The 1,153,433-nt window shown below is 42.5% G+C and overlaps 5 protein-coding genes and 2 pseudogenes across 7 annotated transcripts; 3 read left to right on the top strand and 4 right to left on the bottom strand.

The window, feature by feature from the left end:
• Positions 1-651: 651 nt before the first annotated feature.
• On the bottom strand, positions 652-51,416 carry MKX (mohawk homeobox). The gene is made up of 6 exons (XM_077809472.1): positions 51,235-51,416; positions 48,328-48,487; positions 39,591-39,744; positions 37,993-38,328; positions 955-988; positions 652-838 (listed from the first exon to the last, which is right to left on the bottom strand). Exons 1-6 carry the CDS (start codon positions 51,414-51,416, stop codon positions 652-654), a joined length of 1,053 nt encoding a protein of 350 aa, XP_077665598.1.
• Positions 51,417-75,994: 24,578 nt separating this feature from the next.
• Positions 75,995-276,522, bottom strand: ODAD2 (outer dynein arm docking complex subunit 2). The gene is made up of 19 exons (XM_077809473.1): positions 276,299-276,522; positions 273,016-273,173; positions 271,464-271,659; positions 264,529-264,635; positions 263,904-264,040; positions 255,382-255,498; positions 236,890-237,107; positions 230,979-231,101; positions 230,615-230,759; positions 192,006-192,152; positions 191,561-191,770; positions 191,154-191,390; positions 187,342-187,452; positions 184,872-185,026; positions 171,546-171,788; positions 153,416-153,530; positions 120,757-120,945; positions 119,875-120,096; positions 75,995-76,108 (listed from the first exon to the last, which is right to left on the bottom strand). The coding sequence occupies exons 1-19, from the start codon at positions 276,520-276,522 to the stop codon at positions 75,995-75,997; spliced, it is 3,168 nt and encodes a 1,055-aa protein (XP_077665599.1).
• Positions 276,523-319,380: 42,858 nt separating this feature from the next.
• MPP7 (MAGUK p55 scaffold protein 7) lies at positions 319,381-743,391 on the bottom strand. Its single transcript, XM_077808266.1, has 18 exons — positions 737,889-743,391; positions 663,753-663,820; positions 574,210-574,376; positions 539,291-539,409; positions 462,481-462,558; positions 455,769-455,849; positions 424,667-424,798; positions 414,583-414,664; positions 411,195-411,280; positions 409,298-409,372; positions 408,476-408,672; positions 407,886-407,950; positions 351,308-351,478; positions 341,955-342,035; positions 333,757-333,850; positions 332,533-332,641; positions 324,550-324,693; positions 319,381-319,560 (listed from the first exon to the last, which is right to left on the bottom strand). Exons 3-18 carry the CDS (start codon positions 574,244-574,246, stop codon positions 319,381-319,383), a joined length of 1,731 nt encoding a protein of 576 aa, XP_077664392.1. The 5' UTR covers positions 574,247-574,376; positions 663,753-663,820; positions 737,889-743,391.
• On the top strand, positions 719,675-720,270 carry LOC144260744 (ubiquitin-like FUBI-ribosomal protein eS30 fusion protein pseudogene; annotated as a pseudogene).
• Positions 743,391-743,735, bottom strand: LOC144260204 (microtubule nucleation factor SSNA1 pseudogene; annotated as a pseudogene).
• A 2,009-nt stretch (positions 743,736-745,744) lies between these two features.
• Positions 745,745-860,069, top strand: WAC (WW domain containing adaptor with coiled-coil). 2 transcript variants are annotated; one of them, XM_077808265.1, is made up of 14 exons: positions 745,745-746,125; positions 746,258-746,294; positions 747,781-747,976; positions 806,215-806,321; positions 807,290-807,405; positions 807,493-807,605; positions 809,913-810,221; positions 830,607-830,846; positions 835,422-835,544; positions 836,859-837,007; positions 841,457-841,579; positions 846,674-846,853; positions 848,852-848,979; positions 859,068-860,069. In XM_077808265.1, the coding sequence occupies exons 1-14, from the start codon at positions 746,085-746,087 to the stop codon at positions 859,135-859,137; spliced, it is 1,932 nt and encodes a 643-aa protein (XP_077664391.1). In that variant the 5' UTR covers positions 745,745-746,084; the 3' UTR covers positions 859,138-860,069. The 2 variants fall into 2 exon arrangements, with proteins under 2 accessions (XP_077664391.1, XP_077664390.1); XM_077808264.1 differs by having other exon boundaries at positions 745,746-746,125; positions 841,457-841,575; positions 846,667-846,853.
• Positions 860,070-934,654: 74,585 nt separating this feature from the next.
• BAMBI (BMP and activin membrane bound inhibitor) lies at positions 934,655-939,978 on the top strand. Of its 2 annotated transcripts, none has more exons than XM_077809474.1 (3): positions 934,655-935,074; positions 938,480-938,767; positions 939,240-939,978. In XM_077809474.1, exons 1-3 carry the CDS (start codon positions 934,999-935,001, stop codon positions 939,656-939,658), a joined length of 783 nt encoding a protein of 260 aa, XP_077665600.1. In that variant the 5' UTR covers positions 934,655-934,998; the 3' UTR covers positions 939,659-939,978. The 2 variants fall into 2 exon arrangements, with proteins under 2 accessions (XP_077665600.1, XP_077665601.1); XM_077809475.1 differs by having other exon boundaries at positions 938,480-938,755.
• Positions 939,979-1,153,433: the final 213,455 nt, after the last annotated feature.

Here is a 1,153,433-nt window from a genome sequence, read left to right on the forward strand (position 1 = left end):
CAGTATTGCACTTTTCAAAGGAGTTATTTTGGTATTTTAACACACTGCAGATACAGGTAAGAAACATGCACAACATCCTCATTGTCACTTTGACAAAACAGACTATACAATTTTTAATAATACTGTGGATTTAAAAAAAAACAAAACATTTTCATTAAGATTCGCCAGTCATCAATTTGTATAAGTCAAATACACAAAAATTCTCTCAAGGGCTTCCAGCAATAATGTGTTCAGCCCTAGACTGCTCAGGCTCACTTGAAATAATATACAAAGATTAAGGTTAATGGCATTGTCATTTTGAGGCATAACTGTGTTGTACTATGCCCACGTTATAGCTTATTTTTTGAAAGCAAGGCACTTATTGTTATAGCAATGCAGACATTTTATGCGCACTTTGATTAACATAAAATAAGTTAATATTTTGATAAAAATGGACTTTATTTTATAATTTACATGCCTTTGATAGAAGCAATTGAACATTTTATTTAAAACAATGAAAAAGTCTGGGTCTGAGAGTGCATTTTAATTTTTTAACTGACCATAATGTTAAAAGGATCTATTTTCAATATTTGCTTCAGAGCTGTGGATCGGATTTTACTGAAAACCAATGCTGTGAGGAATGTCCATTTGACCAAAAAATGTAACAATTTCTCAAAACTGCTGAACTAATGGCACTTTAACAGTCTTTATTTCTGATATATGTGATGACTTTTGAATGATGCAGCTGGTAGTTCCCTGCAGTTTATCCTTTCCTTGGGCAAGGTTTGTTAGGGCCATCGCTGCATTGATCTCCTTCCAGTATGTTTCGTCTTTGCTTGTTCCTTTTCTGTTAGCTGCGCTAGATTCAAGCAACAACAAACATTTACATGTACAGATTACATTTCTACCATGACATGTGACCAGGGTACATATTGCACAGAAAAATTCAAATGGCAAAGACAGCCCCTCACTCACCTTTCACACTTGTTGGGTCCATTTTCCAAAGTTTCTGAAAGCAGAGAGAAAATCCTATTATTGTCCATTTTGCGCACAGTATTTCCCAAAACATACCCCCAAACCCAGCATTAAATTGGCTCCGGTGGAAATAAGACTACTTCTGAAATGGAGATTAGTCTTTGATTAAATTAGTTGTATAGATATCCAATGGGAGAGCCTGAAATACCGTGGACCAGATTCACTCAAGGGTCTTGGCCAGGAGGAACTAGCATAGACCCTGAGCAAGGCACCAGGTGACAAAAAGTCCACTTTGAGAAGCTATGGCCAGGTAAAGACACAGGGGTATCATAACCAGCAAGGCCCCCAAAGTAGGTAGCATGAATGGGGAAGGAGCTGCTCTCTAGGGATGAATTCCTCCTGGAGCACAGCGTACCAGGCTTGCGGGTAGATGTGGTTCTCCCAGCTTCAAAAAGGTGACTCTGGCCCTGGAAGCTTACTAAAGGTTCTGGTGGGATGAAGCTAGATGTTAAAAAGAATAATCCCGAGGACGTCAGGGATGATAAGAAACATGAAAAAGCAGAACCACAGTCCTGTACGAATCTAAAGGTAAATTTTCTACAAAACAAAATTTCCACTGACAAGACAGTATGTGGTTTTAAATGTGACCCTGACCCAGTTTGTAACTAAACCACAAACAGGGATTTAGAAAGGACACATATTTACATAAATAACAAACACACATGATCAGTAGCCTTTAGTGATTTTGTTGTATCACAGGCATTTTCTCCTTTGCCCCATCCAGGCGATCCTTTTCAGAAAAATTCTGTGAGGGGAGGGGAAAGTTGCATCAGCATATAGAACATTATATGTGATTATGCTATATCCTGCAGTTTCCAGGGTGCGCCAAGTGGCACATATAGCCCTGTGAAACATCTGCCAGGCAAACCAAGCGTTGGGGGGCAACTTGCCCCATAGCAAATGACACCCTTGCCCACTCAAGAATGACAATTGTTCATTCAAGGAAGTTCTCCACAGTAACAGACATAAGTGGATTTCCAATTAGGCACAGTAGGCACATGCCTAACGGTGCTGGCATCCCCTGTCTGTGTCTGGATTCCAGAGAAGACATATTTGAGAATCAGGCTGATCACTGGTTGCCAGCTACCACGATAATGCCAAGGATGATCTTTTCTTTAAATAGAGCTTCCATCTGAAGGGATCCCAAAGCACTTTACAATCTTTACGAGGTAATTGTGCAAACTATATATAAAGAATCACTTCATCCGCCACTGGAATGCAGCCACTTCTGTCATGAAATCCAGCATATGTTTATCAGCACAACACAGCACATAGCTATATTCTATACCAGTTCAGGGTAGGAAGTAAAGAATATGATATCTAGCTGACATTGCAGGAGAAAAGTAAGCTGGCAGGAAATAATTAAACGAGTTAGAATTTGGCTAGTGTGCCGAACTTTAACAAATACCCTCTCCTCTTCCGAAGTGCCATGAATTTCATAAATCTTCCCAAGTGGTCAGGGACCTGAATTTTCTATGTCTTTCCAAGATGAAATGTACAAAAGCACAGTGCCCACTAGCAGTATTTTAGGATATTGCTTCAGTACTGGTCTCGGCAGGGAAAATGTGCGATCTGTACTGAGAGAGGGAGTCACAGAGAGAAGAAGAAACATTTGATTTGGTGGGATGTACTGAATCATCCCAGTATAACAAAAGGCCACCTGCTTAACCCTGTACCTCCCTGTATATTCTTTTCTTCTGATTCATTTATTTTCTTTCATTTTAAGAGGATAGGATGGGGGTGAATAAGCCCCACCTTGTAAAAAACCCTGTGTGGGTAGGTGTACAAATAGAAACGGAAAAAATAATGAATGTCACTGCCATAAGAACACACACTCACTCAAGCATCTGTGAGACTTTTACTTTAGGAAAACATTCCTGTGAACAAAAAAATTGCTTGTACAAACATTTGAGGAACATGGCCATGAATGGTGATCAGTATTCCAATTCCACTGTTGATTTCAATGAGTATTTGCAAATCTTTTTTAGGAGTGTTCATCTAGATATAAATGAAAGTGACTTGCCCAAGGTCATATCAAACCAGTACCACAGCCAAAAAATAGACTCTAAGGGCTTGTCTACATGAGAAGTTTAAATTGCACTAATTTTAGCTAGAATACACTCAAATAACTTGCATATATACAACGCAATTCTAGTCCTCACTCACCGACGCTTACCATTACATAATGCTATTGTTTTAAATAAAAAATAACTCTTTAACTCAGTCAGGTTTTGTTTTAAAAAACAAATAGATGTACTTAAAATGTTTGTCTCTAAAATTGCACTGTAACAGAAATATCATTGATTATTTTGCAAAGTTCTTGCTAACAATTGATAAAAGAGAAAGATTGTATAATGAACTCCGAAAACCTTTAATTTCCAGGGTTGTGGCCCTTTTTGCTGCCAAAATTCCTTTGCTTCTACTCCAAGTTTCTACTGCACTTCTTGTCTTGCACTTCTATAGTAGCCAAGAATCTCAAAGCACTTTACAAAAAGTATTAATTAAGCCTCACAACAACCCACTGAGGTTAGTGGGCATTGTCTCCATTTTATAGATAGGGACAATGCAGCACCGAAAGGCTAATGACGCTGTTCAGCCAGGTGATAAGTGCCTTTACCTCCCCCTGATGTCAAGGGGAATTGAGGGTCTCTAGGATTGCTCAGCACCTTGGAAGATCAAGTCTTTAAAATGACTGGACCAAATTCACAAAGCAAAGCTACATTTTGCTTGTTGTTCACCTCTCGTAATTTGTCCTGCTCCGTCTCTCTGAGTATTGGGCATAATGTCTTTTGACATTCTATGTATCTGAATACCAACTAATCAGAATATTTTAACTGCAAAGGCAACACATTGGTGAAAACAACTTCTGAATGTAAAAAAATACCCACAGGACGCTGTATTTCTGAACAACAAAGGAGATGGGGATCTTGAATGCTGAAAGCCAGAATATACAATGTATTCCTGAAAATGGTGTTGTTTCCTAAGACAGATCCTTTTCAGTCGCAATGGTAAAAATGGCATGACACTGGCACTGAATACTGTCCTTGACAATGGTATTTGCAAGGACTGAATTAATAATGCTAAACATATGAAATCCCATTGACCATACCGAGGTGAGCACTTGGTCATCAGCAATGTACAGAATGAGCATTTTAAACTTGACCTATAACTACTATAAAATAGACTTGAACTGCAGATCCCAAATTTGACCAGTACTTTATTCAGGAGAGCAGGGATACCCCAGATTTACCCTATTTAGTAGCCATGAGCCTAGGAGCTATCTTAATTTGCATAAAGTAGACCTGATTGCAGACATCTTTCTCTAGAGGCCCAGCTCTCCTTTTGGTTCCATCAAGATGGAGCAATACATACTGGGAGCTTTAGCCTCAATGAGCCAAGCTTCTTTACTAAAAATTAATAAAGGCTGCATTGTAGAGGTCTCTAGTCCACATTTGGCTTTGGTATTGTATTTTGGTTACCAACCCTGTGTAGCTTGATAAAGGAACAAGCCAATATCATGTCATGCACTATGTACAGTACTACCAAATTATAGGACCTCCATAGCACTTTACATATGAAAAGCACTGTATAAACAACTATGTCTTGAAGAAGAACTCCAAAGTTCGTCTCTCTCACCAGCAGAAGTTGGTCCCATAAAAGACATTACCTCATCTACCAGGTCTCTCTAATATCCTGGGACCAACACGGCTATAACAACACCGCATATAGAAAAGAAGTACTTGTGGCACATTAGAGACTAACCAATTTATTTGAGCATAAACTTTCGTGAGCTACAGCTCACTTCATCAGATGCATACTGTGGAAAATACAGAAGATGTTTTTATACACACAGACCATGAAAAATTGGGTGTTTATCACTACAAAAGGTTTTCTCTCCCCGCACCCCACTCTCCTGCTGGTAATAGCTTATGTAAAGTGATCACTCTCCTTACAATGTGTATGATAATCAAGGTGGGCCATTTCCAGCACAAATCCAGGTTTTCTCGCCTCCCCCCCACCAAAACCCACTCTCCTGTTGGTAAAAGCTTATCTAAAGTGATCACTCTCCTTACAATGTGTATGATAATCAAAGTGGGCCATTTCCAGCACAAATCCAGATTTTTTTGTGATAAACACCCACTTTTTTCATGGTCTGTGTGTATAAAAACATCTTCTGTATTTTCCACAGTATGCATCCGATGAAGTGAGCTGTACCTCACGAAAGCTTATGCTCAAATAAATTGGTTAGTCTCTAAGGTGCCACAAGTACTCCTTTTCTTTTTGCGAATACAGACTAACACGGCTGTTACTCTGAAACACTGCATATGTAAGGATAAATATATAGCAATAAATACTATGTGACAGGCACCTGCAGTCATTATCAACTGCATAACACTGTCTACTGAATTCCAAATATCACATTTTCTAAATGTCCTCTAGTTTCAGCTGCATTCAATATTCTTCTTCTGTGTCCTACTGAAAAGGTACTGGATTAAGTATCAGAGGATGATGCACTTCAGTGAGGGGAGGAGTGATTTCTGTGTACACTTTGGAAAATACTTCAGGGTCCTTGGGGTGAAAGACAATTAAACAGCAACAGTCAGAAATGCCTTTTTACTATGTGTTTGTACTGTGTCTAGTACAGGGGACGCTGGCCTACAACTACCACAACATAAATAATAAATAATTATGACTGTTGTTGTTGTTGTTGTTGTAGTACCTTCCTTTCTGCTCCCAATTACACAAGCATTCAAGAGGGTTAGATTTTATTGGCCAGAAATGCTTCATTCTGTTCCCACCATGCACCCAAAGAGACCAGCTCGGCTGAATATTTGTTCCCTGTTGTTTATAGCAGGAAGTACCAATAAATCTCCTACCAATGGGATCCTATATACCTTTCCATTAATAGAAGTGTTCAGTATAGAGTAAGCATTAAAACTATAGCATTCAATGCCAAGATTATAGTTACTGGACAATAATAGCTCTGTAATGCAGTATGGTATTTTTCAGGAGTCACATAATTATCATTATTAATACATCACACATATAGTATATTCTGTTTTTCATATTCAAAGTTCTGTAAAAGTATTAACTCATTAATAATCCTGACAACACACTCGTGAGGTAACTGTTATTATCTTCATTAGAACAGATGGGGAAAATGAGACGCAATGTACTGAAGGTGACACTATTCACTCGAAACTCGTCAACTGCAAAAGAAAAGTTAAAAGTCATATATTTTCGTTACTATGCCTGCCCTGAGCCCTCCTGCCAGTTTTAGTACTTTCATCGGCACAGTTGCCTATTTTAAAAATATTTTTTCTCTCCCTTGCTACTGCATGAAAGACCCACACAAACTGAATAACAGACTGCACAAGAGAAACAGTGAAACTGGCTAGACAGAACAGGCTGTCACATACACTAAGTCAAACTGAGGAAAGAGCAAGGTTTTTTTTCTCCAGTGTCTTTCCATTACATTTATCTTAGCTGTTACTTGTAGCGATAACAGGCAAAACTTTTACAGACAGATATGTGGTTTTTGTAAGTTGACAGTGTCCCTTTACATGGCTTGTCCGATGCCCCAGAAGGAATTGGTGTAAAGCCAGGAGAGGAATACAGGGGCATTCCATGCAACTAGGACAGACCCCAGCAAACTAAGATCTCCTTATTTTGACATGCTTGCAGCAGTTTCAGTTATTTTAGAAACACTCATAGGCTTGTCTAGTTATTTCAGTCTAGCCTCCAAATATGGAAAGAGGCTGGAATTTAAGAACAAAGCTTTCAATAATATAAATTACAGCTACAGCTTAGTCTTCATTTTGACCTGACAGTATTATTCTTACAGCACACACTTGTGCAATTATGAACAGCTTCACCAAAGTTCCCTCTAGTGAGCAGCTAATGAAAAAACGATCAATTATGCTGCGTCCTGTTAAGGGACGCACATCCCCCTTCCCTCCTATTTTATGAAATTTATAAAAGGATCATGCAGAATTGCAGTATTTGTGTGCCAGACCCTGCTTTTTTGTTATCATTTAGAATATGCAGAGCAAATGGAGCTTACAATTCAAAGGAAAAGGGGTGTGTATGAGAGGGTGGAAGAGAGAAAAAGAGAAGGTTACAGATTACATAGTGAAAACAAACCAACATGGAAATTAAGACACAGGAAGTCACTCTCATGTGACTGAAACATATTTAGAATGTATATATTCCTTATGAATTTTACATTCTCTATTCCAGAAATAAAGACAACTCTGATCAAAAGGGGCTCTTTGTCCCCAAATCGTGAATACTGTAAAATATTTGCGGGGTTGATAAAAGGCCGTGTATAACTATCTTCATTTTAAAATTGGCAACAGCACTCAACTGTTTCTCTTTCCTCCTCTTGTGCACTGTGTTTTGTTGGTTTGGGAGACCCTGGTTTCACATGTGTTGACCAGCATTTTCAAAACAAGCTAAAGAAAGAAACAGAAGGAGGAAGAGGAATGAAGAATAATAGGAGTCAGTTGAATGAAAAATAAAGTTTACATGTGTATGTAAATTAGTGGTGATGTGATATAATTCTCCAGGTTACAGACATATCTTGATTGTATAATGCTTTTCAAACCACAGTTTAAGGGTACATGACTTAAACAGCAGTGTGAGAAAGCAAAGGGGAAAGCTGGGTTAAGTGGAATTAATATTATTATATTAATTTACATCAATATAGCTCCTTTCCTCCCAATAGATCCCAAAGTAGACCCATAAACCAATCAACATCACTAAAAATCCAGTCACCTCTGGAGGACGAAGGTAGCAAGCAATCAGCGTAGAGCATGCTACGACAGAAAGGAGAGACAATTGTAATCATGAACACTGGGCCATTCTCCTACTCTTACAAAGAGTGTCATTTAATATCCACGCAGAGCAGGTAGTACCTTCTGAAAGACCCGAACTCAGTAAACAGCAGTTCATCTAACTTGAGTGGAGGAAATGTGAGTTGACCCGCCTCGGTGCTCAATCTATGGAGACTAGGTGTTACCGTTCTGTTCCTTAAACCAACAAATATACTTCTTTCTGAAGGACAATTCTGTTCAGCTAATGGGCCATTCTATCAAACAGCTTTATAGAGCATTTATGATCATCTTCTGACCCCAGAAACTGGTGCAGAGTTCTTCAAAAAGCCTTTTCCCTTTGTGCTCCCCTGTTCCATGTCTCGCTGATCTACAGAAGCCCCATGACAGATAAATTATAGAGGGAGGAGGGTAGAATGGAAATCTCACTCTGAATCTGACTGCAGTATATAGCTTTTTTTTCTGCAGTGGAGAAAGTCCAACATCCTCTCCCCCCCCACAATTTCCCCATCATAAGCAACAGAACTGCTCAAGGCAGTTTACAGCCTTGAGAATCTGGCCTGTCTCCACCTGGAATCAGAATTAAATGTTTCTCCCATGGGGAATTTTCTATCTGCTTTGTGGACAGGGTTGATCAAATTTTGAACAGACTGGCTGCCGCTGACAGAGTTATTTGCGTCAGGCCAGGGGAGAAGCACTGGTCGACTTACTGCCAGTTTGCACTGCCAGAAGTGTTGGGGAGTATCAGGCTATGACCTGTGAACTGGACCCACATCCATCCTACCGGTATAATCTCCTGAGCACGTACTGGGTTCACACTTGGCAGAAATTTGTCAATACCTTATTTTGTGGAGCTGGAGGAGGAAAGGTGCCAGAAATTCTCAAATGAATGACCTCTAGCCCCATGCTCAGAAGACCAATTCTTTAAATTGATGTTTTCACTGATGATTGCCCTCTCTGTATGCTACAAAAGGTTACTGAGAAGGCTGTGATGAAGTAGCTCCAGCAACACCTTGCCTCGACCCCTTTCAATCTGATTTTAGATCTGGCTACAGTACAGAGCCTGAACTGGTCTTCCTGGCTAATAATCTCTTTCTGTCACTGGACAAAGGATACAGGTACCTGTACTGTCCTTCTTAGATCTGTCAGCTGCTCTCAGATTTATCTTTGGAGCCTGGCAGCGGGAAGAGAGTTGTTTGAATGGCCCCATTACTGCTTTATGCAGAGATTTCAGAAGGTGGAATTGGGACATTTAAATATAGATTTGTATTTATTTATAGGGATTTTTTGCTGAGAGGAGTTGCTTATCTGCTCTGATGGTTCTCTCATATAGGTATCAAAATCTGTCACTTCCCCTCTCTTGATTCAAATGTATATGAGGTCACTGGAAGAGAGCGAGATAGTGTGGGCTGCAGTGCCAACAATATGCTGATGACACTGGGTATGGAGGTTATTGCACATAGGCCTTACCAGTTATTCCTATATTTGCCAACTCCAGACTGAATAACTGCAATGTTCTGTGCATGGGAATACCTCTGTAGACCACTTGAACTTCAGCTAGTGCAGAAGCATTTTATTTAGATGTTTTTTTCATTTGGATCATATTATACCTATTCTCCACAGACTGCATAGGCTACTAGTTTGTTTCAGGGTGCAAACCCAGGTGTTGGTATTGATCGATTCTTTAAAGCCCTATATGGTTCGAGTCTTGCCTGTTTCAGAAATCACCTTCTTTTGTGCACCCAACTGACAGTTGGGAACAGTGCTGCTCTGGATTATCATCCCTAGATTTGAATGGCTGGGACAAGGCATTCTCAGTGAAACCTTCACTTCTGGAATTTGCTTCTGGCTCTGGAACATCAGACCCAAGTGTGTTAACCTTCAGGGATTGGTACAAGGCCTATCTACTCACTCAAGTCACTGGAGACACAAGAGCTTGAAGTTTTCCTCTGTGGAGTTTATAACAGAGAATGGGAAGCGTTGATCTTGGTGGAGAGTTGTCAGCAAATGGAGGATTGTGTTACGTTCTTTTGGGGCCTGATCCAAAATTCACTGAAGTCAATGGGAATCTTTCTTCATTGACATCCCTAGGCTTTGGATCAGGCCCTTCCTTTGTAATTAATAATGTTGCATATGAAGGGACTACAAAATATCTTGTATTGACTGGAGGAATGGACCAGATGATCAAATAGGGCTTTTCCATCTTGAACTGTTATGATTTATAATGTAAACTAAGAAAATTTCATTTGTCAAGCAGTGGGGAGGGGAATAGGAGAGCTACAGGAGGGAAAGAAAAGAGGAGAATGGAGAAGAGAAGGAAAAAAGGTAAAGGAGATTTTAAAAGGGAGAGTGGGGAGAGAGTGAGAGTACATGAGGAGAAAGGGAGTAAGAGGTAAGAAGAGAGGATATTTTCTGGATGAATTTATTTTCTTTATTTTTAATATTAAAATATCCCCTTCCCAGCCAAGATCCTCAAGTACTGCAGACAGGCATGTTCAGATTTTCACTCTATTTGAAAAGTATAACTAGGAGTTCTTAAAGATTAAAACAAGGCTTTTAAAATAAAAAAAGTTAAAGTTAAATGCAGCCAGGGTAAGCTCTCTTATACTGCATGGCAAGCCCCAATTGTTTTTCATTAAAAGTGAGGGATAAAGGAGTGGGTTTCAAAGTCATTTTTCAACACTGTGTTGACACTATGGCAGTAAAATCAGATTTTGTTATGCTAGTTGGCTGTGGGTTTGGGAGCAGACCCTACACGCACGGTATAATATTATGATATAAATGCACACACACAGGATGTTTTCAGACTCCTGCCACAGAATTCACAAAAATGTTGCACAGAACTCCAGGGACTCTGCTCATAACCATTCCCCTGAGCTGTCCAGTTCCCCCACACCCCAGTCAGCCCTCCCCAACAACAACAAAACATATTTATACAAGGTACAAAAGTCATTTAAGCTGCAAGATGCCCTATTGTCAGGCCATACATCCGAATTTCTAACCCAATGCCAGAACTGATTCCAGGGAGTACTTATCCAGCATTACAGCGTGAAACATGCAAGTCAGAAGAGGGAAAGGACTTAATTGTTTCTCTCTCTCTTGCATACACCTGATTGAGGAAAAGGTAAAGAAGTACTTGACAAACTGACATGACCTTTCTAAATATAAATCCACAACAAAATGTTCATTTCAAAGCACAATGGGATGTCAGCAATAGTTTTTACAGCTAAATGTTCAAAACAGTCACCTAAGTTGTGCCTAGACATTTATATTACCTATGCAATCACACAGGAAAGGCTTAAAACAAGGCTTCAATGGTGCATAAGCATTGCAGGGGCGAATTTCACCCATATACAGAGAACCTTCATATGCACACATTGACCCACCTGTCACAGCGCTTTTGAACCAGCCTCAAGAGGGGAAAGAGCTTAATAGGGCCCCCAACAACTTGTTTCAGATCAGAGAAGGGCAAACAACAGATTTCTCAATTCAGTGGGAGCTCCAAAACACAAGGAATAATTGTTTTGAGTTGACCTGAAAGGAAATGTTTTTGAAATTTCTGGTGAACCAAAAAGTTGGAAAAAAATCTGTTTGGGGCTGAACTAAATGGTTCATTTGGCCCAAAACAAAAGGTTTCAGTTTGACAGAAATTCATACACGAAAAGTCATTTTGAATAAAAAAAAAATCAAAATGCTTCATTGCATACATTTCACAACAAAATGTTTCAATTTTTTCAGAATTTTGTTTTCTTTTGATTTTAGCAGAGACAATCTGGCAAATTCAAGGGAGTAGTTTGGTGCCTTAGTCCCCCGGGAATCTAGCCCAGAGTTCCTGTGTGATGCTAGGCAAGTCACTTAAACCAACATCTCACAGGGGGTCACTGATTGTGTGTTCCTCATTTTCTGAGCACCTTACTTGGGACCCTGGGGTCTGATTTACAAAAGTGCTGAGCACTCACAGCTGCAACTAAAGTCAACGGGAGCTGTGATTTGAGCACATAAAATGCTATATAATACTAAGTACCCTGAAAAATCAGGTCCTGGGCATCCCAAACTGGACACCCAATATTAGGGGATCTCTCTATGCCTCAGATCCTCATCTGTAAAATGGAGATAATACCACACCCATTGTCTCACAGGGATGTGGTGAAAATAAATTCATTAATGTTTGTGAAGCACTCAGATACTATAGCGATAGGTGCCATAGAAAACCCCTGAGGAAACCAACAATTCTGTTTGAGTAGCATGCAATAAATAAGGCCTATGGCCACTCATGATGAGGAGAAACAAAATATTGAACAGCTCTTCATTAAGTGAGCACCATCCATCTTATGCACCAAATGAGGCAGGGGTCTTGTGGAAAAAACGGTATGGCCCAGTCTCCTCCCATCCCAACTTCCAGTCCCAGTTTCCACACACACATCCAGGCTCCTTGACCCAATCTACTCCTCTCCCCTCCCCTTGTCTGGGTCTCGGCGAGACAGTCTCTCTGCTCTCAGTTCAGATGCCTGCACCCCAACCCAACACAGCCCACAGCAGCCTAGAGATGCAACTGCAGGGAAAGTCCTGCTCCGTCCCAGTGTGCACAGAATCTTTGGAGTATTTAGCTTCTAAAATCCAAGCAGTCTCTACTTAGAATGTGCAAATCACAATTTTTCAAAGGCTTATAACTTTGCCAAATTTGGATGGATTTTCACGGTGTTGGGAAAAGGCATATCTTTGATACAAAGGCTACCCTCATACCAAATTTCAAGTCCCTTCTCCTCCTCTGCTCACCACAACTCAGTTTACCTTTAACTTCTTGTCTATTATACGTTTCTTCCCAAATCCAAATATTCCCAGACACCTTCCAAACAACAGGCCCTTGGAGATTTCCACAAGCTGGAAAGTTTGTCGATGTAGATACTATGCTTTCAAAACCATTAAATGAGTGAATGAAAAAGAATACAGCAAACAAGATAAAGGAGGGAAGAATACTGCAGCAAAAGGAGTTCACAAATTTTGTCCAGAGTTCAGGAGAAGCAGAAATTCCTCTGCTCCTCAAAGTCTCCAACCACCTGCCTGTATGCAAAGAAAGATTTGGGTCTGTCTTTGTACCAGGAGATTCTCTCCCTTCAGATGTGAGGAAGGTGGAATCCCATGTGGAGTCTAGCATGGTGCAATTTCAGTGTGCTGTCAACAAACTAATCTTTGAAAGAGCTCTCAAACCCAGCTATGGTGGTGGGTGTTGTATCAGGAGACAGATAGCTTAGCTTGTGTTCTTGAGGAGTAGAGGAATCTTTACATTTTAAATGTCAACTCACTGAAAGTTGTAAAACAGATGAGGCCATTTTATTCCAGTATAGTGTCTAATGTGCGGGAGGTCTTAAAACAGTGGTAGATAGATTTGTATATGACACTGTGAAGGCTTTGGATCCGAAGAGCTGTGAGGAGGAGAACTGAATGGTTCTTTCGGCAAAACATTTGAAACTGTCTAATGAGGTGAATGAGAATAAAGAGAACTAAACAAATATTTGTACTGAATGCCTTGTCAGAACTGGGAGATTGCTTCTGATATGATCTATACTTCTAATGTTATTGTTTCTCACAGGCTTACAGACTTTGTAGATGTTTGTTGGCTACTAAATCATTCTTTAAGAATGTTGGCACCATTCCTAAGCTTGACTAGTCTAAATGAGAAGAGATTTGTTACACAGTAGATACTGATGCTTTGAAAGAAAGTGGTCTTGAAGAAACTAGCTTTCAGAGGAGAGTTGAGGGTGTGATCTAGTGGTAAGAACATTGGTCTGGGAGTCGGGATTCCTGGGTTCAGGTCTGAATTATGCTTCTGACTGTGTGACCTGGGCAGCCTCCCAGTGGCATAGCTGATCTATTTGTATAATGGGTATAGTAACTGCGGAAGTTCAAACCCAATGGCATTTGGGGGTTTGCAGGAGACTTACATTACTTTAAAATGTGTTTGAGGAAAAGTTGCAGAGTTTTGTCTGTTAACACTGACATAAGACATGTACGGAAAGATTCTGCCCTCTCCTGAAATCTACACAGCATAGGAAAAAGTTGGGAGAGTGGGAAAGGGCCATCAGACAGCAGCTTCTGACTTACAGCTGGTCAGAAATTTTTCGTGAAAATCTTTTTTCAATGAGAAATGTTGTTTTTATCAAAATTGAAACATTTAAAAATGTGTTGATATCAATGAAAATTCCTACAGAAAAAATATATTTCAAACTGGACAACAAAATTATTTCCGAAAATTCTGCAAAACTTGAATTTTTCAGAAACTCCATTCTATGGGAAATATTAAAAATATTTGATTTTGTTCTGAGCCAAACTGAAAACAAATTATGAAATGTTAAAATTTTCTACCAAACAGAAATTCAGACCAGCTCTATTACAACTTCATTTTCAAGCTCCCCTGGCCTTAGTCTAGGGGCTGCTCTAAGCTATGGTCCCTACAATGAATTAGACACCTCTCATACCCCTCTTCACTATGCTCCTTATTTTCCCCAAGCATGCCCTCAGAAACAAGAAGGGGGCAATTGGTGCAGGAGTCAGCTCCATCATCCCTACATCATCAGAGAGTCCCCACTGCTAAGCATTGCAAAGTGGCTGGCTCTTAGTACAAATATCCACTGTACAAATGTGAAATGTCTCTATGGACAATTCGTTCACAAGAACAGGAATTTTTACAAAGTCAAACACTGAATAGAACAACAGAGGCTCCTAACGTGCAAAACTCAAACAAAAACGTAAAATCATTTTCAAACAGAGAAATGAAAAAACCCAACATCTAAAACAAAAAGGTTATTAATGGGGTGTTGTTCTGATTAGCTCTAGGACTGTCTGTGCTCTAAATAAAAATCACTCTCTTGATTGGGTGAGATGATTCAAAAAAATTATTTCATTTGAAGAAACTGTATTGCCCATTTGAAACCGTAGGTGATAAAACAATAGTACATGCCCTTGTTACTATAGTTTCCCATATACCAGCACAGCCTCATCTACCTGACAGGGAGACTGTATCAATCATATTTATTATTATATATGGTTCTCAGAAAACTGTTCATTGCCCTGCCCAATGCAAACTAGTCTACAACTGAGTCTGAAAAGCGATGTGCATCAGTGATTTCCATTGAAGTCTAGCTCCGTGACTGGGGGTCATCACCCCTTCGAATCAAGTACCGTGTTATCAAAAGCAGCACCTAACAACAATGTCTTGAAACTAGATCTAAAAACTGGATATGATTTAAAGTCTTTGAAAGTCCATTTGAATGTCTTTTGAAAGTCATAACGATCACTCCTACTGTTGTATAAATCAAAACTCTTTGTCTAAGTAACCAGAAATTAGCTATTTAATTTTCAGCTAAGCTTCTACTACTTCATTTTTTTCAGGACTCTTTGAACTGATAAGTAATGTGACCTTTAAAATCAAATTTGTAACAAGGAATTCTATTTAAGCACCTGATAATATAAACATGGTAAATTACCACATGAATATATTTTTAAATTGTGCCACTCTCTCTACGAGAAGATCAAGCTATATTTTCTTTTTGTACCTTGAGGCAAAACAGGTGTTGTGGAAAATGTTTATCAAAAAAGGTAGTCTTAGAAACCCAGCCAAAAATTTGTCTTCATGTTTTCATGTTATTTTAAGAATGCTGAAAAGTGTGTGTGTAACACACGCACATATAATTTCATACAGAATCTTAAATATGTTTAAGTTCTACAGAAACAGTAGAAAGTTTTCTTTCACATACATTGAATTTTAAATTAGTGTGTAACTATGTCTTTAGCTATGTTATTGTTCCTTGTTTCAGCAGATTATTCCAGATGCACTCCACTATGAAACCACTCTGATTCCTAAACAATAGAAATGATGCCCTCCACCAGGTATATGCATATTGTTTATTTCTGTTGCAAAGAAAAATTTAAACAAACCAAATGTCCAGTCAACACTTACTCATTTGAAACAAAAAGAATTCTCTCTCTCATTGAAAGCAGATTGTAGTGAAGAAGCAGCAGTCTTCAAGGTTGTATGATGTTGGCAAAACTAAAAAATGCTTGTAGTCCAACTTGTTTATGTTCAGCTGTGTTTACTTAGTCTTAACTTGACAAAGTCTGCCTCTAATTATACATAGCAGCCATTGGCCCACAGATAAATAGATATTACACAAACGTTTGGAGGGAATGACGTTTAGCCACTATAATTTTTGGAATAATTTACTCTGTATCCTGAACTTAAAGCACCAAAATGATTCATAACATTTTTGGGATCCAAACATAAATATTTCCACTTAACAAAGTGATTGATCTCTATGACCTTTATGAATTTACATGACATGTTACTCACAAACAATAATTCTATAGTTAGGAATCCTGCATGTTTGTAAAAGGTGATTTTAGGTAGAGGTAGGGACTGATTCGAAGTGAGGTCAATGGCAAGACTCCCATTGGCTTCAATGGGCTGTAGCCCAGAATTTGCAATGCAAACTGAAAAGAATGTCGCAAGAGAGATGACTTTAACTCAGTGTTAAAAGACATCTCTGTAACATAACAACATGCATGCAAGTATATATTGCTCAGTTATCTCCAGAGAATAAACCTCAGATTAAAGCTTATGTAAGCTTAGGTAAGAAGCAAAACCTCATTGCAGTGCCCAAGTTACATATGTGTATTGCATATTAAACATGTATTATTTACTTTGCTGGCTGTTATTTATACAATGAAAAATTAACATACATTGCTCACACTCTTGGATGCTATAATCCAAACTCAATTTTCTCTTTAGATCAGGCAGATTTTGGTTTGATGATATTTACATATAATGCTTGTAGTTAAGTAGGCCTAGTTCTTCTTTGAAATCAACAGGAATTTTGCAACATTAAAGATATTATTTGGTCCATGTATTTTGTATTATAAATTAGTAATTTGAATAAATAAATAAATTATAATCCTTAGCTCTCATTCCCCCACTGATACCCTCTCCTATTGCTAAACCTGTACCAATCCCCACAAACATACCTGAAGAAGAGGTTTGACCTCAAAAAGTGAGACATGCCAGAGACTCCTTGAAGTCCACTAGGGACTTCAGTATTGCTATTGATTTTAATGCAAGCTGCTCAGATATTAGGATGGTGGGTAGGAGAGTAAACTGTAGATGGGGTGGGGGGGTGGGAAGAGAGACAGAGAGAGATTATTGGATTTTATAAAATTAACATGCTTTTGAAAAATTATCTTTTTGATCAGAATATTAAATAAAGAGACAGCCACTGATGCAATAAAAAGCATATGGTATTGATATAAGCAGCTTGTCTACCTCTGACATCTAAAATATTCCGTTTAAAGAAAATTAAGACACTTGTTTACACAGTTCTAGCTCTGTGTTTACAAAACTAAAATGAATGTTTCTAGATGGGACGATTATACCCCAGTCATTTCCTCTCATTTTGCCTTGATTCACAAATGAAAATTGTTATAAAAAATGGAATGTGTTTTTGGATGTGGGTAGCTGCAGAGACAGAAAACAGATTTTTATCATGTGGAACAGTACAATGAATTCTTTCTTTTGAGGCTATTTTCTTACAGAGACTTTATATTAAGACCTTATTAGGTTGTGATGCAAATCTGCATGCGTTCAAGAGTGTACCAATTACTCAGAACTGAAGAAGACTCAAAGACCAACTGAATCCAGGAAAATGAAGCAGCACAGAAATCTCATCATCAGCCCAACCACATGACAAAAACAGAGGCATCTCCAAAGTCACTGATAGAAATGCCTGCCAAAAAGAGAGAGACTGCTGCAAGAAAAATAACTTTCACAGCTTGATATCTAGGTCTTGTGACTGCTGTCCAAACAAGGAGTAGAAGTGGTACTATATAATGTGGCAGAGTAAACAGAACCACCCACTCACCACCACAGATAGCATTTTTAATCCAGATAATTTATTTCTTTTAAATGTGATATTTTGGGGCCAGGGAAGCGGGAAGGGAGAACAAAGGTTCTGTTGATGTTCCATTTAAGTTTAAAATTATATGGATAGTCTGATCTGCCATGGCATACATTTATACACTTGGATATACATGTAAAATGAATTATATGGGAATGTAGGATTTGCCATGCCAGATCAGACTATTGGACCATCTAGTGTGATGTCCTTTGTGTGCCAATAGCCAATACTTGATGTTTCAGAGGAAGGCTAAGATCCTGTAATGCTCCTTACCAACTGTCCAAAGCCTGTGGAATGGGGTAGGTGAATTTTCTTCCTGGGCCTTATAGATGGCAGTCTGAAACGTCTTAAAACAAGTTTCAGAGTGGCAGCCGTGTTAGTCTGTATTCGCAAAAGAAAAGGAGTATTTGTGGCACCTTAGAGACTAACAAATTTATTTGAGCATAAGTTTTCAAAAGCTTATGCTCAAATAAATTTGTTAGTCTCTAAGGTGTCTTAAAACAAGAAATTCAATTTGCAAAGGTGACAGAAAAGGAATTATGGGGTAAAGTTCAAAATATTTGGAATATTGGGTCAGAGATGCATCCAAACATGTCCAAACCACCTTACAGTAGGCTGCAAATTAGGCTACAAATTTGAAGACATGCCTCTGTGAGAGATTTCCAATACCTCCAGGTTTGGGTTCGGTTAGGCCAAGAACACTGTGAGTACAGCATTTGTCATCGTATTTCAGCACATCCACTTCCTGCCAAAATCAGGAAGTGCAGACGTACTGGAAAATTAAAAGAAAAAAAAAAAAAGAAGTCAACTGAGCCTTTTCCAAACTCCAAATAAGATCAGATTTGTTTTAAATTTTGAGCAAAGACTTGTATCAATTCTTATTGTATCCTGAGCAGGTCATACCAATCCTTAGAGAAAAAGTGTGCTTACTTTGATCCCATGTTACATGTAAAAACAGTGCAGACATGCAGTGAGTGGACTCACAGGTGCCTGCCAGAGGCTGGGTGGTGAAATACATTTCTTAAAAGCATGTCCTTTTATGGAAAGTGCTGTTTAACAAATGATGCCACCTTTTCATTTACTCCATAGGAAGGTTGACATTTTCTATGCTTGCCTAGATTTTTTGCCTAGATTTGCCCCAGTGAAACCCCAGGCCTTCCCCAACACTTCTACCAGTTCTCTGCCCTCTCCAGCATTTTCTCTTCCTGTCTCCTTCCCCCAACACTTCCCTTTCCTTTTCCTCCTCTTTTTCTCTCCTTCCCAGTGCTTATTTCCCATTCCTTTCTTCCTTTTCCTAATCTCTATCCTTCCCCATCAGCTTCTCACTATTCCTTATTATCCATTCCTTATCTGCCTCCTGGCCACAATGCCTTTTTCTCCACCTCTGTTCTTTCCTCCTTCTCTTGCCTCTTCCCCCACTTCATGATATCACAGAGATGAACTGACACAGCAGGAGGCACAAACAACATGCTACCTGAAGAGTGAGGGTAAATCCTGTAAGTTCACAGTCAGTGCTAAAGTGAAAAGTATCATCTAAAAAAGACATGATCACATATGAATAAAATGAATAGGGAAGTGTTATTTATCCCTTCTGTGATGGGGCGCCTGCCCCGCACTGGCCCTGAGAGAGTTAAAAACAGCCTCGGGAGGCTGAGTGGCAGGCAGCCAAAAGAGTGGCTGCGGGGGAAACAGCCCATTAGGATGGCAGCTGCAGACAATTAGGCGGTGGCTGGACCAGCAATTCAGGGCCCAGCCAGTCCATATAAATGGAAGCTGCAGACCAGAGTGAGTTAATCTGCTGCAGGGAGCCCTAGGGAGAAGACTATCTTCCTAGAGGGCTACAGAGAGACCAGCATCTGGGGAAGGACTGGTGCTAGCAGGGACCGGAAAAGTTAGGGAGAGCTCCTGATGGGCTGCCAGGACTTACAGGCTTGAGGACCTGCGAAGAGGGCAAAGGAGCTGGAACCAGAGGCAGGAGCAGAGGGAAATGAGGCTCCGTGGAAGTGGCCCAGGGAATAGAGACGGTGAGCTGGAAGGAAGAGGCAGCAGGAAGCTGCTGTCTGCAGGGTCCTTGGGGTGGGGCCTGGAGTAGAGGACAGGCTTACCCCCACCACTAGCCGCTGAAGGAGCAGCCTGGCTGTGGACTGCCAAGCCGCTGTGAGGAGTGGCTCGACTTTTGCTGGAGGAGTCCCCAGGAAGGGGAGGAAGCCGGATGGTGGCATGGCCGGAGGGGCTGTGCCACGAAGCAGATGCCGAGTGAAAGGAGCCATAATGGGTCTGCAAGTGGAGGCGAGGATGGGAGAGCTACCACCACCTGAGGGTGCATGCACTGGGACTAGAGTGACCAGGCAGCAAATGTGAAAAATCGGGCCAGGGGGTGGGAGGTAATAGGAGCCTATATAAGAAAAAGACCCAAAAATCAGGACTGTCCCTATAAAATCGGGACATCTGGTCACCCTAGCTGGGACCAAGCTAATTCCCATAATGCCCAGCAGGAGATGCCAATGTGGTGAGTGACCCCGTGACACCTTCCCATAACACAAGAACAAGAGGTCACCTAATGAAATTCATAGATAGTAGGTTTAAAATTAATAAAAGGAAGTACTTTTTCACCACAATGCTCAATCAGTCTGTGGAACTCGTTGTCATGGAATGTTGTAAAGACCAATGTATAATTGGGTTAAAAAAAGAATCAGATAAGTTCATGGAGAACAGCTCCATCAATGGCTAGACCAGAGATGCAACCCAATGCTCTGGATGGCCCTAATCCTCCAACCACCAGAATCTGGGACTGGATCAATCAAAATTGCCCTGTTCTGTTTATTCCCTCTGAAGCATCTGGCACTGTCCACTGTCAGAAGACAGGATATTGAGCTAGATGGACCATTGGTCTGATCCTGTATGGCCATTCTTATGTTCTTAAAACAGAAATAAAGGACTACACCACATAGTGATAGCAATGGGAATTAAGCACACGAATCAAGACATTATACACACTTGCTACCAATTCCTTATGCTGGAAAGGGAGTCTTGATTGTGTACAGGATTGCAACAAAGATGTATCCTAAATCAATACCCTGGATGGCCATGGAATAAGGGATTTTCTTGCACTGGCCACAACAAATTAGCGTTGAAAACAACAGTTCAGATAAAATAAGATACAGCCTCAACCTTCACCCAGGATGGAACCTAACACAACCCAAACCTTTGCTGAGGTTCAAAAGTGTTAGACAAAGCTTTTTTTTTAAAAAAAAGAAAAATTTTTTAACTTCTACACTCTCCCATTTCTGCTGGGTCTTACAGCAGAAACATTAAAATACCACAAGAGAGGTTCCTTGTGTGGTGTTTAGGACCAGGCCAACACCATAAAGTAGTGGAAATCTTGTGAGGCAGCCTTTTTGTCTTAAATTTCAAACAAAGGAGGAATGAGACTCACTCCTGGCTTAACTTCACTTGAATCAGTAGAATTACACCACGAATTAATTTGGCCCAGGAAGGTCAGAAAAATATAATATGCACTGAACTTCTGAACCTTTTGAGGTCTGCCCATCTCTACAATAAATATTTAATCTCCATTAGAAACAGGCTGAACAAAAGACATGCGTAAAGGAATCATGTTTGTACCCAATACACTGGAAACTACTCTGGAACATTTTTTTCATGGTGAAAATATTACCCCTGTAACACTGCCAAGCCTTAAGTTCTGTTCCATCTCCAGCTGGTGATACTTGGGCAAGTTAAATCAGTCTAAGGACTAGTCCAATGTGCACACCCAATTTTTCAAAATTTTATCTGTTTTCTTTGCCTCACCCCTTTTATTTCACTCGCATGCTTTTTTGCTGCTGCTGTCTTTCCATCCTCTCTTCTGTCCCACTGCCTGCAAGGTGAGCATACCAATTCCATGTAAGGAACATAAGGGAGAGAAGCATTGCATGATTTTTTATGTGCACAGTAACTTGCACAACATTTGATAATACACAGGGATTAAGTCATTCATGAATAGGGCCCAAAGGGAGGAATAACTCCAGAAAAACAACCCTCCTTACTGGTAGAACAGCATCCAGAAATTCAGTCATTACTGCCACAGTTACAATTTGTAGTCTGTCTGGCAAAGTAAGGAATCTAACTGCAGGCTCTGTGGTTTAAATAAAATGTATCTACAGCAGTTTGGATCGATGTTTAAAAATGTTCCATGTTATTTTAGTCCAAGGACAAGCTTTTCAAATTAAAAGAAAACTTTGGCTTTAATTATAGATTAAAAGTGAAAGTTGTTTAAAAAGAATGTGTTTTCTGAACAGAATAGTTACAGAAACTGTTTGAAATTTAAAATTCATTCTCCTCTCCCAAGTGTGAGGCAATATTACCCATAAATATTTAAAGCAAATGTGTGAAAGTAATTAATTTATGAACAATATTTAGGATGCTTTTGCCATTACTGTCGTGGATCATTGGCGTAATCTTACTTTTTCCAATGTTTAAGTTTTTATGCTGAAATAAATGTAGGATTATTCCAGACTACAACGACGCCACAGCAGGAAAATTTACCTACTTTTCTTGATTAAAAATATTTACTGTTAGGTATATGCAATGTAGCATGTCACCACTACACACATTAATGTAAGGTCTCATTCCAGATCCAAGTATTGGCAATGTGGTCTCAAAATAGTTAGGTGCTATAATGGAGAAGCTGCTACTCTTGGGATGATTTTCAGCAACAATGGCCCATCTGAAAATCATTAGTGCATAGCAGTGGATTTTCCACATGTTCATATGCTGGACAAGCAGGTTGCCCTTGAAGTATTGTTCCCTAGGGGAAGAAGGAAAACCTAGAGAAAAGTATTCTATTGTCAGATCACTATTTAACTATAGCCAGACAAAAATATGGTCAAGCATTCAGTTAGCTGTGCCAGACTGGCGACAGCTAATGAAGATGACAAAGGACTGAGATTCAGAACAAAGAAGGCTAATGGAAGGAGATTTCTAAAAAAATAGAAATAGGACTAAATATGTAAATCTCTCGTCTTTCATAGCATTGACCTTTATTATTATAAGGCCAAAACTTTGGAAAGGGTATTCTCTTTTTTTGTGGAATAGCTCGGTATTTGAAGTACCAGCTAGAAATGATTGAAGTAACCCTAAATAAAAAGGGTAAGAAAACATCTATGTAGTATTTGACATTTAATGCCCCATTAATCGATAATTTGGCTTGAAGGAGAAAAAAAGTTGGCAAAAAGGAATGGAATTAATTCTTTAGCTCCTTGTTTTTACTTTAAAAATTCCCATCAGGCCCCACTTAAACAAAGAACTCTAGTTTTCCACTGAAAAGACAAAAAGAAAATCTTGCTCTAGTATGTCCTGCCACATGCTTAACTACACAGTAAAATAGTATGTACTTGGATTCCAGTCACATTTCAGAAGTGTAGTATTTATTAGCTACTCTGTTGCCAAGTTCCACTATTATCATTTTATTATAACTAAGGTATATTTTTACTAACTAAATTATATTTAGCTCTTTAGTTTAAGCACTTGTAGTTTTGAAGGTACTGGAGTGTAACAATATGCCACATATAGATGATACACAATATATCACAGGAAGTTGAAGTTTTATTTTTCTTGCTCTCTATAAACAATTACTATGTGTTTGTGGTCCTGGGGCATTCGACTTTCATAAAGCTCTACTGAAGCTCTAAAGACGTGTAAGGTTCTGCAGAGCATGTCCCTCAGACTGAGCCAACCTCAAGCTGAGCTTGGCAGGGAGGAAGGGGGTAGCTCGAGGGGGGGCGGGGGGGGAGCTTCCAGGTGCAAGGGGATGAGGCTTAGTGGGAGGGTGTTGGGGGGGGTCGGGTCCAGATGCACGGGGGTTGGGCAGACAGGGGGAGCAGATCCGTGTACAGTGACTCCTCCCACCACCTACACACCCAGAACCCTCCCTCCACCGAGCCACTCCACATCAGGAGCCCCCCGCACCCAACCTCCCTCCCCCCATATAAGTCCCACAAACTGCCACCCTGCCGAGCCTCACCCCTGCCTCATGAATTCCCCCGCACCCAGACCTCCCACCCCACTGAGCCCCAACCAGCTGCACCTTGACCCCCCTACCCCACCAAGATCCACTCCCCCAGCCCCAGCTGAACTCAAACCACCTTCACCTGGACTCCCCTGCAGAGTCTCATTCCACCTGTACTCAGAACTGCACACCGAGGCCCAGTGGATCCAGCTTCTCCCCCTGTACCCAGACCCTCCACCAAGCTGCCCACACCCAGATTGTGCCACACAGAACCCTGGTACTCTTGAGAGAATTCCGCACCAAAAAAATAAAAATATTAAAATGTTGCAAAGTTCTGCATATTTTAATTGTCAAAATAACACAGAAACACAATAACAATATAATCACACCATTTTCAATTATTTTGGTAATTTATTTCAAAACACTTGTCAGCAAATAATTGAAAATGGTGTGATTATATTGTGTTATTTTGACAAAAATGCAGAATTTTAAAATATTGTGCATAGAAATTTTAATATTTTGATGCAGAATATTTAATTAGAATTCCCTCAGGAGTGTACTACACTCTTTACTTAACTCCAACTTTCATTTACTTGAATGGATGTTTGGGGTAAGGAAGAAAAGCAGGATTGGGCCTATAATAGGAACACTTCATTGTAATGGTGAAGCATAATAACCTGGGGAGAGGAATAAAACATCAGGGCAAGATTTCCTAACCAATAGCATTTCCTTTAGCTTTAGGAATGCTAAAGGAAATGTTCTAATGGGTAACAATTAAAATGATCCTAGCTGAAGTAGTTAAATAAGCAGGAAGACAATGCAATTGACTTTAATATTGCAGAAGGTGTTATCACAATAGAAAGCCAAATAAATAAATATGCAATATAGTGGAGTGCACTAATTACATGTACAAATTCAATCTCCTGAAATGTCCAGGGTTCCATAGCATTCTCATATATTTCCAGTTCGAAAGTGTTACTAAATATTCAATACTGTTGAGAGTCGATAATGATGATGGTATGACAATTACACCAACAAATATTACTGAAGGATGAGGACTCCAAGTTGTATAACAAACCAATGATATACGTTATTCCCATGAAAAGAAACTAAATGAACTAAACTGTGCTTTCATTTACCCCTGTACAACCACATGGAAAACAATGTTTTTATTGCTGTGTTTTTACTGCTCTCAGGAACTCCACTGAAGTCAATGAATGTTTTGTCAGCAAAAAATATTAAAGGACTAAACCTTCCTTTACATGATCTTATCTGACAATCCAAGTAAGTTATTAATATTATGTCCTAATCAATGGAGACACCATCTAAGCAACATAAAAGAGAGAAAAGTAGGAGAGCAGTGAATTTTAGTGCATCGCTGTAATGCATAATATACCACCAACCAACACTGCATTCACCTGAGATGTGGGAGTCTCTACTCCAAATCAAACAGAATAGAGATTTGAAAACAGGTCTGCCAAATCTCAGATGAGTGCCTGGTCATTGGCTATAATAAGGGAGGGAGATTGATCTCTATCGATCTCTCTCTCCCTCCTCTTCTCTCCCCCCTCCGCCCCCCCGTCACAAGAAAAGAATGGCCTGGCTATGACACCTAACTCCAGGAGAGGGTTCACAGCTGAGAATCCCAAGCTAAGATAGGTGCCTATTTCTGGCCGGTCAGGCACCTAAGTACCTTTGTGGACCTGGGTCTTAAGCCTCACCCCTTCCTCTGCATTTAGGTGGCTCCCTGCTTGCTGGCTTTTGAGAAGGTAGCTAGCTCTCTGGGGCACCCAATCCAGGACTATGAATTGCATTGGACGGCAGAGGAGCTACGAGTTAGGCGTTGCAATGCTAAGCACTGCAATGCCTAAGGGCTTTGTGTATCTATAGTGCAGGGTGACTATTTTTGTTCAGGAACCTACGGTGAAACGCTGACCCCCATTGTCAATGGCAAAACTCCCATTGACTTCAGTGGGGCCAGCATTTTACCCTTTGTCTTTATATCTGTCCAGAAAGTGTCTAGCACAGCATTTCTCAAATGCGGCCACCAGGGAGTTTTTCTGCAGCCATGACAGTTTCCTTGTGGGGGGCAGGGCAAAACAATGCCCCGCCCCCACATAGTGCCCAGCTGTGGATTCTGGCTGCCTTGGTGTTTGCTGGCACCACCAGCAGGAGATCAACATCCTCCACCATGCAGCCTCCTGGGGGCTCCAGGCAGAGGCTCTGCAGACACATGGGGTCAGTGTGTGTGATCAGCGGGCTTCAGGTTTCAGCCGCTGGGCTCCAGTTCTGGGCTTCAGCCCAGGATGGCAGGCCTTGAGCTTGGAAAAATTATCAGAGTGTCCACCAACAAGGGTTGGTGGCCGCACTCTGAGGCCACCAAAAGATCGTTCTGAGAACCCCTGGTCTAGCACACTGCTAGCATTAGACAAATAATAATATAACACAGAGAAATGTCTGCGAACAAAAAGAACTTGAAGTGGTTCACTCCGCCAGAGCCTGTTTATAAAAAGCCCTGATTTTTTCAGCAAGCTGGATTTAAGATGACAAATAGTAGCTGAGAGAGAAAGAAGGAAGCAGACAAAGGGAAACAGAGAAAACAACATTTAACTTTAACTTCAATAGTGTAAATCTGTCAAGAGTCACAAATGGCCACAAGACTCTAATATTCCAACTTTAAGCTAGTCTGAGATACCACAGCTCTGGCACTTAGCTAGTACTTCATGCTGGAAAGAGAGTTTTTACATTTAGAAATGTAAAACACTGTAACATTTAAGGAATTTTGGCTATAGTCAGCTGGCCATCTTTCCTCCCAGGTTCAGCTGACAGATGATTTTGAATGTTGCTTTGCCTTCCGTGCATCTGTTGTCTAAATCAACTTGGAGGCGGGAGGGATTGAAAACTGGCTTTTGAAATAATGGTACATTTTAGTGTCATAACTGAGAATCTTGGCAATCAGTGCCATACCAAAAGATTTGGTCATCATAACGTTAGCCACTAGCCATGGGTGAAAGACCTAGACACAGGAAGTCTTTCATATTAAGGTTCAAGGCTTGTGAAGAATTAAGAAGGAGAACACATTTCCTGACTCATTAGAATTTTTCTTTAACTATTTATTTTTGTGTCCCTTTTCAGCTGTTCTAACCCTCAAGCTTTTCATTTCATTCTCTTTTTTATTTAGGTTGTTCTTACTTTTCCAGGTTTTCTGCAATACAACTTCCTTTTCCAATTTAGTCTCTTGCTTTAAACTTTTGTCTCTCTGGGGTTTTTTGTTTGTTTAGTTGGTTGGTTTGCTTTGCTTTTTGTCTCTCATAAAACTCACTCACATATACCTTGTCTGTGAATTGAGTGTATATTTCAGACACCCCCACATTATGTAAAATGTGTAATAATTTCTGCAACTGCTTCTTGAAAAAAACTCAAAAGGCATCAAGTAATATCTAGCGTTTATTATTCATGGAAGTTTAGGAATCTAGTCTTTCTTGAAGGACTATATCATTGTAACTAGAGAGAAGCCAAAACTGGAACCTTAAATCCCACCCCGTTTGAATTTTGGAGAGGGATGGGATGGATACACTTGAATCCAACACTGGCTCCATGTTTCAGTTATGATTTTTGGTCCAAAATGGAAGAAATCTCACGAAAACTGGTTCTCGTGAGTTTCCCCCTCTCAAGATGGCAGAAATATCACAAGATAAGTTGATCCAACAACTTTCCCACCATTATGAGGGTGAAGCTAATGAGATTTTGGAGTGAAAGACTATAAACCTAATTCCCAGTCTAAACCTGGTGCACACACAGATCAAAGCTCTGCTTCCCTCAATCTATTGCTATTTGCTATTGGTGTCAACTGTCTCCTGTAAGAGTGCATTTGCACATGTATGTAAGAGCAGAAGTCTGGTCTCAATAACCTACTTCCATCATTATGTTTCAGGTGTTCACATTATGGACAAGTGACCTCAAAATTTCTGTTAAATGCATAAAGTAGTTTTTTAAGTTATGGTGTGGCTTTCAAAAGCCACAAACCTACAATGGGCAATAGGATTTGCTATATCATATAAGATTATTGGTCCACCTACTTTGGCAGTGTCCAAAACATGACATTTCAGACCAAAATGGGAAAAAATATAGTGAATAAAACTGATTTTGCAGTGCTATACTGAAGAGAATTTTAAGTATAATTAATTTCTGCCCTACTGTTCAACCTTTAATTTAAAAAAAAATCAGTTAAAAAACTGGCTCCCAAGAAAAGCTATCTGAAACTATCAACTATTAATTTCTCATGAATTTGCATATCTAATCAATAAAGAAATTTCACCATTTTCACCAGTGAACACAAGTTTTCACCATGAGAAGTGATTAAATATCTTGGGGCAACAAACTAAGGACATTCACACATTTGTCAACCAAGTTAAAATATTTTCACAGCAAAATGGCAGTCTTTCTTTTTCTCTGAAAGAAGTATGTGTATGTGAGAGAGAGTCAGACAGACAGAACCCAGAAGAAGGAAAGAAAAAACATTTTGTTTTTCTACAAACCATTGTAAAAACAGTTTTTCACCAGTTTCACAAGAGGAGTAAATTTATTCACACATCTCTACTCCTGGTAAGATGCCTTGAGTTTTATTTCCCTATCAACACATCAGGGATTTACAAGCATAACTCAGACTGGTATTATTGGGATGTACCTGCTTAAATCCACTACACCCAGATAGGAGAATAAACTCCCATCTATGCCAAGTTTCAGTCCAGACTGAATTTTAACAGCTGGGTTATAAAGTCTTGGATTAAAAGGGATTTTAATGGAAACACCAATACAACCTTAAATATAGCAGCATCAACAGCACCTCTCTAATATTGTAGAAGGACACAGGCCAATCCAATAGACCATGGTACAAGTAGAATTTACCAGTATGTCAACAGGAGTTGTTTTATTTATATCAAACAGTGAAAACAGAATGGAACACACAGAAACACCATCCCAGGTATGAAGTTTCAATTCAGACATTTTTCCAGAATGAAATGAATTTTTATAGGCTCCCCACTCCTTTAAGTTTACTGGAAGGAATGCTAAAAATACATGCCTCTTTCATTCTCCTCCTGCTAACACCCCCATCCTGGAATGGATGTTCGGATGACAGTTCCACGTATTGTGCATGTTCATTTGGGTGCATTTGCACACTTGCATATACACTTTGGTGCATTAACATGTGTACACACAAGATGAGTGGAATTTTTAGGTGTAAAATTCACCACGCAAAAAGGTGTTTTGTCCTTGACAATGTTATTACCTGTACATGCAGGTGTGAGTGTATGAGTGGAAGCTTCCATGAGTGATGAGCCATTGAAAATCCACTATGCAAAACAGGAACATTTCAGTGTCAGGCACAACAAGTGTGTTGCCAGTTCAAGCTCAGCAAAGCAGCAGTTTAGTCTGTCTCCAGCTACAAATTTGTACTAGGAAGTAGAATCTCTCTTGTCAATGATAGAGTGAAGCATGTGATTTAAAAGCCAGTCCCCACGGAGTGGAATCACATGTTTTTATCTGTGGAAATTTGTTTTGTTTCTTCCCTTCACATTTCGCTTGAATTTTCTTTGTCTCATGTCATATTTTTCACTTTCTTTGCCCCAACTCCTCCCTCCTCCACAAATACCTGGTAAAAGGGCTTTGCATTAGGGCTTCCCAAGAGTCGGAGAAAACAGATTCTCTCCTCCTCCCCCTCCCAGATGGTAAAGCATCAGTAGAATGGTTTTGTGGCCACTGCACATGCCTGCCCCAAACCTCCCCCATAAATACACAAGGGAGTTCCAGTGGATCTGAAAGGTGCCATGTCCCAGCTTTATCCCCCAACCCTTCCATGGACCCAATGGGGAGATTGCTCCAGATCTCTGTTCTCTACGGCCTCTGCACCATTCCTCCCCAAGCAGCAGAACTATGGCAGGTCACTTATGCTCAGAGCCTTCTGTTGACTTTCTGTGGGCCCAAGAATTTTTCCCTTTGTCTGTTGTATTAGGAGTCCCTGCTTTTATTGTTCTGTACATGCAGGAAGACAGACAGGATTCAAGGGATGTAGTTTAATTAGGCTGCAACTTTATTAACTTAACTCATCTGGGGACTACCCAGCAATAACTCATACAGTATAGGTCATCATTCCTTTGTTAATCATTTCCACCTGTTATGGGAGGACTGCTCTCAGTCCTCCCCCCTCCCAACCTGGCCCCAACCCATTGCTGGGACCCCATTGCCCTCATCTTGTATGAGTGCTAAGGGGCTGAGGAAAGCAGGTTGTCTCCCTCCTGTACCAGACATTAGGAGCCTTACCTCCTTTCCCCAGCTTCTTTAGGTGATGCCTTCCCCTGAATCTGCTTCCAATTCCAAGTTTATTGGGGAACCAGATGCCCAACAGAATGAGTATGTGCACTGGATACATGCCAAGTTGTCACAACTTGAACTGAACTCCTGACCCTACCCCATCACATCCATGAGCTGCTTTGACATAGACAGAAAACACCACCCCCACCCCAGCCAATCTGGCAGTGAGGGAAAAATTCCTTCTCAGTCCCAAAAAAGGTGATTAGTCCAACGCCTAACAGCAGACCAAAACACGTGATCTTACTCTGAGCCCAGGGTGCTGCTGCTCCAGCATGAAAGAGGGCTCTGTCTGGAGGGAATGGAATATAAGTATTCTCCCTCCCCCAGGTGTGCATGGCCAGTATCCCACCTGAGCTCCTTCCAGTCGGCTCCTGGCTCAGGTGATGCTCCTCCTTCCCTCCCCTTTTAACCCAAGGCGGGGGCTCTTAAAGATGCCGCAGCTCCTTTTCTTCCCACTGGCCAGACAAAGCCCCCACATTCAAGACTGCAGGGAGCACATTTTGGTGTGCATCCTACCCTACCCTGTAAACGCTGTGAGCAGTCCTTACTTAAGCAAGTAATTTCACTGTCTTCAGTGGGAATCACTGACATGAGTAAGGGTTTGTAGAACTGGATATTAGGCCTTCTCCACATGAGAAAATTGTACTGACTTAACTAAATCTGTTTCAAAATGAATTTATTTAATTGGTACAAACATCTGTGTGGACCTTCTCACTCTGGTTTAAGAGGGTCTTATATCAATTTAGTTTCTGAAGTAGATTTTCAAAGGCACAAAGGGGAGTTAAGTACCCAACTCCATATACTTTCAATGGGAGTTGGACATGTACCTTTCCTTTGTGCCTTTGAAATCTCCCCTTAAATTGATAATTTATTGACTAAACTTAACCAATAGTCTAAATTGCAACAAGAGTGCCCACATACAGGTGTTAAACTCATTTAACTAAATCAGTTTCTAAAGCAGTTTCCTTTTCAGTTTCTACACGCTCATTGAATATTCCTTATTTAAATGTTAATTGTCTTATTCTAATTTCCTTAGTATAGTAATTATTGGTCATGCTATCCATTGCTGAAGCTGAAAAACAATTTATGACCAATCTAACCTTCTGTTTTCACACACTCATAACTTCCTGAAACAGTCATATTTTGGGCTGGCCTCTTTTTAAAGGCAATTCTTATTCTTTTCTTTCTTTCTCTTTCTTTTCTGCAAAATCTCTTCAGTCATTTTGGACAATGGGGAAAATGGGAAAAAGATATTCTTTTCCCTTAGTACACGGGTTAACCACATGTTTTCAATAAGCCTAGATGGATGAAGTCTGAAACATGGTAGGGACATAGTCCTCACTGAGGACTGGAGCATTTGCTAAATTTGAGGGAGGATATGAACATAAAAAGGTGTAAGCAATGGCCAATGATGTTTGAGCATACTCTCTTGGCGTTGTCTACCATTTCAGAGGCACCTGCCAATAGTGCTGTCCCATGATGACAGCACTGTATATTTTTTCCACCTGGCCAGACATAGATCCTGGGCAGGCACAAGATCCTGGGCAGCTTTCAACCTACTGGTAAGAACATTTGTATGAGGGAAGCTGTAATGGTCTCAATTAAACACACATTGTCATAATATCTATGGCAGGAGAAAGCTGTAGCCACACAATCATTGCTTAACCCATCATTTTTAGATCTCTCTGGATTTTTTGTCACATTTTAATTTGAATTTTCAAATTCAAAGTTTTAATTTAAAAATATATATCCTTCTCTGCTGTATTGATAAAGCCAGCAAAAAACATGAAAAACATTGTGCTGCTACCCGGCAACAAAACTGCAACCAAATAACTGGCCTTCAACCAAATAACTGGCTTCATCCTGCTTTTATTAAAGTGCATGGGAATTTTGCCTTGCCATCAGTAGAAGCAAGAAGAGAAACTGACTAGAAACAACTATGGAATTGACTTAAATGATTTTCATTGTCAAAAGGGAAAGAAATTCAAAAGTGTGCAAACAGCTTAAGCAGTGAAAAGCCAACTTGAGTTTTAACATTCTCACAGTTTGTTTACAACATAAGTTATATTTTTAAACTGATATTGCCCATTTTAGCACAGGTAATTTCTTGTTTCTCTGTTTTCTAAAAACAACAATAAAGAAATTAAATGCAATCCCTTCCCAAAGAAAATCTATATCAATGCAATATTGCCCAATCTGATAATGCAAAAGGTAAAGTTCCATTAGCAAAGTTATTTACACTGTGTAACCTTCAAATTTCAGTTCTAGCATTTTGTGCATTAAATACTATATTTGATATTCCACTTCCCAATTTTGGTTCTTGACTACACTGGGGTCTGCAGCTAGGACCTCCTGCAGTTCGTTTTAAGTGACCATTTATTTTAAAGTATCCCCAAGGATTCCTGTACAATTTAGTTCAAACTTGCAGAAATCATTAATACTAGAAATTTTTGCTAGCCCCTCAAGACAGGTTCCATTGTATTTAGGTTATGCTTTAGATTTTATAGCCCATTTTAAAAGTACATGTTCTGAAAATATTAAATTGAGAGGAAAAGTTGGCAAGGACAACACAGAATCAGAATGTTCTGTAGAGTACAAACACACACACACACGGAGCCATAAATGACATTGGTGATCATGGGCCGGATCTTATAATTTGCTGAGTGCCTCCCACAAAGTTGAGGTGCTAAGCACCTTCAGCTCCCAGTGCAACTCAGTGGGAGTTGAGGGCGCTTACAAAGTGCACAGGATCAGGCTGTGTCAATCACAAACTTCCCAGGAATCAGAAGAAGGAAAAGAGGAAGGAGAAAGGGGGAAAAAAGGAGAAAAAAAAAAAAGCAACAGTAATGAAAACACCAGAAACCAAACATGCTCCTGAGTACAAATGTCTAAAAATAAAAATCAAACATCTTCAAAATCAACCAGTCTCTCAAGTTTTTTTTTAAGCTACCTTCCTTTCCAGGTCTGCAAGTCTTAATTTCCTCATTATTTTTATTTGTTTTGGCTCTTCTACAGTGCTAGGTAACACATAAAGTAAAATTAATGAAAATCCATCTGTCTCAAGAAGTTTGCAAACTTTCCATCCTGGCATTTCATTCTTTTTATTTTAAATTTTAAATTTTGCTTTTATTTATCAGCCCTAGCTCACAAAATAGTGACATTCCAGGAAGTTGGGTGGTTTTTTAATTTCCTTAACCTGTAATAGTGCAGAAGATTCTGTATCAATAGGTGACCAACAGATAGAGCATTTGAAGAACATATCAAGATAATTACAATGTTAAAATTTTAATAAACCATTGGGCAAAGATTAACTTAGGTTTTTGACACACATCCAGATCTCACTAATCTTGTTGGATCTTTTTGTTATATTATTGTACAATGCTTAACACAACAGAAACCTGGCCTCTAAGTACCTCCACAATATAAATTATAATAAATAAGAATAGATAAATGAGATTCTCAGTTCTTCATATATTCAATGAGTACATCAGAACAATATACAGTGGAACCTATCCAAAGGGACCAGTAAAAATTGGTTACCTAATATAAATATTTTTTTAACTAAAGGTTAAACACAATCGTATTGGAAAACCTGAGATTCATAAAACTAAAGGCAGGAGGCTGATCAATTCTATACATAGTATATCTGCACTAAGAACTACTCTGGACAGATAACTTTCTGTCTTAACTGAACACATATATAACAGCACATGATATATGTATCCCTTAAGGTAGAAGCTCTTACATAAGTAATATGTATGAATGTATATATTTTTCTCTTTTTCACTGTTCTATCATTTCATGAGCTGGCAATGGTACATATCATTTCAGTCTGTTCTCCTATTTAACAATGTCAATGATATGTGAGAATGGAGTGAAATGGCTGAGGGAAGTACAAACCAAATACAGAATGTGTAAAAGATTTAAGCTATGCAGCTTTCTGTTTTCTTTTGAAGACTATAGTGGGTATTAAAATGCTAACATTTGGTTCTCATGACCTCACAATAATTATGTAGCGGCATAACACAAACACATTCTCTTAACAATAGGTTACACTCTAGCCTAGATCTCAAGGTAGGACTCCCTAATTCCATACATGGATCTAGGGTAGCATATGGTCCAGTCTTTATAAGCATATTAATGATTGGAATGGGAAATGGTACAACCCATTTTCCGTATAAATTTTAAACTGCAATTTCTTGTTTTTATCATTGGACACTGAACTCATATCCTGTTAATTCGGCCAGAACCATTAAGATATACAGGGCCACATTCTGATCTCAGTTACATCAGAGTATATTAATGGAGTTACCCCAGATATACAGATATAACTGAAATCAGAATGTGACTTGTAACATGGACCAGCTGCAGTTAGTAAACTTTAAATTCATGATTAGCTACAAGAAATTGCTCTTAAGAAAATGCACAATAAATGGTTTGCTTCAAAACAACATTTTCTTCTGGCGTGTCTTCTACCATTATAAACATATCAACTTTGCTAATATTTTTTCAAAACTAACGTGCGAATCAATTTTCACTCACAGTTTATTTAAATGCCAAATAAATTGTTGTCATGAACTAAAATGCCAAACAGTTTGAAATTCAATTCTTGTCTGCTAAGAATTATTTATTTGATTAACACAAACTATATGGGTCAATAAATGTATAGTAAGCCTCACTTTTTAAAAAGTCATTCTCTAATTTTCTGCAATCAGAGACTTATGACTGACGTCAGAAAATAATAATCGGCTAATCTGGCATCACAAGAATGGATTGTAGCTATTATTGAGAACATGCATACATGTCTGCTACATGATTATTCTGGGAACAATGGAGAGGTGGAATTCTGAAACACTAAAACTTTCTTATTTTAACTCAAACTGTCTAGCAATCATTTTGGTAATTTCAAATATTTCTAAAATAGCTCTCATAAATGGACTTGAAATAACTTGAAAACACACACATTATTTTTTCTTATAACAGGCTCTGTTCTTGCATCTCATAACACCACCAGAACCCCTTTAATGGAATTATAAACTTACAGTTTAAAACAGCCTACCTGCATCTACTATTTTATGAGTAGCTCTGTACACATGGGAAAGAGATTGCATGACATTGCACACACCTGGCAATTTTCTTTCCACAAACTTCTGCTTGTCTCTTTTATAAGTGTAGGTAGAATAAAGTATATCCTAAAAGTTGTTCTGTTCTCATCAAAGACTGTAGCCCTCAAAAAGTAAATAAAGATATTTAAAAAGTGATTTAAAAAGATCTTACAATGAATTCCATATATGCCGTGGTTATTAACTTTATGGGGAAATATGCTGCTATTCGTACATTACAGCCCAGTCTGTTAACACTGCAACGGTTATAGTACGGCTGTCTCAGCCTTTCCATTAAAGACCCTATTTTTCACTCTTGGCTGAAACCTGACAAGCAAAACTTAGCCCAGTAGCAAATTTATTACATTTAAAAAAATCATTGTGACCATTTTAAAGTTACAATATAAAAGTATAGAAAATCCGAAGTTTACATGTCTAAGCCGCTGTAACTTCTTCAATAACTTCTGATTTAAAAACAAAACTTGGCAGGCGATTAGTCCATAATGTAGACCAAATGCTCTTGGTATGCCAAAAAATAATGTTAAATGATCAAGCAATTTAATTTTTGAATGTATTCACTATGCGTGCACCATTCCTGTTCTACATAAGATTTGATATTACCACACACTCTAAATTCATCATCCCCCTAAGATCTGCATGAAAGGGGTGATTGCTGTCTTCTTAGCACTGTACTTATCCCCTCATATTCAGCAGAGAACTCTTCACAGTGACAGAGATCCTGGGAAATGGGCAAGGGATGAGAGGTAAAGAGCTATCGACAAGTCAAGAGGAACCTGTGTCTTTCCCTCCCAATCAGCCCATCTGGAAATCCACAGCCTAGAGCCGTATGAACTTTCCCACAGAGCCCCTCCAAGCCATAGAAAAATGACCACTGCTGAAAGGATTAAAAGCTAAGTACAGAGTCCCTGGTAGGGCAGCTTCAGGTGGGGAGACCCCAAGCCAGTGGGAAGGCCCTATGCTGGTGCTGGTGAGATCAAAAGTTTGAGGTTCAAAATTCTACTTTTTTCAGGTACGGAGGGGAGCCACTGCCCATGTCTTCCATCCCCCCAAAATTGGAATAAGCTCCAAAGCAGAGCTCTTCTCCCCTCACCTCTCTCCCCCATCTGTGAGGCGGTGGCGGAGCCCAGAGAGGGTGCAAATCTTGCCCTAACATACACCCATTAAAGGTGGTGATTTCCTGACAGACAGCCTATTGGGTGACACAAACACATTTTTTCTTTTATTGTTAAGATTAAAAGAATAAATTAAATGTTAAAAATATTAAACCAAGAAACTGAGAGCAAAGCCTAAAACTACATGAGCGCAGTGTGTGGTGCCTAGGTAGTACAGCAACAACAGGGCCAAGCCACTTGCCAATGTATGCAGCAGTAGGAAGTGATTAACGATTATAAGCCCCAAGAGGTCATATAACCAGCTGCACACTGGGGCTGACTCATCCTGTGGATGACTGAGCCTGATGTAAGCAGGAAGGAAGGGATCCACATGGTCTGCTTGGGGAGCAGGTAACTCACATAAATATGCTCCCCCACTCCAAGGATGCCTAGGTGGATTTAGATCCTGATGAGGCAAGGGTGGTACTTGTACCCTAGCACTGCAGTCATGTGACTCCTAATGGAGAGAGAGAGAGAGGATGGCTGAGCCCCCTAAACACCTCAGGACTTTCCTTCTGGGCTCCCGCAAACTAGGGCACCCACTTCTGAAAATGTTGGCTGCATATATCTTTTTATGCCTACCCTGAGGGGGGAAAGATTAAGGAGTGTCTCAAGAGTTCTTTGTCATCCTCCCCCATCTTCAGCCCCAACAGATGCCCACCTCAGCCCCTGGGGCAACAGCTCTGTACTATCCATTTTAAAACGTGTCCCTGATATCCATTGTAAAATATGGTATTTACACCAGGGTAGCTTAATTTCATGGACAATCATCATAGAAGTGTAGGATTGGAAAGGACTTCAATAGGTCATCTAGTCCAGTCTCCTGCACTGAAGACAGGACTAAGTAATAACTAGACCATTCCTGACAGTGGTTTGTCTAACCTGTTCTTACAAACCACCACTTATTGAGATTCCACAGCCTCCCTAGACAATTTCTTCCAGCGCTTAACCACCCTGACAGAAAGTTTTTCCTAATGTCCAACCTAATCCTCCCTTGCTGCAATTTAAGCCCATTACTTCTTGTCCTACCCTCAAAGGTTAAGGAGAACAATTTTTCACCCTGCTCCTTGTAACAACCTTTTATGTACTTGAAAACTGTTATCATTCCTCCCCCTCTGCCCCAAATTCAGTCTTCTCTTCTCCAGATTTAAACAAATTCATTTTTTTCAATCTTTCCTCATAGGTCATCTTTTCTAGACCTTTGATCATTTTTGTTGCTCTCCTCTGGACTTTCTCCAATTTGTCCACATCTTTCCTGAAATGTGGCACCCAGAACAGGACACTATACTCCAGCTGCGGCCTTATCAGTGCAAAGTACAGTGGAAGAATTACTTCTTGTGTTTTGCTTATGGAATGATGTTCTGGGATGTATCAGGGGAGGGTGTTCTGATGATGACAATAATAGCTTATAACTATGTGATTGCACATGTATCAATAATGGGAGTTATCCATTCATATGAAGGACAGAATGGACACCTATATTCATTTTCAGGTGACATTAACAAACAGAGCCAACTGTTTTAAAATGATACATGAAGAATTCCTTACCTGTCCGGTAGACAAAATTGCCTTCAGTCTCCGATGATGATGGGGACACCAATTCCTCCTCAAATTCATTGGAACTAAATGAACCAGAATGATTCCTTTGTCTCGTTTTTTCCATCATGGCTGCATTAGTAGCCATGACATGTCTCAATGAGTCATTTAGATAACGATTCAATAAGCTACTTTTGTATTTGGGAGGTGAAACATAATCCTCATTGGCACTTGTCTCTGGTCTCACTCCTGTTTTTATCACCGAATTTTCAGTTTTAATCACAGTGTGGTGAACTGGTTTGTTATATCCCCCTTCATTTATATGGTTTCTTGGAGGATTTTCCCCATCTGAAGAAGAAAGATACATTATGGTTTATATAATATTTATAGAGTAGCCTTATCTGTGCATCTTTAAATACATATAACATGATTAAAGCTAGGCAAATAACATAACTAATGATTTCTCAATTAATTTCACTTTTTCCTGTTCACAAATTGTCCATAAGCAGATCATAATCTTCTCAAATGTTTTAGCTATTCTAAATTATTTTCTAACAATTTTAGAAATAATGCTTTGTCTGTAACTTTTATATGAACAGTGCATTCCATGCATTTGATATTTGAAATCTGAACAGTCAACTAAATCACATGGTATCTTTCAATACCCTGATCTGATTAGCTTAATTCTTAACATTGTGTTTGCTAAGAATTGTGAATTTGAAATTCATTTCCCATGAACACTCTGAAATATTTGCTTAAAATTTGCTCTTTAAACAATATTCCTGCAACTAAACTTTTATGGAAAGTGAACACAAAAAAAACCACCCGTGCAGATGAAACAAATTCATTTAAAGGCAAACAAATATTTCCATAAATGTTTTGCAGCATTGGCTCATTTCTAATATGACTACAGTGGATAAATACATATATCATGTAACAAAATTATTGGAAAATTATTTAAATGTATGATTACTATCAACATTCAGAAAACAAAAGTAGAGTGCCATATAAAAATTTTTCACAGCACTGCACTTTCATTTTGCTGAGGAGAGGAAATGTGAAGGAATTTTCCAAGGACTGCTTTTTCTTCTATGATCACACTACAAACCAAATCCTGCTGACCTTACTATGTGAGAAGTTCAACTTTAGTTAATCAGACTACTTTTGTTAATAAAGTGACCAAGTGATTTGGCCCTACCAGCATATAATATCACATAAACACAGGAACATTACGGCCCTTTGATTACAATTAGACTAACCATGTCCTTAAAGCTCATTTTTAAGTGTTTTGCTGTACCTAAAGGAGTAGGTCTGTTATTTAATACCCAAAGAACTACGCATTATTTTGTCTAATAATAACATACAGCAAGGACAAACAAACCTAATGTATGGCCAGATTCTCCCCCCCAGTTAAACTATGTAATCCTATTAACTATAGTGGAGTTACTTGTGTACAGCTCCAAACAGAATTTGGCATACTGCTCATGAAAAATAAAGCCTATGGCACTGAAAGCTTTTTGTGAAAGATCAGAACCCTTTCTGAAGAATCTGATATTTTCTAGTTTCACATAGAAACATGGAACAAAGTTAACATAAAAATATCAACAAACCTTCAGAACACGAATCATCACTGCTTACACTAAGTCTTTCAGCATTTCCTTGAACGTATTTGTTGTACAACTTTATTCGTAAAGCCCAGCTGAGATCTGGTTGCCGGACTGTATTCTTTAGGCGACGTCTTGCATTGGCAAACCAGTTTGATACCTACATAAAAACAAATGCAATGGTTTTCCTCAAAAAAATTACAAATCTGATCTGCTAATTGTTTTACAAGTTTCATGTATGCTTTGTGAAAATGACTGAAATGTATTCATATGTATCAAGGCCCGAGTGTGTGTTAAACTCAATTAATGAGAATGGAGAATTTTGCCTGAGACAGGAGTGAAGGATCAGGCCTTCAGTTGACAAATACTCTTTCTGAAGCATTAGCAAGCACTTGTTATTAATAATAGTCAGTTTTAATTCAACTCTTCCATAAAGTCCCTTTTATATTAACTTCAGCATCTTTGAAAAAAGATAATATACTGAAATTTTTAAAGGAACTCCAATATACTATTAGTTTTTTAAATTAAAGTCATGTTAGATCATCTACCAGTTGACATTGCAACATCTATTCTTAGACTATAAAGTATGTGTATAATAAAAGAGTAAAATATAAACCCTTTTCAATATGTTGACATAAATGACTAAATTCTGCCATTTGCTATGCTGGCACATTATGATGGATGACAAGAAGGTAAAGGGAGCAGCATGTAGGGAACGTGCCATGTTTAGAGTCACTGTAGAAACCTAGACATTGATCTATAGATAATTATCCAAAACAATATTTTTCGAATAGTTAGATATGAAAAAATGGACAAAAATTATTTAACACATGTGTTGTGCCTTCTGATATACACTGGCTCCAAGAAGTGAGACTAAAAAAGAGAGGGTTGCAATATTGTGTAGTACTTTGTGTGTTAATGAAGTGAAGAAGCATGTTACACATGCTATAGACTCTGACAAGTCACCTACATTGTGCAAACATTCCAAACACGATCCCATGTGTTTACAGTGACTTTGAATAGTCATGTTTGCAGTATTTGGGGAAATGCTGACTTTGATTCCACTTTCACTTAAATGAGTGTAAAACTGGAGAAACTTGATTGATATCAGTGAGCTACACTGGTGTAAGTAAAGAGATTCAAGCCGCCTACATTCTATAAATTTGGAAATCTCAATAGAAACTAATCATGTAGAAGGACTTTAGAGTGCAGGTTACTTCTGCCAGGGTTAATTGTATTTTGATTGGCTCTCTTCAGAAAGGATGCAAAGCCGCATGACTTGAAAAGCAGAATGTGAGGGATCTCTGGATTGTCCACAAGGCCCTCCCCTATGTTTGTGCTGTGAGAGTCCTAACACAGAGAGCTGTAGAAGAGGTGATTCACACTGATATCAGCATGATACCATGGCCTATTACCTTGCAAAGCCAGCTAATGCATGTTCAATCACCTGTAGCCATGTAAAAAGAAAAGGAGTACTTGTGGCACCTTAGAGACTAACACATTTATTTGAGCATAAGCTTTCGTGAGCTACATCCGATGAAGTGAGCTGTAGCTCACGAAAGCTTATGCTCAAATAAATGTGTTAGTCTCTAAGGTGCCACAAGTATTCCTTTCTTTTTGCGAATACAGACTAACATGGCTGCTACTCTGAAACCTGTCATTATGTAGCCATGTAGTAATTGTATCAGTAATCATAAGATAAAGGCTTAAGGAATGGATAGCAGAAATGCTAGAGACCTACAGGCCTAGACCTATAACAATAGCTTAAGCAGTTAGCATAAGTATAAGGTCTTACAACCCAATAGGAGTAATTACTCAACAAGTTAGCATAAGAAAGTAAACTAACAATGACCTTAAATCACAAGATGCCATAAGACTTTGTTTATTGTTTTGTAATAGTCACGAGTGTTTCGAACTGCTGGTAAGTGACCACAAGAAAGCAGTTTGTATCAGATTAGAGTACTTTTGGAGGGAACATTATCAGATGCTCAGCTGCAGATAACCACAGTAATCCAATTGATGTATATGTTTATAAGCATTGCTTAATTAATATATTCACCTATAGGATAAGGGCACCCCAATATTATGAGGGGGAATAAGTTAAGATATAGTAAAGGAGGGAAGAGCTATGCATACATATACATGAGGACCATCAAGGGCTATAAAACATCTCGTCTCAGGTATACCTACTGGAGTTCTTCATCGGCATGCCAGACTCAGAATAAAATATGTCTCAACTTCTAGAGCTCTCCCCAAGTATATACCTGAGATGGTGCGAGCCATCTTGACAACATTATACATATTATATGACTTTATTTGTTAGGATTGGTTTACTTATTGGACTAATTATTCTAATAATAAAACTTTTATAGTCATAGAAAGTCTTCCATGACTGGGAATGTTGTTGTCACTGCCATGGCCCATGGGGCTCCCAAAGCAGCAATTCTGATAATACTGAGCCTGATCTTGGGACAAGAACCTACCAAATTTCAGAGCACTAATTGGGGATTCTAAATTAATAACCTAGTCAATAACTAATCAACAGATCAGGCAACACAACAGATAGCAGCCTATTATCAGAAAGCTGCAGTGTGGATCTCAAAGATGGATTTGGCCTAGTTTTATAATCCAGCTATTGCAGTAAAGTATATAAACAGCACATAAGTAGTTAGCTAATTATTTTGATCGCTAATCCATTTAAGGGTGATTATTGGGAAAATAAACACTACCTGCTTAATTACAACTAAAATTTTCGTCCAGCTTTCTACCTAGAACTTAGAAGAGACTCGTTAAGCCTGTCACTTTGATTTTACTTAAATCCTATTTTACATTAAACAGGGCTCCGCAGCAACTAGTGTGAGCTCTGGATCAGCACTCTAATGCCACATTCATTGCTTTACAAACCCTGTTGTTTGCTGTGATGGGTTAGGAGACCAAAACTGTAGTTGGCAGAGAAGACTAAGTAATGTTTGTTCTGCTCCAAGGCTGCTTGTTTACATTCATCATACTGACACAGCAATCATTATAGTAAACCAGAAGGGATGTATTGGAATCCATCCACCTTCTAATGCAGTTAACAAACTCATTCCAAACTGTTCAGATGAAACGTTGGTCACCTGACTTTCACAGGATTTAGTATAATTCTAGATTCATATGTGCAATAATAGAGACTGATTGATTTGGGGTCCAGTTGAATATTTTAACAGTTTGTGCAATGCCTAAGAAAACTGACCATTTTCTCAGCATCCCATGAGAAACATATTGTTATCAAGTCAGGCCTGCACAGATTACCATGGTGCTATTACAGTGCCACGTACAGAAATGGTGTGACTCTTGCATAAAAGCAATTAGATTTAACTAAAGTGATTTACCCTATCAATTTATTGAAAACCTGACAGCAAACACTGTGGATATGTTCTTTCCATGCCAACTTTAAACATTTTTCATATTAATATGAATGAACAGTATATTCATATTTTAAGCCTTCCGGTATGAGAGGGTGAAATAATAATATTCAACTATTAAGAAATAATCTTAATTCAGCATTTACAGAGGAGACTTTTCCAAAATGTATAGTATTACAGATCCTGCCTCAGAAATACACTCTAGCTACTGACTCCCCCTTAGATGACTTTATACACAGATTCTGAACGGAACTACAAGACTGTTCACTAATGCTGAATGAAGATTAGGCCTATCCACCTAACAGTTCCTAAAATACTGTGGATGAAATCCTGGCCCTGTTAAAGTCAAAGAGAGTTTTGCCACTAACTTTAACTAGGGCAGGAATTCATCGTATATCCGTATGTGTTCATTCAAATGTTGCATGTCAAGTGTCCCAACAAGTCTGTTATCCTATGGCCTATGTTATACAGGAGATCAAGCTAGGTAATCACAGTGGTTCCTTCTGAGTTTATAATCTATTAATCTCTCTGCACACGTCATTACCACTATTAGTTAGGATTTATTTATAAAAGAAAGTACCCTAAACTAACAACACCCAAACACCCATTAAGATGGTTATGAATTATATTACTCTGTGTACATGAGGAAACTTAGCAAACAAAAAAAAATAATGACTTGCTTACAAGGCACTGTGAGAAGAAATTTGTGTTAGAATCCAACCAATGATTAAGTATGGTTACTCCATATTTATGCATAATAATAATAATAATCGTCATAGTATTAAAACAAGAGCCTTATGTGTAAACAAGAAAAAACAGGTGGATTTACCATAAATATGTTTGTCAGTCTTCTAGAAATTCCCCAGAATGGTCAAAAGTATTTATGCAGGCACCCAAGAAATACTGACCCTTTGGCTTTACTGCTGAAAAAATTATTCTGATTTATTATGCTTTTCTACTCAAGAAGAGCCAAGGATTTAGAAGAGGGATAATAGCCAAATGATCCCTTTTGCCCAAATAAATTATGTCATAGATATGCTTGTGTAAACGGTAATATTATTAAATCCACAGCAGCACATGACCAGTATATTAATCTTGCTATGGCAAACAATTTCTTATTAAACAATAAAGCCATTCATATTTCCTTTTGGAAAGAATATGCAGTCATTTTTCTTTTTTATTTCACAAGAATATTTAAACTAAAATTTAAACTAAAATAAATCAAATGCTGTGGTAATAGTGCAAATGAAAACATAACATATTCATGGCAAATTAACAGAACAAATTGCTGGATTCCAAACTGGAGTCTAATCTGTGGGGTAAATTGTAAGACAGCTTTTAGAAGTACATTGCTTTCAGGTCTTCTGCCTTCGCAATTTTGGGAGTATAATGTTTTGAACTGCTCGCCAAATGCTGCAGTAACTTACACCCAATGCAATCCTATTGACTTTACTGGGGTTCTTTAGGTATAAATCAGCACAGAATTTTGCCCAATGTGTTTATATTAGTGATTAGAAATAAAGGAGCTTCGTAATACCTTCCAAACCCTAGCTCTTCATACAAGTCTGCCTTTATTTTCTAAATTTCTAGGGGCCAGGAAATAGAACAAACCTCCTTTTAGTTTCACAGCACCAACAGACAAACAATTACTAAAATGATGGAAATTAATTAAAAAAAACCTGGGAGGCAGTGGAGGGAATTAAAATATCAGGACACTCGAAAATGGCCCAAAATCTGGCTAGAAAGATATTACCCTAATAATAACCCTCCCCTGCTTCATATGATCCTGCAGAAGCCCTATTGTGCAAATCCTGCATTTTGGAGGTTTGCATATTTGGAGAGAGTGGGCGAGATGTAGACTGGGCAAAGCCTGGGGACAGTCACTCTACTGTATTCAGCATCATTTGCCAGCCAATTGTAGAGGAAATATATGCAGGAATGAATGCTGATTCTGTAAAGTTAAGTAGTAAGTTCATACAGGTTTATTCTCCATGCTTGCAAACACCATGTGTGGGAGCAGACAGGTGCAGGCAAGGAGACATTGGCAGCACAATTCCACCTGTAACTATTCTGGAGTCCAGAACATAGCATAGAGGAGCTGGACTTCAGTGCAGATGCATCTAAATGTATGAGAATTATTTATCATTCTTGGAATCTCTGCAGGGTTGTTACAAGGTAATCATTCAGGAAAACAATACCACCCAATAAAACCAATTGGATGGTTCCCTGGATACACTGTTGGTGGAAACTCAAGGGTTTTCAAAGTATTGTTTGGCCTCCGATAGGATTGTCAATGCAGGGTGTGAACTAAGCCTGTCTGCAACTGAAGGTGAAACAGCTTCAGTAGATAATAAGCTTGAAAGACTAGTGAGAACATAACTACTGTGAACGCAGGCTGATATTCTAGGTGATAACAAAGGATGCTGTAAAGCTCTGAGAAACTGAATTGATGAACTGGAAAAAAGCTAAGATGAAATGTAAGACTGTTTAGAAAATTTGAAGGAATGCAGTCAGGAGAAAACATTACATAATGGTTCATGGTTCTTCTACATGCCTTGGCATTTGGATTACTAGATTAGAAGGGCGCTTATACAACACCCTGTTTGATATATCTGGAATATGCAACTCTTGGAATGAGAAATAAAATTTTCAAACAGATACAAATATATGGCCCAGAATCTGCCCTTTGTTGTACCTCTCTCAATTCAAAGTAACCCCACTGACTTCAGTGGAGTTATTTCAGATTTACACCAGTGTGTCTGAGATCACAACCTGGTTCTGTGTGTTTAATTCTCAGGGTTCAACTATTTTGATCTGGATTCCAGTCTTGTTCTTTTTTGGCATTTGAAAAGCATATATGGGATACTGTTGTTTTATTCTTCCAGGCGCAGGAATTACTGTGGAAGCCAGACATATATATTTATCTCTCATACAGATGCTATGGTACTTCTGGATTAAAAGAATACTACACCTGAATTATGGGAAAAACAGATGGAGTTTCTCTTTGATCTTGTGCTTCTGTAAATTAAGATAATAACTGATTTACATGATTCTTTAAAATGTGATTTTCACATAAAATGCCTAGGCCAAATTCAATCCCAGTGTAACTCTGGTGAAATCAATGGCCAGGGATTAATTTAGCTCTATATTATTCTTTTACTCTGCATCCTACTTAGAATATAAATTCTGTGGAACAGGGGCCATGTCTCACTCCATGTTTGTACAGCATCTATCACAAGAAGCCAGAGCCTGATTAGGGCTTGTGATTGCTACTATCATGTAAATATTAAATAATAGCAATCCAATACAGTTTGCTTTATACAGTTAATCTGTGGCACTTCTAAAGAAAAACAAACTTCTCTAATATACCAGCTATGTGAAATGATATTTTCTCCACACATGTATTCTGAAAATATTTTAAGTCTCATGTAAAAATACAGAAATGTTCTAAAGGTGCAGACCAATAATGGTCATATCAAGCTGTTGTAAGTTATAGATAGTGCTATGTAATGACATTTAAAAAGTCAGAGTGATCCTTTCATATCTATTTTTAAAAATTCAGATAAGTTGTTTCAACTATATCTTCCAGTTATAAATGGCATTTTCCAGGATGTAAATATTATTTTGGTCAAAGCTATGTTGCATTCACTAGTGCATTCAGTTCACACACATACTAAAGAGGTACTCTCTTCCAAGTACAGTTCATAGTACAGTCTTCTTTGAGGGAACATGCAAACTAATATTGGATTCCTATCTCCTTCCTACTTTTCTAATATTTGATGATATTTTCTACATGGATATAATCTGCTAAGTGGCACACAGTGGAGTACTGAGGTCCTGACCCTACAGAGACATACACACCTGTTTATCTTTATGCACCATGATGAATAGTCTTACTACAGTCAAGAAAATCATTCATAGTGTATAAGTCTTTGCAGGATCAGAGCCTGAGATAGCACCACCCCACAGCTGATACCATGTAATGCCATCATCTAACAGATGGTGCCAGATGAAAAAAGAAAATATAAGGAAGTAAGATTTACAAATCCTTGGAAACCAATCCTATACTCCTTTCTCTTGACACAACCTTCACGAATTTCAGTAGGAGTTTTACCCAGGTAAGTAAAACCAGATAGGCTTCCATATCTATCTAGATCTTATAAAGATAATTTGCATATACAGTCTTGTGAAAATGGGGAAGTCAGAATCATTAGATGCAGGTACCCTTTGTGTGTAACGGGTGTAATACGTAGTAGTAGTGATCTCTGTAGTTAGGACTGGATAGCTCTTTCCATTCTATCCCATTTTCATATGGGAAATGAACAGCTACTCATCACTTTCTGAAACATTTGTCTTTTGTGCTAAAATCTTCCATGCTTAGTCGCTGCCTTAAGATGATTTTTTAAAGACTAAGCAAAATTGCTTTCATTAATGAGATGATTTAAAAAGTATACCCCTTTCTCACAAAAAAGGAATCTCTTGCAACTTGTGTTTTAACAGTTCTACCATCAGACTGGATGAAGTTAGAAAGTGCAAGCGTGGTAGGGAAATAGTCCTGTTTGAGAGGAAGTATTAATGGTTTGGTTCTGAATTAGTTAAACAAGTGCTTGGAGTCCTTGCCTCATTCTTTGTTCCTGAGACCTCTCCTGCCCCCAGCTAGACTTTTCAAGGTGTGCCTGGGCTGAGCCACGGACTTTGCAAGAGACACTTGTCCAGTCACTAAGGTGAGCACTGGTGTTAGAGAGGGGATAGCCAATTAGTTGCATAGTGGGGGGGGGTTCTTATTATATATTCCCGTAGCATTGGAGAGAGCGATTCCATGCTATGGGCATTCTGTTTCAAAAGGTGTTACGCGCACGTGACCGTTTGTTCAGCGCACAACATTCAAGGAACGCAAGCTGCGGTGGCACGTGCAAGCTGAACCCCGCCCCCGTGCGTGTACCGCGCGTGTGCACCTTACAACGGGGTCTTTAATCAGGTGGTCACTTCGCGTTTTCAAATCGGCCAATATAAACCGCACCCGAACTAGAGTATTTAGTCCCGCCTCCTCAACCGTCTCCTGGTGAGGGTTTTGTGGGTGCCTGCTGCCTGTGTGTCAAATATTTCGGATACTGTCCGAATACTCAGGATAGGGTCACACCCAGCCGGAGTCAGGACTTCAGCTCCCTGTCAGCACCGGGGGTGGGGGGATACGTGGCCCTACACTTACACCCCACGGACAGTGTCACACGAGGGAGGCTGGCGCCCGGCGGCTGTGCAAAGCCCGCGGAGGGATGCCGCCGGTCCCTGACGTTGGCTGCTTTCGCCGGCAGTGCGCGGGGCGGGAGGCGCGGGGTTACCTGCACCAGGGTCATCTGGGAGCCGAGGGCCAGCAGGATCTTCTCGGTCTTGGTGGGGTAGGGGTTGTCGCGGTGCTTGTACAGCCACTGCTTGAGCGGCCGGGCCATGTCCTGCAGCGCCTGCCGCTTGTGCCGCACCTTCCCGCCGCTCTGCCGGGCCCTGCACGGGGAGAGAGCGGCCCGGCCGGTTAGTAACTCGCGGGGCGCCCTCTGCAGCCTCCCTCCCTGCGCCCGGCTCCACAGCGATGGCTGCGGCCCAGGGGCCCCGGAGCCGGAGTTCACTGCCTGAGAGCGGAGCACACGCTGGGTGCACACGTGCGTATCACACCGCACCACTACACCACGCGAGCTGTAGCTCTAGACACGTGTGTGTACACACGCCGCACTGTGCAGTACAACTAGCGGCAGGGGCGGGTGCAGCTACAGAATCTATAAACCCACCCCCGCGCGATGTCTTATTTGTGTGTGAACCTTAACATACAGTACAGGTAGAGTACGTATGCTTTGTGGGGGTGTAACACACAGGGACCCATGCACACCACTGCACGTGCGTGCCATATGTTTGCAGCAAAGGTCCTACAGCACATTCTGGCAAAACAAACAAGCAAAAAACCCCATTCCACTTCATCATGGTTTTCTACCATGAGTGAAATTAATCCCAAAGAATGATGACAACACTACGTAACAATACTTATGTTGACACCCAAAGAGTACTGTGTTCAGCAACCTCCGTGTCTGTGGATTAAGACATGGGGCCAATTGCCCACAAGAAAATACAAATTGCATTCTACTACACCCACTACTGTGCTCTCCATATTGCAGTGTGAATGTTTCCTCCACTTTGTCCGAAGAAACAAACTCCTTAGATTTCCACGACGAAGCAGGAAAATTGTGGAAGCGTTTCAGTGAGAAGCACAAGCAGAAGGCTGACCTTGGGACACTGAAGAGGGGAGGGAGGAATGTAAAACAGACAAAACAGAGATTGCAATAGAAAAATATTTAATGCCTGCCATAAAAACCCAGTGTCCTCCTAGAACATAAAAGAAAGGCGGTGGCAAAGGGCTACATATACCCGCGCTGAAGTATTAGATTGCTGAGTAACGTGAATCAACGACGTGTCTGGTACAAAATTAGCGTCCGTTATCAGGAGGTGTATGGTATTCGGCATCTGCAAATATTTTTGGTAGGTTTGTAATCGGCCTTTTCAGCAGGTTTGCGAGATCTAAGGAAGCCTCTGTCTTGAGCACATTTAGCGTTTGAAAATATTGCAGCACCCCTTCCCTGCCTAGTTTACATCTTTTGTATCGCCACGAGAAATATGTTCTTCTGTAGAACACTTTGGGAATGTACACTTAAAAATCTGGCTAATCTAACTGAGTTAATTTGCCAGTGATAGACAATCCATTCGCGCTACAACTTTAAGATGTTAAGCAGGTCCTGGTTCATTGGTGCACAAACCCTTGTTAAATCAAGAGGTCAGACAATCATCGTCTTGAAAACACACGTGTCATTTCCCAAATTTGCAGGCAAAAATCTCGGATTTGAAAACAACTAAAAGAGGAAAACGTGAAACTCTAGTTTAAAAGATTTAAAATGCTTAAGGAAATAAAGAGCAGAAACAATAAACCAAACGCAGAAGAACAAAAATACAATCGGATTAAAAATAGTCCAGGATATGTTCCCAATGAAATGCCTGCTACATCGTTAGCGGCTGCTACAGGGAGCAGGAAGAAATGTGATTTTGGTGTTGTAGTTCCAGACTTTGTCGGTAGGTGTCGCTGTCCGGCCTCGCCAGCTTTCTCCCATATTTTCCGGATTCTTTCGCATGTTTCCCGGTCTTTTAAAATACTTTATTTAAATCTATGTCTGAGTCGGCTGGTAATAACATTTTGATGAAACATAATCTCTGCCCTACCAACCAGCACTGCAGTTAAAAGTATGAGCTGATGCAATCTTTAAGGTGGAAATTCAGCAATAAAGCTCTTCAGCATTTTTCGTTTTCCTTATCTCTTTTAATGCCTTAATCCTTAATTTCTAAATTTAACCAAAGATTTATCACAACAACACTACAAAGTATATTTTATTAGACTTTTAAACTAACAAAACTTATTATTTCCCCTCCTCCCACACCACCTCCCTTTTCACCTGTTCCAGAACAAACATTAAACATCTGATGTTTTATCGCCAGGTGGATTTTTAGCACAGCTCTGTCTAATACCAATATTCCCGGTCTTTGAAGGGCTTTAATGAAAGCGTGATTATTTTAAAATCCTCTTGCAAACATTGTAACAAAACATAAAGTTCATTTTCTTTAGCTCAGCTTGTAAACTTAAAGCAAAAACAAATTTGTAGACAGTTTGATTTACACGGTTAGACTTTCTTAAGGCTCCATTTGCTAAAAAGATCTCAAGATATCACTTCCTAGAGCTCGTGTTTTATAGCTGCCCTATCTGGCTCATTTGATATAATGCCATGGAAAGGATCATTTATAGAGGGCTTTCCTTCTTGCTGGTCTGTTATCGCGTTAATTGTTGTTAACAATTGTTAATTGTTGTTATTGAGTTAATATTTTAAAACAAACAGTATAAAGACTTATTTTACCCCTTTTTGTTTTTGTATTTTTAAAAAGCAGGAGATAAGTAATCCAAAACAGAAGTACACTCTTTCACACATTCCAGTAAAACAAGATTGACACTGCATTATCTGCTACAGGAATTTCCACTATCCATGGCTGTGGAATTGGAATCTCAAGAGATTAAGGATTAAAAAACATATTCACAATCACCAGTCAAACAATCGTTTGACACCGCTAGATTCAACACACACCGCGCTTGCTTCGCTAGGTTCTGTTGTTATGTAGCGCTGCAAGAGTAACACAAATTACAGTGATCAGAATGAGGGCCATACCCTGTCCGCCTGTTCCGAAGACTGAGGTTGTCTTTAATTGAAGGGCTGTCGGGGATGTGGACTTCGGGGTGCTGTGGGCTGTCAATGACCCCCAGGTAAGGCCGGCTGTTACTTTCCCTTTCTTTGGCGTTTTCCTCAAAAAGCACTTGGCTGTTGAATTTGTTAAAGACTACGGTGTTCATGGTGGGGGGGAGGGCTGGTGGTCGGCTGCAATCTGCCTGGTTCTTCAGTTGCAGCAGACTCTGGTAAGTGGGAAACTTGCCGCTTGGATGTCCAGATGACTCGGTTTGTGCTGGAAAGAAGAAGCATCGGGTTACTCGAGGAAATCAGTCATATCACAGTAATTATTTAAACACGAGAAACATCAAGGCGAACTTGGCAGGGAAGGAGCTTTCTGCCGCTGCTTTTGCTGCACACGGTTCACTACAGAGCTCCATGTCCAGTCTGAATTGTTGCCCAGGTTGTGAAGCTGCTCTTTGTGTGTGAGAGCCAGTGTGTGTGGTGGGTGTGTGCACAGCTCCGTTCTATGTCCCTGATTCTCACTGGAATTCCTGCCCCATCATCTCTTCTCCTGCTGTCAAATCTCCCCCGGAGCCAGGGTTATCTAAAAGCCGTCGCCATCCGCGGGGCTCCCCAGGGTGTCGCAACAGCCTGGAGCTTCCCCTCTCCGCTCCCTCTCCCCCCAAAGCAATAAAAAGAATCACCTCTGTAAACTCAGGATGGTAAATACTTTACAGGGGAATTAGATTCAAAACACAGAGAATTAAAACATTGTTTTAATTCCCGTAAAGCCTGAAGGCTCGCTTTTATACAGAGGTTACTCGCGAGGGAGATCTACAGCGCAGGGCTCGTTGCTAACTAAGCTCCGGAGCCACAAAGTCATCTCTTGGGAGCTCGGCGGTGTGCCCCGCTATCTGGAGCTCACAAAGGCTGGATTGTGGGGCACTCCGTCCAGACAGGACCCGAGATCCTCAAAACGCAAGCGCAGCCCGGGGGGCAGAGCGCTCCGATCGCCCGGGAGCCTCACGCCGTGGGGACACGAGTGTTTCCCGAGTCACGGCGTGAGCGCGGGTAGAACACAGCGAGCCGCGTCCAGCGTCCGACCCGGGCGGGGGGCGGGGCGAGGCTTTAGGCTCCGAGGCGATCAGGTGGAGGGGCAGCTGAAACCAGCCTGGCCCGGGGAAGGCAGCAGGGGCGTGGCAGCCATAGGCGCTGGAACTAGTGGTTGCCATTATAGGCCTGGTTTGCAGTTTGGGTCCATGGCTCCGGGCACCCCCCACTATACAAATTGTTCCAGCGCCCAGATGGCCGTGCCCAGAAGAGAAGGGCGGGAAAGGGAAGGGGTTACAAGCTTCGGTGTGTGGCCCAGTCTCTGGCTAATTGCACCCCCCATCTGGCACTAAGGTGAGCCTGGGCTATTTTTAAGACGCGGGAAAGGCTGCGGCAGGTAGCGCCGCTGGACACCCTTTTCTTGCAACTCCCCAGGCTTATCCATGAGGCCGCGGTCCAGCCAGGCGGACGGACTGGCCCGCTTCGCGCCATGAACTCGAACGCCACGTTCTGGGAGAAAGGCGATGTTTTTTCTTCTGGTGTCAAAGCCTGTTTGGCCGACCCCTGGGGCGATGGTAGGGAGAGTCCCGCGCGCTTTGTGTTTGTTTTCAAAGCTGTCCCCTGCGCATTGACTTCCTCCGCGACCCTCTCACTGTACCGCTCTTGTTTTCCAAAAGAACAGCCCCCTTCCCGCTGCTGCCGCCCCCCCCCCTCCGCCACCCGCCCCGGGAACCTGCAGCCGGGCCAGCCCGCCCTCGCCAGTTGCTCCCGAGGTTGCTGCGCAGGGAAATGTTTAAGTTACTGTACACAGAAATTAAAAGACGGCCACTGTCAATATTTGCAAGGATGCCATTCAGACATTATTTGGCTGCTGCGTGTGAAATATGACTAGATGTCTGAATCCACTGGCCTGGGACGTGCACACTGCTCTGAGTGTGTGTTTGCACACAGATACACGTATTACAATTACACCGCTTCGGAGTTGCCACAGCTCCTCCTTGCTTCTTCTTTAGGAGCCTTTGGATCCCCACCATCCAAACTGTCCTTTAAACGCGGTAAAAGGATCCATCATCTGTTCTACCCTCACAGGGTTCATTTACCCAAGTGCTTATTTTGCCTGGTCCCACTATGAATCACATTTGCTTTCCTGTCCTAACCCCCAACAGAAAGCAAAGGCGTTTCCATGATCCAGCCGACGTGTTTTCAGACATCGAGGGAGCAAACAACACAACTGAATCTAACAAGCCAACTCTTCTGACACGGATTTTAAACACAAACTATTTGCCAGGGCCTCTTAACGGCACAAAATTACTTGCTAACATAATCCATTGATGCCCGCGGCACAGGACCCAGGTGTACGTATCCAGCACAGCTAGGTCCATCCCGAGTTACAACCGTATCCCGGGACACAAGGATTTTGCTTCACTTCCCCAATAGGACCCTGCTTGTGCACATTCCAGAGCAAGCTACCGTGCTGTTGTCAGTCCCATCAGACAACACACAAACACACACACACACGGATGCATAACAACGCCGGAGAACCGAAACACGGGGAAACCACCCCCTCTCCCTCTCCAGCAGCCCGGGAGACGTGCTCGCGAGGGGCAGCAGCCAGAAAGCCGGTTCAGCCGGGGATCCTGCTCACACGGCAGCTCAGCAGCGGGTCAGAGCCTGCTCCAAGCCAGGCTGCAGAGCCGCGCCTGGCCGCCAGCCTCCGGGCGGCAAGGAGACAATACCTGATGCCGGCGGGCCCGCGGAGTCCGCTCGGTGGGGAATAATCCAGCTGGGTCCCTACTCCCCTTCCCACTGTGACTCCCGCCGCATGTTTGCTACACACACCGCCCGAGCTCTGACCACACCGACCGCGGCAGTCGCTCCTCTTTATTTACCGAGCGGGGCCCCGGAACATGAATCCCGAAGCCTTCTCATGTTTCCCAGCTGCGGAGCTGAGCCTGCGAACATCCTCCCATTGCGCTATCCACCTTCCGGGGCCGTGCAGAGGGGAGGCTACCGGGCTCCGCGGCGATTCTCCTTGGCCTCAGGCTGCAGAGAGACCTGCCCGGCGGGAGCCTCCTGCTCCTTATTTTCTTCTGGTTTTGCTCCTAAAATCCCCGGAAAACCCGCCCTATCCCCCATTGCTTGCAAAGGAGCGAAGCCCCGCCGCGCTGCACGCCTGGCTCCTGGGCCCGGGGGACCTCTGGGGTCCTAGTTCTGTCAGCCCATCCGGGGACAGGGTGTCTGTTGTGGGTCGGGCTCGGGCAGAGATTAAGCGGGGAAAGCCGGCACATTCATCCCAGCCTGTGCTTGCTACCATCCAAACACCTTCAACACACAAGGTAACCCAGCAAGGTTTACCTGGCTGTTTGCTACGCAGGTGGAATCTGAACTCCTTCGGAGCAGAGGTGGGCAACCCTCCTACAACTGCCCGGGGCAGCGCCGGGCTGGTTAACCCGTTATTTTAGACCGACAGGCCGAGCAATAGCCAAGGAGACATCCGCTTTCTTCCTCTGCTTCTGTCCGCAAAGGAAATGTTTTGCAGCTCCAGCTGGCCAACAGCTGCCCTAATGAGTGACATCACTTTGTGTCACTGTGATGTCACACTGTAATGTACAGGTAGATAAGTCATGCTACCTGCTTAACAAGTAATACAAGCGCGTTAAAATGGCCGCAAAATATGGATCGAAACCCTAATTTTAAAATTCATTAGATCGTTACGTATTCTAGGAGAATTGGTGGGGCAAGTGGGGTGGCCTTTCGCGAAGCAGAAACATTTAAGATATTCGAAGCAAAAAAATAAACAACTTGCCACTTTTTGAACAAAGTTTTTAAGGGCCGGTGTTTAAGGGCAGCTCTCAAAGTGCAAACTGCAGAGTTCAGACTCGGAGCTTTCCATCGTCCTTTTATTTTTGTTATCCTACACTTTTCCATCTTACCTTCCACTCTATGTTCGCATCAAGAGTAATGCATAATTAAAGACGCTGGCTGTTTTATGAATAGGAGGCATACTTTTAAAAAACGGAGCCTGTAAATTATATTCGACGGTACCTTTTAATCAGGGCAAACTGTTGCAGCCTTACTGAAAAGCATGCAACTCAGCGATTATTCACTGCCCTGGGTGAACTGTTTATGACGTGAAAGTATTATTATCATTGTATTCCAGTTAAACAAAACTCCAAAGCGAAACACTAGATCAGGAAGGAAAAATGAAAAAAACTTCCGAAAGCTTTACTTTAGAGCAAGAGCTGGACAGAGCAAAATGAAAAGGCAATTTAGAAAGTGTTCATTTTCAAACATATTTTCCAGTTACCGCCTCATTTCCCCTTTATAACACCGCTTGAACTGTAAAAATAATCCCGCAGAATAACACGTGGAATTATTTACACTTGACGGTACATAATTAGGTTGTAATTCCATGGTGGTGTTCTGTTACTAAACATAAATCACCAGGAGAAAGATTCTGACTGGTTTGCTAATGTCATCTGGGACCCCGAGGTAGAACTGTAGCCCGGAAATGGCATATAGACTCAGAGCAGATCACCGAAATGGATTTATGGATTTCACTGTACTGTGCTGGCGTCTGAAAGTTTTAATTAAACATGGTAAAGAATATTTAAACATTCTGTGTGTTGGGAGGAAAGGCTATAGGCTTGACAATGATTTTTAAAATCGTGACTACATGACTTTTGATAATACAAAGAATTATGATGCCCAATACAGTAATTCGATTTATGAATCTGGTAACATTTTTGTGGTTTCTTTCATACAGATGTCAATGCTAAGACGTTAACAATCCGTGCTCATTTTATTCCCAAGGAGTAGACCCATTTATTTCAGGGGATCTGACATGGTTTACCAAATAATTATGCGATTCATCTATCAGTTGTTTAGTAATCACACTAATGTGATTGTCACAATTAACAAGTGCATGTTCATAAACACGTGTGCCTGCATATTACATAATACTAAGAATAATGAATAATAATGTGGTTTGGATTTTGGGAAATCTCACTATCTTTGATCTGCTTTTGGAGGGGTTGCTTGTTTTCTCAATTTTTAAAAATGTAAATATGTTGTTAATCTTGCTAGTAAATCACTTTCTATTTTCAGGTCTGTACTAGAGGCATGTTGTGCACCTTAACTACTCATGTAAACTCACTGGAATATAGCTTTGTTATTTGATTTATGACTTATAATTATTCACTTGAACATGGTTTGCACATAAAAGGGGTGAAAGCTCACCAAGAAGCAGGATTAGACTTTATAATAATCATATTTTTATTCTTTTTCTACAGACCTTGAATTTCATATAATAGCGAAATGAAAAACCAACAAAACCAATTTTGTCATGTAGCCTTTATCTACAAATGTCACCAAGGAGTAGGGTGACCAGACAGGAAATGTGAAAAATCGGGACAGGGAGTGGGGGGTAATAGGAGCCTATATAAGAAAAAGACCCAAAAATCAGGACTGTCCCTATAAAATCGGGACATCTGGTCACCCTTCCAAGGAGCTTTTGCCACACTTTAATTGTAAATAAAGTCTATGCACATTTGGTCCACTATTAAGAGCTGTAAAATAGAGATTTGCATAATACTGATACCTAGTTCATTCTGCAGGAGCTCCATAATGAAGTTGTGATAGGTTCTCAAGACTTCTTGTCCTGTATTATCATGGAGGTTATTAAATCAAAGTGAAGAGAAGCCCCACAAGTGACACTTTAATTCTACTTGTAACAAAGTTCTAAAACATTTTTAAAGCATGATTGTAAAACTAAGCAAAATATTTACTTCTAAGTTAAAGACTCACTTCCTTGTGTTTTGTAAAGATGCTGTTTTACTAAAGGCAAAATTCTTTCTAGTGGAATCATTTTTTCCATTAGTGCTTTCAAAAGAAATTCCTGTCATTTAGGCCACATCCCCAGTCATCAGCAAGTCTTCCAGAAACACACAGATGACAGAGTCAGGAGACTGAGTTCTGCTCTCCCAATTGGTCATATTAATCGATAGGTGGACAGCAGGTTAACAGAGAACAGCCTGTATGACTGATAGCAATAAAAAATATTTTTAAAAAATCAACATTTGGAAAGCGGTGCTGGAAAAATACCAACAGGCCCTGTAGGGAAAAATCTGCCAAACAGTGTGAAGGAACTGCAGGAGCAGTTGGCACCAAAATACCTTACAAGCCTTTAAAGTAGTGAGATCTACCAAATAATCACATGTAAATTTCACATACACTCTCGCCCTCCATATTTTATTTCTTAGATCAAATTTGAAAAGCTTTAATGAAAACAAGATTTCTATTTTCAGAGCATAACATTTAGAATGTGATACAGAATGTAGGCTTTATGTTTTTAATTAAGGGTTACTTACCCAACACTGCATGGAACAGTAAGTCCATAGCTGTTAACTGGGCAGCAAGCTCACCACTCAGTTCACTCACACTTCAGAATGTCCACAGAGGGATGGCAACAGTGATATTGTGTCTCAGAAATTATAAAAGATTACACAAACAACACCAGCAGTGAAATGTTAACTGTATCTAAGGGCAGAAATTCATAACAGGGTGGAATGACTGGGTGTTTTAGGCTATAGGTCAAACCCTGAACAACAGTTTTGAACTCAAAATGGGCATCTGTTACCTGGAGTCCCACTGAGAAGTTGATTCTATATTTAACGTAATTGGAAATTTCCATTCATGACTCAGGAATGACCCTTTTGGTGACTAGAGCACTTAACTGGAACCCAGAGAAGTGTCAGGAGGGCATTTTCCAGACATGTGTTACTCAGAATGGGCTCCAGAGGGCCTGAAAAAGGCACCATTGGCCTAATGATATTTCCCATTGGAAGCACCAGTAAGTGCAGGCTGGAGTTCAGAAGGTGATTTGCTTTAAAGGCTGAAATAATAGAAACCTCCAAATCACAAGCCCTCATGTGATACCAATGGCACTGAACAGGAAATGGTGAGTACTGGCTAGCCAAGACCATGGGAAATCCCACCTGCTGAGCAAGCTCCTGAGCACATTGAAATCTTGAAGAAAATTACTCAGCCTTCCTCCTTTTCTCTTTAATGCTGCTTTGAGAACCTTCTTTTTCAATGTTGTGGCAAGCTGAGGTCATGCTGAAGTTTCTAAGTGGTGGGTCTCAAATACAGTTTTCCACTAATTCTTTCACTTTCAACCATATAATCCGATCCGAGGTCCACTCTTAGTCTAGCAATTTATATATACTTAAACTAAAAAGCTGATTTCAATGATCCTTCCCCTTCCACAAAATTTCACTCATATTACTCACTTTGAGTTACAAATTGTAAAATGTTATATTTCAAAAATATCACCTTCGACAAGATCCTGAAAGGTATTTAGGCACCTAATTCCCATTGATTTCAGTGGAAGTTTGGATCTGAATACCTTTAAGAATCTGGGCTCCTCTATATGTACAATTTCCTTTCAGCTGCAGATTCCTACACAGTTAACATATAGGTTTAAAATTCAAAGAATTTCCCTGTCTCATTCACACACACAGTGCTACATGATTCTGGGTGGCTAATAACTATCTTCCTGTATTTAAAGAGCCTAAAGCCCTCATGTAGGTGAGGGATTGTTTCGGATAATATAACCAGAAGCCTTATTTACTCTCCTACACAGAACACGTGTTGACAACTGTTGTTAACAATGATTGCCAATGAACCAGCACTGAACATGTTTCAGCTGTAAATGTAGGGAAGAAAAAACCTGGTTAACCAAATTAACTGAAATGGTGAGAAACTGGGTTTGCCCTTGTGTGACCCACGTTTAACGCTTCAGTTACAATCACTCCCACTGCTACTGTTTGGTAATCTAGACAAGGGCTCAAGAGCAAAGGGATGACACTAAGTAAAGGTAAATTTAGGATATGTTTCCTAATAGTGAGGCCTCATTAGATTGTGAAATACTCTCACTGCATCCGATGAAGTGGGCTGTAGCTCACGGAAGCTTATGCTCAAATAAATTTGTTAGTCTCTAAGGTGCCAGAAGTCCTCCTGTTCCTTTTGCAAATACAGACTAACACGGCTGCTACTCTGAAACCTCTCCTCCCAAAGGAACTGGTGGAAGCCTCATCTCTTGAGACACCTGAAATCAGACTGGATCAAGTTCTAGAAAATATACTGTCACAGGCACCATTTTTCCAAGTTGCCGGGGGGGGAGGGGGGAATGCTTGACTCCCCACTCCACCCCAGGCCATGCACCCACTCCTCCCCTTCCCCCAAACCCCCATCTCGCCTCTTCTCGTCCCATTCCACCCCCTCCCCTGAGCGCACCCCCTCCCTCGCTCCTCCCTCTCCCCCCCACAGCACCTCCTGCACACTACTGAACAGCTGATCACCAGCAGGCAGGAAGTACTGGGGGGGGAGGGGTAAGAGCTGATCGGGGGGGATAAGGGGGGGCTGCCAGTGGGTGCTGAGCATCCACTATTTTTTTCCCATGAGTGCTCCAAGGCTGGAGCACCCACAGAGTCGGCGCCTGTGTATACTGTACCAAACAAAGGAAGCAAGCTTGCATTGGTAGGGAAATAGGCCACATAACCAAACTAACCTAGCCTAGTAGGTTATCACAAATGATCTCAACAACAACTTTTTTCCTGATGTGATCATGGTGGACAGAAGTCTAATACATAAGGAGAACAACTGTTTTATAGGTCCATTCGAAAATGCTAAGTCTGACTCTGTGGATATGACCAAATCCTTGGAAAAATATGTTCAGAGCCTCTAGGAGTTAAAGGGATATTAGCAGGGAAATGGGGGATCTCTGCAGTTTCATGAGGGGTGTGAAGGATCCATCTGAAAAATAAGACAAAACCTTGCATTTTTCTTTTTACAGACATTGGACTAAAGGAATTAGTAAAAGGAGGATGATAAGTGGGAAACTATATTTGAAAAGTGAATAAACCAATATAATGCATGACTGTTTTTAAATTAACTTTCCTGCTGACTCTGTGGCCAGATGATATTGTTAAGCTGCTGGATAAGGGAATGTACAGCTCAAAGAAAAATGAAAAGGCAAAAAGACAAGATTGTCAATCTATGACATTGTGAAGACTGGCAGAATTAATTGTAAAACAATATAATGTGTTGTCCAATTTTAGTCAGACTAAATTCATTGAGAAACAAAGATTATATACCTAGCAGAGACTTGCTCTCAGAATAACTCACACAATTATTTCCTACCAGGAAAGACATTAATTTCAAAAAGATGGCCTTGAGTATGAAAACAACTGAAAGTAAGATGCTTCAAAATTAAATCTGGAAGAAATAGACAATGTCAGAAATGAAAGCTGAAAAGAAGAGCTGCCCCAGATTCTTTTAAAATGCAGGAGAGCACTTTGTGTTAAAATGGTATTAACTGGAAACATCGTGTGAGTGGTTTCAGATGTTTGACATATCAGAAAAGGACTCTGGAAGATCCTGCTTCCTTGTGATCCAGAGTTAACATTCACTCTACACCTAAGAAGAGAATGGTAGGCTCCCTGGATTACCTGGGAAAATGACAATCTAAGGCTGTTAATTTAGAATATTGTAATCACAGCAATGTGATGCCTCCAGTTTATTGCCCTTTCTGTCACGGATAGCATGGACCTCTGATGCATTCAAGCACCGTTTTTCCTCTCACTTTATCCAGTAATTTATTCCGAGGTGGCCATCACTTCCCCACAGACAATAATGGACAATAAATAAAGATAACTCTTGCAAAATACGTAGTCCTTTTCATCCATAGATCTCAAAGGTGGATAAGCATTATTATCCCCATTTAGAATAGTAGATTAAAGCAAGAAGACTCAGAGACTTGATCAAGGTCATGTAACAAATCAATGGTAGATATAGGAAGAGGACCTTGGTCTGCTGATGCCCAGTGTGGTACCCTGGACCCAGCTGCCTCATTGTCTCAGGACAATGGCCAATCACTTGGTGATGGGCTTAGTGCTTTCTTTTTGGGCACCTCTTTTGGGCACTTCTTTTGTTCATTGCATTCCTCAAAGTTCCCATTCCCTGGACAAATTATAACAAAGCATATCGTATGTGGATCTGATTCTACTCCACTGAAGCCAGTGTTTTCTTGGTACTGACTTCAATGGACACGGGGCAGACCTTGTGTGAGATGCACTGTGCTATTGCAAGACCCATTCTCTCCTTTTCTGATATGCACATTATGTTGTGAATGTATTTTGTTTTCAGGACAGCCATGCAGGCAAATAAAATCCATGCTTTTACTGAATGTTTGCTAGTGTTTTACTTGGAATTGCGTCAGGCAGGGACAGTGGTATAACAAGTGTGTAATTATGGAGAAAATCAGATTGGCAAGCGATTCTGTGCAATGGTCACCAAGGCATTGTGTATTTCATATTCTTCTACTGGAATTCACTGTACAGTTACATTTGACAAGTTACGGAATAATTCAGTTCCAACTAATCCAGCATCTCAAATGGCAGATTACTTCCAGACATTTCCAAAGTGATTGAGGATTTACTGGGGATTCACCATTAATTGGTATGTGCCACAATGCTAAAATTACCTACTGCTACTTTGAAAACTTAAGGTTAAATGTTTAACAGTCTATAACAATAAAAATTCATTTGCTTCATTTCAGACATCTGTGCAAAAAATAAATATCACACATCATTTTATTAAATTCACTAATATTTATTCTGGTTCCCAATCTAGTTTTACTGAAAGGGATAAAGTCAGATATTTGTAGGGTAACCTATACCACTGGCATGACTTCACCAATATAATAAATACAGTTGCCAAGCTAGCATTTTTAATAATCAAAAGCATTATAATGTTTCAAGTTGTGAGGGACTTTTGTTCAAGCCTGTCTTTTATACACAGGGAGAGACATATATGTTGGGGCTGGCCAGAAAACAACAATTCCAGTTACCAAAAAAAAAAATCAAGGTTTCAGTATTTTTCATTCCAATGTGGACCGGGACCTTTTGGGAATTTTTGTGAAAACAGCAGCACACAAAGCCAATAGGGCCTGAGCCTGGGATGTGGGAGATGCAATTCTAAATTCCTGCTCTGCCTGAGTCACATCTCCCACATCCAACGGAAGTGCCCTAACCACCTGGCTATTCTGAGATGGTCTTTATAGCTATCGATATAAAAATTTTAGTCTACATGCTTGACACTTCATCTGTCCTCCATCTTCGTGGGACTTAGTCTACCGTTCCAAGCTCTTCAGCATCTTTAAATAGCTGCCATATTTATAATAGAACCAAACCAAAACCTGTAATAGGTGGATGGCTTATAAGAGTACTGATAGGCTTGAGGTGAAGATATGGGAGTGGAATTCATGAGGTCTTGGTTCAATTCCCAATTTGTGTTTGATCTTGGACAAATTGCAATCTCTGTGCCTTAGCTCTTCATCTACTACAAGGGGACAATAGTTGTTTCGTACTATGCTTTGACAGTGCCTAACACAGTATGTGCCAGATCATGGGTGGAGAACCTAGGTGCTACTGTAACATTAATAATACTGACAGAAAAATGTTTCCTCCTTCTTACTTTATACTGACAATATTCCTCTCCTGGTATCTGCCCACAATGTCTCAAGTTACTTACCCTCATCAAAAAGTTTGGGCAGTGTGAAGGGGCAGCTGCCCCTCATTGACTGGCAAAGGGTTAATAGCAGCCCTTGGAGTGGCTGCGCAGAACCCAGCCAACCAGATGCAGGCTTAGAAGCAGCCAATCAGGATCAGACTGGGCCCTATAAGAATGGCTGCAGGACAGAGAAGAGCTCAGTCTCTCCCTGGAGCTTGAGAGAGAAGGACTGGCTGCCTGTAGAGAAAAGTGCCTGGGACAGAGCAGTGCTGGGCAGGGCCAGGGGAGTAAGTGGAGCCCCAGCCTGGCTGGCTCCCAGATGGAGGCCTTGATACAGGGGCCAAGTAGGTGCTGGGGCTATGGGGAAGTGGCCCAGGGAAAGCAGGTAGTGGCAGAGGGGAAGGAGAGGCAGAGTGATTGCCAGCTGTAGGGTCCCTGGGTCGGGGCCCGGAGTAGCGGGCAGGCGGACCTGGCCCCCTCCCTTACCCCACTGGCCGCTGAGGTAAGTGGCCAGCCAAATGACTGCAGTTTGCCCCTGAGAGAGGGGCTGCAGTTCGCCTCTACAGTGAAATGCCAAGTGAAGGACTGCCAGTTCCCCTGGAAGGGGGGAGACAATGGAATTGGGGCACAGTTGGAGGGCTGTGCCCTGAAGAGGATGTTGTGGTCCAGGAGCAAAGTGGATCTCCACAGACAGCGGAGGCAGAGGAGAAGCAGTGATGGACAGTGAGACACCACAAGAGGAGGGTACCCTGCTGATTCCCAGAGCAATTAGCAGGACTCTCCATGGTGGTGAGAACAATTCGTTACAGGCAGTTATCTGGTTACAAAGTAAACTGGACTAAGTCAAAAACAGCGAGGAGTCTGGTGGCACCTTAAAGACTAACGAATTTATTTGGGCATAAGCTTTCATGGGTAAAAAACCACATGGGTTTTTTACCCATGAAAGCTTATGCCCAAATAAATTCGTTAGTCTTTAAGGTGCCACCAGACTCCTCGTTGTTTTTGTGGATACAGACTAACACGGCTACCCCTCTGATACTGGACTAAGTCAGAAATTCTCCCAGCTTCTATGTGTATAAATAAATTTCATGTGGACTTTGAGGGCTTAAAATGGATAAAAAGGGTCGTAATATACTTAGGCATGCTTGTCTCCCAGTCACTGAATAATATAATCAGAAGAAACCTCCCTCCCAGCCCCCCCCCCACTTCTTAAATTCCCTGATTATTGTAATCAATAAGCCGCTTTGTCAATGCTTTGGTTTGAAAAATGTAAAAGTTTATTCTGAATAAACCTTTGTCTTAAACTCCATTCAATGGATTTCTGGTCCTGGAAAGCATGTGTCAAGTCAATCTGCATTCTAGACACGATGCTGAATTATCATTTTGTGACCTGAAAAAAGAATCCCCAGTTGTTTCCAGGTGCTGCAAAACTTGTTTTGGGAAGGCTAATCTGGGTTGTCTGAAACCATGGAAAGACACTATTCTCCCTGGGTCAATCTTGAAGTGAGACAGTCAGAGCTTTTTCCGGTATAGGAAGACCAATCCTGATAGTTCTGAGATTGTGTAGGTTTATGGAAAGCTTTTTCAAATGTCTCTAACTGTGAAAACCACAGGGTGCGCATGTGAAAAGCCTCTTCCACATGACTTGCAGTCATGCAAAGCCTGTCCTAGGTAGCTCTACCTTCTGGTTTACATATGATCTTGATTATTTAAAATCTTGAGTTGAAGCAGACGATTTCTTGGCATTTAAGAGCCAAGTTTAATAGAAATAGCTATTCAAATAAATGGAATGACAGGCATAGCTAATTAATCTGTTGTGCTGATGGTTGTACTGTCTCATTTTTAATATAACTGAATTAACGTGCCATTCAAACAGTTGACAAGTCACATGCACCATTCTAAAACAGACGTTAAATCCAGAGATACAAAATGCTGGTTGTTTCTTAAAGCTATTGCCAGTGTTCGAGACATATTCTTCTTGGAATGATACCCAACAAGCTGTAATGATCACATAGTCTAGTGCTTACCCCTTTTGTTTACAGATCATATATGTGTATTGTGTAGGTTGCAAAATGATAGAAATAGCAGTATGACTAATGCAGAAAATGCTATCACCACCTGTTGGTGAAAATGGGAACTGCAGGTGAATGCAAGATCAGCGTGAACAGATGGGGAGTCCTCATGACTCCCTTTTATGATCCCAAAGTAGTTGTCTCATGCAAGAACTCCATAAGATCCTTAACATGTTTATAAAAATGACGTAAGGCAAATTAGAGCCATACATCCACCATCCCCCAGGCCACTTTTCCACTTCCCCCCAGAACTTTAGGCCAAATCCCAACATATATCCACACTGTGAATGAAGTCCAGAACTCTCTTAAAGGTGGGTGGCACAGTGCCAGAACAAGATGTCACCTACTAACAGACTTTAACTGAAATGTTTTCACATTCAAATGCCATCTCTTATAACACAAAATATTTGTGAGCCATATGAGCTAAGAGAATGGCAGCTTAATCACAAGGCATTTTTCCCCTCTGTTACCTAGTAGGTCTTTTGGGAGACATGTGATTATGGTAGCATTATGATTGTGATTATGATAGTATTCTGATGATCAAGCCCGCAGACCGCTACCCCTTCCTACTTCTGAATGTGGGCACCAATGATAATGCCAAGAATGACCTTGAACGGGTCACTGCAGACTACATGGCTCTGGGACGAAGGATAAAGGAGTTTGAGTCACAAGTCATGTTCTCACCCATCCTCTCTGTTGAAGGAAAAGGCTCAGGATAGGGATAATCAAATTGAGGAGGTAAATGCATGGTTGCGCAGGTGGTGTTGGAGAGAGGGCTTTGGATTCTTCGACCATGGGATGTTGTTCCAGGAAGAAGGATTGCTAGGAAGAGATGGAATCCATGTAACAAAGAGAGGGAAAAGCATCTTTGGAGGCAGGTTTGCTAACCTAGTGAGGAGGGCTTTAAACTAGGTTCACTGGGGGATGGTGACCTAAGCCCATATGTAAGTGGGGAAGTGGGATACCAGGAGGAAACACAAGGAGGAGGGTGCAACAGGTGAGGCCTCTTGATTCATACTGAGAAAGTAAGGCAATCGGCTAGTTATCTTAGGTGCCTGTACATGAATGCAAGAAGCCTGGGAAACAAGCAGGAAGAATTGGAAGTCCTGGCACAGTCAAGGAACTATGATGTGACTGGAATAACAGAGACTCGAGTGGGGTAACTCACATGACTGGAGCACTGTCATGGATGGGTATAAACTGTTCAGGAAGGACAGGTGAGGGAGAAAAGGTGGAGGAGTTGCACTGTATGTATGGGAGCAGTATGATTGCTCAGAGCTCCAATATGAAACTGGAGAAAAGCCTGTTGAGAGACTTTGGGTTAAGTTTAGAGGTGAGAGCAACAAGGGTAATGTCGTGGTGGGCATCTGCTATAGACCACCAGACCAGGGGGATGAGGTGGATGAGGCTTTCTTCAAACAACTAAAGAAGTTTCCAGATCACAGGCCCTCGTTCTCATGGGGGACTTCAATCACCCTGCCATCTGCTGGGAGAGCAATACAGCAGTGCACAGACAATCCAGGAAGTTTTTGGAGGGTGTTGGGGACAACTTCCTGGTGCAAGTGCTGGAGGAACCAGCTAGAGGCCGTGCTCCTCTTGACCTGCTGCTCACAAACTGGGAAGAATTGGTAGGGGAAGTAGAAGTGGGTGGCAACCCGGGCAGCAGTGACCATGAGATGGTCGAGTTCAGGCTCTTGCCAAAAGGAAGAAAGGAGAGCAGCAGAATATGGACCCTGAACTTCAGAAAAGCAGACTTTGACTCCCCCAGGGAACTGATGGGCAGGATCCACTGGGAGGCTAATATGAGGGAGAAAGGAGTCCAGGAGAGCTGGCTGTATTTTAAAGAAGCCTTATTGAGGGCGCAGGAACAAACCATCCCGATGTGCAGAAAGAATATCAAATATGGCAGGCGACCAGCTTGGTTTAAACAGAGAAATCTTTGGTGAGCTTAAACACAAAAAGGAAGCTTACAAGAAGTGGAAACTTGGAGAGTTGATTAGGGAGGAGCATAAAAATATTCCTCGAGCATGCAGGGGTGTAATCAGGAAGACCAAAGCACAATTGGAGTTGCAGCTAGCAAGGGCTGTGAAGGGTAACAAGAAGGGTTTCTACAAGTATGTTAGCAACAAGAAGGTGGTCAGGGAAAGTTTGGGACCCTTACTGCATGGGGGAGGCAACCTAGTGACCGATGATGTGGAAAAAGCTGAAGTACTCAGTGCTTTTTTTTTTTGCATTGGTCTTCACAGACAAGGTCAGCTCCCAGACTGCTGCACTGGGCAGCACAGTATGGGGAGAAGGTGAGCAGCCCTCAGTGGTGAAAGAACAGATTAAGGACTATTTAGAAAAGCTGGACATGCAGAAGTCCGTGCTCTGGATCTAATGCATCCAAGGGTGCTGACGGAGTTGGCTGACGTGATTGCAGAGCTATTGGCCATTATCTTTGAAAACTCATGGCAATCAGGGGAGGTCCCGGATGACTGGAAAAGGGCAAATATAGTGCCAATGTTTAAAAAGGGGAAGAAGGAGAATCTGGGGAACTACAGACCGGTCAGCCTCACTTCAGTCCCTGGCAAAATCATGGAGCCGGTCCTCAAGGAATCCATTTTGAAGCACTTGGAGTAGAGGATGGTGATCCGGAACAATCAACATGGATTCACCAAGGTGAAATCATACCTGACCAACGTGATTGCCTTCTATGATGAGAGAACTGTCTCTGGATATGGGGAAAGCGATGGAAGTGATATATCTTGACTTTAACAAAGCTTGTGATACAGTCTCCCATAGTATTCCTGCCAGCAAGTTAAAAAAAATGGACTATAAGGTGGATAGAAAGCTGGCTAGATTGTCGGGCTCAGTCGGTAGTGATCAACAGCTCAATGTCTAGTTGGCAGCCGATATCAAGCAGAGTGCCCCAGGGGTCTGTCCAGGGGCCAGTTTTGTTCAACACCTTTATTAATGATCTGGATGATGCGATTAATTGCACCCTCAGCAAGTTCGTAGCTGACACTAAGCTGGGGGGAAAGGTAGAAACACTGGATGGTAGGCATAGGGTCCAGAGTGATCTAGACAAATTGGAGGACTGGGCTAAAAGAAATCTGAGGTTCAACAAGGACAAATGCAGAGTTCTGAATTTAGGATTTAGAAGAATCCCATGCACCACTACAGGCTGGGGACCGACTGGCTCGGCAGCAGTTCTGCAGAAAAGGATCTGGTAATTACAGTGGACAAGAAGCTGGATATGAGTCAACAGTGTGTCCTTGTTGCCAAGAAGACTAACCGCATATTGGGCTGCATTAGTAGGAGCATTGCCAGCAGATTGAGGGAAGTGATTATTCCCCTCTATTTGGCACTGGTGAGGCCACATCTGGAGTTTTGTGTCCAGGTTTGAGCTCCCCTACTACAGAAAGGATGTGAACAAATTGGAGAGTGTCCAGCGGAGGGCAACGAAAATGATTAGGGGGTTGGGGCACATGACTTATGAGGAGAGGCTGAGGGAACTGGGCTTATTTAGTCTGCACAAAAGAGGAGTGAGGTGGGATTTGACAGCAGCATTCAACTACCTGAAAGGGGGTTCCAAAGCGGATGGAGCTCAGCTGTTTCTCAGTGGTGGCAGATGACAGAACAAGGAGCAATGGTCTCAAGTTGCAGTGGGGGAGGTCTAGGCTGGATATTAGGAAACATTATTTCACTAGGATTGGCAACTAAACCTGCTCTCAGATCTGTCAGTCCATACCTGTTGTTATATATATATATGGGAAATACATAACTGCTTTCAGATATTTGGGATATATAGGTTCCTGCGTATTTAAGGATAGAATTGCCCCCCTCCCTCAAATGTTTGTAATGATGTGACATTTTATTTCCCCCAGAGTACTCAATGAAGCACAATTGTAGCAAGGTGCCAGTCACGTGATAGTTTTTGTTTGATGTGGGTTATATGGTATTGCTTTCCCTTTGGAAGGACCATTTGAACTTCTTAGTGGCAAAGCCAAATGTAAATGAAATAGTCATCATATGATGTGTGAAACATTTTCCACCTTGACACAGAAGAGAGCTTCAAAGTAATTTGAAGTACTTGCAATAATACAATGAGCCATGGCAAGACCACCATCTTTTTGATACAACTGTGCTCATATGTCCGATGCATAGCTGACCTACTCAGATAGAACTCAAGAGGCTGATATATCATTCTTCTCTTGTGCAGACTAAATAAGCCCAGTTCCCTCAGCCTCTCCTCGTAAATCATGTGCCCCAGCCCCCTAATCATTTTCATTGCCCTCCACTGGACTCTCTCCAATTTGTCCACATCCCTTCTGTCTTGCGGAGACCAAAACTGGACGCGATACTCCAGGTATGGTCTCAGCAGTGCCAAATAGAGGGGAATAATCATTTCCCTCGATTTGCTGGCAATGAGCACAGTAATTTGTCACAACTCTGTTCCAAAGGGTCAGCGTTACTATAGCTACTGGACCCAGGCAATCGCTGGCCTAACAATGATGCTAATTTCTTCCAACTGTTCTCTATGAACTGGCTGGAGAAACCCAGGTAATTTCATATAGGTTATCAAACAACCACTCCATAGCGATGACTTTTGGTTGCTATTACCCTCAAATGCATAGCTATCCCTTATCAAACTGCTGATCATCTATTATCAATCTTCATTCTCTTTGTCTGATTTTTTTTTCACAGTTTGTCTCAACATGTGGGTCCTCCCACGCATTCATTGGAAGATTTAATGATGTGTGAAAAACCATGAATATTCTTTGAACAAGTTCTGGGAAATCTCCTTACAGTACATCAGTGGCAGGAATAAAGCAACAGGGCTAGGTGACTATGCAATGCACTGTAACTGAAGCCAATGTAAGATGTCTTTCTGCCATTAGAGAAATGCAAAGAATCCTTAATGATGACAGGATCAGGCCCATGTAGTGTCATTTGATATCCAATGCAGCGCTTCCCACATATGGTTTATGAATTTGTTGAAGGGGAACCAGATTTGTAACCATAATACAATTGACCACTCTTTGTAAGAAAAGATCAAACAGATGAATAACACTATGCACCATATAAATTTGGATAAAACATGTAATATGCCAGTAAAAATAGTAGGAATAGGAGAGGAACTTGCCAGCCAAAAGGTGCCATGCATAGATCAAAGAAACAAGACTAGAAAACTAACACAAATCAAGGCAATCTTGTCCATAAAAATCCTTAATATAAAATAGGAACACCACTGAATTGGTATCTAGAATAGTGGTCTCCAAAATGGGGTGCGCGCACCCCAGGGGGCACACGAGATGATCCCAGGGCGTGCGCGGCAGCAGGAGCGCCGCCGGACGGCACTCCGCCTTTTTTTATCTTTGGCGGCAGCTCTGCATGTCCACGGCCGGTGTTCCCCTCCGTTGGCCTGCCTGCGGCAGGTCTTCTGGCCCTGTTCCATCGGCAGCGCGCCTGCAGTGGTCTTTTTCTGTCCACGGCGCATCTGCGGCAGGTCTTCCGGTCTTCACCCTGGGGGTGTGCGAGCCAAAAAGTTTGGAGATCACTGATCTAGAAGACCATGTTTAAAATCCAGTTACAGAAATACAAAACAGCACATTAGGACTAACCTAATAAAATAGAAAAGATTCATAAAACTGGAGCACCACTTTGCTAGTTTCAGCATCCTGGCTGGGAGAGCGAAGCACTGAAAAGTGTGGCATGTTACAGTTTAAGCAGGGTTGTAAAGCACAATGGGTACGCCTTATCTTTTTTTTGTGAGAAACTCCATGTAGTCTAATAGTCACCATAACATAATGGTTCCCTTAGAATGCAGACTTTTGGGCCACTTCTTCTGCTAACATAGGTCCCCTAACCTCAGTGGTATTACACCACCAGAGATTTTTGGCCCTCTAACAGGTAACTGTGTCACTGAAACTCAGAGGACTAGTTTGTTTCAGTGTGGCTGAGCCACACAAGATTGCCTCTCACAGTTTTTATGCAGCCTGAGGAGTATGTGGCAAAGCTTAAAGGGCTACAAAGATGAAAACCACAGCTTACAGCTGGGGAAGAGTTTGCTTATGAATTCAGAAATATACTCTGTACACATACAATCTATATGGAAAGTTGAATATCATCATTAGAGAGACACGTAACATGTTTTCTTTTATGTTATTCTGCTTCTGTTTATAAGGCAAAGATAACTTCGGTAGAAATAAATATACAAGGAGCAGCCACTTAACTTATTATGAGGTGAAATTCTTAATAGTTCAACCTACTGGAAAGACTCATTTCTTTGCCACTGTGGGGGGCCTGGCACCTCACCGCCCCTTTGGGGCGGGGGGGATGGGGTGTCGGAACCTTGCCACTCCCAAGTTCGTATGCTCACCTCTTTGTGGGTGGCCCGATGTAGCCTAATGGCCTCCCTCCACCCAATCACCCCTTAGTCAAGGTAGTGTGCCATAATGGCCAGAGTCCATATATCCCCTCCTCGCAGGCAGGATAGTGCGGCCTAGCGGCTGGAGTCCGTGTAACTTGCCCCAAACATCAGGGCAGTGTGGCCCAATGGCCAGGGTCCATACAAATCGCTCCCAGCGTTGGAGCAATGCGACCTAATGGCCAGAGTCCATATAATCCCCCGCATTAGCAGGATAGTGCGGCCTAACAGCCAGAGTCTGTATGATTCCCATACTGGGCCACCCCCCTGACCGGCAAGTGGGAGGACAGGTAGGTAGGAGGACCTGGGCCAGCCCTCTCCACTGGATCCCGACCCAGGACCCTGGTAGTGGCAAGTTTCCCTTGCCACCGGATCCCGAAACACACCAAGCCTCTTTGCAGCTCTAACGCTATTTTACTCTAAAGTTCCCCTGTGTCACTTCCTACCATAACCTCCGGGTCCTCCATTTTGTTGGGGTCCTCTGGTCTGTTTCCCTTCGCTGACGTACTCCGTCTGAGGGTCGGGGCGCATCCCAGCTTGGCTGGCTTCCGGATCCTGGAGTGCAGGCTGTCCCACCTCAGGAGCTGGCAGCTGCCTCCTTCCCCTCCAGTGGTCAGCCCAGATTGAGCAACTCTGCGGGCTTTTATACCTGTTCTCCAGTTGGAGCATGCCCAGCAGAGCCTCAGGAGCCTGGCTTCCTCTGATAGGAAGGAAGGGTTAATCCCTGTGGTACCCGTGCAGGGCCGCTCTGCCCCGTCACAGACACCCAGCGTCAGCAGCTCATCTCGGGTATCTTATGACATGTGAAACAAAAGAGCAAATCAACTGCTTTCAGAAGAAGTGATCAGCTGGCCTACAACAAATTGAAATCTCATGACAGAGCCTTGTGATCTTCAACCCCACCAGCTTTCATTACATTCTCATTGGTCAGCTATAGTATTTCTGCATTAGAAACAATGCTTTTTCTAATTTTTTACCGTTTTTGGAATTTCAATTTTTCGGACCATTTTAATGAAAATGAAGAACAAAAGTCTAGACCTTCTGCTGGTGTAAATCAGGCACAGCTTTACTGACTTTGGTGGCACTATGCTGATCTACACTAACTGAGGACCTGGCCCCAAATATTTGAAAAGGTAGTTCCTGCATTGGGACAGTCTCTGCTCTTACAGGAAAACAAATGTAAATAGATAGTAGGCAAGGAAGAGATATTAGAAGCTGCTGCTGAGAAAAGGATTGAAAAATTAAAAAGCAAGCTGGGGAGTTCAAGAGCAAGGTGAGCAGAAGATGCATGCAACAGAGAGGGACATTTTTCTAACAATCCTTCCGTTGTTATAATTAAAATAACCATTTCTTGTCTAATAATTCGAGACAAGAGTCTGCATTTGTCAATCAATATGACATACGTTTCAAAGGACTAGATTCTTACATGGGTGAGGACTGCTAGGGGAGAGATTAAGGTGCCTTCCTGACCTTTGCATGGCCCACAGAATTGCTGTCCCTGTGCTTAGTGATGTACAGAGATTAGAGCTAGAGATAACTAAGGTCTGATCATCAGAGGTGTTCAACATGTGGGGCCAAATCTTTGGCTCAGGCTAAATCCTTGTGGCTGCTCTAATTTGCACTGGGGGCTGTTCTGGCCCCTGGATGCCCCCATGCTTGGGGGAAGTAAAAGTGCTTGAGAACCACCTTTGTGTCGTTCCTTTTCAAAGAGCTGCTCTGTTGTGCTGTCTGCTCAGTTCAATGAAGGATGTGGAAGCCTTTGAAAATGTATGTGCCTACACTGCACAGCATGTCAGAGAAGCCAGAATTCAATTCTAATCTGTTTAAACTAATTATGTAGAATCCAGCAGGTTTACACAAATGAGAGCTGTATTTTTAATACAGTTACTGTAACTATGTAGCTGTTCTGCCTCCATTTCAAAAGGCTTCTTCTCCCTGGATAGAACAGAACAGCTACAGGAATGCTAAAGGAAACATCACAAATAATACAGCTCAAGGCTAGGATCACAAGACTGTGATTTAAACGAATGACTTCAACGCAACTACTCCCATGTGTAAGGGCTACTCATGTGAGTAAGAGCTTCAGGTTCAAGCCCTGTAACAATGAGAATTACATTTATTTTCGAAATAGCTAGTTCATAAAATTAAGTTTACATTTAGATTTTACACCCTTTAAAATTTTATATAAAACATTAAAAACTGAAAAGATAAGTCATATCAAGGCCAACTATTCTTGACAGAAAGGTTTGTTTCCCTTTATACAGTAAAATAGCCACTTGTGTTATACTTTTCATAAGCAAGAAAATTAAATTAGTTTCAAACTATTCTCTCCCAACCTCCCCCTCACACGACTAAAACATATTTGCAAAAAATATTTATTGGCTAGATATATTCTGTGTATAATAAAGACTTCATTGTGATACCAGAAGCAAGATAGAGACACATCTATTTAAAAGTACTTAGCAAGGCCATTGGTTTAGAAGAAGTCACCAACAGAATTTGAAAGTTCATGATGCCACACAAAGGTTTACATGTATGTAAAATTGTTGATTAGCGGACTCACATTCTGATCTCTTTTAATACCAGTGGAGTTACTCCAGATTTAAACCACTGTCATGGAGCTCAGAATCTGTCCCCAGACATTTTATTAAAACTCCTTATACCTTACTAAAGGGCAAATGCTGTCCCCTGCTCTGAGTGATGTGGAAATGCTGACTCCTCTGCATTGGGAAGGCAGAGCATGGACTTATGCAGGGGGAACTCTGTATTCCCCTTCCCTCCCCCTCCCCCCCTAGCCCCGCAATGCACCATAGAGTTCTACATGTGTGGTGGAGGAACAGACTGTAGATCCTCCACTATGCAAATCCACAGATGCAAACCATCTACATAGGGGATGTGTAGGGTCCAAAACTGCTAGTAGATTCATTTTGGCTGTAGAGGGGAAAGTAGTGTAACTGTACAGATGCTTCACATTATATCTCCGGGTTAGGGTATGAGACTTGTCTTCCCTATAGAGGAGTAAGTTTGGATTGTTGGGTTTCAGTGAATTTCTAGTTCACGTATAATTTTGTTGACAAATTCGGTGGTGCCAAATATGAACCAGAATATCATTTTAAAGTTTCTAGATCCCAAATCAGGAAAGTACTTGACTATATGTCTAAAGTTGAGCACTTGTTTAAGCACTATCCGGACGTAAGCACACGCTTAATGCTTGCCTGAACCAGGGTCCACCGATTAAACTCACAGAAGCCTTCAAAAACCTTAAATCAGCTCAAGATGCGAGAAATTTTGTTTGTTTCAGGCAATGGATGTTGATTGTTCCTTTTAATTAATAAAATGAGAAACAATTGTATTACACCAATCTAGCTACAGCTAATGAGTCTGTGGATACATGTGAAAGAAAGTAATAAATATGAAAAAGTTGGGGTTTGTAAGAATGTCTCCATTAGAAGCCAACCGCATTCAGTAGCTGCAATTTTATATCACAAGACACAGGGGAAATTAATTAAATTTAATAGACACTGCAGCTTCTAGACTAGGATGTGCTGTACTTTAAATTATCACCATTGAAAAGTATAGTAATACAATTCATTCAGAAGTAAATGTTTGACCGTAAATGCAATTATTTTAAGATTTTTTTTTCAGGTATAACAGAATTGTCCGCTCTTATAATTCAGGGTCTCAGTCTCATACTACTGCTTACAAAGGTTGCTGGGCACAGTACATGCATAAACCTGGACTACTCACGAATTAACTAATTGCCTGAATGTGTTTCAACAATTGTTCTATAATCTACAATACCAATGATATTTCATTAAAACATTAAAATAAAGACCTTGATTACTGAAAGGAAAGTCAATAATTCTGAAGATAGTTTTATGTAAAATAACAATGTGCTTCAAACATTGTTGTTCTAAATTTAAAAGAATAGGTGAATCCCTGAAAGATTATATTTCTAATATATAAAGAATATTAGTATAAAATGCTCACTCATCTTTATTTTTCTTAATTTACTGCTGTGAATTTTAACTATTGAGTTAATCGCATGTATTATCTATTACTTATATAATTAAATATTATCTTGTCTGATGTTGGTGCTAGTAGGAGGAAATTTGGGATAATCTTGGAATAATGTCTACAGCTCCAGCTGTTTGCAGTACTTATATAATACCAGATGTGAAATTGGTGCATCTGTAGTCAGTCCTCTCTTGTGGATTGCAAGTGATCAAACAGGCAAAACCATAATGACAGGATGATTAGACAGGTTTAGCAGAAAGGGAATTGCTCAAGACATTCATGAATTACTGTAAGCCACACACAGTGAAGAAAAATGTATTTATTACAATTTCATCAAATGCAAAACCGTATCTTAAATTTGAGAGTTAATGATGTTAACATGGAACTCATACAATTATTTTCATGTGTTTTAAGTACTTTGTAGATGATAAAATAACTGAAAAACTTTTTAAAAGCATATGGAATGAATACACTATCAAGTACATTTCCATTTTTAAACACATGTATTTTAATTAGATAGTAGGCTTTAAAAATATCCTTAAATAAATGTTTCTCAAACTTAGGCAGGCCATGTAGTTACATATTCAATTGTCTTGCAGTGTGTAAAACATGGGAGCCAGTAAAAGTTGTTGAGGTATCAACCATATTTTGCCTTCTCTGTAGCTAGAGCCAATCTGCGGATGTTTGCTATGCAACCAGCTGCTGCTTCCTGTAGGGTTTCATCTGTAGAGCCCACCATACCCAGCAGAAGCTAGTAAAATAAAATCAGATGGAAAAAATAAAATGAATACACTGAAATTAAATTATTGAATTTAATTTAAAATCATATATACACACATATATTCATATGTATACACACCCTCATATTAACACATTCATATATGCAAATAAGAAGACTTTTTGAATTTTAAATTTAGAAATAATACAAATCTTGTTAGTTCAATTCATATAAAGAATCCTGACATATTTTCTGTCACATTTGTGACAGTGATACTGCTTTTTCTCATCTTATCTTTGTTTATCTTATACACTTATCCTGTTGGGGTTCTCTCTTGGATTGTTTTTCTTTTTTGCAGAACAATTTTCATTGAAATGACTAAATTTTCTTTGCTAAATTATGACAACAAATCATATTTGAGATTTTTTATGAAAGTAGCCATGTGCTCTGTTTTAGACCTTCCTCCTGTGATTGGATCCATGTGGATGAACCCTTGTGCCCAAGAAGACAGTCCACGCACATTCATCTAGTTGAGGGATCCAACTCTTAAGATGTAATTCTTTAGACACTTACGTTTCACAAAAAAAACAATTTAGGGGCAGATTCTGTCCTTTGCTCAAGTTGAGTAGAACTTTACTCTGTGTAGTCCGATTGTTTTCAATGGAAATTCTCTTTGAATAAGGCACTACTCAAAATAAGGGTGATAAAATTGGATCTTTACAGATGAACATTGTTACACATCAGCAAATGACTGATCATAGTTCTATTTCCTTATTTTTAACGTATTGCAAGTCAGTGATGCAACTGAATACCCATATACACTGGAAAACAGAAGACTCTTGCTTAGCTCAAATTAGCTCCACATAATCTTCAGATTTCTGGAAATCTGCCAATCTTAATGTGAGTTCAGGTATTTTGAAGCACAGACAGCTCTAATTAAAACCCCCACTTTCAGACTGCAATACTTAGGATTCTGTATTCACCCAAACAATGTTGAGTCAAACCACAAAGAAATCTGTTATCACTCAACTCCAGTGCATATTTTTCATACAGCTAAAATATTACATAAAATTATGAACTGCTACATATAAAAGCATAAATTGAATGCAGATATCGAATTCATACGCTACCTTTCTCTAACCTTCCAGCAGTTGTAAGGCATGCGTCACAGCTGCACACATATGGCATTTGCTTATGAAGATCAAAGCATTTTATACTTAAGGAAGTATTTGTGTTAGACTAATGTACAAAATAAGCTTCTTGCCAGTCACTTTTCACCCCTCGACCCCTATAAGTAACTTATGAAAGGCTGCCGTGAATATGCTTGAATTATGTTTAAAAAAAGCTTTATATAAATTAAGTGTCAGTAGGGGTCAATTCTTATGTCAAAGTTTTCACATAAATCCTATCAATTTTAATGGAATTTACATATGTATTAACAGTAGATCAGAATTCTTAAGGTGTGAACACTTCAGAAAGATATATATGTTGTTTATTTGCTCAAAAACAGTTAAAATTGATGGAAAAATTGTAGGAGAAAGCTTTGCATCTATACCATACACTCTTATTTTTACCTATTCCCAAACTATGGGCCTAATCCAGCTGTAGGTAAGGTCAATTGAAGCTTCACCATTTATTTCAATGGGAGCAAGATCAGGCTCTGCGTGTGTGTGTGTGGTGATAAAACTGCATTCTATAGTACAAAACCAGAATGCATTTCTTATAAAACAGCTTAAATGAGGTAGTTTTTTTAAAAAATGGTGTTGATAAAGAAATATTTTCCTAAGTAATTATGTCACCTATTAAATTTGTTTCTTCAGTAAGTCATAATTCTGATCAACTTTAACTGTCAAAATAAAAAGGGTTCCCTTGGTCATGCCACAACTTTCTTGTCAAACTTATAGAGTAAAGGTATATGTATTTCATGTGTCTGATTCCAAACCAAAAATATGCATGTATGTACCGTACATACGGTGATTTTGGTAAAACCATAATTTTGAAATTTTGGAACAAGGAAACCATAAAATTTATGTAATTACAGTCTGTATGTTCACAGACCTAGTGCAAGACCTTTTTTATTTTAATGAAGGTTGAACCCCAACTTTTCATAATAATTCCATTGTTGGAATTGTGATTAGTTCATGTCACCAGATGTTACGATGGAATTACTGTTATTGGACGTACATTATTTAGTAGCAAATAACAAAAATGTACTTCTCCACTGTCTGCCTGTAGCCCCTGAGCTCCGTGCTATTTATTTTTTTCTTCAGCCACTCACTTGTTTCTGAGTACACAAGATTTTTTAAAATGCATGCTATTTTGTTACTTGACTAGAAGATCAGTAATAAATAATATAAACATCAATTTTTATAAACCTATTCAATGATACTGTCCATCATAAAAACATTTGCCTGGTTCTACTGAAGTCAATGGGAGTTTTTCTTCTGACTTTGGCAGGGCAAGGATCAATCACTTCCTAATTTGCTGTTCTTCCAGATCATCAACAAATGGTGACATGTGTGCAGAACTGCCACTGTATAGACAAACCCTATATCCCAGGCTGTGCTCTGCATAACTTCATAGTGTACAGGGAGAAGTAATTCTCTCACCACAGGCCACTATGGTAGCCCTCTGTGGGGGTGGAGGACACATAGCAGCAGAACCTCTTGTTCTTTCTCTCCCTCACCGTCCTCTCACAGAGTCACTGCAGAGGTGAGCAGCACACAACCCAGAATGTTTCAATTTAGGTATATAATAACATAATTTGGCACTTAAGTTTGAGGATTTTAGCTAAGAGTTGTTGTTATTATCTTCACCTCGTGAAAAAAAAGTACCCCTTTGTTGCATGGTAGCAAGATCATAAGTCATTGCTGTGCCACCTGCCATTTTTCAGTGGAAGAGTAAATTGTTTCACAGGTTTAATTCAATTCCCTTGTGATTTGGGGTGTTCTAGTCACAATATTGCAAATATTTTGACAAGTCCAAGAAGACTTTTTGAGCTTCCAAGGCACCAATGCAACATAACTTGTCTTTTTTTTTCAGATGCAATGCCCTTGAACTTCATGCATCCTTTCTCTTTACTGTTCAGGTATTGTTTTCTGACACATGTAAACGTTAACAGATGTCAGAGGCTGCAAAGAGGCAGGTGGTATAAATGCGTCTGTCTGGCTTGTAAGAGGCAATTTCCACAAAAAGAGAAGGCAATTTCAATATTATATAGATTCCATTTTTGTTGGCTGGTATTTATATTCTAAGGCAAAGGTCCAAGCAAATTTGGCACAGGTAGCATATCATACCAGCAAATAAGCACAAACATAAGATGTTTGAAGATCATACAGAGTGTGCACATGGGCTCTAAAAGCAAGAATAATTCACAGCCTCAATTATCCAGATGGTCATGGCAATAGAGAAGATTTTGCTATTGCTAACCCAGCATTAAAATAATACAAGATTCCAACGCTGCATAACTGGAAATTACTTGCCTTGTAATTCTGCTAATCTGAAGATATTCTTACAGGATTCTGACTGCTGAGTCTTGTGCTCTCTAGCACAAGATGGGTATAAAGCTCTAAGGTATTTGGTCCGTAGTGTGACAATAATGGGTCAGGGTGTAAGCCACAGCATCTCTGTTGGTAGTTGTGCATCACCAAAGACTCCAGTTGCCCTCAAGCGAAAAGAAAAGGCTCCTCAAAGAAAATCTAACCCAATCACAAAACAAACTGATTGAGAAATGATTTCCTCAAATAGAACAATACAAACATCAAATTGTAAAGATATACACCACCTCTGAAAATTGCCCTCCAGACTCTGAGGAGAGATGTGCTTGTGAATGAGAACTCTGCAGAGGTGATATCTTCAAAGAAGCAGTTACAAAGCTCAAGAAATTCTCCTTTCTCTGAAGATACCACCTTGGCAGGATTCTCACCCCTGGAGACTAAGTAGCTCAGGGGATGTCAAAACAGAAAAATGCAAACATCAGCACTGATACACTAGTAAGCCATTCATCCAAAAATATCCTGGTGCCTAAGATGAAGGTTCTGGAGCACAGTAGTGTATATTCACCTTCTTTGCTCTGGCCATGGCCATCTCAGCTACCATAGTCTTGTGTGGGCAGTGGGAGACACAGGAGGCAACATTTCCAGGGAGAATATACTTTATCTTGGGGTCACCTTTCAGAAAGGGTAGCTGTGAAGTGTTTGCCATACATTCTTCAACTGATCCAAACAGCATGCAAGGGCACAACAACCGTACTGGACAAGGGTTTCATGGCCGAGGTAAAACAGATACTTTGGAGACCACCAACAGTTCAGCATCCTGAAAACGTGAAAGACAAATAGACCCTCTAACAACAAAATGAAGAAGTCTCTACACACAGAACATTCAACACCATTCCTTTTCTGTTTTTCTCATCCTTTTTGAACAAATGTATTCAACTTCTTCTAATCAGAAGAAAATATGAGCTACCTCTTTCACTTACATCTTTTACTAGACAGAGAAAGACTGGGAAGTCAGGGAGAGATTAGACGGAGCTTAGAGTCCTTGAGACCAAAAATGTTTGTTTTGATAAGATTGCTGCTTCTGTCTATCACTTTAGCGATGACATATTTTAGATTGACAGTGTTCCTAACTGGTGTTGGGACTTGCCATTGTTTTTTTTCAGATTTAGTATTTCAGTTCTTTCATATGCTACGATTCCTAGAAGATGATGAGTTCCTTGCACTATGATCTTTTAATTGTAAAACACTCCCATTCCAAAAAAGACATTTTACATGCTTTTTCTAAATCTAACCTAAAAGAAAAAAATACTTTAAATAAAAGCATATGGGAGAAACTTATCCAAAAAAGTATCAATCTGGATCCAGCCAACATTTTGTAACTTTCAACAATATACTGCACACTGGAAAATTTTAAAGCACCTCGCTTTGAGTGTTATGTTACACATATAATTTATCCTTATGAAAATATTTCTCATACAATTAAATTATAAATAATACAACATACTGTACAATCAAAACATGAGGTTAAGCTCAGTCACTGTTTCAATTTTACTAAAATCCAAGCTGATTTCCATCTCCAACTGAGCAAAAGGATAAGACAATGTTGGCCATACCCATACTGCTGAAAAAGGCATTGGCCCAGATTCTGCAGTACTGTATGCTCATTTTGCTCTGCTCAGGTGGCACAAAGTGGATGGCTTCCAGCTGTAAAAGAATTCCCTTTGTGGAGGGGAACTCCCTGCTGGTGTAAATCTGGCAGCTGGAGAGAAGCCAGTTCTTGTTCCAGCCACCCTCCCATTGCAGCACAGAGGGTGTGACAGGGAAGGCAGGGGGCCTGGCAGGGGATGGGCAGAACGGAGTTCCATTATGATGATTCTCCACTGGCATAAGGTCCCTTCTCTTAGGGATCTTATCTAGTGGTGTAAATTAGGGAAGCCCCTGGGGTGCTCTAACTAATGCCCTGACCAGACCAGGCCTAGGTTGAACTGGGGAGCTATAGTGCTAGGTTCTAAATGGCTAGTCAAAAACAAGAAGGAAAGAAATAAGGAAAGACTAAAACATAAAAGAGAAACCTGGAGACAAAGGAGCCTGCAAATGGGACAGTGGAAGGGAATATGAGAAAGACTGTGAGATAAAGAGAAATAACTGGACACAAGGGAGGAGAGAAAGAAATAGCATTCCTGAGGGATCCAACATTGGAAGCCAAGTAAGCTGTGTCTGATTGTGTCTGGCAATAAGATGTGATCTATTTATTACAATACACATTTTCATGGATAGAAATTGTGAAATTTCATCACTATCATTTTCCGAATCTCCACATTCTCATCCCTGTTTATTTCATCCGTCGCATCCTGTCTGATACCTCAGACGTAAGATCTCTGGGACAAGGACTGTCTTTTTTGGTATTTGTCTGTACTGTGCCTAGTACAATGGGACTGGAGTTCTTCTAGGAAATACCATAAATAAATTAATAATAATGATTAATATTGAAGCAGTATCCAGAATCCCCAATCAGGTTCAAGATTCCATTGTTCTAAGTGCTGCACAAACACACACATGGTCCCTGACCTGATGAGCTTACAATCAAAGAAGCGACATACCCAGGGTGTATGGGGGGGATACTATCAAATATATAAAGTATTTATAGACATATATATACTTTCATGTTTTTAATGTTGTAAATGGACCAAGTAAGAGTAATCTATCCTCCACTCTCCCTACCCATTATCAATTGGCTAATTTCTTATGGCATTATGGGGCAGATCAGGGATGATGGGCAGGATGAAATGAAGTAGCAAGATGCTTGTTTCAGAATCTGACAAACAGGCAAATGAAGCTGAAGAATCATTGACAGTGCAGAGAGGTGGGGAGCAAATGTAAAAGAAAATATAAAATACTAAAAGTTTGTAAACTTCTTGAATACTGTAAACTATAGGAATTTTTAAGATTCTCCCATTTTATGTTGTAATTCGTATGTTTTCAAGGAACATTTTCACAAATGTAAAATGGGGATCCTACTCATACAGCACACAAGTATGAACTGTACCTAAATATAACTAATACTAAAACACATTATTAATCTTTGTTTATCATATATGAATACATGTAACAAGTCTAGACTCTTAGATGTCAGATAATTTGGGTCTATATTTGGCTGTAAGAGGTTTGGGGCAATATTTAGAATTCTATCATCAAGAACATTCCAATGTACTAAGAGTCTTATGGGATTTGAAATTCATCCCACAAAAAGCAATAGGCAGAGCTGATAACCCAGAAATGATGAAGCCAATGATTTTATAGCATATTTTTGTTTGGACCATTATCTCAATTTTATTTTTATTTCACTGTAGTTTTCAAGAGAAGATTAACATATAAAGAAGGCACTTGGAGAAAGAGAGAGAGAATACAGACAAAATCTTTTTACAAATGATTGGAAATTTCTTTTATAAAGATTACAACAGGAGCTGAATTAGTTACTGTATGTAATAGACATTTAGAACAGACAGCCCTTTTCCAGGGATGTTGCATTATTTAATTTATTTATTTATTGTAATTTAGTTTGCTTCTGTGACATCCTGAGAACCCTCTTTTCCGTTTGTTGCAGTTATCCTCACCCATCTTTCTTCTTTCGATTCCTTTTGCTATTTCACATTTTGTTATACTTTTCTTTTTTAAAAAACAATGTCTATTTCTTTCTATTTTTGTGAGCATGAATTTTAACTTGCCCTCCCTCTACATAGATTACTGTGGGAGTAGCATAGGAAATCTGGGGAGAGATTGCCAAGTGGCCTCCATCTTTTCCAAATTTTTGTTAATTTGCTATTAATTTGAAATGTTTTGTCAGTCATTCTATCTATGGTAGTTATCTAAAGATTACAGGAGCACAAAAACAGGACTACTATAAATAAACAACAACTAGTTGCTGTGGACTCACAAAGTTCCTACTCTTATTGGGGTCGCAGAAATAACAGAAGTCCTAAGAGTAATGTAGTGTATACACTGGCCACAAATAACTCATTTACTGTAGAAAACACACTGGTAGTGTCTGTTCTCATTACTGAAGGGTTATGCATGACTTGTCAGTAAGATCCTTGGTTGGGTGTGCTTCTGGATTCCCAGTTGTTCCTGGATTCTTGAAATTTACTCTACATAGTGTTGTCCTTGAATGCTACTTTGAACTACAGCAAGAAAACACGATACAGCTTCCGATTAGGGTCAGATTCTGCCGTCCTTCCATCAAGTAGTACCTTACTCTGTGAGGATTCCCATTGTTTCAAGGTGGCAGAATCTGACTGTTACTTAGTAGAGCTAGCTTCAAGGAGTATATTAAATCAATCTTCAAAGTCTGAACTGAATTCACATTTTCTTTTAAGTTTAATTCAACATGATTTTGATCTCTAAAGCTCTACTAGATTTGGGTCCTGGATATCTGAGGATATGTCCCCTCTATATGTACTCGATCACGAAAGCTTAAACCAGTAGCATGCTTTTGCTAGTACTGCTCAGATCTGAATGCCTGGGGATTAGAAGCAGGATGTTCTTATTGGAGAGCCCCATACCCTAGATTTTACTACACTGGTCCAAGAAATCTTAAATCTGTTGGCCTTCAGGGCAGAATAAAAGGCTCATGTATATTCTCAGGCTTTTGTTTTTATGGATGGCAGTGGTGTATACATCTGATTAATCCCAGACAAGTCTATTTAGGACTGATATTGCTCTGCACATCTTCTGTTTTTACATTAAGTAGATGTTCTAGAGAATGTTTGGTGCATTGTGTAAAATTAATAATAATTACATTATAAAATCAATATATGAACTCTAGAATCTTTTAATGAAGGAAGACTATTTCAAGACAAGAAGAATATATCGACTAAATAATATCAATCTAGAGATGCCTCACATTTGGCTCTCAATATTTGTATACCCAGTAAGACAAAGACAACATTTTAACCAAACAACCATTAAATATAAAATCAGCATGAACCACAGTTTCACCTCTGTGATTACATGTAAGCTCACTATCCCTGTGGATACAATGAACAGCTCCTCCAAACGAGAAAACTACTAATTTGCCTAGGGCCCAAACATGAGAGGGTCATTTAAAGTAATTAGTTGTTCTCTTTCCCGTATTAATATTCTCCTTTGTTTCAGGGACTACCAAAGAGATTTCGCTAACAGCAATTACATCAAACAAGAGAAAAAGAAAAAATATTATATGGCACAATATCTTCTAGAACTTCACAAAAGCAGTGACAAATAATATAAACAAAAAAATTAAATTTATGAAACAACAGGTACACACTCAATTCTGATTCCACAGTATTGAATTTATCATATTAACATTTACACCATTTCAGCTCCACTGACATCAACCAAGTTACTGCTGATTTACACTAGTATAAGTAACAACAAAATCAGGCCCAAAGTATGAAGGGCCCAGATTCTACAAAGCACTTCATGTACTTCCTTAGCTGTAAGTACATGAGTAATTCGGAAAAGCACTTATGTATGTGCTTAGCTCCAAACACGTGTTTAAGTCCCACTGACCTCAGTGGGACTACTCATGTGCGTAACATTACAACATGCTTAAGTGCTCTGCTCAGCTGGGGCCCTAGTTCTGATTCTGTCTGCTTTACTGGTCTGATGATTCATTCATTTTTTATTGTCATAGTGTGGTAAAATATGAGTGTTCCCTGCCTAACTAATCCAAAACTTTGATGAATAAAACAAAGCATAATCAGACTTTACACCGCATCTTTATTCCTCAATTGCTTTTTAATAGAGCAAAAATACTTCAATTTTTTTTAATGGAATATAATCAAGCATAAATAAGGATCTCATGCCTTGACTACCTTTTTCTATGAAAGCTGTAAATAAGGCTCTGGATATATTAGGATGAACACAACTATAGCTGACCCTATAGTTTTCTAATTCACCAATTTCTTTTTTAGAGTGAGAAGTCTTATAATTTTTATCTGAATAATTCTGGGTGTCATCTGAGATTCAAAAGTCTAAATTAACTATTATTTCAAAATTACTTTCAGTTTGTCAGGGGGCCATGGTGAAAGAAACAGTTCCCATATTCAGAGATTTTTAATTTTCCATTTATATTCTACACGGTATAATTTATTAGACGTTATTTGCAGTTTCATTGATATTGACTGCTACTAGCATTTACCTCAGTAAGTAGATTCCCAGGTAAGCATCCTATTAAATAAAACTCAATAAAACTAATGAACAGTACAGCAAATTTTCTCATGCCAAGAAATCACTTCTATAGTATGTCTGCTGCAGCTTTCACCAGACCAGAAAGCAAGACCTCCAAGAAAGCAAGACCTACTGCAAACTGGTATCTTGTATGACACCCAGCTACACTGGTTATGTGTGTAACTCCATTAACTTCAACAGAGTTACAACAAGAAATGTGTTTGACCCATATTGCCTATCCATAAATGAAGCTATTGTGGCAAAAACAGAACAGGATTGGCTAAGAAATCTGTAATTCAAGGTCTTTTAAAAAACTGCAGATAATTTATGTAAATCCATTAAGGACATTTCTGGTTATGTATCATCTTTCCCCCTTTTTAATTAATAGGGACATGCACATGAGACAGGATGCTTGATTTTAAGGTCCATCTGATTTTGTTCTTATTCCTTAATATGTCATAGTCTATTACAACTGGTTGCTGTGGAGGAATAAAGGAGCAAGAGTGAAGAACTCTTAAAACCAAGCATCTTGTTCTCTTCTAAATTTCCCTAGTAATGAAAAAATGGGGGGTAGGCAGGGAGAAAAAATATATTATGCATAACAGGAGTTCCCACATTTTTCATAGCATGGACAACATCTTAATAGAAAAAATCTCTCACTTTCCTGTCTATTTGCAATTGAAGAGACCACCACTCTCACATTTGGGATCAATTAACATCTCCATGGCTTTCCAAAGAAAATCAATTGAGAAAGCACTTAACATATTTTAGGTGTCTTCTAATGTGGATTAGCAGGTGGAACCCAGGACAAGAAGTCACCACCATGCATGTGACTATACAGCTCCCCAAAGACCCCAACTTAATAGCTTTCTTTGACAGGGTAACAAGCCTTGTGGATAGGGGGAAAGTGGTAGGTGTGGTATATCTTGACTTTAGTAAGGCTTTTGATACTGTCTCACATGACTTTCTCATAAACAAACTAGGGAAATACAACCTAGATGGAGCTACTGTAAGGTGGGTACATAACTGTCGGAAAGCCATTCCCAGAGAATAGTTATCAGTGGTTCATAGTCAAACTGGAAGGGCATATTAAGTGGGGTCCAACAGGGATCAGTTCTGGGTCTGGTTCTTTTAAATATCTTCATCAATGATTTAGATAGTGGCATAGATAAAGTTTGCAGATGATAAAGTTTAAACTATAAAGTTTGCAGATGATACCAAGTTGGGAGGGTTTGCAAGTGCTTTGGAGGATAGAATTAAAATTCAAAATGATCTGGACAAACTGGAGAAATGGTCTGAAGTAAATAGGATGAAATTCAATAAGGACAAATGCAAAGCACTCCACTTAGGAAGGAACAACAAGTTGCACACATACAAAATGGGAAGGAGTACTGCAGAAAGAGATCTGGGAGTTATAGTGGATTGCAAGTTAAATATGAGTCAATAGTGTAATGCTGTTGCAAAAAAAGCAAACATCATTCTGGGATTTATTAGCAGGAGTGTTGCAAGCAAGACACAAGAAGAAATTCTTCCGTTCCACTCCACGCTGATTAGGCCTCAACTAGAGTACTGTGTCCAGTTCTGGGCACCACATTTCAAGAAAGATGTGGACAAATTGGAGAAAGTCCAGAGAAGAGTAACAAAAATGATTAAAGGTCTAGAAAACGTGACCCATGAGGGAAGATTGAAAAAATTGGGTTTGTTTAGTCTGGAGAAGAGAAGACTGAGGGGGGACATGATAACAGTTGTCAAGTACATAAAATATTGTTACAAGGAAGAGGAGAAAAATTGTTCTCTTTAACCTCTGAGGATAGGACAAGAAACAATGGGCTTAAATTGCAGCAAGAGAAGTTTTGGTAAGAAATTAGGAAAAACTTCATAACTGTCAGAGTGGTTAAGCACTGTAATAACTTGCCTAGGGAGGTTGTGGAATTTCCGTCATTGGAGACTTCTAATACTTGTCAGAGATGGTCAAGATAGTACTTAGTCCTGCCTTGAGTACAGGGGACTGGACTAGAAGCCCTCTAGAGGACCCTCCAAGTCCTACAATTTTATGATTCAAAGCGATCCAGTGATCAGAGTTAAACTTTTCCATGGGGTACTGAATGGTATCTAATAATGGCCTCCTTTTCACAGATGAATACTAAGGAAAAATGAAGCATTTGTTGAAAATAAATGTAAATGCAAAGTCCACGGAGCCAATTCATTTTTAGTTTAACTCCACTGAGGTCAGCTGAGTTACACCAGAAATAATTCTAGTCCCAGACATTTATTTTTATTCAAGACAACATTCTGTTGCTATCAAATGGTTAAAAAATAAATAGAAATTGAAATTGAAATATTTTTATTTAAGAAACTGACAATTGCTCAGTGAACTTTTATTAAAAATATAGTCAGACTGGAACTTTAGAGAATATATCTTAGTTGCTAAATCAATCAAAAACTGCTCATTCACAGTCTATATTTTGGCTGAAGGATTTTTGCTGGAATTGTTATTTTTGTTTTTTTTTTGTTTTTAACCTTTATGGATAAATAAAAGTCAGAAATCCTGTAATTGGAATTCATTTGGTAAAATACATTGGTTAGAGCACATTACAATCTTATAATACCACAGAGATCAATGTGCCAAGAAAAAAAGAACAAAAGAAAAATTAAATATACAACTCTTTTGACATTTTTGAAGGTCAGATTGACTGAAAGGGCATACAAAATGTTTTTCTTTCAAAGGTGGCCTCCAAAGGAAAAAAATGGGTTTACAGTCTTTTTGCTTCCTTTTGATCCATAAACTAATACTTTAAAGGTGGGATTTGGTTTTATTTTATTTATTTATTCATTGCTTGTTTTGTACATTAGAAATTCAGGTTCTGCCTACTCTTAAAGAGTTCATGGATGGCTGGAAAACTAAGTTTATGACAGTAGACAAACAAACAAACAAACAAACAAACAAGTGAATCAAGAACTGAGAGGGCAAGTGATTTATTTCATACTGTCTGAAACTCTGTTTTTGTTAGTATCTATTAACTAAAGCAGTAGAAGTTCATTTTCTCTTTGTTGGTGATTCGACACTCTCTCCAACTCAATCCAAATGTCAATGTATTGTCATAGTGGCATTGCAGCTGTGCTACTGTAGCACCATAGTGTAGATATTTCTGACATTAATGGAAGGGGGTTTTCCATCACTGTAGTTGATCCACCCATCCAAGAGGTGGTAGCTAGCCCAGTGAAATAATTCCTCCATTGATCTATCTGTATCTGCAGTGGGGGATAGGTTGACCTAACTATGCCACATAGGACATGAAATTTTTCACAGTCCTTGGAGATGTATCTAGGTGAATCTAATTTTTAGGTGTCACCCAACTGTTAAATCGAGAAGCATCAGCATTAGTCTAATGTGCTCATTGTAACCTTCAGAATATTGTGATTTAGTGAACACAGACTGTACGTGAGAAAGTTTAATGTTTTAATGAACATAAACTATACTTGGGAGTGTTAGAAACTTATACGGTTATGTTATAAAAATAATTACCATACAGACTTATTATGAGTGACAAAACCTTTACTTGTGACTAAAACACAAAGGCTATATTGAATAAAAACACCATCCAGCTCACACAATCTACATCTGTGCAAGGCAAAGTACTTGAGATTTGCATGCACTTCTGTAGAGAGGAGCAGGACGGACATTTTGTTAAATCTAGCCCTAAGGGCCCTATCTAGCCCCAGATTGCTTGAGTGGCTGCTGGACTTTGGAAGTTTTGTGAGACCACAAATTTGTAAGGCACTGCATGGCCTGAAAACAAGCAATATCACCTTCCTGACTGCTTTGTGCTAGCTAACCAGTGAAACGCAAAGGGTCCAACCTGCTTCCTGCCTTACCTCTCAAAAGACTTTTACTGGGGGATGAATTAAGAACTCATTGATAAAAGGGAAGGCCTCCCATTCTCATTTGATTAAAGCAAAAACCTCTCACATTCAGTGATTCGATTAGAGAGGTGCCCTCTTCATCCCAAAATCAAGGGTTGTTTTTGTTTGTTTGTTTTAAGAAAAGAAAACCATCCATTAGTGGGAAGTATTGAATTGTGAAACAGTAGAACAGGGAGGGAAAGGAAGTATTAGTGTGTGTTTATACACAGTTTTTGTGCTGCTTTCACTATAATAGTTTGGAAACCTATACAGTGAAAGCAGTACTAATGTGGACACTGTATAAAACTGTTTCAATCCATATATGGCTTAGTTTCATAAAGTTATAGAAATAAACAATACCTATATAAGCACCTTTATAATGGTATAACTGCATCCATATCAGGAAGTTGTAACACTTATGGTAAAGGGTACAAAAACTGTATGCAGACCAGTCCTTAGCAACACAGTGAAAGTATGGAGTCTAACTTCTGAGAAACAAGACATTTAATCATATAATCTTTATATGACACAACAGAGGCTACATCTAAACTACACATTACTTTTGATGGCACGTTGGTATGTGTTACAAGCCACAGTGAAAAGCAAGCTGTGTCCACACTGCAGTGTGTAGCTACATCAATGAAAGGCTCTGGCAGAGGTGAGGCAGTGAGAAAAGGTTTCAGCAGCTTCCTGCTACCGCAGCCTTTCACGATGGTGAGAAAAGGCTCCAGCAGGGGAGGAGTAGTGAGGAAAGGCTCCCCCATCAGAGCCTTTCCCCGATGCTGGAGTCTTTCCCTGCTGTGGGGAAAGGCTCCAGAAACAGGGAGCTGCTGGAGCCTTTCCCCACTGCCTCCCCGCTGCTGGAACCTTTTCCTGCTGCTGGAGTCATTCCCTGCAGTGGAGAAAGCCTCCAGCAGAGGGAAAAAACAGCAGTGTAGAGGGGAAGGCATTTTCAGCAAGTAGAGGGCCATGTAGGGTATGCCTTTGAGTACATACCCACACTCTTCAGGTGTGTCTTTACTCACCTAAGCTGTGTCTCACCACCACTATTTACACCCTTTCTAAGCCCTGGTCTACACTAGGAGTTGAGGTCGAATTTAGCAGCATTAAATTGATTTAAGCCTGCATCCACCCCCACGACGAAGCCCTTTTTTTTGACTTAAAGGGCTCTTAAAATCGATTTCCTTACTCCACCCCCGACAAGGGGATTAGCACTGAAATCGGCCTTGCTGGGTCGAATTTGGGGTACTGTGGACACAATTAGATGGTATTGGCCTCCGTGAGCTATCCCAGAGTGCTCCATCGTGATCGCTCTGGACAGCACTCTCAACTCAGATGCACTGGCCAGGTAGATGGGAAAAGGCCCGCAAACTTTTGAATTTCAATTTCCTGTTTGGCCATCGTGGCAAGCTGCAGGTGACCATGCAGAGCTCATCAGCAGAGGTGACCATGATGGAGTCCCAGAATCGCAACAGAGCTCCAGCATGGACCGAACAGGAGATACGGGATCTGATCGCTGTATGGGTAGAGGGATCTGTGCTATCAGAACTACGTTCCAGTTTTTGAAATGCCAAAACATTTGTCAAAATCTCCCAGGGCATGAAGGACAGAGGCCATAACAGGGACCTGAAGCAGTGCTGCTTGAAACTTAAGGAGCTGAGACAAGTCTACCAGAAAACCAGAGAGGCGAACAGCCGCTCTGGGTCAGAGCCCAAAACATGCCGCTTCTATGATGAGCTGCATGCCATTTTAGGGGGTTCAGCCACCACTGTCCCAGCCGTGTTGTTTGACTCTTTCAATGGAGATGGAGGCAACACGGAAGCAGATTTTGGGGACGAGGAAGATTATGATGATGAGGTTGTAGATAGCTCACAGCAAGCAAGAGGAGAAACCGGTTTTCCCGACAGCCAGGAACTGTTTCTCACCCTGGACCTGGAGCCAGTACCCCCCAAATCCACCCAAGGCTGCCTCCTGGACCCGCCAGGCGGAGAAGGGACCTCTAGTGAGTGTACCTTTTAAAATACTACACATGGTTTAAAAGCAAGCATATTCAATGATTCATTTGCCCTGGCATTCACGGCTCTCCTGGATGTACTCCCAAAGCCTTTGCAAAAGGTTTCTGGGGAGGGCAGCCTTCTTCCATCCACCGTGGTAGGACACTTTACCACTCCAGGCCAGTAGCACGTACTCGGGAATCACTGTAGAACAAAGCATTGCAGTGTATGTTTGTTGCCGTTCAAACAACATCCGTTCTTTATCTCTCTGTGTTATCCTCAGGAGAGTGATATCATTCATGGTCACCTGGTTGAAATAGGGTGCTTTTCTTAAGGGGACATTCAGAGGTGCCCATTCCTGCTGGGCTGTTTGCCTGTGGCTGAACAGAAATGTTCCCCGCTGTTAGCAACGGGGAGAGGGGAAGGTAGAGGGGCTAGCCATGCACTGGGGGGAGGCAAAATGCGACCTTGGAACAAAAGCACATATGCTATGTATGTAATGTTAACAGCAAGATTTACCGTGAAAGAGTGTACCCACTGTTCTATAAAATGTGTCTTTTTAAATACCACTGTCCCTTTTTTTTTCTCCACCAGCTGCATGTGTTTCAAGGATCACAGGATCTTCTCCTTCCCAGAGGCTAGTGAAGATTAGAAGGCGAAAAAAACGCACTTGCGATGAAATGTTCTCTGAGCGCATGCTGTCCTCCCACACTGACGGAGCACAGACGAATGCGTGGAGACAGACAATGTCAGAGTGCAGGAAAGCACAAAATACTGGGAGGAGAGGTGGTGGGCTGAAGATAGGGCTGAAGCTGAAAGGTGGTGGCAGCGTGATGAGAGGAGGCAGGAATCAATGCTGAGGCTGCTGGAGGATCAAACTAATATGCTCCAGCGTATGGTTGAGCTGCAGGAAAGGCAGCAGAAGCACTGACCACCGCTACAGCCCCTGTGTAACCAGCCACCCTCCTCTCCAAGTTCCATAGCCTCCTCACCCAGACGCCCAAGAATGTGGTGTGGGGGCCTCCAGCCACTCCACCCCAGAGGATTGTCCAAGCATCAGAAGGCTGGCATTCAATAAGTTTTAAACTTTTAAAGTGCTGTGTGGCCTTGTCCTTCCCTCCTCCACCACCCCTCCTGGTGCTTCTCTCCTCCACCACTCCTCTTTAGCTACCTTGGTAGTTATCCCCCTATTTGTGTGATGAATGAATAAAGAATGCATGAATGTGAAGCAACAATGACTTTATTGCCTCTGCAAGTGGTGATCGAAGGGAGGAGGGAAGGGTGGTTAGCTAACAGGGAAATAGAGTGAACCAAGGGGCGGGGGGTTTCATCAAGGAGAAACAAACCGAACTTTCACACCGTCGCCTGGCCAGTCATGAATCTGGTTTTCAAAGCTTCTCTGATGCTCACTGCACCCTCCTGTGCTCTTCTAACCGCCCTGGTGTCTGGCTGTGCATAACCAGCAGCCAGGCGATTTGCCTCAACCTCCCACCCCACTATAAATGTCTCCCCCTTACTCTCACAGATATTGTGGAGCGCACAGCAAGCAGTAATAACAGTGGGAATATTGGTTTCACTGAGGTCTAACCGAGTCAGTAAACTGTGCCAGCATGCTTTTAAAAGTCCAAATGCACATTCTACCACCATTCTGCACTTGCTCAGCATGTAGTTGAACAGCTCCTGACTACTGTCCAGGCTGTCTGTGTATGGCTTCATGAGCCATGGCATTAAGGGGTAGGCTGGGTCCCCAAGGATAACTATAGGCATTTCAACATCCCCAACCGTTATTTTCTCATCTGGGAATAAAGTCCCTTCCTACAGCTTTTGAAACAGACCAGAGTTCCTGAAGATGTGAGCGTCATGTACCTTTCCCGGCCATCCCATGTTGACGTTGGTGAAACGTCCCTTGTGATCCACCAGTGCTTGTAGCGCTATTGAAAAGTACCCCTTGCGGTTTATGTACTCGGCGGCTTGGTGCTCCGGTGTCAAGATAGGGATATGGGTTCCGTCTATGGCCCCACCACAGTTAGGGAATCCCATTGTAGCAAAGCCATCCACTATGACCTGCACATTTCCCAGGGTCACTACCCTTGATATCAGTAGATCTTTGATTGTGTTGGCTACTTGCATCACAGCAGCCCCCCACAGTAGATTTGCCCACTCCAAATTGATTCCCGACTGATCGGTAGCTGTCTGGCATTGCAAACTTCCACAGGGCTATTGCCACTCGCTTCTCGACTGTGAGGGCTGCTCTCATCTTGGTATTCTTGCGCCTCAGGGCAGGGGAAAGCAAGTCACAAAGTTCCATGAAAGTGCCCTTACGCATGCAAAAGTTTCGCAGCCACTGGGAATTGTCCCAGACCTGCAACACTCTGCGGTCCCACCAGTCTGTGCTTGTTTCCCAAGCCCAGAATCGGCGTTCCACCGCATGAACCTGCCCCATTAGCACCATGATGCCCACATTGCCAGGGCCCGTGCTTTGAGAAAAGTCTGTGTCCATGTCCTCATCACTCTCGTCACCGCGTTGACATCACCTACTCACCCAGTTTCGCTTTGCCAGGTTCTGGTGCTGCATATACTGCTGGATAATGTGCATGGTGTTTAATGTGCTCCTAATTGCCAAAGTGATTTAAGTGGCCTCCATGCTTGCCGTGCTATGGCGTCTGTACAGAAAAAAGGCTCAGAATGCTTGTCTGCCATTGCTCTGATGGAGGGAGGGGTGACTGACAACATGGCTTACAGGGAATTAAAATCAACAAAGGGGGTGGCTTTGCGAGAAACTGAATGGCCCCCTCAAGGATAGAACTCAAAACCTCAAGGATAGAACTCAAAACTGGGTTTAGCAGGCCGTTGATTTCACGGAGGGAGGGAGGAGAAAATGAATACAAAACAAATCTGGTCTATTTCTTGTTTTGAGCCACTTCATCTATCTTTATACATCTTGCTGGCAGCAGACTGTGCAGTATGAACGCTAGCCATCGTCATCTCCTGGGTGCTCGGCAGAAGACGGAGCAGTATGACTGCTGGCCATCATCTTCTCCTGGCTGCTGATTAAAAGATGACAGTGCACTGCCGGTAGGACTCAATGGCCATGAGACGAAACTTAAAAGGGAAATGACCTGGCTGAGTCACTCCCATGTTGCCCAGGCGCCCCTGACCTCATCGAGGTCAGTTAAAAGAGCACGCAGGACTACGTCGACGACGGCTACCAGTCATACTGCACTGTCTGCTGCCAAAAGGCAATAAACTGCTGCTGTGTAGCAATGCAGTACCGCGTCTGCCAGCGCCCAGGAGACAATTGGCGATGGTTAGCTGAGTGGGCTCCATGCTTGCCATGGTATGGCGTCTGCACAGGTAACTCAAGAAAAAAGGCGCAAAACGATTGTCTGCCCTTGCTTTCACGGAAGGAGGGAGGGAAGGGGGGCCTGATGATATGTACCCAGAACCATCCGTGACAATGTTTTAGCTCCATCAGACACTGGGATTTCTACCCAGAAATCAAATGGGTGGCAGAGACTGTGGGAACTGTGGGATAGCCACCCACAGTGCAATGCTCCGGAAGTCGACGGTTGCCTCGGTACTGTGGACACACTCCGCCGACTACATGCACTTAGACCATTTGTGTAGGGACACACACAATCGACTGTATAAAAACGCTTTCTACAAAACCGACCTCTATAAATTCGACCTAATTTCATAGTGTAGACATAGGGCTACATAGATATGTACACTAAACAGGCTAACAAAAGATGTGTAAGCAGGGTCTGAATGAGCTCTCCCCTGACATCTAGTGATGAACAGGGGGGAAAGACTTCAGGAGTCATGTGGCTATTTGCATCGTCACACCTACTATGTGTAGATGTTCAGCAGACAGAGCTGCTATGCAAAGTGATCAATTTTGGCTGGTTTGGGTTAAGTATTGAGTGCAGAGGTAATGAAACATTATCCTTATTGTATGAGTAAAGGACTGCAGGACTGTGCTTAGCATGCCTTGATTGAGGGGTTCACCCTAATTTAACCTCATTAAAGGGTCTAGGAAGCCACATGACCATTCCCCTTCTCCAGTGTTTGAAGAGAGAACTGACTAGACTTATTTGAGAGTCCTGGTTCTTTCTCAGTGATCAGTAGAGCTGAGCTCACTAATAAACTGATCTAAGGGTGTTAACCCTTAGACCTGGTTCAGGTACAGTGTTGTGGTGAAAAGACAATGCAGAAGGGGCAGTAGCAGAGAGGTTCCCCACTACCCAGTGAAATCACTAAAGAGCTGAAATTACTGAGAACTAGACTAAGTGGTGGACTCTCAGAACACAACATCACAGCAAGAGTTGACAGTTATGGTGGCAGCTGTGAGCAGTGGCAATGATGGTGCCAATGACAGTGGCAGTGACAAGCAGCAGCAGGGACAGTGATAGACAGTGGCAGTGACAGCAGCAGAGACAGCAACAAATGCTGGCAGATGCATCACTCTTCAGGGTGGGAGGCGAACCCACGCAAACACATCCCTGGATTCTGGTGACATTGCTGACCTCAGACAACAAACTGTGAGTGGGCTGCAGTGGAGGGAAAAAGGGAGTGGCATGTTAAAGAAACATTCCTCCCTTGGACTTTCACCCTGCAGGATGGGAAACCAAGAAAAAGGACACTGCCCAAGATACTGCCGGGAGGGTGTTTTACTTATTGTTTGCATACTTTCAAGTCATTGTTGCAGCATTTTCCCAAATTAGTGCTATTAAAGCTCATGCTCAAACAAATTGGTTAGTCTCTAAGGTGCCACAAGTACTCCTTTTCATGTTTCCTTCTGTTAATAAAAGTTTTCTTTTGTTAAACACCGTCTCAGTGCTTGCGAGTGGGGAAGTATTGCCTCTTAGAGGTGCCCAGGGGTGGTGTTTAGTTTTCCCAGATTACTGTTTGGAGGCTAAGGCTGGTTCTGTTCTGCACTGGTAAGAGGATCCCCTAGATATTGAATCTGGTCCTTGTTGCTGCCCTGCACCTGGCAGATGGATTACAGAAGTGTGCACTGTAGACACCCCCCACACCCACATATGCAGAGAAAAACAGAGAGAGACCAATGCATGAGGACCCTCTGGCTGAAGGATGCATCTACAGAAGCTAAAAGATTCAGTGTCAACATTGTGATCTCTGCTCTAACTACTTAGTACCATTCCAGCAGCACAAAACAGCTGGGAATCTGGCTTAAATGGCTACCTGAAAATTCTGTTTGCATACTGAAACTTCCCAGCTGGTGTAGGGGCATTGTTGCCAGCATAGTGGGCATTTTCAGGTGAAATGAGGTGTGCCTGGGCACCTCTGTGGTCTAGCTTTTGCAACATGGAAAGCCAGGTCTAAGGCAGAGCAGCTCTCCCAAGTCTGAATACAGTCTCTTTTTCATCCTGGCTCAAATAAGCAGCTCTTTTAAGGAAAACACTTAAGGACATACTTAGCCTTAGTGAATTCAATGGGACTTAAGCATGTGCTTATGGGCTTTTCTGAATTGAGGCATCTGTCAGGATTGATTGTTGTTGAGTATGCCTCTAACTTACTGGAAAACTGAACACAATATCAGGCTTTTTCCCCTAGGGAAGTCAAGACCCATTTGAGGACAAAGGGTATTAAGACAATTTTTGTTCTTAACTGTTAATTCTTTGAGAGGACAGAAAGTAAAGAGAAGTTCTGTTTTTCAGATGAGGAAATTCAGGACCAGAGAGGTTAAAAGAAACAGATTAACTTGTCAGTGGGCAAAGCCAAAATTAGAAGTGAAGTATGCCTGGTTTCCAGGTCTGTACACGTTCCACTAGATGATGATGCCCGTTGAACCTGGCTGGGACCCATTTATATTTTATCCTGGGGTTCATGCAAAGGAGTTACTTCAACCCTATGGTTGCAGGAATTCCTGCAAGCTGCACAGGTGCAAAACATAGAGAGAAAAGAGAAAACAGAGATAAATCCAGTTTATTGAGCTGCAGTACCTGCAAGGCAGGGTGGGAGCACATTTATGTGAGCCCTCTTCCTCAAGCTGATTTGTAGTTTCATCCCATGCAGACTTTCCCACACCCCTTTTTTGACTTAATCTTCTCCAGGGATAGAATGGTTTCTCCATAAAGTCAGCTTCCACTCAGCCTTCTGGTTTTCCAGTTTTGGACTACGGATATTTTTTGCTGTATTGGGCCCTACATTTAGAAGTTAACTCAGGAGGACACAATACTGGCCAGAGTAGCAGCCGTGTTAGTCTGTATTCGTAAAAAGAAAAGGAGTACTTGTGACACCGTTACTTTTTCCTTTAAATGACCATGCTCCCCACTTCACAAATAGAACTAACACAAACTTTGAATTCTTACAGTGATTAGCAGTTAGTAAGTATAACCAAATGACAACAGCAAAATGAAAGAAAATGGAATTCAACAGACTTTCAATAATCAAAGAAACAAAGTGTTATAAAATATTTGCATACCTTTTAATATGTATTGTTAAAAAAACACTATTGCAACTGTGATTCAGAGTCTAATCCAGTGCCTATTGAAGTCAAATGACAAAAATCTCACTGACTTCAATGAGAACTTGATCAGGCCCTTACACCTCATTTTACCTAAAATACGTGGGCCTGAGAGAGACGTCTTTTAGGAGACAGATTTTTAAAACTAGAACTCATCTATTGATAGTCTACAGGTACAAAAAGTACTTTATTTACCACCTGCACCTTACACTTGAACCAGTCAGACATGCTGTATTACTATAAAAATACTGCTGTGGAGTGTTTGAGGTAGACACATCCAAAGACAATGATGACTAAGTGTTTGAAAGCTATTTTTAACTAAAAACTGATTGATCCTGCAGAGAGAAAAAAGGAGTTTTAGCAGATGATGTTAATAAATGCATATTTTGGTACATTCAGACTCCTGAGTGCTAATTCAAGTACTTTTTACTTATGCACATATGAGTTACTGTATTCAAGGGAAAATAGATCATATTTTCACTGAATGTCAAAAAAGAGTTATTCATGAAGTCTTAAACACCATTATTGTTGTTAATATTATTATTTCTTATGTTCAGCTTCTGTGAATAGCTTCTTATACAAGGAAACTATTTTTGGGCAGCTGAATGCCAAAAATAGTTATCTGGCATTTTGCCCTTGTATTAAGCCCAATAACAGCCAATTAAGAAAATTAATTGTATTCATTTTAAAATTTAATTGTATATACTATTATTCATAAAAATAAACAGCATTATAATAGTATTTTTCCTTTTTATTTCTGCCAAATTAAAAAGAAACATTTCACACAGTCACAAACACCAGACTGTGCAGGGAACTAAACAATTGCAAGAAGCTGCTCTGTGTACTTCTGTGGTTTGGAAAAACTGCCAAGTCGGAAGGAAAAGACATTCCCTGCATTTTCTAAAGCAAGATAAATACAGAAAAGAAATATAGATGAAAGATGGAACTGCTATCTATGGACTCTGCCAGATTCCTTGGCTTTTTGGCACACCTATTGAAGCTGGCAGACTGAGCCAGTAGCAATCTTTTCCATTAAAAGAAGCAGCATTTATTTTGGTCTAACATACTTTGTTTGTGCATTTTTAACCTTCAAAAATGTCTATTTAAATTTTTTTTAATGATTCCTTCTGCACAGTTGGCTGTAGCTCCACTTATTTGAAATGGCTCATTTATCACTAAAAGAGCTGCAGGGCACAGCTACCGTTGAACAGCTCCAACAAACCTACAGCTTAGTGGGACAAGCTTCTTTTTATAAAACTAAAAGTTGTTTAGAATGTGCCAAGAGAAGCTTTATGCCAGCCTCAAGGTTTGTTATCCAAATGTTACTAAATTAGAGGTCTCCTGAAGCACACAGTTCAGGCAAAGATAAGCTGATTTCCCTTGCTGCTGCTGTTTTTTCCCATCTAGGGTAAGACAGACTTTAACAGAGACTTTCTAGATATCGCAAACATCAGTAATGTGATAATTTTGAGAAATTAACTCCAGTCAAGGTCTACTTTCACTGAATCAAAACCTTTATTGACCTCTGGCAATGATGCAGTAGCAAATTGTGGTAAAGGAATGCTTGATCTGAAGGCAGAGGCTGCTGTTTCCTTAATGGAGTTGGATCTTTAAGGAAAATGTTTCAACCTGGCTGCTTTTAAACAGAATGCACATTGCAGTGATTTACAGTTGTCAAGTTTCAGTAGTCCTTCCTAAACAAAACAAAATATGCAAGTACAGGGGTTGGTTTATGGAGCCTCTTTTCTCTGAAATTCTCGAGTGCAATTTGATTGATATGTTTGCTGGCTTGTAAACAGCAAAGGAATTGGACAGACTTTCTGCAGCTGACAGACATGCAGCAATTTTGCCATCTAGTGCCTTATTTTTTGTCCAAGTACTGTAACAACTAATTTATAACAAGTAACAGCATCAGCTTGGTGTATGTGCCAGCCATGCACTGCACCTCCAGCCTAAACCATGGAGCCAACAATGACAATTACAAAAGTAGGTTCTTCCATATGTTAAGTTGAAAATAAAATTCTAAAGATACGCACATTTGTAAAGAAATATGTGCTGTGTAGTTACATATATTTAAATTGAAATACTTTGCATCAATTTTAAAAATATCTTTTCTTAAACTATGGCTGATGGTGTAAAACAATAGATTCTGTGCTCTCATGTTCTCACCAAAACACCCTAAAAACCTGATACATAAATAAAAGCCAACTGCTTTAGTATTTCAGATACTACACTTCAAGCCCATACCAGCAGCTGGCAATAGTCATTTCTGGAATATTTGCAGTAGAAATTACAAATAATTATCTTCTATATTTTGTAATTTACCTCAGTTTACTTCACAAAGCGTGTTTTATGAAAGAAGGTCTTTAATATAAAAAATCTATCCAAAGCTGTCTGTAAGAATTTGTGATCTTAGCAAACAATCCCCAGTTCTTCGAAAGCAGTGTATGATAAAAATGCAGAATATACTTTTTCAAGACAGTCACAATATTAGTGTATCACAACATGTCTAATATTAAATCTGCATGTCAAACTAATCTATATAGATCATGGTGAAATTTGCCACTTTTGTACGTTAGATTATTAAAATAGAATGGTAGGATCCATAGATATAAATCTTTCTCCCTTTAAAAATGGCAATATAACTCCAAAGTACACAACCAGTTATTTATATATTAATTCATAATAGCTTTTAGAAAATTCAGTCAACTGTAACTACATCTTTGACAAAACAATACAGGAAGACTGTAAATAAGATGCATCATGTCATTTTAAATTAAAATCTGATGAGGGAAAATGAAAGGGTCAGATTGGCTAATAAAAATTCCCAATTATGGTCTCTTCTGCCCTTTGATATGCATGCAAGTCCCACTGACTTCAATGTGAATTGCACAAGTGTATTTTTGGAATGAAGAAGTGGGTCTTATGACTAATCATTAAAGTTCAATACTTGACACAGTACTCCATGAATTATACTGATTGCAATCTTGGCTCAGAACTTGAATTTTCTTACTTAAGGGCAAGTCGTGTGGCTAATCTTCATGCCCCAAGGGTGTTACGGGTCCCAGATGTACAGGGACTGATGTGGTTCATCTGAGCATAAGAGTGGGAGGGAACAAGATTTTGGAAGCCTGCACAGGGTTTACATGATCTTTCCACACCATAAAACTTAGCTCTATGGCTATAGCTTAGTTTCATACCCCAGCCATGTGCAACAGTAGTTTGAGGGAGGATTCGTGGGTCCACTATTATGAAGATTCACTGGTAATTGTCTCCCTCTTATCAGTGGAGCAAGGGCAAAAGAGAGGAGGCTTCTCCAGACCCGAGGCTTAAGAAGAAGACATGGAACAGACATCAGTGCTGCTCAGTGGCATGTGTATAAGGATTCCTTTCCCATGAAAAACCTCATTGCCCAGCCAAATTACTTGGGCTGGGTGCCAGGAAAAGATCTACCTTTTAATTAAGAATATTGTTTTATACAAAACAATAAGACATCTTGTGCAATAACTGGAAGCTAAGAAGTGGATGGTACTTTTACACTGCTCATTTTACCAAATAGATCACTACAACTATTGTTACCCCCTTTCCCAGCATCCCCTTTCCCATTTGTTGTTCATCTCCATCGTTGTGTCTTATCATATGTTTAGACTGTAAGTTCTTTGCAGGCAGGAACCATCTTTTTATTATGTGTGCATACAACAGTGCCTGCCAAAATGAGTCCTTGATCCTTGATTGGGGCCTCTAATTGCTATCACAATACAAATGAATAAGTAAATAAATGACAAATTAATTATTAACATATTACCATTTAGTTAAATTGACAATTTTAGCACACAGCTAGCCTAAGATCAAATGATACCCTTTGGGAACATCAAGAGGTGTCTCATACCCTCCACAACATAGTAAACATGACTGTAAAAGTGATCTGATTGGATGGATATCCCTGACCGTTTTAGAATATTTTTATGATCAGCTGCTTGCAAGCCTAAGAGATATTTTTATGTAAGAAGATCATCATCTTGTTTGCGGATTTACAGTTTTGTTATCTAAGCTGCTTGTATTCTTATCACAAAGGGAATCAATCATCACTATGTCTGTATAATTCACAAATCATTACAATAAATTTAACCAATGAGATTCCTGTTTTCTAACATACCATACAGCTGCCAAAACTGTCATCTCCAAGTGCGATAATGGAATATTTCACTTTCAAAGACACTATAAGGAGATTCCGTATTTTGATCTCATAAAAAATATTTTATTTTCTAAAGAAATACCTGGACAAATTCAGTTAAACCTGTTAGGTTGTGAGTGATTCTTACCCAAGGAGAGGTAAATATGATTGGGGATTTAAACATTATTTCAACAACCTTTTTATTGTAGTTTCTGGCAAAAGAAACAGGAAAAAAGCAAAAAGAAAAGAAAAAAGAAAATAGTCCAATGCCATATATAAATCCCAATGCAGCTCAGCCAGGCCCCTCTTTGCTTGGGACACTAACATCCAGGGAGCGGATAGGGGGTTAACACCTTAAATCACCTCTATCTGGAGTGAGGCAGAGTATTTTGATTACAGTGGCAATGAAGGGAGGAGTAAGTATTTAAAGAGTAAGAACAAGAGACAATTTATTTTGGAAAAAGATAAAAGAGAGAAGAGTATTTTTTTTCTGTGGATGCTGATATTTTGCTGTCATTGATAGGAGGGACTTCATATGTTAAAGGAGGGGCTTATGTTTTAGTCCTGAGGAAAGGAGGTGGATATAATATCTTTATGGGACTATTTAATCTGTTGTTGATTCCCCAGGACCAACCTTAGTAGCAGGCAGGTACAGTAATCCCCCTTTTCCCACAGAGATGAGTTCTCTGCTAGTGCTAGATTAGGATTCATTAGGACCAGACTTGACACTTTTATTTATGCTGAGTAGTAATTTACAACATAAATAGTCCCACTGAAGACAATGGGAAGACTTGTAAAGTAAATTACTCAATATGAGTTAGGGCATCACTGTCTGGCCCTAGGTTGGTAATTATGCAAAGGGTTTAATATGCATCCACTCTTATTGGAGTCACAGAGTTAACTTGAACAACAATCAGGGACAGCTAGTTTTACTTATTTATTCATAAATTAAAAAAACACACCTTTAAAATGATTTGGAATCAACTAGTTATGCAGTAGCTAACCTATGTAAACATGTGATCTTATTGTTATTCTTGTACTCCCGCCCATTTTTCCTCCTACTGTTTACTATACCCATTGTTAAAACTTGCTTCAGATTACGCTGCAAGCTTTTGGGGGAAGGGATCATGTCTTCCCATGTATTTGTACAGTGCTAGCACCATGGGACCCAGATCCTCATTGAGGCCTCATGTCATCTGAACTGGAATCCATCTATAACCTGATGCTTTTCCATTTAGAAGGAGGGGCGGGAACCCAGAGAGAGACAAAGGATTCCCGCCTTGTGCCACACCCATGAGTGTGACGGGTTCGGTCACAGAGACCCCCTTGGGACTGTCACCTGATGTGCTGAGACTACATCTAAGCCATTTTCTCTGCTAGTTTGGGCCTCCAGAACCCTGCCTTGTTGAGCCAGACATGCAAGCCTGCTGCAACACAGACCCAGGGCCTGAACCATACCTCCAAAGCTGCAGACTTAACTGAAAACAGCTTAAGAAGTGCTCCTGTTTCCAGCACCCAGACACCCAGCTCCCAATGGGATCCAAACCCCAAATAAATCTGTTTTACTCTGTATAAAGCTTATACAGGGTAAACTCATAAATTGTCTGCCCTCTGTAACAATGATAGAGAGATATGCACAGCTGTTTGCTCCCCCAGGTATTAATCACTTACTCTGGGTTAATTAATAAACAAAAGTGATTTTATTAAGTATAAAAAGTAGGATTTAAGTGGTTTCAAGTAATAACAGACAGAACAATGCAAGTTACCAAGCAAAATAAAACAAAACATGCAAGTCTAAGCCTAATACATTAAAAAAACTGAATACAGGTAAATCTCACACTTAGAGATGTTCCAATAAGCTTCTTTCACAGACTAGACTCCTTCCTAGTCTGGGCCCAAGCCTTTCCCCGGGTACAGACCTTGTTAGTTCCAGCAGGCATCTTAGGTGAAAAGCAGGGGATTCCACATGACTGGGACCCCCTTTGTTCTGTTCCACCCCCTTTAATAGCTGTGGCACAAGGCGGGAATCCTTTGTCTCTCTCTGGGTTCCCGCCCCTCCTTCTAAATGGAAAAGCACCAGGTTATAGATGGATTCCAGTTCAGATGACATGATCACATGTCCTGTGAGACTTCATTACCCACTCACTGGCACACACGTATAAGCAAGTTTTACAAGTAAACAGAGCTATTTACAACCAACTGTCCTGTTTAATGGGAGCCATCAAGATTCCAAAGCACCATTAATGGCCCACGCGTTGCATAATTACAGTAGGACCTCAGAGTTATATTTCATATTCCTAGTTTCAGATACCAGAATGATACATTCATACAAATAGGATGACCACACTCAGTAGATTATAAGCTTAGTAATGATACCTTACAAGAGACCTTTTGCATAAAGCATATTCCTGTTACATCATATCCACACTTATAAACATATTTTTATAAAAATATGGAGTGCAACATCACAGTGAGATTCTGTGCTGAACCTCTAAGAGCACTAACACAGAATTGACAGCCAAGGGAGAGGGAACAGGGAAGCTAAAGTGCCTTTAAGTGAGCTTTGCACCCTCCTGATCCTGGGCTGTTTTGGAGGGTGGAGAAACCCCTAGCATAATTTAGATGGCCCTGGAGCCATCTAAGCTACATATACCATCCAGGTCTACCTTATGCGTCAGAGTTCTACTTGAAATCTATGCAGCACTGCTTGCTGAGGCCCAGCCACTGACACAACCATCACCCTGCAAGCCCCCTAGAGCAGAATTTATAAGGAAGTCCTCAGGAGGCAGTCTGATGGCTGTCCCCACAGTGTCTGTATTCGGGAAATCCTCCCTTAACAGAATAAAGAGTTTTTCATAGATTCAAAGGCCAGAAGGGACCATTGTGGTCATCTAATCCGACCTCCTGCATGACACAAGCCATAGGACTTCCCTGTGTTAATTTCCATTCAAACCAGAGCAGATTTTTTAGAAAACATCCAGTCTTGATTTAAACATTTCCAGCGATAAAGAATTCACCATAACCCTGGGTAAAATGTTTCAATAGTTAATTACTCTCACTGTTTAAAATGTGTGCCTTATTTCTAATCTATATTTGTCTGGCTTCAACTTCCAGCCACCAGATCCTGTTACACCTTTATCTGCTAGATTGAAGAGACATCTGTTATCCAGTGTCTGTTCCCCATGTAGGTACTTCTAAACTGTGATCAAATCACCCTTAACCTTCTCTTAAAATACAAAGATTGAGCTCCTTGAGTCTTTCATTAAAAGGCAGGTTGTCCAATCCTTTAATTATTCTTGTGACTCTTCTCTGAACCTTCTTCAATCTTTCAATATCCTTCCTGGATTGTGAACACCAGAACTGGATACAATATTTCAGCAGCAGTCGTACCAGGCCAAATACAGAGGTAATATAATCTGTCTACACTTACTCAATATTCCTCATTTTATACATCCAAGGATCACAATAGCCTTTTTGGCCACAGTGTTGCACTAGGAGCTCATGTTCAGTTGATTATCTACCACAACCCTCACATATTTTTCAATCACTGCTTCTCAGGGCAGCATCCCCCACCCTGTAAGTATGACCTGCATATGGGACTCAATTAATAAAATATTAAAAGAGGGTGATATAATTAATGCCAATCAACATGGAGATTTGTGGAAAATAGATCTTCTCTAACTCGATGTCTTGTTTTTGATGAGATTACAAATTTGGTTGATAAAGATAATAGCATTGATGTAATATACTTAGACTTCTGTAAGGCATTTGATTCGGTACTGCATGGTATTTTAGTTAAGAAACTAGAACAATACAAAATCAACATGGCACACATTAAATGCAGTAAATCTGGCTCACTGATAGGTCTCAAAATGTAATTGCAAATGGGAAACCATCATAGAACAGGTTTGTTTCTACTGGAGTCTTGCAGAGATTGGTTCTTGGCCCTCTGCTATTTATATTTGTATCAGTAACCTGGAAAAAACATAAAATTATTACTGATAAAGTTTACAGGTGACACAAAGATTGGGGGTGCGGTAAACAATGAAGAAGACAGATCACAGATATAAAATTATTTGTATTGCTACATAAAAGAATAAATAGACACAAATCAGACGTCAAGAATTATAACATTCGAAAACCAGTTGGAGAACACTTCAATCTCTTTGGTCACTCGATTACAGACCTAAAAGTGGCAATTCTTCAACAAAAAAACTTCAAAAACAGACTCCAGTGAGAGACTGCTGAATTGGAATTAATTTGCAAACTGGATACAATTAACTTAGGCTTGAATAAAGACTGGGAGTGGATGTGTCATTACACAAAGTAAAACTATTTCCCCTTGTTTATTTCCCCCCTTACTGTTCCTCAGACATTCTTGTCAAGTGCTGGAAATGGCCCACCTTGATTATCACTACAAAAGGTCTTCCTCCCCCCCGCTCTCCTGCTGGTAATAGCTCACCTTTCCTGATCACTCTTGTTACAGTCTGTATAGTAACACCCATTGTTTCATGTTCTCTGTGTATATAAATCTCCCCACTGTATTTTCTATTGTATGCATCCAAAGAAGTGAGCTGTAGCTCACGAAAGCTTATTCTCAAATAAATTTGTTAGTCTCTAAGGTGCCACAAGTACTCCTTTTCTTTTTGCGGATACAGACTAACACGACTGCTACTCTAAAAGAAAACAATGTATGTTTAAATATGACCAAATGTACAGTTACACATATAGGAACAAAGAACGAAGGCCATACTTTCAGGATGGGGGACTTATAACTTATTATTATACTTATAACTTATTATTGTTTTGCCTGGGATCGATATCAGGCTTACAGTCCTTTAATTACCCAGCTCATCCCATTTACTCTTTTTAAAAATTAGCATAACATTAGCTTTCTTTTCATCCTCTGGAACATCCCACAGTTCCAAGTCTTATTGAAAAATCAACAATAAAGCTCCATAGAGCTCTTTAGCCAGCTCTTTTATAACTACTGGAAGCAAGTTATCTTGATCTGCTGAATTAAAAATGCCTAACTTTAGTAACTGCTCTTTAACATGTTCCTAAGTTAATGTTGGATGGGAAAGTATTTGATTATATGATTTGAATTAGGGCTGTTGATTAATCACAATTAACAGACGTGATTAACTCAAAAAAATTAATTGTGATTAAAAAAATTAATCATGATTAATTGCTGTTTTAATTGCACTGTTAAACAATAGAATACCAATTGAAATTTATTACATATTTTGGATGTTTTTCTACATTTTCAAATATATGGATTTCAATTACAACACCGAATACAAAGTGTACAGTGCTCACTTTATATTATCTTTATTACAGATATTTACACTAAAAATTATTAAAAGAAATAGTATTTTTCAATTCACCTCATACAAGTAGTGCAATCTGTAGTGCAATCTCTTTATTGTGAAAGGGCAACTCGCAAATGTAGATTTTTTTTGTTACATAACTGTACTCAAAAACAAAACAATGTAAAACTTTAGAGCCTGCAAGTCCACTTAGTCCTACTTCTTGTACAGCCAATTGCTAAGAGAAACAAGTTTGTTTACATTTACTGGAGATAATGATAAGATAGAGGTCGAAAAAATCATGACAGGTGTGGAGAAAGTAAATAAAGAAGTGTTATTTACTCCTTCTGATGACACAAGAACTAGGGGTCACCAAATGAAATTAATAGGCAGCAGGTTTAAAACAAAAGGAAGTATTTTTTTAAATAACGCACAGTCAACCCGTGGAACTCTTTGCCAGAGTATGTTGTGAAGGCCAAGACTATAACAAGGTTCAAAAAAGAAAAAAACAAATTCACGGAAGATAGGTCCACCAATGGCTATTAGCCAGGATGGACAGGGATGGTGTCCCTAGCCTCTGTTTGCCAGAAGCTGGGAATGAGCAACAGGGAATGATCACTTGATGATTACCTGTTCATTCCCTCTGGGGCACCTGGCATTGGCCACTGTCAGAAGACAGGATACTGGGTAAGATGGATCTTTGGTCTGACTCACTATGGCCATTCTTATGTTCTTAATGCTGCCTGCTTCTTATTTAGAATGTCATCTGCAAGTGAAAACAGATGTTCGCATGGCACTTTTGTAGCTGGCATTGCAAGATATTTACATGCCAGATATGCTAAACATTCATATGCCCCTTCATGCTTTGGCCACCACTCCAGAGAACATGCTTCTATGCTGATGACACTTGTTAAAAAAATAATGCCTTAATTAAATTTGTGACTGAACACCTTGGGGGAGAATTGTATGTCTCCTGCTCTGTGTTTTACCCACATGCTGCCATATATTTTATGTTATAGCAGTCTTGGATGATGACCCAGCATGTTGTTCATTTTAAGAACACTTTCACTGCAGATTTGACAAAATGCAAAGAAGGTACCAATGTGAGATTTCTAAAGATAGCTATAGCACCTGACCCAAGATTTAAGAAACTGAAGTGTCTTCCAAAATTTGAGAAGGACGGGCTGTGGAGCACGCTATCAGAAGTCTTAAGGGAGCAACACTCCGATGCGGAAACTATAGAACCTGAACCACCAAAAAATAAAATCAACCTTTTGCTGGTGACATCTGATTCAGATAATGAAAATGAACATGCGTTGGTCTGCACCGCTTTGGATCGTTATCGAGCAGAACCCATCATCAGCATGTACGCATGTCCTCTAGAATGGTGGCTGAAGCATGAAGGGACATATGAATCTAGCGCATCTGGCAAGTAAATATCATGCCATGCCAGCTACAACAGTGCCATGTGAACACCTGTTCTCACTTTTAGGTGACACTGTAAACAAGAAGTGGGCAGCATTAACTCCTGCAAATGTAAACAAACTTGTTTGTCTGAGTGATTGGCTCAACAAGAAGTAGGACTGAGTGGACTTGTAGGCTCTAAAGTTTTATATTGTTTTATTTTTGAATGCTGTTATTTTTTGTACATAACTCTACATTTGTAAGTTCAACTTTCATGATAAAGAGATTGCACTACAATACTTGTATTAGGTGAATTAAAATACTATTTCTTTTATTTTTACAGTGCAAATATTTATAATAAAAAATAAATATAAAGCGAGCACTGTACACTTCGTATTCTGTGTTGTAATTGACATCAATATATTTGAAAATGTGGAAAACATCCACAAATATTTATATAAATGGTGTTCTATTATTGTTTAACAGTGTGATTTATCGCACAATTAATCACGATTAATTTTTTTAATCACGTGATTAATCACAATTTTTGTAATCGCTTGACAGCCCTAATTTGAATATATCATCCAGCATTTTCTCAAATAGAGAACAGAAATATTTATTGAATATGTCTGCTTTTCTGCATTGTTATTGAGAATTCTACCATTTCCATCTAGTAGTGGATCAATATTATTATTGGGATTCTTTTTATTCCTAATATAATTTAAAAACTCCTTCTTGTTGTTTTTAAAACTCTGCTGGCCACAGATTTCTCCTTATGACCTCTAGCTTCTCTTATCAATATGCTACAATTCCTGGCTTCTGATTTATATTCACAGTTATCAACTTCCCTTTTTCCCTTTATTTTCCCAAATACAGGGGGTCCCCTGTATACATTGGGGTTGCATTCGTGAAAAGGACGATGGATACCGAAACAACATATACCAGGGAATTTTTCCCCAAAAGAAATAATGGAATGGGGGGCAGGGGGGGATGCATTTACAACTTCACCACACTTGCCTATGACAATGCTCTTTTTGCCTAAACAGTGTACCTTTTTACGACAGGTTATACAGTATACATTTATACATAAAACATTGACTAAAATAATGTAGAACCCTACTAACACCATTCAAACTCAAAGAATATTTTAATACAGTAAATACAGTACAGTAATACAGCATAAAACAGTGTCAATTATGCTAAACTTAGGTAGGGGTGGTGGCTGGGTTTTCTTGGGCTGGCTTTCCTGTGGCTGGCTTTTTGGTTGCAGAAGTCTTAAAAAAGGATTTTATCAACATCTGCTCTCCTGCACTAATCTTTGAACGACAGATCTCCCTGTAGCAAGCCACTGTATCACTGAGAGCCCTAAAGACTTTGGCAGACGGTTCATGAAAAGAATCACTGATCTGTATGATTTCCGTCATCTCATCCAACAATCCAAAGAAACGGGAGAGATTCTTTGTCATCAGACTCCTGGCTTCCTGCCCTATGTCATCGTAGTCCTTGCTTTCTTTGGATATCCGTTGTTAGTCCAGCTCAATCAGTTTCTCATTTGTCAGTTGCTCAGCATGAGACTACAACAACTCCTGTACATCATCCTCCTCCACCTCCTCGAAGCCGACATTCTTTGCCAACTCGACAATTTCTTGCTCGAGAGCAGGAACAGCATCAAATCCCACTAAGCTGTGGACAGCATCTGGCCATGCATGACGTCAAATGCCATTCATACATTGCGAAGTGACCTCTTCCCCCAATGCGTCAATGTTTTCCACGCCGTTCAAGATGTTGTAGGACTTCCAAAACTCCTTTACACTAAGCTGTCCTTCACCTGCCATCTCCTTAATCAGCATGGAGAACATCCTTCATAGGTAATAAGCCTTGAACATGGCTGGTGGAGGCAAGTACAGTACTGTACTGTACAATATGGGAATGTGTTGCAAATCACGTCCGGCCTGATCCATGCAAATGACGGATATGCGGATCAGGACCAATGTAAATCGGAACATGTTCCCCTATTGATGAGTGATGGATATCCGAAACAACGGATATGGGGAAGATGTATACCAGGGCCCCCCCGTATATATATAATTTTTGATAGCTACTTTATTTTCCCCTCTAAGCCAGATTGGTTTTTTAACCAGTGTAGCCTTCTTTCTGAATTTTGGGATTGTGGCTTTTGGGTATCTAGTAAAATGTTCTTAAACAGTTCACAATTATCATTTATATTTTTCTGTTGAATTTTTTCCCCAGCTGATTTGGCCCATAATAGTTTTCATCTTTGTGAAAGTGGCTCTTTTAAAGGGACCAAGTATATATTATTGGTTTGAACTTTATTCTGTTTGGACATAAATGTAATTAAACTATGATCACTTGCACCTAAGCAACCACAAATTTTTACTTCTGGAATCAATTCCTTTTTATCAGTCAAGATGAGGTTTAATACACAATTCCCCCATGTTGTATGCAACACTTTTTGAGTTAGTAAATTATCATCTATTTTTAGAAATTCTGAGGACATTTTAGTACTGGCAGCATGAAACCTTCAGCATATATCACTCAGATTGAAGTCCCACATGATAATGGAGGTTTTTTCCCTCACGTTATAGTTAGATAGGTGCTAAAGGAATCAGTCATCCTGTTCTCATGTGATTTAGCGATCTGTAGCAGACACCAACTAGAATACCATCCTGTGCTTTAACCGTTAGAACACTGATCAATAAACATTCAAGATCATGTTCTTAATTGTCAGTGACTTGGAAACAGGTGACTTGTTGATATAGAATGTTACTCTCCCATTCTTTCTGCCCACTCAATCCTTCCTAAATATGTTATTATTAAGGCTAAGATTTAGTCATGGGTTTTTTTAGTAAAAGTCATGGACAGGTCACGGACAATAAACAAAAATTCACAGCCTGTGACCTGTCCATGACTTTTACTAAAAATACTCCTGACTAAATCTTAGCTGCTCCTGGAGTCCCAGGGTGCTGCTGCTCTGGGTGGCCCTGGGGCACTGCTGCTCTGGGGATCCTGGGGGGCCAACAGCTGGCCCCTGCTCCAGTGGTGGGGGCTAACTGCCCCCAGCCGTCTGCTGCTCCAAGGCTCCCAGGGACCACTGCTCCAACAGCCTCTGGGACAGCCCTCAGGACTGCAGCTGCTCAGGGACTGCTGATCTGGGGCCACCCCCTGGACCACTGTTGTTCTGGCGGCCCCTGGGGCCAGCTGCCCCAGGCCACCTCAACAGTGTCTGGTGTGGCTGGCCCCGGGGCCGCTCCAGCAGTGGCTGACCCAGGGCCACCCCAGCAGCAGCCAGTGAGGCTGGCCCTGGGGCCACTCCATTGCAGCTGCAGAAGTCATGGAGGTCCCAGAAAGTCACAGCATCCATGACTTCTGTGACAGACTCATAGCCTTAGTTATAATCACTGATTTTTGCATTCCAATCATGCAAATATTCCCACCAGGTTTCAATACTATCGGCTCGGTTGAATTTATGCTCATAAATGAACTATTCCAATTCCTCTTGTTTATTATCCATGTTCCAAGCATTGGTGTATAGACAATTATATGAATTTCTTCTCTTCATGTCCTATGGTGTCTTCATTAATTTTGTTCTCAACATCTTGATTGCGTACTAAATCATGCTCATTTGTTCCCTCATTTCACCCTCCCTTTTTGTTGTTAGTTAAATACTCTCTTGACTAGTCTAGCCAGCCTGTGCCCTAGAAGATTGGTTCCCTTTCTACTGAGATGGAGGCCATCCACACTACACAGCCCTTCTACCCATAGAAGGTATACAAATGTTCCACAACACCAAAGCCCTTACATTACTTACTTAGTCAAGTGTTCACTTCCAGAAGCTTCTGCCTTCTGTCTTTCTTCAGTTACGACGCAGGAAGTATCTCAGAGGTGATCACTTGGACATTCTTTTCCTTCAGCACCCTTCTAAGTTCCTTGAAGTCATCTGTAATCTGTAAAATGTCATGTGAAGCCATGTCATTAGTGTTGATATGCACTATCATCAGTGGATTATTATTTGCCAACTTCAGAAACCGATCCAATCTTAGAGTTACATCTCGTTTCTTGGCTCCAGGAAGAGTGTACACCAACCATCCTGTTGTCCACCTGTCCTTTGCAGAGTGTTCTTTCCATTCTTCTTAGTACAGAATCCCCAGCAAGGATCATCTGTTTTCCTCTTTTCTGGGCATGCTGGATTGTCTTGTAGGTTGGACTGAGAATCCATCCACAGTTATGTCCTGTACACCTCTCCATTCCATTTGACCAGCTGGATCTTCAGAGATATTTTCTTCAGTTTCCATGCCAAGAATATCATAATGATAGGATTCTTCTAGCTGTGTGGAATCTTTCTGGTCCTCTTCTCTCTGGTGGTCACAGCCTACCCATCCACATCTGCCTCCAGCCATGTAGAATGCCACCCGGTTCTCCTGCCTCTGGTGATTATAAACTATCAAGCCTCCTCTCTGGTTTGATTTCTGGCTTCAGGAAGGAAAAAAACACATGGCAAAGCCATTGCAGGTCACAACCACTGTTCCATCACTGGACATCATGGTACTGAGTGTAGAAATGTACACAGAATGAAAACCTTACATATTCCCTCTATAAACTCCCTCTGAAATTCCACTGATTGCTCCTGTTCTCCTACTCAGGAGTTAGCCAGGCAAATGACTTATATACCAGGCCTTGCTGTTCAGCTCCACTCCCTCATTAACATGAAGGAATTACCCTCTGGGACTGATCAAACACTGGAGCTGATCAAGGACCCAAGGGTCCCAGCCACATAGCCCTCCCCTCACTAAGACACAAACAGACCTGACTCACCCAGACTGTTCAGGGGCCCACAGTCAAGACACATGACTCTCCCAGAAAATAAATGAACAAACAGACAGACCAAACAAGACAAACACCTACAAGATCTCTATCAAGCATCCTTACAACTACAATACCTACCTGCTGAAGTGAGGAAACAGATTGACAGAGCCAGAAGAGTACCCAGAAGTCACCTACTACAGGACAGGCTCAACAAAGAAAATAACAGAATGCCACTAGCCATCACCTTCAGCCCCCAACTAATATCTCTCCAGCGCATCATCAAGGATCTACAACCTATCCTGAAGGATGACCCATCACTCTCACAGATCTTGGGAGACAGGCCAGTCCTTGCTTACAGACAGCCCCCCAACCTGAAGCAAATACTCACCAGCAACCACACACCACACAACAGAATCACTAACCCAGGAACCTATCCTTGCAACAAAGCCCATTGTCAACTGTGTCCACATATCTATTCAGGGGACACCATCATAAGGCCTAATCACATCAGCCACACTATCAGAGGCTCATTCACCTGCACATCTACCAATGTGATATATGCCATCATGTGCCAGCAATGCCCCTCTGCCATGTACATTGGTCAAACTGGACAGTCTCTACGTAACAGAATAAATGGACACAAATCAGACATCAAGAATTATAACATTCAAAAACCAGTTGGAGAACACTTCAATCTCTTTGGTCACTCGATTACAGACCTAAAAGTTGCAATTCTTCAACAAAAAAACTTCAAAAACAGACTCCAGTGAGAGACTGCTGAATTGGAATTAATTTGCAAACTGGATACAATTAACTTAGGCTTGAATAGAGACTGGGAATGAATGGGTCATTACACAAAGTAAAACTATTTCCCCATGTTTATTTCTGCCCCTCCACCCCCCACTGTTCCTCAGACGTTCTTGTCAAGTGCTGGAAATGGCCCAGCTTGATTATCACTACAAAAGGTTCCCCCCCTCCCCGCTCTCCTGCTGGTAATAGCTCACCTTAAGCAATCACTCTCGTTATAGTGTGTATGGTAACACCCATTGTTTCATGTTCTCTATGTATATAAATCTCCCCACTGTATTTTCCACTGAATGCATCCGATAAAGTGAGCTGTAGCTCACGAAAGCTTATGCTCAAATAAATTTGTTAGTCTCTAAGGTGCCACAAGTCCTCCTTTTCTTTTTGCGAATACAGACTAACACGGCTGCTACTCTGAAACCCTCACCAAGTCCCTTTACCTCCAAGAACAGGATGTGCAGCTACTCTCTCTGAAACTCCATTTGCCACTGCTGTTTGCCCTTTTGCACCACTCTGGCTTTTTTATGCGCCATGAAGGGGAGCAGGTCTCAAGTTTTCACACATAGTTAATAAGAAAAATTACTTTGGATTGGGAATTTTAGAGGATGGGTGATATTTTGGGGGCGGAGGGGAGGAGGGTCTTTTAAAAAGCACTGAGATAAGGCAATGCAATATGCTTCTCAGGAAACAGTGGTAATTTTCAATTTGATGGGAAAGAAATACTATAGTGTATGTTGACATGCCTCACCCTAATTCAGATACAAGTTTATTGCCTACAGGGAGCTGAACAGAAGTTTCACACTATCTAGATGAATAGTTACTGCACAGCAAGCGGGGGTGTAAATGTACCTTGCAGTAGTCTGCCACATAATGTCTGTGTGGATCCTTTTGCTGCATTAGGAAATTTCTAGTGCATGGCAGCAGAGTCCACACAGATAATTAGTATGCAGCAGGCTAGTACAAAGTCAATTTGCAACACAGCTTGCCAAACATTAACAGTTTATTTAGATAAGCCATAGGTTTCTCTCCATTTCTCAACATCCTTCCTTGAGCCATTCATTAAAACAATTGACACCATGGATTCTCTTTTTATCAACTGGACTCACATTAAGGCTTCGTCAGTGCTCAGGACTTCAAGGAAGAGGCCTTTAATAATACCTCAGTTCATAAGTTATAAACTTTCAAAATACTGTTTTAAAAATAATTGGATAATTAAAGCCCAGAAATGATTACTTGTGAAGAAGTTTTTTGGTATGTTTCGACATATGTAATTATTTCATATTCTTCAGAATATATGTCTGTAATTAAACACTGCCATAATTACTCACTTGAATGTAAATGGAAATTAACACATGAAGAATTTAAATGTTGTATTTTATGCAAGTGTTTAATAAAATTAAGGAATTTAGCTTAACTAGTTAATTTGTAGCTTTTAAAACTAACCATGGAGAGCATTGAAGGCAGTCACACACATATTTGATGCTAGACAAAATTATATTAAAACTTGCTTCTTTGAATTTTAAAATATTAATTGGAATTGTTCCCCAGGATTTCACTTACAACAATCACATCACCTCTCCCCCTCAAGAATACTTGTTTTTGTATACTATTTTTTTGAAATTTGGGACAGTGGTTTGGGATGGTTTTAAAACTATTGAAACTGTCATGACCATTGTTAGCTCAAAGGTTCCAGCCATGTATAAGGTAAGAATGCCTAACAATAATGCCAGACTTCAGACCTTAAACTACAATGCTGCTTAAATGTTTAATTTTACATTGTAGTTTAAGGTCTGAAGTCTCCCCCTTCCAGACTCCCTATCCCAGTCCCCCCGCCAACCCCACTACCAGTCTCCTCCTATCATTCCCTGTTTCTCTGAACAGCTATTCCCAGTCCCTCCTCACTGCAACTCCCTAGCACCTTGCCCCAGTCTCCTTGTCCAGCCCATCCCAGTTCCCTCACACACTGCTCAATTTCTCTCTCTCCCCGGTCCCAGACTCCAGCTACCTGACCTCTTGCCCAAATTCCCCATCCCCAGCGGGATGGGGAATGTGGGCATCTGGCATGGCAAATTTCAGCCCAAATGGTTAAAGTTTGGCAAAGTTATAGGCAACTGAAAATAGGATCTTATAATGGGAAATGTTGGGCAAGTTCAGCCAAGCCAGAAGCTCCTATAGCTAGAACTGAAAGTTAAAAATGAACCTAGATCCAGGTGAAATCTTAATAAAATAAAAGTGCTTTATCATCACCCTATACAGCTTGAAGTGTGCTACAAGCTTTACAGATTAAAAGGAATGCAGGGTCCTTCTTCTAACTAAGGAACTTGCAATCAAATTTTAGACATGATACAATGAGTGAGACAAACTGCAGTTGGGCAATAAACAGGAAAAGGATGCTGGGAATCTGGTCAGGGGTCCAGACTAGAAAGGGAGGATAAGCAGCAACAGAAGGCATCAGAAATGAAGAGACAACCCTGAATTCTCTCTGTCCATACAGTACAGTTGCAAGATGAGCTGGGATGGTAGTATAAAGCTTCCTCACACCACGTAACCAATATACCTCATTTATGATCTACAGGGACTACATACTAGGGGCAAGAGAGTAGTTCAAACTTGAGTCACTTCTAGGTTGACCATATTTCCCTATACTGAATACAAGACACCTAGTCAAATTACTCGTGTTCAAGCGAGTTCAACTGCAATCCATCAGAACTATGCAGTACAAACGTTCAAATTAATATCAACTTGACAGAGCCCGTGTTAAAAAGAAATACTGCGTAGTTGGATTCTTTTTATTTACCTTCTTATCTTTACTGCTTTAGGGTTCACACAAGGAGAGGTAACACACACACACTCCCATATACCTCTCTCAAATGGAGGTGTGTGACCAACTGACCGGACCTTCCCTGCCCGGTGCTCTCTGCCCTCCATGGCTGACTGAGTCCCTGCGATGGACCCGCCTCTCCTGGTTCTTGGTGCTGTGTCTTCCTGAGGCAACAAGTCAAGAGGGGGAGCATGCAGGGTCACATGCCCCCTTCCCCAGATTTCTGCCAGGGTTCACACCAGAGGGTGGCCAGCAGCAGCCTTTCGGCACTGTGCGGGAGGGAAGGGATGGGAGCTACTTCCAGCCACAGGAGAAGAAGGGGCCGGGGAAGGGATGACCTGGCCCGTGTCTTTGCAGAGCTCATCTCTTACCCCTCCCCCCCACCCCCCTGTGTCTAGAAGCAACTTGTCCCTTCCTGCCTGCACAGTGTCGAAAGGCAGCTAACACCTCCATGCTACTGTTGGCCCCTGATATAACCCAGCAGCTTCCTGTTCCCTGGCTACAGCGTGGACAGGAAGGGGTTAAAGTCCTAAGGATGCATTGTGCACCAGGACCCAGAGAACCTGACTGCAGGGGCTTCAGGGAACCTGACCAGAGAGGTAGCTCAGCAGGGGAGAGTGCCTAGTGGACGGAGCAGCCCCACACTCCCTGGGGAAAGAACAAAGGGTGGTGGTGGTGAAGAAGGTTCTAAGCCCCTGCCCCGGGGACTGCTGTGGAGCCTGCTGGGTCAGGGTTTGATCAGGCTGGAAATCACTTCCTCCCCCACCACTCCAGAGCTTAGCTGAGGGCTGGAGAGGCTTCCCTGTGCCAGTGCTGTGCGGGGCTTTGGCACATGAAGGGCTTGGCTCCTCCTGGCCAGTGCCCCAGGCCGGAGAGTCTTGGCCTTTCCCAGGGCGCTGGCCCAGCCATAGGCTGTGGGGGAAAGAAGGAGCCTACTGGTCAGGCTGTTGGTGAGCTGAGCACAGTGCTGGGAGTGGGATGCACCCCACCGGGGGGGGATATGGAGAAGCAGCAGGGCTGGGGGGCAGTGAAGGCGCAAAGCAGGGAGAGGACAGTGAAAGGGGGAGCATGTAAAGGGCTGAAGGGTGTGCAGCAGAGGCGACACATAACCAGCTTCCGCCTGGTGTCTGCCCGCACTCACCAGACACCACAGCTCGCAGCACACAGCCAGTGCTGGCGGAAATGGGATGGGGGGCGGAGCCCTGCTGGCCGAGAGTTTGCATGTAGCGGGGGCTGCACTGACAGACCAGCAGGGAGAGTGGCCAGCCCGCATGCTACAGTTTTGACCCACCACCCACCCCCATCATCGGCCACCGGATCCTCCCACTCACCGCTAGTGGGCAGATGGCTGGTCAGCAGGAATCTGGCCAGCACCAGGTCTTGCCAGTACTGCGTGGGGGAGGGGGAGACAGAAAATATGGGACAATTTGCCCCTTTTTAAGAAAAAATCGGGACACCTGCAGGAGGGCTTAAATACAGGACTGTTTCTTTAAAAAAGGACATCTGGTCACCTCAGTTCAAATCTTGGCCTCTTAACCAATTCATGCAATAAATGCATTATCATTAACACAAATACAAGATATGACTTTAAAACTCACAATAATATTGCACCATAAAGCATCCCTTTTACTTCCAGCACATTTATTATGGATGCTAAAGTAAAAAGAGGAATTCTAAATAGTAAAGCCCTTAAGAAAATTTATCATAATTGGCTTAACAGAATTCCCATACCCCCTCCCCACATCTCAAACACCATAATCCTGTTCTGTCCAGTTCCTCTGGCTTTAACCTCTGGAATCAAAACCTTTGCTAGAAAAAGCTTCTAATAAGAAGACATACCCCTAACAGATAAAAACCTTTGGGTAACGTGCTGTCATGTCATAAGGCTTTTATAAGTGAACGCAGAGCGCAAAGAGCTCCTAGGCTTGTACTGCACTACCTTAATTTGGCCCAACAAGATCCATTACATAAGTGGATTCAGCTGCTCTCAGATTCTTTCACTACTAGGTGGCTACTGTGGCACAGTATTCAACCATCCACTGAGATGATCTAACTCATTTTGCAAAGACTAGTTGAAATAGTAAGACAATAATGACTCTGTATCACAACCAGCTCGGACCTGAGTTGAGTGAATAACCTAGAGGTGAATGGCTCATGTCATATTACCATTTCTGTCAGCTATCCAGCTGACTTCTTTTTAGAATATAAATACTCTCTAACTCATTGTTTACCCAAAGTTCTCTGAAATACACCTGAGTTGATCTCAGGTGGGCAAGTATATTCAGAAATTCCCTCATGTGCTGGAACTCTTCTTATCATGCCAATGCTATTTAACAACTTGAACCCAGAGTTACAAAAATCTTGCACCTTACCTTCACTACTCCATTTTCATGCATGGTGATGCAGTTATTGGGATCCTCTGAAAGTTGGTACAAGGCCTGAGCAGTAGCTCGATGAACTGATGTGTCATTTGATTTCAAGTAACGTACTAAAGGGGCCACAGCTTTGGTTTCTCCAAAGGCAATTCTGTTACTTCCCCACATACAACAGCGAGAAATGGCCTCTGCTAAATGACGCCTTAATTTGTCATTGTTCTGGGCAAAGAAAAAAGAAGCCATTAAATATCTTTCTTAAATAAATAGGAGAACCATATTTCCAAGTAGTTTAAGGGCATCCACAATTTCGAAAGAAAGAAAGAAAGAAATGTACTATGATCTCAGTTTATGAAGAATCTTGCATGAGTGCAGTGGAGCTGACAGCTTTATATTGTTCTGTGCTTAATGGATGCTATATATTTTCAAAGATTCAGGTGTGTGTATAGGCTGGTTAGAAATTAGGCAAAATTAGTGTTAAAATCTGTATGAAAAGCCACAGCTTGGAATGTGGCTCCATCACTGAGATTCTGAAAAGGATTTCTCTGTGTCATTCAAATATACTACTCATTCCTTTCCTCCTTGTTCCTCCCAGAGGACAGCTGCTACATAGAGAGGCACCCTTATCCCCTTTGTACTACTTGCAAGGAATACTAAAAAGGGGTTCACGCTCCAAAGCAGCTGTAGTATTAGTCACAGAGTGACTTCATAGCCAGTCAACATTCTGAAGTGGGAAAAGAGTCTATAACCCTTTTCCACAACTGCTGTAGAACTCACCACTCATGCCATGCTCTTTCACTTTGGGTTTGATACAAGGACTGGAATCGAATGGCTAATTAAATTTGTATAGATGGTTGGATATTACAGAAAGATGTCACTTACTGTGTTTGCTAGTTTAGACAACAGAGGGACGACTCCATGATCTGTTATAACAGCTAAATTCTCTTCATCTTTGGCTATGTTGGTAATAGCAGCACATATACTTGCTAAAACTTCTTTATTCTCAGATTTTAGCAAATTGACAATCAGTTCCAAGCCACCAACAAAGGAGCGAACCATTTCTCCAGCATCCTACGTGAAAACCAAAAGAAATGTTATTTTTAAATGACCAATCTGCATTTGATACAAATATTTAAAAATATATTAAAATTTACATTATGACCCAAATATTCAAAACACTGCAACTCTCATTGGGTTGCTTTTCCTAAGGGTATGTCTACACTACGGAATAAAGTCGAATTTATAGAAGTCGGTTTTTTAGAAATTGGTTTTATATATTCGAGTGTGTCCCCACAGAAAATGCTCTAAGTGCATTAAGTGCATTAACTCGGTGGAGTGCTTCACAGTACCGAGGCTAGAGTCGACTTCTGGAGCATTGCACTGTGGATAGCTATCCCACAGTTCCCGCAGTCTCCGTTGCCCATTGGAATTCTGGGTTGAGATCCCAATGTCTGATGGGGCTAAAACATTGTCGCGGGTGGTTCTGGGTACATATCGTCAGGCCCCCGTTCCCTCCCTCCCTCCGTGAAAGCAAGGGCAGACAATTATTTTGCACCTTTTTTCCTGAGTTACCTGTGCAGACGCCATACCACGGCAAGCATGGAGCCCGCTCAGGTAACCGTCACCCTATGTCTCCTGGGTGCTGGCAGACGCGGTACGGCATTGCTACACAGTAGCAGCAACCCCTTGCCTTGTGGCAGCAGACGGTACAGTACGACTGGTAGCCGTCATTGTCATGTCCGAGGTGCTCCTGGCCACGTCGGCTGGGAGCGCCTGGGCAGACATGGGCGCAGGGACTAAATTTGGAGTGACTTGACCAGGTCATTCTCTTTAGTCCTGCAGTCAGTCCTATTGAACCATCTTATGGTGAGCAGGCAGGCGATATGGATTGCTAGCAGTCGTACTGTACCATCTTCTGCCAGGCAGGCAAGAGATGAGGATGGCTAGCAGTCGTACTGTACCATCTTCTGCCAAGCAGCCATGAGATGTGGATGGCATGCAGTCCTTCTGCACCGTCTGCTGCCAGCCAAAGATGTAAAAGATAGATGGAGTGGATCAAAACAAGAAATAGACCAGATTTGTATTGTACTCATTTGCCTCCTCCCCTGTCTAGGGGACTCATTCCTCTGGGTCACACTGCAGTCACTCACAGAGATGGTGCAGCGAGGTAAATCTAGCCATGTATCCATCAGAGGCCAGGCTAACCTCCTCGTTCCAATAAGAACAATAACTTAGGTGCACCATTTCTTATTGGAACCCTCCGTGAAGTCCTGCCTGAAATACTCCTTGATGTAAAGACACCCCCTTTGTTGATTTTAGCTCCCTGAAGCCAACCCTGTAAGCCGTGTCGTCAGTCGCCCCTCCCTCCGTCAGAGCAACGGCAGACAATCGTTCCGTGCCTTTTTTCTGTGCGGACGCCACACCAAGGCAAGCATGGAGGCCGCTCAGCTCACTTTGGCAATTAGGAGCACATTAAACACCACATGCATTATCCAGCAGTATATGCAGCCTGGTCTACACTAGGACTTTAGGTCGAATTTAGCAGCGTTAAATCGATGTAAACCTGCACCAGTCCACACAATGAAGCCCTTTATTTCGACTTAAAGGGCTCTTAAAATCGATTTCCTTACTCCACCCCGACAAGTGGATTAGCGCTTAAATCGACGTTGCCGGCTCGAATTTGGGGTACTGTGGACACAATTCGATGGTATTGGCCTCCGGGAGCTATCCCAGAGTGCTCCATTGTGACCGCTCTGGACAGCACTCTCAACTCAGATGCACTGGCCAGGTAGACAGGAAAAGAACCGCGAACTTTTGAATCTCATTTCCTGTTTGGCCAGCGTGGCAAGCTGCAGGTGACCATGTAGAGCTCATCAGCACAGGTGACCATGATGGAGTCCCAGAATCGCAAAAGAGCTCCAGCATGGACCGAACGGGAGGTACGGGATCTGATCGCTGTTTGGGGAGATGAATCCGTGCTATCAGAACTCCGTTCCAGTTTTCGAAATGCCAAAACCTTTGTCAAAATCTCCCAGGGCATGAAGGACAGAGGCCATAACAGGGACCCGAAGCAGTGCTGCGTGAAACTGAAGGAGCTGAGGCAAGCCTACCAGAAAACCAGAGAGGCAAACGGCCGCTCCGGGTCAGAGCCCCAAACATGCCGCTTCTATGATGAGCTGCATGCCATTTTAGGGGGTTCAGCCACCACTGTCCCAGCCGTGTCGTTTGACTCCTTCAATGGAGATGGAGGCAATACGGAAGCAGGTTTTGGGGACGAAGAAGATGATGATGATGATGAGGTTGTAGATAGCTCACAGCAAGCAAGAGGAGAAACCGGTTTTCCCGACAGCCAGGAACTGTTTCTCACCCTGGACCTGGAGCCAGTACCCCCCGAACCCACCCAAGGCTGCCTCCTGGACCCAGCAGGCGGAGAAGGGACCTCTGGTGAGTGTACCTTTTAAAATACTATACATGGTTTAAAAGCAAGCATGTGAAAGGATTACTTTGCCCTGGCATTCGCGGTTCTCCTAGATGTAGTCCTAAAGCCTTTGCAAAAGGTTTCTGGGGAGGGCAGCCTTATTGCTTCCTTCATGGTAGGACACTTTACCACTCCAGGCCAGTAACACGTACTCGGGAATCATTGTAGAACAAAGCATTGCAGTGTATGTTTGCTGGCATTCAAACAACATCCGTTCTTTATCTCTCTGTGTTATCCTCAGGAGAGTGAGATATAATTCATGGTCACCTGGTTGAAATAGAGTGCTTTTCTTCAGGGGACACTCAGAGGAGCCCATTCCTGCTGGGCTGTTTGCCTGTGGCTAAACAGAAATGCTCCCCGCTGTTAGCAACGGGGAGAGAGGAAGGTAGAGGGGCTTGCCATGCGCTGGGGGGAGGCAAAATGCGACCTTGTAACGAAAGCACATGTGCTATGTATGTAATGTTAACAGCAAGGTTTACCCTGAAAGAGTGTAGCCACTGTTTTATAAAATGTGTCTTTTTAAATACCGCTGTCCCTTTTTTTTTCTCCACCAGCTGCATGTGTTTCAATGATCACAGGATCTTCTCCTTCCCAGAGGCTAGTGAAGCTTAGAAAGAAAAAAAAACGCACTCGTGATGAAATGTTCTCCAAGCTCATGCTGTCCTCCCACACTGACAGAGCACAGACGAATGCGTGGAGGCAAATAATGTCAGAGTGCAGGAAAGCACAAAATGACCGGGAGGAGAGGTGGCGGGCTGAAGAGAGTAAGTGGCGGGCTGAAGACAGGGCTGAAGCTCAAATGTGGCGGCAGCATGATGAGAGGAGGCAGGATTCAATGCTGAGGCTGCTGCAGGACCAAACCAGTATGCTCCAGTGTATGGTTGAGCTGCAGCAAAGGCAGCTGGAGCACAGACTGCCACTGCAGCCGCTCTGTAACCAACCACCCTCCTCCCCAAGTTCCATAGCCTCCACACCCAGACGCCCAAGAACGCGGTGGGGGGGCCTCCGGCCAACCAGCCACTCCACCACAGAGGATTGCCCAAAAAAAAGAAGGCTGTCATTCAATAAATTTTAAAGTTGTAAACTTTTAAAGTGCTGTGCTTAAAGTGCTGTGTGGCATTTTCCTTCCCTCCTCCACCACCCCTCCTGGGCTACCTTGGTAGTCATCCCCCTATTTGTGTGATGAATGAATAAAGAATGCATGAATGTGAAGCAACAATGACTTTATTGCCTCTGCAAGCGGTGATTGAAGGGAGGAGGGGCGGGTGGTTAGCTTACAGGGAAGTAGAGTGAACCAAGGGGCGGGGGGTTTCATCAAGGAGAAACAAACAGAACTTTCACACCGTAGCCTGGCCAGTCATGAAACTGGTTTTCAAAGCTTCTCTGATGCGTACCGCGCCCTCCTGTGCTCTTCTAACTGCCCTGGTGTCTGGCTGCGCATAACCAGCAGCCAGGCGATTTGCCTCAACCTCCCACCCCGCTATAAACGTCTCCCCCTTACTCTCACAGATATTGTGGAGCACACAGCAAGCAGTAATAACAGTGGGAATATTGGTTTCGCTGAGGTCTAAGCGAGTCAGTAAACTGCGCCAGCACGCCTTTAAACGTCCAAATGCACATTCTACCACCATTCTGCACTTGCTCAGCCTGTAGTTGAACAGCTCCTGACTACTGTTCAGGCTGCCTGTGTACGGCTTCATGAGCCATGGCATTAAGGGGTAGGCTGGGTCCCCAAGGATAACTATAGGCATTTCAACATCCCCAACAGTTATTTTCTGGTCTGGGAATAAAGTCCCTTCCTGCAGCTTTTGAAACAGACCAGAGTTCCTGAAGATGCGAGCATCATGCACCTTTCCCGGCCATCCCACGTTGATGTTGGTGAAACGTCCCTTGTGATCCACCAGAGCTTGCAGCACTATCGAAAAGTACCCCTTGCGGTTTATGTACTCGGCGGCTTGGTGCTCCGGTGCCAAGATAGGGATATGGGTTCCGTCTATGGCCCCACCACAGTTAGGGAATCCCATTGCAGCAAAGCCATCCACTATGACCTGCACATTTCCCAGGGTCACTACCCTTGATATCAGCAGATCTTTGATTGTGTGGGCTACTTGCATCACAGCAGCCCCCACAGTAGATTTGCCCACTCCAAATTGATTCCCAACTGACCGGTAGCTGTCTGGCGTTGCAAGCTTCCACAGGACTATCGCCACTCGCTTCTCAACTGTGAGGGTTGCTCTCATCTTGGTATTCATGCGCCTCAGGGCAGGGGAAAGCAAGTCACAAAGTTCCATGAAAGTGCCCTTACGCATGCAAAAGTTTTGCAGCCACTGGGAATTGTCCCAGACCTGCAACACTATGCGGTCCCACCAGTCTGTGCTTGTTTCCCGAGCCCAGAATCGGCGTTCCACAGCATGAACCTGCCCCATTAGCACCATGATGCATGCATTGGCAGGGCCCATGCTTTCAGAGAAATCTGTGTCCATGTCCTGATCACTCACGTGACCGCGCTGACGTCGCCTCCTCGCCCGGTATCGCTTTGCCAGGTTCCGGTGCTGCATATACTGCTGGATAATGCGTGTGGTGTTTAATGTGCTCCTAATTGCCGAAGTGAGCTGAGCGGCCTCCATGCTTGCCTTGGTATGGCGTCCGCACAGAAAAAAGGTGCGGAACGATTGTCTGCCGTTGCTCTGATGGAGGGAGGGGCGACTGACGACACGGCTTACAGGGTTGGCTTCAGGGAGCTAAAATCAACAAAGGGGGTGTCTTTACATCAAGGAGTATTTCAGGCAGGACTTCACGGAGGGTTCCAATAAGAAATGGTGCACCTAAGTTATCATTCTTATTGGAACAAGGAGGTTAGCCTGGCCTCTGATTGATACATGGCTAGATTTACCTCGCTGCACCTTCTCTGTGAGTGACTGCAGTGTGACCTAGAGGAATGAGTCCCCTAGACAGGGGAGGAGGCAAATGAGTACAATACAAATCTGGTCTATTTCTTGTTTTGATCCACTCCATCTATCTTTTACATCTTTGGCTGGCAGCAGCCGGTGCAGAAGGACTGCATGACATCCACATCTCATGGCTGCTCGGCAGAAGATGGTACAGTACGACTGCTAGCCATTCTCATCTCTTGCCTGCCTGGCAGAAGATGGTACAATACGACTACTAGCAATCCTCATCTCTTGCCTGCCTGGCAGAAGATGGTACAGTACGACTACTAGCAATCCTCATCTCTTGCCTGCCTGGCAGAAGATGGTACAGTACGACTGCTAGCAGTCCGTATCGCCTGCCCGCTCACCATAAGACGGTTCAATAGGACTGACTGCAGGACTAAAGAGAATGACCTGGTCAAGTCACTCCAAATTTAGTCCCTGCGCCCATGTCTGCCCAGGCGCTCCCAGCCGACGTGGCCAGGAGCACCTCGGACACGACAAGGACGACTACCAGTCGTATTGCACCGTCTGCTGCCACAAGGCAATGGGTTGCTGCTACTGTGTAGCAAAGCCGTACCGCGTCTGCCAGCACCCAGGAGACATAGGGTGACGGTTACCTGAGCGGGCTCCATGCTTGCCGTGGTATGGCGTCTGCACAGGTAACTCAGGAAAAAAGGCGCGAAACGATTGTCTGCCCTTGCTTTCACGGAGGGAGGGAGGGAACGGGGGCCTGACGATACGTACCCAGAACCACCCGCGACAATGTTTTAGCCCCATCAGACATTGGGATCTCAACCCAGAATTCCAATGGGCAACGGAGACTGCGGGAACTGTGGGATAGCTACCCACAGTGCAACACTCCGGAAGTCGACTCTAGCCTCAGTACTGTGGAAGCGCTCCGCCGAGTTAATACACTTAATGCACTTAGAGCATTTTCTGTGGGGACACATACACTCGAATATATAAAACCGATTTCTAAAAAACCGACTTCTATAAATTCGACCTTATTCCGTAGTGTAGACATACCCTAAGAATTACAGTTAATTCAGAATCCACAGGGTCTCCTTGATGGCATATTAAGCCGAGACTATTTTACAGGCAGTCTAGAATACCTTCATATTTCACATTAGACGTGACAGCTCAAGACGAGGGACATTATTATCCATTCATTCACACAGTGTAAATGAACATTCAGTTCTTCTCCAACAGAGATTATACCAGCCATGATAATGAATGTGAGACATGATCCTGGTGCACTAGGAGCACCTGATGAAGCAGCTGGACATTTTCTGGGATATCCTAACTAGGACTTGGAATGAAAACGCAAAATCAAAATCAAACTAAATGATATACCAGTGTGACTCTGCAGAACTACAACTGAAAAAAATTATTTATTAATCAATTCAGTTTACCAAGCAAATATTTATATATTAATATGTAAAGCAGAAAACTAGCAGTTTTGGTGCAGTGTGATTAAATTAATGCATATGGAATTCTTCTTAGGAAATTTGTCTCCAGCAGAAAGGAACTGGCAGTTATGTGACGTGCAGCATATGGTACTTTATGGACCCTTAAAAGCACATATAATGTAAATCTAACAGTCTTGTTTAAAGACAAATTCTTTACAACTACAAAATCACTGACCAATGCTATATCCCACAGACCATGTTGATGCGTTGTACTTCATTGAGCTGAAATGTCTGAAAGAAAATATACCCATATTTTCTTTGGTACAATGCTCACCATAAAGCATGTGATCACTTCATACAATCTATTTTTTAGTTTTTCTAGCAATCTATGATCAGAAACAATGCCAGGATAAGAGAGTATCTGCTAACTGACTATTCTAAAATTGTGAAATATTTCCTCCCTTAAAGGTCAAGGCATTATCAGTTGGGGTAGTCTTAGGCCTGGACTTATCTTTAGCTGCCTGCACCACTAAGGATTTGGGCACTGGAATCAGTAAATAAAAACTCTGCCCCTTTAGGTGTCACAAAATATTGGTTTTTAGCCCTCTTTGGGGTAGGGACACAAGAGGGAAGCAAAAAGAAAAGGAGTACTTGTGGCACCTTAGAGACTAACCAATTTATTTGAGCATGAGCTTTCGTGAGCTACAGCTCACTTCATCGGATGCATACCGTGGAAACTGCAGAAGACATTATATACACACAGAGACCATGAAACAATACCTCCTCCCACCCCACTGTCCTGCTGGTAATAGCTTATCTAAAGTGATCATCAAGTTGGACCATTTCCAGCACAAATCCAGGTTTTCTCACCCTCCGCCCCCCCGCCCCCCCACACAAACTCACTCTCCTGCTGGTAATAGCCCATCCAAAGTGACCACTCTCTTCACAATGTGTATGATAATCAAGGTGGGTCATTTCCAGCACAAATCCAGGTTCTCTCACTCCCTCACCCCCCTCCAAAAACCACACACACAAACTCACTCTCCTGCTGGTAATAGCTTATCAAAAGTGACCACTCTCCCTACAATGTGCATGATAATCAAGGTGGGCCATTTCCAGCACAAATCCAGGTTTTCTCACCCCCCCCCCACCCCCATACACACACAAACTCACTCTCCTGCTGGTAATAGCTTATCTAAAGTGATCATTAAGTTGGGCCATTTCCAGCACAAATCCAGGTTTTCTCACCCTCCGCCCCCGCCCCCCAAACTCACTCTCCTGCTGGTAATAGCCCATCCAAAGTGACCACTCTCTTCACAATGTGTATGATAATCAAGGTGGGCCATTTCCTGCACAAATCCAGGTTCTCTCACCCCCTCACCCCCCTCCAAAAACCACACACACAAACTCAATCTCCTGCTGGTAATAGCTTATCCAAAGTGACCACTCTCCCTACAACGTGCATGATAATGAAGGTGGGCCATTTCCAGCATAAATCCAGGTTTTCTCACCCCCCCACCCCCATACACACACAAACTCACTCTCCTGCTGGTAATAGCTCATCCAAAGTGACCACTCTCCCTACAATGTGCATGGTAATCAAGGTGGGTCACTTCCAGCACAGATCCAGGCTTTCTCACCCCCCCAGGAACACACACACACACACACATAAACTCACTCTCCTGCTGGCAATAGCTCATCCAAACTGACCACTCTCCAAGTTTAAATCCAAGTTTAACCAGAACGTCGGGGGGGGGGGGGTAGGAAAAAGCAAGGGGAAATAGGCTACCTTGCATAATGACTTAGCCACTCCCAATCTCTATTTAAGCCTAAATTAATAGTATCCAATTTGCAAATGAATTCCAATTCAGCAGTTTCTCGCTGGAGTCTGGATTTGAAGTTTTTTTGTTGTAAGATAGTGACCTTCATGTCGGTGATTGCGTGACCAGAGAGATTGAAGTGTTCTCTGACTGGTTTATGAATGTTATAATTCTTGACATCTGATTTGTGTCCATTTATTCTTTTATGTAGAGACTGTCCAGTTTGACCAATGTAAAGGCAGAGGGGCATTGCTGGCACATGATGGCATATATCACATTGGTGGATGTGCAGGTGAACGAGCCTCTGATAGTGTGGCTGATGTTATTCGGCCCTGTGATGGTGTCCTCTGAATAGTTATGTGGGCACAGTTGGCAACGGGCTTTGTTGCAAGGATAGGTTCCTGGGCTAGTGGTTCTGTTGTGTGGTATGTGGTTGTTGCTGAGTATTTGCTTCAGGTTGTGGGGCTGTCTGTAGGAAAGACTGGCCTGTCTCCCAAGATTTGTGAGAGTGTTGGGTCATCCTTCAGGATAGGTTGTAGATCCTTAATAATGCGTTGGAGGGGTTTTAGTTGGGGGCTGAAGGTGACGGCTAGTGGCGTTCTGTTATTTTCTTTGTTAGGCCTGTCCTATAGTAGGTGACTTCTGGGAACTCTTCTGGCTCTATAAATCTGTTTCTTCACTTCCTCAGGTGGGTATTGTAGTTGTAAGAAAGCTTGATAGAGATCTTGTAGGTGTTTGTCTCTGCCACACAGATCTGTCAGGTTCCAAAATGGCCTAGGGAAGGTCCTCTTCCTTTCAAAGTGGTTTCCTTGGGTGTAGGGATGTCTCTAAAGAGGACCAGGTCCAATAAAAGAAGAGATTGTGTGTAGAGCAGTGTGCAAATATTCTCTGGTGAGGTAAATGTTTCAGTCCTTCCTGGCATTTAGTGAGCCACTGAGGATGGGACTGGTGAATCCAGGGTATCCGATGGTCTGCTATTCAGAGAATCCCACAAGGAGTATGTCAGAACTATTGAATGAGGGTGCAGTGTGGAGCTCCCAAATGGGACCACTGATTACTGATCCTTTAGTCTGTGGGATACAGCCAGAACCAGAACCAGTATCACTGAATCCTGCTTTCTTGAATGGAAGGTTCATTCCTTAGGAGTCCCAACTCCTTAGGACTCACACATGAGGACTCATCCAACTTGGATTGAAATGGTGAGGGATTCTTTTTCTTAGAGGCAGCTCTGAATAAGGATCTGTCCTTATGCCTATGGTCATGTCCCCTACTCTAGTAAGAGGATTTCTTAGGCCTAGTCTATACTACAAAATTAGATTGACATAAATTTCTTTGCGTCAATCTAGTTGTTCATGTCTCCCACTGATGTAAGCTCTCCATTATATCAACATACTAACACCACCTCTCTGAATGGCATTGAGCAATAGTCAATGTATTGAGGTTGACGCAGCATGAATGTATACATTGAGTTACCTATGTCAGCACTAACATTCCTCCAGCAGTTGTCCCATAATGCCTCACACTGACAGTGCTGGTCACTATTGTGAGTTCCATTGCTCAGGGATCATGGAGACAGGAAGATCCCCCCTACCCTCCCCCCCACTTTAAAACCCTGTGAATTTTTGAAATGCCTTGCCCTGAGGTGGAGGAGGAAGAGGAGGGGATGGGGGACATGGGTGGGGGGGAAGTGTCCAGCTATGCCACGAGCCTGGACCTGTTTGAGACTCCAGTCCATCCTGGCATTCAAGCATGTGTGAGGCCAATGCAGGGGAAGGAACCTTGGGTAAGTGGGTATGTTTATTTCCCATTACACTGATGGTTTCCCCAAATTAGCAGGACACAACTACTCACATTTTATTAATATACTCATACTAGAAGAGGTAGCAATAAAACAGAGAGTAGAGTGTTATCTGCTTTTCATTCCCCTGAGAGTTAGGTGGGGGTGGGGGCATGAGGAGCTCTTTGTTTATGTATCAGGGATATCCCCTGAATCTTTCTGAGAGATCTCAATGAAACTTCCATGGAGGTAGTCTGCAATCCTCTTCTGAAGGTTTCTAGGATTGGAAGCCTTATTTCTTTCTCAGAGGTAGGACTTTTTCCCATGACAGTCAGGGATAACTTTGCAGTCACCATTTATCAGGATCCCAATACAGGCACTCAGGACCAATGGTCACAGCAGGGGCAAACCTGAGGCAGGAAGTAGCAGAGGAGTGAGGAATCCTGTTCCAGGCTAGTGTCATGCACATTCATGGCCACCAGAAGGCACAGGAGGCCAAATGGAGAGTCTTGAGGCACCCCTGATGTCCTGCCTATGGTAAGTCATGACAAAACCAAAGTGCCTTTAACTGGTGAGTGAGGGGCAGCAGAACATGCAAGTGGCCCTTGACATACAGTAAGCCCTGGTGTTGCTCCTGGCCCGCTGTCTTGAGTTCCTTGGGAAAGGATTCTTCTCTATATCTGAGTGGATTAGTGACAGGAGGTCTTGGTCAACAATGGCACACAGGAAGTTCCAGGGCTTAAGAATGCATGGGAACTCCATGCGGGGGAGGGGAGAGGCTCATGGCTGGTGAGATAGTCCCCTTTTCAGGACAAGGCATCAGTGGTCTTCTTCTGGGCCTTCGGGTGGTACGTGATGGTGAAATTGAAGCATGTGAAGAATGGGTCCAGTGAAGCTGCCTCTGGTTCAGGGCTTTGGCTTGGCAGAGCTATTCTATATTTTTATGATCTGTGTATACCTGTACTGGATACCAAGCACCCTCCAAACAGTGGCATCACTCTTGAAATGCTGCTTTGATGGCTAGAAGCTCTTTATTTAGAATACTGTAATACTGTTAGACTGGAGTGAACTTCCGTGAATAGTAGGTGCAAGGGCAGAGGAGCTGTTGGGGACCACACCTTTGACAGAGTATGGCCCAAATTGCCACATTAGAGGCATTGCTCTTGATGACAAAAAGTCATGCCTGGTCAGGATGAACCAGGATTGGGGTGCTTGGAAAGGTCAACTTGAGGTGGTTGAATGCTTGTTGGGCCTCCAGAGACCAGATGAAGGAAGAGTTTTTGCAGAGAAGCACTATCAATAGGGCACTTTGGCCTGAAAACCCAGAGATGAAGTATATATAAAAATTGGTGAACCGCAGGAAACATTGCAGCTCCTGATTTTTTGGGGGAGAGGCACCCAGGTCTGTACCACCTCCATCTTCCTGGAGTCCATTTGGAGGCAGCCGGGTGACGGGTTGTAACCAGAAACTCCATGGAGCACTGGTTGAAGCTGCACTTTTCAAGTTTTGCATACAGGCCGTGTTGGCGGAGCCATTCCAGGACCAACCAGACATGCTGGGTGTGCTGTTCAGGATCATTGGAACAGCTGAGGATATCATCTCGTTAGATTACAATGTACTGATCTAGGATGTCATGGAAGACTTCATTTATGAAGTGCTGGAATGTTGCAGGGGCATTTGTGAGGCCAAATGGCATTACCAGGTATTTGTAATGGCTGTACTGGGTTTGAAAAGCCATCTTCCACTCATCCTTGGCTGAAATCCAAACCAGACTGTAGGCTCCCCATAGGTCAAGTTTTGTGAATATCTGGGCCAATTATACATGGTCCAGTAGCTTTGGGATGAATGGAAGGAGGCATCAATTCCTGATAGTAACTTGACTGAGGGCCTTGTAATCCACACATAGGCGCAGGCTTCCATCTTTCTTTTTAACAAACAGAACTGGGGCCCCAGAAAGAGAGATAGATGGCCATATGAAACCCTTGACCTGATTCTCTTGGAGGTAGGAACACAGGGCAGCCAGTTCAGGTTTCGACATCTCAAAGATAGGGCCAAATGGCACCTTGGCCCCTGGTTGCAGCTCGATCAAGCAGTCACAATCACAATGTGGGGGTAGGGTGTCAGCCTGCTTCTTTCCAAAGATGTCACCATAGTTGCTGGAGTCAATTCTGGGGTGATAGAAACTGATCCACAGCCAGAGCCCAGGGGTATATGTCTTGGTTCTGGGGTTCACCAGACAGTGTGCACAGACAGACTTGCTGGCAAAACTTGGAGCAGAAGCTAACCTGATGCTCATGCCAAAGGATGTTTGGATCATGAGCCACCAGCCATAAAATGCCAAAGATTATGGGGAAGAGTGGTGAGCAGATCATTCTGAACTGAAAGACCGTCCGATGGTCCCGAATGGCACCATCTCCTGTGTCACGGGCTCCAGTGACAGGAGTGAGCCATCTATAGTTTCCACTAGGTCACGGACAGTCTCTAATTGAACCAAAATACCTAGGGCTTGGGCTGTATCAGTACTAGTGATTAGTTGTCCACTGCCCAGGAGTCTACCAGTGCCCACTGTGGCGGAATTTGGTTTAGATCCCCTGACACACGAAGGCAGACCTGGACCTTAAGGTGCAGCCAGTGTTCACCACGTCTGGGGCATGCCTTGGTGAGGAGTAAGGGGACAGACATTGTCTTGGGGCTTGCCTAGGGCAACTCCTTCTACCAACTCAAGTGAGAACTGAGTCATGCTAGAGTTTGGGATGGGCAGCTGGAAAGAGTATGGCTAGATCCTCCACAGTAGAAACAAAACCCATGGTGGCAACAATGCTCTTTTTCCTCAGGAGTCACATGACGACTGGCATTATCCAGCTGCATGGGCTCAGGGTCTAGGCTGGAGACAGATACCAAGGGGCACGGCCAAGTGGTAACACAATCCCCTTCCTTTCCTCACTTTGTTCACTGAGCCTATTGTAGATGATTATGACAAGATCTATGAAGGTGTCTAGGTCTGTCAGGGCCTCCACATGAGCTAGCTCATCCTTAATCTCTGTGTAGTCCCCACTGGAATTGGTAGAGCTGGGCTGCTTCATTCCCCTCAGTATCGGAGACTAGTCACTGAAAGTGGGTGGTGAAGAGGATGCTGGCCTCTGCCCCTGCTGGAGTTTGTGTAGGGCTGTCTCTGCCAAGTGGGCATTGTGAGGATTGTCAAATATGGCAGAAAATGCCTGGGGGAAGGCATCCCAGTTCGATAATGTCTAGCTCACTCGTTTGAGTACGGGTGAGGCACAGGCAATGCATCTTCTGTCAGGAGGCTAAGAACGAGTCTTACCTTTGCTTGGTTAGTGGGATAGGACTTGGGGTGGAGCAGAAACAGCAGGTAGTATTAATAACCCTCCTGAACTTTTGACAGTCCCCAATCAAACATTTTGGGAGGGAATCTGGGGGGGCCTGAGTCTGGGTACATTGGTGCGGTTTGTGCCTATAGTGCAGTCTTCTCATCCTGCAGTCAGGCCACCTGTTCTTGTAGCATCTGGTTATCCATGGTGTGCTGTGCCAGCTGGGCCTGCATTGAGCTTGGTTCTCTGTTGTGAGCTGCAATATTTGGGCTTGAAGCATGGCCTGCTGGGAGTGATCAACCCACTTAGGCATCTCCAATACCCCCTAGAGCATGCTGGGCAGGGTGCAAGCTGCTGCTTCCACAGGCTAGGGTGGTCCAGGCAAACTATCAAGGTTCTAACAAAGGCAGTCAGAACCAAGGGTCAGAGCAGGGGAAAACCTCAGACAGGGAGTAGCGGAGGATTGCACAGTCTGGTTCCAGGCCAGGGAGAAGGGTCCGAATCAGGTTTCAGGATCTGAGTCAGAAACCAAAGTCCAAATCAAGCTGAGGTCAAAGCAAGGAGTTCAGGAGCAAGGAATAGTCATGGCAGATACAGGAAATCCATGCTGTTGCCTGAACACTTCCAGGAATGCCCCATAACCACAACACATTACTGTAGCTTGCTGTTAAAGTGCTCTTTCAAAGCCTCCCTCAGCCGTGTAGCTCCATGTTGAGCTCTTCTGATAGCCCTTGTGTCTGACTGTTCAAACTCAGCAAAAAGCCAGTCCACCTCTGCCCACCAATCCAAGAGCAACTTTTCCCCTTTGCTTCAGAGATATTATGCAGGACACAGAAGGCAGCTATAACCGTTGGGATATTTTTCTCACTGAGATCCAATCTTGTGAGTAAACAATGCTAGAGCCCCTTCAGTCTACCAAAAGCATATGCAACTGTAATTCTGCACCTGCTGAGCCAATAGTTGATCTTTCCTTCATGCTGTCAAGGTGGCTGGTGTACAGCATCATGAGCCAGGAAATCAAGGGTTAGCCTGGGGGATCAAGGGGTCCCCCAGGATCACCACTGGCATTTCAACATCACCTATCTTAGTCTGCCTGTTGGGAAAGAAAGTCCCTGCCTGTAGCTTTCTGAACAGTCCTGTGTTCTTAAAGTTGAGAGCATCATGCACCTCCCCTGACCAGCCAACACTGATGTTGGTGAAGTATTCCTGGTTATCAACCAACGCTTGCATAACCTTTCTGTTGATGTACTCTGTAGCAAGGTAGTCTGGTGATAAAATATGGATACGAATGCAGTCTATTGCTTCACCACAGTTCAGAAACCCCATTGCTGAAAATCCATCCGTTATGTCCTGCGCATTGATGAGAGTCCTGTGTAGCAGGAGATGATTAATGGCCCTGCACGCTTACATGATAATGGCCCCCACAGTGGATTTTCTAACTCCAAAAAGATTTCCGAGTGACTGGTAGCAATCTGGTGTTGCAAGTTTCAATGGTGCAATTGCTACACGCTTCTCCTGTCAGTGCAGCTCTCATTTTGGTGTCCCTGAGCTGGAGGGCTGAGGGGAAGCTCAGTGCACAAATTCAGGAATGTGGTCTTGCACATCCAAACATTCTGCAGCCACTGCTCACCATCACAAGCCTGCATTATGATGTGATCCCTCCAGTCAGTGTTTGTTTTCTCAAGCCCAGAAGCAGCGCTCCAATGTTTGCAGCTGCTCTGTAAACACTGCCAACCATCTTGAATTGGTTCTCGCTATGTCCAACAGCAATCTGTCCTCAAGCAAATTGTCATGTTCCTCACAACTCTGCAAATAGTGGATGATTGTGTGTCTTGTGCTTACTACGCTCATGACTCATGACAGTAGTGCAGAGCTGTGCAGGCTCCATTCTTCTGTCAGAGATGACAAACAGTGACAAGTCCTGTGTCGGTTCATAGGATTTTCAAAATAGGCGTGAAAATAATGGAATAGAGTTTGATTATGGGGTGGAGAAAGTTGCATGATGGAAACTTGACCCTGAAGTCACAGACACCCCTGCGTGACTCGTTTCTGCCCCACTGTGCATTGCCAAAACTTCCCAAAAGACAGAGTGCTGAATAGCGGTAAGTTGCACACTGGGATACCTACACATGATGTACCACCCTGTGCATTGAAAAAATACTCCTGCAGCACCAATGCACGGAGCCAAGTATGCATGCGCACAAGCAATATACTAATTGCAGCGGCTTTATGCCAATGTAACTTGCATCAGCAAAAGTTTGTAGACATGCCCTAAGGCTTAAGAGTTTTAGCCTCTGCTCCAGAGTTTGTGCTTGGAGGGGTGCTGCTCACAGTCTGAGGCCACTATACGGGGGGTCTCCCTGGCCTGGATCCAAATGGGCCCTCATAGACTGCTCCATGAGGTGCTTCCGTAGGTGGAGCTCTCACTCCTCGCAAGTTCAGGGAGGGAAGAAGCAGGAGATACTGCACTTTGTGGCAATGTGAGCGTTCCCACGGCAATAAATGTTGCGCTGGTGTTTGTCATTGATGGAGAAGGCATGGGGGCAGGAAACAAAGTTCTCGAATCCCTGGGACTCTTGGCACAGTCCCTCTCTGGGATGCTCCATGGGGTGGGGAGAACTAAGTTAACTATACTAATTATAAAAGTACACTACCACACTGAGTCTAAACTACTAAAAATATTTACTAATTGTATTTAAAGATATTAAAGTAAAGGAAAATCGAGGCAGACACAAATAATTCTGATTCAGACCATGCAGCAGTTAAGAAAGAACTGGAGAGGTGTTGGTCTGCACTGCCCTTTATATCCTTAGTTCGGAGTATGAGGAGAACAACTGCAGATTATTTACGAAAGATCAACAGACTCAGGTGCATGGTGCACATGCATACCCATGGGTGGAACACACATAGGGACTATCACTTGAGAAGCAGCAAGATTTCTTGATAGAAAATCCTTCCTCTCCCTGGAAACTTTAAAATTACTGCCCAAAGACATCAGATGACTGGTCACAATGGAGTATTTCAATCTGGAAATTCATTCTCTAAGATTATTATGTTCCCCACTAGTACTAATGGACAGATCTAGGGTAGGGCATGGAAGGGAGGAGTTACAGCTTTATGAAATGTTTCCTCTTAAAAAGTATACTGTGGGTGTATGTCTGCATTATCCTACCCTGCTTCCTGCTCTGCCTGCTACAGTTCTATCCCCTTGAAGTGAAGGACTGGGCCTCCCTGCAAATGCCCCTGCCTCTATGGATGGTTTAAATTCTATGGGATTTCCCTGCATGCTTCTGAAGGGCAAGGCTCTTTTATGAAGATGGAGTAACCTGCCCCAGCCCCACCCACTGATGTAAAGATGTGTAGAAATCTCTAATAAGTTAAAATTCAGATTTTCCAGGCCCATACATGGAAACTATAGCCCTACATGTCCAATATCTACTATGGTAAGAATATACATTCCGCCTTTTGTAAAAAGGTGAAATTAGACTGGTGATATGCTAGCATATAAACAACCCAGTAGTTAGGAAGAGAGCTTAGTCTTGGGACTCGATTGTGAAACCAGCTAAACACAGGCATAGAACCGTCTATCAGTAATGAAAAGCAGAGAGAAACTGCAGAAACCACATGTCAGGAAAGTTTCCCATATGTGATTGTGGGTGTAGTCTGCTGGTCTGTGAAAGAAAAAAAGAAAAAGCAGAGAAGCAGGAAATCAGGATAATAATGAGAAGAAAGAAGTAGAACTGAGACTTGGTAGGTCTGGTGTGGCATACTGTGCTCTTTAGAAGACCTTTTGAAAAGATTTTCTTGCAAAGATATTTAAATTCAAATTCAATATTTTAGTATCATTTAACATAACCATATACCTTGGTTACTACATTAAGTTTCAACTTGAATTTGTGTTTATTGACACATATACGTACCTACAGTATGCAAATGCCACATTTATTTTAGATGTTTTTATATTTGTATTAATGAGATAGATCTTCATACTATTAGTATTTCTTTTACCAAACAAAGTCTTCAGTTGTTTGTGTTCTTCTCAGACTCTCATTTAATGTTCAAGTAGCCTCAGGCAGTTATGTCTACAAATTGCTTTTATAACAAAACAAAAAAACCCCAGTCATATAGGGCTTCAGAGATCTCCTTTGTACTCAATTTTCTTTCTGAATTAGGAATAAAACATACAACCTTTCTGCTATATAACAAAAGTGCACCTTTTAAACTAATCAACACATGACCTTTTTGTGAGTCAAACCCAAAAGGTTTGTCATTGCCAAATGCTAGTGTGTGAAGCTTTAATATATTCTAGTAATCCTAAAATCTTACTACAGAAATGTAAATGATATTGTTTCTAAATCTTGGCTCAACAGTTAGTTTGCTATTGGGGAATAATAAGATTCTGACATTAAACATGGAGAGGAGAGTGTCACTTTTCAAGCCTAAGGCTAAACTACTAACTTTGTACATATAAGTTATAATAAGCCTTTATATACTATAAAATTCTAATGTATTAAACATATTTAGGTTCACTATTTAGACTTATTTTCTTTTTGATAAGTTACATATGAAGTTATTAAAAAAATATAAACTTTTAGTGTTGTTTTGAAAAGCTTAGGAAGCATCTTACTGTATAGTTCTACTACAAAACAATAACAGCATTTGGATAAAGGGGAAAATGTATTTGAGTGAATTTACCACATTAATTCTGGTACTCATTCAACAACTTTTACTCATCAAGTGGTACTTCACTTCTAGAATAGTCTTCATGAAGTAAGAATTATTCACTGAGGGTAAGGCAGAAAGAATACTGCCTTGTAAGGATAACTCTAAGCAACCCACTTCACAGATTAAAATATTAATATTATTCATTCTCACTGACAATAAATAAAATAAACGTATTTTTCCCTGTAAAGTCCTACAGGTATGTTTTGATAAATTGTGGATGCTTCCTGTTTATAAGGTAAAAATTGTATACTGGGCTGGACAAACCAAGGGGCCAAATGCTGAGGTATCTATAGCAGAAATCAAAAAGTAGAATGGACAAAAAGTTATTACCAAGTTAACAAGAAGTACATTCAAATTATTATTACACTGACATTTGAAATGTAACATTTAAATCTTAAATGAAAAACAGGAGAAAATCTATAAAAATAGGATAGGCTGTTAAACCTTTTTTTTTTAATTGTAAGAAGTAGACCAGAAGGCCAAAATAAACCGTACATTCTCATATATTTTTTCCCCTAGCTACAGGGCAGCAAAACTTGTGTCCTCAGAATACTGAGAGATTTACAATCATAAACAAACAGGTAAAACAAAAATCTGGCAGGTTTTCAGAGGACAAGAGCCCTGTTTATTATGCTAAGAGAAGTTGCAGCCTGTTGCCTTCGAATCACACATTTGATTTGTACATCTTACTGATCCTCTCAAACACCACCTCAGCAAAATGTAGTGAACTTTTCTTTCAGTAATTTTTATTTTCATATACTTCTACACCTCTGGCTCCTGATAGGAACAGAAATACTGTCAGAAAGCCTCATCTTGAAGAATATGTTGCCTAATTGGGAACACCAACTACAGAAGTCTTGCAATATTTCTAGCTTAATTTTCAGAAAATACAGATTTAGAAAACATCTGAATGTTGGGATTCTTATGCCAAGTTCTCTGGCACCTTTTGAGGTTTTCCCATTACCATATTACGCCTAATTTTGGGGTAGCGATTTCCATTGAGAAAACAAAGCTCATCATCTCTAAATTGAGACTCAAAGTACTTGTCCAGGCATTAATACAAAAAATTCTTTTGAAACCAGATTCCTCTCTCATTTCTTCTAAAGAGTCCATTGCTCTTCTTATTTGAAAACTAAATACTGTACTGCAAAAACACATTGTGTTTATCTTTAAAAATACTTCATTTCACAGATAAAAGTTTCTCCGCTAAAATCAGTAGTATTTTACATTTAGAACATCTTACAAAGCTTAGGATGTCAAAGCTAATTTGTCAACTCTGATTGCTTGTGCCCAAAAATGTGATGGTATGGTTGTTCAAATAAACTTTAATTATCAAGTCATCTTTAGACTACCTTTCCTCTAATGGAAACTGTCCATTTTTACTCTCCGTTGCCAATTCCATAATTTAGCATATTAAAGCACAGCACAATTTATAAACTTCAAAATTCTGACCTTAGTTTCAAAAAATACTATACATATTATTTCCCATCTATGAATGTTCTTAGGTAACTAACAAAACAGGCACAGTACTCTACTTCTGTTGTTTAGTGAAGAGGGAGCATGGTATTTACATAAGGAAATGTCTATTCATTGTTCATATTACAAGCAAATCTTGCCCCTCTCCTCCAAAGCTGAGAAAGTTTCCACCAGTGCAGAATTGGTAAGGCAAATCCTGCCCCTGCCTCAGAAGTTGTGAAGGTTCCCATGGTTGCAGAACTGATGAGTTTCCATCTCAGAAGGTGGGAGAGGTTTCCAGTAGGTTGCCCAGCTCTGCCAGTGCACAAGGTATTGAGAGGGGGCAGGGCTGGGTAGTGGCATTGATTCTACACAGATTTTCCTGTCCTTCTAACCCCATTGAGGTTGCAAAGACTACTGCAGCCTCAGAGTTGCAATATGGGCTGTGAAGTGGCTTTACTGCTGCTCTTTGGCCTGAGAGGGCAGATTACTTCTCCAACTCTTCCTGGGGCAATCATCAGGCAACCAAATACTTTGGCTATGTGTTGCTGCCCATATTTAAGCATTAAGACAAAATACTTAGCCAAGTAAGCATGCTATTCAGTAGGGCATTTTTTGGGTTACCAAAGTTCCAATTTTCAAAACCAGACACTACAGGCCCTCCATTGGTCACTCCACCCATGCCCGCCACTCACTTGACGCCTGAAGAGTTGGGCAGGGAAGAGCTAATGTGGAGCCTGCCTGCCTGCCTGCCCAATTGGGGCATAACAGGGCAGAGGAGAGCAGTCCCCAGAGTATGGAGCTGGGGGCAATTGGGGCACAGCGGGGTGGGGGTTGGGGGCCAGTCCCCAGAATGAGGGGTCAGAGAGAGCCAGGGCTCCAGCAGGCTGAGAAGGTGGGACAGGCCATTATGGGCAGCAAGCCCAGCTGTTGGGTTGCTCCTCAAACGCCTCATGCTGTCAGGATCCCTACCCTGGGCAGCACCAGTACCGTCCTCTCCGCCAGAGCTGGGAGCCAGTTCCTCCAGCAGCAACTGCTCTTCTTACTCTCCCAGTGGTGGAGGCCGATTTCAGTTACTGTGGTAACTGGACTTTTGGTGTCTGATCTGCACATAGGGTGACCAGATGTCCCAATTTTATAAGGACAGTCCTGATATTTGGGGCTCCTATTATCCCCCACCCTCTGTCCCGATTTTTCACACTTGCTATCTGGTCACCCTAACTGCACAGGTCCCCTTTCGACCAGACTTTCCAGTTGAAAACCAGACACTTAGCAACCAGAATGCCATTCTGTGAGAGCCAGTGGGAGTGAGGGAAAGAATCTTCCCTTTCTCAGGCCATTTTACAGCTGCTACTGCAACATTAGGGCCACAGCAGCCTTTGTGGCTGTTGCATTCCTCTCCCGCACCCCCAAATATGGGATTAGATCTGCCCCCTCCAACTTTCCAATCTCCCAGGACACTTTCTGTGCTCTGTGTTGTGGCCCTCAGGAGTGCACATTCCTGTGTGAGCTCCCAAATCCGATTTCCCCTGCACAAAAGCAGCAAAACTACTAAGATAAGGATCCTTTGTGGCCATAGAGGAAAGGTCACGATTTGCCTTTTAGGGCATCTTGTAAAGCACCTTTGTATTTGAAGCATGAGACAAAAAGTATAATTGGAGTCATGTACAGTGACCCCGGTAGGCTGCTGGGTTTCCCAACTACTTGCTTGATAGGTTGCCAGGCAGTTAGGAGCCAGGCACTGTGACTCCGAATGGATTCTTTTGAGAAATTACATCCCGATTTTTTAAAAAAAAAATTTGACTTTTGATGATGATTTGAGATTTTTTTCCCCAAAATTTTTAATTCTTTCATGGAATCTAAATTCTGTTTTCTGAACAGCAGCAGTTATGAATCCAGGTGGAACACTGTGTACAGTTGTATATGAAGGCAGAGGGAAGCAGTCATACCACGAGCATAAGAGATGATTAGGGAAGAGAGGATGTAGATGGCAACTGCAGTTATTTCTCCTGTTAGACGTTAGAAACTAAAAGAAAAATATGTAATCAATTTGACAAATTGAGATACAGAAATAATGGAAAAGATCTGACCAGTCATTTCCTTTCAATTCTGGACATCTGAGCTGCTCTTCTCTCTGCAGCTCATGGAGGCATTTTGGTGCTGCACAGTCTGGCCACATCCTCTCTGCTCCCGCTTATAGACAGATGAGTTATTCCCAAACTATAAACTTTGCATAGCATCATTATTAACGAATATTCCAGTGATCATGAAATAGCTATATACATTAGACCAATGGAGACTAATAAATTCATAGATTCCAAGGTCAGAAGGAACCACTGTGATCACCTGACCTGTATAATATGTGCCTGATCTACTGTATAACACAGGCCATAGAACTTCCCCAAAATAATTCCTGGAGTTTATCTTTTAGAAAAACATCCAATTTTGATTTAAAAGATTCCACTTAATATCTGACACTTGGCTTATGAACCATCCAGGGTGGGTGGAATTGTGGAAGACTCTGCTAGCAGACAGTAAATTATCAGTAAGAAATTTTCTGTTCTGCAGCCCAGCATCTCCCACATTTCTGGACTTCTGGGAAGCGGCGAGCTGTGAGCTGTTATGTAGGGAGGGTTATAAAACAAAAGTTATGTGGGAAAGAAGTACCCTTCCTATTTCTGCCTGAAGCATCCTCCTACCAAAGGAGGTCTCTGCAGAAGACAGAAAATCCACCTTGTTGTGCTTAATGAAGCTGTAGATCAAGTGTCCACTTTGCAAATTTCTGAAGAGGAGGCACTTGCTTGTGAGGTCACTAAGGATCTCATGGATTGCACCTTGATCTCTTCTGCGACAGCAACCTCTGATAATTCACAGGCTTTCATAATACAAAGTCTAAATCATGTAGCGATGGAGAAATTGGAAGTGCTGAGTCTCTGGCATTTTGGTTGGCAGGACATATAGCCTATTCTTCTTGTGGATTCTGTACACTTGAGACAGATTTTCAATGCTCTTCTGACATCTAAGCTGTGCCACATCTTTTCAGTTGCATGCTGTGGTTTTGGACAGAACAAAGGAAGCACAACCTTTTGGGAAGTGTGGAAGGAGGAATTTACCTTGAAAGAAAGGATTCTGGTGTTCTGAGCACCACCTTGTCCTCATGGAACACGCAGTAAGGTTCCTGTATAGATAAGGCTGCCATCTCTGACACTTGCTTGGCAGATGTGACAGCTACTAAGAAACAAGTCTTAATGGATAAATAAAAGGCTGACACTAAAGTTTGAGACTTGAAGGGATGGGTTGTCAGGGCCTTCAAAACTAGTTGAAGGTCCTGTTTTGGGAAGAGTGGTTTGACCATTGGCGTGGCTAACTGGACTGCTCAAAAGAATCTGGCTACCTGTGGACTGTCTACCAGGAAGCCTGAGGATCCTTTGAAGAGCATACTACTAAGAGCTGACAACTGACATGCAATAGTACTGGGCTGAAGGCCTCTGTCTATTCCTCTATGGAAAAAGTCCAGAATGGTGGGAATTCCTGGATTTCTGGGATTTGCCTTGTGCTTTTGGAACCTGTTGTTGAATCCAGACCAGACAGAGGTGTACACTTTTAGGGTCAATACTCTCCTAGATGAAAGCAATGTCTTCATGACTCTGGAGGACAGACTGAGACCTTCTAGTGCTTCCATCTCAATAGCCAGGATGTTAGTTGAAGCTGTTTCAGGTGTGGAGGAAGAAAAGGACCTTGCAAAAGGATGTCTGGTCTCCAGGGAAGCTGGAGTGGGGGGTTCCATTTTCAGCTCTGTCAGGTCTGAGAACCAACATCTCCTTTGTCAATGAGGAGTCATCAGTATTACTGCTTCCTGTTCTCATTTATTTTCTGGACCACCTTCCCCAGTAGGGGAAAGGGTGGATATGTGTAACATAGGCCCTCCAACCAACTATGCAATAAAGCATCTGTCCCCACAGACCTGGGAGCTGCCTTGTGACGTATTTTGGCTTCTTTGCATTCATATGATTCACAAACAGGTAGGTTGAAGAGATGCTGAACATTGGAACAACTAAGTTGAAAATCTGCTGACTTAGGCACCACTCAGAGTTGTTGACTCGGTGCTTGCTGAGCCAGTCTGCCTTTTGGTTCAGGTCCCCTTTGATGTGGATTGCTCTGGAACTGTTCAGCCCACCTCATTACTTCCATTGCCTGGAAGGCAAGTGGACATGCCTTTGGAGACATTGTTGTGGGCTGATCACCATTGTAAGGAGTTGAATATCTGCCTCAGAACCAGTACATGATTGTTTATGTGTTCCAGGGAGTGGTCTCACACCTTTAATATGAAGGCTTGAAGACTTCTGATTCATGATTGTCCCCTTGGAGTGATCCCTATGCACAACACCAGGAATCCTAGCAGTTGGAGGCACAGTGCTTCGGCAGGCCTCCCGTGGCCCTGGTGCAAGAAAATAAATTTCCAGATTTTCTGAAACCTTTCTAATGATGGGTAGATCTTCACTACCAAAGTGTCTATTTACACCCCCAGGTGGACGGAACCAGAGAACTTTTCTTGGCACTGATGATGAAGATGTGTGCCTAGAGGAGATTCAATGTCCGAGACATGGCCCTGTGCACTGCTGACTGCAATGGAGCTCTGATCAGGATGTTGCCCAAGAAGGGGCACAGTTGCGTGGCCTGCAACCTGAGTCTGCTGAGCCTGGGAAGGCTGCCTGCTTGGATTTAACCAGATGCTTTCTTGCCTGTTCTGTCATGCCTGTAAGGGTCAGAGGAGCTGGCAGGGAGACATTGCACCGGAGGCTCAGTGATGGTTAAACCCCTAAAGGGATTAACTGATCTAGGAAATTTAGACTAGAAATTAGATGAAGGTTTTTAACCATCAGAGGAGTGAAGTTTTGGAATAGCCTTCCAAGGGAAGCAGTGGGGGCAAAAGATCTATCTGGCTTTAAGATTAAACTCGATAAGTTTATGGAGGAGATGGTATGATGGGATAACATGGTTTTGGTAATTAAATATTCATAAATAGGCCCAATGGCCTGTGATGGGCTATTAGATGGGGTGAGATCCGAGTTACCCAGGAAAGAATTTTCTGTAGTATCTGGCTGATGAATCTTGCCCATATGCTCAGGGTTTAGCTGATTGCCATATTTGGGGTTGGGAGGGAATCTGCCTCCAGGGCAGATTGGAAGAGGCCCTGAAGGTTTTTCGCCTTCCTCTGTAGCATGGGGCACGGGTCACTTGCTGGAGGATTCTCTGCTCCTTGAAGTCTTTAAACTACGATTTGAGGACTTCAATAGCACAGATATAGGTGTGAGGTTTTTTTTGTAGGAGTGGTGGGTGAAATTTTGTGGCCTGCGTTGTGCAGGAGGTCAGACTAGATGATCATAATGGTCCCTTCTGACCTAAATATCTATGAATCTATGAATCTGGCACTCAAACAGAGGGGCATGGCCAGACCATTTGGTGCCAAAATGCTGATCCACTTCCCTGAGCTGCAGAGAGAGGAGAGCAGCCCAGATGTCCAGAATTGTGGGAGATGCTGGGCTGCAGAAAAGTATCACTTCTACATCAGACAACTTTAAACCATTTTATTATCAAGTGAAAGCCATGTTAGGGTAGGTACCATGTCTTCTTTTATGTTGTTACCGAACCTATCACATTGTTGAAAATGAATTAATAATTCTTATTGATAATTAATAATTAATGTCTTATTGATAACGCAGGCCCAGATCTTCCTTCAGTAAACAGGAATACATTTTATATAAGAATTTAGTATTAGGAAATTCTAGCTCTCAGTTGCATGGATTTAAAATTACACAAAATAAGATCAAATTCCTTACAATTAGCAGAGTATAAAGAAGTAGAGACCCAGCTGATGGGTAAAAAAGTATAATGTTTACAGGAAAAAATAGGAAAATGGAAGGGGAGTAATAAGATCATCAACTTCAAACTGCCAAGGTTTCTGTATACAAATATAAGAAGCATATTGAAGAAAACAAGAAAATTATAAAGTATTGTATGTGCTCATATAGGGAATTTTGACATCATGGGTTTAACCAAAACATGGTGCAGAAACAAATATTTATAAAGTCATATAGAACAAAAAGCGTAACTTTGTGTACAGTATTCAGAAAAGTTTGGGAACTACTGAAATTGATATTCTAACATTTTTTATTACTGAAATGTGGAAACCAACTATCACCACTAATTTAAAACAGTAACTGGCAATATTTTTATTTTATAAATATCAGAAAGCTTTACAACTCAACAAACTTTCTTTGTTACAAAGGCTCACTGTAGGTTTACACATATGGTAATGTTAAAATGATTCTGTAACAGGTGAAATGCACTTCGCCTGCATAAAGCCTGAGTAATCATGTGGCATGAAGAAGAAAGTAGCACATGCTCCACCAATGGCCCTACTCTAGATATGGGCTGTGAGTGTGGAGGCCACTGGATCTGCATAAATACCAATCTCATGCCCCACCCACCCATCCATTCCACCCTAGCCTTCTGTGCTGACCTGTGTGGGGCCAATATAGAGATCCCCTTTCATGGCAGGCAGGGGATACACAGTCTGCATGGCTGCTCAGCCTGCAGCTTCCCCATGAAGCTTTAATGTAGGACTTCAAGGGGAGCCATCAACTTGAAAGTCACACTTCCATCTGAAAATGTTGAACTACATTGTTACAAGTAACCCCTAAGGGATTGGGGGGAATCTTTCCCTTTTTTTTCAGTTTTATTGCTTTACTAACTTGACAGCTCTTTAAGGTATAGTGAGTTTTGTTGATGGTGCTTATCCTTCCCCAATCCCTTTAAAGGGATGTGTACCAGTAACATCAGCACCAGAGCTGAAGCTGAAATTAATTATGAACAAACAGCAAGCAGGTGTATGCCCAGAGAGAATAGATAGGGGAGAGGATGGGTGAGCCTGAGCATGTTTAGTGTTCTGCTCTCAGGACTATCCAAAAGATTTCTCTAAACATAAAGAGAGGAGCAGAAAACCCTTATAACAATTTTTTAAATGTCAGGAGTTACTATTCAAAGGTTACTCTACCAGGAAACTGATTTTGTTTTTAATGCATCAGTTAAAAAAATTATATTAACAGTATCACCTTCAGTGGTATCAAGAGCTTTTGGCTCCTACCCAACAGGCGAATTTCACAATAGCTTTAATAAAACTTTTGTAGAGTTTTGCTACATTTTTCTGTTTGGATTGCTGTGCTTTGGAACAAAGGTATGAATAATGTTTTTTGAGGTAGCATGATTCATAATGCATAATTTAACATTCCAATATCAACAGAGTTGAGTATACTTTTCTTTGCACTTTTTCATAATTATTTGCATTTCTTGGACAATACACTGATATTCTGTCATTACCAACATTACTACAGTAGTGGTTTTTACGTTTTGAATTAAGAAACTAATTAATCTAAATCTGTTTCCATTAAGATCATTCTTTTGAATTAATGACCTGCACAGCTCTTCTATTCTTGCTTTGTAAAAGAGGCATGTATTCATATATTTATAGTTTATATATAAACTTTGAAAATTAGTTTAATGCTCATGAAAGTGGCTGACTAGTAGCACTGGCAGTTGTTGTGCAAATTTTCCCACATAGCTCCACTACCTCAATCACATCAATGCCAACTTGCAACTGCTTGCTTGCAAGTCATTCTTAGGCCGCTCTGGAATCCCTCATGTGTAGTGGTTTAATGATGTATAAAAACAGTGACTAACTTCACACCAGCAAACTATCATTTGTAGCTTCCAGAGGTGGAATGGTTTATGCATTGGCCAGTACAACCTACCTCTTCATTTAAAAAATGTCTTAAATCTATCACACACAAAATAACATTAACCAACTCATTTTATTGGTATTCACAAACAGCAGTTTTTACTTTAATTCAGTATCTTTTCTACCGCATAGTGACCCAAATCAGGCACTATGGTGTACATGTGGCCTCTTCTAGCCTATGACTCAGGGCCCCTGGGTTCACTTCCCTGCTGTGCCATACACTTCCTGTGTGACTTGGGGCAAGTTACTTAGTTTCTCTACAGTTCAGCTCTCCATCTGTAAAATGGAGATAATAGCATTTTCCTATCTCACAGGGGAGTTGTGAGGATAACTACATTAAAGATTGTGAGGTGCTTAGATACTATGGTAATAGAGGCCATTTCAGTGGGATAGATAGACAGATAGATTAGATCCAGCAGAGTGACTCTGTTACAACATCTAAACTAGTGTATTTTTAATTAGTTTCTGTAAAAGTTATAGAAATTTATTTTATTTCAGTATAGAAAGAACTACAGTGGTACACTGAACACTCAACTCACATGTGCAACACAAAACATAAATATGAATATTATAGAACATAATCTTTAAGTTCCATGCACATTACGTGTCTTTGCAGGAAAATGGCTGCTCAGCTGTATGGCACAATTATAAAAATCCATATATTCAAAATATAGGTTACAATATAGGCATTCCCTTTCTTCTTCACCCTCCATAATACACACACTGCATACAATAACCACTGCAGCTCATCCAAAATGAAGCAAAAATAAGTTAAACCCAAATCCTAGGCCCACAGCTACATAACACATAGCTTACACATATCTAGATAGGGATGGGGAAGCCACAGTACATAAGCTTCTTTTAAAGTCACAGATTCCATTTTATCTCACAATATATAGAGAAGAATCAAGTGCATGAAACATTTCTTGGTAGATCATATGAATAGGTAAATATTAACTGTAACTAAATAAATAATTCTGATTACATGCAAGCAGCCCCCCTTATGCTGTTATAATTGTCCCTTTATGTGGACCTTCTCCCATTCGGTGCTTGGGGGAAAGGATGGTAACTGCCTCTATGTCACTGTGCCCCCATTTCCCAGGCCACACACAGATCTTTTTGCAGGGTCAGATGTCTTAAGTTAGGTAGGAGGCAGAGAGAGGTGGGAGGAGGGCTGGCATGATGATGTACATAGCTTCCCGTTCTTCACAAAACCAGCGAAAAAGCCAACAGAAAGTTAATTCAGCCTAAGTCTACAATATCAGTTCCATTGCCCTCTATACTCCAGGAAAAACACCTTTGAAAGGAATTTCAGGGATGGGGTGGGGGTTTCTGGCAATACAACTCTCAGAGCCAGGTGAGCTAAGTACCCAGTATAGTCCCTAAGCACAGGTGATGGGGGACCTACTCAGTTGTATAATGAAAAGTCTTAGCTTTCAAATACAGGCAACATGTATTGTTAATAACAGTTGAAGATACAGGCAGGTGCATCTGTTTCTTGACAAAAGGGAAATACATGTGACACATCAATTGTTAATATAAAACCTTAGAGGAGAGTGTATCAATAAAAAAGAAAGGGAAATACAATTCAGAATGACACGGTCTCCCACAGTATTCTTGTCAGCAAGTTAAGGAAGTATGGGCTGGATGAATGCACTATAGGGTGGGTAGAAAGCTGGCTAGATTGTCGGGCTCAACGGGTAGTGATCAATGGCTCCATGTCTAGTTGGCAGCCGGTGTCAAGTGGAGTGCCCCAGGGGTCAGTCCTGGGGCCGGTTTTGTTCAATATCTTCATAAATGATCTGGAGGATGGTGTGGATTGCACTCTCAGCAAATTTGCGGACGATACTAAACTGGGAGGAGTGGTAGATACGCTGGAGGGGAGGGATAGGATACAGAAGGACCTAGACAAATTGGAGGATTGGGCCAAAAGAAATCTGATGAGGTTCAACAAGGATAAGTGCAGGGTCCTGCACTTAGGACGGAAGAATCCAATGCACCGCTACAGACTAGGGACCGAATGGCTAGGCAGCAGTTCTGCGGAAAAGGACCTAGGGGTGACAGTGGACGAGAAGCTGGATATGAGTCAGCAGTGTGCCCTTGTTGCCAAGAAGGCCAATGGCATTTTGGGATGTATAAGTAGGGGCATAGCGAGCAGATCGAGGGACGTGATCGTCCCCCTCTATTCGACATTGGTGAGGCCTCATCTGGAGTACTGTGTCCAGTTTTGGGCCCCACACTACAAGAAGGATGTGGATAAATTGGAGAGAGTCCAGCGAAGGGCAACAAAAATGATTAGGGGTCTAGAACACATGACTTATGAGGAGAGGCTGAGGGAGCTGGGATTGTTTAGCCTGCAGAAGAGAAGAATGAGGGGGGATTTGATAGCTGCTTTCAACTACCTGAAAGGGGGTTCCAAAGAGGATGGCTCTAGACTGTTCTCAATGGTAGCAGATGACAGAACGAGGAGTAATGGCCTCAAGTTGCAGTGGGGGAGGTTTAGATTGGATATTAGGAAAAACTTTTTCACTAAGAGGGTGGTGAAACACTGGAATGCGTTGCCTAGGGAGGTGGTGGAATCTCCTTCCTTGGAAGTTTTTAAGGTCAGGCTTGACAAAGCCCTGGCTGGGATGATTTAACTGGGAATTGGTCCTGCTTCGAGCAGGGGGTTGGACTAGATGACCTTCAGGGGTCCCTTCCAACCCTGATATTCTATGATTCTATGATTCTATGACTTGGTTAGTTTAGAAAAGGGACAGGTAAGTAGTTTATAGAAATCAGTGTGGAAAACTCTAAGATGCTGAACCTATGAATCAAAAACAGGAGGAAATGTCCCTTCAACTGTTTCATGATGTTTATAAAGCATTAAAAAGAAAGGTAGATACACAGAAATTGTTGATCCTCTAAGTTGATTAGTTCTTCACAGGAAATGTTGACTTCAGTGGGAGTTGAGAGCATTTAGAAGAGTGATGCTCAGACATCAGTAGTTCAGGAGCCAAATTAGCAATCATCATTACCCAAAAGAGCCACAGTAGTGTGAATTTATTGTTTCGTTTACTATATACATATAATTCTTACAGCACAATGACTGACCAGGTATTATTTTATCAACTATAATTGGTTAATAACTTAGTAAAATCATCCAGATTGGTTAATAACTTAGACTGGTTAATAATTAAATCACACAGTGTTTTAATATCATGTGCTACAAAGAGCTGCAGGAGACACATTAAAGAGCCACTTGCGGCTTGTGAGCCTCAGTCCTGAATATCACTGATTTAGTACTTCCAAGGGGGTTCCAGCACCTCACAGGATCAGGTCTTTAAATATTGTGCAGAATGATTTACATCAGTGACAGAGTACAAAGGGAAATCAAAACGGTGTTAATGGGGGCATTCATTAGAAATTGGAAGAAATCATTCCGGCCTTGTACAAGAGTTAGTGATGCAAGATTATTAGATATTTTAGGGATATGCTTAAGAAAAACAAAACCTTTCATATTTACTGTACCATAGATCATTGGGTCTAATCCATTCTAGACCAGTAAAGGAAAATAGTCACCTTTTTATCTCTGTTTGGCAGTCTATTTAAAATAAATTAATAGTCCAGTTCTTTGTGCACAGCTGACTACAGCACAAGAACCACCATTCACAACTGGCACTTTTCATTGGCAGTCTGAGCAGAGAATCTAAGGATTTCATTGGCATGGAGACTGAAATACGCTCTCAAGCCAAAAGGTGCTCCCTTGAGAACATGGTTGAGGTATGCAGGGTAGAGGAGAGCCACTACCTGTGCTGTTGACAGCCTGTTAATAGAACACTTTTATTTCCATTATTGTTCGACTAGCACCTTTCAGTATGCTTTACTGGGAACAGTGGGCAGAGTTCTGGTTACATTATTATAAAGATGACATTTTACAAACAGAGAAAGTACAATTAAGGACAACCAGATTGCTATGAGCAGTAGATGGGTTTCTGTAGTTGTGTTTTAAATATTCAAATAAATAAATTAAATTATTTAAAGCAGTTAAAAGAATACAAGTAAAAGGCAACTAATTAGCAAGACTGTAAACATTAATTGTTGAAAATCATGAGAAAAATGTGACTATGTAATTATGATCTATAAATAAGGCAGCAATTCTGTCACGGAAGTCACAGATTCCGTGATTTTCTGCGACCCCTGTGACTTTTGCAGCTGCAATGGCTGGTGCAGCTGATCCCAGGGCTGCCAGAGCAGCTGGCCCTAGGGCCAGCAGCTGGAGCACCCCGTGGCCAGCTGCACAGACCGCTGCTTGGGTGGCCCAAGACAGTTGGCCCCAGGGAGCGTCTTAGCAGTGGTCCTAGGGGCTGCCCTGGGGCCAGCCGCACCGGCCGTTGCTTGGATGGTCCCAGGGGAGTGGGCTGGCCCCGGGAGCACCTGAGCAGTGGTCCTGGGGGCTGCCTCGGGGCCAGCCGCTCCAGCTGCTGCATGGGCGACTGGCCTCAGGGAGCACCCAAGCAGTGGTCCCAGGGCAGCTGGCCCTGGGGAGGGCCCAAGCAGCAGTCCCCGGGGTCTCGGAGCCTCAGGTGGCTGGGGACAGTCAGACCCTGTGGCCAGTGCAGCGGTGTCCTGGGGCCCCCCAGAGCAGCAGCACCTGGGGCCCCAGGAGCTGCTAAGTTTTTGTCAGGGGTATTTATATAGTAAAAGTCATGGACAGGTCATGGCCATGAATTTTTGTTTATTGCCCGTGACCTGTCCATGACTTTTACTAAAAATACCTGTGACTAAATCTTAGCCTTATCTATAAACAATTACATTTTAGTAAATATATTCTCACCTTAGCATTTTCAATGCAGGGACAGATAGCCCATGCCGCACTTGCTTGAACATTCGGATGAGGATTTTTCAACAAGGACCACAACAAACGAACTCCATCTAAGCGATCAATTATCCTATTATAGAAACAGACATTATAAAATCATAATTAACTATGGAGTAAACAATGTAAAATTGAAATGATGTAATTTTGTTTCAAAAGTCATGTCAAGAAATATTGGTGTGATTTTTTAATAAACAATCTTGTATTAAGTGCTAGTGGTTTATTGGCAACTAAATATTATCAAGATTTTCTATAAATGTTACTCACTGTCACTAGATGGTTGTGCACAAATTTTTTAGACCAAAACGTGTTTTCTAATTAAAGTTTATGGATGTTGTTTATTTTTTCTTAGTATTTACACTTAAAATGCATTATTCAAGGAACCAAACAAACTGCATTATATCTAGGACTCATGTAAACCTAGAAACAAGCCATGTGAGATTTTAATGAGCTGCATGCAAGGTGAAACCTTAATTCAAACATACTAGTTTCTTTCATATAGTAACAAATATTTTCCAAAACAAATATTTATGCCAAAAAACTATGTACTTAACTTTTTATTCAGTTTATGTTTAATTTATTTACTTCACAATATGACATATTTTAAAGTCCTATGTTTCTAATCTAGGATTAGGAATTAAAATGGTCACACCACAGTGCATCCTTTGTTGGGCATGAATAACGTGTAACTTGTTTCCCACGTGTTCCCTACTAACAAGACTAACATTGAACACTGTGTTATAATTACTTAAACACACTGTAATCAAAGTATCTTCATGACTAGCGGAAAAATGAATTATCATCAGATTCATCTCTACACCATCTGTCTTATGTGTATATATCAATCAATCTAGGGGATCATAACTTCACATTTGGGTCCACTGAGTACTTTAAATGGAGAGGAAGGCCAAACAAAACTTAATATCCTTTACAAACATGTCTTTGTTCAGAAAGATATGTTAAACTCAAAGCAGATGAGATGAAGATAAAGAAAATCAGGCATACTTTGATTTCTAACTTCAAAAGTAAAAGTTTAATTGTACACTGATAGTGCATATCTTATATTGTGAATCTTATAAAATATCACACAAAAACATATAATTTGTGTTCACTATGTAGAAGTTTGCCAGGATTTTTTAAAAGTAAGTATAAAATCAGTTCTGTACGTAATCATACAATTATTTGATGCAGAAGAAATAACTTACGACATGAACTCTGTTTACAGTAATGTGGGGCATTACTTACAACAAATTGATGCAACCTGGTTATTTTGCTTTCAAAATCTAGATTTTTTTCCCAGAACTAAGGAGAACCTGTTTTAAAAAGTTCTTTTTAATGTAAGACCTGCTAAATTGAAGGCAGTCTCATTTATACACTCTGTGCCAAATATACCAACTGCCAGAAGAAAAGTCAACTGAGAAAGTAAGAAATCAGAGTTCACATTGGCAGTAGCAGAACAAACCATAACAGCATAATAACACAGAACACAACTTTGTATAAATATATGTAAAACACTGGTCCACATAGTAACAAAGACTGAAGGACAACTTTCAAAATCTCATATAGTTCAGCAATGCTTTCCTGTGAAAACACAAACAGGAAACTTTTTGCTGTTGGACTTAATTGATAAAAGGCACAGTATATATCTGGTATTTACTTCAGTGAAGCCAATGTAATTAACACCACTGGTGTGAGAGCACAAGAAAGCCCAAAGTGATTGAAGATGTACAGCAGTCTTCCAAAACAATAATGAAAATATACCAGTCCAGGCGCAAATTATGATCTTTCACCATAACCATAATGAGAATAATGAAAAGAAAAAAAAACCCTCACCTTAATAATAGTTAATTTTCCTGAGAAAAATTAAAATGTGTGCACAATTTGTAGACCATTAGTAGCACTAATCACAATGTGCTAGTGGCCTTGCTATTATCATATGGTAAGGACTTTTGGGGGGAGGGTTGACAGCGTTTCCTATAAGCATAATGACAGAGGTGAATTTTTGAGGAGGAGGATAAGGTGGTGGCTTTACAGATTATGACTTTCCCCTTGCATGTAAGAGGCAGCATGGGAGAAAGTACAAAGGGACAGATATTTAAAGGTATCTAGACACTTAAAGATGAAGATAGGTGCCTAGTGAGATTTTCAAAAGCACACAAGTCCCTAATAGTAGAGTGCTTATGGGAGAACCAGACAAGCATGCGATCACGATTAGCAGCTTGCCTTGGTAGACATGGCAGCCAGGGGGTGGGGGGGTGGAGGGTGAGAAAACCTGGATTTGTGCTGGAAATGGCCTAACCTGAAGATTACTTTAGATAAGCTATTACCAGCAGGACAGTGGGGTGGGAGGAGGTATTGTTTCATATTCTCTGTGTATATATAAAGTCTGCTGCAGTTTCCACGGTATGCATCTGATGAAGTGAGCTGTAGCTCACGAAAGCTCATGCTCAAATAAATTGGTTAGTCTCTAAGGTGCCACAAGTACTCCTTTTCTTTTTCCAAGAAATCACCTGACCCAAAAAGTAGCTCCAGTTTGTTTTCTCCCCTAGCATTATGACAGTAACTTGGTAAACTATAGAAGATATAGTGTCTTCTACTCAGAAGAACATCTTGTTACTATAATCATTCTTTTCTCTCCCTCATCTCTTGAGGTTCCTCTGCATCTCTGCTGGAGCCCCAAAGATTCCCCTCATTTTGCCCTGTTTTACAATTCCATCACATAGATTCCAGTAATAGTCACATTTCTACCAGCAACAAACAAAACTGCTTTTGAATGGGAGGTATTTCCTCCCGAGTGGCTAAATATATTACCTAAGCAAATATGGTAGCACCTAACTGCTACCAGCCTTAGAATCAAGGGACAGAAATTATGCATTGAGCTCAGGTTTTCTGCACTGCACTACAGAGCACAACTTCTAGGCTGGTTCAGCTTTCTCTTGTATTTTCCTTTAATCCTCCTTTCCCTTGCAAACTGACTGTCATTTTGTTTTCAGTATTCCTATTTGCTATTCTAGTCTGTAGTTTCTCATACTGCACTCATAACCACAATGCGTCTTGGCTCAAGTTAGGTTGTCTCCCATATTATTATCATTTATTTGAATGACAGTAGCACCTATTGCCACGACTGAGATTGGGATACCATTGCGCTAGGTACTGCACAAACACTTAATAAGAGATTGTTCCTGTCCCATAGAGTTTGCAAACAAAACAGAAGAGTCATAAAAAAGGCAGAAAAAATAAATTATTATCCCCTTTTACAGACATTACTGAGGCACACAGAGATTATGTGATTTTCCCAGGTCACACAGGGACTGTGTGGCAGAGTTGAGAAACTGACCAGGTTTCCTGAGTCACAGTTCAGTGGGACTGAAACTATCACAAAACTATCCTTCCTCCTTGAAGCATCTGTCACTTCCCAATGCCTGACTTGGCTTTTCTGGAAGCAACATTTCTTGTGTGTGACTAAAGTTGAGGCTATTGATTAACAGTATAACCAACTGACTGACTTCACTAGTGGTTTCTTCTTTAAAATGTTTAAGAGACCAAGAAACCAAATTTAGTCAAATTTATTGTCTAAAGATAAAGCAATACAGTAAGAAAAGAAGACATACATACCCTCCTTCAAGGAAGCAATTCTTATCTCACAGCATGTTCATCTTACACAGAAGGTGTGCTTTAAAGATACGCCCTTAAATGTACTTCTATTTATATTGTGGTTGTTTACAAGCTAAAACCCCCTATACATCACTTGAAGTTTAAGTTTAACCCACCGGTTTGTGCCAGCTTTGTCTGGGGTTCCCAAATCTAATAGCAGAAAACCAAACACCCTTGCCCCACCCACTTCCCCACAGTCCCGCCCATGCCCCACACCTTCCCCGAGGCCCTGCCCCTGCTCAATCCATCCCCCCTCCCTCCATTGCTCGCTCCCCACCACCCTCACTCACTCGCTTATTTTCACCAGGCTGTTCCAAGAGATTAGGGTGTGGGAGAGGGTGAGGGCTCCACCTGGGGGTGCGAGCTCTGGGGTGGGGCTAGGGATGAGGTGTTTGGGGTGCAGGAGGGAGCTCAGGGATCTGGGGTGGGGCCAAGGGGATCAGAGTGTGGGGGGGGCTCTGGGCTGGGGCAGGGGGTTGGGGTGTGAGAGGGGGTGAGGGCTCTGGTTGTGAGTGCGGGCTCTGGGGTGGGGGCATGGATGAGGGATTTGGGGTGCAGGAAGGGGCTCTGGGCTGGGGGGCGGGGCTGAGGGGTTCAGAGTGTGGGAGGGAGCTCCGGCCTGAGACAGGGGGTTGGGATATGGAAGGGGGTAGGGGCTCTTGTGCGGGCTCTAGGGTGGCACCAGAAATGAGGGGTTCAAGGCATGGGAGGGGGCTCCGGGCTGGGATAGGGGGTTGGGTGCAGGAGGGGGTGTGGGGTGTGGGCTCTGGGAGGGAGTTTGGATGTGGAAGGGAATTCCAAGATGGGGCAGGGGGTTGGGGTGTAGGAGGGGGTTCAGGATGTGGACTCTGGGTGGCGCTGACCTCAGGCAGCTCACAGGAAGTGGCAACATGTCCCTTCAGCTCCTAGATGGAGGGGCGGCCAGCGGGCTTTGCATGATGACCCTGCCCACAGGCACCATCCCCGCAGCTCCCATCAGCCACAGTTCCTGGCTGATGGGAGCTGAGGAGCAGGCCCTCGGGGCAGGGGCAGTGTGCAGAGCCCCCATGGACGCCTCTCTGCCTAGGAGCCGGAGGGTCATGCTGGCTGCAGAGCCTGCCAGCCCCACTGCACCACCAACCGGACTTTTAATGGCCTAGTCTGCGGTGCTGACCAGAGCCACCAGGGTCCCTTTTCAACCAGGTGTTCCAGTCAAAAAACGGACACCTGGCAACCCTAGCTTTGTCCTTAGTACATCCCTGTACTTTCCCATATCTTGTTTTGAATACTACATTCCACGTGATGATGAGCCATGATAGTACTTCCTAACTGTACGTGGTATAGACTATTCATGTATTATTGCTTTGACAAGTTTCCTATTTTCTAATGCCAAAGCTGACTTTAGCTTTGCAAAGCATTGTGGGATACTTGACATGGTGGAAAAGAATTGTGGAAGGAGCATAATACATTCAATTAACATACCTTCCCAACATCCATATATATAATGTATATTATATTAATACTATGCACATAATACCATTAATGTGGTGGTTACTACATCTAACAAATACATATTGGCTAACAAAGCTCTGTTTCTGGTGAGATGGCTTTTTCTCCATCTGTTTTTGGTTTTTTTTTTTTTCTTTACCTCTTCTTAGTCTTTCCTGTTTTCCTTTTCTCTTCTCCTGCTCTCTCACACATTCCCCATTGCTTATTTCCTTTAGCCATGATTTTCTTCTTGCTACATAAATGGCTGCATGCACAACTGCAAAGTCTAAGTCAAGTATTGGTAAGCTATGTACTATTTCAGAATAATACATTCAAAAATGTCTAATGAAAAATGGAGGCAAATATTAAATTTATTATATTCCACATCAGGTATATATTGACTATAGCTGAAGTATGCAGATTCATATGAAAATGACTTATTGGCCCTCACACAAAATTCCCAGTGAAGTCAATGCTACAAGAGTGCAGCTACGCTCAAATTCTGGCTCACAAAGTCCATTCAAGATGGAATAACTAGAACAAGAAACACTGGTGACCAAATCCTGTGAAGTGCTGAGCACCTGCAATTTGCATTGGAGTCAATGGACCCAATCCTGCTTCTATTAAAGGAAGTTCTGCCATTCTCTTCAACAATGGAACTGTACTGGGCCAAAAGAGACTTAAAATGCATAATAAGAAAGAATGGACATAAGTGCTATGTCGACAGGTGAAACCCTCCCATTGATGTAGTGCTGTCTACACCGGAAATTTGGTTGGTATAACTGTGTCGCTCAGGGGTGTGGATTTTCCACACTCCTGAGCAACGTAGTTATACTGACATAAATCTGTAGTGTACACCAGGGCTTAGCTGTGACTGAGCAGCTGAGACATGGAGCTGGGGAAAAGGTAGCTGTATGCTACCTTTTCAGGCCCAGAGTTCTGGGGCTGGCTGGAGACTGGTCTGGTTTGTTCAGTGGCACAATTTAGAGCAGCCTGTAGGTTTTCCATGGCCTCAAGCAGCTGTTCTGGAAACTGGGAATAACCAGATTGTACTCCATCTGTGCCCTTTTCCACTGGCCACAACCTCTATACCACGAACCAAGAGTGAGGGTGGCATAGAGCTGCTGTCAGTTCTGCACTATTTGAGGATTCCCCTTACAAAAGGGGAATTCCCAGGAGGCTAAGCAAAACAAATTTCCAGGGGCACTCAAAACAGCTGACCAACTGTATGCATATAGAATGTATGCCTTATGGGCACTGAATTTCAAAGCAATTCAGTCAGTTTCCTAATATGAGATGCTGCTGCTGTTTCTATGACCAATTCTGAGCAGACTTTGGTCATACTGGAGAGGGTGGTTACTTAGTACAGATAATTTAACATCATAAAATGCTTGGGAAGACCTGGGGTTGTTGCTTAGGATCACTAGCTGCTTAATAAAGACGGTCTTTCATACAGGTTTCACTGTATTTATTTTAAAGACCTTCAAGGTCATCATGGCTAAGTTTGTTTGCTGGCCAGGATAACAGTTCCAGGAATACAAATCAATTTTCTATTCCTATGTTTTAATAAAAATGTAATCTATACAAACTGATTTTACATTCAAATAATTTGATATTGAATATTTCCACCATAAATTTTAACATGGATTGCTCAAACAAACATGCATGCCCTCTAGACATCTGTTTGTTATATCTATCATCTTCTTGAAACTCTACTATTTGCCAGCACTTTTGAGAAGTCTGGGAGTATCTCCTGCCAACTCAGACCACATATACAAACATAAACAATGTTATACTGAGTCTATTTTGTGCTCACTGGTAAAATTACAGGGTTTACTTCTGGTAGAGTGTAATCTCATCTTTTCTGACACCACAATTTAATATGCTTTTTAAAACTTTCACAATATTTGTTGCAAACTGCTTTGATAAACTGTATATCAGCGACTCTAAATCCATCTGGCTAAAATATTCTTATATTTTAGTCCATAATACTCTAATGCCTCAGCATTGAAAACTAGATTTAAAATCTATAGATTTTCTAAACAAAAGGGTTCATGAAAATGTAGTAAAATTTAAAAAACGGAATAAGAAATAAAAGCATGTAGAATCATTAATAGAAAAAGAATGACTGGAAAAGAACTTACTCAAAATAAAAAATAAGAACATTGCAGTTGGTGGGGACACATCACTACATAAAGTTGTGCAGGAGAACAGACATGGAAAATAAAGCATTTTGTACCCTGGATTGGTGAAGCTCGCTCACGTAGCTATGTTTTGGGAAAAGATAAATGATCTCTTGCTATACAAGTGCCTACCATACCACCATGTAGAAGCTTGCATACTCACCCAGCCTCCAAGGGCTTCATCCTGTGCTGCCATCCTGAGAATGAGGGAGTGGACTAATTTGGAGAAAAACTTAATTTCAGAATGAAGAGGTAGATCAGAGCTACACCTCATGATCCATCTCTTCCTTCCCCATGCCCATATCTACACTTAGAACAATTTAATTTCCATGGGTTGTCTTAGAATATCATCAAGGTTAGATGCAGCATAGCAGAAAGTGCCAACTCAGACACTCTGTATGCAGAGAAATTTAATTTCACTCCAAAAGAACCATAGAGAAAACAAAGAGAAAAGATCTACAGAAAACCTATCTTCATAAGAGATGGAACTGGATTAATGTATAATCATCTAATCCTACCCCCTTGTCAATGCAGGTTTGCTCTCTGCACTATATTTTCTAGTGCTTTTGGCAGTCTAGAACTTAATCATTCCATGTTATGGGGATTCCAGCATTCCCTTAGGAGATTATTCCACAGTCTAATAGACTTCTCTATTGAAACTTTTCCTGATATTCAACCTAAATTTTCATTTTCTTAATCCCATCCTCCTAATTATACCCTCTTGAACAATTCTAAATGATTCTTCTCCATCCTCATTATTTGCAATATTCAATTTAGGAACTTGAGTATTTATTTTTTTAATTAATTACACAAAGTACTAGGTAAGTTCCCCTGTCAAACAGTGTGTATGGATTCAGATAGCTGGTAGTAATTGCTTATGCTAACATGATGACTTTAGTAATGCATGAGATCTGGTTCCAGGAAAAACAGAGATGCCACATAATAAGAGATTGCTCAACCATAGCTTGCTGAACAAATGCAGCTAGGGAAACAACACAATGCTAGTTTCCATTTGAAAATGTTCAATCTACACTAAGGTCCAGACGTGGCTGTGATGTGGCTACTTTGCCCTGCGCTGCTGGTGAATATTGGGTCAAGAACAGCTGGACATGGGAGGATCACCTCAGTGCAAGGGATTAATGTATAATCCCTGCCCATGGTGCAGAGCTGGAGTTGCAACTCCTAACCTCCTTACCCCTGCCTTCCTGCCAGGTATAGGGGGAAGGGAGGGTATAAGACCTACAAGTCAGATTTGCAAAGGCAAGAACTAACAGTACAAACAGGTGATCTACTAGAACAAATCTGAAGCCACTCACTGGAAAAAACAAATAGGAATTGTGGGAGATAAGAGGGGATCAGTTAGCTGAACCAGAGAGGGCACAAAAACTGGAGCCAGAAGGTCTCACCACCTGAAAGACATACAGTATCCAAGGGAGATTGCTTTTTTTTTTTTTTTTTTTCTGGAGGAAGACATTTGTGGATACCCAACACCTTGAAAAGACTGAAAATGAAAGATGGGTATATGAAGAGGTTGCCAGGAGACCAAAAAAGGAGCATTTCGCCTGCCAGGTTCAGATAGTTATTCTGGGCACAATTGAGTAGACCCCTCAAAAAGAAGTTACTTGCTGACATTATTCCTATATAAAGGTGTAGTAGGGAATGAGGTGGCAAGCACTCCTACACAGCACTCCTATCAAATTAAAAACCATTAACAAAATGAGATGACAAAGGATTCCAGGCAATCATCTTTCATCAGGGTAATTTGCAGCCCCACTAGCGCTCTGGAAAGATTAACGGGGATGGAGTGAATAAGGGCACTGTAGTCCTTTCTGCTGACATGATGAACACTTAGATTTTGTCTATGGTAGCACTTTTGTCAAGAAAACGTTTGTCAGTCAGGGTGTGAAGAAAACACCCCCCTGACGATATAGGTTTAACCAACAAAAGTGCTGTTGTGGACAGCGCTATGTCGACAGGACAGCATTTCCCATCGACATAGCTACCACCGCTTGTTGGGCTGTGATTTAATTATGCCAACAAGAGAGCTGTGGTCCATAGTGTAGACAAAGCCTACTGTTTCAAAGTCTTGTGGCTGGGAGAAATTCACAATGAGAGTAACTTACCAAAACATTTACATTTAGTTGCCTTTTTTAAAAAATGAGAAGATATGGGGCAGGGCAGGATTTGGGAAAGGGCTGTGTGTTATTTTTCTGATTTATTTTATATAATTGCAATATCAATTTATTTTTAGGTACATACTTGTATATGTTTCTAAATCTGATTTATTATAACATGATAATATATTATCCTGTATTTATATTCTGGGATGAGGAGGGGATCTAAAATCAACTAATCTAAATACTTAGTACTTGAGCTGTTTAGTGTACTAATAGATTCCAAACCATGGAACGGTCACTTCTCTACATTAAAAAACTGTACAGCGGGTGGTCCAATGTTCCTCACCTTATTAAAAAAAACTATAAAAACTCAATGGTATGCTTAAAAAATAGCAGCCCAAGAGTACATGTAGAGCAGAATGGAGAGCTGATTACGATTACACCTAGATCAGGAGAGAGAACTGACTGCCTTTAATCTCTGTACAGCATTTAAAATACCCAGGGTGAAATTCTGGCTCCTGCTGGATGCCATCCTGTGATGATAAGTTCTATATACGTTTAGAAAAACATATATATTAGACAGAGTTTTTGATTGGCCACGGTTCTTATATTTAGTTCTTATAATCTTTCCACTCAAACTAATCCCTTCAGCCCTATTTTTTGTATTCTTCTCTCAATCTCTCCAGTGAATCTCATTCTGATTCAGAGGTGTCCAGATCTGAATACAATATTTCCAGTGGGGTCTCTTGCTATTTGTAATAATGTCAGAAATTTCAGTTCTAGCAGTAGTGTCGGTGATTAATAGCTTGAGGGAAATTGCTCATAGGTTTTGGAAAATTCAAGGCTATTACTATTCCCCATAAACCTTGTGATGGGTTTCAACATGATACTGCCAAGCTCTATTTTCAGTATTTCAGTATCATTAAGTTGGTAGTTGATTATCCTTCCTTGATTATTATAGCAGCACCAAACTACTGAAGTGACAGAGGTTGAACAATGTCTATATAAAGCCTTTACTTTGAACTAGCCATAACTTTAGTTAATATATTCCTTTGAAGCTAAGACTTTCCATACTTGTTTCCAAGCTTGCCGTTAGTCAGAAAAAGATGATTTTTGACAAGTTTCACAAAACTGCTATAGACAATTGTGAGGTATCAGAACATAAAAAAAAATACGCTCCAATTTTTCAAATCCAGGCTGGAGAGCTGTGCGAGGCAGAGGAGAGTTCTGCAAAATACGTTCCCCATTCCTGTCCCCATGGAAGCTCTCCTGCAGGTATTCTGTGGGGTTCAGACTCTACTGATCTTGCTGGGAGAGGGTAGGGGCAGTGTTATGGGGCCAACAGACTTCTCTCTGCTGATTGAATCAGATTTATCTGGCCTACAACTCCTCTTCCTTGGAAACGGTGGATTTTCAGGGGCAACAACTGGCAGAGGACTCTGTAGCAGCAGAGCTCCACTAGCAGCAGTTGGCTTCCAAAGAATTTCCTTTGCTTTCTATGGCCTACAGGAGATCCACTGAGTTTTGGTGCCCAATTCCGGGCTGGTTCTATTGGAGTGAGGAAGCCAACCTGCCTCCTTCCTCACCAAGGGAAGAATTTGCCAGCTTTTATGTGAGAAAACCCTGAAAAAGGGGGAATATCAGGTGCTAATCTTTTTAATTGAAGGTTTGTTTTGCATATTATTCATAAACAACTTCATTGGAAACTTTACATTAGGCATGCCATTAGTCCCTAGTAAACATTAATCATTTTGCCTAAATAAAACAAAGAATACACTGAACATGCATAGAACATGATGCAACCACATGGGACTAAGATTCTCACTATGGCTCTCTTCACTGATTCTGCTTGCCTGCCTAGGCTTCTCTGTCCATTCTCACAATATCTTGTCACTATTTGTGCAAACTCTTCTGTACAGCTCCACCTCATGAACTGGCCATCTCTTTTCAGACCACATCTGAAAACATATTTTTCTCCCTTCCTATCTCTATCCTTATCACTATTGGCATGGAGGGGAATAGTTTGTTCAGAAGGAGAAGCAGGAAAAAAAGGGAGTGGATGCTGCATCGTACATCAAGAATATATACAGTTGTTCTAAACAGACTCGGATTAACCACTGTGCACTCGGTGCACTGCCATGAGGCCCCTATCTCTGGGGGGGGGGGCTACCGACCACTGGAAAAAGAAAATCAGTCTGCACACACACACAAAAATCAACCCAAGGCCAGGAAGAGAGCATGGCAAGGCATCACTGGGGCAGGGTAATGCTTCATGCTGAGGTGGGAGCCAATGGGCTAGAGCGGAGAACCAGAACAACCCCATGAGACAGGAGTCTCTGTGGGGTGAGTGAGGAGCAGGCTTGCTCTCTAACCCCACCGGGGGCAGGTCTGACCCTTCCCTCGAGGCCTCCCACCCCTCAGAATAGAATCCCCTCCAGGGCCGGCTACCCCCTGAGGGCAGGACCCAACCTCCCAGGGCCTCCCTACACCATACTGCAAAGGGCCCCAAATTCTTTAATCCAGCCCTGGTTCTGAGGTACACAAGAAGGTGAGAGGCAGACCAATTGAAAGTGTCTAGGTGAATATAGAAGGGGGGAAAAGGGAGCAGTGTCATGGTAGTAGTCTACTATAGACCACCAACTCAAGAGGAGGAGGTGAATGAGGCATTTCTAGAACAAACAACAGAAATATCCAAAACACAAGACCTGGTAGTAATGGGGGACTTTAACTACCCAGACGTCTGTTGGAAATCTTTAATCAAAGTTCTTAGAATGTGTTGGGGACATCTTGTTTCAGAAGCTGGAGGAAGTAACTGGGGTGGCAGCCATTTTAGACTTTTTACACTTGATTCTGACTAACAGGGAGGAATTGGTTGTGAATCTGAAGGTGGAAGTCAACTTGCATGAATGTGACCATAAAATTACAGACTTCATGTCTTCATTGTGTTGCTCTCCCTCCTTAAAAAGAAAAGGAATACTTGTGGCACCTTAGAGACTAACAAATTTATTTGAGCATAAGCTTTCGTGAGCTACAGCTCACTTCAGCATCTGATGAAGTGAGCTGTAGCTCACCAAAGCTTATGCTCAAATAAATTTGTTAGTCTCTAAGGTGCCACAAGTACTCCTTTTCTTCTTGCGAATACAGACTAACACAGCTGCTACTCTGAAACATCTCCCTCCTTACTTTCCTTAGAGTCATGAAAGCTGTAATTTTATGATCACTTTCACCCAAGTTGCCTTCCACCTTCAGATTCACAAACTCAGTAAGATCCAATGGAAGAAAATCTATAGGGAAAAGACCCAATGATAAACTATCCCACTGTGGAGGACATAGAAGAAGAATAGTAAGAGTCCAATATGGCTGGATCAGGAGCGCTTTAATAACCTGTTCATTTAAAAGGAATTCTAGAAAAAGTGGATTCAGGGACAAATTGCTAAGGAATAAAAAAGCAATCATCCATGTTTCCATTTTTCTTTCCTCCATACTGGGATAGTTTACCGCTGGGCCTTTAATACTGTCTCTTTGAGAGAAAACTGCCAGCTGTCCTGAACTACTTTTCCCCACAGATTTTCTTCCCAGGGGACCTTACTTACCAATTCTCTGAGTTTGTTAAAGTCTGCTTTTTTGAAATCTACTGTCATCTTGATTTTAGTAAGGCTTTTGACACAGTCCCATAAGACACTATGATACGTAAACTAGGGAAATGTGGTCTAGATGAAATTACTATAAGATGGGTGCACAACTGGTTGAAAAAATATACTCAAACAGTAGTTACAATGGTTTGCTGTCAAACTGGGAGTTCATATCTAGTGGTGTCCTTAAGGGATCTTTTCTGGTCCCAATACTATTTAACATTTTAATTAATTACTTGGATAATGGAGTGGAGAGTAGGCTTATAAAATCTGCTGATGACACCAAACTGGGTGAGATTGCAAGCACTTTGGAAGACAGGATTAGAATTCAAAACAACCGTGACAAATTGGAGAACAAGTCTGAAATCAACATGATGAAATTCAATAAAGACAAATGCAAACTACTACATTAGGAAGGAAAAATCAAATGCATAAACACAAGATGGGGCATAACTGGCCAGACAGCAGCACTGCTGAAAAGGAACTTGTATTCTTGTCAGCAAGTTAAGGAAGTATGGGCTGGATGAATGCACTATAGGGTGGGTAGAAAGCTGGCTAGATTGTCGGGCTCAACGGGTAGTGATCAATGGCTCCATGTCTAGTTGGCAGCCGGTGTCAAGTGGAGTGCCCCAGGGGTCGGTCCTGGGGCCGGTTTCGTTCAATATCTTCATAAATGATCTGGAGGATGGTGTGGATTGCACTCTCAGCAAATTTGCGGACGATACTAAACTGGGAGGAGTGGTAGATACGCTGGAGGGGAGGGATAGGATACAGAAGGACCTAGACCAATTGGAGGATTGGGCCAAAAGAAATCTGATGAGGTTCAATAAGGATAAGTGCAGGGTCCTGCACTTAGGACGGAAGAATCCAATGTACCGCTACAGACTAGGGACCGAATGGCTAGGCAGCAGTTCTGCGGAAAAGGACCTAGGGGTGACAGTGGACGAGAAGCTGGATATGAGTCAGCAGTGTGCCCTTGTTGCCAAGAAGGCCAATGGCATTTTGGGATGTATAAGTAGGGGCATAGCGAGCAGATCGAGGGACGTGATCGTCCCCCTCTATTCGACATTGGTGAGGTCTCATCTGGAGTACTGTGTCCAGTTTTGGGCCCCACACTACAAGAAGGATGTGGATAAATTGGAGAGAGTCCAGCGAAGGGCAACAAAAATGATTAGGGGTCTAGAACGCATGACTTATGAGGAGAGGCTGAGGGAGCTGGGATTGTTTAGCCTGCAGAAGAGAAGAATGAGGGGGGATTTGATAGCTGCTTTCAACTACCTGAAAGGGGGTTCCAAAGAGGATGGCTCTAGACTGTTCTCAATGGTAGCAGATGACAGAACGAGGAGTAATGGCCTCAAGTTGCAGTGGGGGAGGTTTAGATTGGATATTAGGAAAAACTTTTTCACTAAGAGGGTGGTGAAACACTGGAATGCGTTGCCTAGGGAGGTGGTGGAATCTCCTTCCTTGGAAGTTTTTAAGGTCAGGCTTGACAAAGCTCTGGCTGGGATGATTTAACTGGGAATTGGTCCTGCTTCGAGCAGGGGGTTGGACTAGATGACCTTCAGGGGTCCCTTCCAACCCTGATATTCTATGATTCTATGATTCTAACTGGGGTATATAGTGGAACACAAATTGAATATGAGTCTGCAAAGTTATGCAGTTGTGAAAAAGACAAATATCATTTCAAGTATATTAACAAGAGTGTCGTATGTGAAACATGGCAGGTAATTGTTCTGTTCTACTTGGCACTTGTGAGGCCTCAGATGGAGTACCGTGTCCAGTTTTGGATGCCACAGTTTAAGTGTTCTATATGTGCACTGAAGACAGGACAAGAAGTAATGGGCTTAATCAGCAGCAAAGGAGATTTTAGGGAAAACTTTCTAACTATAAGAATAGTTAAGTACTAGAACAGGTTACCAAGGGAGGCCGTGGAATCCTTGTCATTAGAGGTTTTTAAGAACAGGTTAGACAAACACCTATCATGGATGGTCTAAGTATATTTAGTCCTGCCTCAGCGTGGGAGGGGACAGACTAGATCAGTGGTTCCCAAACTTTTAAGTAAGGTGACCAACCAATTGCATTTTGTCTTTTTTGTGACCCACCATGGCTCCAAATTTGGTTACAGCACCATACAGAGTTGGCCCAGTGCCCTTCTGTGTGCCAGATCACTAAAATTTGGTCCAGCTGCCCACCTGTCATAACAGATGGGCAGCCAGGTCAAACCTGATAAGTGCTGTGATCATGTGCACCAGGTTGCAATGTCCAGAGTGGGGAGCCAGGACAGGAGCTGCCACTGCAGGGTGGGCTCGCTTTTCAACACCCCCCACCCCAGAATCTCCTCTCTGCAGCAGGCCTGCAACCCATCTAGAAATTTTTTGTGACCTACAGTTTGGGAAACACTGGACTAGATGACTTCCTGAGGCCCCTTCCAGCCGTACATTTCTATGATGCTACTAATTAACTCCGTAAAGCATTTGAAATATGGGGTGAAATCCTGGCCCCAATAAAGTCAATGAGCCAATCACAATGGCAGGCCCTATGAACAGGGAGCATACCTCTCAACTGTCCCTTATTGCAAGGAATGTCACTCATTTTAGTCCCAAAATTAGCTACTTTCCACACATTAGATACCCCCTCACTTTTTTGTCGACACTTACAGAAAAAAATTATTTTTACAAAAGGAGTGAACCCCACAGCATTTTAAGTTTCCTGCATGAATAGTTCTTTTGTGTCTCACATTTTGGTTTTGTCACACATTATGTCCCACATCTGGTGTTTGGCATTGAGTGATATGGTAGTGATTGTTTATCCTCATCTCCCTTGCTAGCCAAATTGCCTAAAAAAGGATAGTGTGGGGAAGTGGAGGGGCAATGGCTTCAGTTCTCTCTTCACTGGCCTGTCTGTGGAGCAGAACTGGTACACCAGGGAAAACGATGGATGACCCAGAGTGTGCACCCCCCGTGAATGATGGGGAACTCTAGTGTCTCATTCCTTTAAGGTGCTGAGCACTAAATCCAGCAAATCATTTAAGCATATGCTGAATTTTAAGCATGTGATTAGTTCCACTGAAGTCAATGGAATTAAATCACATGCTTAGACTTAAATATGTACTTAATTGCTTTTCTGGATCAGGACCAGAGTGCTCTGCATTTTGCAGGACTGAATCCTGGGAAAGATTGCAGCACAATCTCTCCCAGTGCTGCTGAGGTATAGAGCAGATCTGCACTGCAGTCTGCAAAGATTTATGTGTCAGTCGCACAGTCTAGCTCATAATAAGTAGTTAGCTGTGCCTGCTTTTTTTCTAGTAATAAAAAATAAATTTTAGTCCCCGACTACAAATTTGCTTCCTTAGTTATCTAGTGTTGAGAATAATTTCAGTGGAGAAAAATTTTCATATGATTCTAATTTGAGATTTGATTCCTTCTCCCAATCTTGGCAATCCTTTTTAAAATTTCCTCCCAAACAACCTGTACTCTCTCCTTCTCAAACACAAGATGGACTTTGTTTGACCACAATTTTAGCAATAACTTATGTTATTTTTGGTGCTTAGACTGACCACATTTCAGAATGAAGCTATCCATATTGGGTATTTGAAGTGATAGCCCTGAGTACTGGAGTATGTCTGAGGTTTCATGAGTGTCAATTAATATTTATTGGTGTTTGAATTTCTCTGTTGATTTATGATGTTCATTCTGTTGGGTTAATATATTAGTGTATAAGGCTATTGCTTACAATTCTTCATATGAAATATGCTGTGGAGTTTATTTCATTTATGCATACTTTTATAGTACATGACTAACACTGTTCATATATGCCATGTTTACAGTTGTGTACTATCTAGGCTTTTGCCACTGGGTGACAGCCAAAGCATGAAAACAAAAGCCCTATTCAGCAAAAGGAATCCTTGCAGTGCTATATGAATATCAAGTGAATTATGCAAATCAGAACAGCAGGAGAATAAGACAACTATCTCTTTCTGGCCATGCTCATGTGTAAGGAGGGAATTATGCCCACAACCTTGGGGAAAATGTCCCTGTTCTAAACACAGCAGACATACTAAATGCTGACCTGGATATTTTATTGGAACATTTCTCACAAAATGTAAAGTTTGATTTTCGCAAGCTGTACAAATCTGACATTAGAAAACAAGTCAGAGAGCAGTAAAACACCAGCTTTTTTTTTCTGAATAAAACACCAGCTTTTTTCTTTTTTCTGTGCAGGTGGGAGTGGGGCTGTATACTTGCATAAAAAGAGAAAAGGGGGGGGTGTTAATTTATAAAGAGAATTAACATGGATTTTTTGTTTCCAAATCAAAATACTAATAATATTCCTATTATAAGAGTTTCAAAAAAACCTTTTTCATGGTGCTAACTGAACACATTTCTGTTACTATAACTTTTCTATAATTTGAGCCTCTATGTGGGGTAGGTTGAGGAAAAATATGTCTTCAGCTGTGAGCACTTGAAAACAGGAATTTATAAACTAGTTCTGAAAGTTTAAATCAGACTGGATAAAATCAATAATTTTAAAGGTTTATCCTAATCTTTCAAGAACACAAAAGCTTTTTCTTCCGATACAGTATTTTTATGCTGAAATGTTTGTCTTTCTACAGTAACACATAACAAAAACACACATTCTGTGGAAAGCCAAAAATACAGGTATTGTTCAAAACAGTCACTGAATAAAGCCAACACTAACTTGGCAAAAGCAAAACCTATAGATGTGCTTACACTGTGAAACAACTGAGAAATTAACTGGAGTTTTAATGCAGAGGGGGTCATACTAGTGTATTATGAATAATATTCTGAGCTGGTTGATATTAAAATAATACATCACATAAGTTATTTGTCCCATTATACCAAATAACTATTCTGTGATTTAAATGCAGAATCTGATGGCAAATAAATCTCTCCTTTTTTTTATTTCGCATAACAACCTTAACTATATTCATGTTAGAATGCCCAATGTTTAGCCAACACAACTGTCAGGATTTTTCATTTACATGAACCATTTAAAATGAAGATAAGCAACTTACATCATATTTTCAGGTTCTGTTGCACAAGCTCCCACTGCTTTGGTGACATTTACAAGAAGTGCCTTATTGGTTCCAGTAAGTAAATTAACTAGGGATGGGATGCCACCACATTTCCGGATAATAGCTCTATTTGCCGGCTCCTGGCAGCATTCCCCTAATGCTCCAACCACATTCACAAGGACTTCTTCAGGTTGATCAGTTAGCAGTACTACCAAAGTTTCAATGGCTTTGTATTCCCGAAATCTAAATGTTAACAATAAAAAAACAAAAACATAATTTCCATTGTATTAAGGTTACAAGATAATGTTTTCATTTTACAAACAAATTGCTTTGCTAAACAAACAACTACATGTGTTATTCATTCAAAAATAGTTAATGCAAATGTAATGTACAGTGAAACAGTACAGTGAGGAGAGGCTGAGGGAACTGGTCTTATTTAGTCTGCAGAAGAGAAGAGTGAGGAGGGATTTGATAGCTGCCTTCAACTACCTGAAGGGGGGTCCCAAAGAGGATGGAGCAGGCTGTTCTGGGTGGTGGCAGATGACAGAACAAGGAGCAGTGGTCTCAAGTTGCAGTGGGGGAGGTCTAGGTTGGATCTTAGGAAAAACTATTTCACTAGGAGGGTGATGAAGCACTGGAATGGGTTACCTAGGGAGGTGGTGGAATCTCCATCCTTAGAGATTTGTAAGGCCTGGCTTGACAAAGCCCTGACTGGGATGATTTACTTGGGGTTGGTCCTGCTTTGAGCAAGGGGTTGGACTAGCTGATCTCCTGAGGACTCTTCAAACTCTAATCTTCTATGATTCTATGACTTTTTAATATTTTTCTTTTATTTCAATTACTAGGTTTTTTTTAAAAAGGAAAAACAATATCAATTTATTCCCAATTTAACCACTCACCATCAAAAATAAAGTTTGCTTATTTTTATTTTATTAACACTGGAGATGATTGGTTTTGGATTTTGCTACAGTATGATCACATAAGTCTAGTGCATGTGTTCACACATTATCTACTTATTTATTTTATACTGGTTAATTTAGTTTCACGGTTGAAGTTAAAATTCTTGGGCCAGACCCAGGCAGACAGATAAAACTGCACTAAACACAGGTCAGGGGCATGTATGCAAAGGTGGCTTAAAGTTTAATCTCATGATTCTCCTGCTGACTGGTCCTACTATAACTTACACTGAGCTGCAATGGCCACAGGAGGCTGAAAATGCCTTTTTTCTGCTATGCCAGTAGCAGGGAGGGCAAATACCAAAAGAGCCTCATGTCAGCTCTACATGACCAAAGGATCTCATTTACACTGAAACAAATGTCATTATTTTGTATGCCTTCCCTGGAAATGTTTGTTCCTAGCTCAGGTCCAGGTTTTATGTTCTCTGAATATGAATATTATTTGTCTCTGTAAGGACTTATCTATATTTCCCTATGTAAGAACAGAAGAACGACCACACTGTGTCAGACCAATGATCCATCTAGCTCAGTATCCTGTATCTGACAGTGGCCAGTGCCAGATGCTTCTGGCAGTTGGAGATTTAGGGACACCCAGAGCATGGGGTTGCATCCCTGACCATCTTGGCTAATAATCATTGACCAACCTATCCTCCAGGAACTTATCTAATTCTTTTTTTATCCCAGCTATACTTTTGGCATTCACATCACATGGTAACGAGTTCACTGTGCATTGTGTCAGATTTCTGTTTTAAACCAGTCATCTATTAATTTCACTGGGTGACCCGATTATTTTGTTATGTGAAGAAGTAAATAATACTTCCCTATACACTTTCTCCACATCATTCATGATTTATAGACCTTTGTTATCTCCCCCCTTCTTATATCAGTCTCTTTTCCAAGATGAGCAATCCGAGTCTTTTTAATCTCTCTTTATATGGAAGCTATTCCATCCCATTAATCATTTTCTTTGCCCTTCTCTGCACCTTTTTCAATTTTAATATATATATTTTTGAGATGGGGCAACCACAACTGCACACAGTATTTGAGATATGACTGTACCATATATATAATGCCACTACATATATAGTGGCATTATGATATTTTCTGTTTTACTATCTATCTCTTTCTAATGGTTTCTAACATTGTTAGCTTTTTTGACTGCTGCTGTACATTCAGCAGACATTTTCAGCACAATGGCTCCAATACCTCTTTCTTCAGTGAAACAACTAATTTCTAACTTATAATTCTTTGCGATGTATTGCACATGTCCATTCCATGACCTACCCTCTTTCTCCTCCCTATCAGTCTTTCCGGTAGAAAGAGACTGTGGGGAGTTGGGGGCAGCACGTCCCTTTATACCCATGTGCAGTGATGCGAGACTCCAGAGTTTGCTCATGCTGCCTTGATGGGTACTGCTGAGGGAAAAATCTCCAACAACTGTGCATAAGGCACGCACACACAGTAAAATGAACATGTGCAACACATATTGAAGAACAACAGTTACAGACAGGTAAGTAACCGTTTTTTATTGTATATTATTTGTTGAGTGCTGAGAAGCCTCTAAACATTATACAGAACATGAAGCTGTCTCGAGGAGTTTACAACATAAGGCCATGATCCTGCAGGCTAATCCATACTGGTTGAATGTTGAACTTGCACATAACTCCATTGACTACAGTGGGGCACTGCATGAGTGCAGTGAATCTGTTTGCAGGTTAGGATGTACAGCAAAAAACCAAACAGGTCTCTGAGACTTTTAAAAGCTTTTTCATTTTTTAAATAATGAAAGTGTTAGGAAGACCGATAGGTATCGAATATAAGACATTAATACAACAGTTTAAAGTGTTGTAACTGTGCTGTCCCACAATGTTAGAGACATAAGGTGTGTAAGGTAATATCTTTTATGAAAGTTGCTGAAAGAGACAAGCTTTCATACTTATGCAGAGCTCTTCTTCAGGTTTGGGAAAGATACTCAGAGTGTCACAGCTAAATACAAGTGGGAACAGATTGTTTAGTATAAGTAGTTTACACATTTTGTAAGAGACCATTCAAGATAAAGTGACCAGTTAATATGTCTGCAGTCATAGAACAAAAAAGGGGGTGGTGGTTAGTGGATTACAGATTATTGTAATAAAACATAAATCCAGTGTCTTTATTAAGTTCTTGATTTTTAGTGTCTAGCAAAGTTATGAACAGAAGCTCTCAGGCTTGTCTTTTGCAGGTGTGCAGATTTCCTTTGAGGATGAGGACTGAGAGGTCAGATATGGAATGATCACTTTTGAAAAGTGTTCACCCAGAGGTGATATCATTCTCTTTTATCATTTTTCTGTGTGAGTTCATTCAAGAACATAGTGATTATCTGGTTTCACCCACACAGTTGTTATTGGGGCATATAGTGCAGTGGATGAAGTACACCATAGATTGTGATAGGAATGTGTAGGGACCATGGATCTTGAAAGGTGTGTTGTGGGGGGTATTAATTGTCATAATAGTGGAGATATACCCACATGTTTTGCATCTGTTCTTATGGCAGGTCTGGTGTCGCTTTCAGTGGTTGTTTCCTGGTCTGTGGGGAGCTAGCTTCTGAAGATGAGCTTGGTGAGGTTGGGAGGTTGTTTGAAGGCCAGAAGAGGGGGTTCAGGAAAGACTTCTTTCAGGATGTGCTCCCCATTGAGTATGGCTTGTAAATATGATTAATGATACCTCATAGGGGTTCCAGTGTGAAGTGGTAGGTGACAACTAGGGATGTGCAGTTAGAGGGTTTTTTATTCCTTATTGAAGCAGATGCTCTTGGGATATTTGGGTGGCCCATTCCATAATGAGATCTACATCTCTGGTGGAGTGTCCTTGTTCGTGAAGGTGATTTTAAGGTGTTTAAGGTGTGTAACCCAGACTTTTTGCTTGGAGCATATTCTGTGGTATCTGAGTGCCTGACTGTAGATAACAGATTTCTTGGTGTGTTTGGAGTGGTTACTGGATCTGTGAAGATAAGTGTGGTGATCTGTGGGTTTCTTGTATATAGTTGTCTGTAGGGTTCTGTTGCTGAAGTTGATCCACAACCCACAGAACACCACCTCTGGGAGAAACCATGACACTAGGACTCACCACAAAGACACTCATGACACCACAACATCATTGATTTATCAAGACTATCCCGAACGGGAAATGAATTGGCTGTACTCTCTGAGGGACTGAACTTCTACCCCAGCACAGAAGCTGATACCATACAAATTTTTGCAGAACCAGAAGAATTATTTTGCCAACTTGTCCTTACAGAATTCTTTCACAACAATGATTATGCCACCCCACAACTACCACATCCCTACCAACATTTGGAAGAAAAAAGAATCATCTGACTGGATACCCCACAGCAGACGAAGCCACACAACTGATTATTAAATTGATTGCTTCAGGAAAAAAACTGACTGTGAAATCCTTAACAAACATCATATCCACCACTACTGAGAGTACAGCTATACAGTTCCTGAAATGCAACCCCAGGATAGTGATCAAACCAGCAGACAAACAGGTACTATCATAGTCTGCAACCATAAAGACTGTGTTAATGAGGCCAACCATCATGTCTCCAACACCACCTACTACTACTTGAGGGAACTCCTCAAGGCTGCAACAGCAGCAGCTACAGATTAAATACACAAAGGTACCATTGTCCGTATAGTCACAACGGAAAGAGAAAGTTAAGATTTATAACTCCCTTCCCTTGCGCTGTTAAAGTTTTAAACAAGACGTTCTTATTGTCACTTCTGCTACAGCGAGCTTGTGCATAGTTCCACTCACGGTTCCATCCATAGTGAGTGTGGCCTGGCTGGGATGGGGGAAACACTTGGTTTTATGAAGTTATGAGTATAGGGCAACAGCATTGAATACTGGCACATTTTCCATAGGCAGGGATGATTTTATCTGATAGCTCACTCCTGAGGGTAACAAAAGTACAGAAGCACTGGTGCTGCTGGCATGCCGAAGCTGCCCAGACCCATATGCTGCTATTTTATTTACTGCAATGGTAACTGCCAAAGTTATCATCGACTAGTGTGGGAAAATGTCCTACTTCAGAGGAAATAAGATTGCAATCCCTACAAACCTTTGGGAAAGGATTGCAGAATATCTCCATTAAAATTTCATCAGAACCTGTCAAGGTTCCTCCCCCACTCTGAACTCTAGGGTACAGATGTGGGGACCTGCATGAAAAACCTCCTAAGCTTATCTTTACCAGCTTAGGTCAAAACTTCCCCAAGGTACAAAATATTCCACCCGTTGTCCTTGGACTGGCCGCTACCACCACCAAACTAATACTGGTTACTGGGGAAGAGCTGTTTGGACGCGTCCTTCCCCCCAAAATACTTCCCAAAACCTTGCACCCCACTTCCTGGACAAGGTTTGGTAAAAAGCCTCACCAATTTGCCTAGGTGACTACAGACCCAGACCCTTGGATCTTAAGAACAATGAACAATCCTCCCAACACTTGCACCCCCCCTTTCCTGGGAAATATTGGATAAAAAGCCTCACCAATTTGCATAGGTGACCACAGACCCAAACCCTTGGATCTGAGAACAATGAAAAAGCATTCAGTTTCTTACAAGAAGACTTTTAATAAAAATAGAAGTAAATAGAAATAAAGAAATCCCCCCTGTAAAATCAGGATGGTAGATATCTTACAGGGTAATTAGATTCAAAAACATAGAGAACCCCTCTAGGCAAAACCTTAAGTTACAAAAAAGATACACAGACAGAAATAGTTATTCTATTCAGCACAATCCTTTTCTCAGCCATTTAAAGAAATCATAATCTAACACATACCTAGCTAGATTACTTACTAAAAGTTCTAAGACTCCATTCCTGGTCTATCCCCGACAAAGACAGACTATAGACAGACACACAGACCCTTTGTTTCTCTCCCTCCTCCCAGCTTTTGAAAGTATCTTGTCTCCTCATTGGTCATTTTGGTCAGGTGCCAGCGAGGTTACCTTTAGCTTCTTAACCCTTTACAGGTGAGAGGAGCTTTCCCCTGGCCAGAAGGGATTTCAAAGGGGTTTACCCTTCCCTTTATATTTATGACAGAACCTCTCAGGAAGAATCAAGGGACATGCTTGTGTACCTAAACATGGCCACCCCTGCCTAACTCTACAAGGGAATGAAAATCAGATAACAACTCTACCTCTCTCTGTTGTACCACTACCTCTTGTAGTACGAGTAAATTAATGAAAAGTCAATAGCTATGTCCTGCTAAATTGTGTGTGCCATCTCTGTAATGGGAAATCACTTACTCGAGGTTCCTTCCCCTTCATTTGGCTTGTCCGTGCTCCAGAGACTGATTGGAGTGTGGTGGAATCTGAAAGAGGTCCTGGCTTATGGGATAGCTGGATTCCCCAGTAGCATGTCCTCCACCCTTCTCCACCTCCTCCTTGCCCTTGCTGTTCATGACAGGACCCTGTGACTCAGGCTCTTCAGGGGTATCAATGGTAGTGTGAAGGATGGTGATGGAGTGTCTGCCAAGTATGGCATGCAGCTCTTGTAAAAGCAGCATGTGTGAGGCTTGGCTCAGGATTGACTGTTGGCCTCCCTGGTCTTCTGGTATGCTAGCTGCAGTTCCTTTGCTTTCACACCGCACTGCTGCTGATCCCCGTCATACCTCTCCGCCTGCATTCCCCATGCAATCTGCTTATAGATGTCCACATTTCTACATCTGGTCCATAGCTGTACTTGCAGAGGCTCTTCTCCCCACAGGCCCAGGAGATCCAGTATCTCCTGTCTACTCCCAGCCAGAGCACATCTGGAGCATGTAGCCACTCTGGTCAGCTGGTCAGTTGCACACAACACTGGAGAGCTGCTAGGTGTGCTCACCAAGCTCGACAATCTGGAAAAGGCATTTCAAAAATTCATAGGGCTTTAAAGGGAGGGAGGAGTGGGGCTTCCAGTCTCCATGACCCCTGGGCAGTGCAGTTCGCAAAATGTGACCAGAGTGGTCATCATCAGGCATTGTGGGACAGCTGTTGGAGGACTATTAGGTTCGATATAGGTAACTCAGTGTCTACATTCATGCTGTGTTGACCTCACTATGTCGACCAGGGTTCAACGTCACTCTGGGAGGTGGTGTTAGTATGTCAGCATAACAGAGAGCTTACATTGGTGGGAGACAACTAGGTCAATGCAAGGTGGCTTATGTCGACCTAACTTTGTAGAGTAGACCAGGCCATAAGTGTACTTGGACTGTCAAAAAGCCTTTGACAAGGTCCCTCACCAAAGACTCATTAGCAAATTTAAGTAGTCATGGGATAAGATGAAAGGTTTTCTCATGGATCAGTAACTGGTTAAAACAGGAAAGAACAGGTAGGAATAAATGGCCAGTTTTCACAATGGAGAGAGGAAAATACTTGAGTCCCCCAAGAATCTCTACTGGGACCTGTGCTGTTCAACATATTCATATATGATTTGGAAAAAGGGGTGGACAGAGAAGTGGTGAAATTTGCAGGAGATACAAAATTACTCAAGATAGTTAAGTCCAAAGCTGCCTGTGAAGGCAAAGGGATATCACTAATCTAGGTGACTGGGTGACGGAATGACAGATGAACTTCAGCAGTATTAAGTGCAAAATAATGCACATTGGAAAAACAATTCCAACTATATATGCAAAATAACAGTTACAGAAAGGTAGGTAATGCCTTTTTTCTTTGCGTTATTGTACATGTCCATTTCACTGTAGGTGATTCACGAGTAGTTCAAACTGGAGGCACAGTTGCCAACTTTCACACGGTAAATAAGCACCCCAACTTTCACAATAAGCCAAAAATCAAGCTAATCCCGTTTCAAAACAAGGCAAAAACAAGCCAATTCATAAGAACTCCAACACTCTATGTGACTAGATCCCCCCAGTGTGCAGTCTGCAACTGTGGTGGGCTCACTGTGCACCCCTGACTCTCTCCCCCCTTTCCCCTGCTTGATCCTTGCCCTTGCTTGCCTGGAGCTGATCAGAAAAAAGAAGCAACAAGCTACAAGCCAAACAAGCAACAAGCTACAAGCCAAAAACTAGCCAACAAGCAACTCACAAGCCAATTAAGCCAAAAACAAGCCCAATTTCTGCATTTTTTTTGTGTGGGTTAGGCATGTCTGGCTGGAGGTGGTTTCAGAGTCTACTTGAAAAGGGATTGTAAGATCTCCCATCCAAATCTGGCATTGTCTCTAGACTGATGAGCGATGGCACAGTGGGAGGTAGTTGTGTGGATCGAAGACCAGATTGCCACCTTACAAATGTCCACGACGGGCACCTCAGTCAGAAAGGCTTCAGAAGCTGCCCGTGATCTAGTTGAGTGAACCATCACTTTAGTTGGAGGTTCCATATCCACCAAACAGCAGCATAAATGAATACAATCAGACATCCTGGGGGCAATTCTTTGAGTGGATACCAGGTGGCCCTCTACTCTGTTTGAAATTGCGATGAACAGCTCAGAGGATGACCTGAAAGGCCTAGTCCGATCCAGATAAAAAGCCAAAACCCTTTTAACATCTGAAGAAGGAGTTTCTCTTCACACCTACTTGAATAGAGGCTTTGGAAAGAAGGTTGGTAAGTAATTTCTTCATTAACGTGAAAATTGGAAACCACCTTAGGGAGCTTAGATGGGGTTGAAGGAAAACCTTGTCCTTAAAGAATACTATATAGGGAGGTTCTGACACTAAGGCTTGGCATTCTCCTATTCTCCTGGCCAAAGTAATAACAAGAAAGCCACTTTTATAGGTAGGTGTAATAGGGAACAGGTCTCTAGTGGCTCAAAGGAGGCAACTATCAACTTTGTTAGGACTAAATTCAGGCTCTGCTCTTGAAGTGAGATGTGGATTCGTGGGTATAAGCTGTCCAAACCCTTTAGAAGTCTGATGGACATAGGCTTTGAAAAGATCTATCAGTTATCCATTGGAGGGTGGCAAGTTGAGACAGCTGCCAGTTGGACTCTGATGGAACTACAGGCTATTCTTTGTTTCAGGAACAGGAGATAGTCCAGGCTATGGGGAATCGAAGTTTGGACTGGGTGAATGCCTCTTTGCACAGATCAAATGGAGAATTTCTTCTATTTAGCAAGGTAAGTAGACCTAGTTTAAGGCTTCCTACTGTTTACAGAATTTCTTGTACTCCTTTAGAGCAATCTCGTTCTGGGGATGTCAGCCATAAAGCATCCATGCCGTCAGGTGGAGGGCTTGTAGGTTGGGATGAAGGAGGAAGCCGTTGTCATGGGAGATCACATCCATATATCTCAGGAGCAACCAACATTGACGGGGCCATGCTGGGGCTATTACTGTAACATGAGCAGAATCTTGCTTGATTTTGGACAAGACCTTGTGCAGAGGAGGAACTGTAGGGAAGGCTTACAGTAGGCCTTTTGACCATGTTACGAATAAAGCATCTGCCAGACATCCTGGGCTGTGACCTGCACAGGAACAAAAAAGATGACATTTTTTGTTTTCTTTTGTTGCAAACAGGTCCACCTGCAGCAGTTCCCAGCACCTGAAAATGGCCCTGGATGAAGGGACCACTCATGGTGGACTTGTGGATCATCTTCTCAGGCAGTCTGCCAGAGTGTTTAGAACCTCTGGAAGGTAAGCCAGTTTAAGGTTGATGGATTTGGCTATGTAGAAGTTCCAAAGATAGATCACCTCTTGGCATAACTTTGTCTATCAGGCTCTCACCTGTTTGTTTAAATAAAACATAGCTTCTGTGTTGTCTGTGAGAACTAACAAATTTTGCCCTGTGATATGTAGAAGGAATGCCATGTAAACCAAACAGATGGCCTGCAGCTCCCAGATATTTATATGAAGACTTAGATCTTGAGAAGACCAAAGCCCCTAAGTCTGAAGGGAGCCTAAGTGAGCTCCTCAACTAGATCTTATGCATCCATGACTAAGCTGAGTGTCTGCTGAGGAGAAGCAAAGGGGACTCCTGCACAAACATTCAACAGATCAATCAACCATTTTAGGGAGGACAAGAAACCAGCAGGTACCTGAATCACTCTATCCATATGATGGTGGGCCAAAGAATACATGGAGGTGAGCCAACCCTGCAGTCATCTGAAATGCAGTCTGGCATGTTGGACCATGTAAGTGCACTCCCCCATGTGCCCTAGAACTTTGAGACAGTTTCAAATCATAGTGAGATGATGCATCTTTAGCGCTAGTGCATTAAGCCGCATTGCTTGGAATCTATGCTGCAGCACTAATGCTCTGGTCAGTGTAGAATACAGGACCACCCCTATGAATTATTTGAATCAGATCAGGACAGATTTTTCTGTATTGCTTAGGAGCTCTAGTGTGTGAAAGGCTGATTGGGTAGTGGCTATGCTGGAGAATACTTGAGACCTGGATCGTCCTCTCACTAGTCAGTCATCCAGATAAGGGAACACATGGATTTCCGACCTTCGCAGGAATGCCTCTATTACCAGCATGCATTGTGTGAACATGCGAGGAGCCGCTGGGAGGATAAAAGGCAGAACTGTGAATTGATAGTGGGATTCACTGACCATCAAGTAAGTATCCCTTAAGACAAGAGCAACATACCAGTCCCCAGTCTTTAAAGAGGGTATAAGAGAAGCAGAGTAACCTTTCAGAATTTGGTTTTCTTCAGAAAATCATTTAGTTGTCTTAGATCTTAAATAGACCTGAAGCCCCCCTTTGCCTTTGGGATTAGGAAGTATTGGGAATAAAATCCCTTTCCTTGGAAAGACCCAGGAACTTCCTCTATGGCCCCTATAAGAAAGAGAGACTGGACATCCTGTAGTAGCACATTCTCGTGAGAGTGGTCCCTGAAGAGGGAGAGGGAAGGGGGGCAAGAAGGGAGGATAGAAATAACGGCAACAAAGACTAAGAGGCTAATGGCTGTCGAGGAGGTCCCTCATCCAACTTTTGCACAGGAAAGTCCCAAGTAAGCAACTCTCCTCCTCTGGTAATGGTCCCAGTACCCAGAGAGGTGGGAATGGTAGCCCTGTTGCAAATGTCCCAGGGCCTACTCAATGTGGGAGGGCAGGAAGGGAGTGGGGATGTCATAGACCATGGGGTGAAGCCCCAAGGACTCCAAAAGGGCCATTGATATGGAGGTGGCACCCACAAAGACGCTGGTCATTGGGTTGGGATCTGAACCAGAGTGGATATGCACCCCACTGGAGCTGCTGGGGTTGCTCAGTTCTGGGAGTGCAGAAGCCAGTCTCAGAGTCCAATGAGCAAGGTGAGTCCGTTTCCTCTGGCCACAAGCTCCCTGGGAAGACTGGTTGCAAGTCTGGTGATGGAGGCACTAGCGAGATCACTGCAAACTTCCCCCTCAAATCGCTGGAAGTCGCTGAGACACAGCAACAGTAGCAGCCACCAGTACTGAATGGTACACCAGGACTGGAGATGGCACCGAAGGATCTAACACATCTGATCCCAGTGCCAGGCAGGAATTTTGCACCAGGGGTGAATCCAGTGCTGACAAGTTCAGTAGTTTCTGAGCTGCCTTGAATACTTCACATGTAGACAGCACCAGCAAAGGCTCCTGACTCTGTGGTACTGCAAGCTGCACCAGTCCTGGGATTGGTCTTAATGGGCCCTTCCTGCACTCAAGAGTCAACAATCCCTCTTTGCATGTGGGCTTTATCTGGGGGTTACCTCTTCTTCACGTGCCCTCAGTGTCCTTGCCTCCACTTGGTGCCTTGCCTGCAGATTTCAAAGGCCCACAGTACTGAGTCCTTTGAGAAGTTATGAAGTCTTTTCCTTGGTAACAGTGCGGACCATCTGCCTATAGACACAGCTAGAACAGGCAGAGCATTCCTGACAGATTCAGACATGCTCAGTGCCTGTTCCAAGTGGCACAGTTCCAATGGAAGGAAAAGCGCAGGCTCCAGGAGTAAGTACTTGAGCCTGGCAGCTCTATTCTTTTTAGAACGAAGTTTGAATCCTCTACAAATGTGATGTTGGTCACCTACATTCACTTCCCCCGGACATTTAAAGCAGCTGGGGTGAGGGTCGCTCACTGGCATAAGTTTGTCGCAGAACTAACAGGCCTTGAAACTGGGAGAATGCAACACAAGTCTGTAACCCAAACAGGCACCAGAGACCAAGCTTCACTAAGTACTAAATTAAACTTACTTTAGTTACTAATTATTTACAAAATACACTACTTTAGTCTTAACTAACATGACAGATATCATATATACAAGAAGGGATGGAAGATTTATAAATGCAAAGATCACAGCTCCAATAATCATCATTGGTGTAGAAAGGAACTTTATACTTGAGTGCAGTGGTGCAAAGCACCAGAGGGCACTCACGCTGCCCTCATGGGAAAAATCTCCAACAACAGTGCATGAGGCACGCACACACCTACAGTGGCATGGCCACATGCAGTCACTCGAAGAAGAATCATAATTTTTTTTTCATAAACTTTCCAGAATACAGCATGGCAACAAGAACAAGATACATCAGGCTGAATCTAACCTGTGTCTTATCTGATAATTATACTACAGTACTTACTTCGATGGACATTGTAGCCTGTGTATCTGTTCATATCAATTGTTATTCTGGTTTTTTCCTCCGGAGTTGTTCTCTCTACCTTCCCTATAGCTGAGAAGGTTTCCACTGAAGTCCATACAAATGAAGGGTGCTCACTACTTTCCAGGGACCAGGTACATAAAGAATTTTGCTGTGCATCTGTTTGTTTGTTTGTTTGTTTGTTTAGGAAAAATAACAGAATCTTTGAAGTTCAGGCAGAAGGGTTAGGAGTATTTTATTGAAAGATGACCTTCAGAACTTGGTGTGTATTACAATAATAATGCAATTAGCATAGGTAGCCTCCTACGGAAATCTTCCTAGTTCTCTGTTCCTTTTGAACAGGGTAATGTTTCTCCAAGAGAAAACATATTAACAGCACAAGACAATAATGAAACAGCTAAACAATTTCAAAAATATCAATAGAGAAGAAAGATATAAATGATGCATAACAGAAAATCAAAAGGCTTGGGTAAATGTGGGGAACCCACAAAACCCATGGACAGGCCACTTCACAGATCCTCTGTGATGGGAACTGCTGCTGTTAGGTTCAGGGTGGGAGGAGATGCATTAGAAGTCAGGGCGTAGGCCCATGCATTTGTTTGCACACCCTTCTGATCTGGCAATGGCAATTGCATATCACCCAGAAATGCAGATTATTTATGCTGTAAACAGTAATAACCTTCCCAAGTGGTTACAGTTGTGCCAACACCAGATAGAATATGGGGGCAAATAAAGGTTGCTTTAGTGGTATTATTTATGTACCAATGTTTAAGACAAAATGAGCCCATAAAATCAGAAGATACTAATAGAATACATATATTTGATAAAATTAAGTTGTTACCCATACTTGGTCACATTTTCTCTGCTGATTGCACACTTCCAGATTGCTCCTGTCACTGCTGCTAACAGTTCTTTATTTTCAGAGTTACTGAGTAGAGAAGCAAGTGGTTGTAGGCCTCCATGATGCCTAACTAGGTCACGTGTCTCCTCATCTTCTGCACACTACACAACAAATTAAACATACAGAATATTTAAAATGAATAAAACAACACCCCAGGAAGTCTGGTGTATTACCACAGTGACTGTTACCAACTGATAGGGAACTTTATGTAATTATTTTATTTACTAAAATATTTTCAAAATATATTTTCTAATTTAATTCATATTACAAAATTAATAAAGGAATTAGGGTTAAGAAGTGTATATAACAATAGAGAACAGTTCAGACAAATGTTCAGAAAACAAAGGCACAGGTCCTTGCACAAAACACATACACAGAAAACGTGCGTGCAATTAACACAATTGTGCAAGCAAATTGCAAATGGGTATGTGTGCACACAAAAGACTAGTGCAGTGAGCTATTGTGTGTGCAATTATGAATGCATGTTGTTACATATATTTTTTGGCTGTGGATTTCAGGCCTCCATTTCTAAAAAATTGGCCCTTAAATTGCAAACAAAAATAAAACATTGAACATATGCTATTTTTCATTAATCAATTGTTCATACTTAAAAAGCATTTATTCCTCATTACTACATATCACACATTTTTTATTACAATACAGGCAAAGTTTGGAATTTTAATTCCAAACCATTAAGCCATTTTAAGCCTGGCAAGGAACAGCAGTAACAAAATCTGAAAATGTTTCATAAATGATGAAAAACATTTTTTTAAAACCCTCCAATGATGAAAGGATATTTTTTACTTTACCCTCCCCCACCCCACGCAAATTAATACTGATCTCAAGACAAGTAGAAAATCTTTCAGCTTAGAAAGTCATTATCAGGGAAGATATAAAATACTGAAAATAGAAGCTTAGAATGAAAACTACCTTCTCAGCCATAATTACACCATTACTACCTTAATTGCTTTCTCGGGATCTGATCCTACAGGGCATTGAATGCACACAATTCTTACTGAAATCAACCAATACTGAGTGCTCAAATTCTGGATGTAAACATTATCTGTTGGTTTTGTACCTGATATTTATAAAACTTGAGGTTAACATACAGATATAATTAAGATACATCTATTTAGGCCTCAAAACTGCAACTGGTTCTCCACAGGCTGAATCCAGCACCACACAGAGCCACACTGATATCAGGGGGCTTTGCAGGGGTACAGGGGTCCATACATTCAGAACCAGTTACAGAATTTGGGTCTGTTTCCTGCTACATCACCATCTTACTTAATATGACAAAATAACAGCCAGCTGTTAGAAGATCCAACTATTTTACAAAGTGACAATTTTGAAATGCAAACAAGTCATGAAATTATAATCTCAAATGTTCGAGAACAGTAGGTGGGCTCTGGGCTGGGGGTGCAGGCTCAACGTGGGGTCAGAAATGAGGGGTTCAGGGTGCAGGAGAGGGCTCCAGGCTGGGGCAGGGGGTTTGGAGTGTGGGAGGGGGTGCAGGCTCCATCTGGGGGTGTGGGCTCTGGGGTGCGGTGGGTAGGGCTGGGGATGAGGAGTTTGGGGTGCAGGAGTGGGCTCTGAGGCTAGGTAGGGTGTTGGGGTGTTGAGGGGGTGTGGGCTCTGAGAAGGAGTTTGGGTGCGGGATGGGACTCCAGTCTGGGGCAGAGGGTTGGGGTACAGGAGAGGGCTCAGGACTGGGCATGGGGCTGGGGTGTGTGCGGAGGTGCAGGGTCCCAGTGGCACTTACTGCAGCTCCCAGGAAGCCGCTGCCAGGTCCCTGCAGCCCCTAGGCACATGGGCGGGCAGGTGGGCTCTGCACATTGCCCTTGCGCATGCAGGCTCCACCACGGCAGCTCCCATTGGCCATGGTTCTTGGCCAAATGGGAGCTGGGGAGCCGACACCCGGTGAAGGGGCAGTGTGTGGCGCCTCCCTGGCTGCCCATGTGCCTAGGGGCTACAAGGACCTGGAGGCTGCTTCCAGGAAGCTGCGTGGAGCTAGGGCAGGCAGGGAACCTGCCTTAGCCCCGGGGCCCCGCTGCTCCACCAACCGGACTTTTAACGGCCCAGTTGGCAGTGCCAAATGGAGCTGCCAGGGTCCCTTTTCAACCGGGCATTCCGGTTGTCAACCAGATGCCTGGCAACCCTATGTCAGAGCAGAATTGTGACATATCAGCATACTATGATTATTTTTAGGGATTAAAATAACTAATCATTAAATTACAGATAAATCTCTTTAGATGTACAATAGAAGAAACTCCGAAAATTTAAACCACAGAACCACCCATATTTTCTTCAAGTAGAACTATACTATACCACATATATTAGAGATCTTTATAGTATGTACTGCATGAAAACAAACAGAAACACTAGAATTAAATGATAATTAAAATCAGACATTTACCTTAAAGATAGCACTGGCACAATGCATCTGAAGTTCCTCATTTTCACCACTCAGATTTTTCACAAGGTTTTCAATCATCCTCTCTGTCTTGATTGCAAGTCTGTAACTTGGCTATGAATGCAAGTTAAATTTTTAGTTACATATATCAGCAAATAAATAAGATTGTTGTCATCCTAAAAACTAGTGCACTATTAATGTAGCTCCTAATCCTGCAAAGATTTGTGCATGTGATAAACTTTATGAGTTTAAGCACGAGTAACTAATCTGACTAACTCTCTGGCTGCTAGGCTGCACAGCCTTGATCATGAGGGTGGCTCTACTGATGCTGGCCACTAGGCCGTACTACTCTGAGATCCAGAGGGGTCATGCAGACTTGGCCATGGGGCTATAACGACTCTTGCCCCATCCCAAAAGGGGATGGGGCATGCATGACCCATGCCAGTCATAAATACATGGTGTCAAACTTCCATGGCTCTGGAAGACATTCAAGAGATTTACTTCAAAATAATTTATTCCTGTTTGAGTCAAATATTTTTCAAGGCTCTCTTCCATGTGATTTTTTTTTATGAAACAAAATCACATAAGAATAGAGCCACTGTTACTTCCCTTGTTATAAGTAAGGCTGGTTGCCCTGCCCATGTAAAGGCTGCCCAACATTTCCCATTATAAGACCCTGTTTTCACTTGCTTATAACTTTGCCAAACTTTAACTGTTTGGATGCAAGGAGCCTCTGGCTTTTTTTTGTTTTTTTTTGTTTTTTGAAAATTTCAACCAAAATGGTTCAGCTACTCCCAAGAACAAGGCTAGGGGAAAATATGCTGTTTTGCCCATGTTAAAAATTTTTCACAACCTTTTCTTTGAAAAGATCTAGTGCTCTCATGCTGTAGAGCAGGGACTTGAAATGTGGCAGAGCGCTGGCCTTTGTTTGGAGATGTTCCTTACTTTGACCCCCTTGTGCTTAGCATTATGCTACAGTCTCTAATTACAATGTCATATACTATTTTTCCACAGCACTCTTGCCTCATGAAGTGCACAAAATGGACCAGGGTTGAGTAGTGAAGGAGGCTGTTTTCCATAGGACCTTTGCCACATTTATTGCATAATTTGGAAAGTATGTAGAAAATGAAACAGGGGATTGCAGAAAAAGAAAGGAGGTTCTCATGGTAAATGCAGCTGATTGCTGCCCTGGAGAATTGGATTCTATTCCTTCCTCTACCACAGAGTTCTTATGTGATGCTAAGCACGTCACTGAAACCAAACTTTTCAGAGGTGGTCACTAATTGTGTATATTCCTCATTTTCTGGGTGTTCAATTTAATAATTTAGGGTCTGATTTACAGAGCACTCACAATTGCAAAGTGAAGTCAGTGAGAACTATGCTTTGCACATATAAGTGCTATATATTGGTAAGTACTCAGAAAAATCAGGTCATAGGTGTCCCAAATTGGGCACCCATAATTAGTGGTTACTTTTGACCTTAATATTGCTGTGTCTCCACTCCCCTTTGTAAAATAGTGATAATATAGGGGCAGAGGGTCTCGGGGGAGGTCAGGGGCTCCCTCCCCCCGGGTCTGGGAGGCAGGAGCTGTGGGGGGCACTTTTGGGGGCCCTGCAGTCCCAGAGTGGCCCAGGGGATTAGCGGGGGGCCGGGAGCAGCCCGCTCCACTTCCCTCGCCCCGGCCCCAGCTGTAGCCGTGTCACTCGCGGGAGGGGGCTTGGGGGAAGGGATCCCCCCGCACTCACCGGCAGCAACGGAAGCGGAGCAGCCTGGCCCCAGCCTGCTCCACTCGGCCAGCTCCCAGCTGCGGTGCTCTGCTTCCCGCTGCCAGTGAGTGCAGGAGGCGTCCTTTCCCCAATCTCCCCACACTCACCAGCGGCGGGAAGTGGAGCGCCGTGGGTGGGAGCTGGAGGAGTGGAACGAGCTGGGGCGACATTGCTCCACTTCCCACTGCTGCCAGTGAGTGCCTGTCAGGGGGCGGGAGGTGTGGATAGGTGTCGGAGCAGTCAGGGAACAAGGAACGCGGGGGGCAAAGCAAGTTGGATATAACGCGGTGAGATTTTTTGTCTCCTGTGGATCGTGTTATATCGGGGTAGAGATGTACTGAATAGCTGCTGAGTAATTGAGCACTTTCCATCAACTGTGCACTGAATGAGGCTGGGGTCCTGTGGAAAAAATAGTATGAAATCATGTGCTCATGATTTTGCAACTTTAACAATCTACTAATGTAGTTTTTGTGTGTAATTTTAATAGTATGCTTGTAAGAATTCTGTGCTTATTATAATAGCAATTCTCTATATAATTCCATATTACTATATAGAGCTAAAATACCTTGTCCATTTTAAATATAAACCACTATTTTTAAATCTTAAGGTCTCAAAAGTGACAAAAGTCAGGAAATGCAAAGTTAGGAACTACAAGGTGAATTAAAACCAGGGTGTCACAGTCCTAACTTTGAATTTCCTGGCTTTCATTGGTTTAAATAAGATACTTACTCTACTTAAACACAGGACCAAATTATGCTCTCAGGTACACTAGTAAAATGCCACTGAAATACACTAAGTGGGGTTGCACCAATGCAACTGAGAGCAGAATTTGGCCCATTATTTTGATTTTGATTTATTTTCTGTTCTCTTAAAGAAAGAAAAGTCATTTTAAAGTTGTAAAATGCATATTATTAAGTTCTGACCATTAGAGCAATCTTCCTGACCATATTTTATTTAGACAGATATTTTAAACCCACACCAAAAGAGCTCAAAGTTTGGCAGTTTTTAAAACCTGGATACATCAAGGCAGTACAATCTGTAATGGAAATTTTGAAGCAAATCATACACTTTCCTTTACTCCTCCTGAGACTGATAAGATGCTCTTTGTACAAAGCACATGTATAATGTAAACTATTTAACTTGTGCAGTGATGGGATCATCATCCTGTCTATTGATCCACTGTTAGCCTTATACATATTTTGAATTCCCACATTTACCTCCCTAAGAATATTGTGTTTCCAATTCAGCTTTCTGCCATTTAAGTATATTACTGGGCCAGGATGTAGCTGTGACAACTTTTGAAAATCCACTTTTCAAATTTCTTGCAACAAAAACAGACATTTTTGTCAAATATGAAAAATTTACAAAAATGAAAATTTTGAATTATACTAGTTTCATATAATTTCTCTCACAAATCGCCCTTGGCCTCCAGCACAAATACTATGTGATGACTGGGCCTTACAGCCTCATAAGACATGACCTTCATTAAAAAACTTGTATAAAGCAAACCCACAGTACCCACTCTCCTTGGTCCACTGTTGTCCTTTAGATGGGACCAAACTACTTGATGGAATAGAGCGTTCTTCCAAAGGGTATGTTGCCCAGATTGACTTATTTTAAATCACAGTCTGAACCATCAGTTTAAAAAGGTTAGAAGTAGACTAGTTAAACTATGGGTATGTCTACACTGCACTTATACTTCACACGCCCAGCAGGTGTAAATAGCAGTATCAATGAGGCATGGCTTAGGCAAATAGAATAGAGCAGTGGTTTTCAAACTTTTTTTCTGGTGACCCAGTTCTAGGCTGGGGGTGCAGACTCTGGGGTGGGGCCGGGGACGAGGGTCTTGGGTGCAGGAGGGGGCTCCAGGTTTGGAGAGGCTCAGGGCTGGGACAGGGGATTGGGGTGGGGGTTGGAGCGCAGGCTCCCGGTCAGTGGCACAGCGGGTGTGCTAAGGCAGGCTTCCGACACATGTACCTACACATGTAGTGCCTGTACTCTACATGCCGCCATAAGTGTACACATAGCCTAAGTAGTTGTTTGGCTTACCTCGGATGCACACTCTTGTAATGTCCCCACCACAGGTGTTAACATGTTTGCATGTGGGGACTTTAGCAACCGAGCCAGCAATGGAATGCCTCCAGCCCTACGAATTGCTTCTTTATTTTTGGTGCTTTTGCTACAGCTCCAGAGCGCCAAAGCCCCACAGCGTGCTACTTCAATATCTTTTTCCTGATGTGGAGTCAGATTGGCTGATCCCAATGGAACACAGTCCAGTAGCCCAACCTGACAAAAAACAAAGAATTCTTAGTGTATTTACTGTTAATCAGGAAGAATGTAATTATATTGCATTTTAATGATATACAACAATTTTTTTCTCCTGGCTAACAAATGACTTATCAAGTGGAAAAAAATACATAAATACAGTAAATGTGAGGATTTTAATATCTACTTACTAGTCTCTTGATTCCTCCATGCTGTCTTACTGTCCTTCGTGCTCGTTTAAACCTGGCAACGTTAGCAATCGTTTCAGCTGCCAAACATTTCAGATCCTTATCTGGGGAATCTAGTATTTTCACCATTATTTGTAAGCCCCCAAAATCAGCAACTGTACGTCTGATTTGTGAATTCAGACTAATTTCCTTCAGGATTTTTAAGGAACCAATCTAAACAGAGGAAGATATTAAATGTGAGGCATTATTTAAGAATATATAATCATTTTAGCTAGCAATCATTTAAAATAATGGATTATCTAACATGTTCTCTCTTTTAACTGGAACCCATTAAACAACACTTCTTTATACCATATATTCCATGGGATGTGGTGGGGGGGGGGGAGAAGAGTATTCTAATATTAGCTAGCATATACACAGCTCAAGTTATTTAGACAAATTTACTTACCTTACATTTAATTTCTTCTGTATCAAGTAAATTAATTAATACTTCAAGACCCCCAACATCTCTGATGGCCAGTTGACAAGTTTCTTGAGCCAAGTTAAAATCTCTCATTGAACATAATGCAATTACAGTAGCTGTCTGGTTACCTCCCTAAAATAATGTAAAAATTATTATAGCTACAGGTAAAATACAACCTTATTATTATATAAACATACTGAAACTGACCCTATATATCAGTTCTTGGCCCTATACTATTTTAACGTTTGTATCAGTGACATGGAAGAAAACATACAATTATTACTAATAAAGTTTGCAGATGATACAAAAATTGAAGGAGTAGTAAATAATTAAAAAGACAGTTCACTGATATAGAACAATCTGGCTTGCTTGGTAAGATGGGTGCAATCAAATAATGTGTGTTTAAATATGGTAAAATGTAAGGTCATACATCTACGCCAAAGAATGGTCTACTGCAATCTGGAAAGCACTGAAACTGAAAGTCTGAAGGGTGAAGGTGAATAATCAGCTGAACATGAGCTTAGAGTACAATGCAGCGGCTAAAAGTGCTAATGCAATCCTTCAATGTATATACAGGGAAATATTGAGTAGGAGTAGGGAGGTTATATTATCTCTGGATATGTCACTGGTGCTACCATTACTGGAATATCATCTCCAGTTCTGGTGTCCACTGTATACTGTTGATAAATTGCAGAGGGTTCAGAGAAGAGCCACGAGAATGATAAAAGGATTAAACAATATACCTTATATAGAGAGAGACTCCAGGAGCTCAATCTATTTAGCTTATCAAAGAGATGGTTGAGGCGTGATTTGATCACAGTCTAGTAAGTATCTCCATTGGAGAACAGAAATTTGATCATAGAAGGCTCTTCAGTCTAGCAGACAAAGGTACAACAAAATCCAATGGCTGAAAGTTGAAGCTAGACAAATCCAGACTAGAAATAAGGCATATATTTTAACAGTGAGGGTAATTAACCATTGGAACAATTTACCAAAGATTGTGGTGGATTCTTCATCACTGGAAATTTTAAAATCAAGATTGGATGTTTTTCTAAAAGATATGCTCTAGTCTAGTTCTATTAGATGGAAGCAGGAATTAATTCAGGGAAGTCCCATGGTCTGTGTTATATCAGAGGTCAAACTAGATGATCATAATGATCCTTTGTGGCCTTAAAATCTATTAATCTATAAAACCCCTATATCCAAACATCCCTTTGAACTCTACGAAAGTTGGGCCCACATCTAGATCTGAATTTTGCAGCTCAGGTCCATGTCTCTTAACTGAAATTGATGATATTGCAAAGGACTTTGATATTGCAAAGGAGGATAATTTCCTAATACATGCCTGGCACACTGAAATTTGGAAAGTCACTGAAAAAATGGGTTGTGATTCCTAATCTGAAATGAGTAGATTTTATGAGAAATTTACTTTATAGCTTCATAGCATGCAGCACTTTCCTTAAAACAATACAACCAAAATGGTAGGTCAACTGTATATAAACTGATAAACACCTAACTCTAGGTATCCTACAATGGCTATCACAAAAGTTAGCTACGGAACACATGAGAAAACAAACCAAACTATGAATGTGAGAAAACTATATGCTAGGGTTTCCAATCAGAAACCCTACATTTGACAAGCTTGTTCTGTTAATCAACAAAGTTGATATGAATGTAGTCAAATATCCACAGATACAAGAATCCGCTCTTACAAAAACTGCTCAATCACAAAGGACACACTCTGATGTCAGAGATATTTATCTTCTACTGGGAAAATACCTAAAAGTAAGTCTGTGTTGTTGTAGACATGTCAGTCCCAGGATATTAGAGAGACAAGATCTGTGGGGTAATATCTTTTATTGGACCAGCTTCTGTTGGTGAGAGAGATAAATTTTCAAGCTTACACAGAGCTCTTCTGGAAGCTCGAAAGTTTGTCTCTCTCACCAACAGAAGTTAGTCCAATAAAGATATTACCGTGTTACTAAAGGAATTCTCCGGTCTTCACTTTGTCTGCCTGATTTTTATTCTGAATAAGCAAAAGTCACTCCACCCTGAGATGAATGATGTGGACACTGAGCATGCTCAGCAAAAAACCCAGGATTTCTAAAATGGTGCCATGGCAAATAGCCATGGGGCGCGGGGGTGATTGGCAGAATCACAGCTCTGAGGTAAATGACAACAGTCAGCATCAGTGTTCCCTCTAATTTTTTACGTCCATGTGTGGAATTTTGTTATGTGCACAACATGGAGGTGATGTGTGGTGGGAGTGCGGCAGAGGGGTTCAGCGTGTGGGAGGGGCAAAGGGTTGGGGTGTGGGGGGGTTGAGGGCTCTGGCTGGAGGTGCGGGCTCTGGGGTGGGGCCGGGGATGAGGGGTTTGGAGTGCACACTGTCCCAGGGTTGTGGCAGGGAGAGAGGACTCCCCCCAGCCCTCTCTCACCACAGCAGCTCAAGGCTGGGTGCAAGGCGCCTCTCCTCGACCACGGCAACTCCGACAGGGGTGGGCTGAGGGAGAAGTGCATTGCCTGGGTCACAGCAGTTCCAGCGGGGCTGGGCTGGGCCGGGAGAGGGGTGCCTCTCCCTGGCAGCTCTAGGGGGGCTGGACCAGGGCGGGGGGGTTCCTCTCCCCAGCAACTCCGGCAGGGCTGGACTGGACCAGAGGAGGGGCTCCTCTCCCTGGTGGTTCCAGCGGGGCTGGGCTTGGCCTGGGGAGGGGCTCCTCCCTAGCCATGGCAGGAGAGGGGCTTCTCTCCCGGGCAGCTCAGGCTCGGCTGGACCAGGGCAGGGGAGGGGCCCTTCTCCCGCCTGTGCGGCCCATGATAGCCTGCTGTGCAGCCACGCAGCTTACAGGGAACTTAGGTCAGCATGTGCAAGATTAGTGGCTACTGAGCATGTGCAGTAAGGAGTGACAGAGAGGTCAGTTAACTGAGCAGCTAGCTGGCCACAGCCCATTCATACAGGTCACAACTTGTTTTAAAGGTCAGAGCTGTTAATCAGAACTCTGAAGTAATGGTTGATACTGGGCATGTACATTTCTTAGACAGGTATATTAGAAGAACATTACAGTGCCGCATAAAAGGCCAGCTAACAGCAAGCAGGTTTGCAGAAGAAGATCTGCACTGGAGAGAGAGATTCAATCAGGAGAAGATGGGAACTGGAAGCCAGCAAAGAGAAAGCCACTGGACAGAAATCAGAAAAGCTGCTGCACAGAGAGAGAAGAAAACCAGAGTGGAGCAAAGCTGGCTGACTAGGAGCTGAACAGCAACAGTGATTAAAGATTTACAAAGCAGCAATCGAGATTTTAAAGGGATACCAATTGATTTATAAAATAAGCTCACGACGGGATTAATCTTTTGTGGGCCCTGGACCATAGCCCCGCCCTCTGCTCCGCCTGCACTCCCCACCGAGGCTCTGCCTGCGCTCGGCCTCTTCCCTCCTGAGGCCCCACCCATGCTCCACCTTGAGGCCCTGCCCCCCACTCTGCCTCTTCCCCCCCAAGGCCCCTCGCATGGGAATGAGGGGACAGAAAGAAGCAAGCAGGGAGCGAGGAGGGGAAGGGGTGGAGACGAGCAAGCAGCAGGAGGGGCCTTGGGTGGGGCGACAGGTGGGGTGGGGGTTGGTCAATGGTCCAGGCATTGGGGCCCCTTCTGAGTGTGGGCCCGGTGCATTGTAAACTCAGTACTTAGTAAATTTGCCAGTTTTTGATATAATTTTTAGTATAGTATAGTTTGGCACAGTATTTATCGTGTGTATCCTTGGAATGTTTGTTTGTGTTTTGATTGTATTTTACTTATATAATATTTAAAGTATTATTTAAGAACTGCTATCAGCGATTTCATAGAATCATAGGACTGGAAGGGACCTTGAGAGGTCATCTATTCCAGTCCCTGCACTCATGGCAGGACTAAGTATTATCTAGACCATCCCTGACAGGTGTTTATCTAACCTGCTCTTAAAAATCTCCAATGATGGAGATTTCACAACCTCCCTGGACAATTTATTCCAGAGCTTAACCACACTGACAGTTAGGAATTTTTTCCTAATGTCCAACCTAAATCTCCCTTGCTGTGATTTAAGTCCATTGCTTCTTGTCCTATCCTCAGCGGTTAAGAAGAACAATTTTTCTCCCTCTTCCTTGTAACAACCTTTTATGTACTTGAAAACTGTTATATCCCCTCTCAGTCTTCTCTTTTCCAGATTAAACAAATCCAATTTTTTCAGTCTTCCCACTGACCACTTGTAACAAAGCGCTACGCTCAGAATCATTTAAACTATATGTTATGGTAGTCTGAATGCTCTTTAACTTGCAATAAGGGATCGGTGTCAGGGATTTTGTGCCTTGTTTAGAATTTTTAGATTATATTGTATTGGGGATTATTAGTTACTTTTGTAACCCCTTTGGGGTTTAGAGAACATGGCCCCTTTAAATCTTTTTCCTGAGGGGGAGAGCAAGAGAGTGTGTTGGGAGCACCAGACAAAAGGGCTGCAGCAAGCAGGCCCTCACAGAGTGAAGCAGCCAAGAACCTGCCTGAAACCTGGGAGGGACAGAGAGGCCGATCTGGGACACCCCAGGACAGGAGCCAGGAGGAGCACTGTGCCAGGGAGGAATCACCTGAGAAGGACAACCCGGAACTGGACCCAGTATCACTACTGCCCAGAGCTGCATGGGGCTGTGAGTACTGGGGCTCGTGACTTTGCATTGGGAATAAGGAGAAAGGAATAAGGAGGGAGGCTGTTAGCTAGTTAAGTGAGGAGGTTGTCATTTTTTGTGGCTTTGCAGAGAGCACCGCTAGAGGGGTTTGTTGGGGAAAGTTTGCTGACCCCGAAGACTACCATGAGCACCCAAGACTCACTGGACTGGAACTTTGCCCAGGATTCCTGAACTCTGTGTGCAGACATATTGCTCAGTGTCTGTCCTTTCACACTATAGTACCACTGGGCCTGTGGGGTCCTGTGTTGAATGCAATGCTGTTTTACCACTCCCCTTATATTTTCCCATTTTTCTCCTTTCATCTCTCTGTAAATAAGTATTTCCCTTTCCTATATTCATTGTACTTTTCCGGTGTGTGTTCACTCCGGGGAGGGGGGTTGGGGAGAAGGGAGGAGGGTTGGAACCGGTGCCCCTGGAGTGGAAGAGACTTTCCCCGCTGCATTCCTGCATGCACCTTCTCTTGGTGGGAGCTGCCTGCAGAGCAGACTCCATCTTGGCCATGAGGGCGCTAAAGTTACACTTTAATAAAAAATATTTTGTTTTGGAAAGAATACTGCCTGTGTCAATTACCTTATCAGAAGGTTATATCCATGTCCTTTAGTGTTTCCTTAACAACCCTGGGAATTTATACCTCAGGAAGGACAGACTAAGGGGACAATCGACAGGCTATTATAGGGGCATCCCAAAATCTATTTTTCAGTGTAACAACCTCACCCACCTTGTCTCTCTAAAAATAAGCCTGATTGTTTGTTTAGTCATTAGTATGGTTCTGATTCCACAAGGTAATTAAGCATGTGCCTAACTTTAAGTATTAGGTAAACCTACTGAACACAGTACATTCCATACGAAAATACTGTGTAATGTTTTCAGCAGCTTTCCTAGAGAAATGATTTCCCCCCCCCCCCCAACATATCATATAGCTGGCTTGTCTAAATGATAGAAAAGCCCAAAACTACAGCAAACACTGTGGTCTGAGAGTTCAAAAAGGCTAACAGTTGTCCTTTTACAAAATATATAATCTTAATACCATAGCTCAGGCTATAGATATAGTCTAAACTTGCTTTGCTTTATAACAAGGTGTTTAAAGATCCATGTCATTTCATTTCTTTATGCACATGTAAGGAATGTGTGTCTAGCGCTCCAAGTGATGTCTTTTCCTTTAAGGAATATACTCACTAAACTTTAACTATATTTTAATTTATCATGCAATAATTCATGTTATAGTTATTTTTTACACATGTAATGGTTGACATGATATTTGGTATGTTCCAAGTATTTAAAAAAATTCGTATTCTCCCATATTAAATAAAACAGAACATGCAAAATATTAATGTATTTTGTTTTTCTGCTTCTAAATTGCTTACACAGCTTACTATACATTTTTCAAGCAAAACCACTACAAAATATTTTTCATATGTCCCAAAACATTAGTTCTACAGCATAAATAATACTACTTGTAACCACAATAATTATTTCTCTTCCTTGTAGTTATCATTACACAAGTCATACAGCATAGATTTTAACAAGCATGGAAATAGTTAGCTCCCCATTAAACTTAAACAAAATTATGTTATACCCTTTGAAATCTCATGTGTTGTATGCAAACTGAATTCTACTGGCACTTCAACAATCAAGTTTAAGACTTTAGATTAAATGCAGATTTAGTTTAAAATGTGATCTCTTCTTATATAATGATACAGTATAAGTATCCACAAATTAGATGAAAGTAAAATATAAATTCTAAAACAGGATGTGTGCTATGCTAATAAAGCATTTTCTAGCCAATGTCAGTGGAGTAATTAGAGTTCTTAAGTTCAGTATTAAGGCACATGTCACACAGTTGAGAATTACAAAACTATAAAAAATGGCCACACACAAAAAATCTTATCTTAAAATAAAATATACTTCAAAGTTTGTCTTTCCTTTGTTTTTTGCTTTTTAAATTTATTGGTTCAATAAAAGTGAAATTTAATGGCCTTGGCTGGGATGATTTAGTTGGGATTGGTCATGCTTTGAGCAGGGTGTGTGTGGACTAGATGACCTCCTGAGGTCTCTTCCAACCCTAATCTTCTAAAAGTAAAACTATTTCCCCATGTTTATCCCCCCCTCCCACTCCCCACTGTTCCTCAGATGTTCTTGTCAAGTGCTGGAAATGGCCCACCTTGATCATCACCACAAAAGGTTCCACCCCACCCCGCTCTCCTGCTGGTAATAGCTCACCTTACCTGATCACTCTCATTACAGTGTGTATGGTAACACCCATTTTTTCATGTTCTCTGTGTATATAAATCTCCCCACTGTATTTTCCACTGAATGCATCCGATGAAGTGAGCTGTAGCTCACGAAAGCTTATGCTCAAATAAATTTGTTAGTCTCTAAGTTGCCACAAGTACTCCTTTTCTTTCTGAGATCTGTCAGTTGGCCAGTTCTTAATCCACGTGTGCTTTATAGATACTGTAGAGTGCTAATTTTTTAGCCCTCTGTGTGGCTGGTAGGTGAAAGAGGTATATCTCCACTGGCTGTACAGACCTGCCTCTCTGCTCACTAATCCCCAGGTCTGCAGAGGTGGTTAGGGAAGGCTACATACTACTTCTGAAGCATCAAAGCTACTTTAGTGCAGGAGGCAGAAATAGACTGGGACTTAATAAAAAAAGCTATATCAGAAAATGGTTAACTGTTGAATTGTTAAACAATAGTCAGTGTAATCAGAATTGAAGTTGGGGCCCTTAGTTATCTCATTTCTAAGATGAACAGTCCCAATCTTTTTCATACCTCCTCATATGGAAGCTGTTGCCCACCCCAATCACCTTCGTTGCCCTTCTCTGCACCTATTCCAATTCTAATGTGTCTTTTTTGAGATGAGGCGACCAGAACTGCACACAGTATACAATGTGTGGCATAACATTGATTTAAATTGTGCAGAGAGGAGCAACAAAGGTGATTAGGGGTGGGCAACAGCTTCCATTCTATTAGCTTTTTTGACTGTTGCTACACATTCTGCAGATGTTGTCAGAAAACTGTCTACAATGAGTCCAAGATCTCTTTCTTGAGTGGTAACAGCTAATTTAGACCCCATCATTTTGTATGTATTGTTGTGATTCTGTTTTCCAATGTGCATTACTTTGCACTTATCAACATTGAATTTCACATGCCATTTTCTTGCTCAGTCAGCCAGTTTTCTGAGATCCCTTTGTAACTCTTCACAGTCAGCTTTGGACTTACTATCTTGAGTAATTTTGTATCGTCTGCAAATGTTGCACCTCACTGTTCACATCTTTTCCAGATCACTTATAAATATGTTGCACAGAACAAGTCCCAGTAGAGATCCTTGAGGGACCCTGCTATTTACCTCTCTCCATTGTGAAAACTGGCCATTTATTCCTAGCCTTTGTTTCCTACCTCTTAGCTAGTTACTGGTGCATGAAAGGAAATTCCCTCTTATCCCATGACTCCTTACTTTACTGAAGAGCCTTTGGTATGGGACTTTATCAAAGGCTTTCTGAAAGTCCAGGTACACTGTATCACCCTTGTCCACATGCTTGTTGACTCCCTGAAAGAATTCTAATAGAGTGGTGAGGCATGATTTCCCTTTACAGAAACTATGTTGACTCCCAAAATACTGTGTTCATCTATGTGTCTGATAATTCTGTTCTTTACTATTGTTTCAACCAATTTGCCTCATGCTGAAGTTAGACTTACCAGCCTGAAATTGCCAGGATCTCCTCCGGAGCCTTTTAAAAAAATCGGTGTTACAATAGCTACCCTCCAGTCATCTGATACAGAGTCAATGGTCACTTTGTTTGCCCCCTATTGAGCAAACAGAGTATACCTATCCTAGAGGGATTTGAAATGTTATCTGTGCCTAAGTACTGGAAAGTAAAACATTTGATTATTTTTCATTTTTTTGTGTAATTCTCTTTGTTTGCATCTGTACTGTGTATGAATGTATATGTCTGCCTTGCAACTGAAAATATTTAAAAAGTAATTAGAAGAGCACGGATGTCCAATAATCAAAAACCTAATATGTGAGATTTGATAAGAAAATAGGCCAAATTCATCTGTGAGGGAGAGACATCAATATAGACGCAAAAATTATATTAATACAACTATTAATTTTTTATGTTAGGTCATTACAAACTTGTCTGTCTTTACTGAATATTAAGATATAGCTAAAATATAGCAAGGATGCTTGGAAATATGACAATACATACTATGTTTAGCTAGTTATGTTACAAAATGTTCACACTAATCAAACGAATTCCAGGAGGTTTCTGCTTCTGCTTGGGGTCAAGCAAATGTCAGGAAGATAACTCCTCCTTAACCATAAAATGCTGTTCATACAAATTCAGAAAAGCTGCATTTTAAACTTTATCTTGCTTTAACTTTTTATAACAATTTCTTTTATTTCTTTAAAACATGAATGTAAGCTTGGTTGTTGTGATTGGTGCTGCTTTTATATAGACTATTTGACAGGAGTTTTAATCATAAAGATTGTAACTGGTGAACACAATGTGGTGAAAAGGACTTAAAAGAGAAGTAGACCTGAAAATCCCTATGAAACCAAAAAACCTAGGGGTAAAGTGAGCCTTGATCAACCCTCATCCTTTTGCAAGAAAAATCCATTTGTGTCTCTAAAATTTTAGAGAAAATATGAATAGCTGGAAAATGTTTTGGAGAAAACTTTTATTTCTTAAATACTGAAATGACAAGCCATTGTAAATGACGTATTTACAAGTATTTTAACTAAATGCAAAGTGTCTAATGAAAAAAGAAAAGGAGTACTAGTGGCACCTTAGAGACTAACCAATTTATTGGAGCATAAGCTTTCAACTAACCAATTTATTTGAGCATAAGCTTTCGTGAGCTACAGCTCACTTGAGCTGTAGCTCACGAAAGCTTATGCTCAAATAAATTGGTTAGTCTCTAAGGTGCCACTAGTACTACTTTTCTTTTTGCGAATACAGACTAACACGGCTGCTACTCTGAAAAGTGTCTAATATAATTTCCTAATATCATTGCTATATCAATGGTGAAGTGTTTAAAATGCCAACTTGGACTAATGATTTTACTAAACTAACTGCTCATGTAATAAGCCTTTTAAGTACAGAACAGTTATATTAATAGATAATTAATTAATTGGCATGCTTAAACAACTTCTCACCCAACTCAAGGAGAAAAAAATCTCTCCAAAAATTGTTATAAAGAATCAACAACTTCTTTAATAATGAAGACAAAAACTTTCTAAGAATTATTCATTTTAAAAGAATGTATTTGAGGAACTAAAATCTTTTATATAAAGAACAGGAGTGTTTGGATTTTTTGAAAACAGAATTTCATTTCCTGATGAACTCTAATAAAATTGAAGAAATAGCTCAGAAAATGAATTGAATAAAAAGAAAAATTAGAGTTTAACTTTAACAGGTTTTCTGGGATTTTCCCACCACAAGATGAACAAAGGTAATTAGAAATTATGCATATTCATTAAATTGACCTCATTTTCGGAAACTGAAGCCTAAGCCAGCCCTATGAGGCATGGAGCCAATGAAAGAATGACAGCAACCAACTTTGAATCTAAACAGCCTGAAAGAGGTGTATTTTCCAATAATTTCATGAAAATAGGAAGAAAGATATAAAACTCTGAAGTCAGTACCCCTACACACACCCTCTTCGACCCTGCTTAAATAGCAAGCACCCCACAACTTATCTTGTCCATCTCTACAAGCAAACTACCATAAAGAACACCCAAGAAGAAACCAAACCCAGGAAAACTTCCCCGAAATTTCAAGAAGATTGGTGAGAGAAAGTTAACTCAGGCTCTGCCAAGGGATCAGATTTAATAATTCTTGTATTGATTTTATTGGAACACTGAAATGTAATAGTAACTTAAAATATTAATAGTTTCTCTGGTTAATCACTAGATGATTAGACCACGTGTTCCTAGAGAGGAGACAGGGCCTAAACATTGGTAAACAGAGATACAGTGGGATTTAATTGGATTTAAGATTCTTAATATTCATCATTGGCCTATCTTAAAGTAGCTTCTTAAATGACTTCTTAGAATCACAGAAATGTAGAGCTGGGAGAGAGAGCTTGGGAGCTTGAGAGGTCATCAAGTCCAGCCCCCTGCACTGAGGCAGGACCAAGTAAACCAAGACCATCCATGACAGATTTTTGTCAAACCCAGTAGTTCTCAAACTTCATTGCACTGTGACCCCCTTCTGACAAGAAAAATTACTACAGGATCTCAGTGCCCTGTGTTACTCAGAATAGTTAGTATTTTAAATAAAAAATGCATTACAAGGCTGTATCTACAAGTAGCCACTAACTATTTTAATTCACAAGACAATCATAAGACAATTTTTACATCTAGCAGTAAAAATAAAAATAAATATGCACTTAATGGGAGGGGTAAGCTTGTAGTGATGAACACAAATCCTTGAAGCAGGGCTCTGCGTGGCTCATGTAAAGGCAGAGGTCATCTTCAACAGTGAGAGAGGACCTGTATTTGTTTTTTCAGTAAAGTTGGTGCTGAAAAGTCAGCTTCACACAGATCGGTGGATGAAAATGGCATGAGGGCTTTCAAAGCTGTAGATTACAGCTCTGGATATTCTTCATACACAGAAATCCAAAAGTTAGTAAGAGGTTGCTCAGAAAATCTCAGCATCAATGTCTCATCACAGGAACGGTCCATTAATGTTTCTTTCTTATAAGTGACATAAGAGCACTCAGAGTCGCTTCTGAATTAAAGGGATTTCTAATCCATGCCTCTGTTTTCTGATCCTTTTCAGGGAAGTACTCCCAAAACTGCAGTTTAAGGCTTTCCACATGGCTACTGATAATGGGTGGCAAGTCATACTTTGGCAAAAGTATTTTCATCCAAAAAGTCATCCAGTTAAAAAAACGTCCACAGTCCATACGAGCTTACCACAAGGAAAAAGTTTCTTGATCCAACTTTCAGTTTCCTCAGTGAGAGAAAAGACTGATGCATCTCGCCCTTGAAGTGAGGTATTTAACACATTAAGGCATTCAGAAATGTCTGCCAGGTAAGCTAGCAAAGCAAGCCACTTGTTATCTGCAAACTTTTTGGCCAGTGGGGAATCTTTGTCTGCAAGAAAAATTTGCACTTCCTCTCTGAGCTCAAACAAACGATTGAGAACTTTCCTCAGAGACAGTCACCGAACTTCTGTGTGGTTAAGTAACTGATGGTACTCAGCTCTGATCTCATTACACAAAACTCCAGACAGATGTATACTTGTTGAGCTACTCTTGATAAAGCTGACTGTGCAAACAGCTTCACTGAGAACTTGTTTTAGAACGGGTGGCAATATTTTGCAACTAGGGCTTGCCTGTATATAATACAGTGAGTCCAAACTACTTGCAGTGCAACATCCTGCACTCAGGTGACTAGCCCGCTTTTTTTTCCAGTCATTGCACGAGCACCATCACTGCAAATTTCTACACAGCCCTGCCATTCCAAGCCAAAATCAGAAACAAAAGCATCCAAAAGTGCAAAGAGCTGGTCCCCTCTAGCCCACTATGGTAATGGCCTGCAGAACAGAAATTCCTCTTGCAGTTTTTTATCATTCTCAGATTTTATTTTATTTTATTTGAGCAGCACTTGATACATCCGTCGTTTCATCAAGTTGAATGGGAGGAAAAAGAGGACTTTGCTTGATTTTGGCAATCAGTCACATCATTTGCCATACTGTGACTATGCCTGGCAATAGTGTCATTAGACAGGGGAATCAAATGAAGTTGAGTCACTGTGCCTTTCCCCACTATAGTTGAAAACACTTTCTTGGCATGACAGAAAAAAAGTTTTTCCAATAGTGTGCAGTTTCCCAATTTTAGCTATCCAGTATGAGACAGCAAAAAATGCCTCAAGGGCTTTCTCATGTGCTGTAGTTGCCATTTTCATTACTGTTTTCTGCCTTTTAGCTCTGCCAGCTTTCACTGAAAAAGATCAAGTGATTTTGTTTGAAGAGAACTGTGTCATGTCTGCAAGTGCCACGACATTTTCAATGGTTTTAAGCTCTCCTTTGCCAGAACTTTGCCACATATCACACAGTGAAAACCAGTCCATGTAAATACATATTCCAAATATTTTGGATCATATTTGCTTGGTTTTTTACTGCTGTTTGGATCCTTGTTGTCAGCCTCTCTTTTGCTGCAAGTGGCAATCGACTCCCCTTTCCTCCACTTTCTTCAAAAAATGGTCTATTGCTAAAATTGTTTTTACAGCAACTTTTCAAACTGGTTTCAACACATGTGGTGAGTGGGCTGCCAAGTAAACACAGGTGCATGAGTACAAGAAGTGCCTCAGTACAGGGAGTGATGCATAGGGCCTGCAGGGGATGGAAAACAGGGCAACTGAGGGGCCCCACACCACAGGGAGCCCTGCGAAGCTAAACTGCTCAGGCTTGAAGCCCTGCCTAGGTGGGGGCTCAGTCTTGGGCTTCAGAGCCCTGCTGCCTGCTCCTGGCTGGGGCTTCACCCCTTGCTCCAGGCTTCTGCTCCCCGCTCACACTCTGCAAAGCTCCAGGGAGGGATTTCAGTCCCCCGCCACCTCCTGATCTCAAGGCTGGGGCTTCAGCTCCCACACCACCCGTGATTTTGGTTTTCCCTGATTTGGCAATAAGAGAAACAACTGGCCTATCATTTCTTGTTTCTCTAAACTAAATATATTTAGTAATTTTTAAAATACAAATTTGTGGCATCCAACAGTTTAAAATTACTCCTTTCTACCTCACACACCCCTAGTGTTACACCAGCAGTGGTGTCATGGAAGATCCCTTTAATTTCCCCCCCCCCTTTTTATTTTAAATAATTTAAATAATTTAACACTAACAGATTATTTAAATATTTTCCGTTTTAATAAAGCAACAAAAAACTAGAAAAAGCAACTAGAAGTGAAGGCTGAAATAGAAACCTTTGTTTATACTATTGTGACTTTTTGATTTTGTGTTGAACTTCACCCTCTCAGATTATAGATCATGTATTTTACCAAGCAATGCCAGAAAATATTTTTATTTTAAATTTTGATAAAAATGTAATGAAAGACCAAGTATTATGATATATATGTAAGCCCCTTTGTTTTCAGTTAAAACCAATCTTTACCAAAAAAAATCCCAGGTTTTACAAAAAGTATTATTTGTTTTTTTCCGATTTTCACACTACTTTTGTATCATTCAAATATATAGAAAATAATTTGTTTTATTAGGAAAACATAATACATTGCATGAGATATATGTATTATGATAATATATTTGTGTGTATATGCAAAGCTGCCTGTTGAAGTAAGATTATGTATTAGTCTAGAAGATACACACAATAAACAAACCGGCATGCATGCAAGCTCTGAAGTGCGTGCACATCTGAATGTACTGATGAATCTCACGCCCACCACATACACATTTCAAGCTGTTAGCAGATAAAGGTTTAAAGATCTGACACACTAAAATGGGAAGAAAATGAAAATCTATATCAGAATACGTTTCAGAACAAAGAAAGTATTCGAAAGTTTTAAAAAAAACAGGAGAAAAGGATGAAGTTGAATGTATGCTTTGCACATGGCGTGGCCCAATTATTAAATGTAAATATGTATAGGCTAATTGTTCTAAGTCTACAACAGTAAATGGTTTATTCAAATGAAAAGTTTTTATTTGGGGATTAGGGAAATATTGTTTTCTTAAACGTAGAGGTGGCATTGTATTTTGAGTTCATTTTAGTTCTGCAGCAAACCACATTGAATTCCATTAATCAAAGCATTAATCTACTGAATATTATTTTCCCCTGTCCTTCCATCCACCAAAATAAACCCCGATATTTACCCAGAAAAATTATTAATAGTTTTTTCCATCAATTTTCACCTGTTTTTGTTGTAGTAGTTAACACAAATAAATTCCCAGGAAAAATTAAATAAAATAAAAACTGAAAACTAAGGGACCAATATGTATGATATGTTCAGCAGAACAATTTTGTACACTAGTGAGCCCGTACATGTTCAGTTTTGTTTTGGTTTAAGTTTTAGTTCCAACTTTTCATTTTAGTTTATAAAACACAGGTCAAGCAGGAACTTGTTAGAGATGAGTTATAGACAAGTAGAACTGAGTTATGGAATAATTCCCTGCCCCATTTCCTGGATGTTCTGGGAGCTACAGCCTGGCAGCACATAAAAAATACAGACTAATATATCCAAGGCCACTGGAAAATCACAAGCATGATAAAAATCACAGATTCCATAATGTTCACATTTCTCTACAAATCTCTAAAATATACCAAATTACTATTGTTTAATTGCAAATTAACAACTTGGTACTGACGGTCATGATATGTTTCAATGACAGCAATGACATACATGCTAGAAAACCCAGATACCAGTGGATTAAAACTGTTGCCATACTTTATGCAGGGGGAGAGTGGAGATGGGAGGGGAGAATGATCCATCAAAAAAACTGTTTTGTTGTTCTCTCTTTGAGTGGACCCAGAGGGTATAACAGGGCAATTGCTCATTTTCTCCTGAGACCTCTGTCATGCTGGGTACCACAAGTGTCTATTCTGTCACCTATCCTCCTCAACCTGTACAGTAAGGAGAGTATTAGGGAAGATAAAAAGCAGTGTGGCTCGTGGTGCTTTCAACATGCAGCTGATACTCATATCTATATCTCTGTTCTGTCAGACTTTGACTGTGTAGCTGATTGTCTTTCCCAGCACTTTGCCATGTCTGGGAATGAGTGAGGAAGGAGACTGGGGGGTGGGAGGAACAATCAGAAGAACAGGCGGAGGTAATATCTGAGCTCTTGAAACAAGGAAGTTTATCAACCTCTCATTCATCAGGTTTGCAATCTGAAGAGCTTGTTAGATACTTTGCTTCTAAATGTGTTAATAAAAGCAGTGGTCTGGGATACTATTTGATAAGAAGGTTGTGATCATTTATTTCAGATGTAACTTAGATAGTAGCCCATTCCACTGTCACCTTCAGTCTGGATTATTGTAATACACTCTTAATTTGGGATATATTCGAAGACCAATTAGAAACAAACAGCTAGTGCAGAATGTGACTGCCATTGTAGTATTCCATGCAGGGAGAATATTACATCTGTGCTCCAGAAAATGTGTTGGCCTCTAGTTCATTCAAGGTACTCATTTTGATATATAAAACTCCAAATGGTTTGGGCCCTGGTTACCTTAAGAGACCACTTCTATCTGTTTTATCCCAGTATTTGAGGTCAATTTTTGATGCTTTTATTTTAACATCCCTAGATGTGTATGTTGGGGAGCTGGACACTGTTGGGGAGAATCCTGACTCTAGGCATTGCTTCATCAGAATCAAGAGGTAAAAAAATACCAGCTAGCAGGGTGGTTGAAACTGAAAGGGCCAGCTCCCAACCAGTTGAAGACTGCCAATTAAATTACCATGACAATGACCAAGAAAGATCCCAAGAGTAGAAAGCAAGCTAAGCACAAAGAGCATCTAAAGCCCAAATTTCAAAATGTTTAAAGGAATCTAAAGTAACTGCATAGCTTGGGGTATAGGACCTTAAATTTACTGAGCAAGCTTTAATGGAAAAAGGACTGTGTCACCCTGATTTGAGATCTCAAATGAGGGACTGTGGGTAAGTAACCAATCACCATCAAAAGTCTCCTAATTTGCCTGGGTTCTTGGAGTAAGAAGGTGCAATTTGCAGCAATCCAAGATATGAATCCAATACACTGAAGAGAAAGTTGGAAAGTCTAGTGGGGACTTTTTCCAAACGTGAATCTTAGTGACTGACCATAACTCCCCCATTAGTCTGGAGGAGTTTGTTGAATGTCAGGGCACAGTGTCAGGCACATCTATTTTTCCCGGCTTTTTCTGAGAAGAGGGTTGAGTAGAAGGGGTGGATTTTGTCTTAGTTGGCTAGGGATTATCCTTAATATGGCCTACTAACAATGGTTAGGAAGATGGCCATCAAAAAATACTGACATAATTAATATCTTGTTTATGTGTATCTTTTAAAATAAACTGAAATAAGGACTCAAACCTGCTAAGCGTGGTTCTAGCTAGTCCACATAACCACATGCCACTGTCATTGTTATCTATGTAAAAAGGGTGACTGGGTGATTTACTAAGACGCTGACTAGATGAAAGGAACTGAGTGAAAGTGATATAGTATATCATTTTCTTTAACATCTAGGAAAACCAGAAAGAAGTGACTCCTCCCCTGGTGCTTACCAATAGCCTCATCTCTCTTTTAACTGCCCGGAATTCTGTCCCTACCTATCACCTCATCTGGTAGGATAAATATGAATATATTAAAAAAATTAACAAACAAGTGGAAATAAATAGGAGATGGAGTGGGAAGAAAAAAATGTGGAGGAGAGACCAGAGGGCAAAGATGGAGTTGATTTAAAAAACAACAACATGGTGCTTTTCCATTTTGTGTTGGCCTCTGTAAATCCTGACTGCAGAGCTGGGGATATGACATACACTGTATAGAATATATGCGTAATACTGGTTCTAAGGGATAGAATATCAGATCTACATAACCATTTGTGGTTTTGTCATAGCGGTTGGCTCAGAAAGAGGATAAAAGCCTTAACACTCTTATAGCTAACTACCTTATGATATTTTGTTTTAATGAACCCATTACTTGGGGCACAGGTGGATGTGGGTCTGTAGAGGAAATTTCATGAGGATGAACTGGGAATACCTTGTGTCCCTACAGGCCACTGAGAAGCTAGCAGGCAGCTGAGCCTGGATAAATGTTGGACAGCCAAAAAAGACAATGTGGTTTCAAACAAGTCAAAAAAGGATTTCATGAGTAAAACTAAGCTACAATAATAATGTATGAAAATATAAGAGGAAAAGTGTCCTCTGGGGATATAGAACAGAATTGCTCAGCAATGTAAGCTAGTAAGCACATGGGAAAAAGAGACATACAGAGAAGGGCATGGCTGAAGCACCTCCTATAGCCATGGTTTTCAAACAACTACATATACACGAAGATGTGATTAAACTGCACTGAATCTATATGCCATAGTACATGACATCTTTAAGACTTGAGAACTGGATAACCAAAGAACCGCTTTGGAAAAAAGTGATATAAGAGAGGGGAGACAAAAAGGAAGCTTATTTCTAATACAAAAAAACAGAAATTTTTGTTACTCTTAACAAGACATATGGTTATATTCTAAATTATACTTACCCCTCCAAATAAAATGATATAGGATCCTAGTAAACAAAAACAAAACAACAAAATCTCCACAAATAGCAATAGAGTCACTGTAGTGAGGCGGATTGGCCACCCACAGACCCAGAGGGGGAGGAGCCTCTCACTGAACCCTGGTGGGCGGGGCCACGCTACGCTCAACCCTCCCACCAGAAGTTAGTGGGCGGGACTGGAGGTACAAAAGGGGTGCTGGAGAACTCAGTTGGGAAGCAGCCGCTGGAGGAGCCAGATGCCTCCTGTGAGCTCCTGAGCTGGGAGGCTGCTGTAGACTCCGAGGGAGGTGAGGACTGGCCAGGACCGCCAAGGCCATTTACAGACCCGAGCACGGAGGAGCTGCAAGCACTGACAGAGTCCTTCTTCCCCGACAACCAGGACGACCCTCTACAGAGCCAGGTACATCCTGAGGGGGAGATGGGAAGTGGCCCGGGATAGCCAACCCCTGTCTGGCTGCAACGCTGACAGCGACCGAGTCTGTGTGTTACGGTCAGGATCCCTGCTGACCCAGTGGCAGACCGCTCTGCCACTGCTAGGGCCCTGGGCCGGGATGCAGTGGAGTGGGTGGGCCTGCATCCTGCCTGCCACCCCAATCTGTGGGTGGCAGTCTCCCCCTCTTAGGCATGAAGCCTGTGCTTGTCAGAGCTAGGAGACCTGACTGTTTGCTGCTCCACCTTAGTGCAGGCCTGAGCCCCTTAGACTCTTTACTGCCCCACCCTAACCAAGGGCCTGGGTGAACTGACTGTTTGCTGCCCAGCCTGAGTACAGGCCTGAGCCAGAGATTCTTTGCTGCCCCACTCCGACCAGGGGCTGGGGCTCTGTAACTGAGTTTGTTGTTCGGCCCTGATGACAGGCCCGAGCTCACGTCTCCCATCGCCCTGCTGATTCCCCATGTCAGGTGACCCCCAGAGACACAGTGAGGCGGATTGGCCCCCCACAGACCTGGAGTGGGACAAGCCACTCCCCCCCAATGGATTAGTCACCCACACAAATTATTAATTTGAATGTAGTGACATAAAAATACTAGACTGGTTTAAAACATTTATACATTAAAAATGAAGGAAGGCCTTGGTATTGTGCTATTATAGTGCATTTTATTTATGCCTTTCCTTTTCTTTCTTTCCCATTACATTACCCCCTCTATTTGTTAATTCCTTTTTCTCTTATAAGAGTAACTAACTACCTGTAACCCGGTTTCTCCATTTGGGAGGCTATTGCTGAGACTCTTTTTTTCTTGCTAACAACGAATGTGTTTAGAAGGCTAGTTTGGTCATTTAAAATTTCTTTGTCTTACAGGCTTCTTCTTTTCCTTCTCTATATCTTTTGCACACACTATTTTTTTTCCCCGCTGTAAAATGCCAATTCATTGCACCTGAAAATTTTTGCAGAATGTATTGGTTTCTATGAAACTTTTGTCATGAAAGTTTCTCAGGTCCACAGAAAAAAAGATCCACCCACCCCAGAATAGCCAGTGGTTACAACACTCACCTGGGATGTGTAAGAGACAGGTTCAAGTCTCTGCTCTGAAATAGGCAGAGTTGAACCTGGCGCTCTCACATCTCAGGTGAATTCCCTGACTACTGGCTCTTCTGAGATGGGGGTTTCTCATTCTCATGAAAAATTTCAAAAATTCTTTGTTTCATTCTGATGTAGAATGAAAACAAATGTCAATTTTTTTCACAAAATGAAACAGAATTCTTGTTTTCTGGCCAGCTCTACTTATACTCCCATCTAAGCTCACTGGAAAATGCAAAAAACCTCTTAAACGAAACTATTCTAACAACTCATCTTTCAGCTGATATCCGTATAGCTAAGTTGGTCCAGCAATATAGTATATATTTTTTGATTATCATTCCCATAGAGAACCATAAACACACACTGAAAGTACCTTTATAATTTTTGAAATTTCATGGCAAGTTCCAGAGTCAACAAAGTTTTGATTCTTTAAGCAAAAACAATTCAGCTCTCCATTCCATAGTTATAAATTTCTTCATCCAACTGACTCAGTGATGGTAATTTAAAATAAATTTAGCCATGTGTTTTGGAATCTCGATTAAAGCAGTTACCGTCTAATTACTAGCATGAAAACTTTCTGAATACAATACAATATGACTGCTATAATTTATTTTCATATCTGGGGAGCCTGTTTTCTTCATTCCCTTTATACAGGAAGGGCATGTCTTCTCCCCCGCCAGGCCTTTCATATTTGGCAGATCTTCTTTCCCTCCCAACTCTGTTTCCTCTATCACTTTTGTTGAACTTCTTTTCCTGGCTAGTGTTCTTCTTTACACTACTTCTACCTTGCCCTTTTCTGTTTTTCTTATGTTGCAAAACAGGTATGGATCTCAGGAGATTCAGTTAAGGACCCTCAAAATGTGGAAACATATCTGAATTGGATTTTTGTAGCCAAAAATCAACTGAAAATTATCTACTTCACAACGCTGTTGTGAAAATCAATAATTGTTTGCAAAGTATTTTGAAGATGAGTGCTATACAAGTGCTACAGAGGTAGAGACGGGGGATTTGAAACTTGGTCTCTTGTATCCCACTTAAATCCCATAACCACAGGGCTAAAAGTTCTAAGAAAAAGATCCCCCGCCCCACCTTGCCCCCCCCCCAAAATATCTTCTAAAGAGCTTGTCTACATGGTGTAGCAATGCACACTACAGGAATGTAATTTCTAAAGCACAGACATTCTGCACACTAATTGGTCCATGTAAACTCTAGTGGTTCACACTAAAAGTTCCCTAGGGCCATCAAGGAGCCTTTAATGTGCATAAGCAGGCTTTACATGGAACAACTAGTGCTAACATGCTAGTGTGGGTTAGAAAGCACACCCCTGTAGTGCACATTGCTGCAGTGTTTGGACAAGTCCAATGTCCTGAAAACTGGCAAACTGGCAAATAGTTTCAGGTAAACTGAAATGGCTTTTTTCAGCAAATAAACTATTTGTCCAAAACACTTGTCCTACCTCTACTTATAATAATAATAATAATTTTTAGTTCTTATATAAAATCAACATTTGCCAACAGTTCCCACCCCTGGTATCTATTGTAAAATGGTGGCTTTTTCCATGATAACCAGTGTAATTGTTATAAAATAGGCAGGTAAACCGTAAAAAAGTCTACATTTTTTATGTTTTATTCTTTCCTTTGTTACTGCTCACATCATCTAAAAAACAAAAAAGATTCAGACCAAATACTGGAGCTGGGAGTTCAAAAGGCATTTAGGTGTCATGGAGAAGAGTGGGTATAAATAGATTAGATATTTAGTCGCCAGAGCTGCAAAGTTAGCCAAATACTTTTCTTGGAATATGGCACAGAATCATCTCTTTCTGCCAAGTAACTGTCCACCGTGGTAGTTGAAGAGCAGCAATATTCACTTGTTCATTTTGGATGTTCAGTTTCAGTTAAATTACAGCCCCTACCCCCTGCAAAAGTGCTCATTGCCAAGCACACAACAAAAAATGTCTGTTAAACTATCTGCATGGCTGTAAGTGCTGAAAAAGGCACAATGCTCTGGCATAGTGTTCTGGAGGATCAATGTGAGTGGAGGATAACTGTTAGAGAGAGGTGTCAAGCAAACATTAATATTGTTGTCCCCTTTCAACCCAAGTGGCTAGTCAAAGTTTGGGGCACTGCAGATGTTCCAGCTGGGAGCAGAAATTGGTGATAGTCAGGTATTTCTTTTATACAACTTTGTTTATGTACAAAGAATGTACAAAGTCCTGTCTCTGTGAACAGAGAAGGAAACAAATAGCAGGAAACAGCTTGTTTTTCTTACAGCACCAAGAACACTCATTTCAGTCTACATCCTTGACCCAAAAATCTCTCCCCAGGTTTGTTTCAGGGTCAGCCACCATGCTTTCAGCTGCTTCTTCTGACACACACACACAGCTGTCGCCCTGCACCCAAGGTCTCAGCTGCTGGCCCTGTGCCTGCCCACAGCTATGACCCCAGCCTTGGCCCCCTTCCCCTGTTGGTATTACCCCCCTGCCTCCCGGAGCCACAGCCCCACTCCTGGCCCCAGCTCTTGGGGGGCGGGGTGGGGGTTTGGACAGGGGTAAGGTGGGGTATGAGGTAAAATTTCGGGACCACTGATTTACAGGTTAGTTAGCTGGCTTTCAGCACCCTCATTACAAAAAGTGTTCCAGCACCACTGCACACAACCCCACAGCTACAGCTCTCTACTCATTCAGTCCAAAAAACTCTTGGGCAGGCTCACATCCCCCATTTGTCTTACTTGGAGGGTTTGTGATTAACTTATCCTAAGAGTTATGTTAATTGAAGGGTGTCTTCATACCTAATCTCAAAGAGGTTTGTGATCCAAGCAGTCACCAGTACCTCACAGCATGACAATATTGTTATGTTTCTTAAAACCTGTGTGATATTCCAGCAAATTGTTCTGATTTAATTATATGTTTATCTGCACAGACATACTCTACTGTTCTGCAGACTCTTACAGAAGAGAAGTGGAAGAAAAAATGCCACACATTTTATTATTTAATAGAAATTACACTATGGTGTTATCATAAGCAAGTCATAGATAATGTAGCTCTATAATGAAAATACATTGGGTAATATTCAGTTTAAAAACACAGTATACATTTTCCCCACAGTCTGTAGAAAATTAATAGTGTGTGTGACTTATTTACTTTATGGATGAGACAATTATTCTGCTCTTCTTTGGATGCTTGCAAGCACCAATGTTACATATCTAGTACCAGATTTCCAGATTCTGTTTCCATTTTTGTAGGAGCAAATTGAGTTGCTTTCACAAGTCTTCCCCCACAATAACTTGTTCCTGTGATTGGTAACTCAGATATCTAAATGTACAATCTGTATGTGTAGAGATGTAACCATCCTAGTAGCAAATTATGGGTGTAATTTTCATCCACTACTATTTGTGCCTGGAAAAGTGGAGCATAGTTATGGTCTACAAAATTTGCTCATTACAATCAGAGTTTTCAATTCTGTAAACAGTTTGTTGTTCTGAAATATTCTGGGACACCAAAGGCTTTAAGCTATTTCCACAACTATCACGAGGCTGGTAAACATCATAATGTTTTCAAATTATTTTGTATTTTAGTAGACAAGTTACAGTTTGAATCTTACTTTTCCTTTCCTTTTAAAATATATTTCTCAGAATATTAATTAGCACTTAAAGAACCATGCTATTCAATAGGCTAACATTCTCTTGTCTTTTAAAGTGAAGCTTTCAAAATTAACTAGAAATACCTTTCAGCTACTCACAAAATATGAAATATTTTTAATCCACACATGGTTTCTTTTAAATTGATTTAAACTGTTATGATTATTATTTTACCCTTAATTTGGAATGTTTCCAGCATCATTACAATTTAAGAATGCTATAATTTTACCATTTTGTAGTTAAAATACAAACTTAGTCCTTTCTATTTGCTTCAGAGCAAGTTTTGAATACAACATCTATAAGCAACATCAATGTCATCCTCACATGCCATAAATTTAAAGATGGTTCATATAAAAGAGTTGCTGTACACACCACCTGAAGGGGATTTAGGCAGCTACATAAAACTCTTTAACCTTTCAAGAAAATAAATGAGTCTTCATTTATATTAAGGGGCAGATATTTTTAATAAGGCAAATTCTAAGGAATTTTTTTTATATCAAAGACTTCAGATTTCATAAGACTTAAGTCTCTTTTTTGAGGGCCAGATTGTGCCTGGCCTTTACACTAGTGCACAGGGGATAGCACATGGAGATCCAGTCATAGGGCGGCCCTGCTTGAAGCTCCCTCCAGAGGCAGGCTGCAGCAGAACAAGTGCATCTGCCTCAGTTTCCCTCCCTGAGTCCCCAGTAACTCCATGTCAGGCTCCCTTGCTTCAGTAATATTCCTCTTTGGGGCTGGTTTATTACTAAAACATAGTATAAATAGTCCATAACAAAAATCCTAAATATAGTTCATTTCTCACACCCAGTGTTAAGTAGTCCTTAAATCCCACACTGACACAGCACATTCCATGCTCCCACCTCTTCCAACACACCCAAGCTCTTCTTCAGTCCTCTCCTGTCTTTGTACCAGGACAGCCACCCAGCCCTTCCATTTGAAGTGCAATCCCACTCTTCCCAGCAGGAACCCTCACAGCCTATCTGATGGGAGTTCATCCTCAGCAGGGGAGCATCCCTCCCTTCCCCGCCCTCTCACTGTCCTGCTGGGTCCAGCTCTCCAGCAAGATGATGTCAGCAAGTAAACCCCTCTGCTGCACCCCTGTCTGCAGCCCCCTCTGGCCCTTGTCTTGGCCTCTCCTTAGAAGTCAGCAGGCAACTCCACCTGCTGCTTTCTGCCCTTCAACCCTCTCCAACCCCGTCTCTCTGGCTTGGGAAAATCAGCTGGCAAACCCTTCCTGCTGCTCTCCTAGTTTAGACTTCTCCCAGCTTTCTTTAGGGACCTACTGCCGTCTCCTGGTCTCTGGTAGCTCTCACCAGCCCTTTTCCTGATTGACTCAGCCATCTCTAACTTACCAGATCTCTCTTCCCTCTAAGGCTCAGGGGCCCTCTTTTAAGGTAGATAAGTCACAGGTGCATTGCTCTCTCCTCTGTTAAATGGCCAGTAACACCCTATGACAAAGCCTTGCCCACCCCCTTATACACTCCATGCAAAGAAGAGTCACAATGTCTCCCTTGCACTGAAGGAACAGAACAACTTCCCCCAGCATGCTTTTCTGGGATTGCCCTGCCCACTCTCCACACCAGCCTATGGATTAGTCCTAACACATTGGGGCACCCCCAAAAGCACACTAGGAGGCCCACTCTCCCTGCATCCCAAAGAGCTCTAGGAGGAATTCTGTCTCTCTGACATATTCAGATAGAATTCAACCCAGAGCATTCTTTGGGGAAGTGCAGCTTTGCAATAACCCTAATGCAGGGACCCTAAACTGAGAGGCAGTGTGGCCTAGAGGCCTGAACACTGGACTGAGACTCAGGAGACCAGGGCCCTGGCTCTGCCACTGGGTGACTATGGGGATGATGATACTGACTTACCTTTGTCATGCTCTTTATTGCTACAGAGGGAAAGTGATATATAGAGCATGGTATTTTTTTATTGCTACTGAATATTCAAACTATTTCATGGTTTTGAAAAGAATAAATGGTAAAAACAAAATATAAACTTATTTGGTCTCTAATTCAAATGCAGAGGGCACCAACCATCATGATACTCCACTACATCAACACACTATTCTCTCTAACACATTCAGAGCCTGATTCTGACAGGCCATTGACACTGCTCTGGCTACGTAAAAGTGCCTTACAACTTGATGCAGAATGTAATTTATACTCACTTTAAAGCACCTTAGCACTGCCAGAGTGGTAGATTAGAGTAAATGAGAACAAAGTCCTCATTTCCAGTTCAAAATTACAGTAGCATCAGTGGGATCCTACTGAATGAGGTGCAGTGTTGTGAATTCTCATGACTGAGCATGAGTCCCACAATAACTGGTGTTTCTTTTCAAAGCCCCGGCTCCTGACTTTCAAGGAGACATAGGCTCCTAAATTGGGAAGTTTGGAGGCAGTGCAAAGAGCCAGAGCAGGGGCTATAGAGCTGGCAAGAGCAGCTGCTTCTCAGTTGTGTGCTGCACAGAGGATGATTCCCAGCTGCTCAGCTGGGAAGTAGGAAGTTTTCTTGCTCCCATGTGCTGGGGGACCAGACCTTCTCACAGCACATGGAGCAGTTCTGATATGGCTGCATTTCCCCAGAAGGCAGGGCAAATGGGGAAGGGCAGCCTGCCAGTCAGAGGAGGATTTCCCTGTAGGCTAGAATTTTTCTCCAGAAACCTGTAAAAGGGTCTGGAAATCCATAGCCTATCAGGAAAACCTGTAGAATGGCAGGTCTGGTTTGTACTGGAAGTGATAGTGTTGTGAAAGTGTGCATCTTTTAGGTCAGTGGTTCTCAACTCTGGTCCACTGCTTGTTCAGGGAAAGTCCCTGGTGCGCTGGGCTGGTTTGTTTACCTGCCGTGTCCGCAGATTCGGCCAATTGCGGCTCCCACTGGCCGTGTTTTGCTGCTCCAGGCTAATGGGGGCTGCGGGAAAGGTGGCCAGCACATCCCTCAGCCCGCGCCGCTTCCTGCAGCCCCCATTTGCCTGAAGTGGCGAACCACGGCCAGTGGGAGCCACAATTGGCCAAACCTGTGGACACGGCAGGTAAGCAAACTGGCCCGGTGCGCCAGGGACTTTCCCTGAACAAGCAGTGGACCAGAGTTGAGAACCACTATTTTAGGTCTTGTAGGCGTTTTATATATGGACATCCTTCCTTCATGTAACTTGTTATCAACTGTTTATTTTTATCCTTCCAACGTTTCTTCTACACAAATTATTATATTTTCTAACTTGGGAACCTCAAACAGTTTTTTAAAGAGTATTTTAGTTCCCCTTTAAGATGTGCAAAATATATATTTAACCTCTTTTTTTTCCTCTCTCTCTCGGACGCATGCGTACACACACACACACACACACACACACACAATGTCCTGAAAAACTATGCCTGTGCTTCTATGTAAATATAATATTTCAACATATATAAATGTAACTGAAGATATACCTTCTCTTATGCCGGATATGTCATGAACACTTGCCCACATGAACAACAAATATGCCAAAAAAATCTAGTCAGTCTGGCCAGAAGTACAATATTTGCACTTGAATTATAAATTAATTCCATGTGCTAGTTAAAGTCACACTTCATCAATAAAGAGTTTCCACCACAGTCTGATATTGTACTGCAGCATCTTTTTCAGCTTTATCGGACCCTTTGGAGATTTGCTGTTCAATGTACCCAACAGCCTCTAGAGAATTCTTTTGTTTAAGAATATCTACTTTCTAATTAATTTAAAAACCTGTGTGATATTGTGGTGTGTGTGTGTGTGATATATATATATATATAAATACACAAATATATATATTATATATAAAACCACACACACATAGGTATGCATCCTGAATTTTGGTAACAATACTGTTTGATGGATATTAAAATCCCTCCTTTCAAGTATTAATAATTTTCTGAGATTTTTTTTGCACTCTGGTAATTCAAAATGGCTTCATACATACATACCTATTTGACCAGTTCATAGATTCATAGATATTAAGGTCAGAAGGGACCATTATGATCATCTAGTCTGACCTCCTACACAATGCAGGCCACAGAATCTCACCCACCCACGCCTGCAATAAACCTCTCACCTATGTCTGAGCTATTGAAGTCCGGAAATCATGGTTTAAAGACTTCAAGGTGCAGAGAATTCTCCAGCAAGTGACCCGTGCCCCATGCTACAGAGGAAGGAGAAAAACCTCCAGGGCCTCTTCCAATCTGCCCTGGAGGAGAATTCCTTCCCGACCCCAAATATGGCGATCAGCTAAACCCTGAGCATGTGGGCAAGATTCACCAGCCAGATACCCAGGACAGAATTCTCTGTAGTAACTCAGATCCCTCCCCATCTAACATCCCATCACAGGCCTTTGGGCCTATTTACCAGGAATAGTTAAAGATCAGTTAATTGCCAAAATCATGTTATCCCATCATACCACCTCCTCCATAAACTTATCGAGTTTCATCTTGAAGCCAGATAGGTCTTTTGCCCCTACTGCTTCCCTTGGAAGGCTATTCCAAAACTCCATTCCTCTGATGGTTAGAAACCTTCATCTAATTTCAAGTCTAAACTTCCTGATGGCCAGTTTATATCCATTTGTTCTTGTGTCCACATTGGTACTGAGCTTAAATAATTCCTCTCCCTCTCTGGTATTTATCCCTCTGATATATTTATAGATAGCAATCATACCTCCCCTCAACCTTCTTTTGGTTAGGCGAAACAAGCCAAGCTCCTTGAGTCTCCTTTCATAAGACAGGTTTTCCATTCCTCGGATCATCTTAGTAGCCCTTCTCTGTACCTGTTCCAGTTTGAATTCATCCTTCTTAAACATGGGAGACCAGAACTGCACACAGTATTCCAGATGAGGTCTCACCAGTGCCTTGTATAATGGTACTAACACCTCCTTATCTCTACTGGAAATACCTCGCCTGATGCATCCCAAGACCGCATTAGCTTTTTTCACGGACATATCACATTGGCAGCTCATAGTCATCCGGTGGTCAACCAATACTCCAAGGTCCTTCTCTTCCTCCGTTACTTCTAATTGATGCGTCCCCAGCTTATAACTAGAATTCTTGTTGTTAATCCCTAAATGCATGACCTTACACTTCTGACTATTAAATTTCATCCTATTACTATTACTCCAGTTTACAAGGTCATCCAGATCCTCCTGTATGATATCCAGGTCCTTCTCTAAATTGGCAATACCTCCCAGCTTTGTGTCATCTGCAAACTTTATTAGCACTCTCTCACTTTTTGTGCCAAGGTCAGTAATAAAAATTAAATAAGCTTGGTCCCAAAACCGATCCCTGAGGAACTCCACAGGTAACCTCCCTCCAGCCTGACAGTTCACCTTTCAGTATGACCCGCTGCAGTCTCCCCTTTAACCAATTCCTTATCCACCGTTTAATTTTCATATTGATCCCCATCTTTTCCAATTTAGCTAATAATTCCCCATGTAGCACCATATTAAACACCTTACTGAAATCTAGGTAAATTAGACCCACTGTGTTTCCTTTGTCTAAAAAATCTGTTTCTCAAAGAAGGAGATCAGGTTGGTTTGGCAAGATCTACCTTTTGTAAAACCATGTTGTATTTTGTCCCAGTTACCATTGACTCAATGTCCTTAACTACTTTCTCCTTCAAAATTTTTTCCAAGACCTTGCATACTACAGATGTCAAACTAACAGGCCTGTAGTTATCTGGATCACCTTTTTTCCCCCCGTCTTAAGAATAGGAATTATGTTAGCAATTCTCCAGTCATACGGTACAACCCCTGAGATTACAGATTGATTAAAAATTCTTGCTAATGGGCTTGCAATTTCATGTGCCAATTCCTTTAATATTCTTGGATGAAGATTATCTAGGCCCCTCGATTTAGTCCCATTAAGCTGTTTGAGTTTCGCTTCTACCTCAGATATGGTAATATCTACCTCCATATCCTCATTCCCATTTGTCATATTACCATTATCCCTAAGCTCCTCATTAAAGACTGGGGCAAAGTATTTGTTTAGATATTGGGCCATGCCTAGATTATCTTTAACCTCCACTTCATCCTCAGTGTTTAGCAGTCCCACTTCTTTCTTTTCTTCTTATTTATATACCTATAGAACCTTTTACTGTTGGTTTTAATTCCCTTTGCAAGGTTCAACTCTACTTGACTTTTAGCTTTTCTCACTTTATCCCTACGTGTTCTGACCTCAATAAGGTAGCTTTCCTTGCTGATCTCTCCCATCTTCCACTCCCTGTATGCTTTCTGCTTTTTCTTAATCACCTCTTTGAGATGTTTGCTCATCCAGCTTAGTCTACAACTCCTGCCTATGAATTTTTTCCCCTTTCTTGGGATGCAGGCTTCCGATAGCTTCTGCAGCTTTGACTTGAAGTAATCCCAGGCCACCTCTGCCTTTAGAGCCATAAGTTCTCAGTCCAATCCACCTCCCTAACTAATTTCCTTAATTTTTGAAAGTCAGCCCTTTTGAAATCAAAAACCCTAGTTGCAGATTTTTGTTTTTCCTTCCATTCAGTTTGAACTGAATTAGCTCATAATCACTTGAACCAAGGTTGTCCCCTACAACCATTTCTTCTGAGGTCCTCACTACTCACATATTGAGAAAAAGTTATTTACTGTAACTGTGGCTCTTTGAGATGTGATGCAGATGTGTATTCCACATAGGGGTGTGTGTGTGTGTGTGTCCAGCTCACTGGAGCCAGAGAATTTTGCCTAGCAGTACCTAGGCAAAAGTGTAGGAGGTGGCACTCATGTCTCGTGCTCATAGCCCCTCCCTGAGCAATATGAGGCAGCACCACCTTGACACTCACACCCAGTTTCTTAGCACCGAACACCTAGACACTGGACTCTGATGCAGAGGGTATGGAGGGTGGGTTGTGGACATCTCAAAGAACCATAGCTACAGTTAGTAATTTCTTCTTCTTTGAGTAGATGCAGCACTGTATTCTATTTTGGTGACTCAGAAGCAGTACCCACCCCAGGAGGCAGGGCTTGGGCTCTACTGAAACAAGGATTGCAGGACCGCCCTACCAAAACATGCTCTGGAAGACGCAGTAATGGCATAATGGTTCATAAATGTATGTATGGATGACCACATATCAGCCCTGCAAATCTCCAGTATTGAGATGTCACTAAGGAACACTATTGCTGTTGCTTGTGCTCTTACAGAATGAGCTCTCACTTGCTGAGGAGGTGTAGCAGAAATGATTTCATATGCAGTCTTGATACAGAGAGGAAGGGGTATGGGGAGTTGAATTGACAGCATGAGAAGTTCAGAGAACCAGCACTGCCTTGGCCATGCCAGGACAATAAGAATGAACTTGGCTTGGTCCATCTACATCCACCTCCACCACTGCTCCCAAAGCCAGCAGAGAGTGAACCTGCTCGAGGGGCAGTATCTTGTGAAAGCGGTCCCTGAAGAGGGATGTGGAGTGAGGGTGGGGAGGAGGGACAGAAAGGAATTGGATGGCATCGCCTGATCGGACGGTGCTTAAGACCCAGCTGTCAGTGGTGATTGCACCCCAAGCACTGTGAAAGTGGGCCAGCCTGTCCCCAACAGAGGGGATGGGTAGAAGGAAGTAACAACTGGAACATTGCTCCAGACCAAGAAGTCAAAGTAGGTGTTGGGGGTGCAGGGTGCTGGGGAAGGCATGTTGACTGGCCAAACCCCAGATCCAACAGCTTCCTCCTATTGGATCTATGCCTCTTTCTGGGGTAGTCCTGCTGTCTTGAGAGAGGGAAAGACTGCCCAAATATATGCTGCAGATGATACTGCTGCTGCTGACCACTACAGTGGCACCTTTGAACTGTGAACATATGCCCCAAGAACCATATGGTAGCTCTAGACCCTTTGAAGGAGTCCAGAGTCTCTTCCGTTGTGTCCGAAAAAAGCACTTGGTCATCGAAGGGCAAATCCTCCATGGCCCGCTGCAATGCTCAAATTCTGCAGCCAGGAAGCCCTTCTAATGGTCATTGTTAATGCCATCACTCTGGCCGAAGTATCCAAGACATCCAGAGTGGACTGCAATGAAGTCTTAGCTACCAAGCAGCCTTCAGTGATGAAGTGCCCCAAATTTCTCCCTCAAGGCTTCGGATAGTTGGTCTGCAAACTTAGACATAGCTGTCCAGTTCACAAAGTGATATTTGGACAGCAGTGACTGCTGGTTAGCAATGCAAATCTGCAAGGATGACGAGGTGTAAATCTTCCTACCCATCAGGTCCATCCGTTTAGAGTTCTTATCCTTGGGATTCAGAGTAACAGCCGTGTTAGTCTGTATTCGCAAAAAGAAAAGGAGTACTTGTGGCACCTTAGAGACTAACCAATTTATTTGAGCATGAGCTTTCGTGAGCTACAGCTCACTTCATCAGATGCATACCGTGGAAACTGCAGCAGACTTTATATATACACAGAGAATATGAAACAATACCTCCTCCCACCCCACTGTCCTGCTGGTAATAGCTTATCTAAAGTAATCTTCAGGTTAGGCCATTTCCAGCACAAATCCAGGTTTTCTCACCCTCCACTCCCCCCACACAAATTCACTCTCCTGCTGGTGATAGCCCATCCAAAGTGACAACTCTTTACACAATGTGCATGATAATCAAGTTAGGCCATTTCCTGCACAAATCCAGGTTCTCTCACTCCCTCACCCCCCTCCAAAAACCCACCCCCATACACACAAACTCACTCTCCTGCTGGTAATAGCTCATCCAAACTGACCACTCTCCAAGTTTAAAACCAAGTTAAACCAGAACATCTGGGGGGGGGGGTAGGAAAAAACAAGAGGAAATAGGCTACCTTGCATAATGACTTAGCCACTCCCAGTCTCTATTTAAGCCTAAATTAATAGTATCCAATTTGCAAATGAATTCCAATTCAGCAGTTTCTCGCTGGAGTCTGGATTTGAAGTTTTTTTGTTTTAAGATAGCGACCTTCATGTCTGTGATTGCGTGACCAGAGAGATTGAAGTGTTCTCCGACTGGTTTATGAATGTTATAATTCTTGACATCTGATTTGTGTCCATTTATTCTTTTACGTAGAGACTGTCCAGTTTGACCAATGTACATGGCAGAGGGGCATTGCTGGCACATGATGGCATATATCACATTGGTGGATGTGCAGGTGAACGAGCCTCTGATAGTGTGGCTGATGTTATTAGGCCCTGTGATGGTGTCCCCTGAATAGATATGTGGGCACAATTGGCAACGGGCTTTGTTGCAAGGATAAGTTCCTGGGTTAGTGGTTCTGTTGTGTGGTATGTGGTTGTTGGTAAGTATTTGCTTCAGGTTGCGGGGCTGTCTGTAGGCAAGGACTGGCCTGTGTGGACTTAAATCTGCCTTGCTGGGCTCTATTGTTCACTGTGATTACAACCAGGGAATTTGGAGTCAGATGGGAGTAAAAACCCTCAAATCCCTGCACCAAAACAAAGTAGCATTTCTCCATGTGCTTTACAGTAGGAGTAGCAAAGCTAGAGTGCTTCAGAGAAATTTAGAAGGCTCTAGGAGTGCGCTGTTAATAGACAAGGCAACTCTCCCAGGGGCAGATGGCTTCAGGATATCCAACAACTTATGGGTATTCTCCTGCAGAAACTTCACTTGAATACCCAGGGAAGCACCCATGAGCCACAAAAGTTCCTGGTACACCTTGAAATCCTTCAGTACCCAAGAGGAGGAAGAGCCAGGCATTGCGGAAACGTCCAGGGACGAAGATGATGGGGTTAACTGTGCTAGAGCCAGATCCTGCTCCAGGACTGACAAGCCTGATTGGGACAACTCTGGAGGCTCCACGAGGGGAAGGTTCACTGGTGCATGGGCCTGTGGCAGATGGATGGTGTCTGCCACAGACTTGCCCAGTAATCTCACCTTAGAGAAAGATGAGGAATTGGAGCTTCACGACCAAGGAGCATCCCACAGATCTCATGGCAGTCACTGGTATGGATATGGCATTGGTGGCCAGTAGGTGCTGAGACCCTCATCCCAACCATGAGACAAGCACCAATCCTTGTACCTATAGCACTCTATGAATAGCCCCCGATGTGGGTCAAGCAATGGGGGTGTGCAGGGGGAGAGAGAGAGAAAAGATCCCGACCTGGCCGTCAAGGAATTCCAGGATTTAGGGGATAAAGGTGGAGCCAGCCCTCAGGCTGTGAGTGACCAGTCTGACTCAGCTGTAGCCCAAAATGAAGAGGGAACTGGTGCTGATGGTGGGAACAGTACCACCGGCACCTAATATACCTCCATTTCCATTGCTGGAAGCGGTGTCAACCTGGAAGTTGTCAGCAGTGCAGAAGTGGAGAGTGAGTGCTGCCACAGTAACATTGGCAGCGCCAACAGCAGGAGTGCCAAAGAAGTTTCTGGTGCCGAGAAGATCCCTTGTGCCAAGCCTAGCACCAGTCCCACTTCCACTGACTGTGGAAGGGAAACATGGTGGTGTGGTGCTAACAGGCCCACAGGTTCAGCAGCCTACATAGCCGCTGGGGCTATAAATACCACAGCCCTCGCAAAGTCCTGGATCAAGGGAGAAGTAGGGATAGAAAAGCAGAGTAGGTCCACTGCTGTCTGATATGCCACTGGCAGGGAAACCACCAGTGCCAGCATCGCCTTTGTCATTACCTGACTCAACAGATGGCCTGTGGCCAGAACCAAAGCCAATGGTATGGGGTCTCTGACCTCCTTGTGCAGTACTGGGGAGTGGAAGATGGGACCTGCTCCATCCTGCACACCAGCATTCAGACCATACCATCTTATGCGCCTTCTAGAGGAGGCATACAAATCCCCACAGGAGCTGGAGAAACAGTCTTATGTGACAGGTTTCCTCAGTATACTTGATAGGGAGCAACTCCTGTCTTCAGAGAGGCACCAGCTCCAGAGTGCAAAACAGCAACATTCTCAGAACCCCAGGGCAACCCCCAATCCAACATAGGCTTCAATGCCAAAGCAAGCCACATAGCCTGTTTGAGGTGATTCCTCAAAACCTTGGTCCATTTTGTGAACAATATGCAAATTGAATACTGCTCCTTGATGTGGGCTTCACCTAAGTACAGCAACCCCCGTGTGTGAGGATCGTCGTTGGGGATCACTCCCCCACACGATGAACAATATTTAAACCCTGCTGAGGGCATCGCTGAGGGCAAATACTTAATCTAAAGCTAACTAACACTATACTAAGGGTACTAATTAACTATTGTGACAAAGTTCCTCCTCTGACTTGGTGGGTCCTGTGCTTATTGGCGGATTTGCTTGCCTCAGAGATTCATGGCAGCCCTCAGTTTGGCCACTTTTGCTAGCGGCTCAAACCTGCCATTCACTCAGCTAACCTCATCACTAGCCAGCCTGGGAAAAAGAAAGGAGAACAATCCCTGCAGTCTCTGCTGATCCACCATGTGGGTTGGGGAACAGCCCAGAGACCTTCCCCTCTAGTGGAACCCACAATCCAGGTCAACTCCTCCTGTGTCTGATCAGGAGTTGGGAGGGAACCTGGGCCCACCCTCTACTCCAGGCTCCAGCCCAGGGCCCTGTAGACTGCAGATGTCTAGAGTGCCTCCTGGAACAGCTGCACAACAGCTACAACTCCCTGGGCTACTTCCCCATGGCCTCCTCCCAACACCTTCTTTATCCTCACCACAGGATCTTCCTCCTGGTGTCTGATAATGCTTGTACTCCTCAGTCCTCCAGCAGTACACCTTCACACTCTCAGCTCCTAGGGTTTCTTGCTCCCAGCTCCTCGCATGCCCACCACAAACTGAAGTGAGGTCCTTTTTAAACTCAGGTGCCCTGATTAGCCAGCCTGCCCTAATTGATTCTAGCAGCTTCTTAATTGGCTCCAGGTGTCCTAATTAGCTTGCCTGAATTTGTTCTAGCAAGTTCCTTCTTGTTCTGGAACTGCCCCGGTTACCTTACCCAGGGAAAATGGACCTGCTTAATCTGGGACTAATATATCTGACTTCTAACACTCTCCTGTAGCCATCTGGCCTGACCCTGTCACACTATATACAACTAGAAAAAGCCATTACGAAAGAGAGATTGTGAGGTTAGGAACCACAAAGAGCTCCGACTCCAGCCACAGGAGATAAGAAGGAATTGAGAGGGATTGAGGCAGTGCTGGCTCATATAGCTCGGGAGAGACTGTGAGCACGAGGTATGAGTGCTGCCTCCTATGGGTGCTGGTAGTCAAAATTCTCTGGCTCTGGGGTGCTGTGTGCACGCGCGCACACACACTCACCCATCCACCTACCCACCCCCCTAAAGGGAATACATGGCTGCATCCACTGAAAGAATAGGAGTATTATGCAGCAGCTGTATTATGTATATCAGGGCCCTTGTGAGAAGGGACGAGTTGTGAGTTACAATGCAAGGAGAAAAGATAGCAGTCTTGTCAGCATGAAGGTGGGTTCACAGGTTTGGATAAGGGTGGGGCTTATGGGAGACCAATGATAGTAATGCATTCCAAAGCCAAGCACCCAGCCCCAGTTACCCCAAAGTTCAAATGCAAAACTGATAGCAGCATCCATCAGTGTAGATACATAGAAAGAAGTGGTCTGTTAAGGTAGACACAGCCCATACATTAACATCAGCATCCTGAACTACACTTAAAAGCAAATAGAAATAAGTGCATCATGCCAAGGATAAATGTAATATGCTCAACACCAGTAGCACCACTGAGCAAGCAAGATGCCACATTCTGCACAAGATTAAACTTCCAGGTGGTCTTTTAGGATAGCTCCAAATAGCAGGCAATATAAAGATCCAATCTAGAGGTGGGGAAGGCATAGAGAACCATGGCAATGGCTGTATACACCTGTGGCATTTTTTATGCATCCATTACTATAGCATCTATAGTAGATTCTACATACACAAATTAAAAGGTGTCCGTGAGAGATGAATTAGAAACTAGCTAAGAAACAGAGAGGAGTCAGTTAAACCTGCTGAGGATAGTGGTTAAAACACTGGAAACTGCTGAAGCTTTGATTACACTACATTAGTGGTATCACTGTTGCTAACAACTGATGGCACCAGTGGGAATTCTGTCCAATGATTTTTTAGTGTGGACAACGTTGTATACTTTATAGCAGGGGTTGGCAACCTATGGCACACATGCCAAAGATGGCACGCGAGCTGATTTTTAATGGCACGCTGCTGCCTGCCAGGTCCCAGTTGCCAGCCCCACTCAGCCCGCTGCCGAACCCAGGCTGGGACCCCGGCAGGCAGCAGCGTGCCATTAAAAATCCTGCCCGCCCCCGCCCGCTCTTCTCCACCCCCCCCACCGCAGGGGCAGGGTGAAGAAGCTTGGTCCTGCCAGCTGCTGCTGCAGGGCAGGCAAGGTTTCCCCCCTCCCCCGCCATACTGGGTTCCTGCCCCTCCTCCTCTCCCTCCTTGCCGCTGATCAGCTGATGGCCCTTGCGAGGGAGGGGGATAAGCAGAGCAGGAGAAGAGGTGGGGATGGTGCCTTGGGGAAGAGGGCGGGAATCAGGGCGTATCCCTTCCAGCCCCCTGCAGTGAGCTGCTCCAGGCTGGGGGCTGGGAGCACCCCCACGACCCTAGCCCACACCCCCAGTCCTCTGCCCTGACTCCTGCCCCCCCCACACATACCCAACCCCCTATGCCCTGACTCCTGCACCCTCCCACACACACCCAGCCCTCTGCCCTGACCCCTGCACCCCCCACACCCCATGCCCTGACTCCTGCACCCCCTCACATGCTCCCAGCCCTCTGCCCTGACTCCTGCACCCTCCTCACCCCCCCCAGCTCTTTACCCTGATCTTGGCACCCGTCACCCCCTCCCCCAGCCCTCTGCCCTGATCCTGGCACCCCTAACCCACCCCAGCCCTCTGCCCTGACCCCAGCACCCCCACACACCCCAGCCTCCTGCCCTGACCTCTGCACCCCCGCCATAACCCCAGCCTTTACTCCAGCCCCCCCACACATACCCAGCCCCCGCACACCCCATGCCCTGACTCCTGCACCCTCCTCATACACCCCCAGCCCCCTGCCCTGACTCCTGCATCTCCCACACACTATGCCCTGACTCTTGCACCCCCCACATTCTCACCCCACCCTAAGCACCAAAGGGAGCTCCTGCACCACCACCCCCAGATTCCTGCCTGTACCCCTCGCACCAAATGGGAGCTGCCCAGGTAAGCACTCCACACCCAAACCTCCTGCCCCAATCCTGAGCCCCTTCCCTCATTTTAGCTCCTGACCAGACCCTGCATCCCAACCCCCAGCCTGCTCCTTCACCCCCAGACCTGTGCTCAGTGCACTTCCACCCTCAGTTCAGTGCAAAGAGAGAGGAAGAGAATGGGCTAGAACCAGGGAGAAGGTAGGTACCCACTCTATGTGGGTAGGGCTGGGATCCCAGGCTGGCAGCGGGCTGAGCAGGGCCGGCAGCCGGGACCCTGGCTGGCAGGAGCCGGCGGACAGAACTCCAGATTGGCAGCGGGCTGAGTGGCAGCGGGCTGAGCTGCTTAGCTCACTGCCGGTCTGAGGTCCCGGCCGCCGGTCCCACTCAGCCTGCTGCCAGTTTGGGGTTCCGGCTGCCAGCCACTTGCCAGCCGGGGTCCTGGCCGCAGGCCCCGCTCAGTCTGCTGCCGGCCTAGGTGAACGGAAACCCAGGCTGGCAGTGGGCTGAGCACGCCGGCGGCGTAAGATCAGCATTTTAATTTAATTTTAAATGAAGCTTCTTAAACATTTTGAAAGCCTTGTTTACTTTACATATGACAATAGTTTAGCTATATAATATATAGACTTCTAGAGAGAGACCTTCTAAAAAACGTTAAAATGTATTACTGGCACGCTAAATCTTAAATTAAAGTGAATAAATGAAGACTTGGCACACCACTTCTGAAAGGTTGTCGACCCCTGCTTTATAGTTTTATTCAAAAAAACAAAAACAAATACTCCTATGCCAATTATTAGTAAATTATATTATTTAAATTCTCTGATAAGCTTGTAAAGGAATTCTCCCTGAGGGAAACACATAATTGGCTTAAAAGTGCCATGGAATGGTTTATTTTTTATTATGTAAAACATCAACAGCATTATAAATATGTATATGCTACTATATATTTTCAACAACAGTCATCCTTTTTTTTTTTTTTTTTTTTGGTTTGGGAGACTCTTATTTGTCAGACAATTTCTTTTCAGCTAACAAACATTTGACATGATGCACGACAACATTAGGGTTACTTCAGTAATGCATTAATCACAGTTGATAGACTTTAGGCAAAGTATTCTAATTTAATAAAAATTCTTGAAAGTTGTTATCCACATAAAAAAATATCTTGGAATACTGCAACTCAAATTCAAAACAAACAACAATAATTCTTAAAGAAGAAATCATTTAAGTTTTAAACAACATCAAATAGATAGACTAATACAGGGGACTTATACTCCAAAAAGAGCAAATAAAAAAGTCTGAGAAAGGGGAGGAAGATAGGAATGTCCAGAGTTTCAGAATCTCAATATGTGAGTTAATTAGCTAAATTTCAATACCTGAGTCTTCAGCATTTTTTATAATAAAAGAACTGTTAAAATTGATTTGCTTACCTTTATGTATTTTACTAGTTTCTGAATTTGCCAGTATTCGGATGGCAAATCAGTGTTTCCTTCCTGGTGACGTTCAGGCTGCTTTTCATCTTCCTCACTCTCAGAGGAACTTTGACTAATTTCATCAGATTTTTCTGACACTTTACTAGCAACAAAAAGACAAAATCACTTACTTTAAGTATTTATTGACTAATGTAAACAGACACAGGTATAACAAATTGGACAAGATTTTTCTCATTTTAAACTTAATTAGAAAAACACTCATAATTCGATTTACCAGCTATTGAACAAAATTACAATTACTGTATGTGCTAAAAAATAGGACAAGAATGGAATTAAAGGGAGAAAAATGAATATGCTATACCGTTTTGAAACTGATTGTCCTTTAATAGGTCCAGGGGAAAGGATATTGGCTTTTTTCTTGCTTTCTGGAACAATAGCTCTGTTTTCTTTTTCTTCTTTGATAACTTCGTTTGCAGCTTTGTCACTGAAAATATTTGTTTTTGTTAAACATCTTATTTTACAGTTCAAAATATTGTATCTGGTCTTCAATATCTGCACAACAATATCAGTATACAAATGTGTGTAAATTAATCTGTGTAATGATCTTCATTAAGAAGTTACACTCTGTTTAAATTGATCAACTCTGCTGCACAATATGATAATTGAAGTATTTTTTTCCACAGTACATTTTCAGTGGGATTAAATAGAAAGAGAGTATTATAAAAATTAGCAGCAGAAGTTGTTGGATTTGAAATGAAAAGATTTTATTTAGGTGCCTAAAGTTCTATTCAGACACAGTTTTGAGGATTCATAGCATACCAAGAATTGTCTAAACAAGATACAGTACAACTTCACTGATTATTATTTGTTTTTCGGTAGAGCCGAGTTTATACTTGCTGATTCCTCACGCAAGGCTCAGTCCTTGCCCCCAAAAAGTTTACCTCATAAAAAACAAAAAAAAAGACAATCAGTAGGGAAGGAGGTATCGGTCAACATTTTCAAACCTGGTTTCCTAAAGTTAGGCTTCTAAATCCAAATTTAGGCATCTAAATAAAATGGCCTGATTTTCAAGGTACAGTGGACTGGCAATTCTCATTGATTCAGACAGAATTTGTGGTTGCTCAACACTTCCAAAAAATCAGACAACTTACACTTAAGTATGCAAATCAAGATTTAGGTGCCTAAATTCAGGCATCCAGAGTTGAAAATTTTGGCTACAACATAAGTAAAACAGTCAATGTTTTAATTGGCCAAATAAAATTCTAAACACTTTTTTTTCATTTTGTGAGATATATATAAATCACCTATGCAAATCAGTGTGTAGGCATTGCAACATTGTCCTTTAGGAAGACCTGAATGAGAAGAGGGTAGGAGCCTTCTCAGTTTGCTAATCTGTAGTTCAATAATCTCATCAAGACAAAAACCAAACAAAACATAGCATTCTTTTTCTCAACAAAGTTAATAATATCTCACTGATTATCCTATTTATAGATTCATAGGTTCCAAGGCCAGAAGGGATCATTCTGATACTCTAGTTTGATCCGCTGTATGACACAGGCCACACAACTCCCCCAAAATCATTCCATTTGAACTAGAACATTTTTTTTTTTTTAAAAATCAAATTTTGATTTAAAAATTGCCAGTGATGAAAAATTCAGCACAACCCTTGGTAAATTGTTCCAATAGTTAATTACCCTCACTGTTAAAAATGTGCACCTTATTTCCAGTCTGAATTTGTCTAGCTTCAGCTTCCAGCCATTGGATCACATTATACCTTTCTCCACTACTCTAAAGAACTCTGGGTAGAGACCGTCGAATCGTGGAAGTCAACGAATGGCTATGCAGGTGATGTCGGAGAGAAGGCTTTGGATTCTTTGACCATGGGATGGTGTTCCAAGAAGGAGGAGTGCTAGGCAGAGACGGGCTCCACCTAACGAAGAGAGGGAAGAAAATCTTCGCAAGCAGGCTGGCTAACCTAGTGAGGAGGGCTTTAAACTAGGTTCACGGGGGGAAGGAGACCAAAGCCCTGAGGTAAGTGGGGAAGTGGGATACCGGGAGGAAGCACGAGCAGGAGCGCAAGAGGGCAGGGCTCCTGCCTCATACTGAGAAAGAGGGACGATCAGCGAGTTATCTCAAGTGCTTATACACAAATGTAAGAAGCCTGGGAAACAAGCAGGGAGAACTGGAAGTCCTGGCACAGTCAAGGAATTATGATGTGATTGGAATAAGAGAGACTTGGTGGGATAAATCACATGACTGGAGTACTGTCATGGATGGATATAAACTGTTCAGGAAGGACAGGCAGGGCAGAAAAGGTGGGGGAGTTGCACTGTATGTAATGGAGCAGTATGACTGCTCAGAGTTCAAGTATGAAACTGCAGAAAAACCTGAGTGTCTCTGGATTAAGTTTAGAAGTGTGAGCAACAAGGGTGATGTCGTGGTGGGAGTCTGCTATAGACCACTGGACCAGGGGGATGAGGTGGACGAGGCCTTCTTCCGGCAACTCACAGAAGTTACTAGATCGCAGGCCCTGGTTCTCATGGAAGACTTCAATCACCCTGATATCTGCTGGGAGAGCAATACAGCGGTGCACAGACAATCCAGGAAGTTTTTGGAAAGTGTAGGGGACAATTTCCTGGTGCAAGTGCTGGAGGAACCAACTAGGGGCAGAGCTCTTCCTAACCTGCTGCTCACAAACAAGGAAGAATTAGTAGGGGAAGCGAAAGTGGATGGGAACCTGGGAGGCAGTGACCATGAGATGGTCGAGTTCAGGATCCTGACACAGGGAAGAAAGAGCAGCAGAATACGGACCCTGGACTTCAGAAAAGCAGACTTTGACTCCCTCAGGGAACTGATGGGCAGGATCCCTGGGAGAATAACGTGAGGGGGAAAGGAGTCCAGGAGAGCTGGCTGTATTTTAAAGAATCCTTATTGAGGTTACAGGGACAAACCATCCCGATGTGTAAAAAGAACACTAAATATGGCAGACGACCAGCTTGGATTAACAGTGAAATCCTTGCTGAACTTAAACACAAAAAAGAAGCTTATAAGAAGTGGAAGATTGGACAAATGACCAGGGAGGAGTACAAAAATATTGCTCAGGCATGCAGGAGTGAAATCAGGAAGGCCAAATCACACTTGGAGTTGCAGCTAGCAAGGGATGTTAATAGTAACAAGAAGGGTTTCTTCAGGTATGTTAGCAACAAGAAGAAAGTCAAGGAAAGTGTGGGCCCCTTACTGAATGAGGGAGGCAACCTAGTGACGGAGGATGTAGAAAAAGCTAATGTACTCTATGCTTTTTTTGCCTCTGTATTCACGAACAAGGTCAGCTCCTAGACTACTGCACTGGGCAGCACAGTATGGGGAGGAGGTGACCAGCCCTCTGTGGAGAAAGAAGTGGTTCGGGAGTATTTAGAAAAGCTGGATGAGCACAAGTCCATGGGGCCAGATGCACTGCATCCGAGGGTGCTAAAGGAGTTGGCAGATGTGACTGCAGAGCCATTGGCCATTATCTTTGAAAACTCATGGCGATCGGGGGAAGTCCCGGACGATTGGAAAAAGGCTAATGTAGTGCCCATCTTTAAAAAAGGGAAGAAGGAGGATCCTGGGAACTACAGGCCAGTCAGCCTCACCTCAGTCCCTGGAAAAATTATGGAGCAGGTCCTCAAGGAATCAATTCTGAAGCACTTAGAGGAGAGGAAAGTGATCAGGAACAGTCAGCATGGATTCACCAAGGGCAAGTCATGCCTGACTAATCTAATTGCCTTCTATGATGAGATAACTGGATGAAGGGAAAGCAGTGGACATGTTGTTCCTTGACTTTAGCAAAGCTTTTGACATGGTCTCCCACAGTATTCTTGCTAGTAAGTTAAAGAACTATGGGCTGGATGAATGGACTATAAGGTGGATAGAAAGCTGGCTAGATCATCGGGCTCAACAGGTAGTGATCAATGGCTCCATGTCTAGTTGGCAGCTGGTATCAAGAGGAGTGCCCCAAGGGTCGGTCCTCAGGCTGGTTTTGTTCAATATCTTCATAAATGATCTGGAGGATGGTGTGGATTGCACCCTCAGCAAGTTTGCAGATGACACTAAACTGGGAGGAGAGGTAGATACACTGGAGAGTAGGGATAGGATACAGAGGGCCCTAGACAAATTAGAGGATTGGGCCAAAAGAAATCTGAGGTTCAACAAGGACAAGTGCAGAGTCCTGCACTTAGGATGGAAGAATCCCATGCACCGCTACAGACTAGGGACTGACTGGCTTGGCAGCAGTTCTGCAGAAAAGGACCTGGGGTTACAGTGGACGAGAAGCTGGATATGAGTCAACAGTGTGCCCTTATTGCCAAGAAGGCCAATGGCATTTTGGGATGTATATGTAGGGGCATTGCCAGCAGTTCGAGGGACGTGATCGTTCCCCTCTATTCGGCATTGGTGAGGCCTCATCTGGAGTACTGTGTCCAATTTTGGGCCCCACACTACAAGAAGGATGTGGAAAAATTGGAAAACGTCCAGCGGAGGGCAACAAAAATGATTAGGGGACTGGTACACATGACTTATGAGGAGAGGCTGAGGGAACTGGGATTGTTTAGTCTGCGGAAGAGAAGAATGAGGGGGGATTTGATAGCTGCTTTCAACTACCTGAAAGGGGGTTCCAAAGAGGATGGATCTAGACTGTTCTCAGTGGTAGCAGACGACAGAACAAGGAGTAATGGTCTCAAGTTGCAGGGGGGATATTTAGGTTGGATATTAGGAAAAACTTTTTCACTAGGAGGGTGGTGAAACACTGGAATGCGTTAGCTAGGGAGGTGGTGGAATCTCCTTCCTTTGAGGTTTTTAAGGTCAGGCTTGACAAAGCCCTATCTGGGATGATTTAGTTGGGGATTGGCCCTGCTTTGAGCAGGGGGTTGGACTAGATGACCTCCTGAGGTCCCTTCCAATCCTGATATTCTATGATTCTATGATTTTCAAATATTTGTTCCCCATATAGGCACTTACAGGCTGTAATCAGTCACCTCTTAACCTTCTCTTTGTTAAACTAACTAGATTGAACTCTTTGAGTCCATCACTATAAGACATGTTTTCTAATCTTATAATTCTTCTCATGGCTCTTCTCTGAACCCTCTCCAATTTATCAACATACTTCTTGAATTGTGGGCACCAGAACTGGACACAGTGTTCCAGTAATAGTTGCGCTAGTGCCAAACATAGAGGTAAAATAACCTCTCCACTCCTACTTGATATACCCCTCTTTATGCATCCCAGGATCACATTAGCCCTCTTGGCCACAGTGTCGCACTAGGGTCTGCCAACGTGGACCTCTTTACAGGATCACTCTCATATTATGCAGTATCAGAATAAATAATTAAAACTAAACAGCTGTTAAAACTGATTGTGTGTTGTCCTTGTCCCATCCTAACTAGCAAAAGCCTTGACTGTCAGCATTACAGCTCAACCAATCAGGAAGCAGAAAGCAAGATCTGTCAGTTGCTGAACTTATGCCCCCATCCAGCCACTTTCTTTCATTGGTTTGCTTCCTGCATGCTGGAACCATGGAACACTAATTACCTCTTCTTCCTGTTCTACTAGCCCTTTTCCTTTCTTCTTTCCTTGTAGAAGAAGAAAAAGACTGAAGGAAGAATGAAAGAGACAAAAGGAGGGGGGGAAGAATAAAGAGTTCATAAAGAGAAGAGAAGCAACAAGGAACACCATTCCTCTTCTACTTTTCATAGTCACAGCATCTTTACTGTAAGTAAACTCTCTTCTGGGTTTTCTACTGCTTGCTGTGTCCACTGTTAGCCAAGATTATTGCCATATAGGTTAGAAGTGTGTTGTAGGACAAGGGAAGCTTACTTACTGCAATATGGTTTATTATAGTCCTCTTCTCTCCTCAGAAAGTGTTGCTTGGAATAGGCTGTCTATTCCTTCCTGCCTTAGAAAGAACTTGTAATTGAGGGAAATGGCTGAATTGAGGCTCAAGTACTGCAGATGACTGCAAAATCTTGCTGCCTCCTTCCTGACAGGTGGAGCGCCATCATGATGACATTCCAGGCTGTTGTCAGGTAGGATGGCAGAAAAGGACTATAAGAAACTGGATTACAAGTGAGCAATCTTCCCTTAAAATGTTTTATAGGAACAGGTCCCTGAATTTTATTTTGTATTTGTTTAGTTTATTTTCAATTTAAAAAAAAATCAGACATACACTGCTAATTCAGACTAATGATTTGGAAACACAAAGTCTACTGTAAAACTCAGTTTTTCAAATAACTACATACTCCTGGGAACCAGTGAGCCCAACGTTCTTCCACTTCAGAGATGGTTCTAATTTCTTGTCAATGGGTTTGCTTTTTACAAGAGGACTCTTGGTCTTCTCAAACACATTCTTTTCTGAATAATCGTAAATCTTCTGGGATTGGCCTGAATCCTCAGCATCAACTATTTCCATATGGTGATAATGCTTTTCATACGTTGGTTCTTCAGAAAAAGTATAATCCTATAAAAAATGGAGAAATGGTTTGTCAATCATATTGCCACATGAAAAATACACATTAAAATAAGTTATAAGAAGAAATCCCAGGATACGTTACTTTAACAATTATATATGGCATATGCAGAACTTCAAATGCATTCTATTGTGTACATTTAAATTGCCTTTCAAAGAATGCAGTATCCATATTAATTTGAAAATTCCGAGGGTGAATACATTTGCCACCATATACAAACTGAAATGTATTTAAAAACAAAGTTATAAGCTAAATTTAGAAATTCTTGAACTTACTCTAAAGGTGCATTTTTTCCCATTGCTAATCTGCGACACCAGCAGTACTACAGAATCCAATTTCAAACCAGTTTTAATAGTCCAGTTTTGCAAACTCTCTCACTCTGCTTTCAACAGACTACTTGTATAAGGGCTATTTTCATGAGTAAAGCATTTGCAGGATCAGGTCCTTAGTTTTTAATCTTTAATTAGAAATAAAATAATCCACTCTGTGAATGAGTGCTGATCCCTACTTGGACAGTGAGGCTTGAAACACTGGCTCATATCTCAAGAATACATCCAACTCTACCACATGGTGTGGAGTGTTTGTTGCCATTATAAAATATGCTATCCCCCACAAAAATTGTTACAAATAAGTTAATTAATATGCTGATTGGTTTCAAGTTAGTATGTTAATTTTTTTAAAGTAAAATTAATATAAATATTTTCTCTTTATATTTTTTCTGTTTTGCCTTTGAAGTGTGTTTCAGTACAATCTCATGTAGGGAGCTGAATGGCCTTACAAAACCAACAATTGGCTCTGTCTAGTACCAGGGTTTTTCAAAGCATCAACAACAGAACACCTACTGCCTCTTGTGAACTCTTATTTCCTACTGGACTATTCAGCTTTGACAGGAAAGATAACTTATGCTCTTTCATTATTATTATTCCAGCTGTCACTAACATGTATCCAAGCAGTGACATTATTTTATGGACCTGGTCCAAGGCAGTTTTAAAGAGACTGTCAAAGTGTGGCCTGCCTCCTATTAGTCTGTGATCGGAATTAACTGTCCCATGCATGCTGACCCAAATGTCTAACACTTAGCTAACTCATGTTAACTAACACATTTTAAAAATGTAATCTAGACAAAGTAGATTGCCTTTAACACATGCTAAAATGGTCAAGTTAAAGCCTGGGGGGAATCCTAGTCAGGCCATAACTTAACCATTTTAGCACATGTTAAAGGCAGTATGCTTCTTACAGCTAACCTGTGGTAACATCTTTAACATTGACTCTAACATCACACCTTTAAATGTTAGTCTAGACAAGGCCAATAAGGCAATACAAAAGCTGATTAGCTTTGCAATATATGTGAGGTAATGAACTCTTTGAAGCTATTCCTCACTGTCGAAAATGCATAGAAAAAAAAGTTACCTTCCTCTCGTAACTGTTGTTCTTCGAGATGTGTTGCATATGTCTATTTCGATAGGAGTGTGTGTGCGCATGCCGCATGCACGATCGTCGGAAGGTTTTTCCCGTAGCGGTACCCATCAGGTCAGCTGTGGAGCCCCCTGGAGTGGCGCCTTCACGGCGGTGTATATAGGTCCCTGCCAACCTGCCGCCTGCTCAGTTCCTTCTTGCTGGAATACTCCAACAGAGGGGAGGCAGGTGGGATTTGGAATGGACCTGAGCAACACATCTCGAAGAACAACAGTTACGAGAGGTAGGTAACCGTTTTTTCTTCAAGTGATTGCTCATGTGAATTCCAATAAGTGACTCCCAAGCAGTTTCCCCAGAAGAGGGGTCGGAGTTCACCTGGTTGCTGAATGCAGGACTGCCCTGCCAAAGGCTGTATCGTCCCTCGCCTATTGGGTGATGGCATAGTGCAACGTGAAGGTGTGGATGGAAGACCATGTTGCTATCTTGCATATGTCCTGGATAGCGACCTGCACAAGGAATGCTGCGGACTAAGCCTGTGCTTTTGTGGAGTGCTCCGTCAGCGGAGGGGCTGGAATCTTAGCTAGCTCATAGCACGTTCTGATGCAGGACATGATCCACGATGAAATGCGCTGGGACGAAATGGGAAGCCCCTTCATTCTCTCTGCTATTGCAATAAAGAGCTGTGGTGACTTATAAAACGGCTTTGTGCACTTGATGTGGAAGGCTAGGGCTGCCTGACATCCCAAGAATGAAGCATTCGCTCTGTTACTGGCATGTAGCTTAGGGAAGAACACAGGTAAAAATATGTCCAGGTTCACAAGCTGGAATAATGAAACTGGGACACTACCTTTGGTAGAAATGACTGTACAGGGGGGCTCGGAAGTCAGCGCTCTGCGCTCGGAGACCCTTCAGGCCGTGGTTATGGCCACCAGAAAGGCCACCTTCCAGGAAAGTTCCCTGAGGGAGTCAGAGTCTGCTTTTCTGAAGTCCAGAGGGAAGGCTGCCATGGGCTCAAAAGGGGGCCTCATGAGCATAGACAGGACCATCCTATCAATCCAGGAAGTTTTTGGAAAGTATAGGGGACAATTTCCTGGTGCAAGTGCTGGAGGAATCAACTAGGGGCAGAGCTCTTCTTGACCTGCTGCTCACAAACAAGGAAGAATTAGTAGGGGAAGCGAAAGTGGATGGGAACCTGGGAGGCAGTGACCATGAGATGGTCGAGTTCAGGATCCTGACACAGGGAAGAAAGGAGAGCAGCAGAATACGGACCCTGGACTTCAGAAAAGCAGACTTTGACTCCCTCAGTGAACTGATGGGCAGGATCCCTGGGAGAATAACATGAGGGGGAAAGGAGTCCAGGAGAGCTGGCTGTATTTTAAAGAATCCTTATTGAGGTTGCAGGAACAAACCATCCCGATGTGTAGAAAGAATAGTAGATATGGCAGGCAACCAGCTTGGCTTAACAGTGAAATTCTTGCTAATCTTATTAAACACAAAAAAGCTTATAAGAAGTGGAAGATTGGACAAATGACCAGGGAGGAGTATAAAAATATTGCTCAGGCATGCAGGAGTGAAATCAGGAAGGCCAAATCACACTTGGAGTTGCAGCTAGCAAGGGATGTTAATAGTAACAAGAAGGGTTTCTTCAGGTATGTTAGCAACAAGAAGAAGTTCAAGGAAAGTGTGGGCCCCTTACTGAATGGGGGAGGCAACCTAGTGACAGAGGATGTGGAAAAAGCTAAAATACTCAATACTTTTTTTGCCTCTGTCTTCACGAACAAGGTCAGCTCCTAGACTACTGAACTGGGCAGCACAGTATGGGGAGGAGGTGACCAGCCCTCTGTGGAGAAAGAAGTGGTTCGGGAGTATTTAGAAAAGCTGGACGAGCACAAGTCCATGGGGCCGGATGCACTGCATCCGAGGGTGCTAAAGGAGTTGGCGGATGTGACTGCAGAGCAATTGGCCATTATCTTTGAAAACTCATGGTGATCGGGGGAGGACCCAGATGACTGGAAAAAGGCTAATGTAGTGCCCATTTTTAAAAAAGGGAAGAAGGAGGATCCTGGGAACTACAGGCCAGTCAGCCTCACCTCAGTCCCTGGAAAAATCATGGAGCAGGTCCTCAAAAGGAATCAATTCTGAAGCACTTAGAGGAGAGGAAAGTTATCAGGAATAGTCAGCATGGATTCAGCAAGGGCAAGTCATGCCTGACTAACCTAATTGCCTTCTATGATGAGATAACTGGCTCTGTGAATGAGGGGAAAGCAGAGGAGATGGTATTCCTTGACTTTAGCAAAGCTTTTGATATGGTCTCTCACAGTATTCTTGCCAACAAGTTAAAGAAGTATGGGCTGGATGAATGGACTATAAGGTGGATAGAAAGCTGGCTAGATCATCGGGCTCAACAGGTAGTGATCAATGGCTCCATGTCTAGTTGGCAGCTGGTATCAAGTGGAGTGCCCCAAGGGTCGGTCCTCGGGCTGGTTTGGTTCAATATCTTCATTAATGGTCTGGAAGATGGTGTGGATTGCACCCTCAGCAAGTTTGCAGATGACACTAAACTGGGAGGAGAGGTAGATACACTGGAGAGTAGGGATAGGATACAGAGGGCCCTAGACAAATTAGAGGATTGGGCCAAAAGAAATCTGATGAGGTTCAACAAGGACAAGTGCAGAGTCCTGCACTTAGGATGGAAGAATCCCATGCACTGCTACAGACTAGGGACCGAGTGGCTAGGCAGCAGTTCTGCAGAAATGGACCTGGGGTTACAGTGGATGAGAAGCTGGATATGAGTCAACTGTGTGCCCTTGTTGCCAAGAAATCTAACGGCATTTTGGGCTGTATAAGTAGGATCATTGCCAGCAGATCGAGGGACTATTTGGCATTGGTGAAGCCTCATCTGGAGAACTGTGTCCAATTTTGGGCCCCACACTACAAGAAGGATGTGGAAAAATTGGAAATGGTCCAGTGGAGGGCAACAAAAATGATTAGGGGGCTGGAGCACATGACTTATGAGGAGAGGCTGAGGGAACAGAGATTGTTTAGTCTGCAGAAGAGAAGAATGAGGGGGGATTTGATAGCTGCTTTCAACTACCTGAAAGGGGATTCCAAAGAGGATGGATCTAGACTGTTCTCAGTAGTACCAGATGACAGAAAAAGGAGTAATGGTTTCAAGTTGCAGTGGGGGAGGTTTTGGTTGGATATTAGGAAAAACTTTTTTCACTAGGAGGGTGGTGAAGCACTGGAATGGGTTACCTGGAGAGGTGGTGGAATCTCCTTCCTTTGAGGTTTTTAAGGTCAGGCTTGACAAAGCCCTATCTGGGATGATTTAGTTGGGGATTGGTCCTGCTTTGAGCAGGGGGTTGGACTAGATGACCTCCTGAGGTCCCTTCCAACCCTGATATTCTATGATTCTATGACCAGGTTGAGATTGCACTGGGGAATGAGCTGCCACGCCTGGGGATAAAGCCTGTCCAAGCCCTTGAGAATCCACCATGGGATTCCCGAAGACTGACCTACCTACTGCCCCTGGGTGGAAGGCTGAAATGAGAGCCAGGTGTACCTTGAGAGATGATATTGCCAACCCCTGCTGCATGAGGTACAGTAGGTATTCCAAAATAAGGGGAATTGATGCTTGCTGCGGAGGGTTGCCTATCTGCAGAAACCAGACGGAAAATCGCTTCCACTTTGGCAGGTACATGGCATGAGTGGAGGGTTTCCTACTTCCCAGCCGAACTTCCCTAACTGAGTCAGAACACTGACGATCTAGCAAGTTCAACAATGGATTTTCCAAGCCATGAGGAGGAGAGACTCCAGGTTGGGATGTTGTAGACAGCCGTGGCCCTGTGTGATGGGGGCCGGGCACATGGGGAAGGGCTACTGGTCTGTCCACTGAAAGGTTCAACAGTATGGTGAACCAGTGCTGGCGGGGCCACACTGGCGCTATGAGGATCAAGGAAGTCCTGTCCCGGCGAGCCTTGAGGAGGACTTTGTGTATGAGAGGGAAGGGTGGGAATGCATACAGCTGATGATTCGTCCATGAAAGGTGAAAGGCTTCTGCAACGGAGCCTGGGCTGTAGTTCAGAAAGGAGCAGAACTGCTGGCACTTTCTGTTGCTCTGCATTGCAAACAGGTCTGGGTGGGGAAAGCCCCACCTCTGGGAAATCGAGAGCACGATGTCCACCTGGGGGGACCATTCTTGACTGTGAAACGAACGGCTGAGGCTATCAGCTCACCCATTTTGCACTCCCAGAAGGTATGACGCCTCTAGGTGTATCAAGTGGGCGATGCAAAAGTCCCACAGCCTGAGAGCTTCCTGGCACAGGGGAGAGGAGTGAGCACCACCCTGTTTGTTTATATAGAACATCGCTGTGGTGTTGTCAGTCATCACCGACACACATGCACCCTGAAGGTGGGCCTGGAACACTTGGCATGCCAGATGAACTGCCCTCAGCTCCCTTACATTGATGTGCAGCGATAGTTCTGCATGGGACTGTAGGCCTTAGGTTCTGATGTAGCCCAGGTGCACTCCCCAACTGAGCGCCGAGGCATCCATGACCAGCGATAGCGTAGGTTGGGGTTTGGCAAAGGGTACTCCCCACAGACCACTTGTGGCTGTAGCCACCAGCAGATAGACTTGAGAATGCAAGGAAGGAGGATAACTATTCTGTCCAGTGGGTCCCTGCTGGGCCTGTGCACCTGTGCCAACCACGCCTGGAGGGGCCAAAGGCGCAATCAGGTGTGCTGGACCATGTCTATGCAACTGCCATATGCCCCAGTAGTTTCATGCAATTTCTGGCTATCGTTGTGGGGACTGGCAAAGGTTCTTGATTATATCTGAGTGCTTGGAAGTGCAGCTTGGGCAGGAAAGCCCTGGCTTGCATGGAGTCCAAGAGAGCTCCTATGAATTCTATTCTCTGCGTCGGAGCTAGTGTGGATTTGGGCATGTTCAATATGAGGCCCAGCCTGAGGAAGGTGGCCTGAGCCACAAACATATGCTCCTCCACCTGTGCTTGCGATATGGACTTGATTTCCAGGTATGGGAAAACTTGCATCTGACATTAGTGGAGGAAGGCTGCCAGGACCGCCATACATTTCGTGAATCATAGAATCATAGAATATCAGGGTTGGAAGGGACCTCAGGAGGTCATCTAGTCCAACCCCCTGCTCAAAGCAGGACCAATCCCCAATTAAATCATCCCAGCCAGGGCTTTGTCAAGCCTGACCTTAAAAACTTCGAAGGAAGGAGATTCTACCACCTCCCTAGGTAACGCATTCCAGTGTTTCACCACCCTCCTAGTGAAAAAGTTTTTCCTAATATCCAACCTAAACCTCCCCCACTGCAACTTGAGACCATTACTCCTTGTCCTGTCCTCTTCTACCATTGAGAATAGTCTAGAACCATCCTCTCTGGAACCACCTCTCAGGTAGTTGAAAGCAGCTATCAAATCCCCCCTCATTCTTCTCTTCTGCAGACTAAACAATCCCAGTTCCCTCAGCCTCTCCTCATAAGTCATATGTTCCAGACCCCTAATCATTTTTGTTGCCCTTCGCTGGACTCTGTCCAATTTATCCACATCCTTCTTGTAGTGTGGGGCCCAAAACTCAACACAGTACTCCAGATGAGGCCTCACCAATGTCGAATAGAGGGGAACGATCACGTCCCTCGATCTGCTGGCAATGCCCCTACTTATACATCCCAAAATGCCATTGGCCTTCTTGGCAACAAGGGCACAGTGCTGACTCATATCCAGCTTCTCGTCCACTGTCACCCCTAGGTCCTTTTCCGCAGAACTGCTGCCTAGCCATTCGGTCCCTAGTCTGTAGCTGTGCATCGGGTTCTTCTGTCCTAAGTGCAGGACCCTGCACTTATCCTTATTGAACCTCATCAGATTTCTTTTGGCCCAATCCTCCAATTTGTCTAGGTCCCTCTGTATCCTATCCCTGCCCTCCAGCATATCTACCACTCCTCCCAGTTTAGTATCATCTGCAAATTTGCTGAGAGTGCAATCCACACCATCCTCCAGATCATTTATGAAGATATTGAACAAAACCGGCCCCAGGACCGACCGCTGGGGCACTCCACTTGACACCGGCTGCCAACTAGACATGGAGCCATTGATCACTACCCGTTGAGACTGACAATCTAGCCAACTTTCTACCCACCTTATAGTGCATTTATTCAGCCCATACTTCTTTAACTTGCTGACAAGAATACTGTGGGAGACCGTGTCAAAAGCTTTGCTAAAGTCAAGAAACAATACATCCACTGCTTTCCCTTCATCCACAGAACCAGTATTCTCATCATAGAAGGTGATTAGATTAGTCAGGCATGACCTTCCTTTGGTGAATCCATGCTGACTGTTCCTGATCACTTTCCTCTCATGTAAGTGTTTCAGGATTGATTCGTTGAGGACCTGCTCCATGATTTTTCTGGGGACTGAGGTGGGGCTGACTGGCCTGTAGTTCCCAGGACCCTCCTTCTTCCCTTTTTTAAAGATTGGCACTACATTAGCCTTTTTCCAGTCATCTGGGACTTCCCCCGTTCGCCACGAGTTTTCAAAGATAAATACCTGGGGGGCGCCGAAAACCCAAATGGGAGCACCCTGAACTGGTAACGCTGGCCATTGATCACAAAGTGAAGAAATCGTCTATGGGCCAGGATAATGGAAATATGAAAGTACGCATCTTTCAAGTCGAGGGTGATGTACCAGTCCCCCGGATCCAGGGAAGGAATGATGGAGGCCAGGGAGAGCATGTGAAACTTCACTTTCTTTATGAATGTGTTGAGGTCTTGCAGATCCAAGATAGGCCAGAGCCCACCCTTGGCCTTGGGGATGAGGAAATAGTGGGAGTAGAACCCCTTGCCCTGAATGTCTGAGGAACCTCCTCTATTGCCTCTAGAATGAGGAGCAATTGCACCTCCTGCAGAAGGGAGTTGTTCGTGAGAAGGGTTCCTGAAGAGGGACGGGGAAGGGGGGTGGGAGGGAACAGAATTGGATACAATATCCCACCTCAGCCGTGCTCAGAACCCAGCCATCTGATGTGATCTGGGACCAAGCATGGTAGAAGTGGGACAGTCTATTCACAAAGAAGGGGTAAGGATCTGAGCTCGGTACTGGTGCTCCATCCTTGAGCACATCTTCAAAAGTTTGGCATTGAGCCAGGGGGCTGTTTTGAAGAACCCTGGCCTTGGTCTGGGCAGGACTGTGACGGGCACCTCCAACTATTCCTGCCCCGTCTCCTGGATGAGTCTCACCTCGGGGGCCCTGAACAGAAGTGGGATGGGGGCTGAGGCTTGAATGACTTTCTTTGGGGTGCAGAAGTGTGGATCACTAAAGACTTTAGAGTCACCCATGAGTCTTTAAGACTGTGCAAGCGAGATTCAGTATTTTGGGCAAACAAGCCTGCACAGTCGAAGGGCAGGTCCTGGATAGTGTTCTGGACCTCTGGTGGTATACCCGACACCTGTAGCCACGTGCTGCATCTCATTGTAATGGAGGTGGTCATAGTCCAAGCCGCCACGTCTGCCGCATCTAATGCAGTCTGGAGGAAGGTTCTTGAGACCACCCTGCCCTCCTCTAGAATTGCATTAAACTCCTTGTGTGATTCAGCTGGGAGCAACTCCTGAAACTTTGCTAATGCACTCCAGGAATTGAAAGCATAGTGACTGAGTACCACTTGCTGGTTGGCAACATGAAGCTGGAATCTCCCAGTTGAGTCGACCTTCTGGCCAAAAAGGTCCAGCTTCTTAGTGTCCCATGACTTTGGAGCAGGATCCAGCTGCCCCTGCTGCTCCTTATGACTTTCCGAGTCAACCACGAGAGTCCCTGGTTGGGAGTGGGTGAAAAGGTGTTCATACCCTTTCTGCAGCACAAAATATCGTCTCTCCATCCCTTTTGTGGTGGATGGTATTGAGGCTGGGGTTTGCCAGAGCACCCTCATAGTGTGCTGGATAGTTCTTATCAAGGGCAACGCCACCTTAGATGGACCCTCCGGGGCAAGGACGTCCACCATTGGGTCCAACTTCTCTGTGACCTCCTCCGCCTGAAGGTTTAGGGCCACCCTCCTAAGAAGGTCCTGGTGTCCCATGGTGTCCATTGCTGGTAGAGTGGTGGTGGTGCCTGCCACTGCCTTGTCCAGTGAGGAGGAGGCCTATGGGACCGGGTCTTCCTGACCTTCCGGCTCCCTAGAGACTCAGTTGGGTGCATCAGTCCCCCCACCCTCAACTGGAAGTGGTCCAGTACCACTGGCGGCGCGGGCTCAGATGCTGCACCGGAGTGTGAAGGCCCAGAATCCTTGTCCTGTGTGGGGTCCTCTGGAGCCCTGGAGGTGTAGCATAACACCAATGTCACTGAGGGGGAAGCACGGGGTGCGGATGCCTTCAATGAGGACCTGGAGCCCTGACTCTGAGTCTGATGATAGGCCCAAGGAGTCCAAAAAGGCCACTGTACTGGGTCCTGCCACTGGGGTGGCCAGGATACTGCCGGTGCTGACGAGTCCACGACTCTATGGTGCCGGCACCGGTGCCGGGATTGTGAGTGGTACCAGCTGTGTTGGGAGACAGAAGACTCAACCTCCAAGTCGAAAGAGTACTCTGAGCCCGACCATGGGGGGGCAGAGCCCAATGGTGCCAGGGAGCGGCCGAGGTGATGGGGAGCAGCGCTGAAACATCATGGGCTTGCCCCGATGGTGAACAGGGGGCGGTGCCGCCATCGGTGTCATGAAGAGTGCCGGAGATGGTGCCACATAAATGCTGTCATATGCCGTAGATGGTGCCATCGTCGGTGCCGCTGATGGTGCCTGAACTTGGGCCGACATCTGGAGCAGTGCCGGTGCTTGCATCTTTGGGGCCGGGGACTGTGCCATCATGGCAATAAGGTCCCGCGCTGCCTTGTGGTATGCAGCGTGGGGGGGAGATTGAGATCTTCCTCCAATTCCCCCCGAGTTTGGGAATCCACCGGCACTGGACTCAAGGGACCTCCGGTTGGGGCCGGAGTCAACAGTGCCGGGTCTTGAAGGCCAGCCCGTGGGTGTCCCGCCGTGGGACACACCCCGCTGGAATTCCCTTGGGGCTTCTTGACGGGGGAACGACCCCTGTCCGCCTTCTTTTTCTTATGCAGCACTGGGGACTGTGAGCGGTGCCACCTGCTAGAGCTGGCTTTACAAGCCAGGGATTGGTGCTGATGCTTCTTGGAGGAGTCCTTTCTTGGTGCCGGGGCGTCCCACACTGAGGCCGGGGCACTGTGCACTGATGATACCAGTGCTGTTTCCGGTACTGGCTGAGGGCGGAGGGCCAACACCATCAGAAGGAGCTTTAAACGATAGTCCCACTCTCTTTTAGTCCTGGGTCTAAAACTCCTGCAAACTGAGCATTTGTTTGTCTGATGACCTTCTCCTAGGCACTTAAGACAAGCAGTGTGCAGATCGCCTCTGGGCATAGGTTTCGTACACCTCTCACAAACCTTAAACCCCTGCAACCGAGGCATGCCACGGTCCCTGGGGAAAACTGGGGGGGCGGATGGGGGGCAAAGTAAGCTTAAATAACTAACTACTGTAACTACAACTCAATTAAACTATTTACAAATAAGAAAAAAGGGAACCACTGGGTAGCCACCTGCAAATGCAAGAGACTGAGCTGCTTCAACAACTGTCACTGGCAGTAAGGAGGAACTGAGCAGGTGGCAGGTCAGCAGGGACCTATATACACGGCCATGAAGGCGCCATTCCAGGGGGCTCCACAGCCAACCCGACAGGTACCACTAGGGGAAAAACCTTCCGACGATTGTGCACGCAGCGCGCGCACCCCCCCTACCCCCCCATTGGAATACACATAAGCAATCACTTGAAGAAGAACTATCGTTTCCTCTAAAGAACCATTTATTTTATCTCAGAGAAACAATCATAACAACTGAGCTGCAACTTAATTACATTTAGACAGAGTGAGAAATGCAGCGGCTGTCCAGAGACACCAACATCTTTAGAGCTTTTTTGTTAGTTGTTGCTACCTAGCAATTTGCTATGAGGAAGGGAATACCCATTTATTCCAGATCGGCAGAAATAATAGTACATTTAATATTTTATACACAAAATTTATAATGAATTCAAAAACTGTATATTTTCAAAAATATACATCTCTGGGGAATTTTTGCCATACTAACAGGAACACTTGCTGTATTTTTAAATTCTATATTAACTCTACCTTCAAGAGTTCTAAAGCAGAGGCAGTTCGCTTACTTGCCACTAAAACGAAGAACACTACACCTCGACAATACCAACCTTTATTACATTATAATGTTCTAAATATTGAATCTACTAACCTAGATCTCCCATGGGGTAATAAAATATTTTGCTGCTGCCACTAAGCTGATATACTTTATATTCTTCAGTATAATAGTAACTCTATACCAGTAGGGAATACAGAGTTAGAAGTGATTTATCTGACAAAATTGAAGAAATCAATATTTACATTTGTTAAGTAGCTACATTTACTACCATAGCAAAAAATGATTAAACTAAGAAAAGCAAGTGTGTTATCTAACAAACAGTAACTTCAAATATGTGCCATTTTCAGTGGGGGATAATTTATAAAAATCTAGCATTTTCTATCTTTGGTGATCAAGTGAAGTCAAACCTTTTTAAAACCTTTACTGCAGTAATCATGTCTAAAAATGTTCATACATCACAATACTTATGAACTGTAAATTCACATTTATATATAGTTCTGAAGAATTATTTTTGTCTAAGCAAGGATGTAGAATGAATTTTAAAGCAATGTATTATTAAAACAGTGTATTATTTTTAGACAGAACAAAATATTAAAGGTTAATTCCAAAACTGCCAAAACCAGCCACTGGTTTTATGTGCCCGACTTGAAATACCTTAGGTCTGACTTTCAAAAATGCGCTACTTCAGTTAAAGTAAACCTGAGCTCAGCACCTCTGAAAATCAGGCCCAAGGTGTCTCAAAAGTTGGACACAAAAAAATGAAGTACTCAAAAGCAGTGTCTACTCTTGAAAATTTGGCTCCTAATTATTTGCTCATTTCACCAAATAAAATGGAGTCCCATAAACATGAGAATGAATTCTAAGAATTTTCTTCCAGCTAATTACATTTTTATGATAAATAATTTAGCTCTTCCATGTAGGGGAAATATATACTGTATTGTTGCCTTGTGAGCCACCATTCAGGGTATTGCAGGTTGTTTCTGTTAGGAGGAGAAAATGATAGTTGTTGGGTTTTTTTGTGAAAGCCTATTCATTTACAAAGAATGTACACAAAGTCCTGTTTCCCGGAACACAGTAGGAATCAAACAGGAGACAGTTTCCTTGCTCAATATTCCAAGCCTTTTTTCCAGCCAGCACTTGATCTGTCTCTCTTTGATTTTTCTCAAAGTGACACTATAAGTGTGCTTCTCTAGCTGTCCTTGGCTTTCTGCTCCTTCTCTGCCCAGCAAAAAAATACCAAGCCCTTTGCATTCAGCCTCAAATAAACCTCTCCACCCACATAGCTCAGCCAGTGGTGCTGGAACACTTCATAGTGAGGGTGCTGAAAGCCAGCTAAGGAAACTGTAAAGCAGTGGTCCCCAAACTCATGCCCCCCTTATCCCTGTCCATGCCCCCCACCCCCCAGAGTCTTGGCTTTGGGAGTGGGGGAAACACAGACAGGGGTAAGGGGGCCGAGGCCGGGGCCACAGCTGGTGGCAGGTGTGGGACTGGCAGCCAGGACCCTTGGCACGGGCCAGGAGCAGAGCCTCAGGCATGGGGCCGGCAGCCGGGACCCTAGGCACAGGTCGGGGATGCTGCAACACCCCCACACACCCTTAGTTCCCGTGCTTATGAACTCAGCTCCTGATCAGCCTTGCATGTGGCCTTCATTTTGGGTGGTGGCTCCTATTGTTTCAGTTACCTTATTCCAAAAGGAGCTTAACTGCTTCTGACATTTATCCCAAATGAAGGGCAGCTGTTATACCCACCAGCTTCAACTAGGTACCATGCAACTCTCTTGTATAACAGCTTTAAAAGGTCAATGAAAGGAATCCCAGACCCTGCTTAACACTGCTCAATAATGGACTGTGCTCTTCAAGTCAATTACAAATTAGTGCTGATGAGTTCTGAAAGGAGTCCTGTTGAGCTTTTGAAAGGATGGCAGTTGTGGCCCAGGGCCTTGAGGAAGGTACAGTATTCCTCATCTTGGCATGCAAACATGAAGACTCAGATCCTTGACCCATACCCTGAGTGTGAAGTATCAACAACAGAAGAGGGTGAGATTTTAGGCTGAAAGAAGTTCCTTCTTCCTGTTTCTCCTAAAGAACATTAGCAGGAGACTGTTCGGAGGAAGTTCTCTCCTCCGAACAAAGCAAACTTGTTCCAGACCTCACATACTGTACATTCTGTTTCTGTATTGATAAATACCATGTATTTCTTTCTAACCACTTAAAATCACAGTTACAAAAAAGAACAGTTACTCACTGCAGCAAGAATATTTTTCCTTCTAACAACTCTCCCCCAGCATATGCAATATGCTTTTTAAGTTTTTTAGTGCTTGTGAAATATGCCAGATTGACTGTACAGGAAATTGTAGCCATTAACCAAAGAACAGATTCAGCAAAGGCAGTAGCAATGCAAGCTTCTCTATGTTATTCCATAAATGATTTCAACCATGAGATGGAGAAACTGTTATTAGGAGTTTCAGAGTAGCAGCCGTGTAAGTCTGTATCCGTAAAAAGAAAATGAGTACTTGTGGCACCTTAGAGACTAACAAATTTCTTATGCTCTAATAAGTACTCCTTTTGTTATTAGGAGTGTGTAGATCAGTCTCTATATCAGTTCAAATCCTAGCTCTCTGCTGAGAAAAGCTAGGAAAGGATGATACTTATGGTACAGGGTTTTCTCATATGGAGCCATATCTCAATAAGCTAAACATAGTTGACAGTTATTTACTAAACACCATAAAATGTGTTTTATGCTATGCAAAATGTAAAGGAAGTATGTTGCCTCTTCAAGATGCCAGGTTCTGGTTAGAATTTAAATGGCAAGATAAACCAAAGCGCTTTAGGAAGTTATAGAATAGAATATCAGGGTTGCAAGGGACCTCAGGAAGTCATCTTCTTGTCCAGCCCCCTGCTCAAAGAAGGACCAATCCCCAATTTTTGCCCCAGATCCCTAAATGGCCCTCTCAAGGATTGAGCTCACAACCGTGGGTTTAGCAGGCCAATGCTCAAATCGCTAAGCTATTCCTCTCCCCCATATACTAGTGCTTCAGTAGGTGGCATTCTTCCCAAACAGTCAGTACTTAAAACCAGTGCTCCAGTATGGTGTGAGGGGGCCACTCTGCTGGTGGAGGAACCATCTTTCAAATGAAATGTAAAACTAAGGTCCTGAACCTTTGTGGATATTAAGGCTATAAGTACACTGCAAACCACTTGAGGCAGCTTACATGTGTCAATGGAAGGACTCTGGCAGGGGGAAGGTAGCGGGGAGCAGCCAGAGCCTTTCCACACTGCCTCCCCCTTGCCAGAACGTTTCCCCACTGCTGGAGTCTTTCACTGTGACAAGGAAAGGCTCTGGCAGCTCTCTATGGCAGGAAAAGGCTCTAGTGCAGGCAGATGCCAGAGTTTTTCCCCACTGCCAGAGTTATTCTCCACTGCTGGAACATTTCCATGTGGCAAGAAAAGACTCCAGCAACAGGGAGGCAGTGAGACACTATACTGCTAAAAATAGCAGTATAGATGGGGTGGCACTACTTGGGCAAGTAGAGAGCCCTGTAGGGTATATACCCAGGTACATACTCACAGGGTTCAGGAGTGTCTTTACTCTCTCCCCCCAGGCAGTGTCTCACACTGCTGTTTAGACCCATGCCAGGGGGCCATGTAGGGTATGTTACTCTACATGTTGCCAAAAGGAATGTAGACGTACAATGTAGACGTATCCTATGGCACGTTTTACAAGGAGGAGGCTATTAGCCTTGGTATATTGGATAAATTTCAATTTAAATAATAACATTCTTCCTACCTAACTTCTTCTATAGATTCAGTTGGATATAATATTCTTCTTTACTTCCGATTGTAATTTGTTGGATAAAGTGCTTTGGGATTCTTTTGGCTGAGAGGTACTACATAAACCTAAGAGGATATTTTAAAAAGCCTAAATTCCAATAATGGTGGAGGCCTTCTGACAAGTTTCAACCTGTAATTAATTTTATTGCCAAGTTATAAACCATTGAAAATCTGTAAAGAGATGTCTGTAAATAGGAATGATGAAACAACTTTAACTGTATTGGCACTACTGGATGCTATTGTAATAGATAAAATGTGACATTTCTTACTCTAGCTAATGTTGCAGTCCAAACAGAAGCCAAAGACATACTTAAATCTTAGAGCTGCTGTAGCATGGTAGCAACACATGCTATATGAGCTGAAAGCATATTTCTCAACTCTGACATTTATATCAAAGACAACTCTTGCAACAAATGGGGGATATCTTTATATTTGTCATAATGGATGAAGTTATAAATGTAAATGGTTTGATTATAGAAAATCTTGTCAAAGAAAGTTGAGCTTTTATGTTAAAATACATTCTCCTGTTTTAAAAATTCTACAGCTGCATAAAGAACAATACCAGGCTGATGAGGGGTTATCAAAGCTTTTTATGCAAAATTAGAAACTGAGCTCATATACTGATGGGACTCCAAATTACAACAAAATTATTTCTTGAAATACTCAGATACGTTATTTATCTTTAGAAACACAACTTTAGAAAAAGAAATTGTTGATGATACCAAAGTATGAACAATTATTAATTAAATTTAAATGGTATGTATTATAAGGCTGTGTTTTTATATTACATACTAATGGTCTGGTGAGTTGTACTGTAAATACCATTCCAATTTTTCTCATCTTGTGGTTTCCATTGTCCCTAGAAATCTATTATATAAATCTGATTGTGTTTTTATTCATTTACCCATTTTCATTATTCATTTTCTCTTTAGGCTGGATCTTGCACTTACAGTAATAAAAACTATAAATTGTATGTTATAATACTGTATCATACCACAGCTATTCCGGGAGGAGGCTTATAGCTGCAGATGACTGATAAAACTGGTAGCTTAATCCATAAAATTGTAGCAATTACTGTTCGATAATGATACTTGACAGAATTTTCTCTAGATAAGTTTTATCAAAAGAAACATATATTTGGAAGAAAAAACAAATAAATTAAAAACTTGACATTTCAACTTTTAAAAATATTTTAAGTAGTTAGAAATATTAGAAAGGTGTCACTGAAAAATAAGGTAGTACAAATACAGTAATCACAAAAAGAAAAGGAGTACTTGTGGCACCTTAGAGACTAACAAATTTATTTGAGCATAAGCTTTCGTGAGCTACAACTCACTTCATCGGATGCATTCAGTGGAAAATACAGTGGGGAGATTTATATACACAGAGAACGTGAAACAATGGGTGTTATCATACACGCTGTAAGGAGAGTGATCACTTAAGATGAGCTAATACCAGCAGAGGAGAGCTAATACCAGCAGGTGTGTTGTCTGTGATCACAACACACCAAGTGATCACTCTCCTTACAGCGTGTAATGATAGCACCCATTGTTTCACGTTCTCTGTGAATATAAATCTCCCCACTGTATTTTCCACTGAATGCATCCGATGAAGTGAGCTGTAGCTCACAAAAGCTTATGCTCAAATAAATTTGTTAGTCTCTAAGGTGTCACAAGTACTCCTTTTCTTTTTGCGAATACAGACTTACACGGCTGCTACTCAGAAACCAGTAATCACAAAGATATTTTTTACACTTACTAGCTCATGGATGAGTGAGGATAAAAATAGTATCCCATTGTCATGATTTGATGTTATAGCATATGAATATATTTACTATAGGGTATTACATAAATACAAAAGAGATTAAGGCATTGCAAGTTCTTCGAAATTCTACATCTAATCACGGATATACATTGTAGCTACAACAGAAAACATGAAATATGCAGCAGATTTTTACTAACTTTCTTTAGAAACATTGCTGCAGAAATCTAGCAACTTTGCAAGTCCATTATATAGCAATTTTGTGTTTTAGACCAAGTTGATCAGAACCCATGTAATTCTTACAAATGCAGTTATTTGTAACAGTGACTCAAAGTACATGCCCCCTGTTGGCCAAGCAAGGCCCTGCATGCACACCGCCCTCAGCTTGCTCTACTAGTGTTCAGAAAAACCACTTGCCTCCAGAGTCTTTAAACAATACTCCCCTTCTCCTAGGGTTCAGTTTATTTAGTTCATACAGCTTCCTTTAGGTTCACAAGTCTTAACAGCCCTGTTTCTTGGAGATAGGGGGTTTTAGTCAAGCTACTCTGTCCTTGGCACAGAAGGTCCACTGCTCCCCTTTTTGAGCTGTGCTCATTACCTCAGGCCAGCTGTGGCTTTCAACCAGCTTCTCATTCAGTTGGCCCCTTTCTCCAAATAGTCCCCAGATTCAGAGGATTCAGCTAATAACCTTCTCCTGGTGGTGTCTCTCTGAATATAGACAACCCTCTACTTCCAGCTTATTCCCAATTGATTGGAAGAAAGGAGAGACTTGCCCCACACACTCTGCAAGACTTTTGGTCCCAGCCCCTTAAACAAACAGTAACTGACTTTCTCCAAATCATTACATATTCTGGGGACTTCCTCTCCACCAATACCTCATTTCCTAGATCTTTTGCATACATCAAAGCCTCCCAAAATCTTAAAGGGCCATGCCACGTAACCGGGATGAGCTCACTGCTAGGCACCACTACCGATATGGGAGCAGACTATATCACAGTACAGTATGTAAAATAATATCAGAATATACATACCTGTTTAGCCATATTCTCTACAAATTTTGGTGATCTTTCCCTTAATAATGTTACAAGATCTTTATATATGTCACTTTTTCTCTCATAGTCAATATCATCTTTCTCCTTTTCTCTACCCTTAAAAAAGAACACAATTTTAAATTATTATTATTCTCTTTCATTATAGATTTCCATCTGTAAGGTAAATACTGTTAAGAAACATAGGTCCCAAGCTTGCAATGATCTTCACACAACTGACCACTGTGCCAGCACAGAGCCCCAGTGAATGCCAATGGGGATTAGCAGGGGCCCCAGGGTCCACTCAGATGGAGCTCATTGCAGGATCAGCATCTTAGACCCAGTCCTGCAAGTAGTTACTACTGCATGTGGTGCTTTGTGAGTAGTCCCATGGAAAGGGACTTAGGAACCCTGGGGAGAAACCAAATAAACTTAAGCCTCTAGTATGATGCAGGTTTCAGAGTAGCAGCTGTGTTAGTCTGTATTCGCAAAAAGAAAAGAAGTACTTGTGGCACCTTAGAGACTAACACATTTATTTGAGCATAAGCTTTCGTGAGCTACAGCTCACTTCATTGGATGCAGTGGCTAAGAAAGCTAAGATGTATAATCAGGGAAATAGCAAGTAGCAATATGGAGGGGATATTACCACTGTATATGGCATTAGCAAGATTATTATTGGAATATTGTGTCCAGTTCTGGTGTTCATACTTTAAAACAGATAGTGACAAATTGGAAAGGATATAGAAAAGAGCTACAGCACTGATTTGAGATCTGGAAAGCCTGCCTTACAGTGAGAGAATACAGAAGCTCAATCTGTTTATAGTTGATCATAAAGAAGATTAAGAGGTGACTTAACAATGTTCTATAACTTCCTACATGGGGAGAAGATTTCTGACAGTAGAGTGCTCTTTAATTTAGCAGACATAAGCATAACAAGCGCTAATGGCTGGAAGCTAAAACTAGACAAATCCAGACTAGAAATAAAGCACACATTTTTGATAGTAAGGATAATTAACCATTGGAAGAACTTAATTAGGGATGTGATTGAGTCTTTATCACTTGAAGTCTTAAAATCAAAAATGGATGTCTTTCTAAAAGATATGCTGTAGCTCAATCAGAAGTTATGGACTTGATGAAGGAATTACTGAGTGACATTTTATGGTTTGTGTTATGCAGGTCAGATTAGATGGTGGTAATGGCCCCTTCTGGCCACAAAATGTATTAATCTGTTATTTCAATGGGACTCATAGTAGTAAGAACTTCATCCAGTAGAATGTGTTTAGAAGATCATGTCCTTATTTATAGCTGGGGCAAAAAAAAGTATGGGTTTTTTTCCTTAAAAAACTGAAATTTTGTGTAGGTTTTATTCTTTATTATATTTGTCCCAAACTTTTATATTTTTATACAAGCAATCATCATAAGAAGAGAGAAAAATAGTTTGGGACTGGGACTCAGGAAGGAGAGGGTGCAGTAACCTTGTGCAGTAACTGTAGTTCTTCAATATGTGTGTCCCTATGGGGGCTCCACTTTAGGTGACATGCACCCCGCATGCCTTCATTCAGAGATTTTTCATTAGCAGTGTCCGTTCAGCCTGCACATGTGTCCTACATGTCCTTGTGCTCCGCACCAGGTCTATATGGGACTGCACAGGCAAACCACCCTCTACTACAAAGTTTATCACAAAGTTCTACAAGGAAACTCTGAAGTACGGGGAAGGAGGGCAGGTAGTGGAGCACCCATAGGGACATACATCTCAAAGAACTACAATTACTGCGCAAGATTGAGTAACCTCTTCTTCTTTGAATAGTGTCCCTATGGTTGCTCCACTTCAGATGACTCCCGAGAGCAGTATACCCACAGCAAGGAGGGAGCTACAGAATCAGGTCCAGAAATGAAGACGGAGCTGCATAGCCAACTGCCACACCAAATCTAGAGGCATGGACCAAGGCACAGTACTTGGAGAAGGTATGTACTGAAGACCATGTAGTGACTCTGCAGATACTGGAACATCTTTAAGTAATGCCATAGATGTTGATTGCAACCTAATAGAGAATGCTAATACCATGAAAGGAGGTTGAAAGCTGGCAACATATAACATGCATTAATACACCCAAAGATCCACCTTGATTGCCTCTGGGAGTAGAGTGTGGATCCTTTAGATCTATCTGCAATGGAAACAAATAGTCTAGGAGACCTCTGAAATGGTTTGGTTTTGTCCATATAGAAGGCCATTGCTCTTCTGACACCTGAGGGATGGAAGGAAGTCTGCTGTTAGGAAGTATGTGGTTTTGTGGAAAAAAGGGTAAAAGAATGGTTTGATTAAGATGAAACTCAGATGACACCTTGGTATGAATTTAGGGGGTGGACATAAAAAAAGTTTGTCCTTGAACAAAATCATGAAAGGAGGGTCTGCCATTAAGGCCCAAATGTCTCAGACTCTTTGGGTTGATGTGAGGGCTACCAAAAAGGCCCATCATCAGAGACAGGTTCAGTAAGGAGCAGGTCACCATTGGTTCACAGAGAGGACTTTTAAGACATCTGAGAACTCAACTAAGATCCCAAGATGGAGTGGGGTCTTTCACTTGAGGGAAAACATTCCCCAATCCTTTGATGAACTTTTCAAGTTGCTGGGTGAGCAAACAAAAAGAACATTTCCACAGGAAAATGAAAGGCTGTTATGGCGGCCAAGTAAACCTTGACTGAGTTGGTTGATAATCCCCCTGCAACTGAAGAAAACAGGCAATCCAGGATAACCAAGAGTGGGGAAGATTTGGATGCAAGTCATGGACGTTCACATCAATGGCTAAATTTCTTCCACTATTGAAGGTAAGTATTTTGGGTAGATTCTTTCCTACTGTTTAATAACACTTGTAGTACCTCCACAGAAAAGGCAGACTCTAGCCCAGTGGTGGGGAACCTGCAGCCCACGGGCCACACGTGGCTCAGCTTACATTGACCATCTGCAGGCACGGCTGCCTGCAGCTCCCAGTGGCCACAGTTTGCCATTCCCGGCCAATGGGAGCTGTGGGAAGCAGCGCGGGCTGCAGGGACATGCTGGCCGCCACTTCCCACAGCTCCCATTAGCTGGGAACGGGGAACTGTAGCCACTGGAAGCTGCAGGTGGCTGTGCCTGCAGACAGTCAATGTAAACAAACTGTCTCACGACCCGCCACCAATTTATCCTGACAGGCCACGCGCGGCCCACAGGCCGCAGGTTGCCCACCACTGTTCTAGCCCCATGAACTATCGAGGGGCCATGTCTTCTGGCAGAGAACTCCTAGGTTGAGATGAAGCAATCTATCTGTCTTGGAAAAGAAGATGAGGGGTAAGTAGAAGCTTTATTGCTGGAGAGAGGGACAGGTGAAATAGGTAAGAATACTATGCTTGTCTCAATCATGTTGCAAGTACTAGAATAACCCTGGCTTTGTCCTGTCTGATTTTGTTCAGCACCCTCAATATCAGAGGCATTTGGGGAAATATGTAGAACAGTCTCTTTGTCCAAGGTAGGAAGAAGGCATCCCACAGAGAATGGCATCCTAGATCCCCTCTTGACCAGAACAGACGACACTTCCAGTTTGTGAAAGTGGTGAAGTGGTCCACTGCTGGAAATCCCCAAATTTGAAATATGCCATGGAGGGTCCAAAAGTCCAACTCCCATTTGTAGTCATGGGAGAAATGCCCGCTGAGAGCAACAGACAGGGTGTTTTGAGTGCCAGGTAGGTACATTGCTGAAAGGTGTATACAATGGATTATGCACCAGAGAGGGAGACCTTGCTCCTCGTTGCTGGTTGATATAAAACATACAGGCCACATTATCATAGAATCATAGAATATCAGGGTTGGAAGGGACGTCAGGAGGTCATCTAGTCCAACCCCCTGCTCAAAGCAGGACCAATACCCAACTAAATCATCCCAGCCAGGGATTTGTCAAGTCTGACCTTAAAAACTTCTAAGGAAGGAGATTCCACCACCTCCCTAGGTAACGCATTCCAGTGTTTCACTAGCCTCCTAATGAAAAAGTTTTTCCTAATATCCAACCTAAACCTCCCCCTCTGCAACTTGAGACAATTACTCCTCGTTCTGTCGTCTGCTACCACTGAGAACAGTCTAGATCCATCCTCTTTGGAACGCCCTTTCAGGTAGTTGAAAGCAAATCCCCCTCATTCTTCTCTTCCATAGACTAAACATCCCCAGTTCCCTCAGCCTCTCCTCATAAGTCATGTGTTCCAGACCCCTAATCATTTTTGTTGCCCTCCGCTGGACGTTTTCCAGTTTTTCCACATCCTTCTTGTAGTGTGGGGCCCAAAACTGGACACAGTACTCCAGATGAGGCCTCACCAATGTCGAATAGAGGGGAACGATCACGTCCCTCGATCTGCTGGCAATGCCCCTACTTATACATCCCAAAATGCCGTTAGATTTCTTGGCAACAAGGGCACACTGTTGACTCATATCCAGCTTCTCATCCACTGTAACCCCTAGGTCCTTTTCTGCAGAAATGCTGCCTAGCCATTCGGTCCCTAGTCTGTAGCGGTGAATGGGATTCTTCCGTCCTAAGTGCAGGACTCTGCACTTATCCTTGTTGAACCTCATCAGATTTCTTTTGGCCCAATTCTCTAATTTGTCTAGGGCCCTCTGTATCCTATCCCTAGCCTCAAGCTTATCTACCTCTCCTCCCAGTTTAGTGTCATCTGCAAACTTGCTGACGGTGCAATCCACACCATCCTCCAGATCATTTATGAAGATATTGAACCAAACCAGCCCGAGGACCAACCCTTCGGGCACTCCACTTGATACTGGCTGCCAACTAGACATGGAGCTATTGATCACTACCTGTTGAGCCCGATGATCTAGCCAGCTTTCTATCCACCTTATAGTCCATTCATCCAGCCCATACTTCTTTAACTTACTAGCAAGAATACTGTGGGAGACCGTGTCAAAAGCTTTGCTAAAGTCAAGGAACAACACGTCCAGCGCTTTCCCCTCATCCACAGAGCCAGTTATCTCGTCATAGAAGGCAATTAGATTAGTCAGGCATGACTTGCCCTTGGTGAATCCATGCTGACTGTTCCTGATCAGTTTCCTCTCCTCTAAGTGCTTCAGAATGGATTCCTTGAGGACCTGCTCTGTGATTTTATCTATTATAACCCTCATTGACTTGACTTGACGAGAGATAAAAAATGAAGGCAAGCATTTCTGATTGCCTTGAGTTCTAACAGGTTGATGTGAAGACTGCTTTCATGAGGTGATCATCTTCCTGGATTGTATTGAAACATGCCCTCTCTCTCTCAACAGGGATGCATCCATCGTTATGGTGACTGTCAAATTCAGCTGGAGAAAAGGAATACCTGCACCAACGTTTGATGATCTTTCCACCGGCCTAGGGAATCTTTCACCTGAAGTGGAAATGAAACCTGTTTGTCTGAGCTTTGTTTGTGAGTAGACTGTTCTGAGCCATCTCTGGAAGCAACAAAGGCATAACCTTGCATGATCTGTTATGGTGGGCACTGAGGAAATCAGATACTTAGGCTTGTACGGTACCAAGGAACCTGTTAGGGGAGGCACTGGAAAGTAGAGCCATATTCAATGGTACCAGACTGGAGGAATGTTTTTCCTTGCCATCTTTATCATGTCCAGATACTACCTAAGATCTCTCGGAGCCACGTTTGCTCTTAGAAGAGCTTTGCGGTTTTCCACTATGGAAAACCTGTATGAAAAACCTGCCAGTATGGGGATAGCCCTTCACCTCTAAGACACGAGGTTGAGAGGTCAAAGTTCCTGAGTCGGTCTACCTACTCAAGGTAGGTAGATCAAGGTCTTTTTGGAGTAGATTCCTTATGAAGGACATTAGAGCTCCTCTTCCTGGGACCCTCTGAGTTTTCCCTTTCTGGGGGAGTGCTGAGCCAAGGTCAATGGGGCACTGGATCTACCCGGAGACTGCATAGGGGCATGCTCCTGACCAGGCTCTCAAGCGGGATGAAGGGAACCCTCGATCATTCCCAACCTCAACTTCGTCTCCTGATTCTTCCATGCCCTGGACTTAAAGGCCAGACAGAAGTTACACTTCTGTGGGATGCGTTACTCTGCTAGGCACTAAAAGCACTTGGAGTGGCCATCTCTAATTGGGATGGCCATTTGGCAAGGCAGCATTTAAACCCTGGTGAGCCAGGAAAGCATGCCTTCCCAAAGGGAAGGAAGAGGATAAAACAAACCTCTCAACTACTAAAATAAGCTAACCTAAAAAACTAACAGAATAGATTAGGGGTGAGTAAACTTTGGCCCGTGGGCTGCATGCAGCCCATCAGACGTTTTAATTTGGTCCTCGAGCTCCCGCCAGGGAGTGGGATCAGGGACTTGCCCCGCTCCGCATGTGTTGTGGCTCTGCACAGCTCCCAGAAGCAGCGGCAAGTCCCCCCTCTGGCTCCTACTCATAGGAGCAGCCAGGGGGCTCCACATGCTGCCCCTGCCCCAGGCACCACGCCTGCAGCTCCCATTAGCCGGGAACCACTGCCAATGGAAGCTGCAGGGGTGGCGCCTGCAGATGAGGCAGTCCGCAGAGCTGCCTAGCCACGCCTCTGGGTAGGAGCCAGAAGGGGGACATGCCGCTGCTTCCGGAAGCTGCTTGAAGTAAGCACCACCTGGAGCCTGCACCCCTGACCTCCTCCCATGCCCCAACCGCCTGCCCCACCTCTAATCCCCCTCCTGCCCTCCAAATTCCTTGGTCCCAGCCTGGAACACCCTCCTGCACCCCAAATCCCTCATCCCCAGCCCCACAACCCCCAGCTGGAGCCCTCCCCTCTCCACACTCCAACCCCGTGCCCTAGCCCTGAGCCCCCTCCTGCACCTTGAATTTCTGGCTCCACCCCACAGCCCGCAACCCCAGCCAAAGCCCTCACCCCCTTCTGCACCCAACCTCAAATTTTGTGAGCATTCATGGCCCACCATACAATCTTCATATCCAGATGTGGCCCTTGGGCCACAAAGTTTGCCGAGCCCTGGACTAAACTAAACTCAGCTAACAACTAGGAAAAATTTTTAGCAGAGGCAAGCTCAAGGCAGATATGCTAAAACTCAATCTCAGGCTGAGGCAGCTGAGAAGGAACTGAGGGAAGTTCGCCCATGCAGCATTATATAGCCTTGGTGCAGAGCATGAGGACTTGCAAGGCACATGTGTGGGCCAAATGGACACTGCTAATGAAAATCTCCAATTGAAGGTGCGGGGAAAACACACACCCAAAGTAGAGCACTCATAGGGACAGTACTTGAAGAAGACATGTGTGTCTACTCCCTGCTCTCTCATGGACTTCCTATGTGAATTTGGGCAAGACACTTAAGACTGTTACTGAGTTTCCACTAAAAGTCTGACTTTTCCCACCCCTCTAAAATCCACAAACAAAGGAATATCAGAATCAAAAGTAGTGAGTTGGGTTTGTGGCTGAGATAAATAAGTTTGTACAAGGAATTCCTGAATTCTGACACCTTAAATATAACACTGTCCCTCAGAGTCCAAAGAGTTAGCAAACTTTTTTTTGCTACCGTGTAGACACTTTGCCCCCAGTCACTTCAATGGAAGTGCTTGCATGCTTAAAGATAAGCACATTCATAGGTGTTTGTTGAATTGGGCATAAGGGTAACTTTTCTAGTTTAAGTTATTAGACTCTAATTTTAAAGGTTATTAACATATTAAAATAGTAACATCAGAATGAGTCATACAGAGATCCTGAGCTAATTTTGAGTGATGTTTATTTATGGCTAATTGATGATGTTTACATATGAAAGTAATATCAGTGAACTGAACCCAACGGGACTACTCACATGCATGAAATTACAAATGTGTGTTTTTGCAGGGTTGGGTCTAAAAGACAGAGAAGACACAAAATTTGAGGAAAGCCAAAAGCTGACATTATACTGGGTCTTTCACTTCTAATTATTATTATTATGAACTCAAGTAGGATAACACCCCAGCCATATTGCTAGGTAGTTAGATTAATGTTTCTGATAAGATTATTATTGGAATGATTACAACAATGCATCAGATTGTATTACGATGGCTTTCCTAGCTAACACAAAGGTTTTTTTAAAAGTGAAAATGTAGATTATGGACAATATGATATAATTCAGAAAGAATGTAATGGTATGCATCTTGCCATTCTTCAGGATTCATTAACAGATCTGTTTCATACTCAACTTCCTCTAATAGCTAGATATAGTGAAAAGAATGTGCAAAACAAGCATTTTATGTGCTGCTTCACACATGTGGTAACTAAGTAAATTTACAAGTGAAGTGTAAACCACTAGAATTCACTGTTCAGGCAATAGCAGAAAAAGAAATAATGACCTATAGTCAAAACGTAAAAAATATATGGCATCATGCCATGATTATTTTCTCTCTTTCTGCAGTGCCACTAAAGTAACTCTTCAGCTCTTGGTTGAATGCAACTGCCCTAAATCCTCAGGTAGGACTCACCCATTTTTACATACTCAAGTTTCTTTTATCCCAGATTTGAGTTTTTATTGTTACTTACTCCATTTAAAAACACTCCTGCTGTGCTGCAAGTGATGTACAAAGGATCAGTGTCATGTGGTTTAACAATCAAATAACAAATTTCCCCATGGACTTGTCTCCAAGGTGGGGCTCGACATCCATTGGAGAATTCATAATCTGTAACAACAGTGTTTTTGTTATTTTTAAAACTATATTGCTATTTCTAATAATAAGACCTGAATGGATTTTTAATTATAAAATTCATACAAATTAAGGTCCCAGTCCTACAACTCTTACTTATGTCAACAATCCAAACTCATTTAGGACTTGATCCTGCAAAGTGGTGAGCATTCCGGCCTGATCCAACAAACCACTTAAACACCTGTGCAGCACTTATCAGGATCAAGCCCTTAATTAGTCCGACTGAATTCAATGAGACATGAATAGGGATTATTTATGTAAATCAAGGTTGAAGAATTCAGCTCCATATCTGTGGGTACATGTTGTTCTATATTATTACTTAAAAATAGAAATACACATTTTAAATCAGTAAGAGATAATGAATTTATTTTAATATCTACATTTAAAAAATAAAAATTATATTTAATGTATAGGTGTAAATGTCAAACATGATCAAACAAAAACATAAAAGGTAGAATTTTAACCTGATATATATTCAAGAGATTCCAGCACGGTATCTTCTCCTTCTCCAGAGAAATGTTTCAGCAGATCCACTTCATTTTTTACAGCAGCTGGAGTTAATCTCACCTCTCTGTAATTAAAAGAAAATGGTCTAAAATCTAATAATAAAAAATAGATTTTCAAAAAATAATCAAGACAATTGTTGTCATAAATATAAAGGGAAGGGTAAACCCCTTTGAAATCCCTCCTGGCCAGGGGAAAGCTCCTCTCACCTGTAAAGGGTTAAGAAGCTAAAGGTAACCTCGCTGGCACCTGACCAAAATGACCAATGAGGAGACAAGATACTTTCAAAAGCTGGGAGGAGGGAGAGAAACAAAGGGTCTGTGTCTGTCTGTATGCTGCTTTTGCCAGGGACAGAACAGGAATGGAGTCTTAGAACTTTTAGTAAGTAATCTAGCTAGGTATGTGTTAGATTATGATTTCTTTAAATGGCTGAGAAAAGAATTGTGCTGAATAGAATAACTATTTCTGTCTGTGTATCTTTTTTGTCACTTAAGGTTTTGCCTAGAGGGGTTCTCTATGTTTTTTAATCTAATTACCCTGTAAGATATCTACCATCCTGATTTTACAGGGGGGATTTCTTTATTTCTATTTACTTCTATTTTCTATTAAAAGTTTTCTTGTAAAAAACTGAATGCTTTTTCATTGTTCTCAGATCCAAGGGTTTGGGTCTGTGGTCACCTATGCAAATTGGTGAGGCTTTTTATCCAACATTTCCCAGGAAAGGGGGGGTGCAAGTGTTGGGAGGATTGTTCATTGCTCTTAAGATCCAAGGGTCTGGGTCTGTAGTCACCTAGGCAAATTGGTGAGGCTTTTTACCAAACCTTGTCCAGGAAGTGGGGTGCAGGGTTTTGGGAAGTATTTTGGGGGGGAAAGACGCGTCCAAACAGCTCTTCCCCAGTAACCAGTATTAGTTTGGTGGTGGTAGCGGCCATTCCAAGGACCACGGGTGGAATACTTTATACCTTGGGGAAGTTTTGACCTAAGCTGGTAAAGATAAGCTTAGGAGGTTTTTCATGCAGGTCCCCACATCTGTACCCTAGAGTTCAGAGTGGGGGAGGAACCTTGACATGGTGGCATAGTGGTGGGATTAACCTGAAATCATTTTGAGATCCAGTTGAGATTTTTTGAACTAGAAATACAGATTTTAAAAAGGAATTTTTTTTTCCTGTGGCTTTGAAGCAGCTTTGAAACTGAAAGCAGCTTGGGTTTTCCCTGCTTTGTGGCCAAGCAGAGACAAAAGGGGATTATCTTTGTGAATTGCAGGTTTTCTTTGCCTGGAGGCAGGGTACTTAACTCCTGCAGGGAAATTCACAGTCTTCCAACCCAGAGTTTTTTTTTTTTTCTTTCTTTTCTTCCAAAAAGTAAATAGGGGGGGTGTGCTCTACCCATTTGCCTGGAGACAAAAGTGGCAGGGTGTTTTTTTTAGGATTTTGATTTTTTTGTTTTACAAGGAGCACAGGTTTGAAAGGGAATTTTTTTTTTCTTTGGGCTGGGTAAGCAGGTTTCCAAGTAGTTGGAGGTTTTTTGCTTTAATTTGGGCCCAGAGCAGAGACAAGGGAATTGTCTTTTTCTGTAGGCTGACAATCACTATCAGAGAATAGGTATTCTATTCCAGCACAGCAAAATTTTACAGCCAAGTTTTGTTTGTTTATTTCTAAACCTCGGGTGTAAAGTTAGTTAAAAACAGAGAGGTTAGAATGGCAAAATCTGCGGCTCGACTACAGCTCGAATTAGCCAAATTTCAGGCTGAGGAAAGACAAAGGGAACATGAAAGACAGATAGAACTCATGCAGCTGAAGAAGGAACAAGAAAGGGAGGCAGAACAACACCAAGCGGCTGCTCACAGGAGAGCTATGGAAGCGAGGGACAAAGAACTGGAGGAGAAGGAAAAAGAGAGGAAGTATGTGGAGGAGATGGAGAAGATAAAGGCTCAGCAGAATATCCCAACAAACCCTAGTAATCCTTCTCCAAGTACCACTTCCCATCCCAGAAAGTTCCCCACCTACAAGGCAGGCGATGATACTGAGGCCTTCCTAGAAAACTTCAAAAGGGCCTGCCTTGGGTACAACATCTCTACTGACCAATACATGGTAGAGCTGAGGCCGCAGCTCAGTGGACCCTTAGCTGAGGTGGCAGCTGAAATGCCTAAAGAACACATGAACAAGTATGAACTGTTTAAATCCAAGGCGAGAGTCAGAATGGGGATAACACCCGAGCAGTCTCATCGGAGGTTCAGAGCCCTAAGGTGGAAACCAGACATGTCATTTACCCGACATGCCTACCACATTGTGAAACATTGGGATGCCTGGATATCAGGAGCAAGTGTTGAATCTCCAGTAAATTTGCCCTTCCTAATGCAAATGGAACAATTCTTAGAGGGTGTTCCTGAGGAAATAGAAAGATACATCCTAGATGGGAAACCCAAAACTGTAATCGAGGCAGGAGAGATTGGAGCCAGATGGGTGGAGGTGGCAGAGAAGAAGAAAACTGGTCGCAGTTGGAGCGGAGACCAGAAGGGACCACCCCAGACCACACCCTATTACTGGGGGCCGCCCAAGGCCCCACCTACCTCCCAAAGAACCCTCCAGACCCCTTATCGTCCTGCCACCCCGTTCTCCAGCAACCCTCCTCGCCCCAGTGACCCGTCAGCTGGACGATGTTTTAAATGTAACGAGCTGGGGCATGTAAAGGCCAACTGCCCCAAGAACCCCAACAGATTACAGTTCATTGCACCGGAATCACACCAGAGGTCCACAGGCCCAGATACTTCCCAGATACCCTTGGAGCGGAGGGAAACTGTGAGTGTGGGCGGGAAGAAGGTCACCGCGTGGAGGGACACCGGAGCACAAGTGTCAGCTATCCATGCTTCCTTAGTGGACCCCAATTTAATCAACCCAGAGATCCAAGTGACGATTCAACCCTTCAAGTCCAACTCTTTCAATTTGCCTACAGCCAAGTTGCCTGTCCAGTACAAGGGCTGGTCAGGAATGTGGACTTTTGCAGTCTATGATGATTATCCCATCTCCATGCTGTTGGGGGAAGACTTGGCCAATCATGTGAAGCAGGCCAAGAGGGTGGGAACGGTCACCCGCAGCCAGGCTAAACAAGCCGTGAGGCCTAGCTCTGTTCTGGAAACTGCTATCAGGACCCAGTCAGAGGTGATGGACCTGGACCTTAGGCCAATGTCTGCAACAGCAGTAGTGGATCCAGTCCCAGAGACCCAGACGGAACCAGTCCCAGAACCGGAACCAGCCGAACAACCAACACCAGACCCTGTGTCAGCGCTGAATCCAGTACTTGCAACCTCAACACCAGAGGGCCCCACTGAACCTGAACTGGCAGCAGCCGATAACCCTACACAAGAGGCTCAGCCGGAGCCTGAATCCCAACATAGTGCACCAGCGGAGAGCGGTTCACAGTCAACAGAAACAGCTCCATCCCCTATATTGCTTCCAGAGGGATCAAGCCTAGGTCCACAATCCAATGAGGGACTGATGTCTCCAGCATCAAGGGAACAGTTCCAGACCGAACAGGAAGCAGATGAAAGCCTCCAGAGAGCTTGGACAGCGGCACGGAGCAACCCACCGCCTCTCAGCTCTTCTAATCGATCCAGGTTTGTTGTAGAAAGAGGACTTTTATACAAGGAAACTCTTTCTGGTGGACACCAGGAAGACTGGCATCCTCAGAGACAGTTGGTAGTTCCAACTAAATACCGGGCCAAGCTCTTGAGCTTAGCCCACGATCACCCTAGTGGCCATGCTGGGGTGAACAGGACCAAAGACCGTTTGGGGGGGTCATTCCACTGGGAGGGAATGGGCAAGGATGTTTCTACCTATGTCCAGTCTTGTGAGGTGTGCCAAAGAGTGGGAAAACCCCAAGACCAGGTCAAAGCCCCTCTACAACCACTCCCCATCATTGAAGTTCCATTTCAGCGAGTAGCTGTGGATATTCTGGGTCCTTTTCCGAAAAAGACACCCAGAGGAAAGCAGTACATACTGACTTTCATGGATTTTGCCACCCGATGGCCGGAAGCAGTAGCTCTAAGCAACACCAGGGCTAAAAGTGTGTGCCAGGCACTAGCAGACATTTTTGCCAGGGTAGGTTGGCCCTCCGACATCCTCACTGATGCAGGGACTAATTTCCTGGCAGGAACTATGAAAAACCTTTGGGAAGCTCATGGGGTAAATCACTTGGTTGCCACTCCTTACCACCATCAAACAAATGGCATGGTGGAGAAGTTTAATGGAACTTTGGGGGCCATGATACGTAAATTTGTAAATGAGCACTCCAATGATTGGGACCTAGTGTTGCAGCAGTTGCTCTTTGCCTACAGAGCTGTACCACACCCCAGTTTAGGGTTTTCCCCATTTGAACTTGTATATGGCCGTGAGGTTAAGGGGCCATTGCAGTTGGTGAAGCAGCAATGGGAGGGATTTACACCTTCTCCAGGAACTAACATTCTGGACTTTGTAACCAACCTACAAAACACCCTCCGAACCTCTTTAGCCCTTGCTAGAGAAAACTTACAGGATGCTCAAAAAGAGCAAAAAGCCTGGTATGATAAACATGCCAGAGAGCGTTCCTTCAAAGTAGGAGACCAGGTCATGGTCTTAAAGGCGCTTCAGGCCCATAAAATGGAAGCATCGTGGGAAGGGCCATTCACGGTCCAGGAGCGCCTGGGAGCTGTTAATTATCTCATAGCATTCCCCACCTCCAACCGAAAGCCTAAGGTGTACCATATTAATTCTCTAAAGCCCTTTTATTCCAGAGAATTAAAGGTGTGTCAGTTTACAGCCCACGGAGGAGACGATGCTGAGTGGCCCGAAGGTGTCTACTACGAAGGGAAATGTGGTGGTGGTGTGGAAGAGGTGAACCTCTCCATGACCCTTGGGCGTATGCAGCGACAGCAGATCCAGGAGCTGTGCACTAGCTACGCGCCAACGTTCTCAGCCACCCCAGGACTGACTGAACGGGCATACCACTCTATTGACACAGTGTTTCTCAGCAAAAAACTGTCTGAGAGGGAAAGCAACTGGTCAGTCACTGATAAAGAATGTTACGCCATTGTCTATGCTCTGGAAAAGCTACGCCCATATGTTTGGGGACGGCGTTTCCACCTGCAAACCGACCATGCTGCACTGAAGTGGCTTCACACCGTCAAGGAAACTAACAAAAAACTTCTTCGGTGGAGTTTAGCTCTCCAAGATTTTGATTTCGACATCCAACACATCTCAGGAGCTTCTAACAAAGTGGCTGATGCACTCTCCCGTGAAAGTTTCCCAGAATCAACTGGTTAAAATCGTCCTTGAGATGTGGAAAATATTGTTAGTCTTTATGTACTTGGTAGTATATTTAGAGATGCATGTGTCTTATTAACTCTGTTTTTCCTAGAGCTCCAGGAAGAAATACCAGCCAGTGTTTCACCCTAGCTGAGATTTGGGGGGCGTGTCATAAATATAAAGGGAAGGGTAAACCCCTTTGAAATCCCTCCTGGCCAGGGGAAAGCTCCTCTCACCTGTAAAGGGTTAAGAAGCTAAAGGTAACCTCGCTGGCACCTGACCAAAATGACCAATGAGGAGACAAGATACTTTCAAAAGCTGGGAGGAGGGAGAGAAACAAAGGGTCTGTGTCTGTCTGTATGCTGCTTTTGCCAGGGACAGAACAGGAATGGAGTCTTAGAACTTTTAGTAAGTAATCTAGCTAGGTATGTGTTAGATTATGATTTCTTTAAATGGCTGAGAAAAGAATTGTGCTGAATAGAATAACTATTTCTGTCTGTGTATCTTTTTTGTCACTTAAGGTTTTGCCTAGAGGGGTTCTCTATGTTTTTTAATCTAATTACCCTGTAAGATATCTACCATCCTGATTTTACAGGGGGGATTTCTTTATTTCTATTTACTTCTATTTTCTATTAAAAGTTTTCTTGTAAAAAACTGAATGCTTTTTCATTGTTCTCAGATCCAAGGGTTTGGGTCTGTGGTCACCTATGCAAATTGGTGAGGCTTTTTATCCAACATTTCCCAGGAAAGGGGGGGTGCAAGTGTTGGGAGGATTGTTCATTGTTCTTAAGATCCAAGGGTCTGGGTCTGTAGTCACCTAGGCAAATTGGTGAGGCTTTTTACCAAACCTTGTCCAGGAAGTGGGGTGCAGGGTTTTGGGAAGTATTTTGGGGGGAAAGACGCGTCCAAACAGCTCTTCCCCAGTAACCAGTATTAGTTTGGTGGTGGTAGCGGCCATTCCAAGGACCACGGGTGGAATACTTTATACCTTGGGGAAGTTTTGACCTAAGCTGGTAAAGATAAGCTTAGGAGGTTTTTCATGCAGGTCCCCACATCTGTACCCTAGAGTTCAGAGTGGGGGAGGAACCTTGACAATTGTATAAAGGGATTTTGCTCTTTCCTTTCACTAGTTTCAGAGTAGTAGGAAAAACAACTAAAAATATGCAAATAGCTATTTAGTGAAATTTTAGCTTCACAACTAAAATGAAACTGATATAACTCTTCGACAAATTCAGTATCTTTTGTGTGCTTTCATAACTAAATGAACAACTCTATTAAAAAGTTTTAATTGCTAGTGTATTATTTATTTATATAAATTATAATGAGTTGCTTTCAAATACAGAACATATGTCCTTCATGCATAGAAATGTATACACACACACACACACAAACACACACATTTATACTCATATTGTTAAACCTCCAGAAAACATCTTTCATTTCAGCAACTTTTCCTGGTTTTCATAAATCAATAAAGAATTACTTTCATACCTTTTTGAGTGATTTCTTCTTGTCATACCAAAAGCACATGTTTTGAGTTAAAATGAATTTAATTTAAAAACAAAACAAAAAAATTACTGGCTAAAAATGGACAGTTTCATTTGCAATGTACTTACTGTGAAATACGTTTTAAAGAACTGTTAAGTAGTTGCATATCCAGCTGTTGAAGAAGAAGAGATATCTTCATTTTAATCTCTGTATCAGGATCATCATCTTTTTTCATTCTGTCCAGCAAGCGCAGCATAGACATATCTTCTCCTTCAATGGTCCCATATCCTGGGCCAAGAATTTTCACTATAGGATCTCTATTGGCTGTAAATGAGAAACATTATCAATATAAAAATAATGGTACTTTAAAACCGATCTTAAAGGATTTTTAAAATCCTTCACTGCCAAAGCATTTTAACAATGGTAACTTATAATATGAACACATATTTAATTTTAAAAGATAGATAATGGGTTCCTTAACATGTTTAAAATGTTACTGTTTTATCTTGTAGGAGTAAATGATTTCACATCACTTTATTGTGATTTGAAATACATTAATATATCAGTTTTTAACAGTATGAAAACAAAATTCAGGTAAAACAAACAAATAATAAACAGGAGCTGTCTTCTGGTGAATAAACATTTAGATTTATTGAATCATGAGGTAAATATCAAACTCTCTTTTGGGTCAGTATTTACCTTCAGGGATAGTAAAATTGGATGATGACCCAAACATCAAGTCAATGGGCTCAATTCACAGAAAAGCCATCATTACGGAAGTTTAATTTAGTGTAAAACAATGTCTTAAAAGATTTGTTGGCAACACTCCCAATGATTCTATAAAAGGCCCAGCTATCACTTGCTCAGGATTGCCAGCTGTCCTTTTCAGTGACCAGTGACACAACTATGTTGTCAGCTGGTTTTATAAACTCCTCTTGTTCTCAGTGGCCCAATAAGTGACAGTATTCTTACACAGATGCATAGCAGTTGCTGGCTCACACTGAAGCATGATCCCTGTGTATGCCTTTACTATGTGGGCATTTTACAAATCAGACGCAATCCATCTGTGACTGCATCAGAATTATAGCTAACTTATTTTCTACCAATTTCACAAATAAATGTTACTCAGATCTTGCACTCCCATAGGTGTCTAATTTAGCACACTTAGGTGCTTTTTATTCAGTTTGTATACAAGGAACTGGATAGGACCCAATAACTATACTGTTACATATTTTCTAAAAGTGCTCATCAGAAAGATCTGAAAATGTTCACAGCCATGAACTTCCTAAGAATAACATATTTTTGTTGGTTATTTTAATAAATTAACATTATAAAAGCGAGATTACCTTAAAAGTACAGAAAAAAAACTATTATTAGCTTCTGAGGACACATTTAGTATGCCAAGATTTGAATATATGATCTGCTATAATTGTTGAGGTACCAGTCAGTATACATGCATCTTTATATGTAATTCCATGTTAACATTATTCCAGAGCTCTATATTACTGACTTCAGTGAAGATAAAAAAATAAAAAATAGAAGTTTGCTGGTTCATCACATCACTGTTTTCAACCAATCCCTCATAAGCCAAAATTTGTACTAAATAAAATGTAACGTATGTGTTTCTTTCTTTATTTTTTTAAACATTAAAATTCAAGGGCAAGAGAGAAAAAAAACAACCTTCAAGGCATGCCTGTGCTTCCTTTAACTTTTTTTCCATAGCTACATGTAGCAAACGAGAGAGTTGGCCAAAACTGCGTACTCTGATAGTTGAGTCACTGAGGAGAAGCAATGGTTGATCATCTTTGTCTCTTTCTTCTGACTGAACGGTTGTTCCACTAGAAGAATAAAATGATACTTCATAAAGAAAGAACTTTTATTAAAGGAAAATTTTAGGTAGAGTCCAACTCTGAGAATGTTGCTCAAAGCTCTTAATCAAAAATGGACCTTGTCTCCTAATTTACATCCCCCTTTCTAATTACTAATAGACCATGTTGACTTGCAAAATCAAAAGAGTTCCCAGAAACAAATGTTAGGCTGCTGTACCTTACTTACCAAACGAAGGTCTATCAGTGAAATATATATTAATATATTACAGCTGACAAGAGAAATATGCATAAGAATATAAGAACAGCCATTCATGATTTCATAGACCACTATCATATCCCCCCTAGTCTCTTTTCTACCCTGAAGAGCCCTAGTCTTTTTAAAATCTCCTCTCATGGAAGCTGTTCCATACCCCTCATCATTTTCACTGCCCTTCTCCGTACCTTTTCCAATTCTACTATACCTTTTTTCAGATGGGGTAACCTGAATTGCATGCAGTATTCAAGGTGTGGGCATACCACAGATTTATATAGTGGTATTATGATATTTCTGCTTTATTATCTATCCCTTTCCTAATAGTTCCTAACATTCTGTCTGCCACTGGACATTGAATGGATGTTTTCAAAAAAAATATCCACAGTGACTCCTAGCTCTCTGTCTCAAGTGGTAACAGCTAATTTAGATCCATCATTTTGTATGTATAGTTGAGGTTATTTTTTCCAATGTGCACAACTTTGCACTTAGCAACACTGAATTTCAGCTGCCATTTTGTTGTCCACTCACTCAGTTTTGTGAAATTCCTTTGTAACTCTTCCCAGTCAGCTTTGGACTTAACTATCTTGGGTAATTTTGGGTAACATCTGCAAACTTTGCCACCTCATTGTTCACCCCCTTTTCAAGATTGTTTATGAATATGTTGAACAGCACAAGTCTTAATATAGCTCCTTGGGGGATCACACTATTTACCTCTCTCAATTGTGTAAACTGACCACTTATTCCTACTCTTTGTTTCCTATCTTTTAACTAGTTACCAATCCATGAGAGGACCTTCCCTCTTATCCCATGACTGCTTACTTTGCTTAATAGCCTTTGGTGAGGGACCTTGTCAAAAGCTTTCTGAAAGTCCAAGTACACTATATCCACCAGATCACCTTTGTCCACATGCTTGTGGACCCACTCAGAGAATTCTCATAGATTGATGAGGCATGATTTTCCTTTATACAAGGAATGTTTATCTATGTGTCTGATAATTCTGTTCTTTACTATAGTTTCAACCAATTTGCCTCATGCTGAAGTTAGGTATAACAGCCTGTAATTGCCAGGATTGCCTTGGAGCCTTTTTAAAAAATAGGCGTTACATTAGCTACCCTTCAGTTATCTGGTACACAGGCCGATTTAAGCAGTAGGTTACTGTCAAGGTTCCTCCCCCACTCTGAACTCTAGGGTACAGATGTGGGGACCTGCATGAAAACCTCCTAAGCTTACTTTTACCAGCTTAGGTTAAAACTTCCCCAAGGTACAAATTAATTTTATCCTTTGTCCTTGGAATATCCATGGCCACCCCACCAAACTCTAACTGGGTTTACTGGGAAACATGGTTTGGACACGTCTTTCCTCCCAAAATCCTCCCAACACTTGCACCCCACTTCCTGGGGAAGGTTTGGTAAAAATCCTCACCAATTTGCATAGGTGACCACAGACCCAAACCCTTGGATCTGAGAACAATGAAAAAGCATTCAGTTTTCTTACAAGAAGACTTTTAATAGAAGTAAAGAATTCACCTCTGTAAAAGCAGGATGGTAGATACCTTACAGGGTAATTAGATTCAAAACATAGAGAATCCCTCTAGGCAAACCCTTAAGTTACAAAAAAGACACACAGACAGAAATATTCATTCTATTCAGCACAATTCTTTTCTCAGCAATTTAAAGAAATCATAATCTAACACATACCTAACTAGATTACTTACTAAAGTTCTAAGACTCCATTCCTGGTCTATCCCCGGCAAAAGCAGCATACAGACAGTCCCAGACCCTTTGTTCCTCTCCCTCCTCCCAGCTTTTGAAAGTATCTTGACTCCTCATTGGTCATTTTGGTCAGGTGCCAGCGAGGTTACCTTTAGCTTCTTAACCCTTTACAGGTGAGAGGATTTTTCCTCTGGCCAGGAGGGATTTTAAAGGGGTTTACCCTTCCCTTTATATTTATGACAGGGTACACAGGCTGATTTCAGCAGTAGGTTACATATTAGTTAGTAGTGCTGCAATTTCATATCTGAGTCCCTTCAGAAATCTTGGGTGAATACTATCTGGTCGTGGTGACTTATTACTGTTTAATTTATCAATTTATCTGAAAAAGTGTAACTGCCCTTCTCTTTTCAAAGCTGTAGCACAGTTCCTTTAACATGGCTTGGCTCAACTATCTTGTAACTGGGTGCACCAATACATCTATAATTATAGTGCAGACAGGACCTTATGGGTACAACTACATAGGACTTTTTTGAATTGTTTTTTGCATCTCACCTCAACGTAAGATGACTGAGGGTATGTCTACACAGCAATTAGACACCCGCGGCTGACCTGTGCTATTCCAACTCAGACTCATGGGGCTTTGGGGCTGTGGGGCCGTGGGGCCCTCCCACATTGCAGGGTGCTAGAGCCCAGGCTCCAGCCTGAACCCAGAAGTCTACACAGCAATGAAACAGCCCTGCAGGCCAAGCCCCGCAAGCCCAAGTCAGCTGGCCCGGGCCAGCTGCAGGTGTCTAGTTGCTGTGTAGACATACCCACAGTGGTAAAACACCTGTGCCTGGTCTACACTAGTGCCTCCTTTATTGCTGGCACTGGCAGGCCTGTACCAGCACTAGACATACGGTGTGAAAATTCCTAGAATAGACAAAAGGCAAATATATTTGCCCCACTTCAGTAAGAAACTGGGGATTAGGTTTCAACACACAGCTGTAAAGTCACAATCTAGGTGCTACAAATATTTTCAGAGTCCTTTAGGGGAAAAGTTATAAATCAGAACACAAAATGTCCCATGTAACAAACTAGGAGAAAACAAATACAATGAAAAGAGCACAATTTTTTTTCTTTGCAGTTTGTCTTTAATATGTTTATAAACCACTGCCATTCAGACCTACCTGATCTCATAACCTAATTCAAATCCTGAATAATCCAGTTGCGTTTTCCATTCAAGTGGTTCTCTGAAGACAAATGCTGCTTCTTGAGGATGTCCAGAGCTGAAGTTCTCTGCAAACTTAATTATGTCATTTAGAAGAGATTCATTCAAAGGGGTGATTTCTAGTGTGCCAGTTCCAGAACCAGCCGAGGTCCACTGAGCTGCTCTTGTCAGTGCCACTCCCATGGTTTCAGCTAATATCAACGATGTGTGCCTTAGCAAATAAATAGTTTATTCTTTAAATATGTTTAAGATCCCAAGCTATTAAAAGAATACATTTGTAGACTTAATATTTAGCAATAAGCATCTTTGGGTCTGATTTAATTATTTCAGTGGAGTTATATCAGCAATGCGGGGCATAGGCTTACTAATGATATATTAAAAAGAATGAGGCTGCTTGGGGAAAATTCAATTTATACTTCTGTTAATTAACCGTACTAATAACTTTTCAAAAAGTGCAAAGCAAATAGGTTCTGTTCTGTTTGCAATGGGCTTAAGAGATGTTTTTGTCATCTTTAGGGTCCTTCGTTTTCGGTTTTTATTTTAATTTTGCCTGGGAATTTATTGATTGAAATTACTACAAAAACAAAAACAAAAACAGGTGAAAATCAGTGCAAAAAACTATTAATAATTTTGCTCGGTAAATATCAGGGTTTATTTTGGTGGACGGAAGGATAGAGTATTCAGCAGAAAAAAGTATTCAGTAGATTAATGCTTTGATGAATGGAATTCAATGTGGTTTGCTGCAGAACTAAAACAGAACTCAAAACACAATGCCACCTCTGAGTTCAAGAAAACAATATAGGTCTAATCCCCAAATAAAACTTTTCATTTGAATAAACAGTTTACTGTTGTAGACTTAGAACTGTTAGCTACCACACCATGTACAGAGCATAAACTCAATTTCATCCTTTTCTCCTGTTTTTTTTTAAACTTTTGAATACTTCTTTTTGTTCTGAAATGTATTCTGATACAGATTTTCATTTTCTTCCCATTTTAGTGTGTCAGATCTTTAAACCGTTATCTGCTAACAGCTTGAAATGTCTACATGGTGGGCGTGAGATTCATCATTAAGTTCAGATGTGCATGCACTTCAGAGCTTGCGTGCGGGCCTGTTTGTTTATTGTGTGTATCTTCCAGACAAGAGGTGGAAAAACTACGGCCCGCAGGCCACATCCAGCCCACAGGACCGTCCTGCCCAGCCCATGAGCTCCCAGCTGGGGAGGCTAGTCCCCACCCTCTCCCCCGCAGCCTCAGCGCGCCGTGCTGCCAGGGCAGGAGGGGGCTGCACTGTCGGAGCAGGGGAGAGCAGGAAGGGAGGCTCACCTGCAGCCTCAGGGGAGCAGGCGGGTGGTGCAGGTGGTGGGAGCGCAGCAAATGTGGGCGGAGGACTCAAGAGGAGCACCAGGCTGGACAGAAGCGGCACTTCGAAGGGGAAACCGCTGCTTCTCTCCAGCTGTGCGGCTGCCTCTGCTCCTCCTGCATCCTCCGCCCATGTTTGCAGGGCTGCATTCTGAAAGGGGCTTTAGAGGGGGGGTTGGCTAGGGGGTGGGGTCCTGGGGGGGCCTGTCAGGGGGCGGGGCAGGCAGGGAGCGGCGGGGGTTGGATGGGGGTGAGGTCCCGGGGGGACGGTTAGGGGCAGGGAGTCCCAGGAGGAGGCAGTCAGGGGACAAGGAGTAGGGGGGGTTGGATAGGTTGGAAGTTCTGAGGGAGGCAGTCAGGGGGCGGGAAGTGGGAGGGGGCAGTTAGGGTTTAGGGAGCCACAGCCTTCCCTACTCGGCCCTACATACAGTTTTCAAACCCCGATGTGGCCCTCACGCCAAAAAGTTTGTCCACCCCTGTTCTAGACTAATACATAGCCTTACTTCAACTGGCAACTTTGAATATAAAACAGACATGTATTATTGTAACACATATCTCACGCAATATATTGTATTTTCCTAAAAAACCTATTTTCTATATATTTGAATGATTCAAAACTAGGGTGAAAATCAGAAAAAAACAAATATTTTTTGTAAAACCTGGATTTTTTTCAGTAAAAATCAGTTTAAACTGAAAACGTAGGGGCATTTTACAACTTGGGTTGTCACATCTCAGGTATAAAAACCCAGAACATCCAGGATGATCCTGAGCCCACAAAACTGGACAGTGGCAGTGTGTACTGAACACCCCCAGAAATTTCCCAGGACAGCCATGCTGGGAAAATGTAGGCAGGTGACAACCCTACTTACAGCTAATGCTAGGAAACTTTATGAGAACTGAAGGATCGCAGAGGGCAGGGAAACATGGCCAACTCTTCATTTAATTTAAGTGTAGAAATAAGAGGATAATGTAAGTCTGTGGCTGCTGCGCCACATGCCCCCTCTGGGGAGCAGGGGGGATGGGAGCCATATAAGTAAACAGAGGCCTAAGTGTCTTCACTCACTGGGGAGATGCAGAGGGAGGCTCCTACACTTTGGGGCATGGAGAACAGCTTATTTCCAAGATCTCTCATTCACTGGGTGTGAGACCCCACCCGCATTGTGGATTAAGGGGTCAGACCAGTCCTGGCCCCCATCATCCACTAGAGGGAGGGTCCCTCACTGTGGGACAGAGGGTCAGACCTCACTTACTAGTGGGAGGCTCCCTTATTGTGGGGCAGGGATCAGACCTCCCTGGGCCTCTCACTCATTGGGGGAGGCCCCTCATTGTGGGGGCAGGGGTCAGACCCCGCCTGGCCGGGCCCCCTCACTCCCGTGGGGGCTGAGCCCCTGCACACCGCTCGCAGCAGCAGCGGCAGGACCACACGAGTCCCCTCCACCCGCTTTCCGCCCCGGTACCTTGCCCCGGCTCCGACTCTGGCCTTTCTGCGGCTGCCGGCTCCGCAGGCTGCAGTTGCCGGCGGGGTTGCTATGGCGACGGGCCCGCAGCCGCCGGTTACTCGGAGAGGCGGGTAAACAGAGTGCGGCCTGCCCGGGCTGGGGCGGGGTATCGGACTAGCCCCCTGTCCCACCCCTCCCTGCCGCTGTCGCCAGGCTTTCTCCCCAGCCCTCAGCACCGCGCCACGGCCCTGGCAACAGGAACACAGCCGTCTCCGCAAGGCAAGGCGCTGCGCCCCCGCGGGGGAGCGGCAAGGGACCGTCTAGCTGCCTTGGGTGTTGCGGTGACGGGGGGGGGGGGGGTGCTGGTGGCTGTGGGGCGGGGGGAGGAAAGTCTGAGAGGGCGGCTATGGGGGTCCTGGGGGGCATGAGGAGGAATGCTTGGTGTGAGGGGCAGGGAACGGGGAGGTTGGGTTTTGTGGGTGCCAACGAGTCTGAGAACGAGTCCCCTGTTCAAGTACTTATTCCCCATCAGGCAGAAGGGAAATTTAATATGTATCTCTCACATCCCAGGTGAGTGCTCCAACCACTGAGCTAAATGTTCTATCACATAAGAAACAACTTAGGTGCCCAACTCCACAAAGGGGTTCCCAGTTGTGGATTATAGACGCTTCCCCACAGTCCAGACTTAGGTACCTATCTCTATGAGAGGGATAGGGCTTAGGCACACCACTCTCTGTATCTCATATTGGCTAACTTATGAGGGAGCCACCTAGAATGCAGGCTTTTAGGGATGGCATACTTAGGTGTGTATCTCTCCCCATGCATTGTATAGTGCATTGTATAGGGAATCTAGGCACTTAACTTAGGCTTTGTGGTTTGTATGGTTGTTCCAGTGATTTTCTAGAGGCCTAAATAGCCTCTGGGGGTCCAGGCATACATACTTGAATCAGTTTTAAAAGTAGCTGTGTAAAGATGACCTCTGCTACTCCGTGTGTGTTCAGTCATATCTGCTTACTTCAGTGACAGAAGAGCTTTTACTCCTCCTAATACTGCAGAATCAACATAGGTGTGTGTGAGAGATCTGGATTCTCTTCTTTTGTAGCCACTTGATTGTTAATAGAATAATTAAAACAAAATTCCATAAACAGGCCAAATTTTACTGGTTGTTACATGATTGCAACCTCGTTAAAGACAGTGGGGGTGGCACAGGTGGAACCATTGATAGAATTTGCAAACAGTGCAAAGGTTTGAGAAGGAGTCAATAAAAGCAGAATTTTATCTGTAGAATCTATATTATTGCTGGTGATGCATAAGGCAGAAAGAAACAGTTATCAGTATATCTTATAAGTATTAAGGGCATGGAGGAGCTTGTAGGAATGCTATACATATGTATTATCGTCCCTTTTAGTCCAAATAGCCGGTATTCAGAGTGCTGGTGTGTTGGTTCCATTAGGATGAGAAATTGGTAAGGGTGTGGTATTTCTTTGGTGCAAGTCTGTTTATTTGTACTCAAAGTTGTGTTTCCCTGTACAAAGTAGAAACAAACAGGAGGCAGTTTTCTCGTTCAGAAATCAAAGTCTTCCTTTTCAGCACATACTGTGCCCAAAGGAATTTTTCTGTCTTGGCTTCTTCACAGGACCATACACTACTGCTTCTCCCTCTGTCTGCTTCTTTTCTCCTAGCTTTCTGATCCCTTTCACACACCCAAAGACACGCACAGCAGTAACCATATTTATATATTGTGTTGTTGTAGCTATATCAGTCCCAGGATATTATAGAGACCCGGTGCATGAGGTAATATCTTTTATTGTACCAACTTCTGTTGGTGACAGAGACAAACTTTTGAGCTACACAGAGCTTTCTGTTAGGTCTGACAATTTGGGTTTTAAGTTAACTGTTTGGGTTTGCTGGTTGAAAATCTGTTAACTAGTAAAGCTGTGTTTGGAGATTCTTAACTCAGAACCAGTGTGTGTGTGTATTTATTTTGAGGTATCCAGTGAACGGAACTCAGTGAACCTGTAATGTATTTTTAAAAAGTAGTTTAGACAGAGGACGGACCTGTTAATAAGCAGTAAATGTACTGTAGTTGGCTAGACCTTTTTACTTAGTACTAGGTACAACTATGTACTAATAGCTGGATTTTTAACAAATACAGGTATAATACCTACCCATAGTTCATCAAAGATGAGTTAATCATTTATTGGAGCAAAGAATGGGAAGCAAAGAATTATTTAATAATGACTTGGCTTATGGAGTGACAGGGACTTGGCTTATGAAGTAGGAGAATCTTTTTGGAAACTATTTTTTAAATCTCAGGAACAGCAGTAATGGGAGTGTGTAAACAACTGTATGTTTTCTCTTTTTTTCTTCCACACATATTAGGATAGAACACAGATATTAGTTTTACAGGTGAAGCATGAATGTGTAAGGTTGTTGAGGAAGGTTTTGACATACATTAAAAAAAGGAAGTTTAAGGAAGATAATGTATTTGCTATTGCATATGTTAAGTATTAAATGAAAATTTAGCCCATGAACTTAATCGAGGGACAGACAGATGATCCTCTAATAATGCTGACGGCTTTCATTTATTTACTTTCACTGCATGTTATCTTGTTTTTAATATAAATCTTTTTCTAAATATGGTATCTCATAGATAGTCAATGACAAAAAGAAATAAACTTCACACTATAACTTAACAATTTTTCACCTACTGAGTCTACACTGTAAATTCAAGTTAATCAGTGATAATTGAAAGAGCTGTCTGCAAAAGGTCCAGAAAAGTAATTGTTAGATAGATACCTGTTTTTATTTTGTCTATTCATATATTATATAGGCCACTACTTATATTCATAATATATGTTTGTACTTTATAGTATCTTTTATCTCAGGCTTTCATAAATAGCACATCTAGATTACCAGTACAATGCCACCCCAACTAAGTTGTCACCAAAAGTGGTTACCATTTTTGGGTAGCTTACATGAAACTAATAATTTGGTGGCCTCTGTTGATACATGTTATCACAAAAACCAGCGCTACATTTGAGCACTGACAATTTGTTGGCATTCTTAGAACAAAAGTTGTCTTGTTGACTTTGGTGGAGCGGTGGGAGAAATCCTGTGCTGGTAATGCATTTGCTTTGCCTCTTCTGTACATAAATAGAAGATGTAAGGTCTTAACCTAATATCTTGCACAAGTGCTAAATTCTCATAATCCATTTTTTGACAATTGAGGGGGGATTTTCTTTTTTGCGGAAGAGAGAGGATGTGAAGACTTAGCTGAGTTTTGTATTATCATGGATGAGACTGAGAAAAGTGAGAAGATATGTTTCAACTAACTTTTTCAGCTGATCACATTTTTGTATTTCTTGAGCTAATTGCAGCTGCCCAATTCTAAAAATATTTCTTTAGGAAACAGTAAAGAAAATATGCAAAACCAATATTTTATAAAGCAAGCCATTAAGCATTCCTTGCCAAGTGTGTCTCTGACTCCTGTACCATCTTTGATCTTCTTACTTACCTCTTGTTTGCTTGATGATCACATGGTACAAAAAATGCTTGATAACCTGGAGAGGAAGTGAGGTTTATTGAAGATTGGGCACAATGCAACATACCAACTCAGCTGCGGACAAAAAAATTAAAGTCTTGGAAAGAACTCAGTGTGATGGAAGAAAAGGTATGTGATTTAGAGAATGGGCTGTCTGGCCAAGAGATGCTTACTTCAGAATCTTCAAGGAGAATAAAGGCTTTAAAGCAAGACTTCATATTTTGGACTATAAACTCAAGATTAACAATATCTGGGTAGTTGCTCTTCCTTGTAATGACAGCAAAGAACATATTGCAGGTCTCTTTTAAAAATGGTTTCCAGATGGGAATTATGGTCTACTATCCAAGACTGAATGTGATTTAGTGAGAGTTTTTAATCAATAAAGAAAGGGACAAAAATATTTCAGAATCAGAATGGTGGAATTGGATTGTGCTTCTCTCTCTCTGTTTTTAGGTGATTATTCACTCCTTTCATATGCAAACTATTGGACAATTCTTCCGAAGAATCCAAGTGTTTGGAGGAATAAAGTCATGTCATGCAATAACCATACAATTAATACATATTAATGTTTGTAGTACCAAATTAATCTGATTTTTAAAAGACATTTAGATTCTTTAATGTTTTTCCCTTGTGGCAGAGTTAAGGTTGCTTGGTATCTTATTTGCATTTATTTTCAGTTTAACCTTAAGGCTGTATTTCCTGGGTTTATAATGCTTTGTTTGGGGATAATTACAAAATCCATGTAATATTTTTTATCATTAAATTACTAATACATGCTCTCAACTTTAATTAATCTTAATGTAAAATTAAAAATTGTGTACACAAATATTAAACAAAAAATTTAAAGAATGATACAACAATATTTCTAATGACTTGATTATATTTTTTACAAAAATGATTTAAGGTTAACGTTTAAGGACAGATTCACGGAAGCATTGCAATATAGCCACAGTGCACCAGTCTGTTAAACTGGGTGTACAACTGCTTTGCATCCCTAGGGAAAGGCAAAGCAACTGAAACATACTGGTAAATCTGGTTGTGACAAAAGAACCCCTTAATGCTGGCTGGCTAGGGGGTAACAGGAGTGTCCTACTTCTGGTATGTACATTCTGGTTATCTGTATCTCTGTGAACCAGGGGTTGTAGGCTGGCTGGTTGGGGAGAGTTACTGAGCTCCCTCCAGGAGCTAAAATCAGTGGGTAGTAATTATTGCAGACCCTGGGACAGATAACTCCAGAGAAGTAGCACCCCCTAGGGTGCATTACATATACTGGTTCAAACCGGGATCGAGAGACCCGGGAAACAAAGAAAGAGCTTGTACTGTACTGTAAAGAGCCTCCTGACCTGAGTGATGGGGCCCCTCATTTTGATCCAGCAAACTGACCTGAACCTTGAGGGAAAATCCTGCGAAGAGTTAAAATGACTGGAAGCCACGAGGGTCTCCATGTGGAAGATCGAAGATATGTTAAGCTTAAGCAAACATATAGACTTAGTGTTTTATTATATGTTTTCTCTGTACAGCTTTTGTCCTAAATAAACATACTTTGCTTTGTAAAGGTTGTCTGGTCTCCAGTAAACCACTTTCTTAGCCCCTGGGAGAAAGTAAAACTTCAGATGCTGAGCTAAGGTCAGGTCTGCTGGGATAATCACAGTGAGTTTGATGGGGTTTGAAGCCTAAATCCCTGATCTGGAGGAAGAGAGTTTCAGGATTCTGCTTATAGAGAGGGGACAGCTGGAGGCCTGAAACCTAAGGGGGTATCCCTTGAGCAAACCATGGGTGGGGAGTGTGTGTGTGTGTCAGAGATATAGTTACCCAAAACGGTGACAATATTTATACTTGTGACCAATTCTTTCCTGTATCATGCTTCTCTACTGTTTACATTTTTCAACTTGTCCTAAGGATGTATGTATTTTGAGATGTATGCATTTTGTTTTTGTGGAAACCTAAGAATATTGTTTTTAAATGTCTCCTTTGTTCTCAGATTTATAAACCATTCTGACATCATAGTGTATAGCAGTTTTGCTTTTATAATAGGTACCTAAACAGTTTATAAAATTTGTTCATTGGTTATATTAGTTTTGTCAGTGAATTGTAACTGAAGAGTTTGCATAGGTTGTATAACACCATCACAAGTATGCAGGAATCTTTTAGGACGTTCCTGCGAACGTAAAATGTGGTTGCTAATTTTTATTATAAAATAAAGTGTACTTCAAGGATAATTTTCTCTAAATATGAAGAAATGTGGAAATAGCTGCACCAATAGATATTGAAGAATACAAAAAGCCTAACATCTGAAAGCTTGTACTGTCACACAGGTATAATTCATAAAGTAATGTACTATATGTAAAAAAGCCAAAACTGGCTGAGAAATTAAAAATTGGATGATAACAAACCATGAATCCCAGTGATGACTGAACCTAGTGATATTCTAAACCAAAAAAGCTCTCAACCATGCTTGTAGTTTTTTCCATTTCTTCATCCTGACTCAACAACATTCTAGGTTTCAGAGTGATCTTTGAGGTTATTGCATGTTGTGGTTGTGTTGGCTTTTTTGGTAAAAATGTTATTTCTAGTCAGACACAAAAAGGGGAAATTATTTGGGCATTTAAAAAAGGAAATGTGCCAGTTTAGTAGGTAATATTTTATCAAACAATTAACAGTTTAGATAAGAAGATATCTCTTATAAACCTGGAAGAACAATGTTGGTCATTGGCTGCTGAAGTTAATGTTACAGACTTATTTGGTTGGTACTTTGATTCAAAATAATACATCATTCTGCTTTAAGTGCCATCTATGGAGCCTTAAAGGTCACCTGCTGGTGCCCTTTATTGCATCTTTCTGGTGTACAAAGATGGCATGGTATGAAAGATTTTGGGGGTTTACAAAGCTTTTTTTTTTAATCCTTAGAATGTCAGATTTGGCCTTCCCTTGTTTTTTTTCTGGACAACTTTTGGAAGGACTCTAGGAAAATTATGAGATGTAAGTTAGCCATACACATAAAAGGGTGAGGTCCTGAATCTTTAACAAAGGCTTCCTTTTTTTCAGTGTTGATTAAGCACTGAAGTTAAACAGTTAGTAATTCAAACAAACAAAAACCAAATTGGTTTAAAAAAATAAGATTAAAAATCCTTCTCTCAATTGCTCAACTTTTACTCTGTTGTTCTTGTTATAGCCCCATTTCACTAGTTAACCAATTACCACAGATTCTTCCAGTCTAGACTGGCATTGGATTTCTGATGTGAAAAAAAAGAAAAAAAATCCTCTCAATGCCTTCTTCTCTTTATATATCATAAAGGAGGCAAAAAGGGGCATAAGCAGAAACTGTAAAGCAGAAACTTGAGAGCCTTGGCATAACTATTGATGTGGAAGAGATTATTACTATGGTGGTATAGCAACTTAAACAGGACAATGTGAAATTGTGTCAGAGGTCGGGAACAATAAAGACAAAACTACAGGATTTAAACTAAAACTACTGGATGTAAACTTAATATGGAACAAGAATTGGATGCAGCTCGGTTGAGTATGAATCCGGCTACTAGTATGAAAACAAAAACAAAAACAACTGCCTTGGTTTCTGCTCTGTTGCAATCATGGTGCTTTAGCAGTTAAACAAAACAAAAATATGGCATTTCTTCAAGGCCAAAGAATGTTTTTCATAATATTGAAATCTTCAGTTAACATGGATGATGAGAAATACATGCTGTTAAAGGGGGAATGTTAAAATTGGGGTTATAGCCCTATTTTATATCCATCTAAACTAGGGATCCAAATTATGGAAGAAAGATGCCTTTTTATCAACATTATTTTTATTGTTTGAGAGAAGTAACATATATGTGTCCTCCTGCATAATGGTATATTCTGATGTAGTTAATTCAGACAGTTTTCTGGTATTGTTCTCAAGCTCTGTGCCATGGATATGAGAATCCTCTACATGGGCAAATTTATTTCTCTGATTTTTCCATTTCCTTTTCTGGCACTATCTTCTCTAAATCAAGCAACATAGTTGACTTTTGGAGCCATTCTAATTGTGTTGAAGGCTCTCCAGCTCTCCAGGTTTTAGCAATTATATATTTTATTGTTGAAAGAGCTAAGTTTAATTGTTTCCTCTGTCTTTTATTTAGGAGTTTATGCAGAACAGGAGGTTAACATCCTAATATCTCTTACTGGATGTGAAATAACCCATTTATTATTGGAAATGCAAATTTCCAGAAGGGCCTTAATTCTGAATGTTCCAAAGTTAGGTTGAAATGTGTTTATTGTCTTTAGAATTAGGGATGATGGCCTGGGACATATTAATAGCTTAAAATTAACTGCCTTACATGCATTATTGCCAGATTCTATTTAAAACTTTTCTTGTAATATCAGGTTTAGCTTCTATTTATTTGGTAATTATAAAAAGTTATTAGGAAAGTGGCCAATTATGATGCCAAAAGGCTGTTCTGCAATTTGAAATAAATGATTTAAGATGGAAGAGGATTTTTTTCTCTACAGGAAAATCATACATAATACAATCTCCAAAAGCAAGGGCATAATCCTGCTCCAACAGAAGTCAGTAGAATTTTATCTTTGGTTTCACTGATAGAATATGGCCCCAAAAGAGTAGCATGGGGGTGAAAACTGAGAATACGTTTATTTTTCTAGACTGATTCAATTAAACCAAAAACTACAAACTACAGTTGAGTTTAGTACTCATGACTTAGTCATATGAAAGAAAATTGTCTTCCTAGATTTCAGTTTAATATTTGCAACTTTCTTGTGATTTTGGTAAATGCCTTGGAATTAACTGGGGAAAATATATATTTTCAATATGACATTGATAATAAATTGCTTCAGAACCAATTAGTATTATGTTTGCTACACCTGGCACAATAAAATTTAAGCATATCCCACCCCCTGCTGATTTCTAAACAGGGTATTGTTGATATTGAGGTAATGTAAAAAAAATGCTATATTCTGTGTGATATATTTCTGTGATGTCAAATACTTTATTTTGGTCCCTCAATGTTTGTTTTACTGTGGAACACTTTTGGTTCGGTAATGTTATATTTAATTTGAAAACATAGAAATTAAAAGGTTAGATTTGTGCCACTGAAAATAAATAAGCACAGAATAGAAAAGGGTTCAAATCTGCAAATCCTTATACAAAGCAAGTTCACCCTTTGAGTTAAATTGGGATGTATGAGAGATTTACTCATGTAAGTAAGGACTGATGGATTATGCATTTACTTTTTTCCCAAAAAACATCTGGAAGCATGACATGTGCAAAATATATGTAACTGCAAATATGTCTTCAAATAAATGCAACCACAGTTGTACTATATTTAATTTCTGAAATGTGATTCTCTCTCATTGAGTAAAAACAGAAAACTGAGGAACCACAACTGACTCTAATTAAACGTTTTAGAACTGTAAATGTCGAAGCACAGATCTGTGGCAAAAGTATGATGTGTCATGGTTGGCAGATAAATTATGAGTTCAATTTACATGTGACAAAGCACTTGCATTACTCATGTATATTCAAGATCTTACTTACAAGAAAAACCTCAATTTACCATTACCCATTAAGTATCTTCTCTATAATCTGTAGTGATTCCTATACGGAATTATTTTGTGCAGCACAACCTGTCTTCCATCCATATACCCAGCATGATTACTTTATTGTTTGGCAGTGTGACAGAAAAATATCCTGTCAGCTCAATAGTTGTCTGTGTGGAAGGATTTAACTGTCCAAATTCTGCACAAAAGTTCATTCAGTTCAAAGTAAAACAAAGCATGAAATTCAGTAGGCTAATGATGCACACAGTTTGAGCAACATCTTTAGGAAAAAGAATTATTGTCATGTCACTGTGTCAAGCATATACTTGCAGTGAAGATTACCTTGATTTTTACTCTGTATTTAAGAAGCAGTAACTAAAAATATCGAGTGGTTCCAACACTGACTTTGGTTGTTGTTATATTGGGTATTTATTTGGAACTGAGAACAGAAACATATGCAAATAAATGAGTTAAAACTTTATATTGTTTTCTGGTTTCATAGACCCATCCATATCATGTGTGCTATATTTTGGCTGCTGAATCTTTTGATAAAGGGGATACAGGAAGTTCACTGCATATCTCTGTGATTTGTTCCAAACATCATAAAGTCAGAATCTCAAATAACAAAACAAATAAAATTAATTTTTCCATTTTGCTACTTAATTATAAAGTGACTAGAAAATTATAGAAAAAACTTTTTTTTATGTAGCTAACACCATTTATGGAACTAAATGTAGCTCATTCAATTACATAAAACAAACTCCTCCAAATATTTCATGTTTTATGAATTTATGATAAACTGCTGGAGGATAGAAAAGCAAATAGCACTCTCATCACAAATCACCACATTGTTTGGCATTTGGTTACAGTATTTAAGATTAGGGAAGGACAAAATACTACATATTTAAGTCAATAAAGCTACCTGTTTTTTAGAAGTCCATAAAGATTGTTACTTTCCTCTTCCCATTGGCCTGTTATTCAGAAGGAAAAGCTGCTTTTATTTTTAATTTTGCCTAACTTAGTATATGGGTTTTTTTTCTTTGCTCTCAAAAAGTTTTTATATTGCCTGTGATTTAGAAGGTATACCACATAATGGTATGTAAATCACCTATCCCACCTGGGAGGAAAGCAGTACAATAACTCTTCACTTGTTGAAGGAACTTCTGTTGAAATATGTAAAGTGTCTTTTTATTTCTTTTTCAACTTGTATGGAAGGCTCTCTACGCAGCATTAAGAATATGGGGAAACCAGACACACACAGTTGGGGTCCAAATAACTGTTTTAGTGAGTGGATACAATCATAGAAGACCTAGATATATATTTACAGTGTTGGTCGGTTAGCATCTAGAATCTTCTGCAATCAGACAGGAAGCCCTCAAACTATTTAAGTGGATGTTACCCAATTCCTAAACACTGTAGAAAGATAGGCATGAGATTGACTAACCTCTTCTCCCCTAATTTCACCACCTCTTAACTTCTTACTATCTTCTTGTCTAAAATTACAACCATGTCTCAGTGTTCCTCATTATACGAAACATCTTGATCTCATCTGCTTCTCCCGCTACTGCCACATTTCCACTTTTTGCTTTACCTCTAAAACTCAATCAACATGCCACTTACAAATATTCTCTCAGTATTGCCAAGAGGAAGCATTCAAAAATCATGAGTCAGGCCCCCGAAATCATGATTGGCTTCAAATCATATGATTAAAAAAAATAATACATTGTGGGTGTTTTTTATTTGTTTTCTGGTTTTCAACCTTTTGGGGTATAAATCGGTCATGTTTTCAAGTTTTTCTCTACAACCATGAGGACTAGAATTTTTTTTTTAAACCAATCATAAGAATGGCCCTACTGGATCAGACCAAAGGTCCATAGAATCATAGAGTTGGAAGAGATCTCAGGAGGTTATCTAGTCCAATCCGCTGCTCAAAGCAGGACCAACACCAACTAAATCATCCCAGCCAAGGCTTTATCAAGCTGGGCCTTAAAAACCTCTAAGGATGGAGATTCCACCACCTCCCTAGGTAACCCATTCCAGTGCTTCATCACCCTCCTCATGAAATAGTGTTTCCTAATATCCAACCTAGATCTCCCTCTCTGCAACTTGAGACCATTGCTTCTTGTTCTGCCATCTACCACCACTGAGAACAGCCTAGCTCCATCCTCTTTGGAATCCCTCTTCAGGTAATTGAAGGCTGCTATCAAATCCCCCCTCACTCTTCTCTTCTGCAGACTAAATAACCCCAGTTCCCTCAGCCTCTCCTCGTAAATCATGTGCCCCAGCCCCCAAATCATTTCTGTTGCCCTCTGCTGGACTCTTTCCAATTTGTCCACGTCACTTCTGTAGTGGGGGGACCAAATATGGACACAGTACTCCAGGTGTGGCCTCTCCAGTGCCGAATAGAGGGGAATAATCACTTCCCTCGATCTGCTGGCAATGCTCCTCCTCATACAGCCCAATATGCCATTGGCCATTGGCACACTGCTGGTTCATATCCAGCTTCTCGTCCACTGTAATTCCAGGACCTTTTCTGCAGAACTGCTGCTTAGAGAGTCAGTCCCCAGCCTGTAGCGGTGCATGGGATTCTTCCTTCCTAAGTGCCAGACTCTGCACTTGTCCTTGTTGAACCTCATCAGATTTCTTTTGGCCCAATCCTCCACTTTGTCTAGGTCACTCTGGACCCTATACCTACCCTCCAGCATATTTACTTCTCCCCCCAGCTTAGTGTCATCTGCGAACTTGCTGAGGGTGCAATTAATCCCATCATCCAGATCATTAATAAAGATGTTGAACATAACTGGCCCCAGGACTGACCCCTGGGGCACTCCCCTTGAAACCGGCTGCCAACTAGACATCGAGCGGTTGATCACTTCCCGTTGACCCCCGACAATCTAGCCAGCTTTCTATCCACCTTATAGTCCATTCATCCAATCCATACTTTTTTAACTTGCTGGCAAGAATACTGTGGGAGACCGTATCAAAAGCTTTGCTAAAGTCAAGATATATCACATCCACCGCTTCACCCATATCCACAGATCCAGTTACCTCATCATAGAAGGCAATCAGTTTGGTCAGGCATGACTTGCCCTTAGTGAATCCAATCCAATCCAGCTAGCCCAGTATCCTGTCTTCTGACAGTGGCCAGTGCCAGGTGCCGCAGAGGAAATGAACAGAACAGGTAATCATCAAGTGATCCATCTCGTCTCCCATTCCCAGCTTCTGGCAAACAGAGGCTAGGGACACCATTCCTGCTCATCCTGGCTAATAGCCATTGATGGATCTATCCTCCAGGAATTTATCTAGTTCTTTTTTTAACCCTGTTATGGTCTTGGCCTTCACAACATCCTCTGTCAAGGAGTTCTGCAGATTGACTGTGTGTTGTGTGAAGAAATACTTCCTTTTATTTGTTTTAAACCTGCTGCCTATTAATTTCATTTGGTGTCCCCTAGTTCTTGTGTTCACATTTATTTGACTTCAGATCACATTTATTTGAGATCTGGGACTGAAAAGAAAAAGAAACCACAAGATTTGAAAACACTCCAGCTCTAGGATGGATCCCTTCTAATCTGTCTTCTGCCCTCCCTCCACTGTACTGAAACCGCTCACACAGCAACGTCTTCAATGACCTTTTCTGGTCAAAACTCAAGACCCGTACTCCATCCTCAGTCTTGCTGGCTCTTTTACTGATTTTGATGCTGTAAATTGCATGCTCCTTCTTGAAATCTTGTGCTTCCTTGACTTTTATTAAACTGTTCTCTCCTGGGATTCCTCCTTCTTCTGTATGATAATTACACCAGCATTTCTTGTGGGTTGTCTTCTTCCTACCCACTCCCACTGCTTTAACTATTGTCTTTATAAGAAAAGGAGTACTTGTGGCACCTTAGAGACTAACCAATTTATTTGAGCATGAGCTTTCGTGAGCTACAAATGAGCTGTAGCTCACGAAAGCTCATGCTCAAATAAATTGGTTAGTCTCTAAGGTGCCACAAGTACTCCTTTTCTTTTTGCGAATACAGACTAACACGGCTGTTACTCTGAATATTGTCTTTATGTTGATAACTTTCAAACCTATTTTTCCACACCTGACTTGTCTTCCTCCATTCAATCTTGGCATCAACGTCTCTCTCTGAGATGATCTCCTGGATGTCTCTGTCACCTAAGCTTAACATAGATAAAACTAAACTTTTGATCATTTCCCCAAAACCACTGCCCTTCCCCAAATTCTCTATAATTGCTGTCACCATTACCACCATAGAATCATAGAATATCATAGTTGGAAGGGACCTCATGAGGTCATCTGGTCCAACCCCCTGCTCAAAGCAGGACCAATCCCCAATTTTTGCCCCAGATCCCTAAATGGCCCCCTCAAGGATTGAACTCACAACCCTGGGTTTAGCAGGCATAACTCAGACCTGTAATCTAGGGGTCAATTTCAACTCCACTGCTTGTTATTGCCCTGCACATCCAGACTTTGTCCGAATCCTGCTACTTCTTCCTCTTTAAAATGTTTATAACCAGTCTTATTCTGTGTGCAGACAGCTACAGCCTTTAAAGCATGCCATTTTCAATTACATGACCACATACTATTTTTTCCAAAGGACCCCTGCCTCATTTAGTGCACCCAAATGAATGGTGCTCACTTAATAAGCAGCTATTAAATATTTTGTTTTATTCTCATTGTGCCCTCAGTGTTTGGCCGTGGGCCTTCCTTACTGCACATTATTCAAATCCTCCTCTGAATAACGAATTATTAATTTCCTCCTGGGTTTTCTGTGGCATTCATCACTATGGTATCTGAGTGATACACAAACTTTAATTCATTTTCACAACACCCATGTGAGGTGAGTGGGTAGCATTATCCACATTTTACAGATGGGGAATTGAGGCAGAGAGAGAAAGATTGAAGTCAAAAGTATCTGCTAATTTTGGGTGCCTCAATTGAGACACCTAAGACCGGATTTTTCAAAGCGTTTAGTATTATATAGCACTTTATAGATACAAAGCAAAGCTCACACTGACTTCAGTTGAACACCCAGAAAATCAAGAATACAGAGTCAATAACCATATGTGAAAAGTTTGGTTTAAATGACTTGCCTAGCATCACACAGGAATGCTGTAGCATAGGCAGGGATAGAAACCAATTTTCCAGGGCAGCCTAACCCATGAAACCAACCTTTCTCTTCCCACAATCTTCTACCTCATTTATTCCATAAATTCCAACTTCTGCAACAAACAAGCAGGGGACCTACAGATAGCAGCCTGCTTCACTGCACAACCCTGATTTGTTTCTAGAATAGGTTCATCCTGTGCACTAAGGCAGAAATTCAGGGGGGCGGGGGGGAGTGATTGTGCAATTAAAGGCAATAATAATGCATATAATATAATGGGGTTGAATTAAGGTTTTACAGGCAATCTTAATTCTGGCATTTCCTAACTTTTGAGACTCTTAGGACACATAGGATCCTGCACGTTTGTGACTCAGATCCAAGCACTATGGACTGCCCAGGATTCAGCCATCCACATAAATATCCTGGAGTTGACAGCCATACATCAGGAATGCGAAACTTTCCTCACATCCATTCAGGATCTGAGCACACAAGTCATGATGGACAACACCTCTTACCTCAACAGTCCAGGTGAAGTCCTTTATATTAGGAGTTGGTGCAACTTTGGAACTTCTGCATTTAGAACTTCACCCACAAGCCCTCTCATCTTGTAAGGGTGCAGAATACCTTTGGTAGAGTGCCTCAGGAGGGGTTTAATACAAAATCATGGGAGGTCTCTGAAAAATAACCAGGGGTACTCCAACATTGACTTGTTTATGACAAAACAGAAAATGTCCATTTCTGCTCCAGGAAGGGTCAGTGTCCAGGCTGTGTCACGGATGCACTTCTGCTTCCCTGGGTATGAGAATTTCTCTATGCATTTCCCCCAGTCCTGTTGATTCCCAGAGTTATCAAGAAGCTGAAGTAAGAACACACCAGAATGATTCCAATAGCTCTGGAATGATCAAGACGACAATGGTTTTCTGACATCCAAATGTTGTTGGTTTCCAATGACGCTGTAACGCAGAACATGGTTAGGGTCTGCACCCCAACCCTCACAGTCTCTACCTCGTGGATGTTGAGGCAATTACAGGCCGGTAAGCCTGACTTCAGTTCCGGGCAAACTAGTTGAAACTATAGTAAAGAACAAAATTGTCAGACACATAGATGAACATAATTTGTTGGGGAATAGTCAACATAGTTTTTGTAAAGGGAAATCATGCCTAACCAATCTACTAGAATTCTTTGAGGGGGTCAACAAGCATATGGACAAGGGGGATCTGGTGGATATAGTGTATTTAGATGTTCAGAAAGCCTTTGACAAGGTCCCTCACCAAAGGCTATTAAGTAAAGTAAGCAGTCATGGGATAAGAGGGAAGGCCCTCTCATGCATTGGTAACTGGTTAAAAGATAAGAAACAAAGGGTAGGACTAAATGGTCAGTTTACACAATGGAGAGAGGTAAATAGTGGTGTCCCCCAGAGGTCTGTACTGGCTCCACTCCTATTCAACATATTCATAAATGATCCGTAAAAAAGGGTAAACAGTGAGGTGGCAAAATTTGCAGATGATACAAAACGACTCAAGACAGCTAAGTCCCAGGCAGACTGTGAAGAGCTACAAAAGGATCTCTCAAAACTGGGTAACTGGGCAACAAAATGGCAGATGAAATTCCATGTTGATAAATGCAAAGTAATGCACATTGGAAAACATAATCCCAACTATACATATAAAATGATGGGGTCTAAATTAGCTGTTACCACTCAAGAAAGAGATCTTGGAGACATTGTGGATAGTTCTCCGAAAACATCCACTCAATGTGCAGCGGCAGTCAAAAAAGCGAACAGAATGTTGGGAATCATTGAGACAGGGATAGATAATAACACAGAAAATATCATATTGCCTCTATATACATCCATGGTACACCCACATCGTGAATACTGCACATAGATGTGGTCTCCCCATCTCAAAAGGAGATATATTGGAATTGGAAAAGGATCAGAAAACTGCAACAAAAATTATTAGGGGTATGGAGAGTCTTCCATATGAGGAGAGATTAATAAAACTGGGACTTTTCAGCTTGGAGAAAAGATGACTAAGGGGGATAAGACAGAGGTCTATAAAATCATGACTGGTGTGGAGAAAGTAAATAAGGAAGTGTTATTTATTCCTTCTCATAACACAAGAACTAGAGGTCACCAAATGAAATTAATAAGCAGCAGGTTTAAAACAAACTAAAGGAAGTATTTTTTCACACAACGCAGAGTCAACCTGTGGAACTCCTTGCCAGAGGATGTTGTGAAGGCCAAGACTATAACAGGGTTAAAAAAAGAACTAGATAAATTCCTGGAGGATAGGTCCATCAATAGCTATTAGCCAGGATGGGCAGTGATGGTGTCCCTAGCCTCTGTTTGCCAGAAGCTGCGAATGGGCGATGGGATGGATCACTTGATGATTACCTGTTCTGTTCATTCCCTCTGGAGCACCTGGTTTTGGCTACTGTCAGAAGACAGGATACTGAACTAGATGGACCTTTGGTCTGACCAAGTACGGCCGTTCTTATGTTATTTTCCTATTTTCCCAACTCTTCAGGCTTAGTAGATGTCACCAAGAATGCCGTCTTCACAGAAAGGTTAAGGAGGGAACAGGTTGCCATCAGTTCAAAGGGAGGTCTCATAAGACACCTGAGTAGATCCCAAGATGGATTGGGTACCTTCACATAAGGGAAAAGATTCCCTAATCCTTTGATAAATCTCACTATCTGAGAACCCCCTCAAATGGGGAATGAAAAGTTGTTATAGCGGCCAAGTGAACTCTGACACGGTTCATAGAAAATCCTGCCTTTTTCGATTCCAGGAGGTAGTCCAAGGTTGCCAACAGGGGAGAATAAGCAAATGAAAGATGCTGCTGGTCACACCAATGATTGAATATTTTCCACTTTTGAAGGTAGCTATTTTGTGTGGATTTTTTTCTACTGTTCAACAATACCTGTGGTATCTCCGCAGAACAGCAGGCAATCTCTACACCCACAAATCATCAAGGAGCCACACTTTGAGGCAAAGAACTCCTAGGTTGGGGTGAAGCATCTGACCGACAACCTGAGAGAGGAAATGAGGAATGGCCAGAAGGCTGATTGCTTGACAGATGGCCACATGAAACAGGTATGGATAACAGGCCTGCTCTGGCCATGTTGGAACTACTAAAATGACCTTAGCATTCTCATGCCTCATCTTGATCACCACCTTCAAAATTTGAGGCACTGGGGGAAATGCACACAAAATTTCCTTTGTCCATGGTATAAGGAAGAGAGTGAAGGCCCAGTCCCCTGCTTCAACAAAATTGACAGCACTTCTTGTTGGTGATGGTGGCAAACAGGTCCACTTCTGGAATCCCCAGATATCAGAAATATGTTGCTGAGGTAGATATGTACCGGTAGACTGGTGCTGGTTCAATTGATGCAGTGTGTGTCGATTTAGCGGGTCTGGTGACGACATGCTAAATCGATGGGAGAGCACTCTCCCATCAATTTATGTATTTCATCTCCCTGAAAATAGTAAGAGAAGTCAGCGGGAGAGCATCTCCTGTTGACACAGTGCGGTGTAGTCACCGCGGTAGGTCGACTTAAGCTATGTCAACTTCAGTTATGTTATTCACCTAACTGAAGTACCATAATGTGGGTCACCAGGCCTAAGGATCCAACTCCCATTCATAATGTTGGGAAAATCATCTGCTGAGTGCATCAGCCATGGTGTTTTGTATGCCTGGGAGATACATTGCTGAAATAAGGAGTGATTGACTATGTACCAGTTCTATAGCTTTATTACTTCAGCACAAAGGGTATCTTGCTCTTTCCTGTTGATTGATATAGAACATACAAGACACGTTGTCTGTCATGATTTTGGCAGAATTGCCCTTGATTAATGGAAGAAAGTGAAGGCAGGCATTCCAGACTGCCCTTAGCTCCAGAAGGCTGGTGTACAGAAAAGCTGCTTGGGACAACCATCTGCCCTCAATATTTATAAGTCCATAGATGTGCCCACCAGCTCAACATAGATGCAACTGTTATGGTGACAGCTGGAGATGGCTTAATAAAGGGAACATCTGAACTACATTGTGAGGATTCTTCCACCAGATGAGAGACTCTCTCACTTGACAAGAGACTGAAACCTGTCTGTCTAGACTGTTTGATCAGGAATAAACTGTTCTGAGCCATCCCTGGAAGCAGCAAAGGTATAACCTTGCATGACATGTTACGAAGTTGCAAGCTTCCAAAAGTTTAAGACAATTTCTCATCAAAATCTGCGGACTTATTTGAATTCTTCTCATAAGATTTGATAGCATTGTGTAGGGAACGAAGACACTCACGAAAGCTTATGCTCAAATAAATTGGTTAGTCTCTAAGGTTCCACAAGTACTCCTTTTCTTTTTGCGAATATAGAAATATGCGTCCCAAAGGTCAAGAGTCAAAAAGTAGTCCCCTGTATACAATGATGGGATTATAGTTGCAAGAGCTACCATCTTGAACTTTTGTGCTTGCACAAAGTGGTTAAGGAGTCTTATATCTAAAATAGGTCTTCACCCTCTGTTCTTTTTTGGGACCAGGAAGTACTTAGAGTAAAACTTCTTCCCCGGTGCTGAACAGGAACTGGTTCTATGGCTCCTATGTACAGAAGGGAGTCAACCTCCTGCCTCAACAGGTGTTCCTGATGGGGTCCCTGAAGAGTGATGGGGAAGGAGGGTGGAATAGCAGAAGGATGGTATGGTAAATGCAGTAGTCGGATGTTATAACCTCCAAGACCCAGTGGTTGGTTGTAATTTGTTCCCATGTCTGTTGAAAGTGGAAAAGGAAGTTCCCAAAGGGAGGGAGGGGGTAAACAGTTGCAGCTGGAAATTCAAAATGTTGGGACAATTTGGACCCTCAATGAGTCCACCAAAATTGATATTTTGATAATGAAGAAGGTTGTGTGGTTGAGCCAGAGGTAGTAGGTGTGGTCTCTTTCTCTGAAACCTCACTTTCTTCTTCAGTGGCTCAGCAGGTCTTTGGAACCCAGGGAAATGGGGAGGACAGGATATTTGAGCTGTCTAGGATCTACTGTATATCTATGTATTTGAAGGCATGTAGATACAGAGAGATCACAGGTGGCTCTGGAATCCTTCAAAGTATGCAGTGACTCATCGGTGTTCACTGCAAAAAGTTTCAAGCCATTAAAGGGAAGATGCTCAACTGTACTTTGTACCTTTCTGGGGAACCTAGATAGCTGGATCCAAGATGCCAGATGCATGATAACTGCCACAGAAACGGAACAGGAAGCAGTATCAGCAGCACTCAGGGAAGTTTGTAAAGATGTTGAAGCAAACAAGTGACCCTCAGCTATGATGACCTAGAATTGCTCTTGATGCTCTGATGGAAGGTGTTCAATAATATAGTTGGTATGATTATATTTTGCCATAAGGACCTGGTAAATTGCCATCCTGAACCATAGGATCGCTGATGAATAGTTCTTATGTCCAAAAAGAGGTTTTTGACCTTTGTCATATGATGTTGATTTAGCTAGGTGCTGCCTCCCACATTCGATTCCTTCTTCTATGACCAATGAGTTAGAAAAAGAGTGAGAAAATAAAAATTTAGAGTCTTTGGCCAGGACATAACACTTTTTATCAAGTGGATGCTTGCAAGTGGATGGTACTGTTGGAGAGGTCTGCCAGATAGTCTTGTTGGGATCCAAAAGTGCCTTATTAATGCACAAGGCCACTGGAGCAGACGTTGCTGTGTGTAAAATGTCCATGTGATTGGGTGCCAGGCCCACACAAGGCCTGAATAGACAGAAGGGACCAATTAACCCTGTGGCAGGCTGCACCTGGATGAGAGTCAGAACTGATGAGCTTTTAATTGATGAAGTCCAGCTGGACAAGGGGAAGGCTATACTGCTGAAAAAACCAGGAGGTAGAGAATAATAAGGGGACTGCAGTACAGAAGGCCTGCAGTCACACTCTGGGCTTAGAGAGGGAAGGGAGGAAACCCAATGGGAGAACAGAAGCCCTGGGAGCCTGGCCCTGAGGAGAGGTTGTACCCATAGAAGTATTGGAGAAGAAGTCTGAGAGGGGCAAAATAGGAAACAGTTCTGGGAAACAGCCGCAAGGTTTGGGTCAGTGCAGACATTGGCTGCTAGTTGTAGAGGGGCCTGGGCTGGAATAGAGGGTGGGCCCAGGTTTCCCTACCAGCCACAGGGGAAGTGGCACAGACTGGGCAGTGGAGCAGAAGACTGGCTGTGCCAGTTGTCCAATGTGACTTTGATACCCCAGACGAGGACTAGAGAGACCTGGCCCCAGGACCAAGACATGAAGAGGGAGCACCCAGAGTCACAGAGAGTACCCTGAGTCCACAGAGGGAGAGAGACAGCAAGGTGAATGACTGAAGGAGGGAGTGTCAGACTGTTGATGAGCTAATTCGCAGATGAGCCACAAGGAGGTGCCACAGTGGTGAGTGAACCCCGTTACAGTCCAAAAGTTTGTGCTGTGACTCCTGGCCTCCTCAAGAGGCACCTGAAAAGAATCCACCACTCGTTTCATGACGTCCTGAAATTGTTTGAAATTGTCAGTCATGGAGGGTGGGAGACATATCACAGCCTCATCCAGAGAAGATGAGGAAATATTAATCTGTGAGGTGGCCTCCTTGTCTTCTGTAGCCTTCTGCTCCTTGAAAGTTTCCTCCTGTTGTTCACGTAATAGAGGAAGGATAGATGTCCTTGTGGTTCCGGTAAATGAAACTAGAGGCTTGAGAAAATTGCTGATGCCCCAGGGTCCCAATATGGCCACCAAGGGGGACCATGTGGTATAGAAGATGGAATCAATGGCTGTTCATTCCATCAAGGAAGGGCTTTGAAATGTCTCCCCAAGCATCATTCCTCTCTTGGTAGGTGTCAGTAAGAGATTTCCTATACTAGTAAATAGGAGAACCTTGAACAGAGATTTGAGAGACTGAATAAAGATCCTCACCATCATCCACAGGAGGAGTTATGCCAGAGAATGGTGGAGTATCAGATGGTAGAGAAAGCTGTAATTCTGGTGACCATGCAGATCTTGGTACCAAGAGGTGCACAGTACTGATCAAAAGGGGAGACTGTAACTCCTCTGACACAGAAAGGTCTTTGGAGAATCTAAATTCCTGCAATGCCAGATAAAATAATGATATTGAGTTGTGAGTTCGTCTAGGCAAGTCTCTTGCAGAGGAAGTGGACGATGACTTTGTAGGCCTCAAGGCAGGCACAGACTCAGGTGGCTGCCTAGCTTTTTGCAGTACTGAGGATCCCTCAGTACTGCAGTACCGATGTTCTGGGACTGGAGGTTGCAGTAGAGTATCCATTGGTACCATCTTGATGGAAGGAAACTCTCTCCCTGCTGCCTCAATCATATGATGATGGTACCAAAGCACAGCTGTAGCCATGGCTGTTAGAGGAGCCCAAGGATTTGGCAGTGCCACTGATACCAGAGAAACCTCGACTCAACAGTACCAGACTGAAAACTTGATGCTTCAAAGACTGTCGACTTAGGAGGAGACTGAGGTCTCCTTGTCAGGAGAACCAGAATTCTGTTTTTAGAGCTCTTTTCAGCACTGTCTAAAATCCTTCCCTTCGAAGGTCTAGCGGAACATTGATCTGAGGTAGACAGAGAACTATACTTACTCAAAAAATGGAGTACCAGGTTGGCAGTGGGCCCTGACCTCGATCTAAAGTGGGACAAAGTGAATGCTCCATAAGCAGTCTCAGCTTAATCTCCCAGTTCTTCCTGGCCCTGCTTTTAAGGGCTAAAATGAAGTTGGACTTCTGTAGAATGTGTATTTCTTTAAGGCAACAAATGCACCAGGAATGTCTGTTGCTGACTGGAATTGCCTCCCAGGAAGGAGGCAACGTTTGAACTCTTGTGATTCTGGCATACCTACCGAAGAGAGGGAGGAATAAGAGGACAAGAAATTATTCTGTTCCAAAAACTAACTACTAACCACTAAAATAAATTAATAAACTCTGACAGCTTACAAACTAGCTTAGGCAAGCTTGACTGACTGAAGCAGACCTGCTGAATACTGCATCTCAGGCCAATGCAGTTGAGATGGAATTGAGGGCAATTTGCCTGCACAGCCCTATGTAGCCCCAGTGCGGGGCACAAGGATCTGTAGGGCACATGCATGGGCCAACTGGGCACTGCTACCAAAAATCTCCAATCAAAGGTCCATGTGTACCTGAAATGGAGCACCCATAGGAACACAACTTGAAGAAAAACATGTACTTACATTAATTATATTAAAAATTAATCTTCACACGAAAATTATTGTGAAAAGCAAAGAAAATCACTCTCAAAAGGAAATTAAAAGGGAAAAAAATCAAAAAAGATATTCTAAGAAAATTCACTGCTAAGAACAAAGAATATTTTCCCCATACCTAGAGTACAGCATCCCAAATTTTATAGCTTAACTTTAATGTAGTTGGTTTCTGATTAATAAAGGGCACAATACTGTACCATTTCTCCTTGAATTGTGACCTTCATTTTTAATCAATTTGTGCTCAGTTGGTGGATATTTTAGACCAAGAACTCTCAATACAGCATAGCTTAAAAAAAATCCAAAAATAAACATGTTCAGTTATAGTTTCTTTATAATGCTCAGTGTTATAAGCACAAAACTGGAGAAGAAAGGGGGAGATTGAATGAGATGTCAATGTATTTGCAAACCAATGGCAATAACAAAAATATTCTTGGCTGCTCTGATAAATTTGTCATGTAAGTGAGTTGCATGTGTAAACAAGGGGAAAGGTCAGGACACCAAGGAGCTAATCTTCCAGCTTTAAAACTAGGAGTTGCACCAATTCTAAAAACTGAAAACAGTTGAAAACACACATGTACATACAAATAAGTTATTAAAATAAATGACTAATGTAATTTATTAATGCAAACTGAAAACTATAAATTCTGGATCTTTTTCAAATTATGTCTGGCAGCATGTTGTGTATCATCCACAAAATAGTTTTTGGAATTTCCAGCACCCTAGCTGCAGATACAGCTTCAGAAAGCCATCTAAATCTTACCAGATTCTAATGATTCTGAAGTCATTTTCTAAGCTCAGTGTGTTCTTTCAAATGTCATCAATCATGAGTCAACCTGGCCTCCAACGCCACATATGACAGTCTTTTATTTTTAAACCTTCACACAAATACACTTCATGTATATTTTTTGCCAAAATTATGTCAATTCAGATCTCAGTATTCCAAGTGTATTATGTTCTTTTGGGATACTTGTCAGATGGCCTATTTAATGTGAGATGTTTTTCTAGAAGAAGAGTAACTGAGCTGGAAAACAAAGCTTCCACCATACACTATAAGAAGAGTTCATGATTTTCTGCAGTTATATCTTCAAGGCGCACACAGTTCTTTAATTGAACTGAGTCAGAGTTTCACTCAACATGCTGGTTAATGGATAGAAATTATTTGTATTAAGTAGGGCTGTGAAGCGATTAAAAAAATTAATTGCGATTAATCGCACTGTTAATAATAGAATACCATTTATTTAAATGTTTTTGGATATTTTCTACATTTTCAAATATATTGATTTTAATTACAACACAATACAAGTGTACAATGCTCACTTTATATTTTTTATTTCAAATATTTGCACTTTAAAAACAAAAGAAATAATATTTTTCAATTCGCTTCATACAAGTACTGTAGTGCAGTCTCCTTATCATAAAAGTTTAACTTACAAATGTAGAGTTATGTACAAAAAACCCCCTGCATTCAAAAATAAAACAATGTAAAACTTTAGAACCTACAAGTCCACTCAATCCTATTTCTTGTTCTGCCAATCACTCGGACAAAGGTTTGGATACAATTTGCAGGAGATAATTCTCCCCGCTTCATGTTTACAATGTCATCTGAAAGTGAGAACAGGCGTTCGCATGGCACTGTTGTAGCCAGCGTCGCAAGATATTTATGTGCCGGATGGGCTAAAGATTCATATGCCCCTTCATGCTTCTACCACCATTCCAGAGGACATGCGTTCAAGCTGATGACGGGTTCTGCTGGATAATGATCCAAAGCAGAGTGGACCGACGCATGTTCATTTTCACCATCTGAGTCAGATGCCACCAGCAGAAGGTTGATTTTCTTTTTTGGTGGTTCAGGTTCTGTAGTTTCTGCATTACAGTGTTGCTCTTTTAAGACTTCTGAAAGTATGCTCTACCCCTCGTCTCAGATTTTGGACAGCACTTCAGATTTTCAAACCTTGGGTCGAGTGCTATAGCTATTTTTAAAAATCTCACATTGGTACCTTCTTTGCATTTTGTCAAATCTGCTGTGAAAGTGTTCTTAAAATGAACATGTGTTGGGTCATTATTAGAGACTGCTATGACATGAACTATATGGCAGAATGTGGGTAAAACAGAGCAGGAGACATACAATTCTTCACCAAGGAGTTTGATCACAAATTTTATGCATTATTGTTTTAACGAGCATCATCAGCATGTCCTCTGGAATGGTGACCAAAGCATGAAGGGGAAAATGAACGTTTAGCATATCTGGCATGTAAATACCATGCAATGGTGGCTACAAAAGTGCCATGTGAATGCCTGTTCTCACTTTCAGGTGACATTGTAAAATAAGAAGCGGGCAGCATTATCTCCCATAAATGTAAACAAACTTGTTTGTCTCAGTGATTGACTGAACAAGAAGTAGGACTGAGTGGACTTGTAGGCTCTAAAGTTTTACATTGTTTTGTTTCTGAGTGCAGTTATATAACAAAAAAAATCTACATTTGTAAGTTACACTTTCACGATAAAGAGATTGCACTACAGTACTTGTATGAGGTGAACTGAAAAATACTACAGTGAAAGCTGTTTTATCCGGCACTTCACCAGCCAGAAAGCTCTATAAACCATCATTTCTGATCTTCATTGAAGTTCCAGTTTATAGTCTAGTTGGCGCGGGGCCGGCAGGACGTTGGGGCACCGGAGGGGGTGTGGAGCGCGGGCTCTGAGAGTGAGTTTGGATGTGGGAGGGGGCTTGGGCATGGAAGGTGGTACCAGATCTGGGGGCCGCTCACCTTCGTCGGCTCCCCGCAAGCAATTACCTGTCCTGGCTGCTCCTAGGCAGAGGCACAACAGGCAGCTGTGTGCACTGCCCCCACCCCGAGTGCTAGCTCTGCAGCTCCCATTGGCTGGGAACTGTGGCCAATAAGAGCTGCGGGGACCAACACCTGCAGGCAGAGGCTCAGGCAACACACAGAGCCACCTGCTGCGCCTCCACTTAGGAGCAGCTGGGACAGGTCGCTACTTGCAGGGAGCTGCCCGAGGTGAGCGGTCCCTGGATCCAGTATCCCGCACGCCCTCCCGCACCCCAAGCCGCTGCCCCGAGCCCCCTCCCGCACCCAAACTCCCTCCCTCTTAGTTAACCAGCATTTTTCACTTACTGGCTTCCCCAACATGCCGGATAAAACAGCTTTTCCTGTATTTGTTTTATCATTTTTACAGTGCAAATATTTGTAATAAAAAATAATAGTATAAAGTAAGCACTGTACACTTTGTATTTTGTGTTGTAATAGAAATCAGTATATTTGAAAATGTAGAAAAACATCCAAAATATTTATTACATTTCAATTGGTATTCTATTGTTTAACAGTGCAATTAATCACGATTAATTTTTTTGAGTTAGTCACGTGAGTTAACTGCAATTAATTGACAGCCCTAGTATGAAGGCGTGTCTACATGGGGAAGTTAGAGTGGAATAAACTAGGGTGTGAATTTAAAGCACAATAGCTATTCTATGCTAACTCCCTATGTAGAAACTCTTCTTCTGCACCAAAACTAAAGTACACTGCACCAAGTGCCTTTTTGCAGATTATTCTACTTCCAAGATGAATTAAACTAAACCACAGAAAGGCTCTCTTTGCAGAATATAAGTGTCTACATGGAGAGCTACTGTGAAATAAGTATTCTGCAATAGCTGTTCCAGGTTATTTCCCCATGCAGTCAAGCCCTTAGTGCCTGCAAGGCCCTCATAAATGCACAGTCCCTCATTGCATGGCTTCTAAAACCTGACTTTCAAATATTAAGGAAATTAGTTAGGGAGGTGGATTGGACTGAGGAATTTATGGCTCTAAAGGCAGAGGAGGCCTGGGATTACTTTAAGTCAAAGCTGCAGAAGCTGTCGGAAGCCTGCATCCCAAGAAAGGGGAAAAAAATCATATGCAGGAGTTGTAGACCAAGCTGGATGAGCAAGCATCTCAGAGAGGTGATTAAGAAAAAGCAGAAAGCATACAGGGAGTGGAAGATGGGAGAGATCAGCAAGGAAAGCTACCTTATTGAGGTCAGAACATGTAGGGATAAAGTGAGACAGGCTAAAAGTCAAGTAGAGTTGGACCTTGCAAAGGGAATTAAAACCAGTAGTAGAAGGTTCTATAGGCATATAAATAAGAAGAAAACAAAAAAAGAAGAAGTGGGACCACTAAATACTGAGGATGAAGTGGAGGTTAAGAATAATCTAGGCATGGCCCAATATCTAAACAAATATCAGTCTTTAATGAGGATCTTAGGGATAATGGTAACATGACAAATGGGAATGAGGCTATAAGATAGATATTACCATATCTGAGGTAGAAGCGAAACTCAAACAGCTTAGTGGGACTAAATCAGGGAGCCCAGATAATCTTCATCCAAGAATATTAAAAGAATTGGCACATGAAATTGCAAGCCCATTAGCAAGAATTTTTAATCAATCTGTAAATTCAGGGGGTGTACCGTACGACTGGAGAATTGCTAACATAGTTCCTATTTTTAAGAAAGGGAAAAAAGGTGATCCGGGTAACTACAGGCCTGTTAGTTTCACATCAGTAGTATGCAAGGTCTTGGAAAAAAATTTGGAGGAGAAAGTAGTTAAGGACATTGAGGTCAATGGTAAATGGGACAAAATACAGTGTGGTTTTACAAAAGGTAGATCATGCCAAACCAACCTGATCTCCTTCTTTGAGAAACAGATTTTTTAGACAAAGGAAACGCAGTGGATCTAATTTACCTAGATTTCAGTCAGGCATTTGATACCATGCCACATGGGGAACTATTAGTTAAATTGGAAAAGATGGGGATCAATATGAAAATTGAAAGGTGGATTTGGAATTGGTTAACAGGGATGCTACAGCGGGTCCTACTGAAAGGTGAACTGTCAGGCTGGAGGGAGGTTACCAGTGGAGTTCCTCAGGGATCAGTTTTGTGACCAAGCTTATTTAATCTTTTTATTACTGACCTTGGCACAAAAAGTGAGAGTGTGCTAATAAAGTTTGTGGATGATACAAAGCTGGGAGGTATTGCCAATTTAGAGAAGGACCGGGATATCATACAGGAAGATCTGGATGACCTTGTAAACTGGAGTAATAGTAATAGGATGAAATTTAATAGAAGTGTAAGGTCATGCATTTAGGAATTAATAACAAGAATTTTAGTTATAAGCTGGGGACGCATCAGTTAGAAGTAACGGAGGAGGAGAAGGATCTTGGAGTATTGGTTGATCACAGGATGACTATGAGCCGCCAATGTGATATGGCCATGAAAAAAGCTAATGCGGTCTTGGGATGCATCAGGTGAGGTATTTCCAGTAGAGATAAGGAGGTGTTAGTACCGTTATACAAGGCACTGGTGAGACCTCATCTGGAATACTGTGTGCAGTTCTGGTCTCCCATGTTTAAGAAGGATGAATTCAAACTGGAACAGGTACAGAGAAGGGCTACTAGGATGATCCGAGGAATGGAAAACCTGTCTTATGAAAGGAGACTCAAGGAGCTTGGCTTGTTTAGCCTAATCAAAAGAAGGTTGAGGGGAGATATGATTGCTCTCTACAAATATATCAGAGGGATAAATACCAGAGAGGGAGAGGAATTATTTGAGCTCAGTACCAATGTGGACACAAGAACAAATGGGTATAAACTGGTCATCGGGAAGTTTAGAGTTGAAATTAGACGAAGGTTTCTAACCGTCAGAGGAGTGAAGTTTTGGAATAGCCTTCCAAGGGGCAAAAGATCTATCTGGCTTTAAGATTAAACTCAATAAGTTTATGGAGGAGATGGTATGATGGGATAACATGATTTTGGCAATTAACTGATCTTTAAATATTCCTCGTAAATAGGCCCAATGGCCTGTGATGGAATGTTAAATGGGGTGGGATCTGAGTCACTACAGAGAATTCTTTCCTGGGTATCTGGCTGGTGAATCTTGCCCATATGCTCAGGGTTCAGCTGATCGCCATATTTGGGGTTGGGAAGGAATTTTCCTCCAGGGCAGATTGGAAGAGGCCCTGCAGGTTTTTCGCCTTCCTCTGTAGCATGGGGCACTTGCTGGAGGATTCTCTGCTTCTTGAAGTCTTTAAACTATGGTTTGAGGACTTCAATAGCTCAGACATAGGTGAGAGGTTTATTGCAGGAGTGGGTGGGTGAGATTCTGTGGCCTGCATTGTGCAGGAGGTCAGACTAGATGATCATAATGGTCCCTTCTGACCTTAATAGCTATGAATCTATGTGAGAGATCAGCATTTTAGATTAATTTTCAAATGCATATAACTGATCATCCTCCTTTAGACACTATTTTGACTATTTCTTGAAAATTCTAGATGCCACCGACAACTGACAATTTTTTCTGAACCCCTTCAACTCACTAATACTTATTTTTCTTTCAGTATAATAGGGGATGTTTTACTTCAAGGACACAGAATTAATTTAACGCGCAGTGTAAAAATATTAACATTGTCTCCGAAAGGTAACAGTGAACACCACAATCCACTTATCCACCCTGTATTTACAGTCTTGAAGGCAGTTGCAAATATTCAAGTCCCTTATTTTTCTTCCATAATGGTGTTCCACATCTCTTATAAACAATAACGAATTTTTAAAATATTGCAAGTTACATTCACGAGTCTGAACCATGTACTTTAGTTTGCCACTTTAATTTTTACTACATACATTTGACCGCATATTGGGGTTTGAACAACACCTGGATGTGTTCTCATCTGTTATTCTTTGAAGCTATCACAAAACACTCTGGTATAATAGATTTATTATACCACTTCTCTGTCCCCTCCCCCCCCCATATGTACATCTGCTAGGCTCCATTTTTTCTCTAGTATAATAGAACAATGCACAGGTGTAATTGCAGCGACAGAAGCGTTAATATCTTTGTAAAGCAGATCACCAATATTTAGTACAACTGATATCACTCGTTCTTCTTAAAACCAACACTGACTCCAAAAGAACTGTGAAATGAAATAATCAAAAAGCTACCAACTGCACAAGTCTTTTGAAAACCTGTTGTAAGAGTCTGTTTTACAGATTACAAAAACACACAGAAAGGCTTAGAGGTAGTTTAAGAAAAAGAATAGAAAAGGAATATCCAGGTGGCTTTTTAATTGTGGAATACAATAAGAGTTTGGAAAATATTACACAGAAATATTACAACTAAAAAACAAGATATTCTGTTTACCAGTTGAAATATACAGCACAGTACCTCAGTTAAGTTAGAAACAAGTAAAGCAGGGAGAATAGACAAAGAATTTATGAGGATTTGGTAAATACGAGGCAACTCTGAGGTAGGATGCACTCTTTTAGATGTACCGGTCAAGACTATAGGACATTTTAGAGACTTCATAAATTATTCTGAAGCATTGTATTAAAGATTTCAATCATTTGCTTAAGAAAGATATGTATTGCTGCCTCAGTTCTCAGAACATTTGGAAAATTACTTAAAGGTGCACAAAATAAATTAATGAGCAATGTGTCTTAGGTGTAAAAGAAATGAAATATTGGGTGACAAGCTAAGCAGTACCAGGGGGATGCCAAAAATTACCATTTGTATTATGTATTTTAGGCAAGGATTTCATAGATTTGTCAGTGTGATTTAATTTGCTTATGAGTACTTCAAAATAGAAAGGTTTGTACTTAAATTCATGCAATGGTAGTCATATTTATTAGACAGTTATCCAAAGTTGTTAATTCAACAGTTTTTAAAAATTATTTTTAGTCATTCCCCATAGTGTTTATCATCCCTCAGCATATCATATCAAACAGCATATAATGTGCCAGATGCTGATCCCAGTGAAGTCCATGGAGTTTTGCCATTGACTAAAGAGCATAGGATTAAGGCCCAAGGGCCCAATTCTGGAAACGCTACCATCATATGTAACCACACAGAAGTCAAAAGGACTACTTATGAAAGTAAGCACTAACACTTGGTAGTAAATGTTAGAAATGGAAAAACTCCCATTAACTTCAATGGAACCAGGATTTACCCATTGTCTTATATCTGTGAAGTGCCATATATGTTTACAGCACTGTTTAAATTAATAAATAATAATTTGCTTTTAGCTGACAATATGTGGTACAATGTAACGTCATCTGAGAGCTACTGTAGAAAAAGTTCATACCTACTACATGTTCATTTAAAAGTTTAAATGGAACCAGATGTCTGTAATATTTCATTCTTGTCTCATATACATAATATAGAAAGCAGCATAAGACCTTGCATGTGACCAGCAAAGCAATCCAAAATTAAATACTTTCCAAGAGCATGAAATGAGCCAAAATACCAGGAAGAGATGGAGTAACATTAGCATGGAAATAACAACAAAATTATTCCCAAAAATGCTGGAAAAACAGGAAAGCAACATAAATCTTGAACACTGAAATAATGGGGAGCCCTGTGAATAGTGCATCTCTGTAGAGCCCTCGAGACAGATAAACTAATTCTAGGGTCTGGGCTAGAGCTGTGCAGGATAGAGAATTAAGGCTCCCTCCCTTTCCTGAGCTGAGCAGCTTGCAGATCTGGATGTAATCTGGCTCTTTAGGATTTCCTCCAAGATCTTGTGATAGGCAAATTACTGCAGTTGGGGTAAGGGAATGTGAAAGAACTTGCAAACTCAGCTGAAAAAAAGAATGGGAGACATTGGAATTCCTTTCAGAGTGGTAGCCGTGTTAGTCTGTATCAGCAAAAACAACAAGGAGTCCTTGTGGCACCTTAGAGACTAACAAATTTATTAGGGCATAAGCTTTTGTGGGCTGAAACCCACTTCATCAGATGCATGGAGTGGAAAATACAGTAGAGAGATACACACACACAGCATATGAAAAGCTGGGAGTTGCCTTACCAAGTGGGGGGGTCAGTGCTAATGAGCCAATTCAATTAAGATGGAAGTGGGCTATTCTCAACAGTTGACAAGAAAGGAGGAAAAATCACTTTTGTAGGGCTAATGAGTTCAATGTAATCAAGGTAGCCCATTTCAAACAGTTGACAAGAAGGTGTGAGTATCAGCAGGGAGAAAATTATATATGCCATCATGTGCCAGCAATGCCCCTGTGCCCATGTACACTGGCCAAACCTGACAGTCTCCATGCAAAAGAATAAATGGACACAAATCTGACATCAAGAATTGTAACATTCAAAAACCAGTAGGAGAACACTTCAGTCTCCCTGGACACTCAATAACAGACTTAAAAGTGGCAATTCTTCAACAACAAAAACTTCAAAAACAGATTCCAACGAAAAACTGCAGAACTGGAATAATTTGCAAACTGGATACCATCAAATTATGCCTGAATAAAGACTGGGAGTGGATGGGTCACTACAAAAACTAATTTTCTGCTTGCTGATACTCACACCTTCTTGTGTGAAAGGCAGGGAGGAGTGTGAATATGTGCATAGAAAACTGATTATGGCCCCTTTCACATACCTCTGAAACAAGCAGAAATTTACCTAGAGTAGGGAAAAGTTTCTCTGCCCTCCATTGGCCAGATTGGGGGAGGGAGAAGAAGAACTGGAGAATCAATTGGCCCTCGCACTTCCCTATTTAAAGCCTTCCTAGATTTTTGGGGACCATATTGCCTTGCTTTTTAGCTGCCTCACCACCCTCCCTCCCTGTAATAGTAGTCTGTTGAGCTGAGTTTTCAGGATCCTGTGGGTTGGACAGATCACCTGTTTTGGTGGGCAGGGAAGGAAATTTTTCTGCTGGATCTAATTGGCAGAGTTCAGTAGCATTCTGGCCTTCCTCACAGCAGTGTGGAGGCACAAATAGGTTAAATAGAGTAGGATCAGGAAGTCTAGCATTAGGAGATAATATAGAAATATTTAGTAAATCCCAGCTTGAGTCCAGTATCTAGTGAGAATAAAGCCTACAAGGGGCCAGCTCCCAGTGGTAAATGAAGATCCAGTTTTGCTGGTGGACCTTGTGCCAGTTGGAGAAGTGGAGATCCAAAGTTCTTCAGACTGAGGTCTCCCATTGGCGCACACTGCTCCCCTTGCAAGAGGAAGGACAAGAGGATTCAGAAGTGAGCTGTATTCTCATGGTTGGCCGAAGAGGGTCTACTCTGAGTGATTGGTTAAATGGTGGGAGCCTGTAGCCATGCACTGGTCCCAGTTAATTGCTTGGTATGGGATGGGGTTGGTGCATAGCACTGCCCCCACACACAGGAAAGTTGCAGCTTGTCACTTAAATCCATCCTGTTGAGCTTGTCTAGATGGAGAATTAGTGTGTGGCAAGCAGGAGCCTAAATCTATACACTCACTGCCTGTGTGGACACTGCTACCGTGCACTAAAAGTTCCCTAATATGCCTTAAGCTACCTCCAACTGAGTGATTGCTTGGGGTGCTGCTCTTTTAGTGCACTTGAGAACCTGGGGGGTCACATCCATCATAATGTGTATAGTTTTAGTGTCATAAACCCTTTCCTATCTTCTCCTCCATCTTTTAGGAACTTCTCATGAGTTCACTGAAGCCCTACAGTGCAATAATGTCTGCAGCAGAGGAGCTTCTCCAGCAGAGCAACTCCTGATCAAGGAAGCCTCTCTACCTCTCATTTCCACTAATTAAACTATCCCTTCTCTCACACACCCTCTCACCTGCATGGAGACGCTTCAAGAACGTTAACTGAGGAAATAAAGGAACTGAAATAAAAAAACGGGCTAAGTCAATTAAGATGTATAAATAATGTTTTTGCTGTAATTTCTTCTGGCATAGAAAGAATTATCACAAAACTGAGAACAAATAGTAAACAAAGTAGACAACACAAACACACTGTGTTTAAAAGTGAAATAAAATATCTCAACAAATGGGAAACAATCACAAGTTACTAAAGAAAAATTATTCTTTGCTCAGCACCCCAGCCTGATAGGTCTAAAAGGCAAGTCAAATATAAGACCAGGAATATCTCCAAACTGATACAATAGTTGAAATGCAGAAGTGTTAAATAATTAAAATGTAAGAACTCAACAAAAATTTTTCCAATCTCTTTCTCTGGACTCGTCTATTTACCTGTATGTATGACAAATTATATCACTGATTTTTAAGCAAGACGGTCACAGCCAACTATAGACCCAGTAATGACAAAGGATGGTGCCTCCAACTTCAGATAGTTTCCTGGAATTATCTGCACTACCCCACAGCAGCACCATCCCCCTTTGGCTGGGTGCCAATTGTAGATATTAGTTTCAGAATTGGGGTACATTTTTTGTCAGACTGAGGCTCATTCCCAATTTTCCAAGCAAAACAGAACTTGATTCTTCAGCTCCCCCAGAATGCCACCATTTGGCTATTTTACGTAAATGGCAATCACCGCACTGGTGCTTTACACTTTATTATACAAAAGGAGAAAACATTGGGTCCAGAGGTTCTTTTACACAGACAAATTCCTAAGTCTCCTCACAGGTTTACATTTCTTTTTATCTGGCAAGCATAACATGATATTCTATGTACATGGCAGCCTTTTAATTTAAAGAATAATTATGTTAATTCCTGCAAGATTTCATGTTCAACTGGGTTTGCGGTGGGCAAGTTTGCAGTCTGCATTTAATCATACTCTCTTGACTTCCATCAGACAAAGAAAAGTACTGTTATTTGAAATGTCTTGAGATGTGTGAAAGTCTTACTTGGGTACAATTACATATATCTTTGCTGGCCTATAACTTCACTGCTCTACTAGGCAGAAAAATGCAAGAATCCTTCAATTAAACACTAAATCTTTTGCAAGCATGCTCTTTTCAAGTACATGAAATAAGAAATTGCTGACAACTGCAGCTTTTGGGATGTGTATATAGATATGCTGTAAAATGAGGTTATTTGTGTTGGTATATCATGAACATTAGTTGGACTAATTTTGACAAGGTACACAACAAGGTAAATACTGCATAATGTTTTACTGTACGGGTCGGCAACATTTGGCATGCGGCCCATCAGGGTAGTCAGCTGGTGGGCCATGAGACATTTTGTTTACGTTGATCATCCGCAGGCACAGCCCCCCGCAGCTCCCAGTGGCTGCAGTTCACCATTCCCGGCCAATGGGAGCTGTGGGCAGCTGGATCAGTATTACCTGTAACAGCAGCATTTAATTTATTTAACTACCTACAAAACACCCTCTCCCACCTTAATGCTTCAAAGAGTAGCTAAAGCTGCAAAAGGTACTTTCAGACTTTACTATTTGCGATCACGAAAGTTCTCGTCACACTTATCACAAGAGCAGGGCTCCTAGATGTACAAACTGGGTAATTTCAATGGGACCAGGAGCAGAGGGGCTGCAAGGGTTTTCCATGAAGACAACCCTTAACTCTACCTCCCTTGATAAATGTAGAGTTTTTTTTTAAATGTATCTTTGTATAACAGGAAATGAACAATTGTTACTGGCAATGTTTTTCTCTACTTTCCCTCTGTTGGCTGGTGCATGGCAACTGCATTCCATCTTGCATTTGGCTGTATTTTAAGACACCATCACTATCCTGCCTATCACTCAGGCCCACAACCTGGGTATCATCTTTGACTCAGGCCTCTCTCTAGGTCTTCACATCCAGGCTACATCTAAATCTTGCAGATTATTTCTGCATAACATCTGTAAGATACTGCCTTTCCTGTCTACCCACGCAGCTAAAACTCTCACCCAGGTCCCATCATCTGATGTCTCAATTATTGCAATGTCCTCAACAAGTTCAGTCTTGCACCACTCATATCTAAGGCTATGATTTAATCATGGGTATTTTTAGTAAAAGTAATGGACAGGTCACAGGCAAGAAACAATAAATCACAGCCCGTGACCTATCCATGGCTTATATCATAAATACCCCCAATTGAATCGGGGGGGGGGAGGGGAGCCTGCAGTACCAGCTGCCGGGGGGGGAGGGGGGAGGAAAGGGAGGCCACAGCACCAGCTACCAGGGAGGGGGAAGCCCCAGGGAGCCAGCTGCTGCTTCTGCCACCCCGAGGACAGCTGCTCAGGCAGTCCCCAGGGCCAGCTGCATTGGCCACTGCTCAGGAAGTCCTCGGGGCCAGCTGCCCAGGGCCGCCAGAGCAGCGGCTGCCTGCAGAGCCAGTCCAGCAGCGGCCAGTGTGGCTGTCCACAGGGCTGCCTGAGCAGCTGGCACCGGAGCTAGCTGCTCGAGTTACCCTGGGCTCAGCCACACCGGCTGCTGCAGAAGTCACAGCAGTCGCAGAAAGTCACAGAATCCATGACTTTCGCGACCTCCGTGACAAACATGGAGGGAGCCCTAATCATATCCATTCAGAATGCTGCTGCAAAGATCATTTTCCTAGCTTGTTGCTTTGATCATATGATCCCCTCTCTTTGAATCCCTCCACTGGCTCACCCGTCTCTATCTTATCAAACAAAGCTACTTATCTTCACTTTCAAGATCCTTTATGACCTATCCCCACCCTACCTATCATCTCTCACTTGCTTTCGAGATGTTGACTTCTGCCTCCAATTGGCCCGTGAGGCCAGCCTTCATTGCCCACCGCTGAAGTTTTCAAACAAGCACCTTCACACTTTCTTTTATGCTGCCTCTCACAATTAGGAGGAGGCTCCTTGTAAACACTGGCAAAATTACCTCATTTTCTGCTTTCAAATCCTTCCTTACAACTCTCCTTTGTCATGATGCCTACAAAACACTTAACACAATCGCAGTCAAATCATTGTCATCACTTCTAGTGTGTCAACCAATACAGTGTATTTCCTTCCACACTCTTATCAGTTTATACCTATGTGTATCTCGTGTTCTATACTTAGTCTGTAAGCTCTTTGGGGCAGGGAATGCCTTTTTGTTCTGTTTCTACAGCACCTAGCACAATGAGGTCCTGGTCCATGATTACGGTTCTCAGGTGCTAAGGTAATACAAATAATATAATAATGATGCATGAGCCATAAACAGCTTGAGAAGCTGTTTTTCAATCAGAGCTCCTGTTGCAATAACATTACTATTGATCTCGGATGCTAGAAAGTAAACCAGTCAATTAGCAACAAAAACTTTCAACATTGAAATAGACAAAAAACTATCTTGTTGCTCCTGAGAAATCACTATAGTAGTTGGGATTTCAAAACTATATTTTAGTTTTTATTTAAACTATGAATCTCAGTGACATGCAAGGAGATATAAATTACCTGCCACTGTAACTCAGTGTAAACTTGGGCTATTTAAATGCCAAGGGCCAGCAGTAAGCAATGGTATGGCTTAATTAAACTTATACATTCCTGTTAGTTGCTTTTCCTTCTACACTCTTCTCTTTATACATCCCCATATTGCAGCATGAAAAGTACATCAGCTTTGACACTCACTTAGACTCTTTTACACCTAGTACTGGTGCGCACCTTACCTGTATCAGACCTTGCATACCACCTCTGCATTTGGCCCATTGTCCTTATGCTGCACTTCCTTCCCACTTTTACTGTCCGAAAGAGGAGAGTTAATTTTTGGGAGGGGGCAAGAGGGGAAAAAGTCTATTGAGAGAAAATGTCAACAACAACATTGATAAATGAAGGGTTTTAGTCCTTTTCCCATGGTATTCATTTAAAAGTTATTGTTTTAACGGTTGCATTTAGGATGAAGAGCTATAACAGATAAATGATAAAACGTTTATCAAATCTGTAAGTCATTCTTATGAGTTACACAGTAAACTATCCTGTTCAGGTTTAAAAAAAAAAACCCATCTTCAATGATCGATTATATCAATAATTTATTGTTCTGCATAAGAAGGTAAAATGAGATTTCAGGCATGACATCAATGTATGAATTGATGGCAACTTCAAGTATAGAGCTGGATACAATAGTATAAAATGTTAACATTTGTTTTACTATGGAACACAGCAAAAACACAATAAAAATATCTGTACTTGGATGTAAAAACACTCAATTATCTAAAAACTAAACAGCACAAACTGAATATGCATATTTAAGACATGTTTTGTCATCTTTATCCATAAAACCTTACAAGTCAGAAACACACAATATATTATTTTTATTGTAATGGAGGAAGTTTATCAACAAGTGGGTTTGTAATTCAGTAAAATGGGCACGCTCTTGTCCAATTAATAAAACGCTCAAGCTAAAACATTTTTTATCTGGACCTAGTACCATATATGGCAGCCTCTACTTTTCTTGGTGAGAACACACTGCAATAATGCTAGTTTTTAAAGAGAGATTTACTGGAATGGGCGGTCCCATTCTCCTTTTTAATAACTCATTACAAACTTTATTTCTAGGAGCTTAAAGATTCCCCCACACTTTATTCTTTTTGTTTGTTGTGTGTATACATGATTTCATTTGTCCTTGTTCTCTCACCACCAGTACAATTACATTAACTTCTTGCTAGGAAATAGGTATGTGACCACCCTGTGTTAAATATTGCCTTTGCCACACAGAAGATCAGAAAGCAAGTCTCTCTGTAAAAGGAACAAAGCGTTGTGGAGCTTTCAGTCTATTACCCCACAAAGTAAGCATATTGTATGAGGCCCTCCTCGACCCCACCAACATGGGAATAAGTCTTAACATTGTTTCAAAAGGACACCACACCACCAACAACAAGCCTGCAGGGCAGCCAGAACCTCTCTGTTTCTAACAGGGTTTTCCGACCATTACAGGGTCTGTTTCCCAAAGGTCAAAACTAGTTCCCTTATTTAAAAGATCTAGTACAATAGAGGTCTGATATACTACAGTTTACTAGCAGTATTAGCATACTGTTTAACAAGACTGACCCTCCCCTGATATAAAAGGATCAGATCCTGTGAGGTGCAGAGCACCCTCAGCTATTGCTGTCTGCAAAAGAAACCAAGGGCACTCAGCATCTTGCAGGTGCATGCCTCCAGTGATTTGCTAAAGAACATTCCCCTGTGAAAATCATTACATTTTGAATAATTAAAAAATAGAGACTATTTCTCCAGCCCACACTTTGACTGTGATTTTCATGCAATTAATCTAAACCACTGAGATGTTATTTATGTTACAAATAACCTTAAGTCCACCAGAAAAAATAGTGAAATCTGACAGATATGTATGAAGTTACATTAGGCTTTCAACTACAGTATAGGTGTTAATAGTGAGAGACAATATATTTTAATAATTCCAGTACAAACATTCAAAAACTCTTACTTTTTGTTGTTGCTGCATTTCAATTGTTTCAACTAATTTTAAAGCAAATTCAATGACCCAAGGCCAAACATGCATTTAGGATACAACTGCCAAGAGCTGATGCCTTTATCAGCATATAAACTAAAATATTTACATGGAATGTTGATTTAATCTACGAAGACGGTGTTTCTAATTACAGGCACCTTGTAATTTGTTATTTATAAATTATCAAACTGATGAGAAATTCAAAAACTTAATATCCTATTTCAACCCTTTCATAAAAATAAGTTTCACTGAATTCTTTTTTCTTTATGCTAACATAAAATAACTCTGCTTCCTGTTTGAATGCTACAGATGTGATGATCTAAGTTAGCAAGTTCATCCACACACTGTATCTACAATACAAATTCACTCGCACAATTAATACACATGCTTTACTCTTTCATTACGTGTGTACTCACTTGCTGCGTATCAGTAGTAAATCAAGAAAAATGCAAGGTTACCTACATTAAATATACATGATTTACCATATATTTGCTTACTCTATTACACAGAAAGCTATCTGAGGTTTCAAATGTATCTGGGCAGTGTTAAAGGTGAATAATTTTCTTTGTAGTGAAGTTTACAAGTTTAAACTCAATGAAAAGCTTTCAAATCTAAAACAATGCATTTTGACGTTACATATTTTTCTAAAGAAATATTGCTATGTATTTTTTAATAAAAGCAATTCATGCATTGCAACTGCTTACTCAAATGTCAAAGGTTTCCCCTAATAATTATCTGCTAATAAGTTAAAAGTATTTTAAAGGACACTAGAGACGTTTGAAGTTGATTTAAAGTAAAAAAAAACCAAAAAAAAAAAACCCCCCACAAACCCTTACTACTACACAGCTATTCTTGCCAATATACCTCTGATCTTATAGAAGATTAACTCACAAAGAAAGATTTTTTAAATTATATACATTTAAATAACCTACATTTTCCCTTATTCAAATAAATATTCCCAAGTTGTTGTTCCGCAAAGCATGCATGCAAAGAGTTTCAAGACCTGCATACTCACAGCAGAACAGTAACAGCAGAGGACTGTAGCTCTTTTACAGCGCGTTGTACAAGTAAGCCACTGAATACTTTGCTTCTCTCTTTTGGTGAAACATTTAAATACAAATGAACACTAGGATCACTCTGTACACATAAGATAAAGCTCACACTTTTAGGAAAGTAAAACGACCCCTCTTGATACTTAACCCAGTTAAAACTCTAATGTCCATCCTAACCAAAGAAATATTTGCCATTTTTGCCTGTTTTAGTTCTCTTAAGCTCTCTTTAAAGTTAAAGTACTGATGACCTCCAAGTGCTCATGTGCAACTTTATATGGCAGTGGCTATGTTTGAGACCACCACAGCATTCAGTATTAATATCTGTGCTACCCTCCATTAACAAAACTCAACTTGGAGATTAAAATGTAAACGATAACAAGGCATTTAGTACTTTTGGGTGCACTAGTAGCTCAGTATATTGCATCTGATTCCATGGGATCTTATCCTCCCCGAATTCTGAATAGGATTAAGATACAGAAAAAGAAGACTTGCATTCCAAGTACACCAAGTCCTTAACTATATGTCAGTTTGCCAAAGTTAGAAAACCCTCACACCAATTAAATGGCAACCATGCACTTTATTAAAAAGATTATTAACTATCATCATTTATATTCCTTATTTATAGTGTTATGAATGCAACCAGCTAACTGGAACCCAAAAGGTCTCTGTTTCCAATTTGTCAAACGTTGTTTTCAGCTCATTGTAAGCTGTGGTGAGGTCATCGTTGACTATAACTTTGTCAAAGAGATGGCCGTACTGGCTTTCCATCATCTGTGCAGATTTAATCATTTCTTGAAAATCTTCTTCCTAAGAAAATCAGGATAAGAAGTCAGTCAAAAATACAATTGAATCAGTTCACATCAGTGTCAAATGTAAATCTATATGGACTGTTTTATTTAATTTCATATATTCAGTTTATTTTTCATTAAGCAAGTAGATGGAAATTGTGCCATTGACCATGAACTTTTCAGAAACCATCATTTCAAATGAATTCTCTGTGAATATTTTCACAACTAGGTTTGGCCTGACAAGGCAATTCTTTCCCCTTTTCCCTTATAGCAGTGTAATTAGCCACTAATTGATAATTAAAGAGAAATTTCTGTGGTAGAAATCCCAGTGGAAAAATGTTTTTAGTTGTTTTCATTAATGCTGCACTAACAACTGCATTACCTAAGTCTCAAGTTGCTATTAGCAAGGGATTTATCAGAGCATGGACTTTACTTTTTCAAATGTACCTTCAACATGTTTTCTATTTTTCTCTATACATACACGTGTAGAGTTTTGTTTGTTTGTATTATTATTTAACTAAACAAAAGTAAAAAATTATAATAACTGTGACTCTTCCCGAGGTACCCCAGGGTTGTCAGGCATCTCACTATCACTTGCCCTTAGTGTGAGGAAGTCTTGTCTGTGCTTGCTGGGGATCAGCTCCTTGACTCCACTGGCCGTGGAAAACACAAGCACTCCCATTTTGCCCAGGCTCCGTTGTCCCTCTGCAGATTAGAGATAGGCACACACCAGCCCCTGAGCATCCCCCTGGAGCGTCCAGCCCCTGGTCCATTGGACACACACAGAATTTAGAGATTTGCTACTCCCAAAGGAAGAGTACCTCCCCCATCTTACCCGTTACACCTTAAGATCACAGCTCCACTTAACATGCAGCACTTGCATATGTTTACGGTGAAAACAAGCAAAAGTATATTTAACAAAGAGTAGAGAGCCCAATGATAGCAAGTAGAAATATTGGGAACAAACTCTAGAACCTAGACTTATTGAACTAGTTACTGTCATGTCTTGTAGAACAAAAGCTCACCAAAATCCTACCAGCATATTACAGCCAGGTTTGGCTATGATCTTCCATTCATGAGACAAGTCACACCGTCAGACTGCCTTCTCAGTTGAAAAGATCCTGAGTGTCTCCCTGTACCCCCATTTATACCCCCCACTCCAATATGTTATCTTTTCTCATAAACAGATGCCCCTGCTGGTTGTTTTTTCCCTGTGTGCCTCTTTCCTGTCAAAAAGAAAAGGAGTACTTGTGGCACCTTAGAGACTAACCAATTTATTTGAGCATAAGCTTTCGTGAGCTACAGCTCACTTCATCGGATGCATACTGTGGAAACTGCAGAAGACATTATATACACAGAGACCATGAAACAATACCTCCTCCCACCCCACTCTCCTGCTGGTAATAGCTTATCTAAAGTGATCACTGTCCTTACAATGAGTATGATAATCAAGTTGGGCCATTTCCAGCACAAATCCAAGTTTTCTCACCCTCCACCCCCCCATACACAAATTCACTCTCCTGCTGGTAATAGCCCATCCAAAGTGACCACTCTCTTTACAATGTGTATGATAATCAAGGTGGGCCATTTCCAGCACAAATCCAGGTTTTCTCACCCCCCGCCCCTTTTTCCAAAAGAGAAAACCTGGATTTGTGCTGGAAATGACCCACCTTGATTATCATACACATTGTAAAGAGAGTGGTCACTTTGGATGGGCTATTACCAGCAGGAGAGTGAGTTGGTGTGGGGGGGGGCGGGGGGTGAGAAAACCTGGATTTGTGCTGGAAATGGCCCAACTTGATTATCATACTCATTGTAAGGAGAGTGATCACTTTAGATAAGCTATTACCAGCAGGAGAGTGGGGTGGGAGGAGGTATTGTTTCATGGTCTCTGTGTATATAATGTCTTCTGCAGTTTCCACAGTATGCATCCGATGAAGTGAGCTGTAGCTCACGAAAGCTTATGCTCAAATAAATTGGTTAGTCTCTAAGGTGCCACAAGTACTCCTTTTCTTTTTGCGAATACAGACTAACATGGCTGTTACTCTGAAATCTTTCCTGTCAGTTTTACAATCTCTTATTAGCATTGGGCTCAGTCTGTAGATAAACCTAGACTGTGAAGCAGACAATACACAAAAAGAAAAGGAGTACTTGTGGCACCTCAGAGACTAACAAATTTATTTGAGCATAAGCTTTCGTGACCTACAGCTCACTTCATCAGATGCATTCATCTCTTCCCTTCTACCTGACAAGAGCATGTTTATCACTTTCTGGTGACTTGCCTTAACTCGTGTACCTTAAGAACACAATTTTAAGTACAGATTCCTAATTTCTTAAACACTGTCCATACTTACATTTTACAATGATTATGACAACTAGTGGGCTCTTGGTAGAGATCTCACATGCCACCCTTTGGTAAACTTAATATGCATACATCTGAGCCCTGTAAAATGCTATGCACCCCCTTTGCCAGTTAGCACCAAGAGGTTTCTGGGTCACAGTAATATCTAAATTAAAGAAAACCCAATGTACCTTCATAAAAAAAGAGTTCCGCTACCCAAGTGAAAATCCTCCTGATTTTTCTTAACACTGTAACAGTATTATTTATGCTGAAGACAATAGTATTATTTCCTCTAAAAAATGATGTTTTGCCTGTCTGAGTTTTGATAGCATGAAATGAAATAAGAAGCTAAGAAAGTCCAGTGTAGCTATGCAAAAGTGATTCACAAAATTAAATTACTCTACTAGGCTTATGGCACTAGAGAGACTGGGCATGCAATTTACTCAAACACAAATAATATGTACACATACACACTTATAATCATAGAATATCAGGGTTGGAAGGGACCTCAGGAGGTCATCTAGTCCAACCCACTACTCAAAGCAGGACCAATACCCAACTAAATCATCCCAGCCAGGGCTTTGTCAAGCCTGACCTTAAAAACCTCTAAGGAAGGAGATTCCACCACCTCCCTAGGTAACCCATTCCAGTGCTTCACCATCCTCCTAGTGAAAAAGTTTTTCGTAATATCCAACCTAAACCTCCCCCACTGCAACTTGAGACCATTGCTCCTTGTTCTGTCATCTGCTACCACTGAGAACAGTCTAGATCCATCCTCTTTGGAAACCCTTTTCAGATAGTTGAAGCAACTATCAAATCCCCCCTCATTCTTCTCTTCTGCAGACTAAACAATCCCAGTTCCCTCAACCTCTCCTCGTAAGTCATGTGCTCCAGTGCCCTAATAATTTTCGTTGCCCTCTGCTGGACTCTTTCCAATTTTTCCACATCCTTCTTGTAGTGTGGGGCCCAAAACTGGACACAGTACTCCAGATGAGGCCTCACCAATGTTGAATAGAGGGGAATGATCATGACCCTCTATCTGCTGGCAATGCCCTATTTATAGAGCCCAAAATGCTGTTAGCCTTCTTGACAACAAGGACACACTGTTGACTCATATCCAGCTTCTCGTCCACTGTAACCCCTAGATCCTTTTCCGCAGAACTGCCGCCAAGCCATTTGGTCCCTAGTCTGTAGCAGTGCATGGGATTCTTCCGTCCTAAGTGCAGGACTCTGCACTTGTCCTTGTTGAACCTCATCAGATTTCTTTTGGTCCAATCCTCTAATTTGTCTAGGTCCCTCTGTATCCTAGCCCTACCCTCCAGTGTATCTACCACTCCTCCCAGTTTAGTGTCATCTGCAGACTTGCTGAGGGTGCAGTCCATGCCATCCTCCAGATCATTAATGAAGATATTGAACAAAACCAGCCCCAGGACTGACCCTTGGGGCACTCTGCTTGACACCGGCTGCTAACTAGACATGGAGCCATTGATCACTACCTGTTGAGCCCGACTATCTAGCCAGCTTTCTATCCACCTTATAGTCCATTCATCCAGCTCATACTTCTTTAATTTGCTGGCAAGACTACTGTGGGAGACTCTATCAAAAGCTTTGCTAAAGTCAAGGAATAACACATCCACTGCTTTCCCCTCATCCACAGAACCAGTTATCTCGTCATAGAAGGCAATTAGATTAGTCAGGCATGACTTGCCCTTGCTGAATCCATGCTGACTGTTCCTGATCACTTTCTTCTCCTCTAAGTGCTTCAGAATTGATTCCTTGAGGACCTGCTCCATGATTTTTCCAGGATCTGAGGTGAGGCTGACTGGCCTGTAGTTCCCCAGATCCTCCTCCTTCCCTTTTTTAAAGATGGGCACTATATTTGCCTTTTCCCAGTCATCCAGGACCTCCCCCAATCACCATGAGTTTTCAAAGATAATGGACAATGGCTCTGCAATCACATCCGCCAACTCCTTTAGCACCCTCGGATGCAGTGCATCCGGCCCCATGGACTTGTGCTTGTCCAGCTTTTCTAAATAGTCCTGAACCACTTCTTTCTCCACAGAGGGCTGGTCACCTCCTCCCCATGCTGTGCTGCCCAGTGCAGCAGTCTGGGAGCTGACCTTGTTCGTGAAGACAGAGGCAAAAAAAAGCACTGAGTACATTAGCTTTTTCCACATCCTCTGTCACTAGGTTGCCTCCTCCATTCAGAAAGGGGCCCACACTTTCCTTGACCTTCTTCTTGTTGCTAACATACCTGAAGAAACCCTTCTTGTTACTCTTAACATCCCTTGCTAGCTGCAACTCCAAGAGTGATTTGGCCTTCCTGATTTTGCTCCTGCATGCCTGAGCAATGTTTTTATACTCCTCCCTGGTCATTTGTCCAATCTTCCACTTCTTGTAAGTTTCTTTTTTGTGTTTAACATCAGCAAGGATTTCATTGTTAATCCAAGCTGGTCGCCTGCTATATTTACTATTCTTTCTACACATCAGGATGGTTTGTTCCTGCAACCTCAATAAGGATTCTTTAAATTAAATGTTTTAATTAAATGTTTTGAGGCACAAGTTCCATTAAGTTCTAAAGGTATTCAGGGACCTCATCTTCAAGATAAACAGTTACAAAAACTATTGACTACTTCTCATATTCTTATGGATTCTAAACATACTTACTGTGAAAGGTTTTGCAGCCCCTTTTTCATCTTTGCTTGAAATAATCTTGGCATTTTTTCTGGTCTCTCTCAAACACTCAAGTGATGGAGGCTTTATAAATATCACAAATGGTTTAAATTCTAATGTTCTTAAATGCTTCACTGTCTGGAAAGGGGAAAAATTATAATTAATTAGTAACAGTGTTTGAATTCATTCCTTGCACTGGAGTTTGCAAGAAAAAAAGAAGCCTCTGCTCTGACACTAAATCTAGAAAGCATCTCTTGAAGTATATATTTCATTCATTAACATCCTACTTTCTTAAACAGCATTTATTCTGTGCATCGCCTGTTGCTACTTGAATGGCAAGAAATATTTTGATTTCAACTAAAGTTGTCAGTGTTGGTAAATCTGATCAGTCTGGCAGAAGTAAAGCCAATGCACTATTATAGGCTATCCAAAGAGGTGGTATTAGTAATGAGAAAAATTAAGTTGAACGAAAGGATTTTTAGTTGATGCACGAGGGAGGAGTAACAGATTATTTAATAGCTAATTCTAGGAAGTGTAAAACTTCCTACTGCCACATTCCAAAGATAATAGAAAAGGCTTTCTGCAGCCCAAGAGCAAAAGGGCACAGTGATAAAAGGACAACCATTGGTTCTCCTCAAACATTTAAAACTCATTAAGTTCATTCTGTGCTGCTGTTTATGCTTCACGGGAGGATGAGATGATTGCTGCCTATTAAGGGAGATGTTACTTACCTTACAGTGACTTGAGTTCGAGATGTTTTGTCCCTATAGGTGCTCTACCGTAGGGGATTCCCAAACAGTAACTCATCGAAGAGGTGGGTGCTGAGGTGAAAAGTCTAGGAAAGTTTGAAGGACTGAATCACTAAAGATGGTGTCACCTCTGCAAGCTGGTCAGATGGTATAATGCTTGGCAAATGTATGTATAGAAGACCACGTAGCAGTCCTGCTGATTTCTGTGATGGGAGTGTCCCTCAGTAGACCTAGAGATATGAATTGAGGTCTAGTCAAATGTGCTGTTATTCTGTGAGGGGGCTGCATAAGAATGGCCATACTGGGTCTGACCAAAGGTTCATCTAGCCCAGTATCCTGTCTTCCAAGAGTTGCCAATGCCAGGTGCCCCAGAGGAAATGAACAGAAAATCATCAAGTGATCCACTCCTTGTTACCCATTCCCAGCTTCTGGCAAACAGAGGCTAGGGACACCATCCCTCCACACCTGCATTTTCATAGCAGGTCAAGATGCAACCTGAAACTCACTTAGACAACCTTTGTGTGGAAATCAGTTGGCCCTTCATCCTTTCTGCAAACAATACAAATAGCCTGGGAGAGGTCCAGAAGATTTTAGTCCTATCCAGATAGAAGGTAAGCCCTTCTGACTTCCAGTGAATGAAGACTTGATTCCTCTGTGGAGCATGAGGTTTTGGGTAGAACACTAGCAGGTCAATAGCCTAGTTATGTTATATTCTGAGGAGGGGACTTAGTATAACTCTGTCTATGTAAAAGGTGGTGTATGTAAGGTCAGTCATGAGGGCTCCCAGCTTCCCCATTCATCTTGCTAAGGTGATGGCAATTAGGAACAAAGTCTGGAGGGAGCAGGTTCAAAGGGGTGTTTCCTTAGGATGATTAGCACCAGTCTGAGGTCCCATTGGGGAGCCAGGTATCAAATGAGAGGAAAGAGGTTGTATAGATCCTTGAGAAAGATCTGACTGCTGTAGAGTGGGCAGAGACTGAAAAGCCGTGGATGAGTGAATGGTCAGATGTACCCTGAAAAAGCTCATTAGAGACCCTCCATTTTTAATTCCAATAGGTAATCCAAGGTCTTGGAAAATGGAACTTCCAAAGCTTGAGAAGATGGGAGGGAGCAGCAGGACTGGAAGTGTTTCCACTTTTGGAGATAAGTCTTGAGAGTACTGGGCTTTCTACTAGATAAGAGAACTGACTGAAATCTACCTGAAAAGGTTAACCCCATGCTGGGAGCCACTGAGGAGCCATGCTCTCAGATTCAGGGAGAAGGAGTTGGGAAGGATGAAGGTCTCTGAGTTCTATGTCAAGAGGTCCTTCATGATAGGAAGCCTGAAGGGTGTTAACTCTGAGAGGTAGATGAGGTTTGAGCACTACACCTGTCTCGGCCAAGCAGGTGCTATGATGATAGCTCCTTCTCAGCACAGCTTGAGGGAGGTCTTTAGGGCTAGTGGTATAGGTGGGTAAGCATAAAGAAGTGTATGGGGACATGATGTTATCAGGGCATTCTTAGGAGAGTTGTGACCATAACCTCCCTTGGAGCAGAATAGAAAACATTTTGCATTGTTTGTGTTGGCGAAGAAGTCTACCCTGGTATACCTCAGGTCAGACAGATGCTCTGGAAGACAGAGTTTTTGAGCTCTCATTTATGATTTTGGCAAAAGTGTCTGCTTAAGGAGTTTGCAATTACTTTGTGGAGGCCTGGCAGATAGACTGCTGATTTCTATCCTATGAGATATGCACCAGTTCCACAATTTAGTGACAGTGCACATAAGGACTGGGATTTTGCTGAACCCTGGTGGTTGATGTAATACATCTCTGCCCTGTTGTCCAACATTACTCTGATTGGGTGACCTCATATGGCCTGGAAGAAATGTTGGCAAGCATATCTACTGTTCTTAGCCTCACGATATTGATATGTAGTGCCAATTCCTCTGCTGACCATTTGCCCTGCGCTTTGTCTCCCTGTAGGTGAGCTTCCCACCATAACAGACACATCTCTTGTGAGGGTCTTCAAAGATGCTGGATATATAAATGGGGTTCAGACAGAGATCTTCCATGTATCTTTCCATCATATAAGAGAGCCTAACACCTTCCAAGACACTGTGACGTGTCTGGAGAAGATTGTCTGTTCGGGGGTATATACACTTTTAGTCATGTCTGGAGGCATCTGAGGTGCATCCTTGCATGGGAAATCACATATGTGGTGTCCGACATGTGGCCCAACATCTGTAGGCAAATCCTTAGGTTATTTGTGGGCTGAACTGTAATGTTCAGATTAGATGGGATAGGGTGGAGAATCTCTCTTTGGGAAGGTAAGCCCTTGCTGTTTGGAGTGTAGAGTAGCTTCTATAAAGTCTATTCTCTGTCCTGAAGTTAGCATGGATTTCTTGTGGCTGATACAAGGGCCCAAAGATTGGAATAGTGTTAATGAACTAGACATTGCCGACTGGACCTCTTTGGGTGATTGGCCTCTGAGAAGCCAGCTGTCCAAGTATGGGAGTGCTGATATTCCCCACTGGCAGAGCCAAGTCACTGCCACTGAGAGAATCTTTGTGAACGCCCTTGGGGCCATGGAGAGTCCAAAGGGGAGAACTCGATAATGACAGTGATCCACCCCTATTACAAAACGTAGGAAGTGCTTGTGGGACGGGTGAATAGCTACATGACAGTAAGCATCCTCTACGTCAAGGGACATGAACAGTCTCCTGGATCTAAGGATGGGACTATGGTAGCTAGTGTCACCATTCCGAAGTGGTATGCTAGGATGCAATTGTTCAAGATCCTGAGCTCAACGGTTGGTCTCCACCCTTCATCTTTCTTGAGAACAAGGATGTAATTGGAAAAGAACCTTCTTCCGATGAACTCTGGTGGAACCAGTTCTATTGCTCACAGGAGAAGAGAATGAACTTCTTGACTTAGGAGTTCCTCCTAAGGAAGAGAGAAGGGTCCATGAAGGAGGATGGGGAGGGAGTTGGGAAGGAGGGATGGAAAGGAAGTGGATAGAGTAACCCACTTTGACATTCTCTAATATCCATTTGTCTGAGGTAAGAAATTCCCAGGCTAAGTAGCGGGACAGTCAATCTCCAAAGAGGGGGTAGTTGCACAACAGCTATTTCGGAGTGGAATGGGTCGCTTGATGCCCTTGACCAAGGTATCAAAAGTGCCTCTTAGAAGCAGGAGCTGATAGAGTAAAAGTAGGGGTGCTTGGCCTGTTTTTTTGTGGTTTGGGTTTTCTCCAGAAGGGCTCCTGAGGCTTAGGGAAAGTATGCTGTTGGTACTGGAATGGTCTCAAGCTTGAGTGGTTTGGGATCTAATAAAGCACTTTTTTGTTGCAGGCACATAAATCCCCACTGATCACAATGCTGATCTGGAATGTTTGAGCATCTGGAGAGAGGAGTCCATATTTTCACTGAAGAGCTTAGGCTCTTTGAATTGGAGATCTTCCATGGTATTTTGAACTTCTAGAAGACCTGAGAACTGGAGCCAATATGCTTTTCTGATGACCACCATTGTGGCATGGACTTACGGAGGCTGTGTCAGCAGCATCTAGAGTAGCTTGTAGGGAGATTTTTGTAACCAACTGCCCTTCAGCGATGACAGACTGAAAATGATCTTTCTGGTCTTGTGACAAGTGCTCAATAAAATGTATATATTTGGAGTATGTGTTAAGATTGTATTTTGCCATCAAGGCCTGGTAGTTGGCGATATAAAATTGGAGAGTGGCTGATGAGTAGCTCTTCCTTCCCACCAAGTCCAACCACTTGGATTACTTGTCAGATGGACAAGGCCTAGAATGAGCTTGACAGCTCCCTCTCATTGGCTGCATCAATTATCAGGGAATTGGGGCTGGGATGGGAAACAAAGTGTTTCATTCCTTTCGGGGGATATAGTATTTATCTGCCTGCTTACAGCTTGGTGGGATTGTGGCAGGTGTTTGCCACAGGGAATGTGCAAGAGATAACACCTCACTGATGGTTCTGAAATCATCAGTGTAGGAAAGTCATGGTGGCATTATTGTGTTATCTGGAGATGAAGAGGACAGAGGGAAGCAAGATCTTCTTGGCCTGAGACTATTGCTCCTTCTGTATATAGTCTGGTACTGGAGAAGTGTGAGGTTCTGAGGTGCTTGGTACTGCAGTGTGTGGTACTAGTCAGTCTGCAGATGTTGATAGTTGGTATGGTACCGGTGGATACCGGTGCTTTTTCTTAGATATCTGATAGAATAGGTTGCTTTACTGACCCATGGGTCTCAGTAACTTTACTGGAAAGGAGAATAAGGGAATGGACCGCAATGATAATTATAGTCTCTGGGCCTACAATGTTTGGCAGATTCCCTACGATTTATGAAAAAGACTCATGGAGTATGGTAGCACAATACTGGGATGGATCACTTTACTGATATCTCCAAGTCCAATGAGTCCTCTCTTGAACTGAGAGAGCGAGGGAGAGAGAGAGTACCCAATGCCCTAACCGGTACTGAAGGCTGGAGACTTAAGCAAGTCTCAACTTGCAGCTGTCAGGACAACACTGGGCAGGTGGCTCCAGTAGATCTCAGTATTGAAAGCTCAGGTTCATCAGAGATTGAAACCCTCTGAAGAAAGGAACCTGGAAGGAGGTAGAGGGCTCTAATCGCCTTTAGATGAGATTTGTGTTGTACCAGAAGGGGAAATGCCAACCGGTGAGATGGAAGCTGTTGCAGGACTGTGGTGGTTGTAGGGTCACGTCCCACCTCAGACATGGTGAGATGCGAGTTCCAGGAAATGGATGGTAGCCCTGTGAGTACTGCGGAGCCACAAGGTATCGGAGTGCCACCACAGTAGTTGCTCTGGTGGTAGGTATGTTGTCTGAGCATGGCTTCTTCCATGGTACTAATGCCTCAGTACTGAACTCAGTTGGAGCCTTTATGGTACCTAGAGGCACAAGAATCTCCCAAGACTGGGTTTTACGGGGAGATCTACCCTGCTTCTTCACTTCCCTGCTTGGAGAGGTATGTTTCCTCTTCTTTAGAGTTTTATTGTCCGAGGCCACAGATGAGGCATTAATGTGGTCTGAGGTGGCCTGTGATGTAGAGGCTGATGTAACTGGGAGCGAGGGAGAGGGGGAAAGAGAGTGATGAAGCGAACTCTGCTGGAGCTAGAGCACATTCCATTAACAGCAGCTTAAGTCTAGTCTCCCTGTCTTTTTTTGGATCTGCCTTTGAAATCCAGGCAAACCGTGCATTTAAAAGGGTTGTGGGAGTGCCCCAAACCTCACAGGTAACTGGAGTGACCAACACTGTGGGGAAAGGACATGTGGCATATCTAAGAGTGCTTAAACTCCAGGATTTTGGACATACGGTGTGCTCCAGCACAAATGAAAGATCTAAGAAAAGAAGAGGGAAGAAAGCCGCTCCCTCCCCTTACAAGCACTAGAGTGCAAAATAAAGTAAATGGACTAAATATAAAGAAAAAACACAATAAAGTAAATATGAAACTAGGGTAAAAAGGAGTCACAAGGTGAAAGCTGGGAAGCTAAATGCAGCTGACAGCTTCGTCTCAAGCCACATAACCTTGTTCAAAGTACAGGGTGGTACTCTGCACAGGTCCGGGCCCCGTGGATACTACTTTTCAGTCTCTGATTGAGAGCACATAGACGCTTGAACATCCTACAGTGGAGCACACACAGGAGGACATACTCAAAGAACTAAAACATAGTTCTCCATGTAGCTCTTGCTGGCCAGTAACAAGTTGCTGTCAGATAACTTGCAGCCACAGTATCAACTACCTTCCTCCTCCTGCAATCCTAGCAGTAGCTGCAGGAGCAGCTAGTTTTACAGTATAGGGTCGAAACCCCAAAATGCCAAATGCACATGTCTCTAAGCTTAAACTGAGTTATTTGAATTTGGTATTGTATTTCCAACTGAGATCTTTCTAATCAGAAGACAATGACATTCTCTCATTTTAATAGCTAGAAAAAAGCCAATTGTTCACAATAATTTACCATACACTACTAGATCAAAATTTCCTTTTGATCATTTAAAAATTGTTATTAGCTAATGCAGTTTTCACAGTAAGTGCAATGTTGTACACATAGCAACAATTCAGCAAGTAAACCCAAAATTGCACACTTTTTGCTGTTACCCATAAAAACTACTATTGATCAAGGTTTTTGAGTCTGTGACATCAGTTTCCTAAAGCCATTATTCAACCAGCATACATCTGTGCCATTCCCTTTTCCTACAGAAAGCCTCTTTTCGCCAATTTTCTAATAAGGAACATGACATAATATTTTGATTAATGTGAATAAACTTTTGCCATTGATGCCACTGAACATTTACAGTAAATGCTATTTAGACAGGGAATAATCATGTCCAATTACCTACAGAACCCTCTTTAAACCAACAGCTTGAGTGCTTCATCATGCAGGCACTTGTGCACTGGGTAAGTCAGGAAAAGTGGAAGACTTCAACTGTTTCCATTTAACATCGAAAATCATTTTTCTGGCTCCTGAATTTTGTGCTGCACTACAGGATATTTGAACAATACTCAAACAAGTCAAAGGTGAACACAAAAGAAATGGAAAAATCTGTTCTGAACAATTTATTTCAAATCATATTTTTATACATTTATTTCATTCAAACTTTATTTAAATGGTCAAATGCACAAGTTAAAGTTGCACCCAGGCAATAATGAATAGTGGGGATAGGGGTTAATAGGAAGAACAACATGCACACAAAATAGAAACAAATGATGACCGCAGCCCCTTCCCTCTACAGAATACTGCTCTATTTACCTGTTATTCAGCATACTGTATATTTAATGTATTCTCCACATTATGGCCTGTCCTAAAACCCTTTACATGAACAGTCTTGTTGAAATCAAAGGATTACTCATGTGAGTAAGGGCTGCAGGACTGGGCTCTTTCTCAAGAATATTTTGCATTTAAATATCGAGTTTTTCAGACAAATTCTAACCCAGAGCAGTAGAACACTGAATACAAATGTTGGAACATTCTGTGAGTAATTAAATCTTCATGTTAGCGTAAGCTTTCAGTGCAGTTAGTTTTTGCATTAAATACCATCCAATCTGTGTTGAAATCTCCCTTTAGGAATGCTCTGTCCAATAAGTATACCCAGATATTGTATGGAATATAAATTGAACATGGAATAAAACAGAATGCTCTATTAACAGTCTTCTTCCGGAATCCTAACATGGAATGCAGTAAATTACAACATGCCAAGAGAGGTGCTTACTTACATGAGGCTGCACATCCAACAAACAAACTTTGTTTTTAGTTAGAACAGAGCGAACAGAGTCTATGCTTGTACCGTAGTAGTTGTTTTTATATTCACCATATTCAATAAACCTGTGGTAGAAAGTGAAAAAAAAATCAGAATCATTCCCTTTTCTTTAGCAAATAATTACCAATTTGGTTAATAAGATTTAATTCATGAGCAGAAATATTTTTACTCCACATGTGATTTTTACCATGTTTTATAAAATGAAGTGCTGCCAGGTACTTCTTCATGTCAACCTAAAAAAACCCCTTCTATTTTACCATTTTCAAATCAGTAACACTTGCTTATATTACAGTTAAAGAGCAAAAGTACTATAGTCCAACAGCACACTAATGTTTTCCATCACCTCTTTTTCAGAACTAATGTAATGCAATAAAAAAAGTGGATAAGCTAAACAATAGAAACTACTGAAATTTCATTGCATGCTACAGTATATCTGAATTCTCTGTCTCTGAATAGGTGGAGCAGTTATGGCACTAATAGAACCAAGGCGGCTGGTTATGTGCTATAAAAATATAAATACAATTTGAGAAAAAGCAAAGCACATTTTGAAGTTTCAATCAAACCTACAGCTTTGTGTCTACTATACTTTGCCCTCTGAAATACTTAGGGCAGGATTTAAACTTAAAATATTTTACAGGTTGCTGGAGAGCATGATGCTACCATTGTCTTTATTTTATTTTAATTTTTGAAGTGCTTGAGGGGAGGAGCTTCTTTCTAGTTCTCCAGATTCCTGTTCTTTTGAACAGGAAATGACTGTACTGGAAGGGAATATAACTATACAAAACCATTAACTGAAACACACATTTGAAATACAGCACTGACAGGGCCCCTTTCCTGATGCTGCAATGAACAATTAGTAAGACAAATAATGCCAATTTAAAAGGGGCCTCCACCTTCAAACCCCCCCCCCCCAAAAAAAAAAATCTCTCTATGTTTAGCTCATTGGACAGGCATTTAAAGTATTAGGTGGTTTAAAACTGATTACGTTCTGTTCACATTACTTTTATTTTGTTTCAACAATCTGCAGAAATTGCAGTGCTGACTGTTTAGACATTATACTTTAACATGTTTTAAAATCAATGCAGACTATACCCATTTTAAATTACTACATAAAAACAAACTACAAAAACTTCACAATTAAACCATTGTTTGACTATGGCTCTAGTTAGTTTCAACATACTTGTTATTCTGTACATCTGTCTCAAACAAGTGCTTGGAAATGAAAATGTACTCGACACCATCACTTTCTTGGCCTCTTCTTGCTCTAGTTGTGTCTGTGGTTTCATAAAAATAAATAAATAAATAAATAAAAACACACACAAAAAGCTTTTTTTAAAAAACAAACCAGTTTCAGGAAAAATATAAAGGGCCCAATCCTGTGCGGTGCAGATTGCTCTTATCTTATACAGGTTTCTAAAGGAGTTGAGTGTGCTCAGCATCTTGAAGGATGCACTCAGCATGTCACAGGATTGAGCCTAAGGCAAGTACAAGAAAACCTGATTGGACATAAATAACAGATTATCAATTTTATTTACTAATGGAAAAGTTAACTAAAGGGGGAACAAAGAGGCTGTTGAAAAATTAAATGAGCAGCAATTTAGAACAAACCCGTTCCCTCTGCCACAATTCATCATAAAAGGAATTTGTGGAATTCATTGGCACAGGGGACTATCAAGGCAAATGATGTTTAGTGACTGGATTTATCAGAGAGCCAAATAATGTTATGATCATTAACAACATTTGCAGCTACAGTATGTAAGGTATGATAGTAATACAATGGAAAATTATGTTTCATATTTTAGGAGCTGATTGATTGCCTCTGGTGGCCAGAAAGGAATTCCTCTTTCTCCCCATCTACAGCCTTGCACAATAGACTAGGTGGCTTATGAGTTTTTAATTCAATTTTTACTTCCTCTCAAGCATCAAGTAATAGTTTTTCTATAAAATTAGGTATAAATGAGACAAAATGCTTAATGGTGTGGTATAAAGGTTTTTATTACCAGTGTAACTCACTCACTTATGACTAATGTGACCATTCCAAACTCATACCTGTAAAACCTTTGTAACATGCTGTCATGTACGCTATATCACCAACTCACGGATATATAGACAAAGACACACACATACAAAGTATTTTTGTCATATTCTTCTTCTTTGGCGAACATAAAAAAAAACACATTTCAAAGATGGTCCCACTTCCACTTGAAATTTTGCAATCACTAAGTTTCACTTGAAAGTGACCCCCTTCCCTCAAGTTTTGATGAGCAATTGAAAAGCAAAACTTTGGAGACACAAAGTTGCTTCATGAAAAATATCAATTTTGTGGGGAGAAAAATCTTGTGTAGATGATTGCATGTTCATCAATCAGTTGAGTATCTGAAAAAAGAACAGGAGTACGTGTGGCACCTTAAGAGACTAACAAATTTATTAGAGCATAAGCTTTTGTGGGCTACAGCTCACTTCATCGGATGCATAGAACAGACTATATAGTAAGAAGACATATATATATACACATACAGGTAAGTTGGAAGTTGCCATACAAACCGTGAGAGGCTAATTAGTTAAGATGAACTATTATCAGCAGGAGAAAAAAACTTTTGTAGTGATCATCAAGATGGCCCATTTAGACAGTTGACAAGAAGGTGTGAGGATACTTAACTTAGGGAAATAGATTCAATATGTGTAATGACCCAGCCACTCCCAGTCTCTACTCAAACCCAAGTTAATGGTATCTAGTTTGCATATTAATTCAAGCTCAGCAGTTTCTCGTTGGAGTCTGTTTTTGAAGCTTTTCTGTTGCAAAATTGCCACCCTTAAATCTTTTACTGAATGGCCTCAGTGGTTGAAGTGTTCTCATACTGGTTTTTGAATGTTATGATTCCTGATGTCAGATTTGTGTCCATTTATTCTTTTGCGCAGAGACTGTCCAGTTTGGCCAATGTACATGGCAGAGGGGCATTGCTGGCACATGATGGCATATATCACATTGGAAGATGTGCAAGTGAACGAGCCCCTGATGGTGTGGCTCATGTGATTAGGTCCTATGATGGTGTCACTTGAATAAATATGTGGACAGAGTTGGCATTTTGGCTGGGTTAGTGTTTTTGTTGTGTGGTTGCTGGAGAGCATTTGCTTCAGGTTAAACCCACTTTATTAAAATGCATTATTTTATGGTAAATACCATGTCCGCCCATCCCCTCCCCCCCCCCCGCCAATCTTATGAACTGTTCCATGAGCATAACATAGCATTGCATTGATGGTGTTAATATTAATCCAGCATTTATAAATTACATTAGTTGATCAGATTTGAAAAAAATCAACACTTCAATTCATCCACAGATTCCAAGGCCAGATCACATTCCACTGTGATCATCTGGTCTGGCTTCCTGTATAACACAGGCCATAGAACTTCCCCAAAATAATTCCAACAGCATTATTTTTTTTAAATCCAATCTTGATTTTAAAATGGTCAGTAATAGAGAATCCACCACGACTCTTGGTAAGTTGTTCCAGTAGTTAATTACGCTCACTGTTAAAAATTTACACCTGAATTCCCATTTGTATTTGTCTAGCTTCAACTTCCAGCCATCACAAAACTGAGTGATTGGGCAATAAAATGACAGATGAAATTCAGTGTTGATAAATACAAAGTAATGCACACTGGAAAACATAATCCCAATTATACATATAAAATGATGGAGGTATAAATTAGCTGTTACCATTCAAGAAGGAGATCTTGGAGTCATTGTGGATAGTTCTCTGAAAACATCCACTCAATTTGCAGAGGCAGTCAAAAAAGCGAACAGAATGTTGGGAATCATTAGGAAAGGGATAGACAATAAGACAGAAAATATCATATTGCTGCTATATAAATCCATGGTATGCTCACATCTTGAATACTGCGTGCAGATGCAATCGCCCCATCTCAAAAAAGACATACTGGAATTAGAAAAGGTTCAGAAAAGGGCAACAAAAATGATTAAGGGTATGGAATGGCTTCCATATGAGGAGAGATAAGACTGGGACTTTTCAGCTTGGAAAAGAGACGACTAAGGGGGGGGAAATACGATTGAGGTCTATAAAATCATGGCTGGTGTGGAGAAAGCAAATAAGGAAGTGTTATTTACTCTTTCTCGTAACACAAGAACTAGGGGGTCACCAAATGAAATTAATAGGCAGCAGGTTTAAAACAAACAAAAGGAAGTATTTTTTCACACAACGCAGAGTCAACCTGTGGAACTCCTTGCCAGAGGATGTTGTGAAGGCCAAGATTATAACAGGTTTCAAAAGAGAACTAGATAAGTTCATGGAGGATAGGTCCATCAATGACTATTAGCCAGGGATGGTGTTCCTAATCTCTGTTTGCCAGAAGCTGGGAATGGGCGACAGAGGATGGATCACTTGATGATTACCTGTTCTGTTCATTCCCCCTGGGGCACCTGGTATTGACCACTGTCAGAAGAGAGGATACTGGGCTAGATGGACCTTTGGTCTGACCCAGTACGGCCATTCTTATGTTGTTATGGATCATATTATATCTTTCTCTGTTAGACTGAAGAGCCCATTATTAAATATCTGTTCCCCATGTAGATACTAATAGACTGTAATCAAGTCACCCTTTAACTTTCTGTTTTATATATATATATATATATATATATATATATATATATATATATATATATATATATGAATGTTATATGAATATTCATATATATATATGAATGTTATAATTCTTGACATCTGATTTGTGTCCACACAAATCAGATGTCAAGAATTATAACATTCATAAACCAGTAGGAGAACACTTCAATCTCTCTGGTCATGCGGTTACAGACATGAAAGTTGCGATATTACAACAGAAAAACTTCAAAACCAGACTCCAGCAAGAGACTGTTGAATTGGAAGTCATTTGCAAATTGGATACAATTAACTTAGGCTTGAATAGAGACTGGGAGTGGCTAAGTCATTATGCAAGGTAACCTATTTCCCCCTGTTTTTTCCTACCTACACCCCCCCCCTCCCCCGTTCCTCAGACGTTCTTGTTAAACCCTGGATTTGTGCTGGAAATGGCCCACCTTGATTATCATACATATTGTAAGGAGAGTGAGCACTTTAGATAAGCTATTACTAACAGGAGAGTGGGTTTGTGGGGGGGGTGGGGTGGGGAGAAAACCTGGATTTGTGCTGGAAATGGCCCAACTTGATTATCATACACATTGTAAGGAGAGTGATCACTTTAGATAAGCTATTACCAGCAGGAGAGTGGGGTGGGGGGAGAGAAAACCTTTTGTAGTGGTAAACACCCATTTTTTCATGGTGTGTATGTATAAGAACATCTTCTGTATTTTCCACAGTATGCATCCGATGAAGTGAGCTGTAGCTCACGAAAGCTTATGCTCAAATAAATTGGTTAGTCTCTAAGGTGCCACAAGTCCTCCTTTTCTTTTTGCGAATACAGACTAACACGGCTGTTACTCTGAAACACTGTACATAGTATTCCATCAGCAGTCACACCAGTACCCAATATAAAGGTAAAATAACCTCTCTACCCCTACTTGAGATTCCCATTTATGCCTCCCAGGATCACATTGACTCTTTTGGCCATAATATCACACTGGGAGCTCATGTTCAGCTGATTATCCACCTTGACCACCAAATCTTTTTCAGTCACTGCTTCCTACAATAAGTATGGCCTACATTCTTTGTTCTAGATGTATACATTTACATTTCATAAAATCATAGTAATGTAGTGTTTGAAGGGACCTCAGAATCACCAAGTGCAGCCCCCAGTCTGAGGCAGGACTTCGTAAACCCAGACCATATCCCTGACATGTGTTTGTCTAAACTGTGTGATGGGGATTCCATAACCTCCCTTGGAAGCCTATTCCAAAGCTCAATTACCCTTACAGTTTGAAAGTTTTTCCTAATATCTAATCTAAATCTCCCTTGCTGCAAATTAAGCACATGACTTCTTGTTCTACCTTCAGTGGACATGAAGAACAATTGATCACCATCCTCTTTATGACATATTAAATGAACATATTTGAAGACTTATCAGGTTCCCTCAGTCTTCTTTTCTCAAGACTAAATATGATCTTTTTAAAAAACAAACATACATACATTTCCTAAAGATCAGGTTTTCTAAATCTTTTATCATTTTTGTTGCTCTCCTCTGGACACTCTCCAATTTGTACACCTTTCAGACTGTGTGGCACCCAGAACTGGACACAGTACTCCAGCGAAGATCTCAACAGTACCAAATATAGTGGGACAATTACCTCTGTGTCTCACATACAACACTTCCATTAATACAACCCAGAATATTATCTGTTTTCACAACTGCAACACATTGTTGATTCCCATTCGATTTGAGATCCACTATAATCCCCAGATCCTTGTTAGTTATTCCCCATTTTGTAGGTCTGCATTTGATTTTTCCTTCCTTCCTAAGTGAAGTACATAGCATTATATTTATTGAATTTCATCTTGTTGAATCGAGACCAATTCTCCCATTTGTCAAGGTCATTTTGAATCTGAAACCTGTCCTCCAAAGCACTTGCAACCTCTCCCAGCTTGGTGTCACCTGCAAATGGACCCAGGATTGACTCCTGCAGGACCCCACTAGATGTGCACTCCCAGTTTAACAGCGAACCATTGATAACTACTCTGAGAACAGTCTTTCAACCAGCTGTCCACACACTTTGTAGTAATTTCATTGAGATTGCATTTCCTTCATTTGTTTATGAGACTGTCATGTGATCCTGTGTCAAAAGCCTTATGAAAATCAAGACATATAACTTCTACTGCTTCCCCCCTATCCACTAGGCCATTTATCAGTTAGCCATATTAAAACGCATATTGTTTGCTTGCACTCAGTTTACCAAGTGACACAAATTGGTCTAAATCAGAGACCTGTCCTCTTCATTATTTACCACTCCTTCAATTTCTGTGTCATCCAGAGACTTTATCAGTGATCATTTTATGTTTCCTTTCAGGTCATTGATAAAAATGTTAAATAGCATAGGGCCATGACTGTAGGACCCCACTGGAAAAACACCCACTCGATGATGATTCCTCACTTACAATTACATTTTGAGACCTAACAAGTAGCCGTTTTAAATCCATTTAATGTGTGCTATATTATTTTTATATTGGTTTAGGTTTTTAATAAAAATGTCATGCAGTACCAAGTCAAACGCCTAGAGCAGTCAAAGAATATTGCATCAACAATATTACCTTTATTAACCAAAACTTGTAACCTCATCACAGAAAGATATCAACTTAGTTTGACAGGATCTATTTTTCATAAACCCATGCTGATTTGCATTTATTACTTTGCCCTCCTTTAGTTTGTTATTAATCAAGTTCTGTATCGGCCACTCCATCATCTTGCCTGCGATCAATGTCAGGCAACAGGCCTACAATTACCTTATTTACCCTTTTAAAATCATCCTATTTACCCTTTTAAAAAACTGGCACATTAGTTTTCCTCCAGTCTTCTGGATCTTCTCCAGCACTCTAAGACTTATTGAAAAATCAACATTAGCGGTCCAGCAAGCCCCTCCATCAGCTCTTTTAAAATTCTTGTATGCAAGTTATCCAGACGTGCAAATTTAAAAATGTCTAACTTTAGTAGCTTCTGTTTAATATCTTCTAGGGATACTAATGAAATGGAAAGAGTGTTATCACCATATTATCTGTTATTTTCCCCCAAATAAAAAAGAGAAATATTTATTGAACAGTCCTGCCTTTTTGGCATTATTATTGATAATTCTACCATTTCCATCTAGTAATGGACCAACATCATTGTCAGGATTCTTTTTGTTCCTAATATATTTAAAAATCTCTTTCTTATTGTCTTTAACTCTGCTGGCTAAAGATTTCTCCTTGTATCCCTTTGTCAATTTTCTACAATTCTTGTCTTCTGATTTATATTATTGATCAACTTCCCCTTTTTACCGTTTGTTTTATTACACATACAAAGTTGTCTTCACTTCCCCTCTAAATCAGGTCATTTTTTAAACCAGTACAGGCCTTCTTCCTTGATTGTGGCTTTTTGGGAATCTAGCAAGGTGTTCTTAAATTATTCCCAGTCATCATTCACATTTTTTGATTAAATTCTTCCTGCCAGCTGATTTGGCTCATAATTGTTTTCAGCTTTGTGAAGCTGTCCCTATTTAAGCACCATGTATATACATTTGTAAATGTGATAAAGACATAATCACTTCTACCAAAACTATCATTAATTTTTAGTTCTGTGATGAGTTCCTCTTCATCTGTTAAGACAAGGTCTAATATAAAATCCCCATGTTGGCGGCCATAATTGAGTTAGGAAATTGTCATCTATAATGTTTAGAAATTACAAGGATGTTTTAGTACTGGCAGCATGAGACCTCCAGCATATGTCACTCAAATTGAAGTCCCCTCTTATTACACAACTATTTTCCCCTACACATTATAGATAGGTGTGTAAGGAGGCAATCATCCTGTTCTCTAGTGTGATTTGATGGTCTGTAGCAGACACCAATACCTCATCTTATACATTAACTGTTAGGACATGGATCCAGATGCACTGAAGATCATTTTTTCCAATTTCTCAGTGACTTGGAAACAGGTAATGCCATTTTTGACAGAGTGCCACTCTACTTCCCCTTTTGCCCATTTGATCCTTCCTAAAGAGGTTATAACCACTGATTTTAACATTCCAATAGTGGCAATCATCCCAACAGGTTTCAGGTTTGTAAGACTTGATGCATTTTATATTGCCAAAATATTAGGTATTTGAATGACATATTTACAGGTCAGAACTGCTTCTACCATCACTCTTTATCTGTCATATTGCCTATGATTATCTAACAGTTATATCAGAGCAGAGATAATATGCTGCTCTACAAGAAAAACTTTCCCATTCTGGGAGCTAATAATCTGGGGAAACTCTCCATTGTATATCACCACGCACCAATCTCTGAATATATGCAAGAAACAATCAGGTCTGTGTGGTGTGAATTCTCCCATTGTCCCTGTAAGATTTTGCTCCCCCAAACTGGAGTGCCACTGGAATACATTTCACCACTACAATGCCAATTCCTAAGGAGCTTTTAAATGGGAGTTTCATTTACTAAAAATCATTGTTGACATCAAATTTATACTGAAAAATGCACTGCACCAGAATCTGGGCCAAAATTTTCTAGTGGGTTTCATCAACGTTTATTCAAAACATAGATGCAGCAGATGTAGATGTTTAAAATTTATGACACTAATTTAGGTGCCTAAATATGGGTTTATGCATCCATGTTTGACAATGTTGACCTTAGGTTAACATAAGAATAAAAAAACCTGATACAGCATGAGGACCTCACAAAATGAATTTCTACTTACGCGGCACTGTTACACCATAATGCTGGGTATCGCTGATCAACAATTTTCGTTTAAGTTCATTCAACCCTACACCCACAGGACCTGGAAGATAAATTACAGTTTTCAAAGAGAAATTCTCTCTTGCGTTCAGGTATTATAACTGGTCAATGTGAGACTACCCAACAGAAGAACAGGTAATCTGAGCCTTTTGGAGTTGCCCATGGATACAGCCTCTTCTAGGATGTATTTAGACAAATTTCAGAAAATTTAATTGCCAGATATCACTATCTTTAACCTTTCTCTCCTTGGGAAATGTTAATGAAGAAGTAGAGTCAAGCCAACTCTGATGTTGGGAGTCTCTGGCTTTTGGCATGGAGATAGTGATCCCACTGATCTCCTACAAAATGAAGGAGAGATGCCATAGTGGTTCTTTTAGGTCTCTCAGCAACTTTCAATAGTATTATATACAAAATTTTGTTGATCTGCCTATGGATCCTATCTGGGATCGTGGTTTCAACTGGTTTTGGTTTTTTTCTCTCTCTGAGGTCTTAAAGGGTGGTTTTGGGTAATCCCTCATTCGCTCCAAGAGATCGATAATGGAGGGTTCCATTCTGTCACTCATCCTATCCAATTTGTGCAAGACACCTTTGGGGGAGATCTGGATTGTAGTATCATTAGGATATGGATGATCTACAGCTCTGTTTTCATCAGATCCAGATGGTGGAGTGGCAGTGCTTTCTCAGTGTGTGATCAAGATTCAGACTTGGAGGAGAGAGAATTAACTGAAGTTTAACCCACAGAAAATGAAGGTGATATTTGTGAGTTTGGGGAAGGATCTTGACATTATAGCAGAAGTTGTATATGTGCTCTGAGCTTTTATAATTCGGAACATTTTATAAAGTAAAAAAAAATGAAGTAACAACCTGATACATATTTTAATGGAACTTGGAGCCCTTTCTGGGTTTCCATCCATAGTCTGCTAATAAGATTAAGTACTTGGAGTTGAGAATGAAGCTCTAGAACCTTCTAGTAATAATTATCAAGAATGACTGATTACCCACCTCTCGTGTGTAGCAAGACACAAAGATGAAGACCATACGCTTTCTACCACTCCAAAACCATGGTCTCTCTGTAAAAACTTAGTGTTATTGCATTTACAACTTTTTATATGTTTACATAAGTTAAACACACAACTACATTTCAAGTCCCATCTCTGACCTGCCTGCAAATTAATCTATCAGTTTATATATAAATGTTTATTTAATGTGATGTACAACAGCATCTACTGGTGCATGTCTGTCAAAAAATGTAATGTGTCATGGTGCTAATAGCATTACGTATTTTCTAAATTTTGTCTACAATTATTAGTATTATACTTACTTAAGCAAGTAAGGTTTTATAGGAAAGGTAATTAAAATTCTGTATGCATGTCAGATTGATTAGTGTAGCAGACTGAAAGGATCAGTAAGAACTGAAGTAGAAAAATCTGTTTTATACTTTTTTTTTTAAGCAAGACATCTTCCTTATACACAAATGTTATTTCCTCAGCCTACATACTGTCAAATCAATGGTATGCTTTTAGTTCTATTTATATATAAGAACTCAGGTTTCACTTACTGTGTGACAGATGCTCAGGAAACATAGAGCAATCTGTTTCCAGACCAAAAAACCAACTACTAGCTGTCTCTCATCCCCACCCACCATTTTCTGTGTCGCTATAAAATACAGCTATGAAAGCTGTAGATTCTTCTGTTTCAGTGGCTACTTTTCAGAATTTCCAGAGTTATTTTTTTCTTTGTGCAATTGCTACCATTTGTAACTGTAACAGAGACACACACAGAGAACGGATACCTAATTGGCAAAGGCAATTATGAGTATACTGTCTATTCTTATTTTTATTATACTATATTTCCTGAGTAAAATGCACAATTCTACTCTGAATGTTCTTGGTTGTGTTAAAATGAAAAGAAAGAGGCATGCTTCTAAAAATTATATACTTGGGAATAAATAATTTAAACCCAGCAGGAAGGGAGTGAAGCATCAGGATTTAAAAAAAAACAGGTTCTTGAGTGGAATGCTAGTAATGTTTATTCCAAGAAATTTTTGCTTTGGTGCAATCAATCAAATGAACTTTTCTAAAACTGAATGATCATCCATTCTATTTATTGACAACAATTTTAAGAAAAAAATGAGAATATTCATGTCAATTACTGACCCATTTTGAATCATTCTACTTAAAGGTCCAATCTAGTACACACCTACTGCTATGCCTAGTCCTTATGACTGTATCTCACTGGGTATGTCTACACTTTGAGTTGATGAGGTAATTCCCTGTTCAAGGAGACATACCTGCACTAGCTCTGGTCAAGCAGTGAGCTAAAAATACAGTGTAGCTGCAGCAATGGGAGCAGCATTATGGGCTAGCCAACCCGAGTATGTTCCTAGTGCTCTCGGGGTGGCTAGCCTCTCTCACTGCTTGCATTGCCATGACCACACACTATTTTTAGCACACTAGCTTGATTCAGAACTAGCACAGGTATATCTCTTCAATTTGGAAATTAAACCCCCAGCTCAAAGTGTAGACATACCCATTGACATAGGCATTTGCAGGATTGAGCCACAAATTATTAGAACTTATAACAGGGTTCAAAAAAGAACTAGATCAATTCATGGAGGATAAGTCCATAAATGTATATTAGCCAGGATGGGCAGGGATGGTGTCCCTAGCCTCTGTTTGCCAGAACCTGGGAATGGGAGACGGGATGGATCACTTGATGATTACCTGTCTGTTCATTCCCTCTGGGCCACCTGGCACTGGCCATTGTTGACAAGACAGGATACTGGGCTAGATGGATCTTTCGTCTGACCCAGTATTGTCGTTCTTATGTTCTAAGACTCATACCAGGCACACGTGTTTGAAGAAAAATAGAAATAATGTTTTAACCCACTGTGGGCAAAACTTTGGACTAAGCCTACCCAGGCTCAAAACCCAGCAAGGTCAACTCAGCCCTTCATTCTTCCCAAGCAGAGATGTTGAGCTACATGCAACATATTTGTTTGGGAGGTAAGGAGGAAAGGTGTTTTTCAGTAAAAACTAGGGTGCTGTCTTCACTGCTTAGACTGCTAAATTCCCACGACAATCTTCAGAAACAGAGATTTGCTTCAAAAGCTAAACTTTCACTTTACCATCTTTGTTGTACAGTTGGTTGCTAAATTGCTATGGCTGTTTATGTTTGTCAAGTGTAACATTTTTAGATCTCACGAGATAAGAGATATTAAGGTAGAACCTCACTAATTTGTGCTTCAGTAACTACAACTAGCAACGAGAGGGCATTTCTAGATTTGCCGTTCAATGAAGTATGAATGAGAGAGGTCAAACTGGTGCTGCAGGGGCAATACCAGGGACAATGCAAATGTCACATTCTATGCAAATCAGACAGTACCACCACATTACCCTGGCCTCCCTGAGGCAGGGTGACTTAAATGGAGGCTGCTGCTCCTGGATCATTCTCTTCCCCTCCAGCTGGTTGAAGTGAAACAGTTGGGCTGAGAGGGACAGGGGGGAAGGGCAAGCTAATGGTGTTCCTACAGAAGCTTTACTGGGCTTCTACAGGAATGAAGACGAACCAAAGACCCAAATGTGGGTGGTGGGCATTAAAACAGACTGCTACACTTTTCTGATCTTCAGGGTAAGTGGAGAGAGCTAGGAGCCACTCTCCCTCATGGGGACAGACCCATCAGCAACCATCTTTATCTCTCCCGGTGGCTCCACAGAGGTCAGGCATGAGGAGTACAAACATGGTGTCTGCTTTCTGATGATCTGCTGAAGAGCAGACCAATACAGAAGCCTTTCCATTCCATGCTCCTTTGCTTGCATTTCAGGTTCCTCTTTATTCTGATGATGGCCCCAGCATACTATCAGGGAAACAGTGACAACTTAGCCCCAAGCCATCCCAGCACCACCACTAGCAGGAGCCAAGAAAAAGCAGCATCCACTTAAGAAGCCCTGTCGCAGGTTTAGCTGGGGACAGGCTGGGCCTGACCTGGCACTTCCACACTGGCATGTAGAGACCATGACATCTGTATTGGTCTTGCCCAAACACTTACTGAAGCAGAAGCCTCATTTAACTGGACTGAAGTGTTTTCCCATTAATGTAAGTCAATTTCCACTGTAAAAAATATTATAGATTACAATAGTTGCCAGCATCTCAACTGTAGGGCTGACTGATGCTTATCCTACTGTTAATAAGATATATTCAGAATTCTTATTAAAAAGGGAAGGGGAGGGGAGGGGAGGGGAGGGAAGGGAAGGAATCAATGAGGTGTAGGTAGAGTAGCTTATGAGCAGTGGGCTGAGAATTGCTGGTGATAGATGGATCGTTTGGTGGTGGTCCATAGTGGACTGGCTGATCACATGGTTATTCTCATTTCCAGTTGATACATCACATTTATGTCAAATAAAAGTACAGTAAACATTTTCCTATATTACTATTCCATATATCAATTGCTATAGTTGCCATTGGGACATTACATGATCACAAAAAGAAGGAGAGGAGATCTCGAAAATTGACATGGATCATTTTCCATTGACGTTTCTATTAAGATGTGGTCCTTGCTATAACAAAGTTTGATTCTCTGAAGTATTCAGTATAGTCTCCCATTCAGGAAAGTATGTTTTAAGTACTTCCCTGATTAGGGAAGTTTTCCTGAATTGTGGTCCTGCCCATAACTTCTAAAAAAGATTGAAAAAGTAATTTAGTCACCTTCCATCCTTCTGGACACACACAAGAAAAGGGCCAGTGTTTTTAACCGCAAAGATGTGTAGAACTTCGCTCATGGGTAAACACTTGTAGGAAGCAGATATGAAATCAATGGAGAAAGAGCTCAACACGCTGACTAACCAGTATAATTGAACTCATTTTAAAATACTTATGTTTTAGGAGAACACATAATAGGAATAAAAGCTATCATGCCTACAACTTGCATTTTGTAAACTAGAATAATGTTAGATCAAGTCAGTTGAAATCTCCAATTGGCAGTTTTTTTCTTTTTTTAAACAGCTTCCAACTGTAAATTATGCTTCCAGTCATAGTGCAACATACTGGATATTTTCTGCCCTGACCAATTACTGCTTTAATTTAATTATTTTTCCTTGTGTTCCCTGGCATATATCAAAATTATATTTGACATGTTACACAGAATGCTCCTACTGGCTCACACAAAGTCTTTAAAATGTGTTTGCTTCTACTATACCTGTATTACTTAACCGTGCTATTTTTCCACATTTCACCCAAGACATTTTTATGGTATTGGCCAGACTTAAACTGCTCCTAATATCCAGAGAACAACATCAGAATTACTGAAGTCTACAATAAATTTCTGAACTGCTTTTGCTACTGAGAAAGCACACTTTCATTTGATTTATGACAACAAAAATCAAATGAAATCTCTAGGTATTCCTCAAATCAAACATATGTAATTCGTTATAAAAAGTCTACTTATCACACTTTTGCACTGCACTTTCTGTTGGTGTAAGTGTAAAGTCAACTTGATGTTATTACTTGTTGTATATAGCCCACAATCTTACAGTGATTACACTAGTAGATGACTGAATTTTAGTGCTGGAGGGTGACAAAACTGTTAATTAAAAACTAAATTTAATGCTCCCTTGGACATGATTTTTATAAAAACACAGCCACTCAACAGTTCATAACAGTCCCTGACAGAGGGTCATATTTCATCTGCTCTGCTGCTTTAATAGTAGAGAAAACTCTACTAATGAAGCATCAACCTATATGCTACCGCAAAAGAAACAAAAAGTAGTGAAACCGATGCTCTGGTTACCTTTGAAAATAGTAAGTTAACATATCATTCTATTTTAAATTGGATTTATGCAATACAGTTTCTAAAAAGAGACTGAAGCAATGCATTTTAATTACATACCCTTAAGAAACTTTTATAAAAACACTGCTAGTGCCAGATTATGAGGTAGGTCTAAACCAGATCCAAGGCCACATCTTGGTACCTGTTTGCAGCTCCTTCCTAGTAAAATGTCTGCACCTGGACAATCCTGATACTTATATCAGTCACCAGAGTTGGCTGTTGAGGCACCCATCAGCCCACAGAAGAAAAGAGCAGGCCCTGCACTGCTCCACCTCTCATCCACCCTCCCCTCAATTTACTTATTTATTGTAATACAGGGTATAGCTTTGTTCCTTTGTACTTTTATGTGCTTTCTTTATCTTGATTACAGACACATTAGTTTTGTGTGGGTTTTGTGGACTTTTCTTAAGAAGACCAGGGTGAGTTTAATCAGATTCCATTTTTGTTTCTTGCTTTTTCACAGAATTGGTAATTTCAGTGATGGCCTGGCCAAAGGAACAGATTAGCCTCCCAGGACAGTATTAAAATCACTGGACGGCAGTGGTGAGTTTCCATCCTTAAATCCCAGGAAGAGATGCCTAATTCCTGGGAAAGGACATCAAACCTTCCCAATAGATGGGACTTGGGCCTGCAGGAGTGCCTGAGGATTTCATTATGCCATGGACTGAGGGCCTATCTGGTCTGGGAATTAGGCAGGCCAGTTAAGAAGGTAAAATTAAGATGCTCAGTACATGAGTGTCAGTATATGAGCATCCAGGGGAGTTAGCAGAGAAATGGGTCCAGAACCTTCCTCCCACCCATGCACTCTGATGAAGTTATAACAACCAGGGGCAGCCTAAAGATGGCTACTGCTCCTTGGAGGAGTCATACTGCAGCAGCAGACACCAGCACCCTACAAAGTCTTGAAAATCCCTAATCTCCTCAGATCACCTCACTTCTCTTCAAGAACACTTATGTAGAGCTCAGTGTTTTAGCACAGCCATACATTTTTCCAGCTCTAGTGCCTTAACCATTAATATCTGTCTGCACTGCCAGCTGATTAAAAATGTACCCTCAGACTTCCATGTAAGGTAAGGAATTTAACTGGAACTGCAACTGAACAAAATGGCTAAATGGCAAAAATACAATTAACTTTTCACTTTTACATCACGCTTGGAGAAGGACTTTTCCAGAACCATCGCAAAAAAATGTTAAATAATTCTGCTTAATGTTTGTAGTGCTGCATTGTTATATTTTTTGCCAATATCCAAAACTCAATGTACTTTGTTTGCCATAGTCAGAGGGTTATCTAAATCCAAAAAATACTTTATTGAAATCAGGATAGCTATAATATATAGGTCCGTTACTGCAACCATCACTCAAGTGGGTAGTCCCATACATTCAGCGAGTGTATGGTTCTATAAAGAAATATAAAAACCACCAGCTGACATCAATGGAACTAATCCCATGCGTGAGATTTTCAGGATTGGGTTTTTTGCTGAGTATTGCCCGATCCTTTATATTGTAGACACAAGGTTTCTGCAAAGTTTTGTCCTCTATGAAAATCAAATCTTTCTGGGAGTTGAGGCTTAAAACCCTCAGAACCTTGAGGTTTTTACAAAATAGAAAAATAATCTAACAGCACATTTTTCCATTTGCAGATGTACATGTTGTAACAATTTGAGGTTTGAAGATCTCAACACATTTCTGAATGATTGGTGAATACAATAAATTTTAAATAAGGACAAGTCCTGATTGCACTGTTTGCCTGGGTAAAGATAATCTTAGGTGTGTACATTCTCTTCGGGGTTGATTCTGAAGAAGGCCCCTGGTGAACACTAGCAGGTTCACTAGTGCTTGTATGCCGGGCTCTGTCAGTGATTATATTGATCCTGGATTATACTCAAGACTGCCACTCCTTTGATTCCACTGTCATTACAGTTGGGGCCTTCAGGAAGTAGGCCTTTTTGGCAAAATGCAACATCAAGTCAGTGCTCTGCCTCCTTTCATTCTCCTTACTGTTTTTGAATCATTGGACTTTTCTTTTTTAGAAATATTTTTTATAAGACTGCTGCTCCACATAAAGTTTGACATTTGTGAGATTCAGACCCTTTTTGGAGTGGAAAGTGATACTGGAGACTTTTCTACTCACAACCATGATTTTTTTTTTTTTTTTAATTTGCTAGAAAACAGGGTTGGGCAAAAGCACATCTTGGGAGCATTCCAGGCACTAGCAAAAAAGCTGTGCAACTCTTCGGTACTGAACTGAACACAGAGGCCAGCTCTCTGGTCAAGAAATCCAACTCACTAGTTCAACTCGTCCATGAGATATAGAAGTTAGCCCTGCAACAGCTGCAATAACTGATCAGATCATCTGAATTTCACAAGTCAAGTCACTGTCCTAGCCTGAGAATTGTGTGCACTTGGCTGTAACAATTTCAGGTGCCAGAAGGCCAAATCTTTTTACTTGTTTATCAGAAGTGAAATACAATTATCTGGGAGCAATTTTTGAAACAAGTGAATAACTAACCTTTCTTTCTGGTGATCAGAATAGGTCCAATGTGGAAAAGAGAACTTCTGAAACAAATGGGTCCTATTCTGGTATGACAGCTTACCAATAGACAGTCTAGCAAATCCCTAAGGATCAGGCAACTAGTGCAGGTTAACGCACTTAACAATAAGCCCCTGTTTTACGATATCCCAGACATTGACAATGAAATTGTTTCTTCTCGTTTCCAGGAGGACAAGTTTACAGCCTTGGGAGATAAAGAGGATCCAGCATTCCGGTGGAGTGGTGACACCTAATTGCACACGGGTGCCCAGAAATGTTTCTGGACACCCTGGTTCATTTGTTTGAGATAGATTTGGACATATTTCTGACCAATAGTCCAGTGAAAGCCTTGTTCAGAATACTGGGGATGAATGGCCAAGACACTTAACTGATGTATTCTGGAACTCTGTGGTAATAAGGCATGTTGTGGTCATAGCTTATCCTAAGCCTAGACAGGGAGCAAGTGGGACATGAGATATGAGTGGTAAGATAGTGAGAGGGTCCCTTACATTGAGCACAGAGGCATTCCTTGTTGGAGTCCAGTTCTTCACACAAAGAACTAGATGCTCAGGAAATTTCTTTGCAAGCTATATTCTGTTGGTAAAGTTGCAGCCACATAAGGAGTCTTCATTGCTAAATAAGATTTAGTTTCAGGACTTTAGCACAATTTTAAAGAACAAAAAGATCAAGGTTACATTACAGCTTATCTGTATATTTTGATTAGTGGGTTGACAGTATTTCTCATACTATATGATGCACAAATAGCTCTTCACTTGCAGTTTTCCAAAACTCAAACCACCAAAAAAAAGATGAGAAATTATGAGCAAACGCAGCAACATAATATTCTAGATCATTAAAATTTGCAGTTTGAGAGACAGAAAAGTTAAATTTTAAACTTCTGTAAGATTATTGCACTAATATTTACTCTAGATTCCTGATTTAGACATTAAAAAAAACTTACCAACCAAAACTACAAGCCTGTATTTCTCATTAGGCTGTCGTCGATATGGTGCAACTTCTTCATACGTTGGGACATCTGCTGTATCATACTGATCACTCTTCTTGCATTCATACATGGATTTATTTGTCTTTCTATCTTTTCTGCTAAGACGAAAGCTTCTCCTAAAACCAGCTGCAACAACAAGATTTTTTTTAAACTAAGCAATTTAATATCTGAAAAGTCCAGAAAAGATTCATTTCCAGGCAGGGAAAAGTGGGGAGGGGGAAATGACTAATTAAGAAACTGCAAACTGGCTATTTCCATGAGCAATCACATTAGCTGCACACACACAAAATAGATACGAAATTTCAAATGCATTTTTTGAGAAACCAGGTCCTTAGGGTCCAGAAAAGATTCCCAGACAAAAATGTAAATTACCTCCAAATTGTTAAAGTCCTAAACTACAATACAGCAGTCATTTCAACTTAAAATATGATATTCCCAATAAATGAAATGATTAATTTTACTATTTTTGATTTAGGGGGAAAAGCAATTTTTTGAAGTCAATCGAAACAAGCTCTATAATAATTACAATAAACTGATAACACAATTAACTTCTTGAATGCTGCATAAATTAACAGATATAAGGAAAACATACATTCAGTCCTGAGTCATATACCATCTCTGACGCATCCCAGTTGAATTGTCATGGGATGTAGACACTTAAAATAATATATATTGTGGCAGCAGGGCACAGGGGCATAAGAGTTAATAAAATCATTGCCTTCAAACAATGTTATGACCTTGGCTCAATGCTGCTCTATCATAACTGGAAGTTTAAAAATAGCGTATGCAAACGTAACCCATGCCTGCTTGGTGTGGGGGTCTGACCCCTCTCAAAGCACTGAGCCCATCTAGAGATTGATAAGTCTGCCACAGCCTTAGTTAACAGCTATGTGGCTTTTAGCTCATGCAGTAGAGGCTCACACACTAAGCTTCAAAGGTCACAGGTTTGATCCCACCTGCTGATGACTGGGATCTGTCAGCATTACAAGTGGGTGCTCATCCAGGATATCAACGGGGAAGTCTCTGAAGCTCGGGAAGCGCTTCCTCAGCTAGGGGAAGCCTGCTTGGTGTCATGCTGCGTCCCCTCTAGTGGCACCTAGTTCAGCTAGAGATTGATGAGTCTGCTACAGCCTTAGCTAATAGCGATGTGGCTTTTGGCTCACACCCTAAGCTTCAGAGGTCCCAGGTTCGATCCTGCCTGCCGATGACCGAGGTCCATCCGCGTTACATGATCTCTCCCAAATACATTGAAAATAGGGCTCTCAACAATTAAAAAAATAATTGTGATTAATCACAATTTTTAATTGTACTGTTAAACAAGAATAGAATACCATTTATTTAAATATTTTTGATGTTTTCTACATTTTCAAATATATTAATTTCAATTACAACACAGAATACAAAGCGTACAGTGCTTATTTTATATTATTTTTATTACAAATATTTGCACTGTAAAAAAATAAACGAAAGAAATAGATTTTTCAATTAACCTTATACAAGTACTGTAGTGCAATCTCTTTATTGTGAAGTACATTACAGGGTGGGTAATTACATGCACGACCCCATAAACGTACACAAACTTGTATGTCTTAGCGATTGGCTGAACAAGAAGTAGGACTGAGTGGACTTGTAGGCTCTAAAGTTTTACATTATTTTATTTTTGAGTGCAGTTATGTAACAAAAATAATTCTACATTTGTGCACTGCACTTGTGCACTTTCACAGTAAAGAGATTGCACTACACTACTTGTATGAGGTGAATTCAAAAATATGATTTCTTATCTTTATTACGGTGCAAATATTTGTAATAAAAATAATATAAAGTGAGCACTGTAAACTTTGTATTCTGTGCTGTAAATAAAATCAATATATTTAAAAATATAGAAAAATATCCAAAAATATTTATAATAATGTAAATTGGTATTCTATTATTGTTTAATAGTACAATTAAAACAGCGATTAATTTTTTTGAGTTAATCGCTGAGTTAACTGCAATTAACTGACAGCCCTAATTGAAAATAAAAACACACCATTAGATAAATCTCACAACATGATCAAACATGGGTACTGTAGCTCCATTTCACACATACTGTATAATGAAATTTGCTAAGTTAGGATGACATTTCCTATTAAACATATTTTCAATTATAACCTATTATATTTTTGTAATCCTAACTGACCTAAAATTTTATGTATAGTGTTGTGCCCATAGTGCTTAACTGCAGCTGATGGAAGTTTCGTGTGGTTTTTAAAAGATTTTTAAATTGGTACAACTCCATGAGCATCAATAGCAGAATAATATGACAGTATCACAGCTGCAGCCTGGCTCCACTAAACCTGGGTATGAAAGGTAATTATTCCACCTTTTATCGTTACTTTATAAATTTCTCATTAAGATTAATTCTTTTAAATAGATTTTTACAGTTGTACCCTATCTTCTGTGGTTTTAGGAACTGGATGGCCACAGTGCCATGCTAATTTCATTATTTGACTGTACTAGAGAAATTACCAATACATACACAAAATATGCCACTTTTAGGTCACTGGCTAAACTGGACAGTCTCTACGCAAAAGAATAAATGGACACAAATCAGACATCAAGAATTATAACATTCAAAAACCAGTCAGAGAACACTTCAATCTCTTTGGTCACTCGATTACAGCCCTAAAAGTGGCAATTCTTCAACAAAAAAACTTCAAAAACAGATTCCAATGAGAGACTGCTGAATTGGAATTAATTTGCAAACTGGATACAGTTAACTTAGGCTTGAATAAAGACTGGGAGTGGATGTGTCATTACACAGAGTAAAACTATTTCCCCTTGTTTATTTCTCTTCCTACTGTTCTTGTAAACCGCTGGAAATGGCCCACCTTGATTATCACTACAAAAGGTTCGCCCCCCCACACCACACTCTCCTACTGGTAATAGCTCACCTTTCCTGATCACTCTTGTTTCATGTTCTCTATGTATATAAGATCTCCCCACTACATTTTTTACTGTATGCATCCGACGAAGTGAGCTGTAGCTCACGAAAGCTTATGCTGTAATAAATTTGTTAGTCTCTAAAGTGCCACAAGTACTCCTTTTCTTTTTTGAAAAGTTATTTTAGTTTAAAAAGATTTCTACTGTAAAAGCACTGCTATTGTATTGGTAATGTAATACAACTTGGTACACAGTAATGTCTCTGGTGACTGGTTCAGTTCTAAAGTGAAGTCAATCATAGCACACCGATATTTTGCTGATTTAATGTCACAGACATAGTAAACTGCATTCAGACTCTAAAAATAATGTTAAAGACACAGAAAAACAACAAGGTTAACTATTTTCCTGAGCTGTAATCTAAAAAACCCCAAACCTAAGTATACCAAAGCTACTTTTAAAATACCTGAAAATTCTCCTGTACTATCTTTTCACACAAACAGAAATGAATTCTTCCCACTATACTAAAAGTTTGCTAGCATATACATTTTGCCACAAAACACAGTTCCGAGATCTACAGAGGATGGATGGTTTTGTGGTTAAAGGTGACCCACAAAACATTTGAAAAATTTAAGATTATGCTGGTTGTTTTTTAAACTTCCCTTTTTGTTCTAATAATGAAATCCTGAAAATATGCAAAATTAAATAAACTCTCACCTCTCCCTATCCCTCATTTGTTCTTTACCTTCAAAATATTGGGACTATCATACCTCTGGTTTTCCCTGGTTTTGCTGGAGGATCTGCTAGATGTCTCACAGCATATCTATTATGAGTTCTCATGCCCCATCTGAAAGGTCAGGATGTTGAAACTTTAACAAAGATATCCTTTATCCAAAATATGAATTAGAAATTGAGTATGTTATAAAAGTTTTGCACAATCTGATTAAAATCCTGCTCCCTTTATTTGTTCAGATATCACACTCAACTATTGGGATATCATCAAATCTCCCATCATCTCAGTCCTTCAGGACAGGAAAAAATCTGAATTTCTAATGTAAAAATCAATCAGTAAAAAAAATGTTTAAAAATCCTTTAATAGCTTCTTTATGCCAGTTTCCCCCATTTTACGTCATCCTTTAAGACACTGCAATGGGACACAGGGAATTTGAGTTCCATTCCCAACTCTGCTACAGATTTTTTTGCATGACCTTGGGCAAATCATTTACTATTTCTCCACCTGTGAAATAAGAATATTAATACTTCCCTACCTCTTAAGGATGCTGAAAAGGGAAATTCATGATGATATTATGATGGTGAACATGACAGAAATGCCTAGATAGGTATTTTAAATTATTTCTACAAGAGTTAGGGATAAACTTAGGTAAATTGTTACAAAGACAGACTTATCTGTAATATGCTAGTAATGGCCCTGTATAACTGTAGAACTTTAAATACTAAACACAGATGGATTGCCTTGTCACCTTTAGTTCATCTGTATGAATTTTATTTCTTACATTTGCAAACGGTCACCACCTAGTAGTACTGTATATAAACATAGTAAAGGTTACCTTATGCATCTTTTGAAAACAACGAAAGCAGCATGGATAAAAAAAAATGTTTTAAAAAAATTAAAAATTGATTTTATTTAAATTGAATTCTTTTGTTTAAAATTTTTTTAAATAAATTTATTTGAATTTAAAATTATGACAACCTATATTAAGGCCTAAACTTACTTAAATCTATTAAAATCATTTAAATAAAAAACAACATTCAAGCAGTACACAGAATTAGAAATACAGAACTGGAAAAAACCTTGACAGGTCATCTAGTCCAGTCCCCTGCACTGAGGCAGGACTAAGTTTTATCTAGAGACCATCCTTGACAGGTGTTTGTCTAATCTGTTCTTAAAAACCTCCACTTACAGAGATGCCACAATCTTCCTAGGTAACTTTTTCCGGTGTTTAACTACCCTAACAGTTCGGAAGCTTTTCCTAATGTCTAACCTAAATCTCCCTTGCTGCAGTTTAAGATCATTGCTTTTTGTTCTGTCCTTAGTGGATAAGGAGGACAATTTATGACCCTCGTTATTATAACATTTTACATACATAAACATTGTTATCATGGTCCCCTTCAGTTTTCCTTTCTCCAAAATAAATAAACCTAGTTTTTTCAATATTTCCTCATAGGTTTATGTTTTCTTGATATTTAATCATTTTTGTTGCTCTTCTCTGGCTTTCCTTTATTTGTCCACATCTTTCCTGAAGGGTGGTGCCCAGAACTGGACACAATACTTCTGTCGAAGCCTTATCAGTGCTGAATAGAGTGGAAGAAATACTTCTCATGCCTTGCTTAAAACACTGCTGTTAATACACTCCAGAATTAGGTTTGCTTTTTTTTTTTTGCAGCAGTATTATATTGTTGAGTCATATTTAGTTTGTGATCCACTTTAACCTCCCGATCTTGTTCTGCAGTGCTCCTTACTTGGCAGTCATTTCCCATTTTATATTTGTGTAATTGCCTTTTCCTTCCTAAGTAGCATTTTGCATTTGTCCTTACTGAATTTAATCCTATTTATTTCAGACCATTTCTCCAGTTTGTCAAGATCATTTTGAATTCTAATCCTGTCCACGAAAGTGCTTGCAACCCCTCCCAGGCTGATATAATCTACAAACTTTATAAGTGTACTCTCTATGCCATTTCTGAAGATATTGAACAGAACCAGACCCAGGGCATATCCCTGAAGAATCCCACTAGATATGCCCTTCCAGCTTCACTGTGAACCATTGATAACTAGTCTGAGTATGGTTTTCCAACCAGTTGTGTACCCACCTTATAGTAGGTTTGTCTAGGCTAGCTTGCTTATGAGAAGGTCATATGAGACACTATCAAAAGCCTTACTGAAGTTGGGATATATCACATCTACTGTTTCTCCCCATCCACAAGGCTTGTTATCCTGTGTGACAGGGTCGGGCAAGATAGCTATAGAAGAGTAATAGAAGGCAGATATATTAGCCCCACGCTCAGTAGGTCCCTTTTCCCTGGGTAAGGTAACATGGAAGGTTCCAGAACAATCAGGAACCTTCTGGAGACAATTAAAACAGACAGGCTGATTAGAACACCTGCAGCCAATCAAGAAGCTGCTAGAATCAATTAAGGCAGGCTAATCAGGGCACCTGGGTTTTAAAAAGGAGCTCACTTCAGTTTGTGGTGTGCATGTGAGGAGCTGGGAGCAAGAGGCACTAGGAGCTGAGAGTGAGAACGTGGACTGTTGGAGAACTGAGGTCTACAAGCATTATCAGACACCAGGAGGAAGGTCCTATGGTGAGGATAAAGAAGGTGTTGGGAGGAGGCCATAGGGAAGTAGCCCAGGGAGTTGTAGCTGTCGCACAGCTGTTCCAGGAGGCACTCTAGACAGCTGCATTCCACAGGGCCCTGGGCTGGAACCTGGAGTAGAGGGCGGGCCTGGTTCCCCCCAAATCCTCCCAACTCCTGGTCAGACACAGGAGTCGTCGACCTGGACCGTGAATTCAGAAAAACGGCCAAACTGAGAGCTGCCGTGAAGCTCCAAGGCGAGCAAATCTGCCAATAAGCGCAAGACCCACCAAGGTAGAGCAGGAACTTTGTCACACCTGTCAAAGAAGGATATTAGGTTGGTTTGACATAATTTGTTCTCGACAAATCCATGCTGACCATTATTTATCACCATATTTTTTTTTCCTGCAGGTGCAGAGAGATTATTTTCTTCATTTTAATTTATTTAGCAAGTTCAATTCAATGACTAGTTAACTCAAAATTGAGAAACTGATTGGGAATTGAAAAATCTATGAATCTTGTAATCTATGAATAAAGATGAGGTGTGATATGATTAGATCTACTAGGATTAAAATTTTGAAGGACATGGAGTACATAAACAATCAGTTCAATTCACTATCTACAGATCATACTTCCCTTCTTTAATTAACCCATCAGTTTTAAATCAAAACATGTTTTGCTAAACTTACTTTTTTATCTGTATCCAGCACATTTAAGGTAGTTTTATTTAACTAATAAAGAAGCCCTGGCTGGGATGATTTAATTGGGTATGGGTACTGCTTTTGAGCAGGGGGTTGGACTAGATGACCTCCTGAGGTCCCTTCCAACCCTGATATTCTATGATTCTATGATTCTAAGCAATTTTAATTTTTGTGCCTTTTTAATTGAAATCCAATTTTCATCCAAATGCAGGGTGACAAAAATCAGGAATACACAATTAATCATTTAGTAAACAAAAGCATCATTCACCATTTTTGTAACACAATAAAATTGTAATAATTAATATTATGAATAAATGTATGTTAAGCTACTTGATTGCGTGTATTGATACAGTTATACAAAAAAGTATCAAATTTAGAGTAAAGGCCAGTTAGTTGAAAATCAACATTTTAATGGTTACAATCTAATGAGAATCAACCTTTCATTGGAAAGTAACTAAAAAATACAAATACATAACAAGATTAAAATAGATTATTTAAATCAAGGTTTGCTACTTGCTGGTTTAAATCATGATTAAAACAGATTATTAAAACCACTCTGATTTAAATCAATCCACCCTGAAGGCAAGTGTTCAGGAGAGAAAAAGGAGGGATGCTCTCAATAGATCTATATAAATTATTTATATTGTGTTGCTAGTGAATTTCTGGAAACATGGAATTTCTCCCCCATGTCTCCCATTACACTTCCCACATATGCATATTTACTTTTTAATAACCTTCAAAAGCAGTTTTATGGGGTATCATTAGCAAATTACAACTAGTCAACTATGATTGCATTTAGTAGGCAATATGTTCATCTAGATACCTTAGGATAGGTGACTGAGAATAAGAGGAATACAGTAAAAATGTCTTCTTCAAAAAGACAGGTTTCAGAGTAAGAGCCGTGTTAGTCTGTATTTGCAAAAAGAAAAGGAGTACTTGTGGCACCTTAGAGACTAACCAATTTATTTGAGCATAAGCTTTCGTGAGCTATCCGACGAAGTGAGCTGTAGCTCACGAAAGCTTATGCTCAAATAAATTGGTTAGTCTCTAAGGTGCCACAAGTACTCCTTTTCTTTCTTCAAAAAGGGGCAGCTCGCAAACTTACAAGTTGATTGAGATTTAAGAGCCTTAAAGTAAATTTAAAAAAACCACCTCAGTGTTTTTATTTTTAGAACCATTTAACTAGTTATGAAAAAATATATAGGGCAGAAGATATGTATGCAGTACAAAAAGATGACTTTCTGACTCTGAATAAGATGACAACCACAAGTCTCTTCAAATCTCTCTTTTCAAGAACACTTTGAAGCCGTTCCTGTTTGCTTTGCTAGGAAGATTTGCCAGCCAAAAGTCAAGAGCTGAAATATCATGTAGGAAAAAAGTCTTCATCAGCAAAAGCATTAGGTGCTCTTGAAATTTTGTCTAATAAGAGAACAATATTGTATATTACATACTTAAGACAACAGGAGCTATATCACAATAAAACATCAAAATGAGTAACTATGTATTACTGTGTATGTTTACAAATATTTACACTTCCCTCTGACAATCAGGAGTAAGAGACATATTGGGCCACTAATAGGTTACCTCTTATTATAACAGCATTACATCTCCAAATCACAAGTAGTATTATGAAAGAACAACAGAAGATCCCACATTTAAAATATTTTCAAATACAAAAGTTTAAACAATTGATTATTGAAATTGTATGCATTAGAACTTATAAATGATCATAAAACAGTGCAAAGAACCACAGAAAATTAAAGAAACATTATTGATATACACTCTAAAAATATTTCTTTAAACTTAGCAAATTTAAATATAAACTTCTATCAAAAGGAAAGAAAGAAAAAGATACATATTATATATAGTCTACAGACATTAGCAGAAGTTAAACTTATCTGCCAACTATGCAGATTGAAGAATAAAGTGAAAAAAATCCAATCATCACAGGAACATAAAATTCTCAACATTAGGTATAACAACTTTGTACATGCTCATTGATTTCAAGTACGTGACAAGAAGCCTACTGAACAAGCTAATCTATAAACCACTTCTGGAATGTAACAGGTTTCATGAAATGAAGAACAGCTGCCATGTGAGAAAAATATGAAGAACAAATGTTTATAGTCCACAAATGCATCTAAACCTCATAACAGTTCTCAAACCAGAGACAAAATCAGAAACTAAGACTAATAAAAGTGATTAAGATCCTACACTAATACAAAAGAACAAGCAGCTTGCACTTATGAGATGAAGATAACAAAAGTACTTCTTCAAAAATCTAATATTACATATAACTAGTAATATCTCTTTGGAACCCCAACTTCAAAGCAACAGACAGATTTCTCAACAGGGATACACAAAAACCCCATACTGAAATTCATACCCAAACCAGACAATGTGTAAACAAATGCTGTCTTCTATTTAAAGCCCTTTAAAAAGAATGCTAATAATATAACAGAAAAAAAATTACTCCCCTTTAAATTTAATATAATTCTAGAAAATAGAGGAAGGAAGACTGGTGACTGAGGTCCCCTTAAATGGTCTGTGCATGTAATTCCAAATGCCCAATGTGCAAGTGCATTCCTTAATATCAGAGAAATTCCAATACTAATAAACGTTCTAATTTTTCCAAGCTTAAGTATTGAAAGTTCACCTACAACAAACTAAGGCCACATGATTCAATAATGACAGGTTTCAGAGTAACAGCCGTGTTAGTCTGTATTCGCAAAAAGAAAAGGAGTACTTGTGGCACCTTAGAGACTAACCAATTTACACATGTGCTTACGTCTATCCCTGTTCAGCAAAGCATTTAAGTATGTGCTTCACTATAAGCATGCACTTAAGCACTTTGCTGAATTTGGATATAATATTCATTCTGTTCAGCTTATATATGCAGCTTGTACATACAGTTTATTTGTATACGAAATACATAGAGAAAAAAATTTGGTCCAATGAAGGTTATGCACATTTGGTAAAACATAACTTTTGCACTATTATTTGAAATTTCTTTCCAAGATATTTGGAACACTCCCATATGCAGTAGTTCTATTGTTTCCAATTAATCTGCACAAACACATAGCACATTTCTAACTTTGTTTCTGGACTGATTCCCAGTTATCACATTTAGACAGGGCTAATAAAAATGTCTGGATTTTTCTATCAAAATTGAGAACAGTAAACAGATGATATTAATCTATATTTATCGACTGTTTATAAAGATTACTGTAAAGTAGTGTGTTAAGTGTGTTTGTCAAAGACAAAAAACCTTTACAATTCTCCTTACTTATTATCAGGAAATAATTAACTTCGGAAATATACAATAGTGTAATCTGACTTCAGGATTCTTCAGCAAATTAACATTTAGGTTAACCCTGGTCATTTTGGGAAGGAAAGTTAAAATTAGCAGTAACCTAAGGCCATAGAAAATATATAAGATTCACAGTGTCTTTTTGAGTTTAAAAGTCTTTCTAGCACAAGAATCCTTAAGTAAGCAGACAACAATCCACTGGAGTCCAATTAGCAATTTGTATTATATGCCAGGTTTGTTTTTTCTCATTCCTTTAATAGACGTTTCAAAATCCTTCATACACTAATTAGAATAAAGTGGGAGGACTTTAGAAATGAAACCTGTTATGCAACAAAATTGTACAGACATTTTGTTTTCCACATGTAAACCTACATGCATATATTTACTAGCTACATTAACTGCTGAAAGTTCCTGGGTGAAAAGTCATCTCTGCACCTACAAAATTATTCACTTCTAAGGAATGTTTCCTTTCAATGCAAGCTAGATAGTTTACATAATTTCCCAATTAACAAACTAAGATGTCTGCAAGTGAAGAGTTCTAAAAAGACACAAGAGGCCACACAAAACTTATCTAGTATAAAAGCAGAGTTGAGAAGACCTTAAGATGTGCAAAAAGACACCATATATCCTACTTATAAAATCACTTTCTGGAATATTAACAACAATTATTAGAAATAGTACGCTAATGATTAAGGCTAAGATTTTGTCATGGATATTTTTAGTAAAAGTCAGAGACAGGTCACGGGCTTCCATTAATTTTTTATTATTGCCTGTGACCTGTCGGTGACGTTTACTAAAAATATCCATGATAAAATTGGAAGGGTTTGGGCAGCTATGGGGTGGCTGGGAGCACCCAGGGGAGCTCCAGGGTCCCCCTCTACCAGCAGCTCGGAGCTGCAAGGGTTCCCTTCCCCCTGTCCCCCCATACCCTCCCCCATGGTGGGTGGGAGCTGTGGGAATCTTTCTGCCTCTGCGGTGGCAACTGGGGAGCTGTGGGGATCCCCCTGCCTTTGCGGCGGCAACTGGGGAGTTACGGGGATCCCCCTGTCTCCGCGGTGGTGGGGAGCTGTGGAGATCCCCTTGTCTCTGTGGCGGCAGCAGGGAGCTGCGGTGGTCCCTCTGCAACCCCTGGCAACTCTGAGCTTGCGGGCCCCGCTGTCAGGTGGGGGTACCTCACAGCTCCTGGCCACTGGGACTGAAGTCACAGAGGTCTTTGGAAGTCACAGATTCAGGCAGCAGCACAGTCAGGCAGCAGCACAGACAGCTGCAGGGCACAGGAGCCAGCAAACACAGGTGTTAACAGGGGAGTTTGAGTGGGAGTTTGTAAAGGGGGTTTGGGGGGGAAGCGAGGCAGGCAAAGGAACGGACAGGCTAGTGAAGGGAGTGTGTGGTGTTCTGGTAGCGTTTTCGTGCTCGTTGTAGGTTTGTTTTGCTGTGGGTGGGTGTTTTGATTTGGTTTGTGTTTCCCAGACTAACAGGACTTAGGTGAGAAGGGTATGACAGACACAGAGGCAGCAGTGGTAGTGACCTAAGTAGTGGAAGACATAATGAAGATGACTGGATGTAGAAGCTGTGGCATGTACATGATCCTGAAGCGGGTACCTGAAAAGAATTTCATCTGCATGAAGTGCCGCCTGTTAGAGCTGATGGAAGAGAAGATCCTAGGATTGGAGATGCAGGTGGAGACTGTGGTTGAGTTTAGAAGGGGGTTCAAGCGGATGATGGAGCAAAGACATGAGGAGGCTGAAGGGAAAAGCTCAGACTTGCAGATGGAAGCAGGACCGAAGAACTCTAAGGGGATACTGCTGTGTGAGGAAACTGGACAGTGGAAGCATGGGACTAAGAGAACCAGGCAGAGGAAAAGACGGGGTAGTGAAGGAGAAATAGAGCTCAGGAGCAGGTTTGCGGAGTTGGAAAATGAAGAAGGGGCACAGCTGGTGGTCACTGAAGGTGAGAGGGCAAGGAAAAAGAGAAGAGCAGATAGTCCTATTAGAAGAGGGCAAGAATCAATGGAGATAACACCAAATATGAGCCCCAGGAGGATATGGGATGGGTTGCAGAGGATTGCAAGGGACAATAGGAATCGAGAGGACTTGCTGCCAGATGGAACAGAGGATAGACTGGAGAATCACACCATCACCAGGAAAAGGCAGGTCTACATAACTGGGGACTCATTACTGAGAAGAATAGACAGGCCTGTTACAAGAGCTGATCCAGAGAACAGAAGGGTGTGCTGTCTGCCGGGTGCTAAGATACGGGATGTGGACCTGAGGCTGAAGAGGATCCTAACGGGAGCAGGAAAGAATCCACTGATTATCCTTCATGTGGGAACAAATGATACAGCTAGCTTCTCGCCGGAACCTATCAATGGAGACTATGCCAGGCTGGGGAAGACGCTAAAGGAAATCAAGGCTCAGGTGATCTTCAATGGGATTCTGCCTGTTTCTAGAGAAGGGCAACAAAGGCGTGACAAGATTATGATGCTCAACAGATGGCTCAGGCAGTGGTGCTATAAGAAGGGCTTTGGGATGCCTGGCCACTGGAAAGCATTCATGGACAGAGGACTGCTCTCTCGGGATGGACTTGACCTGAGTAAGGAGGGAAATAGACTTCTAGGCTGGAAGATGGCACAACTGATCAAGAGAGCTTTAAACTAGGAATTTGGGGGAGATGGTTGGGAGATGTCCAGGTAATCTCCACGCCAGTTTTCTCTTTGAGACGGAAGAAAATGAGGTAAGAAAGGATACAGTCGTGGGTAGGAGAATGGACATAAGACGGAAGGGCAGCGTACATACCAACCTAATAGGTAATATTGGTGGTAGAATGTCTGTGCTCAACCAGGTAAAGAATGTGAGCGAAGCCAAGTGGCAAAAATTAAGATGTTTGTACACTAATGCAAGAAGCCTAGGTAACAAAATGGAAGAACTAGAGCTACTGGTGCAGGAAGCGAAACCAGATATTATAGGGATAACAGAAACATGGTGGAATAGTAGTCATGACTGGAGTATGGGTATTGAAGGGTATGTGCTGTTTAGGAAAGTCAGATATAAAGGCAAAGGTGGAGTAGCATTGTATATCAACGATGAGGTAGACTGTAAAGAAATAAGAAGTGATGGAATGGATAAGACAGAGTCTGTCTGGGGAATAATCACATTGGGGAAGAAAGCTACTAAAGCCTGCCCTGGGATAGCGCTTAGGGTGTGCTATAGACCGCCAGGATCCGATGTGGATATGGATAGAGACCTCTTTAATGTTTTTAAAGAAGTAAATACTAATGGGAATTGTGTAATCATGGGAGACTTTAACTTCCCAGATATAGACTGGAGGACAAGTGCTAATATTAATAATAGGGCTCAGATTTTCTTGGATACGATAGGTGATGGATTCCTTCACCAAGTAGTTGCTGAACCGACAAGAGAGGATGCCATTTTAGATTTGGTTTTGGTGAGCAGTGAGGACCTCATAGAAGAAATGATTGTAGGGGACAACCTTGGTTTGAACGATCATGAGCTAATTCAGTTCAAACTAAATGGAAGGATAAACAAAAATAGATCTAAAGGTGGAAGAGGCCTGGAATTACTTCAAGTCAAAGTTGCAGAAACTATCAGAAGCCTGCATCCCAAGAAAAGGGAAAAAATTCATAGCAGGAGTTGTACACCAAGCTGGATGAGCAAGCATCTCAGAGAGGTGATTAAGAAAAAGCAGAAAGCCTACAAGGAGTGGAAGATGGGAGGGATTAGCAAGAAAAGCTCTTTTACTGAGGTCAGAACATGTAGGGATAAAGTGAGACAGCCTAAAAGCCAAGTAGAGTTGGACCTTGCAAAGAGAATTAAAACCAATGGTAAAAGGTTCTATAGCCATATAAATAAGAAGAAAACAAAGAAAGAAGAAGTGGGACCGCTAAACACTGAGGATGAAGTGGAGGTTAAGGATAAACTAGGCATGGCCCAATATCTAAACAAATACTTTGTATCAATATTTAACGAGGCTAATGAAGAGCTTAGGGATAATGGTAGGAAGACAGATGGGAATGAGAATATGGAGGTAGATATTACCACGTCCGAGGTAGAAGCGAAACTCGAACAGCTTAATGGAACTAAATTGGGGGGCTCAGATAATCTTCATCCAAAAATATTAAAGGAACTGGCACTTGAAATTGTAAGCCCGTTAGCAAGAATTTTTAATCAATCTGTAAACTCAGGGGTTGTACCGTATGACTGGAGAATTGCTAACATAGTTCCTATTTTTAAGAAAGGTAAAAAAAGCGATCCGGGTAACCACAGGCCTGTTAGTTTGACATCTGTAGTATGCAAGGTCTTGGAAAAAATTTTGAAGGAGAAAGTAGTTAAGGACATTGAGGTCAGTGGTAATTGGGACAAAATACAACATGGCTTTACAAAAAGTAGATTGTGTCAAACCAACCTGATCTCCTTTTTTGAGAAAGTAACAGATTTTTTTTAGACAAAGGGAATGCAGTGGATCTAATTTACCTAGATTTCAGTAAGGCGTTTGATATGGTTCCACGTGGAGTATTATTAGCTAAATTGGAAAAGATGGGGATCAATATGAAAATCAAAAGGTGGATAAGGAACTGGTTAAAGGGGAGACTACAGTGGGTCACACTGAAAGGTGAACTGTCAGACTGGAAGGAGGTTACTAGTGGAGTTCCTCAGGGATAGGTTTTGGGACCAAGCTTATTTAATCTTTTTATTACTGACCTTTGCACAAAAAGTAGAAGTGTGCTCATAAAGTTTGCGGATGATACAAAGCTGGGAGGTATTGCCAATACAGAGAAGGATGGGGATATCATACAGGAAGATCTGGATGACCTTGTAAACTGGAGTAATAGTAATAGGATGAAATGTAATAGTTAAAAGTGCAAGGTCATGCATTTAAGGATTAACAACAAGAATTTCTGTTATAAACTGGGGACGCATTACTTGGAAGTAACAGAGGAGGAAAAGGACCTCAGAGTATTGGTTGATCACAGGATGACTATGAGCCACCAAAGTGATATGGCTGTGAAAAAAGGTAATGCGGTCTTGGGATGCATCAAGCGAGGTATTTCCAGTAGAGATAAGGAGGTGTTAGTACCGTTATACAAGGCACTGGTGAGACCTCATCTGGAATACTGCGTACAGTTCTGGTCTCCCATGTTTAAGAAGGATGAATTCAAACTGGAACAGGTACAGAGAAGGGCTACTAGGATGACCCGAGGAATGGAAAACCTGTCTTATGAAAGGAGACTCAAGGAGCTTGGCTTGTTTAGCCTAACTGAAAGAAGGCTGAGAGGAGATATGATTGCTATCTATAAATATATCAGAGGGATAAATACCATGGAGAGAGAAGAATTATTTAAGCTCAGTACCAATGTGGACACAAGAACAAATGGATATAAACTGGCCATCAGGAAGTTTAAACTTGAAATTAGACGAAGGTTTCTAACAATCAGAGGAGTGAAGTTCTGGAACAGCCTTCCAAGGAAAGCAATGGGGGCAAAAGACATATCTGGCTTCAAGACAAAGCTTGATAAGTTTATGGAGGAGATGATGGTGGGGGGAGGGATAGCTCAGTGGTTTGAGCATTGGCCTGCTAAATCTAGGGTTGTGAGTTCAATCCTTGAGGGGGCCATTTGGGGCAAAAATTGGGGATTGGTCCTGATTCAAGCAGGGGGTTGGACTAGATGACCTCCTGAGGTCCCTTCCAATCCTGATATTCTATGTCTGTATATTCTATGTCTGTATGATGGGATAGCCTAATTTTGGCAATTAATTGATCTTCGACTACTAGAGTGGATATGCCCAATGGCCTGTGATGGGATCTGAGTTACTACAGAGAATTCTTTCCTGGGTATCTGGCTGGTGAGTCTTGCCCACATGCTCAGGGTTTAGCTGATTGCCATATTTGGGGTCGGGAAGGAATTTTCCTCCAGGGCAGATTGGCAGAGGCCCTGGGAGGTTTTCGCCTTCCTCTGCAGCATGGGGCACAGGTCACTTGCTGGAGGATTCTCTGCACCTTGAAGTCTTTGAACCACGATTTGAGGACTTCAATAGCTCAGACATAAGTTAGGGGTTTGTTAAAGGAGTTGGTGGGTGAGATTCCATGGCCTGTGTTGTGCAGGAGGTCAGACTAGACTATCACAATGGTCCCTTCTGACCGTAAAGTCTATGATTCTATGAAATCATAGCCTTACTAATGATCACTAACAGCAATAAAACAGTAATAGTCAATGAAACAGTATTTTTCTAATCTTTTTATACATAGAATTTAGTTTATGGGAGCAATTATTTGCCTTTATCAATAGCAACTCATTGACCATTGAATTTTCTTCACTCACAAAAGACTATTATGGCTCCAGAAGTAAATTCATAAAAGACAGAAAACTTAAAGTTAAACTGGAAGTGAAGCCTTAAACTCACCCACATGTGCCTAGACATTGCAATTCACTTGATATTATGGTTGTAGGACATGCATACTGAATGCTGGGTCTACACAGTCATCAAAATACTGTATTTAAAAACACTGATGTTTTTAGCCTCACAAAATAGGCATTAAACTGCATATCAGTGAATTTTAATATATATTTTTCCTTTAGAGGCTTAAAAGTTTCAGATTTGTAGATATTTTGGCTCCTCCCCAGTCAAATTATGGGGCAAAAAAGTTTGCTCTGAGACAGACTGTACATAACGTTACATCTCACTGAATTATAAACTATTGGAAATCAGAGCTTATAAGGGAAACACTGACAGATCATTACGTCTAATGGAAATAAAGGAGACTGCTACAGTGTGTGGAAAAGGTGTCAACAAATGATTAGTAAAAAGAGCAAAAATTACTCATGTACCATACTATGATTTTCGTTCAGTACAGTAATGGAAATCTATTAAATGCATAGCATTAGTGTAATGTCACTTTGATGCTTCAAAATACCTATTGATTTATGCAAGGTTTCATTGTGTGCCTCACTAACAAATGAGTACTTGAGGCTTATTCAAGTATGTTTATATGTCTATACAGCCTAATAATTTTGTTTCACTGTTGTGTTTTTTATTCATGTAATGAAGCATGCTTATTTCAATATAAGCTACTTTTTTTTTTTAACTGTTAAGAGTGCGCTTACAAGATATGTAGGGAAGCAATGATTTTAAGAGTATGTGTGAAGATACTATTCTGTATTCTTACTATACGGATGCATTTTTCTAATTAGAGTGACCTGAATACAGATGAAAACTGCATTGTACACAAGTTTATGAGTGTGTTAAGGCCTTTCCTCAGAAAAAAATTAAACATAGTATATATATGTCATTGTAAACAGTATCTATTCAATGGCTGTCCAAAGTGCAATCCTTTTACGTGTCCATTGGATCCACTGCATCTTTTATAATGAAGGTGTGGGACTATGCACCCCAAATGCATGACAGTTTGCCTCTGAGTTTGAAAGTGACATCTCAACATTTCCATGTCTTGTAAAAGAAAACAGTTGCACAAAATGCCACCCAGAATCTGAGCTGCAGATCCTGCTCACCAAGAGCCTTATGTCCAGCAAGTTTCAGCAGCAAGTGATAGGGCAGGAGAGATAGAGAGGAGGAAGCTTGGAAGCCGTCAGGAACACTATCCCCGATAATGTCACGGCTAACCTGGTGGCTGAACTTTGTGACTTTGTCCTTACCCATAACTATTTCACATTTGGGGACAATGTATACCTTCAGATCAGCGGCACTGCTATGGGTACCCGCATGGCCCCACAGTATGCCAACATTTTTATGGCTGATTTAGAACAACGCTTCCTCAGCTCTCGTCCCCTAAAGCCCCTGCTCTACTTGCGCTATATTGATGACATCTTCATCATCTGGACCCATGGAAAAGAAGCCCTTGAGGAATTCCACCATGATTTCAACAATTTCCATCCCACCATCAACCTCAGCCTGGTCCAGTCCACACAAGAGATCCACTTCCTGGACACTACAGTGCTAATAAACAATGGTCACATAAACACCACCCTATACCGGAAACCTACTGACCGCTATTCCTACCTGCATGCCTCCAGCTTTCACCCTGACCACACCACACGATCCATCGTCTACAGCCAAGCTCTGCGATACAACCGCATTTGCTCCAACCCCTCAGACAGAGACAAACACCTACAAGATCTCTGTCAAGCTTTCTTACAACTACAATACCCACCTGCGGAAGTAAAGAAACAGATTGATAGAGCCAGAAGAGTTCCCAGAAGTTACCTACTACAGGACAGGCCTAACAAAGAAAATAACAGAACCCCACTAGCCGTCACCTTCAGCCCCCAACTAAAACCCCTCCAACGCATTATTAAGGATCTACAACCTATCCTAAAGGATGACCCAACACTCTCACAAATCTTGGGAGACAGGCCAGTCCTTGCCTACAGACAGCCCCGCAACCTGAAGCAAATACTCACCAACAACCACATACCACACAACAGAACCACTAACCCAGGAACTTATCCTTGCAACAAAGCCCGTTGCCAATTGTGCTCACGTATCTATTCAGGGGACACCATCACAGGGCCTAATAACATCAGCCACACTATCAGAGGCTCGTTCACCTGCACATCCACCAATGTGATTTATGCCATCATGTGCCAGCAATGCCCCTCTGCCATGTACATTGGTCAAACTGGACAGTCTCTACGTAAAAGAATAAACGGACACAAATCAGATGTCAAGAATTATAACATTCATAAACCAGTCGGAGAACACTTCAATCTCTCTGGTCACGCAATCACAGACATGAAGGTCGCTATCTTAAAACAAAAAAACTTCAAATCCAGACTCCAGCGAGAAACTGCTGAATTGGAATTCATTTGCAAATTGGATACTATTAATTTAGGCTTAAATAGAGACTGGGAGTGGCTAAGTCATTATGCAAGGTAGCCTTTTTCCTCTTGTTTTTTCCTACCCCCCCCCCCAGATGTTCTGGTTTAACTTGGATTTAAACTTGGAGAGTGGTCAGTTTGGACGAGCTATTACCAGCAGGAGAGTGAGTCTGTGTGTGTATGGGGGTGGGTTTTTGGAGGGGGGTGAGGGAGTGAGAGAACCTGGATTTGTGCAGGAAATGGCCTAACTTCATTATCATGCACATTGTGTAAAGAGTTGTCACTTTGGATGGGCTATCACCAGCAGGAGAGTGAATTTGTGTGGGGGGGTGGAGGGTGAGAAAACCTGGATTTGTGCTGGAAATGGCCTAACCTGACGATTACTTTAGATAAGCTATTACCAGCAGGACAGTGGGGTGGGAGGAGGTATTGTTTCATATTCTCTGTGTATATATAAAGTCTGCTGCAGTTTCCACGATATGCATCTGATGAAGTGAGCTGTAGCTCACGAAAGCTCATGCTCAAATAAATTGGTTAGTCTCTAAGGTGCCACAAGTACTCCTTTTCTTTTTAGAGAAAGAGATGTGTGTCTGAATGGGAACAGGAATGGAGGGGGGTGGAGAAAGATGAGGAAAAGAATGGAGAGATAAGGAGAACGGGGGGAAAGGAATTGAATAAATATGAAAGCAAAAATGATATGGAAAGAACAGAAATGTCAAAAAAGTGTAAAAATAAGAGCATAGGGAGACAGCTTTAAAGTCACAAGGTACATATACGTGGTACTTTCTAACTCAGCAAATCAGCTTTCTTTTTGACTAGGCATATCTGCTAACTTTGCTGACAAAATCAAAGTTTCATTGCAAGGGCAAAACCACCATGGCATGCAGAAAAGAATCTGGTGGTTATAGAATCATAGAATATCAGGGTTGGAAGGGACCTCAGGAGGTCATCTAGTCCAACGCTCTGCTCAAAGCAGGACCAATCCCCAATTTTTGCCCCAGATCCCTAAATGGCCCCCTCAAGGATTGAACTCACAACCCTGGGTTTAGCAGGCCAGTGCTTAAACCACTGAGCTATTCCCCCCCCAATTAGTAGATCACAAATTAAATATGAGCTAACAACGTGAAGCAGTTTCAACAAAGGCAAACATTCTGGAGTGTATTAACAGGAGTGTTGTATGTAATGCATGGGAAGGTGATTGCTCTGCTCTACTCTGGACTGATGAGACTTCGGCTGGAGTACTGTGTCCTGTTTTGGGTGCCACAGTTTAAGAAAGATGTGGACAAATTGGAGTCCAGGGGAGAGCTAACAAAAATGACAAAAGGTTTAGATAACCTGACCTTTGAGGAAAGGTTAAAAAAACTGGGCATGTTTAGTCTTGAGAAAAGATGACTGGGCGGGCGGGGACCTGATAACAGCCTTCAAATATATTAAAGGCTATTATAAAGAGGATGGTGATCAATTGTTCTCCATATCCACTGGAGGTAGGATAAGAAATAATGGGCTTTATCTCCAGTTAGGAAGATATAGGTTGGATATTAGGAAAAACTTTCCAACTCTAAGGGTAGCTATGTTCTGGAACAGGTTACTAAAGGAGGTTGTGGAACCCCTTCATTGGAGGTTTTTAAGAAGAGGTTAAAGAAATACCTGTCCTAAATATGTTTATTGGTGCCTCAGCGGGGGGGGGGGGGGGGAGGAGGAAGAGACGGAGAGAAGCTGGACCAGGTGACATCTCAAGGTCCCTTCCAGTCCTACATTTCTATGATTCTGTGGTTGAGGTAGAGTCTACAAAACTTCACCCTTCATGAAACAAAGTAATTGCTTGCTAAGATGTAAACACAGAAACACCACTGCCTGATTTTCAGAACCCGTGCTAAGTCTGCAGCGCAGACAATTAGAGAAGTCATCATTTGATTTTAAAAAGAAGCAAATTTAATATGCAAGTCATCAAGAGATGGTACATTTACAATTATTCCCCAAATTCTTTTTCCAATTGCTACTCAGTCTTCTATATAACCGTACTTTAAGGGTTAACACTCTATTTGATTTATTCATAGATGTAAAATGTTTCATTTTTCACCACACAAACTGGGGAGAAGAATACCAATTAACAAACATTTCTGAAAATACATGAGGAAATTAGTTGTACAGTCCTCAGACTGTTGACAAAAGGTCATGGGCACTTTGCATTGTATAGTTCGTGTGTTCCGCATCCATTATATGCGCAGGGATTTAAAATCATTGTCTCAGAACATGCTGTAGATGCCTGCAGCACTCATTGGCATCTGCCTGTGAAATCTATTTGCGAGCTCACTGAACTGGATTCTACACTTTGCTCAAGCTTTGCCCTACAATGGAGAACAGGTCAAAGGGAGCCAGTTGTGGTTGCTGAAGATCAGCTCTAACTTATACCAATGGCATAAACTCAGTCAGTGTTCTTAAAGCAGGGTAGGTTTGGATGTAGCAGAGCTCTCTGGCATGTACTTCCTCATTTTTTCTCCTTACTGTGAGGGATCAGTGGAGATGGGAGAAGGGTGGACTGGTGCAAAATCCACATCAAATCCACATCAGTCAGCTTTCTCCTAGCACAGAGCTCCTGAGCACCAGGGGAAATTATCTGTTGGCTATTTCTGGCCACTTTAAGCTCAATTTGCACCAGAGGGCTGGCAGAAAGTGGCCATTGGCCACCGTAATGACAAAATCATGTAAAACTGTTTAAAAGGGCAAAACACACCTCTCAGGACATTCTTTTTAATTTTCCTTTTGTTTATAATTTTGAATCCTGCAGCCGTAACTGTTGTCTTTACCAATGGTGTTTTCTTCTCCACTAATATGTTGAGCACGGCTTTATTTTACAGTCACACTTAAATCCTGGATGCTGCTGTGATTTATTTTATTTTCGAGTGTGTAGAAAAAGACACGTGCATATTTCCTTTCACCCTCTCCCAATCCCACCTAAAATGACACTGCAAACTGATGTAAAGAAATAAAAGACAAATTTGGATCAATCAAACCTAAAAATCTCGGTCTAAATTTTCACTAATCTTCTTCATGATACAGTAGGTAGGGATTTTAAAATAAACTTATTTCCCACTTACTTAGTATATTAAAGTCACTTTAGTTTTGCCCGAACTTGAGACAGGTAATAGTACTATTTAAGGTGAATATCAAGACAGTATTTTAACAGCTGTTAAATGTCAAGAATAATAAAAACATGTCACAGTAAATAAGTAATTCCTTTGTGTCAAATCCAGTGAGCCGTTTTTTATTTCAAAATTCATGCTTTTATCATGCGCTGTCACTGTGAAGAAACTTTGATGCAAATTACCAGAAAAACAAAGTGACACAGCAGTTACAAGAAAAAGAACCTGAAAGAAAGGAAGAAGTTGTCTTTCATAACCAATTGCTCACCTATGTAGGTTCCACTGTTGTAACCAGCACATTCAGCATCTTCTGGACGAAGTGTAAAAGCATACAGAACAAAAGCCAAGAAATAAAGCAGAATAGTTAGAAGCCCAGCCACAAATGCAAAAGAAGAGTTACTTAAAATGACAACTGTACAAAGCATAGCATAAAAGAGCTTTAATATGCCATTGCTTAACAACATAAAACAACTTTTATTGTTTTATATTTTATCTGGAGGAATTTTGGAATTTTGCAACATGCACACTTCGATCTTTTTACCTTTTCATACAGTGCCTTTTTCATGACTACAATCAAATATTTTAAAAATAATTCTAACTTTACATTATTTATATTTTATCACTTAAAGAAATAGGAAAATATGATGCCACTTAAAAAGGCAATAAAATACTTTATTTATGTGAATCAAACTCTTTGGTAAACTATATATTATCAGATTTTAGCTTAGAATTTTGGCTCAGTGGATTAGACAGAAAGGTTTTTGATCAAAAACATGCCCTTTCAATTTGATATAAAATAGCTATAATGTATATTTTTACATGCCAGAGGCCTTTTAATCAAAAATATGAGCTACAATTTCTAATGCCTTTATAAACAGAAGTCCTTTCAAGTAAACTAAAACTAGAAGAGATCAGCTGCTATTGCTTTAACATATGCTGTGACTATTACTGCAACCTATGCTGTAAACTGAGGAAAAATAAAGGATATGTTACATGAATAAACTTATTATTGTGTCTCAAAGCAATACATTCTTCAACACTAATTATACTCTGCTTGTAAACAGTTAATGAGCTACTGTATTTTGCACAACACATGAATGGAAAAGTAAGATCTTTTAGGGTCATATAATTAACCTTTCTCCACTCCATCCCACTTAGCAAGTTCTGCCAAGATTATTTTATGGCACCGTTGCTCTTTTTTGTAAATATCTATATTTCCCAATATTCAAATAAAGATAAAACCCTGACCAGTATGTGAAACATCTAAGACTAGTTTGAGTGATATCCAAAATTGTTTTCTAAATATGAGATGGTCTGATTCAATATATTTGATGTTGTAGAGGGAATAGGAAATTTTGTACATATAACATCAACTACAAATGTTGAACTACATTCAATTTTATTCTAAACACATGTTCTCTAAATAAAATTACTGGGCTATGCAGGGAAACTTTTGTACATATACCTTCAATTTCCTCTGAGAAGCACAAAGGAAAAAATAGGAAAGGAAACCATTAAATGGGCTGAAAACACAGCTGAAGAATGAAAAGTTAAGTCTAAGAAGAAAAAATGTACCTACCACACTCAACCGTTTCCTCATCTTAGAACAGCCAAAAAACAAAGTATTATTATTTAATACTTTATAAATAGGAAAAATACATCTATATTTAGCTGCTCTAAAAACTTCTCAGATAGCAATTGTTATACTGCAGAGGCATGCTCCAATTTATCTACATTGATTTAGTCTTTAAATGTTGACGTTATGCTTGAACTGAAAGAATGAGGATAGTAAAAGGCACATCAGCATTATCATATGCCCTCTAAAATCCTTATCTGAGAATTTTTGGCTATTGATTAAGAAATAGTAACCTATAATCTTATCCAGTTGTGATGAGTCATCTATCTTGAATTAAGGGTACCGCTATGTAATGGTGCTAAGCCCCCTCACATGGTCATGTGACTGGTTTAATCAATCAACCCAGGATATTTAAGAATCATTACCCTAAATGCGATCTCTTTAATATTTGCACACTCTGGAATTGCTACTGCATGTTTGTTTTTAGATTTTTTTTTTAAATGCATGTCTATATTCATAACTGTGACAGGTGCTGCAAAAAGGTTATTCACCTGTGAGATTTGTTCTCATGCTGCCCTATCACAGTAACATCTGTGTGGGTCCATGCATGTTATTGGGGAATTACCTGCTTAAGTCTTTCTGTTGGCAATAGTTAGCTATGGCACTCCTGTCCTTTCTACTAGAGCTGGTGATCTTAATTTTTCTTCTCTAACAAACGAAGAGGTAGAATATATTTGTATTGGGAGAAGATGTATATCCTCAACTCTGTGGAGAAAGTGGAAGGATGAATGAAAGACAATACACTGAACTGGTAGTACTATTCACATACCAGAGATATGCTACAAGTGACTGGAATGTACAACCATGTTCATGTAAATGTACTAAGTTCAAAGTGCATAGCCAGTGGCTTCCAACAGAAAATGCAAGACTGATCTCAGAGGCAGTATTTTCAACTTTTCTTTCTCCAACTAGCAACTGATGTCTCAGATGCAGGATGGCATATACCTCTCCTGTTTATCTGGATAGCAGGAAACACCTTTCCCCTTTTTCCCTGTGGCATGGACACAAAAGTTCTCTTTTCTAGGAAAGAGTGGATTCCCTAAAGAATCACCTTTCAATACTGATCTTTCAATACTGATACAGAGGAATTCCTATGTCTGAGATGACCATAGGGCATCTGGAAAATCCTTTAAAGTTGATGCTGGCTGGCTGAATGTGCTCTGTAGCCTTTCAGAAACATGGATGTTTTGGCTGATTGCAGGCAAAGAGCTTCAGATTATTCTGTGTTTCTTGACAGTGGGAACTAGCACCCTGTTTCTGGAAGTAATGAGTCCCCTTTAAGCTGGACTCAGAATAGTACATCAGTTTCTTGGAATGTACCATTCCTCTCCTTCCATGGTGACAAGTTGAGACCAAGGCTGGATAACTGATTCTTGCATTTCTTCATGTTGGTAAAGATTGCTCTCTGTACACTCTCTGGCATACAGCAGGTTCCAGAAGCTTTTATGGTACCTCTAGTTGAAGGCCTAAAAAGGCAAAGACACAAAAGTCTGCCAATATATCTCCTGGAAGGAGAAACTTGCTACCACATTATATGAAAAGGCGACCCATATTCAAGGACAGCTCATGTCAATTCCCCTAAAGAGTTCCTTGAATTCTTCATTAGTCTTTGAGAATGAATTGAAGAACTTTCTTTGACAGTTCAATCTGGTACTTTACCATGTACAATGAGTAACTTCCTATGTGGGCAGAAAACTTCAAGGACTAATGCAACACCTGAAGACTTTGTAGTATCAAGAATCAGTCCAGGGATACCAAACCAGTATTATCTCTGTCTAAGGTTGACAGCCACCAAGCTTTTGTGGGGAGGAAGTGAAGCTGAGTCATTCTTCTATCACTTTAGAAACTGGCAGGGTAGTATGGAAGTGTTACTGTATGTCCATCATATGCCAATAAGCTGGAAACAACTCAATGGAGTCCATGATTTTTGCCCAGGAGCAGTGATGCTGGAACAATCTTTATTATGAGAGTGCTGAAAGCAATTGAACAAAACTGTAAACCCTGTATATGATGGAAATCACTTCAAGCCAGAAGGTGCTATATCCCAGCATCCCGAGTTCCAGCACCTATTCCCAGGAGTGCAGATCCCTTAAACAAAGGGACTTAGTCTCTTGTCATCCTTGTAATAAATTAAGGATCCATGGCTTTTCTGGGGCGGTAGGTGATATCACCAAAGAAGAACAGTGGAAACAAGTGACATCATACTTGTTGGGAAAGTGTGGTGCTGAGCCAAAGAGAGTTTTTAAGAAGGAATTTCCACTCCTAGTTCCCCTGCAACTGTTGTGGTCTTTTTTCTTTGGCTACTGTTAAGGGGACTGTCATAAATATAAAGGGAAGGGTAAACCCCTTTGAAATCCCTCCTGGCCAGGGGAAAGCTCCTCTCACCTGTAAAGGGTTAAGAAGCTAAAGGTAACCTCGCTGGCACCTGACCAAAATGACCAATGAGGGGACAAGATACTTTCAAAAGCTGGGAGGAGGGAGAGAAACAAAGGGTCTGTGTCTGTCTGTATGCTGTGCTTGGCCAGGGATAGACCAGGAATGGAGTCTTAGAACTTTTAGTAAGTAATCTAGCTAGGTATGTGTTAGATTATGATTTCTTTAAATGGCTGAGAAAAGAATTGTGCTGAATAGAATAACTATTTCTGTCTGTGTATCTTTTTTGTAACTTAAGGTTTTGCCTAGAGGGGTTCTCTATGTTTTTGAATCTAATTACCCTGTAAGATATCTACCATCCTGATTTTACAGGGGGGATTTCTTCATTTCTATTTACTTCTATTTTCTATTAAAAGTCTTCTTGTAAAAAACTGAATGTTTTTTCATTGTTCTCAGATCCAAGGGTTTGGGTCTGTGGTCACCTATGCAAATTGGTGAGGCTTTTTATCCAACATTTCCCAGGAAAGGGGGGGGTGCAAGTGTTGGGAGGATTGTTCATTGTTCTTAAGATCCAAGGGTCTGGGTCTGTAGTCACCTAGGCAAATTGGTGAGGCTTTTTACCAAACCTTGTCCAGGAAGTGGGGTGCAGGGTTTTGGGAAGTATTTTGGGGGGAAAGACGCGTCCAAACAGCTCTTCCCCAGTAACCAGTATTAGTTTGGTGGTGGTAGCGGCCATTCCAAGGACCACGGGTGGAATACTTTGTACCTTGGGGAAGTTTTGACCTAAGCTGGTAAAGATAAGCTTAGGAGGTTTTTCATGCAGGTCCCTACATCTGTACCCTAGAGTTCAGAGTGGGGGAGGAACCTTGACATGGTGGCATAGTGGTGGGATTAACCTGAAATCATTTTGAGATCCAGTTGAGATTTTTTGAACTAGAAATACAGATTTTAAAAAGGAATTTTTTTTTCCTGTGGCTTTGAAGCAGCTTTGAAACTGAAAGCAGCTTGGGTTTTCCCTGCTTTGTGGCCAAGCAGAGACAAAAGGGGATTATCTTTGTGAATTGCAGGTTTTCTTTGCCTGGAGGCAGGGTACTTAACTCCTGCAGGGAAATTCACAGTCTTCCAACCCAGAGTTTTTTTTTTTTTTTTTTTCTTTTCTTCCAAAAAGTAAATAGGGGGGGTGTGCTCTACCCATTTGCCTGGAGACAAAAGTGGCAGGGTGTTTTTTTTAGGATTTTGATTTTTTTTGTTTTACAAGAAGCACAGGTTTGAAAGGGAATTTTTTTTTCTTTGGGCTGGGTAAGCAGGTTTCCAAGTAGTTGGAGGTTTTTTGCTTTAATTTGGGCCCAGAGCAGAGACAAGGGAATTGTCTTTTTCTGTAGGCTGACAATCACTATCAGAGAATAGGTATTCTATTCCAGCACAGCAAAATTTTACAGCCAAGTTTTGTTTGTTTATTTCTAAACCTCGGGTGTAAAGTTAGTTAAAAACAGAGAGGTTAGAATGGCAAAATCCGCGGCTCGACTACAGCTCGAATTAGCCAAATTTCAGGCTGAGGAAAGACAAAGGGAACATGAAAGACAGATAGAACTCATGCGGCTGAAGAAGGAACAAGAAAGGGAGGCAGCGAGAGAAGCAGAACACCACCAAGCGGCTGCTCACAGGAGAGCTATGGAAGCGAGGGACAAAGAACTGGAGGAGAAGGAAAAAGAGAGGAAGTATGTGGAGGAGATGGAGAAGATAAAGGCTCAGCAGAATATCCCAACAAACCCTAGTAATCCTTCTCCAAGTACCACTTCCCATCCCAGAAAGTTCCCCACCTACAAGGCAGGCGATGATACTGAGGCCTTCCTAGAAAACTTCGAAAGGGCCTGCCTTGGGTACAACATCTCTACTGACCAATGGTAGAGCTGAGGCCGCAGCTCAGTGGACCCTTAGCTGAGGTGGCAGCTGAAATGCCTAAAGAACACATGAACAAGTATGAATTGTTTAAATCCAAGGCGAGAGTCAGAATGGGGATAACACCCGAGCAGTCTCGTCGGAGGTTCAGAGCCCTAAGGTGGAAACCAGACATGTCATTTACCCGACATGCCTACCACATTGTGAAACATTGGGATGCCTGGATATCAGGAGCAAGTGTTGAATCTCCAGTAAATTTGCCCTTCCTAATGCAAATGGAACAATTCTTAGAGGGTGTTCCTGAGGAAATAGAAAGATACATCCTAGATGGGAAACCCAAAACTGTAATCGAGGCAGGAGAGATTGGAGCCAGATGGGTGGAGGTGGCAGAGAAGAAGAAAACTGGTCGCAGTTGGAGCGGAGACCAGAAGGGACCACCCCAGACCACACCCTATTACCGGGGGCCGCCCAAGGCCCCACCTACCTCCCAAAGAACCCTCCAGACCCCTTATCGTCCTGCCACCCCGTTCTCCAGCAACCCTCCTCGCCCCAGTGACCCGTCAGCTGGACGATGTTTTAAATGTAACGAGCTGGGGCATGTAAAGGCCAACTGCCCCAAGAACCCCAACAGATTACAGTTCATTGCACCGGAATCACACCAGAGGTCCACAGGCCCAGATACCTCCCAGATACCCTTGGAGCGGAGGGAAACTGTGAGTGTGGGCGGGAAGAAGGTCACCGCGTGGAGGGACACCGGAGCACAAGTGTCAGCTATCCATGCTTCCTTAGTGGACCCCAATTTAATCAACCCAGAGATCCAAGTGACGATTCAACCCTTCAAGTCCAACTCTTTCAATTTGCCTACAGCCAAGTTGCCTGTCCAGTACAAGGGCTGGTCAGGAATGTGGACTTTTGCAGTCTATGATGATTATCCCATCCCCATGCTGTTGGGGGAAGACTTGGCCAATCATGTGAAGCAGGCCAAGAGGGTGGGAATGGTCACCCGCAGCCAGGCTAAACAAGCCGTGAGGCCTAGCTCTGTTCCGGAAACTTCTATCAGGACCCAGTCAGAGGTGATGGACCCGGACCCCAGGCCAATGTCTGCAACAGCAGTAGTGGATCCAGTCCCAGAGACCCAGACGGAACCAGTCCCAGAACCGGAACCAGCCGAACAACCAACACCAGACCCCGTGCCAGCACTGAATCCAGTACTTGCAACCTCAACACCAGAGGGCCCCACCGAACCTGAACTGGCAGCAGCCGATAACCCTACACAAGAGGCTCAGCCGGAGCCTGAATCCCAACCTAGTGCACCAGCGGAGAGCGGTTCACAGTCAACAGAAACAGCTCCATCCCCTATATCGCTTCCAGAGGGACCAAGCCTAGGTCCACAATCCAATGAGGAACTGATGTCCCCAGCATCAAGGGAACAGTTCCAGACCGAACAGGAAGCAGATGAAAGCCTCCAGAGAGCTTGGACGGCGGCACGGAGCAACCCACCGCCTCTCAGCTCTTCTAATCGATCCAGGTTTGTTGTAGAAAGAGGACTTTTATACAAGGAAACTCTTTCTGGTGGACACCAGGAAGACTGGCATCCTCAGAGACAGTTGGTAGTTCCAACTAAATACCGGGCCAAGCTCTTGAGCTTAGCCCACGATCACCCTAGTGGCCATGCTGGGGTGAACAGGACCAAAGACCGTTTGGGGGGGTCATTCCACTGGGAGGGAATGGGCAAGGATGTTTCTACCTATGTCCAGTCTTGTGAGGTGTGCCAAAGAGTGGGAAAACCCCAAGACCAGGTCAAAGCCCCTCTACAACCACTCCCCATCATTGAAGTTCCATTTCAGCGAGTAGCTGTGGATATTCTGGGTCCTTTTCCGAAAAAGACACCCAGAGGAAAGCAGTACATACTGACTTTCATGGATTTTGCCACCCGATGGCCGGAAGCAGTAGCTCTAAGCAACACCAGGGCTAAAAGTGTATGCCAGGCACTAGCAGACATTTTTGCCAGGGTAGGTTGGCCCTCCGACATCCTCACAGATGCAGGGACTAATTTCCTGGCAGGAACTATGAAAAACCTTTGGGAAGCTCATGGGGTAAATCACTTGGTTGCCACTCCTTACCACCATCAAACAAATGGCATGGTGGAGAAGTTTAATGGAACTTTGGGGGCCATGATACGTAAATTCGTAAATGAGCACTCCAATGATTGGGACCTAGTGTTGCAGCAGTTGCTCTTTGCCTACAGAGCTGTACCACATCCCAGTTTAGGGTTTTCCCCATTTGAACTTGTATATGGCCGTGAGGTTAAGGGGCCATTGCAGTTGGTGAAGCAGCAATGGGAGGGATTTACACCTTCTCCAGGAACTAACATTCTGGACTTTGTAACCAACCTACAAAACACCCTCCGAACCTCTTTAGCCCTTGCTAAAGAAAACTTACAGGATGCTCAAAAAGAGCAAAAAGCCTGGTATGATAAACATGCCAGAGAGCGTTCCTTCAAAGTAGGAGACCAGGTCATGGTCTTAAGGGCGCTCCAGGCCCATAAAATGGAAGCATCGTGGGAAGGGCCATTCATGGTCCAGGAGCGCCTGGGAGCTGTTAATTATCTCATAGCATTCCCCACCTCCAACCAAAAGCCTAAGGTGTACCATATTAATTCTCTAAAGCCCTTTTATTCCAGAGAATTAAAGGTTTGTCAGTTTACAGCCCAGGGAGAAGATGATGCTGAGTGGCCTGAAGGTGTCTACTACGAAGGGAAATGTGCTGGTGGTGTGGAAGAGGTGAACCTCTCCATGACCCTTGGGCGTATGCAGCGACAGCAGATCCAGGAGCTGTGCACTAGCTACGCGCCAACGTTCTCAGCCACCCCAGGACTGACTGAACGGGCATACCACTCCATTGACACAGGTAATGCTCACCCAATTAGGGTCCAACCTTACCGGATGTCTCCTCAAGCTAAAACTGCTATAGAACGGGAGATCCAGGATATGTTACAGATGGGTGTAATCCGCCCCTCTGAAAGTGCATGGGCAACTCCAGTGGTTCTAGTTCCCAAACCAGATGGGGAAATACGTTTTTGCATGGACTACCGTAAGCTAAATGCTGTAACTCGCCCAGACAACTATCCAATGCCACGCACAGATGAACTGTTAGAGAAACTGGGACGGGCCCAGTTCATCTCTACCTTGGACTTAACAAAGGGGTACTGGCAGGTACCGCTAGATGAATCTGCCAAGGAAAGGTCAGCCTTCATCACACATCTCGGGCTGTATGAATTTAATGTACTCCCTTTCGGGCTGCGAAATGCACCCGCCACTTTCCAAAGACTTGTAGATGGTCTCCTAGCGGGATTAGGAGAATATGCAGTCGCCTACCTTGACGATGTGGCCATATTTTCGGATTCCTGGGCAGACCACCTGGAACATCTACAAAAAGTCCTTGAGCGCATAAGGGAGGCAGGACTAACTGTTAAGGCTAAGAAGTGTCAAATAGGCCTAAACAGGGTGACTTACCTTGGACACCAGGTGGGTCAAGGAACTATCAGCCCCCTACAGGCCAAAGTGGATGCTATCCAAAAGTGGCCTGTCCCAAAGTCAAAGAAACAGGTTCAATCCTTCTTAGGCTTGGCCGGTTATTACAGACGATTTGTACCGCACTACAGCCAAATCGCTGCCCCACTGACAGACCTAACCAAAAAGAAACAGCCAAATGCTGTTCAATGGACCGGAAAGTGTCAGAAGGCCTTTAACAAGCTTAAAGCGACACTCATGTCTGACCCTGTACTAAGGGCCCCAGACTTTGACAAACCGTTCCTAGTAACCACAGATGCATCCGAGCGTGGTGTGGGAGCAGTTTTAATGCAGAAAGGATCTGATCAAGAATTCCACCCTGTAGTGTTTCTCAGCAAAAAACTGTCTGAGAGGGAAAGCAACTGGTCAGTCACTGAAAAAGAATGTTATGCCATTGTCTACGCTCTGGAAAAGCTACGCCCATATGTTTGGGGACGGCGTTTCCACCTGCAAACCGACCATGCTGCACTGAAGTGGCTTCACACCGTCAAGGAAACTAACAAAAAACTTCTTCGGTGGAGTTTAGCTCTCCAAGATTTTGATTTCGACATCCAACACATCTCAGGAGCTTCTAACAAAGTGGCTGATGCACTCTCCCGTGAAAGTTTCCCAGAGTCAACTGGTTAAAATCGTCCTTGAGATGTGGAAAATATTGTTAGTCTTTATGTACTTGGTAGTATATTTAGAGATGCATGTGTCTTATTAACTCTGTTTTTCCTAGAGCTCCAGGAAGAAATCCCAGCCAGTGTTTCACCCTAGCTGAGATTTGGGGGGCGTGTCATAAATATAAAGGGAAGGGTAAACCCCTTTGAAATCCCTCCTGGCCAGGGGAAAGCTCCTCTCACCTGTAAAGGGTTAAGAAGCTAAAGGTAACCTCGCTGGCACCTGACCAAAATGACCAATGAGGGGACAAGATACTTTCAAAAGCTGGGAGGAGGGAGAGAAACAAAGGGTCTGTGTCTGTCTGTATGCTGTGCTTGGCCAGGGATAGACCAGGAATGGAGTCTTAGAACTTTTAGTAAGTAATCTAGCTAGGTATGTGTTAGATTATGATTTCTTTAAATGGCTGAGAAAAGAATTGTGCTGAATAGAATAACTATTTCTGTCTGTGTATCATTTTTGTAACTTAAGGTTTTGCCTAGAGGGGTTCTCTATGTTTTTGAATCTAATTACCCTGTAAGATATCTACCATCCTGATTTTACAGGGGGGATTTCTTCATTTCTATTTACTTCTATTTTCTATTAAAAGTCTTCTTGTAAAAAACTGAATGTTTTTTCATTGTTCTCAGATCCAAGGGTTTGGGTCTGTGGTCACCTATGCAAATTGGTGAGGCTTTTTATCCAACATTTCCCAGGAAAGGGGGGGGTGCAAGTGTTGGGAGGATTGTTCATTGTTCTTAAGATCCAAGGGTCTGGGTCTGTAGTCACCTAGGCAAATTGGTGAGGCTTTTTACCAAACCTTGTCCAGGAAGTGGGGTGCAGGGTTTTGGGAAGTATTTTGGGGGGAAAGACGCATCCAAACAGCTCTTCCCCAGTAACCAGTATTAGTTTGGTGGTGGTAGCGGCCATTCCAAGGACCACGGGTGGAATACTTTGTACCTTGGGGAAGTTTTGACCTAAGCTGGTAAAGATAAGCTTAGGAGGTTTTTCATGCAGGTCCCCACATCTGTACCCTAGAGTTCAGAGTGGGGGAGGAACCTTGACAGGGACCAAGGGCTAGTACAGTCTAGTCTGTGATGAAAAGAGGCTATCAGGGATATCAACAGGTCCAGATGCATTCTTAAGTGTTGTAACAGCCACCTACAGGTGGTACAGTTGGTTGCCAATTTGAACATCAGATAATTTTACAGGATAATTACCTACCCACACCAAAGTTAGGGGCTAGTTACTAGGAGATGTGTGAATTACCACTAGCTATTAGCACCTCTGCATGCTTGAAGCAGTAATTTACATGCATAAGGTGTCTGTCTCTAAATTTTGGCAACACTGGAACATGTGAATAAAATCTTATTTAATTGAACTGTGTGGTGCACGGGGAAGAGCAAGAAGAGACCGACTGAACACTGTGCAGGGAGGAAGCAACTAAGATAATACAGGGGGACAGAGAAGACAGAATGGAGAGTAGAGAAGTGAAAGAAGGGATGAATTTAAAGTGATCATGGGGAAGGAGCTAGCAAACACTTGAAAAGAAAGAGGAAAAGTATAAATCAAGGCTGCGTGAAGGAAAGGGAGGGAAATTTATAAAAAAAGGTAGATTGAAGGAACATACCTAAAACAGATGGAGGAAGAGAAACCAAGATGTACAGGAGGAAGAGAAAAAATGATGGGGGAATGGGAAAAAAGGAAGCATAAATACAAAGTTAATTTAGGAAGTTAATGTTTTTATTGATTTTATAGAGTTGAAATCCAGAATGCTAGATTAAAACAATGCATAAATACTATATTATGTGCACAAAAAACTATACATCTTTTAATTAAAAATGCATTTATAACTGTTTAGGGACCTGAGCTGAATAGCTTTGACTTGTGATGTTCAAAACCTTGGGCAACCCCAAAGAGTGCCTGAACTGCTTGTGACCTCCAATCCAGCCCTGAGTTAAATATTTAATTCCTGCTAATTTTTCCTTCACCAGATTTTTGTCAAAGAAACTTTGTCAAAGGCTGGTAGGTCTAAAATTAGACACAGAAGCTTTGTTCTGATTTCTGGGCAAATGTACATGTTGCACTAACCCTCATGTTCTGTTTGGTTCTAGTGATCAAACAAGGCACTGCAATGTACATGAATTTGGATTTGTACAGCACCTAAACACAATAGGGTCCTGGTCCATGATGAAGGCTCCCAGGCTATATGATAATGCAAATAAATAATAAATTTTAATTTAGAGTGATTACATCCAATTATAAACAAATTGGTTTATTAGTGGTGAATAACCTAGCATCAGATAATTGCATCAAATACCTAGCAGAGCAATTGACATTTAAACTATTTTGCTCTGTTGATAGGTTATAAACATTTTTGTGGATCAGAGGGACATTTTAAAAAAAGAAAGCTTTAAAGCAAATTTAAGGTGAGCAAACTTGATTGTGCAATATGTTCAGATTTAAACACATATGACAAGACAATTTGTAAATGGAAGACAAATGGCCTTGTGGTTAAGGCCTAGGACTGAGAGCAGATATATGGGATCTATTCCCAACTCTGCCAGGGTCTTCTTGGATGATCCTAGGAAACTTGGATCACTCTGTGCTTCCAGTTGCTTCATCTATTTCAGAGTGGTGTGATGAGGCTAATGTTGTAAAGCACTATGAGATCCTAAGATGGAAGATACTATAACTGCAAAAATTATCTGTGTGAACAAAGATGTTAGTATGCTAAGTTAACAGTAATATGTGACATTAAAACTATCTTTGTTTCTGAATTAGCTTCATGTGCACAGGGAGTTATACTATCTAAACATGCAGATGCTGAGACTGATTCAAGTCTCAAACTTGAAGAGTCTTTTTGTAATAAACTGTAAAGTCCTATTATATATTTGTCCTAAATGTTTGTCCCTCAAATAAAACGGTACCATGTACAATGCACTTATTCTTTTACTAGGTTTTAACTGTTTTGTTGGCAGAATGTGGTCTTTAATTCAAAAGACATTCATCTTTGGACAAACTCAGTTACATCTTGTTTGAATGAACACCATTTGGCTGCAGTTAAATATTTCCTCTTCCTCATGTGGTGCCAATCATATATGGTTAAATCAAAATTTAAAGTGAGATGTTTTTAAGCCTAAGAAAGACTATATAATAATGACTTTGCTCATAGTAAGTATCTGCATTTAGCCTCAAAAGACAGAATGAATTTTTTTTCAAGCACAGACATGTTTGAACATCTCTTTCTACCTTGCATATATTTTTCCCTTTAGTTAATACATGTTATGGACTACAGCTAGTGTAAAATATACCCTGTGAATGATGAACTGTTTCTTCATACCACAGACCACACACACTGGCGTGTAAGAACGAACACAGTGTGAACTATTAAGGCAAAATTAATGTTTATACTGAACGAAGGTTATGTTTTAGCTGGTATAGTTGGGCACAGAAACGAAATAATTTTGTGATTATTCATTTCTAAAAGATTAGGTGATAACTGCTTTATCTACAAGGTGAACTGTAAAACAAGGTACAGATGGAAACATTACAGCATTTGTTGGCAGTGACTGAGTTTTCGGAAAAAATTTCCTTTTGGGCAGAAACTTGTTACGCTTCATCTCAGCCTAAATATGAACTTTTTTTTTTAACACCTTCAGGACAATCACAATTCAGCCACTTGACATTTGGAAATGTGACACCTCCCAGTATGCACACATACACGCACAGAAAATTTTCTCCCAGTAAATCTTATCTCGTTATCTTTTTATTCACTGAACTCAAAGAACTGAATTTTAAAAATTCAGAACCCACTCTGTTCATTCAAAACTCAGTTCAAACCTCTAGCAAAGTTATTAACATTTGAAAATATCTTGCTGAACAAGTGGAGTTGAACATCAATCAGCTTTTAAGTGCACAATTCCATGCACATGTACGCACAGCTCTAGAAATGCAGTTAAAAAAAATTTGACAGCCCAACTGTGACCTCTGAATGTGGACCATCTCACCCCTGGACAGTCATCTGGCTGATTTATTCCCTCTTCTCCTTTCACCAGTAATGGATTTTGGTTTTATGTGTTTCATTGGATCACATTTGCCAATCAAATTTTCTGTGGTCTGGGGCACTGCATCCTAAATGGATGACTTCCTAGAGGAATCAGTATGGTTCCTGTAAATACTACACTTGCGGTACCTTGAAGCGTGCATTCCTTGAAGCACCCACGCAATAACTTCATGGAAAAAATAGTGAAATGCTTACAAGAATCAACAGATTCCTCTCAATTTCCACATCAAGTTTAAGCTTCTTGTGTTCACACAAGACCCGACACATGAGAGGCAGATTTGAGATTAGGGACCATTATAGCAAATGAAATGGGGAGGGTCCATTGAATCTCAGGTTGATTGTGCTGTAGGATGAGAATGATGAGTAGAAGGGAGCTGGAAATGGGGAGCAGAAAATGCAGAAGAAGAAACAGAGGTTGGGGAAGCAGAACAGGGGATGCACATAACTTTTGAGCAATCCACAGATTCAACTTTTCAGTTTGCCAGAATCTAGTGTATGTGCAGAAATAAAAAAACATTATTTTTGAGCATTGCAGAATTCAATTTTTCTATACATTAATAAAAATGATTAAATTACTCTGTCTCATGTGTCTATTCCCTTTCTTTTCCTACACTGCATTTTTCTTAATTTCTGTTGCACGTGTTGGCCTATCTTTTCATTCTTTCTTCAGTGCTTTCTCCTCAGTCTAACCTTTTTGCAGTATTAATTAGCAACAAAAGTTATGTTGAGAGGCAGTTAAGGTTGTAGCAGGATATATTCCAGCACCTTAAAAGAATGGAAATAAGAGTGCATTCCTCCACTTTCATATGTCTACAACTCCACCAATAACAACATCCAACATCCCAGAAGACTTACAGGCCCATTGCCAACAGATATCCAGAAACAACACAGTACCTCAGCTTCATCAAATCTGCACTCTAACACAAAACCTTAAAGAGTGACCTCTGTGAGCTTTCACACCAATTACATCAACAAATCAGCGCAGTGGATTTCACACATTCCATATATTTAGGAACTTATTCCGCTTTAACACTGCAGAGGACATTGTTTAAGTTTTGGGTAAAAATTGCATTTCGTCAAACCATTTTGAAAAATCCAAATAGTGCTCAAAGTTTATATATTTTATGTTTGGTTTTTTGTCATTTCAATGAAATTTTTACAAAATAAAGGAGAAAGATCCTGCTAACATTGAACTCTGTAACACACCCTTAACAACAGTACAAGTACTACTACCGCTGCTCTATTTTCTATCTGCCAACCCGTTTACTGTGTTCTCCTCCATTGGCCATAAGCGGTTTCTGTTTCTCCCATCCTCCCGTGTTCTAGCTTTCACCCCTTTCTCCATGCTCCATCTCAAAGTCACTTTCCTACTTTTCCTCCCTGCTTCCCCATCCCTAATTTCTCTCTCTTCTTCCCACTCTACAACACACTATCCTTATCTTCATCCAATGTCTCTTCCATTTCTGTTGCCAATTCTTCCATCGCATTACTTATACACAGTCACCCCACCACTACCTACCCTCCAATTTTCCAACGGGACTCTATGATTTTCTCCCACTTTCCAAAGTACATTAGACACCGTTTAACAGCAACCTGGATATTAACAATCTTCCAGTTAATAGCAACATTTTCCGGCAACTAATCCCATCCCATTGACTTTAATGTTAACAAGACTAGAATATTGGCAATGGCATACCACTTATTAACATTTTTTGGAAGAAAGACCCTAGCTGCAGACAGGTGTGCAAGGCTGCAGCCATGAAAGGAAGTGCAGGGACAGGCCTTTCCCAGATGCAACCCCACAAACCTGCCTGTGGCCATTGCTCAGCCCGTACCAGTGCTTCATTCTGTGTTTGGACCCCACAGACCTGCCTGTGTACAGGGACCACACAGGAGTTATGGAGCTGCAGACTAGGAAGGGAGCCTGTGGCAGAGCAGTAGCAGGGAGAGGGTTTGCAGCCTAGATGCGAGAGCTGCACAGTACCTCTCCCTGAACTCTCATGGTTGTGCCCTGCAGGGGGCTGCACCCACAGAAGGAAGCACTGGGATGTGCTGTACCCCAACCCCCAGAGATCGCAGGGAGAGGTATGCTGCAGCCCATTTGCTCCCAGTGCCCTAACTTCTGTGGAAAGCCCCAGCATCCGGGCTACATCCCTCCTCCCCACTGCTGCCCTGCCCACAGGCAGTTTTCAAGGCTGTAGCCAGAGGGGGAAAACAAACAGTGCTTCCTTCTCTGGTGGCAGCCTTAGAAACGATATCTTCTGCTTATTAGCAACTGCCGGATAATGGCAACTTTTTGCTGGCAACCAAGGGGTTGCTAATAAGCATAAGCCACTGTAATTAGCATGTGGTTTTGCAAACTCCTCCAAAGTCATGTGTGAGATATTTTCACCTACACCAATGTCATGTGAGAATGATTTTCTTCAAGGAAGAGGGAAGGAAGTGCGTGGAAGGGATTTTCTTCCCTCCTACAATGCTAGAGGATTTACTTTTACTTATTTCCAAGTAATATAAACATTAACATAACAAGCAGTTGACTATCCCTAGCAGTGCATACATTAGACTGCTACCAGTTTGCTGCACTATTCCTAAATTCTCTTATCATTGGCATTATGAACACATTATTTTGATAATTTATACCAAGACTTATTTGGGGGGGGGGGGGGGGCGACAAATTTACCTATAAATACAAATTGAAATTTTTATTGTAAAGTTTCTGAAAGCAGAATGATTTTTGTAGAAAATAGATGTTTATACATTTCTGCAACAGAACAAAAACCCCCAGTTTTACTGAATAAGCCAACTCATTTAGGCTCATGGATATGACATACATATGCGTCACAGAGTGAATATACATTCACAACATGCTTTGTTATGCTGTAAACATGGAGAATCAAAATCATATGGGCCAACAGGAACTTTCCAAAAGCCATTTACTCTATTCCTTTGCATCACTAGAAGCAGGGCTGGCTCTACGATTTTTGCCGCCTCAAGCAGCAAAAAAAAAAAAAACAAAAAAAAAACCCTGCCAAATATGCCGCCGGCGGAGAGAACAGGAACATCGGAGGGAGCTGCTGCCGAATTGCAGCCGGGGCGGCTGCTGGAGTGCCACCCCTTCAGCAGCGCTGCCCCAGGCACCAGCTTGCTTAGCTGGTGCCTAGAGCCAGCCCTGACTAGAAGATACATGTACTTATCACTATACAATCCCTGATTGACAGACATTAAGCTTAGAATTGAAATATTAAAAATTTGATTAGCTGTACACAATACATCTTAAGGATGCCTGTATTATGAATCCATATTATTAAATGCATAACATTGTTAATTGTACTTAAAGAGTTTTGCCATATAGTTGATATTATGGATGCAATACAAGCAAATACTATTGTCCTACATACACTCTGAGGAAGCCACTTACAAATTTTGATCTCTCCTTGTAAAATATTTCCGTGAAGGAGACCCCAGTCTGGGACTAAGACATTGCTTCTTTAGGCTATGCTTTAGGTAGCTCCAGCCCCTAGAAGTATGTTGGTAGGCAATTTGTGCTTAATGAAGCCCAACACGCTCTCATGTGAAGCCTCTATAGTTTCAAACACTAACAAAACAAAGGATCTGCACAGTACAGTGAGATGTGCATCCTAAGTGAGGCTTTCAGAATGGTGGTCTCCATTCACAGAAAGTGAATTTACATACGATCCCAAAATCCTGTGACTTGCTAGAAATGCTCACCTTCTCTCCCCTCTCCTCCCCCCCCACCCCCCGACAATAACTGGAACTAGGATATAGTTTCCAATACATCATAAGAGACCCAGGTGTGGCCACTGAAAAGAGGATCGAGGGGACACCATCTCAAACACAAGCCGTCAAGAACACTATCCCCGATAATGTCACGGCTAACCTGGTGGCTGAACTTTGTGACTTTGTCCTTACCCATAACTATTTTACATTTGGGGATAATGTATACCTTCAGATCAGCGGCACTGCTATGGGTACCCGCATGGCCCCACAGTATGCCAACATTTTTATGGCTGATTTAGAACAACGCTTCCTCAGCTCTTGTCCCCTAAAGCCCCTACTCTACTTGCGCTATATTGATGACATCTTCACCATCTGGACCCATGGAAAAGAAGCCCTTGAGGAATTCCATCATGATTTCAACAACTTCCATCCCACCATCAACCTCAACCTGGTCCAGTCCACACAAGAGATCCACTTCCTGGACACTACAGTGCTAATAAACAATGGTCACATAAACACCACCCTATACCGGAAATCTACTGACCGCTATTCCTACCTACATGCCTCCAGCTTTCACCCTGACCACACCACACGATCCATCGTCTACAGCCAAGCTCTGCGATACAACCGCATTTGCTCCAACCCCTCAGACAGAGACAAACACCTACAAGATCTCTGACAAGCTTTCTTACAACTACAATACCCACCTGCGGAAGTGAAGAAACAGATTGATAGAGCCAGAAGAGTTCCCAGAAGTCACCTACTACAGGACAGGCCTAACAAAGAAAATAACAGAACGCCACCTTCAGCCCCCAGCTAAAATCCCTCCAATGCATTATTAAGGATCTACAACCTATCCTGAAGGATGACCCAACACTCTCACAAATCTTGGGAGACAGGCCAGTCCTTGACTACAGACAACCCCGCAACCTGAAGCAAATACTCACCAACAACCACATACCACACAACAGAACCACTAACCCAGGAACTTATCCTTCCTTGCAACAAAGCCCGTTGCCAACTGTGCTCACATATCTATTCAGGGGACACCATCACAGGGCCTAATAACATCAGCCACACTATCAGAGGCTCGTTCACCTGCACATCCACCAATGTGATATATGCCATCATGTGCCAGCAATGCCCCTCTGCCATTTATATTGGTCAAACTGGACAGTCTCTACGTAAAAGAATAAATGGACACAAATCAGATGTCAAGAATTATAACATTCATAAACCAGTCGGAGAACACTTCAATCTCTCTGGTCAAGCAATCACAGACATGAAGGTCGCTATCTTAAAACAAAAAAACTTCAAATCCAGACTCCAGCGAGAAACTGCTGAATTGGAATTCATTTGCAAATTGGATACTATTAATTTAGGCTTAAATAGAGACTGGGAGTGGCTAAGTCATTATGCAAGGTAGCCTATTTCCCCTTGTTTTTTCCTACCCCCCCCCCCACAGACGTTCTGGTTAAACTTGGATTTAAACTTGGAGAGTGGTCAGTTTGGATGAGCTATTGCCAGCAGGAGAGTGAGTTTGTGTGTGTGTGTGTGTGTGTGTGTGTGGACCCGGGAAAAAAAGGGGGGGGGGGAGAAAGCCTGGATTTGTGCTGGAAATGGCTCACCTGGATTACCATGCACATTGTAGGGAGAGTGGTCACTTTGGATGAGCTATTACCAGCAGGAGAGTGAGTTTGTGTGTGTATGGGGGTGGGGGGGTGAGAAAACCTGGATTTGTGCTGGAAATGGCCCACCTTGATTATCATGCACATTGTAGGGAGAGTGGTCACTTTGGATAAGCTATTACCAGCAGGAGAGTGAGTTTGTGTGTGTGGTTTTTGGAGGGGGGTGAGAGAACCTCGATTTGTGCAGGAAATGGCCCACCTTGTTTATCATACACATTGTGAAGAGAGTTGTCACTTTGGATGGGTTATTACCAGCAGGAGAGTGAGTTTGTGTGGGGGGGGGCAGAGGGTGAGAAAACCCGGATTTGTGCTGGAAATGGCCCAACTTGATGATCACTTTAGATAAGCTATTACCAGCAGGACAGTGGGGTGGGAGGAGGTATTGTTTCATGATCTCTGTGTGTATATAATGTCTGCTGCAGTTTCCACGGTATGCATCCGATGAAGTGAGCTGTAGCTCACGAAAGCTCATGCTCAAATAAATTGGTTAGTCTCTAAGGTGTCACAAGTACTCCTTTTCTTTATAGTGAAAAAGTGTGTCCATTGAAACACTGACATTAATTCTATAATGTAGACCAGCTATCACGTCACTGTTGCAGATCTTGCCCACTAAGGCAGCTTCTTTTTCAGTCTACAATAAGAGCATTTCCCAAAGGGATTGGGCATTTACACTGAAGAGATGCCCTTTGGCAGTGTATGCTTCCTAAATGCAAGTGCATACCAATTTCACTAGGACAGAATGAGAGGCCTTATCCTCTGACTTGGGGTCTTTGAAAGTCCTGTGCTCAAGGCAGGCAGAATTTTACAGCTCTGTTCTAAGGAATACCATAAAGGCTCTTTATTAACAAAAGGAGGTAAGTTGGATGGAAACTTCAGGGATGAAAGTTAATGACTATAATTCAGGTATGAGAGTCAGTTTCAGTAAAAGACAGTTACCTTTTCCATAACTGGTGTTCTTCGAGATGTGTTGCTCATGTCTATTCCACAATAGGTGTGCATGCTCACCATGTGCACTGGTGCCGGAAGTATTTCCCCTAGCAGTACCCGTAGGAGGGAGCACCTACATGACCCCTGGAGTGGCGCCTGCCTGGCGCGGTATAAGGAGAGCTGCGCGTTCCTCCCACCCTCAGTTCCTTCTTGCCAGACAACTCTGACAGAGGGGAAGGAGGGTGAGAGGTGGAATAAACATGAGCAACACATCTCGAAGAACATCACTTATGGAAAAGGTAACTGTCTTTTCTTCTTCGAGTGATTGCTCATGTGTATTCCACAAAAGGTGTTTCCAAGCTATATCTGTTGGAGGTGGGTAGGCGTTCACAAGTTCCCAGGACGGAGGACAGCCCTGCCGAACCCGGCATCATCCCTAGTTTGGGGGACGATTGCATAGTGCGAGATGAACATGTGAACCGAAGACTACGTGGTGGCCCTACAAATGTTTTGGATGGGGACGTGGGCCACGAAGGCAGCCGACGAGGCCTGCGCCAGAGTCGGGTGTGCCCTTGCAATGGGTGGCAGGGGGACACCCGCCAGCTCAAAATAGGAACGGATGCACGAAGTGATCCTATTGGAAAGCCACTGAGTGGAAATCGGCTGGCCCCTCATGCGCTCAGCCGAGGCGATGAACAGTTGTGAGAACTTTCTGAATGGCTTGGTCCACTCAAGGTAGAAAGCCAGAGCCTGCTGTACATCGAGAGCGTGGAGATGGAGCTCCTCACTGGACGCATGAGGCCTGGGGCAGAGGACCAATAGAAAAATGTCCTGACCCATGTGGTAGGTAGAGGCCACCTTCAGGAGGAACGCGGGGTGTGGGTGTAGCTGGACCTTGTCTTTATGAAAGACCGTGTATAGTGGCCCTGAGCTCGGAGACTCGCCTGGCTGACATGATTGCAACCAGGAAGGCTACCTTCCACGAGGTGAGACCAGGAACACGTGGCCAGTGGTTCAAACGGGGGCCCTGTGAGATGAGCCAACACCAGGTTTAGGACCCACTGTGGGACCGGGGGTCTAGAATAAGGAAAAAGATGGTCCAAACCCTTAAGGACCCGGCCAGTTATAGCATGGGAAAATACCGTGTGCCCTTGCACCGGCAGATGGAAGGCCGATATGGCTGCCAAGTGCACCTTGACTGACGAGGGTGCCAGGCCCTGGGCCCTCAGGTGGAGGAGGTAATCAAGGATAAGCTGGATCGGGGCGGTCACCGGGGAGACACTCTGGTCCGCCACCCACCTAGAAAACCGGGACCACTTCACCAAATAAGTGCGGCGAGTGGAGGGCCATCTACTTTTGAGGAGGACGCGCTGAACCTGCTCTGAGCACGTCCTTTCCTCTCCACCTAACCACTGAGCAGCCACGCCATGAGGTGAAGAGCCGCCAGGTTGGGGTGGAGGAGGCGGCCCTGGTCCTGAGAGAGCAGGTCTGGGTGGAGCGGCAATGGCCATGGCGGAGCTAATGCCAGGCCCCTGAGGGTCCCGTACCAATGCTGCCTGGGCCACGCTGGGGCAATCAGGAGGACCCGGGCCTTGTCTGTCTTTATCTTCTCCAGGACCCTGCTCATTAGAGGGAATGGGGAAAAGGTGTAGAGAAGCCGGCCTGACCAGGACAGGAGAAAGGCATCGGAGACAGCGCCCTTCCCCATGCCCTCGCTGGTTCTGCCGAGTTGCGAACAGGTCCACCTGGGGAGTTCCCCACCTTCCGAAGAGCTGGTAGGCCACTTCTGGGTGGAGGGACCACTTGTGTTGCGAAGCAAAATCCCTGCTTAAGCAATCCACTGTCTCATTCTGGGCGCCCGGTAGGTGGAAGCCTTCAGGTGGATGTCGTGGGCTATACAGAAGTCCCACAGCCTGAGGGCTTCACAGCAGAGGATCGGGCCTCGCCTTGCTTGTTGATATAGAACATTGGGGCAGTGTTCTCCATGAGGACCCTGACTACCTTGCCCTCCAGGTGTGAGCTGAAGGCCATACACGCCAGCCGCACTACCCTGAGCTCCTTGACGTTTATATGTAAGGTCAGGTCTTGAGCCAACCACAAGCCTTGGCCTGAAAATTCCCCACATGGGCCCCCCAACCCAGGTCCAAAGCATTGGACACCAGCTCCAATGACGGGGCCCTGTCCCTTAATGGGATCCCTTGGAGCATGTTGTTTGGAGCGGAGGTGAGGTGATCACAGAGTCCGGCACGGTGAGGACTTGTCCGTTCTGTCTGTGGCCTGGGAGAAAACTTCTAGGCCAACCAGAGCTGGAGGGGCCTCATCCTGAGTCTGGCGTAATGGACCACGTATGTGCATGTTGACATGTGACCCAAGAGTTGTAGGCAAACCCTGGCTGCTGTCACCAGGAACCTTGTGACCGAGTTGATGAGACCTTTCAGGGTCTCCCGAATCTGTCTGGCGGGAGAGAGGCCCTGGCCAACACTGCATCCAGGAGCACCCCAATAAACTCTATGCGTTGGACTGGGACTAATGTGGACTAGGTGTTGTTTACCAACAGGCCCAAGGCAGTGCACATGGACAGGAGGAGCACCACGTGACCCCTCACCTGTGACCAGGAAGTGCTCTTGACAAACTAATCATCCAGATAGGGAAATATCTGGACGTCCTGCCGTCTGAGGTAGGCTGCTACCACCAACATGTATTCTGTAAACACCCTGGGTACAGTGGACAGACCAAACGGGAAGACCGTGAATTGGTAATGATTCTGTCCCACCACGAAATGGAGGAAACACCTGTGCCCCTCGAGGGCAGCGTACCAGTCCCCGGGATCCAGGAAGGGGATGATGGAGGCTAGGGAGACCGTGCGGAACTAGAGCTTCATCATGTACTGGTTCAGACCTCAGAGGTCCAGGATAGCCCTGAGCCCCCCCTTTGGCCTTCGGGATAAGGAAATAATGGGAGTAATACCCCTTGCCCATGAACTCCTCGGGCACCGCCTCCATCACTCCTAAACCTAGGAGCTGCCCCACCTCCTGCTCGAGCAGAGCTTCGTGCGAGGGGTGGTTGGGCGGGGAGGAAGTAAACTGGAGGATGTAACCCCGGGAGATGGTGTTGAGGACCCATCGGTCTGAGGTTAGCTGCGACTGTTCCGGGAGGAAAGCACCCAACCGGCTGGAGAAGGGAAGCTTTATTGGGGGTGGTCCCTGATGAGGACTTGTGGGGTACCCTGAGCGTCCCGTCAAAAATGCCTTTTCCCTACCTGCTTGCCCTTGGAGGACACAGACTGGGTGACAGGCTGAGACTGCCTCTGAGGGAGTCTTTTATAGTCCTGCTGCTTCTTAAGGGCGGCCTCGTACTTCGGAAGGGCGGCCTGGGCGGGAGTCTGCTGCGGCTTGAACTTAGGTTTTGCCGGAGCCAGGACATAGAGGCCCAGAGTCTGGAGGGTCGTGCGGGAGTCTTTCATGCTATGCAGCCTTGTATCTGTTTCCTCTGCAAACAGACCTTTCCCGTCAAATGGGAGATCCTGCATGGAAGACTGTGCCTCGCTGGACAGCCCAGGGATCAGGAGCCAAGACGCCCACCTCAAGGACACTGTGGAGGCCACTGATCGTGTGGACGTGTCCGCAGCATCCGAGGCTGCCTGCAGGGATGCCCTAGCGGCCTCTGCCCCTTCCTCCACTAGCGCCTTGAATTCCTTCCTATCGCGCTCCTGGAGGGAGTTCTCAAACTTGGGCAGGGAGCCCCACAGATTGAATTTATACCAGCCCAGGAGAGCCTGATGGTTTGCCACTCTTAACTGGAAGCTTGAAGATGAATAAACTTTCCTTCCGAAAGAGTCCAGTCTCTGAGAGTCTTTGTTCTTTGGGGTCGGGGCTGGCTGACCCTGCCATTCCCTGTGGTTGACAGACTCAACCACCAGGGAGTTGGGCGCCAGGTGGGTATAGAAGTACTCATGTGCCTTAGCTGGTAAAAATTACTTGCATTCCACCTTTTTAGAGGTGGGGGCCAACGAGGCCGGTGTTTGCCACAGGGCATTTGAAATCTTAGCCACGCCTTCATGGAGAGGCGAGGCCACTCTACTCAGTGCCGATGGGGACAACACATTAAACAGGGAGTCTGAGGGCTCCTCCATATCCTCTGCCTGGGGGTGGAGACTTGGTGCCACCCTCTCTAAGAGTTCTTGGTGGGCCCTGAAGTCCTCCTGCAGGACGGAGGGGGGAGGGACGGCAATCGCCTCCTCCAGGCAAGGCGAAGAGGCCGGTGTGGTGCTCTGCGTGTCGGCCGGCACCGTAGGGTCCACCACCTGGTCGGACTCCAGGCACGGTGCCAAGGACGCATGTCCAACCGCCTCCTTTCTCAGGGGTCTGGAGAGGAAGGCCGACGGTGGCTCCGAAGCTCCCACCAGGGGCTGCGCCAGAGGCCACGGTGCTCACTGGTACCATTGGGCCGGCCATGACGCTTGGTGCCACTGCACCTGCTGCAGCGTCAGCGGGGCCGGCTGTTTGGATTGGCTGGCCTGGCCCATCAAAGGATGGCTACGAATGGAGACTGGGCTGGCGTAAGATCTGCCGATGCTCTGGACCGGGAGAAGCGGTGGTGCCGGGATCTACGATGGCCACGGGACTGCGATCTCTATGTGGAGGACCAGTACCGGCAGTAACAGCTGCTCTGCGAACGTCCTCGCACGTCGAACTCCTTTAGCACTTAAGACGGAAGAATCTCATGCACCACTACAGACTAGGGACCGAATGGCTAGGCAGCAGTTCTGCAGAAAAGGACCTAGGGGTTACAGTGGACGAGAAGCTGGATATGAGTCAACAATATGCCCTTGTTGCCAAGAAGGCCAATGGCATTTTGGGATGTACAAGCAGGGGCATAGCGAGCAGATCGAGGGACGTGATCGTTCCCTCTATTCGACATTGGTGAGGCCTCATCTGGAGTACTGTGTCCAGTTTTGGGCCCCACACTACAAGAAGGATGTGGAAAAATTGGAAAGAGTCCAGCGAAGGTCAACAAAAATCATTAGGGGACTGGAACACATGACTTACGAGGAGAGGCTGAAAGAACTCGGATTGTTTAGTCTGCGGAAGAGAAGAATGAGGGGGGGATCTGATAGCTGCTTTCAACTACCTGAAAGGGGGTCCAAAGAGGATGGATCTAGACTGTTCTCAGTGGTAGCTGATGACAGAACAAGGAGTAATGGTCTCAAGTTGCAGTGGGGGAGGTTTAGATTGGATATTAGGAAGAACTTTTTCACTAGGAGGATGGTGAAACACTGGAATGCATTACCTAGGGAGGTGGTGGAATCTCCTTCCTTACATATTTTTAGGGTCAGGCTTGACAAAGCCCTGGTTGGAATGATTTAGTTGGAGATTGGTCCTGCTTTGAGCAGGGGGTTGGACTAGATGACCTCCTGAGGTCCCTTCCAACCCTGATATTCTATGATTCTATGACGGGTGGACCTGCAACAGCGAAACGCCGGCGATCGACGCCCAGGGCTGCGATGTCTTGGCGGAGACTTGGAGCGGGAGTCCCAGCAGGAACGGCGTCGACAACCATGCCGTGTTCAACTGTGGTACCCTCTCTGAGCCGAGGACCGATGGCGACGCCCGCTGCGGTCCCGCCGATATTTGCTCCTTGAGGACGAGTGGTGCCGCAAGTCCCAGCTGGACGGAACCCAGCCGGTCTGGTCGGCGTCGAGGGCGATCCACCTGGACCCTGCCCCGAGCGATCGCTGGGCGGTGATCGGTGTCGGGAACGATCCCTTGACCAAGACCGGTACCGGGCCGGAGGCGACTGCAGAGATCCCAGCAACAGCTTGCCTCTGGAGCGTGGAGCTGACATTGGCGGCATAATGTCCTGGGCTGCCTGGAGGACTTCAGGCATGGACAGCATCCGGACATCTGGAGAGGCCTGTTCTGAGGGGGCTGGGCTACTCCACTCAACATGAGTCGGAAGTCTGGGGCCCGCTGGGGATCAAGGACTGCCTGACATGGGCCTAGCCTCTGTCCCAGACTTCCCTCGGTGCCGCTGCAAAGACAGAGTCTTCCTGGCCCTCTTGGCATGCCCCGTGGACAGTGAGCAGTGCTGACTAGTCGATGGCACTGGAGGGTGGCCGCATACCGATGCTGTGGTGCTAGGTACTGATTTGGAGCGGCGTGCCAGGGTTGGGGTCAGCGCCGACTCCATCAGGATGGCCCAGAGCCTAATGTCCCTTTCTCTTTTGGTCCATGGCTTAAACGACTTGAACATCTTGCACCTTTCACTGATATGGGTTTCTCCCAAGCAGTGCAAACAGTCTGCTTGCGGGTCACTACTTGGCATAGAACACCTACAAGAGCCGCACGACTTAAACCCCTGGGCGCAGGGCATGCTTCGGCCTGGGCTCACTGACTAACTAAACAGCTAACTAACTACAGGTATACTAATGTTGAACAAACAAACAGTTCTGGGGACGAGCTACAGCAAAGCTGGAGCAGAGCAATTCAGATGCACCTTCACTGATGGCAAGAAGGAACTGAGGGTGGGGGAAGTGCGCAGCTCCCCTTATACCGTGCCAGGCAGGCACCACACTCCAGGGGTCACGGGGGTGCTCCCCCCCTACAGGTACTGCTGGGGAAAAACTTCCAGCACCGGTGCACGTAGCGAGCACGCACACCTATTGTGGAATACACATGACCAATCACTCGAAGAAGAACTGGAGGTTCTTCAAGATGTGTGGTGCCTATCTGTACCCCACTGTAGGTACACATGTGCTCCATCTGTCCGGAGCCAGAAAATGTTGAAAGCAGAATCTTTAGGTTCACACACATGCCCTTTTTCACGTTGTTCCTCCAACCGAGAAGATAAAGAGCAGAGGGGACCATCTGCCACTCCAGTTCCTTCTCTACAACAAACCAAAAGATGATCTGAAAGAGAGAGGAAGGAGTGGAATACAGATAAGGACTACACACCTCCAGTTACTATAAGGTAAGTAACTTTCTCCTCTTTGAGAGTTGGTCCCTATGCATATCCCACTGTGGATGGAGGTCCCTATGCATATCCCATTGTGCCTGAAAAGCAGTACTCAAGTAGGAGGAGGGTGCGAGGATGCAGATGGCAGAGCCAAATGAGGCGGATTATGTTTTATTGGGGCCATGGGCACAAGGAATATTTGGGCCCCTCAAACCCCAGGGGCACTGCAACCAGGGGGGAGGTCAGGGTGGCCATGCCCGCCCACTTTTTAACATGGGTGTAGCAACCTCAGACAGGCACGGAGCAGCAGTGGCAGCAGGGGGCTGTGGGCTTTTCCCGGTGGTGGGCTGAGATGGGCCTTAGCCCCCTGTCACCACAGGGTCCCACCCCCTGCTTCTCCTCTTCCCCCAGAGGCCCCACCCCATGGCCGGGCCAGAAGCCAGAGCCAGGCCATGGTAAGAGCTACCCGGGTTCCTTAGGCCACTGTGGGGAGACATGGACTCTCTGCCTATCCTACATGGCATGTGGAGGGGCAGGGACATGGGCCAGGGGCTGCTCTCGGGCACCCAGGGCCCAGGGCAGGTGGAGGATCCTAGATTCATAGATTCATAGATATTTAGGTCAGAAGGGACCATTATGATCATCTAGTCTGACCTCCTGCACAACGCAGGCCACAGAATTTCACCCACCACTCCTACAAAAAAAACCTCACACCTATATCTGTGCTATTGAAGTCCTCAAATTGTAGTTTAAAGACCTCAAGGAGCAGAGAATCCTCCAGCAAGTGACCCGTGCCCCATGCTACAGAGGAAGGCGAAAAACCTCCAGGGCCTCTTCCAATCTGCCCTGGAGGAAAATTCCTTCCCGACCCCAAATATGGCGATCAGCTAAACCCTGAGCATATGGGCAAGATTCATCAGCCAGATACTATAGAAAATTCTTTCCCAGGTAACTTGGATCTTACCCTATCTAAAACCCATCACAGGCCATTGGGCCTATTTACCATGAATATTTAATTACCAAAACCATGTTATCCCATCATACCATCTCCTCCATAAACTTATCGAGTTTAATCTTAAAGCAAGATAGATCTTTTGCCCCCACTACTTCCCTCGGAAGGCTATTCCAAAACTTCACTCCTCTGATGGTTAGAAACCTTCGTCTAATTTCTAATCTAAATTTCCTAGTGGCCAGTTTATATCCATTTGTTCTTGTGTCCACATTGGTACTGAGTTTAAATAATTCCTCTCCCTCTCTGGTATTTATCCCTCTGATATCCTGCGCATTACAATGGCGGTAGCTATCACTCTTGAAGCCATTTTAGCTGCATCTATCATTCATCAAAGAGTGGCCCTGGCAACCATCTTATCTTCTTTTATGAGAGCCTGGAAACAAGCTGTGCCCTACTGCAGAAGCTTGTCAGCAAAGTCTGCACATTTTGAATAGCTCAGGAAATCGTACTTAGCCATTAGTGGATGGTAATTGGCTATCCTGAACTGAAGAGTAGAGGAAGAGAAGACCTTCCTTTTCAATAGTTGAGGCGTTTGCCCTCCTTATCAGTTGGGGTAGTTTGAGGGTGCTGCTGCATAGATCTGTCTGTGGCAGCCTGGACCATGAAAAAGTTAAGGACAGGATGAGTGAACAGAAATTCTGCTCCTCTGCCTGGGACATAGTAAAGTTTCTCTGCCCTCTTAAGAGCAAGGGCACAGGAAACTGGGACATGCCAGGTGGTTCCAGGATGGATTCATTAACAAGGAGCACTATTCAATTGAAACAAGGGCACTGAAGGATGTCCAGGAGCTTATATTGAAGATCCTGAACTTTCTCAAAGGGAATCTGGAGATGACGATGGCAACCACAATGGTTCCAGCTGAACCACCAGATTTGGTGGGTACTCCTCCTCCTCATTTGGATCAGCTCCGGTTGCCCTCTCAGAGGGGAGGGATGGGACAACTCCTTAGCAGACTGGACTGACTCTTCAGGAGGCTACGAGTCCTACAGCCCCAGTATGGCCAAGAAGATGGATTGAATAGGGGTTGCAGAGGTCCCCATGGCATGGGGTGCCAAAGGCTGCAAGGCAGGTGATGAGGTAGAGGTTGGTCCCAAGCTGGTCCAGGCCTCCAGTCTGGGAAAGCATGTCTTGAAGAAGGAAATAATGGTTCACTCTCCTGAAGAAGAGAAAGCTGAGTCCGGATCCAATGGCAGTGTCACTGGAGGGAAGTCATAACCTGAAGATGGAAAGGCAGATGGATTCCTCCCAAAAGTCAGCTCTCATGATGGAGTCAGGACCTTTCTTGAAAGGGAGGGACCCAGTAGAGCAGGAGACAACAGTTCTGGGAGAGCAAAGATGCCCTCAGGAGGAGCATAGGTCTCGGCACTTAATGGAATATGAGGGGTCCTGTCTGCCAAACCAATAGAAATGCAGTAGACACAGTCTGTGTCACATCTCTGGAAGACAAAGTTGGTACCTTGAATAGCAGAGGCTCTCGATGATTGCTGTCAGTACTTACAAATCCTGGGGTTTGTGCTTCGGAGGTACCAAAGTCACCATTGCCGCTGAATTGATGCTGGCAGAGCCCTAGACTTGTGGGTTTTCTTGTCATGCCCCTGAGACTTAGTCTTGGGCTGAGCTTAAAGACTGGCTCAGTTTAGGCAGGGCTGAATCCAACTTCTGTGAAGTGGATTTAGTTGAGGATTTAGTCTCATACTTACAAGAACACTCCCTTCTCTCCTGTCAAGATCCCATGAGGTATCTGTTGGGGGTAGACTCCCTCACTCCGAAGTCAGATCTCGCAAAAGGAGATACACTCTTTGCTGAGTAAGGCTAATATGAGGGCAGGGGGAGAGAGAGTTATTCCCTGGACCGGAAATCATTGCGGCTTTATGGCACTGTTCATTAGGTGCTTCCTAAGACAAACTTCTTGCCCTTCCTGGGTACAATGAGGGAACAAATGGCAGATATTGCACCTTGCTGCAATGTGGGCTTCCCCAAGGCAGTAAAAGCAGCATTGATGGTTGTCACTGCTCGAGAAGGAGCACGGGCAGGAAAGCACAAATTTTGAAGCCCATAATTCTGGACACAGCCTAGTATCCAAAACAGAGTACAGGGTGGGAGGCACCCTCCAGGTCAGGGAGGCTAACTAACTATAAAACACAAAAAGTATCAGATAAACCTTTAAACTCAAATAACTTCTAAAACCATTTACAGATATATGCTATATATACAGATATATGCTCACAGATAAAGTAATAATGCTTGGGACCCTGTAGGTTCCAATCTGGACCATGCAGCAATGAGAAGGAACTGGAGAGGTGGTCAGTCCTCCCTGCCCTTTATCTCCTTGTCAGAGGCATGAGGTGAACAAGGGTGCATGTGTGGACCAGTGGACATCACTTTCAAAATACCCCAGCTCTGGGCATGTGGAGTGCATACACATCTACAGTGGAATATACTTAGGGACCAGGGTTTCATAGGCTGTGCCTTACTCAAAGTCTCCCTGGGAAAATTCTTAGACTAGAAGAAGAGGGAAAACATCTTTTACCCCTGAACCAGAAATGGAACTTTCCCCAAGTGTTAGGTTAGGTTCTGTTTGTCTAAGCTGTATTTAATGTTAGGTTTGTGGACATTACCCTATCTGTCTGAGTTTTCCTGGTGAATTAGGGATCTCTCTTCAAAAACCAATCCTTTAAGTGTTTCTCTATTTAGGGTGAGGAGTCCCTGGGGAACATGAGAGACACTAGAGCTGAGCCAGAAGGCTGAAGATCAGAGTCAGGGGAAGGTGTTTCTCAGACTGGTCCAAATAGTAATTTTCAATATCATGAACAGCAGGGTCAACTTGGCACAATCAAAGCTGTCCCATCTGATCTGAGTTGCCTCAGAACCCTATGAATCAGAACAAAAGGTGGATGACCTATATTAGAGCTTCTGCCCCCACTCCTAACCTACAACAAAAACAAATTGGCTCCCTCCTTTAGTAACAGATGCAAAACCTGGGATTTGTGATATTCTTGGTTGCTATGAACAGATCTGATGTTGATGTCCACCAGTATTTACTGGCTTTCAAGCACACTTCCTGGTGCAACTCCCATTCCCCTGCAAAAGGAATCTTAATGTTTGCTAGTCTGGAGACAGAGTGACTTGGCCACACAGGTAGCAACAAGGGATGTCAAATTGTGTGTTGCCAATTTCATCAGGATTGCAACTTCCTGAGCCCATCTCCTGCTCCAAGTGTCACCTGCCTTACTGATGTCTGTCACTGCCGCCATGCTATCCATTCAAATCTGCACTGCTTAATTTCCCTCCTACTTTTAGAATGATGAGGTGACTCCTGTGCTCACGTGTAGGAGAGAGTCACGTCTCAGTCTCATGGCTGTCCTTAGGAAGATGATAAAACAGTGCATAATCTTGGAAAGAGAGAATGGGGCACTGAACTTTTGCCAAGACCCCCAAATGTCCTCATGGAAGGGGAAGCAGATGGAAAGTTTTTCCTAAAATTTGAACTGAGGGGGCATTCTGGTCCTGAGCATTCTCCCTAGACAAATCCAGGACTTTAGTAACCTCTTCTGTGAAGGATATGAAGCCCTCTCCATGGCAAAAACTCATGCTTGCTCTTGTGGAAGAGGATGACTTTCATGTCAGAAAAGCACTCGCCCTCTTCCATATAAATCCTGAGAATGCTGGAGGTGGCAGCTAGTAATAGACAGCCCCTGGAGCACTTGATCTGAGGAAAAGGGGAACTGAAGGACAAATGTATGTGACATCCCACCAGCCTATGATCTCATGAAGGCATCACTACCTTCCAAGGACTTATTGCAGCATCCAAGGTGATGGCAGCTGCAGCCCACTTTGCCCAAACGAGACCTTCTAGGAAGGGAATTGAGGCTTACTGATTGACCCTGAGGTGCTGTAGCTTCAAGGAGATATGAGCAAAGAATGGGGGCGGGGAGCACTAACCTCATCTGGGCTCTACAAATGCAGAGCTAAAGAGGACAAGGAGGGATCAAGACAAGAATGGGAAATGATCACTAGACTGCAGCCTGCTCTAAGTCACAGCCTTGGCATTTCCCATTCAGCATGGTCTGCCTACCTGGTGTCTACATGGTAAGGGGATCTGCATCTCTTCATGTCTACCCTCTCTCTCATGAAAGCCTCCAGGCAGGAGACTGTCACAGAGAGAACCACACTGGAGCCACATTCATTATAGTGTTCAATGCACCTCTTGGAAAGCCCTATTGCCACCATAATCAAGTTCCACTTGTTTAAGGAGCCTCCTATTCAGCCACAAGGTTGTGAACAACTGGAGACAAGCAGCTACAAACTGAGAGCTAAAAAGTTAGCAACACTGGGGCAGAGCAACTTTAACAAGAACCTAGAAAAACAGTAGATCAGTTGCCAGCTGGGGCTGTTCCCCACAGAACGGGTTATTCTGTGGCAGCATATTAAAATTAGTACTAAGATTGGACTCAAAATTATGTCAATTTACAACTATAATTTAGGCCTTTGGGCTCCAAGACATGTTATTGGGGTATTTTTAGTCAATATCATTTTATAACTAACAAAGGTTACTAAAACACAAAAGTTATTTAAATAACAGTAAGTATCTAACCTAAAAGCCAGGGGGTGAGTTAAGGAAAATTCTAACCTCAACACTGAACAAATTCAACCTTTAGATGTATTTAACTTTGTTTTCTTAATGTGACACCATATATGATATACGCCATTGTCTGCTGTTATATCCCCCAACTTCTTTGATTTTGTTGTAGTTTTAACAGTAGACCCACTGAGCGTTGGAGTCTGAATATTTCTAGTTAAACTCAGAAAAAACATGTTTGCATTTAAGATTTAGAGTCTATTTTAGCTTGATTAGTTCTCATACTGTGCTCACTTTGTTATGAGCCTGTACAACTGAAAGAAATAACAGCTCAAGTGAAAAATATAAGAATACTTAAACAGATGTTGATGTAAATTCCAGCAGAGATAATATATTTATTTCTATGTATAGATTTACTTGGAGCTTATTTTTCTTCATATTGTATAACTACTGTATTTAAAAATCAAGACTATTAAAATGATTTAAAAAAAAAAAAGAAGGTAAGAAATGCTTGCAACTAAGGATTCCCAAAATCTTTTCCAGCATGACCCCATTTTAATCAAGGATCCAGGCATGGTGACCTCACATGCAAGGCCATGCTGTGCAGAGCAAAATGGTGTCCTCCGCAATTAGGAATTGCTGCGATCCCATCTGCTGATGACGCAATCCCATTTGGTGTCATGACCCACAGTTTGGGAACACTGGCTTATACTGAAGCCTGGAAAGAATCTATGTCCCCTTATTTGTAAAAGATATATATGTGCCATTTGTGGGTGGGATGGGAGGGGAGGAAGCAATATTTACAGACCTAAGGGTATCTGGCCTTTTATCTCGCTTGATATTGATTCCACCATGGTGATGATGAAGTGCTACAGAATGGGGACCACAGTATTTACATGCACAAAAATACAAACTTTTCTTGGACTTCAACAAGCAAAACACGCACTGACTTTTAAAGGCATTACATATTCAAAGTCTAAGGGTTGGGCCCTGAATATATTAATAAGTCAGCAAGTTGAGAGCAATTGTAGTTTGAACTGTAGGAACGAATCATAATTAATTCAGTATTTAATATATATGCTTTTCTTTTTGAAATAATGTGATTCAGGAACTACTGTACCCTGGAGTAGCACATCCTCTTGACTGGGCTGAAACAAATGTTCTAAGGTTAGAAATCAAAGAGCATGATTTCTGTTCCAGGTTAACAGACTTACATGATTTTCTGTTGGAAATTTTCAGTGGCTGCATATGTATTTCTGGTCTTTTCAATGCAAATCTCCTAAAAAATTGGAGGGGGTAAAGGGAGAGAGAGAAAAAGACACAAACTCCTCAGTTTTCAGTGTGAGTTTGGGATTAACAAAAACTCAGATTCATGAAACTATTGTAAAATATCCTGAAAGATTTTTTTTTAAATTAACCCAAAACAATACAATCTATTCAAGTGCTATTAAATCCCAGTGTCTTAAATTTTTGTAAGCTCTCCAAAAACTGCTGCAGTTCTTTTTCCTGAATAGTGGCTACAGATACTGAAGTGCTATTTTCCATATGGCTTTTCTTCCAAACTGGATCAGCACTATCCTGTCAGTCGGTCATTATTCATTCCAGCCAGACAAGGAAGGAAATCCAAACTATTTGGACAAGGATATTCCAAGTTCAGTTGTTTTACCACAATGCAAGGTTTCAGAGTTGATCATAACCTTGCAATCCACAAGCACTTGTATGACAACCATGCTGACCTAAAGGCTTTGCAAAGAAATGCATTAGTATACAAAGAAAAATGAAACTATGTACCACAGTAGCTCACCTCTCCTGGAAATGTTTTGAAGGAATCAAGCCTGCTCTGGGATTGGAATCGCCTTCATGTCTAGCCTGCCACCAGGTTGCATCATCTTGGCTCATGATCTGAAGGATATCTCCTTTTCTGAAAGAAAGCCCAGCTTCTTTGCAAGGAATTGCTTTATCCTCAGTAGGATCATAATCAAATAGGGTTTTGATAAATATCTGGAAGGAAGAGTGTTTTATTTAAGACAATCCATAGGTTTATCCCATTTTTCATTTGCATTTACTGCAAAGAACTCTAACCTAAATTATGCAATGTCATAAAAATTTATTGAGGTAAAATGTTTATGTGGAAGTCTACATTAGGAAGGCTGTAGTCTGTGTAACTTGAAGTGTCCAGTGAACATAAAGATTAAAACGGCCACTCCCAGGGGAAAATGAGACCTGGGATTTCACTGGTGGACTTCATGACTGTAAGGAGAAGTGGAGATGCACAATTTTCATGGACTGAGGTACTCCCTTGGGAACTTTCTCCTGCTCCACTCACATGTAGTAGGTAGAGAGGATTCAGAAGTGAGCTGACTTCTAGAGGTGGGCCTAGTCAAGTCTACCCAAAGTCATTCATTATATGGTGTGAGTGCTCTAACCCTGCACTGGATCCAGTTAAATGGTATGTGAAGGAGGGCTGTATAGCATCCCTCCCCATTGATGACTTAGTAAAGTTGCATCCTGCTGCTTAAATCTAGCCCTGTGTCTGTCTTTCCTATGCCCACATCCTAATAAAATGTTTATATGCAGTGTAAGAGTTACTGCAATTGTCATATGAAACATCTTAAGTAGGGCTTACCTTGCCTTCTATTGTGGGTGTTTCCTCTTTGATACTTGGTATAATTTTAAACGTAATTGCTCCTTGAGACTGAGACTGATTAATATTTTGAACAGAAAACAAATTGAGAATTACTTTCTCAAAATTTTAAACAATACAGTGAGTCTAAAGCAAACAAGAGGGACACCAAATTAATGCAGAGATAGTCAAAATGCAGCCCATATATGACCCATGGAGTTCTATAATGCCACAACATGCAGCTGTGAACTGTGAAGATCACAGGTTCTGGTTTGCAATGCTTCATTTTGATCTGTGTACCACTGCTCACAATAAAGATGAAAGCTGAGAAGCTGGGATCAGCAGTTTCAGAGGCTGCCATTCCATATTAAAGATGAGGGCAAAGGCAATTTTTCATTTTTATGTACATCGGGTACAGCCCCAAGTCTCCTGGCAAAGTTTGGAATACTCCAACTAACATTATACCATTCAAAAAATTACAGAAACATTCAACCAGGTTTGTGCCACAACTGTAGCATAAAACTGTTTTTCTTGGAACTTATTCTTTTGGAAAGTTAAGAAGACCAGAACAAGGAAAACGTTTTTGAACAGACTGTGTTCTAGAGAGAAAAAAAATGTAAGTCTTCAGACAAGTTAACCATTATCAGCCACCTCATCCACCCCTCTTTCCCTATGCCCTATTTAAAGTGTGAGAGTCTGGCTGAATTTTACTTATAAACCACAATATAGTCCCACTGCCTGCCTGACATTTTGCTATTGACGGAAGTGCTACTTAGTTGTAGACTCTGCTACTATTGCATGCAGACTATTCCATAAAAACTAGCACAATGCAACAAAGACAGCTAACGATTCAAGCAAAATGGAAACAGGCCTGCTCACTACTAAGTGAGACATACTTCTGCCTGCAAGCCTGTAATCCAAAAGTTTACTGTTTGACAAAACAGCAGCCAAGTTCTTATTTCACCAGCATCAGGATTGGAAACAGTAATACGGTTACCATTGAAAAGGGCTCTAACTAGCTTCTGATGTTTATATTGTATTTCAGTAAGGTAAATGGGGGAAACTGTTCACTCCTTTGCTATTGCGTTTCTGGAGATTGCTTTTTTACAAATATTAATTTTGCAGGAAAATACACTTCGATTGGAAACACAAAACCATAGAGCAGGCATAGAAAACCACTGGGAAGATGAACATTTGAAGTTAATCATCTTGGCCATTGAGCCAAACATTTAAAGCAAGCCAATCAATTTAATGTGGCAACCACACATGTACTTGAGTAGCAAAGACTACCTCAACAACAGAAAGACTTAGCAATACATTTTTTTCAAAAAGAATATTTCAGAAAACAGATTAAGTTATGAATTGTGTGATATTTTTCCAAACTTACAAGTTTATATGGCTATTAGCAATGGTGTAGTTTAGAGGAGCACAAGCTGAGAAAGCACAACAGCATTTGTACAATTCATACTCATCAAGTAACACTTCATATTAAGGTTCCATTTATAAATACTTTACAAAAGATTAATATATTAATAATAGATATTAAAAATAAATAGCTAATCAATTGTTATAAATTTAGAGTCCAGCAGATCAATGTTTCCATAGCGATAGTTTAACAACCACCTGTATCACTTCTGACTGAAGTGCACATAACTACCTATAATACAAACTACTTAGATCTGTAACATGCTTATCTGGAACATCTATTCACCCTTCATAAATGAAATATTAATATAAAAAAATACAACCCATCATCAAGGAAGACATAGGGATGCAAATGATGGTACAGGGAAAAAACAGCACTGATATACTTTTTAAAAATAGGCACCTCTGAAACAGCAAAACTAATTACTACTTTAATTTTTTTCAAAACAGGTTTTAAAATATGTTTATTACTTACCAAAATTTGTATTATTTCTTCAGGTTTTTTATCATCTACAGGAATCCCATTGACTTCCCTAAGTTCATCACCAATGTGAATAAGACCTATGCATTGACAAATATTTATTTTGTTGTTGAATGGTTATGTTTAATAGAAAAAGTGCACAGTCAGCATTAAGTCCTTCTATGTTTTTTTTTTAGTTTACCCCTTCTAAGCTAGGCACTGATCTCCGCATCTTTCCTCCAGGTGCTGTAGAAACATGAATATATAGTGAACACTACTATACCCAATATCATCATGAATAATCTTGAGAAAGTTGGTAGATTGGTCATTTCTCTTCCTTCCCTCTAAAAGTTAACAGTGTATCTCCAATATTCCCAGTCTTTCAGATACAGACATCAGAAATGTTGTATGCTTATTTTCTATCAACTTATATTGCTTTCCTTTTGCCACCCAGAGTGAGGTGACCAGGTGTCTGGTTTTCGACTGGAACACCCAAACACTTTTTAAATAGTTCAAAAATCATTACACTAAACCAGTGGGTTTTCAAACTATGGGAATGTAAGATACTTGGTCGCGGCAGCTCTGGTCGGCAGTGCTGCCCGGCTAAGGCAGGTTAGTTCCTACCTATTCCAACACTGCACTGCACCCTGGAAGCAGCCAGCAGCAGGTCAAGCTCCTAGGCAGAGGAGCCACAGGGCTCTGCGCATTGCCCCTGCCCCGAGCACTGGCTCCGCACTCCCATTGGCTAGGAACTGGCCAATGGGGGAGGGGTGGCAGTGCCTGTGAGAGCCGTGCGGAGTCGCTTGCATACCTCTGCCTAGGAGCTGGACCTACTGCTGGCTGCTTCTGGGGCACAGTGCGGTCTATGGTGCCAGGACAGGCAAGAAGCCTGCATCTGCACCCCAGCTGCACCGCTGACCAGGAACCACCGGAGGTAAGCCTGCGCCCCAATCGCCTGCCCCAGTCCTGAGCCCCCCCTCAAACCCGGAGCCCCTTCCTGAACCCCAAACCCTTCATCCCTGGCCCCACCCCAGAGCCTGCACCCCCAGCCAAGCCCTGGCCCCCTCCCGCATCCCAACCCTCTTCCTCAGCCCTGAGCCCCACCCACACCCCAAACCCCTCATACCCAGCTCCACTGAGTCGTGGGCATCAACAATTTTCTTCAACTGGGTCGCCAGAAAAAAAGTTTGAAAACCACTGCACTAAACAACTACTGACAGAAAGTGAGAGGTAAAATTCACTTTCCTGACACAAGTAAAAGGAAAGCAAAAATTGTGTTGCAGAGAAAAAAAGGTTTGTCCAGAAAGGAGGATAGGAGACACTTGATATGGATTTAGTCAGGGCACAATTTTATTATACAGATTTCTGGGACTACCCGGCAGATAAAGTGTATGCAAATCCATGTTTATGCAAATAGCTACCTGGGGCTTCCACCAGCCCCCCTTCATTTTTCATCCAGGTTCCCCAGCCAATCCATGGCTTGGACCGTACCATCCACCCCACCCTCATAGGAGGGTTAAAGTGAGCTATAAGAAAGGGGGGTTGGTTCCCTGCCATACCACTCATGAGAGTCCCCTTCCCCCGTTCTGGTCCTTTATCCAGCACCTCTTTGCTGCCTTGCTTGCTGCATGGAGAAAGGGTTTCCAACACCCAGGGCTTGCACCTTAAAAGCTATCCACCCTCACATTGCCAGAGAGTGAGTCAGCACTGCAAAGCTGACCACCACTCACATTTTGCTGCAATTTCTGACTGCCTTCCCCCACACCCATAAAGCACTCCTGCCTTCCTTTGGCAAGCCTGAACAACGTTCCCCTTGCTTCAGGAGCAGTAAATCGAACAGCTGAAGGTGTTGGAGTCTGTGATACCAGTGACATTTACCACCTACAGGTGAGGCAGTTAAATATTTTTCCATGCTATCGAAGTGCAATGGAAAACTCCCATTTACAGAATTAAATACAAGACGCTTATATACACAATATAGCAAATATCACAATACAATAGCAAATATCAATGCATTTAGATTAGGTTTCAAAATCAATCCTATGTCCATTAAATTCTTCTGAGCCTTGAAGAGGCATACTATGCCTCTTCATTACTGGAAAATACTTCTCTGTCTGCACTGAAGTTACTTCATTTCCTTCAAATATTTAACATGAAGTGAACAATATATAATTTATATATAATTTTACTTCATAATAAATATCTTCTTTGGTCAAGATTAGTTTATGCAGGATGTCTATATGTAAAATTATGAATAACTAATTAAATAACCAAATTAAAACACCATGTATCATTAAACCCATCCACTTCTGCTCTTCTTTGAAGACATCTTTGAATGTCTTCTTTGAAGACATCACCTAATATAGTGGTGCGCAAACTTCTCCAGTTGTACCCCCCCTTACTATTAACAGAATGTATCTGCACCCCCTTCCATTGTTGCACAGCCAAGGCTTCCTGAGCAGCAGAACTTGGGCTGAAGGCAGAGCTGAGGGTGGCACTGTAGACAGAGGTGGAGCTGGTCTGGGGGCAGAGAGGAAATGAGCGCACAGCTGGTCTGGGGGCAGAGAAGGGGGTGGAGTGGAGATGTAGTGGGCCTGGAGGTGGAGCAGGACTAGGGGTGAACAGGTTTGGGGCAGAGCTGGTCTGGGGGTGGAGCGGGGCTGGAAACATGCTCCCTATGAGGGCTGGCCCAAGCAGCAGGGCTGGGGGAGGAGCAAGGCTGGGGAAGAAGTGATGCTGGAAGTGTGGCATTCCCTCCTTGCCCCCATGGGGGCAAGCCCAGGCCCCACTGCGCACCTCTCCAAACATTCCTCCATGCTCCCACAGGGAGGGCATGCCCCACAATTTGGGGACCACTGATCTAAGATAAAGTTACTTTCTGCATTAAGTGTCTATACTACAGGTGGGCATACTGGTTTGTAGAAAATAAGAATTGAACCCAACCGTTGTAAAGAACGCAGACCATTTTAAAATTTTTGCACACTTCACTTCCTATTTTCAGTATGAAGATAATACAGAGAGCGCGGCTACTATTGCGCTATTTATGATCCATCCAGAAACAGAAAGTATGAGAAATCTACAAAGAAAAACTGTTCTAACAAATCCTTGAATTCTTATCTGAACTAAACCAATCTTTGCAAGTATCAGCATTTCTAAGCACAAATCTGCCAAGTAACAAACAATAATTGATAAAACTTATTGTGCTTTTTCATTTAATAACTCAAAAACACTAAATCATTTCCACATTTCATTCAACAGGAAATACCATCACCAGCTCTGAAATACCACCCTAGAAGATGGCCCAACTCCCAGTTATCTTTGAATGCAGTACGGACGGACGGACGCACACCCTTTTCTTAGTTTAATAATTTGAATGGTTAGTGCCAAAAAAGACCTCTCTTACCACTTCTGTCTGCAGCTCCTCCTCGCATTATTCTAGCCACTACAATCGCACCAGTATGTTCATCCCTTTTAATAGTAGCCCCCTTTGGGGAAGAAAAAAAAAACAAAAGAAAGATTTTGGTAAGCCTTAGCATGATTTAAATGCACTGGACTAGAAAACATTTAAAATGTAAAACTGCAAGCTGTAATGATGTATACTGTAGTCCAAAAATAGAAATGGCACCTGTTCATAAAAATGTTATGACATGAAATATAAGTAATTAATGAATATTACATACATATTTTTGTTGTTTGTATCAGGTTGATAGATATCTGTCTCTTGTTCTATCTTATACAATCGGTCACTTGTTCAGTTCTTTTCAGGAGGCTAGCAATAACCCATCCATTTTGTACAGGTGTGATATTTGTACTCAGGACATGTCTACACTGCAGTAAAACACCTGTTGCTGGCCTATGTCAGCTGACTTGGGCTCGTGGGGCTTCGACTGCGGGGCTATAAAATTGCAGTGTAGACATTCAGGCTTAGGCTGGAGCCTGGGCTCTGGGACCCTGTGATGGGAGCAGGTCCCAGAGCTCAGTGTTCAGCCTAAACCCAAATATCTATGCTGAAATTTGATAGCCCCACGGCCCAAGCCATCTGACACAGGCCAGCTGCAGGTGTTTTACGGCAATGTAGACATATCCTTATTATGCATCTGAGGGAAACATGAAAACAATATAATTTTGGACTTTAATATTTCCCCTAAGTGTACAGGGCTATACTATTTGTATAGTCAGCCTCTAGACTTACACTTGTGTACTGCTAAAAATTGAAAAACAATATATATATAGTAAAGTTCTTGCATAGAAAGAGGCCATGTTGCCAAACACACAAAATGTTTTTTGCGCATCTTTAGCTAACATTTATGCCTTTAAAACAAAACACACACACACAAGCGGCTACTTTGTTTTTTCACAAAGGAGTCTTTAAGAATCATCCAAGAAACAAAGATTCTTAAAGAATCCTTTGTGAAAAAACAAAGTGGATCATTGCAAAGAAAATTCTTTAGAAAATTTCAGGTGTATGAGAGGTGTCTCAATTTATTTAGTTCTTGTACCTATTTCTTAACTGTGAAAACACAGTTATGACATATACAGAAAATGTCTCACGTCTCATTCAAAACTGAATTTTGAATGAAAAACCCATGTTTAAAGAAAATAAGAAATGTTGACATTAAAGAATTATGTTTTCCATAACTCCCCTCCCCTTTCTAATAGATTAAGGACAGCACAGAATAACATATATTGATGTATAACATTGAAATATAAAATGAAGAATTGTTAATGGTAAGATGAAAAGCTTCCAATAGCTATATTTTTAATTATTTGTAATTATGCATAGTGAATGGTACTGATGAGGTAACACTTAGGCCAAGATTTCGGTGGCATAAACGTGGTTTTGCCAATTCTTCTTTTACATAAAATTGCTGATGTGTTTAAAACATTACTGCTGACAGAATAAAGGTAACATGTCGCGTTGGAAGATGTAAGTACAAGATACACAAACATTTAATAATAAATACCACCCGCCTTTTTTTCTGGGAAGACCCAGGGCAGGATGACACATAACAACATGACCCAGAAACTGCAAAACCAGCTGGAAAAATACAGAAGTTGAGCAATTGAAGCTTGTGCATGTGCAATGTGTGGGTTACCTAAAATCCAAAGGGCTGATGTGCTAAAAGCCAAATGGATAAAGACTAAGTAATCTGCAATGTAGAAACCCATTAAAGACCAAAGTGAACATGGCCCCAAACTGAAGAAACACCAGACCAGAAACTGAAGAATGAGACTGAAGGACCAGACCAAGGGATCAGAGAAGGCAACAATTATCATGGAAGGTGGAAGAACTTCCCGGTGCCCCAGAATGCAGTAACTTGGGCCTGACCAATTCTGTCTGGTCTGTTATTTGCCTGGCATACACGTATATCCAAACACTATAGGTGACAATAATTCTGTCTGAAATTGTATAAATAAAAGCCAAACTTGATTACACCTAAATTGGGTGGATTTTGTGACTCGGTGTCCCAATTTTTAACACTTGTTGACCCTATTCTGTGGATAGGGCTTCAGGTAGCATGGCTAATTGAACTGGCAGTTTTTACAAGTGTTAAACATCTATTTTTTGGAAGAGGTTATTTGAACACTAACAAACACTGGAAAGAAAAACTGTTGGCAGACATTTTCAACTTTTCACAGTATTAACTGTCTAATGTTGACTTGGTCAATGCACCCTTCCATTATTTGCAATATTGCTGCTGATCAATCAATGTTATAACTGTCCAGGAATCTAACGGTCACTCTTCCAGAAAACATTCTACCTTTTTCATTAGTGAATCCGCATTTATTTATTTTCACTTCTCACTCAAAATCTCAGATTCTGAAATGTGCATCAGTATCAACTGCTTAGTGTGATCTTATCAAAGAAGAGTTACAGTTGAGGTCAGAGTAAGTTGTTTATGATAGATAGATAGATAGATAGATAGATAGATTTTTCTTTTCTTTCTGCCTTTCTTAGTTTGTCATCAAGAAAATAAAGCAGAGTAACACGTGCATCACTGTTTCAAATGTGAAGTACTTCAGGAGCACAAAGGTGGGAAAATGTACACAAGTAATAGGTGTCAAATGATTTGTACGTGTTTAACATTTTTAATGGTTGTGAGTAAAACTTACCTCTAAAAACTCAAATCTAAAATAAACACAATATTTCAAATGCCAAGTGGGAGATTGATTTGTATTTGTTTATTACACACAGGCTATATTTGCTGTGAAAAAGAAAATTCCCTAGAAAACTAATCACCACCACATGTTCAGAGTCTCTTTGGTAGAAATTCTGACAGTAGCCACCACTCTGTAGTAAAATTCTGGATCTGTGTATTGCACACAATATTACATTTTATATTTATTTGTATGAAATCCTATCTCTAAGCAGTGCATTCTTTCTGTAATTTGCTAAAAATCTGCTTTTATATTTTTATAATATAATTATATTGCTATGACATTTACTTGAGTTCTTTATTACGATTTAATTTCAGATGAAAATATGACTGGGAGTTAGAAAAATTACGAGGATTTTACTGCAATTATTCTAGCCAAAGTTTTAAGTGAGTATTTTTTATACAGGAAGCAAATACTACTCATTTTATCAGTTTATATAGCTCTGTAGTTGAAGCCCCATGAGCCACTCAGAATCCCATCCACTGTGTCAGCTGACTTGAGCTCGTGCTTGTGGAAAAATCACATCCACTGCTACATTAATACATCTACTCTATCTCAATCCTAAACTCTGGCACCACAGTAACAGATGTTAGTCTGAAGCTTACTTACAATAATTGGACACTAACCAGGTGTCACAGGGCAGTCCCATGTGGCGTGCCATCCTGTGGCAGGCTGCTGCATGACAGGCATGCCTGCCTCAGTTTCCCCTCTCAGGTTACCCAATAACTTTCAGGCAAGAAAGTCTCAATACTATCCTTCCTTGGGACCAAATTATTAAAAAACCTTGTGCAAATGATCCAGAACGTAAGTCTCCAAACATGCAGCCCATTTTTCACTGCAGTGCAAGCAGTAATTAAAACTTAAGCTATCTCGTCTCTGGATGCCCCACATATGACACAATGGTGACTTTGACACAACCAGACCCTCTGACAGTCCTCCTCTGTCCTTGTACCAGGACAGCCACCCCAGCCCTTGCAAATGGAGTGCAACCTTACTTTACCTGAGCGGGAATCCTCCCACAGCCTCTGTTGGGGAGCTTCCTTCACTCCCCCTGGCCCTCTTACAGTTTCTTTGGAGTATAGCTCTTCGGCTTGGAAGATGTCAGAGGGTAAGCTCCTCTACTGCTCCCCTGCCTTCAGCCCTCTCCGTCCCTTGATTTGGACTCTCCAGCTTAGAGCCTGCAGGCAACCCCTCTGCGTCTCCTTCTGCCTTCAGCCCTCTCCAGTCCTCTGGCCGTGGCCATCTGGCTTGGAGACACTAGCCAACAAATGCCTTTCACTGCTCTTCTTGCCTTCAGCCATCTCCCAAGAAATACCTTCTGCTTCCTTCTGGGACCTTCCTCCACTCCTCCAAGTCTCTGGCAGCTCTCATCTGCCCCTGGCTGAACCAGTCTGCTCTGACTTACTGGGTCTTCCTCCCACACCCAGGTGCCCTGATCCTTTGTAGGCCAGATGCTGCCCTGTCCTTTTAATCTGCCAAACTGACAGCACCTGTTTTGTCACAGGGAAGCTGAACCTACTTCATTCAGAGGCCAGCCACTCTGCGACATCAAGGTTTTTAAGTAATAAACATTCTTCCTGAACAATCCACCATAAAATTAAATCAATGGTGAAGTGCTTTTCTCAATAGATTCATAGACTCCAAGGTCAGAAGGGATCATTGGGATCATCTAGTCTGACCACCTGTATAAAAGAAGCCAAAAACTCTCCCAAAGTAATTCCTTTTGAACTGGATCATATCTTTAAAAAAAAATATCCAATCTTGATTTAAAAATTGCCAATGATGGAGAATCCACCATGAACCAAAATAAATTATTCCAATGGTTAATTACTTTCATTGTTAAAAATATATACCTCATGTCCAGTCTCAATTTGTCTAACTTCAACTTTTAGCCATTGGATCTTGTTATACCTTTCTCTGCTAGACTGAAGAGCCCATTATTAAATATTTGTTCCCCACATAGATACTTATAGACTGTTATCAAGCCACTCCTTACCCTTCTCTTTGTTAAGCTAAATAGATTGAGCCCCTTGAATCTATCACTAAAAAAGGTTTTCTACCCTTTAATCATTCTTGTGGCTCTTTGAACCCTCTCCAATTTATCAGCTTTCTTCTTGAATTGTGGAACCAATTTAACCAACACAGCCTTCTTTCTCAATTGTGAGATTACGCTTATTTATATATCTAGTAAAGTGTTCTTAAGTCAAATAAAAATACAAGACTTCTCCGATACAACCATCCACACAGCACACAGGCTGCCACCCCTCATGCAAAAAGATATAAAAGGAGGAGGTTTTACATTCTTAGTCTAAAAAGAAAAGGAGTACTTGTGGCACCTTAGAGACTAACAAATTTACTTGAGCATAAGCTTTCGTGAGCTACAGCTCACTTCATTGGATGCATTCAGTGGAAAACTGAATGCATCCGATTAAGTGAGCTGTAGCTCACGAAAGCTTATGCTCAAATAAATTTGTTAGTCTCTAAGGTGCCACAAGTACTCCTTTTCTTTTTGCGAATACAGACTAACACGGCTGCTACTCTGAAACACTTACTCTAGAAGTCGAAAAGCTGAGTTCCATTAAACCAGGATGGAATCTGAAAGTCATAACCCAAGGCCTTCTTCTGAGAATGCCTAGCTATCTTTCCTATGATGTTTAAATCTAAGGATTGTTAAAATCACTACAACTAGCATGTGGGGAAAGAGGTGATCAGGTAGCCAGGAACCTTAGCTTAAAGACCAAGGACAACACTTAGAATTGACCCTGGAAGCAATGGGAAGCCTGTTTGCTGAAGAAGAATGGGCGTAATATGTTCTGTGCAACTAATACCACCAACACCTTGTCTTTGCTATGAAAAAAAATGGTGTGTTTCTAACTCAAGTAAGCTAACTTGAAGTAAAACCCCAGTGAAGACAAGAAACGCCCAACCACCCCATTGGGTATAAAACTTGATCGGAACTGCAGGGTGATGTACAACCCCAGAGGAGGAAGGTGTATGCCTTGGAATGTAGAGGTGGGCTGTATTTTCTCCAGAGACTCTTCAACTTCCATTGACCAGCCCCTTGCTCTCCCCACCCCCATTAATTTAAGCCTATGCCCAGGCTTTTTGGAGCCTCTTGCTCTTGTTAGCTGCTCCACCCTTCCTCCCTGTAGTTTTAGTATAATTGCTGTTTTAGAATGTTGCGGGTCTAACCAACTGCCTGTTTTGGGGTCAGGAAGGAATTTTTCCGATTGGAGCCAAGTACTTGGAAGCTTGGTGGTTTTTTGTTTGTTTGTTTGGGGGGGCGGGAGGTAGGGGAGATTTGGCCTTCCTCACAGCATCATGCAGCACAGCTGGGTTAAATAAGAGAAATTACTGTTTGGCATTTGTAGTAATGTTTAGTTCATCACAACTTGCGGTCAGCATCCATTAAGGATAAAAGCCAAAGGGCCAGCTCCCAAAGGTAAAAGAGACCTGGGATTTCACTGTACCTATTGAAGAAGGGACAAATATTTTGAATCATAGCAGATTAGGATCGGAAGAGACCTCAGGAGGTTATCTAGTCTAATCCCCTGCTCAAAGCAGGACCAACCCCAACTAAATAATCCCAGTCAGGGCTTTGTCAAACTGGGCCTTAAAAACCTCTAAGAATGGAGATTCCACCACCTCCCTAGGTAACCCATTCCAGTATTTCACCTAGTGAAATAGATTTTCCTAATATCCAACCTAGACCTCCCACACTGCAACTTGAGATCATTGCTCCTTGTTCTATCATCTGCCACCACTGAGAACATCTTAGCTCCATCCTCTTTGGAACCCCCCTTCAGGTAGTTAAGGGTGCTATCAAATCCCCCCTCACTCTTCTCTTCTGCAGACTAAATAAGCCCAGTTCCCTCAGCCTCTCCTCATAGGTCACGTGCCCCAGCCCCCTAATCACTTTCCTTGCCTTCCGCCGGCCTCTCTCCAATTTGTCCACATCCTTTCTGTAGTGTGGGGCCCAAATCTTGACGCAATACTCCAGATGTGGCCTCACCAGTGCTGAATAGAGGGGAACAATCACTTCTCTCGATCTGCTGACAATGCTTCTACTAATGCAGCCCAATATGCCTTTAGCCTTCTTGGCAACAAGGGCACACTGTTGACTCATATCCAGCTTCTTGTCCACTGTAATCGCCAGGTCCTTTTCTGCAGAACTGCCCCTTAACCAGTCGGCCCCTAGCCTATAGCAGTACATGGGATTCTTCCATCCTAAGTGCAAGACTCTGCACTTGTCTTTGTTGAACCTCATCAGATTTATTTTGGCCCAATCCTCTAATTTGTCTAGGTCACTCTGGACCTTTGTAGGTCATTGTCCCCTTATGGTACCCTCTACTTCCTTTGTGGGTGGAGAATGAGATTATTCAGAAAAGTGAACTGAGTCCTGGGGGCAGGCTGAAAAGAGCATACCCTGAGATATGGGTTATATGGTGGAAGCCCTCTAACCTGGCACTGGACCCACTTAAATGGCTGATAGGAGAGAGATAGGGTAGGCAGGGGGAATAGTGTCCCACCTCAGCGTTAATATATTTGCAGCCTTCTGTTTAAATCTATCCCTGTGTATGTCTTCATTTCCCTATATGTTATGATCGATACGAATATATCTTTTATTCGTAAGGAAGACAAGGCCCAAGTGAGCATGCAGCCACTATAGAGCACTAGTTGAGTCTTGTGACTGGCCTTCAAGGCTAGCCCATGTACTACACATTATAAAAAGGCAAAGTGGTTTGAAAAACAAGGGTTTCTCCTACTTGTCTCCAAACTTTGCCCATTATAGTTTTTAAAAATATCCTCAAATATCAATTAATTTGTTTTTAAACGTATGAGTACTTCTGATTTTGCTGAAATACTAAAAAAAGAAGCTTCTCTCATGTTACTGCAAGACCTGCCTAATCTAGGTGGTGTGTATAATCTGGCAAGAGCATTTATTCTTATGAATTGTTGAGCCCCAGTATTTTCAGTGGCACATGCAATGCAGCATCTCATACTGTGCTTTAAAAAGCAAAGACAATTAAGGTTGGATCTTGGGAGTCTGGAAAATGTTTTTAGTGTTGCTAGCCAGAGGAGAGAGTTAGCCAAAACGGGACATATATAGGTGTAATAGCATAGTTCAATTTAAAATATTTTTTAAAAGGGAAATAAGGAGTTTGGAAACCATATGGAGATCAGAGATTGAGAATGTGGTTAAAGGTACAGCTGCAAGCAGCATGCAAATGGACTGAAACATTAATGCAACTTCTCCAGGAGCCAGACCCTTTTTTGTTTACTTTTATGTCACTTGGTTTCATAGAGATGAGCAGTACTACTCCATCCATTCATCTGCTGGATACTGCTGGTTCCAGAATATTAACAAAATAAGCCCTTATTTTTCAAGGATTAACAACAAATCAAAACAAGTTTGGCCTGTAATATAGGTTAAGAGTAAAGAAGGTCAGAGACTTCAGATTTATTTTGCATGCTTTGCCTGTTAAATAAAGGTGTATAGCAATCCGGCAATGTATGAAAATGAATACTCCGATTAACCACATTTTTAATGTGGCCCATATTTTTTAATGTAACCTTTGCTTTAGATAAGAGTGTATTAATGCCTATTTGTCCCTTTTAAATGTTAAATTTCCAACCAGCTTCAAAAAACTAGTTTCTTTCACTGGTCATGCTTGTTACTACCTGTTAATCCTATCTAGCACAAGTCAATCACCTTTTAGTTGCTGTGTGTTTGTTTACACAAATCCAACATTAACAATCCTAAATTCTAAGACAGTAAGGAACACTGGCACTTTGCAATGTCTAGTCAGTGTATTCCCTTTCTCCATAATGATAGGCATGCATAAAAATTGCTCCTGAAAAATACACTGTACTTTATAAACATTTCACATACGTTTCCAGGCATCTCCCTTCCAGCATTACTTTTTCAAAGTTGATACTTTTTATAAAAACAGCAACTTACATGAATAAGCATAACATAAAATCACAATTTTTCAGACCATATTTATTTACTGATCACTAAAACCTGCTACATGTTAAATCTGGCCCCAAAGCAATTTGAAAGTGTTTTAAAAGGTTAAACTTTATGAAAATGGCACAAATGTTGAGATTTTATATTTTTAAGCTTGTGTGACACAAAGCTATTGATATAGACTCAGACAGGTCAATGATGTTTTCAATTAATACTAAAAACCAAGTTATTTAATTTGAATTTTATATGGCATACTTAATTTTTCACACCTCTCAGAATTAGAAGTAGATACAATTTCTCTTCTTGACTATTCCTGACACTAAGTCCTAATGTAAGTTTCTTCTCTAACAGAAGGAATTCATGTGATAAAAAAATGAAAAGCTTTGTAAATAGGTATGTGATTTAAACAGTTGGAAAAAAAGATTTAGAATGTTAATACCAAGTAAAATGTTTCCATATGCTCAAACTTTTAACTGTACCTATGGGCCCCCAGAGTCAGTCAATACTAAAATTGGTTTCTTGTTGACTGACGCCAGAGATCTGTCAAGACTGAGGGCATTACTGAGATATCAGCTGAGACAAGCTACCACTGTATATCTAACACAGACATCACTCTCTCTCCACCATCCTGGGTTCAGAATTGCAGCTCTTTAAAAGTAACTTTTACAGATATTTCTTCAAGATTTCTTTCCATTAAACAAACCTTTAGCATAACCCAAAACAAAGAATTTGCAAGTTAGCGGGGGGAGGAGAGTAATTAGCTATATATTACATAACATGACTGTCTACAGCAAATCAGTACAACAATTTAATATTCCTGTAATACATACTTGGTTTAATTTCATTCTTCCAGATATTCCCATGAAGCTATCAATTTTCTGGTGTTTTAATCCAAACTACAACAACACATAACTTACATTTGCCCAGACTTCAATTCAAGGTATTTACAAATGTGTTTCATGCTCCTTTTCAATATACCAAAAGGTCACATTCTCAATATTAATGCTAACAAGAACAATTTGTGACAAACATCTACATTTCACTGGGGATTCCCTATCATCTTTGCTCTTCAGAACAAGCTCATAGTTCAGGTTCAAGATTAAAAATGAATATTTCATTAATTTCAGTGGCCTGCAGGTGGTGTTAAAACAACCGTGAAGTAAGAATATCAAGAATATCAACAAGAAGCTCACCCATTTGAATTACGTCAGTAAAGTGAAGGTGGAATTCACAAGTGCATTACTCAGCATTCTAGAAAAACTTGAAATGATTATTTACTCATATTTCCAGGTAATGCTAGCCATCTTAATCATTTTCATAACTATTAAAGAAAGCAACAAAAGGAAAGATAACTTACCAGTGGTTCCCTGTTTTTGACAAGTCTGATTATTTTTACTGAGTCTTCCTCCTCATCAATATCATCAGGGATGGGAGGCAATACTGGATCATAGTTCTTCTGAGCAACAGTATCATGTACAGAAAGCATAGCCTGAAAATGTCAATGGTCAACATAAATATTAGTCTGAAAAGCCTATATAATAAAAAAGGGAACAATTCATAATCTGAGTGCTGCAGTGTCATAACAATTTCTGTATAGTGCCTGCTATTTGTTTATGCCATTTTAATAGTTTGTTAAACAATAATAAACCAACCCAATAAAATAACTATTGTTAAGATCCACAATGCACATAGCTACAAATTGTGGGTGAAGAAAGGGTGTTTTAAACATAAGTTAGGATGCTGAGCACTTAGTACTATTATTCCAAAATTACAAAAGTTGTAGTCTGGAGAAAAAAAGTCTTGAAGGCAAATTATTGTTTCTTCTGATATAAATTCAGGTGTATCACTGTCACATGGAAGTTCTTAAACACAAAAGGGCAGGGGTGGCCAACCTGTGGCTCAGAAGTTAATATGCGGCTCCTTGTATAGGCTGGAGTTACAGGCACCAATTTTCCAGTGTGCCAGGAGATGCTCACTGCTCAAACCCCGGCTCTGCCACAGGCTCTGCCAGCACTCCACCCCTTCCCATCCCCTCTCCTGAGCCTGCTGTGCCCTCGCTCCTCTCCCCTCCCTCCCAGAGGCTCCTGCACACCACAAAACAGCTGATCAGAAGGTGTGGGGAGGGAGGGGGAGGCACTGACTGGCGGGGCTGCCAGAGGGTGGGAGGCGCTGAGAGTGGGGTTCGGGGGGGGGAGTGGAAGAGCTTATGGGGAGCTGCTGACGTATCACAATGGCCCTTTGGCAATATACATTGGTAAATTCTGGCTCCTTCTCAGGCTCAGGTTGGCCACCCCTGCAATAGGTAATGCCATAGTAAGACAAGCAAGATAACTAACTTCTGCCCTTTCTTCTGGAGTGTCAAATGGTGTGGTGATAACTGCTACAGAACTATCCTTCTAACAGGGAGTCAGATGTTAGCAGTTTCTTTGCTCCTGGTTCTTCCGCTCCTTTCATTCCAGTTCCAACAGCATAAATCACTTTCTCACAAAATTCCTCATTGAAATTGGAAAACATACATGAATAAACCAAACCCTTAAGATGTATCAGTACATGTCACTTAATTTTCCAGTTAAACCTATACATTATAGCTGGAACAACAGCAAGAACTATGGCTGTCTAATTTTTTATTATTATTATTATTATTATTTTACTATAAGTCTCTATTTTCAGTTGCTTATACATTTCTGAGTGTTTCATATTTTGGCCTAACATTTTTGTGGCCAAATATAACTTTTTTTTTTGCAAAGTTTCAGCCAAAAAAAGTGAACTGTTTTTAAGAACGAGTAGCCTGAAAATAATACACATCCCCAATCATTTTAAAAAATCCTACAATTTTAAAAATTAAACCACACTAGTGCTGAAATTATTAGGATTATAAAGTTGAAATTTTGCACTGAGTCCTAATTGAGGAGAATGGCATTTTATGGGCACATAAGAATGGCCATACTGGGTCAGACTGATGGTCCATCGAGCCCAGTATCCTGTCCACTGACAGGATGCTTCAGAGGAAATTAATACAACAGGGCAATTATCGAGCAATTTATCCCCTGTCATCCAGCCCCAGCATCTGGAAGTCAGAGGTTTAAGGACATCCAGATTATGGGATGTATCCCTAACTATCTTGCCTATTAACCATGTCTGGACCTATCCTCCAAGAACATATCTAATTTTTTTTTAAACCCAGTTATACTTTTGGCCTTTACAACATCCCCCAGCAACAAGTTTCATAGGTTGATTGTATGTTGTGTGATGTACTTCCTTATTTAGTTTCAAACCTGCCACCTCCTGATTTCATTGGGTGACCCCTGGTTTGTGTGTCATGTGAACGGATTCCTTATTCACCTTCTCCACACCATTCATGATTATATAGATTTCTATCATATTACTCTTACTCATCTCTTTTCCAAGCTGAACAGTCCCAGTCTTTTTACTCCCTCCTCACATCGAAGTTGTTCCATACCCTTAATCATTTTTCTTGCCCTTTTCTACACCTTTTCTAATTTTAATATTTTAGATAGGGCAACAAAGACTGCACGCAGCATACAAAGGGTGAACTACAATAGATTTATATAGTGGCATTATGATATTTACTGTCTTATTATCTCTCTCTTTCCTAATGGTTCTTAACAGTGTTAGCTTTTTTGACTGCTGCTGCACACTGTGGATAGTTACCTGAAAACATCTGCTCAATGACTCTAATATTGAATTCAGCCAATGTGTGACAATCTGAAGACAAAGTGAAGGGAACTTAAATTTAGGAAAGGGTTAATTAGGAATTCCATAACTTGTAAAACGATAAAAGAAAACTACTGAATTTGTCTGATACCAATTCTCTGGTAATTTAATGGGACATGGGTAATGTTAGACAAAGTATGTAATTACCTCCTTCTTGTTTATAATCTACACAGACTTCAAGCTGTGTTTTGTCAGTGATTACATGGATTCCATTTTTTTTAAACAAATCATAGATATATAGCTTCATATCAAGGCCAGACAGAACCACTGTAATCATCTAGTCTAACTTCCTGTATAACATAGGCCACAAACTCTCCCAAAATAATTCCTTTTGAACTAGAGAATATCTTATAAAAAAAAATCCAATCTTAATTCAAAAATTGCCAGTGATGGAGAATCCACCACAACCCTTGGTAAATTGTTCCAACAGTTAATCTCATTGTTAAAAATGTATGCCTCATTTCCGGTCTGAATTTGTCTAGCTTCAATTTCCAGCCATGAGATCTTGTTATACCTTTCTCTGCTAGACTGAATTTGTTCCCCATGTAGCTACTTATAAACTGTGCTTAAGTAACCCAATAATCTTCTCTTTTTAATCCAAATAGATCTAGCTCCTTGAATCTATCACTAAAGGGAATGTTTTCTATTCCTTTAATAATTTTTGTGGCTCTTCTCTGAACTCTCTCCAATTTATCAGCATCCTTCTTGAATTGTGGATACCAGAACTAGAGACAGTATTCCAGCACAGATCGCACCAGTAACAAATACAAAGGTAAAGTAACTGCTCCATTCCTACATGAAATTAACGTTTATGCATCCAAAAGCATGAGCTTTTTTGGCCACAGTGTTAAACTGGGAGCTTGTCTTCAACTGATTACCTACTACATCCCCCAAATCTTTTCCAAAGTTACTGCTTACCAGGATAGAGCCCCCCATCCTGTAAGTATACCCTACTTTCTTTGTTCCTAGATGAATATTGTGATAGACCCAGGGAAGTTGGGTACAGCACAGCAGTCGAAGGCAGATATACTAGCCACTAGATAAGCAGTTTTCTGTTCTCTGACTGACCAGAGCAGGGGCTGCTCCATGCTAGAATGGACACATGACTCCAATTAGCCTGCAAAGAGTCAGTTGAAGCCATTAGGCTAATGAGAACACCTGACTCCAATTAACCTGCAAAGAGTCAGGTGAGGCTGTTAAGCTAATGTTTAAACCTGACTCTAATTAAGGCCCCTCTGATACTATAAAAGGGCTCACTCCAGTCAGGCCAAAGAGAGCCAGGGGAGAGAAGTGTGGCTGAAGGGCTGGGTAATGAAGACATCCTCAAGCCACTGGAAAGAGAGCCCTAAGGTAAGGGTGAAGAAAGCATTGAGAGACAGAAGCCGGAGAGCTGTGGGGAAGTGGCCCAGGGAAATGTAGCAACTCTGGAAGTGAAAGGTCGGCTGTCAACAACTGCTGCCATTAGGGTCCCTAGGCTAGAACCCGGAATAGAGGGCGGGCCCAGGTTCCCCCCCAAACCGCCACTACCTCCTGGGAGGGGAAGACAGGCCCCTGTCAGGACAGGAGGCTAAACTGTTCTGGAATAAGCCCACAGGGACAACAGAGACTGTGGGAGTTCTCTCACTGACCTCCTTGCTGGCTTATGATGAAATGGGCTCAATAGGCTGTGACCCTTGCCTCTAGAAGGAGAAGGGCTACGTAGAGGGTCACAGTGAACCTCTGAGGCTAGCGTAATCCGCCAGGAAGCGTGGGACCCACTGAGACAAGGTAGGAGCTCTGCCACAATCTAGAAGGAGAAATCTTTGGCCATTAGAGGTAAGGACAATAAGGATTTTCCTAAGAGTTCTTAAAAAAACAGGTTCAGGAGCTTGCTGGACCATTAATGTTGATTTTCAGTAAATCTTGGAATACCAGTAAAGTTCCAGAAAACTGAAAGAAAGCTAATTTTGTGTCAATATTTTAAAAGGGTAAATGAAATGACCCAGGTACTTATAGGCCTGTCAGTCTGACATCAATTGCAGGCAAGATAATGGAACAGCTGATATGGGACTTGATTGATAAAGAACTCTTACTAGTGGAATGGAGTGTTATATGACATCATCATCTGCTCCCCCCCGCCCAAAATACAGAACAGAAATATTCATTGAACACATTTGCCTTTTCTACATTATTATTGACAATTTTACCATTTCTATCTAGTAATGAACCAATACAGCAACAGGATTTTTGTTGTTCTTGTTCCTAATATACTTAAAGTCCTTCTTACTGCCCTTAATTCAGTTGGCCATAAATTTCTCTTTGTGTCCCTTTGCTTCCTTTATTAATTTGCCACAATTCCTAGATTCTGATTTATAGTCATTATTATCAAAGTCATGCTCACTTGTACCTAAGCTACCACTAATGTTTAGTTGTGTCATCAGTTCCTCGATCAAGATGATGAGGTCCAATATAGAATTCCCCCATGTTGGATGCAAATTTTTGTTAGGAAATTGTTATCTCTACTATTTAGGAATTCCATGGATGTTTTAGTACTAACAGCGTAAGACCTCCATCATGTCACTCAAATTTAAGTCCCCTGTTATTACACATCTTGTTTTCCTACACATTATAGATGGGTGCTTAAGGAGCCACTCATCCTGTTACATTGTGTGATTTGGTGGCCTGTAACAGAAACCACTTAATAACCCATCTTGTGCTTTATCTGTTAAGACATTGAGCATCCAAGATAATTTTCTTCTAAGCTATCAGTGACTCAGAAACAATTAATGCTGGATTTATCAAAAGTGCCATTCTCCATCTCCTTTTGCCCAGTTGATCCATCCTAAATAAGTTTCAGAGTAGCAGCCATGTTTGTCTGTATCCGCAAAAAGAAAAGGAGTACTTGTGGCACCTTAGAGACAAACAAATTTATTTGAGCATAAGCCTAAATAAGTTATAACCATTGATTTAAACTTCCAATCACGTGAATCATCCCACCAGGTTTCAGTAACAAATATATCAAATTTATGCTCACGAATTTCAATTCCTCATTTGTTACCCATGCTAACACTGGTGTGCAGTCAATTAAATAATTTCTCCTCTTTATGTCCCTTGATTAATTTTATTTTCAGCTTCTTGATTTTGTACTAAATGAGTCGTCATCATCGTCATGTTCCTATTACGCCTCTGGCGGTTAAGGGAGTGACAAAGCTCATCCACTCCTGTCTGTTTCTGGCAAGTCTTTCAATGGTTCCCCAGCTTTGCCCCAGGTTTTTCAGCTCGGCTTCCACAGCTCTTTGCCATGTTGTTTTCGGATGGCCTCATTTTCACTTGCCTTCAGGTGTCCATCTTATTGCTACTCTGGTGATGAAATCAGTTTCCATCCGAAGCACATGACCGATCCATCTCCAACACCTCCTGGCAATGATGGTGCTCAGATCCTTTTGGCTACACTGTGTCAGTAGATCTTGGTTTGAGATTGTTCTGGGCCAAAAGATACACAGGATTTTTCTGAGGCAGGTTGTATGGAATGAAGACAGTTTTGACATGTCATACTTTCTCATTCCCCAGCATTCTGCACTATAACAATGTTGAAAGTACACAACTCTGATAAATCTTAAGTTTGGTTTTGGTGTTGTATTTTGATGATTTCCAGACTGTATTTAAGCTCCTGACAATGTTCCTGACTTTATTGATTTTGTTCTGGATGTCCTGTCTTGTTCCACCACCCTGGCTAATGGTGCTGCCCAAGTATGTGAATGTTTCTACATTGGTGAGAACATAATCCTCTATCCGTACTGGTGAGGCGATATTAAAGGTCATGATATCTGTCTTATTGCGGTTGATTTTCAGTCCAATTTGCTGGTTGAATGTGTTGAGTCAAGTTGTTTTTTCTTGTCTATGGTGTCGGGTATGTGATAGGAGAGTGACATCATCTGCGAAGTCCAAGTCTTCAAGGGATGAGAAGTATGTCTATTTAATGCCTCTTGGCATGTCTTCTCTTGTACGCTGCATTACCCAGTCGATGACAAAGTTGAAGAGGATTGCAGACATGACACACCCCTGACATACTCCTGTTCTGACTTCAAAACTGAGCTCACTCTGAACAACACTCCATGTAAAGTTGAAATAGAAGCTTTTCATGATGCTGATTATAGGAAAAGGAATTCCATATGTCCGCTGAATGTGCCATAGGCTGATCCTGTGAATGCTATCAAAAGTGCTAAATGAGTGCTCTGAGACAATCACTTGGACATTCTTCTTCTGCACTCCTGTGTTCCCTGAAGATGTGTATTACCTGTGAGATGTCCTGTGACACAGTGTCATTAGTGCCAATATGAACTATCACCAGTGGATCCTTGCCCATCAACTTCAGAAGCCTATCCAATCTTAGTGTGACATCTTGTGTCTTGACTCTGGGAAGACAACACACCGTCCTGCTGTCCACCTGTCCTCTAAAGAATGGTATTTCAATTCTTCTTTGTACAAAATCCCCAACAAAGCTCCTCTGTCTGCCTTGGATTGTTTGAGATGTCTTTGTAGGCAACGTTGATTTTCTTACAGGTCAAGCAGCCATCCACAGGTGTTCCCCATACAACTCACTGTTCCATTCAAGATCCTGATGGATCTTGAGAGATATCTTCCACTATTTCCATTTTGAGGACCTATTATTGATTGGAAACTTCTACTGCTGTTGAATTCTTCCTGGTCCTCTTCTTTCTGGTGGCCAGAGCTTGCCTATTCTCATCTACCTCCAGAAGTGTAGAATGACACCTCATCCCCTTGCCTCTGGTAGTTATTAGTTGCCAAGCCTTGTGTCTGATTTGCTCTCTCTGGTTCCTTGGTGGATAGCAGCTCTATTTTTCCGTCAGTCTAGGGTATTGATGTTTCCCAACCAGGTTGTCCAGGAACTCTTCAACTTCTCCAATTCTACATAGTGTCTCCAGTTGCCCTGCTAATCTAAGAATATTTTCTTCCAGTACTGCCACCAGCTTGCACTCTGTACACAGGAAGTCCCTTCAGGCTGGAAAGAGAACATGAAACATCTGTTGCAGATCACAACCACTGTTCCATTGCTGGCCCTTGTGGAACTGAACATAGAGCTATATCTGGTAGGAAGGACTCTCACACTCCCTCTCTCTCAACTCCCTGCAAAACTAACATCCCTGCATAGACCCCATGCTGACAAAGCAACCAAGGAGTTAATGCTGTAATCACCAGTCAGCACTGACTAGCATTTTCACAGCAGCTGGAAGAATAAAAGAGCTGAAAAGAAGAGAGGTGAGATGGCTGCCAGAGGAGCAAGCACGCTGGAGAAGGAAAGTCCTACCAGCAAGCTGGTGAGAAACCATCCAAAGACAACACCTGAGAGAAGGGATGACCGGCTCTACATTCTGAAGAAGCCTACAGAGCCAACAGAGGTAGGAAAGTGCTCAAGGCACATCAGGAGTCGTTGCTGAGGCTTGATTCTGCCTGTCTGATTTTAGGGCCCTGGGCCAGAATACATTGGGGTGGGTGGACCTGAGACCCCTACTGATTCCCTCAGAAACCTAAGAACCAAAGGGGTTTCTAGATTCCCTAAGGACCAGCTAACCCCACCAAGTATACAGAGAAACCGGCACACCCCAGTGGGACAAAGACTAACACCCTTTATAGCCCAGAATGGACTCACACAGGGTCTCAGGCAAGAGGAGCTAACTGACTGCCCCACCAGATAGAGCAGACTCTGTGTAGTGCTCAGTCTCACCAAAGGGGGCACTGTCGCATTAGCATACCATCTCAAACTATCCTTTCAGCTGCTTCTGTTCATGGTTCTCAAGTTTGCCTACCAAGTGACTTTTTATGCCAAGTCTCCCTGTTTAGCTCAGTCCATCCCTCACCAGCAGGGAGCAATTAAACATTCAGAGCAAACAGTGAGGATGATCAAAAATCCAAGGATCAGAGCCACACAGCTCTTACCAAGACACCAACAAGCAGACCTGTTTCAGCTGCATACTGAGGAGTCCACAGCCCACCTATAGGACCCAGGTATGCAGAACTCACACACAGACCAAATGCACCATTCACCAAGTCCTGCTGCCTCAAAGTGGAGAGTCCACACCACATTGTCAGCTCCTGTTAGCTATCTCTGATTATGGCTTGATACTTTGGGATTTTTTCAGGTGGATGTGATAGTAAACAGCTGTTGTGCTAGTTCCTCAACAATATGAGCACAGCGGAAGACTATATCTGCTACAAAGAGTTATAACTCTTAGTGGTTTTGATTAAGATTCATTAATTTTATCATTCTAAAAATTCATTATTTTGCCTTTTCCCCCAGAACCCTAACATGATTTTTCATATTCTTTATCACAAGTCACCAGACCTAAAAGATCAATTGTTTTTATGACATGAGCTACAGCCCCATGCTATCAATTAAGGTTCTCACTTGAAAGATGTGCCAGGTAGAATTGCACATAAAATTATGCAAAAAGAAAAGGAGTACTTGTGGCACCTTAGAGACTAACCAATTTATTTGAGCATGAGCTTTCGTGAGCTACAGCTCACTTCATCGGATGCATACCGTGGAAACTGCAGCAGACTTTATATATACACACAGAGAATATGAAACAATACCTCCTCCCACCCCACTCTCCTGCTGGTAATAGCTTATCTAAAGTAATCATCAGGTTAGGCCATTTCCAGCACAAATCCAGGTTTTCTCACCCTCCACCCCCCCACACAAATTCACTCTCCTGCTGGTGATAGCCCATCCAAAGTGACAACTCTTTACACAATGTGCATGATAATCAAGTTAGGCCATTTCCTGCACAAATCCAGGTTCTCTCACTCCCTCACCCCCCTCCAAAAACCCACCCCCATACACACACAAACTCACTCTCCTGCTGGTAATAGCTCATCCAAACTGACCACTCTCCAAGTTTAAATCCAAGTTAAACCAGAACATCTCGCGGGGGGGAGGGGGGGGGTTAGGAAAAAACAAGAGGAAATAGGCTACCTTGCATAATGACTTAGCCACTCCCAGTCTCTATTTAAGCCTAAATTAATAGTATCCAATTTGCAAATGAATTCCAATTCAGCAGTTTTGGAATTCATTTGCAAATTGGATACTATTAATTTAGGCTTAAATAGAGACTGGGAGTGGCTAAGTCATTATGCAAGGTAGCCTTTTTCCTCTTCTTTTTTCCTACCCCCCCACCCAGATGTTCTGGTTTAACTTGGATTTAAACTTGGAGAGTGGTCAGTTTGGATGAGCTATTACCAGCAGGAGAGTGAGTTTGTGTGTGTATGGGGGTGGGTTTTTGGAGGGGGGTGAGGGAGTGAGAGAACCTGGATATGTGCAGAAAATGGCCTAACTTGATTATCATGCACATTGTGTAAAGAGCTGTCACTTTGGATGGGCTATCACCAGCAGGAGAGTGAATTTGTGTGGGGGGGTGGAGGGTGAGAAAACCTGGATTTGTGCTGGAAATGGCCTAACCTGATGATTACTTTAGATAAGCTATTACCAGCAGGAGAGTGGGGTGGGAGGAGGTATTGTTTCATATTCTCTGTGTATATATAAAGTCTGCTGCAGTTTCCACGGTATGCATCCGATGAAGTGAGCTGTAGCTCACGAAAGCTCATGCTCAAATAAATTGGTTAGTCTCTAAGGTGCCACAAGTACTCCTTTTCTTTTTGCGAATGCAGACTAACACGGCTGTTACTCTGAAACCTGACATAAAATTATGCAATTATATGTGACTGTATCTAGAGATGCATGTAAGATATCGAATGAAATATTAAAACAAAATAAGGGTTTGCTTTGTTTTAACCATACTGAATAGTTAAGTTAAAACACTTTTAAAACTAGTGTTCTCTAACCAGTTTAAAAAAAACAGATGAAAATAATCTGACGTACCACTTCTGTACTAAAAGGCAACAACTTAAACATGTTCAAAAGAAAACACCCTGGATAAGGAAACAAACACATTCCCCCCAATTCTAAAGTTAACTATGTCATAAGTGTCAACTGGATATTTCCTTGCTGAAACTCTGAGATCAGATTGCTGGCCATGCAGCAAGACTGTTAGACAGAACCCACACTATGATTCTTAATTTTTCTATAGTAACTAATGTGAAGGTAGAAAAGAATGGTAAAGGAAACACAATGACAAAAGACAAATAGAAAAATCATGTTACACTGAATATGCAATACATGAAAAACAAATCTGATGTGGTATGACAGAAGCTTCTTTAACAACTTCTCTGAGAAGCAGCATAACATACTTGTGCCTTCTTGCTCTTGATTAATGTGTTCATCTTGAGTGTTAGATAAATACCAAGCATTTGACAGAAAGAAATGTTATCACTGTAGACGTAACTGTATTTTAAAGAACTTTAGTAAGATTGCAATGTCCAATGTTTTTATATAGAACATAGGTTTCAGTAGCTCTGAGTGAAAAACATCTTTTATCATCAAAAATGTCATTGGCAAGGACAATTTCTGATATCCAGAAGTGCAGTTTAAAGTTATTTTGTCTTTACTTCAGTTATTCAACAACCTACAAATCCACTAATTTCTCAAAGAAGAGAGGAAAGAAAGATAAATGTAAACCTAGAAAAAACACTATCAACTACTAGTATGCAAGGTCTTTAAAAAAAAAAAGGGGGGGGGGGGGAAGCACTATGTAGAATATCTCCTCCAGAGAACTTTTTCATAGTTTAAAATATATTTGAGAAAAGTAACATATAAAGAATACAGAAACATTTCTGCAACAACTTTTCTGTTTGTACTTCTATTTAATTTAAAAATATACTCATCACAAGAAAGCATTATAAAAACGGATGTACTGAACATGACATAAAAGTTTGGGACTTCTTTAAAAGCACACTAATGTAAGTGCCAAAAGGTCATATCAATTAAGGGAAACCAATATGAACAAAATCCCTAGGAAAGATCTACCTCATGCAAACTGACCACATTGAGTTTTACTTTTTACGACACTTTAAAAAGAACTAACTGAAAGATAATAGTATACTCTGATGTTCTTATCCATCATAGGAAGCTGTGAAAATTCTGAGAACTTTTTACACAACTCTTCAGAGTCATGCACAGAGTCTAAAATCAAGATCATGTACGCCTAGGCACCTCTGGCAAAAAGATTTTGTTGTAGCTAAGTTTTATGCTTATGATTCACTCATGTAAACATGGTCCATATTTAGAACTCAGAAGAAGGTATGATTCAAATTCCAACACTAAATAAATATAAATATTGTTCAGCTAAATTCTTAGACATGATCGAGCTGGAAATGAGTACTTTAAAAAATTCTCTGGTAACTAGTGCAGTGCTTTTTATATTAAAGCTGACAATGATCATTTTACAATTCAGAATTTATGACTGGCACTTGGAATAAGAAAACCTAAAAAACTCATTGCTGCCTTATGAATTCAGTGCCTTCTAATATCAGTTTTTATCTTTTTCCCCTTAATCAAAAATATTCCTCAATTTAAAATTCAAATTTAACTTTACACTGAGGAAATGTTTAGCAGTGTAGTTCACTACACTAGAACATTCTGGAAAATATTAAGAGCTAAATATAAGAACAAACAAAAGCCTCAACAAAAACAAAAATAGCCATCTAATTTGCAATATTACAATAATTAAAATTAGACATAATTAAAGCCTGGATGACAATTTTGGCTGCCTGTACATAACTCTACAGAGTTTTTACCATGTTAATCTTTCACTGGTGCCAAGATATCCAGCAGGAGAGATCAGGGAGATAAGACAAAATACAGGGTTGGATGGAAGGAAACTCCTTAAGTTTGGACAGACTTGTGACATATTTGCATAAAGTTAAAACTGAGTCGATGAGGTCATCCAGAGAGGGGCTCTAAAGGGAAAAAGAAAATGAAAAAACCGAAGACTTATGAGACTGGCAATGAGATGAACCTACTAAAAGAGCCACTGAAGGAGCAATCAAAGGGAGAGAAGGAGAATCAGGAGAGGACAGAGTCTCACAAACCAAAAACTGAAGAGAGGTTGAGGAAAATGATGATGGAGTACAGGCCCAGAGATCTGGTCAGGAAAGGTCATTAGAAAACTTGAGAACAGTTTTGGTGGAGTAAAGAGAAAGGAAGTCAAATAAGCAGGGATTCAGGATGGAGCTGGAGAAGAATTCAAAAAAGAGTACATAACACAACTGAGTTAAGAGGTGAAGTAAAAAGGGAGATGGAGGTATAGGTAAAGAGGGAAAGATTTGGAAGTCAGAACTCAGAGGATGATGGTCAGGACAGAACAGATTACAACTACATGGTGAGGGAGATGAGAAAAGAGCCAGAAAGAAACATAGGAAGAAGGTTTAGATTAAAGCAGTATAGGGCCTTAGGCCAACAATGACATAGGCCCTGCCCTGAAATCCCACCCCCTTCTTGGCGTGGAAGTGTCAAGGAGTCCCCATCTCCTCCCAGAGTGTGGTAGCAGTCTGGGGCTCCATTTTCTAGAGAGGCAGAGATGGGTGCAGGGGGTCCCCCGGTACTTAGGTGTACCTTCTTTGGCAGGTGAGCCATGAATGCTGTGCTCTATTTCTCTTGATATACAGTCCTCTCATGTGGTAGTATTGACATGGTCCCCACTACTGCTGGATGTAGAATCACTTCCTTAAGGTGAACGGACAAGTTCACATTTCTCAGAGCTATTGTTTCACCCTGTCTGCAGACTCAGACAGACATCAATGCCTCTATTATACTTGGGTCACATTTTCAAGTATACCTTTCTAAACTTAAGGGCTACAAACGTACTGTAACCAACCCCTCGGCAGGGTGTCACAGTGAGAGTTGTGGTATGCCAGCTTCTAGTAGCATAATAGGTTATACCACATCCTGAGAAGCAAATGCTATAGGCTCTTCAATCTCTAACCCTAAGCGGATTCCTTAGATCACTGATACTTCAAATAACAGAGAAGATTTCTTTACTAGGTCTCCCAGAAATAAGCTGCAAACACGGTAGGCAGACTTGTTTTAGTTACAACACAGAAGAGGTGATAAACTCAACAGTTCCTACTGTACTCTCTACAGGCAGTCCTGTACCAGGGCATAAACGTTGGGCTCCTCAGGCCCAGTGCAAAGGATACTCACTCCAGACCACCCGCTCCTGGTGGCAATCATACACTGGCCTGAAGATCACCCAACCAGAGTTCAGTCCTTTTGAACATCACCTGTACTCTCATTCAAGCCCATCTTTACAATCCCCCTGTTTGTAAGCCACTCCTGGTTATCTGCTGCAGTTGCTGCTGCCCCCTTCTAGCAACAGTGCATACTGGCCCTGTGCTCAAGCCCTTCCAGTCATAGCTCTATGCTTCCAGATCTCAAGCTACCAGATATCCAGCCTACCCTCCACATCCAGCTCCAAAGCTCCTGCTCACTCACAGTCTCTGGCTCCCTCGTGAGCCAGACTACCTCTAATATCTGGTTGTACTTCTCTTTCCTATGCTGGAGGTATTGTGGAACCCGCCGACAGATAGATGTAGCATTGGGAGTTTACACAGTATGTACCCAGCAGGTACATTACACCATTTTAACAATGAAAGCAGAGAATTCCACTGTAATCACATGATGCAAGGAACTGGTGTCCTAGATGCAGGCCAATAATGCATGTGCCTTAACTCAGCTATGGCAGGAAGCAACAAGATCTGAAGAGAAGCCCAATTTCCCCCCACCCACTATTTTTCCCCCACCCCATTGTTGGGGACACTGGGCATGGCCACTAGGTAACTTGAGGGGATGGAAGACCACGAGTGTCGATGAAGCCCCCTCGCACTAGGCCCAAGTATCTTTGGGCCCCCCCCGCCTGGAGGCGCTCGCAGCAGTTATGCACACTAGGCCCAAGTGTCCTTGGCCCCCCGCCCAGAGGCACGCACAGCAGTTATGCTGAGGATCTGCAACAATATGTTGCAGAGTCAGACTGCCTGAAACTAAACAAGGCCAAACAGGGCAGATATGGAAGAACAATGCTGAATAAAGCAGCTTTATGTATGGTTTAACAGACGGTACAGAGAACAAGGGAACTAGCTGGTAACTGGATTGGCTGGCTATATGGATACTTAGGGCAGCTTGCTATTGGATAAGTATGCTGAAGAAAGGATGTATAAAAGCCTGTGTAACTTCCTGCTCTGTGTGCAGGATTTGAGATTCTAATCTCCCTGTACCTTCTTTGAAGCGTCAAATAAACTTTTCTGCTTCTCCACCCCGTTGTGATTATTGGGTGACACATACTGGGCAGCGAACCCCCTGCTGTTGCTCGCCTCTGGCACTGGGTGCTGGCAACACCATTCTTTTGTGAATGTAATTACATTTGGATGAGATGGGAGACAAAAAGAGCAGCTGTATAAGCCGTATCAAAGGGAGGAATCCAGATTTCTGAGAGTGCCAGAAAAAGGAGGTAGGAAAAGAAAAAGCAGTGGATGACAGTAATCTTCTTTGAGATGTTGAAAGTATTCTAGAGAGAGAAGATGATGGAATGGAAAGGCAGGGATGGACATATGGTCTGAAAGGGAGGAAGTGGAGATGGTGACAAGGAAAGGTGCAGGAAATGAGACAGATGAAGTTGGCACAAATACTACTGAAAGTGAGGAGGAAGTGAACATCAGATGTGTATTTGACAGCATATGGGAATGAGAAAAGGTGGAGAGAGAGAAGTGGAGGTGGTGAGAATAGCAGCAGCAAGAGGAGGGTAAAAAGGGACAGGAAGAAAAATATTGCAGAAGAAGAGGAAGAAAGACTTGGAGAAAGGAGACTGACACAGGAGAAATTATGAGAGACCCAAGAGGGAGTAATAGCAGAATGTCATTAAGTCCAAGTAACAAATAAACAGGCAAATCAGCAAACACTGACTAGAATAATCAAGCATAGTAGCTGAGGCAATCAATTAGGCTGAAGAGCCAAGACCAACACAGCAAAACAGCAGAAACAATGAAATCAAGAAAAAAGATGAATCACTACTATGCTACTCAATTGTATAAAAATATTTAAAATCCATACTGTACATGTGGTTCTGTATTCTTAATATCTATAGTATATTAATGTTCTTGGCATAGTAACATGTCATTTAGGTCAATATTAAGTATATATTACTTTTTCCTCTTAACCATGGTGGATTTTTATTCCTGAATATATGGACTTCCTTTCACAAAAGGGTAATTTCCTTGCCTGAAAATGTAGTTTCAGATCCACCTATCTGAACTGATGGGTTTACCTGTAGCTGTTACTCAGGCAGTAACAGCCAATAGAAGGTTAGACTTTTCACGTCTTCAGACTCCCACTTCCTCTTGCTCATTGCTTGGAACCCCAGGAGACACTTCCAAAGTCTAACTATTCTCACTGTCCATAGAAACTTACAGCCAGTCCATGCCATCTGGTATAGGTGTTAATATTCTTCCAGATGGCAGCCCTATGATTTTTCCTCAATTGTGGCCTCTGCCTTTTCTGCTCACATATGGCTATTATGGCAGAGTAAGCCCTGATTTTAAACCAACAATGAAGAATTTCAGACCAGTATGCCTCTTAAATTCATAACCTGACTCATGTAGCCAAAGTGTTCTTGACAGTTTAATCCCCTCCCCCTCCTTAAGTATCTTCCCAGAGCACAAACAGATGAGCTGTATGCTGGAAACGATGTTCTGAACAAATGATCATCCTTCTAATATTTGGGCAATCCTTCATCAGCTCCTTTTTTGAAGAAACAGAGGTAGAATGAAGTGATGGCTACCTCCTGACGAAAAATAAGTGTCTTTGTAGAGGTAGCATATATCTTTTGTTCTCTGACCTAAATCTCTTGAAGACTGAATCTGAAAAAGATAAGAAAATATTATAGAAAAATAAGACGCAAAGGTTGCATGCCCTTAAGACAGCATGTCTCTCTGAAAGAGGAAAATGTCCTACAGATTCCATTCAGCCTCCATATTGACTAAGTCAAACTATGAGGCTTGAGGACACAAAATAAAAGCCATTGGAGGAGCTGAGCCGAGTCTGAACTTATTCCCTCCCAAAAATCATTAGGATCCTCTTTTCCCCCAAACACACACATGAAGTGCATTTGGAGAGAAGCCACACAGGTTGTTTTGAATGTATCCCAGAGATGCCCAACTAATAACATTTGAGTTCTTGGAGTCCTACTATTCCAGGAATTGGAGGGTAGCAAATGTGAACCCATCTTTAAAAAAAGACACTGGGCATGATCTTGAGATTTACAAACCAGTAAGTTGGACCAGGTAAAATGACTGCAATGGTAAGTAAAAATAAATTATAAACTACCAAAATGAGCATAGTATGATAGGGACAAACCAGTATATTTAAAGGAAAATCCTGCTTCTCTTATAAAAATTCTTTGAGCATGTCAACAAAAGAGTGGACACAAGAGAAACAGTTGACATGATTTATATGGACTTTCAAAAAGCTTATGACAAACCCCTCACATAAAGGTATTAGCAGGAGTGTTGTAAGCAAGACAAGTAATTCTGCTGCTCTACTCCGCACTGATTAGGCCTCAACTGGAGTATTGTGTCCAGTTCTAGGTACCACATTTCAGGAAGGATGTGGACAAATTGGAGAGAGTCCAGAGAAGAGGAACAAAGATGGTTAAAGGTCTAGAAAACATGACCTATAAGGAAAGATTGAAAAAATTGGGTTTGTTTAGTCTGGAAAAGGGAAGACTGAGAGGGGACATGATAACAGTTTTCAAGTATGTAAAAGGTTGTTACAAGGAGGAGGAAGAAAAATTGTTCTTCTTAACCTCTGAGGATAGGACAAGAAGCAATGGGCTTAAATTGCAGCAAGCAAGCTTTAGGTTGGACATTAGGAAAAATTTTCGAACTGTCAGGGTGGTTAAGCACTGGAATAAATTGCCTAAGGAGGTTGTGGAGCCTCCATCATTGGAGATTTTTAAGAGCAGGTGACACAAACACCTGTCAGGGATGATCTAGGTAATACTTAGTCCTGCCACAAGTGCAGGGGACTGAACTAGATGGTCTCTCAAAGTCCCTTCCGGTCATACGATTATGGAAAACTAAGTAGTCATGGGGTGAGAAAGACAGCAATGATATGGGATTAGCAACTGACAAGAGACAGAAAAAAAGCAGGAAAAAATGGTCAAAGTTCTGGTCTGGACTAGTGTTAAATATATATTCCAGTGATCTGGAAAAGGGGAAAATGGCGAGGAGAGATGGGGGCTATAGGGTATGGCCTTCTGGGTGTGAGACAGGAGACTGCTGAAGAAAAGGGTAATCACAAACAGAATGAAAAGGAGACCATTAAGTATCACTGACAGAAAGGACAATTTAATTAATATCTGTTTACTTGGATAGTCATGTCTCTGTAAAATTACTATGTTTTTCCATTTTCATGAGATGAGCAGAATCGCTACTTGATCAAGATGTGATTTTACACTGCATGATGTTTCTCCTCCTAAACTGCCAAATATTTTCTTAATGTTGCCAACCATTTATGTGCTATATGAATACCATCGTTAAATGCATATAATTCAGCACTCAGTATATAGATTAGTATTGGGGGAATTTCCAGAATTACAGGGACAAGGCAACCAATGGAATGAGAACTCAAGATTTGAAGCTAACACTGTGCAAGCTTAGAACTCTTTTCTTCTCCAAGAAGGCTGTCAGAAAGTAGGGGAGGGGACCACAATAGCAGCATACTGCACATAACTTTAGCAAAAGCTGCCAATATCCCTACTCCTAATAGATTCACAGGTTTTTAGGCCAGAAGGGAATACTGTGATCATTTAGTCTAACATCCTGCATAAATGTCAACCATAGTTTCACCCACTAATTCCTGCATCGAGCTCATAACTGTTTTTAATTTCCAAATGGCAGGGCGATGGATTCAGATGATACAATATGGGTACAGTACCCAATAAAAATCTACATTAGATTACAAAAAATTTAGGTGGATCAAAAGATCTTTTCATAGCCAAACATCTCCCACAGAACACTGGGAAAAGTTGTTTTAAAATAAGCATATAAAACAAAACAAAAACAAAATGAAAATTGAACACAAATTTCATCCTTTGTTTCCTTTTTCTTTATTTTTTTTAATCCTCATGTCTCCAACACATAAGAGGAGGAAGCTTCTGGAAGAGAGGAGCTCTCTGTCTTTACTACTCTCCACACAAAAGTCTTCACAGCTATTGTCTACTTCTTCTTCACCCTCATGGTTGATATGTGGGGCATCTATACGTTATCTCCTGAAAAGTAACTGTAGGGCACAATTGCCAACTTTCACATGGTAAATAAGCACACTGACTTTCACAATAAGCCAAAAATCAAGCTAATCCCATTTCAAAACAAGGCCAAAACAAGCCAATCCCTAAGAACCCCAACACTCTATGTGACTAGATCCCATCCAGTGTGCAGTCTGGGATTGTGGTGGGCCTGCTGTGCACCCCTGACTCTCTCCCCCCCACCTCCCCGGAGCTGATCAAAAAAAGACGCAACAAGCTACAAGCCAAAACTAGCCACCAAGCAACTCACAAGCAAAATAAGCCAAAAACAAGCCCAATTTTTGCGTTTTTTTCACAGGTTTGGCATGTCTACTGTAGGGATATGTCTACACAGCAATTAATCCATGACTGGCCCTTGCCAGCTCACTTAGGATGTGGGGCTCTTTCATTTCAGTGTAGACTTCAGAGCTTTGGCTGGGCTCTAGGATCCTGAAAGGTGAGAAGGGGGTGGGGATGGGAAGAGCTTGGACTGTAGACCAAGCCCGGAAGCCTACAGAGCAGCGAAACAGCCCCTTTAGCCCAAGCCCCTTAGCCTGAGTCAGCTCACAAGGGTTAGCTATGGGTTTTTAATTGAAGAGTAGACATATCTTAAGAGGACATTACAGAGTTCCATGTATACTGTGTCAATAGCTTACATATGACATTTGCTCAGAAGAATACAGGTTTTCTTCCCTAAATGCCAGTTGCAAACTCAACCTGCCATCTGAAGGTCAAGCTGGGTTCTTTCTGGCTCCTGCATCACTCCAGGAATGAGAATTCTGCAAATAAAGATTAGTTAACAATTCTGTTGATGCAAGAGGCAAAACAATCAGTCTCATTCTTCTGTATATCTGTAACAAAAGTAAAAATATTAGAAACTTTCTACTTTTGTCAGTACAGAAAGAAGGTATAACTTGGATGACACATGGGAAGCAGATCTATTGTTGAGTATAAAAGTGCCATTTCCACAATGTCATTGCGCTGTCTGTTCAAAACAGCAGCCACTACTTCAAATCAACTAAAACTCCATTTCTGATGTGATATTAAAATATTTTAAAATACAGAGAATCGTATGATGAACACTACCAGCAAACCTAGAAGATTACTGATGACACTTCCAACCTACTTAGATAAATATGCAAAATTCTGCTTTCCTGAATAGGTTATAGCTTCCTATTCTGTGATCCCACATGCTAGCAGAGGATATTCTCAGGAGGTAAGAGAGGGGGAAAAAATCTCCCATGATACAGTACAAAGATCAACAAGAGGGGAAGATCATTGTGCATCCTGGGAGACATGGTCCAGCCAGGGAGCACAGCCCATAGTGTGTCTCATATATTCATTCTCCACAACAGCTTAGGTAAACACAGATCAATGTTGCACTGAAATGTTTTATTCAGTTTTCCCAGATACAAAGTAAAGAGCAATTTAAGTGAATTCCATGCGAAAATGTTGATCTTGCAGAAACCACATTTTTCAGCTGAAAAAACATTAATGAAAAATTCTCAACCAACTCTGGCTCCAATGGAAAGGGAGCAAGAAAGAAAAAGTCCTGTGAAATGTTAAGTTGAGATCAGGATTTTCTATTATAAATAATAAAAAATATTCTTTGTGACCACCGTAAAACCAGATTTTGCTTACATTTAACCAAAGATATATTTTCTCTGAGAGTTTTCAGTCTCTAATTCTTTTACAAACACCTTAAATAATTTGTTGCTGCCAATAGGACATGTCTTATTGCCGCGCTGTCTTTGTGGTCTACTGATGGAATGATAAATTTTAGTTCATGACAGATGGCAAGCCTGCTGTACTGATTCTGGTCCATGTAATGCAGCTGCTAAGCAACTACTGGTTAATGTAATGCAGCCTTAAAATGCTCTTTTGATAAAAGCTTCAATAAATCATTCAAAGCAATAGGCACTCTTATCAGAATAACCCACTAGGCCTCCATAGGAGCCAAGTAAGCAGCAAACGGCTGTGATCATGGCAGCAAACTCATCATTTAATAAGGTACACAATTTACCAACTTCCCACCAATATCACTAGACCACCAAGAAAATGCAGAGTAACTTGTAAAGATCCATTAAAAATACCTAAAAAATATGTTTTAAAAACTCAGGTACCAATATGCAAGAAATAGTTAAACTAAAAGCACTGAACTTGCTCACGTTTCATGGTGTGTGTAAGTTTTTGTATTGTCTAGTTCAAGATCATAAACGGTGATAGTATGAATAAAGCTGAAGTACACAAAGGTGATGAAAAGTGCATTAAACGTGCATATTGTTAGCATTTTGTTAAATAAAAGGTCTGAATAATTAAAATCCATTTTAAGTCTATTGAAAATAATGAAATAGGAAGCACACATCTCATTTATGACTTTGTACTCTAAACCAGTGATTGAGTACCAGATGCTCCTTCTCAGTTTTCTGTTTTAAACCAATTTAAAAATCATAAATAACGTCAAAATTTCTAGATTCTCTCTCTTTTCTGAACAGCATTTTTCAGTAAAGATTGTCTATAGACAAGTTAATTTGAAGGTATTTCCAGTCATGTAAGAGTGGTTCTCTCTTCAATCTAAATTATCTTAATATTACTCCCAAAATTCTATTCACTCTAATGTAATAAAAGAGTAGCCAAGAAAAATACTTATAAGTATGTCCAGTGCTTGTTCTCAGTACAGCTACAGGTACAGTTGCTGAAGTACTCCACATAGTTTAGATTCTCTTGTACCTTGATACATTCAGTCATTCACAGTTGTGCCTTGTGCTCGTGATATGTACTTCTTTTGCACTTCATACTAGGGGTTGGCAATCCTTTTAATATACCCAAACAAACAGTAGGTAAAGAATTCCACTACACGCAGACAGAAAGCTCACAGGCATTGTTAAGTGGTCAGAAAAAAGTCCATGCTTCTCCAAAGCAGAAGAGATATCAACGTTTTTAAAAATAATTTTCAGCACAGTGGCTTAGATTTTTTAATATGACTCCAACTGGTGGCTCGCCCACAGGTAAATACAATACAATACTTATTATACACAAATCAAAACACACTAAACTTACTCTGACAGGAATTAATTTGAAGAGGTAAATTCAACCTTGTGATATGTAGGAAATTAGGCATGCAACTGCTGTTATTAAAATCCCAGTGTTAAATAAAAGTAAAATTTGAATCCTCTGTCATCTATAACAATCTGCATTTCAAAGTGAATCAAAACCCAGAAAAAAATGGATTAAATCTGGTATGGCATTCTTTTTGTGACAGAACAATCCTTCTGGCCTGGAGCCAGAGTAACAAAATTTAGCTGCCTGAAATATTAATTCCTATGCTTTATTGCTTTGGTTTTTAGAATTTAAAATTTTAAAAATTAAGAAAAATTGTACTCATGTACCATGGCTGTGTATCAAACAGAACACAGCTTTGTCAGCTTGGTAAAGAAGGAATGGAGAGTTTTTAATCATGGAGTGTGTTTTCCAGTTAAAACTGGAATAGAAATTGAAACCTTTAAAATGTCATTTGGGATTTCCAGGTTATAATAATATTCAGCTTTATCTTTCACTGCTTTTGTAAGACACTAACTTTGTTTGTTTGTAACAAGGTATATTTTTTGTAAAACATAGCTTTTTCACACAAAAACCACACACACATATGCACACATTACATAATACAGAGAACCATCTCTTTCACATGAACTATTACACAAGCCAGTAGGCATGAACTATTATTTACAATCATACTTAGAGAACAGAATACTATGGAGTATCTATGTCACAAAACCAGAGACAAATCTGTGTACACTTAGATGGATTTTCACTCAAATTTCAACATGCTATAGCCTTCAGTAAAGAGAAAGATATTTCACCTTCAAGATAGATAAGGAAAGAGAGAACAGACAGAAGCAGGAACATCCTCTATTTAGAGAACACTTTGTAAATATTCTGCATTTCAAATGAAGCCTGACAGTTAAAACAATCCATGAGTCATGGAAAAGATCTGATTTATTGAGTCATTTAAATGCACAATCATCTATCGGAAGCTTCTTCTGTACCAGCTTGTCATGGGGGGTACTCCCTTGTTACAGGTGGCGCTTCCTCCTGGTCATTCTGGGGAATAGCCCTCTGCCAGATCCAGTGCTTTTCCTTATGATCTCTCCCTCCCCCTGTCCTCTCTCTCTCTCTCTCTCTCTCCAGCACCTCTCTTGCCCTGGGTACTGCAGCCTCCTCTTTGTGACTTGGTCCTCCAGCCAGATTGCTCTATGCTTTTTCCCCTTCCAGGGCATCAAAGACTTTCTTCCTCAGTCTTAGGCAGCCTTCTCATTCACTGTCTGTTGGGGACACTTCCTCTGTGGTTGGCAGGGGAACCCAAGCCTGCCCTTTGCTCTGGATTCCAGCTGAGACACCCTCTAGTCAGCAGCCAAGGTCTGTTCCCTTTTAGACCTTGCTGCCTTTCCTTACCTTCTAGCTCTCCCCGCTTCCCTGGGTTCACCAGCCTCAGCTCCTTCCTTCCAGGGAGTAACTGCAGCCTATTTTCCAGCAGTCCCCATTGCTGCCAATGTCCTGTCTTTATAAATTGTTGTAACAACCAGGCAAGGTACTAACAAGCTTCAACAGGACTTTATTTTCAAAGTGGAAATCTCTTTACCAAGCTGGTTCTGCACCCTCTGTATCTCTCTCCCAGCCTCTCAACTTCTCCCCCGTCCTTCCTTTCAGACTCCCAACACCCAGTGCTCCCAATTCTAATAATTACAAGCAACATCTAAACACCACATAAACTCAGCCCGAGGCAGGGGATTACTTAGCCACCGGATTCCCCTCAACTGTGCCTGTTGGGTTAATTAGTCCCCTTCTCAATCTATATTAACCCTTTCAGGGCAAGTGTGGGGTGAATACCCCATCACACAGCTGAAGCCAAAAAAGGACTGTAGAAGGAGAAGGTTCCAACCATCAGTGTACAACTGTTTTTGTGGCCCAAATAATAATTTATAATTGACTACTGAGCTTTGGAAAAGTTTTATTTAAAACAAAACAAAAAACATATGGAATAAAAACCATTCCTGAGCAACACAAGGGTAGGAGATAGGGAATGCAGTGTCTAACACTGAGGCTATTTCTGTTTCACTCGTTCCCTAGAATCTGTGAATAGAGTGTCGCTCTGAAAATATAGACAATTATCTAAAACAGGAACACTTTAGCGAACAATTAATTTTACCTGGACCTTTTAGGATGTATACAGGCTCTGTGTAAAATGAAGGTCTGCATATTTTGATGTTGATATAAAAAGGAAATTCTGTTAAGAGTTGAAGTGACATTCTTGAAGGATACCCTCCATTGAGAAAGTGATTCCAGAGATGTGTTCCTGGGTCTTGTGGTTATATGTAAACAGTGTGTCTGTTCCCAGAAGTAGGAAAAAACCCACCATGTATGACTCATCTGGAAAGAATCCAAAGTGTCAATCTGGTATAGTTTGAGAAATAATACACACCTTTAGTTCATTACTTATATGCAGTATTGAGACCTTATTGGGAATCTGTGGTTACTCTCGACGAAAGCTCTTTTTTGTGCCTTTTTTTAAATCACAGGTCTGATGAAGAGGTAACTGCATAGGTTTCACTCAAGTATGCACAGTACCCTATCATCACAGTTTATATGTCTATCCAGCAGCACAGTTGCAATGTAAAATAAGAGTCTTGAAAGTACAAGTTATTCATTAAACTATTATCTTACTGAAGAAGCAAGGTCAGCTGCAAACAGAGCTACAAATATATAATTTACAGCTTTATCCCAAGAATTAGAAAACTCTGAAAAAGTCACGCCATATGAGTAGAGTCCTGCAAATCTGCAGAGATCTGCTTTAGATCTGCGGACCATTTTTGCGTATCGCGGACGGATGCAGGTACGAATTTTGTATCCACTCAGGGCTCTATATATGAGCAAAAATTTATGATGAAAATGATGGAGGATAGCAGCTGAGGATATTAACTAATTCGGGATAGGCGATATACAAACTAATTTAAAGGGCCAGCTTCATTTTTATTAACAAACTTCTTAAAGAGATAAAATATAAAATCCAATGATAAAAAAGCCCAGAAATAATCAGGGACAGGAGACTGGATATGTTCTCAGGAGGCTTTTTGTTATAGCAGCAGAGTTTGTGTTTCTTTGATTTGTGATGGCTAAACAAGGGCCCAGAATAGTTGAAGAAGTTGCCAAGATGCAATAGTTCTATATTCTGTTTAACTGAAAGGTAACAATACTTTGCTGAATAAAGCCTTTTAAAATGCATTAAACTACTACTTCTGGCTGGTTGTTTTGAAAAAGATGCACAAGGTAGCCGTCTCAGTGTATTAAAATTTCAGAAGGCAATTTAGTATCTGTTTTGCTAAGACAGTAATAGAGTCCCAGGATATGCTCTCTGAACACTGCTGTTGTAATACACACTAAAAACAGACAGCTGGGGAACACAGATAAGGTTCTCACTTTCCAGGACTCTATGATACAGGTTTTGTTGACTGACACTGAGTAAACAAATTTATACAGTATATACAAACAGGTTTCAGAGTAGCAGCCGTGTTAGTCTGTATTCGCAAAAAGAAAAGGAGTACTTGTGGCACCTTAGAGACTAACAAATAAATCTGTTAGTCTCTAAGGTGCCACAAGTACTCCTTTTCTTTGTACACAAACAGTACCACAAAACTAAGCTGCATAGCTTAAAGAAACATAGTACATTATATCCTATAGTTAACTATTATATATTTATATAAATATATATAGGCTTGTCAGGAGACTGAACAGTTTCCATATGAGATGCCTGAAAAAGTGGGAAGACAAAACATGAAACACAGAGGTGCTGGAGCATGCAGGACTGACACTTAAAAACTATTATCAAGAAAAGGAGGTTGCGGTGGCTTGGTCATGTAAGGAGAATGGGAAGAGATTGTATCCCCAAGAACATTTTGTTCAGGGTGATGTGAGGTGGCTCTAGAAAGTGGGGTTCCCTTTATGACAGGATCATGACATGTGCAAAAATGATATTAAGTCATTCAACATCAATGTAGAAAACTGGGAGGGGTGCGCGCAGAATCCCGTTCAACCTGGAGGGAGTATCTGGCACTGGGTGCAGCTCAACACGAAGCAGCTTTAATTCAGAGGATGGAAGCAATGCGAGAAAGAAGAAAGCAGCGTGCTATAATCTTGGACTTCAACTCAGACAGTACATGGATCTATGAAATTTGTAACAAGCTGTGTTGCTCCCTAACTGGGCTTGTCAGCTATAAACTGATTCATCGGGCACCTGACTAGACCTTTATGTGTACAGCATGATCCGGTGGATCGACGGTTGCCTATAACTATCGTATATGTACACAAATAAATATTAACTCAGAGCTCTCCTACTACATTTAATCTCCATACCACACTACAATGTGTCACATAATGTAAGCCATTGGGGTGTGGCTTGTGTTAATTACACTACTGTTATATCATTACGGGAAACAAGGTTACATAATCTACTAAGTACACAAAATACAAACCCTGCAACTTTAAGTTCCCATTGTGCCAATACCACAAATAATGTCCTTTTTCACAGAGTTAGATTGTGTAAAACTTACTCATGTTGGTGAATAATCTAGCCAATGGTGATCACTATTAGGGTGCCAGATATCAAACTGTAAACAAAAACACTAATGTTAAATTGACCTTTTGAACCTATTGACCTACAGAGGAATGAGTTAAGCTATATTAAGTCAATATTTGTACAAAGAAGTTACAGAAGTCATACACCTCACTACACATTTTAACATTAGATTATGTCTGAGGAGTGAGGCAAGACTATCAGTCTATGTTATAAATTTGTGATGAACAGGCTGAAAAAGTGAGAATAAGTTATAAAGTATGAAAATATTTGTTTATGCTTTAGGTATCAGTAATGATGCAATATTTAAATCATAACTCAATATCCAATACTGCAAATATAACAACACTAGCTGTTTGCATGGTTCACATTCATAGGATTCTGCAGCTGTATTTTAAATCTGTATGACCGAACAAGCACACGGTCTTTCCTCAAACTGTAATGCTTGGTCCTAATCCACTCTCAGATATCTTATGCACAGATGAAGAAAACCACTTGATTTCTTCCTGGAGCCAAACACTTTCATCTGTTTCAGGGTTCTGTTTTAACTGGAGGAGATAAATGCCTCCATTTCAAGTGCATTTAATTACAGTATAGGAAGAGGAATTCTGGGGTAGGTGTGGTAGAATATTATGTGACATTTTTAAAATATTAGCAAAGTCCCTTTAATTTAAAATCTATCCTTTGCAAAAGAATATCCTTGGGATAAGTTTGAATTACATTTTAAACGTCTATCACCAGCAGGAGAGTGAATTTGTGTGGGGGGGTGGAGGGTGAGAAAACCTGGATTTGTGCTGGAAATGGCCTAACCTGAAGATTACTTTAGATAAGCTATTACCAGCAGGACAGTGGGGTGGGAGGAGGTATTGTTTCATATTCTCTGTGTATATATAAAGTCTGCTGCAGTTTCCACGGTATGCATCTGATGAAGTGAGCTGTAGCTCACGAAAGCTCATGCTCAAATAAATTGGTTAGTCTCTAAGGTGCCACAAGTACTCCTTTTCTTTTTGCGAATACAGACTAACACGGCTGTTACTCTGAAACCTGTCATTTTAAACGTCGCAATTCCAACTAATTAAATGTCTCTTGTGGAAGTTATTTCTTGCTTCAGGACATTCCTTTGTGAATGGGAAACAACACTGGGATAACATGAACTTGTCAGTGCTTTACAAAACCAACAGATAAGAAGTACACATACTCAGACATCTTATCAGTAAAAGTTAACTTTATAATGTTTTATTGTGTTCACCAAATTAACACAGTTGCTAAAAACCTCTAGACCTTATTGCTAATTAATCCTGTACAGCCTGGGTGCCACTGGTCTTACATTCATTGTCCTGTGTCTGACACTCTTCACAACAAAGCGGGTGGGATCATGATCTTGGTGTAATGCAGCAGGACAGTGAAGAGATTAAAGCAGGGATGGAAGACAACAAGAAATACTCCATCTGGCCCCATGTACAATCGCAGTTATAACCTGGGTCAGGAGAGGAAGATCCCCCAACAGAACAATAACCTCCAGTTACCATATAAACCAAGTTGTGAACAATTTTCATGACTGAAAAAATATTCAGTTATCCCAGGAGATTTTAACTGTTTGGAAACTGCTCTATAGAACATTTTCCCCCAGACCAACCCTTCTTCCCCACAAAAAAACCCCCCACAAAACACCCCTCCACTTTTCAGGAGTCAATATCAATTCTGTATGTAATAATTCAGTAGGGCTAGACACTGCTCAATAAACTGCATAAGGACAACACATAGTTGCACTGTCCAAGGAGTAGGGAAGAATTAGGACTATAAGGAATCAGAACTCCCTCCCTGCTTCCCCCTTTGCCCAGCAGGGGGAGCGGGGTGCAGAGGGGCAAAGGATGAAAGGAAATAATTAATCCAGAGCCCATTATTGAATATATCATATTCTTTCTTGGCTAATATGTCAGGGGGAGAGATCAAGGTTCTTCCCTCCCCTCACTAGCCACCTGCCCAGGGATAGGTGTGTCGCAAGAGTATCAGGCACAAAGTCCCTTCTCTCCACTCATGCCCATGCCCAAGGTCTAGCAAGATCAGCCATGCAGGGAGGTGAGGAGTTTTCTGTCTTATATATTTCTGTCTTCTCAGGATTGCCCAGCAGGGTTACACAAAGAGTCTGTTACAGTCTGTCCAGCCATTCCATTCTCCTGTAGCCAAAAAGGATATTCAGCTATGTTAATGTGGCTGTTAGATTCATACTAGTGCAGTAACAGGCAACAGGTTATACATGGGAACATATGTTTTTCTCCCAGAAATCCCATTAAGATTGTCACAATGAGTTTAGCTAGTTAAAACTAAAAAACAGAGGCCCTAAGACTAATGAGATACTAAGTACTGGAATGGGTGCATGTAATCAATATGCAATGCTAGCATATTCACGAGGAGAATGGGATGCCGCATAGGGCAAATATAATTGTGAAGGAGCATGCTAAGACTTAGGAGTCATTCTGCAGAGCCCCTACCTGGAAGGTAAAATAAAAAGGCAAGAGGCTCAATGACAGCACCACAGGAACCACACTGCATAGACATTGCATTCTGGGAGGAAAGGGTTTGGAACAGAAAGCCAGAAATCCCTGTTGTAAGACAAATGCAGGAACAACTGAATCCTGTCAGTTATGTCCTATCCAAACACACAAAAGGTGCCAAGTTCAGAATGATAACTCAACCATTACGTGGGTATATAGTAAGCCACTTAACTCTAGTAACAACTCAGCAAGAGGAACAAGATAATTGCATAAGTGTACATCATTGAATGGGAAAGACAGTTTTCATCAATGGTCTTCTGGAGAATACCAGCAGTCACTGTTTAATGAGTGAACATGCTGACAAAAATTCAATAAATTTTACCAAACTTATCTGTATTGGGGTAGCACCTAGAGGTCCCAATCAAGAACCAGTAACACATCAAAGAAAACAAGCTGAATTTGTGTAGAGCGGACCAAATTTATCAGAGTAGACAACCACTGTAACCCATGCTAAAACAGTGTGGCTCTTTGTTCCCCCTCCAGATGCTACACCACAAGGACAGGGTTATCACCTCACTCTTGCCGCCAAGCTTTAGCAGACTCATTAGCCTCCATACTTGACCTAGCCACTGCAGCAGGACAAACAACCTGGCCCGCCTCGATTATCATGCACATTGTAGGGAGAGTGGTCACTTTGGATGAACTATTACCAGCAGGAGAGTGAGTTTGTGTGTGTATGGGGGTGGGGGGTGAGAAAACCTGGATTTGTGCTGGAAATGGCCCACCTTGATTATCACACACATTGTAAAGAGAGTGGTCACTTTGGATGGGCTATTACCAGCAGGAGAGTGAGTTTGTGTATGGGGGGGCGGAGGGTGAGAAAACCTGGATTTGTGCTGGAAATGGCCCAACTTGATTATCATACACTTTGTAAGGAGAGTGATCACTTTAGATAAGCTATTACCAGCAGGAGAGTGGGGTGGGAGGAGGTATTGTTTCATGGTCTCTGTGTATATAATGTCTTCTGCAGTTTCCACAGTATGCATCCGATGAAGTGAGCTGTAGCTCACGAAAGCTTATGCTCAAATAAATTGGTTAGTCTCTAAGGTGCCACAAGTACTCCTTTTCTTTTTGCAAATACAGACTAACACGGCTGTTACTCTGAAAATTGAAATAATAGGTTACACCTTTATAACTCCTTATGAAAGGTGGTGATTTAGTTTCTTAAAACAATACAATTGGGACCAGAGAACAGCCTTTAGACTCATTCCATTAAGGCCTCAATGTTGAAAAATATGCACGGTCTACCGCCACCTGAAAATATCCAGTAACATATAGGTGTGGATAATGAGGAACTGGCATTTTTTTGAATGGCAGGCTGAGTGAAACATGCTAAGAAAGTTTAGGTATTGTCTATCACCTCGGACGAAAAGCAGGCTATCACCGTGCAACACAGGTGTGGGACAACAACAAAAATCATATGTGCACAGCAAGACCTTGAGAATAGAAAGCGTCATTGCTTTATGCCTTCAGTCTTATAACAGTTAATAGGTACTACAGTACCTTGACTGTTGAACTACTGCCATTGCATAAAACTGAGCAACGGAGGGACTATAAAGAGGTAACTCCACTATATGGAGCTACTTCTGCTCCTTCACCACCAAAATGGCTATTGTCTAAACAGTCATTAACCCAGACACAGGAACATATACATTAGTGACTAGTGTATACCTGTTTAACTTATTTTTTCATCCCATCCCTAGTGAAAAACAAACAAAAGAAGCTGCTAATCTTGGTTAAATTTGATTATAGCATACATATATTACTGTCAGCTGAAAAGTGATGAATCCCTGATGTAGGGCATTTTATGGAATCCTATGAGGTTTTGTAGGATAACTGGGAGAATTTTGGATGGTTTTTGAGAACTACATTAACTACATGCATCATCTGAGGTATAAAATCCTACTCTTTATATATATACACATTACTCACACTTTTCACTTTAATTCATGTATTCTGTACCAGTCATCAATTAAAGAAGAAATTATAGTTAAGTCATAACAGTGGTTTCAACATATTTATACATTTACTAAAAGACATTTGAAAAAAAAAATTATTGTGCAAGTTTAATTTCTTAAACACCTTTTTTTTTAAGCAGCTGTTGTAAATAACTAATACCGCTCCACTGAAATTCTTTTGTGAATGTCAGTAACAATTACAATCTACTGGTAATACTAACTGCCTTTCTTGCAGTATTAATACTGAGTCCCTCCTTCCTAGTATTTGAAAAAGTTGACTGAAACAGACAAAACCTTCTGGAGCCTTAGAAAATGGGTATGCGTGTGATTTGCAGGTGTAACACATCCTCACCTTGATATTAGGTTTTGACAGTAGTTTCAACAGCTCTCCGATCTCAGTGTTCACTGGCTTGCTCTGCAGCTCCTCAGCCAGCTGTGAGGGAGATTGAATTGACACAAAGAACATTAGTAAGAGCATTGTTTTACCCAGTGCCTCAGTGACAACTGAGAATCTATCCTGTTCAAGGTTATTACTTTCCAGTGTGTTCAAACAGAAGCCAGCATGAAGAAAAACAGACTATCAATCATTGCGCTTCTTTTCTGGCCCTCGGTGGACCAGATTTAAGCCAGGCTTTTCGACTCAGTTTAACTCAAGTAATCATATCTGGCAACAGTGCAGCCAGATCGCATTCTGATTTATAGCAATGAGAGCAAATCCCAGCACTTCATTTAAGTGAATGGTCCTTTGCATGCAGACAAAGGACTGCTTGTAAAAACGACTGGATCAAACTTTGACACTGTCTATAAAAAACAGCTTCTGAATGAGGTGGTGAAATCCACACTGCTTCCAAAAACCCACAGTAGCTCTGCTGTTTAGGGCTGGTGAAGAGAAGCAAAATGCCCCTACAGAGCAAGCAGTCTGAACCTTTTATTATGTTTACCCATATATGGCAAGTAACTTGTTAAAATGTAAAGCAGGTTAATCATACTATGGCCTACAACAGGTCACCAGCTATTCAAGCATGCAAAATCTACAGAATATGTCCTAACAACAAGATCAGTAATTTATGTTTGGTAATATTACAACGTTGTGATTTGGTGAACAATAGATCAACAGTCTAACATTTAATTCCAGAGCTACTTTCCTCGTGTTTGAGTTTTTATCATCACTAAATTCTTAACTAATTTGGATTTAAGATGCATATTTTTACTACTATAGGATTTCAGACATCAGCTATTTTTCCAGGGCAGGGGAAAGCCAAAACACATTTTACATCACTGAAATCTGGTCTAGAATTATGAAGTTTTACACAGTACCTCATCCAAAACGATTTCATATAATCACTTTTTAATGTTAAATAAATACTATAAAAATGTCTCAAAGAAAAATGGTTATTTGCAGCAAGTAATTTTATTTATCTAAATACTAAAGTTAAAATTACTTTCAGTTCACAGAAATCAAACTAAAAGATTTTCAAAAGTTGCTAAATGAATAATGTAACTTTTATCCAATATATATCTCCATCATACAATTATAAAATCCTAAACATTAAAAATATAAAAACAGCTAATAAGAATAATTTCCATATATTTTCCATTATCCTTACAATTCAGATTTAGGATTAATAAAATTGACAAGAAAGGTCACCATATACATTCTAATAACTGTTTAACTCTGACCGACACAGACAAAAGTTGATCATAAACAGCAATAAAGCACTTTGCCATATAAGAGCTAGGTATTATTATTATTATATTCATATATTAATACTATAGGCGTTTACAACGGGAAATCAGCTTAATGGTCAGCAGACTGAAGTGTTTTCAGGCACATAAAACCAAGCAACAATGCAAACTAATGACAGGTCTAGTGTACTATGGTTTTTCAGTTAGTTTTAAGAAGCTGAACATGATCTGTGAAGATACTAGCTCCTAGTGTCTTCTGTGGCAGTTAAGCACTGCAGGTTCCCTTTGTACTCTCTTGCTTTGGCTTCATACTGCTCATTACTATTGATTAAAGTCTACCAATGGCAGCTTCACTGACAAAGACACATTCCTTAATGAGTAAGATTATGAACAGGTTCAAATCAGTTTTTTTCCCTTTAAATTGTGTTACACAGAAATGGTAAACTATAGCAGAGCTGATCCTCCAAGATAATGGACTATACACAGGTGTGAATATACAAGCTTCAGAACAGTTGTATTCCATAGCAAGGAGGAAACAGAAAAACCATGACAATTTTAAAGGTTTTTAAAAAAAAAAAAAACAAAAAAAAAACTTATAAACTTGAAAAAAAAAGCTCTGAATAGTTGAAAAAGCAAAAAAAAATCTTGTTCTCGACTAAAGTCTTCAGAAGGAAATACTATTGCCATAAAAATGTAAAGCATCTACAGTAACTCTGGTGTTGCCTATAGGGAAACAGAAACTGAAGAGAATGTTTGCTGGTATGCATATAAAAGGCACCACAGCTGTTGCTACATTTTTGGAAGTAGTACGTTATTTTGTAGAGTTTTTTTTAATGTAAGGGGTTATTTCTGGTGTGACCTGTGCAGTGTACTTTGGGTATGTGTTGTTGCAATGACTGATCACCTGAACACATGGAGGATTGCAGGAACACAAGTCTCAGAGATGCTCTTCTGAAATTCTCCCTTTTAAGGGAATTGTTGCATCTTACCTAGTACATTCTTCACCTAATTTTATAGAGGACAACGACTACAGAGAGGGGAATATGAAGCAATCCTAAGAAAAAGCAAACCAGAGCCAGAGATCGTGAAAGAGGAGAGGCCACGCCAGAACAGAGGTAGGACAGAGAGGGGATTCTGGGGTGAAGACATTTGTGGGTTTAGAGAGAAAGTTGTGAAAGCCTTTACATCAGCACAGTACTGATTCAAATAACAGTTTTTAAATGATCTGGTTTCTGAGTGAGCGTTTGCATTATAATAATATATTTTCTGTAGTTTTTGATTTTATGTTAACCACATAGTATAGTCTGAACACCTTGGCTTTGTGATAAGGTGTGGACAGGCCTCTGGCATAATAACTTCACCTTATAAGAAATTGGGGTATGCATGAAAATGTTTAGATTTGAAGCCTGGTTGCAACTGCTTCCTTCATAATTACTATCAAAAGCCTTAGTACCAATCATAAGTGTAAAAGCAAACTCATAAAAACACTTAGTATTTTTGGGAGCACTGTTCCATGTTTTGGTTTTATAACACGCAGGAAATATGGCATTTCTTATTAATAAGAATATTTCTTTGTTTTTCTAACTATAAAACAGTTAATAGCAGCAGGAAAAGAACCATTAATTCAAAATCTGTTGAAAAACAACATCTGTTAAATTGCTAATATGCATTGTTGTTGTAGCCATGTCAGTCCCACAATATTAGAGAGACAAGGTGGGTGAGGTAACGTATTTTATTGAACCAATTTCTGTTAGTGAACAAGACAAGATTTTAAGGTACACAGAGCTCTTCTTCAGGTCTGGGAAAGGTACTCAGAGTATCATAGCTAACTAGAAGATTGAACAGGTAGCACATATTCTAAGGGACCATTCAAACTGAAGAGGCCCCATTAACACCCCTCAAGCAATAGGACAAAATTTAAAAGGGGGATGGTGAGGGGTTGTGGGTTACAGATTGTTGTAATGAGTCATAAATGCAATGTTTTTATTAAGACCATGATTTTTAGTGTCTAGCTAGGCATGGATTTAAGCTCCCAGGCTTGTCTTTTGAAAGTGTTATGCAGGATTCCTTTGAGAATGAAGATGGATAGGTCAGATATAGAGTGATATGAAAAACACCCGCAGGTGAACACTTTTCACAAAACGATCATTCTATATCTGACCTATCTGTCCTCATCCTCAAAGGAAATCTGAACAACACTATCAAAAGATGAGCCTGGACACTTAAATTCTTAACTTTGCTAGACATTAAAAATCATGGTCTTAATAAAAACACTGCATTTATGGCTTATTACAATGATCTGTAACCCACTAACCCCCTCTTTTTGTCCTATGGTCACAGGGGTATTAACAGGCCACTTCATCTTGAATGATCCCTAAGAACAGAGGTGGGCAAACTACGGCCCGCAGGCCACATCCGGCCCACGGGAGCCTCCTGCCCGGCCCCTGAGCTCCCAGCCGGGGAGGCTAGCCCCCAGCCCCTCCCCTACTATTCCCCCTCCCCCGCAGCCTCAGCTCATTGCGCTGCCGGCGCAATGCTCTGGGCAGCACGGCTGCCTGTCCTGGTGCTCTGGGCGGCGCAGCTCTAGTGCTGCCAGCCACCAGTGCTCCAGGCAGCACGGTAAGGGGGCAGGGAGCAGGGGGGGTTGGATAGAGGGCAGGGGAGTTTGGGGTGGTGGTCAGGGGGTGGAGGTGTGGAGTCGGGGCGGTCAGAGGGCAGGGAATGGGGGGGTTGAATGGGGGCAGAAATCCCATAGGCATCATCAGGGAGCAAGAAGCACAGCCTCCCCTAACCGGCCCTCCATACAATTTCGGAAACCTGATATGGCCCTCAGGCCAAAAAGTTTGCTCACCTCTACCTTAGAATATGTCCTAACTACTTATGTTAAACTATCTGTTCAATCATGTATTTAGCTGTGATGCTTTTAGTACCTTTCCCAGACCTGAAGACGACCTGTGTAGCTCAAAAGCTTGTCTCACTCACCAACAGAAGTTGGTCCAATAAAAGATATTACCTCACCTACCTTGTCTCTGTTATATCACTAAAAAAGAAAAGGAATACTTATGGCACCTTAGAGACTAACCAATTTATTTGAGCATAAGCTTTCGTGAGCTACAGCTCACTTCATCGGATGCATACTGTGGAAACTGCAGAAGACATTATATACACAGAGACCATGAAACAATACCTCCCCCCACCCCACTGTCCTGCTGGTAATAGCTTATCTAAAGTGATCACTCTCCTTACAATGTGTATGATAATCAAGTTGGGCCATTTCCAGCACAACTTGATTATCATACACATTGTAAGGAGAGTGATCACTTTAGATAAGCTATTACCAGCAGGAGAGTGGGATGGGAGGAGGTATTGTTTCATGGTCTCTGTGTATATAATGTCTTCTGCAGTTTCCACAGTATGCATCCGATGAAGTGAGCTGTAGCTCACGAAAGCTTATGCTCAAATAAATTGGTTAGTCTCTAAGGTGCCACAAGTACTCCTTTTCTTTTTGCGAATACAGACTAACACGGCTGTTACTCTGAAACCTGTTATACCACTAACATGCTCTTAAATCGTTGAAGGCTTATTAGCTGTCAACAAGAGTGCCAAACATTTAATGCAACTCTAATCCCCCAATTCCATGTATTTTAAAGTTATACAAAATATGTTGTGTACAAGTTAATTTACAATCCCATAAAAATGTACTGATAACATATTCACACGCACACAAAACTGGGTTCTGAGAAGTGCTTAGCTTGAATTCAGTAGAACTCCACACTTTACAGGAATGGGCCCATAATGTGAACTCTTCAAATTACACAAAAAGAATGACAAAAGTACTAGAAACCCCAGGTATCAACCAAAGTCAAATCTTAAAAATTACCATTACGCAGAAATCACAGATTCACATCTCTAATGCATACACTTCTTGTAGAACATATGCTATTAATTTTTTATTACATATTTAGTGTAGTAAAGATCAAGGGTCTAAATTTGCAGAACTGAGCGGAGATTAGTTTGGGCACCAAGAAATAAGGCACTCCAAGAGACATCTTAAAGGGACCTGATATTCAGAGAGCAGGTGCTCAGAACTTTTGAAATCAGGACCATTTCAAGTGTTTTAAGTTGTGCACTCGAAAGATAAGGCACTCAAACTCTAACTTGGTTTACGCTGTGTGACAAGAGGTTAATGAACAGAATTTTGGAAGTACATTTTTATGACCTTTCTAGGTTGCAAAATAATTATTTGCCTAAATGCAGTTACTTCAAATAAAACATTGTTAATATAAACCTCTGATGCCACCTTAAATTTTTTATTATATTTGATACATCACAGGATGTTTATATCCTCTTACTGAAACATGATTAAATTCTCATAAATGGGCTTTTTCATGAATGTTTCAAACATAGTGATATTCTTGATTTTGTAAGATATGTTGTAACCCTAAATATGTCAGTAGTTTCATGCCAGATAAACAAATAGCTTATTTAAAATGTACGGGCATTATATAGAAACAATAACTAAGCATTCAAAGAAGATTTATGAAATGCATCAAGATTCAAGGCCTCCATGTTTGAAATTAATCCTAAAACATATTGTGTTTATCAAAAGAAAAAAAAAAACCTGAAATCACCAATTACAACAAAGACTAATGGATTTCACTTAAACCATAGTTTAATAAAACATTTCTCTCTCCATCCTTCCTCAGATTCAGTCATAGTTTATACAGGTGTGTGCAAAATTCATCTGAATCCTGGAATTAACCAAACAGCAAGAAATGCAGGTTGGATTTTTTTTCATTTAAAATAAAAATTATAGTAACAGGAAATTAACTACTCTATCAATGCCGACCACTTCTATAATTTATTTTTAGTTATAAAGGTAATTTGGAAAGCTCTAATATCCATAAATCACTACTGTTTTGTTTTCAAACAGGTATTTTTTTGGACAACCCCACCTTTTTATGTATTTCATAAGCCTCATTTCTGTAGTATTATGTGTCATTCTTCTTGTCCTGTCAACAGTACAGCTATCTCATTGGTCTTTATTTTTCCAGGTATTCCTCGTCTGTGACCTTCTCAAAACACCAATAGTTGACAGCTTTTCCCTCCCAGTAGAATTCCAACCTGAAATTTCTATTACATAGTTACCAAAGCAGAACAAGAGGCTATCTTGCCATGTTTTTACAACAGGAAAGTGAATAAAAATCAAAGTAATATCAGCAATAAGCCCAGTGATGACAGCACCTTTGGAAACATTTGCAGCTTCTTATGATTTCAGCTCAGAGGATTACATTCATATGTTTGCACTATGAGGAGTTCTGCTTGCAGACAGTTTTTTGGGAGACCTGGTACCAGTGATCTCAGCAGGGGACACTTACATCATCTGCCAAGGCTGCTGCACCATGGAGTATGGGTACAGGGCTCTGTTTTTCATAGTAATGCAGTTTCTCATGAATCTGGAAGACAATTGCACAAAAAAGATAAGTATGCTTAGTAGCAAAACAAATATGACAACACAGCCTTATTGAGTTAACTGATCTGCTGAGTGTCTGTAACTAAAGAAACATCCTTTTATAAATCTGTAGGTGGCAATAATGTAGATGCAATTCATCAACCACCTCTGTTGAAGCGCTAAGAACATGAAATCAGATGGAAAAAATGTTCAGTATGTAGACCAACCCACAGAAAAACTAAACATTTGGGATTTTCCCCTCAGTTTTCTATGCCTGTATTTCTGACATATTGCTTTAAGTATCTATTACATTTTACATTGCTGATGAAAATACAAAGCATAAAGTGTTTATCCCTAAAATGAATATAAAACCTCTTGTAAATTATGATTTATTAAGTGGAATAATAGCCTGCCATTTTGACAGACAGTTCAGTGGATTTGCTGCAGTCATTAAAATAATTCAGAAAGAAGGGCAAAATAGTGTTAATATGAATCCCAACAGTGCAAGAAAAAGTTGTATTTCAACAAATTAAAATACTTAGATTTTATTTTAAATTTTTACTAAATAGTGTTGCCAAAATTTAAAAAGTTTCGTAGTTGTAGAATGCAATGTTCTTTGGTTTTTTTCAAAAGGAGAACACACATATCATTTAAATACCTTCTCTCCACACATAAGTGAGGTATTTTAAGTAGAATTTCCACTGCTAAATCTTAAAATAGAGAAAACATTTTTGAAAAGTCTTTAAAATCTTCCTATCTTTGAGAGTACTTCATCTTTTTTTAATTTATATTGTTCACCTATCACCATTATCTAGACACAAATAAAATAAACAAAATAAAAAGATGACATAAATAACTTAGATCATCATTAACCGGTAAAAACATCTAACCTACTAGAACACTGCCCCCCTCCTCAGCGCAAGCATGGACTCCAACCAGTAGAAGCAGCTATAGAAGTACCCAAAGCAGGGACTGGTACGCTGGCAGGAGGGGGTAAAATGAGGCCCAGCCAGAACCACTCCTCTCCCAAGCATACTCTGTGGGCACTAGGACTCAGATAGTGTCTCCCTCCACCCCATCCCCCAACGATTCAGCCTTAGGGAAAAACCCTAGGGAGGAACCAGTCAGAGACTCCATCTGGTAAGAGCAACTGCAAAAGCTGAAACAGCCAAAGAAGGGACCTTCAGACATTCAGAGAACTTTCTACATTTTTTACTGGACTTTCTCTCCCATTTGATTGGTTGGTTGCTCCAATCAATCAATGCTCCAATCTGCTCCCTCATGGTCTCTTCACCTCAACTTCACTCCACAAATGCCCCTTTTACCCTCTTCTTCCCTGCCCTGACCCCTTTAGCCTCTTTCATGTCAATGTCCCCTCAAGCTTACGCCCTCCTACCTAAATGCGCACACACACCCCTCAAAAAATCATGTAATTAATACGATATTTGCTGCCATCACATTTTTCACTCTGCTTGCATGTTCCATCTCTTCCCCCACCCTATGTATCTTGTCTCGTTATACTGTAAGCTCTTTGTGGCAGGCACTGTCTGCTACTCTGCGTTTGTACTGAGTCTAGCACAGTGGGAACCCATTCCTGGTTGGCCATTAGGCACTACTGTAATAAACATGATCAATAATAATGACTAGACAAGGTAGGGCTCCAAAATCTACCAAAGCCCACATCATCCCAAGACTGCTGGATGATTGCGTAGCGGGCCATAAATGTATGGATGGATGATCAGATAGCGGCCCTGCAGATATCTTGAATTGGCACCCGGGCCAGGAAGGCTGCTGACAAGTCTTCCGCTCTGGTTGACTGGGTGGTTACAATTGCACTTTTGCCTGCTCATAGCAAAACCTGATGCAGGCAGTGATCCAGGACAAAATTCTCTGAGCAGACACAGGAAGACCCTTCTTTCTGTCTGCAACCATGACGTAGAGCTGCGTTGACTTACAGAACAGCTTAGTCCTTTTAATATAAAAGGCTAGCGCTCTCCTGATCTCCAGAGAGTGTAGTCTATGCTCCTCGTCTGACTTAGAGGTTTCAGAAAGAAGACTGGTAAGAATATGTCCTGCTTAGTATGAAACTACAAAACTACCTTGGGCAGAAAGGCTGGGTGTAGCCACAGCTGAACTGTGTCCTTGTAGAACACTGTGTGGGGTAGCTCCAAGGTAAGTGCTCTAATTTCAGAGACTCCAGAAAGGAGACTTTCCACGAGAATAGCAGAAAGGAACAAAAAGAAAAGGAGTACTTGCGGCACCTTAGAGACTAACCAATTTATTTGAGCATAAGCTTTCGTGAGCTAAAGCTCACTTCATCGGATGCATAAAGTGGAAAATAAAGTGAGGAGATTTATATACACACAGACCATGAAAAAATACACATTGTAAGGAGAGTGATCACTTAGGATGAGCTATTACCAGCAGGAGAGTGGGGTGGGGGAGAGAAAACCTTTTGAAGTGATAATCAAGGTGGGCCACGTCCAGCACATTTCCAGGAGTTAACAAGAACGTCGAGGTACGGGGGGGGAGGGGAGAGGAATAAATAAGGGGAAATAGTTTTACTTAGTATAATAACTCAACCACTCCCAGTCTCTATTCAAGCCTAAGTTAATGGTATCCAATTTGCAAATTAATTCCAATCCAGCAGTCTCTCGTTGGAGTCTGTTTTTGAAGTTTTTTTGTTGAAGGATAGTCACTTTGAGATCAGAAATCGAGTGACCAGAGAGATTGAAGTGTTCTCCGACTGGTTTATGAATGTTATAATTCTTGACATCTGATTTGTGTCCATTTATCCTTTTATGTAGAGACTGTCCAGTTTGCCCAATGTACATGGCAGAGGGGCATTGCTGGCACATGATGGCATATATCACATTGATAGATGTGCAGGTGAACGAGCTCTGATAGTGTGGCTGATGTGATTAGGCCCTATGATGTTGTCCCCTGAATAGATATGTGGGCACAGTTGGTAACGGGCTTTGTTGCAAGGATAGGTTCCTGGGTTAGTGGTTCTGTTGTGTGGTGTGTGGTTGCTGGTGAGTATTTGCTTCAGGTTGGGGGGCTGTCTGTAGGCAAGGACTGGACTGTCTCCCAAGATTTGTGAGAGTGATGGGTCGTCCTTCAGGATAGGTTGTAGATCCTTGATAATGCATTGGAGGGGTTTTCGTTGGGGGCTGAAGGTGACGGCTAGTGGCGTTCTGTTATTTTCTTTGTTAGGCCTGTCCTGTAGTAGGTGACTTCTGGGTACTCTTCTGGCTCTGTCAATCTGTTTCTTCACTTCAGCAGCCTATTGTAGTTGTAAGAATGCTTGATAGAGATCTTGTAGGTGTTTGTCTCTGTCTGAGGGGTTGGAGCAAATGCGGTTGTATCGTAGAGCTTGGCTGTAGACAATGGACCGTGTGGTGTGGTCTGGGTGAAAGCTGGAGGCATGTAGGTAGGAATAGCGGTCAATAGGTTTCCGGTATAGGTGTTTATGTGACCATCGCTTATTAGCACTGTAGTGTCCAGGAAGTGGATCTCTTGTGTGGACTGGTCCTGGCTGAGGTTGATGGTGGGATGGAAATTGTTAAAATCATGGTGGAATTCCTCAAGGGCTTCTTTTCCATGGGTCCAGATGATGAAGATGTCATCAATATAGCGCAAGTAGAGTAGGGGTGTTAGGGGATGAGAGTTGAGGAAGCGTTGTTCTAAGTCAGCCATAAAAATGTTGGCATACTGTGGGGCCATGCGGGTACCCATAGCAGTGCCGCTGATTTGTCCCCAAATGTGAAATAGTTATGGATGAGGACAAAGTCACAAAGTTCAGCCACCAGGTTTGCCGTGACATTATCGGGAATAGTGTTCCTGATGGCTTGTAGTCCATCTTTGTGTGGAATGTTGGTGTAGAGAGCTTCTACATCCATAGTGGCCAGGATGGTGTTATCAGGAAGATCACCAATGGATTGTAGTTTCCTCAGGAAGTCAGTGGTGTCTCGAAGGTAGCTGGGAGTGCTGGTAGCGTAGGGCCTGAGGAGGGAGTCTATATAGCCAGACAATCCTGCTGTCAGGGTGCCAATGCCTGAGATGATGGGGCGCCCAGGATTTCCAGGTTTATGGATCTTGGGTAGCAGATAGAATACCCCACATCGGGGATCCAGGGGTGTGTCTGTGAGGATTTGTTCTTGTGCTTTTTCAGGGAGTTTCTTGAGCAAATGCTGTAGTTTCTTTTGGTAACCCTCAGTGGGATCAGAGAGTAATGGCTTGTAGAAAGTGGTGTTGGAGAGCTGCCGAGCAGTCTCTTGTTCATATTCCGACCTATTCATGATGACAACAGCACCTCCTTTGTCAGCCTTTTTGATTATGATGTCAAAGTTGTTTCTGAGGCTGTGGATGGCATTGTGTTCTGCACGGCTGAGGTTATGGGGCAAGTGATGCTGCTTTTCCACAATTTCAGCCCGTGCACGTTAGCGGAAGCACTCTATGTAGAAGTCCAGTCTGCTGTTTCGACCTTCAGGAGGAGTCCACCTAGAATCCTTCTTTTTGTAGTGTTGGTAGGAAGGTCTCTGTGGATTAGTATGTTGTTCAGAGGTGTGTTGGAAATATTCCTTGAGTCGGAGACGTCGAAAATAGGATTCTAGGTCACCACAGAACTGTATCATGTTCGTGGGGGTGGAGGGGCAGAAGGAGAGGCCCCAAGATAGGACAGATTCTTCTGCTGGGTTAAGAGTATAGTTGGATAGATTAACAATATTGCTGGGTGGGTTAAGGGAACCATTGCTGTGGCCCCTTGTGGCATGTAGTAGTTTAGATAATTTAGTGTCCTTTTTCTTTTGTAGAGAAGCAAAGTGTGTGTTGTAAATGGCTTGTCTAGTTTTAGTAAAGTCCAGCCACGAGGAAGTTTGTGTCGAAGGTTGTTTTTTTATGAGAGTATCCAGTTTTGAGAGCTCATTCTTAATCTTTCCCTGATTGCTATAGAGGATGTTAATCAGGTGGTTCCGCAGTTTTTTCATGAAGTTGATAGATTTCCACTCCATACGGCTAAATGCAGTGCCTTGCATAATGACAGGTTTCAGAGTAGCAGCCGTGTTAGTCTGTATTCGCAAAAAGAAAAGGAGTACTTGTGGCACCTTAGAGACTAACCAATTTATTTGAGCATAAGCTTTTGTGAGCTACAGCTCACTTCATCGGATGCATAACGGAACAAGAAGCCAACAACTCAAATGGATGACCTGCGAGCCTTGACAGTATGAGGTTCAGGTCCCAAGGTGGGACAGGGTCACGGACTTGAGGTAGAGCTCCTCCAGACCTTTTGGAAATTGGACCGCCATGTCATGAGCAAAGACTGACTTGCCCTGAACTGGAGGGTTTAAGGCTGAAATAGCTGCCAAGTGGACTTTGACTGATGAAAGAGATAGGCCCTGGAGCTTGAGATGCAGAAGATAGTCCAGGATTGACTGGAGTGAGGCCTGTTTGGGTCAAAGATTTTCGTCCGTGGCCCAACATGCGAATCGTTTCCATTTGGTCACCATGGTGGAGGGCTTTCTGTTAACCATCAGGACCTGTTAAACGCGGGCCAAACTTGTCTGTTCTTCCACAGTCAACCATGCAGCAACCAAGCTGTCAGGTGCAGAGCTGCTAGGTTTGGGTGCAGTAACTGGCTGTGGTTCTGGGAAAGCAAGTCCAGCCAGAGTGGTAGTTGTAGTGGATTTGCTACCGAGAGCTCCAGCAGTGTGCCGAACCAATGCTGGCGAGGCCAAATCGGAACTATCAGGATTACCTTCGCCTTGCCCTGCTTGATCTTCATGAGGACTCTGTGGATTAATGGCACTGGCAGAAAGGCATACAGCAGAGCCCTCGACCAGGGGAGCAAGAAGGCGTCAGATGGGTAGCCTCTGTTGATCCTCCGAATCGAGCAGAAGATGTAGCACTTCCTGATTTTCCCAGATGAGAATAAGTCCACAATGGGAGTCTCCCCCCTCTGGAAGATTACACTGACAACTTCCAGATGGAGTGACCACTTGTGGCGAGACAAGAAGGTCCCGCTGAGGTGATCTGTTAACACGTTCCTCCCCCAGGGAGGTGCGAGACGGAGATGAATGGCATGCTGCACACAAAAGTCCCACAACCAAAGAGCTTCTCAGCAAAGGGCCGACGAAAGGGCTCTGCCTTGTTTGTTGATATAAAACATTGCTGCAGTATTGTCTCAGGATTTGGATCACCTTGACCCTCACGTGAGGCAGGAACGCCTGGCAAGCCAAGTGCACCACTCTGAGCTCTCTGACATTTGTGTGTAGGGAGCGATCGCCTTGCGAACAGCGACCTTGCATGGTGAGATCACCAACCCAGGTCTGAAGCACTGGAGACCAGAGTCACTGACAGGGATGGAGCCGCGAAGGGAACTCCCTCCAATACCGAGCTAGGTTCCGACAACCACTCCAGGGATGACCGGATGTGATCTTGTACCATGACTATCCAGTCCAGATTGCGTCTGTTGAGGACATAGACTGCTGCCAGCCATGCTTCCAGGAGTCCGAGATGAAGTCGTGCATGCCATACCATGTAAGTACAAGCTGCCATGTGGCCCAACAACTTGAGGCACACGTAGGCGGTAGTGAGAGATCAGATCGGACATAGTCTGGAAATGGGCCTCCAGGTGAAAAGCTCTGGCCTGCATAGAGTTGAGTATCTCTCCATAAACTCTATATGCTGTACAAGGGTCAGAGTTGTTTCTTTTAATTTATTAATAGACCCAGCTTGCGACAGGTGGAGAGCGCCAGATCAAGGTTCCCTTGCACCTGGGCCTGAGACCATCCCTTTATGAGCCAGTATTTGAGATACGGATAAACCTGTACCCCTCGACACCTCAGGTAAGCGGCTATGGGCTCCATGCACTTTGTGAATATTCTCAAGGAAGACGAGAGACCGAAGGATAGTGCTGTGATCAGGAAATGGTGCTGGCCCATCAAGAAGCAGAGAAACTATCTGTGCCCCAAGAAAATGGAAATATGAAATTATGCATCCTTCAAGTCGAGGGCAGCGTACCAGTCTCCTGGATCCAAGGAGGCGATGACGAAGGCTAGGGAGACCATGCAAAACTTCAGTTTCTTTAGATATTTGTTGAGGTGATGCATTTCTCCAGAATGGGTTTTAGGAGAACCTTTTGCCTTCGGGATTAGGAATTATCGGGAATAGAACCCTTTCTTCCTTCACATCACAAGGGGCCTCCTCTACCACCTTAGGCATAGGAGGTGTCCACCTCCTGAATGAAAAGTTCCTTGTGAGAAGGGTCCCTGAAGAGGGTCAGGGGAAGGGGAAGGGGGGATCCAGGGGTGGAAGATGCTGGAGAACTGCAGATGCAAGAGGGAAGGCGCTCCGACCAACCGTCACGGGCAATAAGAAGGAACTGAGAGGGCGTAGGGCTGGCGGCACCTCATATCCCGGTACATGAGTGTGGGCCTCCAGAGGGCGCCAGAGTCAGCCCTATGGATATCATTAAGGAAAAATATTCTGACAATGGTGCACGTGGGCGTGCACACACCTAGAATGGAATCAACATGAGCAAGCACACAAAGAAGAAACCTATATTAAAATATTATTAATGTTGCAAAGTCAACCACTCAAGTCAGGAAATACCAGAATTTAGGTTGCGTGTGCAACTTTAATTCAGTCTCTTTGTGCATATGCCTTACAATATAGTCTTCACTTACATGATGACATACTATTTTTTCCATGGGTCCCTGCCTCTTTCAACCCAGAGGATCAATCTGCACTGGGGACGAATCAGGGTTGTATAGTACAGGCAGCTGGTGACTATAAGATCCCTGCCTCCTATGTTGTAAAAGCTGGAAGGTATTTAGTGAATGAGGTAGAAGATTGCAGGAACAGAAAGGAGGGTCTCATGGTTAAGAGTTTAATGCTAACCTGGAGAATTAGGTTCTATCCTTGCCCCTACCATACCATTTGTGTGTGATGTCAAGTCACTTAAACCAAACTTTTCAGAGTTGTTCATTGTTTTCTGGGTGCCCAACTTGACACCACGTGGTCTAATTTGCAGAAGAGGCTGAGCGCTCACATCTGCAGCTGAAGTCAATGGGACCTGTGCTTGATTATGTAAGTTGCTATATAATGCCAAGAACTCTGAAAAATCAGGTCCTAGGCATCTCAAATTGGGCACCCAAAATTAGGGGAATCTTTTTAATCTGTGTCCTACCTCCCCATCTGTAAAATGGGGATAGCATCACCCCCCTAATATTTAGTGTGACCAGATGTCCCGATTTTATAGGAACATTCCCAATATTTGGGGCTTTGTCTTAAATAGGTGCCTATTATCTCACCCCCTCCCCTGTCACAAATTTTCACACTTTTATCTGGTCACCCTACTTATACTACAGGGGTTTTCTGAAGATAAATTAAAGTTTGTGATAATAAAGTGGATAATACAGTGAGGAGCCCCACAGAAAAACATATGAGGAAATGATATTTAGATCTTCGTAGCAGGCTTTGAATAGCGCGCAGTAAACAGGGCCCACAGCCAGACACTGAACAAAGAAGGTAAAAACAAAGCATTGAATAGCTGCACACTAAGTTAGCACCATGCATCATCTGCCCTTAATGAAGTAAGGGTCCTGTGGATAAAAAGTATATGATGCTCTCCCGTCGACATCGCTTCCACCTTTCATTGAGGTGGAGTACTGAAGTTGACGAGAGAATGCTGTCCCATTGACTTACCGCGTCTTCACCAGACCTGCTAAATTGATGCTGCTACATTGATTGCTGCAGCGCTGATTTAGCCCATAGTGAAGACAAACCCTAAGAAGTTGGGGGAGTGAAGTGATTTGAGGAAAAAGATCAGAAGTTCAGTTTTGGCTTTGTTAAGCTCAGTTTGAAATGAGACATCCAGGAGATGATCTAAGAGAGAGATGTGAAGACACAGGATTGAATGGGGGAACACAAGTCAGGAATGGAAAGCTGATGTAGGTAATTCACCTCTCTGAGGGCTGGTTTTCACCACAAGGAGATTGCAGCACTGGTTGATTTAGCGAGTCAAAGCTAAGCTAAATCGACGCAGAGCGCTCTCCAGTCAACCCCAGTACTCCACCTCCCCAAGAAGAGTAAGGGAAGTCAACCAGAGAGCATCTTCCATCAGCGCAGTGCAGTGAAGACACCAAGGTAACTTGACCTAAGCTATGCCGACTCCATCTACGTTATTGACGTAGCTGGACTAGTGTAACTTAGGTCGACTTACCCTGGTAATGAAGATAAGCCCTCAGACATAGTAGCTAGGCCAATGGAATAATTCTTCATTGACCTAGCTTATGTCTACAGTGGAGGTTAGATCGACCTGGCTACATCATATAGTGCATGATGTGTTTCACAACCCTGACTGAAGTAGCTAGGTCGACTTATTTTTTAGTTATAGACCAGACCTCAGTGTTTGCACAGTACAGTTACTCATTACACATATATCAAGTTGTATTACAACTCATTTTTGCAGCCATCACAGCTTTGGCTCTGTAGGAAATAAAAAAGTCATCTGGGTTTGAGCACGGATAACACACTGCTGTATTTTTAAAGAAACTAATTTATTACGAAGGCCCAGAAAAAAAGTGTTTTAGGTCTCTGTGAAAAGGAAATCTGCTCTTTGACAGAAGTTGCAGTGTGGTTCATTGTTCCACACAGTATATTTGTATTCCACGCTCCTAATTGGCACATTGTTAGAAGACAGTTTGACAAATGCACTTAAAACATTCATATTTAAGCTGTTTAATTCATTCCCCTCTTACAAACAAGGTACTTTGGAATCACTCAATACATGCTGAAATATTTTTATCCCTTATTTATTGTTCAATTTGTATGATATTGGCCTTGATTTTTTCCTTCTTTTTTATCAGCTAGATATTGACTTCTGTTTTAAACATTATTTCTGGATTATCTATGTTGGATTTTCTACTCTTAATTGTACCCTTTATTTTCATTTAGCACTTGGAACAAAGTAAGAACACCGATGTCTAAATGAGTATGAAAGAGCATTGTAACAAGCCTGAGACTAATATATTAACTATTCTGTTTTTGCAAGGTTAAGCAGAACAGAATAAGTACTGTCTACAACCCCTGACTCCTTGCAGAGTTTCTTAAAATATTTATCTTTCTATAACAAATGCTTTTCACTTTGAATTCATTGTTCCCTACACAACAAAATAAAGCTGCTATTATATGAGCTTTCACAGTCTTTCATTCAAGTGCGCTTTTTTGTCAGTAGTAAAAAAAAAGTTTTGATGACTTTGCTTATAGGAAGAGGGTCCCTAGGTGGGTAGAGGAAGTTCAGACCAAAGCCAAACAACTCACACTTGCTCCAAAATAAATTTTCCTGCCCCTTCAGAGCCAAAACAGCCTACACCACTACTGAACTAAAGTATTTTCAAAATTGTTTTTTTGTACTTTTAGCCCCAGATTTCTTAGGACTTTTTTCCTTTCAGAACATTTCCAAATTTGAGTAAATCTACTCTTTTGTGTAAGCTAAGGACGTGAAGTCCTTGAAACCAAAATCTATTTTATATCAGTTTTTAAGGAACAGAACTCTGACAAACCTCTTCTCCTATGAAAACTGTGGTCCTCAAATTGAAGTCCATGGCATCAGGATTAAAGTACTAGGATTTGTTTTTAAAAGCATCATTAAGAGAAAGTATTCTGATGAGGCAGAAAGGGGTTGTCTGAGTAGCCATCATTAAGGCATCAGCAGTAGTGAATGAATTCCTCTTCAGAAGAGGAATGAAGCAGTTCTTAAAGTAGTCAAAATATTTTTCTGCACACTATTGCCACTTACTCTCTGATGTTAGAACACCAACTCCTAGAAGTAGAAGCACATACACTTCAGCAACAAGTTTCACCATCCCTGGACTTATTTCCTGGACTACTGAAGCTTCGGTCAATTAGATGAGCTACATTACTTGGACTTCAAGGGAAGATGAAGGCTGTCTTCTCTCTACTTGCTGATGTGCAAAATTACATTATGACTTCTGTCTGAGAGAGCTGTGGTCTCTGTGTTCCCGGACAAAGTGAAGATACTCTAATGATACCCTTTTAACAGAGAGAAGTTAAATAGAATATACTGAGTGGCAAATTGAGAACTCCAGGATTACAGGGGAGGCAAAATTCCAATTAAAGAATTTAAATTGTCCTTAGGGTTAATGCCAGGTGAAGGAAAAGAACCACTCTAATCAGATGCTTGAGAAGTCAACACCATGCAAGCAAAAAGCTAGACTGTGTTCACAGATACCTGAGTGACAGTAGGCTAAGGTTAAATCTTTGCCTTATAAATAATTCTTTCAAATTTTATCACTTTGTCACATCTTAAAAGACAGCTGTAGAGAGCAGCCAGTTCAGTAGATAGATCAGTGGGCTAGGAGTTGGACCAGGGTTCTGTTCGAAGCCTTGCCACTTACTTTATGGCCTTGGTCAGTCTGCTTTTTTTCCTTATTTTTATTTTATAGATGCGAAAACTGGTATTTAATCTCCCTCATAAAGTGCTTTGAGATCTCTGAATGAAAAGTGCTATCTAATGTCAAGCATTACTATTTTTATAATGGTAATTGTTGCATAAGTTTTACAAAAGCTGGTTTATTGTCCATCAGTTCAGTTCATTAACTCTTTGGCAATGCTATACACCCACCATATTCTGAGGGCGGAATGTGTAACTCATGCTGGAGCACAAACACAAAAACTGATGTAGATAGATGATATAGATCTCAAGAGGAAGATCATGGTCAGGGTAGGACTGTTTCTCAATGAGGGGGGAAAAATAATAACTAACAGAAAATGTGGAAATGGCAGAGATGCTTAATGACTTTTTTGTTTCGGTTTTCATCAAGAAGGTTGATGGTGATCGGACATCTAACACAGTGAATGCCAGTGAAAATGAGGTAGGATCAGAGGCTAAAATAGGAATAGAACAAGTTAAAAATTACTTAGACAATTAGATGTCTTCAAGTCACCAGGGCCTGATGAATTGCGTCCTAGAATACTCAAGGAGCTGACTGAGGAGATATCTGAGCCATTAGTGATTATCTCTGAAAAGTCATGGAAGACGGGAGAGATTCCAGAAGACTGGAAAAGGGCAAATATAGTGCCAATCTATAAAAAGGGAAATAAGAACGACCCCGGACAGCTTAGCTTCTGTACCTGGAACAATAATGGAGCAAATAATTAAGCAATCAGTTTACAAACATCTAGAAGTTAATAAGGTGATAAGTAACAGTCAGGCTGGATTTATCAAGAACAAATTGTGTCAAACCAACCTGATAGCTTTCTTTGACAGGTTAACAAGCCTTGTGGATAGAAGGGAAGTGGCACACGTGGTATATTTTGACTAGTAATGCTTTTGATACTGTCTCGCATGACCTTTTCATAAACAAAGTAGGGAAATGCAACCTAGATAGAGCTACTAGAAGGTGGGTGCAAAACTGGTTTGAAAACCATTCCAAGAAAGTAGTTAGCAGTGGTTCACATTCAGGCTGGAAGGGCATAACGAGTGGGGTCCCGCAGGGATCAGTTCTGGGTCCGGTTCTGTTCAATATCTTCATCAGCATTTTAGATAATGGCATAGAGAGTACACTTACAAAGTTTGCGTATGATACCAAGCTGGGAGGAGTTGTAAGTGCTGTGGAGGATAGGATTAAAATTCAAAATGATCTGGATAAACTAGAGAAGTGATCTGAAGTAAATAGGATGAAATTCAATACGGACAAATGCAAAGCACTCTATTTAGGAAGGAACAATCAGTTGCACACATACAAAATGGGAAATGACTGCCTAAGAAGGAGTACTGTAAGAAAGCAATCTGGGGGTCATAGTAGACCACAAGCTAAATATGAGTCGCCAACAACGTAACACTGTTGCAAAAAAACCGAACATCATTCTGGGATGTATAAGCAGGAGTGTTGTAAGCAAGACACGAAAAGTAATTCTTCCACTCTACTCTGCACTGATTAAGCCTCAGGTGGAGTATTGTGTCCAGTTCTGGGTGCCACATTTCAGGAAAGATGTGGACAAACTGGAGAAAGTCTAGAGAAGAGCAACAAAAATGATTAAAGGTGTAGAAGACATGACCTATGAGGAAAGATTGAAAAATTGGGTTTGTTTAGTTTGGAAAAGAGAAGACAGAGGGGACATAACAGTTTTCAAGTACATAAAAGGTTTTTACAAGGGGGAGGGAGAAGAATTGTTCTTCTTAACCTCTGAGGATAGGACAAGAAGCAATGGGCTTAAATTGCAGCAAGGGATGTTTAGGTTAGACATTAGGAAAAAATTCCTAACTGTCAGGGTGGTTAAGCACTGGAATAAATTGCCTATGGAGATTGTGGAGTCTCCATCATTGGAGATTTTTAAGAGCAGGTTAGACAAACACCTGTCAGGAATAGTCTAGATAATACTTAGACCTGCCACGAGTGCAGGGGACTGGACTAGATGACCTCTCAAGGTACCTTCCAGTCCTGTGATTCTATGATATAGATAAAATGTACCTGGTTCTTAATAAAATGATTTTTCTCACATTTGTTGTCTGAATGTTAAACCCTAATTGTTGTCTTGTGGGAAGAAATTAAATTATGTTTTTATCAGCCCAGCTTATTATTTTTTAACAGCTAGGCTCATGATTTATAGAGAAAATATATTTTTAACTCATGTATTTAATTTATATCTGCATCCTTTTCAAAAGTTAGTCGAAACATGGTTACAACAAATAAAAAATCTAAAAGTTCCTGTTGCGGGAAGTGGGAAAAGGGAAGTGGATTCTCACTGTCTGGAGATAGGGGAAGGAGGAGTGAGAAGCAACAAAAGGTGATACAAGGTAAACTGGAGTCCTGTTTTAGGTAAACGCTACTTTATTGCATTTTGTTTCCCCAAATGTAACGTAAATATTAGTCTTTATTATAGCCTTCACTGCACTTTGGTGGGAAGAAAGAGAATTGGGATAATTTATTTTAGATAACATGAATCAAGCACCCTCAAAATAATTCCTCACTGGAACTAGATAGCAATTTCATCTCTGGTTTGGTTTTGGTAAGACTTTAAAAGTTGGCCAAATAACCAGAAGTTGATTTATTCCCTCCAAATATACAGTGAGATAGGAAAGTTAGCCTAAAACTGTAACCATCTTGACCTTTTAAACTGTAAATGCCCATGCCCAAATTCCAAGCAAGAAATGCACTGAGTCATGGGCCAGAATGCTATGCTCAAGCACAGGTCACAAAGGACATGTCTCCTCTCAAGTGTTGATCCAGCACCTAGTACATTTCGGGACCACCATGAGATAAAGGAAGGGGGGGCAGGGTAGTTCCCTTTTATGGACACCCAGCCAGCCAGTAACTATAAAATCCCCCTTAGTAGCTGTTCTCCAATTGCTCTACCTCTAAAAGGGTTAAAAAGGCTCACTGCTATGCATAGGTATAAGGAAGTGAGTGGGCACCTGGCCAAAAGAGCCAATGTGAAGGCTAGAACTTTTTAAAATTGAAACAAGATTCCCCTTTTGTCTGTCTGTGTTGTTATCCCGGGGAGAGGCAGACAGGGCAGCAGCTATGCTTGGGCCAGGTGTGAAAAAAATCATCAGTATCATACCTAGAAACTACTCATTTAAAACCCCAGATATATAAGTAGATCAGGAAATGTCTAGAAACACGTGATAGGGTTTATCCCTTTTATTTCATTATGGCTTGTGGATTCCTCTGTGCTAACCCCAGGTGCTTTTGTTTTGTTTGTAACCTTTAAGATGGACCTCAAGAAAGCTGTTCTGGGTGCTTAATCCTTGTAGTTGCTCTTTTAAAATCTAGCAATAGCCTGAGTTCCCAGATGTATATTCTTTCTCTTTCTTTCTCTCTCTTTCTTTATTACTAAAATTTACCTTTTAGAACAGAATTGGATTTTTGTGTCTTAAGAGGTTTGTGCACATGTTGTTTAATTAGCTGGTGGCAACAGCTGATGTCCTTTTTTTCCTGCTCTCTCTTTCTCAGCTTTTTCCCCAGGGGGAGGTGAAAGGGCTTGAGGGTACCTCCACAGGAAGGAATTCCCAAGTGCTTCTTCCTGGGCTCTCAAAGAGGTTCTGCACTTGGGTGGTGGCAGCATCTACCAATCCAAGGTCAGAGAAAAGCTGTAACCTTGGGAGTTTAATACAAGCCTGAAGTCGCCAGTATTAATTTTCAGAATACTTGTGGGTCCCCACATTCTGCATTCGAAGTGCCAGAGTTGGGAATTAGCCTTGACATGCCACAATAAATACTAGGCCAAAAAAAAAAAAAAAAAGAGGTAAATTTGTCAGATATCCCAAGCACCCTGGACCAGTCTCCCCTTGTTTGAGAACTTGAACAAAAAATACCATAAATATATTAACATTCCAAAAGAAAAATACAAAAGCTTGGCTAACAAACAAAACCCCACAACCCATTCAACACCCCTTCCCCTTCTTAGACCTGCTTTCTCTCTAATCCAGGGGTGGGCAAACATTTTGGTCCAAGGGACACATCTGAGTATAGAAATTGTATGGCAGGCAGTGAACGCTCATGAAATTAGGGTGGGGGGGGAAGGCTCTGGGACAGGGCCAGAAATGAAGAGTTCAGGGTGGGGGAGGGGGCTCCAGGTTGGGGCAGGGGGTTGGGGTGCAGCGGGGGAGGGCTCTGGCGCTGGACGTGCAGGCTTTGGGGTAGGGCCAGAAATGAGGAGTTTAGGGTGAGGGAGGGGGCTCCAGGCTGGGGCAGGGGGTTGGGATGTGGGCTCTGGCTGGAGGTGGTCCTGGGGTGGGCTGGGGATTTGGGGTGTAGGAGAGTGCTCCCAGGGGGTTTGGAGGGTGGGAGGGGGATCAGGCCTGGGTCAGTTGGCTGGGGGTGGGGGCTCTGGCTAGGGGTGCAGGCTCTGGAGTGGGGCCAGAAATGAGGAGTTCAGGGTACAGGAGGGGGCTCCAGGCTGGGGTGGAGGGGGGCGTGAGGGCTCCGGCTGGGGATTCAGGCGCTGGGGATGAGGGGTTTGGGGTGCAGGAGGGTGCTCCAGGCTGGGATTGAGGGGTTCAGAGGGCGGGAGGGGGATCAGGGCTGGGGCAGGTGGTTCGGGTGTGGGAGGGGCTCAAGGGTGCAGGCTCCGGGCAGCGCTTACTGCAAGCAGCTCCCGGAAGCAGTGGCATGTCCCATCTCCGGCTCCTATGCGGAGGTGCGACCAGGCGGCTCTTTGCGCTGCCCTGTCCATAGGCACGGCCCCTGCAGCTCCCACTGGCCACAGTTCCTGGCCAATGGGAGCTACAGGGGCGGCACTTGGGGAGGTGGAAGCACGCGGAGCCTCCTGGCTGCCCCTAAACATAGGAGCCAGGAACATGCTGCTGCAGCATGTGCATGTGGAGTGGCCCCCGTACCCTGCTCTCCACAGGAGCTCGAGGGCAAGGTTAAATTGGGTGGTGGACCGCAGGCCACACTTTGGACATCGAGCAAGGTCTAATAAAGAATTCCCCTGTATTGGCTGCAACACTTTCTGAATTAGGAAATTGTCATCTGTAATGTTTAGAAATTTCAAGTACATTTTAGTACAGGCAACGAGACCTACAGCATGAGTCACTCAAGCTGAAGTCTCCCACGATCTTACAGTTTTTTTTCCTATACATTATAGATAGGTGCAGGAACAGGCGGTTTCCTAGTGTGATCTGGTGGTCTGTAGCATACAGGAAACTAATATCCTATCTTGTGCACTTGTGCATTATCTGTTAGGACACTGGCCCATTAGAATTCTAGATAATTTTCTTCTGAGTTATCAGTGACTCAGAAACATGTAACGCCATTTCTCACCAAGTGTCATTCTCCCTCCTTTTGCTCTTCCTAAATAGGTAATAACCATTGATTTTAACATTCTAACCACGCGAGGTTTCAGTAATACAAAGAGTCAACTAGATTGAATTTATGCTCAGAAATAAGCAATTCTAGTCCCGCTTGTTTGTTACCCAGACTTCTAGCATTGGTGTATAAGCAATTCAAATTTCTTCTCATGTCCTTTGGTTCCTTGACTAATTTTGTTCTTAACATTTTGATTTTGTGCTGAGTGCCCATATCTTCCCTCTTTTTACTCTCCCATTTTGCTATTAGTTTAACCTGTCCTGACTACGCTAGCCAGCCTGTGCTCACGGAGACTGGTCCTCTTCTACTGAGGTGGAGAGCACCCAAATTGTACAGCCCCCTCTCTCCTTAGAAAATGGACAAATGTTCCGCACAATCAAAACCGTCCACCCTCCAGAACTTACCTAGCATTAAATGTGTCTGATTCCAGATGTTCTCCCTTACCTGTCCTCCTTCATTTGTTCCCCTCAGTTGACTTTGTGATTCCATTTACAACTGTACCCCCTTCCTCCTCCATACTTGAATTCTCTCCCATTGTTCTGATCATCAAGTCAAATCCCAGTTCTGACTAGTCATATACAGCTCCTCATCTCATGTTCCTATGCTGATAGATGCCTCAGGGAAAGATCAGGAAACCATGCAGGCTTCCTACATTACACAGTAGTCATCACATCCTTTTAGCTGTGCTATTCTCCTTGCTAAACAACTTGATTTCTGTTCCTCATTAAGAGTTCTGAACCTACAAACTCCGGCTCTTCTTGCCCTATAGATCTCTTCTTAAATAGCTCACCCTCCTGTCTCCTCATTCTTTGCTCTCTACCTAGAATTTCAGTTTTTTCCACAGGTACAACTGACAATTTGCCTTCCTCTCCTACTCCCTCTCCCTCACTCTTTGATATCCATTTTCTGGCTCTAAAATGTATCTTACTCTCTTTTGCTAACTCTGTCATGTGAGCCAACCTTACCCTACCACCCTGCCCTCTCATCTCCTTTGCGCAAACAAGTCTTGCCAGGAATAGTCATTTAAAGTTTGACATTTCCATATATACTTATGCCAGTAAACTTACTTCCTATAATATTTGCAGAAGACGAACTCAGGCAGCCTGAACACAGATGTAACAAATTTGTGCATAAATTAAAATCAATAGAACATTTTTTGCAATATTCACTCAGCTACTTCTGGGTGCTTGTGCTGCATGACAACTAAATTTAAAGAAATGTCAGTTGACTAAATATATCTGTGCATACTAATAGATATCACATCTCTCTATCTTTCCTTCAGGTGCATTCTAAATGGCTGCAGTACACATCTCAAAAAGATTACAGTGTCATTGCTTGTATACAATATATTTTGAGATGTATCTGCAACGTAAAAACTCTGTACAACTGTACCTAATGGGGAGGATTAAACTATACTGGGTTTTCTTAGTGTTTGCTGTGACAAAGTTCCTCCACTACCTTGGTGGGTTTTGCGCTTATGGGTGGATTTGCTCGCTTTGGAGCTTATCGGCAGCCCTCAGCTTGGCCGTTTTTCTGAATTCACGGTCCAGGTTGACGACTCCTGTGTCTGACCAGGAGTTGGGAGATTTGGGGGGAACCCGGGCCCGCCCACTACTCCGGGTTCCAGCCCAGGGCCCTGTGGAATGCAGCTGTCTAAAGTGCCTCCTGGAACAGCTGTGCGACAGCTACAACTCCCTGGGCTACTTCCCTATGGCCTCCTCCCAACACCTTCTTTATTCTCACCATAGGACCTTCTTCCTGGTGTCTGATAATGCTTGTACTCCTCAGTCCTCCAACAGTAGGCGTTCTCACTCTCAGCTCCTAGTGCCTCTTGCTCCCAGCTCCTCACATGCGCACCACAAACTGAAGTGAGCTCCTTTTTTAAACCCAGGTGCCCTGATTAGCCTGCCTTAATTGATTCTAACAGCTTCTTGATTGGTTGCAGGTGTTCTAATGAGCCTGTCTGTCTTAATTGTCTCCAGAAGGTTCCTGATTGTTCTGGAACCTTCCCTGTTACCTTACCCAGGGAAAAGGGACCGACTTAACCTGGGGCTAATATATCTGCCTTCTATTATACTCCTGTAGCCATCTGGCCCGACCCTGTCACATTGCCTATGTGCCAAGTTAATGACTGGCAACCTATGGCGTACCAATTTGCCTTGCACTAACTCACCAAGTAGATAAGCCTTTAGGCTTAGAAAATGTATTCCTTTTGTATCAATGGAAGCTTTAAGTATTAACTGCAATTATCTGCATTGCAAACTTTATTCACATTTTCTCCATTATGTAGTTTCCTTTATATCTCTTGATTTTGACATCTGAAACACACCCACTTAACGTAACTTTTGAGCTGCTGAGTGACTGGCCCCAAAAATAAGATGACACTTGCTAAGTTTTATCCAAATATTTAACTGAAGAAAAAACAGCAATATACTTTATATTAAAAAAAAATGCTTTCAGACTTTTGGATACTATAAACGACTCATATAATTACTTAGAAATAGGACAGATCTGTGTCAAATTCGAAAAACAAACTGTTACTAAAACTGATCAAAAAGAAAAGAAGTACTTGTCGCACCTTAGAGACAAACATATTTATTTGAGCATAAGCTTTCGTGAGCTACAGCTCACTTCATCAGATGAAGTAGCTCACGAAAGCTTATGCTCAAATAAATTTCTTAGTCTCTAAGGTGCCACAAGTACTCCTTTTCTTTTTGCGGATACAGACTAAAACGGCTGCTACTCTAAAACGGATCAGTTTATCATCTCCTTTTTGTATGTTGTGCTAGAAATCTGAACTGAAATCCTACATCTGATTGGTTGATCATAGGATGACTATGAGCTGCCAATGTGATATGGCCGTGAAAAAGCTAATGCGGTCTTGGGATGCATCAGGCAAGGTATTTCCAGTAGGGATAAGGAGGTTTTAGTACCGTTATACAAGGCACTGGTGAGACCTCACCTGGAATACTGTGTGCAGTTTTGGACTCCCATGTTTAAGAAGGATGAATTCAAAGTGGAACAGGTACAGAGAAGGGCTACTAGGATGATCCGAGGAATGGAAAACCTGTCTTATGAAAGGAGACTCAAGGAGCTTGGCTTGTTTAGCCTAACTAAAAGAAGGTTATGGGGAGATATGATTGCTCTCTATAAATGTATCAGAGGGATAAATACCGGAGAGGGAGAGGAATTATTTAAGCTCAGTACCAATGTGGACTGAAGAACAAATGGATATAAACTGGCCATCAGGAAGTTTAGATTTGAAATTAGATGAAGGTTTCTAACCATCAGAGGAGTGAAGTTTTAGAATAAGCTTCCAAGGGAAGCAGTGGGGGCAAAAGATCTATCTGGCTTTAAGATTAAACTCGATAAGTTTATGGAGGAGATGGTATGATGGGATAACATGATTTTGGTAATTAATTGATCTTTAAATATTCATGGTAAATAGGCCCAATGGCCTGTGATGGGATGTTAGATGGGGTGGGATCTGAGTTACCCAGGAAAGCATTTTCTGTAGTATCTGGCTCGTGAATCTTGCCCATATGCTCAGGGTTCAGCTGATCGCCATATTTGGGGTCAGGAAGGAATTTTCCTCCAGGGCAGATTGGAAGAGGCCCTGGAGGTTTTTCGCCTTCCTCTGTAGCATGGGGCACGGGTCACTTGCTGGAGGATTCTCTGCTCCTTGAAGTCTTTAAACCATGATTTAAGGACTTCAATAGCTCAGACATAGCTGTTGTTTTTCACAGAAGTGGGTGGGTGAGATTCTGTGGCCTGCGTTGTGCAGGAGGTCAGACTAGATGATCACAATGGTCCCTTCTGACCTTAGTATCTATGAATCTATAAACCCAGGGGGAGAAAAGCGGAGGTAACAGTAAGATTTGCCCACACACTCTAGTGACTTGTTTTCAGGTGTTCCAAAACCATCCCAAATTGGTAATACAGTATGCAGGCTACAGGAAACGGTTAACTGGATTGTTGTTAAATTATATCCACGTTATCTCACCAACATTAACACGTTCATTGATGTATTGTCATTCTCTTAGTCTTATTACACAAAAACATCTCCCAAAAATACACAAGATCAGTAGTTTATCTACAACTACAGACCTTCACAAAATCAATACAGCGGAGAATGAGATATTTTAACTGTTTTGTGGTATTTGTGCTGCTGTCATATCCTCATACAAATGGCATTTCATCCATTACCACCTGTCAAATTGTTGTACTTATGACAAATTAAAGGTATTTTTAAACAAAACAGCAACTTTCATCCATATGCTATTGCATTGATAAATTATATTCTAAATTATAAATTATAAATTATAAACTAATTCTGTGCACAAAGTAATCAAATACAGATGGAAATAACCCTACTGAAGCAGCCAAATGTCAGATACCTTTATAATATTTTCATACAAAATACCTTGAGAAAAACTGCTATTTAACTTTAAGACAGTTATGAACTTATAATGATCAGAAGAAAAAAGTTTCCACCGTACTTCAGTACTACATTCCTGCATGAAATGTTTTCCAGTTTTAGGAAGCCTCTACAAATTTTCCCTCAGATACCATCTTAACACTGCCTCTGCTGCTTCTTGGTTTTAAATTTTAGTAAGTAAAGACAAATTACTTGGAAACAGGGTGTAACACTCATTCGAAGTCTTAGAAAGTCAAATGTATAAAAAATAATTAAAAGAAGTAGATTTCAAGTAGATTGAACTGGAAAGGAAACATCAGTCCTGTTTTTAAAATCTAAAGCAAGTAACTCGAAGGGTTACCATATTTTTTATATTATATATATATATACACACACACAAAATATATGCATTTATTCTAAAATCATGTTTTTGAAAACAGTACAAGTAGAAAATAAGTATTCTTATACACCCTAATAAGAGAGGATCGCATTTGGCTTAGAATTCAAAATCCTCTACTTACAAGACTTTTACTAGGTATTCACACAAAAAGTCAATTTTCTTCAGTATTAAGCAAAACAATCATCTTCAGATATCTGACACTCAGAAGACGACAGATTTGGCTATTGCAACAAACAACTTTGATCTATTTTTAAAAGGAACAGAAGTTCACCATGTTTTCTTAAAGTAAGAAACAGAAAAGGAAAAATACTCAGTTGTAACTTTCTATCCAGCTTAAGATGTGCTCAAGAACAGAAAGACCAGGGCAAGAGCATTGAACTTGTTGCTCTTGGGACAGAAATCTGATGCATTTAATTTGAGATTCATTATCTGAAGCCCTTCAGTATATAAAAGTATCCCTGAGACATTTGTGGTTTTTATGATTTCTGGTAAAAAGACTAGGAAGATTGCTATGTTGAACATTTAATGATTTGCAATCATTACTACTACAATGGCAAACAAAAAGCCAATAGCACACTACTTTCAACTTACTTTATTCTGATGCTTTGATGGGCAAAATAAACAAAGAACAATGACATGAAGACATACATTAATTTAGTATGCTTTTTGTGCTGATGTTGATCCATGTTAATTTCATATTCCCAGAGCCAGTAGTAACATACTTGGAGTACGTGGGGGGCGGGGGAGAGGGGACACACACAATGATCAATGGAAATAATCTGATCAACAAAAGGAGTGATAACATATTCAAAAAGGAATATTACATAGTCCTCTGCCAAAATGATTGTAGCTGGAAAAGAGGCTACAGAGTAGGGGATAATTAAAAGGGATGGCTCTCTCTCAGAGCTCCAAAAGGAATGCAAAGAAATCTATGGAAAATAAGCACAACATAGTTGTGACTTAATGCACCCCAGTATTCAGACCCTACCCACCATGGTGGTAATCTTTGTACAAAATATTCCTTGTGAGGTATCAGTTGAAAACTAGTAACTAATTGGTCAATAATGTCATGGTGAAATGTATGTAGCAACATTATACGTAAAGTTATGAACATTAACTGAAATTATGACTTAAGTGTGTTTACCTGAGGAAGTAGGTAAACCAGTTTACCTGGGGAGTAGGTAAACCAGTTTCTCAAAGACAAAGGACAAGATCACGCCTCTTGCCAGGTATCATCAAACCTGACTGGCAATCACCTTTGGCAGCGAAGGGGGATAGGAACAGATCGAGTTGCATTTTAACAAACACGGAATCTCTTTCACTGCAGGACTCCATGCCTCCATTCTCAGAGCTGGAAGGAAATTTATTGAGTGAATGACCCTCAGGAAAATGCATTTCAAAGGGTGACTGGACTATAAAAGTGAGGGGCAAACACACCCCAGATATTCTCTCTCACACACCTGAGAAGACAAAGGAACCAGCCCTTTGGGAGGTGCTTCTGACCTGAGAATTTGGTCAGCCGTGTTGCTAGGACCATGGGGTAAAGATTTTACCTTGAACCAAGTCTAGTTTGTTAAGTTTAGTAACTAGGACACGTTTCTGTATTTCTCTTGTAACCATGTCTGACTTTAATGCCTTATACTTGTACTCACTTACAAATCTCCCTCTTGGTAGTTAAATAAACTTGTTTTATTCTTTAACAAGACTAAATTAGTTTTAATGCTTAAACTGAACTGTTTGGTAACTGTTCTACATTGTCTCCTTACAGGAACTACAGCCCTCTAATAGCCAAACTGTCCAAAAGAAGGTGGGGCAGTGCAGAATAGAACACATGTTTTTTGTGGAATATCCGGGACAGGGAGTATGTCGGAGTCACCCTGCAAGCAGTAACCAAGGCTCCTGGAAGCCAGAGTGTGGCTGATGTGTAACTGACAGGCTGCTGGGGTATGGCTAGACCAGGACTGCAGCTGCACATAGACACTCAGGGTATGACTTGCATGCTGTTTGTGAGAGGCCCAGGTGGGGAGCTATGTCAGCAAAGCATTGTGAGGCACCCAAGATTGCAGGGCAGGTGGTAACAGCACCTCACTGGTCGGGATTGCACCCAGAACGTGATAATAGTAAGAATAGGTATCATCAAATTAAATGTTAAAAAGACGAGTTCTTTCTACATAGCTTCTAAAGTATCATTTATAGATTAGAAGCAAAACTAATGGATTTGTAGTTATAATAAATTTCTTAAGTTATTGTTTACTGTCAATTCCATTCCTTTGTCTTAGAAGACTAATGAAATAGCCTACTTTGTTTGGTAAATGACATATTTTGCCTTATAACTTTCACACTTTCTGATAAGTATTCTCAGCTATTCATCACAACTGCTTTCAATCACTGTGTCTTTATTCCTTACATCAGTGCTAACAACCTAATTTCCAGTCTATTTTGCAATATTTACTGGTTCCACATTTCTGCTAATGAAAATATTTAAATTAACTTCATCCAAATGGGAGCACTTCTGTGATCTGTATCAATGGTTAAAGATGTTTCTAACATGCCAGAATAGTAAACTGTTCTTTCTTCAGTCAATAAGAGTTTCACTAATGTCTGTTCCCAACATTTAAGATTTTGTAGAAATGCTGATCAAAATATTCAGCAAGGAAAACAGATATAAAACCATGCCTCCACATATACATACTATGCAACCTTGGCATAGTCTTGTGCAACTTCAGTTTCTCTATTCAAGTAAAACGTGCTAAAGTTAAAGAGTGGAGAGTTTGATTTAATTCTGCTTGGTACAGTAAAGAGCATTCTTACAGTCCTCTATTCAATGCAGTGATCCCTAGTTTCAGTTCAGTGTCACAAGATCCTTATTTTGCAGTACAGTTCACTGGTGCAGAATTAATCCATCCAAAATTCCAACACTATCAAACTTCAGTTACAGAGAAGGACATATTGTCGTTGGCAAGCTAAAGAAAAATGCTTTAACCAATTAGCACCATCTAGTGGGATCAGTGCAATTTATTTGTGATGAGAAATAAACTTGCTCACTGTTCAGATCTGTTCTTTAATTCCATCACCACTTATTACAGCTCATTTATCAAATAACTGTTAAAATTCACAATACCATATTTTCTACTGAAACAGGGTCAAGCCAGATGGCTATTGGAGAGTAATTTTTTTTTGAAGCAGAAAAAAATTTATTTGCATAACACACTTACACAGATCACCAAAGAAAATAAAACAAAACTATGCAACAAAAGCAAACGCAATGCATAACACAGCAGCCTTCAGGGGAGAGAAGTGTTCAGGCTTGCCTGGGCCCAGAGCGGGCGGGGCTTCCTCGACACTCATGGTCTTCCACCCTCCTGAATTACCTGGTGGCCTAGAGCAGGGGGGGCTTCCTCAACACTCATGGTCTTCCATCCCCTTGAGTTACCTAGTGCCACACCCAGTGTCACCACCTATTCCTCTCCAGAGAGTGCCCAACAAGATGGGCAAGGCTGCAGAGTGGGCAGTTTGGGGGGGGGGGCATGCACCCACGTGTGAAAGGACCCCTCCTACATGGTGATGATGATGGTATCCACAGCAGCAATAGCTGGGGCTGGGGTCTCTCACTCTTCCCCTCAATCAAGGAGGAGGGAAGGAGGGAACCGGACAGGGTCACCGAGCAGAGAACCTCGGACAGCGCCCACTGCTCCTCGAAGGCGTCAAGGGAGTTGGTGGATGCCGCCCAGAGGAACTCCGCCTGGATACGTGAATGTACTGAGGATCGGAAAACGGCCCTACAGTCGCAGGAAGCTTCATCGGCCAACCTCCTCTCTCTGGTTTTATAGATGGCTGTTTTAGCTAGGGATAGGAGGAGGTTAACCAGGAGATCCCGCGATTTTGTGGGGCCACGGATGGGGAGTGTGTAGATAAAAAGATGAGGGGGAAAGTGTAGCCAAAAGTGTAATAAAATATTTGTGAGGAGCCGGAAAAGGGGCTGCAGCCTGGCACACTCTAAATATACGTGTGCCAGGGTTTCCCTCACTTTGCAAAAAGGGCAAGTATCTGGGATGCGGGTGAACTGCGTCAAAAATACACCCGTGCTCACAGCTCCGTGAAGGAGCCGCCAACTAATGTCCCCGACAGGCCTCGGGACCAAGGTGGAATACAGGCTGGCCCACCGGGGCTGCTCACCCTCCAAAGGTGGCAGGAGGTCCCGCCACTTTGTATCGGGGCGGGACACCAGGGTGAGGGCGTGAAGGATGTGAAGCGTGAGTGTGTATAGATGTTTCCTTGGTGTGGTTTGGAAGCTGACCGGCTGCAGTTTATGCTGCTGGCTCGCAGTGAAAGGGTGAGGGGTTTGTTGGGATCTATGGGGTAGGGGCCCAATTGAAAGGTCCGGTGGGCCTGTGGTAGAGGGTGGGCAGGGTGCGCCCTCGCGCAGGGCTCGATTGAGATAAGCCCGAGTAGAGAGCGTCAAAGCGGCCTTCACCTCCTGAAGTACGCACCGGGGGGTACGAGGTCTGGAGAGCCCCATGCGCCTAGCGAGCGTCAGGGGATCAAGCCAGTCTCCACGGTTGTAGTCTAGGAGGTCTCCAACTCTCGTAACTTCCGCCAGGACCAAACTCTGGCGCACCGAGCGGGACTCCGCCGCCTGCACACGGAGCTGGGGGTTGCGTAGCAGGGGTTCCATGAGGAGATCTGCTCCCACGGTGGCCGTCACGGACCTGGTCATTGAAAACAGTTTCCAGGTCCGGAGGAGGTCCTGGTAGAATACTGGCAGCATGGAAAGGTCTTGCGGAAAACCTCTCGGACAGAGATAAAAGAGCTGTCGGTCGTAACGGAGCCCTTGGAGGCGGCGTAGGAAGGCGTGCGCCAATATGCTCCACGTCGAACTACCTGCACTCTAAAGGAGCCTCTGCAGGGCCTGGAGATGGAAGACACACATCTGAGTGTGCAGACACTTCAGGCCCTGCTCTCCTTCCTTCAGGGGTAGATGAAGAACCCCAACAGGGGCCCAGTGCATTCCTGACCAAAAGAACTCTAGAATCGATGTCCGGAGGTTGGTCAGGAAACCCAGGGCCGGGACCAGGGTGTTCAGCCAGTACCAGAGCGTGGACAGGACTAGTTGGTTATGCACCAGCGCTCTCCCTCGGAGGGAGAGACATCGGAGTAGCCTCGTCCATTTCCGGAGGCGCTCTATCTCCCCGCCTTCTAAATTTTGCCAGTTCTCCGGCGGAGAAGGTTGCGTGGCAGACAGGTAAAAGCCTAGGTAGAGCAGCGGACCCGCATTCCATCAGATAGTCTGAAGCGTGGGTGGGAGGGAGCTCACCTGTCGCCAGTCCCCCACCGCCAAGCCAGAACTCTTGACCCAGTTGACTCGGGCAGAAGAGGCTGCCGAATAGATGGCGTGGCAAGCCTTTCCATCTCTAAGACCTCCCTTTCCAACTGCTCTATCGCCGCATTTCTCCGTCGGCTGGTGCCCCGGGTGTAGTCATGGCTGAAGAGCTTCGTGCACACCTTCCTTAAATCTCACCATTGCCACGCCGAGGGAAAGGCACGCAACTGCTCTCGCCAGCCAGCCAAAACTCCCGGAAGGACATCACGAAGCCCTCATCTTCCAACAGGCTGTTGTTAAAATGCCAATAGGCTGGCCCTGGCCCCTCTGCATGGAGGGAGGCTGTTATGGTGGCTAGATGATGGTCGGAAAATGGGACCGGCCAAATGTTGGAGGAGTGGGCTCGTGAAAGATGGAAACGGGATAAATAAATACGGTCCAACCAAGAGTGGTGTGACCGATGGGCCTCCACCCGGACAAAGGTAAACGGGGAAGTGTCAACCGGGTGGTGGTCACGCCAGACATCTACTAGGGAGTGATGTTCGACTATTTCTCGGAGAACGTTCGCAGCGACCGGGCTCAGCTCGGCCCCTGAGCGGTCCTGCTCCTCAAGGGTGGTGTTAAAGTCCCCTCCCAGGACTAAGCACTCAAGAGAATCTAGGGTGCTGAAGAAGTCGGACACCCGCTGATAAAATTGAGGCCGCTTCGGGCCCGTTGTTGGGGCGTAGATGTTAATGAGGTTGACCACGAGCCCCTCCATACGGACTCAGAGATGCAGCTGGTGGCCCGGCACAGCCTCAGTGACCCCTAGCACCTCGGGCCGTAGGTTGGGGGAGAACAGGGTCGCCACTCCAGCTTGTCGAATCGTGAAGTGGCTAAAGTAGACCCCGTCCCCCCACTCCACCCGCCAGCTGTCCTCGGCGGTTGGATCCGTATGGGTCTCCTGCAGAGAAACCACAGAGTACCCCCCCTCCCAAAGGAAAGAGAGCACCTGGGACCTGAGGAGAGCCATCCTACAGCCCCTGGTGTTCAAAGTTCCGATAATGAGAGGCGTCATGTGGAGGGCTCGGGGGGTGGGGGTTCCTTGTTGGCGGGGGTGTTCGCGAGCCCCAGCGGGTCGCGCAACAATCCATGACCCATCCCATAAGTGAGTAATTTATCACGGAAGCTGCGGACCCGCCCGTAGGCCGCAGCACCTTGCCTTCCTGTCCCTCTATCCTCTCTTATAAGGGCCCTTGTGGCTTGGAGGATTTGGTCAAAGTCCCACCATCGCTGGAGAGCTAGCTGTACCTTGTTGCGGGAGCCACTGGCGTCTTCTAAAAACTCCTACAACGCTTTTCGCAGCTCATGGGGGGTGGGGGGGGGGTTGCGATTTCTCAGTTATTCCCTGGTGGGGCTCTTGGTGCAGCCTCGTGGTCCGCTGAGGTGGGCAAACAGGGTGCGGACCACCGACGGGGCGTCTGACAGGCCAAACTTATTAGGTCCGTCTCAAGCCATGGGGTAGAAGGGGATGGTGGAGGGAAAATTGCAGCTCCTAATGGGTCGCGGCAGGATAATGCAAAGGCTGCTCCTTGGGGGGAATCCGCAAAAAACGGGAAAGAAATAACCCCAGGGGCGGCAATAGCATTGCAGGAAGAGGTGGACTGGGCAGGGACAGGGGTGGGGGCGGGGGCAGAGGCGAGGCTCTGGGCTTCGGGAGGCAAGTAGCTGAAAGGTGGCGCCTCCTGAGCAAATTCGAGAGTTAAGGGGGTGGGAGGGGGCTCCCAGTGATGCTAGGCACAGGCTCTGTGGTGGATTTGGCAGCCATGGCATCAGGTGGTGGACCACCTTCTGTAGGGTCCCCACCCGGGAAGGCGGTTAGGGGGAGGGAGCATGGGGAAAGGGGGACTGGGGTGAGGTTGCCCAGATCAAGGCCAGCCGGCAGTAGATCATCCTCTCCCTGCGTGACCGGGGTCAAACCTAGGGCCTCGATCTCCTCATACATAGAGGAGAGGTCGCCTTCCGCCACCCCGGGGGTCTCTCCTCTGCTGCCCGCTTCGACGGTTGCTTCGGGGTTCGCGGGGGTTTCGGGTGATATTCGGGCAGAAGGGGCTTCCTCAGCGGTCTCGGAGGGGAGGGTCTCTCATGGAGGGGAGATCCTACCTTCCAATGCTATTGTCTTCCCCTCCCGACACCGGCGGATGGATCTCACTCATGGGCATAGCGGAAGGCTCAGTGTCAGTGCCTCCCTACCTGGTCTTCCAGGGGGCCTCCACATCGAATGGGTGCAGCAGAGCTCGAGCCTTCCGCTTGCCTCGCTTCCCCTGGACTAGGGTCCAGCCCTCCATAGCATCCTCTGGGGGCTGGTTAGCAGGGGTCGTGTCGGGGGGCAGAGGTGATGGTTCAGGGGCGTCACGGTGAGGCAGCATGGGGGGGGGGCGGGTTCTCCTAGAGGTGAGCCCTCTCCTATGCCCGGTAATCTCTTTGCTGCACCCTCCTCCATAGGCTCTGTCGGATTGTTAACAGCAAGGGTGGGACTCCCTCGCTCGTCTGGGCGTTGTAAGGGAGGTGTCTCTTGGGCCCGGACGGGAGCAGCGGTGGATCGAGCAGGAGGAGAGGTGGTTTCAGGTGCCGGGTGGCCAGGGGCGTCAGCAACGACAGAGCCGATGTCCTGCCGGGTCTCGGGGGTCTCGGGTGCCCCTCCCCGCTGGGCCAAAGGGCAGTCTCTTTGGACATGCCCCGCTGATCGGCAGAGGTAGCACCGGGCCTCTCCCGTGGAGTAAAAGACCCAATAGCGGGCTCCCTGGTAGGGGACTAGGAAGGACCCCTCGAGTGCCTCTCCGTCACGTGCCACAGGCGGTGGTAGAAGCTGCACTTGCCGGCGGAACGAGAGGAAGTGACGGAAGGTGGGGTCCTTGCAGCCCAGCGGGAGAAGGCTGATGACAGAAACGGGTTTCCCCAGGGTGGAGAGAGCGGGTGACAGGGCGGCATCGGGTAGAAAGGGAGGGACGGAGGTCAGGACTAGGCGGACGCCCAGGTCTTCTAGCGGCTCCAGGGGGACAAACACCCGCCCCCAACCACCAGGCCCTTCTCCACCGCCTCCTGGGCGGCAGCCTCCGATGTGAAGAAAAAGATGACCTTCCCATACATTTTGGAGGCCGCCACAATAGCCGTGGGTCCTACCACCCTCGCCAACGCCTGCACGTATGTCTCCACGTGGGGCGAGGTGGGCACCAGGAAGCAACAGACGCTGTGTTTCGTGGTCATGGTGGGAAAGGGGCCCTGGCCACTATTGATGGTAGCGGAGGCAGTTGGTGGGAGAGATGACGAGGCAGCAGGAGTGCGGGGGGCTGCCACCGGCCGGGCATATGTCCTGGGGGCCAGGGGAGGGACGCTCGCAGAGCTGGTGGAGGGAACAGCGGGGAGGGATGCCATGGTCGATGACGAGGCCACAGTGGTGGGGGCAGCCTCTGCCATGGAGGGCCTGGTGGTTGTAGCGGGGCCCTTTCCCTTCTTCGCACCCTGGCCTTTCTGGCCAACTGGGGGGGGCTCTCCTAGAATCTGGGTGGGCAGTGGGCGTAACAGCGTCAGTAGTCGCCCCAGTGCCTCCTGCTGCCAATGCCCCAGTGGGGGTGGTGGCAGCTGTTTTGGCAGCAGTGGTGGGGGGAAGGCTTGGGGGTTGGGCGGGGGGGTAGGTGGGGGAGGAGCAGCTGAGGTTGTTAGAGGGCCTCACCCCTCTCATTTCCCGCCATCGTGAGCAGGGAGAGACGGGGAGACACCAGAAGGAGGAGGGGGGAGGGGGAAGCAGATTAACAACTTCTCCCTGTTGGGCTGCAGGCCGGGGGGTGGGGGTGGGGTGGCAAATGTGTCGGACTGGACAGGAGGAGGAGACAAGAGTTGGGGTCAGGTAGTAGGGGCAAACTGTGGGGTGGGCAGTCCGGGGGGGACGGGGGACGTGAACCCACACGCGTTTGTCCAAAGAGTCTCGTTTGGTCGGCTGTCGTTTCCAGTGCGGACGGCAGAATTCAGAGCAAGCAGCTGAATCCAGAGGCAGTTGGCAAGTTGCCAGCAGGGACGGACACCGGGGGGGCCGTGACGGTTGTAGTAGTGTTGGGGGGGCACCGATGGATCGGGGTGCAGCTCCATGCCACAATCCCTGTGCCCCTACAAACGCAGTTACGACACAGTCAAACTCCCCCCACACGAGAGTACAGTTCAAAAGTTACTCAGTCTTACGCCCCCCTCCACAATGATTTGTAGCTTCCCTGAGCGATTCCTCTGTCTGCTGTCTTCTCTCCCGGGCTTTGTGGAGCATTCCAAAAATGCCAAGTAGAAAAGAAGAAAAAAATAACTTGTCGGTTAATTACAGGTCCACAAACGAACAGCAAACGGCTGGGTCTGGGGGCTTCCACTCCCCTCCTCTGGGGAGCGGGTCGGCAGTCCTCCCCCCCTCCTCCGGGGGTTTCAGCTGGAGCAGTAGCAGCGTCCAAGGGCAGGCATGGGGGGGCTGGCAGAAAGCTGGCAGCCGACCAGCACTCAAACGGCAGCAAAGAAAAACAGCAAAAAAAAAACAAAACAAAGAAAAAGCATCTGGCCCGGTCGCGGGGGGGGGGCACTGAAGCATGGTCAAAAAGTAAGAAAAGCCCAGGCCAGGGGGCTTCAGGAGAGAATAGAAAGCAGATAGCTGAGCAGCAAGCGAAGGAGGTCCCTTTTCCCTGGGTAAGGTAACAGGGAAGGTTCCAGAACAATCAGGAACCTTCTGGAGACAATTAAGACAGACAGGCTCATTAGAACACCTGCAACCAATCAAGAAGATGTTAGAATCAATTAAGGCAGGCTAATCAGGGCACCTGGGTTTAAAAAAGGAGCTCACTTCATTTTGTGGTGTGCGTGTTAGGAGCTGGGAGCAAGAGGCACTAGGAGCTGAGAGTGAGAACGCGGACTGTTGGAGGACTGAGGAGTACAAGCATTACCAGACACAAGAAGGAAGGTCCTATGGTGAGGATAAAGAAGGTGTTGGGAGGAGGCCATGGGGAAGTAGCCCAGGGAGTTGTAGCTGTCGCACAGCTGTTCCAGGAGGCACTTTAGACAGCTGCATTCCACAGGGCCCTGGGCTGGAACCCAGAGTAGAGGGCGGGCCCGGGTTCCCCCCAAATCCTCCCAACTCCTGGTCAGACACAGGAGGAGTCAACCTGGACTGTGGGTTCAGAAAAACAGCCAAGCTGAGGGCTGCCGTGAAGCTCCAAGGCGAGCAAATCCACCAATAAGTGCAAGACCCACCAAGGTAGAGCAGGAACTTTGTCACACTACATAATTTGAACTGAAGCAATTCAAATGCTGACATAGGAGAATATTCAAAAGACAACAAAATTTTACTGTAAATTACACATTTGTAAGAGAAAACCTGCTGGAGTTAAAAACTGTATCTATACACATACATACGTGAAAAGTTACAAACTGCATTTCATATGGAAAAAAAAAATCATACTTTTCCCATAAGTTAAAGAGGCATACACACAATCAACCATTCAAGAAGGATTTTTTTATTTCAAGCATTTACAAGTAAACCTAACATTTTGAAATTTAACTTGCATTTCCTAGCACAAAAAAAGGGGAAAAAAAGACATCTAAAAAGAATATTATATGCCAAGAAAAAATATTGTCCTGAAGTAACAAATGCGCAGTGACAAAAATCATCTCATCTATCATCTGCCTAGGTGCTGAGAAGGCCTCTATCAGCATAATATCAGAGCACCTATTATATATATAGCTTTTACATGTTTTTAAGAACACTAATAATTTTTGCTCAGAACAAACAAATGACACACACATTGCTGCAGTAACTCAAAATGCTAATGAAATAATAGCTGCAAAAAATATATTGGACATTCTCAAGTTAATTACATTGGAAAGACGTGACCGATATTAAATACAGAGGTTTTGTATGCACACTGATTTTCTAGCAAATATGACAAAAAAAACTGTGGGGACTTAATATTTAGTATCTAAATGGGGAATGAGTTAAGAATAACAGGTAGAAGAAGAGGTAGTCTCCCACTCACCAGTAGCCAGCAGGAAAGTTAGTCTAGCAACTAACGAGTAAAAGTTTTGCTTAATTTCAAAACTAAGAGGGCAGGCAGAATTTCACCCAGCCTCTGCCAAGAGACAGGCTAATTTTTAAAATAAATTTACTATGTCCTGTCCCCTTCTCCTGCTTACATTCCAGATTTAAGAGCCCCAAATCAGCAACACCCATAAGCATGAGCTTAAGTTTGATTGCAATAGCATTAATTACAATTTTGTAGTTAAGCATGTACTTAACTGCCTTGCTGAATGGCACCTAAGTCAGAAGGGAAAGCACCTGAGAATGTGTAAATAAATGTATAAGGATAGTCTTCCGCTCCTTTCCATAACATCTGTCATTTCGCTTTCTCACACACCCTTCCCTTTGTGCAGCTATACCGAAAGGAGAACAGGAGACAATTGATATGGTTTTAATCAGGCTGCAACTTCATTATTAGATGACTGGGACCATCCTAGAGTTGCCAACTTTCTAACTGCAGAAAACTGAACATCCTTGCCCCACCCCTGCCCCAAGGTCCCGCCCCCACTCACTCCATCCCCCCTCCCTCCATCACTCGCTCTCCCCCACCCTCGCTCAGTCACTCATTTTCACCAAGATGGGGCAGAGGGGGCTCCAGGCTGGGGGGTGAGACTGAAGGGTTCAGGGTGTGGGAAGGGGCTCTGGGCTGGGGCAGAGGGTTGGGGGAGAGGGGTCTGGGCTGGGGATGCAGCTCCAGGGTGGGGCCAGAAATGAGGGGCTCAGGATTTGGGAGGGGCTTCAGGCTGGGGCAGGGATGCGGGGGAGGTGAGGCCTGGCTGGGGGTGTGGACTCTGGGTTGGAGCCAGGGATGATGGGTTTGCGGTACAAGAGGTGGCTCAGGGTTGGGGCGGGGGGGTTGGGGTGTGGGAAGGGATCATAGAATCATAGAAAATCAGGGTTGGAAGGGACCTCATGAGGTCATCTAGTCCAACCCCCTGCTCAAAGCAGGACCAATACCCAATTAAATCATCCCACCCAGGGCTTTGTCAAGCCTGACCTTAAAAACTTCTAAGGAAGCAGATTCCACCACCTCCCTAGGTAACGCATTCCAGTGCTTCACCACCCTCCTAGTGAAAAAGTTTTTCGTAATATCCAACCTAAACCTCCCCCACTGCAATTTGAAACCATTACTCCTTGTTCTGTCATCTAGTACCACTGAGAACAGTCTAGATCCATACTCTTTGGAAACCCTTTTCAGATAGTTGAAAGCAGCTATCAAATACCCCCTCATTCTTCTCTTCTGCAGGCTAAATAATCCCAGTTCCCTCAGCCTCTCCTCGTAAGTCATGTGTTCCAGTCTCCTAATAATTTTTGTTTCCCTTTGCTGGACTCTCTCCAATTTTTCCACATCCTTCTTGTAGTGTGGTGCCCAAACTGGATACAGTACTCCAGATGAGACCTCACCAGTGTTGAATAGAGGGGAATGATCACGTCCCTTGATCTGCTGGCAATGCTACTATTTATACAACCCAAAATGCCATTAGCCTTCTTGGCAACAAGGGCACACTGTTGACTCATATCCAGCTCCTCTGTCTACTGTAACCTCCTAGGTCATTTTTTGCAGAACTGCTCTCTAGCCGCTCTGGAATGCAGGCTCTGGGAGGGAGTTTGGGTGCTGGAGGGGGTTCTGAATTGTGGCCGGGGGTTAAGGCGCAGGAGAGGGCTCGGGGTGCGGACTTTGGGCGGCGCTGAGCTTAGGATGCCCCTGCATTTCCCTGTGATGGAGGAAGCCAGCGTGGCTCCCAGGAAGCAGCAGCATGTCTCTCCAGCTCCTAGGCGGAGAGGTGACCAGGGGGCTTCACACGCTGCCCCAACCCTGCAGGCACTGCCCCCACAGCTCCCACTGGCCATGGTTCCCAACCAATGGGAGCTGCGGAGCTGGCACTTGGGGCACTGCCTGCGGGTTGGGGCAGCATGCGGAGCCCCCCTGGCCGCCCCTCCACCTAGGAACCAGAGGGACATGCTGGCCACTTCCCGGGAGCCACACTGAGCCTGCCTGCCCTGCTGGCACTGCAGCCAACTGCACTTTTAGCAGCCTGGTTAGCTGTGCTTCCCTATTTCTAGTACCACAAGGATAATAAAAGAAAACACATGTTAATTCTCCCATCACCATATTTGTGCTAGAGAAAAATGATTTACACAGCTTCAATCACATTTTAATTAATGCAAAAAACGATGCACTTTCATGGAAGCTCCACAAACGAAGAGCAAATTTAGATTACCTCAGTTTCACTAAAAATATCTTTACACAATACTAAATACATCTGTCTTTGGAAAACCAGAATCCCAGGAATTAGATTGGAGAACCATACCACTATACAAAAGCAGACTCATTTATAAAGTTGTGAAGGACCGTGGATAAACTAAAAAGATAAGGACAAACCAGAAAGGCATTCCCAAGGGTAAACTATGCCCAGGTTGCTAGAAATGTTACGAAGGAGTAGAGTGGTAAAAGGAGAACCCATAGAACTAACTCATGTAGACTTTGAGACGGCACTTTGTAAAGTATTTACCAAAAGGATCTTTAAGAAACCTTGTAAGCACTGGGGGAGCGGATTAATGGACTGTCATGGATAAAAGGTGGAACAAGCCAGGACATCCGGAACAAAATAAATAAAGCCAGGAACACCTTCAGGAGCTTAAATACAGTCTGGAAATCATCAAAATACAACACCAAAACCACACTCAAGATTTATCAGAGCTGCGTACTTTCAACACTACTTTATAGTGCAGAATGCTGGGGAATGAGAAACTCTGACATGTCAAAACTGTCTTCATTCCATACAGCCTGCCTCAGAAAAATCCTCCATATCTTTTGGCCCAGAACAATCTCAAACCAAGATCTATTGACACAGTGCAGCCAAGAGGATCTGAGCACCATCATTGCCAGGAGGTGCTGGAGATGGATTGGTCATGTGCTTCAGATGGAAACTGATTCCATCACCAGAGTAGCAATAAGATGGACACCCAAAGGCAAGCAAAAATGAGGCTGCCCAAAAACAACATGGCGAAGAGCGGTGGAAGCCGAGCTGAAAAACCTGAGGCAAAGCTGGGGAACCACTGAAAGACTTGCCAGAAACAGACAGGAGTGGAGGAGCTTCATCACTGCCCTAAACACCAGAGGTGTAATAGGAACATGATAATTATGATGGATAAAAGGCTGACTGAGCAATAGACAAAATAGGTAGAAAAATACATCCAGCATATAGAATAAGAAGTTAAAAATAAAGTGTTTAAGGGATCAGCACTAGGAGTCTTGGGGTTAAATAGATTTATAACAGTCTGGGAGGCTGGATGAAGAGTGAGGTGGCAAAGTTTTCTGCAATTGGAGCAGTGCTTAAGAAAGGAACTGGTAAGCAGGCTGACCAGGAAGAACAGTTTTCTTGGATATCGCTCTTGTTTTTTTAATTACTTAAGATGCTGTCAGTACAGTTTTTACTGCAAACAAAACTGGTTGTATACAAACAGAAGTAAAAAAAAACAAATACCTCCCCCAGCCTGGACTACCATCCCTCCTTTCTGTAGCTGTAACTGCTGTGGAGAAGTTCTTATTCCAAGGCGTCTTCACCTCCTGTCTCCCATGCAATTACACATTTGACTTCCTTTTAGGGAATCTAACTGCCCTGCAGCCTCTATTCCTGCCTCATTATCTTCACTTAAGTACATGAACAGGACAAAAAGGGAAAGTCAGGTTGGAGTTAACCCTCTGTTTGATTGTGACTCACAGAAACCTCTTCACCCTGCCAGAGATCAGACTCTCTCCATTCTGAAGTGCTCTACATGACAAAATAATCTAGCTATTTCAAGTTCAGGATCAAATCAATAACCCTCCCTTCTTTTTGGAACAATAAAAAGTACATTTCTGAGAAATGAGCCTGTCTTGATAGAGGATACACATCTTAAGGTCTACCACATGCTAAACAATCTGTTTTGAAGGAGCTGAGAGAGGCACAAATCTGACTCTGGGAAGGATGGAACTAAGTTTGCAAAGTATCTCCAGAATATGACAGTACCCAACAACTGAATATGACGGGAGCCGCAGTGCTAAAACAGTCTGCCCCCCACGGGGGAGAAAAGCAATATTTACATTAGCTTCTCTGATTACAGGTATGTTAACGAGTGATTGGAAGAATAATGTCCCCTGTTTGGAGGATGCTTCCCTGCTCTGAAGAGGAAGACAGAAGCTGCATATGCAATGGGAAATAAAGGCCTAGAAAAGAACCGGGTGGCTGAGGACTACTCCCTCCAATTACTACACTGACAATCATGGCCCATTGGAGAACATTGTTTGATTACTCCTTCCTGGGGTGAAGGAAGGTGGAAGAGAAGACTTGCATTTGCTTGAAAAAGACCCAGCATGGCATATATGGAGCAGGAGAGCACCACCACTCACCCCTCTACCTTGTTATCTGACGTGTCAGGAACTTGCCTTGATAGCCTCAAATGGAAAATAAAAGGACCCCTGCTAGTGCTAACCCAGTAATGGGTAGCTCAGAGTAAACTGAAGGATGAGGAAATCCTGACATAGGGGACCTCATGTAACTCTGGTGCAGTTTCTCTCCTGAGGTACCAGCTAACAGGTTGAAACAGAAGCTCAGCTTGGTGTGTATTCAAGTGCATAAAGGCACTTGAGGGACCCCAGCCTGTCCTAATGGAACCACTGATAATGGTGGCCTTGGAGGTGGGCAAAGGCTCATTCGGGCAACTTTGCTGGGGAACTGTGTGCCTGAGACCACTGCCCCATAGGGAAGGATGTGCTCACTCTTCACAGGAATGGAGATAGGTGAAATGGCCTGCAACCAACACAGGAGGAGAGTCACAGGATGAGGAGAACAGCGAGGCAGAAGTTATGACCGTGGAAGGGACAGTTCACTTTGCGGGTGGTGATGAGTCGGAAGTGTGTGCCCCTACCGGATGGGATCCTAAAACCCTCATAGAGGTCTATAGGAGACATTCAAGTATGAGCCTGAGTATAGCAAAGGTCTGAGCCTCATCAAGGTGGATGAGGATCATGAGGAGTGGGTGAGTGGCCCTCGACCTGTCTCTCACTCCCATAACCAACCAGCGAGCATCCTCAGGATATGGCAGTAAAGTTTGGCAGGAGCCTGCAGACAATGAAGGAGAGAATTGTGAGCCTCAGTGCTCAGGGACAAGGGTGGCACCCAGGTCACTCATCCTTCGGACACCCCCCTTAAGGGATATAGAGTGGTTTGGCAAAAATAATTGGCATTAGTGGCCCGTAGGCTGGGCAGTCTGCCTGACAAAAGTGGACCCCTCTCAGACAAGGGGGCGATGCAGTCACAGATGTGGGTATCCCACAAAGGAATATGGAGCAATTAGGGAGGGATCCTCCCTGTCGCCAGGTGGCAGCATTCCTAACAAAATACAGGCAGGAGACAAGGTGGCTAACACCCCTAGAGCTTATGTGGGAGCTGATAGTGCACTCTGGAATCATCTGGCTGAAGTGGTTAAGAAAAAGACTTGGAAGGGGGAATTTGTAGATTTATTTACCTTGCGTTCAAGGAAGAGCTGACAGAGGAAGGGGGAAAAACAGATAAAAAAAGGGGTGGGGGAGACAAACCCCACAAACCTATGGTACCTCAAACTCCTGAGAGCTGGTCCGTGACCTTTCGCATTTATGCAACTATAATTTGTGTGAGAACCTCGAAAGGTGTAATTCCTTGTTCAAGTATGAGAACTTAATAGTAAGGGCTTATGCTACATGTGGTGCGGTAACATAGTTAAAGTATGGCAGAGAATTTAGAGGGCAGTGTAGGAGCCTGATTTACTCTGGGGTAAAACAGATCAGGAACTTTGGCTTGAACGTATGATTCTTTATGACCCAGCTCAGCTGGCATTCACAGACAGTGGGCTGACAGTGCCAAAACATCGTTTTCAAAATATGGATATAAAAGCCAATGTGTGCTTTGCACTTAATAATGGGAAATGTTTTCACTCCCAATGCAGGTACAATCACCATGGGGGTCAGGATAGTGCACTTTCCTGTTACGGGGGTAAAGGGCGATTTCACCAGAGCAGTAAGAAAGGGAGTCTACAAGTCCCAGTGCTTCAGGAGTGGGGAGGAAGTAACCATAGGAAAGTTAAGATACAGGTGTTGTAGAATTTGTTATTGGATTACCCCAGGAAAAGAGAAGCAGCTTATTTATGGAATGGATTTTTGGCTGGTTTTCAAATCCCATATGAAGGAGTGAAGTGCCATTCCTGGGCAGAGAACTTGAAGTCGTTAAAGTCTTCGAGCATATGGTAAGGGCAAAGATGACCTCCGAAGTGTCAGCAAGGAGAGCGCCAGGCCCCTTTCTATGCATTCCGATGCCAAAATTGCACATATGTGCCCTGGGTGTGGTACCAAAGAAGGTGAAGGGGGAATAAAGGCTTATCCATCACCTGCCCTACCCTGCAGCTCATCAGTAAACTATACTGACCCCCAACTGTGTTCAGTGAGATAATCATAGCTACCGCAGCATCAAATGATGAGTAAGGAGTGTGGCCCTGGGGAGACGTTGGCAAAATATTATATGAAGTCTGCATTCGGATTGCTTGCAGTGCATCCCAGGGACTAAAACTTGCTTTGGTGTCAGTTTGAAAGCCACTACTATTTTGATAAAGCCATGCCCATGGGGTGTTTGGTGTCTTGCACTGCTTTCAAAAGATTCAAAGGCCCTGCCTGAAGTTTAATGTACCTGAGAACCAAACTGGACATAGTTTGGGGAGTTCTGAGGTTACCTACAGAGAAGCTGGAATTGGTCAAGGCACTGATACAGGCTCTCAAAGGGGCAAAGAAAATTACTCTGAACTTTGCATGCCAGGGTTGGCTCCCGGTCAGGAACTTATTGTCTGTGGGGCACCAGCCTCCTCTGGAGCGTGAAAAGCCCATCACTTTGTCAGAATGACAAGGGAAATAAAGGAAGACTCAGGCTTGTGGGAAAGATTCATGGAAGAATTTAATGGGGTTTCAATATGGCATTCAGACTGGTTGCTTCAGACTAGCTATAGATATAATCTGACACCTCAGGAGGCACAGGTTTTGGGGTATACTTTCAAAAAGAATGGTATGGCTAGAAGCGGCCAGAAAGTTAGGTGGCTCAGGGTAGTACAAGGGACATCAAGTTTTTTCCTATACTGATGGCAATAACTATTTGGGGAGAAAACTTTCAAAACAAGAAAGTCCATTTCTAGTGTGACTACCAATCTATGCCCCATACTGTGAACAGTCAGCCAGCTAAGAGTGAGGCTGGTGAGGGCCTTTGTTTTACACTTCCTGCAGTTTAAAATTCTGTGCATGTCCAGGAGTGCCAATACTCTCTCTCAGTTTCAGGACAACAGATTCTGGGAACTCAACCCACTGGCAGCAGGGATCTCTGGGTGATGCCCCACCATCTCTGAAACTTTGGGTTATAACAACTATGGGATAGTCAAAGATATGGTTGTCCCGTGGACGCTGGGGGCCTATAAGGCCAGTCTTTCAGAGTTCACAGAATCTAGGGCACAGGAAGGCCTTCACCAGGTGCAATATGTGGTGTCCCTGACTCATTGTGGGTTAGTTCCCTCCACCATTTCTGCTTGGCTACTTGACTAGGTTCATATGTTTCCCAAACCCATGTAGGCATTTCATAATACAGAAGCTCTTAGAAGGATGGTCCAGGAGGGACGGGTGAGAGAGGGACAACAGTTTACCCATAACACTGGAAACCTTGACAGGGTTAACAACCGCTCTATCATGGGTCTGTGGGAGAAAGGCCATTTTATTTAAGGTGGCATTTGTTATTGCTTTCTTTGGCATTTTTAGAGTGAGTGAGTTGGTGCTGTCAAAGTTTGACTCAGACTCACAATTTATCAGACCACTCTGTTTTATTAGCAAAGCTGCTCTGCTAATACATTTAGAAGTGAGCCCCCCGAGCGGGGCTTGTGTCTTAATTTATACAGTTTTTTGGAGAAGTTATAGAGAAGTTACAGACAAAAGAAGAAAAAGATTTTAGTCACCACCCTTCGAGATCCCTGAGACCAGTCACGTATCTTCAATTACCTGCCACCCTTAACAATCTCCTTTAACAGCTTCCAGTTAACTTAACTAATTGCCCTTCACACCTTCCATTCTGATGCCTGTTTCTTAGATGTGCTGGCTCTATCTTAATTGCTTCTCCATTCAAAAGCTAACTGTCCCTACGTGTGCTCCCTCAGATACTTTGTAACATGTTTTCGCATGCCCTCTCATATACAATGTATCCAGCATGTCCCCTTATACAACGTTATACTTATACAATGTTATACTTATACAATGTTATACTTCCACAATCCCCCCTTTTGGTCAAGGCTACGCCCATGACCAATGACTTACTGGATTCCATACATCAATCGTTCTTTTTCATTACTTTCACTAAAAGAAAAGGAGTACTTGTGGCACCTTAGAGACTAACCAATTTATTTGAGCATGAGCTTTCGTGAGCTACAGCTCACTTCATCGGATGCATACCGTGGAAACTGCAGAAGACATTATATACACACAGAGACCGTGAAACAATACCTCCTCCCACCCCACTGTCCTGCTGGTAATAGCTTATCTAAAGTGATCATCAAGTTGGGCCATTTCCAGCACAAATCCAGGTTTTCTCACCCTCCACCCCCCCCCCCCACACACACAAACTCACTCTCCTGCTGGTAATAGCCCATCCAAAGTGACAACTCTCTTCACAATGTGCATGATAATCAAGGTGGGCCATTTCCTGCACAAATCCAGGTTCTCTCACTCCCTCACCCCTCTCCAAAAACCACACACACAAACTCACTCTCCTGCTGGTAATAGCTTATCCAAAGTGACCACTCTCCCTACAATGTGCATGATAATCAAGGTGGGCCATTTCCAGCACAAATCCAGGTTTTCTCACCCCCGCACCCCCATACACACACAAACTCACTCTCCTGCTGGTAATAGCTCATCCAAAGTGACCGCTCTCCCTACAATGTGCATGGTAATCCAGGTGGGCCATTTCCAGCACAAATCCAGGCTCTCACCCCCCACCCTTCCCGGGGAGACACACACACATACAAACTCACTCTCCTGCTGGCAATAGCTCATCCAAACTGACCACTATCCAAGTTTAAATCCAAGTTTAACCAGAACGCCTGGGGGGGTGGGGGGGGAGGAAAAAACAAGGGGAAATAGGCTACCTTGCATAATGACTTAGCCACTCCCAGTCTCTATTTAAGCCTAAATTAATAGTATCCAATTTGCAAATGAATTCCAATTCAGCAGTTTCTCGCTGGAGTCTGGATTTGAAGTTTTTTTGTTTTAAGATAGCGATCTTCATGTCTGTGATTGCGTGACCAGAGAGATTGACGTGTTCTCCGACTGGTTTATGAATGTTATAGTTCTTGACATCTGATTTGTGTCCATTTATTCTTTTACGTAGACAGGCCAGTCCTTGCCTACAGACAGCCCCGCAACCTGAAGCAAATACTCACCAACAACCACATACCACACAACAGAACCACTAACCCAGGAACTTATCCTTGCAACAAAGCCCGTTGCCAACTGTGCCCACATATCTATTCAGGGGACACCATCACAGGGCCTAATAACATCAGCCACACTATCAGAGGCTCGTTCACCTGCACATCCACCAATGTAATATATGCCATCATCTGCCAGCAATGCCCCTCTGCCATTTACATTGGTCAAACTGGGCAGTCTCCACGTAAAAGAATAAATGGACACAAATCAGATGTCAAGAATTATAACATTCATAAACCAGTCGGAGAACACTTCAATCTCTCTGGTCACGCAATCACAGACATGAAGGTCGCTATCTTAAAACAAAAAAACTTCAAATCCAGACTCCAGCGAGAAACTGCTGAATTGGAATTCATTTGCAAATTGGATACTATTAATTTAGGCTTAAATAGAGACTGGGAGTGGCTAAGTCATTATGCAAGGTAGCCTATTTCCCCTTTTTTTTTCCTACACCCCCCCCCCCCCCAGACGTTCTGGTTAAACTTGGATAGTGGTCAGTTTGGATGAGCTATTGCCAGCAGGAGAGTGAGTTTGTGTGTGTGTGTGTGTGTCCCCGGGAAAGGGGGGGGGTGAGAAAGCCTGGATTTGTGCTGGTAATGGCCCACCTTTATTACCATGCACATTGTAGGGAGAGTGGTCACTTTGGATAAGCTATTACCAGCAGGAGAGTGAGTTTGTGTGTTGGTTTTTGGAGGGGGGTGAGGGAGTGAGAGAACCTGGATATGTGCAGGAAATGGCCCACCTTGATTATCATACACATTGTGAAGAGAGTTGTCACTTTGGATGGGCTATTACCAGCAGGAGAGTGAGTTTGTGTGTGGGTGGGGGGGGGCGGAGGGTGAGAAAACCTGGATTTGTGCTGGAAATGGCCCAACTTGATGATCACTTTAGATAAGCTATTACCAGCAGGACAGTGGGGTGGGAGGAGGTATTGTTTCACGGTCTCTGTGTGTATATAATGTCTTCTGCAGTTTCCACGGTATGCATCCGATGAAGTGAGCTGTAGCTCACGAAAGCTCATGCTCAAATAAATTGGTTAGTCTCTAAGGTGCCACAAGTACTCCTTTTCTTTTTGCAAATACAGACTAACACGGCTGTTACTCTGAAACCTGTCATTACTTTCACTGGTGACATTTAACAACATTAGATTAGCACTCTGGTTAGGGGTAACCTGATGGATGGTGTGTCTTGTGCAGTTTTGGATACAAAAAGAAATCAACTGAAAACACACAAAGATTATTAGAATTCCAAATAGGATAGTCAGGATTCCTTGAAACAACCAGTTTCCCAGACTAGAGAAATTGAATAAGTTACTTATCCATTTCCACAAGGAACTTGGTTCTTCGTGGGGAAGGTATGCAATTTGCTCCAGATGGCTAGCACGATTTATTACCTCATTAGTATTATCAGGTATGTATACACAGCATTCTGTTCCAATTAGAGCACAGGTCCCTCCTTTGGCTGCCAGTATTATATCTAATGCCCCACGGTTTTGGAGGGCCACTTGTCGGACCGCTCCTGCTTCTTTGGCTAGAGCTTTTAAGCTCTCTCCTGTTTCATTGGCCATGATCTCAACCACCGCTTGTAACCTTAAAAGCCTTTTTGCATGGTGGATTACCCCCCCTACTGGGACTAAAGAAATGCCAACAGCTTCTTCCCAAGTTAGGGGGCTTATGTTATCCACATACCATTTAGCATCTGGCAAGTCCCTCCTTTTTCGCCTGAAATTACGGAGGCGATTTCGTGGGAGGGATTGAAGCACCCGGAATTGTGGGAAAAGCTGAGCAGGATAACAGATACCTGACCAATTTGCTGGTAACACAGTGTAAGCATTTTCCCCACAAACCCAATGATGTCCCATTAAAGCTGGGAAGGGTTGACTGCAACCCTTTGACATGTAAGAATTTACGAAGGAGGAATAGTATCCCCCAAAGGGCACAGGATGATTTTCACTGGGAGAAGAGGTAGCATTCACATGACATTTGTAGATGGTGCTGTTTTTCTCAGGGAGGCTGTAGGGGGAGCAAGAGATTGAATCTTTGGTTTGATCCTAGGTTGAGAGGAAGTTTATCTTTCCATACCCGGTTCGCCATTCTCCAACCTTGTTTGAATAGTCCCATACACCATGGGACACGATGTATTGGAGACAGCTGCTCCTCCCTAGATTCAGCCCTGTCCCATTACACACCCAGCACCAGTGGCCCTTTCCTTTCACCACACTTATAAGTTTAGGAACATATGTTTTTCCCAGCCCCCAAGTGTCATTTTCCTTCCATGTCCTTTTAAGTGGATAGGGTTCTTCAGCAAGCTCTGAGGAATTCAAAGGGATTGCCATGGTGGGGATACTAGCTTGTGAGTGAGCTGGGATGTGGCTGCAGACCCAGCAATTAGAAATACTCAGGATCTGGGCTATCTGCACCTGTTGTTGGATGAAAGAATTGTCACTGTCACTCTGGATTCCCCAGACCCTCAGGACACAGTAGCTGAGGATTAAGCTTCTCAAAGGACACATGTTGGAAGCAGGACCCTTTCTGGTTCCGACAACCCCTTTCGAGGGAACCGCAGTCACGGTTTTACGTCCACCAGGCAGCAGGCGCTAGGCTCACTACTGCTTCTTGTTTGTTGGGTCCTGCTGTCTGCTTACCCTCTGCTTCTGGCAACCCTTACGAGAGCGCAGATTGTAAGGTATTGCAGGCTGTTCCTCTTTGTCTTCTGGGGTTGAAGCTGGTTCTGCGTGGCCTTGCAGAGGTGCTTGGTCCCCTTGAGGTGGCGCTGGCTTACACTGTGAGACGTGGATCCATGCAGCGATGCCGGATAATTTCACTGCTGTCTGGGTGGTGAGCAGTACCTGGTATGGACCCTTCCACCGGGGTTCCAAGGTGTGCTTCCGAAGGTGGTGCCACAGGTAGACCCAATCACCAGGCTCAAGAGTGTGACAGGCAGCAGAGGTGGGTTCCGTGGGCCAAGCTGCTCACATCTGCGAATGGAAGGAGCTCACAGCTTGCATTAACCCCTTGCAGTACTGGAGGAGCGTGCTGTGAGTTAGATTTAGGTCTGGGGCTGGGGTAATAGTAGCCATTGTTCGCATAGGGCGTCCCATGATGATTTCAAATGGACTCAATTTGTGTCTCTGGGATGGGGATGACCGAATTTCCATAAGGGCCAGCGGTAAAGCAGCTGGCCAGTTTAACCCTGTGGAACTACAGATTTTTGCCAGCTTGTTTTTAAGCACACCATTTCGCCTTTCAACTGCCCCTGCACTCTGTGGATGGTAAGGGCAGTGCAACAGGTGGGTGACATGTAATACCTGGTTTAGATGTTGAACAATTTTTCCAGTAAAATGTGTTCCCCGGTCACTAGACAAAGTGGCAGGAATTCCCTTGGTAGGGATAATGTGGTTTAACAGACATTTTGCAACGGACAATGAATCAGCTTTGCGACAGGGAAAGGCTTCAATCCAACCCGAAAACAGACATATTATAACTAAAATGAATTCATATTTCTGACACTTTGGCATTTGTACAAAATCAAGTTGCCAGTGTAGGAAAGGTGCTTGAGGCAAACCCCGGAACCCTTGTGTTACTTTTACAGATTTGCCTACATTGTGGCTTTGACAAGTAACACAAGCGGCACAGTGGCGGGTTGCAAAGGAGCTGAAATGGGGAGCCCACCACCCCACCTTACTCATAGCAGAGACCATCCCCTCCTTGCCGACATGCGAAACACCATGTAGCAGGGCGGCTAGAGACGGGTAGAGTGAGAGGGGGGCTACAAAGGTTCGGTGGGCGATCGCCAAAGGGAATCAGAATGCAAAGAGCAACCCAAAGCAGGAGTCTTTCTCTGTTTCTGGGGCAGAATCCTGGAGCTGAGCGAGATGAGACAGGGATGGTGGCGTTAGAGACAGAGAGGGGACCAAGAAACGCTTCTGGTGAAGGTTTTATAGTGGCGGCATGTTTTGCAGCAGCATCAGCAAGTGCGTTACCTTTTGCCACCTCGGTGTCTGCCGCTGAGTGGCCAGTATACTTAACAATTGCCAAGGCAGACGGTAGTAAAACTGCATACAGGAGTGCGGCAATGTAGGGGCCATTCTTGATAGCAGTACCAGTAGAGGTAAGAAAACCTCGAGCCTGCCAGAGGGTGCCAAAGTCATGCACAACCCCAAAGGCATACCGAGAATCAGTAAAAATAGTGGCAGAGAGCCCCTCGGCTAGAAAGCAGGCACGGGTTAGAGCAATCAGTACAGCCACCAGGGCAGAGGTCACAGAGGGTAAGGGCGCAGCTTCTATGGTCTCAGAGAGAGAGACCACAGCATACCCTGCAAGAAGGTGGCCTTGGTCATTTCTATAACAGGACCCATCAGTGAATAATACCAGGTCAGAGTCAGGGAGAGGTACATCTGAAAGGTCGGGGCGCGGGACAGTGATAGCGGAGACAGTTGCAAGGCAGTCATGGGGTTCACCATCACTAGGTAAAGGAAGGAGGGTAGCAGGGTTTAACCGGGAGCAGCGCTTAATAGTGATATGTGAGGCTGAAAGCAGCAAAAGTTCATACCTAGTGGGGCGAGCAGAGGAGAGGTGAGCAGTGTTGCGTTGCAGAAGGAGAGTTTCCACAGAACGGGGAACCATGAGAGTGAGAGGAGAGCGGAGGACAAGGGATTCAGACATCTCGACCAGGCGCGCTGCAGAAGCTACAGCGCGTAGGCAAGGGGGTAAACCCTGGGCTACAGGGTCCAAGGTTGCAGAAAAATAAGCCACCGGGCGATTTCTGTCACCGTGCTCCTGAGTAAGAACCCCGAGGGCACAAGCAGATTGTTCGTGACAGAAAAGGGTAAAAGGCCTGTCATAGTTAGGTAACCCTAAGGCAGGGGCAGAGGCTAAATTCTGCTTAAGGGAGATGAAAGCAGCATTTGCTTCAAATGGCCATGGCATGGGGTTAGGTACAGAGGATCGAATGAGTTCTTGCAGTGGTTTAGCCAGAGAAGCATATTGGGGAATCCATTGCCTACAGAACCCTGTCATGCCTAAGAATTTTCTGACCTGGCGTGGAGAGCAAGGCTGGGGAAAGCTAAGGATGGCTTGTACCCGGGCTGGAGAGAGTGTATGGGAGCCCTGGGAGAGAAGGAAGCCTAGGTATGTGACAGAGATTTGGCAGAGCTGCACTTTTGTGCAAGAAGCCTTATGACCCTTGTTTGCTAAAGCTGTGAGAAGTGTTAGTGAATCAGTTTCTGAGGCAGACAGAGAGGGGGAGCACAGGAGTAAGTCGTCCACATATTGGATCAGTGTGGATCCTGATGGGAAAACCAGATCAGCGAGATCCCTGGCTAGGGCTTGAGAAAAGTAGGATGGACTCTCTGTATACCCCTGGGGAAGGGTAGTCCATGTATATTGCTGACCCTTGTAGGAGAAGGCAAAGAGATACTGGGACTCAGAGTGAACTGGGACAGAGAAGAAAGCGGAGCACAAATCTACAACAGTAAAGTGGGTTGCATTTGGAGGAATAGACGCTAGTATTGTAGCAGGGTTAGGAACCACTGGAAAAGAAGGTATGACAATACGGTTAATAGCTCAAAGGTCTTGAACAAATCGCCACGATTTGCCATCAGCCTTTTGAACTGGGAGGATAGGGGTATTACAGGGGCTGGAACAAGGGACAATAAATAATTCCTTGTTCTTTTAATGCAGATATAACTGGAGCAATCCCAGCCTCTGCCTCAGGATTCAAAGGATACTGAGACAGGCGAGGCAGAGGTTTGGAATTGTCTACAGTAATCCGAACTGGGTCAGTATTTAATCGGCCCACTTCAGATGGGTGAGATGGCCATAGGGAGGAAGGAACCTGAGAGATTAGGTGCTCTAGGGACGGAGTTAAGGGACAGCAAGGGACCGGAGTGGAGAGGGAAGTTTCAGACAGCAGGGAGGCTACAGAATCACATAAGGAAGACTGAGGGATTTGCAGATAGACACCATCTGGGGAGCAGTAAATAGAACAGCTAAGTTTGCATAGCAAGTCCCGTCCCAGAAGGTTTGCAGGGGTGGAATCAGAGAGGAGGAATGCATGCTCCTCAGAGAGGGGACCGACCTGAACAGGCAAAAGTTTTGAGAGGGGAAAAGAGGTAGGGATCCCTGTAATGCCAATAGCAGACACAGATTTTCCAGATCGGGGAACCTCAGGCAAGTCAGTGGTGCGGACTGTAGAAAGAGAAGCTCCAGTATCAACAAGGAAAGGGAGAGAGAGATCATTTACAGTCAGGACACATTCTCCAGTAGGGTACAGAGGTAATAAGGCAGCTAAAACTTTGTGAGGTTCCCCAGCATCCCGTCATTGTTGGGGTGAAAAATAGGGTTGGGGATCAGCTGGAGGAACCAGCGGGGGGGTTCACTTGATTTCCCATACAATTATTAGGTCGTCTTGGACACTCTTTTTTCCAGTATCCAGGCTGTTTACAGTAGTTACAAACCCCAGTTAATCCAGCCCCCCACCCCCTTCCACAACCCCGTCCCTGTCGCCAGTGTGGTCTGCTTAGTCTTGAATAATGCTGTATCTGCAGAGCCATTAACTTTTGGGAGGACTGTTCCTCCTTTCCTTTTAAAGTGCAGTGGCAATGCTCTGCTACTGCCAGCAATTTATCCATGGTTTCAGTCTCCCATCCCACACTTATTCGTTTTAACATGCTGCCTGTGGCAGGGAGAAGACCATCAACAAATGCATGTGCCAAGGCCCCCTGCCCATTTACATCGGGCTCTTGTATTCCTGAATGTTGTAGGAAAATATCAGTTAGCTGGGACCTATAGTCGCCTGGGCTTTCTCCTTGCCCTTGCTTACAGCAACGTATTGCTGTCCAGTTTGTTTTAGGAGACCACACTTTGGGAATGGCTTGATGCAGGCGCTTCCAAAGAGCCATACACCGGTCTCTGTATGCCGAATCTGGGCCAGTACTTTTTATGGTTGAGTGGCGTGCCTCAGCTGGCCAGTCTGCGGCAGCCAACCATTTTTCATAATAACTGGCAGGAGCTAACAATTTACACAGTTGGAGGAGATCTGTCTCAGAGGGTTCATAGGTTTCACAGATTAACAGAAACTCCTCAGCAAATTTGACAGAGTTTTCCTGTGGTTTGGGAAAACTTTTAACTATAGATAAAAGTTCCATACGAGTCCAGGGCTTATAATCCCATATGGACTCACTTTCTCCCATCTTAAGGACTCGTAAGGGTGCCAGAACAGTTTGATCAGAGTCTCTCATTAACCTCCCATCAGGTTCTCTTTTCCAAGAAGAGATGTCAAGAGAATCTTTGCAGTCTGCTTTGGATTTCTTCTTCAAAATATTTTGCAGAGCTGCGAGGCCAATGAGGGTATCTTCTTCACTTTCATTATCTGTAGTCACTGAAGATTTTTCCTTTTCTGATTTCTTATTTGCGCAGGAGTATGGTGGGGGTCGGGTTTGATCCGGATCATTGCACAGGACTGGGCAAAGGGGAGCACTCGGACTAGTGGTGGGAGAGACTGCATTCAATTGAACTGTTAGTTTTTTGATAGAATTTTTAAGAGAGGTGAGTTTTGACTCAGTCCATCTACGATTTGCCTCTTCCCACCACTGCATGAAGCAGTCTACTTCTCCTCTCTCCAATTTGGTTTTTGGGAGGACGAGTTTGCTTTTTAAAGCGTCCACTTGATCCTTGTCCCAAGAACCTAACAGTGGCCACTGTAATTTGGGGTTCTCTAGAGCTAATTTGGACCATTTTTCAAGAAACCTACAAGAGTCCGGACCCCTCCTAAAATATATAAAATAAGCTGGAGTTCCCTTAGGGAACTGTTCGACCTTAGACTTCTGATTACCCATCCAGGAGGGTAATCACACAAGAATGAAATTCGGGCTCAGCAGAGTGGTACCCGGTGCAACACACAGAAAGGAGCCCACAGGCTACTGCCGCAACTGCCCTTGCTTTCACACCAGGGGTTATACCGAAGGCGTGGTGTGGCTGCAGCTGTGCAGATTCCACTTATTCAGACTGTGGGGACGGGGACCCCTTGGTCAGCCAGTCTCCGGACAGAGATGGCTCCCAGATTCACACACACCACGGGGAAGACGGATAGACACAAAGACAAGACAGTCCTCAAACTGGTTAAAGCACAAAAATAATAATTACCTGAGACGTCTGATTCCAGAAGCTGGATCCAAAGACCCCTACCTGAACAGAGTGGGAACCAACAAGTTCAACGGTGTAGACTGCGCTGCTGCTGTGTACCTTTCTGTCTTGTGGAGGATTGCTTGGACTAAGCGTCCAGGCACCGGCTGCCACGATCGTCCTGCAAGGCAGTCAGGGATCACACAGCCTCAGTGAAGCCGCTTGCCATTTCAGTGGGACCTCCAAATTGTCAAAGTTTGACTCAGACTCACAATTTATCAGACCACTCTGTTTTATTAGCAAAGCTGCTCTGCTAATACATTTAGAAGTGAGCCCCCCGAGTGGGGCTTGTGTCTTAATTTATACAGTTTTTTGGAGAACAAGTTATAGAGAAGTTACAGACAAAAGAAAAAAAAGATTTTAGTCACCACCCTTCAAGATCCCTGAGACCAGTCACGTATCTTCAATTACCTGCCACCCTTAACAATCTCCTTTAACAGCTTCCAGTTAACTTAACTAATTGCCCTTCACACCTTCCATTCTGATGCCTGTTTCTTAGATGTGCTGGCTCTATCTTAATTGCTTCTCCATTCAAAAGCTAACTGTCCCTACGTGTGCTCCCTCAGATACTTTGTAACATGTTTTCGCATGCCCTCTCATATACAATGTATCCAGCATGTCCCCTTATACAACGTTATACTTATACAATGTTATACTTCCACAGTGCCTATGGCAGCTGAGGACAGGACCCAGTATGTATTAAACTTAACAGATGTGCCACTATAGGTAGAAGAAAAGTCCCCACTCTCAAACCAGAAGGGACAAGGGGCTTATATGGTGTTGAAGGAATATGCAGATGAACATTTGTACCCTGTGAAGGCAATAAGAACCTTATTCAAAATCCAGGGCCCACAGCCTGGCCTGCTGTTCATACACAGAGATGGCAGTTTCCTGACAAGATACAAAATTTGACACAGTACTGAGAAAAACCCTAAACTACTGAGATCTTGATCCAGAAAAATTTCATACTCATCCTTTCAGGAATGGGACAGTGACTTCAGCGGCTGCAGAGGTATTAGCTTGTGGCAGGAGCAGGCAATGGAGGGCTAGAAATCAAGGTGTTACAAGATTTATCTCCACACAAAGGAAAAGATGGCAGGGAACCGTAAAATGTAACTAACCCATTGCACTTGTTTCTTTCATGGGCTGTTCAGAGTGTACACATTTGGATTTGCAGGCACTGTACTGTGAATTGGACCCACAAAAGGGTGACCAGGACAGCAGACAGGTCTCAGCTGGCCTTCAGGACCGAAGAGATTTGCATCCGCTGGTTCAGCAGAAAAGTCCTGCACCAAGATCAGCTCATGCCACTTCTGCATTCACTGACAAACAACGCGGACCCACCTCATATCTTGGTTATTCACCTCAGGGAGAATCATCTTGGAGGCTGTACCAAGGTCAAGCTATGCAACCGAATCAATAAGTATATTAGTTTGATTGTGCAATCATTGTCAGAAGTGAGGTTAATATGGTCAGAAATGCTCACAAGGCAGATTGGGAGAGGAGCTGTAGACCCCAGCCTATGTGAACAAGGCTACAAAGTGAATATGGCAGTCACCAAGATATTCCTGGAGACAGAGAGGTTCAGTGATACAGCACAGAGACATATGTTACAATCAGCCTGAATTTTTATGGGATGATGGCATACAGTTGTCAGATGTGGTGCTGACATATGGCTAAAGAATATGAGCAAACAGCCTGGGCAGGAGTTGTGATAGGAGGCAGAGTGGTTGTAGTGGAATGACCAAGCTAGTCGCTGGCACCCTCTGTGGCTGGTTACCAGTGCAGTTAAAAATGATAAATTCAAAGGTTGCCGGAAGTAAAAGACCTGGGATTTTGGTGATGGGTCTTGGGCTGATGGGGCAGAGTGAGACCTTGTGACCGTTGCAGGCTGAAACCAGACCCTTCTGTACCCTCTGTCCCCCTAGCAGGGGAGAGAGTGCTAGGACTCAGAGAGCTGAGTCCTGGTGGAGTAAGTTCAGGAGAATCCTCCCCAAGTTACAAGTTATATGGGGTAAGGCTGTGGTTCTCAACCAGGAGTATGTATATCCTTGGGGGTATGCAGAGGTCTTCCAGGGATACTCAACTCATCTAAATCAGTGTTTCTTAACCTGGGGGTTGCAGCCCCCAGGAGATCACGGGACAGGTTTAGTGAAGTCACAAGTGCAGGGCTGATATTAGGGGTTGTCAAACAGGGTTGCCCCGCAAAGCTAAGTTACATGCTTCAGACAAGGCTCACAAGTGAAAAACAGGCTCAAGTTTCACACTGAAATGTAAGTACAATATTTATATTCCAATCTATTTATTTTAGAATAATATTGCAAAAATGAGAAAGCAAACAATTTCTCAATAATAGTGTACTGTGACACTTTTGTATTTTTATGTCTGATTTTGTAAGCAAGTAGTTTTTAAGTGAGGTGGAACTTTGGGTATGCAAGACAAATTGGACTCCTGAAAGGGGTACAGTAGTCTGGAAAAATTGAAAGCCACTGTGGTAAGGAACCACAGCCCCCATACTGGAACCAATTAAACACCCGGTATAGGAAAGTATGGGTAATGGGCATGCAGTGCCCTTCCCTGTGTTTAAGTTCAATAAAAGTTGTGGCCTGCATGTATTTGTCCACATTTCTCTACTGTGTCCATATCAAAGGCAGAACGGAGACGAGAAACAAAAGAGGCAGGGCTACTGCAAGGGAAGAGGAAACCATCAGGCCAAAGATCCTATTCAATGACAGTCTGTGATAAAGAAAGAAGGGAGGAGCTCATTATTTTCAATTGGGAGAGACAGCAAAACTAAAAAAAGAACTGAGAAACTGGAGAAAAGTGAATGTTTAAAATATAAGAGCATATGCATGCAGCTATAAACATTTTGATGCTTGACACGCGCTGTGGTAGAGTAGTAGTTAGTTGTAATGACATGCTGATAACTTCAATATGACTGTCAGTGTTTCAGATGTCAGATTAACATGATTACAACCACTGAATACTTTTTTCTAGAATGTCTGAAAGATTTTGGAACTCAAGTAGTGCCATTATTTATGGTTTGTTCCTGATTAAAACAATGTATTTGAGCCCAACAAAAATATAATTGCTCGTTTTCTATGAAACCTAATCTATAGAGGACATTATAACTCAAGTTATTCTATGGAAAGAAGAGATATCTATGTTAAATATACAGCACTAGTGAAGCAATCAACCTACATATCTGTTAGCGGTTTCTTTTTAATCTACGCTGAAGGCTAAGAAAAGGACTTAAAGCTATAGTCACTAACCAAATGAAATCACTGTTGGCATGTACGCATTGCAGTTCGGGACTTCTGGCAAATATCAACAAGAAGCAAATCAGAAAGACAGATTTGGCAGACCATATAGTTCCATTTTTCAACAGACAAAAAACAAGAAAACTTTTTTTGTTTTTTTATGGTCAACACAGTGTTCTTCATAAAAGGTCACACTATACCTAGAAATCTGGTTTGGATACTTGCACATCAGCTATCTGACAAAAAAGAACCACAGGGGGAGAAAGAAGAATTGTTGGCTCCACAGCTCAAACTTCTTGCACACAGGAAAAACTATTATTTAGCTTTAGAATCTAGTGCAAAGAAAAAAGAAAGCCTATCAGTAGAACCATCCACCAACCTGAAGCTAACATCAGGAAACGTCTACACTGATTCAGGAGTCTCTGAATGGAAGTGAGTTTTCAAGTTAAAACAGATCCTCACTGTACCAACCCAGGCAAATGGATGCACCCAATAAACTGAGAAGTAAATAAAATTAACAATTGACTAAGGTCTGCTATCCTGTACCACAGAATAGATTATTTTATATTTTATGGACCAACTATATCTCTGGTGCTTAAATAATAAAATGTGTGCCTGAATTACACCTGGGAGTCAACACACAGGTTTCTCTTCTCAGCTCTGTCACAGTTGTTTTATGATCTTGGGTAAGTCATTTAACCTCTGTTCCTCAATTTCCCCATGTACAAATTGGAGTTACTTACATATTTTTATCTATCTAAGGTACTTACATGGCCCCCATTATGGCCTATCTAAGGTACTTACATGGCCCCCATTGAAGCGCCTAATAATCTTTAGCATAGTTATCCTCATAGCATCCCGGTAAGATAGGGAAGGATTACTATCCCCATTTTACAGATGGGTAACTGAGGCCCAAGGACAAAAAGGAAGTCTGTGGTGGGGTAGAGAATTAATCCCAGGTCTCCAAAGACTCAGGCTAGAGCCCTAGCTACTGGATTATCCTCTCTCCTACACTTTTATGAAGTGTTTGGAGAGCTATAATCGAAAAGATCTATAAGGAAGCATCTCATCATCCATTTTCACATGCTTAACTTCTTGAAATATTCACTTTTGGGGTTAAAATTTGCAATGCCCAGAGTCCACCACAAAATGTATTTAAAATTTTATTTTAGGAAAGCCTAAGCAAAATCCCATCAGCCATTATGAATTATGAGAGAACTGAAACTGCAATTTTTAGAGCTGGGTGGGAAACTGTCTTCCAAAACCACAAAAATCTGAGATTTCAAAAACTGCTCCTACCTCAATCTAGGCAAAGTTAAAATCTCAAAATATCCAATTTTTTTTGACAATTTTGAATTTATGAATTTTTTTTCTAAATTAAAAATTAGTCAAATCTGACCATTTCCCGCAAAAACCTTCAGTATCAACAAACTGACATTTGCCAACTTAAAAAGTTTAAAAAAAAATCCTGACCAACCCCCATCACTTCTGTTGGTTAATAATTTCAGCTTTAAAAAAATCATCAGAATAATAAGCACCCAGAACTGAAGTGTGACAAATAAAAAAAGAGCATGGGACCTTTTCCCTGGGGGATAGTCCCTTTGGATTGTGGAAAAAAATGGTTTTGAGTTAGGACAGACAGGAAAAATTTAAATTTGCAAAATGAAAGATAGTATTGTATGAAATTCGTTCCTGCTCAGAGGGACTTCTGTTTAAGGCAGATTTAAGTGGTGTGTAGGCTTCTGTACAAGGATGATTTTCATTCTTATTCCACTAAATCAGGAACTGTGCACTTAGATGCAATGCACATGCTGCTGGCACAGTTCAGGAAGTGCACACTTTAAGCCGCAGCAGTATGGACACTTGTATTCTTTATTATTCTCCCTCCATTTTTAACCTGCTCAGAACTCACTAACAACATTCTACTGGACATTAATTGTACGGAATTTCTCAATATTTTCCTACCTGGGAATTTCTCTGACACGCAAGTAAACTAATCCATATTAGACCAGTAAAAAGGAGTCAGAATCTCGTCTACCCAGAGGAATGCATGTTCATGCATTTTTGAATGGCCCATTCTCAAGCGTCAGTCTTCTTAAGCAAGTTTAACTTAGGAAACATTTCACTTTAGAGAACAGAAGGCTCAGAATGGCATTTTTTTAAAAGCAATCACTCTAGCTAAAGGAAAAGTAGGGTTAGGTAGACTCTTGCATCATGTATATTGTGGAGCACTTCAATTAAGAGAGAAAATATGAAACCCTTTTTTACAACATAGAAACTGAAGATGCCACCACTAGGATAACCGCTACCTCCAAATGAATCCCTAACCTAAGTCTTGCTATTGCATTCTCAAGGTAGTCAAGTCTTAATAATGAATGTAAAATTACTCATCTTCAAAGTACTTAGACAAGTAAGCTTTATAAACTTTTTTCAAATCTCATTCCTTCAGCACCTTGTTAGATGTTCCACAGTGAATGGGCACCATATGTATATTACAAATATGCTGAGTGCTCACATACCAGTTTGTGACTGAATATGACTTGTGTTTGAAGTGAACTTCCACTGACATCACCACATCTGCAAAAAGAACAGTTGTTTCTACAAAGACGCACAGAGATGATTATTTTGAAAATAAACTTATGTTTAAGAAACTGCTATTATTAACAGTGCTAGCTATACATTTAAAGAGTTACTGTATACATGAAAAAAGAAAAGGAGTACTTGTGGCACCTTAGAGACTAACCAATTTATTTGAGCACAAGCTTGCGTGAGCTACAGCTCACTTCATCGGATGCATAAAGTGGAAAATACAGTGAGGAGATTTATATACACACAGACCATGAAAAAATGGGTGTTTATCATACACATTGTAAGGAGAGTGATCACTTAAGATGAGCTATTACCATCAGGAGAGTGGGGTGGGGGGAGAGAAAACCTTTTGAAGTGATAATCAAGGTGGGCCATTTCTAGGAGTTAACAAAAATGTCTGAGGAACGGTGGGGGGGGGGGGGAGAGGGGGGAAATAAACAAGAGGAAATAGTTTTACTTTGTATAATGACTCAACCACTCCCAGTCTCTATTCAAGCCTAAGTTAATTGTATCCAATTTGCAAATGAATTCCAATTCAGCAGTCTCTCATTGGAGTCTGTTTTTGAAGTTTTTTTGTTGAAGAATAGTCACTTTTAGATCAGAAATCGAGTGACCAGAGAGACTGAAGTGTTCTCCGACTGGTTTATGAATGTTATAATTCTTGACATCTGATTTGTGTCCATTTATTCTTTTACATAGAGACTGTCCAGTTTGCCCAATGTACATGGCAGAGGGCCACTGCTGGCACATGATGGCATATGTCACATTGGTAGATGTGCAGGTGAACATCTACCAATGTGATATATGCCATCATGTGCCAGCAATGCCCTTGATTATCACTTCAAAAGGTTTTCTCTCCCCTCACCTCACTCTCCTGCTGGAAATAGCTCATCTTAAGCGATACTCATACTCTCCTTACAACGTGTATGATAAACACCCATTTTTTCATGGTCTGTGTGTATATAAATCTCCTCACTGTATTTTCCACTTTATGCATCCAACGAAGTGAGCTTTGGCTCATGAAAGCTTATGCTCAAATAAATTGGTTAGTCTCTAAGATGCCACAAGTACTCCTTTTCTTTTTGCGAATACAGACTAACACGGCTGCTACTCTGAAACTGTATATATGGCATACCATATACTTTTCTCTCCTTCTTGCTCTGAAAAGGGAAAAGGTAGGACCTGGGCAAGAGGTAAATAAGTGCATGAGGAATCATAGGAGGGAGAGAAGACTGGTGAAAAGATACAGTCAGAGAAAGGGAACGTAAGAATCAGTCACACACACGGCCACATTGTGAACCCTTAGTTATGCTGGCGAGCACTTAGCTTTCACTTCACTGAGACTAAGTGAAAAATGAAAGCAAGGAAGACTTGAGAGAAAAAGTCTGTTACCCTAACTAATAGTGAAACAAACTTATGAAAATATATGCATGGCAACTCATTATCCAATTAGATACTACTTCCCTGGTTTCCATTTTCTTTTTTTCCTCAAGTGCAAATTGGAGTTCACTGCCCCTAAAAGTATAATCCACCACCATTGTCAGCTCCAACAAGGTTCTCTCATTGTGTAGCCTTGCTGGGTTAGCCAACACTTTCCGATTCTACAAGCAAAGCAGCTTGATACAATAATTAAACAGTTTTTAAAATTACCCACTGAGATGTTCTCCTATAGAAATTAACTTTCCTTGACAACAACAAGAATGCCTCCTAGTCAAAAGGAAAAAATCCAGGTTCATAGAGATTTTAATTACGTTAACCTTGGATGTCTCAGATTTACCAGCGTATTAACACTGAGAAACATGAGCTGCCTTTGATTGGCCCTGGGTAACACAGGAAAAGTGTTCTACTTCAGTTTAAGTAAACACCACCACAATACCTTTAGTAGGGAAAGAAAAACTGGATGTGATCACTGACTTGTGCATTACCTTCTAATTACTGCATACACTTTGTCACTAGGCTGGCGTTTTGCCCCCTTTGAAACAATGAAACTGCAGAACTATTTGTCCCAGAAGATAGCAGATTTACTTTTCTATCTCTTACATTTTGGCTGGATTACTGATATTCTTTGGAGGGCTCCCAGCAGAAACTGTAAATAGACTACCACTACTCCAAAAAAAATGCCTCTGTCTGGATTTTAACCTAAACCAAAGAGTCTTCTCACAGTCCACCATACTGAGGATTAATTCACAAGTTTCAAGTAAACAGCCAATAGACCAACTTTTCACACCTCTGATTTGATGCATTTATCTGGCTGAACATACTTCACCTCTTCATTTTGCTTTTCACAAGTTTGTTTGTATATTAAATCCATACCTGTTAAAGGATTTTAGCTACTTAACTCCCACTGCCATCAACTGGCCAATTTTGCTGATTTTTTAAAACTAAGCTTGGAATATTTTAGTGGATGGGGAAAAAACAGATTCCCTAACAGAAGGCTAGCTCAAAACATTAGTAACTAAAAATAAATTCTTCACTGCTTAGGATGCTAGCAAAGACACGTGCAATACAAATTGTATAATGGAGAGGTAAATGAGAGTAACGCTTCCCCGGGGGTCATGAGGCACTTTGCTATCACCTGCCTTTAGCATGAGGAAGCATTGTCTGTGCATGCTGTGCAACTTCCTGGGCCCAAGCCCCCTGGGCCCCCAACTTCCTGGGCCACAAGCAACATAAGCACTCCCCTCTAGGCCTTGAGGCTTCACTGTTATCCTACAGGCTAGCAATTGACCCACCCCAACTCCCAAGCCCTCAGTGTCTCCCTGAAGCGTCCAGTCCTTGATCTACTGGACACGTGCAATATTCACAGATTCACTGCTTCTAAAGAAACAGTTTACCAGTTCCACTGCAGATCACTGCTCCGTTTAACACACAGCATTTAGGCCTGGTTTACACCAAAGAGTTAGGTTGATTCGGCTATATCACTGAGCAGTGTAGTTAAGCCGAGATAAATCCCCAGTGTAGACAGCGCCAGGTTGATGGAAGAATTCTTTAGCTACCACCTCTGGGGGAGGTGGATTACCTGCCGATGGGAGAACCCCTCCCATCGGCAGAGGTAGTGTCTACACTGAAGAACTACAGCAGCATAGTTGCAGCACTGAAGACATGCCACTGTAGCATTTCACATGTAGACAAGCCATTAAATATGTTTATAGTGAAATCAAGTATAAATTTATTTAAGAAAGCATAGAGATTCCAGTAGTAGCAATTAGAAGTATTGGAAATAAACTGTTACATATAAAATAAAATCAAAATAATCATTCCACAGCCTCAACTTAATTAACAAGACTCTCTCCTTATCTAATAAAGCATTGCTTATCCAAAAATCCTTGCAGGGCTTTACAGCCAGGCTGGCTATGACCCTCCTTCCATGAGACAAGCATTTGCATTTGGCTCCTAGGTGGAGGAGTCTGTGTATTTCTTTGCACCCCACTATACCAGAACAATCCATTGCCTTTATTCATAAGCATGGCACCCCCCTAATGTTTGTTTCATCCTGTAGATTTTTTTTTTTTGTAGATTTTATAATTTTTTATTTAGCCCTGGGTTAGTATGCAAATAGGCACACATTGTGAGGCATACAATACACAACACACAAATGGCCAGACAGGGAGATATGAGTCTCTTGCCTGAAAGGAACCTTTCTGGGGTGTGTCACCTCCTGGTGACCTACCTTAACTCCAAGACCTTAAGAACATAATTTTTACTATAAATACATAACTCCTTAAATATTCTCCATACAGACATTTCACAATGATTATGATGACAAGTTGGCTACTGGATCTTGGTGGAGACCTCACATGCTGCCCTTTGGTGAACTATTATGCAAATATTCAACCCAGGGGATCCTGTAATACCCTATGCATCCCCTGCTCCCTCTGCCAGTTGGCACAAAGAGGTCCCTGGTTCAGGGATTTTAAATATCAAGTACTATTTTCCTTCCAGAACCTCTGAAAAAAAACCCTAACATACTGAGTCTTCTATTAAAGATGGATATCGTGTCCTATACGCAAAAAGTTCCACCCCCAAAAAACAGTATAATTGCAAAAATTCTAATTTCTCAAGAAAAATACAAATACAAGTTTTTAAAAATACAACAAACAAGAATTTAACATGAATACAACAATTGACAGACATCAGGACTAAGGTATACAAACATACAATCTACTGCTTCATGCATGACCATAAGGTAAGTGTGCATTAGTTATAATTATAATGTAAAAATAATTTTAGTTGTGACACCATGTATGACCCATTATATCACAACTGCATTGATGCATTCATGTGGCATCAAATTTAGCGTACCTTTCTTCAGTCTGTCACAAATATAAGTTATTTTCTCCACCAGAACTGCGTTTGACAGTTGTTTCAACTCTTCTGAATAAATTGAAGGTGACACAGATTAATAAATTGTAAAAATCAAGGGAAAGATCTTCAAAGGCACAAGTGTCAGGAGCCTAATCCTACAAAGCTAATATATTTATACAACACGGTGTGAACATGCAATGCAGAATTAAGACGGATACATTACAGGAATCATCTGACCTTACTGAACTATTCAGACCTTTTGACAACTTCAAGACGATATTATATATATTGTATATTTTTAAAGAAACGAAGTTGTGCACATACCACACACAAACACTAGATGCAACAACTCTGCCTTCAATCATCAAAGAAGGGTGATTACCTATTACAACTGTAATACCTGAAGAGGTGATTTTATTATTTTTAATTTAGCTTTGAAGTCGTAACCCATTGTTTTTTTGTTTGTTTGTTTTTTTAATTTTGAGGACTAAGTAAATTCCACATACACACACCTCCCAAAAAAACCACGACAAAGCAAAAACCCCTCTAATTAAAATACTGGACTTCTAAAGCCAGTGCAAAAGTGGTTACAGGAGATCAACACTTGTACATCATCCAGCTAGCAGCCAGAATGTAAAATCTACAAGCAAATTCTCACTCACATCTGCTGGATGCCTGTTGCTTTCCTCTTCATGTTTCCATGGAAATGATGTCAGACTGGACAGGATAAAGATTCTGTACTATCTTCTATAAACTTTCAATTACTTTATTTTGACTGATCTGATCACTATTTCCATGGAAATTTAAGCATAAAGTCAGCCAGGTCCTCCTCAGCTTGCAGCCAGCATATGAAATCTCCAAGCGAATTGTGCCACTCTCCAAAATCAAGTACATTGGCTATAAAAGTTTGCAGTACTTTAAATTTGAAGAAACTTATGTAAGAATACAGAAAACATATTTTGCATACCACCTTTGCTGGGTGTAATACTTTTAAGGAAAGCAAAATTAGCTAATGTATTTTTATCTGAAAGTTTATTCCTGATACGCCACAAAGTCTGCACTTTTGTCAGCCATTAAGAGTTCTCTTTTCTAGATGTCCATTTAGTAAGTAGTTTTTACCTTAATGTAAGCAGGAAGAGTGCTATAAAAATCAACTTTACATTTAGATGTTGGAATCAGACCATTTCATATCAATATTTTACACCAGGAGAAGAGTCAAATTCCACTGCATCTCTCTGTATTTTAAAAAACTATATAAAAAGAGAATTTCTAGAATTAACTTAACCTCAACCTTTCAAAAGAAAAGATGGTACCCACAATCGTAAAGAAATCAGGAGTTATACCAACAAATGACAAAAGTCTTAATTTCCTCCACTGGTAAAGTAACTGTCCTGATCAACTAGACCACATTTTAATATTCCTTTATATGGTCTAGGTTAGAGTACCACCAAGCTTACATCGCTCTATAGAATTTCAGTTCTCTGAAGAGCTGAAAACACCAGCAAGATTTATAGGCCAGGTTGTGTGGCACCTCTTTAGACATCTCTGACTCACCAAAATAATTCACTGAACAGTAAAGAAAAAAGAGACACACTTTGACAAAGGTAAACATTTCCTAGACTTACACGGATTTAGATTTAAGAGATACATGTTAATTACCCATCTAATTTTTGTCTATGACTTTTCATATATCAATATTAAGACTTTAACTGCAGTAAAACTCTCTCCCCTGTTCTGTAAAACCGACCACATGTGTACATTGTTTGGATAGTCTGCATTACAGAAGTGACAGCTTTCCTCTGAAACTTCAGAATTTATGTCTTCAGTAAGTTTTGCATGCTTTCTATGCTTGAAAAATATAAACTATAACGTAAGAAGCAAGCTTGCCTGCTTCCCCTACAGAGCATGCTGAACAACTACCTTTCATTGGCCATAGATTGTTACCAGCTGCTGCCATCTACCTCATTCACACCTCCCTCTACATATGGCCAGGTGGTATATGCTTACACTCACATGGTCTGGCTTCCTTCCCTTCCCTTCTCCCCCCATGCCAAAGCAAATAGCATTTCAGACAATTAACAACCTGCCCCAAAGGATTTGCTGTGAGCATATAGAAACATGGCCTACTTCCCTCACATGGGAGGCATAATTTACTAAGATTCTTTGCAGCCAACTGGTATCTCAAGAAACTCTAACTATACCTCACATGAAAAAAAAAATCATCTTATTTCTTCTCTATGCCCCCCTTTTCCATTTATTTTTTAAAGGGCTCAGCTTTTGAGCAAATGGCAAATTTGTATGGAAATTGCTTACGAGGCTCACATGCAATAATGATGTGTCAGTATAATGTAAATCACTAAACAGAAAAGTAGAATCCAGACATTTCTTCATCATAAAGTATGAGGCTAAAGATGTGTGTATTGAGTCCAGAAACAAAGTGTAAATGAGGAACACAAAAGTAAAATATAGATTTAATTATATCTGTACGACTTTCTAAGGTAATTCATTAACAGATTTTAAGGGCAGAAGAGAAGGTTACTCACCTTGCAGTAACTGAGGTTCTTCGAGATGTGTGTCCCTGTGGGTGCTCCATTCCAGATGACGGTGTGTCCAGGCGCCGTTGATCAAAGATCTTCGGTAGCAGTGCCTGGTCGGGACTCACGCTCTCAGCTGCTGTCTCGTTAGACTCTGCCTGAGCGCGCACATCCCACAGCCCCCTCAGTTCCTTCTCTACTGTGGAGATGTCAGAATAGTACTCCAAAGTAAAGGGGAGGAGGGCAGGGAGTGGAGCACACACAGGGACACACATCTCGAAGAACCTCAGTTACTGCAAGGTGAGTAACCTTCTCTTCTTTTTCAAGTGCTGTCCCTGTGGGTGCTCCACTCCAGGTGAATGTGAAGCAGTACCCACTATGGCTGGTGGGACTTTGGACTTGCGGCAGTGACGACTGTAGACAGTACTGCGTGGCCTACTATGGTATCTGCCGTGGTATCCTGCGTGATAGCATAATGTCTGGTAAATGTGTGTTCAGATGTCCATGTGGCCGCCTCACAGATATCAGGAATAGGTACGTTATGGAAGAAGGCAACGGATGTTGACAGAGATCACATAGAATAAGTTCTGATGCCTTCGAGTGGTTGGGCATTCTGAATGAGGTAACCGTATCTGATGCAGTCAGAGATTCACTTGGAAAGCGTTTCTTAAAGATAGCCACACCCTTCGATCTCTCAGTAGTGGAGACAAATAGCCACGGGGACTTTCAAAATGGTTTAGTCCTGTCCAGATAAAAGGCGATTGCTAGGCTAATGTCGAGGGTATGTAGAGCTGCTTCGTGCGGAGTGTCATGAGGTTTGGGATAGAATGCAGGTAAGTATATTAGTTGGAGAAGGTGGAAGGTGGACACCACCTTAGGGAGAAATTTAGGATGGGGTCACAGGGTAACTTTATCTTTAGAGACGGTTGTGTAGGGAGGGTAGGCCATCAGGGCACTTATTTCCCCCACTCTCCTTGCTGATGTTATAGCAACCAAGAAAGCTACCTTCATAGACAGGTGGAGAAGACATGGGGTAGCTAAGGGCTCAAAAGGAGGTTTCATAAGACCGCAAAGAACTAGGTTGAGATTCCAGGCAGCTGCCGATGGCTAAATCTCAGGGTAGAGATTTTGCAGGCCTGTGAGAAAGCGTTTTATGGTAGGGTGGGCAAAGAGTGCATATCCGTCCAGCAAATCAGGGAAGGTGGCGAGGGCCATGAGGTGTACTCTGATGGAGCTGACTGATAGCCCATCCTCTTTTGGTTCCAAAAGGTAGTCTAGGACCTTAGGGAGGGTCACGGTATGGGGTGTCAAGTGTTTATGGGAGCACCACATGGAGAAGCATTTCCACTTCTGCAGGTAAGTCTTACAAGTGGAGTCTTTTCTGCTATGCAGGAGGACATACCGGACTTGCTCAGAACAGGCTAGTTCATGGGTCTGGAACCATGAAGGAACCACGCCATCAGATGGAGTTTCTGGAGCTGCGGGTGAAGAAGAGGTTTTCTGGTCTTGTCCACCATTGTAGAGAAGCTATTACATTCGCTGGAGGAGTTAGCATCATGCAGAAGCTGTGTCTGCTGGGTTTGTAGTTTGAATAGGGCCAACCCTGACGACATCTCATGTGCAGCCTGGCATACTTGACCACAGTGGTGGTGGCTGCCATGTGGCCAAAGAGGTGTAGGCAAATTCTTGCCTGTATCTTGGGACAAATGGAGAGCATGCGTATGAGATGAGTAATAGTGAGGAATCTGTTGTGTGGGAGTGAGGCTCTGGTTCAGATTGAGTCCAGGTGAGCTCCAATGAACTCGATCCACTGTGTAGGTGTCAGGGTGGATTTTTGGAAGTTTATTAGCAGACCTAAGCTATGGAAGAGGAAGATGGCGAAATGGGTAGCTCATAGTGTCTCGTTGTTTGAGTTGCCTTTGATGAGGCAATCGTCTAGGCAGGGGAAAGAGGTTTTTTTTTGCAAAAAGCTTATCTTTATCAAAGGGGAGGTCCTCCACTTTGGTCTGTAGGTCTTTGGGGATACCAGATGCAGACAGCCAGGAAGATCTGCGCATAACCACCGCAGTTGCGGCAGTGCGAGCTGCTGTGTCTGCCATGTCTAGAGATGCTTGTAGAGCCATTCTGGAGACCAACTGACCCTGGACAAAGACGGATTTAAAGTCTGTTCTCCTGCCCTCCAGGATATGGGAGGTAAAATCAAAGGGTTTATTGTAATTGTTGAAGTCGTAGCTTGCAGGTAGGGCGGAATAATTTGCAATTCTGAACTGCAGAGTGAAGGAGGTGTAAACCTTGCGGCCCAAGAGGTCAAGATGTTTGAGGTCCTTGTCTTGCGGGGTGGGCCGGTAGTGCAGCTGTTTCGTCCTGTGTGTCGCTGCATCCACTGCAAGAGAATTTGGTTGTGGATGAGAGAATAAGAAGTCTACATCCTTAGCAGGAACATAATATTTATGTTCAGCCTTTTTGCAAGTTGGTAGGATAGAGGCTGGGGTCTGCCGGAGGGTGCTTGCTGGTTCTAGGAACGCTTCATTTATGGGGAGCACAGTCTTTGAGGGCACAGAGGGTTGGAGGATTTTGAGGAGTCTGTGTTGTGTCTCCTGGACCTCCTCTAAAGGGACGTCCTGGCTGAGTGCCACCTTCTTGAAAAGTTCTTGGAATTGTTTAAAGTCGTCCACATTCTGTGGAGGCGGAGGCATGAGGGCTCCGTCTGGAGCTGATGGAGAGTTAGGAGTCTGTGAATCAGGGTATGGTCCATAGCCCACCTCTTCAGAGGGGGGTTTAGGCACTCTAGAAGTAGACGGAGCTGGAGACAGAGACGCTGAAGGAGCTTGTGATCTGGTGGAACAAGCATGAGGGTGAGTGGCAGTAGGAGCTGGCCAAGGCTACCACTGAGGCCAAGGCATGGGATAAGAGAAGTTAGGTGCCACCCACAGGGGGGCGAAGTGGTTGTGAGCCGTGACCTGAGATGCAAAAGGTTCTGGTGGAGGAAGAGAGACATGGGGAGAACTCCGCCTGCTGCTGCATATCAGGCTCACTGTCAGTAAAGGTAGCCAGGTCAGGTGGGGAAAGCGGCTGGTCAAAGAGTGAGCACTGTGTCAAGGAGCAAAGAGTCAGGCTGTGGGGCCACAGAGGTCATCCTGACTTAAGAATTGCTGCTGCTGCTCCCTGGGCTGTGATCCTGCTGAGCGTGATCTGTGCTCAGAAGCGTGCACAGACTTCTGTTTAGCTTTCCCCAGTGCCACAGGCCGTTTGTAGGCACCCTGTGGGATGTCCACTGCTGCTGCTGGAGTGGCAGGCAGGCTCGGTGCCAATATTCTTGTCAGCACCAGGGAAGAATGCACTGTTGGCACTGGGTCTATTTTCGGTGCCGAGGGGACTGGTGCCAAGGAGAACTTCCCAGTATGGGAAGTCAGGTCCCTGCCTCTGCTCTCCGTGGGAGCTGCGGCTGAAGTGCTAGGACGGTCAGAAGCACCTGCCTTTGGCACTGTCAGCACTGAGGGTAAGGATCTTGCAAGAGACCCTTTACCCTTTTGAAAGTCTCTGCATGGAGACAGTTGGGCTTCCTGCCTCTTCGCCTGAGAGGGTGAAGCCATGCTCCCAATTGGTTCCGACCTGGCTGGGGAGCCTGAGGGAGAGGGTTTGCTATTGCCCGTCTCCATAGGCGGATGTAAGGATTTCTCCATCAGGAGCATTTTCAGCAGCAGGTCCCTGTCATGACGAGCCCTGGTTTTGAGGCTCGTACAATGGACACACTTGGCAGGGACGTGTGTCTCGCTGAGGCACTTCATACAATGCGAGTGTCCGTCAGACCTTGGTATAGAGTCTTGACAGGAAGCACAGTTCTTGAATCCTGAAGACCCTGGCATTATTGCACTAGGAATGCCAGAGGAGAGTGTCTCAATGGGAGACAAACTTGAGGAAAAAGAAGGGTTTTTTTGTTTTGCTTTTTTTTAAACTGAGTAAGTATTCTAAAGGAAGAGAAATAACTGGGATGTTACTATTTCTACGTCTTTGTACTTGTTTCCTTCAGAGACCAGGGAAGAGGATCAACGCTGCCCCGAGTCCCGTCTTCAGCAGAGGATGGTTGAGAAGGAACCGAGGGGGGTGCAGGACACGCGCACTCAGGCAGACTCTAACGAGACTGCGAGACAGCAGCTGAGCGCATGTGTCCCGAACAGGCACTGCTACCGAAGATCTCTAATCAACGGCGCTGGGACACACCGTCACCTGGAGTGGAGCACCCACAGGGACAGCACTCGAAGAAGAAGGGACTATTATGATCATCTAGTCTAACTTCCAGCATAACACAGGCCATAGAACCTCACCCAATAATTCCTGCATTAAACCTGTAACTACTGTTTGAGTTGTAGCATGTGCAGCACGCTCAGGCACATTTATTCTAAAGACTAGTATTTGTTTCTTACAGTTTCTGGCATGGGGTGTGTGTTATAAAGCTAAAAGAAAATCTCTCTTCCTGTAAACCTAGCTCAATCCAGTCCAGATCATAGGTTTAGTTTGGGAACCAGCAATCAGAGATTAAACAAACTGCAATTTCAGCATATACAGTAGTGCTGTTACACAGTATAGTATAATACCTGGACCAATTAAAATGACCTGATGATGCTGCGCATTGTGACATTATTACTGCAGAAAAGCCTACCATAATCCATGGAGCATTCACTAATTATTTTATTTTGTAACAGCCTTACTACAATAGCCTTTTCTAATCTTATTTTTCCTAAGCATTTCCTTTATTTTTCTCTGTAAAGATAAAAAAGTAACAGAAGCCTTGAGCTTTCTCAGTTTCTATCTCATGGCATCTGCAAATGTACAGCTTGAAAACCTCTGGAAATCTCACAATGACAACTCCCTCAGTAACCCAGTGTTTGGTGCGCCAATACCACTGCGATTCCAATGTTTCAACTTTCAGAATAACCACTTTACTGAATGCATACACTCAAGAAACGGCATTATGTACTTTGGTTACATTAATATTCAAAGATGAATTTACCACTACACGTTTTCCTTGTTCATTCTATTGCGGTATTTAGAAAAATGAAAGCCCCTGAAGTTAACCATTTCTTTCTCAAAGAAGGAGATACAAATTTTAAGGATATTTAAGGGTAATGCATGAATTTCTAGAAGCCCAGTACTTAGCTTTTTCAATCCTACTTTGCTTCCAATCATAAATAGAGATGCTTAAGACTATGGAGGGGGTGAAGGGCTCACTCCAAGCCAAGTTGGCAAATTGAAAAGAACAGAAGAATTTGCATTAAGTCCACATGAAAATATTCTGTAATTGCTACTCTAATTCTGTAAAGAAAGCGAATACAGGAATTGTTCTCCTCCCTTTTCTCCTCTTCCCCCACCCTCGCCCCCCAAGTTCTCTAACCAGTCTATGAGCCTGTACTATTTTGGGCTATGATCTTCTAAGTACTTTAATAATCTTGGAGATCATAGAATCATAGAATATCAGGGTTGGAAGGGACCTCAGGAAGTCATCTAGTCCAACCCCCTGCTCAAAGCAGGACCGATCCCCAATTAAATCATCCCAGCCAGGGCTTTGTCAAGCCTGATCTTAAAAACCTCAAAGGAAAGAGATTCCACCACCTCCCTAGGTAACGCATTCCAGTGTTTCACCACCATCCTAGTGAAAAAATTTTTCCTAATATCCAACCTAAATCTCCCTCACTGCAACTTGAGACCATTACTCCTTGTTCTGTCATCAGCTACCACTGAGAACAGTCTAGATCCATCCTCTTTGGAACCCCCTTTCAGGAAGTTGAAAGCAGCTATCAAATCCCCCCTCATTCTTCTCTTCCGCAGACTAAACAATCCCAGTTCCCTCAGCCTCTCCTCATAAGTCATGTGTTCCAGTCCCCTAATCATTTTTGATGCCCTGTGCTGGACTCTTTCCAATTTTTCCGCATCCTTCTTGTAGTGTGGGGCCCAAAACTGGACACAGTACTCCAGATGAGGCTTCACCAACGTCGAATAGAGGGGAACGATCACATCCCTCGATCTGCTGGCAATGCCCTACATATACATCCCAAAATGCCACTGGCCTTCTTGGCAGCAAGGGCACATTGTTGACTCATATCCAGCTTCTCGTCCACTGTAACCCCTAGGTCCTTTTCTGCAGAACTGCTGCCGAGCCATTCGGTCCCTAGTCTGTAGTGGTGCATGGGATTCTTCTGTCCTAAGTGCAGGACTCTGCACTTGTCCTCGTTGAACCTCATCAGATTTCTTTTGGCCCAATCCTCTAATTTTTCTAGGGCCATCTGTATCCTATCCCTACCCTCCAGCATATCTACCTCTCCTCCCAGTTTAGAGTCATCTGCGAACTTGCTGAGGGTGCAATCCATACCATCCTCCAGATCATTTATGAAGATATTGAACAAAACCGGCCCCAGGACCGACCCTTGGGGCACTCCACTTGATACTGGCTGCTAACTAGACATGGAGCCATTGATCACTACCCGTTGAGCCCGACAATCTAGCCAACTTTCTATCCACCTTACAGTCCATTCATCCAGCCCATACTTCTTTAACTTGCTGGCAAAAATACTGTGGGAGACCGTGTCAAAAGCTTTGCTAAAGTCAAGGAACAACACGTCAACCGCTTTCCCCTCATCCACAGAGCCAGTTATCTCGTCATAGAAGGCAATTAGATTAGTCAGGCATGACTTGCCCTTGCTGAATCCATGCTGACTGTTCCTGATCACTTTCCTCTCCTCTAAGTGCTTCAGAATTGATTCCTTGAGGACCTGCTCCACGATTTTTCCAGGGTCTGAGGTGAGGCTGACTGGCCTGTAGTTCCCAGGATCCTCCTCCTTCTCTTTTTTAAAGATGGGGACTACATTAGCCTTTTTCCAGTCGTCCGGGACTTCCCCCGATCGCCATGAGTTTTCAAAGATAATGGCCAATGGCTCTGCAATCACATCCGCCAACTCCTTTAGCACACTCGGATGCAGCGCATCCGGCCCCATGGACTTGTGCTCGTCCAGCTTTTCTAAATACTCCCGAACCACTTCTTTCTCCACAGAGGGCTGGTCACCTCCTCCCCATGCTGTGCTGCCCAGTACAGTAGTCTGGGAGCTGACCTTGTTTGTGAAGACAGAGGCAAAAAAAGCATTGAGTACATTAGCTTTTTCCACATCCTCTGCACTAGGTTGCCTCCCTCATTCAGTAAGGGGCCCAAACTTTCCTTGACTTTCTTCTTGTTGCTAACATACCTGAAGAAACCCTTCTTGTTACTCTTAACATCTCTTGCTAGCTGCACCTCCAGGTGTGATTTCACCTCCCTGATTTCACTCCTGCATCCCCGAGCAATATTTTTATACTCTTCCCTGGTCATTTGTCCAATCTTCCACTTCTTATAAGCTTCTTTTTTGTGTTTAAGATCAGCAAGGATTTCACTGTTAAGCCAAGCTGGTCGCCTGCCATATTTACTATTCTTTCTACACATCGGGATGGTTTGTCCCTGTAACCTCAATAAGGATTCTTTAAAATACAGTCAGCTCTCCTGGACTCCTTTCCCCCTCATGTTATTCTCCCAGGGGATCCTGCCCATCAGTTCCCAGAGGGAGTCAAAGTCTGCTTTTCTGAAGTCCAGGGTCCGTATTCTGCTGCACTCCTTTCTTCCCTGTGTCAGGATCCTGAACTCGACCATCTCATGGTCACTGCCTCCCAGGTTCCTATCCACTTTCGCTTCCCCTACTAATTTTGTGAGCAGCAGGTCAAGAAGAGCCCTGCCCCTAGTTGGTTCCCCCAGCATTTGCACCAGGAAATTGTCCCCTACACTTTCCAAAAACTTCCTGGATTGTCTGTGCACCGCTGTACTGCTCTCCCAGCAGATATCAGGGTGATTGAAGTCTCCCATGAGAACCAGGGCCTGCGATCTAGTAACTTCCGTGAGTTGCCGGAAGAAAGCCTCGTCCACCTCATCCCCCTGGTCCGGTGGTCTGTAGCAGACTCCTACCACGACATCACCCTTGTTGCTCACACTTCTAAACTTAATCCAGGGACACTCAGGTTTTTCTGCAGTTTCATACTTGAGCTCTGAGCAGTCATACTGCTCCCTTACATACAGTGCAACTCCCCCACCTTTTCTGCCCTGCCTGTCCTTCCTGAACAGTTTATATCCATCCATGACAGTACTCCAGTCATGTGAGTTATCCCACCAAGTCTCTGTTATTCCAGTCACATCATAATTCCTTGTCTGTGCCAGGACTTCCAGTTCTCCCTGCTTGTTTCCCAGGCTTCTTGCATTTGTGTATAGGCACTTGAGATAACTCGCTGATCGTCCCTCTTTCTCAGTATGAGGCAGGAGCCCTACCCTCTCATGCGCTCCTGCTCATGCTTCCTCCTGGTATCCCACTTCCCCACTTACCTCAGGGCTTTGGTCTCCTTCCCCCCGTGAACCTAGTTTAAAGCCCTCCTCACTAGGTTAGCCAGCCTGCTTGTGAAGATGCTCTTCCCTCTCTTCGTTAGGTGGAGCCCGTCTCTGCCTCGCACTCCTCCTTCTTGGAACACCATCCCATGGTCAAAGAATCCAAAGCCTTCTCTCAGACACCACCTGCGTAGCGATTCGTTGACTTCCACGATTCGACGGTCTCTACCCAGGCCTTTTCCTTCCGTGGGGAGGATGGACGAGAAGACCACTTGTGCCTCAAACTCCTTTATCCTTCTTCCCAGAGCCACATCATCTCTTCACAATGTTTGCGACAAGTCTATACACAAACACTGGGACCTATGCTTCCTCCACCATGCAGAAATCATAAGATGAAGGCCTCTAGTAGCACTTAAGTGAGTCAAGTAATGAAATGAGGAAGGAATCAGCTGAGTGAAGCAGACAAAGACAAACTTCAAACATTCACTTTTCAGAGAGTCAATTTTGTCTTCCAAAACTATCAACAATAGTTGTGGGCTTTCTCTGCTCTATACTTTGCAAACTAAAATCAGATTCTCTCAGACCAGGAATGAGTCAAAGAGGGAAGAATGAATGATTGCATACGTTTTTGCTGGTTTTACTTACTACAACAGGAATGTACTGTCGGAACAATCCAGCATTTGCAGGGGATGGACTGGATGATCTAATACAACTTTTCCATCTCTAACTTTTTAGAGCTGTACACACTAGTCCAAGTTCACAGAAAGGATATTTCTATCCAATTGTACTGAATTAAGAGAGATCCAAAAAAGAAAGCCAGTGTAGCAAATCATACACACTAGCATAACATTCTTACAGAAAATGCTGTAATTATAGATGCTCACATGAAACACCTGTAGACAAAGTGACTGATAATTTTTAAAATTAAAAATTTTCTATTTATTGCAGCTTTTTAAGCCGTCTGGCCTTTAGAAAGCAAGACTTCTGACCAGTTTGCAGCCCTGAAGAATAGCTTCTACAAATTGCTGCTCGTACATTACCACTAATAACCAATACTAGCAAGACCAAGCTTTTCCCTTTAAAAATGAGCTTTGTCCCTAAATAAGGAGCTCTGTCCACCTCATGTACAGAAATACTAGGATTCAGTTACTACTAATTCAATATGCTTTTTCCTCCAACTTCCTTCTTCGCTTTGTGTAGGTTTAAAAGAAAAGCTACCTCAGTACCAAAACACTATTTGGCCATAAGCTACAGTGCATCCCTCTGCTTTAAAATATCAGCCTTCCTCCCACTGCCTACCTGATTGCATGCATTTGTCCTCACAAAGTACAGTAGACATTTAACACTATTGCTGTAAAATTAGCCTTTCAAATTGCATTCCAGACCCTAGAACAAAGCAGTAATGCCTCTGAAACTCTGAAACAGGGGAAATAGTAAGGCTGGATAGGACACTAACTCCTATGCCTAACTGTATTAACTGTTCTTGTCTATAAAATCTAAGTGTTACCTTCCCTGAAACTGGATACAAGACTGGATATCTTTGAAAAGATATGTTACAGCTCAAACAGAAGTTAATGAGTGAGATTCTATGGCCGGTGTTATGCCAGGGGTCAGACTAGATCCGGGTGGGTAAACTTTTTGGCCTGAGGGCCACATCTGGGTACAGAAATTGTATGGCAGGCCATGAACGCTCACAAAATTGGGGGTTCAGGTGTGGGAAGGGGTGAGGGCTCCGGCTGGGGGAGCGGGCTCTGGGGTGGGGCCAGAAATGAGCAGTTCAGAGTACAGGAGGGGGCTCTGAGCTAGGATTGAGGGGTTCGGAGGGGGATCAGGGCTGCGGTAGGGGTGCAGAAGGAGGTCAGGGGTGCAGGCTCCGGGTAGCACTTACCTCAAGCAGCTCCCAGAAGCAGCTGCATGTCCCATCTCCGGCTCCTATGCGGAGGTGCGACCAGGCATCTCTGTGCACTGCCCCATCCACAGGTGCTGCACCTGCAGCTCCCATTGGCCACAGTTCCCGGCTAGTGGGAGCTGCGGGCGTGGTGCCTGGGGCAGGGGCACCATGCCGAGCCCCCTGGCTTCCCCTATGTGTAGGAGCCAGAGGGGGGACATGCTGCTGCTTCTGGGAGCCGCACAGAGCCACAGCACACGCGGAGTGGGGCAAGCCCCCGATTCCGCTACCCAGCTGGAGCACTGGAGTGTGGCAAGCCCCAGCCCCTGCTCCCCGGCAGGAGCTTGAGGGCTGGATTAAAACATCTGATGGGCTGGATGCGGCCCATGGGCCATAGTTTGCCCACCTCTAGACTAGATTATCACAATGGTCCTTCTTTCGGCCTTAAAAAAAAAAACCAAAACAAAAACTATGAAACACCCTTCCAAATGGAATAAATATATAAGAGGAAGTGCGGGATCAGGAATGAAATCTACCTTGAGTTTACCTTGGAGAGGCTGAGCACACAGTAGAAGCTCTATACTTCAGTGTGACTACTCACATGTATGAAGTTAATTTTTGGAAGGATAAGAATCTAAGAGTACATCTACACTGGAATAAAAGACTCATGGCACAGCCACAGCTGGTCCAGGTCAGCAGACTCAGGTTCACAGGGCTAAAAATTGCTGCACAGATGTTCGGGCTTGGGCTGGAGCCCAAACTCTGGGACCCTCCCCCTCACAATGGTCCTAGAGCTCAGGCTCCAGCCTGTGTGTGAATGTCTACACAGCAATTTTACAGGTCCACAGCCCTCGCTCATGAGCCTGAGTCAGCTTACCCAGGCCAGCCATGAGTGTTTAATTGCTGTGTACCTATACCTTAAGAGAGAACTCATCAATACCTAATTACATCTCTGGATTAGTTTAGTTATTAACACATTATTGCAGAACCAGACTGGGAACAACCACAGTGTACAACTCATACCTTTTTAGTGATCCTATTGGCAGCCTGACCAATTAAAGTCAGCCAGTAAGGTGCTTGCGGTGAAATGAAATCCACAGTACCTATAAAGGTCAGTGGAGCACAGGGGGTGAAGCCCATAGAGCAACTGAGAATGATAATGGAATACTGTTCCTTCTAGTTTGTTGCTGTTACTTATCTCTTACCAGAGAAGATTAAGATACGTAAAGAGTCCTTTGACAATCTGAAAATAATTCTGATCAAATATTGACAAAAAGGTTCTGTCCTTGATTTCTAATTACTACCATCATTAGAAGACCATCTGCCTGTCTCCCCAAAACAAGTTATCCTCAGTACTTATAAAATTATAACTTGCAATAAAGATCCCTTTTTCCTTGGCTTGTACTGTAACACTCAGAAATTACACTGTAAAATCAACAAATTAATTTGAAAACACTGCAGTCTCCTTTTCATATCTAGCATTACCAGCTGTTATATTTAATTTTTTTCCACAAAAAATCCTAGCACCTGGAGACCTGTGATTATATAGGAATCTTGGCTTTCAAAAAAAAAAAAGTTTCCATCTCACATGGTCGTAGAGAGAAGCTTGAAAGTGTGACTTCAAACATACCTTATGGCCTCAAAAAACAAAAACCCTTAAAATTTGTTTTTAACACAACAATTATTTTTAAACCACACTCAGTTGTTGGGGCCTGACTCATGATTTTTGAATGCTGATTTCTGAACCATTTATATAATGGGATGACAGAAGTTAATTTTACTGCTTATGTTCAATTACCATCCAGTAGCCATTTTTCAGAGTAACTATTTGTTGAACTTAAGCTTGTACTACTTTTGGAGGTCATCCTACTTTTACCAAGTTTCATTACCTCCTTCCACCCCTTCAGGTTACAGCAGCTAAGCTAACAGCTGCACCACTTCCATGAACTCAGGATAGGCAAATTTGTGTCTGTGGTAACTGTTTCCACATCAATAAGCCAAATACAGAACATATTAGGTCACACCTTTGAGGACTGCTATAAAGTAAGTATTAATTCATGGTTACTATGAAGGATTTAAGGACAATGCTACCCATAAAGACTTCCTCAAATCTTGCTTAAAATACTATCAGAGGGACAATACATTGAGTAATACTACAGATTGACAACTGTTACAAATTTTGCTGAATTACGAGCACTTGTGGCATGGATTGCTACACCTCCGACTGATTCAACTGAGACTTCAGAATTTACTTTCAATTTGAGTTATCCCTATATTAGAGGTTCAAGACATACCATACCGTAGGCATGGTACATTTCTAACTAGCTGATTGGTCTTATTTTACTGCTTTAAGCAGTCTGAGTATTTTTTAGATTGTTTTGCATACTTCCATGGCATGCTTCGATTTCTGGTTGTTGATCATTTTCATAGCAGGACACTTTACTGAAGTATCCTTCCAAACTTACTTTATAGTCATGCTTTAGTTCAATATATTTATATGCAAAACACAATTTCCAGTGGAGACAAGCCAATAAACAGAACAGCTTACTAAAATTTCAGTTGACTTTGTTAAAGGAAATTATTTTAAATTAATGTGGCTATTGAACTGTTGCCACACTTGACCTCAGAAAACATATTCCTTCTAATTTTTGCTGTGAACATTTATTTATTTAAGCTAAACTCCAGGTCTTGAATGTTGACCATAAAGACATCTCAGATTTCCTGCTACTATTTAGTATTCTCTTTCTAAACAAGGGCAAACAACATATGTTTGCTGCATTAGTGTATACTGCCAGAACATCACTATTAAATGAAATCATCTATGTATTTTTGGTAGAATCTTATTTAACAACTTCCATCCCTGACAGAAGCAGAGTTAGCTGAAACAAGGCTGTTTTGTTTTTGCTGAGCAGCAGTTCGATCACTGGTTTACTAGATGGCACTCAAAACATTTTTCCATATGCTCTTCTCAAAGAGAATCTGACTTAAATGTGGTTTACCTTTACCAGTGAATGAAGGCTTTTTTCACCAAACATATCCCAGAGGAAGGTCAGGTCTTCCTGGCTGTCCACATGTGGCTGCAGCTGGGCTGGCAATGCAGCCAGCAGCTCATACAGACCTATAAAATGAAAATAAAACACAAAGTGTAATCTAAGGGTGACCTCATTAATTTCACTTAACAGTTCTGTGTAATTGGCTGCCTGGAGCATGTCATTTTAACTGGATAGGGAGTCTGGAGTATCCAGCAAAACCTAAACTTAAAGAATCAAAGGGAACATTTTTTTAAATTACTAAGAAAACCAGATATTAACAGTGTACATTTTACCTTGTCCAAGTATCAAGCTTATATATCCATATCTATTTACATAAGACTATACAGAAAATTCATAAAGATTTTTGAAGGACAAAACCTGAAAAAAAAAAATACATTCCTGTGCTTAATCGTTATTCCATTACCCTTGATGTTAGCCAAAGAGTGAAATGAGTCATGAATAGGAAAAACTTCCTTAAAAGAACAGAAACTGGAGAGGGTGGTCCATTAAAAAGAGTTCATGGTTTCTCTAAATATTTCTTGCTAATATATTGCTTAATACACTTTTTTAACCTGCTTCCAGCAGAGATTTACAGCAAGACAAAAGAAACTGCATTGTTAGTTATGGAGTAGCCAGATCTTTAGTACACCACCACATACATGCATAAGCTACATTTTAAAGTTTTTAGGTGTGCAACGTTTATCCAAGATTCTCTAGAAGTGTTAGAGTAACTGCTGCTCCCAGTGGCACACCTCTCTAACAGTCTCCCGGGGCAGACAGTAGCGCAGTGTTCCACAGTAGCATACAGCATAAACTATCCATCATGCACACAGACCATCAAACTGTTGTCCAAGAAATGTAGCAACAGTGCTTGCAGCAGCACTCTTTAGGGAGGTAACCTGGCAGGAGTTGATATCAATTCATAGCACATGCTTAATTTTCCAGTGGGATTACTTGGGGTAAAAAGGACAAAATGCCTTTTTCTCCTTTCTGCTGTCTACAAAAACACCAATAACCTCCTGGGATGCACTATACATGATCCTGATATTATTTCTAGGCTGAGTAAGTGCTGCTGTTCCTCACAAGCACAGACTTACAAGATATTTAACTAGTAAAGCACATTATGGTAAATTATAGGTTGCCTATCACTATTATGCCTATTATCTCCGAAAAACATAAGATTTAAATATGTTATTAATGCGCATTGTTTCACAACCTTTTAAGGCATCATTTGTCCCTTCTAAAATTAAATATAGCACCTTTGGGATCTGATTATTTAACATTTCTCTCTCTTTTTGTTGGCTTTGAGTACAGTATTGTGGAAAAAATGTTCCTTCCAGTTACATTCTTTTCTGTGGTCCAAATGTTTTTGGTGGTTGACATTCATTTCTCTCAAAATCTTGCTTTTATTTAAATCTGTTCTTGTTTATGCTTCAGAAATACTATAAAAAGAGGATATAACTCAAACCACTACAATTTTGCACGGATACAAAAAACACAGAGCCTTAGCCAACTACATCTTAGGATCAGTGGTTGTACTAACACCCAAAGATCACAAGTTCAAAATAGGATGCTTGGCTCTTAGTCTCTGGATTAATAGAAGTTAGGCACCTGGTGTAAATGGATATGTGCAGCACTATGTGGTTTAAACATAGACTTGGCTGTTATTTGAGTATATTCACAAAAGTTTGATAGAGAGTCACTGTAGTTATCAAAAAGATATTCGAGCCTAAGTTAATTGTATCCAGTTTGCAAGTTAATTCCAATTCAGCAGTCTCTTGTTGGAGTCTGTTTTTGAAGTTTTTTTTGTTGAAGAATTGCAACTTTTAGGGCTGTAATTGAGTGACCAGAGAGATTGAAGTGTTCTCCAACTGGTTTTTGAATGTTATAATTCTTGACGTCTGATTTGTGTCCATTTACTCTTTTACGTAGAGACTGTCCAGTCTGACCAATATACTTGGCAGATGGGCATTGCTGGCACATGATGGCATATATCACATTGGTAGATCTGCAGGTAAATGAGCCTCTGATAGCGTGGCTGATGTGATTAGGCCCTATGATGGTGTCCCCTGAATAGATATGGGGACACAGTTGGCAAGGGGCTTTGTTGCAAGGATAGGTTCCTGGGTTAGTGGTTCTGGTGTGTGGTTGCTGGTGAGTATTTGTTTCAGGTTGGGGAGCTGTCTGTAAGCAAGGACTGGCCTGTCTCCCAAGATCTGTGAGAGCGATGGGTTGTCCTTCAGGATAGGTTGTGGATCTTTGATGATGCGTAGGAGAGGTTTTAGCTGGGGGCTGAAGGTGATGGCTAGTGACATTGTTATTTTCTTTGTTGGGCCTGTCCTGTAGTAGGTGACTTCTGGGTATTCAAATACTCACCAGCAACCACATAACAGAACCACTAACTTAGGCTTGAATAGAGACTGGGAGTGGATGGGTCATTACACAAAGTAAAACTATTTCCCCATGTTTATTCCCACCCCCCCACCCCCGACTGTTCCTCAGACGTTCTTGTCAACTGCTGGAAATGGACCACCTTGATTATCACTACAAAAAGTCCCCCCCAGCCCCCGCCCCACTCTCCTGCTGGTAATAGCTCATCTTAAGTGATCGCTCTCCTTACAGTGTGTATGGTAACACCCATTGTTTCATGTTCTCTATGTATATAAATCTTCCCACTGTATTTTCCACTGAATGCATCCGATGAAGTGAGCTGTAGCTCATAAAGCTTATGCTCAAATAAATTTGTTAGTCTGTAAGGTGCCACAAGTCCTCCTTTTCTTTTTGCGAATACAGACTAACACGGCTGCTACTCTGAAAACTCTAGTTATCAGCTGCTCAAAGTTACATTCATCATTCTGAGTGGGGAAACAAGTGCTTGATAAAAGGAAAAATTAAAATTGGAAAAGTAAAAATGGAATTAAGCACTGACTAAATTCTTATTGAAAACTAAGATTTCCTACATACCCGGATTTATAGAGTTCTGGTTTTGCACACTTAATTCTCCAGCCAATTGTGTTATTACAATAGCATGTATCCTTCATAATAAACGAAGTCTATGTTTACACTGCACTTTCATTGCTCAAGGGCCTATTGAACGAAAAAGGTTTTGACGACGAAAAGCACTGGCGCGGACAGCACTTTGTCGGCAGGAGGTGCTCTCCCGTTGATGAATCTATCGCCCTTTCTTGGGCGTTATTTTATCTTGTCAGGAGAGCTCTCTCCTGTTGACAAAGAGCAGCTACACTGCATGCCTTATAGGGGCAAGGCTTAAGCAGCATGGCTGTGCCACTGCAAACTGCACGGTGTAGACTTAGCCTAAGACATGACTGTTTGAAAGTAGGAGTGGAAGACAGAAGATTTAGCCTTACACGGTGGCACAACCACCATTTAGGAACACGTCATATCTACCATTCACAGGAAAGAAAATATTAACTTCAGCCATTTCCTCTAAGTAAAGATGCTGGTTGGAATAACCATTTTCTCTTGATTAATAGACCTGTTCCTATTTTTCCATAAAATGTGCTATAAAATACACTTGTTTCGCCCTTGTATCAGGTCACTGTACCTTGACTCTCAGACAATTAAATCTTCAAAGAAAAATTAAATTAAAATAGTCACAAAAATAGAGGTTTAAATATTAAAGTGATAATACAACGGTACAGATTTCACAGGCTAGGCACTGTATACCTTTTTTGGAATATGATACATTATCAGTGTTATGCTGTAAACTGAGCTTGATGTAACCTGTTAATTTCTCTCACCCACCACAAACAGGAAGGAAATTCAAAGTTAATGCTATATCGCTAATTTGCTATTCTGTCATTCTCACTCTCTTGTGTTTGACTTGAAAGAGGAAAAAAATGGCTTTAAGCTTCTTCATGACTGTGATGCTGTATGACTGGAACATGACCATTTATATAATTAGTATTACCACTATTAGACAATTGCAACAAATCTTGAACAAAGTATATCATGCAAGGTACCAATGGAAAAGTTATGATTTGCTAAGTATGGTTATCCTGTTTATATGTATCATTTTTGTACCTGAAGTTATAGATATTGACTATGTACTGGCATCCTACATATGTGCTTGTTTCAGAGTAGCAGCCGTGTTAGTCTGTATTCGCAAAAAGAAAAGGAGGACTTGTGGCACCTTACAGACTAACAAATTTATTTGAGCATAAGCTTTCGTGAGCTACAGTTCACTTCACCAGATGCATCGATGAGCATATGCTCAGATAAATCTGTCAGTCTCTAAGGTGCCACAAGTACTCCTTTTCTTTCTACATATGTGCTGTATTCCTGTGGTGACACCCTCCAGGTAATTTACATCCAGTCTGGTCAGCACATTGTGAATGAGCTATTCAAACTGATGGCCCATCAAAGAATACTTAGCTCTCACAATGGGTCATAGCAGAAGCTTGTGCCCGTCTGGTGAGCCTGCCTGTGAATGCTTTAGCCAGAAAATGGGTAGTGCTCCTATGAGTTATCAAACATGCAAGGGCAAGTCATTTGCTCACATGACCCTGGTCTCCATCTTGTGAGTGCAATTTTCCACAAACTAAGATGGAGAGCAGTCCCTCCACATGGGAGAAAGTATAAAGGACCCTGGAAGCATCTCCATTTTGCCTCTTTCCCGCTCTGATCTCTGGACTTACACTGAAAGGAGCATTCCAATCAATGGACTGAGGACCTTCCAATTGTTCGGAAGTTACCAGAGACTTTACAAGCCAGCAGTTTATTCCATCACAGCTTCAAACCTGATACAAGAACTTTTCAATGAGTATGTATTTGATTTCCTTAACCATTTTAACTCTTTCATTCTTTTCTCTTATAAATAAACCTTTAGATATTAGATACTAAAGGATAAGCAACAGCGTGTTTATTAGGTAAGATCTGAGTTATATATTGACCTAGGTATGCTGCTGATCTTTTAAGATCAGAAGAACACTTTGACGAAATTGGTTTTCAATAACCATTCATCATTAAGTTTAGTGTCTGGGTGGTGAAACAAGGACTGGGATGCCTAAGGAAACTGCAGTTTGGACTTCTTGTTAACCAGTGTGGTGAGACAGAAGTTTACTTTTGGTTCTGGCTTGGTATATCTAATAATAAAATAACCACCAGTTTGGGGAGAGTCTGCCCTATTTCTCACTATTCATCCTGAATTTGGCATCCTCAGCTGTGACCCACTGAGGCATGGTGACAATGACACAAGGAAATCATGAAGATTTTTTGGTTTACTTTTTATAAAGGAGTTTCCGCTCTGGATTTTATATTAAAAATTCAGGTCCTGTCTACCTTGGAAGACACCATAGTAGCTAAAGAACTAGTGAACTGATGACATCACAGGAACCAAGAGGCTGAAACGTGGAGAAATTCTTAGACTGTTTTACACACAATTTCAATGACTAAGCAAAAGTTTGGAGAAAAGATGGGTTAATTAAAAATTCACTCACCCCAATGCAGAGAGAATTTTTCAAATCACTATTTTGTTTATGTTGTGGTTCATCCACCATTTTTGTATTCCTTCTTGTTGGGCCAGTTGGCACCCTTTTCGGTTAAGACAGGAAAGAGGGTGCTATGTGACCTAGATAATCTGCCCAGTAACAAGAGGGCATAAAAGGTCTGTGCACCCAGTGCCATAGGCTCTCCAGCCTGGTGGCAGTCCAGTGTTTAGGGTGTCCTAGCCGAGACTGTGTGTCAACAAAAGAAGAGATCTGCCTGTCGTTCTTATTCCCCATCCTGAGTGTGTCTGCTCCTGAATCCTTGTATTGTGTGGTCATGTGTCTCCGGTTCCTGACATCGTTGGTAATCCTGCTGTGCCCCTGGATGCGTGTGTATGTTCCCTGACCAGAATAGCCTCTGATCCAGTGATGTACTGACTTCCCTGAATTAGCCGTATACCTATCTTATGTTTGTTTGGGGTCTCTGGCTTAAGACCAATTTGCTCAATTAACAATGGAGTGCTTTGTGTTACAGTTATGTGAACTGTTATTTAGTTGGGAGTCCTGTTTAATACATTTGACTTTGTATTTTATATCCTGTTTGCTTTGCGTTATTCCTGTGAATATCACCTCCAGTGACATATACAAGATGGAGTACGAGTCTGTAGGGTGAGGGCTAATGGCTAAATTCAGTAGCTCCCTGTTGAATACCCTTACCGGGTTAACATATTTCTGGTGACCGCACCAGGACTCCCATCTGGTGATTTAATCACAGGCTGGCTCTCGTGGTGTTTTGGTGTAGATACCTTGTATTGATTTGTTTTATTTGCCCTTACCTTATGATCCGCTAGGTGTGTTAATAGCAGTCCACTGACCGTGTGGGTGGGTAGCTGATTGCAGGATGCTGAGTCAGCAGCTGCACTGAGTCAGTAGACATTGCGGTGGCCTGTGTGCCACCAATCCTTCATTGGTGTGGTTCCAGGAGAGGAATCTGACCAGTGGGTCAGAAAAGACACGTGAAGGCAACCAGTGTACTGTCAGCGCTTGCTGGGAGGTACCCGGTTGAGGACAAGTAAGTCCTAACCTGGCTTGAAGAAGCAGCTCAGCCCTGCTACTTCTGTGTGGCTTTGTTCTAATTGGGTATGGACCAGTGTGCCCGGGGCAGGCCGGAGCAAATGGCTTGGCACTGTTGGCTTGGCCAGATTGATCAACCAGCAGCCTGTTTGTGTCAGGACCAGTGGATCCTGAGTTCATCCCGGAGGTTATCTGGTAAGTGGTAAGCCCGATTAGGTGCCAACTTGTATGGTGGGCCTGACTCGTGGGTAAGTGGGCATCGGCTCCGATAGCTGGTGGGCCTTGCTTGAGAGACAGAAGCTGACTGTGTAGCTCAGCAGCCCTGTGAGAGTATGAAAAGGCTTCACAGCACATGCCAGTCCAATTGATTAGGTCCTGCATACTGACTTAGTATAGTGAAGTTAGTGGTCTGTGTGCCACTAGTTTTGTGAAGAGTCTGTAGTAGGTCAGACTACAGTCATGAGTAGCAAGATGTATGGAGCAGATGCCAGAGAAAAATAAAAATTCATTCAATTATTGTGCGGATTTGGGAAGTTTAAAAACCCATGGGCACCAAGGTTGTTTAAAGGGACAGAAGCATATTCCACCCTATGTCAAAAATGGGAGGAATTCTTAGTAGAATTAAGAAAGAGCACTCATATATGGGTTAGCTATAGTTGGCAAAGAACTTACTAAACACTGTGGGGAACAAGATCAGAAAATTTCCCAGCTTAATCCAGTAGACAACAAGAATTTAGATTAGAAAAGATGGGAAATAAACTTGAGGGGTTGACCATACAGAAACTTAGTTATGTCACCCAACTCAGTAAGGCAGAGATGCAACTGCAAGAAATGAGCGCCCTCCTGCCTAAAAAGGAGATTGAGTGCTACGTACTTACCACCAAAAAGCCAAGGATGCAATGAATGGTCTACCTACTGAGGAGCTATTAAAAAGGCTTGCTAGACATGAAGAGGATGAAGGAGCATCAGTCAGTGACAAGGCGCAGCAATCAGAAAATGCACTCAATTTATTATGATGGAGCCAAGCTCCCCCTCCTTCCCTGATGGTCGCACTAACTGAGAACAATCAATGAGGAAGACCGACAACATCTGGTGTACCGAGAGGAGTCTTTGGGAATTTTAAAACAGATGCTCATAGATACCCATGCACCATCTCAATCATTTGCTCATGATCTGAACCTAGAGCAAGTAAGCTACCTATAAAGGAAGTAAAAATCCTTGAAGGCTTCAATGGAAAGGAGAGTGTCATCCTATTCCTAAAGCCAATTGAGTGCAACATTAACCCCGATTTACTATCAAGGCAACATTTGGAATCCAGCAGTTGGATGGCAACAGCATCCTGGTAAGGGATATGTTATCCCAAATGAAGTTAATCATGGATCTACCAAACAGACTGTTGATACTGGATCTAGAAGGTAGTGGACGTCAGACTATACCTGCATCCCATTGTGTAGCAGCACTGAAAGTGCCAGAAAAGCTAGCTATCCCACACTGGGAGCCTGAAGTAAAGGCAGTGGCTACCAAACACCTGAAGGCTTTCGCGAACAATAAGCTGCGGTGCAGGAGGATTGATGCTGAAATAATTGTGGATGGTCCAGACCCCAAGCCACAGAGTCAATACTGTTATCCAGTTGCAGCAGAAGGTTTGATGGAAATCATCCAGGCATCGGTGGACCAAGATGTGTTAGTCGAGACAGAAAGCATCTGTAACTTACCAATATGGCCAGTCAAAGGCCAATCAAAGAACTTGGCGACTCACAATAGACTACCGGGAACTGAACACGGTCACTCCCCATCTGACCCCAGTAGTGGTGAAATTTAACGAGATTATGGTCACGATAACAACAGGAGCCAAGTGGTTCTCAGTACTTGATTTGTCAAATGCCTTCTTCTCAATCCTGCTGCACAGGTCAGCCTGGCATAAATTTGCATTCACTTTCAAGAATCGCCAATACACATTTTGCCGTGTCCTCCAAGGATTCCATAATGCGCCCTCCATTTGCCATCAATACATATCTAAAATGTGGGGCTCTATGGGTGAGGGGGACAAGGTATTCCGTTATATAGATGTTATACTTGTTGCAACCCTCATTAAGGAGGAAAACTTGAAAGTGCTCAACATGATACTTGAAAAAAATCAAGAATACAGGACTTGTAATTAATCCAGCTAAGGCTCAGCTAGTGCTCCAGACAGTAACATACCTGGGCATTGAGCTGGGAGTGGATGGAAGAAGACCAGACACCCACAGGATTGAATTTATAAGCTTCCAGCACCCCAGCATATATCTCATGGGAATTCATGGAAGGGTATGCGGAGATAGCACTTCCTTTATATCAGCTGTTTAAAAAAGGACAAGAGTGGACGTGGAAAGAGGAGCAGAAGGCGGCTTTTGTCAAATTAAAGCAAGCCCTCATGAAGGCTCCTACGCTTGCATATCCTAGACCAGGTGTTCCATATCAGCTGCAGTTGGCCACAACTAATAAAGGCCTAGGTGCTGTCCTACTTCAGGATACTGGTAATGGTCCAAAGTCTGTTGTATATGGCTCAAAAGGTACTGAGCAACATGGAATAATAATATTCTGCATGTGAAAAGGGGGTGTTAGCCCTCATTTGGGTCGTTGGCCATTGGGAATACATGATCGGTATGCCCCAGTAATCCTCAAGACAATACATACTGCCATCAAGTATGTTCTTTCAAGACGCATTAATGAAGGGAGGGTCTCCAACCCAAGATTAGCAGGGTGGACCCTTAGACTGGTCAACCGAAATGTGAAGGCTAATAAAACATCTCAACGATCTGCACCTTATGCTCTTCTAATACAAGGGGAGGAGCATGAATGCCCTCTTCCCCGGACACCATCGAACAAGTCAAGTCACCCTTCAAATAGGCATTGCATATCAAGAGGCCAAAGAGAAAAATTTTGACATCTAGGTAGTAGATGGAAGTTGTTTCTACAAAGATGACAAGCCACATGCCGGATATGCTGCCCTTCAGATTAGTTCACAGACCATCATGCAAGGTACCATTTTACCTTACTCGGCCAAGGAGGCAGAAGTCATTGCAATGTTGGCCGTCTTGAATGCCGCCGATCCAAAGAGTAACCTTTTTGTGTGTTCAGAGTCAGATTGGGTGGTAAGAGCGTTGACAGAATGGATGCCAGTGTGGATCCAACAATCCATGACGCCCTCAGATGGGAAGCATATGTGAAATATCTCTTGCACGCCTGGAATCTTGTCACCTCCAGGGAAGGTAATACATATCTCTGCAAAGTAAAGGCACAGAGAGAGGATCAGGCAGAGATCTCAAAGCTTAACAGTCGACGAGCTTCCAAAACAAGCTTATTTAATGGGAGACAAATTCCTTTGGACAAGGTCAGACGAAGAGGCCTACAGGGTGCAGGCTAAAGATTCCAAGACCATGAGCCAAAGCTGGACATTGTGGACTTGCAGAAAGCTGATAAGGAAATACAGAACCTCTTGCTGAAGGAGGAATGTAGAGGTACAACATCTTCGAGAATAAAGACGGTATTATCATGGCTCTAAGAAAAGGCTTTTTGACAGTCTGCCCTGAGGTTGGCACTCACGGTCATAAGCCACTCCAGACAGCATGACAGGCAAAAGCTAGAAGTGGGGTAGAAAAGCAGGGAGGGGGCACACAGGAAAACACAAAGGAACAGAATGGGCATAACTAGTGTTTTAAAAATCCCTTTTCAGGTCACATTTAAGAGATATCTCTATGTGTGTGGGCGGGGGGGGTCGTATAGTGCTATGAATATGTAAGTTAAGATTGTGATGAAATCATTTCAAGCTTAACTCAGAATTTCTCCAAAATTAATACGTTACACCATTCTTTAAACACACTTTGTTGGTATGTTAATATACTATTTTTATTGCAATGGGGGTTCAAGATTAAGACACAACGTAAAGAATACAACAGTTGACAAACTGTATAGATGGAAAGTGACTACTAAAAAAAATAATCAAAAGTTCACATAACTGCATTGTTCAGACTTGGCAAATTAGGAAGGGGCTGTTTTTAAGAACTTCTTGTTGCTACACTAGGGCCATGATTTAGGTATCTGGCCTTTTCAACACATTAGAAATGTGTTATACAAAGAAATGCATCTTTTCATGATTGACCATTACAGCTTTAGCTAGAATTTCTGAATTGTATCAATTTGGATGCCATACATATTCACTATCTGCAGGTTAAAATGCTTAGTAGACCATTATTGCAAAAAAGTTATGACATATACAGAACAATTTGTTTCTAATATTTAAAGATGCTGTCACATCTGACAATTCTAAAACAATTTATTAAGAACACATTTTTGTCCCATTGATACTGGATTGCGAAGGTTGAGGGTGGAGATAATCAAATAGCTTGTGAAACCCTTCCCTTTCTCAACTTTTGGTGGAATACTAAAGGACTGTCTAATTTTCTCAAAAGGCTGGTCATTCTGGAAGAGATAAGCATGTATGCTACTTGCTATAACACAAACAGTATAAACACTGTATTTTATTTACAGATGAAGTACCACATCTAGGTGCAAAACAGGCAGAAAACACAGACCAAACAAAACACAATCGTATTTGATTGTTTACATTAGGGAAGCCCCAAGATTTTATATAAAAAGTAGGGCTATTGATTAATCGCAGTTAACTCATGCGATTACCTCCATAAATTAACTGCTATTAAAAAAATTAATTGTGATTAAATCGCATTGTTAAACAATATAATACCAATTGAAATTTAGTAAATATTTTTGGATATTTTTCTATATTTTCAAATATATTGATTTCTATTACAACACAGAATACAAAATGTACAGTGCTCACTTTATATTTTTATTACAAATATGTGCATTGTAAAAATGAACAAAAGAAATAGTATTTTTCAATTCACATCATAAAAGTTCCATAGTGCAATCTCTGTTGTGAAAGTGTAACTTACAGATGTAGTTTTTTGTTACATTACTGCCCTCAAAAACAAAGCAATTTAAAACTTTAGAGCCTACAAGCCCACTCAGTCCTCCTTCCTGTTCAGCCAATCACTAAGACAAACAAGTTTGTTTACATTTATGAGAGATACTGCTGCCTGCTTCTTATTTACAATGTCACCTGAAAGTGAGAACAGGCGTTTGCATGGCAATTTTGTAGCCAATGTTGCAAGATATTTACGTGCCAGATATGCTAAACATTTGTATGCCCCTTCATGCTTTGGCCACCATTCCAGAGGACATGCTTCCATGCTGATTACACTCATGTCAAGGTTCCTTCCCCACTCTGAACTCTAGGGTACAGATGTGGGGACCTGCATGAAAGACCCCCTAAGCTTATTCTTACCAGCTTAGGTTAAAGGTACAAACTTTGCCTTGTCCTTATGCTGCCACCACCAAGCATCTTAAACAAAGAACAGGGAAAGAGCCACTTGGAGACATCTTCCCCAAAAATATCCCCCCCAAGTCCTACACCCCCTTTCCTGGGGAAGGCTTAATAAGAATCCTCACCAATTTGTACAGGTGAACACAGACCCAAACCCTTAGATCTTAAGAACAATGAAAAAGCAATCAGGTTCTTACAAGAAGAATTTTAATTAAAAAAAAGGTAAAAGAATCACCTCTGTAAAATCAGGATAGTAAATACCTTACAGAGTAATCAGATTCAAAACATAGAGAATCCCTCTAGGCAAAACCTTAAGTTACAAAAGACACAAAAACAGGAATATGCATTCCATCCAGCATAGCTTATTTTACCAGCCATTAAACAAAAGGAAATCTAATGCATTTCTAGCTGGATTACTTACTAACTTTACAGAAGCTGTAAGGTTGCATTCCTGATCTGTTACCGGCAAAAGCATCACACAGACAGACAAATCCTTTGTTCCCCCCCTCCAGCTTTGAAAGTATCTTGTCTCCTCAGTCGTCATTTTGGTCAGGTGCCAGCGAGGTTGCCCTAGCTTCTTAACCCTTTACAGGTGAAAGGGTTTTGCCTCTGGCAGGAAGGATTTTATAGCACTGTATACAGAAAGGTGGTTTCCCTTCCCTTTATATTTATGACAGCCCAATAAAAAAATAATGTGTTAATTAAATTTGTGACTGAACTCCTTGGGGGGAGAATTGTGTCTCCTGCTCTGTTTTACCTGGATTCTGTCATGTTATAGCAGTTTCGGGTGATGACCCAGCACATGTTCGTTTTAAGAACACTTTCACGCAGATTTGACAAAACTCAAAGAAGGTGTCAATGTGAGATTTTTAATAGCAGCTACAGCACTCAACCCAAGGTTTAAGTGCCATCCAAAATCTGAGAGGGGGCAAGGTGTAGAGCATGCTTTCGGAAGTCTTAAAAAAGCAACACTCCGATACAGAAGCTACAGAACCCGAACCACCAAAAAAGAAAATCAACCTTCTGCTGGTGGCATCTGACTCAGATGATGAAAATAAACGTGCGTCGGTCTGCACTGCTTTGGATTGTTATTAAGTAGAACCCGTCATCAGCGCATCTGGAACGAGGAGAGGGAAACACACACAGTAAAGGTGCATCCCATTTGAGCATCACCTAGGGACTGGAGTCCCAATTCTGCTCTAGAGCACTTGGCATTCTGGGTTGTCACAAAGAGGGCTATAGTTGGGAACCCCCAGCATTTTAATATACTCTGTAGTACCCGGGTGTTTACTTTCTACTTGTGGTCCTGAGAAAATTTTCAGCTCAAAGCATCCAAAGTGGTGTTTTGGCATTCTGGTAAATAGGAGGCTAAGATATGGATGCTGTGGCGGATGCACCAGTTTCATAATCACATCGATTCTGTGCATAGGGAGCATGACCATGCCTTGCTTGTCGGTTTATATAAAACATACAAACAATGTTGTTCGTCAAAACCTTTATGGTCTTGCCCCTGATCATGGGCAGGAAGTGTAAGCACGCACAGCAGACTGCTCATAGTTCCAGTAGCTTTATGTGCAATATTGATTCTGGAGGGGGCCACCTGCCCTGGATTGCGTGTTTGTGCAAGCGTGCCCCCAACCTAGCAGAGAAGCACCTATTGAGAGTATCATTGATAGAGGAGTCTGTGCAAGGGTGACTCCTATGCAAACCTTGTGTGGTCAAGCCCAACAGTGCAGTTTTTTTTACTTTGACTTTGTAAGGCACTTGTTTACACTGTGTCTGTGGAATATATACTGTCCTGAGCCAGCCTTGAAGGTAGAGCATGTGTAACCTGGCATGCTTCACAATAAATATCGTTGTTGGCATATGGCCTAATAGATGGAGGCAGGTCTTGAGCAATGAATGTGGGCTTGTTTGTGTTGTAGTGATCAGACTGACTAGAGTGACAAATCTGTGTGGTGGCAGAGAGGCTGTGGCCTTCAGCAAATCAAGCTAAGCCACAATGAATTTTAGTCTCTGTACAAGCATGAACGTTGACTTTTGCTCATCTATTTGTAGGCCCAGCTCTGTGAAGAGAGCTATTGTCTTTTGGGTTGTTCCTAAGGCCTTTTCCCATTTTCTCTTACTTTTCTCTTTAGTAAGCAAACATCCAGATAGGAGAATATTATGATCCCTTGTCTGTGGAGGTGAGCTGCCACCACCGAGAGAACTTTGGAGAACACCATGGAGCCACAGACAGGCCGAAAGGAAGTATTTTGTATTGGCAACGATTTTGACCCAGAACAAATCTGAAGAAGCTCCTGTGTGAAGGATGTATTGCAATATGAAAATACGCATACTGGAGGTCGAGGGCTGAGAACAAGTCCCCTTGTTATAGTGCTGGAATTATCGTTGCTAGCATGACCATACTGAATCACTGAGTTTTCACGAATTTGTTGAGTTTCCTTCAGTTGGGAATGGGCCCCCATCCTCTGTTTTTTGTCTGGGTTAAGAAATAATGGGAGTAGAAGCCCTTCCCTCTGTGTTGTGTTTGTACTGGCTTTACAGAACCCAGGTGCAGGAGATGGTTTACTTCCTGTCGCAGTAGGTGCTTGTGAGAAGGGTCCCTGAAGAGGGTCGGGGAGGGAGAGTTGGTGAGGGGATGGAGGTAAATTGGATTGAATAGCCAGTCTCGATAATTTTTAGTACACATCTGTCTGACGTGATGGTCTGCAATGCTGGGTGGAATGGAGATAGATGGTCTCCAAAAGGATGTATGGTTGTGGATGGTTCCAGCACTTGAGAATTTGTAAGGCATCTCGGGGCCTCAATCAAACCCTCAAAACTTCTGCTTAGAAGGGGGTTGCTGGGATGTTAACTGAATGGGAGGGGTCTCAGTCATATTGCCTCTGTGGTTGTGTGTATGGCACAGATCTTGTTCTTTGCACAGAGTAGTATTTCTTCTGCTTCTTTGTGTAGGTGCGTAGATGCCAAGGGATCGAAGAGCCAACCTTGAGTCTTTTAGTGTGTGGAGCAACATCTGTCTTAGGCTTTGCCTACACTACCATCTTTGTCGACAAAACGTATGTCTCCCGGGGGAGTGAATATTTCACCCCCCGAGTGACATATGTGCTAGTATGCACAGTGCTACTTCGGCACTAGAGCTTCTCCCACTGACATAGCTTATGCTGCTCAGAGGGGTAGTGGTTTTTTATGCCAACGGGAGAGCTCTCTCCCATCGGCATAGAGCACCTTCAGCACACGCGCTGCAGGACGCAGCTATACTGGTACAGCTGTGCCACCATAGCACTGTAAGTGTAGACATGGCCTTAGCTGCGAACAGCTACAGTCCCTCGAATGGGAGATCCTCAACGTTGGATTGTACCTCTTTAGGAAACCCAGAGAAGTGGAGCCAGGAAGCTTGGCGCATGACTATGGCCATGGGCGTGCCGTTGTGTCCAGTCAGGCTTGTAAGACTGTTTAAGCTAGAAGGTGACCCTCCAAGATGACTACTTTAAATTGCTCTTTTTTGTCCTCAGGGAGATGATCAATACATTTAGACATCTTTGAATACTTGGAGTGGTTATATTTGGCCATTAGTGCCTCATAATTGAAAATCCTGAACTGTAAGGTCGCTGATGAGCAGGCCTTGCACCCGAAGAGGTCTAATAGTTTCCAGTCCCTATCATATGGAGTGGATCGAGAATGATGTTGTCTGCCCCATTCATGCACAGCCTCTGCCACCAGAGTTTGGGATGTGTGGGTGTGGGATGTGAAAACAGAAATTCCATTCCCTTGGAAAGGACATAATATTTTTTGTCCGCTCTTTTACAAGTGAGCGGAACTGTTGCTGGGGTCAACCAGATAATCTTGGCTTCTCATTTACTGGGAGAGCAATCTTGGATGAAGTTGATGTTTGTAGGATGTCTAACAACTTATGTTGGGACTCTGCAACATCTTCCAGTGGTATCTCTAGTGAGTCTGCAATCCTCTTAAACAGCTCTGGGAACGGTTTATCACCACCTGTCATGGGTAGTGGGAGTATGATGGCTTTGTCCAGAGAGGAGGTTGAAAAATTGGCAGCTAGGGTGACTTCCTGATCAGAAGTCTCTTTCAGTCCTTTGAGTGGCTCTTCCATGGCTTCAGAGGGTCCGGGTACCGAGTGTGGTGGGGAATGTCTTGTCCTGTCCCTGGGGATACTAAGAAGTTTAGTATAGTGTTGACGGTATGCCACCCATGGGTCCCAGTAGGGCCACTGATGTGGGAATGGCATTGCTGACAGCATCCATGGATGTGTGTGTACCACCCATGTGTTTCAGGTCTGGAGTGGTGTTCACGTTGTTTTAGTGGACCTGGTCTGATGACTATCTGAATGGGCAAGGAGTGAAATGAAAAGTAGATCTCTCCTTCCTAATCATCCTCCTCAACACTGGAGAAAGGAGAAGCTGATCTACATAGTGGTGTAGGTTGGTAAGATAATGAGCATGCTGGAGTAACACTGGTACCAAGGAGGAGAGATTCCGGTGCTGAAAAGACTAGAAGGTCTTTGTGCCACAGAAATTTCTGTGGTACTGATTGCATCTTGGTACCAAGGAGGGTTTTGTTGGTGGTGCCGATGAAATTGGCAGTTGTTGGTACCAAGGACTGTGCGCTATGAGTAGGATTACCAGATGCCCTGATTTTATAGGGACAGTCCCGACATTTAGGGCTTTTTCTTATATAGGCTCCTATTACCCCCACCCCCGTCCCGATTTTTCACACTTGCTGTCTGGTCATCCTACCTATGTTCCATGGTGGTAGAAGGTGATGCCGTGGACTCCAACAATGCTTGGTCCCACATGTTTGAATGGCTCCAGCAGTACCAAGGAAGGGATGGCAAGTTTCCCTTTGCTGCTTCTCTCTGAGCCTGCCCACTTAGGGTCTTTGGCTTGCATGGTACCTTTGGCACCTGTGGATCCCGCCGCCTCAGACGTAGTCGGCCCCAGTGTAGTTGGTACCAGTAGCATCTGAGGGGTCAGGGATCATCTCTTTTAGGCGCCGGGAAGGGGCGGTCGTAGCACATTTCTTGGCCACCTTTTTGGAAGAGTGCTCTTTCCTCTGAGATGGCGGTGGGGAATGTCTTTCAGATGCTGCCACTGGAGACTGGTGTCCAGGAGGGGTCTGTGATCCTGGATCGGATGCTGGGCGCAGAAACTTCTCCACCGGTCTTAAGATTATGGCAGTGGGAGCATTTTTGCAGCATGTGTGTCTTGCCAAGACAGCAGACACACTGCGAGTGTCTGTCAGAAACCAGGATTGAGTCTCGGCAAGCTAGGCAGCATTTAAAACTCGAGAATCCAGGCATGTCCCTTAGTAGGGTTTCTCCCGTTGGGGGAAGGTATCTACACTATACTAAAGGGTATAATAAGAAATGATAATTAATCTACTAAAAAGTTTTTTTTAATAAAAAATAAATGAGGAATATTAAAAGGCAGCTAAATTAGCAACTAGTTAAACTGAGTTCTAAAAGCTACTAATCTAAACTAATTCTTAAACCAAAGGTAAACTTAGAGTCACTGCTGATTGCTCTGTCTCAAGCCAAGGGCGGTAGAGAAGGAACTAAGGGGGGAGGCGGGTCACACAGCGCTATGAGGTGTGCAAGGAGGTGCGAGACAGGGACAGCACATGTACAATCCAACTAGGCACTGCTACTGAAATTTTCCAGTCACAGGCGCAGGGATGCAGGTTCACCTGAAGTAGAGCACCCACAAGGACACTCCTTGAAGAAGAACTTGGTAGGCGGCTCTACATTATCACTTAAGTTGATGTAACTTACGTCACTCAGAGGTATGAAAAAGACAACCCTCTGGGCAATGCAAGTAACAGTGACCTAAGCGCTGTCCACACCAGCACTATATCAGCAGGAAACTCTCTCTCACCAACATAGCTTCTGCCTGTCGCAGAGGTGGAGTAATTATGCCAACGAGAAAGCACTCTCCTGGCAGCAGAAAGCATTTTCACCAGACACGCTGCAGCTGCACCGATGTAGCGCTTCTAGTGTAGACCTGTCCATAGATAAGGTCAGGTGTACGCTCTTGCCCTTCACCTCCTTTACTTCCACGAGGACAACTTCACAACAAAGCAATGGCTTTTGGAGTCATAACTCTCCACAGGACACCGAGTATAAAAGGCGGAACCATACCACTTTAACTAAATTCTAAGCATTTTTATCCTAAGTGCAGTGCTGTCCAGTCTCACAATTTTAGAGCCAGTCTCAATTAATGTGATGCTCCTCTTTAAACCCCAACTCCTAGAAATATGTGAACATGAGAATTTCAGCTTACTTTTTGAATTAGAGTTTCTAACCTCACGGTTGTGGAGAAAACTGGAAAACGTGACCTGAGCTTACCCTAAATGTTCAAAAGCCAGATGGTTAAAAAAATTAAAAACCCTTCTTGAAAAAAAAAAAAAAGATTTTGGAGGGCTTGACTAATGATTTTTAAGTGTTTGGGGTTGGTAACACTGTAAATAGCTCTGCAGAGAATGGTTTCTTTTTCTACCCTTCAATTGTTCTGGTCAGGTGCCCATCAAGTTAAACAAAATTTAGTTAGTTAGGAAAAGGAAGAAGAACAAACAGGAATTTACAGGCTAAGCCAGCTTCTATTTTGAAACAAGGGGGAAAAAAGTACTTGTAGCAATTTCCCAGAATCAAAATATTTTCACAGTCCAAGGCACAATGCAGTACACAGATTACATATAATACATAAATTCATATAGATTTCTAGAAAACAAACCACCTCCCGAAAGGCTCAAGGTGACTGACATTTTAAAAATACCAGCCAATTTACACACACACACACACACGACAACTTTGCAAACCTGCAAAGGAACAGACTTTTCCATTACTCTAGCCACCAATCTCAAATCATAATACCCCAATTCCTGTCCTTAGCCCAGCACTGCCTTTTCAAAGGCTTGGGGGAAAGAACTGTGTTCAAAGTTAAAGAAATGTAAAGCTACATAACAAAATGAAATAGCATAATCCAAAGGCAACAACAGATGTCAACTTCAATAACGATGGGCTCCTGATGCTACATACTAGTATGCGCATTACTGATTTTTGTCGTATCTGGTTAACAAAGCTACCTAATATTATACATAAACTGAACAATGCCTGTACCCTGGAAAGACTGAATGAAGAGAAAAAGTGTTGTAGATAGTTTTGTACTGTTCTTGTAGAAAAATATTTACAATATATTTTCATTAGGCTTTTATTAATTCAAGAACTAAGGACTTTAAAGGTAATGATGAATTGCATCAGGACTTTGGATTCTGCAGAGACAATGACATGAAGTTCAATTCAGCTGACAAAAAGAACGTTTAAGGGAATAAAACCAAATTATTGCATAATTTTGCCTATTAGACATTGTGGTTGAGGTAATATCTTTTACTGGACCAACTTCTGCGGGTGAGAGAGAAAAGTTTCAGGACCTAAAGAAGAGCTCTGTGTATGCCTTAAAGCTTGTCTCTCTCACCCACAGAAGCTGGTCCAATAAAAGGTATTACCTCACCCACCTTGTCTTTCCAATATCCTGGGACCAACATGGCTACAACTACACTGCATACAATAATTTTGCCTATGGCAGTATAAAATTTACATTACCTAAAACCAAGATTTAAATCAACCTGGCACACCTTTAAAGGACCTATCCCTGCAATCTTTTCACTAATTGTGAAATAAAGGAAAATGTCGGCAGAGTAGGGACCACAGCTATCTGTCACTGGGACAAAGGAAATCATTTCAAGGGAAAATCTAAGCTGTATTTCAAAGTTCTGTGTAGTCCAATGTTTCTCAACCTTTCCAGACTACTGTACCTCTTTCAGGAGTCTCATTTGTCTTGCGTACCCCCAAGTTTCACTTCATTTAAAAACTACTTGCTTACAAAATCAGACATAAAAATACAGAAGTGTCACAGCACACTATTACTAAAAAATTGTTTACATTCTCATTTTTACCATATAATCATAAAATAAATCAACTGGAATATAAATATTGTACTTACATTTCAGTGTATTGTATATAGCGTAACATAAACAAGTCATTGTATGTATGAAATTTTAGTTTGTACTGACTTTGCTAGTGCTTTTTATGTAGCCTGTTGTAAAACTAGACAAATATCTAGATGAGTTGACGTATCCCATGGAAGACCTCTGAGTACCCCTGGTTGAGAACCACTGGTGTCGTCCTTCGTTAAACAGCTAGCAGAGAAAATTCTATATACTTTTTTATGGACTCACATCTGTACCTGTCTGTACCTGTCTGTTTTTTCTAAACCTAATTAATATAATTTGCCTTATTGAATCAGGAGAACAATGTATCATACTTGCAAGTTTTATTTAAAAAATGTAAATTAAATACAAATTAAATTGCAGATCTAATACAATTTAAATCTCAAAAATAATGGAAAGCTTTTAAATCAGAAGCAACAGGACACAAAACTCTTTTCCAATTCTACAACTTGTTTCCTATAAAGTATTATATTCTGTAGAAGACCACTAGTTCCTAGGAGAAGAATAAATGGCTAAATAATTGATGAAAGTGTTCCCATAGTGAACCACTCATATTGCAGATTCCAGATGCTCAACATTCTTGACATCAGAATGGAAAAATTTACTGTTAGTCTAGAGAAATTTAATATCACCATTCTTGTCATATCCTTCATAGCTTCATTATTAGGACAAGCCTGTGGAAGCTATAAACCAGTACTAAATGATAAAAAAATATGGTCTCTGCGTTCCATCACTCTTACACATTACAAGAAAACATTAACTTTGTTAGGAGTAGCATAAGAAAAAACTTCAAAAAGCTGAGACGACTGGATGAGCATTTACTTTCATTTGTTAATTAGTTTTCTGAATTAGTATGGTGTATAATAATGCCACGCTTAAAACCAAGCTTTTTACTGTAACTAAGGGGTAATACTTAGGTCCTGAAACTTTTCTCTCTAAAGAACATATCTAAGCCCAGAACAACACTGTAAAATTTTATTGTATTAATAAACTGGGACACATCAACCTTTAAATTTTTCCACTTTGCCAAAGGTAAAATAATCAGCACTGTTTGCTGCCATTTATAACAAGTTTACTTTTTCACACTTAAAGTATACTTTTACAGTTCTATAAAGCATCAGACAACATTTTAGTGACCCAAAATGAAACAGAATTTGTGCTTTTGTTGCTTATGATGTTGACATCATTTGCTACTGTATGGTAGTCAAAGTTACTAACATTGATTATCTGAAAAAAATATTTGCGAAGATGGTATTTAAGATTAGTGCATCTATACATATACCTATGCAGTAAAAAAATACAGTGTATACAGTATGCACATGCATTAAGACAGACTAATCTTTCAGGCCTCAATTATGCAAAGACTTGCACACATGTTTAATTTTATGCATTGTGGGCAGTCCCACTGATATGCGTTGGACTACTCACAGTACATAAAGTTCACCAATGTGCAGGATCAGGGCCACAGTGATTAACTCGTTTCTAGATTTAAAAGTGACTTTTTAAAACAACTACACATTTTGTTTTCCATAAATTCAGTACCAGCCTGATTTTCAGAGGAACCGAACACAGTCACAATTCTCAATGAAGTCTATGACTGCTGAGGGTGATCAGCATATTTGGAAAAAAAAAAGAACGGGCTACTGGATTTTTAGTTTTAAGGAATAGTCATATTTTGATATCCTTATGAGTGGTATATCGTAAACAGAATTCCAATGTTAATATTGATTTTATTTAAGTCTCATTTTGCTGTTTTCTGATTAATAATGAATAGCAATTTTGTCATAAATGATTTCAAAGGGCAAGACTGCAAACCTACTCAGGCCAGTAAAAACCAACATGCAGAATTTTTTTAAACAAAGTTTGTAGCTATCTTTCATTACTTTGAATTACACTAATTTGAGAACCGATCTGAAAATAATGTTATGATAGAAAATGTTGAATAGGAGTTCTCCAGATTAAAAAAAAGGGGGGGGGGTTAAATTAAGTTCTCTTTCTTGTAAAATGAAAGCCTTTAGTTTTAGTAAAAACAATGAGAAGTCCTTGTGGCACTTTAGAGACTAACACATTTATTTGGGCATAAGCTTTTGTGGGCTAAAACCCACTTTGACTACAGGAGGTAAATATTTTGCAGTTCGAAACAGTTACTGGTCTTAACGTGTGTATTTCAGATTTACCAGTTCATTTGAGTAAGGTAACCAGATAGAAAGTGTAAAAAATCGGTACAGTGGTGGGGGGTAATAGGCACCTATATAAAAAGAAGCCCTGAATACTGGGACTGTCGTCCCAATTTTACAGCATCTAGTCATCCTAATACTGAGTTGAGCTGAATAGTTGATTTCCATTTGCATTCATATAGTGGAGGACAAAATGCTGCAGAGTCCCTATGCCTATTTTGAGCTGATCACCAATGCGGTTTTAAAATAAACTAAGAAGATCAAAACATAGTTGCTAGACATAATATCAGCAGGCATCATATTCTGAAAATTAATCAAGTCTACGTGAACTACCACTTTAAAATACTCCTATCACACCATTCACACTATGCAAAACTGCAATAGCAACAAAATGATAGTACCGACTTAATGTGACCTAGGGAGCACAAACTAACACAGTGGAAACTCTCATGCAAAGAGCCCATGTTTACCTTTTCAAAAATGCCAGTCGCTTTACCCCCACCCCAAGCCCGCAAAGGAAGTTTGCATACTGTGGCATCCAGAATGCTCTTAACTAATTGACTGGCCACTTGTATAGACATCCGCTGTGATGACTCATTCACCAAATATTTGCATCTAAGTCCTCATCAACACCAAAGAGGTATCTGGCATATAGTAAAAAAAAATTCACTCCAGCATTAGGTTGTCTGGGAGAGAGACTCACTGAGCATGCTTAATGCACTAACTCTAAATTCACAGCATTTGCAAGAGGGAGTGAGGGAACTGGCACAGGGGAGGAGTGGTATGGAATACCTAATGTGGCATTTTACAGTTGCAAAAGAGGAACAACAGTTTCCCTTTAAGGATTGAATGAAGCCTTCCAACAGCAGGGGTCAAGGCTATTTATTACTGAACTGAGCCCAAAGCTACTGGAAAACTTAATTTGATTACCATGAACCTCAGTTTTCATACTATGTTCCACAGTGCATCAAAAGGCTCTGCGATCAGTAGGATTTCATGCATCAGTCAAAAAGACGTTGATGTAAATTGTATTTTAGGCATTAAAAACTTACTGTGAAGCTGGATATAACACTTAGTATACTGAAGGAAAAAATGTCTCACCTAATGAGTATACCACTTAGCACAAGCAAAAGTTGTGTGTTTAAATCAGTAAGAAAATATACCCACATTTCAAAATAGTCAATTAGACAATGTCTCAAGGATATGTTTAGGCAAAATACAACAGTGATTTGAATGAGTGGCAAACATTTCATATATTTTTAGTATTGAAATCCAGAGTACATTAAATTCCCTTTACACAGGTTTCACAAAAGAGCAAAAGAATATTTGAATATTTGTAGCTGTTCTATGTCAAGCAACTGGAAATTAGCATGGCAGGCTTTCAGTGACTATTAGTACTAAATGTCACTTAGTTTAACAGTTTTAGGACTAACAGTAAAACAGCCAGTCCTTGACCTGAAGCTGGGCTGAGAAGCCACAGCACCGTTCCTCAGACAAAAAGAAAAGGAGGACTTGTGGCACCTTAGAGACTAACAAATTTATTTGAGCAAAAGCTTTCGTGAGCTACAGCTCACTTCATCAGATGCATTCAGTGGAAAATACAGTGGGGAGATTTATATACACAGAGAACATGAAATAGTTGGTGTTACCATTCACACTGTAACGAGAGTGATCACTTAAGGTGACAGGTTTCAGAGTAACAGCTGCGTTAGTCTGTATTCGCAAAAAGAAAAGGAGTACTTGTGGCACCTTAAAGACTAACAAATTTATTTGAGCATGAGCTTTCGTGAGCTCACGAAAGCTCATGCTCAAATAAATTGGTTAGTCTCTAAGGTGCCACAAGTACTCCTTTTCTTTTCACTTAAGGTGAGCTATTACCAGCAGGAGAGCGGGGGGGGTAGGGGGGGCACACACCTTTTGTAGTGATAATCAAGGTGGGCCATTACCAGCAGTTGACAAGCATGTCTGAGGAACAGCGCGCCAAAGGGGGGGGGGGAGCAGAGAGAGAATAAACATGGGGAAATAGTTTTACTTTGTGTAATGACCCATCCACTCCCAGTCTTTATTCAAGCCTAAATTAATTGTATCCAGTTTGCAAATTAATTCCAATTCAGCAGTCTCCCCTTGGAGTCTGTTTTTGAAGTTTTTTTGTTGAAGAATTGCCACTTTGAGGTCTGTAATCAAGTGACCAAAGAGACTGAAGTGTTCTCCGACAGGTTTTTGAATATTTTCAAAAGGTTCCCTCCCCCCGCCCCCGTCCCCCGCTCTCCTGCTGGTAATAGCTCACCTTACCTGATCACTTGCGTTACAGTGTGTATGGTAACACCCATTATTTCATGTTCTCTGTGTGTATAAATCTCCCCACAGTATTTTCCACTGAATGCATCCAATGAAGTGAGCTGTAGCTCACGAAAGCTTATGCTCAAATAAATTTGTTAGTCTCTAAAGTGCCACAAGTCCTCCTTTTCTTTTTGCAGATACAGATTAACACAACTGCTACTCTGTTTCCTCTGACAATTGATGTATACAATACTCTGCAGCTAATCTAGGTTCTGGCATTCTTACATTTTACACTACAACATAATAGTCTGCTCCAGTCAACGGACAGCCAGCATGACCAGAAACTGTCAAACTGTTCATATGATTATAGCTTTCTAACAAAAACAGCTATTTAAGTCTTTTGATCAAAAAACAACTCTCCCTGCTATTGGTTGAAGCTATTGCACAAGTAAAGTTTCCTTGCTGCTTCTTTCAAAAAGATACAGTAAAAACTGTTCCAGCTGTCAAATGTTACAAGTTAAAGGTAAGATTGTATCTAAGTAATTTAATAGTTTTAAGACACTTACCATTGGTAAATATAACAGCACACATCTTTAATTCCACATTACTGATTGAATCTATCACAGATGTTTTTAATAGGATTAACTCGCTTAGAGAAGTTTTGAAAATTTGTTCAGAGTGGTATGAAATTACTAACCAACATGAAGATGTTGCTAATAAAGTAACCAAGGTTCAGGTGCAGTTTTTACATCACACTAAGGTTAATTTTTAAGGATTAAATCTGATAACAATTACTGCTAGCCAGGTTTATCTTAGCTTCCTACATCTTTCATATTAACGCAAGCCTACATATCATTTAATGCCTCTGACTGCTGGAGACAGAGATCACTCCAGAATCAACGATGACAGCCTGGCCCCATTGAAGCCAATGAGAGTTTTGTCTCAACTGGCATCAATTTTCAGACCGATTTTACTTCAAGTGGTCTGGAAACTTAGGAAAGTGGTGTTGTAACCTGAACTATGGTGTAGCTAGAGGTAGTTGCATGTTATATTTGCTGTGGAGCCTCTAGCAACTTTCACACCTGAAAATGTTGGCAGTATTTCACACCTGAAAATGTTGGCAGAAATATCCTCTGAGTATTTCATGATAAACATACAGCACGATTAACAGCTTCATGCTAGCAAATACAGGCTTTACCACTTCATTGTAATATGAAATTTTAGTGGTAGATCTCAGCAGCTCTGATCAAGGGTTGCAAGACTTCACTGCACTGTAACCCTCTAACCTGACAGTCCACTAGAGCAATGGTTCTCAACCATGGATACGTGTAGTCCCTGGGGGTACACAGAGGTCTTCAAGGGGGTACATCAATTAATCTAGATATTTGCCCAGTTTTACAAACAGGCTGCAGAAAAAGTAGACTTTCAAAAATTAAAACAACCCTTTCAAAAGTTAAAACAAGGAGTCTTGTGGCACGTTAGAGACTAACAAATTTATCATCAGATGCATGGAGCGGAAAATACATGAAGTCTCTAACGTGCCACAAGGACTCATCATTGTTTTTGCTGATACAGACTAACACGGCTACCACTCTGAAACCTTTCAAAAGTTATGCACTAAGTAACAAGAAGCAAAAAGTAAAATTAATGATCATATACTCCTCCTTTAATTCAAAGAAAGTAAGGTTTAAACAAAGAACATCTTGAGATTCTCAGGCAGCTGTAAGGTTATGTAGTGCTGGAGCAAAGTTTAACTTTAATCTTCATTTAAAACAAAAATTTTCTCAATCCAACAATAAGGTTTATAATAAAATGGATCACCAGGAATACACTGAAGTTCAGTTTTTAAGACAACACTGAATTACAATTGTCATTTCTGAGTGTCTCTCTAGAAGCATTTATTTTGTTAAAAATGTGTAACTTAAGAATACTATAATAATGTCTTCCAAGAAAGCTGAAAGTAAGATGGAAAATATGGGAAGACTTGGTGATCTGGGACTGGTAAAGAGACTGGATCTTTCACCTCTATGTCACCAATTCAAATTCTGATCAAGTTGGCAGGGACTGAAATTACTATTTGGTGTGTCTTTCATAAAACCAAATTCATGAAGAAGCTCCAACAAGCACTGCTTACTCTACTCTCACATATTTTATATAATACCTCATATTTATTTATTTATATAATACCTCATTTTTCAACAGAAACTTTCCCAGGTGTTTTGCAAAACAGTTTACAGAGTTACGATCCATGTTGTGAAGAGCTTACAAAGATAATTCCAGACATACCAAAAGGATAACAAAAGGATAAGTGAGCAGGGAAGCAATTGAAGGAAGGACAAGGTGACATGACAAAGATAATGTGCTAACTAAGGCCCTGTCTACACTGGCAAGTTTCTGCGCACTAAAGCAGCTTTCTACTCTAACTCCAGAGATATACACACTGCCAAGCCACTTAATGCGCAGAAACTACACAGCTGTAGCGCTTTAAAAAACAAACAAAAAAAAAAAACACCCCAACGAGAGGCATAGAGCTTTCTGCGCCGGGGCTACAGCGCTGCGATGGCAGTGTAGACACCGTGGTCAATTACAGCTCTGCGATTGGCCTTCAAGAGGTGTCCCACAATGCTTGTTCTCACCTCTCTGGTCATCGGTTTGAACTCTACTGCCTTGCCCTGAGGTAACCAACCTTCAGCCCCACCCCGTAAATTCCTTTGGAATTTTGAAAGTCCCCTTCCTGTTTGCTTGGTGATGCATGCAGTGGTCTCAGCACATCTTTCCAGTTGGTCATGCCTGCTCCATGCACCAGGTGATCCCCTACTTGGAGCAATGCCGAGCTGCTGGACCTCATCAGCATTTGGGGAGAGGAGGCTGTGTGTCCCAGCTGTGCTCCAGCCGTAGGAATTATACCACCTACTGACAGATTTCACAATGCATGACAGAAAGGGGCCATGACTGGGACTCACTGCAGTGCAGGGTCAAAGTGAAGGAGCTGCAGAACGCCTAGCACAAGGCGTGGGAGGCAAACCACCACTCCGGTGCTGAGCCCACGAGCTGACGGTTCTACAAAGAACGGGACGTAATACTCGGCAGCGACCCCACCTCCACTGTGAAGACCATTGTGGATACTTCGGTGGCCCCTAGTAAGTGGATCTGATTTTGGGAATCACTGAAACAAGTGGTTGAGGGCAGGAGGGTTGCAGAAAGCAGGCTTGTCTCCCACCGCATGCCTAGTCTGAGTGGCGGAACAGGCTGTTGATTGACTCCCTCACTTCATGGCAATCTGCCTCAGAGATGTCCAGGAAACTCTCATGGAGATACTGGGCAATCCACTGCCGCAGAGCTGCTTTATTTCTTGCCCCATGAACGGTAACTCTGCCATGCCACTGTGCTACCGGGGGGTGGGGCGGGGAGAGACACACCATCGCTGCACACAGGCGAGCCGCATAGGGGCCAGGGCAGAAGGCGCAGACTTGGAGAAGACCCTCCCTTGATTTCCTGCTCACCCTCAGCAGCAAGATATCTTCCATAATAATCACATCCTTTGGAAATTGTGGGGACAGGAATGGTTATCAGGCCCCACCCTACAGTGCTGGCTCTGCTCAAGAGCCACATGCCCAGTGTACAGCAGGGTCTTGGAAGACTGATTTACCCTGCCCCTGTGGCTACTCACCATTTTGGGGGTCTGGTGGCTCATGTGTGCTTGCCTGGGGTCAGCCAGTAAGTGACAGGTGTGAGAGTACTGGCTGTGTTTTAAAGCACTGAATCAGCATTGTCTGTGTTGCAAACAATACTGCTTCTGTAAAACGTTGCATTTAAACTTCACAGAGATGACCTTGGGAGCCCAGCCTCCCTCTTTGTTATTGGTGGCTAAATGGCTGCACAGAATTAGAAAGCAGCCAAGAACAACTAACGAGTTCTTTCTGCTTAATGTTATGATGCACTCCACCCCAAGAAACAGGAATTGAAGGAGTGTCGGGACAGAGAGAAGAGGAATCAAAAGGAGAATACGGCATGCCAGAATGAAGCCAGTCAGCCTCACCTCAGTCCCCAGAAAAATCATGGAGCAGGTCCTCAAGGAATCAATTCTGAAGCACTTACATGAGAGGAAAGTGATCAGGAACAGTCAGCATGGATTCACCAAGGGAAGGTCATGCCTGACTAATCTAATCGCCTTCTATGATGAGATTACTGCTTCTGTGGATGAAGGGAAAGCAGTGGATGTACTGTTTCTTGACTTTAGCAAAGCTTTTGACACCGTCTCCCACAGTATTCTTGCCAGCAAGTTAAAGAAGTATGGGCTGGATGAATGCACTATAAGGTGGGTAGAAAGTTGGCTAGATTGTCGGGCTCATCGGGTAGTGATCAATGGCTCCATGTCTAGTTGGCAGCCGGTGTCAAGTGGAGTGCCCCAGGGGTCGGTCCTGGGGCCGGTTTTGTTCAATATCTTCATAAATGATCTGGAGGATGGTGTGGATTGCACCCTCAGCAAATTTGCGGATGATACTAAACTAGGAGGAGTGGTAGATATGCTGGAGGGCAGCGATAGGATACAGAGAGACCTAGACAAATTGGAGGATTGGGCCAAAAGAAATCTGATGAGGTTCAATAAGGATAAGTGCAGGGTCCTGCACTTAGGACAGAAGAACCCGATGCACTGTTACAGACTAGGGACCAAATGGCTAGGCAGCAGTTCTGCGGAAAAGGACCTAGGGGTGACAGTGGACGAGAAGCTGGATATGAGTCAACAGTGTGCCCTTGTTGTCAAGAAGGCCAATGGCATTTTGGGATGTACAAGCAGGGGCATAGCGAGCAGATCGAGGGACGTGAACGTTCCCCTCTATTCGACATTGGTGAGGCCTCATCTGGAGTACTGTGTCCAGTTTTGGGCCCCACACTACAAGAAGGATGTGGATAAATTGGAGAGAGTCCAGCGAAGGGCAACAAAAATGATTAGGGGTCTGGAACACATGACTTATGAGGAGAGGCTGAGGGAACTGGGATTGTTTAGTCTGCAAAAGAGAAGAATGAGCAGGGATCTGATAGCTGCTTTCAACTACCTGAGAGGTGGTTCCAGAGAGGATGGTTCTAGACTATTCTCAGTGGTAGAAGAGGACAGGACAAGAAGTAATGGTCTCAAGTTGCAGTGGGGGAGGTTTAGGTTGGATATTACGAAAAACTTTTTCACTAGGAGGGTGGTGAAACACTGGAATGCGTTACCTAGGGAAGTGGTAGAATCTCCTTCCTTAGAAGTTTTTAAGGTCAGGCTTGACAAAGCCCTGGCTGGGATGATTTAATTGGGGATTGGTCCTGCTTTGAGCAGGGGGTTGGACTAGATGACCTCCTGAGGTCCCTTCCAACCCTGATATTCTATGATTCTATGAAGCTATAGAGCAGCTCTTAAAGGTTATGGAGCACCAAGCAGACACACTCCAGATGATACTAGTTCTTCAAAGCAAGCAGCTCTGCGCTCCCCTCCCCTGCAGCTGCTGTCGCAAAACTCTTTCCCATGCGCCCCCCAACCCCCGCCCGACACCGCCAACACACTCTTATCAATCTCCTGGCTCCAGTCTATACCCACGGCATTCCAGTCCTCCCCTTCACAGTCCAGCATTGAAGACTCCCACTACCCACTGCACTCAACACCCATCCCTCTGCAGTCTGGCCTTGCTTAAGTACAGTACCCGCTGCATTGTACTCCAAAGGAGATGGTTGGATATGATCCCTGGACATATACAGATCTTTAGCCATCCCAGGACGCCTCCTCCTCCTGGGACCTTCCCTTCCCCTCCCCCTATCCACTTCACTGTTGATCGTTTTCTTTTGTTTGACTCTCTCCTCCAGTTGTTGTCTTTTAATACAAGAACTGTGTTGGTTTGAAAGCATTCTTTATTCTATTAATTGAAAGCAAAAAGAGAACTGCAAAGCAACATAAAATTATGTTAAACCCACATATTGCATCATGTGCACCAATCACCTCCTAGCATTACAAGCACTGCACTCCTGAGCATAGCAACAAATAGTAGTGGCTTTCAGCTTCAAATTGCTGCCTCAACGCATCCCTGATCCTAACAGCCCTGGTCTCTGGCTGTTCAAACTCAGCCTCCAAGTGCTGAGCCTCTGCGGTCCAGCTCTGAGTGAAGCTTTCACTCTTCCCTTCATAAATATTATGGAACGTACAGCACACAGCATACGAATATTGTCATCAGCCAGGTCCAACTTCCCATAGAGGCAGTGCCAACGGGCTTTCAAATGGCTAAAAGCACACAACAGTCATTTTGCACTTGCTCAGCCTGTTGCTGAACAGCTCCTTGCTGCTGTCAAGTTGCCCTGTGTATGGCTTTATAAGCCACGGCATTAAGGTGTAGGCGGGGTCTCCCAGGATCACAATGGGCATTTCGACTTCCCCTACGGTGATCTTCTAGTCCAGGAAGAAAGTCCCTGCTTGCAGCTTCCTGAACAGGCCAGTGTTCCGAAAGATGCATGCGTCATGCACCTTTCCAGACCAGCCTGCGTTAATGTCTGTGAAAAGCCCACGGTAATCTACAAGCGCCTAGAGAACCATTGAGAAATACCCCTTGTGATTAATGTACTCAGCGGCTAGGCGATCTGGTGCCAGAATTGGAATTGGAATATGCATGCCACCTATTGCACCTCCGCAGTTAGGGAAGCCCATTTGTGCAAAGCCATCTACAATGTCACGCACATTGCCCAGAGTCACAATCTTTCGGAGCAGGATGCAATTAACAGTCCTGCACACTTCCATCAACACAAGTCCAACAGTAGACTGTCCCACTCCAAAATGATTTGCGACCAATCGGTAGCAGTCTGGAGTAGCCAGCTTCCACAATGCAATCACCACGCACTTCTCCAATGGCAGGGCAGCTCTCATTCTCATGTCCTTGCACCACAGGGCTGGGGCGAGCTCATCACACAGTCCGATCAACGTGGCTTTCCTTATGCAAAAGTTCTGCCGCCACTCCTCGTCAACCCAGATGTGCATCACGATGTGATCCCACCACTCAGTGCTTTTTTCCCAAGCCCAAAGGCAGAGCTCCTCCGTGAATGCCACAAGCAATCTCGTGTCGTAGTTACTACATGTGGTGAGATCAACGTCGCACTCCTCTTGCCTTTGTAGTTTAAGGAACAACTCCACTGCCACTCGTGACGTGTTGATTAGAGCGAGCAGTATGCTGGTGAACAGCTCAGGATCTATTCCTGCAGCCCAAGGAGGCAGGGCGTGCAATACATAAACCATTGAAAGATGGCACCAAATGCCGACGGAAGCACAGGGATTGCTGGGATTAGAAGAAATGCATCACGGGTCATTGGGACAGGACCTCGGATGCCCCACGACCCCCTCTGCCTTCCCACAAGTCTTAGCAGCAGAAGAGAAAGAGGTGCTCTGTGGGATAGCTGCTCAGAGTGCACCACTCCAAGTGCCAACAAGCTATTGCGCAGACAGCCAACAGTGTTTACACACAACAGCAGTTTCCCTTCAGCGCTCTCTGAACGGCACTATAATTCTGCCAGTGTAGACATGACCTAAGTAAGGGCTTGTGCAGGACATGGGGGAGTGAAGAGGTTTGCTTTCATTATTAGGTGTTTTAGCTGGCTAATTGCTTGTATGAAATTGCCTTCCCTACCTTAAAGGCAAATTTGGGCCCAAGTGCTATTTGATCCCATTAAACAGCACACTAATTAGGGATCTCATTCTCACAGTTTGGAGCAGCTCAGATTCTATTACATCTCACAACATAGAATTCATGTTTACATAGTGGGGTGGAGAAAGAGTGTTCGCTCACCAGGGACTAGCACAGACAAAAGAACTCTACATTCTGATGTAAGTCAAAGAGCTGGTGTACTAGAAGCAAAATGACAGCAGTGTGTATCTGGTCAGGGGCTGGAAGGGTTATATTAAAACCAGGATAGAAACTCCCAAAAAACCTAAAACATCTTCCTATCCTGCAAACAGTAGCTGCCATCCCTGCACAGAAAGGGTGGAAGAATAATCCCTTCCTCCAGAACCTCGAGTAAAGAGTTGCACTTTAAACCTTGAAGTGCTAAACAAATTGTATCTGGCCCAAAGTCAAAAATTATTTCAGCAGTAAGACACAGATGGCATAATCATTCTTATTAATACATTTCTTGGGTTTGTGGGGACAACTAAGCTTTTGCCATTAATCATAATTATGAATGGGTGCTTTGAACTTCATGTGTATAAAATATTACAATACATGTGCTTTAGAAAAAGCCACGCATTTTAATATTGAGGAATTAATTTTTCATACCTTTTTCCAAGCCATTTTATTTATTCACAGATTCATTATGTTCCCCTCACCACCACCTCTCGATACATTTATTTCATTTAAGTAATAAAGTAAGCCACACTGTTTATATCAGATACCAACAGTCACCCATCACTCCACTGCCTGTCTCTGCTCACTACTTGAAATACTCTGAACACTAGAAAATATTTGGCCAAATACCAGTAAATGACCTTAAGTGGTGCTCTGAAGGTCAGCAAAGGCAGGTGAACAAAAGCAAGAAAGTACCAAAGCAGAAGATCCTTCACAGCAAACACTCTATAACTAGTCCTCCAGAATTCAAAGCTAGAGATCAACATGGGCAAACTAGCTGGCCTCAACTGTCATGCTAGTGGAATGTGGTATATTAGGGGAGGGAGGGGAACAAATTCCTGAAATCCAGCAAGAGCAGTAGGAGCCAGAGGAAGGAAAGAAGGAAAAAGGTTAATTTTAATTTTATGTGTAGAAAATCTGGATTAGTAGCAAAAAAATTATCTCTGCTCCGTAAAATCCAGTTAGACTTGTAACCAAATGCAACTCCTCATGCATTCTGGAATCCCCTCTTTTCACAATACTCCCATTTCTTATTGTGTATTCAAAGGAAAGAGCACAAGGTTAAGAGACAGGAATTCCAAAGTTCTAATTCTGGCTTGTCACTGACTTAGTGTGTCTTTGGGCAAAATGACTCACTTTACCTTGCTTATCTTGCTGCTTCAGTTTCCCCTACTCTAAAATGGGGATCAAAAAATACTTATTTAGTGCACAGGGCTGCTATAAAGATTAGTTGGGATTGATACACCTTTGAACATACAATATTTAGTATTATTAGTACATAGGATCAAAGAAATGTAGAGCTGGAAGGGACCTCAGAGATCATCTAGTCTGTCCCCCTACACTGAAGCACAATTAAGTATATCTTTTCTAGACCAACCCTGGACAGATGTGCCTCTAACCTGTTCTTAAGAGTCTCTGATGAGGGGGAATCACATCTCCCTAAGTATGCTGCTCCAGTGCTTAACTATCCTTAGAGCTGGAAAGTATTTTTATAATCTCTAACCTAATCTCTCTTGCCACAAACAAAATCAATTACTTCTTGTCCTACCCTGGGTGGACATGGAAAACACTTCACAACTACCTTGTGCATATTCAGAGACTTATGTCATCAGTCCTCTTCACAACTACCTTTTGCGTATTCAGAGATTTAGGTCCCCCTCAGTGTTCTCTTCTCTCGACTAAACATGTCTAATTCTTGCAACCTTTCCTCATAAGTAAATTTCCTCAAAATATCTTATTTTTGTTACTCTCTTCTAGACTCTCTCCAATTTGTTCACATCTTTCTTAAAGAGTGGTGCTCAAAACTGAACACATTACTCCAGCTGAGGTCTCATCAATGCTAAGGAGAGTGGAACAACTACTCCCCATGTTTTACATACAACACTCTTGTTAATACATCCCAGAACAACATTTGGCTCTTTCTCAACAGCACCATACTGCTGACTCAGATTGATTTTTGGATCCACTATAACCCGTGGACCCTTTGCAGCAGTAATGGTGCTTAGCTAGTTATTCCCCATTTTGTATTTGGGCATTTGATTTTTCCTTCCTAAAAGTGTCAGCAAGATGGAACTTAAGCCTCTGTCTACGTTCAAGATACTTCAGTATTGTTGAAAAGAGTAAAAATCTGGAAGGCTAGGTGAAAAAATGTTTATAACTGTATTGCCACCGCATAAACTCAGTGATGGACACTGAACCTTTATGTGAGATAGCGGGGGGGGGGGGGGTAACGGACCTGACAACTAATTTATTTTTTTAAGAGAAAAATCAAAACTAAATAGTTTGTGTTCAGAAATAACTCCACTCATATCTGTAACTCAAACAGAGAACAGCCTAGACCTTTTCACACACTGAACCATGTAACATGATTTAATTCCTTTTTCTAAAAAAAAGCACAAAAACACCCAAGAGGAGACAGTGACTGAAAAGAAATTGCTCCGATGAATACATAATCGGAAGGATTTTATTTTTTTAACTGTGATGTTTAGTGTATTTACATTAAGTAAGGGGAGAAGAGGTTAAACTTAAAAGTGTGTTTGATTAGATTATTGTAATTAATTATCTTTCTGTAGATAAAGATTGTAAACTTCACAAGTAAGACAAGGGGGGAACATATAGTCCTTTTAAGCTTGCGTACCTGTGTCACTTCCAGATCCAGTTGATAAAGCTGGCATGATTTAGTCTACAGACTATCACACTAGAAAGTTAGAATAGTGCTCCACAGCCAGAAGGCAGCAGTTAATTTCAGTTCAGCTGCCTGCAGCCAAGTTTTCTACAAAGATTTATGCAATCTCCAAGATTCCCCTAGAAAGAACAGAAATATAATCTTACAATAAAGAACACTGTTAAACCATAAATTATTGCAGCTTAAGTACATCAAAAAAAATTAAAACTTGATCTGAGTGGCTAGAGATCTCTTTGAAATACTCTCCTAGTGACCAAGTCAAATCATTATTGCTAAAGGAGCTTTTGATTTAATTTGATGCTTTCAATTAAAACAAGAGAGTACATCGTTTTTATATTCAAACTATTAAGACTTTTTCCAAGATGAAGCAAGTTTGTTGTCTTCAGTCCAGTCTTTAATCCTATGCTGCTGTAAAAATCATTTATTTCCTTCACTAAAATTACACATTTTAACCCTACAATGTCAAATATTTTTGAAATAATAGGGCTATTTTTTCCAAAACAGTAAATACTTTAAATTGCTCACAGTTTATGACTACTTTACCAGAAGAACCTGTTTATTCTAACAGGTTTCAGAGTAGCAGCCGTGTTAGTCTGTATTCGCAAAAAGAAAAGGAGTACTTGTAATTGGTTAGTCTCTAAGGTGCCACAAGTACTCCTTTTCTTTATTCTAACACTAATTCATATAAGGCCTCCACTTAACTTCCGATTCCATCATATCTCGTCAATTCATTTAGAATCTGAAGTAAAACCTGTGTTTACTGCCTGGTGCATAGCTCCAAACTTCAAGTGAAATTGTACAAATAATACTGTGTGGGGCAGGTCCTCAACAGGTATAAATGGTCATAGCTCCACTGACTTCAATGTAACTGTGACTATTTACACCAGCTGAGGATCTGACCCTGTATATTTACTGCTAGAAAGTCATACTGATAATGTATTTTTTTAATTACTGCTGATTTAAACTTTTAGCCTATTTCTGATCAGTTCTTTCAGAAAAATAGAGAACCATTATGAGAGTGATGTAATTGAAATGAAAACCAAGATTTAAATACAAAAAACTATGTTAAAATAAGATTGAATTTCTTTTTCGCTGATTTGTATTACAGAGGTAAGACTGCTAGTGTTAACTCATAGTGGAGCAGACCAAGGTGGGGACAGAGAGATTTGAAGTCAAGATTATATTTTCTCTAGATTCTGGAAAATAAGTTATCTAAGAAAAAAAATCAGAACGGCTCCAATTTTTCATAAGAATCTATATACAGGAAAGATGTTTTTTGTTTTTGTTTTAAAAATAACCACACTATTAAACAGAATGGTTCTCTTTTACAGTTATCCTGGTACTGACGGTGCATAGTCCGGACACACTTGTATACACACATTCTTATCAAGGTTAAAGCAAAAGTGCCATAACCTTTGGGAACTGTTCAATATTTTGTCCTCCACACATGAAAAGACGCTCTAAAAGTATTATAATTTATCATGGACTGTGTGTCAGATTTTATTTAATAAATTATAATCCATTTTTAGTTACAAGGCAGGGTTGCCAATATGCTCCAAACTGAACTTGTTATAAAAATAAGTGTTTAAAAAAATTTAAGTTCACCAAAAGCAAAGTTTTATATGCTACCTTTCAGACTTCAGTGATTTTGTTTGTTTGTTTAAATTACACATACAGGGTAAAGTCCCAAGAACTTGTTTTAAACCGTAAAGGCTCACAAGCTTACTGCACCAGCAGAAACATCCACTTTTTGGTAAATACAATGGATTTTTAAGAATATAAAAAATAAAGATCTAGTATTTTACTTGAATTACTTGAAATAAGTTTTCACTAAATGATGCATCAACTTCCAAACAAATATATTGGATTAATAGCTAACAAAGGCATTATTTTCAAGTCAATGACAATTCCATTAATTCATACCAAATGCAAAATTTGAAACAGAGAAAAGAAAGGTTAGCACTCAAGGACGACAAAGATTTCCTTATGATGCTAGAGTTACAGAACATCTATATGCAAGTGAAGCCAAACGTCAGTTTAGAAAAAAAAAATACTGACATCTACGCCAAGGACACACTGTACAAATTAAGAAAAAGCACAGATTCAATTTTTACTTTTTTATACATATAAGTTTCATAAAGGAAGATATAAGTTCTAAACTCAGTTATGATCCCCCAATCAGCAAATGACTAACCTTATCTGAAGGATGTCAGCTATCTGATAGAGAACAGGATTTTCAGTTTGCATGAGCTTATTGAACTTGTTAAAAATACAAGCAATAGCTCATATCATTATCACATACCTCTGATTTATGTGCAACTTAAAGATTTTGTCTCATGTCAAAAAATGAATGTGGTAAACATTTCAAAGGCATTTTCATCAACAAATGCACGCATTATTACTAATTAAACCTGCAGATACCTCAAGAAAATTGCTAACATAAACTTAAAAATTCTGTTGAACTACACGCACTCCATATATTAAAAGTCTGGATGTCATTCTTCATTTTCTTTATTTCATGGTAAAACATTCAATATTAAAAAAAATTAAACTGCCTTATTATTTAAGAAATGTATATATGGCATAAAGTTATTCCCTCCAGAACCTATATATATATTAATGAAAAATAAATGACCTGATGAAATCCTTACCAGTAAAATGCTTAATATTTTGTTGGAGCGGAATAAGGGGTTCCCCCCCCCAAAAAAAAACTTGCAAATTAAGCTACATTTTTGCACTGATGATGTTATTTTCTTTGGCTGAATTTATTTAAAATGCTTTGGAAGTTTTTGTCAGAATCCAGACATAAGTATTGCTGACTGCTGTATGGAATCAATTTGCTGCAACACAGAAATACCAGCTGTTACAGTATGTCCTGAGAGGGATTACCGAATATTCTTAAATTGAAGTTCAATCCATCTTTCCATAAAAATTAGAACCAAAAGCCAGGAACGTAACAGCAGTATCAAGTGCACCTGAGGCATTTACAATACCCAACAGGACTGTTACAACCAGCCTTTAAAAAGGGCTTATTTTTGAAATTTCATTATTCCAGTTGTACCTTGCTTCTATATATCACACTGTATCAGATTCTTCTGGCATCTACCATGTGGAAACAGTGAAATATGTGAAGTCCTGTGATATGTTGTTGAATTTCCACCAGGCCCTTAGTCACCTCTCAGGCTCCTATAGTACTTGTGACATCTAGTGGTTACATGGAGAAGTGCATTCATTTACATAACAATGATATTTGTTGTGAGTACAAAAGACAACTCTATTCCTGGACAAACAAAAATGTTTTCTTCCTCTTTATAAAAAGGGTTACATAATGTTACATTCAGAAGCTATGATGCAATTTTTAAAGACAAAAACCCTACTTTGACTGTACTAAAATAATGGCATTTCTACTTTCATATTTTCTTATTGTAATTATGTTAATACGGGTTTCCATTATGATCCCTCTATTTCTAGGGTTTTCCAGTTACAAAGAATTTAAGTATTTAAAGGTTTTGTCCTACCTTTAAATTAATCTTACACATCATACAAGCATGTTCACCAGTCTAGAAGCTTTATTTAATTAGGTCCACCCACCAGCGTCACAAACATATGCCTACTAACTTATCTTGGCACTAAATCCTCTGGTTATAAATGGCCAGAAGTGTATCACAAGCCTCCAGGGAACAACTTCCAAAGCTGAATAATCCTAGAATTATAGTTCTCTGAGGAAATAGAAGTACATACTGTAAATACAGATGTAAGAAAAGAACAGAGGACCCCTATGGATTGATAGATACTGTAAAACCAACCAACAGACAAGAAGGGAAAAATGATCCTACTCTCATTCACTCATTCACATCCAGTTTGGAGGCACTGGGAAGACTGAGCCAGGCGCAGTAAGAGAAAAGGAAGGAGGAATGAGATTGGAAACTTTTACAAGGAAAGGTAGCCTTTTGCTGAAGTGGCTGTCTCCAAGGAGACCTATGTTTTGTACTTTTTTTGAATGAAGAGATTATTCTGGCACTACCACATGTATCTTACCCTAAAATTCTCCATCTTTCCATGATCTAAAGAGCTGGCAGACTGGGACTCAAATATGCCTTTCTATGGCAAGCTCAGTCAACCAGAAAATGGTGACGTGACCTAAGAGGATCTCTTTTTCTTCTCGTCTTGTGGCCCGCATAAAATTGTAGAGCATTTGATTTGTGAAAGTTGCTGTTCTGCTGAGTTGTTCAATGAATTTTCACAATTTAGTGAGTATAAATGGATTTTCTTTGCATTTTTAAGTTAGAAGAAAGAAGTATCTTAACTAATGAACTGAAGGATAGATTTTAAGATATGAAAGTGTGAAACCTGACAATTGTTATACGACAACTCTGCCAAGGAAAACAACAAAGCAGGTTTTTGTTCCACAGGATTCCTACTTAATTAATCTAAAGAGTGCTACTATTATGAGGAATATGATCTTGATTTCCAGAAATTAGAAAGGTATGCCTGCAAATGGTATTTGAAGCACCAGATTGATATTTCACGTGGAGACAGGAAAATTTGAAAGCCATTCAGTCTTGTTCATTGTGAAACCTCAGCTAATTGAAGTATGCTGAATGACTATGGACATGGATAAAGGTCTCCAAGCCTATTCAGCACAGGAAATTGCCAGAGGAGATTTCCTGGAAAGAGGAGAGCTGGCCTTCGGTGGATAAAATCTGGACTGAAAGTGGTAGTCTCCTCTTTTGGAAGTTGTAACTATGAGATATATTGACTTTTCTGAGGAAATTTCTACCTCATAAGTAGTTGAGTTCCAGTGGAATTTACAGACCAATATTGGCTTCTCATGTAGGACTTGTAGCCCCAGGAACATGTACACTGGCACTGTCAACAGGAACTAATGGAATGTTTCTGGAACTTCTACTCAGATTAAAGAGTACACAGATGAGGTATGACCTGAAGTCAGATCCGTAGCAAGGAGAAATGTGTGACACACTGACTCAGGATACCATGAAAAATAAAAACAACTGAACCTTGTTATGTAAATACAGTGTTACACAAAAAATATGGATCTCTATAGTGCCTACCCATTTTACAAGAAATGCACTGAGGCACAGAATGATCTTCCTAAATTTGAATACCACATTAACGGAAGAACTATAATGCCTTGAAATTCTTCTACTTTTGGCTCTAAACATTCCCTCCTGATAGTAGAATACTGAAGACTTTTGTATAATTTGGGGGATATCTGATCAGTATTTTTTATTTTATTTTTTTTGTTTGGGTTATATAATTTCTTGAAAAAAAGAAAAGGAGTACTTGTGGCACCTTAGAGACTAACCAATTTATTTGAGCGTAAGCTTTCGTGAGCTACAGCTCACTTCAGGGGCTTTAGCTGTAACCACATTAACTAACCAGCTTTGAGAATACCAGCTGAGAATTCTTAGTCCAGCTGAAGAGTCCAATTAATATTTTTAACTAGCACACTCCACTGATTGATCTTTAATTTAGATGAGTGTGTGGGGATTTCTTTAAGGACTAATCAAGATGAAGTAATCACACATCTGAACTTTTTGTAACTCATAGCATAGCCTAGTAGCTGAAATTTCCCCTCTTAGGAAACCCATGCCAACCCTGCATTTTTCCCCCTAGGGTTTCATAATCAGAAAAGGAACAACATTTTTATCCCTTTATAGTTCCAGGGAATCTTTGCCACCAAAGGCGGAAAAGGTGAAGATCACAAAGGCTACCAATATTCTTCAAGGAGAGATAGGATATGGGTGAAGACAGGTAAAACATTGAGAAATATAAGACATCAGATGCTGATGAGACATTCTAAGAAAAAATGTTTAGCTACATTGCCATCTCAAGAAATAGATAAACTCCTTCTCTTGAGGAGTTCAGCTGCTCCACAGCTGCACAAGAGTTAATCAGTGCAACTGAGGATGCATAAAGGATGTTTAATTAACACAGAGGTCAGATAAACCTCATCCTTACAATCCTTCCATTGGTTTCAGAGTAGCAGCCATGTTAGTCTGTATTCACAAAAAGACAAGGAATACTTGTGGCACCTTAGAGACTAACAAATTTATTTAAGCATAAGCTTTCGTGAGCTACAGCTCAATTCAGCCCTCATCTACCTCTTTGACAGCACCCAAGCTATCCACTAACATTAGCTATCCACTAACATCCTCATCCCATCTGGTCTCCATGTCTTACATGATGTCCCTGTGCAAGGAGCACCATTCTACAGCCTGTTCTCCAAGGCACCATCCTCTCAATAAAATCTTTCCTAAACACTCACTTTTGTAGTATTGCTTATAAATAGTGAGTTTTCTCTAGTATAAAACCGGTGAATATACAAAAGGATGTAACAAAGAGGCATAAATATCTTAATTGTGCAGCTGAGCAATATTATTGCAACCCTGTAATATTGCTTCATCCTGCACAATTAAGACTATTTATAACCCCTCTTATGTCAAGAGTCCTTTGTATATTCTTTGGGGCAGGCACCCTGGCTTTAATATCTTAGGTTCTTTACAGATACTCCTAAGCTAACATATTTTGGGACACTCAAAATAATATGTAAGTGAAAGCATAAGTTTCCAAACAATGAAGTACTTTGCATATCATGCAAGGTAAAACCTAGACCACTCGGTCTGGTATGTATAAATCTTTAATTTCTAGCCATTTTCCCCTGCCCTAGGATTGCCAGGTGTCCAGTTTTCAGCTAGAAAGTACAGTCAAAAGGGGACCTGTGCAGTGTCCGGTCACTACTGTTGACCAGACACCAAAAGTCTGGTTACTACAGTAAGCGCAATAAGCCTCCACTGCTGCGAGGGAGGGAAGAGCAGCTGCTGCTGGAGGAGGCGGGATCCTGACAACGCATGGTGTTTGAGGAGCAGGGCCAACGGCCAGGCTCACCACCTGTGACAGCCCGTTCCTCCTTCTCAGCCTCTCAGAGCCCTGGCTCTCCAGCCCCTCACTCCTGGGATCAACCCTCTCCCCTTCGCTACATCCTGCTGTGCCCCAATTGGGCAGGCTGGCAGGCTCCGTGTCAGCTCCTCCAAGCACTACTCCGAAGGCAGCACATGAGTCCAGAGAGAGGGTAGAGTGAACGACGACGGAGGGAGGGAGCGACAGTGGTGGAAAGAAGCAAGTGATGGGGGGGGGGGAGGCAGGGGTGCAGTGTCCAGCTTTGAAAAACTGAAAAGTTGGCAGCCCTACCCTGCCCTTTCCTCAAAGCAAACTTTGCACTTGTAGAAGACACTGGATACTGAAGATTTAGAACTCTGTTTCATACAGGCTGAGCACCTACTGTTACTATTGACTTCCACAGGAGTTGTGGGTACTCAGCAGGTCTGAAAAAAATATCAGGCCTTTAATTTAATTAAAAAAAGAGGTTCATCATCCGTTAGAGACGTCTTTATTTTGTTAAAAGCTGCCCCACCCTGCCTTTCGCCTCCAACTTCATTCCCCTTCGAATGAGTTATCTCATCTCTAATGGATGATCAGAAAAGGAAAGAACTGTTTAACTCCACTGTTCCTCCAGCAGTGATATATGGAACAGAAAACTGGTCAACAACGAACGCGGAGGAAGAAAAATTCGCTGTCTCCCAGAGAGCAATGGAAAGGCAAATGTTTAAGATATCTCTCCGTGATCATATACCGAACGAGGTGACCAGAAGGCAAACAGAGGTGCCCAATGTAGTGCAGGCTATGTACGATGCAAAGCAAAGATGGGCGGGTCATGTAGTCTGCAGGCAAGACAATAGGTGGACAACCTATTGTTGTCAGTGACTGGATTCTCGGAGACCACAAGCAACCACAAGGCAGACCAAAAAAGTGCTGTGTCAATCCCATGACAAAAGTCTTTGGCCAGAAATGGAAAGAACTTGCTTGCAACAAAATAGAATGATGTGGCGTTGACCTGCGCTCATGGAGGGATGGATAAGGACAAGCTGGACAAAGGTGACAAAAAAGAGGTACATCATAGGCAATGGTATAAAATTTCTATAGCACTGCTCTGTCAGTATGCCTCAACTTTAATCTGGACAGTGCACTTGTAGGGATAAGATAATGTTGTTTCCATGACTAGTCAGTCGTTGGCTCCTCTACTCACACTGCCACAGGTGTTTTAATTTATATAGACATTTACCTATTCACTAAAAACTGGACTGACACATACACCTCCCTTCATATAGGCTACTGAATCTGTGTCAAATAGTGGAATTTTTTTAACCTTTTTAAACCTATAATCCAGAGTGAAAGACTGGTTCCTAAACCCCTCCTGTCCCTCTTTTATGGATTTGTGAAATACATAGAATCTGAATTTACTTTTGGTAGTTAAATATATTACTAGGGCTAACTTCATGGTAACCCACTGCCTCCGCCAATCATTTAGAAAAAAGAAAATAACTCAGTGCTGCATAAATTGAATGCTGAGGGTCTGATGGGAGCCCTACCGGAGATGTCAATAGTCTTCAGATATGGCCCTTAGTGAACACTGTGGCAAATAAAGATACTGCTCACTGTGTTCAATAGGCTACATGAAAGTTTAGCAGCTATACAGGAGGTGACCTAAGTTAAAATTGTCCTAAAAATAAGTTTTTGTTTCTTATATATTAAAACCAAACTAATTTTCCTCTCCAACACAGTCAGTTATCAGACCTTTGCTACCTTAAATTATGGTTTCAGAGTAACAGCCATGTTAGTCTGTATTCGCAAAAAGAAAAGGAGTACTTGTGGCACCTTAGAGACTAACCAACTTATTTGAGCATAAGCTTTCGTGAGCTACAGCTCACTTCATCGGATGCATACTGTGGAAAGTGTAGAAGATCTTTTTAAACACAGCAATATTGTTAACCTATCCAACTATACTCTTAGCCCAGCAGAAGCAGCTGTCCTATCTCGGGGCCTCTCCTTCTGCCCCTCCACCCCCACAAACATGATACAGTTCTGTGGTGACCTAGAATCCTATTTTCGACGTCTCCGACTCAAGGAATATTTCCAACATACCTCTGAACAACATATTAATCCACAGAGACCTCCCTACCAACACTACAAAAAGAAGGATTCTAGGTGGACTCCTCCTGAAGGTCGAAACAGCAGACTGGACTTCTACATATAGTGCTTCCGCCAACGTGCACGGGCTGAAATTGTGGAAAAGCAGCATCACTTGCCCCATAACCTCAGCCGTGCAGAACACAATGCCATCCACAGCCTCAGAAACTACTCTGACATCATGATCAAAAAGGCTGACAAAGGAGGTGCTGTTGTCATCATGAATAGGTCAGAATATGAACAAGAGGCTGCTCAGCAGCTCTCCAACACCACTTTCTACAAGCCATTACCCTCTGATCCCACTGAGAGAGTTACCAAAAGAAACTCCCTGAAAAAGCACAAGAACAAATCCGCACAGACACACCCCTGGAACCCTGACCTGGGATATTCTATCTACTACCCAAGATCCATAAACCTGGAAATCCTGGGCACCCTATCATCTCAGGCATTGGCACCCTGACAGCAGGATTGTCTGGCTATGTAGACTCCCTCCTCAGGCCCTACGCTACCAGCACTCCCAGCTACCTTCGAGACACCACTGACTTCCTGAGGAAACTACAATCCATCGGTGATCTTCCTGATAACACCATCCTGGCCACTATGGATGTAGAAGCCCTCTACACCAACATTCCACACAAAGATGGACTACAAGCTGTCAAGAACATTATCCCCGATAATGTCACGGCTAACCTGGTGGCTGAACTTTGTGACTTTGTCCTTACCCATAACTATTTTACATTTGGGGACAATGTATACCTTCAAATCAGCGGCACTGCTATGGGTACCCGCATGGCCCCACAGTATGCCAACATTTTTATGGCTGACTTAGAACAACGCTTCCTCAACTCTCGTCCCCTAACACCCCTACTCTACTTGCGCTATATTGATGACATCTTCATCATCTGGACCCATGCAAAAGAAGCCCTTGAGGAATTCCACCATGATTTTAACAATTTCCATCCCACCATCAACCTCAGCCTGGTCCAGTCCACACAAGAGATCCACTTCCTGGACACTACAGTGCTAATAAGCGATGGTCACATAAACACCACCCTATACCAGAAATCTACTGACCGCTATTCCTACCTACATGCCTCCAGCTTTCACCCTGACCACACCAAACGATCCATCGTCTACAGCCAAGCTCTGCGATACAACCGCATTTGCTCCAACCCCTCAGACAGAGACAAACACCTACAAGATCTCTATCAAGCATTCTTACGACTACAATACTCACCTGCGGAAGTGAAGAAACAGATTGATAGAGCCAGAGAGTTCCCAGAAGTCACCTACTACAGGACAGGCCCAACAAAGAAAATAACAGAACACCACTAGCCGCCACCTTCAGCCCCCAACTAAAACCCCTCCAACACATTATTAAGGATCTACAACCTTTCCTGAAGGATGACCCAACACTCTCACAAATCTTGGGAGACAGGCCAGTCCTTGCCTACAGACAGCCCCCCAATCTGAAACCAATACTCACCAGCAACCACATACCACACAACAGAACCACTAACCCAGGAACCTATCCTTGCAACAAAGCCCGTTGCCAACTGTGCCCACATATCTATTCAGGGGACACCATCACAGGGCCTAATAACATCAGCCACACTATCAGAGGCTCGTTCACCTGCACATCCACCAATGTGATATATGCCATCATGTGCCAGCAATGCCCCTCTGCCATTTTCACTGGTCAAACTGGACAGTCTCTACGTAAAAGAATAAATGGACACAAATCAGATGTCAAGAATTATAACATTCATAAACCAGTCGGAGAACACTTCAATCTCTCTGGACACGCGATTACAGACATGAAAGTTGCTATATTACAACAAAAAAACTTCAAATCCAGACTCCAGCGAGAAACTGCTGAATTGGAATTCATTTGCAAATTGGATACAATTAACTTAGGCTTGAATAGAGACTGGGAGTGGCTAAGTCATTATGCAAGGTAACCTATTTCCCCTTGTTTTTTCCTAAACCCCCTCCCCCACCCCCAGACGTTCTTGTTAAACCCTGGATTTGTGCTGGAAATGGCCCACCTTGATTATCATACACATTGTAAGGAGAGTGATCACTTTACATAAGCTATTACCAGCAGGAGAGTGGGGTGGGGGGAGGTATTTTTTCATGCTTTGTGTGTATAAAAAGATCTTCTACACTTTCCACAGTATGCATCCAATGAAATGAGCTGTAGCTCACAAAAGCTTATGCTCAAATAAATTGGTTAGTCTCTAAGGTGCCACAAGTACTCCTTTAAATTATGGTCAAGTTGCAAATGAAAATAAGTTGGTTAACAGCACCACATAGCAAGAGATACTAATGCAAACATTAGCAAAGGTGTTTGCTTGCTTCAATCTCCTCCCCATCTCTCAAATCAAAAATCTACACCAGGTTTGTCCAAATTAAGATTTTTATCTCAATGTTGAAATTAAAGTACTTTAAAAAAATTCCTTCATCTATGTACAGTATGGCTGTAACTAATTTAAAACATAAAAATAGCACGTCACCTACTGTATTACAGAACTTAAGTGTGGTGAACATTGCACGTAGGTCTAAGACCATATCGATTATAGCCTCCCCTCTTTTTCACATACACCTAGTTTTCAAACTCACTGTTACTTATTCAGTTAAGCCTGCCATATTTGGTTTCTGGTGAATTTTGCTTTTGTTGGGAAATGGAAGTGGAAAACTGAATAAAATCCTGTAAGCAATTTGAGTTTTTAGGGGAGGAAAGTATATTTTAATATTAAACTCTCTCTCTCCCTACTGTAAAAAAATTCTAGCTGCAATTTTCATTTTTAAAAAACTGTGCTACAGCAAGAGTGTCGGAAGTTTAAAATTTGCATGGACAATCTTAAATGAAAGCTAGAGGCTTTAGCTTGGTTTGAAAAACCTGTCTTGATTTAATGACGATAATTAGCAGTGTCTTCAGCATGCACAACAATATACTTCCTTAAGTCTACAGGTGCACAGAAAACAGATCTCCTGTGCATGAACATACAGTTAGCGATAGTAAGCATGCGCTTGTTCATTCCAGGCACTTACAAACTTTGGAAGCCAAATTCACTCTGTGGCACTGTTTAACTTTTGTTCATTTTCTTTTTGAAAATATGGGTTGAATAACTGGGGAGGGACACACAGTTTCTATCTTCTGTATGCTGAGCACATTGCACACGAGGAACTCCTTGCATTCCTCCATTCTCCCCATGTTCCACTCTCCCATACCCCTTATTTCGGAGTCCCTGTCATAAGCCCATGCCATTTCCCTCTTTGGCTATATAAATCTCAGGCTTTACCTTCAATAACTTCTTCTTCGGGGCAACCTTATTCATTAATAACCATTCAACTAATAAAGAAATTGATTAGTCTCTAAGGTGCCACAAGTACTCCTTTTCTTTTTGCGAATACAGATTAACATGGCTGTTACTCTGAAACCTGTCATTAGAACCTCAGTTACGGAAACCTTGGGAATGTAGGTTGTTCATAACTCTGAAATGTTCGTAACTCTGAACAAGACGTTACAGACTTCAGTCATGGGAGGGGGGTGGCAGTTGGCACTGTAGATACAGGGTGAGAAAGGTCTAGGCTCTGGGCAAGGAGAGGCCTTGGGGCTTCTGACCTTCAGGATGCCAGGGCTCTGGGCGGGGGGCTAAGGGCTTCTGCCCCACAGAAACACAGGAGCTCAGGGCTTCAGGCCCGCAGCTCCACTCCCGGTTTCAGCTTCATCGGGGGTGCCAAGGCTCCCCACAGCTCTGCTCCTGGTTTCAGCCAGGAGGTTAGGGGACATGCTGGGGCTTGGAGCTTTAGCTACAGGGGGGAGCGTGGGGGCTGAAACCGGAAGCAGACCATAGGGATCCCTGACGCTCCTCCTGTATGTAAGCGGAGGAATAGTCCCGCTATTGTGGGGAACTTTCCTGGCTTCTGCACTACCCCAGTGAAGTGGACTAGCGAAAGGATCTGAGTCCTCACTCCCACTTCCTTTACCCAGTGGCCTCCCTGTCCTTGAGGACTCCCCTTCCACTCTCCTGTCTGGCAGAGTCCTCGTAAACCCAACAAGGCTGGGCTCAGGATTCCTGGGGGCTCGACCCCCAACCCTGCTGTGGTCACCTAGGACAGGGGCTAGGGTGTCCCCACTCTGTGATAATCTCTCTGCCCTGGGCACTTCTCTGACCCACTGACCATTACATACAATTTAAAGCAAATGCAAGTTATTTAATCAACAATTAATTTTAAAAAGAATAAGGGAAAATGGGAAAGGTTAAATGAAACATCAACCCGCTCTGTGGCAGGGAACATGACAGTGTCTCTGGAATGTCAGGGCAGTTCACAGTCTGTTCCTTGTAAGTCCCAGGCCTTCTTCTCAGGCCCTGGCTGTGCTGCAGGGATGCTGTGGGTTGGACACTCGCTCTGGTGGTGGCCACATGCTCTCAGGCTCTAAGTGGTAGGACCCTTCTTCCCAGTGTCGCCCATGCCCTGTCGGGGTTACGATCCAAGCCTCGCCTGCAGAGCCTCTTGGCTGAGGCGTCTCCCTGTGCTGGGCCTGCTGCTGAGGGTCCCCCTCGCTGTCTCCAGCTGCTCACCGCACCCAGCTCCGGACTGCTCCAGCCGCAGCTCCACCACTCTGTCTCTGCACTGCTGCTGCTCTGCCTCCAGCTCCCTGGGCTGCTTCTTTGGCCCCTCTGCCTCTGGTTGCTGCAACTCTGCTCCCAGCACAGGTCTGCTCTGCAGGCTGCTTCTGTGACTCTGCTCCTAGCGCTGATCTGCTTCGTGGGCTGCTTTTCTGGCCCCTCTGGCTCTGGTTGCTGCAGCTCTGCTCCCAGGACAAGTCTGCTCTCTCTGGGCTGTGCCTCTAGCTTTGGAGCTGCAACTCTGCTCCCAGGACAGGGTCTGCTCTCTCTGGGCTCTCTCTCTTTTCTGGTCCCTCTGGATCTGGCACAGCTCTGCTCCCCAACTTAGCTTGGGCCCCCTCTGTCTGACCCAGGCAATTCCAGCTCACATGGAGGATGAGACCTCCCTGGCCCCCTGACTAGCCTGCCTGCCCTGTCATTCAGGCTGACCTGGAGCATTGGCCTCTCGCCATTGTTCCTGGGGGCTGTCAGTCTCAGGGTCCTGATTCCCCATCGACCCTTCCCCCTTTTTAGTACTGGGAGCTAGCAACTAAAACACCCCCACTGAATGTTAGTAAGGGGGCAACAGTCCCCTTACATATAGCTAAAGCCCTGAGCCTAGGCACTGCCAGCCTCCCACCCCCGACTGAAACTAGGAGTGGAGCCATGTGAAGCCCATAGCCCCCCACAAGGCTGAAGGCGGAAACGGAATCGTGGGGCTGAAGCCCTGAGCCCTGGTACTCCCGTGGGGCAGAAGCCCGGAGGCCCCCTTGGCACCCCGAGGGTCAGAGCCCTGCAAGCTTGAGTCAGCTAGCTGTGGACGTCTAATTGCTGTGTAGACATACTCTTTAGTTATTTGCTCCCTCTCTGGGAGGACTCTCTGCCAGCACTCTATGTCTTCCTACTCCCCTCCCCGGAGCCAGGCTCAAACTGAAGGCTCCTCTGCTCTATAGGCAGATACCAGCTGTCTTCCTGGAGTTTAGTGACAGAAGTTCCCCACTGTCTCCCTTCCCCAGGGACTCCGACAGTTCTCTTGGAGCTCTTACTGCCAACTCTAAGCTCTCATTAAGAAAGGGATGCAGTCTGATTTTCTGAAGTGCAAGTTCCCCACCACCACAACCCTGCACCTACAGTGCATGTGAGGTCACGCTGTACATACACTCTACAAAATGGCATCCTTCATGCGATCACCAGGAGGACACCATTTTATTCCTGTATAAGTGCTGGAACAATGTTCCAGGGCATTCTGATCCCACTACACCATTGCATTCAAACCTTGTCCCCACCAAGGCCTATTCCACCTCCTGCAGGTTCCTCCAGCCTGCAACAGCCACACAGTTTCTCTACACGGTTTCTCTGCCCCTCTTTCTCCTGTGCAACTTCCTCTGTATACTATTCTAGCAGTTTCCTTCTGACTCAGCTGCTCCATTTCTAATCAGCTAAAGGGGTGTCACCAGGAGTAGCTGATTGCTCCCATGTATTCCCCACAGGGTTTTCATGAGCCAGTTAGGCCCTCAACCTTCCTGAACGGCATGTTGCAACTCCCCACAACCTCTTCCCCACATTCCCATAACTACAATCCTCCATTCTCCCCACACCATAGCACAGGGTCTATGTGAGCCCCCCACAAGCCAGCAGTGCTGTACGAGTCCCGTTTCCCCTCCACTACATGCCATGATCTGTGTTCCCATCCTCATATCCACTCCCCAGCTTCCACCCCACCCACCCTTCTCCCAGTCTAGGAGCTTGCTTCCCATTGCTTTGCAGGTCCCTGCTTCCCCCTCACACTTTTCACTCTCTGCCATTGCCCCATCCCTTCAGTCCCTGCTGTTTTCCCCTCTCGGCCCTTCTCTCTCCAGACTCCTGCTCCCTTCCTTCCCTAGGTCCCCACTTCCCCTTTCAAATCTTTCCTGGACGGATCTCTAATTTCTGTTAAAACTCCAGGACAGTCTCTCCATGCAACAAGTTAACTTGCTGCCTATGATGTCTAAACAGCAGCAGGAAGCATTCCAAAGTAATGGTTTGCTTTGTCCCAGAGCAGATAAGCATGCTGGCTGTCAGAAATGGAGCTTTGAAAGGGGATATCTGCATGCCTGCAACCAGTTCAAAACAATGACCAGAGTGGCCACTTGACTTCAAGGGATTATGGGATGTTTACGGAGGCCTATCAGAGTGCAGTAATGCAACACGTCGTCCACACTGACGTTTCAGCCAGGGCGCAGCAAGCTCTATACTTCTTGTGGAGGTGGATTACCAGGAGCGCTCCAACTGCAGAGTCCAGGTGCTCTAAGTGCCTTGCCAGTGTGGACACCTCAGGAGTTAGGGCGCCCAACGCTGATTTAATGCGCTCTAACTTGCAAGTGTAGCCAAGGCCTAACTCATCAGATGCGAATCCCATCATTAACTCCAGTGTTTCATAGTGTAGCTGCTGTCATTCAAGCTAGCCTAGTGCCAGTAACAGGGGCCACACTGCAAAACACTCAAATTAGAGTTATTGGATTAGCAGTTTGATAAATTGTGTTAACTTGAGGTGTAACATGTATCTGCATCTCCACTACATTACTAGTTAGAGCGTCAGAAGCATTAAAGCTTCAACCCACCCCAATGGGCCAGCCAGCCAGAGTTGAAAGCTCCACTTAACTCAAACTAAAAATGTATGCAGACGGTAATCAGATTAGGGGCAACACTTCAGTTATTCGTGGAGCTAATACGGCAGTGAAGACAAACCCTTAGATTTCACTTTGCTCGGCCAAATGAACCTGCTCATGCTACATTAGAAGCAAGAGAAAGACCACGAACAGGGTACGCCCTTCACTCAATGAGGAGGGAAAGACAATACCAGAAAACACAGAAATGGCCGAAGCATTAACTTTTTTGGTGAAAACTGAAGGGGGAAAAAAAGGCATTTAACATTCATTGGACAAACAATATAGCAAACATCAGTGTAAAAGTGGCAGGAACTGAGGCTCAAATAGGAAAAGAGCTAAATTAAGAATTATTTAGATAAATTAGATGTCTTCAAGTTGGCAGGGTCTGCCCTTGAAGAATACTTAAGCTGGTTGAAGAGATCTCTGTGCCATTAGCAATTATCTCTGAGAACTTGTGGCGGACTGGAGGGATCCCAGAGGACTGGGAAAGGGCAAATATAGTACCTATTTATACAAAGGGGAATAAGGACAACCCAGGGAGTTATAAACCAGTCATCTTAACTTTGGTACTTGGAAAGATAATGGAACAAATAATCAAACAATCAATTTGTATACAGCTAGAAGAAAATAAGGTGATAAGTAACTGTCAACATGGATGTGTCAAGAACAAATCATGTCAAGCCAACCTAATATCCTCCTTTGACAGGGTAACAAGTCTTGTGGATATGGAGGAAGCAGTAAATGTGGGATATTTCAACTTCAGTAAGGCTTTTGATACTGTCTCACATGACCGTCTCATAAACAAACTAGTGAAATATAGCCTAGACAAACCTACTATAAGGTGAGTGCACAACTGGTTGGAATACTGTATTCAAAGAGTAGTTATTAATGGTTCACAATCAGGCTGGAAGGATTTATTGATTGTGATCCCACACGAATCTATCCTGGGTCCAGTTCTATTCAATACCTTCATAAATTATTTGGATAATGGCAAAGAAAGTACACTTACCAAGTTTAACCAATTTATTTGAGCATAAGCTTTCGTGAGCTACAGCTCACTTCATCGGATGCTCATGAAAGCTTATGCTCAAATAAATTGGTTAGTCTCTAAGGTGCCACTAGTACTCCTTTTCTTTTTGCGAATACAGACTAACACGGCTGCTACTCTGAAATCTTACAAAGTTTGTGTACGATACCAAAATGGAAGGGTTGCAAGCACTTTGGAGAACAGGATTAGAATTCAAAATGGAGAAAAGGTCTGAAATACACAGGATGAAATTCAATAAGGATAAATGCAAAATGCTACACTTAGGAAGGAATAATCAATTGCACAAACAGAAAATGGAAATGACTGCCCAGAATGAGTACTGCAGGCAAGGATATGGGGGTTATAGTGGATCAAAACAAGCAAACATCATTCTAGGATGTATTAGTGGGACTGCTGTAATTCTTCCACTCTATTCAGCACTGATAAGGCCTCAACAATAGTATTGTGTACAGTTCTGGGCACCACACTTCGGGAAAGATGTGGACAAATTGGAGAAATTCCATAAGAGAGCAACAAAAATGATTTAAGGTCTAGAAGAACGTGATCTACAAGAAATTACTGAAAAAATAGGTTTATTTAATCTGGAGACGGAAAGACAGAGGAAGAACATGATAACAGTGTTCAAGTTGTTATAACGTGAAGGGTGATAAATTGTTCTCCTTATCACTGAGGACAGGACAAGAAGTAATGGCCTTAAATTGCAGCAAGGAAGATTTAAGTTAGAAAACTTTCCCTCCAAATGTCTAACTTCAAGGTTAGTTAAAAATTGGAACAAATTATCTATGAAGGCTGTGGAATCTCCATCACTGGAGGTTGTTAAGAACAGGTTAGACCAACACCTATCAGGGATGGTCTAGATAATACTTAGTCCTGCCTCAGTGCAGTGGACCGGACTAGATGACCTATCAAGGTCCCTTCCAATCCTACATTCCTATGAAAGAGGTACAGCTAAAAGTCACAAAGAAGGACAAGAAACGCAAACTAGAGTGCCAAACTGTAGTTAACTCCACTGCGCTGCATATATGTAGGATTTTCGATTTGTTTTTCTTGTTATACTCAACGCTTCACCCAAGTTCTCAACTGTGCTACAAATAGGCTTAACAGAGGCATATACATCAGATACAGACACAACGGCTCAGTCCTCAATCTTACAAGGCTTAAAGCAAAAACAGAAGTAACAGAACTACTAAGAGAACCATTCTTTGTGGATGATTGTGCCCTCCTAGCACAAACAGAGGGAGATCTCCAGTGCATCGCAGATCACTTTGCTGAAGCATCAAAACTGTTTGGCCTCACAATCAGCCTGGAAAAAACTGTGGTGTTGCACCAATCATCTTCACCGCTCAGTGCTATATTCCCTAGCACATCCATTAGTGGAATCCAGCAAAAGCAAGTTGGCAGTTGCTATCTCAGCAGCAACATCTTCAATGATGGATCACTTGACAAAGAGATCTTAAACAGGATAGAGAAAGTTTCTCAGTCATTAGGAAAGCTACGTAGCAAAGTCCTGAAATCCCACAACAACACTCTCCCAAAAAAAAAAATTTTTTTTTTATAATGTTTTTGTGCTCACATCTCTCCTCTATAGCTGTGCGACCTGGACACCATACAAATGGCATATCAAACAGTTAGAGGCCTTTATGCACGCCATTATGGGGATCTGCTGGCAGGACAAAATTACCAACCTGGAGGTTCTCCAAAAGTCAAATGCCATAAGTATTGAGGCCATGCTGATAAAAGCCCAACTGCACTGGGTTGGACACATCATTAGGATGCCTGAATACCGACCCCCCAGAAAAATTTTCTATGGAGAATTGGCACAAGGACATCAGAATCAAGGCTGCCTCAAAAAGAGCTACAAGGACAGCATCAAGAACAGCATACAGTTTGGTGCAATAAAACCAGATGATCTTGAGAAGGCTGGGTTAAACAGATCAGTGATCAGCATGGCAACACACAACACTCACAGCTTTTCAAGCCTTTTAAGGGGACAGAAATACTACTGCTATAGCTACCAAAACACTCACCAATGACTTTGTCTGTCCAATCTGCTCACGAGCATGCGCGTCACGCTTTGGACTTCAGAGTCACTCCAGAATCCACCAAAAGATGAAAACGTCATCATCAAACCAACGGACTACACGCACACGCACTCACCGCTTAATACATTACTTTATGTTCTAATGTATACCATGAAAACGCAGGAGAATACGCAAAGAGTCCAAGTTAATGTTGGAAACTTAAATGTTTACAATTCTTCAATTTTGTAATTTTTACTGGGTGAACAATATGGTATTGATACTGTTTTGGCATTTAGTACAAAAATGGTCCTTCAAAGTATTTTTTTTCCCCTTATTTTGTATGAAACTGTGTAAATCAAAGCTAAGCAATTTAATAGTGAACCTCATATGAAAAACTAGAAATATCAAATAATTTTAAAACAGGAATAAATTAATGCCAGTGAACATGGTTTCACAGAAAAAAGGTCTGATCAAACAAACAATTTTACTCCGAGATTATAAATTTGGTACATACAGCTAACTGAATATATGTAACTGGGAGTCCCGGGGAGCCACCTGATGCCACTCAATTAGAGTTAACTGCAAAGACTGGGGCAGACAATCCCCAAAGATGATGGATATTCCAATACTTAGATTTATCAAGCCAGCACAAAACAGCTTCTATATTACCTCACTGGTTCCCAAGAAGCCAACAATACAGTTCCCTTAAAGTAACCAGCTTCAGGCCTCCACCCAGACACCCAAGTCAAAAATGATGAAGATTACTGAAAATCTTATTAATCATATAGAAAAGTTCTACTAATCTCAAAGGATCAGTTTTTACCTCCCAGGTTAATGAATATTCCAGATCTTACCCAAATACATGCTTACAGCCAATTCCTATTAACTAAACTAAAATTTATTTTTAAAAAAATAAGAGAGTATAGGTTAAAAGATCAGTACACACACAGACATGAGCACAGTCTTGAGATTCAGATTCAAAGCAGAGATGGTGAGCTTTGTAGATGCAAAAATTTCTTTCAGAAATAGTTCAGAGGTTATAATCCATTGTTTGTATTCTGGGTGGGCCAGTCAGGACTGGGATCTCAGTCCTTATGTCTTAGGCTTCCCCTACATGAAGCCTCAAGCAGATCTGAGATGACAGATCAGGACCCAAGCCATTTTTTATATAGTTTCAGATCTTCTTTGACAGATTGGAGTCCCTCAGCAAACAACAGGCACACATGGGGACTTTGAAATGGACCCATTTCCTAAGCATCGCAGGTAATTATTCACACAGATCAACATAAGGCAATTGCCTGTTTTTCCACAATTCGCAGATGATTTGCTATACGTTTCAAAGAGAGATGAATACAGTGATATCCTATGTTTGCAGTTCCTTTAAATGTCAAGATGTCCTTTTGATCTCTAAATTAACAGAATACAGCATAGACAGGGACTGTTTAATTACATTGACCACTACCAATATATAAAATACACAAAAACACAAACATTCTCTCCCCATATGTCTCTAAGGGTCGAATTTGAGTCATTTATCCTACAGGATGCTTATCCCTTTCTGGACATGCATCACAGTAACATACAGTGTAGTTGCAGCCATGTCAGCCAAGGATATTAGAGAGACAAGAAAATGTATTTTATTGGACCAACTTCTGTTGGTAAGAGAGACAAGCTTTGAGACACACAGAGGACCTGAAGAAGAGCTGTGTGTGATTCAAAAGCTTGTTCCCTCTCCAACAGAAGATAGTCCACTAAAAGATAGTACCTCACCCACATTGTCTCTCTGTATGTAATATAGATTTTGTAAGGCACTTATACTTAGTACAGCATGACCTTCTCATTAAAATATTAGCATTAAACTATAAATAAAATACATATTAAATAGACTGTGGCTGACAAAACTGAAAAGTAGTCATTAATACGGAATTATCAAATGGGGTTCTCTCGAGTGTGGTTTCACAGGGATATACTAGGCCCAATGATATTTGAACATTTTCATCAATAATCTGGAAGTAAATATAAAATCACTACTGATAAAATGTATGGATGACAAAGACTGGCAGAGTGGTAAATAATGAGGACAGGACAGTCATACAGAGTAAAAAAAGAACTAGATAAATTCATGGAGGATAGGTCCATCAATGGCTATCAGCCTAGATAGGCAGAGATGGCGTCCCTAGCCTCTGTTTGCCAGAAGCTGGGAATGGGCGAGGATTGCCTGTTCTGTTCATTCCCTCTGGGGCACCTGGCATTGGCTACTGTCAGAAGACAGGATACTGGGGTAGATGGACCTTTGGTTTGACCCAGTATGGCCATTCTTATGTAACTTATGTACTCTATCACATGGTAACCTGGGCCCATTCAAACAAAATGTGTTTTAATACAGCCAAATGCAAAATTACACATCTAGGAACAAGGAATGTAGACCATACATACAGAATGAGGGACTATCTCCTGGAAAGTAGTGACTCTGAAAAGATCTAGGATCATAGTGGACAAACAACTCAATACGAGTTCCCAGTGTGATGCTGTGGCAAAAAAGGCTAACATGATCCTTGATTATATAAACAGAGGAGCAGTAAGTAGGGAGTGATTTTACCTCCATATATGGCATTTGTGATACTGGTATATAGAATACTGTGTTTGAGGTGGCTGTGCAGATGCCAGTTTGGCCATTTGCTGTGAGCATCCAGCTGAAGGACTTGAATGCTCAAGGACTTGAATGCAGAAGATCCTCATCTGTGGACAGCTGCCTCATCAACAGAGCATCCTCTCGTGGAGCTGGTAGGAGCCTGTGTTACCCTTTTCTGAGATAGGAATCTGCAGTGGCTCGTAAGCTCCTTAAGAAAGGGACTATATCTTCTTGCATGCTACTCTGAGTACCCTGCTGGCACTCAAGGATAAAGAATCATTGTAAGTCACTGTCTCTGGCTGTCCTAGTATCACCACATAGGGCCTATCTAAGGTCTCATTTGCTTAACAGTGAATCCCTCTTTCTGATTTGTGATAAGAGGCACAATGGACTCATTTTTACACGGAGTATCTGCTTCAACATCCAGAAATGAGTCTAATGGACTCTCTTCATGATTCACAGAGAGCCACTGGCATCCAAAGAGCTAGGTGAAGTTTTGCAGCAGATCTCATCAGCTATGAACTTCATGAAAACTCAGCCTCTTCGCGCGCATCTGTTTGCAAAACTGTGTAACAAAATGGGGTCCAATTATGACATGTTGTTTCACATAAACTCATTGGTTCCTGAAAGGAAAATTTTTTTTAACTGAGACAAGCTGTATGCCTATGCAATGGACCGCAAAAAGAGTGGATTCGCTGATTGACTATGTGTCCAAAGGAAGATGTGCCTTCTTGCCTACGTCACAGACGTATTTGGGGAACTGAATTAATTCAGTATAGGTCTGCAAGAAAAGAATACCCACATCCTTCAGCTGAGTGATCAGCTCACAGGATTCATTAAGAAAATCATTTTCTGAAAGAATAATCTATTGAAGACAAACTAGGAATACTTCTTGAAGTTTTGCAAGTTCCTGGATGACAATTAAATTATTCACAGCCTCACACACAAGGGATGTCCAAGCATCTCAGCAAACCAGAGGAACAGTTTGCATCCTTTTTCCCTGACTTGGACATGACTGAGCATGATTGGGTGCAAAACCCCTTTCGGTGCAAACCTGATGCCATAGATTTGCCAGCAGCTGAAACTTAACAACTCATTGAAATCTCCTGGGATCGATTCTTGCGATCTCTCTCCTGGAGTTCTGGTTCACTGTCAAGAATGAATATCTAGTACTCTCAATATGCACCTTGAAAGTGATGGTGCCATTCGTGAGCCTGTATTTGTGTGAAGCTGGATTCAGCGCACTTGTGTCCATATAATCTTGGAACCAAGCTACCATTGATGTTACATCAGAGACTAGGTGTGCAATTTCCACCATGCCGCCAGACTTTAAGAAACTGCATCACAACACAAGTCCATGTGTCACATTAGAGAGTATTACTTAATGTGTAAATTCCTTGGTCACTATGTTGCTTTGCTGCAGTCTGGGGTCACAGGAAACAGTAAGTCTCAAAAAGGGGTCAAACATGCAAAAAGTATGGGAACCCATGACCTAGGGGGAAAAAGGCATAACAAGAACCATAAACTGGAAACTGAAGCCAGTCACGTTCAAATTAGAAACGAGGCTCAAACTTTTTAACAGTGAGGGTGATTACCCGTTGGAACAAACTATGAAGGGAAATGGTGGATTCTCCAGCTCCTGATATCTCCAAACCAAGACTGGAAGCCTTTCTAGAAGATATGCTTTAGTTAAACACAAGTTATTGGGCTCAATACAAAGGTGACTAGGTAAAATCTGATAGCCTGTAATACACCGTAGGTCAGACTAGATGATCTAATAATGGTCCCTTCTGGGGCCTTAATATGCTATGAATATCAATCTCTGGCCATACAGTTTATGTAGGTTGCTAGGCAACCATGACAGTACTGGTATATAGACAGCAATTCTAGTTGCTCTGATAACTTAAAATAAAAAGAATTAGGAAGAGAGAAATATCTGAAGTTTTTAATTGAAAAATTAAGATCTGCTGAACACAGAAATCTTGGAGATAAAGGAACGGTTATTGACCCCGCCCTGTTGTTCTTCAAGATGTTCTACTTAGTGTGCATCCTACCGTGGGGGGACACAAGCAAGATCAGAATTTTTCTTTTCTTTTTTTTTTTTAAAATAGCAGCATCCATCAAGGCTGCACATGCATTCTATGCCTTCTCATACACATGTGCAAGGACATAAACGGTGGGGCAGCCACAACACTCCCACAATGACTGTGCATTTCAAAGCCTGCATTACCTGAGGACTTCAAAGCAGGAATGGAGAGCAGGCTGTGGGGTCCACACTGACATCTCCTCAAAGAACCACAGTTACAGTAGGATAAGTGATTCTTCTTTCATCTTCAGGTATCAGAATGTATTCCATTGTAAGTGACTGGCAAGCAGTGCATTCTTCAGAATGGTGGGCATGAGGAACATCAGCTGTCTTAGTCAAATAGGGATTGTAGTACTTCTCTCCCAAACTGGGCATCTGCTCTAGCAGCTAAGTCCAATGAATAATATTTGACAAAGGTCAGTGGGTTATTCCACAACTCCATCTTGCAGATCTCTGACGCAGATGGAGGATATTGCATCAGCTCTAGAAGAACAAGTCTTGATGTTTGGTGAGAGAGGTACACCAGTCTATTGGTAACACAGTGACATACGTTGTGTGATCCATTCAGATGTTCTCTTTGGAGAGATGGCCTCATCTTTAAACCATTCGGCTATGGCTATAAATAGACAAGGCAACGAAGAACAGTTTGGTCCTGTCAATATAATAAAGCAAAGGCCTGGATATACCTAGCATAGGCAATTTCCTTTTCTCCTGGTGCAAAGTGTGGCTTCAGGAAGAAGGCAGACTGGTTGACTGACTGGTTTAGATAAAATATTAAGACCACCTTATGAATAAACTTCAGGTGAGGTTTCAGCATCATCTTGTCTGCAATGTCGTATAGAAGGGGGTTCAACCATAAGTAATAGCATCTAGGAAGATTGTTTTCAAGTGCATTGGTGTAGGGAACAATCAGAGGTTCGAATGAAAGCTGTAACAGTCTCAGGAGGACTAAATTGAGGACCCAGGCAGCAGCAGGATCTCAACTAGTAGGGTAAGTGTTTCGTAACCCTTTGGGAAATTTCAACACAATGGAATGATGAAGGACCAAGCATGACCATATAGGCAGATGGGAAGCTGAGACTGATGCAAGATGGACATTAAGAGAGCTGAACAAGATGCCAGTTTGTTTAAGTGCAATAAATAGTCAAGGATCTTCAGTATCAAGGCCTTGGCCAGGTTCAGCCCATGTTGAAATGCCTATTTTGAGAACCTCTTCCATTTAGAGATTTTCCTGCTTTTATCAGGATTTCTGGGACCTTCAGGGAGCAGTCTCTGTCCATTGTACTCCACCAGCCAACTGCCATGCCATCAGGCACATAACTTTGGGGTTTGATGGAGTTGTGATGGGTTCCCTCCAGGGTGCTACCTGGAATTGGGGTAACAATGAGCCCCCTGACCCACCAGCCTGGGCTCCCTTTCACACTGTGCTGCTGTGACAAGCTGCAAAGCCCTCCAGCCTGCATTTTCACCAGCATTCACACAGGGAGGGACACACCCAGCTGCAGTTACACGCAGGATTTCTGACCACCTGCTTCCCAGCCTAGGACCCCAAAGCAGTACCATTCTGCCCAGTATATGGGTTTAATATCCGGTCCACCCCTCCCTCAATGTGAAGAGTACAATGCACACTTGTGGTAATCAAGTAGAGATTTGCCCCAAACACTCCAGTCAAAACTCATTGTGCTGGAGTAGTCGCCAGTGTTGGGGTGGTTGGCATCAACTGCCAGCGTGGTCTTCTTTCCAATGCCCAATTTCTGAGTACGAAGAGTACCTGAGGGAGCGCTGGCTGACACTGGTTTATCTAGCCCTCAATCTGCTTATAACAATTGAGTCTGAAGTGGCCATCTTGGACAGCTGAAGGAGATGTCGCTTGAGCCCAGCATCCCTGGATTTTGCGCGCCTTGTCAAAGGAGGACTTAAATACCAAGGTATTTGCTGTATCTAGCCTTAATTTGGGGAGCCAGAGGAGAAAAATCAACCTGCCGTAGGATGAGCAGGGTTTGAATCCTGAGATTTGGACTCTGCCATGTGTCAAAGCACCTTGCCTCATGAGGTGGGGGAGGATAGATTTTATATATAATATACACAAACATACACACTTTCTGTTCAAGAAAGTGAGATCTTAAAACATTTAGGAGGGTAAAAATGGAAAGTTTCAAAGAGCTTTCCAATTTTAGCATAATAGTTCTAAGCCAGAAGAGGGAGCTCTTACTCCTTAAGAAATCTGGATAACTTACTCAACATACTAATATTTAACATTTTGGTAGATGTCAGCTCTCCTCTCACCCATCCCTGACACACTCACTGTTGTCCCTGATCTCCTGTGGAGTGAATGTAGACAGAAAATCGTTATTGTCATACAACAATTATAAAAGGCATGATGATTTATTATACCAGATCAATGTAGAGTAAAACAGCCACTAACTGGAAAAAAGACAGAACAGCCCCTTTTTTCTTCAGGGCAAAATTTTATTCTTGTGCACACAAGTGTACTTCAGAATGGTAACCATATTCAACTTGTGAACACTTTTGTGAATGTAAAGAAAACAAACACTGAAAGCCAGAAAAATTGGCCACTAACAGGTGCCAAAAATTCAGTACTGCCATTGTTATCACTGCTGCTTTAATCTGCTTGTTTAAAAAAGTTCTCAGTTCAGAAGGATTTTTACTACTTAAGTTATTTTAAGGATAAAGTCTGTTCCCCCACTTCCTTGCAATGTAAAGTCTGCCAGGAGCTAGAACTGTTAATAGCCTCTAACATAATCTGCCACCAATACTGAAGAAAAAGTGGGGAAAAGATAAAAGCTGCCACTCCACACAATGGCTACCAGCAACATTTAAGTCACAGAGGACTATTTTCTGAAGAAGATAAATGAGAAATGTTTTAAAACTTCGGGAGTCAGCTTCTTCGCTATCAGATTCAAGCCTTACATAAAAGAAAGGGGAGAACAGATGGAAGGAAAAGGAGGTAGTATTCAGGATTTAAGTGTTTATTTTGACTGTCAGAATGGGCTGTTTTGATCTTACAAATTGGATCATTCTGATGTAATCAATTACATTTTTAATTTGAGTGGATGTTATCAAGCCTTCATATTATAGTAAGAATTTTGCTACTGTAATAGAGTTACACTGCACTTTTTTCCAAGTGCCTGAGAGCAAAAGTTCTCTGTTCCAGAGTAGTGTATTTAGGCTAATTACTGTCTGTTTCTAAAGTTACACCATATGCAGTGTGCCAATTGACTACAATGGATGTTCTGTACTTACAGTGGCTACACAATTGGGACCAACAACGGCAGGAATTCTAAAATCCATCTTTTTTAAGCGTCTGCCCATACCAGTATATCAAGTCACTAAGTAGTGACAGTTCAAGTTTAAGTTATTTTCAAGGCCAGTACTAGCAGATGCGGGTGCCTAATGGGACTCTGACTTAGACTATCTATTATTACTTTTATCGTTAAGAGAAATTTCAATGCCACAAAGCTCAGATAGCTATAATGAGATTAACGGAACTGTTAGATTCTACTTGTGTGTTAACACTCTGCATTAAATTGAAAAGGGAAGAGGTTGTGAGGGAATAATACCACAGATCTTTAGAGAAATAAACAAGATTGTGACTTTTTTGGACAAGAGGCTTCTTTAACCTTGTGGTTTCTTTAGCAATAGAGGTCTAATAACTATCTATGTTAAATTGTCTAAGATACTTTCCAATGTAGGCTGCTGTGACACTCTTCAGGAGTACCCAGGTCTGTGAAACAGCTTAGCACGATGAAGCCTTATCTATGCCTGCCAGGAGTCAGCTCCGCAAATTCACTTGCCATGCGTAACTCAAGCACTTCCCTCTAGGCCTATGCAAGCCCCGCTGTCTCTTTACAGGTTGGCGATAGATATACTCCAACCTTCAAGCCCTCCAAGTATCTCTCAGGAGCATCCAACCCCTGATCCACAGGACAGTTACAGTATTCACAGATTTGCTATTTCTAATGGAACAGTACATCTCGGTTTACCAGTTACACCTCACCATGCAATTTCACACAAAGATCTTGGACAAAATTTTACTTCTTTTAACTATAAACTTATTTACCAAAGTAGAGAGATCTGAGTGATAGCAAACAGAAGTATTGGAAAGAAATGGCTTCATATAAAGTCAAATCATTACACACATCCTCAAGCCTAAACTTAATTACCAAGATATTCTCATGCCTAATAAAGTATTGGTCACCAGTATTTTCCAGCCAGGCAGGCGGTGATCCCTTTTTCATGAGATGAGCCACGCTGTCAGCTTGTCTCCTACATGAAGGATTGAGAGTGTACTTTTGCATGCCAAGATATACCCTCTCAATCCTTCATCTTTATTCATAAACAGGATCCCCTTTCTGCTGTTTGTTTCTTCCTGTAAATTTCCTCTCTTGTAGATTTTGCAGTCTTTCAACTGGTATCAGGTTCAGTATACAAATAGGTCTCCATTGTATACAAGGTCTACAATGCCCAATACTAGGGCTGCCAATTTTGGTTGGATGTATTCCTGGAGGTTTCAGCATAGGACATAATCTTTTAATTAAAGACTAATCTTTAATTCCTGGAGATTCCAGGACAATCCTGGAGGATGGCAACCCTACCCAATACACACATGACCAGACATAGACAAGCAGCTGCCACCTCCTGCTTGAAAGGAAGCGGTTTAAGACATGTCACTCCTTGGCTACCTGCTTTAAGTCCAAGGCTCTGAGAACACAATTTCCAGTATAGATACTTAAGTCCTTAAGCAGTATCTGTACATAGATTTCAAAAAGACTATAATGACCAGTGGTTCATTGGCTCTTGATAGAAACCTTACATGCCACCCTTTGGTGAGCTCAATATGTATATATCTGACCCAGGGGATTGCTATAAAACTCTATGCATCCCCTGTGCCCTCTGCCAGTTGGCAGCGAGTTGTTCCTGAGTCACAGATACCTTTTTCTAAACATCAACATGACTGAAAAAAAGCCTCACTATCTTAGGAGTAAAAAAAGACTATTTCAGTTTTAATTACCCTAGGTTTCCAGCAATGTATAGGTAACCCCCCCCTTTCCTCCCTGGGTTACTCAGGAGCAGGCAACACCCACCTGCGTGCCTGGGCACCTGATGTTGATGACATTAAAGGAGATCCTGATTATCCCAGTGGTGATGTTGGATAGGTGGGAATCCTTTATCCACCCCTCTGCTGCAGTCCCTTTACTCCTAAAGGAATTTAAAATTGGCAGTACCCCCACCTGGCTGGCCCTTGCACCTGGCTGGCCCTTGTACACATTCAATGGCATGCTTTGGGAACCTCCAGGAATAAACCTATTATTATTATTATAATAAATAATCATCATCATCTAGTGGCATGGGTCTAACTCAAAAATACCAATTATAAATAATATACATCCAATATACTTAAATTAGAGTACACACCTTTACTTAATTTAAAGAAACAGGGTATAACAGAATAAGATTAAATGTCACCACTAATTTAAATCCACAGGAGGCAGATGAATAAAATCAAACAACAAATATAGTGTACAGTAATAAATGAAACTTATCTAACTGGCATTTACACTGCCACCAGTTACCCAACCCTAGAGTGTACACTGCTCTGAATTTCAGAGTCCTAGATGCTTGCGTGGGCACGCCTGAAGATCTGAAGCTGGAAACAGCACTCTGTTGGTTCTGTGTATCAGTCCAGCCAAGGCAACAAGCTGCACAACCCCTCTGAAGATTGGAATTGTTCCCACCAAAAGTCAGCAGCTCTGGGTCCTAGTTCAACAGAAAGATCACTCGGCCTCTCCTCAGACTTAGTCTCTCTGCTGTGCCCCTTCACTTGCAAGTACTTTCCCAAACAAGAGTGGGGATTACTCACAGTTCCTTCACTGCAGGGCTACCTCAGTCAGCTCTAGGGTGACCAGATGTCCCAGTTTTATAGGGACAGTCCAAATATTTGTGGCTTTTTCTTACATAGGTGCCTATTACCCCCACCCTCTGTCCCAATTTTTCACATTTGCTATCTGGTCACCCTAGTCAGCTCTAGCCACAGCAATAATCTCTCCCCAGCTCCAGTGAAGCCACCAACAGCCTCTGATGCTCCCTGCTCGATCAAAGCCCCAGCAGGCTTTCAGCAGCAGCTTCTGGCTTCCTAGCAACAACTCCTGGTATGGACGGAGCTCCACACCAGCAATCTCACTCCTTTTCCAAAATGGAGCCCACTGCCCACTCTCCCTGCATTCCCTGGAAGAGAAAGTCTCTCACTCTTTCCCCAAGGCATCATGGGAGTTGAGGTCTCTAAGGCTGGACTGCAGCACACAGGATGTTCCCAACTGGAACACTCCCAGTTAAGTTCTGAGGCCCCACCAGTAAAGGATGCCTACATACATACATACATACATACATACACACAGTATATATCTATAAACAAACAGTTGAATTCACCACCACAATCAGAGGGATTAGGAAGAGTACACACAAGCATGTGTAAAGGTATATATGGCAGGGTATGTTGTTTGCTGATAGCAAAGCAGCCTTCTTAATATTGCATACAGAAGTGTACGTTTTCCAGATTACTCAAGTAAGCTTTGTTGCCTCTCTTTTGTTGAGTATCAGAGATAGCTACTGCCTGTATCATAGCTAAATTTGCAACTGACCAAGGGATTCGCCATTTCCAAAAGAATGTCACATACTAAGAGTTAACCACTTGCAGAAAACAATCACTATATTCCCATGTATTTGCTAAGTCAACTGTGGACTGGCAATTCGTTTAATAAAACCTAGATTTGTTACCAGTACGTACTTACCCAATAATCCAAAAACCAGTTTGGAATTTAGCACATACCCACAGCACACAACTTTAGGACAAGATTTTAACTTTTTGAAGCTAACATATTTCCAAAAACTTTGATTTCATGAGAAAATTTAATAAATAAGCCTTACTTCTACAAAATGGTATTAAGAGTTGCCATTTAATGTAGCTTGTAAATTTACTGTAATACATTGAGATGAAAAGTTAGGTCTTTCAGCTTTATGAATGTAAAAAACTACACAGAAAGTATTACAAGAGAAGGCAAGTATCTCCATTTTATAGCTGGAAAATGAGAAAGATGAACTGACTTGCCCAAAGGAAAAAAACTCAACTAGTGTAAATTAGTTTTGGAATGACTAACATCCAGTGGAAGAAAACTCTATATATAAGCTTGGGGTTTTACCTCTTTAAGACTTCAGATGTGAATTTAGTGACTGAATGGTCCAGAAATTATAGTATTGTAGACTGAAATCTATCTACAATATACACACAGCACAAATAGTGCAAGCCAGCATACCTCCATCCCTCTAGAGTTGAGAAGGAAGTTTAGCATCCATGCTCTTTCCAATGAATGGCACAAACTTGTGTACAGCAAGGCATATTACATGCCGTGATGTGGTCACTCCTTTACTGAAAGCTGATTCAAAACCTAGCTTAATTCTCAAAGGCCCTTGAGCAGCCACATGACAATTACCATTCCTGTCCTGAAATGGACTGTAAGCAACAATCTAGAGATTAATGTCTGCATAGACCACTGCCAATTCTGAGCCATTCGGGTTTTGGGTTTTTTTAAATACAAAACTTCAAAATCTTATTACCAAGACTCATGAATCAATTATCTTTGTGCTTGAAAGGGGAATTGATTCACAGCACAACTGCTCTTGTCAATGGCAAACTCAGTCTAGTTGTAATAGTAGGTTTATAAATTCTGGAAATTTGGCATCACAATATAAAAATGAAGTTTACAATTTTCCCATTATATCTATTCTGACCTTTAAAGAGGATAGTGGAAGAGGAGAAGAAGAAAAATAATAAGGATAAAAGCAGGGCAAAACAATCAGTAAAACATTCACTGCCAAATTTCATACTGTCAGCCTACTCCAGGAGAGTAATGCAATTATATAATCTAAAATTTAATATACTTTCATAACTAATCTGCTCTCACTATACTTCAGATTTGCAGGCTAGTCCACGAAAAAGTTTGGTCTCCTGCACACGCGCGTTTCATTCTTGACAGATCCATTGCAACAGAGCTGTTGTTCAGTCATGATCAACTAGAGTGAGGAAGTTCTCTAACCAACTTGGTTCAATCCCACAAAGTGCTCTGAAACCTTACATTTAGTTCAGGATTCAATGGGAAGTCAGCTAAATGCAAAGAACACAGGAGTGACATACTCTGGTAGCCTCAGTTGTCAAGCAAGTAGGGTGTTGAGTTCTGACTAGAGCTGGTCAGAAGAAACAAGTATTTACTTTGAAAACATAACAAAAATCCCTTTGAAATATTTTGACCAATTTTAGGTTATCAGTTTGATTTTTCACAATGAAAATTTTCATTTCATTTAGTTTCTAAATGACATTTTGAAATGAAAAATTTTGTTTGGTTCTGATATGACCAAAAAAAAAATATATTTAACTTCATTTTAAAATTTGCTTATTTGGGTTTTGGAAACTAAGGTTTGGTTTTCCACATTCTATTTATGGATTTTCAGGGTCTTCACTCCCCATGTTTTCCTTTCCTCCCTTCTCCCCTTTTTTCAGTATGGGGGGGAATAAGTGTGAAAGTGGGGGGGGATCTTATTTTCAGACCATTTTTCAACATTCACCAGGTTGAAAAAATAGATACATATAATTTGTCAGCTCCCTAGATTCAAGTGTCAACTGAAGAGGTTAGAAAGGGGTAGGCTTTTTAATAATGTATTCCATTTCCAGAAAGAATGAACTTGCTTTATACTTGGTCCATATCTAGCCTATAAAGCTCAGAAGTAGAAGAGTCAGAACCCACAGAAACCCCTTTAAAAATACCCTTTAAGGCAGTGGCTCTCAACCTTTCCAGACTACTTACCCCTTTCAGGAATCTGATTTGTCTTGCGTACCCTCACTTAAAAACCACTTGCATACAAAATCAGACATAAAAATACAAAAAAGTGTCACAATACACTGTTAATGAAAAATTGCTTACTTTTTCATTTTACCATATAATTACAAAATAAGTCAATTGGAATATAAATATTGTCCTTACATTTCAGTGTATAGTATATAAAGCAGTATAAACAAGATATAACCTGAATGAAATTTTAGTTTGTACAGACTTCGCTAGTGCTTTTTCTGTAGCCTGTTGTAAAACCTCTATTCAACGTTGGTGAGGCCTCACCTGGAGTACTGTGTCCAGTTTTGGGCCCCACACTACAAGAAGGATGTGGAAAAATTGGAAAACGTCCAGCGGAGGGCAACAAAAATTGTTAGGGGACTGGAACACGAGACTTATGAGGAGAGGCTGAGGGAACTGGGATTGTTTAGTCTGCGGAAGAGAAGAATGAGGGGGGATTTGATAGCTGCTTTCAACTACCTGAAAGGGGGTTCCAAAGAGGATGGATCTAGACTGTTCTCAGTGGTAGCTGATGACAGAACAAGGAGTAATGGTCTCAAGTTGCAGTGGGGGAGGTTTAGGTTGGATATTACGAAAAACTTTTTCACTAGGAAGGTGGTGAAACACTGGAATGCGTTACCTATGGAGGTGGTGGAATCTCCTTCCTTAGATATTTTTAAGGTCAGGCTTGACAAAGCCCTGGCTGGGATGATTTAGTTGGGGATTGGTCCTGCTTTGAGCAGGGGGTTGGACTAGATGACCTCCTGAGGTCCCTTCCAACCCTGATTTTCTATGATTCTAAAACTAGGCAAATATCTAGATGAGTTCATGTACCCCTTGGAAGACCTCTGCATACCCCCAGGGGTACACATATCGCAGAACCACTACTTTAAGGTAACTTATGGCAAACACTGGGACTCATCTAAAGCTAAACAATTATCCAAGATACTTGAGGGTTTTTTTCCAATGTTTCAATGAATACATGAAAGGAAGAGAGATCATGAACCAATTTCCCCAATCTTACACCACATTTGAGGTAACAGAGTTCCAGAAGAATAGCTATAACACAAACTAAAGCTAAAGACAAAGTTCAACAAGATCATTCATAATACATAAGGCTACATTTTAGTCATGGGTATTTTTAGTAAAAGTCACGGACAGGTCATGGGCAATAAACGAAAAGTCATGACCCTGTGACATGTCCATGACTTTTACTAAAAATACCTGTGACTAAATCTTACCAGATTTAGGGGGGCACTCTTGAACACTGCAGCTGGGGTGGGAGGCAGCGGGGAGAGGGGGCGGGATGTTTCCGCTGGGGAGGGCAGCCCGGGGCCCTGCCACTGGGGGGAGAGGCCCAGCCGCCCCCGCACTGCCGCCGCTGCCACTGGTCAGGGTGGGAGACGGCCCGGGGCCCCACGGATGCCGCCACCCATCATGGACCACTGCTCAGAGTGGCAACAGGAAACAGCTGCCTGGGACTGCCAGAGCAGCTGCCGGTGTGGCTGGCTTAAGGGCTTCCCTAGCTGCTGGGGTGGTCCTGGGGTCAGCCACACCAGCACTGCAAAATTCACAGAGGTCACTGAAAGTCACGACTTCCGTGACCTCCGTGAATGATTTGCAGCCTTAATACAAAAGCCTTTAAAGGGTAGCTTGACTAGTTTGTTTTCCAACCGAGCTGTGGAACAGCTTACCATACTTGGCTCCCGGCCAGCGGTGTAGCAGGGCTCGGGCTCTGGCCCCGGCCCCACGCTGCAGCTGGAAGCGGCTGGCTGCTGGCACGTCTCTACATGCCCCTGGCAGGAGCGGGGAGGGAGGTGGCTACATGTGCTGCCCCTGCCCCCAGCACTGTCCTCACAGCTCACAGGGACCCGCTGTCCCCCTCCCCCCAAGGGGCACGCAGAGATGTGCCAGCAGCCAGCCCCTTCCAGGAGCAACAGGGGGCCAGAGCTCCTCAAATATTGTTACTACAATATAACAACATTATAATTATACAGCTGGGCACTATCAATATTTAACCTGCGGCCAGCAGCTGCCCTTGAAGTTCACTGTAACCAGATTTCACCCGTATAAAAAATGTTAAGGGGAGCCCCATACAAGCTGATTTGCCCTGGGCCCACACACCCACCCCAGGGATGGCCCTGCCCATTGGCATAATTAAACCACCTCCACAAGAGGCAGGAGAAGCTCTCCTGCAGACATACCGCTATCTACACTAGCTCTTAGGTCAGTATAACTTACATTGCTCGGGGGTGGCTTATCCACACCCTTGAGCGACATACGTCAGTATAACTTGAGTGGTAGGCTATACAAGCCCTGAATGTTTCATATACATTGATTTGTTTTCACAACTGCCCTGTGGGGTAATTTTACATGTGTGGAACTGAGGCATAAAGATATTATGATCAAAATTGTCCCCTAATTTTGGATGCCCAATTTGAGACAACTAGTCTGACTCTCTCTATATCACAAACTACCATCACCGTACAGCACCTGAACACTGAACTCAATGACAGACAATGCTGGGTACCACTTCAGAGCACTAGTCCATCCTGCCCAATTTTCCATCTCCAGTCGTGGCCAGCCCTGATGCTTCAGAGAAAGATTAAAAAAACCCTGAACACTTTGAGGGAGGAGGATCCCTTCCTGCCCACTGCCAATGATTGGCTGAAATCCTGAAGCATGAGCTTTTAGAAATATAAACCAGAAATGGACTGGACTGAAGAACTGGAGGATCTGAATGTGAAGGAGGCTTGGAATTACTTTATGTCAAAGTTGCAGAAGCTATCTGAAGCCCACATTCCAAGCAAAGGGGAAAAAAATTGTAGGGAAGGGTTACAGACCAAGCTGGATAAGCAAGCTTCTCAAACAGGTGATTAAGAGAAAGCAGAAGGCCTACAAGGAATGAGACATGATCAGCAAGGAAAGCTAGAGGAGGTCTTGGAAGTCAATGCATAGGGTTAGAGGGAGAACTGCCAAAAGCCAGGCAGAGTTGGACCTTATAAAGGGAATTAAAACCAACACTAAAAGATTCTATAGCCATATAAAGAAGAAGAAAACAAGTCGTGGGACCGCTAAACACTGAGGATTGGGTGGAGATTAAAGATTATCTAGGCATGGCCCTATACCTAAACAAATATTTTGCCTCAGTTTTTAAATGAAGAACTTTGGGGTAATGGCAGGTTGGATAAGGAGGTAGAAATTACCACATCTGAGGTTTAAGTCAAACTCAAACAGTTTAATGAGACTGAATTGTGATAATCTCCAACCAAGAATATTAAAGGAACTGGCACATGAAATTGCAAGCCCAACAGCAAGGATTTTTAATGAATCTGTAAACTTGGGGATCTTACCCTATGACTGGAGAATTGCTAATATAGTTCCTATTTATAATTTGAGGACTTCAGTAACTCAACCAGAGGTTAGGGGCCTATTACAGGAGTGTGCAGGTAAGGTTCTGTGGCTGCACCGTGCAGCAGGTCAGACTAGATGATCACAATGGTACCTTCTGACCTTAAAATCTATTAGAAGTGAGCCCCAAGACTGCTGAGGCCCTGCCCGCTATCATCACAAGCAACTCATTATAAAATGGAACTTGTAAATTTGTCCAACTCTCTCTTAACATGAATTAAGTTTTCTCCTCCCACAACTTCTATTACGAGGCTATTCCAGAACCTCAGCCCTTCGCTGATTAGAAACCTTCTTTTAATTTCTAGCCTGAATTCATTCATGGCACACACATCCATTTGTTCTTGTGCCAACACTACCCTGTAACTTAAATAGCTCTCCACCCTCTCTGGCATTTATCCCCCAATGTATTTATACAGAGTAATTATATCCCCTCTCTTGGCCTTATTTTTGATAGAACGAACAAGCCAAGCTCTCCAAGTCTCCTCTCATAAGATATGCCCTCCATTCCCCAAATGACCCAAGCTGCTTTCTCTGCACCTGTTCCAGTTTAAATTCCTCTTTCTTGAACACAGAGGATCAGAATTATACGCAGGATTCCAAATGAGGTCTTACTATTGCCTTGTACAATGGCATTAATACTACCCTCTCTCTACTGGAAATGCCTCCGCCTAATATGTCCTAGGATCACATTTGCCTCTTTCACAACACCATCATAGTGGTGGCTCATAATGAAAAACAAACTGCTATGCAAGAAGTCATATCTGAAGAAAAAACTTAAGTTATAATATAAGGAAAATATGTTTGAACTGCTCACAAGAATCCTACATTTTCACAAGCTAATAATATTTTCTGGTACACATATGGAAGTATCCTCAAATATTTCCCACAAAGGAGAAGACCATCTTCATGCACCAACTTGCCAACCTACAAAGGAAGACTTTTAAACTACATTCAAAGGGCACAAATGACAAAAGCCCACACAACCATAAAAAAGGAAATCTTTACAGAGATCTAGATGGGGCAAGGAAAGACATGGAAAATTACAATAGGTTCATAAGAATAACAAGAAGGAAAATCAGTGGGGGAAATCTGCTCAACATCTAAGATGTCTACATGCAAACACAAGGTGTAAGGGGAATAAACAGGAAGAACTGGAAGTATTCATACATAAGCTAAATTATTAGCTAAGTGCAGTCACGGAGATGTGGGGAGATAAGTTTCATAATTTGAACACTGATACAGACAGGGATAGGTTGTTTAGGAAGGGCAGGCAGGATAAAAAAGGAGCTGGTGTTGCATTATACATCAATAACACATACAGTAGTTCTGAGGTCCAGGAGGAGTTCAGAGGCAGATCAGCTGAAAGTCCCTGGGTAAAAATTAAAAGGGTAAAAAATCCGGGTGACATTATGGTAGGGGTCTGCTACAGAACATCAACTCAGGAAGAGGAAGTCGATGAGGCATTTCTAGACCAAATAAACAACAGAAATATCCAAAACAAAACACCTGGTAGTAATGTGGGATTTTCACTACCCAGACTTCAGTTGGAAAAGTAATACTGGAAATTTTATGTTTTGCTGTAAGTTCCTTGAATGTATTGGGGATAACTTTTTGTTTTGGAAACTGAAGGAAGTAACCAGGGGGGTAGCCATTTTACACTTGATTCTGACCAAAAAGGAAGAATTGATAGCGAATCTCAAGGTGGAAGGCAATTTGGGTGAAAATGATAATGAAATAAGTTTCATGAGAGCACCAAAAAAGGACAATGGACTTCAAAAAGGAAGACTTTAAGAGACGCAGAGAAATGGTAGGCAAGGTCCTATGGGAAGAAAATTTGAGGAAAAAAGAGTTTAGGAGAGCTGGTAGTTTCTCAAGGAGACAGTTTTAAAAACACACTACTGTAAACTATCCCAATGTGAAGGAAAAAAAAATAGTAAGAGACCAAAATGGCTCCATCAGGAGCTCCCTGATGACCTGAAAATCTAAAAAGGAATCCTACAAAAAATGGAAACATGGACAATTGCTAAGGAGGGAGTACAGCAGAATAGCACAAGCATTTAGGGACAAAATCAGAAAAGCTAAGGCACAAAATGAGTTACACCTAGCAAAGGCAATGAGATTCTTTAAATACATTAGGAGGAAGAGAGACAAAAGGAAAGCTTAGGTCCTCTATTCACTCGGAAAGAAGAGCTAATAATGGATGACACCAAGAAGGCTGAAGTGTTTAGTGCCTATTTTGTGTCAGTCTTCACTAAAAAGATCAATTGTGATCATGTGTGTAACACAATTAACATTAATGAGTGGTAAGGAACACAAGCTAAAATAAGGAAAGAAGTTTAAAGAATATTCAGGTAAGCTAAATTAATTAAAAAGCCTGACAACATTCATCCTACCATACTTAAGGAACTAGCTGAAGCAATCCTGGAACCATTAGCAGTTATCTTTGAGAAATCATGGAAGAAAAGTGAGGACTGAGGACTGGAGAAGGGCAAACCTAGTACCTATCTTTAAAAAGGGGAACAGTGGGGACTCAGGGAATTACAGACCGTATCTTCAATACCTGGAAAGACACTGGAACAAATTATTAAATCAATTGGTAAGCAATTAGAAATAATAGCTATCAAGAACGAACTATGCAAAATCAACCTAGCATCCTTCTTTGACACTTTACTGACTAGTGAATGGGGGGGGGGGGAAGCAGTAGACGTGGTATAGCTTGATTTTAATAAGACTTTTGGCGCTGTCCTCAAGATATTCTCATATGCAAACTAAGGAAAATGTAATCTAGATGAACTTCTATTAGGTGGGTGTACAAATGTTTGAAAAACAGTACTAAAAGAGTAGCCATCAATGGTTCACTGTCAAACTCAGAGACCAAATCTAGCAGGGTCCTACAGGGGTTAGTTTATAAGGGAGAATGTGTTTATAAAATTGGCAGATGACAGATGGGAGGAGTTGAAAGCACTTCAGAGACCAGGAGTAAAATTCAAGACAACCTTGACAAATTGGAGAAATGGTCTGAATTTAAAAAACTGAATCCAATAAAGACAAATGCAAAGTACTTCACTATGGAAATAAAAATCAAATCCATAAGCTACAAAATGGGGAATAAGTGGCTAGGTGGTAGAACTGCTGAAAAGGATTTTAAGATTCTAGTGGATCACAAATTGAATACGAGTCAACAATGTGATGCAGTTGCAAAAAGGGCCAATATTCGAGGGTGTATTAACAGAAGTGTAGTATGTAAGACACAGGAAGTAACTGTCCCACTGACACAGCATTGGTGAAGCCTCATCTGGAGGACTGTGTCCAATTCCAGGTGCCATACTTTAGGAAAGATGGGGACAAACTGAAGAGAGTCCGGAGGAGAGCAACAAAAATGATAAAAGGCTTAGGCCTGATCTACAAGTTTGTGTCGGATTTAGCAGCGTTAAATCTGAATTAACCCTGCACAACGAAGACACTTTTTCGACATAAAGGGCTCTTAAAACCAATTTCTGTACTCCTCCCCAACAAGGGGATTAGTGCAGAAATCAACATCGCCATTTCGAATTAGGGTTACCGTGGACGCAATTCGAAGGTATTGTCTCCAGGAGCTATCCCACAGTGCACCATTGTGACCGCTCTGGACAGCGCTCTGAACTCGGATGAACTGGCCAGGTGTACAGGAAAAGCCCCAGGAACTTTTGAATCTCATTTCCTGTTTGGCCAGGGGACCTCAACAACACAGGTGACCATGCAGTCCCAGAATCGAAAAAGAGCTCCAGCATGGACCGAGTGGGAGGTACTGGATCTGATCACTGTATGGGGAGAGGAATCCACGCTATCAGAACTATATTCCAAAAGATGAAATGCCAAAACATTTCAAAAAAATCTCAGAGGCCATGAAGGACAGAGGCTACATCAGGGACGCAACACAGTGCCGCATGAAACTTAAGGAGCTCAGACAAGCGTACCAGACAACCAAAGAATCAAACGGACACTCCGGGACAGACCCCCAGACATGCCGCTTCTACGCTGAGATGCATGCAATTCTAGGGGGGGCCGCCACCACTACCACACCCCTATCCATGGACTCTGACGATGGAGTACTCTCTGCCATGGCTGAGGATTTTGCGGATGGGGAAGATGAGGAGGAAGAGGACGAGCTTGGGGAGAGCACACAACACACCGTTCTCCCCGACAGCCAGCATCTTTTTATCACCCTGACTGAAATACCTTCCCAACCCAACGAAGCCGGAGAAGGGACCTCTGGTGAGTGTGCCTTTTTAAACAGAATACATGTTATAAAAGCAAGCGTTTAATGATTAAGTAGCTCTGAGGACTTGGGATGCATTCGTGGCCAGCATTGCTACAGGAAAAGTCTGTTAATGTATCTGGGGATGGAGCGGAAATCCTCCAGGGACATCTCCGTGAAGCTCTCCTGGAGGTACTCTAAAAGCCTTTGCAGAAGGTTTCTGGGGAGAGCAGCCTTATTCCATCCTCCGTGGTAGGACACTTTACCACGCCATGCTAGTAGCAAGTAATCTGGTATCATTCCATGACAAAACCTGGCAGCGTATGGTCCCGGTGTTTGCTGGCATTCAATCAACATCCGTTCTTTATCTGTCTGTGTTATCCACAGGAGAGTGATATCATTCATGGTAACCTGGTTGAAATAGGGGAATTTAATTAAGGGGACATTCAGAGGTGCCCATTCCTACTGGGCTGTTTGCCTGTGGCTGAAAAGAAATCCTCCCCGCAGTTAGCCACGTCCCGGAGGAAAACTGCAACACTAAATGGCCAACTCAATGGGCTTTGCTTGGTATGGGAAAGGAAGGGGCTGCTGTTATGAAGGTTGCAGAAGCCGAAAGACTATAGCTTACCATGGCCGCCTGCAAGCCGAATTCTGTTGCCCGGCCCTGCGTGTGTGATCTCCAACACCAAAGCCGCAGACACCTAATATAAGATGCAAAATGCGACCTTGTACCAAAATCACATGTGCTATGTAATGTGAATAGTGTTGTTCGCTGTGAAAGAGTACAGCCATTGTTCTGTAAAATGTATCTTTTTAAATACTTCACTCCCTTTTTTTGCTCCAGCAGCTGCAAATGTTTCAAGCCTCCCTCCTCCGTCCCAAAGGCTATCTCAGATAAGGTGGCAAAAAAAATGCATGAACAATGACATGTTCTCTGAGCTCATGCAATCGTCTGGCACCGACAGAGCTGTGTGGAGGGACACAATAGAGTACAGGACAGTGGCCGATGAACGTCAGGAGAAGTGGCGGCAGAAAGATCAGAGGAGGCATGAGGCAATGCTGGGGCTACTGCAGGATCAAACAGACATGCTCCGGAGTCTGGTGGAGGTTCATGAACGGCAGCAGGATCACAGACTGCCGCTGCAGCCCCCTGCTTAAAAGCCCTCCATCCTCCCCAAGTTCCATAGCCTCCTCATCCAGGCGCCCAAGAACGCGGGGTGGGAGGCTCCGGGCACCCAACCACTCCACCCCAGTGGACAGCCCAAGCAACAGAAGGCTGGCATTCAACAAGTTTTAAAGTGGCCTTTTCCTTCCCTCCTACCCTCCTCCCACAGCCCACCTGGGCTACCTTGTGAGTTATTCTCCCTATTTTTACAATCAATTAATAAAGAATACATGTTTTTTGAACGATAGCGACTTTATTTCCTTTGAAAGCAAGCTGTGATCGAAGGGGGGAGGGCGGGTGGCTTACAGGGAATTTAGAAGCAATCAAGGGGGCGGGAAAAACAAACAGAAGCATCACACAGAACCCTGGCCAGTCATGAAACTGGTTTTCAAAGCTTCTCTGATGTGCAGCGCTTCCTCCTGTGCTCGTCTAACTGTCTTGGTGTCTGGCTGCACGTATTCAGCTGCCAGGCGATCAACCTCGCACCTCGCCATAAACGTCTCCCCCTTACTCTCACAGAGATTGTGGAGCTCACAGCAAACAGCAATAACAATGGGAATATTGGTTTCGCTGAGGTCTGAGCGAGTCAGTAAACTGAGCCAGCGCGCTTTTAAACGTCCAAATGCACACCCTACCACCATTCTGCACTTGCTCAGCCTGTAGTTGAACAGCTCCTTACTACTGCCCAGGGTGCCTGTGTACGGCTTCATGAGCCAGGGCATTAAGGGGTAGGCTGGGTCCCCAAGGATAACTATAGGTATTTCAACATCCCCAACAATTATTTTCTGATCTGGGAAGTAAATCCCTTCCTGCAGCTGTTCAAACAGACCAGAGTTCCTGAAGACGCGAGCGTCATGAACCTTTCCCGGCCATCCCACGTTGATGTTGGTGAAACGTCCCTTGTGATCCATCAGTGCTTGCAGCACTATTGAAAAGTACCCCTGGCAGTTTATGTACTGGCTGCCCTGGTGGTCCGGTCCCAAGATAGGGATATGCGTTCTGTCTATAGCCCCACCACAGTTAGGGAATCCCTTTGCAGCAAAGCCATCTAGTATGACCTGCACATTTCCCAGAGTCACTACCTTTGATAGTAGCAGCAGCTCAATCATTGCGTTGGCTACTTGCATCACAGCAACCCCCACAGTAGATTTGCCCACTCCAAATTGATTACGGACGGACCGGTAGCTGTCTGGCGTTGCAAGCTTCCACAGGGCTATTGCCACTTGCTTGTGAACTGTGAGGGCTGCTCTCATCTTGCTATTCTTGCACTTCAGGGCAGGACAAATCAAGTCAAAGTTCCATGAAAGTGCCCTTACGCATGTGAAAGTTTTGCAGCCACTGGGAATCATCCCAGACCTGCAACACTATGTGGTCCCACCACTCTGTGCTTGTTTCCCGGGCCCAGAGTTGGCGTTCCACGGCATGAGCCTGCCCCATTAACACCATGATCTCCAAATTGCGGGGATAAGCGGTTTAGAGAAAAGTGTGTTCGTGTCCTCATCAACGCGCTGCCGTCGCCTCCTTGCCTGGTTTTTCAGGTGCTGGTTCTGCATACACTGCACGATAATGTGCGAGGTGTTTACAATGGTCATGATTCCTGCGGTGAGCTCAACGGGCTCTATGCTTGCTGTGTTATGGCGTCTGCTCCTGCTCAGGCAATCCAGGGAAAAGGGCGCAAAACGATTGTTTGCCGTTGATCTGACGGAGGGAGGAGCAAGTGACAACATGGCTTACAGGGTTGGCTTATAGGGAATTAAAATCAACAAAGGGGGTGGCTTTGTGAGAAACTGAATGGCCCCCTCAAGGATAGAACTCAAAACTGGGTTTAGCAGGCTGTTGATTTCACGGAGGGAGGGAGGAGAAAATGAATACAAAACAAATCTGATCTATTTCTTGTTTTGAGCCACTTCATCTATCTTTATACATCTTGCTGACAGCAGACCGTGCAGTACGACCGCTAGCTATCGTCATCTCCTGGGTGCTGGGCAAAAGACTGTGCAGTATGACTGCTGGCCATCGTCTTCTCCTGGCTGCTGATTAAAAGACAGTGCACTGCCAGTAGTATTCAATGGCCATGAGACGAAACTTAAAAGAGAAATGACCTGGCTGAGTCACTCCCATGTTTGCCCAGGCACCCCTGACCTCATCAAGGTCAGTTAAAAGAGCACCCTGGACTACGTTGACAATGGCTACCAGTCATACTGCACTGTCTGCTGCCAAAAGGCAATAAGCTGCTGCTGCGTAGCTATGCAGTAGCGTGTCTGCCAGCACCCAGGAGTCATACGGTGACGGTGAGCTGAGCGGGCTCCATGCTTGCCATGGTATGGCATCTGCATGGGTAAGCCAGGAAAAAAGCGAAACGATTGTCTGGCATTGCTTTCACGGAGGGAGGGAGGGAAGGGGGGCCTGACGATACGTACCCAGAACCACCTGCGACAATGTTTTAGCCCCATCAGGCATTGGGATTTCTACCCAGAATTCAAATGGGCGGTGGAGACTGCGGGAACTGTGGGATAGCTACCCACAGTGCAGCGCTCCGTAAGTCGACTGTTGCCTCCGTATTGTGGACACACTCCGCCAACTACATGCACTTAGAGCATTTGTGTGGGGACACACAATCGACTGTATAAAAACGCTTTCTACAAAACCGACTTCTATAAATTTGACCTAATTTCGTAGTGTAGACAAGGCCTTAGAAAACGTGTTCTATGAGAAACAGTTTTTAAAAACTGATTGTGTTTAGTCTTGAGAAATGAAGACTGAGTGGGGACCTGATAAAAGCCTTCTTGCATATTAAGGGCTATTATAAACCAGATGGTGAATAATTGTTCTCCATATCCACTGAAGGTAGGACAAGAAGTAATCAGCTTAATCTGCAGCAAAGGAGATTTAGATTAGATATTAGAGAAAACTTTTTATCTATAAGGGTACTTAAACTCTGGGACAGACTTCTAAGAGGAGTTGTGGAATCCCCCCATTGCAGATTTTTAAGAACAGGCTGGATAAACACCTGTCAGGGATGGTCTAGATTTACTTGGCCCTGCCTCAGCGAAGGCAGCTGGACTTAATGACTTGGAGTCCCTTCCAGCCCTACATTTCTATGATTTTGTATTTCTTGATGACTGATTTGCTCCATTTTTCCTGTACAAGACTTGGAAGCTATCCCTGTCGCTATCCCTTTCTGACACACAACTTTTCTGGTCTTACCTACTCTACCAGTATAAATAGAGGAGCAAAGCACAGCAAAAACATTCTCTTCTTTTGGTGACACAGATACAGGAAAAAACAAGGTGAAGTGGTTAATTACAAAATTGAGGGATTGGTGGGAGGGATACACCAATAGAAAAGGCCTATTTTGCCAATAACTGATGGTGGGAGAACTGAAAATCAAGCTCCCCTGGATGAAATCATTATTTGAAAGATGGGGGTGGGGGAATCTACTAGACTAAAATTAAATGAAACCCCCAAGTTGGCAGCTTCCCCTCTAGAAAGGGCTACTAATGGAACATCAGGGTGTTGCACATGCATTGGAAGAACCATGTGGAACAAAGCATCTGACCACACTGTGACCGCCTCAAGGCATTGTTATTAGTTCCTCCCCTTCCATTAATACTAAAGGTATTGATCATTTTTAGAAAGATGTTTCTTTCTGGATTTCATTAAATTGAAAGGAGCAGCACCTGATTGGACACACTGAAGTCCTTACCGAGTCACAGGTTCTGCTCATCTAGTTTATTGGCATTACATGGATGTTGCTATCTGAGAAAATAAGACTTATTAGAATCACAAAATGGCTAATGGAATACAAAAACTTCGGTCATTGGTTCAAATATAGCCCTTACTGGTAATCAAAAATTACCATATGATGGCAATCAACTATATGTTTAGTAGTTTAAGTTCAGCTCCTACAATCTATATCACAAAATGACTATGCAACTGATATCAGCTTGCACCATTCTTGGAAGACTCAAAGCAGCTAAGGATGGAGCATAAAGTACCTTTTCACTCCTATCCCTTTGCCCCACAAGGTGGCTCCTTGATGGAAAGTGTGAGGAAATTAGTTTTGCTGAGTGCTTTTAATTCCTTAGCACTGGGCACAGGAGTTTTCTATCTCATGTCTTTCATATATATTGAATGGGCTGAGTGGAGACAGAAATGGAAAGAAACTACAGTTTGAAAATATAGAAAGGGAAAAAATTGCCTTTGCCTGCTACTAAACAATAGACACAGATATTCCAAAACTTACTCAGAATAAATCTCTTTGATCCAAGTCCTCTCAAAAATTCTCCTTGCACAACAAGGGAAATCTTTTTAGACATGAACTAGAACAGTGGTTCTCAAACTTTTGTACTGGTGACCCCTTTCACATAGCAAGCCTGAGTGTGACCCCCCCTTATAAATTAAAAACACATTTTTATATATTTAACACCATTATAAATGCTGGAAGAAAAGCGGGGTTTGGGGTGGAGGCTGACAGCTTGCGACCCCCCATGTAATTGCCTTGTGATCCCTTGAGGGGCCCCGACCCCCTGTTTAAGAACTTCTGAACTAGAAGGCAAAAATAGGTTTCCTTCCCTCCCTGCAGAGATATTTTAACTGGCTTTTTAGATATGACTAGATATAACTCTACTGTTAGTTATGGGCTGAACAGCTCCAAGAGCAGGAGGAAAGAGAGTTTTTAGTGCACAAGTTAGTCTAAAACTAAAAGCAGAAGTATGGCTAGGTTAGTTTGGGTACTGAATGCCATTTTGCCTTGTTATTGGGGGTACTTAGTTCTAATTTCTTTTTAAAAATCAAGTTTCTTTGAAAAGGCCAAATTGGAGAGGAAAAAGTTATTTTTGACAGCTGACAAAGTTAGTTAAGTTGGTTATGAAAAAAATCACACGAGAAGTTTGACAGCAAAATAGCAAGGTCCAACTCGTCGTCTTGTTCATTCGCAATAGAATGCTGGGTAAGAGCCAAGTTCCCCAGCACCAATACACACACAAGTTAATGATGGCTTGAGGGAGCAATACTGGATTTCTGCAATGAAGAAAGCACCACATAAGATAATGTTAAGAACTTGCATGTATTTCAGAGCTCTGTGTTATGATTGTGAAAACTATTTAATTCAGAGAAATTTAATTTGTTTTCAAGAACAATGAAGTAACTTCTAGAGCAGTGGTTCCAAAACTTTTTTCTGCCAAGGACCCCTTTCGTCTCCAGTACTACTGGAATACCCCTGCCAGCATGACCTTGCACACGCCATGCATGAGAGATCATGCTGTGCAGAGAACAAAATGAAGTCCTCCAGGCAGCACAAGTGCCAGAACACCATTTTGGCACATTCCAGTCCTGGCTCAACAGATTTGCGTAGCACTCAAATACAGAGGGGCAGATGTTAGAGAGCCTTAAAGAAACAATTTGCATGACACTCCCCAGTCTATAGCCAGAAGCTGCATCTGCTATGGTGTAAGCTTTGATCCTGGTAAAGTAACATAAAAGAGGACAAAATTGTGAATCTCTTCCTCAAGGGAGCATATTCTTACCAATGCCTTCCAACATCTACACAAGCGATCAACCAATCCATCTCACCACAAGTTAGATCTATGCCAACGATCTGTGCTTCACTGCCCAACCCAAGGATCAGTGCTGTCCGGGCTCTCAGTCTGATACACCAAGAACCAATTGTGCACCAAATCACAAATGAGCCTCTTCCATTTTCAGAATCATGAAGCCAACAGACAACTCAGCTGGAATGGGCTGTCACTTGTCCACCCACTGGAGCTATCACTTGTCCACGGTCTACCTTGGAGCAACATTACAATGCATTCTCTCCTTCAAGGCACACATGAAGAAGACAAAAGGGAAAGTTTTCACCCAGAACAACATACTCAGGAAGCTTGCACATTCAAAATGGGGAAGCAATCCAGCAATAATAAGAGTAAATAGCACTTTGCTATTTGATGGCCAAATATGCACTTTCCATGTGGAAAAACTCCACTCATACAAAGAAGCTGGACCCTATGCTGAATAATCACTGCTACATCACAGGATGTCTAAAAGCAACAAACGTGAATGGCCTTTATGTGTTTGCCGGAATTGCTTTCACCAGATATTAGGAGAGCTGTCACAAGCAAAATACAATAATTATGACAGGCCAAAGATACCAAACACCACTACATGGCTATACTGCAGCAATTAGCTGCCTGAAATCACAGAAATGATTCCTAGCTGCAACAGAACCACTTAAAATCATCACTAACAGTTACACAATTGGAAATGTGGCACACACGGCTTGAAATACTCAGTGAGTATACCAAAATGCACATCAACATTGCCTAACGCTTTCCCACAGTTGCGAGGAAGGATTAGTCAACCTGGAAATGTTTAAATCATTTTCGAACAAGAGTTGGCAGGTCAAAAGTGAATATGCAGAAGTGGGGCTATTATTCCAATGACCCAGATACACGTCACTGCAGTGAAACACAAACCATGGAACATCTGTTGGTCTGCTGACGCCTGAAGGAACTGTGCACTATGAAGATCTCGCCAGGGCCACAGACCACACCATATCATGTTCCCAACATTGGAAAAATCTATCACTGTAATGTAAGGACAGGAGAAGGAGGAGATGATGCAACAAAAGCTATTAGTACTCTTCCTACTCTTTTCCCTGGAACTCTCAATTGGGAGAGATGGGATGACTATGAAAGGACAGATCATCGTGAGAATGGCCTTACTGGGTCAGACCAAAGGTCCATCTAGCCCAGTATCTTGTCTTCTAACAGTGGCCAGTGCCAAGTGCCCCAGAGGGAATGAACAGAACAGAATGCATCACTTGATGATTACCTCTGTTGCCCATTCCCAGCTTCTGGAAAACAGAGCCTAGGAACACCATCCCTGCCCATCCTGGCTAATAACCAATGATGGACCTATCCTCCATGAATTTATCTAGTTCTCTTTTGAACCCTGTTATGATCCTGGTCTTCACATCCAAGATCTCTTTCTTGAGTGGTAACAGCTCATTTAGACCCCATCATTTTATATGTATAGTTGAGATTGCCTAGGGAGGTGGTGGAATCTCCTTCCTTAGACGTTTTTAAGGTCAGGTTTGACAAAGCCCTGGCTGGGATGATTTAATTGGGTATGGGTCCTGCTTTTGAGCAGGGGGTTGGACTAGACGACCTCCTGAGGTCCCTTCCAATCCTGATATTCTATGATTATGCTTTCCAATGTGTATTACTTTGCATTTATCAACATTAAATTTCATCTGCCATTTTGTTGCCCAATCACCAAGTTTTGAGAGATCCTTTTGTAGCTCTTCACAGTCTGCCTGGGATTTATATATCTTGAGTAGTTTTGTATCATCTGCAAATTTTGCCACCTCACTGTTTACCCCTTTTTCCAGATCATTTATGAATATGTTGAACAGGACTGGTCCAGAACAGACCCCTGGGGGATACCGCTCTTTACCTCTCTCCATTCTGAAAACTCATCATTTATACCTATCTTTTAACCAGTTACCAATCCATGAGAACACCTTCCCTCTTATCCCGAGGCAGTTTACTTTGTGTAATAGCCTTTGGTGAGGACCTTCTCAAAGGCTTTCTGAAAATCTAAGTACACTATATCCACTGGATCCCCTTGGTCTACATGCTTGTTAACCCCCTCAAAGAATTCTAGTAGATTGGTGAGGCATGATTTCCCTTTACTAAAACCATGTTGACTCTTCCTCAACAAATTATGTTCATCTATGTCTGACAATATTGTTCTGTATTATAGTTTCAACCAGTTTGCCCGGTACTGAAGTCAAGCTTACAGGCCTGTAATTGCTGAGATCACCTGTGGAGCGCCCTTTTTAAAAATTGGCATCACATTACCAATCCTCCAGTCATCTGGTACAGAAGTGGATTTAAATGATAAGTTACAGACTACAGTTAGTAATTCTGCAATTTCACATTTGAGTTCCTTCAGAACTCTTGGGTGAATACCATCTGATCCTGGGGACTTATGGCTGTTTAATTTATCAATTTGTTCCAAAACCTCCTCTAATTATACCTCAGTCTGGGACAGTTCCTCAGATCTGTCCCCTAAAAACAATGGCTCAGGTTTGGGAATCTTCCTCACATCCTCAGCCATGAAGACCTATGCAAAGAATTCATTTAGTTTCTCTGCAATGGCCTTATCATCCTTGAGTGTTCCTTTAGCACCTCAATCGTCCAGTGGCCCCACTGGTTGTTTAGCTTCTGATGTACATAAAAAAATTTGCTATTACTTTTTGAGTCTTTGGCTAACTGGTCCTCAAATTCTTTTTTGGCCTTCCTAATTGTATTTTTACACTTCATTTGCCAGTGTTTATGCTCCTTTCTATTTTCTCACTAGAATTTAACTTCCACTTTTGAAAAGATGCTTTTTTGCCTCTCGCTGCTTCTTTTAATTCGTTGTTTAGCCACGGTAGCTCTTTTTTGGATATCTTACTACATTTTTTAATTTAGGGTATACATTTAAGTTGAGCCTCTATTATGGTGTCTTTAAAAAGTTTCCACACAGCTTGCAGAGATTTCACTTTTGGCATTGTACGTTTTAATTTCTGTTTAACTCACCTGCTCATTTTTGTGTGGTTCCCCTTTCTGAAATTAAATGCCACAGTGTTGGGCCGCTGTGGTGTTTTTCCTGCCACAGGCATATTAAATTTAATTATATTATGGTCACTATTACCAAGCGGTCCAGCTATATTCACCTCTTGGACCAGATCCCGTATGCCACTTCTCCCTTGGATTGAGCTGGAATGCAATTCCTCATTACTGAGAATAAGTGTACGAGGGCAGTTGGAGTAGTACAAGCCCAGGAAAAGTAAAGTCCTCCAGCCTAGTCTAAGGATGCTCCAAAGACGAGGTACCTACTATGAGGGGACCATGAGTTTAAAGCTAGAAGAATTCTGGACTCCCGTCCAAAAGCAGTTTAGAGGTATCTTCCTGCAACCATAAGGGTAAAGATTTTACAGTCCAAGAGAGGACTAGAGTTTTTAAACATATAATGGAAATGAAGGGAGACTTGTTTACATAGGAGACCTCCTGAGAAACCAAGAGGCAGCCAGAAACCTGAACAGCCAATTCCAATGTGGACTGAACCATCAAGACAATGGAAATAGGTTAGTGGCTGCCGTCTTACTAAGGACCACTTTCTTTTCCAAGAAATCATAAGTTGTTGCATTCTCTCCTCTTCTATCAGGATGAAAGAGTCATTAGATCAACACTACTCTGCAGCTTCTACTATGGATGCCAAAGACAAGAGTTTTGCCATAACAGCTGTAAGCTTGCAGAATTTAGCTGAAGGAGAGGATAGGGCCAATCCTGAGTTAGGGCTGTCCAGGTATTCAGGAGTCCATTCATTAACAAATCAATGGGGATTAGTATCCTGAATTTCTTCTGAAATAAGCAGAAGTTTCCCCCAATGCTATGGTCAAAGTGGAAGGAGTAAGTAATTTGCTCTTATTTCTGTGTAGGAGGATCAAGAGAGTCACATTTGGACAGATCAGGGCCCAAGTCCTTGATTGGTTGAGATGTGAGGGAATGATCATAGGACAAGATGACACTATATCTAATTAATATTCTTAGGACATCAGTTTATAGCCACGTTGCCTTTCAAGAATTTGAGGTTATCAGAAACTGATCAAGATACAATATCTGATATTTGGTGGCAGTTCCAACAGAGAAGACTCCTTAGATACCGGAGTAAGTTTCCTGATCTTGAGCACATATTCCTCCTGAGTGCAGTAGGGATGGGTAGGGCTGCTATACCCTAAGAAAGAAAAAAACATGTACCACTCTTACCCTTCACAACTCTTTGGGAAGGCTAGCTTGAGCTCCGAGGACAAAGACTGTGATTATACCCAGCTCTATAAAGTTTTGTTGACCAGAGTGGGCATTTTCCCAGGGAAAGCGGGTTTTTCAAGCCCAAGGATAGGTACTCCAGGATAGTTTCAAAGTAAAACAGAACTAAGAGATTGGGTGGTGAAAGTTTAGTAGAGCACAACCAGTTAAATTACATAATTATATACATATTATTGCACTGTAGCACTTAAATTATAGACACAAGTGACATCCAAGGTTTTTGGTCAGCATCAGAGTTACCAAAAGTAGTATCACATTCAGTAGTGTTCACTGGCTGAAGTATAGACTAGTGCAGGAATACAACTTTGCTCTTTGCTTCTTTGCCAGTCTTTTCTACTGTTCAATTGACGGGGTGTATAAACCCCACACTAGAACTGAAGAGGTTAAATGGCAACTCCGGGCCCAAAGGACCCTGCCCAGCCACACCCGCAGAGAATGCTCCAGTTAGAGGAGGAAGCTTAAAAGGAAGCTAGACAGCTCAGAAAGGAGTGACCAGACAGGGAGTAGGACCTGACTTTGGTGCTCCTGTGAAGGGGCACTACAGGAGCCTTCCTCTGCAGAAGAAGAGCCTAACTGCTGGGTTCAGTGTAGCCTGATTTATAGATTATATATTAATTATATTGATTACTTAAGAATTCCCAGTTATCCCTTTGAGGGTTGCCAGGTTCTTGTCCCAAGATCAGGCCCAGTATTATTCAAATTATTATATCGATGGGAAACCCGATGTGCACCACTGCAACACTCACACTATAGGATCTCTCCAATATTTACAAATAGTTTATTAATACATTTAGCACAGTCACAAGCACTCCAACTCAGTAAAGTAGAGAGAGGTACTACAGAATGTATATCTGCACATCCATATACTCACACCACCCCATGCAAAACAACTTGAAATGTTAGCCATCATCTTCCTCATCACCACCACCTTCCCCCTCATCACCAGTTGCTACCATACTGGCACTTCCAAAGGGTTACATCTCACTCTCCTACTGCCCCCACGCTGGGATGCACCCCTAACCATGGTGCTCTGGGCAGTCACCCACCCGTAAGGCCAGCCCAGACCCCCCCTTCCCCCCCGGAAAATGACAACCCCCAATACCATGCCATCCTTGCATCTGTGCTGCTCGCGGTGATGGCGCTGCCTTCAAAGCTGGGCGCCTGGCCAGAAGCCACTGCTCTCCAGCTGCCCAGCTCTGAAGGGAGTATAGAATAAGGGTGACAATATCGTGAGCCAGATTTCATGGTACATGACCTGCTTTTCATGGCCATGAATTTGGTAAGGCCCTAAATAGAATACACTGATGCCACAGTGTTTGATGCATATTCAGTAGGGGTTTTTCACCTCTTCCTAATTTGTATTTCCTCACCTTACTAATGTTCAAGTGTCCTTCTCCTGCAGTTTAGTATACCAATTATCTCAACTTATATATGTCAATTTGTTGACATGGCCTTCTTGTGGTTATGTATCTACAGATGTAACTCATATATCAGTTATATATATCAATTTGTTGCCATGTTTCTCTAGTAGCTGGATCATGTTCCTGTAGTTGCAAATTCCCATTAAATACTCTATTTTCAGCTCCCCAATACTTGGGATTTTCTGTTGGGCTGTTTATCTGTGCCAAAGTTCATAGGCCTCAAGCCTTACGCTAAAGCTGCAGAAGCTAATGTCCTACAGAATATGAGCCTTTAGCTTCCTTGCATTACAGCTGAATATAATGAAGGCAAACTCCCCGCATTGTTAACCCTATCAAAGGGGGACTTGTAGACTATCACCCTATCACATAAATTTAGGGCCTTACCCCTTTATTTAAACCCATGCTTTCTACAGAACACAATAAAAGACACAAAGGAGAACTGCCACCTGCCCAATTAGTATATGTACCTTGATGTAACAAAAATGTTAATCCTATTACCCTTCACTCCAATTGACCATAAAAAATATCTTTGATATTTGAGTATTACATAATACTGGCCATCACCACTATATGTCACCCTTTTTAAAGGAACCTCTCACTGGACAATGACGACTGATTCTGTTGGTACCTTCCTTCTGGCCATGCTGTGGTGTGTTCGCCTCAAATATATCATATTTGATGTACTGATACCCCTAATTGGAGCAACATGCCATCAGTGGAATTTTTCCTGGTTGGGTAATATACTACCAGAGGAGGTATATTTAGACGTTCATTGTAGACATTGTCTTTAAGGTGACCTAGTGAATGGATAGCTGCCAAGTGACCAAACACATCCTCACCTGGATTGAACACAGGCAAGGAGGCTATAGATGGGAAATATAAGGTTTAACCCTGTTGTAATGTTAGCTAACTAAGAGTCCTAATTAGGGTGCAGTGTCATAGACCCTATACCTGAATTGCCCTAAGTGGTACTTTTTGACAAGCATTAAACAAGTGACTCTTCCTGCTCCATGTTTGGGGGAAAAAAAACAAACCAAAAACAGTGTTTACCAATATAGCTACTGCTAATCCTTGATTAAATGTGGGACCTTTCCCAATTCTAAAATTATAGGATGGTGCTATGTGCACATACTGTATGCAGGACTGATTTCTACCATACTGTGCCCATTGTTACTCTTGGTATAGATGTAACCACTCTGGAGTTATGATTAGAGGACAGACCTTTTTCTAGGTTACTAAAAGTGACATGGTTACATCCACTAGCTCATAGCTGAGAGTCACACTTCCACCTGGTATGCCCTCTATAATAATTTTAGATACAAATTGTTTTCTAGTACATATATCCATTGATACCCTCAGTTCAGGCAATAAACTCAATACTGTCCATGTTTTAATGATTAGTCTCCCCCAAGTTCTGTATCCTGCCATCTGGGGATGAGATCACATTGCTCTGAAGATGATACCACTGTACCACAGGCTGTTGTTGCACTAGTGTTGCTGCCATTGGCTCCAGACCACAATTACTATAGGTTAAAGTTCATCATCTGGAGATTTACACCAGAGTCTGTTTTCTTTGCTTCCTTCACATGGTACAAACATAGGACCTTGTGAGTCTGCATTGAGTTGGCCAGGTGCTGCCATGGAAACATGTCCCCGGGAATGGAGGCTGAAGTATGAAGGGCCATACGATTGATATATCTGGCACATAAATATCTTGCAAAGGCCAGCTACAAAAAAGTGCTATGCAAATGCCTGCTCTCACTTTCTGGTGACATTGTAAATAAGAAGAGGGCAGCATTATCTCCTGCAAATGTAAACAAATTATTTCTCTTTGCGATTGGCTGAACAAGAAGTAGGACTGAATGGACTTGCGGGCTCTAAAATTTTAGATTGTTTTATTTCTGAATACAGTTTTTTGTACATAATTCTAAATTTGTAAGTTCAACTTTCATGATAAAGAGATTGCACTACAGTACTCACCTCCAGTTTCTAATCCAAATAAGCTCAATTAATTTTACTAGCTAGCTTTATTCTAAATATCTACACAATAAGCACTTAACACACCTTAAATAATTAACCTCTTAATCAGTTTCAACAATTACTTAAACGAGTCCCAAGAAAAAACAGGGGAGGGGTATTCTGCTCCCTCTCTTTTCCCTTCAGTGGCTAATGTGCTCTTAGGTGATGAAGAGGTGATTACTCTGTTGGGACCCACCAAGCAGCAAGGGGCAAACTGGCAGAAGATGGATCAGGGCACAGCTGGGGAGAGCTGAAGGGAATGAACTACTGTGGCCTTTTTGCCATCATAATTGAAACATAAAACAACTCTCCCGCCAACTCAAAGCGTGGATCACTGGGCCCCGATGCAACTGCAATTTCAACTTTAGGTTCCTCAATATTACACCACCATTCAACTTACAAAGCCTCCTTAACGTGCATCTAACAGTTCTAAACCGCAATGACTAGTCACTAATACCCAGTGAGGATGCCCTTGGAATGCAATGAGGAATCCTTACACAATTACAATTTCTATGGAGACCTAATGGTGTTCACCTACGAGGCATACCAAGTTAGTCTGACAGTCCAAGACCTCGAGCACTCCTTTGTTTGGGAGTGGGGGGGGGGGAGGGTGTTTGCGTCTATGTCTACTGTTCCCCCGCCCCCAGGAGGTCATATTACTCTCTCTGTTGCAAAGTTAATCAGTGAAGAAAAGTGATACACTAGAGGCAAAGAAAAAGAAAAAGAGAAACAACAGCTGAGGAAAAAAAGGACATCCCTGGCAAGTTGCAGTGTTTCTGACTGAGACATTAAAAAAAAATCTAAGTTGAAATCCAACTAAACGAAAGGTGAGTTCCTACCCCAGGCAGGGAGGTTTCCCCTGTGCACTCCTCAGAGTCCCATCCAGAGTGCCTAATCTGTAGCCTGATCTATAGATTACATATTAATTATATTGATTATTAAGAATTCCCAGTTGTCCCTGGGAGGGTTGACAAGTTCTTTTCTCAAGATCAGGCTCAGTATTATACGAATTATTATATAGTTGAGAACCCCGATATGCAACTTACACACTATAGGAACTCTCTGATATTTACAAATAGTTCAATATATTTAGCACAGTCACAAACACTCCAACTCAGTAAGTTAGAAAGAGGTACTACAAAATGTACATCTGAACATCCATATACTCACACCATCCCCTGCAGAACAACCTGAAATGTTAGCGAACAATTTCCCCCTCATCACCAGTGGCCATCATACTGGCACCTCCCAAGGGCTACATTTCCCTCTCCTACTTCCCCTAGGCTGGGATGCAACTTTTATAATATGACATCCACTGATGCCACTATGTTTGATGCATATTCAGAAGGGGCTTTTCCCCCCTCTTCCTTATTTGTATTGCCTCACCTTCCTAATGTTAGAATGTCCTTCTCCTACAGGTTAGCATATCAATGAGCTCAACTTATCATATACGCCAATTCGTTATGTCATTTTTGTGGTTAGGTCATGTTCTTGTAGTCAGAAATTCCCCTTAAATACTCTGTTTTCAGCTCCCCTATATTAGGGGTTTTCTGTTGGATTGTTTATCTGTGCCAAAGTCCATAGGCCTCAAGCCTTATTCTAAAACTGCTGAAGCTATCATCTTATAGAATACAGGCCTGTAGGCTCCTTGCATTACTGCTGAACATAATAAAGGCAAACTAGCCCTATGGGCCTCACTAGATAGACTGAAGGACAGTCAGTACCTTTCTCTATTATCGGTTCACCACAGACTGCAAAACTTGGATTACAGAGAGAGTGGGTGGTAGGAAGTGGCCCACAGAGGGCAGCCTTAGGACACTCCTGGGTACTGGCCACTTGCTAACCCTTAAGGACCCTGGGCCTGACCCCAGAGGAGTGGAAGGTTTGGTCTCCCCTACCAACCACCTTTGTATTAAAGAGGGCATGACCCACTAACCATTAGGCAACACTGCCAACAAGTACCATCCCTCACATATAGTAATAGCAGATTTACTTGGGGACCATGGGGTATAAACTGTAATCTAATGTTCAAGCTTTTGGTTGCCATCCTTCAACTGTCAAACTGAAACAGAATATCAATGAGTCAGAATTCTCTACATGTTGATCTAAATGCAAAGAAGATAATGTCAGCCAATATACTGAGGAATTACAAGTTCCCAAAAAAAGCATTTATCTCCCAGTACAACAAAGCAGCTCTAATTTCAATTTTACTACTTAAGAGGGCCTGAACTGAATGCCAATTGTAAATATTAATTCAAGCCAGAAGATTTTAATATGACATAATCACAATTTGTTAAAGTGGCACTTAATTGATTTGTAATAAAAGGAAAGCATAAAACCTCCACCTAAATATTTTATTAGGCAGGAAATCTGAGTCTTGAATTTAAATTACCATATATTCTCGTTCATAAGCCCAATTTTTTTTTAGTAAAAAAGGGAAGCATCAGAGAAGGGGGTCGGCTCATGAACGGGTATAGAGCGGGACAGGTGGGACACAGCCCCTCCCCACAACAGAGGGGGCAAGGAAAGGCAACACAGCCAGCAGAGCCAGAAGGGAAGAGGTGGGGCCAGTCTCTCTCCACTTCTGGCCACCCTGCTCTCCCCCCAGCCTCCGAAGCAGCTGCAGCGCCTGGCCCAGCGGAGCGGGCTGCGGCTGCACAGCCTGGCCCGGCCCAGCCAAGCAGCTCCAGCCAGGCCAGAGACATCCTCCCCTGGCCCTCCGCAGCTAAGGTGGGAAGGGATGGGATGGGGAATGTGTGAGAATCCCAGGGTAAGGTCATGTGGGGGGTGGTCACAGGAGTTACTCCCCTGACCCCAGCTTCTCTCCCCCACCCCAAATTTCCCCACCAGTTGCTGTCCCGGCCCGTCAGGGTAAGCAGCTGGTGGGCAGCACAATTTGTTTGCTTAGGTTTACCTCCATGCCTGCAGACACTTGAGGTAAACAAACTGTATCGGCCCGCCAGTGGCTTATCCTGATGGCCCGGGAGCCAAAGTTTGCCGACCCCTGAACTATAGGTCGGCTTATGAATGAGTCGTAAAAATTTTCCATTTTTACTTATCAATCTTGGGCGGGGGTCGGCTTATAAACAAACCAGCTTATGATCGAGTATATACAGTATTTCCCCCAGCATTCCTTTCTGTGTATCTTTATTAACTCTCAGGATTAGCAGTTGCTTTTAGAATTCAGTGCTAAAGAAAGGACGTAGTGTAATATCACATTTGGAAACCTGAGTGAAAACTGGCAGAAGCTAGTGTGTTGAGCTATCCAAGATACCACACATACGCTCCATATAGTGACTAGTGCCAAGTGTGAAAACTAAAGCACCGTAAGGTCAAATGTATGGACAGTACCCTCTGTATTAGGTAAATCCATAGTGCAAAGGCTTTCCTCAACTTCAGAAGTCAAGCGCAAGAAGTCTTTATTTCAAAGGACTCAATCATATTGCTTCATAAAAATTTTTATTTTTTCTCTTCACCATTAAATTTCCTTTATACTTTGCCTTTTAAAAAAGGAAAGGAATACATATTCTTCTGGCATCCCAAACTTTTATAGCTCCTACGTGAGATCAGGACAGCTGAACACGTGTTGCCTCCTCTCAGAGCTGTTCAATTTACTCATACCTCTGGCATGTACTAAAATCACATACTCTTTTTGTCCAGTTACGCCCTTCTACTATCATCTGACACTCATGACCTATTCTAACTTAGGATGTGATATACTTAACCCTTTATACATTTTAGGTAATGTTGCATTAATGTTTTCCATCAGGTAGGGTAATTCAGAGATCTCATTTGTGTGTTTCACATCACAGGAAGGCATGGATTTTTTTGTAGTAACTTTTCTGGCACTGTAATATCATACTGTTTCCACAGCAACAGGGAATTCTAAGTTTAAACAAGTCATGCCCATACCACTAAAACTCAACTTTGTTACATACTGCGGAGTCCATAAGATGTCATAGTGTTAAACAGTCAAAATGATTTCTTACATAGTTTTATGGAACGTTTTCCTATATTGTTCTAAACAATGGCTTACAATGGTCTTGATGAATTAGTAATCTTTAAAAAAAAAAAAAGTTGACTGGCAACAAACTAGCAGCCCACACACAGGGTGCTGATAGACATTTTGATAAATATCAGTAAGTAAAATTCTTGCAAGTAATTCCAAATCAGATCAATTCATACTAGCCTCCAAGAACCAATAAGGGTTTGGTTTCTCCCTAAACAACGTGGTATGTTTCTGGCTTCACTCACACATGAACAAGCTTCCTCTAGAGCAGTGGTCACCAACCAGTCGATCCTGGAGCCTCTGAGCATCGATCCCGGTATCAGTCCCCCATCTTGTCCCACCACCCCTTCTCTGGATTGCAGCCAGCTAAGGAGTACATCCCACCCACCCTACCACGCTCTCAGCCAAAAAGGTGGTTGTTTTCCAGCAGCAGACAGCGCTTTAACAAAGTGTATGCTGCAGAGACAGGACAGTCCAGATGCACCCGCCAAACTCACAGTACAGCTGAGATGCGGCTCTCTGCCCGAACCACAGGCTGCAATGCTGCCAGGGCAGCCACAACGCTGATTTGATGGATGCCTTCTCAGCGGGTGTTGCCTTCTTACCCTTGAAACATGCCTCAAGGGACAGGGAGGTGTTGAGAGGGCTGGGCTCACTGCCTTGAATTGCTGCTAGGCTCCCTCCTCTGATCCTGAAAAGGAGTCAGCAGAAAACTGCCCATCACCCACTTCCTAACCTGGGCAGGAACACAGCGCTGCTGCTTCTGGAAAGAACAAGTTCCAGCAACGGCTAACGGGTGCTCCCTTGCCACACCCAGCAAGAAGAGACAACATCTGGGAAGTGAGCTGTAGCTCATGAAAGCTTATGCTCAAATAAATTGGTTAGTCTCTAAGGTGCCACAAGTACTCCTTTTCTTTTTGCGAATACAGACTAACACGGCTGCTACTCTGAAACCTAACATCTGGGGTGAATCCCCCACAGCTCCCCAGTCCCCGCGGGCTTCCCAGCAGCTGCGGATGGGGGTGGGAATCCCCCTGAGCTCCCCAGCCGCGTCCAGCGGCTCAACAGTCACTGCAGGCTGAGGGTTGGAGGCAGAGGGGAATCAACGTTGCCGGTCAAAGGAAGCCCCAGCTTGCGAACAGCCCTGATTAAACAAGCAGCCCCAGACAGGTTAATCCACACACACATGCAAGACTCATACCAACTCCATCCCAAACAAAAGAGAAGCCATAGCCTAACAGAGGCTGCTGGGGGTTAACAACAACAGCCACCTTGGTAATTGCCACAGCATGAAATGAAATACTCCAGTCTCCTGACTGGGGCTTTGAAATAGCATAAATGGAGCAGAGACTGTTTCCAGTGCAAAACCTGGTGCTCCCAGCCAGGCAGGTGAAAAAAATATTTGATTGCTTTCTCGCTGCAAATTCAAAATGGTTTTTGATGTAGTGTTATTCCAGTTATGACCATGAATGACCCCACAATTCATTTGGCTAATTTGGGATAAGGAATGAGCCATTTGGAGTGACATTAATGTTGAATAAGGAGAAAGGAGACTGGGGAAGGGGCTGCACTAACCTGAGATAGAGGAGGGACAGTGTCTCTGCCTTCCTGAAGAAAATCCAGTCACTTCCTGTGGTGTTGAGCAAGGACAGCATGTGACCAGGATGGTTATTACATGGACAGCTGTGTGAGTGTTTTTGTACCATGGTGAGCTGTCTGTGGACCGTCACAACCAAAGTGTCAGCACTAGTGTACCTGGTATACCTGCTGGTGCTAATGGACCGGGGTTTGCACACCGCACACACATGCAAGATGCATGACCGGCCAGGAGAGGTGGGCGTGTAAGGAACAGAGGCCAGGCCTAAATCAGGAGCACTTAGCTAGAAGCTAGAGCCCTGCTATACTGTACGGCAGAGCAGTACTGTTCTTAGCCAAACTAGCTTATCCCAGACAAACCGCGCTTTTATCAGTATCTTATCCAGAGCCTCCGAGCAAAATAAGCTATACTGGCAAACCCCACATTTGCCTCCCTTCCGCTCCCAGCCCCACTCCTATCCTTCTGCTCCACATGATTGCTACTTTCCTTCCATTCCCAGTGGAGAAGTCACCTCACCTGCTCTTCATCATCTCCTTCCTCTTCCCTAGGAGCCTGGCTCCCCATCCTCTGCCCCGTCACAATCCACCTTCCCTTCTCTGACCTTACTCCCCATCTAAGCTCCCCCCGTTCAAAGCTTCAGCAGAGCCGGTTTCCCTGTGGAGTTGATTTGGACTTCTTTAAAATGTGGCATGTGCTGGAGTTTCTTCGTCCTGCAGTGAACAATGTCCCCTGAACAACAAACCAGGTCACCCTCTCTCCTCCTTTCACAGAGCCCCAGGAGAGAACAGCACTGGAACTCTAGTGATCACAAAGCGGTATCATAGCTGTTCACATTTCTTTAGTTTTACACATCACCAGCAGGGAGAAGGGCAGTTGCAATGACCACAAAGAGCGAGCAAGGGGCTGGGCTGGGCTGAGCTCCCTTGGGCACTAGAAGACACATTGATATTGGAGGCAATTTGTCATTTGCTAGGAAGTGCCTTCTCCTCCTGCCCCATTACCTTCAGGTTATGGCTGCCCCTTCCCCATGCTATTGGCTCCTCTGTCTCCTGCTGCCTCTCACCCACTTATCCCCCAGTTTTTACTACTCCTCGCCTCCCCCCTTCTCTTGGGACCCAGCTACTTTTCATCCTTCCTGTTGCTGCCTCAAACCCAGTTTGGTATTCCCGCCTCTTTTATCCATTATACCCCTGCCCTTTCATCCTTTTGCTGTTGCTTCTTCCCACTCTTTGCTGCCGCCGCAATCAATTCGCCTCCTCCTCCTCCTGCTCCTGCTGCCACCACCCCTGGCTGTTGCCTCCTCTCGCCCCCCTTCCCCCTACCTACCTGGTGATCTTGTTTGGGAAGACTGCTAGTGCTCAGGGGGCTAAACTGGGATCCCATGAGAAAGAGCAGGTCCAGATGCTATGGAAAGTGGTGGATCTGGCCCACAAGAAGGCATTTCTCCAAGTATGGTCCCCCCAGCCTCAGGAGGGAAGGTGAGGCTGCTGACACGGATTGCCTGCGCACATTCAGCGGGGAGCTCCCTGGTGGGCAATGTTGCCTCTAATTTTTGACAGGGCATGTGCGCAAAAAATTTCTTCTGTGCAAATTGTCATGCTTCTGTGCAAATTTTTGTGCGCGTGGCATTTCACCATGTATGCGGGGTTTAGGATCTGTGTGCGTGCGCACATGCGCACAGCTTAGAGGGAACAGTGCTGGTGGGGGATTAAAACAATCAGAGGGGATTGTTCTATGTCACAAGTATATCGATAAGTAAAAAAGGGAAATTTAGAAAGGCACCACAAAACAATGTATAGCAAATTCAAGGATAGTCTCCCCTTGAATAGCACACGCCTTACAAGAAAGTTAATGAACTGAAGGCCGTTTTGAAAGCTCAGCAGTCATGTTTTACTAAACCAGCAGCAAAAGGGAAGGCCTCTACTGAAGCATCGTTTTGCGTTTGCCATCTGCTGGCAAAACACAAGAAATCACTTACGGATGGAGAAGTATTTAAAGAGGTAATGACTGTGGCAGCGGACTCCTTATTTAAAGACTTTAAAAACAAAAAGGAATTAATGACAACCCAGAGCATATCACTTGATGCTTCCACAGTAGCAAAATGGGTGGAATCTTTGTCCAAAGACATCTTTTAGCAACTACAGCAGCATTTGAATGACTGCGAATGCTTTTCATTGCAGTTTGATGAATTGGTCGACATGACCGACACAGCCCAGGCAGTTGTTTTTGTTCAAAATGGTTTTTAAGGATGCGACAACTTAAGAGGACCTTCTAACTGTTTTGCCCCTTAAAGAGAGAACAAGAAGTGAAGATATCTACAATGAATTAAAAAAGTACATGCTTGAGAAAATCATTCGAATCAAGAAACTTGTTTCAATCACAACAGATGGTGCACCCGCCATGTTTGGCGCACATGCAGGCTTTGTTGCATTTTGCAAAAACGATCTAGATTTTCCTTCATTTGTGAATTATCACTGTATAACCCACCAGCAAGCACTAGCGAGTAAAGTTAGACTTCTCACATGTAATGAAAATCATTGTCAGAATTGTAAACTCGATTCGAGCAAGAGCCCTGGAGCACCACCTGGTTAAATCTTTACTTGATGAAGTGGATGCTACTTACAGTGAGCTGCTCCTCCACACAGATGTGAGGTGGTTAAGCATGGGGAAAATCCTGCGAAGATTTTTGGATCCAACGCCCAAAATCATCACTTTTCTAAAATCAAGGAACGAAGTGTGCAATGAGCTGTCAGACAACGCATGGTTGCTAGACGTCAGATTCCTCACTGACTATGTCCAAATTGAACGAGCTGAACTGTGAACTTCAGGGAAAGGACAGAGACTTATCACATATGATCAATGCGGTGAATCCATTCAAATTGAAAGTGGGTCTGCCGTCCTCCCAGTTAAAGGATAAAATGCTGCAGCACTTCCCAAGTCTGGAGAAAATACTAGAAAAAATTGAAGACAAAGAAAAATGATTCTACCCAGAAAAGTTCTGTGGACAGCTGACCAAATTAGCAGAGGAATTCAACAGGTGATTTCAAGAATTAGACGTGATGGAGCCAATTATCATGTGTATCTCAAATCTGTTCCTTCCAGCAGACATTGGTGGTTTGGCTGCGACATTCCATCAGGTGTTTGATTTACGAAATAGTGGAATTGATATGGAGACAGTTACCATGCGAAGTGATATAGAGCTGAAAGCCAGATCAAGGGACAGCAATTTTTGGGGACTAGTAAACCAAGAAAAGTATCCCCTTCTATTGTCCTGTGCTTTAAAAATGAAAAGTTACTTTGGTTCCACCGATCTGTGTGAGATGGCCTTCTCAGAGATGAAGGTTATCAAGTCCAAGTATAGCACCTGCCTCACAGATGCACATAAATTCATAGATATTAAGGTCAGAAGGGACCATTATGATCATCTAGTCTGACCTCCTGCACAATGCAGGTCACAAAATCTCACCCACCCACTCCTGCAATAAACCTCTTACCTATGTCTGAGCTATTGAAGTCCTCAAATCATGGTTTAAAGACTTCAAGGTGCAGAGAATCCTCCAGCAAGTGACCCATGCCCCATGCTGCAGAGGAAGGCAAAAAACCCCCAGAGCCTCTTCCAATCTGCCCTGGAGGAAAATTCCTTCCCGACCCTAAATATGGCGATCAGCTGAACCCTGAGCATGTGGGCAAGATTCACCAGCCAGATACCCAGGAAAGAATTCTCTGTAGTAACTCAGATCCCATCCCATCTAACATTCCATCACAGGCCATTGGGCCTATTTACCAGGAATATTTAAAGATTAATTAATTGCCAAAATTGTGTTATCCCATCATACCATCTCCTCCATAAACTTATTGAGTTTAATCTTGAAGCCAGATAGGTCTTTTGCCCCCACTGCTTCCCTTGGAAGGCTGTTCCAGAACTTCACTCCTCTGATGGTTAGAAAGCTTCATCTAATTTCAAGTTTAAACTTCCTGATGGCCAGTTTATATCCATTTATTCTTGCATCCACATTTGAGCTCTCACTGAAGCTTTTCCCACAGTGTAGGCACTTACAGGTTTTATCTCCTGTGTGGATTCTCAGATGTGAAATGATTAAAGCTTTTCCCACAATCCAAGTATTTACAGGGTTCTTCTCCTGTATGGGTTCTCTGACGTATAATAAGGGCTGATGGTGCATTGAAACTTTTCTCACACTGTAGACATTTTTAGGGTCTCTCCCCCATATGGTTTCTCCCATGGTTAATAAGGCCTGAGCGCTGAAGGAAGCTTTTACCTCAGTCCAAGCATTTATAGGGTCTCTCTCCTGTATGGTTTCTCTCATGGTTAATTAAGACTTGAGCAATAAATGAAGCTCTTCCTGAAGTACAGGCATTTATAGCAGGGTTTCTCAAACTGGGGTCCAGGGGTCCGCAAGGGTACTCCAGTGGGTCAACGAGTCATGTCTGGGGCTGCTGTCCCCGCTGATCAACTTCTCCCCCTCCCTCAAAGTGACTCCTGCAAGCCACAAAACAGCTGTTCAGCAGTGTGCAGGAGGCACTGGGCAGGAGAGGGAGGAGTGGGGATGGGGCGCGCTTGGGGGAGGGGGCAGAAAGAGGCAGGGAAGAGGAGGGGCCGGCATGGGGGCTTGGGAGAAGGGGTGGAGTGGGAGCAGAGCCTGTGGCTGAGTGGTGGGCTTGCGGGGGTCCTTGAAAATTTTTAAATCAAAGGGGGGTGCTCAGGTTGTTAAAGTTTGAGAACCGCAGATTTATAGGGTCTCTCACCAGTCTGGAGTCTCCCATGTTTAATAAGATGTACCCTCCGACTGAAGCTTTTCCCACAGTCCAAACACTTATAGGGTCTCTCTCCAGTGTGCAGTCTCTGCATCCAACTAGCTATTTCAAATTACAACCTGAATTTTAAGACACTGGTAGATAATGTGCACAAGTGTCACACTGAGAGTCAGTAAGCAGGGAAAAACGTATAATTATGTATATTAAGCAACTGATCTCAGCTTTATATAACATAATAAATTGTTATTTCTACATTTTTTTGAGGTAGATTCTGTGTTGTACTTAAATTCAAAAGGTGATCTTGTGCTTAAAAAAGTTGGAGACCACTGCTCTAGAGCTGCAAGAGAAAGTTATCACCCAGGGAGACACTACTAGGGAACTATGCAGTGGAAGTTCTACTCAATTTTTTCTTGAAAGCCATTGCTTTAAAAATTCAAGCAGCATTCAAGATTCCCAAGTAGGTTGCATCGTCACAGAATTTTTAGTACTACTCTAATCTTCGTCTTAATAGGCTAACAGTTAAATTAAAAGTTATGCTGCAGTTTGGAAATTAAAAGGGAATGTACCTGAGGAGTACACCTTGGCATCATCTCTTTAAAATTGGAAATGATTTCTTTCAGTTGGTCTCCCACTGCAAACTGTTTAAAAAAAATCTATACAAGGAAAACCCTTTCAAAAATGTAAATAGCTAAGAAATCCTTTTCTGCCAGTGACCAAAATAATATGTGCCTCTTTCAGAAAGACACTCTGAAAGCGAAGTGGCTCTTTTATATGCACATATGGGTTTGTGAAAAAGCAAGCTTGAATCCAAATAGCATTTCTAAACTTAATCGGGAAGAGTGACAACATCAACGAGACATTATCAATCTGCTTTTATATTGCAGTATCTCAAGTAGTTAAACATTGTGTGGTTAATATTAAATATTTCCACAACTGTTTCCAATCGCTAAGAATATTAAAACAAAGGAAACTGATTTTGTTTGGGACATTAAGGTCTCTTGCTGCTGATCTAAATAAGCAAGTAGGCATGTAATCCTCTCCACTTGATTTTACACAATAAGAAGTTTCTCCAGCATGTGAGTTTTTAGGATGCTGGAGGGGGGAAAAAATTGAGCTCTCTTTTACACCATTTTTCATCTTGTTATTTACTTGCCGTGCATGTAAGTCCTGCAAAATGTAGCATCATTTCAAAACTCTAGAGTTACAATTTACTGAAGAAGAAATGTAAGTGTTTGTAAACATACCACTTTGGTTTCAACAGATAACATTACTAAAAATATAATGTGATTGTAAACAAGCTGTTTAAATGGTTTTCTTGCCTAATGCCTGTTTTTGAGTTCTTGTTTGATAAACTTAACAGAGCTTTAGGCAGAGATTTTAAGGTAATTAATCCGAGGTGCACCACATTTGTTAACCGATCAACTCCAGTGTACTGACGTTTAAAGAAAAAAAAAAGAATCACCCAAGTCCATGCAACCAAGACTCAGCACTCTAGCTCAAATATTTGCATGGTATAGTGCTCCTATATAAATGTTTATAGAATACCTTTTTAGAGATCATATACAGAATCTGTATTGCACTCTGGTATTTGTGAAATAGGGCAATATATCTGAAGTGTCGTATCTTTATATTTATTCTGGTACACTACAGTGGCAAGGAAGCCCTTTATTCCCTCCTTTTGTTAACAACCACATAACAAATAGGTCACACCCACATCAGTGAAGCGGCAAAACCAGCTACTACATACAACGTGAAAGAGCTCTAAAGTGTCTCTGTACTTTCATTTCTCTCCTCATTCCTTCTAGCCCCAACAGGACAAAGAACAATGACTCTGACTATCAACAAGTGATATCACAATTGCTACAACTCTTAATGATACAAGCCCTCCCTTCTTTCAGGGAAAAAGAAGAGTATACCCATCTTTGATGATTTGGGGAATTGGTCTGTACACAGCTTATGAATTCCAGCTGGCTTGATATATGAACTTGATATATGAAGATCAAACTGAAATCTCCATTTTAATTGTAAAGCTAGCCTGTGTTCTCTGAGTTTTACCTCCATTTTGGGATGTAATTCCAAGGATGGTGACACTGGGTTAACAACGGAGGGTTATTAAACTTTGATAGTCTTCTCTTCAAATGGAAGCTCCTTTTGACAAAGAAAGTGGGTGGACCAAGAAAACCAGCCCACTCTAGTAGCCTGATAACTAAGCAACCGACCACCTTGCAGGGGACTTTGATCACCTGACAAGGAGTCTCAAGCAGAGGGGACAGCAACTTTATAAAAGGGCGACTCTCTCAGCCACTATTTTGAGAGAGAGGGAGAAAAAGACAGATAGAAAGCAAAGCTGTGCAGGAGAAGAGAGGGGATCCTGGACATCCTAGAGAACTCTAACTCAGCCCAAAAAATGGTCCAGTGTGATGGGGAAAACTGATGCAGGGAAGGGTGTGTAGGTGTTTTTTTGTTTTGCCTTGATCTATATATCTCTTGCACTGTCTAAAGAAAAGAATAATTGTTTTAGAATCTCTTTTGCAAAGTTTGTGTGTTATGTGCTTCAACTATAAACCAGACTGCCCACAAAGTTGGAGCTCTGGGAAAGGGTGTGCTTAAGTAACTGGTGTCTTGGTGGGGGAAGTCCATGATGGTCTTGGGCCCTAGGTTAGTTGAACCATGAGGTCCCACTTCCATGGAGTAACAGACTATGTGTCCAGGAAACATTCCAGAGCCTATTAAGACCTGAAGCACACTAGTCCAGTGTGTGGGACCCAAACATAGAAGCCTGGTGACTCTCCAGCAGGGGAAGTTTTACCAGGGCTATGATATCACCCCTCTTCCTCCTTTCCTGAAGAAAGCAGAGCAGGGCTCTTTCGCCAGTGCCAGGTACCAGTATCACATCAGAACATAAGCTGTTTGGGGAACACGATAGAGGAAGCGTTACCCAATGCCTGTACCAATTTAAAAGATCTCTAATTTGCCCTGCTGTAGAGTATGGAAAGTGAGATTGATCTACCAATGAGACTGACCACACATCTGCACCCTCATGCTGATTCGTGGTCCATAATCCCTTTACCTTTCACAACCTTAAAGAGTCACCCTGCCAGGTTTGCATCAAACAAACATGGCCAACGGCTGCTTTGTGGTCCTTCAGAGTTTATTAATGGTACTGAAACACAAAATTAGCCCCAGAAGCAAAAAATAATCTCACTTTCATTTAGATACAACTAGCCAGGAGATTGTAAGCTATAAAACAGAGATCTGGTTACAATGATCTACACATGGCATTGCCAGGCTCTATTACTGCAACTTATATCTAGGATTGAAGTAAGACACAGTGAAAGTTTTTGGCAGATAGAACTCTATCTGCTTAACACATGCCACTGTAAACATATTCCTGGTATTCTGCTCTCAGAGTCTCTACTGAATAGAAAATCCAGATCAAGGTCTCCATCCCTGATATACAAAATTTTCCATGGGATTGGCTGTAGATATCCAAAAGAACCTTTCCCCCTGCAACAACACCCCACGATAAATGTTCCAGAAGAATAGTGGCAGTGGACCAACACAGAAAGACTCAAGATGAGAGAACTTTCACAGCAGCTGGATCTAAACTATGGAATTCACTCCTGCATAAGAGGGATTATGGACACTACTTTCTGAACTAAACTGCAAAATTCATTTCTTCCACTTAGTTTTCCCTCATTTTCCTCTCATACACTTCCCTCAAGAAGCCCAGAACCATAAGCCACTGCATTACTTCTGTCTCAGAAAGAGAGAGCTTTGTTGAAGGTTAAACTGTATGACAGTTCCCAGCCAGACCAATCAGTCTGCCTAACCAGAAAACTCCTAGAGACTCTGCCAGTCTCAATGTTGCCTTGTAGGTTACATTCAGTGAACCACATTTTCCAAGCTCCCCAGAGGCATCCCTCTGCATTGTCCAGTCCCTCTCACTGCTCTCTTACAAAAATTAACCAAGCCCATTGTCTCCAAAGAGAGAGAACACACAGCAGCCTGTTGGGTCAACTGAGAATGCACGCAAATTAATTTAACAGCACTGACATGACTTATTGCAAAAATAAGCATATGTTTATTAATGAAGAACATAGATTTAAGTGATACTAAACAAGAGGGGGAAAGAGACAGGTATGATTACAAACAAAACAAAAACATGCTTTTTCGCTTACATCAAGTGATAACTTTCAGAGTAGCAGCCGTGTTAGTCTGTATCCGCAAAAAGAAAAGGAGTAGTTGTGGCACCTTAGAGACTAACAAATTTATTTGAGCATAAGCTTTCATGAGCTACAATTACATCCAATGAAGTGAGCTGTAGCTCACGAAAGCTTATGCTCAAATAAATTTGTTAGTCTCTAAGGTGCCACAAGTACTCCTTTTCTTTTATCAAGTGATAATTATCTTCAGCCCCTCAGGCAGAAGGATTCACCATTCACAGAATCAGAGAATGCTGTTCCCTTTGTCCCCTAAGTGATGGATAACTAGAAGGTTTTTTTTTCCCTTTATATAGTCCAATAAACTTTTGAAATGTGTTTTTTTTTAAATGCATACCTCAGAGTTTTTTTCCACCATTGGTGTGCAGACACCATGCTTCTTCTGATCAATTTGCTCTTTCGATTGGCTTAATCATTTTGTTTATCCTAGATGTAAATGTACTTTTGTTGTTCTTTGCTTGTAATCAAACTATGCAGACAGGTAAATCCACATTCCATTGTCTAGGGCAGACTTGTTTATCTACCACCTCCAAAATGTATTTTAAGAACATATATCCAGCACACATATGTAACTTTTTATGCGCAATGCATGCATACATCATGCAATGATATTCATGACCACCATGTCACCAGTTTTTACGTGATACCTAGGGCCCTACCAATTTCACTGTAATAGGATTTTTAAAAATAGTCAATTTCATGCTTGCAGATGTTTACAAATGCAATTTCACAGTGTTGTAACTGTGGGGGTCCCAAGGCTACTGTAGGAGGGCCATGGGATTGCCACCCTTGCTTCTGCTGGCAGTGGCGCTGCCTTCAGAGCTGAGAAGGTGGAGAGCAGTTACTGGCCAGGTGCCAGGTTCTAAAGCCAGCACTACCATCAGCAGCAGTTCAGAAGTGAGAGTCGCAGGGAATGAGGGGTAGGTTACCATACATCTGGGTTTTCCCGGCAGCCTCCCGCCCAGGTTGGGGGGCAGCCAGCAAGCTTCCTGCAGCCAGGGGAGGTTCCCAGAGGAGGGTCTGGCCCAGCTCAAAAGCAGCCATTGCAGGGGAAGAGGAAGACCCGTCCCTCCCCAGCCTGGGCCGGGACTAGCAGCTGAAGCCTAAGCCATGGTAGGAGCCCCTGCCTGGGGTACCCCAGCCCTGCCCCTCCCCTACAATAGCCAGATTTCACAGGGGATATCAGATTTCATGGTCTGGGACACATTTTTCATGGCCATGAATTTGGTAGGGCCCTAATGATATCTTACAAGATGCTGTTTGGCTAAATCTGACACTAGTGTGTTGGATATGTTCTTTGCCAGGTGTCATAAAGGGTCTCTCACAGTCACATACACAAACCAATAAACTAGTCAAGCTATGTCTCCTACAGGCTGGAAAGGAAGGGTGTTATTGTGTTTCTAATTTTAAATATTTGGGAGACACTCAGATGTTAGTCTGGAGAAGAGAAGACAGAGGGGACATGATAACAGTTTTCAAGTACATAAAAGGTTGTTAAAAGGAGGAGGGAGAAAAATTATTCTTCTTAACCTCTGATGATAGGACAAGAAGCAATGGGCTTAAATTGCAGCAAGGGCATTTTAGGTTGGACATTAGGAAAAACTTCCTGTCAGAGTGGTTAAGCACTGGAATAAATAGCCTAGGGAGGTTGTGGAATCTCCATCACTGGGGATTTTTTAGAGCAAGTTGGACAAACACCTGACAGGGATGATCTAGATAATACTTAGTCCTGCCCTGAGTGCAGGGTACTGGACTAGATGACCTCTCAAGGTCCCTTCCAGTTCTATGATTCTATGTTATGGTAATGGGGGCCCAAGAGCATCTATATCAGTGGTTCTCAAACTGGGGGTCGGGACCCCTCAGGGGGTCGCAAGGTTATTACATGGGGGGGGTCATGAGCTGTCAGCCTCCACCCCAAACCCCACTTTGCCTCCAGCATTTATAATGGTGTTAAATATATTAAAAAGTGTTTTTAATTTATAATGGGGGTCGCATTCAGAGGCTTGCTACATGAAAGGGGTCACTAGTACAAAAGTTTGAGAACCACTGATCTATATAAATATCACTAAGTTGCTACATTATCTTATGCCAAGGTTTCCACAGAAACATTTAAATATTACACAAATATTGCAGCATAGGAATAAAATCTGTGCCTTTAATCTCTGATATTAAAAGGAAGGACCGGATTTACAGTTGCGAAATCACAAGTTGTAGTTTCTTACTGATGGGGGGCGCGGGAGGGGAGAGAGAGAGAGAGAGAGAGAGAGAGACTGGGCACCAGGGTGGGAATGCATCATCTTAAAACATTGACGCTTGGCATCCCAATCTATTTTTTCAAAGTGAAACCTGAAATGCCGTGCATCCATACACAATGCATTTTAAAGTTTAGGGATCAAAAGTAATCCTTAATTTTACGAAGTAAAAGCTTTGTATATCTCCAGAGATTTAGATGCACTTAACATATTTGAATACTGATCACTCAAGAGACAAGCAAATTAATGTCTGTTCACAGGAAATACTCCAAAAGCTTCCCAGCATCTCCACAAAAGGAAAGAGGGTACATTTTATTTGAGATTCCTTATTAGTCTTGACACTTTAGTATCTACCAACAGATAGAGACTGCAACATTGAAAGTTGTCATTTGAACTCCTTACCTCCAGGTCTTCAATTGTTTGTCTCTGCCTATGACATTACCTTACATATTTAACTTGCATTTCTTGGCCTATTTTTATTTCATGAAGCTGATCTCTCTTTTATCAGGAAGTGACCCCAACTTTAGCTGAGTTTCCACACCATACAGAAAACTGATCTGTGTGATGTCAGTAATGAAAACTGCAGACAAACGCTACATGCAGCATTTTATTTACTATCTTTATGTATAGTTTTGTACTTTACTACACTATCCTATAGCAGAGAACAGAATATCTGCATGCTACCAGATATGTTATTCAATGCACTCCAATACCTTTCACAAAAGTAAATAAGATGTAAAATGTATGCTTCTTGGGCGGGGAATCTTTCTTCCTCTTTGTTACACTAAACAGCAAGTACACAGATGGGGTTCAAAGAAGCGATCATGTCTCAGGCCAAAACCTAAGTTAGCCTGGAGCAGAGATAAAAAGAATACACTTTCAAACATAAGTTTTAGAACTACACCTCTACCCTGATATAACGTGGTCCTCGGGAGACCAAAAAAAAAAAACTCTCACCGCATTATAGGAGAGACCGCGTTATATCAAACTTGCTTTGGTCCCCCCTATTCCTTGTTCCCTGACCGCCCCCTCCAGAGACCCCCATCCCTAATCAACCCCAGGACCCCACCCCCTATCCGAGCCCCCTGCTCCCTGTCCCCTGACTGCTCGACCCCTATCCACACACCCCGCCCCCGACAGACACTCCCGCCCCCTGACAGACACTCACCAGCAGCAGCAGGAAGCGGAGCAACGCGGCCCCAGCCCGCTCCACTCCACCACCTCCCAGCTGTGGTGTGCCGCTTCCCGTCACTGGTGAGTGCGGGGAGGTTGGGGAAAGGACGCCCTCCGAACTCACCGGCGGCGGGAAGCGGAGCGACACAGCTCCAGCCTGCTCCACTTTCCTTGCCCCAGCCCCAGCCAGCGTTGGGAGGGAGCTGATGGGGGGCTGCTGATGTATTACTGTGGCTCTTTGGCAATTTACATTGATAAGTTCTGGCTCCTTCTCAGGCTCAGGTTGGCCACCCCTGCCTTAACATATTTAAAAGACTTAACAGGTCCTCTAAGACTTAAAATGCCAGTTTAACCTTTCCTCACAGGACCTTTTAGCACTTTTGTTGCTCTCCTCTGGACTCTCTCCAGTTTATCCACTTCTTTCCTAAAGTATGGCCCCCAGAACTGGACACACTACGCTCCACTGGAGAGGCCTCAGCTAGAGTACAGTAAGATAATTACATCCAGTGTCTTACATACGACACTCCTAAGGCATCCTAGAATTATATTAGCCTTTTCCACAACTGCATCACATTGTTGACTCACATTAAATTTGTGATCCACTATAATCCCCAGATCCTTTTCATAGGTACTTCCACCTAGCCATTTATTTGATTATTCCTTCTTAAGTGTAGTATTTTGTACTTGTCTTTATTGAATTTCATCTTGTGGACTTCAAACCACTCCTCCAATTTGTCAAGGTCATTTTGAATTATAATCCTGTCCTCCTAAGTGCTTGCAACTCTTCCCAGCTTGGTGGCATCTGCCAATTTTATAAACAAACACACTCTCCACTCCATTATCCAAGTAATTAATGAAAATATTGCAAAGTATTGCACCCAGGACTGATCCCACTAGATACGGCCTTCTAACTTGACAGCAAACCATTGATAACTACTCTGACTACAGTCTTTCAAACAGTTATACACACACCTAACAGAAGTTTATATAGACCACATTTCCCCAGTTTGCTTATGAGACTACTTGTTGGACCATGCCAAAAGCCTTATTTAAAAAAAAACAAACAAACAAAAAAAAAAAGGTGTCTCACGTCTACTGCTTCTCCCACCCACAAGGCCAGTAAGCTTGTCAAAGATGGAAGTTAGTTTGGTTTGGCATGATTTTTTCTTGACAAAATCCATGCTGGGTATTTCTTATAACCCCATTATCCTTTCCTTGCTTAGAAACTGATTGTTTAATAATTTGCTCCAGTGTCTTTCCAGGTATCGAAGTTACGCTGACTGATCTATAATTCACTTACTCCTCCCTGTTCCCCTTCTTAAAGATAGGTACTAGTTTTGCGCTTCTCCAGTCCTCCGGGACCTCACACATCCTCCATGATTTCTCAAAAATAACTGCTAACAGTTCCAGAATTGCTTCAGGTAGTTCCCTAAGTATCCTAGGATGAATTTTGTAAGGTCCGGAGGACTTGAACACATTTAATTTATCTGAATATTCTTTAAATTTCTTTCCTTATTTTAGCTTGTGTTCCTTCCCCCTCATTAAATGTTAATTGTGTTCAGCATGTGATCACAATTTACCTTTTTAGTGAAGACTGAAGCAAAACAGGCACTAACCACTTCAGCATTCTTGGTGTCATTCATTATTAACTCTTCTTACCTGGTGAGTACAGGACCTAACCTTTTCTTTATCTCTCTCTTGCTCCTAATGTATTTCAAAAACCTCATTGCCTTTGCTCAGTGTAACTCGTTTTGTGCCTTACCCTGATTTTGTCCCTAAATGCTTGTGCTACTCTTCTGTCCTCCTTCTTTAGCAATCGTCCACATTTCCATTTTTTGTAGGACACGGTTTTAATTTTCAGGTCATTAAGGAGCTCCTGATGGAGCCATATTGGCCTCTTACTATTTTTCTTATCATTCCTTCACTTTGGGATAATTTACACTCGTGTGTTTAAGACTGTCTCCTTGAGAAACTGCCGCTGTATGGAACTCTTTTTTTCCTTAGATTTTCTTCGCATGGGACCTTACCTACCATTTCTCTGAGTTTGTAAAAGTCTGCTTTTTTGAAGTCCATTGTCCTTATTTCGGCGCTCTCAGTCCTTTCTTTTCTTAGGATCATGAAACTTATCATTTTAGCCCAAATTGTCTTCCACCTGGAGATTTGCTATCAATTCTTCCCTTTGGGTCAGAATTAAGTCTAAAATGGCTATCCCCCTGGTTACTTCCTCCACTGTCCTTCCTGAACAAGCTGTAACAGTCTATACCAATGTTCCAATCATGAGACTTATCCCACCACATCTCTATGACTCCAATTAAGTCATAATTTAGTTTATGTACAAATACCAATTTTTCTAGTTATCCCTGTAACATTTCTGCATAGACATCTAAGATGTTGAGCTGATTTCCCTCTTGCTGCTCCTATTACCCTATTGTAATTTTTCATGTTCCTCCTCACCCCTCCACATCTAATCTTCTGTTAAGGTAGCCTATTTTAATGCTTTTCTGTAGGCTTTTTTCACCTTCGCCCTTTGAATATAGTTTAAAGCCCTCTTCACTAGGATGGCAAATCTATACCCATAAATCTCTCCAGCAACACCCTTCAGACCTATAGCTACGTGCCCCACCACAAAAATCTATGAAGGGCACTTTTATCTGTTAGGGTCTCTTGGAGAAATGAAGTTTCTCCATGATTCTGTATTGGATATACGCCAAGCCACAAAAGTATTTGTAAAGTTAACAAGAAAAAAAAATTGGAACTCCATCTCCCTTAAAGTCCTTGTAAATTGTCCCAAAATATATTTCTCCCTGCGGTTGAAAATGTGGCACATGAAAGTTCAAATGGATTGTTTTCGCTCAGCTACAAGACTCCTCTTCCCCCAGTAAAACTGCAGACAGGGGCCTCCACGCCTCTAAAAGAGCCTGAGCTATAGAGGCAGCTGGGAACAAAGCCAGCATCATGTGACCAGGCAAGTCTCAGGACCATAAGTGATTTGCAAACCTACTTTAAGAACCACAGGCACAGATCTTTACTGATTTTTTTTTTAAATAGGTATTTTAGATTGGGTTGGAATGCCCCACCTCCTAACCTTTACAATGAAGAGTTAGTTTCATCATAGAAATTGCTTAAGTTTCTTTCATTCTGGCAAAGAATTGTGATTAGTCTTCACTAAAATTAGACCTGAAAATGTATCGCAGTTACTTACATTTTAGTTTTAACATTTGTAAGATCTAGTTAAAGTGACTGACCAAAGGCCAACTTGGATTTCAAAGGGTAGCTGTCTGACTAAATAGGTCTTTCCCAACTTTCAAATAGTGTTACTTAAGTTATTCATATGGTAAGTCACTCAGTTGAGGACTGATGATTTTCATTAAATTGTTAGCCAGCTTATTTTTTTCCTCTTTATTCTAAATGTTTAGAAACTCAAGATTCACAAAAGTACACTATTTGGTGATAGATGAATTGACAGCCCGTCATGTATTGCTGTAATGCACTGACACAGGCAAATGAGTACTCAAAGATATTAGTTGCTGAAGTCCTCTTTTCAGCCTTCAACTGAAAGGTCCACACCAGAGAATGCTTCTGTATCTCAGGGTACGTTTACACAGGGATAAACGCTGGCCTTGGTCATCTGATTTGGGCTCATGAGGCTCAGGCTGAGAGACTAAAAATTGCTGTGTAGACATTCAGCCTCGAGCTGAAGCCCAAGCTCCATCCTCACAGGGTCCGAGAGCTTGGGCTCCAGCCCAAGCACAAACATCTACACAGCAATTTTTCAGCCCTGCAAGCCTGAGTCAGCTGACCTGGGCCAGCAGTGAGTTTTTTATCCTGGTGTAGACTTACCATCAAAGTTCTCAAGAGTGAGGGGCTAGATTTCTAAAAATATATGTATAGAAACCTTTCCCAGTTTGCTGTATGGGATGTTGATCATGTGGTTTCACAGTTTCTTTGAGAGTGTGTGGCACAATCTCTCACCATAGTCTGTGTGATATGTAGATTGTAATGGATTTTTTACCTTTAGTCCTTTTGGTCTGATGTCCATCTGTTTGCATTTGGAAAGGACGATGTCTGTCTGTATCTGTACGAGTTTTTTCATGAAGTTGATGATTTCCATTCCTTACGGCTAAATTCAGTGCCTTGCATAATGACATATCACAGAAACTGCAAAACCACATGATCAACATCCTATACAGCAAACAGGGAAAGATTAAGAATGAGCTCTCAAAACCGGATACTCTCATAAAAAAACAACCTTCCACACAAACTTCCTCATGGATAGATTTTACAAAAACTAGACAAGCCATTTACAACACAAACTTTTCTTCTCTACAAAGGAAAAGGGACACTAAAGTATCTAAACTGCTACATGCCACAAGGGGCCACAGCAATGGTTCCCTTAACCCACCCAACAATATTGTTAATCTTTCCAGCTATACTCTTAGCCCAGCAGAAGAGTCTGTCCTATCTTGAGGCCTCTCCTTTTGACCCTCCAGGCCCACGAACATAATACAGTTCTGTGGTGACCTAGAATCCTACTTTTGACGTCTCCGATTCAAAGAATATTTCCAACACACCAACCCACAGAATCCTTCCTACCAACACTACAAAAAGAAGGATTCTGCATAGACTCCGCCTGAAGGTCGAAACAACAGACTGGACTTCTACATAGATTGCTTCCGTCGACACGCACAGGCTGAAATTGTGGAAAAGCAGCATCACTTGCCCCATAACCTCAGTTGTGCTGACCACAACACCATCAACAGCCTCAGAAACAACTCTGACATCATAATCAAAAAGGCTGACAAAGGAGGTGCTCTCGTCATCATGAATAATTTGGAATATGAACAAGAGGCTGCTCGGCAGCTCTCGAACTCCACATTCTACAGGCCATTATCCTCCGATCCCACTGAGGATTACCAAAAGAAACTACACCATCTGCTCAAGAAACTACCTGAAAAAGCACAGGAACAGATCTGTGCAGACACATGCCTAGAACCAACCAGGGGTATTCCCAAGATTCATAAACCTGGGAACCATGGACACCCCATCATCTCAGGCATTGGCACCCTGACAGCAGGACTGTCTGCTTATGTGGGCTCTCTTCTCAGGCCCTATGCTACCAGCACTCCCAGCTATCTTCGAGACACCACTGACTTCCTGAGGAAACTACAGTCCATCAGTGATCTTCCAGAAAACACACTCCTGGCCACTATGGATGTAGAAGCCCAACATTCCACACAAAGATGGACTACAAGCCGTCAGGAACAGTATCCCCGATAATGTCCCGGTAAACCTGGTGGCTGAACTTTGTGACTTTGTCCTCACCCACAACTATTTCACATTTGGGGACAATATATACCTTCAAGTCAGCGGCACCGCTATGGGTACCCACATGGTCCCACAGTATGACTTAGAACAATGCTTCCTTAGCTCTTGTCCCCTAATGCCCCTACTCTACTTGCGCTACCTTGAGGACATCATCATCTGGACCCACGGAAAAGAAGCCCTTGAGGAATTTCACCATGATTTCAACAATTTCCATCCCACCATCAACCTCAGCCTAGACCAATCCACACAAACGGTCCATTTCCTGGACACTACTGTGCTAATAAGCAATAGTCACGTAACCACCACCCTATACTGGAAACCTACCGACCGCTATGCCTACCTACATGCCTCCAGCTTTCATCCAGACCACACCACACAATCCATTGTCTACTGCCAAGCTCTAAGATAAACCGCATTTGCTCCAACCCCTCAGACAGAGACAAACACCTATAAGATCTCTATCAAGCGTTCTTAAAACTACAATACCCACCTGCTGAAGTGAAGAAACAGATTGACAGACCCAGAAGAGTACCCAGAAGTCACCTACTACAGGACAGGCACAACAAATAGAACAACAGAACACCACTAACTGTCACCTTCAGCCCCCAACTAAAACCTCTCCAGAGCATCATGAAAGATTTTTACAACCTATCCTGAAAAATGATCCCTCACTCTCACAGATCTTGGGAGACAGACCAGTCCTCACTTACAGAGAGCCCCCCAGCCCAAAGCAAATACTCTCCAGCAACCACATACCAAACAATAAAAACACTAACCCAGGAACCTATCCTTGCAACAAAGCCTGATGACAACTCTGTCCACATATTTATTCAAGTGACACCATCACAGGACCTAATCACATTAGCCACGCCATCAGTGGCTCGTTCACCTGTACATCTACCAATGTGATATATGCCAGCAGTGCCCCTCTGCCATGTACATTGGCCAAACCGGACAGTCTCTAAGTCTCTATGCAAAAGAATAAAAGGACACAAATCTGACATCTGGAATCATAACATTCAAAAACCAGAAGGAGAACACTTCAACCTCTCAAAAAGAAAAGGAGTACTTGTGGCACCTTAGAGACTAACCAATTTATTTGAGCATAAGCTTTCGTGAGCTACAGCTCACTTCATCGGATGCATACTGTGGAAAGTGTAGAAGATCTTTTTATTATACACACAAAGCATGAAAAAATACCTCCTCCCACCCCATTCTCCTGCTGCTAATAGCTTATCTAAAGTGACCACTCTCCTTACAATGTGTATGATAATCAAGTTGGGCCATTTCCAGCACAAATCCAGGGTTTAACAAGAACGTCTCGGGGGGGGGGGGGTGGTGTTAGGAAAAAACAAGGGGAAATAGGTTACCTTGCATAATGACTTAGCCACTCCCAGTCTCTATTCAAGCCTAAGTTAATTGTATCCAATTTGCAAATGAATTCCAATTCAGCAGTTTCTCGCTGGAGTCTGGATTTGAAGTTTTTTTGTTGTAATATAGCAACTTTCATGTCTGTAATCGCGTGTCCAGAGAGATTGAAGTGTTCTCCGACTGATTTATGAATGTTATAATTCTTGACATCTGATTTGTGTCCATTTATTCTTTTACGTAGAGACTGTCCAGTTTGACCAATGTACATGGCAGAGGGGCATTGCTGGCACATGATGGCATATATCACATTGGTGGATGTGCAGGTGAACGAGCCTCTGATAGTGTGGCTGATGTTATTAGGCCCTGTGATGGTGTCCCCTGAATAGATATGTGGGCACAGTTGGCAACGGGCTTTATTGCAAGGATAGGTTCAATGCCCCTCTGCCATGTACATTGGTCAAACTGGACAGTCTCTACGTAAAAGAATAAATGGACACAAATCAGATGTCAAGAATTATAACATTCATAAACCAGTCGGAGAACACTTCAATCTCTCTGGTCACGCGATTACAGACATGAAAGTCGCTATTTTACAACAAAAAAATTTTTTTTTCTCCTGCTGATAATAGCTCATCTTAACTAATTAGCCTCTCACAGTTCATATGGCAACTTCCAACTTATCTGTATGTGTGTATATATATATAATCTTCTTACTATATGTTCTATTCTATGCATCCAGTGAAGTGGGCTGTAGCCCATGAAAGCTTATGCTCTAACAAATTTGTTAGTCTCTAAGGTTCCACAAGTACTCCTGTTCTTTTTGCCAATACAGACTAACACGGCTGCTACTCTGAAACTTATAAATTCTGGAGGTTGTTATGGAGCACTCCTTGGTACTCTGTGGGGGTTCTTCTCTAGCCATGGCATCTACATCATTTGGGGCACTTACAGGAGGCCTTGCAATTTCAAATGACTGTGTATTTTTGAGGTTAAATCCCTGCAGAGGTTCCAGTCATGAGACTGAAATTGGTTCCTTATTCACAGTTCTTTATTCATAGTCCACAATTCCTTATCCAAAGGCCAAAAAAAATTTTAAATCACCTTTTTAAAAAAATATAACCAATATTAGTCAATTATATATAACAACTTATATTAATAATTATTCAATTAAAAAAGCTAGCCTTTGTCTGGCTCTACATGACAAAATACTTCTCAGAATATTCCAAATTACATCCCCATGACCATCCCATGTTCTGAAATAGTTGGGACATGTCACTCCCTGAAACAAAGCTTTATTCCTGTGCTATATGCTGACATGTTGCATCCCCAATTCACTTCATCTTGTAAGTGATGCTTGAAGAAAGAACATGGTTTTGACTGGCTGTGATAAAAGTACTTCTTGGGTCACCTCAAGTGACAAGTCTGACTGTTACGAAGAGATCACTCCAGGAACTGAAGCTTTGATTCTGGGCTAAATGCTACCAGGTGTTTTACCTCTGTTTCTAGTTTCTATTTTCTTTTGTAAGTAAACATAATATGCATGTAAAAGTCATTAAAAGCAACCAATATTCAACCAGTTTCTTGCAAATCCATCTATGTTTCCACAAATTATATGGATAGTGACAAATAAAGAAGGCTATAGGAACCCTGGTTTGTTCTTAGACAAATTATGAACAGGAAAAATGGCTAAATTTACCTGCAGGCAAGCCAGGAAGCAGAGTATCCTTCAACTTCCATCTGGCAACTGGACTATAGCTACCAGAATTTCTTTTGTTGCTAACCATGATTAAAAAATGAACTGAAATGCCAAAAATCTGAAATGGCATCTGACATTTCACTCCATATTCTTTATGGAAATATGCTTATGATATGAATATGACATTACTGAGATATACTTTATGCAAGATGGGTCTTGTAATGTATCATTGGAAAGGTTATGATTTACTGAATATGATTATCCAATTTGTATACATGTATATTTCTGTATCTAAAATTAGGATTATGGACTATGTAACTATTACAACTGGGTGTGTATTGGGAAGACCTACCCACCAGACCATTAAATTTGATGAGCCATCAGGAAGGAACAAAACCATGAAAAGAAAAGGAGTACTTGTGGCACCACAGAGACAAATTTATTTGAGCAAAAGCTTTCGTGAGCTACAGCTCACTTCATTGGATGCATACTATATTATTTGAGCATAAGCTTCCGTGAGCTACAGCTCACTTCATCAGATGCAGTGATGCATCCGATAAAGTGAGCTGTAGCTCACGAAAGCTTATGCTCAAATAATATAGTATGCATCCGATGAAGTGAGCTGTAGCTCACGAAAGCTTTTGCTCAAATAAATTTGTCTCTGAGCTGCCACAAGTACTCCTTTTCTTTTTTGCGGATGCAGACTAACACGGCTGCTACTCTGAAACCTGTCAAAACCATGAAGATACTAATCTCTCTCCCTCCTGGGAGGCATCCAGGAATATAACTGTGACACTACTAAGTCAGGTGGTCTTGTCACCGAATACTAAACATTACCTGGGACTTCCTGTAACTTTTCACTGGAAGGGAAGGGGGATCAAGTTTGGGAAACAAAGGATTCCTGCCTTATGTAAATTTTATTTAAGGGTGGGGAGGAAGGCAAACAGGACTCCTCCTCTCCATGGTCTGTCTGCCCAAAAAGAAAGACTGCTAAAGCCACCTGAAAGGATGGCAGGGCGGGAGTCCAGACTGAGATAGGGGTCCAGGCTGAAAAGAAATATAACTGGAACTCTGAACCACAGAAACTTTGCAACCTGCCTAAAATAACATTTAGGGTAAGAAATTATATTTTGTAACCTGTTTCTTAAGTATATTGAGCTTAGCTTGCATACTTTGGTTCATTTGCTCAGTAATCTGCTTTTTTCTGTCTTATCTCTTATATTCACTTAAAATTCAACTTTTATAGGTGTTAAACTTATTTCTTGTTTATAACATAACCCTGTGTGTATAATTAATAATTGAATGGCGGAGGGGGTAAGAAGCTGTGCATACCTTCCTAGACATTGATGGAGAAGGCAGATTTCATAATATATCTTTGGGTCTGCACTCCAAGACCTGAGTGCTGGGACAAGTCCTTTAAACTGAGCTTTTCCAGAACGCATCTCAGTGTCTGTTTCATTTGGCATGGCCCTGCCTGTGTGTGCGCTGGAGGAACCTTAATAGTTTGGCTCCGCAAGACAGGTAAAAAGGGTGCCCAGGTTGGCATCATAGGCAGGCAGTGGTATCTTAGCACATCAGGTGGCACTCAAGGGGGGCAACCCGTCACAGCATCATTTAGAAGAGAATACTGTAGCGATTAAAACAGAGAACATCTGTGCAACAAACCAAAGCAATTCAAAAAAGCATGACAGACTTTAAAATTGTATACATATTTAAAAATTAATTAGAAAAAATGTTCATCTCTTTCTTCAGTGAACACCCAAGAGAAGCAATTTAAGACAGTTTTCCTTTTTTGTGATATTGAGCCACCTCCAGGGCTGACAAGTAGGGGAGATGGGGGGGACAATTGTACCAAGGCAGCAAGCTCAGGGGGCTCTCGAAAAGCCTGTGAAGTCTGTGTGAATAAAGTATTCGTATCTCCAGAAATAAATTTGACTGATGAATACAAGCAAAGAGACTATGAATTCAAGACTGAAGTACAAACTAAATATAAGCAAAGAAAACATTGTCAAGTTGTAATAAAAATGCAGTAAAGAAGCTAGAAAGATAAGTTTCTGTATGATTTATTTAAATATTTTCAACTTATAATGGTGCTTTTCTTGCCTTTTTCTTAGCAAATGAATGAATATCATTGAAACTGACCAATCTTCCAGACCACTTTGCAAGAGCTGCTAGGCCATTAACTCTTGACTGACCCATAGTTGCACGATGGCAGTTCTCCACACATTTGAGCACACTAAAAGATCTTATATGCTGGCTCCAGAGCCTGGTATACAGCAAAATAGGTTAAGTGCAACAATCAGGTTGGGGCAGAGGTTTCAGAGAGATTTCATGCAGTTTATTTAGTAAGTGAAATGGCAACAGTATTTTTGGGCCAATGCCTTCTTTGTGAACGTGTTTGCAAAACACCAATTCCTCTTTTATATCACCAGAGATAGTGCAATAAAGATTCAGAATGATGAAAGGCATGGAGGGTAACTTCAACCTTTTCAAGGAAAATCCATGAAAATTCAAGGTTTTGACAGATACATTATGAGTGGAGTGAACCATTTTTTGAGGCCACCTACAACAGAGACTACAATGTAAAAGAAAATACCCTCCCAGAAAAGTGTCCTTTACAGGCTTGTCTTGGTTACCTGCACCATCACCTTTGTTTTTGGATGGGTGTGTTGCCCCTGGAGAATCAATACCAAAGTTTTGCTGCAACGTGAACACGTTCATCATAAATTTCATTCCATTTCTCTCACAATTGTGCCAGTTCAGCGAGAAGTCCTCAGTGCTGTCTCTTTCAACATCAAGCATAGCATCTCCATGCTGAAGGACCAAATTCCATTCATTGATGGTGATTAGAATTTTCAGCCAAACTGAGGAAAACAGAACATCAAAAGTTAACTATATGTATATTACCAGTCCAGCAATATCACTTCTGGTTTTGGCAGTCAGGCTTAATTCAGACAACTCATTCAATGCCATCTGTAAGCCTTTCAGGTTCTTGGCAAAAGAACACAGACAATCAATACACCCAGTCCACTGCATAACTGACATTCAGTGGAATGAATCAAGACTTTCCCATTGCTATCGGACATGTGCTGAAAATACTGTGCAATGGCTGAAGGTATCCAAAGAATGCAATACAATCAATTGATGACTCAGCTGAATCAGCACAAACCAAGTTCAAAGTATTCAATCCATGTGGAGAAAAAGGTGCCCGAGGATTCTGTTGAAGTATTGCCTGACCTCCAGAGGCCTTTCCTGCCATATTGGCACAGCACCATCATAAACTTGACTACAACAGTTTGAAATCTAATCCATATTCACCATGGTGTTGTGAATCATTTCTGCTATTTCCTCAGCAGTCTTCTTGGTAAGTCTCTGAAGCACAAAAAAGCGTTCCTGAATAACAGTAGGTATTTGATGAATTTATCTGATCAACAGTGTGTGTTCCTTGTGCGAGGTGTCTGGATGCATCAGAAATTACTGAAAAGTAGTTGGCCTCTTCAGCTTCACCTCAGACTGTTTTCACACACTGCCCTGTGCATTCTTGAATAAATTAATTTTGGCTCAGGTAATGTTGCGCCTGTGTCTTTTTCACATCGTCAGCATGATCACCCAAAATCCAGTCATTCCTGGCTAACACCACAGTAACATCCAAGAAAGTGCCATTGGATTCATCACCCAGCTTGCCACTCAAGCAACAGAAAGCTAATGCTCATTCTTCAAGAAATAAAACATCTAAAATGTGTTTCAGAGAGTTTCCTTCCACTTTCCTTTTTCATTCGCAAAATTTGTCTTCAGTAGCGAGTGGATAGTTTTATCATCTTTTAATCTTCTTCTTGTATTCATCCATTTCACACACTATATTATATGTGCAGTGCTTTTTTTTTGTGGTCAGGTTTTGTTTACACAGCTGTGCATGGTAGGTGGCTGAAGCTTCCCCTCAGGTAGGCCAGCTCCCTGTCCTGCCTCTTCCACCTGCAGCCCTGCCCACCTTCCACCTCTACCGGGCCCCAGCCCCGCCCGCCATGTCCCTCTCTTCCACCCCACTCACAGGGGCAGTGAGGTTGCAATGAGCAGTGGGCTCTCGCAGGAAGGAGAGGAGGGAGGTGGGGAGTGGCACAGAGGAGGGATAGAGTGGAGGACAGGAGTGAGAAGGGACTCACGAGGCAGTGGCGGGGGCCTTGGGGAAGGGGCGGAGCAAGGAAGGGAAAGAGATGGAGCACAAGCAGGGCCACCATGGCCCAGGCATTCGGTGGCAGGTTGGCGGTGGCTGCACCAAGGGAGGCTTACCTCCCCTGGTCTATTACACCAGCCACCCATGCAGCGCTGATCTGCAGTCCACCCACTTAGCGGGACTAAGGTAGAAAGAACACCCCGAGTTGCTGCATCCTGGGGAAATGTCAATATGGAATGCAATAAACAGCATGCTACATCACTGCTATCCAGGTTCAATTTTTTCTCCATTTGAAAAGCTATAGGAAAGAAGCACACAGGGAAACTGTTTTCCTTAGGTATCCCTTTCTGGGTGGATTTTTCTTGTGCAGATATGAAGCACATATCTGTTTATGTCACCATGTTTTATAGGCACTGCACGTGAAAGAAGGTTCTTAACAGAAAAATTAAGTGATTCATGTTCATCCTTATCCTCTAAATGTTCTTCCTCCTCCTGCAGATACAGATTTCAAAGAATTACCAACATCTTTCTCTCCTTCACCATGCCCTGGTTTCCATCCAAAATATTCTAGAGTTCTTTTCCCTCTTCTTGTTCCGCTGTTTTTCTCTACTTTCCCTTTCTTTTTTTCTGTACCTGACTTGTATACACACTTCATATTTGATGGTCTGAGGGTAAGCAAAATTCAGCACAGTGTCACCAGCATCAAGGAAATTTGCCTATATCTAGGCACCAGTTTCCAAACTGTGGTTACCAATCACAGCTGCTGCAGGGACCAGGAGAGTGCGCTCTGTCCTCTCCCTCCCCTATTCTTGCAGAATGGGAGTGGGAGAGGAGGGAGCGAGCAGAAAGAGCCATACAGCTCAGGGGATATCCACTCCCTTCTCCCAGCCTGTGTGCAGGGACAACTCCTCTGCTCCCTCTTCCTCACCTCTCCCTCCCTGCAGCATGTGGTGATTGGTAAAAGGAAGTGGGGTGGGGTGGAGGAGCAGTTCAAGCTGCCACCCTAAGCCTGAGAGGGGGAGAGTGGGCTGGAGACCCCTGTGGAGCTCCAACCTCTGCCTCTGGGGGTCTGAAGAATCCCAGGAGCAGAGGTGAGGCTATACTGGCAGAATTGACAGGGGGCTGAATTGATGGGAATAGACTGATCTATTAGGGAAAAGGGGGAATTGTCAGATCTAGTTATGCATTTTTCCTAACCTATGGAACTGACAATTAAACACAGCTTCACTATCTTTTTACAACTGAGTCCATATTTCAAGAATATAGTTTTAGTGACAGTTTCTGTCTTAGATAACTATATTATTGAACCCATCTACAATAAAGCATACCCGAGGGTGAAACAGGATGGAGTGGGGTACCAGCAAACATGATGTACCAGAGCACTAAATTTGTCTTGACAGGCGTGGCCAACTCTATTTTGCCACTAAGTCACTATACAAAATAAAGACAAAGTGATGAAAAGAGCAATGTTTTATTATCTGTGTGTCTGCAGTTTAATACTATTTTGTAAATTGCTGTTTCTCATTTGTGCATGTGAAAGCTGCATAATATTTATAATCTGCTGTATTTAGTATATAACTAGCAAAGTGTTAAGTCTGTTTTCTTTTAGGTATTATTCATGATATACAACAGGGGTGACGTCAAACGTATGACCCTCTGAGCCACATCTTCAGTAGTTTCAGAGTTGGGATGTGCCTGCCAGGGCTTGGGGCTTCAGCCCGTTCCTGCTGAAGTCTCAAGCCCTGGCAGGCACACCCTGTGGGGCTGAAGCCCCGAGACTCTCCAACACACTGGGCAGAAGCCAGAGATTGCAGGTGTGTGCCTCCCCTGATTTTTCCCAGGCTTTGCTGGCCCCATCCCTGCACAGCAGCTGCTGGAGCCAGAAAGCTCAGAACTACGGCTGGCCATGGGGAGAGGCAATGGCAAACAGCTGGGAGCTGCAAAGAAAGCTGCTGCTTTTCCTGGTGCCTCTCCCCACAGGCCTAAAGCAGCCGCCCCCTCCCTTCAACTCCCAGGTGTTTTCCACTGCCTCTCCTTGTAGAGCTAAGAGCCTCAAGGAGTGGCTGCTACGGGTAAGTTGGGAGGGGGATCATGACTCAGGTTGTGGGTGGGGAGGGGGGGCACAACCTTTAACTTGTGCCCACCCAGCAGGCAACACTCATCAATAGCAGAAGCCCCTAGCCTCATCACATCGTTGCAGTGCAGAAGAGACAAGTACTGCCCCCACAGTCTGGTAGGCAGAGAATGGGCAGGGAGCCACAATTTAACTTTAAAAGAGCCGCATGTGGCTCACAAGCCATGGTTTGGCCACCTGTGGACTATATAATAATGCTGTATGAATAATATAACTTATTAAACAGTAGTTCTGTGTGTTTGAGTTCCACATGGAACTACTCCATTCAGTTTGGAATGACTCCAGTTTTAGAAGTGGAGATCAGTACAGAAAACGGTTTATTATGAAATGCAGGTAAACTTCTGTAATCTCTTTAGATAAAACTGAATTGACACACTGGCAAATCTGAAGACACAAATAGTTCTGAAACAATTCTGTAGGGACCGGCACTGTAATAAATATTTTCATACTACAGTTTTTATTATTAGTGTAATGATGGCAGACTGCAATAGGATATATTGCTGATGTTGATATAGTTGATATTTCCTTTTCTGAGGAAACTTTGTACCATAAAAATGGGAGTGTCCCCGACTATACATGTTCTACAATGACCTTAACAAGTCAGGGACTGCATCCTAACTCATGAGATAAAGCACTTGTGACACTTTAAACAAATGTTTAAGACAGAGGCGGGCAAACTACGGACCATGGGCCACATCCGGCCCACGGGACCCTCCTGCCCAGCCCCTGAGCTTCTGGCCCGGGAGGCAAGCCCCCAGCCCCTCCCCTACTCTTCCCCCTCCCGCGCAGCCTCAGCTCACTGCACCACCAGTGCAATGCTCTGAGCGGCGCAGCTGCGAGCTCCTGGGGCAGCACAACTGCACAGCCCAGCCTGATCCAGTGCTCTGTGCGGAGTGGCTGGCTCCAGCCAGGCGGCACGGCTGTAGCACCGCCAGCCACCGGTGCTCCAGGCAGCGCGGTAAGGGGCTGTGGGCAGGGAGTAAGGGGGCGGGTGTGGATAGAGGGCAGGGGAGTTCGGGGTGGTGGTCAGGGGACTGGGAGTGTGGACAGGGGTCGGGGTGGTCAGAGGGCAGGCAACAGGGGGGTTGAATGGGGGCAGTGGTTCCAGGGGGGCAGTCAGGAAGGAAGGGGGGGTGGATGGGGCAGCAGGGGGCAGTCAGGGGCAGGGGTTCCAGGGGTAGTCAGGGAACAGTGAAAAGGGGTGGTTGGAATGGTCAGGGGTCCCGGGGGGTGGGGGGAGGAGTCAGAAAGGAGGAGGGGTTGGATGGGGTGGTGGGGGGCAGTCAGGGGACAGGGAGCGGGGGGGAGGTAGATGGGGCAGGGGCCCCGGGGGGGGGCATCAAGGGGTGAGAAGTGGGGCAGATAGAGGGCAGGGGCCAGGCCACACCTGGCTGTTTGGGGAGGCACAGCCTCCCCTAACCAGCCCTCCATACAATTTCCGAAACCCGATGCGGCCCTCAGGCCAAAAAGTTTGCCAGCCCCTGGTTTAAGGCAATTAAAACAGTTGACAATTCTAATCCATACTGTTATGTTTACAGCCTTACAATAGAAATAAAGAAATTTGAATCCAATCCTGTGTTATCAGAAAGCAATGGTTCAGGAAGTACCTATCAAGTAATCATTCCATCTGGAAGATTGACTTACTCTCAGCATTCAGGATGGATTGATGATGCCACCAAGGGGGAATACGCACAAGAGTCAATCTTCTGAGCCTGAAACAAACAGAGAAAAGCCCAATACTATTGTGACATCTGTCCTACCCAGAGAGTTGATAGTACTCGCTAAACACATTTTTTTTTCTTTTCATACCAATAGATAATCTACAGAGCTCTATTTCATGTTATTTAAACCATGCTTTTTTAAGCATCGGAAAATAAAAGGATGATTTTCCTCTTCTCAAAAAAGTATGAAAACTTAGGGAAACTCTTGTTTCCTGGAGAGACTCTTTAAATTGCCTAGATTTTAAATGTATCTAAAAACCACCCAGGCCCAATTTTGTCCCATAAGACTGTAAATGTCATCACTCTGGTTAAATGCATAACTACACATCAGCTAACTGAACACTGAAATGAGGTCCAGCGGCTTCTCAGTGAAATCACTCAAGACAGGCATATAGTCAAAACATCCACAAGATGTCATATGCTTGCTTTTAACACTAGCACACATAGTAAGATATAAATCTTGACTAGAAATTTCTCATGTGAAAGCCTTCCTCCACTTGGAAAGATTTGTATTGCAAATAAATCCTCTAGGACACTTCATTTTTCACTTGTACAACTGCTCAATCCCCTGCCAAATGCAGGTAACTCCATGTTCCACTTGTGGAAAGTCAGGGGATAATTTTGAAAACACTAGAATTAGTATAGTGCACTTACAGTTGTCCAGAAACTGTTATACATTTGGCATAAAAGAGCTGAAATGCCCATCCATAAGTAGCATGTCCTGAAAGCATAGCACTGTGCATTACTTCATAGTGTCTATTACACAGTGTACTTTTATACCCATTCACATAATGTTTGTTCCAATGGATGCTTCAAGCGATTCTATCCAGCACTAGCTCATGCACCATGAGGAGCAGGAAATAGACCTAACAAATGAGATGGAGAATCAGAAGCTTCCCCTTGATCAGTTGCCAGAGTGACTCAGACAATGGATCCCCTTATTATGCTGAACACCTTAATTACCAGTGCCAAAAAAGCAATAAGCTTGATTTATCTTTTCATTTTAATTCTGCTATTCTTTCAAATTACTGAGATGCAAAGTAAAAGCAATAAGCTAATGTTTTCCATCTCCCTAGGATCCAAAGATGGGCCCAAAAGAAGTTCACACTGTTCCTAAGTGTCCAAGCCAGTCTCCCTCTCTCTCACCCACCTTTCAAAACAAAAACCAAAACAAAAAATGCTATGCAATGTGGACCCTGCACGATGTACCTCTTCTCAAGGGCTAGAGGGATAGGACAAGTGGATAATGAAGTGTGAAGTGGATCTACTTGGAGAGCACCAAAGCAGCTTTTCTGTACCTCTTAGCAAGTGAACTTATTCTATGTTCTTATTCTATGTTCTCTTTTTAAGATATAAAGAGCATGGGAAATGCTGATGAGAGAGATGGACTGCTGTGGAAACCCTTGGGTTTCTCTATACTGGCACTTTACAGCGTTGCAACTTTCTCACTCTGGGGTGTGAAAAAACACACCCCTGAGCACTGCAAGTTTCAGCGTTGTAAAGTGTCAGTGTCAACAGTGCACCAGCTCGTGGAGGTGGGTTTTTTATAGCACTGGGAGAGCGGTCTCCCAGCACTACGCCACGACTACATAGCCACATTAAAGTGCTGCCGTGGCAGCACTTTAACGTTGCTAGTGAAGACATGCCCTAAGTAAAGCAAACACATATGAGGGAGGAGGGCTTGCTTGTATGTGGCCATGCATCTGGCCTTTGATTTTTGTTCATTGTTTTCCAGATTAATCCCTTAGGGGGATTTTTTTTAAGTTCTAAATAAGGCCTTATTTTTAATTCTATTCTTGCATCCTCCTATGCTGCTCTGGACGTGAAGCAACTTAGAGCAGCAATGGAGAAAGAAATGGACAGAGCTGAAGCCACAGAATAACCTTAACTACTCTCAGAACTGCATGCGCCCAATTTGAATGGTGACCAAGCTAACGTTCTGGGCTGGCAGGAGCATTGCATTGGAAAGCCTAATTGTATTGATACAGCTCTTATACCAGTGTTGGTTCTCTGTCTGTACTGGTACTGCAACGATGCAGTGTCAATGAAAGGCAACAGTGCCTAGCCTTGCTCCAAGGAAATGCCGAATCAACAGCAATATGAACATCTATGTACACTGTAAGCAGTCTTGACATACAAAATATTTCATGTGGTAGTGAATGCAACACCAAAATTCTCTAGTATAAGACCAAATTAGGTTAGCACAGCAAATAAACCCTGCTTCTAGGAATAGAGAAGTTTTGTGGCACCAAGCTTTTCTGCTCCACATGGGAAGAAGAGGGGATCTGAAAACTACACTTCGAAGAGCTAGAATAGCAACTGGGGAAGTGAGGAAAGAGTCCTGAGATAGCTAGTGCAACCAAGGCACAGTGAGTTAAAAACAGGTGTTTGGAGATAATTTATAGGAAGTGGTGCCAGCCTGAGAAGCTGCTAATCTTCACCAAAACCAATCCCATGTTCTGATACCTGCAGAGCTCCTAAGATAAGTGTTCAACCTGCTCTGGCTCTCACAGGGGTGCTGGAACAATTTTTACAGTTGGGGTGTTGAGAGCCAAACTGTAAACCCTGTATGAAGTGATTTCCATTATAAGCCAGAGGGTGCAGCAGCAACCCCACACCTCTAGTTTCAGCACCTATGGGCTCTCACCTGGTCTGGCTCATAAACATGCAAGAGAGATGTTCCACAGCTGGAGATACCTGTCCTGTTGAGATCCTGAACTCTGCTGAAGCAGCAGCAGCTCTTCTCACAAGAAGCACTCACCCCAAAAAATCTCCTCTACTGAATGCAACTACTATCTGACCTCCCTCGACCAAGCCAGAGACCAGTCATTTACACAGCAATCTCTTTTTAAGAGGCATAGGGCAGGAACAGCACATGTACTGCAGGTCAGGACTCAGGAATAAGTTCTTGCTGCTGTGCCAGTACAAGTTGGCATGGCTGCTGCACAGAATGTGCCTGGCTGCAGCCACTGACATAAAATCCCACAATGAACTCACTGAAGCAACTTTCAAATAAAAGAAAAAAATACTCCAATAAAACAAATACAAACTGCTCCAAACAAATTATAACAGTACCTGCTATACTTCCAAAGGTCTGTTCTACAGCGAGCCTTGTGCAGAGGAAGGCTGCCCTCTCCCTGAATTATAGGGGCTCCTTTTGAGCCCACAGTTCCCAGCTGCTCCCTCCTCCTCACAGGCTAGTTACTGACTCTGGGGGCACAGGGCATTGGGTGTTTTTCAGACAAGTGGGGAGGGAGCCGAAAAGGAGGGAGAGATTAAGCACTTGAAAAGATATTGTCTAAAACTGAAACAACTCCTGAATTGCCAGGGTCAAGAGAAGAGATAGGTATCTCAGCAGATTCCAGTGACAGTGACAGCACCCTCCCCCAGGCACTCAGGAAAGAGGAGTGTGCTGGTTTTTACAAGCACAATGCTGAGGAGGAGTTGCAGCTTTCATAATGGCCTCTAGTTACTGGACATATTCTCCAGTATAGCCAGGGTTCTGTAAATTTTTTAAGACCTGCTAGAAATGCAAAAAAGTTTTAAAATGTATGTACTTTATTGCCCTTGTTTTCATATTCCAAAGTACGGGTTTCTACACTGTGCCCTTCTGAAATACCAATTACCTAAGTTTGACACTTGAATAGTATGAAGACTAGTTTCCAGAATTAGCATTATGCCCTAGAGTGCTTTATTTTTTCCATCTATACCTGTACATATGAAGCAAACTTTTATTTTAAAAAGGAACACTCATGTTCACTGTGGACTCAAATCTAAAACAAATCTAGTTTACTTTTCTCTGTATTGGCGGTTTACATATTTTCATTCTGATCAGATTGATTAGTCAATTGCATTCTCAACTCCACACCAGTGCTACAATGTTTGTCTTATGAACACAACCAGGAAACCTTAAATCAGAGTAAAAGTTTTAACTGAAATGTCAAGAACAATACAAACCAACTCTTTTATTAAAACTTAAAGTGACGAGCCTTAAATCAAGTATTGCTTTAAGACAACTTCTGGAGACTACAAACACGGTATAGTTAACCATTCTGAATAAAGGCAGGCTTTGCACAATCCTACTAGGATCATTTAGCTTATGCTAAAATTAATTCCCAAGTACAGTAAAATGGGAGATTATGTCCTGACAATTTGAGCCAACAAAACAAGCAAATGTTACTTTATTTCAGACAAGATTTCATTTATGACTAAATACTTCTACAAATACAACAAGCAACAGATAAAAAACAATGCACAAAAAGCAACACTGCAGATGACTTTATATTGCATGAACTCCAAAAATTCTAACTACTGTATTTAGTTTAAAAGTGACAATTTCTACACATAGCCAGCAAACATACCTGTTCAACCTGCTACTATATCAGTAAGTAAATCCTTCTGATAGGAGTACCTTCATTTACCAAGATAACCAGGTTAGAAGATAAAACCACAAATCTCACTAATGACATTTAAAACTTTCAGCAGTTGAGCTTTCTAAGAACTGTTGTTCTATTTGTTAAATACTGTACTACAAAATGAGCAAAGTAATTAAGAGTTTAGTGAAGTGTTCCAATAGATTTTAATCAACTATTAAAATATTTAAGTGCAAATTGGATTCAAAAAATGTAAATTTAAGATGACCACCAAGCAGATTACATGCATTTAGAGACTTGAAAAAAAACCTTCTTATTGAGGAAAGGGGTTTTTATTTTTAAATGGGCTTGTAAAATATTTGATTTTCTCTATTATCAGAATATGGTGAAGTCAGTAGATGTGTCCAAGGTGGTAAGTTTTCCAGACAGAAAAATACTTACTTACTGCTGTTCAAGTTTCCCCAAACATTTTAGAATAAATAGTGAGGAAATGAACTATTAAAGAAGTTGGTGGCTTGACCTAAGAGTAGCCTGAAATGTAGGGAGATGCTTTGTTATGACTATAAATTAAAATAAAGGTGGAATTATGTTTTCAGGAAAGAGAACATAGAAAATTAAAGTTGGGTCTGCCCGCCACCCTTTTCAACTCACAGTAAACACAATTTGTGTTCTTTGCACACAGTTGAACGAGTGAATAATCTTATTTATAAACTCCGTCAAGACTTGCCTGCTGTTTGTTTTATTAATGTCCACATATTTTATCCGTAAGGAGTTTGTTTCACAGAAGTGAAGTAAGTTATTTTTAAGCAATTCACAGAAAATACCTCATGGTACCAGTGACCTATAAATTAAAGTTAATAGGTCTCCTGAGTTTAGCTATGTAGTCTGATGTCACTCAATGATTTATTCACATCTATTACTTCTTATAAATTAATTCTCCTTAACTATTCCCAGTGGTGCCTTACATTTTAAAACAAGAAATGGCTGCAGCACTATACATAATTAAAGGAACTTCTCCCCTTACATGTTGACCCATCAAGTTAAATTTATAGTTCATACACCATGGAGAGGCAATGCAATCTAGTGGAGAAAGCACTGGACTGGAACTCAGGAGACCTGGGCTCTATTCCTGACACTACCACTGGCCTGCTGGGTTAGCTTGGGTAACTCACTTCACCTCCCAGTATCTTAAGTTTCCCCATCTGTAGAATGGGGGAAATGACACTGATCTCCTGCGTAAAGCACTTTGAGGTCTATGGATGAAAACCTGAGATATAAGAGCTAGGTATGATTATATTATGCACAAAGATTAGTGCAGTATTAAAATTACAACCATCTCCCCATATTATGGCACTCTAAAATATAAAGTATCATTTGAAATAAAAGATAAACAAGCATTCATAAAAAGAAAGTGAGATTGTATAAAATAAAATGAGCTTTGTTGTGTAGAACAGCATTTAATCTTTGTGCTAACAAAAATTCAATCTACTCAACACTAACAGGAGCATTTCCTTGTAACATCTGCCTTCTCATGTCAACGAACTGATGTTGAATTACTGGTGACATCTTGGAATCTGCTTCCTGACAAACAAGGCTTTTGTATCTGTCTGGAAATACTAATTTAATGGGCAGCTAATCAGGAATCAAAGGATGCTTCCTCGCCCTAACCTGCAAACAACCTGACAAGTGGGCCTGTTGCTCGTCCCTCCTATCTCCTCCCACCAGCCCACACTGAGAAGATTCACTCCTCCCATTCATCCACCAGCAAAAATAAAATCCAGATTTGACGACAGATTGCCTCCCATACACCAGTACCAGTCTGTTGCGTAAAAGCACCCCAGCCTTGACTGCCACTTATGTAAAGCCTATGCAGGGGCAGCCTCCTTCTCTGCACACCCCAACTCCTCAGTCAGGTGACACTCTTACTTTCCCACCACCCAGGGATCCCGGCTCAGAGAGCTCCGGGCATAAGGGCAAACAATTAAAACCAACGTCTAACAAGCTTGATCAACTCTGAAGTCGTCATGAAACAGCTCAGACACACCAGCCTTGCACAGACCCCCTTCCCAAGACATCCCCGGCCCCTCGACAGCGCTCTTCTCCCCAGGGCATCCGGCCCAGGGGCCCCCACAGACCCCCTCCGGGCATCCCCGGTCGCGAGCCCCCACCAGCCCCAGGACATCCCCGGAGCAGCCTCCCCGCCCCGTCCCCACACACGCACCTGCCCCCTCCCCCACCTGACCCGATTTGTTGGGGGCGCGCGCAGGGAGCCCCCACTCGCATCCCCAGACCCTTTGCCAGGGGTCTCAGTCCCTTTGCCAGCGCCACATTCGCAGCCCCTCCCGCCGTCACTCCCCCAGCCCAACAACCAGGGCAGCACCCAACGGCCGGCGGGGCTCGGCCTCCGGCTCTCACCTGCCCTGAGCACAGCGAGGCCTCCGCGAGAGACGCGGCTCCAGCTTCCTCTAGCTGAAAATCCCACCCCACCCAGCTACCATCCCGTCCGCCTCGCCTCGCCGCGCCTCGAACGGCTGGGGGCTGAGCCGGACAGGGCCTCCTCCCCTCAGGGGCGGGGAACGGGCGGGGGGTTGGAAGAGCGACCAGCCCCGTAACTGCCAGGGAAAGCTACTTCCTGATTGGCCGTGGAATGGCGCGAGCAGGCTCCTGCCCCGCCTACCAAAGCCAGCCATTTCATTGGCTGGGAAAGGTAACCCAAAGAGATGCTCCGATTGGCTGCCCGGAGTCACTCTATCCCGCCTACCTGCGGCCACAGGACGCCAGGTGGAAAGCAGCGTCTAAGAAAGTGGGATCAGTGCCAGTGGCTACAGGAGGGGAGAGGCCACGGGGGCGGTTTGCACCAACTCGGGAGCAGGCTTTGCTGAACCTTACTCTGGGGAAGCCTCAACTTCTCTGCTGCTGATTGTGCCCGGGAACACCAAGCGGGGCACTAAGTGCTGCTCATTGTTTCTCAGTCTCTGGGCTCTCATCTCTTGGCCTTGTAAAATTAAAGCTGTAAACCGTCATGAGATTGTGTCAGTTGGTGTTTCTTTTATCAAGGTTGTCAAATTTTATTTTGTAACTGGATAGTAGGAGATTCATATTTACTTCTTTCTGCAGCTCCTTGTTCTCAGTACTTACAGCCACCCTTAACTGCGCTTCTAGTCTAAGAAGCTATTTACAACCAGCCATATTTCACATTTAACCAGCACTTTTACAATTTAATTATTCTCTGAAGCTGAGGGGGAGCTTTGCACAATGTTTTTTTCCAAGGGCTTCTAATTTATGGAAAAAAGATTGGCTAAACACATACATAAGGTGCTGGCTCATTCCAGGGTACTTTCCCTCCACCTTAGCTGAGCTGGAGGGAAAGCTCTAGCCTAGTGGTTCTCAACCTGGGAGTTGCTTGTGGCCCGATCAGCACACAGCTGCAACCCATATGATATCTGCAGAGCCATACAGGTAGTATGTATATTGTGTGGATGTGGCCTTCATAACACATAGAGAGCTGCCTATGTGGCCCACAACGGTAAATTGGTTGAGAACCACTCCTCTAGCCAGTGGAGGGCACTCTACTACCCAGGTCAAAATCCAGCCATTAAAGGGATCTAGAATCATTGGTATGTAGGAAAAGGAGTAATATTTTGAGGTGGGAGGGGACTAGGCTCAGAGTGGAGGCTGCATGGGATCAGGAGTAGCAAGACAGAGGTAAGGCTAGGTAGCTGGCTCCCTAGGAACTGGGACTGAAAGCTGAGAGATGGGCAGAAAAACTGCCTGGTTTTTGTTTGTTTTGTTTGGAGGAGCTGAGGATGGATGGGCGCAAGCTTCCCTTCATCTAAAGGTCCCCCAGCCTAAGAGGAACTCTCAAATGAATTTGGGGGTAAGAAATGATAAAACAGGGTCAGGAGTGATGTCATAGAGTCAAAAGCAGGGAGCCCCGAACAACAACTACTGCTCCTCGAAGGCATCCAGGAAGCCATGGGACATGGTCCAGAGGAACTCTGCCCAGATGTGTGAGCTCAGGGAGAAGCAGAAATAGGCCCCACGGTCACAGAGGCTCCTGCCCATCTAGCATCCTCCTGGTATGGTGGATGGCCAACTTGGCTAGAGGTTGGAGGTTGATGAGGAGATCTCATGACTTTGTGGGGCCACAAATGGGGTGAGTGTAGATCAGAAGGTGTGGGGAAGAGTGCAGCCCGAAGAACCTAAGCAGAAGGTTCTGGAGGAGCCAGAAGAAGGGCTACAGCCTGGTGCACCTAATGTAAGTGTGCACCAGGGTCTCCCACATGCCGCAAAAGTGGCTGTTTGTTAAATCTGCCATTGGCAGGCTCGTGTCCATGTACCAATTAATATTTAACTGAATGAATGCTCTAACCACTGGGCTATTGTGAGAAAGGGCTGACCTGTCTTAGACACCTAACTCCGGGAGAGGGTTCATAGCTGTGAATCCCAAATGGAGATAGACACCTTCCTGTCACCTGGAGTTTGGCCCCTAACTCCCTTTGAGGGTCAGAGATTAGGCCACACCCCTCTCCTCAGCATTTCCTTTTGCCTGGTCTAGGCATTGCCCCACGGAGCATGCTGGCTTTGGTGTAGTCCATTTCTGGCACCTAACTTTCCTCATACATTGTATAAGAAGTCTGGGTACCTGTCTTGGGGCTGTAGTTTCCCCTGAATGGCAGAGTACTGAAAGGTAGGCATTGCAATACTGAGTCTAATCTAGCACTTAATAGGATTTTGAAAAGTACCTAAACAGGTTAGATGCCTAACTCCCATTGGTCTGAGTGGAAACTGAGCACCTAATTTGCTCAGGTTCTTGTGAAAATCACAGTAGGTGCCTATCTACATCTTTAGCCGCCTCAGTACCTTAGGGCTTGTCTACACTGACAATTAACAGCGCTGCAACTTTCTCGCTCAGGGGTGTGAAAAAACACCCCCCCTGAGAACAGCAAGTTGCAGCACTGTAAAGCACCAGTGTAAACAGTACCCCAGCGCTGGGAGCTACTCCCCTTGTGGAGGTGATTTTTTTAGAGTGCTGGGAGAGCTGTCTGCCAGCGCTGCTCTGCGACCACACAAGGCATGTTAAAGTGTTGTCACGGCAGATCTTTAGCATTGCCAGTGTAGACTAGCCCTTAGAAAATCTGGCCCTTGGTGCTCCTCCTAGTAAGAGAATGCAGGGGAAGTGAGTTATTCTGGTCTGGGGTTCTGCTGGAGTCACTCCCACAGGGACTGTGGCTTCACTTGTGGAAAAGTACAGGAACTAGCATGGAGCTGTGGGAATAGGGTTACCAGGTGTCTGGTTTTCAACCAGAATGCCCGCTCGAAAAGGGACCCTGGTGGCTCCAGTCAGCACCACTGGACGAGCTATTAAAAGTCCAGTAGGCGGTGCAGCGGGGCTAAGGCAGGCTCCCTTGCCTGCCATGGCTCCGCATGGCTCCAGGAAGCAGCGGCATGTCCCCCATCCAGCCCCTACACGTAGGGGCAGCCAGGGGGTTCCTCATGCTGCCACCCCCGCAGCTCCCATTGGCCGGGAACTGCCACCAATGAGAGCTGCAGGGGTGGTGCCTGTGAATAGGGCAGCACACAGAGCTCCCTGGCCACATCTCCACATAGGAGCTGGAGGGGGGACATGCTGCTGCTTCCAGGAGCTGCTTCAGGAGATCGCCACCTGGAGCCTGCACCCCTGGACCCCCTCCCATGCCCCAACCCCCTGCCACTGATCCCCCTCCTGCCCTCCGAACATCTCAGTCCGAGCCCGGAGCACCCTCAACCCCTCATCCCCACCCCCAGCTGGAGCCTTCATCCCACCCACTGCACCCCAACCCCTTGCCCCAGGCCTGATCCCCCTCCCATCCTCCAAACCCCCTGGTCCCAGCTCAGAGCACCGTCCTGCACCCCAAACCCCTCATCCCCAGCCCAGAGCCTGCACCCCCAGTCCGGAGCCCTCACACACACCCCGCATCTCAGCCTGGATCCCCCTCCCGCACACTGAGCCGTTCAGCACCAGCCCGGAGCCCCCTCCTGCACCCCAAATCCCTCATCCCTGGCTCCATTGCAGAGCCTGCACCTCCAGTCAGAGCCCTCACCCCCCCACACACACCCCAACCCCCAGCCTGGAGGCCCCTCCCACACCCTGAACCCCTCCTTTTTGGCCCCACCCCCGGAGCCCCCACCCCTAGCCAGAGCCCTGCCTCACCCCTTCCCACACCCCAACGTCCTGAGCCAGACCAGTGAAAATGAGCGAGTGAGTGAGGGTGGGGAGAGTGAGTGACAGAGAGGGTGGAGATGGAGTGGGTGGGGGCGGGGCCTCTAAGGCAGGACGGGGCAAGTGTGTTCGGTTTTGTGTAAGTAGAAAGTCGGCAACCCTATGTGGGAAATTCTCCTTCCACTCCAACTCACAAAGTACCTTTAAAATGACTTATGGTGGAGCTGGTGGGATTTTCTCCTTTCCCCTGGGTAGGTGAGAATTCTACCAAACCAAGGCCAAGAGCTGTATATATGGACAACACTTAGCGGTCCACAGAGCACTTGCTAGTGGCCTACAGAGAAAGCTAGCTGGTAGCATGGTGCTAAAACCTCCTCTATTTCCAGTTGCTAAATTGCGTTTAAAGATAGTTAAAAATGCATTATATATTTTCCTAATACTGTTTTTCCATGTAGGCAATTGTTGTCATTGACAGAGAGATGTTACGTGATTATAAACAGGAAGGGTAATGAATCTGAGACAGTTTCTATATTGACATGTGGTCAGTCTTATGAAAGAGTTTGAGAACTCCTACTCCAGTGTTTGTTGTTATCTGGATACATACTGTTGTAGCCCTCTTCACCTCCTGACACTGATGCTTTTGCAGCACATAACTGAGATTCTTGCATAATTGAACAGAGAGCCATATCAGGTGTCTCCCACTCTGTTCAGAGCATGCAAGCTGTATTCTTCTTCAGATTTTGGCACACAGCTTGGATCATGTTACATCTGTGAAAGATTTACACATACTGTGGAAAAGGGGGATTTCCTAGGAAACAGAGGAAGTTTTTTAAAACAAAAATATTTGACAGGTTTCAGAGTAGCAGCCGATGAAGTGAGCTGTAGCTCACGAAAGCTTATACTCAAATAAATTTGTTAGTCTCTAAGGTGCCACAAGTCCTCCTAAAAATATTTGAGGGGACAAAAGCTAAGTAAATATATTAGAGTTGTCTCTGGGCAGCAACACCCCCCCGAGCGCTGTAAGTTTCAGTGCTGTAATGTGGCAGTGTAGACAGTGCTACAGCTACTCCTGTCATGTAGATGTTTTTTTTTTTAAAATAACGCTCGCAGAGGTCTCTCCCAGTGCTGGTGCCGTGACTACACAGCCACGTTAAAGCACAGCTTACTAACAGTTTTACCTCAACTTGAAAGCAGAAGCAAGAGAGAGATCTTGGCATTCAAGGTTTCCCACAGAGCTGGTAAGAACATTTGTGTGGGATATGTGGAGTTGATTAAATGAATCTGAATAAAGATTAACATGGATGTTTTATATTATCTGCAATTGTTTGCTATCAGAATGGACAGTAGTGATGTGTAAAGTATCATAGTGACTAATTTATTTTGTATGGAGTTGTCAGCATGGTATAGATAGAGGCACAGATCCTGAGCAGTATTTCAGCCATTTTGTGCTGCACTCTCTGATGATACAGAGTGATCCTAAAGCTGGCATAGCTGACCATGGAAGGATCATCCCAGTGTAAGGATGTCCTCCAGTGGCATAGAGCTGCTGTAGCAACTCTCACTCCACTCCACCTCCCTGCTGCTGGCATAGGTGGCCTGGTTATCATGCACCTCCACACAACTAATCGCTGGCTACTATATTGCCCCCATACAGTCAGGTGGCATTGGGTATAATTTAGAGCAGTCTTGAGGCTGCTGCAACCACACTGGTACATAGAGCAGATGGAACACAAGGTCCACCTTTACACACCCACACCTCCCTCCTGCCCCACCAAAGCTTCTTGATTAAAGCCAAATGTATCCTTTATATTGATCAACATTCAGAGAATTTTAAAAGTTTAATATGATTGTTTTGGGGGAGAGAAATGCACAGCTAGAACTAAAACCAAAAGAATAAAAAAATAACATTCATAATATTTCGAAGGAAAGGTGCATGTCTTTGCTGCATACTTATGGTTATGGTATTGTCAATGTTTCCATTAAGAAACTTGGAAGTTTAGAAGAGGTGATGAGAAGTAAAATGTGAAGGTGGAATAAACAGTCATTAATAGGACTTACTCCTTGTTTCGCTGAGCTCACTGGCAGAATGAACTATTTGCTTCACAAGATAGTTAAAATGTCATTGCTTTTTTTTTTAATGTTTCTTGGCAAATTACTGTGAACTCCTATTAATGAATTAGCATGTGGCTGCAAGCCAGGAGTGTTCTTTTTTATAGGCATGATCCTGCATGTTTGTCTTATTCATTCTCTTAGAGGATAAGGAACTCTGAGAAAGAAATTTCACAATTGAAAACAGAGGAGCCACTGATGAGATTTTTGGGCAGGATATTGGGTGAGCATTTGGTGTATCTGTTGATGATAGGAGTTTGAGTGAATGAGCACCTGAGCTCTCAACTGATCTCTTGGAAGCTGACTGTCTGTATGTGAAGGGCAATTATTTAATGTTGTTGTTAATTTCAACCTATCATTTTCCTATACTCTTTCCCTTAAGTGCTATCCTAATCCTCTTCTACATCCCAGAGACAGAGTGCAGAGCACCTGTGCAATCTATCAGCTGTAGCTGTGAGCACTGCTCCTTCTACACCTCTCTCTGGTGGTATCTTAAATTATGATCATTTACAGTTGATACTATTGCACAAAACCTTTAAGGAGTTACTGCATAATTAGTAAGTGTGTTATGAAAGAGGCAGCTTTTCATGTTAAGACATGCTATCAAGATGCTAACTTGAAAGACTGATATAATTGTAAGTGCACAGTATCTAATGAAGAAAAGAAGCCACATCATGCTGATTCAGGTAAAAATAAACTGTGAAAGAAGTATGACATCTTACGAGATTAAAAAGATCCCCAACAAACTAGTGATATTATACTACAGTGAAGAGGAAATAGCTCATGTTGATATTAAGTGTCCCTAACAGACAATCTGTTCAATACTGATGAGGTCAGCTTTGGAGGAAGCTGAGCATCCTGCCACTCCCGATACAGAGAAATCACTATGCATGTGACTGCACCTTTTGGGGAGGAGAGCTAGGAACATTGCTGGGGAAATGGTAGCCCAGAACAAGAGCAAGTGCATCAATATTGCAACTACCAGACTCATTATCCTGATTTATGGCATCCCAGCGGTGATAACCCCTCAGTCACACCCGTGGCATTTGTGCATGTGATGCAGCCCCTCTGGGGACTGCCACTGAAAAAGTGAAGCTACATTAATAAGTGATATATTTAACCAACTGCTGCAATTACAGTTTTAGAATGGGACTGGTTGGCAAAAATATATGGTAGTAAAAAACATAACCATCCACATGTCAAAAAAAATAACAATAAGTGAGTATTTATTTTTCTCAAAGACTCTCTCAGACCTCTGAGCATTCCACATACACCCCACAATATTCCCGCTCTAGCTCTCATTTACAAGACATTTGCATTTTCTTGATTATCCGATTCCCGAGAAATGGACACAGTTCATTCCAGAATCACCTAGAGGGATCACTGCAAAATGATGCAGGGCTCTCCTTTCCCGCTAGGGGGGTGAGCCCACGCTGGCCTAAGAGCGAATACGACAGGATCAGTTTCTATGGTCCAGCCAAGATCTGCTTAGTGTAGCAGAAAGGGACCTATCAGAGACCTTGGCCCTACGACTATTCTAACCTGTGCCAGCTGGCAACAATCCTCAAGGAATCATTCATGATCTCTGGTCACTCCCCTCCCACCCTGACATACCCCCTATGCTGGCACCCAATGGGTGATGATTTAGGAGCTGGCTGTGCTGGCCCTGCACCTCATGGGGACTTGTCACTGTCTGAGCAATAGGAAAGGAGAGGAGAGGAGTGAGGCTGTGAATTGGACCCATAATTTTGGTTGTGAACTATGGTCTTTCAATGACACCTATTTCACTTCCGTAGCCTACACAACTGGCCCTTACTGCTTGTTTAGTTTTCATTTCAAAAGCTGGTACTTCATCTCAAAGGGTGAATATACATATAAGTTGCAGCTATGGCATGCATCAGATCATGCGTTCTCTGTACAATGGCTGTCCCTGACTATAGTCCTGTGACAGAATGTCAGGTGCTAGGGGTCTGGAGGGAGAAGCACAACTAATCTGTTGACTTGTACTAGCTCATGCCGGCAGGCAGAGCAGGTAGGCTTCAGTAGCTCCAGTTCACTATAGAAAAGAGGTTGTGGGCTCCTCTCTCAGGAAAGGATGGAAAGAGGTTGAAATAGGAGGTTCTGCAAAGAAAACTCTAGAACCAGCCATCTTGAGAGGAAATTCAGGCTCTAGTTTGTGTTTGGTTTTTACAAAAGGTGAAATTCACCTTCTATAAAGCCTGTGCACCACTGAAACCCTGTTTTGTTTTGGAGACGCAACTGTAATTGGTGGTGTTGCTCTTGGGCTGGTCTACTCTTGTCTTCTAAACATCAGCAGAGGAGCAGAAAAATTCTTGTATATATTTGTGAAATATTTTTTGTTTTAATTCTGCACATGCTGTGTGAAAGTTTTTCTCTTAAAAATCATGTTGACAGTATCTCTTTAACGTCCAACCCTGTGAACTAAAAAGACATCTCATTATAAGCCTTCCCAGCCCGAAGCATCTCATTAAGTATTTAAGAATTGCTAACTTGCAAGTGCTGGATGTTAGCCTCTGGTGGGGTTATTATTCCCTTAAGCTTTTTTGTGGGTGTTGAGCTATAAAAACAGATAACTTTCCCATGAGATAGGCCTTGAAAGTAACCATATAAAAAGTAATTCAGTCCTATATGAAATGTTTTTTATTTAAAAGTCACAGAGCATGACATTGTTTAATTGCCCATTTTTGTTTTGGGAATAGTGTGTTGTAGTTTCTTCTTCAAACACACATGTATATTCTCTTATTTTGCATTCTTGATTTTTCTAGGCCAGTTTTCAATAATTGAGGAAAACCTCTATGCATGAGTCAAAGAGTTATGCATACTGAAGTAGATGCTCCATTGCATCCATCTATAAGAACTAGGCATTTCAGGGTCCAAGAGCTCAGGCTCCAGCCCAAGCCCAGAAGTCTAAACAGCACTGAAACACCCCTGCAGCCTGAGCCCAAGTTGGCTGGCACAGGCCAGCCATGGGTGTCTAGTTGCTGTGTAGATACACCCATAAAAGCACTTAAATAAAAACTTGATATTCAAGGTGTTGTTGAGCATCCACAGCTCCACGTTGGGATGCACAGAGTGTAAATCGATACAGAATGTGGCCCAAGGTGGCTTTTTCTCCAATGTCTCCCTTGTATTTCACATTCAAACTCTGTCATGTTTTTCTGCAGGGCCAGCTCTAGACAGGTAAAGTATGTGCTTCCCAAAAGTAAAGGGCCCTTTGTCAGCACCTTTCCCATCACATACCTTTTCCATATGTTGTAATCTCTCATATACCTAAACTTTAAAAGGTGAATTTGGGGGCTAACTCTCCAGAGGTTGAAAATTATCTTGGTCTACATTCCTTACTCACTGCCCAAACCCTCCAGGGAGGCCACAGCTGGTGAGCTAAGAGAATGAACCTGTGAAATTATGACTGGCTCCCTGGAGGGTGTTTAAATTTTACTATGCAACAATATAAGCTACCTCACATCTTATCTTCCAGAATGCATCTTACTCATTAAATTCCTCTAATATAGGCAAACCCTTCTGACCATTTCTCCCAAACTCCCTTTCTGCCCGTTCAATGCCAACCTGTCCCTGTCCCAGTCCTGTCTCTTCCTCACCCCTGAGTCCCTGTTCCAGTCCCAACCTTATCACTTAACCAGTCCCCAGTCTCCACTACTTAAGCATCTCATACCAGTCCTCCCTCTGGACTCCCAGTTTCCCCACCACCATTCCCAGTCTGAGTCTTCCCTCCCAGTCTCCTTGGCCAGCCATTCCCACTACCCCTAACCCCTGGCTCCTTGCTCCTACATTCCTTGTGCAGCAAGTCCCAGTTCCCCTAACACAGTTTCCACTCTCTCACCCTGCCACCCTCCAGTCACTCCTATAACCACATTCCTCATCCCTACTGACTCCCAGTCTCACTCCCTGGGCTCCTCATCTGTCTGTGTCTTGTTGTCCCAGTCTCCTTGTCCAGCCATTCCCATTCTCCCCATGCCTCCCAGTCCCTGCCAGTCTTCCGCTCCCGGCCCACCCGGTTCCTCTACCTAATCCACTTCCTCCCCTGGTCCAGCTCTTGTCCCTTCTACATTTGATTCAAGTGGCTTCCTCCAAGACTCTGCCTGGGCCCAGCAAGTCTTTGAGAGCCCAGCAGAAACAGTCTCCTTGCTTTTATTTCCAGTGCCCGGATACGGACCTTGCATAGCCCACAGCAGCCAGGAACTGCAATTGGAAGGAAAGTCCTGCTCAGCCCTGGACTGGATTCCTCCTGCAGACAGTATCTTTGAGAAATTAAGCTGTGAAACTCTAGTGAGTTTCTACTCAGCGTGAGCAACCTGCAACTTTTCAAAGGCTTACAACTTAGTCAACATTGAGCAGATTTTCACAGGGACAGCAAAACAATCCCTGACACGCAGGCCGTCCACCTGGCAAATGTCAAGTCCCTGCTTCAAAGCATGGAGGTTCTAAAGCTTTTCAAAAAAAGGTCATCAGAACAGTGTGTTTTTCCCAAACTTCATTCCCAGAAAGGTCTGAGCCATTTTGTCTGAAAATTTCCAGAAATATTTAGTCTGAAGAAGACACACAGCATGTAACATTTCAGCCTAAAGGTTAGAGTTTAACAAAGTTATAAGCAACTGAAACAGGGTCTTGTAATGGAAAGGGTCGGGCAACCTTAATAGGCAGGCTACTAGCCCTGCCTATAGTACTACATGAATTAAGAGGCTTTTATTTTCAAAGATTTAACAAATATATTTGCTCTTTGTCTCAATTTTCCATTCAAAAATCTTTTGCCAAATAAATATATAGTAAAAAAAAATCATTTGCTTGTCCAGAAACAGAGGAAGTCAAATTCCCACCCATCCTTTTCTCTACTGGTTTATTTATTTTCCATATGAGATTTAATGAGCTTCCTGCAATGTCCATCTGCAAGTTGTTCAGATAAGTTAATATTAATTTCCTTTTCAGAGGGCAAAGAGACACCTTCATGGTCCATGTTATTTCAAAGCAGCTAAAAGTGTACCATATAACTTCAGAATCTAAGCATTCCAAATTGCATAATTTTGTGAATTCCACTGCATTGTCTAGTGATTTTGAGCAAACTAAGTTCTACTATATAGATTGAATGCTGACACAAATGCTCCATTTCATTTAAGTGATTTATTTCAACTGTAAAATTCTGTGTAGTATATGTGTAACCCCTTGGGGTTTAAAGAGCATGGCCCCTTTAAATCTTTTTCCTATTGGGGAGGGGGAGCAGTGAGAGAAAGGAGGGAAACTTGGGGGTGAGGCTGTGGAGCCCCGGGAGAGAAGGGCTGCAGCAGGGAGGCCCTGGACAAAGTGAAGGAGAGAGAACCTGCCTGAAGCCTGGGAAGGACAGGGCGGCCAATTGGGGACACCCCAGGGCAGGAGCCAGGAGGAGCACTGTGCCGGGGGGAATCGCCCGAGAAGGACAGGCCGGAGCTGGACCCAGTATCACTGCTGCCCAGAGCTGCATGGGGCTGTGAGTACTGGGGCTTGTGACTCTGCATTGGGAATAAGGAGGGAGGCTGCTAGCTAGTTAAGTGGGGAGGTTATCACTCTATGTGGCTTTGCAGAGAGCGGCAGAAGAGGGCACCAGAGGGTTTGTTGGGGAAAGTTCACTGGCGCCGAAGATGACCACGAGCACCCAAGACTCACCATTGAACTGGAACTTTGCTCAGGACTCCTGAACTCTGTGTGCAGACACATTGCTCAGTGTCTGCCCTTTCAGACTGTGCTACCACTGGGCCTGTCGGGCCTTGGTTTGGTTGCAACCCTGTTCTACGGCTCCCGCTACATTTCTCCTTGTTGTTTTTCTCCTCTCATCCCTCTAAATAAATATCTCCCTTTGTTATACCCATAGTACTTTTCCTGTGGGTGTGTGTGTTCACTCTGGGGGCGTTGGAACAGGTGCCCTGGGGTGGAAGGAAATTTTACCTGCTGCATTCCTGCGCGCGCCGTCTCTTGGCCAGAGCTGCCTGCAGAGCAGACTCCATCTTGGCCATGAGGGTGCTAAAGTTACATATGTAAATACCACCCTAAGAGATTTGCTTTGATTTATAGTTTGTCTCATGAGACGGACTCAATCTCCAGGTCTGTGACTGAACTGTTAATGAGGAAACTTTATAATACAAAAAGACGCTAATCCTAGGACACTATGCAGAATAATTTTATTTGGGAACTTTTGCTTGTGACTTGTTTCAGAGGCCAAAATAGATGGGGATTTACACTGTCATTCAGGCAGTAGCAACCAATCAATCATTCTCCCAAATTCACTTTCAGCACATCAGTTACAGCCTCCGTCCTTTCTATCCTTCTCCAGGCAAGTTTTTTAGCATCGTGTAGGAGAAAACAGAACTCTTTTCCTCCCCTACATTTATTTTAGTTTTTCTCTTTTAAAGAAAAGTTGCAAATATTTTTAAAATATAATTTTTAATCGTTTAAAATCTTAAATTTGTGCTTAGGGTCCATGGGCGGTGGGTGAACCAGCCATTGGGGAAGACTAACCTCCAGCCCCTCCCCTTCTGCCTGAGGCCCTGCTTCCTCCTCCCTCCCCCGCTGGAGCCCAGCGCACCCTCACCTCAGCTGCTGCCCCACCGCTTTCCTGAGCCCCACCAGTCCTTGAGTCCTGGTGAAGCCGCAGCGCCCCAAACCCCAGCCCTGGAGCACTGGACGAGTGGCGTGACCACAGCGCCCCTAGCCCCGGCCTTTGCGAGCACTGGCCCCAGCCACCCCAAGTCCTAGTGGCAGGCCAGCCCATCCCAGCCTGGGCCAAGGAAGACAGAGAACTGGAAGCAGGCAGGAGGGGACCTAGGGGATGGAGCGTGGGCAGGGCCACACCATGCTGCTTCGGGAGGCTCAGCCTCCCCCAGCCTATGATACCTGCCACCCATGTTAGGGTTCCAGTTCATCACTCACACTCATGTGAATGAGGAGTTAACTCCCAGTTAAGTCAATGGAGTTATGCCACTGTAAACGAGAGGAGAATCAGCTCCACTATGTGTGCAGATTCAATTAGAAGGTCACATTTTAAAACCTAGTATTTGGAAATTATTTCCCCATTCACTTACTTACCAAGACCCAAGTTCACAATTCCTCACTTTTCATGAAATAATGACAAACACATAAAAAAAAGGAGGGAAAACTCTGGTTAGGTGTTTGATGTCAGCTCTTGCAGAATAAGCATTGAATCCAGCACTTAGTAGCTGCTAACTAAGTGCAACATGAACCAGTTGTCAAATGTCTTAATTAAAATGCAGATATAGTTTTAACTTTTTTAATTCAGAAAAAATACACCGGCACCTGGCTATTATTTATGGAGCTGACATAGGTTGCTTTGTATATGCTCCTACTATCACAGAGAAAGAACAAGTGAAAAACTGACTTTCAGCTGTAAAGTGATCCATCAACTATTCAGCTACAAAATGTTTTCATGAGATACTTGCTAGCTGCAATTGCGAATGTCAGAACTAATTAATACATTATGTAAATGTTACTAATTATTGTATCTGTATGCTGTGATTTACCCAGATACTCCCATGGGAATTCTGCACTACTGCACCTGTGCATAATTAATGAATCACTCGTTTTTAATTTTTTGCACAGAAAAACCTTCTGCCAAAATGTTGCTGCACTTCTGACTTTTGTCCACCAGAGGGTGCTGTGGTGATAGAAAACAGCAGTAGCTCCTGGCCAGCAAGGGAAGAGAAAGAGCCTGCCTTCTTCGCAAGTGCCTGTCAGGCCAGGTCAGGAGACAAGGGCTATGGGGAAACAGACAACATGGGGTACTGTGGAGACAGGGGCTCATAAAGGCTAGTGGGGGAGAACAGACTGGGGCAGGGCCTAAATAGGAGTGGAGGCACAGGACCACGGGGAGGTGATGGGGGAGGGTGTGCAGAGCTACGTAGGGACAGGGGAGTGGCTGGGTGGGGGCACAGAGACACATGGCTGCAGGGGGAGGGGGTACAGGAACACATGGGGACAGGGGAGTGGCTGGGCGGGGGCACAGAGCCACATGGGGGAAGGGGTACAGAGCCATGGGGAGGGGTGCAGGGCCACATGGGGATGGGGGCAGTGGGTATCTGAGTGGGGGCGGAGGGACACCTGGACAGGAGTGCAAGGACACATGGAGGTGCAGGAACACATGGGACAGGGGCAGATGTGCCTGAGTGAATGAGAGAGGCTAGGAGTCAGCCAGGGTCTGCATGGGTGAAGCTCCCTAAGAATCCCTCCCCACCCCCTCAAAAACACCTGTTCCATTCTTTCCCCATCCATACCCAACAATCCTCCACGTTCACACCCAGGCTCCTTCCCAGCAATTTACTTCCCTCTCCCTCAGCTCCTCCGTTACCTCTGACTCTTCCAAGTCTTTGCACTGCTTCTGAGGGGCATAGGAAATAGGGTTCTGTATTGTGGTTTAAATGAATTATTATTCAGAGTTCTGTATTAATATGACCAGTAAGAATCTATTTGTCAAAAACATTTCCTGAATCTTTTTTGTTGTCTGTAATTACAGACATACCTTCCGACAGGTATTTTGAAATAAATGACCAAAAATAATTGAAACTAGTGTGATTATATTGTGTTATTTTAACAAATAAACTAGGCAGAATTTTAAAATATTGTACGCAGAATTCTTATTTTTGGTGCAGAATTCTTCCAGGAATAACCAGGAGCCTTGTGTTTTGAAGGTAGGCTCCTTGTTTTTAATTGTATGGCCAGTTAATGGTGTATTATGTAGCATACATTTTTTAGGACTCTGACAGGGCTGTGTCAATGGCCATCTTCACCTACAGATACAAGGAGTTGCCTGGGTTTGCTTCCTTCATTCCCCTACCATTAAAATCGGTGGGAATCATGGAACCAACTCTCTGCAAGCTATGTGAAAACATACCTCCTTGTCTCTCAGAAACACAAAGCAGAAGAAAGTTACAAGAGAGGGCAGCTAATTCCTCACTTGCTATTTTTAAGGAAAATAAAGTATAGATGAATTGAAGAGTTCAAAGGGAGGAGTGTAAAGTCTTTCAGAAGTGCCCTCCGGCTCCCAGGAGGGGTCAGATTTGAGAGTTGATAGCCTTATGAAGTCTGAAAGTAAGTGAAGGATGAAAGCCCATTGTGCTTTCCTTTCCCCTCTACCTATGCCATCAATAGTGCTCTCAAGAATTAATAAAGGAACTCAAGAATGCTGTTTATAACAAATGTACAGGTTGTGAAGGACTTTCTAGTAGAGACAAAATAGGTTTGCAGAAGGGAGTAAATGGTCCAAATTGGGGGCACAATAGTAACGCATATATAAGGTTTTAGCTATCTTCCCATTACAATCCTCAGTTTGACTCACCCGCTACATGTATTATAGTGGCTTTTCTGAAATAAATTTTCATGCATGTTACTGAAAAGATTTTATTTTCATTATTGGAGCATCTAATTTCCAAACCAGTTTGGTCTAGAAACTTCCTGTTTGTTTTATGTGCTTGTCCTCAGCCAGAGCTAATGCCTTTGAGTAATTCTGAAGTTTTTAATTAGTTTTGAGACGGTGAGAGTTTTGTGAGCTCTGTGGATTTTACAGGCTATTAAGCACTCCAGTGATGGACTTTAAGAACCTGTTTGAAATGGGTACATGTCCCACAGACTGATTAAAAAAACAAAAAGAAAAAAACTGCTTGAATCAGGAGTTTATGAACTCCACAGGAGAGAGCCCATAGCATTTATAAGCTCTGTGCACTGCTTTCTGAAGAGCTCACAGCCACCTCATGCAATGCCAGGCACAGCAGCACTTTGAGCAGAGATATGATCCTATGGGAATGGAGGTTAATTAAGGTTATACTGCACTGAGCGTGAGAATCTGTGACAGGGTGTACCTGGCCTTTGCAGCTCCCTACAGGAGGCCCTGCACTCCTACTACACCCTGCCTCAGAAAGCAGCAAAGTGAAAGGAAAGGAGCAGAGAAGTTGTCCTCCAGGCCTACTGAGAGAGGCCTTCTGGAAACCGCCAAACAGAGTCCAGCAGCCTCAGATAAAAGGAGCTGCAGGGCCTAACAGGTCAATTCCTGCCTGGGACCAGAGATGTGAGGAAGGGTGCTCTGCTCTGGCCAGGAACTTGTCTGGCTGTGTTTTGCATAGCTGGATTTGAAGAAAGAGGACCTCAGAACCTTAACCCTGAGGTAAGGGTGAAGCTAAAAGGGGCCCAGGTAAGAAGCAGCAATGAATTGAAATCAAGCAGTTCGTAGCTGCTGTTTATAGGGTTCCTGGGTTGGAACCTGAAGTAGTGGGCTGACCTGGGTTCCCCTACCAGCCACAATGGCATAAACCCCAAGAAGGGGACAGGGCTTATTGGATAGCCTGAAAAAAGGGCTGAATTTAAAGGTCCCAGAGCTGGGGCTGAAGACCCTTGTGAGGGGAATGGGACTGTTCATTTATTGGACTCTAATACCCCAGAAGGGGTTCATTTGGACTTTGTGACATGGCTGGAGGGCCAATCCACTGAAGACCTACCAAGATCAGGTGCCAGGAGCAAGAAAATGACTGTGGTACTGCACCCAGCCATTAGGAGGTACTCAAGAGATGAGTGCCCCCATTACAATCTCATACTCCCCTCTGCTTCACAGACAGAGTTGCGAAGCCTAGTTGTCCTGGCCTAGGGGAGAGTGGAACACACATGTTCTGGCTCTGCAACATGCTGCCCCATTCCCCGCAAACATACAGAAGCCTCTGTTTGGGTATCCACAGGGTGTGGCCTCCGTTTGCAAATGGTGTGTAAAGGCTGGAGCCAGTGGGACAGCAGGCCTCCAGCATTTTCTGCCACCAAACTTATGGGGCCAGTCCTGTGCAAATTAATGCTGAACAAGTCAATATTAATTTGACTAGGTTCAGTCTTTGATTCTACATGAAGTTCTGAGGGTACTGGCCAGGAGCGGTCTCCCTGGAAGGGTGATGTCAGAACCGTGCTGTCGAGGGAGCCTGACAGTAGGTGCAAAGACAAAGGTCTTACACTTTTCCTTGCCTCCAATAGCGCCTATGAGCTCCCTGGGTTTTGAAGGCAAGATTCTTTACCTCATTCTTCTCACATGAGAGCAAAGAGGAATTGCCAGATGAGAACTTGTGAAGTTTTCCCTCCCCCCATATACCTGTGTTAGGGGATTATCAGGTCCAGTGAAGAAAAGAAGTGGAAGTCACACATTTATTTAAATATGGGCATCTGCAGACAAAGGTGTTAATGACAATAGAATCAATTATTAAGATACCACAGTTAGAGTGCTATAGTTACAGAACACTTGGAATGGAGAATTTGGGACTAAAGAAACACCTTCAATGGGAAATCTAGTCACACGGTTTCAGTCACTACTCATGCCCATGAGTTTCCCTGCCAATTGCTGTGGGTTTTCAATCACATTTAAAGGGTATTGAAGAAGAGTTTGGGAGAATCAAGGGTCATTTTGGACCAATAAACAGTGTTGCTTTCCATCCTGACGGAAAGAGTTACAGCAGTGGCAGTGAAGATGGTTACGTTTGCATCCATTACTTCGACCCACAGTACTTCAAGTTCGAATTTGAAATTTGAAGCAGCTCCTGTTTCTTCCCCCAGGCTCTTTATTTTACTGTGTGAAAGAGCCTCAGAAACAGGGGAAACTGATTGTACAGAAGAAATGGTGACTAGACAAGATGCTGTTAAATGCACAAAAGAAGGAAATGGAAAAAGGGGGTAGGAGAGAGAAAAAACATATCCTCTGTCTTTCTCTTGTAGTTATTTTACAGTTGAAGCCTATAACAATAGCAGGTTAACCGTTTTCAGACAGATGTGGGATTTTTAAGTTGTCAGTATCCCTTTAATGTTGTTTCACTTGACAGTTAAGAAATTAGAATGTTCATGTTGAAGAAACCCAAGCATCTGTTTGGAAGAACTCCAAAACAGTTCTAGCACAGACACAGAGCTATCATGAAGTTTCAGGCCTGGGTCAAAGAAATAGAAATTGACAACTGGATCCTTAAAGTAAATGCATGGAAAGATTTCCAGACTGTACGTTACTGAAGTATGTAGACTGTCTTACACTGCCACCTGCTGTGGGTTTTTTTAAAACAATATTGCTGGAACAAAACAAGAGTTGATGATTCTGATCCCAATCCTACCTTCCCCTCTTCATTTCCCAAAAGAGAAAATAGTTACCTTCATTATTAAACTGTTCTCCTCAGAAAGCAGTCCTGTTCTCAGAACCCCACCCCAAATCGATAACCTGATATAAAGATGATGTAATGGACAAAGCCAGTAACTGGTGTAGTTGAAACAGCAGTAATTCAGTGAGACTCACACGTATGTGGGGAACCTGCACGAGGCCTATCCAACCTTAAACCCTCAAAACAGGACTTAAATGGGACTTAACAGATGCACAGGTCTCAAGGGGTCTCTCTGTAAAGGAGTGAATTTTATCCTTTGTGCATAGTACTACAACAGGCCCAAATACACCACTGGCACAACTCCTTTGACTACAATGGCATCAACCTGCTTATGCCAGTGGTGAATTTGGCCAACACTATTTAGAGAACAGAAAAACGTCTGCTATCTCAGGCAGTTGTATTTTAGTTTCTTGGTGCAGGTGACTAGGTGGAAGATGAGCTATGAATGGTCTGAGGTGAACTGATATTGACCACTTCATCCTTGTACTGAACACTCTTGCTTTCATTTTATCAGAAAGATGTCTTTTCTTATGGTCTGTTTCTAGCTCTGCATGTCTCTGTGTTACCTCAATATGATCAGAAAGACAAAGGAGTTTACATTGTTAACAATTCTTTCCATTTTATCTCCCACAAGATTTAAATATACCAGCAAAGGCACAAGAATGTATTATTAATTGCTATCTACACTGTGAAGAAAATAGGTGAATTCATCTTTTGCAATTGAGGGTGAAAAAGATCGAGGGGATGTTCTGTGAAAAGTGGATATCCAAAATTGGCCTGATTGTTCATTGCGTTGTATCTTGTGTTGTCACTTGCAAATGACAAGTCAGTGCAGAATGCTACCATACCAGAGCAGCATTTACACCCAGTTTGCACAAGTGTAAGTGACTACAAGGGGCAAGACATTGAAGAATCAAGCACCATGAATAGGGTTGCCAACCCTCCCGGTTTCACTGGGAGTCTCCCGGAATCAGGCTCTGTCTCCTGGAGGCTACTGAAGCCAAATTACGAGATTTTAGGTTATTAAAAGTCCAGTGGGGCTAAGGCAGGCTCCCTGCTTGCCCTGGCCCTGCGCCACTCCTGGAAGCAGCCGGCATGTCCCTGCGGCCCCTGTGGGCAGGGGGGCATAGGCTAGGGGGTCTCTGTGTGCGGCCCGAGCACTGACTCTGCAGCTCCCATTGGCCGGGAACTGCGACCAATGGGAGCTACGGGGGCGGTGCCTGCAGGCAGGGGCAGTGCGCAGAGCCCCGTAGCCGCCCCCAAGGACCGCCAGGATGTGCCAGCCGGTTCTGGGAATGACTTGGGGGCCAGGGCAGGCAGGGAGCTTGCCTTAGCCCTGCTGCGCCACTGCCTCTGAGCCGCCCAAGGTAAGTGCTTCCAAGCCGGAGCTTGCACCCCAAACCCACTCCCACATCCCTGCCTCCTGCCCCAGCCCTGAGCCTCCTCCCACACCCAAACCCTCTCCCAGAGCCTGCACCCCTCACCCCCTCCCGCACCCCAACCCCATTCCCCAGCTCTGAGCCCAGGGTTGTCCCTACCCTTATGCAAAGTACACACCTGCATATGGCACCAGGCTATTTGGGGCACCACATTTCCTGGTGCCCTCCACAGCTGCATGCTGCTCCAGCCCCTGCCCCGCCTCTTCCCCATGGCCCCCTCCCCTGCTCTGCCCCAGCCCTGCCCCCACTCCACCCCTTCCCCAAATCCCCCACCCCTGCTCTGCCCCTTCCCGCTCCTGCTCCACCCCATCCCCAACCCCACTCTCCTGAGGACTGCAGCAGGGGTCGGGCCTTCACTCACCGTCTGCAGCCGCGCCACCAGTGAGTGCTCGGGAGCAGTTCCCCCCTGCCCCGGGGCAGTTCCCCCCTGCCTCCCAAGCCTGCTCCTGCCCCCCCCACTGAGGCCTGGGGCCAGCCCACGGAGGCCTGGGGCCTGCCCCCCCCATGGAGGCCTGACCCCCCACCCCGCCGTGGGGAAGCTGTGTAGGGCCCCAGAATGGCTAGGGACAGCCCTGCCTGACCCCGTCCTGCACCCAAACTCCCTCTCAGAGCTTGCACCCCACACCCCCCCACACACGCCATCCCCTCTGCCTCAGGCTCAGCCCAGAGCCCCTCCCACATTCTGAACCCCTCCTTCCCAGCCTAGAGCCCACACCCCAACCCCCTGCCCCAACCCGGTCAAAGTGAGTGAGGGTAGGGGAGAGCTGGTGACAGAGGGAGGGTGGATAGAGTGAGCAGGGTGGGGCCTCAGCGTAGGGGCAGGGGCAGGGGCAGGGCCAGGGCCAGGGTATTTGGGTTTGTGTGATTAGACAGTTGGCAACCCTAACCATGAATTCTCAGAAATGTATCCCCACAGCAGAGTTTCATGGCAAATGCACCTTAATCCAGCATCCAGAGAAAGGCCAGTGTTGAAAGGACTCAATAGATCTTGATGGAGAATGTTTAGAAGAGTCAGAAATCCTTCCAGGCCCTATTACTGATTCTTAACTGTACAAAAATATAAGTTCTTGATCTATTCTTCTCTGGGAGCTGCTCGTGCTCTATGGTGCCAGGTGCCAAGCATTTATGGCCAGATAGATTGTGACAGAGCTTTGGGGAGCAGTGAAGGCTCCAGTTCAGCATGCCCTTGAGAGGTGTGAGACTGAAAAGATACCTGGCTCCAGGCATGTGGGCCACTGGTCAAACTACGGATTTCATGGGAAACGAAGGTGAGATAATATCTTTTATTGGACCAACTTCTGTTGGTGAGAGACAAGCTTTTGAGCTTACACAGAGCCCTTCTTCAGGTCACTGTGACATGAAGAGCTCTGTATAAGCTCAAAAGCTTGTCTCTCTCACCAACAGAAGTTGGTCCAATAAAATATTACCTCACCCCCATAATGTCTCATAGTTCCCCTAGTTTGTTTATGAGAATGTCATGTGAGACTTTGTCAAGCAGTTTATTAAACATCAAGATATCACGTCTACTGCTTCCCCCTTATTCACTAGGCCAGTGACGCTCATTCAGAGGCAATTTCCCATGTATATCCTGCTTCATACACTTCCTCAGCCCAGTGGTGGATGACTTCCTAATAAAATCATAGACCTATAGAGTCAAGAGGGACCACAAGTGTCATCTAATCTAACCCCCTTCCAAGGTGTAGGACTTGAATCAAAACCATCCAAGACAGATGGCTATCCAGTCTCATTTTGAAAGCCTTTGAAAAAAATGAAGGACCTTTCATGACCTCACTAGCAGTCTCTTCCATTGTCCTACTGTTGTTAGTTAAGAAGTTTTTCCTGAGATATAATCTGAATCTGCTATGGTGTAGTTTGAACCCATTGCCTCTTATCCTCGCCTCTGTGGCAAGAGAGAACAACTTTTCTCCATCTTTATGGCAGCCTTTCAAGTATTTGAAGACTGCTATCACATCCCCTTTAATCTCCTCTTTTCCAAACTAAACATACTCAGTTCCTTCAGCCTTTGCTCATATGTCTTGCATTCCATCCTTTTGATCATTGTTGTCATAGGCCTATGGATTCTTTCAAGTTTCTCCACATCCTTTCTATACATTGGTGACCAAAACTGGACACAGTACTCCAGCTGAGGCCTAACCGGCAGCAAATAGGGCAGTACTGTCACCTCCCATGACTTGAATGCTCGGCATTTGTTAAAGCAACCTAAAACTGGATTTGCTTTTTTTTTTGCTACAGCATCACATTCTTGACTCATGTTGAGGTTGTGATCCATCACAACTCCCAGATCCTTCTCAACAGTGCTGCTGGCAAGCTAGTTATTTCCCATTCTGTATTTGTGCATTTGGTTTTTTTCCCCTAAGTGTAGCATCTCACATTTGTCTTTATTGAATTTCATTTTGTTGTCTGTAGTCCAGTTCTCCAGTTTATCAAGATTCCTTGAATTTTAGCTCTATCCTCCAAAGTGTCTGCAAGCCCACCTCCTTAGCTTTGTGTCATCTGCAAATTTGATCAGTATGCTCTGTATTCTTACATCCAGGTCATTCATAAAGACGTTAAATAACACCAGATCCAGAACAGATCCCTGTGGAACCCCACTCAAGACCTCCTTTCAATCAGACATCATTCCATTAATAGTTTAACCAATTTATACCCACTTAATGGTAGTTCTGCCAAGCCCAAAATTCTCCAGCTTACTTATCAGAATGTCATGTGGGACTGTGTCAAAAGCCTTGCTAAAATCTAGGTATATTATGTCTAGTGCATTCCCCCTATCCACCAAATCAGTTACCCTGTCAAAGAAGGAAATCAAGCTGGTTTGGCATGATTTGTTCTTAGTAAATCCACACTGGCTGCTAATGATTACTCCTGTATCCTCTAGGTATTCGCAAATTGAATATTTTATACATTGCTCTAGTAGCTTCCCAGGTATCAAAGTCAGGCTGATGGGTCTGTAGTTCCCTGGCTCCTCCTCTTTCCCCTTTTAAAGATGGGCACTACATTAGCCCTTCTCCAGTCTTCCAGGACCTCTCCTGTCATTCATGAGTTTGCAAATATTATTGCCAGTGGCTCCAAGATTTCTTCAGCTAATTCCTTCAACATCCTGGGATGAATAGCATCAGGCTCCACCAGCATTCCATCTAATTTTTCCCACCCATATGCAGAATGAATTTTGTTATGTGCACCAATATGGAGGTGATATGTGACACATCACATTCATATTGGTGCACATAACAAAATTCATGTGGGTAGGGATGGGCCTGAGGGGTTCAGAGTGTGGGAGAGGGCTCAGGGCTCGGGCAGAGGGTTGGGATGCAGGGGTGTGAGGTCTCCGGCTGGGGTTGCAAGCTCTGGGGTGTGGCCATGGATGAGGGGCTCAGGGCTGAGGCAGAGGGTTGGGTGCAGAAGGTGAGGGCTCTGCAAGGGGTGTGGGCTCTGAGTTGGGGACGGAGATGAGGGGTGCAGGAGGATGCTCTGGAGCTATGGCAGGGAGAGAGGACTCCCCCCAGTTCTCTCTCTCTCCCCACAGCAGCACCTGGGCTCAGGGGGAGAGGCCCTTCTCCCCGCCACGGCAGCTCCAGGGCTGGGGCTGCAGGATAGGCGCCCTTCCCCCAGCAGATCCGGGGTTCGGGCCACGGGAGAAGCTTTCCTAATTGTCCCTACATACTATCACTATTCCCATGTATTATAACAACATGGTCATTTTCCAAAGGCACCTGCATTAGCTGGTCTTACACTGTGTACTGAATTCTTCAAGAGCTTCTGTTAAAGCTTGAATGTCCCTGCCAACAGATGAAGCAGGAGGTGGTGATATAGGGGAATTCCACACTCAATTTGTTGGACCAGTTCTACAGGTACAGTGCTCCTGTTCCTGGGTTCTTCCAGCACAACTCCTCTCAGACCAAGAAAGACAGCAGATTGCATTCGCACCTGTCCAGCCATCCAGGTTATCCTCTGTTAAGGACTCTGACATCCTCAGGTGCTCTGAGGATGCCACAGGCTAGTCTGTGGGAATGATGCTGGAATTAGTAAGGTTATTCCATTTAAGTAGCACAAGCATAGTTTGCCCAGCATTTTTAATGGGTACCTACCCTTTCAGCAATACATGCACAAGGGTGTTCTATGAATGTGGACCCCAGACTTTACACCATGGGTCCTACCTCTTGACTGAGCCAGACACAGTTATCAGCAACTGGAAACAAAGAACAGTTCGCATAGTGACCAAAGGCCAGATTTTTAAAGGTGTTCAAGTGCTTAATTCCCTTGGAGATAGGCATGTAAGTGCTTTTGAAAATCCCATTAGGCATTTGTCTGCAGGAGCAGCCCTAGTTGTTTTGTCAGTCAGGACAGAAAGTATTTTGCCCCATCCCGCTCCCAAGCGGCCAGTACAACCCCCCTCCAAAATGGATGGCTGATCAGAACAGAGCAAAAACAAGCAGTCAAGCAGCACAGCAATATGGCACCTCCCTGCAAGCTGGTACCCAGGGCAACTGCTCTGCTTGCCTCCTCTAGAACCAGCCCTGCCTATTTACATCTTTAGGTGCCTAAATACCTTTTAAAAATCCAACTCCAAGTGCATATGGCAGGGCTTTTATTCAAATGCCATGCAGCATCACAAAAAACCCTCAGATCTGTAAAGGATTTGACAGATATTGACAGTATCTGTGAGATCTAAACTCAGAAAAAGCGAGAAAGATATTAGATACAAAAACAAAGACTATTCACAGATGGAGCTAGAGGATCAGGGGAGTATTAGAAGAGGGCTGTGCATATCTTGATTCTGTTCTCATCTATTCTGTCTACATATAACAACTTATTTAGGGTTGAGTTCTGCCCTCACATTTATACTACCAGGTACTAAAGTGGATGTTGTTAAATACAACATATGGTACATGAGACCAGACTCTGGCCCATTGTAATTAAGACTTTCACACTCTAGTTTCACCTGGTGAAGTGAAGAAACAGATTGACAGAGCCAGAAGGGTACCCAGAAGTCACCTACTACAGGACTGGCCCAACAAAGAAAGTAACAGTATGCCACTAGCCATCACCTACAGCCCCCAACTAAAACCTCTTCAGTGCATCAAGGATCTAACCTATCCTGAAGGACGATCCCTCACTCACAGACCTTGGGAGACAGGCCAGTCCTCGCTTACAGACAGCCCCCCAACCTGAAGCAAATACTCACCAGCAACTACACACCACACAACACTAACCCAGGAACCAATCCCTGCAACAAACCCCGTTGCCAACTCTGCCTGCATATCTATTCAAGGGACACCATCATAGGACCCAGGGGTGAAAGTAAGTCTTGGGACTTACCAGTATGGGGCTGGGGGAGGTTAGAGCCAGCCCTGGCCCACCCTGTACCGGCAAGTGCCTCCTTCCCCCTCCCCGGGGTAACAGCGGCAGCCAGGGCCTCTGGCAGCAGTTTAAAGGGCCCTGGGCAGTAGCGGCAGCTGGAGCCCTGGGCCCTTTAAATCATCCCTGGAGTACCATCGCCGCTTCCCCAGGGCTTCGGCAGCAGGGCTCCAGGGACGGGGCTCCGGTTGCCACTACCGCCTCGGGCCCTTTAAATCGTCCCTGGAGCTTGCTGGAGCCCTGGGGAAGCGGTGGCAGGGCTCCGGGGATGCTTTAAAGGGCCCAGGACTCGGCTGCTGCTACCACCCCAGGCCTTTAAATCGCCGCCCCAGCCCTGCCGCTGCTACTCCAGGGCCTCTGGCAATGGGGCTCTGGCAACAATTTAAAGGGCCAGAGGGGCTCCAGCTGCTGCTGGGAGCCGCAGGCCCTTTAAATTGCGCCTGGGGAAGCCGATCCACCCTGGTACGGCACACCGGCTCTTGCCAGTACGCCGTACCGGGGCGTACCGGCTTACTTTCACCTCTGATAGTACCTAACTACATCAGCCACACTATCAGAGGCTCGTTCACCTGCACATCCACCAATGTGATATATGCCATCATGTGCCAGCAGTGCCCCTCTGCCATGTATATTGGCCAAACTGGACAGTCTCTACGTAAAAGAATAAATAGACACAAATCAGACGTCAAGAATTATAACATTCAGAAACCAGTAGGAGACCACTTCCGTCTCCCTGGACACTCAATAACAGACTTAAAAGTGGCAATTCTTCAACAAAAAAAACTTCAGAAACAGACTTCAGCTAGAAACTGCAGAACTGGAATTAATTTGCAAACTGGACACCATCAAATTAGACCTGAATAAAGATTGGGAGTGGATGGGTCACTACAAAAAGTAATTTTCCCTCTGTTGATATTCACCCCTTCTTGTCAACTGTTGAGAATAGGCCACTTCCACCTTAATTGAATTGGCCTCGTTAGCACTGACCCCCCACTTGGTAAGGCAACTCCCATCTTTTAATGTTCTGTAATATATATACTGCTTACTGTATTTTTCACTCCATGCATCTGATGAAGTGGGTTTTAGCCCATGAAAGCTTATGCCCAAATAAATTAGTTAGTCTTTAAGGTGTCACAAGGACTCCTTGCTGTTTACAGTCTAGTTTGAAGCCTTTCTGGAAATAGACTATTTTTAGTTCTAGATTCTTTGGTTGTATGAGTTTACTCCGATCCTTAACATTCTTTTTGTATTAATCTATGATTTGCAGGAGCCGGTTCCAGAAGAAGAATGTTTGTCTTGCTGCTTAAAATGTGGCTTCTGCCACATTCTTGCTAGACATCTATTTTTGTATGTTTACATTACACTCATGTAATAATAGATCAGTGATTTTTACCATACAGACTCCAGTTGGCAGCAGTGATGCATCAGTTTCAAATACACAAAAAAGTTACAAATTGTATAATCATTAATCCTGGTGGCAAATTCAATTGACAAGTTCTTGATCACATCCTGAAAATCAAAATTTATAACTGAATAGTCCATTAAGTATGGTGAACTTTGTGTGGTATAAATTTCGATTTGCAGTTTAATTATTCTACCATGCCACTATGGAAGTTCTTAGATGTGATATTGTCTAGTAATCATAGCATGGGCCTGGAAGAAGGAGCTCCTCAGATCTTAACCTGCCTCTACCACTGACTTACTGTGTAGCCTTGGACAAGTCACTTTATAATCTCTCTGCTTCCGTTTCCTCACCTGTACTGGGAAGAAAATAATATTCCTGGACAGTGGGAGAGAGTCCCTCAAACCCACTCCAGATTCCAACAACCAATCACTTATACTGCCCTTCCCCCAGTTCAGAGCACATAAGAGGTTCTCTGAGTAAAACAAACACAAAAGAGAAAGGAAAGAGAAAGGAAACACAAAAGAGAAAGTTCTCCTCTTATGAGAGAGGAAACTGTGGGCTAGAACAAATAAAGGCAAATGTAGCCTGTGTCTTAGACAGTCTTTCTAGATTCAACTCTTTGAGGTTGGTCTAGCAGGGTCTATTATCCCTTAGTGGGGTCTATCTCTAGCCCCTCCTCTTGGGGTATACTGATTTGCAGCTGGTCCCTGTCCTTTCAGGTGCAGTGATGCCCATGACTCTCCTTCTCAGCTGACCAGCCTCTGAAGTGGTGGAACAGCCCCCTGTGGCAGGTTGTCCCTTGTTAAGTTCCTCCCCTCTCCAGGCAGAACAAGCCTTGCAGGTGTTCCTCATTATTACTGAGCAGGCCCAGAGAAGCTCATTCGTTTTTTCCATACCAGAGTTAGGGCATGTTCCTTCACAACTCCCTTCACTAGAGTGTTGTGAAAATCTCATGTTTCTGCAGCACTATGAGGATAAAGGATGAAATTCTGAAAAGCAACTAAGGTACTTAGGAGCGCAAGTCCCATTGAAAGTTACTATGTAAGTGTTAAGTGCAGTTACTCACCAACATTACATTGGACAAACTTTTTTGTTCCATTTCTCTTCTTACATCTACGTGACAAACACAGAACTTGTAACCTGCCATCGTTTCCAGTGTTGCTCTGTCTCCTTTCTTCTAGTCTGTTCCTCACCACTGTAGGAATTCTTCTGAAACCACTAAAACTGAATGTAGAGATATAGGATGTTATAAACAACAGCCCCACATTTGGAAGTATAGGTGCACACAGTGCTCCAGTACTTTCAAACTAACTAGTCATTTTAAATGTTTCAATTTTTGAGTGCCCAAATTAAAGATACCTTAGAGAGGTGCGATTTTCAGAGGATGGGTTCTCATCACTTTCTGAAAATCAGACCTCTCTATGGTGGTTGATGTTGGGCACCCAAAATAGTTAGTTACTTCTGGAATTCTTGGGCTAAGTGCCTGATTTTCAGCAGGCAGGAAGGCACGTATTCATACTCATGAAAATGTGCCTGCATGATATGCGCACTACTGGAGTATATGTGGGTGCAAATTCTTGATTTGTATCTACACATAACTTGGTAGGTACCTATTTAGTTATGCGTAAACAAACAGAGGATTTGCATCAGTGCATCCAATAGTGCATGCACAAAGTACATGTGCATTTGCACACCTATCTGCCTGCTGACAGGCCCTAAATCTGCTCAATTTGGGGTTAGAGTTAGCTCCCAAACCTTGCACCTCTTTATAGAAAGTGAATTCTTGTTGTTAGTGTTCCTCAACATGCCTTAAGAAGCTCCTCGATAAAACTGGCTTCCCATAATGATGTCTATTGGACCCAAATATACAGTCATTGTTTTTTCCACTTGCTACAGCAGCATGTAGTATTCACGCTTGCTGTTTTAGTGGATAATTTAATGTTAACTGTATAGCACAAGAGGCAGTAGCATGCAAAGCAGAAAAGCAGAAGTAGCAGCATGCCACCTACAGGATACAAAGTGCCATCTGTACCAAGACAAGGTACAGTGGAAGACCATTCCACAGCAACATCCATTTAACTTGCATTACATTTTAGTCTTTTATTGCTCTTCCAAACTGTGATGGGTCTGGCACCGCAGCACCCCTTTGTGGCAAGGGTGGATGGGGTGTTGGGGCCTTGCCACTCTTATGTTCCCACGCCCATCCTTTCAGGGCGTTCCGATGTGGCCCAGCGGCCGGAGCCCACGCAACTCGCCCCTTGGTCGGGGCAGCGTGGCCCAGCGGCCGGAGCCCACGCAACTTGCCCTCTCAGGCAGGGAAGTGTATCCCAATGGTTGGAATGCTAGGGGGACCTGGGCGCACCCTCTCCACCAGGTCCAGACCCAGGGCTCTCCTGTTGGCGGGGTTTCCCCTCGCGCTTAGCTCAGCAGGGATCCTCCTGCAACACGCCAAGCATCAGTGAAGCTTTAACACTGCTTGTCTCTCAAGTTCCCCCAGGTCACTTCCTACCTTCACCATCGTGTTCTCCACTCCGGGGCTGGGGGGTCCCACCAGTCCATCCCCTCCTGTCAGGACCTCCATGTGGGACACCAGGTGCGTCCTGGCTTGGCCAGCCCCTGGATCCTGGAGTGTTAGCTGTCCATCCTCAGGAGCTGGTGGTGTGCCTCCTTCTCCAGTGGTCAGCCCAGACCGAGTACCTTTCCAGGCTCTTATACCTATTCTCCAGTTGGAGCATGCCCCGCAGGGCTTCTGGGGCAGGGCTTCCTCTGCCAGGAAGGAAAGGTTAACCCCTGCGGTACCAGTGTGGGGCCATTCTGCCCCGTCACACAAATGTATCCTAAGATTTATTTCTGGTGACATTTAACTCACAAAGTTTAAAAGAAAAGGAGTACTTGTGGCACCTTGGAGACTAACCAATTTATTTGAGCATAAGCTTTCGTGAGCTACAGCTCACTTCATCGGATGCATACTGTGGAAAGTGTAGAAGATCTTTTTATATACACACAAAGCATGAAAAGATACCTGCTCCCACCCCACTCTCCTGCTGCTAATAGCTTATCTAAAGTGATCACTCTCCTTACAATGTGTATGATAATCAAGTTGGGCCATTTCCAGCACAAATCCAGGTTTTCTCACACACACACCCTTCTTCCCCCCCCCGCCCCCACACAAACCCACTCTCCTGCTGGTAATAGCTTATCTAAAGTGACCACTCTCCTTACGATGTGTATGATAATCAAGGTGGGCCATTTCCAGCACAAATCCAGGGTTTAACAAGAACGTCGGGGGGGAGGGGGGGTAGGAAAAAACAAGGAGAAATAGGTTACCTTGCATAATGACTTAGCCACTCCATTGTAAGGAGAGTGATCACTTTAGATAAACTATTAGCAGCAGGAGAGTGGGGTGGGAGGAGGTATTTTTTCATGCTTTGTGTGTATATAAAAAGATCTTTTACACTTTCCACAGTATGCATCTGATGAAGTGAGCTGTAGCTCACGAAAGCTTATGCTCAAATAAATTGGTTAGTCTCTAAGGTGCCACAAGTACTCCTTTTCTTTTTGCGAATACAGACTAACATGGCTGTTACTCTGAAAGTTTAAAATAAAGGAAGAAGGTTGCTATTAGATACATGACCACAAGACTGGAATCTGCTATTTCCAAAAGGCAAAATAATAGGGTTTGAATCTGCTCTTCTTTAACCTTAATTTTGGGAGTAGGTTTGCATGAGAAAAGAGGTCAGGATAGAACATTAGGGCCAAATCCTAGCTTCATTAACATCAGTGGAGTTGGCCATTGTGTCTTATCAAAAATCCTTTCTTGTTCTTACTACTTTTATTTACTGAACGTTAAGGCTTGCTTTTCAGAATGCACAATGCCCATGACTTTTGTTGAAAAGGTAATTTTTTTAAATTAAATGTTGGAGGCAGCAGAAATGTATTGCAAGTGACAAAATAATGTGTTTAGTCTCTTTGCTTGATTGCAGATGAACTGTAAAGCTGATTGTATCTTTTCTTAGTGAATTAGAAAAGGCAGGAATGAGGAGCTCCTACAAATAACATGGCAGCCAAAATCTCTGATCTCATTACAGAAAATGTAGCCTTTTGGAAAAACACAAACAATCGCATGTGTGTTTCTAAAACTCAGAATTTAATTTATTGCAGACATCCCTGTATTTACTGTAAGTAGACATATTTTGCTGCAGCAAAACAGCTTATTACCGTGATGAGAAATAATATCAAATTAACTCTGAGATTTGCTGCCTGCAAATGATCTGTTTGAAAAATGAGTTATCTTTAGTGTCATACATCAAATATGATTATCTGTTTTTTTAGAATTAGCTCTATTATATATATTGACAGCCTTCTACACCAGTGGCTCTCAACCTTTCCAGACTACTGTACCCCTTTCAGGAATCTGATTAATCTTGCATACCCCAAGTTCCACCTCACTTAAAAGCTACTTGCTTACAAAATCAGACATAAAAATACAAAAGTGGTACATCAACTCATCTAGATATTTAACAGGTTTACAACCTATAATGAAGGACAATCCCACACTCTCACAGACCTTGGGAGACAGGCCAGTCCTCGCTTATAGACAGCCCCCCAACCTGAAACAAATACTCACCAGCAACCACACACCACACAACAAAAACACTAACCCAGGAACCAATCCCTGCAACAAACCCCGTTGCCAACTCTGTCCACATATCTATTCAAGGGACACCATCATAGAACATAACCACATCAGCCACACCATCAGGGACTCTTTCATGTGCACATTTACCAATGTGATATACGCCATCATGTGCCAGCAGTGCCCCTCTGCCATGTACATTGGCCAAACCGGACAAACTCTATGCAAAGAATAAATGGACACAAATCAGACATCAAGAATTGTAACATTCAAAAACCAGTAGGAGAACACTTCAATCTTCCTGGACACTCAATAACAGACTTAAAAGTGGCAATTCTTCAACAAAAAAACTTCAGAAACAGACTTCAGCTAGAAACTGCAGAACTGGAATTAATTTGCAAACTGGACACCATCAAATTAGACCTGAATAAAGACTGGGAGTGGATGGGTCACTACAAAAAGTAATTTTCCCTCTCTTGATATTCACCCCTTCTTGTCAACTGTTGGGAATGGGTGATGTCCACCTTGATTGCATTGGCCTCGTTAGCACTGACTCCCCACTTAGTAAGGCAACTCCCATCTTTTCCTGTGTTATAATATATATACTGCTTACTGTATTTTTCACTCCATGCATCTGATGAAGTGGGTTTTAGCCCATGAAAGGTTATGCCCAAATAAATGTTAGTCTCTAAGGTGCCACAAGGACTCCTCGTTGTTTTTGCTAGATATTTGACTAGTTTTACAACGGGCTACATAAAAAGCACTAGTGAAGCCATTACAAACTAAAATTTTATACAGACAATGACTCTCTCATTTTTACTATATAATTGTACAATAATTCATTTGGAATATAAATATTATACTTACATTTCAGTGTATAGCATATAAAGAAATATAAACAAGTCATTGTCTGAATGAAATTTTAGTTTGTTCTGACTTCGCTAGTGCTTTTTATGTAGCCTGTTGTAAAACTGGGCAAATATCTAGATGAGTTGATGTTCCCCTGGAAGACCTCTGCATACTCCTAGGGGTATATGTACGTCTGATTGAGAACCATTGCTCTACACCGTATGGTGAAAGGGGAAGGCAATGAAGCAGTTTGACTTTTATACCTACAACATATTTATCTGATTCTCAGAGCACAAGCTGCAAATCCTACGAATAGCTCCAATATCAATGAAAGGTTTTTCTGTTATGAATGATTGTGTATCAGTACTTTATGTAGATTTTTTTGTTGGACATATGCTGTGAGAAAATATTTCAACCAGTGTGATACATTAAGATTTATGTTGAGCATAAAGCAGAAAACTGAAAAACAAATATTTAAATCCAAGTGTTTAACTGGAATTAAGGAAAGTTTTTGGAATGAGATTCTGAGATGAGAATCAGTGTTTGATTTAGCATAGGATATTAGATAGGGAGCTGGGGTATTCAATACTTTAGCTCAGGAGACTATAGTTTATGGCAGTTTAAGCAACTCTAATAATAATTAGTGCTGAAATTGAGCTATAAAATTTGGATATGGATTTCCTCAAAGTTCAGGTTGGATTCATATTCCAATTTGGGCCCCTTACAGAGATACATTTCAGTCTAGATTTGAATCTAAACCAAAGTTCAGATGGTTTCAGAACGAGATTTCAGGATCAGGCCTAGTTTCCTCTTATAGAGACACTTTATAAAATTAAAAAAGGGAGGTAGCACATGCAGGATTGATACCCTGTAGTACCATTGTTTTACATTTGATTGCAAGGATGCAATATGCTTCTTTTCTCTTGTAATACTCGACCTTTCAATTTAATGACAGAGTGCTTACAGTTACATGGATATCAGATGTTATTGTGAGAGCAAAAATCCGCTCAGACTCCTCTTGCTTCCAAATCCAGGCTGCACTTGGCTCATGAGAATGCAAAAATGTGGAGTCATTTAGCCAAATAAAGATTCAAAAACAAAGAACTGAGCCATATAAGACAGAGCTGCCCTTGGTTTGTAGAATGCGGAATTGAAAGGCAGAACACAGCACAGCTCTGTTACTGTTGAAAGAGTCCAGTACAGAAAAATGTTTCTGGCATGCATATGTGATTAATCATTGTGTTCATTGTTCAGTAGCTTAGATCAATAATGCTGCAAAGATTCCTAATGAACTGAAACAAAACAAAACATGCATTCACAGGAGCATTACAATTCAAGAGCACATATTTTCCAGGCAAGAGTGAAGGCCAATCTTAAATTACAGCTCTGTGTTCCTTGCTTGCTTGCTTGCACTCACTCACTCACTCACACTCTCTCTCTCATACTTTTGCACTTAGGGACCTTTTGATATTTGACCATGGCCTTTCCCGTAGCACATCTGATCCTGATCAAGGTTTATGACAAAGGTGACTTTTCTCCTCCCTGAGGCGGCAACTTTGACTCTCTCTGTGTGTGTGTATCCTCATTTATCACATAGCACAGAGCAGCTACACTCTCCTGGTGAGCTTTCCCTACAGCTAGTAATGCCAGGTGTCCTTCAAGACTAAATCAGTTATAGCTGTCAAGAGTGCTGGAGTATAATGCAGGCTTTGTTAACCTTTTTTCTGTGACTGAAAATAATTCTTCTGTGATGCTGCCAGCCTGTGCTGGCTTGAGTCAGTCCCAAATTAACTCCCAAACGAGGTTCCCCTCATTTAAACAACCTGTTGCAGTACCCACCAGGTAACATCTGTCAGTAACTAATCTGACAAGTATTCTGTCCTCAATCTACTCTGGTCTTTTACAGACTTTATTCCCTAGGGGGTGGGAATAGCAGATGTTCTTATTAGAGATATTATTATTTTTGCAGAACAAGACTAAAAGCACACCCATGATTATTAGGAATTACATTTCCTCAATTTGTTTTTTTTTTTTAACCAAATTGTGCAGACCTTCCTTGTGCGACACATTGGGGCAGATTTCCCTTTGCCTCGCACCTGGTGCCCTCATTAACACCTCTGCAGAATGAGTTTAAAAAAACCTTCTCCTGGCGTACAGAATTCTGATTTGACAGCATTTTATGTTGGCTTTGCACAGGTATAAGTAAATGATTACACAAAGTATGAAGCAGCAGAGAATCAGGCTAATTGAGCATGGGAGTACCAAGAAATAAATGCTTTTCGCTATTTTTTGGATAATGTTATGGCAATTAATATTATTTGCAAGGTAAAAATAAAGTAATGGTAGAGGTAATCAAATCACAGAATTCCTAGAGGGCCAGGAAGAAATTTTCTGCCTGACTGTATTTTCCACTATGCATCTGATGAAGTGGGCTGTAGCTCACGAAAGCTTATGCTCAAATAAATTTGTTAGTCTCTAAAGTACCACAAGTACTCCTTTTCTTTCAGCACTGTTGACTATGGCCAATATTTTCAAACTTGGCTGCCTGAAGAGAGGAACTAAAGTGCACTTTTAGGTGCCAAAATAAGTGATCTGATTTTCGGGGGAGCTTGGATTGATGTGATGAACACCTCTGGGGGAAAAAGATCAAATAATTTATTTATCATCAAATCATTTGTCCTGCCATGCCTGTCCAGTCCTATGATTTAGATGACTAAACGTGTGATTTTAAGCCAAGCAAGTTTGGTAATTTGACCTGCATGGATTGTAGATGAATTTACCTTTTTTGTGATGGAAAAGGCAATGAGAACTGCTAACGTTTTCTTTTTAGCCAAGATTAGGTGTATCTCATGAGTCACCAAGGATTGTGATTATGTATTGGGGGGGCAGAGGGGTATGACCACGCTGCCTTTCCCATATTCCTAATAGCAGGAAGTTGTTTGTTGAGTTTGCTGTGATCCAGCCATGTTAGAGCAAAAGAACTTTCCAAAATAATGGACTACGTGACAATCCGATGTGCCAGTCTGTTGATACAAGAAAATTAGTTTACCAGTAAAGTTTTGTGTGAGGATGTGAGATGAAGTTGGGGTATGTATTGCTTTTCCATATGCTTTAGTGGCAGAAGTGAATGCCTTATGGAGAGTGACAGAGCATATAATGACAGGTTTCAGAGTGATAGCCGTGTTAGTCTGTATCAGCAAAAAGAACGAGGAGTACCTGTGGCACCTTAGAGACTAACAAATTTATTTGAGCATAAGCTTTCGTGGGCTAAAACCCACTTCATAAGATGCATGCAGTGGAAAATACACTAGGAAGATATATATATAGATATAGATATAGATAGATATATATACACACACACACACAGAGAACATGAAAAAATGGGTGTTGCCATACCTACTATGTGCCGGTGAACGAGCCTCTGATAGTGTGGCTGATGTGATTAGGTTCACATATCCACATATCTATTTAGGGGACACCATCATAGGACCTAATCACATCAGCCACACTATCAGAGGCTCGTTCACCTGCACATCTACCAGTGTGATATATGCCATCATGTGCTAGCAATGCCCCTCTGCCATGTACATTGGCCAAACCGGACAGTCTCTATGTAAAAGAATAAATGGACACAAATCAGACGTGAAGAATTATAACATTCAAAAACCAGTCAGAGAACACTCCAATCTCCCTGGTCACTCGATTACAGACCTAAAAGTCACAATATTACAACAAAAAAAACTTCAAAAACAGACTCCAATGAGAAAGTGCTGAATTGGAATTAATTTGCAAACTGGACACCATTAAATTAGGCTTGAATAAAGACTGGGAGTGGATGGGTCATTACACAAAGTAAAACTATTTCCCCATGTTTATTCCTCCCCCTACTGTTACTCATACCTTCTTGTCAACGGTTGGAAATGGGCCATCCTGATTATCACTACAAAAGGTTTTTTTTCTCCTGCTGATAATAGCTCACCTTTAACTGATCACTCTCGTTATAGTGGGTATGGCAACACCCATTTTTTCACATTCTCTGTGTATCTATGTATCTATCTTCCTATTGTATTTTCCACTCTGTGCATCCGATGAAGTGGGTTTTAGCCCATGAAAGCTTATGCTCAAATAAATTTGTTAGTCTCTAAGGTGCCACAAGTACTCGTTCTTAGAGCATATAATGGATAGCATGCCTAACATGGATAGGCCATGTGAAGGTGGTAAGTAACGTTGGAGACTTTTTTCCTTAACTTCAGATGCCATGCTTTTAAGGTTTATGTGGGGCAGCGTGTGTCCTGATGCAACCTTAACTATCAGTGAATACAATGTATATTAATATATAAACTACATATTTTTAAACTGCACACCCCTCCCCCACCCTTCATGTGTTGTTTGTCTTTTTAGATTATAATTTTTTTGGGTTGGGACCCTGCCATTCAATGCATGTGCAGTGCCTACTGCAAAATGGGGACTATCAAAATACAAGTAACAACTCAAACCCTGTAATTGTCACTCCCTGAGTTCACAGACTGCTCTGCATACATTTGGGGCCATATTTACAGAGCAGCTCAGCTCCCATTTAAGCACCAAAAGAGATATCAAATGTTTCAAAGAGCATGCTGGGTGCTGATTCTTTTGAAAATCGGCCCGTAAGCATTGTCACAGTTTCAGGGCAATTGCATCAGTATTGCCCCCTCTGTGGGTCACCAAGGCCACCACCTTCAGGGTTTTTGGCTCCCAGCTGTAACCGCTCTTGGGCAGAGACCCTCCTGACCAGGGTTTTAAGGAGGCAGGGCTCCCTGACAAACACTGTGATATCCCCAGCAAGCCACACTGCCTAAAAGGCCAAGACTTGCACTTTGTTTTCTCTCTGATATCTATGACTAGTGTATTGACCACAATTATAAATGACCACACAACTCATTATACATAAGTGTGACCAAATGCACCCCTGCATTCACACCCTATGCACTAGTATAATAATCTTTGTACAAAATATGTCTTGTAAGGTGTCATTTGAAAACTAATAACTCACTGGTCAATAATATTATGGTGAAATGTATGTTGCAACATTATATGTAAAGTTTTGAATTCCTCCTATATTATGTTCGTAGCATATGTTCAAACCCACACAGCCCTGACTAGGCAGGAGTGGTTAAACAGGTCTATCCTAAACAAAGGGCTTGGCTACACTTTCAAGTTAGAGAGCATTAAATCAGCCCCGGGCATCCTAACTCCTGAGGTGTCCACACTGGCAAGGCACTTAGAGTGCCTGGACTCTGCAGGTGGAGTGCTCCTGGTAATCCACCTCCACGAGAAGCATAGAGCTTGCTGCGCCCCGGCTGAAATGCCTGGGTGTCAATGTGGACGACGGGTTGCATTACTGTGCTGTGATTGGCCTCCGGAAACGTCCCATAATCCCCTGAAATCAAGTGGCCACTCTGGTCATTGTTTTGAACTTGGCTGCAGGCATGCGGATATCCCCTTTCAAAGTTCCGTTTCTGACAGCCAGCATGCTTATCTGCTCTGGGACAAAGCAAACCATTACTGTGGAATGCTGTGGCTCTGAGTGTGTGTGTGAGAGAGAGGTGTGTGTGGGGGGGGGTCTGCTGCTGTCTGAACTTACAAGACACCATGCTGACACACTCTTTGTCCCCCAAAACACACTGTCTCTCCCCCCACATACACACAACACACTCCCTGTCACACTCCACTTCCCCCATTTGAAAAGCACGTTGCAGCAACTTGCACACTGGGATAGCTACCACAATGCACTGCTCTTTGTGACACTGCAAGAGCTGCTAATGTGGCCACGGCAGTGCGCTTGCAGCTGACACTGTAAACACACTGCAGCGTTTTCCCTGCTGCGGTCTCCGAAGGCTGGTTTAACTCCTAGTGCTCTACATCTGCAAGTGTAGCCAAGCCCAAAGGAATGTGTTTACCACAATTTACATATAAGTAGTAAACAGGGTCCTTGAGAAGGCAAGAAGGAGACAAGGAAAATCTGCATCTCAGCATACATGGCAGAAGAAAGAGCATGTGGCCATCTTGACCCCCAGTATCCATGTCACTTTCTGTATGGTTTGAATAAACTTAGCCTTGAAGGGTAATCTTCAGAAGAATCCACTGCAAAGGGGAACTGGACTATAAAAATGAGGAGCAAAAAACACCCCACGGAACCTCTCTACCTCTCTCTCTTTCATCTAAGAAGACAAAGGAACCAGCCTTTTGACTTTGCGATGGATCCTGACATGAAAATTTGGTTAGCAACAATGGTGGGCACCTATGGTAAGGATTTTACTTTGAACCAAGCCTCATTGGCTAAATTTGCTACGAGAAAGCATTTTATCTTTATTTCTCTCATAACCATTTCTGACTTTAATAGATTATACTTAGATTAAGTGAGTACATCTCTTTGTGGTTAAATAAACTTGTTTTATTCTTGAATCAGAACTAATGTAGTGATGTGGTTAAACTGAACTGATTGGGTAACTTCAGTTAAAGTAGCAAACTCTTGGATATTGACTTCTTACAGGGGCAACAGATCTATAAGATCTGAATTGTCCGGGAGAGGGCTGGACAGTGCAGAGCTCACATTTTGGGGAAAATTCAGGATTCCGAGTGTGTTGGGGTCACCTTGCAAGTAGTAACACAGGGTGCTGGAAACCAGAGTGTGACTGGTGTGTTGCTGATAGGCTGCTGGGATCAGAGTTGTTGGACCAGCACTGCAGCTATACACAGATACTCGGGATGTGACCTGCATGCTCTTTGGCTGTTTGTGAGTAGCCCAGATTGGGAGCTACAACAGCAAAGCATTGTGAGTTGGGCTGTCAAGCGATTAAAAAAATTAATCACAATTAATCGTGCGATTGAACAATAATAGAATACCATTTATTTAAATACTTTTGGATAATACTTTTCTACATTTTCAAATATATTGATTTCAATTACAACACAGAACACAAAGTGTACAGTGCTCACTATATTTATTTTTTATTACAAATATTTGTGCTACAAAAACAAAAGACAATATTTTTCAATTAACCTCATACAAGTACTGTAATACAATCTCTTTATCATGAAAGGTGAACTTACAAATGTAGAATTATGTACAAAAATAATTGCATTCAAAAATCAAACACTGTAAAACTTTAGAGCCTACAAGTCCACCCAATCCTACTTCTTGTTCAGTCAGTCACTCAGACAAACATGTTTGTTTACATTTGCAGGAGATAATGCTTCTTGTTTACAATGTCACCTGAAAGTGAGAACAGTGATTGGCTGAACAAGGAGAAGGACTCAGTGGACTTGTAGGCTCTAAAGATTAACGTTTTGTTTTTGAGTGTAGTTATGTAACATTTGTAAGTTGCACTTTCACGATGAAGAGATTGCATTATGATATTGTATGAGGTGAATTGAAAAATACTGTTTATTTTGTTATTTTTACAGTGCAAATATTAAAAATAATAAAATAAATTGAGCACCGTACACTTTGTATTCTATGTTATAAGTGAAATCAATATATTTGAAAATGTAGAAAAACATCCAAAAATATTTAATAAATTTCAATGAGTATTCTGTTGTTTAACAGTGCAATTAAAACTGTGATTAATTTTTTTAGTTGATCACGTGAATTAACTGCGATTAATTGACAGCCCTATTTGTGAGGCAACCCAGGTTTCAGGGCAGATAGTGACACAACCCCTCACTGGTCTGGATTGCACCCCAGAATGTAACAGCAAGCATGTTTATTCTTAATGTGAAAGCATTACAGAAAGAACCTATGAAGACAATAAGAGAATCTACATGCATGCTAAAAAGCTTAACAGAGGTCACCTGCAACTCCAGCCTAGGGCTCTGGTAGGTTTCAGTCCTTCAAAACCCACAACTGGGTTTTCCCCATGGTTACAAGTTCATCCATCTTAAATCCAGAACCCAGACTGGACAGATCAGCCATTTCTTTGTACAATTTGGGGCTTTGATCTTGGCGTTCTGTACCAGGAAATCAGCAGACAGAGATTCTTTCCTTAGGATGTAGTTTTCAAAAGGCTGGGTTTTTGCATAACCAGAGTTGGGGAATTTGCAGGGATTCCCCAGGAAATCCACTTAACATTTAGGTTCCCAGAAGTCCATACTTATTTGACATAATTTCAGTGAAGTCTTTTGAGCTCCCAGGCCTCACGTCTGTCTCATCTCTCCCCTGGAGAGGTTACATACAGTTCCAGCCCACAATAATATGTAAGCTTAATATGATAAGGTATATCAAGGATATTGCAGGAAATTGCTATCTCTGTCACAAGCATCACTGTGAGAAATGTTGGGTGCTGAGCACCTTTGAAAATCTGGTTCTTGATGCTTATGTATTGCAGAAGCCCATGAGACAGAATTGCTAATATTCCCTTATTTAAAAGGCTGATTGTATATAAACTACATTTTAAAATGTAATTTCCAATATTCATTGTATCTTATCTGGAACACATTGTATTTTGCCATAAAGATATGAAGGACAAGCATGATAAAGGATATCTGATAATATTTTTATTTAAGTATGAAATTTTCAGTAATCTCTTATTTAAACCTTTCCTAAAAGTAATAAAAAAACCCCAATACAACAGGAAAGGAACTAAGCAAAAGAAGCTGTTAAACTTGTACCAACAGCAGCTTTTACACCTCGAAAAAAATTAGTTTCAGGCAGACCGACCAAACCATTCAGTACCACAGTGCACCTGCTAAAGGGACATTTTATAAATCTATAAATTTATAAAATTATGAGGCATTTATTTGGTTTTTACTTGTTCAAAACTCCTCTTAAACTTTTGAGTAAAAGTTGAGTAAGGACCCCAGGGTTTTGTTCCATAGGACTTTATTAATGCTACTTTAAAGTCTAGAACTTAAATGTTAAGTACCTGGAAATTACTACAATCTGTGGGAAATGCCATCTGAATTCAGAATATACATTCGTACTTTTATTGAGAATTAATAAACAATATTCAGTGTTTACAGAATGTAGCACACAGAATATCCAGCCTGTTATATTTTGCTGCTGCAGAACCAGTAGAGGGAGCACGTGTGAATTAAGAAGCCCCATTCCCAGCACTATGCTGACGTTTATGGTGTCGATGCATGGGCTCCAATGGTAAACATTTCCAAAGTGGAGCCCTATTTCATATTTGTATTTTTATTATTTTAATGAGGAAAACTGTTCCTCTCATTGCTGCTTCAGTTCAAGTCCTGCTGGCTCACAAAGAAGTGAATAAAATAGAACAATGTTGGCTTCTACTCTGCAAGAGACAGGAGGTAAGAAGCAGGTGACTGCTCTGCACTCAGTTACACCAGCAGGAGTGACTCATCTGAAGTCAGTGAAATTATTCCAAAATTTAACTGTCAGAACAGAGATCAGAATCTGATCCTGTCAGTGTTTTCAGAATTTTAAAGGAACATGAAATATAGGTAAGGGCATTTCATTTTAAAGCTTCTAAGAAGACATTACAAACAATTGGGGATGGAGTGGGAAGGACTTGGTGGTGTTCCTTTAAATTAGATAAAAATTTTAGAAGAAGTGTTTTAAATATAGCCTACTGACCTAAGCCAGGACAACTGTCTCTAGTTCTTGTTTTGTGGGGTGGGAAGTATAAATATTTTGGAGTCAAACACCGAACTCTCAAACAAATACCCAAAATGAGAGGGACACACACAGAGAAAGATTGAAATGATGTAAGATTAATTTCCTTGAATTTGCAATGTTTTTGTAACTTCACTTTTAGCATTCATTATTTCTGATGTCAGTAATTTACACCACATCTGTGCTGGATGGAGACAATACAAAAATTATTTGAAAACAAAGTCGGTTCAAAATCAGTCACATGCCGTAAACAAGATAAAGATATTTCCTTTTGCAAGATTCGGTGCTAAGTGTTTGTACTCACACTAGTTTGAGTAAGAGATTTGTTCTCTCTTCCCCTCACTCTCACACAAAGAATTTAATACCATATCAAAGGTACCTGACAGCTGTGAAGTCTGAAATCCTCCATTTAATCAGCAGAACCAGTATAGTCAACCAGTATACTGACAGTGCATGCTCACCTATATCACTCTAGGGTGAGTCTAGGTGCATGGACCACCGCAGAACTGTTTTTCTGATTCTTGATGAAAGTCTCACAGTATAGGGAAAGAAACCAGATCTAATATTTTTTTTTATTTTATACATTTAGGGATCACTCCTGCACAGTGCTGAGCACTCTGGCAGAATTGCCAGCCCCATGCATTCAAAAAAATAAAAAATCAGGCCCCCCCAAAATCATGATTGGGTTAAAAAATAGTAAGGTTGTAAAAATAATAAATTTTAGGGTATTTTATTTGCCTTCTGGATTTTAAGCCTTTAGGGGGCCACACTTTCTCCAGAACTATGAGGGCTAGAAACGCTTTTTTTTTTTTAAATGAAAGCTGACAGTCTCATATAATCACATGACTCCAGGAGCTTGGGCTTTTAAAAAGACACCAAATATCATGAGACATATTAAAATTGAGAGAGTTGGCAATACTCAGCATATGTATATGTTCATCATGTTCTCCTCTTATTCATCCTCTATCATGACTGAAGTGAGTCACTCAGCTCTAGATCTCATACCATAGTACCCAAAACAACCCTTCTTGCCATTGTTTGTACCTACTTAAAAACATTTGTCTACCATAGTTATGGAATGGAACAAATAGTCTGTATATGTCTTGTTGTTCACTGGTTTACCAATTTACTTTTCTTATTCATAGTAGTTTATTCTTTATGCTATATGCAGTATCCATGCATTTTTCGATAAAAAACCCTAAATAATTAAAAAAGAGGAACCTGACCTTCTTTCCTGTGGAATTCTCCTGCCAGTGAAATTCTTCTTAATCTCTCTGGATAGTCTCAAAAGATTATATCGTTTCCAGTATCAGTCTCACTCAAATCTCTCTAGGCTGCTCAATGCAAACGTTACTCACACTGTACAGCTGTTTCTGTATTTACTGTAACTTTAGCTTGATAGCATATATATAATTTAAATCCATTTTCTAATCTACAGATAGATGGTTGGGACAGACTGTATCCTTATGGTCACCATTTTTATAAAACTATTAATTTTTTTTTACAAAGTATGCCTTGTGAGGTATCATTTGAAAACCCATAATTCACTGATCATTAGTGTCCTGGTAAAATATGTGTGGCAACATTGTATGTAAAGTTATGAGATTCTACTCTATGAAGTTATTAAAGCACATTCCAATTCTGGGACAGCAGCCCAAACCAGTTCCTCAGAGACAAAAGGCTATTCAGCACCTCAGCCAGGTGTCATCAAAATCAAATAGACTTATCACTTGCAGGAAGAAGGGTGTAAGTGAGAAATTTACATATTAGCAAATAAATAGCTGGGGGTTCCCATCCAAAACAGACTTGCTGTCACCTGAACTGCAGCTGGAGATGATTGTCAGAGAGGAGAAATGCTTTAAGAAGGGGGAACAGAGGACACAAATCACCTCTTTCCCCTCATCTTTACTCATGGCATCAACAAAATTTGAAAGACAAAGGAAACATCAGTAATCTACGGGAGTGGTCCTGACTGAAGGAGTTCATCCAATAAAACCATGTGGTGAGAAAAACCTCTGCTTTGAATTCATTTAGCTTGATAAGTTAGGTATTAATTTGTATTTTATCTTTTATTTCTTTGTAACTAAATCTGACTTTTATGCCTCATTACTTGTAATCACTTAAAATCTTTCTGTAGTTAATAAACTTGTTTTATTGCTTTATCTAAAACAGTGTGTGTTTGGATAGAAGTATCTGGAACCGTTATTTGAGAAAACAGGGTTTGCAAATCATTTTCTGTTAATGAAATGATAAGACTTTTTATGAATTTGTACTGCACAGAAGGAAAGAACTGGGCAGTACAAGGCACACATTTCTGGGGACAAGTCTGGAAATGGGAATTTGCTGGTGTCATTCTACAATATAATTCGGGAGTGGCTGGCTAGAAGCACTCCTATAATTCTGCAGGGAGTGATTTTGCAGGCTAGAGCAGGGGTGGGCAAACTACAGCCCTCGGGTTGGATCTGGCCTGAGAGCCGTTTTAAGCCAGCTTGCAAGCTCCTGCTGGGGAGCGGGGTCTGGGGCTTGATCCACTCCGGCACTCCAGCCAGGGCGCAGGGTCGGGGGGCCACACCACGTGGCTCCCTGAAGCTGTGGCCTGGCCCCACTCCGGCACTCCAGCTGAGGAGCAGGGTTGGGGGGCCGCTCCACATGGCTCCCAGAAGCCACGGCATGGCCCCACTCTGGCTCCTACACGCGCCAATGGCCCCGCTCCAATGGGAGCTGTGGGGCAATGCCTGCAGATGAAGCAGTGTGCAGAGCTGCCTGGACGTGCCTCCATGTAGGAGCTGGAGAAGGGACATGCCGCTGCTTCCGGGAGCCACTTGAGGTACATGCCGCTGGGAGCCTGTACCTCTGAGTCTCTCCCAATGCCCCAACCCCCTGCCCCAGCCCTGATCCCTCTCCTGACCTCCAAACCCCTTGATCCTAGCCTGGAGCACCCTCCTGCACCCCAAACCTCTCATCCCCTGCCCCACCCCAGAGCCCACACCCCAAGCTGGAGCCTGCACTCCTTCCCACATCCCTGCCCAGCCCTGATCCCCCTCCCTCCCTATGAACCCCTCGGTCCCAGCCCAGAGCACCCTCCTATACCCCAACCCCTCAGGCCCAGGCCCACCCCAGAGTCTGCACACCCCAGCCGGAGCTCTCACCCCCACCACCCCACTCCCCCACCCTCGCCCAGAGCCCCCTCCTGCACCCTGAACTCCTCATTTCTGGCTCCACCCTAGAGCCCGCACCCCCAACCAGAGCTCTCACCCCCTCCTGCACCCCAACCCCACTTTTGTGAGCATTCATGGCCCACTATGCAATTTTTATTTCCAAATGTGGCCTTCAGGCCAAAAAATTTGCCCACCCCTGTGCTAGAGGCTGTGTGTGAACAGGCCAGGATGATTGTTCTCACAGTAAAGCAGTGTGACAGGCACCCCAGGTCAGAGGGTTGAGAGGACAGAGCTATTCAACTGTTCAGGTTGCACCCTGAGAAATGTCACAATGGTATGATCATTTTTTGGCGTTGCTGATTCTAAAGAAAGCTCCCCAAATATTAGATAATGTTCTCGCTCAACTACCTTCCCATTTAGTAGTAGTCTTGAGCTTTCATATTTGCATTTCAGTTGGTTAAATAAGTCATGAAGTTTGGCAAAAATTATGTGCTAACCTCTCTTATAGCAGGGAAACTCCTGGTTTCTCACTTTTTATGGGCCCTTTCCCACCCTCCCTTCTTACAAGGGTCATGTCACAGTGACAGTTATTCTAGGAGGAGGGCTGGGTACAACTCCCTCAGGAACTCATGAACACCACAAAGGCAGTGGTAGACTTATGTGAGGGCCCTCCCTCTTTCTGAGTTCTTTATTGCCATGATGCTTCAAATGCGTGCCAGCTGAAGACCCCAATCTTATGCCCACATGTTGCTCTGTGAGAATGCCAAATCAATCTAATGCTTTATAGTGAAGAAATTCCATATCCCTGCCCTAAGCCACATGTCTTGAACCAATTTGTAATTCAGTAACTAGGAATCTCTACAGGGGCCAGGGTGGAGGTTTTACACCTGGAGAAAAGGAGATTCAGGTCATTCATATAAAATGTCTAAACCATAACATTTCTAGCTCTAAAATTCAAGTGCACTTTGGTAAAGAGATACTTAGACATACAGGGCTAGAGTGTACCCTTGGGTGGGATTTTTGCATGAACTCTGTATTGCCAACCTCAAGTATCCAAAAATCATGAGATTGGCTCAAAAAACCTTTTTAAATAATGCATTTGGGGTTCTTTTTATTTGCCTTCTGTTTTCTGAGCATTTAGGGTTCACTTGCTTCATGTCTGCAATCTTTTCTCTGCAACCATGATGTCTAGAAACTTACCTTAAAGAATAATAATAAAAAAGAATGAAAGCTGTGATTCTTTTGATTCCAGGAGTTGGGGCTATCAGAAATACACCAAAAACTACAAGACTTGTGCTAAAATCATGCAAGTAGACAACAGGAGCACAAGGTCCATTTGCAGTCAGACTTGTCCTCTATAACCACTTTAGGCACTTTTGAAAAGCCCACTCCTCGGACACAGCTCTGTGTTAGGGTGGGATGTTAGCGGCACTGCCCTCTGAGTAGGAATTCTTATTCAGTGGCACAATTCCCCCCTTGCTCCTCAGGGAGTGAGATTAAGGGAAGTGGTTTACTGCAACTCTTGAAGAGGTGCAGTATAGTTCCTCCTGCATGCCCAGTCAGCTTCAGCCACTACCCTCTGTGTTCCTTGTTCCTTAGGGCAAGCAGGCAAGGGGAAGCCTCTGTGCTATATGCAAGTTGAAGACTCAAGGGATAGGTAGCCCTAACACAGCCACAAAGTAGGGGGTCAGAGAGGGGCTTACTCCCCTGTACAATTATATAGGGCTAGTGACAATAGACCCCAGAGATAGCAGTTACAACCATCTTTGCCCCCTGATTAGCTATCCATTTCTCCTTCTCTTGCCAACAATACAATTGCCTTCTTCAAGGGAATAACATTCCTACACTTTAAATTCCCAACAAAACTGCCAAAGTAAGGATGGTGACATGAAAAGATACACGTTTGAGAAGGAAGAGCTTAGCTAGAACATGCAAGTGTCATCAGGTGTCTTTATAGTGGTGTTAAAGCAGCTGTTGATCATTTGAGGTTTCCATTATAACCACAATACTCAACAACTGCTATATTCACATGTAATGAATCTAACGATCTCATTTAACTTGATAGTTAATTTATCTCAAAATATTTTAATGACTTGTTTTTTTCCAAGGGAGCAAAAGGATACATGTGGACTGTGTAAGCCAGAAGTTCTCAAACTGGGGGTCGGGACCCCTCAAGGGGTCATGAGGCGATTATATGGGGGGGGGGTTGCAAGCTGTCAGCCTCAACCCCAAATCCAGCTTTGCCTCCAGCATTTATAATGCTGTTAAATATATCAAAATGTTTTTAATTTATAAGGGGGGGCTGCACTCAGGCTTGCTATGTGAAAGGGGACACCAATACAAAAGTTTGAGAACCACTGGTGTAAGCAAAGTTTATTTAGTATATATACACACAATATATGCTGTATATCCAGAAGGTACTCATAGTATTAATGAGTTTGGGGCACAGTTAGAAGGTCGTTGTCCTTTATTTTAAATAATCACTTGGATTATCACATTATTATTAAAAGGTGACAATATTATTTAAATCAGTACATACAAAATACAGTAGAATAGCAGTTACAAACTGAGTGGTCAACCACACACCTCATTTGGAACTGGAAGTATGCAACCAGGCAGCAGCAGAGACAGAAAAAAAACCCCAAAAACAACCCTAATACAGTACCAATAAATGTAAACTACTAAAAATATAAAGGAAAAGTTTTAAAAAAAACTGACAAGGTAAAGAAACTATTTCTGTGCGTATTTCATTTAATTAAGATGGTTAAAAGCAGTATTTTTCTTCTGCATAGTAAAGTTTCAAATCTGTATTAAGTCAATGTTCAGTTGTAAACTTTTGAAATAACAACCATAATGTTTTACCACCACCATACTTCATATAAAGTTAGAAGCAAATGACATTTAAATTGCAATCCAACACTTTTCTTACCACTTTGACTTGATTTATGCAGTTTATAAAAAAATGCTTTAAACCACTTTTAAGATACAATTTATTAAGTTAAACTCTGCTTTAGCTTTCTTCTCTACAAGGAAAATGATCACTTTCAACTTTGTGCTCTAGAACAGTGGTTCTCAAAGCCGGTCCACCGCTTGTTCAGGGAAAGCCCCTGGCCGGTTTGTTTACTTGCTGCGTCTGCAGGTTCGGTTGATCGCGGCTCCCACTGGCCATGGTTCACCGCTCCAGGCCAGTGGGGCTGTCATCAGCCGAATCTGCGGACATGGCAGGTAAACAAACCAGCCCGGCGCGCCAGGGGCTTTTCCTGAACAAGCGGAGGACCGGCTTTGAGAACCACCGCTCTAGAATAGCTTTGACAGTGTATTGATAATCTGTTTCCTTCTATTTACATTTCCACAGAACATAAACAGAGAGATTTTCAGGGTTACCAACATTAGGCCACTATTGTGTTGTATTTGTTGTCTTGGTTTATTTAGTCATCTGCTCTCTACCAGCATCCGCAAGATGACACCTCCCTGATGAACTCTGGGGAAGACAGTGTTTGGGAATGTGGCTGAAGCATCGATTGAATGTTAATAACTGATCCTGTACAGTACTTAGAGTCTCTCCTGGCTGGTAAAGGCAGGAAATAGTCTTACCCAGAAAAGGAAAGATGCCTTTTATGCCTACATATGTGGCAGTCCATTGACTAAGAACTTCTTAGTTAGCTCAACCTACCTTCTGGGGGAAAGAGGGGAACAACATTATTGAGTGGGTAGTTACTGGTTTATTGGCTTTTCTTATACCTTTCATTCAGACTTTGACCCAATTCCTGGGATGCCTACAGCCCTTGTTAAGTCTGGAGGAGCATGGAGTGTGTGATGTTTCACTTCATATTATTTATAGAAATATGCTTATGATATGAATATGACATAACAGATATAAGTTATGCAAGATGGCTCATATGAGATATCATTGGAAAGGTTATGATTTACTGAATGTGATTATCCAATTTGTATGCCTGTATCATTTCTGTATCTGAAGGTAGGACTATTAACTATGTATCTGTATTTCAAATGTGTTACTTTGGGTATCACCCCCAACCAGCGCTTCAGGTACAACAGTGCAAAAGCCAGACAGGCCTAATGGGTCATTAGTAGAGACAATGGACTGTGAAAAAGCTTGGTCTTCCTTTGGACTCTGGAGACAGCCTATGAGACTTGGGTCCAAGTCACCTAGTACTGGATACCCCTCTTACCCTTTTGGAATACCAATGGTTTTCCGCTAGAAGACAAAAAGGGTTCCCACCTTACACAAGAGCTATATAAGAGGGGAGTGACATCATCATGGTTCTCCTCTGCCTCCCCACCCTAAGAGACACTGAAAAAAGACCTGGAAGCAAGAGAACTGTGGGGAGAAGGGTTGATCCCAAGCTGGAAAGGCGTCTAGCTTGTGATTACTGTAATAATACCTGAGGTCTCAAGAGGGAGACCAGTGCAACTGACTTTCAAGACTTTCTTTCTCTTTCCGGCTCCATCCTGTATGGTGGCGGTGTTTCCTGCGTAGCTGGAACCATGCAGGTGTTCATCTGTGCTCAGAACCTGCACACCCTTGAGGTGTCTGGACAGGAAACAGTCACTCACATTAAGGCTCGCATCGAGTCCCTGGAGGGCATTGCACCTGAGGATCAGATGGTTCTCTTGGGTGGAACTCCCTTGGAGGATGGATCTCTCATTAGGCAATGTGGCATCAGCGAGCTTACCACCTTGGAGGTGGCTGCTCGCATGCTGGGTGGTAAGGTCCACGGCTCGCTGGCTGGTGCTGGGAAGGTGGGAGACCAGACTCCCAAGGTTGCCAAGCAAGAGAAGAAGAAGAAGAAGAAAACTGGCCATGCCAAGAGACGCATGCAGTACAACAGGCACTTTGTCAATATTGTGCTGGGCTTTGGCAAGAAGAAGGGCCCCTATGCTAACTCCTAAATGGCACACCTCACCCAATAAAGCAGATGGCACCTGGGGGAAAAAAAATTCTGTAACCTGCCTGCAACAACAGCTAGGGTGAGAAATACTATTTATAACCAATTTCTTTAATGAAACTAGCTTAGTTTGCATGTTTGGTTTCATTTGCTTAGTAATCTGCTTTGTTCTGTCTGTTATTTCTGATATTCACTTAAAATCCACCTTTGGTAGTTAATAAACTTATTTCTTGTTTATAAGAAGAATGCATTCCAGTTTATGCAATTTCTAACTGGGAGGGGGCAAGAAGCGTGCCCATCTCTCTTCACATTGAGGAAGAGGGTGGATTTTTATGAGCTTGCGCTACACAGATTTTTCTGTACAGTGCAAGACAGTATTATTTTGGGTTTATCTCCCAAAAAGAGGAGTGCTGGGGGAGTCAACTCACACAAAGCTGACTTCAGTCTGTCTGCAGTGGGCTGTGGCCCTGTGTGTGCACTGCAAGAGGCCAGAGAGCCTAATTCAGCAAAGCAGGCAGAGGGAACCCAGACTGATTGAGCAGGGGTGGCTCAGTGAAACCCAGTACATCAGGTGACATCCCAGAAGGGGGGGTCCAACCTGTCACAGAGCGAATGAAGTTTTTGGGAAGTGTTGGAAAGAGTGTTTTACCCAGGAAATGTGCCCTATATCGCTAACCCAGATAGAAAATTTGAGGGACCCATTGTTAAAATGCTTGGCAGCACATCCCTGCCAAACAGCCAGTTGCAAAGGTTATTTAAAACAAATCTACATATCAAAGTAACAATGAAGGATCTAATTTAAACCTCACGGAAGCAAGTTAATGCCTTAACTCCATCCTTATTACACCTCATTGTGTCTGGACATTACTGACTTCACTAACATCTGAAACTATAAACCATACATGCTGCAATAAATAGATTTAAAAGGCCACATTAAAGTCAAGCTTCATTCCATATTTACTAGTGTAGTAAATTGCTGTTCTACTAATCGAGTGAAAACTAGTTTTTGTTGACAAATGTATATAGCTGAGTCTCATGGGTATAAAAGCACCATTAAATGCACTTTCTTTTCACGCCCATCTAAAATAGAAACAGAGCTTTAAATGAAACATTTCTGAGAACAGAATTCAGGTTTCAAATTTACAATATGTTTTACCTTGTGCCCTGAAATAATTCCACACAACAGTGCTTGTGTACAATGATAGGAGAATAATTGCATTGTAATCAGCAGCAAACAGCACATTTATCTCTTCTTTCCCTTTAGTGGCTACTTTATTTCAGAATTTGCATGATGGAGTTGGCCGCGTAAAGACAAAAAGCAAAGCTCACGTGGAGCAGCTTTTGTTTCTTCCTGTCTGGAATGGACACTTCTTAGGAGGTTTGATCCCATTTCCTCTGACACGCACCTTTCAGGAGGATGAGTACAGTCTCCCCTACCCAACAATGTAAAGGTTGAGGGGAGGGCATTCACATGTTGCCCTATTTGAATCAGGTCAAAGCATGTAATTAATATTTTTACTCCTGTTAAACTGAGCCCAGGAGCTAACCCACAGCCTCAGACACAGCTTGACATTATATTATCAGAAGCCTGTCTCTCCTTTACAATGTCTCACTGAGGCACGCCTGTAAAGGTGGACAGAACTTTCACCAGCCTGTGAGATGCAATTTGTTGCCAGGACCTTGATCTCAGTTCAGGAGACAGAAGCCCATACGAAAAGCAGCAGGCTTTTAGCATGTTTGAGAATGACTAAGATGTAGCCCTCCTTCAAAAAGACAAGTAGCCTTGCATTCATCACCCCAGACAGGGAAAAACCAATTGTTCTTTAAAATGTTATAAAGTTCTATGCAGAAACTGTTGGTGCCTAGAGATTTCACAGCATGCAAACTTTTAATTGCTTCCCCTTCCTCTTTGCAGATGAGGGCATGTGGAATGTTTTATGTCTTGTGCACTTCATTTGGGAATATCTGAGCATGTGAAACAGAATGGGATTGCAAAGTAAAACACTGAATATATATGATGCTCTAATGTAACTTTTAGAAACAGGTTTATTGTGAACATACTCTGAGCATCTCTTAGTATGCTTTAGGGACACTGTGCTGCATAGGCAATGTACAACAAGACTAAAAGGATGGGTAGATGATCTATTTTTCAGTGACACTTCAGTCTACCTGTGCTCCAGTGGCATGACTGGGATTTTTTATTTGGGTTATGTTATTTTCCTATACAAGATGTGAATTTCTGGAATAAATATGAATGTTCCTGAATACAGTGATGATATTTGAAAATTTTAGTACAGTGTCACATAGAGGCCACACTCAAGGGATGTTACCCCCATTGTGTTAGGCACTGTACAAGTGAGGAGACACTCCTTGCCCCAACAAACTCATCCATACTTTTATATTGACAAACACACAATACATTTCTTCTCTTTAATCTTAGCCAAGTACGGGGGAGAGAAAGTTACTTTCCTACAATTTTTTTTGTAAGTGGATGATCTGTATCTATCATTCATATTTGCTGGTCTGCTTTACTACCCTATATAGCCTATCTTCTTGCTATAACCTAGAAATGATTCTCTACAGCAGTGGTTCTCAACCAGGGGTATGTGTACCTCTGGGGGTACTCAGAGGTCTTTCATGGGGTACATCAACTCATCTAGATATTTGCCTCATTTTACAACAGGCTACATAAAAAGCACTAGCAAAGTCCGTACAAACTAAAATTTCATACAATGACTTGTTTATACTGCTCTATCTACTATACACTGAAATGTAAGTACAATATTTATATTCCCATTGATTTATTTTATAGTTATATGGCAAATATGAGAACAGAAGCAATTTTTTAGTGATAGTGACCTGTGACACTTTTGTATTTTTATGTCTGATGTTGTAAGCAAGTAGTTTTTAAGTAAAGTGAAACTTGGGGTACGCAAGACAGATCAGACTCCTGAAAGGGGTACAGTCGTCTGGAAAGGTTGAAAGTCCTGCTCTGTAGCATGTTTGTCTGTAAGATGCAACTCCGGTTAGAGCTGATACCTATTCTTTTTCCCAAGATAGATTAAAAAAAAAAATCCAGTGTAAAAATCCAATTTTTTTTATTTAAAGTAGATACATAGTTTTGAAAAGAATAATCCTGTTTAAATTTGAATTTATGACCAGCTATGTGAAGGCCTAAACTCACTAAAATTGATCATTCATTTAAATAAATTTTAAAAGGTTACATCAATGAGCCCATCTCAGAGTTTAATGCAGTGGTCCCCAAACATTTCAGGGTCAAACCCCCACTTAGCCCTGTCCGCACCCTATCCTGCCATGAGCCAGGGCCAGGAGTGGGGGTGCGGCTGGGCATAGGGCCGGGAGCTGGGGCTGTGGCTGGGGCTAGAGCACAGCTTGGAACAGAGCAAGGCTGCGTGATGCTCCCTCCCTCTTGCCCATGGGGGCCGTCCCAGGCCCTGCTATGCTACGTCCCCCCAAACATTCCTGCACAACCGCATAGGGTTGCGTGACCCACAGTTTGGGGACCTCTGGTTTAATGAGTTAAAGTGTGCTGGTTTTTTTATAATTTTTAAATATGTACAAAACCAGTGGGTAACATCTAACTTTTGAGGTCAATTCAAGCTTAATACAGTAGTTACATTACAATGTCTTATACTGCATTTAAGTCTTGATATTATTTTCAGTCTTTACAATGGAGCAAATGGCGGTAATTACATTTTTTCCAAATGTAAGTTATTTCAGTTTGTTTTGCAGAGAAGTTTTTGCCTTTAATGCCTTTCTTACTTTTCATTTTAGTTTAGCTAGCAGATGCAGAGAGAATATTTTCCTCATTTGAACTAGTTCATGCAAAGTTGAGAAACGGACTGGAGAGCTGAAAAAGTAGGAAAGCTTGTTTTCCTCTTCTAATCACTAAAAAAACGGGTAGGAGAACATTAAAAACTGATGAAAACCTGGAGATAATGGACCTAATTTTCAAGGGTATTTTGGTGACTAAAGATCCAAATGGGTGCCTCATCCGATTTTCAGAAGTACCTATCCCCCATGGGTATTTCTGAAAATCTCATTAGACACCCTTGAAAATCTGGTCCATAATGACCAGAAACAATTTGTCAATTCACCAATGGCAGTTAATATTTCCATTGTTTAATAAATCAGTTTTAAATTAAAAAAAATGTTTTGAGAGGAAAAAGTGGGAGCTCGTTTCCAGCACCTTTGAGGTAGTTTTATTTAACTAATATAAAAAAAAATGTAAACTGGTATTAAATTAAAAATGCATTAAAACGGTAATTTCCAACCAAATGCAGCATGACAAATCCCTAATAAAAAAAATCACCATTCAGTAAATAAGGAATGAGTCATTCACCATATTCCCACGTAAAAATGGAAAAAATTGAGAATCTGAATAAGTATGTTAAGCTTAAATAAATGCATATAGATAAAAGTGTTTCCTTCTTGTTGGCAAAGAGAAGTATCAAATTTTGTGTAAAGGTGATATTTGATTGCAAATCAACATGTTTTAGAAGTTATACCAATCAATAAGAACAAACCTCTCTTTAGGAAAATAGCTAAAAAGTACAAATGCAAATCAAGATTAAAAGGACTTTAATTGAGATTTCCTGCTTGCTTATTTAAATTGTGATTTAAAGTTAATCCACCCAGCTGTTTTCTATGATTTCTATAACATTCTTCCACTTTACCACCATTGAACTGAGTGAAACTGATTTACCTTTGCAAATGGAGTTTTGTTTTTTATTTATACAGTGCCTACAATGTGCTAGACACTACAAAGACATAACAGGTCTGTGCCTAGAACAGTTTAGAATCTGAATGTATTTTGATTAAAAATATATATGATGAGTACCTCTATCAAATGCCTCATGTCGTGGATATCAAATTTATTTTAATGCAATTGTTTAAAGTCAGTATCTTCTCCTTGTTCCAAACCTACCTTCTGTCTACTCCAGCCCCCTTGATCCACCCTGATCTTTCATTCCCATTAGCTCAATTATCAGATGTGTGGGGAGGCAGATTGTCTTGAAGTTTCTGGCCATAAAATAATTGGTCAGGTGGGGATGAGGTGCCTGCTGGTGATGAGCTGGGTGGTTAGTTAGGAGTCCTGTGACATGTGGTCTTGATCTCTGTCCAGAATTCACAGTAAAAGGAAAAAAACTGCTTAGAGTGTTTTTTAAAAAGAGGCCTGATAGAAACCAGATACAACCAGCTTGATCTGTGAAAGGTGGTATCTGACTTAGGTCATTAAGCTGTTGAAAGTCAACTGGATATTATCATCATTAAAAGATCTTTCTGTCCTCAGTGGTCCACCACATAGAGAATGTAGCCAGACCCCCAAACCCCTTTTGTGCAGATGGTACTGGAGAAAGCAGGTGTCGAAAGAGGGGAGCTGCTCTGGTTCAGGGTGGCTTTATGATGAAGCAAGGATGTGATGCTGAAAGGCTCACTTGAGGGGATTGCTTTCAAGAAGTAGATAGCTATTCACTTTTATTCCCCCCAGCTCCCATGCTGAGATTGTTTTAGCTAGGTTCAATTATGGAAAGTGACGAATTACATATGTAATCTAGGGGAGGAAGTGTGGAGACAGCACTAGCCTGTAACACAGGAAACTTGGATTCTATTCCTGGGTCTGCCACTGGCCTTCTGGGTGACCTTGGCCAAGTCACTTCATCTCCTTCTCCCTGTTTATGCATCTGTAAAATGGAGATAATAATGCTGATCTTTGTAAAGAATTTAGAGATCTGCGGCCGAAAAGTGCTAGAAGAGTTAGAAATTATTATTAGACACAAACAGGTTCCTTTGTTTTAATGCCATTCTCTGTTTTAAATCACAGTACTGACATGGGAGTAACTTCCCTTTGACATCAGCAAACAGAAGAGACCACCATAACCTCCATGAGGTGCTGAAATGGAGAGAGTTTCTGGAACCTTTCCCCTCTCAGCATCAAGGCAGAGTATGGGAAAAGTGGTTGGCTGCCAGCATGTTTGTTCTGGCTGCAGCAGGTGAACGCAAGCAGAGAAGCCGAGAGGCCAAGGCAGAGATGACAGCTGGAGGAGGTGGGGGTCACAGATGCCCTTTGGGTTTTGTGTTGGTAGGTCTCTGCTGACTGCTAGAAGTCGCTGCCATCAGGTATGAGGTGAGAGGTAGAAAGTGAGGTTTCCCCAAACCACTAATAGCTGGTCAGAAAGGAGCAGGGGCATGTGGCCTACATGGTCAGTCCTCCCCCATACACTACTTCTAATGAAGCTGGTGGAAACACAGCAGGGGGCTTCTCTTGTAGTAGCTGCCTTGACTGGTAATGCAAGCACCTATACAGGACAGCAGCTGTCTGGGTGAGCAACATCATGCCCAGATCCAGCCACAAGGGGGTTGAAAGGATTTTCTACCAAGGAAGAGCCAGACTTCACTCCTCATACTGAATCCCACTTCAAGTTCTCTCTGTAGCTTTGTACTTGCTGAAAAGGATTGCGGGTTAGTCCACCTCAGCTTGATGCCAGGGGACTGGAGCCATTCTAGTCTACTGTGCAATTACAGATCAGACTGGTTCAGTTCCTGTGTATTGCCATGGTTTTAGTTACACTGTCAGGGACCACTGCAAAAAATGTTTAATGTTTATCTGAGTTGGTGACATTACAATCTATTACATGCAAGTCAAAAAGGAGAGAGACAGAGGAGACAGAGGGTATGTCTACACTACGGAATAAGGTCGAATTTATAGAAGTCGGTTTTTTAGAAATCGGTTTTATATATTTGAGTGTGTGTGTCCCCACAGAAAATGCTCTAAGTGCATTAAGTGCATTAACTCGGCGGAGTGCTTCCACAGTACCGAGACTAGAGTCGACTTCCGGAGCGTTGCACTGTGGGTAGCTATCCCTCAGTTCCCGCAGTCTCCGCTGCCCATTGGAATTCTGGGTTGAGATCCCAATGCCTGATGGGGCTAAAACATTGTCGCGGGTGGTTCTGGGTACATATCGTCAGGCCCCCGTTCCCTCCCTCCCTCCGTGAAAGCAAAGGCAGACAATCATTTTGCGCCTTTTTTCCTGAGTTACCTGTGCAGACGTCATACCACAGCAAGCATGGAGCCCGCTCAAGTAACCGTCACCGTATGTCTCCTGGGTGCTGGAAGACGCGGTACGGCATTGCTACACAGTAGCAGCAACCCATTCCCTTCTGGCAGCAGACGGTATAATACGATTGGTAGCCGTCATCGTCATGTCCGAGGTGCTCCTGGCCACATCGGCTGGGAGCGCCTGGGCAGACATGGGCGCAGGGACTAAATTTGGAGTGACTTAACCAGGTCATTCTCTTTAGTCCTGCAGTCAGTCCTATTGAACTGTCTTATGGTGAGCAGGCAGGCAATACAGATTGCTAGCAGTCATACTGTACCATCTTCTGCCGGGCAGGCAAGAGATGACGATGGCTAGCAGTCGTATTGTACCATCTTCTGCCGGGCAGGCAAGAGATGACGATGGCTAGCAGTCGTACTGTACCATCTTCTGCCGAGCAGCCATGAGATGTGGATGGCATGCAGTCCTTCTGCACTGTCTGCTGCCAGCCAAAGATGTAAAAGATAGATGGAGTGGATCAAAACAAGAAATAGACCAGATTTGTTTTGTACTCATTTGCCTCCTCCCCCGTCTAGGGGACTCATTCCTCTAGGTCACACTGCAGTCACTCAAGGAGAAGGTGCAGTGAGGTAAATCTAGCCATGTATCAATCAGAGGCCAGGCTAACCTCCTTGTTCCAATAAGAACAATAACTTAGGTGCACCATTTCTTATTGGAACCCTCCGTGAAGTCCTGCCTGAAATACTCCTTGATGTAAAGCCACCCCCTTTGTTGATTTTAGCTCCCTGAAGCCAACCCTGTAAGCCGTGTCGTCAGTCACCCCTCCCTCCGTCAGATCAATGGCAGACAATCGTTCCGTGCCTTTTTTCTGTGCGGACGCCATACCAAGGCAAGCATGGAGGCTGCTCAGCTCACTTTGGCAATTAGGAGCACATTAAACACCACATGCATTATCCAGCAGTATATGCAGCACCAGAATCTGGCAAAGCGATACCGGGCGAGGAGGCGATGTCAGCGCAGTCACGTGAGTGATCAGGACATGGACACAGATTTCTCTGAAAGCATGGGCCCTGCCAATGCATGCATCATGGTGCTAATGGGGCAGGTTCATGCTGTGGAACGCCGATTCTGGGCTCGGGAAACAAGCACAGACTGCTGAGACTGCATAGTGTTGCAGGTCTGGGACGATTCTCAGTGGCTGCGAAACTTTCGCATGCGTAAGGGCACTTTCATGGAACTTTGTGACTTGCTTTCCCCTGCCCAGAAGCGCATGAATACCAAGATGAGAGCAGCCCTTACAGTTAAGAAGCGAGTGGCGATAGCCCTGTGGAAGCTTGTAATGCCAGACAGCTACCGGTCAGTTGGAAATCAATTTGGAGTGGGCAAATCTACTGTTGGGGCTGCTGTGATGCAAGTAGCCCAAGCAATCAAAGATCTGCTGATATCAAGGGTAGTGACCCTGGGAAATGTGCAGGTCATACTGGATGGCTTTGCTGCAATGGGATTCCCTAACTGTGGTGGGGCCATAGACGGAACCCATATCCGTATCTTGGCACCGGAGCACCAAGCCGCCGAGTACATAAACCGCAAGGGGTACTTTTCAATAGTGCTGCAAGCTCTGGTGGATCACAAGGGACGTTTCACCAACATCAACGTGGGAGGGCCGGGAAAGGTACATGATGCTCGCATATTCAGGAACTCTGGTCTGTTTCAAAAGCTGCAGGAAGGGACTTTATTCCCAGATCAGAAAGTAACTGTTGGGGATGTTGAAATGCCTATATGTATCCTTGGGGACCCAGCCTACCCCTTAATGCCATGGCTCATGAAGCCATACACAGGCAGCCTGGACAGTAGTCAGGAGCTGTTCAACTACAGGCTGAGCAAGTGCAGAATGGTGGTAGAATGTGCATTTGGACGTTTAAAGGCACGCTGGCGCAGTTTACTGACTCGCTTGGACCTCAGCGAAACCAATATTCCCACTGTTATTACTGCTTGCTGTGTGCTCCACAATATCTGTGAGAGTAAGGGGGAAGACGTTTATGGCAGAGTGGGAGGTTGAGGCAAATCACCTGGCTGCTGGTTACGCGCAGCCAGACACCAGGGCGGTTAGAAGAGCACAGGAGGGCGTGGTACGCATCAGAGAAGCTTTGAAAACCAGTTTCATGACTGGCCAGGCTACGGTGTGAAAGTTCTGTTTGTTTCTCCTTGATGAAACCCCCCGCCCCTTGGTTCACTCTACTTCCCTGTAAGCTAACCACCCTCCCCTCCTCCCTTCGATCACCGCTTGCAGAGGCAATAAAGTCATTGTTGCTTCACATTCATGCATTCTTTATTCATTCGTCACACAAATAGGGGGATGACTACCAAGGTAGCCCAGGAGGGGTGGTGGAGGAGGGAAGGAAAATGCCACACAGCATTTTAAAAGTTTACAACTTTAAAATTTATTGAATGACAGCCTTCTTTTTTTTGGGCAATCCTCTGTGGCGGAATGGCTGGTTCACCGGTGGCCCCCCCGCCGCGTTCTTGGGCGTCTGGGTGTGGAGGCTACGGAACTTGGGGAGGAGGGCAGTTGGTTACACAGGGGCTGTAGGGGCAGTCTGTGCTCCAGCTGCCTTTGCTGCAGCTCAACCATACACTGGAGCATACTGGTTTGATCCTCCAGCAGCCTCAGCATTGAATCCTGCCTCCTCTCATCACGCTGCCGCCACATTTGAGCTTCAGCCCTGTCTTCAGCCCGCCACCTCTGCTCCCGGTCATTTTGTGCTTTCCTGCACTCTGACATTATTTACCTCCACGCATTCGTCTGTGCTCTGTCAGTGTGGGAGGACAGCATGAGCTCAGAGAACATTTCATCTCAAGTGCGTTTTTTTTTTTTTCTTTCTAATCTTCACTAGCCTCTGGGAAGGAGAAGATCCTGTGATCATTGAAACATATGCAGCTGGTGGAGAAAAAAAGAGGGACAGCGGTATTTAAAAAGACACATTTTATAAAACAGTGGCTACACTCTTTCAGGGTAAACCTTGCTGTTAACATTACATACATAGCACATGTGCTTTCGTTACAAGGTCGCATTTTGCCTCCCCCCACCGCGTGGCTACCCCCTCAACCCTCCCCGTGGCTAACAGCGGGGAACATTTCTGTTTAGCCACAGGCAAAGAGCCCAGCAGGAATGGGCTCCTCTGAGTGTCCCCTGAAGAAAAGCACTCTATTTCAACCAGGTGACCATGAATTATATCTCACTCTCCTGAGGATAACACAGAGAGATAAAGAACGGATGTTGTTTGAACGCCAGCAAACATACACTGCAATGCTTTGTTGTACAATGATTCCCGAGTACGTGTTACTGGCCTGGAGTGGTAAAGTGTCCTACCATGAAGGACGCAATAAGGCTGCCCTCCCCAGAAACCTTTTGCAAAGGCTTTGGGAGTATATCCAGGAGAGCCGCGAATGCCAGGGCAAAGTAATCCTTTCACATGCTTGTTTTTAAACCATGTATAGTATTTTAAAAGGTACACTCACCGGAGGTCCCTTCTCCACCTGCTGGGTCCAGGAGGCAGCCTTGGGTGGGTTCGGGGGGTACTGGCTCCAGGTCCAGGGTGAGAAACAGTTCCTGGCTGTCGGGAAAACCGGTTTCTCCGCTTGCTTGCTGTGAGCTATCTAGAACCTCATCATCAATCATCATCATCATCATCTTCTTCGTCCCCAAAACCTGCTTCCATATTGCCTCCATCTCCATTGAAGGAGTCAAACAACATGGCTGGGGTAGTGGTGGCTGAACCCCCTAAAATGGCATGCAGCTCATCATAGAAGTGGCATGTTTGGGGCTCTGACCCGGCGCGGCCGTTCGCCTCTCTGGTTTCCTGTAGGCTTGCCTCAGCTCCTTTAGTTTCACGCGGCACTGCTTCGGGTCCCTGTTATGGCCTCTGTCCTTCATGCCCTGGGAGATTTTGACAAAGGTTTTGGCATTTCGAAAACTGGAACGGAGTTCTGATAGCACGTATTCCTCTCACCAAACAGCGATCAGATCTTGTACCTCCCGTTCGGTCCATGCTGGAGCTCTTTTGCAATTCTGGGACTCCATCATGGTCACCTTTGCTGATGAGCTCTGCATGGTCACCTGCAGCTTGCCACGCTGGCCAAACAGGAAATGAGATTCAAAAGTTCTCGGTTCTTTTCCTATCTACCTGGCCAGTGCATCTGAGTTGAGAGTGCTGTCCAGAACGGTCAAAATGGAGCACTCTGGGATAGCTCCCGGAGGCCAATACCGTCGAATTGTGTCCACAGTACCCCAAATTCGAGCTGGCAACGTCGATTTAAGCGCTAATGCACTTGTCAAGGGTGGAGTAAGGAAATCGATTTTAAGAGCCCTTTAAGTCGAAATAAAGGGCTTCATCGTGTGGACGGGTGCAGGTTTACATCGATTTAATGCTGCTAAATTCGACCTAAAGTCCTAGTGTAGACCAGGGCAGAGGAAAAGCAGTACTAAAGCATAAGGGGAAAGGCCCTGAGCCCAGAACATTTTTTCTCACTTAAAAAATAAAGATTATATGACTCATTAAAGGTTAATTCAAATATAAGAGAACATCTTTGTAAATTTTGATATATTTAGGGAAGACAGGAAATTCCATTGTCCATCCTTTTTTTATTTATCATGTGTCATATCATATCATGAATTTGTGGCTTTGCTACAAGCCCTGAGCAAGGGGACAGCACATAAATCAGATTTTGATTCGATTATAATTAGCTTCCCAGTCCCTCTGCTGTACAGGGAGGGTGAGGGGGTGAATGTAAGGCTTATACATATCATAGAAAGAAAAGGAGTACTTGTGGCACCTTAGAGACTAACCAATTTATTTGAGCATAAGCTTTCGTGAGCTACAGCTCACTTCATCGGATGCATACATATTTTTGCGAATACAGACTAACACGGCTGTTACTCTGAAACCTGACATATCATAGACTACTTCCTCCACAGTACCAGCCAGTATGCCCTGGCTCTGAAAAGATTGCTTTTCTCCATGTTGCTACCTACTCTGTACCCATCACTGCCCTTGAACATTTGGCCCCAAACTGTCCCTATTCTTCTACAGCTAATATTAGTGTCATTCCAACAATTTAGGCAACACAGAACAATTCTATCCCATTAGCAAAGATATTTTCAACAGCTTTCTAGAAAAAGCTGCATTTGCACCAGAATGAGACAATTACTAGGAAATAATCCCATGTCGTTGGATTCACAGGCTAAGACAGAACCCAGCATCTCTTCCCCCTCTTTGATGAGTCACCTCATGGGCGCTGACTCCATGGTGCTCCAGGGCTGAGCGCGCCGTGTCCCCGCTCCTCCGCCTACCTCCCAGTGTTTCTCACCCGGCTTCTGCCAAACAGCTGTTTGTATGCTTGGGTGGGTGGGGTGAGTAGCGGGAATGTGGCGCACTCAGGGGAGGAGGCGGGGCCAGGATTTGGTGAAGGAGTTAGAATAGGGGCAGGGAGGGGGTGGAGTTGGTGCGGGGAGTTTGGGGAAGGGGTTGGAATGAGGGCAGGGCCTCATGGAAGGGGTGGAGTGGGGGCAGGGTGAGCACCCATGGAAAAGAGGGGAAGTCGGCGCCTATGTCTCACCTCTCTAGCTTGTGCATTGCTGAAATAAAATATTTATTTCCACAGCCTCAGAAGAGATGAACCATAGTCCTCACTCAGTAGTGACTTGTAGTGTTATCTTCTAGCGAGGAAACTTTTTGCACTTTAGAAAGCTTAGAGGGGGGGAAAAGTACACTCTTAGGAGCCTTTGCTGTGACCAATGAACTCTTATTAGGCTTGTCCTTTAACTGAAGCTGTGGGCTACCAAATAACCTACAATCCTTAAAGACTTTTCTTGGTTAACAAATGGGTCTCAAAACATTTACTAAATAAGCTTCAGCCCTTACAATACCCCTCATCTCCTCCCCTCCTGAACCAAGGGAACAGATTATCTTAACAGGCAGTATAGCAATTTTTAAATCACTCCTTAGTTTTAAATAGGAGCACAAGAACTGCCATGTCACATCAGACAATAGTCCATTTTAGTCCACTGTCTTCTCTAACAGCGGCTAGTACCAAATGCTCCAGAAAAAGGTGGGGGGAAATTCCATAACAGACTCTTCTATAACAAACTACCATCAGGGAAGTCTCCTCCTTACCATAGGCTGTAGGAGGTTGGATTATATCCTGATAAAACAAATATTTTGAAGCACACAGTCACAGTTATGAGGCTTGCTGCACCCATTTCCCCCTTCTGGTCTCTGAGGGTACATCTGCCCTGCAAAATTAAGTAATTGTGGTGTGGTTAAGCATGTCTGCTCTAGCTTTAATCTAGCCAGCATGGGTAACAATAGCAATGAAGATGCAATGGTACAGACCCTGCTAGCAAACTGAGTGCATAGACAGCATCCCTGGGGGGCTTGTACAGCAGACGAATTGGGTGGCTAGACCGCACTGAAGTCTATGCTGCCATATCTTCACCATTATTGTTACCAGTGCTAGCTATCATGACCCACAGATCCCTTCCTGCCAACTGGCAGAGGGCACAGGGCATATGTAGGGTTTTACAGGGATCCCCAGGGATGGCTATATTCAAAATATCAGAGGGGTAGCCGTGTTAGTCTGTATCCACAAAAACAACAAGCAGTCTGGTGGCACCTAAAGAATAACAGATTTATTTGGGCATAAGTTTTCATGGGTAAAAAAACCACTTCTTCAGATGCATGGAGTGAAAATTACAGATACAAGCATAAATTTATATATTTATGTCTGTATCTATAATTTTCACTCCATGCATCTGAAGAAGTGGGTTTTTTACCCACGAAAGCTTATGCTCAAATAAATGTTAGTCTTTAAGGTGCCACCAGACTCCTCGTTGTTTATATGCAAAATCGTTCACCAAAGTGTGGCATCTGAGGGGTCTACCGAGAGCCAGTAGCCCATTAGTCATTATAATCAGCGCAAAATGTATGCACAGATAATATTTAAGGAGTCATGCATCTGTCATGGGGGTGCCCCCTGGAGAGTCCTTTTAGACCCTAACCACAGGCCACAACCATTCCATGTCTCCTTCAGCACCACTGTGCTTTATTATGTAACCCTTCTGCCAGGCCGAGTTGATAGCAGCGAGGGCTGGGTTCAGTACACAGGGGTTTCCTCTCATCAAAGCAAATGCAAAATTGTCTCGAGCCCCCACCCAGTGACCTGGGAAAATCTTACACACACCCCTGGGCGCCTCAAAGAGGCAATACTTCCCTTCTCGCAAGCACAGAGTCTTGGTGTAGCAGAGAATCTTTAATAACATGAGGTAAATGACATCAGCATTAAATTGGGAGACCACCACAACCAGGGTTCATCAACCAAACCATGAGCAAAGACCCACCCCAGCAAATTGGGCCATGTCCTTTCCCTCGGGTTCTTGAGTCCAACAAACCCAAACATCTCTTGAGTCCAGCAACCCAAAAATCACCCAAAGTCCAACAACCCAAAAGTCCAGCCCCAGAGTTCAAGAGTTCATCTGCAGAGTGTTACTCCCCAGTCTGGGTGAAAATGTGTGTGTGTGTGGGGGGTGGGTGGGTGGAGAGAAGAGGTAAGGGGCACCTTACATGATCTGAAGCTGACTGCCCCGCAGCTCCATAGGGCTTCACTCCGCTCCACCAGCCGTCCCACAAACTGCTCCGCAAGCAGCTTCCGCCATCCCACAAACTGTTCCACCAGCCGGTCCGTGAGCCTCTCCAGCCATCCCATGAACTGCTTTGCTCTGCTCTGCAATAGATCTTCAGGCTCCCCACTACTTAACACAGTGCTCAGTGATTTCAGCTCTTAGTAATTTTAGCCCTTTAGTAATTTCAGCTTGTAGTCGTGGAAGCCTCAGTGCTGGTGCATCATAAGGCCAAAGTGAATTCAGCTCAGGACCTGTAGCTAAACTCCTAATAGACCCAAAATTAGCTCTGATATCCCACAGTGGAGAGAGATGGAGGTACAACTGATGTTTCAGGCCCTCACAAAGGGGCCCACACCACCAGGTACTAATACCTGTCTCCAGCCTCTCTCAATTCACAGTTTTGGAACCCATGTCCCTTGCCTAGCGAGTGCTACTTAGTAGATGGCAAGTCCCTCCATCATAACAAAAGGCCAAGTATAGTTTCACTGTCTTTGATTCCCATAATCAGGATAATAACAATTTATTCTTCCTCCCCAATAACAGAGACACTGGGGATCCCACAGCAGCCAATGTGACCATTTGGGCAGCTATGGGCTCATACTAGGCTGGGTGGGTGTGTCTATGCAAATGAGATCAGCCCCTGAAGTTCTTTTCTACAACTTGCCACACCGCACCACCAGATGTCAGGGTGGAGCTCATCCTGACTCTGCTTACAATTATATTCTTTCAGCAGGCCACAGCTTGTAGTAGTATTCACAGTCCATAGCCAGCTTCCCCACTTGCTTCTAGGAAAGGGAACAGAACAGCAGTTAGCCCTCTGCCTTCCTTTGGACTTCCCCTGTCCAGAGCTTATTTCCTATCATTCATATCATCCCACCTGTTGGGGTTGCTTCTCCTTCAATTAGCCCTTCAGGTAAACTTCTGCACAGTTAACTGACACATTCTGTCAACTACCTGTCTTCCAGTTAGGTCTCAATTTATTACAGTATATATGTTAAAAATTATGTTCTTAAGGTCTTGGAGTTAAGGCACGTCACCAGGACGTGACACACCTCACAAATGTTCCTTTCAGGATGGAGGTAACAGACACCTGTGTCCCTGTCCAGTCATTTGCATACTGTATGCCTCACAGTGTATGCCTATTTGCGCAATGAGTCACAGGCAAAGTAAGAGACTACAAAATCTGCAAGCTGAAACAAACAGCAGGGGAGTGGGATCCTGTTTATGAATAAAAACGATGGATTATTCTGGTGTATCTTGGGGAGCAAAGATCCATACTGGGTCTTTCACCAAGGAGGCAAGCTGACAGTGGACTTGTCTCATGATCTTGCTGTGGAGCATTGCAATGATTTTTGGAGAGAATACAAGACATGAAAGCATCTAGTTAATTAATCCTGAACTCTAGAACGTGTTATGATTTTCTAGATAACCTTTTATTTACAATACTTTGTGCTATTACTTGAATCTCTATGTTTTGTTAACTAAGCATTAGGGCTGTCGATTAATTGCAGTTAACTCACGTGATTAACCCCAAAAAATTAATCACGATTAATTGCACTGTTAAACAATAGAATACCAATTGAAATATATTAAATATTTTTGGATGTCAAATATATTGATTTCTATTACAACACAGAATACAAAGTGTACACTGCTCATGTTATATTATTTTTTGACCATCATTTTTACAGTGACAATATTTGTAAACAAAAGAAATAGTATTTTTCAATTCACCTCATACAAGTACTGTAGTGCAATCTCTTTGTCATGAAAGTGTAACTAACAAATGTGGATTTTTTTTGACATAACTGCACTCAAAAACAAAACAATGTAAAACTTTAGAGCCTACAAGTCCACTCAGTCCTACTTCTTGTTCAGCCAATTGCTCAAACAAACAAGTTTGTTTACATTTACGGGAGATACTGCCTCCTGCTTCTTACTTAAGTCACCTGAAAGTGAGAACAGGCGTTCGCATGGCACTTTTGTAGCCGGAGTTGCAAGGTATTTATGAGCCAGATTTGCTAAACATTCGTATGCCCCTTCATGCTTCAGCCACCATTCCAGAGCACATGCTCCCATGCTGACAATGCCCGTTAAAAAAATAATGCGTTAATTAAATTTGTGACTGAACTCCTTGGGGGAGAATTGTAAGTCTCCTGTTTTTCCTACATTCTGCCATATATTTCATGTTCTAATAGTCTCGGATGATGACCCAGCACATGTTGTTCGTTTTAAGAACACTTTCACAGCAGTTTTCACAAAACGCAAAGAAGGTACCACTGAGATTTCTAAAAATAGCTACAGCACTTGACCCAAGGGTTAAGAATCTGAAGTGCCGTCCAAAATCTGAGAGGGACGAGATGTAGAGCATGCTTTCAGAAGTCTTAAAAGAGCAACACTCCAAAGCAGAAACCACAGAACCCAAACCATTAAAATAGAAAATCAACCTTCTGCTGGTAGCATCTGACACAGATGATGAAAATGAACGTGCATTGGTCCACACTGCTTTGGATCATTATCAAGCAGAACCCATTGTGATGGGTTGGGTCACAGAGACCCCTTAGGATTGTCACCTGAAGTGCTGAGACTATCTTTGAGCCTGTCTTCCCTGCCAGCTTGGGACTTCAGAACCCTGCCTTGTTGAGCCAGATATACTAATCTGCTGCAACACAGACCCAGAGTCTGACCCATGCCCCCAAAGCTGCAGACTTAACTGAGAACAGCTTAGCAAGTGTTTTTGTCTCTAGCACCCAGACATCCAAACCCCATATGAACCTGTTTTACTCTGTGTAAAGCTTATACAGGGTAAACTCATAAATTGTTTGCCCTCTACAACAAGAGATATGCACAGCTATTTGCTCCCCTAGGTATTAATTACTTAAGCTGGGTTAATTAATAAGCAAAAAGTGATTTTATTAAGTATAAAAAGTAGGATTTAAGTGGTTCCAAGTAATGACAGAAAAAAGTAAATTACCAAGCAAAATAAAATATGCAAGTTTAAGCCTAATACATTAAGAAACTGATTACAGATGAAATCTTACCCCTAGAGATGTTCCAATAAGCTTTTTTCACAGAGTGGACTCCTTCCTAGTCTGGGTCCAGCAATCACTCACACCCCAGTAGTTACTGTCCTTTGTTCCAGTTTCTTTCAGGCATCTCTTTGGGGTGGAGAGGCCATCTCTTAAGCCTGCTGACAACGAAATGAATATAAAAGGCCCTGCAAGCCTCTCCAATCTCTTGTGGGCGGAAACCCCTCTGTTCTTCTGTGCAAAGTCACAGCAACAAGATGGAGTTTGTAGCCACCTGGGCAAGTCACATGTCCTTGAATGATTCAGCTTTTTGCAGGCCAACACCATTGTTTACATGTTAGTTTTAACATTCCCAGGAAAGCTCAGATGTGGATTGGTGTCTCTCAAAGCCTATTGTTAGTTAACTATTTCTTGATTGGGCACTTACTCAGATGAGTCCTTTCTCAAGAAACTGACCAAATGCTTCACTAAGGCTACTTAGTATCAAACACATTGAGATACAAGTACATAGCCAATATTCCTAACTTCAAATACAAAAATGATACACATATACAGATAGCATAATCATAATCAGAAAATTACAACCTTTCTGTAGACACCTTACGTGACCTCCTTTGTACAAGAGTTGGTGAAACTCTAGGACCTTGGTTACAACAACGATCTATACAGTCACAGTTCATGTCAATAACATCACACCTGTCATCAGCATGGACGCATGTCCTATGCAATGGTGGTTGAAGCATGAAGGGACATACGATATAGCGCATCTGGCATGTAAATATCTTGCGACGCTGGCTACAACAATGCCATGGGAATGCCTGTTTTCACTTTCAGGTGACATTGTAAACAGGTGAGCAGCATTATCTCCTGCAAATGTGAACAAACTTGTATGGCTGAAATAGTACTGAGTGGACTTGTAGGCTCTAAAGATTTACCTTGTTTTATTTTTGAATGCAGTTTTTTTGTGAGTTTGTAAATTACACTTTCATGATAAAGAGATTGCACTACACTATTTGTATTAGGTGAATTGAAAAATACCGTTTCTTTTGTTTTTTACAGTGCAAATATTTGTAATAAAAATAAATATAAAGTGAGCACTGTACACTTTATATTCTGTGTTGTAATTGAAATCAATATATTTGAAAACGGAGAAAACACCCAAAAATATTTAAATAAATGGTATTCTATTATTAACATTGCGATTAATCAAGATTTTTTAAATATCTTGACAGCCCCACACGTTATATTAATAGCCAAGGTGTTAGTAGGTTGTGTTCCCTGTGCCCATTTACCTCTCATCAAAACTACTCAATGGAGAAAAATGGATGATTTTTCAATTTAAATAAAGACAGGTCAGAGGTGATTCAAATCTGTGATACACCCACATTTCAGCAAGGGTTACATGCTTTTATCTTATTCCTAGTGTAAGAAAGGAAAAGTTGCTCGTCAGATGTCAATGACAGCACATAATGACAGGACTCATTCCTAGTTACAGTCAGGGAAAAATGGCTTAAGCCTCAGCGGGAGCATGAACAGTGAATCTGAGGGAAGAATCTGCCATAAATATTGACAAGACCGTGCTGAGCTTTCTGACCTTTGGGACATCTGAATAGTGAACATTTATTAATAATGTAAGAATAGCCATACTGGGTCAGACCAAGGATCATCTAGCCCAGTATTCTGTCCTCCAACAGTGGTCAATGCCAGGTGCCTCAGAGGGAATGAGCAGAATAGGTAATCATCAAGTTATCCATCCCCTGTCGCCCATTCCCAGCTTCTGGCAAACAGAAGCTAGGGAGACCATCCCTGCCCATCCTGGCTAATAGCCATTGATGGACCTATCTTCTATGAACTTATCTAGTTCTTTTTTGAACCCTGTTATAGTCTTGGCCTTCACAACATTCTCTGGCAAAGAGTTCCATAGGTTGATTGTGCGTTGTGTGAAAAAATACTTTTTTGTTTTTTAAAACCTGCTGCCTATTAATTTCATTTGGCGACCCCCTAGTTCTTGTGTGATGAGTAAATAACACTTCCTTATTTACTTTCTCCACACCAGTCATGATTTTGTAGACCCCTATCATATTCCCTCTTAGTCATCTCTTTTCCAAGCTGAAAAGTCCCAGTCTTATTAACCTCTCCTCATATGGAAGCTGTTCCATATCCCTAATAATTTTTGGGGCCATTTTCTGAACATTTTTCCCATTCTAATATATCTTTTTTGAGATGGGGCGACCACATCTGCATGCAGTATTCAAGATGAACCTCATCTTTCTACATTCAGCACCTTTATAATTCCCCACTTCCTCTCTCCCACTTTGATCAGCCTGTTTTAACATCCCCAGTGTGCCTCTGATAGCAGGATTTTAAAAAGCCTGTCAATATATAGATGATATGCAGTGAACAGTTAAGACTACACACTGACTTTTTAAACACACACAGGGATAACAGATAAACCCATCTAAAGAATACTGGACACCTAAAATAGCAGAATCCACTGCGTAGAATGCAATTGTTTTAACATCTGAATTTGTTAGGATGTAGCCTGTTTCCTGAACGTTCCACACTCCTATTGTAATCAGACTGCAGCCACTTAAGAAGAGTCAAGCATGTTAGGATTCTAGCGTATCTCAAAGCCTTGAAAATTCACACAGAAAAGTTACACATAAAAAGGTTTTGACATCTCACCAAAAGGCACTGATATGCACTATTAAGAGGCAAAAACACTCCAACAGAGCAGACAGAAAGTCACACGCTGCCCTCCATTTGTGCATTGGAACTTTCCACTAATTTCAGTGGAGTTTCAGTTAACAGCATGTGACAACTTAAAGTTAAGTTGGAGTCCCATTGTGTTGAGATATTGGAGAACAGGGGTATTTGCACAACATTAAAAAAAACAATGTATCAGCACAAATACTTCATCTGTGTCTGTAGTAGCCAAAGTTGTACATAAGCTGTAAAGGTAGACTAAAGTTTTAATTGCTTAAACATAGTAATCGGAGACACTGCTTATGGCATATGATATAGTTATCTTATTGACAAATTGCCCCACAACCACTCCGTCCAAATGACATGGAGAACATAAGAGGTATGAAACTGCCATTTGAGTTCTCTGTAACCAGAACTTTCATGATACAGGTTCTTTTTCACTTAAAATTCTTTAAGTCCCACTCCAACTAAATAATGTCTACTAATATGAAGAAGAACAAATACATGCAACTCTGGGGCAGAAGTCTTTGCTGTGCTGATCTGGAGTCTCAGAAAAATCTAAGATTGTGATGTAAATAACAAGCATGACATGGCGATCAAGTAATGAGCAAGATCACATATGGTAAGCAGACCAAACATCGAGATGGACAGACAGAAGCTCAAACTCCGTCAAAAATATTTGCAGTCATTTGTGAAGTAAATTAAAGTAAAAACAAGGAAGCAGGATTTTTACCTCATTAGTGTTATAGTACTACAACAATAGCTGTGCCCCTGATATTGACTAGTTTTGCCAACTCCTGTGTTATTCAAGTGAGGCTAGCGGAAACAGTATATGAACAAATTGTTGATTAGCTTAGTCATTCTTTCCCAACAAGATTTTTTTTTTTTAAATGCAGCATTGCACACAGGGGAATCAGGAGGATATAAACTTTGTTTTATAAACTGGAATATAGACTAATCTAACCAGAGACAGTTTGCACCAACACACCCTTTGCTCTTGCACCTGAGGGATTCATGATTCGTATTTTGCTGCCTGACAAGTCAGAGTACAACTGCAGTCCTTTAAATGTATCGAATCAGTAGGAAACAAAGATTTTACTGAAAAAACAACGAGGAGTCCGGTGGCACCTTAAAGACTAACGGATTTATTTGGGCATAAGCTTTTATGGTTAAAACCCCCTACTTCTGCATCGTTGTTTTTGTGGATACAGACTAACACGGCTACCCCTCTGATACTTGGCACCATGTAAGATTTTACTGCCATGCACATCTAAGAGCAAAGCTAGTGCTACAGTATGTTAGTTTGCAGGCAATATTAAAAAAAAAAAAAAAGTTTAGCACATACTAGGAATATAAAACAGGATTAGAATTGAGATTTCTGCCATGTTCTCTTCCCTCCCCCTCCAAACTAGGTTGTTTTTAATCACTTGCAAAAGTAAGCCTCACAGCTAGAAAGCCATCTCTAATATTATTTTCTTCTTCTAGTGTGTATATAAAACTCCCCCACCATATTCTTCAATATTCTTCACAAGTCTTTTGAGTCTATAACACATGAGTAATAGAAGTTTTACATAAGGGAATACAAAATAAAGTCTTCAGGCAGTTCTGTCTTTTGCCCTCAGCTAAGATGACCCCAGTAGGCAAACAACTTTGACAAAGTTATGCAAAAAATGGTCAGTGAAACAATTTGTATAAAGATACTACAGCGATAAGGGCTGCAGAAATCCTTATACATAAAAATTGTGTAATCTATGGTCGTGAGTTAGAATACCACACATAGCCATCTAGTATAAAAACGAAGGGATCTATTTTTTCCCAGTATGCAAGTTTATAGTTGCCATGCACTTTAAAAGGACATGGTCAACTTGAATTTTGGACATTCAATTTTCGGAGAGAGCACTATTTAAATGGTATGTCTTTTTTTCATTTAATTCTTTTAACATATTTTGATGTAAGCCTTCCTGTTCCATTTATTGTAAATGGGGTTTAGGTGGGCCTGAAAGCAACACGAAACTACTCAGTCTCTGGATGCCATCTTTATAAAAATAAATAATATTGAGATTGAGTTATGGGCACATTTCAGATAGAGAACAGGCCCCTCAAAGAGGAAACCATTAGCAGATTTCTATTTGGCCAGTAACAGCTAAAACAATTAATCATCATCATCTTGACTCAGCCAAAAGGAGTCAGAAGTATTTTGTCCATGTTCAGAATCTACCACCTGCCCACTCGTTTTACACCATTCCTTCTTCCAAGGCCGCAGTGGCAATGTTCCCTAAGTAAGAGGGAACCGGATTGGATTAACTGGATAGGATTTCTCACAGAAGTCATAAATGTGTATTCTTGTCATTGCTACAGGAATGACTTAAAAGAGACAAAAGTGCTCTTTCCTCTCAGATTTAAGGAGTACTAATAAATCAGATTGAAACATTCAGTAAACATTCAGGGCTTGAGTGGTAAATCAAGAGAATCCTTTCCTTGCTGACCTTCCTTTACAGTTATTAAAAGAGGCATCATGTCAAAGTTGGTTGGTCCAAAATTTGACCTCTATTTTCCTTAAATCTATTTGCAAAGTCTATGTAATTCTTCACATGTGATGGTTTGTTTAGCTAATTATATAGACATTTTTAGCAAAACAGCACCTTTATTTATCTGTATTGTACATTATTTTCCATTATTTTAAATGTGCTAAAAACATATACAAAAGTTAAGGTAGAACTCTTTCTCAGATATATGCTCATCACAGGCTAACCTCATTTCTGAACAAGAGGAATTGTAATTGTGTTAGAGTCCGAGCATTTGGCTGTTTCAGGTCACGTGGCTTTTCAGCTCCGCAGCTTTGTTTAAATTCCCCACTTCCTTCTTCAGGACATTTAGTAGCATTCTAGAACTATCCAAAATCTTCATATAAGCAGTTTCAGTTTCAGCAAGGATTTTATCAAGCTCGTTCCGTGAGGCTGTCTTCTGGGCCAAGTTTTCACAGACACTCTCCAGTTGCTTAGACAGGATTCGAATTTCATGCTGGAGTTTATTCTTTTCCACTTCCGCTTGCTGGATCTGCTTGTTCAGTTCTTCCCTTTGCATGTATAAGTCTTCAACGCATTTCACCAGCTCATTATTGTAACCCTGCAGAACAGCTCCCTGCTGAGTCATCATCCAGGCTCCACCCTCTTAATGGACTCTGCCACCACTTTCAGTGTCCTCTCTCAGCGACACCCTTCAGCACTTTCATTTAAAAAGGAAAAACAAAACAAAAAAGGCTGCAGCTGGGCTTTTGTGAACAACCCTCCACTAACAAACCAGCAGGGGTACAGCCATGGTAGAACAACATTCTGCTTTTAAAAAAACCCAAACCCAAACCTCCCCAGACTTAAATTTAACATACCCAAGGATACAACTTCTGTGGAGTTCCCACCCTCTTTCTGTCTAGGGATCAGGGCCTAAATTCAAGGTTCCAGAATTTCCATTTATTTACTGAGTGCTTTAGTGAGGTTCTTCTGATAGTTACTGAATTTTTACAGATAATGAAGTCCAACCCTTCATTACAGCAAAATTGTCTCAAAACAATTTTCACTGTAGCTTCCTATTATCAGACGTTCATGACTTTCTTGGAAAAAACCCAGCTCCTTTTGGATTCAAAATATCAGTGCTTGGTCACAAATATAACCCTGTAATATTCAAATATGGTCTTTTCTATGGAGGACAGAAATTTAGTGAAAAGAAAAGGAGTACTTGTGGCACCTTAGAGACTAACCAATTTATTTGAGCATAAGCTTTCGTGAGCTACAGCTCACTTCATTGTCACTAGGAATATTCACTCAAAGTCAAGAATAAAAAAAAAGATATTTTCTCTGATACTGTACTGAACCACAAGTACCACCTCCACTCAGTACTTCCCAGGTCTGCCTATAGTGACTCAATTCAAAGCTCTATTTTCAAACGCACGTGGACATGGGTGAGAAGGAGACTTAGCTTTTCAGATTCAATGAGTATATTTTGTAACGTGCAAGCTAGCTGCCTGCCTCTGCTCTCGAGAGCTACAGGGAGCAGTCTGGATGAGAGCACTCTCACAGTGCCTATTGTCTCTATAGAAGAGCCATATCATGAACATAACATGCTTGCTATGGGCACTGATTGCAGGTGCGAGGGTGCCAGGGATGTACCCCAGCCCTCGCTGCTCTCCATCTTTTTACTACTAAGTGTAGACAAAGAGAGTGTGCTCGGGGGCTTCAAGCAGTGGCTGCTGTGGCACGCTACAAACAGCACTGCCACCAAAAGCCCGGCAATTTGAGAGGGGAAACCCCACAGGGACGGCTCTGATTATTGCCACCTAACTCCCACAGCAACTATGGCGGTGACAACTCAGGCACTTTCCTAAGAGAGACAGGAACAAAGCCCCAGCCTTCGAGTCTTAAGACTTAAACATCCACTGGGGCCGCTGTGAGACAAACAAGCGCCGCCAAGGGCGGCACATGGGACACACTCACACATCCACGGAGCCAGCAGCAAGCCTCCCACAGGGCAGTTTTAACCTTCTCCTTCCCGAGTTTCCTCCCAGGAGACAGGACGTACACAAGATGGTTCCCTTTCTACCTCCCTCTCCCCCGCGCCTCCCTTTCACAGTCGGGCTTGGGGTGGACCCTCTCCCTTGCTATTGCCCCTGTTGTACCCAACCTGGCCGAAGAGCCTCCCCCACCAGCCGGAAAGCGGGCTGCGCTAACTAGTAACCAGCGCTCTCACCCCAGGCTGTCTGCAGCAGAGCGAAGCACGCCTCTCAGGAGCTCGCCATCCCACCCAAGAGGCGAGGGGCTCTGGACCAATCAGCCAGCCTAGCTCTCCGAACAGCTGCTTTCTCCGAGCGTTCCAACCGGCAGTGGCAGCAGGGCGAAGGGTGAAGGGTCACGGAAATAGCCGGGAACTTCCGAATGCGGAGCAGCTTCCTGCGGCGATAGCCGATGTTTTCCGAAGGCTGGTGGGGCTCGTTACGGGGAAGCGGAAGGCTGGTGGCGGAAATAGCCGATGTTGTCCGAAGGGGAAGATTGAGGGCGTTGGGCTCGGCGGAAACAGCCGATGCTTCCCGAAGGCACAGCCGCCCCAGAGCAGAGGGGGCCGAGTGGGAGGAGCGTGCCGAAAACAGCCGAAAACACCCGACGTTAACCGAACAAGGCGTCGCCCGAGTTTCCCGGATGTAGCTGGAGGAGCGGCGGCGGCGGTGGGAGCAGCGGGGGGAGGAGGCAGCGGAGTCTGTGCTTCTCAGTGTCTCAGAGTGTGCGGGGCCGAGCTGCGGCGTCTCCCCTTTCGCTGTGCGGAGAGGAGATGGGCCCGTGAGCGCTGCTCCCAGCCGAGCTGCCTGAGCTGCCCCCTCCCTCCCCCCCCCTTCCCTGTCCCGGTCGGTGGTGAGGCGGAGCGCTGCCTCCCCCTCCTCCCCCCTCGGCGCCTGTGGCCCGGCCGTGGCCGTCCCCTCCTGGTCCCCTCACACTCACACACACAGGCCGGGCATTGATGGTAATGTATGCGAGGAAACAGCAGAGACTCAGTGATGGGTAAATCCCCTCCTCCCTTCCCCCACCCCGCGGGGGGCTCCCCCAGCCCCTCCGCCATGTTTGTGGTACCCCCTCCCCCCTTGGCGGCCGGTAACGGTTGTTCGCTAACGTCGCTTTCTCTCTCTCTTCTAGCTGTCACGACCGCAGGGGGGACTCACAGCCCTACCAGGTACCTGCAGCGCTGGCCGCTAGGCCCAGGAGGAGGAGCGGGGGAGAGAGCGGACGGGGGGGCGGGAGCTACTCCAGCACAGGCTTCGGCCGCCGACGCAGGCCGCGGTGCTGCCACTTCCCCGCCCCCTGCCCTCCCAAGCCCCTTAGTGCCGGGGAGGGGGGCGGCAATGTGTGAGGCGTGCGGGGTCCCGGTTCCCTCTGGGGCCCGGCGGGGCAGAGGTGCGGCGGCTAGGCGCGGCCTAGCGAAGTCCTGTGTAGGGTTCGGCCCTCAGTGCCGGGAGAACGCAGGGGGCGGAAGAATGAGTCAGTATCGCATTTGGTGAAAAACAGATAGTAAAACGTGTTCTCCAAAGGCTAGAGAAAGCCCCTCTCCCGCTCCCCAAATCCCTGCCGGGAGCTGTGACCTGAGCAAGGCGGGCTGTAGCCACCGGATGAATCACTGGGGCTGCAGCTTGCACTCAGAAACCTGCATCAAATCTTTGTCACTGAGAAACTACTTGTATTTCTGAGCGGCATAACATACTCCTTCCCTAGCCTTGTGCACCTGAAAACCCGGTTTTTGGGGAGCGCTAGCTGTGGTTTTTTGAGGACACCTATTCCCATGGGTTAGGGGACTGGGGTATTGTGCTCTCCTGACACATTTGGGGGGCTGTTTTATGGAATTTCTGGGCATTTGGCTGACTAGTCATGAAACAAAATGTGACAATTGAAAGCAGCTGTTAGTGACAGTTCATCTAAATGTAAACATTCCCCCTACAGAGGTTTGCATTGTGAAAGCAAGCAGGTGAAAGATGCTGATCAATGCTGCTTCCAATGTGTAAATATTTCAGAATGAACACAAATTAAGCCCCCCCCACCCCACCTCACACTACTTCTTCCCCCCCACCCCCATTCCACATCCTTTTTAATACTATCTTAGTTGTTCTTGTGCCCAAATAAAGTTTGTTTTGGAAATTCAAGGTGGTGGGTGAGCTTAAGTGACTTTGAATTAAACTTGCAGTGCATACACTGGTTCATGCAAAATTTGTAAATGATAACTTCTGTTTTTATTACATTACTTATTGAGTAACTGAACACTGCTCCTCCTAAAAAAGAAGAAAGTCAGCAGTCTATGTAGTGCTGAATGTGTATATAACACAAGATGAATAATAATTCAAGGAATTGCAGTTTAATTTTAATACCCTATTATAGCAGATAGTCACCTCTGAGACCACAGTGGGGGAAGGTGGTATAAGAGCTAAATAAGAACAGAATTTCTTACTGTAGATGGATAATTAAAATTGGGAAGCCTTATGCTACTTGTCTTCCTAAATTGCAGCTATGTCACTAAGATATACCTTAGAAATAATTTTATCACTAAAATTTACACTAGAAAGTGGAAAAGTTTTAAATATCTTGTAAATTTAGAATTTGTATTAGTTGGAAGTAATATTAACTGCTACAAAAATGAAATCCAATTAAAAACATATTCTCATCTCTTCCAGACTCTTAAATACTCATCAAAGAGTCACCCCAGTGGTGGTGATCACCGTCATGACAAGATGCGAGACACCACAGATCCTTCACCACCAAATAAAATGTTGCGGCGGTCTGATAGTCCTGAAAACAAATATGGTGACAGCACAGGGCACAGTAAAGCAAAAAGTGTGCATGCTCACAGAGTTAGAGAGAGGGATGGAGGTGAGTTGTTTTTAATTGACTTTTATTTAAGCAGTAGTAATCTAAGTTACATTTTATTGAAGTAACAAGTGAAACAGTTACAACTGTCATGACCACAACTTTACATTAAATGACATGCCTTCCACCATGGTGAGAAGACTGCACTAAGACCAAAATATAGTGAACAGTTCCACTTGAGGTAATTGCCCTGGGTCTTTTAAACTGAACTAATTCTTTCATGCTTCCAAAAAGTAGTTGATTTCAATAAAGCCACCAAGAGATTAAATAAATTTAATTTTTTTTGTATTGTTCCATTTTCGAGCTCACTTCTAAAGGCCTTGGAAAGAGCAGTATATGGTAATATCTTAATTAGATTACATTTTAGACTTTTTTCATAAAATATGTTTTTACTTCTAAAGACTTTGAAGCATCAGAGTTCCAGTTACTATTAGTCTGTCTTCTGTTGTTCAGTTGTTTAAATTACTCATAATGTGTTTGGAGCATAAGAAAATGCTCACAAGTTAACTTGGATTAATCTTTTTCTTTTTTAATGTGCTGTTTTTTTAAAAGTTGCACTTCCATACATGGTATATGAAGTTCTTTGCCAGCCTGATAAGCTTCTGTTCTACACTGCCATTCAAGAGACTGGATTTAGTTTCTGGTTCTACTTAATTGCTCCCTAAGGCACTGATCCTTCAAATACTTTTTTCTTAACTTTTTACTACCCTGAGTAGTGCCATTGATTTCCATGGGACTTACCACAGTGAAGGTAAGCACGTGTGTAGATGTTTGGAGGATCAGGGTCCAATATAGGAGCACTTCAGGGGGTGGGGATGGTATTTGAGTATTGAACACATTCTCTCTGTGTGTAAAAGTAGGAGAAATAAGTTCAAGTCCCCCTGGACTGAATGGTGGTTGATGCAGGGCCTCATGGATGTATACAGTGGTGTTGAGGGATAATGTAGTATACATACTGGAATATCTAAAGGGAACAGATGGCTACTTCTCCGTCTCTTCTCTCCTTCCCCCCTTCCTTCATGGAGTGAAAAATTCAGTGTATTATGATTAATAAAGGTTTATATATATATATATATATATATATATATATATATACATATATATATATATATAGTGTATTTTTAGTATGTGTAATAAGTAGTCCTAAATGTTTGCGTAAGTGAATGTGAGCCCTTCAGAATAAACAGTGTTTATTAAATGACACAAAATGAAATAGACTGAAGTGATTTTGTGTTATAAAAAAACCTAACAATTATTTATGTATTCAGAAATCATGTCTAGCTTACAGTCCATAAAAATAGCGTAATTGAGTGAAACAATGTTAAATTGTGACCAATAAAGCAAAGTACATAGAACGAACTGGCAGAGCCTACTTATGCAGATAAATCTGTGCTCTGAAATAGTTTATACAAAGATTTAAACTGCATTTATTTTACTTTGACACCATTAAGATGTATGGGATACTCGTATAATTTTTATTAATTGGAATTAGGTGTTGGAACACAACTGGAACTTCTTGACTGGGTGTTGCTGTTACATCCATGTCCATAATGCCCAATAAATGTAACGGGCTACCTGATTTTAAATACAGGTTAGTGTGTACTATAATTGCATTAAAATATAGTGGTGATTGTTCCAGTACGTCACTAATTATACCAGTACAGAAGTAAAGTTATCTCAGTACTTCCTATATATCTCCCAATTTCAGGATTACAGAAAACTTACTGAGAACATACTGTATTTTATTTAAATGGGTAGTTATTGTCAAGTTAGACAGCATCTTTTTAAAAAAAGAACAAAAAAAAACTTTACTAAATGCTAATAGGACCTAGGACTATTAACTGAAGTAAAATTAATAATGTCATTTTCCTCTCCATTATTTTGAATGTGTTTATTCTTTGCATTTCTTAGTTTAGACAGTGAAAATAGACTGGTTTCACTTTTGTATTTATTCATTTTCTAGTCAGTTTCATTATTGTGGTGTTGGAGTGTTTTGATTGGAACTACTGCAAGGGAATGACTACATCTTAATGATTTAGTTGTATGGAAATACTCCCATGATTTTTTTCTCATTAACTTTTAAGTTTTGTTTAAAAAAACAAACAAAAAACCCAACAACGTGCACCACGCAACACTGGAGTTTTAAACGTTAAACTAGAAGCCTAAACTCACCCATTCCTCTGCTTTTAAAGTTAGTTTTAAAAATCACTTCAATTTTCACTCTCCTAGTTTCCAGTTCTTCTTTGAGCAAAACAGATGACTAAGTGGTACAGTGTGCTGATGTTTTTGAATTTATTCAATCCTGAATCTGGTCCAGTATTTTGTGGTAAAGCAAAAATTGACCTAACTTTATTAAGGGCTTATCTATACACAGGGTTTTTTTGTTTTTTGTTTTTTTTTTTTGTGCCGGTATAATTGTATTGGTTTAGAGACCAATATAGACAAAATGGTACAACCATCTAGTAGGGATACAGTTATAAACATATCAATAAAGCTTATTCCTGAAATAAGATGTACGGATATAAGCACCTTTATACTGGTATATAACCGCATCTGCGGTAGGAGGTTTTACCACTGTAACTATATTGGTTTCTAATTTATGTGATTATAGTGATTCCAAAAAAACCCCAAACGTATAATATGATATAATATGACTAAAGCATGTTTTTATATTAGGTTGAGTATTCAGTCTTTCTGGCAATAGAATAAACTTTACGAGGGTTATTGCAGGCTTTTGACGTACTCTCTCCTCTTATCGCCCAAGGAAAGTCACACACAGGCTACACTAAAATATATCCACCTTTAAACATGCAGCATAAAAATTTGGCTACACTACCAATGGTAGTGGAAGTGATGTGACTCTGCATCCATTAGTTAAATAAAATAAAATTGTTGGAGGGTGACAGAATAAAAGCAGATATTCACCGTGAAGTGGCTAAATTATTATCTTGTGTTTGTATTCAGGTCCCCACGCGTGGAGACATAGTCCCTGTCCTGAAGAACTTAAAATCTATGGTGACAAGCAGTGCACAAAACAACTATAGCATACAGCCCATAATCTATTATTTGTTGAGCAGTTTCTTTAGAAGTAACAGATGTGGGTCTTGTGGGGTTATCTATCAGTTCCAGGAGGGGATTCCATGCTTAGGAACAACCAGCCTGAGGGAGGTGAGCAGTTAAAGCTAGCATTGTTGGCAGGGAAGAGATAGCCATGAAGAGTCTTGAAGGCGAGGGGAAGAAACTTGAATTTGACCTAGTGGAAAAGGGGGGAAATCAATGGAAGGATTCAAAATGTGTGTGTCGGGGCAGGCCAGGCTAACGGGCAAGGAAAATGATCCTAGCAGTTGTATTTTCAGAGTCCTGGAGGGGGAGATAATGAAGCCTGGTGGGTACTTTAGAAGAGGGAATGGGAAGAAAAGATCTGAACTTAAAACAGAGAAAAGAAATTGCAAGATTTTAAAACTCCTCCCTTGATCTAGGGATGTTGTGAAAAATCACTTCCAGGTCATACCTGAGTGATCGGGAGCATGGTGGTATTGTCATCAATGATGGAAAATGTAAGGAGGCAGAATTTGAGTTTAGATAAGGAGTTCAGTTTTGCCCATGTGTACTCCAAATCTGTCTCAATGCAGGTATTAGTTGATAGGAAATGATCTCCGGCATTCTGCTATGCCTAGCTTTATGAGGATCTGTGAAAATCTGTTTGCTTTTTGTCATGTTTTTAGTGTACAGGTGAATAGATGACAGTTCAAATATTGTATAAACAATATTAGTATATACAACATGAAACCTTTTAGATCATGTACTACGTTTTTTCCCTTCACAGACTGATTCAATAGATATTGTCTAGATACTAAAACTTCACTGAAGTTGGATGGGAATAGTTAATGTTGATTATGTTTAGTGACTTGTGAACTTAAAGAGACTGGAAGAATTTTAGATATAAGAAATTATTGTTCTAAACAGCAGAATGAGATATATTCAATAATATAAAATGCCAAACAAACTAAATCATGACTGAACAGAGGGGACCGACAATAACCATCAAAGCTAAAATGGAATATTTTACAAGAGTTTCTAGATGGGTTTGTGGAGCTTTTGCCAAGAGCTGATATGTCGCAGGCTGCTGGCTTCCCTTGTCTACCAAGAGTCTAGGAGATGCATTGCAAAAAGACACTATATATCTATTGAAACAGCTGGAAACTAGGAGCCAGCTTACCTTCTTGGGGTCCATTGCTATGGAGGAAAGGAAGTGAGCAGCTGGTGACGTGGGCATTCACCATCTTGGGAGAGAAGAGTAGGTGCTGGGCTGTAAATGCAGATGAGAAGAAAACCAAGGTGTAGGCAGACTGATAGAAACCTGATAGCAGCAATGCATGTGTGCAAGGGAATAAGGAAATGGGGGAAAAAGTAGACAGCGTTCAATAAACTCAATACATTAAAAGCAGTAAATGTTAGAGAAGTATTTTTTTAATCTACAGTGGAAGCAGTGTCTTTAGGATTCTGCCCAGTCACAGATGGGAAGGGAAGAGAAGTCTATGTGATTATCAGCGAGAGGGTGGGTGGTCTAGGAAACGCTTCAAAGGCTGTAAATTCTCTCAGCCTTCAAATAGTATAAAGATTTAATTTCTGACTCCAGCAATTCTTGAGATATCGGTTGTTAAGAGTATGTGGAAGTTGGTTGCAAAAATGATTATTTGGTAGATTGAATACAAAAGGCTTCCAAGACCAGTCAACTTTTACAAACATCTGTTCTGGGCCAATCAAATTCAGTTCCCTGAATTTTTAGTCCTGTGGGAAAACTTTCTATTGTATATCATAACATTTATTTTCTGATACTGCTAAGGGACATTTTCAGCTTGAAAAAACACATTTTTTTTAACCTATTCTTATTATAATTAACACTGATGGTACTGTGTGTGTGTGGGGGGGAACCCATCCTTATTTTTTTCACTTTTACTCTGTTTTTGATTGCACTTCATAGAATCATAGAAATATAGGTCTGGAAGGGACCTCAAGAGATCATCTAGTCCAGCCCCTCATACAGAGGCAGGACGAAGTATACCTACACCATTCCTGACAGTTTGTCTAACCTGTTCTTAAAAATCTCCAGTGATGGGGATTCCACAATCTCACTTGAAAGCCTGTTCTAGAACTTAACTTTCTAACTATAAGGATAGTTTTTTCTGTCTAACCTCAGTCTTCCTTTTTGCAAATTAAGCGGATTGCTTCTTGTCCTACCTTCGGTCAACATGGAGAACAATCGATAACTGTCCTTTTTTATAACTGCCCTTAACATATTTGACAATTGCTACCAGGTTCTCTCCGGAGTCGTCTTTTCTGAAGACTAAACATACTAATTTTCTAAGCCTTTTATCACTTTTGTTGCTCTCTGGACCATCTCCAATTTGTCCATATCTTTATTTTTTTTTTAAGCTATGGAGCCCGAAACTGGACACCATACTGCAGCTGAGTCCTCACTAGCACTGAGTAGAGTGGGACAACAGTTGCTTCCTGTGTCTTACATACCATATCACTGTTAATACAACCCAGAATATTAGCCTTTTTTTGCAGCTACATCACATTTTTGTCTCATTCAATTTGAAATCCACTATTAACTCCCATGTTTTCTGTTTGTACGTGCCTTTACTGAATTTTATCATGTTGATTTCAGACCAGTTCTCTGACTTGAATTCCATTTTGAATTCCAGTCCTGTTCTCCGAAGTTATTGCAGCTCCTCTGAACTTGGTGTCATATGCAAATTGTATAAACTCTCCTCACCACTTTCCTAGTAATTAATGAAAACGAATAGTAGCAGACCCAGGACTGGCTCTTGCGGAACCCCACTAGACATTACCTCCCAGATGGACAGTGAACCATTGGTAACTACTCTGAGTATGGCCTTTCAGCCAGTTTTTCACCCACCTGCTTGTACTTGACCTCCCTAGTTTGCTTATGAGAATGTCATATATGACTGGTTTCAGAGTAGCAGCCGTGTTAGTCTGTATTCGTAAAAGGAAAAGGAGTACTTGTGGCACCTTAGAGACTAACAAATTTATCTGAGCATAAGCTTTCGTGAGCTACAGCTCACTTCATCGGATGCATCCAATGAAGTGAGCTGTAGCTCACGAAAGCTTATGCTCAGATAAATTTGTTAGTCTCTAAGGTGCCACAAATACTCGTTTTCATATATGACTGTTTTAAAAGCTTTACTAAAATCAAGGTTTCCCCCTTATCTACTTCCCCAGTAACCCTGTCAGAAAAAGAAATTAGTTAGTTTGGCATGATTTGTTCGTGGCAAACATGTTGGCTATTAGTTACTATCATTTTATCCTCTGGTGCTTACAAATTGATATTTTGTACCAGTATCTTTTCAGGTATTGAAGTTAGGCTGACTAGTCCTCTTTGGTCCCCTTTTTAAAGATAAGTAGTGTTTGTGCCTTTCTCCAGCCCTCTGGACCTCTACTGTCCTCCATGAGTTCTCAAAAATAATCATTAATGTTTCCAAGATTGCTTCAGCTAGTTCCTTATGTACCCTAGGGTGAATTTCATCAGGGCCTGCCAACTTGACTAAATCTAACTTCTCTAAATATTTTTAACCTCTTCTTTCCCTATTTTGGCTTGTTTCCTCCCTACCATCCCCAAATAAGTTTAAATGGATATCTTGTATGGTCAATTAGTTTTCCCTTCTGTGTGGGTCTTTCACATAACAAGGGAGAGACCTTTTTTAAAACTAGAAAAATGTGATTGTAAAACCATAGTCAGGTGACAGTCCTGAAACTACATTTAAAAAAAAAAAATTACTGGTTTTGAAGTTCACTGTCTTTGAAAAGCAGTTGTTAAGCTATGATGTAACAAATGGTTAGATGAAGATGAAAATGTGTCTAGAACTGTTCACTTTTGAAATTCGTGCAGGTTGTCCAAAGTAGTCAGTATTTTTAATACTTTTAATAAATTGATTATAGATTTTTTTTCTTGAAATTCAGTAAAATTTGAATTTCTCTGAGTTTTATTTTAATGCATTATTTAGGTAATTCTAGCAGTTAGCTATAGTATGCTGAGTGTGTAAGTCCCTTTTACCCTTTGAAAAAGGGAAGTAATCTCTTAATACTGGTTATAAACAGGTCTTGCTAAATTTTCTTGCCAGAGGTATTTAAAAAGCATTCCCTGGTGATTGGTGGCTCCTTCATTTCTGCAGAATTCAAGCTTTCTCAGTTTGTTTCTAGCCTGTGTGCTTGCAAAGGAGAGAAGCATGGACATATGGGCTACTGCTTGAGACTGCAGCCCTGTACCTGTGAGCTGTTCTTGTAGCAGTCTGAAATAGAGCCCTGCAAATCTGTGGGTATCCGCTTTATAGCCATGGGCCATTTCTGTGCATGTCTCTTATGGTAAGAGCTGAGCAGGCAACTGTGAGGAACTGCAGGCACAGATCCTCCACCTGCTCTGGGCGGGAGGCCTGGGGGGCAAGGACATTGGCGGGGGGGCTGCTTGGGCCCCATGCCCAGGGCAAGGGGAGGATTCACCACAGCTCCTCACAGCTGCCCACCCTGCTCCTTACCATGGCTGCGCTGTGGCTCCAAGCCCTCTCCCCTCTGGATCTCCGACCAGAGCTGAGTCAGGGAGATCCACGGTGGCAACTTCGGGGAGCCTGGGTCCCTCCACCTGCCCTGGGTGGAGGAGCTGGGGGGTATGGACACTGGGTGGGTGCTGTTCAGACTCCCTGCCCGGGGCAGGTGGAGAGTCCGCCGCGGCTCTGCACAGTTGCCCGCCCGATTCTTACCATGGCCGGGCTGTGGCTCCAAGCAGGGCCCCCCCCCCCCCAACACCCCTTGGTCAGAGATGGGTCTGGGAGAGCCACGCTGACAGCTGTGGGGAGCCTGGGTCTTTCTACCTGCCTGGGGCAGGGACACTGGGTCGGGGGCTGCTTGGGTTCCCCACCCAGGGCAGGTGGAGGGTCTGCCGTGGCTCCCCACAGCTGCCAGTGCAGCTCTCCCCAACCCAGCTCTGGCCATGAAGGGGGTGGCTTAAAGCCACAGCCTTTCCACATTAAGAGCCCGGTGGGCAGCTGTGGGGAGCTGCGGCAGAATCTCCAGCTGCTCATGGGGAGGGGAGGGAGAGCGTGTTTGACATCAGCACCAGGCCATGTCTGTGCACCCCAGGCTCACCGTCCGGCTGAGGGCAGGTGGAGGGTCCGCGATTCTGTGTGGGCTCCCCACAGCTGCCCACGCAGCTCTCCCTGGACCAGATATCTGCAAATAATCTTTGCAGATTGCGGATTGGATGCAGATACGCATTTGAGTATCCGCGCAGGGCTCTAGTCTGAAGAAACAGGGAGAGAAGCAGGTGGTTTCCAGGGAGTTGCCCACTGCTAGATCTATAGCTGCAGGAGCAAATATGCAACATTCTCTACTACCAGTGTTCTCCTTTTCCTTATGCCTCTGGTACTAAACTGTCTCCCCTGACCTCAGAATTGAAAACTGCCTCATAGTATTCTCAGTTTTTTTTCCCCTAAGAAGAAAAACTCGTTAACTGTTTGGTGCCAGTTTACATTTGGGTTCTCTCCTTCTATTGTTTTGTTTCCTATTTCCTCTCCTGTTCTCTCTGCTCTCATGATTTAGCTGTCTTAACTTTAAATTGCTGAATAAATCTTCAGGTATGATTCCTCTGGTTAAAACTATGCAAAGCCAGCAGGGAGTATATTGTGTGTTTCTGTCTCTTTACTGGTGGCAGTTTTGGGCAAGAGAAGCTAATTTTACTGAAGTGTGATGTTAACCTCTGCGAGGCATCTTGTGGCTCCACGTGCTGTAGGTTCACTCTTGATGGAAGTAGTAATCCAAAGAAATACACTGTTGTGTATTTTTTTTTAATAGAGTCAAACTTTTATACAAGTTTCACAAGCATCTCCTGGGGAAAAGTTCCAGTATCAGAGTACAGAGGATTGCTCTGTGCACATGCGTGGTGTTTTCTTATTCTGCTAAAATAGCATTTTGGTGGGGAAGGCTGAACTGGTACTGAATGTCAGGACTCAGCACTCTGATACTTTGGAACTTACATTTTGGCAGTAGTAGTAGTAAATTTTTAAAAAATGTTGGTGTACACAAATATCGCTCTTTAAAAGAGCACATACTCAAGGGACAGCTGCATTTTATTTTTACATTGAGTAGGATTGATTATCTTCATTTTCTTTTTTATGGTGTCACTGGGAGAGATGATACGCTACACTTTCAGCATTTTTGCTCATGTTGCACATGAAGTGGATATTCTGCTGGGAGAACATCATAGAAGTATGTTCTTGTTCTGGTGAAATGTCTTCAGTCTGTTTTAAAAACCAAAGTATATATATTAATAAATTAGTATTTTTATAAAATAGGAAAGTTTTCAGCTCTTAGAACTTCAGCTTCCAAATCACATAACTTATTTTTGTAAGGTAAACTCCCCCCCCATTTGTTGTTGGGAAAAACAAGTGTTTTGATGATTTACTTTGGAAGTTGTATAATGTAGTAGTTTTGGTTACGGTTAGTTGAGCTCTTGTGTAATGACACATTTTGCAAACCTTCTGTAGTTTAAAAACAGTAGTTCAAATTCCTGAAATCTACAAAAAGAAATCCACTTGTCTATGGGAAGAGGTCCAGGAATGATCAAACAGCAGAAAAAATGTGGCATTTTTTGCTCTAAAATACATATCTGTTCATCCTTGCTAGAAAAACCCACCATGACTGGTTCCCAGCTGAATAGGGCTATTTCTCACTGAGGAGAGAACTGTCTCCAGGGCTTTCCGTGTACCGACTCTGACCTGCTATTCTGCCTTTTTGCTCTGCAGAACCTCTGTGTTCCTCACCTAGTTAATGGCCAGATATGTTAAGAGAACTTCAGTAAGCATGTCGTCAGTCCCTTCACGTTAGTAGTATTGGAATAGTTTTCACGTTTGAAATGCTGATTTGTCAAAAGCTTTTTAAAAATCTGAACTTAAAAACAGTTCAAAAAAATCTAAGGTATATTGATCTTGAACAAAGGGATCTTGACTCAAGTTTTTACAAGTGTATTTTTATTTTTGCTGCATATATAAATTTGCTGTAGAAAGTTGTACATAGTGCCAGCATACCAAAATAGTCATGGAAATATTGATTAAATCCCTTTGTTGCCGTACAGTTTTACAGGCATTTTGTGGTGAAGTTTTGAACTACATTGTCTTATTTCATTAATATAAAGTTTTAGAAAATAGGCAAGATCTAACTGAGTTGGCAAAAGCCAGCAAATTGCGTTGATTTTGCTTTTTTCCTATGGGTCACAAAATGCTTCTGAAACAGAAGAACTTAATTTGCATGTTTTTGCCTGTTTTGAAATGGGAACCATAGTCAGTAGACTAAATGAATTGAAAGGTTGTGAAATTTCACTATACCTAACTACTTTGAAGTGTCCTGTACTATAACACTAACTTTAAGACTTGCTGTGTCTTTTGTTCGGTGAATTGTAACAGATTCCTTAACTTTTCACAATAAAATTACAGTGGGAAGAGAAATGTTTCCTTTCTCTAGTGTTAGAAGCACAGTGTAGAAGCCTCTTTATTCATACTCTTGGTCTACACTACCGGGAGGTTGACGTAAGGCAGCTTATGTCGACCTAGTTATGTCATTGTGCACACTACAGCCTTGCTCCCGCCGATGTAAGTACCCTACTACACTGACATAATATCTCCACCTCCACGAGAGGCGCAGGGCTTATGTCGGTGTAGTTAGAGCGATGCAGTGTCCATGTAGACACTTATTTACTTCTACTGTTGACTGTCATACTTGCCAATTTCATGGCTCCTAGCAGAGCTGCACCTTCCCCCTTCGGAGGCCACCTGCCTCTTGGCTCCCAGTCCAGCTGCTGCCTGGGCTCCCCCTCTGCCAGCTGGATTGCTGTCTGAAGGCTTCCTGCTTCCAGCAGGGAGCCCTGGTACTGCATTGAGGCTTATGGCTGCTCCTTCTCTCTCTCCCCCTGGATCACTGTCTCTGGGAGCCCAGTTGCCTCTCTGGGCTCTCTGCTCCCCACCACAGCAGGGCTCCAGGAGTGGAGTTCTGTGCCTGAAGTCAGGGTGGCTCCTGCTCATCACAGGGGCTGGGAGACTCCAGACAGTACCTGGGCTCCCAGCGGGGAGCCAGATGGGTGCAGCTGGGCTCCTGGGAGGGAGCTGCCTGTGGTGCTGAATGCCCAGGCTCTTGGCCCCTCACATTGCTTCACTTAAGTTGGTGGAAGCACTCTGGTGAGGATGCGCTCCACTGACAGAAAGAGGGGTAGTGTGGACATAAACTGCCACAGTAATTACTGTGGTGGTTGTAAATCGAGCTCCCATAGGTTGACTTAACATTTCTAGTGTAGATATGCTGATAGTACCAACCTAAAAATGCCATTAGTCTAGTGCTTAGGTCACTTTACACACTTTATTTGGTGTTAATGAAAGTTTTCATCAACACCAAAGAGAGTACCTTTTTTAAAAAAAAGCATCTGTTTTTATGGTGCATTAAAGTGTTGTGTGTTTTCCCATGGTCCTGTATTCATCGTAATACACATTTTAATGTTTTTTTAAAATAGGAAAACAGAGCAATTGTCTCTAGCCACTTCTGTTAAATATTATCAAGTCCCCAATGAAATTGGAACTCTCCTGTCCGTAGTTGTCGGTACTAGTTCAGAAAATAATGGTAGAACTAAAATTATACTAACTTTCTGTTTATCTGACAAGAAATCATTTTAGTCTGATGTGCATGCACCCTGGTTGAAATATTGTTTGTTCACAGAATGACTTGGCTTGAAATTCACCCCAGGCAAGTGAGAGGCTTTTTTACTGATGAGTGTGTTGGAGGGTGAGATCCAATCAATATTGGCAGAACTTAAGCCTTCATTGAAAACCAAAAACTTAGGATTGCAAAGAATCTCCCAAATGTGGAATGATTCCACATTGTCGTTCTGAAGCTAAAGTTGGTTCCAGTTTGTCTGTTACTGCTCATAGATTTTCTCAAAACATCTGCACAGTGAAATTCACAAGACAGGTCATTTTAACTTCTGCTATTCTGAAAACTATGCATAACTGGAGGGTGTCAAGAATTATGTTTTAAAGCTGTGAACAGCATCAGAGGTTCACATTAATGTTATTAATGAGGGAGGACCACCTAAAACAGGCTGACTGAGGGAAAGTTGCAGAAACTCTCCTCCTTGCTGTAGTCTAGTGGCTTTGGGAGAGGACAGAGTGAAGGAAAAGTGTTTAGTCCTGTTCACACAGACCTCTACCCCCTGCTTGGTAGCTGGGAACATCTGGACGGAGAAGGTAACAGAAATCTTTTTCCTTTCTAGCAGCTTGAAGAGGTTAAGGGTTCAAATTTATCAGGCACCTGTTAACCAGAGGCTGATACAAAAAATAGGACCCTACAGCAGGGTGTACTCCAGTAGAAACTCCAGTATAAACTTTCAACTTTACTGGTAATGGTAGAGAGGTCTGGGCTTCTCACCAGGTCACTGACATTAGACTTCTCTTCCAGCCTTGTCTGTATCTACCTCTGGCTAATAGATGTTTGGTAAACTTTTCAAGGGTGGTTTTTTGATTGAGTGCATATAGGAACTATAATTTGGGTCTAACTAAATAGCATTTTACATGAAATCTAGGTTACTTTGGAGTTACCTGTTCTTTGCTGTACCTCTGTGAGAGGGGGAAAAAAGACCCAAAGAGATGCTGACAACACTGTTGCAGATTTACCAGTAGCAGAATTCAGTATCTATAACTGCTGATAATTGTGCTGTCTGTGTTGGCCCACGTTTTCTCTATTTATGTTCAGTCTTTACGAGCAACCACCCTAAAAGCTATCCTAAAAGTTGGAAGTCTAGTCCATTGTTCTTTAGTGCTTCTTACCTGAAAAGTCATTCTGAATTAAACCACAGATTGATAACTCTGTAATTCTAATGTATCTTACTTCCAGGCATAGTACAGGCATTTTTCTTCAAAGAAAGGTATTTGTTTTTGGCAGTTAATTGGCTTCTGTGAATGGTGCTGTCACTAGGCATATTTTTTGTTCCTGTTGGGCATTATTGCTGTACAGATTTTTCTGTTGTCCAGTCGCTGGGTGACACACACTTGTCACCTTACCAAAATGACTGTACAGCTTTTGCTTTGTTGTGTCATCTGTAGGGATTAAGTAATTTAAAAATATCCACTATTACTTCTGTCACCCAAGATGTTGGTGTTAATTTTGCCTTTGCCATAGTGCTTCCTACCCAAGGATTTTTTTCCTGTTGAATAGGTCCTCTTCAAAACCCTTTGGGTGAAGAGCTTGTGTAATCCAATTCTTCTGGATTTTTTCCTCCCAACTGTTGGAGTTACTGACTTCAGAGTTGTGGTTTTGATACGGTTTTCATTGCAAATGTGAGTTTTATGTGAACAGTGTGTTCCCTGTGCACGAACTCATCCCTTCCCAGAAAGATTTTTTTAATACAAAAAACTGCTCACATGTGTAGATTGAGGCACACTCCTACTACAGTGGGCTCTGTGTGGATTCAAAATTGTCTGACATGGGTTGATTGTTTGATCAGAGCATAAACTTTTTGTTTGGAAAGTGAGGTTAATTGAGCAGTTTTAGTTTTTCAGAGTCTGATCATTTTTTCCCCACAGTTCCAGATTTGTTTTACTGTCTCATTCATTAAAAGAAACTTGATACAAAAAATCTAACTTGTGTCTGCTAATTCTCAAGAGTTATTGCAGCAAATTATTTTCACTGAGTTGGAGTATAAAAGTTTTGTCAATTGAGATAATCTTTGTCTACTAAATAACGTATTTTAGAGGTGTGATCGGATGAACATTACAAGTTCTGCTGTTCCTAAACAAAGCTTTCATTTAACGGTTTAGACCTCTCTTAGCTAGATAGCTTTGAAAACGTATAAATTGATAACAAGTCATTAGTTTCCCATCAATCTCTTTGGTAAGACCATTGTCTGGCTCTCTTCCTGTTCCAAGTTGAGGTCTGCTAGATTACCTACTTAGAGTTCTTGCTGTTAGCAGTAGTCATCTTCCCCCCTCCAAGCAAAATGCTAAAGGTGCACTCCCCTCTGGTCCCTGTTGTCTGCTTTAGCAGTAAATCTGTGAGAAACAGGTAGCATCCACCCCAGTCCCTGAGCCCAGATCCTTCTTGGGAAAATGGGGTACCTGTAGGTGAGCTGAGGAGCAAGATGTTTCCTGCAGATATCCTTGGGAGCTTCTTGGAGGTACTCTTGCAGCTTGTCTACATGAGAAAGCTGCACTGGTTCACCATAAGGTGTGATTTTTAAGTTGATTTTGTGATACTGATGCAGAAGACAGACGCTCTTATTTTTGTTTTAACCAGGTTTTACTTTGGTTTAAACCGGGTTTGTTTGTCTGTTTAGTTTAAAATTTAACTCAAATCAGTTTAATCTAAGTTGAAACTAAATTCTGGTTGAAATGGAAATAAGTGTCCATAAAGCCTTTTACCCTAGCTTATCTATAAATCTGTTTTTAAAACTAATTTAAATTAAACTGGTGCAACTGATGCATTTAGATAAGGCATTAAAGGAGTTCTTAGAGGGGAATAGTTCTTGAAATTTTTTGATACTTGTAAAACTGTGCGGAAAAGTATCTGTGTAAAATGTTGGATATAGTGCGTGCATAAACAGGGGAGTCTCAAGTAGTAGTGGAGAGGTTATTTGGTGCAATATTTGGTGCAACCGCTGCTGGAATACTGTGTCGAGTTCTGGGCCCACAATTCGAGGTGGATGTTGATAAATTGGAATGATTAAAGGATTAGAAAACCTGCCTCATATACCTCTACCCCGATATAACACGGTCCTCGGGAACCAAAAAAACTTAGTCTTACAGGTGAGACCGCGTTATATCGGGGTAGGGAGAGGAACTGCTCCCCGCCCCAGCTCACCTCCTCTCTGCCTCCGCCTCCTCCCCTGAGTGTGCTGCCGCCGCTCCGCTTCTCCCCCCCCATCAGCTGTTTGGCGCGGGAAGCCTGGAAGGAAGCGGGGTGGGGGTGGGGGGTGCGGAGAAGCGGAGCTGTGGCAGCGTGCACAGGGGAGGAGGTGGAGCAGAGGTGAGCTGGGGTGGGGAGGCCGCGGCAAGTAAAGGGGGCGCTCAGAGGAACCACTTGCAGTAACATGAATTTGGATATAATGAGGTAAAGCAGCCCCGCTCCCTGGAGCTCTGCTTTACCGCATTATATCTGAATTCGCGTTATATTGGACTGCATCATATCTGGGTAGAGGGGTAGTTATAGACTCAATGAGCTCAGTCTGTTTATCTTAACAAAGAGGGGGTTAAGGGATGACTTGATTAGTCTATACGTATCTGTGGGGAATAAATATTTAATAATGAGCTCTTCAACCTAGCAGAGAAAACTATAACAAGATACAATGGCTGGAAGTTGAAGCTAGAGAAATTCAGACTGGAAATAAGGCATACATTTTTAATTGTGAGAGTAATTAATGATTGGAACAATTTACCAAGGGTTGTGGTGGATTAGCCATCACTGACAATTTTAGACCAAGATTGAATGTTTTTCTAATAGGTATGCCACAGAACTTCCCCAAAATAATTCCTAGAGCCTGTGTTATACAGGAGGTCCGACTAGATGAACCCAGTGGTCCTTTCTGTCCTTTGAATCTATAGTGTTTCAAGATTCTACAATTTTGTAGTTAGAGATGAATTACAATCTGTATTTGATCAGCTCATCTCCCAAAGATCCACAGTTTTAGGACACAAAGTAATAGGGTAGAAGAGTGAATAACTTAAAGTCAGTTTATTTTCCTCACAGTTTAATCTAATTACTACTTTAAAATCCTTCTTACGATGTCATTTGTTTCAGAGACTGAAAACGAATATTTAAAGTGAAATTCCACTTTGAAAAGTGATCCTGTAGAAATGGGATCAGGTGTTACTCTCTATATGACTGTATCAAATTTGCCCAGTTTATAGGTAAAATTTGGCTGCTGGTAACACCTGTGTTTTTTTGTTGGCGATTAGTAGGCTTGCACAGAAGTCTTTTCAAGCACTTGTATTGCCCTCATCATAGTAATATGTGAGCACCTCACAATCATTCATAGACTTTAATGGACAACACACCTCTGAAAAAGGAATAATACCTTACTTCCCATTTTGTAGATAAGGAAGTAAGGCACACAATAGATAAATGACTTACCCACAGGGTCACACAAGAAGTCTATGGCAGAGTCCATGGCCATGTGACAGAATTTATCCCAAATCTACAGAGTCACAGTCCAGTGACTTAACAGCTAGACTCTCTTCACTCCCTCCCACTGGTGTAATTGAAGGTACATTTATACCTGCCAAATTGTCTTACCTGTGAAGTATGACATGGAAAAAATCTAGCTTAGTTGTGAGATCTCTGGGCGAGTGCTTTTTTCTAGTAATCCACTCTTTTACTTGTAAAAGGAACAAATCTTTTATGGAGTTAATGACACAATGGTATTGGAACACTGTTTGCTTTTTAAAATTACTGTGCTTTAAGAGTAGAAGTGCACTTTAAGACCAGAATCACCCTGGTATATCATCTGCCCATATCTCAGAAGCAGCATACCAAAAAGAGGTAGAAAAGAAGGTGTGAACATGATTATATGAAAATAATAGATATTGATAGATGTCTTTACATGAAACGGATTTAATTAGTACTTACAATCTGTTATTTTTAATTTGCTTCGGTAGCTTTAAACTGAAATTCTTCCTTGTCAAAATTTTGCTGGTCAGAAAGTGTTCATCCAAATTTTATTAAAATGATACTTTTGAAATTAGCTTCATGAAGAAAACCTCATGTATTTTGATAATCTCTGGTCAAAATATTCTTGATGCTGCTCCTTCAATGGCACTACTACAGAAATTTTTTTTTTTTCATAAAAGTAATGGGAAATTTGTTAAAATGAGTATCTACAAGGGTATGGATTGTAAATTTTGATTTGAATCTGGCAAAATCTAGTTTCAGTACAGTTAATCTCTAACATCTGAGCTCTATGACTCGAGTTCAGTGTTGGTTTCCCCCCCCCCCCCAAAAAAAAAAAACAAGCTCTTTGGATTTGTCACTAGCCAAAATTGATGCTTTTGGTGACAGTTGTAATAACTCCTGATCTAGAACAGTGGTTCTCAACCTTTCAGGACTATCCCTTATAATGAGAGGCTGCTGAATTGGAATTAATTTGTAAACTGGATACAATTAACTTAGGCTTGAATAAAGACTGGGAGTGGATGTGTCATTACACAAAGTAAAATTATTTCCCCATGTTTATTCCCTCCCCACCCCCAACTGTTCCTCACATATTCTTGTCAACTGCTGGAAATGGCCCACCTTATCTCCCCCCCTCCACCTGCTCTCCTGCTGGTAATAGCTCACCTTACCTGATCACTCTTGTTACAGTGTGTATGGTAAAACCCATTGTTTCATGTTCTCTGTGTATATAAAATCTCCCCACTGTATTTTCCACTGAATGCATCCCATGAAGTGAGTTGTAGCTCACGAAAGCTTATGCTCAAATAAATGTGTTAGTCTCTAAGGTGCCACAAGTCCTCCTTTTCTTTTTGCAGATACAGACTAACACAACTGCTACTCTGTTTCCTCTAACAGTTGATATATACAATACTCTGCAGCTAATCTAGGTTCTGGCACTCTTACATTTTACACTACAACATAATAGTCTGCTCCAGTCAACGGACAGCTGGCATGACCAGAAACTGTCAAACTGTTCATGTGATTTATAGCTTTTATAGTTTTTTTGTTGTTGTTGTTTGTTGTTGTTGTTGAAGAATTGCCACTTTTAGGCATCCGATGAAGTGAGCTGTAGCTCACCAAAGCTTGTGCTCAAATAAATTTGTTAGTCTCTAAGGTGCCACAAATCCTCCTTTTCTTTTTGCGGATACAGACTAACACGGCTGCTACTCTGAAACCTGATTTTTCTTGCGTACCGCAAGTTTCATCTCACTTAAAAGCTACTTGCTTACAAAATCAGACATGAAAATACAAGAGTCACAGCACACTGTAACTGAAAAATTGCTTACTTTCTCATTTTTACCATATAATTATAAAATAAATGGATTGGAATATAAATATTATAGTTGAGCCTGTTTTTCATTTGTGAGCCTTGTCTGAAGTCCAAGCCCCACCACCAGGGATGAAGCATATGACTTAACTTCATGTGGCCCCCTGTGGCATGGGGCCCTGAGCCATTGCCCTACTTGCCACCACCTACTGCTGGCCCTGCACTTGCAACCTCCCTAGATCTCAGCCAAAACCACCCTGGGGGCTGCAACCTCCAGGTTGAGAAACGCTGATATAGATGAGTTGAGTACTCCCTTGAAGACCTTTGAGTACCCCTAGGCGTACATATACTCCTGGTTGAGAACCACTGTTCTAGAAGACTTTTAAGGAGCAATAGTTACAGTTCAGTCCTTTCTCTCCAGCTTGGTTTGTAACCTTACATCCTTAAATACCATATAATTTCACATCTTTAGAAGAATCAGCTTTTTTATGCATCAAGGTTTCATCCTTCTAGAAAGATAGGTATGCCTCTGATGTCACTAATGTTACTGAATCATAGTAGTGATTAACATCTATAGAAAAAAGAAGAAAACTTGATGGGATTCTGCCCTGCTGATGCAAACATGAGCATTTACTCTTACATTCTGTACAGACCTATTCACTCTCAAACAAAGAAAAATCATTTGAAAAAGTGCTCACTTTTGAAGAAATACATAATCAAAATGTAGGACTTTTTCTTTTTCTTTTTTTTCTTTTTTTTTTTTTTAAAGCAAAACAGTAAGTTAGCTGTTTTGTGTTCATGAAGACTTGGACATAAGTAAGAATTCACTTTGAAATCTGTTGTGCTGTTCAATTTTTTTGTTTCTTGTGACTGTATTCTTCTTATAATCATATATCATGACTTGCTCCAGAAGCCACATATCACCTTTGAATTCCTATGGATGTTAATTCAAGTCTGTTTAGCCGAGTGGATGAAGTTTCCCTAGTTAAGTATAGCATTACACGAGCAATTATGTAGATAGTTTATAAGGGGTTTACATTAAAATCCTTTCACTCCTTTTAAAATTCAACCTCTCCTGCTTGACTTACTTTGGAAAAAAAAAATATTTTTCAGGCATTTTTGAATTAGAACAATACAAACAAAGCAACGTTTTAATGGCCAACTAACATTTGTTTTAATGATCAACAGCTATTTTGCGTGGTCTTTAGAGGGCCATTTACTCTGTCTAGAAAGTAATTGACACTTAAAATGTCCAGTGAATGTTCCACCACAGCATCCATTTTGAAACTGAAACATTTCACAATATCTTTAATCACTAATTTAATTGAATAAGAAATGGTGATGAAACATGGTTTCTTCATTATTAAACATCATTATAGATTTCATCTTGTGAGAACTGTTTTCTGCTATTCATACAGCAATTCCAAGACCTCTGTCTAATATGGAGAGAAGGAAAATACTACTTGATGTATTTAGCATACTTCATATATTACGGAGCTTGGAAACTTTATTAGTGATCAATTCCCTCTTCAGTTTTCATATTTCTTTATAAGACTGTAAAGCTACAGTAAATATACAAACCAGTACATATACAAATGAGTTTTTGGATCAATAAATTGCGAGCAAGGGATATTGTACTTGAGAATTGAGGAAGAATGTCTTATTATGCTGGAATCTTGAAAGAAGATGCCAGTGTTACTACTACCAACAGCCAGTGGCTCATCTTTAAGTGCAACAGGTTGATGTCTCCTGGCATGGGATTTCCTACAAATTGAGAAATTGGTTTGATTGTAGTGTTGAATTTGACTTGGTTCTTTCTAAATCATTAATTTTCCTTAAGTGTCTTAGATGATTTCATCATTCCTTATTATATATGGGTACTTTAAAGTTTTCATAAAAGTGAAGAGCTATATAATTGTGTTATGGGTTTAAATTATAGAAATGATTGGGAAGCCCATCTAGTTCATAAAATCTGGCAAAATATTCCTCTTGTGGCTTTGTGTTTTTAGATTTCGACAGGCAATCCTCATAGCTCTCAATACCTTTCAGTTCAAAATGTAATCTGTTGCTACATGTGGCCCAGATTCAGCGCTTCATTGAATATTTACTGATAGACACTAACAAATCAGTTTGCAAATAATTATTTCTTTATTGCAGTCCTCTCTGGACTCCAGTGTTTCAGTGAAATTCAGTTTGATTTCTCCGTTTTAAGACTGTTTGTCTGCTGTTGGACAAAACCTGATAAGCCTGTAGCTGTACCACTGCAAGCTGTGATATTGTCTGATCTCATAAGCTAAGCAGAGTTGGTTCTTGTCAGTACTTGAGTAAAAATTCCAAAGAAAAATATAACTGTTTTGCTGCTGTTACTGAACCAATAACCAGCATAGTTTCGGGGTGCACTCAGTGGTGGCAGCTGACATCTTTTTAATGGATGTAAAATGGAGGGCCTGACCACTTGAAGTGCTTGTGGCTCATTTTATAGGACTAAAGATGTAGAATGTCCTGATTTTATTCTGATTTTACTTATTGCATGTTACCATCCTAGGCCTTCATCCTGCAAGCACTTATGCATGTGCTTAAGTTTATTAGCAGGGGTAGTCCCAGTGACGTCAATGGTAGTAAAGTTACAAATGTGTAAATATCTGGAAGATTGGGGCCCTAGCTTGTAATCTGAGTGCTGACTTTTTTTAGTCTCTCTGTACAAATGTTGAACAACCACCTAAATTTCCTCGATTCAGTAAACTAGGGCCCGTGATCCTGAGTGAAGCATCTGTATACTATTTCACATGCAGTTAAGGTTACTTACCATGGAGTTAAGGCAGCAGGCCCTCAACAATCTGCTGTGCTCCCCATGCTGTTCCCAAATATGAGTTTAATTCCTCCAGCTCAGTTGAAAAACTAGGGCGTATGGAGCTAAGGTCCCCCTTGCACGTACATTAGAATCCTACTAAACACCAAAACAAATGCTAAAAAAAATCAGGAAATGCAGACTAAGGGCATGTCTACACTTGTGTGTAGATCGGCTGAGCTGCGATTGATGCAGTGGTGTCGATTTAGTGGATCTGGTGAAGAACTGCTAAGTTGGTGGTAGAGTGCTTTCCCATCAACTTCTGTACTTCAGCTCCCCGAGAAGGGTAAGATAAGTCGATGGGGAGCATCTCCTATCAACACACCACAGAGTAGTTGACCTAAGTTATGTCAACTTCAGTTACATACACTACTTCAGTTACGTAAATTAACTTAGGTTGACTTACAGCTGTAGTGTAGACCAGTCTTTAGGGTGTTGCTTTCCACACTGTGCTACATCATTTTACACTCTTAGGACATGTAGTTACTCATCCGTCAGCCTGTCTGTCCAAGGTGACCTCTTCCAACAAGCAGCAAGTATCCTCCAATCAGTAGTGCTGCAGAGAGTACAGTGAAGGTCTGTTGGAGTGCATGAATAGGAGTGCTGATTGGTATGGAGAATATGGCCGGTTTTCTTGTGTAGGAATAGGGTACTCTCAGTGTGACAGCACTCCGCTGTTCCTCCCTGTGTAGCTTGCCACGCTGTAACAATGGGTTACTTTTGGGGCTGTATCTTGGGAACCTCTTGACCAGATAGACCCAAATTTGCATCACAAACTCTACTGTCTACCCCCAGCTGGCACACCAGTTTTCAGACTTGTCTTATGATGAAAGTGAATTTCAGAGCATTTTTAAAATTCAGCATCAAACAGTTTTTAACCTTAATTATGAGTAAAGCTACGATTTAGTCATGGGTAGTTATAGTTCAAGTTATGGACAGGTCACAGGCAATAAACAAAAATTCACGACCTGTGACCTGTCCATGACTTGAACTATAAATACCCATGACTAAATTGCAGCTGGAGGGCCACTGCTCTGGGGGACCTGGGCCCAGATGCTGCTGGGGAGGGAGTGGGGTCAGCAGCACCAGCTGCTGGGGGCCACCCAAGTGGCTGGCTGTGAAGCCACTACAGCAGTGGCCGGTGTGGCTGTCCCCAGGGCCGCCTGAGCAGCTGCCCCTGGGATCAGCCACACTGGCTGCTGCAGAAGTCACAGAATCTGTGACTTCCGTGATCTCCGTGACACAGACTGAGCCCTAATTATGAGGCATCACTCAAGTAAATAAGTGGGATAGTAGCATACATGCTATTATATAACAACTATACTCCTAGTATAGTCTCCCGTTATAGATCAGTTTGGGAACCTCTGAGATATAAGGTAAAAATACTGGTTGAAATTTTCAAATGGACTAGTCAATTTTTTGGGTGGCCACCTTTAAGGGACCTGACTTTCAGAAAGTGGGCACCCAACCTCTGAAAAGCAGACTCCTTAATGGTGTCTCAAATTAGATACTGTAAATTGCTAGTCACTGAAAATTTAAGCCACTAACTACAGTTTTAAGCTTATTTTTCAGCATTTTCTTACATTTATTCCCTGATTCACTTGGGTTTATTGAAGAAGCCATTTTCTTTACAATATGGAAATTGAAGTACTAGTGCACTACCAGTTGAGGAAACAGAAATTTGTGTCAGATTTAACAAAAGCTGCTTTCATTGACTGCCTGCTGATTTTTTTTTTTTTTTAAATTAATGTAGATACCCTTGTGTTTGTCTGAACTTCTCTGTTTATCTGTTCAAGCATTCATTCATAAAATGCCTTCCTACTTAAAATGTTATATGAAGTCTTGCTCTTGGGGCATGTTTTGATCACATTATTTTTAGAGAACTGGTTCTCATCTTTGATATAAGATTATAAAGCAAATTCATTTCATATACTCTTCGGCACTACTAGAACTTGAAGCCCTGCTTTCTAAATGCTTTGTTTTTGGTTAGGTCTGGTCTGTATTAGGAAATTAGGAGTGTGGATTTTTCAGACCCCTAAGTGACATAAATACACCCAACTAAGTGATGAAGTTAAATTGACTCAACGTCTGGTGTAAACAGCTCTCGGTTGACGGGAGAATTCTCCTTTCGACCAGTTACTGCCTTGGAGAGGTGGAGGACTGCGCCAATGGAAGAAGCCTTCCCATCAGCATAGGTAGCATCTTCACTGAAGCACTACAGCAATGCAGCATCACGTTTTAAATGTAGACAAGTTCTTATTCATGTTTTGTAATAGTAGTTTGGGTGCTGTGTTGGAGGCAGAATTAGAGTAGCTAAAAAAATTGGAAAGTTTGTAGAGAAAGATGTTTTAAACATGCAAAAACAAATATTAGCGAAGAAATACATGTGGAAGCCTCAGCTGTTCAACTTCTGTAGCTTGCTGTGCTGTAGTTAAGGTAAACTGTTGAATCAGTTTTTATTTTTTCTACCCATCTAGTTTGGTTCTCTTATCCCACCAAGAAATATGGAATCTGAGTCTCCTAAATGAGCAGCTTTATTAGACATTTTTCATTTTTTCTCTCATCTCAGAATGGTATGTTTCCATGAGGAGAGCTTTGTGTTTGTTGAATTATAGAGCACAGATTTCCATTGCATTTTTACCTGGTAGGAGTGAAGTTTAATTAAACTAGACTCTTACTAGGGTGTTGTGCCTAACCTAGCTCCTGTCCACACACACAACCTCTGACCCAAGTTTGCTGCTTTTAAACTGGGCTAGCTAGCCTATCCTGGGGTATAGGCTAAAGCCTGCATGCTCCTTACACTTGAACTGATTGATAAACTGCCCATTTTGCAGTAAGCAAAAAGGCTAAACCATTTGAGTGCTGATAGTCCTTCAGTGCCTTCTCCCAATTCCCCCTTGTGCCCAGAAGGACAAAGTTCTGCCACAGTTCACTAAGAGAAGACAGCCTGCTGCAAACATGGGGTCTGTGATGAGAACTTGGCAGGCATGTGTGTCTGTGTTTGTGAGAAGATAGGACTTAGCTCACTTTGCTTTCTGTCCTACAAAATGGCACTTGCTAGAGGCTGGGTAAGATTTAGCTCTTTTATGTTAACTTCAGTCGTAAAATAAGCAAATATTTTGATAGAAGTTAAGATTAATATGTGTGACAGGGTCCTGCTGGATGGCTACAGGAGAATAATAGAAGGTAGATATATTAGCCCCAGGTTAAGTACGTCCCTTTTCCCTGGTAAGGTAACAGGGAAGGTTCCAGAACAATCAGGAACCTTCTGGAGACAAATAAGACAGACAGGCTGATTAGAACACCTGCAGCCAATCAAGAAGCTGCTGGTCAGACACAGGAGGAGTTGTCCTGGACTGTGGGTTCACGAAAAGGGCCAAACTGAGGGCTGCTGTGAAGCTCCAAGGCGAGCAAATCTGCCAATAAGCGCAAGACCCACCAAGGTAGAGGAGGAACTTTTTCACATATGATAGACTTAAATTTCTTGTAATAAAGATCTTCCATTTATATTTAGTACTTTCATCCCAAAGCACTTTACATATTGAAGATGATATGCAACTATGCAGAAAAATCACTTCATTCACCTCTGGAACACAAGCATCTCTGAGATGAGAAGTTTCAGTTAGCAGTGTTCAGTGGCCCTCCTCAACAAGTTAGGAAATGTAGGACAGGAAGTAAAAAAAATACATTTTTCCAAATGAAATTATAGGGGAAATTTTAGGTAGGTAGAATGTAATTATGTGAGTTGAATTTGATCAGGACTCCTGAATTAACATCCTGTTCTTACGAATGTAAATTTAGACTCTTTGAAGAAATGCATGATTTTTGGACGTTAAACTTTCTGGAATTTATTGGTCTATGTCCCGTAACAGCTTTCAGATGTAGCAAAGATACATAACAATCAATAACTGTGGAGTCATTAGTGTACTGTTGGTCTGTGTACCAGGGCATTCTTGTCAATTAATTGTGTTTGTCCAAGCCCCTTTTGGGATGGGTTGAGACATTGCCCCTTTTATTGACTCCAGGTTCCTTGTATTATATCCTTCCATTATAGCTGTAGCCGCTCAGATTTTTTGTCGGTTTTTCTTTTTCTTTTTTTTTTCTGTTGTCACTTTAAAAATATTTTTTCCTCTGTTCTTTCACATGACTTGCTTTCACTCCATTGTCTTGTCTTGTAGCTCTGATCTCCCCCTGCCCTATTGTTCCATTCACCAGAATTCTTTTGGTATGGTGGGACTAAACTGAGGGCCACAAAAGTAGATAAAAGAAGCTCATGCTGGTGGGCTGCTGCCTGAACTTGCAGCCCTATATAACCTTGTTTACATTGGTAAACTATATCAGAGTGAAAATGTTAACATGAAGGGGACAAAGTACGACAGTGGTCATTGCAGAGGGAAAGCTCTGAACTTTGATTTCATACTATACAAAATAAGAACTTCTGCATGTACAAGCAGTCAATTTGAGAGAATTACTTTGCAGACCTTGCCATTGTAATTCATGTCTGTCACATTATGCAATAATTTAGCTTTAAATTTACAAGTAGAAGGCGGGTTGGGGAGCTATGCTTGAAAACCACCTGTAAAGTTTGGCTGAATAATGCACAACTAATCTCAAGTACAGTTTCCAGCTGTGAACACAAACATGAGTGCCTCATGCTCTGCATTAGCTACACATTTGCTTTCAAGTGCTAGTCTGCATGTTAATTACAGCATATAAAGTTCTTAATTGCATTGGGCTGCAGCTAATAGACTGATTGCTGCTGTCCCATCAGAATGCTGGTGATGATCTAAGGTTTTTCTGGCAAATGGACTTACTTTTGTAATCTGGTCACTTTGGTTGTCTATCAGAACAGTAATTTGAAAAGTCAAATTAAACATAAGCTTTTAATACTTAAGCTTGTTTCATGTAGAATCTGAATTTATCATGGAGGGAATTGAATAGTTATATAAGATGCATTTATGTTGTCAACACTAACATTTGTGAAACACTGGAAATTGCGGGTAGGGCAGCATAGTGTTGACACATCAAAATAACACAGTTATACTTTACGTTACTCAGATATTAAATTTGGTATAATCTTCCTTATTAAGGAAGATTTGAAGCCTAATTTCCAGTCTGTCACTGAATTCAGTGGTGGACTGCTGCAGAAGCAAAAGAATTCTGATGTAGAATTTACCTTCAGCTTGTGGGCTGTTGCCTTAGTAACTAAAACTTGCTTTATAGAAATACATTTATTAAAAAAACTGTAAATAAACTGTCGTGTTGACTGTGGATATACTATATATCTAAACATATTTCCTCCTTTGGATACAGTTTTACAGTATTTTATTATCGAGGATGCAGATAGCACATAGAGTTTCTATTGTGACCTTCTGTTTCCAAATACTTATACCTGTCTTCAGCGTTACCTAGTGGTCTCCACATTTTTCCATGCTTGGACTTTCCAAATTTTTTTTTTTGAGAATTTGAGTAAAATTCCTCGATCAGTTTTCAGTTGAAAGGTAATGAGTAAGGGACTGCGAAGTGTCATTAAAAAGTGTATTGCCTCAGTGTTGACTGACTTTTTAAAGAAACCGCATAACAAAAATTCTAATGTGCAGGGTAGGAGTAGCCAGAGAGTAGAAGGGGATTTTAAGTTCTGCAGTGCCTGTGACTAGTGAAGGTTCTCAGAGCCTGTACAGGCACATAGACATTACCAACTTTGTTAACTAGCTAAACTGTTAATATTTTTGGAAAGCCATGTACTACTTTTACTATAGATTGTGTACAGATCAAGTTTCAGAGTTCAGTCTTTTGAGTTTCCCTTCTGGAGAAAAAGATTACAGCAGTGTTTTACAGTGGTAGAAAACCATTTCAACCCTGTCAGCTCAAATGTGCTGTTGGTTGTTGCTTAAACTTTTTAAAAATTGATTTTGGACAGATCAGAGTATGGAAAATTCCTGTGGAAAAGGTGAAATGTTGGTAAGTCATGACCAAATGAAAACAGTGTCATAGAGAGACTGACTCCTCTAAATGAAGGAGGTCCAGGTCCCCTGGTGCCTGAATGGTTGCTGCCAGTTTGGCCCATTAAGAAGGTATAGCAGGACCTGGGGCCCATAAACCATCAGGGGAAAATTGAGAGCGGGAAAGTCCCTGAAGGGAGTCAGGAAAGAGAGTTCTGGTGACAGAGTCAGTGGGAAAACTGCTGGATGGGGTCTCTGGGGAAGGCTGCAGAGAGCAGAAAACTCTCTGCAATCCTTCCCTGGGAAGAGGGGAGGGATTATTTGAAAGCCAGTTGAGGGGCTAGCCAGCTGTCCTTTCTGAGCCAAGGATAGAGAGGGCTGAAGACTCAGAGCAGCAGATGGAGATACCTGCTATGTCTCAAAGCTAGAGAACTGGAGCCAGAGGGCTAGAGGGGGCTGTGTTGGAGAGCTGAGGCTGTATTTGATGTATTCCCTGGATTATGATGAAGGGATTTGTTATGTGCGTAGGGTTTTTTCTGTAATAAATTAACTCCATAAGGGTTATTTGCACTGCTTGGATTGTTTCAGGAAAATCTCAGAGGGGAAACTGAGGCAGGCACACCTGTCACCCTGAAGCCTGCAAGCAGAGGGCACTTCAGGCAGGGGGTGCCTTATGACAAGTAAATTTCTAATGGAAAACAAATGTTAGTAATGAGAAATGTAATAAGAAACATGTTCATCGTTTATGAGTTGGACACTTTCTTCTTCTTATTGTGAGGTAAAGCATTATATACTCGTTGGGGTGAAGAATGGGGGGAGGAAAAGTAAAGATAATACTTTACTTCTCCCAAGCCCCAGTTGTCTTTCTACTTATTTTTCCTTCTCTCTTAAGATCACTACTGGAATAATATATTGTGCTGTAGTAAGCTGGTCTCAGAATGACATGGACAAGATCATATGGTTTTAATCTTCTTTCAGCACTCTCATCTGGTAGTCAAGGGCAGCAACTGTGATAGGATATTCTAGAGCAGGGGTTGTCAAACTTCAATGCACTGCAACCCCCTTCTGATTTAAAAAAATAAATAAATAAATAAAATAAATTACTTCATGTCCCCATAATGGGGGGACCGAAGCCTGAGCCCACCTGAGCCCCACTGCCCTGGGTCTGGGGGCCAAAGCCTAAGCCTCACTGCTTGGCGGGGTGGGCGGGGCAAAGCTAAAGTTCAAGGTGCTTCAACCCCAGGCAAGGGTTCCTGCAACCTGAGCCATGCTGCCCAGGGCCCCAGCAAGTCTAAGCCTTCCCTGGCAATCCTATTCAAAGGGGGGTCGCAACCCACTTTGGGTCCTGACCCACAGTTTGAGAACCGCTGTCCTAGACTGTACTCCTCATCTGATCAAGATAATGGTGGAATGGGTTGTCTGGCTGGTAATACTATTAGGGGTTCCATTAGAAAATGTGTGATGGAGATAAATCTTGCACTGTGTAATAGCATCGAGATATGATAGCATGTTATTGGAAAAAGAGAGAAGAGGTCCCATCCAATCTTACTTCATGGTTTACTAAGATAGAATACTGTTAATGAAAAAATTTACAAATTTTCTCTCCTCTGTTTATCCCCTCTTTTCCTCATTGTAATTAGGATTATATAGCTATAAGGACATTTGTTTAGGCTATACAATGTGACTCAGAACTTTGGCCATCAAGCCATCACCCACTATTCTTATTTTGTAGTTTGACAAGAGATTAAAGGCTTTTTCTCTATTTTTCTCTATATAAACTAAGGAAGAAAGAGCATCTCTCCTGTGACCACTGTCACATCTTGTCAGTGATCTGAATGTTTTTGTCTGTAATACTCTCAGGAATATATCCATAGCTTTGCTTTGTTGACATCAACCTTTTTGTTTCTCTTTGCAAAGTATTCATGATTTTTCAATGTATTTAATAAAAATAAGAGGTAATGTTAATAATATAGGAGGAAATGCAGAGTCTCAAACTGGCAGTCTTCAGCAGTTCTGTGTTTTCCCACAGATATTTGTTGGTGCTAAAAGCCGTAGAGTTAGTAACATTGCTCTCCTCCATTGAAGTACTTAACCTGTGGTGCCTTTTGTGAGTAAAATTAATTGCACATTTCGAGTCAGCTTTTCTTATAGTAGATGCCACGGATGTGTTGAAACAGTATTGCAGAGAGTTGCTAGCACTGAACTCCATCTGCTGTTTTAATCTAAAAGAAGGAAGAAATAGTGAATGAAGATGTGGGGAAGATTTGGAGAGTGACAGAGGGAGTTGATCTCCGTACTCTTTTTTTTTTTTTTTTTTTTTAAATCTTAAATTTCACTTTCGAAGTTGAGATACTAGAAGTCTCAATTTGTTTTAAAATTGTTATTTTGGGGAGCATTTTGTGAGTCATGTAAACTTGCAAGTATGTTAACGATTTCTGTTCCATTTAAAAAAAACAATTTTCTTCATTTCTAAAAAAATAAAAATTACAAATGGAAATACTTGATACCTGTATGAGTAACGCTAGGCTGTTTTTATTTTAACAGAAGGAGAGCTCCAAAAAGCTTTCAAATACTAGAATTCCTTTGCCATACAATGTTAACCCAAAAAAAAAAGGCTTCTTGGGCTTATTGTATTAAATGTGCATGTTCCGTTTTATGTAATGTCGCTTCAGATGGTTTGCAGAAGTGTAGCTTGACGCTGTTTTTGTCAGAAATGAATACTTAGAAGAATACCATAGTGAATGAGAAATTCGTTCAAATGTGACATGCATTTTATGTAGACGTTAGTAAGCATTTCTGAGACTCCCCTACTGTTGCTAGCTAATATTACGTAACTTGCATATTCTGCTTTGTATCTGGCAGTCAAGAATGATGTGTCAATGGCAGAAGACCCCAGAAGGGTAGATATGTAAAATCAGTGCCATTTCTGTGAAGTATTTTGGATTCCAAATAACAGATTGTATAAAAGTCTTGGGAAAAAATTTGAAAAATACCGTTTTTAGACTTTTCTTTGTTATAGTATTTTTTTCTTAGCGGGCTTGTTTTTAAACTTCTGTTCTGTAAAGGCAGTTAGTTTTATAATTGAACTATACTTTCCTGTTCTGTATGTGAGTGGGTTCAGAATATTTCAGATCAAAAACAGGAATGTTAAATTTCCGCACCACTGATTAGTTGGGTTTCACCTATTCAGAAGGCACAATGGGCATAACTGTTTCAAGTGCCTGTTCCTTCTCTCTAATTACTGGATGAATTACATGCTGCATTTTGTTTTGGTCTTTTTCATTTTTAAACAAAATATACAACTGTCATATCAACTCCTGTGATCACTTAATTATTTCAGTTCTCCCTTTGAGGCCTCATGTTTTTCTCGGCAATTGACTTTCTTTTTTCTTTTAGAAGGAAGTTTATAGATTTGAAATAATTCAGTACTCTAAAGCACTGCTGTATATGTATGCACCTTTTTTTTTCTCCATGGGAAAATACAGAATTCTAAGCTCCTTGGGCAGGAGGGACTGTCTTTTTGTTCTCTATTTACAGCACCTAGAGAGTTGCGGACCTGGTCCTTGACTAGGACTCCTAGGTGCTATGGTAAAACCAATCATAAAAATGTTGTTCTGCCTCATTGAGAACCATGTGTATCTGGTGGTGAGATTAGCTGTAGGGCGGTAAGTTTTTTGACTACCACTTTAGACTATGCTTAGCATCCTGTAAAGCTTCTAGACCAGGGGTGGGCAAACTATGGCCCGGGCAAACTACGGCCCGGGGACCGCATCCCGCCCTCCAGATATTTTAATCTGGCCCTCGAGCTCCCACCGGGGAGCAGGGTCTGGAGCTTGCCCCGCTCTAGCTAGAGAGTGGGGTTGGGGGCCTGCCCCGCTCCACGCGGCTGCTGGAAGCAATGGCATGTTCCCCCTCTGGCTCCTACATGTAGGGGCAGCCAGGGGTGCTCCGCATGCTGCCCCTGCCTCGAGCATGCCAACTGAACTGCAGCCAGTGGGAGCTGCAGGGGCGGCGCCTAGCCACGCCTCTGCATAGGAGCTGGAGGGGGGACATACTGCTGCTTCTGGGAGCTGCTTGAGGTAAGTACCACCCGGAGGCCACATCCCTGACCCCCTCCTGTGCCCCAACCCCAGTCCCAGCCCTGATCCCTCTCCCGCCCTCCATTCCAGCCTGGAGAAATCTCCTGCAACCCCATATCCCCAGCCCCACCCCAGAGCCTGCACCCCGAGCTGGAGCCCTATCCCCCCCCCCCCCGCACCCTTGCCCCAGTCCGGAGCCCCCTCCTGCACCCCTAACTCCTCATTTCTGGCCCCACCCTGGAGCCCACACCCCTAGCTGAGCCCTCACCCCAACACCCATTTTTGTGAGCATTCATAGCCCGCCATACAATTTCCATACCCAGATATGGTCCTCGGACCAAAAAGTTTGCCCATTCCAGTTCTAGACGGTACAGTTCAAACTGGTGCAAAAGATTTCCACAAAGGTTACATGCTGGAAAGCTAGATCCCACATATAGTGGTTCACTTAGGTGGTGATCCAACTGGATCAGCTCCATAATGGCACTTCATTGTAGCCAGAGATGCAGGATGTGTAGAGTATGGGTCCCGATGTGTAACCTGGTATATAGCGAGACTCTTTATCACAGATAAAAAGCTGAACCTCTGTAAAATGCAGAATGAGTCTGGGATTGGTAGTAGATACCTTTTTGCCACATTGTATACATATGTCCTAATAAAATATTTATTTGTAGGTGTATTAAAATTCTCATTTGGTCAAAGGAACGAATTGGTGAAGTGTGTACCACTTGTTTGAGGAAATTTAGAAGTTCATAATCTTAGATGAGGTATTCTGAGCACAGCAACATTATATCAACCTACATTCAAGAGTTAATGTTACCTCTGGATAATAGGAATTCCAAGTACTGTAATTGTCTTTTCCAGCTGCTGTTGTTCCATTGCTTGAGGTTACATTATTCAGTTTACAACTTCTCAGTTGGTTTCTCTGGAAATGGTTTGTTATTGTAGATGACTTCAAATGAAGAAATAGAAACTAATGTTTCATTGGTCATCTCTCCTATTTTCACACACACCCCCCCTCAAAAATTCCTGTTTCTGTGGTGGATGACCTTAGTGAAACATCATTCTTAGTATTCTTTAAATGTCATTTAAGCGCAGTATTAAGTAGATATTATATTGAGAGAGAATCTGACTGAAGGTGTTTTTTGTGTGTTGCTGGCTGTTTTACCTGTTAAGGGACAGCTAGCAGCATTGTTATACCTACTATTGTGGGACAACAAGAAGTGAATTTTTTTACCTCTAAGTCTCCCTCCAGGAATTCAGCTTGGGAAGATGAGGGACGTAAGAAAATATGTAGTAGCTCATGTGAAGGGAATCCATGAGTCCAAGTGGATTCAATGCTATAGGTGCACTGAACCTGATCTTTTTCTAGGGCGGGGAGTGGGAAGGTGCTTTCTATCTGTTACCTGTGGCAGAAGCATCACTCCATACCTAATCTTCTCACTGCAAATGGATCAAGAAGAGGAGCAGGTGAGAGTGGGTACAACTTAGTTATCCCTGGTGATATCTACACCTATTCTGTTAGTGATGACAGCTGAGTAAAAGGCAGGGTCTAGAAACAAAATGACACCTTGTATTAATCTCGTAAATGTAAGTAATGAGGGGGAGGAGGACCCTATTCAGTTTGTGTTTCAGTAATGGCCTCGTATTATGAAATACTGAAATGCATGTGTATTTGTGTAATGGTGATAGGTGAGACATAGGACCACATTTTAAGATCTTTAAATACGAACAGCCTGTTATATTAGTGTCCACAATAAATTTTTAAAAAGAGTGGGGAAGAGTAAATTAACAGAGTTTGAGATATAAGCAGCATTGTTTAAAATAGTTTTGTTTTTCATATGTTAGTGGGTATTTAAAGTAGTTTAATAGTGCATATGTTTGAAATAAATAACCAAGTTCTTTTACGATTTCTTTCCTATGGATACTACTTCCAATTAATTTACTCCAATTAGGGGGGACTAATTTAAAATAAGGTCACACATCATTATTAAAATAAGCAATTTAATTCAATAGTGTAGTTTTTTTTTTAAAAAAGCAATGATTTCAGTAATGTTTTAAACTGTTAAAAGTAAATTCGTTTTGGCTAATACTAGAGTCAAAACAACTTATTCACTAAAAAGTGTAGGCAAGGCTGTATATTGTCATAGGTGGTGTTTTGACAGAACATTCTCTTTTATGCTGACAGAGTGTAACTTCGTGTGTCATATAAACCATAGATGTTTTCGGTTTCTGCTAAAACGATCATCAGTGAAATAACTAACTGACCTTAATTGCTGTCATTAGGCTTCGGAGTGTGAACATTTCCATTGAAATGAAAGGGAGCAGTTCACGGTTTTTGAGGTTTTTCAGACTTTCTACAGACTAAGCCATTCATCATTGTATTGGTTATATTAATTTCTTGTTTCAAAGTTTATCTTCAGAACAATAAGGGTTAGACTATAACCCTTGTGGGGAGGGATAGCTCAGAGGTTTGAGCATTGGCCTGCTAAACCCAGGGTTGTGAGTTCAATCCTTGAGGGGACCATTTAGGGATCTGGGGCAAAAATTGGGGATTGGTCCTGCTTTGAGCAGGGGGTTGGACTAGATGACCTCCTGAGGTCCCTTCCAACCCTGATATTCTATGAATCTAGAACTTTGATTTAAAATGAAAGTTTATATTCTGAAGTCCATTTCTTCAGCTATTTATCCATTTGTACAGCATTTGTGGTGGTGTATAATTTTATTTGGGGCTTCAGCCTAGGCTGCTTATCGTGCCAATATTTCTATTTGATAACATGTGCGGGCCTTGTTCAAGCAATGACTTACCTTAACAAATTACTTTTTCTTCAGATTTCATTTTTTGGAAGGGAAAGTGGATGTTACTGTACAGATTTATTATTAATTTATCAGAATACAATATGTAAGATATTTTATTAGAATTAAACTTAAAGTTCCTAAAGCAACAGTGTGCAATTGAACTTTTCTCTTACTATCTTTTTATATTCGGAACACTATCATTTGAAAAACGTACTACAACTACTTCCTTATCCCCAGGGAGAGCTATGTCTGCCATACCATCTGATGATCAGCTTTGTGTTATGCATACAAGTGAAATGGGAGGAAATAAAATATCCAGACAGTGTGGTATTTCTTTGTCAACTTTGTTATCAGCAGCACTGTTTTCATAGCATTAATTCTTGCTATCAGGCTCTGTATCAGATACACTAATTATATTTGATTCCTGATCCTATTTGGCACTGCCAGTAGATACAGGAACATCTCCAAAATATTCCCAAATCCATCTTTCTAGAGAGCTAGGCACACAGAAAATTCCCCTATCCACATACACACAAAAAAACTTGTGCACTAGTTTATTGGTGATAAGAGTAGCATTAAAATTACCTGGAAGTTTCCTGCAAAACCGATATTAAAAATAACTCTGTTCCACCTTATAAATTTCACTGTCTACAAAGGAGAAAAAAAAAAGTTAAACTGTAAATTATAATCTTCATCACAACATATAATACCTTCAGCATGCATTAGTTAACTTATTATGTTTGGGGCTCTAAGACTTCTCAGTTTCTATTATGTGCCTTTTTTTCAGCCAGAGGTTAAAAAAAAAAAGACAAAATGTTTGTACTTTTTCACTAAATAGACAAGAAGGGGCAAATCCTTTATCAAGCTTGAGTGAAACTTACTTGGGACAGGCTATGGCCTAGTAGGGTAGAGTCCTCCTTCCACAGGCTGCTTTGTAGATGCTTCTACAGTTCTATCCTGTATGTGCTTCCTTCCTTCCTCTGAGGAGTCTTGACCCGTGGATCCATTTAGTTATCATTCAAATCAGCACTGCCAAAGAATCTTTTACACTGCAGAATTTGGAACATAGCATCCATACGGCATGTTACACAAAGTTATTTGGTGGCCTAGAATTTCAGAATACCACCCACACGCTATATAGAGGAACCCTTTGCATCTGAAGAAAGGATGGTGCTGCCCTAAAATTGTCTGAGATCACAAGTACAGGCTTAAAAATTGTCTTCTCTTTTGGGGTTTCCTCTACCACCCATCACAGTAATATCTAAGCACTATCCAGTTTTATTGGGTCATGTTTATAGTGATCTATGTGAGCTGTACAATTTGTTTCTTCAGTCTACTTGAATGAATATTACATAGTTAGGATGATCCATGCTAACATTAAATTGATTTTTGTTCTTTTAAATGTGTGTACATTTTAGAAAGCTTAACCATAGCAAAAGAAAAGGAATACTTGTGGCACCTTAGAGACTAACAAATTTATTTGAGCATAAGTTTTCATGAGCTACAGCTCACTTCATCGGATGCTTTCATGGAAAACCCTGGCAGTTGGTTAAAACTAGACTTATTGTAAAAAACAAAACTAAAAAACCCCCCAAAACTTGAGTTTATTTTTTTATAAATTTGTATATACACCATGCCGCCAATACAGTTGCCTTTCATGTGCCTGTCCCTCTAGTTACTTTCAGGACAATGATGGAATCTACTTTTTGTTTTAAGGGTTCAGATTTAGTGAACTACTGATATTCTCCCTTTATTTCCCATTACCCTGAAAAGCTTTCTGTCAGTTACGTATTGTCTAGAGGAAGATTCAGTGTTGCGTCATGCTTTGACCATAGGAGAACCTCCTTGAAAAAGATCCCAAGTGGACCTATACCCCATGTTGTCCTTGGGTACATAAAAGTATATTATAGAGTTTATTAGAGTAATAAGGCTACCCAGTACAAAGTCATCTTTAACATTTTTATTGCCTTTTGGCTGTTTACAGTTTATTTAGGAACATAAAAGCGGCCATACTGGGTCAGACCAAAGTTTATCTTACCCAGTATCCTGTCTTCTGACAGAGGGAATGAACAGAACAGGTAATCATGAAGTGATCCATTCTCTGTCGTCCAATCACAGCTTCTGGCAAACAGAGGCTACGGACACCATCCCTGCCCATCCTGGCTAATAGCCATTGATGGACCTATCCTCCATGAACGTATCTAGTTATTTTTTGAACCCTGTTATAGTCTTGGCCTTCACAACATCCTCTGGCAAAGAGCTCCACAGACTGATTGTGTGTTGTGTGAAGAAATACTTCCTTTTGTTTTAAGCCTGCTGCTTATTAATTTCATTTGGTGACCCCTAGTTCTTGTGTTATGAGAAGGAATAAATAACACTTATATACTTTCGCCACACCAGTCATGATTTTATAGACCTCTGTCATATCACCCCATCGTCATCTTTTTTTTTGAAAAGTCCCAGGCTTATTAATCTCTGCTCATATGGAAGCCGTTCCATACCCCTAATAGTTTTTGATGTCCTTTTCTGAACCTTTTCCAATTCTAGTATATTTTTTTTTTTAGATGGGGCAACCACATCTGCACACGCTATTCAAGATGTGGGTGTGCCATGGATTTATATAGGGGTAAGATGATATTTTCGGTCTGACTGACTATTCCTTTCTTAATGATTCCCAACATTGTTTGCTTTTTTGACTGCACATTTAGTGGATGTTTTCAGAGAACTATCCACAATGACTCCAAGATCTCTTTCTTGAGTGGGAACAGCTCATTTAGACCCCATCATTTTATATGTATAGTTGGGATTGTTTTCCAATGTGCATTACTTTGCATTTATCAACATTGAATTTCATCTGCCATTTTGTTGCCCCGTCACCCAGTTTTGAGAGTTCCTTTTGTAGCTCGTCACAGTCTGCCTGGGACTTAGCTATCTTGAGTAGTTTTGTATCATCTGCAAATGTTGCCATTTCACTGTTTACCCCTTTTTCCAGATAATTTATGAATAAGTTGAATAGGACTGGTCCCAGTACAGACCCCTGGGGGACACCACTATTTACCCCTCTCTTTTCCGAAAACTGACCATTTATTCCTACCCTTTGTTTCCTATCTTTTAACCAGTTACCAGTCCATGAGAGGACTGTCCCTCTTATCCTATGACTGCTTACTTTGCTTAGGAGCCTTTGGTGAGGGACCTTGTCAAAGGCTTTCTGAAAATCTAAGTACACTGTATTCATTGGATCCTCCTTGTCTACATGCTTTTTTACCCCTTCAAAGAATTTCAGTGGATTTTGACTTTTTGTTACTGGAAACGAATTTATTTGTTACTCTGTGGTTCTTGGGATAATGTATTTGGAAATCTCATTGGCCTGTTAGTTTCTGGGAGTGTACTAAATGGTAGTTGAATTTTCCTAAAGTATAGTCATGCATTCCTATGACAAAAGCTTCATGACATGTAAGTACTGCTTTAGAACACCAGTTAGCTGTAAGGGTTTGACGAAGTTGTAATGAATTGATAGATATCTGTGTTTGTTCTTATGAATATTTTGTGGCGTGGTTTCCCTGTTTAATTTTTGTATTGCTGCCTACTTGAATTCAAAGGGTTAAGTCAGACTCAAGCTTGGGGCCGGCCTAGTCAGGAAACAGCCAAGGACTCAGGCCTGGCCTACACCTAAAAATTAGATCAACGTAGCTACGTTACTCACGGTTGTGAAAAATTTCCCGCCCCGTACGACATAGTTATGGCACCCTAACCGCTGCTGTAAACACAGCTAGCTTGACAGAAGAATTGTTCCATTGACCTAGCTGCCATCTCTCAGAGAGGTGAGTTTAACTACATCCATGGAAAAACCTCTTCCATCGATGTAGGAAATGTCCACACACTATAGCGGCACAGTTGCAGTAGCTGTGAAAGTGTGGAAATACCCATTGTCTACACTATCCCTAACTCCCAACTGCTGGAGCCTTTCCCCTCCTCAGGAAAACACTAGCAGAAGAGAGGCTCTGCCAGCTTCCCACTACCTCCCCCTATCAGAGCCCTTCACAGACACATGTGGCTGCACACTACAGTGTGGGCACAGCTAGCTTTTCACTGTGGCATGTAGCTTTACATACCCTACACATCACCAAAAGTGGTGTGTGTGTACATATAGCCTTAAGTAAGACAGCTTCAGGCATCACCTTCAGAGCTGCTAAGAGAATAATGGAAGTACTACTTCCAGGCATCAGCAAAGTGAACAGGTTTTGTTTCATCAAGTTTGAGATACTAAAGATCAAAAGACGGCATACAACATAACTGGATGTGTTCACTTGTCACGGGGGTGACCCCTGAACTAGCTAACATTTTAAAAGATGCTAAACTGTCTACAGTAGGTGCAGAATCATGTTTAAATGGTGGTTGTTTTTTATTAAAACCACCTTTTCTGTAATCTAGACACAGATTGTAGGTGTAGAGGTAGAAATAGTTGATTATTTTATCTGCAAAGACTCTCATAGGTGGGATTGATCAGTAGGCAAATATGGTTTGAGATTTTGGATCAGAGAAAACAGTTCAATTTTCTTAAAATCAATACCTGTTACCTAGAAGTAATGTGGAGTTCAGGGGTGCAGGACTTTCCATGAGGATGCTGCCCCAGCAGCACCCTTCTTCTTGGCATGCTCCATCATTTCTTGTTGGTCTTAGCTTGTAGTTGTCTGAAATGGAGTTTCCACACTCGCGTTGCAGCAGAGGAATGGAAAGCTTCTCTTTCTCATCACCCTGTTATTCCTGGATAATAGTGGTAGAGGAAGGGTGTGCCAATCTCCTCTGATCTTTTGGCAGAAAAAGGAAATAGAAGGAGCTTCCTAGTTTCCCTCCTTTGACCCAACAAAATTTGCTGCTTATAGCTTTACCAAATAGAGCTAAATTTACAAAAGTTTGGTCCATTTCAGTACCACTACCACAATGTTTTCTGAGCAATAGTAAAACTAAGTTTAATCTAAATTTGTATGCTGCTGGTTAGGAATGCTATGGGCAGCTACAGTAGGCACTCAGACAGTCCTTTGCTTGTGGAGATAGATGGTAAAGGATGATGGAAATATGAGGCTTTCTTCTTCTCCTTCTCCCTATTACCACATGATCCTGCTCTGTGGTACTCCCAAGCAGTATCATAGTAAATTTACAAGAATTTCTTTAGTTTTGCTATTGCTTATTTCAAGTGGAGCATTTGCAGGCTTTTCTGTTAATGGGAAGATTCAAACTATAACAGTGGTGATTCTTAAGTAAAGACAAGCCCTTTAACAGCGAGATGTCACTTTTTGAGAGTTGGCTCCTACGGTCTTTCTTTTTAATGTAGAGCTATAGACAGGTAACTTACTCTTTTGGACTTCTCTAAATTCTCAATGTTTTCCTTTTTGGGGGGGCAGCTCCAATTACTCTGCAAAATGAGAACCTTAATTATTGTAAATTAATATAACAACAAATATAAATTAAAAGTTAAGCAGAATGCAATGTTCCTACACTAAGACTATGCAAACTCAGCAGGTAAGCTAAATCTTGCAGTTAATCTTTTGCTTTTTATCAGGGGTAACTTCTTGATGTTTTTTAGTCTTTGCTTTAGTATTAAAACTGAGACGCTCCCTGTTAGCTTTCCTTGCATATCTGGTTAAACGTGATACTTCGCTTATCTGTGACAGCACTTCAGTTGATTCGGTTTGTTTTCTGTTTTTGTTTTGCTTCTTTGGAGATGTGAAGGCCTTTACCATTTTAAACAGAATTTCATATTTTTGATCAGTGTAAAAACTGTATTTCACAGGAACATCTTCAAGTAAGCTTGTTAGCTGTATGCCATTATTATTCAGATTTTCTGTCTTTTGGCAGAGCACAAAGCATTGACACTAGTGTGTTACTAATTTAACGAGGATTTTGTTGCATTGTCAGTAAGTTCAGTAAGGACATGTCTACTCTAAGGAAAAAGGTGTGTTTTTACAATGATTTACCTCACATGTTTTAAATTTATAACATATGCCATGTCTTCACTACAAACTTACATCGACTCATGGAGATGCCATAATTAGCACATTGTGCGTTTGCATACTTGGCTCCTTGCGTTGGCGGTGCGTGTACTCACCAGGAGTGCTTGTATCAATGCAGAATGTAGTGCACCGTGCATAGCTATCTTAGTGTGCAACTCACCACCATCCAGCATACTGTCTTTTGGGAAGTTTTGGCAGTGTATAATGGAGCTGAAATGAGTAGTGCAAAGTTGACTGGAAGCATGGAGTCAACTTGCCAGTTTGTAACTGTCTCCATCCCATAATGTCATCTGTATCCCATCATTTTCAAGCCTTTTTTTTCAAGACTCCACAAATCCATATGGCCCACCTCACTGTCTGCCATCTCCGACAGAAGCATGGAGTCTGCACTGCTCTGCACTATCGTCGTGAGCATTGAAAGCACAGGAAAACAAGCACTAACTGGTGGGATTGCATCATAATACAGGCTTTGGATGTCAAGCAGTGGCTGCAGAACTTTTGGAAGTGTGAGGCCATGTTCCTGAATCTGTGTGCCAACTTTGCCCCAGCTCTGCAGCGTAGGGACACCAAAATCAGAGCTGCACTGTGACAGTGGAGAATCAAGTGGCAAGTGCATTTTGGAAACTTGCAATGCCAGATGGCTACTGGGAAATCATTTTGGAGTTGTAAAATCCATTGTGGGGGACATTGTCATGCAAATGTGTCGGGCCATTAATTGCTTCTTGCTACGCAGGAGTGTGACAGTCATCAATGTGCGGGACATAATGGATGAGTTTGTGGCAGTGGGGATCCCAAAGTTGTTGTGAAGAAATAGAGATCAATATCATGTTGTCTGGTCAGGGAAGGTGCATAATGTATGCATCTTTAAGAACACAGGACTGTTTGGAAAGCTACAAGCAGGGACTTTTTTTCCTGATTGGTGGATTACCATTGGGAATGTTGAAGTGCCAACCCAGGGTGGATAAAAATCAATGATTTAAAAATATTTTTTTTAAATCTATTTTATTTAAATTGGATTTTTGATAAAATGCTTTTTGAGGAAAAAACCTATCTAAAGATAGTTTTAATTAAGATACATTATAGCTCAAAGATATCTCATCATGGATTAGGGATTATAAATTCTAATTCTATAGTATGAGACAATATGTTCATGTAATGTTTAAGAAAAGTTTTGTAAATGAGTTCCAATAGTTCATGGATTAGGGACCCAATCTTATTGGGTTCCACAGGCTTCTGTATAGATTATTTAGGTTAATCTTTCTATCTACCAAATGGGACTCAGTGCTCAGTCTAGAAGATACCATCAGAGATGCTTAGTTTTGCAGTTCTCACTGTGGATTTGTGTCCCCAGAGATAACATGCTTGTTAACAGCAAAAATGTTTTTAAATAAATAAATAATATATAGAGGTGAGAAATAGTTAAATAAAAACAATGTAAATGTTTGTCTGTCTGATGTTCTCCTCCTTATACAGCATGGCAAGAAAATCCTCCAAATATTAATGATTAACCTATTGAATTAGAGATAGTTCACCTCCCAATGACTTCATAAATATCTGCTTCAGTTATCTTTGGTAAATGAAATAACTGAACAATCATTCATTTTCTGATATAGCTGTAAAACTAATCTGAAAAGCGTTTTTTAAAATAAATCAGTTTAAAAATGTATAGTGTCTACCTTATAAAAATGAAACCTACATCTGTCTCTGTGTTTTGAAGAAGGTTATAACAACCAACAAGAATGCACTTTTATGTAGAAATCCATGATTAAATCGAGTATTCCTGACTAGTGATTTAAATCATGATTTAAATCAAATCCACGCTGTGCCAACCTACCCCATATTCCCTGGCTTGTGAAGCTGTACACGGTTCCCCTCAACAGCACCAAGGAATGTTTGACTGCTGGCTCAGCAGGTGCAGAAAGACAGTTGAATGTGCCTTTTGGTTGTTTGAAGGAATGCTGATGGTGTTTACTCAGAAGCATGGACCTCAATGAGAAAGATATGCCAATGTTTATAGCTGTCTGCTGTGTTCTGCATAATATCTGTGAAGCAAAGAGGGAAAAGTTTCTGCTGAGGTTGAGGACGGAGGTGGAGCTTCAGTCTGGTGAATTTGAACAGCCAGATAAAAGGGCTATTAAAAGAGCTCTATGTGGAGCTATACTGCTCAGGGAGGCCTTGAAAGATCATTTTATTAGTGAGCCAGAGTAACCTGTGGTGTTGTAATATGCTCTGCCTGGCCCTGAGCTTTTGCAGCCTGGTATAAATCGTGTAATGAATTGTTGTACATGTAGGGATATGACATTGTCAGTCACCTATTGATTCTATTTGTGAATGATCTTATGAGTGGTGTGACACTGTGCAGTAACAAGTAATTGGTCACTTTCTGAACTGATGAGCACCAGCAAGCATATATTATAACCTGATGAAGATGAGTTATGTTCCAAATAGTATAATTTTTATCCTGTAACAAAATCAGTGCAAAAAAACCCAGGCAATTTTTAAAAGCAAATACATCAAAATCTTGAAAAAACCTATATTCTGTTCTCTAATTTATTATGAAGGGGAAAGAACATTCATGTTCATTTCAGCTACAGGTACACCAACCGTGGCTTTCACAGGTCAGTGTATGCGAAGTTGTGATTGTCTTTAATGTCCCGTGGGGTGCAGTGGTAGGGGTAGTGCAGCAACCCCCTGATGCCACGTGGAATGTTGTGGGGGGGGTATAGGAAGGTCCCGATGTTGAGTTCAGTCGACTGCCGGGGGGTAGAGGAGAGGCATGTGATTGTTGAATCTGTAGGTCCAGAAGAATCTTGCATCATCTGTGTTTGCTGCCTGAGAAGCCCCATTATGTCCTGATACATCTCCTTCTCCTTTTCCTGCTGGGACTTTCTCCTCTCCACTCTGTCCTTAACCAGACTGTCTGCAGTGTTCATCCTCCTGGCCCTGTGCTTGCTGTCCAGCCCAGCACTGGCTTGCAGGATCTCATTGAACATGTCATCCTGAGTTTTCTGCTTTCTCCTCCTTATGTGGCTCAGATGTTCTGTGGGTGCAGAGGGGGAGATCCTGAAGGCCACAATGGCAGCTGGTGCAGATAAAACACACAGAGGTATCATTGTCCATGTGCTCACTCAGGAAAGCAAAATTTAAGAGGCTAAAATCATTCCCCTTGCTCCCCTGATGTTTTAAGTGCTACATTGTCACTTCTGGTTGGGATTGCTTGTGCTCAGCACCAGTCACAGCACCAGTAATGGTGAGTATGGCCCACTGGGGGTTGGGGAAATGAGGAGGAAATTGCACGGTTGCATGATTCTAGTAGTATAGGGCAGTGGCAGTGAATACTGGCACAGTTTTCCGCAAGCAGTGGTGATTTTAGTTAATTTCTCTACTCCTGAGGGTAACAAAGGCAGAGAGAGAGCAGAACTGCTGCTAGATCCCTAATCCACCCATGTCTGTAAGCTGCTGGCCTGTGTACTGCAATGGTGCCTGCTGAAGCTATCGCAGAGTGGCATGGGAAAGTGTCCTACCGTGGTGGAAGAAATAAGACAGCTGTTTCTAGAAACCTTCTGGAGAAGATTGGAAAGTACCTCTATCAAAATTTCATTGAGATCTCTGGAGGATTCACAGGATAGCCCTGTGTACATAAACTGCTCTGCATGGCCCCCCCTTTCCTAACTCTAGAAGGAATGAAAAGCAGACAGTAATTCTTCCTCTGTTCATTGTACCAATACCTCTTCTTTGGACTTGTTGTTAATTCACATGTGCTAGATGTGTCCTGTACTTTGGGAATGCCATCCCAGTTATTTAAAATTAAACTGCACACCCGAGGTTCCTTCCCCTGCATCGGGCTCACCCATGCTAGAGTCTAGACCAGGGGTGGGCAAACTACGGCCCAGGGGCTGCATCTGGCCCTTCAGACATTTTAATCTGATCCTCAAACTCCCGCCGTGGAGCGGGGTCTGGGGCTTGCGCTGCTCTAGCCGTGGAGCGGGGTTAGCAGCTAGCCCTGCTCTGCACAGCACCCGGAAGCAGTGGCATATCCCCCGTCTGGTTCCTACACATAGGGACAGCCAGAGGGCTCTGCACACTGCCCCTGCCCCAAGCATTACCCCCATAGCTCCCATGGGCCAGGAACCGCAGCCAATGGGAGCTCCATGGGCGGTGTCTGCGGCATGGCTGCGCCGCCGCATAGGAGCTGGATGGGGGGACATGCTGCTGCTTCTGGGAGCTATTTGAGGTAAGAGCCACCCGGAGCCTGCCTGGCCCCCTTCCACGCTCCAACCCTGATCCCTCTCCTGCACTCCAAATCCCTCCGTCCCAACCCAGAGCAACCTTCTGCACCCCCAACCCCATATCCCCAGCCCCACCCCAGAGACTGCCCACCCAGCTGGAGCCCCCTACTGCACCCTGAACTCCTCATTTCTGGCTTCACCCCAGAGTCCACACCCTCAGCCAGAGCCCTCACCCCTTCCTGCACCAACCCCCAATTTCATGAACATTCATAGCTACCATACAATTTCCATACCCAGATACAGTCATCGGACCAAAAAGTTTGCCCACCCCGGTCTAGACTGTGGTGGAGTCAAAAACAGGTCCTGGCTCAATGCGTAGGTGGATCCCACGGTCACCTGTTCCCAGTACTCCTCCTCTTCCTAGTCCGCCTCTACCACCACCCCCTCACTGTTCATGGCAGGGGCCTGGGACTTGGATTCCTCAGAGGTATCCATGGTGTTATTGGCAGTGGTGGTGGGATCTCTGCCGAGTGTGGCAGGCAATTCTTTGTAAAAGCAGCAGGTCTGCAGCTTGGCACCAAATTGACCACTGGCTTCTATGGCCTTCTGATATGCCTGCCGAAGCTCCTTGGCTTTCACGCGGCACTGCTGCTGGTCACTGTCATACTCCTCCTGCTGCATTCTTTGGGCAATCTGCTTGTAGATGTCAACGTTTCCATGGCTGGTTCAGAGTAGTGCCCGTACAGCCTCTTCTCTTCACAGGTCCCTTGTTTGCCTCAGGTAGGAGCACCTTTGGTGCTGGGCAAGTTGCACTCAACAGTGGAGAGTTGGTAGGTGTGCTTGCTAAGCTGGGGAATCAGGAAGTGAATTTCAAAAATTCGCAGGGCTTTAGGGGGAGGGGGGAGACTTCCAAGCTCCATGACTCCTGGGCACTGGAGGGCACTGGTGAACAGAGTGCTCAGTGTGGGACAGCTGCTGGAGGAAAGTTAGGTTTGACAGAATTAATGCAGCGGTTACATTTACAGTGCATCAACCGAAGTACATTGACTGTGGCTCTATGCCTCTCAGGGAGGTGGTGGTATTATTAAGGCGACAGAAGAGGGTATTTATGTCAGTGGCAGCCAAATTTAAGTGTAGACACATGCACAACGAGGTTGACCTATGCTGCCTTTTGTCGAGCTAACTGTAGAGTGCAGACCAGGCCTGCAGGACAGGTTGTTTTTTTCCCCTTGTCTAGATATGGCGCTAATAGATATTTCTTACATTAAAATACTGTGGAGATTTGGAGTATTCATTTGCCAGTTATATCTGTTTTTCCAGTGCGGCTCATCTACTCCCAAACTTGAACCAAAATAACTTATTGGCTTTCATTCATACTTTATTTTGAAATAGTATCCAAACAGCTGCTTGGATAGAAATAACAAAAGGTGTAGATAAATGCCAATTTAGTTATTTTGATTGCAGCAAGATAATTATCCCCATGAAAGGTCATGAGCTATTAAACTTATCTCATTAATAAATACTGTGTGTCAGAGAGTTTGGAGTCACTATGCTTGAATAGAAACTGAGCTTTCTTCAGTTGTCTCAATCAATTAACAAATCAGTTCCATATTAGGTGAAAATACAAGCTATTAGCAAGACCTATTACTTTAGTTCATAGCATATAAATTAGCTTGAGGTGTTGACTTCCTTTATTTGAGCCTGGAGTAACTAATGGAAGCACTTAGTTGTCAGCTATGTTAACCTTAATTGAAGTGTCATTGCTTCATCTTTTAAAAAGTTGTTTCATAGTATTTCCATAGAATTTTCACTAGTTTGGCTTCCCAAAAATCTTGAAGTGGGTGGAGACTTACACATTTATGGTGTGGTTGTATGGATAAAATGAGTTACTTCATTGAACACATGTTCAAAAGCAGGGAGGGGGAGTAGGACTTCACTACTAAACATTTGTAGTGCATAATGGTACATGTCAGTTTTGAAGATCATTTTAATTTACAATAAGCTTGTTGCCTAATGTTTCTGCTGTGGCATTTGAACTATCATTTTCATATCCTAGTGACAATCTATGAAGATGTAGGAAGTAAAAGACTGTCCACTTATTCATTTAAGATTAAGCTGGCTGGGATGTTGGAGAGGGGGAGAGTTTTGAAGGAACAAATGACTAGCCTCTGTTCAAGCCAGGTAGAGGGGGAAAAAACATTGTATCTGGATATGTTGCATATTTTCCTTTGTTGGTATTAGAGGTATAGCAAAGGAAAATAAATTAAAAACAAGAATAAAAATTGATCTTCTATTTGGAAGATGAAAGGGAAGGGCAAGAAGTTCAGCTTTGGTTATGGAATATACTTCCCTTTACTGGAAAGCAGCTAAGAACGTTCAGCCTTTGTTTATTTCATGGGCTAAAGTGTGACTGGCTAATATAAATCTTTGTTAAACATGAGTCCAGGTTGCTTATCATTGTGCCTTATACCCTTCTAGAACATGGAAGTTGGCACTTGAACATTACAACCTCCAAAAATCAGGGAACACTCAAAAAAAATGCAAAGGTTAAATAGGAAATGCAGAGTTAAGGTAATTCCTGCCACACCGCAACACTATATTTCCTTCCTCCTGTCCCTTTAGGGCAAAGAAGGCATAAACTAAAGCCAGACAATGCAGAGTGAAGGTCATGTGTCTCATCACTTCCCACAAAATTTTAGGTCTGCCCTGGGAAAGATGACATTAAGGCCCAGGAATATGACATAACCTTACCCTGCCGTAAAAAAACTTGCCATTTCTGTGTAGACCACAACTCCAAATTCTTGTTTCTATTTATACTCTTACATGCAGCAGTTTTAATCTGGGAAGAATTTGCAGCAGCTTGCTAGAGCTGATGCAGGCATTTCAGGAGGCCTGTGTCTGCAGCATTAGACATCCTTTATTTCCAAAAATATTACCTCTCTTTGCTTTTCACAACACTGTTCTTTTTCACCTTCCCCACCATGTTCCATGTGTTAAGGAGGCATGCTGTAATTTCCCCGAGGGCCTCCTTAGGGCAGTGATGCCATCTTGGGTAAGGGGATAAAGTTAAGGTTTAGGGATCAGTGTATAGGAAAGGTTTGGAGCACTTCTAAAACAACATTAATGCACAACTAATGAAGCATTTTGTTAGTGAGGGCTTGTCTACAGAAGAAAATTTCAACAGAACCACTAACCCAGGAACCTATCCTTGCAACAAAGCCCGTTGCCAACTGTGTCCACATATCGATTCAGGGGACACCATCATAGGGCCTAATCACATCAGCCACACTATCAGAGGCTCGTTCACCTGCACATCTACCAATGTGATATATGCCATCATGTGCCAGCAATGCCCCTCTGCCATGTACGCTGGTCAAACTGGACAGTCTCTACGTAAAAGAATAAATGGACACAAATCAGACGTCAAGAATTATAACATTCAAAAACCAGTGGGAGAACACTTCAATCTCTCTGGTCACTCGATTACAGAACTAAAAGTGGCAATTCTTCAACAAAAAAACTTCAGAAACAGACTCCAACGAGAGACTGCTGAATTGGAATTAATTTGCAAACTGGATACAATTAACTTAGGATTGAATAGAGACTGGGAGTGGATGTGTCATGACACAAAGTAAAACTATTTCCCCACCTCCCCACTGTTCCTCAGATGTTCGTGTCAACTGCTGGAAATGGCCCACCTTGATTATCACTACAAAAGGTTCCCCCTCCCGCTCTCCTGCTGGTAATATCTCATCTTAAGCGATCACTCTCGTTACAGTGTGTATGGTAACACCCATTGTTTCATGTTCTCTACGTATATAAATCTCCCCACTGTATTTTCCACTGAACGAATCCGATGAAGTGAGCTATAGCTCACGAAAGCTTATGCTCAAATAAATTTGTTAGTGTCTAAGGTGCCACAAGTACTGCTTTTCTTTTTGCGAATACAGACTAACACGGCTGCTACTCTGAAACCAGTAAATTATGCAGGCAATCTAAACAGAATGGTGATACAAATATTGAGCAGCTGCCTCATTTTCTAGGTAGTTTCTGTCCTGTGAACTGAATGAGGCAGGTATCCTGTGGAAGAAATAGACTCTCGGCGTTAATTATGATACAAGACTATTCTGTCATGGAGGTCACGGATTCCGTGACTTTCCGTGATCTCTGTTACTTCTGCAGCGGCTGGTGCTGGCTCAGGAGCTGCCTGAGCCGGGCAGCCCCTGGGCCAGCAGCAGCAGTTTGGGTGTGTGGGAGGGGGCACAGGGCTAGGGGCAGCTTGTTGGGGAGTGTGGATGCGGGGGCATTTACCTCATGGTGGGGGGCTTCCTCGCTCCCACTGGCATGGCCTCCCTGCAGCTTCTAGGCGGGAGGGGGAGGGTGTGTCTCCATGCAGCCCATGTCCACAGGCCCCGCACCTGCAGCTCCCATTGGCTGTGGTTCCTGGCCAACGGGAGCTGCGGGAGCTGCAGCAGCTGGCGCTTGTGGCGGGAGCAGCAGAGCCCCTCCCTCGCCCATGCCTCCACTGCCTAGGAGTTGCAGGGATGCGGAGCTGAGTAGGAAGCCCCTGCCAGCCCGCCAACCCTTGTTCTCCACGTGCCCCCCCCCCCATATCAACAGTGGAGTCCGGGGCCATGTGCTGCAGCCTCCTCTTCCCCCCCCCCCACAAGCAGGGACCCAGGCACCTTCCCCAGCATCCATGGCACCCCCGGACCTCCTCTCCCCTCTGAGCACCCGAGGCTCCCCCGCCCAAGTTTTAGTCATGGCGGGTATTTTTAGTAAAAGTCATGGACAGGTCACAGGCTGTGAATTTTTGTTTACGTCCCATGACCTGTCCATGACTTTTACTAAAAATACTAGGGCTGTCAAGTGATTAAAAAAATTAATTGCAATTAATTGCGCAATTAAACAATAACAGAATACCATTTATTTAAATATTTTTGGATGTTTTCTACATTTTCAAATATATTGATTTCTATTTAATGTGGATAAATGTAAAGTAATGCACATTGGAAAAAATAATCCCAACTGTGCATACAATATGATGGGGGCTAATTTAGCTACAACTAATCAGGAAAGAGATCTTGGAGTCGTCATGGATAGTTCTCTGAAGACATCCAGTGTGCAGCGGCAGTCAAAAAAGCAAACAGGATGTTAGGAATCATTAAAAAATGGATAGAGAATAAGATGGAGAATATCTTATTGCCCTTATATAAATCCATGGTATGCCCACTTCTTGAATACTGTGTACAGATGTGGTCATCTCATCTCAAAAAAAAGATATGCTGGCATTAGAAAAAGTTCAGAGAAGGACAACTAAAATGATTAGGGGTTTGGAATGGGTCCCATATTAGGAGAGAGTAAAGAGGCTAGGACTTTTCAGCTTGAAAAAGAGGAGACTAAGGAGGAATATGATAGAGATATATAAAATCATGAGTGGTTTGGAGAAAGTGAATAAGGAAAAGTTATTTACTTGTTCCCATAATATAAGAATCCCTGTTGAGGTTACAGGGACAAACCATCCCAATGAGTCGAAAGAATAGTAAATATGGCAGGCGACCAGCTTGGCTTAATGGTGAAATCCTAGCGGATCTTAAACATAAAAAAGAAGCTTACAAGAAGTGGAAGGTTGGACATATGACCAGGGAAGAGTATAAAAATATTGCTCGGGCATGTAGGAATGAAATCAGGAGGGCCAAATCGCACCTGGAGCTGCAGCTAGCGAGAGATGTCAAGAGTAACAAGAAGGGTTTTTTCAGGTATGTTGGCAACAAGAAGAAAGCCAAGGAAAGTGTGGGCCCCTTACTGAATGAGGGAGGCAACCTAGTGACAGAGGATGTGGAAAAAGCTAATGTACTCAATGCTTTTTTTGCCTCTGTTTTCACTAACAAGGTCAGCTCCCAGACTGCTGCGCTGGGCATCACAAAATGGGGAAGAGATGGCCAGCCCTCTGTGGAGATAGAGGTGGTTAGGGACTATTTAGAAAAGCTGGACGTGCACAAGTCCATGGGGCCGGACGAGTTGCATCCGAGAGTGCTGAAGGAATTGGCGGCTGTGATTGCAGAGCCATTGGCCATTATCTTTGAAAACTCGTGGCGAACCGGGGAAGTCCCGGATGACTGGAAAAAGGCTAATGTAGTGCCAATCTTTAAAAAAGGGAAGAAGGAGGATCCTGGGAACTACAGGCCAGTCAGCCTCACCTCAGTCCCTGGAAAAATCATGGAGCAGGTCCTCAAAGAATCAATCTTGAAGTACTTGCATGAGAGGAAAGTGATCAGGAATAGCCAGCGTGGATTCACCAAGGGAAGGTCATGCCTGACTAATCTAATCGCCTTTTATGATGAGATTACTGCTTCTGTGGATGAAGGGAAAGCAGTGGATGTATTGTTTCTTGACTTTAGCAAAGCTTTTGACACGGTCTCCCACAGTATTCTTGTCAGCAAGTTAAGGAAGTATGGGCTGGATGAATGCACTGTAAGGTGGGTAGAAAGCTGGCTAGATTGTCGGGCTCAACGGGTAGTGATCAATGGCTCCATGTCTAGTTGGCAGCCGGTATCAAGTGGAGTGCCCCAAGGGTCGGTCCTGGGGCCGGTTTTGTTCAATATCTTCATAAATGATCTGGAGGATGGTGTGGATTGCACTCTCAGCAAATTTGCGGATGATACTAAACTGGGAGGAGTGGTAGATACGCTGGAGGGGAGGGATAGGATACAGAAGGACCTAGACAAATTGGAGGATTGGGCCAAAAGAAATCTGATGAGGTTCAATAAGGATAAGTGCAGGGTCCTGCACTTAGGACGGAAGAATCCAATGCACCGCTACAGACTAGGGACCGAATGGCTAGGCAGCAGTTCTGCGGAAAAGGACCTAGGGGTGACAGTGGACGAGAAGCTGGATATGAGTCAGCAGTGTGCCCTTGTTGCCAAGAAGGCCAATGGCATTTTGGGATGTATAAGTAGGGGCATAGCGAGCAGATCGAGGGACGTGATCGTTCCCCTCTATTCGACATTGGTGAGGCCTCATCTGGAGTACTGTGTCCAGTTTTGGGCCCCACACTACAAGAAGGATGTGGATAAATTGGAGAGAGTCCAGCGAAGGGCAACAAAAATGATTAGGGGTCTAGAACACGTGACTTATGAGGAGAGGCTGAGGGAGCTGGGATTGTTTAGCCTGCAGAAGAGAAGAATGAGGGGGGATTTGATAGCTGCTTTCAACTACCTGAAAGGGGGTTCCAAAGAGGATGGCTCTAGACTGTTCTCAATGGTAGCAGATGACAGAACGAGGAGTAATGGTCTCAAGTTGCAGTGGGGGAGGTTTAGATTGGATATTAGGAAAAACTTTTTCACTAAGAGGGTGGTGAAACACTGGAATGCGTTACCTAGGGAGGTGGTAGAATCTCCTTCCTTAGAGGTTTTTAAGGTCAGGCTTGACAAAGCCCTCGCTGGGATGATTTAACTGGGAATTGGTCCTGCTTCGAGCAGGGGGTTGGACTAGATGACCTTCCGGGGTCCCTTCCAACCCTGATATTCTATGATTCTATGATTCTAAGAACTAGGGGCCACCAAATGAAATTAATGGGCAGCAGGTTTAAAACAAATAAATGGAAGTTCTTCTTCACACAGCACACAGTCAACCTGTGGAACTCCTTGCATGAGGAAGTTGTGAAGGCTAGGACTATAACAAGGTTTAAAAGAGAAATAGATAAATTCATGGAGGTTAAGTCCATTAATGGCTATTAGCCAGGATGGTTAAGCAATGGTGTCCCTAGCCTCTGTTTGTCAGAGAGTGGAGATGGATGGCTGGAGAGAGATCACTTAATCATTACCTGTTCTGTTCACTCCCTCTGGGGCACCTGGCATTGGCCACTGTTGGCAGACAGGATACTGGGCTGGATGGACCTTTGGTCTGGCCCAGTATGGACATTCTTATGTTTATTACAACACAGAATGCAAAGCGTACAGTGTTCACTTTATATTTATTTTTTATTCAATATTTGCACAATAAAAAACAATACTATTTTTCAGTTCACCTACTACAACTATTGTAGTGCAATCTCTTTATCATGAAAGTTGAACTTTACAGATGTAGAATTATGTACAATAAAAGCGTTCATTCAGTTTTTCCTTAATTGTGCGGAAAAAAGATACAAGAACCTGAAAATTTTAAAAGCAGGTCATTTTGTGGGGGGCACTATCTTGGGACCCCTTGGATCAAATGACTAAATTGCTGTAGAAATTAGCGAACCGCAGGAGTCACTGCACCCATATACGTCCTTGTGTGGAACAGCCGGATATTGCCACCAGGGACTTGTGTAGGGTGGTGGGTGCCTCAGGTGGAACAATGTATCCAAAGAATTCCACTGTGTCTTTATTGAACTCTCATTTCTTGGGCTTCAAGTAATAGTGGTTTCAGCGGAGTCTCTCTTGAATTTGCACCACAAACTCTACTATGTTTCTCTGTGGGCATAGCAATTTTCAGGTCATTATGCATGGGGATTTTTAGAGCACTTTGAAAATCTTTTCTTAACGAAGCTCCCTTCAACCTTAACCATGGTTCAGCAAGGTCAGCGTAGACAAAAATTCATTAAAATTTTTTTTATTTGATTTTTTTTTCAAATTGAATTGGCTTGTTTTATTTAACTTAGAGGCTTTATTTAAACTAAACACATTTTTATTTTTTAAAAGAAACCTCTTTTAAATTATGGAAATCTATGTTAAGGCCTAAATTGCCAGAAGCTGGTTTAAATCATGATTAAAATTGGTGATTTAAATTTTTGATTTAAACTAGTCTACCCTCATCAAGGGCCTCCTGCTCCGTAATATAGAGTGCTTGCAATATTCAGTTTGGTAAGTGTTCCATTTGCAAGGACCTTTACATAGTTTTCAGGTGTGGATCGCAATATATCATGTGCAGTAACTCTGTGGGAGAGATCGAGATTTAGTATTCATGAGTGATTTAAGACTTTCTTCAAATAGGTGGAGAAATGCAAAGAAAGGAGCATTCAGTCTTAATGTGTTGATAGCTATGCCTGTGATAAAAGCTTTGCTACTATCACAGTATTGAGTCAAAATAAGTAACAGGAAGTAACGGAATGCTTACTTGTTTTATGTGACTGTATCAAATATGAAAAGGGGGAGGAGGAAAAAAAATATAGTGGAACTAGATAAATAGAATTTTTCAGTCTTCAAGAAACATAAGGTCTTATTCTTAAAACGTTTAAAGTGTAAATACAAAATGGGAGCAATTTTTTTAGTGTTCAGGGTGGTGGGAAGCTTTACAGCATTCATGCTTGCAAAGAATGCTGTACAAAAGAATTGTGTATACTCACAAGTACATCTCATCTTTCTAACTTGTTAGTGCTTGGACACAAATAACAGCTCTTTCTTGGAAGATTGTTCTGGGTACTGATGTGTAATAGTAGGCATATGTCCATGATTGCACTCTTAGCCTGGTAAACATAAAGCTGCTGTGCTTTAAGAGATTTTTCTCACTATAGCAGAACTGGACCTGCTGATTTTTAAGTGAAGCTGCAAGTGTGGCATTCCAGTCTTCAGAATGTTCTTCAGTGTTAACACTGTTTTTATTGCAATGCTGGTCTGTGAGCAAACTTTAAAGCTAAAACTTTCTATTAGGTGCACAGAGTTCTTGTTGAAGTATAATTGATGGTCAATGGATGTTGGCCACTAAGTGACTAGTGTTAATGTCCTGGGCTGCAAGTATGACAGAACAGAGTAGAAAAAACAGTGTTATGTGTGTAGATGGTTGCAGCTTGTGTCCCCGGTGGAGTCAGTGGGAAAGTCTTGGTGGATAACTAGATACGTACTGACTTCATATTACTGCAGGTCATTCAGAATGAAATGAGGGGAAGGGGAGAAAAAATATTTCTTTTGAAAGAGCTGAATGTGCTAGAGAACTCAAATCTAGATAGTGAAGACCTTGGTGGCCCTAACCCCATTCATATAGTGAAAAAAGGTAAAAATCTAGATGCATTTTACAGGACAGAAATTGACACCTATTTTTTTTCTTAGTCTATTTTTATGTTTAGTTGTAAGGACAGGTCTTCTCTGAAAAGTGATTGTCACCTTCTAACATCATCTGTTCTCTGTGTGTGCTGAGTTATATCTGCTTTCTTTAGTGTAGGTGTCTCAAAATTCAGTGTCTTGGACTACTCCTCTCTGAATGCACGATGAGTCAGGCACCCCTGTGACAACTACCGCAATTGCTTATAGGGAAATAGGGTAGTAGGAAGATATATTTAATAGTCTAATTAATGCAATGCAATAAGTATTTTTTTAACCTTGTCTCTTTTTTGTTCATTTAATTTCCCCCTCAGTCTGGTCTGTTCTCCTACATTTGCTTCTCATTGCCTGGTCATCCCTTTTGCGCTTGCTGACTGGATGGCTAGTTTCTTTCTCCCTTGCAGAGCTGCCTAGCTGCCCGGTCAGTTTTTCCCTCTGCTCTCCTGTATTTTTTTGCCCAATTCTCTTCTTCCCTGGAAACCTGGACATTAACTCCAAGGACTTCTAGTTTCTTTTCAGGTGGCTACTGTCCCCCAGAGTATCACTTGCAGGATGGGAGCCAGTTCCTGACGTCAGCCTGTTTCCAGTCCTACGATGAAGTAGAGACCCTAATGGGGACCATAACGGGGGTGTCAGGCTTCTCTTATGCCATTCCTGCTGCTTCCAACACGTTCTCACTCCGTTTCCAGCTCTTGTCATTTGAACTGCACTGCATCAAACTATTCTCCCCCCTCATCTACCCTCTGCCCGGCTTCTCCCTGTCTTCCTTCCTCTGTGATTTCAACTGGCTCTCATTTCCTCTCGTTGTTCTACACTTATCCTTGGTACTTCAACTATTGTGTTGGTGACCCATCCAGCTCTGTAGCTGCCTCTCTCCTCACCCTTGCATTTATTTTGACCTGGTTCAACACTCCAGAATGGCCATTCACTGAACATGGTCTTCACTAAGCACTACTCTCCTCCTCATCTCTCCTTTGATATGTGATCTCTCTCTGACCACCACCTGGTCTCTTTCAACATCGCCCACTTGCACCCTCCCTCTGACTTCGCCACTTGGTGCTTCCATGACTCGTAGCCCATCAGTGTTCATGACTTCTCTTCTGCTCTCATCCTTTCTTCCTTTGATCTGGTCATCTCTATTCTACACTCTTCCACCCTTGACTTCTTTGTCCCTCTCTTCCATTGCAAAATCTGCTCTACCAGCTTCTATCCCTGGCTCACCCAACATCTGTTTCCTCTTCTGCCGTTCTCTAGCAGAAATCCCATGGCTATGTTGACTTCCTCCACTATAGACTTATTCTCTCTTCCTTCCGTTCTGTCATTTTCCTAGCTAATCACCTTTACTTTTTCCAGTCTAACCAGATCCTGTACCTGCAATCCGAACTGCCTTTTCATCAAATTTGGCTCCCTCCTTAAACTTTCTCTCCTTCCTTTCTCCACTGCGCTCAACATGTGATCTCCTTATTTTTCAAAAAGAGAACAGACAAAATAGGATGCGACTGTATTTCCCTACTCTCTGCCTGCCTTCCACACGGCTAAAATTTTTGTTCAAGCCCTCATCATCCTGCATCTTGACTATTGTTACATTCTTGTCTCTGGCCTTGACAAACGTAGTCTTGCCCCATTCAGAATGCTGCTTCAAAGATCCCAACATTCACTACCTTTTGGTGTGGGACACTGCACAAGAAGGAATTAACTCAGTTTCACTTTACAGGACTGGCATTTAAGAAGAAAACCTTTTTAAATTTAACTGACATTTGTGACAAATACAATTTTTTTTTAAAGCATTCCCAAATTAAAATGTTGTTGGAGGTAGGCTCTAGTTGCAGGGAGAAACATGAAAAATTTTGCAATTTAAAAAACCAACATTAGAAAGTCAGGTTTCAGAATAGCAGCTGTGTTAGTCTGTATCCGTGAAAAGAACAGGAGTACTTGTGGCACCTTAGAGACTAACAAATTTATTAGAGAATAAGCTTTCGTGAGCTACAGCTCACTTCATCGGATGCATAGAAATCAGGTTTATACTCCATAAAATGTATGTTACGACATGTCACCCAAAATATCTTAATTCTGCACCATCCACCTTGTCCATCTGCCTTAAAAATAGATAAATTTTATTGTAAGAAGACTGCAACAACACATTGTAACTGCAGCCTGTTTTAAATGTTCCGTGATGCAGATAACCAGCGTTTTCAGAAGTCTTGTGTATTTGTTGTGGTAACACAGAAGATAAGGAATCAATTAACACAATGGTGTCATGAATTAAAGGTGAAAAATCTGTAGTGAAATTGTTGCACATTGGGTTTCCGGAGTTGAATGGCTTGGCAGTTCAGATAGGACCTAAGGAGGGAGGCCAGAAGTCTAAGCCTACATCTTAGAGCCTGTGACATGGTAATCAGGGCCAATCTGAAATTCAGCCTCAGTCTGTACAGAACTTGGATGCTTTGCTAGGCTTGAACCAGTGATAATTCTGTAGGGTCACATGCAGACATGGTCAAGCTTGCATTCATTTCTGAACTCTATCCATCAACTTCATGGAAATAGTGCAAAGGCCCTAGTCTACCTCAAGACCAAGTGAAGGAAACTGAATTTGAATCTTCCAGACCAAGCTCTTAGGGTATCTGTAGCTGTGGGTGTGACTTTGTTTGTGTAGACCTAAGTATGCTATCCTTAATTTAACTAGCTTGCTAAAAATAGTGGTTAGGATGTGGCAGTGTCTACATGAGCTGCAAATCACACCATCAGCTGCAGTGTAGATGTGTTCTTAGAGAAACAATGAGACAAAGTTAGGAAGATTATTTTTTTCAGGAAGTATGCTGCTTATCTCCAAAAAGCCTTCTTTGATTTGACTCAAACTTATTAGTCTACCTTGGCACAAGATCATATATGTAAAACTTCAGACATATATAGTTTTGGCAAATGAGGAGGGTGGTTAAAACCATTCTTCTGAGGGAAAGGTGGTTTTGAACATAATTATGGAGAGACTTGCTGTCACTGTAATACTATAGGTCAGGAAACATTCCTGCTTTGACAAGGGGATGGAATTAAATAATTTATTAGATAATTTCACTATCTTTTACAATTCTGTGAAGAAACTAAAATTTAGTGTCTAAAACTAATAAGTCTTTGACTTATCACTTGTATGTAAAATGAGCCTTTTTAATGAACAAATCTGTTACATGTATGTGTTCATTTAATATCCAAATACACTTTTAGGCATTGTAGAAATAATGTGTTTGTGATGATTTTTTACTACTTTTTTTTGGCTCACATTGGTCCTGCAGAAAAAACAGTCTGATCTGGAGTCTGTTGTGGTTTGTATATCATAAAAAAATTATTAACTAGGGCAAAAGAATTGAACCATTTTCTACCCTCTCTTAGCCTTGTACAGCCATAATCATTTACTTAGGAGGTACAGTCAGGAAATAATACTACTTTATTTTCAGATTTCAGGCTGAGTTTGTAGGGATGGAAATTAGGAAACCTATTTTTTTTTAAACTTGTAAACTAAGCAAATTTTTTAAAATTTAAACATGGAATCTCACAATGCTGCTGTTAGTCCTTTTAGGGTAGAACTTCATTATGTCTTCCAGGATTGAACACCGGTTTTATAGTCAAATACTTTAGAATCTTATTAAATACTATAAAGTATACTTGTATTGTGAGTATTGCAGTGTGACTTAGATTCTCCACTGTATTTATGACTTTGAAACATATCACTCCACTAAATTGTAGTTTTCCTCTTCCTTATATTTGACAAATGTCTAAAATAACCTTATTGTTATATCAAAATGGATGGGAAAATGTTATTCAGTCCAAATTTAATCTGTTGATAACTCTTGCTTTTGTGGCCTCTCTTAGCTGGAGCTTCAGTAATTCTGCTTTCAACTCTCTAAATTCTAGTGGTTTGATAGTTGAATCTCTTCTGGAGAAACCTGGATTGAACTACTCAGATACATGAATTGAATCTTACAAATAGATTTAAAAAATATATATATATATATATAGTTATATTATTGGTAGAATGTGGAGGATATTTTCCCATAGCTGCATCATATATGCTATATGTAAATCAAAGACTGATTGATACAAAATTCCATGAACAACTTCAAACTTTCCCTTAATAGAGATCCATAGTGAAGTGTATTTAGTATATGGATGTGAGGAAGGATAAAAATAAGATACACAGCACTTTTAATTAAAACATTGACATACTTCCATGCTCTGAAATACAGGTATGTTTAATTTGTATAGAAACATTCATGGTGAACTATATTTGTGTATTTTAGGGACCAGTTACTCTCCACAAGAAAATTCACATAACCACAGTGCTCTTCATAGCTCAAATTCACATTCTTCTAATCCAAGCAATAATCCAAGTAAAACTTCAGATGCAGTAAGTATTAATGGTCATCAATGTCCAAATATGTCTTAGGCAGTTTTATATATACTATTTTTGATTAAATTATGGAGGGTGAAGTTCTGCATATTTTATTGAATTATTAAACCTAAGTGGTGATTATATACTGAAAATGGCGGGAACAAATTGCAGTTGGCAGAGGTTATATGTTAGATGGTTTCAGTATAGCTAATTGTCATTTGGGTTTCCAGATGTACCTGTCTTGCCTTTGACGGTTTTAATCGAAAAGACACATAGCAATTGAGAAAAGTACTTTCCCTAAATATATCATTGGCTAGTATCTTGGTTCCACAGCAGTAGACTGACCTAACTCCGCAGGCTTTTTATTTTTTTGGAACCTTATGGGAAGCAGTAATAGGGGTTTTAAGTTTTATTGCTTACTGGCTAGCACATACCACTTCCTATGCTTCAAGCACTCAGTTACCAAAAATTGCTGTGATTACACTGGTTGGTGTTAAAAATTGTTCTGGGGCATGGGGAAAAACCGAGATAATCCTCCAAATATTATTTTCTAAAATGTAACATATCAAAAAACATTAGTTTTTTTTATTTACATCATCTGGACATTTTGAGGAGGTTCTTCAGTTGCAGAAGTATAAGATCCAAAATCATTAGCATACTGAAGACTTTCATGTAGACAGTAGTGATGTTACAACGATCCAATGAATGTAGCACCAGATCTCAATTTATGCTATAATTTAGTCAGGGTTGGTAAGATGAGATAGGAGAAGCTGTGTATTGTTTGAAGCAGCTGGAAAGCAGTATTGTTGTGGGAGGTGATAGGGGAGGGACATTACATTGTCCCTTATGTACAGTGGTTTCAAAGTGGATGTGAAGGAAAAAGTCTACACATCTTGCAACTTTGAATATAGTAGAATCTATATAATTTATTTGAAAACTGTCAAGTAGTCATTTCTCCAACATTGTTGTTCATATTTTCAAAGTCCTATGATTCTGCGGATGACTGGTCTGAGCACATCAGCTCTTCTGGCAAAAAATACTACTATAACTGCCGAACAGAAGTTTCACAATGGGAAAAACCAAAAGAGTGGCTTGAAAGGTATAGATATACTTTGATTAAAAAATAAAAGCATATAATCTAGAAAACATTGTACTTGAGTTTTTACTTTATTTGTATATTTTGCAGAGAGCAGAGACAAAAGGAAGCAAGCAAAATATCAGTTAACAGTTTCCCAAAAGATAGGGACTACAGAAGAGAGGTGATGCAGGCGACTGCTGCCAGTGGATTCACAAGTGGAAGTACGTTGGGGTTTTTTATTTGTTGATTTTTTTAATATAATTAAATGCTCTTGGTTTGTGTGCATTGCATACTTCCTCTCAGTACTTGTCTTTGCCAAACTAAAAAAGGAAATCCCTCTTCCCTAGCGTGTGCTTTTTGTGGCAGTAAGTCGAGGTGGCCCAGCTTATTTTTTTCCTAAGATCTATTGTAACTACAGACAACTTCTCCAAATGTTCTGGCCCACCGATGATGATGTCTCAGAGTAGCTTTAAGCCTATCCAACTAAAACATTCACTTATATCTTTGTTCCATGTTAGTATTCCTTTTTTGTAATTATCACTCACTGTGGGCTACTATTTGTGCAGCATTTGTCCTTCAGCTTGAAGACACAATCTTTTTCTATAGCTGCTGTGATAGTCTTCTCACAGCATTTTTTCTTCAATACGTAAGATACTAGAGGCTTTAAAGGGCCTAACTATTATCACTATTTCTTCATAAGTCGCAGGTGAGCAGCATACTAATATCTGGAGAAAATATATTCTGTTTTAACTGGTGCTGCACTATATAAAGAAAATACACGTTTCAGGAAGAATAGATACAGAAATTGCATATTGCAGTATGCAGTTATGGCATACTGCAGATATGGCAGTCTCGGATGACGACTGTTCAACTGAACAATATGTTGTTCAGTTTAAGAACATTTTCATTACGGATTTGATAAAACTCAAAGAAGGTACCCATGTGAGTTTTCTAAAGATAGCTACAGTACTCGACCCAAGATTAAGAATCTGAAGTGCCTTCCGAAATCTGAGAGGGACAAGGTGTGGAACATGCTGCCAAAAGTCTTTAAAAGAGAAATGCTCCAATTTGGAAACTACAGAACCCAAACCACCATAAAAGAAAATCAACCTTCTGTTGATGGCTTCTTACTCATGATGATGAAAATTAATGTGCTTTGGATCATTATGGAGCAGAACCTATCATTAGTATGGAAGCATGTCCTCTGGAATGGTGGTCAAAGCATGAAGGGGCATACAAATGTTTAGCATATCTGGCATGTAAACACCTTGCAGTGCTAGCTACAACAGTGCCATGTGAATGCGTGGTCTGAGTTTCTAGTGACGCTGTAAATAGGAGGTAGGCAGCATTATCTCCCGTAAATGTAAACGAACTTGTTTGTCTTAGCGACTGGCTGAACAAGAAGTAGGACTGAGTGCACTTGTAGGCTCTAAAGTTTTACATTGTTTTATTTTTGAATGCAGTTATGTAAAATATAATAATTCTGCATTTGTAAATTGCACTTTCACATTGAGATGGCACTACAGTATTTGAGGTGAATTGAAAAATACAATCTTTTAGCTTTTTTACAGTGCAGATATTTGTAATAAAAAATAATGTAAAGTGAGCACTGTACACTTTGTATTCTGTGTTGTAATTGAAATCAATATATATGAAAATGTAGAATAACATCCAAAAATATTTAAATAAATGCTATTCTGTTAACAGTACGACTGAAACTGCGATTAGTTGTGATAATTTTTGAAAATCGTTTCACAGTCCTAATTGCAATAAATATTTGCTTTTGTGAATTTCATGTCAGTTTGCATCATTGCCAGTGGTAAGGTTGCATGACAGATGAGAAACTAGCAATCATGAAGGATGAACCATACTCTGCATGCTTGTCAATCCCCAATGTAACATACTAAAGTCACTATTATGTGACAGCATGCAAATTAAGAAGTTCATATATGTTTTAAGTTTTATATGCTGCTAATCAAAATGGCTTGAAGCTGAATTTGTCCATTTTTTATCCTTTAAAAACGAGAATTCAAAATTCGGTTGTATTAAAAAAATCGAACAGGAGACAAACATGACGTATAGAAGAGAAATTCAGAAAACGTGAAAATTTTGCACAGAGAGGTCTGCCATAATGTAGTCTCTCAGATTAAATATAGCATATGCAAATATTTCATTTTGGTCAGTGTGTTAATGGAATCTTTAAAAATGACCTTGGAAATTATAAAACTCACTACAAAATAGTTTGTCCTTAACAAGATTACTTTACTGGAATTCTAAATTCGGCAAAGATCCAATAGTGTTTGAGAAGGGGAATGTTGTCAGTGACTAAAATCAGATTGTTTGCCAATACTGAGCTGCAAATAGCTATTGTGCTGGCAGTTGACATTTTTAAAAAAAATAATGAAAGCCTAATCAAATTTAAACATTAGTATGCTACTGAATTAGTCATAGTCCTTGCAATGTTAGTGAAGTTTCTAACTTAATCTTTTTTTTTCTTACTGCAACGTTCTTTGTGAACCCTACAACAGTGGAAGACAAACATTCCAGTGATGCCAGTAGTATACTCCCTCAGAATATTTTGTCTCAGACAAGCAGACACAATGACAGAGACTACAGACTGCCAAGAGCAGAGACTCACAGTAGTTCTACTCCAGTACAACATCCCATCAAACCAGTGGTTCATCCAACTGCTACCCCAAGCACTGTTCCTCCTACTCCATTTTCTCTACAATCTGATCACCAGCCAAAGAAATCTTTTGATGCTAATGGAGCATCTACTTTATCAAAACTGCCTACACCCACATCGTCCATCCCTTCTCAGAAAACAGATAGAAAAGGTATGTCAGATAAAACTATTTTTAATATTGCTCAGTGTTGTAAGTTGAATTTGTGGTGTTGGTTAGAAAGTCTGACTTCTAGAATTTAAACATGTTTTTCCTGTTTCCTATGCTTGAAACAGTTAATTTAGTCATGATTTTTGTGGTTCAGATTCAGTTTCACATTAAACCATGGTTTTCATAATCCGCTTATCTGACAGAACTTTGAATTCTGAAGTTTGAATTAGATGATAAAGCAGAAGAGACCATTGTGATCATGTAGTCTGACCTCCTTTATAACACAGGCATAGGACTTCCCTGAATTAATTCTCACCTGAACTAGTAGGTTTGCCATTTACATGCATATACTGCAAACTGTATTTCAATTGATCTCTACTAAAAGGGTTCCTAAAATTCTTTTTGTTATTTTGGAACTTTGCAGTTGCTGCAGTTGTCAATTTGTCTGTCGGATTAATGTTTCAAAGCTGTCTTGGACCCATGCATTTTCTATCAAAAGTATCTTGTTGGGATTCCAGTGACAAACTACTTACGTTTCCCTATAATGATACACGGGAATATGTCTGGTACCAGGGTGGATTTGATTTAAATCAAATTGATTTAAATCACTAGTCAGGAAGACTTAATTTAATCATGGATTTCTACATAAAAGTGCATTCTTGTTGGTTGTTATAACCTTAATACATATTCTTCACAACTCAGAGATGGATGTAGGTTTCATTTTTAAAAGGTACACACTATGTTTTTAAACAGTGATTTATTTTGAAAACTTTTCAGATTAGTTTTACAGCTATATCAGAAAATGAATGATTGTTTGGTTATTTCATTTACCAAAGGTAATTGAAGCAGATATTTATGAAGTCACTGGGAGGTGAACTATCTCCAATTCAACAGGTTAATCTTTAACATTTGGAGGAGTTTCTTACCATGCTGTGTTAGGAGGAGAACATCACCAGACAGATATTTAAATTGTTTTATTTAACTAAAACAACAACGTTAAGTATTCTGGATTTTTTTTCTTCAACAGCAAGCATATAATATTTTAACAAAACAAGCATATGTCCCTTGCTTCTCACATTTATCTACAGACTTCTTCTCCTGATCCAGATCTATTCGGCCCCAACAATGAATCTTCTATACATTTAACTTTTTGAAACTTTGCACTTTTAAAGAGAGGTAAGGGATTGACTCTGTGTACACAAATTTGCAGAGGGACTCTGGAGTTGAGGTCTATTATTTTTCGCCTCTGTACATTATTTATTTATTTATTTATTTATTTAAAGACATTTTTGCTGTTAACAAGCATGTTACCTCTGGAGACACAAATCCACAGTTTGAGAACTGCAAAAACGAAGCATCTCTGATGGTATCTTCAGACTGAGCACTGAGTCTCATTGGGTAGATAGAAAGATTAACCTAAATAAACTATACGGAAGCCTGTGGAACCCCATTAGATTGGGTCCCTAATCCATGAACTATTGGAACTCATTTACAAAATTTTTCTTAAACATGACATGAATATATTGTCTCATTTTATAGAATTAGAATTTATAATCCCTATTCCATAATGAGATATCTTTGAGCTATAATGTATCTTAATTAAAACTATCTTTAGATAGGTTTTTTCCTCAAAAAGCATTTTTATCAAAAAATCTGATTTAAATAAAAAACATTTTTTTAATTTTTTTTTTAATCATTGATTTTTATCCATCCTGACTGGTACATTTGTGGATATAAGAAGTTTGATCTTGAAGAAATGAGTGGTATTCTTTAATTTTGTTGTAATGCTAACTTCTCCAAAATCCTCCTCCCCACCTCCTTTCGGACCACTCTCATGACACTATTCTCGTCCAAGGAGTGAACTCCTTATTACAGTGAAGAACAATAGAACGTGTCCTACTAGAATATCAAGGAATAGGATTCTTCTCGACTTAACTTCCTGATTCCCAAAAAGAAGGGCAGTTGGATACCAATCCTCGACCTCTGCCACTTCAGTCATTTCATTTACAAACTCAAGTGTTGCATGGTTACGTTGGCAGCGATAATTCCATCTCTAGAAAAAGATGTGTGTTCATGGCTCTTGTTATGAAGGATGCTTGTTTCCACATAGACAGTTACCCTGCCCAGACGTTTTCTCAGGTTTACGGAGGGCGCCAACTATTTGTGACACCAAGTACTTAGCTTTGGAATAGCTACCATTACCAGAGTCTTCACCAAAATATTTTCCATAGTAGCAGCTTACGCCAGGTGTTATGGTCTCCTTGTTTTTCTGTACCTCAACGACTGGCTCCTGGCTGCCAAATTGCACTAAGAAGCCTATATGCCAACCTGTCACTCAACCTCCTTGCTTCGCTGGGAGTCAGCGTCAACACTGAGAAATCAATCCTCAACTCCATGCAATCATTGGACTTCATTGGGACTACCATAAACTCTACCACAGCACAAGCATACCTGACAGATTTCAGGAGATGAATGTCATATCTCATCAGGAACAACCCTCAAGTACTAGGCACGACTTGTCTGTCTCTTGTCCACATGGCTTCGTGCACCTGCGTGACCTTTGCTGCCTTCAGACTTGGCTCCAGTCATGTACTCACTGAACCATTACTCTCTGAACCTCAGGCTAACGGTTCCAGCCAGGGTGTTGTCGTCTCTCCTATGATAGACTGACCCACATGTAATGTGGGAGTTCTCTTTTTTCCCTCCTCCCCAAACAAAATTATCATCACCAGTGCGTCTTTAGTGGGCTGGGGAGCCCATATGGATGACCTTATGATACAAGGTACATGGACACTTTGAGTATCCAGGATGTATCTCAGTCTTATGGAACTCTGAACAGTACAAAAAGGTTTGCAAATCCTTTGTCCAACTCACATGCTCTCACCAGGTTCTGATCATGTCAGACAATACCAGCACTGTTTTCTGTATCAACAAACAAGGGGAGACATGGGAGAGTGAGATCCTCCACTCTGTGCACAGAAATGTTGAACTTCTGGACCTGATACGTCAAACATCATATCACCCTATCCAGGGATGTAAAATGTACCTGTGGACTCACTCAGCAGACACTTCGGGATTGATGATGAGTGGGAACTTCACGATACAGTGCTACACGACATCTTTGAACAATGGCAGACCCCAACCAGAGACCTATTTGCTTCTCAGACCAACAGCAAGTGCACCATGTACTGCTCCTGGGGAGCCATTGATTATCACTCCCTGGGTGATGCTCTCCTACCCCCTTGGTCAGACCAGCTCAACTATGCTTTCCCTCCACTGCTGCTCCTTCCTTGAGTATGCCACAAAATCTGAAAAGAGGGAGGTGGTCATTCTTATCACACACACACACACCCTCTGGGCCAGACAATTTTGATTCCCCAGTTTCTTTCACATGTGGTCCTGTCCACCAGTTCCCATCCTGAACTTCCCTGATCATCTTCTGACCCAGTACACTGGCACCCCACTCCACATCCACTCTACCTCAGGGCATAGTATTTGGATGGACATCTATTCTAGAATGGACATGCTCCTCAGCTATACAAGACATCTCTCTAACAATGGGAAGAACTGCACTAGACAATGTTACCAGGCTAAATGGAGACTTTTTCGTCTTGGACTAACATAAAGGGGTTCTACCAGAAGTGGCAGAAATTCCCCTAATCCTGGATTACATTCGATCTCTAAAGTCATTGGGTCTTACCCATAGCACTTTGACAGTCCACCTGATGGCACTCAGCACATTCCATCCACCTGTGAGGGGTTGCTCTGATTTTACACATCCACTAACTGCTAGATTTTGTAAGGGCCTCCTCAGAATCTTCCCTCCCCTCCAAACGGTCATACCTCAATGCGACTTGAATTTGGTACTCTCTGTGTCAATTAAACCCCCCTTTGAGCCACTGGCATCATCTTCCACATCTCTCCTTTCCATTAAAGTCAACCTTCCCGGTTGCTGTCACTTCGGTAAGAAGAGTCTGTGAACTTGAAGCTATGATAGCAGATCTGTCGTTCATAATATTCCACAAGGATAAGGTCTCCTTATGTCTACACCTTAAATTTCTACCAAAGGTGGTATCCCACTTTCGCATGAAGTAATCCATTCACTTTCCTGTTTTCTTCCCGAAACCACATACCTCTGCAGAAGAACACCAACTCCATTCCCTTGACATCAGGAAAGGTCCCCTAGACCGTTTATTGCAGTAGCCAAGAGACTAAGGACAGGCCATCTCCAGGAGGATTTCTGGTTTCATCAGTCTCTGCTATCAGCTGTCGGGCCTTCCTCCCCACCAGAGAGATATGGGCTCAGGCTACCAACATGGCCTCCCTTCAGAAAGTGCTTCTCAGGCCAGGTCTACAGTGGGGGGTGGTGGAATCTGTCTAAGTTATGCAACTTCAGCTATGTGAACAACGTATCTGAAGTCGACGTACTTAGATATGCTCACCACGGTGTTTTCACTGCGGTCAGTCGATAGCTGACGCTTCCCCATCAACTCTCCCTGCGCCTCTTGCCTCAGTGGAGTACCGGAGTCGACGGGAGAGTGCACAGTGATCGATTTATCGCGTCCAGACTAGACGTGATAAGTCAACCCCCACTGGATCGATCGCTGCCCGTCAATCCTTTGGGTAATGTAGACATGCCCTCATAGACCTATGTAGAGCACACACATGGAGTTCTGTGCATACCTTAGTAACGCTCTATGCCTTGGAGCAGGACTTAGCATCAGATGCCTCCTTTGGCACGGCGGTTCTCTGCACAACCCTTCCATCCTCCTCATCGCACCCTTCTCCAACCTAGGCACTATTTGTCAGTTACCCTCAGTGGAATACAATAGAGACAGTCTCTTAAAAAAAAGAAGAGAAAGTTACTTACCTGTAGCCAGAGGTTCTTTGAGATGTGTGGTCCCTACCTGTATTCCACTTCCCATCCTCCTTCCCGTCTGCTTCGAGTCTGTCAGATTCATGGTAGAGGAAGAACTGGAGATGTGGTCCTTCTGCCCTTTCCTTTATCACCTTGGTTGGAAACATGGGGTGAGTGAGGGGCCATCCGCAGACCAGTGGACACTACTTTCAGAATTCTCCAACTCTGAGTGTGTGGTGTGCATGCATAACTCCCAGTGGATTACAGATAGAGACCACATATCTTGAGGAACCTGCAGTGAGAGATAAATAACCTCCTCTTACACATGTGGCTCCTTCCTCTGCATTGGGCTCCTCCAGGCTTGACTGTTGGGACTGACTGGACTGGAATGGAGTCTCAAACAGGTCCTGGTTCATGGCATAGCTGGACCCCTCCTCCCATTAGCATGTCCTGTATCTTTCTCCTCCTCCTCATTTCTGTTCATGGCAGGGGCCTGTGACACAGGCCCCACGGAGTTTATCCACGGTGATGTGTGGAGTGGTATTGAGGTCACTGCCAAGTACGACATGTAGCTCTTTGTAAAAGCGGCAGGTCTGCAGCTTGGCATTGGATCGACTGTTGGCCTCCCTGGCCTTCTGATATGTCTGATGTGGTTCCTTCACTTTCATGAGGCACTGGTGCTGGTCCATGTCAGATCCTTGCTCCCACATCCCCTGTGCAATCTGTTTATAGATGTCCACCTTTCTACAGCTGTGCTCACACAGGCTCTTCTCCCCATATCCAGTATCTCCCATCTACTCCAGGCTGCAACTTATCTGAAGCATGTAGCTAGCATAGTCAGCTGGGCAGTTGTGCATAAGAATGGAGAACTGCTAGGTGCGCTTGCCAACCTGGACAGTCAGGAAAAAAACATTTGAAAAATTCGTGGGGCTTTAAAGCGGAGGGAGGCTTTCTGGTCTCTCTGACCCCTGGGCTATGTAGTTCACAATTGACAGCAGAGCAGTCATTGTCAGACATTGTGAGACCTCTTCTGGAGGACTGTTAGGGATGACATAAGTAACAGTGTCTTCACTTGTGCCGTATCAACCTCAGTACATCAACCCTGGCTCAACACGAAGGAGATGGTGGTAGTGTGTTTGTAAAGGGGCACTTACATCCATGGGAAATATATTTAAGGGTAGACACATGCATAACTAGGTCGACGCAAGGCAGCTTATGTGAACCTAACTTTGTAGTGTAGATGAGGCCTTAGTAAGGAATTATTCTCAGAATATAGCACTGTGAAACAGAATTACACTTCAGGAGAGTAATTTTGGAGGAATTAAAAAAGATGCTGTCAATGTATATTAATTGAAATAACTAATTTCAGTATGTATCCTTTAAACAGTATGCCCTGAAATATTTTTTTTAAATGGCTTTTATTTGTAAGGTGTAGTGGGTTGTCTTTTTTTTTTTTTTTTAAATGAAGGGCTCAAGTCTTGCATTCCTTGCCTTGCCTTCACAGATATTTTCCAGCATTTTTAAATAAAGCATTGCAATTTCTAGTGCATAAGATAGGAAATGCAACTGGCAGTCAAGAAAGCTGTTTGGCTGTACACACATGTTATCAAATGTGCAGAATAAAGAAACTGAAAATAGAGAATTTTTTACTAAATTTCTTTTTTAGTAATTTTAAGTGTTACAACAATTTTATGTAAAAACTGAAACATTCACTGTAAAAAAGCAAACTTCTCGTGGAAAAATAGAGAGGCAACCAAATGTATATGTTAATGAAAGCTTGCAGGGGGAAAAGGTACTAAAGAGGAAATCAGCACCTCTACGAAACAAGATGCATTAGTGTGTATACAGTGTTCTCTGTGAGCAAAAACTGTATAAGGTTACTCCCACCCACTTCGTTTTTAGCATCTAAATGTTTCTTAAAGACCTGCTTGTACCTTTTTTGCAAACTCAAACTGTGCAAAACATTCTCGCTGATCATTCTGCCTATATTCTGTATTTCCAATTCTATCTTAAATTTCTGTGCTTTGTCTCTAGAACTAAGATTTTAAAAGATAGTTCATCTCATTACTTAAATTTGACGTGTTTTTGACCTCTATGTGGTGTTAGATCTATCCTGATATAAGAAGTTGAGGATGTTCCTTTCTTCGCACACTTCTGCTAGCTCTGAATAGCATCGTATTCAGTTCCCCGATCAAAGGGCATTCCACTCATGAAATTTAGACTGAATGCTAGCAAGTAAATACAGTACTACTTGTCATAATTCTAGCTAATTTGGTTGTTAATCTAACCTTATTTTTCCTATGAGACTATATTGTGAGCAAAAATTATTCTTCCTGGGTTTCAGACAGAAAACAGATCAAAATTGCTCTGAAGAAAGTATTCAAGTTCATAACTAGCTATTTGTATAATAGGGGAAAAGACGAGATAGCTTATTGATTGAAACATCAGGCTTGAAACACATGCACACAAACCACAAGATTCAATTATAGCTAAATTAACTCAACCATTAATATTTCTCAGGTATATAAACAAAATTCCATGCAGTTTGTGGTGTGTAGAGGCTCATTAAGAATACCCACGCAATACTGCTGTCTGTTTTCTATGGACATTAGTTCCATGGAACTTTTTGTCCAAATATACATACAAGGTCAAAGAAGAATACAATTACCTACTGTTTATTATTTAAAAAAATAAATGAATAAATTAAAAAAAATAAAAGGCCGGGGGAGGGGAGCCTTCTGCAATCCTGTATAATGTCTGGTGATTTGTCTGCCTTTACTCATGTCCCAGAGGTGGTGCTTAATATTAGTGATTTATATATCAATAGATAATTGTAGAATTAAATACAGTATTTTACATTTATATGACGCCTTTAATCCTAAAGCACTTTACAAATATATATATACACACGCAGTTTGTAAAATGCTTTGGAATTAAAAGCATAATATAAATGCAAAATACTGGATTTAATTTTGTCATCAAACTTCCAAATCAGTCAGTCATTCTTTTATTTACTCTTCTAGAATCTGAAAATAGTTTGAGATTGCTTTGCTTTGTGTTTTATTCACTTATCCTTTGTACGTCTCCTGCCATGCCAAACCTTTCCTTAAAAACTTGCAGGAGTGGAGAGTTCTTGAACTATTTGACCTCTATTCTTTGGTTTGAGTGTTACAGTCAGAATCTGCAGCTTCTGTTTGTGGTCTCTGTGATGGTTATTTATTCAGAGAAAGTGTGGGGTTGCTTTTCCTATTTTTTTGCTGTTTTATATGTAGATTGCATTACCCATTTTCCCATTTCTAATTGTTATGTGAATGAATGCTGCCATACTTCTTTTTTATCCTAACAGTCTGTCTGTATGGGATACTTCTCTTTCAGCGCTTATATCTATAGGCAGCAATTTGTTTTCAAGCTTTCTGTACCACTTAGTATGTTGATCAGAGGAATATTGTCATGTTGGTTTTGGTGTTGATACAGACAGTTTAAAGCAGTTGATCAGCGACAGATGGGCTTCTCTCCAACTCTCAACTTTCTTATTTGATATACCATCTACCTTCTGGAGCAGTTAGCTGTTGCATTCCTACTGACAGTTCCATTGCATCTTCTTCTTTGGTTGATATTTGCAGTTTGTCTCTCTTTGAAGGGCTGTTCTTATGATCACTTCATTCTCAACTAGAGAGGGTGTTGCAGGGTTCTTCAAATATTTTCAGGCTCAACTGCCTATTACTGATGGTTTACTTTTTGTGTCTTGTCTTATTATTGTCAAAATAAGAGTTTGTCAGTGCTTGGAATCATTGATTCAGTAATTGTACACAAGAAAAACAAAATAAACTGCTTCAGAGAATCAGAGCACAATTGGTATATCCCAGTAATAATCAGGGTCACAGTTGGAGTTGACCAGCTCTATTTATGAAATGTAGTGCTGGTATCTTGTATGGAGTATCTCCAGCTGTTGCTGCTGTTGAATGTTTTATGTTTTAATAGCACTTGGAGACCTTGTCAGGTCAGAGCCCCATTGTGTTAGGCCCTATAAAAACTTGTTAAATCACTGCCCCAAAGAGCTTATTCTATTCCAAGACCAGACATAATAGGTAGATGAGATGAACAAGGTGTTTGGGGAAATGTGAGGACAGTATTACTCCTGTCAACGTTTTTAAAGAGAAAATTTGTTCTTTCACAGGATCAAATTTGCATTCTTTTCCATTTGTTTTTCTAGTCTTGGGTTTGGACATAGATGGTTGCTTAATGAAGAGACTGTATCTCAGAGTTAAAGCTTGATGTACATGTGGGTAGTTCACTTTACAAAAAAACATGTTTTTGCATCAGTCCTCTAGATAGCATTGTTTCTGAAGATAACATTAAGTTAACGGTGATTAAGAGGGATTGGTTGATCAAAATTCTCAGCAGACCTGAGGGCTTATCTCTTCCAGACATGTTCAGTTCAACCCAAATTTGGATAATTTCAACTCTTCGTTCTCACGCTACTCTAGCAGATTTAAAGGATTTTATATACTTCTAAACACCCAATTGAATCCTAGCAAATGGCTAGGGAACTGGTAATTAATCACAAAGAAATTTTATTAGGGAATCCTAGTTTCTGCTGTTGGACGAATACTGAAAATAATTAAGAGCATTAGTATATGGGCTGCTAAATGCAGTGCATTTTTTTGACTACCTTACGCAATCAGACTGTTAGGCTTACTGCAAAAGTATTTTGAACTTCTCCTGATAACTGCGTCATATGGAATCCATGTCACTTGAGTACCCCAAGTTTTTCTTCAAATATGTTCTTGCTGAGAGATGGAGAACTCAACGTTCTTTTGCAAGAGACATTTGTGATATAATCTTAGGGCAATATTTTAAGTATTTCGTATTCTAGGAAATTTTACCAAAAGCCGTCTAGTTAAATTCAAGTCTTTACATTCATAAACAAGTTGTGTGTCTTAACTGTGATATTACTAGTGCTAAACATAAGCATAAGCTAGTTCTGAAGAATAAGGGGAAATTATGGTTCTTTGTGCTCTGTGTGGGCATATAATTTTATTTAAATATTGTAAAGCATACTCCCCTCTACTGGCAAGATCACAGTAGTCCAGTCACTTCACAATACAGCAGTAGTTCAAAAAGGAGGTCTTAAAAAGTGAATATTTTTTTAAAATTATACATAAAAACAGGAAATACATGATGATACATGATAGTGTGGAATAAGTGTTTATCATGAAGAGTTTGGTGTAGTTGTGTAACTCCATAAGTGGTGAATCTGCAAATGAGTTATACATATAATCTGAAAAGAATGCATGCTAAACTTTTATACCGTATTATACCATCACATATCTTATAAATGTAATATATCATAACAACTATTTTTGAAATATTTCAGAGGGTTTGTTTTATTGGAAGTATTTGTTGGCTTTATCTACCTTTGAAATCATGTGCTTTAGTTATAAATCCAGTCTGGACCCAGAGGGAGAAAAGTTTTAAAGTAATAAATGTAAAAGCCCTCAAATAACAGGGTAGACTAATTTAAATGCAATGAAAGTCACATTTAAAGCAGGCTGAAGTTTTGTAAAAGTAATTTGTGAATTTGTGCTACTGGAACTTTAGATTAGTGCACCAAATTTTAATTATAAATGATGTTTTTAAAATGTTACTGCAATAGGGTATCTCTTTTTAATAAAAGAAAGAAAACCTGCTGTGAGCAGAAGACTAAATATTACAAAGTAAGTCTGGGAGTCAAAATAGTCTAGCAGGTACATAACTTTATTCATACAGCTATTCACATTGCCATGAAACTTCTCATGTACTTGTAGTTAGGCATGGCTGCAGCATCAGGGACTAAAATTGTTCACTTCAAAGTAGAACTGTTCTAGTATTAACAGTGGAAAATTATTTAGACTTTCAACACATTAGCAAAGTTAATATGAATTTTTATACAAAGGCTGGCATTAAAAAAAGAATCTAAAGTTACGCTCTCAAGCCCATATTTAGGGGTCTAAAGGTGGAAGTTTCAAAAGTACCATAGTGACTTAGGAGCACAAGTTCCATTGACTTCAGACTGCAAACTCTGATGGAGAAGCATAGCCTGGTGAAAGCATTTAAACTTTTTTGTAGGGCTGTCGATTAAGCGCAGTTAACTCACGTAATTAACTCAAAATTAATTGCGATTAAAAAAAAATCACCACTAATGATCGTTTTAATTGCACTGTTAAACAATATAATACCAGTTGAAATGTATTAAATATTTTGGATGTTCTACATTTTCATATATATTGTATTCTGTGTTGTAATTGAAATCGGTGTATGTTATTTTTTATTACAAATATTTGCACTGTAAAAATGATAAACAAAAGAAATAGTGTTTTTCAATTCACCTCATACAAATACGGAAATGCAATCTCTTTGTTGTGGAAGTGCAACTTACAAATGTAGATTTTTTGTTTTGTTACATAACTGCACTCAAAAACAACACAATGTAAAACTTCAGCGCCTACAAGTCCATTCAGTCCTACTTCTTGTTCAGCCAATCGCTAAGGCAAACAAGTTTGTTTGCATTTACAAGAGATAATGCTGCCTTCTTCTTATTTACAGTGTCACCAGAAAATAAGAACAGGCATTTGCATGGCACTTTCGTAGCCGGCATTGCAAGGTGTTTATGTGCCACGTGTGCTAAACGTTCGTATGCCCTTTCATGATTTGGCCACCATTCCAGAGGACATGCTTCCATGCTGATGGCGCTCATTAAAAATTAATGCATTAATTAAATTTGTGACTGAACTCCTTGGGGGAAAATTGTGTGTCTCCTGTTCTGTTTTACCTGCATTCTGCCATATATTTCATGTTATAGCCATCTCAGATGAAGGTCCAGCACATGTTCATTTTAAGAATGCTTTCACTGCAGATTTGACAAAATGCAAAGAAAGTACCAATGTGAGATTTCTAAAGATAGCTGCAGCACTCAACCCAAAGTTTAAGAATCTGAAGTGCCTTCCAAAATCTGAGGGGGACGAGGTGTAGAACATGCTTTCAGAAATCTTAAAAGAGCAACACTCAGATGCGGAAACTACAGAATCCAAACCACCAAAAAAGAAAATCAACCTTCTGCTGGTGGCATCTGACTCAGATAATGAAAATGAACATGCGTCGGTCCATGCTGCGCTGGATCATTACCGAGCAGAACCCGTCGTCAGGGTGGATGTATGTCCCCTGGAATGGTGGTTGAAGCATGAAGGGACATATGAATCTTTAGCGCATCTGGCACGTAAATATCTTGCTATGCCAGCTACAACAGTGCCCTGCAAACTTCTATTCTCACTTTCAGGTGACATTGTAAAGAAGAAGTGGGCAGCATTATCTCCTGCAAATGTAAACAAACTTGTTTGTCGGAGCAATTGGCTGAACAAGAATTAGGACTGAGTGGACTTGCAGGCTCTAAAATTTGACATTGTTTTATTTTCGAATGCAGAGTTTGTTTTTTTTTTGACATAATTCTACATTGGTAAGTTCAATTTTCATGATAAAGAGATCACACTACAGTACACCAGACCCTCACTAGAACGTGGAATTTGGGATCCATGCCAAGTACCGTGTTATAGTGGGGACCGCGTTAAAATGAAATTACTGTAGACAGTAAATGTCACATCTATAAAATAAATAGAAAATAAAACTCCTATGTGAAGGAAACAATAAACGAGAAAAAAAAATGTTACTTTATTAGACATTTAAAGTAGACATTAGAATAAACTAGTCTAGTTTTTCTTTAAAATGTCGGTGAGTTGCTTTTGCTTCTTGTTGCTGTGCCACTTCCGCTTAGCAAACTGCAAAAGACTATGTAGCTGCATAATTTTTATAGGCTCAACGTCTTGCATATCAAACCATCTCAAAGCAGTCTCTAAGATGGTTACGGTCACAGTTGATGGAACGACATCCACTTCATCTTCCTCCTCTTCTTCCATGGCGAAGTCCAATTCTTCAGCTTCTGGAATGTTGTTTGGTTGTACTGCCTGAAGAATTTGGTCTTCTGTTAGTCTTTCAGCAACGGGAGAAAATTCTTCTGCTTCATCATCGCCTCTTATCCAGAACTCAATATTTTGTGGAAGAACAGTTACCCCGAGCCCAGACAGTTGCTGGCACAGCTCCTGCATCCACTCCGTGTCTGTTCTTCCAGCTTCCTCCTCTGTAAATCCCTCAGCTGAATTCCTCGTCAGGCTGTGATCTGCTTTCTTCATTTTCTTCCAGGAGCGCGTGGCCAAATGACACACTCAGTCCCACCATCCAACAGCGGTTTATTGTTCCAGCGTGTAATAAATTCCAGGACTCGCTGCCAATGTAAAAAATTTTTTATAGTCAGCTTCTTCAGAAAATCAGTGACAGACAACTCGCTTTCTATCATTTGTCGTACCAAGTTCCGTTGATAGTGCTGCTTAAAAATGGCGATGACATCTTGATCAAGTGTGAATAGCTGACGTTCTCCTGTCGACTGTGGTTGCTCTCCTCGTTCTGGTGGAGTAGTAGAGTCGACAGGAGAACGTTCAGCGGTCGATTTATCACGTCTATACTCAAAAAAATTTTTTTTACGGTACGGTACTTAAATTTGGGATCCATGGCCGCGTTATATCCGAATTCACGTTATATAGATGCACATTCTAGCAAGGGTCCAGTGTACTTGTATTGGCTGAATTGAAAAATACTGTTTCTTTTATCATTTTTACAGTGCAAATATTTGTAATAAATAAAGTGAGCACTGTACACTTTGTATTTTGTGTATAATTGAAATCAATATATTTGGAAAATGTAGAATGCATCCAAAATATTTAAATAAATTGTTAAAACAGTAATAGAATACAATGTGATTAATTGCAATTTTTTTAATTGCTTGACAACCCTACTTGTTTGCCTTGCGAATATCAGAACAGCTTTTCAGCCTTGCGAATATTGGAAGGTGGTGCCAGTTGACAATATAGCTATAGTGCTCATCAGTCTTATATTTTGAATTTCTGTTCTCTGAGTAAGGATGTTAATGAAGTCATGGACTTGCCTTTTCAAGTATGCATGAGCATTTTAAGTATGATTCTTTTCAGCAGGAAACAATCTATATGTAAAATCTGAAACTACTTAAAATTATTAAAGGAAAGTATTAAACATTCAGTATAGCAATTTAAGATTATAAAATAGGAAAAAAATAAGAACTAGCAACGTGTGTATAAAAATGGATTTCTAATTAAAATCAGTTTAAAGTCATGATTTTCATCATAAATCAATGATCCATGATTTTTATCCACTCTGTCAGAAATGAGCTACAGCAGCTCTAGTACTAGTGAATGGTGCCAAATGTTTACTACTGGAAAAGTTCAGAAAGGGGAACTATGCAAAAATGAGGAAGCTAGTTAAATGGAAATTTAAAAGGTACACTCGCAAAAGTGAAATGTCTGTAAGCTGCATGGAAACTTTTAAAAAACACCATAATAGAAGTTCAAATTAAATGTATACCCTGGATAAAAAAAGGAGGACCAAAAAAATGCTACCGTGGCTGAACAACCAAGTAAAAAGAGGTTAGAGGCCAAAAGGCATTCTTTAAAAATTGGAAGTTAAATCCTACTAAGGAAAGTTGAAAGGAAGGTAAACTCTGGCAAGTCAAGTGTAAAAGTATAATTAGGCAGTCCAAAAAAAGAATTTGAAGAGCAACTAGCAAAAGACACACACACACGAACAGCAAAAATTTTAAGTACACTAGAAGCAGGAAGCCTGCCAAACAATGAATAAGGCCACTGGACAAACAGAGATGCTAAAAGAACTCTCAAGAAAGATGTGGCCATTGTGGGAGAAGCTAAATTAATATTTTGCATCAGTCTTCTCTGCAGAGGATGTATGGGAGATTCCCTTGCCTGAGCCATTCTTTCTGGGTGACAGATTTGAGGAACTGTCCCAAATTGAGGTGTCAGTAGAGGTGGTTTTGGAACAAATTGATAAATTAAACAATTACATGTCACCAGGACATGATGGTATTCACCCAACAGTTCTGAAGGAAATGAAATATGAAGTTGAACAGTTACTAAATGATATTTAAGTCAGATTCTGTTTCAGATGACTGGAGGATAACTAATGTGACACCAATTATTAAAAAGACTCTTGAGGCAATCCTGGCAATTGAAGGTCAGTAAGCCTAACTTCAATACCAGGCAACTTGGTTGAAACTACAGTAAAGAACAGAATTATTGGACACACAAATTAACACTATGGTTGCTGATTAGTCAGCATGGTTTTTGTAAAGGGAAATCATGTCTCATCAATCTATTAGAATTCTCTGAGCGGGTCAACAACCATGTGGACAAGGGTGATCCCGTGAATATAGTGTACTTGGACTTTCAGAAAGCCTTTGATTAGACCACTCACCAAAGGCTCTTAAGCAAAGTAGGCAGTGATGGGGTAAGAAGGAAGGGTCTTTTCATGGATTAGTACCTATTTAAAAGATAGGAAACAAAGGGTAGGAATAAATGTTCAGTTTTCTTGGTGGAGAGAGGTAAATGGCAGGGATCCTCACGAATCTGTACTGGGACCAGTGCAGTTCAACATACTCATAAATCAGCTGGTAAAACGGGTAAACAGTGAGGTGGAAAAATTTGCAAACAATACAAAATTACTCAAAATAGTTAAGTCCAAAGCTGACTGTGAAGAGTTACAAAGGATTACTCCTGACGGAATTCTGTGCCAAAAAAAAAAGAAATTTCTGTGTATATTTTAAAATTTTGCAAAGTTTCATTGTCTTAAATGTGGAGGTTCCAAATGGGCAGTGGGGAACACAGGCCACTGACTGCATGAAGGTTGGAGATAACCCTGCAGGTCCCCTCCCCACCGCAGGCTGCAGCCGACTCTCATACAGCGCCAGGGCTGGGCCTGCCCCTGAAGCATGCCGGGGCCCTCTGTGCCAGGCACACCAGGTGTAGGCAAGCAGGCTCAGCCGATCAGGATCCAAGCGCAGAGGGTTTAAGTGTGTGGGGATACTGGTGTGGGTTAAGAGGGTTCTGTGTGGGGCAATCTGGGTGCATGCGGTTCAGTGGGAGATCTGGATGCACAGGGGCTTGTTGGAGGGTTCTAGGTTCAGGGGCAATAGGCCTCTGCAGGGGGGTCCAGGTAAAGGTGGTTGAGGCTCGGGGGGTCTGGGTGTGGGGGCTCAGTGAGGGGGTCTGGGTGCAGTTGAAGTTCAGTGGGGGGTGTCTTAAGGGGCTCATCAGGGTGGTCCAGGTGCAGGAAAGGTAGGGCTCATCGGGATGGGGGTTTGATGGGCTTGCTTAATGGGGGAGCTGCAGCTACTGCTGAGGGGATGCTGCATGCCGGGCTCCTGCCCCACCAAAGGCACTCACTGTTGTACAGAAAACAGGATGGCTTCCGGCACACAGAAGGGTAGCTGAACTTGCACTAGGACGTGGGAGGCGGCGTCCAGCTGCAAAGTCTGTGGAGCCAAGCGGCACTGTCTTTCTGCGAGCGCAGAGCTGCCTAGCTGAGACGGAGGGGGCAGTGGCTGGTGACCCTGTGTGCCCCCCCGCAACATCTTGCCTCTGGGGGGGCAGTGCCTATCAGACTACAACCATACACCCCCCCATCATCCTACAGCTTCCCTGTTACTTTCTGCAGGGAAGCAAAAGAAATCTGCAGAGGGACATGTTTTCTGCACGCGTGCAGCTGGTGCAGAATTCCACCAGCAGTAAAAGGGATCTCACAAAACTGAGTGACTGGAAACAAAATGGCAGATGAAATTCAGTCTTGAAAAGTGCGAAGTAATGCATATTGGAAAACCTGATCCCAACTATCCATACAAAATGATGGGATCTAAATTTGCTATTACCACTCAAGGAAGAGAGAGTTCTCTGAAAACCATATGTTCAATGAGCAGTCCCAGTCAGAAAAGCTAACAGTGTTCGGGACCATTAGCAAAGGGATAGGTAATAAGACAGACTGTCATAATACCACTACATAAATCCAAAGCATGTCCACACCTTGAATACTGCATGTAGTTCTGGTCGCCCCATCTCAAAAAAGATCTATTAGAATTAGAAATGTTACATAGAAAGGTAACAGAAAATTATTAAAAGTATGGAACAGCTTCCGCATGAGGAGAGTTTGAAAAAAACAGGGATTGTTCAGCTTGGAAAAGAGACGACTAAGGAGGGGATATAATAGAGGTCTATTAAATCATGAGTGGCGGAGAGAAAGTGAATAAGGATGTGAAGGAATAAATAACACAAGAACCAGGAGTCACCCAATGATATTAATAGGCAGCAGGTTTAAAACAAACAAAAGGAAGTACTTCACACAGTGTACAGTTAGCCCGTTGAACTTGTTGTCAGGGGATGTTGTGAAGGACAAAAGTATAACCGGGTTCAAAAAAGAATTAAACAAGTTCGTGGAGGATATGTCCATCAGTGGCTATTAGCCAAGATGGTCAAGGATGCATCCCAGTGCTCTGGGTGTCTCTACCCTCTGGCTGTCAGAAGCTGGGAGTGGACAATTGAATGGATTGCTCGATGGATTTCTGTTTGTTCTGTCCAAAGCATCTGGCTTTGGCTCCTGTTGCAAGACAAGATACTGGGCTAGATGAACCATTCATCTGACCCATGATGGCTGTTCCTATGTTCGGAGCAGATATGATGATGCAGCAGCAATAATGCGCATTAACTAAAGCAGTGTTTAATTCTGAAAGTGTAATTTTGAGTACTTATTTTTCTTTATCTGTTTGATATTTAAAATGGGTTGTTTAGCTTTTAAGTATAGCTTATACATATATAAAGTTTTTATAATCTGTACTATTTTTAGAACAGTGTCTGAGATGTTAGTCAAGTTACTGGCTCCACTGACATCCATTTTTGAGTGAAGGACCTAATAAGATTGTATGAATGATTGTAGTTCTATTTCAGAGTAACAGCCGTGTTAGTCTGTATTCACAAAAAGAAGAGGAGTACTTGTGGCACCTTAGAGACTAACCAATTTATTTGAGCATGAGCTTTCGTGAAGTGAGCTGTAGCTCACGAAAGCTCATGCTCAAATAAATTGGTTAGTCTCTAAGGTGCCACAAGTACTCCTCTTCTTTTTGTAGTTCTATTGACATGTTTATCCAAATGAGTTCAAATAAACCAAAATATCTTTACAGGTTTCCTGGAGTTCAGTATCTTTGTATGTTTGCATTGAATAGTGTTGAACTGTCGTTTGTTTTAAGAGCAAACAACTAAAACAACACTTAAAAATCTAAACGTTACTTGAATCTGGTCCTGGCAGTTGAATTTGTTTTTTTTCCCCTTTAACTGTCATTATCTATTTTTTGTAAAGCTCTCAGAACAGTAGGTAGTTTATGTACATAACCATACACACTTCCTTGCTTTGTCTGTTACAAGTAACTTCAGATGGCTTCTTTGTATGGTATTTTTGAGGTTGTAGTCAAACTTTACATTTTTGTAAAGGTACATGTACTATAGCTGGATTCTTATTTTGCACATGATGTGCCTCCCCTGCAAATTATTTTAATGTACTGTTTACTTTGAACACTAAGGTGTTATGCATAGTATTTATATGAGCAAAACCTGTAGTAAGGATTTGCTGTTTAAATGGAGAAGGGATAATAAATGATCAGCTATGCTGTGCACCTGTCATTATGTGGTTGTATAATAATCTTGTGACATTCTTTCCTCCTCCATCTATGTTCTGCTTTTAAAGTCCATTTGTTGCATGTGAAAATACTTTGCAAACTCTTTTGGGCAATGACATTGTGAAAAGTACCTCTTATGCTATATAGATCACACAGTTTTAGGAACTGTAACATAGTTTTCGTTGGTGGCAAAGGTAAAGGGCAGTGGATGACAAGATTCATTTCCCTGTTCTCCATGTGTCATGTTACAACCACTGTTCCGAGATGAGCTAGATGGGACTTCCTTATTCTGAAGCCTGTTAACATTGCTCATAGTCAATTGAGTAACTAAAGTCAGTTCTTGCTACTCAGGGCTTGAGGCATACTGTTGTCAAACTATTTCCAGACTCCATGGGTGCTAGAGACCAAGGCTGGAAATCAAACCTGGTTCTTCCTGCACTGTAGTGTAGAATTCTTCTACGCGGCTAAAAGAGCACATTGAGTTCTTCAGTGACTTGTAAACATGAACTCTTTCCCCTCAACCACATGAAGACAGAAATCCACTCTACTTAATGTAGTTTCAATGATCATATTCTGGAGTACTGAACTCCTGTAACATGTAACTCTTTCTCTTAACTCACTAGTTTTATTATAGAGTTAGATTAAAAGATTTAGAAGCATCAGATGATTAAATTTTGCTATGCAAAATAAAATTTTCTTTACAAAAATGTAGTTGTTTTCCCCAGTCAGATTTTATTTACTGGCAAACTTGAATTTAAAAAGAAACTGAGCTAAGATTTACTGGATGGACTGCTCTTTTCCTAAACAAAAAAATGTTATAGAGGTCTAGAAAATAATTCATGGTATAGCAATAATAAATGGGAGTGCTCTTCTTCACTTTTTCTCAAAATATAAGAATTAGGGGGTATTACTGTAAAATGAAAGCAAGATTGGTTAAAGAAAGTACTTTTTAACCTGCATATTCTGTGCAACTCATTGCTACAAAATATAATTTGATTTCAAGAGTTTAGTAGGATTCCAAAAGGAGTAGACATCTATATGGATAATAAGCATTGACACGTGAATTAAATGAAAAATATAAAGGATGCAAGTCCTGGTGATGCTTCAGGACATAAACCAAACTCTAAACAGAGAAGAAACGTTCTCTGTTGGGACATTATTGTATAGCTACCTATTATGAGGATTCTAACAGCTTTTTCTGACACATCTGGTACTGCTCACTGTCAGACAGGATACCACACTATATGAACTCTTGTTTGTATCCCATTTGGCAGTTCCTATCTTTGTTTTTTTATCTGCTTGTATTCTGGTCTGTAGTGAAGGTCTTGATTTGTAACCCAAAATTGGACACGTCATCCCATCTTTTTGTCAAGTCCATGGAGTTCTATACTGTCTAAAAAGAAAATGTCCAGCAAAGTCAAGGGCAGACCTACAATAAACTGGATTAAGTGCGTAATGAAATTAAAATTTAGCAAGAAAATGAAGTTTCATAGCAATAAAGGTAAAAAATCTTGCTTCGTGAAAAGTATGCTCAGTGTGCCTTGGTCGTATCACTGGCAACTTTCACTATGATTCCTTCCAGTAAGAAGTTGGAAATCATTATAATAATGGAATTCATGGTAAGATATTTTTCTGTGTTGTACCTAAACCATTGCAGGTTCTGAAAATAAGATTTGTTCCTTTTTTATACCAAGCTGCAATACAGTAAGTCCCAATAACAGTATGTCATAAGATCTTTCAGTTTCTTGGACATATGCTTTTGTGTTTAGTATCTGTTATGTGAGACAATAAAAGAGAAGGTAATACTTCTTATTTAATGTGAGTAGTGTACTAGTGAGGATCTGTAATAATGCACTTTATTGGGAAGGAAAAACTAACCTAATATTTGTCTTCTGTTCAGAGTCTGCATCTGTGGACAAATCTGTCTCCCATTCTTGCACAACTCCTTCCACATCTTCTGCTTCTGGACTGAATCCAACTTCTGCACCTGCTACTTCTACAGTCCCTGTCTCACCAGTCCCACAATCACCAATTCCTCCATTACTTCAGGATCCAAATCTCCTTCGACAGCTGCTGCCTGCTCTTCAAGCCACCTTGCAGCTTAATAATTCTAGTGTAGATATATCCAAAATAAATGAAGGTAAGACTTCTACAAAAATTTAATGTAATCTTTATAACTTTTATTTATGCAAATCCAATGTATAACAGAATATAAAACCATAATAGCTGGAGTCCTACTTAAAATAAGGGGAATAAAATTGTGCAACATAGACAAATGAATACGTAGGTAAACTTAGCTGTGCTGTTAAGGTTTCTAATTTAACTTTTTAAACTTGCTATATAAGTTACTATCTGAAATGTAATATAAATACGTAATTATCAAGATAATGTATGTGCACAAGTAGTCTCATTGGAATTGGGGGCTTTGCTGGGTTTTGTTCTTTTGTCTGGGATGTGTATCTGGCTGTCAATACGGAAAGAGTAGGCTGCATGACCTTGCTAAATTAAAGAAGACTTCTAATAGTGTACCTATGGGCACGCCACTTTAGGTGCACATATGCCCAAGGTTCCTTTGATTGGAGATTTGTGGTAGCAGTGCTCATTTGGCTTGTCTGTTTGCTCCAGACATCTTTGTGCCTCATGCTGAGCATATATTGAGCTACGCGGGATAACCCCCCTCAGTTCCTTCTCAACGGCCTAAGATGGAGCCTTTAGTGTGCTCACTTGCCATTTTTCTTGGCGTTCACCTTTACTGTAGCTTAGTGTAATTAGTTTAGTTTAGTCCAATTAGTTAGTTGTCACTATTAGTTGCATAGCTCCCTTTTCCACTGTTAAGAGTTTTTCCATTGAACACTCTGTCTCTCTCAGTCCCCCCTCCCTCCCCACAAACACCTTTTTTTTTTTTTTTTTTAAATTGAGAGGCCTTCCTTAAGGATTGTCATTATTTTTTATGCCATGTTTCCGGCCTTTAAGTGCTGCCTTTCCTGGTGGAAGTTCATCCTGATTAGCAACAGTCATTCTTGGTGCCTCTAGTGTTTAGGGGACACACTCCGATGCCATCCAGGTGTAAGGTCTGTACTACTTTTATGAGCAAATCCAAAAAGAGAAATTAAATTTCCCCAAAATTCGGCTCTGAGCTAGCTCTGAGACAAGCTTTGGACTGTGGCTCAGAGGATCCCCCTGTATACTTGTTTTCAACTACATTTAGTGTACCTGTGTACCTTGATCACTGAGATCTTTGTGCGTTAAGGCCAAATATACTGATGGGTGCTTCAAGAAGAAGTTGTCTCCCACCAGAAAGCTGCCTATGAAGAAATCTGTCATCCCAGGACACTGCAGGTCCCAAAGTAGGTACATTTGAAGCACCAAGCAGTTCTGGTACTGGAAGTGCATCAAAGCCTTCAAGTTCTGCTAAGAGCCATGGTACTAAGTGTGTCCTCAAAAGAGAACCTGAGACACTCTGCTTCTCAGAAACAGGTACCATCTGCTGATGCCAAGTACTTTGACTCCAGAAGGCTGGTAACATCGACCTCTGTACCCAAACCAATATCCCAGTCTTCTGCTCCGGTGTGCCAGAAATAGCGTCTTCAGTATTGGCACCTTCTGTTAGAAACGCGCTTCCAAGCAATGAGTGCCCTGAGTACCAACCCCATCTTAGAGACAGATACTGGTGAAGCCGTCAGTATTGGTACCAACCCTGACTGTTGTGGAGCCTTCCTTGACTTCGACTCAGGTGTATTCGGTACTGCAAGAATTGGGATACTTCAAGGATCTTTTTGTTTCTGAAGAACTGGAGTCCCCACTGCTAATGGGGGGCTGATCAGTGCCAAGATCTACTGGGTCACCAAAACCATGTCTTTCCCCAGTGCATGCTACCTCTCCAGTATCTCTCCTGCTACAGAGGGTAGACAACGACCTGAATCTTCGCTATCTGCACAATGACTGGAGTATGTTAAGGATTCCTATTGATTCCCAGATCTCTGTCCAGGAATCTCCCATCTCCCATGGAGAGTACATCTCCCCGATCACCTACCTTGAGAGCTGTCAGGAACTCCATTATCCCTTTCCTTCCCTTAATCAGGGGCACATCTCTCAAGGTCATTACAGATAGTGTGGCCTGCGTGTTCTGTGTCAGTTGTGAAGGGCCAAAACAGTGAAGTTATGGAACTGGTGTATAGCCAGTCACATCCTCATTTCAGCCTCTTACACCCCAGGTGTACAAAGCACCACGTCTGATCTCAGCAGGCATTTCTCCCAAAATTGAGTGGGAGATGGACACGTGGGTTTTCAAACTGATTTTTTCTGACCTGGGGGTTCTCATAAGTGGACTTCTTTGCCACCACCATTAACAAGAAGTGCATAAAATTCTGATCCAGATGAGGACTTGGGTCCTCAGTTCTTGCGGGATGCCTTCCTCATTCGTTGGATGATGGGCTTTCTCTGTGCATATCCTCCAGCACAGCTGATCTTGGGTGTGTTGAACAAAATCAAATATGACAAAGCTTTTTTTTTAATAGTTCCAATTTAGCAGAGAAGTCTGGTAGCACTTACTTGATTTGTCTAGCTTCTAGTACAGTGTTGTCTTCTGTTCATACCTCACCTACTGTCTCAGAATTCTGGATGGACTCTCAATCCCAACCTGGGAATTCTTTGTCTCAGAGCTTGGTTACTCAGTGGTTCTCAGGGATAGAGACGACTTGTTCTGCAGAAGTACAACAGGTACTGTTAAACAGCAGGAAGGTATCTTCATGAAACACTTTCAGAAATGGAGGAGGTTTCATCACTGGTATACCCAGTGACCATTTTCACTGGTTCACTCATTCCTCTCCATTGTCCTTGACTACTTATGGGAATTGAAAAAGTCTGGTATCTCCAGGAGTTCCATCCAGGTTCATGTGGTGGCTATAACAGCCTTTCATTCCTCTGTTGAGGGATTCTTAGGTGTTTTCTCATTTCATGACAGCAAGATCCATCAAGGGTTTGATTAACCTTTTTCCACAGATTAGAGAGCCCATCCCTGCATGCTATTTAAACTTGGTCCTTGATTGTCTCATTAAACCTCCCTCTGAGTCATTGGCTACGTGTTCCCTTCACCTGTGTCCACTAAAACCGCTTTCTTGGTAGTCATCACTTATGCCTGAAGAATTGGGGAAATGGTGGATTTAATGGCAGATTCTCTCTTTACAGTATTCAAGGAGAAAGTTTCATTACCTTTGGATATGCTGGTATCTTCTGAACTGCATATTAACCAACTTATTTATCTTCCGGTTTTTTTCTGAAAACCGTAGCAGACCAGGGAGAATGTTTCTCTTTGGATGTCACTTTGAATGTCATTAGACTTCTGTCTGGATAGAACCAAATCTTTTAGAAAGGCTCCCAAACTGTTTCATTTGCAGACAGATCCAGAGTTTCCAGTCTCCTCTCAGAGCCTCTCAAGATGGATCTCTGGATGTATCATCTCTTGTTATGAAGCTGCCAATTTAAACCTTCTTTTAGGGTGCTTGCCCATTCTACAAGATCCAAATCTGTTTCTGTGACACTATTGGAAGGTGTCGCAGTGGCTGGAAGTTGTAGAGGAGCAACCAGGTTTTCCCTGCATGCTTTCTTCAAACAGTACGCCTTGATTCACACTGCCAGATCAGATGATGCAGTTGAGAATGCAGTTCTGCCTTCAGTGTTGGACTCAACTGTGAAGCTCCTTCCTCCTTCCGGGGTACTACTCAGGTGTCACCAGAAGTGGAGCACCTATCGCGACACTACTCGAAGGAGAGATTACTAACCTTGTGCAGTAACTGGAGTTCTTCAGGGTGTCCCTATGGATGCTCCACTACCCACCGTCCTTCCCTTCTGCTTCAGAGTTTCATCTCATGGGATTCTGTGGTAGAGAAGGAACTGAGGGCAGTTTGCCCATACAGCTCTATATATCCTGGGTATGGGGCACAAGGATGTCTGGATTGCGTGCATGGGCAAAATGGGTGCTGCTACCAAAAATCTCTGGTCAAAGGCACATGAGGTGCATGCGTACCTAAAGTGGAGCACCTATAAGGGGATGCATCTTATAGAACTCCAGTTACTGCACAAGGTGAGTAACCTCTTCCTCTTACCTTTTCCGTTGCTAGCTAGTTCAACTGATTCTCCATCAATCTTCTGCAGTTCACCCTCACATTCTAATATGTTGTTACATCACTGTTCATGTGTGCTGAAGTTTCCAATGGTTCTTTAAAACTAATTGAACTACTAGGTTTTTTATTAATGGAACAGAATCTTCCCTGGCTTTGTAGAACAAAGACAGGAAGAGCTGTAGAGCATTTGCAGGTTTCCAGAGACCAGTGACCTTTTTTTTGCATTTTGACACATGAGATAGGGACAGATTCTTTTCAGTTTAAAAACAGGAAAAATAACTTGAAAAACTCCAAACAGGCCCTCATCAGTATTGTCTCTAGAGGAAGGCACAATAAATGGCCTTTGGATTCTAATGTTGTTTAACTTTTTAAGTTAAACATTCATCGTTCATAGGCAGTTAACATTTTGTGTAAAGAATCCATATCTGTCAGTGAAAATCAGTCCACTTATTCAAATGCCTAAATGTGGATTTGAGTTTAACTTTAAGCAACCATATTAGACAGTGTTTTTTGTGCTTTGCTTTACAATTTTGAACATATTTTATGTTTGAACAGAAACGTAGAAAACACCGCTAAAACTTATTTGTTTTTAGTTCTTACAGCAGCTGTGACACAAGCCTCTCTGCAGTCTATACTCCATAAGATTCTCACTGCTGGACCATCTGCTTTCAATATTACTTCCCTGATTTCTCAAGCTGCACAACTATCTGCACAAGGTATTTAAAGTCTCACTTTCCCTTATGTAAAATTGTCAGATTACATTCTATATGGGTCAGTATAACTAAAACTCTCTGTCACTGAATGTCAACAATGGTAATTAAACTTTCATCTGAAGTTGTATGTTACCCTTCCTTTGAGGGTAGGATGTCTGATACACTAGAAGTTGAGGGCTTTCCTAACCGTAAGATGTGAGACAGAGCCTATGGTCAAAGAATAGTTGGCTGATGGACTAGATTAGATAAACTCTAATAGGTCTCTTCTGTCTTAACTTTTCTGATTCTCTAACTTGATAAATAATGTGTGGGTAAATGCCAAACTGCTTTTGGGGAACTCAGCATTCAGGCACTGCATGTTTCTGATAGGTTTAGATTAATCTGTTGCATGGAGGAAGAACAGAATATTAAGCATTGGATTCCTGAGGCTGGTTACGTAAGAATACCTTTTTCTCATGATACTTCTGTGTTTGTGATCAGTAGAGGCTCTTAACCTGGGGTCCATCAATGTAACCTTTAACCTCATTTTAAGTGAGATTGTGAAACATTTTTCTGAGAGGGATCTTTGACTCTGGAATGTCCTTCCTTCCTCCTACCTCTATGGTCTGCCAGAGTTCTGATGTTAACCTACCAGGTACATTATACACTGTTTTTGGAGGCATCTTGGGAAGGTGCTAGTTTATATACAGTAGAGCTAGAGATTAAGAGGAGCTTGATAGAAAGAGTCTTGCAGTTGATTAGGGGAGGGTGTGTTTCTGTGGTGTGTGTGGTGAGATTTTTTTTTTTTTAAAGTAACTATAGAATTGAAAAACCTACTTGCGCAGCGTTGGTTTGGGTTATTTTGTTTTTTGTTTTTAAATGAGATGCTGAGAGCCTTGGGTAGCTGCTACATACATATTTCATTCTTCTAGGTGAAGTATATTGGAAAATTGTTGAGTTTAATTGGATTGAACACTTTACATTAATTATTTTGAATGAGACTCAGGTTCCCCTCTCCACATTTAAAGGCCCAGACTTTCAAAGATCTTTAGCGCACTGAGTTGAAACCAGATTGTCAAGAGCCCTGCTTCTGTGTAGATACCTAAATAAACTGATCAGATTTTTCAAAAATGCTCAGGACCCAATAGCTCTTGTTCTCAGGAGCTGAGCATTTTTGTAACTTCTCTTCTGATCACTACGTTGGACCTGTTTTTTCTTTGCATTTTAAGAGTGTTATTTTATTATGCTTTTTATTTTTAGTTTCCTTTCTCGTTAAGCAGCTTTTACGCTTAGGTGGAAAAAGGTGCTATAAAATACTGTCATGATTTCTTTTTATAGCTCAGCCATCAAATCAGTCTCCAATGTCTTTAACTTCGGATGCCTCATCGCCAAGGTCATATGTTTCTCCAAGAATAAGCACGCCTCAGACTAACACAGTTCCTCTGAAACCTTTGATGAATACACCCCCGGTATCGTCACAGCCAAAGGTAAAATGCTTAATGATTTATGTGCAAGTGGTGAGCATAGGACTGAATGGTGGTAACCTATAATTTGAAGAAGGGATAAAGAAACCATTTATGAAAGTTTTGTGTATTACTGATGCGTAATCCTGTATAGAAGTGTAAGCATATCGATATAAGCCACAGAAGTACTTCGTTGATATAAAATGATGAAGAGCTATTCTTGTTCCCAAAAACCTTTCATGGTAGAACTGTAGTTCCATTAAGAGACTCTGCAAAACTGGTATTATCGAGTTCTCTGTTGTGTCGATTTCCATATGAAATTTGTTGTTCTTACAAAAGGAAAGACTGTTCTTCAGTGCCATGGTTTTTAACAGAACGAATATTTGAATGTTTCAGACATTATCCAGGATTTTTCTGCTCTTTTGCACCTCCCTCTTTTCCTCTTCCAATTTGATTTTTACTTAGAGCTGTCAAGCTGTCTGGAGTAGCTCATTAGCATGAGTGCCAACTGTTACAAACCAGGACACAAACCCCAACCTGGTTGTGAGTTTTATACTTGGATTTCTCCAATCAAGTGTCAAATGTGAACTTGCAAGCACCGTAACAGCCTTCACATGGCATCACAGACAGTCCTCTTGGGCACTCTGGACTGTGATAGACTTTTCCTTTACACCAATATTACAATATTCAGTCCCAGTCCCAAAGGACCAGTCACTTATCCGAGGTCAATTGCATCCTAGGTTTCTCACCAAAGAGACGGCTTGTAGCCAGTCCTATAATGAACTAAGATTTATTAATTAAGAAAAAGAAATGTTATTTACAAGGTTAAAGCAGGCAAATATACACACATAAATGAGTTAGTCTTAGGTACCAAAAGGTAATAGAAATGGCTGCGTATACAAGCTTTTTATGTTCTCTAAAGGTAATCCAAGCTAAGCAGCTTAGGGATCCTTTGCTTATACTTTAAAATTTGGAGAGGGCAATATTCCTAACAGGATAGTGATACAGTTCCTTCTGGTCAGGGATTTTTATTCCCTTCCCCCAGAGTTCAAACTGATGGGACAAGTATTTTCGCCCGTCTCCTCTTCATGGGTGCATGTGTTGGAGGTGGAGTGGGGGAGTCAATAAAGTCTTTGTCCTTTGATGTTTCACAATGGCTCATTTGGTTTCAGTGGGCCTTCTTCAAACACCCCCCCCCCCCACACACACACACCTTCAGTGGTGCCTGTTGCAGTAGCACTTACTCATAAGGACACACACGCACACAGACACACACAGAGGAATTGGCATTATCATAGTGAACGAGGCAGTGTCTAAAGTGATTTCTGGAGCTGTGATAGACAAAACCAGCCATTAATTTTCTTAAATAGGTAGAGAAACTTTCTCATGGGAGCACACTTGCTCCTTGAGCTAGCATCTTGATGGGCTTTCTGGGTTACGATCAATAAAACAAGCTTGTATGAAGGAGAGAGAAGGTTACACATGATGAAAGAGGCTCTTCCTGATACAGACAAAGAGCCTCAGACTTTGTGAAAAGAATACTCCCAGACTACCACAAGGTTAGGGATCTCATCATTCCTTTTTTTTTCTGGGCTGAGAATTGCTTGAGTGGATCAATGACCAAGAAAACCACACTTTGGACAATCAGCTCCCTCCAACGGTCACATATTGGTCCTTTCAGTCTTTCTCAGAAGTGTTTTCCTGAGCCCAACGTATCTGCGGAGATTCATCACAGTAGGTCACAAGTATTGTTCGCTCAGTTCTATAGCACTTTTCCTGACAAGGTCTAAGATCAATTGAGACAAGTCTGTTCTGACCCCTTCTGAATACATAGAGTTTATAGGGGCAGAACGGGACTCCAGGTCAGCAAAAGCATACCTTCCTCAAGAAAGATTTTCCATGATGAATCACCTCTTTTCACACCTTTAGTCTTGTCAGAGTGAGACTCTGTGAAAGTCTGCATCGTTATACAGTATCATATGGCAGCTTGTCTGACTCAGTAGCTTCAACTTGGGCATGTCATTTTGATGCTCCAGCCTGATGCATCTATCATTTAGTCCACCTCTTCCACTTCTGAACCTCCCAGAAATAATTTTACAAAACCAAGGCCAAGTGCTGCACTTGGATCCAGCATCTCTGCATCTAACAGCATGGAGGCTAGGTGACAAACTTCTGTGGATAGACATTGTTATGCAGCTGTGCAAGAGGTTTCAATCCAAAGCAGAGTTGCCTCTACTAGAAAGACCTGTCAAGCTAATAGGAAGCATTTCTCGTTGTGGTCCATTCAGCGCTTAGGCTCTTCTATTCTAACTATTTTGGACTATTTGTTGACTTTGAAACACTCAGGACTCTCGGTTACACTTACTGCTAGTCATCTGGCTGCTATATTAGCGTGTCATCCATCTGAGTAATTTGATTTTTTTCTCAACCCATGGTATCAAAATTTTAAAAGGGATTGATTCATGATGAACCCTCCCTTAGAACCCATATTGTTCTATTCATTATATTACCTCTATATTAAAACAGCATTTTGGGTAGCCATCATCTTGGCTCACAGGGTGATCAAAATTCAGGCTTTTGTCAAGCCTTCCATTAACTGTATGTCATAAAGACATTTACTCTCAGGCCTCATCCAAAATCTTTACCAAAAGTGGTTTTAGATGTTCATAAAAAAGCAATTTATATATTTTACCAGTATTTTTTCCTAAACATCATAGCTTTTTAGCATAAGCTAAATTCCACACACTAGATGTTCTTAGGGGTTTTGTCTCCTTAATCTTACCAGAACAAAACCATTTTGTAAATCGTCCGGACCTATTGTGGCTTTTGGTGACAAGTCTAAAAGGCAAGCCTTTTCTCTGAGTTGGAGTGTGTTACAGACTACATTAAGATTTCTTGTATATTAAATAAATTACCTCTTTGCTCTCAAGTTAGGACTCTCTGTACTAGGGCTCAGTAAATGTGTTATTTCAGGAGGGAGTCCCTATTTCCAAGATTTATAGGGCACCTACTTGGAGTTCTGTTCATACAGTTTACTATTCACTATTCCATTGTGGAAGATTCTAGATCACAAGTCCAGTTTGGCAGGATTGTCCTGCAGTCATTATTTAGGTTAGAACTCTTATCGTTCATTTTCTTGTGAGGTTATTGCTAGTCAGTCACCCACAGTGGGATTTACCTGGACAAATGCTTGAAGAGAGCTTGCTTAGCTTCAGTAACTGGAGTTCAAGATACTGTTTTCCATTTGAATCCCCTGATCCACCTGCCTTGCCCCTTGATACAGAGTCCTCACCTGGATATTTTGTATTAGTGAAGAAACTGAGTGACGATTGGGGCTGCTTCACCCTCTGTATGCTCATTGTACAGGGTGCGAAGGTGAACAATGGCACATGTGCAACACCAGCAGATGTTGCTGGCTAAAAGATTTCAGGCTTGTGCGACTGGAGTGCTCACATGCTTACAGAGGGATCAGTGCAGACAAAAACATCTAAAAAAACCTCCAGTTACTGTAAAGTAAGTACCCTCTTTCTTCGAGATGAACCTCTGCCTATTCACAGTTGCTACCTACTTGTCTCCTGTCTTTAGTGTCTTAGTTTAGGAATTTCCATGTTAGTGGAAAGAACTGAAAGGAACCCTGTGGAAAGGAGAGGGAGGGAGAGGCAAGTGTCTCTAACAGACACTGTTCTCCAGAAGATTCCGGTGGCTTGCAATTGGGCACCTTGATTTCATAAGCGTGATTATTCAGAGGCTCATCTCAAAGAACTCTAGTTACTGGTTTGGGGATAGTCATTAGAACAGTTACAATCAGGGGGCCAAACTGATGTGCATTTTTTATTTTGAAAATGTGAATTTTTCCATTTCTAATAGAGATGTCATACTTGTTGTTACCTAGTTTGTGTAAGAATTCTCAAAGCTGTTGAAGGTCCCTATTCGAAAATATAGAAATACAGTATTAGAGGCAAAGGCTTGACATACTTTAAAAAAATTGAATCGTGGCATTCATAGTAAATAATGCCTCTTCAATGTGAAGTATAGTGTAGTACGACAGAGTTCATGTTAGAAGCAGTATTGGTGCTTTGGAGGAAATGGATAGTTGATCTTTGATTGTAACTCTTTTAATTATTAAAAATTGGAAGTTTGAATGATGTCAAATTTATCTAAAGAAATTGGTGCCTATAGTGGTGGGGTATTGAGGAAAATAGCAGATGGCTTTTATCCAAGTTAAATTTTAAAGAAATGCACATTGCATGAAGTGAAAGGGCTGTAAATCTAGAGCCAGAAAAGAAATGGGATTTATTTGACATTTGACATATATTTATTTCTCTGAAATTTAAAGTACTGGACTGGAAAGCTGCCAAGCTAGAGAGATCCTTGATCTGATTGTACCTGGTAATTCCCATGTTTCTTTCTTTAGTTCATATGTTTGAGATTTATGATGCAAAGGAAATCTGACCCAAGTTTTGAACATTGCAGGTAACTACTCCAGGTGTAAAGCAAGGACCAGCTTCACAGTCAGCACCTCAGCAGCCGGTAATAGCTGACAAGCAGACAGGCCATGAGCCTGCCTCTCCTCGAAGTCTTCAGCGCTCAAGGCAAGTTGAAATATTTTTGTGTTGCTTTGTTGCTGTTACTCTGGATAAAACATACATTGTATTCAGTGCCACTAATGAGCTTGGTTTTTGGTATACTTAAGATCAATGTAAGCATATTAATTAGCTCTACTATTGCAGAAAAGACACAGCTACATAACTTGTTTGATTTTTTACCCCTTTCTGTTTGGCTCCACAGATCTCCACTTTACGAGTTACGTGCCCTGCCAGGTGAACCACAGAACCATTCACAGCAGCAAAATTGAGGAGTGTACATTAATGATTCTGGTTCATCATTCTGGAATTGAGGGTACAAAGGATCCCACCCTCTAAACATGCTTCATTTCCTCTTCATCTGTCAGTGCAGTTACAGAACCAAATGTTGTTCTCTGCACATGACTGGTTATTAGCTTTAGAAGTTTGTGGTTTCTTGTTTTGGTATTCATTTTTAAGTGAGTTTTTAGTGAGTTGACAGCTTCTGTTCACTGACTTTGTTGCTTTAATGGTATGCATTAAGAACAAAACAAGCTTCACAAAATGCTCTTCTTTGCCCATAATGTTTTTCACCAACATCCAGACCCTGTCTGACATGTTTGCTTGGTGTGTATATACACATTTAGCCTGTGATGGTAAGGCATATGGGGTGTTTGCCTCTTGCATCAAGCTTTCCTTTTGGAGGAAGAGTTGGAGTCAGAGGATCTATGAGAGATCTCCATGTAAGGAATTCTCTGCTTTTGAGCATGTCTGATCGAAAGTTTGACTTCTGAAACCATTAACTTGTCTTAGGAGCCATCTGGAGTGGAGTCAAGGTCTTCAGAGTCTTAAGATCCAATGGCTTCAGATCCAGCTCCAGGAAGGAGAGCAGCTGAATTCTTTAAGGCTAGGATCTGCCAGCTTCTGAAAAGGCATAGTCACTCTTCTAGGTCAACAAAAAACCTATTTATTTATTTATTTTAGAAGTTGGATTAGGTGTCTGATCTGAAAGTTGATTCTGATTGTATCTTTGTGTAGGTGACATCCTTAAACCCTTGGAATGCCGAATGAGAATAGGGATCTTCTTGGATCTGAAATGGTCAGATCCTTAGTCTGCACTGGTGGGAGCTTTGGGACTGCTTTCTCACCAAATGCCTTCTTTGAAGTCTTTGTGTTATTAATGGACTTGTATCCTTCCTCTGTTCCACTCTCCTATCACTTTCAAATCTCTGGCTTCTTTATCTCCCAGAGCTGCCACCAGAGATGGAGACTATATCCATCAAGGTCAATTTTGTGAGGAAAGAGAAGTGAGTCAGGAGTTCCTGGTCCTTCAGCACCAGCTGATTTACTGAAGCTTTTCAGTCCGTTCCTTTTGCTGGTTACTGGCTTTCAGCTCCACTCGGGATGTCTTTTTTATTTCAAAACAATAGAAGTATATCTTATGGGTAATGTACGTGTTTGGGCAGCGGTTCCCAAATTATTTATGGGTATGACCTCATTTTAATGTAGTAGTTCCTCCTCAGTCAACATGGAGGACACCAATTTGAAGAGCAAAATGGCGTCCTCCATTCATCATGAACTGGCATGCACTGTACATGTGAGGTCATGCTGTGCAGCGCAAAATGGCATCCTCCACACACTACACATCGCTGTGACCCCATCTGCTGATTGTGTGACCCACTTGGGGTGTCAACATGACGTTTGCGAACAGCTGCCTTAGTTTCTGTGGACTCCAGCTCTTTTTCAGCTTCTAGTTCTTTTGGAAGCACTTCAGCTAAAAATATAGGAGTGCAGGTAGTCCTGTGGTCTGGAGAAGTCTCTGTAATTAAATGCATTTTATTCCACCCAGTGGAGGATTCAGAGTAACTGGACTAGTTTGTAAGTATCTTTACCCAGCACCACCATCAGACGAGTTCTCATGGCTGTGCAGCGTTTCAGTGTGGCAATGTATTTGAACAGATATGAGGATTTGTCACTCAGTCATACAAAAAAAAGTCAGTGGAAATGGTGCTTTCAGAAATGGGACTCTTACGGTTTACATCATGCAGGGGTGAAGACAACAACCTGAATTTCAAGGGGATCAGGCCAACAAGAGCAGCCCCTTAAATTCAGTGACCTAAGTTGATTCTTGCCAGGTGGGGGTCATCTAGACATGGACTTGTTTATCACAAATCTGTATCAGACTTCTCTTTAGAGCAGACAGGGTCCTCAACTGTGTGATGTTTCTTTTACTCTGTAGAGGAAAGGACTCTTGTATGCCTTTCCCCATCACTTCCTCTGTTACCAAAGGTTCTGCTGCAGGTCAGAGCTCAAGTGATTTTGATCTTTGCCCTGGGCTTTGTCTTGTCTTTGGAATTTACTGTCAGAGAGAGAAAAGCTGACCGGATGGCTATGGGCATATAGACTGTCCCAGAGAGCAGCATCCAATGATTGTGTGTACACCCCTGAATAGATTTACTACTTTGAATGGTTCTGTGGCTCATGTTCCAGGGCACGAGACTCCAAAGTGTGGATCTTCATAGGCAGTATATTCTGGGAACTATAGTAACTGGAAACTTTTCTTTCTTTCCCCACTGAATTTCTAATGGAACTTGAAATTTAATATGACTATATTGTATGCATGTATGTTTGCTCAGTTTATATTTACATAGCTTCTTATGCCAAAAATACCTTTTTTTTTTGTATTTTCAATTATGCAAATACAGTTGTGAATATTAATGAATTGCTGGGTGCCCTTGCAAAACAATGAGTTAACTACCATTGTTGCCAGTAAATTAAAACAAAATGGTTAGTTGTAAGCCAGAGAACTTTCTCAAATCCAACCATTCTAAAAGTGCAGTAATGTGATTTTGACATAAAGATCTTGAGCATCCTTTTGTTTCTGTAATGCCTTAGGGGAATCCATGATGCCTGACAGGTAAAGTGAAAACCTAAGTAGCTACTGGAACCTAGGAACTTTATAATCTAAACTGAGAACAATTGATTGATCAGTTATAACCACATGTTAATTTTTCAGGGTTTATAATGATTCATAATTATATTTTCCTGTAACAGTCTGTATCTAAACCAGTTTGTTTCTTTTAGAATTAAAACTTTTAAATTCTCTTAAAATACTGTAAATATCATGTGATACATTTAGGCTATTCTTTGACTAATTTTGATTTTTAAAACTTTAAAAAAAATTGTTTTAGAGGTTTATGCCATTTTTTTTTTTTATGGGTCATGATGCTGTGAGAAATAATTCAGATTGATGTAGTAGATCAGGAACAGTGGGCTGTTCTTAAAAGAAAAATATGGGAAGAATCCTATTTAACCTACAATAATGACCTGCACTTATTAGGAAAAACTGAGGCAAAACAGGCTTTTGTCTATTCTTGATTTTTGTTTACTACGCAGAAAGCATTTTCCAGAATTAAGCACTTCACTTATATGTATCTACATATTACTTTTTATGGCAGGAATACAGAAGAAAAAAGATTAGTCCAAAAATGACCTTCCTCAAGTGTGTTTGATTAATTTAAAAAATAAAATCAATATTTAAACCCACTGCCCTCATAATACCTTACTAAATAATTTCAAGACTAAAATATGGTAAAGAATAGTAGCTCAAATGTTGATAACATTTTAAATTTTAACTCAGTATTTATATATTCAGGGAAACAGTAATGAATTCCATGAAAAAACAAGTGAACATAAAACATACTTTCTGAATGTCAAGTAGGCTTCCCATTTATACAAGCATATTTGGCCTAATGCAAGTCTCTCTGTAAACTGAACAGGAGTAATTGTGGCACCTTAGAGACTAACACATTTATTAGAGCATAAGCTTTCGTGGGCTACAGCCCACTTCATCGGATGCATAGAATGGAACATATAGTAAGAAGATTTTGCGCACACGCACACACAAGCTGGAAGTTGCCATACAAACTGTGAGAGGCTAATTAGTTAAGATGAGCTATTATCAGTAAACTGTGATTCTAGAGAATAAAGAATAGGCTTTGAGAATAATTGATACTTCTAATTATGGAGGCATTGATTTTGGTTCCCTAGTTAAGGTTGCATTAGGATTTTCCCTTTAATGGTATCTTTGCAATTTGGGGTGGGGGGACGCACAAGTTTGGTTTACCATGGTGAACAAAACCCTTATTTTTTATAAATATAAAAATTAGGAAACCAGTGGCTATATAAAAAGTAGAGATCCTGTTTTGTTTTTATATGTTTTTATTCAAGGAGGTGATATAAGGTAAGGGGCGCTGGAGCCTCAAGTTCAGGATCCTGTTGGGGATTTCCCCAAATGAACAGGAGTCTCACTAGCCAAGATGGAAGTTAAGAGAGAAAAGGAATAGAGGAGTATTAGCTACACTAGGACACTGAAAGCTAATATCACAGTCCTTCCAAGATAATAGATGCAGCCTCTTTTCTACAGTACCATAAGTATTCATGGTGCCCTACAAAAAAGAAGAGAATTTATTGTCCAGAAGAGCTTATTTGGGTTCTATGGTTTGTGGAACTTGGTATTCACCCCCCAGTGCTCTTTTTTGTTGGAATTTCTGGCCTCAAGGAGTGATTTAGCTTCACTCAGGGTGTCTTGATAGGTCACCAGGCAGCCATGTGTTGAATCTTGGTCTCAGAGCAATAAGCAAAGGTGACTGAGTACTCTGGTGACCATGTTCATCAGGACTCAAACACTTTTTGCTGAATGATCATGACTTCTTACATTACATCTCGGATTGTTTTGAAGCTCTTTATAAACTTTTATATATAGGTAAAAAGTGTGCATATACACACTCCATTCACCCCTGAAATGCAGCCACATCTAGGGTCACACACAGATGTCTAAAACAACTAACAGTGAAATAGTTTAGGACAAGAAGAAAAGAATAATATGCCCAGTAGAAATGTAAGAAAAATGTAATTATCAGAACATAACAAGGACACAAAGACCATACTCTTGTGAACAGTGCCATAGGACTTAAAAGTGGTTAGAGTATCAGTTTTGATTATCTTATAATGCTGCTTGTGGCTGGATGCTGTAAAGTTTGTAGAGGTTTAACTCATTCGCAACAGATTTATAAACATTTTGAAAGCCTGTGCTTTTTAATCTTTGTTTCCTTCTTCCAGTAGTCAGAGAAGTCCATCACCAGCTCCAAATCATACCTCCAGCACAAGTGCATCAAATTCAGCAACTACACCACAGAATGCATCTGTTCGGCCTACGTGTTCATTGACACCTACACTAGCGGCACACTTCAATGAAAATCTCATAAAACATGTTCAAGGCTGGCCTGCAGATCATGCAGAAAAGCAGGTGGGTACACATTCAGATTATGTTGAAAATGTGGATTTTCCTTTGAAGGTACTAAGTCTGTCTTAACACCGTAACATTTTATTACTTGGAATGTCTCTGTTAGCCAGAAATATCTGTGAATGCAAAATTACTATCATGCAGTGATTTAGCTGTTCAAATAAAAACGTCCTGTGGAACAGGTGCAGTTGTGGTTGTTATGAAAGCTAGTGATTTTTTTAAGCCCTGGGTAACATCAAAACTCATTTATTTGGTAGAACTATTAAGTTTGTATTTGAGCTTTGAAAAATTTTCAGAACTGTTTCTGCACATGGCTGCATTGATGATGCAGTTGTAATAGGGAAAAACCAGGCTTTCGGACAGGGGTCGGCAACCTTTCAGAAGTGGTGTGCCGAGTCTTCATTTATTAACTCTAATTTAAGCTTTCACGTGCCAGTAATACATTTTAACATTTTTAGAAGGCCTCCTTCTATAAGTCTATAATATATAATTAAACTATTGTTGTATGTAAACTAAATAAGGTTTTTAAAATGTTTAAGAAGTTTCATTTAAAATTAAATTAAAATGCAGAGCCCCCCCCGGGGCTGGTGGCCAGGACCCAGGCAGTGTGAGTGCCATGAAAATCAGCTCGTGTGCTGCCTTTGGCACACATGCCATAGGTTGCCTACCCCTGCTATAGGAGAAACCTTCATAATCTTGCACATTTAGACCATTGGGATGCCATACATGGATACGCAATTTTCAAACATAAAAATCTACATCTGAATTTCTGCTCTCCTCATGTTTTTCCCTTTCTACCATTTTAGTGCTCTCATAACAGTTCAGGTATAGCTGTGAGACAATAGAGTCCTTGTGCTGTTTCAGACTACTATCAATCTATTTATTTGCATTACTTATATATAAAATATGCCTATCCGTGTTGTTAAATTGGAGTTATGGATGAGCGTATCAGTATTTTAAGGGTTAAAACTAAGCATTACGAATCCAGCAAAAATTCTGAATTAGTTACCCTTAAAAGAAATCAGACCTACTAAGAAATGGAAATGCACAGTTAGGCTTAAAATTATTTGGGTGTCCTGCCTTGTAGTGACACCATGAGGGGAAAAAAGTTTTTTTTTAAAAATCAGTTTAATCTAATCTGGGGCTACAAACACTAATATGCCTTAATCCTAAATTATTTTATGTTGTCACCACAGGACAGAGTTATGGGTGCTGGGGTGTCTCAAGCTGTGTGCATTTCCATACCATTTAAAAATAAACAGACCTTTCCCTCCCTGATGTTTACGTCCTTGTAATATTTACTGGGCATTGTCTCCATTCTTGTTTGGCCAACTGATACATACTTTATTTTAACCTTCCACGGTTGATGTTCCTTCCAACTCCCTTCTCTTTTCTATAAGTCCGTCAGTCCCCATTTTTCTGGTGTCAAGGTATCCAGAAACTATAGTAGTGTATCTTCAGTTTGAAAAGTTCTTGTCGCCTTAATCTGTGATATTGTGTTGTCTACAATTGTATTTTTTCTGTGTCACCATAATGCGTATGCAAATCCATATATACACTTGTCCATGTTTCACCCGACAGCACACTGAGTGCTGCTACTTTTAAAATAATTCTCTTGTATCACATCTTTGTTTCAGGTAATTTTTTCAGTTTGGACATTCCTTTTTTCTGCCCGTATTTCTAGTGTATCTAGAGCAATTTGTACTTCACTGACGTTCCCTTTGCCCATTACATTTGTAATTTAATTCAACAGTGATCAAGTTTGTCTGGCACAAAAATGATCCATATTAGGTTTTTATATTAAGATTGCAGAATAGAATTTAATGTTTTCTTGTGATTTAGCTTTCATGTTAAAATTTTAATGTGCCTTGCTGTTTCAAAGCCCTATAATTCCTTTTTAATCAAGAGTCCAATTTCCTTGGATTATGTCCATTTGCTTCTAGTGAGTGACCCAAAATCCAGAAGCTAACTTTCAATTTATTTTTTATTTAACTTCTGCAGGCATCAAGATTACGTGAGGAAGCCCATAATATGGGAAGTGTTCATATGTCAGAAATTTGTACTGAATTAAAAAATTTAAGATCTTTAGTTCGAGTTTGTGAAATTCAAGCAACATTGCGTGAGCAAAGGTAAGAATTTGTTTGGGCACTTACCTTCAAATTATTTCTAAATTGTTCATTCTGGTGTTCTGTTTTGCATGAGATTGATTTACTGACAACTTAAGTTTTAGCATATTTGTCTTTTTCAAGTATAAAAGCTACCTTCTTTGAGTGTTTGCTCACATTGATTCCGTTCTAGGTGCGCGTGCGCCCACAGGCACGGTCGTTGGAGATTTTTGCCTTAGCAGTATCCATAGGGCCAGCTGTGGTGCCCCCTTGAGTGCCGCGCTCATGCGTCCATGTAGCAGGCTCTGCCAGCCCTACACCTGCTCAGTTACTTCTTGCTGCCCATGTTGGTTAGTCGGAGTACCTTTCCTTGCATAGCAAGGGCTAGCAGTTTCGTCTCTTCTGATTTCGAGCCTTAGGGCCTTGTAGATAGATTTTTGTGGTAGTTAGTGTTAAGTAGTGGTTTGGAGTAGTTAGGAGTTAGAGTCCCAGCAGGGCCGCCTCAGGGGGGGCATGCCCTGGTCTCCGGGGTTTAAGACCTGCGCGGACTGTAACAGGCCTGTGCTTGTAAGTGAACCCCACAGCAGCTGCCTCAAGTACTTGGGGGAATCACATGTGAAGGACAAGTATCATATTTGTAAAAAATTTTGACCCAGGACTCAAAGAGCGGAATATTCATTTGTGGGCTCTCCTCATGGAGATTGCCCTTTGTCCGACTTCTGAGCCGTCCCGCCAAGACTTGCCTAGTACCTTGGCCTTGCACCTCCAGAATCAGTGCCCAGAAATAAAACAGCTCCCGGACACCGGGCAAGAAAGTCCACGGGGCATCGGGCGAAGGACCAAGTTCGGGCCATCCTGCCACTGTGGAGCCAGGTGGATGTGCCTTCCCAGTCGGGGCCTATAGCCCCTTAAAGGATCCACCACCGACCCCCAGCGGTAGGGAACCCAAACTTCTGGCGGTATTGACGCTTTCTCAAGCTCCCCTGCACTCAGAGAGCAGAGGCTGCTGCCAGCACCGCATGTGCCGCAGGAAGTGGCAAAGGCTCTCTACAAGGGCAAGCCAGCCGCTAAGACCCTTAGGGCAGCGGAGCGCCACCGATCTCCCAAGACAAGGCAGCACTCTCGATCTCTGTGCCGCATATCTCTGGCATTGCAGCCCAGATCCTCTGGGGCTCATCCTCAGTCACCGGCATCACGATTGTGGTCTCCAGCATCTCAACGTGGATTGTCTAGGGGAAGGCGCCAGTCTCCGTAGTACCGGCACAGTTTGCCCTCCCGCCAGTCATCCTGTCAGTGCAGTTCTTGGTTGCCTGCCTTGTGGGAGCACTCCTCGTCACAATTCCGGTCCCCCTAGCCCTGGCACCAATCCTCCCACTCCAAACACTGGTCTCCGACGGCGATGGTCAGCAGGCAGACACAAGCGTTGACAGCTGCACCATGGTCACTGGAAGGGGATTCCTTCAGCATGGAAGGGCAGTTCAGCCCCTAGCCAAGACCCCACCGGCGCAGTTAGGCACCTGAGGCCACGTTGACGTATAGGGTGCTGTGTTGGCAGCACAGCCATTGGCCAGCACAGGGGCCTTATTGGAGTGTGTGGGTCATGTCGGTGATGAGCGGTGCAAAGGGAGTGTCCTCATCCGCCGCCACTTCAGAGCAAGAGCTGGCGGCACTGGGCTCAGTGCATGAGAACCACTCGGAGGTTGGGGTAGAGGAGACCGTGCCCACCCCAAAAACCCCCTCCCCCATGGGGGATGATGCCCCAGAGCCTCCCCCAGCAGTACAGTCGTCCTCGTCCCCGGACGAGGCGGTTGTGCGACCCTTGAGGGCCAGCCCACCGGACAGTTTTAAAGAACACCACTACCTCTAGGCCCTGCTTTGATGGGTGGCCGAGAACTTGGGCCGAGAGGTGGAGGAGATGGCTGAGCAGGTGGACAACTTGTTCAGTGTTCTCTCAGCCTATATCCTGGCATGTGTTGCGCTACCAGTGCATGACGGGGTCCTGAAAATTGCCAAGGTTCTTTGACAAATCCTGTCATCCATCTTTGCAACCTCCAAAAGGGCTGAAAAGGAGTACTTCATCCTGGCCAAAGGGTAGGAGTACCTTTATACCAATCCATCTCCAGGCTCACTGGTTGCCAACTAAAAGGACAAGCAGAGGCATACCTGTTCAACTCCCAGAAATAAAGAGGCCAAAAGACTGGACCGTTTGGGGAGAAAAATTTGTTCAACAGCCAGCCTGCAATCCCGGGTAGCAAACCATCAGGCCCTCTTGGGCAGGTACAATTTTAACTTATGGGACTCCCTCCTTAACTTACGGGAGTCTGTCCCTCAGGATTTGGCCCAGGAATTTGGCACCCTGGTAGAGGAGGGTACTGCGGCGGCTAGGTGCTTTCTCCAGATGGCGTGGGACATGACAAGACTTGGCAACTAGGGTGGTTGCGTTGGGGGTGATCATGAGGCGCAGCTCTTGGCTTCAGTCTGCTGGCCCAAGTGATGCAGACCTCTGTCCAGGACCTCCCATTCGATGGGAACTGTCTCTTTTTGGAGCAGACTGATGCGAGGTTGATGGGTTAAAGGACACTCGGGCCACCCTTCGCTCGCTGGGCATGCATATGCCACAGTCTGCACAGAAGCAGTTCTGGCCACCCCCTCCTCCAAAGCCTCGGGCAGGGGTCTGCAAGGAGAAGGGATAGAGCACAAGCTTTAGTCTTTGCCTCCCTTCCTCCTCCTGCTCACCTGTGCAGCCCAGCCTGGCAAAGCATCCTGGGGGTCAGAAGCGCTCGTTTTGAAGGTGTGCTTGAGAGCGACACCCAAGTCAATTCTGGGGAATTCCGAGCGGGTCTCATGCAGCAAGCCCAGTACTACTAGCTGTTGCGCAGAGATGGCATCAGATGAGCAGTGTGAAGGGAGCATTGTCATCACTGGCATGACCCATGCACTCCAATAAGGCCAGTGCGTTGGCAACTGGATCCCTGGATCCACCTTGTTCTTTCCTCAACCGTCTTTGTCCCTACAGTTGTGCCTGGTCGCAGGTTGCCTTGGACCACTGGGTGCTGTACATAGTATCTTGGGCTGTACCCTGCAATTATTGGCTGCCCCTCCCTCTCACCTTCCCTTCTTTCCCATCCCTCTTCAGGGACCCTTCTGACGAGCAACTCCTTGTCCTGCACCCGGGGGCGGTGGAAGAGGTCCTTTGGGACATGAAGGGAAAAGGGTTTTCTTTCTGCTACTTCCTAAACCTGAAAGCAAAAGGGGACCCATTCTGTACCTGCATCGCCTCAACAAGCCTCTCAGAAAGTTGAAGTTTCGCATGGTCTCCCTGACCTACATCATTCCCTCTCTGGATCCGTGAGATTGGTACACCGCCCTCAACTTGGATACTTATTTTCATATTCCAAGGTCACAGTTGTTTCCTCCGTTTCATAGTGGGAAGATACCATTTTCAGTTCACGGTGCTGTCCTTTGGTGTCTCATCAGCTCTGAGGGTGTTCATAAAATGTATGGCTCCAGTGGTTGCTTACCTGAGACATCAAGCGTTCCAGAACTTCCATATCTTGACGATTGGCTCATGAAGGGCAGGTTTCGGGAGCAAGTGCAAAGAAGCCTCAATCTGGTTTGTTCCATCTGCCGCTACCTGGGCCCGTTAATAAACGAGAAAAAAGTCTAACTTAGCGCTGGGCCAACGAATAGAGTTCATTGGTGTGGTTGTCAACTCCACATGAGCCAGAGCCTTCCTTCCAGAACTGCATTTTCAGGCCATATCAGACCTGGTCTCCCATGTAAAGAGTCACCTTCTCACCATGGCTCACACCTGCCTGTGGTTTTTGGGCCCCATGGCTGCGTGTACATACGTGATCAGCCAAACTCAGCTCCATCTCCAGCCTCTACAAGCGTGGCTCGCGTTGGTCTACAACCCCAACAGGCACGACTTAGACCGGGTGGTCAGGGTGCCTGATCACATCAAGTCATCCCTGGATTGGTGGTTGGACTCTGGGTCAGTGTTGGAGGGAGTTCCCTTCATGTCACCATCACTGACTCTGGTCTTCGATGATTTGGACCTTGGCTGGGGAGCCCGCCTGGGTGAGCTGAGCACCCAGGGTCATTGCTTGTGGGACGATTGGGCCCTTCACATCAACGTCAGGGAGCTCAGAGCGATTCGCCTGGCCTTTCTTGCCCCACCTGAAGGGAAAGGTGGTACAGATCCTGCTGGACAATACTGCTGCGATGTATTACAACAACAGGCAGGGTGGTGCCAGGTCTTCGACTCTTTGTCAAGAAGCTCTCCGCCTTCAGGGTTTTTGTGTGCGGCATGCCATTTATCTGGTAGCTGCGCACCAGGAACTTCTTGGTAGATCACTTCAGCAGGCCTTTCTCGTCTTGCCACGAGTGGTTGCCTCCATCTGGAGGCAGTCAGCATAATCTTCCAGAGGTGGGGGAACTCCCCATGTGGACCTGTTCGCATCCAGGCAGAACAGAAAATGCCACATGTTCTGTTTGATCTGGGGGATGGACAGTGGCTCCCTATCAGATGCCTTTCTCTTTCCGTAGTTGGGGGCGCTGATGTATGCCTTCCCGCAAGTCCTGTTGATTCACCCGGTCCTTGTGAAGATCAAGTAAGACAGGGCAAGAATTATCCTAGTAGCCCTAACGTGGCCTCGCCAGCACTGGTTCGGCACATTGCTGAGCCTTTCAGTAGCCGACCCACTGCAGCTGCCCCTCTGACCAGGTCTGCTCTCCCAGAACCACTGCAGCCTTTTGCACCCGAACCTGGCAGCGCTGCACTTGACAGCTTGGCTACTGTATGGCTAAGTGCGGACGAATGGGCAAGCTCAGCCCGTGTTCAGGCTGTACCCAGGTTTTGCTGGGTAGCAGGAAACCCTCCACCAGAGCAGCTTACCTGGCCAAACGGAAAAGGTTCATGTGCTGGGCCTCAGAAGAGCATGTCCGGGCTGAGCAGACTCCGCTGCAGGAGATCCTGGATTATCTGCTGCACCTCAAACTCTAAGGTTTGTCCCTGTCATCAGTCAAGGTCAACCTGGCCGCTGTCTTGGCTTTCCATCCTCCATTTCAAGTAGGTCGAACTTCTCTCATGACATGACAACACGGTTTTTGAAAGGTCTGGAGCATCTCTACCCATATGCCTGGGATCCCATCCCTCCCTGGGACCTGAATCTTGTGCTGTCAAGGCTCTTCGGGCCTCCCTTTGAGTCTCTTGCTTCCTGCTCTCTCCTGGAAGGTTTCATTCCTGGTCGTGATAACGTCGGCCGCAGGGTATCTGAGATCAGGGCGCTTACTTCAGAACCGCCCTATATGGTCTTCTACAAGGATAAGGTCCAGTTGTGACCGCACCCAGCATTTCTGCCACGGTCGTTTCCCAGTTTCATACTGGCCTGAACATATACTTACCCATCTTCTTTCCAAAGCCTCATACGTCAGATAAGAAGCACGGGTTACACACCCTGGACGTCAGGATGGCGCTGGCCTGCTACATAGATAGAGCAAAGCCATTTCGTAAGTCAACGCAGCTGTTTGTTGTAGTGGCAGATAGAACAAAAGGTTGCCCATTGTCTGCTCAGAGGATTTTGTCCTGGATCATGGCCTGCATTTGCCACTGCTATGAGCTGGCGAAGGTGCCTTTGCCAGCAATCGTGAGGGCACACTTGTCTAGGGCATAAGCGTTGTCAGTGGGCTTTCTAGCACAGGTTCCAATCCAAGAGATCTGTAGGGCCGCTACCTGGTCATCTGTCCACACGTTTGTGTCTCATTATGCGCTTACACAGCAAGCTGAGACGACGCTGGCTTTGGCAGAGCAGAGCTGCAAGACTGAACTCCGAGCCCAAATCTATGGACACTGCCTGAGAGTCACCTAGAATGAAATCGACATGGGCAACCACTCGAAGAAGAAAAAATGATTACCTACCATTACATAACTGTTGTTCTTAGAGATGTGTTGCTCATGTCCCTTTCATTACGCGTCCTCCTGCCCTCTGTCAGAGTTGTTGGCAAGAAGGAACTGAGAGGACGTAGGGCCAGCTGTGACTTGATATACCAACACATGAGCGCAGCACTCTAGGGAGCCCCATAGCCGGCCCTACGGATGCCACTAAGGCAAAAATCTCAGACAACCGTGCACGTGGGCGTGCACACACCTAGAATGAAATGGACATGAGCAACACATCTCGAAGAAAAACAGTTATGAAAAGGTAGGTAACCATTTTTTCCCTGATATACATTTTACGTATTTCCCACACAGATGCCTTTTGACAATCTCCAGTAAACAGATCAGCAATGCAATGTCTGTACATCTTTTTATTACATGGATAGAAAAGAAATTGTGTTCCACATGCATTAGCACACTAGGTAAATCTGATCAGCTTACACAGATTTAGATGCTTCTACTAAAATATCTAGTTATCGCATCTGTAAATTTGGTACAGTTTATATAGTTCCACTTGTTATGATTTGACCACTTGAAGCAGAGAACGTGTTATTTCTTGACTTTAGCAAAGTTTTAGTTACGGTCTCCCACAGTATTCTTGTCAGCAAGTTAAAGAAATATGGGCTGGATGAATGGACTATGAGGTGGATAGAAAGCTGGCTAGATTGGGCTCAACGGGTAGTGATCAATGACTCCATTTCTAGTTGTCAGCCGGTATCAAGCGGAGTGCGGCAAGGGTCGGTCCTGGGGCTGGTTTTGTTCAATATCTTCATTAATGATCTGGAGGATGGCATGGACTGCACCCTCAGCAAGTTTTCAGATGACACTAAACTGGGAGGAATGGTAGATACGCTGGAGGGTAGGGATAGGATACAGAAGGCCCTAGACAAATTAGAGGATTGGGCCAAAAGAAATCGGATGAGGTTCAACAAGGACAAGTGCAGAGTCCTGCACTTAGGACGGAAGAATCTCATGCACCGCTGCAGACTAGGGATCAAATGGCTAGGCAGCAGTTCTCCAGAAAAGGACCTAGGGGTTACACTGGGTGAGAAGCTGGATATGAGTCAACCAGTGTGCCCTTGTTGCAAAGAAGGCTAACAGCATTTTGGGCTGTAAAAGTAGGAGCATTGCCAGCAGATCGAGGGACGTGATCATTCCCCTCTATTTGGCATTGGTGAGGCCTCATCTGGAGTACTGTGTCCAGTTTTGGGCCCCACACTACTAAGAAGGATGTGGAAAAATTGGAGAGAGTCCAGCAAAGGGCAACAACGATTGGGGGCTGGAGCACATGACTTATGAGGAGCGGCTAAGGGAACTGGGATTATTTAGTCTGCGGAAGGAAAGAATGAGGGGGGATTTGATAGCTGCTTTCAACTACCTGAAAGGGGCTTCCAAAGGGGATGTATCTAGACTTTTTTCTCAGTGGTAGCAGGTGACAGAACAAGGAACAATGGTCTCAAGTTGCAGTGAGAGTGGTTTAGGTTGGATATTAGGAAAAACTTTTTCACAAGGAGGGTGGTGAAGCACTGGAATGGGTTACCTAGGGAGGTGGTGGAATCTCCTTCCTTAGATATTTTTAAGGTCAGGCTTGACAAAGCCCTGGCTGGGATGATTTAGTTGGGGATTGGTCCTGCTTTGAGCAGGGGGTTGGACTAGATGACCTCCTGTGGTCCCTTCCGACTCTGATATTCTATAATTTATGTATTGATTAGGTCTTGAGGCACAGCAAGTTGAGTTGCTCTTATTTGATCTCATAAGCTAAGTGAAGTTGGTTCTTGTCAATATTTGGATGAGACTTCCAAGAAGATTTCAAGATTCTTCAGTAAATACTGGTGATTTAGTATGTGACATTCTCACCTTTTGAGTAATTACTGGCTCATTGCCCTTGCACAATGCTGAGGATACTGAGCTATTAAAAATACCATCAGGATAAGATACAAAACTGAGGTCAATATTAGACCAGATGACACTTTTTGTGATCAAGGAGGTTAGTCCTGGTTTCCTGTTTAACTTCCATTTGAATTCGGACTACTAAAATTCTCCCTGCAGTTTCACTTGAATATATTGTTTTTCATTTTCTGTCCTAAACAGCTGTAGTGATGCTGTGCATTTGTTAAACAGATGCTGTGCTCTACATCAGAAATGGCTGCATTTCAGTGGTGCATGAAGTGATACCTGCATACAAAATGGGTAGTTTGTAAAATACTTTAAGATTTTCATGATGGACAGTTTTTTCTAAATTATTTTGCATTTGATTTTAAGTTAACTGGAGTAGTTTCTTTAAATCTTCTTATTGTAAATGGTTGTTTTGACAAACAATTTGGCTTCTCATGGCTGAAATAAAGCTTACAGGGATAATTTCTAGCCCATCTCTGGAGGAGTGTTTAAGCCCTTCATAAGGTAACAGTAAGAAGATTTAAAAAAATTACTCTAGTTAAATTAAAATCAAATGCAAAATTTAGAATAAACCCTGGACACTTAGGATTCAAGGTACATCTATAGCTGTAAGTGACACCTTGCTGTATTTACATGTTCCTAGGGAACTTTACATTGTTTTTTTATGCCAGCTTGCCTTTGCTGTCATCACAGAGGAATGGAAGAGATGGCACCGATGGCAAGTCCAGAAAAGGAAGCTTTGTGAAAGTCTGGGATTTTAAAAACTGATATATCTAATATATATGCATTCCACAATCTCTGGGTATTTGGATCTTTAGCCTGAGATACCGAAGAAAAACAAAATATGTAAATTCCTGTTTTTAAAAAACAAATCTGTGCTTCATCGCAAGGCAGAACAAGAGTTTGCCTCATGTATGTCTTTTGGAGCTTCAGGACACCTTTCCATTTTGGGAGTGTGTAAAGCGTGTCAGACCAAACATTTCACAAGCACGTCCATTATGTTTTAAACTGCATCTCTGGTTATTTGTCGTCAGCATTATAAGATATTAAGGTTCAAAGGGCAGTTATCTGAATTGCCCTTAATTGGATAAATTTAAAAAAAAAAATTTACCAAAATTCTGCTGAAATAGCACGATTTCTCAGTATCTGTTAAAATGACTGCTGATTATGGAACATTTGTGTATAACAAGATTTCATGATGATCTTTGTACCTGCATAATTCATTCAATCCCATTGCACTTCAGCACCAAGTTACAAAATATGCATTAGTTCTGAAAAAGCAGTGTCTAAACCGAAGGCACATGTAACTTGAGTTACTATTGATGTAAGTTCAGTAGAAGAAAATGCATTCTGTAATGGGGATGCCAACAAAATGGTTAGCCCTAAAAATTAAACAGTCATGAGAGCTTTTTTGTATTGCTGCCCGTAAGGATTCCATTGTTTTTCTTCTGGTATTTTGCCATACAGTAGAACACAAAAAACCTTTAAAAATGTTTCTGTTCTACCATGCCATGACTGTAAGAAAGTGTATAAGTTTAGAACTGATAGAATCGGTTGCATGAGACATAAAGCCAGAAATATACTATAAAATTAAAATACACTTGGCCAAATATGTCTGGCCATTACAGCTGTGCTAAAAAAATGAGAGCACATGAATAGCTCCTCCACTCCCAGCTTGTGGGTGAAGAGTAGGGTAGGAAGAGTCTGGCCAGTGCTTCTGGCAGTACTCTGTCCAAGAGAGGGCATGTTTAGATGAGTGTGTTACCATGCCCCTCCCCCACTGCATTGGCAGGGGGGCTGCTTGAGAGGGAGGTATCAGGATATTCCTTTATTAAAGGGCATAGTAAAGTTGTAGTCCAGCACCCATGATAGTACTCTGCCATATACAGGCATAATGCTTTTCTCTGTAGCATTCAAGTACTGAATATTGTCTTCTCTTGTGTTCCCTTGGACGTTAATTTAACTTACGTATATTAAGGTTAGGTATCAACGTATGTTAATCGTATTTAGACCCAGTAATTTTATCCTTTTTAAAAAACAAAAATTAATCGAAGTACTTGAGATTTATGCAGTGACATTCTGTGGTAGTTATACTTCACCAAGGAGGATCTATCAGTCCAGCAGAGTTAAAGTCATGTGAAATGAATGTCTAGTTTGACTAAGGTGTCATTTAGGCATGGTTTTAACTGAAATGTTTGTGATTTATATTGAATATGAATATTAATCTAAGAATATAATGAAAGTTCTTCTACTAATCTGATTCTATTTTGTCTTGCAGGATACTATTTTTGAGGCAACAAATTAAAGAACTTGAAAAGCTAAAGAATCAGAATTCCTTCATGGTGTGAAAAGTTGTGAATAATTGCACATAGTTTTGAGTACAGGAACTGTAAAACTGATTGCCCAGTCTTAACATTTTTGAGCTGCATTTGAGTAGACTTTGGACCATTGAGCTGGGCAAAAGAGATGAAAGGGGAAGGGGACAGGAGGGAGTCAATTCAAGGGGAAAGATACAAGGATGATTTGTAAAACCCTTGAAATGTAGATTTCTTGTAGATGTATTCTTCACGTTGTAAATATGTTTTGTAGAGTGAAGCCATGGGAAGCCATGTGTATCAGAGCTTAGACATCCAAAACTAATCAATGCTGAGGTGGCTAAATACCTAGCCTTTTACATGTAAACCTGTCTGCAAAATTAGCTTTCTTTTTTAGTTAATTTATCATTCAGAAATCTTGCATTTCCTAAAATTCAATGCGAGCGCCAGGCGATCTGTATGTAAGGCTGCAACAATTTGGAACAGTTTGGGTAATGTACAAAATATCATGAAACAACTGTTTCCACACTTGCACCGAATCAAGAGCAGTGCTTCTCCATTTCTGTTTTACAGAGAAACATTTTTCATTTTCTGTGTTCCATTTCCCCAAGAAATCCTAAATCTGATTTATCAGTTTTTTAATGCTTTTAATTTTCTCCTTTCTTAAGGCACTGTTGCTATGGCACTTTTTCTATAATCTTTTCATTCCTGTGTACAGTAGCTTAAAATTGCAGTGATTGAGCATAACCCACTGTTTGTATAAATTATTGAAACGTATTTCCATTTGCACCCTGTAAGAATGGTCTTATAGTACTGCTGGGCATGTGTGTTGAAAGTACATTACTTGCTCAAATATAAGGAAATAGCCCAATGAACATGTTAACATGGTTGTGGGAGGGGAAAGAGGAAAAAGCTAGTCAGATGTGAATTGTATCTGTTGTAATAAACATGTTAAAACAATGGAACACTGGTTTTCCTTTCCTTTGGTCAGCGCATATTAGAATTTGGTCTATTTGGGGATTCTTTATCAGAACTATTCTTGTTGAACATTTTTGTACTTAATTGAAATAGTTTCTCAAGGGAGGTTTTGTTTAATACTTGTAAACAAGAAATTGTGTATAAAATATTTAATTAAATATAAAATTCAACAAGGATGATTAAGACACCGCCCCAACAGTTGTCATATGTTAACTCCTGGTTTACCTGTCTTGCTATTATGACATTTCATTTCGAAGGATGTTTGTGTTGTAGCTAACTGTTCAAGTCTGGTGCTGACTGCTGTTCTTAGCCATCACAAAACGCTGAACTTGTGTAATTGGAGCAACCCACTGTTTGAAAATGGTGGAAAAGCTCAGCTTTGTATATTGTTTCCTAAAGTATATTAAAAATAAAAAAAAGAAACTATTGCTACTATAAAATAAATTTGGCTTTTTCTTTGCAAAAATCTTCTAAAGTCATGACTTGGTGCTACTGTGATGCTGCCAGAAATGTGTAAATCTCAAAAGTTTGTGTATTAGTTAAAAAAATCTTTTGAAGGAGCTAAAAGTAGACTAAAGTCCTCCTCTTAAAATACTAATGCTGTTGACACACCTTCACATATATTCAAAACTGCCAGCACTCAAAGGTTATTTTCTGCAGAATCATGTCTTTCAGTACCAAAGAGATGCTAAATTCTTTGTATAGCCTGTTAAGTCTTACAAGCGGTCTCAAAAAGCCGTTTTTTTAACCAGTGTAAATTTTAAGTCCCACTGGCAGTGCTCCCAGAAATCAAAATTATTGTAATACTCCAAAACAAAATAAGAATACAAATAACGTCACTTAAGACTGCAAAGTAGTTCTTACACTTGGTTGGGACTTGAAATTGCTTTTTGTGGTTCTATCTTTTGAGAATTTATAACATTAAAAGTTAGCATCAGGAATATTTAATGAAATTTTATTTGTGGAAGTGGTACTGAATGCGGTCAAGACCGTTGCCTAAAATACGTACATTTTCCTTCAGAGCTGGACCTGAGGACACGGGTGACAAAAATTTCTGATCAAGAGTACATGGGTGCACGCACAGCCTGACAGTGAGCACCCACACAGATGCTATTTGAAGAACAAATATGGGCAGGGGCAGACCCACCACCATTCCAGTTGCTTCTCAACTGCCTGTGGCTTGAGATGGCACATCCTGCCCTCTTTTTCATTGCCCACTTCGGGCCGCCTTGTTCAAGTGCTTGCATGTATCCATTCCAATGTAGATGTGTGTGCACCCTCAGCACAGTCACTGTAAATTTTTTGCTCAGTGGTATCCATTGGGGTGACTAAGGTGCCTTCTGGTGCCACACGCTCATAGCTGCGGTATAAAGAGCCCAGTGACCCTGCGCCCGCTCAGTTCCTTCTTACTATCCATGATGTTCATTGAAACTGCTCTCCTTACTATGGCAAGCTTTCCTGAAGTGGTCTTTGTTTTTCATCATAGTTGTATATAGTTAGTGTTTGTTTAGTCTGTCAGAATAGTTGGTCTTCTCTGTTAGCGGAGTTTTGTCCATTCCCAGTGGTGAGGTGTGCCTTGGGACCCACACTCTAGTTGCCTAAAGTGCATGGGTGAGGCTCATGTTGGGGATCGCTGTCAGGTCTGCTGTGACTAAACCCTGTTCAAAGAAAGATGAGGAGGCCAAGTTAAAGTTCGTACTAATGGAGGCAATGCTGAGACCTTCTGTCGAGCTGGTTGGACTCAGCACCAAGCGCCTCAGTGCCCATGAGCCACGCTTCTCCCACAGTGCAGCAATCCTGGCACTGTTCACTATCCCTGGTGCAGAGGAAGAAGAACAGAAAGTAGCTGGCCGAGAGGGGACGTTCCTCAATACCGAAGAAGGCCAGGCACAGGGAACAGAGTGGAGTGCGACCTACATCAAGCCCCTCCTCTGCCTGAGCATTGCAATTGCACTGTTGACCTTTACGTAGGTATCATTGAGTCCAGTACTAGAAGAACGGTCGGCACCTGAGGGACAGTGCTGGTAGTACAGGAGTTGATGGCCTCTGTGGGCAGGAGAGAGCATGTAGCCCCTTGTTGCTGTTTGGTTCTGGGCCCCGCAATACCATCCAGAGGGAAACCAATCATGCTGGCCCCCAGGAAAGCTTTCCTGTCTTGGCACTGATCTCTGGCACCAGTGGGGACCTCACCTCCATGGTCATCAGAGGGAGGTTCGTTGGAATCGGAGTTTGGGTCATATTCCTTTTGTCCAAGGAGTCGCCCCAGCTGTTACTCGAGTTATCCCTACACTTCCATGGACCCCGTGTCATTGAGTGTTTGGTCTAGTGATCACTGGCCTTTGCCAATTCAGTGGCTCTTTTGGAACTTGTGGGGGTTTACCCCAATCCCAGGGCCCAATTTGATATATTCCTACTCGGTGGCCTCCAAGAGATCTCCTCCCCAGATGAGGCTGTGTCAGGGACAGGCATGTTGCCTCCCCAGGATGACTATAAGGCCTACTAGCAGCTGCTGAAGAGGGTGCCCTTAAACTTGGGCTTAAAAGGCAGAGGTAGTAGAAGAATCCTCCCATAGCGTGGTTTTCATTCTGGCCATGGCAGGCCTGTGAAAAGTAGCCCTGTCTCTCAATGAGGCCATTATAAACCGGGTGAGAGTCCTGTGGCAAACCTACACTTCTTCTTTGAGTAGTGTCCCTATGGGTGCTCCATTGTAGGTGTAGCTGCACCCCTACGCCTCTAATTGGAAATTTTTGGTAGCATGTCTGTTGAGGCTGCACATGCCCTCTCCCTCCATCATGGTCTGTTTTCGAGGCTATCTAGCGCTGTGTGGGCAAACCCCCCTCAGTTCCTTCTCAACCGCTTTGGCCTCAAAGGCGCAAGCAGTTGTTCCTTCCTTATCTGCGTCATTAGCAGTAGTTTTTGTTTTGATCTCTTTAAGTGTTTCCTTTTTACCCCTTTGTGATTAAAAAAGAAAAAACTAGTTTTGTTTCCTGCCCTTTAAGTTTTTTTCCCCAGTTAAAGCGCCAAAAAAAAAAAAAAAAAAGAGAGGAAAAGAAGGGGAGGAAAGAACAGATTTCTTCTGCATTCCTCACTATTAGAGGGTGATAACCCCCCAGGGTCAAGCCCAGCTCTCCTGGCTTCAAGAGATGCCTCTTCTGCAAGGAGTCAATTCCTGTAATGGCCAGACACACTCACTGTGTCTTGAGCTTGGGAGAGTCCCATATCCCCCAGAAGCTAAAGCTGCGGTCTCACAGGAACTGAGAACTGAAGTTAAAACTTCTCCTTTATGGAGAAGCCACTTCAGTTTCCAGGAGACTCTAGTACGGACCCCGGATCATCCCCAGAGCCCTTAACTTCAGAGGGGTAGAGTTGTGAGAAAAAACCATGAAAAGGTTTGGGGGGGAAAAAAGGGGGGCTCTGAATCATTGGTCAGCCAGAGGGGGTCCCCAGTGCTGCCATCTTGGCACTGGCAGCACTGAAGTATGGTACCCAGAAGGGGGCCTCTGCTGTGAGCTCTGCCGCACTGCTACGTAGCCGACTGTTGAGCACTTGACATACTTACAAAATGGAAATGATTCTAAGTTTTTTGTTGTTCTAAGCACATAGACCCAACCTCATCTTCTCTCCCTTGATTTTACACTACATTTTAGATCTCAAGATCAAAATTCTCACTGAGCTACCTTAAGGTACATCCCGCAGTGAAACCAGCTTTCCACGGCTGGGTGGACAGATACTCGCTGTTCGGTCACCTGCTGACTTGTAGATTCCTTAAGGGCATTGGGAATCTCTTCCCTCATCTGAGACCACCCGCACCTGGGATCTTAATCTAGTTCTTAGGGCTTTGACTAGACCTCCCTTTGAGCCCATGACAACTTGCTCTTTTACACCTGTCCATGACGACAGCATTTCTAACTGCCATCACCACAGCTAGGTGCATAGGAGAAATAGCGGCCCTGATGGCACACCCACCATGTATGGTCTTTTTTTAAAGATAAAGAAATTCTGAGGCTGCATCCCGAGTTTCTCCCTAAAGTTGCCTCCATTTTCCATCAATCTTCCTGTTTTCTCCCCCCAAAACCACATTGGGACATCAGGGAGGCGATTCTGCATATGCTAGATGTTAGAAGAGCACTAGCATTCTACTGAGACAAGACTAAGGGCATCAGGAAGTTCCCCCAAACTCTTCCTTTTGCTTGCGGAAAGATCCAAATGCTCCACAATATCAAAGACTATGCAAATGGGTCTCTGATTGCATTAATCACTGTTATCAATGGCGAAACCTGCTGCTTCCATCCAGAGTCCATACACGCTCCATGAGGTCAATTTCTACCTCAGGGACATCTTTAAGGAACGTGACTATCTTGGAAATCTGAAGAGCAGCAACTTGGGCTTCTGCCCATGTTTTCACAGAAAATTGAGATCACTGGAAATCCAGCCTCCGATGCCATCTTCGGCTCTACAGTATTCTCTGTAGTAACAGACTCCAATTCAAAGTCCCAGTCTCCAATGGTGAGTACTGTCTGGGAGTCGCCTACAGTGGAACACCCATAGGGAAACTATTTGAAGAAGAGGAAGTTACTCACGTTGTGCAGTAACGATGGTTCTTTGAGATGTGTGTCCCTATGGTGCTCCACAACCTGCCCTCCTCCCCTCAACTTTGGAGGCTTCCATAAGGGGTCTGCGGTAGAGAAGAAACTGAGGAAGGTTCACCTATGCAATGCTAGATAGCCTCAAGGCAGACCATTAGGGCGGGAGAGTGCATGTGGGCTCAATGGACACTGCTACCAAAAATCTCTAATTAGGGGCACAGAGACACTTACAGTGGAGCCCCCACAGAGCTGCACATCTCAAAGAACCATTGTTACTGCCAGGGCTGTCCTTAGGCATACACAGCTGCGTAGGGCACCTGAAAATTTGGGGCACCCCTGGCTTTTAGTGTCCACCCTCCCACCTCTTCCTATCCCTGTTCTGACCCTTCCTGCTGGCTTCCACTACAGCTGGCTGCTGCAGCCTGGTGAGTCTTCCTCCAGAGGGGAACTAGTAACTTAAAAGTGAAAAAACCTGCCAGACCTATTAGTACAACATTGAAACTGTTAGAGGCATTCAAGTGGTAATGAAGCCATTTAACAGTTACTTGCCAACCCCCAGGTATATACTGTCAGTTTCTGAATTTACTGACAGAGTTGTGCATTATTGTAATATTTACACAGAACATATTTGTCAAGGTTCCTTCCCCACTCTGAACTCTGGGGTACAGATGTGGGGACCTGCATGAAAACCCCCCTAAGCTTCTTTTTACCAGTTTAGGTTTAAACTTCCCCAAGGTACAAACTATTTTACCTTTTGTCCCTGGACTTTATAGCTGCCACCACCACGCATCTAACAAATATATAACAGGGAAGGAGCCCACTTGGAAACGTTTTCCCCCCCACACACAAAATCCTCCCAAACCCTCCACCCCCTTTCCTGGGGAAGGCTTGATAAAAATCCTCACCAATTTGCATAGGTGAACACACAGTCAAACCCTTGGATCTTAAGAACAATGAAAAAGCAATCAGGTTCTTAAAAGAAGAATTTTAATGGAAGAAAAAGTAAAAGAATCACCTCTGTAAAATCAAGATGGTAAATACCTTACAGGGTAATCAGATTCAAAACATAGAGAATCTCTCTAGGCACAACCTTAAGTTACAAAAAGACCCAAAAACAGGAATATACATTCCCTCCAGCACAACTTATTTTATCAGCCATTTAAACAAAACAGAATCTAACGCATATCTAACTAGATTGCTTGTTAGCCCTTTACAGGAGTTCTGACCTGCATTCTTGCTCTGGTCCCGGCAAAAGCAAAACACATACAGAGAGAACCCTTTGTTTCCCCTCCCCCCCACTCCAGCTTTGAAAGTATCTTGTCTCCTCATTGGTCATTTTGGTCAGGTGCCAGTGAGGTTATCTTTAGCTTGTTAACCCTTTACAGGTGAAAGGGTTTTTTCCTCTGGCTAGGAGGGATTTAAAGGTGGTTAGCCTTCTCTTTATATTTATGACAGTGTTAGTTTACAGTACCTTAGTTTAAAATTTGCTTTCAAAATATTTCATTAGTATGTTGCTGAAGATTATAAAATCACATCTCTAAAAAATCCTTGCATAGACTTTTAGATGCACAGTCTGAGTATTCATCTTTAGCCTTAAATGCTTGGATCTTTACACATATAGTTTTTTAAATAAATCCTTCAAAGGCCACCCTTATCTAAAATACACATGCAAGCCCAGGCTGCCATCAGGCATGGTGTACCAGTTTAATAATACTGCATAGGACCCCATAAATCCTAATGGCCCTGGTTACTGCACAAGGCGAGTAACTTCTTCTTTCCTTCCCCCTGCCTCAAAAAGAGCCGAGAGGAGATACTTTGTCCCTGCCCAGGGGTATGAGCTCCTATATACCCATTTCCTGCCCACCAGGATTCCTGGTGGTGTTTACAGCCAACAAAAGGGAAAGCCAGGGTCTGCAGGGGGTGACTCCTAAGGCAAAAGATTCCAAGAAATTAGATCTTTTTGATTGAAAGGTTTACTGGGGCGGGGGCTGCAGCTTCAGATCACTAACCAGCAGGCACTGTTGGGCAGATACAACTTCAATTTGTGGAACTCCATGTTGAAGTTCAAGGACTTGCTTCCCTAAGAGGTCAGGCAGGAGTTCTCACTGGTGGATGAGGGAAGTCAATAGCCAGGGCTTCCTTGCAGATTCAGTGGCCAGGTCCATGGCCTCTGCAGTGCCCATGTGTAGGAGTTCATGGCTACGGTCCTCCTTTTCTCCAGGTGGGGTTGGCCCGATGTAGACCTGTTTGTAACCATGTTCAACAAAAGTATCACCTCTTCTGTACAAGTGCAGCAAGCAACAGTCAGTCCATCTCGGGTGCTTTCCTGCTGCATGGTTGTCGGGGTGTTCGGGGTGCAATTGAGACTAGTGAGGGGTTGTCACTCTTTACCCTGTATCCCTGAATGCCTCACAATGTTTTAGAGTAGCAGCCGTGTTAGTCTATATTTGCAAAAAGAAAAGGAGTGCTAGCATGCATGCATCTGATGAAGTGAGCTGTAGCTCACAAAAGCTTATGCTCAAATAAATTGGTTAGTCTCTAAGGTGCCACTAGTACTCCTTTCACAATGTTTTACTACCATAGTTCCCAGTTTGGGACACTTAGTCAGCAAGAAGCATGCAGGTCACAACCTGACTGTGTGCTATGCAGCCAGCCCTGATTCAGCAGCTGTGACCCCAGCAGCCTGTCTACAGCCCCAATCTAGCTTCCACCAACCTTGTTTACAACCAGCAAGGTGACCCCAACACACACCCACTCCCAAATTTTCCCCAAACTGTGCGTTTTGCAATGTCCAGCCCTTTCTGGACAGTTCAGAGAAATCATAAGCTTGCTTTGTTCCTTTAAAGAGACAAAAGCATTGTGAAGGAATACACCCATATATTCACATCCAACACATTACTGTAATGGTATTTGTACAAAGTATACCTTGTAAGGTATTGGAAAACTCATAATTTGCTGGTCAGCATTGTCCAGTTAAAATGTGTGGCAACATTGTACATGAAGTTAAAAGATTTCCCTGTATGATATTAGCACATTCCAAACTGCACAATCCTGCTGAGGCAGAAGTCGGGTTTGTCCTAAACAAAGGAAGGAATGTGTGTTTGCCTTCATTTGCATTTGCATTTAATTTGCAGTAAACAGAGTCATCAAGCAGAGAGGGAAAACAAAGGAAGTTCAAACAGGTGAAAAAAACCAGCAGGGAATATCCTTCCACATGGACTCTGTCTCCTGGATCTCAGCTGGAAATGTTTTTCAAGAGGGGGACTGAAACTATAAAAAAGCTTGACAAACACCCCAAGACACCCTTCTCTGTCTCTCACTGCCCACATCATTCTCCGCACCCGAGAATACAAAGGGAAACAATCATTGGACTCTGGAGGAGGGTTCCTGACCTGAAGAGATCCGTCAATAACCTTGCTGGAAGCATGTGGTAAGAAAGTTTACTTTGCAACTAAGTTAGTTCCTTAAGTAGATACTAATAAGCGTTTTAGCTTTATTTTTCTTGCAACCATTTCTGACTTTTATGTCTTATAGAATCATAGAACCATAGGGTTAGAAAGGACCACAAGGGTCATCTAGTCTAACCCCCTGCCAACATGCAGGATTTGTGTTTAAACTATCCAAGACAGATGGCTATCCAGCCTCTTTTTGAAAATCTCCAGTGAAGGAGCTGCCATGACTTCTCTAGGCAGTTTGTTCCATTGTCCTACTGTTCTTACAGTTAAGAAGTTATTTCTGAGATTTAATCTAAAACTGCTGTGCTGTAGTTCGAATTTACTGCCTCTTGTCCTGCCCTGTCTATGGCAAAAGAGAACAATTTTTCTCAATCTTTTTTATGGCAGCTTTCAAGCTATCATGTCCACCTTAATCTCCTCTTTTCCAAACCAAACATACCCAGTTCCTTCAGCCTTTGCTCATATGGCTTGCATTCCATCCCTTTGATCATCTTTGTCACTCATCTCTGGATCCTTTCCAGTTTCTCTACATCCTTTCTGTACATTGGTGACCAAAACTGGACACAGTGCTCTAGCTGAGGTCTAACCAGCACCGAGTAGAGTAGTTCTGTCACCTCCTGTGACTTGTATGCTATGCCTCTATTAATGCAGCCCAAAATTGCATTTGCTTCCCCCCCCCTTTTCTAACAACATCACATTCTTGGCTCATACTGAGGTTGTGATCCACCCAACTCCAAGATCCTTCTCAGCAGTGCTCATGTCAAATCAGTTACCCCCCATTCTGTATTTGTGAATTTGGTTTTTCTTCCCCTAAGTATAGTACCTTACATTTGTCTTTATTGAATTTCATTTTACTGTGTATAGTCCAGTTCTCCAATTTATCAATATCCTTTTGAATGTTAGCTCTATCCTCAAAAGAGTTTGCAACCCCCCCCAGCTTTGTGTCATCTGCCAATTTTATCAGTATGCTCTCTATTCCTACTTTTACTCACTTGATATCAAACACTTAGGGCATGGCTACACTGGAAACTTCAAAGCGCTGTCGTGGGAGTGCTCTGAAATGTGAGTGTGGTCGCATGCGAGCACTGGGAGAGAGCTCTCCCAGCACTCCTGGTAATCCACCTCCAAGCGCTGGGAGCCTGTTTGCACTAGCACTTTAAAGCGTTCTGACTAGCTGCGGTCGGGGGGGGCGTGATTTTTCACCCCCCTGAGCCAGCAAGTTAGAGTGCTATAAAATGAAAGTGTAGCCAAGCCCTTAGTAGTTAATAAACTTGAGTTACTGTTTTATCTAATCCAGTGTGTTTAAATTGAAGTGTCTGGACAACTCTATTTAAAGCAATAAGGTGGCATATTATTATTCCCTTAAAAGAATAATGGACTTAATATATTTGTACTGTCCAGGAGAGGGCTGGGCAGTACATGACATAAATTTATGGGGGTAAAATCCGGGACTGGGGGTGTGTTGGGGTTACTATGCAGTAGAACCGAGACTGGTGAGAGCCAGGGTGTAGTTGGCAGGCTTCAGATACACACAGACATTCAGGGCGTGACTTGCATGCTGGAAGGCTGTGAGTGGCCAAAGTGGGAGCTACTAAGATAAGGCATTGTGAGCCTCCCCAGGTTGCAGGGTGGGGGTGACACAGCGCCCCCCCCACCACACTAGTCTGGATTGTGCCCTTATATGTCACAAGCACATCAGAGTTTATTAATTTAACTGGAATAAATACACCTTTCCATGCAAACACAGCATGAAGTTGGTTTATAGTAAAAATGAAACAAATTTATTAACAGGACCTAGGTTAAGTGATGCCAAGTAAAGGGAATAAAGTTAGAAAGGGTTACAAGCAAATAAAAGTGGAAACATGGATTTAAAAATCTAAAACTTCATCTAACAAAGTTCAGGCTTTGTTCAAGATGGTTTCTCTCACCAGCAATGTTCCCTCTAATTTTTCCCATGCATGTGCGGAATGAATTGTGTTATGTGCACCAATATGGTGGTGAGATGTGACACATCACCTCCATATTTGGTACACATAACAAAATTCATGTGGCGGGGGTGGGGCGGAGGGTTTTAGAGTGTGGGAGGGGGTTCAGGACTGGAGCAGAGGATTAGGCTGTGTGTGCGGGGTGCGGGCTCTGGGGTGGGGCCAGGATGAGGGGTTTGGGGGGCAGGCTGCCCCAGGTACAGCAGGGAAAGGACTCCCCAGAGCACCTGCCATGGCAGTTCCAGGTCTGGGGCCGGAGGAGGGGCACTTCTCCCCTGGCTGCAGTAGGCCCAGGCCGGGCTGGGTTGGGGTCAGGGGTAGGGGTGCCTCCCCCCCACCTCTGGCTGTGGCAAGTCCAGGGGTAGGCTGGGGCCAGCGGGGAGAGACATCTCTCCCTGCCGCAGCCCTGTGCACCTGCGCAGCACTTAATAGGCTGCTGCACAGCCATGCAGCTTAGAGGCAACTTATCTCACCAGTCATTTTTCTTCACAGTCATAGCTGACTTTCCCTCAGTCAGGACTTTCCACAGAAGTACAACACGTTGGCTTCTCTTTTCTTCCTAGGTGAAAGGTCTTTGAGTAAGCAGGTTTCTCACCTCTATTCAGTTCCCAGAGACTTCTACCCCTTCTTGGTTGAAAGACCCATCTTTCTAAGCTTGCAAGAGCTCTGGCTTCTCATCTGTCTAGTGATGGATGCCAAAGATGGCTTCTGTCTTTGTTATATTTTCCAGAGTTCAGTGACTTTGTTTCAAGAGGCAGGATGATCTCATGCTGTTCTTCCCTTCTTGTGGGCGTTTCAGTCCCCTTATGTAAGTAGTCCATTGTTTTGATTCTACCAGGCTTAATTTACATAGGAGATAGGTAAATAGCTGCCTTCTCTCCTGTCTAGGAAGGAACCAGTTTGATCACAGACTTTGAAGTACAATATTATGAACTATCTATATTTCCTCTTATAGTGTTAATATATGTATTTCACAATTTTATTTATCACCAGTGTGTCATTAGCTTTTAGAAAAGACCTCTCTACATTTTAATAACACAATAATATTGTATATAATCAATCGATTAAATTGCTTATCACTTGAGATTCAGCCCTCCGTCTTTAAAGACCAGTAAAACTTTTGAATGGATTCTTTTGAAGGTTAACTCTTCAAAATAAAATTTATTCTAACTGTGAGGAAGGTGACATGGAGTCTGATGGCGAAGGAAGTTCCATGCTTTTTCTCTCCCCACTGGTGTTTGCTAAAATGAAAATTTGTTCTGTTTCCAGCAACCTCCCCCTTGGTAGTTTGATGGTCCACTTTACTGCTTATATTTAAATTGAGGTAAACCCATGTTCCTTTGGCTAAGGCAGACAGTGCTCAGGCACCATTTGAAAAACTTAGTTAAAAACACAACTTTAGCACATATACATGTCCTGTACATATATTGTACAAGAATATTAATAATCAGTGAGTTATTAGTTTTCCCAAGAATTTTTACATGCCACCTTTTAGATACAAATTATGACAAGAGTATGTTAGGTGTAGTCAACATGTCTGGCCTGACCCAGCTGCCGACACACAGTAGTGAACCAAAAATGGGCCTCTCTGTCACAACGGGGAAAGAGCTCTTGGTATGCTTTCCATTTTCACACCTTTCAATTAATTTAGAACGTGGTGAAGAAGACCCATCAGGACAGAACAAGGATGATCTTGATTGCCCCAGCTTACCCAAGACAGCAGTGGTACACAGACCTGCTTCTGCTGTTGGGTGGAGTTGGCAAGGATCTCCCTTGGTTTCCAGACCTATTGTCTCAGCAGCAGCATAGGATCCTTCATCTAGATCCTCAGTCTCTGCATCTGACAGCCTGGGCAATTGGACCTTGACTGATATTGAACAATCCTGTTCCTTGTTGGTTCAAAATGTATTGCTCCAGTCAAGAAATCAGTCCAGAAGGAAGTATTGTTGTTTGAACTGAACTAGATTTGTTTCATGGATGGGGGAAAATCTCGTTTCCCCCATGCAAGAAACAAATATCCCGTGTATTTTAGTTTTTAATGCACTTAAAATCTGAAAGGTTATCTAATTCCTCTTTAAAAATTCATTCTGTGGCACTTTTCAGCTGAGCGTGCATTTATTAATGGTAGATCATTGTTTGTACATTATATGGTTGGAAGATTTATGAAGACATGTATCTTCCTTTGATGGATCCAGTTCCACCATGGGATCTTACTCTGGTCTTATCTATGCTTATGAAGCCATATTTTGAACTGTTGGAAGAGTGTTCTTTATTTTATTTGTCTGTAAAAATTGTGTTCATTATTGTTATAACATCAGGGTGAGCAGATTGACAATATAGTTTTTAGACCTGGTTTCTAACATGATAATAAAGGGGAAATCTGCGTTACATACTTTAGATGCTGGAAGAACTTCAGCATATTATTTAAAAAGAACTAAGAGTTTTTGAAAGTAATCTAGATTATTTGTTTCTTACTCTGTGACTCCTGTGAGTCTTAGTATATCTGCTCAGGCTATTTCCAGATGGGTTAAACAATGTACCATTGATAAGGCTAAGATTTAGTCATGGGTATTTTCAGTAAAAGTCATGGACAGGTCACGGGCAATAAACAAAAAATCACGTCCCCGTGACCTATCCATGACTTTTACTATGTAAATACACCTGATTAAGACTTAGCAGTTCCTGGGGCCCTGGGCGCTGCTGGTCTGGGGCATGCCAGGACACTGCTGCTGTGGGGGCTGACAGCTAGCCTCTGAACTGGCCATGGGGGCTGACTGGCCCCAGCCATCCCAGCTCCGAGGCCCCAGGGACCGCTGCTCGGGTGCACCCTGGGGCCACCCCTGGGACCACTACTCAGGCACTCCCCGGGGCCAGCTGCCTGAGCAGCGACTGGTGCAACTGGTCCTGGGGCCGGTCCTGGGGTCCACTCCAGCAGCGCCTGATTCAGCTGGCCACAGGTTGCCCTAGTAGCTGGCCCCGGGATTAGCCTCAATGGCCATTGCAGCTGCAAAAGTCATGGTCTTGGAAAGTCACGGAATCTGTGACTTCCATGACCTCCATGACAGAATTGCAGCCTTAACCATCGAATGTTAGAAGTTAGCAGCAGTCCCTGTGCCTGTTGTTTTAAGGTCTCATTTTAATGGAGCAGTGGGCAGCGTCTTTCACTTGCCTGCAACATGTAGTTATTGGGGAAATATGTAAGGTGGTAGTTGGAAGTCTAGTCCAGACCTTTACTAAGCATTGTCCATTGGATTTGGCTTCAAGAGCAGATGCCATGTTTGGCAGAGCAGTGCTTCAATCATTATTTAATTAGGACTCTGTTCTGTCCTCCTGAATTTTGAGCACTGCTTGCCAAACTACCTGTAAGTGAGAGTTTGTAGAGCCACTCAAAGAAGAAATGTAGGTTGATTACTTGTAATCAGAATTCTTCAAGAACACTCTGCATATTCACCCATCCTGCCCATCTTCCCCTCTTTTTAAGAGTCCTAATTTGGTTTCTCTGGGTTAGCGGTGGAAGGAACTGAAGTGGTAGAGGGAGCGGTACGCCTTTATATAGTCATCCTCAGAACATTCAGAGTTGCTGAGGGGGGAGGGGAAGGAAGGGGTGCACATGTGCACTAATGGACCCTGTTTGGAGACGATCCTGCCATTGGGCTGCACCAGGCAGTGCAATCCCCATAAATGTGAGTATGCAGAGCCATCTCAAAGAACTCTGGTTACAAGTAAGTAACTTGCATTTACTTACATTATAGTATGTGTGGTTCTTCAAGATCTTATCATTTGTGTAGGTCCCATGACTCATCCTCTATCCCTACTCTTTCCTTATCTGGCATTCTAAATTAGCAAGGGAATTGAGGGACAGTTGTGGCTGTTCTGCCCATTATGCCCACGGGTGGTGAACCTGAGGACGTGCAGGGTGCAGCCACAACGTAAGAGATGCTGCCATTCAAAAGATTCTGAGCTCTGACGCACACGCACCGAGAGTGGGGTCAACACAGATGACATCGTTTTGAAGAATCACAATTAATAAAAGGCAAGTAACTGTTCTTTCCCTGTTCTATCCTTATTAATTAAGCATAATTCTAATTTGAAGGAATTATTTTTAATGTTGAAAATTCACTGTATATAATAGACCAATTATAGGTAAGGGGTTAAACTTCAATGTGTGTGGTTTGAATGTGCTTGTTTTCCTAATTAACTTACATTCTTGTATTTGAAGTGTTATGTACAAAAATGACATTAAATATTGTGTAGCTAATTCAGATCACTTCAAATTTATTTTTAATCAGTACCTGAATTCATAACTTTTTAATCATCAATAACATATAGAATAGGCAGAGAGTCACTATCAAGGTGAATGCCAACATTTTTTGACTCAGGTTCAATATTCACTGGGGCAGGCCCAAGATCAATATCGCCATTATAAATAAAACTCGACAATGGAAAATTGAAGTCAATATGTATTGGTGAATACATTTTGAAAATATTCATTTGAAAATCTCTAATTTACGGCCATGACTTCCTTAGATGATGATGTTTCCTCTTAAACTCCCAATCTAAATGATCAGGAAACAGATACAAATATTTTTTTTAGGTGGGGGGTAGATGACACACCCTAAAGTTACTTTACGTACTTAACCCATCACTGTATTAACTGTTATGTGAATTTTCAGCCAGGCATGTGCAGGGTCTTGACTGCTGATAGGTCTGTTGGTAATTTCTTAACATAACTCATTCAAAATAAAAAAAATTACCTCAACAGGTTTGGAATTTGAGGGGATAAGGGGCTCAAAGTAGGTAAAATTAATGACCCAGGTAGGTGGGGAAGGGAATGCAAGGAACAAGAACTCCAACTGAAAGACACAACAACTTTGGAAATGGCTAACTCAGAAGGGCGTGGCAGGAGGAACCTCTAAAGGGGAGAGCGTTGGCTGTTAAGAGATGAGGACTTGTTAATATTTGGTAAATTTAGGATACAAAATGCCTCATTTACAGTTATGTAAGCAAGCTTTACTGGGTACCCTGTACACCAGGTTCCTGCTGTATGTTCCAGAAGATGGATTTTGCTGTGTCCACCAGCAACTCACAATTAGATATAGGAACTGTTTTGCCAGATTCTGAAATCACATACGCTTTGCATGTTTGAAATAGGACCACAAATTTTAGCCTTCCTTGAGTTCTTCTCTCTAGTTATGGCTAAACCGCAAGTTTACTTCCCTGGTGGTAACTCTCACTTTCTGATTCAAAAGCATATTATCTCCATGGGCCAAAAATAATGAGAGCTTTTCTCATGCTTGTGGAGGGTAGTCATTGTAGTCATTGAATGGAAAAGCGCAGCAAAGTACAGTAATATTTGGAAAATAGGATTAAAAAGAGTAAGAGGTGGGTGGAAAGGAGATCTTATATTAATCTCTGGGATCTATTTCTGTAAGGATCACAGGAAAGAAGTCCAGTCTTGCAAGTCTTGGTGTTGCTGTATTTGCAATTGCTGTGAAATTAGCATAGATTTTTCTAATGAAACTGTTTCTATAACTTTGGAAGTCCTTGAAATAGGTCATACAGCTTCAGTTTGTTTGAGAGCCCACGTGTTAATATTTTCTGCCAGTAGCAGCTATGCTGTTTGCTACTATCAAGTTAAGCATATAATTGATGTGTGTTGCATATAACAAAAATGCTTCCTGTTGAAATTTTAGGCTCTGATATAGTCTTCGAAGGGAAGGGTGAAAGCACCACCACTTGGGGCTTTAGAGAGTAGACGAGAAACAAAAAGTAGATATGTATTGTAAGGCACAGTTTTTCATGGGCAGAAAAATGGACTGGAAAATCCAACAGGTTATTTTCATTTGTGAGACTTTCTAAGACAAACACATATGCCGTGCCCCACTCTAGTGAGGTTGCCTTTTCCCTAGTTGCTAATGCTTTTCTGTGAACAGAAATGCTTTGCCTATAGATTGATGCCCTACATTTGAAAAGAAAGTCGGGTAATTCTCAAAATACCTTCATTAATTTGGAAAGTATTTTGTTCTTAAATTTGTAGTCTATTGATACTGTCAAATAATTGTAGGCCCCCAAATTGTTTTTTGGGGGAACTGGGGAATAGTGGAATGATTTCCCACACTTTCTAACAGAAAATGTTCATGAAAACATTGCAAATATTTCCCTCCAGCATTGTGAATCTGCACATGTTCTAAGGCAAGTGAACTGGAAAGTGAAACTGACCAATTTACGTTCACTTTCCAAGCTGAGTGAAAGGTAAACATCTGTAAACAGGGTCTGAATGAGCTCTCCCTTGACATCTAGTGATGAGCTAGGGGGATAAATTCATGGTCCATTTTAGTCAATTTCACAGTCATAGGATTTTAAAAATCGTTAATTTCATGATTTCAGATATTTAAATCTGAAATTTCCTGGTGTAGTAACTATAGGGGGTCCTGACCCAAAAGAGGGCGGGGGGGGGGGGATTTGTGGTATTGCCACCCTGACTTCTGCGCTGCTGCTGGCAGTGGTGCTGCCTTCAGAGCTGGGTGGCAGATGTAAGGATGGCATGGTGTGGTATGGCCACCCTGACTTCTGCGCCACTGCCTTCAGAGTTGGGCCCTTGGCCAGCAGACACCACTCTCCAGCTGCCTGAAGGCAGGGTGGCGTGGTCTGATATTGCTACCCTGACTTCTGTGCTGCTGCTGGTGGTGGTGCTGCCTTCAGGGCTGGGCGCCCAGTCAGCAGCCGTCACTCTCCTGCCACCCAGCTCTGAAGGCAGCACAGGAGCAAGGGTGGCCATACCGTGACCCTCCCCTGCCCACAGTAACCTCACCACACCTCTCCCCCGCCGTGCCCCTCTTTGGGAAATGCTGGTCTCCCCCATGAAATCTGTACAGTACAGGGCAAAAGCACAGAAAAGACCAGATTTCATGGTCGGTGATGCATTTTATTATTATACATACCCACCTGGATAGAAATGTGGAAATCTCACTTGTAATCAAAATTCACATTGGCCTTATGCCTAAGATGATTGATATTCAAGTTCTGCAACAGTGAATTGATTGAGCTCTAATATGTTATGTCTTTGGAGAATTAGAAACAGGAGCTCTACACAGCTGGAAAGAGAACACATGACACCCACCATTAGCCCAGGAAGGTCCCAAGACATTAACATTTATAAGTGCCATTTTGGTCGTTTAAAAATACATACATTTCCTCTCTAGCCCCACGATCTGTACGGGTGGATTCTTGATACTAATGCACCTGGCTTTATTGCTGAAAAAATACAACAACGGTTCAGTAATTTTTTTCAGAACTCAAGTATTTCTGCAATAGTTTTGCTGACATATATAAAATACATGATAGGATGGTAAAGGTTTTGTCAGCAATCATTTGAAAAGATCTGCATAACTCACTGTTTTGGAATAGGCTGCCAATAAAACCTTCCTGCATTCTCTATGTACATTTAACCATTAAAGAACAACAACAAAGAATAAAATATATATATTTAAAATATCCAGTTTCTAATAAGAAGAAATAGAAGTACCAAAAAAACACAGGACAAAAGCAATGGTAGGCCCAGTTCAATCAATCACACATCCTCCCTGTTTTTTGCATCAGGACAGCTTGGCTAAACTGCTTCAGTAGCTTTCCTATTTGTCTAGTGTTTGACTGGCATTAAGATTTCCATCATGCATACTCAGTCTGGTTGCCGCTGCAGATGGCCACTGGTCCAGTCCAACTGCAGCTAGTCTCCTTTCCTCTGAGCTGCAGAACCTTTTGTGTATGTAGAGGCTGAGCAAGCAATCTCATCCCCTCAGGAATTACAGTAACATGGTGGGAATATAAAATATCTTTCCATATGACCATCCACACAGGTTTAAAGTCAGGCATAGACATGTACTGTGTACCAAGACTTTCAGGCAGAATTGTACTGACTATTTTCCAGCTAATACATACAGATAAGAACAATACTGAATTCTTCTATCTTTTGTAAAAATAAATATTAAAGAAATATGCAAAATAAATTATTTATTGACAAAACAACTTTCTGCAGCTATAATAAAAGCTACTTGTACCATTTATGCCATTTAATATGTAACCCTTCTGCCAGGTGCAGTCAGCAGCAAAAAGGGCTGAGTTCACTATGCCGGAGTCCCTCATAAGAATACAACACAGAACTGGCTCGAGCCCCACCCAGTAATCTGGGAAAATTAAACACCATCCCTGGGTGCCCTTAAGAGGCAATGCTTTCCCTCTCTGTGCACTACATCTGTGTATAGAAAAGAAAACTTTTAATAAAAAGGGAATGGGAGCCAGCTTTGGGAAAACATCACAACCTTAATTCAAAAGCATGTGACTATGAGCAAAACAACTACCCCAGAGCATGTCGGGCAGCGTCCTTTGCCTCAGTCTCTCACCTTGTGGCATGAAAGTCCAACAAACAAATGTTCCTTGAACAGGCCACTCCCTTCACTGCACCCCACTCACAGTTGCTGTCTTTGCTCAGCGAACACCCAGAGTTCAAAGGTGCGTTGATGTGAGTTCACCTCCCACCCTGGGGCGGAGGAGGGAGCATCAAGAAATGCCTCCTCTTCCTGCTGCTACCGCTTCCCACTCTGTGTCACTGTCTGGTGTTCACTCTGCTGCTGCCGTTTGCTGTGCTGTGCCCAGGGCCGTCCCTAGGCATACGTGGCTGCGTAGGGCACTGGAAAATTTGGGGCACCATTTCCCTTGCTGGCTGTGGCTGGAAACCTCTCTCCTCCGGACCCTCCCCCATGCTGGGCTGGCAGGCTTCTCCCTGCCCCCTCCCTCTTTTCCTCCCTGAGGGCTCCAGCCTCCGGCTCCACCGCCCCAGCCCCGAGGAGCCCAGAGCAGAGTCCCTCCCTGGTAGGGTGACCAGACAGCAAGTGTGACAAATCGGGACAGGGGCCGGGGGGGGGGGGTTAATAGGAGCCTATATAAGAAAAAGACCCTAAAATTGGGACTGTCCTTATCAAATCAGGACATCTGGTCACCCTACTCCCTGGACCCTGCCTTCCTGCCTGTGCCACTCAGTCTCCAGTGCGGGCTGGGGCAAGGACAGGAGGAGCAAAACTTCCACATGAGTTGGGGGGGTACTTAAATTGACAGTGCGCTCACTGTCTCACACTTCCCTAACATATACACTGTCTCTCTCTCACACAGACTGGCTCTCACACCCACATACACTCTGCCTCTCATGAGTCAGTCACCCAATACAGATTGTGTCTCTCTCTCTCTCTCACACACAGTCTCACATTCCCCAACACACAGTCACACACACAGGCTCTCTGTCTTGCTCACACGCACTGGCGCTCGCTCTCTCTCACACACACATGTACGTACGTACGTACTATTGTTCTTATTACAACTGCTTGGTACTTCCTGTCAAAATGCTCGTGGTGAGCCAGGAGTGGCGAGGGGCTGCAGGAGGCCGTGGGCTCTGGCAAGATGCAGCCCCCATGGGACAACGTGAAGCCTGCCTTGAGCCACGGCCGCAGCATCTGCTGCGTATGAAGCTCGGTGTGTGTCAGCAATGGGGGGAATTCTGGGGTCAGCAGTGCCGGCTGGGGACTGCCTTCAGTGGAGCATAGGGACACGAGTTTAATAATACTGCGTAGGGCCCCATAAATCCTAAGGATGGCCCTGCCTGTGCCGTCGTTCATTCTGCCACTGTGCTGTCACTTCCTCTGCTGCCACCTGCCTCTACTGCAACTTCTGTGAGGCCACGTCTTGAGGTCCCATCCAGCTGGGGGGGGGTCCTCTCTGGCTCCAGTCCCAAGGCAGCCTGCCTGCACCCCAAACTCATCCCCATCCCTGCCCACCCCAGAGCCCATACCCCCAGCCAGAGCCCTCATCCCCCCACACCCCAACCCTCTGCCTCAGCCCTGAGCCCCCTCCCACACCCCAAACCCATCCCCAGCCTTATCCCACAGCTCTCACCCCTGCACCCCCTCCGATCCCCAAACTCCCTCCCAGAGCCTGCATCCCTCCTGCACCCCAATCCCCTGCCCCAGGCCAGGGCCTGCACCCCAGACCTAAAACCCCACCCAAACTGCAATACGCAGATGCAGAAAAGAAGGAACCCATGTAGTGGAGGGAAATTGAAAGGCAGGACAGAAAAGAAAATGAGGACTTTGTTAAGGATGCTGCTGAGAGGATGATTAAAGTTATGAAGGAGCAAGCTGAGATGCTGAAGTCCCTCATAATGCTCCAGTCTGAGCAGATGTGCCTGCCCTCCCCTTCAGCACATTCAGACCTCTTTCCCACGCCCTCCCCAAACTCCATTCCTTTCCACTTTCTGCGACTTCTCGCCTTCCCATTCACTCCACCCCCACGGACACCTTTTAAAATGATAGCTGGACTTATACACAGCTCTGAAGGTCAGTCCTCCCCTGGTACCTCCTCTCCCACCAAGCACTTGTGTATGTGTGTGTGGTGGGGTTGTTTTCTGTGCAATAAAAGCAAAGTTTTTGAATGATTCGTAATCTTTATTTGTTTCCTGAGAATTGTGCTAGTAGGTAGTGGCAGCAGCACATACACAAGCAGTTTAATTGTTTGCTTACATTGAATCCTAGGCCACAAAAATCACATGCACTTCCTAGCAAAACTCCATTTTATTGAGCATTGCATTGTAATATACAATACTGGTTCTCATTTTCAAGCTGCTGCCTCAAAGCCTCCCTGATTCTAATTGCCCCCCATTGGGTCCCTCTATTGGCTGCTCAAAATCAGCAGGCACAGAGTCTGCCTCCGCAGTCCACCCCAGAGCAAACTTTTCACCCTTACCTTCACAAATGATGTGCTATGTACAACATGTGGCTATAACCATGGGATTATTATCCTTATTGAGGTCTAATCTGTCATAAAGACATCGCCATTTTGCCAGGATGACCGTACATTCCATGGTCATCTGGCACCTACTCAGCCTATTGTTGAACTGCTCCTTACTGCTATCTAGGTTTCCTGTGTAAGGCTTCATGAGCCATGGCATTAAGGGGTATGCTGGGTCTCCCCGGATCACTATGGACAATTCCACATCTCTCACTGTAATGGTCTTGTCTGGAAAGAATGTCCCCACGTACAGGCTGGTGTCTGTACAGGCTGGTGGTCCTGAAGATACATGTGTCATGCACCTTCCCGGACCATTCCGTGCTGATGTCAGTGAAATGCCCGAAGTGATTCACAAGTGCCTGCAACACTATGAAGAAGTAGCTCTTCCTATTGATGTACTTTGTCACAAGGTGGTCCAATGCCAAAATTGGAATATGTGTGTCATCTATTACCTCTACAGAGTTAGGGAAACCCACTTCTGCAAAGCCATCCACTGTTTCACCCACATTGCCAAGAGTCATGGTTCTTCATAGCAGGATGCGATGGCCCTGCACACTTGTGTTAACACAGCCCCAGTGGTCGACTTCCCGACTCCAAACTGATTTGCGACCAATAGCGGTCTGGAGTTGCCAGCTTCCACACTGCGATTGCCATGTGCTTCTCCACCAAGAGGGCAGCTCTCATTTGGGTGCCCTTGAGCTGCAGGGCTCGGACAAGCTCCACACACAGTTCCAGGGAGGTGACTTTCCTCATCCGAAAATTCTGTAGCCACTGCTTGTCATCCCAGACCTGCATGTTGATATGATCCCACCACTCAGTGCTAGTTTTCTGAGCCCAAAAGTGATGGTCTCCAGTGTGCAACTGTTCCATGAATGCCAAAAATAATCTAATGTTGCTCCTGTCCATGTCAGACAGCATGTCAGGCAACTGTAAATCCTGTTGAGTTAGGAACTTCGCCATTAACTGCACTGCCATTCGCGATGTCTTACTGACAGCTAGCAGAGCATTGGAGAGCAGCGCGGGACCTATCCTTTCACACATTGATGGTGGGGCAAACAGCAAATAAGAGCTGATGAAAAATGCCGCGAACCAAAGACGGAAGCACATGGAATGCTAGGACGGAAAGCAATGCGTCATGGGACATTGAGCCCGGATCCATGATGCGCTGCGATTCACTTGGCCTTCCCACAAGACCCAGCAGCGGAAGATGGTGAGCTGAATTGTGGGATAGCTACCCACAGTGCATTGCTCTCACTGTTGATGCTAGTGCCCCAAGTGTAGATGTGCTCTGCTGACCGAGGGAGTGTAGTGTGAACATGCAATACCAATTTTCTTTTAGTGCTTTTTGATGGTCGACAAAACTTTTGCTGACAAAACTCTGCAGTGCAGAGAAGGCCTAAGACTTGTTCTTTTTCTTTCCATCCCCACATTGAAATCTCTTCTTCAGATCTTCATTGCATCCTGCCTTAATGACTCCTCTCTGGCCTTCCTGTAACAGTCACATTGTCCCACTTTCAATCCATAAAAAATGCTGTGGAAAAGACATTTTTATCTAATGTTTTGATCATGTGATTCTGTTCTTTAATTAAAAAGGAAAATCTTTTAATCTACTTTGCTAAATGTGATCATCTATCCTGATTAGAGAAATTCTGTGGTCATTCATGGAAAGCCATCCTGCAGTCCATTTGAGACAGGCATTCATTTCCGTGATTCATGTAGCAACTTGGTCTTTATTGGGCCAGAAAAATGGAAAAAGGAGTCATCGTAAATCCAGATTTTGCAATTTTTTTCTCTTGTAAAGGGAACGAAAGTAATTTAAAAACGTTACCTGGGCTTACTGAACAAAAGTCCACATCACACAAACTACTATCCTGATTGGCACTAATTAGCCCTCTTGTTGGTAGTCTCAGTAGAGAATGAGCATGAAGACTGAAACTCTAAACTATTCAGATTGTTTTAACTGTGTTGACTGTCACTGCAGGTCAGGGCAAAGGCTCATTAGTGAGAAAGCGTGCAGCTACTTATGCTGTCCTCGTTTTGTGGGTAAACAGGGTTTGATTCTTTAATGCTGTCAATCCGGCACATTCACTAGCATGACATTCACTTATTTTTTTAATGGAGAAATATAGGCTCTTGGGAATACTGTTGACTTTTTAGACCAACCACTTTCTTTCCCCCAAACTACTTACAACTCACTTTTCCTTGCCAGTGTAAAGATACGGATCCCAATGGTTGTTTGTGGTTTTTATCACATGAACACTTGCACACTAGAAAGTAGATTAAAATCTCCAGTGGAAAACAAATTGAACAGTCATCAGTTTCAGACATTATTGATCTGTGCCAGTGACCTAGAGAGGAAACATTCCAACTCCTGTTCTGAGCCTCCTGAGCTGTTCAATTTCCTTCACCCTTACTTTTATAATTGTATTGATACTTTGGAAGTCTCCAGAGATCTTTTCTACTTCTGCAAATACTGGAGCCCTGCTGCTCTCATTACCCTGAATCGGCTCCTTGACAAGAGAAACTATACCGAGTTGCTATGTTACCTGGAGATGCTCACCAACAACAGCTGTTGGGAGAGAGAAGATCAAGGGAGGTTTTTAAAAACTAATCTACTATATGGAAAAAACGAGGAAACCAGTGATGGCCGAGGGAATGTGACAGGTCATTCCTGTGGTGACTGATACACAGGCCATGTGACTGAATGTCATTTAAATTTGCTGGGCTAATTTGACACTCATGAAATGAGTGACTAATAAAGCTGGAAAGAGTCAAGCATTGTGCATGTAACCACACTAACTTTCCACCTAAATCAGTTCATACAGGCCATGTCTACACAGGGACACTCAGGAAGTTATGGGGAATCAGCTGGAGATGTAGAGTCAATGTGCATTAATTAAATCGGAGGAGGATTATGTTAGAGAACTAAAACCACTTTACTCCTGAATGAAAGCAGCCACAGTGGGCTTTAACACACAGTAACTTACATTCATTGACTTCACACCTTTAGTTGATTCACCTTCATTTTCCTGAGTTTCCATGTGTAGACATGGCCTGTCAGTTCTACAGGTGTAGAAAAATAGATACTCCTCTGCTACAAAATACATGGTAGTCTTTGGATAGACAGACAGATACCAGGCCTGGGAATCGTTCTATGAACTAGTGACTGCCAAACTCTCAGTTGCTAAAACTGTGGCCATGTTCCTTTTTTGGAAGGGACAGGGGATGAAAAAATGCTACAAAAAAGCAGTTGGATCTGGAAAACAAGCAAACAAATCAAGCCTTGCTTGGCTGACCCAGAGTCAGCATTCCTAAATGCTACAATACAGTAGTAGATCACTGTTATTGAACGAAGGGCCAAACTCTCCTTTTAGTTATACTGCTGCAACCTTATTTAAATCAGTGGGGTGGGATTGCAGTGATAGAGAAGAATTTGACTCTGACATATAGTTTAAGTGCTGGTATTTTTGGTACCAGCCACAAAGACAGTCTCTACCCTAAGTTACTACATACAGTGACATTTGTGTGTGTATTTTGTCAGTCTTGCTGTTACCCGTCAAGCAAACCAAATGTATTCTTTCTAAGCCCAGTGACTAATATCACAAAGTCCACTAGATGTCACTAGTTGTTCAAAGATTAGGTAAAACAACATAAGCAGAGATGCCAAGTTGCAGCCACAGTCTAGAAGGAAATGTAGAACACATCGCAGGACGTCAGCAATACCAGGAGGGATGAGCTGGAGTGCGGATGAGAAGTGCAGGCAGGAAAGTAACAAATACTTTCCTCATGGATTGTATTTTCTAAATGGACAACCAAACTAATTCTCAATTACTGAGGGACAATCTCCACTCATTGATATATTTTTGCTTTCCACAACCAAATCTCTGTACAACTTTTCATGCGTGACGTACCTGAGTATTCAGATTCTAATATTTAAACTGTATTGTTAAGTCTATTCACCTAAATTTGGGTTATTCCTGATTATGTACTCTATGTATCATATGATTTTTAAAAACTAACTTTATACTTGTGGATAATCTAAGCACTATACCCAGATGTACAGACACACTTTTCCCAACATATATATTATATAATTTTTTTAACATTAGCTTTAATAAAAATTTTATGTCTGTCTCCCTTTGGTTGCTCCCTATTTTTGTCTTTTGCGTTGTGTCTTCTGCTGTTACCTTCTCATCCTGCCTATCTTCTACATTCCTCACTTGCTCCTTCTGCCAGTGATGGTGCTTTCCTCCATTTATTCTTTTTGCTCAGACACTGAGGCCTGGTTTACACTGGGAAATTAAGTCCGTATAGCTACGTTGCTTAGGGGTATGAAAAATCCACACCCCAAGCGACACGGTTAAACTGACCTAATGCCTGCTGTGAACAGCACTAGGTTGATGGGATAATTCTATCATTGACCTAGCGACCGCCTCTCGGGGAGGTGGAGTACCTACGCCTCCCATTGGCATAGGAAGTGTCTTCACTGAAGTGCTGCAGTGTTTTTAGAGTAAACAAACTCTCAGCTCGTCACCACCCTTCATACTGCCACAAAAGACAGCCAAGTATGAACAGGCTGCTCCTTCCTCCGCCCACCCTCGACTCACATGTTGATTATTTTGAGATGGTCTGAAGAGTTTCAGACACCTTGGATCTTCAACCTGACTCCAGGAGGAAGAATCTGATCAGATCAAAGTGTCTGAACTACAAGGTTGTAACTACCCCAGCACCTTCTCACCAAAAGAATGGCAAAAGAGTTGTGTTTGTGCCAAATCTATTAATTCTTTAGGTGGTGGTAACACCCAGCAAAACTGAAGGGTCCACTTAAGCAAGTGTCCCTCAGGTTTTCATTTAAGACTCAATACTATTTTAAACTCTGTGCAGAAGGGTTTCTGTTTTCTGAGCTATTGCACTGTTTCCAATCCCCATTACCTTCAGCTCCTGAATGCGTCGTTCATCACACTCCCATGGGATTTTGGCAGAAGAGAAAGCACAAATGTGCCTAAATTCATTCCTGATACAGTTAATTAGAACCATTGTGTCTCTCCAGCAGTTGAAGATACATTCATTCCCACTGGCAAAACCCAACATTCTTTCCATTGTTACAGTTTGCCTATTGTAATCCTGTAGCACTTACTCGGAGGAAAAAACCCAATGAACTCAGGGAGAGTGTTGCCTGAGTAAAGATTAAGCAATTATCACAGGATTGGGACCTAATTTTTTCTCTCTATAAAAGACTGTTTTAAGTAAGTTTAAAGATTTAGTGCTATATGGCTGTTTGTGTTTCTGCATGGAAATATAAAAATGTTACAATCATGAACTGCTGTATCTGTCTATGTGAGAACTTTCTGGGGATTCTAGATTTTAGATTTTTTTAAAATTTTGCACTAGCTCTGTGTGTGTGTGTGTGTGTGTGTGTGTAAGTGTAATACAGTGATGTTTGTTGCTTGCTCTGGGTTTTTCTTGGTATAAATGCATTTGACATTCCTGAAAGGAAAGGAGAATGCTTTGTATTCCTCCAGACTAATAATATCCTGGACAAACTGTATGGAATTAAGATTAACTTTACTGAATTTAGTTAAACCATATTGAATTAGGTTTAATATATTAGGGGTCTATTGTATTTAAATACAGTTGTGTATGTATTATTGTGGAACTGCATGTAACTTCTCTAACTTCACTCCGTCCCCCTTAAATATTTGGGCTTAAAAAAAGAGGCTTTTGACTCAGATATGACAGAGAAATATACACAAGGTTTGTCACCTTTTGCCAGATGCCATACTAGAGAATGAATGCTTTGTGGTAGTGGGACGCTGACTAATCTTTTTCTCCTGATCGACTTCCTTTTCCCTCTTTTACCTCCCCTTTTTCTCTGGGCCCATCTCCTCCCCTAATTTTCTTATGTATCTGAGCACTGTGTTACCTCCATCTGTGGTCCCATGTTTCACACGCAAAAAGACATGCAGATTGTGTCTGGTGAGTACCAGTGCAAGAGCAAGACACAACCTGGCAACTCTTCTTTTTAATTACAGTAGTCTAAACAAGAGATTCTTTTTGTTTACTGTAGTACAGTTCTTTACTTCATTCTACCTTAAAAGCCAGAGGTGCCGACTTTCTAATGTGCTGGGGAGTGCTCTGCCCCAGGCCCTGCCCCCACTCCACCCTTTCCCCCCAAACCCCACCCCCCCGCCTCTTCCAGCCCTGCTGCGCCCCCTCCCCTGAGTGCAGCCCACCTTCACTTCTCCCCCGCCCCCCCCAGCACGTCCTGCATGCCGTGGAACAGCTGATCAGGGTGGGCAGAATGTGCTGGGAGGGAGTGGGAGGCGCTGATTGGCGGGGCCACTGGTTTTGGGGGAGGTGCTGGGGGGGAAGGCAAGGAGCCAATGGGAGGCTGCCAGTGGATGCTCAGCACCCACAATTTTTTTCCATGGATGCTCCAGCCCTGGAGCATCCACAGAATCATCAGCTATGATTAAAGCAGTATGTTTGTTTATGCTTACATAGCCCTTTTCATCCAAAGGTCTCAAAGCACTTTGTAAAAGTAAATTGGTACATTTATCTCTGTTTTACCAATGGGAAAACAGAGGCACAGTTAAATTAAGTGACTTGCTCAGTCACTAAGAAGTGATCTGAGACCACCAACTCATGTCATTCAGACAACCAAGCAGCCCTCTAGTAGTAGTTGTTTAGGCTCACTGCTGACATAGTCCAAACTTGAGAAATGGAAAGATCTGTCCCCACCAATCCCCTATAATAATACCTGCCGCTTTTTCTGCTCACAAGTGTTGCCTGCATTGTTGCTATAGTAACAGTGAGCATGAGAAAAATAACACCTTAAGGCGTGACACCTGCCCTCCAATAATCCAGAAGGATCGGGGAAAAGGACAGGAAATGACTAACGTGGGCCTGGCCCTCTCTGCTGCAAAGAAATTCAGCTTGACTTTCAGCTAACCTTAAAGCTGTTACAAGCTTAAAGAGAAAGATTACAGAAATTGTTAACAGCTATTTTATTACTGCCCTAGATTGTGTGAGTTGCACTTTATAGGCACACAGCACTCGACAGCTTTTGCATTGGGCTGAAGTGTGTTGTTTAATTGTTGTGGTTATCCTGACATGTTAACCTCACAATGCCAGGACTTCCTACTGTGATAATACAAAGACATTAGTTGCTGATTGGTCAGAAGGTTTGTGGCATGGTGGCTTATTACACTAACCTTTCATCTCTGAAGCCCTGATTTGGTCACAACTACAACCTAATTTGATATATTGCGTGGCCACATTGCAAAACCTCTGTCTGATGTAAAATGATTGATGGTCTCTGACAAGGAGAGCCTGTGATATCTAGGTGGTGACTGTCAAGATTAGTATGCATCTGCAAATTGGTGCCTTATATAAATTCCAGTGAAGCTGATCCCTTATGGAATAAGTGTCTGATTCTGTACTCCAATGAGTTATGAGGCTGCTCAGCACCTTGCAAGGTGAGAAAGTAGTATTGTTAATACGTGGTTCCTTCTTTCAGTTTGCTCCACAGTGACGCCTATCAAATAAAAGCTAATTTATTCCAAATGATTCTCTAACTAAACACCTTCTGTTCCTTGGGAAGTGGTGCTCTTTCTAGAACTGTTGCATTTGCAATCTTTTTCTTTTGTTAGTATTCTCCATGCAAGCTGGTATGAATGCACTTTTTAAAATAAGTATAAAATGCTTGTGCCAAAGGTGTTCAGTAAAATAATAATGTAAAGTTTTAGTAAAAGTGCGTTGAGATGTTGGTGATTAATAGCTAGTGCCATAGGTACCACATACTTATATTTTAGTTATTTTCTTATTAAAGTTTTAGCTTCACCCTGAGAAATAAAACTACAGACTGACTGACTCCCACTAATGCTGCGTTCACAAGGTGCCTTGATGACTTCATGGAACAGAGCAGCTGTGTGGTGATCCCAGGAGCTGAGAAGAAAAGAGAAGTTAATTGGCACTTTTCAGAACTACTTGCATTAATTTTTACATGGGATATAACATAGGGATGTCCCCTTACACACTGCCAGAGTGGCTGTACTATTGCTTGTTGCCTTCAACACTTTTTCTCATTTTCTGACATAAATTGTTCCTTGTATTTCTTGTCCAAATGTCTTTATATACTTCTGGGGGAATTCTGCGCCCCTGCATATGAGCAGAATTCATGTCCCCTGCAGATTTTTTTTGTCTCTGCATAAAATACATTCTGTTGGAGAGGCACTGCAGTTATACCTTCTGCCCACCGGGCTCCAGAACAGAGGGCAGCTGCTCCTGGTTGGAAGAGAAGAGGCTGAGTTCCTCACAGTGCCTTGCCTATGGGGCCAGATGAGGAGGCACAGGTTATGGAGCAGATAGACACTGTGGGGCACATGGGGATGGGGGAGTGGGGAGAGAGGTGCAGGGCCATGTGGAGATGCGGGGAGGGAGGTGCAGGGACACATGGGGATGGGGGGCACAGGAGTGGCTGAATGGGGGTGCAGGGACAACATAAGGATGGGGCAGATGTGCCTGACTGAATGAGAGATGCTAGGGGTCAGCCAGGGTCTGCCTGGGGGAGGCTCCCCAACTCCCTAACAATCCCTCCCCACCAAAAAGATCTGTTCCATATTTCTCTCACCCACAACCAACAACCTTCCAGGTTCACTCCCAGGCTTATTTCCAGCAGTTACTTCCCTCTCCCTCAGCTACACCATTACCCCTGACTCCCCCAAGCCTTTGTATTGCTTCTGAGGGTTCAGGAAATACCTTACCGTATTGTAGTTTAAATGAATTATTACTCAAAGTTCTGTCTTAATATGACTAGTAAGGAATCTATTTGTCAATACCATTTCCTGAATCTTTTTTGTTGTCTGTATTGTTACAGACATAGTTGTTTACAGGTATTTTGAAATAAATTACCAAAACAATTGAAACTGGCATTATTATATTGTGTTATTTTGGCAAATAAAATATGCAGAATTTTAAAATATTGTGCACAGAATTTAATTTTTTGGTCCAGAATTCTCCCATGAGCACTTTATACTAGAACCCCAATGTTTCTAAAGAGTTTGCTGTCTTCTTGCATGTGCTTATCAGTCAATGGGGGAATGTGTGTAATAGGGTGCTAGTGTCTCTGCAGCAGCAAGCAGAATACTCTGTAATCACCTTTCCTCTTTGCACTAACCCCTGGCCTGATTTGCATGAATTTGTTCCACACAATACATTTAACTAGAACATATTTTAAATAAGGAGATAATATACTGTTAAGACACCATCTATTGTTCCCAGGGCAGATGAAACATGAGTCTAGCTTCCTAGTTGCACTAGCATGTATATCTAAGGGAAAACTAATATATTGACCAGTTCTGCTTGGCAGCACAACTAGTATTATTTGCAATGAGACAGCTGTAAAAAGGCAAAGATTGATTGTTTTATATCACTAGAGCCAAAGCTTGGCTCCTGTATGTTTGACTTTCCAAATCCCCTTGGATTCCCATCCATGGATACAAATGGTTATATTTTGCAAAACATCTTCTCTGTTCTATTCATCTGGGAAAGCAGTTTCCCATGGATTACTCTGGGGGAATCCTGTCCCTTACCTTTCCAAATCTTAGGTTGTGTCTGCACTGGAAACTCTGCAGCATTTCAATGTTGACATCACTACAGAGAACCCACTTCCTCTGCCATTGTGGAGCTGGGAGGGTGACCCCAAGTTGCAGCAGAAAACAGAATCTGAGGCTGGTAAGTTTTACAATAACCCCTCATTCTCCCTCCCAATATCCCCTCTTGCTCTGGTGCTACATGCCTGAAGGCCAGACCCCACTCTACTCCACTCTGAAATTGTGCCCAGGCAAGACATGGCTATAAATTAATGATTTTCTTGAAATCCCAGAAACCACTGTTACGCATTTAGTGGAAGCTAGCATAAATATTATTCCCAAACTGTCATTGTGCCCCTGTGTCCGTGCATTTCTTGGCCATGTCTTCATGCAGAAGGGACACATGAGTGGGAGCTGCTTTTGACAAGTGTGTGAAGGTGGCAGACGGTTCCAGCAACATGCAGCAAGGTGGTTCCTAGAGCACCGAACCCCGAGAAACCACCCCAGAAATGGTAGCACTAACATCATGTACCAACACAGGACAATGTGGATGTGCTTCTATGTGTGTACCCATGCCCAGCACAGCATATGTGAACACTTGGTGCAGATACAGGGTACATGCACTTGCAGTACATGGACAACTACCCGTATATGCAAACAAATGTAGAAATACCCATAGTTATGCAATAGCAGCTCCAGAATGGGTGACCAGCATCTTTCTTGTCTTAATTTTTCAAAGGACAGTTCATCGTGGCTCAAGCCACCTGTTATTCATCTGGCTTTGGAAAGACATGATGGAAACTCTCCGTATAATTTTTCACTCAGAATGACAAGGAATTACTTATTCTGGGTGCCAAAAAAAGGTGCTAGGCATTTCACAAACAAATAAGAAAGACACAGCCCCTGCACTAAAGAGCTTAGTCTATTATAAAACAAGACACAGGGAGACAACAAACAAGATTGGGGAGGGAAAGGAAGAAGGAAAATTACAGTAATAAGGCCAAGGGATACTCACTTATATTATTTCACAATATAGGTAGACATGGGGAATTCTAAATTTCCTCAGTTGCATCTTCAAGGGGATAGTGCAAGCCTGGGTCCTTGAGCCTTTTTCTCTTCTGTTTATTTTTACCCATTCACTCATTGCCTAATCCAGATCCCCAGGCCCTGAAACCCCCACTTAGCTATATTTAATTATTCCCCATTAGCAACCCCACTAGAGAGTTACTCTACTGTCCTTTCCCAGTCCTGTTCTCCCAGCAGTCTGTCTCCCAACCCCACAAAATGGTGCACAGACTCCAGAACTGATGAGATCAGAGGTGTCCAAGCCTGTACAGTCGCTGCTTGCTGCCCCCTGCTTTTGAGGTACAAAACTGAGATCTCATTCCCATTCCCGTGGAAATAATTTTATAGCCCACAAAAACGTCAGTTGATAAATACAGTATTGAAAATGGCTTTGTTCTGGTATGTTTTGTACTTAGGTCATTAAGCCTTGTGCCACAGTCATGCTAGGGAGATATATTCTCAAATCTTAATCAATCCTTTCTAGCCTGAAAAACTGAGTGAGCCCAAGCAGATGAAAATGTAACCTGTCTGAAGAATGGCCTATAAAAATTCACAGGAGATGAAAGACCTCATTAGTAAAGTATTTCATTCATAGCTTTCAGTATAGAAAGACCTTGTATTGTAGCACAGCTCTTTAAAATGTGTGCAGTGTATGTCCAACAAAAATAACGGAAGTAGTTGAAATAAGGTGGGCTTATTTTTCTGAATGTACATGAAGTCTCTTACCATCTTGCTTTTGTGATTTAGTCTTTCTGATGTCAATAGTTTTTAGCAACAAGCAGTGAGCAAACCCATGGGATGGAGGTAAATGTGAGTCTAAAATGAAATATATTTTGTATGTAGGTAAGAGATGTGGATGTGCCTGTCTAAAAGAAAGGAAATAGCTCCAAAGGGCAAACTGAAGATGTCTTTCTGCTTAACTGATCAGCCGGGTACAGCAGAAAGTTCTGCCATTTCCCAAAGAATCACTGTAGAAGTGTGCAATTTTGCCTTTGGCTAGAGCAAGCACATCCTCAGCACTGACTCCAAAACCTTAGTGTGCATGCATCCCAAGGCTTCCACATTCTGGCATGGATCTGAGGGGGACACAGAGTTGGACACTACCAACCGGTGTTTGGAGAAGCGAGGCTGTCTGGCATCTCTGCCTAGAGGAATGTATTGAAAAACTGTTGAGTGCTATTCTGTAGAAGAGTCCCTTCTCACTGATAGCTTGGCACATGGATGCAGATCTGCTTTGGGTTTGAGGTTAGCTGCAATATGAAGTTGGTTGGTGGTTTAAGCCCATAAAGATACATTGTCTCTTCCTCTTCTGTGATGGAGCTAAACAGAGCTTCTGGGGTCAGCATCACTGCCATCCAGAATGTTGTTTAAAACCCTTTCTGGGGATTTTCACATCTATGTGGCACCTATGGCCAAAAGCCCATTCCAAAATCAGGATTGTCTGGCTATGTAGACTCCCTCCTCTGGCCCTACACTACCAGCACTCCCAGCTATCTTCGAGACACCACTGACTTCCTGAGGAAACTACAATCCATCGGTGATCTTCCTGAAAACGCCATCCTAGCCACTATGGATGTAGAAGCCCTCTACACCAACATTCCACACAAAGATGGACCACAAGCCATCAGGAACAGTATCCCTGATAATGTCACGGCAAATCTGGTGGCTGAACTTTGTGACTTTGTCCTCACCAATAACTATTTCACATTTGGGGACAATATATACCTTCAAATCAGCGGCACTGCTATGGGTACCCGAATGGCCCCACAGTATGCCAACATTTTTATGGCTGACTTAGAACAACGCTTCCTCAACTCTCGTCCCCTAATGCCCCTACTCTACTTGCGCTACATTGATGACATCTTCATCATCTGGACCCATGGAAAAGAAGCCCTTGAGGAATTCCACCATGATTTCAACAATTTCCATCCCACTATCAACCTCAGCCTGGACCAGTGCACACAAGAGATCCACTTCCTGGACACTACGGTGCTAATAAGCGATGGTCACATAAACACCACCCTATACCAGAAACCTACCAACCGCTATGCCTACCTACATGCCTCCAGCTTTCACGATCCATTGTCTACAGCCAAGCTCTTTGATACAAGCACATTTGCTCCAACCCCTCAGACAGAGACAAACACCTACAAGATCTCTATCAAGCATTCTTACAACTACAATACCCACCTGCTGAAGTGAAGAAACAGATTGACAGAGCCAGAAGAGTACCCAGAAGTTACCTACTACAGGACAGGCCCAACAAAGAAAATAACAGAATGCCACTAGCCATCACCTTCAGCCCCCAACTAAAACCTCTCCAACGCATCATCAAGGATCTACAACCTATCCTGAAGGACGACCCATCACTCTCACAAATCTTGGGAGACAGGCCAGTCCTTGATTACAGACAGCCTCCCAACCTGAAACAAATACTCACCAGCAACCACACACCAAACAACAGAACCACTAACCCAGGAACCTATCCTTGCAACAAAGCCCGTTGCCAGCTGTGTCCCCATATCTATTCAGGGGACACCATCATAGGGCCTAATCACATCAGCCACAGTATCAGAGGCTCGTTCACCTGCACATCTACCAATGTGATATGTGCCAGCAATGCCCCTCTGCTATGTATATTGGGCAAACTGGACAGTCTCTACATAAAAGAATAAATGGACACAAATCAGACGTCAAGAATTATTACATTCAAAAACCAGTCGGAGAACACTTCAATCTCTTTGGTCACTCGATTACAGACCTAAAAGTTGCAATTCTTCAACAAAAATCTTCAAAACAGACTCCAACGAGAGACTGCTGAATTGGAATTAATTTGCAAACTGGATACAATTAACTTAGGCTTGAATAAAGACTGGGAGTGGATGGGTCATTACACAAAGTAAAGCTATTTCTCCATGTTTATTTTCCCCCCTCCCCCTGACTGTTCCTCAGATGTTCTTGTCAACTGCTGGAAATGGCCCACCTTGATTATCACTACAAAAGCCCCCCCCCCCCCCCCCCACTCTCCGGCTGGTTATAGCTCACCTTACCTGATCAATCTCGTTACAGTGTGTATGGTAACACCCATTGTTTCATGTTCTCTATGTATATAAATCTCCCCACTGTATTTTCCACTGAACGCATCTGATGAACTGAGCTGTAGCTCACGAAAACTTATGCTCAAATAAATTTATTAGTCTCTAAGGTGCAACAAGTACTCCTTTTCTTTTTGCAGATACAGACTAACACGGCTGCTACTCTGAAATGTGTAGGAGGTCAGACTCGATTATCATGATGGCCCCTTCTGGTCTTAAAGTCTGTCAGTCTAGGGATACTGAAGAATTACCATTTTCTTGTCGTCTTTGCAATTCAGGGAAACATGATCTATTTCAGGGTTGGCCAACCTGAGCCTGAGAAGGAGCCAGAGTTTACCAGTGTACATTGCCAAAGAGCCACAGTAATACGTCAGCAGCCCCCCATCAGCTCCCCCCCTCCAGCCCCCAGTGCCTCCCGCCTACCAGCAGCCCCACCAATCGGCACCTCCCCATCACTCCCCACACCTCCTGCCTGCTGCAGTCAGCTGTTTCACGTGCACAGGTTCGGAGGAAGGGGCAGGGGCCTTAGGGGAAGGGGTGGAGTGGGGGCAGAGCAGGGGGTTGAGCAGTGAGCACTCCCTGGAACATTGGAAAGTTAGTGTCTGTAGCTTGAGCCCCAGAGTCAGTACCTATGCAAGGAGCCACATATTAACCTCTGAAGAGCCGCATGTGGCTCCAGAGCCATAGGTTGGCCACCCCTGGTCTATTTGGATTTAGCCTTCAGGGGTTCCCCATATAGCTGTAAAATCTATGGGACCAGAATCTGTTTCTTCTCTTAGCCAGTTGGATAGCCGTGCCAACTTCGCAAGAGTATCACCCCTGTGTGGTTCTCTTCTGAGGACTTCCATCAAGGGTCTTCTGATTCTGCAGATGATGATGGCTGTGGTGGAGACTTTGAAACATCTCTGGCTCTCTCTTTGTCATGTGCAGATGAGATCTACATCTCCACCAGAAGTTTATAAACATTTCCCACATCTGTTGAGCTGGATGGCTTCAACTTTGGATACTGAACTGTCAACAAGCTTCACACATTGTTTCATATTCTGTAACTGAAGCCTGAGACAGAGCAGCACTCTATATTAACAAAGGCCTTCTCAAGCCTGCTTTTGTGACATCTGGTTCACTACTGCTTCCATCCCTCTTAGACTGAAGAGTGCAAACAAGTTGTATCAAATTGCTTCCAAACGAGTACAGCTCCTTTCCCCCAAAACTTTTTTATTCGGTTACTTGTGGTATGTCTATACTGCAATAAACTGGCGGCATCAAGTCTCGGAGCCTGGATCAGCTGACTCAGCCTCGTGGGGCTCAGCCTGCAAGTCTATAAAATTGCAGTGTAGACATTTGGGCTTGGGCTGGAGCACAGGCTTTCAGACCCTCCCCACCATGGGGTCTCAGAGCCTTGGCTCCAGCCCGAGCCCAAATGTCTACACTGCAATTTTATAGTCCCACAGCCCGAGCCTTGCAAGCTCAAGTCAGCTGACCCAGGCCAGCTGCTGCCATGCTGCCAGTCTTTTATCACAGTGTAGACGTACCCATGGTGTCGGCTGCTTGAGAGAGCCAGGCAGAAAGCAGTTCTGATTAGTTAAGATCTGCTGGACTCCGAAAGCTTCCAAATGTGTGAATGTTTTGCCTACAATATCCTGCTTATTACCAAGGGAAACAATGTGTTGGGATAACTATGGTTTAAACTGGAATTTTCTTGGAGCCTAAGGAGTTAGGTGTGTAAACTCCATTGAATTACTTATATTGTAAGCTCTTTGGGAAGGGACCATTCTGGCTATGTATAGTAACTAGCACAGTGGGGTTCTGGTCCATGGCTAGGCCTCCTAGGTTCTATGGTGATATAAATAATAAACCATAATGGAATTTCCTTGGGAAATAGGTGCTTAACTCCATTGGGATTCTTTGTAGGGTTACTAGGTAGCAACTGTGAAAAAACAGGACGGGGTGGGGGGTAATAGGCGCCTATATAAGAAAAAGTCCCCAAAAATGGGACATCTGGTCACTCTAATTCTTTGAAACCCCAGTTCTAAGTATTAGAATTTGAAGAAATGAGAAAGTTGTGGCAAAGTTCCTGTGTTGGCTGAGTCAGCTGTATATCTGCTTTTGGTTAAGATGCAACAAAGATTTTTACAGTGAGGGTTGGAATTCACTAGGGAAGTAGGCATGTTACTATATATATATATGTATATATGTGTGTGTAAAAAAATCAATGGCCGTATTTCCATGTTCTGTATTCACTTGATTCAGTTCTGCACAGATAGCTCCACACAGTATGGTCACCCACACCAGAACTGTGAGTGGGCACAGCGATGGTAGGGCATGTCTACATTAGAAACGCTCCAGGGGCACAGCTGCAGTGCTTCAGCTGCGCCACGGTTATGTTGGTACTTACTACCGTGATGAAAGGGTTCTTCTGTTGCTGTAGTAACTCCACCTCTCCGAGAGGCCGTAGGCAGGTCAACAGAAGAATTCTTCCATTGACCTGGTGCTGTCTACACTGGGGCTGAGGTCAGCTTAACTATGTATCTCAGGGATGTGAATTTTTCAAACCATGAGCAACATAACTAGGTCAACCTAACTTTCAAGTGTAGACCAGCCCTTAGTAAAGTAACTTATTAAGAATTAATGATAATTTTAGCTCATGTTTGTACTGAGCTTAAGGGATCTTTTTGAAGACGTGCTATATTAACAAAAGATATCTATTAAGAGATGATCTGCCAATCCCTACTGGTTGTTGATAGGAAATCATTTACATACTAAGGCATTTTTAAGAGATCTGCACTATGGGACTATAAAGCAGCTGTGTGACTTTAAGGATTAAGATGGGACCTTGGCAAAGCTTATGTTTCCAGGTTCCTGACAACCCCTTTCTTTCAACACAAATGAAATCAATCTCTGACACAGGCCCAATGTTTAGGGCCATTCCCAGCTGGCTGGGTCAGCAGGAGGAAAAGGAACATGCTTTTTGAAAAGGCCAAGTCGTTCGTGTGTGTATTTTTTTAAATTATGTCATTTTAATTGGAAAAGAAAACAAGTCAGTTTCAATAAGCAAGGGTAAAATTTTCTCCATCCACATGTTCCTGCAACTCGGTAAGCCATGAATGAGACTTGTTTCCTGTACACAGTGAAAAATCCCAAAGTTGGGATAATAGGAGAAAAGACCCATTTCTGCAGCAGAAAAATGGGGTTTTATAAATGCACAAATAGTCATAAAACAGTTGTGAGGGGTCAGTTTTATAAAAATAGAAATTAAATGATCAACACTAAACTATGTTTATATTAAAATGTGAATATAGATCGGGGGAGGATGAAGGCTCCAGATCTGCAAGGGGTGTTTAGGCAGCCCCCTGACTGTAATAGTGTGCCGTGAGGCACAGGTGCTCTGCATGCACATATCTCATTGCAGGATCAATGCCTACACATGCTATTTATTCATTCAGACAAAACTCTGTTCATTATTCTTTACATGCATCTAGCTTTAAGAGCCACTATTGGTTCAATGGTGCTGGAGAATGAGAGATAAGCTGCCCCTACCAGCAGTGTCCAATAAAGCAAACAGAAACCTGTTAGGTGACTGAGAACTTGGTGGGCATGAGGGATGAACAAAGTTCCTACCCTTGTAGAAGTGTATTACTGTTGAATACCATGCATGATATGATGATATACTAAGGGCTTGTCTACCTGGTGCCTTAGTCTGCAACAGAGGGGTGCAAATTTCAGTCCACACTAGCATGTTGCACTCTAATTGGCCCATGTGGACCTTGCTGATGTGTGTGAAGGGGTACACTCACTGCAAGTGACACCTTCTTGTGGCTACATCTGGGGATCAGCTCTCGCCCAGTCTGGCGCCCTTTTCTGTTGGTTACTCATGCTGTGACCCCTCCTCTTTTTCTCCAGGACTTGGGGTGCTCCTTCTTTGTAGCTCAGCCCTCTGGCCAACCAGGTCACTATATAGTCCTCCTGTCTAGATGGCATCTCCAACAGTCCTGTGCCACTTCTCAGTGGCTGGTAGGGGAACCCAGCCCCACCAGCTACACTGGGTTCCAGCACAGGGACTCTATAACAAGCAGCCAAGGTCTGCTCAGTCCTACTCCTTGCTGCTGTTTCCCTGAGCTTCTTTCTACCCAGCCCTCTCAGACTCTCTTTTCCCACAATTCTTCTGGGATTGACCCTTCTTCCAGGGCCAGGATCCCAAAGCTTATTCTCCCTTTGGTTTTCTCCTCCCACTTCTCTGGCCCCAGAGAGTGACTGCAGACTCTCTCCCCACAGCCCCCTCTGCTTTCAACTTTTGGGCTTTATACTAACCAGCCTACTCCTGCCCAGCTGGGCTTTGTTCAGTTAAGTCTGGTTCCTCCTTCAAGTGCAGCCAGAAACCATAATGGCCTCTCAGGCCCACATTAACCTCTTCAGGGCCTGTGTAAGGTACACACCCATCACAGTGAGTACTAAAAGTTCCCTAGTGTGCATTAATGTAGTTCCATTTCAAACAACACTACTTTAATGCACCCTAGGGATCTTTTAGTGCATGCCAGCAGGGTCCACGAGGGGCTAATTAGTGCTCATCACACAAGTGCAGACTAAAATTTACACCCTTCTGGTGTGGGCTAAATTACCAGGTAGGCCAGCCCATTGATAGATGAAAGTAGCATCATATGGCAATAAACATAAGATAACAAATAAACATGAGTTGCCTACTGGGTTATTTATGTAAGGCCTGACCCTCAACTGGTGTAAATTGGCATAGCTGCATTGCCTCCACTGGAGCTATGCCTATTTAAACCCGCTAAGGACCTAGTCTGTGGTCTTAAGTCTGCATGTTAGGGTTCTGTAAGTTGCGGTGTCTCAAGTAAATGTGTGAAGAGAAGGTACTAAAGCAGAAGTCATTAGTCTTGCCTAAGTAGGGCACTTCATCTACAATTTCTAGACCACTGTAAGTCCCATGCAAGGTAGGTAAGTTAATGCCGCATTTACATAAATGATTCCCCTCCCTCAGCACCTCTTGTAACACCATCTTTAACATGGCTCCTTTTGGCTTCTTATCTTCCCTCTCCGTCAATGGCTTTTAGAGTTTAGTATGTAGACTTGTTCACTCACAAATGAAGACATACTGAGGAGGGAAATGGGATATGGAGCTTGTAGTGACATCTGATTGTGTTGGGAGGAGAGGCTCCTCTAAGCCCATACATTCTTTATCTTTCACTCACTTTCTTGTTTAAATATTACCCAGTAGAAGTCAGCAGAAACATCTGGTTTCCAATTAGGTTCTACATTTTATCCCGGGTTTTTTTAGATGAAAGGAAGGTCAAGCATAGTGAGACTCAGAAGATTCAGAGGAATGGATGAACCCTTATACATTTGGATGCTTATTTGAATTCTTTGATGTCTTCTCCTTCCCTCCCTCCACCTTTCTCTGAATCTAAATTTTGTCCCACCTTCCTCCCAACACAACCCATATCCTCCTGCTGACCCCATAATATCTTCCAGGCACCACAAGTTGAGACTGTGGCAAGGATAGCTAGGAAAGGATTTTTCAAAGGTATTTGGATATGTCAATGTTTTTCAGGATATCCTTTGCCTTTATTATTGCATCCTTTTTCCTGGCACATAGCATCATGTTCTCTTTAACTAGATTCTTGGGCCAGCTTCCTCACTATGGAGTCACCATTCAGGTTCACTTGCTGGTTTTACTTCTGGTGGCTCCTTTTTAATACTCTCTCCTTGGTCAGGCTACTATCCATCTGGGCCTGTTCTCACAGCTCTTCCTCCTCCTTGTCAAAGCCTTGATTACCTTGTTATACATTTTCCTTCTCCTTCTTCCTAGTTTAACATATTCTTCGATCCTTTAGAACAGCCATACTGGCTCAGACCAATTGTCCATCTAGCCCAATATTCTGTCTTATGACAGTGTCCACTGCCAGATAATTCAGAGGGAATGAACAGAACAGGGCCATTATTCAAGTGATCCATTCCTTGTCATTCAGTCCCAGCTTCTGGCAGTCAAAGCTTTAGGGACAGCCAGGGCATGTGATTGCATACCGGACCATCTTGTTTAATAGCCATTCATAGAATTAGATAAGTTCATGGAGGATGGGTCCATTTTCAACCCAGTTATACTTTTGGCCTTCACAACATCCCCTGGCAATGAGTTCCAAAGGTTGACTGTGCATTGTGTGAAAAAGTACTTCCTTTTGTTTGTTTTAAACATGTTGTCTATTAATGTCATTTGGTGACTCTAATTCTTGTGTTATGAGAAGGAGTAAATAACACCTCCTTATTTACTTTCTCTACACCAGTCATGATTTTATAGACCTTTACTTTTCAGTTTTTAAGCAGTCCCAGTCATTTTAATCTCTCCCCATATGGAAGCTATTCCATACCCCTAATTATTTTTGTTGCCCTTCTCTGTATCTTTTTTTTGTGTGATGGGGCAACCAGAACTGCAAGCACTATTCAAGGTGTGGGGATTTATATAGTGGCATTATGATGTTTTCTGTCTTATTAGCTGTCTTTCCTAATGGTTCCTAAAGTTTAGTTTTTTTGACTGCTGCTGCACATTGAGTGGATGTTTTCAGAGAACTATCCACAATGACTCCAAGATCTCTTTCTTGAGTGGGAACAGCTAAATTAGGATCCATCATTTTATAGGTATAGCTGGGATTTTGTTTCCCAATGTGCACTACTTTGCACTTATCAACATTGAATTTCATCTGCCATTTTGTTGCTGTCACCCAGTTTTGTGAGATCCCTGTGTAACTCTTTGCCGCCTCACTGTTTTACCCTTTTTTCCAGATAATTTATAAATATGTTGAACAGCACTGATTCCAATACAGATCCCGGGGGGTGGGGTGGGGTGGGGGTGGACCCTGCCATTTCCCTCTCTCCACCATGAAAAATGAGCATTTATTCCTATCTTTTAAATAGTTACTGATTCATGAGAGGACCCTTTCCTCTTATCCCATGACTGTCTACTTTGCTTAGGAGCCTTTGGAATGGGACCTTGTCAAGGCTTTCTGAAAGTCGAAGTACACTATATTCACTGGATCACCCTTGTCTACATGTTTGTTGACCCACTCAAAGAATTCTAATAGATTGGTGAGGCATGATTTCCCTTTACAAAAGCAAAGTTGATCTTCCCCATAATATTGTGTTCATCTGTGTGTCTGATAGGTCTGCTCTTTATTGTAGTTTCAAACAATTTGCCTTGTACTGAAGTTAAGCTTAGCAGCCTGCAATTGCCAGAATTGCCTCTGGAGTCTTTTTTAAAAAATTGCATTACATTAGCTATCTCCCAGTCATTTGGTACAGAGGCTGATTTAAGCAGTAGGTTATATACCACAGTTAGTAGTTGCACAATTTCACATCTGAGTTCCTTTAGAACTCTTGGGTGAATACCATCAGGTCCTGGTGACTTATTCCTGTTTAATTTATCAGTTTGTTCCAAAACCACCTCTACTGACACCTCAATCTGGGACAGTTCCTCAGATTTGTCACCTAAAAAGAATGGCTCAGGTGCAGAACTCTCCCTCACGTTCTCTGCAATGAAGACTGATCCAAAAAATTCATTTAACTTCTCTGCAATGGCCTAGCACTTCAGTTGTTCAGTGATCTCCATTGCTGGTTTGGCAGGCTTCAGCCTTCTGATGTATTTCAAAAATATTTTTTTTGCTATTAGTTTTTGTGTCTTTTGCTAGCTGCTCTTCACATTCTTTTTTGGCCTGCCTCATTATATTTTTACACTTCACTTGCCAGAGTTTATGTTCCTTTCTATTTTCCTCCTTAGGATTTTACTTCCAATTTTCAAAAGATTGTCTTTTTGTCTCTAACTGCCTTTTTACTTTGTTTAGCCCTGGTGCTATTTTTTGGCCCTCTTACTGTTTTTTTTTATTTGGGTAATACATATAGTTTGAGTCTCTATTATGGTGTACTTAAAAAGTTTCAAAGCAGCTTTCAGATTTCGCTCTTGTGACTCTTCCTTTTAATTTCTGTTTTTCCTCATTTTTGTGCAGTTCCTATTTTGGAAGATAAATGCTATGGTGGTGGGTTTCTTTGGTATCTCCCCCCCTTCAATGATGTTAAATGTAATTACATTAGGATTGTTATTACTGAGAGATTGAGCTATATTCACCTCCTGGACCAGATCCTGTGCACGACTTAGGACCAAATCAAGAATTGCCTCTCCACCTGTAGGTTTTAGGACTAGCTGATCTAAGAAATAATCATTAATAGTGTCTAGAAATTTTATCTCCGTGTCCCATCCTGAGGTGACCTGTTCCAAGTCAATATAGGGATAGTTGAAATATTATTGTTTTTTTTGTTATTGGGTTTTCTGTTTTTGTAGTCTCTCTAATCTCCTTATTGGATGAGTCCACTTGCCTGACATCTTCACAGGGAGGAGAGCAGAACAACAAAAGTCTGTTGTCCTATTTTTGACAGCAGATCGGAAAATTCCAGTTGCAAGATCCCACAGTAGTCCATCTGGTATCGCTGGAACCTTTCCTTTTGGAAGATCAGCCCTTCATCCTAATTAATATCTCTCTCCTGTCTGGTGATTTACACCATCGCAGAGACTCACAATACAACTGCTCAAATATTACCTTACAATATGGGATACAGATGTCATAAGTGAGATTAAGGTATGCTTGCAGCAACTCGCAAGCATTCACTAAAGTCCTAACACAGTCTTATATTTCTAATACCTATTTTAACAATACTAACACAGGTAAGCCAGACTGATTCTAGCCATGTATTTGTCAGCGTCCAGGGGATCTTGGCATGAGCTGGCACCTGATCGACCAATGTCACAATCTTATCGTGGAAATGGTTCCTCTCTGTGACCGCTCCAGTGTGGAGCATGAATGCTTTATATCGGGACCAAGCTGTACACAGGAGGGGTTTGGATTGGCACATCACTGGGATGCCTTCTGTGAAAGCAAACTATTCGATCATCTCCAATGAGACAGACAGGAGCCTGGATTTCAGCATCTTGTGTTCAGAAATGGCCAGGCTTGCGGTGTGGGCTTTAAACTGGGCTGGACAAAAAACTAGTTCCATTTCGCAAAACATTTTGAGGTTTGGTGCTGGCGACCAAAGAAGAGTCATGTCCCCGCCGCCGAATTCCTGATGTCCTGCCGCCCTTTTACATTTGCCGCCCCAGGCACCTGCTTGGTTCGCTGGTGCCTGGAGCCGGCCCTGAACAAGACCGTGCTTTTGTGAAAAGTGAGACATACTCCTATCCCAGAATAGAGTATAACTTAGTGGTTTGAGATCTCAGCTAGACTGTGGCAGATGCAGGTTCAAGTCTCAACTCTGCCTCATTCCCAGAAGCAGAGACTTGAACTTGGGTTCAATTCTCCCCAGGGAATACCCAAAGCACCAGATCAAAGGGTCAGCCTTTCTTGCTACTCAGAAATTCCATCCTGGATATGAGAAACCTTTCCAAAAAAAGTTTAATGAAAATGGATACTTCTGCAAAAAGTTTTGCTATTGACTAATTGATATTTGCCAACAAAATCTGTTAACTGGAAAATTCCCAAGCAGCTCTACTTTAAACTAGATAAGGGGTCCCAGTTGCATCAAAGACAATATTTTGATCTTTGAGCCACTGCAAGAGCTGGTGCACCTCTGGGATAATGCAATTGCAAAGCTCAGCATGAAGTGTATGAGATTTGGGGACAAAACATTCTCTGTTGAGGGGCTATGAAACAGTCTTCTAGGGGTCTTCAGGTAGAGCTAGAGTCTAACTGTTTTTAGGAAATGTTGCAAAATCTTCCTCTTTGGGAAAGTCTTTCCACCATAACGGATGCTTGCAATATGAACATCCCCTTCTGTTTTCAAACCCCTAGGAACTTGCCGTAAAACAAGAGTAAAAAGAACCTCCCAAAACCCAAGCAGAATTTTGACACTGAAAAGAGAGAAATGCTCAGGAATCCAGGAAGTCTGCTAGGGACCTTGCTATCGCTATTCATAGGCCCCGACTCTGAGGGAACTGGGGATGTTTAGTCTACGGAGCATCCGTAGACTAAAGACTGGAGCATCCACAGGGAAAAAATGGTGGGTGCTGAGCACCCACCAGCAGCCCCCAATCAGCTCCTCCCCCTCCCTCCCAGCACCTCCAGCCTGCCGTGATCAGCTGTTCTGTGGCATGCTGGGGGACGGGGGGGGGAGCCAGAGCGGGGTGTGCCCTAGGGAGGGGGCAGAATCGGGGGGTAGAGCAGGGGCGGAGTGGGGGTGGGGCCTTGGGGGAAGAGCCAGGAGTTGAGCACCCCCGAGCACGTTAGAAAGTCAGCACCTCTGTGACTGTTGATTTTATGTGGAAGGCACTCAGATACAATGTTGATGGGTGTCAATATACAGCCCCAAGATAGAGCTTTCACTTAACACAAATTGAGCATATACTTGCAACATACAAAATAAAACAAAATGTGGAGCCGTTTTGCAAAGGAAGACTAATACGAAAGAGTATTACGAGACTAAGGTGTACTTTGTTTAGTGTGTATTCACAAAAATGTGAAGGGTATAGGAAAACACTACATAGAATATCAGAGTTGGAAGGGACCTCTGGAGGTCATCTAGTCCAACCCCCTGCCCAGAGCAGGACCAATCCCCAACTAAATCATCCCAGCCAGGGCTTTGTCAAGCCTGACCTTAAAAACTTCTAAGGAAGGGGATTCCACCACCACCTCCCTAGGTAACCCATTCCAGTGTTTCACCAACCTCCTAGTGAAAAAGTTCCTCCTAATATCCAACCTAAATCTCCCCCACTGCAACTTGAGACCATTACTCCTTGTCGTGTCATCTGCTATCACTGAGAATAGTCTAGATCCATCCTCTTTGGATCCACCTTTCAGGTAGTTAAAAGCAGCTCTCAAATCCCCCCTCATTCTTCTCTTCCGTAGACTAAACATCCCCAGTTCCCTCAGCTTCTCCTCATAAGTCATGTGTTCCAGATCCATAATCATCTTTGTTGCCCTTCGCTGGACTCTCTCCAATTTCTCCACATCCTTCTTGGGATGTTAGCTCTAGTGTGGGGCCCAAAACTGGACACAGTACTCCAGATGAGGCCTCACCAATGTCGAATAGAGGGGGACGATCACGTCCCTCGATCTGCTGGCAATGCCCCTACTTATATAGCCCAAAATGTCATTAGCCTTCTTGGCAACAAGGGCACACTGTTGACTCATATCCAGCTTCTTGTCCACTGTAACCCCTAGGTCCTTTTCTGCAGAACTGCTGCCTAGCCATTCGGTCTCCAGTCTGTAGTGGTGCATGGGATTCTTCCTTCCTAAGTGCTGGACTCTGCACTTGTCCTTGTTGAACCTCAGATTTCTTTTGGCCCAATCCTCTAATTTGTCTAGGTCCCTCTGTATCCTATCCCTACCCTCCAGCCTACCTGTCCTCCCAGTTTAGTGTCATCTGCAAACTTGCTGAGAGTGCAATCCACACCATCCTCTAGATCATTAATGAAGATATTGAACAACACCGGCCCCAGGACCTATCCTTGGGGCACTCTGCTTGATACTGGCTGCCAACTAGACATGGAGCCATTGATCACTACCCGTTGAGCCCGACAATCTAGCCAACTTTCTATTCACCTTATAGTCCATTCATCCAGCTCATACTTCTTTAACTTGCTGGCGAGAATACTGTGGGAGACAGTGTCAAAAGCTTTGCTAAAGTCAAGGAACAACACGTCCACTGCTTTCCCCTCATCCACAGAGCCAGTTCTCTCATCTTAGAAGGCAATTAGATTAGTCAGGCATGACTTTCCCTTGGTGAATCCATGCTGACTGTTCCTGATCACTTTCCTCTCCTCTAAGTGCTTCAGAATTGATTCCTTGAGGACATGCTCCATGATTTTTCTGGGGACTGAGGTGAGACTGACTGGCCTGTAGTTCCTAGGATCCTCCTTCTTTCCTTTTTTAAAGATTGGCACTACATTAGCCTTTTTCCAGTCTTCCAGGACTTCCCCCGATCGCCATGAGTTTTCAAAGATAATGGCCAATGGCTCTGCAATCACATCCGCCAATTCCTTTAGCACTCTCGGATGCAACGCATCCGGCCCCGTGGACTTGTGCATGTCCAGCTTTTCTAAATAGACCCGATCCACTTCTTTCTCCACAGAGGGTTGGCCACCTCCTTCTCATGCTGTGCTCTCCAGCGCAGTAGTCTGGGAGCTGACCTTGTTCGTAAAGACAGAGGCAAAAAAAGCATTGAGTACATTAGCTTTTTCCACATCCTCTGTCACTAGGTTGCCTCCCTCATTCAGTAAGGGGCCCACACTTTCCTTGGCTTTCTTCTTGTTGCCAACATACCTGAAGAAACCCTTCTTGCTACTCTTAACATCTCTCGCTAGCTGCAACTCCAGGTGTGATTTAGCCTTCCTGATTTCATTCTTACATGCCCAAGCAATATTTGTATACTCATCCCTGGTCATTTGTCCAATCTTCCACTTCTTGTAAGCCTCTTTTTTGTGTTTAAGATCAGCAAGGATTTCACTGTTAAGCCAAGCTGGTCGCCTGCCATATTTACTATTCTTTCTACACATCAGGATGATTTGTCCCTGTAACCACAATAAGGATTCTTTAAAATACAGCCAGCTCTCCTGGACTCCTTTCCCCCTCATGTTATTCTCCCAGGGGATCCTGTCCATCAGTTCCCGGAGGGAGTCAAAGTCTGCTTTTCTGAAGTTCAGGGTCCGTATTCTGCTGCTTTCCTTTCTTCCTTGTGTCAGGATCCTGAATTCGACCATCTCATGGTCACTGCCTCCCAGGTTCCCATCCACGTTTGCTTCCCCTACTAATTCTTCCTGGTTTGTGAGCAGCAGATCAAGAAGAGCTCCGCCCCTAGTTGGTTCCTCCAGCACTTGCACCAGGAAATTGTCTCCTACAGTTTCCAAAAACTTCCTGGATTGTCTGTGTACCACTGTATTGCTCTCCCAGCAGATATCAGGATGATTGAAGTCGCTCATGAGAACCAGGGCCTGCGATCTAGTAGCTTCTGCGAGTTGCCAGAAGAAAGCCTCATCCACCTCATCCCCCTGGTCCGGTGGCCTATAGCAGACTCCCACCACGACATCACACTTGTTGCTCACACTTCTAAACTTAATCCAGAGACTCTCAGGTTTTTCTGCAGTTTCATACTTGAGCTCTGAGCAGTCATACTGCTCCCTTACATACAGTGCAACTCCCCCACCTTTTCTGGCCTCCCTGTCCTTCCTGAACAGTTTATACCCATCCATGACAGTAATCCAGTCATGTGAGTTATCCCACCAAGTCTCTCTTATTCCAATCACATCATAATTCCCTGACTTTGCCAGGACCTCCAGTTCTCCCTGCTTGTTTCCCAGAGCCATGTAGTCTGCACTGATCTGCTCAAGGTCATTCTTGGCAGTATCATTGGTGCCCACGTGGAAAAGCAGGAAGGAGTAGCAGTCCGAGGGCTTGATGAGCCTCGGCAGACTCTCCGTCACATCGCGAATCTTAGCCCCTGGCAAGCAGCAGACTTCTCTGTTTTCCCGGTCAGGGCGGCAGATAGATGACTCAGTCCCCCTGCGGAGAGAGTCCCCGACCACCACTGCCCGCCTCCTTCTCTTGGGAGTGGTGGTCGTGGAACCCCCAACCTTAGGACAGTGCATCTCATACCTTTCAACTAGTGGAGTCTCCTTCTGCTCCCTTCCCCCAGACGTATCATCTGGGCCACTCCCCGCAATGGTACCTGTGGAGAGAACATGAAAACGGTTACTTACCTGTATCTGCGTTGCTGGTACATGGACCTTCCCCCTTCTTCTTCTGGAGGTCACATGTTGCCAAATTTCTTCACCATCCTCCTGTCCCCGCTGCGCAGCCTGCTCTGAATCTTCAGAACCTTGTGCCCGTAGAAGCATATCCTGACGTCTGTCGAGGAAATCTTCAGATTCTCTTATGCAACGCAGGGTTGATACCTGTTGCTCCAGACCTTGAACCTTCTCTTCCAATATGGAGACCAGCTTGCACTTTGTACACACAAAGCATTTGTATACAAGCCATTTCATCCAAGGATCTCAGAATTCTTTCCAAAAGTAGATAAGCATTATTTATCCTCCCTTCACAAATGAGAGGACTGAAGTGCAGAGAGTTGACTTACCCAAGATATCCCAGTCTGATAGTGGCAAAACCCAGATTTCCCGACTCTCTCTAACTATAGCCACTAGTTGATAAGAGAGGACTAGAAGTTATTAAATGCTAGAGATCATGACCTATTGGGTTTATATGAATATGTAGAATGTTAATGATTGGTACAATCTATGTAGGAATCACAGAAAAAAAGAAGTGATACCTGGGTGGTAATAGAGTGTATTTCTAAAATACATACTGGGCCAGTGGGATAAAGGTCGACAATGAAGTGTTTGGTGGCACAGTACGTTCTATAAAAATGTAAGGAATTAAAATCTAAAAACAGTGAACCTCTGCTATGGCCTACCAGGACTGGAGGAGAGAGGAAATGAACAATTCCTTCACTGCGGGGAAACTTTAACTAGACGCCTGACATGTAACAACTGCAGCAAACATGCATCATCATCAATCAGGCTCCTACGACATACAGAGGTATAAACGTTGTGACCCATCTTTTCTCCCTCTCCTGTTCTACCCCCAGAGTCTCTCCTTGGTACACAAGTTTTCCTTTTACTTGACCGCATCTCCTGTAAGAAAAGAACCTAATTAAAACAGGGCAAATTCCATCAATCTGCTTATAGTATCATACAGAGACACAAGGGATACAGGCAAAACTGCAGACCATCCAGGCAACTAAGACTATGCAAGGGTTCTTTGCACTGAATCAATGGCTTTTCATGCTACTGGAAGTTGGAAAAAAAAAGTTTTCAGTTGGCTTTTGTTTCATTATAGCATGTTGTTTTAACCTCAGGGTTTCAGGAAGGGCACAGTAAATGCTTATGTTCAGTCAAATAAAAACTATGTTATGTTGGCTGTGACACGCAATCCAAAGTTGAGGCTGGCATTGCAGTCTGAGCTCCAAGTGCTCTGAAAATTAAAGCCCAGAGATGTGAGTTAAGGAACGGAGCATGGGCTTGAACTGTGAATATTCTAATTTTCCCTGCCTTCTGTCATGAGTTTAGTATTGTTGCCCCTTTTTTTGATCCTAGTGGTTAGTCAAATTTGCTGGCCCTGGGCATATTCCAGCTGGGAGCAGAAATTGATGATGGAGGCTGGTATTTTGTGTGATGCAGTTTTGTTTATTTACAAGGCATGTACAATATCCTACTTCTCTGAACACAGGAGGAATCAGACATAATAGTTTCTTTGCTTACAGCCTCAAGCATCTTGAGCCAACATCAGACCCCAAAGCTCTCTCACTAGCTCCCCCCCCCAAAGGTCCTACATCATGCTCACAGGCTGCTGCTTGGCTCTCTTGCTTTTTGCCTCTGTCTCTTGTCTGCCTCCACAGCTAAACCTTTTCCACACCCACCGACACACCTTCCGTCTGGTCAGAACGTTGCTAGGTCCAAATGCCACCCACCCGCATGAATGGGTGGGGAAACTTGATAGGGCTGGCAGTGAAAGGGAGACAGACAGTCCTGCTAGCAAAGGAGGGAGATACTTGCCAATCTCTGGCACCATTGACCAGTTGGTGAAGAGGGATCCTGATTGGCCAGCATTTGCCAGCCCCCAGGATTTAGCCCAGTGCAGGGGCCATGTGGTACCTCTTTCAGCTCCAGTCTAGCAGAGAAAGGGTTACTCACCAGCTTCGAGCAGCAGTCCTCAAGAGGCGAGGGAGGCTAGTAAGGATACTGGGCCCCTTCTCCAGGGGCGGGGGGGGGTCTCTGCCCCCCTGTGGGGGTTGTACCTCTGCCCCTCCCCTCCTTGGCATGGGGGCTCTGGCTGCTATTAGAGAGATAGGGAGAGATTCCAGGCTGACTCCCACCCCCCCACTCAAGGGGGGAAGCCAGAAGCCACAAGGGGTGCTGCTGGGGCTGCAAGCGGTGTAGCCCCTGTCAGGTCTTCAACTCTGCCCCCGTCACATGGTGCCCCTGCAGTGACTGGGAGTGACCCTGCTGGAACTGAGTTTGTTGCCACAGACCCCTGCACCGTCCCTACTCGAAGGCACTGCTAGGGTGGTTGGGAAAGGCCCCGGCTCTGTGTGCCTAGGCTGCGCTGCCGGAGCCAGCTCTAGGGAAACTTCTTTCCCCTTTCCCCCGCTCATGGGGGTGGGGTGGAGATGCCGGGGGTCCCATTGTGCCTCTACAGTGGCTGGGAAGGACCATGTCCCTGGGTGGCCCTGCCAGGGCTGGGTCTTTTGCATTGGGTCCCACCCCTCCCACTACTTGCCGTGGAGAGAAGCGGGGGTCACGCGGTGTCATTACAGTCAAAGCGACCAGTGACAAATCTAGCGACTTTCACTGCCAATTACAACGATATTCAGAGAAAGAAGTCGCCAATTTGTATAGTCACAAAATCATTCACAAGCAGCTCAATAGTGTTAATAAAATCCATATCACTCTCTTCTTACTACAGGTTGAACCTCTTTAATCTGGCACTCCCTGGTCCAGCAACATCTGTGATCCGGCATAGGTGCCGACTTCGTGGGTGCTCCGGGGATGGAGCACCCATGGGGAAAAATTGGTGGGTGCGGAGCATAAGCTCCCCCCCGCGCCTCTTGCATGCCGGCAGCCCTGCGTTTACCAACTCCTCATCCCAGCGCTTCCGGAGCACCGCGAACAGCTGATTCATGGCATTTAAGCTCTGGGAGGGAGGGGGAGGACCTGGGTCTGGTGGCTGGGACTTGGGGCCAAGATCAGAGCCCCGGGTGTGGGGGCCAGCAGCCAGGACCCGGGTGGCAGCGGGGCCCCTGGGTGGGGGGGGCACACTGGGTGCAAAACCTGGGGGTGCTGCAGCACCCCCAAAGCTCTATTTCCTGCACCTATGGAGACCTGCTGGCACTCTGCATTGACCTCCCATGGTTTGGGAAACTCTCTGGCTTGGCACCGGTCAGGTCCCAAGGATGCCAGACTAGAGAGGCTCAACCTGTACATTCTGTTGCACACCAAGTCAACGTCATTATGTCTCAAATGGGCATGTCCACCAAAGGAAGCGCTTCTTGGGCTGAGAGGCTTGGATTTGACAAGAGCTGCTGCTGGCAGAATAAATACTTAGCACGTAAGGGGCTCAGCTTTGATTCCTTGGTGGTGGGGAGGGGGTGAAAAGCCAGATCTAATGGAGAAGGGAGGATACGACTACCCCTGGGGCAATAGTTATGATTTTCTGCTCAGTAAAAACCATTCATGACGAGGGCAGGGACCACTCCTGGCCGAGGGTGATGCAAGAAAAACCATTTGTCAACAGATCTTTGACCCTTTGGCCACTGAAATGTTAACTGATCAAAAGCCCCCTCCAAGGGGTGGGAAGCTGGCTTGTCTAGTTGGGTGATTCCTTGGGACTCTGCTGAACCTGCCCCCATGACTAGCTTCTGCGCTCACCCTGCCTGGGCAAGAGGACACTCCCAGCTGCTGAACAGAAAGCAGCGGCTAAGCTGAGTGCTCCCGCTCTGACTGGACAGTTTTGGCAGCTGAGTTTATTTTGCTATAATTGACTGGCTCTATTGGTGTCTCTCAGCTGGTAGGGGGCTGGCAAGGGGTTTCTGACTGTCCTGGTTATGGGGGTAGGGCTGGGGTCCCTCCTACTTCTTAACATGGCATTTGGCTGCCCCTCCAGCGCTCCCTTCAGGACTCTGCTCCCAGGGGGCCCAGCCCAGATTCCCTTAGCTGCTGCGGGGATGAGCTGTCCCACGCAGAGTGAACCTGCCTCCTCCAGAGCAGACGTTGCCTTGAGAAAAGGCTCCTGTGGAACTTGTTCCATGCTGCCCAAGAGGAGCAGTTTGGTCTCTCAGACAATAGAACAGGATATTCGTTGTGCTGATCAAATCCCACCAGAACGTCTCCCCTCCCCTAAATCCTAGAGCTCAGCTCCCAGCCAGCAACTCCCCCCTCCCCTGTGCAATCCACACTTGGGATTACTAAAGGCTTTGTGGCAATTGCTGGCCCTGAATTCTCTGAACTTCATGTTGATTCTCTCTGTGGGCCTTCGTCTGCCTGGGGTTTAGCTGGTTGGGGGTGGGGTATGAAACAGGTGGGATCTGCTCATTTCGAGACAATGCCAACAACAGCCCTGCCCCATATAGCCAGGACAGCCAGAATAAACTCGCTGCAAGACTGTCCAGCCAGAGAAGGAGCACCCAGCATTGCTGCTGCTTTCTTGTTCAGCAGCTGGGAGTGTCCTCTCTCACTGGCATATGTATCTATGGCATTCTCTCTTGAATGCTGGGGAAATTTTGTTTAGTGATATTTTTGATTTCTTTTGAATGCTTAAATGGCTAGATCTAGCGACTTTTCAGAGTTTCTCTGGTGTCTTCCTGATATGTGGATTTGGTAACACATAAAAACCTCACTAAAAATCTGGGGCCTGCAGCTGGGCCTGCAGTTCACACACGGTGATGACTTTCGGCCTTTGCAGGCTGAGTTCAGATCTAGTGGGTCAAGGTCTCCATCCTACTGCATCCTTCGTACCCCTCGTGGCGGGAGGGTGCTAGGACTCAGAGAGAGCTGAGTCCTGGGGAGTAGGCTGAGGAGAGCCTACCCAATGTTATAGGTTATATGGTAAGGAGCCCTGTAACCCCTGCACTGGAACTAATGAAATGCTTAGTATAGGAGATTATGGGTGATGGGCAAGTGATGCCCCCTCCCCTGTGTTGAAGTTTAATAAAAGTTGTGGCCTGAGACTTAATTCCATGCATGTGTCTGTCCGCATTTTGCTGCTGTGTCCACATCAAAGCCATTATGCTTTGTTTTAGCTGTGGCCCCATAACTGGCTCTGACAACTATCTTACATGAAGGGTGGGTTCACATGTCTTTTTCAGTGGGGTTTTAACTCAGCCTATAGCAAGGTTTAACTCAGCTCATAAGAGTATAATTTAAAGGAACGTGTTCAAGATAAAAACACTCTTTAAAAAACCAGTGTGAGTCTCTGGGGTGACTGACAAGGGTGCTAATTAATGCCAGTTGTTTTGCTGGGATTTGTCACATTACTCTGTCTCCACTAAGAGCAGAGTGCTTTGCTCAGTCTTACTTCTGAAATCAACTCTTATGTTACTTTCCATTGGCAGAACAAAATGAGTAGAAAGATCTGTATTTAAGAGAATGACATTCTACTATATTTTGAGACGTGCTGTCAAACTTCTCAAAGCACAACCAAAGAGGTACAGATCAGCTTTCAAACACAGATGAAGTTGAATGTTGCTAGTAACAGTTTCAACCATGTAGTTTAAATTACCTTTGAATTGCCTTCCCGTGGCGAAGGCAACAGAGACAGAAACAGAATATACGATGACCCTGATTCAATAAAAGGGCAATTCACTTCAATGGGACTTAGCCACATGCTTGAATCATAGCCCTGGTCTACACTAGGAGTTGAGGTAGAATTTAGCAGCATTAAATCGATTTAACCCTGCACCTGTCCACATGACGAAGCCTTTTTTTTGACTTAAAGGGCTCTTAAAATTTATTTCCTTATTCCACCCCCGACAAGGGGATTAGTGCTGAAATTGGCCTTGCTCGGTCGAATTTGGGGTACTGTGGATGCAATTAGACGGTATTGGCCTCCGGGAGCTATCCCAGAGTGCTCCATTGTGACCGCTCTGGACAGCACTCTCAACTCAGATGCACTGGCAAGGTATACAGGAAAAGGCCTGCGAACTTTTGAATTTCATTTCCTGTTTGGCCAGTGTGGCAAGCTGCAGGTGACCATGATGGAGTCCCAGAATCGCAAAAGAGCTCCAGCATGGGCTGAACGGGAGGTACAGGATCTGATCGCTGTATGGAGAGAGGAATCCGTGCTATCAGAACTCCATTCCAGTTTTCAAAATGCCAAAACCTTTGTCAAAATCTCCCAGGGCATGAAGGACAGAGGCCATAACAGGGACCCGAAGCAGTGCTGCGTGAAACTTAAGGAGCTGAGGCAAGCCTACCAGAAAACCAGAGAGGTAAACGGCTGCTCCGGGTCAGAGCCCCAAACATGCTGCTTCTGTGATGAGCTGCATGCCATTTTAGGGGGTTCAGCCACCACTACCCCAGCCGCGTTGTTTGACTCCTTCAATGGAGATGGAGGCAACACAGAAGCAGGTTTTTGGGACGAGGAAGATGATGATGAGGTTGTAGATAGCTCACAGCAAGCAAGCGGAGAAACCGGTTTCCTGACAGCCAGGAACTGTTTCTCATCCTGGACCTGGAGCCAGTACCCCCCGAACCCACCCAAGGCTGCCTCCCGGACCTGCCAGGCAGAGAAAGGACCTCTGGTGAGTATACCTTTTTAAATAGTATACATGGTTTAAAAGCAAGTGTGTTTAATGATTAATTTGCCCTGGCATTCGCGGCCAGTACAGCGACTGGAAAAGTCGATTAACGAGTCTGGGGATGGAGCGGAAATCCTCCAGGGACACCTCCATAAAGCTCTCCTGGATGTACTCCCAAAGCCTTTGCAAAAGGTTTCTGGGGAGGGTAGCCTTATTCCGTCCACCATGGTAGGACACTTTACCATGCCAGGCCAGTAGTATGTAGTTGGGAAAAAAGGCGTGAAACGATAGTCTGCTGTTGCTTTTATGGAGGGAGGGAGGGCCTAACGACATGTACCCAGAACTACCCGTGACAATGTTTTTGCCCCATTAGGCATTGGGATCTCAACCCAGAATTCCAATGAGCGGCGGAGACTGCGGGAACTGTGGGATAGCTACCCACAGTGCAACACTCCAGAAGTCAATGCTAGCCTCGGTACTGTGGAAGCACTCCGCCGAGTTAATGCACTTAGAGCATTTTGAGTGGGGACACACACAATCAACTATATAAAAACGATTTCTAAAAAAACGACTTCTATAAATTCAACCTAATTTCATAGTGTAGACATACTCTATAGAATAGTAGGGTTGGAAGAGACCTCAGGATGAGGTCATCTAGTCCAACCCCCTGCTCAAAACAGGACCAACACCAACTAAATCATCCCAGTCAGGGCTTTGTCAAGCCAGGCCTTAAAAACCTCTAAGGATGGAGATTCCACCACCTCCCCAGGTAACCCATTCCAGTGCTTCACCACCCTCCTAGTGAAATAGTGTTTCCTAATATCCAACCTAGACCTCCCTCACTGCAACTTGAGACCATTGCTTCTTGTTCTGTCATCTGCCATCACTGAGAACAGCCTAGCTCCATCCTCTTTGGAACCCCCCCCTTCAGGTAGTTGAAGGATGCTATCAAATCCCCCCCTCACTCTTCTCTTCTGCAGACTAATTAACGCCAGTTCCCTCAGCCACTCCTCATAAGTCATGTGCTCCAGCCCCCTAATCATTTTTGTTGCCCTCTGCTGGACTCTTTCCAATTTGTCCACATCCTTTCTGCGGTGGGGGGACCAAAACTGGACACAGTATTCCAATCCAAACGCTCAATCTGTTGGCAATGCTCCTACTAATACAGCCCAATATGCTGTTAGCCTTCTTGGCAACAAGGGCACACTGCTGACTCATATCCAGCTTCTCATCCGCTGTAATCCCCAGGTCCTTTTCTGCAGGACTGCTGCTTAGCCAGTCAGTCCCCAGCCCATAGTGGTGCATGGGATTCTTCCTTCCTAAGTGCTGGACTCTGCACTTGTCCTTGTTGAACCTCAGATTTCTTTTGGCCCAATCCTCCAATTTGTCTAGGTCACTCTGGACCCTATCCCTACCCTCCAGCATATCTACTTCTCCTTGCAGCTTAGTGTCATCTGTGCACTTGCTGAGGGTGCAATTCATCCCATCATCCAGATCATTAATAAAGATGTTGAACAAAACTGGCCCAAGGACAGATCCCTGGGGCACTCTGCTTGATGCCAGCAGTCAACTCAACATTGAGTCATTGATCACTACCTGTTGGGCCCGACAATCTAGCCAGCTTTCTATCCACCTTATAGTCCATTAATCCAGACCATACTTCTTTAACTTGCTGGCAAGAATACTGTGAAAGACCATATCAAAAGTTTTGCTAAAGTCAAGGAACAACGCATCTACTGCTTTCCCCTCATCCACAGAGCCAGTTATTTTGTATAGAAGGCAATTAGATTAGTCAGGAATGACTTGCTCTTGGTGAATCCATGTTGACTGTTCCTGATCACGTTCTTCTCCTCCAAGTGCTTCAGAATGGATTCCTTGAGGACCTGCTCCATGATTTTGCCGGGGACTTGAAGTTAAACATGTTTCTGCTGCATAAAGTTAAGCATGTTCATGTGCTGCTCCTGAGTAGGAAAGCTTTTCTGAACCAAGGCCTATGTAAGAGAGTACATTTCAGTGAGGCCCTTGAATACAAGATCCAAGTACAGTGTTTTGCTGATATTTATCACAACTAATTTAAAGATAGATTTAGGGTAAATGTGAAAAAATGCATTTGTGCAAATTTTTATTTTCTCAGTAACTTTTCTTTTTTGTACTTGTATAGTGCCTTCCATCCAAAGGTCCCAAAAGGCTTTACACAAATACCGATGAATGTAGTCTGGCAATACATTTGTATGTATTGTATTTGAATGTAGCCTGGCAATACACCCCAGATTCAGGAAAATGAAGCACAGAGGTTATTTGGCCAAAGTTGTGTGGGAAATTTCTGCCAAAGACAGCCATGTCTGTTAGAGCTTCTAAAGCACCCTCCTTTCCTTGCTTGTCTCGATTTCTGCATTTTAAGATTGTTGTACAGTAGCTCCTCGCTTAACGTTGTAGTTATGTTCCTGAAAAATGCAACTTTAAGTGAAATGATGTTTAGCGAATCCAATTTCCCCATAAGAATGAATGTAAATGGGGGGGGAGGGGCTAGGTTCCAGGGAAATTTTTTTCACCAGACAAAAGACTATGGTATATATATATATATGGATATATATACACACACAGTATAAGTTTTAAACAAACAATTTAATACTGGTACACAGTGATGATGATTGTGAAGGTTGATTGAGGTGGTGAAGTCAGAGGGTGGGATATTTCCCAGGGAATGCCTTACTACTAAATGATGAACTAGCAATTGGCTGAGCCCTCAAGGGTTGACACATTGTTGTTAATGTGGCCGAACACTCTACAAGGCAGCACGAATGGAGGGAGGGGAGACAGCATGGCAGACAGAGACACATCTTGTGTGTGAGAGAAAGAGAGATGCTCAATGCTCCTTTAAGAATGCTGACCCCGCTCTAAGTACACTGCCTTTTAAAGTTAATCAGCAAGCTGAGATGGCAGCTGCTGCCAGGAAGCTGCCTCTGAACTGAGCCCTGTTGTGTGTCCCCCCTGCTCTATGGAAGATGGGGTAAGTGGGGTGCAGAAGCTGGGGGGAGGGGGACACCCTGACATTAGCCCCCCTCATTCCTCCCCACCCCAGCAAGCAGGAGGCTCTGAGGAGCTGCTCCAAGGCCTAGGGCAGGAGCAGCACATGGCAGTGATGGGAGGGACAGCTGAACTGCTGGCAATTGATAGCCTGCTGAGCAGCTATTACACAGGGAACTTAGGGGAACGGGAAGCTGCTATGGGGGCTGCCAGTCCACCCTGATTCCAACCACACACCAGCTAGTTGCAATGGGCTGCTCTTCCTGGAAGCAGTGGACAAAGCAGGCATCTGCCAAACGATTTTAAAAGGAAGCATTGCGCAACTTTAAATGAGCATGTTCCCTAATTGATCAGCAACATAACAACAAAACAACTTTAACTGGGACGACTTTAAGTGAGGAGTTTCTGTATCTGGATGAAAGCTTCCTTACAGCCCAGCTAATTTTTCATCTTGAGCCTGCAATCAATTCTGTGTTTATAGCACCCCAGTGATTGACATGTCACAAATTTAGCATTATGATTTCACTGTAGGAATGAACTGAAGGAAGAAACAAGATGTGGAGGAGACGCTGTCTCAATGCACACATTTCTGATGAACAGACCTCTCCCTCCCCCAAAAGCAGAAGCAAGAAAAACCTAAATGAATGCATGATATTCATATAATACAATAAATAGAAAAGTAACATGCTAAGGGTGCACAGCCTCTTACAGAAAGTAAGGCAAGGTAAGAGTTAAATAGGTCAACAGCAAAGTTAACTCATCTTGGGTTAATGGTAGTGTAAATCCAGGGGTAAATTGAAGTGCAAGTGGTAACTTGTTGGTTTGAAAAATGAGTAACTTACATGCTGAGAGGGCAGAAGGGGGTTTGTTGTAAGAAAAGCAGCTGTACAATAGAGTAGAGGTGCCTCATCATTGACACTCTATTGCGGGGCCTGTATACCCTGTCATCCTTTTGGGGTAGTGGGAAGGGTGTTCAGGCCCTGTGATTGCATCACTAGGACTACCTTTAGCCTCTGGACTGCGTGGCCTAGTGACCAGAGTCAATAGGGCTTTGGTGGGCTGCCACCCCAAACAGCCTAGGTGTTATACCAATAAAATAAAAACCAGCAGGATCTTATTAAAGAAGTTCTGTATTAAAATCACAAATGAGTTTGATTCCCCATAGTTTAAATTCCAGGGTATTACTAATTAAGAGGTCTCTTGGGTTTTGGTACTGTTTCTCTCCCTCTGTGTGTGAAACTTGCAAACTGCTAATTGTGTTAGTACATTCTAAGACAGAGTCTGTTCTCAAAGCAATTCTTCGTAACAACAACTACTCACACAGAGAGAGACATAAAGCAATACTCTGTAACGACAGAAACAGCACCCAGAGACTCCCTGCCCTTTTGTTGTATTCATCTCGCTTTGTTAACAATTGTGATTAAAATAGAGATAGAGGATGTATGTGGATGGATGCTTGGTGTGGATAATAACTGAATGATCAGGGAGGCACCAGCCTAAGAATCCAGTGTCCATCAGCTGAAGAAGGCATCAAGTGGAAATAACCAGAGGACCCCTGGAGGGCAGACTGGAATCCACCCAACAGCCTCAAGGACGGGAGAACCAAAGAACAAGATAATATCTGGCAGCACGGAGCTGTCAGGAATGTGCCATCTGCTGATTGATTCAGCAACAGCATGATGAAGCAATTCCCAAAGACTGGCATAGGAAGGAATTCCTATAAAAATGGACTCTAGAAAGTGAGAACTTTGGGGTCTGATTCTGCAAACCAACTTCCAGGAGCATCAGATGAGCATCTGACAAGGCCCTGCTCCCTCCTCCTGTCCAGGCCACCTGGCCAGTGGCTTGGCATGAGCAACTCTAAGGCTGGTAACTATGATAACAACCTTGCAGAACCTCTGTGTGTGTGTATGAATGAAAGTGTGAATAAATATGGAATTGAATGGAATGTTATAGCTATAACTGCTTACTATGATTCTTTCTGTATTCACAATAAATGTGGCATTTTGCCTTTTCCCCTTGAATAAGATCTTGTTTTTTATTTTATTGGTATAACATAGGGCGGGTGCCCCAGCCTGTGGTCTGGGCAGAACAATCATCAGTCTAGGGAGACCAGTTCTCTGGCAGGGCAAACAGCAGACAGTCTGCTGTCCTATCTCTGGGGGATGGCAGACCAACACAGGCAGCTCAGCCTCAGATGGGGGAACTGCTACCCCCAGGGTGGGGTGGCAGGGTATAGGGGGATGCAGGCCAGCCTGACTCTACCATGTCCAGTCCAAGGCCCTGAAGTGGAGAGTGGATTCGCCACTGAGTCAGCAGGGGGTGAGGAGTGTCCATTTGAAACGGACTGACTCCTGCAGGGACAATAGCTAGCCCCCCAGGCTATTTCCTACCGTGATTTCTGTTGCTGTGGTCTGAGTGGTGGTGTCTCCAGGCTCGGCAGGCTGCGCTGCTTCTGACAACTACAATCTTGCTGGGGTGTCTGCCGACCCTTGGGCGTCAGTCTGGGGCTCAACACCTCTGGCTCTCGCAGTCTGGGCTTCCCACTGCTCCCCATCTGGAGCTGGTAAAGTGCATCCTTCCTCCTCAGCAGTCAGCAACTGACTGAGCGAGGCTGCTCCCTTTTATACTGCTGCAGTAGTTGGAGCACGCCCAGCAGGGGAGAGGTGGCATGGCTGCCACTATCAAGAGTTCTGCCTTAACCCCTTCATCTCCAGTGTGGGGCCCGTATACCCCATCACACACTCATATTCTGATAATTTTACATTCAATTGCAACTCACACCACAGCTTACAGCACCCATCGCTGCTGAATTTGGTCCCATAGGCTTTCACTAGAGGGTCATTGACTTTATCTAAGTTAAATTTGACCCCATACTTATATTAGGGCGGATGGTTTAGGACATAAAATCACACTTTGCCCTGACAAGGCACCTAACCTCCCAGGGTCTGAAAGCACTTTGAAAACAGTCTTGCAGCACCCAAGGTAAGTAATGTTATCTCCGTTTTACAGGTCAGTAAACTGTAATAATAATATTTTGTCTGTATTTCTTAAAGCGCTTTACCATGAGAGTAAATATTATCCCCATTTTACAGATGTGGCAATCAAAGCACAGAGAGAGGTCACCTTTAATGGATCTAGTTCTGTGCAGTTTTTCTTGCATTACCACTAGTTGGCACTCCATATTGGAAAACTTGGATAACTGATGTTTTCATTCCCCAAATTGGATGCAAGTGCCATCAGATCTGTTCTGCAAACCTTTGGGGAAAGGTCTATGCATTAGACCAATTCTGCTGTTACCATGACTGTTATGCAAATGCTGTAAAATATGTGATTTTAATAAGATAGTAAAAAAAATGCACTGAGAATAATCATTACTAGCTTCTTTCAGCTTGATCTGTTAGTCTAATGGCCTTTGTCTCACTGTAAACTTTTCCTTTTTGGTAACTGAGTAAAGGAGCTGCACCCACTTACCCCAGGCTGAATTCAGCCCTGTTTCAGCATATTGCATAATTTCACCAGTGTGCAAACCTTGTTCCCCCTGTAATACCTTGAGCTTGCTTCCACCTATCTCCTTCTCAAACTCCAATTGTGAGGAATTTACTGAGTTTTTCATTTCATTTTACATCACTTTTGCCAACACTTAGCCCTTCATCGTCCCATATTTTCCCCATCTGATTGCTCCAGAGCAAGTCCTAGGTTTGGACTAATGTGCAATTCCTTGGAGGAAATTTTCTTTTGAGATCAGTACTGTCTGATGAGAATGTTGACACCCTATCATGCGGCTATTTGAGGGTGAAAAATGTGAGCATAAGAGTTCTGAGAAATTTCTTCATATACAAATGTAATCTGTTTGATCTTGCTGCATGACTGATTTTCACTAGTGATTCCCTGTTTTAAAACCAAAAATTTGCTTGAGTAAAATGATACTTGAGCTCCAAGAGTTATACCCTGTTTTTAATGATGGCCAAAAGTGCGTAGTTTTTATCCATATAATTTCCACAGATTTTACATCGTCATTACTTGACATTTTACACCATACTCAACTAGACACATGCCTGAAGTATGGCTTATGATTTCTCACAGCTAAAGTTTAATGCTTGGGTTATGCAACACGCTATCTGATGTGAGTCTCCTACTATCTGTTATTGCCTGTCTCTTAACACCTGATAACTTGTCTTACCACTGATATGTGGTGCATAAGTTTATATATGCACTTTATGAACTCTGACACATAACACCTTATTTGGATATCTCATGAGCTGAGGTCTGATTCTTCAAAGCTAATTTCTGTCCGCACATGGGAAGTGAAGTATTTCTTGTAATTTCTCTGCAGGGGAAAAGATAATCTGGCTACACACAGCATTTGCACCACTAAACTATTTCGGTTAGGGGTGTGATTTTTACCAAAAGAGTTGTACTGATACAACCGCTAGTCTGGGTGCAGTCATACTGGTATAAAAGTGCCTTATACCAGGACAAGTTATTCTTCCTCCCATACAGGAATAGCTGTAGCCGTATAAAGCACCTTTATGGTGCTATAATTGCATTCACACCACTTTATACCAGCATACCAGTGGTACCCCTTTTACTTGTAGATAGGCACTAAGGATAGCTTTGGTATCATCCACAAGGTTGCTGGATACCTAAGCCTGCTCTAACATGGCATAGGTCCTGCTACAACCAGCAGCTTCCAACCCTCTGCTAAAATCATGGCTGAATGAGAGCACTCATCTCACCACAAGAGGGCAGGAAACACACATGGTGTGACACCTGAGGAATAGCTCTGTGTGAGTGCAAAAGCTTATCTCTCTCACCACCAGAAGTTGGTCCAAGAAAAGATATTGGCTCACACACCGTGTCTCTCTAATATCCTGGGACCAGCACGGCTACAACAACTCTGCAAACATGGCATGACACAGGCAGATCTGGCTGTCCATGAGACTGCACAGATAATAAACACGGCTACTTTGAAATGTTCCTTTAGGAGCACTCCCCCCACTCCCAAGGAAACCAAATGAGAATGGCTCTGCAGTTTGCACAGAGAATAAATACGCTAACGTTTTCCCCCACAGTTCAAGAATTGGTTCCTGTGAAACCTGCACTAATGCCACCTCCACCCTATAGCCTTTCTTAAGTGTCCACTTCTCCCCCAGGCTTCCTGTACGGTTTTGTTCAATTTTTAGCTAGAAGGTTGCACTGCTGACAGGAAACTGATTTTTCTGGTTTCTTAAAACAGGCTCCACTGTTTGAACCAGACATTTATCAGAGACCTACTTTTATCGAACACCTTGCAAAGGGAACTGCAGCAATTGAAAATTCCTTTATAAAAGAATTGGCTGCGTTGCTAGATGATGCGATGAAACACCGAGAGCAGCTCAGGGTACCTCAGACACATGAGGAGACCTAGCTTTGATTCAAGCTCCTTGTTTCTCTCTCCTAACAAGAGCACGTTCTCAGCATTAGCACTGCGGAGGAGTTGGGAAGCTCCTCCTTGGGCTGTGGCCCCCTCTGGCTGATTCAAGAGAGTAGCCTTTCCTGCCTGGTAAAGGTGGTACTAGAAGTCCTTCCCAGTCAAAGGGTCTTGAACCATAGAGACCCCCCTTGAGCTGTGCCCTGGCAGTATCTCTGCCAATAGCCTGCAGCTATCTAGAGCAGGAGACTGATGCTCCCAGGAAGGACCAACACAAAAAGAAGCCCCAAACTGAAATGTCACAGTCGAAATGAGGGACTTAACAGATCTGTCTAACAGACTGCTACCTTGCTTTGTCTCTGTATAGGAAGTGTCAGTGAGTTCCCCGCAATGCGTAATCCTCATCTATAATCAGACCCTGCAGCCCATGTATTGTCTAACCAGGCTGTAGCTAGGTTTTTTTTTAAATTTAAAATGTTAATTTTGACCCCTGCATCTTCGCTGAAGCTCCGTCACTGTGCCTGAGCTTTCTAAATTCCACATCTGGTCACGGGGTCACTGTAATCTCTGCCTTCCTCCCCCAACCCTCTGTCTTTCTTGATTGTAAGAGCTTTGGGGCTGGGACTCTCCATAAATTGGCACAGCTCCTGGCACAATGAGACTGGTTGGGGCCTCAAAGTGCTACTGTAAGATTAATAATAAGCTGCCAATACATTTAAGACCATTATCTGTCTCCCTTACAAATACAGTCAGGTAGTATTAAAGATTTGACTTAAACCCACAAAAAGCCAGGAAATTCAATATGAATACCTCTTTTGTTAAGTTGCTTTTCAGTGCTTCACACTGTCTAACACAATACGCTTAGACGACAATAAAGTGGCAAAAAAATTCATATTTTTAATCAAAACTAGTTCTCAATTAGAGGAGACCCCAGAACAGCTAATATGTTTCGCATTTTTATAACTTAAAAAATAATTACATATTGTCTCAGCCAAAACCCTGGATCCAGCCATGCCCAAACTTTTGGTGGGTTGGAAATCTAGGGATCTAAATTTGACAGCACAGGCCCATCTCCCAGCCATAGCTACAGTATTTAAATCAGATTCAGTGTTACACCAATAAACTAAAACCTTGTGAACTAAGACCTGTTATGTTCATGGACTACAAACAGAAAAGCCAGGTAAAAACATAAAATACTCTTTCTGAAAGTTTGCAATGTAATACTACTTTATTTCTTTGAATCCAGAACCGTAGTATACAATAACAAAAAAAAAAAAAGAGTGAGACAAAGCAGGCCGCTACTTAGGGCAGAGAGATTCAACTCAAGTCACTTTGTGCTAGGCTTGCTTTTTGCAGACTGACCGCTGAAGACCCAGCTTGCATACTTCCCTACAGAGCCCCTCAGCCTGCAAGCAGAACCACGAAACACCAGAGAATTTAAAATGATAGCTTGTAATTTTAATACCGTTTTCAATACACAAGAGCTTATGCGGCAAAGTTTATTAGTTGTGGTTATAAATTAGGAACTTCTAATGGAAACACAAACAGAGTCTTAACGGTCAACGACGAAGGAGTTTTTCTTTGGGTCTTTTATTGATCCTTCGACAGGAGAACCTCATAATGTTACAAAATCTGCTTATTCTTTACTTTAGATATATCAGTAATGTCAAGTCTTAAATTCCCTGTACTTGCTGGAGGAATCTTTGGAGAGCTAGAAGAAGAATGTGTCATCACAACAGGCTGAATCTGAGCTGTAGCTTTTTCTGCTGAAGTAGAGATTAAGGCTAAGGCTATGTCCACACTTAAAACAATACAGTGCCATAGCTGCAGATGCATCGCTGTAACACTTCTGCATAGACATTACTTTCTTCCATTGCTGTATTTAATCCACCATCCCAAGAAGCAGTAGCTGGGTTGATGGAAGAATTCTTCTGTTGATCTAGTGCTTTCTATGTGGGGGGCTAGGTGAGCATAACTACATCTCTCGGGGTGTAGATTTTTCACACCCTGAGAGATATAGCTATGACAATACGAGTTTTCAGTGTAGACCAGCCCTATGGCTACAAGTATTGCTATGGGGCTGCAGCTATGCCACCATAGTGCTATAGTGTAGACACTTGCTCCAGTGATGTAAGGGTTTTTCTGTCGCTATAGTAAATCCACTTCCTCGAAAGGCGAAAGCTAGAATTCTTCTATCAGCTTAGTAGTGCCTACACTGGGGCTTAGGTTGGCTTAACTATGTCTCTCAGGGGTGTGAATTTTCATGTGTAGACCAGGACAGTGATAAACTTTCATAGACAGCTGTTCTCCCAGCTGTTTGTCAGGAGTTTGAGTTAAGTGGGATTTAACAAAACAAAGTTATAGTCTGATTAATTACCCTTCTCCTCTCAAATGAGAATTAAATGACAGCAGCCTTTCAGGTGATTCCATTTCCCCCTAGTTCTACACTCCTACTAAGGGTCCTGCACAAAAGAAAAGTCGAGACCTAGAAACGTCTCCTGTTGGAATCAATGAGGAGTAACTGCACTGATATCAAAGAAAGTGAGCTGACATAAAATTGGTGGGAGGGCAGAACCACACCCCTCCCCCCCCCCGAATATTTAATGTAAAAAAACAAGCAGAAAAATTCCTCTGTTAAATCAAAACTTTGAGGGCTTCTCTGTGCATGATAAAGAATCATTGAGAGTGGAAAAACAAATACCTCTTCTCTTGAGATTGGAGTAAGATCAGCTGTGATCTCAGCACTATTACCTGAACGGCAGTTTCATTGATAAGGTAATATGCAGATACTGATGCATTTGGTGTCACAAAATAAATTCCCAGGCCAGCAAAATCCATTTTCCTAGGCCTCTGCTCCTGACATATATCAACTGACAGCCTTCCCCAAGCCCCAGATAAATAGTTGGGGAACAAGGTTGGGGGAGGCAGGCAGAAGGGGTAGGTTCTGTGACCCCAAAGGTGCAGAGAGGAAGCATGGTGCACTGGTCAGGGGATTAGCCTGGGCCCTTGGAGACTGGGGTTCCATTCTCTTCTCTGCCAGAGGCTTGCAGTGTGACCTTGGGCTAGACACTCTGTGCCTCAGTTCTCCATCTGTAAAATGGAGCTGATCATAATACCTACCTCACGGGGGGCTGGGAGGATTCATACAGTACAGACTGGGAGGTGCTCCCATACTATAGTGACGGGAGACATACAACTACCTAAAGAGAGCTAGAAAGGATTCTGCAGCCCTATAAAGAACGGGGTCTAAATTGGCTCCCCATTCCCTTTCAGTTTGGATTCTTTGGTGATCACAACCCAGAGCAAAATCAATGCCAATGAATTAACACAGGGCCGGGAACCCTGCCCTGTGCGTGGCCATGCTGCAGCTGAATGGGGAGCTGCAGCCCGGAAGCCTGTAATCAGGATCTGGGGCTCAGCTGCGGGCACTGTAATGGGAAGAGTTGGATGTAGGCTGCAGGCAGGGAACACGGTGAGTAGGGCTGGGTTGCAGTAGGGAGAATTGGGGCTGGGCTAGGAGTCTCCTGTGTGTGTGTCTCTCACTCTGTATTGCGTGATGCTAAGTAGACCAGGAGCTGGCGCCTCAACCTCATTACCTCCAATTGCAATAATTGTTGCCGCTCTCCAGTGTTTTACATTTCCCCCTGGGGGAATCTCTCAGGCTGCTGCTCTTTTTCCAGCCTCAGTCAGGCTTCCCTCTAGCCAGCTTCCTGGCCCAGCTCCCAGCAGTGATTCCTCCAGGAGGACACAAGCAGAGCTGTTGACAGGAAGGAGGCATGAGTGGTGCGAGTTGCGTTTTTAGTTTGAAATGGAAAACGTACATCGATGAGCACGTCAGGCAAATTATTCATTTTCTGGAAGCTTTAAAGAGTATCTGCAACCTCCTATTAGGATAACTCATGACGTCAGTTTGAGTGGAATGGAAATGAGGAGAGGTGATTGATGCCATCTGGATGGCAAATATAGAGGACATGAAGGGCCTGATCCTGTGAGGTACGGAGCAGGACAAGGGGTGCGCTGGAAAGTGGGTCCTCAGCATCTTGCAGGATCAGACACAAATTCTCTAGTGTGTACCACATGAAACTCAGTCACCCTTAAAAAAATAGCTAGGGCACAATTATCATTGGCCACTATGCACTGCTTGAGTCGTAGGGTTGGCCTGGAGCCAGAACTGCCCTACACTGCCACTCCTTGCACCTCGTTGGAATAATAAGAGGATAATAACCATATCCTTGCTCATGTGATTAGCCCCACTGACATCATATGAGTAGGGCTTTGCAGGGTCAGGCCTTAGACCATATGCAGGAGAAAAGAAAGGGAAAACATGACATCAAGCCATGTGAGCTGGATTGTTTATTTTGTGCAGCCTTCTTGTTGGTTCCAGGGTTTGAAGGTGTTTTGATTCTTTTATTTAACTATAAATGCATTGTTACAATTGTCTATGGTAATTTTACTTATATTTATAAGTGGACGAAAGTGAGATTTTTAGCCTAGGCCTGGAGTAGAGTGCACAGAAATGTTCCAAGCATTGTGATAGCATAGAATTGCCATTAGGGGGAGACAAAGGATTTGGTGAGGTGGGAGAAGTTAAGAGCAGATGGCATTTGTGGGAGGGCGGTATGCTAGGAAACAAGGGCTGAGATATAGGAGTGGGCAACTGTAAGGAGTTAGCAGGGATGGGAAGGGGAGTGGTGGTAACAGGATCAGAAAAGAAGGGAAGTGACTTTGGTTGCAGTGTTGTATGGACTGACTGGAGGTGGCAGAAAGTAGAAAGTTGCAATAGTTTAGGTGAGACATGACAAGGGCATGGACTAGAGGTTCTTCAATGGGAAAGGAGGATTTTGGAGAATAAGTGAGCATCTCTGCTTTGGCAGCTGGGCCAGGCTGTCTTTTCCTGTTGTGACAGAAGTTGCATGTAGTGGCCTCCTGGTTCTGTGTAATATGTTACAACAGCAAAAAATTGCCCAAAGCAGTTATCAGAGGTAGTAATCCAATAAATGCTGCACCGGTGATTCTTTAAGCATTTCTCAAGCGGTTTTCTTTACTTTCAGTATCCAGCATAGATGAGATTTCCAGCCCAAAAAATCATTTCACGGCAGAGAAAGGAAAGGGTACAGTTTGTTTACTGTTTGCTTTCTGCTGCTAATTTTAATCAGCCAAATACAATAGTAATCATTCTCTGTTGATGAAATGAATGTCTTATGTTGCAATACGGGCAAATGCAGCTGTGGCTCAGGCAGATAAATAAGGAAATATTGTATTTGGATAGGTAGGAATGCAACTTACTCTGAGGCAGTGCTGCAATAATAATGAAAAGACAGATGATGAATGTTAGCAGGTTTATAGTAAACTGCAACTATCAATTTATTTTGTCACTTTGAATATGCTTTATTTTTCATCTCAAACAAATACACAATACTGTGTAGACACAATCTCTATTTCATAAAGTTAGACTGAAAGGTTAAGCCCAATTATTTGGGCTAACAGTGGAAAATTGCCAATACTCAGTAAGTTTAAAAAATGACCAGGAGGGTATTGTAATGTCAAATGCTGCTGGATGAGGGAGTAATTTCCAACTGGGAAGCACTTTTCAGGAGATGCTCATTTAAACCCAAAATAAACAAGGGGCACGTGCAGACTGAAATTTCATTGTAGCTTTATTTAGTCAGGTTTCAAGGCTGCTTATAGGTTCTAGTGGCAAATACTTGCTAGGGAGCAGCAGAAATAGGTAATAGCACTGCAACTGTTTTATAATGAAAGGCAGAAGGGAGGATATTGAAGAAGCTGAACTTTCTTGAGGTCTTTCAGTTCCAAATGTAGAAAAGGAAGGAAGGGCAGTTTCTCCTGGAATCAGAGATGTAATCTGGAAACACTGTCAAGTAAAAAAAAAAATACAATGCCCGTTCTTTGTCTTTATTCATTTGCTTTGCTTTTCTCTTTGGTCAGGTGGTTCCAGCTTTCCTTATCACCTCTGTCATCTTCCAATAGTCAGGTCTTGCAGGAAGCAAAGCTACCGAAAAGGATTGGAATAATACCTGTACAAATTGTGGGACGGAATTTCATAACAGGGCAGTGCTCTCTGGGATGTAAATGCCAGATGGCACTAGATTTGAAAGCTATGAGATTGCTAAAATTAAAGAGAGAGGGCAGGCTGTTTGCACAACACAAGAGTATGGGATATGGTCACTTGGGAGCCCCCCCCAAGATGAAAGTGAGATCCCACCTTAGACTGAGCTGTCCAGATGCTCCTGATGGAAGATACTGGGCCTTCTTCTGAATCTGAGGACAAAGGTAAGGGAAAGCAGGGCCTGGGCTGGGCTACTGTGTGTACAAGGAGGATCTTTGGGTCTGTCAAGGGGCTTCAAAATTTTAAGTTATTCAAAACTTCTAGGGGCTTATTTTGAACTAATCATTGCTTTATATGATGGCTGTTTTTAAACACCCCTGGCTGAAACTTGGGGCTGAAGTTATCAGCCTACAAAACAATATAAAAAACCCAAACACAGTTCATAAGATTTGTGACGCTTTTCTGAACGGGCCTGTTCCTTTGATTGGTATCCCTGTATTTACAATTGCAATGTCTCTGCATATCCTCCTGAGTTGGTCCAGATGGAATGTATTTCTTTGACAGGCAGAGACGCTTATCAGGTCAGATTTCTAGTATATTTTACCTTGAGGTGCACTGGAGGTTTATTTTGAAACCATGTTATTCTTTTATTCAGTATTCATTTCAAAGGGCTTCATTGTGTTTGTAGTTGTGTGTGTTGGTGGGAGAGCCTTTTGATATGTGGGCTACATAGTCATTACAAGTTAAGGCTCCAGGCTGCTCTCTCATGATTGTTACAGACACCTCCTCATGCTGCCTCAGGCCTTGGGTGCATTGCTTGCTGGTTCCTTGTAGTTATTATCTCACATTCCTTCTTGTTGCAGAACATATCATTATTGTTGGTTTGCACTGGGCCTGTCTCCTGTCCCTTTTGTGGGCCAAGTCTGTCCCTGTTTGCTTTTGCCTCTAAAACAGAAGCAAACTAGTGTTGCAAAAGCTGAATTATTTTGTTTGAGTATGGTCCGTCATGGGACCCCACGCAAACCCTGCACAGCTTCCTATGCAGAATGCTTGTGCGAGTAATCAGAGTGGAGGAGGAAACGTGGTAGTCATGAGTAAGTCAAACGCCATGCCTCCTGTCACCTGCCCACATCTCTCCACGGCTCAAGCCAGAGGGGATCCCCTGGAGAATGAACTCCACAGGTTTCTAGGGAGCCAAGATTGGGGAGTAGTACTTGCACCCTGCAAGTCCCTCCCAGCTGTGGCACTTCAAACATCTGTATGGCTTGAAAACAGAAGGTGACGTGGTTTAGATCACAACTCAAACATGACAGCTCTTGAGGAAATTTTGCCTCTTAAAATTGATTTCAAACACATTGCCCTCTAGACAAGATATTAGAGTCTATGCATGTTCAGTATGACAGAACATTTGTAATATTCAGAAATAGTCTCTCATATTACTTTAGTGCAACAATGCGACTTAATAAACACAAACCAACTCCAGAGCATACGTGCCACACACGACAGTGACGCCTGCTAAATACACTTGTCATCAGCTCTGCGAACATAGAGGAAATGCTGAGCTAGAAGATTATAAATTACTTTGGCAAATTGAGATTTTCCTATGTGTGCAAATAAAAGGCACCAGCAGCACATTGCTTCAGTTGTAAATCCATCAGTGGGTGATGTGGCATCGTGGACCTTGGTGAGTTGTAATTTCTAAACAGAAACAAACATTAGAAAATAACTTTGTGGTACATCTCAAATATGTGCCGCAAAACTGTAAAGGTTGTGGTACAACACATTACACCTATGTAAATCACAAGAGAGTTTCAATAAAACCATTATAATTAGTTTTAGATTCAGTTTGTCCCCTATTGCTAAAGTAAATTTGAGTGAGCTCAGTCTGATATTTCATATTTCCTCCTTCTCTTTCAGGGGAGGACTGACTCTCTTGCACATGGTATTATATCCTGAATTTAAAACATTTTTAAGGTCTTACAGATCATTTCAAATTTAGAGGTCAGAAGTAAATTTTGCCATTAGCTTATTATACATGTATCATCCGGCATACTTGCATGAGCTGTAAAACCAAATATTTAGAGCCAATAAATGGGGAACAAAACAGTCAGTGTGCAAATCCTGTAGAAATCAGGGGTTATAAAATGTAATGACAATAGAAAATAAAGTTCGTAAATATATTTCAACAGCGAGGCAGCCTTCAGAACAATATGTGAAGGAAAACTATCCAAACTCAATGTGTGCTATAGTATTTCTTTACAGAAAAGGTATGACCTCATGGTTGAAGATAATTTCTTATTATAACCTCCTTTTCCAGCATCTGTGTAAAAATGTAGCTGGCAAAAAGGGAAAGCGAGTTAATTGCAGCTATATTTGTTGAATGCACTAGCCAGGGCCTGCTGCTGCTCCCATTGAAATCACATGAAACGTGGCAACTGTCATACCAGATCAGAGAGACAAGGTGGGTGAGGTAATATTTTATTGGACCAACTTCTGTTGGTGAGAGAGACCAGCTTTTGAGCTTTCAAAGAGCTTTTCTTCAGGACCTGAGCTCTCTGTAAGCTTGGAAGCTTGTCTCTATCACCAACAGAAGCTGGTCCAAGAAGGTGTTACTTCACCTCCTTGTCTCTCTAATATCCTGGGACCAACATGGCTACAGCAATGCTGCCCATCAGATCAGAATAGTAGTCCACCTAGACCAGCATCCTGTCTGACAATGGCCGGCACTAGACACTTCAGAGAAAGGTGCAAGAAATCTCAGTGGACAATTATGAAATAACCAGTCTCTGGGGAATGTTTCTTCCTAATACCTGGCAGTAGCAAAATTCTGATTTAATAGAAATAAGGTTTGTTTCTTAGCTGTGAGGGACATGAAGGACAAACATAGGTTTCTCACTAGCCTTTTAAAAAGCTTGATGCAATGACATTTCTGGTATCCACGCTGGTTGTCACAGAATGTATGCATTCTAGAGAAAGTGCCAAAGGAGGAAAGGAATTTGTTAAAAGGTGAGTTAAAATTATTTCAGTGCTGAATTCTCCTCTGCAGCCTGGTTAGCGTGGGCCTTCAACACAGAAACTGGAGATTAAGCCATTTGGTTTTAATTTTGCATTAAATTTTGTTTGCCATTAAGCAAACAGATTTGTTAATTATTCATTGAATATGGCTTTCTGTTTATAAAGCAAAGAGGGTAGTCCATAGTAGTGTCTGAACAGCAAGTGTGACTGGCACAACCTTTTACAAACACTGCTGGCCAGACTTGGCGGTTTTGATTTGAAACTGGAGTTTTCCTTCTCCTTCTGTCACTGTAGAGGAGCCCCACCTGCCTTAAGAGGTACAGGGAGGTGCAGTGACTTGCCCAACTCAAGCAGCAGGTCAGTGGCAAAGCCATGAATGGAAAGGTTTCATGAGTCCCAGCTCTGTACCCGCTCCGCCCTGCCAGACCTGACTACCCGTATCCTCTTTACATGAAACATGCTAAGCATCCCTCCCCTTATCTGTCCTTGATTTCGCCTGAAAACTCCCCTCCTTCATCTTTAGACCATCTTGTTGGAAACACTGGAATTTAAAATGAACAAATGTTTGAGTTCTAAAAGGAACATCCTAGAGAGATGCAACTAATGGTAGTGAATCATAAATATACTGTAATACTTATAATCATCTGCATTACCTATGGTACAGTCCTGGGAGCTCCCTCTTCTTGGAACTGGTGGAATGAAATGTAGGGCAATGTCTATTAATTCACTTTTTCAATTTTCACAATTTTTCTGTTCAAGGTTCTCTTTTCTGAGCTCCTGAACCACCCCCCTCTGTCTTAGCTCCTGCACACCCCTTACTCACGCGTGCAGATGAGCTGGGTGATTTCTCCCGAGTGGACCGTGTTCTACTCAAAAGATCCATAGTCCCACGTTGGCACATGGCACCTAAACATGAAATGTGGCGCCTCAATCACTGTGAGGGAAGTATGGTAAGTGCATAAAGTCGTTACAGTACGAAGTGTGTAAATCACTACATACAGTTAAAGTCTCCCAGTAGCTGTATCTACAGTATAGGGTTTGATTCTATAACATTTCAAAGTTTTCCAGGGGTGGGTGGGAATCCCGGAGAGCAAAGCTGCGTTGGGGGGTGCGGCTTTGCGGAGTTCAGACAATGTACTAATAAATGAATTAGCATCTCACTAAGGAGATCACTTCGGGGCTGATATTGATCAGGCCGAGCCTGTGTGTTTGCCTGGGATTGTTTGGAGGATAATTGAGTGTCAGTCTCTGTCTGTGTCGTCTCACTGGCGCCTGGTGCTTTTGGATTTGCTAATTTTCGCTAAGTGTCTTTTGCCGGCTACTCCCACTCCATCTAGCCCAACAAGCAGCCCGGCTCCTTGCAGCCAACCGTCTGTCTGCCGGGGCTGTATTGATCACGAAAAAATAAATACAGAACAGATGAAAACGATACGCTCCCGTCCAACCCCGGGGGGCTGGTTTGCCGTGTCTGTTCTGCGCAGCCCTGGCTCTGCCGATCGCTTGTGGCTCTCCGGGCCAGCCCGTACTGGCGCTCCCTGAAATGATCTCCCCCCACCCCGTGAACGGCTCGGTCCTCACGGCCCATTCCCCCTCGGGCGAGGCAGGGCTGGGTTTGGGCAAGTGTCCCCCGACAGTTTGGGTCTTACGCGCTGGCGGATCGGGGCCCTGAGCACCAAGGCGGGGCGGGCGGGGGGGAAGTGTTGGATTAGAAACACTCCGGGGGGTGTGTGTGTGCGGGGGGGGGAGCCCCAGGCTGGCTGCGAGGCGGCGGTGAATGCGGGCGAGGGGGGCGCGCTGCGTTCCGCGGAGACGGCTCCGTCCTGCGGGGACACCCGGGCGCTCTGCCTCCGCCCCGCCCCTCGCTGCCCTGGGCATGAATCGCGGATCCCCCCTCCCCGGGCCATTCGCAAGCCGGAGGGGGGGGGCGGGGCGGCCGCAGGCTGCCAGCCAGTCCCAGGCGCAGCCCGGCCCGGCTGCTGTGAGTGGCAGGGGAGCGGAACCTACGAGAGCGGCGCTGGGGGCGGGGGTGGGCGGGGCGAGGGGCGGGCGGCGGGGCAGGCTCGGCCGGCGCCGCGCTATTTACAGCGTTGGGCTCGCTCGCTGCTTGCCTGGGTCAGAGCCCGAGTCAGTGGCTGCGGGAGCGGCGAGCTCGGCCCGCGGCGCTGCGCGTGTCTCGCTTGCCGGAGGCGGGGGCGCCCTGGCCGGGCAGAGCTGCGGGCTGGCCCTGCTCCCGCATGCGGCGGCAGCTGTGGCTGGAGAGCGGCCGCCGCAGCGTGTGATCAGCTGGGCTGCGCTGGCGGGGCGCGGGGCGCAGACAGCCGCGGGCAGCTGGAGTCCCTGCGCTGCCCGCGCCGGGCCCTCGAGTGCGGCGCTGCGAGCTTAAGCGAGCCCTGGAGGGCACCTCGAGCGGCCGGGCGGGGCGGGTCCGGGCGGGGCGGTTAAATGGATCGCCATTCTAGCTACAGCTTCATCTGGCTGCAACTGGAGCTGTGCGCCATGGCCATCCTGCTGACCAGAGGTGAGGGGGCCGGGGGCGGCGCTGGGGTGAGCGGGGGCAGCTCCGTGGCGGTGCCGGGAGCGAGCGACTGGGGGACCCGGGGGTGCGGGGAGTCGTTAGAGCTGTGCGCGGCGTCACGGGGGTGCGGTGGCGGCTGTTGGGGTGGCAAGAGCCCCGGGCTGCAGGGAGGAGTGAGACTAGAAGGGGCTGGTTGAGTTGCGGGGGCTGGAAGGTGCGGGCGTGCCCTGGGGGGGGGGCAGCGTGTGGTGCTGCGGGGGTAGCTCTGAGCCCCCAGTGCCAGAGGGTGCAGCCTCCTCCCAGCCCCGCACTCCCTCCTTGGAGGCTCCCTTGAACGTGGGTTTCCTCTCCCAGGCTGCGCCGGGAGCTCCATGCAGAGGGCTCCGAGCTGGCTTTGAAGCCCATTGCCAAGCCTTTGTTGGCGTGTAATATTCCTCCCTGCTGAGCCTCGCAGGCTAGGACAAGCTCGCCTCTTGGAAGGAGCGGTACTTGGTTCCCCCCGCCCGCTGCTAGAGGCTTTCCCCCGTTCATTGATGTAAGTCAGACCTTAAGGGCAAGCGGTTGTCAAAATGTTTTTGTTAGTCTGCCTTCAATGAACTTCTGAACGCTTCCAGCCATGGAGCCGGGCCATCTTAGAGACACACTGCCCCTTTTGGAGTCCTGGCGTGGTTTTACTGTAGGGCGGATAGTCTCGCCTCCCCCAAGTGTTTATTAAAAAAAACACAAACCCAAGGAAAGTACATCAGAGGGAATTGATTCCGGCCCCCCACCCTCTTTTTCTAATCCTTTTAAAACTAGTAGTGGATTAGAGATGTGTTTAACGTCTTGTTGCAAATGCTACATTCCTGTAAATAGGTATGTAGTTTAAACACACTTAAATTAAATTAACACTGTCTCCACAGAGTTCAGTGACTGCTTAGTGGGTCCTTTTTTTAAGGAGGAAAGGTCACCTTTTTGGCTCCCTATAATTGCCAAGATTCACAGAGGAGGTTAAAGGATAAACTAGCACAGTGATGATGTGCTACCATATTTATTTATTTTGGAAGTAAAGGTGTAATTAACCCTAAATAACAGCCCTTGCAGCATGCAGAGGGAAGCTGCCTGGCCCCATCAAAGGCAGGCAGAACAGGGAGTGACTGAGTGATGTGAAGTCACAGATACTGAAACTATGTGCCTGATAATGATATAATTAGGGGATCATAGACTTCTGGCTGCTGCTGACTTCAAAAGCTTTAAGAGAAGCCTGCAGTCTCTCCTGTAGCCATCTTGACTAAAAGCAGACATTTTTCTTTAATAGCTATATACAGTAACAAGAAAGAGGAGAGAACAGAAGGGCATTGTTCTGTTTCAAAATACCAAATACCCTTTCTGGCCTTTTTGCATAGCACAGGAAGAAACTTTATGAATTGACAGAAATACAGTTTTAATACAGTAATACAAAGTCCATTCTGTTCTAACAAAAATGTGGCTTTAATTAAAATGGAGTTGTAATAACCTGGTGACTAGCTTGTCAGATTTTGTTTATAAGACTGTCTTAGGTCAGTCAAATGTAGAATTTTAAACAGGGTCATATAAACAGTTAAAATAGAAGTATGCTTATTGTTTCATTTTCCTCCCCATGCTGAGCTTAGAGCAGTGAAGGACAGTCAACTTTGTTCTTTGTTTGCATTTTTTTTATTAATGTGCTCTAACGGAATAGTAGCTGTCATAAACCCTTTTTGCAGGGGAAAAAAGTAGCAAGCTCAGTGATTGTACATAAGAAAGCAGAGAAAAGCTGTTCACGAATTTATTGGAAGGGAGACTTTTATGAAACTAAGGAAAGTTGGGCTCCTTAGCCTAAAGGCCCAAGGGAGCTAATGCAGACTGGGGAGAGAGGTGCTCTGTCATTTGGCTTCTATTAAGCAGAGTTATTAAAGGGTAGCAGGGACTTCAGGATCCAGAGCCTCTGCAGCAGCATTACCAGGAGAGCTGAGCCTAGATGGGCTGAAGCCTGGAAGTTAATTTGACTGAGTCCTCTCCTGGCCATACGAAGGGGGGAGGGGATATTTAAAAGGCAGTTCTTGCGTTAGAAAACATACTCTGAAAACAAACCTGTGCAGAAGTCTGATAATTCAACTGACTTTTAAAGGCTCACTCACTGCCTCTGTGGTAGGAAGTACTCCAACTAACTGAATTGAAAGTCTAAGTAAATCCCTACTTGTAATGATGGCTCCAGAGTCTGCTGTCCTCTAATTCTCTGAACTGCTGGCATATTGAAATAGGTTGAGTTATGACTTGCCTAGAAAGAATACATTTTCCTGACAGTACAAGATGTATATAATCATGACCGTGGTTTGGAGAGCACAAAATGAAGCATTTTATTACGAACTTTTATCGCTTCCCTTCAGAAATTTTTGAGGTTTCATGAGAGATTGTTTTTATATAACCAGTAGAAGAAGATTTTCAGTCTAAACGTTTCCCCTTTTTTGACCACATGTTGGATTGCCTGCAAAAACTAAGGGTTTTGGGGGAGGCGATTTCAGCCTTGCAGAAGCGCACCCCTTCATATGATTTTCCATTTGGGTTGAAAAATTGACTTTGGCAAACAAACCACTAATTGTAAACTGCACAGTTCCTGTTTTATAAAACTGACTTTAAAAAGCCCTGTTGCATGAAAAGCTCCTCATAGAAAAAGTTCCTTTTCTGAAGAGAGCACAATAGATGCCCAATTTCATATAGTAAAAATCTTCCTGACTTGCCATTTCTAGATTCTAATGGTTCTAGCTGATAGCTTTATAAGGTGTTAGCTAAAGCTCTTAAACCTTGGCATAGCCCTGAGAGATAGCAAACAGTTCTGCAGTTCCAATTAAATGTGCCAAAATCAAAAAACCTTAGAATGATCAACCATCAACAGTAATGATTTAAATTTTAAAACACTGTAGCAATGCTATTTCAAACTAGCTTTGGGGGGTGGGGTGGGGGTGAGGAGATCGTGCCTCTTAAATAAGGATGGATTTGATCACCTGTCGAATGCTCATGTTTAGTAAGTAGTAAAAATACCTAGCTATTATGCGGATGTGGTTATGTATGTCTTATCTAGCAGTATGACCCAAAAAACCCTAGTCTTAATGAGAAGTTTGAAGTGTGACATTTCAGTTATTCTTGCTTTAATATATACCCCGCTTTAATTAAGTATATCGTAGTAGTAAATATTGGTATTGGGCTAGTGTCCAAAGGCACCACTGGGATTAGGGTCCCAGGGTGGTAGATACCATACAAAAACCAAAAACAGACAAGCCCTGTTCTGCAGGGTTTACAATCTACAGTGAACAGAAGTTTGTACCCTTGAGTTTGTTCATTTTGTTAATTTGTGAGGTAGCAAGTGAGTTTCTGTACTAACTAGGAATAAAATACTTGACTTTTTTTTAGGTGAAATTAGATGCTACTGTGATGCTGCGCACTGTGTTGCAACTGGCTATATGTGCAAATCTGAGCTTAATGCCTGCTTCTCCAGACTGCTTGACCCTCAGAACACGAATTCCCCACTTACTCATGGCTGCTTGGACTCTATTGCAAACACAGCTGACATCTGCCAAGCTAAACAGGCACAAAACCACTCTGGCACCACCATGCCCACATTGGAATGCTGTCATGAAGATATGTGCAATTATAGAGGACTGCATGATGTTCTCTCTCCTCCCAAGGGTGAGACCTCAGGTAGAGAAAGCAGTTTCAACTAAATGTCTTCTCTGATCTATAGGCTTGTGACAGCCAAGACCTTGTATGTCTGCTATTGACTTTGTTGTTAATGTAATTAGAGATACCAGAGGGAGAAGCATGTGGCGGGATGCAGAGATGTATCTCTAAAAGCTGAGTAGCTTTTATGTCTGCATTAGCATTAGATGTCTGCCTGTCATGCCTGCTTCTCAACATTTCTAAGAGGCAATTGTACAGTGGTACTCATTCATATTAGATCAACTGCCAATGTAATAAAAATATATTATCTTAACTTGTTTTAGAAATGGTTCAGATCAATTTGTAGAGGTACTATTTGTAGATACTTTCCAGTGGGATGTTAAATGATTACCAGCAGCAGCTTTTAATGTGTGGTTTAAGGAATTGTTAAATTTGAAACAATTGTTCAGCTGAGACTGAAATAAAGTTGACATCTTTGTTTAACTTTTTGCAGGACAGGGGAGCAGATATCAGCATGACAACAGCAGAAATCTCATCACAAAGGTTCAGGAGTTGACCTCTTCAAAAGAATTGTGGTTCAGAGCAGCTGTAATTGCTGTTCCCATAGCTGGTGGGCTGATCTTAGTGCTGCTTATCATGCTAGCTTTGCGGATGCTCAGGAGTGAAAACAAAAGACTGCAAGATCAACGACAGCAAATGCTCTCCCGTTTGCACTACAGTTTTCATGGACATCATTCGAAGAAAGGACAGGTGGCAAAGTTAGACTTGGAATGCATGGTGCCAGTAACCGGTCACGAGAACTGCTGCATGAGCTGTGATAAAATGAGACAGACAGACCTCAGCAATGATAAAATTCTTTCATTAGTCCACTGGGGAATGTACAGCGGGCATGGAAAGCTGGAATTTGTATGACCAACTTTTTTTTTTAAATCTGAGCTAAACTTACTAGGAAAACTCTCAAAGGCCTTTGGGTTCTGCTGGACAGGAGCACTTTATCTTAAGCAAACTTTCATTAATCATCTTTTGAGAAAGGATCTCTGCAAACAGAATCTTGGATATTTCCTCTGAAGGATTCCAAAAGTTGTCGTATTTGCACAGAGTAAAATACACTCAATGTATTGTTTGCTTTAAAGTTATGAAAGCAAAAATTAGAAGTTGTACACACTGTCACCAGGGATTTCTGAGCTGTAGGGAGCTGAGAATTGATCTAAATAATAAACTGTATAAAAGCTTCTATGTTTCCTGACTTATTGTAAAGAATCTTTAAATATATATATTTTGTCTGAAACTTCCTTGTGACTTTTTTGTAGAAGACAATAGTTTTCTTTTTAAAAAAGCTATTATGAGATGACATTAACATTCAGAATAGAATTGCAGGAAGTCTTGAAATCTGTTCTCCTGTAAAGTCCATCCTCCTGCAGAGTGGCAGAAGTGACTGTTAGCGCTGACATCCTCTTTCAGGAATATCTCTGAATGTCATGTAGTGGTGAGTCCACATTTTTCCCTTGTCAGGTTATTCCATTGCCGAACTGTTTGAAAAGATTAATTTTTTTCTTTGGGGGGGTTTTCCCCCTCATAACCTTAATTTTCCCTTTTGCAGCTAAGGCTGATTACTTTGTTCTGTTCTTGACTAACTGTCCCTCCTCCTCTTTATTTATTGTATTTAATTTACATAAATATATTTTGTATTCATCTACCTACACAGGGGGCAAGTAAATTTTTTGAGTCTTGGCTCAGTATGGCCCGTCCTCTCAAACTTTCCTTACAGTTCTTAACTTTCATAAAATCACTTTAAAAAAACAAAACAAAAAACCACTTTCTCCTCACAACTCCTCACAAACTTAAATTTAATTAATTTAGTGTTACCGTGTGTCATACAGGACTTCAGTTCATTGGCAAGAAGAATGGAGTAGAAAAGCCACATTGACCTTTCTAAATGTGATGCTCCTATTAAAACATCTGAATATAACATCTGCCTCATCTTTTGTGTGTTGAACACATTTTTTTCATTATCCAGTTTATGATAAGCCCCAGCTCCTTCTGTGGTATTTCTGCCTAGACTGCTTTCTTCCCATTCTAATTTGTGCAGTTGGTTATCGTTCCTCCTTCAAAACCATTAGTTGGCCTTATTTAATAGGTTCAGGGTTAGTTAAAGACCCTGGAGCAATTGAGAGGCCATATTTATTGTTCTGTTTTTCGCTGTAATTAAAGTGGACTTTCTGGAAAAGCAGGTGCCATGATCTTGGGGAAAACAAAACCCAGAATAGTGTTCTCATAAATGGGATCTCTGAGTAATGAGCAATATGAACTGAAGAATTACCTAGCACTTTACATGATCCAATCACTATTAAAGATTGACTAATCCTCATAACCCCCTTTTGAAGTAGGTAAGTATTATCCCCTTTGTACAGATTGGGAAACTGAAGTACACATGAAATGACTTGCCCAAGGTCAAAACAGTGAGTCAGTGGCATAGCTGAATGTAGAGTCAGAATGCCCAGAGTTCTTACCTGTGTGTGTAGTCCTCCAGTCTATGCTACCTTTACAGCAGAGTCCTTAGGAGATCTGTTTTAAGGGGAGTATAGCTGTTGGGGCAAGCTGTGGGACCCTCTCACCTGGTACAGTTCTCCAGCTCCAGCCCAAGTCTGCTCGCATGGGCCAGCCATGGGTTTTTAACTGTAGTGTAGTCATACCCAGTCTGTCTTGCCCTTTAGTTACACCGTTTTTTGCCACTGGAGTCCATATGACTGTGTAGGTGTAGCTGAGGTAAGGATCTGACTTTATCTTCCCTTCCAGCTGATATTTAAAAATGTTCTTGGGTCTCCTATTGCTTGCCCCTCTGTTCTGTGCTTTAATTTGTATTAAATGCTTGTCTAGGTTGGTCACTGTTCACGCAAATACACCAGTCATTCCTAGCAATAGTATATTTTTATGTATAGGGGAACCACTATTGAATTGAAATAAGGCATGGAAGTGGTGCCTAGTTCAGTCTAAGCATAAATCTAATCACAGTGACAGATGTGGGATTAAATCGGGTTCAGGGACTAGTATTTAAACCTTGCCAGGGTTTCCTCCCAACCCCCTGGGGAAGCATTCCCTTTCTTTCTCAGCAAGTTGCATAGTCATTTTAAGCATCTTGTGATCTGAATCATTTGCTGCTGCTTTGAATATCTAAGGACCTACTTACACCAGGCAAATGAGGCTGGGATGCTCTACTGTTCCCCCTTGCAGTGGAGATGCTGCTTTTGAAGCTGTGAGGGGAACAGGAGTGCTTGCTTTGCCCTGCCGTCACTTGGAGCAGTTTGCAACCGCAGGCTCACTGTGGGTAGCTGTACAAGCTATGAGCATGCTTCCTGGCTCAGGCAGACAGACACAGGCTAGCTCTGATTGCTCTGAAAATAGCAGTGCAGGAGGGTGTAGCACAAGTGGGAGCTTAGACTAGCAGTCTGAGTATGTAGTTAGCTTGGGCTTCATGCCTAAGTACAGCTGCCCCACAGCTATGCTGCTGTTTGAACTCATGCTTGTCTGTCTAGCCCAGCTGGGAAGCATGCTCTCAGCTGCATTGTAGATCTATCTTCTGACTCCTGCCCACTACAGTGTGCAAGCAGTTCTCTGGTTAGCAGCTGAGAGACAGTGCAGTGCACCTGCATTCCCAAGCTGTTCTAAGATGCTGTCCTGTTCATGTAACTGAACTTGGGTTTGGTCACTGTCACAGTTCATAAGTGTCAAGGCTACACCATACACCCAGCCCTCCCCCTCATCTCCAAATCCATTCACAGTGAAACACAGGTCTCTTTACTCTTTCCTTTGTTTCTTTTCTGCCACATACCTTAGCTCTGGTTAGGCAAACCCATACTGTGAAGTCAAATTAGCTCTGCTCTCTTATGCAAATTAGCAGTGCTACACTAGTGACTGGCCTGGTCTGATATTTTCATAAGGTGTTTTCACTGAAAACTTTGCAGTCAAAGATCTGAAGAAACCAGGAACAAGCAGAGCCTATCTTCATGTGTTAGATGATATATAGGACTTGATTCCTTCTTTTTCCTTGTCTCCTGTACTCCATGTGTAAACTGCTTGGGATAAACATGTGAGATCTGGAATAAAAGATTTCAGAATGTTGAGTGAGATTTTTAAGTGTCACAAGTGAAACAGCAAAATCATAAAGCCTTCTCTCTCCTGCAGGGGAAGCTGTGCCAGGGATGATAATGCTAGGCCTCCTAGGACAGATGGCTTCTAGAATTGTGCCCACATCATGCTTCTAATTCTGGGTGGCTTAGTTCAGTGGTTCTCAACCAGGGGTATATGTACCCCTGGGGAGTACTCAGATGTTTTCCAGGGGCTACATCAACTCATCTAGATATTTGCCTACTTTTACAACAGGCCACATAAAAAGCACTAGCAAAGTCAGTACAAACTAAAATTTCATATAGACAATGACTTGTTTATACTGCTCTATCTACTATACATTGAAGTGTAAGTACAATATTTATATTCCAATTGATTTATAATGATATGGTAAAAATGAGAAAGTCAGCAATTGTTCAGTAATAGTGTGCTGTGACACTTGGATTTTTATGGCTGATTTTGTAAGTTTTTAAGTGAGGGGTTTACAAGGCAAATCAGATTTTCGAAAGGGATACAGTAGTCTGGAAAGGTTGAGAGGCACTGGGCTAGTCCATACTAGTACTCCCACCTTTGCTACCCTGCTGGAGCTGTGCTGGTGGTAATGAATTTACAAAAACTGCCTCTGCAGAGAGAGTCTGAGACTTAAAATGAGTGAAGAGAATTGAGCCTCCCATCATCATCACCTGACAACACACTAGGCCTGTATTCAGTGTTTGCTAACTGAGGCAGGTGTTATTTATAACTAATAGGCATTTCTGCTGTGCTGCTTCTTGTAGTACCTGCACACCTCCAAAATATGAATGAAATAAGTTTTCTAACAGCCTTATTTGTAGTACCAAAATGCCTAGGAGTCCAGTCATGCTCGGTCCTGTGCAAACACAGAACATAGTTTATCATCTAAGCAGGGAGGGAAATGTTTCCGGGCCAAGAAATGGAGCCCTCTGACTGAGGATGGTTGCTGATAAGGAGATATTTTTAAGCAGCTTGGGCTTTTAACATTTTGCTATGAAGGTTAAATTTTCATTGCAGTGCAGTGATAAACCCTACCTTTTTCTCTGAGACCACTTTAAGCTCTGGAGTGCATTAACTGCACCCCCCCCCCCTTTATTCTAACTGCAACGTCCCTCAAAGTGGAATAAATGAAATCAAATGTCCGAGATGTAAATGAGCTTCCCCTGTACTTCCCTCTCTCCCTGATTTCTTCCTCAAAGGAATAATGGTTGTAGCTTTTCGCACGCCTCTGCCAGTCTCTGCCTCCTGAGCAGTCGGGTTTGTATGTCTTCTTAGCTCCTGCTGAACTGATTCTATTAAAAACCCTTCACTCCAGAGGGGGTTTGACCTTTTTCAGAAATACCAAATGTGTCTGGTTTGGAAATCACAGACCTCTCTTCCAAAGAGCCTGTAAATCTGGTTTCAATATTGGGTGATTACAGGCTGAGTAGAGAGCTTGAAAGGAACCAGCCACTTCTAGTAGCAAAGTGCTGAGGCTGGGTAGCCAGCTCTGGGTGTGTCTGGGGGTCTGATTCTGCTCCTACTTACTCTAGTGTACAGTTGGAGTAAAGCCACCAAAGTCAATAGATTTACCCCAGATTAAAGCAAGTGTAACTGAGGTCAGACTCTGGGCCCTGGTGCCATTCCAGGAGGGCCTCTCTTTCTTTGTCATGACCCAGGTCTTTGGAAATCAAGTTTTTGTTATTGCATGATATGCTCCTATACCAATCCAGAGAAACTTTACAGAAATAGATGGTGTCCCATACTGCATGTGCACAAACACAGACAAGGGGAAGGTGCGTGCAATTCTTTGATTACTTGGTTACAGATGCATCTTCATCTTCCTTTGCAGTTGCTGTAGCTGTTAAGATAATAGGGAACATGTAAGTTAAATGTATTGCCAAGTTATATATGTAAGATGGGAAGATCAAAGTCCAATTCAGTGTTCCACAACATTTAAATAAAGGCAAAATTTGGCCCTCTAGCCTAAGGGAGGAAAAAAAGATAATCTCCTGAGTAACAAAGATCTGTTGTTAAAAAACAATCAAAAACCCAACAACAAAACCTTAGTAATAAAAGATGGGGAAAGAGAAGCACAAAATGTGTCTAAGTAAGCAGGCCTATCATTATTACATTTTTAAAGATGATTTCCCAATTCCCATGGATGTATGTGGTTTTTGTTCGTGTCTGCTCCCACTGTAGAAGTGATGCTATTCTCACCTTGGGTTTAGGATTTAGCTAGTGAACTGGTATTTTGGATCAATTGCTTTATTATATTTCCATAAAAAAACAAAGTTGACAAAATGGGGGACCAGAGTAAGGTTATTTTCAGTCTGATGTCTCCAGTAATATGAATTCAGGCTCTCTCAAAATAAACAATGTTCTTTTCTTTGTTTCACCTCTGACCTTTGTCTGCAGCCTTTATAATCCCTGTGGGCGAATCCTAAAGTAAAACAAATCTCAAATAAAGGAAGCAAGAGTGGGAGCCACACTGCCTACAAATTAATGAAGCATTGCAATGGTTGCATTGTCCAGCCAACCTTGAGAAGATGATTTGTTCTTCGACTACACTTTGGCTGAATTTTCAAAAGCTATTATTTTCGGTGCCCAATTTGTGATATCATAAAGGGGCATGATTTTCAGAAAATGCTGAACGCCCATCCTCAGAAATCTACGCCCCTTAATGGCATTCCAGATTGGGCACTCAAAATCACTAGTTGCTTTTGCAAATTTAGGCCCTTATCAACACTGGTTCCAAATTGCCATCTAAAAAACAAAACAAAAAACCCCTTCAACCCTTTTTCTTTTTTCCGTATGACACTTACACCACAGTTTACAATGTCCAACTCAGATTACACTGGGTCATATCATGCCATCAATTTTTAGGCAGCCCTCTCCACTAAGTTCAAAGGGAAAGAGAAACAATTAATAGTTTATAGCTCACTCTTTCCTGCCTACAGGTAAGAAAGGAGTAAACAATCTTGATAGTGCCTTTTATTTGAATAAAATGAGGTATGAATTTAAGGTTGGGATTTATAAAGCCACAAAACCCAGCAAAGTTAAAATAATTTTGTCTTTCATTGGGTTACTATTTTCTGCTGTAAAGACAACAGGAGTTCATGCAATCTGATATAAGGTAGTAAGATTGAATAATTCTTTCCAGTTGTCCGTCAATTACATTTCAAAAATAATGACTCCAAACAGTATTTTAAATGATATGGTCTTTAATAATAGCGTGAATCACATTAGATCAAACAGTTTTCTGTTATGGTTTTCAGATAAACAGAATGGGGAATGGATGCCTGTCTTTTTCAAAACTACGCTTCCATGTTTAAAACTAAAGCAAAAGAATTTTAAAAGCTGCTTCATTAAGGCACATCCAGCTTGTATCATTGACAAAGAGTAGGGATTCCCCCAGCCACCATTAGTAGCGGTGTAATCACAGTTTGGATAACTAATGTGTTCATAGTGTTTGTTAGTCTCTTGTCTTAGTGTTAGTTTTGCGGATTGTTTCACCTTAACAGCCTGCAGATTGCAGAAGTAAATTCCCTTCCTGTCACTTGGAAGGAAAATATTTGTGCAGTAAATCTCTTCATGGAACTTGGTTGTGACAGCAGCAAGGGATAAACAATAAAGGGAAGTAGGCTCAGCCATCTTGTTTAACAATGGGTGGTGGGGTGGTTTGTATGCAAATAGGGACTTGTATTGAAAAGGTTGCTTTGAAATGCTCAATTTGTTTAGTGCTGGCTGTGAAGTCCTCCTCTTTCATCAGTGGCAGAAGATTTATTAACTCATTTTTCATGGCTATCAACAATGAATTAGCTTCAGCAGGGTCCCTAGGATTTTTATTAACTGAAGTCGATTTCACAAGCAGAGTGTTATATGCTGTTTCTGTGGCTTAACCCACCCCGACCCTGACCCCACAGCTGTTTAGGCATGTGCGTAACTTTACTCTCACACATGGTCCCAAGAGTAAAGTTCTGTAATTGAAGTCAGTGGAACTATTCTTGCACTTAATATTAAGCACCAGCTTACTGGCTTTACTGGATCAGGGCCTGAGGGACTATTTGTGTGTGCGTCAAGTTAAAAACATGCTAGAGTGTTTGCAGTATTGGGGCAAGAGCATTAGACAATGTTTGTGTGTCAATTCTGTGAAACCGACAGCCACTGATGTTAGCTAGGAGTGAAAACTTCTGCAGGTAAAAGGAAGGTTGACTATATTCACAGGACCAGTTTTAGGGTTTTCCCTGGCCAAATCTATTTAACATCCAAAAATTAAAACAATTTGTCCAGGAAAAGTACACCTAGACCTCTCCCTATAGCCTCCCCTGTCACTGAGCCCAAATCCAAGGCTATAGCTTTAAAAGTGACTGATTCACAGTCCTGATATAGTGCATTACCACCTGCCTTTCCCCCAGACGAAATGAGCATGCTTTCTGCAGAAGGAGGGTCCTGAAGGAATGAGTGTGAATAGGTTAAAGTGGAAATGATTGAAGGGAAGAAAATTATAGCAATCTCTCGGCTGAGCAGGATTCCTCTGCACTGCTCCCCTTTGAAGAAAGCTTTAATTACCTACAGCCTTTTATTATATCACACACAGAAAACTATGTTAAAAATTAGTAAAATTGCACAGTTAAGTGCTCAAAAGTTAGGAAATGCCAGAATTAAGGCGACCCGGGTGGAGATTGATTTCAATTTTGTGATTCTTTTTTCTGTGTCTTGTTTCTCTTCATCCATCTTTTTCCTTTTGGCGATTTAGGGCATGGCTATACTATAGAGTTACCGCACGGATGCAGTTGCATCGCTGTAAGCTCTCTAACGTAGCTGGTCTAAGCTAACAGGAGAGAGCTCTCCTGTCGGCTTAACTACTCCAGCCCCCGCAAGCGGCAGAAGGTATGGTGGTGGGAGAAGCTCTCGTGTCGGTGCTTGTATCTCTGTAAGTTATGTTGCTCAGGGGGGTGATTTATTCACCCTCCTAAGTGACATAAGTTATGCCGACATAAGCTGTAGTGTAGACATAGCCTTAGGTTCTCACTTTTTTCAATGTTAATTTTTGTTAAATTAGTAATTATTGCAATAGGAGGAAAGGGTGTTTTAAGTTTAAAAAAAACTTTCTTCTTGTAACTGACATGCTTTCTAGGTTGCTATGTCTTGGGGAAGGTAGAGTTAAGGGTGGTGTGGTAATAACTTTTGGTTGGAGGATGTATGAATTGCAGGATTTTAGGAATTGTTATCTCCCTTACTTTATCAACTCCATACTAATGCTTATGTTTTATTAATAGTTACGTTCTTGAAACATTGCCAGGGCACCAGCTTACTTTGAGGAAAGCCTGCTGCCATTTACTTATTCAAAAGCTGAATTTAAGTTTATAATCTATTCCTTTCCATCAAACCACACTACATCTTATACCAACCGATGCACCTTTCCTCCTGCTGGAGCAATGAAGGCCCGGTCTTCTTAGCTGCTTCAGGTGAGGCTCAGTTGCTGGGAGGAGAACTCTTCCAATCTCTTCCTCACTGCACCTGACAATGAAAAGTGAAACACAAATGCTGCTAGTGATATTTGGTAGTTTCAGGGACTCTTGTACTTGGGAGGCATTTTGTAGCAGGCACCAAACAGTAGTTTATAACTGGAACATAATGATGCACTTCCAGCAACCAATGTAATCCAGTCTTTGCTGGTATAATGTAGGTGTCTATTTTCTATTTACATAGGGAGGTTTAGGTGGAGTTTTATGTGAATAGTTATCAGAAAAAAATTCAGCTCAGCCTTCAGTCTGAATCCCTGTATAGACCTAAAATTCTTAGGAACTAGCACATCCCCAGAAAACCTCCTCCTCACACATGGTCTGCATTAGAAATCAGTGAGTCCCCCAATCAGTGTCTTCACAGGCACGCTCTAACGACCCAGTGATTTTTCAATGCGTGTTTTAAATATTCAACAGCATTTTCTATTTTTAAATGACAGTGAACATGACATAACTGAAATTAGCCCATGCTTACTGAACAATTGTAATGTGTTTTCAAGATAATGGATCAGTTCAGATACAGAAGACTCCTCATCTACCAATTAATATTTGATCGGCATGACTAATATGAGAATTTTAAATAGAATTGGATGGGTAATGAAATACCGAGGGAACTATTCATCAGCAAATGAGATAGCTGAGCCACCTGATATTTGGGCAAGTGTGGATCTAGGCTTCAAATACCTTAACTTGAGCCCTTCATAATTACACTCTGGGGTTTGTAGCAAGCTTTATCCCAGTTTCATTTAACAGAACCCCTCGCCCAAAATAGAGAAATGGAACACAGTGAGCAGAAGCAAAGATGCATGATTCCTGTCCATTTGGGCAGGAAAGGTAAATGGGTCCAGCCACAGGTCCCAGTCTGTACACATATTATCCCATTGATTTCCCTTCTGAAGGAATCACTGATTTTAAGGGATGTGCTCCCAGGAGTAAGGTTTGCAGGGTTCGACCTGGAGACAGCATAGAATTTTCAACAATAACTGAATTAAGTTCTTTCTTTTTCATTAACTTCCTCAAAGCTGACACAACTGAATAGCAGTAATTGGAAAATAAATTGGAGCATTATTCATCAGGACACAATAGTGCTGTTCTGCCACAGGAAGTCAGTGGGAGTTTTGCCTTAGTAGAGATGGCAGGATCAGACCCAAAAAGGAGCTCAGTGCCCATTAAATCTTATTTTTTAAAGAAAGCAACTGAAATAATTAAATAACTAACTAAATAATTGATTGATCTACATCTGATTATAAAGTGGTTACGCATAAAAATGATCATAGTAGTATCCCAAGTGTCAGGGTGCTGTACAAAATAAAGTACAGCAATACATACAACATCATAAGTGAAATAATTCTCAGATAATTCACCTTCCACATCTAAATGTACGGTAGCCACACAATGGATTAAGACACTGTTTTGATGTCAGACTATATAGGTGTGATGGGAAAGAGTTAGTAAGAGGAGGATTATGGTGAGAGCGTTAGGAAAAGTACAGCACTTGGTCCAAAAACACAACCAAATTGATATCTCTTCTATTATTATTAATTTATTATTACTTTCATTACAATAGTGTCTACAGACCCCAACTCAGATTTGGGCCCTATTTTGCTAGGAGCTGTACATATGCATTTGAAGAGACAGTCTCCACTTCAAAGAGCTTACAGTCTAAATGGACAATGCAGGGAAAGGGTGGGAGAGGACATAGAGCCACAGAGAGGTGAAGTGACAGCTGATCATAGGCCAATCACCCCATAACCGAATTAGACAACTCACAGTCAACCTGTGGAACTCTTTGCTGGAGAATGTTATGAAGGCCAAGACTATAACAGGGTTCAAAAAAGAACTATCTAAATTCATGGAGGATAGGTCCATCAATGGCTATTAGCCAGGATGGGCAGGGATGGTGTCCTTGGCCTCTGTTTGCCAGAAGCTGGGAATGGGTGACAAGATGGATCACCTGATGATTGCCTGTTCTGTTCATTCCCTGTGAAGCACCTGGCATTGGTCCCTGTCAGAAGACAGGATACTGGGCTAGATGGTCTGACCCAGTAGGGCCATTCTTATGTTTTTATGTAACCCAGCCATGTTTGTTGTGAACATATGATTGGTGAGGTTTGAACAGCAAGTCAGAGTTCAAGGATCTCCATACTGAACGTTTACTGACACCAACACTCAGTTACAATGTAGGGATTTGCTTGCTGTGCCTTCCATAAAAACCACTCTGCAGCTGGGACAGGTGTTGTAGAGAATTCCTGTGCTCTGACTGCCTGAGACCATTCCAGGGCTGTACAGAAATGTTTATCTTATCTATAGGCACCACATACATTCCACTGCCATTCAGATAACAAAGTTACACACACACACTTCCTGTGTGATCTTGGGCCTCTCTGTACCTCAGTTCCCTGTTTGTAAAAGGAGGATAAAAGCACTTCCCTCTCTCACCGGAGTGTTCTGAGGTTAAACACAGGAAAGACTGAGGCACTTAGATATTACAGTACTGGGTGCCATATAACTGCCTAAGATTGATAGATTCCTCCAGTTACTCGTCAGACCCAGGGATAGACTAGAATTTGGTAGGAAGACTCTGCTGAGTTTGGCTAACATGTTGCATGTATAATGTCCTTTCAGTGAATGGTGTGTTTCCATGTGACTCATGTCTATATTGCATATCTAAGACACCTGTCACCATGGCGTTTTTCCAAAAATATATTTAAAAAATAACACAAGGGGACTGCAAGTCTCAGTGGATTTGATAATTGAAGAGAGAACCTTTCACATCTAGGTCCAAAGCTATCCTTAGCTTGTAGAGTAGGTTATGTATGTGTGTATCTGGTGTATATCTTGGATCAGTTTCCAGTAGGCAAGTGTTCTGATCACAAAAATTACCACCACTGCAAATGACATCCTAGCTGTCAGTCTTAGCAGACAGGTCAAAGTATCAAATGAGGAAGAAGGCTGAACTGCACCCTCATTTCTAGTGAAGGCACAGTTGTGGAGCAATGTGGGGAAGTTTGCACTGCTTCTGCTAAGGTTGAACCTGCTCTTTAGTTAAAGAGAGGATTTTCTATCTCTAGGACTATGAGGCCAGCTCTAATCATGAGCAATAGATTCACACACAGCTGCGAGTGTATAAAAAGAAACACAGCTGTGAGTGTATTTTCCATAGGAAGAAGGATGAGAGGAGCCAGATGTATAGTAGCCTTCAGAATGTTTCATGTATTTGCATGTAGGTCAGATTCTAAGGGTGTCAATTTCCCAAACCTCATTCGCAGAAGCACCACCCCTAATACTGTTCCTTCCATGACTGAGGCTGGAGGAGATGTTTCTTCTCTTTGAGGGGAGCAGGCTGAGTCAGGGCGATACTGTGCTTGTCATGGGGGATGGGCACGTCCATGTTTGGAAGCAGCCAAAGTTTCCCAAATCAGACTAGCCCATTTCTTGAGAGAAGTTGAATAAACATTTCCCAGAGGCCACGCTACAGCAGCAAGGGCCCCTCAGTCCTGCTTCCGTTTCTTCTCAGCTAAAGCAAAGAAAAGGTAATGGCTATTTTGGAGGGGACAATAAGAGCAAAAAATGCAAAGGCACAATTATGAAAATGCTGTCCTGCAGCAATGTGGGAAAAGTAAGTAATTGGCAAAAGGAGGAAACAGGAGAGACATAGCAATAATTATTGCTGAGTGTGTCTATGCCCACTCTCCCCCAAACACAAAGATTTAAAAAAATCCTTGGGAATAAATACAATGAGTCATCAGCTGCTAGTGGCAGGAAATGGAACCAAATGACTCAGGGCCATGCACAACTTCATCCCTGAACCAGTCAAGTGGCTGGGCTTTGTGGAGAGGAGTTCAGCATGTTCTCCCCCACCCTGTGGCCATGAGAGAAGGCCAGAGACTGCAGTAGCCCCATGCAAAAACTGTATCCCCACTACACAGGGTGCAGTGGTTGTTGGATTTGTATGTTTGTGGATCCACTGGTCCCACACTACTTCCTGCGCTAGGCCACCCCACTTCATTCCAAACCAAAGTGATGGAAGTCCTTGCAGAGTGAGGCTTCATAGTATATAGGGTAACTGGACCCTGCAGACTTCCTAAGTGGGCTTTCCAAATCCTGTCCCCTCTGATTCTGGTGCACCTGGGTCTCCCAGGGTATGTCTACACAGCCGGTGGCAGCAAGCCTCCTAGCCCAGCACTATAGACTTGGGCTTGCACTTGTGCTCTAACAGTAGCTGTGTAGACAGTGCTCTGAAGTTGTGGCTTGGGCTCTGATGCCCAATTCCCAACTTCAAAGCACTGTCCACACAGCTATTTTTAGAGTGCTAGCATGAGCCCTGCAAGGCCAAGTCTGTCACCTCTGGCTGGGAAGCTTGCTGCCAGGGGCTGTGTAGATAAATCCGCAGTGACCAAGGAGGAAGGGGCAGGATTTGTTTCTCAGTACTAAAAGTGAAATGTTTTTCCTCATATCCCTGACACCTTGCACAAAAATGGAGATTGGATGCAACAGAAAATGGAAGGGGACGCCTTTAGTATGGTTCCCACTAGAGAGTTGTCATAAATATAAAGGGAAGGGTAACCACCTTTCTGTATACAGTGCTATAAAAATCCCTCCTGGTAGAGGCCAAATCCTTTCACCTGTAAAGGGTTAAGAAGCTAAGGTAACCTCGCTGGCACCTGACCCAAAATGACCAATGAGGGGACAAGAAACTTTCAAATCTGGAGTGGGCGGGGGGAACAAAGGGTTTCTCTGTCTGTGTGATGCTTTTGCCAGGAGCAGATCAGAAATGCAAGCCTTACAACTCCTGTAAAGTTAGTAAGTAATCTAGCTACAAAATGCGTTAGATTTTCTTTTGTTTAATGGCTTGTAAAATAAGCTATGCTGGAGGGAATGTATATTCCTGTTTTTGAGTCTTTTTGTAACTTAAGGTTTTGCCTAGAGGGATTCTCTATGTTTTGAATCTGATTACCCTGTAAGGTATTTACCATCCTGATTTTACAGAGGTGATTCTTTTACCTTTTCTTTAATTAAAATTCTTCTTTTAAGAACCTGATTGATTTTTCACTGTTCTTAAAATCCAAGGGTTTGGGTTTGTTTTCAGCTGTACCAGTTGGTGAGGATTATTATCAAGCCTTCCCCAGGAAAGGGGGTGTAGGGCTTGGGGGGATATTTTTTGGGGAAGACGTCTCCAAGTGGGCTCTTTCCCTGTTCTTTGTTTAAAACGCTTGGTGGTGGCAGCATATTGTTCAAGGACAAGGAAAAGTTTGTACCTTGGGGAAGTTTTTAACCTAAGCTGGTAAGAATAAGCTTAGGGGGTCTTTCATGCAGGTCCCCACATCTGTACCCTAGAGTTCAGAGTGGGGAAGGAACCTTGACAAGTGTGTATTAATGATCAGTTGCATTTTTATAGCACCTTTAATCCCAAAGCACTAGACTGACTGTGTACAGAGATTCATAGATTGTAAGGGACCATTGTGATCATCTCGTTTGACCTCCTGTGTAACACAGGCCATAGGACTTCCCTGAATTAATTCTTGCTTCAAGTCCAATAGCTGTGTTTGAACAAAAGCATATATTTTAGGGAAAAAAAAATCTAATCTTGATTTTAAAATTTCCAGTGAAGAAGACCCCACTACAGTTCTTGGTAAATTGTTCCAATGGTTAATTACCCTCATTGTTAATAATTTGCACTTTATTTCTTGTCTGAATTTGTCTGGCTTCAACTTTCAGTCATTGGATCTTTGTTATACCATTGTTTGCTAGATTGACAAGACCTCTATTATCAAATATCTGTTCCCTATGTAGGTACTTATATACTGTGATAAATCACAGCTTAATCTTCTCTTGGTAAGCTAAATAGACTGATCTCCTTAAGTCTTTCACTGTAAGATATGTTTCCAATCCTTTAATTGTGCTCATGACACTTCTTTGAAACCTCTCCAATATTTTAACAACCTTCTTCAGTTGTGGTCACCAGAAGTGGACACAGTATTCCAGCAATGGTTGCACCAGTGCCAAATACAGACGTAATATAACCTTTCTACTCCTACTGCTTCCCAGTTACTCTGAAAGTATCAAGTCACCTACCAGAGAAATGTGGCAACTGTTCCGCTCCTCTAACACTACATGACCATTTTAAAGAGAGAGAGTTAAGAATAACTTCTCCATCCGAAATTGCAGGGAGAATGTAGGTAGGCAGGATGTAATCCTGGGGATGGAAGGTGGCCAAGATTCTAAAGTTAATGTCTCATTTGGGGTGAAAAGTTCTATAGGATATTTTAATGGCCACACATGGTCAGGACGCTACATCTCATCTGCAAGACAGCACACTTCCAGCCTATGAATTGCACACTCTGGTGTTGATTATTGTTGTTAGCGTAGCTCATTTGTTTTAAATTTCACTTTGTTTAAAAAAAATCTTTTAAAAATTGGTTTTTGGGGCCTTAAACAATGTATCTTTTCACTATGAAAAATAGTTCCTAGTAGAATTTGAACTTGCCACATTGATTGTGTAAATAAGGCTGTATCTGGCCCATAGGCTAGGTGTTTGACTTGTCTTCAAGATATGTCTTTGAATGGCCTTAAAATGACACATAATTTGAAAACTGAATCCATTGGACTGTTACCTGGAGCACAAGCACATCACAAACAAAACATCTTGGTGGTATTGATGGATGTGATTGTATAACCAAAAATAATAACAAAGAATAAAACAATAGGGCCAAACTGCCCCCTTTGTGGGTTATAATGGGGTTGGCCTCTAACTTGAATGGCTATTGAGACATCCTTGTTGAGACTTATGCTTCCACACTGGTACCAGACAGCCCATCTCTCCCAGCCTGGAAGGGCTGTGATTGCATGGCATTCACACCAGCTGCCAGTCCTCAAATCCCCCTTGGAGAGAATGAGTTCCCATCATACTGGGGGAACCTGAGTAAGTGAATGCCGATAGGTTCAGCGTTAGCTTATAGGGATATTCCTCATAGGATCACAGGGGGACAATACCATGAACAGTGGCTGGTTCCACCCGCCGGAGAGCCCGAATGCTATGGCACATGTGTGCGGTGGCTTCCATGGGGCAGGAAGAGGGAGGGAGCACTCCTTCTTCAGCATTCCTCTCTAGATCAGCTGGTTTTTGCTCCACACAGCTCACAGAAGCAGAAGGAACCCTTGGGCCCACAGGAAATAAAGCCATTATTCCTTAATATAATTTAACTGCTCTTGGCATTATATGAAACCCTGATATTGTGGTTTGCGTTTCATTTTCAATGAAAGAGCAGGGCATTTTCCCACCAGTTTTTATAAGGATTTTTTAGCTATAGATGGCATATGCCCTAAAGACATAATTAGTAATCGTGCAATCTAGTGGAATGGCTTTGAAGGAGTCTTTCCAGTCTGTTGTGTATAAAATGCTCTTTTTAAAAGCTATTTAAGTTGGTGACTGGAATGACTCCCAAGTAGATACTGTCTTATCTGAGACTTTACTGCCTAATGAACGTGCAATATTATCATGCAAGTATCTCTTGAAACCTCTCTCGGATTTCCCTGCTCTGCCCCCCAAGGCAAAACAGATGGAAGTTTAATCCTCTCCCCTAACTGTCTCTGGAGAGCAAAGCTTTTGTTGAAATGGAACCCGAAATCTTAAAGCCTAATGCTTTTTCCTTAACTTCTAGATAATTGTTATGGGCCGGTACACGGGGAAGTAAGGGCTTGTCTATATGGAGAAATTGACTGGAATAGCTTTTGTGGAATAAGCTATTCTGTGATGGCTGCTCTGTGATAGTTCAGTTCCAGACACACTATTTCAGAAAGAAGGTGATTTTATTTCAGAATAATTGCTCTGCTTTGGAAGTGCACAAAAATTATTCTGGAATGATGGGATTTATTCTGCAACAGAATGTCCACACAGGGAGCTATACCACAATAGGAGAGGCAGGACAATCCAGGGGATAGGGTGCTAGCAGGCCTATTGAGAGAAATATTGGTCCCCAGAACATCATGTTTGCTGGGACTCCACTCCCCTCCCATTTCACTTTATTTACATGGATGTTATAGAGGTTTTGGGCTCCACCCCTGAGCTCGGGGCCCCATACAATTGCCTTCCCTTCCTCTGCCTCTTGTCAGCCCTGGGTGCTAGCCTAGGACTTGCGAGACCTGGATTCCTATCCCTGCTCTGCCCCAGGCTTCCTGTGTGACCCTGGGCAAGTCATTTAGGCCCAAATCCTCAAAAGTATTAACTTCCACTGATGTCAAGGAGAGTTAAGCACCAAAATACCTTTGAGGGTCTGTGTCTTAGTCTTTCTGTGCCTCAATTCTCCATCTGTAAAATGAGGATTGTAGCACTTCCCTATGTCCAAGGGGTTTGTGAGGCACTCAGATGCTGTGATGATGGGGGCCAAAAAAGTACCTAAAACAGACAGGTAGAATAGCTATTCCAGTCAAGTCCCCCATGTAGACAAACTGTAAAGGAGGGAGACCAGGAAAATTGAGAATACCAGAAAATGAGAACTGGATAATAGGAAAATAATACAAAATTCTCTCTCTGTGCTGCATATTCTGATTATTCACTCGGCCAAAAGCAAATAGAGTTGACCCTAGTGAATTCTTCCCTCCTGAGAAGTACCAGATTCAATTGAACTACCAAACTGGTGAGGAGTCCAGTCATCAAAGTTCTACACATAAAATGGGGGACTGGCTAGGCAGACGAGGTTCTGGAGGTTATAGTGGATCACAAATTGAATATAAGTCAGCAGTGTGATGCTGTGGCGAAAAAGGGAAATGTCATTTTGGGGTGTGTGTTAACATGAATGCCATATGTAAAACACAGAAGGTAATTGTTCCACTCTCCTCAGCATGGTGAGGCCAGTTTTGGGCACCATACTTTAAGAAAAATGTGGACAAATTGGAGAGAATCCAGAGGTGGCAACAAAAATGCTAAGAGATTTAGAAAACCTGACCTATCAGGAAAAGTTGAAAGAACTAGGCATGTTTACAGTAGTGAAGAGAAGGCTGGCTGACTGGAAACATAACAACATATGTAAAGGGGTGTTACAAAGAGCACAGTGATCAATTGTCCTTTATGTCTGCCGAGGGTCAGACAAGAAGTAATCGGCTTAGTTTGCAGCAGGATAGATATTAGAAATTTTTTTCCAACTAAACGGATAGTTAAGCATTGGAACTAAATACCAAGGGAGGCTGTGGAATCCTCATCCTCAGAAGCTTTTAAGAGCAGGTTAGACAACCACCTGTCAGGGGTGTTCTAGATGTACTTAATCCTGCCTCAGTGTGGGGAGTGGACCGGATGACCTCTCGAGGTCCCTGAAGAAAACCTCAAGGAGAAGAGGGAGTACGATACACAAACCAACAGGATAAACACAAATCCAGGTGAGATCAGCAAAAGCCTAGGTGGATTTTTTCCAATGTTCTTTGCATTGAAAGACAGGCCAAACACAAGCCACATGTAGACTATAAGCAGTGCATTACCAAAGCACAGTCACTCTGGGCCAGCTTCTTCCCTGTGGTAAGGACGCTGGCATCAATGAATTTATACCAGGGATGAATTTGACCCTTTAAAGGCTAATTGTAAGGCAGAGCTAAAGCCTCTTTACAGCTGTTGACTACAGCGATGCCTGTGGATTTGTATAAAAATAATTGCATTTAGTAGTCTACTTGGCTGGGGCAGTCTGCAGCACAGACTAGAGATGATTTTTGAGTAGATCTTGCTGTCAGAAAGAATGGATGAACAGCATGCATGTAAAATGGTACTTTCTCTAGAAGAGGTTAGGGAGGAGATTTTGCCTTGTAGACATGCAAGCCCCCTAAAGAAAATGGGCCAGATCCTCATTTGGTGTAAACTGACATCACTCCATTGGTATCAATAGGATGACATTCATTTAGACCACTAAGGATGTGGGAGTTTGAGGTTTCCTTAGTTTCTGTACTCGGGAGGTGATTCAGTCCTCACTGTACATGAGTAATAAGAGTTCTCCACACACAGGAAGGGGAGGACTGACCCTTGTGATGTCTTTAAATTGGCAACAGGAGAATCTTTGTACACAGAAATACTACTCGCAGAAACATCCCTTGAGCTCACCTACTATGTAGCAGGGAGAAAAAGGGGAAGTTCCTTTCACTCACCTACCTTGCACCTCAGAGCAGGCTCTGGGCATAGTCTGGCCCTCAGTTTTGTAGTGGGAGTTTGCCTGAGTAAGGAATTCAGGATTTGCCTCTCAGGCCGAGTCAACATCTAAACCTTAGGTTGGCCTAGCTAGATCATTCAAGGCTGTGAAAAATTTTGTGCCTTTGTGTGACAGTTAGATTGGCCTAACCCGCACGGTAGATGCAGCTAGGCTGATGGAAGAATTCTTCCATTGACCTCGCAACCATTTTTCAAAGAGGTGGATTAACTACCTTGACTGGAAAACTCCTTCCATCAATGTAGGAAGCAACTATGTATAGCACTATTGCGCTACAGCGACACACCTCTGCTGCTGTAGCTGCGGTAGTGTAGACATAACGTCAGTCATGTAGTGAAAAATCCTGGGAGCAATGAGAACTGCTGACTAAAGTGTTTGGTGATCATCAGTAGAGACCTAAGGTGAATCTTAGGTTGGGTTTTGTTTTCTTTGGTTGAAAAATATATAATATGTAACATACGGGGTAAATTCTAGTAAATCCATTTTGTACAATCCACTATTTATATATTAAAAAGGTCTACAGCAGTCTATAGCTTAACCCTTGCTACAAGGTAGAACAGTCCACACAGCACAAGGACAGAGTTCAAACACAAATTTTACAGCAATTTCAATACGGCAGCACAAAAGATTACAAAGCAAACCACACAAACTACCACTGATGTTAATTACAGCTCCCAGTGAGGAGAACAATAGTGGCATAGAAAAATGTAAATGTTTATTAAATTTAGGGAACATCCCATTAAGGATTTGAGTGAAAAGTACACATATGTACCTAGCTTTCTCCCTAAATAGGATTGCCAGGTGTCTGGTTTTCAACTCTTAAGTCTGGTTGAAAGGGGACCTGTTCAGCGCCCAGACAGTATTGCTGGACCAAAAGTCTGGTTACCGCAGTAACCACAATTGGCCTCAACTGCCGGGAGGGTGGGAGGAGCAGCTGCTGCTGGAGGAGCTCAACTGATGGAGAGAAGCTTAATCTGAGGAACTGGCTCCTGGCTTCAGTGGAGAGGTAGGTACTAGCACCACCCAAGGGAGGGATGCTGGCAGCGTGTGGCATTTGAGGAGCAGGAGCGGTGGCCAGGCTCACTGTTCATGATGGCCTGGTCTGCCTTCTCAGCCTCCCAGGGCCCTGGCTCTCTCTGGCCCCAGGCTCTGGGGAACGACCCCCCCTCTGCCCCGCCATGCTCTGATTGGGCAGGCAGGCAGGCTCCGCATCAGCTCCTCCCAGCCTGGCTCCACAGATGAGTCCTGGGGGAGGGGTAGTGAGCGACAAGGGGCGGAGGGTCTTGTGACGTTGCACTCCATATGTTTTATGGAAATATGCTAATGAGAGTAAATATAATGTAACTGGAATATGCTTTATGCAAAAAGTCTATTGTAAGTTATCATTACAAAGTTTATAATCTGCTGAGTGTGTTCATCCTGTTTGTACGAATGTATCATACTTGTATCTGAAGCTAGAAATATGAAGTATTATGATGAAGTCCTATTGTAACTATGCAAAGTGTGGGCCATTAATGATGGCTTGGAATCTTGATGACTCCCATTAACTGGGACAATTGGTTGTGAATGGCTCTGTTTATCACAAACCTTCCTGGGTATGTGTAGGCCAACCCTGAAAGAATGGAGAATGAGGTCTTACAGTGACATGTGATCATGTCACCTGATACTGGAATCCATCTTAAACCTGGTGCTTTTCCGTTTAGAAGGAGGGGTGGGGACCCAGAGAGACAAAAGATTCCTGCCTTGTGTCAAAGCTATAGAAGGTGGTGGAACAGAACAAAGGGGTCTGCCAGTCATGAGAAATCCCCTAGTTACCACCTGAGCTGGAACTAACAAGAACTGTACCAGGGGAAAGGACTGAGCCCAGACTAAGAAGGAGTCTAGTCTGTGAAAGAAGCTATTGGAACATCTCTGAGGGTGAGATTTACTTGTATTTAGTTTCTTAAATGTGTTAGACTTAGACTTGCGTGTTTTGTTTTATTTTGCTTGGTAACATACTTTGTTCTGTCTGTTATTACTTGAAACGACTTAAATCCTACTTTTTGTACTTAATAAAATCACTTTTGTTTATTAATTAACCCAAAGTAAGTGATTAATACCCAGGGGAGCAAACAGCTGTGCATATCTTTCTATCGGTGTTATAGAGGGTGGACAATTTATGAATTTACCCTGTATAAGCTTTATACAGAGTAAAATAGATTTATTTGGGGTTTGGATCCAATTGGGAGCTGGGTGTCCAGGTGCTGGAGATAGGTAACCTGCTGTGTGGTTTTTGGTTAAAGACTGCAGCTTTGGAAGCATGGTTCAGACCTGGGTCTGTGTTGCGGCACATTAGTGTGTCTGGCTCAACAAGGCAGGGTTCTGGAGTCCCAAGCTGGCAGGGAAAATGGGCTGAGAGGTAGTTTCAGCACATCAGGTGACAGTCCCAAGGGAGTCTCTGTGACCGAGCCCATCACAGGTCTGTAGCGTTCAGTTTTGAAAAATGGGAAAGTTGGCAACCCTGTCTCTAAACATTTCAGATCTGAGAAGGACGATCTGTGATAGTTATTCCACATGACTTCTTAGACATGTAGCCTCCTCTCACTTACACTGGTAAAAACCGGGAGTCGCTGCAATGAAACCAATGGATTATGCCAGTGTAAATTTGGTGTAAGGACAGTGAAGCGTCTGACTTTCATTTAAGCCAATGCCAAAACAGAAGACTGTTCTGTGAAGGTATAGTCTATTGAGAAGACTCTCCTTGGGTGCCAATTCATGCTCCCTTTGAAGTTCGGCTAGTCTCAGTGCAGAGGTAATTGGCCCCCAGTGCAAAGCACCCTTTGCAGTATGATCAGATCTTGAGGATACCCAGAGATTTGATTGAAGTCACTTATCTGAGATGCACGTGGTGGAGCATTTCTGGTTTGCTTTTCAGACGTGCTGTGCCTCTATGGCACCCAGTGATGTCAGTGGGAGCTGCAGGTGCTCAGCACCTTTGAACACCAGGCCATGGTAGCCCTTACTATGGACATCTACTTATCAATATCCGACTGAGTCTGGTTTCTCGTGTTATTAAATGATTCAGCTCCGTATCAACAGTTTTTCATTAGTGGGATAATCTAATGAGACAATGTTAAGTCAAAGAATTCAGAGCTACTATGGAGTAAACATCAACATATGTTGGATGTAAACTACTTCCGCCAAAGTCGGCAAGTGTTGTAAACTTCAAACATGAAACAGATGCAAGTTAATTAGGAGAATGAAAGTGATGACAATAGAAGTGAACTGTGGCAGTGAAAGGAAATGTTAGTTTAGGCCTGAATCTGAAGTTCTGCTTTGCACTGAACGTGCCTTCAGCCATTGTTCAAACTGTTATGTTTTTATCTGAGTGTACAGGAGCTGTCTTCTTTGCACCAGAGTGCCAGAGAAATACAAATTACTATTATGATTTAATAGCTTAAAAGAGACACAATCTGACAGATCTGGGAAGTTTAAAATTAACGTGCCTTAGATGTTGTCCCAAAATGAAAATTTATCTCCAATTCATCATGACAGGTGTGCATATCCACATTTCACCTCTAGCTGATCACTCCTACCATCCCCTCACCAGTACAAGTTCCTAGCAAGAGTTGTGGAGGGAGAGAGACCACAGCAGCCTCTGGCCAGTGGCAATGTTACCGGGTATGTTGTGGACACTGTTGCCACCAGTAGAGAGCAGGAAGGGGGAGGGAGCCAGTGTTATGAAAGGGGGGAAAGGCTCCTTCCCTGGATGGCTTTGAGGCTTGACTGTGGGTTCCACTCCTCCTCCTCCTCGTGGTTCAAGGATCTCTACTGCCGACAGATTTTGAGAATCCCTTCCTACCAGCAACTGTTCTATTCTATCTAGGTTCTTATACCATGCTTATCACTGTAACATCTGGATAACCCTATGAACAACCTTCCCATGCAGATATTGGTGAGCTTTGGGACACAGCATAAGACCCATTGGTTTGTCAAGTTTTCAATCAGCCTCTATTATAGTAATAACATGGAATGGGGACTTTGTCAGCGAGCTGGAGGCTCTGTTAGATTTTATGAGGGTCATGTACTGAGAGGTGACAAGCTCTTGCAAGGAGGTGGAGGGTGCCCCAGTTTGACAGAGGTGTCATGAGAGGAGGCCAGGGGGATGAAGGCCAGTGCATGTTTCTGAAATAAATGCCTAAATCAATGCTGGGTCCTTATAAGTGGAAGCAGAGGCCTTGAATGTTTCTGATCCCATAGGGAGCGTCTCAATAGAGAAAGAGTGACTGACTCCTGGCTCCCCGGCTGCTGCTCTGATCTGCACCGGAATAATTACTCTACCAGCCTCTGCCTCAGACAGGGAGTGGGGAAAGAGCTGGGAAAAAAGTGCCATCTACTTGGTTCATTAAAATAAAACCACCAAGTCCTTTCTCAGAGCTTACCCTGGCCCTGATCCTGTGGGATGCTGAGCGCTCGCTGCAAGGAGCTCTGCCCTCACAGTTCCCTGGGAGACCTGCAGTAGGCAGGAGTGAGGAGCTCCTTGAAGGATCTCTAAGGGCTGGGCACTTACATCCTGGTTGAGAGAAAACATCCACTGAAATCACCAATGGGCCAAATCCTGACGGTTGCTGAGCTCCTATAACTACCACTGCAGCCAAGAGCCCAAATCCTGAGTTCCTTACTCAGTTTCACTTGGTCCTCACTTGTATTCAGTTGGACTCAATGGGAATTTTGCCTGAGTAAAAACTGAACAGGAACCAAACTGCAGGGTTTTGGCTCTAAATTGCACAGTGCATTTGAAGATGAAAACTAACCTTGCTGGAGGTGGTAGCTGTGTCAGCTGGCATTAAAATGCAGCCTTGAATACATTATTAACTAGGGCTGTTGGCTTGATTCCCCCCTCCTTTAAAACCTTAATAACGAGTGCTGGGGAGTTTTTAAAGTAACCCTTCTGAGTTCACTTTTTGAACAAGCTCTGGGATGGTTAGCCAGACTTTGTTGTCTTTGTAAGCCTGTTTGAGAATATGCTCTTTGCTCTTCTATGGCGCACACCAGCTGAGCACGCAGAGGGCCTGATTCCCCTCCCACTTACACCATATGCGCACAGGGCCAGTGTTAAGCGGTAGCTGCACAGGTGGGCCCCTTGAGTACCAAATCTGTTGCAGGAGCTCTGGCCTTGCCATTCCCTACCCCACCAGCTGGGAGCTACATCAATGTAGCTGCAGCTCTAGCTTTCATAAGGCTCCATCCCTACCCCCACTACACTAGCAGCAGTGGCCAGGAGCTGAAGCCAGGAACAGCTGCACCAGTTTGGCTCTGGCCCAGCCGCTCCTTCCCCAGTACAGATTTCAGGGATTCTGCTCCTTTGAGGGCACCTCCTGAATCATCGGGGCTGGGAGATGATGCATGACATGAGCATGGGTCCAGCTTGGCTGCTCTCAGGAGCAGATTGGGCATGCAACCATAGTGAAAAATGTCCGCTGCCAGCCCTCCACTGAAGTCACACACCAATGCACACTGATGGAGTTTTACCTGAGCGAGGCCTGCAGTATTGAGCCTGAGCCCATAGCAGTCTGGAAAGTGTCCAGTGGATGTGTTATTGCGGCCTGGGGAATGAATTAATAGCTTTGTCTAATTACAGTTCCACCAGCTGGCATCATGAGGCTGTGATATTAACTCCTCTCACATAAACAGTGATCATCAGAGGTTTCCCAGTTGAACACATGTGCCTCTGGGAGCCATACAGGTAATGGCATCATACTGCAGCCATCCAGACAGCCGTAGACAGCTATGCTGGAATAAAGGAGAAATTACAGGCACATCCACTAATTCTGAACAACATTACACATCATTAGGAATATCATTACACAAAAACATTATTTTTTATTTCCCAGTAAACTTTTTGATTAGAAATGTACAGACCACAGCTGAGTGGGAGGGAAAAAAACTCCCAATATCTGTGGCATTTGGGAAACTGACATTAAAAAAAAAAAAAAGCCAACAGGCCAAGGAAGATTGTCATTACTGGGCAATCAGCTATTCATGTAATGAAATCACCCAGCAGCTTAGTGTTAATCGGAGGGTCTGGAATGATCTAGGGGCACAAATTAGAATAGTAGTAAGGCTCACTTATTGTTGATATTTTCATTTTGAGAATGGTTTTGCCCCTTTAATTATCTTAGTCAAGATGAGTTTAAAAAAGCCAGATGAATGGAAATGGCTGCGTTTAGAATACCCCGGGGGCTGGTTTGGTGTGGGCGAGTCATTTAGATAGATTTTTAAGGGCCTGAACATTTGAGATGCCCTGGGCCCTCAGCTCCCATTCACGTCAATGAGAGTTGATGATGCTCAGCACCTCGCAGGACTGGGGCCCTGTGGAGGTTTCAAGGTAAAGTGGGCACAGGCTGCTTTGTGTGACAGTTTTCCAAATACAAAAGTTTGTTCTTTGCAGGCACCGGCTTGACAGGAAAGGAGTGGTGGGTAGAAAGAGTGGAGACTGTGTTTTGAATTAATGCTTTCAGCCTCATTCTTAGTACAAGTGGGAGTATATTTTAGAAAATCTCCTTTAGCTGTCACTGATGTGGCAACCTCAGTCTATGAGGAGACAGTCCAGAAATAGCAATGTCTCATTGGCACAAGCTAGGACCTTCCCTTCAAAGGAGCAAGCCACAGTCCCCCTCTGCCCCCAAGCATCACTCACAACTTCCAGCACAATCATCCCCTTTATTCACAGCAGCCACAGTGAAACCCTTTGTTATTCCCCCAGCTTTGCTCTTCATAGTAACTTCCACTACTTAACTTAGTCAAGGTGCAGTGTTAGTTGTTGCATCAGAATAACCCGGAGGACAGCCAGGTCAGGCCTAGATTAAATGTAATGGACAGAAATGCAAGCTTTCAAGAAATCCTGCTGCAATAAACAGATGCTGCAAATTAATTATATCTCTAGCACTTAGGAAAGAAAACTCTGTCTTGTTAGATCTTCCAGCTCGGTGTATCTTAAGTGATAAAGTACAGTACAGAAATCTCATCCTGTGGTATTACTTCTCTACTGCAGACTCATTGAAACATTGGGCTCCAGTCCTGCAGTCCTTCTGTGAGTAATCTTTAACTCCAGAGGCCTACTCGTGTGAGGAAGAGTTACTCACATATGTCAGGGTGGCAGGATTGGGCCCTTGCAGATTCCTCCATAACAGTGCAAGGTCACAGTCTTCATTTCCTCAGTATTTTCTCTCCCCAGGAGGCAGCAGGCAACCAGAGCAAAGAGCAGCTCTCTGAAGAATTCTAGTTATTAAAGATTGCTCAGCTCCCTCACGGCTCTAAGATGTCTCTTAGAAACTGCTCAAGTCACACAGAAGGCATTTTGCTTTGTGTATGTTTTTTAATTTAAAAATATCTTTTTTTTCCAGTCCAGGTTAGGTGACCTTTGGGCTCCTTGGCATCAAAGGGATCTTTTTGGCATGTTGCAGTAACCTTTCCCAGCTATCATGGAAGAGTTCACAAGTCCTAGATAACTAGCTAGCTTGATTTGTCTATTGTTTTCTCTATTTTACACAAAGCAGTAATACATTTTTAAGCATTGGACTCGTACCCTTTCTTCCTCAAACTGTGATGTACTTAATTATTAATCTTTTATTTATTTCAATGAAAGGTATCACAATGTTGTTATAATCAGGGGTGGGGTTAAATGTCATTGTCTAGTGGAATAGCATGATTCCCGCTTTGTTGTCACCAAACCATCCAACCTTTCAAATGTCCCTGTTATTGGCTAGCAGACTGTGGCCCTGATCCCACAACTGACAACACTTGAGGGACTATTGTGCACCTGCTGCGGCATCCCGTTGATATAGTGGGGCTCCCCATGGATGCATCATTCTGCCTGTGCACTGTCATTTGCAGGATCAGGACCTATGAACTCTTACCATGAGAATGAATTTACATAGCAGATTTTTCTCATTTGAGCAAGACTCAGCAGGACTGGGACTTGGGTGATTAGACCGAAAAACTCAGCATCACTCCAGATACTGATGTTTAGCTGCCATTTCTCTTGGTGTTCTGAATCTGACAGTCAGGCAGTTATTTAAAGAGTGACAGGGCTTATTTGTCTTACATGGGTGGATCCCCTCTGTACAGCACCTGCAATCTTTACCCAAGCAAAATTCCCATTGCTCATTAAGCCTGAGTAAGAACTGCAGGATCAGTCCCATACAGGGTTCATCTTAAACTCAACCACTTTTCGTAGCAAAGTTAGACATAGCTATCATGTGCCAGCTGCACTCCACCTTGTGCTCGGTGTTGATGCAGGGTAACACCTTTATCTCTTGGCTAGGTGCTGGGAGAGGTCCAGCGCTCTAAAATAATCCACCTCCACAAGGGGTGTAGCACCTGTCTACACTGGTGCTTTACAGCGCTGCAACTTGCTGCGCTCAGGGAGGGTATTTTTTCACGCCCCTGAGCGAGAAAGTTGCAACGCTGTAAAGTGTCCGTGTAGACAAGCCCTAAAACTCACCCAGCTAAAATCAAGCTAAAGGTGTTACCTACAACAGCAAGGTGTTCACAAGCCTGCCATGAACTTGATGGTGTGAAACTGTTTATAATTAAATAGATTGAAAGTTCCATGCTGTTTCTAAACACAGCAATGTGAAAACTGCCAAGCTGGCTGGATACAGTAGGCATCTTCCTGTAGTGAAGTTGGGGTGAAATCCGTGCAAGTGATTTCCAAGTTGTTTCCATAGGAATAGGATTTGGTGGCTTGTTTTAGAAATGATCAGTTCTAATTAAATGGTACAGACATGCTTAAAGTTACAATTAAAATAGCAAAGGACGAAGACATGCAGAGATCTCATGCTAGACTCTCTAGAGGCTGACATTGATTCAGACACTGGTGGAAATTCTACATGGAGGGGGACTGCAGCAGTGCCAGGGATTCACGTCCTCCCTTCCATTTAATGGCCTGTAAATTGCTGGCAGAGCCCCTGAAGATGGTGATACTGGCCAGGGATGTGAGGTAGGCAGGACAGCTGGGGATGTGGTGATACAGCACATTCCTGCTTCAGCCTCTGCTGGCTGAGATCCTCTGGAGCTCCTGAAAGAGATTAAAGCTCTCTTTGCCCAAGGGTGAACCGCAGCTTGGCTTGCTGGCAAAGGCAGGTACAGTTTACATCTCCTTGCAGCAGCAGGATTTAATCCATCCCTCCAGCTCAGCACTGGATCCACCCTTTTATGCCCAAGTATTGCAGCACAAAGAATGTGCAAAACCTGTAAACGTTTATAAATCCCTTGTAATAGTTGTTTGGTGTAACATACTAAGTTAAAGATGGCGTATCAGACATGACCCTCTTCCTGGCTTTTGTGGGTTTAGGACAAAGCCTTAATTTCATTTTAATTCATTTTTTTTGTGTGTGATTTAATTTCCTGCTTTTAATGATGGTATTAAAAGAAAAAGAAACTATGACTTACAGATTTTGCTCATTATTCTTAATTATTCATTTGGAGTTGTTAGCACATATGCTGTAAATGCCTGTTAATGGCAGTGGGCTTCAAACATTATGGATCCATAGTAAAAACTCTTATGAAAAGAAGCTGTTGTGGGAGTGCTCAAACCACAGTGCTTTATGTTTCAAGAACCACTGGTCTAATTGGTGCCATCGCTTTGAGCAGGATCTGCAGAACATGACTGAAGGGCTTGATTTGATGTAGAAAGTATAAGGGAAACTGATTATTTTTTTTGAGAATGTCATATGAGGAAGGAGGCACCCCAGCACCTGTACAGAGCCCCATTGAAGCTGAGGGGGAGAACAGCCCATGTGGAATTCATGGTAGGATTGGGCCTAAGAGAATAGCTTAATATAAAGAATTTTCCCTCCTCACCCAAGTCAATCAGTCAGCCCTTATAACGGGTTCATAGTTCATCATTCCATTTGTAAAAGCAAAAGATTTTTCACTTATAGGAGCATGAAAAAATAATCAGAAATTGGTTAACTTTCTTTGTTGATATTGTGAAAATGTAAGCAGCTCAGTTGCATATAACCAAACGGTTTCAAAGAAATTCACCCAGGGAGAGCCCATTTCTTTTCTAGTTCATTTTAAAAGCATTTTGTGGTGGCAAAATTCTATTCTCACACCATTTCCATCACTGTGGTACCTAAGCATGCAGGGCCAGATTTTCAAAGGAATTTAGGCATGCAGCTGGGTGTGTAATGGGATTTTCAAAAGTGCCTAAATGCCAAAGTCCCATTAATTTTAGATTTCAGAGTTCGGTTCCTCGGTGCTTTTGAAAATCCCACTCGGTGCCTACCTGCATCTTTTGGCACCTAAATACCTTTGAAAATGTTGTCTCTAGTGAAAGCTCCTAGATCAACAGTTTCAGAGACAGAAACTCTCTATTACCCACAGAACAGAAACAACAAGGCTTCAATAGTACAAGTTTTTCTCCTCTCTCCTGCCAACGTGTCTCAATGCTGACCTGGAGCGACTTTTCTCTGGGAGTGAGAGGGTAGCTCATTCTCTTGGCTGCTCCTTTACCCCCTTTTGATGAGATTGCAAACAAGGGTAAGAATTGGTTGTCACATGGATACCTGTCCTCTTGGAACTGCCCCAAGGTCACCAATTCATTTCACATGTGCCACTGTACTGCTATCATCAGATGGGCAATAGTTTTTGGTCACTGCTGAGCTGGGCTGGATCTAATCTGGAAACCTAGCAAGGCTCCATGAATCATTACCAGTACCCCAAGCTTAAAACCAGCACTTACAGTGCACCAGCTCTCAGCCCTGGGAATTCAGATTTCTAAAAAATGAGCCTTGTCACTGAGAAGTGCACATTGTTAGTACGGCCTGGAGGAAAACGCCCTCTGACTGCCTGCTTCCCGCGTTTACCAGCCTCCTGAGGAAGAGCGGACAATCAGGGCTGCAATACACAATCTGGGGGAAGGGGAGAGAGGACCCTGCTGCAGCCCCCCTCCAGGCCTGGGAAAGGGGAATAAGGAACCCCAGGAGCTGCAGGAGGATCAGTGGTGCGACCCAGGAGCAGAGAGTAGAACAGATGGAGCCAGAACTGGGAACTGGGGCGACAGGATTGATTTGGGGGCCAGGGGGAGAATTAATGTTAGGGAGGGGAACAGGCAGATGTGGGGGTGATGATAGACCCCTCCTCACCCTTTTCAGACAAGTTTAAGCACTGCTTAGAGCTGGTGTGCACCAATTTTAGCCCAAAGTGAACGTTTGCAGCTGAGTTCTAAACTGCTGAAAATTGCAGCTTCAATGCTGACAAAGTCTTCGTTGTAGCACCTGCTGTTGCAATACATGCAGTTCTTTGCATAAATCGAGTCACAGCCAGAGGTGCTGGAATTAGGGGTGCTGCCACAGTTCCTGGCTTGAAGTGGTTTCCATCATATACGGGTTTACAGGTTGGTTCAATGGCTCTCAGTACCACCACCGTACAAATTTTTCCAGCATTCCACGTCACAAAATACGTCCGATGAAGTGAGCTGTAGCTCACAAAAGCTTATGCTCGGATAAATTGGTTAGCCTCTAAGGTCCACAAGTCCTCCTTTTCTTTTTGCGAATACAGACTAACACGGCTGCTACTCTGAAACCTGTAGTTACCGATGTGAATCTTTGATTCACTTACAGGCCTGAGATGGCTCAGCATTTTTCCTCCTGTGTTCTAGTTTTACTGTCAAATGCTTGCATCATTTCAAATTCTATAGGAGAGAACATTAGCAATTGTTTAACCAAACCAGCTTTGAGAGACTTGCAGGCTCCAAAGAACTGCTGACTTTTACAGGAAAGTGGAGCATTTAAAGGCAAGGCTTATTCTAAAAGGTTCATTCTTTATTTGGGGGCAGCTTAAGAATGATTTAATAAGGTTAACTTCTGAAAGAAATGCTCTAAAGTCCTCTAGGAGACATATTCTTGCAAGATTGCCAGAGAATTTATAACTCGGATTCCTCATGCTCAGTGGGGGTAATTATTGCAGCTGGTTTGGAAAAGATTCTGCATTAAAACAGCAGTCAGTGAGCTACCGAACACAGACTAAAATCCAAGAGGAGAGTCTCCAATCCTGGACTGCTTAGAGCAAAGTAAATCATGGACTATTATTTGTATCCGTTTCAGAGTAGCAGCCGTGTTAGTCTGTATCCACAAAAAGAAAAGGAGGACTTGTGGCACCTTAGAGACTAACCAATTTATTTGAGCATGAGCTTTCGTGAGCTACAGCTTCGTTTAAAGGCTTACCTTAGGATGAATAAGTTGTACGGCCTTTAGCATGGTGTGCGATGTTAAGCCAGGACGAACTATGTCAACTTATTTTATGTGAGGAATGAGAAAACTGCCTACTTTAACGGAGAGGATGCCTGGAATAGCCACTTGGCTAAAAGTTAGTGAAGCGGGATCAGTGAGGAGGGGTCTACACTGCAGCTGGAGCTGTAATTTCCTGCAGAGGTTTGTGCACTAGCTTTGATTGAGCTAGTGCAGTAAAAACGGCAGCAGAGCCATGGGCACATGGGCTAGCTGCCCAAATACTCACCTCAGGGCCTGAACAGGATTGTACTCAGTCAGCTCGACTGGATTGCCACCCATGCCCTGCGGTTACACTGCTAGTTCTAGGGGCTACCTCGATCAAAGCTAGTGCATTTACCTCTACTCAGCCTGGAGATGCACTCTGTGGAGATGCACTCTGTGGAGATGCACTCTGTGGAGATGCACTCTGTGGCATAGAGGGCCATTGCTGGTGCCAGAAAAGATATTCCAGCAACAGGGACTCTGTTTAAACAGGGCTACCTTCACTTCAATATCCTGAGAGCCACAGTAGCTGCTTGCCAGGAACTGATGGTCATGCCTAGTATAATTTCTATATACATTCAACAAATTTAAAATTACAAATAAATTCAGACCATAATACTTGTCAGTGTCTATATCTGCCTGGATAGATGAGTAGGAATATATTTTAACTTCAGATAATCAGCAATAAAAATCTGGTGTTGATTAGCTTTCTTCTCACCCTCCGGGTACAAGGCAAGAGTGGGCATGGGACATGTTTTAAGACCCATCTGACTTGATTTGGTGCTTTGGCTGTACTTGCCCCACTGATTTACAAGACACAGTTTACATTCTCTGCCAGGCCCTCTCAGAGGTCCAGAGAGGCCTGCGCCACTTCCAGCTTTTGAGGCCCTAGCCATAATAAAAAATGACGACACATGAAAACAAAATAAGGCACCAAAAAAAGAGTGAGACATAATTTGAAATTTTTTTTATTTAACAAATTCCTTTCTAGCCTTTTTCTGTGCAAATGCACTAATTATTGAGGAAAAATTGAGCTTTCGTGCAATGTCACAATTGATATTAAGCATGGCAAGCCCATTCAAACACTCTTGTCCCATAGTTGAACGGTGATAGTTCTTTACCTGCTTCAACACGTTGAAGGTACCTGAAGCCACTGGTGCAGGCAAACTGACAAAAATACACAATGCAATTGTGATATTAGGAAACACCCCAGAGAGTCCAAATTTGAGTGTTTCTTGAAGCAATTCCTTTGGCTTGCAATCCAATTTAAAGTTTGTGGAATATATTCGTTTGAGGAAGATGACCTCGTCACTGAGATCTTTTGAGATTTCTTTGTTGTACTGTTGCTGAAATTGTTCAGCTGCAGAAAGTAGATCTTCATTACTCAGTGTGTTGAACTGCCAAAGAAACCCAAAAAGGGTACAAATGAGTCGCAGTGACTCAAATTGACGTGTAAGACCTCACTGAACAGAGTCAATGATGACAAGGAAGACATTGACCCTATAATGCTGCTCAGCATCGGATTCAGTAGGTAAGTTGCAATTGGTGGAGAACTCAGATGAAATGCCAATATTCTGTGCTACTAATTTGGACTCAGTCAGGATTGCATCCCATTGTTCACAAACCTGTTGAATGTCATTGATAAGACTTTCAGTGTTATCCCTCTCAACATCAAGTGTAGCATTGCATGCTTCAATTACCAGATTAGTTTGGTGGATCATTGTAAGTAGCTTCATCCAAAAAGAGGACATCAGAATGCATTCAAATTTGGACATGTGCTTCTGAATTAGACTGAAGTTCAGTTCGAGCCTGTGCAGTGAGACTGAGAGATTCAAGCTCATTTAAAACCTTTCTCACTGAATTCAAATGCTGCACAGCTGGTTGAACACCATCAATCTGTGCAGACCATCTAGTTTTGGACATCCCATGCAGTGAAACAGGAAGATATTGCTTCAGAATTTCCCACCTTTGTGGACTGCTACTGAAGAGATTGTATATTTGCTGAACAGTTCCAAAGTAATTGTCTCCTTGCATGATTCAGCACAATCAGCACCTACAAGGTTTAGTGTGTGGTGTCCACAGCTGGAGAAAATACAGTTTGAATTATGCTCAAGCAGAACTGCTTGTATACCGTTGTACTTCCCAGCCATATTAGATCCACTGTCATAGGCTTGTCCAATGTACACTTGAAAATCTAACTTAAAACCTTCTAGAATTACTAGTACTCGAGCAGCAATTTCTTTTCCAGTTTTTCTCGTGAAATTATCAAACAAAATAAACCTTTGTTCAATAGAAAATTTTGAGCTGTCTACAATCTTAACATATCAAATAACCATAGTAGTCTGTTCCTTGTGAGAACAATCTGGAGTGGCATCAACAATGATTGAAAAATACTTGGCATTTCGAATCTCATCAAGAATTGTTGTTTGTATGAATGATCCACATAGCTCAATAAACTCGTTTTGTATGCATGTGGAGAGATAATGGACTTGCATGAGCTTTTTGACTCTCTTGTGGTTCTCGAACATGTTTAACATGCTCTGATAAAAGTGGGTCATATTTGCTGAGGAGCTCAACTATGCCTAGAAAGTTTCCATTTGCACAATCACCAATACATTGACTGGAGCTAAACAAAGCCAATCCCCGCTCAGAAAGATAAAGGATGACATTCGGGATACGCTCAAGAAGTTTTTTCCAGTTATTAGTTTCTGTAGAGAGTTCAGTCAAAAGTAAATTCTCAACTGAACTTTCAGCTGATGCTGCCCTACTGGCTGATTTCCATGCAACATAGTTTTCTTTGTGTGATGTTGAACTCTCATGTGATGGTATTTGGTCTTCTAACTTCCTCCAACCTCTGTTGGTGCTCATCCTGATTGATTGATCAGAGAGAACTCATGCATTTGCAGCACTTTTGTCCAAAATGTGCACAAAAGGGTGCACAGTACAGAGATTGTTTTTCCGTACTGCAACATAACCAGTCTCTTGTGCAGGTCTCACCATTTGGAAGAGTTTTTGTCAGCAGACGAGTAGGGAAAGCATGATTATCAGCATCTCGTGGAATGTTACTTGGAATTTCAAAACAACTAATTTGAAGAAAAGATTGCATTTGGGCAGCATTGCTCTTGTCAATAATTCCAATGTCAGTCACAGTCAAACCTGTAGTACTCATGAATTGCTCTTGCTGCATAAGATCTATATCTTCCTGTTGCTGTTGAGTTTCTTGATCATACACAGGATCTTCTGCTGCATCTGTTACTGTTGGCACATCTCCTTCTTGACTAATGTCCTTATGTTTGGGTATTGGCACTGAAATATCACCTGTTGAAGTTGTGGAGTTTTCATTATCTGTAGCTTGTTTGTTGGGTAAGGTGTGTTTTCCAGTAGTTAGAGAAATGAAGTTATTGGCTTTGAGCTCTTAGCTGCTGCTTCACTCAGTTGTTTTTGCCGTCTCCTGCTTGCACCACTTTAAAGTCTCCTCTTCATAATGATCTATCTGGTCAATATGTAGCCTATCCACACTTGAAATATTCTGCTGTAAATAAGTAGCTTATCTACACTTGAAATCTTCTACTGTAAACATGTACACAAATGCTGAATGGTACACGAATGCTGAAAAGACTTAAAACGAAGCAATACTAATTAAGAACACAAAATGAAACAGTCAGACAGGTTATTATCCTTAACACTGAATCAAAACTCAAGCACGCAAGGTATAATATAACAGGCTGAGCTGAAGACAAAGGGATGACATATATATAGTAAACACAGATACTGATACAGACAGAGGGATAATGTCCAAAAATTTCAAACATGTCCTCACAAAACTCACTGTACAAGATTGTCCTCACAAATTTTCACCTTGAATCTGGGCATATAGACTATGAAAGCCTGTGATGATGGCCAAGCTACCAAGCTAGGGCTCAACCAACCAACCAGTCACCTCTTTTAACTATCATATGAAGATAATAATGAGGAATTCTCACACATAAATAGTTCCCTAGTCAACTAGACGTAAAAAAGTAAAGACACTAAAATGTAACAATTTTCTACCTTTCAACATGCACTTGATCCAGCACCAGCCACTAGTAGTGGTTTGTTTATCTAATCAGCTGATCTGAGAGGACACGTTCATCATGGTTTAATCTTGTACCATCAGAACCAATATATTTTTATTAATATTTATGAACATTTTAAACTCTTTAATATGACAGGTTTCAGAGTAACAGCCGTGTTAGTCTGTATTCGCAAAAAGAAAAGGAGTCCTTGTGGCACCTTAGAGACTAACCAATTTAGCTCATGCTCAAATAAATTGGTTAGTCTCTAAGGTGCCACAAGTACTCCTTTTCTTTTTAATATGACAAAATCTATATCAGTTAACAAAAAAATTGTCTTTTACCAAATCATATCTCTTATTTGCTTAAATTTGCAGGTCTAAGCTAGAGAGTGTGTCACATTTTAGTCCGATAGGGATGTGCATAAAAACAAGTTGCGAAACTTATCAAATGCCAAAAAATTAACAAGTGTCTAAATTTGAGGCCCCCTTTGAACTTGAGGCCCAGGCCAAATGGCCCTCCTGGCTCCCTCTCTGATTGGCCCTGTTCTCTGCTGTCTCTCTCAGGATCTAATGCTTCCGCTGCGGTTTTACTATGCTCACAGCTCTCCTGCTTGCTTACTATCAGCTGAGCAAGGAAGTGGTGTTTTGTTATGCCTGTTGTCGCTAGCAGGCTATTTTGCCTCTTCTCTTGGCTCATAGCAGCTTTAACAGATGAGAAAGAAGCAAACTTTGACTATTTAGGCGTGGGCAGGAGTGAACTCTGAGATCCTAGCAATGCTAGGACTTGTAACTGTATTTCAGACAGCTGAACGCAGATTGTATCCATAGATTCATAGGCTTTAAGGCCAGAAGAGACCATCACGGTCATCTAGTCTGACCTTCTGCACGTTGCAGGCCCCAGAATCTCACACACCCACTCTTCTAATAGATCCACAACCTCTGGCTGAGTTCCTGAAGTCCTCAAATCATGATTTAAAGACTTCAAGTTACAGAGAATCCACCATTTACGTTCATTTAAGCTTGCAAGTGACCTGTGCCCCATACTGCAGAGGAACGCAATCCTCCCTCCCCCTCGCCCAGGGTCTCAGCCAATCTGAGACGGGGGAAAATTCCTTTCTGAGCCCAAATATGGCAATCAGTTAGACCCTGAGCATTTCAGCAGAACCCACCAGCCAGATACCTGGGAAAGAATTCTCTGTAGTAACTCAGAGCCCTCCCTATCTAGTTTCCCATCACTGGCCACTGGGGATTCACACCTAACATGGCTACAAACTATGTCATATAACTATGCTGTATAACCATGTTACTGTAACACATCCATGCACCCTTAAGGAGCCAGGACTGGAATCATGGTTCTTCTACCACTTGAGCTTAAAGAGATCTCACTCAAGTGGTGGTAGCATTGTAGCTCTTGTACTCTCTGTGCACCAACCACTCTAGTTGCTCCAATACTACCGTGATGGGCCATGATATAAAAACCTGGATAGCTAAGGCCACATCACACATATTTATACTCACACTCACACAAGTTACTGCCTCCTGAGCAGGGGAGTTCTTGTAGTCTACAATATGGCTGTTAAAAAATTCCTCCTGCACACCAGATAGGGAAATTATCTGTCTTCAGTACTCACACGGCTCAACAGAGCACCTTACAGTTTTTAATGTATTTACCCTCTAACACTGCTGTGAGTTAGCACTGCTGTTCCCTTTGGATACCTGAACAATAGAGGCAGTAAATGACTTGATCATACCAGAAGCCTGTATTAGAGGCTGGAATTGAACCCAGCCAGGGCTGTCCCTAGCTATTCTGGGGCCCTACACAGCCCCCCCACAGGGTGTGTGTGTGTGTGGGGGGCAGGCTTGGGAGACAGGGGGAAACCACTCCCCAGCACTCACCAGCGGCACGACTGGGGCCAGGTCACTGCATTTCTTGCCACCAGTGAGTGCAGGCCAGGCCATGCAGCAGTCCTATGGGGAATGGGGGCAGAGCTGGGGCGGATACCATGGGGAAGAGGCGGGGCAGGGGCTGGAGCAGCATGCAGCTGCGCAGGGCACCAGGAAATTTGGTGCCCTATGCAGCTGCGTACTTTGTATATGGGTAGGGATGGCCCTAACCCAGCTCTTCTAAGTCCTAGGCTAGTGCCCTAAATACAGGGCCAGGCTTCCTCTCAAACTGTGCCATACTCTTCATTGTCAGGTGTGGCTTTTGTTGTCAGCTGGTATTTAAATATGTATGCAACTAGTATAGTTCCATCTGCAGCATGGCAGGGTCTGAGAGAGATACCTGATGTTTCATCTCAGAATTACATTTATATTTACAAAACAAGGCTCTGTTTGTTGGACACTGGGGCCAATGAAACACAGTGCTGGTAGGAGGGAGGTGGAGGAGGGTGAGTGGGCAGAATTGGAAGTGGAGTTGAGAAAGTCAGTAATAGACTTCCCATTAAAGCTAGCACCCTAGTGATCTCACTGGCCTTTAGGGATCTGAACTTTAAAGGTTTCACTGCCATTGATCTAAAACCTAAAAACATAAAAGAACTGTGAGCTCTACCAGCCATGCCATTATTACCTTGATGTAGAATTCTGACTTTTTTGACATACCCCGTAGCAATCTACTGCAATTAACATTTGCTGGCCCACATAGACTTCATTAATAAAAGGCTAGCTATACCAGGAATGACATAGTAAATTTACACATGTGGACTTCCCTCCCACCCCCGTGTCCTTAACCAAATGCATTTATTAGCCCGAGTGTGCTAGATTGCTCTGGAGCTGCATACGGCAGAAGTGTTTTTTTCACATGATAATTGAGACTTAGATTTTACCCGCCAGTGTCTGGAAAACAGTGTGAAAGGATTCCATTTTATTTCTTTATTTTTTTGAATTGCAGAGATAATTAACAGAAGCTTGATCACTAGGAAGGTGAGGATCAGATTAAATTACCACTAATTAATCTGGAGGCATTAAAAGCATTTAGATAGGATCCTAACATAGTTCTATAGCAAATCCAGTTGTGTTCATTTTCACTCCTTGGGATCCTTTTTATTGATTATTCTTAACAAATCCAGCTGTTAGTGTTTACACATATATCAGCTTATCTGGATAGTGTTATAGTATCGTTGCAGGGTAAATGGTCTGCAAAGGAATCTTTTCTTACCATGAATATGAGGCTAGGGTTGTTTACAGCCCTTATGAACTAAAACAACAAACAAAAAGTAAAGGGTGTAGTAATTGGTATGCTTGATGCAGGTTCCATGACCATCAGAAAGGAATCTGTATCTCTATCTCTGCTAATCCAGGACATTACCTGAATGTGAGAGGGGACGATGTCTTGTATTCTGCTGCATTTTTGGGTTTAGCCTCTGACAAATTTCTGCTGTAAGAGAAAATTTCAAACTGGTCAACAAGAATGTGAGCTGAGAGGTACAGTAGCTCAGTGGGAGAGTGTGACTGAATCCACACATCAGCTCCACACTGTTAGAGGAGAATTTAAAGAATAAATGTTTAAACATATAAGAAATATTGCTCTCTGTAAGGGCTGGTCTACATAAAAACTGCATCATTTTAGCTAATAGTGTAATTCCAAAGTGATTTAGTTAAACTAGTACAACTTTTTATGTGGACACTCTTAAGTTGATCTAAACTTGGCAAGTGTTGGTTTAGCTTGTGTCTGTAAATTTACCAATTTAAGTTAAACCAGTACAACTTCTGTGTGTAGACAAGGCCTGTCTGTCACACTGTGCCATGTTATGAGAAGTGGAAAACAGGAAATATCAAGATTACATCTACACTTTTGTAGTTTAATGCAAAGTATAAGCACAAAGAAAATAGCTGTAAGCAGCCCTAGATCCCAGATATCCTCTTCTTCAAACCCTAGTCCAAACTATCTGCTATGAAGCTGATGGCTATGTTTATACAACTTAGGGTGAGCAGATGTCCTGATTTAATAGGGACAGTCCCAATATTTCGGGCTTTGTCTTATATAGGCGCTAATTACCCCCCACCCCCGTCCTGATTTTTCACACTTGCTATCTGGTCACCCTAATATAGCTGTATGAAAATAGAAAGTTCATCTCTGCTCCTCCAGCCTCATTTTGCATATTGTGGGAGGGGCTTATTCTACAAACAAACTGTCTTCCATGTTGGTTCTTTCACCATAGTGCAAGCAGCTGCTGGTGCAGGAAAGCAGGTATGTTTGAATTTTAAACAAGCAACCAAACAAAAAAACAAACAAGGGGAAAAAGAGCTAATTGGAAGGAGGAGGGGAGTGCAAGATGAACAATGCTGGAACATAGTGCATGTTCTCAGTGAAAAATGAAACTGGGGTGGAGGAAAGGAAAAAGGAACAGAAGAAAATAACGCTTTACTTCATATAGCAAGCTGGAGGATTTCAGGCTCCCCAGTTACGCTTTCCTTCAGTAGATCAAACAGGTGTTTTCCCATGTTTGATTTCTATTGTCTGCTATGTTCTTACCTCAAATCTGTCTGAACTGCATTGTCCCTGTAAACACTGGCAGCTAGATCCTCAGAGAGGGTAAACTGGAGTGAACGGAGCTACTTTGGTTTATAGCAGCTGTGGATCTGGACCCTTGAATCTTTCTTTGGGCATTGAAAATATATGGTAAGTTATAGGTTTGAACAACCCCTGATTTTAAAATGTAGATGCATTGGCACTACTTGAGCTTGACTGCCGGCCCGAATAGCACGGGACCCCAATGTTAATTCTTCCTATGGCAAAGAAAGAGCTTTCCTTCTTATGTTCTGTAAAATATAGTAGCATTATTCTTGGGCTGCGGTAGCTGCCATTCTCGCTTGCCTTTCACAATAGGCCAAGATTTTTTTTCCAAACTTAACAGCAATTTTGATGCCTTTTCTTTTTTCCAGCTCTGTGATAATGTGAGTGGAAGGAGATTCTGGCCATCACTCTGTTATTCTGTAAGACGATGTCTCTAGCATTGTCTATGCCTTTGGGAAAGGTTTAACTTGTATAAGGAAGAAAAATTACCTGGGAAGAATTTTTCATTTTTGCCTCTTGGTGTTTCCCATCATTTTTTGAAGAGGCTGTTCTTTGAAAGATATTGAAGTGTAAACAAAAAGTTCATGTTCCTGGCATGGTTTTAAAATACAGATAGTTGGGTTACAGCTGTGAGAAAATTGTAAAGAATTTAGGAAGGGTCAAAGACTCATGCAATTAAAGTTCTAATAATCTCCTTTTCTGCCCAGCCCCAGCCTCCTGCTAGGCTTTGAATCTTGAAGGAGAATGCAATCTGTACAAGATTACTGTTAATTAGAGTAGAATCTTCCTTGTGTAAACCTGTGGAAAGCTGTCCTGCATTTCCTTTTTCCAGAGTGGTGAATGGGAGAGCTGGGAGAAAGATGCAGCAAAAAGCAGTTTAGTGCAATGCTTTAATTTAAAGACTCCAGGGGTTCCTGTGAAGTTTCTATCATGCAGAGTGCAGTATTTTCACTTTCACTCTATGTAATTCCTCTAGAAATCATTTACTCGAGCTGAAATTCACACCTCATAGAAAGGGCCCTGGACGGCCCTCAAGACAGCAAAACTGCTCAGGTCTGCTGCACACAGGTTGGGGCAGATGGATGAGCAGGCACCCCCTGCAGACAGCCATGTTGGGCTCCCAGATAGGTCATCCAGGGGAGGAGAAGAAGGTTTGGGAAGTGTGGGGAGGGCCAGTGGCATTGTCACTGTGCCTATGATTACACAGATCCAGTGGCCACAAACTCCTGTGTATGGGGTGTATAGTGTGTTTGTATATGTGAATTTCATCTCTGGTGAATACAGTACTCCACAAGAGCATCCAGCCTGAGGTGGCTGAAGACAGCCACTTTGATCAATTATTTATTTTTATTATTTCTCCATGTTCTATGCTACCCATTGACACAGGAGCTCAGCACCTTGTGTGCATTAATTAATATAACCTCACCACTGGAGAGTTGTGAGGATAATACTGCTTTGCAGGAGGGGATAGTGAGTCCCAGAAAGATGAAAGCCGACATAATCAAAAATAGGTAAGTTGTTTCTAGGGTGCCTTGGGCATGAGGTTCAGAGGTGCTGAGTACCCTTCAGCTCTCCCAGATTCCATGCACTTTACGTTATTACTGTGGGAGCTGTGGATACTCAGTAAGGCTGGATGCACAAAACTCAAGGCAGCGGCCACTTCTGAAAATCTGGCTGTAAGTAACTTGCCCAAGGTACTGAACCCAGATCTTCTTAGTCCCGACCCTGTGCCTCAGTCACAGGACAGCGTCTCCAGAAGCATAGTGCTTCAGAGCACTACACTGCAATACTGGTTCAATACAAACTTAAAGGGAAAAGTGCCAATTATTGAATTGCCAGCACCACTTTCTGCAACACCTACGTCCTCCCTCCAGACAGCATCTGAGTCAACTCCACTTAGCTTTTGGGAGTGGCTGGGAATCAGTGTGCAAAGTGGTATGGATGCAGCTAACTGACCTCTTCTGAACCTTGAGAGTTCAGGGCCTTTCCACTGCTGGATAAAGTTTTAGTTTGGTTCTCATTATATGAACCAGTTGACCTATCCACAATTTTATGGCAGTTTTACACAATGCACCAATTTGTATCTCACCATTACTATATTTGCACAGCTACCACATAGTGAGAAGATTGCTACCACAAACATAGCAGACTCGAACATTCTTCACATGGAGTATTTCATGCTGTTATTGTTTGTACTGGCGTGCGGCCTGGGGCTCTTACTGTGCTCAGTGCTGTACACAAACATAACAAAAAGATAGACCCTGCTCCAAAGAACTTACAATCAAAGCCCCTGATCCTCACTTGCAACAAATTGTTGTAGACTGCTGCACTCTCTGAGCCTGTTGTAGTCAATGGGACCCCATGCAGACAGGGGCGGCAGGTTTGTATAATTTTTGGTGGTGCCCAGAGTGGGTCCAAGTCCTGCCCTGCACCCCCACACCTGCCTGAGGCTCTGGGAGGGAGTTTGGGTGCTGGGTGTGGACTCTGGGCTGGGTCATGGAGTTGGGGTGCAGGTGGGGTACGGGATGCAGGCTCTGGGAGGGAGTTTGTGTGTGGGCTCTGGGCTGGGTCATGGGATTGCGGTCTGGGAGGGGGTTCAGGGGGTGGGTTCTGGGAGGGAGTTTGGGTGAGGGGGACAGGCTCCGGGAGGGAGTTTGGGTGAGGGATGTGTGCTCTGGGCTTGGGCAGGGGATTGGGGTGCAGCGCTTACCTAGGTGGATCCCAAAAATGACCCAGACCCCCCTCTTGCAGCAGTTCCCATGCCAGGGGCCAGAAGTGTCTCCGCGCGCCGCGGCTCGCAGGCATTGCCACCGCAGCTCCCATTGGGCGCAGTTTGCAGAGTCGGCGCTCGGGGCAGTGGCAGTGCTCGGAGACACCCCCTCCCCCAGGGGCTGCAGGGACATGCCGGCTGCTTCCGGAAACGGAACGGGCAGGCAGGAAGCTGCCTTAGCCCCACTGCGCTGCCCGTGGTGGCAGTGGGGTCCTGGGCCCTTTTAAATCACCCGGGGGCATCAGGCATGGCCGGGGGGATGCTCTGGGGGAGGCATGCGGGGCTGGGGGAGACACTGTGTCCCGAACTTTGGTGGAGCCAGGCCCCCGTGCTCTCATATTGGTGGAGTACAGGCACCACTTGCCGTTAAAACTCGCTGCCCCTGGACGCAGATACGGCAGCCTGCCTAGATACAAGAAGTTTCAAGATTGGATCTGGGGCCTAAGACTACAGCATCATGTTGGTATAGCAATAATAAGGTAAACTGCATGAAGGCTTTCCCACAGCTGTTCCTTAACTAAATCAAAACATCCACAGGAGCCTGTGTATAGAAATAATAAATTTGAAACACCATCTGTAAAGTGTGTGTGTCCGTACATAAAGTTTAATTTTCAACACAAACTTAGGCCCTGTTCCTGCAAATGGCTGTGCATGGGGTCTGGCCACGTGGGGGCAGTTGCAAGATTGGGGCAGAAATCATAAATCTTTCTGATTTTTGGCTTAGGACATTTTTTTTCCCAAATGGTATAAAAAATAAAATAAAATCTATTACATTTCTGGTCTATTTTATTTTCAGTACATGCAAGAAGTCCCAAGGGATCTTTTAGAAAAATAGAGCTTTAAGATCCATAATTTCCCTAGCATAACTGTTCTATATTTATATCCTTTTCTTTTCCTTTACACTCTTTGGCTTATAAAAGCAATAATTTTCTCCATTTCTCTCTCTAATAACAACCCAATTAGTAGGTGCCCAAAGCAGTAAGCATTCTTGGCCATGCTGCTGTTCCAGCCAGTAATTAACCTGGTAGAGAAAGACTAACAAATATCTGGTGAGGGGGGAAAAAAGGGAACTTGGTTTTTTAGATGTTAGGTCAATGTTACAGTACTAAAATAGAAAATGTAATAAAAAGGGAGAAAAAGTAAATGTGTTGTCAAAACACTAAGTCAATTAGTTTAGTTAAAGGGCCAGGATTTTGTGATGTGACCTTCAGTTTGTAATTGCTCTCCCTAGTAAAGCGTTTCCAAAAGTTTCAAAGAGCAGCTACATAAAGTTATTTTTTGCAGAGGATTTTGGTGTTTACTAAGTCTTAAAAACTGGATCATAATGGTAAATTACATAAGTATACTTTTGTCATTCTTGGTGCTCCAGAGTCTGATGTTTTATACTGTATTTTTATTACTTATTTATTTACTGCCCAAATAGTACTAAAGGCTAGGTCGACAGAGGGGATAAAGGGATCATTTTTTCCAGTGCCTAACTTTAAGCATCCTACCACACAATGGAATCCATAGCTTCAAGTTAGGCGCCCAGGCTCCCTACACAATCCATGGGGAGAGTTAGGTGCCTAAAAATGTAATCCACAGAAGCCAGCAATTTGAACAGGGAGCTGCCTAAATTAGCCAACAAGAAATGCTGAGGACAGGGTTTCAGGCATCTAAGTTTGGGTCCGGGGAGGCCTAGCTCTACTTGGGATTCACAGCTGCAAACCCACTTCTGGTGTTTTGCAAAAAAGTGTGGTGATGGTAGTACCCCACTTTTAATGTTTTGGCCTCATGGTTGGAACACTCACCCAGGATGTGGGATACCCAGGTTTAAATCTCCCCACTATCTGATTTGGAGCAGGGATTTGAACCCATGTCTCCCACCTCCCAAGAGGGTGCACTAACCATTACATATTTATTGGGCCAATGAAAGAGTGAGAGTGACTATATAGCCTACTGTTTAAGACGCTCACCTGGGATGTGGGAAACACAAGTTCCTGTTCCAATCAATATTTAATTATTTATACAAAGTGGAACAACTTCAATAGGAGAGACTGAGAGAGCTCTGCCCCAGAATAGCCCAGAGCCTTGTGGACAGACGATGGTACTGTTATTTTAGGAATCCAGTTGATATCCGATTCATTGTGACTTTTATATTAGAAGCCCAAGTCTCTAGAGGTGAAAGATTAATGGTACAAATTATTACTATTGAGCCAAACCCTGAAGTCTTTAGTCAGTTTTTACCCAGTAGTTACTCATGCAAACTCTCATTGAAGATAACAAGAGTTTTGTCGGAGGAGGACCAAGAGGAAACTGAATAAGGAATTCAGGGTTTGGTCCGGTGGTACTTTAACCTACTGTACCACAGAATACAGTTTTCCTAAGTGCAAGCTTCTAAGAAGATAGGCGTAACTAGCCTCTTAATACATAAACACCCCCACTCACAAACTGAATTCCCATTTCAAACTTCCATTTCTTTGTAATAACATAGTGTCAAAGTTCTCAAATGATGTAATCTTAAACCGCTAGGAAAATGAATGAACTGATGGCATTCAGCCCAGTAGGAGAAATACCTGTTTGCATTTCTCACTTACAGTAGGTGATACTTGTACTGATAGCAGGAGTGCCTCACAAGCAGCAGAAGGATTTTTGTTTTGTTGATAGACGCTTTCCTCAAAGGGCTAATTCCTCCCTCTGTGCTGCTACCCCTTTGCATTCGGAGAGTGGTTGCCAGCTTTGGTTAGCTTTGCTTTGTGTTGCTATTCCTTGAGCTGACTGTTTTCTGAAGAGAAGGGCAAGTTTTGTATGTGAAAGGATGCTGCGGCCTACACTGTCTCACTGAGCTTCAAACACCCACCACGTGATTTCAGTGGGTCTCTCTGCTAGCGCAATGTTCAAATGATACCAGTGAGTGGAATGGTCAGGAGTCTGTGTCTTCAGAATGAAGCTTGGACCTAGCCTTCCCTCACTAATCCCCTTCTCCAGATCACATGTTTAACAACAACAAAACAACCACTGGCTACAGAATGGGGGCAGGAATTCACCTCTGGGCTGAGGCTACCTCTTGCCGGTCAAGGCTCAGAAAAGCTCCCTGGGGGAATATCTGCTGTGCAGCAGGCGTACCTGACAGGTGCCTCCCTGCAGGATCCCCATTGGCTGTGTCAGGTTGGGGAGACATGGCCAGGGCATCCTGTGTTCCAGCTATTCCCTGAGTGCGAAAGGTTCATAGGGGTCATGGGCTTCCAGGTATAATTTAAGTCTGTATGGCGGGCAGGGGCGGTGTGTGAACTGCCAGCTGGGGGAGGCTAGACCCAGCCCCGCCCCTTCTGCCCAAGGCCCCACCCCCCTGCCAGAGTCCAGAGCCCCCACACTGTGGCCGCCGCCTCCCGCCCCAGACTAGTGCTTCCAGTGCTGGGAGGGCAGGCAGTGCGGCTGCAGCCTCAGCTGGGGCCACTGCACAGGGGGACTGGAGCTGCACCAAGCGGGAAGCAGGATGGGGCATGGGGTCAATTTAGTCACATCACAGCTTGATGATTAAATGTCTTCTCAGCTTGATGATTATACCAGATATCATTTGCTCAATTTATTTTGGGGAAGGACACTAGAATTCAGTCCATATCGCTGGTACATCTGTAGATGTATGGAGGAAGTATATATGTATGTGGAGGATGGGAGAGATCCCAGAGGATTGGAAAAGGGCAAATATAGAACCTATTCACAAAAAGGGGAATAAAGACCACCCAGGGAATTATAGACCAATCATCTTAACTTTGGTACTGTAAAGCGGCTAGCCGGGGCTCGACCCTCTCCGGGGCGGCAGGGAGCCACACTGGCTCACAACACACAGATAATGTTTGGAGAAATTAGTCTGGCTGCGGGAGTCTCCCTCGGCGGCCCTTGTGGCAACTGAAACAAGCACCATAAGCATGGGACCTAGGTCAGGGCTGGGCAACGATAAGTCAGGTCCTCAGGCCCTCTGGCAGGGGCTGAGCAGTAGCAAACAGTATGTAGAAATAGGCCGAAGCCCTGGGTCAGGGTGGGGCAACCAAGTCAGTAGTTCCGGCCCTCAGGCAGGGGCTGAGGAAACACTCCAATGTTAGCAGGCCCAGGCCTCTAAAGCAGTGGTCTCCAAACTTTTTTGGCTAGCGCACCCACAGGGTGAAGACCGGAAGACCTGCTGCAGGCGTGCTGCCGATGGAAGAAGACCGGAAGTCCTGCCGCAGGCAGGCCGCCGGAGGGGAACACCAGCCATAGATGTGCAGAGCTGCCGCTGAAGAACAAAAATGGTGGAATGCCATCCGGCGGTGATCCTGTTGTCGTGCACCCCCAGGGATCATCTCGCACACCCCTTGGGGTATGTGCACCCCAGTTTGGAAATTACTGCTCTAACGACCTGGAAGAGGAGGAGACTGCCACCCGCGAGTTGGGTGGCAGGGGGTACGCAGGCCCTCCCATTCCACTGCATCCCAGCCTGGGGCCCTAGCAGCGGCAGAAGACCGGCTGCTGTGTCAGTGGGGCTCCTGGCCGCAACACACTGTCATAGGTTCTGGCAGTGCCTCAGCCAAACTACGGTCGGCTGCCCCGGGCTACTTCCTGATTCCCCATCTTGGGGTACCAGGGCCAGGCAGTGTCCTCTGGGGCATCCAGCACCATGGGTTCCTCAGGGTAGCGGGCAAGCAGCAGGCCCAGCAACTCCTCCGGGTAGCGGCCACAGGGCAGGACCGGCAACTCCTCCAGGTAGCAGCCTCAGGGCAAGTGGGGCCAGTCCTGGCGTGCACCTTCGGCCTTGGGGGCTTCCCAGTTGGGGACCAGGCTGGAGGTGTCTGGCCTCCCTGGCGGCTGGGTCCCCAGTGAGCTCTGAGGGAGAGCTTTTATACTTCCGGGTCACCGCCTGACCCTCTGAGGGGTGGGCTCAGAGCTCCCTAGCTCTGCCCACTCTGGCACCCGGATGGCCTCGTCTCTCCAGGGCGACAGGGAGCCACACCACCTCACTACAGTTACCCAGAGAAATAATGGATTAAATAATCAAATAATGAATTTTAAGGACCTAGAAGATAATGAGGTGACAAGTAACAGTTAACATTGATTTGTCAGGAACAAATCATGTCAAACCAACCTAATAGCCTTATGTGACAGGGTAACGAAAGTCTTGTGGATAGGGGATAGCAGTAGATGTGATATATCTTGATTTCAGTAAGGCTTTTGATACTATCTCACATGACCTTCTCAAAAGCAAACTAGGGGAATATAGCCTAGATAAACTTACTACAGTAGAACCTTAGAGTTATGAACACCTTGAAAATGGAGGTTGTTTATAACTCTGAAATGTTTGTAATTCTAAACAAAATGTTATGGTTGTTCTTTCAAAAGTTTACAACTGAACATTGACTTAATACAGCTTTGAAACTTTACTGTGAAGAAGAAAAATGCTGCTTTCCCTTTATTTTTTTTAGTAGTTTACATTTAACACAGTATTACTTTTATTTTTTTGGTCTCTGCTGCTGCATGATTGCATACTTCCGGTTCCAAATGAAGTGTGTAGTTGACCTGTCAGTTTGTAACTCTGGTGTCCATAAGTCTGAGGTTCTACTGTATAACATGAGGGCACAAGTGTTTGGAAAACCATACACAGAGAGTAGTTAACAGTGGTTAACAGTCAAGTTGGAAGGGCATACCACGGGGGTCCTGCAGAGATCTGTCCTGGGTCCGGTTATAGAATCATAGAATCATAGAATATCAGGGTTGGAAGGGACCTCAGTAGGTCATCTAGTCCAACCCCCTGCTCAAAAGCAGGACCCATCCCCAATTAAATCATCCCAGCAAGGGCTTTGTCAAGCCTGACCTTAAAAACTTCTAAGGAAGGAGATTCCACCACCTCCCTAGGTTCTATTATTATTATTTGGATAATAACATAAAGAATACACCATAAGGTTTTTGGACCATACCAAGCTTGGAGAGGTTGCAAGAACTTTGGATGACAGGATTAGAATTCAAAATGATCTTGATAAACTGGAGAAAATGTAAATAGGATGAAATTCAATAAGGACAAATGCAAAGTACTACAGTTAGAAAGGAAAAATTAATTGTACAAATAAAAAATGGGAAATGACTCCCTAGGAAGGAGTATTGCAGAAAAGGATCTGGGGGTTACAGTATATCACAAACTAAAAATGAGTCATCAGTGTAATACTGTTGCAGAAAAATCAAACATCATGCTGGGACGTATTAGCAGGAGTGTTGTAGGCAAGACACCAGAAGTAATTCTTCCATTCTCTTCAGCACTGATAAGGCCTCAACAGGAGTACTATGTCCAGTTCTGGGCAACCACGCTTCAGGAAAGATGTGGATAAGTTGGAGAAAGTCTAGAGGAGAGCAACAAAAATGATTAAAGGTCTAGAAAACATGACCTATGAGGGAAGATTGAAAAAATTGGGTTTGTTTAGTCTGGAGAAGAGAAGACCGAGAGGGGACATAACAGTTTTCAAGTACATAAACAGTTGTTACAAGGAGGAGGGAGAAAAATTGTTCTTTTTAGCAACTGAGGACAGAACAAGAAGCAATACATTTAAATTGCAGGAAGGGAGATTTAGGTTAGCCATTAGGAAAAACTTCCTAACTGTAAGGGTAGTTAAAGAATGGAACAAATTACTTAAGGGGGTTGTGGAATCTCCATCATTGGAGGTTTTTAAGAAGAGTTTAGACAAACACCTGCCAGGGATGGTCTATATAAAACTTAGTCCTGCCGCGGTGCTATTGAGGTCCCTTTCAGACCTACATTTCTATGATTCTACATTAGCAGAAATGAGTTATTTCAGCATAAATGAAAAAGTGAAGTAGTCACCTATTTGTTTGATGTGCCAACAGTCTGATCCATGTGGCCAGACCCTTTTGCCCACCTAGAGTCCCAGGGAAGTCAGTGCTACAAGTTTTCTATGGCTAATGGGAGGGGAGGGTTATGTTCTAGAAAAGGTTACTGGAGTTGTGCCCTCCTTTAGTAAAAATAACAACATGCAGCAACCTGGCTGAAATTCTTCTAAAGAGGGTATGGTGTGCATGAGCGTCTATTTCTCTTGCCATAGAATTTCTTCAGAGTGAAGCCCCATGTTAGCACTCCACAAGGGTGCAATTAACAAAATGAACAAACGAAGAGAAAAGCATATTCACGTTGTCCTTAAATACCGCTGACAGCAAGACTCCCAGTCATCTCCAGATCCTCAAAAATGTATCTAAGTGTATCTTCCCCATTAGCAGCTTTTAAAATGTCTGATTACATAGGATTTTCTTCAAAGGTTGAACAATAGCAAATGTACCACCTTCTGTTCTGTTCAAATTGTTAACTGTACTTTGAACTGTAAATTTGCACGAATATAACTCTGTTTTTTTCATTTTAATGAAATAACACACAATCCCTAGTGTAGACATAGCTATATTGGTATAAAGGTGGCTTATACTGGTTTAGCTTAGTCCACATCACTTGGGGAAGTGCGGGGTCATAACACTTTAACTATACCAGTATAAATAAAATAGCACTGTGTGTGGACAAGACCTCAGGCATAGTTTTGAAAAATAGCTATTTTTCCTTAATACTTAACAATATTATTGTGATATATTGGATAATATGGTGCCCTCTGTTATATCTGTGCAGTCCCAATGGAGTCAGTAATGTTATACAGGTGACACTTATGGCAGGATAAGACTCTTTCTATGTGAGTTGGAGCTGCAGTGAAAAAAATGAAATATTTGATTAGAAAAAATCATGAAATAATTTGGGAACAAAATTCATAAGCTACTTGCGGAACACTTTAAGCTGTGAAAATAATGCAATAAATAGTAGCTGAATAACTTATTCAAAAATATTGCATAATTTATAGCAATATGAATATTATTCCCCTGCTTCAGCAATAATAAGATAGCTGTCAGTGCTGTTATAAAATTTCCATGGGAATCCTCCACTCTGCAAACTGCTAACTGGTAAAAATAAATAAAATAAATAAAGGAGGAAAGATGCCCAAATCAATTATATGAAATCCAGGTCAAAATGATAACTTTCTATTAGATATCAGATTTTTTAAAAAAAACCTTGATAAATGATCAACAAATGTGAAAGCAACTTAAATTGCTATTTTCAGTAATTCGGTAACAAGGCATTCACAGCCCTATTTGTACTAGAGAACGAAAGTGTAGATGCTGAATTCCCTGTTTAAGGTTCAAACTTCAGCAAGAAGGTGGATCAGGGTAAATAAGGGCAATCATTAACCACAAAAGGCACTGAAGTAGTTTAATAATTGTTATTCCAAGAAAAGAAGGATCTGCACAGAGTAGGAATGGAAGGAGAGTTTGAGAAACATACCTTAGCTGCTTCAGTGGGATAATCCACTGATGGGGATATAAGCAGGAAAGATCTATTAATTAATTACTAGGAACTATGGACAACACCAGCTGGAGATCAAAGGAAACCCTCTACTTTAAAAGTAAGCAGAAGCCTTGAGACAGATGTATCCTCTCCAGCCTTCTCATGCTTGATAATTGTCTGATGTTGCCAATTTTGGCCACATTTTCCTACCCAACTATCCCCTGCCACGAAAAGCAAGATGCTTACTTGGACCTTGACCCTGATCCTGCAAAGAGACCCATATGGGCAGACCCTTTCACCCACATGGAGTCCAATTGGCTTTAGGATGGTTCCATGTAAGTGCGAGTGTCTGCCTGAGTGGGTCTTTTTGGAGGATTGGAACTTCTTCGTGTGAGCAAAAGCATGTATTTCAGTTAAGTGTTTGTAACTGATGTTTACAACTGCTGTAACATGCAATCAGCTAAAGCAACAGTTTCATTTTTCATATGTATACAATTGCTTCTGGTAAAATATTCATTTATGAAACAGTAATTTGGGAATAGTAAATGGTAATTCTAAGAATTATGATTAATGTAGTGGATGGTTCTAAACATGAGTGTGGGATCAAGGAAGAACTGAGAGGCTACCCATTGTTCACCTTGCTATTTACACGTGAGAAGAAAGAGAAGACAGGAGAGCGCCTTTTCAACCTTTCTCTTAATACTAGAGCAAGGGATACTCAATGAACTTGAAAAGCAACAAACTTAGAACTGATACAAAGGAAATACTTTGTTACAAAACTCATATTTAACCCATGGAACTCACTGTCACAAGATATTATTGAGGCCAAGAATTCAAAACAGGATTAGAGTTTTCTATGAATAATGACCCTATCCAGTTACATTAGACAGAATAAAAATGTACAAGAGATATAAACCTGCATACCTTAGAGAAAAAGTGAACCATTAACTACCTGGGGTTTGGAAGAAACTTTCTCTACAGATAGCTTGCACCATAATTAGCCTTTATGGGATTTCTTGTGGCCCCTCTGAGACATCTGGTACTTACCATTGGTTTTATCCAGTCAGGAAACACCATTTCCTATGGGTAATGAATATTCAATATGAATCTGAAAAATTCATAGCTGTATATGGAGGAGAGTTGCTTTATTGTAATATATTTTTAAAATCCCTTCTCCCCCAAACCTGTGAATGTTTCTTCAAACTGGATTGCATTATCACTAGTGATGGGTGAACCTCAAAGGGTTTGGATGCAGCTCTGTAGTTTTGCTTTGCCAGGAGGATTAGCCCTTTATTTCTTTCAGTTTGGGTTTGCTCACGTCTGGTGAGTTTCACTTTGGCTTTGAAATAACTGCCAAATTCAGCTGAAACAGCCATGTTTACCTAGTTTTGAACAGAACCCGCAACTAGAAGGAGGAAGGGAACATTTGCAAAACTAGATGAATCTTCCAACAAATTTGAATAAAGGTATCTGAGCCTCTTTGGTCTGGAAACTGGTTGGGAAAGATCAAGTTTCCTTGTGAGATTCCCAGTAATCCCTTGTCTAAATTGCAAACAGCTTTTTAGAAAAAAATTGCTTTCTCTGTATCTAGCTGAATAACAGGCGAAGTGTAGAGTGGTATGAAAATTAAAGAAACACAAGATTAATGGAACTTCTCCAAATCTCCTGAAAAGATTCCAATTCTATTGTATGGACATTTGTAAATTATGTCTAATTTTATCTGAAAGATCTCCATTGACTATACTGAGCTTTGGAATAGGCCCTAAAACCATACAACCAACACGACCAAATGTTTACACCTTGCAAAAGATTCAGTGATCCTTGTGCTGGATACCTGAGCTGTACATAGAGTCTGTCTGTGCCCAGTGTTCTTGAGCAATCACCTCTCACCCTTTATCTTGCCTGAGACAATTCTGGTCAGTCAGGGCAGGCCTGTTCTCACTGACTGGCATCGGTGGGGCTAGGCTGACAACAGGATTTTACTGGACAAGTATCCTTAGTTATGAACCTTGGTCTCGGAGAAGTTTCATCACTGTCTCTTGTTGGCTGTCTATAGAAAGTGCGGCAAGTCCCATTTATTTCAGCAGACTTATCCTCAACCTTGTTTTAGCTACCTCCTCGCTTTCTTGTTTTACTGTTTGCCACCCCCTTCCCTTCCTTATTCTTTGTATTAGTAGGAACTGGTCTCTTAGTTTTCATGTTTTGTATTGGGTTTATGGGATGGTGTTCAGATGCCCATTGATAAACCCTCTGGGCCAGAGCTTCAGCTGGTGCAAATCGGCATGCGTCCTGTTGACGTCAGCGGACCTATTCCAATTTACAACAGCTGAGGATCTGCCTCTTTAATTCCATTAAATACAATTATATGCATGCAGTGTTTAAAAACTCTTGCTGGCAAAGTGCAAAGTGCATCTCTTCCAGCACTGGAAACATGCATTTGTTGTGGAACTGGTCTCACAGTAACAGCAACAGTAAGGAGAGTTTTGGATTCCTTGTAGACACTGGAAGCATAAGGAGCACGTATTGAACTAGGAGAACTGCTCCACCTCATATAGCAAGTATGTGCAATAGTGTCATTTTGTAACGAAACAAATGTTTGGTGTAATTGGCAGAGGTGGCATTTTCAGCCAATGGAGGAATGGGGTCCAGAACAAAGGGTGATGTGAGCACACGTTAGAGCCGGTGGATCTAGCATATGTAGCAGATGGAGCGACTGAATGTAGTGGATTCACCAGTGTAACTGGCAGAAGTGACAGCCTCTTCACAGAGAAATTTACAATGCAGGACTGATAGTGCTAGTGATTGTTACTGTTGTAGTTTTGTTGAAAATGTGCTGAGTGCTGTACAGATCGTAGAAATAAGACTTAGGTCCAATCCCAAATAGCCTCCTTTCTAATCTAGCAAGCAAGATTCATTCCTCTCTTTTGTTCCTTACTCCGTTGCCTGCATGATGCTGTCACACCGGTCATTATGTGATCCCGATGGTTTGACACAACTAGGATGACCAGACAGCAAATGTGAAAAATCGGGACGGGGGTGGAGGGTAATCGGAGCCTATATAAGAAAAAGACCCAAAAATTGGGACTGTCCCTGTAAAATCGGGACATCCGGTCACCCTAGACACAACACAGTCCTGCCTTGTAGGCTGTTCTGCACATTTATATTGATCTGCATGAAAAGAGCTTTTGGAAATCTGCTCTGAATCTTTCTTTCATTTCAATGTATGCCCCTTGTCATTTTGTTTTGAGTTATAAATAACTTCTTGGATTGGATTGATGCTGCCTATAATTCTAGCATTTAGGGCCTGTGAATGGAGGGGACAGAAATCCAGTGCCTTCCTCTTGTAAGGCACGGAAGACGGGGAGCTGCAGATCTGCAGTATTGTTCCCCTTCATGAGAATCTTGTGGAAGCCTCTCTGTCCTGCGGTGTCCTGAGTAAGAAGGTCTGCAGGTTTTGGTGCGGGCATAAAGGGCTGAGATTGGGGACTAGCCATCCTTCACTGCATCATTTGACCCTGCAGATTTCTGATCAGAAATCTTAGTGGGAACTAATAATGCTTCAAGTGTGTTTCAGTGTGGAAGAGAATGCTTGGTCCTTCTATTACAGCAGTACCCAGAAAGGGTCCATCTGTTTTGCCCAATCTAATCTATTTTGGTTCTTATCCCATACCTATCACTGTGATATTGGGACACCTTACACAAGACGATGCCTGTATATCTCTCCTCCTCTCACTGCTCTGCATGCAGTTTATGTTTTAAGTATGGTTTTGGTGGGGCTACTGTGGCAAGACTTGGTCAAAGAAGTGCATCTGTGACACTGCAACCCATATTCTTCACAGTGATATTATGATGCTAGGATTGTGACATAATTGTATTATATGCAAAATAGGTCATGTGAGGTGTCATTGGAAAAGTTATGATTTGCTGAATATTATTAGCCTATTTGTATGTATGTATCATTATTGTATCTGAAGTTATGAATATTGACTATGTATCCATATTTCACATGTAGTAATGCCCAGATAAAATGCTTTCAGTCTAGCTAGTGGGTGGGGAAGGGCCCATTCAGGGCAATGGGCCATTAGGAAAAAACAATAGGCCTTAGCAGAAGCTTATTTCCCACCTGGGGATCCTTCCTGTGAACACTATAGACAGCATCCAAGTAATGGCTACTATGACTCTACAAGGACATGTGATGATACCACATGTCGCTTGACTCCATCTTGGGATGTCAGTATTTTCCACAGACTGGTCTGGGAACCAAGCCCCAAGCCAAAGCCAGGGCTGTAACCTGAGCCATGCTGCCAAGGGCTGAAGCCATGCCACCAACCAGGCTGAAACCCTTGGGCTTGGGATTTGGCCCCGGGTCCCAGCAAGTCTAAGCCAGCCCTGGCAACCCCAATAAAAAGGGATCATGACCCACTTTGAGGTCCTGACCCAAAATTGAGAACCGCTGGCTTACACTGTACACTTCCCTGCGCAGCGCAAGACGGTATGATTTTGGATTTATACTCCAGAGGTGGGTGTGAGCTTGGGTAGCTGAGAGTTGCCTTAGCTGTAGCCTCACTATGCGGGAGCTGGTCAGAGAGCCTGCATGTAACTGCAGCTGGGTATGTCCTTACGTGTATGTATGCTGGTGAAAGTGCAGACTGGAGGGCTGTGCAGCTTGTCACAGCAGCACAGTGTGAGAGGAAGCCCAGGCTGGTGGGTGAGAGGGCTCAGTGGTACCCCAGTTCCAGGTGGCACCCCGGGGGAACCTGTGACAGCATCGTCCCACACTTTTATGACAATGCATGGATTCCATTGCTAACTATGTTGTTATCCATAGCGTGGGAGAATCTTGTATTTCTTGGCTGTGAAGTTGCATCTGTGCATTTTCAAATTTGGCCTGTAGCCTCCTTTCTCCCCACCCTGAAAAAGAGCTGCAGGAGCTGGAGAAGAGACCCATCTGAATGGAAATGGTGAACCACTCTGACAAAAAAAGGACAAAGCCCTTGGGGCTGGACCATGGGTGGCGCGTGCACCCCCAGGTCAGGGAGGCTAGCTCCCATGCTCTGCCTTTTCTGCCTGAGGTCCCGCCCCTTCTCCCCACGCCCACTCTCCTTCTTCCCCCAACTGCTTTTGCTGGCTGGCCCGCCAGAGCGGCCCCAAACCCCGGGCTGGCTCGCTGGCCCCTGGAGCAGCTCAAAGGAGCCCCGAGACCCAGTCGGCCAGAGGAGCTCTGAACCCTGCCGCGGTCCAGCCCTGGGGCTGTGGCGGGGAGCATTAGTGGAGCTCAGCCTCCCCCAGGCTCCATTACCTCCCACCCATAGTCTGGAGGCCAGACTGTTGTAGCTGTGTCAGTCCCAGGATATTAGAGAGACAAGGCGGGTGAGGTAATATCCATGATTGGACCAACTCAAAGTGCCACAGCTAGTGTCACCAGGTGGAACATATTGTTTGTTTAGCATAAGTAGTTAAACTTATATTTAGCTGTGACACTGAGTAAGTTTCCCAGATCTGAAGAAGAGCTCTATGTAGCTCGAAAGATTGTCTCTCTTTCCAACAGCAGTTGGTCCAATCAAAGCTATTACCTCACCCACCGTGTCTTTGGAGCCAAGAGTCATTTTATTGGCTACAGTGGAAGAGAGCCATTCTGGGAGCCAGGGCAGAAAGAGGTGCCAGCAGAGACTTTTGTGAGAGGCTAATGGAGGCTGAAGGAAGGGAGACAGAGGAAGAGCGGTCCTAGTGCCAATTCTGCTTTCTGTATTTGCCTCCCACCCAAGAGCTTCCCAGCCTCCCAAAAGGGTGAGAGAGTGGAAAGGACCATTTTTACTTGTCTGTATTATGGTAGCACCCACAGACATAGGCACTGTTCCTGGGAATAGGAAGACACAGTCTCTGCCTCAAAAACGTTACAGCTTAAGAGCTTGTCTACACACAGTTTATGTACCGCTATAACTATATAGTTTAGAACCAGATATAATTAAAGCAGTACAAGTCCCTAGTGTGGCTCCAACTATACTGGTATAAAGGTGTATATTGTATAAACTTAATAATGCTTTTTACTCCTCTGGAGTATTGAGGATACAGTCACTAATATTGTACACTACTCAGATCCAAAGCCTAGTGAAGTCAGTGGAAAGACTCTACAACCTCAAGACTCTTGGTCAGGCACATGCTGCGTTGATGAGGTCATATAATCCCCTAGATAGATAGATACTGTGGTTGCTAAAGGTTCCAGTGGTTGCGGAAGATTCCGGATCTTGCCTGCTTTCATACAGTTGTTTCTGTAATGTTAGAATAGGAAAATTTACAGGAAACCTAGGGAAAACATTAAAAAGTTACCGTTTCAGAGAGCTGAGATCCCAAGGCTTATAGTGAATAAAGTGTGATTTTCTTGTGTGCCAGTCTTGGCTAAGGCGAAGCTGAGCAGTTCTTGAGAATATGGTCAGCCTAAGTCAGGCTAATGTCAACAAAAGGGAGCATGGATAAGCTGTATGGTCCATGCCTGGCATGTGGATAAATAGCATTGCTAGTTTAATCTTCATATTAAAGATAATCAATCATAGTACATATTTGGTCTCAAAAAAGATCAGTGGCTGGTAGGTGGCATGGCAACAACCCATCACCTGGCCATGCAGGCAACTTGGGCATGAGGGAAAAGGGTACATTGCCTCTAGGAAATTAAAAATGGTAACTGCAGCATACATAGGAAATATCTGACCACACCCGTCGCTGCCCAATGACGGGGGAAAATTTCTTCTATGAGTGTCAAATAGCACTTTTCTCCTGGTAGATTTTATAGGAGGATGGAGAAAGGCTGGCAGCTTCTGAAATGTACTCACAATAAAGGCAGTGGCCTAAATATCACTTTTCTATGCTCTGGTGACTGCAATGTAGGAGGCTGATAAGAATGCTCCTTTTAATTTAAAATTTGGCATGCGATTCCCCTGTCTCACTATTGTAAATTTGTTCTAACTGAACGGAGAACCAGGACCTTTGATTTTAAATACAAAAGATTTGTAGGGAGGGATAGCTCAGTGGTTTGAGCATTGGCCACCTAAACCCAGGGTTGTGAGTTCAGTTCTTGAGGGGGCCATTTGGGATCTGGGGCAAAAATTGGGGATTGGTCCTGCTTTGAGCAGGGGGTTGGACTAGATGACCTCCTGAGGTCCCTTCCAACCCTGGTATTCTATGATTCTTGCTGAGTGTATGATAAAATGATTTCTCTCACCCAGGAAATTCTTCTAATCAAAATATTGTCCTGCAGAAAATTAGATGCAACTTTCTTTCCTCCTTGTGCACTCCAGGCTTAGAAGGTGAAGCATCAGGTGTCTCAGCCAAGGGCCTGGGTATTATGGGAAATTAATCGCTTATCTTTGAACAACTAGGCAATTATTCATTGTGTGTGATTTGGCTGGATAGGTTACCACATGACTGTAAGTTCTTGGGGGAGGGACTGAGCCTTTTTTTGTGGGGGGCATCTGTATAGTGCTGTGTACTGTGCGTGTGTGATTGGGCATATAGGCCCTACACTGGCAAGGAGAAGGTTAATGAGGGCCTTTGACCCCAGTTAGCCCCACCCTGCTACAGCTGCAGCAGATGTCAAGTGTGGAGAGGGGAGTTAAAAGGAGAAGGCCTAGCACAGTTCAGGACTGACTGGGAAGGAGAGGAGAGCTCTGCTTCTCTCTCAGTGAGAGATACCTGGTTATAGCCAAGGCTCGAAGACAGCTTGCTGGCTGGCCTAGTCTCCTGGTGCATAGGATGCTCGGGTGCAGGGAGACCAACCAAAGAAGTGGCTATTTGAAGACAGGCCCTTAGCAGGAGGGTGGGGTCTCACTGAAGACATATTGGAGGACTTTGTTTTGAGTTCTTAGTTTTCTTGTACTTTGGACTTGAATACCGTGGAAAGGATGGGACTGATACATGTCTTAGCTGGAGGGCTGAAGCACCAGTGGACTGGACAGAGGTGGGGATTGGCCACTGGAGACCCTGAGACAGGATAAGCAGTGCCACACTGCACCACGAGGAGTACCACAGAGACAGACCCTGTCACAGAATGCAAGTAGAAACAAATAATAAAGTAACCTCTGAGAGCCAGGACCAGTGAGATATGGCAGTGGAATGATTAGGGGGAAGCTAGTTCTGGCAGCTTAATCTATTTGTATGTCAGTTCCTCAGGAATGAACAAATCTATAACTTTTGGTTACACAACAGAAAAAATGTGACCTTTCCTCCCTGGAATGGGGAGGGATCCTCTGCATGTCAGAAAGCTGGAGTTCTTAATTGTATGTGTAGTTGTTTGGAAGCACTGGGGAAATTTGACAGGAGAGCAGGGGATGATCTGTACATATCTTAGTCTAAAAAAGAATTGCAGCTACTTCAAATAATGATATGAGAAGAACTATTAGCTATGACCTGGGTAAATGTAAGAACATGCAAAGCTGAAGCTGATTAGGAGGATATGCAGCTATCTCTCTATAGGAGAATAACTATGAGACGCTCAGAAGTATTATGGGACTTATTAGGTGTCTGCCCAATTTATCTTGGTCTGTTTTTACAATTACCAGTGAGAGATTTATGGAAAATGTGAGATATGCCTTCTGAAGTTTATCTGTCCTAGGCCCCATTTCAAATTAATTGCCAGAGTTTACTGGAGAAATTCCCTTTATAAAACTCCTTTGTAAAGAAAAATGAAAATTGTATATTTTCTTTTGAATATGTCCATTTTAGTCATACTAGATACAGAAGTGGCTTTTTAATAGTTTATGAGCAAATTTTTGTTTTGATCACTCTGGATACAGAAGTGCAGACTAGGGGAGTCACTAGAACCCCCATAATGTGACCATGGTGTGTGTGTGTGTGTGTGTGTAAGTAAGTTAATGAGTGGAGGTCAGCTAGAGAGCTCTGATCAAAGAGCAGAGCAATAGTAAAACATATCACCAGACAGCATGTATTATCTCCAAATTCAGACAGAAAGCGACATCAGCTTGCAGGAGAGCCATAACATTTGTCACAACCATGTATGGGATATTCCCTTCGACTTGCCTACAGTGAGGTGAAAAATCCCATGAGGAGGTAGTCTCTAAGGTAGCCAGGACCCCAGGCTTACAGGTTAACATCCACATCTTGCCCTACACCCAGTGAGTGAGTGTAAACTACAGACCACTGGTGTAACGTGCTCTCTCTCAGATGCACTGCTAGAACATCAGCCTCTTTCTGCTCTCGGCGTGCAGGTTTTTAAAAAAAGTTGTTGTTCTAAATGGACATCATTATATAACCTAAAATAAAAAGATACCTTGCTTAAAAAGGATACAAACCTGTTCCTTGATGTTTCTACATGTCTGCCAAGAGTAGGGTAAGAACATAAGTCCATCTGTGTAGACGAAGTTAACGTGCAAGAGTTAAGCAAAATTAATAAGACCATGTCACTAGACTGTAGTCTCTTGTTTTCAGCATCTGACCTGAGATGACATCCACTGCTAATAGCTACGTCCACTATTAACAAGCTATCTTAGCTACTTTTTGAGTCACCTCATTGCTGTCTGTCTTATAAATGAAATGGTGTATGTGAGACATGGGATGAATACACACCACGGTTTCAGACAGCACTCCCAACTCGCTGATTTTTTTTCACTTGTCACGTTGTTTTGCTTCCTATTCTTATCTTTAATGATGAAAGAACTCTCTCTAGAGTAAGGCTCTGCTCACACTGCTGTCAATTCCTTTTGTTTGTGCCATTCAGCTATTTATTTATACAATTTCCCGTAATCTATTCTTGTGCATCTCTTCATTTCTTATGCTCACATTTCTGTTTAAGAGACTCCTTGACATCTTCATCCTTCTTTTTCTTTCAGGATGTCAATGCCTTTTTCATTTTCCCATCCCTTCCTTCCCAGTGTAAAATCCAAGATTCTTCCATTCACTTTCTCTGTTTGTGTATTACAGTGCTACTTTCTTATGCTGTCTCTTCCTCGTTATGCTTATATATTGTTGATTATACACTGCTTTTGGTTTTTGGGTCTTGTTTCTTCATAGCTTGATTTTCACTTTTGGTCACAATTACTTTTAGTTATTGATCTGTATCTTCACCTTTATAAGATACAGGTCATAATCTCCTCTTAGTTGTATTGATATAATTCCAGATTAATTCCACTGATTTCACTGGAATTACTCTTAATTTACAGTCTCTTGCAGTAATGTGGCGCAGTGATGATGGAATTTAACATGATCCAACTACCCAATTTGTATGAACTTATTTTCCTTTACTCCTGAATTCTTGCACATATTTGTGACTGCACCAAATGCCCTCCATGTTCAGACTGTTACTGGTGCCAAAATGTGTGAAATTTCTCCAGTGTCATTCATGTCCCTATACTGCCTGGTGCTCAGCACCCACCTTACATGTTTTATTGTTTTGGAATGCCACACGACTTGTTTAATGTTCTTTGTGAGTTTGTTGTCTTATGCTAGGGTTTACCGACACGACTAGAAAATGATGCTGTCTGCATATCTACAGAATAGATACACTAGCATGGGCAGTGGTAGAATCAGAGGTTCATCCAGGTGCCTCAATTCTGACCTGTTTCAGTGAGATGGCTGTTCATTGTCCATGTTCATATAGTTGGTGAGCTTTCTGCTGGAAGGGCAAGGATGTCAATTACATGATGTTTTTTGAGCTGGTCCCCGGGACCTGACTAAGAGCAGTGACTCACAAACATGAAATTAGGTATTAACATCATGTCATTGCACGAAAATGTCCCCAACCTTCCCTACATTTTATGGTTAAATATTTTATTTAATTGTCAATGCCATTTATCTGGGCCTAAAACATTAGATGATTGTTGCCCTACTGTGGTATGTGACAAACCGTGTTGTGATTATACCCTGGGATGGGGCATGCCCCCATCACAATCAGGAGAAGACTAATGAGCTCCTCTGGGTTAAATGAGTACTAAATAACCAGCTGGAGGGCCAAGCTTAAAAAGGAGAGCTTGCACAGGAAGGAGTGGCAACCAGGAGGAAAGCTGCTGGCCTCAGAAGGAAAGGAGGAAAGCTGACTTGCTACAGAGTTGCTGAGAGAAAAACAGCTAAATTGACGAGCCTCCACCACCCACAAGGACTTAATAGACCTGGGACAAAATTATCACTGTGGGACAGGGGTTAAAGAAGATAAACCCTGACTTGGGGTCCACCTATGCTGGACCCTCCATAAACAAACTACACTTTTATAAGAGACTCAGAGACTGAACATTTCCTTAAGCGGAAGATCGCCCCACTCCCCACCACACACCTGAGAACCGGAGAGGATGGAGTAAGGTTCCCAAGTGGGGAAAGGACTCTGGAAGGCGAATAGACTCTGAAGCTGCCCCAGTGTGACTCTCAGAAAAAGGCCCAGCCTATCACATGCTCTCATTCATGGGGCTCTGTGTCTCTCCGCTTTTGTCATTTCATCCATGTCTGATTTTCATGCCAAATGAATAATTTAAAGTTAGTGTTGTAGCTGGAGTCATGAGAAATCTTGCTGGAGACAGATTTTGGAATGATGGATATCTGCTGTGTGACTGAAGGGATTAATGTTGTTCTATAACTAAAGGAACATAAATGCGGGTCTGATTGTGACCAAAAGCACTCCTGTATTCACACCTGACGGCTCTATTGTAATAATCTTTGTAAAAAATATGCCTTGTGAGGTATCATTTGAAAACTAATAACTCTCTGGTTAATAATATGGTGAAATATATGAACCAGATTATGTGTAAAGTTATGAAATCCTCATGTATGACGTTATTAGCACATGTTCAAAACTACACAGCCCTGCTTAGGCAAAAGTTATTAAACAGGTCTATCCTAAACAAAGGAATATGTGTTTACCTCAGTTTACATATAAGTAGCAAACAGGGTCATCAGGACAGTAGTAGGAGGAAATGTCAGGAGACAAAGCAAATTTACATTTCAGCAAACACAAGTGAGGAAAGAAAGAGCATGAAGCCTCCTTCACCACCAGATTCCATATTGCCTTCTTTACTGCTTATATAAACTTTACTTCAAAAGGTAACCCTCAGAAGAATCCACTTCAAAGGTTCACTGTACTATAATAGAAAGGGGCAGAGAACTCCAATATCTCTCTTTCACCTAAGAAGACAAAGGCACCAGTGCCCTCAGGCTTCTGGAAGAGATCCTGACCAAGGAAAATGTCAATTACCATGTTGCTGGAAGACTCTGGGTGAGAAAGGCCATCTTAAAAAAAGCCTTGAACCGAAACTTGGTAGATAAAGTTTTAGACTTCTAGACATGTGTTTTCACTTTTATTTGCTTATAACCATTTCTAACTTTATTTCTTATACTTGAGTTTACCTAAAGTTCTATCTTCTTTTGTTTTGTTATATTTTTTAATCAAAACCAACCCAGTGCTGTGTTTAAAGTGAACTGTTTGGTAACTTCAGTTAAATATTGTTGAATATTGACCCTTTACAGGGGCAATTAACCTTGACTATTTGAACTGTCCAGGAGAGGGTTGGACAATGCAGAACACACTTTTGGGGAAAATTCGGGATTGAGAGTATGTTGGGGTCACTCTGCAAGTAGTAACCAAGGCTGATGGAAGGCAGAGTGTGACTGGTGTGTTGCTGCAGACTGCTGGGGTGAGAGTTGTTGGACCAGGGCTGCAGCTATACACGGACATTTAGGGTCTGACCTGCATGCTGGTAGGCTGTGAGCGGCCCAGGCTGGGAGCTACAAGAGCAAAGCATTCTGAAGTACCCAAGATTGAGGGATGGATGGTGACACAACTCCTTACTTGTCTGGATTGCAACCCAGAACGTGACATTGATGTATGTGACTGCTGATTCCAGGAGTGAGAGCTATGAGTGCTAAGTAAAAATAAATTTGAAAAAAAAAATGCTGGGGGAAGAGAGATTTTTTTTCACCTCCATCTTCTGGCATCACCCAGTCACATGTAAGCACAGAGCAGGCAAGAAGGTAATAATTACCCCACGAACAACTTCTACTTGCAATATAGATCTACGTATAGTTTCTGGATGAAGCTGTCACTGTCCATGTGGTTGCTCCATGTAAATGGAGTCTTTTCACACTTGGCCATTTGTAAAAATGCATGAATCCACAGTTGAATACATAGGCACTGATTTTCAAAAAGTGCTCAGCACCCATAACATTGGAGTCAAGGAGAGCTGCAAGTGCTTAGCATCTCTGTGAACCAGACTCTGATACAGTTCCTTCCGAACTCCAGTTGGGAGCATGCTGGACTGACACATTGACTGTCCTGGGGAAGGCAGTGCTCCATGAACTTCTTTTAGAGTCGGGTGAAGGGGCCCGACCTCTCTGGTGGAGGCCAAACCGCCAGTAGGGCTGTTCAAAACATTTTTCACAGAACAGTTGTCTGTTGGAAACTGCAGTTTTGTCAAAATTTAAATGTTTTGCAAGATTTTGTAGACATTTTCCACAGAAAAGTGTCAAAACGAGTCATTTCAGCTTTCTTGTCTGTTTGATATAAACATATTTCATTTTGATAGCGTAAAATGTTTTGTTTCAACATTATCATTTTATTTCACTTTGACTTGTATGTTATAATAAACTTAATATTATGGTTATATATAATATTGTTTCTATATAATCACAATGAAAGGTTTTTACATTATCACAACATTTTAATGGTTCCAAATAATTTTTTTTCAAAATTTCTATTCTGAGAAATTTTGACATTTCAACTTTCTGTTCCAGTTCAGAACAAGAACATATATCAAAAAGTTGAAATTTCCCACAGAATGCAAAGGCTGCTTTCCAAACAGCTGTATCTACTAGCCCCTGCTCATTGATCATTCATGCGCTGTGCCTATTTTGTCTTGCAGAAAAGATCTCTGTCTGCCCATGTGACTTTTTAAAATTGAATCGAGATATTAATACTTAAACATTCATTTAAATTTAATTCTGAAAGAAAAGTACTTTAGTGGTTGTTTGCAGTTGTTATGTTATGAGATAATATATGGAATAGCTTCCATACAATTGTATGTACAGACCTTAATTGCTTTTAAGAATCCTCTGTGCTGTGCTGGCATGTGTCAAATACTCTTAAACGTCTCAAATAAGCACCAGCTTTTCAAAATAGCTCATAAGAATGGCCATACTACTCAGACAAATGCTCCATCTAGCCTAGTATCCTGTCTTCCTACAGTGGCCAGAGCCGCATGCTTCAAAGGGAATTAACAGAACAGGGCAATTTATTGAATAATCCATCCCCTGTCATCCAGTCCCAGCTTCTGACAGTCAGAGGTTTAGGAACACCCAGAGCATAGAGTTGCATCCCTGACCATCTTGGCTAATAGCCACAGATGGACCTAGCCTCCATGAACTTATGTAATTCTTTTTTGAACCCAGTTATACTTTTAGCCTTCACAACTTCTCCTGTCAACAAGTTCCGTAGGTTGATCATGCGTTATGAGGAAGTACTTCCTTTTGTTTGTTTTAAACCTGCTGCCTATTAATTTCATTGGGTGACCCCTGGTTTTTGTGTTATGCGAAGGGGTAAAGAACATTTCACTTCCTTATTCACTCTCTCCACATCATTCATGACTTTTATAGATTTCTACATATTTCCCCCCTTAGTCGTCTCTTTTCTAAGCTTGAACAGTCCTAGTCTTTTTAATCTCTCCTCGTATGGAAGCTGTCCCATACCTCCAATCATATTTGTTACCTTTCTCTGTACTTTGTCCTAGTCTAATATATCTTTTTTGAGATGGAGTGACCAGAACTGAACACAATTTCAAGGTGTGGGTATACCATGGATTTATAGAGTGGCATTATGATATTTTCTGCCTTATTATCTATCCCTTTTCTAATGGTTCCTAACTTTCTGTTAGTTTTTTTGATTGCCGATGCACATTGAGCAGATGTTTTCAGAAAACTATTCACAATGACTCCAAGATCTTTCTTGAGTAGTAACAGCTAATTTAGATCCCATCATTTTATATATATAGCTGAAATTCTGTTTTCCAGTGTGCATTACTTTGCATTTATCAATATTGAATTTCATCTGTCATTTTCTTGCCCCGTCACCCAGTTTTGAGAGAGCCCTTTGTAACTCTTTGAAGTCAGCTTTGGACTTAACTATCTTGAGTAATACCGTATCATCTGCAAATGTTGCCACCTCATTGTTATCCCTTTTTTGGGATCATTTATGAATATGTTGAACAGCACTGGTCCCAGTAGAGATCCTTGGAGAGCCCCACTATTTATCTCTCTGCATTCTGAAAACTGGCCATTTATTCCTACCCTTCTCCCCCTTATCCTTTAACCAGTTACTGATGCATGAGAGGGCCTTCCTTATCCCATGACTGCTTACTTTGCTTAAGACTCTTTGGTGAAGGACCAAGTGAGGGACTTCTGAAAGTCCAGCCTCTGTCTAGATCACTATATCACTGGATATCATCACTGGATCACCTTTGTCCACATGTTTGTTTCAAGCAATTTGCCTGGTATCGAAATCAGGCTTACCAGACTGTAATTGTCAGGATTGCCTCTGGAGCCTTTTAAAAAAATTGGCATTACATTAGCTATCTGACAGTCATCTAGACAGAGGCTGATTTAAGCTATAGGTTACATACCACAGTTAGTAGTTCTGTAATTTCATATTTGAGTTCCTTCAGAACACATGGGTAAATACTAACTGGTCCTGGTGACATATTACTGTTTAATTTATCAATTTGTTCAAAAACCTTCTCTACTGACACGTCAGTCTGGGACAGTTCCTTGGATCTGTGACCTAAAAAGAATGTCTCAGGTGTGGAAATCTCCCTCACTTCCTCTGTAGTGAGGATTGATGCAGAAAATACATTTAGCCTTGTAATCCTTGAATGCTCCCTTAGCACCTTGATTGTCCAGTGGCCTCCCTGATTGTTTGGCTGGTTTCCTGCTTCTGATGTACTTAAAATTTTTGCTGTTTAATTTTTGTGTCTTTTGCTAGTTGCTCTTTAAATTCTTTTTTTTGGCCTGCCTAATTATACTTCTATACTTGACTTGACTTGCCAGAGTTTCTCTCTTTCTCTTTTCCTCAGTACGATTTGACTTCCCATTTTTAAAAGTCTTTGTCTCTAACTGCCTCTTTTACTCTGTTGTTTGGGAGGTTAGCTCCCATTTAAATACCTAAATAAAAGCTGGATTTCAGAAGTGGTCAGCCTCACAGTAGCTACTGTTGTGACCTTTTTATCACAGATTTTCAAATGAATCTGGCATCCAACATGCACCTGGCTCTTTTGAAAACCTGATCACTTATTTTGGTGCCTAAATGGGAGTTGAGATGAAAATTTGTCCCTTAATGTCTTGGACACTTTTGAGTGAGATTCTGTGTGGTGCCTCTGAGACACGGTACAGAATTCACAGCCCAGAGGGAGCTAAGGACTGGAGAGCTCTCTGTATAATAGTCCTCTGTTCTAGTCTCAGGCCTGGTCTACACTCAAAAATTAGATTGACCTAGCTGTGGTGTTCAAGCCTGTAAAAAATTTCAAGCCCTGAGTGCTGTGGTTAGGTTGAACTAACACCCAGTGTGGATGCAGGTAGGCCAATGGAAGAATTTTTCTGTCAACCTAGCTACCACCTCTTGGAGAGCTGGATTAACTATAGTGTTAGAAAACCCCTTTCTGCTGATGTCAGAAGTGCCTACTGTGATGGTGCCCCCCATAAGGCTTTATGGAAATATACTTATGAATGTATACTGACATAACTAGAATGTGTTTCATGCTACATATGCCATGTAACATATCTCTGTAAAGGTTATGATCTACTGAATCTATTCATCCTATTTGTGTGCATGTATCATTTTTGTATTTGAAGTTATGAATATTGGCTGCATACTTGTTTGATTCTGAGTAGGTTTTAGTGAAGCAGTTGGTCAGCTTCCTGAGAAAAGATTATTCTCAGTAAGTGCCCAGTCAAGAAGCCCTTAAGCCAACAATGAACATGGAGATGCCAATCCACATCTGGGCTTTCCCAGGAATGTGGCTTGGCTGGTAAGTAACTCAGTCATGCATGCACATGTCACTTGCCCAGGTGACTCCAAAACTCCCTTTGTAGCTGGACTTTGCAAAGGAGAGAGGAGGGGGTCTCCACCCACAAGAGAAAGTCTATTTAAACCCCTGGGAGGCCCCTCCATTTTGCCTTCAGCTGGCTAAAGAGAGAGCCTCTCCACCCCCAAAGATACCTGAAAGAAACTGGAACAAAGAACAGTAACTACAGGGGGTGTGAGTGATTGCTGGACCCAGACTAGAAGGAGACTAGTCTGTAAAAGAAAGATTACTGGAACTGGTGATGTTTTTATCTGTATTCAGTTCTATTACTGTATTAGGCTTAGATTTGCATATTTTATTTTATTTTGCTTGGTAATTCACTTTGTTCTGTCAGTTACTACTTGGAACCACTTAAATCCTACTTTCTGTATTTTATAAAATCACTTTTCACTTATTAATTAACCCAGAGTATGTATTAATACCTGGGGGAGAAGGGGCAAACAGCTGTGCATACCTCTCTATCAGTGTTATAGAGGGCGAACAATTTATGTGTTTACCCTGTATAAGCTTTATGCAGGGTAAAACGGATTTATTTAGGGTTTGTACCCCATTGGGAGTTGGGCATCTGAGTGTTAAAGACAGGCACACTTCTGTAAGTTGCTCTCACATAAGCTTGCAGTTTGTGGGACTTGGTTCAGACCCTGGGTCTGAGTTGGAGTAGTCCGGCTCAGCAAGACAGGGTGCTGGAGTCCTAAGCTGGCAGGGAAAGCAGGGGCTGAAGTAGTCTTGACACATCAGGTGGCAGTCCCAAGGGGGTTTCTGTGATCCAGCCCGTCACACCTACAATAGAAACGCTACAGCAGTTTGGCTGCAGCTATGCCACTGTAGCGCTTATGATGAGATGTAGTCTCAGTTACAGCAGCCTCCCTGGCCTCCTTTGGGCCCAGTGCTGCCCAAGGTCTTTGTAGCGAGGCCTTTTGTGGCCCTGTCCCTGACATGCCCCTCCAGCCCTGCCTCTGTATGCACCCTACATTTGGGGCTCCTGGCTGTCTTCTGTGGTGTTTGCACTGGGACAATCCTCCCCAGCTGAAATTAGGGCTTTTAGTCTCTTTGCACCACTCCAGCCCTTTTACCTGGCATAAAGGAGTGGGTGGAGCAGGGGTAAAGATCTGACCCTTTAAGTATTCTCAGGAATAATCTCATATCAAAATGAATAGGTATAGCATGCCAAAATAAGTAGCACTTTCTGGGTGAAATAGTCCCCCATCTCCCATGCTTAGGTCACCACTCAAAAGTCACTGAAGACTGTATGCTGACCCTCAGCAAAGGGAGGACTCTCACCCTCTGTCTGTGGTCAAAGGGAGTTCAGTATTGTTAATCTCAAGATATCAACCAAAAATCATAAGTCAGTCCTCTTCCTCCCACCCCTAAAATCACAAAATAATGAGATTTTAAAACCATAAGATCATGTGGCTTTTAGTTTTTTGACTGTTTAACTCCCTTATACTCCTCTGCAAGTATGTATGAGATAATTGTAGGTTGAAAAGTCAGCCTTTGATGCATACAGAAATATGTCCCGTTGCCTGACTGCTGAGATGGAGACTTCACTTTCCTCACTGCTATGATAAGGTGAGGATAACTGCCATCCATTTCCTGTTACCGGCTTGACTCTCTCCCCTCCTAGTTTATTTCCTTTTAAAAGAAGGGCTGGATGGTAAATAGTTTGAGAACTACTGACCTAATTAATGCATCATGCTTCACACTCGCACATAGAATTTATATTCCTTTTTAGGGTGATGAGTTATGACTATACATACTAAAGAACTTTTAAACATATAGCAATCATCCATAGAAGCAGCGGTGTCACAGCAAACACAATATGGAATTGGTTTAAACTTTTGCAAGAAGCAACATTTCCTTGAACCTTGCTCTACCTCACCCTACCCACTCTCTCTGACCGAGACTGGGCAGCACTCCCCTCCTGCTGCTCTGGACCCCCACTCCTCCTTGTCCCCCACACCTCCCCAGCACCCCAATCCCCTGTCACTCTAAATATGCCTCCTGTTCCCGTCACTCTCCCCATCCACCTTCACATTGTCTCTTCTGCTCCTCACACTCCCTATGTCCTGTCCAGCCCCCTGAACCATAAAGTGGCAGCCATTTTGCCTATAGGCTAGCTTAAATCAAATTGAAAACAGTGGGGGGTGGCAGCCAACTTATTAAGGGCATCCTCACTTCCACATGCCAATAAACTGTAGGGAAATGGCAGCCTATTGACAGTAATGGGAGATGTTGACCATTTCAAATAAGGGAAAATTTGTTAGATGGTAGCCTTTCATCATGTTTCTATGAGAAGGGTCAAAAATAGGGTTGCCAGGTGTCTGGTTTGTGACTGGAACGCCCAGTCAAAAAAGGACCCTGGCAGCTCCGGTCAGCTCTGCTGACCAGGCCATTAAAAGTCTGGTTGGTGACACAGCGGGGCTAAGGCAGGCTCCCTGCCTGCCATGGCTCTATGTGGCTCCCCGAAGCAGCGTCATATCCCCCCTCCAGCTCCTAGCCTTCGGGGCAGCCAGGGGGCTCCGTGCACTGCCCCCGCCCCAAGCGCTGGCTCCACAGCTCCCATTGGCCAGGAACCAAGGCCAATGGAAGCTGCAGGGGTGGTGCCTGGGATCGGGGGGTCATGCCGCTGCTTCTGGGAGCTGCCTGAGGTAAGTGCTGCCCAAAGCCTGTACTCCTGACCCTCTCCTCTGCCCCAACCCCCTGCCCCAGCCCTGATCCCCCTCCCACCCTCCGAACCCCCCCCCCAGCTCAGAGCTCCCTCCTGCCCCCGAAATCCCTCATTCCCGGCCCCACACCAGAGCCCACACCCCCAGCCAGAGCCCTCACCATCTCACATCTCAACTCTCTGAGCCAGCCTGGTGAAAATGAGTGAGTGAGTGAGGACAGTGGAGAGTGAGTGACGGGGTGGGGGAGGAGATGGAGTGAACGGGGGTGGGGGCAGGGCAAGGGTGTTCGATTTTGTGTGAATAAAAGCTTGGCAACCCTAGTCAAAAACCACCCCAAAAATCAATAGTCTTAATAAAAATCACAAGAGTTGGCAATGCTGGAAGTTTGCATTGTGTGTCTAGAGGCAGGGGCAGGGAGCCCTTCTGTCAAATAAGAAACTCTTTATTAGAGGGAAAAAAGAAGTACACAGTAAATGGCCAAATCTGCCCTGGCCATTGGGATGATGGGGTGCAAGGATACGACTCTGTGTGTGAGGTGCCACAGAGATCCTGCTGGCCAGGGCAGGATTCCACAGGACAGACTGGAGATGGTACACTGTGAGGCTTGCTTTGCTGCATCATTCCCTGAACAAGAATGTGTGGGTCCACTCTGCCAGCCAGCAACCACTGCAGAGGGCAGCATTTGTGCTAGCCAGATTGGAGGGTGGGGCTGGACATGGTCACGTCATCTATATTCATTCACAACTACATTTCATCCAGGCCCTGCCTCTTTTCTACAGTGGGGACTGCCCCAGAGGCACCACCTAGAAAGACCCTCCCTGCTGCTGGGTATATTATGTTGCAATGAGTGACTAGAGTATTTGTATAGGTGTCTTATTATTTAAATCTAGATAAATAATGAATCTTGTTTTCCATTTATTAAATTTGTTATAAGGGAGGATGGAACTTTGTCTTCATCATTGCCTACTGTAGGTTACTTTCTGTAGTTGCATCAGATGGTAAATGCTCAAATTCGATTTCAGAAGGTATACAACCTCCACCCCAGAAAAATTTACAGCAGAATGAATATTTTCGTACTTAATTTGTCTTTTAACATTTTAGATGTGCTATGCAAATTTTTTCTTTGATCATTTTTAAAAAAATGCAGATAAAATAAGTGAAAAGAAAAGCAGTGATTTCAGTTTTAAAACAACTTCCTTTTCATTATTTTTTCTCCTGAAACCAAATATCATATTTATTTGAACACCATAGAAAATATTTAACCTATCCACAAAGGTTAAGTAATCAACTGATAAGATTTGTAGCTAAAGTATGTTTAATGTACTCATTAAACACAGTATAAGTTAGGTAATTTTTCAAGTTATACTTCTACTTGTAAACCATTAGGAAGTGGAAAGGAAAAAGTCAAAAGAACCAAGGCATTCCTCATGAACAAATACAGTTGTGCATTGTATAGACTGCTGCTAATTTATATATCTGAGTGCAAAGTGAGTCAAAAAAGTCAAAATAACAAGACCCAGTAGAAAGCTATAATTGATACAATTTATTTTTCAGTGTAAGCTAACTCCAGCATCTTGTTCTTAAAAAAAAAAAAAAGCTAAATATTTTAGCTCACCTTATAATTTATGTACATAATAATTGGAGTAGGAAGATTGAGTGTAAGTTATAAAAGGCTGAGGCCTGTGGAAACAAACATTATTTTTGGTGGACTTAACTCCCTCCTCTCTCCAGCCCTGACAGAGAATATTTCTAGAGCCTGATTATTTTTACTGGTGTATTTCAAAGATAACAGCAAATAAATCGATAAGCACTATTTTGCCGTGCTTTAGAAAATCTGTTTATGTTTAAAAATAAAATGAAGTTGCTAAAGTGGATCCATTTTGGGACTTTTTTATTGAAAATGTTTTTAATAATTTTGATAAAATATTGTTTAAAAAGGTACACAATTTTTAACAGAAAAAAATTCAACAGTTTTGCATGAACATTTTTTTTTTTTTTTTTAGAAAAAAGGTAATTTTTTGTTGAAAAAGTTGTTAGTTTGAAATATTTTGACCAGCTCTAGTCTTTCTGACCACATGAATTAAACACTTGGCTGGAAAATAGGAAGGGAACTGAGGTGAAAACATATCTGCCCTATACAAACTGCAGCTTTGAGAAAATAGCTCATAAGGAGAAAAGAGGGAAGAAATTGTCATGCAGGAAAAACCCATTCAGTGCCAGATTATGCCTTACTCTGCAAAGTAGTCCTAATGAGTCCACTGGCACCCAAACTCATGCTGAGTAGTAATTTACCTAGTGGGACTAGTTGAACCGTAAATTTCCACTCAACACAAACAAATATGGCAGAATGTGTCCCTAAGGGATTGTAGCAATTCAGAAGGGATCAATGATACAAAAGAGAATCAAAATAACAACCCAGCAATCAACTAACTATTAGGTATAACCTTTTTGTGTCTAGTTGAAGGGTTATTGTGAGGTTCCATACACACCATACTTGGTCCCAACCTAGCTGTTTTCATGCTGCACTTGCTCGTGAAGATCACACCACATTGCAAGATAATCTGTGCAACTTTCAGAGTAACAGCCGTGTTAGTCTGTATTCGCAAAAAGAAAAGGAGCACTTGTGGCACCTTAGAGACTAACCAATTTATTTGAGCATGAGCTTTCGACGGTATGCATCTGATGAAGTGAGCTGTAGCTCACGAAAGCTCATGCTCAAATAAATTGGTTAGTCTCTAAGGTGCCACAAGTGCTCCTTTTCTTTTTGCGAATCTGTGCAACTGTTACACCTACATTTATGGAGAGAACGTTCTCCACTTCGATCACTCTTGAGTGGAGGGAATGGTCATCATTTTCCACTGACTAGCGGAATGGTATTTTTAACTGTTTTTATAAGCACAAGTCACTCTGACCTCTTTGTGGCTAATACATTTTTTTACAGACCCACGTATTCCTTCAGTTTGCAGGTTTCTGTTTGTTTTTTAAAATAATTAGCTACCAGCTTTGTGTGTCCCCTCTCAACCATTTTCCCCCCTTGCAATGACAAGTAGCAATTTTACTCAGGAAACCATTAGCAGGAAATCTGGGAGCCCATAAATACTCTCAGTACTGCGAGGTGTGTGCTTTAAAATGCCTATTTACAATGGACTTCATTACTATACATAGTCGCTGTATATTGAAAAGAACTTAAAAGTGAGATTTCACAATATTTTTATACTGCAACAGTCATCCTGAAGGCTCTAAACTGGCTACCCTGGGACCTGCTTCTGCACCCAACTTTTGATGACTTTCGGACAGGCTATGAACCACATGTAACATACATTTAAATACTGTAGCAGCCCTTAGATATCATGGTGATAGGTGCTTTAGATATATCTAGGATAGACAGATGGAATATTTATGAAGAAACAAAGCACATGTTTTCTGCATTTAAAATCTTAAGCAGAGGTTGAAGATTTGAAAGTGCTATAAAGTTAAGGCCAGTTGTTTCATATCAGTAGGAATACGTTTTGGTCATTCAAATCGGAATATCATGTGCTGCCTCAGGGAGTGAACATTGTTCAGAAGCAGGGCTGCTTGGAGAATTGGGTTTTATTCTGTGGAAAATGTCAACTTTTCATCCAAAAATTGAAAATTTTTGGCCAAAAAATGTTTGGGTTTTAGCAAAAATTTTTCAATGTTGGGGTTTTCAGTTTTTCATCAAAAATGCAAATTTTCCTGTTGAAAGCCAGAACAGCTGGCAAAAAAGTTAGTTTTGTCAAAAATCCAGTTTTACATCCCAAAATGGTTTGCACCGAAACTTTTTGACCAGCTCTACTCAATAGGCACATGCTTCCAGATTCCTAGATGATAATTCAGTGATGCTAGCGCATTCACTGCGATAGTCATGAATAAAAATGACAAACACCTTCAGTTTAGGATTATTTAGGGCCTGATGCTCCATGGTTGTGAGCACTGTGGGCAGATCCAGCAAAGCACTTAAGCACACGCTTAACTTGGAGAATAGTCCTGTGACTTCAGTGGGATCATATTCATGTGCTTAAAGGTAAATGTGTGTTTATGTACTTTGTTGGTGTGAATTGGAGTGTTAAGTATTTTGGAGTATGAAGTCCTTAGTGACTGGCTTACCACGATGAAAAAAACCCCTTCATTTGGACTCAAAACGTAATTGGGGCTAACATAAGTCTACTGGGAAGCTTTCCATGCATATTTCTGAGATACTACGGTTGTAATTAAACTAGTTAACAAAGGTAACTCAAAAATTGCATTCGAAATACAAGGGGTTTTTAAAGACAAAGTTAAGTTTTTAAAACAAAAATTACACTGAAGATTTCATCCCCCACTTTCTTCTCAGTTCCTTTTGACATCTGAGACAAGAAACCACAACTGCATGCCATTTATAGATTTGCCTGATTAAAAACAGTTTTCCCTATAGGTCACATCATGTGTAAGACACAAGGTTTTTGTCAAGAGACCCGCTACTGGCAGAAACTGTTTTGCTGCTATTGCTACTAAGAAATTAGTAACTAGATCCATGGCCTGTTTTATGCCAGCTTTATAATTACACTATTTCAGTGGTAAGCCAGACATTTGGGCTAACGGTAATTTAGAAATTCTAGATCTGTATTCAGTTTTTCTTTTAATGTTCGTCTTTACTGCCTCTGAGTCTTCTCACAACATGTAATCTTCCTGCATTTTTCTCCTTTACTATGGTTTCCGTGACCCTCTATTATAACATAAGAAGCTCTTCTTAATCGGCACAGCTCTATGAAACCATAGGAAACAATTACTGGCTTTAAAAAGCACAATTTTCTTGTGCATTATGGGACAGTTTCTGCCCTCACATAATTATGTACAGCTCCCATTGAGTTATGTGACTATATGGACAGAATTTGGTTCTTGAATTCAGAAATGAATGAAGTCATGGGATCCTACAATACTCTACTTCACTTCGTTATCTCGAAGTTCTTTTGTGACGTGTATCTTTATATGGTAATTGTCTTTTTAGTCTTAAGTTAGGCCAGGATTGCAGTGTGTACAAGGCTTGTCATTCTTGTGTTTGTGTATCTTGCAAAACTCTCTTAAAATTTAGAGGACTTTGCTAGTAGTATCATTCAGCTTTGATTTTTGTAGCATGCCTGTGTGGTATCCTGTCTTGACAATAAAATATACAGTCAAAAGTAACACTCACAAATTTCTTCATTCCTTCTGCTCAGGCTTTGTGTTTGTGTGTTCTATAGCATATTCCCCTGGTCGCTTTGTCTATGTTTTATGATTTTTCTGTATTTTATATTTTTTGAACTTTAACTAGACTTGGAAATGTTTAAATCTTAACTGAGAGCCATCCAAACCTTGTGAATTTCAGCTGAACAGTTTCTCCAGCTGGTCACAATATACAGTACTAAAGAGTCATTCATTGCTGACCAGATTTCTTTGCCAGTCTAGCTGGAACCATATTGATTCCTCCCAAGCCCTTAAGAGTCACCGCAACCAAATACCAAAAACACTTTCCCATACTGCATACTAGGACTTTGTTTACATCATTCCAACAGTGCAAGCATGATTCTTCTCACATCTTGGGTCATCCTCTCTCCCACTCTCCTGCACTTATGGTTATTTGCTATGCTACACAGAAATAAAGAACAACAGTACGAAAAATACAAGCCAACATTTACTTGTATAGCAGAGCACCCCACAATATTATGCTTGTGCTGCACAATATAAAAGTCATACATTTGTGCCACAGTGTATGATGCTTTGCATGATAATTGTTGACATGTGGGACAAAGTGCATCCTATATTGACTTGATGAGGACTTAAGACCAGCACCAAAGAAGGGGCGATTATTGTTTTAAACGAGATATGGGGAAGTCCTCCTGCATGCACCACTGCTAACCTGCCTATTTAGATGAGTATCTCTCCCTATGCTCATTAATTCTGAACTTCTACTGAGAATTTGAGTTGGAGTATTTGCTTCTTCACACTACCTCAAAGTATAAGGCCAGCCAATGCTTCCTCTAGAGACAGATGTTTTCTATTTCAGGAGTCTCAACATTGTGGCTTTGTTGATTGTCTTTTCACCTCCAGATTTAGTTTTAGTTCCAGCTAAAACATAGCTAATCATTTTCATAAGTTATTTAGTGCCACTGTTGGAATGCATCCAGCTGCATGTCCTCTCGATCCTCTGTGTGTGTGTGTGTGCTGTGTGTTGCTGTGAAAGTTTATATCAGGAAGTACGCTCTGCACACTGACATGGAATAAATCTTGAAGTAATTTTCACCATAAAAAGTTGGTGAATGAATGAATTTTCTTTTGCTTGTTACTAAATGTATATTCAATGCCTCTTTAAAAAAAAATCTTTAGACTCCATGTCCGAGACAGTGCCTCCTGTCTACCACTCTGCCTCTCCTTTTTTACCATCCTGGAAGCAGCCCGTTTCTCAGGTTTCTGGATGTTTAAATGAGGGTGGCTCATAAAACACAAGCCATTTTTGGTCTGGTGGTGTCGTAACATCAGGCAAACAAGAAAGTTGCGGGTGCCATTGAACACACATTTCCTACTTTTCTAATTAAGGGCTGGTCTACAGTAGAAACTTAATCGGTATAGCTACGTCTCTCAGGAGTGTGAAAAACATCCATCCCTGAAAGATGTAGCTAAACCAACCTAACCCTCAGTGTAGACAGTGCTACGTTGATGGAAATATTCTTCCATCAACCTATCTACCGCCTATCAGGGAAGTTGATTACCTATGCCAATGGGAGAACCCCTGCCCTTGATGTAGGTTGTGTCTATATTGAAGTGCTACAGTGGCACTCTAGCATTTTGAGTGTAAACATACCCTAAATCTCTTATCCGCGATGATGAGACCTGGTTCTGTATTTAGAATCCTATGTGAATTCTGCATGTCCATTTCTCACTAGCACTTGTTATGGTTGGGTTTGCAAACCAGCACCTTCCGATTCATGCCTAGGTTTGAAACTGCTAAGCCAAACCTCCATGGGCATCTCTTGCCATGCAGAACAGGGGCTCCATCACCCACCCCTTCCACTAACCACCAGGACCAACCCAACTTATTGTTTCCTTCTTTGCAGGGAAGGCCATTAATAGCCACCTACAAGCTTCTACTACCTGACGAGTCTTCAGAGATTGGTGGTAGCCATTCCCTCATCTTTTATATTAATTGTAAGCTCTCCTGGCAGGGACTGTCTTTTTGTTCTGTTTGTACAGCACCTAGCACATTGGGACCCTGGTGCATGAGTAGGGTTCTTAGGTGCTGCCATCATACAAATAAATTATTATTATTATTAATAAAATATATACCAATATAAAAATAATTGGGACTTTCAGACAATTACACGATGTGTAGTTCCTCCACAGTGTTGATGACCACTGCGCTTTCTAGTTTCCACTAGGAGCGGAAGTAGATGTACCAAAAATGATGAGAGAAGTTCCCTTTCAGTGTTTCCAACCCAGCCAGAAGCAGGAAGTCCTGTGAATCTCATAAGTGTCTGCCTTTGAGAGATGCTGGCTCAGGACCTGGGAGGCTTGTTCAGATAATGTTGGGTAAAGTATTCAAACCAAACCTTTTGAGCTTTGCTCATCACCAGTTTAGTGCTTTCTGTAATAGATTTTGCCTTCTGATTTCCACAAACCAATAACATTTAGCAAACAATATTCTACCTACTTCCTACAAGTACACTTTGCAGTATTTTTCACTTTGCAGTATTATCCTCTTGTTTCTAAGAGCTGGGTAGCCCTGTGGGCCTTTTAGGAAAAAAATCCAATCCTTTTTCAGCTGTAGATTGAAAATGTTCAGTGTCTTGCTTCACTATTATTGCTGAATAATTTATTCAGACATCAGGGGAGATTTTTATAGTGTTTTTATTTACATTTCATGAATAAACAGCAACATTTCAGACAATAGCAAGGCCTGATACATAGTTGGTTCTCTTTCTCTGCCTGTTGGGATAATTCAGGAAGCATGTAGCACAGTTACACAACTGTGGCCTGAAACTCTTCTCACGTACACTGGTGTGAATCTGTAAGAGCTCCATTGACATCAGTCTGTAAGAGGGAAGAGAATCAGGCCCTTTAATTACATGGCTTTTCAGGCTGATTTAAGGTTTAATATCTTTGGGCCCCACCTGGGAAAACCTTTAAGCAAGTGCTGCCTATTTCTCATTTAAGTTTATAGGACTGAATAAGTAAGAGTTTGTATAACTGGGCCCATCATTCCTCCATTTGGAGGAATTACAGCAATAGACATGAGTTAAAAATACCTGGACGTTTATTTATATTTAGTGTCACTCACATCTCTCTCATGTGGTTATCACTTGGGCTAGCTTCAACCTCATCATGGCCAGACTCTGGTATACCTTCAGCTAAACTCATATATTTTAAAATATGAAAGTCTGGACATATGTGCTGACTGGGAAGTTGGGACTTTGGTAAGATCCAATGAAGTATCAAATATTTAAATTCCTTTCCACTTTTACAGAATTTGTTAAGACTGCCTGTGATGGGGTGTTCACCCCAAATCACCCCTGAAGGTGTTAATATGGCTCAGAAAGGGCTAATTAACCTGGGAGGTTGCACAAGGGGGAAGATTTAGGCTTGACTGACAAGCACTAATTGAAGATAGAGCCCAAATAGGCAGTAGGCAGGGGCTTGTATAAAGCCAGAAACTGAGAACAGAAGGTGCTGTAGTGTTGAGTTCTGCAATCAGTCTCTGGGCCTAGTGAGGAGAGAAGGAGGAAACCCCTGAGGAGCCCAAGCTCTGGGATCCTGATCCTGAGGGAGAGAGTTTATTCTGAGGGGTGGTGGAGAAAGCCTAAAGAGGGTGGATTAGGAAGAAGCCCAGGGAAGCAGCAGCAAGGGTTGAGATGATGCAGACATTGGCTGCTGATTGTAGGGTCCCTGGGCTGGAACGCAGAATAGTGGGCAGGCCCAGGTTCCCTTACCAGCCATTGGGAAAGTGGCACATTCCTGAGTTGGAAGACTGCCTGGAATGGCACCCAGACAGCTGGTTCAGTGAGACTCTGTTACCCCAGAAGGGGAAGACTGTACAGTGACCTGGCCAGAGGACCAAGCCACAAAGAGGAAGCACTGCAACTCTTGGAGTGTGAAAGAGGCCATGCATAAACAAGAGACAGGAGGGGGTGTCAGTTTGGGTGGAGCTATTCCTCAGATGCAGCCCTAAGGAGGTGCCTAGTGGTGATTAGAGAACCCTGTGGCACTCCCCTAGTTAAACTGGCTCAAGAAACCAATATTAAATGGGTTTCTGGTTTAAGAACTTTGGTTGCATATTACAAAGGAGTCTGGTGCTTTAGTTATGTAATGGCTCTTAAGACAGCATCCTTCCTTTTTGTCTTATTTCAGAGTAGCAGCCGTGTTAGTCTGTATTCGCAAAAAGAAAAGGAGTACTGGTGGCACCTTAGAGACTAACCAATTTATTTGAGCATAAGCTTTCGTGAGCTACAGCTCACTTCATCGGATGCATCCTTTTTGTCTTAGTCATTTTTACAGAACTTTTTCACCAGTCACATAAGACAATCGGTGTTACATATTTGATTTGACCTACCCAAATGGAGAAGCTCTGCTCTATGTTTTAACCACATGACTGATCAAACCAAGTCTACAATCTCTGGCACAGAACCTCAAAGCTTGGCCAATCTCTGACTAGCTACGTGTTGTATTCTGAAGCATTCCGCCTGACTTCTGTTATTTGATTCTTTTTTTATAAGGAAATTTACCCTGAGATCAGACACCCCACAGCATTTTATGGGAAGTCAATACAGGCATATAAATTCATTGGGAATACTGAGAAAATTCCAGTATTGACTATTCCACTATTACTATTCTATACTATACTAATACTATTCCAGTATTCCACTAATGGTTTATGAGAAACTGGTCAGGTCCCTCCACAAAAATGTGTCCATCTATATTGATGAAGTATTCTCCTTCTTCCTGACTTCTTCCAGGATCTGTGTTTAAAACCTGGAAGATCTTTCAACAGAACTCTGTTATGGTAGCATTAAAACTTGTTTATTAATCATATGTGGCAACTAATGGAAAACAACATCTTCAGAGTAACTTCTACGAGTACATCCTCATGCCACTCATGCTGAAGCCTGCATTACATTGTCTTTACTACTATTGTTTCTTGCACTAGCTGGAGTCACACAAAGGCTAGCCCATGCACAGCTTGTGCTGTGCAGACATACCCTAAATGTACACAGTTCCTTGATAATACGTTGTTCATCACATGTTGGAGAAAGTGACTATAACTATGGACATGATTTTCAGACAGACTGGAAAATAAAACAGAGTGTCACCTCTGACTACTGGGCTGACTATATGATACACAATATTTCACATATATGAGAAAGCAAGCAAAAGACAGTTCACCCACAAAGCTGTGATATTTGTAAAACCAGCCAAACTAGAAAAAAGTAAGCCTTTGAAATAAGGCATAGTTGTGATGCTTTGAATTGGGGAGAAGGGCCTGTTTGGCCCTCTCTTTCTCTTCTTCTATTAAATGTCCCACTTCACTGTAGAATCAGAGAACTTCAGTCACTGCTGTGATGTACAGAAGTATTATTATCTCCATTTTGTAAACGTGACTTTTGCAAGGTCACACAGGAAGTGTGTAGAAGAGCTGAACCCCTATCTCCCAAGTCCCAGTAGCTCAACCACAAGGCCTTCCTTTCTTCTCCATTTGTCTTGTTTATCCTGGATATATAAATGGTTAAGCCTTATCTAATGTGGCCTCTTCATGGCACAGCTGCAGTATCCTATTTAAAATCGTACATACAACTGAAGACAGAATGACTTTCAAAAAAGTGAATGTCCCCAAGGCAACCTTCGTAAGTGGTATTCTTGCTCATACTGCCCCTGTTTAAAAAAAGACTATAGAAAAAGAAATACAATATCCAAATCATGAATCCTCAAGAACAGCAGCTAATGTACAATCATTTATTTGTCCTAGCCACATGCTTTGAGATGGCTAAACTGGAACTGGAATGCTCTCTACTTGTTTATGTAATTCTGTTTCAGTATCTGCTTCGGGCTAAGTTTAACGGTTAAGAATGGGGCTATAAATTAGGACTGCTCTTAGCCTGGCTACCATATACACTATCCCACCCATAATTCTCCCAGATGCCTCTCAGACCCCGGAAAACTCAACCAAAGATTTTATGAGTATTATTCCCACTTATTTCACTCTACAGAAAAATCTTATCTAAGGTGGCAGGTTTTTAGATACCATTGTAAGGCTGAACTGGGTTGTGCCTAACTGGATTTTTTGTGCTTGTGAAAGGCTTCTGAACTGGTAGTATTATTAATTATTATTTTTATTATTTATTATTTTGCTTTATAAAAATAGCAACAATGAATTGCAGTGGAAACTGCCTTAAGTGACCACTCAAGAGACCAGAAAAAATCCACTGTTGCACAGAGTGGTTTTCTAAATGAAGGGGAACAGAATTGTACCCAGAACATTTGAGGATACCATGGGGTGGTCTTTTAAGGCAGGCAGATGCCTATTAAGAGTGGACTCTTGCCCAAGTTTCACTGCGATCTATGGTCATACTTATGGAAAGTTGTTAAAAAGTTTAATAAAAACACAGAACCAACAAAAATAGTGGGGAATTGTAATTCTGAAATCAGCCATTCAGCAGACCTTTGAATGAAAGGAAAACCTCTATAGTGGCTGACTTGTACTCATGTCCTTAGCAGCTCTACAGTCACTCTTGGTTGTAGCCTGTAGAGCAATATTTGTTCAAACTATGGTGATGTATGAAGTTTCTTGTCAGCTTCAGGGTCTGAATCTAAACTACTGTATGTAAAGGGACAGCTGGGCAGCAGCCCAGACAAGAGATGCTCTAGCTCAAACAGAAGTTGATGCAGAAATCTTTGGCCTGTGTTATGCAGGAATCAAGCCAGATGACCATAATGGTGCCTTCTGGCCTTAAAATCTATGAAGTACCTTTTCGTTTCTCCCCAGATCTGAGCCTTCCCCCTCTGTCCTCTCACTTTCCCTGTGAGTGAAGGTCAGCTGTCTTCTGCCATTTTGGAAAGAAAATCTTGGGCCCAAAGCTTTTCTGCTGGTAAGAGCTGCTCAGGATACAGCAAGGTAACTTCCCTCTCTATTTATTTTTATTTTGCAGCTGAATTTGTTTTAATGCCTGTTGCTTTGTACATTCAAAATTCTCTATCAGGCTTTCGGACTCTTGCCTTCTAACGCTCCCTTCCCACCGCAAACCTGTATTTTCATACTTCAGTACTTTAAAATGTGCTTAAATGCTGCTTCTCTGTGAAAATATTTCAAAGGACTCTGTACCGAACTCCTCTACATCATCCCATGCATGCAACTAGAAATAAAACTAGCCTTCATCCATGTGGAGAGTTTGTCCCATTTCCCAGCGCTTGACTGAGAAAATAAAATTAAATTCTTCACCCTGATCATAATGAGTTATTTATAGAACACTGAGCAAGGGTTATTTTCTGGGCGTCCTTAGATAAGGCTGAGGTCAGGAAACAGCTTGCAGTTGTCCCTTCAAATTCAGCTAGCCTTTGCCATATTGTTTCATTATTTCCTCCCTTGTTATCTTCAAACATTCCTTCAAAGCAAAAGCTGACAGGAACAGGAAGGCTGGCAAGGGGCTGGCTGCCGTGTGGTTTCTGTTTGTGCTTTTTAAATGGCCTTTTTTAATATATATATACACACGAGCTCACCAAGGATATCAAGTCAAACTAACAGCGCTCCGGGGTGTCACTCTGACAGCACATGAAGCAAGTTATACTCCTTTCCCTCTTCAGCGGCGGGGGCTCTAAGAGCTTTCTAATCAGCTCACTGTCAGCCTGTTTCCTCTGATCATCTTAAATGGACCCACTCTGGGCTTACAGCTGCCAAAACTATTGCTTGGATTGAAAGCATGGGAGCATTTGAGAGGCAGTTTTTAACTCCCATTCAAGATTATCAAGGAGACAGCAATCTCAGGGAGATGGTTCTTTTCTTTTTGATTAAAATATTCTTAGCAACTTGTGAGCAGATGAGAAATCACCACTCTGGCTAACGAGTTCTGTTTTTTTTTAATCTTGGTTCTTTAAGATGTAACATTTATTTCTGTGCTCTTTGTGGAATTTGTACTTCTGTAAATGAGATGTCCAAAATGTTTGTGTAAGAGGTGAACTTTCTGTGGAAAGTCAGCCAAATGCTTGCTGTAGGCATTTTGTGAAAATCTTCAATTACCGGTACCTTCAGCTGACACGGATAGAATTCATTTGTGGACTATACTGTGAATGGTCAAAGGGTGTATCTGATCTGATCTCTTTCTGCTGCTTTATCCTTCATTCCCCAAAAGAATGCTAAGCCAAGATTTTCAAAACTGATCAGTGATTTTGGGTAGCACGAATTTGGTGCGCATCTTGAAAGACCAAAAAAGGATCTGATTTTTCAGAAGGATGGAGCACCTGTTTTCTGAAAGTAGGACTCTCTAAAATGTCTCATGCTGGAAAATTAAAAATGGAGGCACCCAAAATCACAAATTGCTTTTAAAAATTTTAGCCATAGTTATTAACCATCATCATCAGGCATGAGTCCATTTAATCCAGCTAAATTAGTAAACCAATGACATTTTTCTTTCTTCCGGGTTATACATGTTTATAACTGACCCAGTCTACCATGACTCAGCTCAAAGACTTTTTTTAGCCCCTCTCAACCTTTGTCTGTTAGACTTTGTTCAGATCTCTTACTTTGTCATAGCCCCAAGAAGAGACAGTATGTTGGCCTTCCAATCGAAGAATGTTTTTAAAAATGAGATGCAAGCTGGGGGTGAGAAGAAGAGAGCAGGCAGAGGCTCTTGCTTGAAAAGTTATATTTAAAATGGTGGAAGTATATTTTAAAGTAATGCACAAGGCAGCCTGTTAATTTTTCTTTTTTGGCTGAGGCATTTTCACATGGGGCTCAGTGAATAGGGAATTGTGTATTCTTGGTGAGTTTGTGTGTATAATATTTAAGATGTGGTGATGCATTGAGCTACATGGGAGCAAACCCCTATATCTGTACAGAGCCCTATTGACTTCCATTTTGCTTTAGATATTAGCTTGTGCAGTACTCATCCTAGGTCTGGATTTTTACAGTTCTGTTTGGACTAATCAATGAACACTACCAGGTTCTGGTTTAGTCCTAGTAACAATGAAAACAAGTCTTATTCCTTCCACACCCTTCTTCCTTGAGCTTTTTTGGGTCTCCTCTGGAAGAATCATAGAAATATAGGGCTTGAGGGACCTCAGAGTCATCAAGTCCAGCCCCCTGCGTTGTGACAGGACCTAGACCATCCCTGTCAGATGTTTGTCCAATCTGTTCTTAAAAACCACCACTGGATTCCACAACCTTCCTTGGAAGCCTAAGGCAGAGCTTACCTACCCTGAGGTAATGCAGGGACTGGCACATGGGGTCACGTGACCCCCTCCCCCCCGATTTCTGGCAGGGTTGTTATGCCCTGCTCTGAACCCCATTGCATACCACCAGAACCTTTAAATTGTGCCCCCCACTATCAACAGTTATGCATCACCTCTGCTTATAGTTAAAAAGTTTTCCCTTATATCTAACCTAAATCTCCCTTGCTGCAGATTAAGCCAATTACTTCTCTCCTACCGCCAGTTGTTATGGGGAACAATTGATCACACTCCACTCTATCACAGCTATTAACATATTTGAAGTGTTATCAAATCCCAACCCCCCACATTTTTTCTCAAGACTAAACGTGCCAATTTTTAAAAAACTTTTCCTCATAGGTCATGTTTTCTAAACCTTTTATGGTTTTTTTGTTGCTCTCCTCAGGACTGTCTAATTTAAACTCATCTTTTCTAAAACGTGGTGCCCAGAACTGGCCAGAGAATTCCAGCTGAGGCCTCATCAGTGCCAAGTAGAAAGGGACAATTACCTCCTGCGTCTTACATACAGCACTCCTGTTAATACATCCCACAATGATATTAACTTTTTCTCACAACTGGACCACATTGTTAAGTCATCTTCAGTTTGTGATCCATTATACCCCACAGTGCCTTTTCAGCAGTACTACTACCACCTAGCCAGTTATTCCCCACTTTGTAGTTGTGCATTTGATTTTTTCCTTCCTGAGTGTAATACTTTGCACTTATCTTTTATTGAATTTCATCATGTTGATTTCAGGCCAATTCTCTAATTTGTCAAGGTCGTTTTGAATTTTAATCGTGTGCTCCAAAGTACTTGCAACCCCTTCCAATTTGGTGTCATTTGCACAATTTTAAAGTATATTCTCCTCTCCATTTTCCAAATAAAGAAAATATTGAATAGTACTGGACCCAGGACTGAGTCCTGTGGGGGACCACTAGATACAGCCATCCCATTTGAAGTTGTTGTCTCACCTGGGATCCCAGTTTCACAGTTAAGAATCATTGCGTTAGACTATTCATCGTGCATGACTGTAAAGTGGAAAGCTTAGCTGCATTTTTGGATGATCGACCTGCTTTTGGAAAGGTGCTGAAATATTTAAAAAACCCACGCAATCCCTCCACCAAATCCAAAATTTGTGTATAATGTAGACCCATGTATGAAAATGGCAGCATTAATCCCCATCCCACTTTATGTTGATTTTCAACATTAGTTAGAAAAAGACGTGTACTTAAATAACTGATTTGGTATTCTTGATAATGACATCTCCCCTGAAACATTTTCATGCCATGTTCCTGTGGAAAAAACATTCCTTCCTGCTGGAATTCCATTAAAATAAAGCATTAATTAAATGTATTTGATCTTTTATGCTCTGAATTGTTGTGGGATTAGAATGTACATATTAGATCTATGGGATAGATTTTTCAAATGTCCAAGTTGCTCACACAAGCCCGAGCGTGTGCAATTTGAGGTTTGCAGATATGTAACCCACTGGTGAGTGTGTTAGAGGTCTTCCTCTGTGCTGATCAATAGAGGGTCAGTATTATTACAGTCCCTAGTTAGAGAGCCTATAGATGTTCATGTTTTTAGATCAGGAGGTTCCCAGTTCAGTCCCCCGTATGCCAGCCAAGATGGCAGCCATCACAAATGCAGACTCAGCATGGACTAATTTGGGCAGATGAAAATTTTCCCCAGATGATATGTCCCTTGTAGTATTTTTGGTACTTTCCTTTTGTCAGACTTTGATTTGTAGTAGATAGTGCATCTCAATATTTGTCTAGATTTTAAAATAATACCAAGTTGTAATACCAAATATTGTAAAGTCTTACCATACGGTATTGGGATTTTGCAGGTTTCTTTAAAATATTCCTTTCTGATTGCAAAATTTAAGTCATATGCAAAATTAGCTTTGTTATATGCTGGAAAATTTCCCTGCACCCATGGTTACAAAGTTAATATGTAAACAGAACAAACGGTATTTGTTATTATTAGACTACCTAGTTCATCAGCAAATTAGTCAATTTTTTTCTGGTGTTAGAAGTATTAGATGATTAACTATGAATCTAATACATGTCTCTGTGTAGCTTAACAAAACAAAAGGGCCAGTAGCCCTTAAAGTGAAGTTATATAATATAAACGTATACAGTAGTATAGTATAAAATTGATTTATATTATATATTGGGCTTACTACAGGGGTAACTCAGTGAAATTTAATATACATGAGATCATTTTAGGTGATATAATTGTCCCTTCTGACTTTAATCTTTGAGTCTATACAGTGGTGACATAGAAGTCCTGTTTGCAACAGTACAGTATCCTATTAGATCTTATGTTTTCTCATTTATGAAAATGGCTTTTAAATTTATCCCAGGACATATTTTTGGATTGTGACTTTTACATATGCTAGTGCTGAGTCATTCACAACAGGTGTGTTACTCTTTCCTATATATTTACTCTGTTAACACACTATGTTAACACACCTATATAGGAAAGAGTAATACAATAATCCAATAATTTTTGCCAAGATCATGCCAAAGCTGCATCTGCAAAATTGGCTTGAAACTGCTGTGCACCAGTATAAGCATAATTGCCAATTTTGTGTGCATGAATACCTTTTCCTGTGCGTTAAAATAGGGTTTATATGCACAGTGGGTACATCTGCAATTTTTTAAAAGACAGACCCTCGTATCATTCATACAGTAAATCAGGTATCATCTGCTTTCAAGAGCCACTGCTACACAGGCAAACATTAAACAACATTTTACCAAGACCCTATGAAACTGGTTTGTAGTTCTCATGAATTTCTTTTCCCAACAGTATAAGTCACCAACATACTTGTGTGTAATACAAGCTTTCTTATTGAAAGGTGACCTGCAAAGGGGGAAAAATGTTGAACTTGTGCTTTCTCTCTCTCTTTTCTTTCCCTTCCCTTCTCTTCCTTTCTTTCTTTCTTTGTTTTTGTTTTCTAAGTTTTCTTTTATTTGTTTATTTTTACATTAGAAATTCAGGTCCTGTCTAGGTTGGAAGACTCTATGGTGACTAAGGAACTAGTGAAACAATGACCCCACCAAATCTAAGGCGTGATCTATATTTAAAATTTATACTGGCATACCTGTGTCAGTTGGGGGTGACTTTCACACCCCTGAATGACATAGCTATACTGATAAAAACCCCAGTATAGATACAACTATGTTATTAAAAGAGTGCTTCTGTCAGCATAATTAAGATTGTTTGAGGAGGTGGTGTTCCTACAGCATCAGAACCACCCCTGTCAGTGTCTGCTGTGTCTAAGTAGGGCACTATGTCAGCATAGTTATGCTGGCATAGGCTGTCCAGTGGAGACATAGCCTGGGGCCTGGTCTCACTAGAAAGTTAGTTTGACTCAGCTACATCACTTAGGGACAAGGCTTAAATTCAGCAGGAGCGCACTGGAGTGGAGCTCTAGTAAATAATTTTCAAAACCATGGTAACCCCAGCATGCACCACGGGGCTGAAGCACCAAGCCCCTACGCCCCTCCCCTTCAAGTCTAAAGCCCTGAGACCCCCTGCACCGCAGCTGAAGATTGGAGCCCCAGATGGGTGTTTGTATGTGGGGGTCTCTGGGAAATAATCTCTGAGAATTTAAACCCTGGTTAGGAGTATGAAACATCCACACCCCTGTGTGATGTAGTTAAGCCGACCTAGTCCCCACTGTAGACAGTGCTAGGTTGATGGCACAATTCTTCTGCCCAGCTATGTACCCTGTCTCTCAGGGAGGCAGATAACCTATGCTGATGGGAGAACCCCTCCTTCTGGCATAGGTACTGTCTACGCTGAAATGTTACCGTGGCACAGCTGCAGCACTTCAGCAGGGCCGCTGTAGTGTTTCAAGTGTAGACAAGCCCTAAGAAAGCTGAGCAACTGAGAAGGAAAGGGGGGGGGTTTCTTTCAGACCATTGAAAACTCTTTGCTTTTGGTGTTTTTTAATAACATGCTATTTACCCTCAATGACGAATCAATGCTTGAGAATAAGGGAAGTCTTTGTTAAAGGTTTAACACCCTCACACCTTAATTTAAGGAGTTAGAGCTCATATTAAACTTCCTTGAGATTTCTCATAGGTGCTCCAGCAAAAATAAGGAAGACCAGAATTCATACCTTATATTTCTAGGCAAGAAACAAACTAATTTTTTATTACGTAGTTTGCAGATACCTGTAAGTACATAGGCATCTTCTGCTTGATTCAGTCACTAATGCCAAGATCTAGTGTCTTGACAACACAAGCCATTATCATAGAAGCGATTTTGTTGGCACAAATTGAAATGTGACAATAGAAAAAAGTTGTGCTGGAGAAGCCGGCTAACAAGAAAGGGGACAGCTTCTGTTTACTGGTGATTGGCAATGACAGGAAAGGAAATGATGGGAGAGTGACAGTTTCCTAGGGATTTCTTAAATTACATTATTGTACACTGAAAAATGCTGCATGAGTTGGACAGTGATTCTTTAAATCATACAATTTTGTGTCAAAGTCATGTGACAATTCCAATCCCAAATAAACCTGTGGACCCAAATTCCATGCTGTGCCTTAAGGCATGATAATGATAATCATCCTGAAAATGATAACACACACAAGTGGGCCCATCTAATGCAGGCCCACTCATGCATGAATTAGACATTCACAGGATCAAGATCTTATTGTGCACCCCATGAATCCCTTTGACAGGATGTAAGTCAGCCTGAAATGTGGCCTATGATCTCTAAAGCAGAGTTAAAAAATGAAACAAAAACATAATAAACCTGAACCATATTTCATGTCTGAGTCATTAAAAGTTTGTACAGTAAACACTTGTATACAAAATGGAACAAGTTTATTTTCTGCAACTTAAGTTGTTTTAATAGGTTGTTTCCCCTGCTTCGTGAACCTTCAGAATGTTAAGAAAATGCATCAGAAACAAACAAGGACTTTCTTTTATAAGTAAATATTTACAGCAGCCAACCTGGATACTTTAGACTGGGGCAGATTTACCTAAAACATACACCAAATGCACAAGCTACGGGGGTCTTGAGCCTGCTCTCACTGATACCATTGACATGACTGATACCTCCACTCAAAGTAGAAATGGCACTTCCTGAAGTAGCAGCTCTCATAATATGTGTTTGGAGTCCAAAGCAAAACTAGGCAGTGCTTTGATGGAATTACGTAAGGCAATTTGTGCTGGATAATTCAAAACTTTTTACATGTTCCTTCACAAATCAAAACAAATCTGTTTTCTTTATTTGGTGTCCTTGGCTGTATCCACAATATAAATCCCCTAGTTCGTTTAGCTTAGATATGGCTGGTAACTTCCTTTGGGCCAAAAAAATTCAGCCCTGAAACGTGAGCTTTGTCACTACCATGATGAAGACTCCAAATATCTCTGAGAAGCTGATCAACCCTCCTGAGACGCAGCCAGTCACCTACAAGGCTCTCTTAGTGGTGTTTGCCACCCTGTGAAACAGGCCACCCAACTCAAAGTGCATGAATCCCAAGGGATCCACAGGAGACCAGATCCATCTGTCAGAAGCCCTGTGTACTCTCACCAGCTAGCAGCCATACCCTCTCCCACCTCCTGGCCAATGGGAGCCCGATGCTTCCAGGACTCTCCTTTAAAGGGATAACCCTACATTTCTAGGGGAATGTTTGCTGGCTCAGTGGAAAGAAAGTGTGTGCGCGTGTCTGTGTGCCCCCCACCCAGCCCACTTCTCCACTGACCCCAGTGCAACTCCACACAGGGAGAACCCAGCACAAGGTTTTCAGGGAAAGAATGGGAACACTACTACAGGGCCAGCTGACCTTCCCTGTCCCACACTTTCTATGCAGGAGGGGAGACTCATGCACAGAGTCCCCTTCATATGCAGATAAAGGGGCATGACTAGAACCTGAGTCACTATTTCATGTTTTCTCCATTTCTTATTTCCCTTGCTAAATATATTTTGGATTGAGAGACAAGAGAAAACCTCAGAATTCTGATTGAGCTGAAGCTCCACAAGTTAAAAAATAGGTCCTGATGTAAGACTGCTGGTGATGAAGAGCATAGATCTGGGTTTGACAAATCCAGAGAGGAAGAGCTAGTTTTCACAGCCAAAGGAGGCATATTTGTAAGCCTGGTGGACTGCCATTATCTGAGGAACCCTCCTTTTTTATTATAGCCTCAACTGTCCACTGTGTACATTTTAAGTAGTGTAGTCTTTTGAATAGGGCACTGAGTGGGGTTGCATGAGACATGACTTCTCTTCAGCACTGCCACTGACCTGTTGTGACCATAGGCAAGTTACTTCACCTCTCTGTGCTTCTGTTTCTCTTCCCACTTTTGTCTGTCCTGCCTATTTAGACTGCAAGCTTGTTAGAGCTGGCACTCTCTCTCACTAGGTCTATAGGGTTCCCAATCGCAGTTGGCACTGCAATGTACAACTGTAAAACAACTAATTTTTCTCTGTCTGGTAAATCCTCATGAATTCAAAAGCGTTTCTAGCAGCTAGAAAGACTCTGGGACCTCAGACTAAATTTAGAAAGCCATTGCACAGTGCTAGCTACATACAAACAATAATAAAGAAAAGGCCAAGGCCCACCTAAATACCACAAAGCCATTGAGGCATATGGTCTTCTGGAGGCCTCGTTGCTCCGGTCCTCTTCTCCTCATTACTTTCTATAGATATAACATCTTTTTCTCTCTGATTTTTGCTTGGTGTGGATAAATCTAGTCTCTAAACAAAACAAATAAATAAAACCTTAAGATTTAGAGGCAAGTCAGACTTCTCAACCCTCTATAATAAGGAACAGAACCCCAAACTTCTTCACACCTTTACTTTCCAGCCTCTCTCATCATTCAGGGTGCACAGACATTTTGAATATTGCTTCTGAAGCACAGTATCACTGTCATCTGAAAGGACTGGGAGCTAGAAAGGGTCTAATCGTGTTGAGAGATTAGAACTCACTGGGTGACCTTGGACAAGTCACCTGACCTTCCTTGCGCACACTTCAAAAATCTGGGTAATAAGCAGGATGGAAACCATTTATTGCAACTGCTTAGTGCTAGATTGTGTAACTTACATCTCTCCCAGCCATTCCCTGGAAATACCTGCACTAGGAATGCTGATTCACTGGTGTTAATGCCACTTCCACGTGCATTTTCATTTCACTTCTGCTCTTTCCCTTTTCTCATCCTCTTCATTTAGCATTTGTACATAATAGCAAAAGTGAACATGCTGCATATCCTCTTTTAGTTCATATTCACTCTCTCTTCCCCTCAACCTCTATTCCTATTAGTACCTTATCTGACAAATAAATACTAAACTAACCAACATAATTGCTATACAAGACTTCCTCTCCTGAAGTTGGTCCAATGCCTCTGTTCAGTGTAGCCTACTTTCTTGCTGTGCTTCCTAACACATAGGTTCCTCTCAAAATATACATGAAAGTTACATTTTATTCAACTAGTTAGTTTTACCGTTGCCACTTGGATATGAATCTCCACACTTATCTGCTGAGAAATTATCCTAAACACTGTACACTTCAACTCAGCTCACAGATGAACGACCAGAGGCTGGATATTGTCATGTAGACAGGGACATATTTCTTTCTATGGATTTTTTTTGTGGGCTTTTTTAAAAAAAAATTGGTTAATTAAAAAAACAAACAACAACAAAACCTTAGCAATTAAATAGGTTTCAAAGATGTTTCAGTTACCTACTAATAATAAGGACCTACATTTTAAACAGAATGACAAATTAATTTCTTTTTTATTGTGAGCATCTAGACTCCGTATTGCATATTATTGGAATGAGTGACCCCCTCGTCCTATGGAGTTGCAGTACAGTAAACTATGGACTGCTCTTGTAATGGAGAAGCTTTCACACCAAGTATGTACACAAGAGAAGCACCAAAAAGAGGTTAGGTATTTACAAATGTGGTTACCCTTTCTAGCGTATTTGGCAGAAGAGAGCTTCCCACCTGGCAAGCCAGAATTTTTAAGCTAGATTCTTTGAATATTACCCTGATCCTGAACAAGTAATGTATGATGCAGTGTGTTAATACTTTATTGTAACTTTGCCTTGCAATTTTTTTTAAAAAGCTACATAGCTTTCAGAGATGAACTGGTTACCTGTGAGTAATGACACCTAGCACTTTTCATCAGCAGATCTCAAAGCACTTTACAAAAGAAGTCATTATCCCCATTTTGCGATGGGGAAACTGAGGTACAGGGAGGGAAGTGACTTGCCCAAGATCACCCAACAGGCCATTGGTCAAGCTGGAAATGGAACCTAGGTCTAAGTCCCAGTCCTATGCTCTATCCTCTAAGCAATATTGCATCTACGGTCCGGATTCATTCTATACATCTTTGTTCTTAAAGGTTGAAGTTTAGCTTTCTGCTGAGGCTGTTTCTGCTTCAGGCTTTTGATTGACAAACACACATTATTATTGCTTTTCCAATAATTAAAGGAACATGGTAAGTAGTTTGCTGGAATAAAGCAGGCTTACCTAAGAAGTGTTATAATATAGTGCAGATGGAAGCTTTGGATTCCAAATACCACTTCCCTCCCCCTGCACTTTGCACTTTTAACACACTTGTCACTGGAAAACTAAAAAATAAAGCAGAAAATATTTACTCTAAAAGCTGGAATGAAAAGTTCACCAACTCTGCAATGGCAGCTAACTAACAAAAACACTCCAAGAACCACAGTAAAGTACCATAAAACCTTGTCACTCAGCAGGTTGTTGCTACGTACTGATATAACTGTGCAATACTATATGCAAATATGTACAAAGTTAGGGGAGAGTAATGCAAATCAGATTGTTCTGTGTATCAACTTGTCTGTTGCTGGTAACATCCTCTTGGTGTTTTTTTAATGCTGAAAAGTCCTACAATACAACCTAGATTATCCAAAACTTCCTATTATGCAAAACAGGGTTATATTCCCCAACTTTAATTGCATTGAAAATTCCCTTGATTATCTGAAATCATAGTTATCTGAATCTTTTAATGTCCCCCATGGTATGTGGTGAGGTTGTATTGAATGTATATAATGGTTTTTGTCCTGAAGGATTCCAAAGCAGTTCCTGATTGCGTGCATGCTGTCTGATGCTCTATGCTCACAGAGCAATAGGGAAAAGGGAAAAAAGGATGATCAGCTGGTGAGCAATGCTATAGCCTGGGGTGTGCATAGGTGGGATACTAACTTTATTAAGTGGGGTGTGGTCTGAATTCAATTATGGGAATAATGAACTCCTGGAATCTAAAAACCAACTTCTGTGGCACTAGGAAGTCACTTAAGGTTCAATGCAACTCCCAGTGGGAGACTTCAGTTGACTTCAATAGGAATTGTATTGTGCTCAGTTTCTTTCTTACCTATCTCAGAAAGATGGTGAGAGGAGTAATTATATAATTAGTAAATTACTTTGAATATATAAAGCTTATTATTCACTGAATGGGAGTCTGGTCAGGACTAAGAAGTGTTCAGTGGCATAACACCATTGACCTAGTCAGGGCTGGTCTACACTTAAAATGTTTATTGACATAGCTATGTCAGTTAGAAGTGTGAAAAAACACACTCCAAGTGACATAGCAATAGTGGCAAACATCCCATGGTAGCTGCAGTTATACCTGCAAAAAAGCCCTTTCGTTGGTATAACTTATTTTGTTGAAAGAACTGGTATAAGCTATCTAAGCAAGAGACTCTTGTGCTGGTATAAACTCCATCTCTATTAGGAGGGTTTGCTGGCATAGCTATATCAATAAACACTTTCTAGAGTAGTCAAGGCCTCAGCCATGGATATTGATGAAAAGCTCGATTGTAACGAACAGGACTTGAAATACAAAAATGTTTCTCCTTATTTTGTCTGTCTACCAACAAAGAGCGGCAATGTATTTTCTGTTAGAATGATCATTCTATTTGGAGAACAATAAAACAAGAAAGGACAAAGCTAAGGTCTTCATGAAAGCACCCATAACGCATTAACTCTCAAAGGTGCGCTATTTTCAATGCAAGTAGTATTATAATTAAATATTGTATTATGGCACACCAAGAGGCCCACACTAAGTTCAGGACACCATTCTGCTAGGATTTGTACAAACACAGCGCAAGAGACAGTCCCTAGAGGTGCAACTCAAAACCAGTGCAAAGCTATGATTTTTCAAATGGAAAAAAATGTAGGCACAAGTTCTTTGAAAAGGTGCAGGTTTGCCACTCACATAATGCAGGGATAATATTCTAGCCACTGAGCAGAACTGCACCGAAGCTTAAGGCTGAGTTAAAGATGCAAGGCAAATTCTGACCTCTGATACACATGCGCAACTCCCTTTAGAAATCTCATCTGAAAGCAGAATTTGTCCCATAGAGTATTAAAAAAAACCGTAGCATACAAAGTGAATTTAGGGCCTTATCAAAACCCTCTGGAATCAAAGGGAAGGTTCCCACTGAAAATCTGTGAACTCTGGATCAGGCCCTTTGTGCATTAGATGTAACCTTGCTTAGTGAAGAAGCTGTTAATACAGTGTGAAGTAGAGACATAGCCTAAGTCACCTAGTGCATGGAGCCTACTAGCATTTGGTTATATTTTGCTGACAGAATCTGGACTGGAAAGATGAGTGCTCTGCCATTTCAACCTCAGCCCATGCTCTGCCTTTCCCACCTAGCCACTGTGGTGCCTGCAGTGCAACACCCTGTTCCTCCTGGGTGTGGGACAGTAATTTTCACAGGTATTTTAGTAGCCGGACTTCTGGTAGCTGCCAACCCCTCTCTGGACTGTGCTCTAGAGCAGCAATTCCCACAATTTACTGGTTCACATGCCATCTTCCTAAAAAGTGGATGTCTGAAGTACCGCTGTAGACTTCTCCTTTTGTGCATAATTATTTTAGACCTTAATAGGCTTAACTTTAGTATATCCTGATCCTATAATAAAATAAATGCCTAAGGAAGCCAAAAGTGTTCGATTAGAACTAAGTCTGGCCAGAAAACAAGAATTCTGTTTTGTGAAAAATTTGGAGGGTTTGACATTTGTTTTTGTTCCAATGAAAAATGAAAACAAGACCTTTCAAAATTATTGACAACAAAACCAGAGAGAGCGAGCGCGCACCCTGTAATCACCAATAATCTAGTGGGTAGGGCACTCGTCTGGTCCGGAAGTGAATGGCTTTACCTGGGCATCAGGCAGCTTCAGCTCCAGGGGCCTCTTGCTTCTCAGCAGCTCCGGCCCTTCTCCCCAAGCAGGGCCCCTGCATGCCTCCAATGCTGGGCAAACTGCACAGTGGATACCGCTGCTGGGGGAAGGCTCAGATTGCAGCCAGCTGGCTGCTCTGGTGCTGCAGAGTCCCTGCTGCAGGTCCCCTCTAGGAACGAGAGGGTAATTCATTTTCTATGCCCATTCAATATTATTGCCAGTATTAAAACATTCTAGTATATATTTTGTTATTATTTAGAACATTTTACGTCTAACTATGTTTATTTTAGCCAAATAAAATACACTTAAATGCTAATTGTGCTGGAGAGGTATATTTTATTCTGGATTGGAGGATATATAATTAAAACCATTTCAACAAACTACTGCGTGGTAGGAGTCTGCCTTTACAAACCTTGGGTTCAAAGGCCCTTTGAAAAGAGAGAGGAGGGGAAGCCATGTAAATTGTGGGGAGGGATTACACGAATCCTGCCACACAAGCTGAAAAACATGCCTGCTACATCTTTGAATGGCCCTTCCCTCTTTTGAGTTGACATGATACAATCAGAACAAAACATGTAATGAACCTTGCAGTTCTTCAGCTGAAATGTATGCTCCCCCTTTGTCTGACAATCTTCCATGTCCAATGTAATAAGCAAACCAGCTGCATTGCCAGTCTGAAAGGTAGTCGCCCAGGTTTTGCCTGTGGGCAGATATTTACTGCTACATCTGGCTTTGCTTTGCAATATTGTTAACCTCCCTTTTCCCTTCTACATTTGTTTTCTTTTTATTAAATTTCCCGTCTGGATCTTCAACTCTGTATTTCTAATGTCAACAACTGCTTTTATCACAGATAATAACTTCCTTTTACAAAAGCCTGTACCATCCTACATGCATTTCAAATTACATTTTATGAACAAACATTGAAGTACAGTATTGGCAGTGCATATGATCATATATATTTATAGTAATCTAATTCTAAGGTACAGGAGCCAAGAACCAAGTTGGTTGCCATTTTCTTAATAATGCATTTACTTGACAATGTAGTTACTTATCACTGAAGCTTAACTAAGTTTGTATCGTGATACTGTGATGTTTATGAAGTAAATTATGTAGTATGCTTAAGCATCTTGTAAAAACAATTATAAAAATATGAGCCATTCTTTGAACGCTCTGGAGCTACTAAAATCTGAGATCACTAAAAAGGAGAAAAATCTGTCATTTGTCAGTGTCATGGTGCAAGACTCAGCCCTGCAGCGCCTCCACCTGGTCTCCCACAGAATTAGCTCTTCCAGACTCTGGAGCACCCTCTGCAGGCCGGTGTCCTGCTTGCCGCTGGCCCCTGTGTCCCTCCCGGACTCCGGTGCCCCTTTTACCCAGGATGCTGCCCCTGGCAGTACCCCCACAGTCTCTGGGTCTCCCCTCCCTGGGGAACCCTCACCCCCTATCCCCACCTTGCCTCAGTTTTTGGCTACTGCCCATCACCATTGAGCCCCTGCACACTGGGGCGGACTGCAGCGTATAAGCCAATCATCCCAGGCAAGGGGGGTTTGGACCTGCTGCCTCGGCCTAGCTTAGGACTGCCCCCTTACACTAGGCCTGCAGCCTGGGGGTTTTCCAGGCCGGAGCTCCCCAGCTCCCTTGGCTGTCTCCCAGCTCTGTTCCACCTCAGGTACTCTAGTACACTCCCCAGCAGCCAGACCCATCTCCCTCCACAGCTAGAGAAAACTGTCTATTCCTGGCCCACTGCCCTCTTATAAGGGCCAGCTGAGCCCTGATTGGGGCATGGCCACAGCTGAGCCTACTTCCCCCAGTCAGCCTGGGAACTGCTTGCTCCCAGCCACAGCCCTCTCCTGGGTTGTTTTAAACCCTTTAAGGCTGGAGCGGGTGACAAGCCTGCGACAGTTTCCACCCTTCCGACCCCTAGGCACAGGAGGTGAAGACCGCCTTGTCACCCGATTCTCTCGCTTTCCTGCGGTGAGCCCTTCGAGAGGGCATTCCCCGCCCACCCCTCACCCCTGTGCCTCCGGACATTTTTCTTGGGCCCCTGTTCCGCGAGCTCCCCCAGCCTCCCCGCTCCCACCCTTTGAGCCGGCTGCATTCCCTGCAGCCGGTCTGGTTTCGAACCACGCCCAGAAACCATCTGTACACGCTTGTGCTCCATACATTGCATTTCCTCCCCCTCGTGTCCCGCCCCGACACCAAATGGACTATCTTCTACCTAAAGAGGGTGAGGAGCCCCGGTGGGCCAGTCTTTATTCCACCTTGGTCCCACGGCCCGCTGGGGACATTAGTTGGTGGCTCCTTCATGGAGCCGTAAGCATGGGCTTGCCCCTTTCGCGGTTCACCCCTACACCTGAGGCCTGCCCCTTTTGCGGCGTGAGGGAGAACCTGGCACATGCCTATCTCAAATGCGCCAGGTTGCAGCCCCTATTCCGGCTCCTCCAGAACCTCTTGTTGAGGTTCTGGCTGCACTTTTCCCCACACTTGTTCCTTTTTGCACACCCTATCCGTGGCCCCGCAAAGTCGCGAGACCTCCTCGTCAACCTCCTCCTGGCTCTGGCCAGCGTCTCCATCTACAATACCAGGAGGAGGATGTTGGACGAGGGGGTGCTCTGCGACTGCGGGACCTATTTCTGTTCCTCCCTAGTTTCACGCATCTGGACAGAGTTCCACTGGGCAGCGTCCGCTGGCTCCCTCGACAGCTTTGAGGAGTAGTGTGTGCTGTCCAGGGTTCTCTGCTCGGTGTCCCCATCCAGTATCCTCATTTTGAACCTTTGACCTTCACTCTGATCCCTGTTTTTCATTAGTTGTCCCCCGCAATCAGTTGGTCTCTGGTTCCAGTGGTCCCTCCCACTAGGGGCCTTTAACAGTGGGTGGGCTTGTGCCCGCCCACTTCCCGGGTTTTTCCAATATGACCCCACTACAGTCAGTAAACAGCTTGGAGAAAGGGGTGAGGAATGCTGGAGAGAGAGGAAAGATAGCAGAGTGGTTAATATGTAGGTCTGAGGAGTCAGATCAGAACTCTGTACACTGCTCCACCACAGACTTTGGGCAAGTCACTTAGACTTCAGTAGATTTCAATGTGTGTTAGGCACCTAAATAACTTTGAGGCTCTGGGCCTTTATCCTCTTTGTGCTTCCATTTCACCATCTGTAAAATGGGGATAATGCCTGTGTCACATTATTTAGTGTGTGCAAAAAGCCTTGAGATCCTCTTTTGGAAGGTACTGTGTAAGTGAGAGGTCTTCTTGTTTCTGATGTCTTGTAATATCCATTCCTATCGACTTAGGCAGTGTAGGAAACAAAGTTTTATCACACAGTTGTACAACATGTTAATGATCTTTAACTATAAAACTTGAGAGGCTCATTAAAACACAGTCAGCACATTTTCAAAGTGCTGCACGACCAGCAATGTTTAAATCTTTGCAACAAATAACTTATACCTTCTTCAGCAGCTCACATTGCCTTGAATACTCATCAAAACACACTTATCGGTGGCAGTTTTGTTTTTTGCAACCTCTCAGCACACCTGAGAATCATTGGACACTGTCACTTGAAAATGGCCTGAAATGTAGTGAGGTAGGTACAGACACCTAGAGATACAGAGTGGGCCAGGTTGTCGGTCACACCAGAGCTTTACACATCACAGCTCAACCAGGGGTGCAGAGGTGGATCACTGTGCAGATGCATCTGGTCACCTGGTGAAATTTATTGTGACCTCAGGACTGTCCAAGCAACCATTCCAGCAGCTGGGGATTACCAGAGGGCCTCTAGGCTTTGCGTCCCCACCACAGCCTATCCTGGGGGTTAGGAGGAGGTCAGAGCCTAGGAAGAGGTAGGAGCTGTTATGTTCTATCTTGCCCATCTGGGTAGGGCTAGACACAATCTATGTCTTATGAATATTTACAAATATGCTTTAACGGGACATATCCACCAACATCAGGCGCTTTAATTCGTTGCTACGCAACAGAACTGTGTCTTGAATTTTAAAGGCAATTCATGTTATTCTAAGGTATACAGTATACAATGTAAGTACAGGCAAATAATGGAAAGTTAATTTAGCTTGGCTTGAGCACTTCTGTGTCTGTCAGCTGGTGGCGTATCAGTTGAGTGGAGTGAGTTCATGGATTCCCTCACCCAAGAGACGGACCAGCTGAGCCAAATTCAGCCCTACTGCTGGAGTTGTACGGGGCAGGAGGAAGGCTGAGAGTATAGACCAGTCTTTCAAACTGTCAGGGAGAGGTATCAGTTTAGAGAGAGGTGCAGTAGCAACTAGAGAGTTTTAGAAAAGAACTAAAGAGTTCTGAAGAGTTTAGAGTTTTAACTGTTTGTCTTTCTGGGCCACATATGCTTGGCCCAAGGCCTTGTTCTTTAAAAAATTAGACTATTGTGAGACTTACTGCTTGGATGCGAAGTTTGAGTTTTGTCTTGTCATCACAATCAAGCGAGAGCTCTGCGTGGGTAGGGCTGTGAAGGATGTGGTCAGACCCTTCTCTGTCTCATTTGATTGCCTCTGGCAAGGAATGGTGGGAATGCAGTCTTCTTGCTGCATCAAGGAGCATCCCAACCCATGCAACATATACCACTCCTGTTGGGAATACTTGAGTGTGTGAGCTAAACGGCTGATTTCCACAAGCATGTGGGATGAGTGAAGAGGATATAAAAGGGCCATGAACATGGCTGAACCAAATTCACTTTGAAACTTTCTTGTATACTTGTGGTAAATGCTGTGTGTATATTTGCTTTTTTGGGTTTTTTGGTTCACTGAGTAAAGCAAAAAAGATTCATTTTGGATTGATGCAAAATTAATTTTTTTTGGTTTTCTTGCTGGAAACAAAAAATTGTTTTGACTGGAGGCAATTTTAACTACTTTTTTAAAATTAAAAGCAAAGGAAAGTTGGAAATGCCAACCCAAGGGGGAGATGGTGCTCCCCTTATACTACCTCTAGCCCCTGGCTTCACTCAGCTCTTCGGGGGATTGGCTCAGCTCTAAATCAGAGACAATATGACAGTGTCTGTTTCTCAGTCTTATTAGTTTAATGTACATTTTAAAATAATTGAATTCTTTTTTGGTTTGAATTTATTTCAGTCAATTGGCTTCAGTATTGTAGCAAAATTAATAAACCGGACACATCTTAGATAACAATGGCAAAATGCAGACATGCCCTTTGGTTTTTTTAGAAAAGCCTACTCCTGTGCATGTGGACTGTTGCCCCCTTACTAACATTCAGTGGGGGTGTTTTAGTTGCTAGCTCCCAGTAGTAAAAGAGGAAAGGGTCGATGGGGAATCAGGACTCTGAGACTGACAGTCCCTAGGAGCAATGGGGAGAGGCCAATGCTTTAAGTCAGCCTGAATGATGGGGAGGCAGCTAATCAGGGAGTCAGCAGGCCAGGGAGGTCCCGTCCTCTGTGTGAGCTGGATTTGCCTGGGTCAGACAGAGTGGGGCCGAGCTAAGGAGAAAGCAGGGGCCTGAGCTGAGCTGGGGAGCAGAGCTGTGCCAGATCCAGAGAGAGCAGACCCTGTCCTGGGAGCAGAGCTGCAGCCCCAAAGCCAGAGGCACAGCCCAGAGAGAGCAGGCTTGCCCTGGGAGCAGAGCTGTAGGAACCAGAGCCAGAGGGGCCAGAAAAGCAGCCCACGAAGCAGGTCAGTGCTGGGAACAGAGTCACAGAAGCAGCCTGCAGAGCAGACCTGTCCTGGGAGCAGAGCTGTAGCAACTAGAGGCAGAGGGGCCAGAGAAGCAGCCCAGGGAGCTGGAGGCAGAGCAGCAGCAGCAGCAGCAGCAGTGCTGAGACAGAGTGGTGGAGCTGGGGCTGGAGCAGTCCGGAGCTGGGTGCGGTGGGCCCTGGGGGGAGAGAGAGGGAACCTTGGGCAGCACAGGGAGACGCCTCAGCCAGGAGGCTCTGCAGGCCAGACTTGGGGGGGGATTGGTAACCCTGACAGGGCGGGGGCAACACTGGGAAGAAGGGCCCTGCCACCTAGAGCCTGAGGGTGTGTGGCCACCACCAGAGCGAGTGTCCAACCCACAACATCCCTGCAGCACAGCCAGGGCCGCAGAAGAAGGCCTGGGACTTACAAGGAACAGACTGTGAACTGCCCTGACATTCCAGAGACACTGTTTGTGATGTTCCCTGCCACAGAGCGGGTTGATGTGTTTCCTTTAACCTTTCCCATTTTCCCTTATTCTTTTTAAAATTAATTGTTGATTAAATAACTTGCATTTGCTTCAAATTGTATGTAACGATCAGTGGGTCAGAGAAGTGCCCAGGGCAGAGAGATTACCCCAGAGTGGGGACACCCTAGCCCCTGTCCTAGGTGACCATAGCAGGATTGGGGGTCGAGCCCCCAGGAATCCTGGGCCCAGCCTTGTTGGGGTTACGAGGGCTCTGCCGGACAGGAGAGTGGAAGGGGGGGAGTCCTCAAGGACAGGGAGGTCACTGGGTAAAGGAAGTGGGAGGGAGGACTCAGATCCTTTCGCTAGCCCACTTCACCGGCGTAGTGCAGAAGCCACAATAGCGGGACTATTCCCCAGCTTACACATGCTTGCTAGCTAAGTTTCAGATGTATAGTGGCCTATCCCAGAGCAAAGGTAAGCCACATTGCTCCTATGGGGTAGGGAGCTACTTACTGGATAATAGACCCTGAGAACAAACCACAGAAATTTGCTTCTTTTCTGCAAATATTTTTCATATTAGGCGTGAGATAAATTCTGGTTAGTGCAGCCTGCTGGCTCTGCGGAGCAGCTGCACTCTAGGAAAGATTTATTCCCAGGGATTTTTACCCATGCCTTTCTCCTGGGTTCTGCCAGGGAAGAGAAGCATGGGAGCCTTGCTGGAGGAGCTGATTGGGAGATGCGCCTCTCAGCACATAGGCCATCCTTGTTTTCTAGCCAGTGCCATCTCCTGGTGTAGCAGATGGTTGTGAGGAGACTGTGCTGCTGTAATTCCCCTTAGCCCCCAGTTGGGCTTGTCGCCAGTGGTGATCTGCAGGCAGACTTTCACCAGTGTAAATTGAAGTAGTTCACCTCCATCCTTTGAAGCCTGTTTCTATCATTTTATGGCTTTTTGGGTTTCTCTGTGTTGTGTAAACTAAATGTATTTTATGACTGATGGCCTATTTATTCAATGGTTAATGCTGAGTCTCTCTCTCTCTCTCACACACACACACACACAAAATTTATGAAGAAGTTTCCCCTCATTAGATTTGGATTTTGTGGTGCCTGAGATGCTTCTGGGCCACAAAATACAAACATTTTCAAATCCCCATGATAACTTTAAGGCAGCGGGAACACAGGAGGAGAAATCTAGGAGAAAACATCACTTTGGCCAAGAAACACAGTTTAAAGGGCGGCTATACTGTGAATATAACAAAACTTTCACATGCACTACTAGGTTGGCTTGAGAAGGGTAGGAAACCAAACCTTGGTTCTTTTAAAAACATGTCTTTGCTTACTTAGAAAAAAATCAATGTCTTATTGGCAGACATTTCCTCTCCCCATCCCCCTGCCCACTTATGATATTACAAAGGATCTTGTTGATTCTGCAGCAGCGATTTAGGGCATAGTAGAATCTGTTTCCCATTGCTTTTGTAGCTGCTCATTGTCAATTCCTCTTCAATACTCACACTTACAGTTTTGAAGATTTTCTGCCACTTTTTAACAGTGAGAGTAATTAGCTATGCGAACAATTTATCAAGGGTCATGGGGGTTTCTCCATTGATAGCAATTTTTAAATCAAGACTGGATGTTTTTCTAAAAGATCTGCTGTAGGAATAGTTTTGGAGAAATTCTATGGCCTGTGTTACACAAGGCAGACTAGATGATCAAAATTGGTTCCTTCTGGCCTCGGAATCTATGAATTACAGACCACTCTTGCCATGCAAAATCTTCAAAATAGCAAAACCAAATGTTACACCTAGTGATGGGAAAACTCAAAAAGGTTTGGCGTTTGGCTCATATGAGCAGCCAAGAGTACTGGGTTCTAAATCTGGAATGTTCAAGGCTGTGGAGCCAGCCGGGTCCCGTCTCTTCTCATAATTCTCTCCCCCAACAGGCTCTGAGACTGACTATCGCCTAAAAGTTATCTCTCTAGCTAAGTGTTTGTATTGTGCCCAGCATCACAATATATAGGCACTTACAACTGCCACCATCCCAACCTGGTGGTGTCTTCCTAGGGAAAGCAGGACTCAGGGCCAGCTACTACCTAGCCAGCACTCCCCTCTAGCTCAGATAATCTTTGGTGGAAGATGGGAAATAAGTGCCCCTCCATTCCTCAGCACACTGCAGCAGTGTTATTCCTAGCGCGGCTTCTTGGCTGATTATGGGACCTTGGGCAAGTCACTCAGTCTCCATGGTCTGCAAAAGGGGGTTAACAGCATCTCACAGGAGTGTGAGACTTACATATTGTGTACAAACACTGTGGGTACCTCAGCTGGGAGGTGCTATTGAAGTGCATAGTATTATGATGTTTGAAGCTACACATTCATATTACAGTCATTGATGTAACTCTGAATTAGAGACTACTTTCAAGGACCATTTGGGCGCTTATTAAAATCCAGTTCTGCAGAGCTGGGAGGGTGGAAACCAAGTTTGCCTGCTTATTGCCAGGTTTGACTGCTATTCCCAGCCTGTAGTGCTGCTAGGAGAAGTAGCTATCATTCTTCACAGTAGGGGTGAATAATTAAAAAGCTGGTGGTGAGTTGGAGCAATAGAAAGTGCTGAATTTGGGATTTGTGTACTACTTCCTGAGTGGACTGAAGAATAAGGGTGTGGGTTAAACTTGCCTTCCTGCTTTAATGAAAAATCATGAGGGAGGCCAAAATATGAAGAGCTATGTAAATAAAAGGCAAATAGATAAGATTGGGTTTCCTATGATCTCTCCAGAGCCACATTGTCTCAACATCATCATTTAATTACAGATGCAAAACTGAATGAGCTGCCAAAGTAAACTGTTCTGAAACTGAAAAAAAAAAAAATTCTGGGCATATAACAACTTTCTGATAAGGGTTTGCATTTATCTGTGAGAAGAAATGTGAAGCTATTTACTGCCAGCACTTGTATCTTTTGTAAACCACATGCACTACATTTTGGACTTGCTTACTGAGCTCTAGGGCTCCTTTCAGTACGTTGGTTTTTTTTTTTTTTTTGGACAGGAGATTTTTATTAGCAGTAATAAAGTTGTTATATTTCATATCACTTGGAAAGTTAACCAAAGGGTCCAAACTAGCTTTGTTACAGTTTGGAAATATTACTGTAAGCAAGCAACTTAACTTTTGTACAAATGAAACTGCATTCATGATCTTATAGGAAAGTTTTGTTTTTGTTTTAAACTCAAGAGAAGTCATACAAATTGGGGTGGGGAGTGTGAGGTTTTTTTTCTGATTAGTTCAATAACCCAGTTTTATAGATTCTTCAGGAGATTATTTTTTTCTCCGTACAGTGATTATTTAAGCAACAGTTTCTATTCCTTCGAAATATATATGAACCAATAAGTTTCTCTGACACATTTATTGGCACCTGGGAACAGCTTATTGCAAATATATTGGAGAGGAAAGGAATAAAGTTACATCTATTATAAAACTAGGATATTTTTATTTTGTAATTTAAATCTTTTATACAGCTTCAGAGACTGGTGTATAAAGGAGTTGGTTGTGATCATTGCATTGTTTATCTTCACTTTGTTGTTAGTGAATTCTTTCTGATACCGTGTTTTGTGAGTGGTTGAAAAAAAGTCATTAGTATTAGTCAGACATTAACCTTGTGACCTCATTGTTTGTATACCTACTGTAATTCTGTTCTGCTTGTATTTCTGAGGTTAGTAAAAGCAAACTTGTATGCACAGTCGCTGGATGTCAGTGGGTAAACTGAAATGTTTGTCAAGATTACTGATACCACATCCCTTTAAAACCAGTGCTTCAAAGGAAAAGCAACTGCTCAGATTAACTGAGATGGTACCTTTCTAAAGTGTGTGTGTGTGCGTGTGCATATATGTATGGATAGAGAGAGTCATGCGTAAATATGGTTGTGGATGTGTGCATTATTGTAGGGTCCAGGGCCCTCTATCAGGATCAGAGCCCAATTGTGCTGCTAGAATATTTTTGTGTAAACAAGGAAGCTTATACAAGAGAAATATATTCACAAGCAGGGCCGGCTTTACAGTTTTGGCCGCCCCAACCAGTGGAAAAAACTGCCGCCGCAGACGGCAATCGGAAGAAGCTGCCGCTGAATTGCCGCTGCGGCCAGAGGAACTGACGCCCCTTTCGAACTGACGCCCCACGCACCTGCTTGGAACGCTGGTGCCTGGAGCCGGCCCTGCTCACAAGAATACTATAATAAAATATAGTGATGTAAATCTGTAAACATAGTAACAAAGGTATACTTACCTTAAATATCAATATTTACATAATCTAAATATATATGATTAAGGAAATATAGTTATTTTAAAGATACCATAGCACAAAGGGATACTGAGCTTGACTGGGGACTCTGGCCATAGGGTGATCAGAGAGCAAGTGTGAAAAATCGGAACACTTTTTTTTTTGAGGGGGGAGGTGTATAGTTGTGTCTATAAGAGAAAGCCCCTAGTATTAGGATGGTCCCAATAATATTGGGATGTCTGGTCACCCTATCTGACTAATATATTTGCTACTAACAATAATGTTCTTATATTTTCACAAACTGCCGTGAATCAGATAATTGATCTGAAGATCAGTGTGCAACACCATGTCTGAGCAGTTTCGGACACTTTCTAAAAACTTGCCAGAGAAATGTTTCCTCCTTTTTCCCCCAAATGTGGAATTTTCTCTAATTTAATTTGGCTTGAAAACAAAGCAAACAGCTCCCAATCCAGAGCCACTGGATTTAAAGGAATGATTTCCCTGTCGGTGATGGAGGCACATGCTCTCTGGAGTTCTTTTAACCCTGCAGCTCAGCAAAATACTTATAAAGAGCAATGTTTTCCCCTTTGGAATAAAGAAGAAAGCAGCAAATGCCAGCTGTTTTCTGGAAAAGTCCTAGATGAGAATATTTCCAGATATCCCTAAAGAAATCTTCAAACCCCCTCCCATACTGTTCAGATTGCCCACATTGAATACAGTGTGATACCATCAGTACATCATTGTTCCGGGGGGGGAGGGAGGGGGGAGGATAAACATTTCCAGCCAAGTGCATTTTAATCTGCTTGTTTTTCTAATGGTGCAGCCTGCTTCCTTGGTTATGTTTATAAAAAGCATTTTTTGTTTACATGAGAAAACAACTTAATGAATTCCCTCGTTTTTCCTTATCTCTCCCATTCTGCAAGAACACACACTCCTTGGTAAAAGCGCCCTGTTAAACTGTTGGCAGGACTTCACTGACAATGTCATGTGTCTTAGATGAGCAATTACATACCGTGAATGGTAAATAGTTAAGTGAACAGTTAGCATATTACTCATAGGATGGCAGTTAGGGCTTGATCCAGCACCCACTGAAGTCAATGGGAATCTTTTCATTAACTTCTGTGAGCCCTAGATCAGGCTCTGCTTGAGTTATGACTTGCGAATTCGTTTGTTCTTGAAGAGGAAAAAGAACTAAACTTGTCAGATTATTAACTTTAACTATTAAATGCAAGAAATGGTCTCTCCAAGTGGTCTATCTAAGCCGACAATATATTTTTGTTTATATTTCCATGTTGGGATTTATAGCTTAGTCTTTTAAATCCATACTTAGATGATTGCCATAGATAGAAAATCAGCTTGGAGGATCACAAATAAAGATGCTGGAAGTGTGAAGCAAACAGAACATTTGGGAACAAAAGGAATCAGTAGAGGGGGAAACACTTCTAATTCCAAACAATATATAATGGCTCAGTAGTTTGTCAGGGAAAGGGTGAGATTTTGAGAGGAAGAATAGGCCAAGGGATAGAACTGTTAGCCTAGATGGTGGAAGGCCTGGCTTCAGCTCCTGCTCTACTACAGATATTCTAGGTCGTCTTAGGCAAGTCACTTAGGCCCACATTGTTCCATCTCCAATACACTGTTGTGGGAAATGCCCTTGCTTATTTTATCCTTGCCTACGGAGGCGTACAGGGTGGAATAATGAGGCAGGCCTGAAGGCCCAGTCAGGCTCTCAGAGGGAATATCGGGAACTAGACAAAAGCAGCTCTGTGGTCATCAGAATGGGCAATGTATGTGGGCCTGGTTCATGGTTGTCCTGTGACTCATTTTGGCTAATACATCTTCCCAGCCCCACACTGTGCCTCCCAGAATGCTCATGTCACAAAATACTTTCTGAAGCCCTTGCACCAGTCCTGCCGCAGGGGGAGTCTGAGGGTATGTGGCCAGAGCAGTCCTGCATTCTGGCTGCCTCAAGGCCTATGGGCAGCTGAGTGCAAGACAAGGCAGCCCTCAGGACTGCCCTGACCTGCCCCCACTTCCCCCAGCTGAACCTGCCCTTGCAGGATGAATCCTGCCCTTTGAAGAGGTAATGCTCCAGTGATCACATGTGTGTTGTACGTCAAGCTATGAAGCTTTTCTGGTATGTGAAACTATTTTGTTGTTGTACAGGACCGCTCTAATCTTCAGGAGTCAAACCTTGAGGAGGGGAAGAGACTTGGTCGGGCAGGGGTGGGGACGTTGTTGCTCCACCACAGGGTGACCAGATGTCCTGATTTTATAGGGACAGTCCCAATTTTTGGGTCTTTTTCTTATATTAGGCTCCTATTACCACCCACCCCCATCCTGATTTTTCACATTTGCTGTCTGGTCACCCTACTCCACCAGCTTATATGTGGCTACTGTTTGTAACTAGCCTAAAACTAGTGCCCAGCTGCATCACCCTGACAACTTGGTTATGGTGTATTCTGGAATTTGTGCCTTTTTGAGACAAACATGATTCCATTGTATGAATATTACCTGTTATGCTGTTACTCAAGGAAACAGCTCACTAACCTCTAAATGTATTGCAGCCTACTAGTCCTAAAACATGTTCCTTTTCTTTTTCTTGTAGTCCCCTTGTTTCAGATGCAAAATTATATAAGATTTTGGATAGCTGACTTTTAAAAAAAAACCCTCAAGTCCTAGAAACTCATTTTATATTGAAACAGAAGCTGACATGAGCAAAAGGAAATTAACATGGAGCTTAGAAAATATGCTGGCTTTGGCTCTAAACTTTACTGTCAGTTGTTTTGGAGCAAAGGTTATTTTTGTGTGCCAGTTCCAAGTTACAGAAAAGGAGCTAATGTGTGTTACTTTTGCAAAGTATTTAAAAGGTATTATTAAATATACCATATAGCAGTTTCAAATGAATAAAATATAACCCTTCTGCAGAATCTCCAGGATATGTCTCAAGAGAGTATTTTCAAATGCCAGACAGTCATGATACTAAATGAAATCTTCTTTTCTTTTAAAGCAAATTTACCTTTCATGCTTTTGGCTCCACCAATATATACTGGAGGCAAAACAGACCATAGAGAAATTCAGAAACAAGGGAACAAAATAAAAAGGGGACACTAAGAAAGGAAGAGGGGAATAATGATGAAAAACATGAGTTGGGGAGGGAAGCAGTGAGGAAGGAAAATAAATGAGGGAGAACAGGATAGAGGAGAAGCGGTGGTCCTCCATATTTTTGATAGGGATGTTTTAGTGCAGCAGAACATCGTAATTGAGGAGGGGGACAAGGCAGCCACTGGTGAGGATTTGGTAGTATAAGTGTGAGGCCTCATGGCCTTAAAAACTGTCATGCTGCTTCTTAGGTGTTAGTTTCTTTCTCTCTGTGTGTCACAGGAAATGGGATAGTGGTAATACTCCCATGCAAGGGTTAAGCACAGTCCTGGACTTTGTGCTGTCTCTGGATTCCTTGTTCTTGAAGCTGCAGCCTCAGTGATATGGAGAAATGCTGTACATTTGCACCAGGCAGGGAGCTCTCATTTTAGTCAATGGGAGCTTAGTGCAAAGTTCCAGGGTACAATATATATAACCCGACTTGGAACTCTTGTCTCTGATCAGCATGATTGCAGCGTGGATACATTAAATATAATTGGTTGCCTTATTCCATTGCTGCATTGTGATGAGATAGTTCACCTATCTCTGTGGTGCAAGAAGCGCTGCCTTGCACCCCCAAAATTCTCCTTTAACCTTCCTATTTTCTTCTCTTCTTTTTCCTCCCTCCCTCTTTCCACCAGCTGCTTCCTGGCTTTATCAAATATCACTGGAAAATTTTCAATGAGCAGCACCCGATCCGTTCCAATATTTTGTGGTCTGAACTTTTAGAGCTCTTTGGAAAGATGACAGCTTTGGTCTGATGCTGTCATTCCTGCATTTCACAGCTATAAATGCGTGAAGTTAATTGCTAAAGAACACCTGCTCAGGCTAGGCAAACAAAGAACAGTATGATACCCAATTGGTGCTATACCTTGTTAAAGATGGAGCTTTCTTTTCCAATTGTTTCTAGTCTCTTCAGCTACTGGAGTTAGCAGTGGGACATAGTAAACTACTAGCAGGAACATGTCAACACATGGAAGCATTTATACCCATTCTTAAAAATAACCCCTTAATTCATAAAGTAGTACCATATTTTCCTGTGACAGTGTATTTATTCAGGACAGTTTACAGTTAAAATGCTGCTGGAGGTTGAACAGGAAAATTAACCCCTCCAGCAGAGTGCCTCCCTAGTAGCAAAAATATGGTGGATCTTAACTGGAGCCATCTGTATGGTAATTTATAAAAATCTTCTTTATGAACTGCACAAATTGAGGATGTATATCCCCTTTCCCGTTTAAAGACCCACACATCCAGATCAGTTTTTATCCAAATCCCTCTCCCATCTTTTCATTCTCTGTAAATGATCCAGAACCAAATTTCCCCCATTATAACATGGGCTATGAAAATCCTGTCCTCCTATTGGCTAAAAGTAGCCAGTAGTAATTAATATACTGGAAAGAGGACACTTGATGATCTGTTATACATGTATTAACTGGTTTATATCTTTAAAAATATGAATATTTTATATGATGTGCATGTTTTTATATATAGCATCACCTACAGGGCTAAATCCTGTAGTCCTTAACTCAGGAAACACCTCCACTACCTATAAAACAATGCCCTCAAGTAATACAGATCACCTGGTATAAATATACTGTGGGATTAGATTTATTATATAGAAAAGATTCCTTGTCGTCTTTCCTACTCTTGTGCATTCTCCTTTTAATAAACACAAACAATTTTGGGGATGGATTGGCTGAGAACTTGGTAAATTCTGGATAAATGACATTTATTTGGCTAAATAATTGCAAAGTCTCTGTTGTGTGAGCTGGCTTTTCCAAGATTTTTTCTGAACTTATTATTTTCTATCTCCGATTTTTAGTGACTTGATAGTTGTGATAATTGGGCCTACAAATTTACCTTAATTGTGAGCTCAAGTGTGAAAAGTGAGCAAAAGTTCATAAAACATCACAATAGCCTTGCATAACAAATGTTGAAAAGGTGCAAAAGGGAGACAGACTCAATTAGTCTAAAATAGAAGGCCTACTGCTAAATCTCAAGGCCTGTGTCAAGACTGTGCCTGGTAAACAAGAGAAGTTTGGGACTGGAAATCAATGGACCAATATTGGTGTTTTGGAAATTAGTCTTAATGGAAGCACAAAATAATGAGGGAATGGTCTATTCCACTGATCACTCCCTTTTGGAGGTCCCTAAAAAAACCCAGAGAGACTTGCGGGAAAAATACAGACAGATGGAAGCGAGCACAACAATTGCTGCCTGAAAGAAGGGAATAGAGTGAGCTTCATATCAGGGTTGACACCCCCACCACTTCCTAGGAGCCTGGGGTTCAGTGTCCTAATCCTGAGAGAAGTCCTAGCTAAACTGGGCCAGAGAGAGGGCCCAGAAGACTCCGCCACCTCCGCTGGCTCTGGGTAAATCCCAAACACCACATGTAATGTGATGAGATTTTCTCCCCTCTCCTCCACAGATGTGTCCTTTTCCTTCCCCACGTTATTTCTTATCTTGCTCCTTTTCCTTTCTGTCTAATAAGAATCTGTCTTAACCAGCCAAGACTGCATATTTTACAACGCCGCTGTAATTCTGTGACCAGAAGAGGCAGCTAAATGCAGTACCCTAAACAGGCTAACACTGGTATAAGTTTGCCAGATCTCGGAGTGGCTGATAAGATCATATACTGTGCCTGTGTTTTTCCAGCAGCGAGAGTGCAAGTGAAAGTCAACACCGGAGACAGAAGCTGCATTTTCTGTCTTTGCTGTTCTTTTCTCTCCTCTCTTGTGTGTGTTGTTTTGTCTTTTAGGAAACAGGATCAGACTTTAACAACAGCTCCAGCCCATCTCAATTAACTTCATCTCTTTTCCCCCAAAAGGACAGCTGTTACCATCATTGATACCTTTTAAAAGACTGCCAGACAAGGGGTGGTTTTTTTTTCCCTTTCTAAGGACTCTTTCTGCCTAAAGGGAAAGGGAACAAGAGATGTTGTTAAAATGAAAGCCTTACTTCATACTTTATATTTAGAGTACTTTAACTGTTTCCCTTTTTTTTCTGTATCTCTAATAAAAGGTTAAAATGATGTTTAATGTTTGTCATGGTGCTAAGCAGGCTGAGCTCTCTGTATACTATATCACAAACCTTGTTTAACACTGTTTAATGTTGGATAGTGACAGGACCATGTTAACACCTGTGACTCTTTGGGCCTATATATTCTGTCTAGAATAATACATTAGCAGCCACAACCTTAAACCCCCTTCCCCTTTTTTTTTTTTTTTTTGTTAAATGAACAAAATAGTCCTTTAAATCAAGGACTGCTGAATAATAAAAGTGAAAAGCAGCAGATGTGTAAAGAGTTACTAAAAGTTGATGTGGGACCAGTCATGTCTTTGTTTTGTTTGTTTATTTATAATATCATAATTGTTACCTCAAAAATATTGCTTGACCTCAGTTAATTAATCCCCTTCCCCCCAAAGATATTGTTGTATCATGTAACATATGTTGTCTAACTGTGTTCTTAAAAACACCCGAGATACAGTGGATGCTGTCAATAAAAAGGCAAAGGAAACAAAAGAGGCCTGTCTTCTGTATTTCACATACCTAAACATAAACAAATAGTAATGCTACAAAGAAATAGGACAAATCATCAAGAAAAATCCGGAAATGTCTTATATTATTGATCTCTTCCCATAAATCTATTAAAAACCTTAGGCTGCCCTGCCCCCAAAACACCCACTCCCAGCATGTTCCCTGTTAAGGAGTTTGTAAAGGAGTCCTCGGAAGGCCAGCCTGCAGCTGTCTTCTGCAGTGCTTGCACCACAAGAATCTGCTCACGTTGGAACTAGGGTTTTTGATCCACCTTATGCTGTGACGGCCCTTTTACGTGGTTTACAGGGGCTGGAGCAGGGCTGAGCAGCTCATCCTAAGCATGTAAGAAGTCCCACTAAAATTAATAGAACTACTTATATGCTTAGTTAGGCATGTATTAAAGTACCTTGCTGAATCGGTGGCCTCGTTTGTTTGTTTTTAATTTACTCATAGACATGTTGTTTAGAGCTTGAATATAAAATGGTAATAGCCATAAATTTACTAAATCTGTTAGAGACAATACTATACTGCTGATTTGTATGAATGAACACAGAACACGGTGTCATTTCAGGGTAGCCTCTAAGCACCATCTTTGTCTTCACTAGGTTTGGTGCAAATTTCAGTGGATCTTCAGTCACAAGGTAAACATGCAAAAGGGTTAGCGCTTCTCCATCTTAGTGGTGGGTGAACTGTCTGGGAGAATAAAGTACCATCCAATTTGATGACATGATGGTGAGTGGGACTTTAATTGTCATCACTTGGTCTTGAGGGAAGGGAATAAGTCAAGAGGATAGGGTGAAACTCCTTTGGTGTCCCTCCCCACTACAAGAAACTTGGGCAGGGAGGGTTTCCCTTCTAAAGTTCTGAGTTTTGCCAGGGACAACATATATAATAGTGTATCTGTCAATGGCATGACCGCATAATACCACTTGATCGCCAATGTGGGACATTTATGCATTCCACATCTACACTAAAATGACACAAGACCATTATTCTAATGTCAGGTCTGTCCTGGGTATTCTAATTGCTTGAAACAAGGAAGAGGTGATTGTGTGTCTACCCAGAAGTACAAGTTGAAGAAGACTTTGATGATGAACCTGAGGAAGACTTTGATATGGTGCAGGAACCAGAACCCCCGCCTGGTAAGTTAGAGTGGCTCCCCCTAGCTTCCCACCAATATCTCTCTTGCACTGGTACTAAATTCCCAATTTTAATTTCAAGGGCATTTGAAGTAATGTGCACTTATTGTTCCTCTCTGAAAAACATACCATGCATTGCTCTGTGTCTGTGTGTGAACTGCAGTGCTGTAGCCATGCCATTATCATGCTCCATCTCCTTACCAAACTTCTCAAGTTTTTTCCCTCCATTCAGCTCCTGCCCTGCTCCACCCGAAAATTGGCCTCAAGCAAGGCAGAGTTATAAATCAGTGATTTAATTGATTTTGAAGAACCACAATTAGTGCCTGTGCTTTGACTTCTAAAGCTAATTTTTCAAATACTTTTAAAAAGTAATGATCAGTATGCCCCTGTGCCTGCCGTTCTCAGCCACCTGTCAGGCAGCGAGGGCTGAGGGGTGTGTGTGTGTGTGTGTGTGTATTGAGGTCTCCCTAGGGGGAAGGAACACAGTTGTAGAAAATGTATGGTTGGTTGTGCAAGGAAAAGTTAGTGGAAACACTCTTTTCTTCCTTGGAAGTTTGCAGATTCCAAGTCTCTGTTCCTGGTCTCTGCCCTCTCCCTACAGAGAGCCATGCTGCTTAAAGTGGGATGGGGGGGGAGGGGAGAAAGGGGATGTTCCACCCCCATGGTCATAGAAGAACAGTGCTATGTCCCTTTCCAGTTGTCTGAGGTAAGGGGTTGTGGTGCTGAGTTTGATTTTCAGGAAACTTAATGAAGTTGCAGTGTGTCTCTTTCTTTCCCAGCCCATTTCACCATCATTAGGCAGGCACAGGGCCAGGATTTTCAGCTACAGCTGGGGTATGTGTGTGTGGTTCGTGGTTCACATCTCCTGTTGCATGAAATCTCCACATCCTAGCTGAGAATGTTGTCAATTTCCGTTCAAATTTCCTCCCAATCCTGCAAGCATAATTTCAGCAGACTTCTGTTGAAGCAAAAACTCCTGCTGGTTCTTGAGGTTCACCAGCAGTGGAAATCTGCTTGGTCCACCTGCATAGCTGACCAAAACCCTCCATTCAGTGGAGGTGTGACTATTAGCAAAAACATCTCTCTGGTGTAGATTGCTGGATCTCCTTGGGAGGACAGGAAAGCCACTTCTCTTTTCCATTCTGGTACTTTGAAAATTGCTGTTTTCTCCAGATGTTGGCCAGCCTTAAAGGAAGAAATTGTACACATGTAATATAGCTCTGGAAAGGAATTTCCCCACTTCTCTGCTACCTCTTCAGACAGAATGAACATTTCCAATGGTTACAAACACTACTAAATGTTTCTCCCCAATAAGTGACTCTGCTCCAGCCTCATGGGGTGGCAGCATATTTATGTGAAGCAAGGATGTTGAGACAGTTACTTTCCTGGAATGCTCAGAAGTATCAAAATCGTGGCCTTCAGCAGCAAAGTTATGGGGGTGGGGGAATTTCTCAGCTTGCTCCAAAGGCCAAAAATATAATTTTCTTTTTGTCTTTGAATTTGCAGGGCCTTGCGCTCCTGAGAGGGAAACCATGCCCCCAAGAGGGCAGGAGCAGCACCCCAGAGAGTGCAGGGGTAGACGGAGAAGGGGATAGGGATGGACAGGAGAAGCCAGGAGCAATTTGAGTTCCTTAAAGCAAGGGAGGAGCAGTGTCTTCAGCAGGAGAAGAGACCTCTGGAGATGGAGGTGAGCCACGCCCTAGGGAACAGGAACGTTCCCTAATGGAGAGGCTTCGAGGACTGGTGGCTGACAGACTGCAGCATCTGTCTGTTGCTGAGGCCCCAGAACCAGCCCATCAGCTGCCATTGCTGCTGCCTTCTCTGGTTTCCACCCAGGGTGCTGCTGAGCCTGTAGGTCCTGTTCCAATGACCACCCAGGAGAACAATGCTGGGCCTGCAGGAATTCCCGAATGCCACCATGTACTGGCCCCTAAAGCCCGTCAGAAGGGATGTCCCTTATTTTCACTGTGAGTCATTATCTCTTATCATTCACCCCTTCTGATGGGAGACAGGTGCAAAGATATTAAACTGTGGGTGCTATTCTTGGTTGTGAGCCGTTAATTTAAAAAAAATATGTTCTGTTTTGAGAATACTTCCTTAAAATCTTTATTACATGTTACGTTTTGTTCAGTTGTATCTGGCACCTCCTTCCTGAGTATGATGAACTGAGGGTGTTTTTTGATTTGGGAATGGACCTCAAGCTTCCTACCTCGTGTAAACAAATGATGTATAAAATTCTGATGCTATGACTATGGAAATATTTCTGAGTCTCCCACAAAATTAAAAAATATCTGAAGTCCCAGGGATACAGAGCAGGGTTGGGGAAAGTGAAGTGTATGTTATAGATGCTTTTCAACATAGCAGGTGCCTTGCATAGGGTTGATCAATGTCTGTCTTAATGCATTTGTTGAATGTGTTGAAAATGAAAAACCAAAGCCAACAACAAAAAAGGGAACATACCAGCAATCACACAGCATCTGCCAGTACCCTGTACAACCTGCCCCCTATCCATCCCCAAAACCTTTAGCATTTTCAAGCAGACCGGGGAATTAGTGGTTTCTAACAACTGTGAAATGTACTTGGCACTAGTGACCATTTTAAGTTACTGAACACAGTGGCTGCAACACACACACCCACCCACACAGGAAACCCTCATAAACATTTTAAAAACATTTAACTGCGTGTGGTAATAGGGGTTTCTAAAGATGAGTTAACTGTGCCAGGCTGTTGAGGCATTAAATAGTTATTCAGGCACACGGTGATGTCATTTCTCTCCATCACTGGGAAAATCCCACACCTTAAACATGTCTCAAAAGGTTGACGTTATGGGTTCAGTCCAGCAGTGAATTGTGCTGTTCAGTACAATACTTTGCAACCCAGTATTCAGAAAAGTACAGACGGGTTCTTCACCCACCCAAAGCTAAACCGGAAACCGTTGTGTCAAGTTGGGCTCCCCATACAGTTGTAAAGGGGAGTAAAACCAACTCATGTGTAACAATGCCTGAAACTGTTGCTATCATTAGACCCACCCCATTACTTTTCAAAACCGAGTCACAACTGATGAACTGGCTTACATTCAGGTGTGATTAGTGAGAAGGACAAAAACACTGAATGTATAACATGGCCCCACCTTCCATAGTAGAAACCCAACCCCAAACTCTTAACACAGCGTAGGTGCCCTGGAATAGGCTTTAATATGTACAATGTGACATGCAGGAAGGGGTAATGCACTTCAGCTACAGCACATCAAAGAGGAACAAAACCCTTAAAAAGCTATGAAGTCTCTTAAGTATGTGGGTGTGTTACCTCATGTACACGCCAAACAGTCTCACAGAAGGGATGTGAATATGTCCCTTGGCAAAAACGCAAGGCAGAGGTCATTCTTTGCCTCCGTGCTGTACCAGTGTGTGTGCGTATGTGGCAGTGATTCTCAAACTTTTGTACTGATGATCCCTTTCACACAGCAAGCATCTGAATGCGACCCCCCGCCTTATAAATTCAAAACACAATTTTTTATATTAAATACTATTATAAATGCTGGAGGCGAAGCAGGATTTGGAGCTAGAGGCTGACAGCTTGCAACCCCCACGTAATAACCTCACAACCCCCTGAGGGGTCATGACCCCCAGTTTGAAAATCCCTGGTATATGGCATCTCTAATTTCCCTTGCCTGCTGGGACCCAGGACCAGCATACACGTGCATGGGATCCATCTGCCTTTACAGAGTTTGCGAACTAGTCTTGTCCTGAGCCCACTCAAGACTCTCACCTTTACCCTCACAAATGTGCAGGGTGCAACAGGCAATGATCATATGAATGGCGTTTGCCACACTGGCATCCAGAGGTGTGCATAGGTAGCGTTAAGGAGCCTTCGGTAAACCGAATGCACATTCCATGACCATTTTGCCCGTCTTCAGCAACACGGTTGATGTCAGGAGACAGGTTCATGAGCCAAGGCAGGAGCAGATAAATGGAGTTCCCTAAAATAACAGTTGGCACAGGTACATGGTACAGAGCTACATTGTTTCTAGGAAATAAAGCTCCTTCTCCCACCTTCCAGTACAATCTCAGTCTCCTTAGCACCTGGGCATCATGAATCTTTCCAGTGTTCCCCATGTTAGTATTCATGAATCTGCCTCTGTGGTCCACTAAGTCTTGCAGAATGATGGAATACTAACCTCTTCAGGTCGCTTACTCAGTTGCCCCTTGTGGATAAGTATGCAGGTGCCATCAGTGGCTCTTGCACAGTTGGAAATGTCATCCTTTGAAAATCAGCTATACGTTCTTGAACTTTCTTATGCCAACCTCCTGTGGGTAAACCACAAAGTTAATCTCTTCACAACCATGACCCCTACGGAGGACTTTCACCCCCAAACTGTTTGGAATGGACCTATAGTTGTCTGGGGTAGCCAGGTTCCACAAGGCAATAGCAACCCATGTCTGAACTGGTGTGGCTTTCCTTATCTGGGTGTTCTTGTCCTGAAGAGTTGGTGCCAGCTCCTCACACAACTCCATGCAAGTCTATTTCCTCATGCGGCAGTTCTGAAGCTGCTGCTCTCCATGTGTGACTGAAAGCACCCCTGTATTCACACCCTACACATTATTATAATCTTTGTGCAAAATATGCCTTGTATAATTTAAAAACTAATAACACACTGATGATCTATATTCTTGTGTAATGTATGTACAAAATGTGAATTAAGACTTACGAACCTATGATGAAATTGACTACAGTGTGTTTACCGGACAAGTCTGGGGAGTGGGTAAACTGGTTTCTCAAAGACAAAGGACACACTGATGCCTCTAGGCAGGGGCCATCAAAGTTGATTGGCAATCGCCTGTCAGGTGGCCATTCTTTGGGAATTAAGGGGGGGCAGGAACAGATCAATCTGCATTTTAGCAAACATGGAACATCTTACATCACAAGACTCCATGTCTCCATCCTCACAACTGCAATGAACTTTATCCAGGGGTAACCCTTAAGAAAATGCATTCCAAAGCATGGCTGCACTATAAAAGTAAGGGGTTAAAACACCCCAGGTATTCTCTCTCTCTCTCAGTGTCTCTCTTTTACCTAAGAAGACAAAGGAACTAGCCATTTGAATTTGGTCATTCCTGTTGCTGGGAACTTGTGGTAAGGATTTTACCTTGAACCAAATCTAGCTTGTTAAGTTTTAGCTACTAGGAAGCATTTAATCTTTATTTTTCTTGTAACCATTTCTGACTTTAATGCCTTTTACTTATAGTCATTTAAAACCTGTCTCTTTGTAGTTAAACACATTTGTTTTATTTTTAATCTAAACCAACCCAGTGTTATGTTTACCACTGTTTGGTAACTCCAGTTAAAGTAGCAAACTGTTGGATATTGACCCCCTCACAGGGGCAATGGACCTTGAATATCTGAAAAGTCCAGGAGAGGGCTGGACAGTGCAGAACACACATTTTGGGAAAATTTGGGACTGGAAGTTTGTTGGGGATCAACCTGTAAGTAGTAACCAAGGCTAGTGGAAGCCAGAGTGTGACTGGTGTGTTGCTGCGGGCTGCTGAGGTCTGAACTTCTGGACCAGGGCTACAGCTATACACATATGCTCAGGGTGTGGTTTGCATGCTGTTTGGCTATTTGTAAGTGGCCCATGTTGGGAGCTATAACAAAGCACTGTGAGTCCCTCAAGGTTACAGGACAGGTGGTTACACAACCCCTCACTGATGTGGATTGCACCCTGGAACGTGATACTATCCCAGGTTTCCGAGACAATGAGATTGTGCCGCACTGTGCTGGTTCTCCAGAACTGACAGTCAACCAAAAAGCATACTGTGCCAATGCCGGCATTCTACACATCTGTCAAGGTCAGTCATCTCAGACATGACAGCAAATTCTGCCCAAATTCCATCCATTCTCTCACCGAGCGACTCATCCACCGCATAAATATTTCTCCCACAAAAAGGAGCAAGAACTGATCATCCAATTGATCTCTTACTTTGATCCAGTTGTGTAGGGAATAGAAGTGAGGGGCAACATGATCAGGAAGTGCCATTGGCAAAGTGTAAACGCAGGGAATGCTACGAAGAACACACAACAAAGTGATTCATAGCATGTCTCCCTGTGATGCACAGAAACCTGGGTACCACCCCTGAAACAGTCGCACTAATAACATGTACCTAGAGCGACAGTGTGGATTCAGGTTTAGGCATGTACACAGCGTTATGCCTGGACCCTGGGGTGTGAATATGGGGAGCATGAAAATGATCCATTACTCAGTAATGGATGCAAGTGTAGACATAGCCATAGACCCTTGCTCTTATGAGCAAATTGTTTTGTTGTTCCTGAGCTTTTTTCCCCCATGAAATTAATTTATATCCAACATAAAAGTGAATAGGAATAAAATGAGCATGTTGTGTTGAAAGTTTTATTATTTCTGTGGAAAAAAACTATAGATGTTTGCTACAAATATGAGACTATAATTAATCTGAGTTGTGCTTTGGTCACTGCTGGGCAGTTTCACACGTTTGTTTATGCTATGATTCCATCAGAATTTTATGAATAGCACTAATCTAGTCATGTACTGTCTCAAAAGTAAATTATTTTTCCTTGGGTTCATGGAAGGCTGACCCGAGCTGTCGTACTTTAATGCTATACGTTGGTATTGCACTTTCCAACTTCAAAGTACTTCAGTGATTTTGGACCAGTTTCATTACTGAAAGCAATGAAGTTACAACTGGGAGGCACTGGAATCATTAACTAATTCATGTTCACTGCACCCATGTGTGGTAAATAATTATTACAATCTGCATGTTACAGATAGGGGAAATGAGGGAGAGATGTCAAAGCCCAGAGTTCCATTACTGGCCTCTAATTTTGGGTGTATTAGTTTTTGGATTCCCCAGTTTCAGCTCCTAGGCCAAGTTTTAAATAAAAATAGATTCCTAAAGGTAGACTCCTGAGGGGGCAGCTAAATAAATGTACATGTGTAGTTGTTGGTTCAAAGAAGCTCACTGCTTTGCCAGTGCAAGATGAAGAACCATGGCAAAAGGAACTTAAATCTTAAGTTTGTAAAGTGTGTGAGCTGAATAACCAAAGTATGGCGCAAGGAATTTACAGGCCAAACTGCACAGATTAAATAAAAGAGAAAATGTAAATACAAAAACTAGCATTAATACAAAATTATGGCCTCCGTAGAGGAAATCACTCAAGCACATGCTTAAATTCATCCCTATTCAGAACATTACTTAAGCACATGCCTATAGTTAAGCATTTGTGTAAATGCTATCGTGAACAGAGATACTTTCCTGAATCAGGGTTTATAGTGCTTGGCTGGCAACTGTAAGCCACAATTAATCCTCTGTGTGTGGAAAGTCTGAGGAAATACTAATTGTTAAGGTTTGTCCAGCAGCATTTACTTAGCTACATTGTATGGTTGGTGTGGGATTTTTCAAAAGCATTCAGTGCTATCCTAAATCTATTCCCATTGAAGTCAGGATGGGAGCAATGTTAGGCCTATGCTGAGTGCTTTTGAAAATGCCACCTATGGAATATTTGCTATTCCTTTTTCCTTTATGAAAGAATAACTATAATGTATTACTGCATGAGTAACTGGGATGGGCACTGGAATTAAAATCCTAGTGTTGGGCACAAGTAAAAAATAAGGTTTTATCCTAGTTCTCATCACAAAATCATCTCCACATGATTGCCTGTCTCCATTCCACAGAAGCCAGCTGCCGAATTAATAGTGATTATTATGGGGTGAATCAGCTGCGGGTGGAACCTTGCATAGAATCTTCACTGCTATGCCTAGTCCCTTGCTTTCTTGCGCACTCAAAAGTTTTTAATTCTTCTTAAAAGCCTGGCCTCTTATCTTGTCATAGACACTTGGTACCGACTGAAATCAACCTTGTTTACTTAGGATGCAACTAACAATGTGCTGGCCTTATTCCATTGCCTTTTTCTGCATGCTGTATGCACTGCTTAAAGGAACTGTCCTCACTGTCCCCAAATCTCATGATGATATGTGATAAAAGCAAATGAAATTAATTTTTCACAGTGATAATGAGCCATGCAATTCCAGGTAATGAGTGCCTGCATTTGGTTTGTTTTATTATACCAATGCCTTCTATGGGTACATTGAATGGCCAGCTTGTCAATATAAATTTTGCCATTTTCCTACAGTAGCAAAGATCTTTTTTACAGTAAATAAAATGCAGAATATAATTATTATTGTTGTTTGTGAAAGTGTGAGAGCATGAATGGATTGTGAACTGCATATATAGGACTTTGGGGTATCCAGTACCTGCACATGAGCCTCTCTTCTGCCTCCCGCTTCTATTTTATAACAGGGCTGTGTGCCAAAAACACTTTACATCAAAAGCAAATAGGGAACTTGGTTACAGCAATTACATGAAATTATCGGTAATTCAGCAGACAACAGAGTGATGACACTACTGGAGCTGGCATCTGTGGAATGACAGATGTATAAGAAGAGCTTCCTGTCTCCCCTTGCTGTAAATGGACTGTGCTCAGATAAAGGTCACACAGTAGCTCTCTTTTAATAATGTAGACTCACATATTCTCTTTTCACAAGGCTGTCTGTGTTCATCATTTTGCTTGGAGGAGGAGTGGCTTATCCTTCTAATTTCATTGACAGAATAAATTGTCAGCACTCTTCACTTTATTTTAAGGAAAGTGATTAAAGTCCTTTTGCTACTTAGATCTAGACTGCTTTTAAATTGATGGTGTTAAAGTTACCAACACTAAAATGGGTCATAAAAAGGCATTAGATAAAGGGTTGTGTGCCATTGGTGGCAGAATGGACAAGAAGGATGAATCCCATGTTCCTGTGGAACGTAATTGGTATGGGCTGTATTTTCCTCTTCTGTGGAGCAAGCCACAGAAAGGTAATAAAATTCAACAACCTTAACCCTGAGTTCAGGTTGCTTTCTTCTTCAAGTGGGAGAGGTTTGAAGCTCTTTGGAGAAAGTGGAGGACGTGGCCTCAAACCCAATGAAGACAAAGTGAAGATGCAAACCCAAATCCACCTGATCTTGACGCCTTTCGGTAGAAAGTGACCCAGAATTTGATGCTAGCTTCCAGTGGCATCACAGCCCTACTTCCCATATTCCTTTGACTGCTCTGCCACCAACCCTGAGCACCATTAACACTGAGGTTAGAAAACATGTCAGTCCCTAAGTGACTTTGGAAGAGTGGGCGCTTCTGTGGTTTCAATGGCAGGTGACCAACCTCCCCTCATCCCCGAACAGTTCTCTTCCCCTCCCTCAGCCAAGCTCCTGTGCACAGAGAGGTTAATTCCTACCATGTGAACCAACTCCCATTCATAGGGAAAGGCCACTTCTCAAGTGCTGAATCAGCTCCTGCCAATGAGGAAAGGGGGAAGCAGAGCTGGGAGATAACCTCCGCACCACAAGCCCCCTCCAGAAATTGCTGCTACATGAGAGGCGATGGAGAGAGAGTTAGAATATTATAGTTTTAGAGCATGTGAAGAATCAAGAGAAAGGATGGTGTCAAGGTTCAGGCTTTAGACTAGGATTTGGGAGATCTGTCTTCAGTTCCTGGCTCTATCGGGTATATTCTGTGCAATCCTGGGCAAGCCACCTCATCTTTGTGCTTCAGTTCCCCATCTGTTAAAATGGAGATATAGCTCCTTTCTTTCCCCACTTTTAATCTATTTAGACCAGGGGTGCTGGAACAATCTTTGTAGAACCATTTATTTGGCGTGTGTTAGTCCTACTTCCAGCCAAAGGGTGTGACAGCACCCCTAGTTCCAGCACCACTGATTTAGATTGTGAAATATTCAGGGCAGGGATGAGCACCTAGCAGAATGGGATAGGAGCCTGCATGCACTATTGGAATATAAATTAAAGAATAATAATGAAGAATGAACTCCCCTCACTGGTATCCATACTAGCGATTCTGGCTCCAAGACACTCCAAGGAACCTGGCTTACCCTGAGGTACTCATCTGCAGAGTACTGTGCCCCGGTATGGTCATCTCGAGCCACACACACACATTTGATACTGAACTCAGTCAGTCCTGTAGGATCATCACAGGGACTGTGAAACGGATACCACACTGTCTCAATACTGCCTCCCTGGGATTACACCACCGTCATTGAGGCTGGGAGCCTTCAGTAACAGGGAAAGACAACAACAGGTGCCTGGTCCAAGCTATCCACTGCATGAACACATTGTACCACCCAAACAGCTGAAGTCCAGAAAGAGCCTTACCTATGAAAATCTCTTAGCCGCAAATACCACTGGGGAAGGCTACAGAGTAACTAAATGGTGGGAAATGCTGATGATCTTGAAGACTTGGTTCCTTCAGAACAATTCTCTCCAGGCACTAGCCTCGAACCAAAATACTGGAGTACTGTAAATTGCGTGAGAGCTGGGGTGGCAAAGACCAGTGACAATATGACCAAGTGGAAGCTGAGGAATGAGCCCAAATATGAAAGTGGCGAGCTTAGGCAAACACTTGAATATTGCCTGATGCAGTGCCCCCATCAACATCTTTCACTCCTCAGGAACTATTTGAGATCAGTGACAACACCAAGTCTTGGCTGTGGTTTGGAGCCTTGAGTTATGATGATGATGATAGCTACTTTGCTCAGTAATCCCTGGCACCAGAGAGGCTCTACATCCACTGGTGGTGGTGCAAGTGCGAGCGTGCTCTCTAACGGTTGTGTTAGCAGCACTCAAGGCTGGTTGCACAGGAGTCTAAAAAGCATGAGCTGGAAGTCACTGATGCTAACAGGAAGCCTCTGTATCACAATTGTATTGTAATTTTCATTACTGTTTTGTAAAATCCTGAGCCTGTGGGTCCCAGGATATTAAAGCCGCCTTGTGTTTCTTTTTAAATAGGGTCTTTATATTTTTATGAATTATTCACATTTTGCTGTCCCATAACTCTACCAGGATAAACTGCTGCCCTGAGGGTATAGAAAATAAAACATAATTATAAAGTAGTCTTTGTACACTATATAAATGTGAAAAATAGGAAGGGGAAAAATTAAAGTTTGTGGAAACTCCATGCATGGGTCAAGTCTATCCAGAGCGACACTGAGTTGTTCACATGCTGATCATTCATTATCCACGGTCAACAATCTGTGTCATAGGACATGTCTGGGATTTTGTTCTGCAAGGATTTGTTCCAAGGATGTTATTGAACAGGGGAGATGTTGAAGCAGTATGACACTCTTTGATAAATGTTTGTTCTTTCTTTCTTTCAGTTTATTTTTTTGTACTTTGAAGAAAGAAACCCCCCCGACCCCCCAGAAACTGACATGCTTCTCAGTATAAAGAGCTGCTATTAACTGGTCTCTAGGAATACGTTTATGGTTGCCAGGAAATACTGAATTACCATATAAGTACTAATAGAGCAGTTCAGTAGTAGTTTAGTGCTACTTGAGTAGTTCAGTGGTTCCTGCAGTCTACAGACACATTACTAGACACCACTTAAGAGCAGATCATTCTCAGACATCACTCTGTTTTTCAGTGCAAAAGAGGAAAGGATTTAGTATTGCCTCTATGTGTCGTCTGCTTTGAGATTTGGAAAAAAAATGGATACATTTCCCCTCTTCTCCCCTCCCATTTATCATTTATTTAAACCTCTGCATTTCATAGTTCTAACTAGAACTGTTCTAAAACTGCTATATGTTTCCATGAAATTTCCCCCCCAAAAAAACGTCATGGAATTTTTCATTTTTTAAAGAAACAAAATGAAAGATTTCTCAGGGGAACCAAAACAACAAACAAACAAACATATGAACCTGGAATTTTTTTCAGATTTTTATCAGCAAATTGGAAAATTTTGACTAAAACTGAAAAAATGTCTGTTTAGCAAAAAACAACCCCCCCACCCCTAAACAAACAAACAAACAAACAAACAATAAAACCTGTCAAAAATAAGTTTGGAGCCAGAAACATGTCTGTTGCAGCCATTACTAATGACGGGGAAATCTTAAAAGGTTTAGATATCAGGTTTGTTCCAGATAAGCACTACAAAGTTCAGATGCTTTTCTGAAGTTTATCTATACCTCAAGTCCTGCAAAACTGAGTTAGAAATCTTGTGAGGATATGGCTTTCTTGTGAGATTTCTTTGATACTTTCATGTGGTCTGTTGAATTGAAAGGAGAGGAACTTTTTATCACAACTTTTTATTAAGGAGACTTTGCTTCCAGTTCTGGCAAAACCAGAATCTGAAGAGATGCTTAAAAATGAAAAAGAAAAGTGAGGTTCAAATAAAATACAGCTGAAAGGTTCTGTTCAATTTTGGTGCTGAAAAGTTGGTTGGGGTAATGATATTTGAACTCCTCTAAATGTCTGTAACCCTAAATTAGCAAAACTTAAATTGGGCTTAATTTTTTTTAAAAGAATGATTATTGCAATTTTTATTTGACTGGTTTCTTGATAAAAATTGAAAGCTTAACTTTTGACTATATATTTATAAACTACACAACCTCCTAACTGCTGAAATTAAATAACATAATTCTCTCTTTCTCTCTCTCTCTCTCTCTCCCCCCCCCTCTTGCTGCCTTTGACCTGGGAAGTATTTGTGGAGTTAGTTCCCAAGACTTCAAAAATGAGTTGACCACAAGATAATAAAAACATACGTCAACATCTTAGACTTTCCTTCTGCCACTTCATTGCTACTTCACTGATCAAAAGCAGAAAGAAGTCATTATTAATGTTTAATCTAGCTAATACTCCAGTAGTATTACAGATTGCCTTGGCTCAGTTCTACTCTACTTGCTTTGCCTGGGGTAGAACTGAAGCTTGCCATGAATCTGAAATGTTTTTTGTGTGATGGATAAAAATAAATCTGACACCAAAACAGGGAAATAAAAAGAATTTCATTAAGCCAGACATGTTTGAAATATGGTCACTCCCTGAGGGATGGCAGCATGGAGATTAGACAAAAGCTGGTAGTTTCCCTGTTGTAAAATCAAAGCTCAACATTATTTCAAAGTGGCACAGCTTTTAAACATCAACTTGTATGCCTGTAATAATGTTCTCAGAAATACTGTTGTGGTGTTTATAACTATGAAGTTATGAACATACTGGGCTAGGAAATTTCTCATATGGTTATAAATATTTCTGTTGAAGAAATATGAGGCTTTCTTGAATGAACATTACAGTAGAGATAGTCCTGAACCAAAACTCTAGATCCAAACCACACAAAATATAAGAAAGCCTGGATCTGGATGCAAGTTCAAACCCATATTGCAATACATATGAACTTTGCTTATGCCTTGAACTGAGGGTGGGGTGGCTGTGCACTGCCTCAACAGCAGTTCCAGGAAATAACAGTCATAAGCAGTTTGGCCCAATCTATACTGACTTTACAACAGTTTAAAAATCACAATTAAGAACAGCTTAAATAAGTTGGGGACAAAAGGAGTTCGAATTTGGTTTGCTGTCTAGTGCAATGGGCCCAAAATATATTAAAATGACTGTGCTCTAGCTTGAATTTGAAGGAATGTGGGCTAAAATTTCCAAACTTGGATGACCTAATTTAAGCAAAAGGTCCATACAGAGGGACCTAAATAAAATGGCCTGATTTTCAGAGTTGCTGAGCACTTGCAACTTTCAAAGAAGTCAGTGAGAGCTGCAAATGCTCGGAACCTCTGAAAATTAGGTCCCCTAGGTACTTGATTTTACGCACCCATGTTTGAAAGTGTTGGCTTTAGTCTAGAGCATGTTTTCTTGAATACTGTTCTAACATAGTTTAGCCTCATACATACTGAACGATCAAACCATATTAGAGTCCCATTTTGGCCACAGACTTTAAGTCATGCTCTAAATATGGTTGCCAGGCCATTACAGGTCATGCTACACCAAACTGTGCAATAGGCTATTTTTAAAGGCTGAAAAGGTAGGGCTCTGGCTGTTCCATTAGCCAATAGAAGTCCCAAAAATGCCCACTGCTTTTGGGTTTCCTATTTATACAACTTGGGTGTATTGTGCTGGCTGGTACGTGATGAAACTGAGTTTCTGTGAGACCTGTGGACTGAAATCCTTAGTTACGACTGTATCATTTCAGAGGGAGACTTTCTCTGGGAAGGCTCCATTTCTTCTTTTTAAATGGAAGATACTAGGAGATAGCAGCCTCTTCAGTTCTTGGAGACCTTAACTATTCTGAACGGCTGAGATCCAGTTTCTTTCCCACTGCCATGTGAAGGGGAGAAAGGGAAGATTAATCAGTGGTCTGCTTCCTCCACAAAAATGGAAAGGGAACGATACCTCCTCTATTTTCCCTCCTCCCCCTCAAAAGGTGTAGTCCAGATCAAAAATTGTTTGTTAGGAAAATCTCCCATTCATATCTGATCCTGAGTAATGTTAAGCATCCACAACTTCTACTGAACTCAATGGTGGATGCTCAGCACCTCTCAGCATCAGATCCTTAATATGAAAAATCCCCATAGATTCTGCATTACTGTGCCCTGTGAGATGACTGTGTATGTTCTCTGCTGCTCGGATGCAAAATACATAAAAGATGAACTTTTCATTAAGAGCATCCAAGGGGAATGCAGGATGTGCACGCATGTTAGATTCTGCTAATCACATTGTACTCTGGTTAGGTATTCAGTGTTCTTGTGGCTTTCATTTCCAGTCAGCAAAGCCAGTCAAGAAAGTCCCATGTTGCATTTTACTCTTTAGCTAAAATACTTGATCAGAAATGTAATAACCTCCTGATTAAGCATTTTTCCAGCAACAGATTAAATCTTAACAATGGAGCTTTAACGCCTACATTTCTGGTTCAGCTGCAACTGCGAATTATATATGCAGGGAAAACATTTTTTCAATGAACCCTCAATGGGAAATTTTCTAACAGCAAACCAATAAAGGATTTAATAAAATGCTTAAAGTCTAAATAGCAAAAGGCTCGAAATGTTCCATTCACTCTCCAACTGCCTCATGATGATGATGAATTATAATATTTTTTTGTTTTGTGTTTGCTGAACACCTAGCACACTGTGGCCCTGGTCTGTGGCCGGGATTCCTAAGTGCTACCACAGTACAAGTAATTATTGGCTGTAATGGCTGTTATTACTAATGACCTCAGTGAGGTTTTGCCTGAGTAAGGCCTGATCTACATCTAAAATTTAGGTCAAATTTAGATGAAACATTCTCACCCTTACGAGATGGAGTTAAGCTGACCTAAACCGTGGTATAGATGCCATTAAGACGACCGCAGAATTCTTCTGTCAACCTAGTTACCACATCTTGAGGGGGTAGATTTACTACAGCAATAGAAACGCCCCTTCTGTCACTGTAGCAGTTGTTTATCCACAGTGCTACAACCGTGTAGAGGTAATTGCGCTGCTGTACGGCTTGTAATGTAGACATACCGGAGGAGTGTGAAATACATCTCCTTGGTAATGTTAACTGTATACAACACTTTTCATCCCATGGATCTTAAAAGGGGCAGACAGAGAGGCTAGTACGCACACCAGACGGCCAGCAGAGCTGGTTCTAGGCTTTATGGACTAAGTTGTTCTTCGAAAGGCTTGCTCAGTAGCAATGCTCACCTGAGCTCGGAGAGACACTATGGTACATTTGGAATCATTGCCTCTTGTAGCTCTCACTGGGCTGGTTCTGCTCCATACGACCTCCTCCATGGGGGTGGAAAAGCCACAACTGAGTCCTAAACTATGACTCTGCTAGAAAATAAATTAAAGTATCCACTAAAACAGCTCAAAAGATTAATGAGGGGAAATATGAACCCATTGTAATAAAAGTCAGAGGTCACTGGTATTTATTCGTCACTTGGTGTGCTCTTCTAACTCCTAATGGGAGATAAAAGTTGGTATCAAAGAGAGATTAGACTCATTTGGGTCTAGTGGTATTTCCCCAGGGTCCTGTGAGTGATGTTGTCTTTTCCACACCAGTAACAAGAGGAATGAATATGTTTCTTATAAACTTTTGGCAATTTTCATTCAAGAGCAGAAATGATTAGTGTGTATAAGGAATTTCCTGAGTCTATTAAGAGAGGAAAGAAATGACCTACTTTTGATGAGGATACAATATTTTCTTCATGCAATCCTACCTCAGTCCTCAATGACCTTTTGCACAAGTAGTTTTGTGTCACATTTGGTACACTCAATACACTCTTATTTTTGATTTTTTTAAGTGTTGTTGGCTTATGCCCTTGTTATGTTGATCAAGAGACAGCCAAATTCATTAGTGGATGGGTAGCAGACTAGTCCACTGTTAGCATGCATTAGAGAAAAGCTTTAATATTTCAAACATTTAAACTCTACAAGAGCATGTGTCATTACAGCACGGTTGACTGATCATGAAGTACTTGAAACTCTGTAGGAGAACAGTGGGACATTTTAGATTATAGAGAATTGTTGTCTGATATTATTAGCTTAAGCAAGCTGGCACTTACTGTGCAAATCAAACTGTTAACACGTCCTTTTTCCTTTACTTTAGTGTTTTGTTCGCTCTTCAGTAATGTTACTGACAATATAGCAGATCACCAAACGCTTAGCAACCTATTCATTATCACTGTGGGGATCAGTTAGTTTAAGGCAACAGGTTTAGAAATTCAGCTGGAAACAATGGTACCAAGTAAGAGCTATTGTGCACTAATTCCTTACCTAGATGCTTCGTTCAAACTAACACCCAGCTTGCCTGCTGTTTATTAAACAGCAGTGCAAAGAAAACATGGGGTGATTAAAAAAATAATCTTGTTACATGGACAGGTCTTCACAAACTGGCTGAATGATTTAGTTGGAGTGTTATGCCTTGATGTGGCTAAAAGGAGAATAATGAAGGCAAGCAGGGGGTCAAAAGCGATATGAAACAATGATTAAAGCTGTTTATATCTCTTTGTTGGCATGGATACAATCAAATGAGTTCATTAACATTTTAGATTTCAGAGACTTCGCTCAGAAAGCAGGCTGAAAAAATATCTGTTGTTCCATTAGCACATTGCGTTCCCCCTCCCCACCCCGATATCTTAAATTTGTGCTGATAAGTTTGTTAACTAATATATAGACCTGGTCTAACCTTAAAAATTAGATCAATCTAACTACGACCCTCAGGATTGTGAAAAATGTTGAGCTCTGAGAGCCATGGTTAGGTCAACCTAACTCCCAATGTAGATGTGGCTAGCTGGACAGAAGAATTCTTCCATCTGCCTAGCTACTGCCCCTTGGAGAGGTGGATTAACTACATCAACAGAAAAGCCTCTTCTGTCAATGTAGGAAGCATCTACACTACAGCAATACAGAGGTACAGCAGCTGTAATGTAGACATATCCATGGAGTGCATACAAGTGTAGATAAATGGATGTTTCAAAAATAATTGTAGGTCATTAATCAATGTGTGTTTATAAGATTCAAGCCCCAAACATTTCCCATGTAAAGATACCAGGTAAGAGATGTTCAAAGATGGGATGGGTATAACAGCAACTAGAAAAAATTAGCTGCTTAAACTAGGATTTTTGAAGTAGCTTAAAGAAGTGCGGTGCCCAAATCCAATGAAATTCAGTGGCATTTGGGTACCTAACTCCCCTAGGTTCCTTTGACACGCTCACCCTTAAATAGCTAAATTGAACAAAACCCAGGTAGAACTGATTTTGTCTCCATTCCAAGTTCATAAACTCACACCTGGGAATGCTGAAATGAGAAGGCACCACATTAGCCCTGTGTCCTGTTTAACCTGAGTAGTAAAAATGGAAAACACTTCTTATGTTATTGTTTTTGTACCACTGATATTTCACCATGCTGAACTGTTCTTGTTCCAGTTCATATTTGTCTATATTTGGAATATTTGGGATTAGATATAGCTTCGTTTTGCTGTAGATAGGTAGGGAGATCTAGTCTGTATTCATAGTGACGTAAATGAGTGACTTGAAGGTTAAACTACTGAATATAAGGACCATAAAGTTCAAACAGTGCTTCCTCTGGTTCATATAGAGAGTTATATGCATCCAATCTTATGACAATTAGAATTAATACTGTGTATCTTGTTTTGCTGCTTTAACAAACCACTGGTTTAAAACAATCTCATTAGATACAGAATATTTTGAATGGCAAAGCTGCATGCAAACTATGCAGGCATGCATCCTGTGGAAGTAGACTCTTCTGGTGAAGAAAGGAGACTGGGACTGGGAAGACCTGGCTTTGATTCTTGCCACAAATATCCTCTGTGACTTCGTGCAAATTACTCAATCTCTGGGCGTAAAATTTTCAATGGCGCCCAAGACATATAAGTCACTTTCGAAGATGGGATTTGGGTTTGTCATTTAGTTGCTTTTGAAATTTTCCCAGCTCCCCCATGGCTGGTGAAATAATTTGAAATTTTGATGAAATATGGACATTTCATATAAAATTTTGCCTGGGTTTCATTTTCCCTTTTTGACCAGCTCTGTGCCACCCACCAGCCACATGAGGATCACAGTTCCCTACCCCACCAGTGTGTTGTGAGAATAAATTGCATTTATATTTGTAAGTAGCTTAAATAAAGGATGATGTGGGAAAGAGGGCACATAAAGACCCAGACAGAGCAGTATTATGCAGCATCCATGCATTTCAGCTGAGACCACTTCCTTCCAGTGTAGCAAATCATTGCAATAATTATTATGATATTTTATCTTTCACTTGCAGGGGATGTTAAGCTGACCACTGCAGACTCGACTGCGCCTGGCCCCAAGTGAGGACAATGAAACGTTGGCAGGAAATAAAGTTTAACCTGAAATTTTGCTTAAAATCTGGATTTGGGTTTGATTTTCAGTTAAACAATGTAAACGAACCTTTAAGCAATGAGTCAGTTCCCACACCCTTCGATACCCTCCCATTTCTGTACCACCTTTTGTATTGCTAGGCCTGGAAGGCAAATAGCGACATACTGTGGGAAAGGTGCCCTGTATGGGATTTCCAGCTCAGAAGCAGAAGAGATCAGACATTTCAAGAAATACTTCCTCATATAGTTCTAGCCACATTCCTAGATGAGAGAAATGCGGGCAAGTTCAGATAAACTTTGCACAAATGTCCAAACAGGAATCTGGTGATAGTGAGTTTACTAGTAAGCTGTATTGTAAATGGCGTGTACTGGCATATTCACAGCCACTTTATTTGTGCTATGTCATATACTATATATATTTTTTCAGGTAATAAAAGAAATTAACCCCAAAGAGGTCTCTGGGACATGAGCATAAAGAGCATATAGAAATTACTGGACTGCAGCGTGCTGTCTGTGTAATTAATGTGAAAAATCTGACAGGAGTGTCGTTGCTGGGGAAATGTATGTGAAATATTAAGAAGAATTCTATAACTAGGGAAATAGGCAAACAATGGACTGAGCTGCTAAGGAGGGTGTGTATGTACAGACATTAATGGGGATAGGCACAGTGTTTAATTTGTACCATGGCTTGCCAGGGCTGAGCACCAGCACCTCTAGGCTTGGCAGTTCATAGCCCCGGCACCTCTGGGCTTGCTGTGTCAGTTATGAAAGTAAAAAAATTGCTTAAGCCCCAGCATCTAATTGCTTGAAACCCGGCACCTCTTTCATTACAAATTAAGCATTGGGTAGGCAACGCCAGCCAAGACAGCTATCTAATGAGGGCAGTTTCGGTGGTGGTTAAATGAGATCCTAACAAGTGGTGGAGCTCTCACTTCAAATGCTAAGTAGGAGGAGCTGTCGGGGGATGCTGCTGTCCCAGGACAGAGAAAGGAGGGTGAGTTATCCCTGTGATTTTAGAAGAGGAGGCAGAGCTGTCCCCGCCCCTGAACACTGGCTCTCCTTGGCTTTCAACTCCAGGGTTTAGGAATAGTGAGATCACTCCTACGCCATTGCTTTGTGCACACTACATTATGGAGTGTAGGGGCAGAGCAGGGTTTCCTCCAACCCAAAGGATTCTGTGGCTGCTTGCTAACATTTCTGGAAAAGCTCTTCTGAAATTGTTGTACGATTTGTGGTTCCTGGTGTGTCGTACGAATACAGTTTAACCACTTTCTCATTCATGGTGAAAGCTTGGAAAGCCTTGCTGCAATCCATTTATGGCCAAGGTACAGCTCAAATCACCAGTGGAGGGGAGAGAAAGGTTCAGTGCCTGAGTGGAGCATGCGGTCTGAGTTTCAAAGGTGCTGAACACTGAAGTCAGTGAGCATTGCAATGGCTCAAAGCCAGGCCCATAATGCCTCTGGGTGCTGGGAGGAATATACTGGGTCTTATCACATATCTGGAGCCCTGCAGTTCTACATGGAAAATGTTCAGCAAGGTCCCTTTCTTCCAGAAATCATGTTATCAGGATAGCCTTTTTAATCTGGCTGAACTACTGGATGTAGCAGCCAGGACTTTGTCCATCCCTTTTAGCAATGTTGCCATGTATTTCCAGTGCCCCATTATTGCAGCCTTTTCTTTGCACCTGGATGCACACTCCTTAGAATGTTCCCTGCCTCCTTTGGCCTCACCCGCTGTTGGAAAGAAGCGCACGTCTACACTACAGCCGCTACGGTAGCACAGCTGTAGCGCAGTAGTGTAGATGCTTCCTGTACTGACGTAAGGGTTTTCCCGTTGAGGTAGTTAATTCATCCTCCCGAGAAGTGGAGAATTATTCTCCTGAATTAGCCTTGTCTACCCCGGGAATCAGGTCAACCTAACTACGGTGCTCAGGGAGTGAAATTTTTCACAGCCCTGAATGCTGAAGCCAGGTTGATCTAATTTTTAACTAATCAGTATCCCTCCCTCCCCTTTTTGACTCATACTACGTGCCAATAGTTATTATTAGAACTATATTTGAAGTTTGCCAGAAATAAAAGTCATGACAAGCTTACAGGCTGGCACCTTTCAGTCTGCCACCTGCAAATATTTAAGTCGGGGTTTTGTTACCTCATGCTTTTGGCAATTTGTTGGTCAGTGGTATTTTTTCCACTGCCCATAGGTAAATGTGGACTGTAAAGCCTGTACCTCCATCCTGAAGAAAGACTGCGATTCCTCACAGGGATAGATTCAAACCATGCCACTGATTGTGGGTTTTATAGTGTATTGGGATTCTCTAGCAAAGAGTGTTTTGCTGCCTGTGTTGATTGTACTAGTAAGTGTTAGGGGGATATTTTTGTGCCTTTCACACTATGGCAGGGGGTGATGGTGTCAAAGGATTTATGGAGCTTTAACACTGGTAGATTTTTCACCTATTGTGGCAGGAGAAAACTTCACTCAGCTCCCTAAACCCAGGCAGCATTATGGCGGGAAGCGTTTCTGACCATGAATAAACTGTCAAAGGCAAAGGCCTGTTTTGGTTTCAGGTGTAAATGTAAAGTTAGTCTTCTAATTGCAGGGAGGCACCTGGCACAAGAGTTTCTGAGCTGGCCCTGTGGCTTCGATGAGGTCCCAATTCAACAGCGCAAAAGAGTCAATGGAGATTTAATTTTAAAAACTCTTTCAAATTAAGATGATCTCTGGTAAATAGTGAGAAATGTGTCTCCCCAGTGGCCTGCTCCAAAGCCCATGGAAGTCAATGGACTGATTCCAATTGGTTTTAATGAGCTTTGGATAGGAGCTTTCAGACTACAGAGCTCCTTTTGGTGCACCTTTTGTTTAAAATATATATTTACTGCTTCTGACATGCACTGGAACATCACTGTTGAATACTGGATGAAATTCCCTGGCTTATGCTATGCAGGAGGTCAGATTAGACATTATAATGGTCCTTTCTGGCCTTAAAAATCTATTAATAGTACTTTATTTTAATAACTGCTAAACTGTGCTGTCATGCTGGTTAAGCTTTGTCCACACTGTGTCTGAAACCATATGAGCAAATCAATTCTCATTATTACCAATAATAATATTAGTATATATTTTTATTTATGTATTTTATTTATACAATGCCCCAAGGTGCACTAAGCTTTTCAGACAGAAAATAAGACAGGTCTCTGTCTCTCGGAGCTTACAGTCTATGTGGACAACATGGAAACACAAGGGGAAAGAGAAGCAATGGAGGATTTCTTTATTATTATTTTATGCTTATAGCATGGGTCTAGGACGGTTCCCCGAACCATGTGGATACAGATCGCTCCCTTCTCGGAAATCATATAGCAGGTTACCAAGGGAGTGTGAATAGCATGGTTTGGCACAGAAGGATCTCGAGAAAACAAAATCCTTTCCCACACTGCTTATGGAAATCTTGCCAAACCTACGGTTATTTCTAGCTGGGCTTCAACCAGAGTGTAGACAGGCTCCTTGCATGCAGAGCATAACAGGAGATGACTAAAACAACCAGCCAACCACCACAAAGCAATGAAAAGTTGTTCACTCACCACCCTTGGAGGAGCATAGAGGTGTGAGTAGATAGGACTGGACACTAGCTAGCAGATAGGGAATAAGCCCAGAGGTAGCAGACTTAATAACAGGACAGTAACTGGGAAGACTGGAAATCTGTTTAAGTGGTGCCAGTTAGTTTCTATTTGTTTTCATGCAACCACCCCTGGGCTCTGCCACCACCAGACGTCATGCTGCTACCTATAAAAATCTAGAAAAACTTCTCTTGGGAGGGAGGAGGGAGAAAGGAGCTTTCAGAATTCCCAAGGGTCTGCCTGTCCACTGCTGGAGGGGATATTTGTTCAAACAGTTTTATATTTGCTTAAGAAAACCTGTTTTTCCTCAGAATGACCACAAAGGAAACTATTAATGATACAACTCTGAGGATATTGTGCAACTTCCAAATGCTTTCCTAATGATCCCTCATAGACAGCATGCATTTTCCAGTCTCCAGTGATCCCCACCAGGATAGGAAATGCAATAAAGTTGTCATGTTAAGACGTGTAGTTCACTGAAATGGAACAGCTTTTGGGCTGCTTTCTGGATTTCAGGGTGCTCTTGAGACTTGAAATGAGGCACTTCTTCAAAGAATAGCAATCATAAAAGTTGCCTCTAAAACAAAACCTATTGTTTACGCTGGAGATTGTTCTTCGTTCAGTCAGTTTATTGTTCATCTTGATGCCCTGGCTTTGAAACTCTGCTCTTTTGATTTGTTTCCATGTGTAGAAAGCAGGATGCATTTCATAGCTGAGGCATGTGTGAGATGGCACTTCAAAATAAAGCATGGCATTGGTGACAGGAGCTGCAAACAGCGCGCACTAACAGAGTATGGTGCTTGATTTTCTTTGTACTTTACCATACATTAAAGTTGTGTTATCTTTGATTAATGTTAATACCCCCATTTCTGTGAGATTGGGGCCATTGACTATGATTTGTGTATGTACTGTAATAGGCAGAGTTTCACTTAATGAAAGGATAGTTAACTTTTCAATGCAGTTTGCACTAGCACCTAAAATGTAGATCCTTATCTGAATCAGTTCTGAACTGTCCTCACCTCTTGAGTAGAGCTCAGCAAATACTTTAAAAATCCTTCAGTAATTCCCTAAGTGTTTCTGCCAGCACACTTGTTCCCTGAGCCTTCACTCAACTAAAAAATTGAAGTCATTTTGCTCTGTTCATGGCCCTTTTTTGTGTTCATGTTCCATAGATAATCTAGCAAACAAATTTACTGGCAGGAATGTTCACATAAGTGACCTGTAAGGAAGAATACCCATTGAAATCTAATTTTGAATTTGTAAATGCAAGTATGCACACAACCTGCTGCTTGATGCTAAAGGTTACACTCAGGTAATTAGGGAAGTGACACGATACTGTAACAGTAGCCACTAGAGTCAGTGGGTACAACCCCTACCATGTGATAAAGCACAGCCTTTGTGTCACATGACTTGTGTCAGGCAATAAAGATCACTTTTTTGTGTGTGACACAGTTACATGTAAAAGCAAAATGAATCATCTCATCTTGAATTTCAAATATCAATTGCTTGCAATGACCTGCTTGTGAATGATTATCGGGCCAAGAATTACTCATGGAATTAATTCCACAATGAACTTTGAATAAGGAATTAACTATGTGAAAACTATAAGCTGTTCAGACAATTAACAAACAGAAAAGGAGATTAAATGTATTGAATAAATTCCTTGCAACATGTTATTTGCTTAACTCTTACTCAGGCCTTTATCTGCTATCTTGATTACTGTAATCTCCCCCTCTCTGGCTTTGCTGACTCCATCTGTGGCTCCCTCATGCACATTCAAAATGCTACTCATGAGCTTTCTTTCTGGCCTGTTGTTTTGCCCACTTCCATCCTCTTTGTGTCTCTCCACTGCCTTCCTTTTCTCCATTGCACCCTACACAAAATTCTTATCCTCATCTTTCAGAACATTGATCATTTTGCTCCACCCTAACTTTCAAATCCCATTTCTTATCATGACATCAGCTTCCACCTTCACTCTGCACTGATACAGGTTTAACTTGCCTTCTGTTCCCCACAAGCTCTTTTATGCTTTCTCCAGGCTTACCTTACCATTGAGGAGAACTTCCTGGCAAAACTGGAAAAGCCACCACTTTGTTTTCTTTTAAATCTCTCCTTTCCTTAAAACCAATATTTGACATGATGCCTATAAATCACTACTGTTAGGACCAAGGCATGGGCCGTCATGCAAAGTGGTTGGAATGGTGGGCTGTCAGGCCTAGTGGTTGGAGCTGGAGTCAGAGGCCAGGGACAGGGCTGAGGGTCAGAGCCAAAATCAGGAACCAAACTAGGGAGCAAGGATGGAGTGCACAGGAGCAAAGCTGGGAACAAGGCAGACACAGGAGCAACTGCAGTTGCAGGCATAAGCACTGAGCATCTGGTGACCTGCTGGTGCTGTTGGGTTTGAGAGCATGCCTACTTCTTCCCTTCAACCAATCAGGTAGGTCGGCCAATCAGGCTGTTCTGCTATAGCACACCTGAGCTCTGCTGGGAGACTGAACTAGTTAGTCCCAGGCTCAGCTGCAGGCCAGCATTCCCGACAATACCCCCTCTTCAAGGGTGCCTTCTAGTGCCCCCCAGACCTGGCTTCTTGGGATGAGTTTGGTGGAATTTCCTTTGCAGGTCCAACTCATGGATATTCTCCACTGATTCCCAGGCTTGGGCTTCTGGACTATTGCCTTCCCATTTCACCAGGTACTGGAGTTTACCCCAAACTCAGCTGGATTAGAGAATTTGCAGGACAAGGTATTCTTTTTGCCCTTGGATGGTTATAGGGGGTGGGTTCTCTGTGTATAATTTAAAGAGGGAAGCATGGAATACTGGATGAATCTTCAGTGACTCAGGTAGCTGCACTTAAATGTCACTGGGTTAGTTTTTTCCAGGATTGTGAATGGCCCTAAGTATTGGTGATCCTACTTGGCTGATGGGTGGATTGATTTGAGGTTCCGTGTTGATAACCAGATTTGTCCCCTACTAAAAGGTTGGGTACAGCCTGGTGATCCTGGTTGGCCTGGCACTTATAAGCTTCTTTAGCAGGCCTCAAATGTTCTTTGAGTTCGTGTTGTACTTGGTGCAGTTGGATAACCAGATCTGTGGCTGCAGGTACTGGGGAACCCCGGGGCTGGGTGAAAGCATGGATGGAAGCCATAATTGGTGTAGAATGGGCTTTGTTGGGTGGAGGCATGGGTTTAATTATTGTAGGCAAACTCTGCATATGGTAGCCTTGGGACCCAGTTGTCATGATGGTAAGTCAGGAAACAACAGAGATACTGTTCAAGGATATGATTGACCCATTCCATCTGCCTGTTGCTCTCTCAGTGATACGCCAATGAGGTAAGGAGCTCCACATCCAGGAGCTTGAAAAACGTATGCCAAAAGTGGCAAATTAACCATGGACCTGAGTTGGACACGATAGCAGTTGGCAATCCGTGCAACTGGAAGAGATTTTCAAAAAAAAAGACGGCCTAGTTTGCTGGGCAGTAGAGATTATGCTGCTAGGAACAAAATGCTCCATCTTGCTCAGGAAGTCGACTGTGAGCAGCAGCACTGTGCACCCATGAGAACAGGGCAGCTTCACAATGAAGTCTAGAGACGTGATGGACTGGGGTTGGGGAGTAATGGGCAACGGCTGGAGGAGACTGAGCAGCTTTGAACATGGGGTCTTGGATCAAGAACAAATGTCACAAGAATTTACATATTTCTTGACATCAGAGCAGAGGTTTGGCCGCCAGAAATTCCATGAAACCAAGCCCAGCATTTTAGATTCACTGACCCACAAGTGGTGTGTCATGACACAGTTTTAGAATCTTAAGTCTAGGCTGCCCTTCTGGGATGTAATACACTCCTTGTGATAGATGATCCTATCCTGCAGCTGGAATGCTAAGTTTACCTGGGTATCTGCATTACCCAATGTCTGACAGATCTGGTGGCAAATGGATCTTGAGGCAACAGGGACTGAATGGAAAGCATCAGACAACTATCTACTGTTACACTAACAAATTTGGATGATTTGGGAACTGTGAAAAAAGGTTCAGTGCCAGGTTCAGCCATTCATTCTTAAGGGACAGCACATTTACTTTTCCATTTCTTGCCCCCAGGCTGAAGACCACCACAAAGTGGAATCGGGCAAAAAAGAGGGAGCTACAGATCTGGTGCTGATTGAGGTGTCTGGCTGTGCAGAGATAGTCTAGGTATTTGTGGTCGTGAAGTAGGAACCGAGCCCCTTCCTGGTGCTGATGCCATTCTTCAAAAGCTGCCTTAATTGCTAACAGGTGAAGTTGGTTATGCTGAGACCTGTATGCTGAAATAACACTGCTCCAATGGCATAGTAAGATGCATCGTTTCTACTCTAAAGGGCCTGGTGGGTCTGGATGAATAGGATGGTGACTGAGGTAAAAGCCTTTTTCAGTTGGTTGAGGGTGCACTGGGCCTCCGAGGACCAGATGAATCAGATTCCCTTCCGAAGGAGCACTGTCATTGTGGATACCATATATGAAAACTCCTGGACAAAATGCCAGTAAAAGTTGGCGAAACCCAGAATTGCTGTACCCCTTGTGTGTCTGTCAGAGCCACCCAGTTGGAGATGGCAGTTACCTTGCACAGATGCATAGTTAGCCCTTTGAGAGAAACAGTATATCCAAGGAACTCAATCTTGTTCTGTTCAAATGTTCTCTTCTTGAGTTTCATGGAGAGGTGGTTCTGGTGGAGCATCTCCAAGACTCAGCACTATGTTGGTCATGAAGGGCCTGGTTCTTGGAAAAATTGAGGATTTTGCCAAGTTAAGCAACAATAAACTGATCCAATATGTCCATAAAGATATCATTAATTAATTGTTGGAATGTCATTGGACTGTTGCACAGCCCAAAAGGCATCAATAGGTACTCAAAGTGCTCATATTGGGAGTGGAATGCAGTCTTTTACTCGTCTCTTTCCCATGTCTGGACTACATTTTAGGTCCCACAGAGGTGTAGCTCAGTGAAGACTTTTGGTGGAGTGAAGTCTGTTAAAGAGCAAATTGATGAGCCGTAGGGGGTACTGATTCCTGATAGTTACCTTGTTCAATACCGGGTAATCCACACAAGGCTGGAGGGAGCTGTCTTTCTTAGTCACAAAGAAGACGGAGGAACATGGAGGGATGAGTGAACCACTTTTCCAGGTTCTTTCAGAGCATCTGCAACTCAGGTGATGAGAGGGAATACAGCCAAGGGGAACCTCAGTTTTAGGCTGAGCTCAATGGGACAGCCATAGCAATGATGAGGTGATAAGATGTCAGCCATCTTATCAAAACCATGAGAAAAGTCTTGGAAGTTCTTTGGCATAGCTGATACTGCTAGGGAGGCTGTGGGAGCTAACAAGCCCAGGGCAGAGGGCATAACTGGGGTCAAATTTCAGAGAACTTCTGATCTGGCACTGGGTTCAGGGAGACAAGACTGCTGATAATATGGTGAACTAAAGTGCACCGTGCGTGCTCTCCAACTTATGTGTGGATCATGTGTGGTAAGCCAGGTGATGCTGAGACTAACTGAGAAATGTTGGGTGTGGACCAAACCGAACTAAAGGTTTTCACAATGTCCCTGAAGGGTGGTGGTTTCCAAAGGCACAGTCACTTACATGACTGGCCCTGATGAAAGGAGGGATCTGTCAATGGGCTCCATGGGAAAATCTTGCTCTGCATTGGAATCTTATGCACTCATGTGATCTCCAAATCCATAAAATTACTGAAGGTTCTGGAGTCTACTAGTGCTTCCAGGCTGACCCCTGATATGGTGAGGTGCTGTAGGTGAAGCAGAAGTTGAAGGTCCATCAGGCACTGATTAGATGTTGCCAGAGTACTAATTCATGTGGCCAGAGAATCAATCGACAAGTGCCTGAGTTGCAGGCAAGAGCGAGGGATGGAATGCCAGCCCAACCCAGACCCCTCTATTGGGACTGGTGCCTCGTGTTTTCTGACCAAGATACAGATGGGCCTTTGAAGGGCAGCTCATGGCAAAATGTCCAGGTTCCTCACAGTACAGACATAGTTACCTTGACACCTGGCATTGGTTGTTCTCCACCTCAGAGAAGCGGGGCTGTGCTGTGCCAAGCTACATGAGTTCAGATTCTAGCCTGGGAGAGGGAGATTGGCAGGCCAGTGCCATTGAGACAGGTGTGGATTGAGAAGCCACCCTACTTTCTTGATGATATTCCAATAGGCATTTGTCAATCTTGATACATAGGTTGATCAGGGAATACAGACTGGTGAGGGTTTCCACCAAGGTCAGCTCATATTTGAACTCATTGTTTAAACCAAGCTGGAAGTGACAGTGCTGCGTGGCCTCATTCTATGCAGCATCTGCCATCAGGCACCAAAATTCAGTGGTATAATTACTGACTAGCCAGCATCTCTGCCTCAGTCCCTCGAGCGCAGCTTCTGTTGTGTGCATATGACTTGGGTCATTGAAAATCACTGCCATGGCTTGGACAAAATCCTTGAACTGGCTCAGCAGGAGACTAGATTTCTCTAGAAGTGGAGAGGCCAACCCCTCCCTAGTCAGCAGACTGATAAGTCCCACTGTGGACTGGTCAGTAGGATATGTCTGTGGGTGCAATGAGAACAGGAGATGGAGCTGGTTTAAAAATCCACGGAACTTTCCATGGTCATCATTGAACTTGTCCAGCCGTGGAATCTTTGGTTCTCATTGATGGTGTGGCTTGTGCCTGCAGGGCATTGATCTGGGTCTATAGGTTCTGCAAAGCAACCACTAGCCCTGATAAGGAGATGTTATCTTTAGTGGGGTCCATCTCAGTAGTAGAATCTGTCCCTTCTCATATTTGTTTAGGTTGCTGAAACTGTCAAGACTGCGGCGTGAGTGGTCAGTCCTAGTGGTTGGAGTGGTGGACAGTCAGGCCTAGTGGTCAGAGCTGGAGTGAGGACCCAAGCAGGGGAACAGGGCTGGAGAGGACTGGAACAGGTCAGGAGCAAGGCTGGGAACAAAGCAGCCACAGGAGCAATCATAGCTGCAGGAGTGAGCTTTGATCAGCTGGTGACCTGCTGATGCTGCTGGGCTTAAGAGCATGCCTAATGGCTCCCTTCAACCAATCAGGCAGGTCAGCCAATCGGGCGGTTCTGCTGTAGCCCATCTGGGTTCATTAATCTGCTAGCTAAGTCACAGGCTCAACTACAGCCCCTAGTTCCTGACACCTACTGTCTGGCATCGGATTGGCTGGTGACAATGTTTGACTACTGCAATCTCTGTGACTACTGGCTAGTGCATTCAAACCTGTCTCTACTGTTAGCTTTCAGAGTAACAGCCGTGTTAGTCTGTATTCACAAAAAGAAAAGGAGTACTTGTGGCACCTTAGAGACTAACCAATTTATTTGAGCATAAGCTTTCATGAGCTACAGCTCACTTCATCGGATGCAAGTGATGCAAGTGATGCATCCGATGAAGTGAGCTGTAGCTCACGAAAGCTTATGCTCAGATAAATTGGTTAGTCTCTAAGGTGCCACAAGTCCTCCTTTTCTTTTTACTGTTAGCTTATGATCCCACCCAATGGAGCTGCTCAGCTGCACAGTGAGTAACTCACTACTGGAGCAACTTACAAAAAGGTATAGTAGGTGCACCACTGGGAATGCCTGGAGAATGCCTCCCAATGCTCCCCTTGGGATGATGTGATTCTGTACGACTGCTTACCTTGGGTCTGTGCCTAAGGGTGTGTCTAGAATAGGACACAAGGTAATTTAACTGATGTTGGACAAATACACCTTTGATCCTAGTTTAGACATGCCCTGTGGCCTAAACTAGCCTTGTAAGGTTAAGTTACCTTACCTCAATGGTAAAATAATTTAAGAGCTACACCTGAAAAGCAGTGAAGGGTTCCTGTTGCAGATGGGCCTAAATCAAATCCTCTGGCACAAACACCCTTGAACTTTGAGATAATTCAGAGACTGAGTCTCAATGTGAATTTTGCAAACGCTCTTTTTTCTGTCAAACGGCTCATAGATTTTACAACCAGAAGAGACCACTATGGTTGCGTGACCTGCATAGATACAGACCACAGAATTTTGTCCGGCAATTCCTGTATCAAGGCCATAACTCCTGGTTGAACTGCAACATGTCTTTTAGAACTGATTTGTTATTCTCGCTGTTTAAAAAATTAATGCCTTATTTCTAGCCTGAATTTATCTAACTTCAGCTTCCGGCTATTGATTTTCATCATGCCTTTGTCTGCTAGACTAAAGAGCCCTTGACTGCCAAATCCTCTCCCTATGTAGGTATTTAAATCCCTTGGGAAGTTGTATCTACTATGCAAATGCCTGTGTTGTTAATTGGATTCATATGTGGACTGTAACTGCGTTTGCACATCATGGGAAATAAACTGTTAGTATTCAGGTGTTAGGTGGTATAAATGATTTTCAGATAATTCTTCACATTCGTTTAGTGGGCTATGTAAAACAACTAAAGACCACAATGATATATTAAATTAAAAATTAAAAATAAATATGAACAAATAAAGGAAGTGTATTATTTTCTATAATTATAAATGGGAACAGGACTGGTGCAAGAAAATCTAGGCCCCAATGTGTAGGCATTCAGCTGGGGACTCCTATGCCCTCTCTGAATGCCTATGCCCTCCTATGCCTCTCCCTTTCTTTGCACAGTAAGATGCATGGAATTAGCATCCCCTGAGGTTAATACTGACATTGCACACCTACTGTTTTCAGAGTCGCTGTTTGCTCTATTTCCATCCCCTCTCCCTTCCCCTGTCCTTGTCTGATCCTGCACCCCTTTGGCAGATAGATAGGAGAACCTATCATTTCTAACCCTTAGAAGTTCTTGGGTTGAGGAAATCGAACCCTCAGTGAACTTTAAGGGGCGTAGAGCAGGGGTCAGCAACCTATGGCACGCGTGCCAAAGATGGCACGCGAGCCAATTTTTAATGGCACGCTGCTGTCTGCCGGGGACAGCAGCGTACCATTAAAAATCCTGCCCGGCCTGGCGCACTCTTCTCCGCCCCTGCCCACCGCTCTCTCCTTGCAGGGCAGGCAAGCTTCCACCTCCCCCCTGCCTTTTCCCCCAGCATGCGGTTCCTGCCCGTCCTCGTCTCCCTCCCTGCAGCCGGTCAGCTGACGGCCCTTGCTACGGAGCGGGAGAGGGAAAAGCGGAGCTGCAGTGCGCTCTCTGCTCCGGGGACCTTGGGGAAGGGGGTGGAATCGGCATATCCCCTCCAGCCCCCTGCCGTGAGCCGCTGCGGGCAGGGAGCTGGGAGTATCCCCACGACCCCAGCCCACACCCCCAGCCTTTTGCCCTGACCCCTGCATCCCCCTCACACACCCCTAGCCCTCTGCCCTGACTCTGAACCTCCCCACACCCCCAGCCCTCTGCCCTGACCTCTGAACCCTCCTCACACACACCCAGCCCTCTGCCCTCACCCCTGCACCCCCACACACCCCAGCCCCGTGCCCAGACCATTGCACCCCCCCACACCCCCAGCCCTGACTCCAGCACCCCCGACACATACCCAGCCCCCTCCAACTCCCTAGCCTGACTTCTGCACCCTCCTCACACACCTCCAGCCCCCTGCCCTGACTCCTGCACCGTCCACATCCCCACCCCCACCCTGAGCACCAAATGGGAGCTCCTGCACACCTCCCCCCCCACATTCCCACCTGCACCCCTTGCACCAAATGGGAGCTGCCCAGGTAAGCGCTCCACACCCAAACCTCCTGCCCCAACCCTGAGCCCCCTCCCTCATTCTAGCTCCTGGCCAGACCCTGCACCCCAACCCCCAGCCTGCTCCTTCACCCCCAGACCTGTTCTCAGCACACTCCCACCCTCATCTCAGTGCAGAGAGAGGAAGAGAATGGGCCAGAACCAGGGAGAAAGTAGGTACCTAGTCTATGCGGACAGGGCTGGGACCAGTGATGAGCTGCCAAAATCTTAACAACGGGTTTCCTCCTCACCCCACGAGGGGGTCGTTGCCCACCCCCCCCCCCAGGACTCCTGCCCCATCCAACCCCCCCGTGTTCCTTGATGCCCCCGCTGCCCAATCCATCTCCCTCCCCTGTCCCCTGACTTCCCCCAGAACCGGGCAGGAGGGTCTCGTGGGCCACCGTAGTGGGTGCCCACCCCACCCCTAAGAGCCAGAGGCACCTGCCAAGGGGCAAGGTAGGGAGTCCTGGAGGTGCTTACCTGGGGCAGCTCCCAGGAAGCATCCGGCAGGTCCCTCTGGCTCCTAGGGGTGGGGGAGCATAGCTGGGGAGGAGCAGGGGGAGTGGCCGCTCCCCCCACTGATCACATCAAAAGTGGCGCCTTAGGCACCGACTCCCTGGGTGCTCCGAGGCTGGAGCACCCACAGGGAAAATTTGGTAGGTGCAGAGCACCCACTGGCAGCTCCCCGCCCCGCGCCCGGCCCCAGCTCACCTCACCTCCGCTCTGCCTCCTCCCCTGAGCGCACCGCCCTGCTCTGCTTCTCTGTCCCCCGGCTTCCCGCAAATCAGCTGTTCGGCGGAAAGCCGAGGAGGGCTGAGAAGCAGGCGGCGGCTTCCCGCTCAGGCCGAGGGTGGCAGAGGTGAGCTGGGGCTGGGAGTGGTTCCCCTGCGCACCCTCCACCCCCGGATTACCTGCAGTGGCATGGGCGGCCCTCCTTGCGCCCCCTCCACCCCAGCTCACCTCTGCCTCCTTGGGCCTGAGTGGGAAGCCGCGGCCTGCTTCTCAGCTCGCCCCGGTTTCCTGCACGAACAGCTGATTCGCAGGAAGCCTGGGGTGGGGGGGCAGAGAAGCAGAGCGGGACGGTGTGTTCAGGGGAGGAGGCGGAGGCAGAGTGGAGGTGAGCTGGGGCTGGGGCTGGGGCCGTGCCAGGGGTGGGGTGGGGAGGAGAGCTGCCAGTGTGTGCTCTGCACCCACCAAATTTTCCCCTTGGGTGCTCTAGGGCTAGAGCACCCATGGAGTTGGTGCCTAAGGTGCCACTTTTGGCAGGTTAAATTTAGAAGCCCTCGCGGAACAACTGGTTCTAAAAGGGCTTCTAAATTTAACAACCGGTTCTAGCGAACCGGTGGGAACCGGCTCCAGCTCACCACTGGCTGGGACCCAGACCGGCAGTGGGCTGAGCGGGGCCGGCAGCCGGGACCCTGGCTGGCAGGAGCTGGTGGACGGAACCCCAGAACGGCAGCAGGCTGAGCCTCTCAGCCCACTGCTGGTCTGGGGTCCCAGCCACAGGCCCCGCTCAGCCCACTGCCGGTCTGGGGTTCTGGCTGCCAGCTCCTTGCCAGCCAGGGTCCTGGCTGCAGGCCCCGCTCAGCCCGCTGCTGGCCTAGGTGAACAGAACCCCAGGCCGGCAGCGGGCTGAGTGGGCCGGCGGCGTAAGATCAGCATTTTTATTTAATTTTAAATGAAGCTTCTTAAACATTTTGAAAACCTTGTTTACATACGACAATAGTTTAGTTATATAATATATAGACTTCTAGAGTGAGACCGTCTAAAAAATGTTAAAATGTAGTATTGGCATGCGAAACCTTAAATTAAAGTGAATAAATAAAGACTCGGCCCACCACTTCTGAAAGGTTGCCGACCCTTGGCGTAGAGCAAGGATGAGGGGGGAAAGAAATATTTTTTTTATTTTTTTGGGGGGGAAAACCCTTCTGAAATGTTTATGCAAAATAAACAGAACTCGCTTAGATATTCTAGAGCTTTGGCAAAACCTCACATTTTCCCTAGTTCTCCTCCCATCTATAAACCTAAGAGTTTTTTCAGTCAAAGCTCCCGCAATCTCTGTGGAAGGAGAAAAGACACAATCTGTCAATGAGCACTTAGAATATACCTCAGTACATGAATCACTGACAATAAAGTCTTTATAGGCTATCATGGACATGGGTACTTGTCACTAATATCTATTTTAGAATATCCAAGTGCGGTGAGGGGACTTCAGGTAATTTATGTGGACTATTGACATACCCTGCTTCCTGCAGTGTAGTTGTCTACCTTTTAAATCTGTACATATGCATAGATTCTGTATAGAGGAGAAAAGACTACAGTGTTTCTAGTGTGTCAAGGTGTACTTGGGGAAGGTTTAGCTGTTTCAATATACTCTGAGTTGCTATGCCAGGACAGCAGCAAAATGAGTGCACTCAGTCCACATACTGAAAATCTTCATGAGATGTGAGCAGAAAACAATAATGCTTTGAACTTCCATTTGAGGATTGCCAAGGCCCACACATGGCCCAGACCTCTGAGGTGGTAACTCTAATGGGAAATTAGCACGCAGCCGTTTACAGGATTGGGCCCATAGTGGGTTTAGTCTCCCAAAATCACTGTGAAGTGAGGAAATATTATAATCCCCATTTTAGAGAGGAGGGAATTGAGGCATAGAGATTAAAGTGGCTTGTCCAATGTCACTCAGGAAGCCTCTGGCAGAGCTGGGAATAGAATCAAGATCTCTGGAATTGGTAAGAAAATATCTGATAGTAAGGGGGTCTAATTGATCAGACAAAGGCAAAACAAGAGTTGGAAGCTGAAGACAGACTAATAGAGATCTGATATAAGGTGCACTTTTTAAATTAAGTGTTATTAATCATTGGATCAATTTACCTGGGGAAATAGTGGAATTTATATCACTTGGAGAAACTAAATCAAGACTCAGAGTAACAGCCGTGTTAGTCTGTATTCGCAAAAAGAAAAGGAGTACTTGTGGCTCAAATACATGCTCAAATAAATTCGTTAGTCTCTAAGGTGCCACAAGTACTCCTTTTCTTTTTTTAAATCAAGACTGCATGTCTCTATGAGATATGCTCTAGCTAAAGCAGAAACTATGGGCTTGGGGCAGGAATCAGTTGATAAAATTCTATGGCTTGTGATATACAGGTCAGACTAGAGGATCATAATGATCTCTTCTGGCCTTAAAAACCTATTAATCTCCTGAGTCCCAGTCTTGTGCTTTAGCGACAAGAACATCCTTTTGGTGTACCAAATGCACATTCAAATTATCCCATTTTCTAAATGAAATAATTCTGTCCTTGGTTTTTTTCCCCTCCCAAGTGTGAGAAATTATTTTGTCTTAATAGCCTGAAAGAATAATTAGAAAAAATGCAATTCTTGAACAAACAGATGAACCAACTAGTAATCTCCACACTGTTATTTTTTAGATTAGTTGATCCTTTGTAAAATAAATAGAACTCTTCCCAGACTGAGATTTTATGTCAAATTTCACCCTGGCACAAATCTTTGCAGCTGAGTTATAAGACCCTGGAAATAACATGGAAGTGCTAACAGATCGCTAGCTTCAATACTGCTACTGGGCACCACTCTAACAATATTTTTAATAGTGGCTAGCAAAGATACGACCAGCCAAGTTCTTCAGGGTTCAGATACTGCTCCCAGGGGTGGGAGCAGAGCTCATTATTTTGTTCTCTTCATTCCACTAGAACAGCTCCAAGCCATGACAGCAAATGGGGATAATTGAAGTGAAAGTGCTCAACCCTGACTGCCCAATCTTCTCATAAAACAATCACAGGATTGTTCCAGGGACCGTTGACACAACAAACCTTGCACTGCAAATTTTGCCTCATAATTAGCAAGCAGTTGCTGTCATGCCTGTCAAATGTGTTTATGTGATGAAGTGAATAGAACAACAATTGACTGTCTTCCCTTGCAATCAAGGAGAAGAAACTGCTTTGAGTGAAGCTGACAATTATGTAAAGGGAACTAAATGAATTTGGCTTGCAGTTCACACTTACCCCTTACAGATGGAATATGGGTCCATTGAGGCCCATATTTAGGTCCTTGCTCCTTTGCACCTGACGAGTTACTGGCTAAGTGCCTAATGAGCCACGGAGGAAGCAAATGTAGGCAAAACTAATGCTGCATTTCTTATTGTGCCCCTTATTCCTTTTAGAACAGGGAATTACCAGACATTGCTATATATCAGCGGATCGAAGTTCAAAGCCTGATCTTATCACCCAAAGACAACAGAAAACACACGTCTGTTTTCATGGAAACAGAAAGGCTGTTGATATGATGGCTCGAGAGACAAAGGTTTTCTCACAATGAAGAGGATTTCAGAAATATGAGATGATCTGTTTACAGCTATACATTCACAGGTTGTGTCTACTCCAGGCTTTTTTGCTACAAGTTTCCCACCCTTGCTACCACTGGTTCAGTTCTACTGGTGGTAACAACAGCGGAAGCACAAGTGTAGTGAGAACTCCAAGGATTTGCTGGCATTTTAAGCACACTATTCTGTTCAGGGCAGGTCTAGGTGAAAACATGGGAAGCTGCTGGTGCTTCCACCTTTGTTACCACTATTGGAGCAGAACCAGTAGCCTCAGTGGTGGGAAAAAAAAGTCTAGAGTAGACAAGCCTATGAATTGACTTACTCTATAGTTTTATACATCAACGAGATTATGGAGCCACAGTAGTACCTCTGTGTTCTGGTTGGGTTCTGTTTTGCACTCAAAGCAGGGTTTCAGCTCCTTTTGTTGCATAAAGAATATAGTGTATCTTCTCCGGATATGGTGTCTGTGTAACATGCCGTGAGACCGTAAAATGTTAGGTCAGTCAGGCTCAGAGTGCCAGGGGAAGGGAGTTCCTTGATGGTCATTTCATGGTTGGGACCTGCAGAACTGCTTGAGGGAGCAGGGACCTCATGTAATATAGATCCTCATATCCTGAGCAGCCCCCAGCACCACTCCATAGAGAGTGGTCTCACTTGGCCACATAGGAACCATTGCAGCTACTGCTGCCTGGGGGCTCAATAAGCCCCATGAAATGACTATGTGAGGAATGAGTGGAAGGCCAGGATATATCCCCAGTGTATAAAGAACCCTGTCAGTAGGTGGGTAGAAAAGGAAGGTGGGACAGCTGATGGGGGAGGGTGATAGGATGGTATTTTACAAGGAAAGGACACACAGAGTTAATATTTGCCTCTCCCAAGCAACAGCTCCATTTTGGAACTGTCAGCTGAGATCATCCCCTTCCTGACTGAGGAAGACACCTGAGTGAAGAACTCAGTGCATGCAATGCTTCACTGATGACACCTCCCTGGTATCCAGGGAAGGGGGTTTTACAACTTCAGGAGTGGTAGTATATGGCCACACCTTGGACCCAGGGTCCAAATGAGTCTCTGAGTTACAGGATTGGGTTGGACCGCAGGCTGTCAGCTGGATCAGCAACCACGTGTCCAGACTGTCCAGTGCTAAGCCCTGACAGCTCAGATTTGTGTTTTCTCTTCGCATTCATTGGAGCACCAGTGTGTGAGGTGCATGTGGCACAGGCAGTAAATATTAGGCCTTTGTGTGTGAGAGACTTCTAGCAATATAACGTAAATCAATGTGCCTGAGGAAGAAGTCAAAATACTAGCAGACCCATAACCCTATCTTACTAAATAAGAGATTCGGACACCTTTGGATCTATATTTTTATTCTTTTTTTACCACTGTTTATTATAGCTACACTCTGAATACAGTATGTTTCCTGGTAACTTGCACTCAGAAGAGACCAGCACAGACCCAGAGGCCCTGGCAGAAGAGGAGAATCCAGTAAGATAAGTCTGAAAAATGACAGTTTATAAAACACTGTTGAGATCCAGGCAAAGGCACGTGGGTAAAATCCCAGGATTTTATATCCAAATGCAGTTTTCTTTATTCTACCTGTACTCAATACTGGCTTTAGATCTTGGAACTGAAATTGTGTCAAACACTGAGGGCTTTTGTTTTTTAACTTCTTAAGTGTTTGAAAGGGAGAGAAAACAGAAGGGATTGTACTTGGGAATTATTTTGATGTAGTGCACAATAACAGCTGGCAGACCACGGGCTCATTGAAATGTCCACCTGCACAAGTGGCTTGTCTGAAATTAAAACCAAGAGGGACCTGGCTAGAAAGGGGCTACAAAGAAGGCCACACAGAATCCACTGGAGAATAGAACATGACACACTGTTTATTTTCTCTTTCAAATGCATTATTTATAAGAATGTTGTAGCAATTATGTGATTATACAGAAGTTAACACACAACAATAAACCCAAAGGACCATCAAAGAAATGCTAATGGCAAAGAGTGTTTTTTGTTTAAATTCCTGTCGCGGATTCATGTCTCTCTTTTTTCCCCTTTAGCAGAGTTGCCAAGCTAATAAAAGATTCTGGACTTGAAAACTTCAAAACTTTGGTTATAGACAAGTAAAATAAAATTCATACTTTTCCCTCCCCTCTCTTAAATATGAACAGCTTCAGAAAATTGACTCGTTTGTTTCACCTTTTTGTTTGGGCCTAATTGGTTATGTTCTCTTCTTTGACAAATGGCAAGGCAGCATGCTGACATATACTGCACAGATATGGCCATTGTCTCCTCACGGTCCTGTTCTTGGCAGGAGGCATTTTTCCCAGGGCCAGATCTCATTTTAATGACAGAATCGTATGAAATCTTGAAGTATTATATCAATAACTCCTATTCAGTTACCCTTTGAAAACAAGTAGCAGCTATCAAAAGGTTATTTGAGAAGGTAGGTGATTGGAGATGGGCCTTCTTGATTATTTTCAGGCTTAGAAATGGACTCTGACGTAGGCAGACATTCATTCCAACTATTACTTGAATGCCTTTTTGAGATCCCCTTTGGTACGGTTGGTGTTCAGTGTATATCTGTCATTAGGATGTGGTTTTATATCTCTCTGTATGGCTATCCAGGAGATATTTGTTTTTGTCAGTGTCCAATTTCCTATGACCTGTTAAACCCAAAGGAACTGAAGAGAAGATTCCACAGATGAGGTGGACTTACTTAAGCAAATACACCTACTAAAAAAGCAAAAGGTCTGCTAAAATAAAGTATATTGTTGTCTCCACTGGGATTATGCTAGGCGAATTTGGCTGGTAGGATGTAATACAGACTTTTTAAAGAATACCTGATATAAGAGTATAACTTCATGGTCTACAGTGCAGTAACAACAGAGATGAATTCGTCCAAGATATCCAATGATCTTATTTGCAGTGAGAGCGAGGTTCCAAATATCTGAAAATAGCTTTTCATGTAGTGAATATGTAAATTGTGTGATACAAGATCTTCACATGGTACCAAATCTCCACACAAGTAAGAATGTGTATGAATGGTTATTCCCTCCCCCTCAACATAATGGTCATCACTGACTGCAAATTAGGTCCCCAAATCAGTGCACGTTCAGCTTTTTAAACAAAGTACTTTCACTTTCACTTATTAAAGTTGGGTCCTGACTTCACCTCTTTCCCAAATGTCAGAGCAGGTCTGTGCACTTCTCTGGAGTTTTACATAGGAGTTTTAAACAATATTTATTGTAAATAAAAGCTGCCAGTCTAGCCTGCCATGACCTGTTACATCTAACTCCAATGGGACTAACAGGAAGAGGCTATGCTAGTTGTTGTATCAATTATTACTTTTGAAATATTTTGTAGAAACTTTTGAATTCAAAATCTGCTGAAGTAAACTGGCCTGATTTCAGTGCAAACTGAACGAGAAGATTTGGTGGAAATATTATTCCTTACTATGTTGTTCCACTTTTTAACTTGACACTTTCATTGATCAGAAAGTGGCTAAGGGTTTACAGTTCCCAACAGAAACTTACCCATCCAGTTTATCTGTTACATATCCACCGTGGAGGAAGAACAGTATTACAGAACCTCATAGCTTCCCATTCAGATCATTGCAAAGAAACTAAACAGGAAAAAAGTAATAGTAAAAGCAGGTTTCCCCTCTGGAGGCTTATGGAATCTCCTAATAAGGCTATGTCTACACTGCGAGCTAGGGATGTGATTTCCTTCCTCATGTACATATAGCCATGCTAGCTCTCATCAAGCTAGTGTGAGTATAAATAGCAGTGTAGCCATGGCATGTGTAGCATGAATATGTATACACCAGCAGGGCAATCACACCTCTTGCTCGTAGTGCAGCCATAGCCTAGGAGTTCCCTCATAGCTATAATATGTGTTACACATTATAGGGCTTAATCTGCAGTTGCTAGGGAACCACTAAAGGTTCCCTGCTACTGTGCTAAGCTTTATGGCACGCTGCATGGTACAGAGGCTTAGCAGCAGCCGCGGAAGTAGCACCTGTCCCTCCCTCTGGCTAAAGTGGTTGCAGGGGGGAATCAGGGCCTTCAGGAGACTCTAGGTTATTTGGGAAGCACAGTGGCCCTGTCTGGCACTGTCAAGATAGAAGACAGAGAAACAGGACACTACCCTGCCCTTGACAATACCAACAATCAGTAGAGGTTCAACAATAAATAGAGGCTCATTCTAGCACTTGGGAGCCTTCTAGGAATTTGTAATGTGATATCTGAGGCACCTAGGGCACGTAGGGGTTGGAACAGGAAAAAGTCCTGGGATGGATAGCTTAGTGGTTTGAGAATTGGCCTGCTAAACCCAGGGTTGTGAGCTCAATCCTTGAGGGGGCCATTTAGTGATCTGGGGCAAAAAATGGGGATTGGTCCTGCTTTGAGCAGGGGGTTGGACTAGACGACCTCCTGAGGTCCCTTCCAACCCTGATATTCTAAGTGACCAGTTCTTTTGGTCTGTTGAAATTTTGCTTCCAAGAGAACACAAAGGGACTAGTTCATGGCCACCCTTCACAGAACGAGTCCCCAGATTCGGTCTGTGAACACCAGCACAAACCAGATCTTGCCGCAAGGCCTGAGCAGATCCAGTTCAGCGTGCCAATTCCTGGGTGTAGGCACTAGCCCACACACCCTCTCTGAAGAAACTGCATCCGGAACTTGCACTGTTCTGTGTTGCTGTTTCAGAACTCACCGAATCCTACCTGATTAACCCACTGTGCTGCAGCGCCTGAGAATATGGGGACCCATTAAAGACAGAAGGTGAAATCCTGGCCCCATTGGAGTTTGGCCCTGGGTATCAGTGGGACCAGGATTTTACCCACCATGTAAATCTGGTTTTGAAACATATGTATTTTCTTTTGAGAATGTCAGCTAAAGCCATAACCCCTTCACTACTACCTTGGGGGGCAGCATTCTCTGAAAGGCAGAAGTTGCGTTCCAGAGCGGGATCCACACTCAGTACATCACTAGATTGTTTTGTGCCCCTCCAAACAAGGTGGCTGCAGGAGAGCAGAGTGGCTAAGTTTGTAAAGTAGATTTTTACACGTTTAAAAAATTAAATAAACCAATTCCGTTTGGTTAGGAAAATCTAAGTTAGAATCAGGGTTTTCAAAGGTGACTTGTGGAACTGAATTATTTCAATACAGCAAAACAAGTTTCACTCGGCAATTCTTAAGATGCAATCTAAAATATTAGACATCCTGGAGTATGCTTATGTTTAACACTGAAATAGTTACAAATATTGAATCTGGAATAGTAGTAAATGCAATGTACATACACAACTAAATTCTGCTCCTATTTACAACTGCACAACCCCCCAAAGGTCACCTTTCATGTTATGCCATAATTAGTTATTAAATACATTTAAAATTTCCTGATTAATAATTTCTGTGCTTTACGTTAGCAGTGCTATTTACTTCTTTAGGGCCCAATCCACCTCCCATTGAAGTGAATAAGAATTTTGCCATTGAGTTCATTGGAAACCAGATCAGATCTCTATTTCATATCTATTGGAACTGGAAACGTGTTCTGGATACTAATACATGATTTGCTATTAGAGATCATGCCTGAGTTAGTTGTATGAAATACTAAAAGCTTGTCAGGAGTTGTTGCCTAAATATAAGCTTTTGCCAGTCTGAGAGAAGTTCAATGAACATGTACTTCAAGCTCTTGCACTAATTTTTTATCATCTTGCCTCTAGTTGAGAGCTTATCTTTAACTGTGCACTGGAAAGCAAAACCAAAAATTTATGTATAGGTGTGTATACTGAACGCCTCTTTACTCAGGCTGTGTAGGTGAGGGAGACAGCACAGAGACAAGCTTTCCCTCTGTGAAATTCTCTTGAAATTTCCTGCTTTGCCTAAGATCTCCCAGAACTTGACCTCATGCACCAAAATCAGTGGCTAATTCAATTTTCATTTTTGCTTTGCAGTCTGTATTCTTTTATGAACCTCCACATCTTATACTATATTATGTGGGCTAAGCTACCACTGGGAGAATTATGGATTTTTTGGTTAGTTGGAAATTTCAAAAAGTGGAAAAACAATTTTATTTCAGGTCAAACTAAATTTTTCGTATTGATTTTAACCATTTTTTAATGGTTTTGAATATTTAAAACATAAAATTAAAGGAAATTTTGAAACAAAAAGTGGTTTTGAATGGAAATGTTTCATTTAAAAAATGTTGAAGAGAAATGTTTTGATTTTAATTCCCCACTACCCCCAAATAAACAATTTGGGAAAAGTGAAATTAGGGTAATATTTTGGTGTCACTAAATCTGCATTTTTCACTGAAAAGAGTTTTGGCGAAAAAATTTCATCCAGTTCTAATATGATCACATCATGTCACTCTGAACAAGGGTGTTCAGGGGACCCACTGCTATAGCATGGAGTATTCTGTGCCTTGTATGGAACCCAAACCCTACTGTAGTTTTAGGTAATAGGTCAAATTATGATCTCAGTTGCACTGAATTAAATCCATAGGTTTTAATGGGTGTAAATGAGGACAGGATTTGGTGCTATGAGTCTCACCCAGCTGCAGAGGTTTTACATAAAGCAGAACCTTACTACATAGGAAGTGCTGGAATAGGCTCCACTGTCCCTTTCAAATCCCACATAAGCTCTATTCTGAGGACTGACGTGGAACATAAGTGGTGGATAGGCATTTTGCAGGCCCTTTGCTTAGAGGTTCACCCCTAATTTTTAGATATGATTACTGTGGCTATATGCACATATCCAGTAAATGTGTGTGCAAATTACCACAGTTAGCAATTTGCATGCCCGAATGTGATGACCACATGAGCAAAGTAGGGGTCTCATTGGACAGCTAACTTGTTTGCAAATCAAAACCTAAAATATTCCCTCTGAGACTTGATGTTCTCTTCACAGGATCATTGAATTTCATAGATTCATAGATACTAAGGTCAGAAGGGACCATTATGATCATCTAGTCCGACCTCCTGCACAACGCAGGCCACAGAATCTCACCCACCTACTCCTGTGAAAAACCTCTTCCCTATGTCTGAGCTATTGAAGTCCTCAAATCGTGGTTTAAAGACTTCAAGAAGCAGAGAATCCTCCAGCAAGTGACCCGTGACCCGTGCTACAGAGGAAGGCAAAAAACCTCCAGGGCCTCTTCCAATCTGCCCTGGAGGAAAATTTCTTCCCAACCCCAAATATGGCGATCAGCTAAACCCTGAGCAAATGGGCAAGATTCACCAGCCAGATACCCAGGAAAGAATTTTCTGTAGTAACTCAGATCCCACCCCATCTAACATCCCATCACAGGCCGTTGGGCCTATTTACCATGAATATTTAAAGATCAATTAATTACCAAAATCATGTTATCCCATCATACCATCTCCTCCATAAACTTATCAAGTTTAATCTTAAAGCCAGATTGGTCTTTTGCCCCCACTGCTTCCCTTGGAAGGCTATTCCAAAACTTCACTCCTCTGATGGTTAGAAACCTTTGTCTAATTTCAAATCTAAACTTCCCAATAACCAGTTTATATCCATTTGTTCTTGTGTCCACATTGGTACTGAGCTTAAATAATTCCTCTTCCTCTCCGGTATTTATCCCTCTGATATATTTATAGAGAGCAATCATATCTCCCCTCAACCTTCTTTTAGTTAGGCTAAACAAGCCAAGCTCCTTGAGTCTCCTTTCATAAGACAGGTTTTCCATTCCTCGGATCATCCTAGTAGCCCTTCTATGTACCTGTTCCAGTTTGAATTCATCCTTCTTAAGCATAGGAGACCAGAACTGCACACAGTATTCCAGGTGAGGTTGTCATGAACCTGCTGAAATCCACTCCTCTCTAGAAACAGTATTTTTAGGAAAGTCAGAAATGTGTCTGGTTTCAACTGCCCTTTAACTTCACATTCACTTGGATGATTTGCCAATGATTTTTTTTGAACTTCCAAAAAAAAAAAAATTCTCCTTGGCTCAGATTATGCATAAAGAACTTCAAACTGAAAGTAGATTTTTGATTTTTATACTTGGTGGCAAGGTTAGACAGTGTTTGACCTCAGGCTTAGAATATAGAGCTGGCCACAACCTTAACTAAGCAGCCATGGTTACAGCACCATCATTCCAAGTTGAGTTGATGATGTGCACAGACTGGATCTAAATCCAAACTCTCCCAAAGCTCTAGCGTGTTTGAATCCAGGCTTCTGGTTCAGCCCATTATAGAAATAGGGGTTTCCTGCAAAATGCAGGAGCAAACTTCCCCAAAGCTTTGGAATGTTCAGATGCAGGCCTTTGGTTTGGGGCTGTCTCTTTATACCACTTGTTAACTATATTCTTTAAGGGATAAATGCTGCTCCCTACCTCTGTAGACTTGGTTTTGCCATGCAAGCTGGTAGGATTAGGAAGAAAGGGCAAAGAATTCAGCTCAGCTGGGGATCCCTGGATACTGTGCCCAGGGGGTAAATAGAAGGGGCATGGATGGGATGCTTCTTGGATCAAGCCATCCTCTCCATGCAGAGTGAACGCAGGGCATATAAAAGTAAGTGGTGACTTTGTGCCGGGGTGCATTTTCCCCACACTTGGCAAGTACTCTGTTGAGAAGAGACTTAATGTGGCCTGGCTGAAAATACAAGACAGCTGGTGCATTTCGCACATCCTACCCCTGCTAAACTTCAAGATGGCCTTTCTTGCCCAAGGTGGTTATTTATGATTGCTGGAGATGTGGAGATGACATCTGTCACTGCAGCCTGCCATAGGGCTTGTTCTGGCATTAGATTCTTCCCAATGAGCTACAATAACTGACAAAGGAAGGATGTATTCTGATGAAAGTCCAGTGAATTTTATTAATTTGACTAGCCATCATGTAAGCTCTAATAGATTAAGAAAATCAGAAGAACTCTGGGGAGAGCACAGGGAAACATCCAGCACTGTAGGATGTGGAACCAGCCAAGAAGCACCAAAGTAGCCCACTCCGTTTTGTAAGGCGTCAGTGAGAGATGCTGACCTGGTTGTGTCTCTTAAGTAGGGTCCAGACACTAAGTCACTTAATGGAGTTGCCTGCCTCCTAACACTGGGCTAAACATTCGTGTCCTCATGGTCTTGCCACACTCCAGACTCAAAATGGGACCCTGTGTTCCACAGGCATCATCTCTTGCCAAGTGAGCCAAAACTGAGCCTTTTCCTGGGTGAGGCAGTTGGAGCTGTGCGAACATTGTCCCAGCTGGAAGTTGCTCCTTGAATTGTGTATTGTTCAGAACACGGTAAAAACAACTTCATCAACTGGGGATTGTCTTCCTTCAACAAGACAGGAAAAGAACTAAATTGATGAAGAGTGATCCTGGACTACTCTTTTCTGGAAACATCGTACAAGTCATCATCCCACATTGTATTAACCGAGCCTCCACCCTGGGTCAGTAATATTAAATTAACTTTATTTTCAGGGAGGGGCAGAGTGGAAATTCCACCACATTGCTCAGGAGCTCCTAAAAACCCACCAAATTTTCTAGCCATCCTCTCATGTCTCTGCAAAGCAGCGACCATTCCTGCAGTCAAGGAGTGGAACTAGATAATGTTGCCTTTGGAACAAATCGGTACCATTCCTTGGCTGGGTACAGGGGTCACTGTTGTGTGATGTAAGGTACTGAATCTTCCTGTGGCTGAGTCCACTGCTTCTGCAACACTTTCAGCTGCAGGGCGAGAGATTAGAACGAGGAGCTGAAACTGGTCCTCTTCCTTGGCAGTGCAGGCACACTCTCTGACTCTACCCACAGGGACCGTTCTGAGGAAAGCTGTGTTCTGTGAGCAGAGAGAGAAGTTGGAACAAGGACAGAAAATGGCCACTGGTCTGAGGTCCAGGATTTGCTATATTTAATTCTGAGCCAATGCCAAAAAGCACTGTTAATTGGAGGGACTAGTGAAATGCTTAAGGTCTAATATCCCATGGATCCTATGCATGCATTTCTTTCCATGGAAAGCAGAGATTCCAGCTTTTCCTGTTTATTTCTGCAGCATTAGCCAACCCCAAGTTTTCAAACATCATGAGATTTTATAAAAGAATAAATGTTGGCTTCTTTTTTTATTTGCCTTCTCCTTTTTGAGCCTTTAGGGTGCACTTGGGTTGCATCTTTCAATCTTTTCTCTGCAACCATGAAGGCTAGAAAACTTAGTTTTCTAAAATGAAAGTAGAGATTCTCATGTAATCACTTGAATTCATGAGCTGGACCTTTAAGAAAAACACCAAATATTGCAAAACTCATGATAAAATCCTGAGAGTTGGCAACACTGATGCCCTCAGAATGGAGAGATCATACCTTCAGATCATGATGTTCTCATTACGATCTTGCCAGATGTAACATGCTCCCAAACAAGCAGCAGGTCTAGCAATGCCAGACCAATAATGCTCACATTCCCCACTTGCCACACGACCTTATCAGGCCCTTCCATAATTAAGGTTATTTTAGTTCTTCCTTCTCTTTCCCTCTTCCCTGCTCACTGGTTGCTCTCCCTCTGTTAAAACTAGGGGGAGCAATGAGCAATGCTGTACATCCCATCAGCCAGTCTACACTTGCCTGTATCAGCAACCACCACTCATCTCTGAGTTACTTTTGGCTGGTTCTGAGATTTGGTTAATCTTATACATAATGTTGACTAATAAAAAACAATGAAATTTATTAGTTCAGTCTGTAAAGCCCGGCTTCCCTTTCTGCACCCACAAGATGCAGGCACAGTCCTTGTACAGAACTGTTTGCATTTTTTGCATTTATCTTTATTGAATTTCATCCTATTTACTTCAGACCATTTCTCTGGTTAGTCCAGATGATTTTGAATTTTAATCCTATCCTCCAAAGTACTTGCAACCCCTCCCATCTTGGTATCATCAGCAAACTTTATAAGTGTACTTGCTATGACATTATCTAAATCATTGATGAAGATATTGAACAGAACCGGACCCAGAACTGATCCCTGCAGGACCCCACTCAGTATGCTCTTCCAGTTTGACTGTGAATTACTGATAACTACTCTCTGGGAACAGTTTTCCAACCAGTTATGCACCCACTTTATAGTAGCTCCATCTAGGTTGTATTTCCTTAGTCTATAATGTTACCTATCTCCTGCTTAAAAATTATCACTCAGTTAATATCTCCCTATGGCCGCAGATACTGACAGTCCCCTCTAGTAGTCAATACAACCATTACAAAGTGACTTATGTAAGCTGTCATGGGATAAGAGGGAAGGTCCTCTCATGGATTGGTAACTGATTAAAAGATAGGAAACAAAGAGTAGGAATAAATGGTCAGTTTTCAGAATGGAGAGAGGTAAATAGTGGTGTCCCCTGGGGGGGCTGTACTGGGACCAGTCCTATTCAATATACGCAATATATCTCAAAAAAGATATATTGGAATTGGAAAAGGTTCAGAAAAGGGCAACAAAAATTATGAGGGGCATGGAACAGCTGCTATATGAGGAGAGATTAATAAGACTGTGACTTTTCAGCTTGGAAAAGAGACAATTAAGGGGGGATATGATAGAGGTCTATAAAATCATGACTGGTGTGGAGAAAGTAAATAAGGAAGTGTTGTTTACTCCTTCGCATAACACAAGAACTAGGGGTCACCAAATGAAATTAATAGGCAGCAGGAAAGTATTTTTTCACACAACGCACAGTCAACTGTGGAACTCCTTGCCAAAGGATGTTGTGAAGGCCCAGACTATAACAGGGTTAAAAAAAGAACTGGATAAGTTCATGGAGGATAGGTCCATCAATGGCTAATAGCCAGGATGGGCAGGGATGGTGTCCCTAACCTCTGTTTGCCAGAAGCTGGGAATGGGCAACAGGGGATGGATCACTTGATGATTGCCTGTTCTGTTCATTTCCTCAGAAGCACCTGGCATTGGCCACTGTTGGAAGACAGGATACTGGGCTAGATGGACCTTTGGTCTGACCCAGTATGGCTGTTCTTATGTTCTTATGTAGGAGCTGACTTTTGAGGATAGAGCATAAAAGAGAAAATCACAAAACAAATAATTCATAAATAAATGTTACTATGATAAAGGCGCTGCTAGGAAGGGCCAATACACGTGTTACCAAATGGTAAATGTTATTTATATCATCAGCTGAACAAAGTTTCTCTCTCAGTATAATGGCAGTTAGGGCTGCTTCTTGCTTAGAGCAACGAAGTGAGGAACAGCACTTCTCCCTTCTCCTCTAGTGTCAGAGAACCCTCTCTTGACATAGCCATATTCCCCTGGGATGTGCATAGGAAACATTCCCCCAAATCAATGTACCACTGTTAGAGTCAATATGCAGAAAAACAAGATGGATTTTTCCAGTTCCACAATGTAACTCTTTCTAACGTAGGTGTTTTATAGTGAATGTCAGTTTCTTGTTTCCTTTCCTATCCCTTGAATACTGATTTTCATTTCAGCCAGAAAATGGGGCTTCCCTGTTTTCCCCAATGGCATTTGAATGAAGGGAGGGTGAAACAGCAGGAGGTTCACATAAAAATGTCATTCACCTTTTGGCTTGATTCAACACCTTTTAAAGAGAACGCTTCATTCCTATGTAAACTGAGAGTGCCTCTATTTACAGGCTCATGGCCTTCTAGCTAGGGTGACCATATTTCTTAAAATAAAAACAGGACAGCCTGAGGCTCACCCAAGTCACCACCCCCTTCACAGGGTTTGCAAGAGCCACCCAGGACTGGGGCTGACCCCCTGAGCTCCACGCCGCCCAGGACTGGGGCTGACCTGCCAAGGCTTGCACCGCCCACACCTGGGGCTGAGTTCTGGAGCCCCGTGCCGCCTGCAGCTGGGGATGGGGCTAGGGCTAGGGCTAGGGCTGACTTGTCGAGCTCTGTGCTGCCTGCAGCAGGGCTGGGGCTAACCTCGCCACCTAGGGGGGGTCAGCTCCGAAGGCAGCACTGCCTGCCAGCAGCAAATTTCTCCGCTCTCCTGCTGCCGGGCAGCACTGCCTTCAGCTGACCCCGTGGGAAGCAGCCACTGCTCTTCACTCTGCCTTGCAGCTGGAACAAATGCGCAGTTTTGGTGAAAAAATAGGGACGGCTGGGACAGAGCTGAAAAAGGGGACTGTCCCAGCCAAAACGGGACACATAGTCTGTGCTACGAGTGAAGGGGAATGTAAGTGTGATGTCAGGGATTTCTCCCAAGTAACTTACAGGCTATGTTGTAAGTTCCATTGAGAATAAATGCAACTATTTACAGTTACATATTCATGCTTGCAGTCATCTTAGCATACGTTAGCGTACTCTACTTGTGGAATTGTGCAGAGTTCTGCTGGGACATCTCCCACTGACTTTAAAGGGAGCCATGCAGCGTCAGTCCAGTGTGGTAGTTGAAAATGTAGGTTGTATATTTTACATGGCAAAGGAGATCTAATGAGACCAAACAGAAAAAAGAAAAGCTACAAAAGATAAAGGCAGCATGTTGTTAGAGTTCGAGCAGTTTCTGCATGTGGGATCGAGGAAGGGACATTTTGTGCTGTGAGCTAGATAGTGTTGCCAGAGCCTCAAGGCCCCGATCCACAAAAGAATGTAGGCACCCGCCTGCCACTTTAGCTCCTCAGTCCAGTGTGCGGGCTCCACTGAAATCCTCGAACCCCCTGCTCAGCTGCCACCTAAGCCAGGTGTTCCCTACAATCCCACAGTGACTGAGTTTCCACCACTAAAGTCCCTCAGGCGCCAGTGAGCATGTGCACTAGCTCACACCTAAGCCCCAGTGGGATTTTCAAGCTAGTCTTCTCGCCCCTCCCCCACCTGTGGGGCCTGCTCTGGGAGGGGTTCTCTGAGCACACCTAAACCCACCCCAAGGGTCTGACTACACTGCAGTTAGACACCCACAGCTGGCCTGTGCCAGCTGACTCGGGCTCGTGGGACTCGGGCTAAGGGGCTGTTTAATTGCAGTGTAGACATTTGGGCTCAGGCTGCAGCCTGAGCTCTGGAACCATCCCACCTTGCAGGGACGAAGACCCCAGGCTCCAGCCTGAGCCTGAATGTCTCCACCACAATTAAACAGCCCATTAGCTGGAGCCCGAGTCAGCTGGCATGGGCCAGCCGTGGGGTTTTAATTGCAGTGTAGACATACCCTAAATGGCCAGGGGGACGATTAGGAAACCTTCTTTATGATCTTTAGCCCAGTGGCTAGGGTACTCACCTGGGAGGTGGGTGACCGTAGTTCAGTTCCCCCCTTTGGCTGATGTAGAGCAGTGATTTGTGCTCTGTTCCCCATCCCTTCTCAGGTGAGTGCCCTAACCACTGGACTGCGGGGTAAGTCTCTCTCGTGCTCTCCTGTTGAAACAGTGTATAAATAATTACATATGCATGGGGTCAGAGAGACACCGTGAGAGTGATTCTGTCATCCAGTGGCTAGGGCAGGATGCTCGGGCTGGGGGAGAGACCCATGTTCAAATCCTTTCTACACATCAGAGAGAGGAGGGAATTGAACTGGGGTCTCCCATCATCTGGGTATGTGCCCTAACTACGGGGCTAAAGGTTATAAGGGAATTGGCTGCCTCCTCCTTCATTTCTTGCAACCCCCCTGCCACAACGTGGGCACATAACTCCAGGAAAAGGTTCACAGTGGAGAATCCCAAGCAGAGACAGGCCCTCAGCTCCCTTGGCATTTGCTATTGGCTAGTCTAGGCAGCTCCCTGCTCAGTGTGCTGGCTTTTGTGGATTCCATTCTTAGGCACTCAACTCTCATCACACATTGTACAGGTATCCTGGGGCCCAGAGCCACCTGGTATTTAGATTCCTAACTTCTGGAGAATTCAGTGGATTTGGGCCTGGCTGCTTAATTATGGCCGTGGATACCACTGGGTGGCAAGGCATCTAAATGGATCTCTCCCCCAAACCTCTGCTCTTGGGTAGTTAATGTGGAGAGGCATTTTGTGCCCTGAGAGATGGTAAAGAGCATATTTTAAAAATAATGCATTACATTCATTTCTGGGCACCTCAATATCTAAAACTACAGAGAGTTTGGAGACCAGCAACAAAGCTGATTAAAGATCTAGAGGTATTGATTTAGGAGGCTAATTAAAAGATGCTAAATGTAGAATGTTGGGCGAAGAGACAGAGCTCTCTCTACAATATTTCAAAGGTGTAAATAGCAAATATGGAAAGGGGTTCTTGAGAGTGTTCCGAGATACCTAGGCCTAATGGGGTGAAATTAAGAAAGAAAATCTGAGCTGAATATTGGGATAATCTCCCAGACAGTGGACTTGATCCCAAGCTAACTGAAATCAGTGGAAAGACTCCCGCTGACTTCATTGGCCTTTGGATCAGGGCTACTGACAGCTATTGGGACTGTGGAGCAGTCTCTTAAGATTAGAAGGGAGTGATGGAATTCCCATGACTTTAAGCATTTACAGCTAGTCTGGAAAAGGTACTAGAAAATATACTGCGGAGAACCACAATCTTACGCAGGTGAACTTGACCTAATAGATCTTTTCCAGAAGCAGCTGCATATGTTAAAACCAATGTTTGTGAATAATCTGGATATCTGTTCAATTGCACCACAGTTCTCTCTTTATTTGTTAGTCATGAATGTTTGTGTAGAAAGCTTTTTGTTTGTACAATCTTTGGGGAAATAGCTTTTCATCACTCGTTAAAAAGACTGTTATCTGATCAGAGAGCAGAAAAATCCCATGTGTCTTAAGTGACCAATTTCTCATCAAGCATAGTGAACAGCAAATTAACCAAAGGCATGCAGTGATTAACATCTGTGATAGCGGACATGAGGCTGAACACTATTTAGTGGTGACTTGGTCATATTATGTTTAACCTCATCTCTGGTGACATGCCTGTTAACCACTGTGTTTAGACATTGTCACGCTTTGTTGTGTGGATCAGGTTGAAATGAACATGGCGGATAGGTCCATCAATGGTTATTAGCCAAGTTGGTCAGGGATGCAACTGCATGGTCAGAGTGTCGCTAGCCTCTGTTTGCCAGAAGCTGGGAAGGGATGGATCACTTGCTGATTGCCTGTTCTGTTCATTCCCTCTGAAGCATTTGGCATTGGCCACTGTTGGAAGAATGATTCTGGGCTAGACAGACCATTGCTCTGACCCAATATGGCCCTTCTTATGTCCTTAACAATTCCCAAGCTGAGGTCTGTATGTATAAATGATTGCACAAGCAATACGAAGGGTGAATAAATTAGTAAAGATAAAGTCTGTTTTCAAGTGAGTCACAAACAAGAAAAAGGACTAAACTTGTCAGGTCTATTCACAACAAATAATTTACCCAACTCCACTAATTCCCGTGATTCAATAATACTGTGATTTGTAGCTCCTGAGTCACACTTGGGCTCCAGAGTATTTAATCTGTAGAAGCTTGGCTGCAGGGCAAAAGCCACAGTAATCTAACTTGAGAACAGTGCTCCGAAACAGCACCAACAAATAGCTTGGATGCAATTTCTGGTCGCCATTTGTTGTGAAATTAAAAGGAAAAATATATACCCAGTTTTGTAAATAGATCACAAATAAAATACAATTGGCTAATTTTAATAGAATAAACTGGGTTGTTTTAAAATAAATAAATAAAGAAAAATCCCTGCATCCCTGTGGTAGGTATTAGCCTTTGGTTTCCAGTTACTCACCTTTTTACAAGTCTTGGCGATCTCATAAACGTTGAATGTTGTAGTAAAAATATTTATAGGGTAAGTCAAAGAAAAACATAAAATTGTGTTTGAGGAGAAGGTTTGACATCAGTGTAGCTGCTTTGCCCCTTTTTTTTTCTTTCTTCTTTTTTTTAAATTCTAAAAAAAGCTGGATTGTGTGACCCCACTGGAAATGATAGCTATTTAAACAGATGGGCTGGAGTGTATTTAGTGTTTGTTAGTATTTCCTTTTCTAAATGATTAATATTTCCCTTGGGAAACCCTGCAATAGTTTTAATTGTAAGTGACAGCCAAGCAGCTACAGTGGTGTCACAGGGCATTTATGGAGTTACTGCAAAATGCTGCTTGGTATTTCCAGATGGCAATTCAGCCATTCCATCTTGGGCTGTGTTTGTGTCAGATCTCTGTCTAAAAGGGTTTGGGACTAATGGTCGGTAAGTGGGTGGGAGATAGCCAAGGAAAGCCCAGCTGCTTAAAGGAAGTGTTCACTGGGTGCTGCTCTTCTCTCTGAATGCGTATTGGATCAATGCTTCTGTGGGTTAATAGCAAGCACCGTGTCGCTGGAGGAGCACGTTTGTTTGTCGCATGCTCATCATCATGATATCTCAGTGCCTACTCTCATAAGCAATTTTTCTAGAGTTAGGGTGTTTAGCGTTGGCCAAACTTCCACCACATTTTCACTTTCACAGCTCAGTGTGATCAGCAATTGCTACTCAGACAAGACGCAGAACTTGAATATCGTGCGAGCTATCAGTCAGAGGTGAGGCACAGCACTGTTATCAAAAAGCATGGTGGTCTTGCAAGAAAACAAACAAACAAAGCAACTTAGCATTACATGTTTGTGCAAGTCATGCCCTTGCAATGTGGCTACTGTCATGGATTCTTTATTTAAAAGGAAGGGATTCAAGAAAAGGAACATTTACTGCTCCATTGAGCATGCTCAGAGAAACCGTTTGAAGTTAATGCAAAACTTTAAAGGTGAAATTAGTCCTGAAAAGTACCAACCACTATTAACAGAAGACATGTGCCTTTAAAATAACAAATATATTCATTTTAATTAAAACTGTACCCTTATGGGAAAGGAGTAGAGAATTTAATGGAAAGTAATAACTTTTGTATTGGCCTTTTTGGAGCATCCTATAGAATTATAGCTCAATCTCCCCACCTCTCTCTCACCCCTCAGCCTGGCTACTAGAGATACATCAGGTCTGTGGGTCAGTTAGAGAGCTGGAAAGACAGTTGTGGGATGGGGGCGGGGGCAGGAGAGGCAGAGAGCCTGAGTGCTCAGTCTTTGGCAGCCAACCTTCAATGTTCTTGTCAATGTCACTTTCAGATTGAGCAGAGAAAGTGACATTGACAAGAACCTGCAGGTTGGGCAGTGAGCAAGCTGAAGAATTCCATTTGGGTTCCCCCCAAACCCTTTCTGTGACAATGTTCATGTTTTTAACTTTTCATCCTGATTGTGTAATGCACAATTCAAAATTGTGGAAGGGATTTTTTTAGGAAGGGATTTTCATTTTCTGGCCAGCTATGCTGAGTTCTCTGAAATCTGGCTCTCAGCTCTTTTTAAAATGTGACCCACAGTGACGGTGGGTCCTTGTTCTTGATCCCCAAAGAGCTTTGCCAATATAATTTGTTTGACTTCACTTTGACTGTGGTAAACTGTCAGGCCTTACAGTAGTACTTAACACTGGCAGGTCTGATGGTATTAACAAACACCTGGAGCTTTATATTGCTATTATAAAATAGCGTGCTGTCCCCTATGTTTAGATAGAAAATAGGTTACAAGCTACAAAATTCATGTCTGGTGTCATATTTTCAGTGATCATCAGAGTCTTAGTTTTGAGAACACTCCTTCAAGAGAATGTGATTATTAACTTGCCACTACCTCTTTGCTGTCCATTTGTTTACTATATAGACAGCGCAGTAGGACTTCTCCTTGCCATACTTAGTCTTGGATACAATATAGAAACAATTTTGTAAGCACTTACATTTCTTGCAGCATAAAATACAAGTTGCAACATAAAACCACCGAACCCTTCAAGATTATGTGCAAGTTATGGGTTGCTGAGCCATTAAATCCGGTAACAATTATTCAGGATACTTCAGAAAAAAAAAAGCTTTAATGCTGTCTTTTACAGCCCTGCTTACCTTGTACGATCCTGTTTTTAATCAGCTCCCATGGTAGGAGCATGGGATAAATACCACTTTTACGTGTGCGTACAAGTTCTGAACTTTGAACAAATGCCGTATAATACGTATTAATCTGTTTACTTACTTAGCCTGTGTCTGGTCACAGTTAATAAACCCATAAACCTGGGCACTGCTGGTTCTATAGTGGGCATACAAGCATAGGTAGCACACAAAGAAGGAATTGGAAATTTGTCCATTTGTGGAAAGCTGGATCTGCGTCTAGGGTGTGAAGATGTATATTTAAAAATGGCACCTCCAAAGGGGAGTTATTTGCTGAGCACTGATATTGTGAGTCCTGTATATACTACAGAATGAGATCTGGTTCTTCATTTTGCAATCACTTACACGTGCAAGTAACTTTATTCAAACACATAGGCTTGTCTACACTACCGTGTGAGGTTGATCTAAGATACGCAACTTCAGCTATGTGAATAGTGTAGCTGAAGTCAACATACTTAGATCTACTTACCGTGGTATCTTCACTTCAGTAAGTTGACAGCTGATGCTCTCCCGTCGACTCCGCTTGCGCTTCTTGTTCTGGTGGAGTACCGGAGTCGACGGGAGAGCCCTATCTATACTATCTATGCTAAACATGATAAATCGACCCCCGCTGGATCGATCGCTGCCTGCCAATCCGCGGGTAGCGTAGACAAGTCCATAGTCTCAATGTGTAAAACTCACCTCTCCACTGAAGGCTAGCACAAGATCTGTGCACCACTTAAGTCCCAGGCAAGCTCTCCAAATGGGGTTTATGTAGGACTTAATGCATAGATCTTGTGCAAGCTGTGTGTAGTGAGATGAATTTCACCCATTGAGATTAATGGGACTACATATGTGTGCAAAATGATTCACTTGTGGGCCCTAAGATTATGATTAAGCACCATGAAACCACATCATGGAGATGCACACCAATGTCGATTTGTGTGTGTGTTGAAACTGTGCTCTGCACTGCAAGAATCGCAGACCTCAACGGGGGCTTCATGCTAATTGACCTCACAGAAAAAAGAGTGGTCTGAGTTTAAATCATGTACTAAATTAGTTTTTGAATTTTTGTTTGGAAGAAGAAAAAGCTGTGCTATGTTTTATGGCACGTCTTGAACGGGATGTGGATTTCACGATGGAATTCATTTGGAAGTTCCTCTTGGCAGGTTCTCTTTTTTCATCTTTGTCTATTAGCAGCTTTGCATTAGTGCTGACAAATATGTGAAAAAAATTTCCAGAACAAGGTGCTGTCTTAATCTGACTGAACAAACTGCTACCAGTTCTGAAGGTTCTTGGCTCTCCCTACCCCCTTGTTAGGAACTCTGACTTCTATACATTTCTCCTGAGCTTGCTCTGTACAATATACCAGGGGGTCCAGTAACAACTTAGTGAAGACAGATGTGAATGCAGAATGAGCAGAAGCTAACAGACTACCTTGGCAACTTGCCCCCTTTTCAAATTTCAGTGTACCAGAAAAACAACCCCCGTCTACATTTTGGCCTAAAGCAGAGTTCTGCTGCAAGTAGTTCATCAAAACACACTCTCCTCAGCTCCTTAAACACACAGCTAGATCAAAATAAAGTATGACGAGCATAAAGTAGCTCACAGACACCGTTTATTAAAGCCGAGGCCTGCTGCAGGAAGAAAGCGACCCAGTAAATATCCTCCTCCAGTAGTAAACTAGCTGCTGTGAAGAGTTACAAGAACTTTTGTGAGCTGTAATTCCCCAAGGAAAAAAAAGAGAGTTTTTAACAATCTTTCATCTCTGCTTGAAAGAAGAAATATAAAGCCTTCCCCTAAACTATTAGGTGCTTGTGAGCAGCCTATTAATAATGTCATCTTCTGTCTAGTCCTAAAGTGAGATGAGAGATATGGAAATAAAACAAGCCCACAACCAGCAATGGCCAGGTTTATGAGTTTTAGAACTTCAAAGCACTCAGTCTGGCAGAAACACTCCCTACACTGGCTGTATTCAGGATCAAGAGATCAATGGCCTTAAAATGCTTATTAAAGAAAATTCTGCATGAGAAATCAACAGTCTTTTGCTAACATTGAGAATTAACGTCTTGCACCCCAGCAGTTCAACAGCCATCTGAAAGGAAAATTAGCCAACATTTACCTATTTATTTTTTGCTTTTCTATGCTGCATTTTATCTAAGCACTTTTTACAGAGTAAGTCCCAAAGCCCCTGTGTGATACTGTGGGTAAGTGTTATCCCCATTTTACAGATGAAAAAATTGAGACAGAGGGAGGCTAAGGCCAACATAAGTGATCCCTGATTTTGGGCACTTCTATTTGGGGGTGTCCAAAGTGAGACATTGCAGGTATGTCAAACTGGACACCCCAAATCAGTAAGCACATTTGAAAATGTGGGGGCAAATGATTTGCCCAAGTTCATAAGATGAATCGAATATAGAGCCAGGAATAGAACTCAAGAGTACACTCAGATGTTGTGGCTCAATCAAACTTTTAAATACAAATAATAATAGTAATAATTCCTAGCTCTGATGTAGTGCTTTTCACTCATAGATCTCAAAGCACTTCACAAAAGAAGTCAGTAACATATCCCCATTTTACAGATAGGGAAACTGTGGCACAGAGTTGTGAAGTGACTTGCCTCAGGTTACCCAGCAGGCCATTTAAACTGCCATCTTCTATTTCAACAACTAAGAGGACTACATTATCTTTTGGTCTTTTAAAAATCGTTTCCTTTTTTTCTGTATATTGGTTTTAAATATGATGCTATTTTTGACAATGCAAGAAGACAGCAGAAATATATGTTCTCAGGTCTGGCATCCAATACCTTTAACCCGGCTGAGCAAGCAAACCATCAGGAAAAGTCCATCCTGAACTCTGTTCAGTTAAATATGGTGCCATTACTTCTTCTACATCAAGAAGATTTTATTTATCAACCATCTAGCGAAGTTTAGCTGTGCTGTATTATACTGCATCTTGTAATGAGAGTCCCAGCTATCAGGAATGTGATCATTCTCAATGGATTTAGGCAGGTTAAAGAAATGAGTACCTAAGCAGATACCCAGAGGTGCAAAAATGATTTCCCTGTGTGCCACCCAAATGACAGCGAAATACAATAAAAAGAAATGAAGCCGAGTCTGTGCTCCATGCCAGAGCTGTACTTGCAAATAATGAGTTAAACATTAAGTTGACTGAAATAAATGTGCATTTTTCTTCTTGTATGGACAGCCGAGGCTCTAACAAGAACCACGTCTGTAATAAAAGTAATGATGTCTATAGCAGGAACTTGTAGTGCAAATCAAACATACCATTAGCTTGTCAGGCTCAGCCAAGTGAAATAACAAGCAGCTGGGTAGTGCTTCACACTGAAATGGAAAACTGTTGCCCCTTAACAGAAGATTTCCTCAGAGAAAATTAAGCATGAGGGGTAGCAACAGACCTGGTTATTCATGAGTATGGTGTCACGGGGAGGTCAGTGGAAGGACCTCGCTTAAACCATCATTCTGGTTCAGGAAATACTGCCTGACTACTGAAGTTAGTAAAGCAAAGCTCTACCAGACACCTAGATGAGTAAATCAGTGCAGCAGAAAAGTATCCAGCACGGTGCACAGCCGCCTGCCACTAGATGTATGGTGAAAATGAAAAAGGAAGGTGCAACAAACAGTTTCCCATGTGACTGCCCATATTTGGTCATGAGGCCCAACTTTCTCTAGTTTCCAGGGTGCATAAAGAAGCGTGGAATGTGCCTGGCTAGAGGGTAAAAGGTTTTCTAAACAGAAGTTTCTTGACGATTTAACTAATCTGTAAAGTGAAGCATTTCAGTGTTGCAGAAGAGGAATTCTGATGCAGATTGTGTAGCATTTCATGGATGCTTGTAGCACACGCTTTCAACTATATCCAAACTGTTTATGATGTCCCGTGTACTTTTACAAGCTTCTGGCTGACTGAGTCTGTGTGGCAGAGTGGAAAATTGTTTTGGGTTTTCTTCTGGCTTCTGTAGCATGAAAGTACGACTTTTTTATTGAATACTGTGATGGATCCCAGTAATTGTGTCTGATTTTCTGGCACGTTATCTACTGTTTGTGCACATCAGTTAGCTACACATAGAATTGGTGTGCATGTAACTGAAAATCTGGCTTTGGACTTCATAGCTATCATCCTGCCCACAGCCACGAAGGAGCACAGTATTGTTACAGAGTCACATGCTGCAAAGTTCACTTATTAGGCATTAGTATTCCATTTCTAAGAAGTTGGATCTCATTTTCTTGTCCCTGAATGAAAGTACTTGATGTCCCCCATATCCATCCTCATTGCTTAGTAGCTCACATTACTCCACACTGTATTTCACTGTCTTCTACATCACAAAACTAAGCAAAAGATTTCTTCCTACCATTAGGTCCTACCTTACCCTTGTAAAGGCTTCATCTCTCTTTTTGGCTTATGAATCTACCTTCTGGCCAGTGGTTTGCTCAAAAAACAACTGGCCTACATCATTCAGCAGCCTCTTCTGTAAAGAGGGGATGCTTAAAGGGGATTTTCTCCCTCTTTGCTGGCTTCTGATTCTTGGCTACAAGTGGGCAGCGAATCCCACTTTGATTATCTGTTAGGAAGTGCTTTGAGTCTAGAGGGTCAGCTTAAATAACTGAAGTTCAGTGATGATCAAAGTAATATCAGGATCTGCCACGAGATATGATCCATCATTCTCCTGCTCAGATCGCTGGGCAGAGAAGATGCAATGGGACATCCCACAAGTTCAACAATGTATTTTTGACCCCAAAATAGCAAGTTAGAACCCTGTGGCTCATCATCCAAACAGACTGATTTATTTTGGTACAAGGTACTTTTGTGAGGCCTCTTTAGAAAATGCTGCCTCTTAGTGCTGTAGGCTGGTAAAACTGGCATGGCCATATCATTACTGGCAGGGCCAGGGTGGGCTGAGGTCTCTCATTACTAGAGGTGCACGAGAAACTCTGAGGGTACAGACTGGACACAAAGGAGGTAGGACAACCTGAATGTATTTGATGGGTGTCTTGCTCTGAACACCACAAGGAACTCACTTTTTAATAAAAAAAAAAAATCTTTCAAACAAAAAAAAAATGTTCACCAGCTCTATAAGCAATATTCTTTTTCTCCCTGTTTTGGGGAAGGGAGATAAACAAGACCCAAATGCTGGTTGAAGTAATGATTTCCAAGATGACGGACACACAGGGACTTTTATCTTTTCGACTATAAACTTTGATTGGCTTTCTTTCCCCCGCCTCACTTCCTCCTTTCCCCTTTCTAAAAATTATTGCCATTCAGTTTGTTTTAATGGGGTTTATGTAATGTCATAAATATTCTAGTTTAGAACTGTAATTATTCCTTATGATTAATTCTACTCATTCTGGAAAGTTGTGCAAGTTTTTCACTGGAGGGTATGTCTTTTATGTTTATATGTTACTCCATATATAACGCAATTTGTCCAGGACTAGACCTGTGTCTGAGGAGGCAGGGTTAAAGACTTTTTTTTTTTTCAATGGCAATGTTAGGAAACATTTTTGTAGAGTATTTAGTATCGCTGCCTCTTGGTTAAAATTAAGGTAATCAACCGGGCTTTGGGCCATAGGTTCCTTTAGCTATCCAGTCAGGGGTTTATGGGAAGCATGCCATGCCCAAAGTTACTTTCCTTTCTTTCTTTTAGATTCCATTAGTCTGCCTGTGTTTTCCATTTTAGAGGAATTCCTATAAATCTATCTACTGTATCTGCTAATTGTGGGTAAAATATTTATTACATAAAGTCAGAGAGAGTTTTACCTAAGTAAGGACTGCAGGATTTGTCCATTTGTAGACTACACATTTTATTTGCAGGTCTTGGAGTTATTAATCAGATCTTCATTTTGAATGACACTTTATTATGAAGACAATCCAGATTTCTGTTAGATCTGCAAAATTGAAATAACACCAACACAGGATCAGTTCTATCCTGAATGGCAAAATAAATGACTTTGTGGGGTTTCCACAAAATGTTCATACACGGTACGGCATGTTTTTCTGTATATTGTATCTAACATATTTAATATAAGAAAAAGAAAAAGGTCAGCAAGACTTTAAAACCTCAAATCAGAAGGAAATAGACGTGGATGTACTGAGAAAAGGTGGTATTTTAAAGAAGTATTTTAGCGTCCAGTTTTTATACTTCAAAGTACCCTTCACATGTCTACTTTAAAGCACTTCACATATTGAATTTTATATAGTGCCACTTTTTTCCTAAGGGTTTTAATGACTTGAAATGCTTTTGGAAATGTTTGACCTTCATCCTCTTAAATGGTTGTGAAATGCCATGAGAGAGTACAAATAAAGCAATCATTTTAATACTGAAATGAATTGATGTGATCGTTCAGCATGAAATGAAAGAAGTTGCTTGTAATTAGTGGAACATCTCTTTCTCTTTGTAGAGTTTAATTTTGTTTGAAAATCATCAGCAGAAACCTTTCGCTAATAGATTTTAGAAACATGGGGCTAGTTTAGTAACAATGAGTTAACATGCTGCTCTTTTGACCTCTGGAAAAGTGGGTTCAGTTGTTGATTGGTTAACAAATGAACATAAATGTGGGGTTCTCATCCGAGTCCTTTGAAGATATCTTTCAAGAATCAAGGAGTCTCTCAAGGATCCATAGCACAATTTCATAAAATGGGTGAGTTTCTGTTCTGTAGAGGCTTAGAACTTCCAATAACAAAGGGGAGTTGCAAAATTGTGGGGGGACCCTGGATAGCACTTGAACACACTATACTTAGCTCTAACCAATGCTTTCAATCCCTCCCTTTGTACTATACCATATTTACGCAATTATAAATGTATCTCTAAAAAATCCAGGAAGTGAATGGAAGTTTAGTGTAAATAAAATAATCGAAATAAATAACTAAAAACCTTTGTGAGACCTCTGTGGAAAATGACACTTCAGCAGATGCCAGTGTCCCAGCATATTGCAGTTTAGCTACATTCCCTTTCAAGCCATTAGGCCCCCATTAGCTGAAAGCTGTGGACCTCATTAGGTCATGTTTACTGAAGGCACTTGTTTTCTGTCTCTTAATTCAGTCAGTTACAGGACACAGAAAGGACAAAGCATGTTGTAACTGACCACCGATGGAGCCAGCTCTATTCATGGATTATGGCTGCCATGGAAACTAGATTTACAGAACTCACCACAGCAAACAAGGAATGAATAGCTAGGTCAACATCCGAGATTAGAAGGGGCGGTTATGTAACTGTTTGCTCAATTCCTGGCAGAATCATTTCTGAAGCTTTCCCAGAATATTCCAATATTCCAAAATTCAGAATGAAGACTCTTTAGTTAAAACCAGCCCAAGAATTCCTGGCATTTGAAAACTGGGCTGCATCCCTTGGAAATTTTAAACAAAGGCCTGCAATCAAGTCGAACTAGATATTGATTTAACTTCAGACTAACTTCAAGGGTCTTAAAATGTGCTTAATGATAATCTTTAAGCCAAAAATGAATCTCAAAGGACTTGTTCTGTAATAGTAATGATTTCCAGGACACAATATCTGCTGCTAGATTAAAAACTTTAATCATTTTGTTGGTTTTGCTTCTAATCGACATTTACCATGAGCCAAAATATAGTCTTATTTTTGAAGATCTATACATTAGATGTTCTTTTAACATCCCAGACTGGCTGGTGCTTCTCTCTTTGTGAGGGAAACATTTGGAAAAGAAAACTTATTTTTATGTTAAAATACTGAACAATTAATTTTGTAGCAAGTTTTGTGTTTTAACAAACATACATTGCTCTTATTCCGTAAAACTCTTGAGATATTTTTTTCTTCCTTTTGTTAGGAAAAAAAAAAATAACCCAGTGGGTAGCTTGGTAGCCTGGGACTTGGGAGTCCAGGATTTGCTCCCCTGCTCTGCCATAGACGTCCTGTGTGACCTTGGGCAAGTCATTTAGGCCTAGATGCACAAAAAGAGTGAGATGCCTAAGTCCCAGTTTTCGTTCCACTGCAATGCATAGTTCTCCCGCTGAACCTGTAGATGCCTAAACTCACTTGGTGCCTAGGTTTTTGCAGTAAAAGTACCCTAGGTGCCTATGTTTGTGCCTCTGGGTATGCGCACTCTAGGTGTCCAGGCACCTATCTCCTTTCTAAGCCCCAGAATGATCCACAAACCAGAGTAAGAGAGGCGTTGGCTGCCTAAGTAACATGTGGGGCCTGATCCAGTAGGAATCCTCTGCCCACGCTTACTGGATCAAGCCCTGTAAGAATTCATACAAAACAGCGGGAGGAGCGGGGGTGGGGTGGGAAGGAGGAGGAGAACCTCCCTCATAACGTTTATCCCAGGGGTTAGGGTACTCAGTGGTAGATCCTCAGTTCACCTCTCAGATGAGTGCCATAACCACTGGGGTATGAGATTCTGAGGTAGGGAAGGGCCTCCCCCAGTGTCCCCTGTGAAGCTGTGGACAAATAATTAAAGATTCATTGGAGCAAGGGGACTGGATTCTGGGTCTCCCATCTCCTGGGTGAGTGCTTGAACTACCAGGCTATAGAGTCATTCTCTCTCTAACCAGCGTCCCTCAGCAGGAGAGACTGAGGGAGCCTCACATCAGAATATCCCGTTTCTCAGTGGTTAGCGCGCACACTTGATATGTGCTCGATCCCTGTTTAAATCCCTTTGCGCACATCCCAGGGCAGTCCCCTATCCACTGAGCTAAAAGTTGTGAGGGAGGTCCTACTCCTCCCCAACCTTTCTTGGCTTTGTGCGAAAACTGCACAGGTACTTGACTCCAGGAGAGGGTTCACAGTTGAAGATTACTTGCTAAAATAAGCTCCTCCCTGCAGCCTAGATTTAGGTAGGTGCCTATCTTTGTGAGTGGGCGGGACTTAGCCAACACCCCATTGATTAGTTTAGGTGGCTCCCTGCCTAGCCTTGTGGCTTCTGTGGATCTCTTTAGAAGGTGCCTATATTTCCCCATTCATTGTAGAGGGAACCTGAGTGCCTAGCTCAGGCTTTGTGAAGCCCAGTGATTTTCTAGGTTAGGTACTGTGATGCTCAGCATCACAATGCCTAGCTCTTTTTGTGCATCCAGATCTTAGGCTCTCTGTGCACCAGTTACCCCTCTGTAAAATGGGGCTAGTAGTACATGTTTACCTCCTAGGGGTGTTGTGAAGATACATACACTAAAGACTGTGGTGTGCCATGGTGTTGTAGCCAAGTTGGTCCCAGGATATACCTCATCCACCTTGTCTCCTGAAAGAGTGTGAGGCATTTTCAGGTACTGTTGTAATGGGCCCATATAAATACTGTAGATAGATTTTGTTTGTTTCCATTCTAACCCTGATGCTAGTCTTATGGTGCTGGCAACCAGTCTGGAGCACTATAAAGATGTAATCAAAGAGCAGAGCTGGCCAACGTGGTTTTAGAAGTCAGTCTTAATTATTTGGGTGAATGCCACCATCAGTCTAATGAGAGGGAGCAGTCAGCACATGTGGGTTTGCAGAAGTAAATTAAAAGTGTAAATGTCATTTACACTTCACCTTTAAGGAAGCCTTTTTTCCTGCCCTTCTAGGTGCTCTCCAGCAGAGCAACACATGGAAACAAACTGACCCCTGTGGCATCCCTGTAGAATTCCTGTTTTATTATCCTATTTATTCCTATTTGAGTTATTTGGATTTTTTCACTCTTTCCCATATGCCTGTTCAATAATGTTCAGGTCAGAATTGGCTGGTTCCTAATATCAGTAATGTGCTGAAAAGCTTGGGGCCTTAAGGTTCAACTGCGTACAGAGGCAGTACTAGCAAAGAGGCAACTGAAATGGCAAAACACTCATAGTTGTCATTGGGAAAAGGAGCTGGGTCTATATGCATGAAACTGAAGATGGAATGGTTCTTAATTTTTTTAACACCTTAGGAGCTAGACACAAACACAAGTAGGCATGCTCCTGGTATACCATGCACTAGTATTTCTGTGTTACTCATAGCATCACATTGGAGAAAAATGAAGGATGATTCTGCAAACCCTTAATCACACCAAGAAGTCCTTACTCAATGGGACTGCTCATATGGGTGTGGGTTTGCAAGATCTAAGTAGGCATGCTCCTCATGGTAGTATCTGCCAAGAGATTGGGCCCTGTGTTTGTGTATATCTCTCTGCCACTCCATTTGCAGAAATTCTGTCTGGGAGACTGAGTCTGATACTATCTATTCAATATCTTGTGTGTAAAAATATGTGGTCCAAATTCAGCAGGAGGTGCTTTTCTCAGCCTTTGGTCTACTACGTGCAAGTGAGCCAGTGGCATTACCTGCATTGTTATTTCAAGTCCCCTCAAAATTACCATCTGGTCGACCAATTGTGTCTCTATCTGGTTACAGTAATAATTTTTATAAAGAATTGTATCTTTCCAGATTTAAATCCAGGTTTTTTTCAGACATCGGAAGGCAGTCACAGTTTCGTGTCCCTTTGTTTTTTATCTGTGTATGCTTAGATTTGTTTTGTTTAACCCGTGTTGGAAAAACATAAAATAAAACGTTGAAGGGGGAAAAAAAAGAAAAGAAACCAGGAGTTTCAAAATAAGGGCATTTGCGTCCTGTCGCTGGAGCTCGGCCTGACTTGATTTCTTGGGAGCTCGTTTGATTTACCTTGGATTTTGCTTCTGAAGGCAGGATGTTTTATCTGCCTTTTAACCTGTGACCCAGACGTGTGACCTTTTAACTTTTATCTCTTTGGGAATAAGCCTGGGCCCTGTCAAGTTCCTCTAGAGACTGCATAATGAGAAGGAGCATTTCTAACAGTAAAGATGATACATGATTGCAGTAGATGTCTGCATGCTGGCCTCTAGGCAAGTTCTATCCTTATAGGAATGCGACCTGCAAATTGCGCAGGCTTAAGAGTCACTTTGTGTGCTCTGTGGGCTAAACACAGCCTGGCAGAAATACATTTTACTTTTTTGAATGGTAGGTCAAATTCTTATATTTCCCAGGCACACAAAGGGCTACATCCTGGGATGCAGCATAGCCATGCTGCCAGCAATTTCCATCTTTGTCCTGTTCTGCCCCAGGAGAATCACCCCAGTGCAAGGGGCACAGATGAGCTAGGGGCCTTATACCAGACCCCTTCCTGCTGCCTGTGTGGAGGATGTGGCCCTAAGAAAGGGCGACTTGGCTGGGATGACTCTTCTCAATGGTAATTCCTGTGTTCTGTTTTAGCTCTTTGGCACTGTTAGCAGACAGTATAAGTCAGAAGAACCCTCTGGCTGTTCGGCCCCCTGGGGACTGGCCATGCACACGGCAGCTCCAGCATCAGGACAGTACAATGGGGAACCTTTACACTATCTTGGTACTCTCTGATGCCCATCTGCACCCTGCAGTCCCCAGCCGTAGCAGAGGATCTGGTCTGGAATGTGTTCCTTGGTGGTTGTATCTCTATGTATATAGAAAGAGAGGCATATCTAAAATAGACAGAATATATTTTATTTTTTTCCTGATTTATTTATTTTTATTTCATAAAGTAAATAGGGGAGGAAAAGATGTACAACCAATAGAATTATATACACAGAAACCAGAGGCAGGATTGTCTCCTCCCATTTGGAGAGATATGCAGGCTGGAACCAGCAAGGCAGGAAAATTCAGTGAGGCATTTCCTGCCCAGACTTACCCAGTGCCTAGAGTCCTGAGTGTTAGTTCCACTCGCGGCTTGTCTTCAGGAGTTTTTTCAAAGCATTTACGTTAAACTTTAATACTTCTTTAAAGTATTTACAAAATCCTAGCAATGGTATTGGTTCATTGCTAGATGGAAATGGCAGAATTGTCAATAATAATGCAGCAAATGCAGATGTTTTCCATAAATAGTTCTGTTCTGATTTTTGGAAAAAAGCTAGATGATATAGACATATCATACCATGATAAAATACTTTTCATTCCAACAATAATTCAGGAGGATGTTAAACAGGAGTTACTGAAATTAGACATTTTTAAATCAGCAGGGTCAGATAACTTGCATCAGAAAGTTTTAAAAGAGCTGGCCGAGGTTCTCTCTCAATTGTTGATGCTGATTTTTAATATGTCTTGAAGCTGAGGAAAGTTCCAGAAGAGTGGAAGCAAGCTAATGAGCCAATATTTTAAAAGTGTAAACAGGATGACCCAGGTCATCCTGACATTGATCCCAGGCAAAATAATGAAATGGCTGTTACAGGATTCTATTAATAAAGAATTAAAGGAGAGTAATAGAATAATAGAAATGTGGGGCTGGAAGGGACCTCAACAGAACATTTCATCCATCCCCAGTGCGCTGAGGCAGGATTCAGTATAACTAGACCATCCCTGATGAGTGTTTGTCTAACCTGTTCTTAAAAACCAGTTAATCTGAAACAGTTCTACTCTTCTCACCACAAAACAATCCATTGGACCCTGTAGAATGATGCTGAATCGAGCTTCCAGCATGGGCAGATGTACAAATGCCACATCAATTAGCACATTAATCATTGTTGGCATTATTGAGGCTGCAGCATGAATTTCAGGTTTCTTTCTTTCTTTCTTTCTTTCTTTCTTTCTTTCTTTCTTTCTTTCTTTCTTTCTTTCTTTCTAACTGGTTAGTTTATGCTGAAAGTTTTGATACAGAAAAAAATCTAGCAGGGCTTTTTTATCAAAACCAGAAAGGTTCTCCATCTCTCTCTGATAATCTGAAGAGTATGTCCATATTGTATTCACTTCCTGAAAATATTTTTTAAGAAACATTTTTTTGTATTTTGTTAGAGATTTAAAAAAGCCCAGTCCTCAAACTATTGAAATTCATGACCAGAGCATACACTTACTTGACTCTGATGTGAACCTAGACATTGTTGACTGTCTGTCTTTCTTGTTACAATAGAGAGACTTTTCTTTAGCTTGTTTTGTGTTTCAAGCCAGTAAATTACTTCCAAACTTTTTATTTTAATTGTATAAAAAAAAACTCTCTGCTGAAACTTAAGCTTGTGTCTCAGAGTATTCTCGTGCCCTTATATCACATTTATAAGGGAAAAAATACATTATTTTTCTTTGTAACCCCATGTGGAGTTTGTCAGTTCCTGGAACGCTGGACTGAGCTTCTAGGGGACCCGCTCGATGGACTACAGCTACTATGGTTTCAGAGCCTCCATACAGCATTTCCGAGCCTGCCTAGAATTTGGTGCAGAGACAGAGTAGACTAGAAACTTCTAGAACAGCCAGTAGAGATGGGGGTTCTGATGTGGTCACAGGGTGATTTATATAGGCAGTTTGTGTGTCAAAGATGAGCCAGGCTTACTTAGTCCCTTGGTGAAAGAGGACAGCCTGACTCAGGCACTAGGTTTAGTTTTGCTTTGGGAACTTTTGAGTCTGGAGCTGAGAGAAGCAGAACAGTTTATGGGTCTCTGATCCCCACAAGGGATTATTATAATGTGTGTATCAGCGTAGAGTTTTGAAATTTTCCTATGCGGTTGTAACTCAAACCTATTGTGAGTCTGGGAAATGCCCACAGGTTAGCATTTCAGGAGTAACAAAAGAACTATAAACAAATGCTCCTGCTTGTCAGTCCCAGAGACATCTCACTACATCGCTGTTCCATGTAGAATAGGCAGGCAAAGATTTGCAATTCAAATGGAGGGGCTGGTGGAAAAGCATGCAGACTTTGAAGCCATGTAACTAGAGTTGCCAGCTTTGGTTGGATGAATTTCTGGAGGCTTCATCACATGACATATCTTTAATTAAAGATTAATCTTTAATTCCTGGAGACTCCAGGACAATCCTGGAGGGTTGGCAACCCTATATGTAACCCTGCATGTACATAATGAGGACACCGTCAGGATTTTTCCAGAAAAGGGGTCAAGATATAAAAGGCAAGAACAAAGTCCCCCTGATTACCTTTCATACCTCATCTCAGAACTGATAAACTTTGACAAGGACAATTTTGAATAAAGGACTGAGGTCTGCAATGGTCTTTGGGCAAATCCAGAGCGATTTGTAAAAACAAGCAGCTATAACATCCCGGCTAACATTTTGGATTTACAAGCTTTAATTCACTTGTAGTGTAACTTACCTGCTTTAAACCTATGAATAACTCTCATTTCTTTCTTAGCTAATAAACTTTAGTTAGTTACTGAAGTCACTGGCTGGCAGCGTTATCTCTGGTGAGATCCTGAGCATCTGGTGACCTGGGGTGACTGAACAGTTCTTTGAGATTGGGAGTAACCTAGTGTGTGGTGACTTTGGTTTTAACAACCTTTCCTCACAGTAGTCCAGTTGGTCTAGGTGGTAAATCAGACTGGAGCGCTAAGGGGACTATCAGTGGCTTTATGGTGAGCTAATAAAGAGATCCAGAAGCACACATGCATTGCTGGTTTGGTTAAATCTAATGATAGAATATACCACCAGTTTGGACAGTCTGAGCTAATATTGGCACTCACAGTTGTGACCCCCATTAGACCCTGGTGACAGTAGGGTTAGTCTTTTCCCCAGGGGACAGCAACCCAGCTGTCCCAGGCACAGAGTGGAGCCACCTTGGGTGGAGACCCCAGGAGCTGCAACAAATACCTAGGACCCAACCCATATGAGCAAGGGGAAGAAGCCACTCTGATTAGCAAGCCCGAGGGAGGAGACTTGAGCCACACCTCAAGGAAGGAAATACATCTTGAAATCCAGTGGAAACAGAGCTGTCAGATTAGAGCCAGCCATGCTATCTAACACTTCCTCCTTGCTTTGGAATCTCCTTTTCCTGTGATTTTCTGCTGGCACCAGATCACTCTAATGTTTGATATGGTGTCTAGTATCAGCACCTCAGGGTAGGATTTTAGGCCAGATACACGTGTTTGTAATGCAGAATATATATATTGTAAGCCTCACCCTCAGCACACAATATCAGTACATTGCTGTACTATAAATTCCCAAAGTTATTACTTAAACATACATACATACACCTACATAAAAAACACCACCACCAAACAAAGATGAGGAGGGACGGTCCAGTGGTTTGGGTGCCAGCAATGGGTCATGAGAAACCTAGATACAATTCTTTGCTCTTCTACAGACTTTCTCTGCAAGTCACTCTCTGTGCCCCATGTCTAAAATGGGGATAATAGTATTTCTTTATCTTTCAGGGGTGTTTTGAGGCTAACTACAACAGACTGTGCGGTCCTCAGGTACTACGATGATGATGAGGCCAGACAAGTACCGCAGATAGCTTACTCTGCTGGGGTTTGTTTATATCTCTTTTGCCTGTCATATGCATGTTCTGTCTTGATCCTTGCAAAACCAAGGTAAGGCTAAGCTCTCTCTAGTCAGGCTGGAATCACCAGCCTAAAGTAGTCTGGATCCTCGGAGGAGCCTGGTGGAAGGAAACCTACCCAGTATTGCCAGTCCCAAGCATTCAAAGAATGCCACAAAGAAATCATGGGAATGGCTTAAAAATCATGAGATTTTAAGAATAATAAATGTTGGAATCTTTATTTGCCTCTGGGATTTGAGTCCTTAGGATTCACATTTTCAAGCCTTTCTCTGTAACCATGAGTGCTAGAAACTTACTTTTTTCTAATGCAAGCTGAGATTCTCATCTAACAACATGACTCCAGGAAACAGGGCTAAAAAACATCAATATTCTGATAAAATTGCAAGGGTTGGTACTGTGTTGGAACAAAGCAGAAAGGGTCCCTAGCTGCCTAATGTCAGGCTTTTGGCCTGAGATTCAGGCCAGGTCTGCATTAGAAACTTTTATTGGCATAGCCACATCGGTTTGGGATATGGTACTTTGGTGACATTTCTGTACCAATAAAAGGCCTCGTGTAGACATAGTTATATCAGCACCAAAGCACTTTTGCCAGCCTAGTTGATTTTAGGCTGACCAGATGTAACAGAGAAAATATCAGGATGCATGGGGGAAGCAAAAAAAAAAAAAACAAAAAAAACGGCTGGAGTTGCTGAAGCGAAAAAACCCCCAAAAAACGCCGGAGCGGCCAAAGCCACAATATCGGGATAAATGGTGTCCCGACTGTGCATCGGTCGGGACGCGGGACAAAGACCTAAAAATTGGGACAGTCCCGATTTTATCGGGACGTCTGGCATCTGGTCACCCTAAGCTGATTTTGTTTCCGGAACTGGTATAAGCTATAGGAGCAAAAGCACTTTTTGGTCACTGTAAACTGAGTCTCCACTAGGAGGGTTTGCCAATATAGCTATACTGGCAGACCTTTTCTAGTGTTGATCTGGCCTCAGGTTTTTGGGGGTATCTCAGGCCTTAAGACTTTGCCCAAAATCTGAGGACTTTTGGCTGTGTTCTAGCCAGGGCACTGCGACTGACTCAGTACGTGCCCATGAGCAAGTCATTTGATCTCTCTGTCTCAGTTTCTCCTTCTATAAAGCAGTATGTGTCCTTCTACCTCACAGAGGTGTGGAGGATTAATTAACATTTGTAGTAGCCTTTGAACATGTTAAGTGCCAAGTACTATTATTATGGTGTCAAAAAGCAGAACTTCTCTCTGGTGGAGCTTTCCCTCAGCCTCTCCCTTTCTCCCACTTAGAATTTATAATCTTTGCTCCATGCTGGAAATTGATCTTGTTAACTGTTTGCCTTCCTACTTTCAGATGTTGCTGTTCTCCAGGGATGCTCAATGTTTGTCAATCCAAAATATAAGATGTCTTACATTTGATACAACGCTCTGCACCAAAAGAATTCTTTAGTGCACATCTCACATTGCTTTCAAACAGGCACAATGTTCCCCTGTTTCAGAACATCTGCCTGTCATAACACTCCCCAAATATTACTTCTGCAGGGGGATTCACAGATGGGATTTAGATCACAGGGCCTCTTTGAAAATTGTGCTACCAAAGCCCAAGGAACTTTTCTTATATAAATATACTCAGTAAATCAATTAAATAAATATAAAGCATTTGGTTCATGCATTGCTTTCAAGCCAACACATGTCTGAAAAGAGGATGATTAAAAGTATTTTAATGTATATATATTCGGTTTCGGGGTGTGTGTGTGTGTGTGTGAGAGAGTGGCTGGTAATTTGTGTGACCAACTTCATCTCTTTGTTGGGGTGACATTCAGAGAACAAACACAAGGAACATGCAACACTTAATTCCAGATGGAGTTAACTGGGATTTCTGTGGTACTTAGGCCTTTTGCTAACATACTGCACACGGTTGAGTTTCACTCTTGTTGAATTGTGTGCAAAGCATCTTGTGACTTTCTCGATGTATTCAATTATTCCAAATTATTGACAAACAATTTCTATGACTAACGGCTTGTGTGCAGATTGCTTGTGAGCAGGTCATTGTGAGCATCTGAATTTCAAAATGGGAGCTGTATGTTTCTGTTTGCTGAGTGCATGCATATACTAGTAGCATCTTGCTCTGGTGAAAATACTCAACATCAGAATTTTTCACAATAATTTCCAATATTCTCTTAAAACAAAATTCCCTGTATCCACGAGCAGTCCTGCCAGGAGTCATGTTAGCTAAAATGTTAGTGCAAAGTGAACAAAAAAGGGATACCAAGGCAAGCAAGGTGAATACACTATTTTATTGACGCGAATCTCTGCAGAAAATGTTAGCGGTATTTGCTATCTCTAATACAATTTGAAGGGCCATCATACAACAGTATGATTTTAATTTGACTGTTGACTCTTAAATTTAAGTTATGGGTATCAGGTCAATGGTTCTTTGAAAAGATGGCTCTAAACAGGTTTGATTTATAACTTAAAGTGAGACAGGAAGATGAGGAATTCCTTAAAGCCAGAGGTTCCTCAAGTATGGTCCATGGCCCACTGCTACTTCCAGTACAGTATTGCCAATCCCAAGAATTCAGAAATCATGACTCATCCACCCTAAAAAATAAAATAAAACAAAAAATCTTGAAATTGGCATACAAATCATGAGCTTTTTAAAAACTAGAAGCACTTTTCATTTGCCTTCTGGGCACATTTCAGTTCCTGTTTTCAAGCTTTTTCTCACCATCCATGATGGCTAGAAACTTATTTTTTTATAAATGAAGGTGGAGATTCTCATAATTACAAGATCTACTTGGAAAATTTCCAGGCTGTTTTCCTGCCAGCTCGCCTGCCCAGGGCCTTTGCAGGCCCCCGGTGGACTGATGGGGAATGGGGAACCTGGGAGTTCTGGCTCCCAAGGTCCCAGGGCCATGGCTACACAGCAGCTTGGGCTGCTAGGGTCCAGACTCTGGGGTAGCACCCCAGGCAAGCCCCCAGCTTCCTGGCTCCTATGGACTCCCAGGAAGCCAGGTGGCCAGTTTCCTGCCTTGTTGGCTCCCTGGGGAACTGGAAGGCCAGTTCCCCACCTGGCCAGCTATCCAGGCTGCCAGTTCTGGCTGAGCTGCTGCTGCTACAGAATAACATGAACAACAGCAACAACATCAGAAACTTAGAATTTTTCCCAGAGTGGATAACGCCATTACCGTTCAGCTTTAGTAATCACTTGCCTCCAGGATCTGGGGCTTTAATAAAAGCATAAAATACCATGAGACTCATGAAACAATTTTCAGATGTTGGCAACACCCGATACTCAGCATTTATCCTAATCTGGGAGTTAATGAGATGCAGCTATCAGTGAATAGGGTGCTTAAAATTAGAGTCCTGGAAGCAAATTCAAAAGTTCATATATAGAGGCCTGGTGCTATGCACAGAGATTAACAACAGGGTGACCCTCCCAACTTCACACAGATGTAGGGCTGCACGCATCCTTTTCTGCATAGCTACCACCACAAAAGCCCCTGCCTTCTGAGAGTTCCTGGTACTGTGAGGGCCGCTCCATTCGGCAGCATGTCCGTGCATCACAAGACAGCTCTTTGATTCACATCTTGCACTCAGAGTCTCCGCTAGTTCCAAATTCCTCAGAGTGTGTCATATATATCTAGGGCAAAATCCTGCACTGCACACTAGGCTCTAGTAGATAGGGTTGGCACAGGATATTTTTGTAGGGAAGAAATAAAGCAATCTGAGGCAGCCCTAGGGGCACTTACTCTAAAGTGGCTAGTTCAGGGTCTCCAACTCTGCAAGGAGCAGCAGCGGCAGGACTGTGCATAGTTGTAAATCCATTTGTGTGTTCTAGCCCCACCTAACCTACTAATCGGGAGGCTGAGTGGAACTGGACTTTGTTGCAGACAAGGGTGTGAAATGGAAGTATTGCATGGGTTAGCAGCTTCTCTGGTCCTCTTCCTGCTTTGAGCAGTAATATTGCCTTATTGGGTGGAGGCAGAGCTGGACATGAGAGAGACGAGGTGGAATCCAAGTAGCAACCAGTGCTTGCAGCACATAGAATAGAATTTGGTTTATAGCTAGTTGTAATTATAGTTTTCAGATACAGTGGGTGCGCCATATCCTTGCTCATCCCCAAGACAGAATCCTGTTCAGTCATGTCAGGGCATTGCTTTAGAATTGTGGGTTGATTTTCTGACTTTAGGTAACTCACAATCTTAATATCATGGAGATGGTCACATCATGAAATCTACATATTTCTGCATGTGTGGTATTGTGCAAAATGTCCTATTTCTTTGCAGGAATAATTTGCAATGTTGCCTATTTTTTGCCATCTATACATTTTTCTTGATGATACCCATCATGTTGCTTAGCAAGTACTCATTCTATCGTCTGGGATGTGTACAGGTGTCTATGCAATCACATTTAGAGATGAGCTATTCTGGGAATAATTGCTCTGCTATCTGAATATAAAAGATGGCAAAGGTAACATAAAAGTTTCACTAGCATGTGAGACAGATGAGGCGAAAACTTGGTTGGGTTTATAAAGACCTATTATTATTTCAGGATTTTGTTTTAGCCTGATGTAATTGGTACATGCCTTTCAAGATGCTGTCATACATTCTCTCCACAAGTTACAAGACTTGCTGTCTCTTTCTTTGATGTAAATAAATCTGTAGATTGGCTCCTGCCTCACATCAAGCTTCCTTATAATCACGTTAATTCTAGTAACGCTATTGATAACACTAAAAATGGCTGGTTCCCTAGGATACGGTACAATAAAAATTTTACATAGTGTGCTCCCTGTAAAGTATCACAAGGAAAACCTGACAGTGAGTAGTGGAATAGAGAGGAAATGCTTTCAGCAAAAGGACTGTCATACAGGCAGAGAGGAAGAAATGATAGGCAGAGATAGAGGGGAGTCAAAGAAAAGAGGACCATATCTGAAGATCTCCAGATGCTTTGTAAATCAGTGTTTTTGCAGAGCAGATGCAGGAGAGGGAAGTTGGAGAAAATGGAAGGTTACAGAAGTGAGTGGAAATTCAAGTTAGGCTAAAGTCAGGAGAAAAGATTTTAAGATGAAGTCCGAAGAGAGACAAGCCCAGTTAAATGTGACAGAACTAGTGAAAATATAGACTGTAATCATGGAGAGCTGCAGGGACAGGGTTGTGATTGGAGGATTGGAATGAGCAGGAAGGGAACTGGTGCATCAGAGCTCAGAAGTAAGATGAGGCAAGTCCATGGAGACTTTGGAAAACCAAGAAGAGCATTTTGGCATCAGAGATGAATAGGAAGTATGGGAAGGTTATAGGGAATAGGAGTGAAATGTTCCTACTTCCTGGAGCCAGTACGCTGGTGTCAGCATACTAGACATGTCACTCCCCCTTGACATTTAAGATGATAAGAGAGTGGCTTTACGCTAAGAGTGGACTGATGTGTCATTACTGAAACAACACAAACAGCTCACTGAACATAGGGATTTGGTCCAGTTTTCATGTTAGCCAGAGGAAGCATAGGCGGGAGATGAACCAGAAGATAAATATCAGTTTTCTATGGCAAATTTGTCCTATCTGTCTGTGTTAAAAATGGATCTTATCTGCCCACAGGAGCTCTGAGAAGTTGCACTTGTCAGGTTGTTCCTGCAGGAGCTTACATGAGCGCGAATGACTGTTTTAGAGGTGTATTTAAGCCTTATCAAACCTAGCTACACTGCTTTCTACTGACCTGAACCCAAATGCTGAAAGCATGGTTCAGGAGATGCACAACTGAGCAACTGGGCCACAAGGTAAAGAACTGGCCAAGAAAAGTTCCCCATCTCCAGAGCACAAGTTGCAAGAGAAGGCTGGATGGATGGACAAGATGGCTGGATAGGATCTTTGTGCTCTGGTAGCTTATCTCCAGAGTATGGGCAGAGGGGAGAATCCTAGTTTAGCTACTCCAGAGCTGCATGAGAATTTGAGTCCAAACGTGTCTGGGTTTGGCCTGCCCCTAGTTCTTGCCTTCCCAAGATAAAACTCAGTTCTCATTTTATGGCTCATTTTTTTCCCTAAGTAGAGCACCGGCAGGTTCCACGTCAGCCTTGTCCTCTATTGAGTGAAGAACAAAAACATCCTGTTGCCGCTTCTTTCAGAGGCTTGTTTCTCTGTGACAATCCTTTCTCTTAAACCTTGGTTTAGGATTGCCTGAGAAAATATTCCAATGAGCACTCTACTGCTGAATGAGAGGTGGCTCCCTTGGGGAGAGGGCTGCTATTGCACTCCTTTCATTCCCTAATGTTGTGCTCATTATGTTGTGCGCTTTTCACACCCTGAAGTGCTAAGTGTCAGGTGACACCAACTGAAATCATGAGAAGAACGAAACTTTAATTGTGAAGTGCTCTTAATCTCATAGTAAAGCTAATTTATTTATAGTTTCCTTTTGTCTCATCAGTTCCAGAGAGAATTCAAGTAACTTCCCCTCTGTAATACATTACCCATTTCCATCTTTGTTCCAGCGTCCACATGCTGAAGCCAAAAATTGAGCATTCAAAGCAAAACTAAGATAGGGAGGCACAAGAGATAACAGAGCCCTATGAAATGCTGATGGTGACAATTCATCTGTCTTCAGTTCATTTGAGTCCTTTCTATTGTGGATTTTTCTCACCTTGGCATAAAAGGTACAGTATCTATTACAACCACATAAATGTCTACTCTAAGGATGGACTTTATTGATTGGTGGAACTTTGTGTACTTAAACTTGCTGGTGTTTGGAAGTCCACAGACAGACAAGATGTTCGTACTATTCATGTGTCTCGTGCTCAGCTGCAGGGTGTTGCTGATGTTACTCAGCCTTCAACACTAAAGGCCTGATTCTGGCAGACACTTACTACTAGCTGTACGCTTTCTACTGTGAGCAGTCCCAGTGGTTTCAGTGCGGGACTGCTCACAGGTGTAAGTTCTATGTTTGTTAGCTTGGGCCCTACTGTTTTTTAAAAAATAAATACATTCAAGGAAGTTGGAGGGCAAGGTAAGTGTTTTGAATGACACGTCCTACAGATACACAAGCTAAAGTTCAAGTGCAGCCGAAAAGATGCCACACAATGTGTGCACGTCTCTTCAGAATGTGTTTGAACCGTCAGGGTTCACTTTTGGGGATGGGGAAATTGTTCAAGCGAGGTGTGTTTCCATCTGAACGTGTGGCTGTTTCTTTGCAAATTTATGAGCTAGGATATAAACTCAGCTGTCACAAGGTCATAACACGTGAGACAGAATGTGTCAGGGCATGGGAATTTTTCATCACCTTGCATCCAAAATATCATTGGTTTTCAATCTGATGGTATATAGGCTGTGAAAGTGATTTCAGGACAGGAGTGGCAAAAGGTCCCTAAAAGTCGGGGGAGCCATTGGTGCTTGAACTGTGGCTCTGCCTCTGCCCCGCCCCTTCTTTCTGAGGCTCCGCCCCCACGCCACCCCTTCTCCCTGAGCCCCCACCCTTGCACCGCCTATTCCCTCGAGGCACCATCCTCACACCACCCCTTCCCCCCAAGACCCCACCACCCACTTGTTCTTTTCCACCCCCTCCACTCTGTCGCTTGCCCTTATGGCTGGGAAAAGGTGGGAGGGAATAGCCCCCCCTTTTAAAAGTGTGGGGGGGTCATGGCCCCCGGGTCTCTGCCCTGTTCCGGTGCCCCTATTTCAGGACCTGTGAATGTGCTTGTGGGATGCAGGATCGATGAGTTAAAATGATGATCCCAGAATTGCCGAGACAGATGGTGGTGCTCAAACTGCTTTGCCTACTTGAATTTTCCTAAGGCATGTGGTGTTCTTAGAAGGCAGTAACACAGCTTGTCATTTACTTGTGCATAGCATTTTAACATGCACACATCTCAATCGCAGTGCTGATGAGTGCCTTCACAAAAATCCCTCACACAATACGCAACATTCTGTGACCTCTGAAAGAATCCTGTCTCCAAGGGTAGGTTGGGTTCAGTATAGGGGGAAAAAAAGCTGGAATGTTTACTCTGCACATTGTCAGATTCTCATCCAAGTTTCTCTTGGGAGTAAACCCACTAAATATGAAACGTATATTGTTACCATTCAGACTGACCTCAGCAATGGACAAATTTAGCATTAAACAGGCTGTTAGAAGCTTCACTTAACCCTTTCCCTGCTGCCAGAACCCTTTATGGGTTCTAGTAGCTGCTTTCTCTAGGATGTCAGCATGTACCAAGCCAAGAATGACCAGCAGGCAGCAGCATTGGAAAAGAAACTTGATACTTTGCTTAGCACTATGAGTATATCTACACTGACATTAAAACCCACCAGTGGCTCAGGGCTGTTTCATTACAGTATAGACTTCTGGGCTCAGGCTGCAGCACAAGCACTGGGACCCTCTCATCTTGCAAAGTCCCAGGCTCCAGCCCAAGCTTGGAAGTCTACAGAGCAATAAAACTGTCCTGTAGCCCAAGGTCCGGTCAGTCAGCTGGCATCGGCCAGCCGTGGGTGTCTAGTTGCTGTGTAGACATAGCCCAAAAGGCTGATTCAGCACCACGGAAGTCAAATGGAGTTTTACCATTGACTCCAATGGCAGGATGATCAAGCTCTAGAATGCCAGATGAATTGATCAGTTGCATCTTTGTTTTTAGTTTGTCTTATGTCACTGCAGAAAGCATGAGTGCAAATGTGAGCTTCAGATTATGCAGCAAGGCTTTTTGTTCAGTTAGGCTTTTGCTGAACATTTATGCTGTTATTTTCCTTTTCTCTGTAAATGTTTTGTAGCTTACCGTGTTAGTTTGTACAAAGGGCAGAACTGCCTATTAGTTACCATCCTTGTACAACGTCAGTACTTACTGCTGTGTGCCTGGAGTAGGTACTTTTGTTATAAGCACTATTGGGTAAATAAATAAAGGATCTTTCACAGAAATTGGGAGCCTTGCTGCAGAAAACAGGACCAGTGTGCTGGAGGATGCCTGGGGCCATCATAATACACATTCCATTGGCCTTCTTTGCTGCAGCTGATCAGCCCATTCCCATCTTACGGAATCACAAATCCCCCTTGTTTCTAGAACATTTCTGATGGTCACCCGCTGAGTTCTAGTTGCCTTATTTTTTAGGTTCAAAACACATCACTTTAGGGTCTTTAAAATCCATCTGAGTTTAATTTTTTCTGAAGGTTTTCTTTTGTACGTCATTTAAATTAATAATATTTCTGATTTGGGTTTGTCAGAAAATTTTGCTTCTCCATAGGCACAGCACTGAAAAGCATCCAGTGTAGTCACAATACCAATCCCTAACGAATGTCTTCTCTTCACTGAGACCCATTGACATCTTATACTCATTTAATAAACTTGCTTTGTGCTATTTATCTACAGTTCACTCTTTGGTTGCACTTTGTCAAAAGCCCTGCTAAAATCTAGAAGGACATCACATATATCCCCTATGTCAACAGCCTTAAGACCACTCCAAAAAAAGGAATTAAGTTGGATTAGCAACAACTAACTTTCATAAAAACCCTTCTAGTTCCCACTTCCTTGGTGACAGTTCTGTATGTTAGTTTCCACAGTTTTATCTGGAACTCAGTTTAGACTAGCTAGGTTACAATTTCTTTGTTCATACATTCACCTGTTTTTAAAGATAGGAGTAACATGAGCCATCCTTTCGCCCTATGCCTGGACCCAGATAGAGCTTGAATATAAGGGATAGTCTGCCTCTCCTAAGTGAGAACGGGGACACATTCATTAAACTCTCTAGAAAAAAGTTGTAGCATAATAATAATAATAATAATTAGATCTTTGTTCCCCCCTAATTTCCTCCTTCATCCCCTCACTCTCAGGTAGTTGCTGATCCTCTAAATATTAACACTGGCAGCATGCAAGCTCTTCACTCTCTGATGAAGAGAGTCTGCAAGCTTTTCCATGTGAGGCAGGAAACTGGGGAGAAAAGGTTGAACAGGAGATAGGGCCTTGTGCACCAGTTTGAAATGCTGGCGAACAGCTCCCTAGAGTTCTAATTGAAAATCAATCTGATATATAATTAAATTCTAGTCATCACATATGCACCAACTAGTCTCATTAGCTCTTAGCCCAGGCAGAGAAGGAATGATGCTATTGATCAGCTCAGGACTACTGCACTATCATCAATACTAAATGGCTCATCCTAGGGCCTGCTTAGCTGCACTGATGTACAGCTGGCAGGCAGCTCTGTGCAACTCAGAGACTGAAGGACAAACAGCTGACTCCAGCCAAGGTGTCCAATATTCCCTAATCATTTAAGTGCATTGTGGAGTGAGCCTGTGCTCGCCCCACAGTCTCTACCCTGCCATCAATCTTGCCAATAAATGAGCTTTGAGCAGGCTCCAGAGAGAGAGAGAGGGAAAGCAGGCTGATCAATTCTCTCCAATATTAGGTTGTCGTTTTAGCTTGTATCCTTCTAGTTCTACTCTGCTTAGATGCTCTGTAATGATTTCTACCAAGGTCTGGCAACATAAATTCACTGCCCCAGGCTAAGGGCATAGGTCCAGTTTCTTTACCTAAGGAGGAAAGGAATAGTATTGATTTAAAAAAAAATTAAATGGAACTATAGTGACAATTTCATATTATTTAGTGTTTTAAACTGTTTTAACTTTAAAACCAGCCTGGGCACTCTGTCCATGGTATCTCATTGATCTCTCTAAATTCCTTATGGCAGAGTGACCTTATGTAGTCAGCTGCTCTAGACAGCTTTTGATATTGGTATTAATATTAAGTGACTTGCGTTTCACTTTGGTACAACGTTATTAATCTGTCTAGGTGGTTATAATGCCTTCATTACCGTAGTATCTCTGCACCTAGCAAGTACCAACATAGAAAACATTGTCAACTTACAGTTAAGATTAGTTCAGTAAATGTAACTCCTATACAGAATAAGAACATTACAGTTAAATGGCAAAATCATGCTTCAGTAATCTATTAGAATTATTTGAATATGTCAATACAACAGTGGGTAAAGGAGAACCAACGGATAGAATTTATGTATTTGAACATTCAAAAAGCCTTTGCCAAAGTCCCTTGTGAAGCTGTTCGGAGACTAAGCAGTCATGAGGTGAGGGGCAAGGTACTGTCATGGATCAGAAATTGCAGCAGGCACCATAGCTGGGAGTAAATGTTTGCGAGACAGGGCCTTGGATTGGATTATAGGTGGGATTGGTAGTGCTGCCTCCTCTTACGGTTGCCTGACACACACTTCTGATTTTAAGACTATTTTTAGTTGCTTATAATTTTGCCAAATTTTAACCATGCGGGCTGACATTTTCCATGCTGGGGGTCTGCCTTAGGCTGATGTTTTGCAGGGAGGGAAATTTCAGCCAAAATGGTTCAGCTGATGCTGAGAATAAGGCTGGGGGGGAAAAGATGCCAGTTTTTTTAACATGGCAAAACAACAATCTTTTCTTTGAGATGCTCTTGTGCCCCTGTACTTCGAAGAAGGGGCTTGAAAGCTGGCAGGGGGTGGCCTTTGTGTCAGTAATGTGCCTTTTGCTGTCCTTTGAAAAGCCATCTGAACTTGGCCAAGCTATAAGCCTTTGCAAAAAATCACAGTTCACACATGCTCAGCAGAAACTTGTTAGATCTGTAGCTAAATTCCCCAAAGATTCCATCCACAATGGGCATGCTCCAGCCTGGGGCTGAGCAGGACTTTCCCTGCAATTGCAGCTCTGGGTGTCTGTCCTGCACTCTCGGTACCTTCCCTGCTGGGCCCAGGCAGCGTGGAGGAGGAAGCTTCCTGATTTGAATGCAGAGGGGTCAAAAGCCAGACCTAAAGGGGTCGGGTAGGGGGAGTAGATTGGGACAAAGAGCCTGGTGGTGGGGAGACTGGGCCTGGGAAGCAAGGGCGTGGAGATTGGTTGGGCAAGAAGGCTGACACTGGGAAACAATAGGGTAAGGGGAATGGGGTGATTGGCCCTTTAAGGGGAATTGGGTCCCAGCCCCACCTGTGACCAATCAGCTGCCTCCCAAGTGAGGCAGTGAGACCAAGAATTAGGTGATAGCTTTAGTGGAGGAAAAGAGATTTGAATGAGGAGCCAGTGACATAGAAGAGACGGAACTGGGACAAGTAGAAGAGCAGAAGGGGTCAAGTTTGGGGGACATGGGCGGAAGAGTCTGTGCCCAAAAGAACATGCTCTCCTCCGTAGTCTGGAATGGATCCCAAGATTCCTTAGTCTCATCATTCTTCTGCTGTCAGCAAATATCTGTGAAACTTACTGGCAGTGTCCCAACCTCTTCTAGGGCTAGTTTATATAGAAGGTGACAACCTACTACTGCTATCAGTTTCTCAGTTAGCTCAAGCGGCAGAGCTCTATGTGGTGGATCTAAAGGTTCCAACTCTGCTTATGAACAATGAGGGTGTCAATATGATGTCATATGAGAGAATTTCTGTTTTATCAATTTGCTCTTTTTAAAACATCGGCAATGACACATTATTAATATTGAAAAGTTAAGAACTCAAAAGTTAGGAAATGCCAGAATTAGGGCTGCCTATGCACCCAACTCTCAACCCCTTTCAGAGTATTCATTATGATACAATCTTCAATTACATGATCACATGCTATTTTTCCTACTTGACCCCTGTTCAGTGCACAAGACTGGCCCTGCTCTGGGAATGAATCATGTTTGTATCCAGAGGGCAGAATAAGATTTATTGGGACCCTGGGCACAAAGAACATTTGCTCCCCCCACCTCCACCCCCACCCCCACCAGGGGGCCATACCTATCCTCTTCCACCCATGGCCCTGCTTCCTGGCCTGACTGGAAGCCAGGCCATGGTAAGAGCTACTCAGGGAACCTGGGCTGCAGTGGGGAGCCCTGGACCTTCCACCTGTCCTGGATGGCGCACCCTGGGGGACAGGGACACGGGTCGGGGGCTGCTCTTGGGCACCCCGGCTTCTTGCCCAGAGCAGGTGGAGGGTCCGGAGCTCCTCTCAGCCACCCAGGCACCCTGGGTGGCTCTTACTACAATCTAGGGTGACCACACATCCCATTCTGGCCCGGACAGTCCCCTTTTTACATCCTGCCCCAGATGGCCCAACTTTTTTAGCAAAACTGGGCATTTGCCCATCATCATTGGCAAGAGCAAATGGGACAAAAGCCCAGTTTTGCCAAAAAGGGGCTGAGGGTACAGGGGTGGGGGAGGAGAGGCTCGGGGTGAGGGGACGGGGGCTAGAAGGGAAGGTCAGTTTACAGATACAGGGAGCAAAGGGGCAGTGTGTATAGATATTTAAAAGAGAAGGGAAATTTTGGCTGTCCAAAAGGCCCATTCAAATAAGGAAAGAGTGAAGGTGAGTGGGGAGCAGAGAAAAGCCTAGAGAGCTTACATATAATGTACTGAGCTGGCTGGAAAAGTCTTTTTAAGAAACCAGCTATCTTAGTGCAACAGGTTTAATAAAGAAAAACACGTAATGATTTAAAATACTTCAGTGATTCCTGTGTAACTTAGATATGATACGTACATTTTCCTTTGTAAGTGGTTTGAGAAGCTAATGTAGTCAAGGTGTCTGAGCACAAGCTGTGGAACCAGAAAAATGACTTCTCTTCCTTGCTAGGTGATCTTTGCTTATTGCATAACTTTGCATTGTCTGAGTTTCCACATGATAAAATGATTTTTACTTACTTACCCCCTTAGCTATTGAAATAGCTGAGACACGAGGTTTTCTATTAAAACAGTATTGTCTATTCGTAAGCGTTGGAGACTGGGAGTCAGGACTCTTGAGTTCTCTAACTAGCAGCGATACTTGATTCACTTTGTGCTTGACTGTAGACAATTCACTTAACCTCTGTGTGTTTCACTATAACAAGGTGTAAAATGAAGGGGGAGAGGGACTCGGGGGTGGGGGGGTTCTGCACAGGAGGTGGCAGGGAAGGAGAGGAGTTCAGGAGGCAGCCTCACGTGGGAGGGAGGGGGAAAGGAGAGGGGCTTGGGGGGGGGCGCAGCTGCAGGAGGGAGGGGCTCTGGGGTGGGGGGGAGGGAAGCTCTGTGCAGGAGGGAGGGAGGAAGAAGACGGGTTTGGGGGGCCAGCTCCACATGGGGGAGGGGGAGGGATATGCTCACCCTACCACAGCTCCAGCGTCTGGCCTGGCCAGGGTGGGGGCCTCAGGGGGAAGAGGAGCAGGGCAGCGGGGCTGGAGTTCTGGCCTGCTGGGGCCCCCCAGTTGGCCAGGGCTCCTGGGCATGGGCCCCGTTGACCCATATGTAATCCGCCACTGGTTGTGTAGTAAAGGAGGCTGTTGTCTGCAGATCCCCTGCTTCATTTGTTGAAGAAGTGGAAGGTACATAGTGAATGAGGCAGGGGATTACAGCAACAGAAAGGACTGTTTCATGGTTAAGGCGGTTGAATGTTGCCCTGGAGAACTGGATTTTAGAACTCTGCCACAGAGTTCCTCTGTGATACTAGTCAAGTCACTTAAACCAAATTTTTCACAGATGGTCACTAATTCTGTGACCCTTATTTTCTGGGTGCCTGACTTGAAACCTTGGGATCTGATTTGCAGAAGTGCTTAGCACTCAGAGCTGCAAATGAAGGCAATCTCTGCTTTGAACATATGAAGTGCTATACAATGCAAAGTGTGTCTGAAACGGAGCACTCAGAACTTGTCAGTGCCTCAATCTGCAGAATGGAGATAATATTCCCACATCTCACAGAGGTGTTGTGGAAATAAATTCATGAATGTTTGTGAAGCTCCTGGCTACTATAGTGATGACTGCCATAGAAAAGGCCACGAGGAAATGAATAATGCCATCTTCAGAGCAGGATTGGAATAGTGTGCAGGAAATAGGGCCTAGGGTCACACATTGAACAACGAGGAGAAAACTAAATACTGAATGGCTGATCATTCAGTGAGTGCTGTCCATCCAGGGCACTGAATGAGGCAGGGATTGGTGCTATGTTCACAGCATACACGTGGAGAAGTGAGATAAAAACATAAAATACTCTATCTGGAAAGCTGCAGTGTAACACTACTTTATTTCCTAGCATCCAGAACCCTAACACAAAAGAACCAAGAACAGACAGAGACAAAGCAGGCTGCTTGGTAAGGCATAACTCCACCCACCAGCTGTATGCTGGCTCTTTGCAGACTGACACTGAAAGACTCAGATTACAAACTTCCATAGGAAACTTTCTAGCCTGCATGCAGGGACAGGTAGTGTCTTTACATTTAGAGTGATAGCTTGTAATTTTAACACACTTTTCAATACATCACAGTTGGACGGAAAAACAGTATGCGATTGTGTAATTAAATACTGCATCATAATACACACGGGCAAAGGGGATGAACTAAGATTGCAAAGGGAGCCTTAATTATGGCATTTCCTAAATTCTGAATGCTGGACTTTGCTGGAATAATGTACTTTTAACTTTTTGTGTGTGCACTATGAGCATAGAGAGAACCCATGGTTGCACGAGTAAAAGGAAGATGGCAGCAAGAAGCTCTCAAATTCACACACAGTAGCTATTCTCCCTGGCTTTCCCCAAAGGTATTTGTGAGTTAAAGAGCTGATCCTACATTCTACTCCACTTTTCTTGTTTCTGTTCATCTTCCATCTTCATGAATCTCAGAATCCATGAGCAGCACGTCACTGGCTTAGAAGTGGCTGATTGTTCTGAGATTCTCACACTCCTCCTGGTCACCAGTCTTTAGCAGGTGGGGTGTTTCTTTCATCTTTTCTTTAATTTTCCCATTAAAATTTGTGAACAAAAATATGGGGGTAGGAGGGGCTGATGCTGAACTTAATTAGCTGCCCAGTTAAAATCTCCAAAGGAGAGAACTGAAATGGAAAAGCCATTCCCTTTTCTTTTCATTAGAACAATGAACGCCACTTGGGTTTGTGTAGACTGATGGAAGGGAAATGTAAAGAGAAACTGTGGAAATAAGAATTTCTATTTTGACCCTTCCCATCTAATCTGACCCCTCAATTACTTATAAAAATAAACCCAGAGGCTATGGAAGTGCCAAAGAGCAAAGGATATAAAATTGTTTTTCTTCAGTAAATTCTCTTTGACATCCTGTAGGACCCTTGTACACTTACTATACATGGATGTTGTCTTTTGCTTTGCATACTGGGAATATTTGGAACATAAAGCCCACATTACCTTTTGAATTGTTGTGAACTGTTAATGGTGGAGCTTGGGAGGAGCCTGTGAGATGTAGCAGGAAGCAGGATGGCTATGTATCGTATTTGGGCCCCAATATGATTTCCCCACATATTTTGTTAATATTTGTTGAAATATGTGATGCCTACGAGTATGCTTAAATATTAAGTGTTTGGAGTAGGGACCGTCTTTGCTCCTGGAAAGCCTCTGCAGCTGACTTCAGTAACTATATTTAAACAGTTCTTCACTGTTCAGTATGTCTGTTTCAGTGGCTAAAATAATGAAAACACGGAGGCAAAGCCAGCCCCACATGACCAGCCAGCATTCTGTCGACCACTAACAAGTGCCCTGCAGACCCCCATTTCTAAACCTCTGCTGTAGTATTTGCTCTCCTTCATGCCATACAATGGAAGGTGACATAAAGACAATGGTTTCTTTCTCTGACTTTGCCAGTAAAAATTTGGGAATCCTAAGACCTGTTTATCATTAGCCCAGCCAGCATGGAAAGTGAGGACACCAGAAATCAAGTTGATTTTTTTCTTACATTATTGAAGCTAATTATAATTCTTTGGAGTCTCTTCAAATTGCAAAGTTTCATCATCATCATCATCATCATCATCATCATCATCAACAACAGCTAATAAAAGAAGTATTGCTTCTATTAGGGTTAATATTGCAATTTGCCTGATCATTAGTGGTACATAAAACAGTGGAAACAATGCATCTTTTGTAATGGAACTCCTACCAGAAACCTTGGATGTTTCATAAGAAGGAAACATTGGCTCAGACTACAGCATAAAATGCGGCGTATGATTTTCATATAGAAAATGAAGCATTAACATATACTACCATGCCAAGAACTTGCTACACAATATTTGTGGTTAGTATGCTGCATTCAAAATGGGAGAAATGAAGGCAACGTTTTTCCTAATGCCCATTACACCCTTCTTTTTTGATTGGGTGATGTGGGAGGGTACTTTCACGTGATAATGGTTTTAAAAGTCATTTGTGTTCAAATGAAGCGCATAATACAGAATATTCAATGCTTCTGAAACCATGATCATACTGTTCTAATTAAAAGGTCATCTTTTACTTTGTGAAATGTTCCCTGGTTATTTTCCCCCCCTTGTCTTTTGAATACAGCACTGAGAAGCTACTGTATGCTTGGCTGCTAATAAGATTTCAGTCTGTAACAGTCATGTCACATCATAAGAATATTTGCAATTCAGTCTAATTTGCAATAATGAAGAATTCATACCTTCTTCTTTATAATAAACCACTAGTGTTGATTTTCAAGAACTCTTTGAATGTTGGGGAAGGTCCCAAAGATTGGAAGAAAGCTGATGTTTTCAAAAAAGGTAATTGGGATAATCTGGGTGATTATTAGACCTGTCAGGTTGACATTGATCCCAGGCAAAATAATGGAAAAGGTGATATGGCACTTGATTAATAACGAATTAAAGGAGGATAATATAATTAATGTCAATCGAATGGAAAACAGATTCTGTCAAACTAACTTGGTACCTTTTTTATAAGATTATAAATTTGGTTGATAAAAGTAAAAGTGTTAATGTAATATAGTTGAACTTCTGTAAGGCATTTGACTTGGTACCACATAACATTTTGATTAAAAAACTAGAATGATGCAAAATGAATATGGCACACATTACATAGATTAAAATCTGGCTAACTGATAGGTATCAGAATGCAATTGTAAATGGGGAGTCATCATTAAACAGGTGTGTTTCTAGTGGGGTCGCCGTTCTTGCCTTACACTATTTAACATTTTTATCCATGACTGGTAAGAAAACATAAAATCATCACTAATAAAGTCTGCAGATGATGCAAAGATTAGGAGAGAGGTGAATAATGAAGGAGATAGGTCACTGATACAGAGAGATCTGGGTTGGTTGGTAAGTTGGGTGCAAGCAAAAAATATGTGTTTTAACATGACCAAATGTACAGTCATACATCTAGGAACAAAAACCCATAACCCATGCTTACAGGATGAGGGACTCTATTCTGGGAAGCAGTGACTCTGAAAAGGACTCAGGGGCCATGGTGGATAAGCAGTTGAACATGACCTCCCATTGGAGTACTGTGCCCAAAAGGGTTAACACAATCCTTGGAAGTATAAACATGGGACTCTCAAATATGAGTAGAGAAGTTATATTACTCATTTGGCACTAATGTGACTACTACTGGAATATCGTGTCCACTTTTGGTGTCCACAATTCAAGAAGGAAGTTGGTAAATTGGAGAGCATTCAAAGAAGAGTTATGAGAATGATTAAAGAATTGGAAAACATGCCTTATAGTGAAAGATGCATGATGCTCAATCTATTTAGTAATCTACATACCCAATTAACAAAGAGAAGGTTACGAGTTCACTTGATCACAGTACGTACCTACATGGGAACAAATATTTGATAATGTTTTCTTCAGTCTAGCAGACAAAGGTATAACAAGATCCAATGGCTGGAAATTGAAGCTAGTCAATTTCAGACTGGAAATAAAGGGAACATTTTTAACTGAGAGTAATTGACAATTGGAATGACTTACCAAGGGTTGTAGATTTTTCCATCAGTGGCAATTTTTAACTCATTATCGGATGTTTTCTAAAAGATATGCTCTAGTTTAAACAGGAATTAATTCAGGGCAGTTCTGTAGCCTGTGTTATACTACAGAAGATCACATGATCACAGTGGTCCCCTCTGGCTTTATAATCTACTAATCAAACCAGATTGCATGCATTTTACTGTTCAAAGGTTTTTTAATTATATTTGCTGATACTTCTCAGTAAGAAGGAAGTTTAATCTCTCAAAAGTGCCACTGACTGCATTACTCCTGCATGGAGGTTCATGTGCTAACAATCTTTATCTGACAAAACAGGCTAAAAATAAGAAGCATTGATCAATAACCTAACTACAGTAGTCATTAATGGGAAACTTTCCTACACTATTTCAATATAGCACAGTAGATTCTTCTTTCAAACCAGGATACTGAAAGGATTTAAATCAAATCTGGAATGTATAGTGTACACAGAACATTCTGGTCCCAATTCTCTGGTATGTTCCTGTTGTTTTGTGCTGCTCCAGCACTGCAAAGCAGCCCCGGTTTATCTGGTCGAGGCATTCTGGTGAACCTGCCTCCTGTTTCCTCACTAGCACACTCAACACAATCCGTAACAGCCAACCCCACATCATCAATCACTACAGTATCAGCATTGTATTCTCCAGGGATGGTCCAAAACAGTGCAATAACGTTATATTGTAAAGCATTAAACAAATATTTCAGCCTTACTATCTGGCCCAAACCTCCAAGGTTCTGAGCATTATCATCTTGCACCCTTGGGCTTCAGAGAGAGTTGAGGGTGATTGGATTGCATAGAATGATTGTTCCCTCTGGAGTCTCATGTAAGTCAATGTGACTCAGTTGTCAAAGGGGCCTGCTTAGTGCCTACAGCATTTTCTGGGGGATATTGAAAACTTTGTTAAAATTGTGATCTCTCACTTTAAATTCTCTGAAGTTTCTTGATCCTGCTTGAAGACTAGGGGGCTTTGTAGGGCAGTGTGCACAGTGTGATCAGAGTCACTTTGCAGGCAGTCAACCTAGAGTAAGATGGGGTGAGTTGTGCTTCTCTGTTTTAGGGAGCAGCCTGCTTTCTCTCTTTCTTTTTGGGGGGTTCTTGTATATTATCATTCTGAATTCTAAGCATTAAAGTAGTGTTATGGTTCAACCTTCCAGCAAGAGTATTTTAATGGTTTTAGCTAACTTCTCTGTGCGTATGCCATGGGCATAACATTTTCCACTTCTACTTTGCATAATGCTCAGCGTATACCACCCTAGGAAATAAATATTGTTGTCAACTTGTTCCATTAGTACACATACATATTGCTGTATTTCCTATCTGATATAGGCACTGGATTGTTACGGATTTAAATATATTGATATCATGTTTTGGTAGACCCAAATAATTGGGTAAAAGGAAAGAGATTTTATTTTAAGTAACTAGAGGAAAACTTGCCTATATCTCGTCAGATTATCACTTTGCCTTACAATATTTCACTGGCTAATTGTTGTTGAGACACTGAAGAAGCTGCTCCCAAAAGAGTCAATTACTTAGTCCAAAATGGGTAATAAAAATGTCCTATGAATTGAAATGCAGTTCAGTTTGAAAGGAAATCAGATCTCCCTGGAGAAGGTTAAATGGCTTGGAAAAAATGTGTTCCACTATTCCACCTCTATGTTGCAACAATATATGCTGCAAAATGCCCTTTATTAAATTGGGGTGACATTAAAAACTTCCTGGTTCAAATAAATTGATGGTATAATAAACTAAGAATGACTTGTTATGACTATTTCTACTTTGGACAGGGTGAGATGCAGACACTCAGGGCAAACAAGATTCTGTTTTGCCCGGGGCTGGCTCTGACGTATTGTTACCATAGGCAAACCAGCAGTCTTCTACCTTTGTCAGTCCACAGGCATTCAAACAGTTACTAATTTTTTTTCCACTCCTAATATTTTACTGGTCTTTGTTGTACTTGCCTCTGATCCATTGCCCTATCCAATGACATCACTCCAGGAAGCACTGCCCTTGAAAGTCGTACAACCAGTAATACTTCTATTTCGTCTAACCTAATGTAATCGTTGCACTTCTGTCTAATCTTTCTAGTTATATAGCCCTGCTCACAAAAGTATCTGAGCCCTTTTCATATAAGTCTCTCACAGCACTTCAACCAAGGAGGGTAAACATCATTGTCTCCACTTTAAAGACAGAATAACTGAGGCATAAAGTAGTTGAGTGACTTTCCCAGGGCCTTAGTGAGTCAGTAACAGAACTAATATTAGGATCTGGTCTCCTAATTCCCAGCCTCTTCTTCAGTCTGCTAGAACACAGCATCCCCTATATTAATAATGTCATAATGTCATTTAATACTGATTGGTTGCTGTGAGTGTATTCTGCATTAGAACTGGTTGAAATTTTATTGATCTTGTGGAAAGTTTTGACAAAAATGGAAAGAAAATTGCTTTTCATTAAAATTTACCACAAAAAAATCAAAACCACAAATTTGTAATCAAAAGCTAACAGATTTCAGCTGAAAACAGAAAAATGTTGATTCAGAAATGCCACAATGCATAACAGGAGTTGTGTAGTTCAAATGCCTCATGCCCTCATTCTCTTCTGTGGGACCCTCCCATGCTGCAGCATGGTCTTCCCTAATGCTGACCAATGTGAGGCACCAGGGGAGTCTATGGCTGCAATGCATCATGGGAGATGTAGTCCTTCTGGGGAACTCAACCCAAAGAGGAGATCAGGTGAATGAAGCACTTGAACTACACCTCCTGCTACAAGCACGGTGGCATTTTTAAATGGACATTTGTCCATTTTTGGCCAAAACTCTGAAAACTTTTCTGTTTTCAGGAATTTTTTTTTTCAATAAATGGTTGAAATTTTCTGTGGAAAGCAGACACTTCCATGAAAAAACCCTAGTTTTGTCAAAACCCCAATTTTCTGTAAAAATCAGTTTAGAGAGAGAATTTTTTACCAGTTGTATTGTTCACTCCTGGAAGGAAGTGCTACCTTTTAGGGTTAGTTCTTTTGAAAGCAATGGAACAACATTATGTCTCCCTTAGGTGGGCAAAAGGGACTCATGAATAACTGGTAAAGCTGTGTAACTTCACATTATATGTGTGTGTGTTTGTGTACAATGTTTGTGTTTGTGTACAAAAGTGATCCATTTGTACAACTCGCTCTGCATTTTTGGCAAATACTTGAGATGAAAATAAAAAATAGCTAACTTTGGGGGGGGGGTATTATGAAAAAGCTGGGATACTGATATGTTCTCCATTGTTCCTGAAACTAGGTAAGTTTGGTGTTTTCCTGCTTGCCTATGTAGAACAGAATGCCTTGAATAGGAATACATGAATTAATACCTTCTTACTGGACATATTTTAAAATAACACTTAGAAGTCCTCTATGTTTAAGTAATCAGAAAAGAGAGGACCTGCATGAGCTGTTGTACCACAGAATAACTTCATACAACAGCCCTGAACTAAGCTCTGGGATGAAGACCATGGTCGACAACTCCACTCCTTCAGCACAGTGGATCTTCAAACAATAACATACCTTGCCAAAACGAGACACTACATTGAACGTGCTTCTTCCTCCAGGGTGAGGATGAGAGAACAGCAACATGGGACAGATATGTAGTCATGTTGCTTAATGCACAACTGCAAGGCCCTTGGCTATTATGGGGATGAGCACATTATTAGAACCTATGTAGAATAGAATGCCAAATTCACTTCTAGAACTGAGCTTTTGGATAGGCTCCTTGTGGTGAGATCAGCTCCCTTGAACTGCCAACAGCTAAATCCTTCCAAGTTGATGCAATTAAATGTCACTGTTGTTGCTGAAAATGTCCAGTCTCAACCAGTGCCTGCTCCAACATGGGTCTCCTGTTAAACTCCTCATTTACATACTGCAATTAGTTAGAGAGTCAGGGCATGGATTTTTGCTGCAAGGCATAAGGCTTTCTTTTTTATTCAAAGAAATAGCTAATTATTTGTCTGACTAGATTTTTCTGTAGTTTTACTCTATTAGCAGCCAGATACATGTATAGTATTTGGGCATAAACCCCCCAAACTAGCCATGTTTGTTTTGATGGGCATTCTTGTTGACATAGAGGAATCCTGCAATTCTGTGCTTGATGAAAATACCCGAGCATACTTCTATCGTAAGCTCTTTGGGGACAGGGACTTTGTGTTCGGTGTTGGTGCACCGCCTAGCACCGTGAGGTCCTGCTCCACCACTGGGCTCGTAGGCACTACTGCTATACAAATAACAATCCAAAAGGTCTGACCCTTGCGCAGAGACATTATAGCACAGCACAAGCTGAGAATCGTTTGAAGTTCATTCCTGTGTCTACACTGCAATCAGAGGTGTGATGCAGCTCTTGTAGGCATGCCCACACTAGCTTTAGTCTAGCTAGCGAGGCTGAAAATAGCAGCGAAGACCAGCACGGATATGAGTATATTCCCATGGTTCTGGGTGGGCCAAAGCTCATGCCACTGCATCTTCACTGGCTAGATTAAAGTTAGCGCGGGTCTGCCTACCTAAGTGGCAATCAAACCTCTGATTGCAGGGTAGACATCCCCCGGATGTCAGCTTTCTGATTCTTCTCTGCTGGGCTGGTATCTATTGCTTTGTGCAGCGGCTTGTGAGACTGTGTATCACCAGGGCTGGATTAACCTTTTGTGGGCCCAGTGCCAAACGTATTTGTGGGCCCTGATGGAGGCAATGGAACATGGCATGGGGAGGTCAGTCCCCAGAGAGAGGGGCCAGCCAGGGGCAATGGGGCATGGCATGGCAGGGGTGGCCCCGCTCCGCGCAGCCCAGTGCGAGGGCACTATTTACAAACCGGCAGTTGCCAGATGCACAGTGGCCCCCCTGGCCCTTTGCTGCCAGCATGCCCCTTCCCCTCAGGGGCGGGCCCATGCCACGCCACACAGCCCCAGCGCCTCTGCCCAACACCCCCCTAACTCCCTATGGCCACTGGCCAGAGCCCCCCTGGACCCACTATGCCCAGTGCCCCTTCAGACTGCCCCCCAAATGCACACTACCCTGCGCAGTGCCCCCCTGCCCACAGCCGCACCACAACTGCCCGGCACCCCCCACACAGAACCCCCACTCCCTAGTGCCCCAACTCACACATCTTCCCTGCCCCGTCACAGCCCAGCACCCCCCCCAGACTCCCAAGAGAGCCAATCCCCCACGCCCTGCCTCCTGGCCGCACTCACGGGCCCTGCTGGGAGGTGACTGTGGCACGATCAGCCAGACGAAGGCCTGCTCGGCCAGGCTCCCTCAAGACCCACTTGCCTGGAGGGGCTCAGACAAGCCCCCCACATTGTCCCCACCCGCCACCTGGCTGACACTGGCTAGACTTCTGCACCAGTCCCAGGCAGCTCCGCTCAGCTCAGTTCAGGTCAGGTGGGGCCCCACAGGTGGGGTGGGAAGCAGAGACTGCCTGGAGCCAGAGGTGCACTGGGGTCTGGCCAGGCGGCTGAGAGGAGCAGGGGGGCGAGGACAGGGTGGAGAAGAGCCCTCAGCCAGCTGGCAGGCAGGCCAAGAGGAGCAAGTGGTAGGTGGGGGGAGCCAGCGGGATCTCGGGGCGCAGTGCAAGCGGAGCAGGCTGGGGCCCCTTCTGAGCATGGGCCCGGTTCCATGGAGCCAATGGCGCCATTGTAAACCCGGCACTGTGTATCACCACCAAACACACATCAGGAAGATCAGAATGAAAAAGCCTTTTGTTGCCTTCTCTATGTTTTCACTGAGTGACTGTTTAGCTGATGCACGATAAGGGTAAGACACAAAAAGATTAATGCCTTTGAAACTGGAACAAAATAGATAATTGGGAAGTAACTAGTAAAATTGCATAGCTGCAGTAATAAATTCAATTCCGGCTTGGTACGTATGATGTGGTTGCAGCCAGGCTGTAAAATGGTTTCTTTCAAATTAGTATATTTTATGCAATAAGGGTTCTTTACCTCGTGTGCTTCAAACTGGTAAAACCCCATAAAGGCTCCACTCTGTCTATCCCTTATTCTCACAGGGCCATCAGGAGGGCTATTCAGAGAGACAACTTTTCTCAGTCAGATTAACCCGTTGTGAATAAGCTGTGCAATTGTATTGTTCCAGCCCCATAGCACAGCTGGATCATCCATTTTCCTTTCTCCTTTGCCGTTATAGTATAGGTGTCCATATGCCATTTTTAAAGGGAAACAAATTGATTTTGTGCTCTTCTTTTGCTTCTTTACTTCCTGTAGGAAGACGCTTGGGGGCGGGGGGGGGGGACGACGACACCTGCTTTTTGCCTTGTCTTGTCTGGCTCTTTTGGTCTCATTGGACAACTTGTTGGAAGCCTCAGAGACAATGGCTACAGAGACTGACAGTCCATCATTTTAAATTTGTGACATTGCATTATTTCTAGGACAACAGACTATTGTCATAAACACAGAATTATGTCTCATTACAGTGTCTTACAAACTGAAGTTGGGCTGGGAGGTCTTTAAGTGAAAAAAAATCCCCATAATAATAAGGGGTGAGCTCCTCAGTACAACTTCAACCCCTGTACACTGGGTAAAGTGTCTGCAGAGGTATAAAGGGGGCCTTAAAAAAACCCTCGGTATCAGTCCAGGGAAGAATTTCCCCCTGGTGCAAGTATGGTTGGGGGCAGCAATTAGGCTACCCTCCGAGGACTCCCCTGCAAGCCAGGGTGGGGCTGGGACCAGGAGAGGTATGTCAGGGAGCGTGCCACAGTATGCCATGCTGTTGGGACATTGGCCTGTGCTGTGGCCTAGAGAGCAGCCTGGGAAGGCTGCTGTAATGTAGATAGTCCCCTTAGGACTGTCTAACTTATAACTTCAGCCCTTGGAGGAGCCCAGGATCAGGAGGCTACAAAGGTGGCTTAAAGCTATATTAATCCCCTCCCCCTGTTATGTGAGTTCTAGTATGCACTTATTAGAACAACATGTCTCACCCCAAATATTTAAAATAATGGTAAAGAAAATACAGTAAATGCCTGGCAGAGTTGGATCTAGAGCTTTTTGGGTGGGCACACAAAACTTTTTACCATGATTTATTGGTTTGGGTGCAATAATGAACATTTGTTTACTGCTTGTGAACTTAGCTGCACTGATTTCTGGCATAATTAAATACTGAGAACTATAGAGACGTGTGTGAGCATTTAAACTTTTCTGGTTTGGACACTGAATTTCATTTTGCTTTCTACAAACATTTGGGCCAGTCAGCTGGCTTGTCCGGCGACTTGCAAAAAGTGAACTCCAAAAGGGAGCCGACAAGGCTGAAGCAAATTCATGGCAAATCCTCTTTTTTGCATATTCCTCCCAGCTCTAATATAAATATTCCCTTTCTAAAAGTAGGTTGTAATGTGAAAGGCCCCTCTTTGACAAGATACATTCTCAAGATCACTCTCCGGATACAGTGCAGAGGGCACAACCCAAACAGAATGGCATCACGAGCCCCAGGTTGCTCAAATAACTTATGTGCCTCTGTGGTAGATGGACCATAAAAAGATTTAGGGTTTGAGCCTCAGCTGGCATGGGTTGGCATGTGAAGCTACACCAGTTTACACCAGCTGAGGATCTGACCATTAATCTTTATAGTCAGTTTATATACTAGTAACAGCAGGGAAGCTTATAAATGTTCCAGTCAGGCGCAGGGAGGTGTAGAACAGCAGCAATGTGTCTGCTCGCTGTCTCTGCATGTCACGCAGCTCCCGCTGTGCTAGTAATTTCTTCAAAGAAGCCTAGCAGGTTAGAAAGGCATAAGTGATTTTCTCACCCAGAAGCTGTGTGCCAGTCTGACCCTGTTGAGCTAGGTATAGCCAAATGCTGTACTATTCTTTTCTCAGGGAGACTCTTAATCAGTTTCTCAGGAACTGAAGTGCGACTCCACGGTCTGTCAGTCCCACAGTTTCCCTTGGCTCCTTTTTTAAAAATAGGCACCACGCTGTGATCAACTTTCCACTCCTCAGGAACTGTTGGTTTTCGAGTGTATTTGTACAGTGTGGGCCTGATCCTGATCTCATGACACTGGTGTAACTCAAGCAGGGGTTACTCAATTGACTGGGTCGGAAGTCACATCAGAATCAGGCCTATCTCCTTATATGAAAGAGCGGATGCATGGTTAGTGGCTAAAGAATGAGAACACAAGTAAGGTGATTGTGGGTCTGTTTCCTGCTTTGCCCTAAATTTGCTGGGCCCGAGTCTCCTCTTATGCACTCTGGTGTAAATCAGAAGCCAGTGGAATTACATTGGTGTTAGCAAGAGAAGAATCAGGCCTAGTGCATGACTCTGGCTAAGTCATTTTCTGGCTTGAACTTTCCCTACCAGCAAACGAGAGATCAAACCTACGTCCAATGACTGCGGTGAGGTTTAATTTATGCATATTTGTCAAGTGCCTTGCCAGCCTGCTCCTGAGTCTGACCATCTTTGTTCAGGCCATATTCTGACTCCCTGCTAAAAGTGCCCTTGGAATAGGAACTTCCCTGTTGTCTTTTACAATGAAAACTGATGTAACTTTTTGCTGGTTTGCCATTCTCTTGGACTGATCCCAGGCCCTTTGAGGAGCTAGAGGCTTTCCAGCTACACATGTCTTTTGATTCTGTGGCTTTGAAAGCCTCTTTAATCATTACTCTTCATCCTGATATCATTGTTTTTGTTCTTCATGTTAACTTTGCCCTTTTGCAAAACAGCAACAGTTCTCTCTCCTTCCCTCCCCCTGCTTTTCTAAAACCCTCCTAGTAATTATTTTTAAAAGGACAGTAATGACTATAGAGGGATAGTCTGTTGTAAATAGTGACATGGAACTTGGCAGTTGCATTTAGGAAACAGGGAAAAGAGAAGAAATACAGGGAAATCTGTTTTTGTTTAGTGTTGGACGAGATTAAGCTCTGATGGTGGGGATTTTTATTAAGAAGCAGCAAATAAATATGAACAGGGTTATTTTGGGGCCATGTCCGGCCCCATCCTGCTATACTGAAGACTGGCAAAACTTGCATTAAATTGAAGAGAATGAAATTGGACTATTTAAAGATTATGCTCTGTATAATTTGAAATAGGAAAAGAATGGCACTACCTCACCATAATAAATAGACTGGAAGTTTCCATTGCAGCAGCACTATACTTGATGTGGGCCCAGTCCTGTGCACTCTGGCCTCAATCCGGCAAAGCATTTAAGCACATGCTCAATTTAAGTATGAGAATAGACCCCTTGATTTCAGTGGGACTTAGAGGTTTCCACACCTGGTCCTCTTTGAAGGACTCGGGCCTAAAGGACACAGGTTAAAGAGACTACCATTCTCACAAAATGAAATGATAGTAGTTAAAATAAACCTCAGTCACAGGATACATACTGAGTTCATCAACACAGCAAGAGCAGGACGTGGCAGATAACAAACACAGGCCGTTGTTTCTGGCAGCACTCAAGGTGCACCAACACTTTCCAAAGAGAAATAAGAATTATTCCTGCTCTGAATAGTTTACTGCTTAAGGTCAAACACAAAAGGTGAAGAGGCAGCAATAGAAGTGCTCCTGTTCCTCTTTTGGATGGTCAACATTTCCACCGCTGGAGAGCAGGATTTTATGAATGTCTTCTCAGAACCCAAAGAGCCTTCTGCTTTCTCTAGCCGTGGAGGCCCCATGTCATAGGAACCCTTCCTCTGTGTGAAGAGGGCTGGAGGTGGAGCCTTCCTGGGCTTTTCAGTGCCACTCCTTGCACTGGGCAGAGGAGGTTAGTCTGTCACCTCAAAAGCTGAGCATTTTTCTACAGTATTCTCCATATCCCTGCTGAGAGTGAGGCACATAAATGAGGTGGCGATCCTAACTCAGATCCCCAGCTTGGACCAAAGCACAGTAATCAGGCACTAAGTTAGCAGGGTGGCTGCATGAATAATGATTAAGGCTACATTTTAGTCAAGGATATTTTTAGTAAGTCATGGACAAGTCACGGGCAATAACCAAAGATTCACATGAGTTGTACTATATACCCCTGACTAAATCTTGGGAGGTGGGGGTGGTGGCAGCCCAGGCGTGCCGCAGGTGCTCGGGGTGGGGGCAGTCCAGGGGGTGCTGCAGGTGCTCTGGGGAGAGCAGCCCAGGACCCCTGCTGGTGACGGGGGGGTTTGGTGGGGCTGGCAAGCTCCCTACCTGACTCTGTGCGGCTCCCCGGAAGTGGTGACATGTCCCTCCCTCAGGTCCTAGGCGGAGGTGTAACCAGATGGCTCCGTGCACTGCCTCCAACCTGAGCAACAGCTCCACAGCTCCCATTGGCTTGGAATGCATGCAGCCAGTGGGAGCTGTGGGGGGCAGTGTCTGCAGGCGGAGGCAGTGCGCAGAGCCGCCTTGGTATGCCTCCGCCTAGGCGCTGAGGGAGGGACATGTCGCTGCTTCCGG

The sequence above is a fragment of the Eretmochelys imbricata genome, chromosome 2 (assembly GCF_965152235.1).
Source record: "Eretmochelys imbricata isolate rEreImb1 chromosome 2, rEreImb1.hap1, whole genome shotgun sequence".
In the NCBI taxonomy this organism is placed as follows: domain Eukaryota; kingdom Metazoa; phylum Chordata; order Testudines; family Cheloniidae; genus Eretmochelys; species Eretmochelys imbricata.

What these genes read in the sequence shown, in the direction of transcription:
- MKX (XM_077809472.1), bottom strand. Translation starts at nt 51,416, where the DNA reads ATGAACACCGTAGTCTTTAACAAATTCAACAGCCAAGTGCTTTTTGAG. An exon ending in CCCAGATGACCCTGGTGCAG is followed by an intron (nt 39,745 to 48,327) that starts GTAACCCCGCGC and finishes GTTTTTATGTAG; the next exon opens with GTATCAAACTGGTTTGCCAA. An exon ending in TGATGATTCGTGTTCTGAAG is followed by an intron (nt 38,329 to 39,590) that starts GTTTGTTGATAT and finishes TTTCTTCTTCAG; the next exon opens with ATGGGGAAAATCCTCCAAGA.
- ODAD2 (XM_077809473.1), bottom strand. Translation starts at nt 276,522, where the DNA reads ATGGGAGTGGCACTGACAAGAGCAGCTCAGTGGACCTCGGCTGGTTCT. An exon ending in TCTTTAAAACGTATTTCACA is followed by an intron (nt 264,636 to 271,463) that starts GTAAGTACATTG and finishes TTTTAATTACAG; the next exon opens with AGAGGTGAGATTAACTCCAG. An exon ending in GGGCTCACTGGTTCCCAGGA is followed by an intron (nt 231,102 to 236,889) that starts GTATGTAGTTAT and finishes AAATATTTTCAG; the next exon opens with TGACAAAGCTGCAAACGAAG.
- MPP7 (XM_077808266.1), bottom strand. Translation starts at nt 574,246, where the DNA reads ATGCCAGCTTTATCAACTGGATCTGGAAGTGACACAG. An exon ending in AGGAGCTGCAGACAGAAGTG is followed by an intron (nt 411,281 to 414,582) that starts GTAAGAGAGGTC and finishes GTCAATGCATAG; the next exon opens with GTCTTATTCACATTGGTGAT. An exon ending in AATTTCCAACAGAAAATCAT is followed by an intron (nt 351,479 to 407,885) that starts GTAAGTCTGTTA and finishes TTGTTGTTGCAG; the next exon opens with CTGGTTTTAGGAGAAGCTTT.
- WAC (XM_077808264.1), top strand. Translation starts at nt 746,085, where the DNA reads ATGGTAATGTATGCGAGGAAACAGCAGAGACTCAGTGATGG. An exon ending in AGTTAGAGAGAGGGATGGAG is followed by an intron (nt 747,977 to 806,214) that starts GTGAGTTGTTTT and finishes TGTGTATTTTAG; the next exon opens with GGACCAGTTACTCTCCACAA. An exon ending in GCAACATTGCGTGAGCAAAG is followed by an intron (nt 848,980 to 859,067) that starts GTAAGAATTTGT and finishes TTTGTCTTGCAG; the next exon opens with GATACTATTTTTGAGGCAAC.
- BAMBI (XM_077809474.1), top strand. Translation starts at nt 934,999, where the DNA reads ATGGATCGCCATTCTAGCTACAGCTTCATCTGGCTGCAACTGGAGCTG. An exon ending in GGCCATCCTGCTGACCAGAG is followed by an intron (nt 935,075 to 938,479) that starts GTGAGGGGGCCG and finishes ACTTTTTTTTAG; the next exon opens with GTGAAATTAGATGCTACTGT. An exon ending in TCCCAAGGGTGAGACCTCAG is followed by an intron (nt 938,768 to 939,239) that starts GTAGAGAAAGCA and finishes AACTTTTTGCAG; the next exon opens with GACAGGGGAGCAGATATCAG.